This window comes from Erpetoichthys calabaricus, chromosome 6 (genome assembly GCF_900747795.2).
Source record: "Erpetoichthys calabaricus chromosome 6, fErpCal1.3, whole genome shotgun sequence".
Lineage (NCBI taxonomy): Eukaryota > Metazoa > Chordata > Cladistia > Polypteriformes > Polypteridae > Erpetoichthys > Erpetoichthys calabaricus.
In genome coordinates this window covers 79,094,833-80,248,265 of record NC_041399.2, presented here as the reverse complement: position 1 = coordinate 80,248,265, position 1,153,433 = coordinate 79,094,833, and the positions used below count along the sequence as shown (strand labels likewise).

The 1,153,433-nt window shown below is 38.0% G+C and overlaps 4 protein-coding genes across 8 annotated transcripts; 2 read left to right on the top strand and 2 right to left on the bottom strand.

Annotated features, from left to right (window-relative positions):
• Nucleotides 1–34,620: 34,620 nt before the first annotated feature.
• On the bottom strand, nucleotides 34,621–181,919 carry myom1b (myomesin 1b). Of its 4 annotated transcripts, XM_051928730.1 has the most exons (40): nucleotides 181,752–181,919; nucleotides 181,348–181,537; nucleotides 167,495–167,638; nucleotides 161,889–162,102; nucleotides 152,217–152,374; nucleotides 150,060–150,152; nucleotides 142,786–142,874; nucleotides 141,459–141,515; nucleotides 139,029–139,190; nucleotides 129,888–130,049; nucleotides 127,716–127,857; nucleotides 122,472–122,671; nucleotides 121,275–121,331; nucleotides 117,967–118,091; nucleotides 116,569–116,752; nucleotides 108,218–108,392; nucleotides 99,672–99,793; nucleotides 96,105–96,122; nucleotides 87,986–88,182; nucleotides 86,003–86,129; nucleotides 84,700–84,884; nucleotides 84,444–84,558; nucleotides 83,353–83,509; nucleotides 80,835–80,941; nucleotides 79,304–79,348; nucleotides 78,311–78,447; nucleotides 76,958–77,102; nucleotides 74,634–74,693; nucleotides 73,649–73,716; nucleotides 71,679–71,792; nucleotides 70,797–70,884; nucleotides 69,288–69,326; nucleotides 69,070–69,175; nucleotides 68,151–68,314; nucleotides 67,958–67,994; nucleotides 64,012–64,034; nucleotides 63,804–63,859; nucleotides 61,344–61,559; nucleotides 39,651–39,795; nucleotides 34,621–35,073 (listed from the first exon to the last, which is right to left on the bottom strand). In XM_051928730.1, exons 2-40 carry the CDS (start codon nucleotides 181,470–181,472, stop codon nucleotides 34,871–34,873), a joined length of 4,761 nt encoding a protein of 1,586 aa, XP_051784690.1. In that variant the 5' UTR covers nucleotides 181,473–181,537; nucleotides 181,752–181,919; the 3' UTR covers nucleotides 34,621–34,870. The 4 variants fall into 4 exon arrangements, with proteins under 4 accessions (XP_051784690.1, XP_051784691.1, XP_051784692.1 ...); XM_051928731.1 differs by lacking the exon at nucleotides 96,105–96,122; XM_051928732.1 differs by lacking the exons at nucleotides 34,621–35,073; nucleotides 39,651–39,795 and having other exon boundaries at nucleotides 60,242–61,559.
• Nucleotides 181,920–236,651: 54,732 nt separating this feature from the next.
• On the top strand, nucleotides 236,652–261,845 carry myl12.1 (myosin, light chain 12, genome duplicate 1). Its single transcript, XM_028803756.2, has 4 exons — nucleotides 236,652–236,815; nucleotides 252,581–252,784; nucleotides 257,603–257,764; nucleotides 261,290–261,845. Exons 2-4 carry the CDS (start codon nucleotides 252,601–252,603, stop codon nucleotides 261,460–261,462), a joined length of 519 nt encoding a protein of 172 aa, XP_028659589.1. The 5' UTR covers nucleotides 236,652–236,815; nucleotides 252,581–252,600; the 3' UTR covers nucleotides 261,463–261,845.
• A 39,147-nt stretch (nucleotides 261,846–300,992) lies between these two features.
• On the top strand, nucleotides 300,993–311,729 carry tgif1 (TGFB-induced factor homeobox 1). Its single transcript, XM_028803755.2, has 3 exons — nucleotides 300,993–301,412; nucleotides 305,366–305,589; nucleotides 310,099–311,729. The coding sequence occupies exons 1-3, from the start codon at nucleotides 301,397–301,399 to the stop codon at nucleotides 310,660–310,662; spliced, it is 804 nt and encodes a 267-aa protein (XP_028659588.1). The 5' UTR covers nucleotides 300,993–301,396; the 3' UTR covers nucleotides 310,663–311,729.
• Nucleotides 311,730–343,559: 31,830 nt separating this feature from the next.
• LOC114653422 (disks large-associated protein 1-like) lies at nucleotides 343,560–862,496 on the bottom strand. Of its 2 annotated transcripts, XM_051929152.1 has the most exons (12): nucleotides 862,417–862,496; nucleotides 694,349–695,376; nucleotides 590,653–590,867; nucleotides 554,601–554,778; nucleotides 545,581–545,821; nucleotides 418,088–418,183; nucleotides 415,989–416,374; nucleotides 403,138–403,229; nucleotides 372,711–373,132; nucleotides 357,574–357,665; nucleotides 356,661–356,813; nucleotides 343,560–343,830 (listed from the first exon to the last, which is right to left on the bottom strand). In XM_051929152.1, the coding sequence occupies exons 2-12, from the start codon at nucleotides 695,303–695,305 to the stop codon at nucleotides 343,615–343,617; spliced, it is 3,048 nt and encodes a 1,015-aa protein (XP_051785112.1). In that variant the 5' UTR covers nucleotides 695,306–695,376; nucleotides 862,417–862,496; the 3' UTR covers nucleotides 343,560–343,614. The 2 variants fall into 2 exon arrangements, with proteins under 2 accessions (XP_051785112.1, XP_028659585.1); XM_028803752.2 differs by lacking the exon at nucleotides 418,088–418,183.
• Nucleotides 862,497–1,153,433: the final 290,937 nt, after the last annotated feature.

Below are 1,153,433 nucleotides of genomic sequence, written 5' to 3'. Positions count from 1 at the left end.
AGAGTGCATCCCATAACTGAGCCTGCCCTTTTAATTAGCTTGTTGCATTTGGTGGACCTCTCTTGAAATGATGTTACCACCTCAGCACACTACAGCACTGAAAATCCCAGTGGTCTTCAAAAAGGTATAGAATATGCATATATACTGCGGTGGGCTGGCACCCTGCCTGGGGTTTGTTTCCTGCTTTGCGCCCTGTGTTGGCTGGGATTGGCTCCAGCAGACCCCCGTGACCCTGTAGTTAGGATATAGCGGGTTGGGTAATGGATGGATGGATATGCATAGATAGATGACACTTTATTTGTCCCCAAGGAATTTGGCTGTTGAACCAAAGCTCAATAAATAAATGATCAAATATTATTATATTATGGCAAACAACAACAACCATAAATTAAACAACAGCCTCCTCTTAAATACGCACTATAATAATTAAAAAAAGAAAAACTTCTGAATTTTCTGAAGATAAAAAGACCAGTCACAGTGAGGCATTATAAAGTTGTAGTACTGTTGAATTAAAGGACCCCCAGTATTATTTTTTTACATTCTTCTGATGAATAATTTGTTGGCTGAAAGTACTGCGTTAGTGTGTCAGAGAGAGGATGGGCAGCATTTTTTATAATGACACTCTATTTTGTCTTCATTAGGAATAGAGAGATGTACAGTATGGAGGTTAAGCAGCTCCAAGATACTGTACATGTTGAAAACATGGTTATTCTACAGATACCCAGACAGTTCAGATGGTCATGGAAATCTTGTCCAACAGTCTGAGAGTAAGCACTTAGAGACCACATACATTTTACTATGAGAAGGAAAGGGGCATTTACTAGGCAGACTGAAGGCAGACAAAGACACTTGAAAGGGTAAGTGTAGAGACCACATCTCTGAGATTGTAAGGATTGTGCCACATTTTTCATTTCAGCAGACTCTGTTTATCTAGAATTTCAGCATGAGTAGAACAAATGCTTTGGAAAACTATTCATCATCCAGTATGATATTTTAAAAATTTGGTAACAAAGACAGAGTGATAAGCAGTGCTATATCTCCATGTGGCAATTAGGCTCAATTTAAAATTTATGGACAAGGAGGTTCCAACTCAACATGCAACAGATTAGTCTTCTTATCCTAAACCATTATATATCCTTTTTTGTGTTTTGAGTCTTCTATACTTGTTTGCCTTTTGTAGGGGCATAGCTTTAGTTTTAACATTTTAACACAGAGATGTCAACATTTCCATTATAACAATTGTTTTTTTTTTCCAGAATCATTGTCCAAATGACCAAACCATGTCACAGTGCTATACAGAGTTAGTTTATGTTGTCTTATTTGTGGAATAATGTACATTTGGATACTTCTGCTGAAACTACAGTATATTTCTTTCTTTCTTAAGAGTCTACCTAAGCTAACTTAAAGTTAGCAAGAGCAAGCAAAGGCAGAAATGAAATTGCTAAATAATCATCTAACATGCTCCATTTGATTTGGAATTTCTTCTTTTTACATATAAGCACACTTTACATGTAAACTGTCTCTGAAAGCTAAACACTCAAAAGTTCAATGTAAAGCCATGTTTATCAGGCGTGGCTTCTGGCTCTTGATTGTCTGGCTACTGTTTGTCAGGCTAGGGCATGAAATCAGCAATGATGAAAGGATAGATGCTGGGTGATCAGATATGGAACCCCATTCCTTGAGCCTAGAAGGATCTTGCTTGCCAGATGCAACAGTCTGTCCCGGAATATCATAGCATGGAGGAACACATCGTGATCCTTGGGAGAAAGTTGCACATCAATAAGCACATTCGAAGAAGGTGAGCTTTAGATTACAAAGAGTTGTTTTCTGATGCATTCATTACAGACGGTATGCATCCTTTTGTTTTTGAAAGTCACACGTTGGTCAGTTGTGGTAGAAATGGTTGGTTGCCTTTGGTTCCTTGTGTTACCGAGAGTTGAGTGTTTAACGCAAGTTGTCCAGTTTAAAGTCTTTTGCTTTGTTTGATTTTTTTATGACACACTTGAACAAGTTAATTTTCAATTCAGAGAAAATGAAGTTTATCATTTGTCCAAATTTGTGTGCCATCATTAATGCCATGTTGTTATTTTATACTTTATGTTATGTGTATTGCAAATTTGTGCTGCACGTTTCACTTGTTAATAAAAATAAGAGATCAAGGAAGATTTGAATTCTGAAATACATCATACAAACAGAACAGAAAATCAATGAATAATGCTTGAAAATGGGAAGTGTCAGCAGCTAGGGAAGCTGGAAGCTGAGTTGTAATCCCAAAGTAGGGAAAGAAAGATGAGAGGAATTTTCACCCTGCCATATAGACAGTAAATAGCAAAAACATAAAAAGGAAATGAGTCTTTCTGGTGACTGGTCTTACCAGTTTAGAACAGTGGCATTAGGCTTCCTCATTCTTGCCTGCTGTGACCAAATGACAACAACACTCAGAAAGTCGTATTAAGACCTAAGACAGATTTTCACTGGAAGGCATAGTTTATGTGTCGCTAAATTACATTTTTCCCTATGGTAGTGGCTTTCTTTTTTGGAAAGAATGTATTGAAGATTGGTTGGAGTTTAAAATCCCCACCCTACCACCAAACTATCTGTATGTAAGAGGAACCCAAGACTGAATCTGACTTTAAACATTTTAAAGAAATAGCACTTTCTCCCCATCAGATCAGTTGCAAAATTTATCATAATGTACTAGAAACTCTGAAGCATACCTCTTTGGTATTATCATTTAAAATGAGAGTTAAATCCCATTATCTTAGCTTGCCTGCTCCAGGTAGAGGCATAGCTGATGTTGCATATTGACTGTCTTTTTTAAGCTAAAATCTTCATTTCTGCCTGCATTTCTGAAACGAGAAATGCACTATAATAATAGATGGGTAGATCATCACCGTGGTTCTCATATAGTATCTAAAAGACCATTGGCTACCAGATGTTTATTTTTGTCAAAATAAATTTCATTTTATACTGGAGTATTAATTTTGAAGCCTAATTTTTCATAAACAGGGTATGTGGCTATATTTAATTGTTTTATTATCTGTTTTTGTTTTTGATTTTTTTTGTGTGTTTTTTTGGGCAGCATGATGGTGCAGGTTAGTTCTGTTAACTCTTTGATATAGGGTATAGATACCATATTCTATAGAGTCAATGACTGCAAGGCATTTTTAATTATTTCTTTGTGAAGAAGTGGTGTTTATGGGTATCAGTTGCTGGTGCAATTTACAGACTAGGGTGATTGGCTGTTTTAATTTGACAAATTATGACTGAACGTCCTTCTGTGTGTGTGTGTGTTTGAGTTTGTGCAACAGAAGACTAGTGTCCAATCTGTGGTTTGGTCTTGCCTTGAACTCCATTTGATCTAGGACAATTCTGTCTTCCACAAATATATAATCATAATCATAAAATGGTGGATAGATATTCTTAATAATTTGAATGTTGGATCCATTTGACAAGTGGCCTTAAGTGTCTCTTAAAAGTTGTTTATTAAATACACATGAAAGAGAAATAATCAAAGAGAGAACTTGCAATAGCAAAATAAATGGAAAAAAGCAAACCTGCTGGCATCTTTGGTTGCTGCTAACCACTATGGTTCTTTCTTTTTAATGAGGTGCCAAAAGCACTTACTCACAATAAGCTAACACAATATAATTCTTTCTTACCTCCAACAAATTCTTCCCACTTTAATTGGCTTCTATTCCTTTCATCTGTTGAACACTTATCCAACTTCAAGCTCACTGGAATGGTAACCAGAGGACGGTTGAGGTCTTTCTTTAACACAGATCCCATTAGCAGCCAAAAGTGTCATTGTAATTCACAAACCTGAGCCTTTATTTCTGCCTGTTGTCACGTCTTGAGAGGACTCGGATATTCTGTATAATATTGTGTCTCCCTGTTGCCCACTGGCATACTGTGGAACATTTAATATAATAATCGTGGACTCCTGTCACCTTTTCATTACACCACTTCCTTCCTGCACCCTCCTGATTTCCCAGATGTAACCAGGTCTACTTCTGCATATCAATACCCTGTTCTCTTGTAATCAGTGTTATTTGTGACAAATGGTTAGATTCCTTGTGGGTAACCATAAAAAACAATAAGGAATTTCAAGTCTTTGCAGGGATATGAGTTAAAATATAACAGGTAAAGTAGTTAGAGATCCCTTTGTGCTAAAAATCATCTCTACATATTAGCATTTTTATAATTGTTAAGAAACTGTTAAATCATATTAATATTCATTTTTAAAACAGCTGCCAGAGAGTATGAGTGAACTGTGTGGTTCAATGTAGTATTGAATTAATCAGTCAAGGCACTATCAGATTCTACTTGTGGGACATATTTTATTACAGTCTCAACATCATTATGATATTTAGTATTTAATAGTGTCTTACACATGAATTCAAGGCACACTATATAAGAATAAAAAACTGAGGCAGAACTATTAATGCGGGAGATCGCATTTTTACGAGGCAATGACTACCATAAGATTTCCAGCCGAAAAAAATCATCTGTAAAAAATTATATGTGGTCTTCATTTGACATTCTTCCTTCAGGTCAGGATTGTGAATGGGAAATAGGCTTATGCCTGTATAAGTGTATAAGCAAGTCACTGGATAAAAAGTTCAAAGCAGTGTGTTTAAAAATATTTGATGACACAAAGGCAATATTATAAATACAGTCTCACCTGCATATTCAAATAATGAATTGAAAGGTGAAGTCAAAAGAGAAGACATAAACAGAACCCTGTTAGTATCCACTAAAACTGTTAGACTGGTTTCCAGCCTCGTTTTTGTGTTTTGTCATTTGTTTTCTCTTTTGAGGTATGTGTTTGTGGCCTGAGAGTTTGTCACAAAAAGGAAACAGTTATTAAAGGGAAAGTATTTCTAAAATAATAAACAATGATGATCCAAATTAATTATACATACTTAATTCTTACTTATGTTGTTAGGTGAATTTATGTTGTAAGCAGTATGCATTTAAATAAACAACTATTAAACAAGCATAGGCACAGGCATAGATAAATGTGTTTAGGTGTTATTTAAGAGGGTGAGCTTTATGTTCCAAAGAATTAAAATCTAATGCCTTTAATGATTTTAATATGGCAATTTATGTAAGTGGTAAGGGTTTCCTTGTACCCATCACCTTGCAAAAGCTGGTGGTGAGTGTGTTTGATTTTCTTTTTGAAAAGAAGTAGCATCTTGTCTATATCCATCTGTGGAAGCATGCTACCTAAGAATGTGCTCTTTAGATGTTATAGCCATACTGAAATTGAAAAAAATCTTATCCGACTGTGCACAGGTGGGATAGTAAAACAAGGAAATTAGCACTAAATAAATTATATGTTTAGGTTAACTTTTAATGTTGGTTAAAACACTTTTTAATACAGCAGGAGGAAGCCAATGGAACAGAGCAGTTTTGTAGTGTGGTATCAGACAATCATTTCTATTGTGGAGACATAGCTTAATGAATCATCTCCCAAATCTGCATTAGAACTGCCAGAGATTCTGCTTTACAGAGCAGATAGAGTTGCTGTTCATTGCAACTAGTCAAAAGATGGTGGAGTCTGCTTCTACATTAATAACAATTGGTGTACTGACATTTCCTTTTTATCAAAGCATTGCTCCAGCAATCTAGAGCTATTTGCTATTAACTGTAAATTGTTCTATTTACAGCAAACGATTTTTTTCAATAATTCTCGTTGGAGTTTATATCCCACATGACACGAACATGAATGAAGTGCAGCAGCAAGTTGGCAGGTTACATCACTAGTTTGGAGAACAGTCATGCAAACTCCCCAGTTATAGTGATGGGTGACTTTAATAATGCAAACCTAACCATCAAGCTTCCTAGGTACAAACAGCTTGTTAAATACCCCACTAGGGATGGGAAGACTTTGAATCACTGCTACTGTGCTATAAAGGGTGCATACCAGGCTTTACCTCGTGCGCCACTGGGTAATTCTGACCACGTTATGCTACATTTACTACCCACTAATAAACAAAGGCTAACATTAGCTAAACCAGTAAAGAAATCTATTCATTTATGGAACAATGAGTCAGTTGAAGCATTACAAGATTGTCCGGACTGTACAGATTAGGACATTTTTAAAAATGTTTGTGAAAACATTTATTAGCTGACTGACACTGTTATATCGTATATCAGCTTTCGTGAAGAGATTTGCATTCACTGCAAATCTATTGTGATTTATAACAATGGAAAGCTGTGGTTCAACAAAGATCTAAAGAATTTCCTGTCAGGTGGAAGAAAGAGCCCATAAACCTGGTGTTAAGGACTCTTACAGACTGGCCAGGAATAGGATAAACACTGCAATCAGATATGCTAAATAAAAACACAAACATAAACTGGAGCTTCAGTTTTCTGCAAACAATTGCTCCTTTGTATGGAGGAGCCTTCAGCGTGTTACTAATTACAAAAAGATATCTCCAAATGCTCACCCATATTCATTCCTCACAGACAAACATAACAAGTTTTATGGCAGATTTGAACAACAAGGTGCTGAGTACAGTGATCCCTCGCTATATCGCGCTTTGCCTTTCGCGGCTTCACTCTATCGCGGATTTTATATGTAAGCATATTTAAATATACAGTATATCGCGGATTTTTTGCTGGTTCGCGGATTTCTGAGGACAATGGGTCTTTTAATTTCTGGTACATGCTTCCTCAGTTGTTTTGCCCAGTTGATTTCATACAAGGGACGCTATTGGCAGATGGCTGAGAAGCTACCCAACTTACTTTCTCTCTCTCTCTCTTGCGCTGACTTTCTGTGATCCTGACGTAGGGGGTGTGAGCAGGGGGGCTGTTCGCACACCTAGACGATACGGACGCTCATCTAAAAATGCTGAAAGATTATCTTCACGTTGCTACCTTCTGTGTGCAGCTGCTTAGTGAAGCGACATGCTGCAAGGTGCTTCGCATACTTAAAAGCTCAAAGGGCACGTATTGATTTTTGACTTTGTTTTTCTCTCTCTCTCTCTCTCTCTCTCTCTCTCTCCCTGCTCCTGACGGAGGGGGTGTGAGCTGCCGCCTTCAACAGCTTTGTACCGGCGGTGCTTCGCATACTTAAAAGCCAAACAGCCCTATTTGTTTGCTTTCCTCTCCGTTTCCTTTGAAGAGGAAGATATGTTTGCATTCTTTTAACTGTGAGACAGAACTGTCATCTCTGTCTTGTCATGGAGCACAGTTTAAACTTTTGAAAAAGAGACAAATGTTTGTTTGCAGTGTTTGAATAACGTTCCTGTCTCTCTACAACCTCCTGTGTTTCTGCGCAAATCTGTGACCCAAGCATGACAATATAAAAATAACCATATAAACATATGGCTTCTACTTCGCGGATTTTCTTATTTCGCGGGTGGCTCTGGAACGCAACCCCCGCGATGGAGGAGGGATTACTATACTTGCATCCTCTCTGCTCCTTCAGCTCTGAAGTGGCATAGCCACTTCTTCACAAAAGCCTCTCCCCTCTTCCTCCTTTTCCATCAAGGAATATGACGTATGGAATCTGTTTGCAGCACAGAACTGCAATAAGTCAGCCTGTCCTGACTCTGTCTCACCTGCAACAATCAAACACCGTGCCAGGCAGCTTGCTCCTCTCTTCATAGACATCTTTAATCAGTGTCTTGCACTGTACCACATTGCTTTAAATTTTCTGTTATTGTTCCTGTTCCCAAAAGTGATAAAATAAGCTGCCTCAATGATTACAGGCCTATCGCTCTTACATCAGGTTTAGTGAAAATATTTGAATGGTTTGTTGTAACCCATCTGAAGTCTGTTATTGCTGCTGATCTTGACCTTCTTCAGTTTGCATATCGAGCAAATAGATCTGTGGATACTTGAACTTCTCCACTGTGGAGGAGTTCAAGTATCTCGGGGTCATTCACGAGTGAGGGAAGAATGGAGCGGGAGATCGACAGGCGGATTGGTGTGGCATCCGTAGTGATGCAGGATCTGCATCGATCTGTCGTGGTGAAAAAGGAGCTGAACCGAAAGGCAAAAATCTCAATTTACCAGTCGATCTACGTTCCTATCCTCACCTATGTGTCATGAGCTGTGGGTAGTGCCCGAAAGAACGAGAACGCGAATGTAAGCGGCTGAAATGAGTTTCCTCCGTAGGGTGTCTGGGCTTTCCCTTAAAGATAGGGTGAGAAACTTGGTCATCCGGGAGGAGCTCAGAGTAGAGCCACTGCTCCTCTGCATCGAGAGAAGTCAGATGAGGTGGCTCGGGCATCTGATCAGGATGCCTCATGGACGCCTCCCTAGTGAGGTGTTCCAGGCAGGAGGACACAGGGAAGACCCAGGACATGCTGGAGGGACTATGTCTCTCGGCTGGCCTGGGAACACCTCTGGATTCCTCAGGAAGAGCTAGTAGAAGTGGCCATGGAGAAGGGAAGTCTGGGCATCTCTGCTCAAGCTGCTGCCTCCGCAACCCGATCTCTGATAAGTGGAAGAAGTTGGATGGATGAATGGATGGATGGATGGATGGATGGATGGATGGATGGATGGATGGATGGATGGATGGATGGATGGATGGATGGATCTGTGGATGATGCCATCAATATAAGCCTTCACTTTGTGCTGGAGCATCTGGACTGTAAAGGAACTTATGACAGAATAATGTTTGTTGACTTCAGTTCTGCTTTTAATGCCATTGTCCCTGAACTGTTGTTAACTAAACTTCTACAGACTAATCTGAATCCTTCTATCTGTAAATGGATTTACAGTTTTCTGATAAACCAGAAGCAATATGTTTGTGTGGGCTCCCACTTCTCAGACTGTCTCTATATTAGTACAAGTGCTCCTCAAGGCTGTGTACTTTCCCCCCTGCTTTATTGCTTGTACACTGATGACTTCAGGTCCACTGATCCTTCAGTTAAAATCATTAAATTCTCTGGTGACACCACCATTATTGGTCTAATTACTAATGGCAGCGAAACATCTCATAGAAAAGAGGTGTCTCATCTTGTGTCTTGGTGTGCTTCCAACAACCTAGTGCTCAATACCACCAAGAGAGTGGAAATGGTCATTTACTTTCGCAAACACTAGTTTAAACCTCTCCCACTAGAAATTAATGATTCTGTAGTCAATATGGTGGAATCATTCAAATTTTTGGGAACAATTATCACAAACAGTCTCAGCTGGGACATTAACACCACTTACATCACTAAAAAGGTACAGGAGTGATTGTACTTCTTACACTAACTAAATAAATTAAATATTTCACAGCCAATCTAAGTTCAATTTTACAAAGCCATAATTGAAAGTGTAATCACATTCTCCATTGTTGTCTGGTTTGGTTCAGAAACAGCACACTCCAAATCTAAATTACAGTGTGTTGTCTGGTCTTCTGAGAAAATAATTGGCTGTGCTCTTCCATCTGTGGCAGAACTGTATATATCTCATGTCACTAACCATGTCAAAAAGATCACCATGGACTCATCTCACCCAGCTGTTCACTTATTCCAAAAACTCCCCTCTGGTAAACGCTTCAGGTCAATTAAAGTTTAAACTAACAGACACCTTAATAGTTTCTTTCCCAGAGCCATTCCCCTCTCAGACCAGTAATTTAGCCTGTCTTCTTTGTATATTCAGGCGTACTTTCATATACCTATGAAGGTGTGTGTGTTTACAGTGTATGTACATGTATGTTTATACATGTACATACACACTATACACTCATACTTTAACTTGCACGTCATCATTTCCACATCTCCTTTATAATTGTAATATTCTGAAACTTTGTTTTGAAGTTTTTCTTTTTAACTTATACTATTTATGTTATTTGTATGTGATGTTGCATTCTGTTATAAGCAGCTCCAAATCTGCTAAGTCAAATTCCTGTACATTGAGTAATGGTGAATAAAAGTAATTATGATTCTGATTCTATTTTTTTAGGGATGCAATAAGCAATGTCATTGCCTTAATGGTCTACAAGCAATATTTCATTGTTTTTATATTCTGAGGATGGCCATTTGTTTCTAAATTTTAAAAGTTAAATATAACACATCTTTGTTTACTAGCTCTCTGTTGGTTATGTACATTCAGATATCTTTTCATCTCTAGGAAGAATTTAATTTGCTATCAAATTTAATATTTTTTTTCTTTTAGATACTGCCTCCAAAGTTTCACCTTTGTTTGCTTTCAAATAATTTTGGAGGTAGGTTCTTTGTTTTTAGCTTCAGTTATCATTCTTTTAGTTCTATAGTAGAAAAGGGCTGGGAAAATATATCTTTATTCATGCCTTTACTTTTGAAGTTAATTACTGTATATACAGTATGTGTGTGTTTGTGTATATATTTAAGCTGAGAATTTAAGTATATAAAGCTACTGGGCTTACAGATCACAGAGACATATTGATTAATAATTAACATAAGATTTCACTTTTAATTATAAGTTCCATTTTATGAACTTGAAAATGATCTTTCTTTAAAACTTAATTCCTGAGGATTTTTTTAGTCCTTATAAACACACATACTGCATCAGTATTAACCTGTAAGAATGCCTAGTCTAGCTATTGGTATATTTCAAATGTCCATAAAAACATGTTTTATTACCATAGTTGTTATTTCAGTTCATATACAAAGTACTCTTGTTTGCAATGATTAGGTTGTGTGGGGAAGTGAACTTGCTAGCTTTTGTGTATGAGCCTCCAGTGTCAGCTTCCTGTTTGAGGTATTCATTTTACAGTGCCATTTCACTTTCCTTTCCCTTGTACCATACAGTTTACAGCAGGTTAAGAAGCTAGAATTTTAGGCACAAGTGTAATGTGCATCATATAAAAAGTTGCATTACGACCAAGGATGCAGTATTTTATGAGTCTTTGTCATGGTTTTTCCAGGCCTCTGACCCTGGTCTCAGGTTCCTTAATTTTTGTTTGTTTATTTTCATATTTTTGTTGATTATGTTGTGATATTTATCAATGTAAATTTATTTTAGCTTTTGAATTATATTAAAATTCATGTTTTTTGTAAATAATAGTAATTTAGTTTGCCTTTTTATTAGAGATGCTGATTAATCACTGTTAATGTTTGCAATTAAAACATTAAGAATTGCTGCAATTAATTTTTTTTTTAATTTTTAGAGTTTTTTTAACACAAACCCTAAATTAATTAAACAGCGTCAAATGAATCCAAGTCTGTTATAGCACTTGATTATTTCCTGTCTTTCTTGATAATGGACTTCATTCACACACACCAGCGGATTCGCCATTCTTCTCTTGTAATGTAGGATCATCCTGTATTGGAACATAAAATATAGCATACTGTATTGAAGAAGTAAGGGACACAATTTGACCCATATTTTCATACACATCATTTTATATAGAAACTAGTTGTGCAAAGTGCAAAGAATAACATGAGAACAATTAAAATCAAACCAGTTTACAAGCAGAGTGAATAACCTTCATTTTTGTGTCACACTAATGGACAAGCACTGAGCACTGTGTGAGATTGTGCGTCAGTGTCATTCTTGTCCTTATGTGGTGACTGACGATTAAAAAAAAAAACACATGCACAGTATACAGGAAGACCCAGAACAACACGCAGTGATATTTGCTAATGCAAGTTCACCTCTGAAACGTAGAAGGCTGTCGAGGTATATGTTCTAGTGTGAGACAGAATGTCAGCAGGTCAGCATTGTCCGACAACACAACAATACATTTGCTGTGGAGCTTTTTCGCTCACCCATGAACCTATATCTGACTTGAAACAGCCCAGTGAAGGTGCTGCCCATATCTGAGCAGCTAAAAAGTAGATGACACAGAGTAGAATCACTCGAGTCCTTATGCCTCAGTCACACTTCCCCCAATGTGGTCATGGTATGTTGTTGTTGTTTAATTAATTGTATGTTACATACTATAGACCACATTATGACCTGCATTAGCCTTTATTATACTTTAACCAATAAAGCTAGGCAATAATCAGAGTAAATTGATCATGCCAATTCCATCCATCTGGGATGAAGGTTAAGATAGTTAACACTTATTTTAATTTAATTCATTTATTCATAAATGATACATTATATGACAACTTGCAATTTAAATAATTTAAATTAAAAAAAACTATCAGATTCATAACTGAGAAGTTTTTTCAGTCTGTTCTTTGCTATTTAAAAACCAAATCTGTACAAATTTTCAATCTAATTAATGACTCTTCCTGTCCAGGTAACAGCTGCAGGTTGACTCAGGTGTGAATCATACAGTTGAGCACAACCTGAACTATAACATTGCTGATTGTGAACAAAAGCTGAACCAGGATTTGATATTTCTGTCTTTTAGTATTAATTTTTTAATTGTTACTTCTTTTGTTATGTTGTCTTGCAATATAGCAGTCCAAACCATAAGTATTGGTTTTCCCAAATATTATAGCAACCCTCTGTTGTGTTCAATGTTTGTTGGGCATTGTTTCTGTTACATGAACAGTTCTATAAACTAACTGAAATAATTTAATATAAAACAATTGTTAAAATTGTTTTTTTATTATAAATTAGTCACTGAGTTATTTGTTTTTTGTAGAAAAAATATGAATATGCTAAATTCTTAAATTTTTAAGCAGTGAATTTCTATTAAAAATTTTAAGCATTTGATTAATTGTGATTACATTTTTTTACTCAAACATCTGCCCTATCTTTATTAATCTGTATGTTGTGGCAAAGGGGAGACTCATGGTGCAGAACCTGTGCAGTTTATAAGCTAATCACCTATGGCCTATTTAAAGGTCTAGCATGCTTCTGGCAAATGGCTGAGGCGCATAACTTACTCCTGTATCTTATGTTGTTTGGCTCCCTTGGTGATCTCCCTCTTTTTTTTGCATATATATATATATATATATATATATATATATATATATATATATATATATATATATATATATATATATATATATATATATATATATATATATATATTATGGTGGATTGCTGGCTTATTTCTCCAGCCCTCACCCCCAGGCCGCTAGGTGGAGCTCTCCCAGCTGCATGGACATGCCCCGAGTTCCAGCTGGGCCTCATGGACTATGTAGTTTTTATACACAGCCCTGCTGGATACCTTGGGGGCCACCAGGCGTCGCTGTAAGGGGGCTTGTAGGCTCGCATGTGCCCTATAACCCGGGAGTACGTCATGGTCACGTGACAGGAAGAAATGACGTGCTCCCGGGTTGAAGAAAAGGACTGTTTACCCTGACCCGGAAGGGAAAAGGAACTGTGGACTGTTGAACGGGAACACCTCCGGGTCAGGGTGTATAAAAGGACTCTGGGAAGCCCAATACACTGAGCTGAGCTGGGAGGAAGGGTGGCAAAGTGTCTGGGAGTGTGGAGGATTGATTATTGTTTATTGATTATTGTTTGTTATTGAGTATTGTGGAGAGGAGGGTGCTTTGTGCACTGTATTGTCCAAATAAATATAATTATTGGACTTTTACCTGGTGTCTGGAGTCGAGTCTGAGGGTTCAAGGGGTCAGGGAGACCTCAATCTGTCACAATATATATATATATATATATATATATATATATATATATATATGTATATATATACTGTATATTGTCACACACATGTGCATGGGAGGCAGCTAAAGGGCTTGAGTAAGGACAATTACAAATCAGACCGGGATGTGGCAGAGTGCACTAATTCTTTTTCTCGCTTTCCTGCAGATCATCCACGGGAGATTCCACTTGGCCCTGTTGACATCACTTCCGGGTCCGAGCCTATGGAGGCTCCGGCCCCTGTGATGTCACGTCCGGGCTCGAGCCTATGGCTGTAGACCCTTATGAGCCCGACCCCTCTGACTTAACTTCCTGTCTTCCCCTTTAAAAGCCTCCACCTTTTCCTTATTCCCTCAGTTCTGTTTTGGACTCTGATTTGTGCAATTTTGCAGCCAGGAAACCAATTATACAGGTGGCTGCCCCAAACCTTGCTATGACTGTGCAAATAACAAGACTTTATTTTTCTCTTCAGCCTTGGGCCACGTCTTCTCCGTGTCCCACAGGCCCAACACAGTCCCAAAGCACCTCAATACCAACACAGCAATCCTTCCACTGGCACCACCACTCCTCTCAGGCAACCTCGTCCTCTTCCTCCCAATTCTGGCCCCTGAGTGGTGAATGCTGGCCCTTTTTACAACCCACCCAGAAGTGCTCCACGTGCTTAATCACCTGTTGCTAATTGCACCTCCGGGCAGGACTGTAGAGGTGTCCAGGTGGGCTCTGGGATCCATGCAGCACCCCCTGGTGGCCATCCCAGATCCCCACAGGGTTGTGGAGAATTCCATCTCCCATGAAACCCTGCGGGAAACTGAGGCACCATCGTCAGCCAGGGAGGCTCCCACCAAGCATCCCAGGGGAGGTAGTGAGACGCCCGTGGTTGCTCCCCTGGAACATATGTGAAAGAGGCGTCCAGGCTGCCTGCCACAATATATATATATATATATATATATATATATAATGGCATCTTTTGAAATAATTTGGATATTTTTTAATTTGGAGACCTTTTTGATTTAATTTAATAAATTAAAATATATCATTCAAGGCTGTTATTTTGAGCCAGGGGGTTGATAGTTCCTTCTCATTTCTCTCTATATGATCTATAGGCCTCAGGCCTTTCTTGAAGCATTTAGGTAATTTGAGTCAAAGCACATTAGTCCAGATGACTTAAATGAGATTAGATTTTTGCCAAAAATACCTCAGATTTTTCTCAAAAGTTCCAATTTTCCACAGGCTCTTTTCCAACCCTTCTCCTGGAGATGAGATGCACCAGTCTTTGTGGAGTCTTCAACTGACAGTAGAGCATACTGTATAAAATTTATTTTGTATAATTTGTTACACTGTTTCACTTTATTGTGGTACAGCTAATGTATCACAAAAATAAAAGAAAATTAACAAGTGAAGAAAAACCTACCAGGCAGCTAACATATTACATTTTAATTAAATTAAATATTTAATTAAATTATCAGTTTGTGCTTATGACTTTTATTTAAAATTAAATAGTGTATGGAACAATATGACTCAAGGGTGTCACAGTGGTACAGTCATTAGCTCGGATGCCTCACAGGATGAGGGGCCTGAGTTTGATTTCCACCCAAGGTATTGTCTATCTGGAATTTGAATGTTCTTGCTGTATACTGAGTGGTTATCCTCTGGGTACTCCCAGTTTCTCCCACAATCTAAAGGAATACATATTAAAATAACTGGTGCGTTAATTACCTTGATTTTTGTGCCTGAGTGTGCCTTGATGTTTAATTAAGTTTTGGTTCCTGTATTCTTCCTGATGTTATAGGGATGGTCCTGCAAACTACTCATGGATTAAAAGGGTTCAGAAAATGGTTGAATATTAATTAATATATCAGCAGGATTTCTGAACCTACTTTTTCTAATGCATGACCAGAGGCTTTTAGAGCCCATTATGGCAGCAGTGAGCAGGATGTAGGAACCACCTCTGGACAATATGTAAGCTTATTACAAGGCACAACACAGTGCTAACAAATACTGGGATAATTTAAACTTCCCAATCAATTTGACATACATTACTTTCCAATGAGGGAGGGAACTGGGGTTGTTAGAAAAAAATCTGCTGATGTAGTTGGGAAACCTTACAGTGTATACACAACCATTGTTTTTTATAAAACCTTCTGTGAAGATGTTTGCTTTCCCAGCACAACTATTGTAATTTACAGCAATGGAAAGCCATGGTTCACCAAAGAACTAAGGGTTCTTCATCAGGCAAAAGAAACTGCCCATAAAACTGGTGATAAAGGATGCCTACAGACAGGTCAGGAATTGGCTAAACAATATAATTAGATATGCTAAATGGAAACCCAAAAGTAAACTGTAAGTTTTCAGCAAATAATAGCTCCTTTGTATATTGAAGCCTTCAGTCTGTTACTACTTCCTTTTCTATCAATAAATGAGATGTCTGAAAGCTGCAGACAGAACTGCAAATATTCTGCCACTCCTGACTTTTTTTTTTGGATTTTATTGATTTTATAACAAATAACATTCCATACAAATAAGTCAAGTTTTACAAGACTTGGTTCAAAACAAATCAACCTCCACCAAGTCCTGACTTAGTTGTACCTGCAACAGTCAAACACAGTGCAAGCCAGCTCAGTCCTCTCTTCACTACCATCTTTAACCAGTTAACTGCACACTGTATTATTCCAGATGGCTTTAAATCTTCTGTTATTTTTCCAGTTTCCAAAAATAATAAAATAAGCTGCCTCAGTGGTTACAGGCCGATCGCACTTACATCAGTTCTAATGAAAATATTCAAATGGTTTGTTCTAAAATATCTTAAGTATGCTGCTCATCTTGATCCTCTTCAGTTTGCCTATAACACAAATAGATACAGTATGTGTATAGTGCCATTAACATGTGCCTTCACTTTGTGCTAGAGAAACTAGACAGTAAAGAAATTTATATCAGAATACTGTTTGTAGACTTAAGTTCAGCATTTAAAGCCATTGTCCCTGAACTGTTGTTAACTAAACTTCTGCAAACTGAACTGAATGCCTACAACTGTAAATGGATTTAAAGTTTTCTGACAAACCAGAAACAGTTGTTCAGAGGGGCACCCACCTCTCAGACTGCCTCTGTATTCGCACAGGTGCCCCTCAAGGCTGTGTACTTTCCCCTGCTCTATTCCCTGTGCACCAATGACTGTAGGGCCTCTGACCCTTCAGTAAAAATCATTAAGTTTGCTGCTGGCACCATCATTATTGGACTTATGGTAATGAAACAGCTTACATTTCCCATTGGGATTAATAAAGTATCTATCTATCTATCTATCTATCTATCTATCTATCTATCTATCTATCTATCTATCTATCTATCTATCTATCTATCTATCTATCTATCTATCTATCTATCTATCTATCTATCTACAGAGAGGATGTGACTTGTCTTATGTCTTGGTATGCTTCCAGTAACCTGGTGCTCAGTACCACCAATTGACTTTCACAAACAGTAGTTATGACCTCTCCCACTAGAAATTAATGACTCTGCAGTCAATAAGGTGGAATCCTTCAATTATTTGGAAACAGCTATCACAAACACTCTCAGCTGCGACATTAACACATCTTCTGTAACTAGGAAGGCTCAGCAGTGGTTGAACGTTTTTGCCAAATAATGAAATTAAATATTTCCCTGCCAATATTAGTGCAATTTTCCAAAGCTATCATTGAAAGTGTTATCACATTCTCCATTGTTGTCTTGTTTGCTTCAACAACAGTTGACTCCAGACATAAATTACAGCATGTTATGTAGTCTGCTGAGAAAAAAAAAATGGCTGTGTTCTGCCTTCTTTTGCAGACCTGTATGCATCTAGTGTCACTAACCATGTCAAAAGGACCACCATAAGCTCATCTAATCCAAGTCATCACTTGCTCCAAAAACTCCCCTCTGGTAACTGCTTTAAGTCACTTAAAACTAAAACTAATAGACACATAAGCAATCTCTTTCCCAGAGCCATAGCCCTTGCAAACCAGTAATTTAACCTATCTTCCTTGGTTACTAATGTGTTCTCTCATGCACTGTATGAAGGTTTGTGCATGTGTAGTATTATACATGTACAGTATGTGTATGCATGTGCATACACACTATATACTCACATATTCACTTGCACATTATCATTTGCATATCTCCTTTATAACTGTATTATTCTACAACTGTTTATAGTGTATGCTATTTATGTTATTTCTATGTGATGTTATAAGCAACTCCAAAGGAGTAGTAAGGCAAAAGTACAAACTACTATGCCACTTTGTCTCCTTGTATTAGTATACAACAACAAAAACATTTGTTTATATATATAGCACATTTTGATACAAACAATGTAGCTGAAAGTGTTTTATAAAGTGAAATAACACAAAGTTAATATACTGTGAAACATAAACAAACAAGATTAGGCAAAAATAATATTATACAGTATGTAACAAAGAAGAAGGTAAGGTCGAATGGCCAGGAGGACTGAAAAAGCAAAAAAAAAAAAAACAAACTCCAGTTAGGCTGGTGAAAAAAACAAAATCTGCTGGGATTCCAGGACCAAAAGACTTCCCAGCCCCCTACTAGACATTCTACCTATCATAGATGCAGATGTTCTAAATCAGGCTTCACATGGAAGAAATTGATAATGATGGAGGTAAACAGACATCTGGGACACCCGCCATTCAATCCATAAACAAAGGAATCAGCATGGTACCTTGATCAGGTGGTGGTGGAGCAGTTTGCCACCACAGAAGAACCAGAAAAGACAGCAGAGAATAGTATAGATTAATAGGGAATTTCAGAACTCAGAGGAAAATGATAATTCAATGCCCATAAAGACTAACAGGGATACAACTAAAATGTAGGTACAAAAAAGCCATTTTAAAATAATGGGTTTTTAGCATTTTTTAAAATTGTTCTACAGTATTAAGTAGCACAATTAATTAGCCTGTTCATTGGTAAAGTATTCCAAATTTTAGGTACTTAACAGCCAAAAGCTGCCTCACCACTTCTTTTTAGACCTTCACTTGAAGATCCGAGATTACAACTTCCTAATACAGTACATAGCTGTTTTTAACTTATCTTTGCTGCTAGTGGTTAAAATTCACTCATGTAGCTGAACTCCTCCTGTAATTTTAATGGTTTAACAGAAGTGTATCTAGGACACTATTTGCAACACAGAAATATCTTATTTCTAACTGCTTCCTGAATGTATCATACTTTGGTGGGTTCTTAGTAATAGATTTTTGGAGCTCTCTAGTGTTTTACTTATTGTGGATCATTTCACTCTTGTGTTTTCAATATAAGATATTTTGAATAAAAGATATATACTGTATATAGTTGAGAGAATGATATGAGTTCAAGCAGGGCCTTGTGTTGTCAGCTGTCAAACTTAGTTTAAATAAAGATGAAATTAGTCAAAAGAAAGTACAGGCACTTAATGAAGAAAAAGTCAGAATAATGGTGGAATTTCCACAAAATAGCAAAGGTAAGAATGTCTAGTGCTCAGACTGGATTTGTGGTTAAAATGAAAGCCTTTTTCTGATTGATGCATCCTTTATATGTGGTGGTGTCTGGAGAAGATGGAGTTTCAGAGCGTGAAGTGGACTGATCCTCTGGCTGCTAAGATTCTGGACTGGGAACAGAGAAGAAGACCGAGTTAATGATGGTGCCCTCTCCTAGCTGCTTACCTTCTCATAACCCTGAAGGTGACCCCTAAGTGCTTGTACTTGACAATATATACAGGGTATATGCTTTCAGGGAAACATCTTATTTATCCATCTATTCTTAAATGTGCTTAGTCAAGTTAAGGGTTGCAAGGGCTGGAGCCTATTTCACCTGTATCATGTGCAAGGCAGTAACCCACCTTGAACCGATCCACATTAACTTACAGTATATAGTTAATTTTACAATTGTTTCTAAATGATGTAGCATTGTAATAGTTGAATATTGCTTAAAACAAAGGCTTAGCACTTTAAACAAGTGCCAGTATGCCTTACCATCTAAACTATTGTGTGTTGAGCGTAACCCACAGTAACAAACAAAAATATCTTTCCTCAGGAATTTAACAGTTGCTTAGCTATTCTTATATTCATAGGCAGGTTCAAGAACATTACTACTAATTTAAAATAACTAAAAGGTGTTCTTTAAAAAAATAAAATGCATTTCCCACTAGTTTGTATAGGGTATTAAGTGTAATTATTCAGTCTTAAAATCTGCCATGTAATGTGCACTTAGTATACATTAAAATACAACTTCTTGGACACATGACAGAGACATTTTTTCAAGCATTGGCCACATATTTTCCTCTTATCTGACCTTTCTTTAATCTGGCTTGCCTTGCAGTGAAGAATTTGATTGTGCTGCCGAAGCCTTTTGTATTCAGATTCTATACACAATAGAGCCATGATGACTCATTGTTGTTAATTATATACTGTTTATGACGAAAGAGTGTTTTGTTGAAGTGGTAATCCAACACTTTCCTCTAAATCACATTTACTGAAGCACTGAACAGCAAAAAATATACTGAAATTGTTCTTATAAATAAGATATCTCTAAAATGTTTTTAACTAATAAATACAGCTAATATCCCAGAAAATTGTTTAAACAAATTAATCAGTATTAAGCAAACTATAGCTAGTCATGTTTTTGGTCTTTTTTTTGCTACGCTCATTAAACAGGAAGGAGTAACAGTGGGAAAAAACAATTTATTTCCTAAAAAATATCAGGAATTGAAATGAAGTTATGATAACTAATAGTTAATAATAACTTCTAAAATTGCAGTTCTGCTTAAATACCAACCAGCTCATTTGTTTATCAGGTCATTGAATTGATCTTAGGAAGTTCTTTATCAGTGATTTAATGAATGATGACAATATTTGTGCATGAAGAGTAATTTAGAAAATATTAAAGGCACTGTTGTAACTTTTGATTCTTTCTTGTAGAGTGAGATACAATCTAAAATGTACCATATTCAAAAAATCATGTTTTTATGAAACCTGAGATAGATGGATGGGTGGATGTTTTTGGGAAAACATGAAATTTGTGAATTATGCTTGTCTGGTAATGTATTTAGGGTTGGAGACTTTAAACAAGAATGTCACGTATTTCTTACCCACATCTGAGAAAGGAATCTTGGTCTAATACTGGATGTTAAAATGAGCTGTATAAGATCAGAAGTGTGCAATACAGCAATCGAAACTGTGGGTGCTGTAAAAGAGAACGGAAAAGGGATGTGTAAAGAGTTTGGGACTCGGCCAAATATCCTTTTTTAATTTGATCAAGTTGCTTTTTTATATGTAAGCATTTTCTTTCAGTTAAATACAACCATAAGAGGTAGCACTGATGTGAATTCTGATGGGTCTTCTTTTATGTTCTACTGACCAGATATGGAGACATGGCCAGATCAGACATAAAGCAATTGGCTGTTGAATGGAGTCTCTTTGAGCCTAGGAATGGAAATGGAAACTGCATTAAAGACAGTGCACCTCTTTCTTGTTTCTTCCTTGCTTTCTTAAATCAGTCCCTGTAAGTCTTTCTCATGCTTTAATGTCTGTCAGTACTAATGCACATGAAAATCTCTTTTATTTAAACATAGGACAGATCTGAGAAAATCAGGCCCTTTATCCCCGTGTTGCTTTTTTTTTTCACCTAACACTTAACTGATAAAACAGTTCCTGATCTTTTAGTAGTAAACTCAAAGCAACTGAAGAATTATATCATAGATAAGGTGCATTGACTGAGTTATTGCTTGATACTTAGTGATGGAAACCCATATTGACTGTGGTATGTCTCCTAATTGTTGTTCTTCCAGTTCTTCCTCATCATATACATGCACAATTAGACTGAGATCTTGTGACTAATGAGGCACTTTTGCATTAGGCTGAATTTAATGTCATATGTCTGGAACAATTCCAGAACCTTACTAGGTTTGTGGTATTATAGTGGTAAAAAGTCTATTTGTTGGTAGGCACATTGCTGCTGTGAAAGAATGAATGTGATAGGCAACAATGTTCAGATATTCTGTGACATTCAAAGGTTAGTCCACTTATATCCAAAAATCCAATGTGTCCTATCAAAATACTGTATACTCCAGATTACTAAAACACTTTCTCCATATTCTTAATACTCAGCAAAATAGATCTAGGGACTCTATGGTTTGCATAATATTCTGGCTGTGGTCCTCAACAGCTAAAATCAGCCCATTCAGCCTTAATTTATTTAATTTGAACTGAAATATGAACTGAAGTGTCTTCCTTCTACATTAAGACTTTGCAAGTGTAAACCTTTCTTTACTCATTTTTGTACTATCATAAAGAATTTTGACATGTGAACAGACCTAGTCAAAGAAAACACTGTGTGCCTACCTTAATGGATAACTGGAGAGAAACACACACATAGGTAGTGAAATACTGTATGTTAACTTAAAATATACCATCAAAAATATCAAAATATACACTTGCTTAGAAGTAAAACTCCAACCTAAAAGAACAATATGTTATAGCTAGACCTCTACTGTAATAATAATAATAATAATTCATTACATTTATATAGCGCTTTTCTCAGTACTCAAAGCGTAGATCCTTAAAACATTAATATGCTAAAGCCAAGGCTAGAGCACCAAATGAGAATGCTTCAATAAATACACACTGGTCATAGATGAATAGGCCAATACAAAAATATCAGAACCAAACCTCAACAGTTATGATAGAGTATTTTGGTTTACTTTCCTTATATATTTTAATTTGACTTAGGGGCAAATTTGACTACTTAGCAAATACATTCATGTTTTGATTATCTGGGAACTGGGAGTATTAGATGTATTTGTGGGAGAGATGGAGGGTATGATTTGTTGCATGACAATGTTTGTTTGATTTATGATGTAAAGATAGATGAATTTAGCAGCCTAGTTTTTAATTTGCTGAAGTATGATTCTGACATGTTTTCATTGGTCTATTTATTTATGACAGTGTGTATTTCATGATTCTGTCTTATTTTGTGCAGTATCCTTTAACATATTAATGTTGTAGGAATATACAATAGAGACAACAATGATAGACAACAGCCTGTTTGTAGACCTCAGTGCCATGACCTCAAATTAAGACAGCATAACAAACAGTTCTAATTATTCAATCTAGAATGTCTTGTTACAAGTAAGTGCATGTGAATATTTTGTCAATTCCAGCTTTTTTTATAGGTATTCAATTTGCACTTATTTCTAAATTGAAAAGTAAAATTATATATTTTTGCAAAAATCAGTGTTTTGGTGAATTTACTAATATACTGAGGCCTGTCCTGACATCATGCAGGAACCAGTCCTAGATTGTCCATTACAGAGCTACCACATGCATGCATATTCGTACAGCTTAAGGTCATCAGTTAAACTAACATGCATAACCTTAGTTTGTAATTGCACTAAAAAGGTTTCAGAATGGATGGCTGGATGGATTCATTCATGGATAAATGCTTTAGTCCATTGTTTTTTTCTTTCATTGCATGATATGTGCTCAGAGTTCATACACTGCCTATGACCTGACAATATGTGAATGCTAGTAATTTGTAAACAATTTAAGAATGTGCACATTCAGCAAAATTGTTCAACTTCTTCAGAGTCACCCATGTCAGTATAGAAACTGCAGATGTTTGTGTGTGTGTATTTTGTCCTCCCCTTCTACACTTGCTGGCCCAAATTCATTACCATCTTATAGTACACATTTCCAGCACAATGTCAAACATCTAGTTTACTGTAACAGTTACCTGAGACCCATTTTTCCTTAATGGTGCCTATTGTGTTAGAATTTTTGAATGCTCCTTAAAAATCAGGCGGGGCTTGGACAATTGATCCCTTTGTGTTATAAAATGTTTCTCTCATTTCTAATTTTTGTTTCTGATCCTGTTTCATTTTTTGATTATGTCATTTGACATTGTTTTTGATTTCTTGTTGCTTGACTCTTTTCCTGTTTTTCAATAACATCTTGCTTGCTCTTTTATTTCCTGTTCCCTGTCTGATTGAATACTGACCTTGGCCGGCTTGAGAATATTATGTCTCCTTGCCTGCTGGCTGTCATAAATACACCAGCAAAACCTCACTTAATAATGATTTAAGCTGTTTTTATATCATGCTGAAATATAAAGTTCTCTTTCTATATTTACCCTACCCCCAAAGCTTCAATGTGGGTGTTGTGTTGTCCACTTGCTCACACTTCTTTTTCTATATTTTATTGCACACTCCACTTACAGTCTTTCTTTGTACCTGCCTGTAATTTTCAGTTGCCTGACAGAACTGATTATGGAGGGGTCCAGTAGTGCTTGGGAATATACTTACCTAAAAAAAAAATTAATTTTGTTTGCTGTTTTTATTTCAGACCCTTGGCTTTTGTAAGATCCATTTTTTATCTTAACCTTGTTTTACTGTCTGTTTTTATAATTTTCTGTTTGCACTTTTTCTGTTTGGTGTTGGCACTGTTAATTTCTGTTGATTTTAATGGCTGGTTTTTAATGACAATTTTCTTGCTGTTCTCAGTATTTTTACTACTTTCAGTTTCTGCCTATTAAACATGTTTCTGTTGAAATCACCCAAAATTCCAAGAATGAAAGAACAAGAAATGGAAAACCAGCCTTACACTGTCTATGTCTGTCAGCCCTTCCGGTTTTGTGGTAACCTCCTCTTTCTGAGAAATTTTCCCTTCTTAGTTGGAACAGATGTTTTTGTTGAACTGAATGAAGAATGTTACTGGTGTTAAATGAGCAGTAGTCTGACATGGAAATGAAATGAGCTCATAGGTTGATTATCTCAATTTGTCTTTGTTTGACTAGGCATTTTTGTAATATACCATTGCTTTCCAAAAGCTGTTGTCACACACGTGTGAGTATAGGGCATTCTCAGGACAGGGGTGCTGTCATTCACATCTTCTCTTCTTTTATCTGCTGGATCTCAGAAAATACTTCAATTTCCGCCTGTTCAGAAGTGGAACCCACATAAAGGCCCTGGCTAACTTTACTCAGTAGTCTGATAAATGGACTCATGTCTGCACAGACATCTCACAAAGCTCTTGCTTTTGTTGCAAAAATTATGTATTTTGTTTTCTTTTAAGTTATATGGTAATCACCAACTAGTGCCTCAAATCTTTATCCATGTTATGCCTTCTCTTTTACACTGTCCAACAACTCTTAAGATAAGCAAATAGGACTTTGGCTGAAAATTGCTCTCCTCTCCCTTAATAAGTAATGTAATGTAATTGTTTTATAGCACTGGAAAATATAAATATGGAAGTCATATTAGACACTTGTTTCAAATAGAGACATTTAGGCTTATTAAGGATGTCTTTTTTCTTTTTGCACTATAGATTTTTTACCATTCCTTATACTGTGTGAGCTATAGGATAATTCTATGCATCAATCTGTTATATGAATCTGCTTTTTCCATTGTTGTCAAAAGCCAAACTCTATCTCTTCTGCACCAGGCAGAAACCAATATTTGGTTGTGTGTCTGCCAACTGCAGATCATCTTTGTACCCATACATAATTTATTGCTTACTGAATTACTCACACTTGGTTAAATTACGGTCAGCAAATACAATTATATGCTTGTCTTTGTAATGTTATAGAAAACTCACAAAAACTCAGGAAGAACATAAAAATAATTCAGTATTCAAGCCAGCAATCAAGGTGTTTACACCTTTTTAAAGCAGCAGTGCTAAACACTGCACCCTCTTGTTACTTGTAGACTATTTGTGTTATATTACATACTCTACTGAGGTTCAGAAAGATAACGTTTAGGTCTTTTGGAGACTCTAAATTGACAAGTGTGAGTGAACGTGTAGTTGTGCTTGCTTAAGTGTCCTGCAGCTTAATACAATGATTTTGTGCTAATTTATCAGTTAGACTATTGCTTCCAGCTCATGCTCTTCCATCCTGCAATGCAAAATTGAATAACTGGTTAGAATATTGCAAGAAAGATAGAAATTTTATATAGGTAAAACTGCTGATATTCAGTAAGATGATTTACGAGTTTAGGGCTTGTAATTTTATATCTTCAGTAGGTAAAAACATAACAGGTATAAATCACTGCATATCTTTCAGGACTGTGATGGTGGTGATGCATAAAATATTCAGTACTAATAGAAGAGGTGATGATAAAGTTAGGAGGCTGACCTATAAAATAAAACAAGCATTATCTTACAAAGTTTTTCTATTCCATTCAAATTAAATGTTTTGTGTTGCTCATGCTACCATACTTCCATAACTGGTTATACGTTTCAATTATTGACACTTATTGTCCCACAGAGGTAGCCCTTCAGATTGGATGACTAGTAATTGTCACACAATCACAGATGTATAGAACAGGATGGAAGTGACATCTCTTGTCAAATTCGGGTTCATAGGGTATGCCTTTTCAACCCATACATTATAAGCTGTGGTACTGTCTTGGAGCAGAAGTAGGGTGGTCAACAGGTTTCCTTTCCCCTGTTTCCATTTGAATACTACAAACATCAAAGCAATCATTACAGTATTGCCCAAGTATATGGGCCTTCTGTAGCAAGTAATCATTGATGGACAATGGATAATGCCTTCAAGGTAATTACGGTAAATTGTATACATGATCTTGCTGATACTGGATTGTGTTTTGAAGTTCTTTGTTGTTGGAGAACCACCATTCTGCCGTCATTTCTGTTGTTGTTTTAATATTGGATCCTAGTGGAGTCAAGTTTCATCCCCACTTCTTTAATTCTTCTAAATTTTCTCCCAGTCCAATTTCAGTAGTATTTTAGTAATTTTAGTACTGCTTTATTTCAGAAGTAAATATTCTGTACAGCCAATGTGCACTAACATTTTTTGAGTTTAATTGTTCAAGAATGATGTACCGGTATTTTAATAATCCGTAAGTAATCCTTATAATGTCTAACATCTCATATACTGTCACAAAACAATTCTACATTTTAATTTGCTGAAAGGTGACCAGTCAAACCGTGGGTCATCTTTGAAAGATGTCCTTCCAAGGCAGAATTCTGCAGCCCATATCCTGACTGTGAGATTGAACAGGATTGGCCCTGGTATACATTGACTAGGTCAGAATGGTTCTTGAAGTGCAGATTGTTCTCTAGCTTTAAAGCACAATGAGACCATGATTATATTTTGGCATCCATGTTAAAGTTAGGGCTGTCAAATTAAACAAAAGTTAGTGTTTGAATATTAAAAATAAGTATATTAGAAAATATTTAGGGGTGGCATGGTGGCGCAGTGGTAGCGCTGCTGCCTCGCAGTAAGGAGACCCAGGTTCGCTTCCCGGGTCCTCCCTGCGTGGAGTTTGCATGTTTTCTCCGTGTCTGCGTGGGTTTCCTCTGGGTGCTGTGGTTTCCTCCCACAGTCCAAAGACATGCAGGTTAGGTGGACTGGCGATTCTAAATTGGCCCTAGTGTGTGCTTGATGTGTGGGTGTGTGTGTGTCCTACGGTGGGTTGGTACCCTGCCCGGGATTGGTTCCTGCCTTGTGCCCTGTGTTGACTGGGATTGGCTCCAGCAGACCCCTGTGACCCTGTGTTCAGATTCAGTGGGTTGGAAAATGGGTGGATGGTTGGAAAATATTTGAATACTGTATAGGTTATAAATTCAAGGTTCTACTTGTGCATCTGTTTGTTGCATTTTTACATTTTTTGTTCTATTATTATTGTTGTTTTTTCCCTGTTGTGTGTTTGTGAAGCACAAAGTGTGTACGACGTTTACACTGTTGCCTAAACGATGCACATGAAAACTCAAACGTATGATATAGGGATGCACCAAATATTTGGTCACTGAAAGCATTTGACTGAAAAAAGCAAAAAAAGGCGCTTTTGGTATTTGGCCAAATGAGTAAAATGATAAATACTTTTTTTCCATTACATTCCTGCACTAGTTACGGGTGATCATTTGAAACAACCCCTCCTGCTCTATAGGGAGCGAGTGTACATCACGCCACATTGCATTAATAGGAATGCACCCCATCTTTAGAGGATTGAACTACCTGTAGTTTGTTTACAACAATGTATGCCAGTTGTAGCGACCTATTGCAAAGATGTTCAACACTTTCATGAAGTGAAAGCATATGGGTTTGTATTGAATCTGGACATGTACAGTAGCTACACTGTTTAAACAAATAGAGCTTAATAGACTATCCAAGGAATGGATAAATCAACCCTAGCAGCTAGCTTGGCTTACATACATTGTCAAGATTCACCTAATTTTTGGACTCAGTGCATGCATTATACTTAAGTTTAACACTTATATTTCATGATTATTAATGGCTGGATACACAATATTCAAATTTACAAGCCATCAGACTTTGAGAGACCAGTAAATTTAGCCAAGGTTAGTAGAACAAGCTGTTGGTACTTCTTCATCCACTATCTTGCACTGGTTTAAGCTGTTTTTTTGTTTGTAAACATGAAGTGTAACTTAGATAATGGACCTGCATACTGTTAAGTCATCATTTATTATTTAGAAAACTGTTTTGCATCAGTATTTTGCTACTGCATTTATTTATTTGTTATGAATTTTGAGTTAAGTTTTTTTGGACCCACTGCAGTTTTCCCATTGGACAAAGACTGGGGTGGAGGATACAACTGTCTTTCTGATCCACAAGCCTTATTCTCACCTGGACAAAGCTGGCAGCACTATGAGGATTATGTCTTTTGATTTTTCCAGTGCCTTCAGTACTGTCCATCCCCTCAGCGATATGCAAGTTAATGAGCCTGTGGTGTCCTGGATAATGGACTATCTGTCATTCAGACAGCAGTTTGTGAGACTCAAGGACTATGTCTCTAATATGGATGTAAGCAACACTGGAGAACCAAAAGGTACAACCCTGTCTCCTTTTCTTTGTACATCTCCAACTATAAATATAACACCAGGTCATGTCACTTGCAGAAATTCTCAGATGATTCTGCACTTATAGTATATTGATAAGATGGATGAGACAGAGTATAGGAGTCAAGTGGAGAACTTTGTTTCTTGGTGCAAAGAGAATTGCTTCACTGTGACTTTGATTGCCAAATCAGCAGTTTTCTTTCTTTTTATATTTGCTTCCTTTTCAGTTATTCTGGTGTGTGTTCAGACCATAGTGTATGTGTATATATATATATATATATATATATATATATATATATATATATATATATATATATATATATATACAGTATATTTATCCCAGCCAATACCCCCAGGCCACCAGGTGGAGCTCTCCTTGCAGTATGGAGGTACCCAGAATGCCAGCAGGGAATTATGGACATTGGAGTTTTCCTTTCAGTGGCGGACCGTCAGGGCCTACAAGGCCTTCTCTGCTGGCCTAAAAAAATATCTGAATCACAAGCTGATGTTAATTATATTTTGTCCATGAATACTTATTAAATAATTCCAAATAGTCTGTCCGCTTCCTTTCATAGCTTTTCCGATGGTTGTGCTGCTTCCAGACATGTATTTTCGTATTAAAGCATTTAACCAATCACATTTCAGCCATCATTTGTTGCCAGGCAGGGTCAAAGTCAAAGAAGTCTGCCCGGGAGGTCTTCACAATCCGTTCTGCAGGCCCTCTAACACAAAATAAATGTCAATTAAACTGTTGCTTCAACCAATCAGATTATTGAGTTTTGAGCTTCTAGCAGGCGTACGCCAACGTCACCGTATTCAGACCCATTGATTGGTGTGGAGGATTGCCGGCTTTCCAGTCCGGCCCTCACCCCCAGGCCGCTAGGAGGAGCCCTCCGGACAGCATATTGGTGCCCCGAGTTCCAGCAGGGCCTCATGGACTTTGTAGTTTTTATACACAGCCCTGCTGGATACCTTGGGGGCCGCCAGGAGTCGCTGCGAAGGGCCTCATGGACTCTTTTCTGCCCTATAACCCGGGAGTGCATCCCAGTCACGTGACTGGAAGAAGCGATGTGCTCCCGGGATGAAGAAAAGGACTTTGCCCTGACCCGGAAGGAAAATGGACTTGTGGGTTTGGCTTAGAGCCACTTCCGGGTCAGGGGCTTTAAAAGGACTCTGGGTGAGCCCAGACATTTGAGCTGAGCTGGGAGGTAGGGTGGCGACGTGTCTGGGCGAGGAGGAGAGTTAGAGAAAGAAGAGTTTATTGTGTTTATGAGTGTGGGGAGGAGAGTGCTTTGTGCACTGTATAATTATAAAATAAATATAATTTATACATTCACCTGGTCATCAGAGTGGTACCTGAGGGTTCGAGAGGTGGACAACACGCTTAACTGCTACACTGGATAGGATGGTGTGATAGCTATTTTGTCACCCCATGGCTGAAGGAAGAGAAGAAATAGATTCGGTGGCAGATTTACTTTCAAGACCATTTTCAAGACGGACTTTTTGAGAAAAGCTGGACATTGTTAAGAAAGGTCGGACAACTCCGAAGCTAGCTAACCTGTCACAACCAGGAGGAGGATTTGTCTGCCACTTTCAGGTTACCAACTACGAACGGTAGCCCTGGCTCACAGGGTCCGAGGAACGCTGCAAATTGTAGTGCTGGGAGTGCTTGTTATTTGCCACTGGTCGACATGGTGTTTGGAGCCACACTGGGTTTGTAAATTTGACTTGCCTAACCAAGGCAGCAACGAGACATCAAAGCACTGCTGGACACTTACAAGCAACAGTGCTTTCCAAAACTTTTGGGGAAACCAGAGTGGATCTACAGCTGAACGAGCAAGTGCGCAGGGAAACGGAGCTCCACAACGAAAAGGTGAAGAAAAACAGAGAAATCTTAAAAAGACTGATAGACCGTGTCATTTTTTTGGGCAAACAGGAACTTTCATTTCGGGGACACGATGAAAGCGCGGGATCCAATAACAGAGGAAACTATGTGGAGCTTCTTTCTCTCATTGCTGAGAGCAACACGGATTTACATTACCACCTGTCCACCAATAAAGTGTTTAGTGGGATGTCGGGTAAAATACAAAATGACCTGATCACTGCTATTGCTGAAGTGATGGGAGAAGAGATAAAAAGTGATGTTAAAAAAGCACCGTTCATCTCTATTATGGTGGATGAGACGACAGACGCGAGTAACGCAGCGCAGCTAGCACTGGTCCTGCGTTACGTAATGGGCACAGGTGTCAAGGAGCGATTTGTCAGATTTGAAGATGTTACCAGTGGGAAGCAAGCCGATGACATTGCAGGTCTTATCATCAGATTTTTGTTGGAAAATGAATGTCTGGGTAAAGTTGTGGCACAGTGTTTTGACGGCGCAGCGGTCATGTCTTCTGGATTAAATGGGGTGCAGGCTAAAGTTAAAGAGAGAGCACCTTTGGCTTTATTCATACACTGCTATGCACATTGGCTCAATTTAGTACTGACTCAAGGGGCCTCAAAGCTTAAAGAATGCAAGATCTTTTTCGGCCACCTCAGTGGCCTTGCTGCATTTTTTTCTAGATCGCCTCGGTGCACGCAACTACTGGACGAAATCTGCCAGCGGCGTCTCCCTCGTGTGGCACCAACACGGTGGCAGTACACATCCAGAGTGGTCAATATGGTCTTTGAGAAGAGAGATGCTCTAAAGTAACTGTTTCATCACATTCTGGAGCATCATGACGAGTATGATGAGGACACAGTGCGCTGTGCTGATGGATTTAAAGCACGTCTGGATGATTTTGAGTTTTGTTTTTTGCTTCACACATTCAATGGCATTTTTGAGTATTCAGATGTGCTCCTTTCAATACTACAGGACAAAAAACTGGATGTGCAGTTTTGTCTGGCTAGGGTAAAGGAGTTCTGTGACACCGTTGAGCGAGATAGAAGCCGATATGAGGAACTGTACGAGGCCACTGAACGCACAACAGGCGCTCCGAGTGCACGAAGAGGTCAAGCACAAGATCCTCGCGCGCACTACCGCGAACTCCATGGCAGGATTCTGGACAATATTATTTGCCAGACACAGACCAGATTTCAAGACCACGAAAAACTGATGTTTGTCACGCTCCTTGACCCCCAGAAGTTTCGAGAATACAAGAAAAATTTCCCGCATGCAGCTTTCTCCAGTTTAACACAGAGCCATGGAGCACTTTTTGATCTGTCTCGGCTAAAAACAGAACTGACTGTAATGTATGCCATGGATGCCTTTGCAGGAAAATCTCCCACTGATCTCCTTGACTTCCTTCATCAGAAAAATCTGAATGAGAGCATGGGGCAGCTGTACACATTGGTATGTTTGGCGGTGACCATTCCCATGTCCACTGCTTCTGTCGAGCGGACATTTTCAGCCCTAAAGCGAATTAAAACTAATGCCAGAAATACGACAGGGCAGGTTCGACTGTCAGCATTAGCTTCAATGGTGATAGAAAGGGACTTCGTGATGGAACTGAAGCGCATGGATAATCTGTACGACAGAGTAATTGAACTGTTTTTGAGGAAAGTAAGTGGTGAGTAAAATGTTGCAATTTTCCTAAATAATATTGCAAGTTTATGAGTTATTATTGATGTTTTGTGTCGCAGCTGTAGCTGCAGTAGAAAGGAACTTTGTCACCCCTGGTTTGTCTATTCAATAAAGGCATTTATTGTGGCTACAGGAGTTATCTATCTGCGATGCAATGGCTCTTTATACTGTATTTCTGTATATTAAGATGGTTTTTATGACTATAAATTAGTTTTTGAGGGGTGGGTTGATTCAGATGGAGCACTACTGAAGGCCTAGGTGTGAAATGCACGGTCCGCCACTGTTTCCTTTACAACCCTGCTGGATACCACGGGGGCCGCTAGAAGGCGCTGCAGGGAGGAGCAATAATTATTTTCCCTACGCCCCGGAAGTATGTCAGAGTCACATGAACAAGAGGAATGACGTGCTTCCGGGGTGAAGAAAAGGATTTTTTTTCTGACCCGGAAGTGTTCCCAGTCACGTGGACAGAGAGGGCGAAACACTTCCGGGTCAAGGACTATAAAAGGATTGTGGGAAATCCCAGACATTGAGCTGAGCTGGGTGGAAGGGTGGCAACGCGTCTGGGAGTAAGAGGATTTTGATTATAGTGTTATTGATTTATGAGTATAGTGGAGTGGAGTGGTGCACATAATTATTATAAAATAAAGTCATATTGGACTTTTATCTGGTGTCTGACGTCTGATCTGAGGGTTCAAGGGGTCGACAGTGTCTCTATCTTTCACTATATATATATATATATATATATATATATATATATATATATATATATATATATATATATATATATATATACATACATATATATATATATATATATATATATATATATATATATACTGTATATATCTGTCTGTCTGTCTGTCTGTCTGTCTAGACCACTATTAATTGGTAATACAGCTCACCTGCCAATAGGATTTAGAGCTTGTCTGCACCATTGCCACACTGAAGCTTGAACTGGAAGGATAACTGATTAATTTTGTACTGTTAAGGGTTAAGTAACATTAACCTAAAGGAGGGTAGGAAGATGATAATATTAAGAATGGATTTTTATATCTTTGAGGCAAGTAAAATGTCAGTTGGACAGATGGGATTTATATTTTGCTGTGTGTATTTATTTATTTTCCCAACTTTCTTTTTTTAAGATCTCCACATTATAATCCTATTATTCCATGAAATTCATCAGTGCTCAGGAAAAAGTAAAATTTAACAGTAATCTTTATTTTAAAATGAAATAATATTTTTGATGATCAATATGATGTCAGAAAATATTTAAACTAGCTTATCAGCATAGTCAGGTGTCCAAGTTTGGAAAGAGAGTTAGCAAATCAATTACTGTGCATTATTACATTACATTAGAACTCTGAATAGCTTGTAAACAGCCAGCCAAAAACCTTTTCATGAATAACAGTACTAGGAATACATTTTAGATTTTTCAAGCTTTTTGACTAATTTGGAAAAAAGAACTTTGATACATAGCCTAATAGTTTAGCCCTCTAATACCCATGGTTGTACATTACAGAAAGGGTGAGCTGACTGTGATTTTACACTAGAAAGGAATAAACTACAGAACTATGTATGTCAAATGGAAGCTTTGACATCATTTAAATGTATGTGGATATAATAATCTAGTATCTAAGTAAACAAGCCTGATGGTACCCTCTCATCTTTATATGTTGTTACACTCATACGTATATGGAGTCATTCTATAAAATGTTTTTAGACAGTAGTGAAAATGAAAGATGGCAGAAATGCTTTACTTAATTTTAAGCAAATGCACTTTTTCTTCTTTTAGACACAGTCAAGGTCTTAAACATAAACATTGATATATATTTTTATGAAGGTACATACTGTATAGTTAGTGTATCTTCCTCAACTTTGAATAGTTTTAAGTAAACTTTGTGGTGCATTCCATCATCCAAGATTTCCACCATTTGAATGTACATTATAGATATCAAAGATATACTATGTATCTTACGTTTTGTTTTAAAAAATAAAGTGACAATCTGTTTTCACACTACATTACCCACAAGTATACCTTTTCTGGTTCACTCAGTGTAATGTTCTGTATGCCTTTTTGTGTTCCTTTTGATGTATTTTAATGTGTTAGTAAACATAATTAACTGTTTGAAATGCTACATAGTGGTGCAGAGATTAGCATCGCTTCCTCCTAGTGCAGGCACAGATTATATTGATTTTGTGTCTGGCTGTTTTTTTTCCCCTAGGTACTCAGTGTCATCCCATGCCTCAAAGATGTGCTGAGAAGAGCAACTAAGGGAATCCTTGGTTAAAGGTCATGTCCTTGTGACTCTAAACTGTCCCTTTGTGAGTGAGCCTGCATGCGAGTGACAGATTGTGCCGTGTAATTGATAGGTGCCTCTTTCAGAAGTGAGTTTTTGCCTTCCATGTGATCCTGCCAGGATAGACTGCCCACGACCTAGAGAAATAAGCAGGTACACAAAATAAATCAGTGATAAATTTATTGAATGACTGACAGACAGAAAGAGAGTTTAAGCATGTTTAAACAAAAATGTGAATTAAAAATGAAAAGTTTTACAAGTATATTAAGGTGTTATTGAGAAAATCCATACTCTGAATGGTTTAGTAAAATTTAAATTTGTGAAATATATACAGTAGCTATCATCATTTGTGAGATCACGTGTTGCCTTAGTAACTGTAAGGTTCATTAGCCTTCCAAATACCCATTCTTGGTTTTCCTTGTGTCTGTGTTTCTTGTTATTTTCTAGGCTATTGAAGGCAAAATACCAAACAAATTGAGTATTTTATTAAAACATTACACGCATGATAATTAAAGCTAGATGGAGGAGAGGGTTAAATGTTATTGTGGTCTTTGGAAGACTGTATTTAAGTTAATGAATCATATATAATGATTTTAAATTGTAACATAATAGTGTTATTGTTACATTTTCCATAAAACTAGAAGAAAACCAAAATCTGGAAAGAAAAAAAACATTTTCTGTCTTTTTTATATCAGGGTCTCAGATGATGGGTCTGTTGTTAGGATCTCTTCATTTGGCTTCTCCTCATCTGTTGGGAGTGATGATCTTCTCTCATCTGGAACATCTGTAGGAATTGTCTTTTTCTCCTGTATGTAAGTATGTTCTTTTTCATTTGGAGTCTCTTCTGTTGTCTCAATTTCTTCAATCTTCGGCTTTGCAAGCTCCATCACTGAAAGAAATCAAGAAGCTTATATGAAAAATTGAAGATGTGTGTTCCAAAATCTGCTAATTACAACTTTTGGTAAAATTTAGTGAACACATGATTGTGACTTTTCATGCAGATGGTCATGCGCCGAAAATATGTTTGAACTTCAAAACCTGCTAATTGCAACAGTGTAGCGCTATAGTTTTAGGGATTTAGTTTCAAAATCTGCTTACGGACCCAGATTTTCCTATTTATCTCCAAAATGTATCTTTTGTACTTAGCTGATTTTGGAACTGAGCTCTTCAATTGCTATGAATTAGGAAGGATCTGTTATGGCTCAATACCTCTCCAAAATAAATTGTTAATTATATAGTATGTCAAAATACTTTTTGATATCAGTTGGGTTTTAAGTACCATAATTTTGCCAAAATCATTACCATCAGCAAGGTCAACTAAACCTGGAGATGAGGGCTCAAGACAAACAAGAAAATTCCATAAAAAGAGATTCTTGATATACGTGAGAATAGGACCTTAAAATTGGAACATAACTGTGCTGTTTGATACAAAATCTCTTCTTAGAAGATGTGTTTTCATAAAGGTAATAAATTGTGTATACTGTATTTCATTTTGTGGCCAAAGCAAGCCTGGAACAAATACTTTTGATTTTAATAAATTCAGTCATGATATTTTAAGGTGTTTAATATCACATAATAACTTATGACTGGCATGGAAGTTAGAATTTCACTGTATACTGTACATGTGACAATACAACTACTACCACATTGTGCACCTGATGTTTAATAAACCATATATAGTGCCTAAATATGCAAGGTCGCCTCATTTGAATTTGTTTCCAGTTTTCTGATTTTTTTTTTCTAATGAAAATTCTAGCAAAACTATAACTGAAGTCTGATCTTAATTTTTTTCTCTGTGAAACTGACCAGATTTGGTAAGTGCCCTAGGTGGTTTGTCATGTGGTGGGATATGCGGATGATGCTGATAGGATTTCCCAGATCATTGCACACACTAGCAGCTATTTAAAAGGTATGTTGTTTCAGGTAAATTTTTGGCGGATGGTACATTTTCACAGTTCTTAATTCTGAATGCTGCTTCCTCACTGCTGTGAAAAATTAACTGCGATCATGAAATCTGCCTCTTCTTTTTGTATTATCAGGTCTAAATCAGTCTGTCATGAGAAAGTGTGTGTGTGTGTGTGTGTGTGCGTGTGTGTGTGCGTGTGTGTGTGCGTGTGTGTGTGTGTGTGTGTGTGTGTGTGCATGTGCGTGTGCGTGTGTGTGTGTGTGTGTGCGTGCGTGTGTGTGTGCGTGTGTGTGTGTGTGTGTGTGTGCGTGTGCGTGTGTGTGTGTGTGTGTGTGTGTGCATGTGTGTGTGTGTGTGTGTGTGTGTGTGTTTGTGCAAGTGTATTCCATAAGACACTTCCTACAGAACCAGTGGCCAGCACATGATATTGTTGCCATGGGCTTTGACTCCTAAGTGACTTGGTGGAAAAGAAGAATGGGTTCATAAATGGATTACTGCTTAATGTCTTAATAGAAATGATTGCAAATTTTACAAAGCAGAAGTAAATTCTTTCTTTTTTGCAAATGCCGCTCTAAAATATTTCAGAGAGGCGATTACAAGCAGATGAAGGTCTGTTAAAGCCAAGGTTTGCTTTTGTAGCCTGTTAAGAATCTGCTGATCAATGAGAGTTTCAGGTCATTTAATGTCACAAGACAAACTGTCAACAAACAATTCCCAGATTCTAGAAACACTTTGTACTTTGGGAGCAGATAAAATGTATTTGCACCCAGTATCATAAAGGAAACGGTTGCTTTATTTATTATTTATTTGTCAGTTACCTGTCCACATCATGTTTCAGCTTGGAATACAACTGGAAGGAAATGCAGTAGGCATGATTAGAAAAAGCAGATAACTAATATACTTTATAAGCATTATTTTAATATTTTCACTTTGTGGCATGTAAGATTTTTATGTTGATAATTAAATGTACTGCGGTGGGTTGGCACCCTGCCTGGGATTGGTCCCTGCCTTGTGCCCTGTGTTGGCTGGGATTGGCTCCAGCAGACCCCCGTGACCCTGTGTTCGGATTCAGCGGGTTGGAAAATGGATGGATGGATGGATAATTAAATTTAAAAATGTCTGGAATGGAACTCTTACTTAAACTTGATCCATTGTGGCAGAAAAATTTCCCAACAGTGAACATTTTACTCAGAGTTGATGTCAAATTTCAGTACTGAGAAAAGCGCTATATAAAAGTAATGAATTATAATAATAATAATTATTATTATTATTAAATTGTTGAAGAGAGATTTACAAGAGCACAGGAGCTGAAATGGCTTTTTTTTAAGTGCCTGGGCACAGTCTATGTGGAGTTTGCATGTTGTGATATATTGGTTTTTTTTTAAATCTCAAAAATGTGTGTGTTTGCTACATTATTGGCAACCCAAATTATGCCCTATGTGTTGGAGTGTGTGCATGACTGTTCTTTATGATGGATTTGTACCTCAGAGTAGCAGGTCACAAAAAGCTAACTAACTGTAAAGTGTTTGAAAGTATTCTTATGGACAAAAGTTACACAAAATCCTTACAGTACTACAGGGAACTAGGGACTGAAGCAGCATCATACACCTTCACATTCATTTAGATTTATATCACAGTTCCTTGTCAGTATACATCCTGAGCAAGTCACATAGATGTGTTCCCAGATATAAATTGTAGCTATTAAATACACCTACTGGTGTTACTTGGAAACAGCTTTTGTGTTTTGGGTCTTTATTCATTTAACACCTTTGCCCAGGCAACTCAGCTGCAGGTGATCAGCCCTGAACTTGTGCCTAAGTTGCGCTCTACTCTGCGGGTACCCCCTCTAGATCCACAGCCACTATAAGGTCTTTTCTGCAGCCTCAATTATGTTCTTGGTGGATCTTTTGCATTGCTGTCCTTAAACTCCAATTAGTTGGAGAGTTTGAGTTTGCTGCAACAAATGGCTCACAAAATCATGGCACCCAACTTTGACAGCCTCACAGCGGACTCTCCAGCCATTGCTCTTGCACTTACTGTAAAAAGTGCTGCATATTTCTCAATTTGATCTTCCAAGAGGACAGTAAGTTTCAACAGGGCCACCTGCTTTGTGGATGCCAGTATTAACACGTGTCTGGGTGGAGCAAAGAGGTTGTGATATTTTCTGGGCATTTAAGCTGCTTTCTTAGGTCTGTCTACTTGGAGCTGACAGTCTTATGTGGTAGCAAAGAACTCCCCTGTGGAACCAGGCTGATATTTTGCCTTCTTTCCAGCTTTGATGAAGGCGATGGACTGCTTGGGGTTCAAACTAATTCTTAATATCCTGAATGACAGTCCTGATTGTATCATCTAAAGTCCTTTGGGCAGCAGCTAAGAATGTTCTCCAAAGTGCCCCTCTTCTTGCACAGTTCTCATGCGGGAGTGTCTGCCATACCCCAGCTATGCAGGTTGACTGGACTTTGGAGAACATCATAGGCTGATTTGGTGAGAAACTGAGGTTTAGCTGACTGCTGCCACAGCCGTTCATGATGCTTTTTGTCTTTTCTGCTGACATGATTGGTGTAAGTGGAGAAAAAACACATTTGAATTTGAATTTCCACTCAAGTATAAAGTGGTTATTGCTGATGGAAATGCTCTAGTGCTTAATCCAGAGTATATTGAAGTGACTTCTGTAATTAAGTTACGAATAAAAGTCTGCAGCAACTAATTCTGCATTTTAAAAATTACTATTGATTTATTTTTTTCAGAATAACTTCCATCATTTTATTTGTGTTAATTTGAATAGAAATTCATAAGCTGAGCGAGCAGTGAACAGCCTTTATTGTTATCAAAAATATCTTTAGTGACAAAATCTGTAGTTTGGTAAATACTCTTACTATTATTTCACTAAAAATGCCTTATGTTATGAATAAGAAATGCAGGCAGCTGTAAAAATGTATTTTATTTAATTAAAATATAAAGGCTATTTCTGAAATGGCTTATAAATTTTGTATTATGCTATAAAAAATACAGGCAGTGTAATAGCACTTGCAGTAAATATTCAATTATTTTTGTTAATAAATGTAATTTAAAAAAAACCCAGCTTTGCCAAGATTGTAGCAAAAGTGCCAGAGGATTATACATCATGGCCTGTTTAGGGGTCCCTCACATATTGTCATGGTTTGCTGGGGGACCTTGGAGTACTAAAGGTTTGAGAACCACTGACATATATAAATAATAAAGCAATAATGTTCCAATTTTGCTTCATCTAATTCAGAATTGTGGGATCTGCAGCCTATCCTGGAAGCAATGGGTACAAGGGCAGGAAACAGCCGTGGATAGAGAGCCAATCCATTTTATGGGCCCCTCACACATACACTCGCATTCTGACCAATTTGGAATCAAATCATTCAATGTAACCTTCATGTCTTGGGTGATGTGAGAGGCAACATGGGAAGAATGTGCAAAAATGACCAAGTGCAGGATTTAACCCAAGAGCATAGGATCTATAAGGTGGCAGAACTACAATCACATCCTATATATATTTATGAGAAACATAAAAATAAACAGCAAAGTTGTACCTTTTCTTTCACTCTTCTTTGTTGTGTTTGCTAACGATGTAGACTTCTTTTTACTGTCAGGAATAACTGCTTCCATAACGTTTCCAGTTCCATCTGTCACGTACATTGCCATGCACAGGTCCCCAATGGCTTGCGTTACAATTACCTAGAAAAGCACAGAGCCAAATTCAAGGATCATGATACAGTATGCAAGACTTCAGCTTACAGATGATCACCCTGCAACTTAAATGTATGAATCAATTTTTTGTTAAATTTTAGTAAAAGTTTTAATGTTTGAGCAATGTTGAGTGTGGAATTGATCACTTTTGGTAGTCTGTAACAGTTTTTATTATTTTTACCCATGAATGTCATCTATGTTTGGAAGAAACAGTTACATAGCAGAATCCTTTCTGATTTATCAGCTTTGTTTTACGTTTTCTCCATTGATATGTACAGTAACTCTTGATTTTTCATGTTACAAATTAAGTAATTAAACTTTGGAACATCCATCCATCCATTATCCAACCCGCTATATCCTAACACAGGGTCACGGGGGTCTGCTGGAGCCAATCCCAGCCCACCGCAGGGCACACGCACACACACACACACACCAGGGATATTTTAGGATCGGCAATGCACCTAACCTTCATATTTTTGGAAACTGGAGCACCCAGAGGAAACCCACGCAAACACAGGGAGAACATGCAAACTCCATGCAGGAAGGACCTGGGAAGCGAACCCAGGTCTCCTTACTGCAAGGCAGCAGCGCTACCACTGTGCCACTGTGCTGCCCCACTTTGGAACATGCTCCCACTTAATAGACAATTTTAATTTGTTCAAAGTAAAACTTAAAAACTTTTTGTGTCCATCTTTATCTATATATTTTTGAAGACAAATTAGTTTCAGGAATGTGTATGCCTGGGCCTGGTATGACAGCAGCCACTCCAGCTCCTGAGAGCGATGTGTGATTTGCGTTAAATGTACTGTCTACTTCTATGCAGATAAATACAAGGTTGGTCTACAAACAGTGTACTTTGCTCAGACATTGTGCATCAGTTATCAAACAACTTAACTAGTGGTTTACTAGCCTTAGAACTCAAAACACAAAAAATGGTAATTTTATACCAGCAAGATCTTCTACCATCACTGACTGCAGCAGTAAGTGACACAAACGGTGTGAGAGACCATGCAAACACAGCAATAAAGTGGGTATTGGCGTTAGACTAAAGGCCAACCCCTATAAATTTGTGCTTCCATCTATTCTGTTGTTGCTAGAAAATGAAATTGGCAATTTGAGACTAGATTTAACTACCCAAGGCAAGGTAGAAAGCTGTTGTGCCCTTATCTTCACCAAGGCATGGCTAAATTTCACTGTTCCCGATAGCACCATTCATGTGGATCAGCTAACAATATTGCCTGCGGACAGGAGCCATGCTCTCAGCAGTAAGTCTCTGGGAGGTGTATGTACATTAACAACAATCAGTGCACCAACATTAAAATTGTCACAAGCCACTGTTCAGTAGATATAGAGTTCCTCACATTAAAATGCCGACCATTTTACTTGCCAAGGGAATTTACAGCTGTTAGCATCACAGCTGTATACATTCCCCCCAGTGCGAACACAAAATTTTTTTTTTTCTCTGAATTCACTGTCGTAATCTTCTTTATTTATTTATCTGGTTTGTACAATGCTATATACTGTATTCCCTGCCGTTCTTTCTTATATTCTGTAAGTGCCTTGAGCATGGGAAAGGCACTATATAAATAAAATGTATTATTATTTATTATTATTACTATCCATACTGTATCATTCAGTCAGCGTGATGCAAAATACTGATCTGAACTGTGCTCAAATTACAGCTGGAGACTTTAACCAAGCCAACTTGAGAACAGTTTTACCATATTATTACCAACATGTGGACTTTGTAACCAGATGAGAAAACACATTAGACCAAGTTTACACAAACATCAAACAGACATTTAGGGCAGCCCCCATTCCCCGTCTTGGAAATTCAGATCATGTCTTTGTTATCCTTATTCCAGCATACAGGCCACTGCTAAATAGAAGAAATCCATCTGTGCAGCAGATAAGGATTTGGCTAGAGGTTGCAGTTTCAGCGCTCCAAGACTGTTTTGAATGCATAGACTGGAAAGAGTTCAGAGTGCTGCCACTGTCAACCAACACATCAATCTGGGGGAGTATGCCAAATCTATGATGGGATTCATATCCAAGTGTGTGGAAGACGTCACTGGCAGCAAGAATATCACCACAAATGCCTGCATGAAACCCTAGCTCAGAGAGCTGCATGAGCTTTTGAGAGCAGGAAATGCTGCCTTCAAGTGTAGGGGCAAAAATGCTCTTAGATCTACACAAGCCACTGGAAAGCTGTGTGAGAGCAGAAGAGCGTGCTTATGGACAGAATTCCAGGACCACCTCACTGATTCAAAAGACCCCAGGTACGTGTGGCAAGGCATACAGTCGATCACAGAGTACAGGTCTCCTCCTATGCTCAGTAATAACAATATTGATTTCCTCAGTACACTTAACTCTTACTTCAGCCAGTTTGAAGAATAGAATAACACAACAACAATGAATGCCCCTCTCAGCCTGGATGATGAAGCACTCTGTTTTGACCCAGCTGTTGTTTGGTCAATCCATGGAAAGCTATAGGTCCTAACAACATACCAGGGTGTGTACTCAGGGAATGTGCTGATCAACTGATGCACATTCTTACAGACATCTATAATGTTTCCCTGAGGCAAACCATCGAACCTCCATACTTCAAGGCCACTACTATCATACCACTACCAAAGAAGTTACTAGCATCAATGCTCAGTGGCAATTGTCCTAGATCACTCACTTCCATTGTGATTTGTGCTTTGAATGTCTAGTAAAGGACCACATAGCATCCAAACTCCCTGCAACATCCGAGCCACTTTAGTTTGCATACCTCCCTTACTGCTCCATCGATGATGCCATATCAATAACATTCCATCTGACCATGGCCCATCTGGAGAATAAGAACAGTTATGTGTGGCGACTCTTTATTGAATGTAGCTCCACTTTTATTATAGTTAACCCCCAGTCAAGAAAACTTGACCCACTAGGCATCAACACCCTATTATGCAATCGGATACTGGACTTCCTCACAGACAAATCCCAGACAGTATGTGTTGGAAACAACATCTCTGAGACCATCACCATGAACATTGGGGTCCCCTAGGGCTGTGCTCTGAGCCATATATTGTTCACTTTGATGAGTTATGACTGTTGTGCCAGGCATAACTTGAATCATATCATCAAATTAAAGATGGCACAATGGTGGTGAGCCTAATCAGCAATGATGATGAATCAGCCTACAGAGAGAAAGGAAACCAACTCGTTGTCTGGTGTGACAACAACAGCCTATCTCTGAATGTCAACAACACAAAGGAGATTATTTTTGTATTATTATTATTGTTGTTGACTTAAGGAGGAAACATATGTCACATGCTCCACTTATAATCCATGGCAATGCTGTGTAGTCAGAAAGAAGTACCAAGTTCCTGGGGGTGCACATCATGGATGACATGACATGGACTACAAACACCTCCTCCCTTGTCAGGAAGGCACAGAAGCACCTTCACTTTCTGCGACGGATGAGGAGAGTAAACCACCTCTCCTGTCCTCACAACATTCTACAGAGGTGCTACAGCTAACACCTTGACCAGCAGCCTCACAGTCTGGTATGGCAGCTGTACTGTTTTGGATCAGAAGTCCCTTCAGAGAGTGGAGAGGATGGCCGAGTTAATCATGAAATTATTGAAACCACGCCCCCCCCCCCCCCACCATCTATACACTATCTGTGCTTGCCACTCTTCTTTAGGAGAACCCATGGACTCTTCAAACTTTTGCCCTCTGGCAAATGTTACTGCAGTATGCGGTGCAAGACTTTCAGGCTCAGTAGGAGTTTCTTCCCACAGGCAATCAAACTACTTAACTCCCTGTAACAACAAACAACATGCTGACCTACTGCAACTGTTAAATTCCAGAACATGTATAAAGGTCTTTGAAATCTCATATCTCCCAGAATGCTGTTATGTCTGTGCATTATGTTAATGATTTTCATCACTTGAACATTTTACAACCATTCACCAATGTGTCTATTGGATTATACATATATTTTGTCTGTTTATGCTGTCTGTTATGCCTATCTGTTGTTGTATAACATGCACTTGTCTTTATGTTTGTGTTCGTATATTGAGCCTGGAGAAACACAATTTTGTTCAGCAGTACACTCCTTATTGTATGGTTTCAATTACAATAAAGCAAATCCAGTCCAACTAGGGGCAAGGCAGGGTCTAACTATGGGTTTAGGGAATGGCATGACCATCTCACAAACACACACACACACACTAGCATATATGGCATAATAGATGTGGATCCACTTAATCCAATTCAGGGGTACAAGAGCCTATCCCAGCAACATTGGACACAAGGCAGGTACTGGGCCTGGGCAGGTAGCCAGTCCATTACACACTCCTGCACACACCCATACTCACATTAACACATCACTAAATAACCTTCATGTCTTTTGGGGATGTGAAAAAAAACATGCAGATATAGGAAGAAGTTACCAACTCAACACAAATTTGTTCTGATGCTGATGACTGTGTCATCCTTCTGTTTTAGTGCTCACTAATGGATGTGTGCCTAACTGCACACATGCAATTCAACTTTCTGAACCCAAATCTAGCTGCTGATGTGCTGTGCATTTAATAGGTGATTCTATCCATTTCACACTAGGGATTTTGTGCCTACCTTAGCTATTTAGTTTATGAGTGATGTTATTTGACTCTGCAGTCTTAGAAGTGTTTTTAAATTCTCCTTTTCAAATTCCCATAACTGAACAAAATGCTTTTATTAAAACCCAGCTGTCTACCAAGGAAAAACAACTGCTAAATGAAGGGCCTCCTCAGGAGTCAGAGAAAAACTGCTGCTTGAATGTCAATAATCTCAAAGTAAATCTGCGTTAATATAATACATCAATGTGGAATTTCAGATGATTAACTTTCAGTTTTGAGATTGGTTTTGGAAAGAAGGCGTGAAGGCAACAACAAACCCTAACAATACTGTGTTTGTGCCTCAAGTCTCTAAATTTCAAAATCTAGAAAAGAGAAGGTTAGAGTCAACAAAATTAGGAAGCAAACCAATAATAAAATTAAAAGCACTCTTGATGAAGTGGACACCATCTAAAATAATAATGAATCGCATAACAGAAATGGTATTCTTGTGTTCTGTTCAAACCTAGGTTATTAAAAAGTGTAGCTTCTCACAAAAGGAAAAGGTAAACACAGGGAAAATGAAAAGACACAAGGAAAAAAAATGCTAACCTACTGCATCTACCTACAGTATATAGGCTTCTCACTTTCCCATGGTTACATGACAGCAAAACATTCTCTGCACCAGTCTCACCAAGCTCTCCTAATCCTTGCAACACCCCAACCAGCAAACACTCCCCAGAGCTATTGTGTCTTAGCCCCAAACCTCATTTCTGGTGGTGGGTAGATTTTAAGGCCAATTATTAGATCACTTATAAGGTTGTGAATCTCATACACAGTTGCCTATTTCCTTAAAGGACACAGACCCATTCAGAACCCACAGAGAATGTACAGCTCTATGTAATGGTCTTTGGTGTTTAGCCTTATGGGGCAAAATATCACAGCTTTCTCAGACACAGACAGTGCTGAGCCACCAATTGGCCTGAAGGTCCTGTGGTCTTTTGCTCACTCTTCTTGGCCAAACATAGGAATGGGAGGTTCAGACACCGTTAATATAGACTCATTTGTTGCCCTTTTTCTCTTTCTCTCTCAATATGTTTTTATGTTTCCTTAGCAGCAACTAAAATAAATTGCTTATTGTAGTTTTTATATTCAGACTGGCTTTTTTCTGTCTGAGTCATAGGAACCGACCAGTAACGGACACGGTATGGGAACTAACTCAAGATAGTATGTAAGTCTGTTAAGGAGAAGAGTCATGCACAGGTACGTGATGAGCCAACATAAAAGCATGTGTTTGAAAATTAGAGTGTGTGTAATTATCCTACACAAGCACTAGGGGAAAAAGTATAACACATAAAGGTATTAAGTTGAGGTTAAATAGTGCCTTAGTTAGTATTATGTAGTAGATTACAGCTGACACAAGAACTAAGTGATCTACCTCCAAGATATATTAGAATAAATTGAGATTCCTCTGACCATTTTACATGAGGGTTTTCCTCTGTTGAACATTTGATGACAAGATCATTATGGTTTTGAGTAGTAATATCTTCATTTCTACAGTTAGGGGTTGCCATTTAATAATTTTCTGGTTCATTTTGTGAAAAGACTATCCAGTTTAATATTAACAAATTCCTTTTCATTTTTGCTACCTTTGCTTTATTTAAGTAGAGCAAATTCTTTTTTTTTTATTGTTATTGAACTGCTGTTGTGGCTGTTTATGGGCAAAATGGCAGTGTTTTGATTTATAAGATAACACTTACTGACTTGTTATTGGGCCTTCTTTTTTGTCTGGGATGCAATTGCACCCACTACTGTGCTTGTCTTACCAGAAGTATGATATTACTTGGGATGTTACTAGAAATAAGATTAACACGCATGCTTAGATATGGCACACAAGGTGTAGTTGTTAGTACTTAGGGATTTAATAAAGTAATAAGAAGTTTGTGTCAGGTTTAACAAATGACAAAAGAATGCAAACACCACTTACACGAAGAAGCTGAACCAATTTAATCAACAAGCCTTAAGGTTAAAAATATTTGGCTTAAGGCATCTTCTCTGAATTAATTGGAGTTCATGTAAATTACTTATTTACCCATAGCAGGACTTTTTGAACTGGTAAGGCATGCGAAACAAAGCATTTTCAAGTTAAATATTATTTTAAAGTAATTTCTAAAACTGTGTCAATAAGGTAAAGTCAGGAGGGCTGAACAGACACAATTTTAATTCAGTGTCATCATGTACAGCAATGCTTCTCTCACAGCTGTTGTCATGATGCATGTGCAAATATTGTTTTATTTGTGTTTTATAATTTATTGAGTAGTACTAGGGTGTTGTACCGTGTTAGCCATTATGAATGTAGAGAAAAGCCAAGCAAAATGACACCTTTTATTGGCTAACTAGAAAGATTACAATATGCAAGCTTTCGAGGCAACTCAGGCCCCTTCTTCAGGCAAGATGTAATCAATAATAAATAAATCAATAATTTATTGAGAAAAGCCAAGCAAAAAAATATGCATCTTGCCTGAAGAAGGGGCCTGAGTTGCCTCGAAAGCTTGCATATTGTAATCTTTTTAGTTAGCCAATAAAAGGTGTCATTTTGCTTGGCTTTTCTCTACATTCATAACGGCTAACACGGTACAACACCCTAGTACTATAATTTACTGATTATTTTTACCATTATTTTGGTTATTTTAGTTTGTCACCCTTTTATACATTTTTTTCACAGTTAGCATGATTTTGCATTTCGTTTTCATAGATGCTGCAGTTACATGTGTTTGATCACTGGGATGGTGTGTTGGTTGCTTAGCACATGTTGCATATTTAACTGATCCATGCTATTACGGTGGCAAGCCTGGCTCTGAGGTTTATTTAGCCAGGCTAAGCCCCATAAATATTATGTTGAGCAACCGTAATGCTACAGAGTATATTGTTAGCTGTTAGATGTTTTGGGACTTTATCACACCATGCTCAAACAACCACATAGTATTTCAGTGTCCTCCCTTACCTTCTTGGTCTGAAGCGGGGGGGCTGCATGGCGGTAATGTTATAAAAGATACTAAAATCACTGAAGCTTGATTAAAGTGGTCCAACAAGATGTATATGGAAAATCCTACTGGTCGCAATAAAAGGACAGTGTTCCAGATGGTAATATATCAAACATGAGGGCTTTATTGAAGTAAAGAGAGACATACTTGACAGCATCACAACTGTCTATCTGCCCTACTAAGGCTTTGCTAAACAGAAATAAAGACAGAGTGGCTCATCGACCTGACCATTTAACCTCACAAACTCTCTTGCTTTCTTTGACCTTACCCACTAGTCTGCTCCTCTTTATCCCATCTGGCAAGTATAACGCTGCATTCATTGGATAATTTCCAATTTGGAAATTTCTTTTGAGTGCACTTTAAATTGGTAGTTCTCATTACGACAGTCCAGAGAAACTAATGCTGTCCAAATTTGTCAAGTTATGATGTACAGTAACACAGATTTCTCTCTTCCAATGAAGAGTAGAAATCTATTTTTAAATTCAGAGGTGGTGATATTGCTTGACAAATGACTAACGCTATTGATCTATTAAATTAAACATTTAAACAAATCTTTAAATAGTTGAAAGACAAACTGTTCAGTAGACTGGTGATAAATTAGGCTGGTGTGATTGAACCTAAGAATGAATTGACATCTCATATAGCATGCTGCTTAGGATTTACTATTGCTAGGATAGCTTAATTTCTCTTTTGTCTATTGTCGATCTTACATTCCAGCTGGATATTTGCCAACAACAGACAGAAATTACATTTGAACACCACAAGAATGATCCACACAGGTTCCACCTGCAATACAGTTCCCAGAAAGTCTACTTTTGCCTCCAACAAACTGAAGACCAATGGGTCATAGCTGTGAAGAGCAGAGTTTACTAAACAGTATACAGATTTTAGCCTTTATGCTTTTGATACACTGGAGGTCAGCACCCACTCCAATACCATGCCCAGGACTGGCATGTTAAATAATGCCAAGTCATATTTTTAACTATGCTATGGAATATTATTTTCAGATAAAAGTGTGAAAAAATATTGAAATGGTTAGCTTAAAATCAATAAAAGAAACAAAATAGGCATTAAAAACAATACAAATGTATTCATTCTTCACAGCTTCAGTTTAACCCAAATATATATTTTTATTGAGTTTTGAGATTGCAGAATTGAATGTGAAATTAAACTTTGATGTTTACTTTATCCCACATGCTTCTGTAAATACCTGTTAGTTTCAAAATTCTGTCCTGCAAGCTGAAAGGTGTCTGCCATTTTTAACTAAAGGCATACATTGTAAACTAATAAGATGTTTAAAAGACATGGTACTTGTGACTGACTCTATAATAACATTCCTGAATATTGATAACATGTCAATATCAGGTACTGATATCCATCCATCCTTCCATTATCCAACCCGCTATATCCTAACTACAGGGTCACAGGGGTCTGCTGGAGCCAGTCCCAGCCAACACAGGGCGCAAAGCAGGAAACAAACCCTAGGCAGGGCGCCAGCCAACCGCAGGGCGCGCACACACACACATCAAGCACACACTAGGGACAATTTAGAATCACCAATGCACCTAACCGGCATGTCTTTGGACTGTGGGAGGAAATCGGAATACCAGGAGGAAACCCACGCAGACATGGGGAGAACATGCAAACTCCACGCAGGGAGGACATGGGAAGCAAACCCGGGTCTCCTAACTGCGAGGCAAGTACTGATATGTAGCTTCAAAATGTGCATGTGCTGTTTTGATGCTGGAAAATCACAATGCAGCAAAGTAGTGCGATTTTCAGTTCTGAGATATTTGGAAATTTTAAAATGAAAATATTTTTTACAGTTTTTAAAGGCAGTAAAATTAGGTACATGAAACGTACATAACTTTTATGGTTCATGCTTATCTCTCATTTTGTGTATTATTATTTCATCATGTAAAAAATAAATACACCTGCAGGAAATTGCTACCCTGACCAAAGTACTGCCTTGAGGCCTCATCAACTCAATGCACACACCAGCTCTGACAATGTCATCCTTTCATAATAACTAAAACTCCCCCTTCTGAGATCAGTGAGGTTCACATAAGTGTATCTTGAACTAGCTGCCATGGAGTCACCACAGTTACAATGTCATTATTTATGAATCCTTTTTAAATTGCTTAGTGATAGTTGTCACTAAAATCAGGGCTTCACATAACATCTAGAAAGTGACAATCTTTTCGCTCATGTGATTCTGAAGCAATTATGTTGTGCCTTATTTTAATTATGACTTTGTTCACGTAAGATTTTTACATTTACAGTTTACATTTTCCAATTGCCTCAGTCAAAAAAAGCCATAAAGGAGCCAACAGTTTAAAACTCGTTGCTGGGGTGGCCTCTTGAAATGTGCATTCATGAGAAAAGGTGGAGGAGGAGGAGGGTAAAGGATATGCTCAAATAGGGTTTCAAATCAAGAGCCATTTACCAAAAATCTCCCTTACTCAGCTGGCAGCACCCACCCCCACCCAATTTCAGCTTAAAGCTGCATGTTAACATAAGCTTTGTTCACTGGTCTGTCATGGCCTTTGTAAGAAACACTAGCCTCACACACTGACCTGTATTTATAGTGGACAGAACCTGCTTGAGTTTCGAAAGCAATTCTCCTGGAGGTGATGAATGTGATAAGAAAGACTGAGAAAATTACAGACTGCAGGAAAAGAATTACTGGGTGTGTTCCCAGCAGCTTCTTTTTACCACATAGTTATCTAATTCATCTATTGCAGTGAAATAGAAATGAGAGAAGAGCTGTGAATGACACTGAAGAAAAAAAAGGTAGATGCCCCATACCTATAGTAAAAAAATAAACTAATAGTCCTGGAAAGGCCTTTACAGATAATAAAATCTTTAACCAGGAACTTAGTCAGAACTACTTTTCACTGTTACAGGATAACTTTAAGTGAAGGTTTCTGTCAAAAATAATATATTTTGATTCTGCTTTTTGAAATTCCATAAACTAGGCTCTCTTCTGTACGTTAATATAAAATATAAAAATAAATCTTAAATACAACAATGAGACTGTCTTTGCTAACATAAAGGGTGTTCTGGGGGACCTCCTGTATTGCTAGCTGACCTGAAATAAAAATGGGTACAGGAACAGCAGATGCTGTATATCAAAATAATAATGTGATAACAATAAGTCAAGAGTGAACACAGTACCAAAGAGAAGTGTACTAGAAGGCCTATCTCTGATTTCACCATCAGTACCACAGTGGAGTAAGCTGCTGCCCAAAACACATCCAGTTCTTTTTTGTACTATTTCTATGCAAGTGCAGCATTACTGCACTCACCTCCATACTCCATGCCCTCCTCTAACAAGGAAAGTGCTGCTACTTGTAATTACTTAGATGCTTACCTTCAGGATACCCACAGCTTGAGCTCCCTATAAAGGTACAACTGAGATTCTTTGGTTATATCTGCTGTCTAAGGGGACTAGAGAGGTTACCGTTTTAATTTGCTTTATGTGCTGTGATTAAAGGATTCATCTCACATGTTGATGGTCAATCATTGGCCTTCCTCAAATGCCTATAGGTATGAAAAAGATTTATTTTGCAATGGTGAGCAAGGAAATAGAGGAAAACATGAAGCACTATGTTTGCCTATATCTAGCCAGGATGCCATATCAAGAGACTCTCGGCAGGGTAGGTATTATAAAGAAGTAGTAAAACCCCAGGCCACTAATGGGCAGCAATAATATCCTGCTATAGTGATTGAAGTGCCTGCAGGTGTTCCTGGGAGTTGAACTGTTTGCAAGAATATGATCTACCATAAATGGCAAAACGCAGTGGGATAATAATTCTTTATGGAATTGGAAGTGGAAGAAGTTACGTTGAAGTCAGAGCCATAAAAGTAAGGTCAAAACAAAATGAAACAAAAGTAAATTTGCCCAAAACATTAACTATAATTTGAAGTCAGAAAAATATACCAAAAAGCTTTTGCCCTGAAAAAAATGTGAAACTCTTATTCCTAACACACCAAATTTTTGTACACCAGGATGACTGCATGACTGTCTTTTATACTTCCTGGTTGTGACATTACAATGCATAATTTCTTGGCTTGTCATAACAATGGTACACTTTGTTATCAGCAAAATGCTTAACAATTTGCTAAAGCCAAAGTGGTGCCCAAATCCAATAAAAAACAAACACATTCAGAACAATCAAAATAATATTCATTCTTGTTTTGCCATCAAAACAACAAATAAATCATACAGTCTTGCACAATCATAATATAGTCTCCTTGTGAATCAATACAACCAGAAAGTGGTTCTCAGTACGCTGGACTGGCACCAAAAGTACTCCTGAGACAAGCCTTGTTAGGGCCTTCACCACTCCTGCCTTGTCTTTGTAGGGAGACCAAGTATGAGTGACCCCTACTTTTGCAGGCACCTGATACTCTTCTTTATAAGAAAATTTTGGACCCATTCTCCACTTTTCCTACTTCATGTATTTAGGTCTGGAAATTGCTAAGTTTATTTGGTATTCTTTGAACTTCACCTTTTGTATTGCTTGGCCTTTATGTCTTTTATTGTATTTGTTTGTTTCTTGTAGAGAAAAGCCAAGCAAAATGACACCTTTTATTGGCTAACTCAGGCCCCTTCTTCAGGCGAGATGTATTTGAATTTTTGTTCTTTATTTTTGCCGTATTTTTCAGGATTTTGTATTCTGACCTATACTCTTTGTTGGCCTTATTTTGCTTAACTGTTTGAAATTGGAAGTAAAGAACTTACTTAGCTTTATGTGTTTTGTTTATACATCTATTTAAACTAAATCTAGTCTTGTCATGGTCAAAGTCTTCAGCTCTTTAACCTAAATGATAACAGTGCATGTGCATGGTGTGTTTTTACAGGTGATAGCTTATGCTGAGTAGGTATTCACATGTAACTTTTATAGCTTTGGGTGAACAAAGCAAGCTCTGCAATAAATCTATTGAGTTTTCATCTTTTCCAGATTGAGGTCGGTAACCTCAAGCTGACTTCCTACTACATACCTACCCTGTCAGTTTTTTTTTAAAAGTCTCACCCCCATGTCATATGAGTTTAGAAAGCCATATCAAAATTATTTTTCTGTGCTAGTGGAGTCCTCACACCATTAATATGGTCATAGGAACTCCACATAATTTAAAAATGTGAAAGCTGTGTTACACATTTCATAGTGTGCTTAATTAACTTTTGGTAGTGGCAACATAGTGATGCCACTTGGAAGATTTGTGTCCTTGTACTTGTTATATATTCATTTGCTGTTATTGACAATTTAATAAACAGTGACATTCATTTGAATATGTACTTAAAATATTATTGTATTTTTGTCAATACCAGCACATAGCCCAGTTGATTTCTGTTAGCTATCTATTATGATTATTAGACATTTAATATTGTACAATTTTAATGCAAAAAACTGAATTATCAGTAGAATGTAGGACAGAGGAATAAGAATTTACATGTTAAAAACAAATGTAATTTTTAGAAATGTCAGTTTTAGCAATTGTAGAGTTTGCATGTATCTGTGTTGTTTTTTTATCTTTCCCTAACAAGTCATAAGAGTTAGGTTAATTGGTGACTCTAAAGTGACCCAATATGAGTGAGTGTGCATGTGTCTACATAAGTGTGCTTTGTGCATAAAAGCTACTCCATGGATGAGGAAAATGGGAGGATTAATTATTTTTACACCTCCCATTTATTTACTGTATATTTTAAGGTATGCGTGGATGATGATCAAAGTTGCTTACAACTTTCTAGTCTATAATATGTTTTTTTCCTACTGGAAACATTTTGAGATAATGCTCACAGTATATGTTAGTGGTTCTGTTTCTACAGTATTAAACAAAACTGATGTCACATTATGAGACTCCTGGTTGTTGGGTAAGTCAGTTTCTGGTCTCTTTGTCACTGAATTAAATGCATTGGACTTCCAAATGAGCATTCATTGACTGTCAACACTCAAGCACACAAATTCTGCCCCAGTGACTAAAGACAAAATGAAAATCGGTTTGATTTTGTTGGAACTAGTCCTGGATTAGCTGGAGTGAGTAGCTGGGTATGTAAGACAACGCGACTAACCTTAACGGAACTGTGCCACTGACTGCTTCCAACTCACTAAGATTGTCTAAATTAAGACTACAGTATGAATGAAAATCGCTGGAAAAGTTGTGTAATGTGACAGGGCCTTTAGTGGTGTATGCAGAATTTTCTAGCTTTCTCTTTGATTTGTATTTTGTTGAGCAGGTCCATACTTGTTCCCTAACTTCCAGAATTACTTTTTGTCAGGTTTGAAATAAAAAAGTCCAAATGAAATGATTCATTAGGAGAGAAGATTATGCTTCAAAACATTTTGGGGACTTTAATTTTTCTATGTGTAAAGGGTCCCAATGCAGATGACTTTGTAAAGGAATATTGACTTGCTTTACTGTAGGTACACCTAGATTAAAAATTGGTATGAAAGGTAATTATAGGATGGGGGGGGGGGGGGGGGGGGGCAGTATTAGGATTATTTTTTTACTTTTTGCTGTTTAATTTGTTTTGGTTTATTTGTTTTAATTTAATGAAGCTGTTTGTGTAGCCTGCACTTATTTTAATAAGTCAGTTCCCTGCCTGTTTAATTTGGGGTATTTTGCAAAGCAAGTCATCAGACCCTATACATATAGTGTATGTAAAATATTTTATTTTTCAAGTGAACATCTTTTCAATTTCTTTATGTTCACCTCAGAAAAAATTGTTTGCTCCTAAACCTATTGTTACGTCAGCAATTCTGGCTGCATACAAACTGTATCATATATGTACATGTAAAATGAAAGCATGATGATTCAGGGGTTAACATTGATAACTTACACAGCTTGGACATTGGTTCACTTTTGGCTGGGGTGCCCTGTGTTTATATTTTGTTCTCCTCATATTCATCTGGATTTCCTGTCAAGTTAGGCAGTAACTATAAACTGGCATGGTATCCTGTAAATGGAAGTATGATTGTGTAAAACAGACTGTGCTTCTTATGACACAGACTAAAAACTTGTTTAGACAATGGATATACTATACAAATTGAATAAATGTATGCATTGCCTGTCTTCATTAGACACATTTTTGGGTTGTAAAGCACATGGTATTTTTGTGTTAGCCTTTAAAAGAACCCACCGAAAACCTCTAAAAGTACACATACCTTTTGTAGCCATACAGTTGTGATGTTTTTTGTGTATAGCAATGGGAAAGGTGAAGCAAAAGTAATTTGAATGTATTTAAGTATAAAACATGGTTCAAGTATCTCATCTGTCCTAGGTAAAATTATTCACGTACAGTACGTATAGTGTGGAATTAGAGGTGAAAGTGATAGCTGGAACTGGAAGCTGCATAGATTTAGAGAGCAGGGATAAAATCAAATTATTTAAAGTACCCGAGGAGAGTAGAGAAGAATAGCCATTCAGTGAGATAACTGAACTGTGAATGAGGTTACTCAATTAAAGTGAGCAGTCTTGTAAGTATATCATCTAGGAGATGTGTAGTGGAGTCCTAATTTAATTCTTTTAAGTACCGTACTTTGTCTATAAAAAGTATGTACTTAATAAGCAATCCTGCTTCATTTGGCTTCTGCTTTAAGATCCTCTTATTAGCTATCAATAAAAGACAGTGAGCAGAAGAGTAACATTTTTAGCATGAACTCTTAATCTTGAAAAATTTTAAAGAAACAGTTAAAATAAACAAAAAATAAGAGGTTAATAAGATTTCAGAACATGATTTTTGGGAAACATGTAATCAATATCTTATCAGCTGCATTAGTGCTGACTGCATGATTTAAATTAAATCTTCAGCTACTTTGTTGTAAATTATGACACTTCATATCTTTTACATAAAGTGCAAACTCTTTCTAATATCTCCTACTTTTATTTGGTTAATTGAACAAGGAAATTTATATACTGTATAGGAAAAAAATTAGATTAGCATTTGTAAAAGTTATCCCCTCAATATCAGCTTCTGAGGAAGACATTAAATCCTATTTGCACAGAAGTGTAATGTTAGTAAGGCCCTTGAGAGACCTGCCTCATTATTCAGTCGCTCAGACAAAGCGTTTCTGTCATTTCCCATCTTTTCCTTGAAACTGTATAAAAGCTGGCATTCTTTAAAGTCATCATCATTTGCTCCTTGTGTACTGTATATAGACTATTAGGGTAAATTGAAAAAATCTCTTTATTTCATTGCTGTCTATAACAAAACAAAAATGTAACAGTCTTTTCATAGTTCATCACTGTAAACTTTTTTTTTCCTCTGTGCACCCCTTTTAAAAATTGAAAATGAAAATTGATTAACCATTGACATGCACTTTTGTTGTAGTGTTTGTTCATTTTGAAAGGTGTTTTAATGTATGTGATCCTTGTAAGGGTTTGTACTTTACTCTGTGTAAAAGAGTAAAGAGTGCTAAAAAAGAATAACTTCAAGTGAATTCAAAAAGTGTTTACTGGTGTTGGGTTAATTTTTCTAATTTATTACATTCTGACAAGAGGCATGGAGAATTTATTGATTACAAAGCAGCACCTCTCTGTATTTGGCTGCAGTCATCATTTCCTCAATGCTGAGCAGTTTCCCTGTCCCTGCCACAGATAAGCTCCCCCACAGCATGATGTTGCCACCACCCTGCTTCATTCTAGGGATGGTGTTAGGCAGGTGATGAGCAGTGCCTGGTCTTTATCAGACTGAGTGCTTGAAGTTCTTATCAAACTAGAGAATCATTTTCCTCATACTCTCAGAGTCCTTTAAACTGTCATATGTCTTTTACTCAAGAGTGACTTTAGTTTAGCCACTCCACCATAAATGCCTGATTGATTGTGTTTCTGAGATGGTCATCCATCAAATGGGTTCTTCCATCTCAGCAGAGGACTTCTGAAGCTCTGTTAGAGTGACCATTTGGGTATTGGTCACCTATCTGACCAAAGCCCTTCTTGCCCAGTTAGTAACTTTGGCCGGACGGCCAACTCATGGAAGATTCCAAATTCTTCCAAACCTCTTCCACTTCTCAGTTATTAAAATGACTGGGCTCCTGGGAACTTTCAGAGAGGAAGAGTGAGGTTGGGAGCATGCACTGCCATAGCACGTTGTCACGCACACCCCATGACGAAACAGCTAAGGATCCCTTTTGGCAACCCCTAAGGCAGACACACGGTCCAGTCCCACCCTCCAGAAATGACCCATCTATCTTCTGCCCCTTGGCCTGGTCCAGTCGTTTGAGTCCTCACCAATGAGAATCTGGGGAATCACATCACATGGTCATAGTATGGTAACTGACACTCACTCACAATGCAGGTAATGTGCCTCATTCAGGATTCCATGAGAAACTGCTCGTTTGACACTTAGTCAAACCAGCGGTACCCAAGGACTCCCCGAAGAGACACAGTACTGAAGGAGTCCAGTCTTCGTTTCAGGTCACTGGATAGCATTCATGTCTCATAACCATATAGTAAAACAGGAAGCATCAGGAAAATAAAGTCTTGTACCTTTGACTTTTTGCAAAGATATTGGGAGTGCCATATACCCTCTCCAGCAACCTCATGACCCCCACATGCTCTCCAAATCCGTCTACTGACTTCATAGGAAGAGTCACCAGAGACATGAATGTCACTACTGAGGTAAGTAAACCTTTCGATGAGGTTGATACTCTCTCTACAAGCAGACACACTGCTGATGGCTGAGCCCAAGAGGTCAATAAAGGCCTGCTTCTTGTTTTTTATCCAGGACACTCGCAAGCCCAGACATTCGGACTCCTCACTCAGTCTCTTGAGAGCTATGATCAGAGCCTCCATTGACTCAGTGAAGATCACAGCATCGTCGGCAAAGTCAAGATCAATGAGTCTGTCTTCACCAATGGGTGCCCCACAGCTGCTGGACCCAATGACCTTGCCCAATACCCAGTCCACGCAAGCATTGAACAGGGTAGGAAGAACAAGAGCACACCCCTGACGAACCCCAGAATCAACTGGGAAAAACACAGAGATTCTGCCACCACTCTGCACAGCACTCACAGAACCAGTGTACAGGCCAGCAATGACATCTAACAACTTTGGGGGAATCCCACAAAGTCTTAGGATGTCCCACAGGGCAGCTTGATCAACTGAGTTGAATGCTTTTAGACACATCCGAAGGACCATTAAAGCAAACAGGGTGCACCTGAACATAATGTGGACTGCAACAGGAAAGGGTCTAAATAAATTTATGAATGAGAAATTTCAGTTTTTTTTATTTTTAATCAATTTTAAAACCTTTCTGAAAGCATATTTTTAGTTTGTCGTTATGAGTTGTTCAGTCAATAGTGTAGGCTCTAATGATGTCCTTTATTATAAATACATGTATTTCTACCAGTGTATTCACTTATTTTCACCTTTTTAGTTTTTTTGTACAGTAGTTAAGGTAATGGCTTATAAACTTTGTTTTTTACATTTTTTCATGTCTCTTTCTTCCAACATAACACTTTAAACAATACTGCCAGGATCTATTGGTTGCAGTAGCCTGACAAAACCAGAGTGTGGAAATGCAGTATGGTATTTAAGCCTGATTAGGAGCATTATTTTAAGCCCATGTGGCAGAAGGAGCATTTTTACAAGACCCTAAGTTGGATTTTTTTTCTCTATTTGGTTATGTAGTTAGAGATTTTAAATTTCTCATTTTATGATGCCTAACTTATCTTATTCCAGAACTACGATTTGGCTTTATCTAAAGTTAAATTGGTCTTTTCCAATTCTCAAGAAATACATACAGATAATTTGTATTGTTTACACTTTTAAAGAAGTATCAGGTTCTTGTTAAAGAATGTGTATTGTTAATGCACATTTTCATGTGACATTTCAAGTTCAAGCTCACATATTTTGTTCATCACTTGTCCATATTTTTAGTGGATTAATTAAGAACTGTCAATTGTAAGTATCATGTCACTAGAAAGCCTGTTAATAGGTAATAGAGTATGAATACCTGATGCACAAACTAATTGTTTTTCCAAAATTAAAGACAACACCAGGAATGTCTCTGCACAGCAAGTAATGATACTGTCCTGCTGTCCATACTGCATGAAAAATTGAGCAACAATAATAAAATGTTTTTTTCTGATTCAGCTGCTAAAGAAAGACTGAACCCCATTTCTTCTAAACACTCTCGTAGCAGTATGCTATATAATATGCAGTTTTGCTGCCTTCTTTATCCTTATTCCTTGAACAACTGTTGCGTGACAACCATTACTCAGTTGCACTGATGTCTTACGGTCATGAATGAGAAACTCCATCCATCCATCCATTATCCAACCCGCTATATCCTAACTACAGGGTCACGGGGGTCTGCTGGAGCCAATCCCAGCCAACACAGGGCGCAAGGTAGGAAACAAACCTCGGGCAGGGCGCCAACCCAGCGCAGTGAATGAGAAACTTAGCAGTGGAATACTGAAAATCAAACCAATTGCTTGAAAATAAGATATTGAAATATGATCTTCAGCCTCAAATTAGAAGCAAAAGGACACAATAGTGTTCTGGAAAATGGTGATGATATTTCAGGTGTATAAATATACAGTATATTCAGCCAGCTTTCCTTTTTTCATACTGTTTACAAGACAAATATAGTAAAATAACATCACTGGTATTAGAAGAAAATCTGTTGTTGAGGGGGTGGCCGGTATGCGCACAGTTATGCTGATCTGTTATTAATGTAAACAAATTACAGAGGAATTACTTGAGAAAAAAACTAACTGCTTGATTTACTGTAGAAAAACACAATGAGGGAGGCATGGTGGTGCAGTGGTAGTGCTACTGTTCTGCAACACAAAGACTGGGTTTTGTGTCCTGCCTTCTTCCTGTGTGGAGTTTGCATGTTCTCTCCATGTGAATGTGGTGCTCCAGTTTCCTCCCACAGTCCAAAGACATGCAGGCTAGGTGAATTTGCATTGCCAAACTGGACCTAATGGTGTGTGTTTGTGTGTGTTCACCCTGTGTTGGACTGTCAGTCTGTCCAGAGATTGTTGCTGCCTTGCAGCTGATGCCTTCTGGGATAGCTTGCTTGTAACCCTGCTCAGAATAAGCTGGTTTAGAAGAAGGATGGATGAAAAAACAAAAACAAAATGGTAACACATGGATAATTCAGGGTTGGCTTCTCTCTGCAAACAATATGATAGAGATGTTTCCTGTCTTTGTTGTATTTCATTTCCGGTGTTTTATTTAGCTCGATGGAGGAAAATGTAAGTGTTCAGTGAAGATTTGCTATTTTCAGATATAAGATCATCCCCCTCCCTTCTTCAGCCCACAGGATACTGCAGAAGCAGATAATATACAGCATTAACTGTTTTTATATTTCTTTAAATAAACAGCATTAACAATTATTTTCATTTTTTTGTTCTCTTAGAGCTCCCAGCCTTACACAACTGACCACCTTACATACCTACCTCTTCACTGTAGATGAAAAATCAAAATGAATAAGATATATTGCATACATTTCCCCCATACATTGTGTCTTTGGTTAAATGTTACGTACACATACAAATTAAAAGATAAGCAAGGGTAATTTTTCAACTCATTAATCCCCAAAGACTTATAGACAGGTGGTGGTTACAGAGTGTGCTCAGACACAACATAAAAGTGGTCCATTAGAACAGAAAGGCATAAGAAAGTTTGTGAGAGGTGTGAAAAGTGACATGCTTATTTTATTGGCTTGTCAGTTATACTTTGGTTCCATTCAGGTGAAAGGGTGATGCGGAAGTTTTTCATAATCTGTGCAATGAATTTAAAAGCTAAAAACAGAAAACAGTGAAAGAAAGACACAGTGAAACAAAGTGAAAATAGAGGTAAAAGATATGTGCACCTTTTATTAGTTAAATTTAAACGTGGCTCCAGATACAGTAGCAATGTTACTTTTTCTTAGTCAAGATGGTTAAGAAAGCCCAATAACATATACAGCATAAAGACTGATTCACATCCATTATACAAAGATTCATTGAATGCCTTCTTCTAACTCACTCAGAAAATACTAAAACAGAATTCAAAAACTAGTCTACTCTTCCGTTCACTCTCTGTTCAGACATTTCTTTGCCTTCAAGTATCAACATGATCAACAGATTGCATTTATCACAAAAAAAACATGGATGAAAACTGGGTAGTGAAACAGTGATACAGTGTGTGTGTGGGTGTGTGTGTGTGTGTATATATATATACCTGAAGCTTCTTAAACCCTAGTAGTACTAAAAGAGAACATTATTTTGGGTGCATTTTGGATTCATGATTCGTTTTTTTGAACATGTTTGCAAGATAAAAAATGTGAATTAAAAAAAGAAGAATCAAATAGATAGACCAGGCTTCCATAATCCTAGGGAAACAGAGTCATCTGGTGTTTATCTGTGCGTAATTTAGATATTCTCAGAAAAATTGAAAACTGTTGAATTAAGTACTTGCCCAATGACCAGCGGTCATTTAACCACCATTTCACTAGAGTTTAATGAATAACCTGTATGTGTTTTAACTTTTTCCAAACCTGCGACTGGCTACATGGAGGATGCTTTGCAGCCCTACGAAAGGGGAAGTTTGGCCTAAATCTTTAGATAAAATTTAAGGAACATGTTTTCGTTCAGATGGCCATGTGAGAAGAAGCTCAACCTTAATAGTTTAATATAGAGTGCTGAGTTGCACTAATACAATACATAATCCACCCATTGCTAAAATAGTAGTATTATGAACATGGCTCCTAAGGAATGAAAACATGAGATTCTTATCATGCAGAGGCAAACATGTCAATAAAACAAAGGTACACACAATCATGGTCTGAATATTCCTTAGCCATTTGCTAAAACTACTGTTTCACTATACATTTTGTTTATTTTTTCTTCTCTGTTTTCTTAGCCTCAAAAATTGCTCTTTCCTCCTCACTTTCTGGTATGAATACACTTACAGTGAAGTCACCACTTTCCGTGCCATACTTGTTTTTCACCACAATGCTGTACTTCCCAGAGTCTTGAGTTGTGACTGACGTGATAGTGAAGCTGGCAAACTTTCCTGAATCAAATTTTAGGATGTAATGGTTGTCGGACACCATCTGACGCTCATTCCTTAGCCATGTAACCTCGGGAACTGGGTCACCCCAAATATTGCAGGTCAGGTTAAGAGACTTTGAAAAAAGAAAGGACATATGGAGTATTAATCAATCAATTAACAGCAGATAGGTTTTTTGGATGAAGCAACATTTCACCTAGCTTTACAAACAGAACATACTTATAGTAAAATTTTCAAGAGTGTCCTTCTGTCTTAAATGTGCTTTTTTATTTTAAAAGATCACTGTTCAGATGAATACTATTTTGTAAACCATTTTGATTCTGCTTTAATAATTGTACAAATTATCTCACCTTTTTTTTTTTTTTTTTTTTGAGAATACTATACTGTGAAAATTTCAGTATGGTTAATGTTACCTAAACAGCCAGAACCTGAAGCAATACAACAAATCTAATCCATCACCTACCCTTTGTCATATTGGAGGGCTAGTGTAAGGGTCTGCTGACCTATTCAACAGACATGACACTCTGAATATTTGTCAGAGAACACCACATTTCACTCAGTATGATCTGTCAATATGAATGCATATTACTACAATAATCTTTTTTTTAATTTATGCTGTGTTTTGCAAACCAAAGCAGGGCAGCAGCGTTTTTCTTGGAGACTACGGTTTTCAATGCAAGATTTGTTTGGCCACAGTGAATAAAACCTGCTGAAATTCACTTAAGTATGTTGGCTTGTGCAGATCAGTAAGCTTTTTGGGTACCTATCATGCACAAAGTTTACGGTACCCCAAGTCATCATGGACTATGGCATGTGCAGATCCATAGGTGATATTCAAATATGCAGCAGAAGCAGACAGAGTAATCTGTTCGTCTTCCCTGATGAAGGCGTTTACCATGTCAATATGGGCTTGTGTGTGCAATATTGATGGTCAACAAGGTCAACCTCTGTCGGTTACACATGTCTTCCTGCTTTAAACCTTTCTACCCATTCATATACTTTACTTTTAGTCATGTTGTTTTCACTTCTGTATGGAACCAACATCCTTCTGTGAATTTCAGCAGGTTTTAATTTTTCTGCCCAAAGCAATCTCACTATGGCACATTGTTCAACAATGGAACCATCCTGCATGTTCCTTTGACACTGGCTTCAACTAAACCAATGGCAGAGTTTTGAGCTGTGCATATTCAAACTACCCATAAGCCATCATGAACATGTTGCATTGCATCAGATTGTATCCTTTGTGGGTACCACGTAATTTTCAAATTGCCTTTATGGTTTGATTTACCCTCGTACTTGAAATGTCTAAGAGCTTCATATGGTCAGATCTTACAAATAATGTAGTAGGGGGATGAACTGACATTATATTGCATCTATTTTTATATTATCTTACTTAAATGTGGAATGTTTGATGTCTTCATATTTTTTGCAAATGGCTTTATAACCTTTTTCAGACTGATACACAGCAATATAAAACAGATTTCTATTGATTTGGGCATAATGTATTCCTTTCCAAAATAAGAATGTAGAATGGGTTAAAATACATCTCTTTTAATTATACTTTATTTTTTTAACATAAAAACACTGATGCATGGGATTTGGGGAAAGGTAAGTTATGATGACTTCCCATATTGTATATACAGTGATTTACTTCTAATGAGAATTCCTTCCCCAAACAGTTATAAGTGCACCTTACCAAAGCCAGTAACAGATGAAAAGTGCAAGTCATAAATGGACAAAACTACATTTAATGTTGCTGCTTGTAGCAGATGTTGGCTCTACATTAATAATGTCAGTAAAACAATGGTGAGAATTAGTCAGAATCAAACTTTTTTGGGAATAGACAAGCTTATGGCTCCTTGCAGATCAAGTATTCATTATACTTCAGAGCTTTTCATCACCTCCCAACATTTCATGCAAAAGTTGTTTTTTGTCCCATTTTTCTAAATTTAGATTATCACCTTAAATAGATATAAACAATTGTGTGAACCCACTCCTGAATACCTGGCGCAGATCTCTTTATACTTTTTGTATGTATTTACTTGTCTTGCTTCCAGTTTCATTTTCAATGTTATTTTACAGAAGCACATTGATAGCATGACTAGGCACCTAGGAGCAGAGTGGTAGCTTTTTTATCTATTCAGTACACTTGCTTCAGTGACGTAAAGTTTAAATAGAACAGCAACAACATATCAAACCTCATATGCTCCTGTAACCTTGGTAATGCTATGTAAGAAAAGGTTGCTCAAACTAGCCTGTGATTCCTGCTACAGAAATGTAGCATATGCCTAAAGCAGACTGCAGAAATAAACAATATCTAAAAAGAAAGCATCCTGTATATTTGTGAATGACAGATTACCTTGCCCTCCTGGATGGTGACCACATCAGGAAGACCACCAATCACTCGTGCACGGTCTAAAAAACAAAAACAACGCACAGATATTAAAATTTTTGGCTTTATCACCTGCAAGAGTGCATCTCTTCAAGTTAATGTATGCATAACTATTTTTAAAAATAAAAAATTGAAAACATTTTCAGTGTGAAAGTCCTGAAAATGTCATACTTACTTCTCTCAGCTATTGCAGCTTGCCTGTAGGGAGAAGATGGCACACATCAGAGATGTCATACTGAACATTATTACAGAAAAACAATAAATCTGTAACTTCAGCTAATGCTAACTTGACAGAGTTTTTGTTACAGATGTACAGGAATATTTATATTTGACTTTGGACTTTACATTTTAAATATGTTAATCTGCTTATTTAGTATTCCTCTCATGATTTATCATTGAGCTTTTTTTCGATGAATATACTGTAGAAAATATGTCACTCAAGAACCGATCTGTCACTGTTAAGAAATCGTTCAGGGACAAACCCATCTCCATTTCACATCCTCGTACAGAGAAATTGATCATAAATTTGATGCCTATGATTCAAAAAGCACCAGATGATCCAGTTGAGCTAAAGACCAGTTTACTTTTGTCGACTGTCTTTTTCTCCTTATGTAAAGTCCTTGGCTGAAATCCTAATACAAGTGACACATAAAAAATTAAATTTGAAATCATGTTAAAATAATATATGTTGAATGCTGGTTGCACCACTTGAACAATCAATCAGTGTCACAATAATAAGATGTTAAAATATAAAGCTAAGCTAATTATGGGTGTTCATGTACTAATCCTGAACAGAATAAAATCTACAAATAACAATATGGTAATGCTTATATATAGTTAAACCTGAGAATTTGAAAATGATAACTTAGGACCTGGTCATTTAAATAATTGTTAACTACTGCAAAAATTTTCAATGTGAAAATGCTGAAAATGTCATATTTACTTCTCTCTTCTCTATCCTAACACAGATTCATGGGGGTCTGCTGGAGCCAATCCCAGCCAACAGGCAGGAACAAATCCTTGGCAGGGCAACACACACACACACACCAAGCACACACTAGGGACAATTTAGGATTGCCAATTCACCTAACCTGCATGTCTTTGGACTGTGGGAGGAAACCCACGCAGACACGGGGAGAACATGCAAACTCCACACAGGGAGGACCCGGGAAGCAAACCCGGGTCTCCTTACAGCGAGGCAACAGCGCTACCACTGCGCCACCATGCTGCCCTGCACTTTATCAATTATGTTTAAATTAACTTTAAAGTATTAGAATGTTAATCGAATTTTAACAAATTATAATGTCCTTAATATGAACCAGATATAATAAATAATGTAAAGTAAATGTTTAAAATCATACATTAGGTTATAGAAGACAGGGGGTGTGGAATGAGAGAATGCCATTACAAATGTATGTGAAGCAATTATAATTATTATGATATTTGTTTTCTTGACTACTGAAAATCCCAGGTTATTTGGCTACTTTGGTAAAAAAAAAATCAAGAAATTGGAAAAATTATCTCCAAAATCTGTTGCATATTTACACAGCAAAGTAATACTTGTTACTGTATTTTTATTAAATATTCAAGAATGTACTAATTGTGACTGCAAAGTGTTTTCCTGCCTGAAATTAAAAGTGGACCCTAAAAATAAAATAAGAAAGGCAAAAAAACAGGGCTAGGACAATTTAATTTTTTTATAGACATGATCACATTTGGTGTCAAGTTCTACAGTTGGTTGAATATACAGTATTTTTGCCATGGTTTTTATGTATTTACTAGTCATTTAGCCCATTACAATAACGGGCACTAGAACAGTAGTGCATAAACATTAGTAGGAACAGTCTATATTAAATGGCAAGGGACTTTGATCTCATTCTTTTTGTTGGTTGTATTTTTCTTTCTTTCAGCCTTTCTTTTGTTGATGTTTACTTGCTGAGCTGACCGTTCTTCGTGGGCTGCCGCCATGTATTGTGTGTCTTTAATTTTCTGTGACAGTAATACTGTCTTGTACGGCTCTATTCAATAAGGGCACGCACAAAAAGGCGAGCTTCAAAAGGGCGACCACAATTGAGCGCGGCGAATAAAGGCGTTCGTAGATAATTTAGTTCAAATGGCTCTGGAATATGTGAAGAGCAACAAAGGTGCAGATCTTTATTTACGCACGCCTTTATTCGCTGCGCCCAATTGAGGTCGCCCTTTTGAGGCTCGCCTTTTTGAGCGCGCCCTTATTGAAGGATACCGTCTTGTACGTCCGCTGGCTTGTACATCCGTAATATACCTTTAATTTTCTCTGCCGGTAATACAGGCGTGCGCGTCGGTAATATGCCTTTAATCTCCTCTGACAGTAATACTGGCGTGTATGTGGCTGTAATATGAGTCACTGTATTGTGTACCTTTAATTTCCTCTCGCAGTAATACTGGTTTGTATTTCCGTAAAACGCCTCTAACTTTCTCTGATAGTAATATCGCGCATCACACCGTGCCCCGCGCATGCGCACTTCATCAGAAGACACCCACACACGGACACCTGGACGCACATAGGGATTTTATATATATAGATTAATTTATGTTGTTTTATGTTTATGTTGTTATTTTGTTAAGCACTCTTTAGAGATTTAGAATACAATATTATAAATAAGATTCTACTTCTCTACTAATTATATATCTATGTTATGTAAACTTATATTGATATTTTTTTATTACTTATTCATTGATTTTTACCTAATTTAACTTGTTTTTCTTTTCTTGTAACTATTTCTTGTGTATCTAGTATCTTGTAAAGCACTTTGAGCTACATTTGTATGAAAATGTGCTATAAAAATAAATGTTGTTGTTTGGCTGTTGATCAATCGATCGCCACAGTATTGTAAAGTAGCACAGGAGTGGTCATAGGTGTCACCATGTGATATCATTACAGCCATTTTCCCTAAAAAGGAGACATGAGGACATGGTTCACTCTTAAAGCTGTTCTAATATTTTGCAAAAGTTATACTCTGTCATTTTGATGTTCCTTTTCTTTTTATTCCTTGTTTGTTAATGCCTTTGCACATTGTTTTTGACTAGTTAGTCTAATATGTATTTGTGCTTTATAAAGTTCCCTTTTCCCACATTGTGCTGTTCATTTTTGTGCTCCCTAATATCTATGTGGTCAGGCATCACTTACATATAGGAACATAGGATCTTGAAATCAAATCAAGCACTTGTAGGCTCAGGTAAAATTCCTATGCTTTTAGGTCTGCATGTCAAGCATGTGTTAGGGCCTGTTTAGGTCTTTTAACACCACATGCTGCTTCCTTTGTTTGTTCAAATGCCTCTGTTAAAATCCAGTTGACTCAGAGGCGTTTTGTCTCACACACAAATATTTTTTGGGGTCTAGTGAATCATGTCTATTGGCAGGTCCGAGTACATCCAAAGACCCTGAAAGAATGGAGAAAATTCTGAATTTGCTCAAATGCAAGTGCCCACTGTACAAATGTTGTTGATCACTTAAAATGAGCAATCATTGATAAAAGTATGTCCAGTAACTAAAGCTGACTCAGATGTGAAATCCTGACCAGATTCAGAAGGAGGTCAGCCTTTATTGCCTAAAAAGTCACCACTTAGTGTCCACACACAGGGCAAAAAAGTTGGAGTGGATTCTAGAAATATTTCATTTCAGTTCAGTTTGTGCTGTCTCTTGTCATATTTCTGTGCAGGTTGCCCGCTTGGTATCTATGCATAACAATATTTAAGTTCATTGAGTACCACTGTATTATTTCTGAAGTCACTGAAATTTATTCTTTTTTACCCAGAAAGGCTTCATGAAGAAAGATCTTTCAAACTGGTTAAGTCCACATGAGTGATGGAATGGAAAGACAGAAATTACATTGTTGTCATTATCATACCTTTCATCTAAATGAGCTCTCTGAATAATTTGCACTTAGCACTTTTGCACCACCAAAGATTACATTTCAGTGTCAAAATGTGAACTGATTTTTACTTTAGACATCTAATGTACTACATGGATTTGTTTACAAATATACACATTAATTACTGTAAAACATAACTTGACATTAATGATTTCTAAAATATTCCAATTTAATAAACCTTTACAGATTGCATATTAATAACTAACTTACTTCAGCCTCTGGAATTCTGCATAGGCTTCATCATATGCTGCAGAAACAGACACTTTTGTTAGTTTGGAGTACTTAAATACATGTGTAAAAAAGTACAGATAAAACTATGATGACTTGGGTATAAAATCAGAAATTATAAATAAGAATTTTTCCCTACTTATATAATACAATTTTTGTACATAGTGTCATTTACCTTGTCCAGATAAGTCTACTGATTTCTGGAGTCCATCTTTACCATCAAATATAGTGATTGTATATTTGCCCTTATCTTTATCAGTTGGTTCATTGATTTGTAGCCACAACTGTTCTCCAGTGACACCACTCTTTACTCTGTCTGTGTAGGAAATCTTTGAATCCCTATAGAAATAAAAAATATAAAACAAAACAAAATATTAAAATTTAAATATCACACTATTACATTTTACCATATGTATTAAAATTGACCCATATTTTGATTCAGTTTAGTCAATCCTGCTTGGTTAGATTTTACACTGAATGCTTAGTATTTTTTATTTAAAGGAAAAAATTAATGCTCAAAAGATTAAAGGAGAAAACTATATTGTAATATATTTTTACTACTGATTTTGTTAACAGTAGTAGTTTCATTATTATTGAAATAATGAAAAAGCAAATTTTAGCAAAAACATGGTTGAAAATGAAATGATGCTTTACTTGAAAATATAGTTTTCATTATTTAATAATGCTGTTTATTCTTTTATGTTAGTTTTGGCTTAGAATTTTGAGCAAAGCAATTGAAAGTCAAAAGATTCCTTGTTCAAATCATTTCTGTTTTTGAGGCTTTGGGAAGCTGAGCAAAGCCGACATGTTCCAGAAAATTTCACACCTTTCATAATACCAGTTTGTGTAAAGCTTCTTGTTAGGGAGACAAATATGTGTGTCAGTGAGTTTACATGTGTTTGGAAATTCTCGAAATATTACCAAAAAAGTTTGACAGTGTTGAAAAATGTATCTCATTCTGAATGTAGAACAGGGGCACATGCTGTCACATTATGTACTTCCCATTATTACAAATGTTTGATATTATCAACTTAGAATTATTTTAATGTCAACAATGCTTTTTCTAATGTAATGACAGAAGGCTGGTTTCTTACTTATGTTGCCAGGCAACTTTGAGTTCTTCTGTGTAATAGTTGACAAATGAATACAGTCTTATTCCATGTTCTGTACTCTGAATTTTTAATTCTGTGGCAGACTGAGCTGTAGGAAAGGGTAAAAAGGGGTTAAAAGTAAAAGTTATGAATTGAAAATTATTTAATATCCATATTGAAACAGTTCCCTGTTAATTTTTAATAATATATGACATACTTACCAATAACTCTGCAGACATCATTCATTAATTCAGTGAAACCTGAAATCATTAAAATATAAAATATTATGTTATAGCCAATGCATTAAATTAATTAGAATGTAGTATATATACTATATATAAAACTCTACTTCCTTTTGGCTCTAACTGGATTAAGCAGGAAAATAAAAACACTTGGCTAGAAATTGTAAAGAATAGGGGTTTAGGGGTTTCCAAAGAAACAATTTTTGTATATCTTTCTGTGCAAAAATACTTTCTTACTTCTGCACACCAGTGCCAAGGTGCTCAACTAATATGACCTAAGCTACAGTATATTTAACACATGTATGAGCCCCTACTAAAAAGAAGTGCTATAGGCAGTCATATAAAAGTCTGTCTGCCATGAAACTGAAGGCCCATTCTATGCAACTGACCAATTATGACAAGCTTCCTCAGCATTTCCTCCCCAACTATGCTTGCCTGGCCATCCAAAATATAAAACTGGAAATGTGAAACAGCAAACTCATATCAGGCCTTCTATATTATCTTCTATACATTTTACTGCAATAACTCAGGTTTACTAAGGGCAGCCTTTGGGATATAGTGGAGTCATACAACTGGTCTGCTTATAGGCAACAGTGCAGGACATTTAACCTTACATTTGTCTGAGTATGGATCTTTCATATTTATTCCTTTCAAAGTTCTCTTAGAATAAGTGAATAAATAGTTTGGAATTTTCTCACATGTAACACAAGCACACAGGACAAAAATGCTATTTATAAAATTTTACTTATCATAAACTGAAGAGAGCTACACTAGACACTTTCGTAACAAAGTTTAGACCATAAGATACTGTAAGATTCCAATAAAGCATGGATTTTTAATGTAACATTATTTATGGTCTTATCTCACTATTAGGGATTGCAGTTAAGAAATGAACTTTTGGAATTGGGGCCCCATCCTGTGAAACTATCATTATGCTGTTCTTTAATTTTCTGTATTAAATGTTCCACATTTATACATCAGTCCATTATCTAATCCTTCAGTATTGGGTTATAAAGCGCTATTGGATATCCTAACAGCACAGGGCACAAGGTGGAAAATAATCGTGGATGTTGTTATAGTTCCACACTTACCTAAGCAAATTGTTTTGTTAAACTAGTTTCACAATGCTATTATTAGCTATGACAAATCTGAAACTCTGAGATTCATCCATCCAGTTTTCTAACCTGTTTCTTTAATAACAGGACTGTAGAAGGTCAGATGCTATCACAGAACCACTGAATGCAACAGACAGAATGGTCCACCATCCTGTTTTCGAGCACACTCATCATACTAACATACACATAGTTTATATTCACTTACACTCATAGGATTTATCTTCCACAACTAACCCAACTCACACAGCTTTAAGATGTTGGAGGAAACACACACTGACACAAGGAGAACATTGAAATTCCCAAATTCCAGTTCATACTTCAGAAACAGTTTAAAAAGACAGTAAAGGCAATAAATCTTTTTTTAGGAAATTACCTTTATCAGTCAATTTTAATAAACTTTTGTCTTTTCCTCTGTCATCTCTCAGTATAACTTCATAAATACCAGCATCCTTCTTTGTAATCTACAGCAAAATATAATGAAAAAATTTACAGGAATGCACAATCTTAATAACATTCAAAAAATATTGCTGAGTTTCGAAGCCATACATCAATGAGCAACAAATAACATAACTGGAAAGGCCAGGAAGATCTTCCAGCAGGGGAGCAGAGCAGTTCTTTATATCGTGTCATTTTAAAATTTGACACTGACCTATCATCCTCAAAATTTATGACTGGTGTACAGTATAAAATAAAGTGTCAGGAGGTATCATTACATGCTAGTAAAAAGGAAATTTGAGGCCTTAATTGTTAAAATGATGTAAAAATGACTAAAAACACATACAAAAAATGATACTCTGCTACATTCTGAATACTCATTCTAATATATATGCATATACATATATATGTATATGTGTGTATATATACTGTACATACAGACACAAACATATTCTCTCTCCCTACTTCAAACTCTTTACATCTTGTTCCTTAATTACTTTGTAAGTACATTCTCTAGGCAATGGTGGTTATATTTAAAGTTTTATTGGAAGGCAGTGCTCCATTATTCCTTTCCCATCATTCCATGCTGCCAACTCACTAATTCAGGTTATATACTGTAGATCTTTAGACAGTGAACAGCAACATGTATCCTAATGAGTCACACATTATGGGTGAGATGATACTTATACAGTAGGTTATCTGGTTGTCCTATTTTTCTAAGCTTAAAATAAAATCTGTATAGAAATGTTGTGTATAAACCAAAACACCTGCAATGGATTTACATAACCCTTTATATTAAAAAAAATATTTGGAGAAGTACCTGCGAAATCAGAAGAGTGCACACTCCCTCCTTGAAGTCATGCTTTTCATCAACCATGATCTCTCTTTCATCTTTGTACCAGATAATGCTAGTGTCCTTAAGGATATTAGCAACCTACAAATAAGAGACAGGTATTTATTCAGCTCAGCCCAGATCAAATCAGGTTTTACTGTGTACAGTGCATAACAGATCATTCCAAAACACGTCATATAAACTATTCAGTATTATATACAGTATGTGCAATGTTAGTGCATAGAATGAAATGACTTGTAGAGGTTCTTACTAAAAAGCAGAATATGCACTGCAGTCTACGGATAGATGTTTTTTAAAATCAATTAGCATTTTAGTAATATTATTCAATGTTGTTTAACTTTACTATATTTTAAAATAAACAACCTATTTTAAATTGGAGGTAGTGCAGCAGAGGATAAAGTTGAAATTTTCCCTTTTATCTTCATTTCGACACATTAGGCCTCTCCAACACTGTGACTACAAAATATTAACTTGCATGTTTTTTGCAAACAATTGCTTATTAAATATTTTCAGACATAGTAAATTAAACAGGATTATACAGAACATATGTAACAGAAACAATGCTCCTACAGTGCCCCCTCCAACCCTTCCTGAGGTTTGGACTGAAACAAATACTGTAAGATCTACTTAGAGAAAGGGAGCAGTGACCTACCAGAGTCATAGCTCTCAGAAAAAGTAAAGATAAAGTAAGGGACACCAAAATGGGCATTGTTAATAAGCAACATACATTTAGGAATTAAGTTGCATTTTGCATTTCATGCCTAACCCCTATTATCTCCCCTGTACACACCAGGTGACAGGTGAATTTCTGATGTGCTGAAAGCATAAGAGCTTCTTTGTGGAGGAGATCTGCCGTGGGCCCCTTGGTATGTACAAATTCTAAAGAGCTGGCAACTAAGGTAGTCTCTCCATGAGTTACACCTGTTAAAGCTTTAAGGTAAAGTTACAAGATTCATGGGTTTTTGATGAAGGCGTGTAAACTGATAACAACAGAGTGAAAGAGGAAATTTTTTTAAAGTCATGTTGGACAATATACCTAAGTGGGCAGACCACCTATGGCTAAAGGTAGTAGACACTCATCCAAAAGATAACATACATTTATAACGTAGAAATGTATTATGTTTATAATATTTGTAAAAAATGTATTACTATGTAATGTGTTTACTTCTTGAAATGTATTTAAGTTACTTTAAATGTTCCAGGGCCTGAGGTCTGACCTTTCATAGTTCGTAAAAAATATAGAAATATAATGTAGTTTTTGTACTCTAAATCAAACACTACAAAATCCTCCTGAAAACCTTAAGATATAATAAAATGCAAACTATAAAGTTTGAAAATATAAATATTCATCCCACCATCCTTTTCTTCAAGTCATCCCCATTAGCATTCATTTAAAACGAATAAAAAGTTATGGATGGGATGCCAAACAATTGTAGAGTAAGCTCTTACTCTCTCCCACACATGCACACCCTCGCCCACAATTACTTATACTAGGCAGATTTATATCCCCCAATAAACCTCACGTACATCATTTGAAAGTGAGAGAAACTGTGGACCACCCTGGGAATCTCATTAAAACATAAGGAGGGTGTGCAAACTACACACACACTGCACCACTGTTGCTGGCCTTAATGTAAAAATCTTTCTAACAAATCTAAATAAGTGAACGATTCCAAGTAAAGTATTTATTGAATTTTTAATTTGTTAATAATTTGTATTTATTACTGCAGTGCTGATTGTCAGCATATGAATGAACATATCATTTAATTTCATGCATATAAATTGACAGGGTTGTTTACTGTATTTTTAAAGAAAGTATGCATCAAACAAAAAAACTCTATTTTTTAAATATTTGGTTAATGTTAGGTAGCATTAACCCTCTCTCCCTGGCCGCTGTCTTCCTCTTCTTTTTTATTAGAAATTTATTTTATTCTTGCCTTGCATTTCAGCAGCACGTTGCATTCTGGTGTAACTTCCCATCCAAGATATTCCACAAAGTGAGGCCCTGCATTCATTAAAAAATAAATACAATTAATACAATAATATCATGCCATTCTGTCAATCTACTAAATTGTGGGTCTTCATGAAATTTTTAAATGTATGAAAAGGACAATTTCATTTTGATAAATGTGTGATTCTTCATTTCTTTTTCTTCCTTTATGTCACATTTTAAAAAAAATATGCAAATGTTAGTTTATATTCTGTAAAATGAATTAGAATACTTTTTATGTATTGTTGTGTTGTCAACTCTAACTCTGGTTATCGTGGCTAGTATATACACTTACTGACCAAATGTACAAATAAATACACATACATGTAAATATTTAGAATTTGCAGTAAATATAACAAAATTGTCCTGTTCTCTTAAACTAATTATATATGGCTGCTGTAAGAATTGATGCAAAGTCTAGTCATCATGTCTAACCATAAAAAACACTTTTTCCTCTCTCTGTCTTTACCACTTTTCAAACACCACAATATAATCCACCCAAGACGTTGCCTCTCTCCACAAACCTTAAATCTCACCTGAACTTTTCTTGTTATAGAATAACTTCATAGCTCTTTTGGAAGGCAGTATGACCAGCACTATGGTTCAACTAAATTTTCAGTGCTGGTAGACATCTTCATTGATACTATACACGGCTATTGTGTTTTATTACCAACCAGAGTCCTGTATTTGCAGATTAAGGTGGATTTCTGAGTTGTTGTCAATAAGAGTTTTCAGCCTGTATATACAGTACTGCACTTATGTTTGTTTCATATCTTGTAAAGGAATGGCCTTGGCCATACAAAACCTTTGCTAACAACTACACAGGTTATTGCCACTGGGTGGCCTGAGCCAGGGTCCAAGCTGATGGATGCATGATCATGTAAGCAATTTGATAATGGAGATATTTTAATTTATTATAGAACTAAAGTTACCTTGTTTTCTGAACCATTCTTGCCTCTGGAATTCTGATTCCTTCTGTAGTTTTTTGAAGACTGTAAAAAATATATTAAAATATTTGAGATAGGAAGCAAGCATGCATTAAACAAATAACAACTTATTTTATTCTACAGGGTTACTTTTCTTTTTATTGTACAGGGTTAATAAAGCAATTATACATTGGACTTAAACCATTCAATAAATCAATTAATCCATTCAATCAATAGACCAAATTAGCAATAAAATAACCCAAAAAACATTTTTTTAAAGGGGAACTATCTAATCCTGCATTTTAATGAGTGCAGAAGCTAATGTATATTAGAATCGTTTTATTTGTCACTGTCTCCATAAATCATATATATTCTGGATTCAAAATAGTTACACCTTAGCAACTTGTTTCATGCTCATTGCATTATAAGCATGCCTGTTTATTTTTTATTATTATTTTATTTATAACACATTTTGGATAGTTCTAAAACTAACTAGATCATTTCTCCTGGTTCTGTTTTATTGAAACTAATATTTCACCTTACATTGGGTGTCGCTTCATGTAGTATTGTGTGTAAGATTATATAAATTGTAAATACAGCATTTTTCATTGATCATGTTGCTGTTCTTTTGCTTACATTTAGACGTTCACAAGTTTATTTAAGTACTCTTATTTTAGTTATTAAAAATATGGCATTAGTGTATTAGTTTTGTGTTTTGTCTGTGTCAATGAATTAAACAAACTATTTCAGGCACACACACTTTGTTAGGCATAATACAAAAAACTGATAATTTTCTTAAATGTGAAAGTCTAATATGGTATATTTATAGTATTACAACAGATTTGTCAACTAACACCTTTGAATGTCAGAGTTCAAATCTGCATTCATTCTGTATTAATTTCTTTTTAAAAATAAAAATTCCTTTGATTTTTTTGTGCTGCATTTTCTATTTCAATGGTCACTTACCTTGCTCTCTCTCTGAGTTAAAAAGAAAATGGAACAATTAATCCAGTATCATCAGTATTTTCCTTAATACTTAGTGTTATACTGTATAATCAGTATCAAGTAAAGATTCATGGTGTCCACATTATTGGATTTAATTGCATTGCTAAATAACTGATTCCATGTATCTACAATTTTATTTTTTGTTATTCAAAATTAAACTAAAAGAACTGAAGTCTTTCAGTCTTTGTATATAACTAATATCCTAAGCTTTTTGTTACAGTGTAGCAGTATTTATTTCTTCTTTGCAGTATTTAAAATACTTCTCAACATTTGTACTCCACATACTAAAGTAAACTGTATAATCCAACATCCTATTTACTGCTTCAATTACTTGAGTTCTATTTGATTTTTGAAGACCTATATGTCCAATGTCATAAAGCATATATTATACAGTACAGTAGCTTTAATTTAAGCAACCATTGTGTAATTAAATGTTATATTGTTCTTCCTATACATTTGGCTTTTAATTTTTTTTGTTAAAGTCTAATTGCTAAATAAATGGACATTTAAGAATTCTGTCTTTAGCAATCTGTACTAATTTAACTTATCCACCTAATTTAGTGTCATCAGGAAAATTGTTTTGCTGGGTATTTATAGTGTTATTAGTACATTTCATAACACATTGATTCCACTGTGAGAGTGCTCGACATGTGATTTTGTATTACCTACTTAAAATGCAAACCACCAAGGAGAAATCATAGTCGGGGAATCCAGCTCATTTGAAGAGTTTTGTTGTAAGTGAGAATTTTAAAAAATTAAATAGTGTTTGACAATGAATTCCAATCATTTTATCTACCTGCTGTTGTAATGTATTAGGTAGTCAGACCTTAGTCTAGTAGCAGTACACGTCATATGAAAAGGCAGCTTGTCAGAATATGTATAAAAACTCACACATTTTATACATTTAGGTTTTACACATTTAGCTGACAGCATATCTTTAAGATAAATGAGAAAATCTGAAACCAAATACCAAGCTCTTGCACCTTGGAATATTACTGGTGCACAGCTTCCTGCTGTTCAGGCTAATCTCTTCATAACGCACTCTGCCTTAGAAATGTACACCTTATTATAAAAGACCTCAGCCATCCTAAACTGATACTCTTCTCCTACCACTGTTCTGGCAAATTGTACAAAACTTTTATTATTTATACCATGTGAAGGATTTTTATCCTCAGGTCGTTAGGCTGTCCAATAGCTATGATATTTTTAACTGAGTGGACTTGATATTTGTTTGCTATACTGTATCAGTAATCTAAAGTTGCATTTATTTTACATTTCAGGTTTCCTTAATATACTGACTTGCATTTTAGCATATTATAGCTCACCATCTCCAATGAGAACCAAGCTGGATTGGTTTGTTGCTTTTCCATCTTGAAGTTGAAAGGTGTATGTGCCTTCATCTTCATCCTCCAGTTTCTCCATAAACATTTCAATAATGCCAGTGTTCTTGTCAAGCTTCATGTTGTATTTCTTTAAAAAAGCAGTTACAACTTCTTGCATTGACTTGATTTACATTTTAATAATCAAAAAGCAGTTTGTGTATTATTATCAATATGAATGGAAACAAGGTAAAGATTAAAGAATGTCTCTTTACTTGAAGCATACTTTTTATTCTGAACTTTTTTGAATAAAAGTGATTTTGAGAGGATTGAATAATTTGAAATATTTTGAAAATAAAACAAAATGCACATTAATGAGCACATATGTGAATTCTTAGACATTGACTTCAGATTAATTTCTTATAGCATCTAAAAGTATTTAAATAGCTAAAAGGTAATGTGAGCCGTCAACAAAGAAGAAAAAAAATCACCAGTTTGCACTGGTCCAACTAGCAACTTGTCAGAAATATTATTATTATAACTTATTTGGCTGACACCTTTATCCAAGGCAGCTTACAACATTTGAAATCAATGTAACAGTGTAGGAGCATATTTTGATTTGTTATAAGTGGGTTAGCCATGCCTCTCTCTAATTAGAATAGTAACCCTTATGGTGGGCAGAAATAATAATAATAATAATAATTCATTACATTTATATAGCACTTTTCTCAGTACTCAAAGCGCTATCCATATAAATATCATTCATGTATCCATCCATTTTTAAGTAATTTCAAGATTGTGAGGAGCAAGAACTTATCCTTGTAGCAGTGGGCAAAAGGCTGGAATAAAAGCTGGACTGGAAACATTAAGGCTTTCTTTGAACAAGTGCTACCATTTAGCTTTCTGTAAGTTTAATGAAAAAAAGCTACATTTTACACTCTACAATGGACATGTATCAAGTGCAATGTGAAGGATTTGGTTAATGAAACAGCCATTTGGTTTAGAAAAGGGTAATAGGGAGCACTATTTACACAAATGATATATTGACATACAATACATACTGTATTTATTTTCATCTTTAAACTTTTCTAAGTGTACAATTATACATCTTGATGTCTGTATAATGAAAAAGTCCAAAAGAACAGAAGTGGGGTTTCAACAATTCTACAGGTGTAGAGATTACTTTATTATCATGGTAAAGTTTTCAGAATTAATATTAAAAATATAGTCTACTCGATACAAAATCCACCCTAAATTACGGTATTCTATATCAACTGTGCAAAAATATGCACATGAATTAGAAACCTTGTTTACTTAAATAAAAAACTGTCATTACTAATTCATATCAGGATTTCTTACCTCCCCATGTACAATTGCAGTGTCGTTAAATACGTAATTGACTTTAGTATTTGGAGAAAGTTTTTCTGCTTGCATCCAAAATCTAACACGTCCCTTCTCCAGAAGTTCAACAGCCAACTCCGACTTGAGAGGTATTGCTGTTAAGAATTAAGATTTTGTATAAAAGAAATTGCAAGGGTAGACAGTGGCATGAACATTTTGTTACAAAAGGTTTTCTTATGTTTGATAATGTTAACCATGCTGCCTCATGTACTAGAAGAGTTTCACTTTGTGATATGTTGATTTGTCATGCTCCCCCTGGCTGTCCAACAGAAAGGCTGGGTGCTAAGCTTTATACTACTGATTTAGTAAGACTACAGACCTTGGCTGCTTTGATAGCCTGCCAGAATGCCCTGGCATTTTGACAGCAAAAGAAATTACACCATTAAAGCAGCTGATCGCTCAAGCATTTTCCTTATTTACACCTGCATCTTTGGCTATAATATCCATTTGCAGCCATAAGTGCAAAGGAACAAGGACTGGTATGTAACTGTAGGGGAGTGGGAGGTGACTTGTAAGGCCTAGGAAGGAAAGCTTGTCTCCATCTGCAGTGAATTTACATAACAAGTCCACAGATGGCCACTACTCCGTTGACACCCTGCTGCTGGCATTAAAGCAGCTGGCTTAAAATGTCAATCATGACCGGTCTATGGAAACAGTACAAGTGGCTGCAGAGAAAACGTGAGGTTTTTTCTGTGTTGTATAAAGAGCACCTATATAAAATGAAGACTTTTAAAACAGAAAATATCTTCCTCAATGTATTTTGAAACAGTACTAAATCTTCTCTTACAGCTGGAAGTACTTCAAATTTACTTTTTCATTATGTCCAGCAAATGAATAACTTGAGATTTTTCACACAGCCTGTGCAGTTGTCTCCAAAATAAATAATTTTACTTTGAGTATTCAAAGCCATAAAGGCTTATTATCAATACAGCATACAAAGTTTTTACTTACTGGGAAATTTATGGTCATGGCTGACCTGTAGCAAACGCTTCAGCTCTGCAAAGAGATGCAATAAAGGTTATGAATATCAACCTGTGGCTGTAAAATGAAAGATAAAATCAGAATTTTTGAACATTTTAAAAAATCATGTTAGATTCATGGAAGTTTTTACATTTCAATAAACAAGAAACTCTTGTTTATTATTATTTTCACAAAAGTGAAAAAGCATAAGGCATTTAATGAAAAAATTCACTTTAAGGCAGAAAGCTTAAGGAAAATGTAACATAAAAACTCAGACATGGTGACTTGGCAGGCTTCTGCTTGGTGAAGCATTGTTTCTGTCTTTGGATTCAGGACTTGGAATATAACAGTATCCTCTGGTTTATTGTTCTTGGCACACCACACTTGCTAGGAGAACTCCTTTCTTGGCACTGAATGCCTATGGTGTCCAGCCAGCTGCCTCTATCTTTGTTGTCTTTTTTTAACCTAAGGCATCTCTCTAAGCTGCTGTCTCCTCAGTCTTCTTCTAGACCCCCTTTTAAAATGACAGTTTTCTCAATTGAATCACTCATATCTAGATGAGTAACTTGACAATAGCTCCCAATAGATTCAAAGCGAGTTGACAGGGTTGTAAGGATTCCCATAGGAGCCTTATCAGGACATGCTGGAGGGATAATATCTTTCAGCTAGTGACAGAACATGTGGGAGTTTGATGTCTAGGCTTCAGAAGGGTGGTGGGGGTTGGGCTATATGTCTTGTTCCAAAAAAGGCATCAAAAACGTTCATCTTCAATAGACAACCTGTGGTTTCTAAAATGCAAAATGTTGCATTATTTTTGATTCCAAACATGCTATTTCAGTGTCCATTCTGAAATTAAGACCCAGAAGAGTCTTAGATAGATGTCTTGCTGTTGCCTCACATTAAAGGTTTTTGTTAGTTCTTTCAGACTAATGGCACTCATTCACTAACTCAGATTACACTTTCATTTATCAGCTGAATACACTACCATTCATAGGCACTGGACAATGAATGTTAAAAATTCTTTCTTTGTGAAAAAATGTTTATAATAAAGTGTATTTAAAATCTGGTGTGAAAACTGAAATGATTGATATGTCAATACAGTAATTCGCATTGTGCCTCCTATTCCTAATATTTAAATACTTTCTAGTTACCTTGGCAGCTGCAGTGTACCTGAGCATTGCTACCATGTAGCTGCTGTGTAATTTCATGGGTAAGTGCACATTTTTCATTGGTAGTTCTCACCAAATGATGTGCACTTACTTGTGCCATTAATATAATTACATAGTAATCATGTCCTGTTACAGTATAGGTGTGAGGGACATGATGCAGAGCATTGCCAGTAATGCCTTCATTATCCTGAATCTTGGCAACAGTCACAGATTTATTCTACCCATCATATCATACATATTTGTGATATTTACAGTGCAGTTAATAGTACTTTTTAATAGTGAAAACTAAATGAACAAATCTTAAAAGTATTTACAGGTTTTACAGAGCTAGGAGCAGTACAGTTATGACATACCATTTTCATCTAAAGTATAGCTGGAAGAAATGCCATCTGTTTCTGTGACAATGCATGAGTAAATGCCCACATCTTCAACTGATGGGTCTTTAAAGATAACTCTTGTTCTATATGAACAAAAATAACAAAATTGAATCTTACACTAGTAACAATAAAATTACAATATAAAACATGCAATAAAGTATTTATCACTGATATTAAAACATAAATTAACAACCTTCATCTCTCTCTATATTATATATAAAATCCAACGTCTGTCTGTATGTTTTTCACGAGAGAACTACTTAACGGATTTAGATCAGGTTTTTATCTATAATTTGCTTGAACATTCTGGTTGATTTTCCGACTCCTCTCATCATCCTAAGTATCGTAGTTCACTTGCAGGAGCGATATATTCGCGCTAATCCGAGACAGAGGCTGCAGGCCGAGGGGAGGGGGAAGCGTGACGTCAGGAATGAGGAGCCGGGCAGGGCCCTCCTCACTGTCCTTTTTCACTAATAAGCGGGGGACGGCTAGTTGGATATAAATGAGAATTGTAAATCTTGCTTACAAAGTTTAAGTACATGTGAGTAAATGTTGTGCCATGACCTGAAGCCACTCTTTTGGTAAAGTTTATCACAATGTCTTCTAAATTATGCTTGTACTCATTCATTAATTTTCTGAAACTTCTTGTTTCAGCACACTAACATAGGGTGCTGGTGTCTGTCCTGAAAACATCAGATTGTAAGCCGGAACCAGCTAGACATCCTAGACAGGATTCCAGTCTATTGAAAGGTCATGCACACGTGATACTTACTAATATGGGACCAGTTTAGAACTGCTAATTGACCTAAGACACACATCTTTGGGGTGTCGGAAGAAATGGGTGTGCCTGAAAAAATCCATATAAACACAAGAAGAACGTTCAAACACCACACAAACAGTGGTCAGTCTGGGAATTTAACCAAACATTAACCACTGCCTAAATTACTACCTTGCCTAAATTACTTATGGAATAAAAATTTGCAGCTAAAAGATTTTCTTGAATTCTATTCTTTCCCTAAACTTTTTAAAACAGTGAAGTTTCATATCAGTTTTATCATCTGAGGTTATTTTTACCTACTTTTAGAACTAGGTGAGTGTCACTTATTCTAATATTTACAACTATAGAAATGAACAGATGTTCTTTCTTTTTCACATGATGGTATACATTGATTGTGCATCAGGTGTTTACAGTGATATAAGATGGAATGAGCTCAACATGAGGAAATCTTACTGTGGTGAATGGATAACATCCCGGTATAGCAGTGTGAGTAAACAGGAGCCATCAGGAAGAGATTTATTCTCTAAATAAAAAAATATTCCCAAGAAGGAAGGAGGAATGTTATCATTGTGTTCTTGTGACATGTTATGACTGTGTTCTGTTTTTAATCTTTCATGTGTTTTTGCTTGCATGTCCTTATGTTTTATTCTATTTAGTTTTAATTTTTTTGTTATAGAGAATATAATTATATAATTATTTTACTCTTGTGGGTTTGTTTTGAATAAAGTGATTTTTTATGTTATCCCTGCGACTCCATTTTTTTTTCTTGGGCACCAGCAATTTAGGGAATTATTGTCATTATGTTGCTATGCTTAGATGACTAGAAGTGTGTGACACATGACATTATTGTTGCGATGGTATAAAGGTCAGTGCTGTGTAGTTCCAGGTTGTCCAAGATCAAGGATAAACTAACAGTTATCTACGTGTTCAATTCTCTGGTTACTGTAATTCTTATACTACTTAATTTTGACTGCAAATTTTGTCTGGCACTTTGGTTCTGGTCTCCTGCATTTTTCTTGATCTTCTAGTTATGACCTTATTGTCTTTTCAATATGACCTAAGAAGTCAACCTCATTGGTTGGTTGTAATGGTTGCTTGCAGCCCGCCTATGCCCCACTGAAGTCTCTAGTTAGGAGATGAGCAGGAATAAAGGCCAACTTGGCAGAACTTGTCATTTACAGAGTAAGGGAGGTAGAAGTTGTTAGATGTAGGTAAGTGATGAAGCCATCTAGCCTGTATATCCATGCCCAGTGGAGTCTAAATGCTTTCTTTTTTTGCTTTGTTTATTTTATACTTAGAGGTTCACTGTTTATTTCTTAGTTAATAAACTATTGCTTTTTGCACATTTGTAGGCATCCTTGTCAGGCCTTCCATAGAAATTGCAAACTTTCATGATTGTGTCTTGGGGCAATGCTTATAAAGCCTGAAGCTGACAACCCTTAAGGCAATTAATCATCCACACTAGCTTCTGGATGGGTCTTTCCATAACCTGTATATAATTTCTTTAACTATAGCCTGTTGGGGCTTTCCTTTTGCATGTGTTCTCTTGATGCCCTGTTTACCATCTATTGTTCCATTTCATCACTAGCATAATCAGGATCAGGGTTATATCTGGAAAAAAAAAACTTGGCAGCAATGTGATCAAGTCCGGATGGGAAAGGAATCAACCTACACATACATTGGATATGTCAGAAAACCATCTTTCATTTACTTTACCTGCCACCTTTGGTCTCCATTGAAAGCCTAGAAGAATCAGAGATTTCTTCATAATTCTTGGACCAGACAAATTTAGAATCTGCAGCCATCTCTGAACACTCATAAACCAGTGAGATTACACCATTATCATCGACATCCACCATCACTTCCTTGGTGCCTAAAGACAGTAGCAAGTTGTTTAAAAGCAACACTGCAGTTTGGAAAAAGCACTCTTTTTTGTTTTATGGACTTTGTAGTTTTTAAATCTGGTAAGGTTGCTATGTTCTTCAGAAGACTGAAATTGACAATTTAATTTTTTATCTTATAGCCTCATAACACATGACCAGTGTAATCCTTCTAACCTGCTTTATGTTACAAAATAATCACCCATTCATTACTGAAGCCAGGGAGTTCTGCTGGTGCAGGCCACCAGACACTGGGCAAGAACAAATGGGAAAACTGTCCATCATACATAACCATGTGGTGTCACGCAGGGCCACTGTAGAGTTGCCAGTTAACTGGGAACACAAATCTTTGACATGAGGGCATTTAATACACACATTTGTAGAATTTGGAGGAACAGAAACTGCCAGAAGACAAACTCACTGGAAGACTGGAAGAATGAGCTCCATCCAGAATTCAAACCCAGGATTCTGGAGCAATAAAGACAGCAGGGCTAACCACAACACCACTGTGCTTCTCACTTCAGCATTTCACACTTTAAAAGAAGTGCATTGTTTTGTTCTTCATACTATTTCTTTACTTAAGAAAATACTACAGTGTCAAGGTACATACTCTTTGGTATGCTGTGACAAATGCTGAAAGCATTAAAGCACAAAATTGTAGAATCCTAACTTATACACCATTTATTAATAAAATATATGAGGGAATTATACTCGTATTTTCTGAACATTTGAAAAAATATTTTCTGTCAGACATGACTATGAGTGATTAGGCAATTTATTCAATTATTTCTGTCCATCTTCAGGTTTTATGATGAAGTAAATTATTGACATTGAAAGTTGTTGTAAACTGTTATAAGTCCATTTGTACCTCCATAGCCATTCAAAGTTCAATGTAATTATCTCTACATCAAAGAGCTAGTAACTCACCTGGGCGGGTCTCCGCAACAACAGGTTCTGTCACATCTGATGGTTTGCTAACGCCTGCCCTGTTTTGTGCCCGTACACGGAATACATAGACATGTCCCTCTTTTAGGTCTTTTATCTGTTTAGTAAAAAAAACAGACAGAATTCACATTAATCTTTCATTCAACATGCAATACGCCGATGCCTTCTAAATGAAACTCTGGTATTAAGTGTGTGATATAATTGTAGCAAGCTTCACTCCCTCAAAAACTGAACTCACCTTCATGTATTTTTTATCTATTGCAATCTCATTCACAGCCTTCCACTGCTCCTCATCTGCATCAGCTTCTTTAATATCCACATAGTAACCACTGACCTCGCTGCGGCCAATGTACACAGGTGGATTCCAAAGTAGCACCAAGGAGTGCTTCCTCACTTCAGAGCACCTGAGGTCATAGGGAGGACCTGCAACATAATTCATAGATAGCATACTAAATAAATTTAGACTCATTTAATCCATAGAACCTACCATGATAGAATTGAACCCAGGATTCTCATCTGTGAGGCAGTAGTACTAATCAGTGTGCCACTCTTAAACACATAATAGACAATGTTATTTATATTTATATGGCACTCTTCTAAAAACTGGGGCTGGATCAGACTGAAATATTTAAGGTGTAAATGTGCTGTTAATAAATTATTTTTTTATTAAAATACCTTATGTGAAAGCATGGCTCTCCATGAAACCTGCATACAAATTTCTAATTTATCAGTTTGATGGCTAAGATATTTCTGAATAATTATTAAATGTATGTATATGGAAGAAATACCTAAAGTATGTATGCATGGCCAGAAGTGCTTGGCTATGGTTTATTTTTTTATTATTTATTTTGCTAAAAGTACATAATACAATCAAGTGCTGACTTTGGGATGACTCATTTAGCTGTACGTTAAATTGGTTGTATGTCGCTGACAAAGTTTACAGGTCATTGCAACTAAGGCTCTCTGTGTCTGGTGTGGGTCACTGGTACACATACTTTAACTGCCAGTACAGAGTAGCGCACCGGGTGGAGTAGCACTAGTCAAAACAAATGTTAAAGGGCCCTTTAAGAGTCAGAAAACAAAGGAGAACCCATGAAATAAAAATAATAATAAAAAGTAAAGATTTATTACTACTGTATTTACAAGGCATTTCTATCTTCTTGATGATAGAAAAAAGTGCAAACCATCTGCACGGATCAGAAACAAAAAAAGTTGTGTGAAGCGCAACCTCAAAAAAAATGCTGTGTGGTTATTGTCAATCAGTGCCCCAAAGACTGGAACACCGTGATCTTAGTGATATATTATTTTTTAATGTGTTGCTAGTTTGTGGCCATTTGTTAGTTGCAGCATCAGTACAGGAAGGAATCCAAATGAGAGACTGTTACCTCTGCAGCAGAGTGCTGCCACAAGTACATGACAAACAAAAGGCAAATATTGGTAATTTGTAGAATATTATTACCCTGTTCTTTTCCTGCGGCCCTTGGCTGTAAGTGCGAATGACTGTATTATGTCCTGTACCAATAAGTATGTGTCTTTCTTACCTGGCACAGCAATGGTCCATTCCTCACACTTGAAGGGTTGACTAGGAAGTGATGGCACTCCAACACCAGCCACGTTAATAGCACGCACTTGAAACTGGTATATCTTATTTTCTTTTAAGTCATTCACCTGTATAAAAATACAACAACTTCTGTATTTTATATACTTTATTTTAGGTCTCTGTATTTAGTATTGCTCTGTAGCTTAGGTTTTTTTACCTGCCTAATTATTGATTGTTAAGACTAAATCCAGGTTTATGATACAGGTTACTGTACCTACTGTACAGAGCTGAAAGACTATGTGTGTGCAGGACTGAGTATGGCGATGGCCTTTTGCCAGACTTTTCCATGATAATCCCTGGCACTTCATAGCCCTGAACCCTATTAAGAGGGTATGAGAATGTTATTTTGTTACATTGCCTTGCAATACCTTTCAGACCTGCAACCAATTCTCAGACTTAACTGAATAACAAAACACATTAAAATGTGTACTGAAACTTCAAAAATATATATATTTAATAGGATATTGTTTTATGAAAAAAATGTAATGAGGAAAAAGAATTGTATAAGTATTCTATCCCCGCACATTAATATTCTGTTGGGCAGTAACACCTTTAAGTCTTTTGGGATGAGTACATACGACATTTTTTCAGATTTGCACACTTTTCTGGTCTATTTTTCCAGTTAGGTTTGCTCCAGATTGTTCAGGTTAGCCGCATGGCACTTGGGCACCACATTCTTCTAATAGTGTTGCAAATTCTCAATCGGATTGAGATCAGGCCTTTGACTAAGCCATTGATGGACATTAATCTTTTTGTTCTTAAGCCACCTCACAGTTATTGCGCCCTTGTGCTTAGGATCATTGCATTGCTGAAAAAGTATTTTTTTGGCAGACTAAAACAGGCTCTCTTGCATTCTTTGTTGCATTTTAATGTCTGATCCTTGCTGATAAAATGCATCACTGCACTACCACCCTACCTAACTTTAGCTATGGCTAGTTACATTTGTGCCACACATATCTTCTTTAACTTTGGCAAAAGACTATTTTGACACCATCTGACAAAAAATGTTTCCTCGCATTGTTACTGGGTCACTCACATGCTTTCAGGCAAACTCCAGATGTGCTTTTAAATGGTTCTTTATGAATAATACCTTTTATTGTGGCTCACTCCCATTCAGACCAGTGTTACACAGTGCTCTTTATAGGCTTGATTGATGCACTTTTACACTTGTTGCAGCTATTGAACTCCGTTGATATTTTAAAGTGATTCTTGGCTTCTGTGTGCCTTGTTTCTGTTTGCTTAACTTACATGTAGCTTCCACAACTTAATTTAACCATCAGTGCCCCTCGGACACCCAATGTCTGGACATTTGCATCCTTTTCCTAATTTGTACAATTGGACTTATGTTGAATATTCATTATTTTTCATCTTCACAGCTGTACTTCAGATTCATAGTGATCCTTTAACTCTGGGTTTTTATCCAGACAGTGTGACAATTAATTTATGGTTTCACTGGTGGAGGCCAACTGGGGGTCAACTCTGTCCTTGTTGGGCATTTGTTTTTCATCTGTGTAAACTTAGAGCTTCCACAACACTGGGAACTGAATACATATGCATACAGCATATTTCCTTTTTTATTCTTTACAATTTCTTCTAGCATTAAGCAATGTCACATTAAAAAAGTTAATTAATTGCTTTGAAATAGAAATGTCACAGAGAACAAAACTTTGGTAATAGGTGTAGATTTTGTTATTTAGTAAATTTTTGAGAATTGGTCAAGGGCCTGGATGGTTTTGCTGGTCATTGTATATATCTTCATAAATGAATGTGTAATTAAAATATAAAATAAATAGCACAAGTGCTTCTGTAATTGCATATGCCCTACAAGAAGCTGGAATAAAAATGTTCTATATTCAGATTCCACAATAATATCAACTGTTTGAGATTTGATTTTAGTTTTAGAAAAACAGATTAATAAACATACCCTGTAGGCCCTGTCACTGATAGCCTTGATGTTTCCTTCCTTCCACTTTCCTGGAACACCATCAACCAATTCCCGATAGTCCACGAAATAACCAGTAATTTCAGATCCCCCATGAAATTTGGGCTGTTTCCATCCAAGAACCATTGAATCCCGAACACTTTCTAACACTGTGATTCCATAAGGTGGAGCAGGAGAAGCTGTTTCAGTGAACAAATAAAGTTAATAAAGAAAACCTCTGCAGTGTTTTGAAGCCATGTATTGTACACTGTTCACATTAGCAATATTTATTTGAAAAGCTGGGAACGTGTCACCATTTATGTGATGCATTTGGAGCAAAAGCTGTGCATCTATAGTGTGACATCAGTGCGTTAATCACTGCCATTTCAAAGAACTGTGCTTTGTGTAGAGGCACCATAAATTCATACAGCTACATGTACATTTTTAGATTGCTGATTCATAGACCATGTTTGTTTTTAGTCATGTAGATGTAGCTCTACTTACTGTATTTTAATATTTACACACCTATATGATGCAGCCAGTATTTTTTCAAGTAATTTTTTCCGCGAATGTATTATGTAAGTCACACAAAGCCTTTAAATTGAGAAAGGAGAAACGAATAGGGTTATGTAAACAAAATCTACAAGTGAAACCTTAAACCCCAAAATAATGGAAGTTTAAATATTTAAAAAAGGATGTTTTGCTATTCTTGAGACATTCAATAACTAAGTCTGATGTAAAGCTAAGAAGCAAAAGTCACCTACTGTAAGTGTCTGCTGCATGACTAACCTCCTCATTCTAAGTGTTGCTATCTTCATCTATAATATTCTGAGAGTCACCACGGGTGCACAAGTAAAACATGTGAACTGGCACTGGCCATCCCTACTGGAGTCCAGTTCCTTATGAGTAAATGCCACCAAGCAGGGCAGAGAGTCAAAACAAGGCTGACCTCTTTTGCAGGTCTTTAACGTCCAGAAGGTGATGCCGGTTTTGCAACATTTCAGATGCAGATCAGAGCTTGTTACCCATGTGTCACCTTATCAAGAGCATGGGGTGTTTATACAAAAATGTATGTATTAAAAAGAAACAACCCAAAAGAGCAAAATTATTTCAAGTTATGAAAGATTTCATGAAGCAGGCATTTTCCCAAAATATGCAGTGACTGACCTTTATATTAAATTCTGGATGCATTTTACACGGTGCACCTGGTGAGGATTCTTTGTATTTGAGCTTTCTCTTCCAGAAATCTTCAGCTAATCTTGACTGTCCTTCCTATATTCTGAACTGAATTTATACTGTACTGTGCACCAGTTGTGTAGAATTCATTAAAGTTACCTCATACAAGGCTTTAGCGTTTCTTTTAAATATTATAGTGTGGAATTAGGAGTTTCTTTGTTTAAATTTGGACCTTTAATTCTTTGGGTTTTGTTGTAATCTGTTTTTCAGTGTTTTACTGTTGTTTCCTACTACTTGTATTTTTTTCATTTATACTTTTGTTCTTTTATTTTGTTTTTTCACATATAGATGTCTATGTAAATATTCCCTGCTCTGGTTCTTTTCCTTTTTGGGGTACCGAGTTGTTGATCTGTTGATTTGATAATTGATTTGTCTTTCACTTTAGAGTTTTATCCCTACATTATGGCTGAGCTGTCTGCAAATATAGACCTGATGACAATATAAATGATCTATCTTGTAGTTTTTCTTAGGTCAGTGTATATACAGTATGTGGACCTCTAATCATAAAGAGCAATATGAAGGAGCCCCATACATTTATTCTCTGTGCCTATTTAGTCCAGCTAAGAATATGGGGATCAGGAGCCTTTATGAAGAAATTAGTCTTTTGCAGCTGTTTTGGTTCACCAGGTTGGATTATTTGGTTCGGTGCATTTCTCCCAATGTTTAAAGCTTTGCTTTTCAGCTATCTTGGGGTCCAATAATAAAAACAAGGGCCCTACAAGTGGTTGCAACAAGATAAAGAGTGTGAGATAACTGGTAAAAATAAACTGATTTAAAAAAATGAATATATTTGACTATAAAGTAACATGGTGCATTGCAGAATGTACAAAGGCCAACAGAGGAGTACTACAGGCTAATACTTCATTACAGCCTCACAGTGTGTACTTGCTGGTAACGGGCAATTACCAATAGATACACAATCTTTGTTTATGTAGTAATGCAGTGCAAATTAAATAAATAAAAAAAATATGAAAAATAGATGTTCTGCATGTAGGGCACCCCTGGCTGTTTGAGGGGGTATGTAAGATTTTTTATTTTGCCCCCATTCTGCATGCCTTTTATACAGCAAAATATTCAAAGGAGTCAAAAACTAACCGACTGACTTGGGCATCATCATAAGTATGTATAGGCTACAACATCCAAAAGGCAGACATTTTTCAATAAAAACAACAATAATTATTATTATCAAACTGATGTAGCATAGGAGAAACAAACAAGGCAAAATAAACTGGCAGAATCAATATGTCAATGAGACTGCAGCCGTAGGTTTTGTCTGCATTACTAAAGCTTTATTTAATTCAAAGTATGAGGATCTCTCAAACTGCCTTAAATTAAAACGTGTGTGAAAACACCACAACATGTCATTCACTGTTTTTCATCACCCTCTGTGATTTGATAAGTTTCATTCACTCCTGGCATGCTAGAAAAGCTCTCCATTCTGAACCTCTCGCTGGAAAAATCTCTGATGTCATGCACTGACTGGATGGTGATATTGCATTATTTGCGCACTATTAAGAGGAAACAGTAAACAGGAATCATAAATAAATGTTTAAAGATATTTTTTTTAATCTGACCATATCATCAGACTTATCTTTAGAGACTTTAAAAATGAATCTATATATAAGGACTCCACCTTTTCTATTACCTGTATATCTATGTTATGTGTGTACTGGTGTATTCTTATCTGATATTTTGGTGTGTCATTTATTAATTCTTATTTTTATCTATTTATAATTTGTTTTTCTTTTCATGTTATTTTTTTCTTTGTCATATTTTAAATCACTTTTGGCTACACCCTATGAAAATGTGCTATTGAAATAATTGTTGTTGTTTGCTTCATTGAATTTCGAGATTATATTAGGATGGTCAGATTATTTCAGAGACCCTAATCTAGTTTATATTGTTATGATTTATGGGGTTGCATGCGTAAATTATGGTTATTCTGTCATCATTGCTATAGGTTACCTTTTATCCTCATGAGTTAAATTCAAAACTACCCACACCCAGTTCTGTTCATTAAAGGTAATTTTTCCTTTCACTTACATAACACAGATTTGATGTTATAGTGAAATGGATATTGCAAAAAATAAAGAAAGCCTACCAAAGTATTCCAATTGCTACATGCTTTTTGAAATGTTACACTTCAAATGTGTATTCTTCTGAGTCTTGCAGTCAGATGTTACTGTGATTAAACGGCACCCTCAAGAGTCTAATTGTGTCAAACAGCTATTTCACTTTAAACCTCTCCAAATCTTGTTCCCAACAGAAATGGCTCCCCTCTTGTGTCTTCAGATTTCTATGTACTTACAAGATTGCAAGTTAACAAATGTCTGATACTGTAAACGATTTGTAGTCAGCATGTCAGAATGAATTAATTTATATTCATCTTGCAGATTCAGGATATATATCGATACAAAGTCAAATTGAATTGAACTTGCAAAATTAATTTGTACCATTAAAAAACAAAAATCATATATTGGCCAAAAATCAGAATTCAGTAACTTTTAACTGTGGTCTAAATGTACCCTTAGTAGCCTGTAGCAACACATTATCTCAAATGCAGCCAATATGGACTTTCAATTAATTTTTACCATTGCACCTTTTTTCCAACATTGCTCCATGATTGGGGGGGGGGGCGGCTATGAAATTCATACTCTGAATACACTCTATTTGTTCCCCCATCTGAATGGTAAATTCCAAATGTACCATCTGAGGCAAAGTGCTTAATGCCTGCTTTATACTTAAGGTTTGCAACAGTGAGTGGTAATATGAACAGATACCTGTTGTAAGTATTGGAAAATGTAGGAGACATCTAAAGAGGCAGCTTCTGGCCCTTGATGTTATACCGTAAATGTTAATCAAGAATAATAAGAAGTCAGTACTACATAAATCATGGGGACATTGTGATTTTATGAACGAAATCTCACATCATGTCTGTGTTGATTTTTTGTTGAATATAATGACATTGTCAAAAAAGCACCCAAAAGTGGGGTAAAGCTGGCATCCCACCAGTGCATTTGTTCCTTTCCTAGTAATTACATTTTTTCCTTGTATGTACCATGGGTATAATGCTTCCTTATTAAGAATGCAGTAAGAGGATGGAGAAATCATCATCCTTCACAGCTATTGCTGGCCAGTGTAAACAGTTTGTAAACAGTTCTGTATGTGTAAAGTATATCTGGATGGTGTTTATTATAAATGGTCCCTAAATAAAGTAAAAGTAGTTTAACTTAAAAAGTTCCCAGATTGTAAACTGTTGAATAAACAGTGGAAAACAAATTTTTATAAAAGCAGGCAGTGTACTGGACTGGTTTTATAGTGTAAAGAGGATATGTCAACTAAGCCAGCATTGTAAGGTATGATAAGCTGGACTGTTACTGTCCATACTTACTTTATTACCTGCTGCCACAGAAGAACTAATTTTAGCAGCATGCATTTATTCACCATTCATCAGATATATACATTTAATGGTTTCTTCCACTTAACCTTAGTGTATATTAATTTGGAATCTATTTTCTTGATGGACAGTGGAGGCTCTGAGGCTAGTGAGCTGCGCAATCAATTAGAAGGTTGCCAGTTTGAATCCCATAAACACTAGAAATGATTCTACTCCGTTGGGCCCTTGAGCAAGGCCCTCAGCCTGCAATTGTTTTGTCCTGTGTATGACGTTAATCTGCATCCAACCCTGCAATCAGGTCCTCCAACTTACATGGAAAACTTGGGGGTTGGTAGAAGGATTGGCACTCCATGCACTGTAAAAAAACTCACACTGTTCCAATGTGGTGCTGAGGTGTCACCCACTGCACTCGGGTCTCAATCCTGGTGGTTCGTTGTGTGGTGGGTATGGTAATGTGCTATTACTGAATGCTCCCAACCTCTACAGTATATCTTTAATGGCACTAATCAAGTCCACGTTTTTGGTGTATGTCTTTGGAAATATTGGACTTAACTACAGAAGCAGCTTAGATATGTTAACTCTATGATTTAGCCTAAAGAAATTCCTTTTAGTTATGTGAGATTGGGTTAATTAGTTTACACTAGGAATGGCAGATTATCTGTCCTTAGCATTTGCAATTGAAATCCAAATGTTCCACATTAAAAAATAAAGTGCATTGTGTAAAGTGAGTCTCATGCATTACTTTTGGATTTAATAATGATTTGTTTCCTCTACTCAATGCACAGTTTTCTTCACCAGTACTTACCTCAAAGTACAGTTCACAACATTTCCGTCAGTCTCATTTACACGATGCTTCTTACACCCAGTCTATATTGCCTAGAAGCAAGAGCCTTAAAGACTAAATTTCTCAATAAAATACATTTAAAATGTCTACTTCTTTCCCACCTGGAACGCCAGTACTTTATTATTGAAATATCACATGCAAAAAAGACATTTGACAGTCACAAACTTAGTACCTGCAAGACAAAAAACTTGATCATGCATAGTACATAAAAGGTGTCTTTACATTTTGGACAGATTCAATTAAAGATCCAGTACAGAATGGATCTTTAATCGCCTATTGTTAACACACCTAAGTTGGCAGACAAAACCATTAAGACACGTTAATAACAAGACTTCAAATGAGAATCATCCTTTTAGAAGAAGTAAAAGTACTTGTTTAGTTCAGTTCTGATGGACAGCACTGCACCAAAATCCAGATGCTGAAGATCTGCTTCAGGCCAAGAATTTCATACTTCTGGCAAGGAGAAGACCTCGATGTCTTTAAGCATAATACTTTTTCCTGTGCTTTCCATTATGCCATAATCTATCTGGGGTCCTAGCAAGTGAAACTAATTTCATTATCTATAACATCTGAATAGATAGGAACACATGTGATTCAGGGCAGCATGGTGGTGCTGTGGGCAGTGCTGCTGTTTCACAGACCCACATTTCTAAGTTAGAATCCCACACCCAGTCATGGAGTTTCTTAAAGGTGTGTAGGTTAGATTAACTAGCTATCGTAAATTGTCCCTGTGGTCCTATATTTGTATTTTGTTTAGTTTTTGAATTTTTAATTTGGTTTTGCTTTGTGGCACGCGGCTGGGGGTGGTACCCAGACGGGACCCCCAGGAGGACCGGAGGAGGGCTTGCGCCTCCTCCAGACCATGAGGGGGCGACCGCCCTGGTTGCTTTGGGGGCCACGGGTGCAGAATTTTGGGGCTCAACCCTGTAGGGGCCCGTGGTCACCACCAGGGGGCGCCCGGATGCCTTGTCAGCCCTGGACCTCAGCACTTCCGCCACACCCGTAAGTGCTGGAGGGGAAGAGGAGCAGGGACACCTGGAGTGCTTCCGGGTACGCCGCCGGCACTTCCGCCACACGGGGGAGTGCCGGTGGAAGATTGCCAGGAAGCACCTGGCGCACATCCGGGTGGCTATAAAAGGGTCCGCCTCCCTTCATTCAGGGCTGGAGTCGGGTGGAAGAGGACGAGGTCTGGGAGAGGAAAGGCATTGTGGAAGGGCCTGGACTTGTGGGGTGATTGGTGCTGCGGCACTGGGTTTGCGTGTTCACCTTTGTATAGAAGTGTCAAATAAACGTGTGTTGGGTGACAAAACGATGTCTGTCTGTCTGTCTGTGTCCGGGCTGCTTCCCACAGCTTTTTGGGGGTTTTTTTGGGTTCTTCAGTTCTTTTGTGTCTTTTTGATTTAATTACATTTTACATTTTGTTTTTGAATGTTTCAGTTGTTTTTATTGATATCTTTTTTCATATGTTGTTGCATCTTTCAATTTGCTTTTTCATATATTTCATTATGTTTTTGTGCTTTTCCGTGTGCTTAATATGTGGATTTTGATTTATTTTTGCATTTTCTGATATGTCAGCGTGTTTTTCAAAATATTACTGAGGACCACTCTATGTAATATATCTGTTTGTGGCTCAAGAGTCACTTTTAAAATGGTGATTGATATTTAATTTAGTTTTCTTTACAGTAGATTTCTAGCCAGTAAAGAGTAATTTGCAATGTCTGTTATATTCAGTAGTCATGACCCTGACATTTTAGAAAAATAAAAAACCTATAGAAGTGACATAACAGTTTAACTCAAAATGAAAAGTATATCTTAGACCTGGCAATAATTAAATATCTAAATTTAAACCACAACTCTGCCTATTTGATGTACTTTTTCATTAACTTTAAGTGCTGTGTCACTCTACTTATATAATGTTCAGTAGTGTTTAATGCAGTATTTCATTTATTCTTCATTGCAACTTTTTAATTACTTTACAAAATGCTTTGTGACTATACCCATCATTAAAGTCGATATACAAAATGATTTACTGACTGACATAGAGGGTCATTTGTGAGGATTACCTTTAAATAATCTATTTTTGAAATAAGACTACATTTAAATTACTAAAATGCACAAATGGGGTCTTCTATTACGTGCATTTAAAAAACTTTTACAGTAGAACTAGTGAGAAACAGAACTTTATTTTGGAAACTTACAGTCTCACAAACGCAGTAAGAAAACTGACAATATTTCTTCCAGCAACAATTGTTTTCAAAGTGAAATGAAGACACCATTATAAGTAACCCATGCTCAGCAGATGGTTTTACCAAATAGTTTATAAATCTCACCTGAATCTCTCCGTTGCTGTGATTTTTCCTGCACATTGTCACGTTCTAGCTGGAACTTACATGGCTGCCCAACATCATCATTTTGAGCAGGAACAGAGGCCACTGAGGGGCTTTTGTTTGTTCCCTCTTGGCCCTTATAAGTGTTAGGCCTTGTGGCTAAAGATTCAGAGCTACTGGAAGGTGCGTGCCTGTTAACCTGATCATCGCGCTCTAGCAAAGTGGAGGGAGCAGACTGAGAGGCCTCATGCTTGCCTGCCCAGTGTGGCATGTGCATTGTTAGTCCACCAGTTTTACCACTTGTTTCAGGACACACACCATGAGGAATGCCTCCCCCTAGAGTTAGCAGAGAACAGGAGAGCATTTGAATCAGGTAGGCATCTGATAAGAAATAACAGTAACAACAACAGCAAAACAGGAACAAAAACAAGATAATAACATTAAAACAGTTTTAAATACTACATTTAATTCTTCATATTTTTCGAAAGAGAAAAAATGAAGAGAAGATTGTAAGTTTAAGACGCCACAGCATTACAGTTGTGATAAACTTTTTTGGGCAGACTTATGTAGCCTTTGTTAATTTTAAGATTTTTAATTTGCAAGGGTTGTGTCATTCTAAAAACAGGATGTGCGGATGTAGTCTGTCATTTTAATATCCTTTTAAAGTTTCACATCACTTGGTCACAAAAACAAGCGGTCAAATTTAGCTGTAAAAGTAAATGCTGATTATTCTCCGTGAAGTTTGCCAAACAATATGTAAAGTGGTTCTCCCTTTGAAAACATGTCACAGTACTGAGGAAAGACCATTTACTTTTAAGAGTAAGGATAGCATTCATGTGAAGTTTACATATAGAAGCAGTAGCTGATACAAAGGCTCCTATTGCTACCTCAATAGACATACGTATTAATTGTGTCAAGCACTTACTAATCTCTGTAACCCCATCTATCAGACTCATGCAGGTGAAAGAAACACAACAGTGTTGTACTGAGCTGTGGAAAACCTCACCTTTCTCTTAGCAAGTACACACATAATGAATGGCACACATCAAAATAAGTATACTCACCTGAATATTTAATCATTTATAGTGTGGATGCACCATGGCATTCTATAGGTCAGTTGATTTACTTGGAGGATCTAAGTACATGAATGTAAAAAGCTGTCTGAGTGAGAAGGTTCATCCTGTTGTGGAGGTTTTCTATCCCGAGCGTAGAGCAATCTTCCAGGAAGACAAAATTCCTTTTAGAGAACTAGCTTTCAACAAGTGACTTGACAAGGATCAAAATCTACACCGTGGTCATACTTGTCATCTGTTCATTACCTAACTTAGCAATCATGAGAGATATTGGAGTGGATGTGTGTTTCCACAGCATTGATCAAAACATAAAATTGTGGTGTGTCTCATAGTGGGACAGCAACACATCCCACCAATGCTGTTGTAGACAATTACAGAGTCTATGCAAATATTTACTGAAGCCTTTTCCTGATATTTTATACTGTACTTGTTTTTAAAGCAATATACATGCATGTTACCTTTATTTTTACAGTTAAATGTAACTAACAATAAATAGGAAATATGTATAAAGTATCTCACAACAGAAAGAAAGTTATTGAGATAGCTGAAATGGATGGAAAGTCAAGATATCTGAGTGGCAGATACAATGTTAATTGTTGAAAAAATGTGTCCAAGGGATTATCACTTGAAATTCTACAGTATTGAATGCTTTTACTACTACTGTCTACAAATCTCAGTCCAAAGTCTAATCAAACTCATCTCTAAACTTACAAAAATTTTTTTTTTTTTTTCTTTTAGATGCTACAGTGCTGAACTATCGTGGGTTTTGGCTTCGTTGAAATGTGAGTCAAAGAATGCCTCAAATTATTATATCAGCAGGGCACTTATGTGTTGTGCTGCCACCCGCCCTCATACGGTACCTAGCCATGGTGTCATTGCCGTCAACATTAAGGTGGTACCCATGAAAATAACCATAAAAATGACTAGCCAATCTCTAACAAGTTCTGAACAAAAATTATGCTGAGATTTTTCCTAAAAGCAGTAAACATATCTTACAATGCATTTAAGATCTTTTCAAAGTGTCTCACTTTTGAGATGTCTGAAATTAAGTTTATTTGAGATGTCTTGAAATTAGTTACTTTTTTGAGACATCTTAAAATGTACTTCAAGATATTTCACAACATATATGAAACATTTAAAAACAATCTTAACAGTAAGACAGGAAACACTGCTGAAAGGATTAAGCAAAGTGATATTGGTTTGTCTAACTAGAAACGTATTTCAACATTCACAATACATAATAAACAGGAAATTTACACAAGCCAACTGGGTGGAGTCTGTATTAAATAATATTTCCTAATTTCCTTGAAATATGACAAATATTTAGCTGCTCATAGTATGTGTAAACACAATAATTAATTTGTTATTATACTAGTTTAATGGATTTACCAAAAAATAGGAAAAAATCAAATTTGCACTTAGAGGATCTGTGCAGAACTTTTTCAAAACCTGGCAGGATCTAATCAATAACATTTTAGAATAAACTTTTAAAGTACTGAGGAAGCAGATTCTCACCCTTTTTTTCATTTATCTTTATTCACTTATTAATTAATCTACTTACCATTTATCTATTAATATCTATGAGCTAAATATTAATTATTATCTATTAATATTATTATTACTTATCTATTTACTGTTTATCTATTTTCTAGCTTTAAGTTTTACTCTGCAGGCCATGCTCTGTTTCTCAGGGGTGGGGGTTGATTTGTTTTCGATCCTATTTTTGTAAAAATTGATTTATTTGTATGGAATGTTGTGTGATTTTAATAAAAATAAATTGTTTAAATTATTTAATTAAAAAATAAAGTTACTTTCTCCCTCTCTCACTCTCTCTCTCTCTCTCTCTCTATATATATATATATATATATATTTATATATACTGTATATATAGGAAAAACTTTAATGTATGTATATATAAGTTTTTACAGAGTGATCAGTTGTCGTAGTGCAGAATCACATGTGATAGAACTGAAAAACACGTGTAAAGTAATTCAGTGCTGTACAGATGAAGAGATATCACCACTTCTGTAGTTAAAGGTCTCGTGGACCTGAGCCATCCCTTTCCTTTGTGACATGCCTGTTAACTGATTGGTGGGATATGTCCAATGTTATACTTCTGCCAAATCCATTATGCAAAAATAGGTGGGTTGATTTCTTTAAGCCAGAAAAGAAAAAAAAAAGCGTCAGTCCCTTGTTATGTCTAAAGCATATGATCACACACCTCTTGCTGTATATCACAACTGTACTGCATTTCAGTATTAAAAAGTGATAGACATGCTGCATTTCCACAAAAAAGAATGTTGTTTACAAAATGAGTGTGGCACATGCCTAATACAAAAGACAAATGGCTACAAACATGTGTTAGTAATTCCAGGCATGGAAAGAAGTTACATGAGAACAATGGGAACAGAAAGATTCATGGCAGGGTTGCTGGGGGATACCTTACTTAGATTAGGAAGGGTATGTGGGTGCATCATTGCCCAAGGGTACAGGGACAGAGAGGTTGTCAGACTTGCAGAAAATCTCCTCTGCTGGGGAAGAGTGGGCCAAACCAAGAAAAGGCTACTATTGATCTATCATTGTGGAGAGAGTGAAGAGACTTGACTCTGTTACTGCAGTGAAGTACAATGTGAACAGTTATAGCATGACCCATGAGAGATTGTTGGTGGAAAGAAAAACATTGATGGGACAGAGAAATGCAAACATCTTGGTTATAATAAATGGTTTAATTTACACACACATTTTATTAATCTACAATGTGATACTTATTGTAAGATAATTCAGAAAAGATGCAGAAGATGTGTGAGCTTACCAAGAGCTGCCTTGACTTCAATAGCCTCTGATTCTTGAGAGAAACCACTGAGCCCTGCTGCGTTAACAGCCCGCACCCGAAACACATACGTCTGTCCAGTTAAAAGCCCGTGGCAAATAAATCTGTTTACAGAGAGGTATCTGATTTAGTACTTCCTTTTTCCATTGTAAATTCCATTTGATAATATACCATTCTCCAAAACTATTAGCATGACACTGTATGTTTGTGTGATCAATTAAAATAATATTAGACAACACATTTTTTGCTTGAAATAAAGAACACATTTCGTTAGAATATAGCAGATTTGTCAAGTAAATAAATAATTATGTGCAGTATAAGAGAAAAAGCAACAACACAATTTCAATTATAATACAAGTGTCAAAAAAAATCCAGTTACAACATGGAGCTGATCAACCTGAGGCAAATGTAAAGAATATGAAGACTAAAATGCTATTTGTATAGCCCAGTGACAGAATTGTACAGAGAGAGGTGAAATATGTTTAAGAGTGTTGAGAATTTTCAGTAGTACTGTACAGTGAAGTCCTTCATTAGGAAATGAAAGCCGCCCAGATTCTTTTAAAAGCAAGCTGTTAGCTTAATCTATTCAAGCAGTTACAGATTTCCATGATAACAGAATTGACCACGGAATATAATGAACAACTGAGTGAAATACAATTCTAGAGAGAACCTGTCCAGAGCAAAATAATTTCTACACTGCTTAATATACTGAGAGTAGCTTTTATTGAAGTATGGCTAGACAGAATACCATATAACAGTATGTCTACCATTTGTAAAAAGCAGTGGGAAAGAATGCATGCCAGCTTGGCACCTTTGATGAACTGAAAAGTTTGGGAGATTTTGAAGTTTGAAATAGTGAATTCCATGGAAGAGGAATATAGCAGTTTAATCATTTTGACAAATCTCTCTTCAAATCCCAAGTCTTAGCTTTTTACTTTTTTTAAATGAAAAAACCTCAGTTTTAACAATTTTCAGTATAGGCATTGAACCTGACAAAAATGAAGGAAATAAAAACAATTGGGTTAAACAAGTAAAGTAGATGTGTGCTGTTGTGGACGGCCGGGGCCCATGCCCGGCCAGGACACCCTTTCTGTATATGTTCCAGGGGAGCAGGCATGGACTGCAAAGTGGTTCCCCTAGACCACTTGGTGGCAGCTCCCCTGGGTGACTGTGGTGCCTCAGATACCCGCAGGGCTCCATGGGAGATGGAGTTCTCCACAGTCCTGTTGGGATCCGGGGTGGCCACCAGGGGGAGCTGCAAGGGTTCCTGGGCCTGTCTGGGCCGTAGTTCAGCCACACCCAGAGGTGCAATCGGAGGCAGGTCATCAGATTTCCTATCCATATTACTAACCGAGAATGGTAAACCAGATGGCATGGACGCAGGGACACGGCGATGGGACCATGAGACGTACTGCGCAGGCGCGTACAGCGCGCGTCTCATAAACCGCACGCGAAGTCTTATCCACCGTGCATGAAGGAGTCACGGCCTAAAAACGAAAGAGCTCAACTGACGTGAATGAGTAATGAACCAACAACGCGCCCATGGCTAACGACTACCAACACAGCCACACAAATAAGAGGACTCTGCGCTGCAGCCCAGATTCAAACGGAAGAGGCTACGGAGGCCCCACGGGTCCATAAAGTACGGAAGGCGCAGGCTTCACCGCCATATTGTGAGTGGCACTACTGCGGAGTGAAGGCACAGGCGTCACCGCCATATTGTGAGTGGCACCACTGCGGAGTGAAGTAAACGCGCGTCTGAAACTGCGGAAACAAAGCAGGCAGGAGCCCCCTTGTCCTATAATATTCCAGAGGTCAGACATCAGAGTCTGATGCCTTTAATACGCCTCATGTATGACATACTCCACATTTTGCCCACTGTAAAGGTATTTTCAGAGTAGATAGCCTAGGCTGAGTGAGTTTTAAAGACTGGAATTATTATTATTATTATTGAAATTATTATTAACACACATACTGCCATTTCTGGCTAAAATTCTGGAAAGAATTATTTATAATCAATTGGTCGATCACCTTAACTCCAATAATTTATTTGAGATCTACCAATCTGGCTTTAGGAGTTTTCAAGGTGTTGAAACGGCCCTCCTGAAAGTATTCAACGACATCTCTCTTATTACTGACTCAGGTGACGCGGCAGTCCTTCTCCTCCTTGACCTGTCCGCTGCCTTTGACACTATTGACCATGAGATATTGCTGATGCAGCTTGAACATCTTGTGGGGCTTAAAGGGGCTGCTCTTAACTGGTTCAGGTCATATTTAACTGGTTGACACTTTTCAGTGACTTTAAATTCCTCTTTTTCAGCTACTGCTCCTTTTAAATATGGTGTTCCTCAGGGATCCATTTTGGGTCCTATTTTATTCTCTATATACCTTCATCCCATTGGAGCTATTTTTAAGAAATTTAACATTTCTTTTCACTGCTATGCTGATGACACACAAGTTTATATTCCTGTCTGCAACTCTGCAATGAATCAACTACACAACTGTCTTTCTGAACTAAGATCCTGGATGGCTAATAATTTTCTTGATCTGAATCAAAATAAAATGGAGGTGCTTATAGTGGGTCCATCAGCTAAAGCCCAAATTGGTCTTGGACTTCTCTGCTCTTTCTCTGTCTTTTGCAAACCTCAACTCCACAATCTTGGTGTAATCTTTGACAGTAACCTCTCTTTTGAGAAACAAGTAAATTCTGTAGTCAAGAGTTGCTTTTTCCAGCTTCGTCTATTAGGTAAGATAAAGCCTTTTTTTATCTTTTAGGAATCTTGAGAAAGCCACTCATGCTTTTATCTTTTCTTGCCTTGATTGCTGCAACTCTCTGTATTCTGGGATTAGCAAATCCCTGATACACAGGTTACAGTTGGTCCAGAATGCTGCTGCTCACTTTCTGGTTGGGGCAAGAAAGTATGACTCTGTTTCTCCAATATTAGCTTCTTTACACTGGCTGCCTGTCAGTTTTTGAATTGATTTTAAAATCTTGCTGCTAGTTTTTAAATCTTTACATGGGCTTGCTCCTGCCTATTTATCCAAATTGTGTGTTTTACACCAGTCATCCAGAGTGCTTTGATCTTCTGGTCAGTTGTCTGTTCTTGTCCCTCATACCAAGGGTAAAACTAAGAGGGACAGGGTTTTTGCAGCTGCTGCTCCTCGCCTGTGAAACTCTTTACCTCATCACATAAAGGAGTCGTCTACAATTCAACTGTTCAAAACAAGATTAAAAACTCATTTCTATTCACTTGCATTCCGTGACCTTCAGTAAATACTGATGGTTTCCTCATTGTGATTATATAACATCACTTCTATTTATTATTTATTTTATTTTTATTTATGTTCATATCTTTTTATTTCTATTTATGCTATTTGTGTTATTTGTTTTTTTCTTTTATTCTATTTATTGTAAAGCACTTTGGCCACAGCATTCCTATGTTGTTTTAAATGTGCTATATAAATAAATTGACATTGACATTGACATGCTGTATATCTAGCTTTACACAAGCTATTAATTCAGAAATGGGTTTTGAACGAGTTTATCCATCCATCCATCCATTTTCCAACCCGCTGAATCCGAACACAGGGTCACGGGGGTCTGCTGGAGCCAATCCCAGCCAACACAGGGCACAAGGCAGGAACAAATCCCGGGCAGGGTGCCAACCCACCGCAGGACACACACAAACACATCCACACACCAAGCACACACTAGGGCCAATTTAGAATCGCCAATCCACCTAACCAGCATGTCTTTGGACTGTGGGAGGAAACCGGAGCGCCCGGAGGAAACCCACGCAGACACGGGGAGAACATGCAAACTCCACGCAGGGAGGACCCGGGAAGCGAACCCGGGTCCCCAGGTCTTCCAACTGCGAGGCAGCAGTGCTACCCACTGTGCCACCGTGCCGCCCTTGAACGAGTTTAGGTTGACTAAAGTCAATGTAATTATATAGTTGCATCTAACAGAACTAAAACAGAGACATTCGTAGTGTTAAATTCTCTAATCATTAATTAATCATCTTTATTTTGACCTATGGGCAGCACATTATGGAAGTTGCACATTTTCTTCCTGTCTGCATTCTTTTTTCCCCACGTACTTTGCTCTTGTTTTTCTCCCAGATCTCAAAGACATGCAGCACAGGATAATTGACAATATTAAATTAGCCTGGAACAAGTGGGCTTAGTGTATCTGTGTGAGTGTGTCATTTGATGGAATGTTCACTCTTTAGGGTTGCTTCTTGTCTTGTGACTAAAAGATAAACTTTGTAATTTTAAACTTTTTTAATATTGAATTAAGGCAATATATACATGTAATGGTTTGAGACTAGCAAAACAATACTTATGTACAAAACCATAATGTTTGTTACATATACAATTTTATTTATTATATTTATTTTTTCTTTGGATCCACTTAAGTGAATTAGTTCATTAAACGTTTTCAATACAGCTGATTTGAATACCCAAAATCTCACATTTTATAATTGAAAACATAATAAAATCATATAACTTGTAAAAATTTAATAAATGCTGCCTCCAAATGGTAACTGAAATCATGGATTCCTGTTTTTTCAGATTTGTGCTTCAGTATAAGCTGCTGGTGCTCACTGTGAAAAAGTCCTTGCCAAAATGAAGGCCAACTGATAAAATAAATAATTAGTTTCATGATTGTTTTATGTTTTTATGATACTTCATTGTAATAAAAACATATCTTTCATTTCCTGGCAGATTATACAATGACACTTTGAGAATAAGGCAGCATGATACAGTAGTTGTTAGTGCTGCATCCTGGGCAAGAAATTGAAGTCAATGCCATTGGAAGTTTGAGTCAGCAAATCAATACATTTTGCTAGTGACCAGTTTGCTAAATTAACTTACATTAAAATCTGTCTTTAGGATGTTGGTGGGAAACTGATATATCCAAAGTAAAGTCCTAACAACAAATACTTTAAACACAGCATCTGAGCCAGGATTTAAATCTCAGACTCTGACAATGTGAGACAGTAGCACTGACACTGTACAACATCATATTAACATTAACCTTATGTGTTTTTTATATGCAAATCAATCTTTTTATTTCTTTGTAACTCTTTTAAATTATTTGCTGATCAGCCAATACTGTTGTATTTAAGTCACCTTTGCTACAATTTTTTGATTGGTCTGTTTTGTGTATTTGATGTTTTCAGACAATCGATGCTGCTCATTAAATAATGTTTCTCAACAAATTATAGAAATTTTTAAACACTTCAGGAAATTAAACTGAACAATAGACTGTTGTATGATAAATTAAAGTTCTAGTAAATCAATTAGTTTAAGTCATTAACAGCATTTGTTCAAGAAGAGCAGAGCTGAGGTGTCACTGAGCAATTTTAAAATCCTATGCATACTAGTGAAGGTATTCAAATAAACCTGGAGCCCGGATTGTTGTACTTTAAAGCACCATTTCACAGAAAATAACCTTGAAGCATGAATCTTTCACCTATGGAAATAGTTTGCACATAAATTAAGCAATGAAGGCAAGGCTTTGACATACAAAGCCATAAATTATTTTTAGGCATCAATAATAAGCTGGAGGAGCAAAGTTCAAAGAGTTACGGTATCATTAGAGGACATTCCCAATAGTTATTGCTATTGTTGTTTTGGTTGTTATCCTTGAAAATCTTATTTATGAATGTTGTAATTTGTTTTATTTTAAAATTATTACTTTTTTGTTGTAGTTTTAAATGTTTGCACAGGTGGTGAACCAGCTGAGGGGTAGGGAAGGCTGCAGGGATTTGAGGTATCTGGGGTAAACTCTAGGTAGGTGGTAAGGCTGTCCTTCTTGCGTTGTAAGCAATCTTTAGGTATCATCCCAACTGACTGGAAAGCAGGACTTGTTGTCCCTGTTTGGAAAAGGAAGGGTGGTCACCTGGATTGCAGCAACTACACGGGGATGACAGTGGTCTCTGTGTCGAGTAAGGTCCTTGCTAGGGTCATCCTCAATAGGATCTGTGATCATTTGCTCACCTACCAGTGACTGGAGCAGTCTGGTTTAACACCTAAGAAGACTACCATTGACTGCATCCTGGTGCTGAGCATTCTCATGGTGCGCAAATGAAAATATTGGCAGAGTTTCTTTGCAGTCTTTGTAGATTTTCATAAAGCATTCGACTCAGTTGACCAAGCTGCCCTGTGGGACATCCTGAGACTTTGCAGGATCCCCCCAAGGTTGTTGGATATCATGGTCAGCCTGTACACTGATACTGTAGTGCTGTGCACAGTGGAGGTAGAACTCTGATCCTGGAGTTCGTCAGGGGTATGTTCTTGCTTCTCCTCTGTTGAATGCATGCATGGACAGGGTGTTGGGCAGGATTATGGGGTCCAGCAGCTGTGGGGCTTCTGTTGGTGTTCTGATCTTGACTTTGCCGTGCTGTGATCTTTGCAACATCAATGGAGGCTATGATCAGAACTCTCAAGAGACTGAGCAAGGAGTCTGAGTGTCTGGGCTTGTAAGTGTCCTGGATAAAAACCAAGATCCAGCCCTTTAATGACCTCTTGGGCACACCCATCAGCAGTGTGTCTGTTTACGGAGAGTGTCGACCCTCTTGAGAGGATTACGTACCTCGGCAGTGACATTCATGTCTCTGGTGGCTCTTCCTATGAAGTCAGTAGATGGATTGGAAGACCATGGGGGATGATGAGGTCCCTGGGCAGAGGTGTGTGGTGCTCCTCATATCTCTGAAAAAGGATGAAGATCCAAGTCTTTAGAGTCCTCGTGCTTCCTGTTTTGATATATGTTTGCGAGACGTGAACATTTTCTAGTGGCCTGAGATGACGACTGAACTCCTTCGGTACTGCCTTTTATTCGGGGAATCCCTGAATACTACTGGTTTGACTTTATGTTGAACGAGCGGTTACTCACATAGTCCTGAATGAGGCACATTACCTGCATTGTGAGGGAGTATTAGTTACAGCACTAAAGCCATGTGTTGCGATTCCCCAAAGGTAATCTGGCTCACATGATCTTCATTGATGTGGACCTGAGTGGCTGGACCAGGCCAAGGGGAAGCCCATGTAACACCTTGCTGAAGCAGATAGATGGTTATCTCCGAAGGGGGGACTGGACTGTGTGTCTGCCTTGTGGGTTGCCAACCAGGATCCCAAACAGTTTCGTCATGTGGGGAGTGCTGCAATGTGCTGTACCAGTTTGTGCTCCCTAACCTGACCTGACCTGACCTTTTAAATGTATTAATAATTTCCATGGTATCATGAAGACACTATCTTGTTTAGGGTTTTTCTCGATAGATGCCAGCATTTTCAGAGTTACTTTTGCTTGTAGGATCATGTTGCTAGTCTTTATGAGCCAATGGGTACATGATTTGTGGCATCATTGCACCACTGCTACAAATCATAGTTGTGCACACAGACATGTGACCACATTTTGGATCCTCTAAAACAAAGACTTTTGATAACCTAATGCTAAAGAAATTTGAAAGAAAAAAATAAGGAAAACAAAAGGTGGCTTAGATATAGATTTTTAAAGACATAATTTTGATTTCAATTCATTTTGGTGAAAAAAATTGTGGACTATCATGTTTCACACTGCGGTGGGCTGGCGCCCTGCCCGGGGTTTGTTTCCTGCCTTGCACCCTGTGTTGGCTGGGATTGGCTCCAGCAGACCCCAATGACCCTGTAGTTAGGATATAGCGGGTTGGATAATGGATGGATGGATGGATGTTTCACACTATTCTATTCTATATTTCTGAGTATTCTTTGATCGGCCCAAAATGAGAATATGTAAATCTCCATTGATCAAGCTTGTTTTTAAGGTTGTCTGGACCTGCCATTTCCATACATGCACTACACAAATTCAAAGTAATGACTACTGCCAATGTGCAGCTATTTAAAGTAAAATGTATCCAAATGTAAAAGCCATGTGGTGGCCAATAATTTCCAAACAACAGGTATGCCATACATAGTGATCCTGAATTTGTTTTGTGCATTCAACATATTTCTCTGTGCTGCTGAATTCTAAATCTTGTATATACAGCAATGTGTTCACACATTATATCTTCAGCAAACAGAAGTAAGATCAGTAGTACGAAAAGCAACCCACACTTCCCACTGCACCTCACCCTATTGAATGTTTGAATGCACATGTGTAACATTTATGCAGGACCTGCACAGAGATTAAGCGGTTTAACAAACAATTTTGTATTTATGTCTGTGATGCATGGCAGAATTATACATAATGAGAAGGATTATTGATTGATTTCCCTTTCCTAAAAACACCTGTCATAACATGAGGACTGAAGTTTCATCGACAAACAGCCAGTTCTGCATGTACTTTAACAAGTGACTTGTTTCTGACCTTTTTAGATAAAATATAATTTGATATTTGGGGAGTCAAAAATTGCAAATTTTGACATTGTTTCCAGGCCTTTTAGGTAAAATATAAGAGTTTTTAGTGAGATATAAATAGCACATATTGACTTTATATCTTTTGTTGTAGACAAAACGCAATTCATTAGTTCTCAGTTTTACTCTACCTCTTGCCTTTAACTGGCTTGTTGTTGCAGGGCGCCCAGACTCCTGAACCAGAAACTGAGGCTTCAATGTAATACCCAACCAGCTCCTTCGCATTCTTAGATTCCTCCCAGGAAACAACCACAGATGTGTCTGTATTGCGTGTTGGTATAACAGCTCCCGGAGATTTGGGGATATCTACAAAACATTATGATGAAATTTTAGTACTGGGTAAAATTAAAATGTAATAAAAAACACAACATGTTTGCTATTCTTGAGTTGAATGTTTTTGTAACGTGATATATATTGAACTGTTCACCTCAAAAAGCTTCATTTTTTGACATTAGTATCAGTTTAAGGATCTTTCTAAATCACATCTACTATTTGTAGCAACATCTGTTAAGTACAAGATGAATCTTACGTTTGGTATCATCTAATGGACGTGTCAGGTCTTCTCAGGGGTGACTTGAGGATTTCTTACATTAGTCAAAAAAACGTTTCACACAAATAATGTAGGTGTTTTAATCATATTCAATTTCATTTGACAAGTTTTTTTTGAAAAAATCAAAATCACATTGCCATAGACATCAAAATCTGGAAAATTCAAAATCTTTTAATTTTTAGAAAAAAAATGGAAATCTTATTCGGTTAAATGGAAGCTTCTAAAAAGCATCAGAATCAGACTTTCGATTCTATTACAATTCTTTCTCCTTTCCTACTTAAAAAAGTTTGTTTAGAAAAAAAGTAATATTCATTTAAATCACCAGAGGGCAGTATTGTAAAGACTACAATGCATGAAAAAGTAATACTAATTACAGTATTTCTGGATTAAATAGGTTTCTATTGCCATGCTAAGCTCTAAAATTTAAAAAACATATAGTTATCAATGAAAAGAAGAACATATTTACTGTATATATAGCAGAGAATAACAACAACATCAAAGTCAATATTAATGGACTGCTGTATTGGATGATGGATGGATGGATGTATTACTGTATGTAGACTTTACTAATTACTGTGCTGAATCATTTATACGAAATGTATAAATTTGTATATGTTTGTAGCAAAATGTATGTTGTGGATAGAATTATAAGTTGTTATATGAATTATATTTATGCATGAATATATATATATATGTATATAATATACAGGATATGTTTTTTGTTTGCCTTAATCAGCAATTGTAAACAAATAATTATGTTGTCTTTTTGACATATGGAAAAAAATCATAGTTATTATATAATTAATATTGGGCGGCACGGTGGCGCAGTGGTAGCGTTGCTGCCTCGCAGTTAGGAGACCCGGGTTCACTTCCCGGGTCCTCCCTGCGTGGAGTTTGCATGTTCTCCCCGTGTCTGCGTGGGTTTCCTCCCACAGTCCAAAGACATGCAGGTTAGGTGGATTGGCGATTCTAAGTTGGCCCTAGTGTGTGCTTGGTGTGTGGGTGTGTTTGTGTGTGTCCTGCGGTGGGTTGGCACCCTGCCCGGGATTGGTTCCTGCCTTGTGCCCTGTGTTGGCTGGGATTGGCTCCAGCAGACACCCGTGACCCTGTGTTCGGATTCAGCGGGTTGGGAAATGGATGGATGGATATAATTAATATTTCATAGTAAGTTAAGTTTTAACCTAGGTCTCAGATTCGGGTTCTAAACAAACCTCTTCTATATCCCATTCTAAAACTGACATTCATTATGTTAGAAAGGCTGTTTTCTTTCCTGACAGTGTTTTTCAATCATTGTTGATTTTAATATAATGAATATACAGTGCATCCGGAAAGTATTCACAGTGCATCACTTTTTCCACATTTTGTTAAGTTACAGCCTTATTCCAAAATGAATTAAATTCATTTTTCTCCTCAGAATTCTACACACAACACCCCATAATGACAACGTGAAAAAAGTTTACTTGAGATTTTTGCAAATTTATTAAAAATAAAAAAATTGAGAAAGCACATGTACATAAGTATTCACAGCCTTTGCCATGAAGCTCAAAATTGAGCTCAGGTGCATGCTGTTTCCCCTGATCATCCTTGAGATGTTTCTGCAGCTTAATTGGAGTCCACCTGTGGTAAATTCAGTTGATTGGACATGATTTGGAAAGGCACACACCTGTCTATATAAGGTCCCAGAGTTGACAGTTCATGTCAGAGCACAAACCAAGCATGAAGTCAAAGGAATTGTCTGTAGACCTCCGAGACAGGATTGTCTCGAGGCACAAATCTGGGGAAGGTTACAGAAAAATTTCTGCTGCTTTGAAGGTCCCAATGAGCACAGTGGCCTCCATCATCCGTAAGTGGAAGAAGTTTGAAACCACCAGGGCTCTTCCTAGAGCTGGCCGGCCATCTAAACTGATCGATCGGGGGAAAAGGGCCTTAGTCAGGGAGGTGACCAAGAACCAGATGGTCACTCTTTCAGAGCTCCAGAGGTCCTCTGTGGAGAGAGGAGAACCTTCCAGAAGGACAACCATCTCTGCAGCAATCCACCAATCAGGCCTGTATGGTAGAGTGGCCAGACGGAAGCCACTCCTTAGTAAAAGGCACATGGCTGCCCGCCTGGAGTTTGCCAAAAGGCACCTGAAGGACTCTCAGACCATGAGAAAGAAAATTCTCTGGTCTGATGAGACAAAGATTGAATTCTTTGGTGTGAATGCCAGGCGTCACGTTTGGAGGAAACAATGGCACCATCCCTACAGTGAAGCATGGTGGTGGCAGCATCATGCTGTTGGGATGTTTTTCAGCGGCAGGGACTGGGAGACTAGTCAGGATAAAGGGAAATATGACTGCAGCAATGTACAGAGACATCCTGGATGAAAACCTGCTCCAGACCGCTCTTGACCTCAGACTGGGGCGACGGTTCATCTTTCAGCAGGACAACGACCCTAAGCACACAGCCAAGATATCAAAGGAGTGGCTTCAGGACAACTCTGTGAATGTCCTTGAGTGGCCCAGCCAGAGCCCAGACTTGAATCCGATTGAACATCTCTGGAGAGATCTTAAAATGGCTGTGCACCGACGCTTCCCATCCAACCTGATGGAGCTTGAGAGGTGCTGCAAAGAGGAACTGGCAAAACTGGCCAAGGATAGGTGTGTCAAGCTTCCATCCATCCATCCATCCATCCTCTTCCGCTTATCCGAGGTTGGGTCGCAGGGGCAGCAGCTTGAGCAGAGATGCCCAGACTTCCCTCTCCCCAGCCACTTCTTCTAGCTCTTCCGGGAGAATCCCAAGGCGTTCCCAGGCCAGCCGGGAGACATAGTCCCTCCAGCGTGTCCTGGGTCTTCCCCGGGGCCTCCTCCCAGTTGGACGTGCCCGGAACACCTCACCAGGGAGGCGTCCAGGTGGCATCCTGATCAGATGCCCGAGCCACCTCATCTGACTCCTCTCGATGCGGAGGAGCAGCGGCTCTACTCTGAGCCCCTCCCGGATGACTGAGCTTCTCACTCTATCTTTAAGGGAGAGCCCAGACACCCTGTGGAGAAAACTCATTTCAGCTGCTTGTATTCGCGATCTCATTCTTTCGGTCACTACCCATAATTCATGACCATAGGTGAGGGTAGGAACATAGATCTTACTTACTTATCTTACAACTTACTATTTTCTTCTAGCAGGGTTTTGTATACAACTTGGTCAGCGGTAACTTGTTTAATGACAGTAGATTTAATCCTAGCCTTAAAGACTGAAGAACAGTCGTAGACTACTAAGCACTGTTGTAAGTCGCTCTGGATAAGAGCGTCTGCTAAATGATGTAAATGTAAATGTAAATGTAGATCGACTGGTAAATTGAGAACTTTGCCTTATGGCTCAGCTCCTTTTTCACCACAACAGACCGATGCAGAGCCCGCATCACTGCGGACGCCACACCGATCCGCCTGTCGATCTCACGCTCCATTCTTCCCTCACTTGTGAACAAGACCCCGAGATACTTGAACTCCTCCACTTGGGGCAGGATCTCACTCCCAACCCTGAGAGGGTACTCCACCCTTTTTCGACTGAGGACCATGGTCTCGGGTTTGGAGGTGCTGATTCCCATCCCAGCCGCTTCACACTCAGCTGCGAACCGATCCAGAGAGAGCTGAAGATCACGGCCTGATGAAGCAAACAGGACAACATCATCTGCAAAAAGCAGTGACCCAATCCTGAGTCCACCAAGCCGGACCCCCTCAACACCCTGGCTGTGCCTAGAAATTCTGTCCATAAAAGTTATGAACAGAATCGGTGACAAAGGGCAGCCCTGGCGGAGTCCAACTCTCACTGGAAACGGGTTCGACTTACTGCCGGCAATGCGGACCAAGCTCTGACACCGATCGTACAGGGACCGAACAGCTCTTATCAGGGGGTCCGGTACCCCATACTCTCGGAGCACCCCCCACAGGATTCCCCGTGGGACACGGTCGAACGCCTTTTCCAAGTCCACAAAACACATGTAGACTGGTTGGGCGAACTCCCATGCACCCTCCAGGACCCTGCTAAGGGTGTAGAGCTGGTCCACTGTTCCACAACCAGGACGAAAACCACACTGTTCCTCCTGAATCCGAGGTTCGACTATCCAATGGACCCTCCTCTCCAGAACCCCCGAATAGACTTTTCCAGGGAGGCTGAGGAGTGTGATCCCTCTGTAGTTGGAACACACCCTCCGGTCCCCCTTCTTAAAGAGGGGGACCACCACCCCAGTCTGCCAATCCAGAGGCACTGTCCCTGATGTCCATGCGATGTTGCAGAGACGTGTCAACCAAGACAACCCTACAACATCCAGAGCCTTGAGGAACTCCGGGCGTATCTCATCCACCCCCGGGGCCTTGCCACCAAGGAGTTTTTTGACCACCTTGGTGACCTCAGTCCCAGAGATGGGGGAGCCAACCTCCGAGTCGCCAGGCTCTGCTTCCTCATTGGAAGGCATGTTAATGGGATTGAGGAGGTCTTCGAAGTACTCCCCCCCACCGACCCACAACGTCCCGAGTCGAGGTCAGCAGCGCAACATCCCCACCATATACAGTGTTGACACTGCACTGCTTCCCCCTCCTGAGACGCCAGACGGTGGACCAGAATCTCCTCGAAGCCGTCCGAAAGTTGTTCTCAATGGCCTCCCCAAACTCCTCCCATGCCCGAGTTTTTGCCTCAGCAACCACCGAAGCCGCATTCCGCTTGGCCTGCCGGTACCTATCAGCTGCCTCCAGAGTCCCACAGGACAAAAGGGACCATTAGGACTTCTTCTTCAGCTTGACAGCATCCCTGACCGCCGGTGTCCACCAACGGGTTCGGGGATTGCCGCCACGACAGGCACCGACCACCTTACGGCCACAGCTCCGGTCAGCTGCCTCAACAATAGAGGCACGGAACATGGCCCATTCGGACTCAATGTCCCCCACCTCCCTCGGGACATGGTCGAAGTTCTGCCGGAGGTGGGAGTTGAAGCTACTTCTGACAGGGGGCTCTGCCAGACATTCCCAGCAGACCCTCACAACATGTTTGGGCCTACCAGGCCTGACCGGCATCCTCCCCCACCATCGAAGCCTACTCACCACCAGGTGGTGATCAGTTGACAGCTCCGCCCCTCTCTTCACCCGAGTGTCCAAGACATGTGGCTGCAAGTCCGACAACACGACCACAAAGTCGATCATCGAACTGAGGCCTAGGGTGTCCTGGTGCCAAGCGCACATATGAACACCCCTATGCTTGAACATGGTGTTCGTTATGGACAATCCGTGACGAGCACAGAAGTCCAATAACAAAACACCACTCGGGTTCAGATCGGGGGGGCCATTCCTCCCAATCACGCCCTTCCAGGTCTCACTGTCATTGCCCACGTGAGCATTGAAGTCTCCCAGCAGTACGAGGGAATCCCCAGAAGGTGTGCCCTCCAGCACCCCCTCCAGGGACTCCAAAAAGGGTGGGTACTCTGAACTGCTGTTCGGTGCATACGCACAAACAACAGTTAGGACCCGTCCCCCCACCTGAAGGCGGAGGGAGGCTACCCTCTCGTCCACCGGGGTAAACCCCAATGTACAGGCTCCAAGTCGGGGGGCAATAAGTATGTCCACACCCGCTCAGCGCCTCTCACCGGGGGCAACTCCAGAGTGGTAGAGAGTCCAGCCCCTCTCAAGGAAATTGGTTCCAGAGTCCAAGCTGTGCGTCGAGGTGAGCCCAACTCTATATAGCCTAGAACCTCTCAACCTCACGCACAAGCTCAGGCTCCTTCCCCTTCAGAGAGGTGACATTCCACGTCCCAAGAGCCAGCTTCTGTAGCTGAGGATCGGACCGCCAAGGTCCCCGACTTCGGCCACCACCCAACTCACACTGCACCCGACCTCCTTGGCCCCTCCCATAGGTGGTGAGCCCATGGGAAGGGGGACCCACGTTGCCTCTTCGGGCTGTGCCCAGCCGAACCCCATGGGTGCAAGCCCGGCCACCAGGCGCTCGCCATCGAGCCCCACCTCCAGGCCTGGCTCCAGAGGGGGGCCCCGGTGACCTGCGTCCGGGCAAGGGAAAACGCTGTCCAAATTTTGTATTCATCATGGAGGTTTTGTTGAACCGCACTTTGTCTCATCCCTCACCTAGGACCAGTTTGCCTTGGGTGGCCCTACCAGGGGCATAAAGCCCCAGACAACAGAGCTCCTAGGATCACTGGGACACGCAAACCCCTCCACCACTTTTGTGACATCATATTCAAAAAGACTTGAGGCTGTAATTGCTGCCAAAGGTGCATCGACAAAGTATTGAGCAAAGGCTGTGAATACTTATGTACATGTGATTTCTCAGTTTTTTTATTTTTAATAAATTTGCAAAAACCTCAAGTAAACTTTTTTCACATTGTGATTATGCGGTGTTGTGTGTAGAATTCTGAGGAAAAAAATTAATTTAATCCATTTTGGAATAAGGCTGTAACTTAACAAAATGTGGAAAAAGTGATGCGCTGTGAATACTTTCCGGATGCACTGTATATAAATAAAAAATATTTTTATTTGGTAATGTGAATTGCTTTGTCAAGCATCTTGTAACAGTGTGTGCTGAGAAACTTAAATTAAAATCTTCACCCACATAATATAATATAATATAATATAATATAATATAATATAATATAATATAATATAATATAACTAGTCATTTAGCCCATTACAATAACGGGCGCTAGAACAGTAGTGCATAAACATTAGTAGGAACAGTCTATATTAAATGGCAAGGGACTTTGACCTCATTCTTTTTGTTGGTCGTATTTTTCTTTCTTTCAGCCTTTCTTTTGTTGATGTTTACTTGCTGAGCTGACCGTTCTTCGTGGGCTGCCGCCGTGTATTGTGTGTCTTTAATTTTCTGTGACAGTAATACTGTCTTGTACAGCTCTATTCAATAAGGGCGCGCACAAAAAGGCGAGCCTCAAAAGGGCGACCTCAATTGAGCGCGGCGAATAAAGGCGTTCGTAGATAATTTATTTCAAATGGCTCTGGAATATGTGAAGAGCAACAAAAGTGCAGATATTTATTTACGTGCGCCTTTATTTGCTGTGCCCAATTGAGGTCGCCTTTTTGAAGCTCACCTTTTTGTGCGCGCCCTTATTGAAGGATACCGTCTTGTACGTCCGCTGGCTTGTACGTCCGTAATATACCTTTAATTTTCTCTGGCGGTAATACAGGCGTGCGCATCGGTAATATGCCTTTAATCTCCTCTGACAGTAATACTGGCTTGTATGTGGCTGTAATATGCGTCACTGTATTGTGTACCTTTAATTTCCTCTGGCAGTAATACTGGTTTGTATTTCCGTAAAACGCCTCTAACTTTCTCTGACAGTAATATCGCACATCGCACCGTGCCCCGCGCATGCGCACTTCATCAGAAGACACCCACACACGGACACCTGGACGCACATAGGGATTTTATATATATAGATATAGATTGCATGGTGGCACATTACGGCTGGTGTCTCACAGTTCTAGTGTCTTTGGTTCAAAACCAGTGCCTGGTTGTTGTCTGAATGGAGTTTGCATGTTTTCCCCATGTTGATGTGTATCTTCCTCTAGGTACTATTGCTTTATTCCTGTATCCCCAAAGGTGTTTTTGCTAGGTTAATTGGCATCTCTAAATGAGTTCTAATGTGAGTGAGAAAGTGAGATCAGTGCCTAATTTGCAAAGGAAATAATATCTAATATTCATATAAACTTTAAAGGAAGACTTGATACATTTATAATCAATACAAGTACTACTGTCAATAATCCTAGTTATCTGTATAGTGCATAGTGACACAATGAGAATTGATATGAAATACAAACTTTACATGATTTCAAAGCAGTGTTCTTTTGAGACTCAACATAGAAATACTTCCAAGATGCTTATTGAACGATTTACTAAAATACTTGATAGCATGTTTTTCTTCCTCCTCCACATGTCCTTACCCAGCATATCTCCCACCACAATAGACTGAGTTGCTTCAGAAGGCTCTCCCACTCCAGCAGAGTTGCAGCACCGGACACGGAAGCAGTAGGACTTCCCTTCCGCCAAGTCAAAAAGTGCAAAACGGGGTGACTTCACAGGGATTTCTGTGTTCACCCTCTGCCAGTTATCTGTGCCTGAAACACACTACAGAGGAAGTGGTGAGGGTCAGAAGGCAGAGGTAAAAAATAATCATTTTATTTGTATTGCTATTAATGATTGTAATCATACTATTGATCATATGGTTGTTGGAATTTTTTAATTATTACAAAACATACATGTGTATCTTGTCAGCTTTTATCAGTTTTGCAGTAACTCATAATTTATAACATCTTACAAATCAAAAACAATATGAAGCTATGCCATTGGTTATTCTGACAAGAATAGGCTAACTCTGGAGTTTTTCCAGAGACAGAAGCACAAATGTGGCAAAAAGGTTCAATAGTACTAGTACTAGTAGTAATAGTATTGCAAGGTGTACAGAGTACATTGAAATTCTTACTTGCATAGACATCCCAAATTTAGAGAGTATTCAGCCACATGACAAGTTCTTTTATTTCTTTCTCTTTATCTTGTAAAGGCTGATTCACAAACGTTTGGATAAAATTCAAACAATGCAATCTTAATGGGCCAAATGTTCTTCCTTTAACAGCACTAAAGCATCCAACAGCAGTTGTAAGGAAAAGAATGCATTAAAGCATTCAGATTAATTTTCAGATTAATATATCTGAAATCCATCCATCCATCCATTTTCTAACCCGCTGAATCCGAACACAGGGTCAGGGGGTCTGCTGGAACCAATCCCAGCCAACACAGGGCACAAGGCAGGAACCAATCCTGGGCAGGGTGCCAACCCACCGCAGGACACACACAAACACACCCACACACCAAGGCCAATTTAGAATCGCCAATCCACCTAACCTGCATGTCTTTGGACTGTGGGAGGAAACCGGAGCGCCCGGAGGAAACCCACACAGACACGGGGAGAACATGCAAACTCCACGCAGGGAGGACCCGGGAAGTGAACCCAGGTCCCCAGGTCTCCCAACTGCGAGGCAGCAGCGCTACCCACTGCGCCACCGTGCCGCCCATATCTGAAATTGTAAGGCAAATGTAGTTTTTCAATGTTTTTAAAAAATGAAACTTTTGATATTATATATTGCATTTTTACTTTACACAAAGCTAATCTGTTAAGCAGTTATTGTCAACAAAGTAAAAAAAATAACAAAAATGAAAACAGCAGCAGTGTAAGTAGTTGAATGTAAAGATTTTGAGTACAACATCATACTTGACTTTTATATTACAAAGGGAACATGATTTGCTTTCTTTAGGAATTTCCACTGGAATATTAGAAGCATTACCTTTTCCACGTAGTACATGATGCCTTCATGGCCCCTCTGACCTGGAGGCTTCCAGCTAAGGACAACATAGTTTTTAGTGGCTTCAATAATACTCAGTTCACAAGGCTTGCCGGGCACTACTCCCTCTGTTTAGAAAGAAGTGGTAACAAGTTGGCGGTATTCAGTAATGTGAACAGTTTAAAAATAATTGCTTAAACATATTGTATATTTATCAAATCATCCTCAGATTTTTTTCTGTTTTTTCCAGCCAATATCTGATACACAATGTATCAAAGTCACTTTTTATAATTTATTGTGCTACTGCATTAAAGCCAGTAGTGTACCCAAATTTCTTCTTTTTGGCTGCACACTAAATTTGTCATGAAACATACAGTGTACCTTACAACAAAGATTTCATTGAGTAAAATTACAATTTTATATATAACAGACATATAATTCAAAACTACAGGAATGTTAAAAAGGTCACTATGATTTCAAACTTTCTGTAAGTCTTTGAATGGGTACCACAGTGTTTTTGTTTTTCTCAAAATGTGTAAAAAAAACTCGAACTTTATATATCTTTATATATCTAGAAATATTGGAATGTAGGAGTACAATTAGAAGGAAAGGGTTGAGGAGGTTATGCCTGGAAAGAGGTACCCCTGAAGAAAGTGCCCATAGCTGCTTTTCCAAGGAAAGTTAGCCATTTTTCAATGAAATTGACTTTAAATTATTTATATGCAACTTTTCCTGCAAAAACAATGAAGTGGGACTTAGATCCTGAAAGTGTGGTGAACTGTGGCTTCTCAATAGTGGGCTGTGAAGAGAAAGTGTGAGGAAAAGGATCGAAAAGCAAACCATGCAGTGGGTTGAAGATGAATATGTTATTAGATATTTTACATGTGAATTGTGATACTTAATTGACACCTGCTTCCTTTCTTTTTCTTCCTGATATTCTAATGCATTGCTCCAAAAAAGACAGAAGTGTTTCCAGAGATGAATATCTGGTAATACTTATAAAGCTATAAATGTGCTCAAGTTTGGACCTGGTATGACATTAAATGATAAGGTCTGCAGATTTTTAAATTACACCTTAGTTCTGTTCTTAATTTAAAAAGAAATAACATTTTCAAATTCAGGTGACTTAGTTCAAAGACAGTGAATTTTGCTCACTTCAGACCCACACTTCTAACTTCAATTAATGTATTAGATATCAAGGAGGAAGTTAAAAACAGCAAAATAAACAAACTGGGTATCTGTTAACCTGTTTGAAATTTAAATATCTATGAAGGACTACTTCATATTGCATGCATTAATAACATAGCTCTCTTAGTTGCGTTGGTAATGGATAATGAGATTGATATGAAATGCAAATCAGTGGTGTGTTGTACTGATTGTATCCAAGAATGATTTGTGTCTTACTTCTTGCAATGTAATAATAATAATATAAAATCACATAATTAAAACAACACAATAAACAAAAAAAGACTACCTCTATACTTTTCCTACACCTACTGCATCCCATCCTGTATGATCTACCCAAACATATGTAGAGGTGAGTCTCTCCATCCCACAATCCATAGTTCTCTTCAGCTCTGGACACCTCGCCTCCCTCAAGTAAGATGACTTACATTTCTTTCCTAGTTGCTCAGTTCTAGCACAGGGAATCTATTTACAAGACTGGGAGTAAAGTTTAAGGCTACGATATGCCACTGCATTCTAAATGTTCTAACCCATCGTTTTCTCATTATTAGATTACAAAATTCAAAGATTTCTGCAGATGAGATTGTTGCTTATCTTGCCTGTCTTATAATTTGACAGTAATGTTGCTCCCTACCAACAGGGTGATACTGTATTTCCAAGGCAGCAATAAGTTCTATCTCAATGCCAGTTATTAGGGATTTCTTCTTTATCACTTACATTTCACCCTCATTTGGGTTTCTGGTTACTTTACCAGTTCAAAGACTTGCAACTGGACACTAAGCATAGCAAAAGATAATAATAATTATATAAAGAGGATCAGAAATCAGATACAGTCTGTAAGAGGTGGAGTCACTGTCACACAGGAGGAGATTGGTAATCAAATAAGAGTGTACCTGTATATTATTAAAAATATAGACAAAACTATAGTTCAAAAGAGGTGGGGAGTCAAAACCAGCACACGTAAACATCTACAGAATTAAAGAGCAAGGACAAAGCCTAGATGAGTAAATAAATAAAAGACTCAATTTGAAAGAAAAGCACAGACAACCATACATGTAGATATGCTTGAAACATGAGAACGTGAAAGGAAACTCTGTCATTGTCAGCTTTAAATATCCGGCCTAATGACAGATGAGCCTCAGGTGTACATACTATGTATTCTGTGTGCCGCCACTGAAAACAGACAATGCCAAAGGCTTAAAATGGTGCATTGCAATGCATGACATTGAAGACACAACTGTCACCCTTGATGACCCTTACAATATGTTGCTTGTGGACCCTAGGAGTTAAAGGGGTCTTTATCTGAGTGGGTGTTCCCTCTTAACTTGTGCCAAACCATTGTATATAATTGTGTTTGAAATGGGTATAGTGCAGCACTCTTTTATATTTTGTGGCAGTTATTTTTCCTGCACATAAAACTACTGTATATATCGATGCCACTTCATGAACCTAAAACTGATGAACTAATCTAGATATATTATTAGAATTTATTATTATGTTGGCGGCATTGTGGCACAGTGGTAGAGCTGCAGCTTTGCAGTAAGGAGAACAGGGTTAGCTTTCTGCGTCATCCCTGCGTGGAGTTTACATGTTCTCCTCATGTCTGCATGGGTTTCATCAGAGTGCTCCAGTTTCCTTCAACTGTCCAAAGACATGCATGTTAGGCAGATTGGCAATGCTCAATTGGCCCTAGTTTGTGGTTGGTTTGTGTGTATGTGTGTGTGTGTGTGTGTGTGTGTGCGTATATGTGTTCACCCTGCAATGGACTGGAGTCCTGTACAGGGTTTGTTCCTGCCTTGCACCCTATGCTAGCTGGGATAGGCTCCAGCACTTGCTGCAACCCTGGTTTAGATTAAGTGGGTTAGAAATTGATATTATTTTGTTGTAATTTTAGATATGTCATCTATATATATTCATAGCATCATTCATAGTTAAACATCTTTCCAGACCCCCTCAGATGTTTTGTCCTGATACATACAATTAAGCATTAATTCATTTTTTTAGTGTAATGCAGTGTGCCCGTGATGGAGAATGATCCTTAGAGTGTGCTGTAAGTGACTGTAAGCAAACATATTCTTTACATTAAAGTAAATCTATACAACAAAAATTATTTTTATAAAACAAACCTGTCGGCTCCTCCTCAGTTACAATAATTTGTCCAGTCCAGGGAGCTGATGCATAACCTAATCATACAAAAAAAGAAATTAAAATCAGCCCTTCTGATATAAATTGTGAAAAAAGAACACATTGACCATTTATTGATCGAACAGTGTTAGTTTTTCTGTTTCAGTGTAATTTAATGGTAAACTTTAACAGGCCTATAACAATTATTTGATTTCATTTTAAAGACAATTAATTCCAGTCCTATATCATATTAAGAAGAAGTTTATAATGAGTCCACAAAACATCTACTCTAAAAATACCACTGAAAATTGTTACCAGAAAAAAATAGTTACGTGAGTAAATTTGAGTAAAAGACTGATAGTGGAAAGCAATCAATATCCAACCTAGGTGCAGAGTTATTACATTTGAGGAAAAATGCTTATTTACGTACTGTATATACAGGCAATAGCACAATAAGATGATGATGTATATATAAAAATAACAGTACTGTACATGTGAGTAGGAGAAGAATGGCCTAATGTACATAGTGTAAAACAGAACTGTACAGACATATAGATTATATTAAATAGTAGAAAAGAATGCAGATGGCAGTACCCATGTAACCTACAGCTTAATTACACCTAAACTAGCAGGTGGATGCAGTGCAAGGCATGTTAGAGCAATCTTATATCTTGTCAGTATCTCACATTACATGTACCTCATAATCCACATATCAAGTCATCCAATCTTATGTTGACAATGTGCAAAATAATTGCATTTTTTGCTAAACTATTGTTAAATTAAAGTTGTTCACACAGAATTGCACTTTTAAATTAAAGATAGGATTTTTGACCAGTGAGTGGGGGGAGATGCGGGTTGTTATCTCCGTTCTTCATGAAAACATATTACATTTTTTTCTCTACCATCACTACAAATCACATAGGGTAAGTAGCATTATTTTAGGGTGTAGTATTCCTTTAAGTATTTGTCTGATTATCTTTTCAATATACTTGGATGATTAATTCAAAGAACAACCTGTGCCCTACTACATATTGGACTTTGTAGAAACAATGTTAATATTTCCCTAATGGTTCACCTGAAAAGGTTTCTGCATTTTCCTTGAAAACTACATCTATAGTATGTGCCACTTAGAATTCCTGCATTTTGTATTTTGTCAAATAATGAGTACCATCAGCAGATGGGAAAATAACTGTGTCCACCTTTCATTCTTGCTCTGTCAGCAGGATCCAATGCAGCAATGGGACTGGATACTCTTGATGGTCTGCTCATGCCAACTTTATTTACAGCTCGGACTCGGAAAACATAAGAGCGTCCTTCAATCAGACCAGTGACAGGGAAGCGAGCAAACTTAACAGGTGTGTCATTGCATTGGCTCCAGTGTGTAGTGCCCACCTCACACCTACAAAAACATGCAGAGATTATTTTACAAACATTGTTAAGAATGCAAGTGGCAATTAATCATAACAGCACAGAGAAGAAATGATGATCACTGTACAGGCCAGGATTACTTGAGAGAAGCCAGATAGACAGTGTCATGAGGAATGTCTGGTCTTTTCCCCTGTTGTCGGAATAAACTCTTACTTGGACCAGTATCACCGACAATGGTGGACATACCTGTATTTGTTGAAATGGACTGTTACCTTTTCTAAAGGAGGGAGGTAGTGAAATGAACACAAGATGCTACGTATTTTACAAGTGTTTTCCAACTCATACCCATTGACTGCAGCCGGAGTACAGAAACAATAATGTCACAATTTTGCAGTAACTTTATTAACAGAAACTAAACAATTAGATGTTGTTCCGTGATATGAGATCAAATCTGCATGTAACTTTTATTCAGATTAGAGCAATGTGTTGCAGATAAATCATGTTTGCATTCATGTGGGATTATCCTATGGCTTGGTAAATGTATATCCTTAGCTTCAGGAAAATGGACAGTGAAACAAGCTTGACAAATTGGGTTGTTTTTATCTTACAACAATTATTAGGGCTGCTATACATTTACAGGAGCTGATTTCATTACCTATCACTTTAACAAAGTTTTGGCTTAATTAATTTAAAAGGTGCCTATTAAAAAACTGGCTGGCTTAAGATATAGAATCACTGTAGAACATACTTTAAGGCAGCGAGGCTCTTACTCAGTGAACTCATATGTAATAACCACATATTCCAGCCTTCTTTAGCCTGTTTACTCATAAGCTTATGAAGGTCAGTACAAACATTGGCTGCCCAGACCTGAAAGAAAGAGAGAAAGATAGAGATAGACAGACAGACACTGTGCAGCCTGCTCTTGCACAGAAATCCATCATTCTTGGTGTGGATTGTGGAACACAGTCTGTTCCAACTCTGCTTTAAGACACTAGAAGGTTTTTTAGTAATCAACAGAAGTCGTGACACCTGTGCAAATTGTTTGCTTCAACTTGCAAGGCTTAATTTACTTTAATTGCTGCAGAACATCTGTAGGTTGTAACCTATTAATTGTTCCCTGAAGAAGGCCCATTTGTAATATTCTGAAGTTTCCTTTTTTTCAGTTTTTGCTAACCTAAACTTTAAATTTAAACCTCTGGCAGTTTACTGCTTACCTTTTCACCATTTTAGATCATTTGTTGCATTTCATTTGATTAAATTTGAAGAAGTACTGGGAAAACATTTGACCGGTAGTGTACATGCTACACAAGTGTCCCAGCTTATGACTTTGAAAATCTGCTTGCCCTGTAATTTACAATCAGAGTGCCATATTCACCTAATGCAAATAATGGTCACTGCAATAAAGTGTGCTTTTCACTTCTGTTATTCCTTAACATTTGGCATTACTGAATAGGTTTGCAAGTCCTATTTCTGGAAAATTACTACAGCCAGACATGCTCAAGCACAGAATTTTGTTTATTTATTTAGGTTATGTTTATAGGCTCTTGCAAATTGTCACTGTATATGAATATGGGTGAGTGTGTGTATGTGTGTTAGTTTATTTGCACGTGAGTGGTCCCTGTGATAGATTAGAGTTCTTTTCAGGCCTGTTTTCAGCCTTTTGCTCAGTCCTGGTGGGATAGTCTCTGGCTCCCACAACCCTGAAACTGACTGAGAAGGTTCTAGAACCTACCTACTGAACTCAGTCCACTGAGAGCTATAATCCCTGCACAGCTCTTAAATGCACTTGAATGTTATACCATGTGTGCTTTGTGTAATTTGTTTTCTCTGTTCCCTCGCATACCACTTGACAGCTGTTTGTGTACTATGCTGCTCTCGTATATAGCTATATTGAAATACTTAAGAACAGAAAAACATTTTTAGTTACCTATATGTTTATTTAAAAACTAGGCAATTTAAAGGAAATCTTTAAAATTGAATTTGATATTTTTAATAATGTCAACCTTGCCAAGGTCCCAGCAGCAGCCCTCAGCATGAAAATAATTGGCTTATATAGCAAGAGGTGTTGATTAGCACAATCAAGGAAAAATAGTGAGTTATACCTTTGAAAATTAATCAATTGTGTTAAAATGCTAACTTTTGATGGCCTGAATATGTATATTTAAACCAATGTAAACATTTTTGAAGTATTTGCTAACTGTTTCAGTAACTAGGGAGAAATCTAGCCTTGGATTATTTTTGTTCCTTATCTAGTTAAACGATCCTTCTAAAGCTGTTTATAATAAAATTATATATTATATATTATAAAATAAATAAAGCATGTGATGAAGACCATGGAGCGGCTGCTGCTTCACCACCTGAGGCCACAGGTACGCCACGCCCTCGACCCTCTGCAGTTCGCATACCAGTAGAAGGTGGGAGCGGAGGATGCCATCATCTATATGCTACATCGATCCCTCTCCCACTTGGACAGAGGCAGTGGTGCTATAAGAATTATGTTTCTGGACTTCTCTAGCGCCTTCAACACCATCCAACCTCTGCTCCTTAGGGACAAGCTGACAGAGATGGGAGTAGATTCATACCTAGTGGCATGGATCGTGGACTATCTTACAAACAGACCTCAGTATGTGCGTCTTGGGAACTGCACATCTGACATTGTGGTCAGCAACACAGGAGCGCTGCAGGGGACTGTACTTTCTCCGGTCCTGTTCAGCCTATATACATCGGACTTCCACTACAACTCGGAGTCCTGCCACGTGCAAACGTTCGCTGACGACACTGCTATCGTGGGCTGCAGGAGTGGGCAGGAGGAGGAGTATAGGAACCTAATCAAGGACTTTGTTAAATGGTGCGACTTAAACCACCTACAACTGAACACCAGCAAAACCAAGGAGCTGGTGGTGGATTTTAGGAGGCCCAGGCCCCTCATGGACCCCGTGATTATCGGAGGTGACTTTGTGCAGAGGGTACAGACCTATAAATACCTGGGAGTGCAGCTGGATGATAAATTGGACTGGACTGCCAATACTGATTCTCTGTGCAAGACAGGACAGAGCCGACTATACTTTTTAGAAGACTGGCGTCCTTCAACATCTGCAATAAGATGCTGCAGATGTTCTGTCAGATGGTTGTGGTGAATGCCCTCTTCTACACAGTAGTGTGCTGGGGAGGCAGCATAAAGAAGAAGGACGCCTCACGCCTGGATAAACTGGTGAGGAAGGCAGGCTCTGTTGTAGGCATGGAGCTGGACAGTTTGACATCTGTGGCAGAGCGACGGGCACTGAGCAGGCTCCTGTCAATCATGGAGAATCCACTGCATCCACTAAACAGTATCATCTCCAGACAGAAGAGCAGCTTCAGCAACAGACTGCTGTCACTGTCCTGCTCCACTGACAGACTGAGAAGATCGTTCCTCCCCCAATCTATGCGACTCTTCAGTTCCACCCGGGGGGGTAAACGTTAACAAATAATATGACTGGAAATGCAAATGTGTTTTCTATCCACATACAGCAATCAAGACAGCAGAAAAGTGACATGTAATCCATCTAAATTTTATATGGATACAATCTATATATCAAACACATGTTAAAGTGGGTTTTTGTGAAAACTGAGGATCATCATGGGCTCCCTGTAATATGTGTAGAATATTGATGTAGCGGGCTGAATTAAAAAGGTCCAAGTGCCAGATTAGTCCCGTGGGCCTTTAGTTTGACAAATCTGCTGTGTGCCCTTCAGAGCCTCCTTATTACTTGATCTGAAAGCACTCTTCTTATCATTCAACAGAGTTTTTATCTCCTTAGTAATCAGGGGCTTGTTGTTTGGAAAGCTATGTACTGTTTTTGATGATACAATAGTGTCCACTCAGAAGTTAATGGTATGTGATGCAGTGACTGAGTCCCTTGGTTAATGCTTACAGTATATGTTACTTGTACATCATTTTCCTGTCTGTCCTTTAGAAACACTAATTCAGTCATTTAAGCCAGCAGGCTCTCTTTCCTCACCATCCTGATGATAACAGGTTGCCCTCTTTTTAAACAGGCTTGCAGCTGCGAGGAAAATGGAAGAGAGTGTAGTCAGATCTGCCCAATGGTGGCACAGTTTTACATATATAGAAATTCTTATTTGAATAAAGCAAGTCCAGTGTTTAATGTCTATGAGAGAAGCATGATGCATACTGATAGTTGTTAGTCATTGTTCCTTCTAATGCCATATAGTTGAAATCGCCACATGTTATAAATACAGGGTTAAAATTGTTCCTCATTAGAGTGTTTGTAACAGAGTGAATCATGTCTGTTGCTCACTCCCCATTTCAAGAAGAACAAGTATAAAAATTAATTAGGACAATGTAACTTTTTTCCCTAGGAAGGTAATGTGGACAGATTCCTACAGCAGTATTTTAAAATCTGGATTTTAGTTTTAATTGTAATATGCTAGCTGCAGGACAGCTGATTAGGTAGATAGACATATGACTGCTGATATGATCAATAACTTTTTTTAGTAATTATCTCCAGGCAAATAATGATTCCTGGTCTTCTACAGTTAAATATTCACAACCCTGCCATTATGTAGAATAAGAGTGATATCTCAATTTTATTTTGTGCCTATAAAAAAATTCCCTGCTTGCTATTCTAATGTCAGAGATGTGTTTAATCTTCAGGAGCCACTTTGAAACACTTACTTTGACATAATAATAATATTTACCCTGGCAGGTGCTGGCCCAATATAGTTTTGTTCATTTCAGTGCAGTTTGAGGTAGTACACTATACTTAGAAGGAGCTCTCTCTTTTCCCACACTAGAATGGAGATTGTGTAACTGTAGCAGTTTCGACCTTTTCATAGGCTTCCCTGTGTCTGCTGCTGAAGCTGCTCATTTAAATAATGAAATACCAGCTTATACTGCTGATGACACAATGCAGATATCAACCCTGGTTGATGCAAGAGTCAGGACTGTTACAGTACTATGAACAGTAAAATATTAGGAGACAAGCTTTAGAGGCAATATAAATAAAACATGTTTATCAGCATGATCAGAATGAGAATGATGGTGAAAATGATAGCAAATAAAAATGTATAACCTGTCAATAAAGTAACCTAGGATGGGGCTTCCACCATCTACAGCAGGTTGTTTCCAAGTGACAATAACATAATCTTTGTTGGCATCTAAACAGCTAACATCTAATGGAGCACCTGGAGCACCAGCAATTTCTGCATCAGCATCTGAAAAAAATGACAACATATTAGATACTGACAAGGATAAATTATGCTGCAAATGTACATTACATAAGGCCAAATCTTTCACATGTCTTTTATGAGATCAGTTTCATCTGTGAAACTGAGACACAATATAGGAATAAACAAAATGAAAGAGAAAGATATGCTCAGCTAAAGAAGCATTCTGCCGTTTCCAATATTAAACTTTTTCTTTTTTACTATTAATTTACTATATACTGTACTATTGATTTACTATTAAAATCTCTTCCTTGTACAAAAGTCAATGATTCTTTTAGCTGTGTAGCAAAGATAAGTTCTGCTGACTAGACTCTGAGTGTGCTTGCCCAGCCAAGAATCTTAAGGTTAATGTTACACACTTAAATTGCCTTTGGCTGCATGGACGGAATTAGCATCATGTCATATCTAAATGGAACTCGATAGCAAAAGTGCCTCTTAAAGAAATACACCTTGTAAAAAGTGTGTGAAATACATGGCTCTCTTAATGGCCTCACAGATTCTCATCTCTACTTCCGAAAAATGTTATTACAGTGTCTTGGTAGCTTTACCAAATTATTAGGATGAATATTAGTGTAGTTAAAGATCACTTGCACACAGAGACTAGTGATTTCAAAAGAATAAGTAAAGAGACATAGTTTCATCTCACAAATCATTCAAATACTCATTTAACCTGAATTTTCATTGCTTATTATGCTTTATTATTATTTGGCAATGTTCAGCTACTTCTACTTTTGGAAAGCTAAAGGTCTAATAGTTAAAGACACTTCCCTGATGATTTCCTAAAACACTCGTACGATATGTTATGTGCTATGACCATCTCTCCTTTACTTGAAGTGATGCACATTGGCATTCAGAGGCTACCAGGCTATTAATTAATAAAGAATGATTTCCATGACTTCTTATATGTATAATAAAAAAGTAAAAGATCATTAAATATATAAAAGTATTATTAAAATTGAATTAAAAAAGAGTGTAATAATAAAATATCTCCAACATAGCGAAAATTATTGTGTCATAGTTTGCTATGAACCCTCTAGCAGAAAAATTAAGTATTTTTATTGTACATCTTTCCATCTATTTTATGCTATTTATCAAATGAGGGTCGGTACAAATTGAACAGTGCCGTACAGAATTCCTTTTTACCTGCAAAATAATGCTTCCAGAAATGTTACAGGCTGTCTTTTTCTACCAGCATGCCCTGTGTGTGCACCAGGGCTTTCTCATAGTGGTTTGGGCAGTTCTACTTTGAAAGGCTGGCTCTTTGCACTGTCGTGAACAGTAAGTGTAGCTCTACAGGCAACCTGTTTTTCGTATGTCACGTACTGATTGTATATTTTTGGTAAATGCCCATAATTTATGACTATAGGTGAGGTAAACCCCAGGGTTTGGTCAAAAACTCAGCTTCTGCTTCACCACATTGGATAAGTAAAAATAACCACAGAACTGTAGGTCTGATTCAAAAGGAGATAAGTCGCCTAATCCTTCCTGGTGAATTATTTCATATTTAGCTGAATTAATGATAGGGTCAAATGCCTATGTCTGCTTTGGTTTTTCTCTACACATGCCCAAAAAAATGAGTGTCGATTAACTAGTGACACTAAGTTGGTTTCATGTGGCTGCGTGCAATAATGGGCCTTGCAGTCATGTACTGGTATCGTCCTCCTTTGCATCTAATGCTGCCAGGGCAAGCTTGGGTCTACTTTGATCCTGATTTGTTTTAAGTTGGTTTAAAAAAGTGATGTGTGATAAATACCATTTTGTTTGTGTGGTGAACAAAAACTTTTTTGTTTTTTTCTTGACAATGGAGCTCAGGAAAATAAGTACATTACCTCATTTTTTAAAATGGGGTTCACTGCTGTAAAGGATGAAACATTTTAAAGCCTAGTCAGATTTTGGAACTTGTGTTTGTTATTGGAATTTCATCATTGTCCTTAAATAATAACATGTTCATGTTAAATATAAAACATTGAAAAAAATCACATAAATTATTAAAACACATAGAAAGCTCTTTGCCTTACCTCGGACAAACACATAAGCACTATAGGTGTCATATCCCGATTTGGTCACCACACGCATAGTGTATAGGCCCTCGTCTTCCTTGTTCAAGTGAGTGAGGGTCAATGTAGCACGTTCACCACTCCAGTGCATCTGTACCCATTTTGATGGTTCAAGAAGAACATCTGGAATGAAAGTTGCATACAGTAAATACATAATATATAGCTTTGAGAAAAAACTATTAATTTCCACCAGCCTTGTTTTATGACAGATTTTGTAGTACATCACTTACTACAACAATCTTGTTATGACTATTAGCTTATGTAGGAGGTTTTGCTTGTCAGTGACAGTATCAAAGATATCTGCTGAGCTTTACATCACAGAAATGGATAGCCTTTCAAGTTTATCATGACATTGAAATTCTGGTCCATACTGTTGTCCTTTATCCAAGTGAAGTCTGGTATCCAATCAATCAGCATAGTGACACCCAGAGTTGGCCTTGTGTACAGTCTTCTTTTACACCATCGTAAGTGTAGGTTTTCTCATTTGATTGCACTCTAACCTTTCTTTTCTCCCCATGTTCCTTCTGTTATTTGAAATGCTACATACTCTTAGATCCAGCTTTGAAAACAGTTTACAAAATAGCTTTGATTATCAGACAGTCTTATGATTGAGGAGCTATATACTTAAGCAGGGCAAATCCCCCAAAAAATGTTTAACTGTTCTTTATTCTGGCCTTAAAGTGTACATTTATGTTTCGTGCTTTGGATCTTTCATATATTTGTCTGCCCTTTTTAAAATTTGTTTCTGTTTTAGTGCTTCAAATAGTTCTTGCCGTGTAAGAGAATTTCTACTTGTTTTAATGGTTCCTCTGTCTTTGTAGAATGGGCTTGCTAGCATTTTTTAACTAATTTACTGGCTCCTGACCCTGCATCCTCAAGCTGTGTCTGCCCATAATTATTCTTGCTGTAACCACTCATTTGATTCCATCTTTGAGATGTTTGGTGCAAGGTATTTTGTGTCTACATCATTATATAGCTGTTCACGGTTCTTGTTGTATGCGGACTCATGGTTATTGGATGACCAGGCCTTGACAGGATGCCTGCTGCTCCATCCCATTCAAATTCAGCAGCAGAAATTCTTCACACACCAACACCAAAGCTGTCCAGTCTTGTACTTATTTATTGAATTTTTCAGGTAATCCCATTGTACTCAACGTTGGTGCTGTACCCTGAACTCTGCTTCACTTGCACGACTTTGTGTTGCCTAAAATGTTACTGTATTACATTTTTAAATGTTTCTAGGCCCCAACCTTAGTCACTTCATTTGAAATGCAGTTGAACTTTCTTTTACTTTCCCTGTCTTTGAATTGAATTACTGCCATCATTTCTCCAAAGGTATTTCTGGACAACGTATTAACAGCTTACAACAGGTTCTTTCACTAATATCAAACTTATCCAACATTTTACTTTTCTAATTCTGCCTCTGACTTTCAAAGTTATATGCCATTCACAAGTATGAGGCCATCACCATCTTGCTGTATCACTACCTTGGTTTATCTGAGTTGAGAAACTTTCTGTTCTAGTCTTTAAATACAGCCAGAAGATCTTATGTGCCACTTGCATTGCTGAACAAATATTTTTGCAACAAATGCTTTTGAAACCGGTTTTACATTATTGTGGAAAACTATACTCTATTCTTCATCATCTCCTTGAGTAAACTGCCTCATATAGTTAATTTTTATCATTATATGTTTTGTTTTTTTGGTGCCAGTCAGTGGCAGCAACAAAATAAGTTTTGGTATTATACCAGAAACAGAGCAACACACTATCTTTTCTCCTAAACATCAACTCAGAGGGGCTCTAAGATAATCATAAAGGCACTTAGTACACTTTCAAATAATAGATATTCTATTAAATGAATAGCTATGGATATGAGATAGCCATATGAAACGTTTATTATAGGCACCATTGCATATTAATTGTGGAATATGCCATGGGATACTTGGACTCTATTTATTCTCTTGCAAAGTGCTTTTGGTAAAGTTATCACTAAAGGGACTTCAGATTATCCATCCATCCATTTTCCAACCCGCTGAATCCGAATACAGGGTCACGGGGGTCTGCTGGAGCCAATCCCAGCCAACACAGGGCACAAGGCAGGAACCAATCCCGGGCAGGGTGCCAACCCACCGCAGGACACACACAAACACACCCACACACCAAGCACACACACTAGGGCCAATTTAGAATCACCAATCCACCTAACCTGCATGTCTTTGGACTGTGGGAGGAAACTGGAGCGCCCGGAGGAAACCCACGCAGACACGGGGAGAACATGCAAACTCCACGCAGGGAGGACCCGGGAAGTGAACCCAGGTCCCCAGGTCTCCCAACTGCGAGGCAGCAGTGCTACCCACTCCGCCACCGTGCCGCCCGACTTCAGATTATCTATTTACTTATTTTGGTATTCCTAAGGTGTACTATTTTTAACCTCAACAGCAGCCATACTACATTGCAGCACTACATGGTACTCTCCAGTGCAGATCCATTGGATTTTTGCTCTTTTCAGTTCTTTAGCTGCAGTAGTTGGAGATCACATATGCTGTCCTGCGTCTGGCACTGAAGTTGCTGACTTGATTGACAGAATTTCAGCTTGTACTGCTGCTGACTCAGTGATGAAGAAATCCCAAGTCTGATGCAGCTCATCAGTGACATTACAATTTTCTCAAAAGTTCACTGAATCAGGAAATTGTGCTAAGCTCCAGCTTAACTTTGCTCTGAATTTGTGAATTCAGAATGAAAGAGCTTTCTTTCAAACAGGTAACAAAGAATGGTGAGTAATTACCATAACATTCACTTAAATTTGTTGTCTGTCCAATATTTTCTCTTCCTTCCAACTATTTACATTATTAATCATAAGGCAAGTGCTATCATCTATCTAACTATCAAACACAGAACTATTTTATGAATCATAAAACAAGGAACACAAGGCCGACCATTACACCACATTTGTTTTACATTTGTTTAAAGACATTAGATAGAGATAGATAGATAGATAGATTAAGAGACTATTAAAAATAAAACATCCAATGGCTGATAATATTTTGAGTGCATCAATAAAATAGTAAAACTGATATTTACAAAGGCAATGCATACTGATCAGAAAGACTCCACGCACCCCCTTTTTTGTTTAGCATGCCACATGTTTTTTTTCCATTTGAGTTGCTGAGTTTCTGGGTATTTCAAGAGAGATTTAAGAAGTTTATTTTCTGAAGTATCATTCACATGCTCAAAAAAATCTGCTTTGTTAAAAAAAAAATGGAACAATTCAAAAGCTCCTGTTTCAGAATGCTGCTGTTAAAATTACAATGCCATATGCTATAAATTTCAGCCAGGGGACAGAGACATGCTACGTATTCCCAGTTTCTGACCTTAGTGCCAAGGGTGGCCTTATGCACTTAAAGAGGACTGGAGATGTAAATAACATTATGGCGTAACATGATAAGCTGTAAAAATAACAGTTACATCATGTCAACCTGTTATACCCCAGGGCTTACAGAGAACCCAAAACAGGAGTATTAACTGAGTTAAAAGAAGAAGAAAATGTATTCTTCATAGAAGTTACTCATTTCTGAGATATTTGTAAATACTCTGAAAGACAGACTTGGTTAAATCTATTTTCCACTGTATCTGCACAGCCTCCTGTGTGGTGGTAGAAGAGCTCTTGCATATACATTAGAATTCCAAAGCTAAAAAGGTAGAAATGTCCAAAATGTTGAGAGGATACCCCATGGTGTTATCCTGGTGAGAGCATCTGAGATTCCTTAGCTGTTCCGTAGTAATTTCCAGAAAATCACCGCTATCTCTCAATGTGGTGCCTGTTGCTTAACCAGTCTAGAGGAACTCATTATGAACTTGAGTAATGCTAGATATACTACAACTGTGACCAAGGCAAAGAGGTATTGTAAGGTTACTCTTGAAAATGAAATCAAAAAGAAAACCAGTTTAGCACTATAATTCGACATTGTCAGTTGTCATTGTCATTGTCCCTCCCTTTTGGACTGCATGGAGTACCACCAGTTTTTCTGTGTCTAATGTTAAGTATCGCTAACCTGTTTAATCCAGTTAAGGGTTATGGGAAAATGGAGCCTCTTAGCACAAAATCATCTCTGATGCCTTATAATATTTATGTTGATTCATTTTAATCTATAATTCTGTACTTCAGTAACTATAATGTGTGAAGTTTTTATTTAACTAAATATACAGTAGTTTAATGTTCATTATTTTTAAAAGTTTGGTTTGTCTATAGTTTAGTGAAATATTCACTTTTTAAAATAAAAGAGAACGAGTAATTTTGTGCAACATTAAAAAACTCAAAAACATGCTTCAGAAGCAAAAATGTTTAATATGTGCTCATAAAGATACATGTTCATATATATACGGTATATTACATACATTATACTATATATTATGTGTGCCACAGGAGATGGATGGGTGTCCTAGAGGGTGATTCCTGACAGAACACCACCATAAAAGAAACTGGAAGGACAAACTCTCTGACTAGATGGGAGCAAGAATCCTTACCCAGCAGGGAGGCCAATATGTTGGAAGGACTGGGGGAGACAGCAGCATATGGGTATTGTGTCCCCCAATAAGCTAGGAGACAGTGTCCCTGAGAATCGGGAAATGGAGTCCTGGAGTGCAGTCCTGTTGGGTTCCATGGGTGCCACCAGGGTGTGCTGCCGGGCAGTATTGCCCCTACTTTGTGGGACTGCAGTCTGACCTGGAAGTGCTTCTGACAGACAATGACCTAGCCCTGGATGTACTCCCGGGTCGAAGATAAACGTTGCCACATCACCTTGACTGGACAGTCACAGTCGGAAGGCGATGGACGAGGCTTTTCAGGAGGAGAGTGGAGGAAGAGGATTGTATTGCTGCAGTGATTATACTTTGATCATACTTACCTGCTTGTTAAGTTAACATTATTAATAAAAAGGAAAATATTTGAACCCATGACTGTTTTGAGTGCAGCTGTGTGTGCTAGCCCCTAGTTTCATTCAATGTCTGATGCCTTGCTTATTGTTTTTTTTTAGTTTGTTTAGTTGTTGTTGTTTTAGTTGTTTATATTGTATTGCTGTTACTAATCCAAGGGAGACATGAAAGTAAAAATGTCATTGTACTCTATAAACATGTAATGAACTTAATTGTTGTATTTCTGTACTCTCCAGTAAAAGTAAGGTAGAATTTGCTTCTTGAAGGGTTGATAGTTGTATTTGTTGCTGCTTGATTTTAGTTGTGTCAGTTTTGTAATTTCTGCATTGCACCAGGCATTGTCAATTAACCTTGTAGTCAAACAGATTATAAGCAGTCCTGTTGTAAACTAGCCAAAGTACCTGTCGTTACCTGAGTATATTTATAAAATAAGTTTAGGTAAGAAAGAACATATTTGCATGCATTTTAAAATTTAGACCATTGATGGCTGCAATGGTAGTTTTCTATCCATCATCTACACTACCTCTCTGATAACTACAAATTTCTTTGCTCTCATTAATTGAGTATTTGTTCCTTTTGTGTATGATTGAATTCCATTTTTGCCGTAATTTCTTGCTACTTCTTAGCATTTTCTTGTTTAGTGTGATTTCATGAATGTATGTTTAATTCCACATTAATAAATTGGATGGCTTATTGAATAATTGAATCAATGGACAATGGAAAGCATCTACAGTAAGGGGGCTGGAGGGGTGATTGGAGTTTACAGACATTGCTCAGGTCAATGTATTATTCCAGGAGAGAGCAGCAGTGGTGGTATTCCATAATGTTATAAAGAAGATTCAAAGCTGATTTAGTCAACGTTGATTTAAAAATGCTACAAATCACAATGTTGTAGTGGTATAAAAGCCTAAACATACAGTATACCTGCCAAATCATAAAATAGACTTGAATAAATGTCTGTCCATGCATTTTCTAAACCTGTTTGTAATGTACCATCTCAAAATAATAGGTAGTAGTGAGTAAAACCGATGAGCTTCCTTTCACATACAGTTCCACAAAATTGATAATAAGCTTCATTTGGCATGCAATTCTCACTAACTCACTAAAAAGAATGTTTTGGAGTTTTTAAAGTTTTTGGAGAATTGAAACAAAAAGGAACATCATTATTCCTTAAGGATTACCTAACATCATACAACCCAGTATATTTCTCAGAAAAGGGTCTAAAAGAAAATAAATGGGCAAAAACTATCTTTTGGAAATTCAACATGGCTAAATACAATCCACAGTTAGACAAGACAAATAACATACTCTTAAACAAAAGCTATATTTCCAGCAAAAATATAAAATTGTTATCAAAATTAATCAAGAAGAAAAAGTTGAACCTGTGGTTTTGTGCTGTTAACAGTGTTCTCCCATCAGCCCCAGTGCACTCCTGCTGGCTGACTGGAATTGTAGTTCCCACATCGGCACTGGTTTTTGAGTTGCCCCTTTCATTACAACCCCTCTACCCCACACGCCATATAGCCTATACAGGTGCTGGTCATAAAATTAGAATATCATGACAAAGTTGATTTATTTCAGTAATTCCATTCAAAAAGTGAAACTTGTATATTAGATTCATTCATTACACACAGACTGATGTATTTCAAATGTTTATTTCTTTTAATGTTGATGATTATAACTGACAACTAATGAAAGTCCCAAATTCAGTATCTCGGAAAATTAGAATATCAATTAAGACCAATGCAAAAAAAGGATTTTTAGAAATGTTGGCCAACTGAAAGGTATGAACATGAAAAGTATGAGCATGTACAGCACTCAATATTTAGTTGGGGCTCCTTTGGCCTGGATTACTGCAGCAATGCGGCTGGCATGGAGTCGATCAGTCTGTGGCACTGCACAGGTGTTATGAGAGCCCATGTTGCTCTGATAGTGGCCTTCAGCTCTTCTGAATTGTTGGGTCTGGCGTATTGCATCTTCCTCTTCACAATACCCCATAGATTTTCTATGGGGTTAAGGTCAGGCGAGTTTGCTGGCCAATCAAGAACAGGGATACCATGGTCCTTAAACCAGGTACTGGTAGCTTTGGCACTGTGTGCAGGTGCCAGGTCCTGTTGGAAAATGAAATCTGCATCTCCATAAAGTTTGTCAGCAGCAAGAAGCATGAAGTGCTCTAAAACTTCCTGGTAGATGGCTACGTTGACCTTGGACCTCAGAAAACACAATGGCTCAACACCAACAGATGACATGGCACCCCAAACCATCACTGACTGTGGAAACTTTACACTGGACCTCACGCAGCGTGGATTCTGTGCCTGTCCTGTCTTCCTCCAGACTCTGGGACCTTGATTTCCAAAGGAAATGCAAAATTTACTTTCATCAGAGAACATAACTTTGGACCACTCAGCAGCAGTCCAAAGGCGAGACGCTTCTGACGCTGTCTCTTGTTCAAGAGTGGCTTGACACAAGGAATGCGACAGCTGAAACCCATGTCTTGCATACGTCTGTGTGTGGTGGTTCTTGAAGCACTGACTCCAGCTGCAGTCCACTCTTTGTGAATCTCCCCCACATTTTTGAATGGCTTTTGTTTCACAATCCTCTCCAGGGTGCGGTTATCCCTATTGCTTGTACACTTTTTTCTACCACATCTTGTCCTTCCCTTCGCCTCTCTATTAATGTGCTTGGACATAGAGCTGCGTGAACAGCCAGCCTCTTTAGCAATGACCTTTTGTGTCTTGCCCTCCTTGTGCAAGGTGTCAATGGTCGTCTTTTGGACAACTGTCAAGTCAGCAGTCTTCCCCGTGATTGTGTAGCCTACAGAACTAGACTGAGAGACCATTTAAAGGCTTTTGCAGGTGTTTTGAGTTAATTAGCTGATTAGAGTGTGGCACCAGGTGTCTTCAATATTGAACCATTTCACAATATTCTAATTTTCCGAGATACTGAATTTGGGACTTTCATTAGTTATCAGTTATAATCATCAAAATGAAAAGAAATAAACATTTGAAATACATCAGTCTGTGTGTAATGAATGAATCTAATATACAAGTTTCACTTTTTGAATGGAATTACTGAAATAAATCAACTTTGTCATGATATTCTAATGTTATGACCAGCACTTGTATATTAAGTTGGACAAAGGGCAACAAATATGCAAAAGTTCATTACAATTTTTGTGTTAAAAGCTACTAGACAAACAAACAGCTTAGAATTTTATGTATATACATTTTTATCATATGCTTTCTATCAGCTGTTTTGTGTGTGTTCATGTCGGTTAGCAATTCATGAATTAGCTACCATGTGTTTCCTGTTTCCTCCTTTAGTAACTTAATAGAACTGCCTGCTACTTACACAATGGTGTGTGCTAGAGAGTCTATATGGACTGAGTGGCTTCTTTTTCCCATGCATTTCTTAATATACCACTCAAGGGGGTTATTTTTGTCCTTAGTTTAGACCCAAGTGTCATATAGTTTAAACAACTGAACCAAGGCATTCTAGAGTGGAGTAGATTCACCCATCATTTATTGAGAGGGATTAAGCCAAAGTTTCAGAGCCGTATGGAGCCAGCTGCAGGGCAGGAAACCAATGACAGATGAGGTGCCAATCCATCACAAAGCTTACTTACTTATACACCTATTTTTAATTAACAACTCCTCAAAACTATGACGTGTTAAATAAGGACACTTTGTGTCTAAAGTACTTTATTTATTTTTCTTTTTTTCTTTTTCTGTATTAAAATTTAACTCTAAATATAACAAAACATATAACAACCCTTTTGCATGTTCTTCATGTTTTCCTTTTGTTTCAGACTACATTTACCATTTTAGAATATAAAGTAAACCTTACCTTTTGTATACTTTGTTTAGCTGATTAGATTTGGTGAAGGTCATGCATGTAAAGCATCAATACAATCATGCAAAATAAGGACAACAGTATTCATCATTCTCTAACAGCCCACAAACGTATCAGTTTAACAAAAACACAGACATATTCAACAAATTAGTGTAAAAGACTCATCATTGATCTGTTATTATATAAAGGCAAGATTAATGCCATGAGATGTAGTCACTGATACGCATATTACTTATTTCAAATTGGAGTGTTTTACTAGATATCAGTTGTTTTTTGTCCATATTCAAAAGCATCATGCCCTTTACAGTTCTCACTTACCATCTCTGTACCACTGAATTTCTGGCTGTATATTCCTAACTGGGGGGTAAACAATGACTGTACATCCTAAACTCATTGTCTCCCCCTCTCGTCCAAAGGACACTCCAAACTTATCAACAATATTGACTTCAAATGTCTTCCCATATGAAGATGGAAATCCCCCTGGATAAACAAAAACATAAAAGGTTTGCATCCACAAGTAACACATAGAAACTTGCAGTAAATCAGCTTAGTTAAAAAAGAAACAAGAGTGTGATAGGAGTAATGTTGGAATATTATGTTTAGGGCATCCTATTGGATACATTTTGTTTAGACAGTAGCAGGTCTTTTTTTAGGAGTAAAACAAAAGGACCACCTGAAGTCCAAAAGCCATTGTCTTTGATTAAATCATTCATTTCTCAAAGTCTTTAAGGAGAAAGCCAAAGTCATGGTTGAAACAAAACAAAAGTCAAAACCAGAGTTTTTTCTTAAATATTACATGTTAAAGTTTGAGTGCTACTTACTGCAAGTGGTCATCTTATTTTATCATGGCATATACATTAAGTACCTAACAAACATTAAAGATTATAACAGCCAGACAACAAAAACTGCAGTGTCCATGAAATCTATCCATCCATCCATTATCCAACCCGCTATATCCTAACTACAGGGTCACAGGGGTCTGCTGGAGCCAATCCCAGCCAACACAGGGCACAAGGCAGGAAACAAACCCCAGGCAGGGCACCAGTCCACCACAGGGCACACACACACACACACACTAGGGACAATTTAGAATCGCAAATGCACCCAACCTGCATGTCTTTGGACTAAGGGAGGAAACCCACGCAGACACGGGGAGAACATGCAAACTCCATGCAGGGAGGACCCGGGAAGCGAACCTGGGTCTCCTAACTGTGAGGAAGCAGTGCTACCCACTGCGCCGCCATGCCGTCCCCCATGAAATCTAGAAAGCATATAATAGATGTGTTCAGGCAAACCAACCCAAACAATGAAACAATTCAATTGTGTTGATTTTTGCTTTCACGTCAATAACATGTCACTTTCCCACTAACACTAGAAGCTTTGACTTGGCTAATGGCCTGGATCAATATGGTTTTTCATTACAAGCCAAAGTAATTAATAATGGCACTATTACTTGCATGCTTATTAATTTAAATGTAATCAAGACATATTTGAATACTTACCAATATGAAAGGAATATTTGTTTCTTATATAGTCTTATTTTAGTTTTAATTTTTTTCTCTTCACTATTTTGCATTGAATGCAATATTCGTTTGTTTCTTCCATTTTTATGATTGAGTTTAATTTTATTAATCTCATTGACCAGTGTCATCAGCGCCAACTGTCTGTCTAGTATGTGGTCCAGTGCATGCTTGACTCTGTTTTGCCCAAATAAAAATGAGCATTGCACAAATCACAATTGATCTGAACAACTAAAGCAAGTGTTTAAAAATGGGGTACAGACCAGCGCAGATTTGACTCAGGTCTTAACTGTCTGTTTGATGAAACAGGCTGAAAGCAGTCAGTGACCATAATGTCACCACTCTCTCAGTGAAGTGTGTTAGTTCCCATTGACATGTTTTCTGCATCAGTTGCAGAAGTCAAATTAGCAATAAAATTTCTTAGCTAGTGTCAGAAACCTTTATACTATAGATAGTAGAAATACAACACAAATTACCGGTAGGTTTCACTAGGTTCCTGATCTACTGAAAAAATGACATTTTAGAGGGACACAAGTACAGAAGATTTTTGAAACACAAACCCAAACAGAAGTAACTCAGTTTGCTAAGTTAAAATCATAATGAGCCAGAGAAAGGAATGAACATCTTAATATAATATGACATAACATCACATGCAATAACCTGCTTTCTCCATTTTAGGATCATGGGTGATGAAGATTATTCCAGTAACACTGGAAATGATGCTGAAATCAGCACTGGATAGTGTGCCATTGTATCACAGAGCCCACTTGTGCTTACATTCACATTCACATGGGGTCAGTTTATAATTACCAATCAACCTGACATGCACATGCACAGATGTGGGAGGAAAACACAAGAACCTAAAGGAAAATCAGCAGGAGAAGGGATACAGGGATTGGAACAATGTTGTTTGGCTAATGAGGCAGAAGTGCTAACTTCTGTGCCTGTTGTTCACTTTATTATATTTAATTCATTATTGATGTCAGAAGTTAATTTTGAACAACACTTTATTTGGGATAGTTTACACTAAAAAGTGTACTTCTTAAAAATGGAGCTATTAAAAATCTGGACACATTCTATACTATTATACTTTTTCTGTAAAAAGTATATTATGATGTCATGTTATATTACTTGATTTGTTTTGCATATGAAACATGACCATTTCTGCATTTTAGATGTTTATTCAGTATTACAAGTTATTGTAATATGTATTATAAGTTATACTTACACGAAGAAGGCTTTGAAATATGGGTGAAATCAAAATCCTCAATTTCTCCTTTATATCCTGCAAAATAAAGTAGAAAAAATGTTTTATCAGGCAAAAACAAACAGGGTTCTGAATGTAGATTTAAACCAGTAAAGACTGTTCAGAGGTTATGCTGTATGCACTGTTCTAAATACAACTAATATTTTAATAATATTAATACCTTATAACAGTCCCATATACTAATAGGTTGGATTGTCAGCAAAACAAAATGGCAATGAATTTATTGTAATAATATCAATATCCATCCATACAATTTCTAACCAGTTTAATCGATTGCGAGAGCTGGAGCACTGGGCATTAGGAGGAAGTCTACCCTGGACAGTCCAGTTCAGGACTTAACTCAATCACTTACACTGAGCCAGTCTAGAGTCCCCAATTAACCACAGCACAAGTTCCCAGTTAGCATATGGTTAGGATGTGGGGGAAAAATTGTAGTAGTCAGAAAAAGAAATCCATGCAGACATGATAAGAATTTGAATGCTGTGAACACGCAGTGCCCGGGCCAGAGATTCAGAATTACAGGATGTATAAGACTACAACGCTGACTGACACTGTGCTTTACCCACAAAATAAATGAATTTCTTAAAATATGCACTTCATTAATTTTTCAACTGTAATTTTGAAAACGAAAATATTCTGCTAAAAAACACACGCCATCTGTCTACACCAACAAAATTTTATAATTTTGTTTCCAAGGCTTTGTTTAACCATTGTTCTGGGTGATTATTAAATAATCTAAAATTACCACTTCCGATCAAAATGGGATTGCTTAGTGCTATATTTATGCTTATGCTTGCAAAAACCCAGGTGGTAATTTTATTGTCAACAAAGAGACAAAGTAATTCAATGGTATATCAGGAAACAAGTCCCTTCTTTTACTCTGTAGAGCTGAATCTTTCTATTAGCATGATAAGAGACAATTGAATAAACTGAGTAAATAAATATTGTAAGCCAATTTATCCATCCAATAAGTTCCAGATTCTGCTTTTTCATTGTGGTGGAAAACTATTATAAGTTAAAAAAGTAAAACTGCCAGAATACTTTGAATACAGTGCAGATTATGACAGCTCAAAGAAACTATTAATAGATACTGTACAGTATAAACATACAGTGCATATAGTTAATTGTAGGCCATTAAACAGATAAACCTGCCAAGTCGCAAGCATAAAGAGAATATTGTTTATATGAATGCCAGGCAAGACGATTATTGATTTAGACAAGGCCACTGAGACCAAGGAGTTGAAAGATATATCTGATGAAAATAAATGGGAGAGAAGTTAAAACTCACTCTTCACCACAACTGATGCGAAGGCTGAGAGCTCTCCTTTGACATTCATTGCAGAAACACGATACTGTGCAGTGTCATCAAAGTCACATCTGGAAGAAGTAAAATAAGAAAGTTTAAAGGAATCCTTCTCACTGCCCAGTTCTACATGACTTGTTGTAAAAGAGGAAATGTTACTTTTGATTAACAGATACTGCTGTTATATCCATCAAGAGCATACTGTTGAAGTTAGTTATTTTAATTATAACCGATTATTTTTCATTCACAATTTGCCTTTCATAATTACTGCCATTGCTATTTTATATAATCAAATAAGATTAAATAATTATAGCACTACTGAAAACTATCTTTATGTTACAATTACAAATAATATCTATACATTCCTTTGAAAAATTAATCACCAGAATATCTTAAACATAGTACTAAGCTGGAATTACAGACTAGCCCTACGTGACACTTTAATAGCCTGTGTATGAAGGCCACAAAACCCAGTGTTATAGCGGTCTAATTTTAGTCAGAAAGGCAGCTGGTCGTGTACATCTACTGTATTTTCCACTTGTAAATAACATTTTCTGGGTACACTTCAAGAACTATCTGGAATATCTGAAGAAGACCAATATAAAAAAAAATAAGGTAAAACCTTGTAAGAAATTATGTCAGTAGTAATATGTTATTTCTATAATACACCCAGAATTTTCTGGACATGTATGGTCCAGCATAGGTATTGCAAAATAGACCATAAAGGCTGCTGCTGGTATGTGTCCTCAGTGATTACTATTTCAAAATCATTCCAATTAGATAAATGACATGCTGCATCATACCCAAATGAATACTGTATATATTTTTGTATATTTAGTTAAGTATGTAAGAGTAATGAAAACTTACTAAATGCATATCATTTTTATTCTAACATAATGAAAACAGTAGGGATCAGTATATTTCTAAACAAAATAATTTCACTTTATTAAGGACATCACAAAATACTAGAGCACATTATACAGAAGCATCTGGCCTTTATCTTAAGAGAATTCCAGATGCATAGCTCTGTGGTATATTTAGATGACCTCTCTTTTATCACAAAGAAAGAGGAGAAAGAACTCAGATCACATAACACTCTCAGTAAGTGAAAAATCAGAGACAACTGTCTTGTATACCTGCACAATGTCATCATGGCAGCAAATAGACTTCTGTGTCCAAGAATTTCTCACAGTTCCATATTTAGAACTCTTACAAAGGACTTGCTGGGTCTGCTTTGTCAAGACTGAACACAAGCAGCAAACTGTATGTCATTATGTTATCAAACTATGGGGCAGGAAGGGGTGACTACAAACCTTCTGTATTTTCTATGTGTAGCCTGCAAACTAAATTGTTCTAATAAACATTGTTTACATGATTTGTTGGCCTTATCCCTAGTCAGGTGGATTTCTGTTTTCAGCCAGATAGTGTCAGAATAGGCTTTGGTTCCTCATGACCATGTAATGGAAAAAAGATCTAGAAAAACAAATGGAAGGATGGGTGGAATTTTGACCTGATTTTGGTTTCCTGTGCAATATGACACTACTACTACTACATCCCAGTTAAATTCTAACATAATACAACATAATATTGTTAGGCCAGAGCCTGTCTTGACAGTGCAAGGCAAAAACAGTCTCACAGGATCCATCACAGGGCTAAATCAACCAAACACCCAGAATTACATAGCTAATTTCTGCTGCTGAGGATATTATTTGTAAAATGCATTGTAACAGGATTGGGTTGTGTCCACTACAGGTGTGTTTGCTTCTAGTTTTATAGTCTCAATTTGATCAAATAATTCTAAACACCCACTCATTCATTGCCTGAGCCACATAAACCAATTTAGTTTTGTTTCAGGCTACAACCAACTTTTGCAGTATTGAGGACCCATATCAAGATGGGGTGCCAGTCTGTTCCTGGCACATTAACTCACAGTACCTGGAAAAAAAAAATCTATGCAGACATATGAGCAATGCCAGATTCCACACAGACAGTGATTTGAACCCTGTCTCCTGAACCTGTCAGGGAGCAGCTCTTAGCACTGCCCTTAAATGCTAGCTGTCTGCCAAGCTGTGTAATGGAAATAAGAGCAATTAAACCTGCTGAGCTAAAGGAACTTTCCCCCAGCTTGAGAAGGTAATTAACTAATAAGCTAATTATTAAGCTAATAAACAACTTGATGTACTCTCTTTGATTATTTTTGTTTAGTAGCACAGGAAGTTAAGATTTATTTTTATGGAAAGAGTTTCTTATATGGTGGCGCAGTGGGTAGTGCTGCTGCCTCGCAGTTGGGAGATCTGGGGACCTTGGTTCGCTTCCCGGGTCCTCCCTGCGTGGAGTTTGCATGTTCTCCCCGTGTCTGCGTGGGTTTCCTCCCACAGTCCAAAGACATGCAGGTTAGGTGGATTGGCGATTCTAAATTGGCCCTAGTGTGTGTTTGTGTGTGTCCTGCGGTGCCCTGTGTTGGCTGGGATTGGCTCCTGCAGACCCCCGTGACCCTGTGTTCGGATTCAGCAGGTTGGAAAATGGATGGATGGATGGATGGATGGAGTTTCTTATACAAATGCTTGACGACAACCACTAACTTTATCCATAAATAAAACTTTAGGAAATTTCTTGGTTAAATGTCCCAGAATTTCAAAAGGATTTACTTGTTTACTGAAGCAAAGACAACCTTCTCATTCCCAGCAGGCACAGGCATTTCAAAACCAAGATGCTGTATTTGTGAGGTAGCAGCACCAACCGTTCCACTGCATCACTGTGCTGCTCCAAACTACAGTATATTAAAGTACACAATATTTAATTTTACTACTTAAAGAAAGCATTTGACATCGATTGAAGTAATGCTGTATTAACATGCATTGAGAACTTCTAGAATAGCCATTTATAATAACATACCCTCTCATCTGTCTGTTCACATGCATCTCTAGTTTAAGTTTTGGGTGAAGTGCAAGATCACAGTTGATTTTTTTCTTGATCCATAAAAGAATCAGTTCTACATTAGTTGTAGTTTAATTTGTGAAAATAATAAGTAAAGGAAATATGTGAAACTGATATTGCATTGTTCCATATAGAACACCACCATTAAATGTTATTTATGATTGAGTCCATTGCTATTTTTATTTCATATAATAAAATAAGATTAAAAGGGTCAGCATTCCATCACAGTTCAGCAACTTAATTTAATAAAGCTGTCATTAAATCACCCACTTGGAACTACCACTTTGAAAGGGTGTTTATGTGAAATTTCCCAAAATAAATCCTGTGTAATGCTCTCAGGAGGACTTTACAGTACATGAAAATGGATTGAGACGTTTTCCTTTTTATAAGTCACACACACACCAAGCACAAATTAGGATCACCAATGCACCTAACCTGCATGTCTTAGGACTGTGGGAGGAAACCGGAGTATCCGGAGGAAACCCACGCAGACAGAGAGAACATGCAAACTCCACGCAGGGAGGACCTGGGAAGCAAACCCAGGTCTCCTAACTGTGAGGCAGCAGCGCTACCACTGCGCCACCATGCTGCCCCGACATAACATTAGTTATTGTAAATTAAAATGGTGAAATTAAAGGTAAACCTAAAAATTTGAATAAATCAGTTACACAAATAACTCAATAAAAATGCACAATCTGTTTCTTGATTCTCAATTCAAACCTGACAGCAAGGGTCAGGAAATATTTATATAGGACTGGGACAGAGTTATATCTGCCTATAAACGCCTGATCAAAATATAAATGTGAATGGGAATATCCCCAGAGTTAAAATCCAAACACTTCTGCATTTCTGTTTAACATTTTCTCTGTTTCTCCCTGCCTAACCGATATGGTAAGCTGCAGGTAAAGTACGCTATATTTGGTCAATGCCATGTACATGCCAGTACACATAAAGCAAAAATTACATCCTCTTAACCTTGATATCCTTAATTTGTAGATACTTTCATATCTCAGCTGTGTTTCTCCCTACTCAGTGTCACGTTCTGAAGTACATTCAGAGGAATGTTCAGAGTCAGTATAATGAAAATGAATCATAAATTATCCACAGTCGACTCAGACTGTCACAGAAAATCCAGCTTATGCCAAATGTGAGAAATTATTTTTGTAATCAAAGAAAGTGCCAATTCAGATTTTTCTGCAGCTAATTTCTCTGAACTAATAAAGGATCGTGTAGCTTACAGAGGGATATGTGAGGCATCATATGAGATGCTTTATATGTCCAGCTACATTAGAATTAAATTAGTGTTAGAGTATACCCTTTACAAATTTCAGTAAGGTAAGGTTTTAAGACTGTACAAGATAACAATCTTGCTGTAAAATATTTTGATATCATATTAATCCAAATATATCAATCCACCTTTTTCTGAACAGTGTGGAGCTAATTGACTATCTCATTGAGCATGAAGAAGGAACCAACTCAGAATGAGGTCACAGTTCTGGGCAGGACTGCAACATTCACACACTCATGCTCATCTTCTCCAGTCTACTTTACATACTCATGTTTGAGATGAAGGAAGAAGACATTAGAAAGTGGGCTCAAAAGGTTCTAATATACATCAATAAATCATTTTTTAAGCAATTAGATTCAACCATAACCTAATTTATTTGGAATTTAAAATATCCACGTATCCAAAAGGTGACCCTACAAAGACCTAAGGCAGAAGGTGGCATGGCTCTACCTAATTTTTAGTTTTACTACTGGGCATCAAACATACAAGCTATAAAAACTGGGACATGGACACAAACAGATGAACATACACAGGCTTGGTCCGCAATAGAAATAAAAATCCTGCAGTACTTCTTTATATTCCCCACTATGTGCCCCAATAAATGCAAGTTATCACCAGTATACTAACAGCCCAATTGTGCTTCACGCACTCAGAATATGCAACCAATGTAGGAAGCATTTTAAGATGGAGAATCTTTTATCTGTGGCACCTCTGCATGAGAATCACCTTTTTTAACCCTCGCAAACATATGCAGTTTTTAATGTTTGGAAAACATTTGGGATTAAATCACTTAGAGATCTGTACATAAACAACATCTTTGCATCCTACGAACAATTACATTCCAAATTTAACTTTCCAGCAACGCATTTCTTTCACTATCTTCAAATTAGAAACTTTGTTAAACAGAACCTGCCCTGTTTCTCTCATCTCGCACCTCCCTCTATGCTGGAAAAATATAGCTAAGTTTTGAGGACTCAGACAGCATTTTTGTAATATATAAAACCATGTTACAGTCCCTCCCTTTCAAAGATCCAAGGGGACAATGGGAAAAGGATCTCTCACTCAACATCTTAGAAAAGGAGTGGAAGGCAGCAATGCAAAGCATATAATTATTCAACTCAAAATTATATATCGAGCACATCTGTCTCGTTTTAAAATTGTCCAAAATGTTTCCAGGACAAGATCCAACCTGTGAACACTGCAATCAAGTTCCAGCCTCACTGAGTCACATGTTCTGGGTCTACACCAAATTAACATCTGCCTTTCAGACAGCCTTGGTGTCATAATCCCTCCTAACCCACTAACAGCTGTGTTTGGTGTTCTTCCAGATGGGCTTAAAGTGGAGAAGGACAAACAAACTGTGATTACCTTCTCTACACTATTGGCACGTTGATTTATCTTGCTCAACTGGAAGAATCCTAACTCTCCTATTCTAAGTCAGTGGGTAACTGATGTTTTATATTATTTGAAATTGGAAAAAATCAAATTCACGTAGAGGATCTGTGCAGAACTTTTTCAAAACCTGGCAGGAATCCTCTTTAATAAAATCCCTGTGTGCGTCCATGTGTCCGTGTGTGTGTGTCTTCTGGTGAAGTGCGCATGCACGGGGCACAGTGCGATGCTTCAAAGGCTGCCTGACGCATCACACAAGACAGAGAGGGCGGGACCTATAAAAAAATTGCGCGGCTGATCCAATCGGATTTCGGTAAATGAGGTAAGACCTAAAACATAAAGCACGAAAAATCCAATCTGCTACTGAGACGCGGAGACCAGCTTCCCCAAAGAGGTGGGATTAGTGTTTGTTGTTGTGCAAGTGTTCACTCTGAGGATGTCAGATTTGCGATTAACAAACTTGGCCCGGTAAAGTGTAAAGTGTTTTCCTAAATATACGAATTTTCATGATATTACAATAGGATGACTTTTAAAAGTAGATTTATTTTTGCGCACATAAAATCCGTTGCTGGGGAGATGCCATACATACAATAATTAGCTGCACGTCAGCACAGATTAAAATACTTGCTGGAGAGACGTATTACTGTGAGAGAAAATTAAAGGCACACAATACAGTGACGCATATTACAGCCACATACAAGCTAGTATTACTGTAACAGAAAATAGACGGTCCTTTGCCATTTAATATAGACTGTTCCTACTAATGTTTATGCACTACTATTCTAGCACCAGTTATTGTAACGGGCTTAATGTCTAGTTAATCAATAACATTTTAGAATAAGCTCTTAATGCACTGAGGAAGCAGATTCTCTCCCCATTTCTTTTTCTTCTCCATTTATCCTTATCCACTTATTAAACTCATCGATTTACTTATTTTTACTAACTTTAAGATTTACTCTGTTTGCCATGCTCTCTTTCTCAGGGGTGGGGGTTGATTAGTTTTCAATCCTATTTTTGTAAAAATTAATGTATATGTATGCAATGATTACAATAAAATCAATAAAATTAAAAAAAATAATGAAAGTGGTCTCAGTAACAGAGAGATCTCCACAAAAAGATTGACTAGGTCAAGATTTTTAAGTCATTTTCCTGAGATACCCACCATGTCATCAATTATGATTGTATTAATATTGTAGAATTATTTTGAAATAGGTGAAAACAGTGCAAAATAAAGCAAGAATATAGTAATGCAAACCATTATGATTATTGATAAACGTCACACACACCAACACCTGGACAAACTAGTGTGCCCAGTTAACTCAACCCCTACATCTGAATACCTGTGAAGAACCCATGGTGGACACAGGTCAGTACATGAACGTAGTGTCATAGACCTGTGAGCACTAACCAGCAAGCCACTATCAAAGTACTGCCCCTCTTCTTTGAAGTATATTTACTTCAGATAGCATAACATTCTCAAAACCTGCTTATTCCATTTCAAATTCCTTGGGAGCCCAGAGATTATTCAATAAGAAATAAATAAAATAGCCAGGATTTTGACACGTAGCGTCCAAAATGCAGCAACAACAAACCCCACCTAAAAATCCACTTATATAAAGGCAAACGGAAGACGTTTTTTTACCTGTTGATTTCCAGTGAGTGCACGCTGTATCTACTTTCAATTTTGTACTTGCCAGGATGAACATGGGTATCAATGGGAACGTTGTTTTTGTACCTAAGAAATTGAACAAAAAGATGAAAAGAAATTGTGGATTGCGATGGTATCACATATACTGTATTGTCCACTGCAGCTGATAATTCTATATTTCCATGAGAAATTGAGTATGATGTGCAGATCCAGAAAATATGGCTGTTTGTAATCCATAATATGTCAAAGAAACAATTACAAGAAGGGGTGATTGGAGCGCGTCCTCATGGCAGTCCTATCCAGAATAATAAAAGGAGGCAAAAAAAAGCGTAGTCTTTATACATAATAATTCCCAGAAAATGATGACTCCAACTGAAATGTTTGTTTGGAGTAAAGACTGGTAAAATAGACTTGTTTTAGATATCTGTAATTAAGAAATGATGGTATTTGAAATAAATGACATATGCAGTAACAGTAGTCAAAAGTCAGGCAAAGTGTTGAGAGATGGAGTTCAAGAATAACTAGTAACCAAAACCAAGAAGTTGACCAAAATTTAAAAACAGAATTCAAAGTGAAATTGGAATCAAACTAAGCCCTAAATATTATTTTTCTTTAAAAGTACTTAGTGCATGGCTACAACAAGGCCATCTCCTTATTTTTAAAATATCTGCTCTGTTGTCAGTTCCATTCAGGTTCTGGAATCACTTACACTGTTGTGGGCTGCACTACTTTTGCACCAATCTAGAACTCCACAAAGTAGTCTTGGTGTTCCCATGTTCCTGTAGCCTTAAGCTGCCCCTGAAAAGCTGCCTGTTCCAGGTTACACCAATGCTACCTCTTCCTATAAAATGTCAGCATGTCCCTGTTACATCCTACATAAATTCTTCATTATAGCATCCTGGTGGAACAGAGCACTCTTCTCTCTAAGCCACAACTATCTTTCACTTCTGCAAGTGCATCTGCCTATTTCAGGACATCCAACATATACAGTACATAATGTGCTGCCCAGAGATAATAATAATAATAATAATAATTCATTACATTTATATAGCGCTTTTCTCACTAGCAAATGCAGGACTCTAGACAGCTGTTGCTGGACTTTAGCCTTTCCTATACCAATCTGACCATGTCCTTCTGCAGGGTGAACCTCTTGTCAGATATGAAACCCTTCTCAAAGCTTAGAAACACAATGTTTCAGCTGTTAGGCACCTGAAACCAGATGTGCACCTGAAATCTAATAAGCTCAGTGAGGAAGGTGAGAAATACAGTATATAATGTAAAAACCAGCAAAAAATAATCACAGTTGTGAGTAAAAAATAGTAAATGTATTCATAAAACAGCCGAAAATCATACAAAAATAACCATAATAATGTTTCAAAATGCCAAAAAGTCACATAATTTTAAAATTATAACCATAGTAAAACAGAAACTTATCCAGAAAGTGAGAGACAAAAGACAGATTTGCAGAAAAGGTTGACATGACTGATGTGCATACCCATTGTATTTGATTAAAATTATTAATTAGTTATTTATGTCACACTGTGTATATGTTTCTTTCATTTTTGTTTGAGGTAAACAAGAAAAGCTATTGTTATTATGGCACATGTAGCTCATGTAAAATGTATCTGATGTAATTTTCCAAGATTACACTGCAAAAGGAAATATATTATATCATACATTACTGATGACATCAAATATCTAACAGCTTATTCATGTGGAGGCCCCATATTTTATTCTATTCAATTAATCCAGTTTAGGGTTTTACAGGGGTTAATCCTATCATGACAACAATAAGGACAAGGCAGAAACCATGACCACCAGGATGAGATACCTCTCACAACTTGTCGTTTCAGTTTAGAGCTTTCCTTTAACACAATGGTTTGTGTTTTCACTGTAAGAAAAAAACAGTCTTACACTGAAATCCAAACAATTGCCTACATAGAATTAAATCACTGGTCTATGAGCTTTTAGGAGAACATGCATTTTGTCTGCGATGCCACATATCATTTGATGACTGAGCTATTCTACAGATGAATATAGGCTCTTCCTTTATAAAATAAAAAAGAAGGTGACTCCTTATTTAACCAAATGCTTATTTTTGCATCACACAGGAATACTTTATGAATGAAATCTTGTCATTGTCAAACATACCAGGTTACACGGGGTTCAGGCCATCCAGACACAGTGCAATGTAGCTTGACACTCTGTTTTTCCCAAATTGTATGAGATCGAGGCTTAATGACAAACTCAGGGGCATGCAGTAGACTGTCTTCATTAAGCTTCTTGTGAAGTTCTTCGGTCTCGTGAATCTGCAAAGTGTGCAAATTATATTCAAAATTGATCACTTTTGTCAATAAATAAATTAGACATTATCATTATGATAATATTTCCAGGCATTTACATCACTATTCATAGTAACAGTTATTGAACTTTTTTTTTAAATGAGTCATGCTACATTGTTATGTTGTCTGTTACAATATGTTGTGTCTAACTATATATAATACAAGAAGCATAAAATATACAGTGTACTTACCAGTAACATTTATAATACAAATAAAATTATTTCCTCAAATATGAATAACTTTTCTTGTGAAAAATGTTTTTATGAAATCTGTGTACTTTTTCGTATCAATTTAAAAATATATATTTTTAATTCTTTGAATGAAAGTTATGGATACTTTGTCTTTAAACTTACACTAGAATAAAGAATGATGGTATTATTATCACAAACTGTCTAATGAAATTAGGAAAATGACATATCTTAACAGTAACAAAAAAAAATTACATAGTACAGTATGTGGGTTTTGTTGGGTAATAGAAGGGACGGTTTATAATAATACAGTAATCTCCCGCTTTATCGCAGTTCAGCTATCGTACCCCAGCTATATTGCAGAAAAATTCAATAAGTACATCCTATCTGTAGTGTACTTTGCAGCCAATTCATAACAAAGCATATGGTTTTCAGCAGACAAAGAGTTTTGCGTTACAGCACCCAGATGATTTCTTGCAAAGCCCATTATTGGCTGAAAGAGGAGACTCAATCAATCAGAGTGGATTTTATTCTCTTGGGCTCTGATTAGCTGCTGCTAACGTGGTGTAATCTCACAAGAACAGCGAGCGTGGGTCCCCAATGAATAGCGTATCGTGTACTTTGCTTGTGGTCCGATTTTTCTGAGCAAACTTTTGTGAACTTTTCATTTTGTTTTAAGCCCTACAATGGCTCCCAAGCATCCTGCATCTTGTAAGCCTTCTGGTAGCAGTGAGCCTAAGTGCCAGAGGAAGACCTTGACCACACAGGAGAAGGTAAAACTGATGATGATTATTATTATGTTACTCATACCTTTAGTCCGACATCCGTGTATCATATGTTTATCTGAAGTATGTTTTAATAAGTTTACATGTGTTTAAAGTGTGTGGGAGGGGTATTTTAAGTGCTTAAACTATAAAAAAAAATGTGGTCTTTCTATATCGCGAATTTTCACCTATCGCGGGTGGGTCTGGAACGTAACTTCCGCGATAGGCGGGGGATCACTGTAAATGTCAAATCCAAAGAATTACAGGGGGTATGTGAAGCTTTAGCCATATTTCAATTGACTATGCTGAATTATTTTTTGTCCATTCATTTTCAAAAACCACTTTTCTATTACAGGGACTCCAATGAGTCTATCCTGGCTACAACTCTATATGGAATGATGACCAGATGCAGGGCATATTCTCACCTATACCAGGTAAATTCTGATTCATTAATCAACTAAACAAACACATCTTTGAAATTTAGGAGGAAATCAGATTACCCAGAATTAATCCACATAACATGAATAGAATATACCAATGCCACATTGATGGTAACAAACTCAGGATTTGAGCCCATGTTTGTGAAGGTAAAAGTGGTAGAAGTTAACAGTATTTCACCACTCTACTGTCTACAAACCTAATTTTACTTAAATGTAACAACAAAAATATATTCTTATATACATGTTGTTAGGACTTTATACACTGTATATATGAGCGGATAATACAGTTAAAGAACACTCACCAAGCTAACCATCTATTTCAGTATTACCTTTAGGAAAATCTTTCAGGCCGTTTAAAGCAGAGAGCACTCAACAGACTCTTTCCTAATGCAGTTACTCTGAACAGTGTTAATAGTGTCATATAAGAGGTTGTAATACACTGCACAACAATTTTTTGAAAAGTCTTGCTTCCTGAAAAGTTTTTGCTGATTGTGACAGGTACCTACTGAGTATGCACAAATATAGTTTTGGTTTTACTGCATCACGTAGAAATAAGACATTTATATGTTTACTGACAATAACGTATTTAGTCACATTTATTTTTTGCATACGCCATTAAATTCAACAGAATTAAATGTGTTTTGCTCCTGATTTTCTTTTGTATTTGATGTCTGGTGCATCACGTTGCAGTGTCCAACAGTAGTCAGCAAGCATTGATGGATTCCAGTTACCCTGGTATCGTTTCTCCATTGTAGCAATGTCCTGGTGAAACCTTTCACCGTGTTTGTCACTGACAGCACCGAGATTTGCGGGGAAGAAGTCCAAGTGTGAATGGAGGAAATGAATCTTGAGTGACATGTTGCACTTCATTGTCTTGTATGCTTTGAGAAGTTTGTCTACCAGCTGAATGTAGTTTGGGGCTCTGTAATCGCCCAGAAAATTGTCAACAATGTCTTTAATGGCTTTCCAGGCAATTTTTTTCGGCCCAACTAACAGATCTTCAGACCGCTTGTCACTCATAACATGTCTGATCTGGGGGCCAACAAAATTGCCTTCTTTGATTTTGGCATCAGTTATTCTTGGGAACATTTGTCTTAAATAATGAAAACCTTCGACTTACTTGTTCAGTGCTTTCACAAAATTCTTCATGAGTCTCAGTTTTATGTGAAGAGGAGGCAAAAATATCATTGCCGGGTCGACAAGTGATTAATGTGCCACATTTTTCTGTCCTGGAACTAACTTTTTACGGAGTGGCCAGTTCTGTCGAGAATACTGTGACTCTTTGGCACGGCTCTCCCATTCACAGATGAAACAACAGTACTTTGTATAGCCAAGCTGCAGTCCTAGTAACAGAGCAACGACTTTAAGATCTCCACTGATATTCCAGTTGTACCTGCTATACTGGACGTGCTTCAGCAACAGTTCCATATTCTCATACGTTTCTTTCATGTATGCTGCATAGCCAACAGGTACTGAAGGATAAATGTTTCCATTGTGTAGCAGAACAGCTTTCAGGCTTAACATTGATGAATCAATGAAGAAACGCCACTCTTCCGGGTTGTGATCACAACACAAGGCCAAGAACAATCCTTCAGTGTCACAACAGAAACAGAGACTGTCGACTTGTGCAAAAAATTTGGTTATATCATGATGTCAGCCTAGAAACACAGAAATTTCCGTACCTGGTGACAGCAAACACCATTCCTTCAGTCTCAAACCCAGCAGCTCGGCTTTTGCTTTTGACAGACCCAAATCTCTGACCAAATCATTCAATTCGGACTGTGTTATCAGATGAGGATCACCTGATGAACACGGTTCAAAATCCAGGTCAATGTCACTGTCAGTACCCTGCATTGCAGTCACTTCATCTGGTTTGTCTAAGGTCCAATCATCTGGTGGCTTCGGAATTGGAAGACTGTTGTCATGTGGCACGGGTCTCATTGCTGAAGGCAGATTAGGATATTCAATTGACTTCTTGTTTTTGGTAGAAAAACCAGACACATTAGTCAAACAGAAGTAACAGTCCGTCACATGGTCTTTCTGTTCTCACCATATCATTGGAACAGCAAACGACATCGTCTTTCGAGTGCCTCTGAGCCAGGCTCTCAGACTGACAGCACATGTTGCACAGCAAATGTGATTTGCCCATTCCTTGTCTTGATCACCAATTTTGTAGCCTAAATACAGATGATAAGCTTTCTTCACAAGAGCAGTCATCCAATGTCTCTGAGGGGCAAGTGTATATTCGCCACAGATATAGCAGAATGTATTGCGGCTGTTACGTCATTGATGACATCAAAACGTCTATAGCATCAAGCTTGCCTACTGTTATATTGCTACAGATACTATACTTTACTATACTGATACTATACATACACACTGTCTATATTAACCAAATGAGCACGTTTTATAGCATGCTGAGACAGCGTCAAGCTTGTTCAGACCTGCCCAGGATGTCAACTTCCACAGAACAGCTTCCAACCTGGCCTGAATCCATGCCTGGATGTGCCCAGACTGCACAAACTGTTGTTGATCAGTCATTTATGAGAGCGAAAATGTTTGGATACAAATAAAAGAAAAAATCATGACAAAACTGAAATGGTACGTGATGGGTAAATTTTGATATGATATTCGTGATCAGCACCCAAAAATCTATAAGAAAAACCTAACAGTGTTCAAGAAGCAAAAACTTTGTTGTGCAGTGATATCAGAACAAATTCTAAGCAACTGTGTTGATTAGCAGTAACAATAAAGGTCATTCAATCATTCAGTTAGATATGAAAATATCTCTCTATCTCTCTATTTATTATAAAAGAAAATCTTGAGACAAGACTTTTGCCAAGAGATTTTTTCAAGTCCTGCCCTCCTCTCAACCATTTTCAACCACGCACACGGTCCTCTCACCTCTCATTTGTGTGAATGCTTTTGTCAGACACAGTTCCTGCGCTCTCAGCTCTTATAAATTTTTACATTTTCCTCACTTTAAGTTCCTAATAGAAGAAGACTTATTATGTCCAAATCTTATTGAAGTTTTTCATCCCAAAGGGTTATCAACAGAAGAAGTGAGTACATGGGCAATCCTAGCACCGAGAAACAATGAAGTCAAACAAATTAACGTGAAAATTGTTGATCAGTTACACAGCAAATTGGTAAAATGCATATCAATAGACTATGCTGTCGAACTATTTTGACATGTAAAATTTTAACAGGTGACAAGAAAGGTAATGTAGTACATCTTCTGTGGATAACATTAGACACCAAAGGAGATCTTGATATGTCATTTGTATTAAAATGTTTACAGTTTCCCGTTAGAATAGCTTTTGCTATGACAATTAAGAAATCACAGTGACAAACATTCGAAAAAATTGGATTATTTATTAGAGAGAAAGAAGCGATATTCACTCACGGTTAGTCATATGTTGTGTTGTCACGATGTAAGTCCAACCACAGAATCAAAATACAATGCAATATTGATGAAAAGTTAATAAAAAATTTTTTAATGAAGTTTTACAGGAAAAGTGTAAGTTTAAAAAGTATTTACGTGTTAATTTCAAAGCCACACACAAGGAAAACGTATAACGCAACAAATACCTCTAACACAATATGAAACATAATTTTTTTTTTATTTATTACATTTTACTATTACTCGCTGTAATGTAAAATAGTTAGTTCTATTATGCATATATAACAATTCCCATGAAAATAACAATCTGTTTAAATTGTACATCCACTTCCCCATACACTAGTGGCAGATCGGCGAAGTGGCTAGCGCATAATGCCTGCCCGGCAGTTGGTGACCAAAGCGAGCAGGGGGCAGAACCTCCTAGTAATTTAAAAAATCAGAAATCCTCAGAAAACTTCTAAATTTACTGACCTCTTTGAGCAGGGTGAAATTGTAGCCAAATATGTGAATTTTTACTCTTTGCTATTCAAAACAGTAGCTTCTGGTTCAAAATTCTACTTTATTGCCATGTGTACGTAATACAAAGAAATTCTTACTTGCATGTCTCCTATATACTAGTGACAGTAGTTCAATACCAATAAAAGAAAAATAGGACAATGAAAACAACATCATACTTTCACTGCAAAATATATGCAACAAGCACACAAGAACATGTTCTTGTCACCATGATTGGCTGTCGTGTAACCTTATGACCTGTGATTTAAAAGTGTCCCAGTATCTCCTGGTGTGAGTGCTAATGGCCTGGCACTGTTTGCCAGAACAGACAAGGGAGAAGAGTGGCTGAGGTCTTTAATAATCCTGTTCCACTTTCTAAGACAGTAAGTGACACATATGCCCTAATCAGAAGGTAGCTACTTTCCAGTTGCATTGTGTGTCAATCTCTGCAGTGTTTTATGGTCATGATCTGATTAGGTTCTGGTGGCCAGTGACTGTGAACTCTACTGTGCACCTCTAGAGGTCTATGAGCATAGATGGAGACATTTAAGGAAGTAAAGGAATAAGTGATTTTTCTTAAGAATAACTAAGACCTGTTATGCCCATTTCAGGTCATTAATATTGAAATTTCAGATACAAAGAAATCCTTACATATTTTAACACCCAGTTTTTGATAATATTCATCCCATTCAACAAAAAACTTCTATCTTAACTTAGGCACTTGTCTCCATTGTTTTCAACCATCTTAACTAATATTTTAGCCATACCATTACGGATTGACTTTTTTATTAGTTAGAGGTAGTAATCGCTTTGTAACATTTCCATTATATAGTAAATATTCATAAATTTAAAAAAACAGTTATTAGTACTGAATTATTTTAATTATATCAACAACATTTCATGTTTGCTTGTGTAAACGGGCATGGTCCATGAAATTAATAAAAACACAATTCAAAAAATGAGGTTCATCACTGAGTATGGTCTGGTGTCAGTTCTCTGAGACTATCCCTATTAATCTTGGATTGCTTCATCATTTCCTTAAAAAGCCATATTTTAGTTTAAATACTTCAACAAACTCTTTCTCTGACTCTCTGTTTTAACACTTGCCATTTATTTTGATTCATGTCTTAACCAGACTCTGTACTTTCAACTTTTTAAACTGGTGCAGTCTTTTTAATTTAGATTTGAATCAGTATTGGATCCTCAAAGAACTTCTCAAAAGTGCATGCTAAACTTTTTATTAAACATGTTTTCAGCTAAACTCTGTATCAACTATATCAACTGCAGCTCCATAGATAAGAGACCTATGGCCAAGTGGTTAATATCTAAATTCAGTAATATTACCTTTATCTTATGTTTTCAGTCATTCCTAATTAATGCAAATACCTTTCACCATCTACAGTTAGGTTAATTACATCCACGTCTCTCGGGCTGTGCCATTCAAACTTTCCATTATGTTCTGGCATGCGAATGCTTTGTGTCATCGTAGTAACATAGTGTATGTGTGACCGTGCCAACATCTATCTGCTATTGTCACAATATCTTTCCTTAATTGATGACTGGGGCATGTCAGAGTGTTGCTGAAAGAAAGTTTCAGAGCCAGATACCATGATTATTAAAAGCATTACATACAAGAGAACAGGTCAGTCTGGCACAAGAAAAAGCAGGCCAGCCAGTCCAATGCATTATTTATAACTGACTCTTAATAGACTTTTTCTTTTATCTTTCTGTTAGGTTTCAAGTTGATGTGTGAATTGTACCTCAACGATGACTGTTGTGGATGGACTTTATAATAGTGTGCTGTTGGTCACTTTCTGTATTTGTTTTGAACAACTGAATATTACATTCTTTGCAGTTTGTTTCAGCAGACAAGTACAATGAGTTGCATGTTAAGAATTACTTGTCAACACTCTTTCATCTGCTTGCTTAGTGTCCTGCATCAGCTTTTCTTGGGAAAAAAGCGGTTATTTATTATGATCTCTGAAACTGATCAAGTATAGTATGCCTATAACTAATATGTATTCATTTTTTACTGAATATATGTAGGAATTTATAAATATGTAAAGTGAATATTCTTATCAGACCAGTATCATTTTAAAAATAAAATATGCTCAATAGGTCTGTACACCTAGCATGGAAATGCACATACAGTAATAATAACGTCAATGTTTAGGTAAACAGTAATAATAACTTCAATGTTTAGGTAATAGTGAAACAAAACTGAGATGATAAGCGGCTGATACCTACTGTATAAAACTGATTTTTCCAAAACAATTCATTAATCTCAAAGCATATAACTAAACTGACACACACATATATATATATATATACTTAAACATAAGAACTTAGTGAGTGTAACGAGTGAGTGAGACTTCACTTCTGCCCTCATGAAACTCCACCTCTTCCTTTGCATGCCACATAAAAGATGCCTCCACCAGAACAACACCATCAATCTGACTAGCACACACATTCAGGACACAGCTCTAAAACAACCAAACTATTTTACCTTCCAGCCTAAAAGAAAAATGACTTCTTTTAAATGTGCTTTTCCCACCTGGGACCCCAGCTCTTCATACTTTGTTTTCTTATTATAATACAGTGTATATTGTAGCACACGTATGCCTTAGGGACAGCTTAAAGGCTCTGGTGCTAATTCAACTCCAATGCACAAGGTGGTGGTGTAAACTAATGCCTCTTCATTTCCTCCCTCTACAGACCAGATGGTTGATTGACTAGCGAGAAACCAGAGGATGTGGAGAAAACTCATATGGACATAGGGTCAGTGTGCAAACGCTAACCTTAACCAAGTTTGTAATTCCACTCAGGGTCCTGCATTTGTACCTCAGCAGTACTCAACACACCATGTTGCCCTAGTCTGAGCGTAGTCATTGTCTTTCAAAAGGGTACTAAAATGGAATAAAGTCATATAGCATTTAATTTGCAGCAAATTTATTTGCTATTTTACTTTCTGCCTTATTTTTGCTAGACAAGAAGTCAATTAAATTACACCACTATATTTAGCATAAAAGAAAAGTCTTCATGCATATGCTTATTGCCACATTACTTTGGCAGTCTGCTTCATTATACCTGATATAATAACTGAAAAATGTTGGAGAGACTCCTAAACTGTCAGTGTTTTTAATTCTCGATATTTAATTTGTCCTAGTCCTGTTTAGCTTAGAGCAGGCATGGGGAAATCAGTCTCCTCTGTAGCTCATTCTGCATTAAACAATGTAATGCTACATAGTTGAGGAAATGTTATGTTATGTTACGTAATTCAATTACAATGAAACATCTGAATTAATTACATAGGTATATCAAAAAGAAGTTTGTGTAATATTCAGGCATGCTAAACAAAAGCCATTCTTTAATGTCTTCCAAAAGTAGTAACTTACTAAAATAATGTGCTAGATATATTTTTTGTACTATTTGAGAGTCTGACAGTAAAATAATTTGCAAATGGCTTTACCCAAACTATGTTACTACTGCCGCATATATTATGAGGAATTAATAGGAGCTTTAAAATGCAGATGCTGAATTGATTCTGAGTGAAGACTTTTAAAAAATTCCTTAACCATAACAGTACTATTGGACCCAAACTTGTTTTAATATCAGTAAGGTAAGAGCGCTGTTGGGAAAACAGTCTTAATTAAGAAATATTGTGCATTACAGAAGCTTTCATTGTGAGCAGTGTGATTATAAGCTGTAAGGGAAGCCAACATTGTTACTTGTCTGTCATCATTTCTTTTGCACTAAACCCCATCAAGACTGATCATTTTATCGGCATCATTCAAGCTCTTCTCATGTATTTTATTTTCATATTTGCAACCTGGTCCTATTTAATAGGAAAGTAGTTAAAGCAGCCCTACACTGTTGACCGTTAATAAAAATAAATAGATATACATGACAAAAGACACACAACTATTTGTTATTTAGTTTCTTGATATATTGGTAAAGGATTTGTATTTTTTAAATCTGTGGAGGCCCATTAGTGAATTTTCCAATTTAGAATCGCACTAAAGAACCACCATTCAATGAGCAGGTGCAATATTGTATGCTTAGGATGGAATTTACTACAGTCTATCATGAATTGGGATAAAAACAAAACAAAAACAATATCCAAAAAGCTCAACTGAAAAATAAAACTTACAGGTTGAGAAACAATTGGTATCTAGTGTCAATCACACTCACCCTCTTCCTTAAGCTGATCCGTTCAGCTGATTCTCTGACAGAGACTTTCCTGCTCTTCTTTTCAAATCTCTCCTCAGCTAATGAATCTTCTGCAGTGTTAGCAACAATCGTCACACCTTCACCAGTAGATAAAAGGTTTCTTCTTGCAACATATCCAGCTGTCTCTTTAATCCTCTCTTCTTCAGTGTCAGTTATTCCACTGATGTGTTCTCGGCTGAGGAGAAAAATGTAAAATGATTTAACATAATATAAAGCTTTTCTCCTTCAATGGCAGACTATATGTAAAGTTAAAACCAGAATCAGATCTGTTTTTGGAACACAAACTGTTAATTTGTACTCTAAAGATTCATAATCATAATCTTTCAAATATGTTACTAAGTAGCATGTTACATTTTTTTGCAGTTCTTTTTTTTCCTTTCTGCCTTACTTTGCCCTTGATGAAGAATGTCATTTACATTAATTGTTGCATCATTCTTACTTATCCCCTTAATATTTTTAAATACTTAATTATTCATCCATATATTTTATGACTCATTTATTCTGGAGAGCAGAGAGACATTATAAAGGCTGGGTGCAAGATACAAAACAATGCCGAGTGGATCCCGGAGCATTTCAGGCCACACTCACTTATACATCTCATTTAGAGTTTTCAGTTATTGTAATCTGCTTATCTTTGGGAAGTAGGAGGTAAGTCTTTATGTCTCCTTTTAAATCTTTGTTTTCAATTTCAATTATTATTCAACTTATTGTCATAATTTTTCACAGTTCAATAAAATGCATTTGTAGCTGGTACCACTGGTAATGCATACTCCTTTAGTCTTTCTAGAAAGGTCTATTGTCCTGGAATTAGTCTCGTAACTCTTTTCTGAAATTTTACGAAATGCCATTATTTCATTTTTGCAGTATGGTAACTGAAAATTTCCCCAGCATTCCAAACATGGTGTCACAAGTACATTGTATAGCTTACTTAGCATAATGTCTTTTGGTTGTACCCAATGAGTCCAGTGTCTTAGTTGCAGTATTAATCATTTTTGTGTGGTATCTGGTATTTGCCAGTGGTAAGTCCACTATGACAAAATCATTTTAAAACATTATTAATTTTAGTTGCTGGACCTCACATTGTGGATTTGTATATATTTACTTTACTCCCCGTGAGGAAAACATTGTATTTATTTACATTAAACTTCGTTTTTCTCTTGTCCTACAAAATGTAATATTTTATAGTCTAGGTGAGGGGATTTTACTGAGTCCACAATTTCTGATAATCCAGTTAATGCAGTGTTAAGATAAGGCTCCTTGTTAATTACATTTATCTGTAAATCATTCACATAATTTAAAAAGGCCAGTGACCACAGTATAATTCCTACAGCACTCAACTTTTAAAATCAACTCAGAAAGAGGCACTTGCACAATTATGTGTTGCTTTCTGCACTTATGACCAGGTTCTCATCCATCTACATGAGATACATTGAATGCTTACGACTTGCCCTTTAATGTCTGGCCTCTCATCAAGTACCTTACAAAAAGCATAAATTGAATAATACACTCCCAGCATATAAGCAAAACAGACCCGTCCTTGACTAAACTTGTATTCCAATCACTTCTAGGATGGTTGTGATACAAGTTAAGGTAACTGGCCTAATATCCTTTTTTATATAACAGGGAAGTATTAGTTACATTTGCTTTTTGTCCTTTAGATTTTCCCCAATTTGTCATTAATTTTTTAGTCTTTCTTGCATGTTGTTTTCTATTATATAAATTCTGTAAAATCTTTAAGATGAATTTTCCCAATACTGTAGTTATGACCAGGTTACCAACCCTGTCAGTAGTGAAAACATCAGAAAAAAAGCAACCTTTGGCATTGCTGCTTTTCATACGTTTCACCTCCTCCTTAAATGTTCTCTTACTGCCAAACATTTTAGGTTTGACTTTTGAATAATTGTCAGCTGAATATTGGCAATTCTGATTGTCCTTTTAAATATTTGCTGTCCTGCGTCCATATGATTAATTATGTTATTTTTTGCAATGATGTTGTAATGCTGCCTGTTTATTTGATTTCCTTAGTTATCCTCTTTGGATTAATATTTATTTTCATATTGATTGTATTTTTGTGTATTACATTATCAGCACTGCAGGAAATATTTTTACTGCTTTTTTACTGTCCCAGTTTGCAAAGACTTGACTTATTGAAAATGTGTTTTTTGGAAATTAAAATGAATCATGTTTTGCATATTCACAATGTCAAAACACTATAGCATAAAATTATATCATAATATTATGCATATACTATAATGTAATAGTGTATATCCATCCATCCATTATCCAACCCGCTATATCCTAACTACAGGCTCACGGGGGTCTGCTGGAGCCAATCGCAGCCAACACAGGGCGCAAGGCAGGAAACAAACCCCGGGCAGGATGCCAGCCCACCGCAGAATGTAATATATATTTTAATATTATAATTATTGGTTCCTAAAGTTTTAGTAACTTCAATATTGTGAATTCTATGAGAATCATATCGGTGGTTAATTCATTCTTCAATAATTTTTCCAAATTGTACTTTGGTAATAAAGTAATCATTTACTCTGCTACTCCCTTCTAAACAGTTTTGCCATGTCATTTTAAACTCGTTTACTGCCATTGTATATGTTCATAGCAAACCTTGGTTTATTCTTACATTGTGTGTGCATGCAAAACAGTAACAGGAAAACCATTTTTTCATTTGTTGTTTATGACTAGACAAATGCTTTTGAAGATTCTCCTGTCCAGAAAGGTAAACTGAGCTTCTTTTCAAATCTGTGTTAATGTTGCTTAAGATGACAGATTTAAACAAAGTCTTTTCCCACAGGAGTTCAGGGAATGGAAGAATAGATACAAGAGTAAGGAATACCTGAGGTAAGCTTATATGTGTTTTCTATTAAATATAAAATGAATGTTATGTATTACTTTGCATTAGTTACTTGCAACAAAGAATTTTACTGTATACATGTGGCAGTATTAATACTACTATTACTATTTCTGTTTTAGATGTCAATAATGCACCCTCTGTGTTGTACCTTTGTTTTAGTAACTGTATTTTGTAATCTAAATATCTTCATTAAAAACGCTCATAAATTCCTATATGAATTAGGCTCTTCTTAAAATTGTCTCTTATGTTTATATTCATGTCTTCATTCTTTTATTCTCTCCTATCTTTTCAGATGTTGTTTATCACTTCTGTTATATTTATCCTCATCTTCAGGATTCAACAAAGTTTATTATATTGCTATAATGCCATACGTTGTACTTACTGTATGGGTTTCTACATACACAACTTCACCTGTTTTATTTCACTACTTGTAAAAACAAGATTAATTTATGTTAATGCTATCTCCGTGCTTACTTTTCCCCTTTTAGCTAGCATAGGTAACAGTGTACAGTATATGTACTGCATACAGTATATGTAGATAAATAATACTTGCAAATTTATATTGGTTATATTGTATATAATTCTATCTATCTATCTATCTATCTATCTATCTATCTATCTATCTATCTATCTATCTATCTATAGATATACATTTACAATACACAGTATACAGTATGTGTATGTGTAATACTTGCAAATGCATTTTGTTTAATTGTATAAAAATCTATCTATCTATCTATCTATCTATCTATCTATCTATCTATCTATCTATCTATCTATCTATCTATCTATCTATCTATCTATCTATCTATCTAATAATAATAATAATTATAACATTAATTCTTTGCATTACTCAGAGTGCTTTATATACTGAGTGGAGAGCCTCTTAAACCACCACTAATGTGCAGCATCTACCTGGATGATGAAATGGTAGCCATTTTGCGCCAGTACGCTCACCACACATCAGCTGGTGAAGGGCAGAGTGAAGGTTAGTCAATTATAGACAGAGGATGATTAGGGGGCTAGAATAAGAAGGCCGTGGTGGCCAATGTAGTCAGGGCATTGGAATATGCCCTACTTTTTATGAAGGAGGCCCAGAGATCTTTTATGACCACAGAGAGTCTCTTCCAGCAGCAACCCAATCTTTTCCTGGTTTGTCTCCCATCCAGGTACCAGCCAAGCCCGAGCTTGCTTAGTTTTAAGTAGATTACCTGTTCTGAAATGCATGAGGTATGTTCTTTCTTTCTTTCTTTTATATTGTGTTTTTATTAATTGCTCTGAGGAGACATGCAGTTGTGAATTTAATTGTCCTATGTGCGCATGAACATAAACTTGACTTGACATTGTGATAAAGTACCAGTTGACAGGAGCATGCCAAGGTGGAAAGATTTTACAGGACTGAATGCTAAAAGAAAGGGCAAAGTGTAGATAACAACTGGGTTGTTGGAAGATTGTCAAAAAAGACAATGGTAGTGTGGAATATTTAGAAGTACAATCCACAGGAGAGAGAAAAAGTTATAAGAGGGGAAGAAACATTTTCCCCTTGAATGCTAAAGGGAGGGCAAACCCAAATACACAATAGTGATGCCTGATCTTCTGACAAAAGAGGGAATCAAAGGAGTACTGGTAAGGCAGCAGAATATCTCCTGTCCAATAGGAGGCAGCACATAGTCACAGATTGGTAGAACTGGGATTATGTTGTCCTTTTAAAGGTGAGGACTAACAGAAAGCCAGTCATAAACTTTCAGTCTGTTAAGTGGCAACACATGATCCCTAACTAAGTGCAAGTGCATTTTGTTGTTCACTTAAGGCATAGCATAGGGCACTAGAGGTCTGCTAAAAGGATTTCTAGCTTGGTGTCGCCATAGCCGAAAAAAGACCACTGTGACCCTGAAGATAATTCCGTAGCTTAGCAGAAAATGACCCCCAAGAAAAGATTAAAGCCATCTTGTGCCAGAGTACAGGAAGTATATATTGAAAGGCAGTTAGTTGAGAACACTTTTGTCACAATTGAATTTATGTTTTATTAAGTACATATAAATTGCAGAACTTACTGTGTTTCACATAATGCCTGTATGCATCACAGGTCAGGAAACGAGCTGCAAATATAAGCAAAGACTACACTCACCCCGGTAACCATCAATTTCACTTATTACCATCGAGAAAACATTACCGGTCACTAAAAGCAAGAACTGCTAGACATAGAAACAATTTCTTTCCTACTGCAGTGACTATGTTTAAACACAGTCTCTTCCTGATTTCTGTTCCCCTCCTTTTAATAAAAATTATATTTATTTTTATAGGACTTACTTAATATATTACTGGGCAGGAATGCTATTCTACTTTACTATTTTTGTGTTTACTGTATTATATAATGGTTTAATGATATCATGTATTGTATACTGTGTTGTTTCTATGTACCTTGTTATGTGTATGGATGTAAGACCAAGAGAAATTCTTAGCAACCATGTTGCCTGGCAGTAAAGTTCAAAGTCCAGTTTGGTTCAGGTCAGTTCAGATTTCATTGGTTCCATTTTGATTATTACCCCAAATATAGTTACATTTGAAATGAAATTGAAAAGCTGTCTACTCAGAAACTAATACAGGCAACAAGTAGATAGACTGGTCTTAGTAAATCAGTACATGAAAATTCAGTAACCTTAATTATTGTGAAAGTATGAAACATATCTGAACATACCGGCCCCTAAATACTGGAACAACATAGCCAATTATGTCACTCTCATCATAAGCAATGTAGGAGGGTTTTACTCTCTTAGGTAGTGGACTCAACTTCACAGATGTCATTTCCATTTTCTCACCAGATGAATGGGCGACCTTCAATCTGCAGGAAAAAAAGCACAATTAAAGAAATCAGGTGATTTATCATTGAATTCCTTAACAGTAGGCAAATGCCTTCTCAGTAAGCAGTGGTTGCATGCACTGTAGATATGGTATAACACCTCTAACGATGCTTTGAAATGTCATTATTTTTAACTTGAAACATAGAAAATATTTATTTAAATAATTGAATTAGTTATAATAGCACTTTTACTAAAATTTTAACATAACATACTCATACTCATTTAATCCAGTTTAGCAAGGGGTAAAAGCCATGGTGGCACTAGATGCAAGGTAGAAAACAGCCCTGAATACGATACCCCTCCAGAGTAGGACATATTTACACACACACCCATGCAGGGCCATTTTAGCATACCCAAACCTACACATCTTTTAGGGTGTTAGTGGAAAGCCAAAGTACCCAATTAGAAGACATATATATATATATACAGTATATATATACATCCATCCATTATCCAACCCTCTATATCCTAACTACAGGGTCACGGGGGTCTGCAAGGCAGAAAACAAACCCCGGGCAGGGTGCCAGCCCACCGCGGGGCACACACACCCGCACACCAAGCACACACTAGGGATCTCCAATACACCTAACCTGCTACCACTGCACCACCGTGCCGCCCTATATATACAATATACATATATATATATATATACACAGTATATAATGTGAATTTCCCATTGGGATTAATAAAGTATCTATCTATCTATCTATCTATCTATCTATCTATCTATCTATCTATCTATCTATCTATCTATCTATCTATATATATATGTATATATATATATATATATATATATATATATATATATATATATATATATATATATATATATATATATTGTAAGAATGCTAGGGGTCGCTGTTGCCCGTTAAACCCAACAGACAGACGCAGACACAGGTTAAAAGCACTCAGAAGTATTTCTAATTCTTCTTCTTTTTAAGCAGTGCCTCCAAAGCACCCCAGCCACAGTAAACAGGCAATACAATATAATAAGTAAACACAATAATTCTCTCCTCCACCTCCCAGCAAGCTCTATCACACTCCTCTCGACGCTGGGTTCCCAACAGTCCTTTATATAGTCCTTGACTCAGAAGTGCTTCTGTCCTTCTGCCCACGTGACTTGCTAGCACTTCTGGGTCAGATGGAGAATTGGCTTTTTCTTCAGCCCAGAAGTATTTCAGGGCTCTCATCCTCGTGACTTAGGAGTACTTCTGGGCTATGGATGAGGCATGTCTCCTCTGGTCCTCTCACAGCTCCTCCTGGCTGCACCCACGGTACCCAACAGGGCTGAGAAACTGCACTCCAAGTCCCAGGATGCCCTGCTGGAATCCAGGGCCCCATTACTCTCCAGGGGAGCTGCCATCTAGGGGGAGGAAATGTCCTGGAAAAGCTGCCTTCCCCCATCCTTCCATCTCAGGGGCGTCCAGGCTGGGATTAGCTGCCGGCCATCCGCCACAATATATATATACTGTATATATACAGGATGAGTCAAAATTTGTTAACATTTGAATGGCGAAACAATTTATTCACAAAATATACTTCATATATGCAAGATGATTTACAGGAATGTCTCAACCTGTTCGTCATCATGTTCAACACTCAAAAACCAATGAGCCACAGTACCATTTAAAGCCCTGATGCACATTTTGCGGGGAATAGATAATACCACAGTCCATATTCTGTCCTTCAGGTCATTGATATCACAAAGTTTCCTGCTATACTTGCTCCTTGACCATACCCCATTACCAGAAATCACCATTGGGTGCATTGAGGTTTTTAGACACTCTTGGTATGCTCAAAGAAGAAGCGGGACTTTTGTTTCTGTTCAAATTATTTGTACTTTGTACTTTGCCTTTTGTGTATGCCTCCCTGTAATCTTTTTGTTTAAAAAGGAGCCATTTTTTGTAGCTTTCTCCTCTTGTGTAGTATTCTGGGTGCAGAAGGCTGCAGTAGGTTTACATTGTAGAATAGTACTTTATGTTGTTATAAAAGAAATATGTTGTGCTAACTAGTCTCAGTGTCCTTCTCCCAGTATCAAGGTAGACACCTCAAAAGGTAAGCTCCCTAAGCTGTGAATCTTGAAAGGAATGATGTGAGTGGTAAAAATTAAAAAGTGCTGTACTGGCCAGACTTTTGTACACTATCATGCTTTTATTTCTACAATTTTTTTCTTTGAGTAGCAAACATGCAACAACATGCACTCTAGTCCTACTGTAGGGACCAAAAACAAGCAACCAATCTGCTGAGCTAAAGTGGATTCTGTCACTATTATTATTGATACCATTAAACTGCAGGAAAGAGATTCAGCTTTTGTTCTGGATGCTGCTGTCCCTGTAACCCTATATTGGACTTAGTAGATTCAGAAGCTAAATGAATGAAAGAAGAAATAAATAAATAGTGCCAAAAAATAATATAATAATAATAATAAAATATATAATAATATTCTAGTGCCAAAAATAAGCACATGTGTAAAGCACAATAAAAACTCCATTTCTCCATCCATTTAAAAGACGTTGTTTAAAACACTTTCTGCATTAGAGAAAGTTGGGTTCTGTGTTGGTAACATCATGTACAAGGCAGCAACAAATCCGGGGAAACATGAAAATGAAAAATGTACCTTACTTATAAGGTAAGATAAGTACATTTTAATTACTGTATTAACATTTTTATCAGTTGCTAATAATAAATAATCAAATATTTTCCCCTCAAAGAAATGGAAAGCATAAGAAAACAAAAACTCTTTCAGACAATCTAATAGGAGTAATTCAATACAGCCTGGTTTTCTTCCATGACAGATTTGCTGGCCTGTTTTTCACTGATTTGAGTTGGGAGCAGACCAATATAATGGTATTATTTTAGTATTTTATGGATTAAGAAAAAGTTTCCTGCCTGGGCTTGAAAATTTTTCACTACAAAAAGTTTGGGGGTATGGAGATATCTACTACATATTCTGCTGGATTCAGAAAACAGTAGTGTTTCTATTTAGTACAGGCAATGACCAGCAGGGAAATTTTACTTGATCATTTAATATTCAAGAACAGTATTACATATCTAAATGCACACTGTTCCCTAAATGTTTAGCATATTGAAACTATTGTGAACAATTGACACGTGTATAGCTAGATTGAGAAGACTGACTTGTTAGTTGCTCATATGGCATTTGCTTGCTACTGTGGTCTGCCAAACAGGCCACCCAGTGTATCTTTCAAGAGCCGATAAGCAGCCTAACTGCTGTCTGTTTCACATACGTGGTGGGCAAGTATCTCACAAAACTTTATTAGTGCACAAATGAGCATATGATTGGAAACTCTCAGTGATTTTTATGGTTATAAATGCAAAATAAATTAGAAACCTGATAGCCATTTTGAATGGGGTTATGCAGTTTAAGATAACATCTATTGTAAAACAAACTACAGGTAAAAGAAGTAAAACTAATATTACACCTAAATATTATTTTGAATAGTGCATTTACATTACACATTGTGCTATGAAGAATGGTTACAAAAAATATTACAAGCAAGGCATATGCAATGATTTTCATAGGCAAAGAAATAAAGGTGAATGTTACTTTTTACTATAAAGCATTTCATAATGAATTCCTATCAAAAACACATTGTAATGAGTGAAAAGCAGTATTAAACGATCTTAAGCCCACTTCATCCAATTCAGGATTATGGGGGCAAGTAGGAGGAGGATTAGGAGGAGTAGTCCTCAACAAGGTCAAATTATAGCAAATTATTATTTTATTTGGAATCTTTCGTAATAATCATTATCACATAATTATGCACATGCAATCAATAGAATTATTACAATGAAACTATATATGGTACATTTTAGAAGTTGTGAGGGATGGCCGGCCAAATATTCCGGTCCATACCTCCAGGCTGCCAGATGGAGCCCTCCCAGCAGCATGGAAGGTCCCCAAATTCCAGCAGGGCATTATGGACATTGTAGTTTTTATAAACAACCCTGCTGGATACCGTGGGGACCACCAGGAGCTGTTGTAGGGAGGCTCACAGAGTGCTACGTGCCCTATAACCCGGAAGTGCGTCATGATCACATGACTGGAAGGAATGACGTGCTTCCGGGTTGAAGAAAAGGACTTTTAATCTGACCCGGAAGTGATGAGGACTTATGGATTGTTGGACTGGAACCACTTCCGGGTCAGGGGATATAAAAGGACTGTGGGAAAGCCCAGACACTGAGCTGAGCTGGGAGGAAGGGTGGCTAAATGTCTGGGAGAGGAGGATAGAGAGTATTGTTTAGAGAGAGAATTGGTATTTGTATGAGTAGTGTGGAGTGGAGGGTGCTTAGTGCACATATTTATAATAAAAAGAATAGTACTTGTACTTTCACCTGGTGTCTGGCGTGGTACCTGAGGGTTCAAGAGGTCGATAACAACCTCTACTGCTACAAAGTATAATCAAATATTAAAGATCAGTAGTAAGATTAAATTAAATATTTTTTTTATGATGCCTTTATAAATGAGCACTATTGCAAACTACTTTATGAATCATGCAATGTAATATAATGATTAAAATAAATGAATAAGCTTTAAACTTTAAAATAATCAGGACATGAAAGACTATTAGGTAGCAGACAAAAAAACCATAGTCAAAAGACAGGTCAAGTTAAAAGTACCCATAAAGAGGAGGACAAGGGCCACGTATAAGAACCAAAATACAGTACAGTAATCGAAAATTTTGGTTAAAAAATACAAAAGAACATTAAGAATCCTAACAAAACTGCAAAACATAAGATTTGGATTTATTTGGAATTTTATCTCTGAACTATAATAACTAGAGTGCCATGCTGGCATCTTTAAATGCTTGTGGTGCTGATATCATGTGTCATGAGGATGGGGTACCATGACCAAAAATGACAGATCAAGCCACAAACTTTCATTATTTTAGCCAGGGTCTTTATTCCAGGTTAAATGTAGTTTAATTCATTTTGTTGCAATTTAAATTAACTCATTCTGTATGCTATGTTTTCTATTCTTTTTTGAGCATTGTTTTGATTATGATATATGTGTTTTCAGTTCTATGTTGAATTATTTAGCAATGTGCCTTGTCTCCTTAAGGGAATACTACACCCAAAAACGATATTTTTTATATGTTACTTACCCTGATGTGGTTTGTAGTGGCATCCGAGAAAAAAAATTAATGATATGTTTTCATGGAGAATAGAGATGACAAACTTTCTGATAGAATAGATGTCTGTGGATACCTATGCTGGACCACAGTAAACAATATTATTTAATGAGTGGAAAAAATTTCACATTACTCATGGCGCATAATCCACATGTGAAGTATTCCAGTTGTAGGCTTACAATGGTCAAAATGTATTAATTTTTTGCTGAAATTTTGTTAAATAAATACTCCCAGAAAATCAGAGCAGTGCAAGCAGAGGAAACATATTCACATGGGATCAAGGATTTGAATTGAAGACCAGCCTCTCCCCCTCATTTATTCGTCAAGAGTTCTGTCTATGTCCATGCTCTCAGCACAGACATATGATACTAAATATTCTTTTTTTTTTTTTTTTTTTTTAATATTTTTATTTTATTAATTTTCATTGTAATCATTCCATACAAACAGATCCATTTATAACCCAACAAATTTGAAAACAAATCAAACCCCATCCCTGAGAAGGAGAGCTTAGCTAAAGGAAAATTTCTTTAAGCTTTTTAATAAGGCAACATTAGACAAAAGAAGGGGAGAAGTAAATATCTATATAAATAAGAGATGGAGAAGGGAGTTAAATACAATAATAGTTAATTCTCTTATTCTAAATATTCTAAATATTCAAAAATATAATTTCAAAGTAAGACTTATGGTCAACTAAGTAAATTGGTTTCATTGACAACCCACTGAGGTGTTCATTTGCTGGTAGCCTTTTAAAAACTGTTTCAAGTTGTTGTGATCAGACAGTTGATTTTTGCTCATTTGATACTTTGATAATAGAAAACAACGGGGGCTTGATCGGGTTCTTGGTTCTGAATTTTTATAAATTCTCTCTGACGTCTAAAAATTCCTTAGACTTCATTGTTGGAGTTTCAGAGGTCAATCAGTCTCGTGGTCACATCTGCTTTTGTACTTGATATGCTTTTAATGATATTGAAAATAATGGTATAATGTTGTTTTTCCTTTGGGCACCACCAATTAGAGGAATATTTGTGTACTGTTGCTATTCTATTGTTAGGCAAGGTCAACTGGAAGTGTATGGCTTGTAACATATCTGTGTTAAGTGTATAAAGGCCATGTTGTGCACTTCCTGGTTGTCCTTGGTTTGACTCAAACCAAATCTTAAATTTAAATTCTCTTGCTATCTTGAAACATTTCTGGTTAACAAATTCCAACTGTGCTTTTTGAGTATGAGTTAAGATTAATGTTTTGACTCTGGTGATGTGTGTATTTATTGGTTTTAGATGTCCTGTCCTCTCTATCTTTGTGATTTGCTTATTGACATCCAGGTTATGACCTACCACTTTCTGCTTTTGTTTTGATTCATCTCCCAATTCGTTTTCTAACTAAATTCTGCTGCTTTCCCTTGCAGTCAGCATAAAAGGCAAGTGAAAGCTACAACAAAAAGTTTCTCGAACCTCTTTGGTTCTGTATTTCATATTACAGACTATTTATAGTTCTTATGGAGGCAGTCTTAAAAATAAGAAAATTATCTTCAGTTATGACAAACTCTTGTTTGTAATATAGTACACAGTGAAAGACATTGGCGGATTCTGCTGCTTCTATAATTTTTTTTTTTTAATAATTTTTTTTTTTTTTTGCATTTATATAGCGCTTTTCTCACTACTCAAAGCGCGTAGCAATTGCAGGTTAAGGGCCTTGCTTAAGGGCCCAACAGAGCAGAGTCCCTTTTGGCATTTACGGGATTCGAACCGGCAACCTTCCGATTGCCAGTGCAGATCCCTAGCCTCAGAGCCACCACTATGAAACTAACATTATATATAGTAGGTATTTTCAGATTCCATAGTAGATGGAAGAAGTGAAACTGGGAATTCATAAAACTCTGAACCATAGTAAATAAACTCTAATTCATATCCTTCACAATGTTCATTACTATACGGTATGCTTAAATAAACATTTCTGGGAAAATATTATCAGATGTTTGAATATAAAAACTGTATTTAGTGGTATAGCAGTTAGTGTTACTGTTTTTTTGTTATTGTTTTAGGTGTATTTATTTACTACTGTATATATAGGTATTGGTGTATTTACAGAGCTGTACAGGACTTTGGTCAACTTCTGTTGTTTTTAAATGAGCTCTATAAATAAAATTGACTTGACTTCACTTGACTTGGCTGCCTCACAGATTCAACATCCTGTGATCAAATCCTGTGCCAGGAATTGTCTGTGTAGAATTTGCACATTCTCAAGGTATCAAGGTGGATTTTCTCCCACATCCACAAGGACAAGCTGTTTAGATTGACTGGTGATTCCAAATTGGCTCCATTTGGGTATGAGTGTGTGTGTGTTTTACTAGGTCCTGCAATTAACTGGTGCTTTGTTCATGGTGGTTTTCTGCCATTATCTCACGATTGTTTGGATAGGATCTGGCAACCTGTGGCTCTAAATTGGATTAAGTGGATTTGAGATATGTTATGTAAAAACTGAATTTCTGAGGCAGACCTCACTATGCCTTTTTGTGGCATCTCTAAAAACTAACGAGCTATTCACTGCTTTAATCTTTGGTGACATGTTCACAGTGCAGAATTTATATATATTTACAGACCGAAAACAGTAATGGAAATACAGTAACGTGTATCATTTGCATATACACACACATACTATATTTATGGAAGCAAACTGTAATATATTAAACACGTAAGTTTTGCAATACATGTCTTGATTTTTGTGTTTACTTAATTTTTCAAATGTGACAATTAGGGAAACACAAATTACGCTAATAACTGTAAGAAACATTGGCCAGTTAGCACTTGAGAAGATGAAAAAAAAATTACATTTTCTAATAGTGAAGATAAACTTTAGGAGCCTAAGACAGTGAATCATATTCCAGCAGGACCTTCACATAGAAATCAAAAGCCCAAACAGAAAACTTCATGTGCAAACTATGTGAAAGTCGCAGACTTGGATTCATGTAATTAAGGGAAAATTGCATTGTGTGTATGTGTAGACAGGTACTGCTGAAGCAGTGGTGTAGCTAGCTTGCTGAAGGCCCCTGTGCAGCACCCTGAGGTCGACCCCTCCTTTCTAGAATAACTGTTAGCAATTTATTTGGAACTAGATCTTAGGGGCCGGCTGGGCAGTGGTGTCTACGACCGCAATACTATCAGATCATACACTGGTGACAAACAAACTGTCTCTCTAAATGGAATTTGTAATAACCTTTTTAATCGCTTTATTAGGGCAGCTGTAAGTTAGCAAAAATAAAATAAATTGTGGGAATTGAATGCTAGTAGTACATAAATATATGTAAGAGACCACTTGCTTTTCCAAGATAGCTTTGTGAAGGAAGAAGATTAAAATGTAACGTAAGCTAGAAAGTAGAAACTGTTCTGTGCTATAAAATGAAGCAATTTCAATTTGTGACAAATTAAAACGACAACACCGGCTTACAGGATACTGCTACACAGTGGACCTGTTTTACCCAAGTTCTGAGAAAATGGACATCATAAAGTGAGGTGTCAATGGTTCCAAGAAATTTGCCTTGTTGGTAGGAAATTGCTTGGTCATATATATTGCTTGTTTTTTTTTTAGTAATTTCTCCATTTTTATCGGTTTTAGCAGATAGCACCTGATCTGAAGCAGTTGTATTGCTACTTCCAGACTCATTAATTGCAACCATTTTACTCACTGCACTGTCTGCATAACCTGTTTGCGATTGTTGCGATGATTCACCAGCATCTGCATGCTCAGTTACCACCGCTGGCTCTTGCTCAGTTTTGTGAAGTGTAGAAATCTTGGTAACCTTAGCACTTTTCAAATCCTGTTGCAGGCGTGCCTTACGTTTAACAGCACCAAACTTATAATGTTTGCCGAATCCTCTGCTACTGGCCGACATGGTGTCATTTGGCAAGAGCATAAAAAGCATCAAATTGTTCTAACGATTATTTACAATAATAATGTATTTTTACATTATTCATGTTACATCCTTCAAAACTTCTTCCATTACATCCACTATGGCATGTCAAAGGGAACACGAATCCAAATCTGGGAATGTGCACTTCTCTATAAGGCATACTAGGACGTGTTGTGCCTCCGATTAGGCTCCGAGCCTCCGAACTCGCAAAGTCTAAATTCATGTAAACTGTAGGCCTGTTAAATACGTAATATCATCATGAATTGGACTGGACTAGCCTGGCAATGGTGCAAGCATGTCACTGAAACTGTGAATTATTAACACAATGAACTGTGCAAGTGATTTAAAATTCAATTTTTTTAAATCTATATGGCCCTGAGTGGGCCCCCCAAGCTTGTAGGCCCTTGTGCTTTGCACAATCAGCACAATCCAATGCTATGCCACAGGTCTGAAGTATGTGGGACCCCCTTATGCATCAGTTATGTGATTATACATAAAGGAGAAATTATACTATTACTCACGACATACACAAAAATGACAAGTGATCTAGAAATCAAACAAACTAAAATGTGTGCATTTTATTAGACAGGGTATTTGAAATGCATCACTCTGTCTCTGACAAAGTTTGTTCTAATTTAAAACTGCACTTGTTTAACGTTAAAAATCAAATATTTAGACTGGTGTTCCATGAGCCTTGAAGGACATGATTTAATGCTGCGTGCTGTGAGACATAAAGAGTGATGCATGAGGGACCAGGAGGGACGAAACATGGTTCGGTGTGGAAGTAGGTGAGAACAAAGTGAAATCGTTTGAAAGTGGAATGTGGGTTCAGTTGCTGATTTGGTTACTACCTGCATAAAGTCTGCATGTTATCCCCATGTTGGCAAGAACTTTTCCTGTGTGTCTCAGAATTGTCTATCAGCCCAAGCACATGCGGGTTAGGTTAATTGTTGTCTCTAAAGTGGCTTATTATTAATGAGTGTGAGTAAATGCCTAAATATGTCCTATGATGGACTGATATCCTGTCTAGGGCTGGTTCCCAACTATCCATCCATCCATCCATTTTCCAACCCGCTGAATCCGAACACAGGGTCACGGGGGTCTGCTGGAGCCAATCCCAGCCAACACAGGGCAGGAACCAATCCCGGGCAGGGTGCCAACCCACCGCAGGACACACACAAACACCAAGCACACACTAGGGCCAATTTAGAATCGCCAATCCACCTAACCTGCATGTCTTTGGACTGTGGGAGGAAACTGGAGCGCCCGGAGGAAACCCACGCAGACACGGGGAGAACATGCAAACTCCACGCAGGGAGGACCCGGGAAGCGAACCCAGGTCCCCAGATCTCCCAACTGCGAGGCAGCAGCGCTACCCACTGCGCCACCGTGCCGCCGGTTCCCAACTAATGCTTCAAAAATAAGTGCTGACTATTCATAAGTCTGTAATGAAAAAATGGTTTCAGAAAAAATAATGCAAGAATTTTTTTATTTGTTGTACAGTTTCTGTGTGTTCTACAGAATAAGTCAATTGTATGCTGAAATCAATCAAGTAATACTTATGATCATGGTTTTTCATCCATCCATGCATTTTCTGAAATTGCTTATCAATTACAAATGAGCAAAAAGCTGCAGCATTTTCATTTCAAATGTTTTCTGTACATTTTAGATCACTGTCTAGAAGTGTACCAAATGCCAAAATGTGTACATATTTCCTATTTTACGTGAATAGTTTGTCAGTCAGGAGAGAAGTATCTTTGTTTATAGAGTAAATGCAAAACAAATTGAGGAAAATAAACAGTATCTGAAGAAAACACCAAACCAGACTATTTTATTAAGGACAACTGTTTTAAAAGGTGTCAAACAAATATAATGTAGCCAAAGCCACGAAAAGTATAGACTGGGAGTTGAGCCAAAATAAATACAGCTAAATAATTAAGTGTTACAAGGCACAGTATCTATCAGCTAATGCAGAGAATTTAGGAATGGATTATCCCCACAGCAAAGATAAGATCACAATGGGAATTATCCTGACAAAACAGAACTCAGTGTCTGATCACATGCCAATCTTGCGTCAGTGTTTTCGAAAAGCTGTTTTCCCCATCCACAATGCTATGGGAGACCCAACATTTTCAAAGGTATACCCTTTGGAGAGTGTTTTCAAAAATGTTAGTTCACTCTGGATGTTTAGAATTAAAAAAATGAAGAAAATTAATTAAAAATTGTGTGTTTTCAAATTTACCTGTGTTAATGTGGACTAGGCCTCAGTTTCTGCAGAAACACTCAGACAGACAGGAGGATGCTACATATTGACTTCCATTACAGAAGTAAGTTTCTGGTAGTGCTTTTCACTCACAGCTCCCAGTAACCTGGTTTAAATTCCTGGTATTCTTTGTGTTGAACTTGAATCTTCTCTCCTTTTTTCCTCTGAATACTAATGCTTTACCACCAAATAACAAACATGTGCTTGTTAGATTAATTGGCAGCCCTGAAGTGAACTTCTGTTTTTTAAGTGTCACATCTATGAGAGTGTGCTATGAGATTCAGTTGCACAGTTTTCAGACCAGCTTCCTTGCTTCTTGTCTGGTGCTGTCAGAATAGACCCCAGTCCTAAAAACCCAAAATCTGATTAAAGTTCAGACACTGGATGGATGGAATGTTTGAGAAAAAATTGCCATGGTTCATTAAAACCTCTCTGAATTTTTCCAGAACTCATTCTCCAAGGTCTCACCCAACTCCACCTATACACAAGCCTTTGCTTTGGTCATTGCCATGATTGTCAATTTTTTGTGTCTTTCTGTCAAATCTGCAGTGATACTATGAGTGGCATCTTTCATTCTGATGATTTCAATTATTGCTGGACTTTAGCAGCATGGCCTATAGTTGTCACCATGGTAGACATCAACAATCTTTTAGGCACAGCTTCTCCTGAGGTCTTGAACAGATTCTGTTATGACTCTACATTCCATACTTCTCCTGATATGCAGCTGACGCTCTTGCAGAGAAGAAAGTTGAACTCATTTTAAATGGAGGCATCCACTAGTTATTCCCAACATTCCTTCAGTAACCAGCAGTCAACTCATCTTTCTGAGCCAGTTCACCATGGAATGGTGCTCAGCTGACAAAAAACATAGTGCTCCACATTCTAAAATCCAGTTTTTGTTGCCAAGGTCTAGTACATCTATCTATGTCCGTCTTTTGCCTGTCACCAGAATGTTATTACATTTAACCCTCACCCTATGTCTTATGGGTTGTGAACCCACATAACAGTTCCATGCAGCTTTTCAGGCTGAGCATTATTGGACTATATGGATCTCCCACTCACCAGATGCTCATTGGAGAACACCACTCTCAAGCCTATCTCCAAGAATGGGATCTGGTGCCCCAGCTCTGGAAGAGCTTCTTTTTGGTTTAATTGGGACATCTGTGAGGGTCAAATTATGATCATTCTTTGTCTGGCCTCTCTTCTTTGATCAATTTGTCAAGAGTATCTCTATCAGAACTACATATCTCAAGACAACTTAGTCAGAGGAATTAATGAGCAACATATATTTCCCCACTATGACAAGTTTTCCAACAACAGGTAACTTAACCTCAACATTATTGGAATGTGGCAGGAATACCAGAGTAATTATAAAGACACAAGGAGACTATGCCATCTCCACACAGACAGTAGCTGGACAGAGATCTCAACTGTAAGGTAGCTGTGCTAATAACTATTCAACCATAACATGCCCAATGTTTCTGCTAATTTTAAAAATCTATGTATTATCTAAAAATATTTTAATTATATAATACACTCACAATCCAAACATGTCTCAGCTTTTCCTCTCTTTCTCAATATGAATTACCAAAAAAATGTAGGACTCCTAATGACCATGTTTCACTTTGCCATTGCCATTTGAAGCTGATAATTTTAAATCCCATTAACTTGTTTCGTTTGCAATAATGCAGTCTAATGCCAGATCCATATAAAAAGTAGCCCTGTCTCTTTTCTGTGATTCACATAAATAATACTGAAAATAATTAAAATAAAAAAAACAGTTTTTATTCTACAAATATGTTTAAGTGGATTTAGCTACTGTTAGAACTCAGCTCTATGATTCATATTCTACATTGTGAGACAAGTTGTACTGTACAGGTATTGCAAATGAGCTTTTCATTTGGAAATGTTACTGTCACCAACTGTTATCTTCTCACAACATGCTGAAAGTCTGGATTCGAATTCTGCCCATATTTAAATTAGAATACTGTAGGACTTCACATAATTTGATATCTGAAGTAGTTTACTTTTTTGCTTGCTTATTGTCCGTACATTTGCTGCTTTGACTGGTATTCTCTGAGGTATTCCTAGCTTGTGTTTTATATTGCGAATTGCACAAAATGAGCTTTAGGCATCACTTCCAACTGTATTACTCAGTTTCATACATACTACAAACTGGAATAAAGCATAGGAATTACAGTATGTAACACACACTATGACTATTATGGAACATACATTGATGAGTAAAACATTATTTCAGCTGTTAGGACAATTAAGTGCATACATTGAGCATGTTATGAAATACTATACTTTTATAATTTCCTACTGAATATATTTAAGGTGACACAAAAGCCATGCAATACATACCCTTTGCTGCTGGAGGAAGCCTCCATGTGGTAGTGACTGAGGGACGACTTCACCTCTTTGTTGCGGTAGGAACGATCATAATGCCGGTGGTCTTTTTGATAGAAAGGTAAGGATACAGAGGACATCCTGAGAGGCTCTAGGTGGCAATTCTTATCCAAATCCTTTAGGTCAGCTAGTCCAATGCAAAGCACTATTCAAATAACAGCAGAATAGTAAGTGGCAAGTTCACAAAAACTGCTTGAAAAAATCCTCTGTTTTTAACATCCCTAAAATGTACAAATAGATTCTCTTAAAATGAATAAAAGTGTAATAAAGTACTTGTCATTATGTCTAAGTACATGTAAAACACTATTACTGAAATTCTAAGTTAATATTTACCACAAGAAAACAGAAATTTAACTTACCAAACTAAAGTATGAAACAATACAAGTGGAAAAATAAATAAATAAATAAAATAAACGCCCTTTCACGTTACTAAAGTTGAATCCAAGCAAAGCAGCACATAGGAAGAGGGCTGTGGACTGGACTTGAGGGTCCAGCACAAAAATAATTCTGTCAGTCAGTGGAATGTGAGAGACCCACTCCCGACCTTTTATGGACAGGAAGGTTGATAAATATAGCCGCCTGCCTCCACTCCCTCACTTTACAAGCAGAGCAGCCACAAGCAGCCCACCCAACTTTACCAGCACGTCCAGGCTAATCAGATTTGTAAGTAGGCCAAGCTATTCACATAGACACTACACAGTCTTAGAGTGCTGATTGTCAATAGCTGAAATGCGTTTCATTTCTTAGAACAGAGAGTGTGAATGATATGCAGTAGATCCACATTTGATAAATACTAATTGCATTATTTTTGCACAGAAAATTAACACCAGAAATCTCAGAAATCAGAATAGTTTTCCATAATCTTTATTTTTGTGGCTTTCAATTTAGTGCATAACAATAAAAGATGTTCTTGTATGCGGAGTCACTTTGTATATTTTGTGTGTATTGTATGTATTGGCCCTGGCCTCCTGCTAACCTTTAGTTAGGGATAAATATAAAGCACCCAGTATAAATACTGTATATACAGTATAATATTCTCAAATACACTTAAAACTTATTCAGAGTTGTGGGAGCCTGAAGCCTATCCCGGCAGCATTGCATGCAAAGCAAAAACAATTTTGAACAGGATGCCAGTCCATCACTATTCTTACTTACATAGGGCCAATTTAGCACAGACAGTTAACCTAACTGGCATGTCATTAGGGATGTGGGAGAGAAAAGCCACACACATACACACACGGGAAGAACATGCAGACTCCAGATGGACAAACTCCAAACACTGGATATCAAGTCAGGATGCTTTGTTTTCAGGACACCTTATGTTGTGCTTTGGTATTGAATCCTGGGCCCTTGTGTTTGTTTGGGTTCAGTTTTCGTGTTCTCCTTGCATTTTTGTGGGTAAAATGTTTGGTTTGGCCTCATCCTGGATTGTTTCTTGCCTTGTACTCAGTGCTGCTGGGATAGACTCAGGTTTCCCATGTGCCTAACATTGGGTCAAGCAGATTAATTAAATGGATGAACAGATACACGCACATATATATAAACAACTTTATTAAAAGGCTATGTACCATTTGTTTTTCCTCATGTTTATTTATGAAACTTCTCATAAGCTTAAACAAAATTATTAAAAAATATCATGAGCAAAAAAAGTAAACTTTTGACAATTTAGTAGTATCCTAAAAAAATCAAGGTTTACATTTAAAATATTGTTAACTTCTGCTGGGAATGCCATTGTTTTGGAAACATTAAACTCTAAAGATGTACTTCAGGTATTTGCATTTGATACATAATATTCATTCCATCCATTGTTGGCTACTTTTATCTTTATTTAGATCATAGGCAAGTTAGAGATTAGCCAATGGGCAAACTGTCAAGAACTAGTCTAGAATGGATTACCAGTCCACTGAGGGCAAATATACAAATGTGACCACCCTTGTACTCATAGCTTTCCCTCAGTCATCCTGAAAGTCCATTGTCTGAACACGGCATCTAGTGAATTAGTAAAAAAAAAATGTCTGGAGCAGAAAGTTAACAAAGTGACACTGCTCAAAGAAAGGGTATACAGGAGGTTGTGTAAAAGACCTGATCACACTGGCAGAGCTCCTTTATAGTCACATTTTGGTAAACAGGAGCTGCCAGGGATAAGTAAGAAACTCCTTTTGTAGAAGGCACTGTAAAAGGAGACATTAGGAAAGATGTCATGGGAGTGTTCCTGCAGAACATTTAATTTTCCACTAAGCCAATACATAAAAGAAAATCAACCCACTAAAAGAATGTTGGAGTCCTAAAACCTATAATACATGAGAAATTATTAACTTGTCTTTTATGTATCAATATCATCCATCCATTTTTTGACCTGCATATTTATGTCAGGGTCAAAGGAACTGGAGCCTCATCTAGCAGCTTTAGGTGCAAAACTGGAATCATATGGTGGGTTCACCAATTTTATCAGAGCTTGTTTCTTTAAATGAAACAAAAGGCTCACAATTGTAGGGGACCCTGAGTCGACCAGAGCCACAATGTCCTGGTGTTCCCAAGACTTTAATGTATGTGACCATCCAAGAACCCCAAAATGAATCCAGTAATGATCTCCAGGTAACCTTTAGAAGGGTGTAAATGTCTGTATAAGGTGTCATGATAGTGCTAACTACTGCACTACCATGACACCACATTGATTGTCTTGGGTTTGAATTTTGGTCAAGATCTTTTTCTGTGTCATTTTAAGGCTTATGGAGTCAGGAGATGGAGGATTTCAGCCAGAGATGAGTTGGTGTATTGATTTATTTTACCTAGTATGGTAGCCACATTTTTGTACATTTCAAATCTGAATCATGTGCCTAGTGCCTTGTGGTGAATAAACCATAATTTTGTTTTTCCTATGGTCACTATGAGTTTGGAACACTCTTTTCAGCATTCTCTCCTTTGAAACAGACAGGTTGATAGACATTCATGCATATAACTAATGTATATTAACATTTACCATTTTATTTTATTACAAAATATATACTTTTATATAATTCAATAAAAAGATAATCAAAAATGTGTATAATTGGAAACTAATAACAGCAAATAACAGTCAGTCAGTCGGTCATTGTCTAACCCGCTATATCCTAACACAGGGGTCTGCTGGAGCCAATCCCAGCCAGCACAGGGCACAAGGCAGGAACAAATCCGGGGCAGGGCGTCAGCCCACCGCAGGGCACACACACACACACACACACACACACATCAAGCACACACTAGGGACAATTTAGAATCGCCAATGCACCTAACCAGCATGTCTTTGGACTGTGGGAGGAAACCGGAGTACCCAGAGGAAACCCACGCAGACACGGGGAGAACATGCAAACTCCATGCAGGGTGGACCCGGGAAGCAAACCCGGGTCTCATAACTGCGAGGCAGCAGCGCTACCACTGTGCCACCGAGCTGCCCAGCAAATAACATAATAGTTAAATATCATATTTTTAATTCAAAACAAAATAGCATACCCCTCACTAAAAGGCATACTGTTACATTTTCCTTGGCAAATAGTTTATTGCAAGCAACCTGTTTAGCTCTGTTTTGTCTTCAAATAGCAAACGATACATACAGGGCTAAATGCTAATCTGAAATTTAGAGGCAGACAACTACAGCAGTATTTTGAGTAGGCTGTGTTTCTTTCACCTTCAAACCACTACTGTAACTCGCACCTCACTGACAAACAGAATGCTGTGCAGTCTAATGTTTTACCTTTGACATCTCTGGTTTGTTGGGGTGGATGACATTTAAAACAAATGTCATCTTCCAAGGTGGAAACAGTTTGTATTGTTGCAATGTTAAATGGCTGCCTAACAGCTGTGCGCCAGGCTGTCTAATCTTAGTAGAAAGCAATATTTCTTTTATACCAAAAAGAAGTTAACATGCTGGCAGAGCTCTAGTGACAGCTGCATAACATGATTACAAGGCAAGTATTGTGAATGGAAAATCTATAATTAAACTACCCCAAATGAAGAAAAGCTGTGCAATTCTTTAGACACAATTGCCCAGTAGTAGAGTAAATGTCCACTCATTTGTGTAATCAATCTGTTTTGCAAGTCATGTCCATACAGTAATTCTTGTTTACCATAAATTGTATCCTCTGTAGATTCATTATCTTATAGCTGGAAGCCTGCATAGTTGCACACTTTTAGAAAATTGGAATACTGTACACTTTGAATTGAGCTTGTCAGGCTGGGATTGCTCCCTTGACTTGCTTTATCATGCCATTTATGTTATTGGCAGTTTGTAGCACTAAGGTGACTGGGTAGTTACTTTAAGATACATCATAGGATGTGCGGGGACATATCATCAGTGATACCTCCTGAGGTCATCAGGTGTTTCGGGTCTTGCAACATCAGACATCCTCTCTCTGGTGAACCATCCAGGGCTGATCAGGCCCTAGCTTGTGCCACAGCAGCAATAGCCCACAAATCAAACCTCTTGATCCAAAGCCACCTGGAGGCCCTCTCTGCAGCATCTATGGTGGACTTTATGGCTATCCTTTTGTAGCTCCTATGATGCCAAGCAGGGTATGGACCTTGCATAAAGAGCAGCCAGCAAAGCCTAGACCCTGCCTCAATGGGGTCACAAGAAGCATTCAAGCCACCCCTCTGGCACTGCTGCACCAGCTCATGGTACTTGGACATGGTACTTTTGTTCAAAAACCTCTTCAAAGTGTTCCTCCCAGGGGACTGTCAACTCCACTATGAACACTTGCTTTAAAGAGGCAGATGTTAACACTATGTCTGGCCTCAAAGAACTTGATGTAATGTGGTCTGGGAGTTTGAGCTGCCTGAAAAAGTCTATTCACAGCTCTCAGTCCAAAACCTGAGGTGAGCAGGCCAGCTGCAACTGTAGGCTGTGACTGAGGCTGCTGTCTTGCCCAGACATAGGTTATGTCCCTCTGGCTGCAGATGACCCTGTTTTTAGCCATGGCTTAAGAGATGGGTTCTGCCACTGACTTGAGCATCTGATCTTGTCACCAACAGTAGTGGCTCACACTGACAGCTATTGTGCAGCTACTGAGGATGTGCTCTGGTGAGCCTTTTCTGGTGCAGAGAGGACATATTGGAGACTCACTTTCCCCCAGGTATGTAGATTTGCTGGGCTGTGTAGGATGTCATACACGGCTTGAACCATGAACTTAATACTCTGTTGTTCACCCTACTAGATGTCACCACAAGATAATTTCCTCCACCATCCTGCTGATTCGCTTCTCCTGCACACCTGTCCACATCTCCTCCAGGTCTAGATGGTGTCTATCCTTGCTATGGGCCTTGTTGTAACAAGGTTGTGGGATTGCTCCCAAACCTGCCCGTCCTGTTGCCAAAACACCCACTACAGCCTTGTGTTTCAGATGAGACTCTGCTAACTCCAGACCTTCCTAGGCTCTCCACTTCCTACCTGTACTGCTGATATCACTCTAGTGTCCCTGGTGTCATGATAGAGCAGTGCCTCTCTTGTAAACTTCTCTTCAAGGCTGCTTATGGGGAGCTCGATCTTACTATTCCTCCCATACAGTGCTGAACTGCTTAAAATGTGTGGCAGACCCAGCCACCTGCAGGGATAACAACTGATCTTTCTTTTAAGGGTTTCCACAGTTGACATAGTCACCTGGTAGACCAGCAAAGGCCAGAGGACATGGGGCAACCTGCTGTGTTGGTATAACCAAGCCTTGAACATACCAGGTAAGCCAGGTTTATCTACTGTGGTGAGCCTAGTCTGATGCTTCTTGATCGTTGCTTGGATGGCCACTGCATACTTAAGGTTTCAGTCAAATCCCTTGCCTAGGCTTGTGAGTGGTTTTTCTTTGATGGATGGTTTTTCAATGCCATCCACAAAAAATCAAAATTTGTCCAACTTCTTTTCCTTCTTCAGTGCTGTGGCCCTGGATTTTGCTGGTTTAAATGTCATTCTTGCCCAGGAGATGAGCTTCTCCAGGCCCTGGAGGAACCACATGCCAACAGGCAATGATGTAGTGGCAGTCAGGTCATCCATAAACGTTCTGATGGGGGGCTGCCGAGTGCCAGACTTGGACAGTTGGCCTCTGCACTCAGGCTCAGTTGCCTTGACCGCAATGTTCATGGCAAGTGTGAAAAGAGTAACTGAGATAATACACCCAGTTATCAGTTATGATCCATTTTTCAAGGTGGTGCCAATCAGATGTTAAGTTCCTGTAGTAGTTCAGGATGAGGTCCTTGATCTTGCTGGGCACATGGATCGATCTATTGTAGTTTCAGCCAGCTTGTGGGGTATTGAGCTGTATGCATAGGCAAGATCAAGCCATGGCACAACCAGGTCTCCCTTACCTTTGTGTGCCTCCCTGGTCATCTGTATCACAATTCCTGTATGTTCTAAGCACCCTGAAACTTCAGGAATTCCACCCTTTCTGTACCGATGTGTCAATGTACTGATTGTTTAGGAGGAAATCTGTCATCCTTCTAGTTAGGACGCTGAAGAAAATATTCCCCTCTACACTAAGAAGCGAGATTGTTCTGAACTGATCCGGCTTAGTTGAATTCTCTTCCTTGGGTATCCAGACTCCCTCCACCTGCCTCCACTGTTCTGCTAATGTCCCCCTTTGATAAATCACTTACAGCATCTTCATGAGGATTTTGAAGAACTCTGGGCAGCACTTGTACACCTTATAGGGTACTTCACTGGGTCCTTCACTGGCTGCTGTAACCACCTCTTGGACATCATTCCAGGTGAGTTCTGTAGTGTTGAACTCCACAACTGGGGGCATCATTGGGTCTGGTGTGTCTGGAATGTCCAAAAGGGCTCAGTCGCTCAGAGTGTTGTGAAGAAAATGATCTACCTCTTCCTTGAAGCAATCAAGATGAATGCTGATCTTCTGTGCCCTACGATGCATCATGTTGCTAGATCTAGTCATCTTGTGCTCCTCAGCACCAAACCTCTCTGCCGCAAAGCTGACAATGATTGTGCTCAAAGTCTGGAGTCATTTATCCATATCTCCCTTTCCTGTTGAGCTGATTATAGTGGCTACATCCTTGTCAAATTGGTGCCACAGGCTGTGCTGATTAGCTGGAGGTCATCTAACCTCCTTAGCGTTAATGCAGTACTTATTCTACAACGTATTTAATCCAGTGATGCTGAACAGCTCTCCTAGGAGCAGGAGAGCTAAGTACTTGGAGGTTCTGGGCACTGTGGTATGTCACCCAACCGGGCCCATCCCGTGTCTCACCAGGAATAGACCTTGTGCACTGCGCTACACTTCCCTGTGCCAACTATTTCATTCAGAACTGATGGATTTTCAGACCTTGCTTGTTCTTGCAGACAGTGCCACAGATGCATGTACTCATTGTTGTTGATAATCTGTTTGCCAAGGTCATCATCGTTAGATGATGAGTACCCCATCAGGACGGACCTCTCTCCCCCCACTCGGACACACCTTGGGGGTATGTCTCTGAGAGTTGATCTGTAGCTTTGTTGAGTTCATCCTCACAGAAGATACAGGTCTGGCTGCTTACCCCTTCTTGCCTCTGTTGCCATCTTTCTGTGCTGTCAACTGTCTCTCCATTGTCACCAATCTTTTCTTGTTGGTCATCCAGTGTGTTCCTGGGTGTCACTGGCAAAGCTAATTTTCATGGTTTAAGATGCAATGATGCTTCACAGGATAAGCATAAATACATTGTCTGTAATCAAGGCTAATAATGAAAGGATTTTCTTAAATTAAAAATGAGTAAAACAAAGCAAGGATCTGATTTTCTAACCAAGCTCTTAATGCTTGGATTGCTCTCTGGACTTGATTTATCATGAAGTTTATGTTACTGGCACTTATATCACATGCACATACATCCCAGAATAAGGAAAATACAGACTCATTTCTCCAAGACTGATGATTAAATGATTTTCCAAGATTAAGAATGTATAATTTACATTTGTAGTAAAATTAGTAAAAATTAGTCGCACAAAGCAATATCTGATGATCATTGTGGTCATGGTCAAATCACAACAATAAAGTAGCGGTAGAAGAATGCGTTCATTTTGTGTTTTGGGGAAATATGATGTCAGCTTTCAAAAATATACATGCTTGCACCTTTCAAATAACAGAGAATAAATTCTTATACTCAGAAAGATTAACTTACAGTATTATTGAAAGCTTAAAGATTTACAAGCAGTCAGGAGAGAGTAAAAAAATGAACAGGTGTTTGTGTGTTCTTCCAAGAACAAGATGAATATGTGTCATAGTAAATGGCAATATGTACTGCATACAGTAAAAACATTTAAAAAAGAACCTGTTAATTAAAGTGAGAAGGGTGAAATAGTATATTACTGCAGAATTACCTATCACTTTACTAATCATTATAGAATGGAAATGTAACTGGTACTCCATATTGTTTAGACTCACCAGCTCAATTTGATTCATCTGTCTGCAATGAGACACAATGGCTAAAGGGCAGGGCTGTAAAGTACAAGGTTGATAGTTCAGTTCCCACAACTGATTCCCTGGATTACTATGAGTGAGTTGCTTTTTTCAAAGAAAACAGAATTTCAAATTAACCTAGTATTCTCAAATCCACTTAACCTAATTCAGAGTAGTGGAAGTCAGCATACAGTATATCCCAACAATAGTGGGGACACAGCCATGAATGAGGTACCAGACCATCGTAGGGCCATTCACATTCATATACTCACATACTGCCAAATTTCAATTACCAATTAACTTAACCTGCACATCACTGGAGAACTTGCAAAAAAACCCACACACAGAGGGGGATGAACATGCAGACTCCAGAAAGGAGTCTGAACCGAGTTTGAACCCAAGATGCTGCATCCGTGAACCACTGTACTACTGTGCCATCCTGATTTCAAAGTAGCAAGATAAAGTATAAGATCTGTTAATGCATAGTAAAATAAAGTAAGTTAAAGAGGAACTAATGTGTACGTGCATGTACAGTACAAGACATTCAGTGCAGTTATTCCAGAACATTTGGAGTAGTATTTTCAGTTCAAAGCACACTCGGTTAAAATGCAAGGTCTGAAGTGAAATACAACACCTGTAAAGCGCCTAGAAATTGTGCTTGGTATTGAAAGGTACTATATAAGATGAAAATTGTTTGCTTGAGCTAAACATGATCTCATCTCACATGGCAAAACCAACATAAAATATCTTTAAGATAACCACAAAGAGATAGATACCTTTATTTATTTGTGGAACTGCTCAATTTAGCTCACTGAGAGGAAAGTAACAAGGCAGACTTTGCACAGAGTATCTCTCCTTATCTTACAGGAAGTGTACCTGTCCAACAGCTGTTAGGCTCGCTAGGTGAAGAGTTCAACAGATTAGGAAATGCGTAAGATATATTTTAAGGCTCATACAGTAGTGCACAATAAAAGAAGGACAGTGTAATTCCCTGCACAAAATATTGCTGTGTACTCCATAGTCCTCCATGGAATACAGAGTCGATTGCCTTCTTAAAGTCGGTGAGACAGTGACAGGAATTTCTTGATTTGATTTGCATTTCTTCAGAAATTAATATAACTATAAGAATTTGTTGGATGGAACTTCTGTCTTTTCTGAAGCCATCTTGTTCTTCACTCAGGTTTTCTTCCATGGCCCCCCTCAGTCTCTTATCCAAAATGTTTGTTATTTTGCACAGATGTCAAATTAGCACTATTGTTCCGTAATTTGTGCTGGTCATCTAGAGGGACACAATAGTGTAAAACCCTAAAAAGATTGATGTCTTGCATAACTAGACAAACTAGATAAACAGTATATAAAATGTGGGGTTTTCCACATGCTGGTGAGTGAAAAGCTGTCGGGCAAAAAAACTAGTGATTTTAAAGTGCCCGTAAGTAATTCTTGTGAACACAAAAATAAACAAACACTGAATTCTGTTTTCCTCACAGACTAAAAGAAACCATTGGTCTTTAAGTTTTTTTTTCATCCAAATATTAGGTATATTATAATTACTTTCCAATCACATTCATTTATTTATTGAAAACATTTTTCGATAAGTATTGTACCCAGGGATAAGCTATGGCTCCCTGTAGTGTGGATTTCTTTTTTTTTTTTCACTCAAGTGGTATGGTAAATAGATGGACTAATGGTATTGTAGCCAAAAAGAATAATGTATTGTGCAGTGAGAGAGCTTTAGAAATGAGTTTAATCTATTAGACACTAATTATGTAAGAGCCTGTCATTTGTTTCTTATCTGTATTTTAATTTCCTAGAAAAACAGTGGCCTGCAGTTTGTTACAGAACATCTTATCAGGTGGAGAGAGTAACAACATAGAGAGGTGATGACTTCACCCCACTACATTCTACACTGAACTGAAAATAAAGTCAAATGTCAATGAAGTTGGTCTCAATCAAAAACAGTTGCTGAACTCTTTAATTTGTGAATAATTAATTAATAATTAATTATTTGATTGATTTGACCATAAATATAATTTGTGAATTTCCCCTTGGGATTAATAAAGTATCTATCTATCTATCTATCTATCTATCTATCTATCTATCTATCTATCTATCTATCTATCTATCTATCTATCTATCTATCTATCTATCTATCTATCTATCTATCTATCTATCTAACTGTTAAGGTCAGCCTTTTTGGTTATCATTTCAAAGGTTTCCTGTTACAAAAGTAGTTACAAAAACTACAAATGAATGTTCCCCCAAACGATTTTACAGTTGTATTACATTTGTATATATGGTCAATTGGTAATGGCAGGTTGTACATTCTTTCTTTCCCCCTCTCAGAGAGCTGCTTTTGCAACCAGACATCTCGAATTAAGAACGATCTCATTCCTACCCTGAGGTGTTCCCTCATGATACAACTGCAAGGTGCTGAAGAAACACCTTAGTGTTTCATGTGCCAATGTGTGTAACACTTTTTCAGCACATTTTGCTTTCTTTAAATCTCTGGTTGCTGTGCTCAATAGCATACACACTTCTGTAGGCCCAACTTCTGACTGGGAGATTTCAGTGCTCACACGAGAAACTATTTTCACTGCTTGATTGTAGGTCTACAGATTTGGATGTGAGGTAGTGGCAGTCATTGCGGGAACAACAAGATTGCAAGTCTTCATAACAGATGTGAAGCTCAATTATTTGGTAGGACTTCGAAGTATAGCTACTGCATCTACAGTATGCAGTAAACAGAGGGCATGTGATCAGTTCATGAAGATGACTACAGGAGGTTCCAGGACATATCCAGGATGCACTAGTGTGGTTATATCTTACTACTGATCTATCAGTACTGCAGAAAGAGCTACATTATGTATCTGAGATAAGGGAAATCTGGTCAACTCTGTTTGTATACTGCAATGTATAGATAAATTATCATGTGTGGTAAATAAAATGGCATGCCCATCTGTCATATAAGGTTATGATGTCAACTGTAAAAAGTAAAAAAAGTAAAAGTTACATGCAAGAGTAGGCTGGAAGTAATGTGTGGTATCTAGAAAAGTTTTCAGAATAATGTACAGTTTATAAGAACTGGTATTTAACGAGCACTTTATAAACAGTTATATCATTTTGAGGCACTTTAGTTTTTAAAAAATTGCACCACAAGAGATTCCTGTATTAATGTGCAGGTAGGTTTGGCTTGGGCCAACTCAGGTTAACTAGCCAAATTTCATTGGCACACCTTTCACACTTGTATATCTACAGTGCAGAGTGAACATAAATGTTTAACAGGTACTCTGTTAATCTGGCTCTATTTTTATTTTAAGTGTTTTGTTACATATGTGATAGTTATTTTATACTATGCTGGGGTTTTTCCCACATGGTTTTAGTCACTGGGAGCTTAACTGAACAGTTATGCTGATTTGTGTTTTCTGTTAAACAAAATGGAGATATGTACAGTGTTTGAATACATTCCTGTTTATCATGGTGACAGAGTGCTGACATGTTGGTTGGATGTATAAGCAAGAATTTCACTGTATTCTGTTCTTCTAACAATTGTAAGAAAGAGAACGGACAAGTAAAAAGGGTTGGGCAAGCCATGCTCGTATATTGTTGAAAACAACAGGAAAAAACAGACTATCAATGAATTAGCAACAAAATAATGTCCTTCCAGATGTAGGTTTAATGCTGAACTGCCTAAGATGGCCAAACTTTCGGTCTTATATGCTTTTAGCAGGAAGGGCCAAGTCCAGGAGGCCGAACACCAAAAGTGACATCAGAGATAGTAGGGTCACCAATCTTCTAGTCTGTAGAGGGAGAAAAAGAGAAGGCACCAGTACACAGTGCCAACCCCTGGTTCAGCAGGAAATTACCAACAACTGAGCCCTTAAGCTGTCTCCCAAAAGCAGATGCATGACACATTATAACTACTACTACTACTGCTGCATGTAATAGAGTGACACCTACTGACAACTCCAACCTGGAGTATAAAGTAGACAAATAAAGTGCAAATATCAGAATGTTTCTATTAACCCATACACCAGGACAATTAATAAGAAAAAGCATTCTGTCTGGTGAGGAAGTTCACTTACTGTACTACATTATCACAGTTCCACACACCACAAACATTTTTTCTCCTTTTCACTCACACTGCATTCCTCGATTGCCTACTTCAGTGGTTCTCAAACTGTGGGGCGGGCCCCCCTAAGGGGGTGTGAAGATGTGAAAAAAAGAAAATAAGAATTAAAAATATGAAAAATACATCTATTGAAACCAAAACAAATTAACTTAAACTACATTTTGATACTAGAAAAATAAATATAGAGTTAGATAAATGTCGATAAAAGTTAAGTAGGTATAATAAAATATGCATCTATGATATATCATTAATTAAAAAAGAACAAATTGGTATTATTGGGCTCCTTTTAAAAAAATGTTAGGGGGGCGCAATTAAAACTGTTATGAAAACTCGGTTTGCAAATACTTAAAGGTTGAGAAACGCTGGCCTACTTCAAGGCTCCTGTTTTAACTAAAATGACCAGAATCTACAATACACATAACAGATGTGGACAAACAGTTAACCAAGACGTTACTTAATCTGGGAACTACTGTGACTGTTTAGATTTCAGTATTTCATGAGTTGTAATACGGGCAATATAGCATCACAATAGTGGTGGGTTGAATCCAGAGTCTGATCATTGTCTGTGAGGTACTTTTATGTTTCCCTGTGTCAATGTGTGCTTTTCTACTACATCCTCAAAGACACTCATAATAGGTTAACTGGAGATTGCAGATTGAGCCTTTGTGAATCTAAGTAGAATATGTACAAAATTGCTTTTAAGTGATGGCTTGTCTAGGCTGCTTAATGCCTTGCCTTCGGTTTTGCCAAGATAAGGTTCAGCCCCTGTAATTGTAAATTTAATGAAATATATCTATATATATAAAATCCCTGTGTGCGTCCAGGTGTCCGTGTGTGGGTGTCTTCTGGTGAAGTGCGCATGCGCGGGGCACGGTGCGACGCGCGATATTACTGTCAGAGAAAGTTAGAGGCGTTTTACGGAAATACAAACCAGTATTACTGCGAGAGGAAATTAAAGGTACACAATACAGTGACGCATATTACAGCCACATACAAGCCAGTATTACTGTCAGAGGAGATTAAAGGCATATTACCGACGTGCATGCCTGTATTACCGCCAGAGAAAATTAAAGGTATATTACGGACGTACAAGCCAGCGGACGTATAAGACGGTATCCTTCAATAAGGGCGCGCACAAAAAGGCGAGCCTCCAAAGGGCGACCTCAATTGGGTGCAGCGAATAAAGGCGCGCATAAATAAAGATCTGCACCTGTTGCTCTTCACATATTCGAAAGCCATTTGAACTAAATTATCTACGCGCCCTTATTGAATAGAGCCGTACAAGACAGTATTACTGTCACAGAAAATTAAAGACACACAATACATAGCGGCAGCCCACGAAGAACAGTCAGCTCAGCAAGTAAACATCAACAAAAGAAAGGCTGAAAGAAAGAAAAATACGACCAACAAAAAGAATGAGGTCAAAGTCCCTTGCCATTTAATATAGACTGTTCCTACTAATGTTTATGCACTACTGTTCTAGCGCCCGTTATTGTAACGGGCTAAATAACTAGTTTGAAAATATTATGTTATGTTACTGTGAACAAATATTCTCACAAAAAACAGGCAACTGTAATATCACACCAATACACTGTATCACCTCTTAAAATTATTTCCCAGCTCAATTAATATAAGGTGCATGGCTGAACAAAATAGACTGATATCTGCTAACTTTCTACAGCCTGCACACATGGAAAATAATTAGTCTAATAGTCTACTTTTAAAATGTTAGAGGAAGGCCTGAAAGAAGAACATAACATAGTAAAACAGTAAAAAAACAGTAAAATCAGGATACAACAGCTGTCTGCCAACAACCACATCATCCTACCTTTCAGTTAGCACTTGGACCTAGGCAGACGTTTTTTATTCCAATTACCTTCTTTCTGAAGGTTTCTGGAACAGCCCATGAAATTTTACAGCTTGTTTAGGTCCCACTACACATAGGGATCTTGTGAAAATGGAAGCCCCTTCTCTAACAGGTAATTGTGATTTGTGTGTTTGCCACTAAATAAAATGAAATTATGAATTTTAATGCATTCTTGTATTTCATGGCGCCACAAAGTGGAAACATGTTGCACAATTCACTGTAAATGACAATACTACTACCACGAGTAATATGGTCACAATGTTGTGTTCGCTGATCAGTTTCAGTCTGTGCCATCATTCAGATAACAAGGCAAGTCAAAGTACTGCTGAACTGAGGGACATTTTTAAACATTCATATTAATTATGTGTGTCAGTTTTGTTTTGTGCAACATCAACTCACCTGTGCACTACATTGCACAACTAGTGTAAGTTGTTTGGGCTAATAACAGTGTTAATCTTCACTTTCAGACTTTGATAAAATGATACATAGGTTAATAGCAATGCAATTGCAAAAATGGCTATTCTGTGCAGCTTAAAACAGTGCAGAGAAATTGCATAAACAGCATAAAATATGGATAATTACTGTATCATTAGTCTCCTGTATATGTTTGGATGAACATCTAGTGCAAATTTTGCCAGATCAGTTACTGTCTTCAGAAAAGAATTAAATTATAATTAGTTTAGTTAGCATAATTAGTTAACTTATTGAGTTTATTTTATCATTGCCTATTGACAGGAAGAGGGTCTTTCAAAATACAAAATTAAAAAATGTATTTAATGCCACTTGCATACAAATTGGATAGTTTATGTATTTCCGAGTACTCATAGACTTCTCTTTTCATTTAAATATAGACATAATTTGAAAAGAGCTGAAGTTGAGATTTACAGTGGTAGACATTTGGAACATCCAGTCAGCATGTAAGAAAAAAGCCAGTTAGTGTTTGAATATTCTGGAAAAAACATGGACATCCCACTAATAATAGAACAGTAAATCTGTGGGTGTCATTGGTCTGGAATCAGTGGTGTGGAGTCTAGAAATCAAATTGCAAAACCACCCATCCATTATCCAACCAGATCGATATCCTAACTACAGGGTTATGGGGGTCTGCTGGAGCACAACACAGGGCAGGAACAAACCCCGGGCAGGGTGCCAGACCACCGCAGGGCACACACCAAGCACAATGTAGCATCGCCAATGCGCCTAACCTGCATGTCTTTGGACTGTGGGAGGAAACCAGAGCACCCGGAGGAAACCCATGCAGACACGGGGACAACATGCAAACTTCACACAGGGAGGACCTGGGAAGTGAACCCAGGTCTCCTTACTGCAAGGCAGCAGCGCTTACCACTGTGCCACCGTGCCGCCTCAAGTCAATATTTTCAAACAAGATATAAATAATCAGAATAGCAATCTCATTGGTTTCAAGCAGTAATTTCCATCATTGTTATTTATGGGTTTGTATTTTTAGTGCATTTTATGATTTATTTATGTCTTTGTTTTTCATATTTGTATGTTATTTCAGTTAGTGTTGTTTATAATTTGATAATTATGTCTTTTAACTTTAAATGTACCTCTATTCCTTGTACTGTGTGAGAGGAGCTCCAGGAGGCAGGGCCACCCTGACATCACCACTCTCAAGCGCCCCTCTGACGATTTAGGTCAGTGTAAAGAAGGCTCAGATCAGGGGGTCATTGCAATTGTTTGGAGTCCTTTATGTTTTATAGAGTATTGCTGTTTTTCATGTTGGATCCAATGGCTTTTTCATCTTTACCTGTTTCTGATTGGGGTTTCTGTTACTGGATTGCTTATTAATAATAATAATAATAATTCATTACATTTATATAGCGCTTTTCTCAGTACTCAAAGCGCTATCCACACAGGGAGGAACTGGGAAGCGAACCCACAATCTTCCACAGTCTCCTTTCTGCAAAGCAGCAGCACTACCACTGTGCCACCTGTGAGTTGAGATTTGTTTTCTGTGAATAGCCTTTAGAGACATGTTTTTGACTTTTTTGCTCTTTTGAGCATTTTTGCTTTATTTTCTATTTTTTTTCTATTTATTTATAAAGATTCTTTGTTTAGCCTTTTGTCTACAAGCCGGTGGGTTACAGTTTATTCCTACTCTTGCCAGGATTTCTTGATATTTTGAAACATTTTTTGTGATTTTGCTCACTCCCCATGTTTGGAGTCTGAAGCCGGCAGGTAGTAGTTCTGAGTGAGATGGGCTGAGTGAGCCTCTTCTGGGCTGGCCAGTGAGGTTCCTGGCCTGCTTTATGGCCAACTTTGCCATGAGTGGACTCATACTTTCCCACCCTTGAATGAGATTTAAAAACAAACCAACATATATTTATTTATATACATGCATTACAATTCATAAACAATGATAAGGCTGCTATGTTATTTAAATTGTTATGCGAAAGTTGTTGGCAACACTCATCTCAGCCTATTACACTCATAGTGCACATTACTGAGGATTCCTGCATATTTCAAATACAGAAACACGCAAAAAATTGCATCATGACAACGAATGCATGGTTACAATTTTAGACAGCAAATAATTCATTGTGGAGAAAAGAAAAAGTGTGCAGTTTTGCAAGTAAAATGCAGTAGCAGATATACAAGTTGGCCCATATCTATATATATGACTGAAACGGTGTTATTGTCAGGAAACTACCAATGTTATTATCAAGCAACATAATGGAACATGAGCCTTAAGAACCTCAAATGTTTTTTCATCTCCTGTTCTCCATGGCGTGGCCCACCAATGTGCCATCCAGATCAATAAACGCCTGAAGACAAAGAGCAATGTTGTCACTGCCGGCTTGGCACATCTGTACTGGTATCCTCTGAAATTCTTTTGTCAAATCGGGAGACTGAGCTGGCCATTCCACAGGCCCACGTTGACCGATCCAACGTTGCAAGATTGCTTTGTTCAACCACTGTCGCACTGGTATGGTGTGGAGTGGCGGTGCCCCATCTTGCTGCCACTACAGATCATCAATGTCCAGTCATGCAGATAATAAAGGATGCACAGTACCTGTAAGCAACTGCAGGTAATTTTCTCCAGTAATGGTGTCATTGAAAAAGAATGGGCTGATCAAACCATCATAACAGATGCCACCCCATACCATGACACCAGGACTTTTGTCATCAATATCGATGGATTTTCCTGCAGCATTCCCAGCCACTCGTTTGCGAACTGCATGCACCTATCTGGATCAACCTCATTGAGAGCATTAACCAAACGAGGATGATACGTCTTTAAGGTCAGGTCCTTCATTATTCTCTGCAGTGTTGTGCAAGAAATGTTCAGCTCTTTGGACACATGGCACTGTGATTTCGGCTTCTCAGGGGAACTTTTAAAGGCAATTGCCACAGGAGTTGTGTTGGCATCGGTACGCACACTCCTGGGCCTACCTGCTCCCTTCACTTGTATTTATTCTTGTGATGATTAGCACACTAGGGCCACTTTCTTCAAACTCAACTGCCATAGTTGTTTGTTGCGGAGTATAAACACACACACCATATGCACTGCTCTATCGACAATCAATTTGCAGCCATTCTGTATTCAAACACCCGGTCCAGCACATTGTTACTCCCATTCTCAGGCTACACAGTGATGCCATTTTCAATACTTTTCGCGTAGTATTTTAAATTCCACAGCCTGTGAAACGTCAAATATATAAATATGGGCCACCCTGTAAATGAAAACATCTACAGACCTCCACATGACCAAGGAGTGTAACATTTGGCAAGTACATTCTGCATAGCAGCAACATATATGGAAGAAATGAAGTTTGAAAATCTCAAAGCACAGTTAATCTGTTATCTCTAAATAGTAAAAGTAGAACACAGTAAAATTCTCGTAATTATATACAGTAACACTCCTTTAAATGCAAGAGTGTTGAAAAGGGAAAAAATATCATGTTGGCAGCTGATGCAGAGGTTATCAGGAGATAACTGGAAGTACTTTTATTTTGTCAATTATTACTTATTTAAATTTTTTAGATGAATACAGCACAGTGTAATCTGTTGGAAATGCATCTCATCAATATATTGTTGCAGGAGTTTTTGGATTTTATTACTAGGAGGATACAGCTGTCACGGCAGCCCTTTGCAAGAACAATTCTTAGGATTTGTGCAACTGCTAAAGACAGATGCAATGCATTTTGCTTCAGCCTTGATCAAATTGTGAAGTCAAAAACTTTGTAAGTGCCCATATTCTTATACAGAAAATGAGTACTAAAAATAGTATTACAGGCTCACCAATGTACAATATGCACGTTAAGGAACTGATGGATTTTCCCACATACGTATTATGCACTGAAGAGGAACATCTTTTAAAAATGATTCCACCTGGACAGCTAGGCTTTGTCTCTGTCACAGCATTAAGTTGTTATCAGAATGTTAATGTAGTACTTTTCAATATCATCAACTATGACTTTTATCATTTATGCTGCATTATTTTAAAACTCCCCTAGTATAAAAATGGACTTACTTCCATGGATGTTTTGTAAATTTGAAGAAGGGTTCCTGCATTCAGGTAACTTCACCGTTACCAGGCACCATGTAATGAAGCTGTTTTGTCTTATGTCCTTCAGACTGAGCAGCTCTTCTAAATGTGACCAGGAATGTACAGTACTGTCTATGTTTTATCAAAACTGTGGACTTCTGTTACCATTACACCAGGAACTTTACGCTGTGTCTTCTGTTGTACAGGTATCTCCATGTTCAGCAGACACAAAATTTCAATACAGACAAGATTGAACATGGGTATATCCACAGCACACACTGACCTCTTGGCAAATGCACTGGACCATTACACTGCAATATACAGCGATACAGTCACATACTGACCCTGCACAGACTTTGTGACCTATGACCCACAAAATTTTTGCATGCTGTTTTAGCTTAAATGGCCACTGTGAACTGTGGATTTCAAACACAGTCAATGGCCACTGTGAACTGTGGATTTATACACAGTCAATCATTTGACCTGCCTTGAAAATGTAAATAACTTTAATCATTACTAAATAATATACTTTTTCAACAGGAAAAGTACAGTATTTCCATTTAAAATACAGTATTTTTAAATGTAAAATCTCCTACATAATCTACTCAAATACAGTAACAATATGAAATATAATCTGCTACTTTCCACTGCTGTCCACAGCACAATATACATAGCACACAGACATACATGTGATTTGAGCAACATTGATCATGGTAGTGGTTATGGCATTTTCATACATTATAGACTCTGCATTTCTAGAGAATGTTATGGTCTAAAAGCAGAAAAAGAAACCATCAAGTGAGTGGAAGTTGTGTGGTCGAAAAGAGCTCTGGATTGAGAGAGGTCAGAGGAGAATAACACCTCTTTACAACACTGGTGTGCAGAAGCAGTGATAGGCTACAGCAGCAGAAAACCACACTGGACTCCAGTCCTGTCAGCTAAGAATAGGAAGATGAGGCTAGAGTGGGCATGTGATCACCAAAAATGGACTGCATTTTGGAAAAATGTCACCTGGTTGAATTCTTTTGCCACATGTTGATGGCAGAGTCAGAATTTGGTATGAGTCCATGAATCCAGCCTGTTTTGTCTTAAGGGTTCAGGCTAGTGAAGGTAGTGCAATTGTAATAATTCTGGGTTTTTATGTTTTTCATTCTTGTATGAAATTTTTTACACTAATTTACAATAATAATAAACTAAGCCTATTTTTAGTTGTTTTTTTGTGTGATTAGAGGCCCCTAAACTGTCTGATTGTCATTATGTGATGAGCAATGATTAGGTATGTGACATCACTGGGGTTCCACCATAAAATGGTGGCAATCCAGCTTCTTCAGTATCTGTTGGTGGATCAAAGACATGTCCAAAAAGCCTTTTTAATATATGACAATAGACTTTTTCCTTTGCTTTTGTTTTTATGTTGTTTTTTGCCACTGACTAAGAGTTTACCTAGCTCTTTAACTATATCTTCATTTCTTTTTCTCTCACAACTGTTAAGGATTTTTCCAACCTGCCATTAACAGCAACGGTGTGACAAATGTTTTCTTGTCACATATTAAATATTAATCAAGCATCCTTTGAATGACAGGGCCTGCTTAAGCATTGTTGCTGAGCATGTGCCTCCTTTCTGTATGCAAACTACCACTTTTCAAGTTGATATTAACAGCAGTGAATTCTTTATGTCACAAAGCACACATAATCTCATTCTGGTTCCATCAACATGATAGTGACTTCAGTTTACTCCAATGGCCTGAACAGCACCCAGGTCTCAATCCAAAAGAGCACCTTTGAGATGAAATGGAATGGGAGTTTGCCAACATGATGTGTAGCTGAAATATCTGCAGATTCTTTTTGATTTTATCAGTTAACATACACCACACCTCAAAGAATTCAGATTGGTGTACCTAATCAGGTGTTCAGTAATTATATATATTTAATGTATATATATTTAATACATTTTTTGAAATCAGTGTACATAAAACTCATTTAGTGTTTCTGCCTGTAATGGAAAAGCAACTAGAAACGGTTCGCCAGCCTGTTTCTAGTTTCTAATGTCCGTGTAAAAGCGACAACAGACTCTAATTTTTGATGAAAGAAAAAAATTTTGTGCTTTTTTTCTAAAAGATAATCATGTCTCTTAATTTTCTTATTGTGCCTATGGAAATTAAATCAAGTAATTCATTTAAATGGATAAAATCCACATTATTGTGTACACGTATAAAATTTTGAAACCTCATTTTCAAGTTCAAATGTGTTATGTACAGTATATGTTTCAGAATTTAATTTTCCATCCATCCATTTTCCAACCCGCTGAATCCGAACACAGGGTCACGGGGGTCTGCTGGAGCCAATCCCAGCCAACACAGGGCACAAGGCAGGAACCAATCCTGGGCAGGGTGCCAACCCAGCGCAGGACACACACAAACACACCCACACACCAAGCACACACTAGTTTTTATTTATTACTAGGGCTTCTGCCATAGTTTTCATAGTTCCGTGAGCTCTAACATGTACCTGTCACTTCTTGTAACATGCTTGACAAGAAACATTATGCAAAGAAGGTTAAACCTACATCTAAAATGATGAATGCATATTACTCATAATAGATTGTTGCATTCTTGAATATTTCATTTAAAGTTTATACAAATGTGGATAATCTATTATTAATACAGGCATAATAGACAGCACCGCAGCAAAGGAGATTGAAGACATAACTTGTACCATGTCAGTATAAAACTTCTTTCCAAAGTATGTCACCATAATTTGCAAAGCTAGGAGTTGCATGATTTAAATTTAAAACACTTAGGTAGGTTCACAAAATAAATGAATGATTATAAGCGATAAGAAATTCAGCAGTACAATCCATGCCTGCTGTTAATACATTAACTGTATGTGAGGTTTGTCCCCCACCTACTGGTCATACTGAGGATATGCTTTAACATATTTCCAAGATACCTTGTTCTTGTTGATCATTTCACCTAGCTAAATACCTTTCTAATAATTTATTACATACAGTATTTGCTTTTTATCTTATAATAAATTAAAAATGTTAACATTTGATAAAATACAGTATAAATTCCTTTCTTTGATTATTCAGTTTCTAGATATTGGTATTTTGTTAATTATAGTTTGCAAGAATGACTATATATTTGTATATAGTGCATTTTTAATGCTGTACACAGATTACAGTTCATTTGCGCACACTACTTCAGTCTTACTTTGCATCAGTCACAAAATGTATGTTGATTGCCATATATTTCCTCTAAATATCCCCAAAAAGGTTTTCCACTTGGATTTTTGTTCATTTTCTGTATTAAATGTAGTATCAATTTAACCAGATAAGGCATGGATTTAACGGTCATATGTGTAGTGTTGGAACCACTGATGTGCAAATGCTAGGTATATAAACAATCTTGAAAAGAGTTTGATCAAAAAATATTTTAGGCACACTTCAGTTAGTCAAAAATTATTTAGATTCAGTCTACCTCTATGAACCTAATGTAGCAGAAGTTGACCTTTCTTAGTCACTTTGTTTAAAAAACATACTAGCATGTATTTTACTGAATATTAGCTGCAACATTGATTATTTCCTATCACAACAGAAGGATAAAGAGTACAATATTTTCTACCTGTGTAGAAAAGCATAAAAAAATATGGAGTGTTTTACTTTTGTATTTTACATGGCTGCTCACCTGGCTTCATTCAGCAAAATTGTGACTTTGTCCATTACAAAAAAGTGTGTTGAATTAACAACAAAGCATAATGAATTATCTGTCCTTGTGGAATCAGACTTATCTAATTTCAGAACTTGGTTAAAACTGTAACATTTATTTACTTTTTCACATTACTATATGCAGGTCTCAGAGTTCACTTCATTTTCTCATGTTAGGTATGCTGGAAGGAGAGGGGAACATTCTGAAAAAGCTATTAAGAATTTCACATGTCTCAGAGCCTGTACTTGACTCTGTTTTCAGACAGTGGCCAGAGTCTGGAGATGCCAGGTGTAGAAGATAAAAAGTAAAAAAAATGTACAGAAAGGGTTGGCGCCCCCAGTGGTGAAGAACTCCCATCAACTTGCCAAAAAAAGTGGCAAAAAGTAGAAAACAATGCTATGTTACATAGCAACAACAACAACATTTATTTATATAGCACATTTTCATACAAAAAGTAGCTCAAAGTGCTTTACATAATGAAGAAAAGAAAAATAAAAGACAAAATAAGAAATTAAAATAAGACAACATTAGTTACATAATAAACATAACAAATAAACATAACAAGTTGGGTTAAAACAGCTGTCACACACGTGCGAGTTGGAGGCAGTCAAAGAGCCTAAAGGTGAGTGAATTATCGCGAGACAGAGGGTCATCACGTGGTACTTACCTGAATCTCTTTTCATCAACAGAAAATCAGAAGAAAAATAAGGACCTCCATTTCCGGGCTCAGAATGGCCGCAATGACATCACTTCCGGTCCCACAATTCTTCAATTTCCATCGACTTATGATGACGTTGGTTCTGCTTCCTGTCTCCAACGTCACATCCGGCCAACCATTTCCTGTCCCATCATCCATTTTGTTATATAAACGCCATTTTGTCTACAGTAAAACGTTCTCTGTACTTAAATGTCTTTGAATCAGTTTCTTTATTTATTGTCTGGACGACAATATATGGGGACGGTCCCCAAATCTTCATCTGTTTTTTTGGAATTATTTTCTTCAAGACTCATTCTTTTACACAGCCTTATGGGTTTTTTTCCAGATTAAAGGAATTGTCAACCCAAAAATTATATTTTTTATGTTACTTACCCCATTTAGATTGTAGTGATGATCAAGAAAAAATTCTAATCTCACTTTTTTATGCAGAATGGATAGAAAGATGTTAATGACATAATATTTATTGGTCAACAGTCCTGTCTTCATTTCAAAAAGTCAGTCCTATGAGTCTTTAGTGTTGTGTTTATGATGTGCGCTGATCATTCTTGAAGTAACACATTTTGAGCAAACAATTGGATAACTGACATGGGGATTACGTGACACAAGTACAATGTAAATGTTTTATTTCCTTTTTTCCACGGATGTTTTTCACCATGTTTTTCTGTTGTACAGCATTGGTCACTACTGGTTTTTATTATGTCATAAACTTTTTTCTCTCCATTCTGCATGAAAGCATGAGATTAAACATTTTTCTTACACATCACAAAAAACTACATGGGGTAACTAATATAAAAATATAGGTTTTGGGTGGAGTATTTCTTTAATTTTAAATCCAGTGATCTTGCAAAATTAATTTGTTTATTAAGATCTACAATGATACATTTGGGCCAGTGAGGAGCTGAATCATATCATCCTCATTGATAGAGATTTTTTGTACCGTTACTCTCCTTAGGGAGCCAGTGGCTCAATAGTGATTGCAAATAGTATTAAAGATAGTGGCAGCCTTGTTGGGTTCCATATTCTTTTCTGTAAATATTCTGAGTTTCTATTATTTACCTGAACAAAAGCTTTGGTGATGGAGTTAAGTAACCTGATCCAGATGAAAATATCTGGGCCAAACCCAAATTTGCACAAGAATTTGGCAAAAGATTGTTGCCAATAATAAAGAAGTCAGTTTGCGAATAATTATGATGTACTGTGAAAAAGAAGGAATATTTTCTCATTTAAGGGCAGAGATACTGTATTTCCATGTTTTAGATAGGTTATGATCCCTCATTAGTGTAAGATTGTTGCAGCAGTTTTAGATAATGTGGTGGCAAATTCTGCTGACCGATCTAAAACAGGTCTAATATGCCATTAAACTCCCTGCCATGATGTGCTTATGCAAACTCTTATTATGAAATGCAACTATACTTTCATAATAAATTCTTTATCATCTGAGTTTAGTTTATATATGATGACCAAACCTGTTTTAGTTTTATTTAATTTTCCCATCACCATAATATAGCACCTGGGAGGCACGGTGGCGCAGTGGTAGCACTGCTGCCTCACAGTTAGGAGACCCGGGTTCGCTTCCCGGGTCTTCCCTGCATGGAATTTGCATGTTCTCCCCGTGTCTGCGTGGGTTTCCTCCGGGCGCTCCGGTTTCCTCCCACAGTCCAAAGACATGCAGGTTAGGTGAATTGGCGATTCTAAATTGTGTTTGTGTGTGTCCTGCGGTGGGTTGGCACCCTGCCCGGGATTGGTTCCTGCCCTGGGATTGGCTCCAGCAGACCCCCGTGACCCTGTGTTCGGATTCAGTGGGTTGAAAAATGGATGGATAATATAGCACCCTTTAGGATTTACTATTATCTCTTGTTAAAGTTGGAATAAAATGCTGTATTTGATTAACCCATTCTCTTTAACAAAAACTGACCTTTGGTAGTGTAATAACTCTTGAAGAAATACTATACTATATCTGATCACATTGAAATGAGATGTGTGACCACTTTTTTCTTTTAAGCTCATGATTGAGACCTTTAGGATAGTGAGATTTTTTTTGTAATGTTCTGCTAACTGCACTATGACACTTGCAGTAAGGGCATAGAGGGTAATGTATAAAGCTTGCTGTCTCTCCCTCTGTGATGGTGTCGATCGACTCCATCCTCCCTGTTGCATTTTAGGAGACTCTTGATAGTCATTACCAGGATGAGCTTGGCAGATGTGGACAAACACACACAAAGCAAAGAGAAGGTGAAACAGTGACATAGTGCTTTTATTAAAAACAATTCAGTTCAAAACACTGTCCAAAGTGCAACACTCTAAAAATTCAATAAATAATCCAAAAATAAAAGGTGCTGGTGGAAGTTAAAAACTGCTTAATAAATAGTCTATTAAAAACGAGGAGGTTAAAACCAGAGACAATCCATAAAAACAGTGAGCTTCAATACTTCCCTTTAAACCTGGTGTCTCTTCTCCTTATCCTGTCCGGACCTTGCAGAAGGAGGAGACACCGACTGGTGTAGTCATCCTTCATATTGGGGCTCCGTTCCCTGCCACCCCTCCTTCAACATATGTAGGGCAACTCGTCAAGCCGCACATGCTTCTCCCACTGCTCACTTTCGGCCCTTGCAGGGAGATGCTGTCAATCAAGCTGCTCCTACTCCCAAAAAAACACTCAGTAGGAGTGCTTCTTTCACTGCCTCCAGCTCCCATGGCCCTGAGGCACACTCCTGACCACCTGCCTCACTCTGTTCCGCTTTGGTGCTCTTGCTCTCCATCTCTATCTCTCTGTCTTCCTTTTCACCTCCTTTGTGTCTCGAGTCTACTTCTCTCTCAGTCACTGGCCAGTCTGTTTTCCTCTCAATCCTCCAATCTGCCTTTTACTTCCTGCTAACACTCGCACTTTCCTTTTAAAATGGGGGTTGTGGCACAGCTGCGGCAATCAGCACCTCCTGGTGCCAATTTGGGTCATGGGCAATCCTGCACCTATGCACTAAGTACAGGGCCGTCTGCTCCCGCATCACACAAACGGGAACAGCACTTGCCATGCTACCACACCCTCTCCCAAAGACACGAGTGAAGCAGTTAGTTATTTTTTTATTAAAATGGCCACCTTTCTTAGCTGTCGACCCCACTTTACTACACTCTCCTTCTCTTCCATGCACCACCCACAACAATCTTGTTTCCCCAAACGAGGTTAAGATCCCTTCATAACTGTACAAATTGGACACAAAAACATTGGATGTATGTGACAGATGCATACATAACTCAAACAATAAATACATAATAAAAAATAAGTCACCTGTTCTTGCTTGTACTGTGATATTATCCAATGTTAACTTCTGTTTCAAAAAATTTACAGACTGATGAACCATGATAAAATCTAGAAGACAGGCAAGAATTAAAAAATAATGAAAGTGGTCTCCCCTAGACTTTCTCATATAATCAGATATGGGGATGGATATTTGAGGAGTAAACTGCAAGACAATGATTATATTTTTATATTATGTACATTAGCGGCACGGTGGCACAGTGGGTAGTGCTGCTGCCTCGCAGTTGGCAGATCTGGGGACCTGGGTTCAATTCCCGGGTCCTCCCTGCGTGGAGTTTGCATGTTCTCCCCGTGTCTGCGTGGGTTTCCTCCGGGGGCTCCGGTTTTCTCCCACAGTCCAAAGACATGCAGGTTAGGTGGATTGGCGATTCTAAATTGGCCCTAGTGTGTGCTTGGTGTGTGGGTATGTGTGTGTGTGTGTCCTGCGGTGGGTTGGCACCCTGCCCAGGATTGTTTCCTGCCTTGTGCCCTGTGTTGGCTGGGATTGGCTCCAGCAGACCCCCGTGACCCTGTGTTCGGATTCAGCGGGTTGGAAAATGGATGGATGGATTATGTACATTAAAGAACCATCAACAACAAATCAAATCAAATTAGTAATATATTGAACAATTATTAAAAGTAAAGTAGAATAAATTGGATTCTGCAGCTGCATGAATAAAAGACAATGTACCACTTATAGCTGACAGAAATAGCCCAAACATTGATAGAAATCTACATTTTGTACTTAATACTTGTATGCAAACATTGGTTGACCTAAGTGAAATCGTACTCAAGTTATCGTGTTTACATACACAGATACACACACACGCGCAGACATAATTTCAAGGTCTAAAACGTTGAAATTCATTAAAATCTCAAAATGGAATTTTTGGAGGATTCCAATACTTTCCCTGTACTTTGTATACGAGAAAGTAAAAAATACTAAAGACTAAACACAACAGAATACATTACAAGGCTAGCTGGACTAGAGGTTTGACAAAAGTTGATGCCAAAGGAACAATGCATATGCATGGACCTAAGACAGTGTCCTCGTTTTATTTCTTCTGTCTCTCACATCAAGTGAATGCTGCAAAATGAATGTTATCAAATATCAGAGACAGAAGGATAGGGCAAACGGCACATGAAAGAAGGACTCAGAAGGGTTGTCCACCTGCTACCTGAAAATTTCAATTTATTTTGACTACCTCACAAGGACTGTTTTTAAGCTGAGAAGAAGCACTATGCTAGAGCAAAATGGGGAAAGAACCAGACAAGTAAATAGCACCAGTGCATGTCAGTATGAATAAAAGGGAACAACAGTGAGACATTGAGCTTTGAGATTGTACATAGCATCTTGAAGGAGAATGGGAAGTCTGAATTGAAAGAGTGAAAGAAAACCTGTATCGTTCTCTCCTTATGCTAAGACAAAGCAAGGAACAGGTAGGATTTTTATGATTAAAAACAGGGCATAGAGCCCTGAAGTAATCAACAGTGCCTAACTCAGGGTGAAGTAGTATCAGGGTCAACAAGTGAATATTATTGTGCAAGAAAGGACAGAGCCGACTATACTTCTTTAGAAGGCTGGCGTCCTTCAACATCTGCAATAAGATGCTGCAGATGTTCTATCAGACAGTTGTGGCGAGCACCCTCTTCTATGCGGTGGTGTGCTGGGGAGGCAGCATTAAGAGGAAAGACGCCTCACGCCTGGACAAACTGGTGAGGAAGGCAGGCTCTATTGTTGGCATGGAGCTGGACAGTTTAACATCTGTGGCAGAGCGAAGGGCGCTCAGCAGGCTCCTATCAATTATGGAGAATCCACTGCATCCACTAAATAGCATCATCTCCAGACAGAAGAGCAGCTTCAGCGACAGACTGCTGTCACTGTCCTGCTCCACTGACAGATTGAGGAGATCGTTCCTCCCCCACACTATGCGACTCTTCAATTCCACCCGGGGGTGTAAACGTTAACATTTAACATTATACAAAGTTATTGTCTGTTTTTCACCTGCATTATTATCATTCTTTAATTTAATATTATTTATTGTATCATTATGCTGCTGCTGGAGAATGTGAATTTCCCATTGGGATTAATAAAGTATCTATCTATCTATCTATTACTCTGATGCCTCTAGGACTGTGTCGACTCCTTCATAGCTCAACAAGTGAGCAGCCTTTAAAGCCAAACATTCATGGCATTCATGTAACAGACCAGAAAGCTGTGAAAGAAATATCTTTTGGTGTACCTTTGAGTAAGGACAATAGGTAAGATGGTCTATTAGTCAGTTGTGGAAAAAATATGGCAGACAGTTTTTATTACTTCCTTGATATAAGTCATTTGCTTCATATTTGATTACACTGAGGCACCTCATTGATGACTACAAATTTGAATATGAGAGTTAAAAAAACAGCAATTTTGACTTCAGTATCTAAATACTTATAAAAGACACTATATATAAAGCTTAATCTGTCATGAAGACAGAAGAGTCATAAGGACCGCCTACAGCATATACACAGGGAATTGTTGGGTTGTTTGTTTCTCTTTTGCATGTTCCTTATGAAGTCCCAATTTGCAGAGCCTTGCTTTGTAAGCCAGATCAGACTATACTACTCTTTCCTGAAGAAGGGGCCTGAGTTGCCTTGAAAACTTGCATATTGTAATCTTTTTAGTTAGCCAATAAAAGGTGTCATTTTGCTTGGCTTTTCTCTACATTCATAATGGCTAACACGGTACAATGCCCTAGTACTACTCTTTCAGTAATATTTTACATAGTGACACTGAAAAGTCTTTTCTTGTAAATAATCCATTTAAATAATTCAAAGTTAGGTTCATGTACAGATGTTTTCATTAGAATGAAAATTTGCAAGACTGGTTTTAGGAGGTGCAAGTGACTGTGGTGGGAAAAAATGTGCAACTGCCTAAAAATGAATAAAAAGACAAAACAATATTGCTATTATAAAGTAATTACATTACATGGATCTGGGGTTGGCATAGAAGGTGGTAATTATAGCAAACCTGTGTTTTATGACAAGTAGATGCTGTACAAAATAGATGAAACTGTGAATCCTAAATTTTCCATTTACTCCAAATAAGGATAGTGATAATAACACTCTCTTAACTACAGTAGATTAGACCTGGATTGGGTTTATCTAATGCACAATGTTATATCAACATTATGTCACATTCTATATCAATTATGAAACTAAAACAAATGTAAACAAATCCCACAATCTGCTCCTCAGAAGTAAAAAAAAAAAAAAAACTGATAGTAAAAGGGGTATACCCATAGTCTCCATTCTAAATCTGGTGCTCACTAAAAATTAAATAAATCTACACATAAGAATTGTATAAATTTACAACATGTAGCTACTAGTCTAAGTGCTTGCAAGGACAGCTGGAAATCATCACATGGTATTTTGTAAGCAGTGCTTACAACAAAATATTCTTCTCCTTCTTTCAGCTGCTCCCATTTAGGGATTGCCACAGCAGATCATCTGTCTCCATCTATCCCTGTCTTTTACATCATTTTCTGCCGCACTGACTGTCTTTATGTCCTCCTTCACCACATCCATAAACTTCTTTGGCTTCCTCTTTTCCTCTTGCCTGGCAGTTCCATCCTTAACTTTGTTTTCCCAATGCACCCTTCATTCCTCCTCTGCACATGGCCAAACCATCTCAATCTAGCCTCTCTCATGTTGTCACCAAACAGTTATACCTGTGTTGTCCCTCTAATATACTCATTCCTCATCCTGTCAGCCCTTGTTACTCTGAGCAAAAAGTGTAGAATCTTCAACTCCGCCACTTCTGTGTTTCAGCTCTGCCTTCTGTGTTTTTATCAGTGCCACCATCTCTAAACCATACAACATAGCTGGTCTGACTGTTTTATAGACACTCTTGCAGTTACTCTTCTATCACAAATCACTCCTGTCACTCTTCTCTACCCAGTCCACCCTCTTCTTCACCTCTTTGCCACACTCTACACTGCTTTGGACTGTTGAACCCAAATATTAAAATTTGTCCACCTTCACCACCTCTTCTCCTTGCAGTCGCACACTTTCACCACCTTCCCTCTCATTTACGCATATATACTCCATCTTACTCCTACTGACTTTCATTCCCCTTCTCTCCAGTGCATACCTCCACCTAACCAGGTTTGCCTCAACCTGTTGTCGGCTTTCACTACAGATCACAATGTCATCCATGGACTTCATAGTCCACTGAGACTCCTGTCTGACCTCATCTGTCAACCTGTCCATCACTGTTATAAAAAGGAAAGGGCTTAGAGACGATCCTTGATGTAATTCCACTCTCACCTTAAACCAGGCTGTCATTCCATGCATTACAAAAAAAATCATCAAACATGAAATATATCAAACACCACCAACACCTGAAGCAGTATATGCAATGTACAACAAAACACTTGAAATGCAAGTTTTCTAAAGTTAAAAGTACCTTTCATTTTTGAAAGCTGAATAGTAACAGTATGGAGGAGCTGCAAGGAGCATATTCCATGGTAAATGACCCCCTCAGTACATGCCATAATTTATTTAACTGTATTTTTATGTCATTTTAATATTTTAATCGTTTAAAAGAATATATCATCTAAATGTACATTTTGTTGTTTAAGTTTTATGTTAACATTTAGAAAGCCTCACAAAAGGCACAATGAAGTGCATTCAAGCATTATCAATGTCATCACATTATTTGGTGACCCCCACTTTCATAAGATTGTGACCCCCATCGGGGTTGCATCCATAACTTTAAGAACTACTAAGATACTATACTATGTTTTATAACGTTTTAAATAAATTCTGTTTTGAGCAAGTAAATATTAAGTAATGGCACTATAATATTACCCTTATCTTGATTGTTTTGGGAAAACAAAACTGTAGATAGAAATTATACTAGGTATATAAAATTGTTTCCTTTTTAAACATTCATCTTTGGTATGCATCCTCTTCAAAGCATCCCCACCCCTATTGTCCCCCTTCCTTAAAGATAAACAGATATGTCAATAAATATGAAGGTCCTACTTCTCCCTAGAAGCTGAAAATAAAGCACTGCATCCAAAAAAAGGCTGTACCATTTCATTCCCATTTTGTAAATGTTATTTTTCCAGATTTCATGTAGCAAAGTTTGCTGTGTATTCTTCCAGCTGAGCAAAGTTAAGATGGATGTGGTATGTATGTATTCCATGTGAATGTATGGTTCCAAGAAGACCCAGAAGCAGCCAGATAATAATTAAAATGGCACCATGTTACAGTTACTGGCAAGGACCACATTAAGGTAACTGGACAAAAAACTAAAGATCGACCCAATTCTTGCAAATTATTCAGGTGTAATTATGAGAGTTATTGATATACAAGGGGTGATCACAAATTTGTGATCCTGATCAATTTAAAAAACAGTAAAACCAACTAATTTTTATTTTTCAAGATAACCTACATGAACACTAGTTTTCCCACTATAACATACCTGACCAAATGCTCTTCTCTATTAGTATAGCACATCCCACAGAGGTAGCCCTTTAGAGTGGGGATTGTCTGATAGTCACAAAGAGTTAGGAGTGGAGAACAGAGTGGGTTTGCCATCGTTTTGATTGAACGGTCTCAAATAATGACCTTTGCAACCCATGCAGTGTGATTGTTGTTGAGAAGAAGAAGTGGGACAGTCAACAACTTTTCCCGCTGCTTTTTCCAGATCGACTGCTACAAACTGCAAAGCAAATTAAAGTAATGTCTACTTGTTAATGAAGGGTGGCCTAAGATCAAAACAGTGCATGTATATATACTGTAACATTCCCTTTTGATGTGTAAGCAAATTAGTACACTGATGGACATAAAAACAAAAACTGTGCAGATGCTGCACTGCTCCCTGACTGTCTCTTTCAGCTGCTTTGTTCTCTTGCCTCTCACCAACTGTGCTCTGCTGCTCTACAGATGCAACACTAGGCAGAACCTTGACAAAAATTTCAAATGGGTGAGAGTCTAACACATGTAGAAAGTTAGATGTTAGTTCTAACTAAACTTCTCTTCATTGTTTGCTATCTAATATTAACTTGGCTGAACATAATAATAATAATTCATTACATTTATATAGTGCTTTTCTCAGTACTCAAAGCGCTATCCACACAGGGAGGAACCGGGAAGCAAAACCACGATCTTCCACAGTCTTCTTACTGCAAAGTAGCAGCACTACCACTGCGCCACCTGTGAGGATGGAGAAGAACATGTGTTTGAAAGCTGTCATCCTTATAATGTAAATCATGAAACAGTGTAAAACATTGTTTACATAAAATAAATTAAAAGTGAAGTCCTTTAACTATGACTTTGCCTTGTTTAACAATCAGAGTTAACATCATGTTTCTTAACTTTCAACTTACCCTTCACTTAGGTGTTTGCTAATAAATCATTTATAACGTTTATTAATTAAAGTGTCCTGCTTTGGTTTGTGTCATAATATTCAGGCTGCTGAGCTATCCATTTTACACTCTGATACTACTGAAGTCCTTTGTTTTGACGAACTCTAAATAAATGATTAATTTTCCGACATGTTGCAACACCTTGTTGTAGATATTTTTTTCCCCTTAGTGTGTCCCCCCTTGCCCTTTCCATTGTTTTTTCAAATACATTTTCTCCATCTCTCCTCTCATCTGTGTTTTTCACTTCCCACGTATTTGCCTTGGTTAGGTTAGGGCTGTTTGGGACAGCCCGAGAATTAATGGAATCATGTGGTTGCAATGAGGATACAGTGTGTGCCTCTCACATCATGTCTCTCTCTCGGTTGCTCAGTTGCTCTCTGTGGCTGGACATTATGGCCCACAGACAGAGCTGCAGTGCTGGCATAAAGGCATAAAGACACAGAGAGAAAAAGAGACAGAGAGAGAAGAGGAAGGAGGAAAGTATGGTTCCAGGACTAGGAGATGAGCTAAAGTTTGTAGTCAAAAATACTTAGCAAAAGGTCAAACTAGGAAGTGAAAAATATCTGCAAAAAGTCATAAACACCTGAAAGATGTCTGCCTTCTGATGCACCATTATATTTTGATTCTCCATTACTATTTGTTCCATAATGGCAAAGTTTTTTGAATTCCAGCCATTTCTTGGGACATCTTGGAAAGATGTCCTGCCATGATAGGAGTGCTTTAGTTCCATTCATGAAAGTGGTGTATAAAGAGGACTGATTCTGATACATGTTGACTAAGTGAGATTAAACTGCAAAAAGGTGAGTTGTTCTGTGGTTTCAGAAACCAACTGATAGCTCAATACTTGATTCTGGTATTTTCATTACACCCTTCCTTGTATTTCTTATTTTTTCTCCCAATAAAGTTTTTTTTCCTTTTTTTATGGAAGGTTTTGATTTGTTTACTTACCCATTTTGGGTTTGAGCTGCATACTGAGTACCCCCAGGAGGTTTACACTGGGAAAAATAGGCTTATTAATTACAAATATATTCATTCTTCCCCCTTGAAACAGTTGTATATTGGATTAATAACACTAACTTAATGAAGAACTTAGCTTAGAGAAGGAAACAATTATAGTTGTGTGAATGAATTCCTTGAATACAGCTCACATTGCCAAATGTTAATAAAAGGAAAGCCCACAATGATTGGTATTGTTATATCATAGCTGGCTGGGGCTCAAATTACTGTTTGTATTGTATTTGTATTGTTTTGTATTTTCACACATGCATGCATGGGAGGCAGTCTAAGGGCTTAACTGAGGGTAAGATGCAGAATCAGGAGCTGATGAACGGCACTAATGCCTTTTCTCCCTCTTCCACGGACCATCAGAAGGGAAGCCCAACAAGAACTCCACTCACTTCCATTGCCAAACCACACCCTCCTACAGATCTCACTTCTGCCTGAGAACCCACCTCTTCTTGTCCTGTACCTATAAGACCCAAGCACTCCATTCTTCAAACCAGTTTGGCTCAGTCTGTTGTGATTACTCACTATTGCTTGAATTGTGCTGCTTTACTTTATCCATCCATCCATCCATTTTCCAACCCGCTGAATCCGAACACAGGGTCACGGGGGTCTGCTGGAGCCAATCCCAGCCAACACAGGGCACAAGGCAGGAATCAATCCCGGGCAGGGTGCCAACCCACCGCAGGACACACACAAACACACCCACACACCAAGCACACACTAGGACCAATTTAGAATCGCCAATCCACCTAACCTGCATGTCTTTGGACTGTGGGAGGAGACCGGAGCGCCCGGAGGAAACCCACGCAGACACGGGGAGAACATGCAAACTCCACGCAGGGAGGACCTGGGAAGCGAACCCAGGTCCCCAGATCTTCCAACTGCGAGGCAGCAGCGCTACCCACTGTGCCACCGTGCCGCCCCTGCTTTACTTTATTTATGTTTATTTGCTATTGATTGTGTTGATGTTTCAGAGCCTCAGTGATGTTCCATGTATGTTGTGGGTGCTCCCCCAAGAGGCAGGGCCACCTCCCAATTACCTGCAGGAACCGTCCTTCACCTGTAAATCTGGCAGGTCTTCCACAGCTCATGGTGGTTCATTGTGAATGCACTCTTTGAGTTGGTGAGTTCTTGTGTTTTTTCTGTGCCTTTTGCTTTCATGATTTACTGAATATTTTGACTTCATGTTCTATTTTTGACTTTCTATCTGGATTCAGTACTGGGACTGTGTTTGCCTTGGTTCATATTATTGTTTCAGCCAACTAGTTTTTGCCTTTAGTGCTCCTTGGAGCTTCACAGTAATACAGAGCATTTTTGTGAAAAATTTTCAGAAGTGCCTTTGGGGTTTATGTGTTATGGGACTCCTAGTTCATAACAAGTAAACTTAAACTTACTTGGGTAATTAGAATTTCAGCAGTTCAAAAGTGAGGTATATGGGTGGATGGATGAGCAGCACCTACAAATAAGCATTTCAACTCAAAGCTGCTTGTAATGTAGAAATGCAGACACTGTGCCTTTGATTTACAACATAGTTCAGAAAAAAATGTTAAACTAAAGCTGATATAGAGCAAAAGTAAAATGCTAGCTCTTATTGGAATGAATAAATTACATTTTCTCAATGATATCTAGGCTAGTAAGTTTTATTGGCTAACCTTGAATTTTTTAGTGATATCAGCCACAATATAACAGACAGAAATGAGTGAGCATACCATAGAGACAAGTTCAAAATTCACCCCAACATTTTAGTCCTTTCTAGATTCTTTTCAGCATGCAAGCTCAGAATTTGTCAGCATGTATATTCTAGTAACATTACAATAAAGCTAACCGGTAAGAAAATGGATTAATTTACAGTGAACTCTATATTGGAAAAGGGGGCTTAAAACAAGAACAAATTAATCATAACATGTAAAAATTCTGGAAGCTTAAGATGCCACATGCACAAATGATACCATCCTGTGGTAAGCATGCACAAAAACAATTTCATGTTTAGGCACGTGGTTAAAAAGGCTTTGATTTAACAGCATCTAGTCATTGAGTACATCAAGCAGTGGGTAGTGAGCTAATAGGAGATGCACTCAATTCAAGCACCACTGCCTCCAGATGAAGTGCTATTTAAGCTTAATGTGTGCAAATGAGATTTGCCCCACAACAGAATTAATAGATCACTGCATGAAAGTATTGCGCAGATTGTAACTGTGACTGTGCTAATGTAGTGGAGAAACTGGCACACACATACTCTGATTACCACCAGATATTTGTTTATTTTGAGTACATTCTGTGGCAATAAATATTATTATAAATATTATATATTAGTATATTATAAAAAAACAAGCCTTATGCTAATTGGTACTAACACAGATCTGAAGAAAATAAATTTCTGCTCATTCTCTCCAGGCAATATTATTGTTCCCTCATCTTTTGCACAGAATCTTGGTATCATTTTTGATCCCTGCCTTTCTACAGTCATATTAAAGAAACTTCCTTATTTTCATCTCCACATCATACCCATTTTTAATTTATTCCTGTGCTTTTCTGATATTGTGAAGCCCATACGTCCTAGTCACTCCGCACTGACGTCTGTAGCTCTCTTTTGGCAGGTGCCTTTTTTTCTAATTTAGTACCTTAGCTTGCATCTTTTTCCAACCTCTTCTCTATGAGCAGCAGTCAGCACATAACAGCTGTTCTGTTCAGTCTTCACTGGCTCCCTGCACCTTACAGAACCAAACACAAAATCCAGTCGCTAATGTTCAAATAGCCCTGCATGAAACTTACATCAGTAAACTCCTGCAGCACGGCAGTCGGCAGTCTTGTTTACCACTCTGGTCCATCGATTCCAGCAATCTTTTCATGCCCCAAACTACCTGTGCTCTGTTGATGATCGGTAACATTGTACCAGACTATAGAATGGCCTCCCTACGGTAATTCGATCGGCTGACTTAATTAATAAGAAAAGCATTTAACTTATATTGACATTCTTACCCTCTCTGTCCAGGTTCTTATGACATTATTGTGTATGTTACTTGTTTTTTTTCTAGTATTTTGTATATAACTCCTCTTTAGTGTTTTTATTGTAACTCTAAACTCTATGTTTTGTGCATTTATTTTTATGTGGTACTTAATGCTTTGATAATAGTTTCTATGAAGTGTTATTTAACATGCTTTTTTCTGGGATTCTGTTCCTATTCTGTTTTTGTGAAACACTTTCAGGATGGTAAAAACACCATATTAATAAAATGTATTATTATTAGTGGTAGTATTAGTGGGGCAGGGAGTAACATTTATCTTCCAGGCAGATGTGCTGGCGTTGCAACTTGAAACGCAATTAACATGTGAACAGCAAATTAAACTACAGAAAATTAAAATGCATAATATGAATATCCACAGATTAATTGATTCAGTCATGTTATTTTTATATTACAGCATCTAAATTAGGTGGCCAGAATTTGTCTGTGAACTTTGTTTTGGACTACACATTACAGCTGGACTTTGTGAGCATACACAATGTGATCTGCGACAAACACACACCCTTAAAATAAGGCTGCCACCAAGAAACAGCAAAGTAAAGATGTACTGTACTCAGGAGAACTGATGAGATTACTGAGATATTTCATATGAAAATGCTCAGATAATCAATAAGCAACATCATTTTGGTATTCACAGTTATGGTTGTCTGATAAAAAACACTTTCTCTGTGTTTGAGAACTTAGCACATAACACTGGATGTAATTGCTACTGGACAGAAGTGTCTAGCAGGACCTCTGGCCCCAGCATTGGTCTTGTACGAAGGTATGTGTTGCATCACTGCAGGCTAATTTCACATCATTCCAGGCCTTCATTTCTTATTCATCCAGTCTGGTTTGCAATCAAGTTTAAGTGAGCATGAGTATGTCCATCACTCATTGTTTAAGGTGGACAGCTAAAATATGTGGATGCATGGTCAATATATAAATGTAAAACTACTGAACAAACAAAGCAGGAGCCAAAAGGATCGTCAAAAATATCAGAGGTAGAAGCTGTCAATAGCATGGATTAAGGCAAAAATGTAAATAAAGGACAAGGAAAATGTCATGATGTTTAAAAAGGTAAAAAAATAGCAAACATAAAAATAAAAAAAGTAAGTGGCACATCTGGCAAGTAAACTGCATCAGTTATCTAGCTCTGAGTAGAAATGAGTCTGTGTAAGTATTCACACTAACAAAACTTTGATCTTTCAGGTGTTTGTCCATTTTTTAACCGATTTTAATCCAGTTCAGGGTCAGGGATCACAACTTACATTGTACAGCAACATCAGTAGTGAGTGTTAATAATAAAACAATAGGGTCTGAACCAAAGCAATTGATTCTTTTATAACTACATCTTATAATAATTACAGCACAATGAGAAAAACTAAACTTGCATGTTACTTTGTAAATTTGATCAATATATGGTAAATAATGACATCTTACTTATGACAGAGCCCACAGTCTGAGATTAGAAGCTTATTTTTTTGCATTAATATTTGCATTTGCACTGACTCTTTATTAAGTACTGTAGCTTTGTGCCAATTTAAGAATACATACTTTGAAAGCTTTGTAAAGCATGAATGTTTTATCATACTTAATAATTGTAGTCTTAGATCAATGAACAGGTTTTCTTCAAAATAATGTTGTGATAGTCTGGAGTAGTACATTAAATTACATTTGGGATTTTGTACAGGGCGGCACGGTGGCGCAGTGGGTAGCGCTGCTGCCTTGCAGTAAGGAGACCTGGGGTTCGCTTCCCTGCATGGAGTTTGCATGTTCTCCCCGTGTCTGTGTGGGTTTCCTCCGGGTGCTCCGGTTTCCTCCCACAGTCCAAAGACATGCAGGTTAGGTGAATTGGCGATCCTACATTGTCCCTAGTGTGTGCTTGGTGTGTGGGTGTGTGTTGTGTGTGCCCTGCGGTGGGCTGGCGCCCTGCCTGGGGTTTGTTTCCTGCCTTGCGCCCTGTGTTGGCTGGGATTGGCTCCAGCAGACTCCCGTGACCCTGTAGTTGGGATACAGCGGGTTGGATAATGGATGGATGGATTTTGTACACACATAAAAAAACAATATAAGCTTGTCTTGCCTTAGGGGAAAAAAGAGTCTGTAGCTGATGATCTCATTCTTATCTTGACTCCCTTGGTCATTCTGTGCCATTTTACCTAATCTCTTCATGAAATGGCAAAACCCCTTGTAGCAGATGATAAAGGAGTGTTATCAAACATTTGTCTAAGTGCAGAATCCAGAACTTGACCCCATCAAAGTCAGTGCTCCATCACTTCTAACTGTATACTAGTTGAGTATCCAGAGAAGGTTATCTTGAAGCAAAGGTTTATTTTGTCCAGGAAGTGTGAAACACTTAGCAGACACTGAATAGGAAACCAGTCTATTTTGCAAATACCTAACATTCATACTAATGCCAACTAAATGAAGCTAAAATGTGTGTCTTTGGGACATGGGAGAACCTGCAGTACCCATATACTGTACAACTAAAGAGAGCACAAGGAGCACCTGCAACATCTACACACAGAGACCCCAAGCCAGAAACTGAATCTAGATGTCTGGTGGTGCGAGGCAACATCACTAACCACTGTGTCACGCTCCCTCAAGTGATACTCAAAATCAGGAAATACCTGTCTGGTTTCCACAGATAAACTAACAATATGATGGCTGCAGTTTAAAATAGAATTCACTGCTTTGCTACAAAACTTTCAGTAAACCTTCACTTTTCTCATTGAAGTTGGTTCTCTGGAATTTTTCCACTTAATCTGTGGAAACTGACATTGATTAAGATGTCACACTTTGTTTTCTGTATATTATTTCATTTGGTAAGTCTTCTGTCTTTTTGATTTTACCACGTCTGCTGTTCATAAAATTCACTGGTGTCCACTGTGCTGTAATGTTAATAGCTACACATAGGAGAGAAAAGTGTGGAAGGCACAATTTAAATGTCTACTAACATATTTTGTCATGTGCAAACAATTTGCACACTGTAAGGATGCAAATATTTCTGGTTATCAGAACAAAGCTACTGCCTAAGTTGTAGCAGTCAAGTGAACTTCATTTATTTTCGTAATCTGCACAATTCAAGAAAAGGTCACAAGAAGCCAGCAATACTGGGCACAAAGCAAGGACCAGCTGTTGATGGCACACTGGTGCATCACATGGCACACTCATACAGGATCAATTCAGTGTTAACCTAGAGCTAAAGTAAACCTAACCTACATGTCTTCAGAAATTAGCAGGAAAATCAGAGTACTCTAAGAAAAGTGTCACAGGCACAAGTACACAAACACAGTCAGGGGTAGAAATGAGGTGTATTTTATCTCACTAAATGCCTTTCACAGGTTCTTATTCCAACAACAGTAATCACAAGCACAATCCAATACAGTGTTTCCTCCACTTTCCTCCAGGCAAGCCTTGTCCTCTGCCTCCTGATTCCAACTCCCGGAGCCACAGCACTGCCCGAGGGAAGTACTTCTGGGTCACATGGATGCTGCCCATAGCAGAAAGGTTTTCTCCCGACCGTGCCCCCTGGTGGCACCCAGGGACCATCACTTCTGTACTGCAACTCCCAGGCAACCCTGCAGGCATCCAAACTGGGACCTGGTCAGTGGAGCACTTCCACCTCTCATTCTGGGACACAAATTGTCCATTCATTAACTGTTCCTCCCAAATGGGATAAAAACAGGATCTTTCCAAACAGGCTGTGTCTCCATTCTTGCACTCTTTCCATTATGGCCTCTCAGCCAGGTAGGGAGTTTTCTAAAAATCCAGTTAGAATGCCTGTCCACCCACTCCTGCACTTAATAGATACTATACATTGTACAATATCGATATTTCTGCAAAGGACTTTATTCAAGCTAAGACTTATTATTATTACCTTTCTGTATAGTCTCTCATGAAAAGCCTTTGTCCTTGTTCAACAGTTACTATTGAGGGGTCAGAGTCTTTGTTATGATCAAAGCTGCCAACATTCCCTATTGAGATTTAGGAAAAAAAATAAGCATATGACTTTTAATTTCAACATCTGAAATAGTACATTGACATACTAGGTTGTGTTATTTTAAGAATGGCCAAGATGAATGTTACTAAAGTGCACGTAAAATGTTTTGATCTTCAGCACCATTGCCACATTCAGGTATTACCATCAATCCCTTTAGCTGAATGAGTCATATCTTCCACTGCAGTCCTTCCATCTAATAATTCCCCAGAGATCCCAACTGTGAATTCAGTAATTATTTATTGAACTGACCAAATGCGCTGTCACCAACTGTATTTAGAAATGAGCTTATAATCAGCCTAGCAATCTTGTAATACCCAGGAAAATATTTAGTATTAACTGACTCATGCAAGATTAATTTCATAGCAGGAGAAAACATGTATATCTAAATTTAGGTAACCTATAACATATGAATTTATAATTGATGTGCTTATTTGTATGCTCAGCAGAACCATTCTAAATCAATTGATACAGATTAATCTAAACTGTCACTGGGGAAAATTGAGCAATCAACTTAAAAGGAGGTCAGCTCTTGGTGTTTTGTTAATGCTACCATGTTTTCATATTTTTAAAGAGAGCAGTTTGTTATTGTCAGATATGTACTCAGATTTATGAAAGGTAATCGGGGGGCATAGATTGGTTAAGTTGCATACTTGGCTTCATTTGCTCCACTTACTCAAAAACATCTAAAAATAAATGGCATGTGAAGGTGGATTTAAGATTGGACCTCACAATGGAAATGTTTCTTGAAAGTAATGTTGCCAGATTTATATTTAGGTGTTTGCTTCAATAAATTATACAACAATACTGTTGAAAGGATGCAAAGATGAAGCAGAGTGTCTTGTGTTCATTTTATCACGATACAAAGTTTTCTTTGATATATCAGGTTTCTTGCAGTTCTCATAAATGCTATTCAAAAAATCTTATCAAATGAGTTTTGATGCTTTTTTGTTTATGTAAATTTCAGCCTGCCAAGTAAGCCCCTACATATTCTTAAACCAAGAGGGTGAAGGTTTAACCTGCTATAACACAAGCAGTGACCCAGACAGCATCTTTTTAAGCATTAGCTGTAAACAGGATGAATCCCTGATGCATCCTCTGATGTTTGAATTTATCTCAGTACATTGTTCAGAAGAGATAAGCATACAGAGAAAACTATTTTCCATCTTGAATTGTGACATACTGTAGGTGTTTCTCTTTTTCCTCAGTGTCTCTTCCTCACCTTTCTCCTTTCAATCTACTCAGACCGTTTACATAACCCTCAGGTGTAGGTCCTGCTCTCACTGACCATCAGAAATGTTAATGAGGGATGGCTGTACAAATTACTCACCTGTATGTGCATAAAGTATTAGTCCATACCCACTTTAGCACTCTGTGGCCACATGCCTTTCCTGCATTCACCTACAATCACATGTCTGAGCTGCACTATTTAAAACAAAGCACTGCACCTTTGCTGATATATACCATAGAACCTTGACATGCTGTATCACAGTATCATGATTTAATAGATTATTTTTGCATATTTATTCCTGGTTATATTGTTTATTTTAATTTTATGTCTCTATCCTAGTATTTACTTTAACTTTGGATTAACGTTTTTTATTTTTTCCTTGCTTTGTTCCTGTTCGACTAAGATTTTTGGTTTCTGTTTTAGTTTTGGTGCCTGATTCTGTTATGATTTGAAGCGTCAAACATGATGAGGATTGGTGTGAGGCTTCCTTAAAGCTCTACAAGTCAAGTCAAGCCTTCCCAGTCTTCCTAGAATAGACCTCACCCGAGTCAGCCTGTTGTTGCAACTCCACTGGGAGGCTTTAGCCTATTCAGGCCCAAAATGAGGAACTGCCATTTAAAGTTCAACAATAACTTCAATATCCCCCAAATCCATAAAAATATCAAAAATGCCTGTCAAGAGACAGAGTAAACCATGAACCCTAAGGACAAGACAAGTGCGGAATCTTTATAAATAAAGATATTTATTTGAAAATCAATAAGATGCACAAAAATATGAAAAGCTCAAAAATAAGATTAAAGGATTTGCCTAAAAGTGCGATCCAGAGCAAACAAGTGTCAATAGGTAATCTGACACTCAAACTTCACAAAATCAGAAACAAAATTAAGAAATCAGAAAATCAATAGTCATTATAAATGCACTCTAAGAACTTCAGTGAACCACCAAAGAGTCCATTGAAAGACTACCAGCAGAGATATCAGTGTGGCCCTGCCTCTTGGGGTTCTACCCACAAAATACAAGGAAATTAACAGAACCAGACCAAATACATAGAAACACAACAATTAGAAATTAAATAAAACATAATCAAAGAAAAACACGATCTTACATAAAGGAAATCAAACAAGAGAAATAATGAAAGATGCAAACTTAATAAACAACAACAAAAATATTAAATATACAAGAAGAAGCCAGGGCAATAACCTTGTCTAAATCTTAACAGGTTGTTTTTGTTTCTCTGGTTGATGATTCTATTCCTGCTTTCCCTCTTTTCATCTCCTTGTCCATTTTTATTGTCAGCTACTACATGTTTTCAAATAGGGCCATGCAGCTTTTCCTACATTTTTATCTGGCTGTTTCTCACACTTCCTGTTTATTTCAAAACAGTTCAAACCAGAGACCTGAATCACAATTCATATGCCAATGTTGCCAGAAAGTCTTCACAAAACCTTCTTTTAAATTCTGCTGACTCTATCAGAACCAATTATTTTTAATGTCATGTGACAGGCAATTTAAAACCCTAAATTCACTCAGGGTGAGTGAGTGTACCCTGTTATGGCCTGACTTTGCCACAACTCATCTTCTAAGTATAATTTTAGTTACTGGTAAGCATTTAAACCCAGCCTGTAGTTCACTTCTAGGTAATTTCCAGAATCCCTTCTGGGGTTAAACATGAGCCTTTAAAGTTCCCTGGGCCACCGTTAAACAGTGCCATCAGAGCATGACAACTGCAATTTTGACCTCCCCTTAAATGGCTCAACACTCACAGCTACCTGACTGATTGCCTGATTTCTGTATTTTACCGCAGGGTACCTCTGCAGTTCTCTAAAGGAACTTTGTCGCTGAAGATATCTCACTCATTCAGGTGCCAATAGAGCGCCCAGAGAATGGGCAACATTTATAACTGCAAGGTTACTGCTCTATACATATCCAGATGAAATATATGGAGTCAATCTTAAGTTGCTAGTGTTGTTTCTCTTTAATATAGATAGGCCCCATTTGTCCCTTTCTTGGTTATTTGCCCCTTGCTGTATTCATCCTAACTCTGGTGCCCCCCTTGTCAGTTGTACATGCTGTTATAGACATTGTCACAGCATTAATTTTGAATAGTTTCATTTGCAATGAGTTAGTTCAGCAGGTACCAAATGTCACAATATCTAAAGTTCCATAAGTACAGAAATCTCATAATTAACAATTTGGTTTCTTGTTTCAGTCAATCAACAGTAATACCAGCAAGCGTTTTCAGTTGAATGTAGCATAAACATGGTAGTGAGCCAGTGGTACGGAGCCAAGAAAACACATGTGCCACAAAAACTGAATGATCAGCAAGAAGAAGACTCATGAGGGAGGCTGCTAAGAAACATGCAATAACTCTGAAGGAGTTATAAACTGCATAACAGTTTGCGTAGAGTTTATCAAAAGACACATCTTACGTCAGCTGGGAAACTGAGTTATTCGGCCATAAGGCTAAACATCATGTTTGGCATAAGCTAAACAGTATGCATTATCAAAAACACATTGTGCCTACTGGGAAGCATGGTGGTAGCAGCATCATTCTTTGGGGATGCTTCTCTGCTGGAGATCCTGGAAGGTTTGTGAGGGTAGAGGGTAAAATGAATGCAGAAAAATACAGAAAAATCCTAGAGGAAAATCTGATGGAGTCCAAAAGAAACCTGCACCTTGGGAGCAGACTTGTTTTCCAGCAAGGCAACAATCCCACGAATAAAACCAAAGCTACCCAGGAATGGCTTAAAAACAATGTTAATGTTTTAGTGTGGCCAAGTCAGAGTCCAGATCTCCATCCAATTGAGAAAGTGTGGCTAAATTTAAAAAAGCTTGTTCATTCACAATCCCTAATCCAACCTGACAGACCTTGAGCAGTTTCACAAAGAAGAATGAGAAAAGAGACAGTGTCCAGATGTGCAAAGCTGACAGAGACCTGTTGTTTTGTGTTGGACTTTCCCCTTTTGCATTATTAATTTGTAGCCTTTGTCAGAATGCCTCAAATCTCACAGACTTACCACTGTTTATAAGGTATTATAGTATATAACTTCTCCCCGCCTTCACTTCTAGATCTATAACCTCAGGCAATTAGGTGTAGTAAAAGACAAGCAGGAGTTAAGTTACAATTTAAACAATGTGTTATTGATAATATTCAAAATTATAATATATTCATTATTAATATATTAATATTATAAATAAATAAATAAATAAAGCAGCAGGTCCAGATGGAGTATCGCCACGACTGCTGAAGTTCTGTGCGCTGGAGCTGGGGAGTCCTCTACAGCGCATCTTCAACCTGAGCCTGGAACAGGGGAGAGTCCCGAGGCTTTGGAAAACATCTTGTATCACCCCAGTCCCAAAGGTATCACGTCCTAGTGAGCTGAACGACTTCCGGCCTGTCGCTCTGACGTCACATGTGATGAAGACCATGGAGCGGCTGCTGCTTCACCACCTGAGGCCACAGGTATGCCACGCCCTCGACCCTCTGCAGTTCGCATACCATGAGAAGGTGGGAGCGGAGGATGCCATCATCTATATGCTACACTGATCCCTCTCCCACTTGGATAGAGGCAGTGGTGTTGTAAGAATTATGTTTCTAGACTTCTCTAGCGCCTTCAGCACCATCCAACCTCTGCTCCTTAGGGACAAGCTGACAGAGATGGGAGTAGATTCATACCTAGTGGCATGGATCGTGGACTATCTTACAAACAGACCTCAGTATGTACGTCTTAGGAACTGCAGGTCTGACATTGTGGTCAGCAACACAGGAGCGCCGCAGGGGACTGTACTTTCTCCGCTTCTGTTCAGCCTATATACATCGGACTTCCAATACTACTCGGAGTCCTGCCATGTGCAAAAGTTCGCTGACGACACTGCTATCGTGGGCTGCATCAGGAGTGGGCAGGAGGAGGAGTATAGGAACCTCATCAAGGACTTTGTTAAATGGTGCGACTCAAACCACCTACACCTGAACACCAGCAAAACCAAGGAGCTGGTGGTGGATTTTAGGAGGCTCAGGCCCCTCCTGGACCCCATGATCATCAGAGGTGACTGTGTGCAGATGGTACAGACCTATAAATACCTGGGAGTGCAGATGGATGATAAATTGGACTGCACTGCCAATACTGATGCTCTGTGTAAGAGGTGACAGAACCGGCTATACTTCCTTAGAAGACTGGCATCCTTCAACATCTGCAATAAGATGCTGCAGATGTTCAACCAGACGGTTGTGGCAAGTGCCCTCTTCTATGCAGTGGTGTGCTGGGGAGGCAGCATAAAGAAGAAGGACGCCTCACACCTGGACAAACTGGTGAGGAAGGTAGACTCTATTGTAGGCATGGAGCAGGACAGTTTGACATCTGTAGCAGAGCGATGGGCGCTCAGCAGGCTCCTATCAATTATGGAGAATCCACTGCATCCACTAAACAGTGTCATCTCCAGACAGAGGAGCAGCTTCAGCGACAGACTGCTGTCACTGTCCTGCTCCACTGACAGACTGAGGAGATTGTTCCTCCCCGAAACTATGCGACTCTTCAGTTCCACCCAGGGAGGTAAACATTAACATTATTCAAAGTTATTGTCTGTTTTTACCTACATTTTTAATACTCTTTAATTTAATATTGTTTTTTTGTATCAGTATGCTGCTGCTGGAGTATGTGAATTTCCCCTTGGGATTAATAAAGTATCTATCTATCTATCTATCTATCTATCTATCTATCTATCTATCTATCTATCTATCTATCTATCTATCTATCTATCTATCTATAGGTTCATCATACAATATATATTTCAATAAAATATTTAAAAATAAAAATATGACAGTCTGAAAAATATACTGACCTGCTCTCGGTCATATAACATGCTGATGGTGCACTTAACGAAAGAATTTTAACAGTTTTGGCAATGTCTGGAATGGAAAAATGAGAGCACTAACAAACCTTAAAATTAAATAATGAGTTTCATTAAGAGCAAGCAAGGAATTACTTCAAATTAGGACATTGGTTGGAATAAAAACAGTGAAAATACAGGAATTTAGCTAACTGGTTATCTGTTTATTTTGAAGTTCAGTATGTGAATTTCCCCTTGGGATTAATAAAGTATCTATCTATCTATCTATCTATCTATCTATCTATCTATCTATCTATCTATCTATCTATCTATCTATCTATCTATCTATCTATCTATCTATCTATCTATCTATCTATCTATCTATCTATTCATAAATAATAACAATATGCAAAGTACATTTGAATATTGGCAACCATACAACCTGATAAATGGTGATGTGTAGTTTTAGGCGACATGCAGACTTGTTAGTTACTTAAAATGTCTCTAGTTAAGTCCTCATTTGTGGTCAGCTTTCTTCAGAACAGGCCGCATGCCTCTCTCAATATGGCTGCCGAGCTGTGCTCTTCATTGTGTTGTCCTTTTCAGTTCATGGTGTGAGATGGCCTTTCATCAGTTTGGTAAGAGAGAGAGCTGGGTAAAGCAAGCAAATGTATAGGTTTTCTGTCCAAACCCTACAGCCAATAGGGCGTCATAGTACTTCAAAGCTTTTGATACAAGCCAATTCCAAACAGCCATACTTCAGACCAATGGGGGAATAGAACACCTTCACACCTGCCCTCCAAACCATATGTTAAGGTAAAGCTTGGCAGTTAGGCAGCCTGACTTTCCTATGAGGGTTGAGAGACTTCAGAGAAACATTTATGAAACTTGTTTGAGGCACTTCCCCCAACGCTTGTCGTAAAATTCACTTTCCTGACTTAGTCCTTGGGGGGAGGGGACATGAATGCTTCTCACTAATTTAACACTAATATTACATTGCTTTGCCTAAGTTACAAATAAAGACATACAAAATATTTATCAACTTGTATGCAGAATTTCACATCACAACACCTGTGCACAGAGACCCAAATCTGTAATGGCTGCAAAAGATTCAGCCACTAAATAGGTGGAGGCCAATAGGGGAGGCAGCTTGATGGCCAAGGTCTCCACGTCTCTGAACAAATCCAAATCGTATTATGTGATATCATCTACTGTTGAATTCTGCACTGTACTTATATATTTCTATTGCACTATTACAGTGCATTGAGGATTACTTGTGTTCTGTTCTGTGTATTGTATTGACCCCCTTTTTTTAACACCCACTGCACGCCCAACCTACCTTGAACTGCCTTTCCCAAGGTTTCTTCCATTTGTTTCCCTACAAGGGTTCTTCTTGGGGAGTTTCTTCTTGCCTTCTTAGAGAGTCAAGGCTGGGGGGCTGTCAAAAGGCAGGGCCTGCTAAAGCCCATTGCGGCACTCCTTGTGTGATTTTGGGCTATATAAATATAAATTGTATTGTATCATATTGAAAATACTGACTTGATGGGGTTGAATATTAATGACAGCAATTATTTTCTGTTTTATATTTGTTAATAATTTAGATCACATTGCATAGATCTGACATTAAAGAGTATTTTTTGTGGGTCAGTATCAAAAAAGCCCAATAAATGAAATTCAGTGAGATTCAGTGTTGTCCGACAATAAAATATGGAAATGTTCAATGTGGTAAATGCTTTTTATAGGCATTGTATATAGTAATAAACCACAAGAAGTCATTATTTAGGTTAGATGTCTCTACTCTGGCACATTCTGTGAGCTTTCTCTTCACCTAACAAGCATTGTTCTAAATTGGCTATATTTAACTTTAGATGTTTTCAAATGTATAAACATACATACATACAGGACCAAGAAATAAAAATGAGAAACATGTATGAACGGATGCACATATAAAAAATACTGTATTTTTTTCGTCTGCAAAAAATTCAATTAACAATCAATTTGAACACAATTCACATAATTATTACCAGTCTTGGCCAGGGTCACTCAGCTCTCGGGTAGTTTTGAATAATTTATAAATAATTTGATGTATATTTCTAGAATGTAGATTTGATGACAGTGAACCCACCCGGTATGGCATATTTTAGAATGCATTTTTCAATCTTGGAAAAGTCAGTTTCTTGCTAGGGCTGATGTAGAGCATGGTGCATTGTAAAAAGAAAATCTTGTCCCTTTTAAGAAACAAGTAAATTGACCACACCTTCACATTATTTAACAAAACATTGTATAATTTTCAAAAAAACAGTAACCAAGCATATAACTTCTGCAGAAAGTTACTACATCCAATAATAACATTCCCAGGCAAGTATTAAAAATATCCCTAGTCTCATGACTTTATTAATGTAGGCCACACAGTATAAAGTACATTAAGTAGTGAGCTGCTGTATGCAGAATATGAAAAAGTAACAAGGGGTGTGAGAACTTTCTCTTCCATCAACTACCCTGCGTTTTTGCTACTCAATTAACTTGAAACATTAAAATCATACAAGAAATTTGAAGGATGTTGGTGAAATATAGCCAGCATAGCAAACTCCTTACTTTTACATTCAAATAATATGAGACCAGTGGCAAATGGGTCAGTGTTAATTCAGCATGGGTAGTTTTGATGCATGCCCTTGCTATAAAATAGAACGGAGGGCATATTTCAAACAATAAATTTTCATCTGAAATAGCCAAGTATCACTGAAATAGTATTTGTCATATTTATTTACAGTTTAAAATTTGGTTAAAAATTATAAATTGTAAAAAATGGAAAAGGCTTGTGAATTTTTTCCTAGAACCATATTTCTATTTCTGACTGAACAGACAGTGTTTCAGATTTATTTATTAGACTATGATAGGGCTGCCCACTTGTCGAAACTCTACTCCTCCCAGGTGAACTGAAGAGACTTACTCTGTTTATGGAAGGATGAGAGGTGAAACAGCAATCTGCAGCAAAATTGTACCATCCTAATATCTTTTTAAGAGCTAATGGTTCTATGCTTAGAAAATGTACCCATGGTGTCACACACACACAAACAAAAAATGAGCTCAGTGTCTCACTTGTGGTGCCTGCCAAGATTTTATTTTTGGTATACACTCTACAAATGATAGCCAGAAAAACAAAGCTGCATCTCCCCAGATCACCTGCACAATTTAAGGAGGCTGACTATTTTGTCATTAATCTTTCTAACAGTATATTCAGTGTTATACAGTCATTTTTTAATGTGTATTGTGAGCTTTAAATTGCCTTCTGTTTGAGTCTTATTTACATGTTTTGTTATTTATTTCACCTCAACAGGCTATCCTTAATGTACTTTCATAAACCTGGAAGAACCTGGGTCTTATCTCTGGGGTGGAATACTGCAACTTATTACTGAAAGTCATTCTACAATAATTATTAAGAGACTATGCCAGGCATAGTACAAGATCTGAGGTTAACCAACCTATTTGGACTACAATGATTCCTTTCCAGTTTCAGAGTCATCTTTCAGACTCTTGTGATGTGTGGGTCACAGACTTGCACAAGAGAGAATAAGGTGAGTCCAGGTTTCAGAAAAATTCAGCTTTATGGTTATGAAGGCAGGAACACTCTCAACGCATTTATTCAAACAGGAACTGTCACTTAAACACACACAGCATGCATGCTGTGATGATGATGTTATCCTGCATTTGCTCCCTTCACAGATCAAAAGAACGGATAGCCTTCCTGCACAAGAGAGGAGACAGAAAAGAGAGCACAAGACCAAGGGTCTCATGTATAAACAGCACGTATGCACAAAAATGTTGTGTACACCCAGTTCCACGCTCACTTCGAGATGTATAAAAACTAAACTTTGCGTAAAGCCAAGCACATTTTCATGGCAGCCTCAAACCTTGCATATGCAAATTTCTGCTTGGTTTTGCAAATGGGTGGCAGCCAGCATCAGAGCAGTGCTACTGTTTCTGTGTGGTGTCCCCTTTCTTTCTTAGATTTGCATCAATAACTCTGAATTGATCAAATACACCAAACATAATTGCATATCATTTGCAAATTTAATGCACTTGATTGTAATGATTTTGTAACAATATAATGGTGCACAGAATGGCCAAACTTTTCTGACTACCATAGCTTCTTTTGCATTGTTAGCAAACATTTCAAATGGGAGAATTAGAAGAGAGTGCATTTTGCTAGATGATGATGACTGGCTTCTAAGTCAATTTCGATTTCCAAAAGCTATTGTCTTGGAGCTGTGTCCTGATCTGGCGCTGGCTTTACAAAGGGAGACTTTGAGGAATTGTGCTCTACCTACTCCTTTGCAAGTTTTGTTTACTCTCAGGTTTTTAGCCACAGGAGATTTTCAATGTGAACTTGCTGACCAATCGGGTATTTCACAACCATCACCAGCTGCATAGGATGGTATTATCTGCTTGTCATCCTGATACTGTATATAAGAGTTCCTCACACTGTGTTTGAACATCAAAGTGCATTTTGCAGCACCGTCCTGTTTTCCAGATGTAATTGGAGTGGTCAACTGCATGCACATTGCTATTGCAATGGCACTGGACAAGTTACATCACCAAAATAATGAGCTGGCATTACATCATCTATGGCAGGAGAGCCTACAAAAACAGCAACTCTACACAGTTGCCGATGCTTTTCCCAACTAGTGCGACAAAAGGCAAGCAGTACTTTTAAGGATAGCAAGTCACGTCAAACAGCCATGTAAAGAGCAGAGACTCTATCTGTTGTGACGCTTGGTGCTGACGCTACACTGTAAAGGCGCCTTCAGAGAATGAATTTGCTGATGTAAATAGAACGCACTTTCACTCTATTAATGTGCTGCTCTATACTCCACAGAAAGTGTGTCACATTGTGCAAGTATGTAGCGTGCTGCATAATGTGGCACACAATCGTGGCTTGCCCATACCTGAAGAGATGTGGTGTGGTGTACCTGACCCTGACCCACCAAATGATCAACCAAATCGGACAGCGTTACAACTTTGTTTGAACGTAATTAGCAGAATGTAAAAACAGGTAATCAAATTCATTTAATTTGTAAACAATATCACACAGTACAGCCCTTATATTCTTTAGTTCATTGGCCACATCTCTTACAGCATCCACTGTTGCATTTTGTGACTCCAGAACAGCATATGTCAGCTCACAGCCAGATGTTCACTCAGCGGTTTCTAAGGCAGAAGTGTGTGCGCAGCCAGCGCCCTAAGATGTGCTCAGCACAGCAGCATCATCACTGCCTGGAGTCACTTCTTCTGCATGGAGGTCAACTTTTGTAATATTGTCTGAAACAGAATAAACAGATGGTGGACTGTGTCTCCACTTTTCTCTTCAACATTGATATCTGACCACTTCTTTTTTATTTTGGGCACTGTGTGAACTTGAACTTTCGAGTGTCTCCACCACACTGTATCACTACATCAATTTCCTTTTTTTGCTTATACCATTGCTTAATGCAACAAACAGTACGGTTTTCCTTGCCTCAACTTAGAATCACTGAAATTCTTCTTTTCTCCATGGGCTTTTGCCATTATTTTTTAACAAAACACAAAAAGGAAAGGGCTATTTATACTGATTTGCATGTTCATATGGGCGGAATAATGGGAGGAGTCGGGTGGGGCTGTAGGCATGTGCAGGTGCATTAAATTTCACGTTCACTGGGATTTATAAAGGAGAAGTGTGTGAAACTTTACGTACACACAGTTTTATGCATCTGGATTTTTTTGTGCGTACACACATTTAGTTTTGTCCGTATGCCATGTTTTAGAGTGAATTCTACGCGTGGCGTTATACATGAGGTCCCAGGTCTCGGGCCAGTTTTAATTGTTCCCCATATCAACAGACAAACATAGTACAGTCGCATTACGTGGTGGACCGATGAACTTGCAGTTGCACTGGTGGCGGACAACCAATCCCTGCTTACATTAACAGAGTTTTGGTGTCAGCACAGTTGAGGGGTTATCAGGGTCTCAAAAATCTCACACTGTGCTATTTGTATCCAGAAAGGAGACCACGACCATTCCAAAAGAGCACTATTGGTTTTCATTCTGTATAGTAACTCATGATGGCCAAGGTCAAATAACATTGGCCTCATAGTTTTTCCCTACACTCAGTGTATGCAATTTTGTCACTTGTTCTTTCTTTTTTGCAAGGTTCATTAGGACACCTCATTCCACCTTGGTATATAAAACACAGTTGGTTTCCTTTTTCTTTTCTGTTTCAAAGTCCTTCATTAATTGCTTATATTTTTCATTCTGTATTTGGTTCACTAATATGCTACCTTATAGTTGCACACACAATGACTACCATAGTTTTATACAAATGAACAAAGTGTAATTGGGTGCCCTTCATTTATAACCCCACAAAAACGACTGCCTCAATGCAACTTCAATCTACAGAAAGGAAAGCTTTGACTGTTGTTTGTGCGAATGATATAAAATGTGCAGAATATATGGCTTTTTTATTGACAGTTTGGTGCCCAGGAAGGTACTGCTTGCTGACTATGTAGTCATACTTGGAAATGTCAACACTCATGTACAATTAATAAGCATACCTGGAAGAGCTTCATTTGGAGGAATGATTTGATCTTAATTTATTATTGGATTTCTGCACTAGTTTTGGATTACCCACAACAAACATCAAGTCTGAAAAAGGTTGTTAATAAATCTACCTGCTACCAGAATACATTTGGAAAAAGATAATTGACTTTTCAGTTGTATCGTCTGCATTGGACACTGTAGCATTATGGGAGGAGTTTAAGGATTGGGGGGTGGGGCTGGCTCCCCCAGCAGATACATGTTATTAAAACAGATCTCAGATAAAGTATCATGTTACTAATTTTTTAAGGTCACAATTAATGTAAATATGTTAACAATCAGTGTGATGGACTGATAAAAAATAGAGTAAATCATCCTGCACAGAGCAACTCTGTCATACATGTCACCTATACTTAAATCAGATTGAAGTTTACGCAACATTTCTCTATCACAGATTAGTTCACTGTTTCAGGTTTAGCTTCACAGAGGTTACTTCTGTTTTTAAATGTAGCATATTAAATGTAGTGTGCCTGTGGCTGGCGCTTATGCCTTTGGGCAGCGTGTGGTAGTCTAAGCAATTCCCCAGCACACACCACACTCACCACAGTGAGAAAATATTTATAAAACAACAAAAACGTGATACAGTATCTGTCTCTCTGATTGATTAAATAAATAACAGAAAACACTCTAACTTTTAGATCAGCTAACAAAGTCGCTCCTGAATGTTACATTTTGCATACATTTTCTAACTTGTTAAATAACAAAGTGGTTATTTGAACTGAATTACAGTACTTAAAAAAAACTTAAGAAATGTTAACGCTGTGTGTATACGTTTTTGGAATTTTGAAGTTTTAAATGTGTTAATGAAAGTGAGACCTACTTAAATTGACACTCGATGGCCAAGGCGTTGACCAGACAGACGCAAGAGGAAATAAGAAATGTGTGGAATTTTCTAGCAAATGCCACTGTTCTGTGTGGCTTCAAGTATAACATCTGGCAAAAGCATCTAACCATATCTCAGTAAAGGCCGTTATCTGAGTGGATTTGGTTCAAGCAAGTTATTTATTTTGGAAGCCTGTCATTTCAATAAGGTGGTATCTTCAAAGAAAAGGCCTAGGCATTAGCACCAATTATTCATCTATTTTTTAATTATTTTCGTTGTACTTGCAATTAATTTTAGCTGTAAAGGTATTCCTAGTGAAATTTTTAAATAAAACAAATTGCTATTGTTCGAGATAAACCGCCGTTGACTTTTCTTTCTCCTTCCGTCACATACTGTTTATATCGACGTAACGACGTTGGCCTTAAAAAGGGGCGTTGCATTATGCTAATTTAGTGTGCGTTGTTGTCCCCCCCCCCCCCCCCCCCAAAAGCCCGAGTGTTTCCTTACATGGCCATGGTCGTCGGCGTGCGGGCGTCGGCGAGTAGGAATGTGCGGGGATGTACCACAAATGTGCGGTGGGGGAATCATACTCTGAGCGCTAGTGCTCTCTAAATATCATAGTTTTATTTTATGATAAAGCGCGTGCATTTACATTTTCCTAATTATATTATGCATTCAATATATTTAGATGGGTTGAAATTTTAAGTTTATACCTCTTAAACAGTACACCCCCACTATATTTGTGTTGGTACGTGCTGCAGTTCCTGCCTTGAGCAGTGATAATTATCAGGAAGTTTCGGGTGGTGCTACATCATAGCTCGCTGTAGTCGCGGCCTTCACTGAAGTGTCCTGTCTGTGAGTATGTTTTAAAGCTGTTCTGTATATTATAATATTTTTTAATTGTATCTTTAGTTTGTACTGAACAAATTGTTTTTTAGAAAGAAGACATTAGCAATACGGCGCAGGTTGTTGAAAAAGGTCTGTTTTGTATTAAGGTCGCCATTAAACCTGTCTTTGTATGTTTGGCTTGAAGGGTTTTATTCCTCGAGTGCCCTTTCAGTGACTGTCCAGGATTTGTCGTAATTGCTAAAATCCGGTAAATTTCTCGCAATATGGGGCTTTGTGTGGGGTAGCTGCTTACGTTTTTCACTTCGGCGGCAATTTGGGCGTGGTGACTGTGCAGTTGCGATCGGACAGGTGAGGGGCATTGACAGCGACGAAGGTGACGGTGATCCGCGCGGTTGATTTTTCAGCAGAATTTCCCTCCATAATCAACCGTTCAGTTGTCCGTTTACTTAACCTTTTTAGTTGCGTATTTATAGTCGCAGGAGGCCGTTGCTCGTTCCTCAGGCCGTGAACGAATCCTGGAGGAAATGCTATTTCATCCAAGCTGTGGCATTATGTCCACGCTGCTGCTAATGAAGGTTTGTATTCTAATGAACGCTTAAGCCGTATTGCCCCACCTTGTGTCCTTCCTAGCTGTCTCACCATTTCGAAATTATCTTGAGTTTGGCTACTGTTACGTGACCTCTGGTGCTTGCCTCCTGAATTTTAGGCTGCACTACCTTCTGTTCCCCGCTGTGCAATTTACGAAGAATTTACTGGAGCACACTTTGCTGTTACAGGAAATGAAAGGGGGGCAGGACTGAACCGACACACAGTCTTCGAAGGGCACTATTGGTGAACAAACAGCAGCAGAAATCAAAAGACCAGCAAATGCATTGGAAATGGTATAAAGCAGAAGAAAAATGATTAGGTGATGGCCAGATCAAGAATGTCAGTTTTGCAATGAAGAAAAAATCATAATGGCAACAAATTACTAATTACTCTCAGTACTGAAACGATTATCGGATCAGAGATTGTAATATGAAATGAGAGCTGATGTATTATGGTGTTGATACCAAAGTCAAGATTGTGTGAGACTATGGGATTGTTTGGAAACTTTACTGTTGGCCTTTTGTTTTCCCCAGGATTCGTTCTCATAATTACCGAAACGTGTCTTTTGAAGTGATGTAGTGTGTTATGTTCTGTGATCAACTGTAACTCCATCAACTATTAAATCTTGTCTTGTTCACGATGTGGCAGGAATGATCCCTGCCTCGATGCCACCCACAAATGGCAAAAATAGGTAGATATGCTTCTTTTACTTTGTGGTAGGATAGACATTTTCATTTTGCACTGAAAATTTAAACTGGATTTTCTAGATCTCAATATATTGGACACTTGATGTGGCTTGTTCAGATGCTGTACAAGCAAAAATACCTTTAACTACTCTGACCTATTTTAAATACTTGGAGTTTTAGATTTTACTGATTGAATTTAACCTTTTTCTTGTATGTCAAACTTTTTATTCCGAAGAGGTGGTAATTGATTCAACATTGAGATGTTATGAATTCATTTTTTTTAATACATTTTATGCACGTTTAACGAGTAGAGAGTACCTATTTTTAAGGTAAGAAGCACACTTGATGAATAAAATGCGTACAACACTTAACAAGGAACTTAACATTTCCTCATTAGAATTCAGTGTTTTGCATTGGAAGCAAAGTAAAAGAGAGGTGTTGAATATAGTAGTGCTGGGCTGTATGACCACAATTCTGTATCACGGTATTTTTCAAAATTATACTGGTTTCACGGTATTCAATGGTATTTTTTTTCCAATGCATGAGTGGATATTAACCACATTTTCCACTGCAATTACTGCAGTAGACTGGCTAAAAATAACCTATTCCACTGTCATGACATTGTACAAAAAAACATTTTAATGTGCAGACAAGTATTAATACAGGTTTGCATGGCCCAATAAAGTGATAGTTTTCAAGGGGTTGGCACTAATGAAGAGAAGGAATCACATTGCATGACAGTTGCAGTCAAAATATAGAACCTTTTTATTGAACAAATTTTGTAAATAACTTAAACTGAAATTTTGATAACATATTTTCCATCCATCCAAAGAGGCATTTAGACTTAGTAAAATGTCAAGAGGTGCATGTCAAAAGTTGTATTGCACTGAACATGTCTTAGAAAAGGAATAAATAGTAAATATTTTTTGTAAACCAACTACACTATTCTGTTAATGTTAACAATCTCTGTCCGCTGACACATTAAAGTGATCTTTTTAAACAACTTTACCATCGTTAAACTGCATAATATTTAAACTAATAAATAATAACAATAAAATAAATAATAGTGCAACTTCCAGTAATAATACTATTACTTCAAGCCCTGGTGCATTACACAGTATTAACCAAATAAAAATAAAACAAGTGCAACTTGGTGATGACATCTTTACCAACTGAACCATCGTTTAGGCAAATTGCATTAATATGGACCTTGCTTCAAGCTAAGCTATATACATAAATAATAAAACTGCAACTTGCATTTATAATGCTATTTGTAGTATAGCCCTCATCCATCCATCCATCCATCCATTGTCTTCCGCTTATCCAAGGTCGGGTCGCGGGGGCAGCAGCTTGAGCAGAGATGCCCAGACTTCCCTCTCCCCGGCCACTTCTTCTAGCTCTTCCGGGAGAATCCCAAGGCGTTCCCAGGCCAGTCGAGAGACATAGTCCCTCCAACGTGTCCTGGGTCTTCCCCGGGGCCTCCTCCCGGTTAGACGTGCCCGGAACACCTCACCAGGGAGGCATCCAGGAGTCATCCTGATCAGATGCCCGAGCCACCTCATCTGACTCCTCTCGATGCGGAGGAGCAGCGGCTCTACTCTGAGCCCCTCCCGGATGACTGAGCTTCTCACCCTATCTTTAAGGGAAAGCCCAGACACCATGCGGAGGAAACTCATTTCAGCCGCTTGTATTCGCGATCTCGTTCTTTCGGTCACTACCCATAGCTCATGACCATAGGTGAGGGTAGGAACATAGATGGACTGGTGAATTGAGAGCTTCGCCTTGCGGCTCAGCTCCTTTTTCACCACGACAGACCGATGCAATGCCCGCATTACTGTGGATGCCGCACCGATCCGCCTGTCGATCTCACGCTCCATTCTTCCCTCACTCGTGAACAAGACCCCGAGATACTTGAACTCCTCCACTTGGGGCAGGATCTCGCTACCAACCCTGAGAGGGCACTCCACCCTTTTCCGGCTGAGGACCATGGTCTCGGATTTGGAGATGCTGATTTTCATCCCAGCCGCTTCACACTCAGCTGCGAACCGATCCAGAGAGAGCTGAAGATCACGGCCTGATGAAGCAAACAGGACAACATCATCTGCAAAAAGCAGTGACCCAATCCTGAGCCCACCAAACCGGACCCCCTCAACGCCCTGGCTGCGCCTAGAAATTCTGTCCATAAAAGTTATGAACAGAATCGGTGACAAAGGGCAGCCCTGGCGGAGTCGAACTCTCACTGGAAACGGGTTCGACTTACTGCCGGCAATGCGGACCAGGCTCTGGCACCGATCGTACAGGGAACGAACAGCCCTTATCAGGGGGGTCGGTACCCCATACTCTTGGAGTACCCCGCACAGGATTCCCCGAGGGACACGGTCGAATGCCTTTTCCAAGTCCACAAAACACATGTAGACTGGTTGGGCAAACTCCCATGCACCCTCCAGGACCCTGCCAAGGGTATAGAGCTGGTCCACTGTTCCGCGACCAGGACGAAAACCACACTGTTCCTCCTGAATCTGAGGCTCGACTATCCGACGGACCCTCCTCTCCAGGACCCCTGAATAGACTTTTCCAGGGAGGCTGAGGAGTGTGATCCCTCTGTAGTTGGAACACACCCTCCGGTCCCCCTTCTTAAAGAGGGGGACTACCACCCCGGTCTGCCAATCCAGAGGCACTGTCCCTGATGTCCATGCAATGTTGCAGAGGCGTGTCAACCAAGACAGTCCTACAACATCCAGAACCTTGAGGAACTCCGGGCGTATCTCATCCACCCCCGGGGCCCTGCCACCAAGGAGTTTTTTGACCACCTCGGTGACCTCAGTCCCAGAGATGGGGGAGCCCACCTCTGAGTCCCCAGGCTCTGCTTCCTCATTGGAAGGCATGTTAATGGGATTGAGGAGGTCTTCGAAGTACTCCCCCCACCGACCCACAACGTCTCGAGTCGAGGTCAGCAGCGCACCATCCCCACCATATACAGTGTTGATTGACACTGCACTGCTTCCCCTTCCTGAGACGCCGGATGGTGGACCAGAATCTCCTCGAAGCCGTCCGAAAGTCGTTCTCCATGGCCTCCCCAAACTCCTCCCACGCCCGAGTTTTTGCCCCAGCAACCACCAAAGCCGCATTCCGCTTGGCCTGCCGGTACCTATCAGCTGCCTCCAGGGTCCCACAGGACAAAAGGGTCCTGTAGGACTCCTTCTTCAGCTTGATGGCATCCTTCACCGCCGGTGTCCACCAACGGGTTCGGGGATTGCCGCCACGACAGGCACCGACCACCTTACGGCCACAGCTCCGGTCAGCTGCCTCAACAATAGAGGCACGGAACATGGCCCATTCGGACTCAATGTCCCCCACCTCCCTCGGGATGTGGTCGAAGTTCTGCCGGAGGTGGGAGTTGAAGCTACTTCTGACAGGGGGCTCTGCCAGACGTTCCCAGCAGACCCTCACAACACGTTTGGGCCTACCAGGCCTGACCGGCATCCTCCCCCACCATCGAAGCCAACTCACCACCAGGTGGTGATCAGTTGACAGCTCCGCCCCTCTCTTCACCCGAGTGTCCAAGACATGTGGCCGCAGCCACAACATTGTCACAAGAAGGTGTATGACTGTGTAATGATGTGTAATAGTTGGGTTGAAAAAATATGTATTGGTTTTTCAGCAAGTTAGTTAGCAAAATAAGTAGTTTTAATGTAAGTAGTTGAGCCATTGAGCTTGCCAGTTCTAATTAGCCTTAGGTAATGGTATCTGCCAAATATTGCCAGTGATTGGAGAGTAGAAATGTGCTTTATAGAAGAGGACTTTACGCATTACTCAGTTTCAAGGGTGGCATGGCATTTATATGCAAAGGGTTTTTTTTTTTTTTAAACTATATTTTGCTCATGTAAGCAGAAAATATTTAAATACAACTTTTAATGTTTGCTGTTTTGCTTAGTGTGGTCTTTCTCTCACATTCAAGTGTGTATCGGATGGCTGGTAATTTTGGTTTATCATTTAGGTCTCTGTTCAAAACAAGTCCCTCTTCGCAAACTAGCAACACTTTGCATCCAAGAGTCATTTACATGTTTGTAGTGAAAACTTCGGCGTTTTTATAACCAACAACAACTGGTTGCCCAATTCACCTTAAATGGACAAGAAAAATGAACTTGGCATAGTGATCATAAGTGCACTGTTAATATGGAAAGTTTTTGTCATAAGTAACCTACTCATTGTTTGACTGCTTGAGATATTGAGGCATTTAACTCTTTTAGGGCTAATTTTTTTTTTGTTTTCTCCCAGGGCTGAATATTTTTCCAAAAACTAACATTTTTTAAAAAAGAACACAAAGCAATTGTTTAACATATCAAATCAACAAAAAATATTTACTTTTGACAAATGTTACTGTCTTGCATGTTATGTGAGCCTGCATACTCTATGATTTCACATACATATCACATACATTTTACACAGCAAAGTCTGATCTCGCTCAAAGCAGCCAATTTCAGTCATTGCCACATTGCACTCCTTACAATTTGTGTTGCTTTGGTGCCTATTTTTCAATTGTCTGTTGCTGCACTTTCTCACATATATTGTTAGTGTGTACTGTAGAGAGACAAGTCACCCATTTGCCATCATGCCATGCCACTGCCACCAAGTTTTCTGCCTGCATGAAAACCTTATTGTCACCTCTTTTCATCTTCTGAAACTTTATGAACTTTATGTATGGCATTATAGCCTGGCTCACCCCATGGGATTTGCTTCTGTTTATTACAGAAGTGAATAAAACTTTGCAGCAGCACGTACCTAAGCCACCAGGGGACAAAACACGTTTGGACCAATGCTCCCTGAAGTTATATCACCAATTCTGTCTCATCTCTATTTGTAATGCCACAGCGCGCTTCATCTCGTCTTTCGTTGTGGGTTTCCACTTTGAAAAACGAGAATGCGATGCAAACGCAGCCCGCGATTCAAAAAAAATCTCTGCCTACCTGTTTGTCTCGTCTGACAGTAGCTGAAGAGCAGCATCAGGAGAGAGCAGCCTGAAGTACAGCAGCTGGTGATCTGTCGTGTCCAACAGCAAGCCATGCCGTCTTGTAAACTCCAGTAGCCAGATCGGCTCTCAACGGATCAATGTCTGTGTATTTATCCCATGCGAACCTTGCCGTAGATGCCTCGGCTGCGCGAAGGCACGCAACTGGCAGCAGATCCGCTGGCGCGGCATCGGCTGGTGTCTGATCAGCTGATGCCTGCTTCTAACTCTCTTGCTCGATCTCCTGATCACTGCCAATAAAGTCCGATTCTGAAAAATCAAGAGTCCGACTCCGCGATAATGCGCATAATGCGAGTGTTTTCTTTTCTGCACTTGCTTCGCTGCCTTTTCACATGTCGGTGCCATCTTGCCTGTTTACATTTCGCAACTCACGCACACGCAATGTTTATTTGCTGAGTCAACGAGTCTAGCATTCCTCCAAGCACAGAGGGAATGCCTGTGATGTGACAGTGAGATTTGTCGCCATTAACAGTTGATTGTTGCCCTCTATCCCTGGATGTCGACTTTTGTCGACATCCGCCTTCAACCCCTCCTGTCGACAAAAGTCGACATCCGCCCTAAAAGAGTTAAATAAGTTTATGAACTAAAGAGAGTATATTTGACAAATTCTTGATTTGAGTGGATAGGTATAGTACAAATGTCTTGGAACAGGTTCTGGCTTGGTCACTTTGTGTGGGGAGTTCTTCTATACTTTATGTCAGCATAGATTTGTGTAAAATGTTTACATTTTTGATTAGAAACTCTAGACATGGTGTATGCTTAGGTGCCTCCTGCTTTGCATCTGGTGTTGCAGTGATGGGCTCTGTGATGCAGTATTGGATTAAGCAGTTAATTGAAAAATTTAACCAGCTAATTGAAAAATAAATTCCTACAACATACCAAAAAAATATATGGAAGCAAATTAGGGCCATGGATTTCTTATGGACACTGAAGAAAAAAAAAAAATTGACATTTCCACTTCAATCTCGACATAAGAGTAGAGATTTAAGTTGACATCGACTTTATTTTCGTAATTTTATCATTAAAGTAGAACGTTGTGAACTTCATTTTACTTACTGCAAGGGAGCAGCATTACCGCCACGCTACCGTGCATGTTTAATACCTGCTTTAATGTATTTCATCATGAAAATGATATCAGGTATTTATCTTAGCATTCTAAATGTTCAGAGAGCAGGAATATCATGAAGTGAATGTATTCTGTGTGGCGATAGTTGCCTGCGCCTCCTCTTGGTGCAGAGGAAGTCAACTGGGTCGCGGAACAATTAACACAAAGCATTTAATGTGCTACATTAACTTATGACTGGGTTTGAGAAAATTTAGTAAATTAAACATTGATTTTAGGATTACGTTTAGTTTGACATTTTACTTTACTGGCAAAATAAACTATGAGAAAAAAGTGGAAATGTCGAGATTAAAGTCCACATGTCCACTTTATTCTTGACAGTTTTATTTTTTTGTTCCCCCACACCATACCCCACTGTGGCCTTAATACACTTCTGTAAAAAAGAGACCCTATTAATGGTGGTAACTAATCTTTCATTTTAAATATGTATATAAAAGCAATTTACTACATTTGGAAAATATTTTCCCAAATCTGATCATAGTTTGTCATGGGGCCATATCATTAGAGTACCCTGAGATTTACTTTGAATATCATGTCTTGTAAAGTAGATAGAACCTTTTTTTGTACCCAGGGGATAGATATATATTAATTACACGTGCCAGAATTACCAAAAGAAGAAAATTCTAAAAAGAAGAGAGAACTTCTGACTTGGCATTTAGTGAGGTGTCATACTGGCGTGTTGGTATAAAGCAGCCCCAGTAGCATTTCTTGGCAAGACTTTTTTGCTGAAAGTTCTCAGTGTTGGTGTGTTAGAGGGAGGATGTGCAGCATTTTTCATAATGGCACTCAATTTTGTTTTAATCCTTTGTTACCACTTCCAGGGGTTCCAACTGTGTGTCCCATAACTAAGCCTGTCGTTTTAATTAGCTTGTTAATTCAGTGGACCTCTCTTGATGAAAATTGCATTGGCCTTCACAGGGTTGTAGAAGATATGAAGGATGTCACTACTCGCATTAAAGGAAGAGCCTGCTCTGCCCTTTCTTGTATAGTTCCTCAGTGTTCAGAGACCAGTCCAATCTGTTACTGATGTGGACCTCTAAGTTCCTGTAGGATTGTGCCACCTTTAACAACCACTTCCTGAATAGAGACTGGACATAGAGACTATTTGGTGCAGGAAAAGTCTATAACCAGTTCCTGGGTTTTGCTGATATTTATGTTTTAACAATAGAGTAATGGATAATACACAATGTCAAGACAAGTGAAATGCCGGTGATCCTCAGAAAAATGTTTTCTCATATCTTATGTTTCAGAGGAATTAAAATGAGTAGGAAAATAATATTTTGTGCCATGAACTTAGGCAAGTCAAAAAATACAACAATGTGCATCGTAGGTATATAGCTGTTCATAACAATGACGTGGAATCTGTTTCTCCAAGTGTGTGTTTTTTTTTTTTTTAAATGAGGGGTGCAGTCGGCGTCATACATGCATTAATGTGCTGTCTGGCAGTATTTTGGTTATACTGTTTTAAAAGAGAAAACGGGAAGAAAATAGTTGATGAGACGAATGCCATTTGCTAGCACTGCAAGAAAGTTTCGACATGCGTTTAAAGCAAACACTGCAAACATGATGAACTACAATGGGGCAAAAAAGTATTTAGTCAGCCACGAATTGTGCAAGTTCTCCCACTTAAAAAGATGAGAGGCCTGTAATTTTCATCATAGGTATACCTCAACTATGAGAGTCAAAATGAGGAAAAAAACCCCAGAAAATCACATTGTCTGATTTTTGAAGAATTTATTTGCAAATTATGGTGGGGGAAAAAAGTATTTGGTCAATAACAAAAGTTCATCTCAATACTTTGTTATATACCCTTTGTTGGCAATGACAGAGGTCAAATGTTTTCTGTAAGTCTTCACCAGGTTTTCGCACACTGTTGCTGGTATTTTGGCCGATTCCTCCATGCAGATCTCCTCTAGAGCAGTGATGTTTTGGGGCTGTCACTGGGCAACACGGACTTTCAACTCCCTCCAAAGATTTTCTATGGGGTTGAGATCTGGAGACTGGCTAGGCCACTCCAGGACCTTGAAATGCTTCTTACGAAGCCACTCCTTCGTTACCCGGGCGGTGTGTTTGGGATCATTGTCATGCTGAAAGACCCAGCCACGTTTCATCTTCATTGCCCTTGCTGATGGAAGGAGATTTTCACTCAAAATCTGACGATACATGGCCCCATACATTCTTTCCTTTACACGGATCAGTCGTCCTGGTCCCTTTGCTGAAAAACAGCCCCAAAGCACGATGTTTCCACCCACATTCTTTACAGTAGGTATGGTGTTCTTTGGATGCAACTCAGCATTCTTTCTCCTCCAAACACGACGAGTAGAGGTTTTTCATCTGACCATATGACATTCTCCCAATCCTCTTCTGGATCATCCAAATGCCCTCTAGCAAACTTCAGACGGGCCTGCACATGTACTGGCTTAAGCAGAGGGACACGTCTGGCACTGCAGGATTTGAGTCCCTGGCGGCGTAGTGTGTTACTAATGGTAGCCTTTGTTACTTTGGTCCCAGCTCTCTGCAGGTCATTCACTAGGTCCCCCCGTGTGGTTCTGGGATTTTTGCTCACCGTTCTTGTGATCATTTTGACCCCACGGGGTGAGATCTTGCGTGGAGCCCCAGATCGAGGGAGATTATCAGTGGTCCTGTATGTCTTCCATTTTCTAATAATTTCTCCCACAGTTGATTTCTTCACACCAAGCTGCTTACCTATTGCAGATTCCATCTTCCCAGCCTGGTGCAGGTCTACAATTTTGTTTCTGGTGTCCTTTGACAGCTCTTTGGTCTTGGCCATAGTGGAGTTTGGAGTGTGACTGTTTGAGGTTGTGGACAGGTGTCTTTTATATTGATAACGAGTTCAAACAGGTGCCATTAATGCAGGTAACAAGTGGAGGACAGAGGAGCCTCTTACAGAAGAAGTTACAGGTCTGTGAGAGCCAGAAATCGTGCTTGTTTGTAGGTGACCAAATACTTATTTTCCACCATAATTTGCAAATAAATTCTTTAAAAATCGGACAATGTGATTTTTCTGGATTTTTTTTCTTTCTCATTTTGTCTCTCATAGTTGAGGTATACCTATAATGAAAATTACAGGCGCCTCTCATCTTTTTAAGTGGGAGAACTTGCACAATTCGTGGCTGACTAAATACTTTTTTGCCCCACTGTATGTACAATGCCATTACAGATACAAATACAAATCGCCATCTGTAAAGAAGCAGTTGCCTAAAGGCCAGGCATCTCTGGCAGATTTATTAGTACCATTTCTAGTCTAGTGCAAGGGCCAAAGAAATAACGGAGTATTGGTGTTTTTATTGCGTAGGACATGAGACTGTTTTCAGTCATTGAAATGATGGGTTTTGGCTGCTTGTGATCACACTAGAGCCGCAGTACTACATTCCCTCATGCCTACACTTTAGAGGCACTGTATTGCTGGCCCCGTACAATGAGGCTAGGATGAGTGTGAAGGAATCCCTTAAAGATGCAGAGAGCATCACAATAACTACAGACTGCTGGACTTCTAAGGCAAATCAAAGTTATCACGATCACAGCCCATTCTGTCACCAGCAACTGAGGAATGGTGAGCTTTGTGCTTCAACTTGACCTCTTTTTGAAGCCAAATCTGGATGCAACAGTGCTTAGGTGGTGAAATTGGCTGTTTTGGAGTGAGAGCTTGAAAGGGCCAATCACAACATCACTGTTGTTAATGATACTGCATGTAACATGGATGTAGCAGTCATGAGGGCAAAGCTCAGCCACTCTATCAGGTACTTTGCACATATTGAGGCTGGCTACCCAGGCAGGCTTGGGCATACCACATTTTAGTCATCTACTTGATCAAGTGAGAAGGTCTTTTACTTTTTTTTTTTTTTTTTTTCCTTCCCCCACTGGAGCTCCACAGCTACAGCTTTATGCACTGCCAAATAGAAATTACTTAGAACGTGATAGAATAGTGCACTGGAAATGCTCGATCATTATCTTGAGCAGCAGGCAGAGACAGTAGTAGCCCTGCTATGGGTGTAGATTTCTGCTGGAGCCTATCCAAGCTAGCATAGGGCGCACGGCAGGAACAAACCTTGGACAGAGCACCAGTCCATCACAGGGTGAACAGACACACACCCCTCAACCACACACTAGGGCCAGTTTAGGATTGCCAATTTACTAACCTGCATGTCTTTGGACAGTGGGAGTGTGTTATGTGTGTTTATATATGATGATGATGTACAGTGCATCTGGAAAGTATTCACAGCGCATCACTTTTTCCACATTTTGTTGTGTTACAGGCTTATTCCAAAATGGATTAAATTAATCTTTTTCCTCAGAATTCTACACACAACACCCCATAATGACAATGTGAAAAAAGTTTACTTGAGGTTTTTGGGAAATTTTATTAAAAATAAAAAAACTGAGAAATCACATGTACATAAGTATTCACAGCCTTTGCTCAATACTTTGTCGATGCACCTTTGGCAGCAATTACAGCCTCAAGTCTTTTTGAATATGATGCCACAAGCTTGGCACACCTATCCTTGGCCAGTTTCGCCCATTCCTCTTTGCAGCACCTCTCAAGCTCCATCAGGTTGGATAGGTAGCGTCGGTACACAGCCATTTTAAGATCTCTCCAGAGATGTTCAATCGGATTCAAGTCTGGGATCTGGCTGGGCCACTCAAGGACATTTACAGAGTTGTCTTGAAGCCACTCCCTTGATATCTTGGCTGTGTGCTTAGGGTCGTTGTCCTGCTGAAAGATGAACTTTTGCCCCAGTCTGAGGTCAAGAGCGCTCTGGAGCAGGTTTACATCCAGGATATGTCTGTACATTGCTGCAGTCGTCTTTCCCTTTATCCTGACTAGTCTCCCAGTTCCTGCCGCTGAAAAACATCCCCACAGCATGAGCTGCCACCACCATGCTTCACTGTAGGGATGGTATTGGCCTGGTGATGAGCGGTGTCTGGTTTCCTCCAAACGTGATGCCTGGCATTCACACCAAAGAGTTCAATCTTTGTCTCATCAGACCAGAGAATTTTCTTTCTCACGGTCAGAGAGTCCTTCAGGTGCCTTTTGGCAAACTCCAGGCGGGCTGCCATGTGCCTCTTACTAAGGAGTGGCTTCCGTCTGGCCACTCTACCATACAGGCCTGATTGGTGGATTGCTGCAGAGATGGTTTTCCTTCGGGAAGATTCTCCTCTCTTCACAGAGGACCTCTGGAACTCTGACAGAGTGACCATCGGGTTCTTGGTCAACTCCTTGACTAAGGCCTTTCTCCCCCGATTGCTCAGTTTAGATGGCTGGCCAGCTCTAGGAAGAGTCCTGGTGGTTTCGAACTTCTTCCACTTAAGGATGATGGAGGCCACTGTGCTCATTGGGACCTTCAAAGCAGCAGAAATTTCTGTAACCTTCCTCAGATTTGTGCCTCGAGACAATCCTGTCTCGGAGGTCTACAGACAATTCCTTTGACTTCATGCTTGGTTTGTGCTGTGACATGAACTGTCAACTGTGGGACCTTATATAGACAGGTGTGTGCCTTTCCAAATCATGTCCAATCAACTGAATTTACCACAGGTGGACTCCAATTAAGCTGCAGAAACATCTCGAGGATGATCAGGGGAAACAGGATGCACCTGAGCTCAATTCTGAGCTTCATGGCCAAGGCTGTGAATACTTATGTACATGTGCTGTCTCAATTTTTTTATTTTTAATAAATTTGCAAAAACCTCAAGTAAACTTTTTTCACATTGTCATTATGGGGTGTTGTGTGTAGAATTCTGAGGAAAAAAATGAATTTAATCCATTTTGGAATAAGGCTGTAACATAACAAAATATGGAAAAAGTGATGCGCTGTGAATACTTTCTGGATGCACTGTAGATATAGTGCAGAAGACTTTCAGGAAAATGCATTTTTGATTCTGAAATGTATGGAAGAGGATTTGTCTCAGAAATAACATTTCAGTTCTAGATTTTCTTCATTAACATTGTTTAAAAATCATGGTGTTGAATCGAGAGTCGAATCAAATAGTGAACAGAGTGCATCATTACATCCCTCAAAATTAGAGTACCTTCAGATGAGATGCCCTTGTAAGTTTTGTAGTAATCCAAAAAGCTAGTTTTCCTCAAATTTAGCCAATTTACTGACTTTTAAGAGCATTACAGACTATCTAGCAATCCAGGTTAATGCAGAGCTTAAATTTTATTAAATGTAATCTGTATATAGTGAAAGACTTCTGGATTAAATATAGGGATGCTCCGATCAGGATGTAGTACTGATTTCATATTACTTGATTGGCCGATTCAGTTTTTTTTTTTTTTAAATTGTCCTGCGCAGTTTCTAAAGTAATGGAGGCTTTCAGTTCCTTCTGTGATTGAGTCGAGCATGTCTACAGATACATAGTCCAAGCATCTACACATTTTCTAACCGGTTTATACAGTTCACCGTTGCTGGGGACACCATGCGTTTACCCATAAAACTATGCAATGCATATAGGACTGCAAGGAAGCTGCACACTGATGGTAGTAACAGTTGTAGTGGAAAAAAATGGGCAAGATTCAAGCAAAGTGTCCATTTGGCTCATCAGTTTATTGATGAAACAAGATACTGTTAATGCCAAAATAAAATTTTAATTTAGGACTTCAAAGCACTGCAATTGTGACAAATGTGCATACTTCATCACTAAATATGAATATGCAAAAGCTAAATTTGTATCATTTGGTTTCTTTGAAGGCAAAGCAATATTCATTAGTAAAACTCCAATATATAATGGAATCCTATATTTCATTGTCATTGTGAAGGTCCAGACTGGCTGCAGCTGCTTTATCTGTCTTGACCCCGGAATTCTTGATTGTCATGTACCAAGATTAACTAGGACAATTTGGGCACAAACAGGCAAACGTACAGTGCAAAAGGTGCATAGCACTTTTATTGTTCCAGTGTTACAAAAATAAAGTCCTTATCCATAAGTTGTCATGTTGAAGGTTAAAAACCAATAAATACTCTACACGTTGAAAATTGGAGGTTAAAGTCACAGTCAGGATCCATTCGTTAAATCCGCAAGACTTGGTGCATCCTTTTTGATCCATATTCACATCTCGGCTGCTCACCCTCGTGATCAGCTATGCAGCAGCAGATGTTCTCCAGCCTGCCACAGTCCTGCCTCTCGATTTTACCTCCATCCCTTCTTTTATACAACTGCCCAGCACGTCTCCTCTAGAATGCTGTGGGTGCAAGTGCCTTGACTATGCTTGGAGTGCCACTGAGGGGGTGAAAAAAGGCCTTACTTGGTCTGCATGTGTGTGCTTAAATAGGCAAGTTCATAATTACACACTCCAAGGACATCCGGCTACGCTGCCATGTGCACCCAAACCCCTCAAAACTAAGGACACTTTTTTTTTATTTTAAAAACGCATTCTCCCGTGGACTCCTATGTTCTTAATCACAGTCATATATTTGTAAGGTATATTGGTGAATGTTGCACGGTCCTGTTAATATTCTAATTCCATATTTGTACACCGGCTAAGCAACAACAAAGTCTTGTGTGTCATATAAGATACTTTGAAAGCAGCAGAACAAAGGGTGTTACAATGCAAAACAAAGCTTGATTTTATGTAGAAAATGACTTTGGACAAATATAAAAATTTTATGAGCTTTGATTTTGTGACATTTGAAGATTGAATCAATTTGAGTCCTTCATTAAATATTACTCTTCAGTATGTTTTATTAACCAGCTAATGAGCAAATTTGTATCTTACAGTAGCAAATGTTAGCAATCTAAGAGGAGATTTTTTTTAAAAGCCTGTTACAAAAATGGCTTTAGTTTGTTTAAATGAAAATATCCTGTATTATCTTGAAATTCATTAACAGTACAGAGTGCCATGCATTGATTGTGTACCTATTATTGTGAAATTTTGCTGATATTAGTATTGAATACTGAAACTATGGTGTTTACATTGGATCATCTCTGACTAGTATCGAAATACTAGTATTTAAAGACAAAGTGTTGACATGAGTTAGTTCAAAGTTGGATAGCTCAGTTCGCAAAGCACAGTAATTGTCTTATTGATATAAACAGAATTATCATTCTAAACATTTGCATAAGTATATATTCAGTCAGTTAAAAAAAAAAAAAAAATTAAAGTATTGCCCAGTATTTGACGTCTATTCCAGGTTATAACAGTGTTCCTCCTCAGGTAGATCTAAAATATTAAAAATTAAAATTGTAAGAAATCACTGTACAGAAAAAAAACCATGTGAACAATGAAGTTAATGATGATAAAGCTTCAAATTCCTGTTTTAAATAAATGCTGCATCAATTTTTTCTTTTTATTTTAAAGTGGCCTCTTTAACTTTTCCTTCAAACAGGTCCATTAAAGAAAGCCAAGATGTCGAGCAAAAGAGCCAAGGGAAAGACCACCAAGAAGCGCCCTCAAAGGGCAACTTCAAATGTTTTTGCTATGTTTGACCAGTCTCAGATTCAGGAGTTTAAGGAGGCTTTTAATATGATTGATCAAAATCGGGATGGCTTTATTGACAAGGAGGATTTGCATGACATGCTTGCATCACTTGGTAAGTGCATTTCATTTGAAAATATTAATAACGTTGGGTTTGAAATTGAAAATGTCTGATGGAAGTGTCATTTACATCATTAACCACTTAGGTGTGTCTGTACATCAGTTGATTATTTTTTTGCTAGGTCAGTTTCATACAGCTTAAAACTTCCATTCTCTTTTTAAACTATGAGGTATCTTAGAAAATGGTGTGTTTTAATGTTCTTTTGGGTTTATAAAGTATAGATTATTGTGAGTAGTAGCATTCCATTTTATCATTGTGATGTTTAGTGTAAACAAATTAGAATTAACCTAAGATAATGTTTAACAATGTATATTCTAAGTGCTTCTTCAATTGTAAACAAAGCTAACATTTATTCCTGCTTCTGAAATGTACAACATTTGAAAACCAGGCTTATTTTTCATGAAGTCAAATGAGCAATTTTATTTTTCTAGGTAGGTCCAAATACAGTGATATTTGTAATGAAATTAAGTTACTTCTTGACAAAAGGAATTGTAACTGTAACAAGAGTGCCAACCCAAGGAATACACACCAGATTTTGACTACGGCTCATTTACCAGAACAGTGTCAGAAATGAGCAACAAATTTAATCAAAGCTGCCCTTTTTTACTTCTCTAGCAAGTGCTCTTCTCTTTAGTGATTTGAGGATTACAAATAGTACCACCTCCTCCAACCCCTGTTTGTACAACAAGAATACCTCAGGCATAACTAACTTTGTAGTTTAAAAGCAGGATGTAATTCTGATATGTTTTTCTAGTTTTATGCTGTTGCAGTACTGTAACAGTTATGATGTAGAATAGATGCCTTGCCTGTAGGAGGGTTGATATTTGTGGTTTCACATACTAGCTGTTATGTGTGTGACATAACAATGGAAGAAATATTAAAAAGTGGAATACCAAAAATTGGTCTGTATTTATACAGGGTAAGCTACCATCAGAATGCTAATCTGATTGAATCCCTTGCACAGGTTGTGCTTATTGAGTAGAGTTAGTTGTTACTTATATAATTGGCCTGCATTTAAGACTGTTACAAAATGAGGGGTTTCTTTTCATTTTAATATGTTTTAGTGATTTTAGTTTGTCAATCAGATCTAAAACGGTGACAAATCATTTTGTTAACTGCCATTTTCGAATTCTGAACGTTCAAATTCCGATCGACTCAATAAACTAAAAAACATGTATACTATGGTCCATATTTGGTTATAGTTTGTGCAGTTCTTTTCAAAGTACATTTTAGCTGAGAAAGTAATGTGCCAGTAGTAGGGTGATCCCATATGTATAAAAACCGTAACTATGGGGGGTGTGGAGGTTTTTTGGTAAATCTAGTATACTGTAAACAGTAATACAAGTAGAGTGTGAAAATACTATTATTAAATACTGTTAATACTATTGATGCTTTGATCAGGGAGGTTTGCCAATACTGCGCCTTGATTTCATGTTTATCATGTTACTGTATTGGCCACACTAAATCCCCCATTTTACATTAACCTCCCACATGACCAGATGCATAGTATATACAATAAAGGGTTAACTTGGGTATTTCTACAGTTGGGTCAATAAATATTTGGACAGAGAACTTTTTTCTAATTTTGGTTCTGTACATTACCACAGTGAATTTTAAATGAAACCACTCAGGTGCAGTTGATGTGCAGACTTTCAGCTTTAGTTCAGTGGGGTGAACAAAACGATTGCATAAAAATGTGAGGCAACTAAAGCATTTTTTAACACAATCCCTTCATTTCAGGGGCTCAAAAGTAATTGGACAAAGTAAATAACTGGAAAATAAAATGTTCATTTCTAATACTTGGTTGAAAACCCTTTGCTGGCAATGACAGCCTGAACTCATGGACATCACCAGATGCTGGGTTTCCTCCTTTTTAATGCTCTGCCAGGCCTTTAAACTACAGCGGTTTTCAGTTGCTGCTTGTTTGTGGGCCTTTCTGTCTGAAGTTTAGTCTTCAACAAGTGAAATGCATGCTCAATTGGGTTAAGATCAGGTGACTGACTTGGCCATTCAAGAATTTTCCACTTCTTTGCTTTAATAAACTCCTGGGTTGCTTTGGCTGTATGTTTTGGGTCATTGGGCGGCATTCCATGATACAGATGGACCATCAATTTGACTGCATTTAGCTGGATTTGAGCAAACAGTATGTCTCTGAACACCTCAGAATTCATTCGGCTGCTTCTGTCCTGTGTCACATCATCAATAAACACTAGTGTCCCAGTGCCACTGGCAGCCATGCACGCCCAAGCCATCACACTGCCTCCACCGTGTTTTACAGATGATGTGGTATGCTTTGGATAATGAGCTGTTCCACGCCTTCTCCATACTTTTTTCTTGCCATCATTCTGGTAGAGGTTGATCTTGGTTTCATCTGTCCAAAGAATGTTTTTCCAGAACTGTGCTGGCTTTTTTAGATGTTCTTTAGCAAAGTCCAATCTAGCCTTTCTATTCTTGAGGCTTATGAGTGGCTTGCACCTTGCAGTGCACCCTCTGTATTTACTTTCATGCAGTCTTCTCTTTATGGTAGACTTGGATATCAATACGCCTACCTCCTGGAGAGTGTTGTTCACTTGGTTGGCTGTTGTGAAGGGGTTTCTCTTCACCATGGAAATGATTCTGCAATCATCCAACACTGTTTTCCGTGGACGTCCAGGTCTTTTTGTGTTGCTGAGATCACCAGTGCTTGCTTTCTTTCTCAGGATGTACCAAACTGTAGATTTTGCCACTCGTAATATTGTAGCAATTTCTCGGATGGGTTTTTTCTGTTTTCGCAGCTTAACGATGGCTGCTTTCACCTGCATTGAGAGCTCCTTTGACCGCATGTTGTCTGTTCACAGCAAAATCTTCCACATGCAAGCACCACACCTCAAATCAACTCCAGGCCTTTTATCTGCCCAATTGATAATGACATAATGACGAACTTGCCCACACCTGCCCATGAAATAGCCTTTGAGTCAATTGTCCAATTACTTTTGAGCCCCTGAAATGAAGGGATTGTGTTAAAAAATGCTTTAGTTGCCTCACATTTTTATGCAATCGTTTTGTTCACCCCACTGAATTAAAGCTGAAAGTCTGCACTTCAACTGCATCTGAGTTGTTTCATTTAAAATTCATTGTTGTAATGTACAGAACCAAAATTAGAAAAATTCTGTCCAAATATGTATGGACCTAACTATATAATTAAACTATAGACCACAGGTGTTACTTGTGATGTTTTTTTTAAATTAACAAGATGAAATTCTGTAGGCGTATTGTTCAGTGACCATAAAAATACTAAAATACAATTTCCTTAAAATACATGCATCTAATAATGTACAGAAAATATTCATCCATATTATTTGACATAAAATAAAAATGCTTCTCATAGCTACAAGCTGTCATATTTAATTTCTTCTGTAATGTATTTATCTGACTGCGGTGGGTTGGCACCCTGCCCGGGATTGGTCCCTGCCTTGTGCCCTGTGTTAGCTGGGATTGGCTCCAGCAGACCCCCGTGACCCTGTGTTCGGATTCAGCGGGTTGGAAAATGGATGGATGGATGGATGGATGTATTTATCTGAAACAACACTTGACGAAAGTTTCCACCATTTGTCTAACATTCTCTCACAATTAATTGATAATTGGTAGTTAAACTCTGCTTAAATGTAAATAAGATGTGAAATGGACATCCCCTCCCCACCTCTGTAAACACTATATGTGGTGCATGAGTAGCTCTGCTAACTATTTGTAATCCACAGGCATCTCTCCACCTTCCAACAAACAAAAATAGACAAATTTAGTTAAGTGAACAAGCCTATTGTTTACTAAGCAGCAATTTTCAAATTTTTTTTTTTGTCTAGTTGAAAATATGAGCTGCTGTACTTAACACACGCTACCTTACTGTACAGATAAGACATGCATTTTTCATTTTAAAGGACAAAAAGGTCTTGTAGTTGTTCTTGTTGTTTATCTAACTGCATAGGAAGGCGACTCCTGATTTCTTTTTCTGTTTATTACTGCAGTTAATAATTAACTCAGTCTAATATTCCAGTCTTCTCTCTTTCTGGTTAAGTCTGTCTTGCTGCTCTTTGCTTACAGCAAGTTCACAGCAATAAAAAGACGTGTGCTAGCTCAACTACCATAATACCTTGCGTAAAGAAGTAATAACAACTAAATAGCCGTTCAGCCCAGATACGCTGGGGGGGGAGGGACGTTTTTGTCATTAGCCAATGTACCAATTTGCCAGTTTAAATCGGCAGACAGAGCATCACTAGGTAGTAGTATTGTTTTAAACTTTGAAACTGTAATAATTTTGAGTGATTTGTGTAAATCGAGGTATTGTTTGAATATAATTTTGTGCAGCACATACAGTGGTTTTGTTTTACCTCTGTTATGTAGTGGAACAATGCACTTTACCAATGTACGTTGCTCCATTTACCCCCACACCTTGGGTGCCTGGACTGAAAAAGAGGCAAGTTAAAAATCTGGTGATAACAATCATGTTGACTTTGTGATGGGATTAAAAGTAAATGTTTTATGGTATTGGCTATATCCGTAGATTGACACAAGTGTCCATGATCTACTACCATTGTTCAGATACACCACTTTTTATTTTATATATAATATATATATAATATACACATTACTTATTCTACTTAAGGAAGTTATACATTGGTGTTAAGTTTCCATTAAGAACCATTTAATGTATATACCATAATACGTAGTATAATCAAGTTGAAACTGACTCCTCTCTTCTAATAAACATTAAAATACTGAGCCGTGAAAGCCATCTATCCAGTGTTCTAAAAATAATTTATTTTGTAATACCTACAGGAAAAAATCCAAATGATGATTACTTGGAAGCAATGATGAACGAGGCCCCTGGTCCTATCAACTTTACTATGTTTCTTACAATGTTTGGTGAAAAGCTAAATGGCACTGATCCAGAAGATGTTATTAGAAATGCATTTGCTTGCTTTGATGAGGAGGGGTCAGGTAAGAAACAAGTAGCATTTGTTTTTTCTCCTTTAATGAGAACAGTCTATTTCGTCTTTTTGCAGCTGTTCAAAAATATTGGTCTTGTTTTATTTGCAAAGGGGATTATGTGAGGTAACCTTTGTTTACAAATTAAGACTTAAAATTCTTTAGGCTAAATTTGCCCTAGATTCTGCTTGTTAAATTAAAACAATACATTTTTATTTTTGATAATTTTATATTGAAGAAAGCAAATTTGTTGCAAGTTACAATAAGTGTCTTTAGTATGAAATACAGTCAATCTTCAACACTCTCACTTGAGGGTTTAATTTCCATAACTTCTAAATATTCATTTGATTTTACTTTTGTGTTGGCAACCATGCACATTTCATTGGCTTCACGGTTTTATATATGCAGTAGAGAAAAAATGAGATGTGCCAGTTTGGGGAGGGTTTTGTTTTAAGAAATTAATTTTGACCTTGCATTGATTCTTTGGTCTAGTATATATTTCTGTATGTCTTGATTGTGAAATGTCACAGATTTTGAGGTTTGACATTTTGGGCTTTGAGGACTGCATTGGTTACAATGTCTTCCTCACCCTACTGTTGTAGAGTAAGGAGCTCCCCATTTATTACATGTTTACATTTTTTTTATTAAAAAAATGCAACCCCCTCCCAAAAAATGTGCAAGTTTTCTGGGCATTAAGTCAGTAATGCAGCTCAGTGGGAAAATAAAGGTTTTAATGAATCGACCAGCAGGCTAGAGATATTGATGCTGCTGATCTTATCAGTTGTAGCCTCAAATTTAAACATCCACTCCTCTCTGCTGTGCTCCAGTATGTCGAGACCCTTGAGTGTCTGAAGCTGCACAGTGTGTAGACAACATTGACATATTATTTCAGTTAGGTGTGTCCTTCATGGGCTCCAAACTCCATCTACCAGCCGTGAAGGGCACAGTGTCGGGGGGTGATGTTGAGACCTTGCCAGGGCCTGCGTCTTTGTGACTAAAGTTTTTATCTTATTGAAATGTTTGCACGAAAGGTCACAGATATCTAGGGGAAAAACTAGTGAGAAATGTTTTGCATGTGTGTTATGAAAAGCTCATATTATCAAAAATTAGTGTTGTAAAGAATTCCATGAAGAAAAGTGTATCTGAAGCAATCTCTAGCTGTACATTAAAATCCTAATGAATTGATTTGAAATAGTTTTCACAAGTTATGTATAGTGTCTATGGTTGCAAACAATAGTACTTAATCTGTATTTATAGTGGCTTACTGTTTTCTTGTGTTTTTAAAGTTTGATTTTACAGTTGTATATATCCTGATGAAGTACATTAAACCAGTGAAATAAAATAGCTGTTTTGGATATCTATTAACTGTGCCCCACCAAAAAAACCTATCCCTTAAAATCTTTTTAAATACTGGGGGGGGTCTGCTTGTTTTTGGGTCTTGCTTTAGACAGTTAAAATGGTGATTGGCAGAGGACACTGAACATAAAAATATTACTGTACATTTCCAAGTTTTAAGTTTACCAAGATTTAAATTTAAGAAAAGCAGTATGTCGCTGTATAAATAAATCAATGAATTTGGGAGGGTTTGGCTGTAAGCTTTAGGTATCTGTTTATTGAACACTTAATATGATCTGGTTTGCAGTTAAATGGTTAGTAGATAGCATATGAAATTGGAATTAACACAAATTGCGTTTTTTTTTTTTTTTTTTTTGTATCCTTTTGTATCACTGACTATCAAAACTGACATCTAAATATTACAGTAATAGTATTTTGGGGCTGCAAAGTTGGCTAATCAGTGGTGATGAGATGGCTAGTGTAAGCCTATGCAAAATCTAGTTTCCTCTGATAGATTGACAAGTGGCAAAATGTTACAAATTTTAATGTCTGACAACAGCCTTTTAAGAGCGGAAAATAACTTGCCATATAGAATAAGTATTTTTAAAGTAGTCATTTGTGATATGCATGTCTTTCACCAAATTAGGTTAACCTCAATTAGAGAAGTCAATAAAACGAATTGAGCATTTCTGTATTGTTAAAAGATTGCAAAACTAAGAGCTCATTTTGCTTCACTGCACATGCACCATGTTGGCAATGCTCCAAAGTAATTTTTTGTATTTTTTTTTTTTGTGTTTTCTTTCAAATTGGTAATTTTAATGTTACCAATCTTTTTATGCATTTCCTTACTTTTACATTTATTTTGGTATGTTCAGAATAAATTCCATTGCTGAAACTTTGTTACTTGTACTCAGGAAACCATGTTACGACCAAAACATAGAGGTAAACCAAGAAAGCCTCCTAGTATTTTCTGTGACTTCCAGTAATGCTACTATGTCTTTAAAAATAAAAGCAAGAGGACAATTACATGATAAAAAGATGCAGAGTGATGGAAACATAAAACTGCCGTCTGTTAATTTTTTATACGTTTAATTTTATTTGGATTGCTGCTTAGAATTTTCTGCCACATGCTAATTAATAAACCCACCCATGATCTTTTGGCAAGTGTGCTCTGGACCTGTATGAGGAGTATGGGTGCATGTTACTATGGAAGTTTGATGAACTGATGCTACGTCCAATGTTGGTTCCTGTGTTGTGGTCTGTATTGCTAAGTAAGCAAGGTTCTGTACCTGTGTTTTTGAAACTTAATAAAAAATACTTTCCATAAAGGAAAGATGGAGTTCAGTTGGATTATGGAAGAAGATATAACATGCTGCCATGCCTGTTATCACTCTTCAAAGTTGTCTGCCTGTATCCATCAGTCGGTGATGTCCATTGAAAAGTGTGTGTTTTTTTTATTTTTATTTTTTTATTTTTTTTATAAATAAATCTTAATTTGCTACACTTTGAAGAAAATTCTTGTAGCTTTCCTCCCATAAAACTCTGGAAGATTGAAATCCCCTAATGGTGCCAATATTAGTTGGAAGAACATAAATGGGAGTGATTTCCCCCAACCTCCCTAAATATTTGCTTGATACATGTGTAAATAAACATCGCTGGCTAGATGTGCACATTACAGCTTATATTGTGTTGATGTACCATAGAAAGCAATTTGGAGTACTCATTTCAACATTTCACTTTTCCATTTGTTTTCTTGCAAAAACAGTTTTTTTCCTCCAAAACAACAACTTGAAATGCAGGGTTTCATTATTAGGTGGTTGATCTGTACAGAAAACCAAAGTTTCAACTTTTTGTGAAAATAAATACTGCTAACCACAGAAATGTAATTTCTGGCTGATTTGGTTTTTGTTTTTAACTAAATAAATGAGGCAAGAGCCCAGCAGTGCATTACAACTTGACTGATTTGGTTGACAAAGTTAAGACTGTTCAAGTGAAATTTCCCACTGGTGATTTGTACGTTTATCTGTCCCATAGCTCATAAACCAAGCACTTTTACCATATGGGAAAGGTAAGATATTAGTAACGCGGTATCATTCTTTGTACCGATTGCTTATGACTATGTAGAAGTGGAGTGTGACACTGTTTAGATCACAGGCTAACCTATAGTTATGATAATCTCCTTTTTTCTTTTTATTATTTTAGGGTTTATCCAGGAGGACTACTTAAGAGAACTGCTGACTACGATGGGAGACAGGTTTACAGATGAAGAGGTTGATGAGCTTTTCAGGGAGGCTCCAATTGACAAAAAAAACAACTTCAACTATGTTGAATTTACACGCATCCTTAAACACGGAGCAAAGGACAAAGATGATTAAACATTAATGCTTATAAATATGAAAATAGCAGGCTGTTCATAATACTGTCTTATTTGCTAGAACATCATGGTGCATGACTTGTCTTTCAGACAGCAAATAAAGGAACCTGCTCTACTGCACCTTTTCTAAATGTTTCCCTAATACACACTGTACATCTAAGCTGAAAGGCATTACCTAAATGAGTATTTTGGTAAAGCAGATGTAAAATTGCGATGTAAATGTTACAGTAGGTCTGAAACATTTGTCAACCTATTACCTGGTTTAGCTGGATTTTTACATTTTGTAATAAATGAAAAATTTTGAAATTAAGATGCATCATGGCACATGGTTTATCTTTATTTAACAGGAAAACTATTGTGCAAAACAAACATTTCCAAAACATGTATTCTGTTTTAATATATTTTTAAACTACCCATGTGGTGTTAATACAAAGTGAGGCCTATCAGAATGAACACCCTGTCCTAGAGTGCTGTTCATAAAGGTGATTTTTCAAAAGCTTTTTTTTTTTTTTTTTCTTTGGACTGTAGCAGTAATACCCGTTCTAACCTGTATATTTTCCTCAGTTTCATTTCATTCAGTTTTCAAAATTGCAAACTGGATTTACTTGATTACCTTCCTCATCAAATTTGTGTTTTCTTTATGTAGCACTAGTAAAATTAACCTTGTTCATACTATTGCTTGAGGTCTGTGTGTTATGGTGTAGTGTGTAACTGAAGTTAGGCCATCTCCCCAAAGTGTTTGCTTCCTTTGTGTTAAGTGGACTTGTATCTTTATGCAAAGTGAGAAAAGTTCAAAAGGGAAGTCAGTCACTTGATGTCTTAATTTGACTGTAGTAAAAAATATATATGCATATAGTAATGTAGGTGTTTATTTACACATTTGTGATAAAATCCTGTTTTTGTGTGTGTGTACGCACACCTAGGTACGGCAGATACTTCAGTAAATGGAAGGTGGCAGACAAAGATGCACTTTTGCTTTTTGACAAGAAATATGAGAATACACAGCACCCCTGGGAGAGCGGTGTAAAAGGGGTAATAAAAATCCCCTTTAGTGAATTACCTAAAATCTCGCACTGAGGGGAAAGAAGAAAGAAATCAAACATTTTAACTGAAGTAAATTCATTCTGAGGAAGTAAAATAATACCTTGTCAAATATTTTAAAACCGCATGTGCATCAATTATTACTTGTCTGAAAAAAAATGTCCATATCTGCAGTTAGGGCAGTAATATTAAAGTTCAAAATTACAGGAACTGTTACCAGCTTGCCTGGGAGGAGATCCAACTATGTTTTGCCCCCATGTGCAGTGAGGAGAAAAACAATTTCCAAGCCTCAAATTACCATCAGATGCCACCTCAATGCTAAAAGAATATTTGGAAGGCATGCCAGAAAAAAACCTTTCCTGTCACTTAATTTTTTGGGGGGCGGGGCAGGAAGCACCGAGCACCTGGGGCGTATTTTTTGTACGTGGATTACTCGTTTAACCGGATGTAATAGTTGATGATTTGGCCTGATCCTGGATCTGTCGGTTTTTCGAAACTCTTGCTGGATGTGCTATCATAGCAACACATTCGATGTAAACACGGATTAGTTCACACACTTAATCAGTGTCCATGCGTGGAATTCATTCAGTCATGACTTCACCGTTCATGAATGAGCGACCAATTGATATCGGTATGCAAATTAGAAGAAGAGAATTTCATATAGAGAGGGTTTTGCGTGATCGGCAAGATCCTTTATTGCGCCTGGAGGAAATTCTTTTCGAAAGATACCACTTTAGCCAAGAGGGAATATTGTATCTCAAAAATTTATTAGCACCTTATATTCGAAGTCAAACTCGGCGAAGTCGGGCTCTCACAACCACACAGACAGTATGCATTGCTTTGAGGTTTTTTGCAAGCGGCACTTTTTTTATATACTGTTGGCGATGCGGAAAATCTATCTAAAAGTGCAGTTTGCCAGGCAATTCGTAAAGTCTGTTTGGGTCTGAAATATTTCCTTCGGGTTTTCATAGTGTTTCCTGGACACCTGTGTGTGAAGACAATAAAAGAGGCATTTCATGCCATTGCAGGTAGGTAATACACGGGCAAAAACACCCACAGTTCCATGAAGAATCTCACAATCAGCCTAACATTCTCATTGCCCAGGATTTCCAAATGTGATGGGGCACATGGGACTGATCACAGTGGAGTTTGATCAAACATTATTTGGAAAATGTAACCCCGATGAATAATCGGACACAGTGTCATCAAATATTTGACCTTCGTCAATATCTCGTTGGTCAGACACCGGTTCTAGGGATATGACATTCCCTGCAACTCACCCCCCAAAAAAAAGAGGGCTATATGAAACATACCTATGGCACACATGGAGGACAAATATATGCAATGACCATCCTTTACCTGAAATGAAGTGACCACTGCATCCTGCCACTGGTTCTGAGGAGGAGCTTCCCCCTGGAATGCCCTCAGAAACCGGGCGATGGGCATTTTGCTGGAGAGCCAAATCTTCTGCAGGGGTTAGGTGTGGACCTCCAGATGTTTTTTGCTTGTCTGCCTTCTTATTAGCTTTAAAATTAATGTTCTTTACATTATATGATTCTTTATGTCAACAATTCTTTAGTTATATACCAATATTTACCAGTTTGAAGTATATTCTTGTACTTCACTTTAACCTGTTCCCATGTTCTCCTTGTGCTCACGTTTGATCTGGAATTATGACATATTAAATAATCTGACACACAGGAAATGAAACGCTGCATTCAGTAAGTACAATGCACACCACTTAGCATTTAATTCGTCAGCCACTTTTTTCTGGAACCAAAACCAGACGTTTTTTCTGGTTTGGGCTGCTTTTATAGTGTTACCCCTTGTGCATATTAAATCTTGAAGTTCTTCATGTCCTTCGAATAAAATGTTCTGCTCCGCTTGTGTGAAAAAAAAAATGTGCCTGTTCTGTCATTTTGTTACAGCCTATCAAAGACTTGCTGATCATGTTTTCTAGACTCAATATATATGGGCTTTTCAGTCAGCGTGGGCGCGCACATTCATCTCGGATGATTAGATCCAGCTCGACTAATCTACTACACGCCAGCGTTTGAAAAAACGACTTATCCCAGATGAGTTTCACCGGCATTAACTCATCCAAGATGAGGCATCTGATCTCGGATGATTTAAGCGACGTACGGAAAATACCCCCCTGGAGTTTGCTAAACACCACTGAAACAACACTGATTGGAAACTGTCTGAGAAAACAAAAATTGGGCATTTTGGCAACAATCGGTCATTGTGGGTTTGGCGTAAAAAAGATGGCTCTACTGAGAGTAACCTGAACCCCACTGTCAACTATGGTGGAGGTTCTGTGATGGTGTGGGTGGTTTTTCCTCCAGCACAGGAGAAATTTAACTCATATAAAGATTGCGCAAAGTGCATTAGTTTTCTTTTGCTGTTGTGTATATGTAATATGTAGCATTTTTATAATTGTATGTTACAGTGTCTGAAGTTTAAGTTTGTATTAGAAAGGTTTTGTAACAAGAATATATTCTGTGGTGCGAGAGGTATTGCTTCAGGAGGCCTGTTTTTCTTTACTAATAAGAACCGAGTTTTGCCACAAATGCATTTTGTAAAATTTTAAGGTCGAGTGCTAATAAAGCTGCTGCTTCTGTCATAATTTTGAAGCGAAAGGGTCTCTGAGCACACATTTTGCTTGTGATGTGGTTTTAAAGCACCAGTCTTGAACATTCTATCTGTAATGTCAGAGGCTCAGATTTAGTATTATGAGCTCTGAATAGTTGGGACGGGAAAACCTAAAGTTTGCAGGAACACAAAGAGGACAGCTTCCCCTTCAAGGAAGAAAGCTTGAGAGGATGAAAGGCAGGATTTGAGCCTCACTGATAAAGAGCCAATGAGTGGCTGGTGAGCTAAGTCCCAAAGTGATTCAAATACATAGTAATGTCGCCTCGCTTCTAGTCTGCTTTCTGATTAGAGACTTTCTAGAACCACTAAGATTATGGGCTGTCTGGAATCAACTTGATCTTTGTCCTCTGCCAGACTTGCACAAAGTTCCAGGTTATATGTTATTAAAAGCCCCATCTATACTATTTTTACTTTTTGTAATTAATAAGTGTTAATCTAGAAGTATTAAATCTGCTTTCTTGCTTGTCCATTTTGTTGTATATGTAATACTGACAGCAAGGTCAATCAGAGGTGCACTACAGTGACAAGCTGAAGTCTGTAGCTAGTAGCCGATAAGTGTCTGGTGCAAGTGTTTAACTGTGGACTCTAAAGGTTAGTAAGCTTATGAATAGACAAATGGGAGTTGTTACTGAGGTGCAACATTACTGTAGTGTACAGAAAAAAAAGTGATAAAAGGGAATTTAATGTTTTCAGGAAAAGTGTCTCCAAACATCCACTGTAATATAGGAAAGATGGCATCATGCACTCCTGAAATAGCAGGAGATTTAAATTAAAACCTGGCTGCCTCTGCCAAGACACTTAAACTGGGTCATTTCCAGCAGGTCCTTGATCCAAAACATGTCCAAATCATTGTAAAAATTGTTAGAAACGAAAAATCAAAGTCATACCTAAACTCCATTGAAAACCTGTGGATTGAGCTGAAGAAGAGTGCACAAGAGAAGACCCTGGATGACTGGGAAAGATTCTGTTTAGACAAACGGTCTCCGCTTGCCTACTCTGATTTTCAAAAGTTGCAAGATGTTCTAGGAGATGACTTGGTGCTGTTTTATGGACAAAGGGAGGTTGTATAAGGTATTAAATGCAGGGGTGTCAATAATGGTGGCAGGTGTAGTTTTGTCTAAAATATTTCTTAAAGAGGAATTATTTTTTTCTCAGAATAAATTTACTTCGGTTAAGTGTTGGGGTCCTCTGTTTTTTCAGTGGGAGATAAGGTAATTTTTCCAAAGAGTGATGTTTTAAAACTCTTTTTACTTATCTTCCCAGGGGTGCAAATAATTGTGGTGGGGACTGTAATACATTGGAGCTGTGAAATGAACAGAAACTGTAAGTCACTTAACAAAGTGTACAGACAAGCAGAACGAACTTGAAGAATGGTAAGATGGTACCATACCCATATTCCAAACTTCTTCACTAATAACAGTGGGTTCAAGTAAGGATCGGTGCCTTACTACAATTTCATTAAACGGGGGGCTGTTCAAGCACAAGAATGCATGATTGTTTACACATCAGTAGTTGATGAAGAATCTTTATTGTCGACTCGATTTTAAGAAAAAGGCTTCAGCTTCAACACAGCAAGTACCTGTAGGCTGGTGTTTACTGACACAAGTCATCAACCAGGTAATTGACGTATTTTACTTTTATTCAGTGTTAACTGACTTTATTTAGTATTGGTTGCAAACAAACCTATGATGTCTACATTCATGTGTAACAGGCTAGAGGATTCAAATGAGGTTGGACTTGTAGAATTGAGCTTCCTTCCTGAATGGTTATCTGATACAGTAATACAAGCAGCACACTGAAAAGATTAATATTGTTTACTAGCTCATTTTAATAGACAAAGCTGTTTGTCAAAATGAGCAGTAATGCATTTTTGGGAAAACTTAACAGAACAATTGCATTATACCTGATAAAATATTTAAGAAAATGAAAAGTAGACAAACCAATCTTTGCATAAAGGTCACTTAATTTTTGAAGAAATATGGAAGTGGCATGTGAAAGTACATATGTACTCCTTTCTACAGTTTGTGGCAGTGTATGTGGGCTATATTTTTGCCAGTTTCATTATTTGTTGGGATGAGTTGTGTAATAATACATCTTTCCTAATTAGTCACTGGAATGAACAGAATAAATGAGAGCCTTGGTGGAAGTGTTGTTTTTTTTTTTTGGGGGGGGGGGGGGGGGGGGGGTCGTATTCTATGCCTGAGAGTTATGTTTTCATTGGTAGTGCTGCCACCATGGTAAGATGCCATAGTCCAACCTTGCAAGTGTCATGCTTGACTTACATGTGGTAATAATACATTGTTGATGTGGTTTTCCACTAAATGATCTGCAACTGTACTTATTAATCATAATGTGTTTAGTTGTGACACTTCATTAGGAAGCCTAAGAAAGGAAAAGCAGGGGTTTGTTTTACTTTTGTCTATCACTTCAGATAATAAAAAGACTCGTTCTTTTGGTATAATAGCAGTAGTCAATAACAGGAAGCAAAAAAGAAACATTTTCAAAAATACTCAGCTTAAACCAAATAGCAACTTTCACAGGAATTAAACTGTTTTAGATGAGAAGTAACCGATTTATATTTCCCTATCTATATAATGCAAAGTTGAATAACTGACTCACTGATCAACAAAAACACTATCTACCATTCAGTTAGAAAGTCCAACTTTGGGAGGATGGTCGATAAAGGGCAGTTATGTATCTGCTAAGAAAGGACATTTTGATGTATTACTATTTAGGCATGAAACCCCCTACAACAGAAAAACTAAATATCCCAAAATCTGAAAAACACTTTGATGGACTTTATGGAAATTTGGTTATGTTCTTGATAAAAAAAAATGATATCTGACCCAGAAATGACTAACAGGCCATGCAAATAGCACCACTCACCAAATGGGTGGACAGATGACTGAAGACAGGATGGTGTCCTGAACAGGAAAAAACAGATGCGATTATGTTTGGTGTCAACTGTCACAAATGAAATGGAAGTTCAATGAAGACACAAATGTCATTGCCTGCTAAACCTTCAGTGCTAGTGCATGATGCTAATCAATGTTATACCATTATATGAATGTATGTAAAAGCCCAAACAGACCCCCCTCCATTATTAGATTTTATATGTGTGTACCACTGAAAGTGTCAGTTTAACCTTAATGGGTCCAACACGGATTACTGCACTGTAATAAACATTTGCATCTGGAGACTCTGAAAGAGGAATCTCAGAGCATTTACATTTGCACAAGTGTTTGCTTGTCCCACCCCAAACCCACTCTGCAAAACTCTTTGTATCTGTGCTTGAAGTGGGCTGGTGGTTCTCAGTTTTTTACTTTATATTACAAGCACTCTTGGATGCATACAGGAAGTTTTCTAGCATATCGGCTCTCGTGGTTATCCATTCCACTCCGTCTACCTCCCACCTCTATATATGGTGCTGGTAATTCCAAAACGAACTCCCCGATCCCCCTCGTTTTCAATTGGGCCACTTAAACTGTGCAATAACCCAGCAATGTTGTTAGATGGTGGTGCTTGAATTTCTACATGGGGAAGCCACAGAAATTGAGCTGCGATGCTCAAAGCTACTGCTCTGCATTCCTCGCTCTTCACATTAATAAAATATCAGTGTAACACATTGGGTACCAACACTTACGGTTATCAACTACAAGCACTGCTTTGCATATACATTATGTCTGCAAACTTTAGAAGAGGACTATATACATCTGACAAAAAATACAAAACAATACTGAACTTAAGTGAACGGTGTAAACAAATGGAAGTGATAAACATCTAATAATGATACAAATACAGTATGTACTTAAATGTCATGCTGTTCCTACTGACTAACCATTTCAATTCAAAAGAGTGCACTTTTTTGTAAATTATATTTTGCAATGACCATCAACAACAGCCAAGTCTCTAGGAAAAGCAGGAATGGATCTAATGCAGGAATGTCTTACTCATGCAATTGTATGTAACATGTCCACGAGTAAAGAGCTCCAGTGAACTACAAGTACTGCATGCAGAAAAGCACTTAGTGAGCTACACAGTACTTCTGATACATCTGATTATTTAATGGCACTGTAACTGAGGCCCACTGTCTTGGGTAATTTCCCAGGAGAAGCATAAAAAGGGCCATAATTTTTACAAAACATTTATGGGAAAATGTCCTCTACATAGATGCAGTAGTGTTGGTGCCATTTCAAAATACAACCCAGGTGTTTTGTGATCTTTCAGAAAGAAGGTATTCAAAAGAAAAAACATTCATGCTAAGATGAAACACTGAAAGTTTCATAACAGGCTTTACCACATCTGGCACAGAGTAAATAGGGGCCCTAAATGTGTGTGTGGCCTCATGAAATCGGATGACCATCAAGACATTTTGCAGGTTGATGTGAAAATCAGTGTTTTGAAACTAGGCCTCCACTAAGGACGCTGACGCCCCTGTGGGAGGATGAAGGTATTAAACAAATTCAACAGCACATTGGAAAGACTTGGTGACTGATGTGGATCATATTGAAAACCAGCAGTGATACCTGCAATGGCAGTGGGATGAAGACACTTGAGATAAAGTGAACAGCAGGAAAGAGGGACAGAGCTGAGTTGTGTATCACAAGTTCAGGTTTGTTGGTTGCAAATTTTATCCAAAAGTTTGTTTTTTTTCTCTCTTCTACACAAAATGCATATTCAAATATTTACTTACATTTGTATGCTGTACGTGAAACTAATGAAAGGCCACTTTTTGTTTCATTGTTTTGTGATTAAATTGGTAATTTTGACTAAGAACAAAGCATTTGTTGCAAGTTTCAGAGTCATAAAATGTAAACACTTTTATAAACGACACTTGGCTATAATTATGTTATACATTCTGATATCTCTGTATATGTTTCTTAGGGAACATGCTATATAAACACACATAAGATCATATGCATACTGAAAATAATGTTACATAATTACATTTATTCTACACTATGAAGTGTTTTCATGGCCAAAGAACTTGCATGATATATATTCAAATAAAATGATCCTGATTCCACTTATCAAATGAAAAGCATTTTAGTAATCTATGACTTTATTACACCATAATTAATGTGAATGGGTGTGCAATAAAACGGTGATTCACCACTCATTTCCTTTGAAAAATGTATGCAGCTGAATGAAAAAAATATGAACGCTGCAATGTTTTTAATCCTCAATGTTGCTGCTTTCAAACACTGCTCTTCTTTTTCCAGTTTAAGTTTACAGCAAGCAAAACACTACCTGTCCTATACTTTAGTAAAGAACAGTCACGTTTATAAAATTTTCATTTTTAATACCCCAAGAAATGTATTTAAATACAAAACCTTATTTAATGTTCATCACTGGATCTTGAGCTCAGTTTTTAGAGAACTCTGCTGTAGCTGGTGGATTTCAGTGCCACCCATATACAAACACATTTCTGCCTTTTTAGGAGGACACTCATTTCCTCTTTTAACAAATCCAGTCAAAACTGTTTAGCTTGCATACCTTTAAGTTAATGAGTTCAAGGTCTTCTTTTTCTTGCATGGCCTATTTCTGCCGTTCAGTGTTCAGTAAGCAGATGCAAGTTGAAACTAGGAATGTTCAATCAAGTCAATCCAAAGGCCTTTCAGTTTAAACTTACACTAACAACCCCTGTTTGTTAAGACGTGTATTATAGAAAATGTTTTTAAACAAGAAAATTATACACAATGACAACATTTTGTCTATTGTTACATTTAGTAAAAGGCAGATGTAACTATTAAATGTCCATTAATTCAGGGATGTTAACTGCCTTACACTCAGTGTCGTAGAGAAAGGTAGCTGCCGCCTTTCATCTGAACTGCATAAAGCAGGCTTGAGTATAATTGGATCTGTCCATCCATCCACATTGTAACTCACTTAATGAAATGCTAGACCTGGATGTGGCCCGGCAATTGACTAATGGAGACCCGCAGCTGACTAAAAAGAGTTTAGAACCAGCAGTTAACCTGAGATGGTCATCATTGAGCTTGAGTAGTAACCAGAAAACACACACAGACAGAGAAGAGCTTGTTGATTCCATGGAGACTGTAACCTGGCCAAGGCTATGATGGGCCTCACTAACCACTTCCTAGCTGTGTAACATTAAAAACAAGTTGCTTTTGTCACTATAATGAAAAATAAAGAATAGATGCTAAGGAGGAGATTTAGGAAAATCTTAAAAATCTCGCCTTCACAGTAAACAGCTTTCAGTATCACAGCAACACACAAAGGACACTAGATGGCGCTTAAAGCCTTATGTTAAATGCACTTTAGAAGTCTCCATACTTCCTAGTAAAATGACAGCACTGGACTTTAAATGAAATTGACAGGTTTCTAGCTTAACTCTTTTTCTCCTTAACACTGCAAACGCTGCGCTCTGACCCCAAGGGGTATGCGAAAAGTAACAAATTCCTAATACAAGAAATTGTATAATGCGAAATAAAGAACAAAATTATATATATATATAAATATTCAGTGGAAGAATATTTAAATTCAGTTTACAGTTTTTTAAATTCATCAAGATAGTAAGATAGTAATGTTAATGAGCAGTCGCCACATGTCAGTGACTATCAGATGGAACACAGAGGATCCCTGTCTTTTTTTACACCCACAATAATGCAGATTATCTTTCCAAAATATATCAAAATGGTGTGTCTATTCATTAACACACACAAGGAAAGTGTAACCCAGAAGATAAAACAAAGTATTAGAAAAAAAGACAACGTAAAACTTTGCCACCCGCTTGGCCCAAATGCACAGGATGTTGTCTTTTCTTTCTGGTGGTGTGGCTTAACCACTTGTCGATAGTACAAACCAGAAATCCTTCCTGCCAACTCTTCAGAAGCATTGTCCTCTACTGGAGCCCCAATCAGTATGACTTTGGGGGCACTGAAAACACCCACTGTATGTACTGCCATCTGTACAGTGGGAATAAAGGGAAACAGAGACCAGGGGTACTAATGTCACTGACTTCTTTTACTTTAATTTTAACTGACTTCTTTTTAAAGATTCATAACACCTAATTATTTCTTTTTTAATTTCCATCAGCCAAAATGCAAAAGAGCGCCAAATGATAACCACCTAAATTTTATCCAATTTAAACCTATGTTATCTATATCCCTCTCTCACTTGGACAGAGGCAGTGGTGCAGTAAGAATTATGTTTCTAGACTTCTCTAGCGCCTTCAACACAATCCAACCTCTGCTCCTTAGGGACAAGCTGACAGTGATGGGAGTAGATTCATACCTGGTGGCATGGATCATGGACTATCTTAAAGACAGACCTCAGTATGTGCGTCTTGGGAACTGCATGTCTGACATTGTAGTCAGAAACACAGGAGCGCCACAAGGGACTGTACTTTCTCCGATCCTGTTCAGCCTATATACATTGGACTTCCAACACAACTCGGAGTCCTGCCACATGCAAAAGTTCGCTGATGACACTACTATCGTGGGCTGCATCAGGAGTGGGCAGGAGGAGGAGTATAGGGACCTAATCAAGGACTTTATTAAATGGTGCGACTCAAACCACCTACACCTGAACACCAGCAAAACCAAGGAGCTGGTGGTGGATTTTAAGAGGCCCAGACCCCTCATGGACCCCGTGATCATCAAAGGTGACTGTGTGCAGATGGTGCAGACCTATAAATACCTGGGAGTACAGCTGGATGATAAATTAGACTGGACTGCCAATACTGACGCTCTGTGTAAGAAAGGACAGAGCCGGTTATACTTCCTTAGAAGGCTGGCGTCCTTCAACATCTGCAATAAGATGCTGCAGATGTTCTATCAGACGGTTGTGGCGAGCGCCCTCTTCTACGCGGTGGTGTGCTGGGGAGGCTGCATTAAGAAGAAAGACGCCTCACGCCAGGACAAACTGGTGAGGAAGGCAGGCTCTATTGTTGGCATGGAGCTAGACAGTTTGACATCTGTGGCAGAGCGATGGGCGCTCAGCAGGCTCCTATCAATTATTGAAAATCCACTGCATCCACTAAACAGTGTCATCTCTAGACAGAGGAGCAGCTTCAGCGACAGACTACTGTCACTGTCCTGCTCCACTGACAGACTGAGGAGATCGTTCCTCCCCCAATCTATGCGACTTTTCAGTTCCACCCGGGGGGGTAAACGTTAACATTATATAAAGTTATTGTCTGTTTTTACCTGCATTATTATCAATCTTTAATTTAATATTGTTTTTTTGTATCAGTAAGGTGCTGCTGGAGTATGTGAATTTCCCCTTGGAATTAATAAATTATCTATCTATCTATCTATCTATCTATCTATCTATCTATCTATCTATCTATCTATCTATCTATCTATCTATCTATCTATCTATCTCTAGGTCCATCATACAATATATATTTCAATAAAATATTTAAAAATAAAAATATGACAGTCTGAAAAATATACTGACCTGCTCTCGGTCATATAACATGCTGATGGTGCACTTAACAAAAGAATTTTAACAGTTTTGGCAATGTCTGGAATGGAAAAATGAGAGCACTAACAAACCTTAAAATTAAATAATGAGTTTCATTAAGAGCAAGCAAGGAATTACTTCAAATTAGGACATTGGTTGGAATAAAAACAGTGAAAATACAGGAATTTAGCTAACTGGTTATCTGTTTATTTTGAAGTTCAGTATTCTTTCTCTACTGGTTAAGAGAAAATAAAACTCTTAAAAAGCAAATCAATTAAAATGACAGGAGAACAAGATTGTTTCAGCAATTGCAGCAGTTGGTGATTAAATAAGAAAAGTGGCTGAAATGAAAACCTGTAGCCACTGAGTTTGACATGCCTTACTTAGATGACTGTATCTCCTGTACGGTTTGTCTGATGCATTTATCCTTGGTGACATATAGCTTGTGACTACACTGTAACTGTTTACATGCATTTCATATATCTGAACCACAGATTTGGGTGAGTTAAATAAGGTTTATATGATTCACTCAGGGTAAAAAAGTGTGTCAGAATTGGCAAAAATAAAGCCGCAGTCTTGTGGCTTGAATATGATATCCTTACCACTATTTAATACGTCCTACCGACTGTGCCACACTATTTGAAATTAAAGAGATTAAATGAAGTTAAAGATGTTTATAAGAGATAAGGTATTAAACCAAACATTGGCAGAGAACACAACACACACACACACAAAATGTATATGATAATATTTATTTGCATTTCAGACAGCGTGTCCCACAAGATATTCAAAAATAAGCTAGAAAAACTGTACATTGAGGGTAATATTGAAAAATGTCTCCAAATGTTTAATTACTAATATGTTTGATCTAATGTTTAACCAGAAATAGTATGCTTACTGCTTCATGTTATTTATACTAAGTTTATATTTGATGACTGTGTTCTTTGTTATGTATTTTTAATGTTATGTTATGGTCTCTCTGTAAAATCTGCTGACAAACCAAATTTCTCTCTTAAGACAATACATTTTAATTGAAAACTGTCAGAAATCATATGGTCATTTGCAGATGGGGTGCTGTCATTCTACAAATATGTTTAAAATTAACTCCTATTGTAATTCTGTGGCGGTAGGGCTACTGTCTTTGTATCATTTTCTGGTCTTGGAACACTAAGGACATAAGACTGGCCAAGCAGCAATGGGTATGAGATAAGATCCAACCCCGGACAGAGAACATCATCATTGCAGGGCTATCATTCAGACATCCACAATAACTCGCACCTCTCAGGTTAGATGATTAAATTAACCTGATCTTAATGTTTTTGTATGTAGAAAGACAGGACCAGAGAAAAGCTCACATCTAAACAGGGAAATTGCAAACTACATAAAAACAGTGATTGTGCAGAGAACTGAACCCAATACTTCAAACTTCAGGACCCCATAACCACCCAAACCTGATCATGCTCATTTTGTCAGTTTAACAATGAAGTATTAAAATCCCCACCAGTCCTAAATTACAAGAGGTATTTGGACGCCTATGAGCTCCTTCTTGTTCTGGGTCCCTATTACAGGTCTAAATCAATAATGAGAGTCCTAGGTAGAAAATAAGAGTAAAACATCAAAACATTCCAGATTCTATACCATCATTGTCCATATGAAGCCTGCACACTCTCCCCGTGTCCTTATCAGTTTCTCTTCCACTAACCAAAAGATGTGCCTGTAAGGTGGGTAAGAGGGACTAGCAACTGGTTGTTTCCTGACTTGTACCCAATTCAACAGGCAATGTCTCTCACTCCCCATGATATGATTTGAACTGAGTGGGTTTGAGAATGTTACATACCACCTCAGTGACGATGTTGTAAAGCTTCAGGAAAGTACAGTATGAGCGTCAAGGCTGAAGGGTTCCCTGCCACCACAAGTTTCTCTTTCTTTCTGTGGCGCCTTACCCAACACTATCTTTGCCCTGGGCCATGTTCTGTATGTATATGCTTTATTATACTTTATGCATTTTTCATATCAGTATTTATATGCTTTATGGACATTTCAATAGTAATATATTGGAGAATACAATGCTCTGTTTAATGGACTACATAAGCAAAATTCCAGTTGAACTGAGTTGAAAATAAGATGCCAAACCTTTTTGAGAGCAGTTACAGAGCTGCTCCTGCTATTCTATCGGTCTTGGACATGGGACAGCCATGGTATGGATGAGGTCTCATGGTAGTTAATTTTAAGCAATTACGACTAAATATTATAGTGAGTTTTTAATCACAAAAAGCAAACAGATCACTTATGGGTGCAATATAAGCTGCATCTAGGCATTAGCGAAGGCTAATAAAATCCTAAGATTCTGGAAACTCACTTGCTACACTGAATTCTCACAACACTAAAACAAAAACAGTGAATTTTATTAAAGACTTTACAGTATTTAATAATAAGTCATGACACTTCTATCTCGTTAAAAACCATATACGTTTCAATTGTTTAAAACATTAGAAAATGACAATTTTGATGAGAAGTCATTCAGCCCAGCATAGTTCGCCATTCCTCTATGTATACCTAATTTCTCCAAAATTACATCAAGTCAAGTTCTGAAAGTCCCTAGATTCCTTTTGCCTAGCACTATCACTACTTGGTAACATGTAACGTATGTGTCTGTAGTTCTCTATGTGAACTTTGTAATGTCTGTGCGAAATTTACTCCTAACAGGTTTCCATCTATGTCCTCAAGTTATCGGTGAAAAACTAATTTTAAAGTAACAGCCTACCGTAAATACACTATACAAATTCCACTCTTGTTTTGAAATAGTTCTACTCTGTCTCAGTTTAATCTCTTTTTACTTTAAAGGGTAAAAAGGCTCAGTTCCTTCAATATTTATTTATAACTCATACAAAGAATCAGTCCAGTGACTCTTGTCCAATGCAATTTCTTTTTGTAGCTCGCCAAACAAAACTGCACACAGTATGCCACTTTTCACCTCGAGAGAAGCTAAACTTTTGCTTGGAATTCCTAAAAACTAATACAAAAATAAACAGCCAAAGTTTTCTTTCAGGATGGAGGGAGCTACACAGGAGTATTGGAACACTGCTGTGGAAGAGGAAATTCAAAATGAAAAAAGGCTGGTGTTTTTTTTTAATCACAAAGGATAGCTGGGTATAGAATTAGCTACTAAAGCATGCTGAGATTTCTAGTATATTTTCAGCAATGTGAACTCTTAGCCTTGGATTCCTGTAACATACAGTATGTGGTGGTTGACGTTTTTTTGCCATTCTACCCTTTCCATTTTTGGTACTTTAACTAAAGAGACAACACAGAGTTTAGACATACCAGTATTAAGAAAGCGTACTCTTTCTCAGTTACTAAAAAGTATTATAATTTTAAGACTAACTGCTTTTTCCTGGTATCATGCAATTATTTTTAAATCTTGAACACAAATTCTTATAGTGAATATTTTTGTGGCTTAGGTCAAATATCAGATTTCAAATTTCATAGAAATATAACGAAGTACAGTAAATGAAACACTATCAAATTTGCCAGAAAGCTGTACGGACACCAGTACACTACAGTACACACAAATTTCAGTCCATGTTGTTTAAAATTAGCTGGTGACAAAATAAAAAATCACAAATACATGAAAGATAAACTATCTGATTTTTAACAAATTACCTTGTGACTCAGAGAAACAAGGCGATTTGAAAAGGCCATGTCTCAGGTATATTGCATAATTTTGCATTTTAAAGATAAAACTAACAAGCCCATGATCCACTGGACCACTAAACCCAATTTCTCACATATTCTCTCAGCCTGGCTTCCTTATCTTGCATACAGCTGTTGTGCTGAATGGCATGTTTCCTTTACATTAGGTGATCTGCAGTGTGTCAGTGCTGTAAAGTATGTGAAAACACAGAGTGATCGTGCATGATAAGCTCTGTTTACATTTTGGAGGTTTTTAACGTAAATTAATAAAACAGCTTATCACAACTGTTTATAAATACAAAATGTAGCTTAGTGGCAAGCACTGCAGCCTCACAGTTCAGGTGTACTGCCTTTAAAATCCCAACTCTGTCACTGTATCTATGAAGTAGTCACAGGTCTTTCTAGGGTACTCCTGCCTCCTGAAGTTGTGCAGTTTAAGTTAACTGTCAAATAGGGCTGAGCGATATGGGCAAAAAATGAAGTCTTGATTTTTTCAGTGTTATGGACGATTTTCAATCTTAAATCGATTTTTTTTACATTAACTCAACACAAAACAGAACTCAAAAACAGTTTCCTTTATTTTGAAACTATATGGAAACAACAATAAGAAAAAAGCTACACTTCAGGGGTGTTATAAAAATTAAATATAAATATTAAATATAAAATAAAACAAAATGCAGAAAAATAATTTAACAAATAAACTGAAATACATTTATATAAAATAAAGCACCATGGGCAGGCAATAACAACATAAATTATAAATAACAAATAAGAAAGGTCTTTAGTGTGCTTTTTGCCCCAACATGCAGCCTTTTTGTTTACACTAATGTGCAGTCAGTGTTAATTAATAACAGCAGCGAATCTAACACCCTCAAAAAAAAGCCGTAATGTTCCTAACACAGTGGCTGCACTGTCATGAAATCGTAAAGCTGAAAAGTCTTCAAAAGCAGTATGTATTTTATAAAATGTTGCATAAATGGACATAGTTTATTGGTGATTTCATATTTGTCAAAGTTTACGCTTTTTAACAACTGTACAAAGTAATATTTTTTATACAAATCAACTCAAGTGAAACAAAAAACATACGTTTTCAGGGTTGCCAGCTCTCACGCATCTGGCGTAACACGCTCATGCAAGAAATCTTACGGCAAATCTATATTATTCCATTATACGCCTAATATTGGCTACATCAAAAGCATTGGGTTATTTTGCAAACCCTACAGACTATTTACAAGGTAATAAAACTGTTACATTCATTCTCACTCCAGACAGCTGACCAAAGTTGGCAACTCTGCGTTTTATTTGAAATTAACTGTAAAATGCACTGTTTTTGACTGAAGCAGCTTGTCATTCCATTTGTGTTGTTACTCCGAGAAATATAAAATGAACACAAAAAAAACATTACATGATACGTTTTATATTTTTTTGAAATAAGACCACCCATACCCAACTGTAATAGCGATTAAAGTGATCAGTCCTTTTGGTATTTATGTTAAAGAGAGGATTTATTTTATTACCGGTGTGGGATTATCGAAACCAATACTTAAATAAATAACCACTAAAATATGTGACAAACACGACTGTATTATGTGTTTTTTGCCGTTTTTGGGATGACAGCAACTCTGCTGCTGTAAGGATTACTAATTGTTTTCTTGATGGGTGAGTGAGCGGTATGCTAATGCGTTGACCCATTAACAAAAACGAAAAGGTGTGATATGTACTGTTAGTGGTTAAAGGGGTTCCCAGTGTTCTGAACACTGGTGGTTCTAGTGTTAATTGAGATTGGCAATAGATCCAGTAGGCTATACAACCCACTTACCTATGGCGTTGTGCAGCCTGTGTCAAAAGCACTGAAGGTGAGTCCACTGATTTGACTTTCAAGGCCTTGATCATATTTGTCCCAGCATCGGTGGTCATGCAAACCATTTGGTCTTCTGTGAGCTTCCAGGATGCCAGGGATTCTTTCAGCCCTTGAGCTATTATTTCCCACGTATTGTCATCAGGGAAGTAGGACGTCTGGAGGCAGATGCTTTTCAGTGCCCTGTCCTCATTGATAAAATGAACTGTCAGGCTCATGTAAGGCTGCATGGTTCTGTTCGTCCAGAGATCTGTTGTTGCAGAATAAAACAATGCTTTTTTCAACAGCACAGTAATTTCCCACCGTGTTTCATTGTACAAATGGGGCAATGCCACCTCCACAAAATATTTTGCGGCTCGGTATTCTATACTTGGGGTCTATTACTTTTAGCATTCTACCAAACCCAGGCTTTTCTACTGCATAAACGGGCACCATGTCTTTACCAGTATAAAATGTCACCGCATCTGTACTGTCTTTCCACCTCTGCCCTGCCTTGTCATATGGTGTGACACTGGAAAATGAGGCAGCTAAAGTTGGCTGTGTTCTAACATTAGTTCTTGGAATGCGATTACAGCTAGCATCAGAATTTCATTGGGAAGCACATTGCTGCCATTCCATTGGATGCCTTTGTTTCAGGTTTGGAACAGGTTTGCAGTACTGCTACTTTTTGTTTGAACATCTTTTTTGACAAAGCATATGTCCATATGACTGAAGTAACATGCCTTGTTTTGGTATTATTGCGTCTTCTTCAACTGTATATGTGCACTCAGTAGCAGCCATTTCTCTTCAACAGTGTCTGTCTGACATGTAGGTCTCTGAACATGTGCAGACTCAGAGGCCTCTGCGAAACAATGGCAATACCCAGTTGTGGTAACTAAAAGAATTACAGGTGCAGACTTGTGTAGAAGGACTTGTGACAGAGGAAGCATTAGATTAGACCCAATTTTTCAAATTGTTTTAAAACAAAAACTTGAATTAATCAGATTAACTTGATTTACCGCCCAGCCCTACTGTCAAATCTAAATCTATCCAGCATCCGAAAGTGTCCAAGTGTGAGAGTGCCTAAGCATGCCTTGCTGTGGATAAGAACTCACGAAGATTCGTTCCTATTTTAGACGCTTTTACCATAAACTCTGGATAGATTAATGGATTAAACCCCAAAAGCAACTAATACACAGACAGTCATGGGTTCAAAAAACAGGGGCATTTATTCTAAAATACCTCACAACAGGTTTCTTCTTGGTCACACAAGCACAAATACACAATAGTCTTCTTCTTTTTCCTTCCATCTCCTCTATGTCTGTCCACCTCCCTCCAGTAAGTGTTGCCTTCCTTTCTCCCAGCTCTGAGTCACCAGAGAATGCTGGACAGCTTCCTTTTATGTTGGACCCGAGAGTACTTCCAGTGCCAGGGCGTAGCCTGAAGGAAGCACTTCCAGGTCTATCCTGAAAATTAGGAACTGCAAATCCCTGCAGCACACCCTAGTGACTTGCATGAGACCCAGCAGGGTTGATTCTCGGCACTACAATTCCCATCATGCCCCTCTGGGTTCCACATGGCTACCGTGGTCCTGAGATGGTGCCATCTACAAAATGGAGGATGAAAATATCTGATTTTAACAGCTTTACCCCACTGTTCCAATATCTTGTCCTCCCATGCAGGTAAGGGTCTCATACTCATCCCAGCCGAGATGCCAGCTAATCCGGCTTGGCACTTACAATATAAATTGCTTGATTTAGCCTTAACTTAGGTTAATCTAATTTTAGGACTTGGTGAGGGCCAGAAAGATTGTGAGTTATGATCTGATAAGTAAAACCATTGACTGCTTCCATCTACTTGGTCTTTTGTCTCTAACTCTCTTACCAAGAATCTGTCTCTCGAATATTCCTCTGTTACCTCAAATTTGGAATTATCTGCCTTATCTCTTCTAATTGCCCACAATAGCAGCAAAATTACCCCTAACCTCTAGACGAGAGTCGCCGTATTCTCCTCTTCCTACACTCTGGAAATCCTCTTTTTAAAATGTAGTTCTTTTGGAACTCTCAAATTTCTGGATCAACAAGTCATCTAGTGCTAACATCTTGGATGGCAATAAACCAGTTATGCTTTATTTTCTCTTATTTATAGGGATGTGTGGCAAAAGGCTCTTTTTATGATTTCTGATTTGTGCTTCATTAAATGTGTTTGTTATCAATTGTATCCTACTCTAAAGTCACAGTTTTGCTCTGATGGCAATGTATTTGTTAGACAAAGCGGTTTTTGCTTGACTTCACAGTAAAAGCTATGGAAAAGAAAGACTGAAGAGAACAGAGGCAAATAAAATAGAAATAACAAATTATGCTGTTACACTTGTTTTGTATCTAGCATTAAAATAGTCTCCTTTTTTAGATTTCTTCATATATTTTGTTATATTAAAATGGATCCTTTGCTTCCTTTTTCTGTTACTTTATTTTCAATTTACTGATGCATAGCATAATGTGTTGTAATAATATTTCATAACTAGACAGACATGGACAAAGAGAGCAGGAGCCACCCTTTCAAAACATGGGCATGAGAATTATAGAGCATCATGCAGAAGGTAACCATTCAGTACAGACAATAGTAAAAAAAATTCACGTTATGTGCTGAATAATCGTAATCCTCAGTGCTTTTTTTTAGGTTGGGTTTTATGTGGGTGAATGCATTTTTTTAGTTTATTGATTTCTTGTTTACTGTTTTTGTTCTTAGGAATTATCAAAATGAATGAAAGTGACTATGTAAATGTACGAGGATTGACTCATATATAGATTAATATTCGATTTTATCATTTTTAATTCATATGAGTATAATTGTTAAGCAGCTGGTACTGTAAATTTGAGGGGAAATTACTAAATCAATAAAAATACACTTAGTAAATTATTCATTTATTGTACATTCACTAGCCACTTTATTAGGTACAAATCTTTAGTACTGGATGTTATCTCGGGCATGGGCACAACAAAGTGATGAAAAGATTCCTCAAGGCCACATACAGTATGATTTCTTAAGGTACTACAGTTTATTTACTTTACTTATTCAAGACTACTAAATCAAAATTGGCTGGAGTTATTGAGTTTAACCTGCTATAGAATATTGGTTTCTGCTTTGCACCCAGTACAGCCCAAACAAGTAAGCAAGAAATAAACAACTTAAAGTAATGTGTAGATCAGTATATGAGTTTTGACATCTAATTTAAAAGTGAATTAAAATGTATGTGGGTTAGACCCAATAACGCATAGAGATGAATACAACAGCAAAATAATAACTATATTCTCAACCCCATTTAGTACAATTCAGTGTTGTGAAGGGCTGAATCCTATCTCAGCAGCACTGGGAGAAGGCAGGAAATATTCATGGATAGGGCAGAGTCTATTGCAGGTCGTTAGAATGCAAAAGATAAATGAACCTTTAACAAAAGCGTAAAGTATTAATGCTTGTACTATATTTTACAAACTGAAATGTCTAAAAACACATTACTGAAAAATTTCTAAGAAAACATTACTGAAAAAAACACTATTTTATACCAAATTCCAAAACATACAAAAAAGCTCCTTGTACTATAGCCATACAATACAGTAACAATCAGTCCCACTTATAATTTGTTTACAAATATACCCAAAAAGAGATAACTGCCTGTCTTCAGATGCTGAAAAGAGGACATTGTGTGTCTCTGAAAGTGACAGTTTTGGTAACTTGTTTAACCACATTTGCAAAGGCTCACTTTAAGTAAGAACCTTCCTACACCATCTATGCTAATGCATTTCTTCACTTAGTCATTTGGAAACTGCACCCTAAACCTTCATATCCTGGAAACATTTTCTAATCTTGAGTTGAGGTTTGACTAATTATAATTTGATCCCTAATCACAAGCATAGATTTATTTTACACTGCAACATCAGCTGAGTTGCAAACTAATTTTTTGATAGACTATTAAAAAACATTGATTTATAAACCCCAAAAACGGAGTAGTACATCTTTCACAAAAGTGGTAATGATTGTCAAGTAAACTAATATTCTCAGATGAACCTACTTTACTAAATTATGGAGCAGACAATGTCCACCACCCATACATTTTAAAACAAGGTTTCCTTCACACCAATAAAGTGAAAACACCATTTAACACAATTTCAGTATAGTTAAGTTAAAAAAGTTAGAGAAAAATATTAATATTCATTGTATGTTAAACTGAAAAGGGACAAGTACTCAATTAAAGCCAACATGAGTTGTCAATTGGATAATGGTATAGTTGTATGGGGCAGTGGTTAGTCTTTTAATTTTTTATTGAAGTCATTTACAAACTATAATGTTGCTAGGATTGGGTTGAAGTTTGAATATAGACAATATTAAGGCTTCTTTTACCGATTTCAGCTTTGGCCCACCAAACCCAAGAGACACCATTAGTGATACCAGCTAGCCAACTGATCTTATTGGACAGCTTTCTTTGTCTGGAAATGCCTTCTCAAGCCTCATCCTATAGCTACCCTTTACATTTCCCATACTGGACAAAATCAACACTAAAAAGAAAAGGCCTATTTTAGCCCAATTAGGGCTCTTCTAAAAAAGAATGAATTAATGAATTAGTCAAGCTGAGGGACCTAAGCCTTAGTGGAAAGAGTATTACATTTTAAACCACAAGGTTTCTGATTCAATCCTCCTCTATAACTCATTGATCAAATGACCTCTGCTTTTTAATCACTGCCTGTGTAAGGTTTTCATTTTCTCCCAGCATTTACATTGATTTGTCTCACAATAATCCATATTGTTTCCCACATTCCATGTGTGATAGGTTAAATCGTGACTCTACAATTACCTTCATTTTTATTACTGGTCATGGATTGGTGCCCCATCTTTAGGTGGTTCCTGGTTTGTGCCTGGTGCTGCTGAGATAGTACATGGGAGGGTGTGGGGTGTGGAGCCTATCTGGGGGTAGGCCTTGATGGCCACAGTTGAATCAGTGTGGAGCTCCCAAGAAGCTCCTGTGTCTCTTTACTGATAAGCTTCACTCTGCTATTAAATATGTAGTTAGTGCATAGCAAGTGGTGCTGCCTCACAGATTTAGTATCCTTGAAACTTACAACCAGTCATTATCTGAAAGGAGTCAGCACATTCTCCTTGTCTCTGAACGGAACTTTCTCTGGAGACTACAGTCGTCCTCCTATATCCTCAAAGATGTGCAGGTTACGCTATTGTGCGATTTCAATTTGACCCGATTTGAGAATGCACATAAGTGTATGTGTAGAATTGGGGCGTGCCATAGACAGGCTCTTCATTGAGAGCTTGCTCCTGCCTTTTGCCCTGGGCTGCCTGGATTAGATTAAGAAGGTCTGAGAATATTCTTATGCTATTGATCCTTTTTAATTCTGAGGAAGAACAAATTTGCAAGCTCTAAAGAGATTTTATCTGATTATACAATTAATTTTATTTTCTTTTAAACACTGTGATATATTCCTTATCCTGCCATGTGAGAACACTGGGGTAATTATATTATAAATTGACTTTGTGACTACACAGTTTACATTACAGGTTTGTGAAGTCCTTTCCAAACACATGAGGGTATGAATAATCAAAGGTCTAACAGAGAAACTACAGAGACTGAGCTTCAGTTCTTTAACGTGACAAGTTTGTAAACAGTGGTAAATGCAGGATGCAGTTAGAGGTAATCTGAGTTCAATACGGGAAATCTACTGAAAAACTAGAAAATGCATACATTTGTTTAAAGTTTTCTTAAAATGCAAACAAAAAAAGTACAGATCACTCTTGTGATCACCATACCATAGCTTTTTCTCAAAAATCTCAATAGTGGGGAAATAAATGGAATGACTGAAACAATAGAATGGCTCCCCTCCTTGGAGTTCAGAACTTTAATCCTACAAGCTTCCTGAAACCGAGCAACAGAGAAGAGCTCTGGAATGTGTTGCAGTAATTGTGTAATGCCCTGGGTGGTTAAGTCCTAAAGCAGCATTAAAAGGCATGCATTAGTGTTCAAGAAATAAAAACAGACAGACTAGCCATGTCAAAGAATAGTTTAACTACTGTTGAGTTCAAATACCTTACACAATTTTGACTACTTAGCTAAAATATGACACTGAAATTAAGTAGATATGGTAAGAGTAGTTTTCAGAATTTTTTGGTGGTAAATCGGTGATTTAGTGTGGCTTCCTTCCTGTTCAAAGGATCCAAGTTCAATTGCTTATGTGGAATTTACACACTCTCAATATCTCTGTGTGATTTTTTCCCTGGTACTCTCAATTACCTCATCACCCAACAGATGTTTATTAATTTAAATGAAGTTTTGAAAAAGGCCAAATTAAAGATTGTTTGTTTTGTGAAGGAACGGTTTGTACTCCAGGTTTATTTCTAGTCTTGCACTTTGCTGCAACAAGCCCTAGCTACATACTCTCCTGCATAAAACATGGAAACATCAACATAAACCCAATACCAAGCCTATCATAATTGTCAAAACCCATAATGACATATTTTATGATATACAGTAAACATATTTCAGCACTATGAATAATGATAAATTATCTTGGATTTTAAATAAATTACAAACAATTGCAGCAGAAGCTAAGTTCCTTCCAAAAAATAAGGAGGCTTAAGAAAGAGAGAATATTTTATGCACCTTTCCCAAGAGGTAGATTTTCATAGGAGCAGTAACTGAGATGTGGGGAACCCTGCGTTTCCTCTCAGGTACTGTTGTTTTGAATACTGCTTCAATGATGTATTTTATGTCAACAGTGATTTACACCACCCTGCTTCTTCCCTACTCAACTAACACAGTATCCCCAAAAACAGAAAAACTTCTGACCTGACTTTGCCTACTGTTGCAAAAGACAATCATCAGCACCAAATCTATGCTGCTAGAGCTAAAACACATTTTAAAAATAACAATAAAATGCTAGCTTTATTTAATATAGCTCAAGTACAGCTGACCTGGCACTGGTAATTTTGCTGGTCACTGCTATTTTTTTTTTAATCTGCCCGCCAGACCTTGGCACAGTGGCATATCACATGCCTCTTGTCTCTGCACTACTTACAGCATTAGTTCCAGTTGGTTTCATTATTTTTCTTTTGATTCTAGCATAACAGTTAAAGACTTTCATGGTGATCTGTTAAGCCTCTGAAAGGTATGTAGTTTTTTTCTGCAAACAACAGAAGATTATGTATATATACAGTATATATATATATATATATAGTATTTGTCTATTTTAATTATTGCAGGTTGGCACTTTGGTGCAGCGGTTAGTACTGTTTTCTCACAACTTACATAAATTGTCACATAAATAAAGGTAGAGTGAGAGAAAAGCTAATCACTGTGCCACCATGAATCATTACTGTTCAATTGTACGTTATATATATATAACATAAACTAAACAATATTACTGACTAAACACAAATAACACATTGTAAAAAAATATTTTGACTATGGACCAAATTCTAAATTACATAAACACTGCACAGAAAAGAGAGAGGTGCTGATCACGAGTACATCATTCCAAACTTTAAACAAGCGCCGTCTGAAGTCATCAGGACGCCTGGTCTAGAATTTTAAATTACCAATGTCTTGCTAGGCACTTGTCTTTTTTATCTCCTGACATCTGGCATCAATCGACGGATGCCACTTAATGAGCAAATTAGACTACAATGATAGAAGAGTGTGAAGGCCCTCGACTCAGCAGAGTTGTTTGAAGTGGCCTTGACAGCCCTCTCAGTAAGACCGTCTCAACTCTGAGTCGTATCAATGGGCAGAATTGTCACCTGACTGTGGTCGTTGTATAATAAATTCAGTAGGAAACTTCACAGGTTCACACAACCAGTCACAAACTGGTCTCTCAACATCCTGCCAAGAAATGTAAGGCAACAAAACGTGTTTGCACAAGAACTTCTCAAAGCAATAATAAAAGATAAAGAGTAAATGTGGTGTGGCGTTTTCTATGAGATGAGGTCACAAACGCAACGCCGAGTATCCCCAAAACATTAAAGCAGTACAGAAGCGGCGTTTCGTAGAGAAAAAGTAGTTGCCCTAATTTTAAGGATTGGCCAGTTTTAACGCATGAAATCACCTGAAAGATGAAAAGTCCACCGCACAGAACACGAAGGCTGTGTATCCAATGACACGCCCCTTTTCGATGGCGGGATCACTAAAACAGGCGTCCGCTGCCACGTGACAAATAAAAATGGCTTCGGCGTAAGAATGCGCCTACGCGTGGCTGAGTAGAAAAAAAAACTGTAAGATGAAAAAAATAAGGTTAGAAATAATTGGAGCAATCTCTTTAAAATGAAAAAGCAGCACTGACGTTAATGGAACCGCTTTACACTTAAATTAGACGAGTGTGCTGGTGACTCCACTGTAAACAAGATTGTTAAACCTAACTGAAAAGTAATATATGTGTATTATGAGAAACATAGATGGGAGGCAAGCGCCGTTTTTTTTCTTTCTGAATGCTTTTCTTTCTAATGTTAAATCCACCACTTAAAGCACATCCAGCAGCGACTCATTCCTGAGGTGCAACTGACCATGAAGAGTTGATGCACGTCAAGCAGCAGCTCCTTTGAGTCAAAGCTACCGGGCTGGATCCACATACGGTTACTTGGTGGATTTGTTAAATTTGAGGGGCGATTAAAGCTGAGAAGTAAAAACGTTTATGAGTCTTGGTGGACTGAACGCTGTCTATATTCAAAGAGCATCATTTTAAATAAGATACATCCACATTCAGACACGTCTACAAAAAGAGCCAAAAGACTTATGCCAGGGCAGCAAGTGTGTGAGCAATGCGGAATCATATAAAAAACAAAATAACAGCAAAAAAAAATCCTAGCAAAAATATACGATAGAATTGTCTTAACATAGTAAAGGTGAACTAGTATAGATGGGTGTTGACTCTTAGCATTTTTGCTACCTTGGGTGAAGTTGTAAATGCACGCTCCCCACCACCCTCATTGCTGTGAGTGGAATCATCACTGCCAGATATGTAACCTGGAGATGATAGAACTAGGGATGGCAAAGTATGGAGGTTTTGGGTTCAAAACTGTAAATTTACAATTTAAGAATCTCGAGGGGTGCGGTTGATTATTTATAGCAACGTCCGTTTACAAGACTTACTCAAAAAATATGTTCTTAAAGGGTGCCATTTGAGAAAACAAGTAGGAATAGGGCTGTATTAGCAGGATTTATGTATTTATATATTGCTTTAAACATTTTTCTAAGTGAATCTCTTTTTGGCGGCACGGTGGCGCAGTGGGTAGCGCTGCTGCCTCGCAGTTGGGAGATCTGGGGACCCGGGTTCACTTCCCGGGTCCTCCCTGCGTGGAGTTTGCATGTTCTCCCCGTGTCTGCGTGGGTTTCCTCCGGGCGCTCCGGTTTCCTCCCACAGGCCAAAGACATGCAGGTCAGGTGGATTGGCGATTCTCAATTGGCCCTAGTGTGTGCTTGGTGTGTGGGTGTGTTTGTGTGTGTCCTGCGGTGGGTTGGCACCCTGCCCGGGATTGGTTCCCTGCCTTGTGCCCTGTGTTGGCTGGGATTGGCTCCAGCAGACCCCCGTGACCCTGTGTTCGGATTCAGCGGGTTGGAAAATGGATGGATGGATGGATGGAATCTCTTTTTTTATAATCATAACTTAAAATACAAATTAAGAATCCTATGGCTCTGTATTTTATTGCCCAGCAAAACGTGCCTAATGATGATGGTGGCAATCTAGTTGTTATAATCTTACCAAGGCAGGTCCATAACTAATGTGGATTATTTTCATTAATAAAATAAATTGACTTAATATAATCACAAAATTAATTGAAATTGACATATAATGATTCTTTAAATAGGAATATTTACCTACGATTCCTATTTACTGTATCCTCATGTATGCAAATGCAATATAATTATGTAGTCAATGCACAACCTCGGAGAGTTATTTTCCAGCAAGAGATAGACCAGGGGTTCTCAAAGTCGGTCCTTGGGGCCCACGGTGGCTTCAGGTTTTTGTTCCAACCAGATTCATAATCAGTGACAATAACTGATAACGCTGATCCCATTTAATTAGTTGGTATTTTGTTTTCTCTTCTCTCATTCTACATTCAGAAAAGCACAGCAGCATGATTTTTACATTAAGATATTTAGAAATATTTCTATTTTTGCTATAGATTTAATAGATTTAATTTCATTATATTTTGCCATTCCTCTGTGCAGTTTGCCCCCTTCATTGTACCTTAATAATGACAAAGTGAGCAGAGCAGGCACCCAGGCAAACAACACTGAAAGGTTGCAACTACTTTAGTGTCAGACCCACTAATTAGTAAATAATAGTTTAATTAAACAATTAGAATGCCTGGAAAAGTAGAATGAAAATCAAGATGAAAATATTGTTAAAATATAACTGCTTAGTACATTTAAATTTTTTTTTTTTCACTAAACTTAGTTTTCTAATTTCTATATTGTTCTCAAAACACAGAATCACAGATATAACAAATCACTTAATTAGCCCAGGAGTCCAATTAAAAACAACTGGTTTAGCATGCCACTAGTGAATCTCAAAGATGGTTCTGAACAACAGAGAACAATATTTGCCAAGTTTTAACAAAAGTCTATAGTCTGGCATTTAGCAATAGGAAATGTCAACATAGTCATCTTTCTTTGTACCCCCTTATATATCTTTTACCAATGCATTCAAGAGCTGCAGTCTTGTTGCAATCTTAATTGTTTAATTTTATTTTGTCATGTTTATATCTCTATGCTATAATTTGAACATTATTATTACCATTATTGTTGTTGTTCTTGTTATTGTTGGATTGTTTAGGCTGTCAGAAGATAAGTCCAAATATCAGTAGTGTGTGAAAATAATATTAAACAATATAATCGGATAGTTGTATTAAGTCTGAGTGTTTGTAGGTCTGTATTACATAAAGGATGCCACTCCCCCCTAGTTTTGACACCCTAGGAGACTGCCTAGTTTGCCTAAATGGTAGGTGCCGCAGTAGATACCATTATTGGATCAATGAATTGTTCCCAGTGTGCCCTCGGTGTGGAGTTTGCTTGTTGTTATCCTTGTGTTTATTCGGATTTCATTTGAGGATTCGTTTTTTTTTTGTAGAATTTAAAAAGGATATTCACTCCAAATTAGCCTACTTTGGATGAGAGTTTGCCAAGTGTTCTGTGCAGTAGTGATTCCTACTTTGCGTCCATTTCCACCGGGGACTCAGTAATGGAATAAGCACATTCAGATCATGAATGGACGGAAGTGTCAATACAGTCATTCTAAGAATAGAAGCTAACTCAAAAAACAAAACCAACAAAATTTTGCATTTCTAAGATCCTTTGCCCTCAATAAGTCAAAGTATCAAAACCTCAGTACTCCAAACATATAGTACAAATAGCTTCATAGGTTATGTCTCTTAAGATATAAGGGGGTACAAAGAAAGATGACTGTCTTGAAGATTTCTATTACCGTACTAAATGTCAGCCGTGCCAAATCTTTGCCTTCAATGGGAAAAAAAGTTTATGAATACATGTAATTGTAAAATAGGGTGGTGATAGACCCTTTAACCGTGTATCATCTTTAGATAGTAGGAAAGTAGAAAGGGAAAAAAACATGAACCCCCCCCCCCCCCCCCCCACACCCAGACACCTTTTGGCTGGGTTTTATCTCTGGACAACTCCAGAAAAGGTTCTTGATTTCAGCGGTTAGTTTTAATAGGATTTTCATTTTTTTAGTCTTACATTTATGAGCCATTTTATTTATTTACTTATTATTTTTTTTAATTTCAACATTTTGGCGTTATGTCTCATTTTTATAGTTATTTGATTTTTTTTTCATTAGGTTTTAATCCCTGTCTGGTCACTACTGTGGAGTCTGAATGCTCTTGACTTTACCATGTTTCTTTCCTGTAGCTACTATGGTTTCCTTTCACAATTTAAAATCAAGTAAATTAGGATAATAGATTACTTTAAATTACCCGGTGTGAGTAAATGTACAAACTGATGTCCTATCGAGGTTTAGTTTCTTCCAGGATAAACATGAACTCCACTTACCTCCATGACCCTATATTGCAGAAGGTTGTTGGGAAAATTAATAAATTTAGTTAATATTACTGTCAGAATGAAGAAACACAAAATGTGCACATTCTGAAATATAATGAAATGACAAAACAAGTTTATATTATTAATAAACTGATTGACCTGTTTTGGAAGTGTACCTCATTTCTAAGGAGCTGGAATTTAAGGATGACAGTTCAAATCCACACAATTTCCTCAATGCATGACCCTTAATGAGTCATTTAATAATCCTGTACTTACATTGTAGGTGCACAGATTACTTCTTCCATGTCAGGGGCCTCAGAATCAGTTCCTGTAGGGCTGCATTGACAGTAAGCTTTTGGTTCAACTAGGTCTTTAGTTAAAACCCAGTAGCATTTGTTAACAGAGTGTGCCTTTTTAATTAGGTGGCATATTCCATCTGTCTGTGTGTTTTACTTATTTTAATGCAATAGAGTTGATTGTTGGCACCACGGCTGAGAAGATTAAGCTTCAACAACTTTTTGTCAAAATTCTTAATTCTTACTTGCTCTCTTTATTCTTAACCAAATGATAATTAATAATGAAAAACAAATAACAATGTTAGCCATGGGTAAAGCAACTAATATAATGCAATTTGCCTCTGTGTGTGTGTCCATCAAAGAGTAACCATTTGAATAAAGTATGTAAAAAATGAGATTTTAAAAGTGAAGGCATTAATGAGGAGTAGTGGTATCCCATCCAGGTCCAATAAACATTTTGAAGAAATTCTGAAGAAAAGAAAATATTCCATGGTAAATATGCAAACAGAAATAAGCCTTCACATTAAATGCCAAGCTGCATTATCAGCAAAAATGGGTCATATTTAAAACCATCTTAAAATAGAATGTGCACTCAAAATGTCCAACAGGAGATGAACTTGTTGTGCATGTTCGATTGTGCTTAATACTCTATGGTGCTTTAGAAAAATGAATTTGCAGTACATGTGAGATGGTGAATAATACATGATGGTGTTATAAAAATCATTTACAGTATGTCCAATGTTAGTGTCACAGAGGGCCACATACTACCAGACTCCCAAGGCAAAGACCAACTTTGGACATTGTTCTAGTTCACTATGGAGCACACTCATATTCATTCATACTGGGCCTATTTAGAGTCTCCAACAAACATTTCCGGTGCATCTTTGGGTTGTAGGTGACCGTAAGTCTCTGTTTAGGTCTGTGACTCTCAGGCCTTATCAATTGTAGCATTCATCACCCACCATTTTCATTTTCTTTTCTTTTCAGTTTACATCTCCTATGTCTGCGTTTACTCCTTGTTACAGCTTGTACCCATTGTGCTGATGTGACTCTGCAGTGCTTTATATGAAATTGTATTTTAGTTGACTATTTTATATTCTAGCTTGATTCTAGTACATTTGCAGATTTCTCTCAGGTATTTCCCTTTCTGAATGTCCTTGTATTGTACCACTGGCTTCTGCCAGATGTTGGAGAGTTAGACTCCCGTTCTCAAGACCCTAAACTGGATTTAGCAGGTATGATGTTATATTAGTGGATTATATCTTTTTAGTCTCTTATTTTTGCTTTGTATTATATTCAGGAGAGCAGTATAAAGCTAATGTCTGTAAAAGGTGTTATATTAAAAATATTTACAATAGAGTGTAGTTTTCTCATGTACTGTAGTTTTCCTTATTTGTCTGTATTTAGGAAGAACCAGATTTTATTTTATGTAGTGCCATTCTGTGGAAAATATAATCTCAAGGAAATTTACAAGTGCAGAGTGTTTGCACTTTATTTGCTTGTATGGTTTATAGTTGGAGCCTAGACATGTCAAGTGACTTGCTCAGTGTTACTCACTAAGTTGGAAGTGGGTAGTGAACCAGCAACCTTGTGTTGAAAAGTTTAGTTTTCTTATTTCCTGTGTCACACTAATGACCAGTTGCTGTTTTAACTGAGACAAATTATGCCCTGGATTCAGCATCCTTGTGGCAGACTGTGTTGAGTTGGCACATTATGTCCATACTCGTTCCTCTGGGTATTCTGGTTTACTCCCGCATAGCAAATACATTCATATTAGGTTAAATGCTGTTTCCAAGTTGTCCCTCAGTGAGGGATCCTGTGATGGACTGGTGACCCATTCAAGGTTAGTTTCTACTTGTACCCAGTGTTGCCAGGAAAAATCCTAGCCCACCAAGACCCTGAATTGGATTAGGCAGGCAGAAGAATGTTATGTTTTATAGTGCATTACAGAATTCTTGACTCAGTGTTGAGTCAGTGTCATTTTCCCTACTCTTTCCTATGACTTTACTACCTACTTGAGGTGTCAAAAGTAAGAAGCAAAAGAGAAAAAGGTATAGGATAGTAAAAAATTATAATACTTTTAAACACATAACACCATACAGAATACAGATCACTCAATAAAGTTCCTGTAAAACTGTAAGACTGGGGAGAATAGTTTGCTGTTTTGTTGTAATGGTACTAAAGCAGCAAGTGTACAAGTGCAGCATGATAAGACTTCAAACCTGAATTTGTGCCGACAGTAACAAGTGAGTGAAGAAAATGATTGTCAGTGTATGTAAATACCTTTGGGGCATCGGAAGCTTTATCTGGCATGTTGTGATGTCTCAGTAGCCTTTTCAAATGGAGGGCTGCTTTTTGTTTGCAAACCCCAAATAAAGCCTTTAACTGCTGAACTCCTGCTGTTCTTGACTAGAGTGATTCATTAAATGAGCAGACCACAAATCTTATCATGTGAAAACAGAGAAGGTGGTCATCTTGGACATGGTAGCCAGAATACTTAAATGGAGATTGATTTGCACAATTCTTATGCAGTGACAAGGCTTGAGGATATTTGCCATACAATGGAATGTAACAAGCATAGAATGATTCAACAATTGCTTATACCAGTATTACTATACTGTAGCACCCTTTCCTACAAAAGCAAAGTGAAATCCAGGCCTTTAAATGATTAAAGAGGTGACTAAAGAATACATGTGAAGGATAATATTTTTATTGTGTTTTACTAGAAAGGAGGATATTATTATTATTTGGTGGTGGTGGGTTTGAAAACAAGATTATAAATTATTAATATAAAAACTTGCTTTTAGATAAAACATTAATTAACTTGCTCACTCAGGATTACACAGTGAACCAGTTTAGAAACAGCTATAGAAGAATGTACTCCTAGATATGGTATCATGCAAAGTAAAAGAAAAATACATACTTCCTTCAACATAAAGCAGTTAAACAGGGATGCCAGATTAAATTAATACATAAATAAATTAATAAAATCTGCTTCTTAACTTTAGGAAAGACTGGGAGTTAGGCTGTTATTAGTTCATATCATTATCAAAGAAAGCAAACCAAGCAATAATCAGTGCCTTTGCCTAATGATAGATAGATAGATAGATAGATAGATAGATAGATAGATAGATAGATAGATAGATAGATAGATAGATAGATAGATAGATAGATAGATAGATAGATAGATAGATAGAAATCCATTAACCAGCCTTGCATGACAGAGAGAAGTGAAAGATTGCAGGTCCTTTGTTTTTAACAGTGTCACACCAACTTCATTGTCCCTTGTGAAAGAGCAATCTCCTGTAACAGTTTAGAAGAAAACATTTAACTGTTGGGAACATTTGTTATTCAATAGGTGTGGGTTAAACAATTTGCCTGATAGCTGATCTGAGCAAGTGTTTTCCTAACAAAAGAATTAAAGGGTGTGGTACTCAAAAGCATTTACATACAGTACTTATGGAAAGCAGACTATTTTTGATGACATTACCCATAAGCTTTCACTAACAGCATACTACAACTTGTTCAAACTGTTCATGGTATGTATTTTGCTAAACAAGTTATAATATGCAATTACTTACAGAATGATGTCCTTATGCAATTATGTCCTTATGATATGCATGTACTGTATGTAAGACAGATATGAGAGAAGCAATTAGATAAATAAATTTGTTACTCCCATGGACATTTTCAGTGAACGGGCAGAGTGTTTAAGCCTCTTGAACCACAAAAACTGTGTCCTAGGTGATGACACTGTTGTGACAAGCATACATGTTTCAACAGCGTGTTATTCTGGAATTAAGCTTGCCATTAATGACAAAGATTCTTAAGATTTCGGATAGATTGTAGGGAGAAATGAAGGCACAAGATCCATTAACATCAAGTGAGTGTACATCCTCTAGCTAATGTAAAACCTAATTTGGTATCTCACAAAGTAAGTGTTTTTACTGAGATTTTCAGTTTGTGTCCAAATCAGCAATTCTTTTTTAAACACTTTATCCTACAAGTATTGTATTAATTCAACCATTTTGTTATGAATTTTAAAGTTGTAAAGATAAACCTGATATGATTTTACAGTATATATGTGGTGGTGCATTGAAAAGTAGCCTTTACCCGAACTTGTATTGTCAAGCCGTGATCCTTGTATTGTGAGCAAATACCTTGCAATTGAAAAAAGTGAAAACATAAAACATTTGTGTTAATAAATTGAAAATTACACTGTTTTAATATGACTATTTTCTACTGTATATTACTGATTGTTTTGCAATGACAGATAGTATGTGGAGAATGGTCTTTTTCTCTGAGATGTCTACACATAAATTACCCTTTGCCATGCATGTGCATTTGCCAAACTCTATTAAGAGGTGATGAAGCCATTAAAGCTATACAGCTTGTTGTTGTATTCAAGAAACTATAATTAACAGAGATGATTTAAGGGAATCTTTTCAATAATTAATGTACAATTTGTGCTTGCTACATCCTGGGACTTTCAGGATTGCTGGTATGTAACTGACGGGGACCACTTTGAAGGTCAAGAAACAACTCTTTTTTCAGGAACCTTTTTGTCTGTATTGACATTGCTTCTAATGCACTTCAGTGCATGAATGTGCCCATGATGAACTGGTGTCCAATCGATGGTTGTTCCTGCACCCCTGCAATAGAACTGAATAAAGTAGATTCAGTGAAAGGGTTAAAGTATGGGTTGATGTTTGAAACTCCCTACTCAAATAGCTGATCACAATCTGCACAGATTCATCAGGCTTTAAACAAGCCATACTGTATAAATGAACACATTCATGATTTACAAATGATGGAACAAGTTGTACTTGCAAATAAAAATAACCACCTGCTGTTCATCCAAGAATCCTCTGTTCAGCTTTGGCCTGTCAACTAGCTGTATCTCCTCTAACTGGATGTATTAAAAGTATATTATATTTCTCATTTCTGGCTCCCACACTGCTCTCAATTTATAGAATACACACAACTTCACAAAACATTATGGGACTGTTTAGACATTTTACCCTTCTGGTCTCTTTCTGTGCAAGTTCAATCAACTTTCCACCATCTGTGGTTTTGTTAGCCAACTAGTTTTTAACTAGTCTTGGATCTATTTGTAATACTAAATTTCATGTTTGCTAGTTTAAATTTTACTCTTTGCTGCTTGTTGAATTGGAACTTTTCAGTTGCCCGTCTCGTAACCTACTGAGTGCATGGCAGGAATCCACACTGGATGGGCTGCCAGCCCATGGTATGACAGACTCACATGCTCTACTCACTGCACCACCACTGCCACCCAAAATTCTACTTTTCAGAGTAGTATAGAAACAAAGTAGTATATGGTATATGTGAGTGTGTATGTGTGTGCACATACTGTATGTTTTTATAAATATTGATTTTTGTAGATCACCTTGGATAAAAACTTCAGTCAAATAAAGCATGGAAATAATAATCAGATAGGACTTTTGTGTTACTGATTTTTCATTCAAACTAAATGATGATCATTCAGATTACTGTTATTAATTAATGCATTTATTGAGTAATGCAAAGTTATACTACCTGAAAACTTTGCCAAGGCTTCCTTCCTCCATTTACTTTATAAAGTGAAAAATTAATTATGGCATCAAGAGTCTGTATATACACTGTGGATACAGTTTATATCTGATAAGTACAGACATGATCTGCATTAACTCTAAAAATACAGTCAGCCCCCTGTATCTGTGGGATCAACAAACCACAAATTGAAGATATTCGGGCGAAAAAAATACAGAAAGTTCCAAAATTAAAACCTGAATTTGCCATGCATGAAGTGATGTGAAAGCATACCCTGCTGTGCCCCCCCCCCCCATTTCACAGATCCTCAGTCTCTCTCTCTAGTACTTGTTTTTTTTAGCATTGTTCACCTTGCCCCTCTTTCGTTTGCTACTTGTGCTGTGTGCATCCTTTGTTTCTGTAAAAAAAAAAAATGGCTCCTAAAAAGCAAGTAAGTAATCACAACAATTAGGGGTAAGAGGTAGCATAAAGTGTGATCTCCATCCATCCATCCATTTTCCAACCCGCTGAATATGAACACAGGGTCACGGGGGTCTGCTGGAGCCAATCCCAGCCAACACAGGGCACAAGGCAGGAAACAATCCTGGGCAGGGTGCCAACCCACCGCAGAAGTGTGATCTCTCAATGAGAAAATAAAAAACATAGATCTTTTGAAAAGTGGCATGTCACTTGCCGAAGTGAGCAATAAGAATGAATCAAATGTTCACATGATAAAGCAGAGAGAAGCTGGAAATTGTGAAAGTGTTTGTGCCCCCTGCAGGGGCAAAAATGGTGTCTCTGGTTTTATATGAGGGACTTGAATATCCAAGGATTTTGGTATCCATGGTGGATTGGTTCCAGAACTGAGGGACAACTGAATTTATTTCAAAATCTATCTGCCTCTTTTCGGCAATATCATTGTTTTAACACTTTTATATATTGTGATGCGAAGATAAAACCAACTTTGTCATGAAACCAAGTTTATACTGCTGCTTTTCCTTCATCATTACCCTAGGAATTTCTTCCTCAGTTATGTGTGAATCTTATATACACTAATATTGTGCTAAATGTGAAATATGTGGGCCATTTAGGAGATTCTTCCATCTTAATTTTGTATTGGTCACTAATGAAGGAGAATCAACAATAACCATGAGAATTTCTCACAGTTCTTGAGTAAAACTGACTTTTGTTTAATTTTTTTTACCGTAGGACAGTAGGAATCACTTGTCATTTCCTTATCTGGTGAAAATGGAATACTTTTTGTCCCAAAGCAAGGTTAGGCATAATTTTATACCTGCCACTCGTGTCATAAATATTACCATTATTTTTAAACTTGAATGTCTCTATTCTGAGACTCAACGTTTAGTTGTTATTTATTTTTAAATCATTATGCTCATAAATTATTTTCTTTCATTTTCATAACAGTTGGTTAACATCCTTCAAGTCTTTTTATTCTTTATTCCTCTGAACTTACTGAAAACACATTTTTCAAAAAGTTAACCTTCATGGATGTCAGAATGCACTTTATCCTCCTAATGTTTTAATTATATTTTACTGTAAGTACTGTGACTTGTCTTCCTTAGATAACTCAGTCTCCTGTCAAAAGCTGAACTATGTAATGTAGCACATAGATTGGTCATTTCACATGATGAACATCCACAAACACATTTCTGTCTTCCCTAAAGTAATAAACTTATAGATGCTACTTACATTTATACAGCTTCCCTATATGAAATATCCATTTACTGTAAATTTGTATGCCACTGTAAGGCTTGGTGCCCAAAATCTGACAACAGAATCATAGTTTTGAAAGGTTAATTTTTTTCATTAGGGCAGCAAATATGTAAAATTAAATGTCCTCATTATGCCATAATTGACCTTTGCATGTAGTGTATTATTATGTTTACATAAAGAATGACCTAGCACTTGTATACTTTAGTGAATGTTGTTTTATATTTCATTTTTATTTTTCCAAATGTGTGGACTGTGCTGAGGTCGTCAATATTAAATATGATACATAAAAAAGAATTGGACTGGACTGAAATTTCATATCTCCAAGAACAGCAGATTAATGCAATTGCCATGTATAAATGAGCCTGTATGAATGAGCGTGGATGTCTGTGATTGCAGCCAATGATGGACTGATGCCCACTTGCAGTTGGTTTCTAAGTCATGCCTGAAACTCCAGGCATGGGCTGTGGTTCCTTGTAACCTTCAACAGCATATGTGGGTTCAGAAAATGAATGGATAGATCAATGTATGGACTTGCATCTCAAGGAAATTTAGTTTGAGATAATTGACATCTCTAAATTTAGTATGAGGAAAATGAATTTTTTTTTCTTTGTTAATTAATGTGGAAAAGCTAGAAAAACTGCTTTCATTAGAATAATTAAATGTTAACTGCTTACATGGTCACTAGTGTGTAAGGCATTGCTGTCGAACTAAGGCGTTCAGCATGTTCCAAAAAAGCTTCATGTTCATGACATGAGTTACTTCGCCAGAATTTTCTTGTGGTATAATTTACATATAAAAATAATTTGGATTAGTGTCTATTTTAAAAGTTTTTATATAAAATTTCTGACTGATCAATTGATTGATTAACTGGTACTTAAATAATGTATATACTACATGTGAATGTGGGAGAAGGTAGCCTAACACAAGCTGATGCTCTTCTCAAAGTTGGTTTTTAAGTTGCATCTGACGCTATTGGGCTATGCGTTCGCACCCTGGAAACAAAAATGCCAGGATCAATCTAACCAAAAGCTTTAACACTGGAACTTTATAATGAAACTACCTTTTAACTAAGGAATCTCTGTACTTGAACACTGCCTGTAGTTCATCTTCACACTATCTTTAAATACACGCGATTACTGTTTGCTTTTTAATGCATCTTTTCCTAGAATAGCTCAGAAAGACACTAAGAAAAATAATAAATAAAATGATTCTGACTGAAGGAGTTTCAGTAATTGCCCTAACCATAAACTTTTGCATCTTTCTGTTTGCTATTAGTCACTGTTCAATCATTCGGCATCTTTTCGTTGTAATCAGGAAATGCTTTATCAGAGGTAGTGACGACAGTGAGTTAGCTCTGGGAATAAACACAGTTTTAAAATGACTACCGCAAGGAGTTTAATCAACAGCTACTAAATATTCTGTCAAATAAATACTAATACCACTTACTAAAGTGAAAAAATTGCATTATTTGTGACTGGACAGGAAAAAAAATTGAAAAGAATGTGTTTGTTTCAAGTGCTCGCTTTTTGATACAGAGAACCCATGCCGTCTACTACGTTTTGTACAAGTTTCCAGGATGACGCGGCGCGTCTGTCTGTCAGCTGTTGGCGGGGGCGGTGCTACAGACCAAGCACGCGGTGCAGTGTTTGTTTTAGGTCAGTGCGCGCGCCTGCTAGTAAAAGAAGCTGAGAGAAAAATGAAAGATTCCCCTGAAACGGGCGCCAAGCGCGTGACCGTAGGTGCCGCTGTACGCGCTTTTTGGAAAAGGGACGAGACTATCTTGCTCGGCCATGATTGTTATAGGCGTCACGGCTGGGTGTCGTGGCCAACTTCCGTTCAATCACAGCATCTTGGAGTGGCGGTGCAACCGAAAAGCAGGAATGGTACCACTAATAAATATGTGTTAGAATACGAATACATTTTTTCATTTCGATTATGTGTAATTAACTGAAATACGTCACAAATAACTTTCAGCGAGACTGATGTACTAACCTGTAGTATCCCACTTTAAGGACGACATTTAGAGCAATATTGACAAGAGTAATAGTGAGCTTCGTTTTAAAATTAATCACACATACTTCAGTATGCTTTGAAAGAAAAAAAACAACGGCCAACGTGAGCAAAAATAATATTCCGAAAGCGTGTTAACGGCTCACACTCACGCTTTGCTACAGTCAGGAAGAAAAAGTTTTCCTTTCAGCGACTTTCTGTGTGCTGATGTCAGAGTGTTCTCTCTTTTTTTACCCCCTCCCATTCCCTTTCTTCTTTCTTTTCTTCGGTGGGTGGCGCCTAAGGGGTTGAGTCACGCAGCTGTCAAAGATAGCTGTCACCCAGTTTAATGATCAAACGCACATTGAGCAAGGAGCCGACAGGGGAGACTTGAGCACATCTCAGGTACAGGGGGACGATGCAGCTTGGTGCGAGGGCGCCGCCGGAAAGCTTGCTTGGGCAGCAGTGATACGAAGAACAAGGACCTCGTTTCTTTTCTTTTTTTTTTTTTGTTTTCCGTATGCGTTTCTCTCTCAGTTCGGTCTGAACTCATTCTCAATATCCATCCAACTGTGGCGGAGCTGCCTTTGCTTCTGTTAACGATCGCCCCCTCGCTACTTCCTCAAGTTTGGAATATACAATAGAGGCGCACGTTTTTGTGGTTTTGTCTAAAACTCCGTCTGAGATGAAGGCGAAAAAAGGTAAGCAGAGATTGTGCGCGCATGGAGAGTTAATGAAGGTGTGCTTGTTGTGTTGTATGACTAGCCTTGTTGCGCTACCAGACAAAACATTTTATGTGACCCACACTTACGCTGGCGCGCTGTCAAAACTCTTTCAGCTTTCCATCGCTGGTACTATTTTCACCTTCCGTGAACTACTTTTTGTTAGGTTTACAACTTGAGAGTACGCATGACGTCTATTAAGTTTTGTCTTAATTGTGTGGATAGCGCCTTTAAAACTTAATATTGCGACCCCCCCCCCCCCTTCTCCCCCCAAAATGTGAGCCGATGGGGAGAAAATCGGTTGAGACGTTGATAAGTTTATGTGCCTCGTTTCTTTGATTTGAAACTCGGGCACATGGAGCCGTTCCCTTGTTTCAAGTTATTTTTTGTTCTTAAGAGTTTGCACAGGTGGACCTTCTCGACCTGTCCGTATTAGGTCCAATGGTGAAAAGGGCTGAGGTCCTTTGTGAAGTGACTCCAGCCTCGGGCGTCGCTTTAAGTTCTCAGACCGCGTGCTGCGGCGCAAACAAAGAAGCGTCGCGTACACGCGCTCACGTCGCGTTTTTTAAGTTACCACTAAAATTAGCGTAAAGCAAGTTCGTTTTATTTCGGAGTCATCCAAAAGATAGAACACGAAAGTTTGTGGTTAAAATAATGTGAAGTGACACAGATTTGTTTTATGAACACGGGGGGATGGGCCTCTCCTTTGTTATGTCTGGAGTTCCCCGTCTTCAACAGGTCCGGGGGGGGGGGGGGGGGGGGTTGCGCGCAAGTATATCCCATCGCAAACTAAAAACTCGAAACTTTAACTTAAAAGAAGAAGTCTCGGTTCCATTTAAATTTCGTTTCACCTATGTGGAGGCGTTCTATTTTGCTTTTAAAAAATGGGACCCTGCATGGTAACCGGGAAAAGAACGGGGCAAGAGGTATGTCAGGAACCCGAATATTCAAATACCAAAGAAAGGCATTTTTAATCGAGTTGAGTGATCATTCAGTCTTAAACTTCTCTTTCCGACCATAAAGACGGGAAATAGGAGGGCAAGATGGATTTAGAAGTACACATAAAATGAGAGTTCACCTCAATGTGAGGTACAAAATGTTAAGTCAGTGTTGGCATGAACGAAGGCGAAGAACGTCAGTCAGAAACATCGGTAGACTTAAATTCGGTCATTCGGCGTGATGCATATTCTGGTTATTTTGCCTTGTCGACACGTGACACTTCAAAGTTGCAAAAACTTCAAGACACGAGGCGACGTGAGTATCTTGGGAGACAAAATTTTACCTGGTCTATTTCTAACTGTTAGGCAAGTGAGATACGACCAAAGTCACTATTAAATATTGCATCCAACGTGCCCTTTAATAATTTGATTCTTGTGAAATCGTAATACAAACCAAAATATGCATTAGTATGCTTCGTCTAACGGCATGGTCTCTAGGGTGATTGATATTCTTTGAATCGTGATATTTCTCAGAGATAAAGTCCTTCGTCACTGGTGTATTTAAATAGGTGGATGAATTAATATGATCGGGTGACTCATATCGATTCTGATATTTCTACGGGAAATTTGACCAATATATTGGTCACCGAGGACTAAATTGGGAAAATTCTTGCGGAAATGTCAGTTTGACGGCTCAATCCATAAGTGGACATTGTTTGTCAACGCTGCACCAACCCGTATTTTTTAAGAAGAAAAGTGGTTTGCTTCATACCGTTACTCGTAATTAAAGATAAACGTTACATTAACCCGCACCTTTACAACACTATTGTTGTTAGGTCGTTCAGGTGACGGTGACTGAAAGCGGGAACATTCAATCAGCTGGGGGTGGGTTGTTTTTTGTTTTCTTCCAGTGCACGATAATCCTGTACTGAGAATCTCAGCAGAGTAAAGTTTTCCTTGCGATGATGGTATAGGTGCTCCTCCGCAACTTCAGGTTGTAAAGTTTAACCTTGGGTTTACGTTATTTTCGGATTAAGCTTTTTCCCTGATAGCGAGCATACGTTTGAAACTCGAACTTTTAATATGAAAACTCACGAACACAAAACCACATGTTACCTAAGATGGGGGATGGGCATGTTGTGTGCACGGCTCTTTGTGTGAATGCCATTTCTGTTATTTATCTAAAGGGTGCAGTCATGTGTTGACGACCCCACCATGAAAAGCACAAAAGCACGTGCATTGTTAGGATCAGAAATGGATCCTTACATTTTCCTGTTTTCCCAGTACGCTGTAAGATTGTGCGCACGATAGTGACATTTTTGTTTGATTTAAAACTTGCAGAGACCTGTTGCTAAGGAGGAGAAAGTTGAAAGCATTGTTCATAACTTAATTGTAATAAAAGATTATGTCTTGTAATTTTGTTAGGCATAATATTGGAATGTTAGCGCAGAACTTGCTCTTTCATAAACGTTTTGTCCCCTTTGACAAATTTCCATGTCAGAAGGTGTTAGGTTAGCACAGTGGTTAACCCATCTTATTCTGAGATCCCATGTCCTGGACTCCGACCCCACACCCTGTCAGTCTCCATGTGGAATCTGGACATTCTCCCTGTCCTGGTGTGGGTTTTCCTTCCAGATCAGTAAAAAACATTTGGCTTGGATTACTTTGTAATTCTAAAATGGCCCATTTTGAGTATGGGTGTGTTCTTCACAGAGCCCCATAATGAATTGGTGCCATTTCGAGAATTGTTTCCTAAGTTGCACCCAGTGCTGGGGCATTGCTTCTCACAGCCCTAACCTGGATTTGGGTGAGTTTCAGAATGTTACATTGATGCTCCCTAATTGGTAGCAATTCTTACAGAAAACAAAAACATATAATCTTGCAGTAATCTACCATAGTTATTGAAGCCTACAACAACTGATTTTGACTTTTGACCTTTATCTGATTTTCTGCTTTCTTTATCCAGTTAGCAATCTTTATAACTTTAGGTTAGTGTGGTGGCTCCAATTGCTAAATTGTTGCTTATATCCATTGCAGTGCATCTCGGTTAGGGTCTGCTAGTAAACTGCTCTAATTCCATGTGTAGTTGGACTGCTCAATAACATATTTTTCCTTTTAAAAATGCTGCATTAGTGTCCAGTCCAGTTAGGAATCTACCACATTCTGGTTTTTCAGATTGTAGGAAGTACAGGTAGTACACCATAGACTGAGATTTTTTTTTTTTAAATCTAAACCACGCACAACAGGTAAACAAAAAGCCAATGAAGACAATGCTTTCACCCAAATTAGTTAGATTTGTACTGTATTTGCACTGTTATTAAAAATTACAATATTGTGCATATCAGTTTGGGGCTCTTTTTCAAGAACCTGTTTCTTCCAGCCCTTGGTTGTAATAATGTCTTGGCAGCAAACCCTGAAAAGGGTGCATGTCCATTGAAGGCACACACCCAGCCTCAAGCATGCTAAGCCAGTTTAGATTTACCTATTAATTTCAAGTACTTCTCTATGGGATATGGGATAAAATGTTAAAGCCTGGGGAAAACGAAACATGAAGCAATGAAAGAACTTCTGCTATTAATGATTGGGCCTCAGATCAATCCCAGGTTCCCTGGAGCCAAGTGGAGCATTGCCAAATACTATAGAACTGTACTCTCCATATACATCTCATTTTAAATAAAAATTGTGACTTTCAGAATCTAAAATGTTTTTGAGATGAAACACCGGCAGTTTAAGTGATTTGCTCTGAGTTGTGCTTCATTAAGAACCTGTGCCTGCCTTTCTTCAAATATGTGTTGATAGAATTCAATCACAATTTGTAACACTAGGCAGACAGCCTGAGAAATTGTGTTGAACAAATGAAGTATTATTGTGTATAGCAAGTTTGAATGGTAAATTGAATATGCTGAATCAGAGCCATGGAACAATTTCAAATGATGCAAGGATCACTTTTTTTTGTGCTTTCTAAAAGTAATAATTCCTCCACTTTCTTCTTAGGTGTGTTACTATTGTCTGGTAGTGAGACAGATGATGATGACAGTATGGATGTTCCACTTGACCTGTCATCTACAGGCAGTGGGAAGAGGAAGAGGCGGGGAAATTTACCAAAAGAATCTGTCCAGATTCTCAGAGACTGGCTATATGAGCACCGTTATAATGCCTATCCATCTGAACAGGAGAAGGTACTTCTGTCCAGACAGACAAATTTGTCAACATTGCAGGTGAGATATCAGAAGGTTTTGGGCACTATCACGAGGATGGGGGCACCATTCATTGTTCATGCCACTGGAGGCAGCAGTTATTTATGAGTCCTGCTACAAGCTAAAGATAAATGATTGTGTGTATGTTACAATTAAAGTTTCACAAAATAATTTTATTTTTTTTTATGTTTTAAAGTGACGTTTGTGCAAAGAACATGTAATACTGTACCAGTTAGTTATTCCATAGTCTTCTATTATGAATCACATTTATCATTTTATAAATAATTGGTTATCTCATGAAGTTTTATCTATTGTCACTAAAAGTCCTCACTGACTTATATGAATGCAAATGGAGAAGATACTAATTAACTGTATTACAGCTAATCAGTGTGCTGTGATAGACTGAAAACTTTTTAGCAAAGATCAAATGGCCATATTCATCATTGAAACCTATCTTACTTTCATAAAAGACCATTATGACAAGAGATGCTTGAAGAAAACTATTTTGTCTCAGATCCAACACCCCAACAAAACATCTCTGCCATCTGGCAAGCTGTTTTGGAGCATTAGATGCTAATCTGCAAATAATTTAGGTCTAAAAACTTAAGTCATAAAATGCCATCTGCTTAACCTGTAGCCAAATTTCCAGTATTTAAGAATATGCATGACCAATTTGTTTCAATGATTCAGTTACTTAGTTACTGACGGTTCTGGAGTTTAGTTACTTTTGTTACCCGGTTTTTAACTTGTTATGCCTGTTGTATGCTACATATTTTATTTTTAAATTAGTACTGTAGTATATTTTTGTTGTTTTTTTTTTATTTATTTTTAAGTAACTTGTCTGATTTGTGGTTGCTCAATGAACAGTAGTTTTGTTGCATTTACTTTCTTTTAATTTCTGCACCAGTGGATTTAACAAATTATACATTTTCTTTGTGCCATGAGGTATAATGTCAGTGAAGTGAGTTGAAACTCTTATTGCACAGAATAACAAACTGACCAAAAATAAGTGCTAAGAGGAATCAAGTTGTTCCTCATTACAAAAGCTTTGGGACATTTTACAGATTTTTTTTTTTTTTTTAATTTAAAAACTGCTGCCAAATAAAATAATTATTTACATGCTGTACTGATGACACATTCATACTCCTTTTAAACCTTCAATCACTTTAGAAGAGGTGTTTTGTAAAACTGTGTTGTTTTTGTTGTTCAAAACAAAAAAAAAAACAAATTGCAAATTGGCTCCTTTTTCTAAAACTAGTAATACTACTTTATATGCTCTGCTGAAGTTGTGCTAGTAACTTTTTTATTCGGTTAAAAAATTAAACCATGCAAAGGCTGCTTATGTTACCTGCAGATGAGTTGATTAGTGTTCTAGACAAGGAAGGAACTTAAAATCAAAGTGATAAAAGTCAGCCTTGGATGAGGTAATTCCTGAAAGTGAATATTACACACTCAGTCGAGCAAATAAAATTACTCCCTTTCTGTAGGAGGTGCTTGGGTATCCACACAGGAATTTCAGTTCTGTTGTTCATTACCCTGCTGCCTGGGAGCACAAGCCTGACAGTGATGCATTTGCATTTTAGGTTCTCTCTTCCTTTGAAATTATCTAGCCTGAAGCTAGAAAACTTACCAGACCATTTTTTTCTGGGCAAGTTTTGTCAGGGACTGTCGAAGAGCTTCTGTAATTATTATTTTTTTTCCTTCACAGCTTTACAAACGTCTCTAACTCTGTCTGCTTGAGAGTGTATTTAATCGCAGTGTGCCAGTACTCCTGTGATTTACTGTAAACAGAATTTGGACTCCAGATTATACTACATTAGTAGAGTTTACCCGGATGCCTTGTTTTATCTTTTCAGTCAGGAGAGGGTTGCTGTTTCTTTAAGGACTGGGGCCAGTCTGCAACGGCCCACATAACCCAGATGTCGGCAGCTATCAGCTTACTTTAAGCAGTTAAGATTCTTTTGTTCAGGGAAGACGTTTCTTACCAGCACACAATTTATTGTAAAGTTTACCTTGCATGAATACTTTTCATCACATTTTCTTGAAATCAGTTTTGCATTATTTATGTACTTACTTGCAACTGATAATGTTTTTGGTTATTGGATGTTGTACCAAAAAAAATATTTTTTGTGTTTTTACTTTTTTATAGTACATGTATCAAAATGAGTTCTTAAGTAGATTCTAATATGTGATTTGTTGAGGTGGTCTATCGGATTTTCTTTCTGCAGAACTTTGTATGGCGTACTTGAGTTTGATAGCTGGGTGTGAACTATTTTAACCTGTTTCGGTTAAATGAATAATACATCACATTTTTATGTGATAATATACAATAAAATACTATGAAAGGCAGTAGCAGTGATTTGATGACTAGAAGGAGCCTAAACTCGTATAACTCGAGTGCAAAGCTCTTGCAGTTATCATATTTATTAATTTTAGAAACATGCATTGTCCGGCAAATCAGTATCACATCTGAATGCTGAGACCACAAATCTTGAGAGAATTTTGATAAATAAAAACAGATCATTATTATATTTTTGTAGTTAAGTAGTCTGTATTTTCAAAGGTTTCTTTTTATTGCCTTTTTTTTGGTAGAAATCAGTGATTGAAACGTGTGGGGCTATGGAGAATACGGAATTGTCCTGCACTTCTTGGCAAATTTTAGACTGGCTTACACAAATCTTTTCTGTGTTACGTTGGTAATGGCAGTTCTAATGCTGCAGTACATTGCAAATGTAGTCATTGTATGTACTTGTCAGCAACTTCTGGCTTTGAAAATGCATTTGATATTAAGTTTAAGATCATAATATTAACAAAATCATTGTGCAACTTAGTTAAGTTTACAAACACTGCATGATTTAAGCAGCAGTGTTTTAGTAGACAAATAATCTGATATTTGTATTTTGAGAATATAAGTGTTCATTTTGTTCTTGGCTGCCATTGCAGTGTATTACTTAACACCAGTGCATCACAGAGTCAGCATCCTGGATTATAATTTTTTGACCAGACATTATCTATATGGAGTTTTCACATTCTCACTGTGTTGTGCATGGGCTTTCCTTTGATATTCCAATGATGGGCAGTGAGTTTAATTTGTGTGTGTGTGTGTATGCGGGTTCAGCAGTGGACCAGTGCTCTGTTCATAGCTGTTTTGTTTGCCTTCTACTCAGTTCTTGGATAGCCTCTAGTCCACTGTGACCCTGAATTGGATTAAGCACACTTTAGAATTGTATACTTTTGTTTTTTGAATATACTGTATGTTGGTTTTAACTGTATTTCAGTGAAGGAATATGGTAGTACCTTTTTAAAGCAACCCTTTTTTGTATAGAAGTAAATAATGTTTAATTAAAAAAATCTTCAGTTGAGAACTTGCCTTACTGTTAAATAATGTTATATAAAAAGTGAAGCAACATCTCCAAATAGCTTACAATTGTTTGGATTTGTTCATTTCATTTTGTGCATATTTTATTTCTTTTGAATATTATTTCACATCTAAGGTTTGTTGTGGGATTACTGTAAAGTGAGTGTCTTATTCTTAGTATCTTTTTCGGAGAGTTTCTTTGTAGAATGTATTACGGTGGAATGTCGTATTGCTCCTCTTTCCAACGAGGCTGTAAATGAGACAGCTGATTTTTTAGTATGAAAACTGGTAGACAACGTTTATGATGAACATACTTTGTCAACACTAAAATTCTATTTTGGTAAAAATTGCACTTTACTGGCATATGAACATTTAGTTAACAGAATAATACAGCAATAATAAACAAAATTTCAGTAATTACTAAAAATAAAGGTAGTACAGTGGTAAGGGTTTCAGGGAATGGGTTCCCTTTCTGGTCACAGTCTGTGTTGATGTGTTCTCTATATGCACATGTGGATTTAAAAAGATATTCCTGACTCCTAGTTCATTTCAGACTTGCGTATGTTACTTTAATTGATGCCTTCAAATGTGGCTCAGTGTGTTTGTGTGCATACCATTGTCTAGAATGGCATTAAGTCGAGGACATCAGTTAAAAAATGAAAACCGGTTTCAATTTACAAACCCTCCTTATTTCATATAAACCTCTTAATCTCCTAAAGAAATATGTTACAAACAGATAAGAGATACATTTTTACCGTTATTAGTCAAAATTTTCTATCTGGGACTTTAACCCAACACATTTGCTAAATACCAGTCGGAGCACTAAAGGAATAAGTAACATACCATGAGTTGGTGATGAGACTGCACTAGCAAATAAATGGATTACTTTTGATCAACTTAAGTGTTATCTGGATATTGATGTGTTTGCTAAACTAATCCAAACTCTCTTTTTTTAGCATGTTGATTCAGGTATTCGGGCAATTTGGTGTTTTCTGTCTAAGTGTTTTTAGGATTTGTTAATGTACATTTCTGGTTTAAAAATTGGCTTGGTTTGTTGGGGCAGGGCACATCTATATTTTAGTTATGTATAGTTTTAATGTGTTCATTATGAAAAATGCATGCCAGCCATATCAATTAAATCTTAATTTATATAATGTGCTTTTAATATTTAGGTCTGTAACTGGTTCATCAATGCTCGTCGGAGACTTCTGCCAGATATGTTGCGAAAAGATGGCAAAGACCCTAACCAGTTCACCATCTCAAGAAGAGGAAGTAAAATTTCAGAGACTAGTCCACTGGATGGTTCCACAGTTTCTAAACCATTCCTTTCAGAGAGTGTGGATGAAGGGACATTCCATCCCTGTAACTTTGGACCAGATTATGCCAAGAAGCCCCTTTCACCAAAAACTCCCTCTCCAGGCCCTGTTCTTCCTAGACCTTCTGTAATTTGCCACACTACAATTACTGCACTGCAGGACAGCCCTCTGCATTACTGCCGTTCCAACAGCATGGATGAAACAACAGATCTAAATTGCACAACCGCTCCTGACCTTTTTAAATGCCACAGGCAAGCAGATTCAGAAGGTACTCCAAGCCCTCAAAGTGGGCTTTTCAACACTCCTCCCCCAACTCCACCAGACCTCACGCAGGACTTTAGTGGATTTCAGCTTTTGGTGGATGTTGCACTGAAACGCGCTGCAGAGATGGAAATGCAGGCAAAACAACTAGTGTCTTAAAAATACTGGAATTTCAAAAGAGACTGTGGAAGAAAAGAAAAACAAACTGTTGTATACAAAATTTATTTTTTGGTTGGTGTCATGGATGATGTATACATTTCATGGATTACAGCGCCTTGTTTATTTTTGCACATGGGACCAAGAACAAGGCCACTTATAAAGTTTGTCTGGATAGACTTTCTTTTTTTTATACAAATAAGGGATGTTATGGCTACTGTAGATTAAAAAAAAAAAAAAAAAAAAAAACTTCTTTATGTTTCTTACTAAATAGAGTATAAATGGGGGCTCCTAATTTACAGTTTTTTGGCTATGTATATGTATATAAATATTTATATACATATATTTTGGTACTGATCTGCATTTACTTTAAATAGTCTGTTTGCACAAAAGAGGACCACAGTAAGGATACCTACATGTCTTAGTTTTTATTTTATTTTTTTCCTCTCGGTTAAAGACAACTTTAATCACTACTGTAGTTTACTGTTAGAATAAGTTTTGTTTAATTTTCACTTTCTTAATGTGAAAAGTTTTTTTACACACCTATTTATTGCTTTTTTCCAAAAAATCACTTTAGCCATGCATGTAGCAATTTCTATACCTGTTTATTTACTGAAGCTCTGTACAGCTTGCAAGTGGAATTGTCTGTGCTAGCGGTAAAATATTACCTGGTAGGTGCCTTGCTCATTGAGCTTTCGGGCTGTACTCTGTGCTGCTAACCATACGCTGTGAAGATAACACTACAGAATGATGGCGTGCACTAGAGCTGGAAGTGTTTGTAGCCCATTTCATTTTTTTTTTCTTTCATGTCCTCAATGGGGGGAAAAATACCAGCAAATACTTAACATTAGGACCTAAAATAGATCCCTATATATGTTTATATGCTGTAATACATACATATAAAAGTACATATATGCACTGTATGCGTGTATGTATGTAAATTTATATATAAAAAGTAAATGTGAGAAGATACCTGATGATGTGAGTTCTTACTCTCCTGCTGTGCAATTGGAGTGGCAAACAATGAAAACATGTTGTTTGTTTAAATAAAGTTTCATTTTGTACAAATATTTTTTGTCATGATGTAATGCATATGATGCTGATAAATCTTTTTTCTGGACAAAGTGGTTGTTTCTTAGTTCATATCTTCAGTGTATGTTTGAAAAGCATAGGGTATATGACAAATGACTACTTTTAACAAGACATTTCAGATTATACAGCTAAAATGGTAAATGTTCGAGGCATGTCTGGCATATTAAAAATAAGGCGAAAAAGCAGATTCAGTTTTACTTGAATTACAACTGAACATTTTAAAGGGATATTTTCATCTCCTAATTTAATTGATTTGTAAGGTGCTGAATCTGACACAGTTCTAATCCAGAAGTGTTTTTTTCCCCTAACTTTAATATTAAAATTCAGTAGAAAAAAATCCTTTTATTGGCTAACTAGAAAGATTACAATATGCAAGCTTTCGAGGCAACTCAGGCCCCTTCTTCAGGCAAGATGTAATTACATCTTGCCTGAAGAAGGGGCCTGAGTTGCCTCGAAAGCTTGCATATTGTAATCTTTCTAGTTAGCCAATAAAAGGTGTCATTTTGCTTGGCTTTTCTCTACATTCATAATGGCTAACACGGTACAGCACCCTAGTACTGTAGAAAAAAATATAACTTAATTTAAAACACAAAGGTATCAGTTGTAAATAGGAAGGGAATTATTTAAATTATTCTTTTAAACCCTTTGATTTCAGTATTATGCAATCAATCCCACCTAAAAAGGGATGAGCCTCTCTTGCATTAATGAAGTGTGTCATTTGGCCATTGTTAGTGTAAGGATGCCAGACATGCTAGGAAAAACAACTGTGAACGACTGTCACAAATTCTTCAGCAAAATAAATTATTTAATTGGGAGAATTCTTTGAATGGGCACCATATGGTACGTTGATCAGTTATTACAAATCAACAGTGGTAATGCTACCATTCATATGCACATTGAACTGAAGTGATAGTCTGAGGATACTTGCATTCTCTACAGAAAAGTCCCTTTCAAAATGGAGAAAAATAAGTGATCCAAGGTACATGAAGTTGTGACATGGAGCAAAAATATACTTCTCTGATATTCCCAGTCCCTTCTTCCTTCTCTCTTTCTTTCTCACGTTATGTTTTGAAGTAGCTTGCTCCATTCTGTTCAATATTTAGTACACATACTTCCCATTGCTTTGGTCTACACTCAGACCTGTTTTTATTGGTGACCCTTTAGCTTTGCTGAATTGTAGCTTCGAAGCTCTGTTTTTTGCCAGTTGTCTTTGCAGATGAAGACTCCAACATGTGTACTTGTTTGTTTAATCAATTAATTAATCACTATACCTAGGCGGCACGGTGGCGCAGTGGTAGCGCTGCTGCCTCGCAGTTAGGAGACCCGGGTTCGCTTCCCGGGTCCTCCCTGCATGGAGTTTGCATGTTCTCCCCGTGTCTGCGTGGGTTTCCTCCGGGCGCTCCGGTTTCCTCCCACAGTCCAAAGACATGCAGGTTAGGTGGATTGGCGATTCTAAGTTGGCCCTAGTGTGTGCTTGGTGTGTGGGTGTGTGTGTGTGTGTCCTGCGGTGGGTTGGCACCCTGCCCGGAATTGGTTCCTGCCTTGTGCCCTGTGTTGGCTGGGATTGGCTCCAGCAGACCCCCCGTGACCCTGTGTTCGGATTCAGCGGGTTGGAAAATGGATGGATGGATATACTTGAGGCTCACTTGAATTTGGAATTAAGTCTAAACACTTTGTAAATTTTCATGTTCCTCACTGATCAAATAGAAGTTTACCTTTATTTTTAATTTACAGTACAGTCAACCTCTAACCAAGTTATGCAAGTTAATAGAAAGAGAGCTAGATATAATTAAATTGAGCTTATATGCATTTTCAGAAGGGTCAAGGTGAAACAAACAGAATGCAACAACAATTATTTTAAAGCAGAAGTCCGTACTCAAACTTAGTCTCCTGGCATCCCCTAGTAGGATTGTTTTTGTGTAACGTAAGCAAATACAACAAAAAATAAATATCATTACATGTGAAGACTCTCAGAATGAATTGATGGTATCAGAGATGTGCAGCATAATACTGAAAAAGCAATACTAGTAGTACAAAGTCCAATGTAACAACATCCAAATGTAGCATTGATAATAGATAATGTTTTAATAATTAAACTATCTTTTATTACTAAACTGCCACCTTAAATTTGATACTGTCCAGTTTACAGTTGAAAGAGAAGTCATTTTAGGTGATGAAAATGGCTAAAATATGTATTCAATTTAGTTATTAGTCCTTTTGTATTTATTGTGACAGTTGTTTTGTGTTTTTTTTTTTTTTTTTTTGTTCTTGTCTCTTTAAAAAGGAATGTATCTAATTTATGATTACGGTTGTGAGTTTAAAACGACTACTTTTTAGTTTTTCACTGAGATTTGGACCACAGTGCTATATTCAAGATGTTATGTGCTTTTGGTTTGACAGCAAAGCTGCTGCTGTTGTTGTTTTTTTTTTGTGTGCTCTCAGGCTGTGTTTAGATAAAGCTTATTTATCTTCTACATGGTGAACACAACAAAGGAAGTGTCCTTGCAAAGAAAATAGTATCTGATATAAATGCCTTAATGGAAGAAAAGTGTCAGACTATTGTACACAAGAAGAGCTCAGTGTTTAGAATGTCCTTGAAGGGGATGCTGTTCCTGATGTCGGCCCAGTGCTTATGTAACACAGTGTGCGAGAAAGTACTTTATTGCTGTTGAGTAAATTAACTATAATGGTGAAGCACAGTGAGACATTAGCTAAGTTTTTATTTTATTTTCTGAAAGTCAGTTTTTTGTAATATCAATAAAGTAATCGCTTTCATGTATTATTTTGCATTTTAGGGTCTTTAAAGCCAAGTGTATTTGTCACATATTAAAGCTATAAAATATTTACAGTTCTATGACTTTAAACCTTAATATTCAAATAAGAGATTTTGATGAGGGCAATGAAAACACAGAGGGAAGAAACACATTTTAAAAGTACAATATGAGCTGCTTACTTTAATGGTTACCCCTTTCCATTCTACTAAAAAATTAAGTTGGGTGTTGTTTTGATAGTACTTAAAAACTGTTCATTTATATGAGTAGATACTATTTAACAAGGTAGATGTTATTTGGCAACTTTGCCGGCCCACTGTATATGGGGTTGGTGTGTGGATGTGCTCTGCTATGGACTGGTGCCCCAAGCTGCCAGGGTAGGCATCTGCTTCTTGGGGTGGCTTGATGATGTTCAGATTTTCCAGTATTACATAAGGAAACATTTTTGGAGGGGAATTAGCATCCAAGCTTGTCTAAATTTTTATAATTGTATTGCTTCATTATGTTTGAAGTACATTTTTGGTCTTACACTGTGTATCCATCCATCCATTATCCAACCCACTATATCCTAACTACAGGGTAACGGGGGGTCTGCTGGAGCCAATCCCAGCCAACACAAGGCGTAAGGCAGGAAACAAACCCCGGGCAGGGCACCAGTCCACCACAGGGCACACACACCCACACACCAAGCACACACTAGGGACAATTTAGGATCACCAATGCACCTAGCCTGCATGTCTTTGGACTGTGGGAGGAAACCAGAGCACCCGGAGGAAACCCATGCAGACACGGGGAGAACATCCAATATACTGTATGTATGAATATTAAATGTAATGGGTAGGTTGATATCAATTTTAACTTAAAAAAAAAAAAAAATCAAATATAAGTGACATGCACTTTTAAGCAAATACCTCTCTCTATTTTCTGTTGGAACATATGGTTCATAAATAATTTACTGTGTATGTTACATTCCAAGATCATTTTATTTGCTGCAATTGTTACAGTTGGGCAGCATGGTGGCACAGTGGTAGCACTGCTGCCTCGCAGTTAGGAGACCTGGGTTCACTTCCCGGGTCCTCCCTGCGTGGAGTTTGCATGTTTTCCCCGTGTCTGCGTGGGTTTCCTCCGGGTGCTCCGGTTTCCTCCCACAGTCCAAAGACATGAAGGTTAGGTGGATTGGCGATCCTAAATTGTCCCTAATGTGTACTTGGGGTGTGTGTGTGTGTGTGTGTGCGCGTGCCCTGTGGTAGGCTGGCGCCCTGCCCAGGGTTTGTTTCCTGCCTTGTGTCCTGTGTTGGCTGGGATTGGCTCCAGCAGACCCCCCGTGACCCTGTGTTAGGATATAGTGGGTTGGATAATGGATGGATGGATACTTGTTACAGTTCATTTAACTGAAGTGGAGGTTATTGAGCCAACATTACCACCTAAACTCTTGCTAGAATTTGCCTCTTGTACTATTCCTCTAAATTGCCAAACTTGTATTGTAAATTCATATTCCTGCTTGCCTAAGTGTTACAAGTGAGCAAGTTTGATCCAGCATTTTTTAATTACTTATGCCACTGTCTTAATATTTTCTGTTCCTTATTTTGTTGTGTTCTGGTTCAATTTATTTTAATGTAAATTGGAAAGATTAATGGCAATAACAATGAAATCTTGGAGAGCTTTTCTATTGAGTTCATCTTAGGTTAAATATTCACTTCAGGTGTGCTTCCAGATTGCGTTTGCCACATTTTAGGGATTAATCTTGAAAGTCTAAGTAAATAATGTATGTGTTGCTGTTATACACAAACCTGATACCAGTTTAAAAAGTAACTCAGCTGTTTGAATGAATCCATTCCTAATGAAATGCATGGCTGTCAGCAATTTAAAATACTTTTTAACTAAAGTTGAATACATCAGTAGTAGTAGTAGTAGTTATATATAACATACAGTATATACACACACACACACACACATATATATATACACACATGTATGTATGTATGTATGTGTACGTATATATAAATGTATGTGTATGTATGTATATACTGTATATAGAGAGTCAAGGCTGGGGGGCTGTCAAGAGGCAGGGCCTGTTAAAGCCCATTGCGGCACTTCCTGTGTGATTTTGGGCTGCTGTATACAAAAATAAACTGTATTGTGTATATATATATATATATATATATATATATATATATGTGTGTGTGTGTGTGTGTGTGTATATATATATAATATATATATATCACAGTATATGTGTATATATACATTATTATACAGTATATATATGTATACACACAAATGCACTGTAAATAATATGCAACTCCTGATGATGGCTTATACAGCCAAATTATTGTGTCTTTAACTTTCTCTTCTTTTTAGCATGGAAATAACTATATATATATATGTGTGTGTGTGTGTGTCCCAGGTGTTTTTATGTTCTTTGCTCTTTTAGATAGCAAGAATAAGAGGGTCTTTCCATTTAGAAGAAAAGCTCTGTGTTAATTGCAGAAAAGAAAACGTCGTAAGAAAACTTAAATACAAAAATAACAACAGGAGTTGATTCCAGGTGTAAATGTCACATCCTGCTTCATGGAGTTAAGAACAATGTCCTTACTTTCTTTTTGTGCCAAACCCGTGTCTTATATTTTATCAACAAAAACATTAATATCCAAAAGAGGAAGTGCCCCATGTGTTTTTTAAAATTCTAAACTGTCTTTAAATATTCTGTTGTATTTACTTATTGCAGGGGCTCCATTGCTTGTGTGTCCTGGTGGGTTTTTGTCTATAGTGAAGTGTATTCTGAGGTAGTTTTGTAATTTTAATGGTCCAGGGTTACAGCAATACTACATGTTGACAACATGTGCTGTGTGTTCCAGTAGTCATCTGAAGCACAAAACTGCTCAGGGTGCGTGGAACATTTTTTAGTTATGAGACTGGAACACATAATATAGATCTGAGTGTATTGTATAGGTGGTTTTGATTTTCTCATTGTCACCATTTGTGACTAATGTTTAGTATATTATAATGTACTGTGTGATTTTTCTACACTAAATTACTGTTCAGTTTACTAACTTAGTCATAATTCATATTCAGCTGGACCTTTATATGTAATTGAACTATAACTTATTACTTATTAGAACTATTTATGTAATTGGATTTTTTGGTTGCTGCATGTTACTTTGATATGTCTAATCCTTCCTCTTCCTTTTTGTCAGTAAATCAAATATTAAAAATCAGTCAAACTAGGAAGAAAAAAAAAAAAACATTTACAGTAAGACTGTTCCTAGAGTTTATACAGACAAGGTTTGTTATGTAGAAGAGACATTCATTTGTCAGTTAAAGTTGCATTTTAATAATAATAATAATTCATTACATTTATATAGCGCTTTTCTCAGTACTCAAAGCGCTATTTTTCCACCATCAGATTCTATGGCTTGTCATTTACCATTACAAGGTGGAAAATTACATGCTAGTGATGTGGAATATTCTGAAAAATGATTTTAATAAACTAGGTATTCAATTGGAGATTAAAGGGTCAGTTAGTTTGACACCATTATACAGTATTGGAAATTCAAGAGACCTTCAGCAACACAGTCTGGATCAAGGGCAAAGCTAAATTTGTGATGAAGTGTGGCTGCATCCTGGTTGCAAATGACCTTTGGTAGATTTTAGAAATTGCAAGCTTGAAGAAGTGTGTATGGTGTACAAATGTAAGATTTGTGATTCCAGGTCTATTCCAAATGCTCAGTCCTGTTATTGGTTTTGGCTTCCTGTGATCCTGAATCGGAATGGTTAGTCCAACTTCCTCAAGTTATTCTCCTTCCTAGAACCACATCAAAACTGTAATTCTGTAACAGTCATGCGCTTTCACCTAATCAGCTATAAAACTGGCCTTTGCCATCATGAGCTGGGATTGTTTGCACAAAGTCACACCATTTGGCATCCTATAATAACAATCAAAAAATCTGTTTATCTTGAAATTTATGTCATTTATTTTGTGTCCAAGGGAAAATTATACATGCATTTTCTTGTAGGCCATGCTTATATTAGAGACTAACTTTAAATCTGAAGTTGAGTGTAAATGACTGTTTTGGAATAGTAACTTTGATGTAGCTCTGGTAACGACATAAACCTGAGTAAATCAGTTCTGCTAAATTGAATAGTAGATGAATGTATTCTTTGACAAGTGACTATCCTCTAATTGTCACTGACTGCAAAACTAACTTCCCATTGCTGTTAATTATTTCTTTATTTGTAGGTTTACGTACGTAGAATAACTAACTGTAATAGTTGAAGAGCATCATTTGAGAATTGAGAAATAAGTCTGGTGGTGTTTGTATTTGTTTGACTTGTTTACGTGCAAATCTCCAGCATGTCAAATGCCTTTTAAACATGGGAGATCACGTGATTTCCTAATGAAAGTGCAGTTGATTACGGTGATATGGAATCAAAATACTGCCAGTATTGGTGCCACATTATGAGTGAATTTTGAATCATAGGTTTTTTTACTATAAAGATAGAAAAAAAAAGAGAACATTTTACAAACCAGAGGAGGCAGTTTAATTCAACAGGCTTATTTGGTTAGCTAGTAGCTACCTTTCCCCAATATCTCATCCAGATGTGTTTTAAAAAGTGTCACAATCTCCACTACAGGTGTACAACTTGGTTGCTTCTCCTAAATTTCCAAAATTCCTTATGCAAAGTACTTCATGAATACAGTCTTAAATGGTAAATGTATTTTACAAGACAAAATGATCTGCTCACTATCATGGTATGTATCAATTTCCTACACTTACCCTGCCCCAAGACTTCCATTTGAAAATACAAGAACAGGCTCTGTATTTTTTTAATTTATAAAAATAAGTTCACATTAGAACACAATTTCATGAGACAAATTAACGCTGCATATACCACAAAGATGAAAAAAGGCACATTAAAAACTATGAGCTGTCAACACCTGAAAACTCACCTGGGGCCTCATGTATAAAAGCGTATGCACAAAAATGTTGCGTACGCCTGTTTCCACTCGCACATTGTGATGTGTAAAAACTAACCTTGTTGTAAAGCCATGCACATTTTAATCGCAGCCTCAGACCATGTGTACGCACATTCCTGCTTGGTTTTGGAAATGTGCAGCACAGAGCGTCAAAGCAGTATTACTGTTTCTGTGTGGTTTTCCTTTCTTTGTTAGGTTTTATATCCAAATTCACCGAAATTAATTGCATGTTGCTTACAAATTTAAGGCACTTGATTGTAATCTGTCTGTAACAAAGAATGGTGCACAGAATAGCCAAACTATCCCAACTACCATGGCTGCTGTTAGAAGACATCACAAATGGAAGAATTAGAAGAGAGTGCATATTTAAAGATTATTTAAAGACTTCTTGCCCCACAATGATGACTGGTTTCTAAGTCGATTTGGATTTCTAAGAGCTATCCTCTTGGAGTTGTGTGCTGAACTGGTGCTGGCTTTACAAAGGCAGACTTTGAGCAATGGTCTACCTGTTCCTTTGCAAGTTCTGCCCACCCTTGGGTTTTTAGCCACAGGAGCTTTTCAATGTGAACTGAGTCATGATTAAGTCGTGTCATGCTAGCTTTATGGGATGATATTATCTGCTTGTCATCCATGATATATAAGATTTCCGTACACTGTGGTTGAACAGGCAAACATCAAAGAGCGATTTGCAGCAGCGCTCAGTTTTCCAAATGTAAGTGGAATGGTCGACTGCACGCACGTTGCTATAAAGGCACCTTCAGAGGATGAATTTGCTTATATAACTAGAAAGCATTCCCACTTTATTAATATGCAAATTATCTGTGATGTGAAATTGAGTCTCATTAAGGTTGTGGCGAGATGGCCTGGCTCAACTCATTCTGAGAAATAGAAGAGTTGGGAACAAACTGGAAAATGGTGTTGTGTGTGATGGCTGGATTTCTAGTAAGATAACACATTCAACATTACCCCTTTGGTCAAAATTGTCAGTTATCTGTATGATGTAACCATATAACACGATTACTTAGGTGACAGTGGGTACTCGTTGAAGATGTGGCTTCTCACCCTGCTCGACAACCTACTTACTGAACAAGAGCGACATTAGTAGATCTCCCCTCTCAGGCTCGGGCGGTGGTAAAATGCAGGTTATAACTGCTATGCCAATAATTACAGCAGGCCTGCGACTCACCCTATCACATCGACTTTGATATCTGACCACACTTTTTTATTTCAGGCACTCTGCGACTTTCTGAATTTAAACTTTTGAGTGCCTTTTGTTGCTTATTCCACTGCTTAAGCTACCAAATAGTATGCTTTTCCTTGCCTCCACTTCACTGAGAAGGATCTCCATTTTGCATTCACTACAATTCTTCTTTTTTTACACGTTTTTGCCAATGCATTTAAACCAAACAGTAAAAGGAAGGGGGTATTTATATTGATTTGCATATGCAAATAGTGTAATTCTGGGAGGAGTCAGGGTGAGACTGTAGGCATGTACATGTGCATTAAAATTCACGTTGATTGGGATTTATAAAGGGAAAATGTAGAACTTTGCGTATGTAGTTTTATGCTTCTGAATTTTTTTTGTGCACAGTCACATTTCTAGTTTTGTCTGAACGTGTTATATGTGAGGCCCCAGGTTTCCATTTGTATATTTACAGTCAACAACAGTAGAAGAACTTTATGGGATTTCTTCTATTGGTGGATTATTTCACAAAATAGATGATTATTGCTTGCCTTGGCAAATGCAAAGATGAAATCTTTAGTCATTGGAGGAGAGCTGTGAATGTTAAGTTTCATTACTTCCATCTGGGGTCAGATTAGGAAAAGTTCTTTGTGAGTCTGAAATTCCTGATTACAGACTTCCTCAGCAAAAAAGAAAGAAAACCAAAAAGAGTAAAATAAAATATATACAGGGTGAGTCAAAATTATGTTAACATTTGAAATGCGGAAACAATTTATTCACAAAGCATACTGCATATGTGCAAGATGATTTATATGAATGTCTCAACCTGTTCGCCATCATGTTCAACACAAAAAAAAAAGAGCAACAGTACCATTTAAAGCTCGGACACACATTTCGCGTGGAATAGATGATACCACAGTCTGTATTCTGTCCTTCAGATCATTGGTATCACAAACTTTCTTGCTATACCCGCACTCCTTCACCATACCCCATAAAAGAAATCACAGGGTGTTAAATCAGAGGAGTGTGGAGGCCATGGCAGTGGTCCACCATGACCTATCCATTGACCTGGAAAGGTGTGGTTGAGATAAAAATAATCCATTACTGTATGCAATAGGTTGACGCTGTGTACTAACGCTTCTTCTCCTTCCTCTACAGATTACCGGAAGGGAAGACAAGCTAAGCCATAACCAACTTCCTCATTCCTCTCCAGGCCACGCTGTCCTATTGACTTCACTTCGCTGCTACTACTTTTTGGATCCGCCTCTTCCTGTCCTCTAACTATAAAAGACAATCTCTACCCATTTCTTTTCAGTCCTGTTTTGGATACAGTCTCTTGTGACTACTCTGTATTCCGCAATATAGTGGGTAGATCCTCAAAACTTTTTCGTTTGTCTGCTTGTATTTACAATATATATATATATATATATATATATATATATATATATATATATATATATATATATATATATATACACTAGGGGGCTTCGCCCCCTGCTCGCTTCGCTCGCCAACCCCCGTGTTTTCCAGATACACACTTTTAAGATTTTTTTTTCTTTGAATTGTTGCTATTTCATTAGTTTCACTTTTATTTCAGAACTTCTGTAAAAACAATATTTGTAATCTTGCGAGTCCCAATATGCTGAATGTTTTTAATGAGGTCAGGATAGGTTTCTCTGTTTGGAATTTCAGCATAGACAAAACGATCTACATCATCAGCAGTTAATCATTTTTTTTTACAAAGTAACAAAGTAAGTAGAGTTCTGCATTGGACTCCTGTCTGTAAAGATGTGTTATTTTCCTCTCACAGTTCCAAAAGTACATCGGGTTACCAAGGTGATACCCCAGCTTTTGTCTAGGTTTTTGTACAAGGGCTAGACAGAACGTTTTTGACTCCTGGGGTAAATATAGCTTTTTAAATAAGCAGACAGATAAATATATATACATGAACAAAGTAACCAATAAATGCATGTGCGGTAAACTCCGTTTTTGAAATTCTTAAGATTCTTTATTTGTCACATGCATAGTTATACAGGACAACACGCAGTGAAATGCATCCTGATCTGCTTATCAAAAACTGCCAAGTTAGAAGAATATCAGTTAGATTAACAAAAAGTCATAGATTGAAAGATAACAGTATAGTAGAACATAATAAATAAGTAAAATTATGTGAATAAAGTAGAATTAAGTGTTAAGGTGCAATAGTGTAGTAATTATTGTGCAAAACCAAAGTTAGACTGGTGCATAGTTAAATGACGCAGTTTGTTTGTTTGCGCTACTGCGATCTTTACTTTTTTTATATTTTCTAATTTTCCCACTTTCATATCCTTTAACTTTCTCCACATGTGTATAGCGCCGTTTTTTTTTTTGTGAGCCTTTCTAATTTCACTGGTTTCATAGTCTCTAACCTGCTCTGCATGTGTTTAGCGCCAACGTTTGTAAACGTCTTTATGAAGTTCTTTGTCATTTTACTCATTGTCTTTTAATTCTGAGCCATACAGTATAATACATAGAACAGAATAAATTCTCAATACAGTATAAAAATAAAAATTCTTGAAGTACGGAGTAGAATTTCACATTAGATGATATCACATTGGGCGGCACGGTGGCGCAGTGGGTAGCGCTGCTGCCTCGCAGTTGGGAGATCTGGGGACCTGGGTTCGCTTCCTGGGTCCTCCCTGCGTGGAGTTTGCATGTTCTCCCCGTGTCTGCGTGGGTTTCCTCCCACAGTCCAAAGACATGCAGGTTAGGTGGATTGGCAATTTCTTCCCAGACGTATAATCCTGCTCGTGTTGTGAAGGGTGTCGCGGCTGAATGTACGCTAAGGATATGCCTTTGGATCATTTGCTGTCTTTTTGCTGCTTGCTAGCTGCTTCTTCTGCCTGTCGCATGTCGTTGTTTTAAGAGCTCGGAGCACATGATGCTTGCCTGCCAAAAGCAATCCAACAACTGCTAGCTTAGAGGTCTGTTGACTTGTTTTAAATGATGGCTCACTGCCTGGTCTCACATGACATTGTTAAAGCAATACCTGTCTTTTATTACTGGCCCCGAGCGTGTTTTAATTCTTTCTTGTAGGATGTATAACGCTGCTCGCGTTCGGTTGGGGTAGCTGCTGTCACGCTGCCCTTCGATCTTTTTAAAGCCTGTACAGCCGCTGTCCTTTTTGCTACGGCCCTGTGACAATCTCTTGGCACCAAGTCTCATGCTTACGGTCCCCGCGAGACGCACCGTGGCAAGTCTCCTTGGTCTCGCGGGTCTTTTAAATGTCTTTCAAGATTATCACGTATCGTAGCCTTGCATTTGCTTTCCACTCCAGGATTTTCTTTTATATATGTATATATATATATATATATATATATATATACAGTGGAACCTCGGTTTGCGAGTAACTTGGTTTACGAGTGTTTTGCAAGACGAGCTAAAATTTTTAATAAATTTTAACTTGATAAACAAGTGAGGTCTTACAATACAAGTACAGTAGTATGTATACGCTTTGTCTGCTGAGTGTCATGTGATCACAACTGAGCTGATGGTTCTCTCTCTCTTGCTGCGGGATTGTGGGCAATTACACCTGAGTCGGCGTGCCTCACTCATATAGTCAACATCCGTACGCGCGTATACTGTTTACTACAGCATTGTGACTGTGTGTGTGTGTGCTGTGACGTGCTAGTCCCTGTCTTGTACCCCAAAACACGAAGCTGAGTCTCAGTGCTTTAGCAACACCAGCTTTATTAAGCATGAAACAGCAACAGCGAGGTTATTTATTGTAGCGGGATTTGCCGCTCTCCTATACACAGACACAGCAGTCAGGCAGGGCCCTGCACATTTATAATGTTCCTTGTTCCTTGTATCACCCATCGACGGCAGGCGCTTATAGCATGTCCGCAATCTTTTCGGATTCGCTTTTACGGTGAACTGCTACAGCGCTGGGAGACTGTGATTGCTTTGGGACGCTCTTCCGCGTGTCGTCCCGTTGGATGGAATCCCACAAGAGTTTAGAAACTCACTCACACCCGCCATGATTCTTTTTAAAGGTGAAGTGCAGGTTAATTTATTTCATTTACTTTAGATTTTGTATTAATCATTTTTATATGAATAGTTTTGGGTTGTGGAACAAATCATCTGAGTTTCCATTATTTCTTATGGGGAAATTTGCTTTGATATACGAGTGCTTTGCACAGCGAGCATGTTTCCGGAACGAATTATGCTCGCAAACCGAGGTTCCACTGTATATATATATATATATATATATATATATATATATATATATATATATATATATATATATATATATATATACATTTACTGTGTAAACCTGAAATGTTTCATTTTATTTTAAATGCTCTTCTTTCTCGTCCATACTTTGATAATCTGCTTCTGACATCTTTAGCAGTAAGTGATGTTTCTGGGTACGAGTTAATTTGGCACATTATGATTTGGCAGGTTTTGTTTATTAAATTGCTCAGGCTGTGACAAGTATGTTGAGAATTGGTAATGTCTTGCAAGTTCAAGGTCTTGCCTTAGAGTTCTCAGTAAGGTCAGGACTCTGACTAAGATATTTATTAATTTTACTCATTGTTTATTTTAAGACACTTCATTCATTGTTGCTTTGGTAGCATCCTCTGGATTGTTATCCTTCGAGAGCAGACTGGAATAAGGACTTTGACTTTAATCCAGTGTTGTGCTCAAGTCATGTTTCCATTAATCCTGACAAGGTTACTAGTCTGTATTACTAAACACATCCTTCATAATACAACACTGTTACCTCCATACTTAACAGCGGGATGGTGTGTGCGAGATGACGTATTATTTGAAGTGTATCCCACATAACACTTTGCACTTAGAGCAAGAATTTTCATGTTAGTTTTCATCAGACCACAAGACTTCACACTACATGTGCAATGACAATTTATTGGCAAAGATGTTTTTTTTTCTTTCAAAACATGAATTTATCATGGACTGCCTTGAAGATTTTTAACCCATAAACAACGTGTTTACTTTGTGTAACTTTTTCTGGGTCTTGCAGTAGCTTCCAAAACAAACAAGTGTCTTGTTTTTCACGATGGTAGCTGCAGTTTGGTATCGTTGACTGCAGTGAGATCCAAGGGATTTTCAGTTGCATTGATGTAGTTTGGTAGTCTTCCTCAAACCTTCTTAATAATCACATATCCATCTTGTTTGGAATACTTTGTTTTGAAATAATGTACTGTACTGTAATGGGGAAGGAGAAGGAGACGTTTATTCATATCTGGAAGGTCCATGTAAAGAGTAGATTGGACTGCATCACGGCATTAGAAATGGATGTATGATAAGCAATAACATGGAATTAAGTATGTTTATAGATTCCTGTTATTAACGGTGCTGGAGGGTGGTGACGTGTTCCACGTTGGTCAGACGTGCAGGTAAGAATGTCGTTGTGCTCTCCACGGGTCACAGGAGTAGGACTACTGCAGTGCTATGTGGCAGTGGTGGCCGGCACCAAGTCTTTGGGTCCTCTTAGGGTATTCTGGTTTTCCTCCCGTGTCCCCATAAGGCTGGTTATTTGTGTGTGTGTGTGTGGGAGATGCATGACTGGGCCCTGCATTATACTGGTAACCTAACCAGGACTAGCTCCTGATTTTCTGGATTTGCTGAGATAGGGTTTAGAGATTTGTAACCTTGAATTAGATTAAGAGAGGCGGAAAATGTCATCTTACTATATTGGGGAGCCTTGAAACAAGAGAGTGACAGAGAAAGATGGCGGATGCTCTCCTGTTAGTTTAAACTGAAATTTGAGAATAAAATCAGCAAATTGCGCAATGGAATAAGAACTGCTGTAGCTGAGCAACTGGTGAGCTACAAACAGCGGAAATACTTTTTTAATCTAATGAGTTCTGCTTTTCATGTTATGAAAATCAGGTTGAACATTTTTAACATTTTCTGTTTGATCTGCTTGGTAATTCAGCTTATTTCAAACTCAGAATGTAATACAAAAAGTGAAAAAGAGTTGGGGGCTGAACGGGCTTTCAGGACCCTGTATAGACGCAGTGTTTTTATATAACAAAGTCTTCCCATTATGCAGGTAACAGTGAAAGGGATACCAGACCAATAAAGATAATTCAGACAAATACTCACACTGACAAATACTCACACTGACAAATACTCCCACTCCACTTGTCCATTGTGTCCTCACACCCCATAAGTCAACTAGAAAACCTGTGTGCTCCACAGAAGAATGAATGGACAATTGAACCCCAAGCCAGTTTATCCAGTGGTAGTGCTGCTGCTTGCAGTAAGGAGATTGTGGGTTCGCTTCTCGGGTCCTCCCTGAGAAAAGCGCTATATAAATGTAAAGAATTATTATTATTAGATGATGTAGTGCAAGTGTAGCAGCATCTTTTTATACTGAGCGTACACACACACACACACACCTCATCTCATCTTCAGACTGTCCAATTCCACTTCAGAGTCATGAAGGGCCAAAGCTTATCCCTGCCACACTAGGCACAAGTTAGGAAAGAGCCCTCCATCAGAGGAGCAGAGCCGCTGGCATGAGGTGGCCGTACAAGCCAATGGACCCTCATGCCAACACACACACACATATGCAATATTAGGTTGTAATGATACACAAATCTCAGAATACACGTTGTGGCACACGGCTGGGGTTCATGCCCGGCTGGGATGCCCAGGAGGACCAGAGGAGGGCTTGTGCCTCCTCCAGAACATGAGGGGGCGACCTCCCTGGTTGCTTTGGGGGCCACGGGTACAGAGCTGTAGGGGCCCGTGGCCACCGCCAGGGGGCACCCCACTGCCTTGGGAGCCCTGGACCTCAGCACTTCCGTCACACCCAGAAGTGCTGGGGGGAAGAGGAGCAGGGACACCTGGAGTCCTTCCGGTCGCGCAGCTGGCACTTCCGCCACACAGGAGAGTGTCGGGAAGCACCTGGGGCCCAGCCTAGGGGGTGTGTGTATAAAAGGGACCGCCTCCCTAGAGTCGGGTGGAAGAGGACGAAGCTCGGTGGAGAGGAGTGGAGGCGGACCAGAGACTGAGAAGGCATTGTGTTGTGTGGCCAGGACTGAAGGGGTGATTGGTGCTGTGGCACTGGGTATTGTGCACTTTAATTACTCTAAATATTGTAAATAAACGTGTGTGTGGTGAAACCATCATGTCTACCTGTCTGTGTCCGGGCTGTTCCCCACAACGTCCTCATTTTGGGTTGATGAGAGAAGACATAATTAAAGAACCCCCAGTGTTCGATGCTTTACGTGTACAAACTTGGCTTCACGTTTCTGTTACTATTTTGCCTGCCAGTGTAGTTCTGTGTTTTGCAATTAAAAAAAAAAAAGAGGCAGATGTGAAATTTCCAGGTGTGTTAAAGTTGCCCTAAAATACAAGCAGCAGAAAATTAAAAAAAGGTGGAATGTATCAAATATGAAAGATGTCAGAAAATCAGTGTGTGCAAGAAAAGGTACTGTAGGAGTAAACACACAAATCTTACTGGTGGAATATAAACGGTCAGTCACCCCTGAGCGGACATTTGGTAATAGCAATGGCATGCAGTGCTTAGAAAAGTTCATTTAGCTCTGTTATTATTTTAAACTAGACAAAGAGCCCGTTTCGACAACGTAAGATAAAACGGGCACGAGTGGAATAGTAATAAGTATAAGCACCACAAACCTGATATCGGTGTACTGAATGAATACGTAATTAGGCCTCACGCTGTAGTCGAAATCGCCTTTCAGGCCTCTAGAGCTTTAATCAAAATCGCCTTTCTCTTTGAATTTTTGCGGCCGTAAATCCTCCAGCTGCCTCGATGTCGGTCTCGTAAGGTTTTTCGGGCAGCTGCGCATTCGGCTACGGACAGACGTGAGTGAGGAGGCTGACGAATTATGTATTAAGATGTATGGTTATGCAATTCATGGTGGTTTTATATACATAATGTTTTCCTGAAATAATGAATGTGAATAATGTGAACACGCTCTATGTAGCTTTTCGGGGAAATGACTTTGATTTTTTTCACAGGATGCTCTTTAGTACAAGAGTGTTACTTCATGATGGGGTTTCTGCCCCAGTGTTTCTGTAGTAAACTAAAAACAAAAAAGGAAAGCAAAAGAGGTCCTTAAAAAAGCAGAATTCTTATTTACTGGCCTTACAAGTCACTGGGAAAGCTGGCATTCTTTGTGTTGCCTCTCCTTCTTCTTTCTCTTTGTCACTCACAACTGAGATTTCTACAGTGAACTACAGTAATGCTACAAATAATGTGAGTACCACTGAAGTAAATAAATATTTGCTTGAATATTCCTTCAGTTTTTTTTAAGCAAAACTAAACAGCATTATGCACATGGATGAACAACTTGGGTGATGCGTTTAATGGCTAGGGGTCAGAGTCCAGTTTGGCCCACATCAGGGGTGTTGAACTCCAGGCCTGGAGGGACGCAGTGGCTACAGGTTTTCATTCTAATCCTTTTCCTAATCAGTGAGTGGTTTTCACTGCTAATTAACTCCTTTTCCCTTCATTTCAATAGCCCTGTTTTTAAAGATTCAGTCCTCTGAATTGATTTGTTTCTTCATTAAATGGCAGCCAAACAGAAATGAGACGTGAAATGAGCCAACAGATGACCAGCTAAACTGGGATTTCAAACTTCAACCAATTTCACTCCAGTCTCTTAATGAGAAGCTGATTGTTACTGTTAATTAAGCCTGTTATTTAATTCAATGGCTTGTTGCTGCTCTTATTCTGCCACAGCAGACATTTCCAAATCTGCTGATTTTTCTGTTTTTTCTGTCAAATGGTGGCTTGTTTGATGTCTCATTATTGTTTGGCTACTAATTAAGGAAAAAGAAAATTAAGGGGCCTGAGTCAAGTTAATTAAAACCTGAAGCAAAAGAAGTTAATTAGCAGTAAAAACGGCTCACTAATGAAGAAGATGGTTGGAATGAAAACCTGCAGCCACTGCGGCCCTCGAGGACCGGAGTTCGACACCTGTGGCCTACATAAATGTGTTGTTACGTAAGAGTTTTTGGGACATACTTTAAGGTGTGTCTGCAGGCATGACTGTCCTGTACACGTACAGTATATTGTGTACGTGAAAATGTACAGAGATATCGATTCTCATAGAGCCCCTAGAAGAAGCATTCACCCCTTGGAAATCTTCACATTTTATGGTTCTTCAACACTGAATCACAGTGAATTTATTTTGACACATATCATCAGTAAAAGACTCTTTAATATGAAAGTGAAAACTGATCTCTGCACAGTGATCTAAATTGATTACAAATTAAAAAACATAAAATAATTGATTGTGTAAGTATTCAAGTCAGTATTTAGAAGACGCACCTTTAGCACTGCATTATTTACTTTTCTCTTTTCCAATTCTTCTTTTTAAAACTGCTCAAACTCTGGCAGGCTCCATATTGATCACGGGTGATCAGCCTTTGTCAAGTCCAGCCACACATTCTCACATTCACACATCCAGCGTTATCAGGACATTCACACGGTTGTTTAAAGCCATTTCTATGTTGCTGTATTTTGCTCCATTCATTTGCCCTCACATCCCTTGCAGGGCCTGCTGCAGAGACGCTTCCATCATCAGGCTTCACTGTGGGGTTTGTGTGTTTTGATAAATGTGCAGTGCTTGACCTGTGCCAAACGTGGCATTTACTCTGATGACAAAAAAGTTACATTTTAGTCTCATGAGACCTTTGCATTTTCTTCTGGCAGTGGCATTCTCTTTGACAATCTCCATAAAACAGCAAATGGTAAAGCGCCCGGGTAACAGCTGCTGCCTGCACAGTCACCCCAATCTGAGTGACTGTGACTTGAGTCGCTCCTTCAGCATTCTTACAGGTCTCTTGGTGGTCTCCCTCACTGGATGGCCTGCTCTAAGCAGATTTACAGTTTCTTTTTCTTACTGGTTGATGTAACTGGACTCAAAAGGATTCTGTAATGGCCAGCATTGTCAGTCCAGCGATGGGCGAGTTCTGGACAAGGTGATTGACAGCAAGGTGTTCTAAGAAACCCTGGAACTTTCTTGTTATATTTCTGAAGTCCGAGAATCCCTTGGCATTATAAATACAGACTTGCAGATGATAACGGGGTAACTGCAGAAAAAGGCACACGACAGGAGATGCTGCATGATGATCAGGGACACTGCAAGAGTGGAATAACCTGCCCAGCAAGGCGACTGTTATTTCTACATGGCGTTTGTGAGTTTGATTCTGCTAGAAGGCTGCTGTAAATGAATTGTTGTGGAATAAATGCGCCTGTTATTGGGCTTCACTTTTGTGTGGTGTGTTTCTCGGTCTTTCCATCGCGGTGTTTGGACGTTTTCTTGTCTCCATCCCCTGACTTGTGCTTTTCAGTCCCCTTGTCGTGGAGTGACACACCACCAATATGGCCGTCTAGATGAGCTGCATTTAGAGCACAATCAGCTGAAAGCGCTTGACGACAGAGGGGTGATCGCCACTGAACTGATGTGACGTGTAGTGAGAAGTCAAGCACAACGATGACTCCTTTTATTGGCCAACTAAAACGATTACAATATGCAAGCTGTCGAGGGAACTCGGGCGCCTTCTTCAGGCAAAATGTGATACAGAAACTGGAGTGTCTCCACCGGTGAGGCCTGAGGTGTGTCACACTGAGGCAAACGGGTATTTGGTATTTTCTATTTCTAATTCATTTAAGATCACTTTTGCAAAGATCTGACATTAAAGAGTGTGGTTTGTTGCTGAATGTCAAAAAAGACAAATTAAATCTGCGGTGATTCAAAGTTGTAGAAACTTCCAAGAGGAAAATATACAGAGAGGGGTGGAAGTTATTTTACCCAGAAATAAAACTCCTTTACAGCAAATTGCATTAAAGAATGTCTTTAATGCTATACAATTTTCATACACATGCAATAACAATAATAATAATACAAAATGTATAATTGTTAGTTTTTTATTTTTTACACTGGGAAACATTTATTTATTTACAAATATTCCTTTTTGTAATCTGCCCATACACAAGCCGCACCTGATTGCTTTGAAAATCCATTTAAACAAAATCTTCATTTTGGCAACACTCTTCAAATCTGTCACACCTTACAAACCAGACCAAAAAAAGAAATAATAATAATAATCTGGGCATACTGATATGTTAACACATTACATTCAAACAGTATATTTAAATGAAGTTTTAAAAAAGTGCATATAAATTAAAATGCATTTTAAAAATCTTTAAATTAAAACTTTTTCACAAACTGTGCTGAGGAGTAATGAGCAATAAACTATTGCAACCCTCGAATATTTTTTAAACAGTTTCTTTACAAAAGATTTATAGCTGAATATTTTTTACCCTTGCTCTATACAGAGAAAACTGAAGTAAGTACCGTCTGACAGTGCTGTTGTTCGCGCGTGTTCACTGAATCCAGTCCATTGTGGGAAACAAAATGCAATTTTCAGAGTAACTTTCTACAGAAAACAAGAGCTCGGTAACATTGGATGTGGTAGGTTGGCAAGCACAGTAGTGTCTGTTAATAAGGTCACATTAAACCTCGATTACAAAAGTACAAATTTAGTCGAGCACATCCAGCACGTAAGACAGAGCAGCTGACACCTCAAATACTGCAGTGGAGTGAGTCCATTTGTCAAAAGGATGCCGACTAGGCCTTCGCACGCCATGTCCTTAGGCTGGAGGGATAATGCACTTCACGATTACCTCTTTAACGGCTTCTCAGTGACTTCAGTCACAACATCGTAAATATTGCTTAATGCAGATATACATTTGTTCACGCTTTAAAAATTTGCAAACGTATTCACTTTGTGTGTCCGTCTGTCTGTAACGAAGCTATCTTGCGAATGGAACAAACTACCACAACCAAATAAAGTGTCTTCAGTTCGGCATTCAGAAACCTTGAAATTCTGGTTTGCTCAAAGGACAAGCTGGCAGGCTGAAAAAACCAAAATACAGCAAAGGAGACGAATGCAGAACTGAAGGACAGGGAGCAACACAAACAACGCATTAGGAGTGTCTTTATAATGTCTACAAGCCACCACTCGACACTAAAAGCTTCAACATGGACCAGGTGTCGGTTAAGAATGAATATACTTCAATAATTTGAACCAGTATTGCACAATATTAACTAACGTTTGCTAAAAAAAATGTGTAATATATTTGAATTAAAAAAATGATCTAACATGAATTGCCCAGCAATTCTTTCCTCACTTGCTTTGTTTTTCAAGTGACTATGTGTAGGAGAGCCGGGTTTGTTTGTTTGTTGCCATTAATATATGACAGTACATCACAGGCCCCGTCACTACGGAGTGTTAGCGCCTTCCTTAGTAAGTACAGCATTCGAGATAAAAGAAAAGAATAACAAAAACAAACAAAGAAGCTCCGAGCGAACCCTGTCAGTACATCCCAGTAGACCTCCCTGTGGAATGTGCGTGCCGAGTGCAACGTCAGCGTCATACAGATAAAGTGTGTCCTGAAAACCGATGGATAATGATGTTGTCCGTGACCCTCTGAAGTGGGCTTTAAAAAGTCACAGAGGAGTAAACTTAACTGCGTTCACTTTCAAGCTGTGGTGACTCTCAATTATGAAATGAACAATACAAAACCTGGTGGCGACATGATGGTGGGTATCACTGCATGTGCCTTCTCTCCGTATGCTTGTGTCACTTGTGTATGCTGGTGGGCAACTCTAAGCCGGGAGGAGATTTGCAAAAAGACAGGAGCACATCTGGCTACTGTTGGCCTGGGCAGACACCACGCACCCAGCCTTCAACAGCCAGAGCAGGTCTGAAATAAGGAAACTGTTCGCAGTCGGGCTAACTTACTGCACCACTTTCTGTGCACATCTAGAATACAAACTAGCGGCATACTACCCACAATCCTGTGCACCAAAAGTCAGTACTGCACTGGCTCAGCGTGAGATTTTAAAAGCCATAGCACTGTGCATCTTGAAGAGTCCCTTTGGAATCTTTCATTTTATATTTCTAAATAACATTAGAATTGAACTGCATGATTGAGTGCACTTACTTAACCATCTTAGACATACATGACAAGCTGGAAGTAAACATCTCTGACCGCCATAAACAAACACCTTAGCAAATACGCAATGGACGCCTTACTCTGAACTGACATCTGTCATTCTTTTCCACAGACCACACTTTTAGGCACAAAGTACTATAGAGGGTTTGGAGAAGGGGTTAAGGGTGGAGTGAAAAATCATTTTAAAATAGTCGGTAAACCTTTAAAGTATCGCTTTATTACATTATTTGCTTAGCTCTTTTTGTCCACATTCCAAAGACATTCATTTCAGCTCAGTGTTTCTTTGTATTCTAGATGCTGGCATATGTGGCGAAAGGTCTCAACTCGGGATGTTGTCTGCCATTGAAGGTCTGCATACTTCAGTGCACTGCTACATAACGGTCGCTTTACACATTTGCTCAATGACCTGGTATCGTGGTTAATGTTTGCAAGTAAAGCAACAACACAGAAACGATCAAATACGTCTTCATTCCTTGGTTGAGGGTCTTAAAAAATATATTGAACGTGCACGTAATAATGTACAGCACTGTGCAAAAGTTTTAGGCAGGTGTGAAAAAATGCTGTAAACAAAGAATGCTTACAAAAATTGAAGTGTTAATCATTTATTTTCATCAATCAACAAAATGCAGTGAATGAACAAGAGAGAAATCTAAATCAAATCAATATTTGGTGTGACCACCCTTTGCCTTCAAAACAGCATCAATTCTTCTAGGTACACTTACACATATTTTTGAAGGAACTCGGCTGGTAGGTTGTTCCAAACATCTTGGAGAACTAACCACAGATCTTCTGTGGATGTAGGCTTCCTCACATCCTTCTGTCTCTTCATGTAATCCCAGACACACTCGATGATGTTGAGATCAGGGCTCTGTGGGGGCCATACCATCACTTCCAGGACTTCTTGTTCTTCTTTATGCTGAAGATAGTTCTTAATGACTTTGGCTGTATGTTTGGGGTTGTTGTCCTGCTGTAGAATAAATTTGGGGCCAATCATACGCCTCCCTGATGGTATTGCATGATGGATAAGTATCTGCCTGTATTTCTCAGCATTGAGAACACCATTAATCCTGACCAAATCTCCAATTTGCAGAAATGCAGCCCCAAACATTCAAGGAACCTCCACCACGCTTCACTGTTGCCTGCAGACACTCATTATTGTACCGCTCTCCAGCCCCTCGACGAACAAACTGCCTTCTACTACAGCCAAAAATTTCAAATTTTGACTCATAAGTCCAGAGCACCTGCTGCCATTTTTCTGCACCCCAGTTCCTATGTTTTCGTGCATACTTGAGTCACTTGGCCTTGTTTCCACGTCGGAGGTATGGCTTTTTGGCTGCACCTCTTCCATGAAGACCACTTCTGGCCAGACTTCTCCGGACAGTAGATGGGTGTACCTGGGTCCCACTGGTTTCTGCCAGTTCTGAGCTGCTGGCACTGCTGAACATCTTTCGATTTCAAAGAGTAATAAGCTTGATGTGTCTTTCATCTGCTGCACTAAGTTTCCTTGGCCGACCACTGCATCTACGATCCTCAACGTTGCCCATTTCTTTGTGCTTCTTCAAAAGATCTTGAAACCCCAGTCTGCTTTGAAATCTTTGTCTGGGGGAGACCTTGCTGATGCAGTATAACTACCCTGTGTCTTGTTGCTGTGCTCAATCTTGCCATGACATGAACCTGTCTTCCACAACCTCACCTTGGTAGCAGAGTTTGGCTGTTCCTCACCCAGTTTTAAGCCTCCTACACAGCTGTTTCTGTTTCAGTTAATGACTGTGTGTCAACCTACGAGTGACATTGATGATCATTAGCACCTGTTTGGTATAATTGGTTATCATACACCTGACTAATCCTACAAAATCCCTGACTTTGTGCAAGTGTACCTATAAGAATTGATGCTGGTTTGAAGGCAAAAGGTAGTAACACCAAATATTGATTTGAGTTAGATTTTTCTTTTGTTCGCTCACTTTGCATTTTGTAAATTGATAACAATAAACAATCATTATTTATATTTCTGAAAGCATTCTTTGTTTACAGCATTTTTTCATACCTGCCTAAAACTTTTGCACACTACTGTGTATTTTAGTATTATTTAGCAGTAGAAAATAACTACAACATTGACACAGACAGAAACAGGCAATGGATATCAGTGTTCCATATTTGGGATGGAAGGGAAGCCAGCGGCAGCACTCACAAACACGTCCAATGCTGCTGTCCCACAGAACAGTTGCACATTTTCTCAGGCCAGCGAATGACTTGAGTCTTGTCAAGCATCTTTCACGTATGGCCGCATCACTTCCTACAGTCACTCTACACTTATTAAGGACATCATTTCCATTTTTCTAATCTGTTGTTCTTAATGCTGTGACGAGTTCAGATACTTTTTATCATCATCCAAAGTGCTATAAGAGAAACAGTCAACTCGAAGCAATGACACAATGGAAGAAACCCCTTTTTAAACTCACAGTTCACGCATTACTATATTAGCCGGTATCCGGATTTTTATGTGTTCCTCTAATTGATTTTTTGACTATAAAGGAAGTGTTTATTTTATATTACTGCGATGACAAGAAATATGGTGAAAATGCTGTCTTCCTTTTGGTTTGTGCATTCACTAGATTCAGTGATAAAAAGTGAGACGCACACTTACAAAACAGTCCAAGTAAGGTCACCTCAAAGTGTAAAACTATGGTGTACACACACTGAGCCACTGCTTTTTTGGTCACCTCTAATTGAGTACATATTTTGTTAATATTGTCACATAGGACTGCTTGGACATGTTAGCTACACCTGTCCTCCCCATGCACCTATCTTCTCAAACAGAGGCAGCATCATGTGTGCAGGTAAATCCATTTACAGAAGGTAGACAGGTATCAACCAATTGTGGTTAGGATTCAGAAGAAGAACTGGAAAGACTAAAATGGCTTTGAACATACAGTAGACTATAATAAGAACTGAACCCCAGCTCTCGTTTCACACACTCCAGTATAGTTGGTGTAGGTGAACATGAGCCATCACCCACAAAAACATCTAGGCAAGAGATAAACCATTCACAAAACATGCTAAAGAAGACTGACCCAACTTGATTAACTGGAGTTTGTCTGCACAGTTTACCAAGGACCACTCAACCAAGGCCTGTCAGTGAAAATGATAAGTGAACTAAAGAACACTAACACTGGAGGACTGGAACTACGTTGCCATATTAGATAAATCCTATGCTCTACCAATTAGTAGAAGAATATGACAAAAAGCCAATAAATGTAAGGACCCATCCTACCTGTTTTCAAAAATCTAAGTGAAGTGTCCACCCCACTTAAGCCAATAAGATTCTGTGGGATGAGCGATTAAGTGTAAAGAACCAAAACTAGCTAATTTATAACAATTATGATTGACCATTGATCATTGGAGTTGATTGAATGCAACAAAATCTATATTCAATACTTTTGAAACGTTGTTACCTCCATGTCCTGAAAACTAACGCTCTTCTGAAAGCAAATGGGACACCAGCTTCCATTTAGATTAATACTTCTAATAAAATGTCCTCTTAGTGAATAACTGTTTGTTTTAAAATATGTTTATGCACCGGTCACTCTCAGTGTGTGATCTCGCTCATAGCCCGGTCTTTCACTTGCCAGTGGCATTTACTCACTGATCAGCTGAGGAAATTCAGTCCTTATGTTGACTTGACTGGCCTTTAATGGATCCTTTAGTGAATTTCAGTTTTTATCTTGCTCATTTGCTTATATTTATGTGTGCTACGATGTTTTACTGACTCATCACTATGACTTCACCTTTTCCTTTGGTTCTTGTTTTTGCTCATTTAGTATATGACTTCACCTTATCTGATTGTGTTGAGGAATCCCACCAGTCTCTTTTAAATACACCCCTTGTAACTTTCATATCCCAATATGTGGTAGTGAACATCCACTCTCAAGTGGGCTAATGTTGCATGGCTGGAAAAGTGTCAACATCATTCAAGTGGCGTGAAAAGCATGCCCTTGGATGGTGTTAGCTTGCAGCAATGAATAAGCCACAAAATGTGTTTTAATATATACAGTGGATTCACCTTGTTCACATTTTGCTATGTTGCAGCCTTGCGCTAAAAAAATGAAGGTTAGCAAATTTTAGAATATAACAAATGGGCTTTCTTCAGGGAACAACTAATAGCTTACAGCCTACAGATGTGCAGCAATGAAAGCAAAGTGCAAGTTGAAGCAAACAATTTGCACAGGTGTCCCAACTTCTGTTGATTACTTAAAAACCTTCTGTTTTTAAGCAGTGTTGGGACAGACTGTGTCACTACACCCTCTGAAGTACTACTTGGACAATATTCCAGTGAAAAGGGCAAGAAAATGGCAATTAACAAATGAAATGAGACAGACCATTATTACCCTAAGAAGTGTAGGAGTTTCATTTAGAGAAACTGCAAAAAAATCAAAATGTCAGTGGGTACAGTGGTGCCCTACACAACCCAAAGGCAATTGGAAACTGGCAGAAATTCTGATAGGAAGAGATCTGGCAGACCCAAAGTCACAACCCAATCACAAGACAAGTTTCTGAGGGTCACCAGCTTGCATGAGGGGCTCCTCACAGCACAACAGCTTAATGGTGGTTGAAAAAAGCAAGTCTCAGTTTCTGCTGTGAAGAGGAGACTTTGTGCTGCAGGATTGACAGGGTGAGTGGCCGTAAGAAAGACATTTCTTAAAGGACAAAATGGCGTCTTGAAATACCAGCTGTGGACTACTGCAGTCTCAGGGTGTTTGTATGCCGTCGAGTTGGTTGAAGGACGGGTCCTCAGTGCGTGACACCAGCTGTCAAACATGGAGGAGGAAGTATGATGGTCACAGAGTGACTGGCATTCTGAATCATGTTATGTCAGCAAAAGGTGGCTACTCTGATGAATCAAAAATCTACTGTACACTTAATGATTCATTGACTTATTTCTTTTTTATTTGCCAATGTTTATTTGTTCTATGCCTTGATTTCATGAAACATTGCGACATTAAACTGTGTGCATTTCCATAAAAACTGAAAAAACTGAGGTGTTCTAAAACTTTTGACCGGTAGTGTAGATACTGTATAGAGTATATACTGTAGTGAGTTAGTGAAGGGCTGTGTCAGCACACATCAGGAAAACTAAAGGTTACTCCCACATTACAAAAAAGAAAAGAAGGTCATAGACACATTTTGGCTATGCAGCCATCGTTAGGTATGTTTTATCTGATGAAATGCTGTGTCTTTAACCTATATACAGTATATATACTCTCTCTATATATATATAAAGGAAGTATTTTAAAAGTATATTTCATATTGTTGATCTGATAACTTTCAGTTAGCATTAAGTTAGATGTTTTTACCAAAAATCTCTTACAAATTGTGAAGAGTAAAGCATTTGAAGTCTTTCACAGGTACTGAAATTATTAACCCACTTGAAGCAGAGTCTATATAACTAACTTGTACAGTGTAACTAACAGAAAGCATTTCTATTTAGGAGGACAAGTTCGTTTTTGTTAAGTATGCAACTGTCAAACCAAAGAAAAAAAATGATCCAAACAAAGCTTCTGCATGGAACTTGGTCTTCTCAGATTTGTCACGACAGAGGAATGCACGAAAGAATGAGCAGCCTTATGGCCCAATCTACTAGTAGGGCTTTTTTGAACTTCGAATTGTTTTAACTTTGTGAGGTTTTGCCACATGAAATAAATAGTCTGACCATAGCAGGTCATCTTAGATTGGCTCACATATCAATGGAATATTAGTTAAAATAATATGGATGTCTTTGGAATGTGGAAGGAAGTCCATAAACACATGAGGAGAATACGCAGGCAGCATGTAGTGGCTGGGCTGAGAATCAAACCAAGTTTCCTGGAGATTACCCACCATGTGACTATGCTGCATCATCACTTATTTATAAATATGTTAAAAGAATAAACTCTGATTAATGTTTATGGCCTAATTCAAAGTATTTTAATAACTAATACTACTTTAACTCAAGTTATTTAAATGGTTATCTAGTGAATAACCAACAAATGTATGTAATCTGGACAAATTATTCAAAATCTTAAAAAATTGGATCAAGCCTGATTATACATTTTCACTACCACCCTTTAACATTTTTGTATTTGCCAAATTTTTTCATAATCTCAATGTTTTTAGTCTGCGAACTTCAAGCGAATCCAGAGTGATATTTTGCGTGTCACTGCTGTGGCTTTTTTCCAAAGTAGTGTATTCATCCTGTAATTTACTATTATTAAGATATTTCTCAAGGTGTGCATTTTAAAACTGGTAGTTTGCAAAATCAGGCACTGGCGTGAATGACTTTGAATAAATCGGCCCTTGGCCAGGCACATGCTTAGTTGCACTGATGCCAGAACATTAAAATTTTCTACTTTTAAAAGAATTAACGTGAGACAGCTTTTAGCAAGTGGGTCTAAGAGGCAAAATTCAGTCTGGAAACAATTCTCTAATACGCTTAACTTTTTTAGGTTTCTTAAGACCACAAATGATAAAACAGAGCTATTCTAATTTAAAATAAAACGAGCAAAAGACATCAAAAACAAGTAAAATCGACGAGTTACAACGAAAATCTTTAGAAAGAATAGGTTGTTGTGTAATTCAACATGTTTCTCAAGACTGGTACTTCTAATCTACTTTGCCTGTCTTTTCTCACTGAAACTGAGCTTTCACTCACCATATCATTTTGCTGTTAAAAGGAGAAATATTTGTAAGGAGGACTTTGTTAAAATATCTTTGATGTTGCTTTCGCAAAGAAATAGGCAAGACCTTTGAGAACGAAACACAGAGTGACGTCAGTCTGCATAGCATGGCACTGACTACTACACTTACATGACTTTGTCACAGTATCGACTATATTACCAGCCTACTACTTATAGTTGCCTGTCAACTGCAATTACTTGTAGCCATCAAAGAACATTTTGCCCTAACAAATCAGCTCTTTACATTCACTCTTTGCTCAGATACTGAGCAATATCTTCTAAATTTGGTTTACTGTATTTTTTCCTACCTTTGCTCTTTTTTTTTTTGCATCTTTCATCACTAAGAATATTGACAAAGTTTGTTTGCGTACCAGTTTATTCCCTGGTTGATCTTGTTCTTTGACTTTGTCTTCACTTTCTCCTTTCTTCATTGATTTACTGACTTATTAAACTTTCAACTCTAGGTGTTAATATTACTGTCAGCTTGGCTGAGACCTACCTACTTCTTGACAGTTCCCTGTTAATCAGGGGTTATCCACAAGGGAATAAAATATATTAGGGGCTAGGCTGACACAGTGCTGAACATAAGTCATTTGTCCAGTTGATGAACAGAAGTCAGCCCTGCTAGGAAACTGCTGATCTTGTTTGCTAACTTGTGTTGTGTCCAGTACTGTATCCCATTCTTCTTTTCCATATTTATGTGATTGGACTTGGTCTGAATTAGGGTTAGGGCATCAACATTACAAGCAGCACCATCTGCACCAATCATTAATTACTGTTTTAATTTACTTAACTTACTCAGCGATTACAAACTCTGTTATAACATAAGAAAGCAGAAAGGGTGGATTAAGAGTGAGAGACTTGAATGAGCTGAACGCTGGGGATTTTTGTTTGTAAAAGTGAGGTTAGAAGGAGCTGATTAAATATTGTGTGGAAAAGTGGCATGCTATGACAGTATTTACCAGCAATCCATAGTACAACTGCTACTCTTGTAGAAGTGTGGAGAGTGGTAGAAACCTGAGTTTTGAAAAAATAAAAAATGTTTTGTGGTTTTAAGATGTCAGAATATTTCAGGTTTTTACCTGTCCTGGCATCATATCACTTATAAACACTGCCTTTTCTGCACCTTGCATTTGTTTACAAAATCAGATCCACTGATTTTACAATAAAACATAGCATAGATGGAATCATAACACTTACAAGAAAATGACTCTTTTCTTTCTTTTTGGCAAAGAAGTGACAGTAAAAGAAATGTAATCTTAATGTTGACATCACACCAAAGCATAATGAGAAGTGCAGACCATAACCAGGAAGCACCTCTTTATACAAAAAGTAACGGAAGTCCAGAATAAACTTTCCAGTCATGGTGTTGAAACGGATACCCTGCCGTCATAAATGAAGACATCCTGGGACAGCACAGCCGCTAGCAAAGCAAACAGGCCGGACGGACTGAATGGTCTCCTCTCATGTGTACACTTTCTTTTGGTTTTATAGTACTGAAGAAAAAAAAACTGAGTATAGGATGACAACAGAAAATGAATCTAAACGCCATAACTGACAGAATGGTGTAAAATGGAATGGCAGAAATATGGTACATTTTACTAAGATAAATCGGTACAAAAAATTCAAAAATATATCTCTAGGTCTAATTCCTTGGGGTGTCAGCATGCCCACCATTTCTTTTTAAGGATCACAAATACATAAAATATAATATTAAAAAATAAATAAACTTGGGACCTCTATCTCTTTTAACACAGTATGTCCGTGTGGCTACTTAATTACATACAAAACAAAGTCAGTAACAATGCAAAAAATCAGGAAGCACTTGAAAGACCTATCCTTACGCTCACACACACTCAAATGCACACTTCAACACACACCAACACGCACACACACACACATAGGCATATACTTTCACTTCTTTTAGGAGGGATACCATGACTTTGCTGGATTTGGCCCAGATCACCCTCTTTAACAGGACATTGCCTACCAGCAGCCATTGAAAGAAGCAAGTCATTTAACAAATCCACCTGATTACCTGCCCAAGCTACTCGAAAGGCCTTTTTTTACATTGAATTTTTGGCAACTTTTAGGGAATTCCGTACAGACGAGCAGTAAATTACACACATTTCACTAATCCTGGCTAACTTAGAAATAGGGTAGTTTCCATATACTGTATGCACTTTGTATTGTTCATTTTCTACATGTTTCGCAAAAGACAAGCTGGAAACTACTCTTCTGTTTAACTGAAAGTGATCAGCATTTAGAAGAACGCACGCACCTATTGACAAGTTATCCTATTGTTGAATTTATAGGGAGCTTTTCAATTACACTCGTAATCTCTGACTTTTACTATGTAGTGGTGTTTCAAACAACAAAACAAAATCATGCAAATTAAGTGAAAGCGATTAACTAAAACATCATGAATTGCATATGATGCATTATTATGAGACAACATGTGCACCTTTGTCGAGTGGAGTGCTCCGGCTTCTACCCTGCCCTGTAAGGGAATGTCGGACCCCTTCACAGGTAACACCGATACTGTGTGTGTGTGTGTGTGTGTGTGAGACTTTCACTTGCTACTAATTCAGGAGGCTCGGTGTGACCACAATTCAGAAGAATGTGTGCCTGAGAGTTTATCCGCTAAAAGTTCTCCCTGCTCCTGCTGCTGTACACTAAGCAACAATCTGACTTTACAACTGTTATTACGAGTGTGAAAGATTAAACCGTTTCAGAACAAGTAAATGGTGCACCTACTGTACAAAGAGTGTTTTTTTTTTCAGGGTATATGGAGATTTTTTACAGAATAAGCAAAAATGCTTTACAGTATACATGGCAGCGGTGATGCGTTATTTATGTGGCAAAGCTACGATGGCTAAATGAGTAAATTTAGGAAACAGGATCACAAGACACATTTCTGGATGGAGGTAGGGCGGTCAACAGCTACATCACATTGTGGAAGTTAACCTAATTGTACTAATGACCAGAGAAAGAGTGGGAAATAAAAATTTCAAAGGAATACCAATATTATTTTGTTGTGTTATCTTTATCAGTATTCTTTTTGTTGTCTTTATTTTTAGCATGAGGACCTAGAGGAGTGATTATATTACAAAGCACCCTATCTCATCCTTGTACGCGTGTTGGTGTCTGCATGTATGTGCATGTGAGAAAGGGACGGTGTGCATGTTAACTGACGTACTGCTCTGGGTGGCTCAGAGTCTGGTCTGCGCCTCTGGGATGTAAATCTCAATGCTGTCTGCACTTTCTGTAGCTGAGTTCTGCCGCACTGAGGCAGCCCTCTTGGCTGCCATCAGCCTTTTCCGTGCCTCTTGCCGCTGCTTTTCGGTGCTTTCCAGAGACCGGTCCCTCACCAGGGGTGGGTAACCTTTTGGTGGCTTCTTTGGCACTGGTGGAGGCATTCTTCTCTCCTGAAGGGAGACAAAAAGTAGTAATGCTTATTGTAAAACTGTTACTAATAAAAACAACAAAGAAACATCTGCAGTAAATTCACATTAATGGACTAGAAATAAACAACATAAGACATACTGAGCAGTCAGAGCACAAACTGATTAAAGAGGAAGTGGACCTTTTTTTACATGTGCACTCATTATACAACTAGCCATGTGTTCACACTTCAAACCTGTTTGGTGGCTTTTTGATCTTTGTCATTTTCTTCCATGAAACTGACTTTCAAAGTGACTTAAAATGCTCTGAAAAATCTCATCGATTTACAGTGCTATTAACAATGCACTGCGGTGGGTTGGCACCCTGCCCGGGATTGGTTCCTGCCTTGTGCCCTGTGTTGGCTGGGATTGGCTCCAGCAGACCCCCGTGACCCTGTGTTCGGATTCAGCGGGTTGGAAAATGGATGGATGGATGGATTAACAATGCACCTTTGTTGCATTACCAAAAATATTTTTTAATGCCCGTACTTTAGAAATGCCCCATGGTGATGGAGTGTTTGGCACCTCTGCTTTACATTCCCAAAGTCCAGGATTCCATTCCCAGCACAGCCACTTGTCCCCTTGGCCTTTGTCTTACGGTGTTTGAATTTTCCTCCTTAATCTTAAAGACGTGTATTATGTTAACTGATTGTGTGCCCTGTGATGGACTGGAGTCCCATTTAGGTGGTCTCCCTGCCTCGTGCTCACTGTCGACGGGATCAGATCAGTCAGGTCAGATAGTGAATTGATAGGTGTAACACTAAAAGAGACCTAAAATTATGGAAAGATGTAACTGTAACTATTAAGCATTTCATTTCTACTGTTTTACACATTAGGGAATTACCAATAATTTTCTAGTCTTCATGAAGACCTAAACAGATCAATCTGATCTTTGTCAAGCATGCACACCTGGGGACCACCTTTCAAGCTCAGACAAGGTAAGCATTACCACCCCAGGAAAAGAGGGGGCATGTCGTTAACAATGTCTTGTTTTTAGATCCGAAGCCCGATGGGCTCCCTACACTCCTCCTAGTCACAAGCCCGTTTCAGCAGTGGCGCCATAAAAACGGACACAACCCAAAGAATGACGTTAAAATTCGCTCAAGCATCGGCGAGGACAGAGCTCCCGAGAATGCCTTATTCTCTGACTGCAAGAATCATTAGGCAAAGAGCATTTTCTGTTACGCCCATGGCACTATTTTGATTTGGATTATGAAATTATTAAAAAGGGTGACCTGGTCGGTGCCTCAACGTTGCTTTTTTGTTGCTGTGCGTCTCTTGTGTCAGTCACACCCCAAACATCAACTCATTTTTGTTGAATAAACAGCAGTAGACTAACATCTGCTTTATGCTGTTTGTCACCTGAAGACTTGGTGAGGACTAGAAGATTTTTAGTTATGTCCTGAGTTGAAAAACCATTGAAATAAGAAGCACGTGTTTTTACTTTTTCACATTACTGTACATCCTTCTCACCTCATCATTAGGTGTAGAGATGAATATCCACTTTACTGATGTTTCATAAGCACAATTAACACCAAAAGACTGCGGTAGGCTGGCACCCTGCCCGGGGTTTGTTTCCTGCCTTGCGCCCTGTGTTGGCTGGGATTGGCTCCAGCAGACCCCCATGACTCGGTAGTTAGGATATAGCGGGTTGGATAATGGATGGATGGATTAACACCAAAAGAAGAGTAATGAAGTAATAGTTGCCATTTTGGAGCACCTAAACTAAAGTGTTACAGCTCCTTTTATAGGAAGTATCTTAGGGTGGTATGTACTAAATAAAGGCAGAAGAACAACAGCTTCCCACTGAATTCTCAGTCCTCTGTCCAAATTCTTCATTCTGCAGCCAGACACCTTCAGACATGTTTCACTCTCCATTGACTCTCAAGCATAAAGAGTAAAAACTCCTGAAGCTCACTTGGAGAGGATGTTTGCAATTGAAGAATACATATAAAATTGAACACTGCAGTACTTCAGTAATTTTAATTTACCGAGGATTCGGTATTCCCACCAGCTGGCTGCTTGTGGTCACAAGTTGAATTAAACATGGATGCTTTTAGACTAGGACTCACACCAGGTTGCTAACTCGCCTTTTCCACCACAGATAATAATAATGCTGGGAAGTGTTACACATTGACATTACATTTTTGGAACGTCAGGTTTTATTTTCAAAAGTTTGATTGTCAGGATAGAATTTAATGAAATGGGTGTACTGTTGTTGTTGTTAAATGGTCCGACTCAAACCACCTACACCTGAACACCAGCAAAACCAAGGAGCTGGTGGTGGATTTTAGGAGGCCCAGACCCCTCATAGACCCAGTGATCATCAAAGGTGACTGTGTGCAGATGGTGCAGACCTATAAATATCTGGGAGTGCAGCTGGATGATAAATTAGACTGGACTGCCAATACTGATGCTCTGTGCAAGAAAGGACAAAGCCGGTTATACTTCCTTAGAAGGCTGGCTTCCTTCAACATCTGCAATAAGATGCTGCAGATGTTCTATCAAACAGTTGTGGCGAGCGCCCTCTTCTACGCAGTGGTGTGCTGGGGAGGCAGCATTAAGAGGAAAGACGCCTCACGCCTGGACAAACTGGTGAGGAAGGCAGGCTCTATTGTTGGCATGGAGCTGGACAGTTTAACATCTGTGGCAGAGCGAAGGGCGCTCAGCAGGCTCCTATCAATTATGGAGAATCCACTGCATCCATTAAATAATGTCATCTCCAGACAGAAGAGCAGCTTCAGCGACAGACTGCTGTCACTGTCCTGCTCCACAGACAGATTGAGGAGATCGTTCCTCCCCCAAACTATGCGACTCTTTAATTCCACCCTGGGGGGTAAACGTTAATATTTAACATTATACATAGTTATTGTCTGTTTTTTTCACCTGTATTATTATCATTCTTTAATTTAATATTATTTATTGTATCAGTATGCTGCTGCTGAAGAATGTGAATTTCCCATTGGGATTAATAAAGTATCTATCTATCTATCTATCTATCTACTGATGAAAACTTGTATCAACCCGCTTAAACCAATTCTTAGCCATGCATGGCCACAGCAACATCAGACACAAGGCAGAAGCCAAGTCTGGACAGAGAGAGGTCCGTCACTGCGCCTGCTTACACACAAGCATGCCGACGCATGGGGTCACTTAAACTAACTCGATCATCTTTGGGTTTTTACAGTGCGGAGAAAGAATGGCGAACCTGAGGAAAAAATCCACATGGACACGATAGCATGTGCACCCTCTAGAAAGATAAAAACTAGGAGGTGTCTATTATATGAATTAACTATACCCATTGAGAATATAATAACAGGCATAGAAAAACACAAAACGTACAAAACAATTTAAGATGAACAAACTTAAGTTACAAGCTCATCTGGAATACTAGTGTAACACAGATACTGTATAAGGCCACTTCACCGTGTAAACATGAAGTTACACACACTGGAGGACCAACACAAATTACTTTTAAGGCTGAAAATAAGAACCACTTCATTAGGCAGAAGGGGTATAGCCTGGTGTCAGATAGCCAGACAGGTGAGTGGAGCAGATGCCAGCCACAATTTAAGAAGCAACTCAATGAGGCACTTATTAAACAAGCTGCATGGGCACAATGGCATTTTCTCTTCTGTGAAGGCTACCAGAAGCCTGAATCCGAGCTTGACCACAGAGGGATATTTCTGCTGAAAAATTGCTCTCATATTTTATTTTTATTTTTTTTAACAGAAAAGTCACAAAACAGTTTGATTACTCCTCAGATTGTGTGTCGATAGTGTACTCTATACTTGACAATAATGACCCCTATAAAGCAATTCAGTATGAATACAAAATAAAAGATGGAACACTGCTGTAGCAAGTTGCCACAGACTACCATAGACTGGTAGACAGTCATGACCTTGTCGTATGCTTTATCTGGAAAGTTTCACGATTGGGTTTGCATGCAAGGTCTGCAGCTGGAAAACATCTGGATCAGGTTGCCCAGGATTCTAAACCCAAGTTTTTTTTTGTTTTTTTTTTACAAATACAATTAACCTGGAATTTATAAGTAGTGAGAAAATGTAAAAGGGGCTTCTGCATGACCACATATTAGAGTCAAGAGATGGAGATCAATGGACAAACCTTTGCACCACAACTCTGATGTCGGACTTTCTATGTCATCAACAGAAAGTTGCTTATAATGTGAATCTGCACACTGGACATTCATCCTGTATAAGTTTCCTATACTGAGTCTTACGTTTACATGGATGCTAATTTTATAAACCTGCAGGGCCCGCCATTCTCTTGCAGAGTACACATACACATATTTAGTATAGCATGTGTTTGGACTGGGGCACCAAGGTGGCGCAGTAAGGAGACCTTGGTTCACTTCCCAGGTCCTCCCTGCGTGGAGTTTGCATGTTCTCCTTTGTCTGTGTGGGTTTGCTCCCACAGTCCAAAGACATGCAGGTTAGATGCATTGGCGATCCTAAATTGTCCCTAGTGTGTGTGTGTGCCCTGCAGTGGGCTGGTGCCCTGCCTGAGGATTTGTTCCTGCCTTGCACCCTGTGTTGGCTGGGATTGGGTCCAGCAGACCCCCGTGACCCTTTGTTAGGATACAGCGGGTTGGATAATGACTGACTGTCTGTGTTTGGACTGTTAAAAGAAGCTCCCAAAAGGACATGCAAACCCCACCTCAATGACACTGCAGTCTAGAACAGTGTTATCCAACCTCGGTCCTGGGGACCCCCTGTGGCTGCAGGTTTTTGTTCCAACCAGCTTTTGTTTTTAATTGGACTCCTGGGCTAATGAAGTGATGTGTTATTTCCCAAGTTCTGTGTTTTGGGAACAATATAGAAATTAGAAAACTAAGTTTGGTAAAAAATATATATATATTATGTGGGAATATCCATCCATCCATTTTCCAACCCGCTGAATCCGAACACAGGGTCACGGGGGTCTGCTGGAGCCAATCCCAGCCAACACAGGGCACAAGGTAGGAACCAATCCCAGGCAGGGTGCCAACCTACCACAGGACACACACAAACACACCAAGCACACACTAGGGCCAATTTAGAAACTCCAATCCACCTAACCTGCATGTCTTTGGACTGTGGGAGGAAACCGGAGCGCCCGGAGGAAACCCAGACAGACACGGGGAGAACATGCAAACTCCACGCAGGGAGGACCCGGGAAGCGAACCCGGGTCTCCTAACTGCGAGGCAGCAGCGCTACCACTGCGCCACCGTGCCGCCCTATGTGGGAATAATGTTTTTTTTTTCTTTTTAACAATATTTTCATTTTGATTTTCATTCTACTTTTCCAGATGTTCTGATTGTTTAATTAATCCACTATTTACTAATTAGTGGGTCTGACTCTAAAGTACTTGCAGCCTTTGATTATTCAGTGTTGTTTGCCAGCGTGTCTGCTCTGCTCATTTTTAATTGTCATCAATAAGATACAACAAAGGGGAAAAACTGCACAGAGAAAAAGGGCAAAATATAATGAAATCAACAAAAGAGAATTAAGCATTTAAATATATAGCAAAAGCGGACATATTTCTAAATGTCTTATAAATGTAAAAATCATGCTGCTGTGCTTTTCTGAATGTCGAATAAAAGAAAAATAGTACCAGCTAATTAAATGAGATCAGCGTTATCAGATTGTTGTCACTGATTAGGAATCAGGTTGGAACAAAAACCCGCAGCCACCGTGGGCCCCCAGGACCGAGGTTGGGAAACACTGGTCTAGAATACACTGCTTCTCTGGCACAAATAAAGCTGCACCCTCTAATATAAGGAAAGCCAGTATTAGGGATCGCCCTGCAGACGACCATTAATCAGGCAGTCTATCACACATTGCAACATCCGGCGTTTGAATCCTGCACCTGGCCGTTGTCTGTGCGGAGTTTGCACATTCCCAAAGGTGTTCAGGTTGGCTGATTAACAACTCGACAGTAAACTGGTAAGACTGTGAATGAGAGCAGGCATTCATGTGCTCAGTTATGGACCAGCACCCTGTCCAGGCCGTTTCCTGTGTTATGTCCTATAGCCCTTAATTAGAATAATTGAGTTTCCCAATGTTAAGTTACATTATATTTACCCTCTATTGAAATAAACAGTCAGTAAACACAAAGGTATGAATACAATACACAATATGGGTAAATGGATGGCTATATGTTTGTCCAATAAGCAAATCCACACTATTAAACCTATCTCTGCCAAATTTTGCACGAGTTACCCACTTGTACAGGGAATGATCATTGGCCATTTTTCATTCTTAAATTTGACTGCATTTTCACTTTTTTTAGGGAACTGCCCCTAGGATGGATTTTTGGGACTTACCACTGGTATGCAAAGTTGTTCAGTACAGTGGATTTCATTGGTGAAATTTTAGTTTAAGGCCAACAATTTTACCCCTGGGGAGTTTATTTAGTTTACAATACATTGTCAAGACAAATAACCTAATGTTTACAATTTGTGATTATTGTCTTAACCCCTTATTTTTAATGCCCTTTTCAAAACCGAGTTCACCTAGTGTATTACATTTTGTTGTCTCTGTTCAAGACTTGGCTGTTCTGTAAGCCTCATTGGAGAACTAAATCCCAAAAAAATGGATGAAGGCATCTCTCAGATGTACCTTCTGCACTAGTGAGGCCAGCAACAAATACTTTTTGTCATTGTACTGTAAAGTATAATGCCAATCAATTGAAATGAACTAAATTAAACTTCATGGCTTAGTTGATAATCATTAGCAAAAGCAGCTATATTGACATCAAAATATTTCCCTGTCTGACTTCCTGCATGATTTCATTTTATTAATTAAAGACGTTATAATTTAAAAAAGGACCCTGAGTGAATAAACAACACTTGACTTTGGCACATATTTCATTATTTATTAAAGAATGTTATGCATTAACCAATACCCTGTATGCAAAGGTATTTGGACTCAATAGGTAGTTACACCACGTTCAGCAGCAATAAATGCAACCAGACATTTGGCATAGGGAGACACTGGCAGGGCGGCCACTCCTGGGTAACAACTGTCCCAAACTGTCTAGAGCACGGGTGTCGAACTCCAGGCCTGGTGGGCCGCAGTGGCTGCAGGTTTTCATTCTAACAGTTGACCAGTTTTCACTGCTAATTAACTCCTTTTCCCTTCATGTTACTAGCCCTATTTTTAAGGATTCAGTCCTCTCAATTGATTCTTTTCTACATTAAATGACAGGCAAACAGAAATAAGACATGAAACGAGCCAACAGATGACCAGCTAAATTGGGGCTTCAAACATCAACCAATTTCACTCCAACCAGTTGCTTAATGAGAAGCCAATTCTGGCTGTTAATTAAACCTGTTGTTTAATTCCATGGCTTGCTGCTGCTCTCAGTAGACATTTCCCAAACTGCTGATTTTCTGTTTCTGATTACTGACCTGAGAGAGCAACCTTACCAAGACCATCACCTTTCTTTATGTTCAGATAATGTGCTTAGCTTGTCCCCTGTTTGTTCATTTTGTGTCAAATTATTGTTTGGCTGCTAATTAAGGAAAAAGAAAGAATTAAAGGGTCTTAGCTGAGTTACTTAAAACTAAGGCAAAAGTTAATTAGCAGCAAAACCGGTCACTATTTAAGAAGGCGGTTAGGATGAAAACTTGCAGCCACTGCGGCCCTCCAAGCCCGGAGTTCGACACCCCTGGTCTAGAGCTTTGACTCTTCAGTGGAGATTGAGAGCCTGGCTCGGTAAATCTTTCTACACTTATAGACAAAATTGTTTTCTGGTGGTTTTCAAACACTTTAGGAGAACATACCACTAGAGCTTGTGTGTCGGATGCCAAGAGCCAAACTTAGTTTGGCCTAAATCAAAGTGTTCAAACAGCTACCCCTTATTATCCATTTGAATTGTTACAAAGGCAGTAAGTTGTTCATGTCATGAAATTTACCCCGAAAGCCAAACTAATAAAAAAAGCCCAAAGTTTGGTGTCTTCTTTTTACAGAGTCTCTCCTTTTGATTCTGCTACAGCCCATGAAAAGATCTGACTGAAGTAACTATGCAGTAATAGGGAAAATTGGACTGGGGGCAAATATTTTATCACTTCATTTCTAAAATGTTCCTTTTCCTTTCATTTAATGGCTGCGCTCAATTAAGGATTTTTTTTTTCATCATTGAGGCATGCGCTTCTATTTATTACTAGTGTGTGCATTGTAAAGCAACCACTAACAGTGCAAATTGCACATGCCCTAGCAGAACGTGAACTTGCTTTTCATTCTGTGGTCGCTCAATTGTGGTAGGCCTTGGTACTCTGGAGCACTCTGGAGTAAATTGTGGGGCCTATTTTTAGTGGAACACAATCATTTCCCTGGGTTGTGGCACAATATTTATTATCATGAAAATGTTTCCAGACAGCAAAACAGGGCAGTATTTGTATGACTAAAACTTCATGTTAAAGATAACAGTGTAGCCAATAGCAAAGAAGGCTATTTGGACACCTTGTAATCAGAAGAAGCATAAAAAAGAGCAATACTCCACCTACAGTATTATACAGTTTTTCACTTTATGCAATATTGTATTATTTAACCATCTCTCAGTTATCCATCCATCCATTATCCAACCTGCTATATCCTAACTACAGGGTCACGGGGGTCTGCTGGAGCCAATCCCAGCCAACACAGGGCACAAGGCAGGAAACAAACCCCGGGCAGGGCACCAGCCCACCATAGTCTCTCAGTTATTTTAAAACGTTTTTCCTGTATAGAGATGCAGGGAACTATGCTAGTGGCATAAAGAGAAAAGTAAAAGACAGCCATGGTTGGGGTCGTGATTCTCACACTGCACACCAAACCAGTTTGCGGATGGAGCTTAAATGAATTTTAGGATTTTGGAGTAACCCTAGAGAAAAAAGCATTCAGACACAGGGGGAATGTTAACATTTCATACAGAAAGTGACCAAACCAGGTAGCAAACATGGCTCTCAGTGTTATAATCAAGGAATCTCATATTAGGTTGAAAGTTGGAAATGAAATCTCAAACTTCTGATTCTGACTACAGTTTTTCTACCAGGGGTCGCCAACTCTGGTCCTGGCTGCAGCTTTCATTCTAACCCTTTTCTTAATGAGTGACGTGTTTTTGCTGCTAATTATTTAATTGACCTGCTCTTGAAGACTCAGACCCCTTAATTCAGGGGTCCTCAGTCACGGTCCTGGAGGGCCACAGTGCCTGCAGGTTTCTGCTCCAACCCAATTGCTTAATAAGAAGCACTTAATGCTCAAGTAACACTTCTGCTTCACTTTAGTTGTCTCAATCGTTAAGATTTTGAACCCTTATTGCTTATTTTAGTCTTAAACAGCTGTAGTCTTAGTTTTTAATTGCAATAACATGCAAATGACAAAAGAGATCAGCATTTCTTCATTTATCTTGTGACCATTTATACCTGTGTGTATTTATCATGCACTATAGGGTTTAATTAAATAGGAAAGTGAAGAAAAAAAGTGAATGACTGAGAACTACTCATCCATTTTAGCCTTCAAATCATTTGGATGATATCCTTAGAAAGGGGAAGAAAATCTAGGATATGAGAATGACCTGACATGACAGAGTTAAAGCACTAGGAAGCCATGAAATTAAATTACTGGCAATAATTGCTTTCTAATTAAGCAACTGGGTAAGAACAAAAACCTGCAGCCACTGCGGCCCTCCAGGACTGTGACTGAGGACCCCTGCCTTAATTGTTTCTTTTTCCTTAATTAGCAGCCAAACAATAATGAGATACAAAATGAGCCAAAACAACTGGTGTCCATCATATGATATCTGAAAATAAAGAAAGGTGAAGGTCTCAGGAATGCTGACCTGCTCAGGTCCACAAAACATTTTAACAGTGCTCTTAGAAAAGAGAAAGTCAAGAATTTCGGAAATGTCTGTTATTGTACAATGAGAGCAGCAACAAGCCACTGAATTAAAGAACTTGTTTAATTAACGACAGGCATCAACACCTCATTAAGCAACTGGTTGGAGTTTGAGGCCCTGACTTAGTTGGACTTCTGTTGGCTCCCTCACTTCTCATTTCATTTCTGTTTGGGTGCCATTTAAGGAAAGAAATGAAGCAATTCAGAGGAACAAATCTTAAAAAAACAAGTCAATTAAAATGAATTCACAAGAAGTTGATTAGCAGCACAAGCAGGGCACTCATTAAAAAAAAAGGGTTAGAATGAAAACCTGCAGCCATGGTGGCAACCCCTGCACTATACCACACTGCCTATTCAGCATGGCTGATATGAACTGAGTTTTTGTGACACCAGCCATTTCCTGCAATCCACCATTCGTCTGTGACACTGGAATTCTTTAAACAGTGACTGAATTACAAAGTTGCCTTAAAAAAAAACAAAAAAATGAAGACAGTCCCTGGGCTGGATAACAAATGTTCCACTCTACTCATGATGCTTAAATATTTAACGCAACAGGAATGCTTTTGCACTTTGACAACTAAAAGTAGCAAAGAACAGAAGACCTCTTTAATTAGCCAATGTGAAGACACAATAATGCTACTGATGCATGTCAATGTTCTTTCTCTCATGGTGAGTGGACCTGTAAGGTGTTCCCTACTGGCCTTTGAGCAACAGTGCGCCATAGCTTGTCAATAAATGAAGAAGTCACAAAAAAGGAAAGGCAAATTGAATGAATGGATGACATGTGACTTCCTAGGAAAGCTGTGCAGTTAACTAATAAGACGGAGCGAACAAGCGACATATGTGGGTTTGCTGAGTCATTCGGTCCACCTGAGGTTGTTCACTCAAGTTTTCAGTTTGTCAATGTTACATTTTTGTAAATGAGGTTGTCCTTTTGGACACTGACAGTTGAAAAAACAAACATCAGAACCAAAACATGAAAACAAGAGCAGGTTTCAACCATATTGGTATTCAAAGTGAGAGATCCCTGTAGACATCAAGACCTTTTAGAAAAATTCATCTGACAGAAGGAGCTCTTTCCAGTTTTATTGGCTATTGTTACTTGCACATCTTCAGTAGGTGGAGAATGAAGAGTCAAAACGTTATGTGACTTATGTGTCATGTGACCAGCAACAGGCATAAACAACATGGCCATGAGCTGTGCAGTCGACACCATAATATGGCACTGATCGCAGTAAAAAAAAATTCAAAATGTTGCCATCATCAATAAAATAATACCAATCAAACATTAATAAGCAATATGAATACTTTTATACATGAAACAGATAAATTCCTTGTGTGCTGAATGAAAATTCATAACATATAAGACCTGTCACTTTATACTTTACCATTGTAACTTATAGAATTTCCACGTAGAAGTTCCAAATACTTGCAGAGGTATTGGACGAAGCACAGCAAACATGCTCTTATCAGGGCAGACATTAGTTTAACCCTAAACCTCATGTTTACTTACCGTTTGAAATCATTACAGTATGTTGGGAATAAAATCACACAAGTGGGCTTTGTAGATGCCCATCACTTACTTAAACATTCTTCATTTCGACACCAAGCCTAATTTTAACTCACACTTTCGACATTAAGAGAAACAGCAATTTCCAAAAATTGTAATTTTTCAATACATTTGCTTAAAAGTTATAATAATTTCTAATAAGCGAAGACAAAAAAAAAATATTGTGGTCATCAAGAAAATGATGTGTGGCTTGTTAGTACAGTGGTAAGCACTGCTGCCTAACCGCTCCATAGTGCTTGGTTTAGACCAGTGGTCCTCAATCACGGTCCTGGAGGGCCGCAGTGGCTGCAGGTTTTCATTCCAGCCAGTGTCCTAATTAGAACTCAGTCCTTGCTGATAATGATAGCTGGCGTTTAACTCTATGCCTAGTTAGCGCTTTCATTCATCAAATACAAATTTGACTTACTTTGTAGATCAGAGGTCCTCAAGTGCAGTTCTGGAGGTCCGCAGTGGCTGCAGGTTTTCACTTTAACCAATTTCTTAATTAGAACCCGTTTATTTACTACTAAAGCAATATGTTTTTTGGGCTTAATTTTAGTCCTCTGGCCTGTTACCATTCAGAACCCTTAATTGCCTATTTTAGATTTTAGTAGCTGAATTTAAGTTTTAATTGTGGCCTGTTTTCTTAATCAGACATGAGTTAATAATGAGATACAGATAACCAATAAACCAGCAGTTCTCCAGCTCACGTGCTTACCATGAAGTATCTGTGATAAAAATATTTAGAAAAGAATGAGAGGGGAATTGGAAGGACCATTACGTTTAAATCTGTTCTGGTCCACAAAACACATGGATAATGTTCTCACAGAAGGAAACTCTACAGTGCAATTCAAATTACTCTTGGAAGAATGCAAGCATTAACAAGCCCAAAAGTTCAATACCAAGTTTCATTATCAGCATGGACTGCTTTCTAATTAGGAAACTAGTTGGAATAAAAAGCTGCAGCCCTCCAGGACAGTGTTTGAGGACCCCTGGTGTAGACCTTGGCTTGGTCACAGTCTGTTTTTCTGTTAATAATCACCTCATTTAATATGTTTTGATGGGTGCAGTGTTTTTCACATTTTTTCCTGTGTCTGTGTGGGTTTTTCTTCATGTACTCCATTTTTCCCCTTTACATCCCAAAGACGTTCATGTGAAGTTAACTGGTGTCTGTAAACTGGCAACACAATCAGTGGTGTGTGCAAGACTGTGCCTTGTGATTAACTAGCGTCTGCCTTGCAACTGAAGCTGCAGCTCCCCATGACATCACAAAACTTGATTAAAGGAGTTCAGGAAATAGAGGGATGGTATATAAGGAAGTCATAAGGAGTGACCAAGATGGCAGCTTTTGGTAGAAAGTTGTCAGAGGAGTCTACCTGTCCTTTACCTTCTTTTCAGGAAGAGCCAAGTGCTTCCAGTTGTTGGCTCTCAGCTGATGCAGTTCGTCAAACTTCATGCTGATATTCTCAATGGACAACTGCAGCATGTCCCAGAATCCCGCTAAATCCTGAGAAGTCGGCCGAGGGTGAGAAATGGGGTTCTGTTCAAAGAAAACAAGGTTTGTGCATGGTTATTTTTTTATATTAAACGTGTTAGACTGGTGTCAGCAGTGCAATGTCACTTGCTGCTAACTGTAAGCAAGGTATTTAAACAAAGTTTTCAGAGTTAAAGAGCAGCACTGACAGTTATAGTAATTTAGCACCAAAACAGAGCAACTCTAACTTTTGAGGTTTCAGGATTTCTAAGTCATCTCTTTTTAAAGTACACCCAGGATTGATCAAAGCATTGTCACCGATTTAACTCCAGGACACTAACCTGTTGGGGACATGATATGAGCCTCCATTTCCTTTCTGACAGTTCATAATATAATTATTCACCCTGCAGTTTTTGATCATCATTGCTTCACTATAGACCCTAAAAGCTTCTCTTTTAGCAAGATGGTGCAATGAAACAGTCTGCTTTGTATTATAAATTCTAAAAGCAACACTTGATGTCTATCCAGACCTAACAACATGAAATCATTTCTAAACAGGTAAAAAGCTGCCTCTGCCTGAAATCCTGTGCACAACTCTAAGCTTTGGCAGGTCACCAGTCTGCTCTCCATTGTGTCTGCGGGCTTTGGCGTCAGGCATAAACTCCCAACACACTCAGAATGAGACAGCTGCAGAGACAAGCCTTGCATGCTTGCTAATCTGAGCTCACCTCCCCTCTGCCTGAGACGATCTCCATTTCAAAAGGAGGCACAGTTGCTAATCTGCCCAGATAGCGTACGTAATCATGGTAACGGCAGGTCAACATACCAAGTTTTCTTCACACAGCTCCCGGAACTGCTGGAATTTCTGAGACATCAGCAGCTGGGCGCTGCCCACTGCACTTCGGATCTTCCCTAAAACTAAGCCAGGAGACAAAGACTTAGTTATTTTGGTAAAGATATTGGGTAAAAACAGAGAAAACAGTAAGGCAGAATTGTAGGATGAACAAATGTTAAGTCAAGAAAAGATCCAGGCAGTCACTGAGAAAAATGACAAAGTTAGGGTTTTGAACACGTTTAGTTGATTGGTTTGGTCCAATCTGTACAGTTTTGAATGCTAGATTTTATGTATGTATGTAGGTAGGTAGGTAGGTAGGCATGAATTTATTTTTCTCTATGCATTTCAATGCTCAATATTTTTGATTTTTAGCTTAAAAATGTGTAACTTTAGAATAGGACATACAACATATACAAAGTAAAGTCAAGTACATTATTGATAGAAATACTAAACTTTGCAATGCCAAAGATACATATAAACTGTACATTTTTGGCACCTGCAACAAAGAGAAAGTATGTGGAAATGTTCTATACTTTCAGTGTCAAATACTATAGCATGCCACTATTAGACCTGCATATTCCAGTCAGGCACCAAGGGAAGAGACCAGCCATAGATGTGGGCAGCAGTCTGTCACATGACTCATACACACACACACCAATGGGGGGGGCTAGTTCACAGTCATCAATTAACACTTGGACATAACCATCTGGTAGGCAGCAGCATTTGCCACTAAGCTGCCCACACCTTAGATGTTATCTTAGTCAATTATTATTAAAAAAACGATGGCTAGTCTAACTTACATTTCAGATCACATGCAAATATAAACAACAAAAAATGTGTGTGGCATTGAAAAAATCACTATTCACATAAAAAAAGAACTTTTGGATTTTTCGTTATATCTTATTCTACAATTGTGGCTCCCAAATATTCTCTAACTTATTTTATCCAGCAGTTATTTAAAATTCATCTGACAAAAAAATATCATCATTGTGTCATTCATCACACAAAAAAATATTTTAAAATTCTATTAATTCAAAGGTAGATTTCATAAACATCATTTTGCCTTTTTGGGACTCCAGTAGTATTTTCTTTTTGAAAAACAAGTGTATATTTGTATAAGTCCACGACAGAATAAAAAAAAAATAAAAAACTTACACTAAAAGCTTCTTGTTACGTTCACAGTTGGGAAACATCTGACTGGAAAACAACAAGAAGTGGAGCCTCCAGCCAAAACCAAATGCTGTGTTCAGGTGCTTTTGAAGTTACCATTTGTGACCACACGCCTTCTCACTTCATTTTGTTTATGTGCATCACTGGTTAGTGTTTTGGAAGAAAAGTGACATTGCTGTTTATTTTCTGCTACATCATGTGAAAGGCAATTAAAGATTAGCTATCATTTTTTTTCTTGAACATAAAAAATAAAGGAATTGCATTAAGGGAGTATTACATTGCTCCAAATTCAATATGGCCTTGAAATGAAACGATTCTGTTGGGATGATTATTATTACTAAAAATGTTATATAATAAAATGAGGTGAGAGGTCAGCATTACATCACAACATGGCCGAATTGGGCAACAAAGTCCAAATTCTTCCACCGGATAACTAATATGAGGAAAGGCTTTCATGAAGAATTTTCCACTAGATAGCTTTTATTTATAACATTTTCCACAGAATCTAAAAACACCAGTACTGCTGCAACCTCAAGAGAACTAGCCTCACCCAAAGTGCACCTCATGAAAGGGACCTCTAAACAGGTCATTTCAAATGAATGAAATATAAGGTGACCAGAAGCCCTGAACTAACAGAGAGAAACAGTATGAGAGGGAGAATGACGAGGACTTCCAGGACCACCTTGATTCACAGGTTCTATGATCTTTCAAAGGGAGCTGCTGTGTGGGTATTACACTTACCAGTGTGTTAGGGCCATCTCACATTAACTCCAGTGATCTCCCATCATGTAGTCTTACAAATCTGCAACTCATTCCAACAGAATCAAACACGCTTGATTATGTCTTAAGTTGTAGGGCTGGGTGTATGCAATATTCGAGAACCAATAAGTGTTCATTCAGACGTACAGTGCACATAATGAAATTATATGGAATAAGGAATATGGTTGTTTGGACCTCACAGACTGAAGAGAGTCTTTACATACTACAACATAATTGATACAATTTAAAAAAGGGATGAAAGTACAGCTGACCTGCACCTGGAAAGCATTTATACAGCACTGCTCCATCACGTTAATAGCAAGCTCACAATATTTAAAAAAAGCTAAACAGTACTGGAAAACCGTCATGGAGTTGTGTAATTGGCTGTTGTAATCCCCTGCACTTTCTGGTCCTGTAATCTGACATCCACAGGTCACAAGATCAGTAAATTCAGTCATCATCTTTGACATCCCCTCCAATTAGAAGTCATATAACGTGACACCAGCTGTACTCGTTGTTCCTGCATTTGAGGAATAAACCTGGAGGTCCCTGTCTCTTCAAACCTTTGTTTGCATCTAAGAGCTTCACTATAGCATTACTTTCAAAATGATCTTACTGGACAAGAATAATAATAATAATAATAATAATAATAATAATAATAATACATGCTAGCTAGAATTATTACTGCGCTTTGAACACCCAATCAGTTTGTTATTTTTTTGGTCATTATTGATTCTACAGGAATGGCATAGAAGATATCTGCTGAGACAAAAATGAGTCGTAGAAATGCTCAGGCACCTCAGGCTGAATGTCATAATCTGTATACAATGACATGGTTTTCGTTGAATACTTAGGCACGAATTGAAGTAATTTAGATTTTCAAAAGAAATTCAATATAAAGTTAAAGGGTGCCAGAGTGAGATATCAGCTCTTTTTCAAGTATATGCATGTGCACTTTCATGCATCCTAATACTGAGTCATGTTAATCTGCATGTATTTGGGATTGGGGAGGAAAAGTGGAGCACCCCGACAAAGCCAACTTATACATTAGGAGAATATGCATACCTCATACCTCAAACTGATAGTGAATCCGCTGAAGGTCCAAGACACTGAGAGGAACCATAGCACCACAGTGCTGCTTTCCAAGAGACATTTGGCTTTAAATGGGCCATAATTGTCCAAAGTTATTGAGTGCAAGGCTGATTTAATGTCAGCCCAAAAAAATAATATTTCTTCAGGTATTGTACTCTAAGAGAAATAATGGCACAGTCTGCACAATTCTATGAAATCAGACATATGAAGTATACATTTTGTTTTTTCAGGTACATCCATTTGTCGATCCAGCCATCCATCCATTTCTCCTGCAATATCTATCTATCTATCTATCTATCTATCTATCTATCTATCTATCTATCTATCTATCTATCTATCTATCTATCTATCTATCTATCTATCTATCTATCTATCTATCTATCTATCTATCTATCTATCTATCTATCTATCTATCTATCTATCTATCTATCTATCACCTGAACCTGATCTTTTCTTTATAGGCTGGTGTCAGTTCCACGAGCATAGCATGTAAGGAAGAGCCTAGCGTTTGATTAGATGTTAATCTACTGTCTGTGACACACAAGGACACACTCACACCACATCTTCTAGGAACATAAAATTCTTAAATATATACATTTATGAAACTGATTGAAGTTAAAGGTTTCATAGCTATGTATGTTCTAAAGCCAATTTCACAAACAGAGTCAATGAGAGATCATGTTGAGAAAATAACAGAATATTGCCATAACTTGTTATACTCAAAATTCATTTTTTAAATTGATTCAGCAATTGAATTTTGTGGCCAGTTTGTGTGTGTTTTATATTGGAGGTAACAGGTAGAACCCTAGGCCTCTGGCAGGCTATATTAAACTGGATTGCAAAGATGTTTGACAGCACTAATCTATATATATAAAATTCTTTTTTGCGTTTGAAACGGAAATGACGTATGACCATGCGATATGGAAATTACGTAAAAGTGGTAAACACAAACACGCCGATCTATCCCATACAAGTGCGCCCCGCGTTGCCCTCTCCCAGCCCTCCTCTCTGGACTCCAGCGCTGACCTGTTCTTCACCGACGCCAGGCGCGGTCTCACAGAGAAAACTGCCACATTATAACTTTTTTTAAATTCGCAGTACTTGGTAGTAGAAGAGATAAACAAAACAGCTTTGCATCTTTCTACTTTTTAACTGTGCCAAGCTGTAAACAATGTGAAGAAGAGATCACCTTCAGTGGCGAGGGGTCGTAAGAACAAAGTGGATGCTGGGAGGCGCGGAATGGCGGGCTTTTCTTCTGGGTCAACAGCTTTGCAGTTTCAGGCAGCATCCTCTCTTCTCGCACTGTTTGTCACACTTTAAGTGCCCCGTCGGCTCCTGGGATAGTGGAAATCTTTGCGAATAAGTGTAATTGGCGCCATTGAAGCGGGACTCTCTTGGTAAATTGCGGTGCACGGCTACTTACTGTCCCTTAAGATGAATTCGGGTCACTAAAACCCCGCAACATTCAAGGTTGCTTTTGTGATGAATTCTTTTAAAAAGATGGAGGGTTTACATCTCTTCATGTGAAGTATTAGACTTGGGAATTGTTTGGACATTCTGCCCATTAAGCACGTAAAGGCAGCGTCCACATTTCTCAGAATAATTTTTCTCTTAAATTACAGGCACATAGTGCAAGGTTGTCAAGCAGGTAGTTTGCCCGAAACCACTCCAGTAGTACTCAATGTATCTTTACTTCTTAAATGTTAATGTTTGACTGTTTAATAATTTATACGCTTCTTACTGTAGATCTTCTTCAAATTCTTTTATCAAACTGTTTTAGTACTTAATAATTAATATTTATATAATTTCTATGTTATTGTGAATGCTCTTTATTTGTTCAAAAATAACATTGGTAATTAACAAACTTATTTTATAAATACTACATTTTCGTTTTTTTCCCTTACACTCAGTGAGCGAAGTCACTTGGTAATCAGCTAGTATATAACTATTTTTTTATATATTAAAAGTGGCTAGACTGCCAGCTGGTGGCCTCCTCCACAGCCTTTGTCAACTAACATACATAACATTCTTCGAGATCAATATATTTTAATATAACAAATAAATTAAAATCAGGATAAAATTGTTTTGAAGCCCCACTATTTATGTGAATTTCCCCTTGGGATTAATAAAGTATCTATCTATCTATCTATCTATCTATCTATCTATCTATCTATCTATCTATCTATCTATCTATCTATCTATCTATCTATCTATCTATCTATCTATCTATCTATCTATCTATCTATCTATCTATTTTATATTTGTGAAAGCCTTCTTTGTTTTTGACATTTAAACTGCTGACTGTCGAAAAGAAGCAAATCAGTCAGCACCAGACCACTTCAGAAAAAAGCAACAAGACATCTGACACCTGAGAGACATAAGCACAGTTTCTGCTCCCAAGTACACTTGTAAAGCAATGAGAAACTAGACAAGCTTGTTGTGGCAGGTGGCTCACAAAGCCGTCACGCTTGAAGCTGCACTTTACAGCAAGCAGGTCTGTAATATTTAATGACTGAAAATCCAAGTTGATTCTTAAAACAGCTATAGCTGTGTCCAGATTGCGAAAATGGCATAATGCTACGAAGCAGCACTTTATTCACCTCTTCTGAACCAAAGCCTCTACTCAAGGCTGCTTTATCGATGAGGCCTCACGCATAAAGCACATCAGGGCCTATCTCAGAGGAAGAGTGCAAAATGGAAAGCGCAGCACAAATCGTTCATTCTTCTTTTTTCGAGGGATCTTACAAGTGCAGGTGCTAAGTTGATAAGCTCATTAAGTGCTTTATGGTAAAGAAGAGCAGCCTCTCTACCACAGAGACTATTACATATCATGAAGACAGATGTTCAGCTCATTTAGACCTTTCCCTATTGATAGTGCCCACTGATATGCCTGGGGAAATAAAGACAGGGAGGAATATGAGAGAAAGGAATGAGTGCATTTCATTTATTACAACGGGGCTGCAGTGCTTCTCGCAGACCTCTGGATTTGTGTAATATTTTTTTTACTGCAGATTTGAATAAATATAACCTATTATGTTTGCTGCATGTACACTGAAAAAACACTGCATTCTATAAGCCCACCCATTTATCTTCCACATAATCTGCTCTTCTTTTGAAACGCCATTATTATTAAACTATTAAGATTTTTCTGTCTTCACAGAATTACCTCAGCTAAAGTTAATAATTAAAGAAAAAAGGGCTTTCAAGCGTGTCTGTCACCAACTTCTGACACCCTTTTACTAAGCTGGGAGCTGTGCGCTGCAGAGCAGGTTTGGACCAAATGCCGAAAAGTACTCCATCAATGGCCTAAAATGACTTTGCATAAGGACTGTGGACTCCCTGAGGGTTATTTTTTTTCAGGAATTGTCATCACAATGAAGTTTTGTTTTCCTATTCTAGGCTGACACAAGCCATCAAGCACTTGTTGTTATGGAGCACTTCATTTATTATTTCTATTCATATTTACCATTCTTACAATACAAATATATAAACTTGGTTGTTTTCCTAGGGCTTAATTCTCACCAAATCTATTAAATCGTATTCTTTCAACACAATGGTTTGAAAGGAAGACTTATGTAATATTTTAGAAGTTGTTTGTGTTTCATGGCCCTCTCTTCCAGCTATCATTTCCTGATTATATTGTAATATGGCCATTAAGTCTGTCCATAATACTTACTTTTATAAACAGGCTGTAATTATGGCCAAGACAAAAACAAAACAAAATCTACAGAGTTATCTCCTTTGTGTGAATTGTCATCTAGCTGAAAGGGGTTCACATGAGCCCCTGAACTACAGTGCACAATTTCTTCAGGCATCCTGTTTTGTACTCGTGGATCGGCATATATTTTGCATTTAGCACAAAGGAGGCCACAGGTCCGTCACGCCCTCGACCCTCTGCAGTTTACATACCAGTAGAAGGTGGGAGCGGAGGATGCCATCATCTATATGCTACACCGATCCCACTCCCACTTGGACAGAGGCAGTGGTGCTGTAAGAATTATGTTTCTGGACTTCTCTAGCGCCTTCAACACCATCCAACCTCTGCTCCTTAGGGACAAGCTGACAGAGATGGGAGTAAATTCATACCTGGTAGCATGGATCGTGGACTATCTTAAAGACAGACCTCAGTATGTGCGTCTCGGGAACTGCAGGTCTGACATTGTGGTCAGCAACACAGGAGCACCGCACGGGACTGTACTTTTTCCGGTCCTGTTCAGCCTATATACATTGGACTTCCAATACAACTCGGAGTCCTGCCATGTGCAAAAGTTCACTGACAACACTGCTATCGTGGGCTGCATCAGGAGTGGGCAGGAGGAGGAGTATAGGAACCTAATCAAGGACTTTGTTAAATGGTGCGACTCAAATCACCTACACCTGAACACCAGCAAAACCAAGGAGCTGGTGGTGGATTTTAGGAGGCCCAGGCCCCTCATGGACCTCGCGATCATCAGAGGTGACTGTGTGCAGAGGGTGCAGACCTATAAATACCTGGGAGTGCAGATGGATGATAAATTGGACTGGACTGCCAATACTGATGCTCTGTGCAAGAGAGGACAGAGCCGACTATACTTCCTTAGAAGGCTGGCGTCCTTCAACATCTGCAATAAGATGCTGCAGATGTTCTATCAGACGGTTCTGGCGAGCACCCTCTTCTATGCGGTGGTGTGCTGGGGAGGCAGCATAAAGAAGAAGGACGCCTCACGCCTGGACACACTGGTGAGGAAGGCAGGCTCTATTGTAGGCATGGAGCTGGACAGTTTGACATCTGTGGCAGAGCGACGGGCGCTGAGCAGGCTCCTGTCAATCATGGAGAATCCACTGCATCCACTAAACAGTGTCATCTCCAGACAGAGGAGCAGCTTCAGCGACAGACTGCTGTCACTTTCCTGCTCCACTGACAGACTGAGGAGACTGTTCCTCCCCCACACTATGCGACTCTTCAATTCCACCCGGGGGGGTAAATGTTAATATTATTCAAAGTTATTGTCTGTCTGTATACCTGCATTGTTATCACTCTTTAATTTAATATTTTCTTTATCAGTATGCTGCTGCTGGAGTATGTGAATTTCCCTTTGGGATTAATAAAGTATCTATCTATCTATCTATCTATCTATCTATCTATCTATCTATCTATCTATCTATCTATCTATCTATCTATCTATCTATCTATCTATCTATCTATCTATCTATCTATCTATCTATCTATCTATCTATCTATCTATCTATCTATCTATCTATCTATCTATCTATCAAAGTTCACATTTTTCAAATGTAAATGAGACCCAATTTTAGTGAGGACATTGTCAACAGAACAGAAAGCATCAAGAACAGTGGTATGACACTATGAGTATGTTATGTACTACCCTCGTCTGGAGATTAGTAACGGTTGTCTGAAATATGTTTGTGTGTCACTATGAGTTTACACCTTTCCCCATTCCTGATAATGGTGCAATGTCTTAATTTGTAAGGCCGGCCAGTGGTAGGAGGGGAGCACCTGGTTTGCACAGACTGTGCAGGGAGGAGCCAACAGTATGTAAATGGATGGTGGGAAAAAGGTGAGAAGAAGCTGAAAGCCAAGAGAGAAGCCGATGCCACAAAAGGAAAAGACAAGAGGGAAAGAGATTGACACTGCATGGAAAATGTCAGGTGAACCCAGGTTCGTTTCAGGACAAATTATTTTCCCTTTCTGGTGAAGGTATTTGGGAGAGGACCTGACCGGCCAGCACAAGGGACTGTTGATCTGCATGAGGTGTGATCAAAAAGTACGGTGAATGTTGATGCAGAGCACCATCCAAGAGCAACGCAAAACAATTCAATGCAGGTTCTGTCATGTCCATCCTAGAGCCTAGTTTGTGACAAACTTCAACTTGTTTGATACTGTCAGTCGTTTGTGAGCCACTGTTGAGTTGAAGTGTGTTTTTCAAGTTTGTCGTTAATAATGGATATCGATCAACGCATTAACATGAAATTTTGTTTCAAATTGCAAAAAGCTCAGGAAACCCATCAGATGTTAAAATCAGTTTATGGTGACACTACACAGACAATTAAGACTGTTTACAATTGGTTTGATCGATTTCGTAATGGATCTGACTCGGCTGAATACGAGTAAAGATCAGGACATCCTTCAATGTTGAAATGGTTTCATTCTTCATCATGACAACACTCCTTGTCACACATCCCTTCTAGTACGATAATTTCTGTCGAATAAAAACATTATGCTGTGTCCACATCCACCTTATTTGCCAGATCTGGCACCGTGTGACTTCTGGCTGTTCCCTAAATTGAAAATGACCAAGAAAGACAAACGATTTCAATCCATTGAGGACATCCAGACAGCCACCACAGCCCAACTAAAGACACTCTCGAAAGAAAACTTGCAGAACTGCTCACAAAGTGGCAGGAGCGTTGGGATAAGTGCATTCGAAGTGGAGGAGAGTATTTTGAGGGTCACTAGTACTTGTAAAAATTTTACTGCAATAAACGTTTCTTTTTTAAAACATTCACCATATTTTTTGATCACATCTTGTACCCGGAACAGAAGGTATGGTTCGGCGCATCATTCCCCACCACAGACTGAAACAGTCATCCCTTACAGAGAATATTTAAAGGACTACGAATACATCATTTTTTTCTTTTTCTCTTTCTCAAATTTATGTATTAGTGGCATATGTGGTTAAGTGTTTTGTGCTGTGATTTGTATGGGATGGGAAATGCTGCAGAGCGATAATATGTATATATGGGTTTTTGTTACAGTAAGTGTGTGTAATTTCTTCCAATAATCATTTTTAACTTAACTCTGCATTCACTGGTGTGTTTCTGTACTTGGGGTGGTATAGTTGGAAAGTTTCTTTCTTTGCTGCCGCTCTAGGTGGGCAGCGCATATTATAATCGTGCCGGCTCTAGTAGCGGTACAGTATTAACTGACTTTATGAGAATATCAAAAGCAAGTGTAGAGTTGATGTCATCTTAATGGGCTTCTTTAGTTACCCATCCACAAACTGAAAAAGACTGACAAATGGCTGAGGGTTGTAAAGGGTATTCACTGATGGAATCCATGATTGTTTTTTAAAATCAATCATTCATTCAAAACTCCAATGAGACAGGATGCCTGCCAGTATTTTTTGGTAAGGAAGAACATAGAAATTATTGAACTGCTAGAATCAGGTGATAATAATATAGGATTCACAGCAAACTGGATCAGTGAATCAACAAAGAATAAACCTTTTTAATTTCTTGTGAAATGTGAATTTCAAGGAGGTACATTTTAAATGATATTTGACTCAATGCAACACAACAAAAAGCAATTAGGGAACCTAAAAGATCTCAGTGGACGAATTTAGATATAAGTAAGAAAGTGAAAAAGAATACTTGTACACAGTACTTCATTTGTAAATGCTGAGGTGCTGCCTAAGAAAGACATCAATTGGCTGCAATTGGTGCAGAATGCAGCAACAAGAATCTTAACTAGAAAAAGAAAATCTGTGAACATCTCACCAGTTTTAGGGTTATTACATTGGTTACCTGTGTCGTTCAGAATTGTCTTTAAAATACTACTAATGGTTTATAAAGCCTTAAATACAGTAGTCTGTCCCCCTAAACTCCACAAGGACACCTTAGATCTTCAAATGAAGGTCTCCTTATAATGCAGGCTTAAAAGAAGTGGTGAGGCTGCCTTTTGCTCTTATGCACCTAAACTCTGGAATACTTTACCAATAGAAATTCAGCAGGCTAATACTGTGTGTCTTTTTAAAAAGTGCTAAAAACCCATTATTTTAATTTGGCTTTTTTGTAGCTACATTTCAGTTGTATTCCTTATAGACTATATGAGCATAGCATTATCATATTCTTCAAGAATCCGCATCTGTATTAATATTTGCTATTCTCTGCTGTCTTTTCTAGTTCTTCTGTGGCCGTGATGTGCGCCACCACCACCTGATCAAGGCACTATGAAGCCCTCTGAAATGATGGAATGAAAGCGGGTGTCTCAGATGTCTATAAGACCGACTTCATCAAATACTATCGTTAGAAGCACAAAAACAAAGAGGACTGATTTACAAACGTTTATGTTAGGTAGAATGCCCAGTGGGGGCTGGGTGGTCTTTTGGCCTTGGATCCCCTGCAGATTTTGTTTTTTTCTCCAGCCCAATTGGAGTTTTTTTTCTGTCCTCCCAGCTATCTGACCATACCTTATTTTGTTGTTACTTATTCTTAAATATTATTGCCTGAACTTAATTGTTTTTCTTTTCTTGCAGCTTTTTCTTTATTATCTTGTAAAGCACTTTGACTTACATTGCTATATAAACAAATGTTGTTGTAGTTGTTGCCCAGTGGCAGAATAGGAGTGCACCAACAATGTTAACTTGTACAGCATTGTTCATGTTGAATTACTGCAAGAGTTAACACGTTTTACAGATATTTATTGGTGTTTTACTGTTATACAGATTATGCTTTTAGGATTTATTAACAATTTTCAATTATTTTAACGAAGTTTAATGTAATTATCATCTGTTTCTTTTGTTTACGTGACAGAGTAGGATGTGTCACATGACTACAAATTGTCACATCTATGACAGTGAAAATACATTTTTATCCTTTGGTGGATTCATATTGTCACATGTGTGTATGGGAAACAACACCAGGGCTTATCGACTGGTAATTTTGCCGCTGTCTTGTAATGTTTTTTCTCTCCTTCCCTCTGCAGATCCAGAAACCAACATCTCACAGCACATGACATCACTTCCAGTTTCGGGACTCCTGAACCCACTTCTTCTGCCTCAATGTCTTCATAACCAGTATTGCTGCCAGTTTTCTCCAGTCTGATTGGAGACTCGAATCTGTAAAGATGTTTCACGTCTGACATGTTAATTCATGTTTATTGTTTTGCCTTACATGATACAGGCTTTGTCCGGGGGTGCCCCAAACACTTTATCTGTGTCTATGGGCTTTATTTACAACATCTTGAAATCAAACTCTTTATTAGTGATAGTTAGGTTCTATATCAAGTAGTCCCTAGTGTCAGGTTTTGTTTCTGGTCATTTTTGAACTCCTTTTCGTTTACGACTTTGATTCTGTGTTTTGTTTGCCTTTTCTTTTGGTGCTCTTGGCTTTGACCTTCCCTTCCCAGACTATGATTTTTGGCTCACATTATCATCTCCTGGTTATTTCCTTTTTGTCTTTCATTGCTCCTCATATACCTTTGTGTATTATAGCAATTATGTTATCAGCCCAAACAATGCATGAAACCAGTAATGTATACAGTTGTACTTGTGTGCATAAATGATCTTTTCACTTGGATATCTTGCAAGCGTTATGAAGCGTTTTCATTCCCATTCCTTTTATCACTTAAATTCCATGACTGCACCAGAACCAGCTTTTTTTTAACTACACAGAAATGATGATTTTTTCCAATTTCTGCACCTTCCAGTGTTTCTGACAGAATTTTTTCTTTTTCATATCAGCCAGTCAATAAATAGATTGATGTAACGTTAACTAATCTACCTTTATAACGTTTATATAAAGTCTGTATAATAAACTTTGTTTATTTAAACATTATGAAAATTTAAAAACAAATATTTTATGCAGATTTAGGAGTTCTGGAGAATATTTGAAGGTCCCGAGCATAAAATCAGAAGTACAAGAGATATAGTCTGCTCCTGCATAAATGAAGTGATAGTTGCACAATGGCTCAAAAGAAATAGCTCAATGACAATCATAAAGCTCATGAGTGCGCAACAGGTACAGCTAAGTCATCATCATTACTGGTTTAACTATCATTTTCTGGGTTTATGCAGGTTAGTTGATGCCCCCCTGTTTTTTTTCCTTTCTCTGCTCTCTCCTTTGGGATGATACCTATTCTTTTCATGTCACCCAAAAACCATCTCCAAACATGTCTTCCTCAGCTTCATCCCCTCTTTACCCAACCATCCTCTGCCTTTTGCTCCACATGTTCAAACCACCTTAATCCATTTCTTCTCAGCACAACACCCATTGTCCCCACACCAAGTCTTTCTCTTAATTCAGCATGCATTTTCCTCTTAGTCTGTGGCACTCCACAGATCCACCTGATCATTCTTAATGTAGTTCTTTCCAGCTTTGCTTCATATTCTGCCATCACCAGCCATATCTTATTTCCCTAGAGCACACCTTACACAGCTTTCATGAAATTTTCTCATCAGTGCCAGAGATGCTCCAATAGAAGCCAGAATGCATGACAGCTCCTGGAATTTCTTCCATGCACTTCTCACTCTGTGCCTGCACCTGCATTCATACTCAACAGGTAACCTAAGTATTAGAACTTTTGCTTTCCTCAAAACAATTTTATTGCTGATATCTACGTTTACACTTTTTGCATCAGCATTCTGCTCTTTTCTCCCACACTTTCCATAAAGTTTGCACTTGTCAACTTTGGACTCAACTTCACACCATTGCATCTTTGCATCAACTTACATACTCCTATCTTTTTAAAGTGAGGCTTTGTATCATTTTCACATTTCTGCTGTTATCACACAATGTAGTAATGTGCCATTATGGGTTAACTTTGCTTACATTTGGTCAGAAACATTAAATTAAAATTCTTCCTTATTAATTGGTGATATGAGAGGAATTCCTTATCAGAACATGAACAGAGTATTTTTTACTATCAGTGATGACTGCTCTCCACTTGTAAAATCTTTCTATTCATTGTACAAATATTAATAACATTTACGCAACAGTAGAGGTCCAATGTAATGGTTGCTTTACACTATAAGGAGTCATTAAGCATAAAGCACAGGATCAAATACACAAACAATTTAAAAAAAATAAAGTACTTGAATCATATCTAATTTGGACACGTTAGGAGCTATGCTGCATTAGTTTAAGCACGGCCTAGGTTTCTCTCTCTCATGTTTCTTCTTCGCATTGCAATTTGCTTCACATTTCTTCTGCTTTTTTTTTTTAAGTTATAGAATTTACAAATGGATCCCAAAGGTAACTCTGACTGCCTCGATTACCTGATTTGTTAAACATTTTTGATCAGTCTGTGAGGTGCTAGGCAGATTATCAATATAGTCATTTTTACTGACTGTCATCATTACACCTACCTCACTCGAATTTCAAATCTGATAAAGTATTTGCTATTTCTAATGGTCTAATTCATATGTTTCTTCAGACTTTGTTTAGTTATTCTACGAAGCCCTGTAGGTGTCAAGCACAAAAAAAAAATCTGTTTGAATGAATTATTAACTCATTCGAATAGATTTTAATTTTTTTCCCTGACTCTTAGTTCAGTAGTATGGAGCCCCATTCCGTATGAATTCATTCAAACAGATTATTATTATTTTTACCCCTTGCAGTCCAGTTCTTATTACAGAGCCCCATAAGGTTTTCCTGGCATAAAGTTTAGTGAACTTTAAGGTGTGTGTTAAAATCAGTGAACTGGAAGAGGAACGAGTTTGAAGAACACTGTGGTTGAAACGTTTTTTTGAGGAGTCCAGAAAAGAGTTTCAAACGCAGGTGAAGTTACAAGAATGGATTTATGGAATTTCCTCTGAGAACGTGATATTTCAGAGTCAGTGGTGTAAATGTTAATAGAAGAAAAGATAAATTTAAAATCTAGTTGAAAATAACACTGAACAGTGCAGAATAGACTGAAATTATTGGCTGGCTATAACCTTCTTGTTCTGGTTCACTAAACACATACCAGGAAAAACTACGGCTACTGAAATCAGAAGAAAAAATCAGTTTGAAAGAATTATTAATCTTTTCGAACAAATTAGTAACTCGCTTGAACAGATTAATAATTCGTTCAGATTTTTTTTTTTTGTGTGTGACATGGGGCTCCGTATAATTCAAACCCATTCCCTAAAATTGGAAAACAGTTATATTGAACTGATATTTTATTTGAGGACAATGGAACAATGTTGCCCACCTTCAAATGACACCTTCACGAGCAGAAGCTTCCTTCACTGTACTTTGTAATTGTCCACACTAAACAGAGGTTCTCATTGTTAGTCAAACAGTATTCCCCATGAAACAAAATAAAACAATCACCTGCCACAATTCTCTTAACTTTGTCAACTATCTCTCGCCGCCCAAACCCCATTTTCAAGGACCCACTATCTTACTTTCATCAGGCAAGTCATTCTCTCGTTCCTCCCTCTCCATCTGCTGGCACCAGCCTTCCATCCGATCAGTCTCTGCTTGGAGAAGCTTTAGAAACCAGCGTCCATCTCTATGGCACACGGACCTCTGAACTACCTCCATATGGTCATCGGTAACACTGTCAATCCATGGGTCTGGTGGTGGTAAGATAGAAGGGTCAAAGCCAGCAAAGTCATCATCTACAGCGCAGACATGGTAATGGTTCCCTGAGCCCTGAATGCTGACAGTAGAAGTGCTGGCATCCCGGGAATATTGTCTAGATATGGAGCTGGAGGTGGGATGGTCTATTTCTGGAGAATTTAATGGTCCATCTAAGATCTCATGGGTGTCCAGGTCAGCTTGGACTGCCGTCGTAACACTGTTGGATCGGGTGAATCTTCGATAACTGAAAAAATAAGGAAAAGAGAAAAATGTCAGCTTTGCTGGCAACAGTTTCTACAATCAAAAGACTTACTGCTTGATAAAGCTTAGACAAATATTTATTACTGGCTTCCTCAGTTCAGGTCTGGCAGCTTGTAAGGTATTTGGTTAAACCATACTATGAAACTATCTGTAGAATTCTTAAAACCTTTTCAGCTAAAAAATCAAAATAGCCACATTCTAATCCATGTTTAATCTCCTCAGGTATTTTACACAGGCTATCTGACACTAACTGGTGCAAAAGAAGAGGCAGGCCTTAAACACATAAACAAACTGTCATACAGTAGAAAATGGTTTTAATTTGGCTGGAAATGTCACAGGCTACTATGGCAAGCAAGAAAAACAATGGGGGACTGCAAAGAGACACGAATGAATACTGAGGGAATGTTTTTGTATAGTCTTCAGTCAACCAAATGGTACAGATTTAAACAGTAAGAAGAAACAGATGTATTTATAAAAAAGTCAGACAACAATGCTCATTTGTTACATGGTGGACCAAAGATAAGATCTGAACCCAAAGCAATTTGACTGTAGTCCAGAACTCCTTACTTAATGGCACACAGAACCTATAAGGATGAGGTAAACATTTTTCCCACAGGCACTGAGTCTTCATACAGTACATTAATATAGAGTTGACGAGAAAGGTCTGCTTCCATGTACATCCGTCCATCAATTCAGTATCAGATCTGCCTAATCCAGTTAGGGTTGTGAAAAGATGGTGCCTGTTAGGACCTTAATAGGTTCAAGGCATGAACCAACCCTGGATGAGACACCAGCCTTTTGCAGTATGCACATTCATAATCATGCACACAGATTTAATTTTCAATCAGCAATTATTCTAAAGATATGGAAGAAAACAAAAAAATGGAGAAAAAATACAGCCTGACATGGGGAGAAGGAGCGAAAGTTAAACAGACAGTACCCCCACAGTAAGGCACTATGAAGCAACAGTGGTAACCACTGGGCCACCATACCACCCCACTTTCATTTACCATGGTTAATTCAGACAATTTTATTTTCTATTAATAAATACAAGTTAGAAAATGTATGTATGGCATAATATTTCAAATGTGTTCTGAGACTTAGTAAACTGATTTGAAAGTTAGAGCATTTTCAATACTTTTAGTTACTTTATCAAAGAGTCAGTTATGTTTATTAAATATATTTGTAACTATTATATACAAAAATAACATCAATATTAGAATGCAATTAAATGTTTTACTAGATTACATTAAATACATGCTTTTTAACAACACTTGTAGTTGAAAACGCATCCCAAATAAGCTTGGAGTAGCTCGATAGCTACCATAGACAGCAGACTCCAGTTCAGATTCTAAAATTGTACTGATTGATGTCCAGTTGTTAGTTGCTGGGTTTGACATGTCTGACTAATTGCAGTCCAAATTTTTTCAACATAACATTACAGATGTACCCAAAGATGATTTAAAATCTGTTGGAAGTCTCAAAGTAACCAAGCTAAAGAGCACCTCAGGAACTTTGCCGATAAATTACAATGCCAGAGAAATATTAAATCATTATAATGTGCAGATAATGTAGCCGTGAAGTTGTTTTTTGTGTCATGTAAATACTATGTACATATTTGTTCACTCTGTACTTACAGAGCTTTTAAATTAATTTGTAGATAAGCAGCTTGAGAAGTAAAGCAGTGTAGCTTAGGCTCTCATATACCATTTGGCTAACTTGTACTGGGGATCTGTTTTGCTGTCAGAGTTGTAAAAGAAGAAAATATATACAGTAAGCAGAGATGTACTCTCTCAAGGTAAATATGAAAAGGTAAGCTAATTGGTAATTGAAATGTTTCTCAGTTTTAATACAGACAAGCTTCACTAATCCTTTTTAGTACATGATTTCTGAATTTTGAAAACTTTACAGTGCATTCTATTTGAGGTATTTCAATAAAAATTTCCTTGAAGAATAACCCCTTTGCATCAGGCTTCACTGTAGCCGGTCATACAATGAAGCAGTCCACTTTATGAATATGAGTGTTTAAACGGTCAGGTGGGGTGAGGCGTAGTTCAGTAGTTACAGCTGTCACATATATGAAATGATTATTAATACCATCTGTGATTTGCAGAGCATTTTCAGGGACAAAATTGTTAAACTTGGGGTCATTTCTGACCTTTGCTCCCAATTATTTCTGACACTGGCTGAATGGACTATGTGACCCCAGTTCCTCTAGGAGAAATAAATAAATATGCAATAAATCAGTCAGTCAGTCAGTTTCCAACCCGTTATATCCTAACACAGGGTCACGGGGGTCTGCTGGAGCCAATCCCAGCCAACACAGGATCAAACCCTGGGCAGGGCGCCAGCCCACCGCAGGGCACACACACCCACACCAAGGACAATTTTAGGATCGCTAATCCACCTCACCTGCATGTCTTTGGACTGTGGGAGGAAACCGGAGCACCTGGAGGAAACCCACGGAGAGAACATGCAAACTTCACACAGGGAGGACCCGGGAAGCGAAACCAGGTCTCCTTACTGCGAGGCAGCAGTGCTACCACTGCACCACCATGCCGCCCATTGCAATAAATCACTTTCTTTAATTTTTTGTATTTGAAGATGCCACAAACAACATGAAAAAGCAGCACAGATCATATTCCAAATTACTTTATGTGTTAATGTATTAAAATTTTGACAACTGGACAATCATAGGTCAGTATTAAAAACAAATTTAATTTAATTTTAAAAATGACACTGTGCCACTATCTCTTTTTGGTTTCAGAAACAAACAAAATTTAATGTAACTCATCAATTGTCAGTGAATATATACTAAAAGCATTCTGTATGTGAATCTCATCCATAAAGGAATAAAGGAAATTCACAAATCAGCACATCACATCTGTAATTTACGCCTCCACACTGCAGATACTAACAGCTTGCAAAATGACAAACTGGGTGCAGATTCTCTGTGCTAATTCGCTGGCTAATTGAGTCTCACTGCATGTAAAACATACATTTTGTACTTGGAGGTGCTATGAACATGGTGTTCTTCCTAAAGAACATGTTTGTGAGCAAAGGATCTGGAAATGAAGACCAGAATCAAACAGCTAAATAAAACACTTGTGGTTGGGAAAAAAAAAACTTATCAACTAAGTTAAAGATGCTAGACAAAATGTGTGATTAAAATTGAGAAGAAAACTTCCTGGCTACATAATACCCTTTCCATAAATAGGTAAAAGAGCAAAAGATTCTGTTTTTGAAAGTGTATTATCTAAAGTTTGGAAGCTTGTTTTATTGTATCCCCATCTTTATAAAGCTCGAGTAATGACATCACACATAGTGGTGCTGACAAAATATGACCAGCGATGAACATTATTGTCGCAAAGCACAAGGCTGCTGCCATACAACAAAGACCAAAGTGACACTGAGAATATACCACACAAAACAAAACTAAAAATGAATAAAAAAATACAAAATTAGGAAAAATTATTCCCAGTAATCAAATGCTAAGATTCACAACAGAAGGACAATGGTGCTGCTCATAAAAGCTACAATATATTCTTTTAAGGACTCACTGAAGCCTTGTCTCCGGTTCCACCGTTTCACATTTTCTGTTACTTCCCTGTTTTTTTGGTCCTCTTTTGTTAATTATTTTTATTTAGATTGGAGCCAAATACGGTGAAGCCTTCCTTTGGTCTATGAAATGAAAAGACCTGTGTGTGGCTCAGCTCTTTGTTCTATAATTGCCGTTAGCCATTTTTCGATTGATCCCTAGGCATTTGCCTTTGTATTGTTGTAGGGTCTTCAGGTTTTGGGCTTTATGGTTTTGTGATTCTTCTTTGGTGAGGGTCAATGTTTATTGAAATATTAAGTACTGGATAAGAAATGTCTAGCTTTGACTGTTTAAAGGATTTTTGCTTTTGGATTCTGATTTTGGCTTTTCCAGCTGTTAGTTCTGTTTAGTTTAATTAGTTCTCCTTATTAGTTCACGTCTTTTATGTTTTTAGTGTGGTTTTTTTGGATAATTGTTTTCCTTGTATTTTTCTTCAGTCGTTTGTTTAATCCTTAATAGTTGTAGTGTATTCAATTATTGTTTAATAAACACATAAGTGGTTTGATGTTTGGGGAGGATTTTCATGGTTTTGACCTTCCCCTCTAAACTAAATCCAGAGCTGCAGCCTGAATCGCAGAAATTGATTGATGGGCACAATGAAATAAAAAAACAGACTGCCCACTTCAGACTATTCCAAAAAATGTGCGGCATTTGAAATAACCAGAAGTGTGTATCAAAATTGAAATGCCAGAATGTAAAACAAGTAAGATTACTATTTCATTAGATCAAGAAGTTGCTAAGTCAATATGCCAAATGATGAAGTACATTTTGGGCTTTTAGAAAGGGTTGATAATTAAAATTAGGCAATTCTGGATTTGTATGAAGAAACCCAGCTTATAAAACATTAGTGTAGTTTATACAAATGAAAAGAAATGGTGAAAATACAAAATGTTATGTTACTTCAGTGTGACATGGTGCCACACTGGTTGGCACAGGCGTCTCATTGGTCCAATGAACTGGCTTAAAAGCCTCTCTGTATGGAGTCTATAGGTCCCTTCTGTGTCTACATGCGTTTTCTCTGTGTACTCTGAGGTGGTGTCTATAAATTGGGCCAGGGTGAGGAAATGTTAGTGTGTGCTGTGGCAGGAGGCTGGGGGTCAGACCTAGCCGGGATGCCTGAAAGGACCGGGAACAGATTATATGTTCCCCGGGCCATGAGGGGGCAACCTCCCTGGTTAGTTTGGGGACCATGGAAACGGAGCATAGAGGCTCAACCCCACTGGGGCCCATGGCCACCGCCACGGGGCGCCCCAAGCTTTATAGAGCACGGGATGTCTGCACTTCCGCCACACCTGGGATTGCGGGTGGAGGACCTTCCAGGGACGCCCGGAGTGCTTCCGGGTGCTCATGTGGCACTTCCACCACACCAGGAAGGATGTCAGCGAGCACCTGGAGCACATCCGGGTGATTATAAAGGGGCCACCTTCCTACAGTTGGGGAGCCAGAGTCGGGTGCAGGAGGAGGATGAAGCTCCAGAGAGAGGAAGAAAGGCGGCCCATGGACGTTTAAAGGCCTGTGTAAGGGTGATTGGTGTGGGGGCACTGTGTGTGTGCGGGATTGAACTCTAAATAAACGTGTGCTTTATAGAACTGTCGCTGTCTGTCTGATGGTGTTCAAGCTAGTGCCTTGTAACAGGCTGGCTCTCTATCCAGGGTTGATTTATGCCTTTCTATGAAAGGCTGTGACACCACACCACCCAACAATTAAATTAAGTGGGTTCAGTAAATCTGTGGACAGACATTTCATTTAAAAAGATGTACAATTACCCCTAATCCTTAACCTGCTCTCTTTATGGTGACACGTGATGGGTCATTACTGCTTAATGAACAATCTGCTGTGGTATCGTACACTACACTACAGATGAAAAGAGAATGTACTACAAACTTCTCTAGAATTTGGCAGACACGTATTAATGCTGTCCTTACTTAATTGAGCATGCTGAACCTTTGCAAACTTTAGGTTGCCCCTGTATCTTTGAGTGATCATTTCATATTAAATCTTCTGATTTCTTTCTTTCTACATGTGAAGTCATGTGAAAAAGTAAGCACACCCAATGATCCGAGAACATAACAAGGTTTTATTTTCATTTAAACAAATCCATACATATACAGTGGTGTGAAAAACTATTTGCCCCCTTCCTGATTTCTTATTCTTTTGCATGTTTGTCACACAAAATGTTTCTGATCATCAAACACATTTAACCATTAGTCAAATATAACACAAGTAAACACAAAATGCAGTTTGTAAATGGTGGTTTTTATTATTTAGGGAGAAAATAGCCTTAAATATCCTGCTCTGTGTAGGCTGGATGTGGCCAGGTGACCTCCTCAAGCCTGCTTTGCTTTGCCAGCACCCTGTATTGTTACACAGACAAGAAAGAATGGCACCTTAAAGTAGATACACAGCAATAATGATGAATATTTAAAAATTCTTCAGTGCCATTATTTATTCCTTCATTTCCTAAACCCAACTGCTGGGGTGAGCACCAGTACAAACTCAAGACATCAAGGCACATTCTTATCTGGCAATGCCCCTAAAACACAAGAAACAGCAGACCTATGCACTTGCATATCTGTTGGTCTCGGCTCCAAGAATTTTTTTTAATAAAGTAAAAAGAATTTAAATTAAATAAACATCAGGGGTGGTGAAACACTAATCAGTTAAGGATTGAAGAGATGGTTCATAACAAGAGGTCAGTGCCACTATGATGAACTAACATGAACTAACATCAACAGAGGAAATGTCTTTCACAGAAGCCAAACTACAATTAACAAATGGGCAGCATTATACTGAGGCCACTAAAACAAAAATGCAAGCAGCTGAAAATGCATTCATTCATCACCATGGCAGGTATTGCTAGCATCACACTAGTCCAGTTTCAACAAATATTATAAGTATTAGTCAAACAGGGCAGACTATATTAACCACACACTTAACATGATTATTGATAAGTGTCTGATGTACAGTACGTGCATGTACTCTAAGCAATATAAATATTGTGGCGATTGCTGGGCAAACACAAATGCAGCTAAAACTAGAAAGAGATGAAAATACAGTAGTAACTCACCCTGCATGAAGCTGAATAAGAATCATATATTTTGGGTTGAAAATTCTCATTACAATGTCTTTTTAACTACATTCTGCCTCCAGTGTGTCACCAATAACTAAAGCAGTGGAGATCTGATCTTAGACACTTTATAATATCTATATTGTCATTTTTTGAAAATGATATAGGTTGCTTTTTAATTATCCACAACCAACGTTAACGACTTTGGGTGCACACACAAGCTCCTGCCTAAGGTAACATTAAGTTGCCATCAGTGCCAGCTAACCCATTTAGTGCTTGCTAGAAGGGTGATTGTCAATCATATTGCCGATTTAATTCTTTGTGAATTAAAACAAGTCTATCATTTGTTTATTAAAACAGTATTTGTTACCATTAAAAATCATTACTGGATGAACCTTAGCAGCATGACTAGGCGAGCATGGCTACCTGAGGTCCACCCAAAATGACAGATCTGGGAAACAGTGCCAGTCCATTGCAGTGCTCAGTCACACACACTAACACGTGGCCAGTTTGAATCACTAATTATTCTAATCTGCATGTCTTAGGGGATGTCAGAGAAAAACCAAGGTGCATGCAGGAAGAGCCACTCAGACACAGGGACAATATGTAACCTTCACACTAACAAATAACCAAGCATATAATTTGAACCCAGGAGGCTGAATCAGTGAGGCTACTGGGCCAATATGCCACTCCAAATTAACATGTTATCACACATTGATTTATCAGGCAGTTGGGCTGCATTACTAAATGAATTCTGGGGACCTGATCTCCAACTGACCATGAGTTGACTTAACAAATGGCATTCAAAGTGTGAGGTGCCTAAGAGATACAGTAATGTGAACGGGTGGTTCTGGTGAACTAACTAAAAAATCAATTCAATGGGCCACACATTATTGCCTAATATAGAGTTCCAAAACTAGAGTTCTGTCTCTTCATCTCAATTTAGTCAAGTCAGGTCACATCAGGTTGGGGAGCATGCACTGGTACAGCACGTTGCCGCACCCACCACACGACGAAACAGCTCCTGGATCCTGGCTGGCAACCCCCCAGGTAGACACGCAGTCCAGTCCCACCATCCGGAAATGACCCTCTATCTGCCACAGCCAGGTGTTACATGGGCGTCCCCTTGGCCTGGTTCAGCTACTCTGACCCTCAACAATGAGGATCCTGCGAGCTGGATCACCCTCAGGGAATCAGGCCACATGGCCATAGGGCCATAACTGACGCTTCCTCACAATTCAGGTAATGTGCTTCCCTCATTCGGGATTCCACGAGCAACCGCTCATTAGACACAAAGTCAAACCAGCAGTACCCAAGTGTTCTCCAAAGAGACACAGTACCAAAGGAGTCCAGTCTTTATCTTAGGTCACTGGATAGCATCCATGTCTCGCAACCATGTAACAAGACAGGAAGCACCAGGACTCTGAAGACTTGGACCTTCGTCCATTTGCATAGATATCGGGAGCGCCACACACTCCTTTCCAGCAACCTCATGTTCTCCAAATCCGTCTACTGACTTCCTAGGAAGAGTCACCAGAGACATGAATGTCATTGCCGAGGTAAGTAAACCTCTTGACGAGGTTGACACTCTCTCCGCAGACAGACACACTGCTGATGGCTGTGCCCAAGAGGTCATTAAAAGCCTTTTTTTCATTTAGTCAGCAGCACAAAAAATGGTTATTCTTCCTTAGAAAGCATGCACACAGATCCAGCACAGTCCTCACAATTAATATTATACCCATCAAACCATTTTTTGATCTCCACCTCAGGGTCATGGGAAATCAGAACCTAAGCCAGAAGGAAGCAACACCATTACAGGCCACCAGTTCATCACAAGAAAATATGAAGTAAAATTCTTTTAAATAGCAACCATGCTCGTCTATATGTTATTACAGCACAATCATTTGCACTTTAACTCAAAAGAACCAGACATCACTTGATTTAACATACTGCTCAAAAGCATACCTGATTCTACGCACTTTCTATTTGTGAATTTTGTTATATTTAACATATGTAACAGCAGCAAATATATATATTTTTTTCATTTAAGCTTTAACTGTGTCAAATAGTAACATACTCTGTCTAGTGGTCACGCCTAAGCTACTGGCTTACACGCCTCTTGCCCCTCATTTTTGAGCCAGTTCACTGCCCACACACAATAGAGCTAAATGAAAGTATTTCTTCACTTCATTCCCCTTGGACTTTCTCTGCAAAACAGGTGTTCAGCAAAACACGACGTCAGTGTTGCTTTTCAATGTTAGCTCTCTTTAATTCAATGTAAAAAAATGTACAAGCATCATAATAAACAGAGAAGCATACATCCCTCACCCCACAGCTATCTAACCATTAATCCATTTTTAACCTGCTTATTCCAATGCAGGACTTGAGGGGCCAACGACAGGAGCAAAGCAGGAAATAGGCCTGGATGGGAAGTCAGTCCATTACAGGACACACACAAAATAATGACACATTCTCAGTCTCCACACACTTCATAAATTGCATTGTACTGATGAAGACTGCAATATTTAAAATAAATTTAGATGAATTATAAGAACTTAAAGTTTAGGTAATGATCTGGAAAATAACTCCTACTCCTTTTTCCATTATTTGAATGGAGCCTGTCATAAAGTTAATTTCTCTATGCTTATGTACTATCTACAAAACATAAAGCTTTTAGCAGGATTTATAAAATTCTTTCATCAATCCATTTTATATATAACAACAACAACAACAACATTTACTTATATAGCACATTTTCATACAAAAAGTAGCTCAAAGTGCTTTACATAATGAAGAAAAGAAAAATAAAAGACAAAATACAAAATTAAAATAAGACAACATTAGTTAACATAGAAAGGAGTAAGGTCCGATGGCGAGGGTGGACAGAAAAAACAAAAAAAAACTCCAGACGGCTGGAGAAAAAAATAAAATCTGCAGGGGTTCCAGGCCACGAGACCGCCCAGTCCCCTCTGGGCATTCTACCTAACATAAATGAAATAGTCCTCTTTGTAGTTAGGGTTCTCACGGAGTCACTTGATGGTGATGGTCATACAGACTTCTGGCTTTTAATCCATCCATCATTGTTGGAACATCATGGTGCTTTGGGTAGACGGTGGTGGCACAATATATATATATGTGTATTAATTACACATATATATATTAATTACATTTTTAGTTCTGGATCACAATCTGATTATTTAGGTGGTCACCTACCAGGTAAGGCTTGTGGTCATTCCCCATAAGGGGATTCAAAAGTGCATACACTTGACTAGCACCAATTAAGGCAAAACACGTGTCGTGTACTCTTTGTATTATTTGGCAGATACTGTATCACATATCTATGAGCTGCTTCTCGCAACTGAGAAGACGTGGCGGATGTTTGCCAACCACAAGTATTACCTGGTAGGTAACCACCTAAATAATTAGATTGCAATTCAGAACTAAGAATGTAATACTGTACTCTGATCTTCACCCTGTCAAGCAAGCAAACCAGCCACCATGACCCAATGTCAGAGGCTTTGCCTCGGGTGCTGACGTCCAAGAAATCAAAGTCAAGAAATAGTCGTAAGTTTGTAGCCAATTAATCAGAAGCCTTTAACAGTTAAGAAAACACAAGAAGTAGTCAAATTCAGATAGTGAATGTACTGAGAAGCCTTTCAATGGTGTCACTCAACGCCATCCCTTGTTCCTGTTACCCAGCAACCTGCAGTTGCATCTTTGTACAAAATAAGGCCACCCATAACAAAGACAAGATGGCATCATGGTACCATAAAAAAATAGTAATTTATATCATGTCATAATTCAAATCCATAACAAAAATAACTGAATAACTGAAATCTTTATTTGTAGAAATACAGAAAAAGTTTAAAGAAATGAACAGGAGACAGGAAAATTATATGCTAGCACGAATTCACTTCGACTTTTCTAATTGTTTCTAATAGCTAATTTTAGAGACACCATATGAATAGGATGAATAAGCTATGTTATTTTGAATGACCTGTTTTCATCAAAATTGTTCTAATGTCCTAATTTGCTTGTGGCACATTAAATGGATTATGCATGTCTTTATACTTGTTCTGTCAGCACACTGATAGATAAGCTTTAGAGCCCGTCTGGAAGATGCCCTTAAGGAAACAAAACAAATAAATAAAAACGGTAGATAACAAAATGAAACCAAAGCCCAAAAGAAGAACCATGAACCAAAGTTAAAAGAATAAAAATGATCATAAGGGAAAGTAAAATGTGAGATGAGAGTTAGCAAAGTAGATTATTTTTTTTCTTAAAGGATTTTAGGAATCAGTAGATCAGGGTAGGAAATGAGTGCAAAACTGTCCTTTTAACCTGTCACATCGATAATTGGGGTCACGACCTAAGAGGCCACGCCCTAAGAGACATGGGAAGTGGACCTAACAACGGGACACAAAATGGCACCATTTTAGGACCCAAAATTACAAGATGTTGCAAAACAAAACAAGAACATTCCAAATAAGCAACACAGAATCAAATCATGACAGTACCAGTGGAGAAAGGAGGGTATCACTAGGACTAGTATGCACACAAATCCCAAAAAGGGATAGAGATGGGGCACTGAGGAAAAAAAAGAAAAGGACAATATGTGATGAAACTGGCAAAGCTTCTACTAGATCAGACATGACAGAAAACTCAGCAGATTCCAAATTGTGTCCCATCTAGGATTTGTGCTACTTGTGATTGGCTGTGATCCCTTGTGACACTGTGTGGAAATAAGTAGATTTTGAAAATGAACAAATGAGGGTGTTGGGACTGTTGTATCATCCAGAATTGGTTTCTCCCTACAAGCCTGTAAGAAAAAATTTGATTCAGTAAAGAATTAAATGAATGACTGATAAGAGAAGCAATATGTTTGGGGCGGGCTGGGGAATCCTATGACATCCCAAAACTTTGCAAGTTAAGTTACGTGGCAGCCCTAAACTGACCAGCATGAGTGAGTGGGTGTGTGAAAGTGCAGCCGTGTTTTCTGCCCCAGTTCCCTGTGAACATGACATGGAAAAAGCAGGTTTAAAAATGGATAGGTGAAATTTCTACTGTAATTCTATGCTAACAACAGTCAAAAAAAATTGTATTTTTGATAAGATGTCACAGCCTAGTGACTATTCTAAAAGTCACACTTCCAATGAGGTCCAGATGTAACAGTCCTGGTTAAAGCTGATATTAAGTATTATAGCCCAAACAGCAAACTCTCATTTACAACATTTATTTTTGTATCCGAAATGAAGTTGTTACTTTAGTAACTCAAGAAGCTGAATAAATTTCAACAACGGTCCATGTGATCATTCAACTTGAAACTTCAAAGAGGAATGTGAAAACTGAAGGAGTAAGTACTGGGTGTTTTATTTTACTCATTAAACATAGAGAAGTAATTTAAGGTTCTTTCGAATCTATTAATTTCTACACCACAGGATCTTGGATCTTTAAATATTCAAAAAAAAAAAGTGAAATAACTTCTAATGAGACTTCTTGTCAAAGAATACATTTCGTAAAGACAGTATATATATACAGTGGTGTGAAAAACTATTTGCCCCCTTCCTGATTTCTTATTCTTTTGCATGTTTGTCACACAAAATGCTTCTGATCATCAAACACATTTAACCATTAGTCAAATATAACACAAGTAAACACAAAATGCAGTTTGTAAATGGTGGTTTTTATTATTTAGGGAGAAAAAAAAATCCAAACCTACATGGCCCTGTGTGAAAAAGTAATTGCCCCCTGAACCTAATAACTGGTTGGCCCACCCTTAGCAGCAATAACTGCAAACAAGCGTCTGCGATAACTTGCAATGAGTCTTTTACAGCGCTCTGGAGGAATTTTGGCCCACTCATCTTTGCAAAATTGTTGTAATTCAGCTTTATTTGAGGGTTTTCTAGCATGAACCGCCTTTTTAAGGTCATGCCATAGCATCTCAATTGGATTCAGGTCAGGACTTTGACTAGGCCACTCCAAAGTCTTCATTTTGTTTTTCTTCAGCCATTCAGAGGTGGATTTGCTGGTGTGTTTTGGGTCATTGTCCTGTTGCAGCACCCAAGATCGCTTCAGCTTGAGTTGACGAACAGATGGCCGGACATTCTCCTTCAGGATTTTTTGGTAGACAGTAGAATTCATAGTTCCATCTATCACAGCAAGCCTTCCAGGTCCTGAAGCAGCAAAACAACCCCAGACCATCACACTACCACCACCATATTTTACTGTTGGTATGATGTTCTTTTTCTGAAATGCTGTGTTCCTTTTACGCCAGATGTAACGGGACATTTGCCTTCCAAAAAGTTCAACTTTTGACTCATCAGTCCACAAGGTATTTTCCCAAAAGTCTTGGCAATCATTGAGATGTTTCTTAGCAAAATTGAGACGAGCCCTAATGTTCTTTTTGCTTAACAGTGGTTTGCGTCTTGGACATCTGCCATGCAGGCCGTTTTTGCCCAGTCTCTTTCTTATGGTGGAGTCGTGAACACTGACCTTAATTGAGGCAAGTGAGGCCTGCAGTTCTTTAGACGTTGTCCTGGGGTCTTTTGTGACCTCTCGGATGAGTCGTCTCTGCGCTCTTGGGGTAATTTTGGTCGGCCGGCCACTCCTGGGAAGGTTCACCACTGTTCCATGTTTTTGCCATTTGTGGATAATGGCTCTCACTGTGGTTCGCTGGAGTCCCAAAGCTTTAGAAATGGCTTTATAACCTTTACCAGACTGATAGATCTCAATTACTTCTGTTCTCATTTGTTCCTGAATTTCTTTGGATCTTGGCATGATGTCTAGCTTTTGAGGTGCTTTTGGTCTACTTCTCTGTGTCAGGCAGCTCCTATTTAAGTGATTTCTTGATTGAAACAGGTATGGCAGTAATCAGGCCTGGGGGTGGCTACGGAAATTGAACTCAGGTGTGATACACCACAGTTAGGTTATTTTTTAACAAGGGGGCAATTACTTTTTCACACAGGGCCATGTAGGTTTGGATTTTTTTTCTCCCTAAATAATAAACACCATCATTTAAAAACTGCATTTTGTGTTTACTTGTGTTATATTTGACTAATGGTTAAATGTGTTTGATGATCAGAAACATTTTGTGTGACAAACATGCAAAAGAATAAGAAATCAGGAAGGGGGCAAATAGTTTTTCACACCACTGTATACATATATATATATATAATAAATTCGCCAAAAATATAGAAGTCTATGTCAAAAGAATAGGCTTTCAGGTAGGATTTCAAAGTGACCAAAGTTGGTGCTGACTTATACATATAAAAAGGCAGACTATTCCAAGGCTTGGGGGCAGCTGCTGCAAAAGCACAGTCCCCTCTAAGCTTAAGTCTAGAATTTGGCACAACCACATAACTTCTCGTCAGAGGACCTCTGCGATCGTGAAGGAGGTAAGGTTGTAGCAGGTCAGTAAGATAAAAGGGGGCTAAACCAATTAGGGACTTAAAAATAAACAGTAAAATTTTAAACTCAATCTTGTAGCCAACAGGAAGCCAATGAAGAGAAGCTAAGACTAGTGTGATGTGATTTTCTTTTCTTATGCCTATTTGAAGCCTGGCAGCAGCATTTTGAATGAGCTGAAAACGAGTAAGGGATGACTGATTAACTCCAATGTATAATGAATTGCAATAGTCAAGTTGAGAAGAGACAAACGTATGAATCAGTGTTTCAGAATCATGCACAGAAAGAAAGGGCTTGACTTTAGCCAATACCCTGAAGTGACAGAAACAGGCTTTAACAATGGAGTTAATTTGTTTATCAAATCTGACAGCATTATCACAAATCACATCAAGATACATCTGTTTGGGAGAAGAGCTGGTTATGAGTTAAAATAAAGGAGAAGTCATGTACTGAGAACCACAGGAGGCTCTCTGTTAACTGCTGAATCCTCAGCTTTAATAGTGATGTCCATACTAGAATATTCTGTTTTTTGTCCATGTTGAGTCTGCACATGCTCTCTGTATCTACTGCATTCACTTTTTCACATCCCCAGAGATGTAGATGTTGGGTTAACTTGTGACCCTAGACTGGTCAAGTGGGTGTAAATGTGAGTGGGACAGAGTAAGGATTATCCAGAGCTGTTTTATACCTTGCATCAAGTTGTACTACTATAGGCTCTGGCCTCCATGACCTTGTTAGGTTTAAATTAGTGTGTTAGATTAATGAGTGATTCGAAATTGACACCTTTATCCTTGGTTACTACCTTGTGTGGGATGTTATCAGGATAGGTTCTGGACCCCCTAGACCAGTGGTTCCCAACCTTTTTTTGGCCATGCCCCACCTAGGCCTCTCTAAAATCATGATATCCCCCCACTGTAACAAAAACCTTATTCTTATTATTACCTATTCAAAAAGTGAACTCTCATGGAGGAAGCCCATAATGTCATTAATTTGGTCTAAACAAACTTCCAAAGAACATGGAAACAAAACAGGGAAAGGATAGTTGAAGTACTGACAAAGAAATTACTAAGAAATTGTTGAAAAAGTATATAATATGAAGTAATATGTAAATAGAGCAAATACAGTTTTGAAAACATATAATAAGAGACGTGATATTCATAAATATAAAATAATTTTAATGACAGCTTTTTCTGTAATATTTTGATCATTTTATATTTTTGTTATATTGCAAAATTTTATAATCATTGTTACAATTCATATTATTTTCATGGTAAAAAAGATTTCTAAGTAGAAAAACCCAAGCCAGTTGTAAAATCATAAATTAAAGGGTTCTTCACCATCCCTTCTATGTTTATATAAATATATAAATGTCTCTGTAAAAAATAAAAATAAAAATTATTTGTTTATTTTTTTCAATCATTTTTAACAGTGAATTTCTGTTTTTTCATTTTATAAATTATTTAACGTACCTAAATTCTTGAATTGACCTCCCTAAAAAATCAAATTGTCCCCCACGTTGGGAATCATTGCCCTAGACCCTATAATGGAATAAAAGGGTTTAAGAATGTAGGGTAAATTATGGTGCTCATCCATGTTCATGAAGGCCACGGATAAGAAACTTTACAAACAACAGAAGGCCATGCAGTGCAGCTTGCATGTTTGTTGAGGAATCAGCTGTATTTTTCTATTCAGCACCTTATGAACAGCTGTTTGGACCTACAAAGAATGGCTCACTCACTTTCCTCACCACAGATTCGTCACAAAGCTAATTTTTTTTTTTTTTTACAAATCTCTGGACTCTCGCTAGCAACATAAAGACTAACACTAGAGCACTCCGGAGGTCTGGGTAGTGTGACGTCTTAATACTCCCTGGAGGAACGCTTGTGACTGGGGATCACAGATGAGCCTAAAGTGTCTAACGCCACTCTTTCATGGGGCTTTGATGAGACTGCAGCCTTTGTTATGTCAGACTGCATCTAAAAGTAGTCCAAAAGTATGGAATATGTGATTAGTTCATAAGACGTGTCTTGTGAACACATTAACATTCATACTGTATTAATACATAAAGGCAACTAAAAACATTTTTTTTAATTTTGACTTCGACTTATATTTTAGAACAGCATTTGTTTTTATATTCATTAGGAAGCAAAGCATGAAACTCTCTCTGCTATGTGAATGTTCTTCCTAAACCTAAAGGAGGAGGTGGAATAAATGGGCTCTCTTGTGAAGGAATGACTCCATAGTTCATTGCTAGAATACAACAAAGCACACAAAACAGTTTCAGGAAATCTGTGAGACATTTTGTGCTTCATTTAGGTGCTTCAAGGAGGTTATACCAGCCAGATACTGTATGCAGTCATTGTTTACTACTCCTCTTGCCGATGGAGCCAGGAGCACAGAGAAAAGGCTGAGAAAGGGATGATGAACTCAAGGCATGTTAATCTTTTTTCCAAAAGAAATATCTACTGGATGGTGGTTGAAGCTCAAATACTGATATCCTTAGTGGCTACTTCCAAGGCACAGTGCACTCTTAAAGGAATGACTGCTCCTAAAACCTCATTTTTAACTATTCAAGTTTTAACCTAAACGTCTTGTTCTTCTTCTTTTGGCTGCTCCCGTTAGGGGTTGCCACAGTGGATCATATTTTTCCATAAGTTTTAACCTAGAACATCTTTCTAAATTATATATATGGGACAGAATCCACATCAAATAATGAATGTCATCTCCTTTCCTGCAGTTTTTCCTGGGGGAGATGATTTTAACTGTAAACCACAACTTTGCCAGTTCAAAGTTCACAATTGTTCATTGCATAACCTGGTGTACGCCACTTAGCCTACTGCAACTAAAGAATCAATTGTACTGTTTGTCTTTATTATTTGGAAGTGTTTTGCATAAAGGCATCATTTAACAATCATTTAATTTTCAAACGTTTTAAATTCAATAAATAGATAGCCAGTCTATGGCAGGGAATAAATACTCATGCTGTGTTTATTTATTTGTTTGTTTAATTACATTTACCTGGATATAGTGCTTTAGGCAGAGGGGAACCACTTCAACCACCACTAATGTGTAGCACCCACCTGGATGATGCTGCGGCAGCCATTATTGCACCAATATGCTCACCACAATTTAGCTATTAGGTGGTGATGGGGTGAGAGAGACAGATAGCCAGTAAGGAACAGGGAATGACTAGGGGGCCAGAATGGATGAGGCAGTGATGGGCAATTTAGCCATTACACCAGGAAAACCCTACTCTTTTCAAAAGATGCCCAGGGATCTTCCATGGCCACAGTGAGTCAGGACCTCCATTTACATCTTATCTGAAAGACGGCGCCATATATGCAGCACTGTGTTCCCATCACTGCAATGGGGCATTGGGATCCACAAACAGACTACAGGGTAAGTGCTGATCTCACCAACACCTCTTTCAGAAACAACCATAGCTTTTACTAGATGGTGTCCCATCCAAGTACTGGCCAGGTCTGAACATGCTTAGCTTTAGGTGGATGTCCAGTTCTGAAGCACAGGTGGTATGGCTGTAATCAGACCTAACCTGCATGTGTTTCAGATGTGGGAGGAATACTGGAGAAACAAGAAAAAACACCCATGCAAACTTCATAAAGCCATATATTCCTCTGGTTAGGTAAAAAACACACTCCCCTGGAGCTATTTGACATCAACACTAACCAAGCCACCAAAAGCAATAATTTATATAAATATAGCTAATTATTGAAGGTGTGAAATGCGTGTTAATAGAGTACCATTTTTACACCTATATGTAGTAAGGAATTCCATATGGAAATTTCACAAAACCACTATCAGCATTTAATTTAGTTAATGGTGAGTACTCTTCTTCAACTGTTTCACAAGTCCTCTCATTTCCACAAATGTTGCATTTATCAGTACCACGTTTTTCATTCACAACAGCTTTTTCACTTAATTACCTTACCCACTGCCAGCCACTGAGAGGCCATAAACTCTTATGTGGAGGAGCATCTCAGTTAACACATTTTCAAATTAAAGATGAGAATTTCTACAACTAACTAGGGCAGGCCCAGTCCACTCTAGGCTGTTATAATTACTGTATATTATATATTTCTGTTTCTTAAGATACTGAAAGGCACATTAACCTCAGATGCTACTTGGGCTAGATGAAGGAGCAAAAGTGACAATGATTAATTTGTTCTTAAAAAGATCGTTTGCCACTACTTATTTTCCCCTTTTCATTAAAAAAGGGCAAGTTCTGTTGCTTCACAATCAAACAATACTGATGACTGTAGTTAAAAAATAACTTAAGCAAGCAGGTGGCAAATGAAGGACTGCTGCTATATTAATTTCAGCCTCCACTGTTTACAGCTTCCTGCATGGGCGACCAGTGCCAAGGTCACTGTGCTAACTGAACAAAACAGGTTTGGGAGCAACTTAGCATAATCGCTGATCGCTTCAATAGATCTCAAATTACAGGTTCATCTAAGCCAATCAAAACTGAGCCTTTTTTCATCAGCTGGCTGAATAATGCAGTTACGGGATGGCGGCAAACACCTGCTTCCACAACAGGAGCCCACAGGTTTCAAAAATACTGGCCATCCTCCCAAGAGGCAAGCAGAAGCTGAACGGATTTTCTAAAGACTTTCCTTGAACATGAGAAGGAAATGTAAAGGCTTCTGTGCATGTTCATTAATAGGTTATGATAGTCTAGCAAAGTGATTCGCTCGCTTTTTTTCACCAGTAAAAATGAATTTCAACATCTATATGTAAACCACTGTCTTCCCTAATTCTCTACGCATTTTACTTTATCAAAGAATGGCCCACTGTAGAGGTGGGAATCCCTGTGTGCTCTGTCCGCTGTTGTTTCTGTGAGTTTTCAAGCCACTATTCAGTTCTAGTGGTAAATGCCTTACTTCTATAAGCATTCACTGTTGCGCTAAAGTTCCTGAATAAAACCCATAATCTGCAAAGCATTTCCCCTGCAAGTATCCCACTGCTCTCATACACTGCAGTTAAATTTCAATTAAAAAAAGAAGAAAAGCTGTCTAAGGCCCTCTAAAAACCTTGAAACGCAGCCAGTCACATAAAAGCATCAAACTTCAGATTAAACAGCTGGCTAGCTAGCTACAACCATGTAAACATACAGTATAGTTAGGCGAACAGCTGCAGAATACACTGGGGCATCCAAGGTGTAGGAGTTTAACTTGGTGGTACACTGCGGAATAAAGAATTCACTGAGAGGCTAATTGAAGAAATAGCATTCTATCCAGCATGTTACCCGGGTCAAGCCACCATTTGTCAAAATGATAATAGTGCTACACTTGTTTATTGAAATAACTTTCTCTATGATGATCTAACATCCAGTTTCTGGGATTACCCAGGTTGGCTGGCAGGCCCTCCAATTATGGGGATACTGGAGAAGATTTTATGGCTGGATGTCCTTCCTTTATTTGCTTTTCATGACAACCAATGGAGACAGGAACTTTATTCTAACTCAAGGTCATAGGGGTGTGCTTATTGCAATAATGTAATATTAAATTAAAAAGACTGGTAAGTAAGTATACAAACACCTAAAAAGGAAACATTATGTTTACAAAGGACTATTTTTAGTTTAGACAATTAACTACATTGCTCTGATCTTTGATCTGTTTTGAAGTGAATGCATGCGCATCGCAAGATCAACAAACTGTGCTGTATGTTAAATTTTGTACATACATTTCCATTATGACCAATGTCTAAAATACAGTTTATGCTGATTAACAAAAACTTCTTTTCTTACATTTTGGGAACTTAGTTTTTCATTAATGGGCTGTTGGGAGTTGACACCACAAGTGTAGGGCATTTGTAGAGCACCAAAAACAATATATTACCACAAGAATCATCATCATCACCAGTTTAAAATCCATTTTCTGGGTTAAGTTTTAGAGCAAAAGAAATATTGATTTAGAACAACTGCCACATTTCCTCAGGATTGATTTTTGGTTAGCTTGGCAGTTTGACTATTCTTTTGACTTACTGGATGTTACTGCCTTTGCAAAAATGATAATAGTTATGAGGTAAATGTCTTATTATTGATATAGACATTTTTGAAAAACAGCATACAGTTATATATTGAAAAACTATTTTATGCCCAAGAAAGGTAGTTCCTTTGTAGAATAAATGTTTTGCAATACTCTACACGCTTTGCACTTCTAATTATGCAAACTGCTGGACTGTCACAAATAATACATTTGTTAAAGGTGTCCACGAATACCCTTATATTCTCAAAGACCTCGAACTTAAGTGATACTGTTTTCTTCATGGGCAGTGCAACTTTCACATCTCTGCTCCAAACTCAGAAAATAATGGAAATCAGGTAGTTATTAATGAATTTGTATGCATATCTACATTTTGACCACATATTGAAATTTTAATATTGTTACTTATACTTACCAATCCACTGCAGCATGCCTCAACCACCAAGGACTGCAAAGTATTCACAGTCATTTAGAAGGGAGATGTCCGCTAGCCTATGATTTAGAATGTTTCTTGTACATACAGCTGCCGCCACGCACCTCTCTACACAAGGAGGCGTAAATTCAGTTTTCACTTTATTGCTTATAGCAGTCTGCATATACAAGACACTGACCATTTAAGTTGCTTTGCTGAGTGATATAACAGACCCAATGCTTAGTACATCTGGTTTAAAGTAAAAATGAAGAACATTAATTAATCTAATACATTTAATTAATGTTTATATAGTGTTCTTCGTAACAGGCTCAGTCTTTATTTTTTATATTTTGAAAAAATATAAATGATTAATTATTAAGTAGAAATGCCTAATTCAGGGGTACAGAGAGCTAGAGATTGTATTAATCACAAACATGTGGAATGTACAGCTTGTTCTCCTAATATTACTCAAATGTGCACACTGCTTGAGCTCCAGACTTGATGGATTAGCACTTGATAACAGAAAGGGTCTTGCCATCTACACCAATTTATTTTGCAGTTTAAACCTTTGAAGGATCTCACCCCTGGAGATAGATGGCTCCTTTCCCGCATTTGCAAGCATGCCATATCTGCATTTGATACCTCATTGTCAAAGATAAGATCCAGACGGGCTAATGACTTAAGAAAACTATTTATAGACATTAGCTTGGTGAACTCTTGTGTCTTCCCACTGTGCTCAGATGTCCATGACAGGGGAATGGAAAGGAGATGTGCTAAATGTGCTTGCATGTGTTTTTGTTAAACTAAATCAAATCACTTAACTATTTTTTCAGTTTAATCTAAAGATTTCATTCTTTCTATTGAGCTGTGGAATGTTGCTCGCTTAAGTTTTCTTTTTATCCAGTTTAAGGACGACCAGCATTCTGAAATCAATGTGGTGATTAGCAAAGCTCTAACAGATAGCTGACCAAAGGAAGCTGTTTTCAGCATTATATTTAATAAATAACCATAAAATGGAATTCTATCTTCCAATTCATTTAAATTATGTTCTTATCCAAAATTGATGAAGATATCATGTTTGCTGACTGAACATAGCTTTTAATGCCAGACATACTACAACAAAGAGAATTTTATTAGTGATTGTGACATGGAGTCACATGTAAAATAAAATTTGTTTTAATATCAGCAAACAACAATCGAGTGTGCCTACTGGTAGATGGTCCATCTGGAATTTTTCACATTAATACTTTCAAAAACCTATTCATCCATTTTCAAACCCACTTGATCTATTTACAGAATCAAGAGACTCTATAGTCTACCTCTGTGGCACAGGGTACAAAGTAGTAACCAAGCTGGACAAGGTGGCAGTACATAGCAAACACAGAAAACACAGTCAAACAAAGTTTGTAATAACATGCAAATACAGGCAAAACTGTCCACACCAACTCCTTTAGGCTTACAGAAAGAAAAAAGAAAAGAAATGTGTCCTCAATCATTCCACTGAAAAAAGCCCCACATTACTTTAGCGTGTAACCATGCAGAACAATGGTGAGACCTGGCATGGCAACAAACCCCCATGGCGTATGAAATAAAACTCAAGTACGAAAATATTAGCAGTGAAGGCTTGAAAAAGGAGTTTCTGCATGAACAATCCACAAGAGAGGAGAGTGTGAAGCGGTGCTGAAACAGTTTGGGCTCATCAGCATATGGAGTGATAATTAGGTCTCAGACATTTGAAATGAAGACCTGCATAACAAATATGTTTTGGAGAAGGCTTTGGAGGAGCTGGTAAATTTTACCAAATGGCAGTACCTTACTGACTTATTAGCTTAAACACACTGCACTCTGACCTTGTATGTAGAAGAAAATGTATATTTCAAAAACATTGTGAAAGGCCAGGACTGGATGAATCAGGGCATGCAAATGAAGCTTTTAAAGAAGTATAAATGAATCTAAATAAAATATTACTGAAAACACCCAGTAAAAAACAAAGAAATACACTAAATGTAATTATAAAGATATCAAATATAACACCATGTTCTGTCTTTCCTGGGTGCTTTTAACGGTGAACATCATTGCCTAGAAGTTTGCATATACAGATCAATAATGAGGATGATGGCATGTGTATATAGTGAGCCAGTGGTGCCAGACGTCTAACTGACTGAATATGTCTTCTTTATGCCATTCTTTATCATTAACAGAAGCTCAGTTCACATCGTTTGACAATTAATTAGTTCATGGCTTATTGGGATGAGACTAAAACTCGTGGTCCAATCATGAGCAGACAACACTTGATTACATAATAAAATAGCATTTAATGCCCTTGTAATCAGATTGTGACCAGATTATTGGCCTCTTTACATCTGACATAATTTTGTGTTATATACAGTATCTAGATGTTTCCAGATGTTCATTAGTTTTATTACATTTATACCTGGAACTAAAAGGAGTCTCCAGTGTCCACATTATGTCTGGAGAGAAATTCAATATAACCTTCCCCTTACCTGGTTGCTGTATGCAGATAAAAAATGCTTTTGCATTTACATTTGTGTTAAATGTGGTCACTACCTGTTTCTGACCACATCCAAATGTGGTTTGAGTGATCTGATCACAGGTCCATTTAGTGTCAGTGCTATCCAACTATAATCAGATCACCTCAAACACATGACTAGAAGCAGAATACATTACAACATACATTACGTTTGCACATAAGAATATCATTCATTCATTAATTCATTCAATTTATTTTTCTTTAGCACTTTTCTCAATATCAAGAAATGACTGTGCACATGTGATGCACAAGATAAACACATGCAGATATATATTTACTGTTTGTTGTCTTTTCTTAAGGACCCATGTCTAGTAGTCAAATCAAGTTGTGAGAGCAAAATGTGGGTACTGTAAGTGTGCACTCTAATGGACTAGCATCTAATTCAACAACTTCCACTACCATTTATTCCCAGGATATGATCTATTTCTGCATAACTTTGAAGAGGAGGATATATGGTTGAGATGGAGACTAAGTATGTATTGGTAGTTAATATTGTACAAAGGACTTTAATGTTTTATAGATTTTGTAAAAAAATGGTTTCTGTCCTAACAGTTGCTGCTCTTGCCATAGGTTTCAACAGTAAGATCTCCTAGTGTTAGTGTATACAGGTTGTGGTATACACTATGAGAACAAGTCCAAGGAAGCTAAACCTTGCAAAAAAAGTGCCTTCCTTCACAAAATAAAAACAGAGATATTGACAAGAAACAATAAATATGCTGCCCCTATGGCTTGAATGTATAAGTCATGAACTCTGTCTGCCATAGCCTTAACACACAGCAAGTGCTGTATACTGCTATTTCACTGTCCCTAACTTGTAAGGTTTATAAATGACCACATTTCTGACTTTGTACCCAGCAAATTGCCAGGTGTTCATTGACCACCCTTATTTCTCTACCCTATAATTAATGCAGCAACATTATCAGCTAATATATCAAAAATAATGCTAACAATGCAACTGATACTTATTATTGGCCAACACTGGTACGATGTCAGATTTATTGCAGATTCCTACTATTAAGTAACACAATTCAATGTTTTGTGCAAATCTATTGATTCCGGAGGATGGGATGTCTACGGTGGTGAAAGCATCCTTCTCTACATTTTTTCATGAATTTGAGTAAGTAAAATTAAAAATGTGGCCTAGACACGAGGGGTCTATGAGACTGGAGATATACTCTTTAATGCCCCGGGCATACATTTTTAACTTATTGCCTTTATTGACAACAATGTTGCTCCATTCACTTCATCCATTTGCTTAAGTTAAACAAGCAATGAAAATGATCACAACTTTCAAGGTATTTGATTACACACTTGGGCAACTGCATGAATACCAACGAGGGATTCTGCATAAGGAACAGATATGTAGTTGTTTCAGAAGGCTGCTAAACCATGACACTGTCTTCTTTGAATAGATGATTACCAATGTTTCTCCTCTCTCATACTAAACATTTGCCAGTTAAGATAAGGTTCAGATTTAAATTGGCACTGTATAAGTGACTGTTGGAGTGCATGAGATGGAGTGGCACATTATCTGGAGATGGTTTTTATGATACAGCTGATGCTACCACAACACATTCCAATTTTCATGACCCTAAACCGAATTAAATGGATTTGATCATGAATCTTTGGATGGATGGATGGATGGATGGATGGATGGATGGATGATTATTAATATATTTCCATGCATGCCACATCCCTTCTACCCACAGCATCACTGTAGTATCTCAATGTTCAAGACTGTGGTTAATAATATTGTCCTGACAAAGCACCCTAGGAACTGTGAATTTACTATCCTTCAGCTGTGCATTAGATACACTTGGCATTGTTGATGGCTAACTGCAATTTACTAAAAACAAAAGCAACTGGAAATGTACAGTCACTTTTAAAATGGGAAGCCATGCAGTTTCAGATCAATATGAATTATTAAGGGGTATAGTATGTTAACAAATTCAGAGGTCACATTACATTTGCCAACATAAACCAAATAAACATTAATTTATTTTTTGTCATAAATATAGTCAGATTCTTTATCTTAAACTGATTAAGTGTCTTAATCATCACAATTAAGCTTAAGAGTATTTCATAATCAGTAGTGCTAAAAACTATGCCACAGAACTAACCTTGTGTATTCATTTACTACCATTAAAAATTATCTGAAGATGCATTACATGCAAAGGCTTCTGCACAATATTCAAGGTGGACATAGTATCAACTGTGTGTATTCTGATGGGTGCACCTCCTAAAGAGTGTAAGTGTGTTCCAAAAGGTATGTTGAGAAAGGTCCAAAAACTAAGCAAGGACTGAGAGCAGAGAAAGATGAAATCTTGCAGTATGTGTCTTGAAAGGAGTTGTAGTATCACTAAGTACAGCAGGGAACTGGAATGTGACAGCACAGTGGGCCCTAGCCCTTTAAAATAATGGACATTATTCAAAAGAAATGTTATTATGTTACTAAGGTATAGTTTATCTACAACATAAAAATGGGATTAAGGGAGAGCAGGCCTCAAAGTAAACAAAATCAAGATCAGGGCTTCACTACACTTCAGAAGCAGGCCTCACCATAGGCAGCCTACGACCCAAACTCTGATTTGCACAGGCCCAAAATATTGCTCAGACTTTCAAAACACCCAAAAATTACCTTCAGGTAGAGGATGATGTTAACCTGTGGCCTTTTAGACAAGAAAAATAAAAAAACATATTCTTTAATGTTTCAGTAATTAATTAAATAAATAAAAGAAAGAATGAACAGGTAAGGTAAGGAGAAGGAACATACAAAAATAATCATAATAGGTTAATAGGTTTGCCAAAATGGCAACCAAAGCAAACAAATCCAGTCTGTGATCCAATAGAAAAAGATAGAAACAGTGAAAAAAATAACCAGAAAACAGAAATCCAGACAATTCTTACACTGTTCAATCTTTATGTTACAACACTTAATGACTCTCTACAGAATCATAGCCCTCAGCCACAATATAGGCTGAAGATGGTCCTTCAACAATGGTGCTGTGGTAGACCTGCCTCTTGGGGTTCCATCCACAGAGATATAACCAGGGGCTATACTGTATGTACAGAATACATCAATACTAAATAATATTTAAACAAATAATTTAAAATACAAAATAATACATGTAAATTTCAGATCAGATTCTAACACACGTTCAGAGTTGTCTCATGGCTACTGCAGTTTTTAATTTACCTTTTGATCTGTAAAATGACTTGAGAACACTATAAAGACTTATTTGCAATGAAAAACAGAAAATATAGATGACAGGAATTTACAACTCAGATGAGGGAATGCAGGGTAGCCACACTTGTTAGGATGAAATTTTGTACAGTAAAATAATGAAAAAAAAATTCCTCTACTGTGAAGTTTCATTTGAACAAATTTTATTTATTTTGCTTAGTTTTGCTCTTCTTTTATGTGTTTGACCTGGTAGTACAGGGAAAATCCTGCAGAAACAGATGAGGGATTTGAGATATCATTGTATGTTCTCCATTCAGAGAAATACCATAAGTGATCAAAAATGGACACGCTCAGTGAGCCAAAGTACTTGGAAACAGAGACCAAGCCATAAGGTCAAAACTAAATGGCATAGCCCTGTCTCTTCCTGTTACATGTCACCAGGACTCATTATGAAAGGAGCATCTGGCCAGAGACAGCTCAGTTCGCTTTTGGACAAGAACTGTTTGTTAGGCATGCTTATCTTAACAGGTTCACCAACCCTCATAACTGGAGAAGCCTCCAACATTAAAAGGGGAAAGAAGAACCGAAATGGAGATGCTCTGTATGGTGGTCAGGTTCAAAAGCGTTAAAACAACTAAACTGGAGTTTAAAGAGATTGAGCTTTGAATGGTGACTGTTCTTACTGGGAATTTAATAAAAGTCACCTGCAATGGAGGATGAGGAACTAGAGTACACTGTTTCTGTGCTAATTGTCTGATTCCCCCCCACCCCCACTGGTCACACTGAAATTTAGGCTAAATATTTTATTATTATATTAAGATTTTGGATGTTGCATGTAGGATGTGTAATGGTATTATAAGAAGTGAAACATTTTTGTTAACAGTTTAGACTGCACTTTTAAGTTTTTTTTAAAGGAATCATTTGGGCAGACTAAATGCTCTTATCTAGGACTAAGGAAAACCAACATGATGTCTTTCTCATTTTTTTTACATGACTCTTTTTTCGCAGCATACATCTTTTCAGAAACACTCACTGCGATCAAAGAGTAGGATATTTTTCCAGGGATCTTTGTGATGGATGTTAGCTCTCAGAAAGTCTCTAGTAGAAGGTTACCAACATTACATAAATTAAAAGCAGTTGAGCTATACAATACTTCAGTGAAAAATCTGTGTAGATTTATGCTTGATTCAAAAGCATTTTATTCATTAAAGTACAAAGAACAGGCTGTACTATTTATTTACCATGGCTGTTTCATCCAGTAAGTTCAATGAGGAATGCGCTTCATGGTGTCCTTACCTGTATCACATTGACATGTCCAATTGGTATAACTATAGAACCCAGACAACAATCCAAAAATGTTCAGCAATGATTAAAAGGTTTACACAAAGTGGGTAATGTATTGTTTTCTTGTTGAATCGGTTCCATTGAAGCACTAGAACAAAATGGCGCCATGGTTTTGGTTTCTTTTATTTTTGTTTTAATTTTTTTTTGTCATTTTTTTTTAATAAAAATGTTTTTGTTAACTATGGAGTGGACCCAATGTGAACACCCACAGGGATCCATAGGATTCAAAGTCCTGAGGGACAACCCTGTCGGTGTCGTTGGGTGCTGTCAGAGGGCGCTGCAGGGAGGACATTAGAACTGGATTCTTTTTGTTTATGCTCATCAGCTCATTTAACTCTTTGAGGGCTGAATATTTTTTATAAAAAGCTTGGTTTTCTGAAAAGCGCACAATGCACTGGTTTCACACATAAATCAACATAAAACGTCTGTTGCTACGTGCTGTGGCTGCTGTTGGCACCTGTTCGACATCTCTGGCAGCAGTGGCTGCACAGCGGCAGCTCGATGGCCAGCAGGAATGCACGGCCGTGTGGCTACCTCTCTGTCTTCACACAGCAGGTGGGCGACAGTGGCAGTGTGACGCAATATGGTTTGTACTTCTTGTCATCATAAGTGGTGGTCCTCTCAGGCGAATGCTGCTGTAGGCATATCCGCTACACGAATATGTTCAGCACCACCATCAGCTGGGGACCGATAGGCTGATGCTGGTACCTCACTTTCATTTTCCATCTTCAGAGCACTTGCATCAAACTCAGAGTCAGAGTCCGATTCAGCAATAATACGTAAAATGTCCATGGAGTATTTTGCTATGCACATTTGCTTTAGTCTCGCCAGATGTCGCTGCCATTTTAGAGGCTGTTTGCTCTTCACTACTCATGAATGTGCAGGGAATTGAGGTCAAATCAACAAAACTACGCAACTTTCCTTCAAGCAAAGAGAGTTTTCTCGCAGTTTACAGCCGATCACCATCCTCTACCCCTGAATTTCGACAAAAGTCTACATCAGCCCTAAAAGAGTTAATACTAGAACTCCAACCTGAGCTGTAACTGACCATTTTCAGCTGTAAGTCTGTTGTCACCCCAGTGACCTGGGGTTAGAACAAGGTTGACTAAAAGAGATCGGCATCAAGAAGGTCATCTGGCTGTAAAAATATTTGCTCCAAATTTCTCCTTTAAGAGGGACAATCAGCCAATCCAGGTAAACCCGAAGAATGGCAGAGAGAGAAGAAGTCTCTTCACTAACCATTGTTAGTGTAGTGTGACAGCGACCAGACAGGTTGAAGAAGGCCTAACTCAAAGTAGATTAAGCTGACTTTCTAATGTGAATTAAGCTGAGTTAAAGGCACAAAAAGAAGTGTTGGGTGTATATGGAGAAATTATACAAAATCTACAAAGTAACACCTGTTCTATATTCATTATCATAATATATAAGTGGATTTCTACATTCTTTGAAAAGGAAACAAACACTCTTTTATGCAAGATCACGTTTTTTTCCCCTATATTTGAGTTTTTCATAAATATGTAATTTTGTTGTAAATGTTGTAATTTGATGACAAAGGGGATCAAGTGGTAGGCAGAGTCTCAAAATACCAATGATTCACATCCATATTTACCAGACTCGCATTTTAACTCTTCTGTTTAAGTTTCATTTTCAATAAATCAGGTAAGAATTACTAGTGCATATACCGACAATAATGAAAGGATGTTAATTTTAAACAATGATATTCCTGCAACTACAAATCATGTCATGCACACTTTTTCATGGGCCTGCATTCTGTGTGGTGCAATCTCATCCCGATATAAACAGTGTCAACCTTCCCTTTCTGTTACAGAAATTTGAGAAACACGTCTAAGTCTTTTTTTGTCATATTGATTTTTGTGGACAGTTGGGAAATGATGGTTATTGTTTCCTAATGGTTTATGTTAGCATTCATGTTTTATTTGTATGAGAATCCCTTAATCAAATTCCTTGCACTTGACATTTTCACAACAATAAAGTATAGGAAAAAAATAAAATGTAGCACGACATGGAACGCTTTCCTCAGCAAATCCACGGAAGTTACAACATGTCTTGATGTGTTGATGCCATAGAGCAATCAGTTACACTAAATTTACTAATTTTTTTAAAAACATTTGCTTTTTATGGTTCTGTGCTGTTCCATTTATATACATTTTCAGTCTATTGCTAAATAATAATTCAAATGTAAATTAAAAATACTTATCCAATGAAAATATAGTACAATTACTTGGCTCCAATTCTGAGTCAAGCAATTGTCTGGCAGAAAAGATAATTCTCCCTGACAATGAACAAGCAAAATTTTAACAGAAGGCTATCTAACCAAACAGAGAGTAGGGGGGGAAGCTCTGAGAAATGGAGAAGAAATGTCAGTCGACAGCTGTAAATACCATCGAGGGCTTCTCACTCACCACCTCTCTTCCTCCACTTGGACTCCCACCGACTGGAACTTGTTTGAGAATGAATTGTTCTCAAAATCAGCTGAATCTTCAGGTCCGTCCACCTGAAATAACACATAAAGTTGCATCAAAAACAGAATGACTTTAAAGCATAAATGAGAAGTTCTTAACTTGTTCCATTATCAGTCATTTCACTTCAGTTACAATGGTGGCTGAAAGCACTACGTTCATAGCTTTTAATCTCCACTAGATGCTGTCATTATTAATTAAGGTGACTCGGCTGTAATGCTGATAACAGCCTGGTCACTGCAGACAAGTTCTTTCGAATATATCCGAATATGGTTTCAGTAGGCATACACAGTGGATAGATAGATGATTTTGCTTTCAGAAGAGATATTGATATTTTGGCCTATACAGGAAAATGTGACTTTTAACTCCTTCAAAGAACATTTGAATCTGCTTTTGTCTAAAATGTGGCATGCTGGGCTGTATATCAGGTTAAATACTGTCGCTCAGTAGGGCAACCATCACTGCAGTTGTAATATCCATCTTTTGCAGCAGCTGTAGGTCATAGCTTTTATGTCATTTAAAGGTTAAATAAATATAATTTCAAGTTCTATTTCAAAATTATCCATTTTGAAGACTTCAATCACAAATAAGAAGAGGAAAGAACACAAGTAACTAGGACAGGCTTTGACAACAAAAGAATGAATGACTCAGCTTTGGTCTTTGCCAGTTCGATGGTGAAAATTAAACCATCAAGAGAGCAGAGTAAAAGAAAACAGGCGCTTTTAAAATTTACAATGCATGCAGTGGATTCAGTCGATCTTGATTCCACATTTGTTGTTAAGCTGAAGATGATCTCAATTAAATCATAAAGAGCAGGACTGGCAGAACAGCCACTGGCTTAGACAAAGTTGAAAGAATACATAATACAACATTCAACGAGTATGAGTGTATATGTGTGTGTGTGTGTGTTTAGCTGTGATGGATTGGCACTCTGTCCAGAGGTGGATACTGCCAGTGTATAAAATGCCCTGTGGTAATCAGGAGGTCCCTTTAGTGCGCCAGTGTTGGCTGAACACTCACTGAAAAAGAGTTTTCCACGGCTGCATTTGTGGGCAAAAGTATTGTCTTACACCCATGGTTGTAACGGATTTGAGAAAATATAATTGCAGGTGCCCCTTGGATGCAGGTTGAAGAATTGCCTTATGCCTGAAGTAATAAAATTGCAATAATTAACAAACCATTGAGGTATAAATTGTAATCTTTATATATTTTAAATGAAAATGTACTGTACAGTACTTTAGCTATCTGATGTGATTAAAATGTATGCAATTAAACTCTGACGAGACTGTGAGAGGCACACTTTGCAGGGGTGCATGACTCCGGCTTAGCTCTGCTTTACAATAAAAGATTGAAAATTTGAGTGTCATATAGCAGGAAAAATCAAATTGCATCTCCCTGTCATATGAAAGAAAACAGAGCAAAGGGACTACTGAACTATGGCACAGTACTGGACAAGGCTTTAAAAGGCTTTTTGGAGTTGTTCATTGTTCAATGTTTTAAAGTGGAAATCACTAGGAAGTAGGCACAGTCTAGGGGCAAATCCTGATAGCTGTGTGGCATCATTTGCAAAACGCTGGTCAACATGAAGTTCTTTATCAAATGATGGAAACTAACCATTTGACTTTCGATAAAATAAGACCTACAAAATGCTGTGCCAAAGACATAACCCAAAGTGTTATGTTTTTTAAATAAAGAGTAGTTAAATACAGAGTTGTAGATTACAAGTGAGAGTTTGTTATGTTACTATTTGCTTTCCATTATTTATTTTAATTGTTATACAGCAGTTGCAGGCACACACTTCTAACAGAAAAAGGCACTAAAAGTTACTCTGTCCTCCTAGTTGCAGTAAAGAAAAATATCCTATTTGCAGAGCTAATAAGTGCCAATTGATGATGACATATGCATATTGCAATAATAACTTTAATTTATTTTTGTCTTTGGCTTCTTCAACTTCATCGTCACTGGCAAATAGCTCCATAGGGACAAGTCAGCATCGATCTGTTAAATCCACGCCACCAGTGACAGAGAATTTGTGATGATAGCGATGGCTGTGGCCCCCATGTGGAGTTGCAAAAATCAAGACTTCAAAGTAAACTGGCTTTTAATGTTAATATCAAACAACCACATCACTCGTGTACTTGGACTCTTTAGAACAATTTTTTTTAGACGTGAAAGCTGTTATCAAATATGAACTAACATCCAGAAACCGGATCCTTTCCTTGCCACTGTCCATCCCGCAACTACAGACTCAGAGACTCATTGGCTCCATGTGCCAGAAGTCTCAAGCAGTAGTGGCTGCCCACAGAATATTGAGGGACTGTAAAATGTATGTATATATTGTAATAAACTGTGTATTTATGTCTATAAATTAGGAAGGTATGAAAAAACACAAATTCAAGTTCTCCACAGGACTAGTTTTATTCTTTAGCACATTAAAACAAACACACAAAATTTTAATGACGGTAATAAACATTTAGAGTTCACTCCGTTGGGCAGTTTTCTTGTCATCTGACCTGAACAGCGGACAACTGTTCTACACTTGTAGGTCATCAATATTAGCACTGTCTTTGATGCAGTAAGAAAATTCTGGATTGCAACCAGTTAAAAATGAGCAATTCCTGCTTCTTGTCCTTTGTCAGTATTTCATTATTCTTTACGATTCCTCTTTCAGCTGTGTCATTCACAAACTGGCCTGTGTGTGGACTGTTCACAAAATTCATTGAAGATTGGATCACATGTCCAATGTTCTGCTGGTTTCTTGAGAAATGACTGAGACCTTTCTTTGCCTTTCTCCATAAGGACATAGTGAGAAGTCAAGCAAAATGACATCTTTTATTGGCTAACTGAAAAGATTACAATATGCAAGCTTCTGAGGCAACTTAGACTCCTTCTTCAGGAAATTACATGCCTCGAAAGCTTGCATATTGTAATCTTTTCAGTTAGCCAATAAAAGATGTCATTTTGCTTGACTTCTCACTACATTAATAATGGCTAACATGGTACAACACCCTAGTACTCCATAAGGACATCAAAGAAGGATGTTGTTCATTCTGCCACAGGATCTTCCAACCTCATCTGTTCAGATTCATTTATCAATTTAAGACATTGAGACATGGCTGGTAATGGTGGCCACTGTAGGCTTTACACTATCTTTTCCTTTGTTTCTGCTGAGACTCTGTCATCAGGAACGCTTACTTAATATAAGAATGTTCTCAGAATTCCACCTTAGTACTAGAATGTTCTCTGTTTCATTTTGTATATAGTTTACTAATCACATGTAGTAACAATACAATAAAATATGTAGAATGGAGTGACTTCTAAAATTTTCACAATCAGGTCAAAATTTCACAGGGAAAGCAAACTTTCCATAATGGACAAAAATAAGCCTTGTGGAGAAATGATTTGACAAACATCAACTCCTTGTATTGGTTTGTGGACCACCCTAATCTATATATTTTACAACTGAAACACTGCCTGGTTAAATGACTTGCTAAGGATTAAACAGTAAACCTGGAATTGCACTAATGGTTTAAAATGTGTTAGCAGGCCTTACCAGGTTGCAGTTCCTGTTAAATGAAAGTTTAACAATTAGATGGTCAGTAGCTTTCAGATCATATCTGGTACTTGATAAAGCTTACACACCCTCTAAGAGATTTACAAAATGGGGTAGAGGGTAAGAATGACATCTTGTTTTTTTTTTGCCACTGTAAATGAAGATCTGGTTTAAATATACGCTATTTCCCTGTGTGGCATCATGTTTCTGGTATTTCCTTTAGTTTCCACATCTAGATACAGTACATTTTATTGAGCTGCATCATGTTGAGTAAGTTGAGATGGAAGAGCAATTTAAAAAGTTACAGCATTAAATCTCAAGGACAAGTAAAAAAACTGATGACGAATATGAAGTAAATTTGCACTTTTGACCTGTCAGAACTAAGAAGAGGAGGTATCATTCACTGTTGTAATATTTTACATCATTCCAATTTTTAAGCTATTATTACTGTCACTGTAGTAGCTAAAATAAAAAAAGTCAAACTGCTTCTGCCATACTGAGGTTTAGCTTGTTGACAGATCAAATTAGCCGTCTTCTACTCGGAGATAAAACCAATCCTTATCCTAAACCAGGAAACTGCTGTTTATATCTTGATAATACAGGAACACATTATTCTACTTATTTAGGCTATAGACCCAGATGTTATGTGGCACAGTAGTAAATCCTGCTGTATCATAGCTCCAGACTCCTGGTTTTAAACCCCAGCCTGTGTGAAGAGCAATCTGTGTCCATATGTTTGTTTTTTCCTTCCACATCCCAAACACATGCAGGTCATGCTGATTTGCAGGTCTAAATTAATCTGATTTAAGTGGGAATGTGCTGAATTTGCATCCCATTCTTGGCTGTTTCCAGCTTTGTGTCTAAAGATGTTGTGATCAACTTTTATTTGATTAAATGAGTTCATGAGTTAGAAAGCTAACAAAATCAAATCAGCAAGTGTTAAATATCTAGAAGAGGGTCAGTGCGTCCATCATGAAAAAATGGGTGAAATTTACTTGCACAAAAAGTTTAGAGACGCAAAATTTCAGGAGTTGAGCCTTCCTTGTGTGTCACTTGATGAGGCTTTAATGAGAAAGATGTAGTATAATCAGACATTTAATACTATATTCTGCTTTTCAATCATCCCGCGTATCAAATTCATAAAGTAAGCTTAATACTTTTCCCAAAGATAAAACAGTCTACTGAACACTGGTCAGAAATACCAACTGTTAAGGATGTCAGCAAGAGTGGTGAGTTCTCTTTCTGTACGTGTTTGTATACTTCAGGCACAGTCAAGAGGAGCCCTGAGGAGATCATTTGAAAGTTTGAGCAGGCCAGGATTCAGAATTTGAACTGTGGGTAGCACAAGACATTTGCTTAAGAGATATTCATTTGAATATAAAATAAATCTCTATCTATCTATCTATCTATCTATCTATCTATCTATCTATCTATCTATCTATCTATCTATCTATCTATCTATCTATCTATCTATCTATCTATCTATCTATCTATCTATCTATCTATCTATCTATCTATCTATCTATCTATCTATCTATCCCATACCTGCTTTAATTCAATTTGCAGGGATATTCTGAGCCACCACTTATACTGGAAGCATTTGGCACAAAGCTGCAATGTGTCTGGTTTAACTCAGGTTTAAGGAATTTTTGTTGTTTTTGTATCAGTATCCATTTGACTTTAATATATTCTTGAGGCCTTAGAACCCTGAATTGAAATTTAAGAATGTTACGTTGATTTTGTTTCTGTTTTTCCCTTCTTACTGCTGCATGGTTTTTTTGTCATGCAACCTTCCATACTTATCATTGCTTAGTGAATTCTACACTCATATCGGGTGATTATGTAGCTTATGAGACCTTAAATAGCAATAAAAGAAAGACCCACACTTGCAAAAGAATGAAAAGTAATTGTTTAGAAATGTCAGGTTTGTAACTGTTGCTCTCATTAATGCATTTCTGGTATTCCCCTAAACAAAGTTTATTTGATTGATCACCCCTGCTTGTCCTTTTGGTTTAGGTTTCTGGATTAGCAATTACAATCTCTGTCACTTGGAAAACAAAGACAATGATGCGTATTCTAATGGAAAGACATTCTCATTTGTCACAGAGCCAACCCTGTTAGCGGTGTCAGTCCATTTAAAGCATGAACTCAGGCACACACCTACGCTCATACTGGACCAGTTTAGAGTCCCCAGAAAACCCCCAGAAAATTATTATGGAATGGAATTCTTTTTCTTGCAATTGGGGAAATGTGGCAGTGTTGTTTTCTTATTGTGTTTCTGCATTGTAAGTGTGTTTTTTAACTTAATATTTATTAATATTGAAATTAAAGCTAAACATTACAGTATATAGGAGTACTGAAATATGTGGGCATGTGTCAGCCTGCTTTTGTAACTGTCTTATAGTATATACGCAAAAGGAATGTATAATGACCTGTGATAGATTCTCTTTCATCAACCTAACTTGAATTTTTCCATATGCTTCATTGTTCAACACAGAAACTATGATTTTTTTTCATTACAGAAACATTCTTATTCCAATGCAAAGTCACAGGAAGCCAAAACATCTCCTCTCAGTGTCGGGAGAACACCAAATAAACAACCCTGGATAGGACTTCAGTCCATCCCAGGGCATTTTCTCATACACATATTAAAGTAATTTAGCCAAACATGCATATCTTATGGAAAACCAAACTAAGTGGAGAAACCTCATGTGAACACAAGAGGCAATGTTCATCCAAATGCAAAAAATAACAGCCAAAATCAAAACACTGAAGAAAAGACATCAGCAAAAATGAACCCCCGTCTTATTTAAAACTGGTCCTTAGGGTGTTATTAATGGGCGAAAGTACTAACACATTTCGTCAGTAGGAAAGGTTGCATTGTTTTAAACCCTTTATGACAGGATGATGATGGCACCTCTGCAGCATTCCAGAGGATCCTCCTCTCCTTCTATTACTGCCTTTTAGCATAGCAGTGTTCATTAATGATTATCCAAGCCATCAATATATGTAAAACTTTCCATCCATTCATTCACCAGCCCCTTCCACACATCTGTGATTATAGGATGGCTGAACCCATCTAGCAGCATCAGGCATAAATGCTGCTTTACTTCATAGCAGGGCATGTTCACTCAAACTGCCACTGCAGAGTCAATGATTAACCTAAAATGCATGATGAAACTAAAGTATCAATAGGAAACCCATGGAGACACAGAGAGAATGCAAAATCCACACAAACATTGACTAGGGAACGCTTTACACTTCGGAGGCATGGCACAGGATTTCTAACCTCACTTAAGCTTTCTTTTTCACTAAACACTGCTCAAACATGCGCTTTTAAAGATTACAAACACTGAGTATGGAGCATCAGGCTAACTTTACAATATTAATTAAAGTCCAACGATTAAGTAAAAACTGAGGCGGGTGTATGTTTATGTCATCAGAGACGTTTTCCCATTTACAGTATTTGGATAATACTTTGCACATTTTTGCTTGAGAGACAGTAAATTGATCCTCCCTTCTTCAGGCACTTCATGCTTACTTTTTACTGACTCTCTTTTGCATTTTTTGTTGCCTTATATATCTTTTCACTAGTTAGTACCGAGTAATTTGCCCTTCATATTGTAAATCAAATGCAAAGCCTGTAGATGTTTCACTGCCTGTGGCCTGGCATAGAAGGATGAGACTCACAAATATGAATGGCAAAACAGGTCAGAGAAGGGTTGGCATTAAGGAAGGCATACCAGGGCCAGTTGGAACTTGAAACGATGGGCTGATGATGACAGCTAGTCAGTGGGACATTGTGAACTGAAGGAATTCCTTTGGCTGCAATCAAGTTGTGATTGTGAAAGCAACTGTGCAGGAAGTTGACACAGCCATCGTTGTTCAGAGACAAGTTATTCTGAGAACATCTTTACAACAGCCAAGGAGCTGGCAGTGGAAAGGGAGCTATCAACCCTTATGACGTTTCAATGGCGCGTAACTCCTCTCACCCTTTGAAGCAGGTAAGAGCCCTGTATAATATGAGGGAGGCAGATGCAAAGGTGTGAACCGAGTTAAACTACCTTGTGAGCAGGTTTATTAGACTTTGTACAGTAGGTTATATTACAAAATAAATTCTGCATGCATTCAGACAGAATATTATGGACATGAAAAAGTACAGATATGCTATTAAAAATATCAAAAACATATTTTATATTTATTTTTGTACTGCAATATAACATGATACTGAATCAAATATATTTAACTCAGTGCCACAGAAAAATACAAGCGTTGCATGGAAATACTTATATTGCATAATATAAGAAATAGAAAAATTTACGAATCAAAATAATTTTAACCATTATTAATTTTCAGTAAAAAGAGGCAGAGTCGGTGTCTCTACTTAAGAAACTGCTCGCCACTAGTTCGGACAGTGTGCATTAAAAATTCTATTAGTTTCCTCCATACTGTACTCCGGCAGAGAGTCATCTTTAAGAGTTCTGATATGAGATCGCTCATGCTATGTATTATATAGCTCCTTTGCTCTACTGTGAAGTTTGCTCTTCAATAGGGCATTATCTCTGGGAGCAGAGTTTTAAGGCATGCACCATACAATGCTGAAAGTACCATGTATGTGTATTGCATGGAAGAGCGTGAAGGACCACTGAAAAAGAAAAATGCTGGTGCTATTGAGAATAGGGTGAAATGTTAAATATTTTGACGACTGTAGCTGCAACGCAACTACATTTGGGGAGAAGTGAAATTTCTTGGGCATAATCTTCAGGTTAGTTGGTGACAGCAGATGAAATCTGAAGTGATTCTCACTTTCCACCTTAGATATTATTCAGCAGAGGTGGTATCAACATCCTAAAATCCTGTTGAAGCTACAGTTGAATAATACTGCTTAATGCAAAATGCAGTAACACACAAAATACAAAATAAATGTGATATTACAATCACTACAGGTTTTCCTAATAGTATTCTAGAACAAATCAATAGCAGTTACATATTAATCTCAAGAAAGATGAAATAATATCTATTGGCTTGGGTGATGTGCATGCACACCAAGGTGGGGTGATGATGTGATATAGTTAATTCGGTACAACACCTGCATTACTTTTATCTCGCATGTGCCAGGGCGTGCACCCAGGTCATCCTGATAGTAGATCATCATTCACTCATGAGTTGTAGAGAGACAATTATACTTCACATTTGATTTTACTAACATTCATTTTGCTGTTGTTACTTTCTCTATAGTTTCCATATATTTCATGCACTTCTGAGACGTTCGATATGAATAACATTTACTATAACAACAGTGACACTCAATTTGATTTAATGTAGTTTAGCCAATGCAGTTATTTTTATTAAGTTTACATGAGGCTGGACTTTTTCTTTGCGCTCCGTCCCTTTAAATCGTGAGGAATGTGCAGCTGCAAGTCATTAATTGAGAGAGGGTGAGATGTTAATTGTTGTTGCACCTCCATTAATGGGTAATCAAACGGCCAGCTGAGCAAACAGAGGAGAAACATGAAACAACAACGAGACAATCTGCATATCAGCTAAACTTGGTATTGATCTTGTTCCACTGTTCACTGCAACAGCATTTAGACCTGAACATCATTTCCTCTTATTTCCGTACTACATAGTCTACTCTTGATCCACAGCTGGTACGGTGCTATCTCAGGTACATTGCAACTGTCCCGTAGTGCTGCAGGTTTTTGTTACAACCAACTTTTGTTTTTATTGGACGCCTAGTCTGATTAAGTCAGCTGTTATTTCACAGTTTCTGTGTTTTGGCATCAATGTAGACATTACAGAACCAAGTTGGTAACTTTCCGTTAAAATGTAATAAGCAGTTATATGGGATAATGTAGGCATTTTTTTACTTCTTAACCAATATTTTCATTCTAGTTTTCCAGGTACTCTAATTATTTAATCCAGTTATTTACTAATTAGTGAGTCTGACATTGAAGTAGTTGCATCCTTTCATCATTCAGTGTTGTTTGCCAGGGAGTCTGCTCTGCTTGTGGTTGATTGTCATCATTAGGATACAATGAAGGGAGAAAACAACACAGAAAACAAAACAGCAGGAAAACAACAAACAAGAGTTAAGCATTCAAAGCTATAGAAAAACAGAAATATTTTTAAACATCTTATACATTGAAAAATCATACTGCTGCGCTTTTCTGAATGCACAATAAAAGAAGAGGAAAAAAAGACCAGCTAATTAACTGAGTTCAACTATTATTAGTGATTGTGAGTCTGCTTGGAACAAAAACTTGCAGCCACCGTGGGTCCCCAGGACCGAGTTTGTGAACCACTGGTCTAGAGGCTTTACAGGTGAACATCTGTGAACCAATATGTGATTTCAGATATGCTAATACAGTCAGACATCCTTAATAATCGGAGCATTATCAGCCCTCCTTATCCCATATCTGCATACTACATGTATAAAAAGCTACACATCCCTGACTCACTCCCTGACTAACAAGAGATTCTTTCCTAGTTGCAGAAAAATATTTTGGTAATAGCTTAGAAACATCCAAACTTCTTAAAAGATAAATTTAATGGTGAGAAACTGGAGAAAACTGGGATGAAGTTTTGCATTCAACAGTCCGAAAGCTCTGACTTTGTGCTGTTCTACTGTACATTGATTGCAAAATAGCAGAGATGAGAGCATGTCTGACTGCAAGTTAGTGGCACTGTGTTTCGAATTCCACCTGAATTCTTTTTTTTTGTCTTGATCTTATTTACGTTTTAAATACAAAAATATATGTATAAGTGCAAAGCTGCAGGTCCGTGTCCGTGAGTAACTGACAAGAAATTATTGGGCATTTACAGCTAATTTAAGGAAAATACAGTTTTCACTAATGGATTAATCTCATGGTACTGAAGCCCACAAAAATCCAGCTTCAGCAAAAAATTCATTTAATCGTTAAAAAATCAGAAAAAATGTGATGCTGTTTCACATTTAATAGCCGGTAAAGGGCAATGTAAGTGCCAATCTACAATGGCTGCAGGCAGACTAGCGCAGATTGTACTACGTCCAATTGCAAGTTAGTAGCAACGAGGATCCACATGTAGTCTTCTTTGTAATCTACTACCTTGCGTGATATGTCTGAGTTGCTCATGAATCATTCATTAGCTGAAAAATTAAAGGGATCACTCAATTTCAAAAAGTATGTCATTAGTATTATATAAATTTCTCTGGTCCTATGTGAACTATCAAGATAAAAGTTCTATCCATTCAATGAGGAAAATTAAATGGCAAGCAGAATGCTGCCTCTATAATCTGAAAAAGTGGCAGCATGGTAGCACAGAAGCTAGAATTGCAACTTCACTGATCCAGCGTCATGGTTGAAATCCTGGAACCAATAGTTATGGTTTTTCCTCCCATATTCCCTAAGATAATAATACATTTTATTTATATAGTGCCTTTCCCATGCTCAAGGCACTTACAGAATATAATAAAGAACGGCAGTGTATACAGTATATAGCATTGTACAAACCAGATAAATAAATAAAGAAGATTAAGACAGTGAATTCTGGAAAAAAAAACAGACAACATAATTGATGGTCTAGCACACACACATACAGGTTACATGAGCAACTTGACAGAGAGGTAAACTGAGAGAAGGGTAATAAAGTCAAGTAGAGCTAAAAGCCCTCCTGAACAGATGAGTTTTGAGTTGTTTTTTAAAAGAATTCGTGGAGTCAGCTGACCTGATTAATTTCGGTAGGTCATTCCAGAGTCTGGGCGCTATACAGCTGAAGGCCCTGTCACCCATGGAGTGTAGATTAGTGAGGGGCACAACAAGATTGCCAGAATCAGAGAAACTTAGTGGGCGTGCAGGCACATAGTGATGGAGAAGGCCACTGATGTAGTTTGGCACGAGGTTATTTAAGGCTTTGTAGGTTATTAGTAGGATTTTATATTTGATTCTGTAAGACACAGGGAGCCAGTGAAGATGGAGCAGGATGGGTGTTATGTGCTCGCTGCTGCTGGTTCAAGTAAGGACTCTTGCAGCTGAGTTTTGAATAAGCTGGAGCTGTGATATAAGATTAGAAGGGGCACCTGCCATTAGGGAATTACAATAATCGATGCAGGATGTGATAAAAGCATGGACAAGTTTCTCAGCATTAGAGAAGGAGAGGAAGGAGCGAACACGGGATATGTTATGGAGATGAAAGTAAGAAAGTTTCTTAATGTGATTTATGTGGGCAGAATAAGAGAGGGAGGAATCAAAAATGATACCAAGATTTTTTACAGTAGAGGCAGGTCTGATGAGATCACTGCCAAGATGGACTGGGAAGGAGCTCATTTTATTAAGTTGCATTTTAGTGCCAATTTGCAGGAGTTCAGTTTTATTGCAATTTAATTTTAAAGAGTTCTGCTCCATCCAGGTTTTAATTTCACTAAGGCAGGTTGTGAGCTGAGAAAGCTCTGATGAAGTTCCACTTTTAACATTGAAGTACAGTTGAGTATCATCTGCATAAAAATGATAACCCAGTCCATAGCTACGGATAATATGGCCAAGGGGAAGCATGTAAATACAGAAAAGCAGAGGACCGATGTGTCAGTTATTTCATTAGTCAGCTCTGCAGCAGTGTGGGCATGTGTGTGAGTGGGACAGGCTTGCTCCCTGCCTTGCACCAAGTGCTGCTGGGATAAGCTCTGACCTCCCATGGCTCTCAGTTACACAGGTTTGAGAATATTATGGAAGTAAGTTTCTTTTGTGATACTTTCTGTACCATACCACACAACCACCTTTTAGGCTCTAATGAAAATTAGACCATTAATGAAAAGTGACCATCCTTGTTAAATAAACAAAGAACTTCAGAAAAATACCAACATTATGTCTCACATATAAATTTTTTTGATAAAATGAAAACATTTAATAACTTCAGGAAAAACACATTTGTATTCTCCATCTAACTTCATTTGAAAAGGATGCCATTATATTGTACTGTTTGTAGATACCTTGATGCCTGTCTCAAGGTAATTCAACATTTGGGGCATCCTTGCAGAAATAAGTGGTTCTAAGTAAGTATTACAAACACAATTTGCTCTCTTCAGTTATCAAAACATGTTTTTGATGAGCAACGGCAAGGTAACATTTCAAACTATGTTTTTAAAAGTAGTATCAGTTAATAAATAAACCTACAACCAGTTAGAAATATGCAGATCAGACAGCGCATATTGTGCCAGTCCTCAGCTATCAGGACAAAGTATGAAAAGTGCAGCTTTGCCATGTACCTGTATTCCAATGGACAAGCACTTGCTCTTGCGAAGTACATCTCTCTTGGAGTCCTCAGAGGTATGTCCACCTTTGTCACTCATCATAGCGGATGTAGAGGTAATGGTGATTGTGCTGTTGCTCACATGCTGACTGGCTGGGCCATGAACCTGTGCATTTGCTGCCTCGATAGCAGCTGTTAAGGCTTTCATACTGTCTATACTCTCTGTCGAGTTACTCAGGGCAGACTGGCTGTTGATGTCTCCTCTTTGTCCTTGGCCATCCATATAGGCATCCTGAGCAGATTCTGTGCTGCTCTGAGCTGTAATGGAGATGAAGGGCTTTGTTGCTGTTCTTGGGGGAACTGGAGGAGGCGTCTTCTTGTATGTGGTTATGCATGATGACACTGGGAAAACAAAAACATTTAGGCAAGAGATTTAGGACTAACATTTGAGTTATGTTATAAAGCAAGTGCATTCATTCATTTACTCTAAGCCAAACATAACAGCAACACAGCTTTCAATTGATATAGATGCCATTCAATAGCAAACACTATCCCAAAGCATTTTTAGAAGTACAGATATGTGGTACAACTGTTTACATATATTTTGTGAAGCTGGAGCACAAGCAGATTTAAGTGATTTTAATCCTGAGTTCAAATCTCAGTTCAGGTCACTGCCTGTGTGGTTTACATGTTCTCTCTGTGACTGCAGAGGACTTTCTCACATAGCCGTAGATGTGTGTGCATGTGGGGTTAATGGTCTACTCTGAACCTATGTGAGTGAGTACAGTCTTTTATTTTGTCAGGTTGTTAAAGCCAAGTGGAAGCCTATTAAAATGTTAAAAAATAATACTGTCAGTTTTTCAGTTTTAACCAGTGAAAGGTTTTATTTTTATCATATGAAAGATGCACCTCTGACTGCCAAACAGTCTAAATTTCCATGGCGCATCCTATGATAGTGCTGTGCAGATGCTCACATTAATGTACACATGTATACACATGTTGATTCCCTTCCTCTGATGTTCAAATGGTGCTCAAGAATTTAGTCTGACATGTCATTTTTGTGAATGACAAAGTATACATAAAAATAGAAAAACTCAAGATGCCTACAGTAATACAGTATAAGCAACCCACAGTATAATGGAGTGGAAATTTAAATATGGCAACATCATTTTATAAGGAACACATTCTTATCAATGGATGAGAGGCCTTTTAAGTAAAAAGAGGGGGAATAAAGTTAAAAAAAAAATAGATGACAGCACACTCTCTGTCACTACCTGCTCATTGGGCATGGTGAAGAAATCAAAACCAAGCCGGTGCTCTTCAAAAGGCAGCTCTTAAGAGATGAGGCCACTCTTAGCTGGACAGTGTATATTGAAAAGCACCACTCAAGACTGACAGCGCATAGCATAAGTATTTTATATAGGGGCACTGAAACAATGATACTATTTTGGCTCAGTACCTCTTAGCATGGATTTGGTCTAATAGACTAAAATGATTAAAAATGAAAGTGTATTGGATAATGATAGGTAATTAGAGACCACCGCTTTAAGGGAAGGGGCAGTCAACAAAAACGTTAATAAAATATCTGTGAGGAATTCTGAATACTGTATGTCACCAATCTGTTTTAAATATACACTATATTTCTCTTTACAAATAGCAATGAAGTTGTTTATTAATTTATTAATTTGAATGGGCAAAGGTAGGTTTACAGTTGTGAGTACATGAAACACAGACTTTATTCTTGTATTATTATTTATTTTTTCAAGATTGGATTATTTATTTGTATTATGCGTCTTCCTCTTCTTGTTAAAGCTATTGAGTTAATAAAGCTATTGTAATAATCATAACCTACATGTCTTTTTCCATACAAACAACTGTAAACCTGCTTTTGCCCACCCTTGTATATAAAAGCACTTTAATGCAGAAAGTGTGTCAGGTCAGGGTGCAAAGGCGAGTGATTCTACCTCATAGCTCCACAGACCAGAGTTCATCCCTTAGCCAGCCCCCTGTTTCAGTGTACTTTGAATGTTTAAGTGAGTCTTTGCGCATTTTCTTCAAATACTCAGGTTGCCTTTCAAATCACAGGTTAGGTTGAATGGTGATGCCAAATTGTACCTGTGCGTGTGTGTGCCCTGTGGTGGATTGATGTCCCATTCAGTGTTGGTTCCTGCCTTGTAGCTGCTGCTGCTGCCAGGATAGGTGGTCGAAAACCTGTAATGGAGGAAGTGGGTTCATAAGATTGGATGGACGATTATAAACTTCTTGTTTTTAACATTTTTAGTGCATACATGCAATCTCTGTGTTTTACATATATAACAACTACATGGTACCCAGCCACATTTCCATGTAAGCTCTTACTTCTTACATATTACGTTTTGAAGTCAAGGGTGATATTTAAAATCAGACTTTATTTTGCTAATTTTTTAAAATTAATTAATACAAATATAAAACAATATACCCACTCATCTATCCATTTTCTAAATCTACTTCTCCAGTTCAGGGTCACGAGCCAAACCCATCCTGGAAGTATATTATAACGCAATTTTCTCAGACTCATTTAATCCAATTCAGAGTCTTACAGGGGGAGCACTGGGCACAGAATAAGAACTATTCTTTGACAGGGCACTAATCCATCACTGGACACACACACAAACAAAAAAAGGGATGGATAGATGGTGCTGATGGCAGTCGAACCATATTAAGTAAACTAATGTATGGAGCTGTTATGGGCACCACATGGACAAAATGATCATAGAAAATATGCAATTAGAATTCACTGTATTGCCATTTTACGCATATAATTTTATTTGTTATTGCAAAGCACTCTTCACGAGTACAGATTCAGAACAGTTCACAGCTAATAATGACATACATCATTTACATACATGAACATACAAATTAGGTGGAACACACAATAAAGCAGAGCAAATTTTCAATATCAATAACAGAAAGTTAGGACAATGTAACTTTAAATGTGTTCATGATGTACAGTATATTTATTCTCTCTGAGATCCACAAAATCTAAATTATTTGACATGCTTCTAACCAAAATACAGGAGCAAATTTCTACACTTATATCCTAGACTGTAAATGGAAAGCTTCACCACACAATAAATGGAATTAATAATCCCCTCATGCAGTTAGTGACATTCAGTCAGAAGAGACCACACAAAAAGATTTATCTGGCCTCTTGACGCCCCAAGGGGTTGAGGCGATTCTGACAGCCTGACTAGTGTTACACAATGTTGAGAAAGCCGCGGCACAAACGTTGTAGGCAGCACAACGGACCATCTGTCGCTTTAACATCAGGGGCAGAATGCCTTCAAACATGTCTTCACCTTAAGAAAAAAGGCAATCAAAGAACCTTCAACACCCATATATAAATTTCAAGTCATATACTGTACGTGTATTTATTTTTTAATTAAAAGCAAGAAGGTAAGCTGTTACATAGTAATGATTTATTTTTTGTGAAAGCCAATAGAATGTATAAGTGATTGGAAAAGACTCAGTTGCCGCAGGCAATGATGGAAAAGACATGCTTTCAGAATTTCAGCTCCCAAGCTGTCACCTCCTAGCCTTAGCACTACAGGGTCCCTTTAAAGTGTTTGGATGTGGGAGGTCAGATGGGCAGAGATGGGGAGAATAGGACAGCCGCCGACTTGGGGACTGGTAAAACTCTTAATGCCTCTGCATTCAGTGCTTGAAAAATGGTGACATTTCGTTGAGGTATGTGCATGTCTGTGTTCTCCTTTATTTTTCAATGATAAGGGTCAAAGGTCTGAGATGTGGATCACACAAAGCTGCCTTCTAAGGAAAAACACTGATCTGAAATAGTTGTGACAAAGATTCGGGTGTGAATCTATCTATCACAAATTAGCTCCGCTTTAATCTTGAGTGGAGGTTTTGTGTATTGCTGGTATAATATTACAGTTTTTCCTTGGGCATAATAAACTATATGTTAATTACTCCTCCACATCCATCTAATATTGTGCTTTTCCTGCCTAACCACCTATTCTTTAGTGACTATCTATCTATCTATCTATCTATCTATCTATCTATCTATCTATCTATCTATCTATCTATCTATCTATCTATCTATCTATCTATCTATCTATCTATCTATCAAACAGTTTGTTTCTAATGTGTCTATCTATCAGTGATTCCCGCATATCTACAATATCGATGAGTAACACCTCCACAGCGATCTAACTTAGTGCCTGTCCATCTATCTCTCTGTTTATCTACTTTTTAGTGACTCTACCATATCTATCTAATAAAGTGCCTTTCACTCTATATGTCCATCAGTGACTCCTCTATAGTTAATACATTTCCTTTCCAGCCTATCTATCAATGACTCTTCCACTACCATCTAATATAGTGCCTTTCCAGTCTATCTATCAATCTATCTATTGTTCCTAACATATTGCTCAGAACTGATGAGATGGGCAGACTCTCTGACCAGCAACACACTTAATACTCAAAAATGTGGTGGAGGATATGAATTTAACCATTTTCTCAGAAAGGCATTTATTCCATTATTGATAATTTTGCTTAACAACAAACAAAGAAGCACAGCTTCTAATAACATAACTAAAGGTAAAGGCCAGAGTGGCATGGATGCACTGCACTGATCTGTCTGCCAGTCTGAAAAGAATCCATTTAATAAGCATCCAGCTGCCACATGCAGACACAACAAAGGGCGACGCTAGTCAGGCTGCATTCATTTCGCTCCACTTTCCTGGTGCCAGTGTACAGACTGACACTCCTGCAGGTTATCACAGGTCTTCGACACTTTGGGGAGCCTATTTGTTCTCCCTTCTAATTGTAATACTGGAAATGGCACAGTTCTGCTTTAGATTACAATGGCACAACAGCGAAATGGCAATGGCGGGCTTGTGCAAGAGTGGGGTGTAGAAACACTGCTGAACTAGTATTAGGGCTTTAGAGATCACTCCTTGAGTCCACAAGTGAGGCAGACCTAACAATTTAGGTGCCATATGCTCTAGGCATTAGTTGCAATTTTGCAGCTAAGCAGTTGAACCCAACTTCCCATAAAAAAAAGTTACTCCTTTATCATTACATTAATTTTAAAGCCCTCTGTCTCTTTTATACATATTCCAGTCTGTCTGCATTTTTGTCTAAAACCATGACATTGAAGCTTGTAGCTTCTTGTCAGTGGAAACTAACAAGAAATGTCTGGCTTGGGTTATAAATAAAGAATTCTGTGACACCATGCCTGCCAGCCTTTGATCTCCTGGCTAATGTTCCTCCTTTTTCTTTGCTCTTTCTTTTTTTTGTAGCCTTGCCATACAGTAGCTAACAGCAAATGAAGGCAGTGCTCAGAATTTTTAAGGCATTCCAGCTTACGCACCATTGAAAAGCAGCAGCATTCAGCGTTTCAGACATGGGACTTTGTTATGCTCAGCTCCGGTAACATCGTTGGTACAATTGTGTCTTTAATTCCACAGTCTCAAATTAAAGCCTTTTTGTGACAGCCTACACAAGATTGCCGTCAGAATCTTTTATTTTGATCTGCTTTGGAAACATTTATTTCTGGCAGAATGACATTATGGCACTGAGAAAAGAAAAGACACCCCACAGAGTTGGTGACTGTGACGGAAGAAGCACTTGGAGATCAAGACTAACGTGTCCTTTACTCAGTGGAGCTTTTTAAAGCACATCCATCCACACATTATTTGTATATAACTGCCCGTCATTCATCTTGGTGACAGGAGTGTCAGCATCTAGTGCAAGAGAGAACCCACTCTGGATGGTATTGCCATCTCATTGTCATTAACATGCAAACCTGTCACAGTGTCACTCATGATGGAGTAGTGCTGAAACACCAGCTGACCTGAAAGCCCACCCTGGCTCAGTGTGAACCACTCCAGAAGACTTAAAGTGGACGTTCATTCTAGAGTTTTCTGGTTCTTCTTCTGTTCAAATTTCAATCTGTTGTCTACAAACATCCCGAGTCTAATGCTGCCCACTGTGACTACATAGCAACATGAGAGAATACTTGGAATGATTGCCACCCTATTCTGGGTGACATCCTTATTACCATCTATTGAAAAGCAAGTTAGCAAATGGAGGGACACTTTTGTCTTTCTTCTCTGCCCACCACATTCAGTGTCCATCATTAATGAGTGCTCAAGCCATTGTATTTAATCAAGTATTCACAGAGTTCTCAGTCTTATTTAAAATCTTCCTGGGGCGGTCAGGCTGCTATGCCAGTGGGGTTGTTCAGTCCTTTGGAAAGTAGTGGCAGAAAAGAGGATGACTGCAAAATTACACACCATTATGACTAATGTTGTTGGATTTTATTGTCATGACATCCATACACAAGTACATAATGTCGCAAAATAGCTTCCCCTCAGAAATATGGTGCAACAAATAAATAAGAGGTAAGAGGTTATATACATATATAATAAACAAAACGCAGAGGGGTTAAACATAGTGAAAAGCAATATAATCCTTAATTAGGATTAAATACAAACTCCACAAATGAAACTAGGCATGCCAATATACTGACACATATTGATACAAAGACACACAACAGTGCAAATTAAATATTTTGGTGTTAAGAAGCCTAGCCTAAAACTAGATTGAATACTCCGGCACCTTCTGCCAGGTAGCAGGCGGGCACAGAGTCCATGAGAGGGATGAGAGAGGTCCTTCACAATGTTGAAAGCCCTGCAGATGTTGCAATGTAATGCCATCTATCTGTTTCATGGTGCATAGGTCTAGAACAGTTTCAGCTGCTGAGCAATTCCATTATAGTGTGTCAAGAGGTGCCAGTCGGGCTCTTTTCTGCAAACAGACATCAGCATACCTCATTCTAGCCATCTATAACGTTGGTGTACGGAGAACAGTTGTTTCTTTTATTGCATTGAGTATAAAGTTCCGTGTCTTTCAATTTCATTTTTACTGTTTCATTTATGTTGTACTTTTCCTCTCTCTCTCTCTCCCTGCCTCTCTTATACCCTGTACTGCCTTTAAAATCTATCTATCTATCCATCCATCTATCCATCTATCTCCTTTGGTCCTATGGCTCCTTGCACGATGGCCAGCTCATAATGTCTATAAGATGTAAATGCCACATGGCCTAGATAGGCATCCCGACCAGAAAAGAGAATGGTTCTTTACTTGCATGGAAGGCTCCAATCTGGCAGATAGGCATCCCAGCCAGGAGAGAGAAAGGATTCAATCCCAGAAGAGTGGGGCAGAAGGGATGGACAGGCTGCCCATGCTGTAGGGAATATGTTATTCCCCTAGGACACAAGATGGCAGCAGCCCTCCATATCAGCACCCGTTTAGGAACCAGCAGGGAATGCTGGGAGATTTAGTCTGGCAACACAACCCTGCTGGGGACCATGGGTGCCGCAAGGGGGCGCAGTAGGGAGATGCTCTGTCCGATTTATGAAACATCTGTATGACCCGGAAGTGCTGAAGTGAAGTACTCCCAGGTCCTTAATAAAAGGGACCTCACTCCCTTATCCTGGCGAGCTGGAGTTGGGAGGACGTACAGCAACACTGGATGAGAGGAGGGCAGTGCGGTGGTGCGAAAAGAGGAGAGATATTGTAGAGAGAAAGATTACTTGTGCTTTGTGCTTGCAACTTTGTGGAGGTAGTGTGTTGAATAAACACATCTTTATTTGAACCCGGGACTCTTTGTGTGATCGTGTTTGGGGCTCACTGACACCCTGATTCCCTCCCAAAGGGTACTGAATGCCTCATATGGGTCTTCATCAGGTGACTTTACCCTAAACGGTTACTTGGCTCTCTACTAAGTACAACGTGAAATACGTCCATGCAGCTACTTGGGACCTGCTCTGCACCACATGATCATGTCTATAATGTCCCATTCTCTACCATCCATCTATAAACCCACAGTCTGGTAACTCTAAAGGTCTTTGGTACACTTTGTGCGGACAGCCTTCATGTTAATGTTTGCCTCCTAAGCATAATAAAAGAAATAAAGTAATAATACAGCACAATAAATATAATGGAACATAAATTCATAGGAATCCTAGAACATAAATTTACTGAGAACAGACCGCACAGCCACTAGAGGCTTAAAAGACTGAATTTAGTTTAAACTTTATTTTCCCTGATAGAGAAATGAATCATGAAAGAAATGTTTTATGTCAAGGTTAAAGAGCCATATTCAAGAGTCTAAAAAAATGGTTGGAAAACATGTACTACATAACACAAATTATTCTAATCTTTAGCAGATCAAAAAGGCTTGAAAAGTAAAAAAAAAAAACCACTTTCATAAAGTAAGCTTACTTCAGCTCATTAAAGCCACTGATAGGGTCATTCTAAGTACACTTCCTGGGCTTTGACAGGGCCTTTTGACGCTCTCGCTCCACTGCGACCAATATATCAGTTCTGCCGAAGGAGTACTGGCAAGTTTCACATTGCAGGGTCAGATTTTTCTCCCGAGTTTGACAGCACACATCTGAAGCACAGAAGTTTCGGTTGAACAGCATTGGATTCCAAACTTTCTAGCTCATAAGCTCTCTTCACCATCCCCCACCAAGTGTGATAGGCATGGATGGAGTGGGTGGAGGTTTCATCTGTTTTGACTGGCACGTCGGTGTGAGACAAAAAAGGAGGAAATTGTGAAATTTAAAAAGCTAGATAAAGTGATTCTGTCACATCAGCTGTAAGCTGAGTTGGGCCTTTCACAATCATCTGGGTGTGGCTGACATTCAGGCCCTGGCTTTAAAGGTTTTGTACCAACAATTGGAATCATTTCGTGTAAAAATAAGGACAATGATTTTGTTCAGCACCAGAACATGCAGCTGAAAAGTGGGATGTCAACTCACCCTAAAGGAAGGCCCTCTCTTTACTTGGAATCACTGGGTATTTTGTTATGCATTACAGCATTCCAACTGGAAATTCAACCCTTGTCTGACTGAAATCCAGGCTACCATACTGATGCTGACTATTTTAGCAAATACAGGACCCAGACTTTCCTCTAAAATGACGTGGGTAACAATTGGCCCATCTCCAAACCATCTCAGTCCAGGTCAGGGTCATTGGGAGTACAGCCTATCCCGTCAGGATAGAGTGCAAGGTAGAGACAAGCGCTGGATGGGGCAAACTCACGCTCACTTATAAAAGTGCAGTCTAAAGTCAACACATTGAGATGAGCCAGCGATTCACATGAAATTGAATTTACTGCTAAACTAAAAGCTTCACTTTGCAAAAACGTTTGCTAAACCAGTACACTAGCAAAACTCACGCTATTGACACAGAAAAAAGGCATTCAGTTTTATGTTTTCATCTAATTTGCCACCTTTTTCTCCACATCAAAAAGCATGGGATTTTTTTTACCAGATTAGACTAACAAAGTCACATTGGCAAAGCTCCATTTTGCCCCCTTTATTTTTATCTTATCTGTAATCAACCATCTGTGGGGGCATAGAAACATCATATGCTATCTTTCTCCCCCTCACCTCCATGCATGCCTGACTCTCTCATCAACACTCCACCGGAACATGAAACTGGCTAACAGAAATATCACAACATTTTTATTATCCATATGCATTTACAAAATACATTATTATCTTTATATTTCAATGAATGCTTTTTTGAAGAAATTTGCAAGATCTTGCCAAACCCATATGGAACAATATTCCTTGATTTCCACAGCGTGTCAATTTTGTGAAACTGTAGGCGAAAGTCTACACCTTTATTGACATTTGCTTTTGAACATGCTGGAAGAGCTCAAAATTCCAGCCATGCAGAGCAATTACTGAGGCGGATACAGGGCACCCTGTATTGCTTTCGACTTGAGCATTGGCATCACTTATTGGGAATCAATCCTTCTGATGACTAAGAGAAGCAAGAAATGAAAATACAGAGAAAAAGAGATGAAAATATATCCTATAATAAGAAGAGCTCTACTGGGAGAACTGCAAACTATATGTAATTTCTTGGATGCTCTCCCCATATTCTCATGGGGGCTTTTCTCAATAACTGGCATACTTGTCATATTCTAAAGAAGTGCATGTTAGGTTAACTGTCGAGTCTAAATATGGGCCTGTATGATTTAGTGTGCCCTCTGAAGAACTGGTATATTGTTCAAAGTTGTTTATTGATTCAGTAAGGATATATTTTTGGTCACTGTGATCCTGAATAAGCATGTTTGAAAGTGGATGGGTTAGTGTTAGATCACTATTTAAATTTCGACTTTTGTATTGATACCAACTTTTGGGCCCCTGTATAGTATGAAGCAACTAATGGGCAACTCCCCAATGTCCTCACCTCAGTGCAGCTTCCCTTCACCACACAATCACATGCCTCCTTCTCTTGCTGCACTCTGAAAATCAATACCAGGAATACTGAAATTAAGGACGTATGAATGGACGGAGTGACAGAAATTAAGGAAATGCTAGTACCGTTCCGTTTTAAAAATGGAGGTGTTCTTAACTTTTTCAGTACCAATACACAGAGCAGCCCTATGATGGATGCATGAATGGATGGATTGCCAGAACAGTCCTTTTCACTTTCATTTGGCTTGTTATTGCTTGGTCCTTTTTTATATTTTCTCATTGTTACTTTTAAAGTTTCAATCAATTACTGTCAAGCATTTATTTAAAACACAAGTACATTTTCAGAACTGTGTTGAGAGGTTACATTCCCAACATGCAATTTAGGCTCAGTCCTTCAATTGCAAGTGTGAATGTGCTAAATTATGTTAATACTCAAGTGTGAATGGGGAGAGACAAAAAAAAAAGAAAAGAAAATGTAAATCTGGAGCAGACAGCCACCATCACTACCTCAGCTTATTAAGTCTGAAAACAGACTGTGAGATCTATAATACATGGACTGGCATCCCAACTGGGATGGAGAGTTGTCCATTACACAGCCAGAAGGCCATTATGGAAGGACAGTAGTGTAGATAGATGTGCAACTCGGCCATGATAGGTCCTGCTCCTTTTGCCAGTTGAGGAGAAAAATTGAGGGAAGCTACATACCAGGAACAGTTCATCCTCCAGTATGACATGTGGCAGTGCTCCTCTGGCATGGTCCCAGTTTGGACACACACAGGCTTACATGGGACTCATAATTAGGGAGGGCAACCATCCTTAAGTGCCACCAAAGGCTGCAGCTGGGAGAAGATCTCCATGTTCTGTGGAGCTTCCATACAGCTCGGAAGTACTTCCACCATGCAATGCTATGGCCCTGAAAGTAAATCTGGGTCCAGCATCAAAGAAGCCACATCACCTCAAACTGGGAGTCAGGAGGAAGAGGAGAAAACTCACCTGGAAGAGTGAGGGAAGGTGTGAAGGAAACAAAACAAAATGAAAGGAAAAGAGCATTGTGTTTCAACTATGGAAAGAAGGAACTTACGTAATGCATTTTGTTTAATAAAAATGTCATTTTGAACGCAAGACTGTTGGTGGGCAATTGTGCCTAAGGTTTGGAAGGATCTGTAATGCCTCCTAGTGGCCATAGGAACTATTCTGCTTATAGTCCACTGCTCAATTTTAAGTTCACATACTAATTGTATAGTAACATCTGAAGCTATGCATCTTACTATACATTAAATTAATATAACCAATTTTAACAACAGCTATTTTAGAGTAGATTTCACTCAGAGTGAATCCCAGTGAAAATAATGTATCTAGCCATTACTGAACCAGATCATTTCAGTTGAAGGTCAAGGTGGCCAGGGCCTATCCTAACAGCATTGGGCATAGGACATAAATCATTCCTGAACAAGGTCCATAAAAATAATCCACTAGTAAGCTCCTTTGGATTTAATAGGGGTTTATTGGTAGTGGGGCTGACTTTCCCTTTTATCTTCACTTTCAGTATTCTCATAGTGAACCACAAATAATGTACTAATGTCAAGAAACAAAGACATTGGAAAACAGTTCCTTCTGATCTATTAATCTCATGCTTCTCCTGATTTACAAAAGTTATTGTGACTGGATGTTCTGCCACAGAAGAAAAATGTCAGACACAAAAATTTCTTTTTGCACAAGCAGCAAGAGAAAAAAAGAGAATTACTGATTGAAACAAGCAAGGTCAAAAGTGAAGGAAATCATTAAAGCAAAATATGAAAGCCCAGAATGCAAATGAAAAATCTGAATCATGAAACACGTGCTAAGTCTTAACTCCCTTAATTGTTTTTGATTAGCTAAATGCACCACAAACATTGGTCACAATTTGAGACTAAGCTATAGCGCTTCACCATCTTTAATAGGTACAGAGTGATGACATAATATGTCACGTGACTCCGGCTTCCTGTGACTGGCACCGGACACAGTGATGGCCAATAATATGGGCATGGCCATTCAAAAATGCACAAAATGGTGACACCTGCGATTAACAACAATCCAAGATGCTGACAAAAAAATTTAATAAACAAATAATAAAAATATTCATGAGGTGAAAATGAACAAAACAAGAAACCTGAGAAAAGACTCAAAGAGAAGAAAGGAAAATGTTTCATTTTAATAAACAACATAATTCACAAGCAAAGACTGTCAAGTAATAGCAACATAGAACCTTTCAAAAATCCCCAGATGAGAGGCAAATCAGTTCACCGATGCTCACCTATGAGCAGTTAAGAAGTGTCCTACAACCCGGCCTTTCAGACGTCACAGGTGCCCTAACATTTCCAAACGTTTGACATTTTTTGCACAATATTTTGTAGTGTGAGTAGTCATATGACAACTAGTGAGTTGGGCCATGAGCAACAGCCAGTGACCTTCTGAGAGGAAACCAAGGGTTGAGGTGGGAACATCTACAAAATGACTTCAAACATTGCTTCTCTCTATGGCCTCTGGGACTCAAGATATTAAGAAGTAGCTACTAGAACTCAAGTATGCGAATGAATGCCCTTTCTATGTCATATCCAAAAATGATCTCATCCACTGCTTCAGGCTCCAGTTTGACAAAGTCAGGAAAACTCCAGTTTGACAAAGTTAGGAAAACAAACGATGACTTCTTATAAGTGTTTTAGTGATCATACTCTTTTTGTAGGGCATCTCTACGAGGAAAAAGATCTTGTAATTTGTGAATCTCATCTGTGCTTGACTGTGTAAGCGTGCATACCACTCCATCAACATGACAACTGATTACAAGAAAGAATGTTGTGTAATGTGAGCAGTACAGCAGTTCGAGGAGTTTGACAGTCCTGTAGTGTGAACTTGCCATACCTTGTCTACATACTTGCAGAAGGCCTGTGTTCTCATTGGCACAAGAATGCAGGGCAAATGTCATTATAACACATAAACTGGCCAGACTGAAATTCAATATATGCCACCGAAAACGTACTTTGGGATTGGACACATAGCTGTAGGATGAATTGTGAGGAAAGGGACAAAGTGCTCCCTCTAGGGATCTACTGCCTAATGAAATAGCCATGTGGTTTCTTGTTTGTCTCTACTACAGAGCATTGATATCATGAATGAACTGTGAAAATCTGCAAGGTATCATTGTGTTGAAGGAGACAAATGTTTTGTATTATTTAAGTTATCTTTCTGCAGCTATACAACTACATCAAAACAGTTTATCATTTCCTTAAAATGTTTATTATTAAGATTTCTATCTCTGTCATTCTTATTGCTGCTCAGATTTTCTGGCCCCCCATACTTCAATACAGGATTGTGGAGGGGCAAAGCCTATTCTAGCTTGGTACAAATCCATTCCAAGACAAATTCACTCACAAGAAGGGTAAGTCTGCGCTAGCTGTCCACTTATCCTGCACAGTTTTGGGTTGTGAAAGTATAATGGCACGAGTAACGGGTCAGACACAGAAGGAGCTAGAATCCTGAAGAAATTAGGCCAATTAAGAAGAACTGGAGCCGTGAATAAAGCACATAAACTGTGGTGTGGTCACACTTCTTGAAATAGGTGAGATCTGTCAACAAGGTGTCAAGGAAGCTCTGATAACCAAGGCTTTGGATAATTAGAAAAATCTTTTGAAATGGATCACTAAAAGAAAGTCTTTTTTAATTAGATGAATTACTTAATTTATTATTATTTTTTTAAACTAATTTGAATACTCTGGATTTTGTAGGCAAACCCAAAGGCACTTTTATTTTCTTCCTGCTTTTGCTGCTAGGCCACAGAAGACACTACCAAAACAAGTCTGCTGGGGTCCCTGTGATTTGTTCTTTAGCTAATTTTACTTTCTGCTCCTGTGCCCTCCTTTCACTATTTTGCCCCTGTTTGTCTCTGGGTCTTTAAATATCCTTAAGACCATCCCCTGTGCATCCAGCTGCCTATACTACTCTGCTACTTACATTAGGGATGAAAGTGCTGCTGTAGCTCCTCTTGCATGTTACAATGAAATATTCAAGTTCTTGGTTTGGACGTCTGCCCTACATACAACGTTTCTGTTCACTGGTCTACCATTTTCACTGTTACAATTATATTTTGCTCCCAATTTTGCACCACCCAGGCTGCCATCCAAGAATTCCAGCCCACCAGCTCTATGTGCCGTAGTTCTCAGGACTCCTGCAACCTTCTGGCCAGCATTGAAGTTCTTTTTCTTTTAAGCAGCTCCGAAATTATCTTGTGGGAATTTAACACAGAAAATCCATTCCTTGATCATGGTACCACTAGAATGCTTGTGCCTGACTTAGTTAAACATTTACATTATCAAAGAGAAGATCTCTCAATGTGGTGCTCTGTTTTCTTGCTTTCGCACTTGGCTTTTTGTATGTGGTTTACTGTATAGCAGGGGTGTCAAACGTACGGCCCGCGGGCCAAAACCGGCCCACTAGGGGGTTCAATCCGGCCCACTGGATGAATTTTGAAAGTAAAAAAATTAATAAAAGACACGAACTCGAAATTCGTAATAAAATGCAATTCCTAAATCATCCGCTAGGGTGTTAGTCAGATGAGAGGGGCGCACTGTGTTAGTCAAAGGGGAGGGGTGCACTGTTTTAATTAGAGTAAAAGAAGCAACAACTCTGCCACTCTGTAGGCTACCTTATTTTCTACTCACCTTGACACCCTCATTAGCCAAAATGTCTTTGTCAAAAAGGAGAAAAGTGGATACCGAGTGTAGGGTTTTCCAAGAGAAATGGACCACTTCCTATTTATTCACAGAGATAAATGGGAAACCTGTGTGCTTGGTGTGTAATCAACAAGTGTCGGTGCTCAAGGAATATAATATTCGGCGCCACTATGAGACTCATCATGGTGGAAAATACGACATCTTGCAAGGACGACTGAGGAGAGAGAAGATAAATGAATTGCTGGTGGGTCTGAGAAAACAGCAGTCAATTTTCACTCGGAGCCGAGAGGTCAGTGAAGCAGCAGTAAAAGCCACCTACGTAATTGCTAACGAAATAGCATTAGCATCAAAGCCGTATTCCGACGGTGAGTTCGTTAAAAGATGCATGATGAAGGCTGCAGAACTCGTGTGTCCTGAGAAGCGACAAGCATTTGCCAACATTAGTCTGACGAGAAACACTATGGCAGAGAAGATATCGGAACTATCGGCTGATTTAGACAGGCAGTTGAAACACAAGGTCAAGTCATTTCTTGCATTTTCTGTTGCAATTGATGAGAGCACTGACATTATAGACGTTGCTCAACTGGCCATATTTATTCATGGAGTTGATGACACATTGACCGTCACTGAGGAGTTCCTTGAGTTGGTGCCTATGAGTGACACCACAACAGCTGAGGACATTTTCGGCTCTGTGGTTGGCGTGCTGGACAGAGTCGGGGTGGACTGGTCCCGCGCCGTCAGCCTGGCTACAGATGGCGCGCCATCAATGATCGGAAGAAAAGCAGGTGTTGTGACAAAATTCAGAGAGAAAGTACAAGCCGCTAATGGAGGAGATGGTTTCTGGACATCTCACTGTATTTTGCACCAGGAGGCATTGTGTTGCAAGTCGTTAAAAATGGATCACGTCATGGAGGTGGTTGTCCGAACTGTTAATTTCATCCGAGCCAGAGGCCTGAATCATCGTCAGTTTGACTGCCTTCTCAGTGACAATCACGTTACTAATACCCTGCCATACTACACTGAAGTAAGGTGGTTAAGCAGAGGCGCTGTGCTGAGGCGTTTCTTTGATCTACGCGAGGAAATCGGACAATTCATGGAGAAAAAAGGAAATCCAGTGATGGAATTACAATGTCAGGAATGGCTGCAGGACCTTGCATTTCTGGTGGATATTACAGAGCACTTGAAAATTCTGAACAAAATGTTGCAAGGCCGCAAAAAAGTTGTCACACAGTTTTATGACAGCATATGTGCATTCAAGTTGAAGCTGACTTTGTGGGAGACACAGCTGTCAAGTGGTGACCCTGCACATTTCCCTTGCCTAAGAGAGGTATGTGCAGCAGGCATTAATGCTGACATGAAACGGTATAAAGACAAGATTGCAGGATTGCTGTGTGAGTTTGAGAAACGGTTTCAGATCTTTGGTGAACTCAAGAAAGAATTTGCAGTTTTTCGCTCACCCTTCACAGTCAAAGCTTCTGATGTCCCTGTCGACATCCAACTAGAGATAATTGATTTGCAATGTGATGCAGATTTGAAGGACAAGTTTGCCTCAGTGGGCTTGGACACATTTTATCAATATCTCTTGCCAGGGTACCCCAAATTAACAGCCCTGGCTGCAAAAATTTTGTGCATTTTTGGGACAACCTACCTTTGTGAACAAGTTTTCTCAGTAATGAACATCAATAAAACAAAATTGCGCTCAAGGCTCACAAACAAGCACTTAGATGACATTCTGAGATTGGCTACTAGTCAGGACATGACACCTGATATTGATGCACTTGTGCAGACCAAAAGATGCCAAGTTTCAGGAGCAAAAACAAAGTAGTCTAGATGTGACTAACTCCTTTAAAATATTGCTTCAGACACCGATTGCACTTAAAGAATTCAGTTCTGTGAAAATGAATTCTTGCTGTAGAAATAGTTAAAAAATGTTACATTTAATGTAAGTTAACAGCTTCACTATAAAAGAGTTTGGTTTGGTGGAATCCTATTGTTCATGTAATGCCATAAATTTTAAGGTGCAGTACTATATTTTTCAGTTACAAATACCTCTGACTTAAAGTTTTGTTTGTATTTGTGCAAACACTTGTTTTAAGAAATCTGAGGTTGTTTATATGTTTTGATATGTTGATATGTTTTGTAAAACATTTCATTAAATATGAAGATTTTCTAATGTACTTGTACTTCTTTGCACGAAAACAAAGGGAAAAAACATGGACTTACTATTATTTATAGGTAATTATGTTATAAATACTGCTCCGGCCCACTTGACATCTAATTAGGCTGTATGTGGCCCCTGAACCAAAATGAGTTTGACACCCCTGCTGTATAGAATTCTCCCCACGCACTGTATCCTATGTGAAGGATGTAAAACTATTAGAAGTCTATTTTAAAAAAAGACCACAAATGAATACACAGTGGACAAATGCTGTGCTTTGGATAACTCTTGACTATTTTAGTAAACCTATAACAGTAAGTACTGTTAATGTCCTATGGTGATACGTCAAAAAAAGCAAACAAAAAAAAAAGCAAATGTAGATCTCCTGGCCTGCTGTTGCTTTTTCACTGTATGCTTCACAATTTTGTAATCTCTTCATATAAGAGTTGAACTTAGCATTTCTTCTGCCTGTTACTGCTCTTGTACAGTATCTCCTATTTTCAGATGTCACTACTAATATACATGCTAACAACTCCTACTATAATGTAATGAGTAGCAGTTGTACTGAAGATGATAAAACAGCCAGCATATTATAATTTGGACAGTAGGAAGGGGGGCCATCTGGGCCCAGATATTCTGTGTTGTTATATTTTACACAACCTTTAGAGTGAGATTCACACCGCTGGAGAATGGCAGTGTGTTACATTTTGGTCAAGCATGCAAATAAGATTCTCATTATTCTCTACTCATTGCAATAAATCTGACTACAATACATTACATTTTTTTGTCAAATCAAACCATTAGATTTCTGAATTGACCACTTGCTTGTTACAATGTTCACAATACCAAACAACCCTCAGAGTTATGCACTTTCTGTGGCATGGTGTGAGTATGCATAATAAGTAAAATACAGAAATACTTCTCTTCAACATTTGTGGAGAAGTCATGTTTACTTTCATTTTCTAAATACTGTATATACTGTTACTCAGATTTGTCCAAAAATTTTTCTAAGTGAATGGGGCTCAGTTATAGTGCCATTAGTTAATTGGATGTATCAGAAGTACTATGTAACTGAATACTTTTCTGTATACATTTTTTATATTTTTTTTTACCAGGGCTAATTTTATTAGTTGACCAGAGCTGTTTACTATTATACAGTTCTTGGTGGTGTTGGTGGGAAAGAGATTGCAGCAGAACTCCATTTTAAAGTCATGTTCAGTAATGTTACAAAAGTGATTTAAAGTTGAGTCCCTCAAACGTACAAAGGGCTAAAAATCTTGACTCTCCATTAGTATCAAACCCTAAAATTAGTATAAATAGAACAAAAGTTACTAATTACTTTTACTTACTCAAAAGCAACATCCTGTTCTTTTCTTATCGCATTTTGAAAAGCAGAATCTCCATCAGCTACAGAAAAAAAATTGAGCTTCATTCTGTTCAGTTGTGGCTTAGCACCATCGGTTAATTTGTGTTGTGTTTATTTTTTCCTTTATGTTTTTTTTTTACTTCAAAAAGCACTTAAAGCTTATCCTTGATTGGTATTGTGAACTTAATGATGATACGCCAAAGCAATCAACAACGCTGCATGATATTTTTCCCCATTTCTAACTGTGCTCATTTGACCAAGGGGACCTCTTCCCCCTGCTCTTATAATTGTGCTCGATTTAAGAATCCTCAACAGTCCTTAAGGAACTTAAAAAGTAAAAATTTGCCAGGCTAATACAGTGGAACATTTTAAAAAACTGCTAAAAACCCATTATTTTAACATGGCTTTCTCATAGCTTTATTTTAGTGTAACCCTGATATTCTGTATATGCATTTAATTATTATTATTTTTCATGGTGTCAAAATCCATACTAACCCCTACTTTCTCTGCTGCACTTTTTCCGTTTTTCTGTGGTGGTGATCTGCACCACCACCACTTCATCAAGGCACCATGCAGTCTCCACATGGTTGGATTGAAGGCCAGAGGTCCACATGACCATCATCGTCTAATTCTTCTTCATGAAGCTTGAAAACCATGAGGACTGATTGAGATCATTGATGTTAGGTGGAATGCCTAGTGGTGGCTTGGCGGTCTCGTGGCCTCTGAACCCCTGCAGATTTTATTCTTTTCTCCAGCCCTCTAGAGTGTTTTTTTGTTTTTTCTGTCCTTCCTGGCCATCACACCTTACTTTTATTCTATGTTAATTAGTGTTCTCGTATTTTAATTCTTATTTTGCCTTTTTTTTTCTTTCTTCATCTTGTAAAGTAGTTTGAGCTACATTATTTGTATAAAAACGTTCTATATAAATAAATGTTGTTGTTAAAACTGAGTCCCAGGGAAACCAAAGTTGACAAGCACTGTTCTAAAAGAACTGTTTATGACATGTCATATCTGTTGATGCTCTTGTTTAAACTTTATGAAATCGTCTGGAATGGCACACTGGCTCATGGGAATTGTAGTCCCCACTTCGACATTTGCACAAGGTTGCAGATAAGATGGGGCGTGTGGGGTGGGGGGGAGGAGGATAATATATATTACATACCTTTCTTACTGGATCTGGTGAGTGATATTGACTATACTCACAGATGCACCGACTGGCAAGCACTTGCTAAACGTGTCTTCTTTGGGCTTCACCAAACTTTACTCCTTTCACTTTCAATCTACAGATAGCCATCATTCGTATTAAACAGTGCACCCAATTTCTCCAAGACATTTCTGTCCACAGTGTGGCAAAATGGGGGAGGTGGCGCCTTAGAATGTCTAACTTGCTAGAGCGTAATCAACAGGAAAATATAAGTAAATAAAAAAATTTACATGTTGTCTAATTTTCATTTTTCTATAATGTCACCAAATGTCAATTAAATCTGTCAAGGCATTTTTAAAATTTTGAGGTATTTAGGTTGTCTATTGTGGGTGTTTTTACCCTTAAATATTGATATATCAAAATGTCCTTTCTTAGTGGATACCTATTGTTTTAGGTGTAACATTCTGCTAAATTTCAGCTTTTTAATTAAACAAGATATAGTGTTTTGGTTGATGAGTGAGTGAGTGAATAAGTGAGTCGGTACACTTTGCATTATATATATACTGATATATCTGTTTTTAAGGTTTATTATTTTTGTTTTCCACCATGTTTTGAAAATCCACTATGCCATGTGGATTTTTAATGGGTTCTACCATGATTATTATGGAGAATGCATACCATCATCATTGTGAAAATATATAAATCAGTACTGCACATCGTTTATGTCCAGGTTTATGGATAATCTAAAAAAACCCTTTCACTAGTGCTTTTGTTTGATTCCCAGTCACAAACTCTTACTCCTGAATTTTTGAATTTCACTTGTTAATCTCAGTTTAACTTACTATCAAGCTTCGCTTTGCTTAATGATTACATTTCATCCTCTGCTCCACTCTGCTCTTTTCAACTTTTGATTCTCACCCTATGGCAAGATAACGGCATGTTTGAGTGAATAATTAGTAACCTTTACTGTTTCTTTTTGGTAGATGTTTATTCAGGTCCATAATATGATGAGGCAATTCTGCTGCTCTAGTTGAATGAAAACAGCAGGGAAAAACAAAAATTAAAAGGCAAAGGTCAGGAGATGCTGGGTAACTCATGACCAAAGGTACAGAAAAAAGATCAGTGAGAAAAAGTAACAAAGAAACGAGAAACCAAAACAAAAATGCAAATTAAACTTGTAGTTTAAAAAATCACGCAGGGTCCTGATTCACAAGAATTTTTTTGAATATTTAAAACACACAAAGATCTTTTAGCATTGAATCTAAAATCTTGCACAAAGAGAGTAGTGTGCTGCCATCATAAACAGAAAATGACAGTAAAAGAGTAAAAGCTTGAGGTCACCTGATCAAGCTTTATCCAAGATGACCACAGAGAAGAAAATGATCTATGAAACTACATAGAAATAACAATAACATTTTGTGATACCTTGAAAGAAAAAAAAATGATTGTACCACAAATACAAAATGAAATCTGCCCAACACTAAAACCTCAGAACACCTTCTTTTCATAGCTGATGCCAATACAGAGTTGTGACTCATTGAAATTTTGAATCAACTTTGAATAATATGTAATAATCTGTATAACATTATAGATAGATAGATAGATAGATAGATAGATAGATAGATAGATAGATAGATAGATAGATAGATAGATAGATAGATAGATAGATACTTTATTAATCCCAAAGGGAAATTCATACCAATCACAGGCTTCTCATACTGTTATTGTCACCCCCAACTGCCACTGTGTGCCCCCACAACAAGCTCCCACACTACAGACGTTTTAATTGTGTACCCTTATATCCTCAAACTCTCCTAATCCAAGTCAGGGACATGGCAGCCACAGCCTATCCCAACCTTCAATGGGGCTCCTGTCCATTTCAGAGCCTGCTCATGCACACACCCCCACTCCAGTGGGGTCTATCTGCTGTCACCAATCACATCAATGGAGGAAGAGACTTATTAAACTATCACCACTGTGACAGCTAACTGTTTCTGTATGTAACAATATGCAGTCTCTGGAGAACACTGAGAGCACTGGAGAGTGCTTCTAAAGGCTCATTGTATGCAGTAGTCTGACCTTTTATTTCTGTTCAAAATAGCAAAGCTCCTAGATTCCTATTCAATAACCTTTTTCTTGAGTTTGATGTTTCCTTGCATGACACTTACCAGAGCGAGTGTAAACTTCATCCTGGAGATTGAATGTTGAAATAAAAAAATGCTTCAGCATTAGAAAAATGGATCCTGAATATGACGGATATAAAACCCTGAGTAACATTCCATCCATCCATCTATCCATCATTAAATCCACTAAGTCCAATTCATTATATTCCATACTAGATTGGCACCTTTTGCCTCGGGGGCAGCGACCACCATGGTGGTTCCAACATAGAGTTTCTGTGCTGAGTCAGAGTGGGTAACAGGTACTCACTGGCGAACACCACTTCCAGGCCTGGTTCAGTACCGTGTTCTGGTAGTCCACTTCTGAGTAAGGTACACTAAAATATATTAATTTTACAATACTATGATGCTTTTAGCTAGGTATGTAGAAGATCTCCAAATCACAGTGATTGTTAAGATGCTCTTTAGTTACTTGATGGTAAGCTCAGTTAGAAGAATAAAATGTTTTGGAAAATCAGTAAATACACATCCAAAAATACATTGGATCAGACTTCGTGCATATGGATCTGTAAAGAACATGGTACACCTATGAACTTCATTCACAATAAGAAAGCCAAAACTTTCATCTGTTCAATTTCAACTTGATGTACATGAATGGATTCATAACAATACAGAATTATATACTTGCAGGAGCTCTGAAAAGTTAAAGAAGGTGATTATGCAGGAATGGTATGGTGGCTTGAGTTGCTGTTTCAAAGCTCCAGACTCCTATGTTCAAGTCCCAGCCTGTGTGCAGTTTACACATCCTTCCTGTGTCTGTATGAGTTTTATTCCAGGTACTCTGGTTCTTTCCCACACGCCAAAGACATGAATGTAATATCTGAACATTGGACCAGCTAGCCTGATGATGGATTGGCACCTCATTCAGGGTAGGTTCCTCTTTTGCAGCAGATGCTACTGTGCTTATGGCTCAGTTGTTGTCCTGTATTAGAAGGAGTGAGTTCAGAACATGGATTTTTATAAAGTGGCATGGTGGTTTGATATGTAGTTTGTGTGGAGTTTACACATTATTGTTGTGCTAAAGATGTATGCATTAGGTCAAATTGTGTCTATGAACTGGCCCAGTATATGTACAGTAAGTGGGCCTTGGGGTGGACTGGTACTTATTTAGTGCTGAATCCAACTTTGTGCTCCAGTTCTCCTGTGACATTTTCATGGGGAAAGGTTCTTTCATAAAATAGTGAGATAAAGCATACACAATACGTCTTGGAGAGTTTGTTTACTTTGCTACACCTATTAAAAACTATGACATGTAGCCAACTCTTTGATGGGGCTCTTTATCTCCAAATGGAGCCTACAGTCATCTCGAAGCACCACACTCTGCTGGCAGTTTGACATGATTTTACTTCTATATGGCAGAGATGTAGGTGGGTCCTTCTCCTCTCACTCCTAACTTACAGGGTCACTGGCTGCTCTGCTGTACCCCCAAACCCGGCTTTATAGAATATCAATCTTCCCAGAATTCTGTCCTGTTGCCTAATGTAAAAAGAAGATGAGTCTTTAAAAGTGTGGGCTTACCACCTGGAAACTTCATGTGCTATACTGGACCAAATAATATTTGTTAATTTTAATAAGGAGGACTGAATACAAAAACTAAAATCTGCTTTTCAAATAATATAAAATATCCAGAAAAAGCAGAAAATTTGAAATTGAATGTGCTGATGAAAAATCAGAGTCAGGGGGAAAGGTGGAGTGGAGGTCACCTGTACTGCCCAGTAATTTCTATTCTGAGGCTTTGCAGTCATCATGAAGAATTCAAGACTTAAAAGTATTGCTTCCTATTGGGAATAAAAAAATCTATGACTAAGATTCATTAAAAACATTTCTATGACTCATCATAATCTCTGTCCATGCCTCCATCTTTAAAAGCCTACTTTTCCATTCCAAAGTCTTTCGGTGCAAAATCTTCTATGGCCAAAAAATCAGGTGTAAGGCAGGCAGGCAGGCGGCAAACCTGGAGGGGAGGCTCATTTGTATCTAAAGACAGTCCCACACTCACTTATTCTGAGGCAGTTTAAATTTACTCATTAACCTAAATACAAATAGGAATTATATTTAAACACTTTAAAGAATTTTCTTTTGCAGCAGAAGAGCTGAGCGGCTTTGTCTAGCAAGCCTCCGCTTTCCTTCAGACCTCATCTTGAGTGAGAGCAGCAGCGGCACAGTCTTGCAGCACAGAGCTCTATTGAGCTGCTTGGCTCCAGTCATCTTTAAACTCTTCTATTCAGCAAGTCTATGCCACCCATTATCTGCTCAGCTGAAAACGAGTATGAAATAAAAGGCCTCCCACCATGAATACAGGGGACGCCATATGGGAAACCCACCCAGCCAGTTTGGCGAGTTTAGGAGGTAGACGATTAAAATGGAAATCTTTTTTTTATTATTATTAGTACCCACAAGCTTTCCTAAACTAGACGACGTGTTTATGCTGACACAGGGTGAAGAGTTTTCTCCTGAAGATAATTATGCGATTACAACAAATGTCTGGGAATTGATTTCACTGACTACGGTTACTGCCACAGAGGCCCAGAGGATCAAGATGCCAAGCAGTCTAAACATGGGAGCAAAGAGGATTTTACAAAGACAGTACCACAACATAAAATGCTCAGATCCTCCTATAAAACTTTTTGTTGCTGACATATTAATAGACTGGATAAGCTATATAATGGACAGGGTAAATCAAAATATTGTGACAACCTCAACCTTTTCATTACAAATTAACAACAAATACAGTAAGTTCATCTAACAATAAAAATATCCACTTAAACTGTTCATCTAATTTATTACTACTTTGTCATAGTAACAATTGTAGTTAATTCGTAATAACAATTGCTCACGATTTGACCTTGTATAATATTGGCTGTTACACCTAAATAGTCAGGAAAAACAGAGTGCAGTGTAAGGCAAAATTAGAGTGAAATATATCAAGATAATGAAAATCACCCAAACAATTTCAAAGAACAACTGTGAAGAGTGTTAGCACTGTTTTTCAAGGTTGTCTTCAGTAGAAGGATTAACAGAGCAATGAAGTTTTAACTATATCTGGGTAATTCTGGGTTAATTTGGTCAACTATAATTAATAATAAAAAAGAATGAAAATATAAAACCTGAATACAGTTTGCAAAGAACCATGTTAGTTTAATTTGACAAATTAGCATGTTCTTAATTGCATAATTTGCTATATCGTTCTTTTTGAAGAGTAATTAAGGCACAGCACAAAAAAGTAACTTGGATCTAATATGATAGGCCCAAATGTGACTGATGTGACAAAGATGTACTACACATTTCAAATGACAGAAGGTCAGTAATAAGTACAGTAGTTTCAGGTTGTCTTATTGTTAGTAACCCTGCATGTATATGTTACACATTGAATATACAGCTTAATAATTTCTAACCAGTATACCTGCTTGAAAGTCTGTCTAATGCAACAGCCTATCTATGGGTGGAGTGGTGGCTCTGAGGCTAAGGATCTGTGCTGGTATCCCGAAGGTTGCCGGTTCAAATCCCCGTCAGTGCCAAAAGAGATCCTACTCTGCTGGGCCCTTGAGCAAGGCCCTTAACCTGTAATTGCTCCAGGGGGCGCTGTACAATGGCTGACCCTGCGCTCTGACCCCAAGGGGTATGCGAAAAAAACTAACAAACACTGTTGTAAGTCGCTCTGGATAAGAGCGTCTGCTAAATGATGTAAATGTAAATCTATCTATCTATCTATCTATCTATCTATCTATCTATCTATCTATCTATAGCCTTTCACATATCTGTCTATCCAGAGCTTAACACTGTGAATTTTGTTCACCATTAAACACAGAGATGGCTCTTCCCTCTGTGATTTACTTACAATGACGAAAGCAGAGATTCAGCAACGGGCTAGAGGGACAAGTGAGCTGCAGGCTGCTCCCTGCTCATTAATGGACTATCAGGTCTCACTAAAGGCAACTCAGACTTGCAGCTGCTTTCCACTGACAACAGACATCTCAGAGCAACAAGAATTCAATTAAAGCCTACATGTCAGTATTGCTTCAGTAATTCTTCACCCTGACTCTTAATTTAAGTATTTAAATAAGGCAAAGTGTAGGCCACCCCTGCAGGACGACAGTTCCATTTGCATTTCGGCTGTCAAGGCTGTAACAGGCAAAAGTGCACAGCTTGACAGTGGACTTCTTGCAATCCCCCCCCAACCCCCCCAAAAAAAAACCATGACGGCTGACTCATATATTATAGTTAAGGCTGATAATGAGGTGGAGGAGGCAGAGTCACTGAAGCAACAGTTGAGCAAAAAGGAATCCTCGAATGTCAAATATTTTATTATATCAGAAAAACAGATTGCACCCTGGCTGGCTAGCTTTCTGCCACCACTGTATGCAACACACGAATATCAACTGCATGTTAGAGAAAGAAAAGAACAACAAGGTTTCCTGGTCTTCTTTTTCTTTGCAAGACACTTTTCTGAGATGCCAGCTGGAAAGGCACTATACATATATACAAAAGGGTGATTTTTTCAGTTGTGACTATAGTCTTCTTTGTGGAACTGGCAGTCTTCCTAGATCTCTAGCAGCAGAGACACATAAAGTCGCACTTTTAACATTTGTGAATAAATGATTTTGGGAAGTAAGAACATTTCCTCACAGGTGGCGCAGTGGTAGTGCTGCTGCTTTGCAGTAAGGAGACTGTGGAAGATTGTGGGTTCGCTTCCCGGTTCCTCCCTGTGTGGATAGCGCTTTGAGTACTGAGAAAAGCGCTATATAAATGTAATGAATTATTATTACTGTATTATTATTTCAGCAACTTAATGGGGTCAGATGTAATGTAGTTGTTCATTATAAAGTAGTCCATAGACATATTGATAAAACACCTTCTAATTATGTTTTGTAACATAAAAACTGTTAATAACTGCTTATAAAGGATACCTAAACTAAATTGTTATCCACTTCACCGGGACTTTGATGATGAAATGTAAAAGGGGGGTGGTAGCCTCAGGCATGTAAGCTACAACAGCAGCACAAATTGCACCCAGTTGTCATAAAATACACCAGAAGGATCAATCTGCCTGTATCTTCATATACTAAGCAGGAAAGGATCAAAACTTTTAACGAAAGGAACTATACTGATGCCACAACCAAGGGCTATCAAATTACTTCAACTTGTAGTGTTGGGATCTTTCTTTCTTTCTTTCTTTCTTTCTTTCTTTCTTTCTTTCTTTCTTTCTTTCTTTCTTTCTTTCTTTCTTTCTTTCTTTCAAACAAGTAAGGCTTCAGCCAGCAGCAGGAACAGAGCCGACTTGTTTGAGCTTTTGACTGATCCCTAGTGGCTGCTCTAGGTGGGCAGGTCTTCAAAGAAGACTTCCACAACTGGCCAAGAGTTGCTTACATAGCCGTTCTTGTGCTTTCATCTGGATTTGAGGGGACTGGCTGAAAAACAGACGTTCCTCAAGGGAGTTCTACTCACATAACAGCAAGGGTTTCAGTTGTGCTTTGTGTTTGGGGTTGTGGGTGGCTGTGGAAGGCATTTTGCCCTATGAATGTGTAGACAACATTTGTGAAATAGACAGTATGTGAAGGAGTGTGGAAAGTGAGTTTTGGGAAATAAAATAAGTAGTAAATAATTATAATATATGGTATAAAAATTCAGTGTGGCAAAGTGGTACATGCTTTGGACTTTAAACCCTGAGGCTGTGGGTTTAAATCCTGCTACTGACACTGTGTGACCATGAGCAAGTCACTTCACCTGCCACTGATCCAGCTGGAAAAACAAAAGAAATGTAACCCATTGTTTCTTAAATTTTATATGTTGCTTTGGAGATATATATATATAAATATTATAAGGGGGATCACTTGGATGAAAAGTAATTCAAAGCTGTATATGTCCTAGGCAGGATACCCAGCCAGGACATCATATTAAAAGATTCTTAATGGAGGTTCAGTTTGACTGCAGAAATAGCCTGCTAGTGGGAAGTAGCATGACAATGGGAGTATAGAAGCATGAGTATAGAGTAGATAAGATAAGCTAATTGGTATTTTGTACTAAATAAAACAGAATTATGTATTGTCATATGTTCTTATTTATCATGGCACAAGAGAGTGGCAATGAAAATACTGCATGTTGGTTGGACAGCCAAGTAAGAAGTCCACTGTACTCTGTACATATGAGAATGCTGCTGCTACTACTATTACTATATATAGAGTATTTTAAACTTTACTACATGTCCATGACAGGGGATTTTAGAGGAAGACATGTCTATTTTTCATGGTGCAAGATTCTTTCTGAAGACCTCAAAATGCGCCCAAAACACTGCACTAGTACTTGCTTGTTGGCAGAAAGCAGCTGCAGTAAGTTATAGTATCTGAATAAGATGTTGTATCCTGCAGTTGTGACTTACACAATGGTTTACTGAACATAAATCTACGCCTGATGAAAAAGTCTACTCTCACTTCCGAAGAACAAAATCTGCAGGTTGCACTTCAGTATGGTGCCTCATCAGGTTTATTGGACTAATTACTGTTCAGAATCACTCAGGTCAATTCCCAGGCCTCAGGCAAACTCTCTTCTACAAGGAGAGAGAAACTGAAGATGACTCTGGCATCTGCTCAGATGCGGCCTGAAGCCGAGATGTCAGCAGTTGGGATACTCCCTGTGATTTACAGACAGCCAGAAAATATTCTGCATACAGCATGTGGAGACTCTTTGTAAGCTCTGACCGCCTTATTGGACCAACATAAAACAACTCTGCCTTCTTTTTTTCAGGCTTGCTCTTTAATTTCCCTCAGTAAACCAAGCATTCTCATATTTCCCTGGTACTGTTTTTTTACTTGTTATTTAAACTTTCACAGGATTTTCTTGCTTCTTTTTTATTCCTGAAAATATTCCCTGTTTCTCCAGTTATCGATGAAACAGTAGCCTTTGATTCATCATTGTCTTCATTAAGGGACACTGTAACTTTCTGAAGATGATAGGCCTCAGTTACAAATTTACTAACATTATCTATGTGACTGTGCTGTAGAGCACAATCCAACTTCAGGACTCGGATTTGTGTATGGACATTTCAGCAACTGCAGTGGGTTGGCACCCTGCCCGGATTGGTTCCTGCCTTGTGCCCTGTGTTGGCTGGGATTGGCTCCAGCAGACCCCCGTGACCCTGTGTTCGGATTCAGCGGGTTGGAAAATGGATGGATGGACATTTCAGCAAATGGAAATGCTGGATTATACTGCAGTTCAAAGGTGACTGTCTCGGAGTAGACACCAGCAGCACCAGCTTCTAATAGTCAATGTAGCCCCATAAGTGAATTTAACATTTCCTAAACCAGCTAATTTCACTACAGAATTATGTTACTTATTTCTTTTGCAATGTTCCCTCTGATATTTCTCATTCTTCCATCACATTTAAAACTTAACTCTGCTAAAATTAATTGCTGATTACTTGCAGCCTGCTACCATTAATGAACTGTATTGTATTTGTTGCAGCTACATGTGATTCATAATTTGGCAGGTTGGAATTCCACTTCTTGTTGGTACTTGCCACTGTATTTATTTCATCATTTTACTACAACGTAATTTCCTTAGTAGTCACTAAATGTAACATAACATTGCATAACATTATAAAACACATTTAATACAATTCAGGGTCATGGCGGTCTGAGCCTACTCTGGCAGCTTTGGCTGTAAGTCAGGAAACAGCTCTGGATAAGGTGCCAGTCTATCGGAAGGCTCACTTACACACATGCACACTCTCAAATTCATATTTAGAAATAACAGTTAACTTAATGTCCATGTCTTTGGTAATATGGAAGAAAACCTCCAGAGGAAAATTCACACAGATGCAGAGAGATAGAATAAATTCTGCACAGACAAATGACCAAGCATGGGATTTCAACCCAGGACGCTGGATCCAAAAGACAGCAATGTTAACATTTAAATGTGCATGAAAAGAAATGTGTTTCGTAAGTAAAGAAGGAGTTGGCCAAGAGTGTATGTGGAAGCTGCAGATTTCTCGGACTTCATCTCAAAACTTGAACATGAAAACTTGGAATGAACTCCACACATCATTCATCTGTCCCACTTAATACTATCAACATGCACTAGTCCTCAGCTTGTTGCCTGCCGTGTCTTTTTTCTGTCATTCCTTTTGCAATTTGTTTTGTAACGCTGTAACCTGCAATCGAGGATAGCCATGAGTTAAGCATGTGCAAAGGCTGTCACTCTCTGTCAAAGGGTTTGAGAGATTAGGTTTGTTTTGATAGAAAATATAAAATTAATCAATATCTTTCTGGACAGTTTTTTTTTTAACATACAAAAACTAATTCTAGACATTCTAATTCTAATTCTGGACAACATTTTGCGGATACAGAAGAAATTGGAGAAAAAAATCCCCAGCAACATGGGAGAGCTTAGAAAACTCCACTCGTGTGTTACAAGGGTGGGATTTTGACCCAGTTTCCTTACGATGTAAGACAGCAGGTCTAACCACTGCAGAAGTACGTTACTATGCATGCCACATGTTCAATAATTTTTCTGCATGACTATCTTGTCAAAACTTCATTTTCAACTAAAATGCAGAAGCAATAGCGTGGCGGTTAACTTCAACTATGATTTGTTCCATTCTGCTGTCCATTTTTAGCATCTGCTCAGGATCCCCAGGAACTTTACCTTATCCTGGCAGAATTATCTGAAGGGCTTTCACATGATTGAATGCTTGTTCAATGAAGGGTACACATTATTGTAGCAATAAAAAGTGGCCCAGGTTTATGGCCTGTCTGTGGAAGAAAACACTAGAAAACAAAGCAATGTGCTATATCGGCCTGTAACCCTTGGCCTGATCTTCCCCAAACATGCAGGACATAGACAAGTAACAAGCCATCAATCCTGTATGTCAGGGATTGAGAGAGGGCTCTAAGGAGAGATCTGCCTTGTACGTTAAAATTAACTGAGGAACTCCAGAGTGTGTGATACCATTGTGTACCAACAAAGGACTGGTTCTCCCATTATAAGTAGGTGGTTTCTGAAAACCATGTGACTGAGTTCCTACAATATTACAAGAGCCAGATTGATGGTCACCTTGGGCATGCAAAAACAATGTTTCACATCCAGGAACTGGAATGGGTGACTGACGGTTTAGAAGAACATCTCAACACATGTTGAACCTTATACTTCTAGCAGCAGCACAAAACCCCTCTTGGACTTCCCACAAGTTGGGTTCAACCAGTCACAATTACATCTTCTGAGGAATGTCAAGTCATGGACCTAATGGGACCACTCCCTGCCTGATGGTAGTTGTAGACTATCTTAACAGGTGGCTGAAGCTATTTCGGTTGGATAATGCGACCGCCAAGATGATATTTTCCACCCTTAAGGATGAAATATTCATGCAATCACAGGTGCTGAAGAACATAATTACTGATAGTTGCCTGAAGCTTACTTCCTAAGTTGGTGAAGACTTTTGAAGGAAATGGGGGATGAGGCTTACCAGAAGACCACAGAGTACCACCTCTAATCTAGTTGCAATGATTTGGTGAACTGGACCCTGAAGACAATGATTGCATCCGTTGTTGGGGACCACCAGCAGCAGTGAACAAAATGGCTGCCTGAACTCAGGTTTGTATTGAATGTGGTAGAGTGAAAGCTTACAGGCGAGCCCCCTGCAATGATGACTCTAAGCACACATAAAACAGGTCCATTAGAACACATTGCTGGCCCATAACAGACACTGACTAAAGTAAACTATACAATCTGTAATTCAAAGAGTTACAGATTGCAGCCCAGTGCAAACAACTGGAGACTAAAGTTGGTGAAAAGTCTAGATAAATATGCATCATGTCTCCAAAGCAACTACTGAGAGAAAATGCAAGCTCCACAAAGAATGCACCACAGAAAAAACTCAAGCTGTTTCCAGAGTTTACGCGATATGTATACTACACATGCTTCCTCACAATGTAGAACTGCCATTCACACTAAAAGCCTGTTTTTTGACAGAGGGAATAAACCCATACAGACATGAGAGGAACAAGCATTAAACATGCCATACAAACAAAGTGGCAGATCAAATCCTTCTAACTCAGGAATCACAATATGTCCCTACAATTATATATTAATCTTGTGACCTACTTCTTCTTATGTGTTTTAGTTTGAAAATGTGCCATTCACATTTGTGGTTATGAATTCTGCTCCAATAATAAGTATCAACAGCTTGAAATATAACAAAAAGTCTCAGGAACCATGAAATCTGCTGAGCAATGTCACACTTGAACATCTGCTAGTTTGTTTTCGGACTTCTGGACTTTCATTATCATCTTCTGTCACCTCAAACAGTCACCTGTCTAGGAGTGGAAAGCAAAGAAAATCTCAGAGTCACAACTTCATGCCTTGTGTCCAGACTAGAAACAAGAAAAGAATGGCAGAACAGTAGCTTTTAAAAGCGATACCTGGATTGGCTCTGAGCTGCAAATTGCATACAATCGTGGAGCCCCTCCCAGCCTCCTGAGCTGTCAACTCACTTTCTCCTGGGCTACGTTCTTATCAAAACACACAGCTTCTGGAAAAGGGGTCATTCATGTTTGGCTCGGCTCCCAAACTGTGAGCCTTAATCTAACCGACCCATTTAATGAGTGACTGCACTGACTTCAGGGCTCTGTCATCTGTTTTTGTGTCCAGGCAAACATGTGAACTGAGTCATAAAATATCAGCGGACTAAAGTCTGGCTCTTCCTTGTTACTGAGGCAGGGAGGAAAGGGGGAAGGTAGGTGTTAATCGTTTGAAATAGGAGCAAAGCAGTGTGAAGAGCACTGAGAAAGAAATCAACAGTTGGGGACATCAAACATGAAAGGCTTTGAAGCTCAGCAAGTTACTCCAAAGCCTCTACAGTTTTGATGACTGCTTTACATAAATAAATGATTGTGTTTTATGGCTTGGGTGTGACACGGGGGTGCGGTAATTAGTGCTGCTCCCTCATAGTTCAAGGGAATTGGATTGAAATCCTTGTGCTGGCCACTGTGTGCTTTATACACATTGCTCCTCTGTTTATTTTGACTTTTTCTCTGAGTGTGCTTTTTACTTCCTCATTCCTACATATTATATATGTAAATGTTTGGTTCATTAGTATGTTAAACTTGTTCCAATATCAGTTATTGTGGGTGCATGAGTGAATATGCCCTTCAGTTGATTGGAACCCCATTCAGAATCTTTATAATGCAATTGTCTGTGAATGAAGCCAAAAGTCAGAAATAGACAGTGTGTCCTGATGGCTAAGCAGCTGGGCTTGAAGTCATACAGCTGCAGGTCTCAGTGACCAGTTGAGTTAGCCATTTAACTTGCTTGTGCTCTACAGTATTCTTAATATATTCAAATGGTGGGTAGTGCCACTGACTCTAAATTCCAGGTAGCTGGGGTTCGAATCCCAGCTTAGTCACTGCCTGCATGGCGTTCGCACATTGTTCTTTTGAACCCCTGGGTGTTTCTCAGGTTATTCTGTTTTCTTTCCACCATGTCTTCCCTCTCCAACCAGCTCCTTCATCAGTGTCATCTACATACATTTATTAATGACTTTGTCTTTAAGATGAGGCCTGCTATGTGTTTACTGGACCCCATCCCTACCACATTTCTCAAATCCTGCCTTCATGCCATAATCCTGACTGTTATGACAATAGTAAATACACCCCTTCACACTGGCTCTGTGCCAGTTGCTTTCAAAGTCTCTTCTGTAACCTCAACATTAAAAAAATCTGGTCTTGATGCTGACAATCATAAAAGATTTTGGCTCATCTCTCATTTACCTTTTCTGTCTAAAGTTCTTGAGTTACTTAACTTGTAATATGCTGATGGAACCCTTTCAGTCTGTGAAACTGCTCTGCTTGGATAAGTAATGATTTGCTTATGGCAGCAAACTCTGGGCAAACCAGCATATTAATTCTGTTAGACCTCAGTGCAGCATTCAATACTGTCAAGTATGACACTCTCCTGGCCAGAATGGAGAACTTTCTGGATATCTCTGGTGCTGTTCTTCAGTAGTTTAAGTCCTATCTGACTGATAGGTAAGAGTCTGTTAGTCTTGGAAACAGCTGATCCACATCAGTGCCAGTCACACAAGGAGCTCCTCGGGGCTCTGTTCTCAGCCTTCTACTCTTTTGTATCTATAAGCTTCCCCTTGGCCATATTATTTGTAGCTTTAGAATTGGTTATCATTTATATGTGAATGATACTCAGATCTATTGCAGTGTTAAAAGTGACAGTTCATCGGGGCTTTCTCAGCTCACAACTTGCCTCAGAGAAATTAAAACCTGGATGGAATATAACTTTTTAAAATTAAATTGTAACAAAACAAAGCCACGGTAATTGGCACTAAAGCTCATCTTAAGAACACAAGCTTCTTCTCAGTCACCCTTGGTGATGATATCTTCAGACTGTCTTCTTCTACTTGGAATCTTGGTGTCATTTTTAAGTCCTCCTTTTCTAATTCAACCCACATTCAACACATTAAAAACTTTCTTACTTCAACACATTAAAAACTTTCTTACTTCTACACATTAAAAACGTTCTTAATTTCTCTACCACCATAACATATCCCATGTTTGCTCATTCCACTTTCTTTTCCAATGCTGAGAGACTTCTCCTTGCTTTTATCACATCCCGTATCGACTACTGAAACTCCCTAATGGCAGGTCCCCCCTCTAATCTGTTATCACATTTCCAGTTGGTTCAGAACTCTGATGCAGGAGTCATTACACAGACCCACAGCAGCGAGCACATCACACTCATCCTGCTGCACCTTCACTGGCTCCCTGTGTCTACAGGATAGAGGATAAAATTCTGTTACTAACCTATAAAGCTTGACATGGTCTTGTACCAAACTACCTCAGTGACCTTCTACATCACTACGTTCCTGCCTGCCTACTAAGTTGCAATAATTCTGGAAATCTCGTTGCGCCCCAAACTAACCTGCACATTCTGTTGTTGACAGGGCCTTCAGCTGTATAGTGCCCACACTTTGGAATGACTTCCTGAAATTAATGAGATCTTTCAAAAAACAACTTAGGGCTTGTTTATACTTCACGCTCAGAACACGTACGTGCCCGCATCATGGCTGCCACGCGTTCTCAGCGTTCACTTGATGTGTCCTCTGAGCAGGTCCTCAGAAATTAACGCGATGCGTGTGCGAGTTGCAGTACCAACAAAAAGTCGGGGGGCGCAGTGTGCTAAAAGTTGGAATGTGACGTCAGAGTCTCTGTTTAATATCTACATGTGACAGAGAGCCGCTTTGTGGATCCTACGAGATCGATGTGCGCGCTTTGATATTTGATAAATGGTTCGATGTGGTGAAGCAAAATGCCGACATAGAGATGCACTCGTGGTGCTTTTATATTCAAGCGTCACATATTCCCGATTGTAATGACACGATACTGTCTTCTGTGCCGTCTTTTTTTCTACGGCTTCCATCCGGTCCTGACAGCAGCGGATCACCAGCTATAAATCGCCACATCGAGCACATTAAATGTATGATATTCCAACTCTCTGCACATTTAGAATCCTTAGATTTATACTTGATATCACTCTCATGATGAAATGCATTAAAGTAAGCATGTTACATGTTACAGATAAATCAGTAATTTCGTTTAAATAATGAATACTGTTTATAATTACACACATGGGGGTGACCCGGTGGCAGAGCGTTAGCGCTACTGTCTTGCAGGGAGTCACGTCGCTGGTATTCCCTGCCTGGAGTTTGCATGTTTTCCTGCTGAGTTTCCTCAGTGTGCTCCGGTTTCCTACCAAAGATATGCAGATTTGGTGACACTAAAATGATGCTAGTGTATGTGAATGCTTGTATTCACCTTGCGATGAGTGGAGGCCCCATCCAGGGATTGTTTCTGCCTCGTGCCCAATGCTAACTGGAATGGACACATCCCTGGATTGATGGATTTAATCATTAAACATCCTTTTCTGAGATATTGCGGTAAGGTGTCATCGGAATTTAATTGGTGTTCCAAGCAATTCACACCACAGCGAAGCCGAACATGTTCTCACTGTGATAATATCTCGCACTGCCACCTGGTGGATTCCTCCAGATTTATGTAAAGTACGCGCGCAAGTATAAACAGTACAACGCTTGCGTAGCAGGAGCGTATGCTGCAGCATGCATCGCATCACGTGAAGTATAAACCCGGCCAAAGAACTTATTTATTCAGGAAGACTTTTAACTAACCCTGACTTTCTGACCCTTCTTTCAGCTTAACATCTCTGTCTAGTTGCCAATGAATATTTGTATTTTTGCCACAAATTGTATTACTTGTTCCGGGTTTCTTGTATCTTTTTTTCTACTTTATTGTTGCTTATTCTATTTCCATGCTTTGTATATCCTGTAGTTATCTTTATTTAATATTTTATGCAGATATTATTTGTATCCCCATGTTGCATATGTTGTGTTCCTCTTTCTGAATTTCTGTAAAGCACTTTGAGAAGGGGAAAGGCGCTATATAAATAAAAAGTATTATTATCGTTTTTATTATCCCCTTCAGTTACATTAATGAGTGACAATAAAATGGCCTGAGTGGATCTGGGTGAGGGTGCTCTGTAGTGGACAGGCATCCCATCCAGAGTTGATTTCTACTCTAATAAAATGGATGCACAGATGGATAAACATAAAAGTTAATCTTTTCTGCATTGGTAGTGATTTGGAATGGTTGTAGTGGAACTTTGCTATATAACATTATGACTGATTTGTGAAGTAAAGTACAATTTTTCAAAGTAGCCTGACATCTCCAAATAATGTAACCCTAAATCTATCAGTTGCTACGGCCTTATATCTCCAGGAGACTGGGTTCTAATCCCAGCCTGATCATTGTCTGTGCATGTTCTTGCAGTGACTGTGTGGGTTTTTGTACAAGTACTCCTGCCTTATACTAAAGAAGTGCTTGTTAGGTTAGCCAGTAACTCTAAAATGGTCCACTGTGAGTGAGCAAAACCCATTATGAACTGGCACCTTGCCCAGTTAGTTCCTGTCTTGTACCCAGTGAGGCTAGGATAGACTGAACAGGATTAAGTTTCACAATCAATGGTTAAATCTGTCAGAAAACGGCTAACCATCACATTCTGATACCCTGCTTTGCCCTCACGAGTGCAACAATTTGACTCACAATAGACTGGCACAAAATCCATATGAACACTGCATTAAAAATATCCCACCTATAATTTCAGGGTCCAAGTGCTATGTGGTAGCCTGTGCCCAGTGCTACTAGGAAGGCTCTGGCTCCCCACAACCCAAAAAAAGAATATGTGGGGACAGGTGGATGAACTTTATCCATCTTCAGACTTACTAGCCAATGTTAAAAACAATGTGTACATATTAGTAAGTTAGTACTTGATAATCATGTAACCAGAGAGTGGCAACATTTTGATTAGCACATTCCAATGTACTCTTTGCACGTGGCAATACTGAATTGATAATCCTTTAACATTACACAGCTACAAGTCAAACACTCATTGTAGGAAACATCACAAAGCAGTTCAGCATCTCTGATCAAATTATGAGAAACTGAGTCATGGTGGCACAGCAGTTACCTTGCAGCTTCATGGACCTGCTTTCAACTCTTAGCACTTCTCTGGTCATAAATACAAAGTTTGACTGATGACTCTAAACTGACCCTTTGTAAATGAATGTGGTTGCATTCATCAATGTGGTCTGTGATGCACTGGCATCCAATCCACGGTTGGTTCTTGCCTTACTCGTGACGCTTTATCCATTGCAGCACCCTATAATAGACAAAACAAGTTCAGATAATGGATGGATAGGTGAGACAAGAGCTCTGAATGGAAACCAACAGAGACACAGACAGCATTACCAGTAATTGGATTTGGAATACCAGGGCATTGAGAAAGTAACTCTTACCCAAGTAATAATCCACCCATTTCTCAACTAGCTTCCCCTAACTCAGAATTACCGGGGGCAGCACCAATCAACCCTAGATAAGATGCCAGTCCACTGCAGGGCAAGGTAAAATAACTTAAAAACAAACACAGTTACAGCTTTGCAGGTTTCAGTATGCTCTGGAAACTTAACTAAGTTGTTGCATTTTTCTGTACGCTCCAATTGTACCTCCAAACATCTGACAAGATCAGTTTCTGAAAACCGACCTCCTGGTATGAGCTCACTCTCATGAGAACCTGAAATTTGACCATTTCTTGTCAGTCTGCTCAGTCAGCCAGCCTCGGAAATACGAAACAAGAGGAGATGGCTTTGATATGAGTTCAGCACAAAGCAGGGCCTGAGGGCGCCCAGGATTGGAAGGCTCAAAGATTTCTTTTTGTCTGAATCACATCTAATGAGCCTGCCTGGTAGCCAGTGGTTATCAGGCACTGCATGTCAATGACAGCCACCTAGCTGTCAGGAAAAGAAAAAAAGAAAAAAAACAGGGTGGGGGTGGGAATCGGCTGGCTGTCAGCAGGTAAAGCAAACAAATGTCACAGAGACGCACACGTTCGGATTTATAGCAGGAAATGGGTGCTTACACAACAGCAGCCATGTGTGTTAGTCCTGCTCTACATATCTAGCACCTCCAGACATTTTCCGCTCACAAGGCAAGTCAGCAATGGAGTTTGGAAGTGAATAAAATTGAAGCTTAGGCCAGTCAGTCAAAAACTTAAACTTGGCGAAAAAGCAGAGGTAGCACCAAAACAATTGTGCTTCAAGTGCCAAACATCTGACGTGGTGCTTGCCCACACAAAAATACTGTAATTATGGCACATGAAACTGTTCTCTGGGATATTTATGTCGGTGTGCTCTAGACCGAGACACTTTTCTGTAATCATCTGTTTTTTATGAGTTCCAATTGTTTCTAAAAGTAAAAATAAAGGATTTTTTTTCCTTCTTTCACTAATTACCAATTCATTTTGTTTATTATAATCATAGGTCAACACGACCTGGTGGCACAGTGTTTAGCACTGCTGCTTTATGCATCCTGAGTCCTGAGTTTAAATCTCATATTGGGTAACTGTCTCTGTGGAATTTGTGTGATCTTCCCTTGCCTACAAGGACTTTTTTTTCCCAAATCTGAAGTTTTCCTTCCACATCCTAAAGATAATTCTGTTAGGTTAATAGTCAATTTTAAATTCGCCCAATTTAGGTATGTGAGTGAGTGCATCCTGTCACAGACTGACGCCCCATGCAGGATTGATTAGGTCTAAAGTCGATCACAATACGTGACTTCTAGTTTTGGGGTATGTCAGATTTGCTGACTACAGTGGTGATCTGAAAATCGTTGCATATGCCGGATTTAGCAACAGAACGTGACACTGTGACAGAATGGTTAAGTTTGCCTTTTTTCTGACACTCAATAACTGCTGCCTGGCAGGGACTATGCACACTTGTCAAACGAACTAGACTTTGCATGGTTACTTATGGACAAACGTGCATGGGCATGGAATGAATTGCCAGTGTTTGTACACTCTCAGAGAGCCCCGCGACATCCCTTTGGTCATCCACATTATGGCATGCCAAGGATGGAAATGTCTGGAAAGTTGAATACAGTTAACTTTTGTTTTCTGTTTGTTCTTCAGTGGTCCATTGCACATTAAGTTCTCGTACTTAAATGTCTTCTGGTGGGGAGCTTTCTTTACTGTTACTTTGTGTCAAGCCATTTATGCGCAGTCACACAGCTCTCACTGGCTATACATGGGGGTGCGGAACAGAGTGGCAGAATCTTGGGTTCAAATTTTGGTCCAGTGTTACTTGGACTTTTCTCTGGGTATACTGGTTTCCTTGTACATCCCAAACACCGTAAACTGACTTGTTTTACTGAGTGCAGGGTTTTTGTGTAAACAGGTCGTACAGCGGACTGATATCCCTTGATGAATAGGTACCTGCCTTGTGTACAGTGATTCCAGGATACTCTCTGCTCCCCCAGGACACTGTACTGGAATAACCAGGTTTAGAAAATGAATGAATGAGCAGAAGTTGTTTGTTCACAGAGTGAATATAATTTTCAAATATCGATTTCCAGATCTTGCGTTTGGCTATTACTTACTCTCATACCCACCCACGTTGCATTTGGTGGGTGTAATCACATTTGTCCCTCGGGTTTCACTGAAGAAAAATGAGCCCTGTCTGAACCCAGATTAGCAGTTCTGTTGTAGTAGTAGTATTATCCCATGTACAGAGAATCCCTTGATGAAATAATAGCAAAACAGAGTCAAGAGAAATACTGGAGAGACCAATCTTAATGCATTGTAATTGGGACAAAAAAGTATTCCTGCACTATCTATCTATCTATCTATCTATCTATCTATCTATCTATCTATCTATCTATCTGTCTGTCTGTCTGTCTGTCTGTCTGTCTGTCTGTCTGTCTGTCTGTCTGTCTGTCTGTCTGTCTGTCTGTCTGTCTGTCTGTCTGTCTGTCTATCTATCTATCTATAAAAATGCTGAACCAACCAGTGTCACTCTCAAAATGATTCCACTGTTTGTATTTTTATTAGCATAGGAAAATCATTCCATGTTATATTCTGAGAACAGAGACTTAGCGTGACTTGTTTAGCACATAAAATGTACTGTTATTAGTATTATTATTATCTCACCTTATATATGAACATGAATAGTAATTTGCAAGAAAAGCTGCAAATTCCTCCCCTAGCATCATTTGTCTCCATAAATATCTCCTCGTATGTGCAGCACAATTAACAGCAAAATGCTGCACTGCACACTCAATAAATCTGTAAGAGGGTAGAGTGTTAACCTTCCCTACACGACTCCAAAATAACCACAAAATAAGTAAAATCATTTTAATATGCAAGCTGTCACTCTGTGTTCGGATCTTGTTTTGGCTTTACACGAAATTGCATGGTGATGACGAAAGCGTGCCCTAGCCCAGAACGTTAAGTGTAGTGTGAGTGCAGGCTAGTGGGGGACAATCGTGCTTGGGCACGGTACGGAAAAAACGTGCCTAGTGTAAATACGCACTGATACACACTTTAGGTCAAAGGAGACCTTGGTGATTGCAAGTGTACTTATGTCTTCATCCAGCACGATAACAGAGGAAGACAGCAGCTCTTCTGGGATAGACCCAAACATCATTTTCTGCTTCTTATGTGGGTGCAAGTCGCAGGGGAAACATGCTGAGCAAAGATGCCTAGATGTCCCCTTTCCCCACCACCTCCTTCAACTCCTCCGGGGGATACCAAGGTTTCTCAGGCCAGCCAAGAGATATAATCTCTCCAGCGTGTCCTGGTCTGCCTCGTGGCCAGTCTATCACAGGCCACATTCACTCACACAGGGACAACTTACTGTCAATAATCAACCTAACAAGCACTCACACACAGGGAAAACACGCAAATGACACAGTAGCAGTGACCGGGCTCAGATTTGAACCCAATCCAATTAAAAACAACAGCACAACCCAACCACTAAAATGAATTTAAATTGAACTGAAATCCATAGGGAAAGATAAACACATATGACAAAAAGATGACCCGAAAGAATGAGCATTGCAACAAACTTGCAAGTTTTCAGAAGATGGCTCTGACATGGGCGGCACGGTTGCGTAGTGGGTAGCACTGCTGCCTCACAGTTAGGAGACTCAGGTTCGCTTCCTGGGTCCTCCCTGCGTGGACTTTGCATGTTCTCCCCGTGTCTGCGTGGGTTTCCTCCAGGTGCTCCGGTTTCCTCCCACAGTCCAAAGACATGCAGGTTAGGTGCACTGGCGATTCTAAATTGTCCCTAGTGCGTGCTTGGTGTGTGGTTGTGTGTGTGTGTGTGTGTGTGTGCGCCCTGCAGTGGGCTGGCGCCCTGCCTGGGGTTTGTTTCCTGCCTTGCGCCCTGTGTTGGCTGGGATTGGCTCCAGCAGACCCCTGTGACCCTGTTGTTAGGATATAGCGGGTTGGATAATGGATGGATGGATAGCTCTGACATTCAGGGTTCTATTATCTATAAAAGCAAGACTGTTGAATTAGCTAAATAATTCTAACAATCCTTGAGTCTCATTGCCCCACTCGTGCTTGTTTCTGAAGCTCTGCAAGTGTTTCTTGTGTGACAGTGCTCATCGGGTCTGTATCCTGACACCAAATTCTCGGCCCCCGTTTGGCACTGTCTGTCGACACAGAAGCCCCATAATTGAAAACATTCAGAGGAGCGCCCTTGTGCGGTGCATCTGGAATGTCTGAAGAGGGATGCTATGGAATGAAAGCTGACTGTTTCGAGCTTTAAAGACTTTCTAATGACAGCTCATTAACAGTTCCTTGGGGGGCTGAAAGCGGCGGGGGATGAGCGGAGCTGGGCTCTGAACTATTCCTTTGTCAAGTTTGGCCTGTCAATATTTAACTAGCTGCCTAAATCTATCGCAGCATTGTTTCACCAGGAACCAATACAATTAGCGGCCCCGAGGATACAAGACAGGAGGAGGAGAAGCTTTGGGGTGAACAAACAGTAAAGTTTGGGCCTTACGGGCGATAGGATTAGGAGGCATTCATTTTCTCCCTTTACTCTCCTGTTCGCACACATGCAACCCGCCCCCATGCTTTAATCTTCCCTCGCTAATTCATGACTTATGCTGAGGCTGCTTTCCAAGGAGAACAGCAGGGGAGCAAGGAAGGGTGATGACTCAGCGGATGAGTGCATCACACCAGTGTAGAGCAGGATGATACCCAACAGGTAGCAAGGCCGCCATGTACTATGTGAAATAACATGAAGTTAATGTAGTTTCATAGATTCTTGTTAATAATGGTGGTGGAGTGTGGTGACATGTTACATGACGGACAGACATGAAAGAAAGAATTTCACTGATCTCTGTTCATAAGAAAACACTGCTACTATTACATGGCACTAAAGGCAAGCTCTGACACTCCAGTCCTGGGTGTATAGGGAAAGGTTGCTCACATCCACCTTTAAATACTTAACATGACGACAGGACTCCTCACATGGGTTGTTGTGTAGAATTTGTCTTCCTCCCATACATGCGTGTAGTAAACCCATGAGGGTAGGGAGCATGCAGTTTCCTTAGCACTACTAACTGTGCACCCCAAAATCAGAATTTCAAACTTTCTAAGATTGACAGGCATAGATGGAAGAAAGACTTGTAAAAGTGATGAAATATCCAGCCAGTCAGTGAGCTTTTCAATGTCTTCGTCCATCCAGCCATCTATATTTGAACCTGCCTAATTCTGTTAAATCTCACTGTGGCAAGCTGTGACAATTAATTTCTTTCTTACATAGTGGGTGCCCCGGATTATTTAAGTTAGAGACAATGAATCATATTCAATAATACCTGATAACAGAATTACAGAATTATTTTTAACAGCATTTTACAAGAGCATATAACCCATACAAGCTTGTAGTTGCTCAATAGCTTTCCTAGACACCAGACTCCAACTCACTGATTGTATTTTTTGGGACTATTGTTAGTCATTGTATGCGCAGGGTCATTGGCTAATTGTAGTTCATATTTAAAAAAAAAACTTTTTAAATTAGTACTCGACAAAGAGTCAAAATCTATGTTGAAGCCTCAAGCTAAAACCCCTGCATGACATTACCAATATTTCAACCACTTGTTATTGGGCTTTGTTTTGCTGTTAAGAACAGTGATTTGCTGAGTAAAAGTGGAAAATGTACAAAATGTACAAGTTGAGATAAACTCTTCCAAGGTAAATTTGAAAGAATAAACTAAAGAGTAATTGAGGTCACACAGTATGTTCCTTTGTTTTAAGATAGACAATTTTGAAAAATCATCAATGCTTTTAAACAAGAGCATTTCACATTTCAAAAATGGGAGATATCTAAATGAACGTGAAACTTGCCTGTTTTAAACCACATCTACAACCCTACATTTCTTTACTATCGCAATTTTCACTCTTGAGGCATACAGGAGACCACTAAAAAGAGGACTTCTGGGACATCTGGTTGCATTAAGTCACTGAACTACCGAAAATCAAGACATACCTACAGTAGGAAAGGAAACCGGAAATGTGTTCTGCATGGGATGGTAAAGAAAGATATTATAGTCTAGGGTAAAGCAAAATTCCACAAATGAATTTTTCACCAAAATCCAAGACATTTACCAATTCTCAATATCAGAAAAATACCCACAGGTCCTTTTCTTAGTATTAAAAGCAAAACCACATACTAACATCAATTTTTTTGTATCCAACATATCCGACAATCGATAAGTGCACAACGCTGAGCTTTATACCACTGCAATGGTGACATCACAAGATAGCAATGGATACAAAACTACTTCAGAAGGTTGGAACCATGAGAAGACAAGGTGACAGCATGAATTCATTTTAGAACCTTTAAAATGAACTCAAATCAACCAAATAAAGAAAAAATTAATTCCAAAATGCTCAAAGCATAAAACTAAACCAGGGACACATTTAAAAACTCTTCTAAAGGTATAACAAAAATACACATTTATACAGTAACAAAACACAGATCAAGGTGGACTGGTAAGACAGCAACACTGCCTGACTGGCTGCTCCAGCCATTCCAGGGAAACAAAGAAGTAGAGCAGTTGAAGCCCCTGGTTTTTAGTTAATAAATACATGAGCCAGCGCTCAAAGGAATCCTTAAGAGCTGTGTCTGAAAGTTTATCGAGTGTCCTCTAGTGGTCACAAACAGGCAGAGATGAAGCAGAGAAGCTCTCAGCTTTACACTCATGAGTTATGTGTCTCTCAGACTTTTTGGCCGGTGAGGACTGAATTCCAAAGCAGGCCATTACTACCCACTAAAACACACAAAAGAAGGAATCCTGTAGTTGTGATAACAAAGCATGGATGAAACAGCTGGCTTTATACCATAACAATAAAACATAGGCAAGCCAAAAAATCCAATGCGGTTTACTGAACACCTTCCTGTGGGCCTTACTTGTTGGCTACTGGGGAGGGCTCCTTCCTAACAGAAGTCCTAACTGTTCCTCATAAGCCTGTGAATAGGTAAAGCTGGCCTGTCCTTACTAAACACACTCGATACACAGCTCCTCAGCAAATGAAATCAGTTTGAAATGCACCGGCCCCAACTCCTGGCCCCTCTGCCAAGCTGTCAGCTGGAGTGAACTCTAGAAAGCTAATATGATGACATGAGGCCAGGCAAGGGAGCCACACACAAAGGCAAATCAGTTTCCGGACATAGCACAATACAAGTAGGTCAGCCTGAATGAAGGAGTCTGACAAGTTTTTTTTTTCAGAGATAATCATACATTAGTGGGTTTTTTTTTCATATTTTGCAGGCTGGCCTTGCTAATGGTTACTGTTTTGGGCCGTCTGAGAATTGTGTGCCTGGCGCTGACTGCCTTTTTTTTTTCAGAAAGTCTGGCAGTCATAACATTCCTGTTTACTCTCAGTGTGACACAACTGTTACCCTGTAGTGCAAATGATGGTCCGTGAGACCGTGTAAGACGTCATGATATGCAGTGACTTTCACACTGGATGATTTTTCTTGCCTTGTTGACTTGTGGCCTAATCCCTGTATCTTGTGTGTCTTTATTCCTTGTAACGTGGTGCTGACACTGAAAAATACATAGTGAGAGATCTCATAATCCATTCTAAAACCTCCATAATTCAATGTTGGGTTCAGGAGGGCAAGAAGCAGCTTGGGATAGGGTGCCAGTATATTGCAGGGCCCACTCACACTCATAGCCTCAGCCACAGCCAGAATCACACTGGAGCCAACTGGCAATTAACATAACCTGCACATTTTTGGAGACTTGAGACAAAAGTCAGGGTATCCAGATACACAGGGAGAATGTGCAAATACCACATAGGTTTCAAAACTAGGATCTGTGAGGTAGCAGGGCTAAACACTGTCGCAGTGCCATGTTTATAGCAACCCTCTGCCCAAAATGACACCAAAGGTAGCTAAAAATATACAAAAATTGCTTAGTAAGAGAGGAGAGGGATGAACAAAAAGAATACATATGAAATAAATAAATGAGGGAGAAGACAATAAACTTCAGTCTTTCTGAACCTACATCAACAGGTGTTGGTTCCTGCACACCAGGCAGGGTGGATGATCCACTTACTTACTTCAAAGTATCACAAAACACCACCTTTTTCCCTTCTCTTTCTTCTTTCATTCTGAAAATGTATATTCTGGTCTCTCTTTCTCTCACCACTTGAGCCCTTATCCAAACACATTTACTGACTTCATAATCAATCAATTACCATGAGATGTACTTAAACCCAGTCCTGAAATCACACAGGGTCAGGACTGCTGTACTTTGCTCTGGGGACACCATGTCACACCTCCTTCTAGAAGCTCTTTAAGTTCATGCCATTCCCTAATAGTTTAGTTGCCTTAAAAATGCCTTTTTTCTAAATTAGCGTAACCTCTTTAATTGGCAAATTGGATCCTTCTCTCTTAGCCTGGAGCTGTGTTGTCTCAGAGGTTTCTCTTCCTCTTTCCTGCCATCCAGGACCTCATCCTTCCTCTATATAAGGAGGGCCAGGGTGCCCTAACATCTGTTGAATCCTCTGTCCTATAGTGTCCTGGGCCAACATGGCTAACTTCCTTTCAGATGGCACTCTTTCTTTCCCAGCTTATAGACTGTATGGGGTATTGACTTATTGGGGCGGAGTGGTGGCTCTGAGGCTAAGGATCTGCGCTGGTATCCCGAAGGTTGCCGGTTCGAATCCCCGTCAGTGCCAAAAGAGATCCTACTCTGCTGGGCCCTTGAGCAAGGCCCTTAACCTGTAATTGCTCCAGGGGGTGCTGTACAATGGCTGACCCTGCGCTCTGACCCCAAGGGGTATGCGAAAAAAAACTAACAAACACTGTTGTAAGTTGCTCTGGATAAGAGCGTCTGCTAAATGATGTAAATGTAAATGTAAATGTATGAACATGTCTGTATCATCACTGCCAGTGCATATCTAGACAGTGCATATCTAGACATGAACTAGCACACTACATACTAATAGTACCTAGGTCAGGACGTGAACCAGATTTCCTGTGGTTGCAAGGCACAGAAGGGACATAAAGCAATTACATGGCAGACGGTGGGCCCAGCAGGGTGCATACATCAAAAGAAGATCCCATATTGGTACCTGGAAAAGTCCTTAACATGGCAATTTAGATAATTGGCTTCCAGAAGGTGGTATGCCATATTTCATTAAATGATGCTATGGAAGCAGTTACTATGTGGGTAGTAAACTATGGAAAGACAATGGGAGACTGCCACAAGGCCAGAAGAATCTACCTATACGGACAGGTTTCAGCCATGGGTTCCCGCTTGGCCCACATGATCTCTGTTACATGATATGGAAGGTAGACAACAAGGGTCCATTTTAATTTTTTAATAACTCTCTAGGATGAACAGGTACCTGTAGCCACCAAAGGGTGCACATTTGGGCTGGCACTTGGACTTGCAGAGTGGATAGCTGTCCCAGAAAGTGGGAGATTTACAGATCACTCCCTCAGACATTTTAGGCAAACCAGGCAACAACTCATTGTGCATGGATGTAGTGTCATCAGAGTGTAGAGAGAATTCTGGGTGATCAGAAGACAAAGTGAGGAAGCCACTCCAATCTGACAGTATGTGACCAGAAAATGTAGTCTGGCCCAGCAGGACAGCTATGGTTGGGTTTCAATGTATCTGGTTTGACATCCTGTGTTCTCCCTTTGATCACCTCTCCATCGAGTGTTTTCTTTAATAACTGACTATGAAAAAAAGATTTAGATTGAGAAAATCCTTAGAGGTGTTCAAACTGGTGACACCTGGATTTCTGCTGAAGTTTATCAGAGGACTGTATGCAGTGTAGTACACGTGTACACTTGCTTGCTTACTCTCTGCCATCTTGAATAAAGCATTTGCTCTCATATATTTTGTTCACTCAGGATGACGTGACTTTGAGGAATGGCTGGAGAGGCGTTAACCTGTCTAGAAATATTTCCCATCCTGTTACAGAAACTGGTACATTTCCTTTACTGTGTCAGATTTATACATCCTCTGCCCAACTTTGTTAGTTAAATTGTTATTTATGGCCTGACACATTGTATAAGAAATCTGCCTTTGCACATGTGACAAATTTTCCTAAAGTGTCAAGGGTAATTTTTAATGTACATTTTTTGAAATACATTTATGTTACTCACATCTAACAGCAAACAGTTAATCATTTTAAGACCCCCAAGGAATACGTCTGGCAGGCCAAATGTTAAAAAAAACACATTTGTAACAGGCTACTATAAAAACTAAGGCTACAGTATTAATTTATAGTTAATGGCTGCTGGACGTTATATAGGTGCCCAAAAGGATCCTGAGCTACACAACTTTATGCATGTGGGAGCCAACAGGGAGCTTGAGCACTGCTCACAGCTCTGGTCACCATAATACAAGGAAACAGGTAATGAATCAAAATGAAGTAGGCACCTTTCTTAAAAGGGCTAAATTAAAAAAACAATGGCCAGAGAAAGTCCAAATAAATTTACATTGCATGAAGAAGTATTGAAGAGGTAGATGTGTTCAGGTAATGGAAAATTTTTTTTTAAAAAAAGCTGGAATTTACATCTAAGGTTTGTCTGGAAGGTAGATATGTTTCACCTTTTCCAGAACAGTAACTATCTTAATGGTATTCTTCTTCTTCTTTCGGCTGCTCCCACTTAGGGGTCACCACAATGGATCATCAGTCTCTGTCTATCCCTGTGCTTTAAATCATTTTCTGCCACACTGACTGTCACCATGTCCTCTCTCACCACCCCTTCTTCCTTGCAGTCGCACCCTTTCAGTATCTTCCCTCTCATTTACACACATGTACTCTGTCTTACTCCTATTGACTTTCATTATCCTTCTCTCTAGTGTGTACCTCTGCCTCTCCAGGTTCATCTCAACCTGCTGTCTACTTTTATTACAGATGACAATGTCATCTATAAACATCATAGGCCATGGAATCTCCTGTCTGACCTCATCTGTCAACATGTCCATTACCACTGTGAACACAAAAGGGCTCAAAACCGATCCTTGATGTAATGACATTCTCACCTAGAACCAGGCTGTCATTCCTTCTGCACACCTTGCCACAGTCGCATTGTCCTTATTCATGTTCTTCTCCACCCTCACATACTTTTCTGCTACTCTCGACTTCCTCATACAGTACCATACTGTAACTCCTCTCTTGGCAGCCTGTCATTGTCATCTTTTTTCTTACCTAATTGGGGAGCATGTAGAGGGATACCTTTTTTGGTAAATTCACAGGGAGGCTATGACCTGATCTGGAGGCCCACTTTCAGGGTGTATTCATGGCCTAGTGTTGTTGGAAGTATCAGTTCGCACTATACTATACTGTATGTGCATTAAAATTCATAATAAAGATGGAATTTCAGTTCCTCATTCTGTCAGCAGCCAAACCACATGCATTTTAGAACAGGATAACTCACCTGAAGCTAAGAATGTTTGGATATGGATGGGAGACCATATAGGAAGTCAGCAAGGGGTGCTTATGCTGTGGTCTGTGCGTGGATCCCAAAGCCCCAGTGCCGTGACGGGGACATTGTAAATTAAAATTACTGCCTTCGAAAGAGATGAAAACCGAGGTTCTGATTCTCTGTGGTCATAAAAGATTCCTGGATATAAAGGGTAGTTTTTTTTTTCTCAATATCCTGGCTAAATTGCCCACCATAGCCTGGGCATTGTGGCCTCCTAATCATCCCCATCGCTTATTGGCTAACCAACTGTCTCACTCCTTCATTACCTTATAACTAATGTGTGGAGAGTGTACTGGTGCAAAATGGCTGTCATCACATCACACAGGTGGATGCTGAACATTGGTGGTGGTTGAAGTGGCTCTCCCTTCTCTGTGAGAGGGCTTTGAGTGACTTGAAAAGTGCTCTATAAATGCAATGTCTTCTTCTACTACATGGGTTCAGCTCCAATATTTGTACTCTGCAAGTCACAGTAAGGATCATCTATTTGTGAAGAAAGGGGATTGCCAGAAAACGATACACTAGAGTGGATTTTGACCATTTATTATGGGAACACTGCTCCCCAACATGCCGCAATTTGTGAAACACAACATAATGACTGTCATCCAGAAAGAAGAAAACAAAAGGTAGCAGTAGCTCTCCGTACTGAGCTATCTGCAGTTCAATGGCTCCTCCTAGTTACTACCTCCCCCCTCTGCTAGCACTGAACTCTTAGGTATGTCATTTGCTGTCTATGCAAAGCAGATGATGGCACTCCTAAAAAGGCTGGCATTGCAGTACTGGTAAATGAATAAAGGAGAGGTTGTGAAATGAAATGATTCAAGTGAACTAAAGAGGGACAAAAGGATGGACACCAAGAGGAACAAAATTTATCAACCGGAAAGATTTCCGATCAAGGTTGTCTGCCATAAGAGAACGCCAAAGGTTCCAGCACAACCCCCAGCCAACCCTCCAGCCCTCTCTGGCCTCTGTTTACATCCCCACAGAATTCTGACACAAGACTCTTCAGGCATTTCTTCTCTCCTGCCGGGAACTTCATTTGTTTCCCACATTCTTTCGCCATTCAGCTCATTCACTCTCATTTTTTTCACCTTTTGACTACAATAAATTGCCAGACCATTTAACGACGAGGCTTTAAAAATAAATAGTAATCAGTCTCTCAAGCAGAGAAGCATACCAAACCCAACAACAAAATGATTTTGGGTGGAACTCTTTTTGAAGCAAATGTGATATTGCTTTGTACACAATAATTATCACATTCTTTTCTTTGGAAGTTTCCTCTTCCAGAGAAAGAAAGAAAGAAAGAAAGAAAGAAAGAAAGAAAGAAAGAAAGAAAGAAAGAAAGAAAGAAAGAAAGAAAGCTACTGGCCAATGCTCATATAGAAAAGCTTCCACTTGGACAAATAACCAACCAAGACTGGGTCATGCTGCAGAACTGCTGATTTTTTCAGAAGAAAAGAGTGACAATAAAAGAGTTGGCTGAATGGATATGATCACGAAGAGCATGAAAGCAACTGCTACCAGCATGTCTGCACTGCACATTGTGTGTGGGGGAGGGAGGGGGCCTTGAACGCCACATTTAACCGTGTTTTCATTTCACAGCTTCTTGACTGAGGTTACCAGCATGCTGTGGCAAAGAGACAGAAGCAGGCACATTCCAGTTCTTCACAGGGCTTTGTCAGGATTAAATGTATTATTTGCGCTGGATCCTTTTACTACGGGTTTTGCAATTAGCGGTACAGGAACAATCCCTCTGCTTATCCTGTGGACAAAATAAACGAGTGTATTATTCTAAATAGAAGAAAAAAAAATTCTGTATCCTTAACCATAACAATCAGATGTGTCTGGGATATGACTTACCCTACATCTAGCTTCGATCCTACCAGTGAAATACTGCATGCCTTTATGTGTTCCAAAACACAGAATCATTATTTCTGTACAGCAAAATCTCCTGGAGCAATTCTGCTTGCAATCAATAGGCTTCATGCATTACAATGGTAGACACTGCAGTGTCACTGCTCCAGGGACCTGGACTGAATTCCCAGGCTGATCAATGCATTTGCGGCATTTGCACATTCTTCCTGTGTCTGTGTTTGATTTCCTTCAGGTATTCTGCCCTTTTCCACACTCTCGATAACTTTAAATTGAACGAGGATGTGAAAGAGATTGTACCTTGTAACGGATTGTCATCCTGTTTAGTGTTGTGTTCTGCTTTGCACCTAATCTTTACAGGACAGGTGTTGCCTACTGTGAATTAGATTAAAACATTTTGTTGACATAAAGCTTTTCATTCATTTTTATTACCCACAGAGTTTCACCTGACAATAGGCAGCCACAAGACCATAGGGAGAACATCCAAGCTCCACACAGACAGCATCCCACTTGAAATTCCAGAGTCTATGAGACAGCCCGCACCCACTGCTGCTAGGACAGGCTGTGGCTTCCTGAACTGGATTACACATTTGACCAGTAGGTTGGATTGGGTGGACAACATCACAGAGTTTAAATATCTCTATAATAACATAGTTTCTCAGGGTTTTAGGTAACGGAGTAAAAAAAAAGAAGCAAGGGGTACATCAGATAAACTGATTTGTGCTTTCTGTTAAATAAAATGGAGTTAAGTATTTTAATACTTTGAAGTTTATCATGCTGTACAAATGACAATACTATTACTTCTACTACTATTATTGCCTTTGTACTGCAAACACAGTCTCCGACAACTCTGTGTTGATTGGTCCATTTGCAAAATGGACAAATGAGCAACCTATACTGCTAAGATAAAGGATCAGTCTGGTAGTCTGCAATTCTGTAATCACTAATTAAATTTATATGCTGTTTTTACTTTGGGGCATGGTGGGTAGCGCTGCTGCCTCGCAGTTAGGAGACCTGGGCTTCCCAGGTCCACCCTGCGTGGAGTTTGCATGTTCTCCCTGTGTCTGCGTGGGTTTCCTCTGGGTACTCTGGTTTCCTCCCACAGTCCAAAGACATGCACGTTTGTTGCATTGGCGATTCTAAATTGGCCCTAGTGTGTGCTTGGTGTGTGGGTGTGTGCGCGCCCTGCGGTGGGCTGGCACCCTGCCCGGGGTTTGTTTCCTGCCTTGTGCCCTGTGTTGGCTGGGATTGGCTCCAGCAGACCCCTGTGACCCTGTAGTTAGGATATAGCGGGCTGGATAATGAATGGATGGATACTGTTTTTCTAACTGCTTAAAGCACTTTACACAGACAATGGGGAGCCACTTCTACCACCAGCAATATGCAACATCCACTTGGATGATGCAACGTCTCCACACATTAGCTATTAGGTAGTGATGAGGCGAGGAGTTGACTAGTGGCCAGAATGGGCAAATTAGCCGGGACATTGGGAAACATCCTACCGAAAACACTCTTTCCTAAAGATACCAAGGAATCTTTTAAGTCCATGGATAGTTGGGATCTCAGTTTTAGGGATCTCAGATACCCCCTGAAGGCCTCACCAACACTTCTTGCAGCAGGAAACCAAGCTTTTCTTAGATGGTCTCCCTTCCAAAAACTGGAATAGTCCAAACATGTTTAGCTTCAGGTGGATTACCTGCTCTGAAGCGCAGATGGTATAGCTGCTCTTCTGAATGATAGTAAGACTACTGTGAGGGGTGCCATCACTGTGTCATGCAAAGCAACAATTTCACTCCTTACAGCAGGAAAGTAAAACATATGATGTTATCTCCAATAATAATAATAAACTACTTATTGTCAACAACTTTTTGTGTAGAACCAATAAATAACAAAATCCAAAAGAAAAATAAATTACAGTTAGCCTTATGTAAAAAAAATGTAAACAAAGATAAGCTTCGAGTCTTGAGCGGGCCCGTGGACAGGGGAAAGGAAAACATTGATGTGGAAATGGAGGGCTAGGAATGAGACAGTAAAGACAACTTACGGAGCACACATACACACACACACACACACACACACACACCGAAAGACCTGGACTGAAACTTTTCCTTCTGGTTTTCATACTTTCTGCGATAATATTCCAGTAGGTGTCTGTTTCATCAAAGTAAGAAGCACCTCTAAGGCAGCAGTGGGAATAAAATAACAACCTACTATCCAACAGCAATGTCTGTGTAGTATTATTAACTTTGTTTCTATAGCCAGAAGATACACTCTCACCATGTTTTTTGCTGACAAGAAACGCTTTACCAATAACCTAATAGGCCCTTTTTCTTTTTTATCTTCTCCCATTGGCTGTTGTGTGCCTTGCACATCCTGGCCATTCAATGTGAGAAGGCCATTTTCAGCTGCCCTGGAGTTCCTGCCGATTTCCTTCCCCCACACCACAATCAAAGCATTCCACCAGAAACAAAGGGAGCAATTAAGTTGTAAGGAATGTAAAAAGCACACTTTTCTTGCCGCTGCCCCATACCGACAGCATAATGTGAAGAGGGGCGTCACGGGCAATATGCATGGGATTCAAATGGCCCCACAGGCATGTTTTAACTACCCACTTTCAGATTAAAAATATATATCTCCCAGCTGTTAAGCAGGAAAGGAAGTATCATCCAACAAGCAAAGAATGAGAGAAAATGGGGAAGGCTATGTTGGAAAGTGGATTAGGCTTACATAACACAGCTGCTAGCCTCTCCAACTATAAACTTGAAGACAACAAACAGTCACTGACTGAACTTGTGTATGAAGACATGCCTCCTCAGGTCAAGACTTCTTTTATCTTATTTCTCTTTGGTCATAACATTAATAACTTAGAACTAGAAAGTGGATGCAATGAGCTTCACAGCTTCTTAGAATTAGAAAGTGGATGCAATGAGCTTCACAGCTTCATTGGACTGTGTCTGAAACTCAGCTTTGTTGCTGCTTTGTAGGAGTCTGCAGGTTCTCTCCATGTCACACACACACATACAGTATGTCTGTTAGGTTTTAAGTGGTGATTCTAAACTGGTGAGCCTGCCCTGCAATGGACTGGTGCACTGCCAGGTTTGATCCCTGCCTTGCACCCAGTGCTGCTGAATCAGGCACTATTTTTCTGTGAGACTGACTTAAAAAAAGGAGAATGAGAAAATGGATGGAATGAAACTGAGTAACAGTCAAATAAAGATATACATAAACAAGTGTAAAAAAATAATTCTGGTCTATTTTTGAATGCTAAACTACCTTAGCTGGTTTCATTTAATCCACAGTAGCAGTAAATCAACTCTGAGGTCACCCTGAAATATCCTGTCAAGAATGGTGAGTCCCACCACTCAAAGGGCCTCATTTTGGCCATTCGCATCTATAATCTCATTCTTTAAGTCAGTGCCTACAGCTTAAGACCACAGTGGAGAATGGGGATGTAAACTACTTGTTACATTAAGAATTTTGTCTGCAGATTTAGGTCCCAATTCATTACCACTTCTGCTACCCCTTTACCCTCACCTTGAACAAGATCCTGAGTTGCTTACTGTATGCTGTGCTTAGTAAAGAAATCTGATTCAGTGTCTGTGTTGTTTACATTTAACAGTTGAAATGTGATATGAGCAGTTACCTACATATTCTGCTTATGCAAAATGTTTGCCCTGTACATAAATTGGAACATATTGGCATGGAAAACACATAAATACGGATTCCTGCATGTTGTTTTTCTACCAATGCTCTTCCGTTCTCTACATTTTAAAAGCAGAGATTTTTTTCTAAACATGGTGAACCATGGCAGAAGGTCTATGGCATAATGTACCTTAACATTTTCTGCTGTGACTTCCTCTACCTCTGCTCAAAAGGATTTGGATACACAAGTGGAGTCAAGATTGGTGGAACTGTATTATTAACTGCTTTGATGAATCCCAATGGTTGGAGAGCTTGCAAATGAAACAAATGACATTTTAATATCTATGCAATCATCCTTGCCCACACACCTTCATTCCTGTTACCATGTTGCATGTTGCACAAATCAATTCACATCTTTCAGCGAAAATACAATATGAGTGTTTAAACTCTGATCAGATATTGATGATTGGAATTGAAATGGCATTTAGTATCACATAAAAACAGGACCAGTATCTGATCTCAGAAAATGGATACCATGTAGTTTTTGGGTATTTACACCAAAATCTGGTCTGTGACAGATATGTGGAAAAGTTTAAATCAGGCCAGATTGTAGTTGTGGTGTAAATGTGGTTTTAAACTAGTTGAAGACAACAGGCTGCTCTTTTCTGGGACACAATAAGGACTGCAGTTTTGGCATTACATATTCACACCCCAAAAAGGGGACACTCATTTGTTAATGGCTCCAATGCTCATCGGAACACATGATTAAAAACCCACCAAATCTTTGCTGTACCAATACATCCTTTAGGAGAGGAGGCATGACCCACTATTGGGAGTCATCTACCCAAATGAAATGGATTTAACTAAATGGCAAGCATATGTACAAAGCCCCTTGCTCCACAAGCATTCAGGAAGAGTGGCCACGGACTATTGGCAGTACTCTAAAGCAGTGATTCCCAACCACTGTGCCGCGGCACATTAATGTGTCGTGACAGATCATCAAGTGTACCATGGAAAATTATCCAATTTCACTTAATTGGTCTGAAAATTATTATTTATTTACTGCAAATAATTTGTCTTTGTTCGTCTATGCGGCAGGGACAGGCAGAACAATTAAACAATCTTCCACTAGGTGGCAGCAGATGGCTAATTAATCTGTGTATCTACCTGTTGCCCTTCAAACAGTAGAATTAGTGATGCTTCGGCTGTGACAGCAGTGATAGCGATGGATAAATATCTGAAAAGAACAAGTACACAATCCGAACTGGATCCTGGAGAAAATCGTGATCCACATGAAGGCCCTAGTATGAGTAGTGGTCAGAAGAAAGCAAAAAAGGTGAGCTCAAGACAATACAATGAAAGTTATCTTTCCTTTGGATTTACTTTTACCGGGGAACCAACCAAGCCGATTCCGTTATGCTTGGTATGTGTGGAAAAGCTGTCCAACAGTGTCATGCTTCCTAACAAACTTAAACGCCATCGCCAAACAAAACACCCGTCACTTCAAAACAAGAACACAGACTATTTTATTCAACTTCGTGAACAGACTAAGAAACAGGCAGCTTTAGTGAGGAAAACCACAAAGATGAAGCTAACTAGCTAGCTACCAAGTTGCTGAACTCATCGCCAAATCAAAACAGGCACACACGGTGGCAGAGACATTAATACTACCTGCCTGCGAAATCATTGTAAATGAGATGCTCTGAAAGAAATAGCCCAAGACCCTCTCTCAAATAATACAATTGCCAGATGTATTGATGACATGTCTGCAGACATTGAAAGGATTGTTTTGGAAAAGTTGCATGCCAGTGGAAAATTTGCATTGCAACTCGATCTCAAATCTACGGCTATCATTGGACATGCACAACTTTTGGCAAATGTGCACTTTGTAGACGGAGACACCATCAGAGAAAACGTTCTGTTTTGCAAGGCATTGCCAGAAAGAACAACAAGAGAGGAAATTTTTCAAGTTGTATCAAAGTACCTTAAACAAGGAGGACTTAAGTGGCAAAACTGCATAAGTGTTTGCACTGATGGAGCAGCCGCCATGTTCGGGGGCACCAAAGGATTTGTAAGCAGAGTGAAAGAGCAACATCCAGATATTATCGCAACGCATTGTTTTCTGTACCATGAGGCACTCGTTGCCAAGACATTACCAGCAGACCTAGCTCCTGTATTGGACGATGTTGTGCACATGATAAACTTTGCGAAGACAAGACCTGTAAAAAGTCGCATGTTTGCATCATTGTGTGAGGAAATGGGAGCGGAGCATAAAGTGCTATTGCTGCATACGGAGGTCCGGTGGTTGTCCCGTGACAAAGTTTTAGCCCATGTGTATGAGCTGCGGGAGGAACTAAAAGTGTTTTTGACAAATGAGAGGTGTGATGAAGCTAAGTTGCTTTCAAGTGATGAGTAGTGTGCAAGACTAGCATGTCTGGAGGATATATTTCAACATTTCAATGACCTGAACACACGGATGCAAGGCCAAAATGAAAACCTGCTCACAAGAGCAGATAAAATAAATGGATTTCCTTCAAAGATGCAGATCTGGCAACAACATGTGGAAAGTGCCAACCTTGACATGTTCCCACACACCCAGAAATGCCAAGGTATCAACATTGCTGCACTGTGTGAGACAATAGGCAAGCATCTAAAAACTCTTGAACAGAAGTTGTCATTTTATTTCCCTTCAGTTTCCACTGATTACCTTGACTGGGTGAGGAACCCATATACTGTAGCTGAATCGCAGGTGGAAAGGACATGACTTTGCAGGAGCAGGAGGAAATAACCGTACTGAGAGAAAATCGTGGTTTAAAGCTGAGCTTTGCTGATCTACCTTTGGACAGCTTTTTTTGCTGACTGCTGCCAAGGAGTTCCCCATTCTGGCAAGCAGAGCTATTTCAGCCCTGCTCCCATTTTCTACAACCCACCTTTGGCTTTTCAAGCATGACAGCTATAACAACTAAAAAAAAAGAGAGACTCCGAGCTGTTGAAGAAGATCTTCGTGTGTGTCTTTCTTCAATTCCTGCGTGTACAGTATATCAGCGTCATGTGCAACTAAACAGACCCAGGTTTCACACTGAGTAAGTAAATTGTGAGTAAACTGAAACTAGAAGATCATTATATTTCATTACATATACTTTTTTGTGACAGTTTTGTTTGGTGGTGCGCGATGAGATTTTTCTAATGTAAAAGATGTGCTGTGGCTCAAAAAAGGTTGGGAAACACTGCTCTAAAGTATGACATTTTAGGCCTCCCAAGGTTAAAATCCAAATATTTGTGAAAGGACGCAACATTGTGGCACAGTTACACAGCAAAGCATTGCTCTTGCTGAATCCAAGGAGATGAATTACTGGCCAAAGCCTCCTTTTCACCATCCTGACAAAGCTTTCCAATGAAAGATAAGGAATTGATCTCATGGTAACTTAAACAAGGTCACTAGCCCCCAAGATAGCCAATATTCAGTACTATTGAAAATTATAGTCTAGACCTCATCCACACTTCCAACCTTGCCAAGTCAGAACGTATCAGCCACTGAAGTGACTGTAAACAAAATAGTCACGGTTGTTCAGGGTTAGTCACAAAATGGTGGCCATTATCCATAAAACAAGAACACAAAATGGAACTGGAGTGGTGGCACCATAACAGCTATAAAATGCTAAAAGTCCAAAATGGAAATAAATTGTTTCTAGCATTCACCTTCCTCCTCATGTGATTTAAATTTTCCACATCCTGGTGGAAAGCAGCCTTGACAACATTTTGCCTACACTACCTTAGTTGCTGAATGGCTTGTCAGAGCATCTTTGAGGCCACCCAAAAGTTGTTGTTCATAGTATCATCAAATAGCTCCATTGTCTGGGCCTTTGCATCAGCTTTCACCACTGGCTGCTTTCCAAGTTTATCCTATACATGGCACCCTCACTATTAATACATGAAGACATTTCTTTAATTTAACTGTTTCCATTACTGTTGATGTCCACTAAGAACTCCTAGAATGTTGACATTTCAAGTACCAATCACTTTTCAGCAACACCTTCTTGCAGACACCATTTGGAAAATATGCCTCTGAACCCTCTCAAGATGCTGGAGAAGCTTTTCTGAAGATGAGAGATAAATAAAGCTGCAAAACAGGTTTACCCATTTGGGTGTATCAGATCTGTCATGCTGAATCCTGGTGGTGCCATCTCCCACTGATAACCAATTTAGAGCTCATTATCCTTTTTTTCACAAGCATTCAGAACATACAGTGTAACTTCAGATGATCCAACTACAAAATTTATCATTATCCTGTGGCTGCAAGGCACACTTTTTTGAATATGGTGTTGGTCATGGGCACTGTATGACTAGAACAGAAATCTTGAGCAGATTCACCACTTAGATTCAGAGCAGATGGACTGGTGCTCTCAGTCATGCCCATCGAGGTGCCTCTGCAGTTGTCAATGGGCATCTGACCAGGACAAGTCAGTAGGAAGTACCTCTTAGACCACCTCACTTACTATTGGTGTTCTGTCCCAGCAGCCTGGAAAGATTTTTTTGTTATAAAGGACTAGAGGTAATACATACACCAGAGCCTGTGCTAGGCTCGTTAATCAGGAATCTTTTGACAGACCAAGGGGCTAAATAAGAATCAAAGTCAAGAAATCAGAAAATAAATGTTTTAACAAGAAATGCTCCAAAGAAATAATCATTAGAAATAACACAGTTTTTATCCAATCTCAGGTACAACATAACTTGAGCACCAACCTTTATATATGGGCTATTCAATTAGAAATTCAGTTGGGCTAAATTTTCAAACCAAGAAATTTAATTGAGCCAGACATTTTCAGTGGTCGGTAAGCAACAGGTAATGACACATTTTAAACCAACACAAATGAATATATTGAAAAACAAGTAATGCTTTTTAATGGTTCTCTTTTAAAATTGGTCACATCTAACACCGGCACATCAAAAAGTGCAGAAAAAAATAAAAAAGCTATAATGAACAGATTCTGTAGTAGGTAGGTAGTAGTAATACTTTTTTTCACTTTTGAAATACAAAAGTAAACATTTTTGTCATATCTGACCTAGGCACATCTCAAAGTGCATAATGCTAAAAAAATAAACCTACTCAGGATACAGTGCATCCGGAAAATATTTACAGCACATCACTTTTTCCACATTTTGTTATGTTACAAGCTTATTCCAAAATGGATTAAATTCATTTTTTTCCTCAGAATTCTACACACAACACCCCATAATGACAACACGAAAAATGTTTACTTGAGGTTTTTGCAAATTTATTAAAAATAAAAAATTTGAGAAAGCACATGTACATAAGTATTCACAGCCTTTGCCGTGAAGCTCGAAATTGAGCTCAGGTGTATCCTGTTTCCCCTGATCATCCTTGAGATGTTTCTGCAGCTTAATTGGAGTCCACCTGTGGTAAATTCAGTTGATTGGACATGATTTGGAAAGGCACACACCTGTCTATATAAGATCCCACAGTTGACAGTTCATGTCAGAGCACAAACCAAGCATGAAGTCAAAGGAATTGTCTGTAGACCTAAGAGACAGGATTGTCTCGAGGCACATATCTGGGGAAGGTTACAGAAAAATTTCTGCTTCTTTGAAGGTCCCAATGAGCACAGTGGCCTCCATCATCCGTAAGTGGAAGAAGTTCGAAATCAGCAGGACTCTTCCTAGAGCTGGCCGGCCATCTAAACTGAGCGATCGGGGGAGAAGGGCCTTAGTCAGGGAGGTGACCAAGAACCTGATGGTCACTCTGTCAGAGCTCCAGAGGTCCTCTGTGGAGAGAGGAGAACCTTCCAGAAAGACAACCATCTCTGCAGCAATCCACCAATCAGGCCTGTATGGTAGAATGGCCAGACGGAAGCCAATCCTTAGTAAAAGGCACATGGCAGCCCGCCTGGAGTTTGCCAAAAGGCACCTGAAGGACTCTCAGACCATGAGAAAGAAAATTCTCTGGTCTGATGAGACAAAGATTGAACTCTTTGGTGGGAATGGCAGGCGTCACGTTTGGAGGAAACCTGGCACCATCCCTACAGTGAAGCATGGTGGTGGCAGCATCATGCTGTCGGGATGTTTTTCAGCGGCAGGAACTGAGAGACTAGTCAGGATAAAGGGAAAGATGACTGCAGCAATGTACAGAGACATCCAGGATGAAAACCTGCTCCAGAGCGCTCTTGACCTCAGACTGGGGCGACGGTTCATCTTTCAGCAGGACAACGACCATAAGCACACAGCCAAGATATCAAAGGAGTGGCTTCAGGACAACTCTGTGAATGTCCTTGAGTGGCCCAGCCAGAGCCCTGACTTGAATCCGATTGAACATCTCTGGAGAGATCTTAAAATGGCTGTGCACCGACGCTTCCCATCCAACCTGATGGAGCTTGAGAGGTGCTGCAAAGAGGAATGGGCGAAACTGGCCAAGGATAGGTGTGCCAAGATTGTGGCATCATATTCAAACAGACTTGAGGCTGTAATTGCTGACAAAGGTGCATCGACAAAGTATTGAGCAAAGGCTGTGAATACTTACAGTGGTGTGAAAAACTATTTGCCCCCTTCCTGATTTCTTATTCTTTTGTATGTTTGTCACACAAAATGTTTCTGATCATCAAACACATTTAACCATTAGTCAAATATAACACAAGTAAACACAAAATGCAGTTTGTAAATGGTGGTTTTTATTATTTAGGGAGAAAAAAAATCCAAACCTACATGGCCCTGTGTGAAAAAGTAATTGCCCCCTGAACCTAATAACTGGTTGGGCCACCCTTAGCAGCAATAACTGCAATCAAGCGTTTGCGATGACTTGCAATGAGTCTTTTACAGCGCTCTGGAGGAATTTTGGCCCACTCATCTTTGCAAAATTGTTGTAATTCAGCTTTATTCGAGGGTTTTCTAGCATGAACCGCCTTTTTAAGGTCATGCCATAGCATCTCAATTGGATTCAGGTCAGGACTTTGACTAGGCCACTCCAAAGTCTTCATTTTGTTTTTCTTCAGCCATTCAGAGGTGGATTTGCTGGTGTGTTTTGGGTCATTGTCCTGTTGCAGCACCCAAGATCGCTTCAGCTTGAGTTGACGAACAGATGGCCGGACATTCTCCTTCAGGATTTTTTGGTAGACAGTAGAATTCATGGTTCCATCTATCACAGCAAGCCTTCCAGGTCCTGAAGCAGCAAAACAACTCCAGACCATCACACTACCACCACCATATTTTACTGTTGGTATGATGTTCTTTTTCTGAAATGCTGTGTTCCTTTTACGCCAGATGTAACGGGACATTTGCCTTCCAAAAAGTTCAACTTTTGTCTCATCAGTCCACAAGGTATTTTCCCAAAAGTCTTGGCAATCATTGAGATGTTTCTTAGCAAAATTGAGACGAGTCCTAATGTTCTTTTTGCTTAACAGTGGTTTGCGTCTTGGAAATCTGCCATGCAGGCCGTTTTTGCCCAGTCTCTTTCTTATGGTGGAGTCGTGAACACTGACCTTAATTGAGGCAAGTGAGGCCTGCAGTTCTTTAGACGTTGTCCTGGGGTCTTTTGTGACCTCTCGGATGAGTCGTCTCTGCGCTCTTGGGGTAATTTTGGTCGGCCGGCCACTCCTGGGAAGGTTCACCACTGTTCCATGTTTTTGCCATTTGTGGATAATGGCTCTCACTGTGGTTCGCTGGAGTCCCAAAGCTTTAGAAATGGCTTTATAACCTTTACCAGACTGATAGATCTCAATTACTTCTGTTCTCATTTGTTCCTGAATTTCTTTGGATCTTGGCATGATGTCTAGCTTTTGAGGTGCTTTTGGTCTACTTCTCTGTGTCAGGCAGCTCCTATTTAAGTGATTTCTTGATTGAAACAGGTGTGGCAGTAATCATGCCTGGGGGTGGCTACGGAAATTGAACTCAGGTGTGATACACCACAGTTAGGTTATTTTTTAACAAGGGGGCAATTACTTTTTCACACAGGGCCATGTAGGTTTGGATTTTTTTTCTCCCTAAATAATAAAAACCATCAGTTAAAAACTGCATTTTGTGTTTACTTGTGTTATATTTGACTAATGGTTAAATGTGTTTGATGATCAGAAACATTTTGTGTGACAAACATGCAAAAGAATAAGAAATCAGGAAGGGGGCAAATAGTTTTTCACACCACTGTATGTATATATGATTTCTCAGTTTTTTTATTTTTAATAAATTTGCAAAAACCTCAAGTAAACTTTTTTCACGTTGTCATTATGGGGTGTTGTGTGCAGAATTCTGAGGAAAAAAATGAATTTAATCCATTTTGGAATAAGGCTGTAACATAACAAAATGTGGAAAAAGTGATGTGCTGTGAATACTTTCTGGATGCACTGTATCTTGAATCTCAAAATAAACATCACAATCAAATTTGTTGGGTGTCAAGACTTCACAAAATAGTATTAGTAATTTGTCCCAATCACTTCAGGGAGGTGTGAGAGAAATTGACAAATGAAATCAATAATGACAATAGGAAAGCCGTTTACAGTCAGTGTATTATTTACAAAAATTTGAAGTTGCACTAATGTGACCCTTCCAGTGGTCCAGCCTCAGAATAAGCAGCACCAAAGACTGAGTCTCTCAACAACCAGCTGGGGCCAACAGCAACCCAGTAAATGACAACAGCGATCAAGATGTCTACTTCTAGAGACACATTTCAAGATACTGCATGACCTTGGCTTAAACAATCCAGACAGCAAGTGTCCAATGGCAAGGCCAAGTTCCATATTCTTCCTGCATGCACTTGGAGTGTGGAGAGTCCATGAAATGACTGAAAGCTTCAGATGTAAAACTGTGGTCCCAAAGATTTGTCTTGGTGAGCAAGTGTTCCCCATGTTGCAAAATAGTGGTAGTGGTGGGGTATTTTACACGGTTCATATAGTTTTATGTCAGAAGCACCTGGGGACGGAGTTCATAATAGAAACATGCTATTTAAGCATGCTGAACAAATAATGGTAGATAGTGTTGCAAATGGTGTTCTTTGTTTTTGCAGCTAAAGGTAATGTCACATTATGTGACTTCTAGTCATTAGGGATGTCAGACTGCAGCTACTGACCTTATCACCGAACCATGTCAGTTTAAACAACTAAAAAACACTGCTCTTGTCACAATTACCGACTGAGTGCTGATCTATCAGAACAGTTTTGCTTGCTGTTTCTTATGTCAGCCAATAGCATTCTGCGTCATGGAGAACATGCTATACAAAAGGTTAACAGCTATGACGAGTTCAGCCACAATCTTTACCTTTTTTATTTCTCTTTTCAATTCTGTGGTGGTTCGCAAAACACAAGCTGTCCAAAACACCTGCGATTCCTTATTCATGCATTCTATGCATTGTACCTCATTGTTGGTTGTCAGCTCTCATTCACATGCAGCTCACCCCTACAACTAAAGACAAACCTGTCAGATTTTGTCGAAGCGAGACATAGACTAATTGGAGTGAGTCACTGGGTATGTCACATTAGGCGATCAGCTTCACGGGAGCACAATAAGATTATGTAAATGAAGGCTATGACTGAAAATTGCTACAAACTTCCTGTAATGTCACACAACCTAAAGAAAGACAGGGCTTTCAAGGCATTGTTATTTTACTTACTAAACATGCGTCAGCCATGCAGGTAAGATTTTTACAGTACTCTGTATACATTTCAGCAATGACCCTTGTCACACACATGTGCATTTAGGGCAGCTTAAAGGCTCAATTAACAGTAATTTCCCACCAGAACAACAGAGGGGGCTGTTAACTCATGCCTTTTCTCTTATTCTCTCTGCAGCCTTTTAGACTGACAACCTTAACACCTCTGATGTCACTGTCCACCTGCTCAAACCCGCCTTTTCCTCTCAGGACTCAAGTCTTTAATTCCGGAGCCTCCACCATTTTTAAAGTCTATTCCAGAGACTTGCATCTGCATGATTTTTTTATTTGTGTTTTAATGTTTTGATAAGCCCGTTTTGTTGATATTATACAGGGTTTGCCTTTGGGAGCCCCAGCTCTTCATATTTGTCCAAGCCTCGTTTCACATCCTATACACCAATAAATTAGCCCAAAATGATAGAGCATGGGTTTGTGTGAATGTGCCAAGTGACATAATATTCAGCTACCAGGATAGGCTAAATTGCAGAAAGACTGAACTTAGATTAAGTAGGCAGAAATGTTTTACTGAATTTCTAAAAAAAACACGAGAAAATGTATAATTGCTTCTCTAACAAATAATACGTAAGGTAGAGCTATGATAGCCTTGTGACACATTCTGGGTCTACTCCTGCAGCTAGACTAAGCTTCTGGGTTTTCCACAAGTAGAAAAAAACAATCAGAAAACGGATGGATAAATATATTTACTAAGACCATGTATGCTTTTCTATAAGCAAAAATGTAATTTGTTGGCTAATTGCCCAGGTTCAAAACTCACTTTTGTTAACCAAGGACTGTGATAAGACGTGTAGGCCCTGGAAAACTTGTCAGCCTTCAAATCAGGAAAACTAATCAAACCCTTGCAACTGCATTTTGTGTTGGTGTCACACAATGTAATAACAAAAGGTGCTTTTACTAAAGGTGCCAAGGTATTTGAAAAAAAAGAAAGAAAGAAAGGTGGCAGCACTGAACAATTTGCAAAACTATGCCTAACTAGTCAAAACACTAGACATTTTACATCACAGCTCTTGTTATTAGGTTGTTTCTAAAGTTGACATGAGCAAAAAAAAAAAAATCACAAACTTCATGCCAGCAATTTTTTTCTTCTACATATCAGCTGTTTAAAACACCAGCTTCAGACAGCCTGTTGAGGCTCAATGCATTGCCGCCAGGGCTCTTACCTCTCCAGCAAAAGAGATGAATCGCTTGACACGACTTGAGCTATTTAGGATTGCCAGGATGTTTGCAGAGCGCTTCGAGGCAAATCACATCAGGAGGAGTTCCGCATTCAAAGCGTGCACCTCTGCCAGCAGCAGTGTGTTACAACAAGCTTGTCTTGCTGTTCAGATTACCAGAAAGGTACACAAGTAGAATTCTGAGTTCCTAAAGCAGTACCCAACACACACACACACACACACACACACACACACTTTGCCTCCTTCCCATCTCCACCAGCCCAGGTTTCTGTGGTGTTAGCTCGCCTTTGGTATGCACACATTCTTTCTGTTTCTGCATAAGCCCCCAGCCTAGTGTGATAACAATGGATTTCCATGCTGCAAGCAAGGCTGTAATTACTTCTTAATTTCCGCCTCGTGATTTTAAAGGAAAAAAAAACACTTTGAAGTTTTTTAATTCTCCTTTGGGATGTAGGCCCTATCCAGAATATTATATATATATATATATATATATATATATATATATATACATATATATATATATATATATATATATATATATATATATATATATATATATATCACGGCATTCGTAGTCTGTGTCACAATCTGATTGTATGGGTGGTTACCTACCAGGTAACGCTTGTGGTTGGCCAGCAAGTCTGCTAACATCCGCCATGGTGCCCTCAGTTGTGAGAAGCAGATCATAGAATGGTTGAAATAGTTTACTGTCAAATAATGCAAAGAGTACGCGACACATGTTTCGCCCTAATTCTGGGCTCATCAGGCGTACACACTCTACTGCACTCCCTCTCGGGAATCGAACCTCGGACATCAGCGCCAGAGGCGATGCCCCTAATGTTGCGCCACGGCGTGTGGTTCGTTTATTTGACAGCATGTAGATCGGGGTAATTACATTCACGGCATTCGTAGTCTGTGTCACAATCTGATTGTATGGGTGGTTACCTACCAGGTAATGCTTGTGGTTGGCCAGCAAGTCAAACCACACGCCGTGGCGCAACGTTAGGGGCATCGCCTCTGGCGCTGACGTCCGAGGTTCGATTCCCGAGAGGGAGTGCAGTAGAGTGTTTACGCCTGATGAGCCCAGAATTAGGGCGAAACACGCGTCGCGTACTCTTTGCATTATTTGACAGTAAACTATTTCAACCATATATATATATATATATATATATATATATATATATATATATACACAGACACACAGCTATAATAACAATGATCTTCACATTATTAACAGTCCTGGGCATATTTTTTACCATCTTGTGGACACCTGAAAGGGCTCTCAAAAAGTAATATTATTGCATCTTTTTCTTTAACTAACTATGAATTGATCTAATAATTCCTGACACATTATAATAACAGTTTGTTTAGTCTTGTGGTTGCATGATGGCACACTGGTTAACACTGCTGTCTCATTACTTCACAGAGCCAGGTTCAAATTTCCATCTGGGTCACTATCTGTGCCATGTGGAGCTGTACATGAGTAGATTTCCTCTAGGTCACATTATTATATTCTCATTAGTTACCAGAAACATGCAGACCTCCGGTCCTGCCAAGATCAAGCTTCCCATCTCCAGTAGTTCGTGACTAGCAGCAGATTGCTGCATGTACTTAACGCTTATCAAATGTCATAGCTGTCATTTTTCTTCTTCTTATCACTTAATCTGTTTCTGCAGTTGGCCTCACGCTCAGCAGATGTCACTGGTTGCCTTTCTCTTTCTGCCATGTGACCTCAATTGGTTTCCCTATATGGTTTGTCGTAGAAAAGGCACAGACCCTGATAACTTAGCATGAGGGTGCCACTAATCACATTTTTTGCTTCACCAGCGCATATCACGTCATAAGCTTTTGATTAAGACCAAGATCAAGGTTCTAGACACAATGATTCACAATTAAACAAGTGACAGACACATACAACATTTAGCATTTTTTATGTATGGACTAGCTATGCTACCTGTCTGACAGGTTGAAATCTAAGTAATCAACGTAAACCTCAGTGTTAATGTTTGCAGTGCGCCATGCAATACATATGTCTTTGTTATACAGGTGTATCTCAATAAATTAGAATATCATCGAAAAGTTAATTTATTTCAGTAATTCAATTCAAAAGTGAAACTCATATAATATTGTTTAGTGGCTAGAGAGTTGGAACTCAAACAGCAGGTCATAGCATCAGACTCTATGCTGACATTTATGAATACGTTATAAAATACTTTGAAAAGGGGCTTGTGGTGAAAGGTGGTATATAAAAGCAAGACACTATTATTTGTGCGCATAGCTTACTGCAGCCCAACCCACAAGAAAGCAGGAGCACTTTATGACTGGAGGGAAGACTGTAATAGCCATGCCTTACAAACCTCTATGTTGCTATACACAATATGTTTGAAAAGGAAATATGTAAAAAAAAAGATGACAAAGTGGGAACAAAAGAACTGCTCATAAAGCTTTAAAAGTCTGAAAAGCACTCAGTGAAAAGCAGGCTGAAATGAGTAGGCCATAAAGAGCTGGTGGGAGATTAGAGGCCCAATAGAATGGACAGGCCATTGGAAAATTTAAAATGCACCAGCATATTATGAATTAAGTAATGAATAGTAGTGTGCATATTAGAGATCAGGTGAAGAGAAGTCTAATAACAAGCTGACATTATTCACAGACAGTAAAATGATAAATCGAATGTCAGTTCTTTGTGTAAAATTGGTCTATAGCTGATACAGGAGTTTGAGGAGTTAATCTGTTGCCTTAGTCTTTACCAGACTGCAAGTTCATAACCCACTACTTTCAAAAAACTCCTACTGCCTGGTGGTGATGGGAAGCCACACCGTTTCAAAAACTTATCATGCTGCACATTCTAAGATTTAATATTAAATTTGAAGAGGTTAACTTTGACCAGTTTATCAATAATTAACAATCTTTGAGGCTATATATATATATATATATATATATATATATATATATATATATATATATATATATATATATTTATAAACAAAAATAATTTATGGCTAGGATGCAACCGAGAGTTTGGAAATCATCTTAATTGAAGTTGCCCTCTTAACAAAATCAGTTTTGGGTTTTGTGGCTAGTGGCCAGCTGCCTGCAGCTCTCTTTCCAAGCACCCACACACAGTATGTTTTCATTTGCACAACAATCATTCATAAAAGTACTGGATGATTATGTGTTGCCTGATAGAGTACTGCTGTAAATGTGACAGTGACGCAGAACATTGCATACTATTGGCTACGTATTCTTTGTTGCACAATTGTCTTGTAAGTCCTACGGTAAATTTGTTGAGCTATGGCACCTGCAGTGATGTAACGAGGGAAATGAATATATTATACATATATTATTAATATATATATATATACAGAGGAAATTACTGACGACCAGTCAATGATTATTTAGCCTCCCAACACCCAGAAATGGATATACTGTATTAGTATGGGTGTATTTGTGATTGTATTCTGTAATCAAATGACCTATTATTCAGGGTTGGCTCCTACCTGATGATGCTGCTAGAATTGGCTTTGGTGGCCTGTATGAATTACATACAGTATATTTATGTATACAATTTAAAAATATATATATTTACACAATGGGACGCACAGTGGCACAGTGGAGGCACTGCTTCCTCACACTAAGGAGACAAGGGTTTGAATCCTGTGTAGGTGTTTGTGCTCTACGATGGACTGGTGCCCTGTCTTGGGCTTGTTCCTGCCTTGGGACCTATGCTAACTATGCTAGCCCCGTGACCCTGTTCTGGTATAAGTGGGTTAGAAAATTACATGACATTATATTTATATAATAGATATCATCATCATCATCAGTTTAACAATCATTTTTTGGATTTACCTAGGTTAGCTAGCTGTCCCCTAAATCTTCCCCCACTCTCTGTGCTGCTGGAGTTGATGTTAATACTCATTCTTTTTATGTCTTCTGACACCACCAACCATGTTTTTTTTGACCTCCCACTTGGTCTCATCCCCTGCACCTCCACACTGGTGCACCTCTTCACCAATATTACTTTGCCTTTCATTCTACATGTAAAAATATATACATGTATTCAGCATACATACTCATTCTGTATATACATAATGCAAACATAATTTTATAATGACATGATATGCATTACGTCCAAGGTTGGTTCCTCTATTATATACAGATTATTACATGTAGATGTTATTTTGTTCATCATTATTCATCATTCTCATTATCTCAAATCATCATGTGTTGGTGAAAAACATAAAAAAACATAAAGCATACTGGGTACAAGTGCAATATAAATAAAATTTATTATTATTATTATTATTATTAGATGGACCCACCACTACATACAGCATTGGCTCTGCAGCGAGAATTCACATTTTAAATTTTGACCATCGAAATGGCCTTTACCATTTTTTTTTGTTCCTGTAAACACATAGTGACACGGCTCCCCACCGTCCCCTGATCAGCTCCTGAGTATATTAGGTATATATTTAATGATACAGATTGAGTGGCGTGGTGACACAATGGTTAATGCTGCTATATCACGTCTCAGTCAGAACAAGTTCAATTCTGGTTTGCACTTATCCCCTGACTTTACAGACATTTTTTAAAGTAGTTTAATTAGTAGTTCTGTTTTGGCCCCATATAATTTGTGTGTATGTGTGTATCTCGTGATGAAATGACATAACACCCACGACTGGGTTATGTTATGTATGATGCTGTTAAACACTGTAACCCTAAATCAGACAAAAGTAGATACTGATAAGGAATTACATGTACATTTATATATACAGTAAGTATATATGACTAACTATATATACTGTATATATGCATTTTGAGCCATTGGGCTGTACTTTCACTTTTTAGAGCTGATTCAATTACAGACTAAACACTCTTTCAGACAGCTAGCAGTTCACCTTATGCAGGCTCTCCTGCAGTTTTGCACAAGTCTCATATCTTACGGTAACAAAAACCTTTATAGGTGCCTAACTGCCAATACAAATTGTTCAATACCCAGCTGAATCTTATGTCTGGCATGATTGTATACGGAGCTCAATAACGCTGATGGAGACACTTTTGAATTTGTTTAATCCCAGTAGGATACAAATAGAGTTAATCGAGTTAAGTTTATCATGTTTACTGTGTGCTTTTAAAGACTCCAATACTGTTTGTTCCTTCAAGTTCAAGAATAAAATGTGTTTAAAATGACTTTCACAGTGTTATTTGTGCAATTCTAGACCTGATACATGACAAGCGATACCAGAAACAATGGCTGGACCAATATGGATCAATACCCGTGGCAATACTATGCCCTGCATGTCCCTTCTCACCCTGATCTGGAGGAGAGAATCTTGTTTTGTGCAAGAGAAAAGCGGCAAAAAATGACTGCTACTGGCTCCCCCGAGTGCTTTCTTATTACCTTTGAGTGCACCACCAGGATGATGTGCTGGGACAAAGGAAATTGGGTCACCATTCTTGCCTCATTGTTAACGAACGATGCTCAGCAGGCTATATAGAATATTCCACTCCAGGAATTTCCAGGAAGAGATAACTGGAGTCAAATGAGAGAAAAAGTTTATCACTTTTTCTGTTTACCCCTACAAGACTCCAGTATTGCTTCTTCAACTTCAAGAATAAAGTGTGTTTAAAAAGATTTTCTGGAGAGTTAATTGTGCAACTCTGGATTGAATATGGGGCAAGATACAGTGTATAAAGGAAAAATTATAAAGGGTTATTAAGGAAAGAAGGTAAAAGATGTTTTGGCTGATAAGTCTTCATAAGGTGTGTACTTGTCAAAAAATACTGTGCATATACTATATATATATACACACACACATATATGCAGTCTACACATATATATAATTGTTATAGAATATAGAACTGTAAATATTACAAAAAAAGATAAACAAGTTTACACTCCTTGAAATACGAAGACCAATAAAACTGCTAAACACAAACAAGACAGAATTTGTTCTTCTATCTCAGTTTTACTTCTGTTTTGTGCTGCTTTATTTCATGGGATTATGTGAAACTGATGAGTTTCATCAAAGCTGCGATGGAAATATGAAAGATTAGCCTGTTGCTTCAATGTGTGGTGCATCTGGGGGCTGGAGAAGTGATACTAAATGTCCATCTCTGAGCGCCAATCTCATGTCCTGCATTGCCCTCCTGTGTTTACCGTCTGGTAGTGCAGCTGCTGTGAGCCTGCCAAGGCCTGCAAGCAACTAAAATCATTAACGGAGCTTTGTGGCCAGCACCACCTGCATGCTGCTTCCTTTCAAAGGACATGAGTCACAAGACAGTATTTATGCTCTGAATAAATAATTCACAAAGGCTGCTGAAGGGCAAGAAAAAAAAAAAGAACAATATAACATAAAAAAGGGGCAGCCAGGTGCAGACGCGACTGCTGAATGAGAATGTTTTAGTCTGAAATTCCAGGCCAGATGAAGCAGATACTGTAAATCCTAGGAAGGTACTCTGAAAACAGATAAAAAGCAAACCACTTAATGCTTGACAGGTTCTAATGGAGGAGTTTTAAAGTAGGCCACACCCTCCCTTTAGGGTGGTAAAGAGAGAGTCAGCAGTGAGCTCTGGATTTGCAACGGCACTGCCGGTTTACACAGAGCAGACATCAATCATGACTAGGCCAGATTCAAAGTTTCAACAACCCGGGCACAGTAACTACAACAGACTTAACCATCTCAACATTCATTTCACTTGTGGCCTCTTATGTAATTTCAGCTTCCAACTAGATTGTTAATTGTTCTATAATATGATTAAGGAAGGAAAGGCACTATGTGCAGTTCAGATTGACTAACTCACTAATTAAAAGAGTCACTAAATTATTCATTCATTGATATTCCGAGACATGATTACAGTTTGCAGTGGATCAACAGCCCACTTTGTACCAATAACTCCCAGAATACCCCCCAAAGTCTAAAACAGTGGTCTCAATGTAGGGCCGCAATGGCTGCAGGTTTTCATTCTAACCCTTTTCTTAATTAGTGAGTTGTTTTTGTTTTTCTTTTGAATTAAATTTAATTGACTTGCTCTTGAAGACTCAGAACCCTCAATTGTTTCTTATTCCTTAATTAGCAGTCAAACAATAATGAGATACAAAATGAGCCAAAACAACTGGTGTCCATTATACAATATCTGAAAATAAAGAAAGATGGCGGTCTCAGGAATGCTGTTCTGCTCAGGTCCACAAAACATTTTAACAGTGCTCTTAGAAAAGAGAAAATCGACAATTTCGGAAATGTATGCCTCTGCACAATGAGAGCAGCAACAAGCCACTGAATTAAAGAAATGGTTTAATTAACAACAATTAATTAAGAAACTGGTTGGAGTGAAATTGCTTGGAGTTTTGAGACGCTGACTTAGTTGGTCTTCCATTGGTCACTCACTTTACGTTTCATTTCTGTTTGGGTGCCATTTAGGGAAGAAATGACGCAATTCAGAGGAACGATGAAGAAATTCAGGGAAACAAATTTTAAAAAACAAGTCAATTAAAATGAAAGGAAAAGGAATTAATTAACAGCAAAAACTGGCCACCAATTAAGAAAAGGGTTAGAATGAAAACCTGCAGCCACTGCGGCCCTCCAGGACTGGAGTTGAGACCACAGGTCTAAAACATATTTTGTAGAAAACAGATAGATGGCTGAATTATGGGACAAATACAACACTGGTCTTTAATGTGTTGTACCTGTTACATATGGCATAGTAAAGGTTTTATTTAAATATTAATTTTGGTAAAATATAAGAATATATAATGATATATGGGTTTGCGCCCCAGACTCTCAGTTTAGGTGGAGTGGTGGCTCTGAGGCTAAGGATCTGTGCTGGTATGTGGAAGGCTGCCAGTCCAAATCCTGTTACTGATAGAAGGGGTCCTACTTCATTGGGCCTTTGAGCGAGGCCCTTAACCACTGTATAATGGCTGACCCTGTCCTCTGATCTCCACAGGTTATGCAAAATTTCTCTTCAAGGATTAATACAGTGTTCCTAATATTGGCACTTTTGGTTTACAAGCTACTAGCAGCATTATGAAGCTTTTCTCTCTTCTGCTGTGAGATAAAAACAACATTTCATCAAATCCAATACCTTCCTTCACTTTTACTACTCAGCCTCTGATGAAAGTGCAAAGCAAGATATTGTTTACTTCTTCATGAAATTTAATACTAAATACTTTAATACTAACATTCTGATTAATTGTGTCATGCCTTCCTTTCCGGTTACAGCAGACACTCATTTCCTTTGGTTGTCTCCATACAAAGTTAAGTGCTGCACATGCTGGTGCTCCACTGAAGAAGTACCTGAAGAGGGCCCTACTCAGCCATTTTTCTCACTTGCTTAGCATTTCAGTGCATGTGCTCATCTAATTAGAAAGGAAAAAAAATCAGAAGTAGCCCCTCACAAATGCTGGGTGACTAAGGCGGCCTGACCGTACACGGTGTACTCTGCTGAGTCATCAGCAGTACAAGGTTATTCTGATCCTCTGAAATGATGAGCACAATCAGCGTAAATTCCTCTTTTTTTTAAGCTGTAGTCATCATGCTGTTTTTAGTCTGAACCATTAATGACAGTAGAAGACCTGTGAATGAATCAGCCCAACTATCAATTATTCACCAATCCATTCTCTAACCCATTTTAGGGGCTGGTGCATACTCCAGCAACCATGTCCCAACTTTGAATAGGGTACTAGTCCATCAAAGGGTACATTCATGCATATCACTCATAAATTAAGCTTTGGAATGTGGGAGGCAAAGTGGAGTGTCCAGACAAAAACTTGCACAAACATCAGGAGAACATGCAAACTCCACACAGGCAGAAAAATCAACTGTGATTCTAACCCAGGTCTCTGGAGCTATCAGCCATCAAATAATTAATCAATCATTATTTTATAGCAACTTTCATAACAATTCATAATTTTTTTAAGAACCATGTAAGGCAATACAAATCAACTGAAGGTAGCAACACAAATAACAAGATAATTCATAAAACAAGCTAAACCTCAGGAGAGGAGAAGAGGAGAGAGAGAGTCCACAACATTTAGTAGCATTAAAAGCTACCAAATAAACAACTGACTGATACATTCATCCATTCATCCATCCATTATCCAGGGACATGAGGGTCTGCTGGAGCCAATCCCAGCCAACACAGGGTGCAAGGCAGGAAACAAACCCCAGGCAGGGCGCCAGCCCACCGCAGGGTACGCACACACACGGGACAATTTATGACCACCAATGCACCTAACCTGCATGTCTTTGGACTGTGGGAGGAAACCGGAGCACCCGGAGAAAACCCATTCAGACACGGGGAGAACATGCAAACTTTACACAGGGAGAACCCGGGAAGCGAACCCAGGTCTCCTAACTGCGAGGCAGCAGCGCTACCCACTGTGCAACCCCTGATACATTCATACAGTCATAATTGTTAGGATTAGTGGAGGCTGAACAGGGACACTGAACTAAAGAAGGTCTGACCTCAGAAAGGATCAAAGGCAGAGAAGCAGTTAGTTCCGATTGATGGAGTGAGTGAGTGAGTGAGTCAAACCTAAATCTTTGAACTTCAGCTCCAACTAATGAGCTTGTCTGTCCAAAGAAACAGTTCCTGCATTTCAGACCTGCAGCTGGTCAAGGAGATTCTTTAAGAATTAAGCTTTACAGGGTTAAGAAATAAAATATTTTTAGCATGCTTAAAACTTATTATACAAGATTCTCTGCTCAATTCTGACACGGTCTTATTCATGAATTAAAAATGCGAGGCAACTTATTTTTTATTTTTTTTGTCTTTGTTTTCCCAATCGACAGATCACTTTTGACCTTGAATCAGACAAGAAGCAAGCGGGATAATGAATAGATGGATTTAGCTGATACTTTTATTTATGACAAATTGCAACATCAGGACACATTGTCGCTTGAGGTCAAGCTATGACTCACTCATAGTCATTGGGGAAGATGATCTCGCAGTCTGGAGTTTTGAAGATCAATGTCCCAACCACTAAGCCAAACTCCTTCATGAGAAGCCAAAGTTTTATGTTAACTCTGAAATTTTCTTGTGAAGATCACAACATGTGAATGAAAGAATAACTTGAATTGTAAACGCATCCAGCCTTGAGCGTTTCCTATTTAGTGAGCCCAGAACTGTGCATTCCACACTGTACAGTATACTGTGTGTTTTTTACGTTGCCTTAGGCAATTGTGCCTGCTTAAGAAAGCACAATAAAAATACAAATAAAGCAACATGACCCAGTGACTAAGTTAATGGACACCAACCACATGGCTGTCAGTTCAGTTCACAGCTCTATGTGACCCTGAGCAAGTCACTCAACTTTAAAAAAATATGGTGGTGGAATTATGTGACTGTACTTGTATAGCGCCTTGTCGTGGTGTTCACCGTAGAAAGGTGGTATAAAAAAACAAAGGATGTGTGGCAAGATGGGACAGTGGCAACAGTACTGGAATCAATTAACTACCTAGCCACTGTCTGTATGGTGTCTGCATATCCTTTCTGCATCTGTGTAGATACAAATGGGATTTTGTTTTGCTATTTGTACATATTTTACACCTTGATATTCATTGCCTTCAGCCTCACATAACGTAACATAATCTCAAACCCAATTAACTTGATTAACAGTTGTGGTAAGTTGCAGCCTATAAACATTGTACTGGGAATAGTAGACATTATGTGAGCTGTGTGGACAGGGCTCGTTTCAAGTGCAAACATACAGAAACAAACTATAAAATAGGTCAAGCTCTAAATCTATTATAATGCAAAGAACTTGACAGAAATTCAGAATACAGAGAGAAGAAAGAGGATGAAGATGATGTAATAACGTGGAACTATATATGTTAACAAATTCATTTTAGTAAATATTTCAATAAAACAATAAAAAGGCCATCATGCTGTTTGCTGTTATAATCAGATTTCGGTATCCTTGTTTTCCCATTGTTGTAGTTTCATTAGATTTATAGATTGTCTGTGCACCCCCAATATATTTTATTATTATGACATTGACATCACTACCGCATCATCCTGCTATTTGTTTTTTTTTGTGGTAGCCACTAATGTGCAATTCTTTAGCATTGTCATGTTGTTTATGCAGATGATGTCTGTTGCTAATCACACGATTGAACGTGTGTCTTCATCACACATGCCCTATTAAAGATGGGGCATGACAAGAACTTTATCTATGTATTTGTTTCTCTCAGAAAAAAAATCCTTTTGTAGTTTAGTTTGTAAAAAAAATAAAGTTAGTGAAAATATCTTTTTGCTAACTATCTTCTGACTTTAAATTTAATTAAAAAATCCTTTTGTAGTTTAGTTTGTAAAAAAATAAAGTTAGATAGTGAAAATATCTTTTTGCTAACTATCTTCTGACTTGCGTGTTGAGTTTCGGATTATCAGTATTGTTGAATTTCTGGCATGTTTTTGCCTATCCCTGACCTTTTCACAGCACTATTCTACCGTTTGGTACCTCTCTTAGTGTTACAAGAGGCCAAAAGGTGTTTCCAAGAAGACTTTAGTGCTAGAACCCTTACATGTTTCATTCACTACAACTTTGTTTTGAGTTTCTTGAAAATTAGGTCATATTCTCCTGCCTCTAGCATAAAACTTGAGATCATGACACTTGCTTACTCATTCACTCACTCACTCACTCACAGCCTGTCTGTCTATGACAACTGACTCACAACTGAATGGCCTTTTCTGGAAATTCATTGAGCCATCCAGCTAGGACTGCGTGGTACGGCCAATTATCCACTATATATAATAGTCTAGTCTAACGACAGAACTACTTAATGGATTTAGATCATTCTGATTAGAACATTCTGGTTGATTTTGCGGCTTCTCTCATTGCACTAAGAATCATAGTTTGCTTGCAGAAGCGATATATTCGCACTAATCTGAGACGTCAGGAGTAGACAGCTGTACGGGGCCCTCCTCACTGTCCTGTTTCACTAATACGCGGGCGAAGCAGTGGGGGATGGCTAGAATAATTATATACACTTTTCAGAATGAAACATATTTTGTACCAAATAAAAAACAAAATAATGAATAATTGTGCAGACAGGAGTGGCTCTTGTCCATAAAAACACTTGTTAGCTCATTACAACTTAAATGGATTCAAAAGCTGGTATTCACCTCTCTTGAACCCATAAAGTACAACTTCTCACTCTCTCACTCCAACCAAACACAGCACAAGACGCAGCCTTTTTTCCATCCATGCTTCTTGTTGAAGCTCACCTATCAGGTTAAACCATGCATCAATCTGAATAATTTTCTTAAAGGTTAAGGGTCCTTATTACACACAGTTCACATATAAGACATTACTTTAAGACACTAATAAACAACATAAAAATGCATTTCCTGTTTTCTTTTGCCTGCACTAATCTGAATATTTTCTGATTGAACATCTTTTATGTTTTAATGTGTTTGCAAGTTTTCTGCTAATTTTAAGCATACCATTAACACTTTTTTTTAATCCTATATACTGGATCATCCAGTTTATCACACACTCCTACACCAAGCCTTTGGACTTTTTATCCAAACCAAGGTTATTGAAAAACAAAGACCTCAGGCAAAAATAAGAAACTGACCCATGTTCCTGATGTACCAGAGACGCTTGTTCTGATGATGTGCTGTGTCCCTTGGAACCCTCAGGGGTTTTTTTCTGAGTTAAACCAGCATCAATTTCTGTTTCACTCTAGTCGATGAGTGCTTTATACTTATCACCTGTTTGAAGATACAGTATGTGTGTGTGCTTTTGTACTAGCAATAGGCTGTGAGACAAGAGAATAAGTATGTGCTCCCTGCAAAATATATCCTCCCACAATGGTCAACAGCTGTGTTCTACAGTAACTGCTCACAAATGTTCTGCTCTCTTTTGATATATTAAGTGCAGTGCTGCATACTTTTAATGTGTTGTTTAATTTACCCTTCGATATTTTTACTGGTCTTGGTTATAAGATACAGTAATATTTTACCTAGTTGAGCAAATGGGAATCATGAAAACCCAAACTGCTTTTCAGTTAAGTCAATGGGCTATAATAATTCTTTCTATTAATGGCTAAAACTAAACCAGCTTATAGCAATTCACAGATTTGCATTAATGACCAAACTAAGTGCTAAATGTAGCTTTAAATTGTCAGATTCAAAAACAGGTTAAAATGTACTATTGGCCATCTGGCAGAGCTCGTTTAAGTAGAGCTTTTTGCAATCAAGTCAGTTGACTTGGTTCATCGAAGTGAGCCATTCTGCACACGCACTGCAGGTCCCAGGTCCACAAACACAAACAGTCAGCTGATGAGTGGTGGTGGAATTCAAAACAGTCAAGGGAGAGGGTAAAAACCTGCATTTTTCAACATTTCCGTTAATTTAAAGGTCAAGGCAGGACAATTACTTCTGATCACATGGCTTGGTAGGAGACACCCACTGTTCAAATTACTAGCGCTCATTTGCACATATATTTATTTGTTTTCTTGAAATGAGAATGGATATCACCTAGACACACACTATCAAACAAATAAACAAGTCTGACACATTAGAGGTTGAAGGTGCATTCTGCTTTACATTTTTACACTTAATTACAAAAACTCTCACACGTACCTACACTTGTACTCACATGAGCTGCTAACTAAAGCACAAGTTCGGGGCTTTTCATGTCAAAATTTTCTTTTCACCAGGCATACTTTAATTTGTGTTCTTAAGAGAGGCATTTTTTAATTACACAAAAAAACTGTGTGATTTAAAATGGGCTATCAGTGTAAATGTGAACACAAAAATCTTAAAACTTATCCAATGTATCAATTTTCAAACCAAAACATTCTTGAGTATTGGTCTTTGTTCTTAAGATTGCAAATAGATTCTAAAACAGCATAACCATGTTGATTTTGTGAAAAAAAGCCTACCATTTCAAAAAGAAGTCCAGCGGTGCTTCTCACCTCATTGCTTGACTCCCTCGGTGGTTTCTTGTGGCTTGTTTTGTGAATGGTGTAGTTGCTGTTGTTAGGTGGGATTGATCTGAGTACTTCTGGTTAGGATTTATTTCAGGATCAGACTTGGAAGCTAACACTCTATTACCCACTCAAACACATGTCCATTGACACTAAATTGGAACCATCAATTTCTCTAACTTGTGTGTCTTTGGGGATGTGGGAGGAAATCCCTCACTGACTTGAGGAGCACATGTGGATGATGACTGGACATGACAGTCAAGCTCACTATGATCCATGAAGCAGCAGCACTAACCATTGTGCTACACTTCAATGCACTCTTCAGTTTACTAGTGAATGACATTAATATGTTTAATATTATATGGCTTTATTTTTCACCCCACATCACTGTTAGATGCAGCGCAAAGACTCACATGGAAAATGTTTACAACTGCAGTAGGTTTCAGAAACAGGAGATCAGGAACATGTTTTGCTTTCCTTTTAGACTACAAGCAGTTGAACTTTATGTTGGTCTTCAATGGTTACCCATATTAAGGCGAGGCACTACAAGCCATAAGTTCAAGGCACTTTGAATACTGTAAGGTTGTCATCAGAAACTGTAAATACTTAATATTTTCATTTTATTTTCACATTCCATATAGCATCACCTTTAACTAATTTTAACAGAAAGGCAATGTCCCACTAACCACTCATTTACAACTAAAATATCATAGGTTTGTGCTATTTTAACGGCTTAATTACATGAAAATGGTTGCTGTGAACAGATATATGAGGGAGAATACATCTTTATCTCTGATTTATTTTTGCTAAAATTAACATACCTCAGAAACACGGAAGACATGTTTTTGTTATAGAATCCTTTGTTTCTTCAAAGTTTTTTTCACATGCTATATGCTTTAGAGCGGAGAGGAATGAAGGTCAGTAGAAACATGACAGAATAAATGGCTATGAATGAGAGGGAGGTCAGTGGAATGATGAAGTTGCAGGGAGTAGAATTGGCGAAGGTGGATGAGTTTAAATACTTGGGATCAACAGGACGGAGTAACGGGGATTGTGGGAGAGAGGTGAAAAAGAGAGTGCGGGCAGGATGGAATGGGTGGAGAAGAGTGTCAGGAGTGATTTGTGACAGACGGGTATCAGCAAGAATGAAAGGGAAGGTCTACAGGACGGTAGTGAGACCAGCTATGTTATATGAGTTGGAGATGGTGGCACTGACCAGAAAGCAGGAGACAGAGCTGGAGGAGGCAGAATTAAAGATGTTAAGATTTGCATTGGGTGTGACAAGGATGGATAGGATTAGAAACGGGTACATTAGAAGGGCACCTCAAGTTGGACGGTTGGGAGACAAAGTCAGAGAGGCGAGATTGCATTGGTTTGGACATGTGCAGAGGAGAGATGCTGAGTATATTGGGATAAGGATGCTAAGGATAGAGCTGCCAGGCAAGAGAAAAAGAGGAAAGCTTAAGGGGAGGTTTATGGATGTGGTGAGAGAGGACATTCAGGAGATGGGTGTAACAGAACAAGATGCAGAGGACAGAAAGATATGGAAGAAGATGATCCGCTGTGGCAAACCCGTAACGGGAGCAGCCGAAAGAAGAAGAAGAGTGCTTTGTAGGTCCTATTTTATACTGCAAAAATAGGAAGAGTAGTTTTAAAAATTTTCCCATTGCAAATTACTTCATACCGTGATTGTGAGAAAATAGCTTTGACTCGAAAAATTAAAGCTTATTCTGTCACAATATGAACAGTGTTTGGAAATTGTGTTTGGAAATTATAGTCTTCTGGATTTTTAGTCTAAGACAATAGATCATGATAACAACAGTACTTTAAATTGAACAAATCTATAATATGATATGAGGTCGACTACTCTACTCACTCTATTAAATGAAATTCACTTAAATAATAAAATGTATGAATCCTACAAACAGAGACCCATTAAAGATACACATAAACTCACATGCTTGAAATGCAAATTTAGAGTCTCATATCCAGCTCACTCACAGTCAAACACAGGAAGAAATTCTGATTGTCTTCACTTCCATGATTAAGCCCTTCACATATTAAAAAACACAGTGGAACAACGCCACAGACACTTAGCGTTGTATTTTTAAACATTTACCTCCTTAGTAAACAATTACACTGGCACTCCATGTAGGGTTCCAGCCTTGTGCCTGATGCTGCCAAGATAGGCTTTTGCTTCCTGTTAGGTGGGACAGAAAATGGTGGGAGGGATGGGTAAAAATAACTGGATATTTTCTTCTTAAATTCTGACATTGCAGACTTAAATCTACAAACTCCACATTTCTATTTTGTGTGCCCACTTTGTTAAGGCATGACTGGATGAGGGTAGGGAAGGTATAGAAGGAACAAAGCTGGATACCATTTTTTTCCAATGTAATGTAATACAAAATCTCAGATAATAAAATCAAGCAGGCATAAATTATAAAATTCCCATTTATCTAATATTTCCATTTCTCCATTATGGTGTGTAGGGAGCAATACTGACACATTACATGATACTGAAAACTCATCTTATTTTTTTAACATCTTCTTTAAAACTTGCTTGACAATCATATATTTTGCACATGAACACTGATGTCATTCTGCGCTTAACAAGTTTACGAAAGGGGGAAGGCAAATACGCTGATATTGTAACCATCAACACTATAATATAAAATTAAACTTCAAAGCTCAGGACTGTCCAGATTGAGAATAAAAGAGAAGAAATACAGTGAACTGCACAAGTTATCCAGGCTAAAAAAAATATCGAAACACCTGCTCAACATTTCATGCCTGTTATGTGCCACATTTACATTTCAAGTTCAGCTTTGTTCTCTTGAGAGAGGTCCTGCAAGTGCAAAGCCACAGTACCAAGTGCCAATTTTTCATCATTTTTCTACAAGCCATCTGATAATTTGAATATTACTTAAAAATAAGGAGGCCACGAAGGAATGAAGGAATCCCACACACACTGCATGAATCACAATAAACGAGATTAATATGCTGTCTTCCAGGCATATCCACATGTTTTATTCAGTATCTTCGCAGCTGTCAAAATCCTTCACGGCATATAAGCATTGGCACTTTTTGTTTGGAGGCCCTCACTTGCTGTCTGTTCTTTTTCTTTTGTCCGTACATGACGCGTGTCAAAAGATCTGCTTGTAAAAAATACATCAAAGCAAACAAATCAAGACGTTGAACTGAAACAAGCGTTAAGGCAAATCTTTTACCTTGTGCATGGATACTCACATCACTGAATTTACAAGGCTATATAAAGAAAAAAAATACATATATACTGTAGTTATGAAAAGAAAACACTGTTAAAAGTATGATTTCATTTAAAAGATTTCTTCAGTTTCACAGACGAAGGACAGACTCGCAAAGCGTTGGTCAGGCGTTATCCACTTCTTGTAACTTCTAAGCACCGTTGTCGTAAGAGTGAAACAATCTGGAGACATGTCTTCTGAAATTTGCTTTGGGCTGTGTGAGTTGTTTTTGGGTGCACAGATCTTTCTTCTCACATGCCAAAGATGCGCAGGTTAGACTGATTAGTGAGCCTGGAGTGAGCATGTGTGCCTGTGTGTGTGTGCATGTGTGTGCTTTTCCTGAAAGACTGCTGCTCTCTACCTCCCCAAACACGGCTGATTCCCATTTGGCACCAAAAGCTTGCACTCACAGATGAATGAATGTAAACATGACTATACTGAACTGCCAACACAGTGTTACATTTATTTTGGATGATAAATTAAAAAAAACTGAACATTTCCTTCAGCTATAAGTGAAGTCCAGTGCCCTTTCACCTTGTGGTTTGCCACTCTCACCCCAAAGATGCTCACATTAAGTGAATCGCTGATTCTTCATTGTCCCTGTGTGAGTTGGAGTGTGTGTGTGAATGGGGTCCTGTGATGGACTGGCAACCTGTCCAGGGTTTGTTTCTTCCATTTGTACAATCCTGACAGGATAGGCATCAGCTCTTCTACACCATGAACAGGGTGAACAGGATGCAAAATAGAAGAACTGACAGGTTTTTAGTTTCATTTAAATTTTAAGATTAGTTTGCTGATTACGGGGCAGAAATAAATTTGCAATTCTAATTTGGACATTCTAACAATATCAGATAGCCAATGTTACCTAAAGGCAGAACTTGGCCTGTTCATTCTTATGGCCAATTACCACCAACTCTTATCTTCTTATCTCATCATTAAGGGGGTATTGGAGGAGAAGCCTTTAAGGCCAGAAGCCCTTCTTGACACCATCCTCCTTTAGTTTTTCATTTTATGACACACTAAAGTGATGGTAATCTTATTCAGACCTCAAATCACAGGGGTAAAGAAGCAAAACTGGAAAGAACAGAGATGAGATGATTAAGTGTATGTGCGTAGGGTCAAAAAAGTGAGAGGAAGATAATATTCTGAGGTAAGGGAAAGACTTGGTGTGGAGATGATATGTGTTGTAGCTTGGGCATGTGAAGTGAAAAGCAAAGGATGACTGGGTGAAGGGGATCACCAAGATGAATGTTCTGGGGGAAGAGGTCTACTGTAGAAGGAAGACGAAGAATACATTGTTGGAGGTGGAGTACAATAGTATGAAAAGCATAGGTCTCATCCCAAAGAATGCCTTGGACTGCATATAGTGAAGGTAAAAATGTGGGGGGAAATGGACGTTAAACTGGTGATGATGACCAATGTCCACCAAAGATGTGCCCAGGAGTGTGTTTTAAGTAACCATAGCTGGGATGAGTTTTGGATACACCATACATCTCTATGAATGAATCATAACTAGGTCCAAAAGATCCTTAGCATTCAAAGTCCATCTCTCCAATCCACTTCTATTTTAGAACTCACTTCAATTCAGTTCAGATGTACTAGATTTTTACAGATTGTATTGCAAACCACTGTTTATTTTTGTTGAACTGCAGCACACGTTTTGTCTTTTTGCAAAACATTCAATTGTTAAAACTTGGAGCTTTTTCATTATGAGAAGCATTATGGGCCCGTCAGTTAAAGAAATAAAACACATGAAAAAGGATAAAAAAAATCTAAAATGATAGAAATTGAATCTGTTCTTATTGAACTGCCTTTTGAGGATGGATGCTATGGGCAATGCATACATTTGTAAATATGACACAGCAACAGTTAAGTACATCATGTAATTAATTCACACAAACTGGCAGAGGTTGGCGCTTTTTGGTCTTTCAAGTTTATTTACCCTGAGGGTTGTTTCCCAGATGGCATGCTTTTCCTGTGTGGTTTACAAGCTCTCCACATACTTGTCAGGGACTGTGGATGTCTACAATGAATTGGCCCGGTACCTCTGAATGGGCTTCATACTCAAGGTTCAAGGCCCTGCCTTAATTTTTCAAAGTATCTTAATCACGTCACTAACTGACAGCAGGAGAAACAGCATGCTTAACATATTAAAATAAAACTTAAACAACTACCTGAAAACACAGTCAGCATATCTGCATTGGTAACTCATTACAAAAGCTATTAACTTAAGCCGTGATCTTGTCTGAATGACTTGAACCAAGCATTAAAACATTCAAATTTGTTTTGAAATGACTCCTCCACACCACCCTCAGTCAATTACATCCCTTTTGATACAATAAATATGTTTTTAACGTTTCCTGCATGACTCAGACAAAGTCACTTAACTCATATCGCCTCATACTGAGTAAAGAATTGCACTCTATGTGTGAAGCCCTTTGAGCTGGAATTCATTTGAAAAGAACCTAGATAAAGAGAAAATTGTTTTGTATCTCTTGAAAGGCTTCATGAGTCATACAATGCTATTTAATAACAATAACAATAATAATAATAATAATAATAAAATTATTAAGCCTTGGGGCAGAAGATGAGATGAGTATTCCCATTTTCATTCCAACTGAGTAGTTTATAACATATAGCCAAAATAATTTTGTGTTATATATGGTTGCATAGGCAAAACAATGCAATGCAAAGAAATATTTAATTTTGTTAGTCAAAATCACAAAGCTGTGATACGACATCCGAATAAGATCACAGCTGTGATGTAAACCAGAGCCATATGCTTATTGTTTTTTTTGAAGGCTATCATGAGGTATTTTGATAACTTGCACAACTTCGAAGCTCCTGCATTGTCTAAATAGCAGAGGCAAACTGGAGTGGATCAGAATCCTGAGCTCGCATTTCAGTTAGTCTGTGTGGAGTTTGTAGATATGCCCAGTTTCTGCATGGGTTTTTCTTTGGATATTCTTGTTTTCTCCTTACATCCTAAACCGATGCAAGCTGGGTGAGCTGGATGAGTGAGTAAAGGGGTGGCAAAGTGGGACAGTTGTTAGTGTTCCTGTTACACTCATTCATTGAAATTTAAATTTATTCTCTTAGCAGATGTTTTTATCCACAATTGAGTAAACATCAGTCTGGGGGACTGGATTTGGAACAGGACAAGTTTAAAAAAATAAATCAGCAGAAGTCTAGAACTCAAAACAAAATGTAGGCTACTTACACTTCCTTAGTTAAAAGAACTTATCAAACTGGCACCTTTAAGTTGGCCCCAACATGAAGGAGTAAGAGGGTCCTGTGATAACTAGTACGGTCAGCAAAGACTCTGGTCCCCCTATGACCGTGAATTGGAATTAAGTGGGCTTGAGAATGTGTGCATACATGAGTGAGTGGCGCTGTGTACACAAGACTGCCCTGTAATGCACTGGCACTCTGTCCAGAGTTCATTTCTGTCTTGCCTTCAGTTATGATGGGAATGGCACAGAAACTTGATAAATATGTTATAGAATAAATGGTATATATGTAAATAAATGATTACATCTTGCCTGAAGAAAGGGCCTGAGTTGCCTTGAAAGCTTGCATATTGTAATCTTTTTAGTTAGCCAATAAAAGGTGTCATTTTGCTTGGCTTTTCTCTACATTCATAATGGCTAACACGGTACAACACCCTAGTCCTTCTATTTGATAATTAGCCATACTGTACTAAATGGATGGACAGATATTCATAAGGTTAGCAACAAAAGCCTCTTAATTATAACAATCTACTTTTTTCTAAAGCACCTTTCAATAGTCAACACCATGCTGAAGTGCTTCGATGGTACAATACAGAGTAATTCTTTAGACATTTCTATTAGATAAGTTAATTCTTATTATTCAGTTATTAGATCAGTTATTTCTCTTAGATAAGATATTATAAGTAGAGCAGAATGAATTAGTGGATTTGGGTCACACAATAGCACGGACTGAATTATAGCACAATAAACGGTGTACTCCTAGGTGACCACCGTGTATTCTGAATACTGGGCAGTGGTGTTCTGGATAAAAGGGAATGGAGTTATTAAACACAAATGGCTAGTAGACAGTTCAGACACCTTAGAGGTAACCACTAAAATATACAGGAAAAACATACATACACATTGTATATTATATGCACTACATACTGTATATGCAAATCTCAATTACAAAAAAGTTAGAAAGGTATTTAAAATGGAAATAAAAGTGATTTTTAAACTCTCTTTGACTTGTGTTAAATTGAAAACAGTAACAATATCAGACCTTTTATGTTTTGCCACGTCAAATGTATTGTTCTTTTATACTGCATATACTCACTTCAAATTTGATGGCTGCAATACTTTTCAAATATGTAGGGACAGGGGTATTTAATCATTTTTCCTTTTAACAACACTTTTAGCAATCACTTTTGAACTGAGTACACCAATTTCTCCAGTTTTGCAAGTGGACTATTCCCTTGATGTAAGTTTTCAGTTGCCATCATAATTTGCCAGTGGATAATACACCACACATTTCAATGGCAGACAGGTTTGGAATGCAGGCACCTGTACTCTAAGATTACAAAGCCATGTTCTTGTTATACATGCTGAAATTGGCCTGGTGTTTTTTTTTTTGTGAAATAAGCAGGGACGTCTCTGAAAAGATATTGCCTAGAAGGCAGCATATGTTGCTCCATAATGAGTATACGTTATATTCCTTAGCAGTAATGGTGACTTCATAGATGTGCTAGTTACCCGTGCCATGGGCACTAACACTCCCCCCTGACAGATGCTGGTTTTTGAACTGTAAGTTGGTAGCAATCAGCGTATTTCTTTTCTCCGTTGACCCGGAGACCACGATGTCCATTATTAAACAATTTGACAAGTTGATTTGCTAAACCTCTGCACATGTTTCTGCTATGCTTCAGTCCATTTCAGATGAGCTAAAGCCCAGGGAAATCAGCAGCATTTCTGGATGCAGTTGATATATGGCTTCCACTGTGCATAGTATAGACATAACTTTTTTGGATGCCATGACGAAAGGTATTTATTTACAAAGGTTTTCCAAAGTATTCTTATGCCCATGTCATTATATTTATCAAAGAAGAATTTGTGTTTTAATGGAGTGCCGTCTGAAGAATCAAAACTCTTGGGCATTCAGTATCTGATTTCAAACTTGTTCTTTATGAACGGAGATTTCTCTGGATTCCCATAATCTTTTTTTATAATATTAGGCACTGTAGAGTGTAAATTCCAGGCAATTGCACATTGAGAAATGCTATTTTTGAACTGCTAGTTTATTTCGTCACTCAGTTTTCTGCAAAATGGTGAAACTCAACCTATCTTGTATCATAGATGACTGAGCCTTTCATGAGTGCACTTTTTATACAAATCCATGATAGTGTCACCTGTTTGGGACATTTTGTGACCCTTCTATGATGTTTCTACTCTTATATTGCCCCATTCTAAATTTTTTGTAATGTGTTGCAAGCACAATATTCAGAACAAAAGTGCAATAAAAAAAACAATAAAGCTGCTCACAGGAAAATATTTAAAGCTAGTTTACTGTTTTTAAATTGTCATGGATCAAAGAAAGTTTACTGTCACAACTTTTTTGGAACTGAGGTTTCTATCTATTGTGGAAGATCAACCCGACTACAGACAGACACAGGCCACCCAATGTCCAAAAGCACACACAATTCATTTTCAGTTCTTTATTTACACAGTCCTTTGCACAGCATTCATAGTACACAACCCACCGGCACTACTCAGTCCTTCTCTTCTCCTTTCTATCTTTCTCTTCTTTGCCATATAGAAAAATTAAGATAAATTTTGCATAGATTTATTCATATATAGAGAAACAGCAATCATTTTTCACATATAATTATTTATAAGCATCAACTAGACAAGAATATAATATAGACACACTGATAAGGCGTGTTCTAATATTAATTTAATGTAATTACACTGCGAAAACCAGAATCAGTGTTGTGTACAAGTGATAGGTGGGGATGTTTTCTGCGCAGTGCAAGAACGCATTCGGATTGATAACGAAACAAAATTATAAATTGTAAATTAGTTGTTTATCTTCCTAGAAATTATTATCGGTGTAATGTTTGTTTATTTTTGCTATTGCCTCATAAATTTCAACTGCTGTGTCTGATGCCGTCACAGAAGGACAGTCTGAAAATTATTTTTGAAGCATTTGTGGATAAAAATCTGAGAATTTGACTTTTTTCATTCATGAGTGATATTTTTTCCGAACCCTGCTGCTTACACACAAATTGTACTGAGCCTTTTGGCCAATGATGCCACCCCCAAAAATGTGCCGCCTGGGGCGGACCACACCCTCCACCTGTCTCTAGCTACGCCACTGTGTAGAGTCATGTAGTATGACTAAATTTCTCCAAAATAACATCAAATCAGGTCTTAAAGGTTCTCAAAGTACTATACTGCTTGATAATTTACTCTAAATATCTGTGATTTTTATGTGAAGAACTTTTAACATATATGTGACATCTACTCTACCATGTTTCATTTGTGCTCCAGCATTTTTGTTGAAGAACTCATTTTAAGGCAACAGCTGGGATCCACCATAGAAATTCCTTTATACTTCTAAAGACTTCAATCATATCACTTCTGAATGCCTATTTCCTTAAACTGAAAATGTTTAACTCCTTCAATCTTCCAATCTTTTGAGTGTTCACTTCCATGAAATGAATAAGATTAATATTAAAGAGAATTTTAATGCAAAAATCATTGCATTTTTTTACACATTGGTCCTTTCACCCCAAGAACCATTCTTAGAAATCGCTTTCTGCTGTTGGGAGTTTTTTCAATCAGTCTCATAAATTTCATGGTAGATTTTGTATGTTTAAATCTGTCATAAAGAAGCACAAATAGACCCAAACAAAGACTTTAAGGAAAATATTACTTTTTATATTTGAACCAAATAGTATCACTAGATATTTACCAAGAATTGTGGCTTTTACAATAAATTCCATCAAAGTGTTTAGAATTGAGGCATAGTGTTAGTCAAAGAGATCAAGAGCGGGAAAACGAGTCTAAGTTACAAGGCCACCAAATCCCATAAAGCACTAAAGCTGGGCAATCCTTTTAGCTGTTTTTAACAGTTTGTTATTCTTACTTCTGTTCTGATTTCAGGAGATTGTCCTCATGTTACATTTCAATTCATCCAGATAGGTTTAAGGCAATGCAGAGCCAGTCAGATCGTTAAAGAATGATGGCTACTAGAGTAAGTTTCACCCTTGAGCTACAAGAGCATAGCACAATAGCCCCGAAGGAACACTGATGGACACTAATGGCTCATTCTTGTTCCAGATATGTCTCCACTTTGCAGATTTCAGGGGTGTGACCCTTTCTGATGCTGCCTGGCAGTTCACAAGCTGCAACTGTTCCTTTTTATACACAATGCTATTAAGTAAGTAACATAAAGACTGTGCATGTTTGATTAACTGACAACTCTAAATTGGTCCTGTGTGAGTGATGGGGGGATGTGTGCATGAGTATGACCTGTGATGAACTGGCACCCACTACAGAGCTGGTTTAGATAAGGTATCCAGTCCTACTGGGATAGCCTCAGGCTGTGGTCAGTGCCAAACTTTAATAACTACAAAGAGTGCATTAATTTATTCTTAACATGCTGAATCCTGCTCAACATTTATAGAGTCTCGTGGGGCCTAATGTTATTCTGTGAGAGTACACGTCTGGGGACAAGTAGCTAAAAACTCTGTAGTGAAGAGAGGAGAAAAAAGCTATATAGGGTTTCTTCCAAAATACCTTACCCCAATTTCCTCCAGTCCACACACTTTAAATGTTTAGGGTGGCAGTGTTCAGTTTCTCCTCATGTAATAAACAAATACGTAAAATAACTATGGAAAGACAAGGAGGGAGAAAAAGAAATGGGACACGAAAACTTGACAATGAGAGAAAATAGAAAGCTAAAATTGTAATTATCAAGAGATCAGAAACACAATTTAACCGAAGTTTAATGATTAATTTATATTTTGTAGAGAGCAATATGTGTTAAAACTCTGTGGGTATATTCCAGTATGACATGGGAATTTCTAGTTAGACAGTAATATTAACTTCCTTCAGTTATTGACCAAGGCCAGGTTTATACTTCACACGACGTGACGCATGCTCCAGCGGACGCTGCTACTACGCAAGCGTTGTACTGTTTGTACTTGCGCACGTACTTTATGTAAATCTAGAAGTTTTCCACCAGGTGGCAGTGCGAGATATCATCACAGTGAGAACAGCTTCGGCTTCTCTGTGTTGTGAATTGCATGAAACATCCATTAAATTCTGAGGGCACCTTGCCACAATATCTCTGAAAAGGAAGTTTAATGATTAAATCCATCAATCCAGGGATGTGCCCATTCCTGAAAGGATTGGGCGTGAGAAAGAAACAATCCTTGGACAGGGCATCAGCTCATCGCAAGGTGAATTCAAGCACACGCATACATATACACACACACACAGGCGTCATTTTAGTGTCACCAGATCCCCAAACCTTCATGTCTTTGGAAGGAAACCGGAGCATACGGTGGAAACCCACCAGGAAAGCAAGCAAACTCCAGGCAGGGAACACAAGGGACGTTATGGGGCAACATGTGTAATTATTATCAGTATTCTTTATTTAAATGAAGTTAACGACTTATCTATAAAATATAACATACATACTTTAATGCATTTCATCATGAAAGTGATATCAAGAATAAATCTAAAGATTTTAAATGTGCAGGGAGCTGGAATATCATACATTTAATGTGTTCTGTGTGGTGATTGCTGCTGTCAGGTCAGGAGGAAGCCCCAGATAAAAAGACGGCACAAAAGATGGTATGTGAGACTTTTAAAATGTATTGTGTCATTACGATCGGGAATATGCGATGCTTGACTATAAAAGCACCAGGAATGCATTTGTATGTCGGCATTTTGCTTCACCACATCGAACCATTCATCAAACATTGAAGCACGCACATCAATCCTGTAGGATCTGCATAGAGGCTTTCTGTCACATGTAGATAGTAAACAGAGACTCTGACGTCACATTCCAACTTTTATCACACTGCTCCCCCCCGACTTTTTGCTGGTACTGCAACATGCGCACGCGTCACATTTATTTCTGAGGACCTGCTCAGAGGATGCGTCACATGAACGCTGGGAACGCGTGGCAGCCATGAAGCATTCGCATACGCGTTCTGAGAGTGAAGTATAAATGAGCCCTAAGATGTGCTGTCAGAAGGCAGAAGTTGTACAGCCTCTTCCATGGTTCTGCTTGAGTGGTGTTAAATTTGACAAGCATATTTACTATTTCTGGAGCATTGACTCCCAAAATCTGCATCTCTTGTGGCTCTTTGTTATCCACTCTCTTTAACGGCAGTTCTTCTTACTTCCTTTTGACAGGGAGTGACATGCTGTTTAGCTCAAGTGAATTTTTTACAGTTCATCCTTCTACTACTATAGCTGACAAATCTTTCAACCCCAAATCAATTCCAAGTCTGGCACAACTGTGGACAACAGGCACCACACACAGCACTGGCAGCAACTCATTCACTTTTACCACTGGTCCAGTGATGTCTTCAAAAGCCAAAGTAAAGTCTTATTTTATCCTTTGCAACACCTTCAATGTGTTCTCCGCACCCATGACACACACCTTTATGCTTAACAGTGGTCTTTTTAGGAGACTTTTCAGCCATACATGGTTTATCTGTCTTGCTGTCAGTCTGATCATGCACTTGGTTCCTAATTTGGGATCCTGAGGTGGTTTGTCGTGTGGTGGATGCGGCAATGCGCTATATCAGTGCATGCTCCTAACCTACCTACTTACCTACCTACCTACGACCTACCATTGATCTTTGCTGTTTAAAATCACCGCCTCTACTTTGAGCTCCACCTTCATGTGGTGTTGGATTGTTTTAGAAATGGTACACTCAGTGAACTGTCTATTTCCACCCACATTTAAACCAAATTCACTGATAATTGTCTCCAGACATATGAATTATATGTATGGCTCTGTGAGACTAGGGTTAACAGGGTGGGATACACAAAGCAGCTAAAAATGCACATTTTTTTATTCAATCAACTCGATTTTGAGAGCCCCCTTTATTCTGCACAAGTACACCCCACTATAAGGGTGTACAGAGGTTGCTATAATATTTCATGACTGTTTTACATGTAATGAAGGTTTTATATTCTATTATGGAACAGCGTAGTGTCAATCTTTTGCTTTTAATCCACACAAAGAACACTCTAAATAAACTATGAAAAAAACTTGAAAATAACTGATTAGAACATGTTCATCAAAAAACAATTCTGTGTCTAATAAACCAAAGTAAATGATGATGATATTTAAGGGAGTAAAAATAAAATTCAACAGTCATATTTACAATCATGTCATCTGTTTATAGATACATCTCCAAAATGATTGTTGTATGAGTGAAACAAGAGCTGATCTAGCCCAGGGTTACCTGATGTCCTCTATTTTCCAGGGCAGTTACAAATTTTTGCTCAATTTTGGTGCCCCGATTCATTTTTAAAAATCCTCATTTGTCCTATATTTTATACATGACTCATTTCTCTTTTGCAGTTTGGAGAGGACATCCTCAATACATTAAAAATCACCAATCATATTAATTCCATTCAAAGCAGGCAATATCAGACCATTCAGATATTCTGTGTTCATGATGAGAAGCTTATGAGCTGGAAACTGTGCTCGAGCCATATCAAGGCACTTAAGAGTTGAGATGCCTTGCTTTAATCACATGCTTAGCTCATCAAAACAACTACGTGGTTGTGCTTGTTTAACAGAGAACTTCAGAGACAATTTAAATTTCTGAAAAAAGATGTATTTGGTTCCAAGAACAACAAACTGATATGCCAAACAGGTGGAGGTAGATGTTTTATTTCCCATGGAGGACGCAGAGTAATTACTTAGCATATCAATATCAATAAAAACATAAAAGATGCCAAGAACAGTAAGTGTGCCAGGTAGGCCAGGATTTAAAGCAAACACAAGCGTAGGGTTGTTTGCATATCACTCAGCAGCATAAATAAAATATGATATGAGTGCCTACTGTATATAGTGCTTTCTAATTCAACTGAGTTACCATATGTGTGAGCAACCAAGTGCATAAGGTGTTTAAGCTGCTCAAGTAATATAGTACCTTATTATATGAGTGGCTTTGAAGACTGTATTTATTTGGTTTTATTTTTTAGAGTGATCGTGTATATCAGCAGTGTAAACATGTTTGTACACAGGTTTGTAAAACCACAACACCCCCAATACCTGCTCCCAAGTAACCCTCCCACTTTCTTAGTGGGACCATTCTGCATTCTTAAAAGGTTACCCTAATCTAGCCTGGTCTGGTTAAAGGGTGGCTGTCACAACGTCACAGAAGAAGGTTCACAAAGATAAAGACAAAATTATGAAGTTAGCAAGACCAGAACAATGATTAATTAGGCCTCTAATCTGAATACCACATACATTTTAATCAGGTATTTAAAATAAGCTGAGGGCACTTTATGAATTTAATCATTGCAAACAGTTCTCACATGCAATGGAAAAACCTAGTAACTGCCTTTTTTTCAAAATTTTTTGTTCATTTTTTGTAGTTACTAGGTCTTTTCTGATGTTATAAGGTAGTGGTGATAGCCAAATATGTCTTCATTCCAGTCTTAGCATAATTCAAGAAGCTAATATGTACACAGTATTTTACATACTGCAAGACAACTCCACTGACCAATGAGGAAAGACTGCCTACCAATGAAAACGTCGGATTACGATCACGTTATTTAAATGGTGTGACTGTGTGATTTAAATGGCAGGTGTTGTTGATTTCTGAAAAAAACAATATTGTGTACGTGAAGCTCAGGAAAAATTTAATTTAGAGATTGTTGATTACAGGGGCAACATCATTTTCTTAATTTGCCAAAAAAGGATTTCCCATACTAGCTTTTTCCATAGTTGGTGAGAGTTGTATGGGGCATTCCTAGAAACGATGAAGGTCACTGAAACCCTGAGAGGAAAATTGGACAAATAAAACAGCAAATGTGGATGTTAGACTCCACTAAGGGAAAATCTTATCCCTCTTCCTGTTTTGTGAATTGCATGACTCTGAATACTGGGTTTAAATTCTGGCTAGCTCATTGTTTGTGTGGAGTTTGGATGTTCTCCCTGTGTGCTTTTCTCTGGGTGTTCCAGTTTTCCATTCTACATCTCAAAGGGTTAACTGATGCATTTAAGTTAATCCAGTGTGCCCTGCAATGGACAGGCACATCCAATCCAGTTTGTTTCTTGCCTTGCAACCAGATAAAACAAAAATTCCAAATCCTGAGAGCTTAGACCTAGGTTAATGGGTTCAGTGAATTGATGGATGGACACAGGAAGACTGGAATACCTTCTTATCCATTATGTATGATCAGCAAGAGTGAAAGGGAAGGTTTACAGGACGGTAGTGAGACCAGCTATGTTATACGGGTTGGAGACGGTGGCACTGACCAGAAAGCAGGAGACAGAGCTGGAGATGGCAGAGTTAAAGATGCTAAGATTTGCACTGGGTGTGACGAGGATGGACAGGATTAGAAATGAGTACATTAGAGGGTCAGCTCAAGTTGGACGGTTGGGAGACAAAGTCAGAGAGGCGAGATTGCGTTGGTTTGGACATGTGCAGAGGAGAGGTAGGAGAGATATATTGGGAGAAGGATGTTAAGGATGGAGCTGCCAAGAAAAAGGAAAAGAGGAAGGCCTTAAAGAAGGTTTATGGATGTGGTGAGAGAGGACATGCAGGTGATGGGTGTAACAGAACAAGATGCAGAGGACAGAAAGATATGGAAGAAGATGATCCGCTGTGGCAACCCTTAATGGGAGCAGCCGAAAGAAGAAGAAGAAGAAGACTATTTCCTGCAGAGAGCAGTTACCTAAAATTTAGTTTCATGATTCAGGAAATTTATATTTTAATTAATACAGATATATTTATATGGTTAATAAAGAGGATAATGATCCCACCTCATAATCTATGGACCCCAGTTCACTTTCTGACAGGGTTGTACTGAGTCAGAGTATGCATGCCTCCAGGAATGTTGTGGTCTTACAGTTTGTAGATGTGAATTATTTTGGTAGGTGACTCTAAATGGAGTGAGCGTGGGATATGTGAGTTGGCTGTACAGTGGATTAGCACCCCATACAGAGAATGTGCTAGCTGAACTCTGGTTCTCCAACTTTATAATGGAAAAATGAGAACTCAGAAAGGAATGAATGAAATGAATGGAATGAAAAAATGAAATAATAATAGTAGCAGTAATGCTAATAATAATTGTACTAATAAGTACTCCACTGCAGATCATCATCATCATCATCATCATAAAAATAATACTTAAGGTAATGACGTAGATGGTTACAGAACTTTAGTTCATTACAAGAATTGTAAAATGTACAAGAAGATGAATACAGACATTACGCATATGTACAGCAACGATCAAGCAGTAAAATGGTACGGTGGATGGGGGCTCCTGATCTTCTCCGATTCCGTCTTTGTTCTGCCTTATCCAGTGTGTGCACCTCACTTGGGATCAGGGGCAACACTATCTGCACTCACTCTCCCCAGGTCAATGAGCCGATTAAAGCTGGGATCCTTAAGGAGATGTGCAGAAGATTTGGTAATGGAGATATTACAGTAATAGTAGTAATAATTATCATCATCATCATAATCATTTTCATCATCATTATTATTATTATCACTGTTATAATGTGCAGTGGAGTTCCACCAAGTCCAGGACTGGTTCCTGCTTTCCTCCCATTGCTGCTGAAATTGGCTTTAGCCTCCATGACCCTGAACTGCTTAAGTAAGTTGCAAAATGGATAAATATTTAACATTGTTAAAATTGTTTAAAATAAACCGGGACTAGGAGGGGCTAGAGCCTGTCCTGACAGCACTGGGTGAAAAGCAGGAATCCATCCTGGATTAGATACCACTCCAAGATAAAGATAATAATAACAAACAACATAAAAGTAATAATGTTATTCTTTTTTAGAGGAACTAAAATAAACATGACATGTTGAAGAAGCACAGCACTCTCATGGCCACACATCTGTTTGAATCCATCAAAACTTGGCTGATTAAAATAGGCAGCGATGGGGGTCTGACACTTTGATACGGCGTCCTTTCCAGGGTTTATGCACAGAGCAAGCCGCCAAGTGACAGCTGTTGCCAGTTTGCTGTGCAAAGGTCAGCCAGAGCTCTAGACGCTTGCAGAGAGAATTCAAGTTTCTGGTCAGCTCAAGATGTGGCAGAAAAAACTTGAAGGCCTCCAAATTATATCCATGGCTACTCAATAAAAATGAAACAAGACGCGTTAGATGTTAGAACCTAACTGTTTGGTAAACATCAGGGAAAAGGAGACAGACCACCACAGAGAGTGTTAACTGTGCATATTTTACAGGGAAGCACTCGGAAAACAATCTGCTGAAAAATTCAAATGAAAAATCAAATGTGCACCAATCAATAGCTATAGTAATTATGCTAGGTATGACAAAGCAGAATGGAGCAGAGATCCAAAATGTCTCATCATCCAGAAACACCCGTACAAAGCGAGAGCAAGAGAGAGAAAGAGAAAGAGATAAAATGGAGGAAGTCTTACTTACACAACTGCATCCAGCGGACACACATACCCAACAAATTTGTTCTGTAATAACAAACAGACTACTTTTTGGACTCCTTTTCTGCTCTCAGTTTAATTTACGACTGTGCCATTTGAGGCCTGCAGGCACATAAAAAGAAAATACAGAGAAGCACGCTGCCTTCTGATTCACTTGTTCTTCTTTACTCAGTTCCTTGTCTTTAGTCTTATTATGGGATTTTAAAAGGACGCTGGCTGTGGCTCTCTAATCCATCTCCATTCTCCCGATCAGCAGCTCTGAGTTGTGGTTTTTGACTGCTATTACTGCCACGGCTGCTGAGCAATAGAGCTACTCTCAAAAAATCCCCCTCTGCCTTCCAAGACTGATATGCAGCAGCAACCCGTGACCCACCGAGAGCATTTGCCTCCGGGATATTAAAACTCCCCTCCCATTCGTAAATGACAGCAGTGCAGGATGTCGGGACTTTTTTTTAAATATAGCACTCTTAGTTCAATGTATTAAGATCTCAAGGTTTCCTCTAACAGTACAGACATGGGGTTAGGTAGATTGGTGATGCTAAGTTGGCCCAAGTGTGTGTGTGTCTGTGTGTTCACTCTATGATCGATTTGTACCGTGCCCAGGGATTATTCATGCCTTGTGCCCTATGCTTGCTGGGATAGGTTCCAGCTTCCCTGTGATCCTGCCCAGGATGAAGATGAATAGAGGGATGAATGCATAGACTGTAAGCTGCTAAAGCAGGACACACATGAAAAAGTGGGGATATCTGGGCTCACCTCCACTCCTTATGTCTGCTTTTGTCATACTTTATTTTATGGGGTTTGACGGTAGGTGTCTAGATATAAAAGGTCATCAGAGAAGCAGAGTGAGTCGTCATTAGTAGTCACATATACAGAAGAATGAATAGTGGGTTAAAGGATAGTCCAAGAACAGAGCTCTGGGGCAAACCATGTTCTTTCTGAATTCATCAGCAGGTGTCAGGGTGCAAAAAGGACCTCTACTGGGCAGAATTTAACCTACTGGCTCATGGTGAACCCAAGAATTAACAAAGTTTGGAGGACCATGTTTAATTTGAAAAGCCACTAAGGAAGACTACATGTGCACCTTCCAGTTCATGGAGAAGAAGCCAACCATATGATGCTCCTTCTTCAAATAAGCACAAAGTCCTGGTGCCAAAATTAGAGGTACTGAATGTATAAAGTCATTCTCCTCAGTTGTTTGTTGGCATTGTGCTGACGTCAACACTGGACGCCACAGTTGTTAGTGCTGCTACTGAACATGCTGTGTGACCCTCAAGTTATGGCTATTGTGACTTGTTCTTTTTCACCTCAGTGCCATTCAGTTCTTAACTTGAAATGTGGTAACTTGTTGTAAAGTGTAGGCTGATCATTAAAGTAGGCACTATATGACATTTAGAACAACTGACTGATAATGCCATTGTAGGGAAGGATATGTTTTTGTTTCTACAAGGCTAAACATAAGTTCCTATTAAATATTAATACATAAAAATGCATCACCATAAATCTATGTGGACAATTTTATGTGCTGTTAGTCTGCAAATGCATTAAACATGCCCGTTCCACTAAAGGCCTTTGGGGAGCTAAAATGTATCTCAAAGCAGTCACCCACCCTGGATGGGAAGTCAGTTCAATGCACGGCACATTCAATTAAAGAACAATTTACAGTCTCCTATTAAACAAACACACAACATTTTTGAGATGTTGAACAAAAACAGTAGCACAGATCAAAGTCATCTAGACACAGGCAGAACATGTACATTCCACATAGACACGTCCCTGCTGTTGTGAGGAGGTAATACTAATTGCTGTGCCACCTACAGATTACCTTGGGGAACTGTAAATAATAAATCCTTTTCTATGCATCTGTTCAATCATTTTCATATTCTGTGCTATATGTGTGTGTGGGGAATGTTACTCTGGCCTGGAAGCACAGAGAACACTCTTACACTCAACCATACTCCCTAAACCACACCAAGCAAGTTTAGAGACGCAAATAAAACTAGACTGTCAGTCTTTGGGACATCAGAATACAAAAGACCCAACCAGAGCCTGCAGGTTCCATAAAGTGATCTCCACATAAAACTAAAATATTTTCATTATAACAAATATAAGCATTTTGTGAAGTGGAAGTGGTAATTAAATGCTGTGGGATTGAAACAAACATGAAGCTGCCAGGACATAAACCAAGCATTCCGGATAAAACTGAGGTCACCCTGGTGATTGTACAGAGGGTGACACACTAACACAAATCTAAGGGCCTGTGTGACAGTGACTTTGATTTACTGCCATCCAGTCTACATGCGACTCTTGGACTCCTCATGACCATGGACAGAATTGAGAGAGTTCGGCAATGTTATATTATGCTATAATGTAATCAAGTTTTTCTTTTTTGTTTCTTTAGACTTTTTTCATTATCCATCAATCTTTAATAAAAGAGTGATCTCACCACAAATCAATACAAGAAAAACCAAGAATCCACAGTCCACTTTTTTACTCATAATTTGAAACACTCTATTATTAAATTAACCAATTTCTTCACAAAAAACTACATAAATAATAAAAACAAATTTGGTGTAATAATTTGTGTAACACCATACATAGCATGACTGGCTGCTACCACTGACTTGGAATTTGTGTCCTACTGCCCTCTGGTGGCCAAAGAGAAAATTGCTTGAAAAAAAACAAATCCTAATGTATTCTAAATACATTGCAGTAAACCTTTTCCCTTCCCTGCCATTATAGAAAAAAAAATGCGTTTAAGTGTCAGAAGGAATATTTGCTTGTCAATTTTCAGTATTTCCATGTCTATGGGATTCTTTCACATTTTAGGCAAGGTTACTAGCCAGAAAGACATTCACAATTTGACACTAGAATTGTGCTGTTTCAGCAACAGAAAATTAAAGTAAAAGTCGTCAGTAGGTGAGAGTTAAAGGAATAAAGTGTCTGTCCCATCAATCCACCCATTTTCAGGCCTACTTTAAAGCTGTGAAAGTTGCAAAAACACAATTGGGGTCATGTACTGTATATTGTATGTCCTCATTAATTATCCTTGGTCCACTGGGGTGCTACAATGTAAAAAACTGGAAAGACATCACACTGAGTGCCTCACACAGCACTGCTGATGCGCATTGTGTACTCATTAATGTTTACCTCATCTTTGCAACTCAAAAAAGAGCAGGCCTGCACCAACCCATTGGTAAGGAGGAGTGCCCACACATCTTTAGCTTGTCCAACTCTGTAAAATCTTGTTCATCCAAGTGTCAAATCATTTTTGTTTTCCTCCTCTTCCATTTAGTAACATGGAACACCAGTAAGACAAAGGCCAAAAAGATGAATTAAATAAAAAAACAATTTTTGAAACTTACCCAAGTATAACACCTTGTATGTACTCTTTATTTATAACGATCTAGACATACACAGTTGATCATTTGTTAAAGTGGGCAGCAAGAATGCTGTCTGACAAACGTGGCACTTTATGGGTATTGGAAGACACAGAAGTGTAGGTGCACCAGGAACTCCAGGATTAAAAGCAGGGCCATGTCTGACTCTATTCCCATGGCTGCTTTACAGCTACCATTAAAGCCATAGTGGCTTTAGGGTTAGAATTTGGAGGGTATATTACACATACTGCCTTAGAAAATCAAACAGTATTAGTAAAGACCTTAGCCTTCCTGAATTGTAACTTTTCTCACTCCTTCCATATGGAAAATGGTACAGGACCATTGGCACTTGCAACAGTAGATTCAGGGCCAGTTTCTATGTAAAAGTAATCAGTTACTGAACAGCAAACCAAAATAACAAAACTTTATATGTTCTTGTATATATGTACATACAGTATACTCACTGAACAAATTATTAGGAATGCCTGCACGCCTGCATATCCAAGCAGTTATCTAATCAGCCAAACATGTGGCAGTAGTTCAATACATAAAATCATGAAGATACAGGTCAGGAGATTCAGTTAACAGAATGGAGGAAAAATGTGATATCGACCATGATGTGATAATTGGTGCCAGACAGGCTGATTTGAGTAGTTTTGTAACTGATGATATCCTGGGATTTACACACTCAACACTCTCTTCAGTTTGCTCAGAGTTGTGCGCAAAACAAAAAACATCCAGTGAGTAGAATTTCTGCAAATAGAAATGTGTTATTGATGAGAAAGATCAGAGGAGGAAGGCCAGATTGGTTGGAGCTGAGAGAAAGGCTATAGTAACTCAGTTAACCACTCTGTACATCTGGGGCGAGCAGAAAAGCATCTCAGAATTCACAACATGTTGAATGAACCTTGAGGAAGATGGGCTACAGCAAGAGAAGGCTCCACTCCTGTCAGCCAAGAACAGAAAGTTGAAGCTGCAGTGGGCACAGACTCACCAAAACTAGTTGAATGCTGGAAAAAAATAGCCTTATCTGATAATTCTCAATTTCTGCAAAGGCACACGGATGGTAGGGTCAGAACTTGGCACTAACAGCATCAATCCATGCACCTAACCTGCCTCTTGTGAACAGCCCAGGATGGTGGTGGTGGTGTAGTACTTTGGGAATGGTTTCTTGACACACTTTCAGCCTGATAATATCAAGTAACCATCATCTGAATATCATGGCCCATCTGAGCATTGTTGCTGACCTTGTGCATCAGGTGGTTCGTCGTGTGGTGGGCACAGCAACGTGCTATCAGCACATGCTCCCAACCTCTTCCTCCTCCTTCTTGTGCATCCCCTCATGACCACACTTAAGCCATCCTGTTATGTCTACTTCCAACATGATAATGCATCCATGTCTCAAAGAAAATGTAATCTGAAACTGGTTTCATGAACATGACAATGAGCTCAATTGTTCTTCAGTGGCCTACCCAGTCACAAGATCTTAATCCATTAAACCACCAGTAGGATGTGGTAGATTGGGAGATTTGCAGCATGAATCTGAAACTGACAAATCTGCAGAAATTGTGTGATGCAATTATGTCAACATGGAATCTCAATGGAATATCTTGTGGAATCCATGCCATAAGAACTGAGGCATGTGAGCAAAAGGAGGCCCTACATAGTATTAGTGTAGTGTTCCTAATAATTTGCTAATATATATTGTGGTGCCCGGATGGGGCTGGTACCCAGCCAGGACGTCCAGGAGGACCGGAGGAGGGCTTGTGCCTCTTCCAGACCACAAGGGGGCGACCGCCCTGGTTGCTTTGGGGGCCACGGGTACAGAGCTTGGAAGCTCTACCCTGTAGGGGCCCGTGGTCACCGCCAGGGAGCGCCCCAATGCCTTGGGGACCCTGGACCTCAGTGCTTCCACCACACCCTGAAGTGCTGGGGGGATGAAAAGAGGGGACACCCGGAGTGCTTCCGGGGTGCGCAGCCGGCACTTCCGCCACACTGGGGAGTGCCGGTGGAAGATTGCCGGGGAGCACCTGGAGCACATCCGGGTGCGTATAAAAGGGGCCGCCTCCCTTCAGACAGAGATAAGAGTCGGGTGGACGTAGGATGACGTCGGAGGAGGACAAGGAGGCGGCCTGAAGAGAAAGGCATTGTGTTGTGTGGCCAGGACTTTGGGGACTGTGGGGTTTGTGAGCACTGTACATAATGGAAAATAAACATGTGTTGGGTGACGTGAACATGTTTGCCTGTCTGTGTCCGGGCCAACCTCCACATATAAACATATAATGTGCTATTATATAAATGTGTTGCATTTTACATATGCGTTTTATGCGTGTTTGTTGGTATAGTATCACTGCTACTATTCGGAGGGCTCATGAATTGTACTTTGTACGCACTTGAACTTATACACATATTTAAGAATTCAGTTAAAACATCAGATTATGGTTGGAAAAATGCAGGACAGAAAAACAGTGAGAGGTAGGAGGTGAGAAAGGGAGTGCTGGGTGGTATTTATGAATTAAGGAAATTGATATTTTGTTTTTGGCATTCCTTCCTTGTGTGCCTAGTATAACATTGTTTTTGAATACTAAAACATGCTTTAGAATATTTATTAAAAGAAACACTATTTCTGAATATTTCTGCCTTCTTGGTCTTATTTTGAGTATATATGGTCACTATAAATGTCCCCCGCTTGTTACTAAATAAATATAAACACATTATGATGATACAATGATGCGATGTGAGTCTGAATGCTTTAAATGAGCATCCCTTCAGTGTTCTTCCACATTCCCAGTACATAAAGGTTAGGTTGTCTGTTTGCTATAAACTAAACCAATATTGGGGTGTGTGAATAGGTCTGCATGTGTTTCTAGTCCAACATGTGATGAACTGCCATGTCATTCACATTTTGGTGCTTGCTTTGTGCCTAAAACTGCTGGGACAGGCACAAGCCCAGCATACATTAATTATATTAGCATATTTTGCCAAGAGTGTGATTACTCGGATGTGTTTGCTGGGATAAAAGCAAAGGGAACACAGGAAGAGGTTACGTTGGGGCCAGAGATATGACATGTCTATCTGTTTCCTTCACAGTTTGCAAGTCATTGACCCGATAGAAGACCTGCATCCCGAACTCGACAGTGCCACTGGCACACCCTTTAAACAGGATCCATGTTCCATCACTTCTTTGTCTTACAAACATTAAAATTGAACTGTTTCTTTCTTTAAAATGATCTCTTATCATAGAAAAAACATTATTCCACATTGTTCTAAACTTTTAAGAAATTCACAACATTAAGCTTTTTACTTCTGCCCATTTCTTGTATATTTATAGGTTTGAGATGAGGTTCATAAAATATTAACATAATTTGTATGATGAGATCAGGGCTTTTTTTTACAAGTTTATTTGATAAATTTACTCATTTTTGTTGTTAGACCTGTGCAGACTTAAAAGTCTGTGGTGTACACCTCGGAAAAGCGTAAGTCTAAAATTTGAAAGCATGCCTCATTCTTGAGCTTTGTGGAGCCCAGCAGTTTGTAACACTACCAACAATATGGTGGTACCTGAAACAAAACAAAAATCCAAAATAGCACGGGCAGTGTCACCATAATAACAATAAAAACATTGACAACAGGTAAAGCAAGTCCCAAACACTAAAACCACATAAAAAGGACATACTATTAGGAGAAATAGTGCTAAAGGAAGCAACACAACATTTTCATCATCTAAGCAATTAAAAAGACAAAAATACTTTAGGTTATATTGGAAAAACTGTTGAATATAAAACAAGGAACATTATACATAGACTATTTAATGCAGTAGTGAGACTGCTTCTGGAGTATTATGTGCAGTTCTGATCTCCATGCAACAAAAAAGATATAGCAGCACTTGAAGCTGTCCAAAGGAGTGCAACCAGGTGCATCCCAGGACTTAAGGACAGGTTCTGTTCTGACAGACTCAGAGAATTAAACTTGTTTAGTCTCGTGCCGAGGAGACTGAATGGGGACCTAATCCAGGTCTTCAAAATTCTGCAAGGCAAGGCATTGATAAAATAGATCCAGAAGAATTACATTCTTGAATATACCAGCAAAAACTAAGAAGAACTTCATTTAGGACAGAAGCCAGGAAGCACTTCTTTACTCAAACAGTTGTGGGGGTCTGGAATAAACTACAGAGTCATGTAGTTGAAGCAGAAACACTGACAATCTTTAAGACGTATCTGGACGAAATATTGGGACAGCTTAACTATTAGCTAAACAAATAAGCCTGATGGACTGAAAGTTCTTCTCTCGTTTGTCAAATTTCTTATGTTCTTATTAATAATCAAAAACTAAAAATAACCAACTAAACAGATGCAAGCCTAGATGTGATTATAGCTAAGTGGAACTTTTTAATTAGCTACTATATATTAAAAAATAAGGATAGAAGCCAAAAAGCTGATACTTTTTTGCTCTGTCACAACACAAACACAATGAGAAGTGACTGAAATCATCCACAGAATACACACCTTCCCCAGTGGTCTTGGAGAAACACTCTGCCTGCTAATTTGCTGTCAATGAATTAGGTGCCTGCACAGTTAACATTGGGTATGTTTCTTTGTATGACAAAGCTTTGGAAATCTCAATATTTTTCTGTCATGTGGTATAAAAGCATGTTATATTCTTAGAATACAGTATATCAGAAGATGCCGTGTCTTGCGATATGTGTTGTCAGAGGGCTACAGAGATATGATGTGCTTGAGGCAGGCCTATATGAAACAAGGTTATAAGCAACACCTGATTGCTCCTGATAAATATGAGGGCTATCGTGCCTTTCAAAGCAATGGCCATGGAACAGTTTTTAAGCATATATGTCCCGATGCCAAAATATGCTTATCATTTATTCAGTGAAAAATGGCAACACCTAAAGGTAGTTCTGGGCATTGTGTTGTTTTGTGCCAAACAGGACATAAATTCTTGTGGTGATGATGCTTGGAACAAGAGACTGTATGCTAAGTATGATCTCTAAATAGGAATTTTGATGTGAAGAAAGATTTCCTGGAATTGACTACAACATTAATATTACAGAAAGTGATAGTAAATGAAATTGCTGGCACCCATTTTGCGCTAAAAGCTGATAAGTCCAAGGACAAATTACAAAACAGGAATTAACGGTTGCATGCGTCAGGTATGTTCATTGGGGTACAGTAAAGGAAAAGGAAGTTGGATTTTTGCCTACCGATGATACAAGTGCATGCGGCATATCAAAGAAGATACTAGAAGGGATCATGCCACTGCAGCTAGACTTTTCATTCTACATCAGCGTCACTTCTCCAAATATTACTTATGCTGAAATTTGAGAACAGGTCTAGAATAGTGCATTCATTACCTGATTTGGTAAAAGTCTACCATTTTTCAGATTTAAAGACTTGCTACTGTCATTCACTACACATGTAGCATTGCGAAATTGTGCACTAACATCTGCCACCTATTAAAAATAAAAAATGCAGCCTTTGAGATGAGCAATTTATCATAATTATATAACAGTTGGAATGTAGCCTACACAGTTTAGTCCTATATACAGTATAAGACTTTGGGGTCTTGCTCCTTTGTTACAATGCAAGGTATTATTTGCTTACTCTTGCACAGTAATTTTAACTGCTTTGTAAAGCCCTTTGCGTCAGCTCTTGAAAAGAAAAACTCTTTAAAAAAAAAAAAAAAAAGGACTGAATGATTAGTCTGGACCTCTGACTCCATCCTGCAGCGTTATGTGAACACATTGTGCTTCCTGGTAGCCACTAGTGGTCCTGATTTGGGAAATAAAATGGCATTATACCGCAGGCACATGTTTATCTGCATTCAAAGGGCTTCTCTCAGTGAGTGTAGGGGGCGTTCACTTCCCAGAAAAAAAGTCTAGATATTCAGCTCTCTGAGTCATTTTCTTATTTCCTACTCTCCAAGAGATCATCTCTAGACAATAGCGACAAAGAATATTTTACAGACCACTGATAATCCTCTTTCATCAGCAACCCTTTCAAACACTGGTCTTCAGCTCTTGCCTTCTCTCCACTGATTACTGACATACTGAAACCTCCACTGAGATTTTGAAAACCAGCTCGATGCTACTGCGACTGGTTGTCACTTCTCTTAAGTGCTCAATAATTTTTTTTTTTATTCTCTTTAAAGAGGTGTAAGGTGGCCTCAACTTCCCAAACAAACACTCTTGGTCTTGACTTCTTTCAAAGAAATATTTGGCTTTGGCTTTTACACAGGAAATTAAATTTTGCATCGACTGAGCATTTCTTAAAATGTCAATAATATGTGCCCTGCAGCTGCTTCCTTATCTGCCAACAACAGAAACTGCTGGACACTGAGAGTGGTCAGGTGGAGATTGACAGATTTACCATAGACCTACAGAAGGGGGTGTAAATGTATTCATCTTATGAATAATTTCCTTTTCTCTGTCCCCTATTTTTATCCATCATTTTATATTGCTTTTTTTCTAAAAATATTTTTTTCTCCTTTTACTTGATTATAGCCTATGGCTTTTTCAGGTACCAAGCTTATTTCTAACTGGTGAACCAACAAAACTGAGCTCATGGCTGGCAGGCTGAGAATTTGAATTTATTTCAGCAAAATAAATTGCATTTCCAGTTCTGTGAGTGTCACTGTGGCAACATTGTTGAGATGTACAGCATGGATTAGCACTGCTGCCTCACAGCACCAAAGCCCTGGGTCCAAGGCCCAGTCCAGCCACTGCCTGTATTTCTCAGCTTTGTATGTTCTCCCCAAGTCTGTATCAGTTTTTATCCTAATTCCCAAAGGCACGCTTATTGCATTAATTGGAGATTCTGGATTGCCATTTCCGTATCCATGCTGGTCTTCCCCAATTGGTAATTGGTGGGGATCCTGTTAGTGTTCCATTGATGTCTGAGCCCTGAAATAATACTGTAGTACTGTGAAATATTCAGTTAGCTATATACTATAGAATGCTTTCACTTAGGATATGAATATCTTAAATAGACTGATCATGTCATACAAGGATACTCAACCTGCAAACAAAAACTACACTACCATGTACTTCTAACCAGCTCAACCCAGAATAGCCACTTTTTATGACACATACGCACTTCTGTTTAGTGGATGCAGTGGATTCTCCATGATTGACAGGAGCCTGCTCAGTGCCTGTCACTCCGCCACAGATGCTCCATGCCTATAATACAGCCTACCTTCCTCACCAGTTTGTCCAGGCGTGAGGCGTCCCTCTTCTTTATGCTGCCTCCCCAGCACACCACTGCATAGAAGAGGGCACTCGCCACAACCGTCTGATAGAACATCTGTAGTATTTTATTGCAGATGTTGAAGGACGCCAGCCTTCTAAGGAAGTATAACCGGCTCTGTCCTCTCTTGCACAGAGCATCAGTATTGGCAGTCCAGTCCAATTTATCATCCAGCTGCACTCCCAGGTATTTATAGGTTTACACCCTCTGCACACAGTCACCTCTGATGATCACGGGGTCCAGGAGGGGCCTGGGTGTCCTAAAATCCACCACCAGCTCCTTGGTCTTGCTGGTGTTCAGGTGTAAGTGGTTTGAGTCGCACCATTTAACAAAGTCCTTGATTAGGTCCCTATACTCCTCCTCCTGCCCACTCCTGATGCAGCCCATTATAGCAGTGTCGTCAGCAAACTTTTGCACGTGGCAGGACTCCAAGTTGTATTGGAAGTCCGATGTATATAAGCTGAACAGGACCGGAGAAAGTACAGTCCCCTGCGGCGCTCCTGTGTTGCTGACCACAATGTCAGACCTGCAGTTCCCGAGACGCAGATACTGAGGTCTGTCTGTAAGACAGTCCACGATCCATGCCACCAGGTATGAATCTACTCCCATCTGTGTCAGCTTGTCCCTAAGGAGCAGAGGTTGGATGGCGTTGAAGGTGCTAGGGAAGTCCAGAAACATAATTCTTACTGCACCACTGCCTCTGTCCAAGTGGGAGAGGGATCGGTATAACATATAGATGATGGCATCCTCTGCTCCCACCTTCTCCTGGTATGTGAACTGCAGAGGGTTGAGGGCGTGGCGGACCTGTGGCCTTAGGTGGTGAAGCAGCAGTCGCTCCATGGTCTTCATCACATGTGTGTCAGAGCAACAGGCCAGAAGTCATTCAGCTCACTAGGACGTGATACATTTGGGACTGGGGTGATGCAAGATGTTTTCCAAAGGCTCGGGACTCTCCCCTGTTCCAGGCTCAGGTTGAAGATGCGCTGTAGAGGACTCCCCAGCTCCAGCGCACAGGCCTTCAGCAGTTGTGGTGATACTCCATCTGGACCCACTGCTTTGCTGGCACAAAGTCTCCTCAGCTCTCTGCTTACCTGGGCTGCTGTAATTATGGGTGGGGGGAAACTCTCTTCTATGATGGCATCAACAGAAGGATGGGTGGAGGGTGCAGTACTTCGAGGTGACAGTGGGTTAGGGTGGTCAAACCTGTTAAAGAAGTTGTTCATCTGGTTTGCTCTCTCCACGTCTCTCTCGATGGTGGCACCCGCTTCGAGCTGCAGCCAGTGATGATCTTCATCCCATCCCACACTTCCTTCATGCTGTTATTCTGCAACTTCTGCTCCAGCTTTCTCCTGTACTGCTCCTTCGCCGCCCTGAGCTGGACTTGGAGTTCCTTCTGCACATGCTTGAGCTCATGCTGATCACCGCCTTCAAACGCCCTTTTCTTCTGGTTCAAAAGGCCCTTGATGTCACTTGTAATCCATGGCTTGCTGTTAGCATATCAGCGTACTGTTCTTACTGGAACTACAATGTCCATACAGAAGTTGATGTAGTCAGTAGTGCAGTCAACAACCTCCTCAATGTTCTCACTATATGACCCCTGCAGGATATCCCAGTCTGTAGTTCCAAAGCAGTCTCTCAGAGCCTGCTCTGCCTCAGGGGACCACTTCCTGGATGAGCGTGTGGTTGTAGGTAGCTCCCTCACTTTTGGTTTGTAGTGAGGCTGAAGCAGAACCAGGTTATGATCTGCTTTCCCAAGCGCAGGCAGTGGGGTGGCGCTGTATGCGTCTTTAATGTTTGCATACAGTAGGTCAATAGTCCTATTTCCCCAGGTGTTACAATCCATGATACACTAATGCAGGTAACAATTCTCAAGTGGTACGCAGGTACGTCTTACCAGCATCACAGGAATTTGCTGGGGCTTCTGTTTTGATAGCAAAACAGAAACATACATAGGCATTAGAAGCATCATGGGTCCCTATGCTCCTGAGGCCCTTGGCCAGTGCCCATTGCTCCCCTATGTTAAGAAGGCCCTGAGTGGTAGTGTAGGTTGAAGGATTTTTCATATCATTCATATATATTACAACATCATCTTGATTGTCGCCATTTGTGTTATATGAGAAAACTTTGTATGTCATCCATTGTCTCACTACAAATTGGAAAATTTCATGCTGAATTTCCAAATCTAACACAACTGTACTGTATTCACACAATGATAGAGAGTAAAACAAACAATTTCCATCCGCTTTTACAGGTATTGGAATTGGTACATTTTCAATCAAAAGGGATTTAATTTTAATTGATCTAAACCACTGTAAAACTCGAAGCTGCAGTTGTGTATGGAAGTAGCAGCTTTTTAGCACAACTTTCCTCCTTCCTTCCACTTTATAGCACCATCTGCACTGAACATGTCACTTTCCTGTCTAAGACACTTCCCCTTCTTCTCTTGTCAGCCCACCCTATTGCTCCGTGGAGCCATTCATCTGCACCGCTCCTCTATTGGAGACCTTCATTTTGCATACACTGGCACACCACAAACAGGCTTCCAGGCAGCTGCTACTCTTTCTTTTTGGGCTTCTGTCAGCGATGCCCGGCATGTTAACATAGTGTACTTGGTAAAGCATTAGTATGGACAAATAATAAAACACGGGTCTGCTAATTTTCTTTTTTTATAACTCCACCAAATTTCATTTAAATCTATCAAAGCATTTTTGATATTTTTGAGGTATTTACTTTTTTCCTATTGTTATTTTCCTATTTTTACCACTCAATATTGATATATTGAAATGTCCTTTCTTAGTGGATACCATCCTGCCACATTTCAGCTTTTTAATTAAGCAGAAAATAGCGATTTTGTTAATGAGTGAGGGAGTGATACCTATTTATTTATTGATTTTTCTAAGGTTTGCTCTTACCTTTTGCCTGATGCTGTTAGGATCAACTCCAGTTCCAGCTACACTAAACTGGAGTAAGTGGGTCCAATAATGGAAGGATGGTTAATGACTAATCATCTATACTTTATTCTCTAATTATTGAAGAGAGAAATTATTAAAAAAGGAACCAAGTGACTACAAGAGATTCAGCAGTTAGGGACTCAATGTCATTTTTATGTGAATGTATTTATTAATTACAATGTAGCTGGTACCAGAATTTTTTTAACCTCCCATGCTGGCTAAATGACTACAGAGTCCATACAAAAAAACAGACTGAAACATCAAAAACAAAATTAAAAGTTAAACAAATAAAAACACACCCTCATTGTGGGTATTACATGCATAAGTCCACCCATCCATTTTCTCAGCAAATTAATCAGGTCAGAAAAGAGAGTTCATAGCAGTCAAATTTGAATCAAGGCAATACTCATTATGGGCCAGGTACCAGTCCATCAACTGTAACATCCAAGGAAAAATATCCAGAAACAGGGAGAACATACAAACTCCACACAACTACTGGAAAGGCAAGAATTTGAACTGGGCACTCTGTAGCTGTGAAGCAGCCAATAAGGCACTGTTGAGGAAAACTGTTGCATTTTAAGAAATTAAAGACAAAATCTGCACCCTGTAACTTTAATCTTCATATTAAAATTATTTCAGTTTATTGAATTTATTCTCCTGGCATGCTCTCCACATAAATCCTACACTGCACAAAGTTATTTCTGAGCTCACGTTTGTAGCACAGGCAAAGAGTTGCAAATATTTAACACCACAATAAAACAGACCAGAATATGCTAAATTTTACTTTAATGCTTAGATTCGACAATGAAGTCCTTGGTTATGAATTTACAATACAGAAATCATTCAGCCATACATTTATTTTCCTGTACAACCCCTGTAGGTTCAGACACAAAGAAGAAATTCATGGGACTCGCCAGTCTGTCACATAGAACACTCGCTCATAACCTTCTGAACCCTGCTTAATCAAGCTGCGGGGGACAGAACCTATCCTGGCATCACTGGGTACAAGGCAGGAAATGGCAGTTGACAGGCTGCCAGCCAATCGCAGGTCTCATTCAAACAGACATCCACACGGCCCAGTTTGGAATTGCCAATTAACCAAACACACATGCAAGTGCGAGGTAAACCAGAGTACCCAGAAGAAAACCCACATACACACAGGGGAGAAACATGCAAACATCACTTGAACCACAAATGGGTGCCGAATTCCAAGACTGACTCTTTCATCTTCGAGACTCCACTTTGCTGCCCTCTCTCACTCATATGAGGCCAACTGAGATCCACCAGTTAACTTCATTTATATGTTCTTTGATGTGGGAGGAAAACTGGAGTATCCGGAGGAAATTCATGCAGCCTCGTGCTCAGGGGTGCAGTCAGAAGTTAATTTCAGAAGGGAATGAGAAAGTACATGAATCTTTATTCGATCTATCGATCATTAGGAACTGTCACAAAATATACCTAATGGGAGGTTAAAAAACAAAATCCCCCTCCTTAGCTATGCCTATGACTATGTTGCCTAAAAGTGCAATCATCAAATCAAAAATGAGGGGACGTTAAGATGTTTTATTTCTTTCCTTCACAACATATTTTTTTTTTTTGTTTTAACCTGATAATATATATCTTTCTTCATTAGCTGCAGGCAGGTAATGTGACAGGAATGAGATAAAAGCAGATCTGCCACCAAGGGCACAGAAATGAATCAAACATGCAGACAAGATGTGCTCTGATGACAGGATCTTCAAAGATACCAGATACCATTGCTTGCAACAAGGATGAAATCTGATTTCTAGACTATCAAAGAGTGCCTGCTTAAAGACTTTCCGTTTGGCATTTTACTTTGTTAAAATGAAAAGTAAACAACTTTACCAGCCTTACTAAAAGATGAACTGAGCACAGTCTAATGCATTCTTATCCATCCTTCCATTTCCTAACCTACTTATCCAGGTCAGGGTTATCTTGTATTAAAAAATATTTTCAGAATTCAGTAATTTACTTTTTGCCAATATTTATGCATTCATGAAAATTCTTTGTAACAAGCCACACTTCTGCCTCAGGGTGAATGTTGGTTAATTTACAGTTTAATTAAGCAATTAGACCACCCCAAGCTCTGAACTATAAAGAAACAGTAACATTTTTAAATCTCAGGTTATTCTTGCATTTAGTGTTAAGTGACTAGCATGCACAAGTTCACTTTTGATTGGGCTGCTATTAGATAGCTAGGCCCTCTTCTTACTGGAGGTAAATAATTTTAAGCATATGGGATCAGTTCTTGATTAGCACTGCAACAATCCAGAGTCCTGGGTTTGAATCCCAGACTAGCCATGGTCAGCGGTCTTTGCACATGCTCTCTGAGTTTATGAAATGCAGGGAGACTGGCAACTCCAAACTGGTCCCATTACACTGAGTGTGTGTGGTGATGGTATGGCACCCTGTCAAGGGCTGGATCCTATCTTACATTTGATATTTAAGAAATGCAAACTCCATACAGTATATTGTGGAGGAGGCTTCTTTTGGGGCTGTACAGGAAACAAGTTGAAAGTGCTGTGGCACTGGCTACTAGTGAACCTGGGTCACTGCCAGTAGGAAACACTGTGACTTTAATTTTGTAGGGAACCTTGGAAATAGGCACACAAAAGTGCAGGGCCATTTTAACGTATGGGCACAATTGGCACTGGCTGGGGGTCCCAGGAACATAGTGGCCCATGATGTTTCTGATGCCTATGTATGTTTCCTGTTTTGATATCAAAACAGGGGCCCCAGCGTACTACTTTGCCCAGGTGCCTATGATGCTGGTAAGACGACCCTGTTTGAAGTCTGTATGGCTAAATTTACAGAGGTAGAATCAGAAGACATCTGCATTATGTAATCTTTCTTTTCTAAGCTTCATCAAATATAAAAATGAAGTATAGCAGTGTGCCCAAGGTCTTTTTAGGCTTTACTAAATAGAAGTCTAACATAAAAACCTGTCCTCTTTTGTCAGAGTATTTAAATCCTTGATTAATTTCTTTGAAAATGCACATTAACAATGTCAGAAATGGTTAATTTGTTGATGGTATCTTTTTTCTTAAAGACTAACATACCAAATGCACTTAAATGAACACACTAATTGATCTTTAATCACAGTGTACACTAAGCCAGTTGATGGTTATTACTTTTACAAAGGTATTGAATGCATAAGTGCATAAGTGGTAGCTTCATTGAAATAATAATAATTCTTCTTTCTTTGCATTTATATAGTGCTTTTCTCACTACTCAAAGCGCTCAGCAATTGCAGGTTAAGAGCTTTGCTTAAGGGCCCAACAGAGCAGAGTCCCTATTTTCATTTACGGGATTCGAACCGGCAACCTTCATATTGCCAGTGCAGATCCCCAGCATCAGAGCTACCACTCCGCAAAAAAGTTAGGGGAGAATGGTTACGTGAGCAGGAATTCCCCAGTGTATTGAGTCTCACAAATTCCTATACCTTACAAATGGATCCTTATAACATGCTATGTTGCACCCTTTAAAAAACAGCTTGTGTCCAGGATTACACAGACACCAAGGGTTATTAATAAGAGTTCTAGAAGGATAGCTGAGTAGTTTCCAAGGATGCTCCTGATACCAGAAGTTATCTCCAGAAGTTCTGAGAAGTGGTTCGTTCCTAGTGGGCCAAGAAAGCCCCTTGCAGACAGTCTCCAACTGAGTGAAGAACGTAAAGAGAGTTAAAAATGAGTTGTTGAGTGGCAGGACAAAGGGAATAGAAAAAAATGTGGATTGTAAGAGAAGAACGAGAAGCACCCCCGCTCACCATTCACTTCCATTTTAAAGCATAAGAACAGGTTAGGCCTTTCTTACAACTTATAAAAAATGCTTCAATTTAGAACACAGGTTTATATAGTAAATTAATATATACCATGATTGTGAAGAAATAACATCAACATGAAAAATATTGAACTTATCTTTTAAGATACTGTTTAGGAGGCAAGTGGTCCAGCCAATTTACCTGATAGAACCTAGTAATGGAGTGCTCAGAGTGACTATTGAGTTCTCCGTTTGATTGTTTTACTATATGTTGTACCACTTGTCTTCCATATCCTATTTAATTTTCTTATATTTACTTTTTTGTTAAAATAAACTGCGTCTTTTTACTTATTCTGGTCTGTTTGGCATAATTTGGGTTCAGCAATAGCTCCAAAGTGCTCTCTAGAGATCACAATAGGCAATAATGAGGCCAGGATCCAAGCTCTGTGAGGCAGAAGAGCGAGCTCTGAACTGGTTTAATATGAGTAAGTGTGGGTGTGAACACCTAGTGACAGACTGATCACCCGTTATGTTCTTGCACGGCCTTCCAACAGCTATCATCTGGAATAGATGGATGGATGGGTGGGTATTTTAAAGGACAAAAAAGTTAGTTTTTAACACAACATAAAATCTTTTATCAAAGAATGGCTTCATTCACTATTTCATTCTGCTGTTACAAGGCACACACAGATGACACAGAGTCAATTGCCATGGTTACACTTTAGCATTTGAAAAAGATAAAAGCATCTCTCTTAGTAGTGTGCTAAAAAAGGATGAGCCAGAGCTAAAAGTAGGCATCAAATGCAGTGCTCATCAGTCTGTGTTAAATCATGGAGGCATCATGTATGACAATCACACCAATGACGTCAAACCTTCTCAGATGTAATATTTTCTACTGTGGGATTCTTTGTGACTACCACTAGGTGCCTTTGATTATAAATGATATGGTCAGATGGGCCAGGCTTTACTCATATGCTCGGGTGCTGTGTAATTCACATCTGGTCATAGATATGGTACAGCAACAATATATGAATCAGTAAATGTAAAAATATTAATTGTATGAAGTAGTACAGAAGAAGTGGTATGTCAGATCAACTGCCTTCAGTTCTCATGTCAACATTCTACCAACTGTGCATGAAACAGTTTAACTGTTGCTTGTTAAGTTATTTGAACCAGAGGTTTAATGAGCTTTCTAGGGGAGGCTATTAATCGTTTTCTTTAATTTCATTCCACTTATAATATGGATCTCCCTGTGCTATATATGGATTTTTGCTGAGTGCCAGTGCTGGTTAGAGATGCTTAGTTACTTCTGCTTGAATATGCTTTAGTGGAGTGAGCATGTGAATTCATAAGGGTCTTGCATCCTGTCTCAGTTCAATCCTTAAACAAGTGAATGGACGCAAAAGAGTTTCTATTGGCTATTTGGAGTCACTTTTTCAACTAATTTCCAGCACTCTTGCATGCTATTAAGAAGTAAATAAGCTGTATTTCCCTATTATATTGACTGGAAAGAAGATGAAAATAAGCATCAATGGTTGTATAGGATGGTACAAAAAGCAGAGGCAGAACTGGGTTTTAACTTTGGCGAGGTGAAAAGATGATTTCTGTAGTGTGTGTGCATTAGGCCTCCACAAAATGCAACACACATCAAAATAAAAAGTGTGCATCTACTAATAACGTTATAAAGGCATAAGTATTATAATTTGGTGACTATTGTTGTGGGTTTTATGGTGGCACAGTGGTGGCAGCTCTGCCTTGCAACAAGGAGACTTGGGTTGAAATTCTGTGTGCTCCCTGTGTGGAGTCTGCATGTTCTCCCCATGACCATATGGATTTCCTTCCACAGTCCAAAGAACCCTTTAGTATTGGTGTGCTACATTTGTCTGAATTTAGGATGTCTCCTGGGGGCTTCATAGGTGGTGTTTAATGAGCATGGCTTATTGAGTGCGACTCAAGGGGGGTGACCAATGACATCTCTTGACAGAGAAATTAGAAAACTGCTGTTGGGTATAGGGATGTCTGCTATGGCCTGCAGACCACATTACCACTTTGACCCTATCTAGGGTAAATGAGAAAAAAACAAGAATATCAAAGTTCTTCCCTATATTAGGCATGAGTGCATATTTGTTCTCATAATGATCTAGCTACAAAATTAAGAATATGAATTTGAAAAGTAACAAAATTAAAATTCCCAGCTCTGAAGTATGTACATTGCACTTTGTTGCCCACCCAGAGCCAAAGCTTGGCAAATACACAGGGTGAATAATACTGAAAGGAACCTTTCACATGGCATTTCTTATTTTGTCTAAAAGCACAAAAATTAAAATGCCAAGGTGGCAGATCATCCAATTTCTTCCATTATTATACATCATTGGGTGTAAGTGGTCTTTATTGAGGAACACCAGCACAGTGATAAGCCTTTGACAGTATTTTAACACTTCCTTGGACATGAGTGAACTTTCTTCCCACATTGTTAGGGTTTCAAATGAAAAATACCTTAGATATTTTCAGTAAATTAATTATATCGTAGCTCATTAAACTCAGGAGAGTAATGTGTTTACTGTCAATACAGATCGCTTCACAGATTTTAAGTTACAAGGCGAGCAGCCTCAGCCGTTCTTAAAATCTTTACTTACCAATTAACCTACAGTGATTTTTACATAATGGCAACAAAAGATACAATGCGGGACTACTTCATGAAGAAGAAATCAGTCTATCTCTGAACATACAACTCCTTTCTTATACTACTGTATAAGATCAATCTGTATGATTTCATACTTAACACCAATAACATAATCGATAGTGGCATTGTTATTGATCATAAAGTTAAGGCCATTTTTGCCTATTTTGTAAAATCAACCAAAAAAAATGCTTGGTAGTTGATGGTAGAAGAGAAGTGCAACTTTAGTCGAGTTTACATGCTACATCTGTTGTTTGTTCTGTCAGTCCTCCCACATTCCATAGACCTACTTGTATATGCATAACTGTGGATGCATGTGAGTCGCACCCCAGGTCAATCCTGAACTGTATACACTGGTTAAAAAATGGACAGATGCTTGAACTGATGGACATCTGTAGAAGTGCTTATTACAATCAAAGAATGAATACGAAGCCTGCGTTCATTTATCAGGGCAGTGTAGGACACTATTTAAAAGCGATTCATCTTGTTACCTTTTCATCTTCTTTTACAAATGCATGACAATACAAGTTAAACGATCACACCTCATTCAATCAGTAACATTATTTTGCTTTTACAGCATGCTCAAATCTGTTTCTGAATTAATTCCATAATGGGATAAAAGTGGCAATAATGTGAGGCTGCGTGTGTGTTTTGCTTTTTATTTTTAAACTAGACATTAAGCCCGTTACAATAACGGGCACTAGAATAGTAGTGCATAAACATTAGTAGGAACAGTCTATATTAAATGGCAAAGGACCATCTATTTTCTGTTACAGTAATACTGGCTTGTATGTGGCTGTAATATGCGTCACTGTATTGTGTGCCTTTAATTTTCTCTCACAGTAATACGTCTCTCCAGCAAGTATTTTAATCTGTGCTGGCGTGCAGCTGATTATTGTATGTATGGCATCTCCCCAGCAACGGATTTTATGTGCGCGAAAATAAATGTACTTTTAAAAGTCATCCTATTGTATTATCATGAAAATTTGTATATTTAGGAAAACACTTTACCGGGCCAAGTTTGTTAATCGCAAATCTGACATCCTCAGAGTGAACACTTGCACAAGAAGAAACACTAATCCCACCTCTTTGGGGAAGCTGGTCTCCGTGTCTCAGTACCCGATTGGATTTTTCGTGCGTTATGTTTTAGGTCTTACCTCATTTACTGAAATCCGATTGGATCGGCTGCACGATATTTTATAAGTCCCACCCTCTCTGTCTTGTGTGACGCGTCAGGCGGCCTTTGAAGCATCGCACCGTGCCCCACGCATGCGCACTTCACCAGAAGACACACACACACGGACACATGGACGCACACAGGGATTTTATTAAAGAGGATAACAAATGCTTATCTGCTGAAATTCACAAAGAAATTCCAGAGATGACTGCTGCTGTTTTTTTGGCAGTGTTGATGTGCTGCTATATGGATTATTGAGTTGGGCTATCACGTGTTATTGTACCTTCCGCAGTAATTTGTGCACCTGTAGTCATGCCTAACTGCAGTACCAATTTTCCCTGTACTACCAATACTAAACAAGCCAGTACTGTTACGTTTTCATAGGTTTGGTACCCAATTAGTAACAACATACCGTTTTTTTTCCCATCCCTACTAAAATGTGTTAGATTTCTCCAGTTCATCCCTGTTTTCCTTAATTACTGTACTGTGTGGCAGATGGCCGGGACCCGGTCGGAACGTCCCTTTGACTCTGGATCTGGGGGAGCAGTCATGGGATGCACACTACGTCCCCCGGAACACTTGCTGGCAGCACCCCTGGGTTGCATCGGGGCCAATATTTTGGAACACTGGAGCTCATTCTTGTTGGGCTCCATGGCCACCACCAGGGGTAGCTGCATGGCCTAATGAGTCCGTTAGGGCGGGAACGCAGACACACTGGGAGGTGCAGCCGGAAGTAGGTCAACGAGCACCTGCAGCACTTCCGGGTGGGTTATAAAAGGAGCCGACAGTCACCACTCCCAGGCGCCAGAGTCGGGAGGAGGAGGACGAGGACAATGACAATGACGACAAAGCTGCCTGGGAGGAGTGGAGGAAGAGGAAGGATTAGGAAGAGGAAGAAGAAGAAGAGTGTGTTTTTGGGTGTTTTTCTTTTGTTGTGGCTTTGGGACTGTGTTAGGGCTGAGGGACATGGGGAAGACATGGCCCCCAGCTGAAGAAAAATAAATCTTTTCATTTGTTTATACCTGTGCCTCAGTTGTCAGTCTGTGTCGGGTCGACACCTATATAGTGCCTTTGCCACAACTGTATATATTTTGACTTCTTCTTTAATCCATTAAAATCTGTAATGCTTATAACCAACTTCTAATTGAGCTTTGCTCTTCTTTGACACAAAATCTTCTTAAGAGCTTTCTCTTTCTACATTTTTTCCCAAATTCACATGGTGCTTTAGCTAACAATTTGTTGGCCTTCCACTTTATACTCTCAAGAAGGATATTCAGAATTGCCTTTGATACTATCAAGCACATTTCACTCTGTGTTTCACACACTGCCTCTAATTTGCCTTTCTTTCAATTAAATACAAATAATAAATAATAATTCTGGCTTTCTAAGGAACACATGCATTTGACTTTTATAAAAGAATGAAGTTTCAATTTTATAACAGCACTTAACATTAAAATTTAGCTTTCTCATAAAGAAGTTCAAAAGTGACGACTTAATGATGAGACAAATATGAAATTAAGTGGATTGTGTTTTGATGAATACACCTATATTTGCTGCTAAATTTGCTGTTTTTACATTAACATTATTAAGTTAACCAATGGTGAGAAATTACAATTAATAAAAAATGACAATGAACTGACCAAACTGGTTCTAGTCCTGTAAATGTATGGCAAGAACACAATTCTTTGTGTGTTCTATACAAAAGTAGCTAATGTGAATTTCCCATTGGGATTAATAAAGTATCTATCTATCTATCTATCTATCTATCTATCTATCTATCTATCTATCTATCTATCTATCTATCTATCTATCTATCTATCTATCTATCTATCTATCTATCTATCTATCTATCTATCTAATGTTTGTCATGGGCAAATTTTTACAAGAACAGGAAATTTAGCCTAACTATGCCTGACCATTCTTTTCACCTAATTTCTCTGAAATGAATCAATACAAAAAATTAGAAAAGACAGGACAGGGAAACAGACATTTAGTGCAGATGTGACAGTCGACAGATAACATGTTGTAATGGGTGACCCAGTACACTAGGGAACTGCAGACAGCAAAGGTCAGTACAGGGCAGGGGCACGGTATTACAAGTCCCCAAGAAAAGTGACAGACGCATGCACTAGCAGGAACAACAAGGACAATGCCTGCTAGTGCAGAGTGAGGGGTACCACAGGGGTTGGGGTCGTGGTAGAATACCTTATATATACACCCATGGAATAATGGAAGATGCTATCTGAGTACCAATTGTTACATGACTCAAATACTGTGAGAGCTGGACCCTCCTTGCGTAGTATGTTTGGAAGACTGAAAAACTTATGGCATACTATTACAGGCTGGAAAGGCAGAGACCATGTTTCTATTTTAAGAGACCACAGAGAAAGTGGGCTGCCCTGGAGATGCAACAGTTCTAAATCTGATGACTTCTCCAGTCCTCTTTAGTGGACGGTCATTTCATTCAGGGTAAGTGGAACAGTAAATATCTGGATGGTGGATCCGCTGGTAAGGGTCTGTATTGTCAGCACAATACGGGCACATTCTGATCAGGCTACACAGCAGCCAAAATAAAAATCAGAAAAAAAACATTGACAAACCCTTTTTTATGCTTCTGATGTTATTAAACAATATCCATTCAAAATACATTTCTTTAATGTTTTTGTGCTGGTATGTAATGGTTACTACAACATTGTGAAATCTGGATTTTTAAATAAGATACCCTTATACCATCCTCAAATTTCCTTCTTGAGTGTTAAGATTTTATTCTTATTACTATTGCGCCAATTCTATTTATTCTCTCATCAACATCGCTTGATCAAACAAGCTTACCTTGTCCTGCTGTCACGTAAGAAAGGAAGAAACACTAACAGAATTTTCACAAGTGGCAAAGTTAACAAGAATTCCAAGTTTCCCAAAATATAACAAAAGTCTGGCTAGTACTAGATAGTGTGCTGCAGTGACTAAGCCACTGGAGATATTAAACCATGACAGTGCTTGTCAAGTTAGCATTATTGACCTTTAGCAAGTCATTTAATCTACCTGTAAGTAAACAATGACAAATTGTGTATTCTTATTTTTATATTGCAGCTGGGTAAAGGTGTCTAGAAAATATACAATGCATCAACTGACTAATGAGCCATAGCATCTAAAGTATTATTATGGTAAGGACAGTAAATGAATTCATTCAGGAGTATGATAATTAGACTAGAGTATATTATTGTACATAAATATTTTATGTATCACATACTGCATATAACAAAACAAAAACTCAATTGGTTTGCCACCTCTCATTTTTTGACAGTTGGATTTTGGGACACCTAGATGGCTTCCTACTGCTGCCATCCTTTTTCATGTTCACTCATGATTTTTCCAATGGTGCTCTTTTTATTTTGTCTTTCTAAATAACTATTCGACAGTGCACTTCCTCCCACTTGAGACCAGTCTTCTTTTTATTACCCACAAATTAAACCTTCCTCCGGTGACAACACCATTATTTTACAGGTACAGAGAGCAACAGAGTTCCTTTAGCTAAGCAGGCTAAGTTGTTCATAATTCTACTCTAAGGCTCAGACAACCATTGCAAGGTGGAAGTTTGAAGTGTGTTTTGGTGGAGATGGGTGGGGGCCGGGGAGTTTGGGTCAACTTACCACAAGATTTCACCACCTGAAAAGATCAACAACAGGCCAGTAGTAATCCTACTAAAGTGTTTTCTAAAATAACCTTATTTCCCTGTAGATTTGCAAGTACTTCAGACATAATGGAGGTGTATCTCTTTCCACTAACTTCAATTTCCATCCATCTCCTTATTAAACCCAGTCTTCTTCATTAGCACATTCTTCCATCTAGTTTTTAGTCTTCCTCCCTTTCTTTCTCCTGGGAATTCCATCTCTAATATTCTCCATAGCACAATCTTTTCCTCATGTACCCATATGTGTCCATCTCACATGAGACTTCTCTCCTGCACCATAGCCCTTTCAACATTAAGCATCCCATAATATATCCATTTTCTACTTTTCATCTACAATGGTATTTTCATTTTTTGAAATTACATTCCTTCAGTTGTTCCCAAAGTTTCTGCACTATACAATATTGCTGGTCTCCCTACTGTCTTGACTATTTTCCTTTTATCTTGACAGCTATTCTTTTGTCACAGAGTATTCGTTACACTTTCTGCAATTTTTATATCCCATTCTCATTCTCTGCCTAATTTCTGCCACCAATCTCTGTCCCTTTGAATCTTCTTCCCTGACTCACGTTATGAAGACTCATTACTGAATACTGTGTAGTGAAGGAATACAGATTTTGACATTGAACTATGGTTAGGCAATCTTGGTTTTGATACTCAACCAGGAATGGAATTGAGGCTGGTGCCCAAGATGAAAAGGAAATGAACATACCCTGTCAAGGACTGTTAAACTGATGTTTGCAGAAGCATGCTGTGTCCTCTGATTTTCCATTCTTGCAGAAGGCCATTCTCACTTTATATCCATAGAGGGGCCATACCTTATCTCTATCATTCCATCTAAAGGCCATGATGGATCACGTCAGAAAAGAGGCCAATCAACATACTAAGACAAAGAGACACCTGGTAAGCTAAGCAACACAAACCGCTTATTAATCAGGTTGTATTATTTTGCTAACACTTATTTTTACTCTGCTTATATTTGAGCATAACTGGAAATGTTAAATTAATGTATGAATGAATAAGTATATCTTTCTCTCTTGTCTGTTTTGGTACTCTGTCTAATTGCCTGGGGGAAGTATTGAACTACAATAATCATCAACCTCGACAGTGCCCAGGCTGGTACGAGTAAACATACAAGAGCTATAAATAGGATTTTAGACATTCTGTTGATTTATATGTAGTAAAAAGTCTAAATGGGGAAAACAGGGCGACCTTAGATTCCTATCACGACAAAACACCGGCTATGTTCACAATTAAATTCTCTGGCTTGAAAGTAACTCACAAGCCTTACAAAAGGCTTCCTTAGGTTTTCGATTCTATTTTCAGTCTTTAGGAAAGACTTCTTGTTATTTTTGATCTTATCCCTTAATTCACATCTTCAGGTCTGCTGATTTAAATATTCTGGTTGCTCTTAAATACTCATTGCCAGAAGATTACAAGGGGTGGTCAGTTTGGGGAAGGACATGAGGTGAGCATCTGTGCTGCAGAGCTGTCAATTTTCCTTGTGGTCTTGCAACTGGCATAACATTTTCTAGCTCATCTGCTCCCAGCTTAACTTTTCCATTCTTAGCCTCTCCGCTATAGTTGCAAGACATATATTGAGTTTTTGATGTATTTATCTTCATCCTATTACTGTCTAGACCATCTCTCCACATCTCAAAATCCACTTCCAGTACCTCTTCTTGTAGCTTCACCCAATTCAAGATCATCTGCAAATAGCACTGACTGCAGTGACTTCTTCTTTACCGACTTATTCATCTCAACTAATATTCACATAAACAATATTGGGCTCAAAGCCAAACCTTGATGTAATCCCATACTGTCTTTGATCTATTATCCTATTCCTGCTTCATATACGACTGCCATCCTTGCTTTATCTTAATATTGTTACAAGCCATTGTAAAATTTCAAATCAGCTCCTGCTCTTCTATGTGGGACTCATGCCAACAAGGAAATAATACAAAGAGGCAGTGGTTACGCAGCATTAAATGACAGGTTTCAACATGTTTCATCACACATATGACAAGACTGCAGTCAAAGCACTGTGCACCATATACAGTTTACTGATTTGTTTGTTTGGATTTCTTTTGTTTTTGCTTTCTATGTACAATAGTGTCACAAATATGGCAGAAGAACAGCCAACACAGCATTTCAGAAAATTTTTAAACCCCTTGTTAATTATTTCTCATTTTGCTGTAATGGAAAGTCAAACTATTGTATATTTATACTACATTATTTTCTACTACTGCAGAAACAATTCTCTGTAATGTTAAAATTGGAATAAAATATTAAAAATTATATAAAAATTAATTAATGATATTAATTAAAATTTTTAAATTTACTTAATTAATATGTATTCATCCCCTTTGATTTAATAGCCTAAACTTCAATTTTCTTGCAAGATCACACTAAGTACATTAATAGGCTACACCTGTGTTAATATCAAAGCTGTCTGTGTTCAGTTATATGGTTGAACAATAAATATCACTGGCTTTGTAGGTGCTCACAACTAAAATAGCAGATCAGACCAGTCCTGTTCTCATGAAGACCAAAGAACTGCCCATGGAACTTTGACATTAAGCTGTTAAGGTGGCACAACCCAAACATGGGAAAAACTGTGCAGACATTGACAATTTCTTCAGCATTTTATAGATTTAGCCTCATTGAGAAAATGGCTAGAAGGAAGCCACTTGTGCTTTGATATGTGGAAATGTAAACATTTGTTTCTCATTAGATACATTTTTCTCACAGACTTATGATTCTAACACATGTTATTGATTTTTATCTTTGGAAAGATTTATATGTTAGTATGGTATTAGGAACTGCTGAACTCATTTCTGGCTAAAGTTTTTTGTTTAAGTTTTGTTTTCTTATAGTTACAAGTATTTTCGTGTGTTTTCTGATGTAATTATGTTAATTATGGACACTGCTCTTTGGTGGAGTGGTTGCCTCTGTATTGCTATAGAACTTGGGCTGGGAGGATGCATGATGTCACCTTCCCAACGGTTTAAAGGGTCAACTGGTCTTCTGAAATTTAATTATCATTGTGAGATTTAACAAGAACATTTGGTTTACTACATTTTGGTTAGCAAGTTATTGACAAGGAAATGTCAACTATGGTTGAGTTTGTGATTAGACTAAATATCTTTTCTGACTTTTTCGTAAAGAACCAGGGGCCTCATGTATAACGCTGTGCGTAGAACTCACACTATAACATGGCGTAAGCACAAAAGCGGGAATGTGCGTACGCACAGAAAAATCCAGATGCAGGAATCTGTATGTACGCAAACTTCCACGTTCTTCCGCTACATAAATCCCGATCAGCGTGAAAAGTAACGCACATGCACGCGCCTTCCGTCCCGCCCCAACTCCTCCCAGAATTACGCCTCTTTGAATAGCAAATCAATATAAATAGCCTTCTGTGAAAAGACAATGGGAAAAGCACGGGGGAAAATATAAGAATTTCAGCGAATACCAAGCGGAGGCAAAGGAAAAACATACTATTTGTTGGTTTAAACAGTGGTATTATCAACAAAAGGAAGCTGATCGAGTGACAGAGTGTCGGAGAAACTCGAAAGCTCAAGTTCACAAAGTCGCAGAGTGCCCGAAATAAAAAAGAAATCACATATCAAAGTCGCCATGAAAAGGCGAGTCGTAGCCCACCATCTGAGTGTCATATGATAGCTTATTAGGGTACAGACAAAAAAAAAGACACACAGTGGGGAAAAAAGCACGAAATGTCAACTTTAATCTCGAAATTTCCACTTTAATCATGTAGTTTATTTTGCCATTAACGTAGAACACCATAAACTTCATCTTAAAATCGTTTAATTTACTAGTTTCTCAAATCCCATTGTAACTAAAGTAGCACTTTAAATGCTTTGTTCTGTGTTTGATCTTCTATGTGCTCTATGTGTGTGAATCACTACCTGCTTCTTAAACGGGCTTTCTCTTTCTCCGACAGGACACATAATCCATTACATTTGTGATATTACAGCTCTCTGAATAATTAAAATACTGAGATGTATATGTGATATCTTTTTCATGATGATAGGAATGAAAGCATGTTATTAAACATGGGAACACGGTGGCACAGTGCTTGTTCATGTCTCACGCAAGAGGCTTTCTGCGCCATGCGCGACCTTCGATGAAATAATTTATTACAGAAGTACTGTCTCTTTCAAACGTACTAACCTCCAATTCCTGTCCTTACTTTTCTTTCTCCAAATACCCAATCGCCACACAATCAGCTCTGTAATAGACGTGAAGCCATTTGTAAGCTTAGAACGCTGATTCTTCAAAACTTTTAAGGAACATTGAAATATCTTCATAGTACATGTTTAATTATTCTATCCGTTTATCCTTCCAGTGTCGCGTCAGCACCAGCAAGAATACAACGCAATGCAGGAGCAATCCCTGAACTAGCTAGCGCTGTGGCGTCGTGTCCTCACATGTTTAATTATTAACAATGCAAATTATTTAAATGAAGTTAAAATTTTATCTGTATAATATAATCAACATATTTTGCTGCATTTCATCTTAAAAATGATATCGTCATCATATGTAAATACGCGCTTTATAAAGTGGCGCAGATTGCGCAATATTATAACTGTAGTGCAAGTTTACAGTGAGGTAATTGTACTTATATGTACAAACAGTTCTACAAGGAGCACTTGATGGACTGATTGAGTGCGTTTATAGTTCTTGGGATGAAACTTTTTCTAAACCGCGAAGTCCGTACAGGAAAGTCTCTGAAGCGTTTTGCCGTGGCTGAGGCAGCGTCTGCTTCATGCTGTATACCGATAATTCTCTTTCCAATCAGCTGCTGCTGTGATTCCCCACTCAGATACAGTGATATAAATACTCCGAGTGGTGCAGTGAGAGTAATATGGAAAAAGATGACCTGCTGTGGCAACCAACGGGAGCAGCTGAAAGAAGAAGAAGATGCATTGAGAGTAACAATGCTAAAGCAGTTATGGTATTTGGAATACTATGGCTATTCCCTGGACCATTATATTGCTGCAGGTTAATTACAATCAGATGCATTACACTAATAATATGCAGTTAGTTTCAGTGTATTTATAAAGCCGCGTCAGGAATGTGGATCTAAGAAAGAAAGGGTGACCACACAGGAACAGTAGCACTGCTTTGACGCTGGGTGCCGCCAGTCTGCAAAACTGAGCGGAGAAATTGCGTACGCCAGGGTATGAGGTACCGTGGAAATGTGCATGGCTTTACACCAAGTTTAGGTTTTATACATGCGATTTGAGCGTGGAAACGTTCATACGCAACATTTCTGTGCGTACGCACCGTTTATACATGAGGCCCCAGGTATTTAGACAAAAGTTTTATCTTCTGGTCCTCAGTAAATCATCCCCTGCTTTGTTCAAGCAGAACCAAGACTCTAAACAGAGATTTGGAAAGTTTTGAACATTCAGAATTTACAAATATTTCCTTTCTAGAATGTGTTTTTAAATAAGTCATATTTGTAATCATTAGGGTTTGGTGAATGCCATAATGTCATTTCGGTTTTTCCTTGGGTGCTGCCAATTTGTGGTACTCTTGTGATGACTTGACAATCAGTTGCTAGGGATGTGGCTTTGGAAGTTGTGTGATGATTTATCATACATGTAATGGTTCAAAAGCTGGCACTGCATACTGTACTTCATTTGAGATTTTAGCTATTGCAAACTATTGCAAAAACTCTTCTTTATTAATTTATTTTTTTAACTTTTACTTAGATGTTGATCTTGTCTCCAGATTAGTAATTTAGTTTTGTTGTTAGATCATTTGTCTTTCTGATTTTAGCTCCTGCACTCTTTTTTCTTTTGACCATGTTTTTCTTCTGGTCCTCACCTTCTCTGTTCCTGTGGGGCATGTCTTATTTTCCAACCACATCAGAAGAACCTCTGAGAAAGGCCAAATTTCAGTCACTCCTGGAGTTACCTAGAAGCCCTATGATAAAATCTAAAAACCTCTGGAAGCAATGTTTGTGGTCTGATGAGACTAATGTTGAACTCTTTGTCTGAAAGCAAAATAAAATCTTTGGCCCAATACCATACCTATTGTCAAGTACAGTGGTGGTGGCAACACCTGGGGTTGCTTTTCAGAAGGAGGTGATCTGGAAAGCTTGTTGCCATCAAGGGCAAGATGGACTGTCCAAATACAGGTACATCTTTGAGAAGTACCGGTTTCAGTCAGGCAGAGAGCTGTATTTAGCGTAAATATGTTTTCTCCAGCAGGAAATTGACCTACAACACACATGTGTATTGTCAGGGTGCCCATCTTGTATAAGACCCCGTGGTGAATTCATTCTTTCACTGTTCGAACTCTCCCATGAAATTAAGTTATTTTTCTTTAGCAAATTAATCTGTTGATATTTATAGTTCCTGAGCTCTCCCCCTATAAAACACCTCCAGTCCTTTTGTTTTGATTGCAGATCTTCCTCTATTTGTGTGGCCTCAAATGTCGAAGTTGTTTGTTAGTTATTATGTTCAATTCTCATAACTCTAAAAACTTCTGCTCCAATCAAAGTAGGTAAATTCTGTATGTACACTGCATCCGTACATTACTTAAAAGATCAATCATCCAAGACTGCACTAGCATAACTTGTCTTACTGTCAGCAGGAGAACAGGCAATGACTGGAAAAAATGACTCAGTGGATGAGATTCTATTTAAGAACAATTATATAAAAAAAAAAACTATTACATGAACAGAAATTATCTGAAAAGGATGTCAATTTGGAATGCAGGCTAACTCAAGTTAGAAATGAAGCATTTTTTTCTTTGAAGATACAGTAACTCCATGGAGAGATACTTTATTTGCTAAAGCACTTCACAGATCAATTAAAGTAAATGATGCTCAATGAACAAATAAATAAATAATTTTCTAACAGTTAAAAATATAGATGTAAAACTGTACTGCACGTTCAGAAAAGGAAAAGAAATACAAGTGAACCTAAGTTTGTCAGATATGAGCAGAAACTCTTGCTGCTAAGTGAGTCAGTAGCTAGTTTAAACAACCTCCCACACATGAATGACAAATGAAGGCAGTATGATTTCACTGATCTTGAGTTTAAGATTATAGGGGCACAAGCAGCAAGCTAGAACACCATGATGTAGACTAAAGCATGCAACACACTTACAGCATATACAGGAAGCTGATACACATGTATGTAAAATAAAAATAATGATATTACTTAATAGAACTGGTCAATGCCAGTCATTACATTGGAAATCTGGGCTTCTGTTGACTCACCAGTGCTGCTCTGAATTGTCCTCACAGTTGTAGTTGTGCGAGGTGGGGAAGATGAGCGTAGCGACACACAGTCATCATCCTGCGAACAGCCCTTCTCAATGGCTCTCACGTAACTGTGACTTCTCATGCGGAAGCAGCCTGGCATTGGCAAGTCCAGGGCATCCACCGCTTGGGACTCCAGCTCACTGAACACTGATTCGCAGACAGATTCAAATTGGCCATTGACTTCCACTTCACTCACCTAAGTGTCAAGTGAGAAAAAAATGAACTAAGTGATTTATGAAATTAAATGGTTTCCCACTTCTGAACCACCTTCCCCCCTTATATTCCACATTTCAACATATTCTGCACAGCTTTTCTTGTCTACATGAGCAGTTTTTCAGGTCATAGAATCTGTTAGGAAAAGCAACTGGTGACTATAAAACAGGCCACAATTTTAAATAAAATTAAACTTTAGCAGTTCATACAAACCTGCAGAGTACTGGTGATACATAAATTCTTTTTTAATTCATGTATATTAAAAGGATTTAGTTGCTGCTTAGATGGATTTAAGTGTTGCCTGAACTAAATGGAATCACCATGTTAAATTAAAAGTGATATATTTCAATTAGGCCAAGGCATCCTAATTCAGAACATACTGTAGGTCCATGTCATATTTCTTCTACAAGGCACCCATGGACCCCAAGAGGGCTACCCCACTAGACTACAGTTCCCAGCATTCCCTGCGGGTATCCAAAAGGGTACTGAAGTCCAGGGATGCTGGCATCTAGTGGGGCAGAGAAGCATATAGCCTTGGTACGGGGCATCTTCCAATCTCTCCATTGTATTAAACTCCCAACCTGTTAATGGGATGAGGCCAACCCTGGCAGGGACGCCAGCCAATGCATGCTGTTATTTACATTATATACTGTTTAGATGTACAGTATGTACAGTACACACTGCATAATACACACACAGCGTATAAACAGCTACAAAGGCATGGATTAAGAGACTTGTTCAGAGATACACAATGGATTGAAAGGTGAACTGAATGGATAACCAATGATAAAATAAATCCTCTTTGCAGATACCCCTGTTGTTTCTTCTAGTGTAACCCATTTACCTGTAGTTGTTGCACTGCACATAGTCACTAACGAAAAGACAGGCAACAGAGCTGGAGATGGCAGAGTTAAAGATGTTAAGATTTGCATTGGGTGTGACGAGGATGGACAGGATTAGGAACGAGTATGTTAGAAGTTCAGACAAAGCCAGAGAGGCGAGAGTGCATTAGTTTGTACATTTTCAGAGGAGAGATGCTGGGTATATTGGGAGAAGCATGCTTAGGACAGAGCTGCCAGACAAGAGGAAAAGAGACAGGCCCAAGAGGAGGTTTATGGATGCGGTGAGAGACAACATGCAGGTGATGGGTGTGACAGAGCACAATGCAAAGGACAGGAAAATATGGAAACAGATAATCTGCTATGGCAACCCCAAATGGGGACAGCCAGATGAAGAAGAAGAAGAAGAAGACTGCCCAAAGTCTGCTCAGCATTTAACTTACAGAATTGCTGTCAAGTCTTAAGTTCCACTGCTAACGAATTTACAATTTTTCAGTAGCCATCTGAAATCCCACTTATGTAAATATAACATTTCAACAATATCTCTTGATCTCCTTTTTACTACACTTACTTTGTCCTTAGCATGAAATGACAGAAAAGTTTCTCTTGCTTCAATAAAACACTAATATAAAAATGCAATCACAAGTAGCCTATTTTTATGAAAAATACACTTTGAAACTGGAGGAATTTCTGCACTTTACAATACATCTGATCATAATTCCCTAGTAATAACGAAACCGAAAAATGTCTTTATCAGAAATAACATGATTGCCCTCATTCTCCATGTCTCCAGGAATAAATATAAAACAACAACTAATGCAGAAGCAAAACTTGCCAGTTTAGAGTAATCCTGATCTTGTATATGCTGCCCAAGTGTAGAAACACAAATTTACTCTGTAAGAAAGTGGCATAGAATTCTTTTATATCAGTGTGCAGAATATCAAATAGGTGGCATTTGGGATTGTATCAATAGTTTTTTATACTTAAAATAAAGAAACGTGACTTGTGAGACTAAGAAAACAGCTTAGGACACAATATGTTTTCTGTAATTCCATTTTATTCTCTATGGAAGAGAAATATTAATTTGGAAAAAATCTACAATGTCCATTTGAATATGACCATGGCAGGTGCACACTGTAGTCTGCTCTGACTAACTTAATGTTATCCCAGGGTGGCACCTGCTCAGCTAAGGACCACAAAACACTACAGAGTGTAGTGACGTTTGTCCAGAATATTACTGGTACACAGCTCCCTTCTGTTTAGGACAAATATAACAAATTTACTTAGAAAGGCAAGCAAGATTATCGAGGACCTCAACTTTCCTGCACTGAAACTTTTCTCCCTATTTCGTTCTGTTAGACTATTCAGGCTAATCAGTACATGTGTCACTAGATTTAGTCATAAGGCTACCAAACAGCTGCTCAAACTAACTACTGCATGAGTATACTAAATATGAGTTTGCCCACAGTATATTGATCTATGATTGTATTTATTGTCTGATGTTTGTATTATTTTACTCTCACTAATTATAAGGGAAACATGCAAGTAACAAATTCATTGTACTATACACAAATGACAATAAACTTAAGCTTCAACATCACTCTGCTTGCAGGGGCCAATCATCACTTTAAATTGCATGAATAAAAGGAAGTCTCCAGGTTTGGATAGAGTTACTACTGAATGTCTACTAGCCATTCAAGGTCAATTTTTTGAAAATATTTCATATATATGAAGATGCCAATTTTTCGGATCACCTATTCACCAATTGCCCTGGTTTAAGGATTTCTCTCCCTCAAGCACCCAGCAGAGGCACCCTTAACTTCATTCAGGTTCCAAATCTCACCTGCTTTCCTTGAAATGGGACTCTGAAGTGTAAAGTCCTAAAATAATTGCAAATACCCGCAACAGAGAAAGAGTTGCCTAAAACCTTTGTCTGTATAGGAAAGGCAGACAAATATTCTTTATATATATATATATATATATATATATATATATATATATATATATTCACGGCATTCGTAGTCTGAATCACAATCTGATTGTATGGGTGGTTACCTATGAGGTAACCACCCATACAATCAGATTGTGATTCAGACTACGAATGCCGTGAATGTAATTACCCCGATCTACATGCTGTCAAATGAACGAACCACACGCCGTGGCACAACGTTAGGGGCTTTGCCTCTAGCGCTGACGTCCGAGGTTCGATTCCCGAGAGGGAGTGCAGTGAGTGTGTACGCCTGATGAGCCCAGAATTAGGGCGAAACACGTGTCGAACACTCTTTGCATTATTTGACAGTAAACTATTTCAACCATATATATATATATATATATATATATATATATATATATATATATATATATGTATTATTTTTCAAGAAAATGCTCTGTAACCAGTAACAAAATACATTTTTGGAGCCCTAAAGCTGGAACTGGCTGTCCTTTGCAACCAAGAACGAGGTCTGTTACCTTTTTCAAAGAGGGTGTTCCATGACAGATCACTATTTTTAAAAATGTAATCAGTTCACCTCAGATTTTGATTAAAATTGCTGAACTGGATTATGTCACATGTCAAAGTCACAGGTGTGAAAAACAAAATTCCTATGCCTTATAGTTTTCGAGTTATAGGAAGATGAAAATTATAGTTGCTTCTGGGTCCTCCCTGGGATTAGGGGCTCTGAAGCATGAGCTTCATTAGTGTCATAGTAGATCTGCCCTATCTGTAACACATGAGTGCAAAAAAGAGTGCAAAAAGGTGATGTGGATATGAGCAAAGGCAATCCGATATCAATAAAAGTTCTAATACAATATCTGGTAAGATTGGTTAGAAACAGAGTAGAGGTCAGAAAATCCAATACACATGATAAACATATGAAACATACTTTAAATTACACAAAGAAGACATGAAAAAAGATCTTAAACAGAGAACAAGGGTACAATCAGACAAAACTATGACACCATTATTAACACATCTTTAATGAGAGTTGTTTCAGTACAATGTAAAGACTCTATGCTTTGCTATAATTAAAGACCCATTTCACTTACCACCACAGATTTGAAGCCTTGCCTGTGGGAAAACAGCTTCTAAAAAATCTTTTATCAATAAGTATAATTTTGGCCAGTTTGGTGCCAGGCATGGCAGGCTGATTCGAATTTTTGATGCGGTGTCAAGAGTGTCTCTCCAGCTGGGAACCGCGGCTGTGTGCTTCCCAATTACAGGGATAGTAAACAAGGCTATCCAATTTCTCTATTGCTGTTTGCTTTTTCACTTAAGCCCTTAAGGACTACTATGTGTAAATCTGAACATATTACTGTTATATGCTGTAGCTGCATAATATCCCCTATGTTATTTCCATTTATATTGGTGACATCCTATTTTAAGGAAATGCTGAAGTTGACATTCCCCTATGTCCTAGGCTTATTTAGAGCCTGTGAAATATCAACATTATTTCTCCTCAATTCTGAGTCTCAAGTTTCCCTTTTAACGTTCCAATTACCTCGCACTGAGACATTTCTTTTCTGACATATTTGTTCCCCTCACTGCAATTTCAGTCTCCATCCATTGTCATTTAGTTTGAGCAACCTTGGCTATCATGAATTCTCTAATAGCCCATATAACAGCTACAAAAATAAACGTGTTTGTCTATTTTAATTTTATTAACACAATGCTTTTCTGTCCTCACCTTAGCTTGTACTGGGCTGATGCAAATTCAGTGATATCTAAATTGCTCTGGAACTGTACGAAACTCCAATTAAAACTTAATTATCCCCTTAGTCTTAGAGACAAGACAGGTTTACTTCTCCTTGCTCATGAATCTTATAACTGGGATTTTATCCTTTGCTCCATTTAATCGTCATTTTGCTTGTCAACACACTGTTTTCTATTGCCTCATATAATTTCTGTGGTGTCATTTTATTTTTAAATAAAACATTTTGATATAGCAGGTACATCCGTGAGTTAGGGAGAATTTTACCTGGTGCCTCTCTCTTGTTTACAGAACTATACTCCCTCTACTACTGTACAGTATATGTCACCCCTTTCTTTTTTCTCACATTTGCTTCCAACACTAAAATTTATGATGCCTCTCTCAAATTGAATATGCCTCCCCAGCTCTTATACCTGTCTCATCCTCTAAAGGTCTATTTTCCACTCTTTAAATGCTACTGCACAGACTTTGCAGATAACTGATCTAAATGTTCAACACCAGTGTCAGCCCAAGACCCACTTTGGAGACTCAGTGATTGAAAAACACTTATTTATCTGGATTAGCTGGTTTCCCTACTCGATCAAATGTGTCCCCAAGATATCTCATTATGTCATGAGCGGACTGAGTCTCAAAACCGGGCCAGGCATCCTTCAATGAGTCCATTATTCATTGTAATTTTCTTAAAATTAGTGATGAGTATGCGGCTTGCTATTTGCTATGAGCCTATGATATGAACTCTATCTAAACTGTTGCCAAACTTAATCTGTACACTGTTGTTTAGACACAACATAAAATTTGATGACATGCTTAGAAACAAAATTTAATGAAAAATAAAAATTTAGTAACACAGCTTACACATTATTAGAGTACATGTCAAATGTCAATTTTATGTCCAGGTGCCAGTACCCTAGTAGGCTAGTAGCTTACACAGTTCGCTGCTTTTAGCAGCCACATCATCAACAATACTGTTAGTGTTAAGTTTGGCTAGGATATTTTTCTCCACTGACATCAACATGGACGCCTCAAGATGTTCTTGCGTCATTGTGCTTCTCACGCGGCTTTTGATTCTCTTCAACGCTGGGAATGATCTTTCACACTGCACTTGCGACATAGGCAGTGTTAGCAGTAGCTTGTAGGCAAGCCCAATGCTCTTGTAAACATCAGTTAAGAAGTTCAACTGGAGTAGCACCTTGTAGCAGCAGAGAACAATAAAATGCATAATACATATCCTAAACTAATTATTAGTACTGAAGAATTTAAATACTAGATATGAGATAAAATAAATTGCAATAATGTATATGCTAACCAAAATGTAGTGGTATCGAAACAGAAATCGGCAAAAGGCAGTTTTGACCAAATTTTTCGGTGCAACGTTGTGTACTGACAACTAAAACAACTTGATGACATAATACGGTATATTATATAGGACTATATAAATCGCAGTACCAGACAGATCATGTTTAGTAGTTTAGAAAATTAATTTTAATGTCAAACAGTAACTAGTACTTAAAATTTATTTCATGAAACGGCCAGCCCATGACCAGACCAGAGTCCGTGGCCCCGGCATTATGCATATGCAAATGTTCTATAATCCAAAAATATCTGAAATCCAAAATACATCTGGTCCCAGACATTTTGGATTAGGAGTACTCGACCTGTATTTATATGCCTGTGTGTGTACAGTATATGTGGGTGCAAACAATGGCTAAGTGGTTTTGTTGTTTACTGATCAAAGTTAGAGTAAGTAAGATGTATGATCTGAGGATTTTTGTCAATATTATGATTGTTGCTCCCATACATGGTAATTCTATCAGCTCAGAAATAGTCACTCTCCTGGGAATTTCATGCACTGATATGCTTGGAATTGCTAGAGAATTGTGAACACCCAATAAGCAAAGACAGCTTGCTAAGGAGAGAGGTTAGAGAAAAATGGCTAAAGTCCTTCAAACTAAAACAATGATTTCCAAATTTCTATCTACAAAACTCTTCTTCTGTCTTCTTCCAATCTCTATTTGCATCTCCATGTTTTTATGTGCATTACCACTCTTGAGTAACTTTTCTCCAGCTTACCTGACATACTAACAACTGTATTTGCAGCCTCTATAAATAGATGCCTTATCAGAAAATAAATAAATCCCATAACTGAAGAAGGTCAAGGTTTGCCAGGAGTTTGAATCTCTCTGAAAGGCTGCCATCCACCAGTCCAGGTGCAATAACAAAATAGTAAAAATCTTCTATTTAAAGGAACATGCTCTCAGTAAGCATATGAATGGGATGATAATTCCCATAAGCTTCAGGACTTTGGTAAATATTACAGCAAAATAATTTCTCAGTGTCCACTATAGTTTTGATTCAACAAACTATTGGCCCTTTGAGGAATATGTCACCAATCCAGGAGTATGCAGGTTTGAAGGCAGAAACATTTGAATTTGGCACCATTTGTGCGGTAAAGTGTTGCCAACAAAAAAAAAAAGACAGCGTGACAGCTCACAGTTCAGAGTTATTAAAAATGGAGCGCTACACAAAAGAACAACGCGTTTTCATTGTTAAGCAATGTTTTAAAAATAATGAAGGTTTGGCAGCTACAGTTTGCAATTTTCGTACAAAATATGGTTGGAATAGTTATTTAACTTCAGATTAATTAAAAAATTCAGGGAGACTGGATAAATTAATGATCTTAGACACTCTGGCTGTCCTTCAACAAGTCGTTCAACACAAAACATTGAAGCAGTTCATGAGAGTGTTGCTGAGAGTCCAGGAACATCAATTCGGCACCGTAGTCAAGAATTGAACATTTCCAGAAGCTCTCTACAGCGTATTCTCATGAAAGATTTGCATCTTCATGCTTACAAAGTTCAATTGAGTCAAGAACTGAAGCCTACTGACCACGTACAGCGAAGAGAGTTCGTTGAATGGATTTTGGAACAACAACAAGTGAATGCCGATTTTTCGAACAAAATCATCTTCAGTGATGAGGCTCATTTTCATCTTGATGGATTCGTTAATTGTAAAAATGGTTACATTTGGGGTTCAGAAAATCCACAAGTGATTGTTGAGACTTTTTTCTTTGGGGTTTTTTGAAGTCTAAGGTTTATGCCATCAAGCCCACGACCACCCACGCCTTGAAGGAGGAAATTGAGCGCTGTAACAACGAAATTCAGCCACATTTATGCAAAACGGTCATGGAAAATTTCGACGAAAGAGTGCGTATGTGCCAGCAAAGCCATGGAGGCCATTTACCCGATATGCTATTCCATACATAACCCTATACTGTATACTTTATGAATCAATGAAAAATGTACAATTTTTAATTAAAAACCTGTGTTCTGTATCAAAATTACTTCTTGCGTGAATTTTGGAACACCCTCCACTTATTAGAGTGTAGTGATGACGACTTTCTTTGAAGCACTCTTTGCAAAATCAAGGAACATTCCGCTTGGTTTATCATATAGATATTTTGTGAAACAGGTTCAGACATCCATGACCATACAATTAACTTACATGATAGGGAACGCTACCAGACTGCTGTGTGTAATGACATATTTTCATACAATACTGTTCATCACGTTTTCTTCTTCCTTTACATTCAGTGGTGCTGCGATAATCACAGGCTCCCTGAGACCCTAAACTGGGCCAATTAAATGTACCCCTCAGCACATGCAGGATTAATGTATACATATCACGTTTGTTCAGTTTTCACTTGAGTTCATGCTTCACACATTTAACCTCTTCCTCCTTAGCTGTTACATCAAAGATGTAGCATGTGCAATGTTACACCAACATCAGCAGGCAACGTGTTTGCAAAAAAAAGGAAATACTTCTATGAAATAACACAGTAATTTTTTTTGGAGTGATGGGAATAAGCTTCTGTAATAATGCAGTAATTCATATCTGCTTTTTATCAAAGGTTTTACTTCAATAAAATAAGCATTACATTACGTCCATTGTTACATTAAAAAGTAATCTGAATTTGTAAAGCACATTACTTTTAAAGCATTACCCCTAACACTGCCAAGGAGATACTTCATTATTTGCTTTAACACATATGATCATTTCTTAATAATGAAAGTCTAAAAGATGTTTAAAAAATATATATGCATGTAATATTGATAATTCTGAATGATCATCTAGTGACTGCTAGAACAGATGAGTTTTATACCATTAATAAAGACAAGGCTTTTCATTTGCTGTAATTGTCATCTACAGTTCACCATACCTGGCTAATAGTGCTCATAGCTCTCATGTAACTCTCATTTCGCGATCTGAACTTTGGCGAAGTGAGCAGTGTTGCTGGGTCCAAGCTGTCGAGGCTTCTATTGATAGAAACTTCACTTACTGCCCGAAGGTAACTGTGACTTCGGATCTGTAGTTTTGGAGAGTGCTCTGTTGATATCCTGATAAGAAAGCAGATAGAGACAATAAAGAAAATGTTATCCACTACTGAATTCAATACCTGTTTAAAAGTAATAACCATTCACTGGCTTAATGGACATTGTGATTAAAGATCAATTAGTGTGTTCATTTAAGTGCATTTGGTATGTTAGTCTTTAAGGAAAAAGATACCATCAACAAAGTAACTCTACATTAAAATTCTGATGTTGTTAAAGTGCATTTTCAAAGAAATTAGTCAAGGATTTGGATACACTGGTAAAAGCAGACAGCTTTTTATATTACACTTCTATTTAGTAAAGCCTAAAAAGACCTAGGTAACACTGCTATACTTCATTTTTATATTTGATGAAGCTTAGAAAAGAAAGACTACATAATTCAGATGTCTTCTGAATCTTCCTCTGTAAACTCAACCGTACAGGCAGACTTCAAACAAGGCCATCTTAACAGCATCATAGGCCACAAGACAAAGTAGTGCGCTGGGGCCTCTGGCTAGTGCAAGCACTGGAACTGCATGTTGCTGCACCCACCACACGACGAAAACAGCTTAGGATCCCAGTCAGCAACTCCCCAGGCAGACAGTCCAGCCCCACCTCCTAGAAATGACCATCTATTGGCTGCAGCCAGGTTAAGTGGGTGTCCCCTTGAACTAGTCCAGCCACTCAGGTCCTCAACATTGAGGATTCTGCGAGGCAGATCACCCTCAGGGAATCACGCCATATGGCTGTAACGCTGTAACTGACGTTCCCTCAAAATGCATGTAATGTGCCTCATTTGGGACTCTGTGAGCAACTGCTCGTTTGACACAAAGTCAATTTGAGTCCAGTTTACATCTCAGGTCACTGGATAGCGTCTATGTCTCACAACCATATAACAAAACAGGAAGTGCCAGGGCTCTAAAGATTTGGACCTTTATTCTTTGGCAGAGATATCCAGCGACCTCATTTCCCCACATGCTCTTCCAATCCATCTACTGACTTTATAGGAAGAGTCACCAGAGACATGAATGTCCCTGCCAAGATAAGTAAACCTCTCAACAATGTTGACATTCCCTCTGCAGACAGACACACTGCGGATGGCTGTGCCAAAGAGGTCATTAAAGGCCTGGATCTTGGTTTTTATCTAGAACACTTGCAAGCCCAGACAGCCAGGCTTCCTGCTCAGTCTCTTGAGAGCCCTGATCAGAGCCTCCATTGACTCTACGAACATCACATCATCGTCAGAAAAGTCAAGATTAGTGAATCTCTCCTCAGCAACTGATGCCCCACAGCTGCTGGACCCCATGACCCTACTCAACACCTAGTCCTTGCAAACACTAAACAGAGTAGAAGCAAGAACACAGCCCTGACGAACTCTAGAATCAACTGGGAAAAACGCAGAGGTTCTGCCTCTATACATTTTGTGATGTTTACAATTGTGTTAAACAGTAACATGCTGATATAAGTCAAGTCAGGAAGCATGCACTGGTACAGTGCGTTGCCACACCCACTATACAACGAAACAACTCGGGATCCCGGTTGGCAACCCCCCAGGCAGACACGTGGTCCAGTCCCACCCTCTGGAAATGACCCTCTATCTGCCGCAGCCAGGTGTTACGTGGGCGACCCCTTGGCCTGGTCCAGCCACTCGGGTTCCCAACAATGAGGATCTTACGAGTGGGGAAACGTGCCACATGGCCGTAATGCCGTAACTGACGCTTCCTCACAAAGCACGTAATGTGCCTCATTTGGGACTTCATGAGCAACCACTCAATTGACACAAAGTCAAAGCAACGGTACCCAAGGATTTCTTGGAGAGACACAGTACCAAAGGAGTCCAGTCTTCATCTCAAGTAACTGGATAGCGTCCATGTCTCGCAACCATATAGCAAGGCAATATGCTGATATAAGTGATATAAGATATTAGAAAATGGCACTCAGTCTGTTTTGAACACAAACTGAGCACTCACCATGAAATATTATCTAAAAGCTTTACACCAAAGGCTGCTCTTTAAATAATTAATTCTCGAGTTCCTGAAAACTTCTGTTCTTTTGTTATCCTTTTGGAAGAAGATAAACAACTTTCATGGGTGTTGAAATACTTTTGTGTACTTGTTAACCAAACTCTTTTACTGCATGTATGTTTTTGGAGCATGATCACAATGAAAAAAGGAACAGGATTATACAGTCATATGAAAAAGTTTGGGAACCCCTCTTAATTCTTTGGATTTTTGTTTATCATTGACTGAGCTTTCAAAGTAGCAACTTCCTTTTAATATATGACATGCCTTATGGAAACAGAAGTATTTCAGCAGTGACATTAAGTTTATTGGATTAACACAAAATATGCATAACAAAATTAGACTGGTGCATAAATTTGGGCACCCCAACAGAGATATTACATCAATACTTAGCTAAGCCTCCTTTTGCAAATATAATAGCCTCTAGATGCCTCCTATAGCCTTTGATGAGTGTCTGGATTCTGGAAGGAGGTATTTTTGACCATTCTTCCATACAAAATCTCTCCAGTTCAGTTAAATTTGATGGCTGCCAAGCATGGACAGCCTGCTTCAAATCATCCCATAGATTTTAGATGATATTCAAGTCAGGGAACTGTGATGGCCATTCCAGAACATTGTACTTCTCCCTCTGCATGAATGCCTTTGTAGATCTTGAACTGTGTTTTGGGTCATTGTCATTGAATATCCAACCCCTGCGTAACTTCAACTTTGTGACCGATGCTTGAACATTATCCTGAAGAATTTGTTGATATTGGGTTGAATTCATCTGACCCTCGACTTTAACAAGGGCCCCAGTCCCTGAACTAGCCACACAGCATGATGGAACCTCCACCAAATTTGACAGTAGGTCGCAGGTGTTTTTCTTAGAATGTGGTGTTCTTCTTCCGCCATGCAAAGCACTTTTTGTTATGACCAAATAACTCAATTTTAGTCTCATCAGTCCAAAGCACTTTGTTCCAAAATTAATCTGGCTTGTCTAAATGAACATTTGCATACAACAAGCGAATCTGTTTGTGGCGTAAGTGCAGAAAGGGCTTCTTTCTCATCACCCTGCCATACAGATGTTCTTTGTGCAAATTGCGCAGAATTGTAGAACAATGTACAGATACACCATCTGCCACAAGATGTTCTTGCAGGTCTATGGAGGTGATCTGTGGGTTGTCTGTAACCATTCTCACAATTCTGCGTATATGCCGCTCCTGTATTTTTCTTGGCCTGCCAGGCCTGGGTTTAACAGCAACTGTGCCTGTGGCCTTCTATTTCCTGATTACATTCCTTACAGTTGAAACTGACAGTTTAAACCTCTGAGATAGCTTTTTGTAGCCTTCCCCTAAACCATGAGACTGAACAATCTTTGTTTTCAGATCTTTTGAGAGTTGCTTAGAGGATCCCATGCTGTCACTCTTTAGAGGAGAGTCAAAGGGAAGCACAACTTGCAATTGACCACCTTAAATACCTTTTCTCATGATTGGACACACCTGTCTATGAAGTTCAAGGCTTAACGAGCTAATCCAACCAATTTGGTGTTGCAAGTAATCAGTATTGAGCAGTTACATGCATTCAAATCAGCAAAATTACAAGGGGACCCAAATTTTGGCACAGCCAGTTTTTCACATTTGATTTAATTTCATACAACTAAATACTGCTTCACTAAAAATCTTTGTTCGGAAAACACCCCAGTACTCAGATGTTCCTAGAAATGAAAGACATACCACTGTTATCTTTTTTGTTGAAAGTAGAATAAATGATTATGCAGGCTGAGAGGGGTTCCCAAACTTTTTCATATGACTGTATGTAGGTGGAAAAGGATAAGAATTATAACACATCCTGCAGTTGCTAATCCGGAAAATCCAATGTAGAATGATCACTCATACTTGCCAGGAAAACAATTTTTTTGCAGTTGCTCTGTTGTGGATTAAGAACTCATTTAATTAAACTGCTTACATTGATTATGAAGCAGAAGATTGTATTCAATTTATACTGTCCTATATGAAATGAGGCAGAAAATAAATGCAAAGTGACTTGAAGATAAGTCATAGTTGTTATACCAGCCAATAGTCTTAACTTAAAATCAGTCCTAATCTGCACATTAAATCAACAGGAATCAAAATCCCTTAAATCACTAAACAGAATATCAGAAATTGAGAAAGAACATGCCATATGTAGAGTTTTATCCACAAACTTGGTTGATCTAGAAATGACAGGAATGACCTTTATGCTGAGGGATAGATGATAGCATGCATCATGTATTTCTGTTCAAGCGAGTTTTGGCAATGCTATAGCAACTCCGTTAAAATAGCAGTGACCAATATAAGCAAAGATGGCATCACAAAAAGAACTGAAATAATCCATCCATCCATTTTCCAACCCGCTGAATCTAGCCAATCCCAGCCAACACAGGGCAGGAACCAATCCCGGGCAGGGTGCCAACCCACCGCAGGACACACACCCACACACCAAGCACACACTAGGGCCAATTTAGAATCGCCAATCCACCTAACCAGCATGTCTTTGGACTGTGGGAGGAAACTGGAGCGCCTGGAGGAAACCCACGCAGACATGGGGAGAACATGCAAACTCCACACAGAGAGGACCCGGGAAGCAAACCCGGGTCCCCAGGTCTCCCAACTGCGAGGCAGCAGCGCTACCCACTGCGCCACCGTGCCGCCCGAACTGAAATAATAATATCTTTAAATCTTTTCAAAATAAATTTTTGAATAACAAACATCAACTATACAGTCCATACTGTATTTTAAAAGAACTAATTACGTGAGAAAAAGATTAAGAAAAGATGCAAAATAAGGTCATAAAAAATTAAAAACAGATCCAGCTCATGACAAAATTAAATTTAGCAAAGAATGTTGAATGGAGGGTGGTGCAGTGGTAGCACTGCTGCCTCGCAGTTAGGAGACCTGGGTTCACTTCCCAGGTCCTCCCTGCGTGGAGTTTGCATGTTCTCCCCGTGTCTGCGTGGGTTTCCTCCGGGTGCTCCGGTTTCCTCCCACAGTCCAAAGACATGCAGGTGAGGTGGATTGGCGATCCTAAATTGTCCCTAGTGTGTGGTTGGTGTGTGGGTGTGTGTGTGTGCCCTGCGGTGGGCTGGCACCCTGCCCGGGATTTGTTTCCTGCCTTGCTCCCTGTGTTGGCTGGGATTGGCTCCAGCAGACCCCCGTGACCCTGTAGTTAGGATATAGAAGGTTGGATAATGGATGGATGTTGAATGGAATTAAAGCAATGCAATAATCTAATAATAATTAAGAAAATTTATGAGAAGCCAAATGAATATTCTTTTCTTTTTAATTAATGACAACATTAATAAAAATTCTTGATTGAGTCCTACAAGCACTGTGTTCAATAATTTCCTTGGTCAAAAGCTTACAACTATAACCTATATAAATAGTTTACTTCTCTGGCACTGCACTTCTACCACTCTATTACTCGTTGCTTGGCATTTTGATTTTGGAGATGCTCTTAGTAACTACAAATTAAGAAGTCTTCCTCACACTGTGATTACGACTGCCTAATAAATTTGCTGCTAGGAAGCTACATGCAAGAAGAGCTATTATATGCTAGTTCAGGTCCATAAATGAAGGCAATGGGAGAATATTTTCAAGAAAATTAAAAAAAGCACAGCTTTTTGCCATAGGGAAAAAAACACAAAAAAAGATTTTTATCGTATTGTATTTGCCCTATGTGTTTTGTGGAAGTATATTATAGATTTTTATAGACTGTTTTTTGTTCTGAACTGGTTTCAGCTTGTCTGTCTGTGCCTCATTGTTTTAGCCTGAAACTTGATAAACATAAGCGAAAATAGAATTAGAAATAAGGAATTATTAATTATGCAAAGAAATGTATAAACATAATTATTTGTATTTTGGGTAATTAAACTTGAGAAAATGAGAAGTATTAAACCATAACAAAGTGGAGTGTTCTTTCTAGGAAAAAGGATAGATAGATAGATAGATAGATAGATAGATAGATAGATAGATAGATAGATAGATAGATAGATAGATAGATAGATAGATAGATAGATAGATAGATAGAAACTTTATTAATTCAGAAGAAAATAGTAGGGTTACAGCAGCAGACAAAAAAGACAAATATAAATAATGTATAACAAGAATTATAATAATCTTAACTATGCTAACCATATAGATATACTGTACACATATAACAAGAATGAAAGGAAGTAAATTAACAAATTGTAGGTACTGACTAAGTGCAAAGTGATTAGAATTGCACATACTTCTAAGTTACAATTAAACGGTACAGGATGTAAGTCATCAGCACAGTATATTGCACTTAGCATAATTTTTCTGTCAAGATGTCCGCTAGATCAGCTCAGCTCCATTCAGCAAATAGGAGACAATTCCTCCTTGACTAAGGGATGACTCATTATAGAGCCTAATGGCTGTATGCCATTGAAGCAATGCAGTTGTCTTACTCTATTACTAAATGTGCTCCTTTTTTAGCCAAAACCCCATAAAGGGGGTGAAAGTCAGGATAGTAAGCAGCTTCCTGAGTGATCTCTGTTCTACCAGTTCTTCCATTGAGCCCAGCCTGATGCACCTAACTTTGGTGTAGAAAAAAGTGTTGAGTAAAACAACAAATGAACACAAGTAGGAGGTTCTAACACTGATACCAAAGTGGACGGTCCCAAATAGTTTTTTTAGAATCTTCTAAATATAAGCCCAGCAAGTTTTGATTTAATAATTCACCCTGAAGCTCTGAATCTGTGTCATCACTACTGATTTTTGTAAGACTATTATTTACTTTGCTACTCATAATAACTGCTTCATAACAGGTAATACACTTCACCATTATATTAAATATAATTAACCATTTATCTTTGTATTTTGTTTTGTTCTTTAATAATTAACATAAAATCATATAATATAAATATAGGTTAAATTATCCTGGTCTCAGAGGTTAACGTGGGGTTTCATTAAAGGGCTAAGAAGGTTTAGGGTTGTGAAATGCAGGACTCTGGGGGCTAATGGCGTATGACATGTAAAACCAAACCTGTCAAAGCCCCATCAACATGTACTAGGACCAGAGGTCTCGGACTGTGGGCTGAGCCTTAAGAGCCTAAAGGTCACCATTGCCTACACATCTCTCACCCCTTAGCATGGGAAAGAGAGAGACAGTTAACCTGGATGTCTTTCCAGGTCTGGCTCGAGACAATCTTTGTCCTAATATCATGATGAATCACCAGAAAATGTCTAGTTATTCTGATCTTCAGTATAAAAATACCCCAATTGGCAGTCACACCCAGCTGCCAGCAGTATTAACTGGTTAGGATATGTGCTGTGGACCGCATAAACATTTTGCAATTTGTATTCATACAGTATGAAAACTCTGAAAAACTTGTGAATAAGAAAGTATCTAAATTGATCTTTATTTTTAAAGTGGGCATGAAGAGCTGGTTACCATTTGCTTTAAAAGCGCTCTTTATTTTTACTTGCTTTTCTTCAATTTTCTTTTGCTGCCTTTAAAACATAAGTGGATAAAATAGCCCACATTTATCTTTGAAAGTTTATAGGAAAATCAAACCTCCAGTTGCCTTTGAGACTTCTTTTTTTAACTTATGCCTTTTACCCTCTGCAGTCCCAATTTGTTGTGGTTTTGGTTCTTGTTTTGTTATCACAATGAAGTCACCGTGGTGCATTTCTGAATGGATTTCTTCTGCAGTTGTTGCAGTTTTGTGAAGTTCAAACATTGCTGTAACATTTGACATCATCATATTATCCTTGCTTAAGATGGTAGTACAGCATGCATGCTTCTACAAACTGGATCAACAAACTTTAGCTTCTAGTGTTAGAGGAAACCTAAGGAAGCAGGGGTCCTCAGTCATGGTCCTGGAGGGCCGGAGTTCCTGCAAGTTTTCCTTCCAACTAGTTTCCTAATTAGAAGACAGTCCTTGCTGATTATGAAACTTGGTATTTAACTGTTTGGCTTGTTACTGTTTTCACTCATCCAAGAGAAATTTTAATTGCACTGTAGTGCTTCTTTCTCTGAGAATATTATCCATGTGTTTTGTGGACCAGAACATATTTAAACTTAACGGTCCTTCCAATTCCCCTCTCATTTATTTCTAAATATTTTTTAACACAGACACTTCATGGTGCATGTGCACGGGTTTAAAAGTAAGCACGTAAGCTGGAGAGCTGCTCATTTATTAGTTATCTATATTTCATCAGTAACTAATGTCTGTGCAACTACTAAAAACTAAAATAGGCAATTAAGGGTTCTGAATTTTAACAAGCAAGATAACTTAAATTAAGCTCAGAAAATGTGTTGCTTTAGTAGTAAATAAATGGGTTCTAATTAAGAAAATGGTTGAAGTGAAAACCTGCAGCCACTGCAGACCTTCAGGACTATAACTGAGGACTTCTGATCAACAGTGTAACTAAAGTTTGTATTTGATGAATGAAAGCGCTAACAAGGCATATTGTTAAATACCAAGTTTCATTACCAGCAAGGACTGAGTTCTAATTAGGAAACTGGGTGGAATGAAAACCTGTAGTCACTGTGGCCCTCCAGGACCGTGATTGAGGACCACTGTAAGGAAGCTTCCAAGAAGTTAAATGTTAGAACCCTTGCTTTCCCTCTTCAACTCTGACTCTTGGCTCAAGTTCCAGTTTCAAACTTCTTGCTAATCAACCACAGCCTGTTTTCATACCTCCTGTCTATTCTCTTAAAGAAAAATCCACTTCTTGGTTCTTGTTTCATAGTCCTTGAAGTGTCTAATCACAACACATTGAACTTTTAATAGATGTAGCTACAAAAATCCTTAAATGACCAAATTTATCCAGACAGGGAGAAATGATTGGAAGTTTTTACTTCATGGAAGAAGAGCTGCCCAAAGTCTTACGCCCAGGCCAGCATTACTGCCCTGCTTGTAACTTTAAAATTATGACATGATTCATTTTACATTGTGATGGAAAGTTCCAGCATGCTTCCTCTCCGTCTAGTTTGTGTCCAATGTGTGCATTGACCAAGCTAAAGATGCAGTGTGGTGTGGCATTTGTGGTAACTGGACTGCAAACCACATGACTGCAAGCTCAATTCTTGCCTCTACCTCACTTTGTGACTGTTAGCACGTCATTTAACATGTCTTCTTCAACTGGAAAAAACACATAAGAAATAGCAGTGTATGCTGATCTTGTAAGTGGTCTTGGATAAACGCTTCAGCTGAATTTACAATACTGCGGTGGGTTGGCACCCTGCCCAGGATTGGTTCCTGCCTTGTGCCCTGTGTTGGCTGGGATTGGCTCCAGCAGACCCCCGTGACCCTGTGTTCGGATTCAGCGGGTTGGAAAATGGATGGATGGAGGAATTTACAATAATAATGATAAAGACTGCTAACTGCTTTAAAAGCTGTTAAGCATAAAGTGCTCTGTACTTTATGAAAAAGGTAATACAATAAATTAGGTACTATATTCTGTTACAGAGAAACACAGAGATATCTCCTTTCAGACCCTGATATTAACTGACCACTGTTACCTGCCTGTTTATTTAATGTCTAGCCTTTTTTCTCTGGCAGAGCAGTCTTAAACATGTGAACTCCTAACAATCTTTATAAAACATGAATTATAATAAAGGAATGCATGCATCTGCAGCAGAATACCTATGGTTTAAATGGAAAATTGTAACAGAGGTTCCAGATTTTCTTTTGTAATTGTGTATTTCTGTTTGGGCAGCACATTGGCGCTGTAGTTAGTGCTGCTATCTCAAAGCTCCCAATTCCTGAGATGCAATCCCACCCCTGTGTGGAGTTTACATGTTCTTCAAGTATCCCCATAGGTTTTTGTCTAAGTACTCTGGTTTTATTCCCAAATATATACATGTTAGTTTAATTGTAGCCTTTATACTTGCTGAGTGTCAGTGAGTATAGATATATGTATGAGTTTGCTCTGTGGTTGACTGCCATTAGAACAATATAGATGGGAACAGGCCATTCAGCTCAACAAAGCTCGCCTGTCCTATCCACTTAAGTCTTCCAAAATGACATCAAGTCAAGTTTCGAAATTCCCTAAAGTCCTACTGTCTACCGCACTACTTGGCAACTTATTCCATGTGTCTATGGTTTTCTTTGTGAAGAACAACTTCCTAAATGTTTGTGCAAAATTCACCCTTAACAAGTTTCCAACTATGTGCTTGAGTTCTTGCTGGACTCATTTTAACATAACAACCTTGATTCAATGCACTAATTCATCCATCCATCCATTATCCAACCCACTATATCCTAACTACAGGGTCATGGGGGTCTGCTGGAGCCAATCCCAGCCAACACAGGGCGCAAGGCAGAAAACGAACCCCAGGCAGGGCGCCAGCCCACTGCAGGGCACACACACACACCCACACACCAAGCACACACTAGGGACAATTTAGGGTCGCAAATACACCTAACCTGCATGTCTTTGGACTGTGGGAGGAAAACGGAGTACCTGGAGGAAACCCACGCAGACACGGGGAGAACATGCAAACTGTACTAAGGGAGGACCCGGGAAGCGAACCCGGTTCTCCTAACTGCAAGGCATCCACCGTGCCGCCCCATCAATGCACTCATTTCCTTCAAAATTTTAAACACTTTAATCATGTCTCCTCTTAATCTCGAATCTCTTAAAGTTGGTTCTAGCCTACCAGAATAGACACTGTCTAAACAAACAGATTGAATGTACTAGAGCAGCAGTCTCAAACTCCAGTTCTGGAGGGCCATAGTCGCAGTAGATTTTCATTCTAACCCTTTTCTTAATTGTTGATCAGTTTTTGCTGCTAATTAACTCCTTTTCCTTTCATTTTAATGGACTTTTTTAAAGATTTGTTCCCCTGAATTTCTTTCCTTAAATGGCACCCAAACAGAAATGAAATTTGAAGTGAGTGAGCCAACAGACAACCAACTAAGTCAGGGCCTCAAACTCCAACTGGTTGCTTAATTAGGTGCCGTTTCTCATCATTATTGAAACCTGTTCTTTAATTCCATGGCTTGTTGCTGCTCTCGTTGTGCAATACCATACATTTCCAAAAGGGTTGATTTTCTCTTTTCTAAGAGCACTGCTAAAATGTTTTGGGGACCTGAGCAGATCAACATTACTGAGACCTTCATCTTTCTTTATTTTCAGATATTGTATGATGGACACACTTTGCTGGTCATATTTTGGCTTGTTTTGTATCTCAATACCGGCTAATAATTAAGGAAAAAGGAACAATTAAGGGGTCTGAGGCTTCAAGAGCAAGTCAAATAAAATGAATTCAAAAGAAGTTAATTAGCAACAAAAACAGGTCACTAATTAAGAAAAGGGTTAGAATGAAAACCTGCAGCCACTGCAGCCCTCCAGGACTGGAGTTTGAGACCCCTGTACTAGAGCATAGATGAATAGACATTTCTCTCTTCATTAAGTACTTGAGAAGAGGCAGAAGTGAATTGCACACCTAATAATGATGGTTTAGGATGTGAAGAAAACAACTTAAAAAGTTTAGCCCAAATTCTGGGATTACTGAGTCAACATATTTTCAGGGATTTATGTAACTGATAAGGAGAGTCACTCACCTTGCAGGGATATTTTATAAATATCTGTCTTCACAGGCTGCTACTGATGCAGCATTCTTACTCAGCATACATGTTTGTGGAAGAGCACATTAGCTGGCCATTAGACTGCTCAACTAATCTCTTTTTGGCACATGTGATTATTGCAAACTGTACAGATGTGATCTAGTTTAGTGTCTTTTATTAATTTTGCTATGCTCCCTCAAGATGCTTTTTGTCACACATTTCTATAAATTATATTCTGCCCTTTCACGATTTCGGTTGAGCTTCTGAGAACAACAGACAGGAATAATTTTTCATTTCAACAACAAAACAGTTATAATCAGTCAAGTGGAAAAAATTCTAGCCGGCAATCTGACACAGCATTTTGGTCTAAGAAAGTAGTTTAAAAAGAAAAAAAAATAGAAGAAGAAAATGAAACATTATTTTTAATAGCTTCAGATTTAACACTACATGTGCAAAATTGTTACATTGTGTTATTTTATTTCCAAATATGAATTTTGGTGGCTTTGTTGAGATTATTTCAATAAGGCATAATATGCAAGGCAATATAGAAAAAGCACATGCTAAGAATGCTGAAGATCATGCAAACAATGAGCACAGTGTTATTTTTATATTAAGAAATGAAATCAAATTCAACAAAGTCTGCTTTACTTTTTACCCAATTTGTGAACTGTTTTTATCTTTGTAAATACAGAATAGTCACATACATGTGTGGTAATGCACTCCTTTTTAAACATTTAATTTTGAGTGTCATATTTCTTATTGATATATAATTAATAATTCTGTTTATTCAAGAGTTTAATTTGTTTTTATGTTTTGTTTTTATTTTCAGAATTAAAGTATTCATTTTTTTTCTCCTATAATTTTGGATTTTTAGATTTCCCAGCAATTATTCATTTTGAGTGTTTATCTCGTTTGGTTTTATATATAGATTATGCTTACAGTTGTGAGTACGCAAAACACAGAGTTAATTCCTGTATTACTATTTATTTATTAATTATTGCATTATGAACAACTGTAAGCCAACTTTTGCCCACCCCTCGCTGTATATATATATATATATATATAAGTGTGCTTGGTCATCTCTAGGCCTTGAATTGCCACAAAGAACCTTAGTCACTATGATTGTACTCATATCAAAATGGATAGATTTCACTTATTTTTATTATGATTGTTGGCAATGGAACTAGATGCCAAGGGCACTAGTCACACTAATCTGTAATGCAACAGGAAATGGGCCAAAAAAATGGAAGAGTGTTACCAATCCATGGAACGGACAGATAGAGATCACCAGAGAGTAAACGCTCTTGTTATTGCAGAGCATGAACAGAACCATATGGGACTACATCTGGGTGAATAATAATAACCAAAAGAGAAAGGTCAAGGAGGCAAAGAACAATGGCCCTTAATGGTGTGGTATAGTGGGTCCGCAGCTCAAAAATAAGTGGCTATTTTAATAAGATAATCTATTGGGTGGCTCTTTCTCCGAGGGTGCACTCATACAGCTGCAGGGAGTTGGTGAAGTCATTGTGGCGAGATGCACCTGCACGTGAAGATGCGATCTTTCTCAATTGCTTCATCGGCTTCGTGCTGAATGTGATTTAGACTTTGCGTCCATAGAACCTTAAGAACAACCCAGCACAAGAGAAGAGAAAGACGAGAGGGAGAGAGAGAGAGAGAGAGAGAGAATGAGACAGGAGGATTGAAATGAAATGAAATGAAATGAAAGAGGATCAGAGGTTAAATGACATTGAGTAAGGCAGGAGATAAAGTGAGCCAGTGCTTAGAGAGAAGCAGGCAGACGGGAATGGTGCCCCAGGAGGTAGCGTGTGGCCAGCGCTCTGGGAGCCAGATGGAGCCAGTGATTGGTAGCGGTGGGAGGATTGCCTGCTTTCGCCAGGTGGAGCCTGGAAAGGCAGCGGTGGCTGCAGGAGCAGGGTCCGGTATCTCCCCGTGGAACGCCGTGGATCAGGAGGTGGGGACACGGGCCAGAGTTGAAGGATGTTAGCGCCTGTTGGTGGACGTCTGTCTGTGCTGCGAGGTCCGAGTAGAATAAGCAGGAAAGGTGTCGGTTTTTAAAGGGAAGCACAGGGGATTAAGAATTTTAAAGAAGACTTCTACCTGAATTTTAGCCTTGTTTTAATGGATTTATTTATTTGCATTTTTAACCTGCACTAACACATGGACGTTTTTATGGATTACACAGGCCAACAAAATTTTTTTTTTTTCAGGTGCCAAGGTTTTTTGAATGGATTTAGGGTATTTTGCGGGTGCTGAATTCAAAAATCCCATTACTTTTGCTGAATTGGTTCTAGTTTTTGAGATAATGGACATCCATGAAAATAATGCATTCCCCCAATGCAACTTGTGTGTGATAACAAATGCAATAGCTTTTGGTCTGTCTTTTGACTCTTTAACAGTGTCTTAGGTAATGAAATATCCCATATAATTATTTTGTACTTCAATTTGAAGGCCTACAATGCTATAAAAGCGACATTTTGAAGCCAGAATTCAACTGTGAATTTGCAGAGGAAAGAAGTTGGCTACAGTATAAGTTTGTCAACCCAGTCTTGGTTTATACCAAAAAAGGTTCTGTCTTAATAAGTACAAAAATACATGTAAAAATTATGACATCATCAAGAAGAGCCTGAATCAGCAATCCTGATGTATTCTGCTACATCTGTGGAGAGTACATCGTTGAAAAACAAAGAAGAATTATCACAGACTTTGTGCATCGAGTATACCTAGCTTATTTTGGAGTACAGCCTGGAGTCCAGGATAAGTCTTGGGCTCCACATATGGTTTGAAAAACATTTGTGGAGCACCTACGACAGTGGACAAAAGGTGAAAGAAAAAGTATAAACTTTGGTGTGCCAATGGTATGGAGAGAACCGAAAAACCACCATGACGATTGTTATTTTTGTGTTGTAAAGATTAAAGGCTTTAATCGTTGCAAGAAAGCTTGGTGGGATTATCCTGATTTGGAATCAGCAAGACAACCTATTCCACATGGCAATGACGTTCCCATACCAGCGTTTACCAGACTACCAAACCAGCCACTGTCAAGACTCTGAAGAGAGGCAGGGATTGGAGTGTATGGCAGGTAGTAGCAGTGGAAGTGAATATGAGGGAAGCTCTTCGATGCCTCAACCATTAAGCCAAAAAGAACTCAATGACCTGATTCGAGACTTACATCTGTCCAAGCAGGCATCTGAACTTTTTTATCGTCCAGACTTAATGAATGAAATCTTATAAAGGCGGAAGTTAAAATTACAGCCTATCAGACAAGAGAAGAGAGGCTTCAACCAAGAGGAAGAACTTGTATACTGCAATGATATCCCAGGAATTGTACTTCAAATGGGACTAACAGAATATCGACCAGAAGACTGGTGGCTTTTTATAGACAGCTCCATTAGAAGCTTGAAATGTGTTCTCTTGCACAATGGTAACCATTATGCGTCTCTTCCCATTGCTCACTCAACAAAACTTAAAGAAGAATATGAGAATGTAAAAATCGTATTACAGAAAATCCGTTATCATGAACATCAGTGGTCGATTTGTGTTAATCTGAAGATGGTGAACTTCTTGCTTGGACAGCAATCTGGATACACAAAAAACCCATGCTTCATGTGCCTCTGGGATAGCAGGGCAAAGCAAGATCATTGGACAAAAGTGTCATGGCCTACAAGGGAAGAAATGATTGATGGCGCTGCAAATATCATCAACAAGCCGCTGATGGACAAGAACAAAATCATTCTCCCGCTGCTTCATATATAAGCTAGGATTGGTGAAGCAATTTGTTAGGGCTTTGGACAAAACGGGTAATTGCTTCAAGTACATTTGTACATCATTCCCTGGACTGAGCATGGAAAAACTAAAAGCTAGAATCTTTGATGGTCCTCAGATTCGTAAACTCATGAACAATTCCAATTTTACCAAATGCATGAATGACACTGAGACTTCGGCCTGGAAGAGTTTTGTCTACTTGGGTAATCACAGAGCAGACAATTATGAAGAACTGGTGCAAGATATGCTTGCTAACTTCAGAAATTTGGGAGTTAATATGAGCATAAAGATGCACTATCTCCATAGCCATTTAAACAGATTTCCAGATAACCTTGGAGACTTCAGCGAGGAACATGGCGAGAGGTTCCACCAGGATATAAAGGTGATGGAGGAGAGATATTAAGGCAGATGGGACATACACATGATGGCAGACTACTGTTGGAGTCTCCAACGTGATTGTCCTGATGACACACATAAAAGGAAATCGCATAAACAGCGTTTTTTGAAGCATTGACATTAATAACTAATCAGTATTGTATAAATCAAATCATACATAACTTTTTTCTTGTCACTGTTAGATATTTTTAATTTCTTTTTTGTATGATGTTAGACTGTTTACTTACTAGTTGCAACTAAAATAAAAATATTCTTGCAATTCTGAATGCTTTTCAAACATGTTGCGTTAATTAATTAATTAACTATTAAATATATCAGAAACTAGAGCCAATCTGGCAAAACCAAAGTCATATTCTTAATCAGCACCATAAACTTAATATAAAACCATTCAGTCATCGTTGGCACCAAAATCACTGTATACCAGTGTTATTTATTTCTTGACAGTTTTGAACACTGCACTTTTTGAACCCTTGTTTTGTTGAGTTTTTAATGAAAGTACCTGCACTTTCCCCATCCCTTTGCTTCAGGTGTGTTTTGTCCTCTGCCATGCTCATCGGTTATGGTACTGATGGTTCAAGAGGCTCCCATTATAGAAGAGGGAGCAAGGAGCCAATCCACACTATCACACATGGCCAAAAAGAGACAGCTGAAAGAGACCACCTGGATAAAAGTATGACCCTGTTGCTTGAAGTAATATGTAATCAGCATTGAAACAAGCCCAGCCCTTTTAAAGGATGCTTCTTATGGCTCAGAGGTATAGTCCCGCAACATGCTACTAGAAGCCACTTTGAGTTTATGTCCTTTGAATTAGGTAAAGCCCTGGTTTTGGAACTGATTTCACAGCTTGATCCACAAATGACCCATGGATGGGGTTAAAAGACTGTCAGTACAACAATAAGTTAAGAAGTTCATAGAGAGAAGGTTGAAAAACAGGGCAAGGTGAGAACAAGGAATCAGAGACAGAAGATGAAAGGAGGAGAAAACAAGACTTCCTGTTAGTTTTTTTTGGAAGTGTGGTTTTCTCCACCAGAAACAATCAGGGTAATAACCCATATAGGAAGGCATGATGCAGAAGCGAGATTTGCTTTGTTTTTTTTTTTTTTTTTTTTTTTTTTTTTATCTGTTTGTGCAATAATTTTGTGTTTCTCTCTAATAACCCCCTCTCATATGTTTATGCCAAATAAATAACTATATATTTGACAATAGCTTTAGATTAGTCAGACACCTAAAGGGCAAATTTCTAAATAAATAATATCATTAACAATTAAACAAAGAAGAAATTCCAAGATCTCACGGCTCTGGGTGTTTAGTGCTTTCTAAATAAATACATGCATGCATACATGCATTCTCAAACCTATATACTCCAGTTCAGGGTTGTAGGAACTGTAGCCTATCTCAACAGCACAGGATAGAAAGGCAATTAGCATCCGGGACAGGGCATTGGTTTTTGCACAATAATAAAAAAAAGCTTCAGTTTCAAAAAGCAGGCTTGAACATCTTGGTAGACTTCAAAACATGAAGTAGGCCTGGCCAGTAACTTCAGCTGGTTTGGACCTGCAACCTTAAAAAAGTCAGGACTATAGTTTTCAAAAAAGGGAGAGGGGAACCAAGGTAACCACAGCCCAAAAATGAAAACATGCTTTCTTAATAATGAATAGTGAATGTTTAAACAGTAATGGATACAGTATTCCAAAACAAAAAAAAAATCAAACACCAACCAAAACTACATTTGAAATTCAAAAATGAAAACCAAATAACAAGTGCAGTGATGCCTCATCACAGACGTGGAGCAAACAGGAGGACTATACAGTGTTCTTTAGATGTTATTGTTCACCAAATACTCCTGCTGGTTAGATCAACTGCTATATGGCATGTACCTTTTTTCTTTCATTCTGGTGCTTGCTACAATACGAATGAATGCAATATATACAGTACATATGCACATTCACCCCTACCCTTAACTGCATATCCTGTACATAAACATTTACTTTGTGCCATGCCGATACTCTAATTTGGAGCCTATGGTGCAGAGTTATAACAACCTGGGAGACAATCTGAACTGTAGGATTGATTGTATGGACAACATTATAGTCAAAATAATAATTTCTATGATATACATAACTATACCAATGTTTTTTCTTTGGATTTTTTTCCACAAAGATTAAGGTCAACAATTAAGCTATAGGTCACAACCTAAACTGGGTCACGGACATGTGTATAAATGTTCCTAAATAATTGTGCATTAAAACTAGCTGAGTTTATCCAAGTGTGAATTTTGTGTAGAGCGATATGCCACTATTTATCATACTGTTTATTGAGGGAGTATGTGAAACAACATGTCCTCACACTCCACCTCAAGAATTTCTTTCTCTTAGCTTTACTAAATCTTACACTAAGCATTTCCACTGGCCATGATGTGCCTTATAAATCTGATCCAGTTTGGAATGATATAATAGCTTTAAGTTCAAGCCCCGGGTGCTCCCTGTAAAGAGTTTACATGTTCTCCCTGTGTTGGACTGGTTTTTCTCCAGGACTCCAGTTTCCTCTCACTACCTAAAGACATGCTGGTTAGATGGACTGGCAATGCTACATTGGGCCAGGTGTATGTTTATGTGTGTCTGTGTGTTTAGTCTGTTTATGTGATGGGCTGACATCCTACAGTATTCAGGGCTTTTTTTCTGCATTGTGCGTTTTGCTTGCTCTAGCTGCCCCATGACCATGCTCTGAAAAAACTGATTTGGAAAATGGATAAATAAAGTGTCGTTTTAACAATATGTTTGTTTACAAATTTTCTCTTTTAGTAATATTGATGTGAGAAATACAGTATGCTTAAAAGTAAACAAAAACATTCACTTTTTTATATGGCCATTGTTAGTTGTCTCTTTATGACTCCACTATCATCATGAAAATAACCCCCTTCTCAGGTCCCAGTATGCTACTGATTTTCTAATTTGTGTCCTCAGATTAAAAAGCTTAAGATCCCTTGGTTTAGGTAGTGGAAGCAAAGAAACACAGAACTAGGTCACGTGTTGCATGCTGGTGAAGCATACAGTCAAGAATTTCACTGAACTCTGTACACATAGATAATACTGCTACTACAAATTAGGTTCATCCAAGATGGACATATAGATGACAAATACACCGCACAGAAAATTCAGTCAACAAAAGCCTTTGACTCTCGCTCACAAACTCTTGCATATGGTTAGTCAAAGGGCTCAGGGTCCTGTACTGTTCCAATAAACTCAAGGCAGTGCTATGTTTCTCAAAATGACTTAAAACAAACATTGAGTCATTCTTTCAAATGTGAATTGCGATGTTGAACAAGTATTCCTACTATTTGAGGTAGACCTGTTTACAGTGTTTGAAAAATCCAACTTCATGTCATCATGTATATCTGATAGCCTGGCCATGTGAAAATCTTGGCTCACAGTAGACTGATTTTGTTGAATTTATTCTTCAATGAAATTTATTGGAAAGTTAAATTTTCTCTGAGATATCATAAATAAAGAGCCTGGCATATTTTGTTTCAAATCTGAAACAACTTTCATTTAAAAGTAGTGGCAACTTTTAGAAATTTTCTGTATTATAGTGGGGTACAGTAAGTGTGGCATTTTACTATTAATTAATTTACCGTTTCAAACTTACCTTAAGAGATTACTTTGTTATTTCAAGTTGTTTTATTTTGGGAATAGCAAAAGTATCCAGACTAAATTTTTCTTCTTTGCACATACACAGGTTGATTTACTAGGGACAGTAAGGAAAGATATTGAAGTTTCGGCACATTGTACCAGATGGGAAGACTTTGTCCTGGAAGAGTTCCTCTGGATATGCCAACAACCTCTTGGCAATTGCTGGTCTCCAAGGTACTTAACCCTGAAGAAAATAACCGATAACTGAAATAACTGTAACTGATGTACAACCGCTCATTTATTTGAGAACCATCCCTCATGACTTTTTATGTTCTTTCTGCAAACTGTAATAATATATGACTACCCAGTCAGTTAGGCTCATTGTCCCAATACCATTTCCAGACATTAAAAAAAAATTTTTACTCAATAACGCATATTGTGTTTACTCTGTTAATCATGTGATTCAAGTAATGAGTTGTTTACTTTACTGCTTTATATTTCCTATGCTTTTTCTTATTGAACTTGTGTCATGCAAATTGAGAAATATTGCTTCTAAGAAACTTTGAAGAAGGAAAGAATCAGTAAATTATTCAGGTATACACTGCTTATTTGCACTAGGAAGGAAAAGGTCATTGTAGCCATGGCTGAAATCATGTTATAAGCAAAATGTCTGCAGGCTATACAAGCACCCTGGACAGAACTTTTGAACTGCGGGAAAGAAATATGTAGTTTACTGGCCATGTATAAAAATGTCTTTTCTAAACAGCTCATACAATATTTTTGTTAAACCCTTTGAATTAAAGCTTAAGGTCTACACTTCAATCACATCTTGATTGCTTTGTTTCAAATCCATTGTGGTTGTGTACAGATGGTGTGTGTGATGGTATGGTGGTATACAAAATTATGAAAATTGTGTCAGTTCCAAATACCTATGGACCTGACTGTATATGTTACATCATACTGTATATACAGTATTTGTTTGCTGTGCTTTTGCAACAAGAAGTATTTTCCACACATGATTATTAGATAGGCTGTGAGAAAAAATATGTCAAACAAAAATATCACACAATGTATTGATGGCTGAAGTAAGCTACGTGATTACTGAAAACTGAATTTTCTGAAGGTCCCCCTGAGTCTAAATCAAATTGTATAATTGTCTCTCAAAAAGTGTTTTGTAGAATAATTATTTTCCCTAAAATCCAATATAAATTTCTGATCTCCTGCATATAATGCTATCACACATAATTAAAATGAGCAGTGATAGCAAAACCATATAAATGCAGTATTACTAGGGGTAATTTATGTACAACACCTTGCAAACATACCCACAATCTTTTTCACAGTTCTCAAAGTTTCCACTTATCACATGCTTAATTAAGATACAATATTTCTCAAAAATGCAACCTGATCCATGTATCTGTGGTGTGAAATAATTGCCATAGAGTGCTAAACTAACTGACATAAAGGGCCATTTACTGAGCAGTATGGCTTCTGGTTAGAGAAGTGGCTTTCATAATAATTACATTAAATGTTGACCAGTGAATCTGAAGGAAGACATAAACACAAGATCGAGCAGATTCTCATGAATATATGAATGAAGTTATCAAAAAACACAAATTAGGAGAACATTACAAAAAGATTGTGTGAAGATTACAAAAATGTCAGAAGTTTTGACTAAGTAATCATTTTAGATGTACTTATTAAAAAATCTTCTGATGCCACCAGGATGTACCCCGGCTATCCGTGACCCAGTAATATATATGGGGGTGGTGGCCAGAAAATGCATGGGCAGATTATTAATATTTTAGAATTCTACATCAATGTAAGAGTAACAATTTTTTGCTTCAGAATTGTCAGTATTTAATGGCAGATTGTTGAAAAATATTACACGCATGTGACATAAATTTATTTTTTCACAGCGACCATTTGGCTTTTAAAAAGAAATTACTTTTTATATGGGATCTACCAAGCAGAAATAAGTACGGCAAACATTAATCAAAATGCTTAAGTAAGATGAATTCCTTAAAAGAACCTCAATACGCCCAGGCAATCTGTTTTACATGAACCATAAAGACATTCCCTCTGTGGCTCAAGTCTGCTGAGACCAGCTTTGCTGAACTCCCCTTAATCAAACCTCAGTGGCATCCAAGCCCAATTGCTCATAGTTAACCTGCTACAGCCATATTCATCATGTGTTTTTGTCAGTAGAAAGCAGAAAAACCTACACTCTGTAATGTCAGCCTAGTTCTGCTGTGCCATATGTACACAAGAATACAAATTTAATGGGTAGTGAAATGATCTAACCATTCTGTATGAATGAGAAAAAACAAAAAAAAAATCTAATTCACAGAAATCAAATTAACATAATTTTTTTCTTCATTGTTTCCAAGTGTCTGTTTGTTAAAAAAAATATATTTCTGGTCAAAGCGATTTGTCAGACCGATAGTATAAGATATGAAAATAAACTACGGGACATTCTGTTGTTAGTTTTGTAACGGCACATTAACAGTAGGATCAAGGGCCAGAAAACTCTTAATAAATAATCATACACAGTAAAATTAATCTCAGCATTAGAGATCTGCAAAACTGATTAATCGAATGGTTGCAAATGATCAAATATGACTTATGCAGTATGGGTCAATTTATCACACTTTATCCAAGTTCTAGGCTGTGTGAGCAGTCAACATTACACTAGGAACTGAACATACCATCTATGTTTCAAATATTCCTTTAAATGGCCTCTGTTGGGGTTTATGGTCCACCACATATAACAGAGATCAAAAACAAGAAAACCAGAGAAAATTTTACTATTTTTGAAAAGATATTCCATTGAACAAGGTACGGTTTAAAAAAAAACATGTATTATTTGAGCCATACAAGGTTAAACATAATTAAAACCACAGGAAATTACTGCGATATTGGTTTAAATTTTACAGTGCCTATTAAAAGTATTCAGTCCTTGGAGGTTTTCACAGTTTCTTATTATATAACATTATTGTGTATTACTGTGAAAGCAGAATGCATCATTTTGGTTTATGAAGTAGTACCAGGTCATATGGGACCTACAAAGGCATAAGCTATTTTTGCTAACTTGTGTATTATTATTTAGATGGAATTTAAATTAGATGAGCAATTACCTGCAGTATTCTTTCTCTGTCTCTGCTTTAAGCGAATAGAGGTAAAAAAAGAATGTACTGCAATAATAAACTCTTAGTAAATAATATAGTAAATAAATAATATCCTGATACAGCCTACAGCTACTAGCAGTAGGTGAATGTGGGTGGCAATGTTTACAAGAATCAGGTCTAAGTTACTTAGGAGCATTTAGAAGAACATTTTTCCACTCTGCATAACTAGAGGTGAGGATCAAATGAAAGTGGACCTCATAACCATCTGTTTATAGTTTTGTTAACAGGAGTAAGATTATTATCCTGGCTTGTCATAGCTTTTATATTTTGTCTTTCTTTGAAAACTGAAAGCACGGACATCAAATGTGGAAGAAAGTCTCTTATAGGTTCCCACATCTTTCAGAAGTATACAGAGGAATCTTAGGTAATGACCCTAAAGGCACAATCTCACTTACATATTTTACAATTTGGTGCCAACCTTATCTCTTTCCCCCCTTAATTCAGCTGAGGAATTGCAATACTCATAGATATTTCCAGGAACATTAGGTTTGGAGCTTGCTAGCTTATGGGGTCTAATTGAAATATTCCTTCCTTCTCCTTCTTTTCTATCTCCAGCTAAGATCTGGTCTCAAGGATAGTAGGGTTTCCCTCTCCTGATTTATGCCCTCACATTGTCTACTTAGATTTTCACATTCAGTCTCTGTCACCCTGCAGCCTGTGGCAACACTATATCCTAACACAGGGTCACGGAGGTCTGCTGGAGCCAATCCCAGCCAACACAGGGCGCAAGGCAGGAACAAACCCTGGGCAGGGTGCCAGCCCACCGCAGGACACACACACACACACACCAAGCACACACTAGGGACAATTTAGGATCACAGGATTCTCCATTAAGTAGCTTACAAGCCCTTACCAATAACCTCAGTTTGTCAGCGTGACTTACATTTAATACCATCCTTATCATGAAATTCTATTTTTAAAAATATCCCTCTGTCTTCTAACAACTTTAATTTAAATATGCCCACTGCTTACAGTAGGTCTTACTTCATGTAAATGTCTTGCTATGAGACAAACTGAGACACTTACTGTCATTTCTGCAAACTTAAGGGCCTTGGGAATTTTTTACATAAGTGTTTACACATTTTGCCTTCTCATCTGAAGTTTTGTGTTTTCTATCTTCTATTTTACCAATTAACTTTTCCTCTTGACACCAATTTTCCTTTTCTTAGACTTAGGTTCTCTTTTCCTGAGTTATTTCCAGGCGCTTTTATTTTTAGTGAACAATAGTGGCAAACACTAGGGTGCAAGTGTTGTTCGCAGCGAATATGCCATTTTTGCTGGTGACTTTGTTTGCTGAATATTTTCCTGGAAATTCACAGTAAGGCTAGCTTAGGCAAACATTTTTTCCAAGGGGCCCATGATGTCTTACAAGGCCAGCATGACTCAAATAGCTGTATCAGCCATGCACAGAACTTTCACGCATGCACTGTATAAAATTGTTACTGACGTGGCCATTAATGGGTTACAAGCACACTAAGAAGAAAAAGGTTGGTTCGGCTACTGAGATATGCTGAAACCAAACCCTCTACCCAATCCCATCCACCACTGCTCTTCACAGTCATATTCAATATTTTTCCATCTATAACTGCAGTCGTTTCATCCACTCTTGGTTGTATTAAACCCCAGGGTTTTTCATTTTCTTTATTTGGGTCGTTAGTAAAGTTAAAAAGATAAATGGGTCCTGGAGCTAAATAGTTTGAGAAACACTGTCAAATTTCCATTCATGCATTTAAAATGAAAACAAAACAAAAAATTGCAGTATTATAAGTACTGCTACCAGATTTATGACGCTGATCACTATGTGACAGTAACTTAGCACTGCATGGCTAATTATGCATGCAAATTTGCCATGTTCCCAGCAGTCATGAGTCAGTCCCATGATGCTTCATTGCATGGACAATATGTGCCCCAAGATCTGATCTCTGTGAGCACAATGATCTATATTTTATTTAAACATTGCTAGTTTGTGGCCATTTGTTGTATTTTGTTTGTGGTTTGGTGGCGCAGTGACTTGGACTGTTGCCTCACAGATTTGACCACAATGATCCATCCAGCATAGTTGGCAGATTTTTCCCAAGCCCTCAGGGACAACTGAAAGACCATTACACTATTATTAATCCACTCAAGACTAATTCAGTTCCTCCTTGACTTGCATTCACGAAGTTCGCAGAACATTTCCATGATTTTGCCGCACTCAAGGGAAAGAGAATTCAGTGGGGTTCGCTCATCACTAGCAAACACTTTGATAGCCTCATGTTGAAAGTCTCCAGAAAGTTTTTCTATATTAATCCTGTATCCAATATTTTAACCTTTTTCAAGTTCTCTGTGGCTCACATTGACAGGCCATCAACGTTCAGTACTGCAAAAAAATGTACATATCTCTACAGTGCAATTAGTGAAGGCTCAGGAGTTCAGTGATCAGCTTTCTTACTATTTAACTTCAATTATTTTCTTTTTTTATCTTCAGTGTACATTCAGGCCTCCTCTTCCATTTCACTTCGCCATCCCTTCACTCTAATCCTTGAATTTCCCATAACACAGGGTTCAGCTGGGTCTTGGGGGTGTTATGGGGAATGGGGTCTTTGACCCATTTACTATTCTTAATATTTTAATCTTATTATTTTCTTGTTCCTTTTCATCTCCAGCATTTATTTTAATAAAAATCTGACCACAAAAATGAACAACTACTACTATGTGTTAAATTGATTATTTAATATATATACCAGTGAAGGAGAAGATATACAGGAACACTGACCATTCGCCAAGCAAGAGGGCCAGAAAGTACATTTTAAGGTGACTCATGACTTAATGCCCATAATACACATTGCTGCAATGGTCTGCCTGATATGTGTAGCAGGCATGGCATGACTTTACACACAGCTAAGTACATATTGATTACAGCTTTAAATTGTATGTACTGCTTTTTTCCCCTTGTTAGATGCTGGCACTGGGAATTACTAGCTATCATGCTCAATATCAATCTGGGAGCTGCAGTTTCATTTGAGCCTTCCCAAAATAGAGCACAGCTTTGAAGCTAGTTAGACAGGACATTGGCCCCTAAAACAGAAGACCTAAAAGCACACTTTACCTATTATGAGTCCCACAGGAAATTATCTTAAGGGCATAAAAGGGCATTTAAATTTGTTGCTATCGAAAGGAGCAAAATAGCTAAAGCAAGGCCAATTACTAAACACACCTAACATTTTAAAAAAAGATACAATCATTTCTCTTAGTACAGCTACAATATACTGCTGTTCAAACAGTTCTAAAGTCTCAAAAGTCTACCCATCTGCTACACATGTATATAAACTGTCTGTCTGTCTGTCTGTCTATATAAACTATCTTAATAAAAGATTAGACACCAAAACCAGCTTATCATCACCCTATACCACAAAGTGATGCTCAACTGACAATTGCGTTTCATCAATATTTACATTTATTCAGTGTGAGATTAACCATGCAACTGATGCAATGTGCAGCATAGTCATAAATTCAAATGTATGCAGTATTGAAATTATAGCACTGGAATACGCAGAATAATAAAATTTAACAGCTGTTAATGGAGAGGCACAGTTGTTCATGCTACTGCTTCAAAACTCTCAGGAACTGGTTTAAGTCCCTAGTCTGGCCATTAATTGAACCACATAACTTGAAGTTTTTGCAAGAGCAAGGTTTCACAATGTTACAACAACGGCTTTTGTTGGACTCCCTCTTTTCATTTATGGTGACGATTATGTGACTAAAGCTCTATTAATGTCACATAGCAACAGATGCTGACAGGAGTGGACACTTGTAAAATGCAGGAAAAAGGAGGGACCTAAGATCATTCATAACAAGGAGAACAGAAGAAAAGAGGTTTTGCGGTAGTTGGTTAAAGTCACTAGGCAATAACAAACCATTATATTTGCACTCTGAGTTAATATACTTATAAAAAGACAAAAGCAATTCTGGATCAAATGACAACAAATGTTATGTGGGAGCAAGTACAGTATTTTTTACCTAACACAGTGTGTTTCGAACTTTACAGAAAAGGGACTGATGTCTGGGCTATGATGCAAAAAACTTATTAAGCACAAAAATGCACTTTTTTTTTTGTGGCGAGAGTAATGCAAAGAAGAGTCAAGGCGGTCTACTGAGCTGCAAAAAAGTCAACTTGCCAGATCAGTCAGCTCTCACAATGTTTTCAAAAGGAGAATGCATACATGTGCAAAAGACTACAAGGCTTGTTCTCAAAGTACAGAGTTCTGGTGATTCTTTAATAACATATTTTTCTGGCATCAAGAAATACCAATAAATACAATGCAATTCTGAATGCTGATGTTCATCCTAAGGCAGTGGAATTGACCCCTTCACCCTACAGGTCTTGAGACTGGTTTGTAGTACATGAGAATGATGTAATCCATCAGGGGTGGGGGCTGATTTGTTTCAAACCTAGTTTTGTAAAACTTGACTTGCCTTTCAATAAAATGTAAAAAAAAAAAAAGAATGATGTAATGCATATACAGTACTGTATCATGGCTGTCCTAGTCAACTCAACTGACTACTAATGAGAGATTTCTGAGCAAGCTACATCAAACACAAAATGAGGGAATGTCGTATGGAAGAATAGTTTATCATTCCCACAGTATAGTTTGAGGGACACTTGGAGAATATGCGGCAAGGTACACTGAAGCTGTTTTCGCTGCTTATTGACCAGTGTTTTATTAAAATGATTTATGTACTTTAGGTGTTTCCTTTGTTTTATAGTTTACTCCTTTAAATAGGACTTTGTTGAAACGTCTATAATATTTACTGGTGTCTCTTATCATTTCATTCCCTTCTCTATGTTTTTCACAACTGAGTAATGGAGGAAATTAATGGATGGGCATGCTGCAAATTGTAAAGAGACTAAAACTTAAAAAGACATGCTTATATCATTGTCAGAGTAACGTTTGGGACTAAAGCTGTTAGCATGTTTACAGTCCGAGTAATCCTCAGGTCTACCGCTTATGCGAGATGTGTCTATACAGTTGCCCGAGTGACACTCTGGACTAACGCTTTTAGCACTATTTTCACAGCCAAAGTGATGCTCAGGTCTATTGCTAAGTAGGTTAAAAGGAGACCAGCCATGCACTTTACTTTGTTGCTTATCTTCCTCCAGAGCAAAGCTTTAAATCCAGGGGCATGGATTTACATTGGAAAGTCATCGCCAAGCATAATTATTATCATTATTGAATGTTGAAGGTCAGATGTATATTTCTGCCTCTGTTTTGCTGACTACTAGACAATAATAGCTGAAAATGTCACACTTATGATCTCTCACTCAGTATATGGAAGCTTATTTTGTTGTTTCACAAAGATATTGCCTGCTGCCACTATTATCATAATGCATGCATATACTTCAGGAAGACTGAGCACGTAGGTAGAATGCAATCAAGTGACAAGAACTGAACAGACATTATCGGCATACAGTTAGTTTTAATCATATCCAGGTTTAGTTCAGATGTTCTGATAGGCCAAGTGGTAGTGCAGAGCTGTCATTCCTGACTCACAGTGCCAGGCTCTCTTCATGTATTTACAAATTGATTGATGTCAATGATTGTCAGGGGGTTTCCTCCATCATAAAATTGTCCACAGCAAGAGCGACTCATTATGCATTAAGAAATGTCATAATTGGTTTTTGGCACTTCAGTCTCTTCCACTGTGGTTGGGATCAGTCCCACTTTTTTTTTTTTTTTACGGTGCATGCACATGCTACTGAAAGTTTGATGTTCAGGTGGCTTGGCTCTTTCAAAAATGTATGATTTTTATTAAAAATATAATGCAATGTAATCAGTTCGATTCAGATTTATTGCTTTAAAAAACTTAGCGTGTATCTCGCTCCATAGGCAACGTAAAATAACACAGAATGTAACAGTATGATTTGAGCGAAAATATGACTGTTTCAAGTCATGGCAGAACATAACTGCTGAAGTACAGTAACAGAATTACACAAGCAGAAGATGGTTAATGAGCAGAATACAGCTTGGTGAAGGGAGAGGAAGGTTTTTACAATAACTTTTCCTATGATACCAGAGAATATAGTATTAAGAATCAGTGATAAAATTGATTTTCAGTTTACTGATGTTGTCACAAGAATTCCACAGGAAAGTGGAAGCCATGTTTACTTAATTTGAAACATTTAGTACTTGAAAGTGGACGTATTTGGTAAGTTCTGAAGGTTTTTTTTCCATACTGGGACCTCAGTACCCAGTAGCATCATTATAATATGCAAGAGCAGGCTAGTTATTTTTTAAAATTTATTAAATATGCTTCACTGTGAAATGTAATTTCACGTGGCAAATTAATATAATTGTGAAAAAATATCTCTGACTTAAAAAAATACAGAACTTATCCATTAAGGTTTACATTAATGTTCCATCTAGACAGTGTCACAGTAGGTGTGGAGTTAGGAAATAAGCAGATGGCAAGCATTCAATTGCTGGGAGAAAGACAGGCTAGAGGTTCAAGGAAATGCACAGAAGGTGAAGAGGTTATGTACATTATGTGGACAGTGGAGTGGGCAAGTGTGTCAGGTACCCCACTTATGTATCATTCTGGGGTTTAATATTCTGTGTGATTCCTTTTTGTTTATTACTTTGAGTTCTCCCCAAGTTTATCTATCTCTCCTTTGTTTTATTATTTGGTTAATAAAATATCCTTTTTTTATCACTTGACCATCATTTTTGTTTCAGGGTCAACTTCAGAGAACACCCAAATCTCCACAATTAAGAAAGGCTATCGAGCTTCAGTTTGCTGCTCAAGGACATTTCAGATGTTGCAGCCTCATTATTTATGGATCTTGGATCGGAAATTAAGAAAGCAGCTCTTGTGTAGTAACCTCAAGTGAAAGTCATTCAGAGATCAAGATTGGAGATGTCTTTGCAGAGAAGACAAGCATACATAAATAGCAACGGGGGGATAAAAATAAGGCTGGCTGTAGCTTAGTAGAAAACAAGAAACAAACATTTAAAAATGAAACGGCCACATCTAGAGGCAAAGTTAAAAGGAAAGCCAGCCTGCAACACACCAAGTGAAAAGTGAGGAATTCAACTACAAAATGCAAGAAAACAGTAAAAAACTCAATATTATTTAATTATTAATCTGCAAATCAAATCAGTTATTACAAAGATATCTATAACTTAGGCAAAGGAAAACATAAGAATAAATGAAACTATAAAAATGTTAAATTATACTGAAATAATCCAGAAAATGTGCGCATATGTACTGTTAGAATAGCTGTAAATAAGCATGATGGCCACAAGACAGCTTTAGAAAACCCCAGTTCATTAGCTGTACAAAGATCATTGATAAATGAGTAGGGTCACAGCAGCTTTATACATCAATAAATGGAAAAAAGATAACATTTAGTAGTGCGTTGGAAATCATTTCAATTTAAATTGCTTTACCCATGTGTGACTGTTTGACAGTAACACCTTGGGTACAATTGCACAAATAATGCAATAACAACATTCTCCAACCTTCCAAACTCAACGTAGGGTCAGAAAGAGCAAGAACCTTTCCTGACAGCACTGTGCACAAGGCAGGAAAAAACCCTGGAAAAGGCACCAGTCCATCACTGGAAAAAAGTAATGACATGCAATCCCAACATTTTCTTAGGAGTAAAGTGCATGTCATAAAAGACTAGAAACAAGTTTGATTTGAGTACATAAAAACTTGTAGTCTCTCTGTGGCTTCTCCTGTTTCTAGATGACAGCTGCAATGGCAAAAAAGCTAACCCTTCTTGCTGTAATTTAATAAAAATGTATTGGCATCTTTAAGCCATTTATGCAGATTTTCTGTCAACCACTCATTCATATACAGTAGTACACTGTTGTGCATAAACTGGACACTTACTGTTGCTTTGTGTACTAGAATTTACTTTTTTATTTCCTTTTTGAGTCATTTCCATTGTGACTGTACAGTATGTGCTACAGTACTTTACATAATTCAAAATACTGTCAGGCTTTTAAAATCTTTGCTTATAATTCAATACATTTCAGATTTTGTGGGAAAATATTTGTGCACTTGATGATATCTGATTTCAGCCTCACCAGAAGATTAGAAATTTCAAATATTAAACAAAAATAACAAAAAAAACAGGCAATAGTAATTTATACAAGACTCCTTCAAACTATTAAGGCTTTTGAGGTATTAAACAGAGTATTGGTGGTGCAATGGTTAAGGCTGTTGCCTGATCATTCTGTTCTTTGTATACTTCTTATGTTGCATGTGCTGTTTTGTATGTCTGTAAGAAGCTGATACTGTATATCTGATTATCAGAAGACATTTTACCAATATATAATGAAAATATAGCTTCATGATGATTGGCACTTGTTTTATGTTTTATGCCTTAGGCCTAACTATGCCTGGTTAAGTGCTAGCTCTTCTTAACCATACTATGCATGTTTATAAAATGGATAAATGGATAATCCATATCAGCAACAAAATATTATATTCTTTGTATACAGAGATGCATTTAAATGTTTTATTTGGTGCACCTGACACAAATATGTCAAGGACAAAGAATAAAGATTGAGAGTGTCACTGCAAACAAGCTAAGTAAGAAATCTTCTGTATATAGCATGTATTTACATGCAGTACTGCTTTTAGTCAAGTCTAAAATCACTTTGCCAAGTATTGCAATTAATCCTTCCCTAAGATGCCACTACCTGAAGAAATGAAAAATATTTTAAAATTGAAGTAAGGTTTTAAAATTGCACCAAATCTTGTTCTATATTTAAAGAGACATTATATTTTTAAGGGGTGATGTATAGTGTGCAGGATGTAATAGTCAGTGTTGCTGTCATACAGATGAAGACTCTTGGGTTCAAATCCTGGAGCTTGCACATTCTCTCCATGTCTGTATGGATTTTTCTTCGGGTATTTCAGTTTTCTTATCATATTCTATGTGCTAGGCTTATTAGAGACTTACGTGAGTGTACCCTGTCATAGATACTGGTAGGTGGTCTGTCTAAGAGTGATTCCTGTCTGGCACTTGTTTCTGCAAAATTGAGTAGGACCTCCACAACTTTTTTTGACAAAGCTAGTAAACAAAAAAATGAATGAATGAAAATGAACAGATATTTTTCTTTTAGAAATAAGCCATGAATCTCTCTTCAGCCACCTTATTAAATCTAGTTATTTTTTTAAACTGTCAAGTGTACATGAACATTGCTTGTCTAGGTGATAAAATAAACCTACTTGGTGCATGTGGGTGTCTGATGAATCTGTTACAGTGGGGAGGGAAAGGCTGTTACACAATTACTATTCTGTTTTCCATTTCTGACCTTAGTCTGTAAGGGAACACTTTCTAAGAAGAACATGACATCACTTCTTCACTCCCTACCAATCCTCTTCGACTGGCACAATATCAAGAAACCCTGAACAGGAGGTTTGCATCTCTTATTCAAGCACCATCTTGAAGGACTAATCATTGCATCAGTCTTCTCCATGCACTGTTTTAAAACTTATTTTTATTTAACATTATTTTCAACAGCAATTACATGGAGTGGTCCACATCTAGAACAATAACAATTTGACTCATTCTGTCTCTTGCATTCTTCTTCTTTCGGCTGCTTTTGTTAGGGGTTGCTACAGCTGATCATCTTTTTCTATATCCTTCTGTCCTCTGTATCTTGCTCTATTACACCCATCACCTGCATGTCCTCACTCTCCACATCCATAAACCTTCTCTTAAGCCTTCCTCTTTTCGTCTTGCCTGGCAGCTCTATCCTTAACATCCTTCTCCCAATATACTCAGCATTTCTCCTCTGCACATGTCCAAACCAATGCAATCTCGCATCTGACTTTTTCTCCCAACCATCCATCCTGAGCTGACTCTCTAATGTACTAATCCTGTCCATCCTTGTCATATCAAATGCAAATTTTAGCAGCTATATCTCCTGGTTTTTGGTCAGTGCCACCGTCTCCAACCCATATAACATAGCTGCTCTCACTACCATCCTGTAGACATTCCCTTTCACTCTTGCTGATATCTGTCTGTCACAAATTACTTCTCCACCCATTCCACCCTGCCTGCATTCTCTTTTTCAGTTCTCTTCCACAATCCCCATTACTCTGTACTGTTGATCCAAGTATTTAAACTCATCCACATTCGCCAACTCTACCCCCTCATCCTCACCATTCCACTGACCTCCCTCTCATTTACACAGATGTATTCTGTCTTGTTCCTACTGACCTTCATTCTTCTCCTCTCTAGAGCATATCTTCACCTCTCCAGGGTCTCTTCAACCTGCTCCCTACTATCGCTACAGATCACAATGTCATCAGCAAACATCATAGTCCACAGGGACTCCTGTCTAATCTCGTCTGTCAACCTGTCAATCACCATTGCAAATAAGAAAGGGCTCAGAGCCGATCCCTGATGTAATCCCACCTCCATGTTAAATGCATCTGTCACTCCTACCACAGACATATCCTGTACAGCTCTTACGTACTTCTCTGCCACTCCCAACTTCCTCATACAATACCACAACTCCTCTTGAGGCACGCTGTCATATGCTTTTACCAGGTCCACAAAGACGCAATGCAACTCCTTCAGGCCTTCTCTATACTTCTCCATCAACACCCTCAGAGCAAACATCACATTTGTGGTGCTCTTTCTTGGCATAAGACCATACTGCTGCTCACTAATCATCACCTCCCTTCTTAACTGAGCTTCCACTACTCTTTCCCATAACTTCATGCTGTGGCTCATCAATTTTATCCCCCCGTAGTTACTACAGCTCTGCATATCCCCCCTATTCTTTAAAATTGGTACCAGTACACTACTTCTCCACTCCTCAGGCATCCTCTCACTTTCCAAGATTCCTTTAAACACTCTGATTAAAAAATTCCACTGCCATCTCTTCTAAACACCTTCATGCTCCCAGAGGTATGTCATCTGGACCAACACCCTTTCCATTTTTCATCCTCTTCATAGCTGTCCTTACTTCCTCCTTACTAATCTGTTGCACTTCCTGATTCACTATCTCCACATCATCCAACCTTCTCTCTCTCTCATTGTTTTCATTCATCAGCCTCTCAAAGTACTCTTTCCATCTGCTCCACACACTCTCCTCGCTTGTGAGTACATTTCCATCTTTATCCTTTATCACCCTAACCTGCTGCACATCTTTCCCAGCTCGCTCCCTCTGTCTAGCCAATCGGTACAGGTCCTTTTCTCCCTCCTTAGTGTCCAACCTCTCATACAATTTATCATACGCCTTTTCTTTATTATACCTTATAAAATTAAAATTAGAGCTCTCACTACTTTCTTACAACTTGAATGAACTATTAAACATACAACACATTTTCAGAGATGTAATTTTTGTCACTTACATAAAAAGGTGGAATGGTGATATAGTGGTTAACGTTCTGCCTCGTACTATCAATTTCTAGCCTGGTCACAGTCTGCATGGACTGTGCACATTCTCCCATGATGTTCACGTGTGCTTTTCCCAGGTGCTCCAGTTTGATCCCAAATCCCAAAGATATTCAAGGTAGTTTGAGTGAGTGTGTCCTGTGATATACTGGGGAGGTTGCTACCTTTTGGGACAGGCCCTAGTAAATCTGTGACTCTTTTAGGGATTTTGGTTACACAGTGTGATAGAATAAAGACAACAATCAAAAGGCAATACAGTTATTTAAGGGTAACATAGTTTTTGGTATGCAGTCTACATTAAAAGAAACACATAGCATTTGTTTTCAAAAAGAATGAAGAGACTAATGCAAAGGTTGGGTAAACAAGTTAAAATGCTATAGGAGGTTTAAGAAATGACTAAGTGTCATGTGCACAGTAAGACTTGTCAGTTGTGATGTATACAGAAAACTTCATAAAAGAAGGGTAAGGGCTGAACTTAAGAAATGTTTGAGATGAATGAGAATATAGTAAAATGATACTTTTATTTGGGAATGTAAGCTGGCTATGCTCTCTGCTGAAAAACATTTCATGTCTTTTCACCAATCGGAGTAAATATCCAGATAGTATAAGCCAAATAACCAATCAGAATAAATGTCAGGGTTAATTCAGCACAATTATGTAAATTAAGTAATCAATAACTATCAACATCTATCTTTGCACTATGACCATTTGCTGACAACCTCTGCTCAGGACAATGTTCCTTAGCAGACTGCTGTAATAGGATGCTCCTTCTGAAGAAAAATTAAAGATGCATTGAACAAATTTCATTCTGCCTGCTTCCTGACTCAAAGAGGTCCTAGATGAGGACAAGATTACTTTCCTTAATATACAGTATTTCCAATTTATTTCTTCCACAAAATGCTTGAGTGAATGCATATATAAGGAGAATGATTATTAAAAATTTTCAAACAACGTTTTAACTACATTATTAAGTATTATTTTTGCATATTAATTAATTTGTAATATGAATAATATTTAATTGAAAGATAATCAACCAGAAGAACTTTGAGAGAGAAATAAACTAAATATTAGTACTTAATTACTATTATTATTAATTATTATTGGAAGTATTGGTAGTAGTACTTACTATTCATCATTCAAGCATTCAGTGGCTCTTGTCCACTTGATTACAATTTTTATTCAGTGAGGCTTCTGCACTTACCATTCAGACAAATAAATGAATGAAATGGGAAAAATATCTTGAATTAATTTAGGAAAAAGAAATGAATCAAAAGCCCTAAACTGACAAACAGTAGCTCCATAAAGTACAAATATTATAGGTGGAAATGTTGTGTCTCCTTCAAATGTCAGTTGAATGAATTGGCTTTCAAGGCCCAAAGACACAAAATGCAGTTCTGTTTTCTGTTTCTTTTTGCTTTTTACTCTTTTAGGACAAATATGTTACAGACATGAGGAGAGACCATTCAGTTCAATTCATTAGTTTCATTAAATAATAGTGAAAAGAGTCCAGAAATCTAGTACATTTCTTAGAAGATGTTAAGGATTTTGTTTTAACAAAATGAATGTGCACTCCCAGAATCCTGTTTTAAATGTTAAAGATACTGTATGTCTCTTTAGTGACTGCTCTAGATATATTTTACTCACCAATTTATATCACTTTGTCTAACCTGCTAACTCCAATAATTTTCTTTTTGCCCCTATGACAGTCACATTACATAGTCTCTGTAGCCAATTACTCCTGCAAATTAAAGATTTTTGCATGAAGTCAGTTTGTTGTGCATTTGGTAGTAACACTCCTTTTCCACAATTCTGAGAATGATAATTAAATCACAGAAACTTAAACCTTTTGTTGAAGTAAATATTATTCCACATTTAGCATTTTAAATATTTGTTTTTATTTAATATACCAATGATGTCAACTTACTTGAGAGTTGTCAGTTCAGTCAGTGAAGGCTGGGTGGCTTTCAGGTAGCTTTCTCTTCGTGCTGCAATCTTTGGAGAGGGTTTAGGACTGGTGTCAGAGTCCCCACTATCGTCATCCCCCATTGCCTTGATGTAACTTCCACTACGCATCCTGCGGCATGGGATTTCATCGTCTTTTCCAAGAGGTGAGAAGCCACTCCATTCATCCTGAGGGACCTGATATGAAGAGGAGAATATACTCCATTTAAAACATGAAAATGTGTGCCTCTCTTTAGGAATAAATTCTGCAACCCTCAGTCTTTCTTTACTACTTCTTTCTCTTTTGTGAGCAAGGCAATTAAAATTTCTGTATCTTTTGCCTCATTGCACAAAAATTCTCCCATTGAAACCTGGGCATCTGGTTAAAAGCTTCCTGAAGGCATGGCCTTATGCTTGTAAATTAGGTCTCCTTGGATAATACAAAAAATAATTAAAATAATATATATGCAAACTCAAACATATATATTGTATGTCTATAAATATATATACAGTATTTACATGTTTATTATATATATATATACACATACCTCCATCTATCCATTATCCAACCTGCTATAACTGAACTACAGGGTCACAGGGGTCTGCTGGAGCCAATCCCAGCCAACACAGGGTGCAAGGCAGGAAACAAACCCGGGGCAGGGCACCAGCCTGCCGCAGTATATACATACAGAGAGATATATGTTTAGTGTCAGTATATACATATATATATATATAGAGAGAGAGAGGGACAGAGAATGACGCCCAAAAGCATTTTCTACTCTTTTCAGAAAGGGTCTATGTCTCAGATGGAAGACCATTGGGGTTTGCACTGCCTAATAAGGGAGAGAGAACTGTCCTTTCTGCTCACATGACCCAGGGCTAGTTTAAGCAATTAAGTACTCAAGGGGAAATATGGCTGTTCAACTCTCAAACTCGCAGAGAAAGAAACTCTGCCAATGATGGGTCCAAGGCATCCTGGATAGAATCTTTACTCTGTTAGCTAGGGCACAAAGCTGCTTGGACACCTGCATGAATCTTTTGATTGAGCCCTTCACAGACAAACTTTGTTAACCATCAGAGACCAAGGAATTCAACAAAAGACTACTCTTTCTTTTACAATTTGTTTTAAAACAAGTACTAATAAAAATCTTAAACAAGGAAGACAGAAAAACAGTCTAAAACCAGTGTCAGTCAATTTATAAGGAGACACAGGCAACCATATATGAAGCACCATTTAGGAAAGTTAAAGGATGTGCACTGAGCTAGGCTGTCGAAGTCTAATAATACCAATTACCTACTATGGACAACAAGGGGCAACATTTGTCATTTCCGCCTACAGCTCCAAATGGTCTTCAACCAGCACTGTCTAAAACCCTTGTATTGTAGTTGATTGGGCACTCCTACTGGTCACTATATTTACAGTGCCTACAAAAAGTATTTACTCCCTTGGAAGTTTTCACATTGTATTGTTAAACAGCACTGAATCACTCTTGAGTTACACTAATCAACAGAAAAACACTCTTTCATTTTAAAATGAAAACAGATGTCAGCAAAGTAGATTAAATGAATTACAAATACTGTATAAAACACAAAATAATTGATTACATAAATCTCCATCCCCCTTAATATGACACAACTAAATCATTACATGGAGATAACCTATCTGTATTTAAGGAGTTTCAATAGATTGTGGTATAAATACACCACTACTTGGAAGGTCCAGCTTGTGGGCAGTCAGTATCACTGCCTAACCTATACAATGAAGACAAAAGGAAGACAAAAGGAAACTCCAAGCAATTCCATGAAAAGGTTGAAAAGCAAGTCTGGAGATGGATACAAATATCCAAGTCACTGAATATTCCTTGTAGTCCAGTTCAATCAATCATTAAGAAATTAAAAAGGCCAAACAATTTTAGTGATCACGCAGAAGAAGACTAGTGAGGGATGCAACAAAGATGCCAATGATAATTCTGAACGTTTTACAAACTACAGTGGCTGACTATTGCCAGGGTGCTTTACCAATCTCAACTTTAAGGGACAGTGGCAAAGAGTAAGTCACTGTTAAATACACACACATGACATCTTGGCAGAAAGAATATTAGACACACTAAAGGCAGCTGGAAGAAGGTCATGTGCTCTGATAAGACCAAAATTAAGCTTCTTAGACATCAGACTAAACAATTACCCAATCACTGCACCCTACCAACAACACACCATTCTCACCCAGGGTGGATTCAGTGAGGGAGATTCTGAGCTTTAACTGTTGTTTATGCCCACCTGCATTTTCTGAACAAACAACAGTACAACTATTATGTAATGTCAAAGCTTAAGAATTGCATAAACTTGAATAGGCACTAAACAATAACAGCAAGTACCGTATATACCCATGTTTAAGTTTTCCCGCGGATAAGTCGGGCTTGATTTTACCATATAATTTCTGGTATTTTATAATGTTGGTCATATAAGTTGAAAGCGGAAAACTCACGTTATTGGTCCAAGAGATTATGATATGCTAATGTCCACCTGAGAGAGTAACCACAGAGCACACTGCCTTTTTTTTCTATGTATTGTGCCTACGTGACCATACGGTAATACCCGAAGTGATGTTTGCAGTTTTATGTTTTTTGTATCTCACACTCTAATACATCTTTATCGTAAGAGCATCCCTTTTCTACTATGGAGAGTTCGATCAGAAGAAAATATGAAGCTGGTTTTAAATTAAAAGTTGTTGAAGTGGCGAAAGAAATTGATAACTGTGCTGCTGCAATAAAATTCTATGTGTCTGAGAAACTGGTGCGAGATTGGAGGAAGCAAGAAGATGTAAACAAAAAAAATTAAGTGTCGCATTTTTGAATGGGCGTATAAGTCGGGGGTCTGATTTTATGATCAGTATTTCGGGTTTCAATACCTGACTTATATCTGAATACAGTATATACGGTAGTATGAGTTTATTCAATTGGTATATGAATAACAGCAAAAACCACAGAAACAGCATCTGTGATTATGAGCAATATATACAGTATATATGAATATAGAAAGAGCAAAGAGTATGCAATGGCAAAGCAAAAAAAAATATTTCAAGGTCACCACAGTGAAGTAAGCCAAATATTATAAACAAAGAGAGTCTGACTCATTTCAGCTGTCTATTTTGGTCATTGTCTTTATGTTAAGAGCGTCATGTGCAATTCTAAAGTGGTAAGTGTTTTCTAGCAAGACTAAAGCTACACAGGAATGGCTTAAAAAACACAATATTAATGTCATGGAGTGACCAAGTCAGTGTCCAGATTTCAATCCAACTGAGAATTGAAAAAGGCTGCTCACTCAGGATCTCCATGGAACCTGACAGAGCTTGAGCAGTTTTTCAAAGAGGTACAGGATAAAATTGCACCGTCCAGATGCACGTTTCATAGAGTCATGTACTAAATACTGATTGGAAGGGGGTGCATACTGTGTAATTGATTATTTTGTGTTTTATATTTGAAATTAATATAGATAACATTGCAGGGATCTGTTTTCACTTTGACAATAAAGAGTCTTTTTCTTTTGATTATTGTTAAAATAGCCAAATTAACTTCACTGTGATTCAAAGTTGTATAACAATAAAATGGGACAACCTCCAAATAGGTGAATACCTTCTGTAGGCAATATGCTTACAAAAGACATTATAGTGTTTCCCTAACAGAGAATTCTAGACAGAAAAGAAGCAAATAAGATTTCCTAAAAAAACAAATATTTTGCTAACTTGCGGTGTTCAAGAAAATGTCCCCGTTCGTTCACTAGAGGATTTTCTGAAAGTGGTTTATCTAACAATATTTTAGCAAAAAAAGTGTTTCGGATGTTGTGAGCATATGACTGGATATTAAACATGTAGATTATGTGACACGAGTAATTTGACAATTTTTTTCAATGGATATTTCAATATTGTTTGTTATTGTTCACCACTGGCCTCCATTGAATTCCAGTAAATCAGTAAATGAATTCTTTCTGTTCTCTGTGAAAATATGAGAATAAAACATTTTCTTGGCCATCACCACAAATAGCACAGGGTTGTTTAACAAAAAAATATTTTTGCTTGGAGTATGTTTTTAAGAAAAACATGATTGCTTTAAGCATTTCAATGTGAGCATATAATGCATTGTTCTACTCTAAGTGTAATGTTGGAGAAGTTGGAGTTCTGCAGATTGAAAAGGGTCCTGTAGTCAATGGAAGGAGTTTGGTGACTTGCTCTGCAAATGGAAATGTAGGGAATTCTGATGCAAAAAAAAAAAAGCAAGACAACTACGCACAGAAAGAAAAACCCCCATCAGATGAAGAAGCAGGCAAGCATATACACAGTGGGTGACTGCTGTTTGTCTAGAACTTTAAACACACACTTTTTGTCTTATTGCATCCAGGGCTTCTCAATGTAGGCCAGGGTAGGGCTAGCAGCTGTTTGATAGAATTAGGTTTTGTCTTACTTCTGTTTCATCCTTCACAGTGTATGTGCGTAGGTGGGTGCACAGCAGTTGCCTACACACTGAAAATAAATAAAACTCATTATAAAATTTGAAAGTTTACCTTTAGTGTCATGCCAGTCTGTTGGTGCCAGCTGGCATGGACTACTCTCTGCTAAAAAAAAATACCATAATGATATTTATGGTGAAGGTTTAAAATGTTTTATTTAAGGGAGGATTAATATATTTCCGAAGACATATTTTCACCCAGTTCAATATGCTGTAGGTGTCAGTTTCAATTTCTTCATAAACAGTATAAAATATATATATATATGCCCACTTTTTAAACCTGTTTTTATTTATTTATGTTTGACAAAAGCCTGGAGAGTAACAGTATATCCGGACACTAATAAATGTCTAGAAAAACCTACAAAATGGCTTCATCCTGCTGTTGTGACCACAGTTGATGCTAGCTAACAAATGTAGGCAACAGGGAGTGATGCAATGAAGGGACAAGCAAAATTCATTGTCCCTAAGCAGATCGAGGTCTAAACAAATAAATAATACATGCAACATCAATTGTCAAATACTGAAACACTGATCAAAAATCAAGATTAAAAAAAACACACAACCAAATCTCTGGCTTATTCCCTTTTCTAGTCTAACATCCCAAAGTTTTATGTGAGAATCAAGAGTTTCAATCTACAGCTTGGAGACAGGGGAGCAGGTACTGGCATATTTTAAAGCAACCGTGGCATGACATCATACATCATCGTGTAGAATACACATGACTAAAGGAATAATTGAAATTGGGGCGATGACACTAAACATAAGCAGAAAATGGTAATGAGAAGTCACTATGACAATAAAAATATTCAATAACTGTCAAAAAAAATTAAAAAAAAATGCAAAACCTGAACTGAATGAATTACTTTCTTGGACACCAAAGCTCAGATTCATGATACCCTGCAGTCCGACACGCCTTCCTGAATTTTAATTCCATTCTCCTTGAGTCCCGCATGGTGTTGAATCTACTTCTACCAGAAATCACTTAATAGAATAATTTTTAATTTAAAAAGTATTATTACTATATAAAGACAACTCTTCATGTTGTTTATGTCTTATTTGTTACAATTTACACAAACGGCCATGGTTTTACTGCTTACTTCACGCAATGCACACCCTAAAGCTGGATGTTATACAGTATAAAGGTTTAAACTGCAGACGGAGAAGTTCAAGGCACCATTTCACTTTTTCTTATGCCTAACAGTTGTGAATTTCCCCTTGGGATTAATAAAGTATCTATCTATCTATCTATCTATCTATCTATCTATCTATCTATCTATCTATCTATCTATCTATCTATCTATCTATCTATCTATCTATCTATCTATCTATCTATCTATCTATCTATCTATCTATCTATCTATCTATCTAACAGGGTAGAGATAACATAATTGGGCTTTTCAGATGTTAGTGGGATGCATTTTTAACATTAAAGCTGCATCTGTGAAAAAAAAGTTATGATTTTAATGTTCATGAAAGGAAAAGAACTCTGAGCCCCTTAAATTATACAGACAAAATATGCATCCTTTAAGAAAACACTACTTTCAAACTAGAAACTTTGCTAAACTGAACCAGCCCAATTTTCCTCACCTTCTTTCTATTTCTATTCCAGAGGAAATATCGATTAATCTTGAAGACTCAGATAGCATCTTCACAATTTATAAAAACATTCCTTTCCAAGTTCCCAGGACATAATGGGGAAATGATCTTTCAGTTAACATTTCAGAAAAGGAGTGGAAGGCAGCCATGCATAGAATACACTCTAGCTTCATATAATAATAATAATAATAATAATTCTTTACATTTATATAGCGCTTTTCTCACTACTCAAAGCACTCTCCACACAGGGAGGACCCGGGAAGCGAACCCACAATCTCCTTACTGCAAAGCAGCAGCACTACCACTGCGCAAAGCACTCAATTATTACAACTTAAAATCTTCTATTGAGTGCATTTATCTCAATTAAAATTGTCCAAAATGTTTCCAGGGCAAGATTCAACCTGTGAACATTGCAATCTAGCTCCAGCATCACCAGGCCACATGTTTTGATCGTGTACCAAATTGGTATCCTTCTAGACAAAAATATTTGAATGCCTTTCAGACAGCCTTGGTGTCATAATCCCTCCTCACTCACTAACAGCTGTGTTTGGTTTACAAACAAACAAACTGTAATTGCCTTTACTTCACTATTTTCATGCAGAGTTATCTTGCTCAACTGGAAGAACCCCAACCCACTTCTTTAAAGTCAGTGGGTAACTGATGTCCTATACTATCTGACATGGGAAAAAAAATTCTTACTCAGAGGATCTGTTCAAAACTTTTTTAAAAAATATGGCAGGATCTAGTTTACAACATTTTAGAATAAGCTTCTGTATCAGGGAAAAGGATATTTTCCCTTCATTGCTGCTTCAAAGATTTACTTTGTTGGCTGGCTCTCCTCTCTTTCTTCCTTTTGGGTGACTGTTGAATTTTGGTTTTGTTAAGTTTGATTTGATTGTACGGATTATTATTTGCTTTTCATTAAAATTACTAAAATGAAAAATAATAAAAAAAGAAAACATTTATTAATTCAATCATTAATTAAAAGTGCAAACAGATTTCACAACTCTTCTTCAAAACTCTAAAATCCAATCCCTGGATAGTTAATAATAACTTACACCAAAAATGGGAGAAAGAAACCACCAAAACCATGATCTGTTACTTAAACCACAATTTTCAACAAAAAAGAAACTTTTTGCTAAACAAGAAGACTTTGCACAGACTTAGAATAAATCCAACTAAGAGACAGGAAACAAAAGAAAAATCAAATAACAAAACAATTAACAAAAGGCAAGACAACTAATGAGCAACTATTTAATTTTAAAAGGCTGAAAATAACATTAGGTATGAATACAAAATTTAGTGTTAACAACTAAGAAAGAAAAAGAAAATAACTGAATAAAACAGAACAAAAGCAAAAGCCAGTATCCCAGTGAGATCCAAACAGCAAGTGGGCATGGATTAAACTTGTCATGTGTGGTGTTCTCTCTCTGATGTTGAAGTGTTGCACATATTTAAATAATATATATTTTACAATTACATATTTAATTACTGGTACCTTTAGGAAATATATTATGTAGTATATATATTATATATATATATATATAAAACATAACACTTTCAAACCTGACATTCAATTAAGGATGGAACTTATACTGACAGTATAGCCACAACTTGGTATTTTCAGAAAAAATAACATTTATGAACTGTTTGAGTAGCAAAGGCTATGCCCACACTACTATGTTTTCCTTTAAAAACTGACTTTTTAAAAGAAAACGATCTCCATCCATACAAGCATTTTCACATCATTAAGTATCGGGGCCCACACTAAAATGACCAAAAATGCATATGATGTAGACGTTTGCCTACACTGGGCATGCACACATTGGAGGAGGAATCAATGAAGGGAAGATAAATTATTTGCCTTTTGTGCGTTTATGTAGGATTCTAACTGTACAAAATGCAGTTTAGGTGCATACAGTTAAGCAACAAAACAAGCACCATGGTAAGCAACTGCTCTATGACCATTATGCTGGAATATGTTTTTTTTTTTTCATGAAGGGCTTTGAATCAGGAAATGAGAGGTAATGAGCAGGATTTACTCAGGCAAGGGCTATGTAATAAGCACAAATAAATCAACGCACACTTAAGACTCTGTGATTTCAAAACTCTGTATTTTTACTCATCCACGCTGCAATACCAAGCCTGTGTTTTCATTAGTATATGGCTTTGGAGAGCATTTTCAAAATTCTCAGTTTTTGGGGGTAAAAACATTGGGGGTAGTGTGGATGAATGGTGAAACAGGAGACTTATGTCTGCACTTTTAAATGAAAACATAATACTGTGGAAAGAGCTAAAGAGACAATTGAATTGCTGTCTCCGGAAAGCATGCTATAAGTAAAGAGACGATGCATTCTGCTCAGTATCAGAAAATTGTTAAGTAATGCTTCATGATCACAGTGAGATAGAGGTGAGACACCATTCACTGTATCCCAGAATACTAGTCTACACTGACTGAACATGAATTGTGTATTGGCTCGAGCACCCTGGTCTGCCATGACTTACCTTCATGTATGTAATCTTTGTCAATGACTACCATATTTTCCTTCAGAGTTTATGACTACTAGATTTGCATTTGAAATCAATTGATACAACAGGTGTGACTGTGTGTAGCATCATTACCTGTAATAACAAGACCCAAGTGCTACTTTAAGTGCCACTGGATGATACGACAATGAGATCCTATCACTCTTCCTGCCAGGTTTGTTGGTATTTTTCAAAAGAAATGCCCAACTACATACAGCTGCCATCTTATAAGAATAAACACCTTTTGCCATCTGTGTAGGACTTCATACTGTAATACATACATAGGTATAATTTATAAATATATACTATTTAATAAAAAACATACGTGGAAAGGTACGCAAAGTGCTGCTTACTGACTTTAATATTTTAGTTTGTTTAAAGACCTGAGAACATTCAGTGTCAAAAATTCACAATGATGGAAATCAGGAAGAGAAGAAATACATTAAACAGCATTCTGTGTAATGTCAACCTGTTGCACAATCTGTCAGTCCTCTTTCCTGTTGGGTTTACGAGTGTTCCTCTTACCCTCAAAGCCAAAATCATTCCACAGTCACATCTGAACAGTCAACATATGCCGCCACAGTTCAAGATAGCCATTTAGTTTCAAAACATTTACATTTACATCATTTAGCAGACGCTCTTATCCAGAGCGACTTACAGTGTTTGTTAGTTTTTTTCGCATACCCCTTGGGGTCAGAGCGCAGGGTCAGCCATTGTACAGCGCCCCCTGGAGCAATTACAGGTTAAGGGCCTTGCTCAAGGGCCCTGCAGAGTAGGATCTCTTTTGGCACTGACGGGGATTCGAACCGGCAACCTTCGGGATACCAGCGCAGATCCTTAGCCTCAGAGCCACCACTCCGCCCCAAACATCTCATGATTTGGCCACAACATCCAATGATTGTGGCAGGAGGGCAATAAACGTGGAATGTTCACATCACCACAAGGGTCCACTAGGTTGCATGTGATGTAAATTTCATCAACAGTCATTGATTATGAACCATTGAGTTAGTAACCATGTGCCTCCAGACTTTTGTGACCGTGTGGTCCAGTGTGCGCCTGTCTGCACTGACTGCGCAAGGGCTCATTCAAAGAATAGTTTTGTCAAGTGATTGATCACTATCCACACCTATACAATCCAACATTAGACACACACACACACATAGATAGCCACAAATGCACAAATTCATGGTGAGAATTCACTCAGATCTTGGGCAAAGGTGAGTGTTAGTGCAGGCACAAATGTAAATATCAGCAAGGTTTATATGTAAAGGCAAAGAAAAAAACATTGGAGGATTCTGCAGCCCCGCAGTGTCACACACTGAATACTTACAGTATAATCAGTCCAGGGTGTGCAAACTGTGTTTTCGGCCACATCTTCAGCTGTCTGTGCCCGAATATAAATATGCCTTAATTCTATGCTGTCTGGTTATTATTTTTCTTATTCCTAGTTTCATGTGCATTTCTATAGTGGTACTTGTCAGCATAATACTCATACAGTACAAGCCTAATAATTTTCATCCTTGGCCATTCTGACCACTTGTGCTGATTTTAAGGCAAATGCTTTAATGTCACATTATTATTAATCACAGTATACACACAAAAAAATAAAACACAAGTACAAACACATGCAGGCATTAGTGTTTTACTGCAAACAAGCAATACACATAGCTCAAAGGTCAGTTAAAAATAAGTAAATGGGTGCTATTACATAAACATACTGTAATAAGAAAGACATGTACAGCCCACAGTGAGAACAGCTGAGAAAGCCTCAGCTCCTCTTCCTCTTACTATCACAAGAAAGGTCTCATTATCTTTAGCAGTTTTAGAACATATGTGATAAACTTAATATTCAAATGGGGTATCCTTAGACTTAATTCTTTTGTAATGACATTTATTCTAAAGACCGCTGAGTAGAATAATTAGCAGATGGTTACAATCATTAATTAGGGGTCAAGTATATCCTATAATGAATAAAGACTTCAGAATCAGCAGATAGGGCTTTTTAAAACGCTGATTTCTCAAACATCAGGCTAATTGCTGTACTCATTCTCACGTCACTGTTACCATAGGGATTCTGCCCATACTGTCTGAGTGATAAGATTCGGACAGCTTCTCTGGAGCACTGTGCACAACAAAAAATCGTTTCTATTTATTCTGAAATTGTATTTGATATGGCTATATCTAGACAGCTCTGAAATTCTGACTGTATCATAAATGGCACAGAATAGTGCACTGTTCACAAGAACATCCACTAATATATACATTATCAGGTGTGCTATAGGGATCAGAGCAACTCAGGGTAGTTTTATATGAGAAAAGACCCTCTGACTCTTCGGGCAGAGGTCTGTACATTTAAACTTGTTCACAGTCCCCATCTGCTTCCTATATGGAACCAGCTTCAGTTCTTGCCCCAACAATACCCATGTATTGCTGAGAACCTAATGAATGTATGCTTTGACTGGCTTAATATTTTAACTGGGATTCATGATTCAATATATAGTGAGGGCTGCAAAGATGCTTGTCTTTATCATCATGATTTGTGGTGCAAGTCACATATCTTTCTTGCAGCTTTTATTAGAATTATAAATTGCAAATAGTTACACAGTTACACTAATTTCAAAGCACGCATCACTCATGCAGACTTTTATAAGGATAAATAATACAAAACAACCAAACTACTACCTCCTCCTTTTGGCATCTTCTCCCATATCCCTCAGGAGAGATGGCTCACATATCTCACCTTCCAGGATCACCCAACCACTATATCCTATTATCTCTCTATATATAAAAGGAAATCCTGGAATGGAGAGCAAATGCAAGGCTACGATACGTGATAATCTTGAAAGACATTTAAAAGACCTGCGAGACCAAGGAGACTTGCCACGGTGCGTCTCGCGGGGACCGTAAGCATGAGACTTGGTGCCAAGAGATTGTCCCAGGGCCGAAGCAAAAAGGACAGCGGCTGTACAGGCTTTAAAAAGATCGAAGGGCAGCGCGACACCAGCTTTAACCCCCCCCCCCACCGCTTCCGAACGTGAGCAGCGTTATACATCCTGCAAGAAAGAATTAAAACACGCCTGGGGCTAGTAATAAAAGACAGGTATTGCTTTAACAATGTCATGCGAGACCAGGCAGTGAGCCATCATTTAAAACAAGTCAACAGACCTCTAAGCTAGCAGTTGTTGGATTGCTTTTGGCAGGCAAGCATCATGTGCTCCGAGCTCTTAAAACAACGACATTCGACAGGCAGAAGAGGCAGCTAGCAAGCAGCAAAAAGACAGCAAATGATCCAAAGGCATATCCTTAGTGTACGTTCAGCCGCAACACCCTTCACAACACGAGCAGGATTATACGTCTGGGAAGAAAGAGATGTAACCAGGCACATGGCCGAAAATAAAGGACAAGTATTGTTTTTTAAAGTAAAAGTGAAAATAATGCATATGTAACAATTCACAAGAAAATAACAATCTCTTTAATTTGTAGATTGCCTGCCTAAGGTAAAGTCATCCCTGATGAATGGGGAAGTGGGAATGAGGGGTCCTTTCATCGGATTAGCGCTATTTCAGATGTGGAATGGCAAAATGGGGGAGGCAGCTTGATGAATTAGGTCTCCAAATCCAAATCATATTATGTGATATCATCTAATGTGAAATTCTACTCCCTACTTCTAGAATTTTTATTTTTATATTGTATTGAGGATTTATTCTGTTCTATGTATTGTACTGTACGGCTCAGAATTAAAAGACAATGAGTAAAATGACAAAGAACTTCATAAAGACGTTTACAAACGTTGACACTAAACACATGCAGAGCAGGTTAGAGACTATGAAACCAGTGAAATTAGAAAGGCTCAAAAAAAAAAAAAAATGGCGCTATACACATGTGGAGAAAGTTGAAGGATATGAAAGTCGGAAAATTAGAAAATATAAAAAAAGAAAGTAAAGATCGCAGTAGCGCAAACAAACAAACTGCCTCATTTAACTATGCACCTGTCTAACTTTGCACAATAATTACTACACTATTGCACCTTAACACTTAATTCTACTTTATTCACATAATTATACTTATTTATTATGTTCTACTATACTGTTATCTTTCAATCTATGACTTTTTGTTAATCTAACTGATATTCTTCTAACTTTGCACAGTTTTTGATAAGCGGTTCAGGATGCATTTCACTGCGTGTTGTCCTGTATAACTCTGCATGTGACAAATAAAGAATCTTGAGAATTTCAAAAACGGAGTTTACCGCACATGCATTTATTGGTTACTTTGTTAGTGTATATATATATATATCTGTCTGCTTATTTAAAAAGCTACATTTATCCCAGGAGTCAAAAACGTTCTGTCTAGCCCTTGTACAAAAACCTAGACAAAAGCTGGGGTATCACCTTGGTAACCCCATGCACTTTTGGAACTGTGAGAGGAAAATAGCGCGACTTTACAGACAGGAGTCCAATGCAGAACTCTACTTACTTTTTTACTTTGTAAAAAAAAATGATTAACTGCTGATGATGTAGATCGTTTTGTCTGTGCTGAAATTCCAAACAGAGAAACCTATCCTGACCTCATTAAAAACATTCAGCATATTGGGACTGGCAAGATTACAAATATTATTTTTACAGAAGTTCTGAAATAAAAGTGAAACTAATGAAATAGCAACAATTCAAAGAAAAAAAATCTTAAAAGTGTGTATCCGGAAAACCAAACACGGGGGTTGGCGAGCGAAGCGAGCAGGGGGCGAAGCCCCCTAGTCTTCTATACATTTCTCTGTCTCACACTCACACAACACTGACTTTTCTTCCTTATAACCATGAGTCTTCATCTCAGTCTGTCTGCCGAATCTAGATTTAACATGTCTAGATTCAATGTGCCCCTGGAGTACATATCGTGCTATTTTTCTGTAATTCACTTCCTTTATATTTATTGTTGTATTGTTTTTCTGCCAATCCTACTGTACATTTCAAGGATTCAAAATGGCCACCACCACCACATGTTATCTGAGTGTGTTGTCATGGGGTGTGGTTGAAGTTACATGGTCTGAGCAGCCATTTTTCACCCTTCATATAAACCAAACATGGAACACTGGAACACTGTAAGAGTGCCAATTCTGATCTTTTGTCAGGGTCTTAATAGTTGTAATGGATTTCTGGCAATTCCAAGGGACTTTTTGCATTTGGGCCCATGCATTTAACAAGTTATTTTTAAGTGTTTTTTGAACATTTGTTTTGTGTGTGGCTTTTTTATTTTTCATCTTTGTAGTATTCATTTCTGTTAGTGGACATTTAAAAAAGATGAGTCTAGGGATGAAGTAAGTATACAGTTAAGGATGAAATTACTAGCTCCCCAAGAGAAATGGAACAAAACTGTTAGCTTTACCAAGGAAGTGACCAGTACCAAATGTATCTACAAGAGACATACTTCCAAAAGAATAAAGACAAATCTCCCAAGACATTATGATAGGATTGAGATCTGGGTTTTGGGAAGGACATACCAAGACCTTGATTTTGTTGTCTTTAAAAAAGTTTGATGAGTGCTTTGGGTCATTATCTTTCTGGAAGACCCAACAGCCACCTAAAGCCAGACTGGTAGAAGACGTCTTCACATTGTCCTTCAAAATGTCAACATAATATTCCTTCTTCATGATCCAATGTTCTTGAACAAGGTTCCCTGCGAATGAAACAGCAAAATAAACCGGCAGCATTATGTTCCCACCCCCATGTTTAACTGTGGGAACTATGTTTCTATGGTTGAAGGTCCCTCTCACCCTTTGCCAAATGAGAGCAACATCCATACTCCCGAACAGCTCCAGTTTTGTCTTATTAGACTAAGGGCAGACATCAAAAGCTCATCCTCATGTTTCAGATTGTCTCAGGCAAACTTCAGTCTGGCTCTGAGGTGCCACTGTGTGAGCAATGGAGCTTTCCTTGGGCGATGATCTTGAAGCCCCACCACAATGAAATGCTCTTACAATAGCCATTTTGGAGACTTCAAGTCCAGAATAGGCCAGTTCAGTGACAATTATCTTCACAGAGACAAGGCCGGTCTTGTTGACATCTCTGATGATTTTCCTTTCTAAAAGTTGTTGATATCTTGTACTTGTGACCGCACCCAGGTTTGTTTCAATGATGTCAAATACAGCCGTTCTAGAAACTGTGAAATGCTTCCCCCTTAAGATGGGCATTCACAATCTTCTTTCTGAAGTCCGGACTTATTTCTTGGGTTTTTGGCATGATGAAATTCCATGCTACAAAAAATATAAGAGTGGTATCTCTCAATCTAGTCTTCAAGTGCCACTAATCCTACTCATTTGTGTTCATTTAATTGAATCAAGGCTGATCATTTGGGACAATCAAATTAGGTGTGGTTTGAAACTTGAAAACTTCAACTTGCTACCTTTTTTCCTGAGTAATTAGTAATAGGGGCTAATAATTTTGACTGCTCCAATTTTCAATAAATGTATTATATAGCAATCTAGGAGATTTTTACAAAGTCCAAAATGTTCCAAGTAGGGATCTTTACAATAATGAATGCAATTCTTCATGAATGTTGTACATTAGACACGATTTCCATTTCCATTTATATTGGGAATCTAATAATTTCATCTTTAACTAAAAATAGCCCCACCTAGGGTCATTTTTCGATAAATTCTTTTCAGGATAGAAATTAAGCATTAAAGAAGTTTACTTATATGATGGCAAAAAAAAAAGAACTTTATTTTAATGTAGCAAAAATAATAAGGAAAGGATGGTAGAAAACAAAAATTGATGCCATAATACAAACCAGGGTCAGGGAAACCAGAAAGGACAAAAAAAAAAACCCAATTTGGTTATTATGGTTGGATTCTTCTTTTTTGGATTTTTTTAAGCAATTTCCTAAACTTTTCTGGGGTTTTCAGACCTATGAAATCCATTTGTGCAATTGATGTTTATTAAAAAGTTAATAATTTTTTATATTGTCTTTTGACACCATTTTGTTTGAACAATGGGCACCCTTTTCAGTTCTAACTTATCCAACACTGGATAAAAACCTGTAAATGTCTTGTCAAATCATTTCTTTGAATTTCCTGGATTTAAAAGACCTCTTTCTTTGTAACCTTTGACTGTGATTTCTATTTTACTCTTTTTGTTTTGATGAAAGATAGGATGGCCTTCTGGTTAACAAACTTTGTGCATCTCTGACTATGTCTGTTCTGGTCCTTTTCGAAAATGTTTCTGTCTAGCTTAGAGAAAACAGTACTGAAAAGGTAAGCAAGAAAAATATTTTAAATTTTCCATGTTTTTCTTACCCCTAACTAACACTAGCAAACATTATTTATTTTAAAAAAGAATCAATTTCTCGAAAGCCAGTTATAACTTGCAACAACCTTATGTAGGACCATCCAAGCTGACTTTTAGTGACATCAATGTTAAAATAATAAAAATAATAAACCATGCTAAAAAATGTTTAGAAAAACTCCAAGAATAACAACGACAGAATCCAGAGATGCTAAAACATTCATTCATCACATTTTACACTCCACAGGCTCCTAAGATATAAGGATAGCAGCCTAAAACTGCTACTAGCAGGCCCTGATGTCTCTGTGCCACTTGAGTAATGTTTAGATTTGAATTGTGGTTCTTTTGTCTCCAGTGGCTTTGTGGTATGCTACCACTTTGAGTCCCCAACTGGTCCTTCACCATCATGTTGGTAGCTTAATACTTGACAGGCACTTGCCAAATGGATAACTGTTCACTCTATTCATATACAATACAGATCTGGCATTTTTATAAAATACAAAAAATGATTAAAGTCATTTAATTAATAACTAATATGTTATTCTGGGTATATCATACTGTATTAATGTTATACATAGTATAATAGCTGACAAGCAAATATGGTGCAATTTTTTGCAATGTTAAATAAATCATTCATGTCCATGTCTTAGGCAGTTCCTGGTGGTGATTGGCAGGTAGCCCTGCCTCATGGGGGTGAACCACACACAAAACATCCATCCATCCATCCATTATCCAACCTACTATATCCTGACTACAGGGTCACGGGGGTCTGCTGGAGCCAATCCCAGCCAAAACAGGGTGCAAGGCAGGAAACAAACCCGAGGCAGGGCGCCAGCCCACCACAGGGCACGCACACACACACACACCAAGCACACACTAGGACAATTTAGAATTGCCAATGTACCTGACCTGCATGTCTTTGGACTGTGGGAAGAAACCAGAGTATCCAGAGGAAACCCACACAGACACGGGGAGAACATGCAAACTCCATGCAGGGAGGACCCAGGAAGCAAACCCGGGTCACCTAACTGCGAGGCAGCAGCACTACCCACCGTGCCATCGTGCCACCCTCATGTTTAAATTCAGTATGAAAAAAGGTAACACTGATAATGAAAAATACTTCCCTTACTTATAAAATTTCACATCCAACCACCATATACATTGCACAATCTGACCAAAGGTTTTATATTTTAGACATATGGCTGAAGCCTGGCTTAGAACTAAGATACCATCACAACTTCTTATTTTGTTATATCTAGTGAAGGGGTTGTGAGCAAAGCAAATGCAGTTAGTCCAAATGTGCATAAATGGTATAGAGTGCTAAAAACACCTAGTGAAGGCAAATAATACAGCTGCAACTTCTGAAAAAAAAAAAAAACTTAAATCCAGAAGGAATCTTGTTCAAAACCTCACTCATTGATACAGTTGTGGCCTGACTTTAGATGCCTCTGTGATGGGAATAGCAACAAGTCTGGCTAAAGAGCAGCTGTGGCAAAGGAATTAAAGTCAGATAAGAAGACCACCTAAATACAGCTGACTGGCTGACTACCAGCTGGTGGAGGAAGCAATTTGAGGAAAGTCTAAAAACTTCGGGAACACACCCTCTCTCATACAAGCAATTCTGGATTCCTATGACGGAAAAAAAACGTATGGGTTGGTAATGCTGCAAGCTGTACATGAGCAAGGCAGAAACCAGCCTCGGTCAAGACGCCAGTCCATCACTGGCTACACATGGATGTATAAATCCAAATTCTCTCCTAATGGGCCAGATTGCTAAGATGTCTCAGGAAACTGGAATACTTGAAGAAAAAACAAATATTTTGGGAACATGAAACTCAAGACCACAGAATGGGTTCCTGCTTTTGGGGAATTACACTACTCAGTCTAGTCTCGGTCATTAAAGTGTCTGCTATGAAACTGAAGATTTGACTTGGTCCAGGCTCAGATCCAGACCCTTTCCTTTGTGATCTGGATCTATATATTTGCTGTTTTCAAGCATATACTTGCTGTTTTTTGCTCATTTACTCTTCTGCGTAGTGACCTACTTGCAATCACAGTAGCTTAAATGCAATTAAAATGTTCTTCACAACATGTTTAATAGCACAGATGGGATCTAGTTTGCTCTACAAAATCAAAGAGTAAGGGGGCTTAAAAAGACAGATAGATTTGTGTTTCAGCTGCTACTAAGGGTAACAAGAGTGAATGTCAGACACATACTGTCATTGTACATGGAACACAGCTAGACCTTGCTGGACATACTTTTAGAGAAGTCAAAAGGGATCAGAAACATTAACATATTACAGCAGACTGAGTCTTCTCCCCTGGTAAATACTATTACTGGTAAAGATGACCACCAAACAGACCGTATGATGTCAAAGGCTCTTTGCTCTAACTATTTAATGATTGGAAAAACATGTTTATCAACATTGTAAAAAGAAGAGATGTTTCATAAAACTAACAAAGACGTTATTCTTGGTACCTAAATATAGTAGGAAATGATTTTAGCTATAATATACTTAATGAAATCATATTATATTAACTTTTGGGATCTTGTCCAGGAATGCGTCTATCAAAGATCAGTGTTATTGAATGTTGCTTATAGAAGTAACTTAGTTACAGGGGATGATCAAAAAGTTTTCGCACTTTCGCGATGCAATTTTCCCAGCGTTGTACCAATTTATTAATGCCCAATTACTACTCCACCTGCCTTCACGGTTTCCAACAAAAATATAAAAGTGCGGAAACTTTTTGAACGTCCCTTGTATATTACTCACTAACTAATTATTAAAAATATTTTCTTATTATAAAGTGCTACAAACAATTCACAACTTTTGCGTTACTTTTTCTTATTTTTCCCATTATGAAAAACTTCACATTTCACTGTGCAGCATGTTATTAAATCTGGAACAAATGAACTGTCATAAAAGTGACTAGAAACACACCCAAATTTGAAATATAAAAAGCCGCTATAAAAAACAGCCCCCTGAGCACTGCAGGGGGTGTGCAGATGCCATACACCCAGTGCTGCTGCAGTAATCACTGGCTCCCTGTGACCCTAAAGCCTTGGTTATATACACTTCTGTTAGCGACTGAAACACATTTATACTTGTGGCTGCCCATTTGATCTGCATGTTGATATTCTCCTAGTTAGCAGATGACAGAGCTTTTGTTCAGTGTTGCTTACCTAACAATTTCATAGCAGAGAAAGGAAGACTCTGTTGAAGGTAAAAAAAAAAAATTGTGCCTGTTATTACTGGCTTTAACAGAAAAAAAAAAAACGGAAAAGGTGGAGTGTTACACCCATTCATCAGAAGTGGTGAAGGAAGGGGTGTATAATATTCTCTTTTCATTTCAGATATTTTGGCTTGTCTTCCTTGCATTTTGATGACCTGTTGCATAACAGTGATCCCCAGGTTTATCATTTAGGCACCCATGTAACCAGTCTCTCCTCTAAATTCATCATTTAGGAGACAAGTCGCCACTTCCATGTGCAGCACTCAAAAAAAGGCCATGTATCTGTTTCAGAACTTATTTGCCAAAAAAGTCAATACTTTACCAAAAAAAACATAGTAATTTTTTTTTTGGAGTGGTGGGAATAATCTTCCTTAGTAACCCCATAATGCTTGTTTATTTTTAAAGTAACACAGGTATATTTACTTCAAAAAAATAAGCACTGTTTTACATCACTCATTACTTTAAAAAGCAATCTGACATGTAACAAATGATACTTTTAATAAATCACACCCAAAACTGGCACTGAGGCAATTGCTTTTAATACAGATTGAAGCTCCTGATACTAAAACAGTAGGCACAGGAAATGGATGGACTAGTCCTTATATTATTAGGTCAAAGCAGGTGGGTGACATTAATAAGTTGTTCATTCTATTACATATACTGTAAGTGGCCAATATTCCATATATTACTTCTTTATGATCCACTTACTACGCATATCATGTCATATATTGGGTTCTGGGTTGCACAAATGACACTCCTTTTAGACACTTTATTCCTGAACTCGAGTGAACAATATTGGAGTCTTTTAAAGGCACACAGCAAAACATGATAAACTTCTTCATTCATTTCACTCCAGAAATGAGTTCTCAGAAATTAAAAGAATTCAAAGGCATCTTCTTCAGCGCTATGGAGCTGGAGAGGCGCACAGCTTCCATGTGTAGTCTGCAGGACAAAACATCCTGTGGGGGGATGAACTGCTTGTATGAGACAATCACTTAGTTATAAATATTTTTATCACTGTGAGACATAATGGGATTCTACATTTATTAAACCACTATCTGTCTAAAAGTGCGTTTTCTCTCTAATTAAAGTGGCTCTAAAAAGTGAGAGGGCAGCCCAAAACATGACACCCTCCCCCTCAGCTGTATTGTCTTGGAAGAAACAGAGACAGTTTTAGGCAGAGAAACAGAAAATAAGATATAGTCAAAATACACTCTAGGATCGCAACCAGGAAATTATGTAGTACGTTCAGAGAAACCAAAAATCACTAAGCAAAAATCAAAGTCAAAATGGTACTAGCAAAAGTTGTTAACAAAAAAGGAGATCAAAAGTTAAGGAAATGCTAAATAGTCTTAGGCGTTATAGCCGCACACTCGGATAGAAAATGGCCAAAAAAACGACCCTTTCAAACCCTCTTTGTAATCAGAATCAAGGTCCTGACTCATGTGACTATGTCCATAACAATGACCTAGCGTTATATGGACGAAGCCACAAGAAAGTGTGATAACAAATGGTAAATATGTACTTTATAAACTAAATTTCAAAACTTTAAACAGAAGCCCAAAAAAACTACTGAAAATACTTCTGCAAGTCTAAAAAAAACAAGAGAACGAAACCATCTCACAATACAGTATAAGCTTAGTTCACTTGTTTTACAAAGCGACTCTCCAACAGTGGCTTAGCGATTCAAGAAAAATCTGTGTGGTGGTTAAATTGTGGTATGGTGACGGTTTTGCCTGTGTGTATGAAGTGTGGGTATGTAACTATAGATTTTAGTTTTAGTTTGAATAGTTACATGAGGACGCTTACCTTGCGTCTGGTAAGGTGGTGCCAACAAATGAACTGTAGTAGTGAGAGGGAAATGTTGATGCAGCTGTGTGGATGCGCACGATGCTAGCCGAGTAGCAAGGGCATTATGGTGCACAACACAAGTTCAGCCAGTAGGGACACGAGGAGGCATCCACGTGCAAGGTAACAAGCTGCGTGGGAAAGGATTAAATTAGCAAAGCCGTTTTGGAGAGAGAAAAAGGGCACAAGAGAGACTGAAAGTGATTACTTGCTTGAGGGTAATCAGAGGTTGGATTGTATATGATGATTCAAGTATGTGGGAGCGTGGCTCATGGATTTCTAGGCTTTCTGGTTGGACTCCAAAGGTCCTTAGTGGTCCCTTCTAACAGCCTGGACAAGAGAGGAGGAAATGGGATTAGTGTCATGGAGCTGTTGTCTTTTTTCATTTTATTTTATCATAATTATATGCATACATAAACTGTACTTTTAGATGGACTTACCAGTGCGATTTTTCACTTAACCTCAGCTTTTTAAAAGAAATGATATCACCTTGTTTTAAATAGAGAGCTGTTTTTTGTTTTGTGCGTCTCTCTCGTTCGTCCTGGTTTATCCTTGGTATGACAATTAGATGCCCAAAGGCTGAATCATTATAAAGCATGTAGTGGGTACAGAGCATCACAGTTGTGCACCAGAAAAATGTCACACAGAAAATTGAAATGGCTGTAATTGAATAAATCACCTAATGAGTCTAGAATTTGTCTTTTTTACTTACAAAGCCAATGCAGTAGTGCATGATTTGATAGCAAAGAAAATTTGCAACCCCATAGGTATTAACGAAGTGCTTCAGCTGCCCATTTTATGGCCAGACATTCTTTCTCAATTGTGGAAAGATTACATTCTCTGGGCGACAATTTACCACTTAGATACATAATGGGTGCTCCTAGAGAAGGAGTTTTTTTAACTGGTAATAGCTTGTTCATCAGACAATCCTGCAATGCGGCCTTTTGTTAAATCTGTTATAGAAGCAAACCAATTGGCAAAACTAGGTAACAACTGTCTATAATAATCAACAAATCTTAAGAAAGCAGGTACCTGCTTTTGTGTTTCTAGCCAAGGATGTGCAAGTACCTCACTAATCTTTGTCATTTGAGGCATGATTAGCCTTTTATCAATGGAGTAACTAAGTTGGAGAGTTTCTGACATGCCCAAATTTACATTTTCTTTGGTTTAGCAAGCCCTGGATTAATAAGGAGCTAAAAAAATCTTTTCAATTACAAAATGGGAGCATTCAAATCTGATGACAAAACAAGCTCTGAATGATGCCCAGAGAGTGATGAACAAAATGCTGAGTGAAGGAAAGGAAGTTTACAAAGCTAATATAGAAAATAAACTAAATCAGAATAACATGAAAATAGTCTGGAATGCTTGATTAAAGGACTCAAGCAATCCAGGCTAAGGTGCTAGAAGGGAATGTGGACAAAGATAACACTCCAAACCAATTTTATAATGGATTTTCCCTCCCACTGACACCTTTTTTCAATAACCAATTCCCCCACACCATCCCTGCTACATGAACAACTCTTACCACTTCAACTAGAATGGCCAGTGATGACTCCACCTCTGACCATTAGTATCTAATGTCGTATTACATCTCATATTATGAAGACTGGTCCTGGACTATATGTGTCCTCCTGTGGTAAACCACCTGGAGCAACTATAGTTTGTCTCTTGGCCAAAGATTGGTGCAGAGGGTACAATTATCTTTCTGTTCCACAAGACATTTTCTCAGCTGGACAAAGCTGGAACCATTGTGAGTATTACATTTCTTGATTTCTCCAGTGGCTTAAATACCATCCAGACATTTCTGTTAAGGGGTAAGCTCAGACAAATGCAGGTGGATGAGCCTATGGTGCCATGGATAATGGATTATCTGTTTGTGAGACTCAAGGACTGCATTTCTAATATGACTGTAAGCAACACTGCAGCACCACAAGGAACAGTTTTGTCTCCTTTTCCATTCCCTCTGTACATATTAGACTATATATTTACTAGGGAGCTCTGCCCCCTGCTCGCTTCGCTCGCCAACCCCTGGTGTTGGGGCATGACAAAGAGTGAGATGTATGAATTAGATATAGAATAGTGTGCAGGTTTGGATGATGCGTATAGAAATAAAAAATAGAGTGTTTGGCATAGAGTAATGTTTTATTGGAATATTTCTTTGTATACAACATTAGCAGTAAAGATGGTGTCTTGTCCTTGAATGAGTCTTCCTTGGCATGGATCATTTCTAATTTTAACTTTAACGTCAGATGAACGTCGAACACGTGAGAAGGCAACATAAAGTTGTCCATGTCCAAAAACGGGTTCAGAGAGGTAGATGCCAACCTTGTCCATGGTTTGTCCTTGTGATTTGTTGATGGTCATGGCAAATGCAGGTTTAATGGGGAACTGTCGGCGTTTCAATGTAAAAGGTAATTCTAGGTCAGAACTCGTAAGGTCAATTCTAGGAATGAGAACAGTATTGTTAGCATGTGATCCTGTAAGAACTGTTGCTTGAATAACATTGTGTGTCATGGTGTTGACGACTAACCTTGTGCCATTGCATAAACCCTGTTTAGTGTTAAGGTTTCTTAATAGCATGATTATTGTTCCGTTTTTAAGGGTAAGGTTGTGTTGTGGTAATCCGGCCGGGTTAGTCTTGGATCTTGTTCTTTGTCCTTTATCAAGACCAAAGCAATTGTAGTTGCCGCTATAACTTCTGCATTTGCTTTTGTATTGGCCTCCTTTTCAACTTCATGTAGCATTTTTATAGACTTAGCTAATGGGTGATTGTTTATGACATGAGTGACGTTTCTCATTATAAGCTCTGTGCATTGTTTGTTTTCAGGAAGGTTCATTTGTTGATAAATTGCCTTATCTGGATCTAGGATGTAGATTTGTGCATATTTGTGTTGTTGATTTGTTTCAGGGTGCACTGTTCCAATGCGATGCAATATTTGTCCACATATGCGAAAGCAGTATGGGCCATAGCCTTTTGGTGGCCTGATATGTACTCCGGTAGATGCAAAAGCAAATGAACTATTGTAGGATCTAATGCAGTTCATAAAGTTTTTACTTTCAGGCACATCGTTAGTTAGAAGCTTCTGTAGATATTCAGGATATGAATGTAAAGGAGTCAGTCTAATCTGCCCCTTTTGACGACAACGTGTAAATTCATTATTTGTATTGCCAGTTGTTTCTTCTGGGAAGTTAAGTGAATGACAATGATTGCAAATGACAGCTTTTGGAGTCTTGCTTTCTTTTTTTCTGGCAGTTCATTTGCGCGTTGTAGACGTCTGCGTTCATTTTTTTTTTCTCTTCGCTCCCTTTTTTGTATGTCTGAGACGCGAGCTCTTTCGTTTTGAAATCGTGCTTGTTTCGATGCAGCACTTTGAGACGCGCGCTGTATGCGTCTAAGTTCATTGTGTCTGTCCATTTGGGCACGTCTCTGTAACAGTGTTACTTGTGCTTTGCATTTTTTGATCCGAGACATTTTTTCTCCCGGAGTTTCAGAAGCGCGTTTTATGCTCCGCCGTCTATTTTGTTGTTTCTTTCGTGTTCGTGTGTTTGTTCCTGTTATCCTTTCCGAATCGTTTTGTACCCGTGACCGTGTATTCATGACTTGTTTCTTTCTCAGCATGCGAAATATGGATAAGTAATAAGGAGGATCGCACCCACTGTTAATATGTTTCCTTTTCTGCAGTTGAACGGTTAATAGTGCTTTATTGTAAGGAGATCCACCTATGCTGACACCTATGCTGCCTAGTGTGAAGGTGTTGACGTTCACTTTAGAATATGTGGCTTTGGGTGTCACTTCTTATGGATGTGTGTGTGTGTGTGGGGGGGGGGGGGTGAGGATTGTTGTTGCGCGGGCGTCTTCTTTCTTTTTGTGTTCCTGTGTCTTGTTGAATCCCCCTCTTTGTGTGTGTCCCGTCCCTTGCTTGTAGGGTCTGTGGGGTGGTTTTGTGTTCTTTTTTTTGTGTTCCATGGGCTTGTTGAATCCCCCTCTTGGTGTGTGTCCCATCCGGTGCCTGTGGGGGGGGGGGGGGTGCCTTGCTGTTGTGCGCGAGCCTCTTTTTTTTTTTTTTTTGGGTCTAGTTTCGTGTGCAATGTGTTTCGTGCTTTACCTGCGTTTGACTACTTTTTTATGTGCCTTTTCCTTTTTTCGGTGCTCGTTGCGCCTCATTTCTTTGACTCCTTTTTTCTGTGCTCACTCCTTTTTTCTGTGGTCTTGTCCGCCTCTCACGGCCTCTTTTGTCCCCCTCTCGCGGCTCCTCATCCGCCTCTCGCGGACTCTTTTTGCGCCTGCGCAGTATGTCTTTTTGCGGCTACGGCCCATGGCCGGATGTCCCTGCGTCCATCCGGTTTAGCATTCTCGGTTAGTAATATGGATACCAAGTCCTGTCACCTGAAAAAAATCTCTGATGATTCTGCATTTATAGGGTGTGTCATGTCTCAGGCTTGGTTTTTCCCATTGTTGGGGCTCAAATTCATGTTTTTTGTCTCCTTTGCTCTTTTTGATTACTTTATTTATGTACACAAGTATTTATTTTTGGTTTTGTCTATGTATATCAATTTCCTTTGAAATGTTCTGCATGTTTTGTGTGTGGGGGTGGCACGGTGGCTCTGCGGTAGCGCAGCGGAAGCGCTGCTGCCTTGCAGTTAGGAGACCCGGGTTTGCTTCCCAGGTCCTCCCTGCGTGGAGTTCTCCCCATGTCTGCGTGGGTTTCCTCCAGGTGCTCCGGTTTCCTCCCACAGTTCAAAGACATGCAGGTTAGGTGCATTGGCGATCCTAAATTGTCCCTAGTGTGTGCTTGGTGTGTGGGTGTGTGCGCTGCGGTGGGCTGGCACCCTGCCTTGCACCCTGTGTTGGCTGGGATTGGCTCCAGCAGACCCCCGTGACCCTTAGTTAGGATATAGCGGGTTGGATAATGGATGGATGGATGTTTTGTGTGTGGTTCCCCCCACCCCCATGAGGCAGGGCTACCTGCCAATCACCATCAGGAACTGCCTAAGATGACATGGTATATTGATAAGTGGGATAAGCCCTTTGTCACCAATTCTGTTCATAACTTTTATGGACAGAATTTCTAGGCGCAGCCACGGCATTGAGGGGGTCCGGTTTGGTGGGCTCAGGATTGGGTCACTGCTTTTTGCAGATGATGTTGTCCTGTTTGCTTCATCAGGTCGTGATCTTCAGCTCTCTCTGGATTGGTTCACAGCTGAGTGTGAAGTGGCTGGGACGGAAATCAGCACCTCCAAATCCAAGACCATGTTCTCAGCCGGAAAAGGCTGGAGTGCCCTCTCAGGGTTGGGAGTGAGATCCTGCCCCAAGTGGAGGAGTTCAAGTATCTCGGGGTCTTGTTCACGAATGAGGGGAGAATGGAGCGGGAGATTGACAGGCAGATCGGTGCGGCTCTGCATCGGTCTGTCGTGGTGAAAAAGGAGCTGAGCCATAAGGCAAAGCTCTCAATTTATCAGTCGATCTATGTTCCTACTCTCACCAGTGGTCATGAGCTGTGGGCAGTGACTGAAAGAGCAAGATCGCAAATACAAGAGGCTGAAATGAGTTTCCTCTGCAGGGTGTCTTGTCTTTCCCTTAAAGATAGGGTGAGAAGCTCAGTCATCCGGGAGGAGCTCAGAGTAGAGCCACTGCTCCTCCGCATCGAGAGGAGTCAGATGAGGTGGCTCAGGCATCTGATCAGGAAGCCTCATGGACACCTTGCTGGTGAGGTGTTCCGGGCACGTCTAACTGGGAGGAGGCCCCAGGGAAGACCCAGGACACACTGGAGGGACTATATCTCTCGACTGGCCTGGGAACACCTCGAGATTCCCCCGGAAGAGCTAGTAGAAGTGGCTGGGGAGAGGGAAGTATGGGCATCTCTGCTCAAGCTGCTGCCCCTGCGACTCGATCTCGGATAAGTGGAAGAGGATGGATGGATGGGATAAGACAGAGTATAAGAAAGAAAGAATTGTCTGCAACATAACATCAGCAAAACCAATTAACAGATTATTGACTTTCACTGCACCAAACAGCCTCTACGCCTAGTAACTGTTCTGGGAGTGGATTTGGAGGTGGTACACTGCTACAAGTATTTGAAGATCCACATCAATTAGAGGCTGGACTGGTCTCATAACACAGAGTTACTATATAAGAAAGGACAGACCAGGCACTTTTATCTTAGGAAAATGCATTATTTTAATGTGGGTAATAACATTGTTCACATATTCTGTTACGCTGTGTTAGCCAGTGTGATTTTCTACAGTAAAACAAAATTGAGAGCCATTATGAACAATGCTGGTCATCTTTTCTCTGACACACTAACACTAAGTATGCTACTGGGGCTCCTTTATACCAACAAAAACAGGCTTACATAATGAATATCTTTCATTGTGACACTGAGACTGACTGCCAAATCAGAAGTTTTCTTTTTTTAGTCATTCTGGTGTATTTATTTATTTATTTATTTATTTATGTGCTTCTGTAAAACACTATCTATCTGTCTGTCTGTCTGTCCCAGCATCTTTCATTCCCAGTCATTGCTGAAAATTACTATATCATACAGGTATGTGCCTGAATACACAGAATGAATGCATAATTTTTAATCCATCATATGCTGAGATGTCAGGTGGGCCACATGAAGCATAAAAGAGGAGCCTTATTAATTCAAATGGAATGCAATTTTCTCACAACTAGATTCCTCAGTTCCTTAAATCTATACAACACTCTATGGTTCTATTTGGCTTTGGTACTAATACACTTGGACAGCATTTACTCTTGCTTTCCCAAATTACATCTAACTCAAGGGTTAATAACCTGGTCTATTACTTTAAACGTGAGAACATTTGTGTGACTGTCCAGATTGTCTTCTTGTAATATATCTAGATGTCAAGAATCAATTCAAATGGATTTAAAGTCTTAGATGTCTATGACAATTCCTTCACAGCAGACATTAGAAAACGCAACAAAGTGTCCCAGGACGTCGATTCATCATGAGCAACACACCTAATAATTTGTTTCAATATTTAATTAAATCTTTCAGTTAAACCAGTCTTTTTCAACCAGTGTGCCGTGGCAAAGTAGTATGCTACAAGAGCTTCAGAGTCTTAACTTGAGAGGGACAAGCTCCTCATGTGGTTCAGTCCTGTCAAAGAAGGGTAGAAAAAGCTGACATAAAAGCAACACCATAATTGTTATGTTACAGACACTGTACTTGGAACATTTCAGATGTCTCCTGGCTGCTAGAGTCCATCTGGCTGGGTGTGCGGTTGCCAGCAAGTCTCACATGTCCGGTGGACAGTGGCCATACAAGTTGCCTCTGAGGCAGAGAGAGAAAGGCAAAGGGATAAAGAAGCTGGGGATGTGCCCAAAGTGCTCACTAAGCCCAGTGTCTGCAAACGCTGATCTCGGAGCTTTTTTTACCGGACAGTTGAGGACATGTAAGAGATACATTGTTTTTGTGGTTAGTAGAATAGTGGTGTGCCTTGGGATGTTTTTGGTCACAAGAAGTGTGCCATTTCAAAAAAAAAGCTGGGAGACACAGCGTTAAAGGATAAAATCAGTATAGTTTAAGTCAAAGTTATTTCTTCACAATTACGATATACTGTATATTAATTTGCCACATAAAATTACATTCTAAAAATACCTTGTCTGTTCTTGCAGCTTACAATGGGGCTAGAGAGTACACATGCCCAAATATAGCAAAAACCTTAAAAATTAACGAATATAACTATTTTCAAGACCAAAATGTTACTGAGTATTGACCAGTATCTTGAGATTACATAGATATTGCAAAACATTGTTGTGGTATTCAGTCATTTCAAAAGGATTCTGGCTGTACATGTTACTTGCTTTACTTTGTCCTTTTTAACGGTGACCTTTCAGTCTGAAGATCATGGATTCACCTCAAAAAGTAATTATCATGCACTTTTATTGACACTGAATGTTGGTGTCCAGACATGAATTGCAGCTTCTGTTCTGTACTCAACTAGACAATAATAAGTTAAAAAATCATAAGTTACCATTGTTTGTACTCTTTCACTATACAGAAGCTTACTTCATAATTTCACAAATATATGCTTCTGCTGGATTGATAACGGATGCGTGTGTTTCAGTGAGAGAGAATATTACACAGGCCTATAGCATGTAATACAGTAAGTACTGGACCAACGTAGTGCTGGGCGGTATACCGTTTCATACCGAAAAGCGTTTTCATGCAACAGAGTACATGCAGTAGTGGAGGTATTGCGCGGTCAAAATGGACAGAGAACATTCCGAAACTGAAGCTGTAGCAGACGATAAAGTTGAACATGATGACACAGAAGAACTTTTGCTGGTAAAAGAAGCCATGTCCGTTGTCTGGAGATACTTTGGATTTAAAAGGTTGGATGTGGACCATTATGTTCAAATGTGTGAATACTGTTTCTATACTACTGGATAATACTGCATGCCAAGTTGTACTTGTTTTATTTTTTTCAATACTGTGAAATGTACCTGGGTACTGTATAATAGTGTGACGACATGTTGACTTTATTCTCGACATATCTACTTTATTCTCGCTGTTTGTCGAGATTAAAGTTGACACGTTGACTTTATTCTCGTAATTTGTTATTAAAGTAGAACATCATAAATTAACTTCATCTTAAAATGAATATTTAATTTACTAGATTTTCCCAAACCCCGTCATAAGTTATGTAGCACATTAAATGCTTTGTGTTAAGTGTTCCCGGGGCCATGTTAATCACTGCTGCTTCTTAAACTGACTTCCCCTTGCTCTAAAAGGAGGCGCTGGCAGAACACAGAATACATTAATTTCATGATATCCCTGCTCTCTGAACATTTAGAATGCTAAAATAAATACTTGATATACTGTAATTTTCATGATGAAATGCATTAAAGCATGTATTAATCATGTGGGGGCACAGTGGCATGGAGTTTGCACTGCTGCCTCGCAGCAATGGGGTCCGAGGTGTTCCTTGCTTTGAATTTGCATGTTTTTCTGGTGGGTTTACTCGGTGTGCTTCAGTTTTCTTTCAAAGTCATGTAGGATGTGGGATTTTGTTATGCTGTATTGACCCTACTAGTGTATGTATTGCTCGTATTCATCCTGTGATGTGCTGGCTCCCCATTCAGGATTTGCTCCTGCCTCACACACGATGCTTGCTGGTATGGGTGCAACCCTGAATGGACGGCATAATTAAACATGTATAACGAAGATTTTTTTTTTAAGTTCTGAACACTCCGTGGTCTAAGTTTATAACTAGTTTTAATTTCACAAAGACTTTATCGTGTGGTGATTGGTTATGTGCAGAAAGAAAAAGGAAGGATAGGAACTGGGGGTTTGGTACCTCAGAAAGAGACAGCACGCATGCAACAAAGAAAGCCCGCTCAGAAGAACATCCATTGAATCCTGTGTTTGTTTCTCCGACCACCAGATCACAAACCCGACATTTACACAATATTTCAGTTAAACCTGTGCGATACCCATTCATACTTCCAGTTTTTTGGAGCCTTGTCACACCTGCCATAAAGTTCTCTACACTGAACATACACCTGGGGACCCCTTACTGCGAGGGAGCAGCATTACCGCCACACTACCGTGCATGTTTAATACCTGCATTAATGCATTTCATCATGAAAATGATATCAAGCACTTATCTTAGCATTCTAAATGTTCAGAGAGCAGGAATATCATGAAGTGAATGGATTCTGTGCGGTAATCACTGCTTGCGCCTCCTCTTAGTGCAGAGGAAGTCAGTTTAAGAAGCGTAGTGATTAACAACTGGGTTGGGGAACAATTAATTCAACGCATTTAATGTGCTAAATTAACTTATGACGGGGTTTGAGAAAATCTAGTAAATTAAACATTGATTTTAAAATGAAGTTTAGTTTACAGTGATCCCTCGCTATATCGCGCTTCGCCTTTCGCGGCTTCACTCTATCGCGGATTTTATATGTAAGCATATTTAAATATATAGCGCGGATTTTTTGCTGGTTCGCGGATTTCTGAGGACAATGGGTCTTTTAATTTCTGGTACATGCTTCCTCAGTTGGTTTGCCCAGTTGATTTCATACAAGGGACGCTATTGGCAGATGGCTGAGAAGCTACCCAACTTACTTTTCTCTCTCTCTCTTGCGCTGACTTTCTCTGATCCTGACGTAGGGGGTGTGAGCAGGGGGGCTGTTCGCACACCTAGACAATACGGACGCTCGTCTAAAAATGCTGAAAGATTATCTTCACGTTGCTACCTTCTGTGTGCAGCTGCTTCGTGAAGCGACATGCTGCAAGGTGCTTCGCATACTTAAAAGCTCAAAGGGCACGTATTGATTTTTGACTGTTTGTTTTTCTCTGTCTCTCTCTCTCTCTCTCCCTGCTCCTGACGGAGGGGGTGTGAGCTGCCGCCTTCAACAGCTTTGTACCGGCGGTGCTTCGCATACTTAAAAGCCAAACAGCCCTATTGATTTGTTTGCTTTCCTCTCTGTTTCTGACAGTCTGTGCTCCTGACGCGCACTCCTTTGAAGAGGAAGATATGTTTGCATTCTTTTAATTGTGAGACAGAACTGTCATCTCTGTCTTGTCATGGAGCACAGTTTAAACTTTTGAAAAAGAGACAAATGTTTGTTTGCAGTGTTTGAATAAAGTTCCTGTCTCTCTACAACCTCCTGTGTTTCTGCGCAAATCTGTGACCCAAGCATGACAATATAAAAATAACCATATAAACATATGGTTTCTACTTCGTGGATTTTCTTATTTCGCGGGTGGCTCTGGAATGCAACCCCCGCGATGGAGGAGGGATTACTGTACAACATTCTACTTTAATTATGACAATAAAGTGGAAATGTCGAGAATAAAGTCAACATGTCGACTTTTTTCTCGATATATAGTTTTTTTTTCTTCCCTGTGTCCGTATTTTTTTTTTCTTCACCGTGGCCTTAATACGATTCTGTAGGGCTATACCACAAATAGCATTATAAATGCAAGTTGCAGTTTTATTATTTATGTATATAGCTTAGCGTGAAGCATGGTCCATATTAATGCAGTTTGCCTAAATGATGGTTCACTTGGTAAAGATGTCATCACCAAGTTGCACTTGTTTTATTTTATTTTATTTTTATTTGGTGAATACTGCACTGTGTAATGCACCTGGGCTTGAAGTAATAGTATTATTACTGGAAGTTGCACCATTATTTATTATATTGTTATTATTTATTAGTTTAAATATTATGCAGTTTAATGATGGTAAAGTTGTTTAAAAAGTCACTTTAACGTGTCAGTGGACAGAGATTTCTTAACATTAACAGAAAGTGTAGTTGGTTTACAAAAAATATTTACTATTAATTCCTTTTCTAAGACATGTTCAGTGCAATACAACTTTTGACAAGCACCTCTGGATATTTTACTAAGTCTAAATGCCTCTTTAGATGGTTGAAAATATGTTGTCAAAATTTTAGTTTAAGTTGTTTGCAAAATTTGTTCAATAAAATGTTCTATATTTTGACTGCAACTATCATGCAATGTGATTCCTTCTCTTCATTAGTACCACCCCCTTGAAAACTATCACTTTATGGGGCCATACAAGCCTGTATTAATACTTGTGTGCACATTAAAATATTTTTTTGTACAATGTACAATTCTCATGACAGTGGAATAGGTTATTCTTAGCCAGTAATTACAGTGGAAAATGTGGTTAACATCCACTCATGCATGGGAAAAAAATACCATCCAATACCGTGATCCAATACCTGGTATAATTTTGAAAAATACCGTGATATAGAATTTTGGTCATACCACCCAGCACTAGACCAACGTTATAGGCAGTGCTTGAAGTGAAACCAAATTATTGAAGGTACTCTCTGCCATTAGAGTCTTGTTCATCATCACAAGTACTAATTTTACATGATGTTTAATCTCCCCTCTAGGAAATTGGAGCATCAGAATACAGTATGACATCTAAGAGTGGTTCCCTCTTCCACCTTGGAGATTGGAGTGTGTTTGCACACACCAATAAACCGACTTTAAGCCTAGGCATACTGTACATTCATCCATGAGGGCAGGATCACAAAGTACAAGATAGGAGCGATTCCTGGAAAGAAAATCAGTCCACCACAGAGTGAATATACACACACACACATGGTCTAGGGTCAACTTAGCAACACAAATTCACCTATCTTTTGTCAGGTTGGTATTTAGTAAGTTCAGTACTGATGTTTTAATGTAGGCACAGTGATAGCACAGAGCTGTCATTCCTGCCTTACAGTGCCAGAATCTGCATTGGTTTTGCATGTCTTCTTGTGTATTTATAGATGATAGGTATGACTGAATGTCAGTAAATTTACACATTTAAACATGTTGTCTTCAATTTTTTTTATTACCATATCCACAGCAAGAGCGATTCATCTTGCATTGAAAAATGGTGATAGTTGGTTTGTGTCAATCTGCTCTGTTGTGTACTCTGCCTTTTTCAGAGAAGGGTTGGCTTGGCTCTGTCAAGAATATAAGGGTTTAATTAAAATTATAATGCAGTGTAATCACTTCAGTTCAGATTTATTATGTGTACAAAGTACAATGAAACTCATATGTGCTCTTTCATTATAATATCTCTTTGCCTGATTCAAGCTCTGTAGTTTATTATCAACAAAGAATGTAATGGGTGAAAAGTCAGTGAAAACAGTGCGCTGTTTTAGGAAACAAAAATCATATGCTTGAAGCACACATTTGCCTGTTGTTACTTACAAGCCATGACAAAATGTATCTCCTACACATAAACAATAAGCTTCCCCCTTGGAGTTTTGGGAATAGCGGCTGCATGGCACTTACAAAGCAGGAGGGGCAATGCCTGACTTTTCAAAAGTGCTGAGTGGCACCTGGGAACAAGATGTGCAGGCCATGCACCCGCACAGCCTACAGGGAACATAGGTTGTCATAACTCCAGTCATTGCATGGCTGTGAGCAGTTGAGCAATTAGGCAAACAATTCTTACCTCAAGAAAAATGGGACCAAGTATCTGTAATAAAATAATTATTTCTAGTTTCCTGTTGTTATCACAAGGATGCCTCATAAACACATAAGGCATGTTTTCTTTTCTTTGTTGTTTCAAAATTAAAGTATTTGGTACATTTTAAGTCTTTGTCATTCACCTATGGACTTGTGTACCCTCCTGCCCAATTGTAAGCTGCAAAAACAGACATGTTAAAAAAAATACCTCCCTTTAGGACACAATTTTATGTGGCAAATTAATATATACCAATATTGTGAAAAACTCATCCTTTAAGCCACTTTCAGTAGATGGTAAATAGTTATGCTTATCAAGTCTTTCCCTTTCCTTTCCTTTTCTTCCTCTCTTCTCATTTCTGTCTTTACTGGCAAAGGGGCCCCTGATGGCCTGAGTCCCCAGTTTCTATGTGAAGCTTCAGTTGAGAAACAAGCTCTCTGTTAGCTGCTTTTGAGCGCAGATTGCCAGAGGGGAGTGTTTTTCATTATTATTGTTTCCGTTTATTATATTGTTATATTCTATTGTTTTCTTTCTTGGCCATATGCTTTATGTACATTTGAATGTAAATGACATTACCTTGTCCTATCTTGGCCAACAGAAAAAACAGTTGCACTTTTAATTTATTTATAGCAAGACACTTACATAATTCTTTCATGGATCTAGAAATAAAAGGTGCACCCTGGTCTGCCAAATCTCATGAGGTATTCCTATGCAAGTAAAAACAATCAGCGTTTTTGCTACACTGGACAAATCCGTCTTCCGTAAAGCTACCAGTTTTGGATATCTGCTAACAAAATCCACTAACACAAGTACTGTGTATACTGGTGGACCTTTTTACTTTTGGGCAATGGCCCAACAATATCCACCCTGACTCTTTTAAAGGGGACTTCAAAATCTACCATTGGAATGAGGGGAGTGGGAAGAGCTTGATGTGCTGAAACGATTTGACAGTCAGGACTTTTGTTCAATTTTTTTCTTCATCTTTAGTCAAGTTCATCCAACAAAAATGTTTTAAACTACGTTCTCTCAATTTTTCAGGGACGAGATTGTCACCCAACACACGTGAGTGTGCAAAGCGTAAGATAATCTCCCTGTAGGACTGTGCAATAACTAACTGCTCTCTATAAAATCAGAAGTGATGTCAGATATCACACTGCATAAGAAACCCTTATTTTATTTTCAAAATGTGGAGTTTTTAAATTCTGGCCATGCCATTCTTTATAATATTCATGATCTACCAGATGTAACTGTTTGAGTGGAAATTCTAAACTTTATGTCTTCCTTTTGTAACCAAACATACTCAGGCTCTGTAACATTTTGCATGCAATGAACTGACAATCTCTCTTTACTGACAGATGACACTGAAAGTGTCTGAGAGATCTCAAAATTGTTTCTCTAAATACCCAGTAGGAGTCTCTTCTTCATTTTCACTAATTAAATCTAGTTCAATTTTTAAATTAACTTTCAAAACAACTTCAACAGTAACAAGACTCTCTCACTGTTCAACATTTTAATCTCTAGAAGAGTAGGAGAAAAGCACCCATGGCAAATATTAGGTGTCTGAGGGAAAATACTGTTTCATTTCCTTATTAGTGTTGGCCAGAGACAAGTGTCCAACATTGCCATCTAAACTCTCTATGCTTTCCCCCTATATTTTACAGGAAGTAGTACAGCCTCATATTTTCTAATGTCAACATGGACACAGTTAATGGCTACATGTTATAACATTTCATTCAGAAATCACTGCCAGAGTTCAGTAAAGCAAGTATTTATTTCCTTGCTAATCTCACAGAAACACAAAAATTATCATTTTTTTCTATCTTGAACGGAACAATGGAACAACACACCTCTGCCATGCTGATCTCCATAATTTGTGGTGGGGAAAGATGACATTCTTGACCAATGTGACCTGGTTGACCACAGCGGAAACAAGTGCATTCATTCCAAGATGAAGTGTTACTATGGTGACGTCTTCTATTCGGATTTGCCTTTCTCGTTCCTTTAGCAACCAGCGGAGCAACAGTACGTTGGTTGCCTTGAGTAGAACTCCGAGGGCGAGGTTCTAGTATAACCAGTCGACGAGTATAGCTTTGGGTGGTTTGAGCAGAACTTTGTGGGCGAGGCTCTGGTGTAAACTCACGTCGAGCATAATGAGGAGCTGAACGAGGGCGAGGTGGCAGTTCGGGACCAGGTGTCAGTCTAGGATAGCCTTTCTCCATCCAAGTTGCCTGTGCACTCTCCAGTCTTTTTACTAAATCCATCAGAGATTGCACATCGCTTCTAAGCAACTCTTCTCGGAGCTCGTCGCTTATTCCATTCAGTATCCCATTTATAGCAAGTTTCTCTATATTACGTTCCACGGGATCATTCCAGAACCAACTCTGAATTAGATTCACAAAGTCCTGAGCCTGAGCTCTAATTGAACGATGAGGATCAATTTGCCAAACTCGACATTTACGTCCCTTGGCTAGTGAATTCACAGAGGATTGTAGAAGAATTTGCTGCTTCATAAAATCATAATCACCCATCCTGTTGAGGGGAATATTTTGTACAGCCTGCTGAGCATCTCCAGTTAATGAAGTGGCAAGGATGGCGGCCCAATTTCCTCTATCCCAACGCATCATCCTAGCAGTATGCTCAAAGGTAAATAAAAAACTCTCTGGATCATCGGTAGAGGTCATTTTTTGAAGCATTTCACTTGAATGTATAGGAATCATCTGTTGGGGTTCAAGAGGAAGAGGGACATGTTGAGCATAATATTGCTGCTGTTGTTGATCCATTTGTGCAACCCTCGTTTCTGGTATCGCCTGTCACGTATTGGGTTCAGAGTTGCACTAAAAATACTCAGAAAAGTCCCTTTAAACACACTTTATTCTTGAAGTTGATGGAACAATACTGGAGTCTTTTAAAGGCACTCAGCAAACATAATAAAGTTCTTCACTTGTTTGACTCCAGATGTGAATTCCTGGAAATTAAAAGAATTCAAAGGCGTCTTCTTCAGGGCTATCGAGCTGCAGAGGGACGGGGCCCCAAGCTCCATGAGCGGTCTGCAAGACAGAAAACCCAGCCAGGGAGTGAACTGCTTGTATTAGACAATCAATCAGTTATAAAGGTATTTTATTACCGTGAGATATGAGACTTGAGCAAAATTGCAGGGCATCCTGCATTTATTAAATTACTATCTAAGTGTGTTTTCTCTGTAATTGAAGTGGCTCTAAAAAGTGAGAGTCCAGCCCAAAATGCGACAATATAACTATTCACCCTCTTTGTACTTTTTCTAGCAGTATATTACAACTCTAATGCTTTAAAGAGGATTTTTTTTTTTGTTAGCGATAAAAAAAATAAAAACTATATATTCTATGTAGTGGATATAAATTTTATATGTGTGAAGGATCTATATACTGTAAATCTTATTAAAACATATATATAAATTTAGATAAGATGTACAAATAAAAACATTACCCTATAAATATTCATCCATGCTCCATCTTAAACTGGTAATTATAATTAGAAATTACATAAAATAAGTTCAGTGTCACAGCTCCAGAGTCCTAGGTTTGAATCATGTGCCTGGTCACGGTGTGTGAAGTTTGCACGTTCTGCCCATATCTGAGTATTATAGTTTCCTTTCCACATCCCAAAGACATGCAAGTTAGTGATGGTGGTGTGTGCATAAAAGTGGCATGTAATGGGCCAGTAGCCCATCCAGACCTGGTTCCAAATAAGCAATGGCTGTCTGAAATCCTAAACTGGAATAGCAGGTTTGCAAATGGATGAATGGAAAGGTGACAGATTATTAAGTGAATTAAAAACACTCTTCTGCATATTTTTTCAGAGTAAATGCGGCCGGCTCTGTTGATTCTCACATTTGTTTAGTGTAAGATAAAATGAAAACTACAATATGATGACAAAAGGAAATTTACACAAATTCACTTAAAGGTGAATGAGCACTGACAAACATAACATTTAGGAATTATTGGTGTAGGCTCTTCTACTTATACCAATAATCTGCACATTCATTTGGGTCTAAAATGCTAAGATTAAGCTTTTAACTGCATTTGGCAGAGAACTGAAAGTGGAGTTGAAGAAGTCTTTGCAGATGAAAGTGCGGGTAGAATAGACAGAGCCGGTACAGTAATGGCTAAATATCTTGTGAAACAAAGTTCATTATATGACAAACATAACCAAACTTTTGATTATGAAGCATTAAAACCAGGAATATCGCAAATAAAATTTAAAGTAGCATTAACAATGAAACATAGTTTATTTTCTTAACTGGGTGTAAAATAAACAATGACATTATATTAACCAAAATAAATACATAATCAAATAAGGTTTATTTAACCATTAATTTTTCCACAGTCTCAATGATTCTTGTCTAATGACAAAACTTAAACAGGGGTTAGGCACTTAATTCTAATTTTAATTTATAAGCTAAGCTCGTATCAATTAGCCCTTGCGTCAATCGAGTCTTGATTCTTGAACAATTGATCAGCTAATTAAAATTAATAATCTGGAACCTACAGATGTTTTCTATTACGTAGAGGCAATCCTTAACCATTTGTTATACTTTCTTCTCAAGTATATAATGAGCTTAGTCTTTTCTTTGTTGCAGAAAAATATATAAAATGTGAAAGTCAAATTCCTTATTTTTCTCCAAGGTATTTCTGGAAAAAAACAGTTACCTGATATAAATATATGTGCCTTTCTCAACAGAATACCCCAATGTGACCAATCAGGACTAGCTTTGTTATATTCTACCAAAACAGTTTAACCTTGAAGCTTGAGCTGTTACCTCAACCTGTTATGTAACTGACTAGATAATTCAGTTATAATATGTTCATAATTCCCAAAGTCCTGACAAGTGAATTTGCTTCGGAAAGCTGCCATCAAGGCTTTGACTGCCCCCACACACCACTTACTGTCAGTTGCTAAAGTTTGGAAAAAATTGGTTTTTGAAGAAACTCGTCTGAAAAAGGTTGCTGCTTTCCTCTGTGGTGTTTTAAATAAAGCCTAAAAAGCCTTTAAAATCTTAAGAATGTCATTGACAGCGCAGATTACTGTTATACCACATGGTTGCTGACAAATCTGAAGGGTGGCCTGACAATACAGAAATAAGTCTTTCAGGCAGAAAAGGTGAAGGTTATAATTCAAAAACAACAGAACACTGCAAGAGATTCAGTTAGTTCACTTAAACGACTTTCCTCCTAACCTAACAATCTCAGAACTCAGTCGAGCATTCTTGATGGCATCCATTTTCTTTGTTATAGATTTATGTCAGAGATATGGAACTATCTGAAACTTTGTGTTTTTTCTTTACCAAAAAGAACACATTTGTGGTATCAGATTGATCCACATTATGTTGCCCCCTGGACATACCAAAGATGTCTTAAAATGAGTGAGTACCTTCTTTCCAATGGAAGGATGGAAATGACAGTGGCACAGTGAAGCCCCAAACTAAATTAAAACTAAAAGCATAATCCAAAAGTAAAAACAGGCAAAAAATGGTCCACACCCAAACAACAAATACCGCAGAATAGCTAAGTGCAAGTTTCTGTGTGACATCTTGACCAAACTTGAATAAATTAGATCTGAGAATGAGATAATGATGGTACTAAGCAGCGTGTCCTTTGTCGTCAGAAGTATTGGAGCTGCAATAAGGCAAATTCAAAAGCATCCAAAATATGAGTGAAAAAAATAAGACAACAAAAAAGCACAACAAATGATCAGAGGCATGGCAAAAGGAAAGCCTTTGATGAAGAAAAGCTCACATCAAATCTCAGCCAATTTGCCACAAGAAGTTGTAATATTCTATGATATGATGTGACAAAATCCTTTCTGGCCACACACAAAACACCATCATTGTCATGTAGCAGCACTACGACTTGGGAATGTGCCTCAGCCATGTCATGGTTTTACTGTAAGCTTGACTCCTAGATAACATTCGGCTGCTATGTATACTGTATTTCAGTTTGTAATAACCATTTGTATAAAGGGAAGTGACACCTGTTCTTGGTTTTTTATAAAATCTGTGACATTTTCATATTCACACTCTTGCCTGTTTTTTGGTAGTGTTAGTCAAACTATTTGTTAATACTCTAGTGAACCTGCTTTAATGTTGCTGATTAATACATTCTTTTAATTTGGTTTAAGTGCTACAGAGGCGAGAAGAAGTAGTCTAACTAACTGCATGCACACACAAAAAGTGAGTAACCCAGTTAAGGCAGAAACCTGGCTTATTAAATACCTCTGTTTACATGTGTAAGTACACTTCTGGGGTTCTGCTCTGACAAAAAAAAGAGATTATTATTATTATCAGTAGATCAGTAAATGCAAAAAAGAGTTAAACATCATCACCATTGACCACCGGGAATCCAAAAACAAGCATGAAGCCTGTGAAAGTTTTGTTTTGTTTTATAAATATGTGTAGTCCTTCATGTGCCATGAAGTATATAACATTCATCCCCTTTTTACATCCTCGACCTAAGCCACTGATGATTTGCGGTATGAATGTTAGCAGCTACATCACATTGCTTTCACATATCTATTACAAATAGCTGGATTAAAACTAAACTGACATTTTATTTATAATTTTCAGTGACTGGACTGCATACAGCACGCTCATTTCTGCTTGGCTGAGTAACTGAGCCCTGCAAAGGACCGGCATGCTGGTACGTGTGCTTCTTGCATTACACTAAGAGTTGCTGGGATAAAAATAATGCAGATACATTTACTTCAATAAAATAAGTATTTTGTTAGGTTACTCATTACTTTAAAAAGTGATCAGAGTACATAACACACGTTACTTTTAAAACGTTACCAAAGAACTGCTTTTGAGATTGTGCTGCTGAGCTCAGCACTGTACATTCAGCTCATCAACATACATTTTAGCGATTTCTGAGATATTGAGGCAGATTATTTTAACCAGGAGAAGAAAAAATGCGATTGCTCAAGCATTTGCCTTATGGAAGTTTATGTTGTGGATGCTTTTACCTGTGCCTGCTGAATGTGTGTGTGAAGCTAACATATAAACAAAGTACAACAGACATGCACAGATAATAAAATCCTTCACTGTAACCCAGCTAAGAGTTTTCATGGCCAAATAACTGGGTTAGTCACAAAACTCTGCATGTGTTAACCTGGTTTCTCAGAGATCAATAACTCGGTTTCTCTAACCAAGGTAAGTGTATCTATGGCATTTTAGAAACCAGGTTTCTGTGAATATCTGGATTTTTAGGGGTGTTGAAGTATGTTACAAATGTAAGTTAATGATTAAGGACTGGTTGGAAGATGAATGTTTAAGCAGCTTGGTCATTGCATAGAGTGCTTGTCTAATTTCTCCAAAAGCACAGATACAGAATTTGATTACAGCTACAAAGCAACTAACTGCCTGTGATTTAAGTGCATCAGGAACTGATGACCAGCGTGTTAGTCAACAGCTAGACAGTTTTGTGGTGACGCCAGAAGCCGCTGCAGGAATTTAAATGTCTCCTACTAAAAGGTCTGAATCCAATTCTAGAGCTGGAATACATTAATTAACTCAGTGCTCAAATATTCTTAATTATAACCTTCCTCATACCCCTGTGAAAGAGTAATGATTCATATTTGCTTTTTGATGGACAAAATGAAATCTGCAATCAAAAATAATGTAGCAAAAGTAAACAATGTTAATGTCCGTTTGCTCTACCCTCTATAACATTGAATTATTTTGAGCTTGACTGCATTAAAAGATCCCGTGCCAGAGGTAAACCCTTTTAAATTTAAACTGTTATATATCAGCGACCAGTGGGTGTCGTGGAAACCCGTGTAGCCAATAAATTAACATCTTTAACATCCAGTGACAATTAGAAAACTAGTAAGGATTTGGTTTACAGGTATCTGCATTATATTCAGTTCTGTTAGGACTAATCTGTTGGTGAAGGTGTTACTAGAGCTTGAGGTGAATTAAAAACCTCAAGCTAGTTTTCTATTAAATAATAATAATAATGATAATTCTTTACATTTATATAGTGCTATTCTCACTACACACAGTATTTTGCATAGTGAATGGAGAGCCACTTCAACCACCCATAATGTGTAGCATCCACCTGGATGATGCGACGGCAGCCATTTTTGTGCCAGTATGGTCACCACACATTAGCTATTTGGTGGTGAAGTGTTGAGAGAGATAATCAATTAGAGACAGTGGATGATTAGGCAGGCAGAATGACTTGGTTGAGGTGGGCAAGGATGCCCAGAAATGTTTTATGACCACAGTGAGTCAGGACCTCGATTTTATGTCTCATCCAAAGGATGGCACCATTTTTACAGCACAGTGTCATCATGATTGCACTGGGGCATTGGGATCCACATTCAGACCACAGGGTAAGTGACACCTGCTGGCCTCACCGACATCTCTCCAGCAGTAACCCAAGCCTTTCTTAGATGGTCTCCCATTCAGGTACTGGCTGGGCCCGAACATGCTTAGCTTCAGGTGAATACCCTGTTCCGATGTGCATGTGGTTTGGCTGCTGGTTGCATGTAAAAATTAACTCCATTCATCTCTGAGGACAACAAACATAAACACTCTTTTAATAAACAGTGCAATATGTGTGCAGATGAAGGCTTCACATACTGTTTAAACATTTTTCATCGTTATGATGAAACTGTCCTGATTTTTTTATTGAAACTTTCAGTCACAGGCATCTTCTAAATTTCAGTGACTTAAAAATTATTATCTGACATATATTGTAAGGTAAACATAAATAAAATAAAGATTTACAAACCTCAGAAGGAAAAGTTCCAGCTACTCAAATAAGCAATGGAATGGCTCACTAAGAAATGTTTGGTGAATTCACACTGATGATTAACTACAATTTTTTCTGATTAAGCCTTTAATACAATTAACACTTTTCAACTGCTTCTGTTTTTCTTAAGTCCACTACATGACATTCCCTGGCTGGTATTTATTATATACATTTTCTTTGTGTTCATTTGTCCTTGGTTATGTCCTTGTGTTTTGTGGGTGGCTCCCCAAGGGGTGGGGCCACCAGCCAATCACCACCAGGAATGGCATTCCATCTTATTTAATGGAGGGCCTCCCATGGTTCCTGGTGGTTCATTGAATGCGCTTAGAGTGGAGTGTTTCTTGTGTTACTGTGCCTTTTGCCTTGCCTTTTGATTTTGTGGATTTTCGACTACGTCTTTGATTTTTGTATTGGGACTGTGTTTATTGTTATTTTGAACCTCTGCTCTGACCACAACTGTTTAGAATCTGTTTTGGGATTTTGCTGTGTCTTCCTTGCCTCTTCAAGCACCTCCTTGTGCTCTTTGTGGCTTGCACAGCCTTTTGTCAAAATAAACCTTTTATTTTTATCAAGATTCATCTCTGCCCTTTTTTTTCTAGTCGAGATATTTTGATGGTGTTTCCCCCCTGTAGTGGGCAACCTTGGAATTGTTTTTGGAACCTGTGCTTTCAGGACTCTCAGATCATGACAACATCAGTCTGACTGAGTATATTTTAAAAATGTTTTATACATTCACTCCTATGGTCTGATGTGTGTTTTTGGAAACAAGGCTGCTGTCATAATTATTTGTAATCCTTGTAGAATCTTTATCATGTTTTGTAAGTGACAATGTTATTCTTACATTGATTATTAGTTTTGAAACACCATTTTGGAATTGTGTTGTTCCTGTGGGTGACACCATGTTCTTTACAGTTGTTATGCTCAGGTGCCAATAATGTAACTGAGATTATGTGGCATCTGATACATCCATCCATCCATTTTCCAACCCGCTGAATCCGAACACAGGGTCATGGGGGTCTGCTGGAGCCAATCCCAGCCAACACAGGGCACAAGGCAGGAACCAATCCCAGGCAGGGTGCCAACCCACCGCAGCATCTGATACATGTCAGTATAAAATATCAAGAAATAAACAAGTTAATGTTTGGGTTAGCATTTCAGTTTAAAGTATTTTGACTTTGTTTTGTCTCATGTTTTTGTTTATTAGATTAGCATAATGATCCAGGTTATTGAATCCTCATTACTATTACTGACTTCTCCTTTTGTCTCAGTCCAATTTTATAGATAGATAGATAGATAGATAGATAGATAGACAGATAGATAGATAGATAGATAGATAGATAGATAGATAGATAGATAGATAGATAGATAGATAGATAGATAGATAGATAGATAGATAGATAATAAAGTATCTATCTATCTATTTAAACTCTCCAACTCTGTGTCCATTTACATACATACAATGTAAGACAACTAGTGATGAATTTAGGATACTCATCTGCTGTGCTGCTCCTCTTTTGGATGATATGCCGATAATCTTAATGCACTGCCACCAGCCCGACTTGTTCTGCTAGCCTGAAGGTTGTTACACTCTGATTCATAGAATTGTAATCAGTGGTTGATCGGCTGTTTAATGCTCAACTCCACGAAATTTAGTCGTAAATGCACGGTAATCCAGATTAACCTATCAGGGAACTTGTGAACTGACTGAATCCAAGCTTTTTGGCACTGGCTAATCCGCTGGTGTGAAATCCTGCTATAGCAAACTGGAATTCGTTCTGAGATTATCTAATCTCTGTTTCAGGAGCAGACCACAAGTCAGATGAATATAAATACAAATAACCAAGATAAAAATAAACATGAATTTGTAGACTTCTCTGCAACACTGTCAGAGTCCAAGATAACCCTGGCAAAAGATTAGGATAGGACAGACATCATTTACGTGAAAGCAAAGCTTAACAAAGTTTAACAAAACATGAAGTGTGACAATCCTGCTGCCAGTTGCTATGAGTTCAGTTGCTGAAGATAAAGTTAAAATGGAATTCATAATTAAAGCAGCAGATCTGATCAAACATCTGGGCAACAGCTATACCCAGAGAAACAAATAAACCTCAAATACTTTTAATAATCCTACTCATTTTCTCCAGGATACATTTAGTTTGAATTTTGTTTGTTAAATTTAGCATAACTTTACTTTGGTAATTGATAATGTCATGAACTTCAGAATAAAACAATGTGACATAAAAGATTTCTTGTACCACCAGTAGACTGGCTGCTTAACTGTAAAAATCTGCTCGGACAAGATCTGCAACAGTTTAACTAAATCAAAATATATTTGATATAAGTGAGGTGCTATTTAGCGATGTATTTGTTTATTTTCTCTTTATTATTCTCTGATATTTTTATTATTTTATTGACAGATCCCACTTTTGCACACAAACCCACACTCACAAATGGCTAATTCAGAATTTCCAATTAACCCAGCAAGTACATCTTACTGATGTAGGAGGAAAACTGGAATGCCTGCAGAATAAAATCCACGTGGGCAAGGGGACAACGTGAATATTACACACAGAAAATGACCAGTCACAGTACTCCAAGATGCCAGATCCATGGGGCAGTATTGCTAACCACTGTCCCATCTAAATAATGTTTAAAAGTATTCCACTTAATGATTTGACACAATAGAATGTTGCTAGAGATGCCTGATAAAGCTTTTCTTTCTTGAATTCCTTTTTGGTTTCATTTGGTTAATACTTCATAAGACATTTAACTTGGCATCACAGAAAATTTACATGCTATGAGAAAAATGCAACATTCTTGCATCAGTAAACAAAATATCTCTTGATGCTGCTTTGTACTCTCCTTTTTTGAAACACTCAAAGGCCCAGGGGCATTATTCACTTACTTTGAAAGTGATAAAATAATCAAGTAGCTACTTAGAATCATTACTGCAATAAAGCTACATTTGATCTGAATCAGTCTTCCCAATCAGCGCTGCTGGTGGTTGATTACAAAGGAAAAATAGAGAAAGAACTTTCAAATGTTTTTCTGTAAGAATATTTGATTACAGGGAAACTATTATGAATATTGTGCAATTCTGTTTATTTACATAATAATGCGTATGCTTGGCAATGTGTAGCACTACAGTTCTGTTGACATCCCAGGCCACTCTATCCATTCCTGAATTGTTTTTACTCATGCTAATCTAAGTCTCCTTTCAAGTCCTAAGGACACATAAGTGAGGTTAACTGGACACTCTACAACGTAAATTGGCTCTATACAAGTGAGAGCAGGTGAGTGTGTGTGTGTGTGCCCAGACTGCAGTCCCATCCAGTATTGTTTCTTCCCTTGTACCATAATGCTGCTGGGACAGACTCTGCTCCTCTGGGAACTGCATTAGGCAGGCTTGATTGTGGATGAATGAAAATTGTTATGCATTGAGAAATTTAAGAGCAACACCATGTTTTATATTGTACTCTTCAAATTATTAAATGGCTAAAAGGGCTGAATAAAACAGCAAACTCAAAACTGTTAGATTACAACATTAAAAGGTTACGGTTTCAATCTAAATAACACATGAAAGGTTTGGAGGTATTGGTGAAGTCGATTTTCATGTAAATAGCATAGTAAAGTTAGAAAATTATGGCATGATAAAGAATGAACTTTCCCCATTCTAAAGACATAAACATAAACAACAGGTATTAATTATGAAGAGTTTGCAATGGTGGACTTTTTTGTATTTTATAGTTTCTAGTTGTATTTTTATGAAACTGTATGACAGGTTGTGTCACAGTGTCATTAGATGTCAGCATAGTTTGTGTAGTTTTAACTATTTATAGAAGAAGGGTAATGTGTAAATAGTTAAGAGTACGAGCACTTATCTGGAGTGAGAGGATGTGCACGGTGTACTGAGTTTACACTTTCGGATGCTGGTGATTCTCAGAAGAGAGGTGGAATTGAGTTGATAGCCAGCAGACAGAGTGAAAGTGGTCCAGAGTAAGGTGATCCACTAGAGTGGTGATACACATGCGTGCACGGGAGAGACAGTGATACTGAGTAGTATTGTGTACTGATGGGAAGCATGCGGTACTGCTAGCATACTGGTGTGGGGTAATTGGAGAAGACAAGCTATAATGGTTGGGAATGATTTTGCTTTCTCTGGAGACTGTGAACAGTCTGCTTTGTTCTTGTTCCTTGCAGACTGTTATCAGACCTGCTGAACACACTGGAGAAAGGGCAAGGAGGAAAATGGATAGTGCTCGGTGATTGGGCCACTGGAAGTACTGAGGGAATGGAGGTTTGTGACAGTGCAGGTCGGCTCCATGCTACCAGTTGCATCCTGGGAGCCTCTTGAACCTGCTGCCACTAATAACGTACCCGAGGGATGAGCAAGCAAAACCAAACCAAGGGATGGGTCCAGAAGCGAACATAGTGCTTTTATTAAAACCAGCAAAAAACAGTGTCCAAAAAGTACAATACTCTCTTCAATAAATAAATAATCCTTAAAAAACAAGTGACAATCCATGAGATTAAAAATCAGTGTTAAAAACGAGAGTAAACCAACAGTCATCGGGTCCATCATGCTCCGTCAGACAAGCCCAGCACAATAGCCTCTTCATCTCCCCAGCTCACCTGTTGCTTGCTCAGGTGGCAGAGACACTAGTAGCCGTGGTCCTCACCTTCCAAACCCCATCTTAGCTGTCTCATATGACGTTGGCCAGACCACTCTGGGTTGGTTGCCCTCCCTTCTTCATTCTCACTCCCCTGGTGAACCTCAGATCCCTGGGGTAGGACTCCCTCTTGATTGCACCTACTCCTCACCAGTATTCAAGGATGAAGTGCTGAGTTATGGAGGATTTTGTGGTTGGGCTTCAGAAAGTACAGAGGGAATGGAGGTGTGCAACTAATCACAAGTGAAGTGTTGAGTTATATTTTGACCTTTGAATCATTAGCTCAAGTTGAAGTGGTGAGAAGATTATTTTTGGTTTCCTTTAAACTCAGAGAAGATATCTACCGGGACTTAAAATAAATTTGTATCTTCTCCTTTTTCTCCTAAATTTCATGATGAATTTGCCCTGCATTTTACAAAAAACATTTTAAACCTGATACTGCTGCTCTTTAACCGATACCCTACTTATCCATTTAATTCTTTACTAGGACTAATATTTAACCAGGTGCAACAAAGTTAAACTTTCAGTGTGCATAATTTGAAACATACTGTATATTATGATCACTAGATCCTAATTGTTCAATCATATCTACCTTCTGAATTCTATCTTGGGTATTACAAAATATTAAAAATATATTAAAGATAGGAGTATAAAAGAGGGTACATATAATAATGAGCTAAAAGCAATTTTATTCAAAAGTCAGTGCATGAGGGAAATCTTAGGCACTCAGATCTATACCCATTAAACCTGAAGCAAATAACCATCACTAATGTTCCATTGATTCTGAACGGGGCTAAACTCATTTGTGAGGAACACAGTAAGCTTCCTCATCTTGTAATGTAACTCTCTTCTGAGGTCCACAATATATTCCTCCATCAGGGTAACTGCTGTAAATGACCAAAATTTAGAGCTACTGTACCAAATTGCTGCGGTGGGCTAGCGCCCTGTCTGGGGTTTGTTTCCTGCCTTGTGCCCTGTGTTGGCTGGGATTGGCTCCAGCAGACCCCCGTGACCCTGTAGTTAGGATATAGCGGGTTGGATAATGGATGGATGGATGGATGTACCAAATTGGATGAACAAGCAGCATCCTCTCCTTTTATCTTTGTAGACTTCACACTGCTGCTAGAAACTGGCAGTGTCACTAAAAGCACAATGATATACCACTTTAATTACACTGGTCTTTGTTAAAATATGATAGCATATAACTAACATTCCAAATTCAATCACTTTATGAATTTCAATATATTTGCAGAGGTTTTACACAGTAGATTTTTTATAAACAAGGAAAAAAAACAAAACAGGCAAATATAAAGTATTTTTAACAACAAGGAACTAGCTCAGTAATTAATCTGAAATACTGAATGAACATGTCTTAAATAATGAAGCCAAAACTCTTCTGTTTTTCATAATCTTGTTAGAATAAACCCATATGTTTACTTGCCCAGCACCAATGGGTAACTGCGCCAAGCATACAAACAGACAGAAGGGAAACTACAAAAACAAGGAGAAAATAAAATTTCTTAATGAGGGACATTCAAGAGCTGTGGAGAAGAGAGCCTTTATTCATCACGTTTATGGCATTGCAACTTGAAAATTTTGTTAAACAAAGGGTCTAGTGAGAAAAAAATGACAATGCTGTCTGAGTAAACTCATGAAATTAGCTCATATATTTATTTGATCTTAAAAGCAGATTGTTTCTATTCAGTAAAGAGTTAACTCTTTTATTTTTTTGTTTCATGTATTTATATCAATCATTCCTTATATTACAGTGCATTCTGTACCAGGGTTCCCTATTGATTGCCTTTTTATAGACATGTTTTCACAATCCAAGTGAACATGGTACCCACAGGCTATTTACTTGGGGTCACGCACTGAATTTGTTGGCACATAGCACTTTTGTGGTTTTTTGCCTTTTTTAATGCTGTTTTTAAATTGTAACTCTGTCCAAATGAAATTTATCAGAAAAATAAAATATGCTTTAGGAAGCCATGTTACGGCCTTCACCAAATATTTCTCACCACAAGTCACATGCAAATTCACCATAGGCTGTTTGCAGTTTTGTTGCTGTATTTATTTCATAGGTTTTACTAATAAATATTGTGTATCTTTGTTGCCATGCTTACTTGTACTAAAAAGTAGTATGCCAACATACCACAGATATATAGCCTTTGGTGCTGTGAAGATGTGTTTTTCTTTCTTGCTGCAATCAGTGGTCTGCAGTAAATGTCCAGCACAACATGTATGAACCAAATGCCCATTTGTGAATTCAGAAAAGATAAACTACTTCATATAGGAATGGTGGCAATGCATCAGGCTGGGTGGCATGATGGATGTAATTTCTATTCTGGTAATGTGAAATGAAAAAATGTAAGATGTAATTGACTCTTAGATTCCCCCATATTATGTGTACTGCCAAGGAAAGATTTTGTCTTAACAAAGGTGAAACAAATTGCAACAAATGAGCCAGGTGGGATGCAAACAGTTCTGTGCACCACAAACCAGGTACAGTACCGAGCTGTAAGATGACCTAGTAGGGTGTTCCCTGGTGATGAAAAGAAGACATGTGAGATCTCATAATTATGCAAGGCGTCTAGGAAATATAGGAAAATAAATTCTATGTTCTCCAGGAAGGTAAACGGTTGTCAACCAAGTGCTTCACAGAGCTAAGTAAGAAGATACTGTCAGAATCTGCATTTAGATACTTTCAGGGCTTTCAGATGGAAGAAAGACAAAGGGAAACCAAAGAGTTGGTGCAAAAAATCATCTGGTCTAATAGGTTGCAAAAGAGAAACTATTTGTATTAAACTGACCTTACTGCTAACCATTATAGGAAACAGTTGACCTGTGGTTGAGTGGCCCACAAGCTGAGAGTTGGAGCCCAAGATTGCAAAGACACCCAAGCATGTTAGGAGAAGAACTAACATGATGGCCCCAGATATTCCAAAGGCAGTTCCTAACTTCAAACGTTTTTTTTTCAGGATGTGCTCTGGAAACAGTTCGTAGCTAGGGATTAAAAGCCCTTCAGGCCTAGAGATGAGCACTAAACATACTAGAAGAGTTGCAAGGAAAGGGAAAGGAAAAGGAGTATGGGAGTATAAGGAGACCTTTGACAAGGTACCAATGAGAAGAGATGTGGAATGACCACCTTACACAATGGATAGAAAATGAACCAACCATAGAAATGTATATAGCTGTCAGGTTTTGTTTGCTTCTTATATTACATTTTGTACCAGTTGTCTCTCATAATCCATATTCTTCTTATCATTTTTGTTAAATAAAATTCTTCATTTTACTTACTTTGACTTTCTTGCCATTATTTGGGTTCAAGGATCATACATGAGTGTCCCCTAGAGTTCAAACACATACGCAACAAGCAATATACACAGAGTATCCTACAATGCCTCTGGTAACTTCTAGTTCATTCTTTGTTGTCCTTGAAGCCTTCCTCCTCCTGTCAATGTCACAGTGCTCATTAGCTCAAACACAACCCTATCAACTCAAATATATCTTTAACAGAGCTCTTTGAGCAAGAAGAATGTCATTTTTCAGAACAATTTGCAACTTTAGCCTGCATCAGTCCTACTGAAGCCTTTTGGACTGTCCCTTATAACCAAGACAATGTTAGAAACCTGAACTATTAAATATCCATATGATTATTAATATGTTCCCAAGTTTCCTCAGACTTTCAGACAACCAGCATTATATCCCTTCAAGCTGTTATTTCTCAATCTCTCAAAAAGTTAGGAAGAGTTTCCGCTGCCACTGCATTTACAGGCTTTCTCAGCTCTCTGACCCATATTAGTCATTTTCCGCTCAGCAGTTGTTAACTGTGAGTCATAAATTGGTGATTTTTCTGTACATTTACATTGTCATGAAATAATCATGAACCTTTGTTTAAAGGCGGAAAGCAGCCGATGAATTGTCTTCTCAGGAAGCATTCCTACTATAAACATATCTGATCTGAAAGACTGGTTGTTAGTGATTAGATCAGCTAATTTTATTGATTAAACTTCCATTAGGATATCTCTAATACACACACACATATTTTTTATTTCCCAAAGAGACTAGAAAAGGAAAATGTAACCTGAAATACAGACTCCTACCTGTGAGTCACTTTGATTATATGGGTCTGTTGCATAAGGATATAATAAGAACAGAAGCTGCTCAAAATTCCTTGCATTTGCCAGTGAAAGAAAAATATCAAGTACACATGTATGGACCTTTATATTCATACTTAACAGTTAAATGGTTTGATATATTATATAAAGTAAAATAAGCTAGCATGCTGAGAAATCCATGGTTTAAAGTTCCTGTTCTGTCAGTCAAACTAAACAGACATTTTTCAATCCATTTATCCACCTGCCCATTTGCTGAATCTTCTTAGTCAATTACAGTACCACACACAGCTTATTCCAGTGGCATCAAGCACAAGGCAGGAGCCGAAACTGTATGAGATACCAGTTAATCACATGCCATACTTTTACAAACCAGGCAAGTTTATAATAAAATGGCTGTAGTGTGTCAGGGTGGCACAGTGTTTACTGCTGTTTTCTCACAGAATCCAACCCTCTCTATGGAATTTTCATATTCTCTCTGTATCTGGTGTTTTTCTTTTCCAAATACTCAAGGTTTTTTGCCTCATTTCCAAAGGTGTGTGAATTAGATTAATAGGAAATTCTAAACTTTCCTCCATTGAGAGTGGATTTGTGCATGAATGAGCCCTACAATACACTGTGACCCATGCTGGGATCTTGCCCCACCTTGACCCTGAACTTGAAGTTGTATTAGGTTATGTTATAACAACACTCAGCACTGTTTGAATGTGTTTGAATTTATAACAAAACTAAGCATATTATGCTATCGAACAAACTGTATTTTACCCAATTCGACACTGTAATATCACTAAAGTTTTAGGCGGTAGCTCTTATATAGTGGACTGGAGTCCTATTGACACAGTATTTTAATTCAGTTTTATGACTTATATTGACTGACCAACACAACTCTAATACACCAAGGAAAAAATCATAAATGATAGACAAACACAAAAAATCCATGTATTAATTAAAAAAGATGTTCCACATATTACAAATAAAATTACACACACAAAAAAAAAAACTGATAACAGGAGATGCAGTATTACGGGGTGATTCCCATCATGGGCCTTCAAATTTATAAACTTATAAAATATGGCTAAACTGAAACTGATTAGTTATGCTGGCAAGAAAGGACTGGTTTGATGAATCTCCATCCACCAGCACTTCATTTACAAACCTATCTAAATTACTATAGGGTCACAGGGCTTGGAATGTTTCCCAGCAGCATGAAGTATAAACCAGACATGGTGAGCCATTAACAAATACTATCTGTAAATCCAATTCTTCACTTTCCAAAAACATTTAAAAAATGGAAATGCAACTTATTTCATTTTACTTTTTATTATTTTCTGTACTGTTTATCGAGCATCTAGCATAGTTAAGCCATAATTCATACATATTTGTTTGAAATAGAATGTTAATGGCCATGCAGCAGGCTGGCATTCTGGTAGTTCATGCTTCATGACTTGTGTTTGATGCTGCTTGAATAGGTCACCGGTGCTCCCTTTCTCAAGCATTTTCCCATAAAGTCTGCTTTTCAGACTCTGCCTTTATTTTCTTTTATTTTCAAGACTCTTTCCTTGCAACTGCTGTCTGGTTTTAAACATTCTGTCTTTGAAGGTGACTCTCTCAGGGAGCCTGTTATTCCTTTACTAATGTGTCTTTACCAGTGCACCTTCTTTCACGCATGTTCCCATAAATCCTGCTTTTTAGATTAAGTTGGAGATTTAATACTTTCAGTCTTTGAAGGCAACTCTCTAAGCATGCCTCCAATGCCTTTCCTCCTCCTTGTGTGTCTCACAATCAAGCTTTCTCTTTTTTCATGTCACAAAAGCCAAACTGACCAATCAGATTTCTCAGAGGAACTGGACACATAGACCTTTGTGTTTTATTACATAGTAGACTATTGGTCTATAAAATAAAGTTTTAGTTTGTATATGGTATATGGAGCATTGATTTGTGTACACAGTTTAACAAGTTAATGTATACACATTACTCATGAATACAGTGTTGGTTCATGGATGAATTATGATTTGTATACAGCGTGCACATGCATAATATTGATTCTTGGATGAATTACATTGGTTTACCTGTGGATAGTGTTGACTTTGCTTTTGTGAACTAAGTTGATCTGCATGTCTGTGTTACTGGTGTATTTGTGAACTGTTGTGGTATTAAATTTTGCATACAAGTTGATAAATATTTTGTATGTCTTTATTTGTAACTTAGGCAAAGCAATGTAATATTAGTGTTACATTAGTGAGAAACATTCATGTTTACCCCCTAGGACTAAGTCAGGATAATGAATTTTACAACAAGGTTGGGGAAAGTGCCTGAAACAAGTTTGGCAAGTAATTCTCTGCTGGACTCTCTCTTATCCTCCACAGGAAAGCCAGACTGCCTAGCAGGCCAGCTTCACCTTAACAAATGGTTTGGGGGGCAGGTGTGAAGGTGTTCTTTGCCCCACTGGTCTGAAGTATGGCTGTTTGGAATTGGCTTGTATCAAAAGCCTTTAAGTATCATGAAGCCCTATTGGATGTGGGGGTTGGACAGAAAATCTATAAATTTGCTTGCTTTACACCTCCCTCTCTCTCTTACCAAATGATGAAGGAGCATCTCACACACCATGAACTGAAAAGGACAACACAATGAAGAGCAGAGCTCAGCAGCCATATTGAGACAGGCATGCGGCCTGTACTGAAGAAAGCTCACCAAAAATGAGAACTTAACAAGACATTTTAAGTAACTAACACGTCTGTGTGCCGCCTGAAACTACACATCACCATTTATCAGGTTGTATGGTTTCCAATATTCAAATGTACTTTGCATATTGTTATTATTTATGAACAGTAATAATAATACATTATTTAAAGTGTAACTTAGCTCCTGCTTGTCTTTTACTATACATAACTGCCAGAGATTATAGATGTAGAAGGGAAGGTGGGGAGAAGTTATATGGTACAATACTTTATGAACAGTGGTAAGTCTGTGAGATCTGAGGCATTCCGACAAAGGCTACATATTAATAATACAAAAGGGGAAAGTAGAGAAATATATTACTATACCAAGACAAAACATGAACTATGCTGCTTGCATTTTCAGGACAAGTTCTAACTTTGCATGTCCATTCAGAAAATGAATGGATAGATGCACTATGATGAGTACATTGCCATTTATATGTACGAACTGTGATGGTTGTGTGAGCAGGAGGCAGCTAAAGGGCTTAGAGAATGATACTGAATCACCGGACCAGGGGGGTGGCGGGGTGCACTGATTTTCTTTCTAAGTTCCCTGCAGACCTTTCCCGGGAAATCCCGCCAGGTTCTGGTGCCTTGACTCTGAAGACATCACTTCCTGTCCCGGCCCTGAGGATGATGTCACTTCCTGTCCCGGCCCCAAGGACGTCATCACTTCCTGTCCTGGCCCCGAGGATGACATCACTTCCCCAAGACTCCCTATAAAACCTCACTCCCTTCCTCTGGATTTCAGTTCTGTTTTGGATCTGTATCTTGTCAACTACTCTTGCTATACAATTCCTTATTTTTGCAGCCAGGAACATATTATACGGGTGGCTGCCCCAAACCTTTACCATGTCTGAAGTCTCCTACTTTCACAATATATATACCTCCCTGGTTTATGTACATATTATATTGGTGTGCATTGTATGTTTATACTCTTGTTATTTGCATGAGCTATAATTGTTGTGGTGTGTGAACTATATTCATTAATATATTGCTTGATAGTGAAAATGTACTGTGAGGATAGAGGAACTACTGATAAAGGAACTTACAACTTAACATGCTTCGGAGAATGCTGTACTTTTTTTTAGGAGGAGTTCGGAAGCGTGCCACCAGGGATAGGAGGAACAATTCTGACGGGTTGCAAGGCTCCAAGACAACATAAAATACATCTGAACGAGAGGGAAAAAAGTTCAGCTACTACAAAACAGACAGAGCTCTGTCTGAGAGTCTTCTCCAGGCACCAAATGATGACAATAAACCTGTTTACAGGTAATTGCTTGACAGAGAGAAGCCCCACTCTAATATTTGGTGATTGAAAACTAACATTTCTGGGTTTAAAACACTTGTTCTTGAATATTGGTATTCCTTAACATTTTAGACTTTATATATGCTAGTGGTTTTCAGAAGAATCAAGAACTATGCAAATCATTTCATAAAACTAAACTAAAAATATTATCAATTAGTTCAAAAGGATGTCTAGCCTATTTACTTTCATATACCAAATACCCCATCTATAATCTCTTATGAATTTGGTGTGTGATTAACTCCGGCTACAAGAAGTCAATGAATAACTCTTTTAGTCTGCCTATTATAAGACCAATAAAAAAGGGACCAGATATGATATGACAGGCAGCCTGAATGTGCATGAAAACCAGAACTTGACGTATACACAAAGATTTCACACATGTTATTCTCCAAGATGCAGTAGAGAAAAGGGAAAGTCATGGAGCAATGGATGCAAATAAACTGAAAATAAAATTTCCCACTTCAATCACTTTTCCCCTTAATAGCAAATGGAAGCACATTCTCCAAAGTAGAAGCAGTATGTCTAGACACATTAGCTTAGACACAGAAGTATTATAATGCAGGTGAACACATTTTCATTTACTATACAGGAGTGTGCATGATCAAGAAAATTATTTGAAGAGAAAATTTCCTTTTCTTTTTTTGCAAAATCGGCAAGGACCATCACAAAGTTCCCTGCTTGATTTTTGATTTTCTTTGTTAAAAATCAAGCTTTGAAAAGGTGACAGAAATGCATTAGCACAAGATCTTCCTCTCATAGTAGCACTTACCTCACAGCTGCTATTGTGAAAAAATACATGCAAGTTAATTTGACACAATGCTCTGAGGCTCTTTTTTATATGCCTGTTACTAGAGTTGGGTTATATAAGGATGTTCAAGGGTCTTCAGAAATATTTGAAATAAATCTTGTCCATTAAAACCTAATATGTGAGTCATTGAGTTAACGTGCCCTGAAACTGACTGGTATTGCAGTCATGGTTGATTTCTGCCTTCCATCAGTCTTGCAGAAATGCGTATGGGGTCTCTACAATTTTGTATTGAACTAAGGAGCTTTGTAAAATTAATGAATAAATTAAAAATCCACCTTTCAAACAAAACATCTACTGTAACACATGTCAATAGCAAGGTAGCAGGAGTCAGAACTGTCTACTGTACATTTTTCAGCCCAATGAAAATCCTGATTCTCCTTCCCCATGCTCTCATGAAATTATCACCTTTCTGAAACAAACCAAAAACCAAAAAAAATAAATATTGTTGCCGATCATGCCACTGAAGCTGTACTGTTAATAAGACATGCATATAAGAATTACACTGTACTCTGTATATGTGACGATAAAAAATGAATTTCAAACTCAATGCTTCATGTGACACTATATTAAGAAATAAAAGATAAATCTAAATTGTGTTCTGATTTAGTAAATTTCATAAAATTAATTAATTTATTAGGCTGAGAAGGCTTAGACAGTTTTCCACTTTGCGTATGACCTTAGCAACATGTCAGAAAAAAGTGTGCATATTTTAAATTCTCTTGTCTTTGTTATTGTGGCAGACAAGTGTGTGAGGGTTGGAGTGATTAGACCAACATAATTGAAGCAATTGATTTTGAGAGATCACATGTAAATGAAAATAACTCACTTGAGTTTTTATATCCAGGTAAGTAGCCATTGGCAACATGAAGTTCAGCGCAGGGAAACACATACCACCACAAAAGGAAATCCCTGCAGTGACAATACTAAAATAATATTAGTTTTGTATTCAATTGCTGTAGTATGCTGGTGTTCTGTGGCTTCTGCAGTTTGCTATATTAGTGGTCAGGCTATCAATTTAACAACCCATAGTTATCCCCCTCTCCTGCCATGACCCACTCTTACCATTAAACCTATGCAACAGCAGAACAGACACAGTGAAATATTTGCAGAGTGGTTTCTAATTTGAATTCAGATAGACACGTATTGTATTATTTTTCATCTAAAGCAAAATTAATTTTATGGTGGGTTACAGATGTGTAGAAAATTATTTCTATTTTTTACATACACTTCTCAAAAAATGAACACTTAAATTACACATTGGATCTCAATGAATGAAATATTCAAGTGGAAAATATTTACTGAGTAATACTGTGTAATTTATTGAGAACAAAATGTTGCAACCAAAATCACCAACCCACTGAGGTCTAGATTCAACATTGCACCGAAAATCAGGGTCAAAAACTGAAATCATAGGCTGATCCAACTTGCGTGAATTTCATCATGGCAACTCATAATTTGACTCAGCAGTGTGTACGGCCTCCACGTGCCTGTGTGCATATGCTCCTGATGAGATGGTGGATGGTGTCCTGGTGGATCTCCTCCCAGACTTGGATCACAGCATCTGTGAGCTCCTGGACAGTCTGTGGCTCTACTTGGCGGAGTTGGATGCACCAAAACATAACGTCCTAAAGGCTCTCAATTGGGTTCAGGTCTGGGGAACATGCAGGCCAGTCAATGGCATAAGTGCCTTTGTCATCCAGGAACTGCCTACACACTCTGGCCACATGAGCCTGGGCATTGTTCTGCACTAGGAGGACACCAGTGCCCACTGCACCAACATAAGATCTGACAATGGCTCTGAGGATTTCATCCCGGTACCTAACAGCAGTCAGGGTACCATTGCCTAGCACATGGAGGTCTATGCAACACGCCATTGCCTCCTAAACCACCACTTACTCACTGACAAACAGGTCGTATTGAATGATGTTGCATGCTGCATAATATTTACAATGATGTTTCTAGACGCTTTCACATTTGTCACATGTGCTCAGTGCGAACCTGCTCTCTGTGAATAGAATGAGGCACCAGTGGCGGAGATGCCGATTGTGGTATTCTTTGGCAAATGCCAATTGAGTTGCATGGTGATTGGCTGTGAGCACAGGTCCCACTAGAGGACATCAGGCCCTCATGCCACCTTCATGGAGTTTGTTTCTGACATTTTGGTCAGAAACATGGCCACCAGTAGCCGGCTGGAGGTCATTTTGTAGGGCTCTGGCAGTGCTCCTCCAGTTTCTCCACACACAAAGTAGCATCCTAGAGGAGCTGGACTACATGTGCAACCTGAATCGGCTGCTACCAGTAGTGACAAGGACCCTAATAAAATGCAAAATTAGAGATGAATCAGTCAGGAAGGATCAGGAGAGAGCAACTGCCTGTCACCACCAACTGCAAAACCATTCCCTTTTTGGGGGTTGTCTTGCTGTTGCCTCTCCAGTATACCTGTCGTCACTTTGTGAAGTTTGTGAAGTCGATTCACAGTTGCTTATGCTTCATAACTGAACAGATTGGTATTTCTGAAGCTTAATTGACTTGGTGTGTTAGACTGTGATGATTATGTGCTCCTTTAATTTGTGTGAGCAGTGTATTTAGACTTGCTGTTGGTGAGACTGATCAACTAATAATTCAGACTTGCAAACTAACAAGACAGTAAATACAAATAATTGACAATATTTATAGCGAATCAGCCTTATACATGCAGAAAACACTATAAAGTGTATATACAAATCACAAAATAGGCACATATGCCAATAGTATAATCACATGCTCAAGCCATGCTCAATTATAGGAATCAACAATATATTTTAGGCATTTAGTTTGCAAGCACTGCAATACAGTCCAAATGCAAACCAAAAATACAAACCGATACAATTCAGACACACATCAAACCAGCAGTATGAGTTCAACTGACCAATCTGACAATGCAAGTAGGCAAACAACCTAATTACACTCAAGTGCAAACCAAGAGCATACAGTACATACACAATCCAATGGTAAATGCATGCAAACACATATATTTCATGCATAGAGTACCTGCATTCCCAAACTAACTGATATGCTTTTTATGCATGAAATCACTAACTGACATATACTAACCAGTACTAAATATTCATAAACAACTAATAAAACAATATATTAAAACCTGACCTTCAGAAATGTTAATAGTCTACTTCTTATAAACCATAATGTTCATCTATCCCTCCATCAATCCATTCCCACACTTGCCTAATCCACCTTATGATCATAGGTGGCTAAAATCTAACCTGGAAGTAGGAACCTAGCCTTGGACAAAATACTAATCCACTGAATAGAAATACTCAAACACACATAGATATTCACTCATACTGGGACAATCTGTGGTTGTCAGTTAATCTTACAAAAAATCCCTTTAGGAAAAAACAGATTACATGAAGGAAAGCGGACAGAGACATAAAAAGCAAACTCCATGTAGATAGTTAAGCTGCTAATAAGTGTCCATCTCCTGTAATCTCCTAAACGTGGAGCTGTGGGTAACAAAGATATTAATAATGCATCTACTGTTGTTGTCTGATGTGTCTGGCTGTCAGCATGAGACAACTACGCACCCAGTGGACAAAATTTGCTGAAATTTACCACACGTATTCTTCAAGGAAACTTGTTGGGAAAGTTAAATTTTCGCTGAGATATTTCAAATACAATGCACTCTAGAAATCTATTGAAATTTCAAAACCTCCCACTGAAAAACATTGGAGAATTTTCAATATCGAGTATCTTATAACTGAACAACACTCTTTGCAACTTCAATTCTGGATTAATTTACTGTTTCAAATTTACATTGAGAGAGGATACTTCAGCTTGTATATTTTGTATATTTTCTATTTTAACTTGTCAGACAGTGGCTTGTGTAAAACTTTGTCACACGAGCTCACTTTTCTTGCTTTTTGTAATTGTTAAGCGACATGATATTTGCGAAAATAAAAGTTAAACTTGCAAGCAACCTAACTTTTTTGGAAATGAATGGAACAGGAAATGGTTGGATGACACGTTATATATTTAGTGATTAACACACACAGCCTTTATATTACACTATTAACAACCTGATTGCTGCATTATCTGTACATCTTAATCATTCAGTATTTTTGTGACACTATTATTTTACCAACAAAGAGCCACAATGACCTGCTATCTATTGTGCGCTAATGCAATGGACAGTTTTAGCTTGAGACTTACATTATGCCTTTCCTTTAAGTACTTCTTTCAAAAATGTTGTTTAAGAAATGTGAATTACAATTAGCTGTAGACCTTCTTCAGTCAACAGCCAAAACAGCACATCAATTGATGCAATTTTTACACCATTTAAGTTTGAATCTTTCAGAATCTACTGTCTTTGAAAGTTATTTTAGCCACCACAAACCTATTTGGGCTCTGTTTTTAACTACATGATATTGTAAAATTCTATTTTATGTACTCTACTAACATATGTAATTATATTCTATTATCACTTATTTTTAGATATGACTCATTGTTCCAAAAATATTTAATAAACAAAAATGTGATAATTGATTCTTAACTAAGCTAACTATGTTCCAGAAAGCACATTAATGTTAAGCCATGTGTACATTTTCTTCGTGTTACATTTGTGCACATTTGATAAAGAAGAGAAGAACCACCCACATAAATTCAAATTCTGTCTACATGAATTTAGCACAAGAATTTAAAAAGAGCATCAAGAAATCTGAAAAAGTAACTTGAACACTTAATCTTTTTATACATTCATCCCTACATGTACTGAGCTGACAGTACAGAGGATGCACTAGGAATAACTATGTGGGGGCTTATCAACCTGCCTAATATTACCCAGTATGTCTTTGAACAGCCAGTGAAAGCCAATGCAAATTTGGTGATGTTGTAGTTGCCTTCATCTCAGAATTTACCCCAATAAAATAAAATGCTCACATACATAGCACCTTAATAAATGTGCACTCTGAATAAAGAATGGGCAACTAAAAAATGTAAATATTTTTTAAAAGAAACTTACTTAACTGGCACAGATACAGCAAGCTAAGCATCTTTTATATTCAGTAAATGTAGACCGGCAACCATGCCACCTTACAAAGATTCCAATTCATGAAACAAGCAAAGTGTTATGCAAGCAAGCATGACGATGACCTAATTTCCGTCTGGAAGTAAATAACTGCAAACAACTTTCACCCCTAATGTGCAAGGCAATCACTAACATTTGTTCTCTTAACTTTTCCAGACTTTTGTTCTGCTTAACATGCTTTACAATAACTTGTCAGCATGGGGCTGGATGTGAAGCTCCAATTATAACGTCTATCTATCCATCCATCCATTTTCTAACCTTCTTATCCAGTTCAAGGCTTTGAAGAGCCAGTGCCAATCATGATAGCATGGACAACAATGTGGGAGCCAACTTGGATGGTGTGGCAGTTTCATCAAAGCATTTTAAAAACACCTGTAAACAAATTTCTCTTATTTATATTATGTGTGTTAATTTTTTATATAAAACACTAAAACAGTTACTAGTAAGATATACTTTGTATTGTGCAGTTATTGAACAGACTGCTATGAAATTAAATAACAAAAGAGTCTCAAATAGTCAGTCACTACCTGCAGTTTCCAGTTGGTGAGGTGCTACCAGTGGTTATTCCATTATTGGGGGTTTTCGGGTTTGGCAAAGGAACACGTCTTTATAGATGAAAATGGCATACATACATACTGTACAAGTACACTGGGGTAATACAGGTAACTGTATTTAAGCTCCATTCTAAACTTGTCTTGGTATGAAAACCTGATCACAAACCTTACTTGAGAAAAAGTGACAAACTCCACATAGATGCCACCTTGACAATACACAAGTGCTAAAAAGTCTCTTTGTTCAGCATACTATTATTATCTTTCTTCCTGCACATTATAAAGTTTTTACTGTAAAATGCTTTTAAAATAATGCTAAAGTTTATGTGCCAATCTAAATGCAATCTTCTCATTACACACATATGAAAAAATGTGCCCTACTTACATTTGCAGCTTCTCGTGATATTTACCATACTGCACAAAACTGTCATAGGCAAGTCAGAAGGAATCTACAGGTTTTTAAAGTAAATTCTTGTCACCAAGCACACGAATTCAATCAGACTAAATGCCTGCTGCGCACTCAGTTCCCAAGTGATACGGGAACATGTGACTGATAGAAATAACTTTTTAATCTATGCAGATCGATCGTTATTGGCTGGATGCATATTCTTATGAACAGTTACGTTCATCCTTATTATTTGCGGAAGTAGATCAAGATAGACTAAGCATAATTTTCTGTAAATCAGTCAGTCTATAAAAACTGTGAGTATACTAACTTACCCACCAAGTCATAAGAAGTCATTAAAGCAAATGGCAGTATGAAATGGAACTTCCGGCACTCCACAGGAGAGAAGGCATGAAACAATATGGAAAAAAAAGCAGTCTGGAAAAAAAAACAAGCTCTTCCAGTATCCAATTGATGGGATGTATGGACTAGAAGGAGATTCAGCATTCAAATGTGCAAATGACAAGGCACACGTTGCAGAGAAAATCTGAACAATGGTATGAATGAGGCAAAAGCCTTGGTTACCTAGGAAACAAATGAGAGCCAACGTCAGAACAGAAATCACCAGAAGATTTAATATAAAGCTGCCGACAATGGCAGTTAGCATAAGCAACAGGGCCCACACAGTGCTTTCCAGTGCGTCGGCTGGCAGCAGTACAAACAGCAGGTCTCCGTCATTTCAATGGTAAAATGAATTTTGAAGTTGAAAATAATATATGCTACAGCAGCCGCTCTGAAGCTAGAAGACATTTGGAAATACTAGCAACCGGTACCAGGCAAATGAAAACTCGATGCTGGGAAGCCTTTTAAAATGAACTTTGAGAGCGAAAGAAAGAAAGTTACGTGAAATTTACTATATTTTATATCTGGAATGGAACTGATCTGAAGGTATAAAAACATGATTTACATTTTTGGTTAATTTCTAACTGTTTAAAATATAATAGACTGAAGTGTATCACTCTTCTCTTTGCGAAGTGATCTTTGCAGTTTCCAAAAACATAGATCAATATGTATGTGTTCCTAGCAACACACAGATTGAATAATTCAACTTATTGACTTCTATAAAAAAAGAAATTATGTACCATTTTAAAAAGGCACTTTGCCACTACATAAAACAAAGCAACGTGAAAAGAAAACTATACATATTCTATGGACGCTTTCTTGGTACATACACAGCTTTAGGGGGGCATGCACCCTTGCTGCTTTTACGTCTGTTTTTCTTGTGGCAACTAACTACATTATATACATTCAGGTTGTCTGACTGCAACAATAAATTTGTGCTGTATGGTCTCTTTAAAAACGTTGAGTCAATAAAATGTTGTCCTGTTTGTTCACACCATATGTGCTGCCACAATGAGGTTGATGTTAAGTGAGTGCAAGATGTCAGGATCTAAGGGATTTTCGAAAAGAATACTCAAAAATGAAAGTAAAGTTCAGTACAAGAGAAGTGATTGTCTAAGTACAAAGGCCTAGGCAAAAGTCAAAATCAAAAGCCTTCCTAAATTGTTGATATATTCCAAGATAAGTATTTAAGGTGAGGACACAACTTTATGTACAGTACGTCTGTCTTTAGTAATGAAACTGTGACTACATCAAAATCCACTGCTGCATACTCATCACTTGTACAGCAATGTAAAAATTCCTTAACATTTAAGTGGAAGTGCTATTGAAAAATTACAAAAATTACAAAAACAAAAACAGTAAGAAATATAAATACTACGTGAATACTGCACAAAAAATAAAAGGTCAATAACATTGGAAAATTAGAGTGTTTCTGACAGAAGCATCTATTCTCTGCTAGAATAAGCATCACACCTATCGAAACAGAATTCATTTGAATCATAGACCAGGGAAAAAATATCAATAGTAGTTTCAGTGTTTCTTTAAAAATATCATACCAGACCCAAGTCACACTTATAGATGGAGGACTTCTTTTTATCTGCTGTTGACACTTTCTCACATTGTTACAGTTCTTCATATTTAAAGGAGTTAATGTACTCTCCAGCCAACAACTCAGCTGTTCATAGCCTGAGTCAGGGACAAGCTAGTGAAGTGTGCTTGTAAAATTAAGTTCAGCAACCTTTTTAGAATTAAAGGTTGTATCCCATAATCCACAATCTTTAATAGTGGATCAAAAAAAAAAAACTAAATAAGAAAGCCTCTGAAAGTTAAAATATTTATTCCATCATTTTCAAAGCTTGTTCACCTTGAAAAAGTACTGTAACACGGTTGGTTTAACTGTTTAACTTAAAACACTGCTTTCTTACTGTAAATCACTATAATCTCAGCTCATTTTCAACATAATTTATCAGAATATTTATTCTGTAATACCTAGGGTATAGCTGGTAACTTGACTTTGACACAATCCATTGGACATCTATTCTACTTTTATATTCCAATCTGGAAAAAAAATATCTGCATGCTTAAAATACTGTACATATTCATCTGCAAAGTTCATCCATCCTTCTTTGGAACTAATCCAATTCAAGGTTCTAGACTAAAGGTTTGGTTTAGTTTTTTTTTTGTGTTTTATGTTCTTGAAGTTTGATACAGTTTTCAGGCTTTCACACTTATGATTAAAATGTTACGGTTAAGGTTTGGGGTCTGCAATGGTACGTTTAAGGTCCACTAAAGCACATCTACCAGTTTACTTTTTGAAGGTTAAGCCATGGTGTCTGACTGGCAGTACTGTAATGTACACATACCAAAGCCAGATTTTTCTTTCTTTCTTTCTTTCTAAAATCTCCACAAAACAAGAATTGAAAGCTGCTACTTTTGAGTTACCTTCTACAGCAACACTTCATAAAGTTTTCTCTTTCAGCTTCAATTACTGTCTTTATGAATGAAAGACAAATTATTTACAAACTAATCGGAATGCAAATTTTACTAAGATTTGTTAGAAATGTTTGTGTGCTTAATGAATATTTCTTCAAAAGCTTTCATAACCTTCCATAAAACCTGGGCTGTTAAATGAATTCATAATTGAACAGAACAGTAGAACACAAATGTGTCACAAGTTTGAAATATGCATACAAACATATTTATTCAGCATCATTCTTTATTCTGAAATAATAATAATAATAATAATAAATTATTCATATTTTCTCAAGCTGCTTCATCCCGATTTTAGCTTTCTAGTGCTCTTTAGTGTGATGATCATGATGATGTGCTATATATTATAAAATAAAGTTTAGTAAAAATTCTTCGATAATGCTAAAGATAATATTAGAAAACAGTTTTTACTTTGATCTGGTTTTTGATTTATTTTCAAAGTACTTAATACTTAGTATTTATGAACTTTGTAAATTCGTTCATTCATTTATTTTCTGATCTTGTTAATTTAATCTCTGCAGCATGAGCATATGAACATACTGAAAAATGCTACATTTAAAAAAAAAACTTGTTCTTTACATGCTGCTGTATACCAATAGTGCTGTTATTTGCAAAACTCTACTATTATTAGCTCAAAGTTCAACTACCTGGCTTTGGACACATCACCTTGTGTGAGTAACTTGCAGTTTCTTCATTTATCACTAATTTAAAGCAGTCTGAACTACTGTAACATAAAGATCACATCATAATTTACTCCAGTGCAAAACAGCAAAGTATAGGTTGATATGGTCTTTGTTGTCAGAAGTACAGAGTACAGCAAAATTCTTACTAGCATATGCTAATCAACATGCAACACTTTGCTACTGTCTGGAGCCATAACTAGTCGAGTAGAATTACCTTGCTTTATAACTTCTGTCTTCCTTAGCTAAAAATCTTGTAACATATTTATCATAACTTCAGCCCAACAAATGATATACCAAAAGCAGTTTCAATAGCTTGTTTGAGATTCCAACTGACACCTTGAATCTAAATAAGTTAAAAGCTATTTTCCAGATACTTATTTTATTTATTTCAGTAAACCATATAAAGGTTACTCCCTCCCCTTCCCCCCAAGACTTTAAAATCTGTTTGGACAATTAATAACATTGTTACTGAATTCTGGAAGTAATTAATTTATTCAACCCTAATGTTAAAATTTGTGTTTGTACAGCTAAATCTCAAAAGCTGTGCATATTCAACAACTTGAATTATTGTTATTTATTTAACATTATTTTTATTGCCATAATGAAACCACTTATTTGGAATTTGATTTAATAAAGCTCATAAAAGTAACAATACACAAACACTATTAAAAGAAATTAATAGAAGTCATGAAAGTGAAAACATTTTTGAGATGTTTTCAGTTGTGTTACCTAATGATGTTTGGCGTCAAAATCACGCTGCTTTTGCAATTCTCCCCAGTACTGAGGTAAAGACTGCAATATTTTACTGTGATCCACAAAACTATAAAAACAAAAACAAGGAAAATAGTCAAATCCTTCCAGTTTTTCAAACACAAATATGTATTGGATCTTAAGGAAAAAGCAGAACCATTACATTTACATTTTTTCTTATTCAATACAGATCTTATTAGTCAAGACTGAAATATCACTAATGTTCTATGCTTCTATCCTATAATTATAACATGCATTCCTTTATATTTAAAAACTTTTCAAACTATTCTCTCTCCATAGTTCCTATAATTTCACTCACTGTGCTACAGTAACATTTGCTGTTTTTATTAGATGTCCAGAACAGTAAGTCAGTGCTCGATACTGTTGCGTCAAGGCCCAGACAATGTCTCAGTGTAGTTTTCATGTTATACCCATATTCCTTTCAGTTTTCTCCACATCCTAATGGTATAGTTAGAGTAACTGCTTAAATGTTACTCTACAATGTTCCTCCAGGGTAAGTTCTTCACTTACATGTGATTTACCAGGATAAGCTCTGATTCCTGGTGTCTCTCTGTAATGATCAAAGCATGTTCAGAAAATGGATGGATGAGTGAGAAATCTGTGTTTCAGGAGAATGCTTGCTGTAAGCAGTGTTTCCAGCTGTCTCCAGGAATTTTGAGGTGACCTTCTAACAGGTAGAAAGCTGAAGGATATATACACTTCCCTCCAGTGGAACCGTTGGAAATATTGTGGTCGGAAGATATGTTTTAAGTGACCTCTTCTAGTCTTTGTATATTTCGGGGGGTAGTGTTTTAATCAACTTAGATGCTCTATGTTAAAAAATAATCGTAATAAAAAAGAGTATATCTGTTAAAATAAAAATAAAAAAATTAAAAGATAAAGTATGCACAGCTCCAAGTGCCAGGTTTTCAATCTGTATCTGCTCTCTATGTTTATGGAGTTTGCACATTGCCTCCAAGTCTGTGTGGGTTTACCCGGGTTCTCCAGTTGCATCCTGAATATTTGGTTTATTAAGGACAGTTTTAAGTATGAGGATTTGTCTGTGTGTGTTCTCTGGTGGATCATCATCCTATCCAAGATTGATTACTGCTAAACAGAGCAGGCTCCATGCATCCTGAAAATCTGTACTAGAATAAGCTTGTTTGGAAAACGAATGAATGAATGACTTTACATTGTAAGAAGGGAACTCAGGTTGCTGCTAGAATTCCAAGAAATGGAATGTTTACTGTAAATGTAATGATTAAAACATTCTGGGAGAACTAACTTTTCCTGTTACTTTTACTAGCAAGTTTTCAAGGTTTATCTTAGCTTAAATGGATATTTACTAACTATAAATTGGCCCAATATGAGTGACTCTGGATTAGATATGTTTGATGTTTAATCACTGGAAGGATATTCTAATCTGGAAAGGATTCCTAATGGGTTCCTAATCTCTTTGGGCTACTGGTATGACCCAATAAGAAGGTCCCAACACACGTTGGATTGATTGTATCCTTGTGATGGGCTGTAAATTCCTGGAGCTATAGACTGTGGCTGACAACAGGAAGGTCTAGCCTGTTCTGCTCAGCTTTTACCAAGCCCACGCTTACCAGAGCAAGCAGTATAGAAAATAAGACAGGTGAGAGACAAAAATATAAAATGTAGAAAGTATTCAATGTAAGAAGCAAATTCAGCTCTGCATCCATTGCGTGATTTTTGTTTCTTAGGGGATATTTCCCAACACTATTCAGTTTATTTTAAAAGTAGGTGCAGGAGGCTGGATATAACTAAAGCATACAAGGATAAAAAAGCACATGAAAATAGCTGTTATAAGGTGTTTTATAATTATAATACTTTATTGATCTATAATATATCCATTTGAAGGATATTTTGAAGGCAATATATTGCAAAAAATCTTAAGCAGACTGTCTATCTTTTAAATAATGAGAAAGTTTAATAAATGTTTTTGTACTATCAGAAAGGTCAGCACAAATTAGCTATCTTTACTACAGGAGGCAGCATGTCATCATTTGAGTTAACAAATTATCACCTTTTCAATCCAAAACATAAAATGACTCGAGTTATCGAATCCCTGCATTTTTTGCGCGCTCGTCGTCTCTTTCACAGTTCTTAGAAAAAGCTAACAAACATGTTCGTGGGAGAAGAATAGGAAAGCTCACACTGTTCTTTTGTGTACTTCACACTTAGATCACAAGCATAAACTTGAGCAATAAGACATATAAGAAATGGTTCAAATTGCAATGCAGCAAACAGCACAATAGGCTAAGACAGCATTTGAAAATATGCCTGTGCTAAAAAAATAGCAAGAAAAAGAAATCAAATGGCTTTCACAATGCTGTGTGCCTTAAACAAGATTACAGCTTAACAGGCTGTTAAATAAAGCGGAGAGAAGCTATCTAGTGAAACAAACACAGTAGCATACATTCCAGTTTCAGAGATGATGATAATAAAGATGACTCACCATTATTGTGGAGAACCTGTGAACAGGTGGGATGATATATCCAGAATAGCCAGTGTAAAATTCAATCAACGGCTGCAAAGGATACAGAGAAATCCCCGTCTCTCTCTGCATTCTCTCCATTTTAAGAAAAAAAATCTTATTTGTATTTAATCACTTATCCAAGGCAACTTACAAGAGTACAATTATATAAGCAAGAAACACGCTGGAGGAAGTAGGCTGTGCTGAAAGAACCATTCACTTGTAAGCAAAGCACAAAGCTGAAGCGAAAGACTCCATAGCCTCTGAAAGAACAGAGGTCTCAGTCTAAATTGCGAGCTTCAGTATGTTACAGCATTACAAAAATGGGCTATAGCTTTCAGTTACATGTAATACATTCACCTAAGCAATCCAAGTTATGTATTCCTTTTTGTTTCAAGCACGCAGCCCTTCTGTTGAAAACTGTGTCAGGCAGGTAATGCTGTAAGGGGGCTGTTACCGCCAGCCTTCCTTCGCTTTTCTGAAAAGAACTTGGAGGCAGTGAGTCAGGCTGTCAGTGGACATACAGTACAAGACTGTGCAGGCTTAGAGTCAGCAGGGCAGCATATCTGTGACTTTAGGATTCGGTCAAAGCAGGGGGGTCACTAGAAGGCAGCAGTAGATTGAGCTCATTTAAGGTGCATTAAAAAGAATTAAGGTTGCGTCCTATCAATAGTCTTTTGAGCTTGGAGTTGGACCAAAGAAAGCAAGAGTTCATTGATAAAAAGAAAATGTGTCCAGTGGTTTGGAAATAAAGGCATAATTTACTTTTGACATGTTAGCAAATGGGAAGGAAGCCAAATGCAGTGCTGAAGGCATCGATGGTACAGTGTGGTTTGGGCAGGAAGTGACTGCTAAATGTTTCTTTGTTTTCTACTGTATATTTGTCTGCAATGTCAGCTATTAGCTGCTTTTTGTTTGAGGATTCGTCTTCTTTTGTTCCATTTTTTGAACTCGCTAAATGGAGCTCCGGATCAGCACCACATGCAAAGCAGGAAACAAACCAGGACAGAATGCCAGTCTATTGTTGCGTGGATTTATGTGCACACCCACACTCACTTGTATGGTGCCAATTGAGAAACATCAATTAACCTAATCTGCACGTCTTTAGGATTGTGGAAGAAAAAGAAAGAGTCTCAAGAAATACCCTACACCATGAAGAATAAATTTGCCAGAGCAGGTTCTTCAGAGCGATGCCATAAGGGAATCATTTTTGGTTCCCAAAAGATCCCTTTAATGAAAGGTTCCTCAAAGAACACTTTACCTGTTTAGATCCATAGTTGGCGCCAAAAAATATCCAAGGATAGATAGTAACAGGTTTTCTTAATCTGCTAGGTATCCTGCTAGGTAGTATACCATAAACTAAAGATTTCCATTTTTCCCCCTACATAATAGAAAGCACAAAGAACTGACTTCATATGTAAAGAACTCTTCCCAAAACGAAATGGTGCTTTGTCAAGTATTAGTTCTACAAGGAACCACACAATCCAGTAAAGAAGCATAAAATGCCATTAAAGAATCATTATATTTAAAAGTGTATGCACATACTCCATATAGATATCAACCAGGCATGGGATTTAAACCCAGGACTCCACAGCTTTTAGATAACTTCTCCAGGCAACAGCCAAATGATTTGGAATTGAGCAATCACATGCAACTCATATTAAGCCTGGCTGGAAAGCCTGTTGGTGTGAATGGCCAGTTCTCATCACAACCATTCTAATGAAATAAAAAAAAAGAAAATGTTGTCTCTTAGGGAATACTCCCTGGCATAAAAACTGTCTCCATATTTGGCTTCTTATTATCCCTCCTTTCTTTTTACTACTCTTTTTGACCCTTTATTTATGAGGCTGAATTTAAGACTACTCAAATATTGCAAACCTACAAAAATGAATTACTGTATGTATCATTATAGGGCACAGCAATATAAAGGACACCATTGATGACTCATAATTGCAAAGTTTTGAGTTCAGATCCTGGCCTGGGCATTACCAGTGTCAGCATGGATTTGTGTTAAGTAACCCAATCTTTTCCTACATTCCAAAGACATGAGAGCAAGTGATTATTAATTGGCTCCATGTGGCTGTGAGTTTGCCTTCAGCAGAATGATACCCTGACTGGGCTGATAAACTCGTTATATTCCATCCATTCATTCTCTTACCTGCAGTAAGAGGCAAACAGGATGGACGAGCACCCCGGCCAGGAGTCCAGAAGATCCTGGACTGGAGGCCTTGAGGGAACATAAAGACATCCCGGCCAAGAAAAGGAAAGGGGTCACACCTGGACTAGGCAGCCCTAATAGTTAGACGGACATCCTGCCCAGAATGAATGGTTCCTTACCTGGACTGGAAGCTCCAAATAAATGGACCACAACAGAAGAAGAGGACAGGGAAGGTCTGTCTCTGGGGGGTGTTTATTCCCCCAGGTGTTAAATGGCAGCATCCCCCCATATCAGTGCCAATTTGGGAATAGGCAGGGAATGCCAGGAGTTTTAGTCCAGCAATACAGCCTTGCTGGGGTCCGCGGGTACCGCAAGGGGCGCTGTGGGGAGATGCACTCCCCAGAATGTGGGACTTTCATATGACCCGGAAGTACTTCCACGGGCAGTGGCCCTGGCACCAGAAGTACTCTCGGGTCTTCAATAAAAGGGGCCACACTCCATTATCCGGGTGAGTTGGGGATGGGAGGATGTGGAGCAACACTTGACTGAAAGAGGCGGAGGAGGAGGGCAGTGCGGTGGTGAGAAGAGAGAAGAGATATTGTGAAGAGGGAGAGAGATATTACTTGTGAAAAATGTCTTTGCAACATTTTGGAGGTATTGTGCAATAAACCACCCATTATTTGAACCAGGGACTCTGCGTGTTCGTGTTGAGGTTTGGGGCTCTGTTTCCATCACAATGCTTAAACAATTCAAGGACATGGAGAGCCTGTCTCAGCAGTATCATATGCAATGTGGGATCAAACCTGTGACAGGGTGCCAGCCTATCACAGGGCACATACATGGACCGGCCTGTGAAATTTATTTTAGTTGAAACATTTAAAAGGATGGTAGGTGGCATGCTTTACAGGGCATTATGTTAAAAAAATTACTCTCAGTATATTCATGTTGTATAACTAGGATCAGACACTCAGTTTGGCATTGTTTGACAGTTTAACATTCATCTATATCTATACTTTTCCGATCAATTGATGAAAAACATCAAGGCAATGACATGATCAAAATGACTCACAAGACATTTCTCATCAGTCACAGGAGTAGTTCTTAGCATCACAGTTACAAAGCTCCAGGCCTTTCAAACGAATTAGATCTTTTCCACATAAGACCATTTAGGATACTAAACCCCCTACACCCCACCTTTCCACTATGACTCAACTTGATTAAAGTGTTCCAGATACTGAGTGACAGAATTGATGCAGAGAAAACTTTAGAAACAGTGTTCTGCTCAAAAACATGTTTAAAAGATTTAAGATGCAAACTGATTAAGCTGGAGTGGATAGGCCTGGCTAAGGTCTTTAGTGGTTGTTCTGTTTGTATGGTGTTGCACACTTTGCTATGCTGAACATTTACTTACTAACTACAGATGGAGTATTTATAAGACAACCCTATTTCTTCCATCCAGCCATTCATCTACCTATTTTCTATCTCTAAATTTCCTCCAGTTCAGCACCTACCAGGAACCAACATTGGACATAACCAGGGTGGGTGCCACCATTAAGGTGAATTAGGCATTCGCCTAGGGCACAGATCATAAGCGGGGGAAAAAACCCAGCCGCACGGGTTAGCTACCAAACAGTCGGTTGGCGCACTAATAAGCTTGGCCTAGGGCGAAAAATAACATAGCACCGTCACTGAACATGGTACCATTCCATCACAAGGGATTCTAACACATGCATCCACACTCACACTTACTGAGCCAATCACATTAACTTGCATATCTATGGCATGTGTGAGGAAACCAGAATAACTAGAGGAAAACCTCATGCAGGTGTCACACAGCCTGTGATCTGTATTCGAGTTAGAACTCAAGACAACAGGCAATTAAAAAATTAGCATCTCTAAAGCTGCAGAACTAATAAACCTGCTTTTCTAAGATATGGTCACAGGGTGCAGGAACCTATCCATGAATTATGTATATCAAGGATGCAACCAAGATTGAATGAGATAGCAAATTATACCTTCCAGGATGGAGTGTCTACTCACTGTGCCTTACTCAGTGTGAATGAGTGTATAAGCATATGCTCAGATAATATACATTTTACCTTTATTTATATCCATCTATTATTCACTTCTAACCCACTTATCCAGTACAAGCTTCTGGGGACCAAAGCCATTCTAGCCATATCAAGTTGAAGACAGGAACAAGCACTGGACTGGGTGTCAGCCAATCACTGGGTCTGCCTAAAGGCACCGATTAACCTAATGCTTAATTTAGAAATGTGGGGGAAAATCCCACAAACGGGGAGAAATTTTCATATCCGACTATACTTCCTTAGAAGGCAGGTGTCTTTCAACATCTGCAATAAGATGCTGCAGATGTTCTATCAGACGGTTGTGGTGAGCACCCTCTTCTACACGGTGGCGTGCTGGGGAGGCAGCATAAAGAAGAGGGGTGCCTCACGCCTGGACAAACTGGTGAGGAAGGCAGGCTCTATTGTAGGCACGGAGCTGGACAGTTTGACATCTGTGGCGGAGCGACGGGCACTGAGCAGGCTCCTGTCAATCATGGAGAATCCACTGCATCCACTGAACAGTATCATCTCCAGGCAGAGGAGCAGCTTTAGCGACAGACTACTGTCACTGTCCTGCTCCACTGACAGACTGAGGAGATCGTTCCTCCCTCACACTCTTCAATTCCACCCGGGGGGGGAGGTAAATGTTAACATTATACAAAGTTATTGTCTGTTATACCTGCATTTTTACCACTCTTTAATTTAATATTGTTTTTTATCAGTATGCTGCTGCTGCTGGAGTATGTGAATTTCCCCTTGGGATTAATAAAGTATCTATCTATCTATCTATCTATCTATCTATCTATCTATCTATCTATCTATCTATCTATCTATCTATCTATCTATCTATCTATCTATCTATCTATCTATCTATCCCACAAAGAGAGTTCTCACGATGTGTTATATAGTAGCAACTATCACACTATACTGCCACTTTTCCCATTTATATTATTATGTAATGTGTAGTCAACTTGTTATCTCTCAAATTCCCTGTTAATTGCTGAAAAACTCAGTCTACATTCCAGAAAATACATTTCTTGTAATTGATTTTAGAACTGAGTAAGCCTCATATTATTAACTGATGTAGCATGCTGCTGATTTATGCGCTCCACATTGAGAGTTTAACATTGAAACAACATATGACTTTTGATTAGTAAACATAAACACATTTATCACTGTGTTTTTATTCCTCTCACTGGTGTGTAATTGGTGTTCGTCAGGGTGTTTTCATTTCGCGCCTCACGTATATCATTTTGGAGCACTGTTTCGTTTTACGGGAAGATAACAACATTTGCCATTTACAAAGGGAAGTTTTAAAGTATATGAGTTTTTGCTTATATTGTTAACAAAAAAAGATTCAGGAAACTTGACCAAAATGTCAGGGTAAAACTGAAGTATCAAAGAACCATCTGCTACCTTACCTGACACTTCTGCTTCATTTAATTCAGTTTTTGAATCTTTTAATTACTTCTGGATTGCCATCTGAATTGTAAATTAACTAAGTTCAGGCACAGGTGCAAATAATAATCATTTTTACAACAGAGAAGTTAATTCATTGTTAATGGCCATGGTGTGCAGGCTTATAATCAAGTAATTATTACATTAAGAAAGCAACTAGAGAGCAAAATCTCCACAGTCAGGTTCAAAAGAGTGAATTCACTCATTAGTAGTAAATACACATCTTTAATAAATTTCTTAAAAGTGAAACACACACTGTTGGGCATTTCTAAGCTTGAACACTAATGGCTCTCATTATACAGTGCAATTTGTAATTATATAAAGACAGCAGCTGGCCTCTGAGTAAGAAGTACAGCCAGATGTTGTGCTGCTCCTCAATATCCAGGACTGGGAAGCAACAGGCTAAACATATCTTCTCGTACTCCAAAGGGATCCTCGTTAATCCATTAGTCCATTTTCTGAATCTGCTTCATTTACTACAAGGATGGAAAGAGGAGTCTATCCTTGGAAAATCTGCCGCAAGTCAGGATCCATCCCTGGACAAGATGGTACACGATTACAGAGCCCAGTCATGTACAGAGGTACATTCTCTCATACTAAGCCATAGCAGCCCAGATGTAAACACATAGAAAATGGCATTGTCCATGAAATTCATAATAAGGTTGAAGGAGGACATAACAATAATACAAAACCATTTTAATGGCCAAATGAATAAAAATAAATGACAAAAAATGATTCAGCAACCTTGAAAATGGTAAGAAAAAAAAAAGAAGTGCATAAACAAATCAACCATCATGTCAGTTACAGCCTGCAGCACACCATGACGTTGGACATTTGAGGCAGGGCTGGATGTTGCTGATGTGCTATGGTTCAGTCAAATTGTTACATATCTCTTTGCTTTATATTAACTCTTTCAGGGCTGATGTCGACTTTTGTCAAATGGAGGAGTTGACGATGGTAATCGACTGTAAACTATGACAAAACCAACCTTTATGTTTTAGTTGGACTCTCGTTGCTAGAAGGAAAGTTAGATTCATTGGTTTGACTGAGATTTCCTGCACTCGTATGAGTAGCAAGGCGCAAACAACGGCAAAAATGGCACTGATATCTGGAAAGTGATCAAAGCAAATGCGTAAAGCAAAACACTCCATGGACAACGTTTTGCCTATTATCTCTGAACTGGACTATGACTTGTCGGACTCAGATTTTGATACAAGTGATCGAAAACGAATGCAAGGTTCCAGCTTCAGCTGATTGGTCCCCAGCTAATCATTGTACTGACAATGTTCACCAGGGAGGACTGCCACTTAACAATGATAAGAGGTAGAAACCAGATTATCATGCACTGTGACTTTGTCCCAGCCACGCAAAGACAGCCTGGCAGCAAGCCTGCTGCATATTCTTGGAAAACTGGCAGCCACAGCATGCAGCACCAGACGTTTTATGTTGATTTCTGTGTAAAACCATTGCTTTTCAGAAACTATGTTTTTTGGAAAAAATATTCAGGCCTCAAAGAGTTAAGCATGCTGGCTGCTAAAAATATGGTGACATAGACGGAAAAGCAAAATAAATATTGAAAAGTTATTCCTTTACATTTGAAACTGAAAGTCAGAAACTATAGCTAAACATCATTATTAAACTGCATTTATTTAATGAAGGGAAAATGCCTTACTAAGGTTTGTTCTGATGACTAATGTCATTATTGAACTGTGTCCATTTTCATGTTTTTTGGTGTCATTTGAGCAAAAATAAGGATTACTTTTTGGTGCCAGGAAATGCTTAAAACTTTTTTTCCATTTAAATAATGGTAATTGTGTGTTTGTATTATAAAAAATAACCTTAAAAAGGGGTTTTCAGAATCGTATCATATAGGCAAGGTGGGGAAAACCTGTATACTTCAGGTATTGGGTAAATGAAGGCGTTTCATAGGATTCAGCTAGAAAAAATGATGCTTTATCTAATGATTTCTTCTCTGATATTCAAACCAATGAATCAGATGCGTGCACTGTCTTTTGAAATACTGTACTTTTTCTTTGTGCACATTTGGAAACAACCACATTTATGTATAAACTTGTCTCAAAAATATGGTCTGATCTTCATGTAAGTTACAACAATGAATAAACACAATCTGTTTAACTAATAACACACACATTTTCTACATATTGAATACATTACTCAGTCATTCACACTATGTCAACCCTTAGTCTGCTGGCTTCAACAAAACCTAATTGTCAGTAGTCAGGTGTCAGAAAACCTGGAGTCCAGTCAATGAAATGAGACTGGAGGAGTGGTGTAGACTTACTTTAACCTATAAGAAAGACTCAAACATTATTGAGTTTGCTATTCAAAAGAAGCATCTGCTGATGTGAAGCATGTCTCACCAAAAATACATCTCAGAATATCTAAGATCAAGAATTGTGGATTTGCACAAAGCTGGGAAAGGGGACAAAGTCAATTCAGAATTTAGATATTCATCAGTTAGATAAAATGTGGATAATTGGAGATGACTTAGTACTATGACTATTCTCCCTAAAAGTGGGCATTTAGCCAAGATGACTCAAAAGACACAATTCAGAATTCTCAATGAGGTAAACAAAGAACCCCAGAGTAACAGCTAAAGGCTTGAAGGGATCATTTTTAACAGGCTAACATCTCTGTTCATGAATCCACTGTACATAAAACATTGACTAGGCAGGATACCAAGGTATAAATCTACTGATCTCCAAAAAAACTATTGCTGCATGCCTAAGCCCTGGGTTGACTGGGTTCAGTCCTTGGGCCATTACTTTTTCTATTTTATATCCTTCCTTTGGGTCAGATTATTCAAAGACATGGCCTTAACTTCCACTGTTATGCAGACAGGTATGTACAATTATATCTTAGTACAGACTCCTCTACGGATTCATCTCCCAGCAAACTCACCGACTGCATCACTGATCTTAAGCTATGGATGGAAAATAACTTTCTCAAACTTAATGGCAATAAAACTGAAGTGTTACTGGTAGGCCCAAACGCCCAGCTTTCTAAGGCATCTAGCTTCTCTGTTTCTGTTGATGGTACATTTGTCAAACCTGCTCCTGTTTTCAGAAATCTTGGTGTTTTGTTTGATTCATCACTTAACTTTAAGTTATACATCAGGTCTCTTTCCAAAATTTCATTCTATCATCTCTGTAACATTGCCCACCTCTGTCCATTTCTGTCCTTTAATAATGCTAAAACTTTTTTTTTCATAATGTCTCGTATTGATTACTGTAATAACCTCTTCATCGGCCTCCCTGCAAAATCTATACAGAAGCTACAGTACATTAAGACCTCCGCAGCCAGAGTCCTTACCTACACAAAGCATTTTGCTCATATCTCTCCCGTTCTCTCCCAGCTTCACTGGTTACCGGTTCCATCAAGGATTAAATTCAAGATTCTGCTTCTCACCTTCAAAGCCCTACATAACCTTGCCCACTTCTACCTCATTCAACTCCTTACACGCCTTGCAGCTCTCTCAGGTCCTCGAGCAGTAATCTCCTTAGTGTCCCACACACCAGACTCTCCACCCTGGGAGGCAGGTCCTTCAGTGCTATAGCCCCTCAACTCTGGAACTCTCTTCCTCAGTCTCTCCAAGATTGCTCCTCTTTTTCCACCTTTAAATCTCAACTGAAAACTTTCCTCATCTATGAACTTTTGTCTTCCGTGTAATTATTTTTTTAATTCTGTATGTAAAGCGACTTCAGGTTTGTGAAAGGCGCTCTATAAATGCAGCTTATTATTATTATTATTATTATTATTATTATTAAGGTATCCCTAATGCTATTGGGAAAATGTTTAATGAATGGATGACAGTAAGGTTGAATTATCTGGGAAGAATATGCAGAAGCATATATGCTAAAAAAGGGTACCATGAAAACATCTTCCCAACAGGAATTAAAGTGGAGAAAGCATCATGATTTGGGGCTGCTTTGATGTCTCGGGGTCTTGACAGCTTCCCATCATTGAGGGGAGTTTATCATGGTGTCCTACAGGATAATGTCAGGAGTCGCTGTCTGCCAGCAGAAATGTAACACAATCAATTATATAATTTAAAAATTAAAGCATTAAACTCATTCAAAATAGTGACCTTCCTTTGAATAACCAGGCATATATTTTTCCTGAATTTGATTGACGCTAGAAGTTAAAGATATAACTTGAGAAACTTCAAGACGTTTAATCTGAGAAATCTTCAAATCTTAAAAATAATTTGCAATGTAAGCATTCATGTCTGATGTAAGATTTAAGGATGACCTAACCGTATCAAGGCTGCACAAGATTTTTGTGTGAAAATTGAGAATATTATACACAACTGATAAATCTGTGTACATTCCAAAAACATATGCTTAAAAATACTGTAATTTAATGAACTGACCGTATGTAGTTTATCCATCCATCCATCCATTTTCCAACCTGCTGAATCCGAACACAGGGTCACGGGGGTCTGCTGGAGCCAATCCCAGCCAACACAGGGCACAAGGCAGGAAGCAATCCCGGGCAGAGTGCCAACCCACCCTAGTCTTATGTAGTTTATTACTGCACAATTTTACTTTTTGCACGTTTGCACCTTAGTGTTAATGTACACCAGATGTAACCACTGGACCACCCCTATTGGGTAGAATTGAATAATTCCCCTGGAAGGTGAAGACTCTCTTATAGCAAATGTAAATTGGCTGTCTGATCCTCTGAAGTAAAACAAATGTAGTGTAAAGAAGGAAGATAAGAACAAGACTGGCCTCAGAGGCAAAAGAAGGTGGGGAATATATAGGGAAAGAAACACTGACAGACATGCTGTGTCTTTTTATAATACATTTTTGTTTTCAAAAGCTTTTAATAAAATGGATCCCAAGGCCTTCTTACTTATTCTACTGCATCCTTCCACATAGCCTAAATCTACCTAGTCAAACAGAGCAGTGTTTGGGTCGGGACCCAAATTGGGTCGCAGACGTGTTTGTGATGGGTAGCCACATGATTGTGTTGTAATATTAGCCTAGTTAATATAAGCCAGAATTCTGTGGAGAGTGATGCAACACCTTCTAGTTACCAGATTATCTATTGTAAAGTTTGTTAAATAATGCCACTGATGCATCATAGGGAGCTTTCAACATTATGGCATGAGTATTCCCCTTGACACCACCTACCCTCTCACAACTAGTGAAACAATCAAACTGTGATGACTGACAAGCAAATCGTGTATAAGAAAGGGTGGGAGAGGAGGGAGAAACAGACACGCTTGTAAAGTGAAGGGACTGCAGCACTAGTTTGAAATGTACAAACTTAATGAACAGGTGCTGAACAATTTTCTGAATGTTATGACGGCTGAGTGAAAAGAGTTGTGGAATATACGTTGTATACTAAAAGCAGTTTCAGTGTCCATGAACAACAGGTCAGAGCCTCATTGAGTGTTCGTTGTTACACCATATATGGAATCTAAATCTGTAACTGAGGTGCAAAGGAGATTTTGCATGAAGTTTAACATGACTCCTTGAGGAAGAATTCCTTCTCATAACCCTGTTTTATAGTGGTTCGATAAATTTCAGTCTACTGTTAGTGTGAAGGACAGGAACATTGAAAACTGTAAGAACATCAGAAAATATCTACAGTAGACATTCAGCATAATGTCATTCAGTAAAATGAAAATTTTCAAACTGGATGGTTCACCAATTTATTCATCAAGATTTATCCTGTCACTGTATAAAATACAAACAGTACAAACATATTTAGGAACACCTGAGCTACATTATTACTCAATTTTTTGAAAAGTTAAAGAAAACTGGGGTGTGTTGAACTATTTGAAGTATTGTTAATGGTGGAGCTCATTTGAAAAGAAATTATTTAAAAATATTACTTAACACAAAGTAAATAAACTGCATAGAATTATTGTTTTTTGACTACTTTATTCCTTATTTGGTGCCAAGAATGAAGTCAGTTAAATGATCATCTCATATGCTATCTTTTCAAAAATCATCATATCCTTGCATCGCACCACAAAAATAGATTTCTCTCAGCTTTACTACAGCTTACACCAAGTATTCACATATGCTTCAAAGGAAAAAAAAACATTTGCCAGTTTTTACTATATGGTCATTGTTAGTAGTTTATATCATTATGATAATGATCCTCCTCTTGGGTCTCAGAATTGTATCAATTTTCGTATTTGGGTCCTCAGATTAAAAAGGTGAAGAACCCTTGATATAGGGTTATTGGGCTGAAAGAAAATTATACTTGGCTACCTCATACAAACCTGAAAATACAGAAAAAATGACCAGCTGATTTATTATCACATTTATTACTGTGGTAAAGAAAAATATTTACACTTTATTTTCAATCATCATTCTGCTTCCTTTACTTAACAGTACAACATCTGGAACTAGGTAATAGTAAAGCTAAATTCCATGCTTCTTAATATTTATAGTAATATACATTAATTATTCATTTTGCTAAAGTATAGCAGATTTAAAAACCTACAATAGGAGGAACATTTAACTTTTTACTTATTAGTACATTTATTTATTTGGCTGATGCCTTTATCCAAGCCGACTTACATCATTTATGATACAATTGGTTACATTTCTTTTGGTTTTCCAATTGGGGTACATGCAGGTTGCGTGACTTGTTCATGGTCACACAGTGTCAGCAGTGGGACTTAAACCCACAAACTACAAAGCTTTAACCACCACAGCACATTCCCTGCCAGTGCTATGCTGCTGTTCAAGGTGATTAGACCCAAGTTTTGTAAATGTTTTTTGCCATACGACACATTTGAAGTTTAATTTTAAAGAGCATCATCAAAGAAATGTAGGTAACTGTGTACCAGAATACTGATGGCTGACAATCATCCGAAAAGTCTAATCTCAAACAAAAAAAAATGATTGCAGTAGGAACAGGAAATGTCATGTGTCACAGTTACTGTGACAGGCTGTGCTTCTTACATTGTGCACATTCTGCAAATATCAAAGCCGTGACATTTTGAACAAAACATGTAATTAAGTCTTTTGGGGACAAAACATTCATGGCAACAGGGCATTCATGCTGTACATCACATTTGTCCAAACAAAGTAGTCATCTCAACTTTGATAAACTATAAACTTACAGAGTACAGGGAAGAGATGCAGACTCCATTTCCAGCAATCCATCAATTTACATCACACTCTGAGAATCTGCAGAATGGTCAACCCAGGGAGAAACCAGACGTTTGCAGTGTCCAAAGCTACTGCACTGCTGTTTCACCCAGTTGCCCAAGCCTAGGATATCCAAGGAAATATGATGTGTGTTTTATATGCTTCTGAGTCCCCAGTAGCCTTGTAGGTGCTGCTTTTACCTGTCCATTTACCTGGGACTCATATCACATTTTGACGACGCTTTATGGCATCTAACAAATAATATTAAGGAAAGACATTTAAGCCAATTAACTAATCCACTTTGATCTCTCTGTTGATAAACTATAAATTGGTGAATCCATTTTCCTTGTTATACCAATTGCTGACTTTTCATAGTCCTAAAATATTATTCTACATCTTAAATTATTGAGAAAGAAAAGTCAAATATTATGAATACCAGCAAATATACCATTGCCAAAATAGTCACGGTTTTGTGCAAACCAGTTTTTTGGTGCAAAAAGTACAGCAATTAGAACCTATATCTATTATCTACATTCTTAATCCAAAATTAGGAACATAGGGGGACAGGAGCCTATTCTAAAAGCAGTGAGCTTAAAACAGTAAACAACACTGGATGGTATGCAATCCTTTATATGACATCATATATCGATTTATATGACACTGGCATACTCTCGCAATCGCTCAATTTACAGTCACCACACCAATGTACCAAGCTGTACATCTTTGGGCTGCGGGCATGAAAGCAATGGAATTGGAACATCCAAAGAAAATCCCACAAAGGCACAAGAGAACACAGCATAGACACATGCACAGACCAGAATTCTGGAGCTATAAGGAAGCAGTGCTTACCACAATGCAGCCATGCCACTAGACATCAAAGCATTACATCTAAAATATAACTTGACCTGTTGATACAGTATAAATCTGTTTCTTTCAAAAGCATAATTGTCCTTAAATACAGCACAATTAAGATTTACTTGTCATGATAACTTACCAAAGGTCTTTTAAATAATTTGAGACAGCTTTTATTGCTCACAGACTTCAGCTGCTAAGTCTTGATGTGTCAGTAGGCACTGTGTGACAGTACAACCAGAATATTACAAACTGTTCCATAATCAGAAAACAATGAGAATAGATTCATCAAAAAGTGTGAGCAATGACACTAAGAATCAGTTTTTGCATTTAATAGCAGTGATCTAGTATTTTGCAGTAGATAAACCCAATTAAACATGTCACGAATATAAACGAACTGCTTGCATTCCTGAGGTACTAGTGTTTTCAGGCATAAAGAAAATTAGACATTTAAAAACACATTGAATTTCTTGTGACACTGTATTGGCAGTGTTCTGTAACCTTACAACCTGACACACCTCCTGTAATCTTGTAACATTATGCAACATTTGATAACTATTTCAACAATTCATATTTTACGATGGATGCAATGTGTCGTGGTTTTCCTAGATGGAGTTAAAAACGTGTCCCAATCAGTATATAAAAGTTATCTACAGAAACAGAAGCAAAGACGTCCAGAGTAGCCAGTGTGTTGCTCTATGCTGCAGTCTCCTGGGGAAGCAACTTGAGCTCAGAGGAAGAAGCACAATGCCTGAACAAATTTGTCAGGAAAGCCTGATCCATCACAGGGCAAACCCTGGACACAATAGAAGCTGTTGTAGAAAAGAGGATGGCGACAAAATTGAATGCCATCATGAAAAACCCCTTCCATCCACTCAGGTAGGCAACATCTTGGAGCACTTTTAGCCACAGGCTCATTCTACCAATGTGTGCTAAGAAGCGCCTCTAGGGGTCTTTTCTGTTTACTGCTATCAGGCAATTCAATGCTTCCTCCCAATGTATTTGTATTAATTGATTGACTGATTGACTGTAAGTTTATATAATTGTTTTTTATGTTTCTGCTGCTGTATGTATCAGAATTTCCCCTTGAGATTAATAAAGTGTATCTAATTTAATTTTATCTAATCTAGTCTAATCTAATCTAATCTAATCTAATCTAGCTGTATGGTGCTGACAACTGGAAGTTTAAGATGCAGGATTTCTATTGTTTTTATCTATTGTTGAGGTGCAGGATTTCTATTGTTTTTTTTTTATCTACTGTTGTTTCCATCTTAACTGCTATTTCTGACAAGGTGGTTGGGGCTATATCCTTTACACTCTCCACCAAGCAGGAAACATTAAGGAAAATATTCATAAAGTTCCAATTAACTTTCCCATTTTAGTCTATGTATTTCTTTTGGACCTACTGTATGTAATTATCCAGTGTGTAGTCCTTGTAGTTTTGGTTACAGGGTATGTATCTGCTGGGAAATTAACTTCTTAAAGCTTCAGGGGCCCTTTATGGAACACTGCCTGAAGAAAAATCACCGCACAAACAGACAAGTGCGAAAACATAAGCTCTGTGTACCAGTTGTCAATAAAGTTAATGCAGTTTGTATACAACCTCTGCTGTTCCTGCTCAATGCCACACTGCAACAGCTGAGATCTGAGTAAGAGCCGGTGAAAAACATGTTACGATCCCCAGGATTACAGTATGTTTCATTCAGTCGGTATGGTAAAAAACACTATGGCTTCTGTGCTTCAAATGTTCTGCAAGGGAACTGTCAGTTTTATGGCTGCTTCATTGAGTGCTCTGTATTGTGGACTAATGTGAAGACTATTGTTAAAATGTCTCAGTAGATGCCTATTTCAGAGATCTTTCTCACTAAACTGTATGTCTGTTAATGCTTGTGTGTTCTATAAAGGTTTACAGGTTACTTAAAAAAATAAAAAAGCAGAAAGTTATTTTGAGCCAGTGTTACATATAAATTCTACTCTACAAAGAACTGAAGTCATTAAAAATTTTAAATACAGGCGTGCTTTCACATGTGTTCATAACATAACATTCTCAAATCCACTTAATGTAATTTAGAGCTTCTTATGAATGCTTTTTTTGAAACATGATCATTTATATAATATGATTCAGAAATTAGGAATGTATTTCTTATGTTCTGTAAGTTTGTCTCTGGTGACTCTTCCTATGAAGTCAGTAGACGGATTTGGAGAGCATGGGGTTTCATGAGGTCACTGGAAAGGGGTGTGTGGCACTCCCAGTATTTCTGCAAAAGGACAAAGGTCCAGGTCTTTAGAGTCCTGGTGCTTCCAGTCTTGCTATATGGTTGTGAGACACTATCCAATGATGTGAAATGAAGACTGGACTCCTTCGGTACTGTGTCTCTTCCTGAGAATCCTTGGTTATAGCACGTTTGACTTTGTGTCGAATGAGCGGTTGCTCATGGAGTCCCGAATGAGGCACAAATTACCTACATTGTGAATGAGCATCAGTTCATTCATTGTGAATGAGCATCATGGCACTACGGCCATGTGGCGCGATTCCCTGAGGGTGATCCGGCTTATTGTTGAGGACCCGAGTGCCTGGATCAGGCCAAGGGGATGTCCGCATAATACCTGGCTGTGGCAGATAGATGGTCATTTCCGGAGGGTGGGTCTGGACCGCTGATCTCATGGGGTGTTGCCAGCCAGGATCCCGAGCTGTTTTGTCATGTGGTGGGTGCAGCAACATGCTGTACCAATGCATGCTCCCCAACCAGACCTGACCTGACCTGTTAGCTTGTAACCTCACACAGTACAATTTGACCTATGACAGCATTTAAGTAACAAATTAACTAGTTTATATTTGTATAAATGATCAAAGAATGTTCTCTAGCACCCTCTTCAACAGAACATTTCAAATCATATTTAAAATGTGTCCATGGTAATTAATAACAAACCATCCTGTATAAATGCTTTCTGATCTCAAGAATGTAAAGTGTACTTCTATGCATTACCTTTTTTACACAAGCATCAAATAAAAACACTCATGTTACCTTCCTCTTATAATTCCTTGCCACATTACATCCTTACTCTGTTGGCTAAAAGAATTTGCACCTAATTCCAGAGGACTCAAACACAATAATTAATCATTGCCACTAAAGCCCCTCATCTTCCAGCTGGTGCTCAAAGACCGTCACCAGAATGAATGCTTTGTACTCTGCAGTTAAAAAAACAGCACACAGGCTGTGTACGACCTCTGTTATACACACAACAAAAATCAATATCACAGTTGTTCATTCTTAGTTAGCATTTTGGTCCACTTCTGAAAATAGTGAAATGTCTGACTTGCTATTACATTTAATTCTCTTTCCAAGGGAGTATGAAATCACTTCCAGTATTATGAGCTCACTTAGTATGGCTGGTCTTGTTGTTCCGTCCTGCAGCCACGGTAAATGACATGTCTATACTTTATGTGACTGATTTTACATTTTCTTTTATTGCAAGGTGTTTTACTTAAATATGGTACAACTTATTTTCTGTATAGTGCTCTTCACTGAGTGCAGGCACAGAGTGTTGTGAACAATTCTCAGTTAAAATACAAGTATAGATTATACAAATTAATAAATACGTAACTGATATACATATAAATACAGATTTGTTAAAACACAAAGCACACCAGGCATAAATTGATTAAACAGGAATGGAAATCAACAATAGCTGTACTGTAAATGTCACAAGGGTTGGACGGGCATCCCGACTAGAGGAGGGGATGGGTCCTTACCCAGACGGGAGGCTCAAAACAGACAGATGGACCTCCCAACCAGGAGAAAGGAAGGAGCCAGACTAGGAAGTGATGGCTGCAGAAGATGGACAGACAGCCCACCCAAAGAAGACATCATTGGGGAATCTTTATTCTCTCAGGATGCTGGATGGCAGTTACCCTGGATATCAGTGCTCAGTTTGGAACCAGTAGGGCATGCTGGGAAGTGTAGTCTGGCAATAGAGCCCTGCTGGGGTCACTGGATGCCGCAAGGGGGTGCTGCAGAGCGCTCCCTACAATGGGGCTTCCGTTTTACCCGGAAGTACTTCCATTGGGCAGTCGCCTTGGCACCGGAATTACTCCCGGGTCCTCAATAAAAGGGACCGCACTCCTTTGTCCAGGCGAGTCAGAGCTGGGAGGAAGGAAGGCAACACTCAACTGGAGGAGGGCAGTGTAGTGGTAAGAGTATTGTGGAGGGAGGATTGTAGAGACAGAGAGATTACTTGTGCTACTTTGAGGTATTGTGAGAAGGAATTTGGGTGAATAAACCGTCCTTTATTTGAACCCGGGACTTTGTGTGTGTTCGTGTTGGGGATTTGGGGCCGCTGGTTTCCATCATAGTACATTAATTAATTGATGAACTATGGCCAGTTGACAACAGATGACATTAAAACTGTAAAAGAGAAAAGAGAAATGATTGCAGGTTAGGTCTCACTCTCTTTTCTATTTAAGAAACACTGAGAAAATAATACTACCAGTCACAAGTAATCTCTGTAATGTTCTTTGGAAATAATGTTTTCCTATCTATATAAAAAAATAATGTAGTGGAACACACATAGAATCAATTGGTGATCAGCATGATCATTAAGCAGATATTACTGTGGAGCTCAAAAACACACCCAGAAAAACCGGTGAGATAAAACAATAAAACGTGTTCATCCATCCATCCATTATCCAACCATATATCCACTTTTCTTACATTACAGGAGTGTGAGGAGCCACAGTCTATTCCAGCTAGCACTGCATGCAGAACAGGAATAAAGACTAGATGGGACACTAGTCCATGAAAGGGCGTGCCAATAAAAACACTCATATTGGGTCAATGGTCCTCTGGGATTTGTGTTAGGCCCATTATTCTGTAGAAGATGTATTAAAGATTAAAGACATGCAAAATTAGCTACCTACTTGGAAAATGTAATTTGGTGCAGACGAGTGCACATTTTAGTAAAGGAACATTGACAGTTATATTAAGGTGAGCCATTTTGACCAAAAACAAGAAAATTCAGAAAAGGACTGATACCTTTATGTTAACCTCTTTGGCGATCACCCTGAGCATCCCTCAGGCTTTGGAATTCTATGTAAAACGGTTATTTCAGAGTGTCTTTTGGATTAAACTATCATGATCTGATGTACAGTATAATGGTCTATATGCTTGCGGCAGAAATCTGCTGACATCTAGTGTATAAAATAACATCATACAGATGAAAAATCATGAATATTTCTATGCATTTTGACACTCGATGGTAACTCATCAATGATCATGTTTGAGGCAAAGCCTTCAACGAAATCACGCAGCAGTTATGTACATGAAAAGATGTAAAGCCAGTTTTAGAACTAACTGAAACTGAAGCATTAGTTGAATCAAGTGATTGTGATAACAATGTGAAGTGGTCATCAAATATCTGAACAGCCATGATATGCCTCATGAATTCAATCATGTGAAGCTTCAACATGTCAAAAAGTTAAATGACTGTGATGAAGTGGAAGGACAAGGAAGATGTTAGCCTCCTAAGCACTGTTCACAATGACAGCAGCTGTCGATGTTTGTGTCAGGGGAAATGTGGAAGTCACTAAGCTTTCCGTTGCGGTCTACACTAAACCAATGGAGAGTGTCAATCGCGTGGATCAGGTACTGACATTCTACCCTCTCATGTCCAAGCCACAGTAAAAATATTATAAGGAAAGTGTGAAATATAAACATGCTTCTACTGTCCGATTGCAACATTGGGCTGAGTGTTGGCAAGTGTTTCAAAACATATCCCAGACAGAATGTGGACTAAATCTGCATCAGTACTGCAGTAGACACTAGGCATACCTTTCCAATTGTATTTTTGTTGATGATTTGGTGTTAACATGTTTCTGTTACATATAATAACATTTTTTCTTGTTGTAAAAAACTCAACAATTTTGGCATGTTTTTCTGGGTGTAATGCTAAAGAGGTTAATTATTAATCATTATTAATTATTAATTATTAATCACCCTTCAAGCAATTTGCAGAAACTATTAATAAACGGGGGAATAAATTGTTCCCCATTGGTCTACCCCAGAAACAAATTAAAATCTGTTCTGAATAGTGTTGTTCTGCGAAAAGTGTATATATGCTGTGTTTGCCAGTGACCTTGTTGGCTGAATATTTTCCTGGAAGTTTACCGTCGCTAAAATAATAAGAAACAGGTTTCTAGGGCTCAAGCCCAGTAGTCTGAGATTTTCTACTTTTATGACTGACAATCTTTTCAAAGATCTGGATTGTGGATATAGGAGTTAAGGGCTACACTGGGTTTCTGAAGAAAAAAAAAACTCCTTTTAAAAAAATCTAGTGTGTTGCTCTAAATGATATAAAACAATGACTAGGAGGAAGATTTTACCAATTACATTGTTCACTTTAAGGTGTTGTCAAGAGTGTGGGCACACCATTGGCCTTATGGGGCCAATTTAGCAAAGACACTGAGGAAGGAAATCGAGATAACATGAGAAACTAACCATTTATTTTCTTCCTCTACGGCCTGCACAATCTTAAAATGGACAAAAACATCTAATCTAACCATTACTAATCAATATCTAATCTAGCTATTATCAATCGAATAACCCTGCCTTTCCCAGAGATATCTCTTAGGACCTGCAAGTGACGCAAGGCACACTGGTGTGGAAGACACAACAGTGACCTTCAGAAAGAATACAGTATTTCTTTTCTCTGTTATATTTATTTCTTTTTTCTAAATGGCGTTAAACAGGGATTCCCAATTTGAGAACCCCAACCCTTTCCATGAGTTTACTTTCACAGTGTATGTAAAAAGGGAAAAATCATAACTGCATGGGAGTTGCTTCAAGTAATTAATGAAAGAAAACTTTTATCAGTATCATCTAATAAGTTTTATACTTAGCAACTAGAGCCTCTTGAGAGTGGTCATTCACTTAATTATAACCATATGCAGTTAGCAAAGGCACAAGACAGACGTGTGTCACTTTTATACTAGCCACAATTTCTTCTAATTCAAGAAGTAGCTATGCTCAGCTATGGGACAATGTAGATTTACAGTATGTCTACTTTACACAAGCACCAGCTAATACTCAATTATCATTTGCTCTCATTACACTATTTCAAAATATTCCTGTAACCAAACATAAAATGTAATGGCTCAGCTGGTTCCTGTACTGCATAGGGAACTTATGCTGACCTGGGATCCCCATAGCAGCTTCCCTATTACTAATTAGTTTGACTGTGTCTTCATGAAAATAATAAGCCTATAATGAAAAAGCAGCATGCCATTTCAAAACACATACTTTATTTGTTTATATTTGTTTTGTTTTGTATAATAATCTCATTTGGAACAAAATGCAGTCAAGCATTTTTTGAAAGTGTGTAATGTGACATGAAAACTTTGATCTGTATTGAAGTACACAGCAGATATGCAAATATCAAAGAACGTGGAAGATAGAGGCTTCATGTGCTGCAAAGAACAGTGTGGGGAAAATGAAGAAAATTATTAAATAATTATGTTCATATCTACTGTGTGGGTTGGTATGCAAATATGTTTCACTTAAATTAGATTTAATTAAGGTAAAAATAATGCTACTCTGAAGTTCTTGCTTCTCTCTAATGGATGACTAGGACTGGTTCTTCTGTTTGCCTGAATGATGACATGCAGTTCAATAGGTCTATTTAGTTTAATTATTTAATCTTATGTACCATGTACTACTGAACTTGAAGAAGAACTGTCAAGTGGGCCAATAACAACAATGTTAACAAATTAGCTGTATTTCATTCTTGCTTATGTGTTATGAGACTTTATATTTTGGCAATAAAATGTTGAAATTGAAATTTAATGATGGGACAGGTATGTGCTGGTGTGTTTAGTTGTTGGGTATGAAGCACAATAAAAAATTTAGGGATCCTACCAAAATCTTTACTAGTTATACGATCCTTTTATTGAGGCCCCATAGCAACTATAATAATATAATTAATAATATATTATTAATCAACAATATAATGTTACTACCCACCAACTGTAATTTGCAAATGACTTACTGAAAGCATGTCTTCACGTTGATGCTTGCTAAAAATGGACCCAACATTTATAAGGACTTCATGGTGCAGGGCAGTGGGAAATTTTGTTGAACTTACTGCGTACTTAACATAAATTTGCTTACTTAAAATGACAGCACCCCTAGGTTTTTGCTGCATTCACAATACTGCCAAATACACGAGTGAAGAATAATAAGAGGAGACAAAATAGAAGAAGAAAAAAGAAAGCAAAGTAAAATCTTTAGCTTTTCTAGGTCTTCGTCTTCTCTCTCGTCATGACTCTTTTAGAATCCAAAAGGTAGACTGTCAAGCAATACAAAAATACACACTGCTGAGTTGCTGGTATTATTTCTGTCATAACAATACATTCCAGAAACAGAATGTGGTGCAAAGTCCTACCAGACCCTAGCCTTAAACTGAAAAGACAAACTACAGTGAAAGCCTTCAAGTGAAGATCAAGATACTGAAGGGATTACTTCACTATCGTGAGGTTATACAGTCAAGTGAGAACCTGCCTCATTAAAAATAGCTCCTAATGTACACAAAACGTATATAATAAAGCTGAAAAAACAAACATGGAATAAGCATAACATCCAATGCTTGAAATTTCACAAAATAATGAACAAAACCCATATGCAAAGTAAAACATTTCCTAATAAATAATAAAAGGCAAAAAGTTAAGTTGAAGGTGACTGTAAATGGATAAGATCAGCTAATAATTTTCACTCTACCAAGTCCCTTTTACAGGAAAGGGTTGTGATACCACCTGCATTAATTGTATTGTGGCCCTTGCTCCACATACTGTATGCATGAGAATGGTGAATACTGTGATGACAACTGCAGAGTCTCTGAAGGCAGAGGGCTGCAGGCCAAGAAAAATAGGAAAAAAAAGCAAACACAAACTCCATGAAAATGCATTGAATTTGCTAGTGGACCTGACAATTGCTTGCCCCTGACTAACTGGTGGCTTGACTTCACCAATTTTCCACTTCCTATATAACCATAATACAGTAATCCCTCCTCGATCACAGGGGTTGCGTTCCAGAACCCCCCGCGAAAGGTGAAAATCCGCGAAGTAGAAACCATATGTTTATATGGTTATTTTTATATTGTCATGCTTGGGTCACAGATTTGCACAGAAACACAGGAGGTTGTAGAGAGACAGGAACGTTATTCAAACACTGCAAACAAACATTTGTCTCTTTTTCAAAAGTTTAAACTGTGCTCCATGACAAGACAGAGATGACAGTTCTGTCTCACAATTAAAAGAATGCAAACAATCAAAAATCAATAGGGCTGTTTGGCTTTTAAGTATGCGAAGCACCGCCGTATAAAGCAGCTGCAAGGAAGAGAGCAATGTGAAAGTAGTCTTTCAGCATTTTTTAGAGGAGCGTCCATATCCTCTAGGCCAGTGTGCGAACAGCTCCCCTGCTCACACCCCCTCCATCAGGAGCAGAGAATGTCAGAGAGAGTGAGAGAGACAGAGAAAAACAAACAATCAAAAATCAATATGTGCCGTTCAAGCTTTGAAGTATGCGAAGCACCGTGCGGGAAGCATGTCGCTTGACAAAGCCGGAAGGGAGCAATGTGAAGATAATCTTTCAGCATTTTTAGACAAGCGTCCGTATCGTCTAGGGGTGCGAACAGCCCCCCTGCTCACACCCCCTCCATCAGGAGCAGAGAATGTCAGAGCAAGAGAGAGAGAAAAGTAAACAATCAAAAATCAATACATGCTGTTTGATCTTTTAAGTATGCGAAGCACCATGCAGGAAGCATATCGCTTGATAAAGCAGCCATATGTAAGCCCAGCAAGGATGGCAGCAATGTGAAGGTAATCTTTCAGCATTTTTTGAGGAGCAGACGTATCCTCTAGGGGTGCGAACAGCCCCTGTGCTCACAATATACTGTATTTGAGGAGTTTTATTTAATACATAATACGCGCTCTAGTTGGGTAGCTTCTCAGCCATCTGCCAATAGCGTCCCTTGTATGAAATCAACAGGGCAAACCAACTGAGGAAGCATGTACCAGAAATTAAAAGACCCATTGTCCGCAGAAATCCGCGAACCAGCAAAAAATCCGCGATATATATTTAAATATGCTTACATATAAAATTCGCGATAGAGTGAAGCCGCGAAAGTCAAAGCACGATATAGCGAGGGATTACTGTAAAGTATTATTTGTCTCACCTACTGTCTCCTTCATGACTATCCTGTTGATGATATAGTACACAATTGATCTGCTCACTCTAGATTCCTTGGTAAAGGCCAGTTTTTATACAAAGTCCTGGGGCTACTTCTTGTTTATGTCCTGAAAGAATTTCTGGAGTCACTATAGGCCAGGGGTCAACAACTCTACTCCCGGAGAGCTACTGTGGCTGCAGGTTTTCATTCTAACCCTTTTCTTAATTAGTGACCACATTTTGCTGCTAATTAACTCTTTGCCTTCATTTCAATTGATACATAACTTAAGACTCAGACCCCTTATTTCCATCCATCCATTTTCCAACCCGCTGAATCCAAACACAGGGTCACGGGGGTCTGCTGGAGCGAATCCCAGCCAACACAGGGCACAAGGCAGGGAACCAATCCTGTGCAGGGTGCCAACCCACCACAGGACACACACAAACACACCCACACACCAAGCACACACTAGGGCCAATTTAGAATCACCAATCCACCTAACCTGCATGTCTTTGGACTGTGGGAGGAAACCGGAGTGCCCGGAGGAAACCCACGCAGACACGGGGAGAACATGCAAACTCCACGCAGGGAGGTGTCACCCGCTGTACTCAGGTCCCAATCCAAATGGGTCACCGTGCGGTGGATGCAGCAACGCACTATCAGCTCTTGCTTTCAACCTCTCTCTCTTTACATTTTCTCTGTTTGCTTTTCCAAAACAGCACTAACCAAAGGATATACCACTGAGGCACACACTTATCAACCCAAGATGACACACTCCTTCTTTCCACATTAGGCTGAAGAGGATTTCTCCATCTGTTATTGTGTATCAAGTTTCTTATTTGGTTGCAAGCAACTGTTCTTCTGCAACTACATTTCCTGAAGGCACATCCTCCTAGAAGTAAAAGTAACCAATAAATAAATGTGTCTCAAAGCCTTCTGAGTCATTTAGATTCCAATGGCAAATGTTGTTGGTATGTTGCATTATGTACATTTCTGAATGAAATGCTTTCATTGGCAATTTCAAAAACTCCAAGTGACTCATCTTAAGTACAACTTTACACTGCTGAATCAGACAACATTTCTGGGGCAATTTTAACAAAATGTAAAAAGCACTGATCAAAGGAATGAATGAATATATGATGTTGCTTCATTGGGATATGTCTAAATAACCTCTAGGGTTTGAAAGAACCTACATTATAGGGCTACCAAAGAGGTGAAGGGAAATGCAAGTGGATGAAAAAGGGTTCACCATGCTATGGCTGTTAAAAATAAACCTCACTGGGTCACATGTTTTGGGCCTGCACCAAATTAATATCATTCTGGACAAAAACTTTTAAATGCCTGTCAGACAGCCTTGGTGTCACAATCCTTCCTAACCCATTAACAGCTGTGTTTGGTGTTCTTCCAGATGGGCTTAAAGTGGAGAAGGACAAACAAACTGTGATTGCCTTAACTACACTATTGGCACGCAGACTTATCTTGCTAAACTGGAAGAATCCTAACTCTCCTCTTTTAAGTCAGTGGGTAACTGATGTTTTATATTATTAGAAACTGGAAAAAATCAAATTCTCCCTTAGAGGATCTGTGCAGAAGTTTTTCAAAACCTGGCAGGATCTAATCAATAACATTTTAGATTAAGCTCTTAAAGCAATGAGGAAGCAGATTCTCTTCCCATTTCTTTTTCTTCTCCATTTATCTTTATCCACTTATTAAACTCATCAATTTATGTATATTTACTAGCTTTAAGTTTTATTCCATTGGCCATGCATCTCTTTCTCAGGGATGGGGGTTGATTTGTTTTCAATCCTATTTTTTGTAAAAATTGATCTATTTGTATGGAATGATTACAATAAGATCAATAAAATTTTAAAAAATAAAATAAGTTTAAAAAATCTTTCTTATTAGAAGGGCATTTTCAGCCATCTGCTGTGGGTTGGCACCCTGCCTGGGATTGGTTCCTGCCCTGTGTTGGCTGGGATTGGCTCCAGCAGACCCCCATGACCCTGTGTTCGGATTCAGCGGGTTGGAAAATGGATGGATGGATGGATTTTCAGCCATTATACTTCTTTTGCTCCAGTGACATAAAAAAATCTCATTATTTATTTTTTTTTATTTAAATTTTTTACAATGCTGAACACCACAAAACATTTATGTAGTCAACAAAGTTAGAGTTTGCAAAAAAGGCACCATCATAACCTGAACTAAATTATATGTAAATTATTTTCAGAGAAAACATAGAGGGAAGGAGACACCATATTTGATTGTAATAAAATGCGTTGTTACAAGGGATTATTAATCTAAATATGGTCACTACTAGCCTGAGGAATCGGCTTGCGGATTTCCTCATTGTCACATCACTGTTTTCTTTTTCTCTTCCTGTCACACGGAGCTCCCACTCACGTCTGAAAGGATCTCACAGTCAACTGTAAGCTTAAAAATGGAGAAAAATTACCTCTCCCACGCAAGCACACATAGAAGACTGCTGTGCTGTACAATGTTTTTTTTTCTCACTGCCAGATGGCCTTTGCATTATTTTTTGTGTTTTTCAATACTTTCTTCCTCAGAGTTTCTTAAAGAGCCATTTGTTTTTCCATTTTAAGAGGACTTTTCTTTACATTTTTCCAACTACATGTTCTTTTTTATTTGCAACACACTATTTATTAATACAAATGAAAAACACCACAGTATTTGAGTGTGACCTCTGGCAGTACCCCTTGTCTCAGACCCATTGCTTGAAAATAATTTACTCTCTCATGACTTTTCCTATACTGTATTCGGATCTCTGGATCCATTGGCTGTTTTCCAGTAGTTCATATTTATTTTATCCATCCATTTACTAAACCTTCTTTATTCAAATTTTATTTCAAATTTTTTTAGGGTAAGTGGAAAGGTAGAGTAAATTTTGTCAGCACTGGATAAAATACCATCACCAATGATGAATAGGGTGCCAGTCCTAATTAGGGACCCTTCATGCACACATTCATACTGTGGTTAAAGTCACCACTTAACCTACCATGTGTACTGTCACAAAATAAGTGACCACAAGACGAAATGTAGTCAATAAATGAGCTGAAGTCAAAACCAAGAAACTAATAATAATATGTCTTAAAGCCAAAAACTATTGGTGCAACAATTCAATAGCCAGAAAACTAATAAAAACAACACACACTACAGTTTGATTATTATCCACAATCCTGGATGCTTTTCTCTTTTAAAACACCAGCTTAAATAGCACTGGCCATTTAATTTAAGCATGGTGTGATTTTTAGGGATTGCAACCTAACAATGTGGCATCATATCCTAGCAATCTGTCCTCAAAATAGACAGTGTTCACCCTGGCACTGGTATCATTTTAAGACTCGACAATAAAGTAAATAAAATTTTAGAAAAACAAAGTAGAATAAAGAAATTGTATGTAATAAAACCAATCTCTCCAGCCTTCTATGTTAAAAAAAAAAACTAAAGTCGAGGAAAATGTCTGTTCGGAAAAAAAATATTAAAAAGCAAGGCCAAATGGTCAACTTTGTAGCTCCATCCATATATACCTGGGGGTATACTGAATAATTTAAACAGGGAGAACATACAAACTCTACTGTGTTGGATTTGAGCTAAGAATGCTGGACCCTGGAGGCACAAGTGTTAACCACCGTACCACCTGTGTGGTAAACAGTAGAACCTAATAATTAATTGACATGGATTTATTGATTTATTTCAGCCTGGCCTCCTTTTGTACCATATGTGTATTGCATCAGTGAATATGGAATTGCCATCCAGTTTTAAAAATTAAGCCGATTCTAAAAATTTTCATTGTTACAGTCATTAATAATTTTTAAAAGCTGTTTACAATGAAACACCAACCAAAGAACTTTTACGGTTTCAAAGAGAGTCCAATCATTTATATGCATTTTGTACAACTGGACCAAAGATACGTAAACAAGTTGTTCAGGATCATACAGTAATCAGAGGTGAAATGGCAAATTTAGGGTTTAGAGTTCAGTGCTTTAAACACTGGAGCACTATTGGACTGTTGAGACATAAGATCTGGATTAGCTTGACATGGTGGGACTCGATTTGAGCAAGATGAAAATGTAAACACCTACTACATCACTCCCCAGTATGCCCAACCAACTCTAAACGCAAAAAACAATGCCTACTACCACAACCAAAAGTCTTAACTTGTTGCTTTTTTCTATGAAGCCCTTGGGCTTGAAATTAGGTACATGTTTGCAGGTATCCTGCACAAATTTAGTGATTCATGCAAATTTCTTGCACATATATATTTGGTGGGCATTTCTCTTGTGTGTTTTTTTTAATTATTAGTGTGCCTAATTTGTTCATTAATTTTTTCATTATCTATGTGTTGTTCAGATCATGCCACTACCTTGTTGCAGGTAGTTTTAACAGAAAAATGCAAGAGTGGAATTCATCAACTGGCTGTTCAAAGACATAGGTAGCATATGATGACCTGTGTTTAAACTGAGCTTTAGTAGAAGCTCAACTAAACTTTGTTAAATTGAAGGATAAAACAGGCTCAAGTACATTCTTGCGTTCAAGTCAGGAAATCGACTTGGATTGCTTTGTGAATTTGTATTCAGTTTGGCTCCTTTTCAGCTGACAAACTGACCACTGCCCATTCGTGGCTTTGTTGTGACACTTAAAAATACTCGTAATTGTTATTTCTTTCAAAATATTTGTGGTGTTCTGACTGCCTTTAAAACTGAATCTGAAGAGTAAATCGATGATAGAAAAAAAAGATAAACAGTACTCAAGGATAACGTTCTAGATACTTGGCTAAGTCTGCCACCTTTCTAACTCTGAAAAGAAGGACATTTCAGGAGACAAATAAGGACTTTGTTGGACACATTTCCCTAAAAAAATCACCTTTACATTCTCTTATGTCTTTTAAGAAAGTAAATGTATTCACTGGCAAACTAATAAAGTCACAGTCATTCCCAAACCTGCTTACCCCAATTCAGAGGACTAGGGAGCTGGCAGTATTGGACACAATGCTGGATAAGGGGCTGGACAGGATACTAGGCCATCACTGGGTCCACTCATGAACACACTTATACTTGAACCGGGACCACTGAACCCAACCTATAAGGCTTTAAGAAGCCGGGAGAGAAAATGGTGCTCTCAGAAGAAAAGCAAGGGCACACAGTGAGAGCATGCAAACTCAAAGCAGAAAATCAGGAGCTGCCTTTGAACCAAATACACTGGGATCTGTAAAGTGGCAGTGATGATCAGTGGGTGCAACTGTGCCAACTCAGATAAGAATATTTTAATTATATTTTAACTAAACACCTCAAATTTTATAAACTCACACCATTCACACGTACAGCCTTATGTTGATTGCTCAACTCTCTTAAAATTGCAGGAAATTATACTCTGACAGGAATAGAGTAGTACATAAAAAAATGTATATTCCTCAGCATGTTTTATTTTACATTCTCCAGAATTTATTACTCTACTAATGCAATTTTTTCTTGGCAAGTCAGGCCTTTTGACTAAATATGAGCGGAAATCTCTACATGCAAAATTAAAGAATTCAGAATTAAAGAGGTTGGAATAGCAGAAATAGAAAATTATATGAAAGACTGCTATAAACATCAAAAAGAATTTGTGACATTAAAAATGTCTGAAACATTAATATCAAAGTGTTTTTGAAAATGTGAATTTTTGACCTCCCAACATACAGTACAGCATAGAGTCCAAAGTCCCCCTTCATGTGTTAAATTTAAAGGGGGGATCGCCACCAAATATTTCAAAAATACATTTCACGCCCTGAGCATGTTCCAGTGAAGTAACAAATGTGACTACCAGAAGTAAATCCCATAAGTGAAAAGAAAAACCCTGGACTTTGTCTGATGTTCTGAGGTGGTCAGCAGTGTCTATATGCAGTTACGAGAGCCATTTCCGATCAGGTAAGAAGTTAACAATACATTTATTATTTAGAAAAATTTAGTACATTTGATCTTCATCCAACTAGAGGGTTTACAGTCCCAAATATTTAGTGGCATTCTGTCTTTCAGTTGATACTGGCAAAATGTAACTGCATAATTTAATAAAAGGGACACATTGGATGATCACTGACCTTAAATTTAAATTATACACTGTAACACTAGATTACCTCTTCTTCTTTTACCAACACAAGAATAATTTAGCAGTTACCATTTTTTACTGTTAAAATAAGCAATGAATCTGAAAATCCTCCAAGCACATTAAGGTTTTAATACATATAGTGATATATTCTGAAATAAAAGATTTGAAACTGAACAGTTTACTGCATCAGACATTCACTTTTTCTATGCTGCTGCTGCTGCTGCTGCTGCAGAATACCACTACAGTTTTATTTATAAATACAGTACCATGGTGACCAGACATTTGTCAAGCATTCTTCTAAGTTCAATAAAGTCATTCAATTTTAGAATATGAAGCAATAATATCAGGCAAGCTGAAAAAAACCTGTTAAAAGTACTACGCCACTTTTAATAATAAGTGCAGAATTCCATAGGACAGAAGAGAGGGAAAAGTGTTTCTGGGTCCCTCAGAGATATAAAGATGTCATTTTAAAATCTCTGTCTTTAATATTCAAGACATTATTGCATATATACAGGAAGGAAACATGAATACAGAGAAAGACTCTTTATGTTATCTGATATGTACAAGTGAAAAAAGAGAGAAAACTAATAATACAAACAACTGCATGCCCATAACCGTGCCATATAACTTCCGTAGGGCAGTCACTGAATACTGCACTGTATGCACGAACATGAAATTGATTCTGTGTTCACTTTAACTGAAAGAATTTCACTTTCAAACACTTTGAAAGCATTTAACATTTGTGTCAAATCTGGGCGGTACAGAGTGGCAAGAAGTGAATTCTAGAAATAATTTAAGGATTTAGGTTGTCTTAATGTCCTCATCCTTCAGGCAGAATGAAAAGGATAACAGCACATTAGGCTTAAGGAATATGAATCAAGAGATGTTATTCTTAAATTCAACAGAGCATCAATAAGACTGGATTTGGAATACACCAAGCAGGTTAAGTTACCACACTATAGAAAATACATGTCATTCCCAAACTTGAGGACGGACAGGGAAGAGTAGCACTTGATGTAAAGACATGTTGTCCTCTGAAAGGCAAATTCATCATTGAGCAGGGAAGATTTCAAGGTCACCTAATTCAGGCTTTCTATTTCCTTGAAGGGTTAAACAAAATCAATAAATTGCACTCGAAGAACCATGAGTGAAACTCTCATCAAGGGAGAAGGGAAACAGCAGAAAGTACATTCGCAACAGAGGTTGTTAAACACATTTCCATAGGATATGGGAGTATGAAGCAAATAGCCTAAGAATGATCCTTATAGCCTTTTAAGGAGACAACTAATCTATACGCTTGACAAATGAACAGAACAGACCGAAGAGTTTCGTGGAAAGGAGGAACAGTCTATAGCAATCCACTCAGGTCACATTTCTATCACCTGTCAATAGTCATTTCATGTGGATGAACTTTTGTTCTGTAGATGCTACTAGAAGCATGCATGAGATACATTCAAGAGGAAACACAAAGAACCCACATGAACAAAGGTTTAGTGAGCAGTAGAGATATAATTGGAAAAAGAGCCATTGGCAGCATAATTACACAGAAAAATCATCCTTAGTCTTTAAAAGCATTAAGGGTCACTGCTAAACGCCATCTTCAAGCACAACAGCAGTATGTATTACATTGCCTAGCAATGAGGCCACAAAATGACAGCACATTTTTTTCCATGGACAATGCTGACACTTACAGAAAAATCAAGATACAAAATACTGTCCCATCAATTTCAGTTGGACAATAGTGAAACAATAAAAAAGAAGAAAAAGAAATGAATAGCTTGTCAAAACAAGCCAAAAACTACTTATAAGTGCGTTCCTGTCGTCATTAATTCCAACAAGCTGTGACAGGTAAGATATTTCTAGCAACATCTGGGAAATTCTAACAGGATGGAGAAGTTTTTTGAGTTATATGAGAAGAGAAAGTGACCATTATAAATAGGTACAAATGTAACTGTAAAACATAATTGGTTAACAGTGAGACAAACAAAAAAAACTATAAAACTAAGAGTACATTTTGAGAAAACTGGGAAGCTTGCCAACAGATGAAGAATAAAGATAGCTAATACTTACCAAAAATATCATGTCATGTCAGTTACTAACCTGATTAACCCAGACCAGGGTCACCGTTGGAATGGCACATATCCCAGCTAGCACTGGGCGCAAGGCAGGAACAAACTCCGGACAGGGCGCCAGTCTATCTCAGGATGAGCACACGCTCACACACCACTAGGGCTAATTAAGCGTCGCCAATTCACCTAACCTGCATGCCTATGGACAGTGGGTAGGAAATTGGAGCACATGAGACTCCACTGAGGTAGGAAGCAAACTCCGGTCTCCTTACTGTGAGGCAGCAGCGCTACCATTGCCATTCACAAAAAATATTTATATATATATATTCTACTCCTTGCCTACTGTCCTAGTTGTCTGAAATGCATCTATTGATTTTCTCTGATCGCCATGGTCTTCTTTGCTAGACCTTATTTACCATCAACTTTACAAGACAGCTTAACTGTGTGAGCACAATAAACACTAACAAGCATCTTTTTAAAAGGGAAAAGGCTGAGAAATATCATTTATTAGGCAGTGGTCAGAAATACTAAGGCCCGAACGTTCTTCTTCTAGAACCAAAACCAAAACCAGAGCTCAAGGGCAGAAAACAAAAACAAAATCAAAACCAGAGAGTCACTCTTGTTATTTTTGTTGCAACATCAGACAAGTCTTAGTGATGCTTTGCTGTTTAGTAACCCACTTTTAAAGTACAATCATGCTTCCTTCGGCTACTGTGCCCACTAAAAAGCAGAGAGAAATGATACATAAATAAATAAAAAGAATAATCATCTGAAACTTGACAAAATGATCTCCAAGAATGTCAAATGAATTCTTAGCAAAACCAAACTAAGCGCACAATTTCATAGTGTTTTACTTTTCTTCATCCACTCCTGAGGCTGGTAATTTTGACTACTAATGCAAAGAACTGCTATACACACATTCTTAAAATCTTTTTCAAGTTCTTGCATTCTTCATCATTTACATCATTTTTCTGTTTAGTACTTCAGAATTTTTTGTGTCATTTTCTGTTTCTTTTCACAATAAAGATAGATAAACTGATGCCAAAACATTATACTGTATTCACATCTCTTCTCTTTACAATTTAAATTGGCTGCAAATGCATTTATTCAGCACAATTTGTAAAATTCTGCCACTAATCTCACTTTCCGTACTTGAAATTACATTCCAGCTAAAAACCTCTCTGCTCTTGCTATTTCAAATCTTTGTTTTCTTAAGCTTATAACTTTACTATATATGGCAAAATAACAGTCCATCTATAACATTTTTTACAATTTCCTATCCATCCATCCATCCATCCATTTTCCAACCCGCTGAATCCGAACACAGGGTCACGGGGGTCTGCTGGAGCCAATCCCAGCCAACACAGGGCACAAGGCAGGAAACAATCCTGGGCAGGGTGCCAACCCACTGCAGAATTTCCTATTGTATTGAAACATATACACACTGCACATCATCTTAAATATCAATGCATATACTATGCAACATGTTTAACATGAATAAGAACTTTTTCATAGGCTGACACACGTCTGTTTTTCTTAATAAAGCACTAATCTTGTGCATATTATTGATTAGATCACATTATATTAAGTGTGTATTTGCATATTTTAAACATCTGCCTCTGCCTTTATTACACTGTAACCATAATGTTATATGGAAACAACCACTTTATTCTTTCTAATTCTCTCTCACTTGGAAGAAATCAAATGGTCTATGTAGACATCACTGCCTCTTGGACTGGCTAATAAAGCAATAATTTTCCTCAAACAAATATCAGGAAAAGCCAGAGTTTTAATCTCAGACACCAATCACTAAACTGTGTACCAATTATGGACTCATCAACATCTCTTATGTTGCAAGTTTCAGCAGGACTATATCAACATGCATCGGCAAATCGATAGAAGACATGGAAAATAAATGTAAACTGAAAATTTACAATAAAGCCAGAAACATAATATTTCAGCCATTCATCTGGTGTGACATATATACAATTCACATGATTCAAGATAAAATATCGAAACTGTGTCTGTAATTTTGCTTTGTTTTTCAGAATGTAGTTATATTTTTATCTTTCAATCTCTAGAAACACACTCTATGTTGCCCGCCAAAAAAACCAACAACAATACAAACTCCATCTAGATCAACAAAAGGAAGATAAACAAGAAGAAACAGAAGAGAAACAAAGAAATAAATAAGCAAAGTACAAGTTGAAAGATCCATCTAAAATCTTCAACAAGATCATATAAAATGAAAATGATTAGCTTCAAAAACAAAGCAACCAAAATGTTCAGCAATCCCATGCTGAGTGATCATTTCTTGTTAACAACACAGAACATGACAGTCATCAAAAATTCAGAATTTTGCTTCAATCGATGTTAAAATGAAAGAGGACTGTAAAACAATTCTTAAGCGTACCTGTAAATATTGGCATGATCGCTCCTGTTGACAAGCCTCAGACTTCATTAGCGCTTTATCCATATTTACAGAGGCCTTCTGGTAGACTTCACGTGCTCTGCTCACGGTAAGAGTTGAGGACCATGCGCTTTTCTTCATAAGTTGTGCATCCAGGTTAATGGGTATATTTGCACAGGTAGTACATTTTACATCATTATTGCTCCTTGATGTTTTTAGGGTGTGTTCACTAATAGTATTGTAGGCTTCCATAAAATACTGGGAGGCAGATCGATCTGGACATCTACCCATTGTCATGACAGCAGAAGGCCCATGATAAAGGCAGACATCACTGTCCAAGTTGTCATCAGAACTCCACCAGCCTGAGATGTTTGTCCGAGGTTTAGCCTCTGGCTTACCCCTGTCCTTGCTCTTACTGCGCTTGCCATGTTTAAGACCATGAAGTTCATCAGAGCTTGCCTTGTTACCATTTATGCTCCCTTTAGAAGGACCCTCAAGGGAGTGAGACTTTGTAAAGAGCTTTTGCACAGAATGTACTAAATGTCGTATCCTCCCAGGACTGTCACTACGGTGCTCCAATGCAGTCCTTTTATATTGGAGGGTATGGTAACCATCACGGCTTACTGGGATCTGGTGTTCAAAATGGTCTAAAAGGTTTGTTGGAACACGGTTTACCTTGTTTGGCACCACATGTGGCACCACAGCACATTCTTCCTTAAGTTCATGATGGGAATTGTAATGTCTCCTGGGGAATGTACTGCTTGCAAGTTGTTCATTATAGGGTATCATGCATTCTGTCTGAAAAGAGTTCCTTTGGGCATAGTAAGGATGATCAGCAGGATGAGTATCCACTGGATTTAATAAATATGGCTTTCGGTCTGAATGATGTGCAAGAGATTCATAAGATGGGTCACATGCGACCGCATGATGATGACTTCGACTACTTGATAATCCCTTCATTGTTGACACTGATGATGAGCCAAAGTCATTTAAATCATTAAAAGGATGGCTTCATAGACCTTAGGTAAAATCTGCAAGAAAAGCACAGGAATAAATTTAGACATATGTATTAAAAAGTAATTTTACTTGAAATTAATAATTTATCAATTCTAATGGATACTTTGAAGAAAAAACTATTCCTTTATTTGCTGTTTTGTTTTTTTTCAGCTGAGTGTAATAAAGTAATGTTAATATAAATGTATAAGAAAAGGATCATCATTCATTTCAAACATTCTCTGATAATTAATATTTTAATATACAGTACATCCAGGACTGGTAAAATAGGGGGTGTAATGGTGCAACTTAAGTTAACTTAACCTTCACTTAAGAAATATAGCAAAAGTTAGACCTCTTATAACATTACAAGATGCTGAGAAATTAGTTGACACTTTGTTTTCAGTCGGCTAGATTACTGTAATGCACCCCTCTAAAGACTACCTAAAAAAGACATCAATCGATTGCAACTAGTGCAGAATGCAACTGCTAGAATCTTAACTAGGAAAAGAAAATCTGAGCAAATCTCTCCAGTTTTGATGTCACTACATTGGTTACCCGTGTCATTTAGAATTGACTTTAAAATACTGCTTATAGTTTACAAAGCCTTAAATAATCTCGCTCCATCCCATATTTCAGAATGTCTTTCACCTTACATTCCAAATCGTAACCTTAGATCTTCAAATGAGTGTCTGCTTATAATTCCGAGAGCTAAACTTAAAAGAAGTGGTGAGGCGGCCTTCTGCTGTTATGCACCTAAAATCTGGAATAGCTTGCCAACAGGAATTTGCCAGGCAAATACAGTGGAGCACTTTAAAACACTGCTAAAAACTCATTATTTCAATATGGCCTTCTCATAGCTTCATTTTAGTTTAATCCTGATACTCCGTATATGCATTTAATTATCAATATCATTCCTGGTGGCTCCGTAATCCGTACTAACCCCTACTTTCTCTTCTGTTCTTTTTCCAGTTTTCTGTGGTGGTGATCTGCGCCACCACCACCTACTCAAAGCACTGTGATGTCCCTACATTGATGGATTAAAGGCCAGAAGTCCCCATGACGGTCATCATCAAGTTCTCCCATGTGAACCCTGAATACCATGAGGACTGATTGTGAGGTCATTTATGTTAAGTAGAATGCCTAGAGGCAGCTGGGTGGTCTCATGGCTTGGAACCCCTACAGATTTTTTTTTTTTTTTCTCCAGCCGTCGGGAGTTTTTTTTATTTTTTCTGTCTTCCCTGGCCATCGGACCTTACTTTTTAATTAGTGTTCCCTAATTCTGTTTTCTTATTTATTTTGTCTTTTTTGTCTTTCTTCATTATGTAAAGCACATTGAGCTACATCATTTATATGAAAATGTGCTATATAAATAAATGTTGTTGTTGTTGTTGCTGTAACTGCCTCTGGTCCCTGACCTAAGAAATCCCACAAGCAGCTATTATTTTTTTTTTTTTTAAGAGTAAGGAAGCAAAATATAGAGAGGGGACTGTTATCTGTGAAATAAATACATTTATTTTTAAATTAGTAATTTAAGACATGTTCCATGCAAACTACTATTGGTTAGTTCATTATCTCATGAACTGTGGCATTGTAAGACTGAATAACAGAATATTTATCATATGCTAGTTAGCGTGCTGCAGATGGTGAAGGTGTAAGTAGTGTATGTGTGGTAGTGAGAACCGCAAAAAAACCCAGAAAAGTCAATTAGGAAGCATAAAAAAGGAGCCTGAAAATGCCAGAAGAGTATATGGTTCTTGGCTCAAGGCTCCCCTTTCTAGCACTAGCACATACCATCGAGAGCCAAAATCAGTCAGCAGAAGATGATTCCCAAGGTAGCACCCATCTAGTATGCACATCCATCAAACTGACTCAATACGGCGATTTACGGAAACAGTGAGGAGGCAACTAAGGCTAAAGTTGTGAAAGCTGACTATTCAGTGCAAGGAAGTAGGAATAATAATAATAATAATTCTTTGAATTTATATAGCACTTTTCTCACTACTCAAAGCACTCAGCAATTGCAGGTTAAGGGCTTGCTCAAGGGCCCAACAGAGCAGAGTCCCTATTGGCATTTACAGGATTCGAACTGGCAACCTTCCGATTGCCAGTGCAGATCCCTAGCCTCAGAGCCACCACTCCGTCAGAATAATTCAGATGTGAACTTTTTTTATCTCTACACTTTAGTCAGACTTAATAACTGAAATCATTAGAACAGGCACTATAAAAAGCAAACCTTTGCAAAATCAAAGATTTCACATTCCTGAAAACCGATAGACATTATTTCATACCAGCTAATTATTTTCACAAGGTTTGCTCTCATATGGTACCTAAACCATAATTTGTTTATTCAGGGTCTAAAGATGCAATTTTTTTGTTTTTGTTTCATGTTATTTGCAACTGAAAAGATGGACCATACTCAGAGTTTTTCTAAATGGATCAAAAAACTGAAATTAAATTAAATTTCAAAACTGCCCTTTTGACTGGCAGTTCCAGTGATCACCAAGTCCAGGCTGAACTGGAGAGTGACAGATAATGTTGTCATGCTGACCTTTCTACAATTTTTAATTGTTGATCAATAGTACAGAGAGAACAATTGCTGGAAAATATTGGCAAAATATAACAGAGATTTGGCTCATCATTTAAACTGTACAAGCCCACTCACTATGCCAGCAAAGTCAGAATGAGTTCATCAGACTCTTAACTGAAGCTGTCTCCAAGAAAATTAGACAGAAAATATGGACACTTTGATATTACAGTATAATGAGAGACTGTATGCCAGACTTTTCACATGATGATCTGGTGTCATGACATGTAGCAACTGATGAAAAAGTACAGTATACAACAGCTTTATGGAATTTGATGAACTGGAAGATACAACTGGTGAAGCACTAAATTGTTGATATGGAGAAACTTTGGCATATGCGGCAAGTTGTAGTATGTATAAGATGACAGAGTCACTGATGGAATTAAGCTCACTTTCATGGATTAAAGGCTAGTTTAGTTACAAATGATTCATGCATTACATTTTTAACCTTAGCAACACTCATTGTCAACTCTCAGTCTCTCTCATGTATTTGTCTCAAAGTTTTCTGAGTCTCGTCTGCCTTGTCAACAGATGCATTAGAACTGAAAACAGGGAACAATCCACTCCCAAGTTTTTAGTCTTGGTTATTAGAGATAATAAGGAACAAGTAAGATGACAACAACAGTGTTATTAATGCCTCTCATTGTAAACGTTTTCTCCTGCTTTACTTGACTCATTTAATTTTTACCAGAAAATTTTGAATATTGTCAAAAAATATAAATTTTCAGATAATTTCAGAATACATAGTATCATTAAAATTAGTGAACACAATGCGATTAAAATGGGCAAAAAATTGGATTAAGTGACTTCAGAAAGTGGGTCGACGGACAGAATAGTCTCATGGGCAGAGTGAAAGGAGATCAAAAGTATGAGGTTTTGCTCTAAATGGAAGGTCAAAACAATACAAGTTCCTCTATAACACACATACTTTAAATAAATATTGAAAAATGTACATTTATAAAGGAATAGTTAAATAAACACATATTAAGGTTGATTAGAATAAACAATTCTCAAGGATATGAAAGATTAATAACAAAAAAAGAAGAACAAAGTAAGAACAATTTCAATGAAAATGCTTAATTAGCAAAATCAAAATGATACTCCCACAGCAATTTCTCATCAATTTTGATTCGTTTAAAAAGTTTGGTATTAATGTATCCCAACCCAGGGCAGGAAAACTCATATTTTGACTATGTGTACCTTGCTTGCTTCAACAGTCAATAACAGTAAAAACAAAGAGCCCTGCTCATGTTTTATACTGTACTATAATACAAAATAAAACCATCATACATAATTTGGACACTATTCAAGATAACAACTGTATACTGTAAAAGCAGAATTACACATAGATTTCTAAATCACATATTAACAAAAACAGAAGCTGACTGATTATAATTTCAGTATTCCTTCTTCTTGGATATCAGCTGCACAGACAGATTCTAAAGCAATCTTTTGACTTCCATATTCACATGATTCTTTGAATGCACTCTGCCTGTGAAATTAAAGTAACTCATGGGGTCAAGTACACACATCTTAGAAACATGGAACAGCCGATTACCTCAACTTTAAACAAAAATGCATCAGAAAGACAAAGGAGTATTCAAATTAGAAAGAAAACTTTAAAGGACACATTATACACCCAGTAAGAGCCAATACCAGTAACCTTGGTTCAGTTAGTACGAATGAGTAAGGATAGCTTTATTAATGTTGTTGCTTTACCCTAAGCCTCTAGAATGCAGTATGTTCCAGCCTTGGAGGGTACTGGGTAGAATAGCCAGTCTGAAACAAGTGGAACAAATTAGGGGAGCACCACATAGACAGCATCAGGACTTTTGGGGTTATAGTTGCTAGCTATTAGACAAAGCTTCAGCTGGTAGCAGAAAGGAAAGCCAGTGGTGTCAGAGGAAGAAGAAGAAGAAGAGGAACAAGGAGGAGGAGAATGGAGTTGTAACCTGTGGTGGGTAAGTAGACCAGCCACTCTACAGGGTACTTAAGAACCTTATTTGTGTACAGCAGGGTGACCCGAAAGCACAGGATTTGTATTTTTACCATTTATGTGTATCACCCATTTAACATGCTGTATTTGTTCATTTTTGACAATAAATCCCCTTTTTGTTTGGTATCTTAGTCTTCTGTGCCCTTGAAAGTGTTGAAAGTCCACAAAAGCAAATCAAGGAAAAGCATATTAAAATGGACCTGGAAAAACTAGAAATATTCTAAGACAGTAAATATCTCCCAAAGCACAGTATGAATCCATTTTAAAGAATATGAAATAATGCAGTACAACTATAGATTTAAAGACATACAGTATATAGTATGTACTGTATATTAAGCTAAACCCTGTGAAGCACGGCTTTCCTATCTAGTATTCTCTAAACATGACTGTTTTTTTTTAATGTGCCATAATGTAAGGTTTTAACTGTTTGAAAGCTATCACAAAAGAATTACTGCTGACAAATGCAATTTATATTACTATGTGCATATTTATTTTAATTATTATTTTATTTCACACAGTATTTTTATGTGATCACTGCTTCCCTTTCTTTATATTTGACTGTATGTTTCATTTAAGGACTGCTTTCTAACTTATTTTAAATTTACTGTATTATCTATGTTATACTTTTTTTTAAACAGCACCTCATTTTTAGGAGCTGAGCAGTACATTTCATTGTATTGAGATATTTGCAATAATAAAAAGGATAACAAAGACTATAATAATAATAATAATAATGTCTGTGTATTCCTTGTTCTGTCTGGTACATCTTGTACTGTGTATATAAATACTATACAGTGTCTAATATTTATCCATATTACTAACCGAGAATGCTAAACCGGATGGACGCAGGGACATCCGGCCATGGGCCGTAGCCGCAAAAAGACGTACTGCGCAGGCGCAAAAAGAGTCCGCGAGAGGCGGACAAAAGAGGCCGTGAGAGGCGGATGAGGGGCCGCGAGACGCGGAGAAGACCACAGAAAAAAGGAGTGAGCACAGAAAAAGGAGAAAAAAGGAGTCAAAGAAACGCAAAAAGACGTACTGCGCAGGCGCGAAAAGAGTCCGCGAGAGGCGGATAAGGAACCGCGAGAGGGGGACAAAAGAGGCCGTGAGATGCGGATGAGGGGCCGAGAGAGGCGGACAAGACCACAGAAAAAAGGAGTGAGCACAGAAAAAAGGGAAAAAAGTAGTCAAAGAAATGAGGCGCAATGAGCACCGAAAAAAGGAAAAGGCACATAAAAAAGTAGTCAAACGCAGGCAAAGCACAAAACACATTGCACACGAAACTAGACCCCAAAAAAAAAAAAAAAAGAGGCTCGCGCACAACAGCAAGGCCCCCCCCCCCCCCCCCCCCTACTGGCACCGGACGGGACACACACCAAGAGGGGGATTCAACAAGCCCATGGAACACAAAAAAAAAGAACACAAAACCACCCCACAGACCCTACAAGCAAGGGACGGGACACACACAAAGAGGGGGATTCAACAAGACACAGGAACACAAAAAGAAAGAAGACGCTCGCGCGACAACAATCCTCACCCCCCCCCCCCCCCCCCCCCCCCCCCCCCCCCCCCACATCCATAAGAAGTGACACCCAAAGCCACATATTCTAAAGTGAACGTCAACACCTTCACACTAGGCAGCATAGGTGTCAGCATTGGTGGATCTCCTTACAATAAAGCACTATTAACCGTTCAACTGCAGAAAAGGAAACATATTAACAGTGAGTGCGATCCTCCTTATTACTTATCCATATTTCGCACGCTGAGAAAGAAACAAGTCATGAATACACGATCACGGGTACAAAACGATTCGGAAAGGATAACAGGAACAAACACACGAACACGAAAGAAACAACAAAATAGACGGCGGAGCATAAAACGCGCTTCTGAAACTCAGAGAGAAAAAATGTCGCGGATCAAAAAACGCAAAGCACAAGTAACACCGTTACAGAGACGTGCCCAAATGGACAGACACAATGAACGTAGGGGCAAACAGCGCGCGTCTCAAAGTGCTGCATCAAAACAAGCACGATTTCAAAACGAAAGAGCTCGTGTCTCAGACATACAAAAAAGGGAGCGAAGAGAAAAAATAAATGAACGCAGACGTGTACAAAGCGCAAATGAACTGCCAGAAAAAAAGAAAGCAAGACTCCAAAAGGAGAAAGCTCAAATGACCGACATAAAAAACGGACAAGGCTCGATACAAACAATGCAAGACGTAGACTGAAATGGACTTTGCGCAAAGCGGAGGCGAATAAATTAAAAGAAAAAAATAGCGTGTCCCAAATACTGGACATGCAACAACGCGGCACTCAAACGCCAAAAGCAAAACATGCACGTAGCGGACATCAACGCCAGACACATATTAAACGCTTCAGCCAAATGGCTGAAAACGCCTTCAATAATGAATCCACTATTGAGGAAAATTCATTGGATTAATGAATGTCATTTGCAATCATTGTCATTCACTTAACTTCCAGAAGAAACAACTGGCAATACAAATAATGAATTTACACGTTGTCCTGAAACAAATCAACAACGCAAATATGCACAAATCTACCATCCTAGATCCAGATGAGGCAATCTATCAACGAATGAACCTTCCTGAAAACAAACAATGCACAGAGCTTATAATGAGAAACGTCTCTCATGTCATAAACAATCACCCATTAGCTAAGTCTATAAAAATGCTACATGAAGTTGAAAAGGAGGCCAATACAAAAGCAAATGCAGAAGGTATAGCGGCAACTACAATTGCTTTGGTCTTGATAAAGGACAAAGAACAAGATCCAAGACTAACCCGGCCGGATTACCACAACACAACCTTACCCTTAAAAACGGAACAATAATCATGCTATTAAGAAACCTTAACACTAAACAGGGTTTATGCAATAGCACACGGTTAGTCGTCAACACCATGACACACAATGTTATTCAAGCAACAGTTCTTAGAGGATCACATGCTAACAATACTGTTCTCATTCCTAGAATTGACCTTGCGGGTTATGACCTAGAATTACCTTTTACATTGAAACGCCGACAGTTCCCCATTAAACCTGCATTTGCAATAACCATCAACAAATCACAAGGACAAACCATGGACAAGGATGGCATCTACCTCTCTGAACCCGTTTTTGGACATGGACAACTTTATGTTGCCTTCTCACGTGTTCGACGTTCATCTGACGTTAAAGTTAAAATTATAAATGATCCATGCCAAGGAAGACTCATTCAAGGACAAGACACCATCTTTACTACTAATGTTGTATACAAAGAAATATTCAAATAAAACATTACTCTATGCCAAACACTCTATTTTTTATTTCTATACACATCATCCAAACCTGCACACTGTACTATATCTAAATCATACATCTCACTCTTTGTCATGCCCCAACACCAGGGGTTGGCGAGCGAAGCGAGCAGGGGGCGAAGCCCCATAGTACATCTTAATTTAAAACTGTTATTTCAACTAATATCTCTTGTAATGTGATGCTACTGTTCAATTCTGTTACCATTTTCAGTAAGCTGTGTAGGCTGCACTGCATTGCTGTACTGTGTACTTTATTGTCTCTGTATTTGTACTATGACTCTAGGAATAAATATGTATTATATGTATTATTGAACTATAAGGTACTGTATAATAACAAAAAAAATTAAACGAAATGAATCTGAGTAGAAGAAATTTACATCTTGGTGAACATTTGTCCTTTTGACTTTCATTTCCATATAAAAGAAGAGTCACATCGCTCCAATCCATATATGAATGGACACACTCATCTTCCTCGTTCACTTAGGAACATTTTTGTATTGTTGATAATAATCTTGTTTACTTTGCTTAGCATAACTAACTAAAACCTAAACTTGGCGTAAAGCCACGCACATTTCCACGGTAACTCATACCTTGGCGTGCGCAATTTCTCCCGCTCGGTTTTGCAGACTGGCAGCACCCCAGCGTCAAAAGCAGTGCTACTGTTCCTGTGTGGTCACCCTTTCTTAGACCCACGTTTCTGACGCGGCTTTATAAATACACTGAAATTAACTGCATATTGTTTATTAGTGTAATGCATCTGATTGTAATTAACCTGTAGCAGTATAATGGTCCAGGGAATAGCCATAGTATTCCAAATACCATAACTGCTTTAGCATTGTTATGCTCACTGCATCTTCTTCTTCTTTCAGCTGCTCCCGTTAAGGGTTGCCACAGCGGATCATCTTTTTCCATATTACTCTCACTGCACCACTCGGAGTATTTATATCACTGTATCTGAGTGGGGAATCGCAGCAGCAATTGATCAGAAAGAGAATTATCGGTATACAGTTTCAAGTGCACACTACCTCAACCACGGCAAAAAGCATCAAAGCCTTTCCTGTACGGACCTCGCGTTTCAGAAACAGTTTCATCCCAAGAACTATAAACGCACTCAATCAGTACATCAAGTGCTCCTTGTAGAACTGTTTGTACTTATAAGTACAATTACCTCACTGTAAACTTACACTACAGTTATAATATTGCACAACCTGCGCCACTTTATAAAGCGCGTATGATGACAATATCATTTTTAAGATGAAATGCAGCAAAATATATTGCTTATAGTATACAGATAAAACTTTAACTTCATTTATATAATCTGTATTGTTAATAATTAAACATGTGAGGACACGGTGCCGCAGCGCTAGCTAGTTCACGGATAGCTCCTGCCTTGCGCTGTGTTATTGCTGGTGCTGACGCGACACTGGAAGGAGACGGATAGAATAATTAAACATGTACTACGAAGATATTTCAATGTTCCTTAAAAGTTTTGAAGAATCGGCATTCTAAGCTTACAGATGGCTTAATGTCTATTACAGAGCTGATTGTGTGGCGATTGGGTATTTGGAGAAAGAAAAGTAAGGACAGGAATTGGAGGTTAGTACGTTTGAAAGAGACAGTACTTCTGTAATAAATTATTTCATTGAAGGTCGCACATGGTGCAGCAAGCCTCTTGCGTGAGATATGAACAATCACTGCGCCACCGTGTTCCCATGTTTAATAACATGCTTTCATTCCTATCATCATGAAAATGATATCACGTATACATCTCAGTAATTTAATTATTCAGAGAGCTGTAATATCACGAATGTAATGGATTCTGTTTCCTGTTGGAGAAAGAGAAAGAACGGAAGCACGTAGTGATTCACACACACAGAGCACATAGATGATCAAACACAGAACAAAGCATTTAACGTACTACTTGAGAAACTAGTAAAATAAACGATTTTAAGATGAAGTTTATGATGTTCTACTTTAATGGCAAAATAAACTACGTGATTAAAGTGGAAATTTCGAGATTAAAGTTGACTTTTCGTGCTTTTTTCCCACTGTGTGCCTTTTTTTTTTGTCTGTACCCTAATAAGCTTTCATATGACACTCAGACGGTGGGCTACGACTTGCCTTTTCACGGCGACTTTGATATGTGATTTCTTTTTTATTTCGGGCACTGTGCGACTTTGTGAACTTGATCTTTCGAGTTTCTCCGACACTCTGTCACTCGATCAACTGTCTTTTGTTGATTATACCACTGTTTAAACCAACAAATAGTACGTTTTTCCTTTGCCTCCACTTGGTATTCGCTGAAATTCTTATATTTTCCCCTGTGCTTTTCCCATTGTCTTTTCACAGAAGGCTATTTATATTGATTTGCATATTCAAAGAGGCGTAATTCTAGGAGGAGTTGGGGCGGGACAGAAGGCGCATGCACGTGCGTTACTTTTCACGCTGATCTGGATTTATGTAGTGGAAGAACGTGAAAGTTTCCGTGCGTACAGATTCCAGCATCTGGATTTTTCTGTACGTACGCACATTCCCGCTTTTGTGCTTACGCCATGTTATAGTGTGAGTTCTACACACGGCGTTATACATGAGGCCCCTGGTCTTTTATTCTAAAATTGGTCTATAATTAAACACATTTTGATAATTTTATAGGCTGCTTTAAATTAAAAGTAACTAACTGAAAGATAATTACAAAATACTTCACATGTCTCATAGCTATCAAAAGTGTTCAAATGTATTACCAAGGTGAACTAAAGCAATTAAGAGACTGAATTGATAAGAAGTGTAGCGTATTGTAAAAACTTTTGTTCTGACCTGTCTTGTGGTAGAAGCAGGGCCCAACTCTGTGCAAGCAGAAACATTTAAAGCTACTCTATGATTAAACTACCACACAAGTCTTCAATTCATCCCTCATTCCATTTCTTTTGCAGTTCCAAAATAATATATTTACAACATTTGCCAACTACAAATTTAACCGAATTAAGTAAACAATTCATAATAACAGAATCAAACAAAAGCTGCAACTAAACATCAAGCCAATACAGTATTCAAATATCTCTAGATCTGGAGCTTACAGTATATTTTGTACTAATGAACAAAAGGTTTTTGAAAAACAATGACCTTAAATTTGACCACATAGTGACCAATACAATAGGTAGAAGGCATTGATTATATTTTTACAACTCTAAAGAAATTCTAATAGGGAATTACTGAGAGAGTTCCAATAAAGTTAGGAGAATAATTACAGTGATGTCTTAATCAGATACTTCAACTGAAATTGGGCTGAGAAAAAGTAAATGTTGAAGACCTTATTAAAATAAACTGGAGGGTACGGGGAAGTCCAAACATAACAGCAGCACTACATTTTGGTAGATGGTACCAAACCTTCAGTGACTCAAATTCAATAATAATAATTATTATTATTGATTGCATCTGTTTTCTGAAACTGCTTAGTCTTGTGGGGAGCTGGCAACTTGAAGTAATACTTAATAGGGCACCAATATATTTATCCATTACTTTTAAAACGTTTAAGTGCTTGTATTTTTTAGTTTTGAATATTTACCAGGTTAAACTCTTTTAAACCTGACCCTTTTATTAAGATACCAACAATTAAATACGGTTTTTTAAACTATTTTTTTGAGAAATTCATAAAATGATTATCTGCTGACATGTTTGAGATGTGACATTTTTCCAAGATGTGTTTCAATTGCTCTGCAGCTATTTGAGAACCAGCTTAAGGCACTTTAGTGACCTCTGCTGGCTAGTGGTGGTCAAATCTGCAAAAAAGAAACGGGCACTTGTTCTTTTCAGTCCTATATATACAACATATATGCACACATTTTAAATACTTGATATCTCAAACACACACACATAATATATTTATATATATTTCACATAAATATATATTGATCATTTGATTTATTTTTATATTTTACCCTACATTTTGTCCTTTTATAAGCACACTAAAAGTGTCTAACCAATCCAGTTCAAAGTATCAGGGGCTGAAGTCTATTCCAGTAGCACTGAGCACAAAGCAGGAAAGATCCTGGATGACATATTAGTCACACACCCATGTTTAGATTAGAGTTACCCTTCAATAAGAAACAAAAATAATTCATAGTCTATTTGTAAACTTCAAGTATAAGCTGCAAATCTATTTAGAAATGTTAAATGTTTTCTTAGATTGAACCACAAATGCTCAAGGACACCAGATTGAAGAAAGGGGATGCTGAGGTTATAATGCACCTCAAAACATGTTGTGAAATGAAAAAGTGAATGTCAAGGCACATACTGCTACAGGAAGAATATGTGTGTGTTTAGAGCACTACTAATACCACGATGTTGGTAGTGTTCAGAAGCATCAGGTATGTTCAAATACTGGAGCCATTTGGAGGACACACTATCCAATACCCCAGGCCACAGTGCTCGATGCCAATGTCATTGATGTTTACCAAGAACCAGTGATCTAAGGCAGAGGTGGTGGAGTTAAGTAAGCAGACACCTGACAGTAAGCTACTTTTACATGTAGAAACAAAACCCTATAAAGCAGTGAAGATGCAACAGTTAGTCTCCAATTAGGTCATGCAGGATCATCAGGTTAACCCTTAAATGACTTAGAATACTAATTCTACAAGGACTAACATCAAATTTTAGTCAAAGATATACTAGTTTACCCATCCAATTACAGTCACCTCCTCAAAGATTTGAGCCAAAGGATCATAGAGGGACCATGAAAATGGATGATAAAGGTTGACCGAGCTTTACAAAGGTTATTACGGGAGTCAAACTAGCTACAAGGCACTATTGCATTGCTGTACTGTGTATTTTAGTGTTTCCGTATTTTCAAAACATTTGTACTATGACTCTATGACAAGGTAGCATTTTGGTAACATACCTGGCAGGATGTTGTTAAGTATGTAGTGAATTACTTAACCACTACCAATTTCAATGACTATATCCTAACAAGGTACTGCCTTTTTCTGGTCTTATGTTATTGAAGCCATCCATAAGAACCATATGCATCTTTATTGTCAGATTTAACTTTATCAGGTGGACTGAGTGGTCACCTGCCTCAGAGGACATGGATGAAACCACAATAGTAATGAGAATGAGATAGCAGTTCATCAAGCGAGACTTCACTGAATGGATCAAAACACTACAAGAAGTACATAGCACAGAATAAGTCACACATGGCTAATAATAATAATAATAATAATAATAATAATAATAATAATACATTTTATTTATATAGTGCCTTTCCCATGCTCAAGGCACTTCACAGAGTTTAAGAGAGAACGGCAGGGTATACAGTATATAGTTTTGTACTAAACCAAATAAATAAATAAAGAAAAGTAAGATAGTAAATTCAGAGAAAAGCCTAACAGACAACATAATTGATGGTCTAGCACGCACACACAGGTTACATGAGCAACTTGACATAGAGGTAAACTGAAAGAAGGGTAGTAAAGTCAAGTAGAGCTAAAAGCCTTCCTGAACAGATGAGTTTTGAGTTGTTTTTTAAAAGAATTCATGGAGTCAGCTGATCTAATTAATTTCGGTAGGCTAAGAGTTTATCACCCAAAATGTGCAGAATCGGGGAAACAAAAGTATATTCCAAACAGTCATTAGACTCCATTGGAACTCTGACCAAAGACTAAGTTTTGGGAGGACCGTTGTCTACTTTGTCTGTGTGAAAATAATTCGAAACTCTTAACAGAAGGTGAATGGATAGTCAAGCAAGTTTATTTGATTTTCATAATCCTCACATAAATCAAAGAATTATGTTTTTACTGCATTAATAAACTGCAGTTCAGCAAACAAGTGTAGCTCATTTATGGTGCCATGATTAGGGTCTGACATCTTGAAATATGATCCACAGTAAAAGAAAATGAAAAAGTATAGCATCAGCTTTTCAAAACGTCTTACACATTATTGACTTTTCTTTAAAATGCCTTTAAACAATTCATCCTTGAGTCTATTTTAGGACTATAAATGCCCAGCTAAAGGCCAAACAATCATTTTTTTAATTAATTTTTATCTTTGCATATGCAGTAGCCTTGAGATGTACGACATTATAGGCTAGATAAAGCTGTAAACAGTAAAACTATATTGGCTAATACAGTAATCTTCTTCAAGCAAAAATGTATTGTCTGAACACCTTGAGTATAAAAGTTAGGGATACAGTATATATATAATATATATATATATATATATATATATATATATATAAATATATATATATATATAATATATATATATATATATATATATATATATATATATATATATATACACATACACACATACGCACACCTATTTATTTATTGTGGACCAATGAGGCGTATACAGCCACTCTAACCCGAGACACAGACGGGCAGAACACAAGTTTCTCCACACAGCACACCTTTATTTACAGGTGGGGAAGCCCTTTCTTTGCTCCCCAGAAGGGCACAATGTCCATAAGACCAAAGCACAGTTCTTTTCCTTTCTCCTCACCTCACCTCTCCTCTCCTGGCAAGCTTCGTCCACTTCTTCCCGACTCTGACTCCCTGAACAAAGTGAGGTGTGTCCTTTTATTCAGCTCCTGGGAGTGCTCCAGGTGGCTCATCAGCATTATCTGGAATCACTCCCAGGTGTGGTAGAAGTTCACTGTAGGGCTCTGCAGCTCCCCTTGGTGCCCCCCACAGAACCCAACAGAGCTGTACCAAACTCCAACTCCCAGCGTGCTTTGTGGTTATCCATGGTGCCACAGATGCCCAGGAGGGCTGCCCTCTAGCATCCTAGGGGAGGTACTGCCTCGCAGATGCTCTCTCCCCAGGTCCTTCCATCCAGCTGGTGTCCCAGCCAGATAATGACCGAGGCCGCCTGTCACAACATATACTGTATATACAGTGGAACCTCGGTTTGCGAGTAACTTGGTTTACGAGTGTTTTGCAAGACGAGCTAAAATGTTTTATAAATTTTGACTTGATAAACGAGCGAGGTCTTGCAGTACGAGTAGTATAAATAGATTTCCCTTTGGGATTAATAAAGTATCTATCTATCTATCTATCTATCTATCTATCTATCTATCTATCTATCTATCTATCTATCTATCTATCTATCTATCTATCTATCATGTATACACTTTGTCTGCTGAGCGTCATGTGATCACAACTGAGCTGATGGTTCTTCTCTCTCTCTCTCGCTGCGGGATTGTGGGCAATCGTCTCCTATTCTCCGTCTGAGTCGGTGTGCCTCACTCATATAGTCAACATCCGTACGAGCGTATACTGTTTACTACAGCATTGTGACTGTGTGTGTGTGTGTGTGTGTGTGTGGGTGTGTGTGCGTGTGTACTGTGACGTGCGAGTCTTGCATCCCAAAACACGAAGCTGAGTCTCAGTACTTTAGCAACACCAGCTTTATTCAGCTTGAAACAACAGCAGCGCGGTTATTTATTGTAGCAGGATCTGCCACTCTCCTATACACGGACACAGCAGTCAGGCAGGGTCGTGGCCAAGTAGTACTGTGCCCTGCGCATTTATAATGTTCCTTGTTCCTTGTATCACATATTGACGGCAGGCGCTTATAGCATGTTCGCGATCTTTTCGGATTCGCTTTTTTGGCGAACTGCTACAGCGCTGGGAGACTGCGATTCCTTTGGGACGCCCTTCCGCGTGTCGCCCCGTTGGGTGGAATCCCACAAGAGTTTAGAAACTCACTCACACCAGCCATGATTCTTTTCAAAGGTAAAGTGCAGGTTAATTTGTTTTATGTATTTTTACTTTATATTTTGTATTAATCATTTTAATATGAATAGTTTTGGGTTGTGGAATGAATCATCTGAGTTTCTATTATTTCTTATGGGGAAATTCACTTTGATATACGAGTGCTTTGGACTGCGAGCATGTTTCCGGAACGAATTATGCTCGCAAACCGAGGTTCCACTGTATATATATATATATATGTGTGTGTGTGTGTGTGTGTGTGTATTTGTTTTTTTTATTTATTTGTTCATTATATTTAGGTCATTACCAACAGATCATGAATTATATCTTTGTCTCAGCCTTACCAAAAACAATACATACATGTTTAGTAAGTTTTTTCTAGTTCAGATTTTAGGAAATGTAAAATTCCCACAAAATATTCTGACCTTATAACAAAATAACTTATAACTAACACCATATAACTACTTTAATGAAGTGAAAATGTAAATTGTACAAGAATAAAAAAGTGATAGGAAAAGAACTGCTAGGAATAGATTTCACTTTAAGCAGAATGTCGGAGTTCCTTTTGGCCTTAAGTAAATGGCACATATTCCGCCTGTTTGCTTTTTCAAAATAACAGACACCATCTTTGGAAAGGTCTCAGCTAAAGTTCATCTGAAACAAACATCATAAGGCACTGAGTTTTTTTGTAATTAATAAAACATATACCCATCAACAATTTCTATGCAACAGCAGGGATCAAATTGATATATTTTTAAAACTCTGCAGTAACTCGTATAAGAGCATTATTGATTTTCTGCTTGTTGGCTCCAAAAGATGCAAACCTGTTTAGGAAATTAAGCTGAGAAGTCCTTATCTTTCATTTGTTTGTCATAGTCCATTACTGAACCACTGTTACCTATCAAATTAACTGGCCTTCTATAGTCTTGGCCCTTTCTAGTTGTGTCAGTCACTGAATTTTATTATCCATCTCATTGGTATAACAGCAAAGAATAAATTATTCAAAAACTATAATATTATCAGCACATTTTATTTATCAAACTATTACATTAATTTCTTATCAAGCTCACTTTTACATATAATCCCTGCATGCTATTCACTATCTGTTAATACAGTTTAGTTAATATAACACAAAATGACCTATATAAAACATGACATAATGTTGAAACTACCAAGGAACAAGAATATACTGTACATACTCTATATAACAGTACATATATGCATATACTAATACATAACCAAACTAACTTTGATTATTTGTATACTTATAATAACCTAATGGGAGTTTTTTACTATGGATTTTAATGGCTATTAAAAAAAAGACTAAAGTGCAAAATTAAAATTTCAGCAAAGTGAACTTCACTGTCCATTGACGTCAATTTTTCCATCCTGTCACGGACACATATGAATCACTTATTTGCAAGTGACACGTACTGTTGACTCTAGTGTTGTCTCTGTCTCACTCTGCACAGACCTTTGGGTCTTCAGCATGTAAAGTGTACACAGATGCACATTAGGCCAGGGTGCTGCATTAAAGGGCACATTGACATCTTTTCGTTCACCCGCAAAGGAACAGAAACAGTTATTGACATGACGTCTGCACATCTGCCAGTTATGAGGAAAGGAGACTGAGAGATAAATGAGTGTTTGGAAAACAGCTCTGTGCATACAATAAATGTGCATTTTGATTGCTCATTTTCAAAAATGTCACCAGAAATGGCAAAGGATGTTGAGGAGAAATAAATATTTCAAAGGCAAAGAATGCCCACAATTAAAAAATACTCTACATGTATGATTTCATAATCTAGTTGATGTTTGTTGATATCTGCTATGCCACTATACTGTCTTTATTCTCAAAAAATTTAAAATAAAATACTCGGCACTGGACTGTCAGCCCAGACAGGATTGTTTCTTGTCTTATAAGCAGTGCTGCCATGATAGTAACCCTATAGCTCCATTGTATATTTGTGTGGACTCAAAAAGAGACAAAAAAATGGATAGATGAACAAAATGCCAGGCTGTAGCATCTTGACACAGAGGGCGACAAAAGCCATCATATTTAGTTCATAATTGGAAAAAAAATCAAAACCTCTCCTTCTATTGGTTGCAAAGCTACACCTTGACAATTGTTCATGTAGCATCTGTGATTCATTGGATACAACAAAAGAATTAAAATAATAAAATATCAATATTTTGTGAGAGTTAAACTCCAATTCAAATTTTAGCTCTTTAACTGTTCCTTGTAATTTGAAGTATATGCTCAGTTGCTCAGTTGTAAGTTATTTAAACATTTCGTAGCTCCTCTACTGCATTTTAAGCATGCCACAGCAATGCATATGATTTAAACTCCATAATGTAATTTATTACCAGATCAATGCTACTCTTATGTCAAGAACAACAGCTCTCTATATATTATATTTATTAGAACTAATGCATCCATTGCCCTCAAGTCTCATGTCAATAAAGTGTCATGTCAATAAAGAGGTAACCTGTTGAGGCCAGCGATAGATTACCCCTGCTGCCACACACCGCTAACGTATTACAGCAGGTTGATCAAGTTGACCTTTAGATCACTTCTGATCATAATCAGTATTCCGTGGTATAGTCTTCCATCATCTCACTACAGTTTTCATCTACCTGCAGCCAGTTTATAAATTGAAACCTATTTATTATTCAAATAATGAAAATAATTTGTAATTATATCACCAAATTTCTATGAATTAATTAATTAGCATCTTGTCAATATTTTAGCTAGAATCTGCACGCAGTAAATTTATATACATTTGAAACTGTAAAATTTAAAAAGCAAATCACTGGAATTATTTTTTACACAAATTAAAAAGCAAAGTATATTCTATTGATGGACCACTTTATGTAACTTAGTTTCAAATATAGCTACGGTCAAATATGGTACGTCAAGAGATTGCTTGTCATGTTAATTTAAAATGTAGAAGGAAAACTAGAATCATAACCAGAATTTTTGTAACCAAAGCAGTGCGCAAAACATTTTACAAAGTTTTCTCTGTATTTCTACAAAGTTCAGACACTGTTAGGAAATACAGGGTGAGTGAAAATTATGTTAACATTTGAATGGTGGAAATAATTTATTCACAAATCATACTTACATATGTGCAAGATGATTTACAGGAATGTCTCAACTTCTTCGCCATCATGTTCAGCAAATGTACTATATGTGGCACATAAATTGTCCACAAAAATTGTACGTAAGTATATACATAAAAGTACCATTAGTGTTAACATAATTTTCACTCACTCTGTATGTCATAACATATAAGCATAGCCTAGGAAAACTCAAAGCACAAAGTAGTGGCACCCATACAACAAAATACTCAAAACTAAGCGTTCCTCTTGTAAAAATAATACATACATAATGGTAAGAGTAAATAAATAGGAAAAAAACATTTTGCATTACTTGGACGATCCTTACACGTACAAAAAGGAAATATTGTTCTTGTTTTTGTGTGTTCTGTACAAAAAAAATCAGGTATTTATTGTCCACTGGTGTTTTGCGGATGTGAAAAAAAGGCAGGCGGTGTGGTGTAGTGGTTAGGACTCTGGATTTCAAACCCTGACACTGTGCCACTTGACCTGCCTGTGCTTCAGTTGGAAAACCAAAAGAAATGTAGCTAATTGTATCATAAATCATAAAGGCGTCAGTCAAATAAGTACATGTAATGTAAAAAAATCCAATGTCTGTGTATCCTTTGGTATCTTTTGGAAGATGTCACAAGAATATATGGTTCTGAGGACACTGCTAAATACTATTTGGTCATTGCATTTGTGCAGCAAGATTTGGGTCTGAGTAATTGTCAAAAAATCAGTAAGGCAGTTGGACGGTGAGCCTCATCTTGAGGTTTGGAGAGTATCCAAGGAATCTAAGGTTGGCAAATTTGCTATATGGAATTGATGGTGTCCTCTTGTCATGTCAGTCACATTGGAACATTTAAAAGCTGGGATAAGAATTAGCACATCTGAATATGTGCTCATAGTACACTTCTGGAAAAGAATAGGAGGATTAAGGGATGATTAAGCTTCTTGGGGTCATCGTCACTGATGAGAGTAGAAGTGATGAAGACATTATTAACTAATTGAAGCACTGGAAGCAGTTTTACAGAAGTGGTACTAGACTATGGTGGTGAAGCCAGAGTTAAGTCTTTGGGCAAAGGTTTCATTTTTCACATCAGTGTACATCCTGATTGTCACCTCTAGTCACAAGTGGTAATGACTGAATCAGTGATGATCTGAATCTAAGCAGAAGAAATTCATTTCCTTGTCAGGGTTGTTGGTCATAACAGAGTGAAGAGCTTGGTAATATGGCAAGACCTCAAAGTAGAAATGCTGCTTCTCCATATTAGAAAGAGCCAGTTCCAATGTTTTGGTCATGTATTTAGAATGGCCCTGGACATCTCCTATAAGGGGATACCAGGTACAGTAAAATGGAAAAAGATGTGAGTCTTGACACAGAACACACTGGTTAAGGATCTCTTGACTGTCACTGATGAATTAAATTCAACAAATTGTTATAAAATGCACTTCAATGCGTATATTAGTTTAGTATAAAACTAGGGGGCTCCGCCCCCTGCTCGCTTCGCTCGCCAACCCCTGGTGTTGGGAATGACAAAGAGCGTGATGTATGAATGAGATATAGAATAGTGTGACGGTGTAGATGATGCAAATAGAAAGCAAACAATAAAGTGTGTGGCACAGTGTAAAGGTTTATTTGAAAATGTCTTTGTACACGCCGTTTAAGTGTAAAAGGTAATTCCAGCTCAGAACTTGTAAGGTCATTTAAGATGGTTATTGTTGTGATTAGAGTCAAGTTTGTCAGAGCTTAGAAAGAGTTGTGTCTCTCCAGGAAGTAATGGAATGACTTGGGTATTTATGTTTTCCACATTAATATTTTTTGGACATAATATAGTGCGTTGTGTTAAAAGGGGCATTTGGTCTAATGAGATTGCTGTTCCAAATCTCTCTGTAACCAAGTCGTCGCAGATAAAGGCTTGAGGAATTGTAATAATATGTGGCTGAAGTCCATCTGTATTGGTGAGTGTACCATCTCTCAGTTGTAATAAGTAATTGTTATGATCTGGTTCTGGACATCGTATCTTTTTTACTAACTGTATCTTTTGAAAGCAATGCCAATTGTCTGCGTATTTTAAGGTGCACTGAACAATAGCTGAGTGCATGGCATCTGGAAGAATAGCTAATCACTGTCTAAAATCTCCTCCTCATAAAAGTACCTTTCATCCAAATCGAATATTTTTATTCATAAACGTTTGTAGAAGTTTATGAATGGTGTTGAGTAAGTGACTTCATGCCATTGAACATTCATCAATAAACAACATTTTTTCAAGACGGATGTCACGTGCAGTGCCACCGTTAATGTTCATAGTGGATACCGATTTGTAGGATCTAATGTAGTTGATAAAGATTTCACTTTCAGGTACATCATCAGTTATAAGCTTCTGTAGATATTCAGTATATGAATGTAAAGAAGGCAGTCTAATTTGACCCTTTTGACAACAACGTGTAAATGTATTACTTGTATTGCCAGTTGTTTCTTCAGGGAAGTGAACTGAATGACAATGATTGCAAATGACATTCATTAATCCGAATGAATTTTCCTGGTGTATGTTTTGCTTGTGCCGTTTGAGAGGCGCGTTGTTGCATGTGTAGTATTTGGGACGTGTTGTTTTGGAGCTGTAATCGATTTGCCTGTGCTGTGTGAGAAGCCTGTTGTAGCCTTCGCTGCCATTAACGTATGTCTGAGACGGGAGGTGTTTCGTTTTGAATCCGTGCCTGTTGCGATGCAGCACTTTGATTGATAGATTGCGTCATGTGGATCTAGGATGTAGATTTGTGTATATTTGCGTTGTTGATTTGTTTTAGGGTGCACTGTTCCAATGCGATGCAGTATTTGTGCACATATGCGAAAGCAGTATGGGCCATTGCCTTTTGGTGGCCTGATATTTACTCCGGTAGATTACAAAAGCAAATGAACTATTGTAGGATCTAATGCAGTTCATAAAGTTTTTACTTTTAGGTACATCGTTAGTTAGAAGCTTTAGTCGAGCTTTGCGTTTTTGGAGTCGACACATTTTTTCTTTTAGAAATATGGATAAGTAATAAGGAGTATTGCACTCAGTGTTAATATGAAGCCTTTTCTGCGGTTGAACGGTTAATAGTGCCTTATTGTAATGAGATCCACCTATGCTGCATAGCCGTCTATTTTGTTGTTTCTTTCGTGTTCGTGTGTTTGTTCCTGTTATCCTTTCCTTTTCGTTTTGTACCCGTGACCGTGTATTCATGACTTGTTTCTTTCTCAGCATGCGAAATATGGATAAGTAATAAGGAGGATCGCAGTCACTGTTAATATGTTTCCTTTTCTGCAGTTGAACGGTTAATAGTGCTTTATTGTAAGGAGATCCACCAATGCTGACACCTATGCTGTCTAGTGTGAAGGTGTTGATGTTCACTTTAGAATATGTGGCTTTGGGTGTCACTTCTTATGGATGTGTGTGTGTGTGTGTGTGTGGGGGGGGGGGGTTGAGGATTGTTGTCACGCGAGCGTCTTCTTTCTTTTTGTGTTCCTGTGTCTTGTTGAATCCCCCTCTTTGTGTGTGTCCCGTCCCTTGCTTGTAGGGTCTGTGGGGTGGTTTTGTGTTCTTTTTTTTGTGTTCCATGGGTTTGTTGAATCCCCCTCTTGGTGTGTGTCCCGTCCGGTGCCTGTGGGGGGGGAGGGGGCGGGGGGGGGTGCCTTGCTGTTGTGCGCGAGCCTCTTTTTTTTTTTTTTGGGTCTATTTTCGTGTGCAATGTGTTTCGTGCTTTGCCTGCGTTTGACTACTTTTTTATGTGCCTTTTCCTTTTTTCGGTGCTCGTTGCGCCTCATTTCTCCATTTTTCCTGTGCTCACTCCTTTTTTCTGTGGTCTTGTCCGCCTCTCGCGGCCCCTCATCCGCCTCTCTCGTCCTCTTTTGTCCGCCTTTCTTGGCTCCTCAGCCGACTCTCGCGGACTCATTTTGCGCCTGCGCAGTACGTCTTTTTGCAGCAACGGCCCTTTGCCGGATGTGCCTGCGTCCATCATCCGGTTTAGCATTCTCGGTTAGTAATATGGATGTTGAACACTCTAAGATAAATCAAGTGTGTATGCTACCACTAAATTTTTCAGATTTATAAAGTGATAACTACTGTGGCTTCATCCCATCTGCACAATATTTGGTCATCAATTTAACTGCTAAATACCAACTGAGTCACAGAGCCAGTAGCAAGCACAAGAGTGCCATAGGGCAGATAATGTGCCTCAACTGTCTGTGGAGAGTAGGCAGTCATCAAGATGTTTTGAGTACATGGATCTTTAAGTAAAGACCAGGTCTCAGAATGACCAGAGGACAATCCATTGTGATGTCCCAGGAATTTTTGTTTGTCATCAGTGGGACATTACTTTCCCTAGAGATGATTGTGGAATTATATCTAAAACGAGTATAAACTGAAGCCTTCTGGCCAAAGTTATGGAATTGTGATATTAGGGTTGAGTTTATTTAAAGGCTCGGTGACAGTCTTGGTAATCCAGTTAGATAATGAAATAAGGAAACATGCCTTCCAACAATATTCAAATGTATAATGTGCATTTTGTGTTTGTTTTGATGTACTTTAATTATTTGTTATAATACCCTGTCCCTTTATTCTATGTCAACGTGACACTCACAGATGCATTCCCTTAAACATATTTTCTAAATATCTTTATTGATATATTCAATATGCTTGCTTTTCTTTAATAGAATATCCAGTGTTGCAAAAAAGAAATATATTTTATTGAAGTACAGATTTCTTGTTAGTTGTCACTCCAAAAACTGGTGAAATGTTGGGTTACTAAATTTGAACACAATTAATATTTGACACATTTCTTAACCGTTCAGCAAAAGGACTCCTCTATGAAAGGGTTATTAATATGGCTAATGGTCCAATTAGGCCTACAGTTCTGCGTGCCAGTCAATTTTCCAATCAAATATTCAACTCAACTGTCATTTAATCCACATGTTCCTTTCAGCTTTTCTGGATGAAAAGAATCACAATGTAAAAAGCAACTTTTTCCCTTTTTCCTACTCTTTCAATTGCAGCTTCATTCTTGTTTTTTCAAAGCAGGAAATACACAGTCATTATTTCCAAAATGAGGTTGTAATTTATAGACCTACATTGAACAGCTCATAATAAAGCACTCCATTCTTAATTAATGTGACTTCTGGTGACATTAGAGACAACAGCGTAAACAAAACAGTCATCTTAATAACAGTTCTTTTTGTTTCCACTGTATTGTTTTTCATTTCCTATTTTCATCAATTCGTGTTGTATAGCCATAAAATAAAAGATATGCTCAACGAGTGCTTCTTATTATTATAAATTATATCAACAAGCAAACAATTTATAGAAACATGAAAAATGAATCTGGTTATTTTTCATTTAGGTTCTATTGGAGAGGCAGTGATAGAGAGAGTATGGAACAAGGAAAAGCCACTTACAACTGAAAAGGTAGGTAACCTGTTTAAAACAGAAAAAACAAATATGAAAATCCCCAAATATTGTGTCACAAACTCAGAAATCTAATTTTCTATATAGCAGCCCTTCCCATGACTCATACCAGGGCTGTTTGCAGGCAAAAGCAATCTAAGATGCTGCTTGGGGTCCCAACCCATATAAACAGGGCCATGCATTACCATTTTTAGTCTCATGATATGAATACCCAATTAGGCTCCAAATAAGTTACAAATGACCTTGTATCAAAGCATCTAGATTTTAAAACTCAAAAATACACAACATGAAGAAATAACGTCTAAAAATTGCTCATATGTACAAATGACAGACAAGATGTAAGGCATAGGAAAAAAAAACAAACATGTAATACAAAATCTAGTGTTCTTTGTCAACTGCCTTGTACACAGTGCTGCTGGGATAGGCATCAGCTCCTTGAAAATCCAAACTGGATTAGTGGTTTAGAAAATGGGTGGAAAGATTTAATAACCTTCAATGTCTAGCAGCTATGAATAGCAATCCATAGTGAAAATTATGAAAAAATACTAAACCTTGCAGAAAGTCTTAATAATAATCATACATAGCATAAAAGTTTCAAGCTCACTAATTCATTGTAGGGTCACAGGGGGCTGCAGCAGCATCAAGTGCAAGGTAGGAAGAAACCCACCCTGCACAGGGTGCCAGTCAACCCATAGACAGGATCACTCGGACACTGAGCCAATTTACTATCACTGATCAGGCTATCCATCCATCCATTGTCCAACCCGCTGAATCCAAACACAGGGTCACGGGGGTCTGCTGGAGCCAATCCCAGCCCTGATCAGGCTAGTATTCACATATTTGGGTTATCCAAAAAACAAACAAAACAAACAAAACAAAACAAAACATCTAGACACTGGAAAAACAACAAGCACCAGATACAGTAAACAAGGACCAGGCATGATATTTGATGTTCTTAATTTGAATATATAAAAACAAATTTCATTAAGAAATTTAAAATGATCAGTGTTTGAAATATAAAATAACCACATTCAAGCATAAGTACATTTTGTTACTGCAACTAAAGAATCACATTAGAAAGTAACAGAAACCAAATTGAAAATTTCAGCTCCAGCAAAAGGCTCGCTTTAATGAATGCATAATTTATTACTATCATAATGCTTTTTGGTAAACTATATTGATAGACAGTTTGTGATGGCATGCCACATGCAAATAAATGCATAAAATCTGAATCTACATACAGTATTTTACCATTTATTGTTTTAGATACAGAAAGTAGCCTTTAGGTGGTAAGCCTATGATATCACTATGATTTAAATAACTAAAACTCATCATTTGTTTTTTTACCTACACATATCGGATAAACATAAATATGAACATTATGCCAATTTTAGGTTATTATTATACTTGAATTTAAAGAGTTTTTGCCAAGGTGACTTACAATCCACAATTACAAACCTACAATTTATTATGATTAAAATATTTTCATCAAGTACCATTTGTTTCAATTATACATATGGATTAAACACACATATGATTATTACCCAACGTTTAAGCTATTACTGTCCACTAATTACAATATTTTTTGTCAAGATGGCATACAATCCACAGTTATAAGCTTACAGTTCATTAGGGTGGTGCAGTGGTAGCACTACTGCCTAGCACTGAGGTGACCAGGGTTCGTGTCCTGCGTACTCTCTGTGTGGAGTTTGCATATATGCGTGGGTTTGCTCCCACTGTCCAAAGTATTTCAGCTTAGGTAGACTGTAGATCTTAAATTGTCCCTCGTATGTTTTTTCTCCCTGTCTGGTACCATGTCCAGGGTTTGTTTCTGTCTAGCACCCTATGGTAACTGGAATAGGCTCCAGCACCCCCCGCGACTTTGTTCAAGACTAAGCAAATTAGAAAATGAGTGAATGACAATTCATAATGGTTAAAAAACTATATCAAGTAATATTCACCATTTATTTCAATTATACCTATCTGTTAATCAAAAAATATGACAGATACAAAAACGTTTAAACTATTATCAGCCACTTATTAAAAGTACTCTGTCAAGGTAACTTAAAATCTGCATTTGTAAAACTGTACATATGCAGCTGTTTTAGAGAGTGAGGACTATCAGTTTAAACTCGGAGTCACATACAAAGTCAGCGGTGGGGGGACTGAAGTGTGATTTACAAATCATCACCGTATCCACCTAACCACTGTCTCCCCATGTGACATTATTTATATATATAGAATATTACTATTCATATTTACTGTACAAACAGAAAGGCATTCAGTAGGTTTGACAAAAAGAATGGAAGGATGAAATATGAAGAAAAAAAATCCTTCTATTGCTTACAAATTAAATGAAACTGCTGGATATAATTTAACATTTTTTGTTTTTTTCTTTTTTCTGTAATAAAAGAAGAATAAAATTGTCTTGCAGTTTAGAGCTATTTATTTTCATGCCTACATTATATCTACTTCCAGTCTAAGTAGTTTTTTTTGTACATCAAACATAATACTAATATCCCATTCAGAGTTGATTCCCAACTTGTTTTTGATGCTGTCATAACTCTTAAATGGATACCAAGGAAACATTTTGAAAATTGTATCGTTTGTTACAGTTTTGCTGCATATGCAACAGGTACTGTACACTTTTGTATTGGATGTGCCAAACAAAAACATGTCACCCAAGAAAGCTCTTAATAATTGACTAGCTGCCATTTCAAATTATTCATATTCAACTTTCAAATAAAGGAGTCATCTTCTGTTTCACAGACAAGAGACTGACCTAATTTTAAACTTCCACTGCAAATCACTTATGACTTACATGTCTAACGTGGAACTGAATGGCATAATCGTGCTACTGTCAGACTGTGTTTTTATCATACTCTAAGGCTAAATATATTCTATGGTATTGTTCAAAGAATTATCCCTCTTAACTGTGCTTATCCAAATACATTACAATAATGACAGCTTCAGCAGAGAGGTTTATTAATTTGAGTAACAATCAAGTAAACGTTTTAGCAATATTTTCCATTAACACTGAATGACCATTATAACATTTTTTATCTTGAGCAATATATTTAATTTTTTGCAAATTATTCACACATTAAATAACTAACTATTACATGTAAAGCTAATCCATTTGAGCAATATTGAATTACTGTGTTTATTTTATAGTAGTGTGCAATATACAGCAGAGCTCTCATCTATCTTAGGGTGTTGTTAATCTGCTTCTCCTTGAATTCCTACTTTATGATGTTACTCAGTACAATTACAGTACATATGAACAACATAATACAGAAGCTAACACAAATACTAAATCATACATTTATAAATACAGTATATACAACATGTATATAGTGCATATTTCAAGCCTGCTTATTAAAGCTGCATCGGACCCCTAGATGGGCTGCCAGACTGCACTCTCAATGAATTATAGTACAAAAACTACTCAAAACCCGCTGCACTTTCATTCGATAAAAGGCAGCAAATGTTTAGAAGGACATTTAGTCACGACAGGTGACGGTGGCACTGGCCTCAGGGACATTTATTCTGTGATACTTATAATGAATATAACTGACAAAAAAAATTATGTGTAGTAGGTGGTTAAGTCACCACCAAAAAAGACAACCCAGTTTTATTGCACTGCCATTGTACCCATTGAGCTTAACTATGGTACCTAATTTAACACGGACTACAAAGAAAATAACATCTTAATAAGCAGTACAAGGAAAATATACATGAAATATGGCTTAAAAGGACACACTATGAGGTTTGCTGTATCTCATATTATAACAAGATGTTCTATTTTGTAAGAGACAAAGGATGAGTATTCTATTAGAAACAGACATGGTCAAAAATCCATGCCAATGTTGCATCTGTCATCTACCCCTAAAACTATCCAAAAATCAAAGTCTAGAAGCAAAATAATCAGAAAAGCACCATAATGTAATTAATGGTAAACACAGTTCTTTTAATCCAGTCTTGGTTTAAGTACCATTACATAATCTAAACAAGTCATGTACTCCCAGAGTATCATGGGACCACTGTCATAGCAACGAAGCATGTCAAAGCTCAAGAAAGGCGACGCTCACAAATAAACAAAGATACAATCACATAACAGGAAACATGATTAAATTTTAAATGGTAAGATATGAAAATAACATGACATCAAAAATTAATTTTCCATTGTAGAAAATACCTGAGTGGATATAAACATCACCCAAAAAGATTACAGAAAACAAATAAAAAAATAACAAAAACAACCTACGACTTTAGGTAATTATCAAACTTTTACTTTTTCTCGAATCCTCAGTTGGTAATTCTGAGTATAACGCAATCAAATTTGAAACAACACTGAGATTCCAACCAGGGAGACTGAAGTTAAGTGACCTTACCACCATGGGGCCCCTACCTTACCTTGTCTCTAAATACTTTCACTGTATTTATTCAATAATTCCCAACCTAGCTACAATGTAATGAGGCATTACTATTATGCACTTCTGTGTAACTTAAGTGAGAGCACAACTATGTTGTTATTTCTTATTTGTATTTTATGGATATTTTTGCAAACAAATTATTCAATTACATAGTGGATATACAGTAAAAAAAATCATTTATGTAGTAATGAGGCTGGCAATCACAGTGTAGGAGACACCCCATGTTAAGTGCTTCCACAAGGGTATGTGCCTGTTCCACTAAATAAATACTCTAGCAACAATGACTGGTGGCTAATCTTCCATGGGTAGACAAGGCACAAATCATTTCACATGTATTGACACCCATGATGCTTTGCCACTTAACTAAACAACTTCTTCAGAAAGAGCAGGTGTTTTAGTCTAGAAAATATTGACCTTAATAAGCTGAACATATGTTAATATGCTAGATCTCAACATGCATATCTTAAAGAAAAGGAAATGTTTCATGACATAAGACAAAAGGTTCACCTCAAGAACAGTTGCTCACCCCGAATGTTTCTATTTATCCACCTGCAGCAGCTGGCCTGCTTTTATTTAGTAGTCAAGATGCAAGTTGCAGCAGGTTGTGTCACTGCTTCAGAGTATATGAACCTAGGTTGCATTATGGGTTAGCGTGCCTTCTGTGTGGGGTTTCCATGTTTAGAAAGGTTCACTCTAAAGTTGGCAAAATGTAAATGAGTGTTGAATTGTGCATGGGCATTTGTTGTAACACAATGGCATCTAGTTCAGGCTTAGTTGCAGCCTTAAACATGTTCCTGCAGATTAGGAAATAAGCAAGGGCAGAAAAAAGACGGATGCCTGTTATAAGGGTGTAGACCTGCTTCCTACTCAAATTTGAAGTAAGAAAGTTTAGCAACAATTTAGTTTAAGTATCCATTATGAAAGGCTACTAATAATCTGCGTGTGTTCAGACATATTATAATCATTTTTAATATGAAATATAATAGTGAACAATGACAGAAACATTTCAAGAGTTTTATTTTTTTACAACAGCGTGTTATTGTTAAAAACTTTGATGAAACATTTATAGACTCATGACAGCTGGATTATAATGGATATCCAAACTAAAGTTTAACTGAAAGATTAACAGGCTAAAACAGTATGATTGTCTAATACTGTACATCATCTTGCTCCACTGTACATTGACATCATACTGATGTTGGATTGTACTGATAATAAACATCAACCAATTCAAATTTTCCGCTGATGTCTCAAATGATTTATATCCATATGACTTTTCAAAAATATTATATATTACAAAATTTATTTCAATTTTGGATAGAAGATTTATTTATATGTTGGATAGAAATGAAAGCAGCTACAAAAATCATCCATGGAGCTGCCCTACTAATAAACAAGCAGCTTTTATTTTATATAGTGCCACTATATAATGAACACCTTCCCCTGGTTATTAATATACTGTAAATGGCAGGTTGTGCATTTATTTAATAATATTTTAAAGTGACCCCAGTTGGTCAGGATCACACAGTGAGTAGGTAGTATGAAACTGAAGTCCAAATCTGTAGCCACAAAGTGACACTGAACAACCAGAGAGCAAAATAGTACACAAAACACATATGCTTTAAACAAGTTAGATCGGTATTATCTTTGGTCTGCCTTAAACGTTTTTACAAACCAGTTTTCGAGTTCATGCTTACCAAGTAAAATGTTACCAATGTTAAAAATAAAATTTGGAATAAATGAATGCACAACTTCTTTTCAGCTATAGCACAATGTCAGTGCAAATTCCTATACCATTCTTCAATTTAATAAAAGACTTTCCACTGTAGAATTTATTGCTTAAATGTAGATTTTCTGTTGACCCCTTTCAATGATTGACATCCATTCTGAATAGGAAAAAACGGAATCCATCCATGCATATCTTCTAACGTGTTTATCCAGTTCGCCATGGTGGGGAGCCAGAGAATATCCCAGCAACACAGAGGACAAGGCTGGAACCAATCACTTGTGCACATTCCTACAGTCACTCATTCAGGGCCAATTTACAGCTTTCAATTGAAATAAACGGCATGCCATTTCTAAACTACTTTACTCTAATTTAGGGTCGCCGGAATGGTGCCTATCTATTAAAAAATCTTACCTTGAAATTCTCACTTTCTTCTCTAACCGTTGTACTTCCAACTCCAAGTCTATGTACAGCTGGGAATCAGGAAAACATTTATATTTCATTACAGATGTCATTTTTGAGTTACTATCTTTCAAGACTGATTCTATAACCCAATTACTCAGCCCTTAAAAAATCTGTGTACAACCCTACAGCACTGCCCTCTAGTGATCCCTGAGCACATCACGCCTCTTACTTACATCTTTAGTATGCCAAGTACCTACACCAACTTCCTTGATACCTACACCCAAAATGATTTCCTCACAAAGTTCTGGGGTTCAACTGTACACAAGCCACTTGTCACAACAGGTAACAGGAAAGATGCACACCCTTGGCAGCACCCCCATGAGTCAGAACACTTACTGTGGACTTCCATTTTTTCATGTCCGGAATTAAAAAAAAATTACATTCATCAAGGGACTTTCTGAAAATTGTTGTCTTGATCCCTCTCCATCTACATTCTAGCACTGCCTTTTGAAGTCACGTAAGTCATTCACAAGGAAGGGTAAAATTCCGAGGGCAAATGACAAGCTCCATACTGTGCATGTATATATATGTGTGTGTGTATATATATATATATATATATATATATATATATATATATATATATATATATATATATATATATATATGTGTGTGTATATTATATATATATATATATATATATATATATATATATATATATATATATATATATATATATATATATATATGTGTGTGTATATTATATATATATATATATATATATATATATATATATATATATATATGGTGGTGTAACTGTGGCAGCGCAAATATTGCTACCACCTTACTGCACCCTGAGCAACAGTTATGCTGACCATCTGTTTGGGGGTTAATACATTGACTAGGTTTGCACATAGATTGTTTGTATTATTGTTTTTTATTTCTCCGTTAGCTAAGTTAAAAACTCAGTGATAGTCTAGATCCTGCATCAAGTATTATTCATAAAAATTAAAAAATGTATATATTTTTTCAGTTAACAGAAAACTGAGTTTTAATAGGTGATAGTTCTCTGAAACATCTGCTTTTTTGATATTGTTTTCCATTTTTATTTCCCCTATCAAAGTCTCATGACTCCTTATGTAACACACCCAGCAAGCCATTGCTGATGCATAGTAATAATCAGTGGATTCCTCTAGACCGGATGTGAATACTAACACAGCAGGTGGCCTTTCATTTCCTTCATTGACGTTCAATTCACTCCTCCCATCTGGCACCCGAAAAAAAATGCTTTTGCACCAGAAACACATTCCCCGCTGAAGATGCTGCAAGGCCCACAGCCATCTGGCAATGTGAACATGTTGATTCAAGATGTTATAGTATATTTATGATGTAGGTCACTCTTCTATTTCTGATTCTTTTTGTTTTGTCCAGTTTTGGTTATAATGATAGACTTATTAAATAAATATTAGAAGATCTCCCCAATAACTGAAATATTAAGACTTACAAGAGGAAAAAAGAAGCTTTGCACCAATTGTTAAAGTATACTGAGGCAACGCCATTTAAGCTTTATTGCCCAAAAGTGGGATTCATTATGGTTTATGACAGGAAGTGTATAAAACAGTTGCCATTCGACTGTGTAATTTAAATTTTGTGAGAAGTAGAGCTGCTGGATTTTTGGGGACAGCGTGGGCTGTGTCAGGAAAAGTTGAAACTCCATAAATTAATGGAGAGAAGTAAATAGAAAAATGTACAAATCAGAAGCATTCATCTGCTTTACTTAACAACAATTTACTTTTTAATACACATATTCTAAACTTATTTTTGCAGTCTGGCTTGATGTTGTGCTTTCTGATGGGGGTGGTACAGGACAAGTAAGGAAGCAGCAGGCAGAACATACGTTTCACAGAAGTAATTATTTTAGAGACAACAGAAATAAAGAATGAGGGGTTGCTGCAGGGTTCTGCTATACAGTACAAATGGGTCCCTTTTATGTACGTTGAAAGACAGGCTAGTGATTTTCTTGGTTCCTTATATCTTCACAGAAGCCACAACAGCAAGCATTTGGTTTGACAATGGCAGCTGAATTTCCTTTGAGCAAAACAGAAAACAAACGGCTAAAAAGAAACGGAACAGGTTCAAAAATTATTTTGCCTAATGGATCAAACAAGACTTGCTGTAGTTAATTAAGTAGAAATTCTCAAGATAAATTCATTTATATGTTCATGGTCTCTACTAAATGAAAGGTAGCACTATCTATAATGTTTTCAATGTACAAAGCTGTTATTCGCCCATATTTTAAAATTAAGCCAAGAATTAGAGCAGGGAAAAGTTCCCACTTACAAATACAGGCATTTTTACTGTAATAATTCTTAAAGCATCTTGCATATCTATATTGTAGACATGAGTTGTAAAATAGCATTATGTTTTTCCAGAATGTTCCTACAACCAACAACAACATTTTGATTTGGAAGCTCCTTGCATATGACACTCGGTTTCGGCCAAAGTTTGCCACTGTGCCATGCTTCATTTTAGCATAACAATGCTTGTAAATTGCATATTTCACATTAAGTTCTTTTTTTGCTGTAACATTATAAAAATGGAACACTGGTAAAGTCAAATGCTTTCTAAGATTTTTCTGGTTAAGATCCTGTAACATTAAATGACTTTTCCAGCGATTTGTAGACCCAGACTTCATGTACATTGCCTTAGCAAGTTGGAGGCAGTTTGTGGCACACTCCAATGACCACCAGTTGTATAGTCTGACATCCCGACTGACTCAGTACAACCAGTCTGCCTCAACAAAATCAAACACATGTGAATTTGTCTGAAGTTGTATCAATGGGACCTTTGTATGAGAGATGTGATAACCAAAAAGCACTCACCCGAACGTACAATGCATGTAATGCAGCTACGAGGAATAAGGAATGTGGAAAATAACAAAAAGCTCATCTATCTGATGTCTCATATTTTATGTATCAAGCAAAAAAAGCAGAGATTGTGGCTGAACCTGCAGCAACTGTGAAAGCATTTGTACAGCATCTGCTCTGTTAGGCAGCACATTATTGGCTATAGGATAAAGAGGGTGATGGTGATCACATCACATGCCTGGCACAAGAATAGAATGGAGGTGAAAGAATGTGGTGTGCACGCAGGGTTGCTGACAGAAACCACGACAAACTCTGTGAAGCATCGCAAACCAGCACTCACAGAATGCGGGCGCAACAAACACAGCTTCCTGTGCAAACCTACCCTTCGATCACAAAACGAAGTCATACACACCAACTGATGACAAACGAAGAGATGGCAGGACATTGCTGTACATACCAAAACAACAGATGAGCCTAAACTTCTCAGGAAGTACAACAATAAATGATTTAGCAACATACAGTAAACAGTATTAACAGCTCTGTATATTTTCTATCCATGGGAGCTTCTATTGAAAATCCTCCAGGACATGGTGCAAAAGTGATCACATGGGTTGAGGACGAAAAATAAAATAAACATCCCATACAGATGCCTGTCAGGTACCTGTTCTGATGAAGCACATAAACAAATGCTTTCATGGCAAGGAAATACATGCAGTACATCTATCCTTATTTACTTGGAAAAGTACAGAATTTCATTAATGGAAACAACCCTTATGTCCAAGTTGAACAACAAGAAAAATTATGAGCACAGACAGTCAACAGACAGGTTCAAGAAGTGAAAAAGTTCTTTCCTCACCATTGTTGCACAACACCAATGCTGTGATGATGCACAGTACTTTGCACATTTGATGAGCACTACTTAACTACTAAAATGCATGATAACTTTCACAAAAAGTGCAAGACAATACTATTTACAACACGTACGCAATATCAACAGCTACTTATCTTTTCCATTCATGAGACCCTCTATTGATAATCCCCTGGGACATGGTGCCTACATGTTCAGAATTCATAATCATATTTATCATGGAGAGCTGACAAGTTTAAGAGGCAAAAATATACTATTAAACCGATATTACCCAAGACCCAACATCAAACACTATTGCTGCTGTGTTCACTGCAAATGATGGGTTCGCACCACCACAAAGAGATTCACATATTACTTCGAGAAGACTACCCTCAAGCCTATGTATTTTAAGCTTTCTTACAGATCTGATTGCTTTCCAGTCCCTTTTATTTGATGTACGCATGTTCCATTAGTTTATAATAAAGGCACAACTATGCATGTTTTTTTGGCTTATGTGGTGTCATTCTGAGTTTGAGGATGAATCGTTCTCATTCACCCAGTAATTACTCAAAGATCACATTTTCACAGTGTAGAGGGGTAACCAGATTAGCTAGAGGAAGACTGTGTACTGTAGCTATCCAAGCCAGCTCTGAAAAAATGTAGTATACCTATTTCTAATTAAACTTTAAGTCAAAATTTATTGAGTACAATTAATTCAACAACTAAATAATGACAATCAATCTGCTTTTCTTGTCATCCTCAACTTCATGCCTGGTACTGATGCCCTCATGAAGAGCTACAATAAATATGAAAAGATCCAAACACTCCATGACGAGTTGACCTTGGGCGCATTTAGTAACCACTTCACAGTAAGACTTTACACTGTTTGCCTTTCTTTTTATGTTATATGGTGCTTCTGTAGCAACTGAATTTTCTTTTGGGGATCAATCCATTACTGTTTATCTTCCCATCTGTGTAACTATCTATATATCTATCAGATTTTTTACACAGTCCTGTGTCTATCCATGGATGAGTATGACGAGTGATGGGCTGTCCAGGGCTGATCCTTGACTTATGCAAGAGGCTACCACAGTATGCTCTGCTCCCTGTGACCATTCCACCAATGATCATCTATAATCTAAACAGAGACTTGAACCACATTTACCCATACCAATATTACTTCTAACTATTGTTTACAGTATACATGTTACATGTTACCATTAAATTAACTGATTCTGAACAACAGTAACACAGTAATCCCTTGAAAATCCACAAATAATTTTTGGGCTGGCAATTACTGTATATTCTAAGAATATTGCACTAAACAAGATGCAAAAAGTTGTGAGAAATGTGAGATAGAATGATCATTGTGCAAGCAAATCGTGTGTGTGAGGCTGGCTGCCTGACAAAGATACCTGGCGTCCAGTAGGACAAAGTGCATAGTTCAGCAGTTCTTTAGTGAGCTGTAATTTTTAAAAAAATTAAACATATTATAACAAATTTGTGTTTGTACAGCTTTTGTCATAGTAAACAACAAAAATGTTTAACACTACAAATGCAAATAAAATCCAACAAATAATTAAGCACAAAAATGATAAACACTCGGATCTATGGATATCTATATTATATCTATGGATTTTTTACATACTCCGCTGGAAACAGTTTCAGTTTCACAGATGCAGATGATAGTTGTGTAGTTATGAAATGAAATTAAGTTTTGTCCTACCGTGATTCCGATGTATGGGAAGATTTGTAGAAGTTGGGAGTGCTCCCATTTTTCAACCCAGACAAAATCACGCAAACAACCGGGAACAGAACAAGAACATAAATCCAGAGAAAACTGTAATCTGATGGGTATAACTGTATTTCAGTTGTGCAGTGAAGTATTGAAACAAAAAGACACTACTGACTGCAATCCTGTCGGTTTGTTATGGCTCACTTTTAAAACTAGCACCCTCATCTTTCATCCAGCAGCCCTCACAGTAACCACCAAAGCAAAGGTTGCAAAACTCACAAAATAGTTTCCATTTAATTATTGATGACCAACCCATGCATAGGCAGATCTGCAAATCACAAATCCACAAATTGCAGGGGCCAACCTTTATTTTCAATATTCACTGGCTTTGTTGTAGATATTCATATATACAGTACTAGACTGTTCTGTTGTTTTTTGGTGTAATTCTACTTCTTCAGGGTGGGTTTTGGCAATTTTATGATTAAACTGACACATAAAATGTGATGTGACAGGAGTCTACATATATTTGTCCATTTTAAGCCAATAGTATAACTCATGCATTCTTTGTTTACTACAAACTCTTTGCTGATGATGTTTATACCCTGGATTCAGGTTTAGTGGGCAGGGAAAAGAGTACTACAAAACTGTGGTCAATCCACATGATAAGGTACTCGCACATGGCTAATATCCACTCGTGTATCTATTTTCTACCATATTTAATATAATTGTAGGGATGTGAGAAACTAGAACCTATTCTAGCACAATGGATCATCCCTAGAATAAGAAACGTACAATTGCAGGCCATACACACAAATACAATCTCACACTAGGACGACTCTGTTCAGGGCTATGTGGGTTAGAAAATGACTGAGTGACAATTAACATCACACACATGTCCTTAAATGAGGAAGGAAAACCAGGGCACTTGGGGGAAAGGCAAAGCCAGAAAAAGAAAAACATGAATTCTCCACTCACAGCAATGAACCCTGTCTCCATAACCTATGTCATTGCAATGTTAACCTATGTGCCAACAAAGATAATTTCAAATACAGAAAATAGCTTTGTTGTGTTATAAATGAAATCATGTCTTTTGTGTTTAATGACATGGGTAGTACACTCCACAGGGAGGAGCTGCCCTGTGGGACATCCTGAGGATTCGCGGGATCCCCTCGAGGTTGCTGGATATCATGGCCGGCCTGTACACTGGTACTGTGAGTGCTGTGCAGAGTGGAGGCAGGACCTCTGCGTTTTTCCCAGTTGATTCTGGGGTTCGTCAGGGGTGTGTTCTTGCTCCTACTCTGTTCAATGCTTGTATGAACTGGATGTTGGGAAAGGTCGTCGGGTCCAGCGGCTGTGGGGCATCTGTTGGTGAAGAAAGGTTCACGGATCTTGACTTTGCTGATGATGCTGAGATCTTCGCGGAGTCAATGGAGGCTCTGATCAGGGCGCTCGAGAGACTGAGCGAGGAGTCTGAGTATCTGGGCTTACGAGTGTCCTGGATAAAAACCAAGATCCAGGCCTTTAATGACCTCTTGGGCACAGCCATCAGCAGTGTGTCTGTTTCTGGAGAGAGTGTTGACCTTGTTGAGAGGTTTACTTACCTTGGCAGTGACATTCATGTCTCTGGTGACTCTTCCTATGAAGTCAGTAAACGGATTGGGAGAGCATGGGGGGGTCATGAGGTTGCTGGAAAGGGGTGTGTGGCGCTCCCGATATCTCTGTAAAAGGACAAAGGTCCAAGTCTTTAGAGTCCTGGTGCTTCCTGTCTTGTTATATGGTTGCGAGACATGGACACTATCAAGTGACCTGAGACAAAAACTGGACTCCTTTGGTACTGTGTCTCTCTGGAAAATCCTTGGGTACCATTGGTTTGACTTTGTGTCGAATGAGCGGTTGCTCATGGAGTCCCGAATGAGGCACATTACCTGCATTGTGAGGGAGCGTCAGTTACAGCACTACGGTCGTGTGGTGCATTTCCCCGAGGATGATCCAGCTCGTAAGATCCTCATGGTTGGGGACCCAAGTGGCTGGACCAGACCAAGGGGTCACCCACATAACACCTGGCTGCAGCAGATAGAGGGTGGGACTGGACCGCGTGTCTGCCTGGGGGGTTGCAAACCAGGATCCTGAGTTGTTTCGTTGTGTAGTGGGTGCGGCAACGCACCGTACCAGTGCATGCTCCCCAACTTGACTTGACTTGTAGTACACTGTATATAATCGCTAAAAGTTCACTTCATGTTGTCAAATGAATAAAAGTTGAGCATCAACAAAAGAGAAAAAAATAAGAAAAGTTGAAGTATTACATTTCTAGATATAAAAAAAAATCATCAGTAGCAAATCACATTAACAATTTGAAAACAGTAATTAGTAATCTGCAAAATAAACCGGTATACTAAAGCTCTGCAGCATATCATGCATCCCTGATTATGCTTAAAATTTACACAAGGAAGATATTATTTTGGGATTCTCTGTAAATGCAACTATTATTTTAAAATGTTTAATTCATATGATGTACTTTGTTCTGTAAGACTGCTGTATAATGAAAAGGAGCTTAGGATGAATGTGATTATCACTTTCTAGCATAGCAGGCTCCTGTTAAGTAAATTTTAGAGATAAAATGTTTTTCTAAAAAAGTGACAGAATTATTGTATATACTTCATTGCTTTATAAACTGTAAAAAAACTCTTCTTTTTTCTATCCTTCAGCCATTTGGCTCCAATGACATCCTTAACAAAAATTTACTTGGTTAGGATAATCTGAAAGTTAGCAATGTAATACCAGGTTTATCAACAGAAGGCATGGCATTTGCTAGCATCCCTTATTTTTCAAGAGTATATTTGGTCCAGAACCAAATGAATAGCTTATTTCCAAAAATTAAAAATAAGAATAAAAACAATGGACAATAGACATTTGCACGTGTTTCTTTATTTTCATACCTCAAAGAGAAGATCTGTCCCTACATTCTGTTTTACATAAATATAATGCACCCTCTAGTGGCTTCATCATTCATTATTTTTTTAACAGACCTCTCTCTAACTCTGCTAATTCAATTCTGGGTCTTAGAATGTTAAGTATTTTATTACAATGTACTATATCAAGAATTTTCTCATTCATTCATTTTCAAGGCTAGTTAACTTGCAGTGCTGCACAGAACTGCAGTGTACAAGAAAAAAAGACACCAGTCCTACATAACATTTCAGTAGCAGTAGTCTTGCCATGTGACCACTCCCTATATATATAACAACATAATTTGTGAGATAGATAGATAGATAGATAGATAGATAGATAGATAGATAGATAGATAGATAGATAGATAGATAGATAGATAGATAGATAGATAGATAGATAGATAGATAGATAGATAGATAGATAGATAGATAGATAGATGCACATTTTTAGAATGTCAGGGGAAAATTAGATAAACCGAGAAAGCCCACAATGACACTGAGAGAATGTGCTAGCAGCATTATTAAGTATAGCACTACAGTAAGTAATAAATTATTTCATTGTAGCATATTGTATCCTATCCTCACCCTGTCAAGACTGTAGTCATATCTTTTAGTCATATATAAATACCATAATTGCTAAAAAAAAAATCATTATATATTTTTAAAATACAACACGGTGATCAAACCTCTATCCTTATGGAATTTGGCACAAGGCTGGAATCAGTCCTTGATGGCAGGCAAGTTAATGCATATCGTATAGGCGTATCGATATCCAAGTCTACCATAAAGAGACGACTGCATGAAAGTAAATACAGAGGGTGCACTGCAAGGTGCAAGCCACTCATAAGCCTCAAGAATAGAAAGGCCAGATTGTACTTTGCTAAAGAACATCTAAAAAAGCCAGCACAGTTCTGGAAAAACATTCTTTGGACAGATGAAACCAAGATCAACCTCTACTAGAATGATGGCAAGAAAAAAGTATGGAGAAGGCATGGAACAGCTCATTATCCAAAGCATACCACATCATCTGTAAAACACGGTGGAGGCAGTGTGATGGCTTGGGCGTGCATGGCTGCCAGTGGCACTGGAACACTAGTGTTTATTGATGATGTGACATAGGACACAAGCAGCCGAATTAATTCTGAGGTGTTCAGAGACATACTGTCTGCTCAAATCCAGCTAAATGCAGTCAAACTGATTGGGCGGCATTTCATGATACAGCTGGACAATGACCCAAAACATACAGCCAAAGCAACCCAGGAGTTTATTAAAGCAAAGAAGTGGAAAATTCTTGAATGGCCAAGTTAGTCACCTGGGGCCTCATGCATAACGCTGTGCGTAGAATTCACACTATAACATGACGTAAGCACAAAAGAGGAAATGTGCTTAAGCACAAAAAAATCCAGATGCATAAATCTATTCGAACGCCAACTTCCACGTTCTTCCGCTCCATAAATCCCGGTCAGCATGAAAAGTAATGCACGTGCACACGCCTGCTCTCCCACCCCAACTCCTCCCAGAATTATGCCTCTTTGAATATGCAAATCAATATAAATAGCCCTTAAGCTCAGCCTTCTGTGAAAAGACAATGGCAAAAGCAAGAGGGAAAATAGAAGAATTTCAGCGAATACCAAGTAGAGGCAAGGAAAAACATACTATTGTTGGTTTAAACAGTGGTATAAACAACAAAAGGAAGTTGATCGAGTGACATAGCATGTTGCAGAAACTCGAAAGCTCAAGTTCACAAAGTCGCACAGTGCCCGAACAAAAAAGAAGTTGTCACATATCAAAGTCGCCGTGAAAAGGCGAGTCGTAGCCCACCATCTGAGTGTCACATGAAAGCTTATTAGGGTACAGAGAAAAAAAAAAGACACACAGTGGGAAAGAAGCATGAAATGTCTACTTTAATCTCTACATTTCCACTTTAATCATGCAGTTTATTTTGTCATTAAAGTAGAACATCATAAACTTCATCCTAAATCGTTTAATTTACTAGTTTCTCAATCCCATCGTAACTAAAGTAGCACGTTAAATGCTTTGTTTTGTATTTGATCTTCTATGTGCTCTATGTGTGTGAATCACTACGTGCTTCCGGGCTTTCTCTTCCTCCGACAGGAAACAGAATCTATTACATTCGTGATATTACAGCTCTCTGAATAATTAAAATACTGAAATGCATACGTGATATAATTTTCATGATGATAGTAGTTAAAGCCTGTTATTAAACATGGGAACACGGTGGCGCAGTGATTTGTTCATGTCTCACACAAGATGCTTGCTGTGCCATGCGCGACCTTTAATGAAATACTTTATTGTAGCAGTACTGTCTCTTTCAAACGTACTAACCTCCAATTCCTGTCCTTACTTTTCTTTCTCCAAATACCCAATCGCCACACAATCAGCTCTGTAATAGACGTTAAGCCATCTGTAAGCTTAGAATGCTGATTCTTCAAAACTTTTAAGGAACATTGAAATATCTTCGTAGTACGTGTTTAATTATTCTATCCATCTATCCTTCCAGTGTTGCGTCAGCACCAGCAAGAATATAGCGCGAGGCAGGAACAATCCATGAATGGAGCGCCAGCGGCTCACTAGCGCTGCGGAACCATGTAGTTAAAGTTAAAGTTTTATCTGTATAATGTAATAAACATATTTTGCTGCATTTCATCTTAAAAATGATATCGTCATCATATGTAAATACGCACTTTATAAAGTGGCTCAGGTTGTGCAATATTACACTGTAACTGTATCGCAAGTTTACAATGAGTTAATTGTACTTATAAGTACAAACAGTTCTACAAGGAGCACTTGATGGACTGATTGAGTGTGTTTAGAGTTCTTGGGATGAAACTGTTTCTGAATCGTGAGGTCCATACAGGAAAGGCTCTGAATCGTTTGTCATATGAGAGCAGTTCAATAGACAGCATGGCTGAGGCAGCGTGTGCTTGATGCTGTATACCGTCAATTATCTTTGCTGTACAGCTGTGATTCACAGTCAGATACAGTAATATAAATACTCCGAGTGGTGCAGTAAGAGTAATATTGAAAATCATGATCTGATGTGGCAACACCTAACGGGAGCAGATGAAAGAAGAAGCAGAAGGTGCAGTGAGAGTAACAACGCTAAAGCAGTTATGGTATTTGGAATAGTTTGACCATTCTGTGGACCACTATATTGTTACAGGTTAATTACAATCAGATGCATTAAACTAATAAACAATATGCAGTTAATTTCAGTGTATTTATAAAGCAGCATCAGGGAAGTGGATCTAAAAAAGAAAGGATAACCACACAGCAACCACTGCTTTGACGCTGGGTGCCGCCAGTCTGCAAAACCGAGCAGAGAACTTGTGTACGCCAGGATATGAGCTACCGTGGAAATGTGCGTGGCTTAACGGCAAATTTAGGCTTTACACATCGCGATTTGAATGTGGAAACATTCTTACGCAACATTTTTGTGTGTACGCACCGTTTATACCTGAGGCCCCTGATCTTAACCCAATTGAGCATGCATTTCATTTGTTGAAGACTAAACTTCGGACAGAAAGGCCCACAAACAAACAGCAACTGAAAGCCGCTGCAGTAAAGGCCTGGCAGAGCATTAAAAAGGAGCAAACCCAGCATCTGGGGCCTCATGTATAAACGGTGCGTACGCACAGAAATCTTGTGTACGAACGTTTCCACGCTCAAATCGCGGTTTTGCAGACTGGCAGCACCCAGCGTCAAAGCAGTGCTACTGTTCCTGTGCAGTTACCCTTTCTTTCTTAGACCCACATTCCTGACGCAGCTTTATAAATACACTGAAGTTAACTGCATATTGTTTATTAGTGTAATGCATCTGATTGTAATTAACCTGTAGCAATATAATGGTCCAGGGAATAGCCATAGTATTCCAAATACCATAACTGCTTTAGCGTTGTTACTCTCACTGCATCTTCTTCTTCTTTCAGCTGCTCCCGTTAAGGGTTGCCACAGCGGATCATCTTTTCCATATTACTCTCACTGCACCACTCAGAGTATTTATATCACTGTATCTGAGTGGGGAATCAAAGCAGCAGCTGATCGGAAAGAGAATTATCGGTATACAGTATCAAGCACGCTGCCTCAGCCACGGCAAAACGGTTCAAAGCCTTTCCTGTAGAGAACTCGCGGTTCAGAAACAGTTTCATTCCAAGAACTATAAACGCACTAAATCAGTCCAGCAAGTGCTCCTTGTAGAACTGTTTGTACTTATAAGTACAATTATCCCACTGTAAACTTGCACTACAGTTATAAAATTGCACAACCTGCGCCACTTTATAAAGTGCGCATGATGATGATATCATTTTAAAGATGAAATGCAGCAAAATATGTTGATTATAGTATACAGATAAAACTTTAACTTCATTTAAATAATCTGTATCGTTAATAATTAAACGTGAGGACACGGTGCCGCAGCACAAGCTAGTTCACTGATTGCTCCTGCCTTGCGCTGTATTCTTACTGGTGCTGACGCGACACTGGAAGGATAGACGGATAGAAATAATTAAACATGTACTACAAAGATATTTCAATGTTCCTTAAATGTTTTGAAGAATTGGCGTTCTAAGCTTACAGATGGCTTAACGTCTATTACAGAGCTGATTGTGTGGCGATTGGGTATTTGGAGAAAGAAAAGTAAGGACAGGAATTGGAGGTTAGTACGTTTGAAAGAGACAGTACTTCTGTAATAAATTATTTCATCGAAGGTCGCGCATGGCGCAGCAAGCTATGAGCCCCTCATAGCAAGCCTCTTGCGTGAGATATGAACAATCACTGCGCCACCGTGTTCCCATGTTTAATAACATGCTTTCATTCCTTTCATCATGAAAAAGATATCACGTATACATCTCAGTATTTTAATTATTCAGAGAGCTGTAATATCACGAATGTAATGGATTCTGTGTCCTGTCGGAGAAAGAGAAAGAACGGAAGCACGTAGTGATTCACACACATAGAGCACATAGAAGATCAAACACAGAACAAAGCATTTAACGTGCTACTTTAGTTACGATGGGATTTGAGAAACTAGTAAAATAAACTATTTTAAGATGAAGTTTATGATGTTCTACTTTAATGACAAAACAAACTATGTGATTAAAGTGGAAATTTCCAGATTAAAGTTGACATTTCGTGCTTTTTTCCCACTGTGTGCCTATTTTTTTTCTCTGTATCTTAATAAGCTTTCATATGACACTCAGACGGTGGGCTACGAGTCACCTTTTCACGCCGACTTTGATATGTGACAACTTTTTTATTTCGGGCACTGTGCGACTTTGTAAACTTGAGCTTTCAAGTTTCTCCGACACTATGTCACTCGATCAACTTCCTTTTGCTGATAATACCACTGTTTAAACCAACAAATAGTATGTTTTTCCTTGCCTCCACTTGGTATTCGCTGAAATTCTTATATTTTCCCCAGTGCTTTTCCCATTGTCTTTTCACAGAAGGCTGAGCTTAAGGGCTATTTATATTGATTTGCATATTCAAAGAGGCGTAATTCTGGGAGGAGTTGGGGCGGGACAGAAGGCGCGTGCACGTGCGTTACTTTTCACGCTGATCGGGATTTATGTAGCGGAAGAACGTGGAAGTTTGTGTACGCACAGATTCCTGCATCTGGATTTTTCTGTGCGTATGCACATTCCCGCTTTTGTGCATACGCCATGTTATAGTGTGAGTTCTACACACGGCGTTATACATGAGGCCCCTGGTGAAGTCCATGAGTTCAAGACTTCAGGCTGTCATTGCCAGCAAAGCGTTTTCAACCAAGTATTAGAAATGAACATTTTATTTCCAGTTATTTAATTTGTCCAATTACTTTTGAGCCCCTTAAATGAAGGGATTGTGTTAAAAAAATGCTTTAGTTGCCTCACATTTTTATGCAATCGTTTTGTTCACCCCACTAAATTAAAGCTGAAAGTCTGCACTTCAACTGCATCTGAGTTGTTTCATTTAAAATTCATTGTGGTAATGTACAGAACCAAAATTAAAAAAAAGTTGTCTCTGTCCAAATATTTATGGACCTAACTGAAAATGGGAATGATGACACTGTTCCTCCACACCTCTGGTATTCCCTCCTGCTCATAGACCTTCCACATTAGATCCCATAACACATCGACTCTCTCTTCATCTAATCTATTCTATACATCCATGGGTATTTCATTCGGCCCTGATGCCTTTGAATTTTTGCAATGCCTCCTTTACTTCCTTCGTCCTTATTCTTGACATTAGCCCTTCATTTGAGACTCCATCCCCAAATACTATCCTTGGATTTTCTTCATTTAACAGCTTTTCAATGTATCCCTTCTATCTATCCTTGATCCTATCATTTTCACTCAAGACCACACCTTACTCATCTTTCATGTAGTTTTTCTGACTAAAATCCTTTCCAGGCTTTTTCGAGCCTTCACTATTGAAAAAACATTCTCCCTCCCTCTTTTGTCTTCAATGTTTCATACACTGTCTTAGCTCTTGCCACAGCCCTCTTTGCCTCCTTATTTGTCTTCCTATACATTTCTTTATTCCTCCTTTCCTGACTGGTAGCATGTCTTATTTGCCTCCTTTGTAGTCTTTATTGCATTCTTCCCTCTCTGGTCCATCTCCACATCTCTTTGTCCCCAGGTGGTCTCCATCCTGTTGTCCCACCTAACACCTCCTTACTTACTCTCAATACAACTTTGTTATTCTTATCCCACCATTCCAGGACAAACTCAAATGATCCACCACTTTATCCTTAGTGCTGCTTTCTTTTCTTTTATTATTTTCCTGACTCTGATCTCCCAGTCCATCACCACCACTTTATGTTGTGCTGTCACGCTTTTCCCATGCATGACATTGCAATTCTTTATTGTTTTCAGATGAGATCTTCTTCATTTAAAAAGTCTATTTTGCTTTAACTTCCTCCACTAGCATAAGCCACAAGCTGATTTACTTTTTTATAAAAGAAAAATGACAAAATCTGTTATCTTCTATCTACTACCCTTCTTTTATAGCCTCCTCCTAATTCTGTTTCCTTACTTCTTTTCCATCGCATTTTCTGCACACACAATAATGCCACTTAATTACTCTCAATCAAATCTGCTAACTCTCTTCCTTTCCTAGTCATTGTTGCAGCTCTCAGTGTCCCTTCTCTTACCTTCAACTTATCATTTTCTTTCCCCTTCCCAGTGCTCTTCTTTTGCTTCTTCTTGACCAGCTTCTTTAGCCATGCCCTTTCCTCTCTCAGTAGCTCTTGCTCACGAGGCCCATATGGGTCGTCTACGGGGTACACCCAAACATTTTCTGAAGCTGATTGAATTGATTCTATCATTAAAGTTTTGCACAAAGTTTTGCAGCCAGATGTCCTTCCTAACACTAACCCTCTGTATTTATCCTGCTTGATTTGCCCCATTGGTGGCCAGAAGGCAGAATGGCTTCAATAATTCCAGGAATCACCTGAAATTACCAAGGGTTATGGAACAGCTTCCATGATGTTAAAATAAATTCTAGGCCTGGCTCAGGGCTTCACCAGGGTGAAGTTTAAATGGCTGACCCCCAGTCAGTTGGTCTTAAGTTAGGAGTTGGACAATGTGTTGGTGAAAAAGGCTCAACTGACAGAGAGTAAGTCTAGCCATAAGTCTGTGAAAAGTAGTACTGGGGTTGAGGGGTACTGTGCCTCTTAGCCAGGGTGTAAACTCAAAATTTCAGTTAAAACCTATGGGAAGATTCTATTTAATTAACTTAACAACTTCTGTTTCTTACTTCTCCCTTCTGGTGTGTTGGAATAAAAATAATTATTTCTGATATCCTGAGTTTTTGTTGACAGCATGATTCTAATACTGTATATGTGGATCACATTACTACCCATCGTTGTCATGCATAAACAGTAAATATATGTAAAGTAATTATAAGTAAATTAAGTAAATGAATAGAAGCATTACTCAGTTGACTACAGTCATTGTCTGAATAATGAAATAATACACCAAAACTGTTTTATGTCTCCCTCTAATTGTACGCTGATCAGCCACAATATTAAAACCACCTGCCTAATACTGTGTAAGTCCCCCACATGCTGCCAAAACAGTTCTGACCTGTGAAGGCATGGACTCCACAAAACCTCTGATGGTGTCCTATGGTATCTAGCACCAAAGACATTAGCAGAAGATCCTTTAAGTCCTGTCAGTTGCAAGGTGGGGCCTACGTGAATCAGACTTGTTTTTCCAGCACATCCCACAGATGCTCGATTGGATTGAGGTCTGTGTAATTTGGAGGCCAAGACAACTTCTTTAATCCTTTGTCATGAGTCTGAAACCATTCCTGAACAATTTTTGCAGTGTATTATCCTGCTGAAAGAGGACGTTGCCATCAGGGGATACCGTTGCCATGAAGAGGTGTACATAGTATGCAACAAACTTTAGGTAAGTGGTATGTGTCAAATTCACTTCCACATGAATACTAGGATCCAAGGTTTTCCAGCAGAACATTGCCCAAAGTGTCACACTGCCTCATTTCCATAGTGCATTCTTCGGTTGTCTCTTCCCCAGATAAATGATGCAATACTTCACCCCTCTTATACCCCTATTAACATGATCTAAAAGAAAATGTGATTCATCAGACAGGGTGTTGGATGGGGTCAGCATTGACACTCTGACTGGTTGGTGGCTATGCAACCCCATATGCAGCATGCTATGATGCACTGTGTGTTCTGACACCTTTCTCTCATGGCCAGCACTAAATTTATCAGCAATATGTACTACAGTAGCTCTTCTGGGGGACTGGACCAGAAAGACAAGCCTTTGCTCTCCACATGCATCAATGAGCTTTGGGTCCCAATGACCCTGTTGCCAGTTCACTAGTAATCCTTCCTTTGGCCCATTATTGGTAGGTACTAACCACTGAATACCGAGAACACCCCACATAACCTGTTGTTTTGGAGTTGCTCTGGCCCAGTCATCTAGCCATTACAATTTGGCTCTTGGCAATGTGCTTCAGACCCTTACGCTTGCCAATTTTCTCTGTTTCTAAAACATCTTCAGGAACCTACTGTTTACTTCATGCCTGATATATCCCACCCCTTGACAGGTACCTTTGTAATGAGATAATCAATGTTATTTACTTCTCTTGTCAGTGGTTTTAATGTTGTGGCTGATCAGTGAAAAAGAAAAGTACTAACAAACAAAATTTGAAAAGACTTTGTAAAACATTAATTATGCATTAATGTCTGGTTAAAACAAAAATGGGTGATTTTGCTCTAAATGGGTTTAATTGTAAACTACTTCTCTTTATGTCTCTGATTTAGTACACGAACACACAAAGATTTTGCTACTTTTCTATTTTATTCAATCTTAAACTTATAAGAGAGGGATTATGAGTTAAACTTTCCCTTCTTGAACATGAATCATCAATGAAGCAGAAATAGTTCTGCTTTGACATAGCACTTGGAAAGCACATTGTAGAATGCAGTTACATAATTGACCTTTGAAAGGATGCAACTTCTACTAGTACATTTGTGTCGCAAAATGATGCTCTTCTGCCATACTGTCTGAGAACAAATTCATGCCTGTGCACAGCAAAAACAGCTATATCAGTACCAACAGCAATCCCTACCACACACCCCCAACAAAGTGCTGTCTTGAAAGAAATGCTTCCTAACATAATGTCACTCTGGGTGCTGCAAGCAAAGACACTGGTTCACTCAGAGCGATTACACTGAAATTGTAAATACTGTGCTTGTACATGGTGTAATTCATTTGCATTACTTTTCAGCACACAATTTTATCATTGGCCAAATGGAATGCTGGTGCTTTTTAATTGCTATGTAGAAACAAAAGGGATTGATTTTGTTCTTTCTTGTATTCACAGTCAAGTTACTGTAAATACTTTTTGGTATTTAATTTAGCTACAACTTTTATAATGCCTCTCAATTCCACAATTTAAAAAAAGTTGTACAATGCTATCAATACTAAAATAGAAAAGAATAAAAAATAAAAATGTTGGAAAACTGCTGTATAACAACAAGGAAGCAGCATGCAGAAGACAGAATAAGATGACAGTAGTTAAGGTAAGATAAATATATGTTATATACACTACTAGTCAAACATTTTAGAACACCCTGATTTGTCAAGGTTTTATTGTCATATAAACAGTTCAAGTCCAGTGACCTGAAATGGCACAAAGGTATCGATTAACAACATAAAGGATGAGAATACAAAGGAGAAAATCCTCATTTACTGTACATAATTTTGAGGTCTGTACATTCTGGGGCTCTGAAATTCCTGTAGATTTGCAGCTAGGGTTTTTCGTAATTTGCACACAAAGCACAGCTTTCTCACAGCTGCCTTCCAGGCAAATTACCCATTTCAATAATTTGATAATTATCTTATTTACTAAATCAACAGGGGCGCTACATGCAGTACTGTTTCAATGGGGAGCACTGCCACGTCACACAGTACGCTCTCCTTTTTCTCAAATCAATGTCTACTTCAGGTTTTTTTTTTTTCATATTTCTTCCACAGTCAACTTTCTGTCATGGTATCCATGAACAAGAAGATCTGCTATCTGTCTACTTTCTATGGCAATGGAAGTAAAAGGACAACTGCAAATATCCCTATCACTTTTAGTTGTAAAATGCAAGTAGGGCCAATGTCATTCCTTTAAGCCGACTATAAAATCTAAGAGGAACTACTACCTCTTCCTTAATTTCAATTATATTTGACATTATACTCTTTTCCAACAGGCCACCTTTATCAGCCACATCTTTTTTAGTTGTAAAAATACTGATTGAAGAAGACAAAGTTTACCAAAAATACTCTTCTAAATCATTACTGCACTGTCCTTTAAGCATACAATCATGTACCAGCTGACCACTGAAGGAAACACCATCAGGCCCTTCTTTTATTTTTATTCTGACAACACGGCTCCTATTTGCTATTCATTTAAGAAGTCAAAAAAATTCTCATGTTTCGATTATTAAAGAAAAAAGACATGCCTCTTCTAACAGTAACATGCTTAATGATGACACTCAAATATACCCTAACACTCACACTCCACTTCAGTGTTCCTTGATTTCAGTATTCCTTAAGGAGACAGCAATACCTCATTTGTTTATGGGAAACAAAATAGTTTTTATCATCTGTATTCTGTCGTTCTTTCTCTTTTGACTATATGGAACTGAAGAGAACGTTCCTGTCTCATTAACCATATGGTCAGTCCTGAGCATGTAGAGGTGTCAATTCTGTGTGATTCTGGATTTCTGGTTAAGATAAAAATGGTCCTAGCTACACTGGCATTTATAAACTGCATGTTTTGTAAATGTGTGAACATGTATATTGAGTCATACATCCATTCTTTCAAGGTAAGAATCTGACCTGTCTGAAACTTTACATCAATTGTTCTAGCAAGAAATTGAAAAAATGGATAGTTGCAGTGAACCCTTCATTGCTTTGTAAATTATATTTATGTCATACTAAAGAGTGGTACATGTTTAGTGTAACATTTTTAAATGTGTATGGACAGACAGTTTATAACATTATGCAGTGAGGCAGTGCCTGAAGGTTTCAAGTCTAGCTCCTCTGACTTTAGACCACAGTAGCTTAATGTTTTAAACTGCATAATGCTGCTGAGAATGTAAGTAATAAGTCATTCCTAATAGTGGATATGCAAATGATTAACATCTAATGAATGCACTGCATATCTTGGAGAAACAGAATATTAAAAGAAAACAGTGTGAGTAAAGTCACACTCAACTGTACATGATCAGAATAAACAAGGTTCTTTTTTCTTGCATAAAACAAACACTACATGAATCATTGTGCACCCAAGGTGTAATATGGAAGTGCTAAAGAAAAAGGTGTTTTAACTTCAGTGCATTGTACCACTTGTGAGTTTATTTTATTTATTTTTGTTTCATTTTACATATGCTTCAAATTTTTTGAATTGCAGCTGACTGTGCAGACTGTAATTAAAGAGACTAAGGTACTTAATTTTAAGCCTATGTGGTCCTGTGATAAAAGGGTTTAAAACCAAGAGGCTTCTGTTCAAATCCCAGCTCAACCTCGGAGTTGCTGTATAGCCTTGAGCAAATCAATTAGCTTCCTTGTGCTCCGCTCCAGCAAGAAGGAAAATCAAGGTTCTCTTGTAAGTGACTTTACTGTTGTACTTAAAGCTCAGCTCACCTACTTAAGAAACATGTGAGGACAGAATTGCCAGGATAATTTAAATGAGATGTTTTTTTAAATGTAATGAGTTTATTCATTTTTTTATATAAAATAATATGGTACAATATCAGTTAAGGTAATTAATACATAAATTCTTAATCCTATGTCTGGTCCTTGATAAATTTTATTCTTACAAATGGTGACTTTTGGTCTTATCCAACTTAGGGTTTGCTCTCACACTTCCTTAAATCTAAACAACTTCCCAATAAGCTGAGAGAGCAACCAATATTGTTTAATAGAATAGAGAATACCTACACAGCATAGTCAAGCATAATTATACCTCTTCATGGGCTTACCTCACCCCTATACACCTATTCCCATTCTCCTTCAACTTTTACAGTTATCCTTTGGTTTCTTATACTTCCTTCTGCTTCTTGCTCTCTACTTCCACCCATCTCTTAATTTTCTGAATGAGGGTTCGAATTTCTTCTTAACACTAGAATTACCAGAGTCTACGAAAAAACTCGTCGATCCGGCCCACCTTAAAACCATTCGTACCTCTCCGCCAGCATCCTTTGTCCTCTAAATGTGCCGATAAAAACAAGCTGCAAGCAGCCGGCTATTCCATCCCCCCACCGACTTAGAATGTGCACAAGCATCTCCCAGCTCATGCCTTGATTGAATATCTGGGAGTGGAGTTTTAGAGTGGAAATAATAGATTGTTATTTGGAATACACACATTTCGTGTGTGTTCCGTTTCTACAGTAATCTGTGTAAACACATTGTTAAAATAGAACCTTTTTCATATTTTAGCAATAAATGTTATAAAATGTAAAATTTTGTCATTTACTACTAAAATATGAAAAACGTTTCTGTTTTAAAAATGTGTTTACACAGATTACTATAGAAACGGAACACACATGAAACGAATGTTCCAAATAGCGATTTATTATTTCCACTCTAAAAATCCAGCAGTTCAGTCACTCCCAGATAATCAAACAAGGCATGAGCTGGGAAAACTTAGTGAACGTTCTGCGACGGTGGGGGATGGAATAGCCGGTTGCTTGCTGCTCGTCTTAATCAGCACATTTAGAAGACAAAAGTCGCTGGCGGAGAGGTGAGAACGGTTTTAAGGTGGGTCAGATCTACGAGTTTTTTCGTAGACTCTGGTAATTCTAGCGTTAAGGCCTGACCCAGGAGTACTTCCAGTATCCCTAGTGCATAATCAGGGGTCACTCATAGTCCTGAAGCAAGTGGATCAAGTGTCTGGGTCTACCTCTATTGGCCCAAGGTATTAATCAGTGGATGGTATTCCAAGGGTACTATAATTCCCTTAACTCCTTAAAGAAGACCAGGGCTGCAGAGTTGGCGTCAGAGTCATGGAGTTGGAGTCAGATCTGGAACATCAGTATTGGATTACTGGAGTCAGGGCTGATAAAAATGTACCAACTCTGGCTCTGACTAAATGTAATCTGCAATAAAATTGTTAACATTTCCAATTTCACATATACTGATTCAGTTAAACTATTTTTCTTTTAGACTTTTAATAAAATATACAGTAGCTTCTTTTTTTAATTGTGTAAGTTTTGTCTTTATGTTTAACGTTACTCAGTGTTTGTAAGCCCCAACAACATTGCTACGGCCTTTAAACCCAAACTTTAACAGATTAGAGTGCTAAAAAGTAGCCTTATGATCCACACCGGCAGTGATGAAATGCCTTGTATCTTGTATGTAGTGTGTTTTCACTCAACATAATAAATATATTAGTCTAATTACAGGTAGAGAAGTCAGGGTCTGTGGTACTATAAATTGTGCAGTCTTGTGTGAGAGTTGTAGTTGAAGGTTTTGTGTACAGACTCCACAGCCCTGCAGGCTCCACAGTTCCTACAGGACTGACCTCTAACTGCCTCCAGCAGCTGCCATAATCTGTCATCCCATTATCATTCCTCTGGTATTATTTTACTGCATTGTCCTCCTATCCAGGGAGTGTTCCCAACATCCACCTACTCAGGTTTTCAACATCCCATCCAAGTACGGTAGTGTTCTCGATAACCCCCTCCAATAGTACACCAAACCATTTGTAGTTTGTTCAAATCCCTAGTTGTCTCTTCCTGTTTCTAAAAATTGAGTCATATTTGTAAACTTAATGACAATGTTACTGCAGTGCAGAGATTTGTGCATTAGATTTCGACACAAGCAACCAAAGAATCAAGCTGTAAACCAGCATTAAAAGGTACAGTATCTGAATGGCTAAAACAGTACTTCTTTTGAAGTGTGTGGTCACAGAGAACTCAAATCAGATGAATACATTTCTGTCTTCCAGCAAAAGCAGAGGAGTTTAAAAAGAAAAAAAGCATAATCGCACCTTTTATCATCTGAACGGGTGTCAGAAGAAGTGACGTGGACATATGTGGGTTACACATAATATTAGGCATCTGCGTACTGGAGAGCTTTTCTCAGAGGAATGGATGCCAAGCCTGTGCCTCCTGCAAACATAACAAATGCTGGAACCCTTCACTAGATTCCTATGAAATTGTTTTTTTGTTTTATGGATGTATCTGATTAGCCACTGAAGACACAATTACTTAAAATCCTTCAAATTTTTTGGGGGGGGGGGGGTGTTGTGCTACTCTGTTCATTTTTTAAGATTTACAGTATTTTTCAACACCAGTTAGTGCATAATCAAATAATGGTCAACCAAAACTTAATGATTTTGTATTAATGAATGAAAAAGCTTTCCTGGAACTGAATGCCGCACCTCACTCCTTTCAAATTGGCAAACATATATTAAAGAGTTAAAAAAGACATGATATACCTAGAAGCTTTTGGGAATTTAAATGGAATTGATCTTACAAATGATAATGAAGTTCTATGAAGCTTCAAGATGCAATTTCACACAGTGAAGAAAGAATACTGTCTAGGGAGAGAATAATAAAAATAAGAAAGTAATGTAGCTGGTTTCTCTTATTTCATTGGTAAAATGCATTTTTATACACTAGTATGGAAAGAAAACTATATATTTCACTGTTACAATTCCTGAAGCTTGCTCGTAATAAACTATCATATAGTCCAACTGTGCTTAGCATATTAGTGAGTGCCAAGAACCTGCAAATTACTACTGAAAACCCACTACATGGATGACTGCCAGTGTTTAGTAAGATGACTCAGCACAGGGAATTGGCTCTCGCTTGTCTGCCTTCACACACCATCTGAGGTCATTCTGTTGAGTGCAATATCATGTGCTCCTAGTGCAGGACCCTACAAAGGCTGAATGGACAAAACCTGGACAAAAGACTACCTTTGTAAGTGAAGACATGACTAAATTCTTGATAACAGGGAAACTATTTTTCATATATAGTAAATGGAAGTTTTTAATTCCCTTTTTATTGTTTTGAAAATGGTTTAATCTTTATGAAACATCCCCTTTTTATTCAAATAGCATTCAGGCAATGTAAAGGCTTTTGGGATAAAAAAAAAAATCAAACTTTTACTGTAAGTTATATCATATGAGAATGACATTTCATGAAGGCACAATGACTTCACAGCTCTAAGGACCTGAGCTCCATTCACTTTATGATTAATGCCTGCATGGAGTTTTCATGTTCTCTGAATTTCCTTCTGTCTATATGACAATCGCTTGAAAGTTAAATTGGTGTCCTATCCGGGAATAGTTTATGTCCTTTACCTCATACTAATTGGATAGGCTCTGGCTTCTGGTGACCATGTACTAACAATGAACGCATGAATATTGCCCATCCCATGATGATATGATGGATAAAGTGTAGTATCTTTTTTGTACAGCATTCTGCATCCTGCAACTAAAACTCTCATCAATGAGGTATCTAAACCATGGAATATAAGAAAGGTATCGCAACAAAAATGGAGGACTCGATATACTTTTAAATACATTCCACCTATACTTGTAGCTGTGCAAACTAGTCGATATGAAATCAATTATTAGAGCAACAATTTAAAGTAATGCTGGAAATTACATTTGCTTTGTTTTTAAAGTATATATTGAATTGTGATATTATATCAGTTTATTAAACTATTTCCTCCACTGCAGTGTGTTAGGAAATCAGATTTTATCCTGGCAGCCCTGGGCAAAAGTCAGGAGAACCCACCTCTGAATGGGACACCAATCCATCTACGGGAACTCTCTCTAATAAAATCAGGCTTGCAGGCCTGTGAAATGTGGGAAAAAACAGAGGATATACAGTATATAAATGCCATGCTGATAAGTGAATGGAACAGGGACTGAAACATGAGCCTACGAGCTATGAGGCAGCAGAGTAACATTGTGTTACATTTTAACCTAAAAATATAATTTTAATGTGATGTGTAATATGAAAACCATGAATCACATACTTGCAGTTCATACTTCCATCCCACACAGAATGTATGCATTTACCTAAAGAAAGTTGAGAACAGGAAACCCCTTGACAGTTTGGTCAACCTGAACTCTTACACAAAGAGGATTGAGATAAAGCTGCAAAAACTATGTGTGCCAAGTTGGCAGAGATTTATCTAAACAGGTTGTTGCTGTTATCAAGGCAAAACAGCCTTCAAAAATATTAGTTAAAATATGGGATTTCTTTTCCAAAATATGCTCATTTATTTTTCACTTAAAAATTATTGGACACAATATCATATTAAAATGATAAAGCTCTGACTAAGATTCCTCTTGATTTTAGACATTATGTTTTCAAATTCTAAAATTTCAATAAGAATATGTGGATTTGAGATGCAGGCTGTAAACTGTTAGTCAGTTTGAGCGGAGTCTGGTAGCCAGAGTATCAGTAGGTCAACAGACAGGAAGATGGCTGAAGAGGATTATCAGTATGGGATCCCTGCTTTTTGGATGTGATTACAAAATACATTTATTTATTACTTCAGTGTATGATTTAGTCCAAAGTGGGTTACAATTACAAATGTAAAAACACATTATGTGTTCATTCTAGGGGAATCTAAAAAAAATCTTATATGGTATGGGAGTATTGCACTTGTTAACAGCCAGAGCAAATGGTATGTTCTAGAGGCACAGCAAAGGACAACAACAGTTATTGTATTCTGTAGTTCAGGGGCTGGAAGGTACAAGATTAGCATGAGCCCTGGTGGTACGCAGAAGGAGAATAATAAATTTGTGTCTAGTTATGTAGCAGTAATTAAGGACTTTTGGGAAAGATGACCAAATATTGTAGGGTGTTTCTTAATGTGCCATTAGAAGGGATGATACATCACATTGTGACACAACTTAAATTACCTGCTCCTTTCAAAAACAGCTCTGCCTGCTACTACGATGGCTAAGATTGGCAATCACCACTTAAATGGACATATGGGCGGGGAGTTGACTAATGGCTTCAGCAATCAGGGGCAAGACAAAATTGTATCTTTAATCTTTTGAGCAAGTGTTCAACATGCACTTCACTTAGCACATGTACTTTATGAAATACTACAAAATGTTGTACAGAGTCCTAAATTGGACCCAAATTTCTCCATGTACGGTAAATCCCTCCCGCAAGATTTATTTTTCTACTACAAGCATCCCAGAGCTTCATAGTTTATAATGTGCTAAACGTGTCCTTTCTATGTTGGAGATCCAGAATTATGACAAAATGAAACAAGACTTCTGCTGAAAGCAGGTTCAATCAAACAATCTTGCTTTTTACAGGACAAACCATTATAAGACACTTACAAAGTAAACTTAAGTTTGCTTTACTGTTAAAAAAAAAGCACTCAGAGAAAATGAGCACCTCCTGGAGTCACTTTTAAAAGTTATCATCAGGAAACTCTGGGTAAAATCTAGTTCAGCTTTATACAGTCCAGTTGCTAGTACTTTCTCCTGACGTATGTGTTCATTATGCCCCTTTAGTCAAATGTAATATAAGGAATCTCCTCTATTGCACTGTGAGCTTAACATTCATGTAATGGATCTGTGACACTTCTGTTCTTTGCACTTACTGATCCTGGTCCTGGTAATGTCAATAATTTGTATTAAGTGTTTTAAATGTTGTGTTCTCTTTACTGCAATATATTGCTTGCTTTGTAAAGCAAAGCACTTTATGATATTAAACGATGCAGCATAAAATAAAAGCTGAGTGGTTGGGACGGAAGGAACTCTGGGATGACTTCCAAGAAAGTAAAGGAAAATAAAAAAGCGAAACAGTTCATGAAGTTAAGAATTCACCACAGAATAGAAAACTGATGAATGACTACAACTGAGTGAATTTAAATCCCCAAACACAGGTGTTTCTGCTACTAGGTCTGTACTGAAAATGTGTTTTCTGAAAGAAAACGGAGTCATTTCAAATTATTTTATTACTCCATTATAAGTATTACTAGAAAAAATGTACTCTGTTGATTGTTTTGGCTTCACACTCTAACAACATTAAACGAAAAAGGGAAAACTAAGATTTATGTCTGTCAATGCAATATGCTGAATTAATTGAAAGCAAACACATCAATGGGAATTTCAATCTTTATTAATTCATGAAAACAATGTTGTGAAGTAATTCACTAAGAAAAAATCATTTTGGGTTGTAACAGACGTTTACAAAATAATGGAACAATAATGGAACAAATTAGACAACAGACTGTAATACAGCACCTCTCCTAGGATGGTGGCAAAGAGTGTAGTGCTTCATATTGCTGTCTCATGAATTCAGCATTGTGAGTTCCAAATGCTGAACCCAGATATTGTCTGTGAGGAGTTTAAAACTTCTCCCCGTGTCTGCATTGCTTTTCTTCAGTGAGGAACAAGCTAGTTTAATTGGTCACATGTGAGGGTCTGGGAGTACGTGAGCCCAAGTTTGGTTCCTGTCTTGTGCCCAATACTGCCAGGGTCAGCTCTGACTCTGTGTGAAACTGAGAGTGGATTAAGCAATGTTAGGTTAACCTCTATTTTGAATAACATTGCATGGCACTTTGTGCACCATATATGAATGAAAAAAACAGAAACATGAAGAAGGGGGACAGTCCATCAATGCACACTTATGTACAAGTTCACACTTCATTCTTATTTATTATTCATTTTATGCATTATTTTTGTGGAATAGGTATACGCTGCCTGTGATCTTCAATTGGGATAAACAGCTTTAGAATGTCAGTCAGTCATTGTCCAACCCGCTATACCCTAACACAGGGTCACGGAGGTCTGCTGGAGCCAATACCAGCCAGCACAAGGCGCAAGGCAGGAACAAATCCCAGGGCAGGGTGCCAGCCCACTGCAGGGCGCATGCACACACACACACACACACACACACACACCAAACACACACTAGGGACAATTTAGGATTGCCAATGCACATAACCTGCAAGTCTTTGGACTGTGGGAGGAAACCAGAGCACCCAGAGGAAACCCACGCAGACACAGGGAGAACATGCAAACTCCATGCAGGGAGGACCCAGGAAGTGAACCAAGGTCTCCTTACTGTGAGCCAACAGCACTACCACTGCGCCACCATGCTGCTCGCTTTAGAATGTAAATTAATAAAATGAAAGTATTTAAGAGAAAATATGAGGGACAATCTGCTAAGTTCATATGAGTGTAATGGGCTAGAAATTGGTGTTTTTAAAGAAAATGACATTTCTGTGTGTTGCTTTTAGAAAAAAAAACACAATAATAAATGGAAAAGTCAATAGATGAAGGAACAATATGTACCTATTTTTGTTTGAGATTAGGATAAACAAAAAGACAAATTTCCTAATTTCCTGAGTAATCCTGTTACAGGTTATTTTGGTAGCTATCTACAGGACATAGATATTTACCTCTCTCACAAAAGACTCACCTGCTTTGAAAAATCGGACGGCTTTGATTGGTATCTCATCATCATACTGTACCGGATTGTGATAACAGAACTGCCTGCTTCCTTAGAAAATATTTATAATTATTTTCTTTAAAAATTAACAAGTTGTGTGGATATTGGTTCCTAATCTGCATATAGTGGTCTATGTACATCTTGATAGTTAGCAACAATACCCTTGTTTAGCAAGAGGAAATTGGTATGTACCATTGTTTTAACTGATCATCATGTTGACACTGAAGCAGTTATATACCTATGGGAAAACAAGAATAAAAAAAGTAAGTATGGTCAGATATTCCAGACTAATGCTTGCTTCTTTTATACTTTTGGCACCATATCGCTCTGGCTACACCCTGTAGCAACAGTGTCTTGAACCTGGCCCAAGTTCCCCTAGGCCAGATGTCGGTAGCATGAGAAGCGTGTAAACATACAGTATGTGCACTTTTTAATCAAAACTCAAATGTGAATTGTTTAACTAGGAATTACAACTCCTATGGAATCTGCACACACATAAAGCAGGCAGCACTGTTTTAATGTCCTCTAGAAGCACTATCTCCCTGCAAGACACATTAAAGAATGAAGGCTGACAGTAAATGTAAGGATGGAAGAACTGCTTTGCAAAACATAGCTCACTCCAGGAAGACGGCAGAATCCTGTTCATTATTTATAGCACAAAAATGCTGTTTTCCTGTTGAATACTTAATATTTAATAAAGAAAACAAATGACAATGCAGGACTGGTTACTGGCATTCAATAAACCTAAAGGATTGCACAAACAGCAAAGTTTTTTTAGACAATGTTGCAAAATGGAGTCCTTATATATGGGAAGAAAATACAAAATATCAAATGCAAAGAGCATGCTGGAATTATGAAAAAGTGACTGACAATATTGAAATGGAACTCGCATCCATCTCATATCTCACAGTTAAATGAAAAATGACATTACCTACCTCAATCATGTGTTCATAGTTGAGTGAGGAAAAATGGCTGACAAGGACATGACATTTCAACACACAGTGGCTGAATTTGTAGAAATGTATTGTGCATGTTGAGACAACTGTGTGGACGTAGCAGATCAGATAATGGCTAAAACACTATAAAAACTGGCACATGCACACTATGGATCACCTCTCTAGCGGTTTAAATTTGAACTGCGTCCATCAAGAGCAACACAGAGAGAATCAACTCGTGAGAATATGAGAAATGGTAGTGAAGACTAAAATGAGGCAACATGTGGTCAAAAGAAAATTCAGTCACCACGCGTTGTTAAAATGACACATTCTTATTGTTCATTTTCTTGCATACGACTATGAAAGTTGTAGCAGGTGGCCGGGTGTGGTCCGCAGCCACCTGCCTATTTAAGGAGCCGCCTCCCTGCAATCAAGGCCGGAGTCGGGTGAGGAGGTGGACGAGGTCAGAGAGGAGGAGGAGGCGGCGAGGAGAGGCCCCGAGTGTTGTGTTTGGAAGAGAGAAGAGATGGCTAGTGAGAGCCAGGACTTTGGGAGACGGTGGGGGTTGTTGGTGGTGCACTGAGTGACTTTGTAAATAGTGTGTACTTTTGTGAATAAACGTGGGGTGAAGGCAAGTAATGTGTCTGCCTGTCTGTGTCCGGGAGCACCCTTTCACAAAGTGTAACTTAGTCAGTTTTTCATTCCTTGCTTGTATTATGTGATGTAGCATTGGTTGTGTTTACAAAGTGTCGTTTTTGCTTTTTGTACCCATAATTTCGTTGTATTTATTTTACAATGACAATATAGGCTTTTAATTTTAAATTCAATAACATTGTATTATAGATTGTTGCATATTTTAATATTGCTAGATATTTCTTAGTAATTCCAAAATTCTTACTACTCAGATTTATGGAACATCTATATTTTTTGGTATCAACATATAAATTAAAATTCATTTGTTTGGCTGGTCCTAAGATTGCCTTTTTTTCTCCTTAGTTAATATTACAAGGAACTGGTTTATAGCACGGTGGCGCAGTGGGTAGCGCTGCTGCCTCGCAGTTGGGAGACCTGGGGACCTGGGTTCGCTTCCCGGGTCCTCCCTGCGTGGAGTTTGCATGTTCTCCCCGTGTCTGCGTGGGTTTCCTCCGGGCGCTCCGGTTTCCTCCCACAGTCCAAAGACATGCAGGTTAGGTGGATTGGCGATTCTAAATTGGCCTTGGTGTGTGGGTGTGTTTGTGTGTGTCCTGCGGTGGGTTGGCATCCTGCCCAGGATTGTTTCCTGCCTTGTGCCCTGTGTTGGCTGGGATTGGCTCCAGCAGACCCCCGTGACCCTGTGTTCAGATTCAGCGGGTTGGAAAATGGATGGATGGATGGATGGTTTATAGCAGCAGATTTTGGGGGTCACAGCGGTAGAACTTTGAGGTAAAAACAGGAACTTTCAGACTGTTATCTTCCTTTACAGAAAGGATGAACTCAACCCCAGGGCGGACCTACTATGAAACTAATAAAGCTTAAGCTTCAAGACCCCTAAACCCAGACAGTCCCCAGAACTGACTTTAATCCACATTGCTTAAAAGTATTTTGGGTGCCTACTGAGAAGAATTTTAAAAAAATAAGAATATTAATAATAGTGTAATTCAATACAAAGTAAAAATTAAAAAATGATTAAAGATCGTGTCACGTGCGCTAGCTGTAAACGAAAAAATGTTCAAATTAAGGGACAGGCAATTTTGATTCATACCTGTGACTTTGACATGCGACATAATCCAGTACATCAATTTTAATCAAAACCTTAGATGTACAGGTTATGTTTTTAAAAAAATTGTGGTCATCTGTCATGGAACAACCCCATTCAAGAAGATAACAGAACTTACCCAGACCTTGTTGCTGGTTATGAAGGGGCCCCCAGAACAGATCAAGTTTCAGGGCCCCAAAAATGTAGGTCTGCAACTGCCTCAATATGGAAGACTTCCTACAAGCCCACCTCTGATCTGTCAGTGACATCATTCCTTTTGGTTTTCAGGACTTCAATGTCAGGAGACACAGAAAATTGTCATTTGGTTCACCCAACGAGAGATGAAGGGATGTTAAGGTGTCTAACTCATGAGCATTCCCGCTTTGTTCTTATACAGCCTAACAAGATCAACGCCATTAAACGGGGATGTCCGCTGTTGACCCCAGCTCTTTTTGATGTTTGTGGTGATTTTTGTTTTATGCTATTTCATGTACAGTAAAAAATGGAGTAGCTTTATCAGGTCATGTCTTTATAACAAACGTTTTTATAATTTATTGGATCAATGTTTTTGGGCATTTGGTAAAAACGTAAAGGAAAACTTTACCCAAAAATGACATTTTTCTTTTCATGTTACTTGCCCATGTACTTTGCAGTGGTGGGGGAAAAAAATTAATCTCATGTTTTCAAGCAGATTGGAGAGAAAAATGTTTATGTCATAACGGAACTCAATGGTGGCTAGTGTCGTACAATGACAAACAATGTGAAAATTGTCCATGTCAAAAAGAAAAATATGTGGATTGTGTCACATAACCCACATGTTCATTATCCATCCATCCATCCATCCATCCATTATCCAACCCGCTATATCCCAACTACAGGGTCATGGGGGTCTGCTGGAGCCAATCCCAGCCAACACAGGGCACAAGGCAGGAAACAAACCCCGGGCAGGGCGCCAGCCCACCGCAGTGTTCATTATCCAGTGCTTGCTTAAAATTTGAAAATCAAATGCTTTTTGTGCTAAAATATTGCTAAATAGTTTGTTCTGAAATTATCAGGAGGTACATAAAACACACACACCCACTCACACACACATACAGACCCACTATGAGGACAATTTAGTGTCACCAGGTAATACATTTTGCATGTTTTAAGAATGTGGGAGGTAAACCCCAACATACAAGAAGAACATACAAACTACACACAATCACAACTGGGTGTGAGATTTGAACCCAGAATGAAGGATGCGTAAAGCAACAGTGCTAACAGCTGTGCTACTGTGGCACCAAGGACAGAAATGGAATTTTATATCACAATCAAAAAATAATGATAAATGAACTACTCATTAAAGATCTACAAACAGACAGTTTGTCAGGAGGTCCACATTGGTATATGTCACTGGAAGTTTTGAATAAACTTTGTCCTGCACAGTTTTAGTAAGCAGTTTCTAATCTTTTTCCCTATATACTTTTTATAGCTAAAGTACACATGGTGTGTAAATGAATGTAAACGACTTTGGTCATCATAAACAAGCGTTAAAGGAGTGTCCCAACTCCAACACAGAAATCAGGAGAGAAATAATGGGAAGGTAAACACAACAGACATATTTAAGATCAGACCAAAACTCTTGTCATGCTGAAAAGTACTTTCTACTGGTCCAAGAACTGTTAGATAGAATAAAATGATTTAAACTTACAGGAGTTCACGTTACAAAATGTAGCAAAATTATTTATGCAATCAACAACAACAAACAGCTTTTAACCTTACATTTTAGAGGATAAATGTCCTCCATCCATGAATTATCTGAAACTGTTTTTTCCATTACATGAAGGAGGCTCTACCAAAAGCATCTGCCCAAGTCAGGATGGGGCACCAGTCCTTATTCACATACATACACACATTCACTGATTCTAGGCCCAATTCTCAGTCACTTGTTGACCTGGCCTGCTCATCTTTGAGATGTGGGAGGAAGCATCCCACAAACTGACAAATCTTATTTCACAATGTTTTGAAGTCTGGTTACTTAAAGCACCTTTAAATAAAGTTCAAGTGAAATACGTCTCTTACACCTTCAAGATGTGTCTATGCAGTGACTCTTTTGCAGAGCTATTATCAAAGGGCACCACCACTTTATATCTTTTATGGTGAATGGAGGACCAGGAGGTTAAGTGACTTGCTTGCATGTCACAGTGTGAGACATTGAATCAGGCAGCTTTTCAGTGGGAAAATGATTGAAAGAAACTTTGATTAACCTTTCACAGAAATAATGAGAAAAGCACAGGCTGTTCAATATATATTTTGTTTAATTATTAAAATATTTTACACATTCACAGTCAACCAATAAACATAATTAAGTACACACACAAAGCTTGTGTTTCAGCATCCGTACAAAAGGGTTATAGGACAGTGACATTTTCCTAACTGCTTATAAAAGCATGAAAAACCCACAAACACCTACACAGCATGGGAAGCTGAACCCAGCGACTCAACTGCAATTAACCTGACACTGACATGCTGTGGACTGGGACCTCGAGTCGAGCTGATGTTGGCAAGGTAATGCGCTTTACCTCGTGTGTATATAAAGCATCAGTTAATTGAAGTCATATTGCTAACCTTTCATATAATAGAAGCTGTCGTGTTTTCTCTTCATTGCTTTCATTATACACGGGTGTTGCTCTTAAATGTAACAGCAATTTCTTGCCTAGACTATTCATATACACTTAAAAAAATTGGAAATACATGTATTAGCTGATGTAGAAAAATCTAAATTAAGATGTGCAATATCAATTTCAACAATGAATCAATATACAGTACACTTTATACTTTAATACCGCCCACATCACCGAATAGCAGAAAAATAACACAAAAAAATCACATTCTCTTTGATTTCTCAGACAAAATCCTTACTGAGTTTTACAGTTAGATGAACAGATTTTTAAGACACCGAGCCAGAATATATTACAGCCAGCATGGAGGCTGGGTAATGAAATGACGCAGTTATGATGTCTTTGGATTAGTGTGGTCATTTGCCAAGATGTTGTGTGTCTCAGCCATAATCTGTATAGGAACTTTCAGTCCAAAAAGTGTCATTAAGTATAAATTACACTGTATTACCTGTAGGTCTGATTCAAACAATGTGTATGCCACTGGCAGCTGGCCATTTTTTGACAATCCACATCTCAATCTACTGTGAGATTTTAAATGAACATTTCAGCTGATTCACCTTCTAGATCAGGCTACAGGCAACATTTTAAGAATCTAAATAACAATCACTGCCATCTTGTTTGTTTTTTTCTTTTTTGTTTCACTTTTCCTTGTGATGGCCATGATAGCAACACATTCATCTTGTCTGAACAGGCCACCCTATTTCCAGCAACCTCCTATAATCTTTCTTGCAGAAAATGAAGATAAACCCATACATGGGGCTGTTTTCTGGATTGCACTTCCGCCTGCTCCTTCAGATACTCTAACTTTTTCCACACATTCCCAAAGTTGGAAGAAGTTATATGTTGGATACATTAAATCTTCCATATTTTGCAGCATTGTCAACAAAATATTAATCAAGCAGCACATACACTTTTCCTCATACAAAATCATAGGGATCAATGTCTTCACCTACACATTTTCCTATTTTTTCTTGCTTAATGTTAATAAGGAGAACATCTTGCTTCTCTCTAAGACACAATTTGGTTTTGCCAAGAAACAAAATGTTGGAGCAATCCAAAAAGCCTACTCAAACCTGCCTTAAATAAAATGGTCACCATGACATCAAATTCCATGCCATATGTGACCCCTGTGCACAACAGTATGCATTATCATATGGAACATCTTACAAAAATGCAGAGAGGTTACAAATTATTTACTCAAAACTGAAAAATAAAAAAAGACTGAAATAAAATGAACTCAAAACACTATAGTTTCTTCTGGAATTTTAACACATTGGAGAGCCAGAGCTCATTCTAGGAGCAGTGGCTGCAATACAGAACCCAGCTCTGGACAGAATGCCAGTCCACAGCAGGGCATACTTTCACACATACATACTAGATCAAAATGGATTCAACAAATAACAAAGGGTGCATGTATTTAGGGACGTGAAAGGAAAACTGGAATACAAGGAGAAAAAAAAAATGTGTAATATGATTCAACATCCAAAGACTATTGTGTGAAGGGAAAATAACCTGGAGATGAATGAGCTTAGAAGCGTGTCAAGACAGCAACCAAGTCAGCACCAGAAGAGGCAAAATGATCAAGCAAACTAAACATGAGGGCTAAATGAGAAACAAAGTCAAAGGCAGAAAAGAGTTCAATAAACTGAAATGAAATGTCCTACTAGGGCGCACTTGTTTGAAAACTAAAAAACGGTAGAATTGTATTATTGAATTGTATCCAACTGAGGGATGAGACATGTTGAAACAGCCGCCATACTTCTATCATTACATTCTGTGACGTAACTGATGTGATGATCATAGTCGCATAAAGACTTCTATCTCACTGCATAAAGAAAGAACGAGACTGGAAAGCTTTCTCAAAATAAGTTGAAATTAAAATAAAAACTTCAAAACAGAACTTCCACAATGCAAATGCATAAAATACCTTAAAATAAACATATATACTGTATTTATTATTATACCATGTGTCCTGGAGAGACAAACATCAATATTTTACTTGTAAACCACTGACGATCTTTGGCGAAATGTAATCAGAAGCTGAAAACTCAGTCTATGCAAATGTCAGATGAGAATATACATTCCAAGGGAACTGGATACCATACAGATAAACTCTTGACAAGATAAATTGTTTTGCACATACTTTTATGATCAAAGCTTCTGGGACAGGCTGTCTATCATCAGAGTAGTTAGCCAATTATCTGTATGTAACATCACAAGATCCGGAACCCCACAGGGTGTTTTTGGCATAAAGAATAAACCATGCAAGCATGACAGAGACTTCATTTTGTCCGACAAACTTCACTCGGTTAGAGAAACTCCATCTAGTGGGATGCGTCAGACACCATCCGTGCATCAGCCTGATTTCTGAGTCAAGATAAACTGTTTGAGAGACAAGCCCCCTTCTCTCTATGTCTCTCTCTTCTCACTGTTTCCTTTGGTGCTATTCTTCAAATTCCATGTTCTTACAGAAATGATTGTTTAAGATTTTACATTTTGGGACAAGGGTGTAATAAGAGCTTTGCAACAAGACTTTAATATTATTTGTTTATATTTTTGTTGGTATTATGTATTTTTACTGCTATTATTCTATTTTAATAAATATTGCTTTGCTTTAAATTTCTATACTCTGTTTGCACATATTGGGTGATTAAGGTAAATGCAAAGCACCTGGTGTGGGTAGATTGTCACTTCTTTCTTACAGGGTTAATGGCTGATGGGGGATGCCTCCAGTAGTGAGCTGCATAGGCAGAAGTAATGTGCCATTGTTCAGTGACAATGAAAGGTGCACACTAGCTTCCAGCGTCTATGGAAAAAACCTGTCTGCTCTGCTCAAACCAAAGCTAGTGAGTCCTGATGTAGACTACTGAAGAGTGATGGGCCGTGGAGGCATCACACAAGTAGATCTTGTGGGTGTGTTATACTTAGGGTGTGCAAGAGTAGGCCAATCCATTACAAATTTAGTGAGTCCTATTCACCCTACAATCGTACACCATCTATACACAGTGCAACCTCCATATAAACAGTGATCAAGAAGTGTGTGGTTTAAACCCAAGATGCCAGATTCACTGTACCACTCAAGCTATTGCTAGCTTTTCCAGATAATTAATTACTATAAATGTAAGTACCGCTGGGTGATTAGTCATTCAGGCAGTGTATCTAAAGTATGCTTTGCTTTTTTTAAAAGTCAATTTATTTTTGTGCGGCACTTTTCACTGACTACAGGCTCAGAGTGCTTGCACAAATTTACAACTATAATCCAAAAACTGCAAATTGACAAACATTATAACAATAAGGCTTACATACTAGAATAACAGTATGTTGTAATGGATATTGTAGGTTTACAAATCTCCATTACTGAAGATGTCAGCCAATCTGTAAAGATTTGGAGGATGCAGGGTGTAAACTGTCCCTGCCAACTAATTCCTGCAGGATTTTTAAAGCTGAAGTTCACATGATACTCACTAAGTCAAACCACAAGTCTGCCTTGTCTGCTCTGACTCTCAATGGAAGGCTCTGATTTTTAATCTTTAAAAGTGTTGTAAAATGTATTCAGCTCATTTGGAAGGGAGGTGTAAACACTGATGATTTCACTGGCAATCACTTTATAATTAGTGATGGCCTGCAGAAAGAGCCACATGTGCTGTGAAAATGGTGGCCTTAAAGTGTGTTTTCAGTGTGTCCTTGTATTGCCTATTTGCCCATGTGAAAGCCTTCTTTGATTTGTGATCACTTCCCTATCACCAACATGATGTACAATAGGATTCTAAAATTGGAATCAATGTTACTTTTTGTCCAGTGTTTTGATTTGGATATAATATGTAATTGCATGTAACTGGCTCCACAGTCACGAAAAGCAGATGTTTATTTGCATTGTTTTTTGTGATGTACAATGAGATCAGTTGCCAAAGAGCAGTAAGCCCCTTTAATCGTTCTGAGAAAAGAAACACACTGCAAATGTTTTGCTAACACTTCTATAAATTGCAATTACAATACCTAAAGCCTCCCACCACTCAATCCATAACTGAGCACCTATTTTAAAGTGTGGTGATGACACTGCAAAAACCGCTGAGAACAGCTTCAGTATTATCTTGCAATTGAATGTACATAGCTATTATAATAAAAGAGGAAAATTTTCTCCCAGGTAGAAAGGGTGAAATTTACCAATGAGATATGTCAGGTTAGTTGAGTACAATTTAGAAAGGGTGGCTACATTTCTGCACCAGATCATAAAGTACACACTTCCTCTATTATGTTTGCCGGATGAATTAGTGCGATAATTTGTAAATCCAGTGACATGAACTGTTAACTTATAAATACTTCATTTTAACTAAGCTGCTGTGAAATGGAGTACTCACCTGTTTTACATGCCCCACTGACAGTTTAACTAGGACTGTACTTTGTCATACTATTTTGTGATAGCAAATTCATTAATTTCTGTGTACCCTCATGAGTAGACGGTCACTCCTCCCCATCCTCCTGGGGTGCCTGCAACCATCATTCATGCTTCATAGATATATAAACTCTTATGAGTTCTTCTGTAAGTAAATCTAACATTGCTCATTTCAAATCTAATAGTGGGTGGTGATCTTATGTGATACAGTCCAAACCCAATTTTTAGACAAACTAGTTTAGACTAGGCCAAACCAGTGGATAAAATTAACCTAATCCGAACCTGAGTATTCTGGAATTAATGTATAACTCCCAGGACAAACTGATTTATCCTAGTCTAAACAGTCTGGCCTGCAATTGCACTTTCCTGGGCTAAACTGATTCATCTTATCGCGCTTTGGACAAACTGTCTTGGCTTAGTCTAAATTAGTTTCTCCTAAAATTGGGTTTGGCCTGTAACAAATGTTACATATACCTGTGGTATAGCGAGTCCACAGCTCCCATCAAAGGCCCGTTTTAAAATAAATAATCACTGTGCTCGCGGCTTGGTGAGGGGGCGTGGTGGTTGTGTGGCTGAAGCGGTTCTCAGGGCGATTTGCGATGTGGACGTTTCTCACCTAAGTGCACAGGTGAGAGACCGCCCGCATCCGTGATTGTTCCTGGGGCTGCTAATTTGCCAGAGCTGCCATGCCCTCTTGATAAATAGAAGCACGAGTCGGCTAAGGGAAAGAAAGGAAAGACTGAACGAAACGGAGGTTGCAGGAGAATTCAGGAAGGAGGAGGAGAAAGTCAGTGTGGGAGAGCGAGCAAGTGCAGGCTCGCGTGCAGCTGTAAAGGTAGCTTGGGTGTTAGGCCAACACCCGAGGAGTAGCAGTAGTGGTTGCTCCTGCAGAGTTGATTCTGAAGGGTGGGAGTGACCGGAAGGCAGATGACTCTCCGTGTAAGGCCGCGGAGGGCAGCGGGAGTCGGGACTTGGGGTGTGTATTCCCCAGTGTGGGCGCCCTGGTCGCTATGGAACCCAATTCGCTGTATGGAGGAGCCTACCAGAGCCAGGGGTCGGTAAGGCAATCCAAACAGTAGGACATTGCAGAGAAGGTCAGCTGCATGTAGAGCACCTCCCCTGTTGAGAAGCCCAGATTGGAGAAGCAGTGGGGCCACCAGTAATAGAAGCAGGATGCACCAGATTTTTAAAAGGACAGCTTCCAGCATGGTTTAACCTCGTTGTTTTAAAGATTTTTCAAATGGATTTTAACCTCCAATCTTCACGTTTGTTTTATGGATTATTTATTTTATGAAGACTTTGATAAGCACTGCACTTTATTTAATTTGAACACTGTTTTGTTCTGTTGTTTTAATAAAAGCAATTGGCACTTTTATACACCATCCAATTGCTCCATTGTTGTTGCCTCACTGCCTAGCTCATCGGTAGCATTACCGATGGTGTTGGGTTTAAGGGCTCCCAGACAGCAGAAGGGAGCATGCAGCAAACCCACATCGTCACAATACCTTCTGAAAAACATGAAAAAAACAATATACTTTAACTGAAACAGTTGAAAGTGAGTGACTAAATTGGGCTGGTACCACTGTCCAATAATCACTGGATAGGCATAGAAAGGTTCACTGTTAGATGTATATCATTGCCAGTGGTGTCTTTTATTTCAGGGCAGGTGGGGAACTGCCCTCCTTACTCAGCAGAGGGTACTGTTGTGTAAAAAAATCAAATAAAGTAGGCAACTTGCCATAGCCTCCTTAGCATTATGAGTCAATTATGAGTCAAAAACATTGAACAAGAAAAAAATGTTATTACTTGTAACAGACATCAACACATCAACATAAATACAGTGTCAACAGCTGTACTCATGCAGATTTAGTAAATGTCTTTCGTGTGGCATATTTTGAAACAGTCGCAAACGCATAGCCGACGTCGCAATCGGGAAAGAAGAAGTGTGTTTCTTTGTAGATTTTTCTTAAAACATTTTTTCTGTTGTTTGAGCATGAGAGGGCAGAATGTCAGTACGTAATCGGAATGATCAGTGTGCTCCATGTGTTAGTATAGGCTACCACAGCCCAAGGCTTATTGACTTTCACATTACCCATTTCAACAGTTTTCTTACATTTTTCACTTGGCATCAGAGGGAATACAACATGCGCTCACCGTCTCCAACTCTAAACCAGCATCCCTTCCAAGTCTTGCTACTGGCTGTGTAACCAGGCCAATGTCAAGCAGTACACTGGTGAATACAATAGTTCCATGATACCACATTTCTAAAATGATGCTACACCAGTATTTTGCAGAAAGCATTTATATTATTAAATGAAAATGTGTATGAAATTACTTTAAGTTGTATTTACTGAAAATTAAGACTTTAAGCACTATACCTTTAAAAATGGCACAGAGTAGACATGCTGCTTCTCTCCATGCTATGCTGCATCTGTGTAACTAGCAGAAAACAAAGTCACGCTAGCTTGAAATTTGTTACACGCTCTTCAAATCAATTTGCAAAAGGAGGGATGGAAACTGTTGATAACATGATAGAAAAAAGATGCAAAAGATAGAAGAAAATAGTTATGGCAAATGATATGTACAGTAAAAGCAGGAAAGGTTTAGATTAAAATGTATTTCGATGGTTTAAGCAGTGAAGCATTTTCACACAGAGCAAATCCTCAAAGACTTATTTCCTGAGGAAAATGACAATAATAAGGAAGAGTGGTGGCTCTAAGGTTAAGGATCCACGCTGGTATCTGGAAGGTTGATGATTCAAATCCCATTACTTCCAGAAGATAATCTTACTGTATTTGGCCCTTAAGCAAGGCTCTTAACCTGGGGTGCTGTACAATGGCTGACCATGTGCTAGAAAGGTCACGCAAAAAGACAATTTCCCCTTGGAGATTAATACAATGTACCAAATACTAAAAAAAACGAACAGATGGCATGCAGAGGAGAAGTTGTCTCATAACTGCTATTCTTTAAGTGTCTCTCTCGCACACACACACACACACACACACACAGACTCTCTTGTAACTGGTACTCTTTCAGTGTTTTCTCTCTCTCTCTCACAAACACACACTTAAACCATTTGTACAGGGTGGCTTTGCCAAGTCTGAAGGCATCTCTCTCCCAGGTCCATGTGGCCCCACTAGAATTTTTAGTTCAGAAATGTTGCTGACCTTTGCATAATCTGTAAAGTTTAGAGAATTTACAGAAGTTATTTACTGCACATTCAGACTAAGCCATGTAGTCTTAAAGGAATACTCAACTCAAAAATGACATTTTTTAGTATGTTACTTACCCCATGTGTTTTTTAGCGATGATTGAGAAAAGTTTTAATTTTATTTTCATGGGGAATGGAGATAAAGACGTTTATGACATTATACAAGCTCATGGTGACCAATGCTGTGTATAACAGCAAATGATCTGAAAACATCCATGGAAAACAAAAATCTCATGTTGTTAGTGTCACATAATCAACATGTCACTTATAAAATCAGTTTCGTAACATTTCAAAGCACATGCATTTTTTGCTTGATTTTTTTCCCATGATTTCATCATCAAAGCAAATTGATTCCTTCAGTTCTTACCTCCTTTCAACAATTTAACTTACATTATGAATCAAATTAAACAATATTGTTCTGGCCTGTTACTTATAATAACAAAGTCCAAAAATGTGCTTCAACTCAAAATTTGAGTGCATTTTTTGAGGACATGCATTTTGTGAATGTGAATTTAAAATGTTTATGTTTGCATTTGTTATTCAGATTAAAAATTGGTATGTATCCTTTCTTTTGTTGTAAAATTATATTATTTTACATTATATATTGTATGTTATATGATGCTATACTATATGTTTTATTATTTATCATTATTATTTATCACTGTTATTAACTCTTTGAGGGCTGAATATTTTTTCCAAAAAACTCCATTTTATGAAAAGCACACATAGCAATAGTTTCACACAGAGATCAACATAAAACATCAGTTGCTGCATGCCGTGACTGCTGTCGGTGCCTGTCTCTGGTGGCATTGGCTGCACATGGAGGTGGGGTTGTTGCTGTTGGTGCTCAACGGCCAGCAGGAACGCATGGTGGGCTGGCTGCCTGGCTGTCTTTGTGCGACGGTGGCAATTACAGTATGGTGCAATCTGATATGTATTTCTTGTCATCATACGTGGCTGTCCTTCCAGGCAAATGTTGCCATAGGTGCATCAGCTACACATATGTGTTGAGCATCACAAATCCCTGATGCTGGTACCTCACTTTCGTTTTCGATCTCCATCCCCAGGTCACTTGAATCAAAGTTGGAGTCCATCAAACAGAGTTTGATTCAGCGATAACACACTAAAAATCATCCACGGAGTACTTTCCTTTGCACATTCACTCTGGTCTCTCGCCAGAAGTTGATGCCATTTTTGAGGTTGTTTGCTCTTTGCTATTCACGTACACACAGGGAATCAAAGTCAAATCAATGAAGCAAACTTTCCTGCTAGCAAAGATAGTTGAACTAAAACATAACGGCAAACTTTGTCAGTTTACAGGGATTACCATCCTCTACCCCTGAATTTCGGCAAAAGTCGACATCCGCCCTGAAAGAGTTAATACTATTACACTTCTCTAAGAGGGAATCCCAATGTCAGCAACCAATTCCATCCCCCAATAAAAACACAATGTGATGTGTTCAAATGAATAGTATTTGCATGCAACATATTGATATTTTCCTCTTATTTAATTTTTCAATATTTTTTAGGATTGTACTTTCACTCTGGACTACTTTAGTTTAAATACATGAAGAAAATTTGCTTTAGGTGTTTGCCAAAAGCAGAGTATTAAGATTTTTTTTTCAGTTCAGGTGTTCATATCTTAATTTTTCTTCGTCCTATTATTTATCCTGCGTCAGTGCAGAGTCCGCTATGTTCATATCTTAATTATAATCTATATAACACCTCCAAACCTACTTTATTTCAAGGAACTTAAACTGTGGTTTATGGCTGCTGACAAATTACTCTGTTCTATACCTTTATGGTGACCTTTTAGAAGCAATCTTTTTTATTCATGAATAACAGTAAAGAAAAGGGTACCACACAGAATGAAAACAAAGCAATCCATTCCATACAATTTAGGTCTTGCACCATTACCACAATGTGCATTGTTATGACAGAAAGTATAATGAGATTAAAGCAAAAAAATGAAAAATAATTAAACAAACAAGATCTTCTCTGCAGAATGTTCAAATGTACAGAGAAATGTAAGGATCATTAACCTGCAGTGTAACAGCAAAGTGAAAAAATAATAATAAGGCTTCATGACCCTCGCCGGGACAAAGTGGTACAAGTAGATGAGACAAGATGATAAGGTTTTTGATCATTATATTGCAAAGCTCATTCTGCTTTCACAACTGAATCTAATAATGCAATAAATAAGGATGAGCCATAGCCCAGTTACACTTGAAATCACTTTAATTTAGTGCATTCAAAGGTTCTGCATTATTTAATTTTGGAGTGCTAACCTTTAAAGTAATTTCAGAATATTATTTTGGATTGGTCTCTTCTTCCAATTGTTTCATAAAATACCATGCTGAGCAGTTCATGCAAATCTCAAGTTAATACATGATGATTACTTAACTGCATAATAGAAGACATGGCAGCAAATATTCCCTTAATTTCTGCTTTACAGTGATCCCTCGCTATATCGCGCTTCGCCTTTCGCGGCTTCACTCTATCGCGGATTTTATATGTAAGCATATTTAAATATATATCGCAGATTTTTTGCTGGTTCGCGGATTTCTGAGGACAATGGGTCTTTTAATTTCTGGTACATGCTTCCTCAGTTGGTTTGCCCAGTTGATTTCATACAAGGGACGCTATTGGCAGATGGCTGAGAAGCTACCCAACTTAATTTCTCTCTCTCTCTCTTGCGCTGACTTTCTCTGATCCTGACGTAGGGGGTGTGAGCAGGGGGGCTGTTCGCACACCTAGACGATACGGACGCTCGTCTAAAAATGCTGAAAGATTATCTTCACGTTGCTACCTTCTGTGTGCAGCTGCTTCGTGAAGCGACATGCTGCACGGTGCTTCGCATACTTAAAAGCTCAAAGGGCACATATTGATTTTTAACTTTCTCTCTCTCTCTCTCTCTCTCTCTCTCTCTCCCTCCCTGCTCCTGACGGAGGAGGTGTGAGCTGCCGCCTTCAACAGCTTTGTACCGGCGTTGCTTCGCATACTTAAAAGTCAAACAGCCCTATTGATTTGTTTGCTTTCCTCTCTGTTTCCTTTGAAGAGGAAGATATGTTTGCATTCTTTTAATTGTGAGACAGAACTGTCATCTCTGTCTTGTCATGGAGCACAGTTTAAACTTTTGAAAAAGAGACAAATGTTTGTTTGCAGTGTTTGAATAACGTTCCTGTCTCTCTACAACCTCCTTTGTTTCTGCGCAAATCTGTGACCCAAGCATGACAATATAAAAATAACCATATAAACATATGGTTTCTACTTCGCGGATTTTCTTATTTCGCGGGTGGCTCTGGAACGCAACCCCCGTGATGGAGGAGGGATTACTGTACTTTCCATTTTCAGAACTGTATAATACAATTCATTGTACATTATTCCATTATTAGTCATACAATAGGATACTTTCCACCAATGGAGAAAAAAGTGGTTCAATAATAGTGTCATGTGCAGCACATTAGCTTTAGCATTGTGAGCCTTTGTGAATATGAAACATACAAGACTCTTAATTAGAAATTTCAAGGTAACAGTCTCCCAAGTGGTAGCTACCAGTTGAAAGATTCAGATATAACTTTGTTACCTAAATGTGCTGGCATAGCAACTGTTTTTTGGCACAAAATATAAAAATAATAATTACCTTATGAAGCAATGCCATTTATGGTCATGTTTTATTTGGAATGATGTGATGATGTTATTTTCACCAAAAAATTTTGCAGCAAATCAACAATGACTTCATCCTTTTCTCAAGGATATAAATGGGAACTTTAACTACTTCCGTAACAAGTGGAGGCTTTAAAAGACTAAATGCTTTTAAAACATCTATTGAATTGTACACTTCACAAATACATGTTGTGAGATCCTGGCACCCCTAATGGTCACTCAACAACCCTCTAACTGCACTGCGAGCTTAAACTCTGTTAAAACTGGCAGGGGTGGTTGTCCGCTGCCGGTTCAACTGCAAGTTCGCAGGCTCAATGCGTAACGTGTCTGTCGCCCAATGGTTGATGCAGGGAACATTTAAAACCAGCCACTGACCTAGCCTTGCTATCTAACTGTCTTCTTTCTCTCTTGTACAGGAAGGCTATGTGGTTGTTTAATTGGAGAAGGGAGCTAATGCAGGATGACTTTCAGTGTTACTGCTTTTGTGCTGTGTGTGCTTAAGTGACAGCTCCTGTTTGAATAAATGCTTTGACAATATTCCTGTCTTCACAATAATACATCTTGATTTTCTTGGAAAACTAGACTCACCTCCTGCTCTGTTGTAGAAGTCTGTGATCCACACATCACAAGGTTAAAACTGCAATATTAGGACATGTTTATGCTCCATTAATATGAATACATGTGCACATTTATACATACATATCTTTTCAAAACTAAGGGAGCCACAGCCATCTAAGCAGAAGCCAATGCAAGGCAGGTAACAACCCTGTACAGAGTGGTGGTCCATCTAAGATCTCATTAATAGAATTAATAGGACATGCATTGGGTTGAAAAGGCAAGTCAAGTCAAGTTGGGAAGCATGCACTGTTACAGCGCGTTGCCGCACCCACCACACAGCAAAACAGCTCAGGATCCCAGTTGGCAATGCCCCAGGCAGACACGCGGTCCAGTCCCACCCTCCGGAAATGACCCTCTATCTGCCGGAGCCAGGTGTTACGTGGGCGACCGCTTGGCCTGGTCCAGCCACTCAGGTCCCCAACAATGAGGATCCTAAGGCCGGAGTTATACTTCACGCGACGCATGCTGCAGCGGACGCTCCTGCTACACAAGCATTGAAGTGTTTATACTTGTGCACGTACTTTACGTAAATCTGGAGGAATCCGCCAGGTGGCAGTGCGAGATATTATCACGGTGAGAACATGTTTGGCTTCTCTGTGTTGTGAATTGCCTAGAACACCCATTAAATTCCGATGACACCTTACCACAATATCTCTGAAAAGGATGTTTATTGATTAAATCCAGGGATGTGTCCATTCTAGCAAGCATTGGGCACGAGTGAGAAACAATCCCTGGATGATGCCTTGGCTCATCGCAAGGTGAATACAAGCACACACATACACTAGTGTCATTTTAGAGGCACCAAATCCCCAAATCTGCATATCTTTGGAAGGAAACTGGAGCACACTGAGGAACCCCAGCAGGAAAATGTGTAAACTCCAGGCAGGGAATATCAGCAACGTGACTCCCTGCAAGACAGCAGCGCTAACGCTCCGCCACTGTGTCACCCCATGTGTGTAATTATTAACAGTATTCATTATTTAAATTAAATTACCGATTTATCTGTAAAATGTAATATACATACTTTAATGCTTTTCATCATGAAAGTGATATCAAGTATAAAACTAAGGATTCTAAATGTGCAGAGAGTTGGAATATCATACATTTAATGTGCTCAGTGTGGCGATCTATTGCTGGCGATTCTCTGCTGTCAGGAGCAGAGGAAGCCCTAGAAAAAAAGATAGCACAGAAGACGGTATGTGAGAATTTTAAAACGTATCGTGTCATTACAATCGGGAATATGCGACACTTGAATATAAAAGCACCATGAATACATCTGTATGTCGGCATTTTGCTTCATCACATCGAACCATTTATCAAATATCAAAGCGCGCACACCGATCTCGTAGGATCTGCAAAGCGGCTTTCTGTCACATGTAGATAGTAAACAGAGACTCTGACGTCACATTCCAACTTTTAGCACACTGCGCCCCCCAACTTTTTGCTGGTACTGCAACTCATGCACGCGTCACGTTAATTCCTGTGGACCTGCTCAGAGGACGCATCAAATGAATGCTCAGAACACGTGGCGGCCATGATGCGGGCGCGTACGCGTTCTGAGGGTGAAGTATAAATGAGCCCTAAGAGCTGGATCACCCTCGGGGAATCGCGCCACATGGCCATAGTGCTGTAACTGACGCTCCCTCACAATGCAGGTAATGTGCCTCAAAGTCAAACCAATGTACCCAAGGATTTTCCAGAAAGACACAGTACCAAAGGAGTCTAGTCGTCGTCTCAGGTCACTGGATAGCATCCATATCTCGCAACTAGTGCTGGGCGGTACACCGGTTCATACCGAAAACCGTTTTTTATTTTTTTTATGATATGGATTTTTCTTATACCGCAACACCGGTTTAAATTGCCTAAATGACGTTCAGAACGTGGCGCAGTGGGAAACTGTTCAAGTGGGGACCTTTTTCACTGCTAAACCGCTAAACACAGATTTGTTGCACTAGGGTTCTTTTTCACTGCTACACCACCAAATAGGTAGCGGTAGCATAGGTATCGCGCGGTGAAAATGGACAGAGAACATTCCGAAACTGAAGCCGACAATAAAGTTGAACATGATGAACAGAAGAACTTTTGCCGAAAAAAAGGAGTCACGTCCGTCGCCTGGAGATACTTTAGCTTTAAAAGGTCAGATGTGTAAATACTGTTTCTATATTACTGGATAATACTGCAAGCCAAGTTGTACTTCTTTTATTTGCTTTCAATACAGTGTAATGTAACTGGGTACTGTGTAATAGTGTGACGACATGTTGACTTTATTCTCAACATTTCCACTTTAATCTTGACGCTTTATTCTCGCCATTTATGTCAAGATTAAAGTCGACATATTGACTTTATTCTCGTAATTTGTCATTAAAGTAGAACATCGTAAAAAAAACTTCATCATAAAATGAATATTTAATTTACTAGATTTTCTCAAACCCCATCATAAGTTATATAGCACATTAAATGCTTTGTGTTAAGTGATTCTTAAACTGACTTCCTGCACTAAGAGGATGTGCTGGCAGCGATCACCTCATAGAATACATTCATTTCATGATCTTCCTGCTCTCTGAACATTTAGAATGCTAAGATAAATACTTAATATAATTTTCATGGTGAAATGCATTAAAGCATGCATTAATCATATGGGGGCAAGGCGGCGTGCCTGCCTTGCATTTGCATGTTTTTCTGGTGGGTTTACTCGGCGTGCTTCAGTTTCCTTTCAAAGTCATGTAGGATGTGGGGTTTTGTTGTGCAATATTGACCCTGCTAGTGTATGTTTTGCTTGTTTTCATCCTGCGATGTGCTGGCGACTTGTTCAGAGTTGGGCGCAACTCTGAATGGGTGGCATAATTAAACATGTATAACGAAGATATTTTTAAAGTTCTGAACACTCCGTGGGCTAAGTTTATAACTAGTTTTAATTTCACAAAGATGTTCATCGTGTGGTGATTGGTTATGTGGTGAAAGAAAAAGGAAGGATAGGAACTGGGGTTTTGGTATGCAATAAAGATAGCCCGCTCAGAAGAACATCCATTGAATTCTGTGTTCGTGTCTCCGACCAGCAGATCACAAACCCAACACTTACACAATATTTAAGTTAAACCTGTGCGATAGCTATTCATACATCCAGTTTTTTGGAGCCTCGTCACACCTGCCATAAAGTTCTCTACACTGAACATACACCTGGGGATCCCTTACTGCGAGGGAGCAGCACTACTGCCTCACTACCATACATGTGTAATACCTGCTTTAATGCATTTCATCATGAAAATGATATCAAGTATTTATTTTAGCATTCTAAATTTTCAGAAAGCAGGAATATCATGAAGTGAATGGATTCTGTATGGTGATCGCTGTCTTCTCTTAGTGCGGAGGAAGTCAGTTTAAGAAACGTAGTGATTAACCACTGGGTCGGGGAACGTAACACAAAGCATTTAATGTGCTGCATTAATTTATGACAGGGTAAATTAGTAATTGATTAAACATTGATTTTAGGAAGAAGTTTAGTTTACGACATTCTACTTTAATTATGAAGTAAACTATGAGAATAAAGTGGAAATGTCGACTTTAATCTCAACATAAATGGCGAGAATAAAGTGGAAATGTCGACTTTAATCTCGACATAAACGGCGAGAATGAAGTGGAAATGTTGACTTTGTTTTCGACATATAGTTTGTTTTTTTCTTCCCAGTATAGCTTAGCTTGAAGCAAGGTCCATATTAATGCAGTTTGCCTAAATGATGGTTCAGTTGGTAAAGATGTCATCACCAAGTTGCACTTGTTTTATTTTATTTTAATTTGGTGAATACCTGGAGTAATAGTGCAACTATCAGTAATAATACTATTATTTATTTTATTGTTATTATTTATTAGGGGCGGTGCGGTGGTGCAGTGGGTAGCGCTGCTGCCTCGCAGTTGGGTGATCTGGGGACCTGGGTTCGCTTCCCGGGTCCTCCCTGCGTGGAGTTTGCATGTTCTCCCCGTGTCTGCGTGGGTTTCCTCCGGGCGCTCCGGTTTCCTCCCACAGTCCAAAGACATGCAGGTTAGGTGGATTGGCGATTCTAAATTGGCCCTAGTGTGTGCTTGTTGTGTTTGTGTGTGTCCTGCGGTGGGTTGGCACCCTGCCCAGGATTGTTTCCTGCCTTGTGCCCTGTGTTGGCTGGGATTGGCTCCAGCAGACCCCCGTGACCCTGTGTTCGGATTCAGCGGGTTGGACAATGGATGGATGGATTATTTATTAGTTTAAATATTATGCAGTTTAATGATGATAAAGTTGTTTAAAAAGTCACACTTTAACGTGTCAGTGGACAGAGATTGTTAACATTAACAGAAAGTGTAGTTGGTTTACAAAAAAATTTACTATTTATTCCTTTTCTAAGACATATTCGGTGCAATACAATTTTTGACAAGCACTTCTGGATATTTTACTAAGTCTAAATGCCTCTTTGTATGGTTGATAATATGTTGTCAAAATTATAGTTTGTTTTTGCAACATTTGTTCAATAAAAAGGTTCTATATTTTGACTGCATCTGTCATGCAATGTGATACCTTCTCCATTAGTGCCACCCCCTTGAAAACTATCACTTTATGGGGCAATGCAAAACTGTATTAATACTTGTGTGCACATTAAAATGTTTTTTTGTACAATGTACAATACTCTTGACAGTGGAATAGGTTATTCTTAGCCAGTAATTGCAGTGGAAAATGTGGTTAACATCCACTCATGCATGGGGAAAAAAATACCGTCGAATACCGTGAAACCGGGATAATTTAGAAAAATACTGTCATATAGAATTTTGGTCATACCGCCCACCCCTACTTGCAACTATATTGCAAGACAGGAAGCACCAGGACTCTAAAGACTTGGACCTTCGTCCTTTTGCATAGATATCGGGAGCGCCACACACCCCTTTCCATCGACCTCATGACCCCCCATGCTCTCCAAATCCGTCTACTGACTTCATAGGATGAGTCACTAAAGACATGAAGGTAAGTAAACCTCTCAACAAGGTCGACACTCTCTCCACAAACAGACACACTGCTGACGGCTGTGTTCAAGATGTTATTAAAGGCCTGGATCTTGGTTTTTATCCAGGACACTCGCAAGCCCAAACACTCAGACTCCTCGCTCAGTCTCTCGAGAGCCCCAATCAGAGCCTCCATTGACTTTGCGAAGATCACAGCATCGTCAGCAAAGTCAAGACCCGTGAATCTTTCTTCACCAACAGGTACCCCATAACCGCTAGACCCCATGACCTTGCCCAACACCCAGTCCATACAAGCATTGAACAGAGTAGGAGCAAGAACACACCCCTAATAAACCCCAGAACCAACTGGGAAAAACACAGAGGTTCTGCCTCCACTCTGCACAGCACTCACAGTACCAGTGTACAGGCCGCTCATGATACCCAGCAGCCTCGAGGGGATCCCGCGAACCCTCAGGATGTCACACAGGGCAGCTTGATCAACTGAGTCGAACGCTTTACAAAAATCGACAAAGGCTGCAAAGAAACTCTGCTGATATTCGCGTTTGCACTCCATGAGAACCCTCAGTGCCAGGATGTGGTCGATGGTAGACTTCTTAGGCGTAAAACCAGACTGTTCCGGTCACTGGTAGGTGAGCAAGTGATCACGGATCCTATTGAGGACGACCCTAGCAAGGACCTTACCTGGCACCGAGGGAAGTGTTATCCCCCTGTAGTTGCCGCAATCCAGGTGATCACCCTTCCCTTTCCAGATAGGGATGACAAGTCCCATTTTCCAGTCAGTTAGGATGATGACAGTCTCCCAAATGGAAGCAAAAATTGCTTGCAATGCCAGGAGCACAGCCTTCCCACCAGCCCGGAGAAGTTCTCCCCGGATACTGCAGCATTTCCTCCCCTCAGCTGGTTCACCATCTGTGCAATCTCAGTGAGATTGAGTGGTTCACAGCTAATCGGACGAAAAGGAAAAGGCCGGCAGTGTCTAAATCTTGATGGGACTGAAATATTGAAGACGGTATTTTCCAAACAGGAAATGGACACAGAAAGCATTTGACATCAGTGCGGTCAAGCTATGGTGAAACCTGAGAGACAAAGGAACCAAGTAAACAAAACTGGACAAAAATCCAGCATCACAGTCATGGGCACTGGAAGTTCTTTAATAGAAGTGCTTCCTAACTTCTACTTACCTTAACAAAGAAGGCAGAAAGTTGTTTTCAGAAACAGACATCTAAAACACAGACATCACCACCACCATCTTATACAGGTGGGGCATGATGAGCTACCAAGTGACCTCCATGTTACATGAACAGCAACAGGCATAGCCATTGTAAAAAATGTGCCCATGGACAATGCAGAAATAGCTACAAAAAGGAGAAAACCATCGAACAAACAAAAAAATAATAATTATGATAAAATAGTGTAAGTAGTAAAACTAAGTGAAAATGTACAAAGAGCACAAAATTGAGAACATGAGGTTCCAACACCCAATGGAACACCCAATTTATACAATTCTAATGACTAATAATTTGTTTTGTTTCTTTTGGATTCTGCATGCAGTTATTCTCACAGCCTACAGAAGTATAAATTTTAGCATAGCTTCATATGACACTATATAGGTTTATAGGGTCAGAGTACAGTGAATTAAATATGTTGCCACTCTCTTGTGCCATGATTGGTGAGGTAATGGACTTCAGTGTCAAAAACTCTAACTTCTAATGTTAACATTTATTTACTCATTGGGTTTTAAACAAGTTCAACTTTATTGTCATGTGTACATATTAATTAAATAATTAATTATATTTATATAGTGCTTCTCTAACCTACTGAGTTCATAGAGTACATACAGCAGTACAATGAAATTCAAACTTGCAAGTTTCCTCAGAATAGTGGTATTTGTCTTTGGAATTGCTGTATAATTTACCTAACCTCTTCTGCAAGCATGTCTTGTAATTTTCAATATTGCATTTGTAAAACAGACTCAGCTATACTATGACTGCAGTTTTATTGACTACATAAGTATTCCTTTCATTCCTAGAATAATGCAAAATGTTATACCTGTAGAACTGGAAGCTTTGATTACACTGATACTGCTGCTTAGCCAGGAGCTTACCTATTAAAATTGATGTACCAATAATCCCTTATAAATAACTTTCTACAAAGTTCTCCACAACAGACACCACCTCAAAAACAAATTGATATTCAGTTTTCAGCTGTGACACCCCAATAGGCCAGCAGAGGGTGAAGTCACCATCTTTTGACAGAAAGCGGCAGAAGAGAATGAATTCTTACAAAGATAAAATATACAGTGCCTGAACACACAAAACTGTGTGCTTGATATATTAACATATATTATCAAATCATTTCAATCCAGTTTAGAATTATTAAGGAGATGTTGTCTGTAGCCTCTGTGCTATTGAAGAAGGCTCTTTTCCTTCATTCCTCCCTGATGCCAAGTACAGAGTATACCTGTAAAGAGAAGTGCCCTGAAAAGCCTTTGCACCCTAACTTTACAGCTGTGATTTTTCAGCCAGGGTTTTTTTTTTTTTTAAATGAAGTGTTGCTTGCACAAGAGGAAGGGACCGTCAAAATTCATCTTGTTGAACTCAGGGAAAATATGCCACAGAATATTTATAAATATAAGATTTATTAATAAAAAATACTCTTTAACAATGCAAATCGAAAGAGAACACAAGGCACAACAGTAGATGCCTTAAATAGGCAATCAAGTGGCAAAGTCCCAATAACACAAATAAAAAAAAATGCTCAAAAACAGAGCATAAAGGTTAAAATCCACAAAATTCACAAAGCATAACAGTCCCTTAGTGGTGATAAACTGGTGGACCTGACACCCACAAAACACACAGAATATTATAAAAGACATAGACAAATAGAAACTTAATTTTCAAAAATACTGGTGAAGAATACTTAATTACATAAATACCAAACATGAACAACAATATTAACATAAACAAAAGAATCGAAACTGAACAAAAAAGATATAAAAGGAATTTGAACCCCATCCAGGGAAGGAACCCTGGCTGAAACATAACAATAGGTATGCACCTCACTTCCAGTTTTATCTGCACCATTCACTGATTAGGCCTTCATACTTGCTCCTCTTCCACTCAGAGGCCTCCTCCAAGCACTCCCCCCATGGAACAGTAAGCTACAGCATGTCAACACTATTGGTTTCACCTGTGTAACACATGCACATCTGTGGCTCCTCTAAGGGATGTGATTCCACCCTGGGTCGAGAGGGGATGCTGTTGCTAATCATGTCCTCTCCTATTCCTTCTACAGCAGTGAGAAGACACACAGTGAGGGCACCTGACATCACCCCTTCCAGTTTCCTGCTTATAAGTCACAGAGTCGATGGAATGAAGACTCTTTGAACAGAGCATGACAAGGGATGGAGCTTCTGTACAATTGACCTAAAAGAAAAGTGAATGACAAAGACACTATGGCTACTTTGTTTCTCATTTATCTAACTGCCTCTGTGCCATAGGGTGCTTGTATTTTCATTATTTGTTAAGAAGTAAACAGGGATGACTGGGTTGGTGCCCCTCCATTTCTTTGTTTTGGACTTGTGATTCCTCACTCAACCACACCTGACACAAAAGCTATTTTCTGTTTGAGTGTTATTTGGGTGACGTACTGTGTAAACTTAAGTTGCCTGCTTAATTCTACCATCATTTGCCAGTCCAGTTCTGTGCTGAACAGTCCCAATGGTGTTTTTCCTCCTGGCTTCTCTCTAGGTCTGATGAAGTAGATGAATAGCCTTGATTGTATGGATTAATGGCATGAGGTGATGGCACTACTGATGGGCTCCATGATGGTCTTATCCACCTAGGCATGTCATTTGCAATATTGGGCCACCCTGAAAACCTTTGGACAGCAGCTCAAAATGTGCTTTAAAGTACCCTTTCCATGGCAAAGAGGGCAATCTGGTTTCTCCATCATGTCACAGCAGTGTAGGAATGGAGGGACTTGGGAGAACACTATGAACTGCTTGGACCAAGAACATTATGTGGTGTGGTTCTGCCCATCACAGTTCACACCACGTGATGTTTCTCTGCACAACTTGTTCCCAACTAGTAAAGTCACCTTGTTATCTTATTCCTACTGCTCTGCTAGATTGCTCTTCCTCAGCAACTGCTCTCATCTCCTACTGGACCACTTTCTGCTGCTGTAAAGGTTCCTAGTCCCGCTCTTTCTCTGTCACTGTTTCAACTAGGTCCCTATGCTGCAGTCACGGATCTGCCTGCGCCATTACTGTCTCCATTCTCTACATCCTGATGGTTTTAACTACTACCTTTCCCCTGAGACTTTATGGTCAGTTGACTCCTGATACTGCAGCACCTCCCTAGAACCTAATTACTGATAACATGCACAGTACTAACGCCACATCTGCCCAATCCCAGAGTATGTCAGTTATCTAACCGCCACTCCACTATGGCCAGGGTACCAGTAATGATATTAATCCTTTTATATGACCTTTCATCTAAGTGTCACTATTTACATAGTTTATCTTTTACATATTAAATAAACACTAGTGGGACGGCAACTGTGACTTAGCAATATCTATATTCCATTAGGGCTGAAGAACAAAAATCTACTTTTTTCTGAAAAGAAATACTCTTTAATTCCAAAAGTTAATCACAGATCTTTTTGGGGAAAAAAATCACTAAAAACATTAAGGGAATATTACTGCAATTATCATTGAAGAAAAGCATCTAATTTATGAGCCCTCTTCGAACTATCAGATTTAGTTAAACTGAGAGCTAAGAGTTCAGAGAGAATATTTATGATTGAAAAACACTTTCAAAATTGGACACTTTTATGAAAGGAAAAAAATTGTTTCCTTAATCATTCAGCATCTGCTTTTCGTTAGCTAAGCATGTGAGCACTAGAAGACTTCTTGAAGGGTGCTTGCCCTGCAGAGCACATAATGTAGGCTGATTACAGCTGTTTAATTGCTCCAAAACCAATTACTGGAAAAATCCTGGGCAGAAAGGAGGCACATGTTTTCTCATTTCTCTTCTGTTGAAGAGTTATGGCATTCTAGTTGAAACACTAAAGGATACATGCAGGTGCACACAACTCCTTCCTGTTCATCCCATTCATTTTAGCACCTCACTTAAGGCAATGTAGGACAGAAGCATTAATGTCCTTGCTGCTCAAGGTATGGCATTTTATTTTAATTTGACTGGATAAAGAAAAACAATAAAGGTGGAGAAACATATTCCATTCTTTAGTGCAATACTTATAGACAGAATTAGAAACCGGTGGTTATGTATGTGTAAGGTTTCTGATCATCCAGAAGCTGTGGATGCAATTGATAACAAAGTTTTAAATGAAGCCATCTTTGGTGCTAAAGAATACTTATATAACAGTCATACAAGAAAGAGTATACCATATTCAAAGACAACAAAAGGGTGAAGGGGTCAGACCCAAAGAATGTTAATTGCATTAACTTTGGTGTGTACAGAGTCTTTACATTGGCTTCTAGTTAGGCTTAGGGATGATTTTAGCATGTTCCTTCTTACATATTGTCACACATGTTTGTCAGAGGATCACCTTCTGGGCTCATCTGATGTACGCAATAGCTAGAGAATAGGGGGCGCTGGACTTCACAGTGCTGAGAATACACCCAATGAGGGCAGCTGAGACAGTGAAGCTGCTCTGGGCCAGAGAGTATAAAAGCAGATGTCCTCAACACATAACATCACTTTTTGGACCAAGGCCTCGACCTGTATGGAGCTCCTTCAAAGCCTGAACAAACCTTTAAAGAACTGTTTCCAGGCTATTTCCAAGGAGAGTGCCTATATTTCTGGCCATGAGTGCCTGTTTCTTTTGTTCTAAAAACTATTTTTGTGTTGTGCATTAACTGGAGCATCCCAGCTGGTGACTCAATCAAATCTGTCGCTAGCCCACAATATAAAGCCTTAAATGGCCAAGGCACTGCTTATATATCTAAAACTTATCATTACTTACAAAACAGAAAGCACATTAAGATCTCAAGATGCTGGCTTACTAAAAAATCAAAGCATTAATAAAATAACAGTGAGAAGTTGAGTTTTAAGTTAAAGGCTGTCAAAGCTATAGAAAGCTTGCCTGCTTACAAGGGGTGTCTGATGGGAAGTACGCCTACCTGAGAAGAAAGTGGCACAGCATAATGCTGCTTTAGGATTTTTCAGTGTAGTCTCGCAACAGTGCTCCAACTTCCAAGTGCCCTTGGAAAAAAATTAAACTTCTTGTGAGTCACACCACTGCGCCACCTCATCAATGACAGCATCATCTGTGTCACAATGGTGATTACGCAAGTGTTTCTTCATCTCAGGAAAGAGAAAGAAGTCAGAAGTCACCAAATCTGGAAGATGAGGACGATGGGGCAACAGTTTGATGTTGCATTCTTGCAGTGTTTCCACTTCATGTGCTCTCTGTGTGGTGGAACATTGTTATAATAAAAGAGGACTCTGAGAGACAACTTTTCAGGATGTTTATCAACAATGAAGAAACAGTTGCTGGGTTGAAAGTTGGCAGAAATTACTAATTACAGCACAAATTTTGTGTACCTGACATTACTCCTTGGTAGGTAGGCTCACTTTCCATCAGACACCCCTTGTATATAAGAGATACCCCTTTGGTCTCAAATTTTAAACGCAGGCTGAAGACTCACTACTTTAGCATACACTGATTAGAGCTGTCGATTAGCTGTTCATATTGCTTGTTTGATAGTTATCTATACAAAATATAAGCAATACAATAATTATAAACTGTTACTAACCCTTCTCAATTCTGTTTCTCTTCTCAGTATCCTTCTATTACACTTCCAAGCTGTATTCCTGCCCATGAAAAGACATCTGAGATGCTGGGAGCCTTGGATTCAAGAGATGGAATGATTCTGTCATCTTATTATACAATCAAGCACACTCTCTACTGTAGAATACCCTCTGGGGTGGGCGGCCAGTTGATCCAGGTGGCTAGGACTATGACTATGTCCGATTCTGTCTTTAAATTTGTCATTTATAATTGACCGTGGGCTCCCCAGACATTTATTTTCTTACGGGATGCTGCTTACTGGAGTTTTTGCTCTGCTCTCCTCCATTGCAATTAATTAATGAACAGATATTGCACTCAATTGGACTCAGTTTTTGTTAATCATTTTTGAACCAGATTGTTTCTTTATGCATATTTATTATGTAATAACTAATCTGTAAAATTTGTATTTATATCTACCTGTGAACTTGTCACAGAACTCTGACTTGCACTCAGTTAAGAGTGCTATACTGTACAAAAATACACTGAATGAAATTGAAACAAGGACACAATATGTAATTGTGGGATGGAACATTCAAGACTGTTCACCAATTCCGTGGCATTTTCACTATGATAGATTTGCACATACATTATGCACAAATACATAGGTTAAGCAAGAGTATGCACATATTCCAAATTGTTATTGGTTAAAAATGCTGTGCAAAGAACTGGGGAAGTATAAGTCACTACCTGCTCTGGGAAGGATGTGATTTGGGACAGTTAATCCAATAAGTTCAGAGAATAAGTACGAGAGAGACAAGAAAAGAGGAGAGAAGAAAAAAGGTTGCACTGGACATCAGCTGAAATTCTTTAGAAAAGCAAAGCAGGCACCATACACCTTACACCACATTAGAAGACAGATGATCTCTTCTATGGATTAATGGTTTACTCTAATTAAATCTAAATGGGCACAAGCAAGTCCAAGAGCACTCATAAATGAAGAAACACTAAAAATGAGCTATTAACTCAGAATAAACTCCAGGTAACCAAAGGCATAGGTGAATACATCAAAATAATGCTTAGAAAAATCACAAATCACGTTGGTAAATGATTCATAATCATGATGACATCAGCTTGATGCATCATTTTCTGAAGCCATCACTGAAACTTTCTTAAAGTTCAAAATCTATAATTTCAAATAGCAAAAAAACTCCCTGTTTCCTTTTTCCTTGACCATCAAATAAACTGACTCCCATTTTAGGTTCAATAAGAAGACGCAACATGAACACTTCAGCAGAAGTGCAAGTTCCAGAGGCACATCTTCCAAAGGTTAGATTTGCCATAAAAACACTATAGATCAAAACTCTTACAAGCTTTTCTTCATCCTTTGGCGTTAAAGGACTGGTGCATCAGTCATTAATTGTTTAATTTCAACTTTACAGTAATTATGCATTCTGACTGAAATTACAGCTTATGTTGATAAAAAAATATTTTTTTCATTCACTTTTTAACATGACCCTATTTTGTCTGCTATTGCTGAGCCTTTTCTAATTTGAATGGTCAAAGAATGGTGAAAAACTCACATGTGGATGATACTGCCACAAATGCAGCCACTTTATACGCAAGGTTGAATTCAGTAATTGCAGTCCTTCTCTCAGGTCACTCTGAGGAATGTGAAAGCGTGTGCAAATTCCAAGCAGGAATGCATTTTTTTTTAAATTTAGTGGCTGTTTTTTTAAAACAAAGGGTGAATATTCCATTGGACACAGTGTGCCAGCAGATACTGGTGAAATGAGCAGTATTTAGGGACATTTTTCCACTTCTTTATTTGAATGAAGCAGTACTGTTCTCTAAAAAGTCCCCTAAAAAAACTGTTTTTGCCCCAAGTCAGCAGCAAAAAATATATTACTTCCAGTTTGCCTACGTGTAGAATTGAGGGTAAAGGCTTCTAGTGGTGTCCTCCACCTCCACCTAACATCACACACCCTTCGCTGTCATCACAATGAATGAATTATGACATCAAAGGCTAGTGAAGATCAGTTCCTGTCTCTTTTTCTATACTGACTGTGGTAACAGGCACAGGTACTAAGATATGCACAAAAGAGACTGAAGGCAACTAGATTGCTCAGAAAAGTGATTATGCTGCCCCAGTCACAGTTAAAAGATACTGAACTCCAGCTGAGGACATTAAAGCAGTCTTCACTGGAGCCTACCCTGGCTGACAATTTTCAAGGTTCTGCTAGGCCTGTCCACCTCTTGTAATGTCCTAGGTGACATTTTAGCATGTACACTTTTTTACCCCCAATGGCTCAGCCCCATTAAAAAGTCCACTACTCATCAAAGTGAGGTCTGGGTCAGACACTGGATGTAGTTGGGACAGCTTAATATACTCTAATATAATATAAATGTATAATTATTGTGAAAATAATGAGATGTGAATCACCTTAAAATCATGTCGTTTGGAAGTAAAGGGAGTAACTAAAGGAAAATCACATGAACCTTGGGAAAGCTAGCAAGTTTTTATTTGCAAAGCAATGCTGGTCACCCTGCTACATGTGATCCACAGGCTCCTTCTGTTTATCTTTTGAGAGTAGGAGTAGGAGGTAGAGATCTTGGTGTTAAAGATAACTTCAGCATAGACTTGAGCAAGAATGGTGTCTATAATAAACAGCTCTTAATGATCAAATAGTTGACAGAATGTTAAAAAAGATAACGTGGGTAACGTGTTGCCCGTAATTTCCTGGGTTCATCAGACGCATGGCTTATTTTTGGATATTTTGGTTTCTTTCACATGCCTATTAGGTTAATGGGCATCTCTTATTTGACCTGATATGAGTGAGTGTAGATGCATTTACAAGAGTGCTGTGTGATGAACTAATGTTCCATTCAGGGACTTTATATTTCCTTGACTGGCTTCTTAAACAACAAAGAATAAAATATTGATGGATGTAATAAAGATAAATCCTGAAGGTCATATGACAAATTTTTACAAAGTAGTTTTGGCAGAAATATGTGTTATTAAATATATTTGCCTCTTTGAAAATTTCTTTCATTATTGTAGCCCAGAACTAAAATAGAAACGAGAAAGAACTGGATGTGGGACTGTATTATATTTTAAACTTGATAACAAAAAGGATGGCTGAGAATCTGAAAGTAATTCCACCCGAATATAGTTTTCGCTTTCATTTGACTAAATGGTGCCATTGAACCCTTTAGTTTATCAGTCAGTCTAATGTGCAGACTATCCCCAGGTGCTATCAGTTCAAGTAACAGAAAAACACATCTGCATCTGCTGGATTGGCAGCTTTTATTTCACTTGCTGTGAAGTAAATGGCAGGAGCAAGGCTATATTTGGACTATTTAGAAACAGGACCATTTATGTCATGTCAAAGCCTTACAAAGGGCTTTTATCAGTGCGTTCTCTAAAGAGTAGACAGAAAAAGAAGAAAAGAGCACTTTCCAGATCTAAAATGCAGTAATGAAGAAAGAATCAAATCATTACCAAAATTGACACTGATGGTATTTACAGGAAGAGGTTAATAATTGAACATTCTTTAGGAAAATGTCTTAAATGTATACCAATGATTTTTTGAAAGAAATCATAAAATATAACTTTCTCAAGACTGTTTGATCCATTTCAAAGGAGGGCCATAGCCTACCCCAGAAGCACTGGGTCTGAGGCAAGAAACAGCCCTGGATGGGATGCAAGAACAACGCAGAACCTCCTCACACATATCGATACTTACACTTGGCCGATTTTAAAACTCCAATCAACTTAACCAGCACGACTTTGGGGATATGGGAGGAAACCACAGTACCTGTTTGATTTACTTCACCAAAGACAGGGTTATCACAGTTTTGTTCAGCTATTCAGATACTTAAAAATAACAGTAATAAGAGAATGTAAGTAGTATATGTATTAGTAGTACACATTAAATGAATTTAATAGACTTTCAGTATGTGATACAGTTAAAAACTAATCCTAAACAAGTTGTGGAGACTGAAATAGCTTTCATAGACTGTAGCTTCCAACTAAAGTAATGAAAAAATTGCATCATTGGATGTATTATTGTTAGCTGGTACTTGTGAAGAGTCAATGGCTAATTGGAATTCATATTTCTAAAACATAATAAATTTTGAAACAAGTTCCTGGTAGACTTAAAAAAATGTTGAAGTCTCATCCAGCACTGGTGACTCAGCTGCCATTTTATTATCTTGAACAGTATATGGGATTTGTTTTGGTGTCAGGAGTGGCTATCATAAATGTGAAAGAGGAAAATATACAACTGCTCTCCAGGTAAATAGAACAATTAATTGATTAGTAATTGAGATCACATAGAATGGTTTTCTGTTTTAATCAAGATATTGAAAATTCATCAGTGCTTTTTATGTAGAAATTTTTTAAATTTTCAAAAAAAATATCTCAATGAAAATTGAATTTTCTACATAAATTTAATATAAAAATAAGTTTACAAAATTTCAAGTAAGTTCGTTCACTTGGAGCTAAGTTGTTTCATACAGGCAGACAGAAGGACAAGATAGACAGACACAACAATACCACTCTCTCACATTTAAGGTGTTGTCTTGTCACTCATGTGTGCCTGGGTGTCAACTTTGGGGCCTGTTGGCTTGCAATTTCGCCTTGACTCAGACATTGCCACTGTTCCTAACACCTCTCCTATACTTCCCTCTGCAGATCTGGAGAATCATGGTCCAATCTCTGGTCAAACCAGACCAGAGCAGACATTTGATGAATTTAAAAAGTGATGAGCACTGGAAATAACATCACAATGAATACCACAGTATGACAGGCTGCACTGGACACAGAATATGCAAGTTTGTTGCTCTGAGATTAAGGATCTGTGCTGGTATCTGAATGGCTGCAGGTTCGAGTCCTGTTATTGGCAGAAATTATCATACTCCATTGGGCCTTAACCTAAAAATTTCTCCAGGAGCACTGTATAATGGATGACCCTGTACTCTGACCCCCAAAGGTCATGTGAAAAGACAATTATCCCTCTGGGATTAATATAGTATATCAAAAAAAAAACATATTTTAGCATCATCATCCAATTCACTAACATGTAGGCAAGAAAATCAAAATTATTATTATTATTATTATTATTATTATTACCATACCATATGGCACCTTTATCCTAGGCAGCTTACAAAGCAAGTTGAAATACATAGTAGAATTTATAAAAGTTGCAAGCATCAAAAGCAACCGAGACCAAGATAAAAAAACGAGCAAGAGGGAGTAGTACTACTATATATATATATATATATATATATATATATATATATATATATATATATAAATATATATATATATAAATATATATACACCTGCAGCTAGAATAAGACATAAATCAGCATCTTAAACTCATTGTCACTACAACAGTAGATATCCTGCAGAAATTAAAGTAAGCCATTCCAAAATATTTAATGAAAAGTTGAAAAATTGTTTCTTCTTATCCTAGTATATCTGTAATTTCACAATAAACCACAAATACTAAAACTAATAATACAGAAGCAATGGTGTCAATGTAAATGAACAAAGATGTTTTCAGATTTAAAAACAAAAGTGATGCCAAAGCATAACAACTGAGTAATGTGTTTGGACAGAAATGTAAGTCAAAGAGATTATTACTTTAACATAAAGTAATGTAGTTCATGGCAGACAAAATAAAATGAGTGGTCATTATATTAAAAGAATCCTCAACACTCTCACTTTAATAGATTGAACACCCAGTAAAGGGATTTCGTTGATTGTTTTACTTCTATTTGCTTGCTTTTAATATTTTAAATTAATGTGACCACTTTCTTGAACTGGGGCTGAGTAATAGAAGAATACTGCCTAGGCAGAAAAGACAATCGGGCCCATTAATGCAGTGGAATTATCATACTTCATAGAGTGACTCCATGTAATTCTCTCTCCCATTTCCGTTCTTGAATTAAATGCTTCAGAGTATACCATGCACACAGTATACCGAAATACTGTAAACTCCTAATGTCAAACTTGATGCTGTTCATAACTATGAAGAAATACGTTAACATCCCTGCAATGGTGTACATAGTATATGATAGCCAGACAGACTTCCTGACGTTGAATGCAACAAGTTTCAGTATATTAAACTGAAACTATTGTCTAAAGCAAAGAATATTTTAAAACATTCATGGATAAATAAAAAGAGCTTCTGTTTAGAGGATAATAGAGATGGTTCCTTTTTGACTCTAGGCCGAGTGATGTAGCAGCTGTGTACTACATGCAAGAGAAACTGCCATCCTGGGCCAAAACTGGTTTATGTGTAATATATGTCCATAGTGTATGTAAGGATGAACATTATGACATTGCAAATTTATTATCACATTTCTAATTTCTGTGCCCTTGTATTATTGGTCTGCTCTTTAAAGTAACTGCCTTTGCCTTTATGCTTAAGAGAAAGTAGGCTTTAAAACTAGTGACTTACATTCTGACCAATCAACCAATCACCAGGATCTATTATAATGAAACTATGCTATCGGGTTTCCAGAATGTTAATATTAAGAAGGAAGCCAAGCTAATGGCCTATAAGGCAGTTTTCTTCCACACAGTTCTAAATGGTGTTGAGACCCAGGCTTCCTATATTATCAACTCTTAGTAACTCCTGAAAACCCCTGGAAGGACTGCTGCAGCAATTCCAGAGTCCTCACCAAGGATAAGGGTAAGCATAGAGGTCATTGTTATGGATTAATGTGTGTTCATATGTTTTACTGTTACAATAATATTGTTTCATATTTTCAAGTATTTGTTGTGATGTGTATAATTACGTTCTGTTCCTTTAAATGTGCTTATGTTTCATGTTCTTTGAATGTAGAGCCCTTGGATGTGGGGCCACCCTGATGTCACAACTCTTCAGGCCTCTGGCTACAGAAAGTCTCCTAGGAAGACTCAGGGCCTGGAGATCGTTTGCTTTTGCAGGAGTTTTGTGAGTATTACTGATTTTGCTGGATTTACAGGTGTCTGTTATCTTCTTGCTGTTTTAAGGATTCTGATTTTCTGTACTGTGTATTTGGGACTTCTTTGCAGTGCATTGCCTTTTATAGGCAAATCTTTTTGCCTTTTGTGCTCTGTTTAGAATGTTGACCTTATTTGCTGTTAACACAGTACATCTTTAATTTGTAAATATCCTTTGTTTGCCCTTTTTATACAAGCTGAAGATTTACGGTCATCTGTTCCATCGTGAGGCCTTTTGGCATATTTACACTTACTTTTGAGTCTTGAGGCTTGGTCCCCTTTTTGGACCTGCAAAGCAAGAGGTGGGCTAGTGGAGCTGGGATTAAGCCCATTGGGGTGACGCCTTTTCTAGGCAGGCAAAGAAGGCCTTTTGCCATGTAGAAGACTCCACTTCATAATCATGATCCTGCAAAACCAACTCCACCTGGATGACTCAATTGCATCAGAATCTCTGCAGGCAAGTCTGAAACTCCTGGCTGAATTCCTTTGCTTCAATTGAGGATTGCAAAGATTAGTCATTTTTTTTTTACATAAAGCACTCAGTACTGTAGTGGGTGATTTATAGTAAGACTCTTAAGCTAACAATGCTTATGAAGTGGTATTCTATTTAACATTAATTTCAGTTAAGTATTTTTTAACCAACAACAATCTGTAACACACTGAAGTGGTCAGGAGAACCCTGTTGTTATTAATACCGCTTCAAATAATTTTAATATTTACTGAGAGACATAAGAACATGAGTCATTTAAAATGTTCAAATTATGGAACTCATTTGGCTGGCTAAGTTGTACCAATATTTGAATAGGTTGGGATTTAAAAGCCAATACAGTACTGTATCTGCTTTAGATGCAGTACATGACTATGTAGTTTATAGCAGATTAAATGGAACATTTTAAATAATAAAAATGGCAAGTGATCTCCTTAGGCGGGGTTGCACTGGATGTAAAAATAAAGATAACAGGAACAACATTTTTTAGTATATTGTTGAGTTACCCAAGGAACAAGGAGCTGACAAGAGTGTCAAGATGGCAGGGCTTCACAAGACCTTTAGAAGAAGCGAAAGAGTGAGCACCAGAGAGCACCAGTGAAAATGCAAGTCATTGCGCCAGTGAGGAAAAAAGTGCAGTGACTACAGTGTTGCATGGTATTAGATTAAAAAAAAAGTGAGACCGAGGATACAACATGCAATGTTTCCATAGCATGCTAGAGGGTAGGCAACCCTGCAGGTGAAAAAATACCATAGTGTCCTTCAAAAAAGAGGTTACAATGACAAATGATATGCTGAGAGAGAATAGAACATGGTGCCAGCTCAGGAGCCCTTTAACGTGAAGGAGTCTGGGATTAAGAGATGGAAGCCACTTGGTAATACACAGTTCCAGTAATGAAAAGGAAGAAACTATGTGGCCATAGACATGAAATCCCTGAGCTGCCTGGCCATATAAGGTCTGAGAAGATTAGGTGTGCCACAGTCGCAGAGGCCATGGAAACCAAAAAACCCATGAAGTCCATGGATCAACTGGTCCTAAAAGAGCTGGCTGCTAATGGCAAGCGTAATTGTATGGAATATGATTTCATGTACACTTTATGGTCCTTCATATGAATAGCTCAAAATGTAAATACCAAAGGATATTGGAATATTGATGTCAGTTTGAGGCATCTCTTCATGCCAGCATCACACTCTTTGAGGAATAGGTTTTTACAGAAGGCTAAAGTACCCTGTATTAAAATTAGGAAAGTGCTAAAATGTTTCCAGCAATCTGAAAGTTAAACAACATAAATTACCAGCACCTGAAATCAGCAAATCTCAATCCAGATGAGCATCTCTGGGAGCAGACAGATCAAACCGTTTGAAGTTCCCAGCAGCTACACAGCAACATTGACAGTTCTATATTTTCTACTAGAAAGCACATACATTCGAACATTTATATACTTTTAAAAGCTAATTTAGCAACCCATTTGCACACTCTGAATTGATGATTTAACACAAAGGACTTTTTAGACAACAGTAATAAGACACTTAGCACAAATGTGAAGCACTTTTGAAACATTTCAATGCCTTGACAATCTTGGAGCTTTTTTTAAGCTAAACAAGCCAAAGAAAAACATGGGATTAGGTAGAAATACTTAATAAAATATCTTCTTAGTCTACATCTACTAATGAAATCAAATAATTGCACCCAGTGTTGAAACTCTGCATGACAGATTAAAAAAAGTTAAGTAAGCTGATATGTGTCCTCTATGTAAAGAAAACATATTTGGAGTTTTCTACTTTTTACAGTACAGTTCAATGAAATATACATCATTAATACTGTGACATGTTCTTTTTCACTTCAAACATTGAGCCATCCTTTCAAACATTTACTTTGATACAAAAAGAAACCTTATTATAGCAATTTATTTGCTTTCCCATTGCTTTTTCTGATGTACTCCCACTCTCTGGCTTAACATAGTTCTAACAAACCTTTTTTGATTTAACTGTTTTTTTTTTACTGCAAATGAAATCATTCTCAAAAATAATATAAAAAAGGTTTGGGGTGTAATATTGCTGCCTTAAAGTAAGGACACCAGGGTTCACATCCTGTGTGATCCCTGTATGGAGTCTGCATGTTCTCTCTGAGTTCATGTGTATTTCCTTCACATGATCCAGGTTCCTCTCACAGTCCAAAGACATGCTAGGAGAATTGGCATTGCTAAACTGGAAACTGATGTTTGATTGTGTGTGTTCAAGTGATGGACTGGTGTCCTTTGATTGCAGGGATAGGCTCTAACTGTCCTGAGACCCTGTCATGGATAAGTGAGTTAGGAAGATGGATGAATGGAAATAATGGTGTATACCCACGGTCGTTATGAGATTCCTGTAACCTGTACGGTTCTGAACTGAATGATAGCTGTTTGATGGAAGCTGCCTGCAACAATGTTATGTTTGAAAAAACATATATAGTACATACACAGTATATACAATATATAAAGACACAAGTTTTGAGGTAAGGTATTTCTAATTACTAATCACGGTGCAAAAGACTGGTGATGAGTTGGATTTTGATTAGCACATGACCGAATCTCACTTTATTCTGTACAAGTGACATGGATGACCCTATAAACCTATAAAAAGTAAAACAGATGAAAGCTTCATTTTCTCATGTTCACCTTCCAAACAGCTAGCATCTTCTTCTTCAGCTTTATTAACTCATATGACAATCTTCTTTCTCTTATTTACTTAGCTAGACGTAATGTGCTTTTAATGGTCATCAAGAACAAACATACTAAAGCAAATGGACATCATTACCAGACTATTTTCTCTTCCTCTGCAGTCTCAATCACTTCAATTCCGCCAAAAAATCTCTGTGCTTTATAGTTTTTGTTGTCGGCTTTTACAGCCCCAGGTTTTTGACTTTCATTTTCACACCTACATGTACGACTACTCATACTGATTGTTCAAGTGCTTTTTTCCAATGTTCCCCTTGGAACTATCGCCAGTCCTGAGTGTAAAAAGTATTCCAGATAAATTGCTTAATAATGCTAAACAAATGTCCTTTTTTCACACTAATAATATCTGTGTTCACTTATGCTCTGCACTTTATGTACATCTCTATGAACTGATCATTTTCTTTTTCTTGCAGCTCTCTTTTCATTTGTTTTTTCCCTAATCATCCTGACTTTGGAATCTCAATACAAATGAATTGTTATAGACATGTTTAATTTTCTCTAGAAACAAGAATGTGTTATTTAGAGACCCCAGGAGGGGCCGGGAAATGTCCTGACTTTAGGCATATTTTCCTCATTTTTCCCTTGGCATATACTCTCTCTCACTTCCTCCCTTTCCCAGCTAACACTTTTTCTGGTTGTTTTCACTCCATTTCCAGTTATGCTTTAATAATTGTGTTGGATTAACCTACAGTATCACATTTTAAAATAAGTTTGAGCACTGGACAGAGTTTCTGCCTCCCAATGTATTAACACTACTTTCAATTCTTGCATGTTGTTTCTGTCCTCCATTTTGTAATTCTACTTTTTTATGGAGTATGGGTTACAGGGAGTTGAAGCTAAGTCTGACAGTTTTGAGCTAAGGACAGGAACCAGCTCTGGATAGCAAGCAGGACACAGCCAGGCATTCACTATTACTGAACTAGATTTAGTTGAGTTTAAATTACCATTCATTCTAACCACTTGAGAAATTAAGCTTTTTACTAGCTATGTAGAAAGATTACAATATGCAAGATTTTGAGGGAACTTATGCCTGAAGAAGGGGCCTGAGTTGCCTCGAAAGCTTGCATTAAAGGTGTTAGTTTGCTTAACTTCTTACTTCATCCATAATGGCTGACACAGTACAACACCCTAGTACTATAAAAATTAAACAGTAATTCCCATCAGAAATATGATAATAGACAATAAGGATGACTCGTAAATTATACACTACGTACTGTCATGCATGTGCATCAGAGGATCACCTTATAGACTCATCTAAGGTACCTGACACCCCACCAGGACAAGAGAGGGCGCTGTCACTAATGTTCTTGTCTCCTTTTGTTTCCCTCACAGTGCCTAGTGAGGGCAATTAAGACAGAGGAGCCCTGCCCCTTCTTGCCTGAACAGTATAAAAGCAGACGTCCCTGAAAGATGGCATCACTTTTAGGACCAGAGCAATGACCAGTGCAGAGCTCCACAAAACCTGATCTTACCTTTAAAAAGAGCCATTTCCAGTGTTTTCGAGATGATTGTCTGCATTTCAGCTGTTGTGTTGCTGAGCTCTGGTTTCTTTTATTTAAATTTTTTTTTGTTTAATATTAACTGAAGCAGCCTGGTTTGTGAACTGACTTTTCTTCGGGACTGTTGTCAACTTCACCTCAGATTCGACAGCATTTAATCATGATCTGGACATTATGAGGTAGCAACACAACCCACTACTTTATCATACAACTCTCTGACCTAATTGACCTAATATATGCAAAGTACACTATTAGAAAGCAAAAGCTGTTCTTGAAAAGATGAAGTTAACTGATAATTAAAAATAAGAAAGGGGAATTTCCTTTCCAACTGAGAAATACAAAAATTACTAGAAAACCAACCTTAAAGAACAAGGATACAGTTCAAATTAAATATTCAATACAAAAAAAGAAATTGCTAGGTATAGACTTCATAACATAATTAGTGAAAATAATGCAAATATTTCTTATAAAAATGATGCAACACTTCAGATAAGGTACTACCCATAATTCATTTTTAGTCACATACTGCTTTATGACAAGACTTCTTTTGGTCTTAATGATACTTAAAAAGCAATAGTGCAGTGGCTATTCATCTCTGTGCAGTGTGACATATTAAGAGCTTTTGACATGCTGCTAAAATTACCGGTAATGGTGAATATGACAGCTTCATTCGGTCTTATTAAAAATTAATTAAGGATTCACAAACTTTATAATGAACTATGCAATAATGAGAGACATGTCCCATTATAGTCACCTCAGAATATTCCAAAGTGAACTGACTTCACATTTATTGCACAGAGATAAATAACAATTGTATTGATTCTTTGTGTTATTAAGACCAAAAGAAGCCTTTGTTATGATTGTGTAAGAGTAATAGATGCATTATAGGCTCACAGATCCTAATGTTAAGTTTCACCAAAATTCTGGATCAAAGAGGCAGCAGCTCTAACTATTGCTGTCACCCTGTTGTCCATTCTGAATTTTTAATCAGAAACCTTTTATATTTTTTATTGACCTGACAGTATCAGAACTGATAATCTAACCAGTTGTGATTTTAACACTGTGCCCTCTTGATTTACCTTATTAATTACCATGGTTTGTCTAGCTAAAGACAATAAAATACCTGAATGAACTAATTTTTCTTTTATGTATTTTCAAATACTGTATAATGCATTTACAGGGGCTCTCTTTCTATTTCTATTTTTTTTTTAACTTTTGTAAAATTTTACTTTGGGAACAAATAAAGTATAATCTATCTATCTATCTATCTATCTATCTATCTATCTATCTATCTATCTATCTATCTATCTATCTATCTATCTATCTATCTATCTATCTATCTATCATGACAGGCAGCCACAGCCATTACCAGCTGAATGGAAGGACTGGGGGAGAGAGCAAAAGCAGGGCACTACCTCCCCTGGGGCGCTAGAGGGCTGCCTTCCTGGGTGGCTGTGGCACCATGGATTCCAGAAGGGCACACTGGGAGTTGGAGTGTGGCACAGCTCCGTTGGATTCCATTGGGACCGCCAGGGAGAGTGGCAGAGCCCTATTTGGGTCTTTCAGCACACCTGGGAATGATTCCAGGTCGATTAATGAGCCACTTGGAACACTCCCAGAGTCTGCTTAAAAGGAGTCGCCTCACTCCATACAGAGAGCCAGAGTCGGGAGGAAGAGGGACAATGCTTGCCAGGAGGTGGAGTGTAGGTGGACAACAAGGAGACAAAGAAGGGACTGTGAACAGTATGTTTTGGTGCTCTGCCTATTTGAACTGTGCTGCTATGGAGAGTAAGGGAAAAGCGCTTCCCCACCAAAATAAACGTGTGTTGTGTGGCAAACTTGTGTCTCTGCCTATCTGTGTCGGGGTAGGGCACCTGTACATGCCCCTGGTTTCCACACTATCTGTCTACATGAAGATGGGTAGTTTCCAGAAACCTGTTGATCCAAATAGTCTGAGAATGAAATACAAGCTTGGGGTTCAAACTGCTTTGATAATTACTGCAATCTTATTGCATTTAAATGCAAATATTTATTATGTATCATTTACAGTGTAATGGCTCTTATCCAATAGTTACAATTGAAAAAAATAATATTTGAAGTATTTAACATTAGGTAATGACTAACTACGACATATTTTGCTTTCTACATACAAATCATGAACATACTATGTTAGATATTAAATAAAGTGGCTTGTGATTCCACTTTAAAGTAGTATATATTCAGACTTAAAATTATATATATATTTTCTGCTTTCACTGAGTTTATCTCCTATCTGACAGCACACAGCTGGGCCGTCTTAACGTATGGGCACAAATGGCACTGGCCAGGGGCCCCAGGAGCACAGTGGGCCATGATGTTTGTGATGCCTATGTATGTTTCTGTTTTGCTGTCAAACCACTTTGCTGTTAAGACGTCCCTGACTTTGTGGTGTGTTTTTGGATTCAGATTAGTTATACTTACCTAACATTACATATAAAGAAATAAAAGACTGTTTACTTTAAACCATAATGACTCGGAGGTGTGTGCCGAGTTCAACAGGTCCATTACTTATATATAGTCTGCAGGCTTTGAATATATGAAAACAGAAAACCAAGTACCTAGCCATCTTCCTCTAATGGTCAACTCCAGATCCACTTTTGGAAGATACCGATACCTTAGGCACACCAAATTTGCCTGAATGCTGCTTTCAGATATCCTGGACATGGTTAGATAGTAGTTGAGTGTAAAACCTAACATTTTAATGTACAATTTACAGAGAAGGTTTCTCTGCTTTAAAGTTAGCAATGTGCACAAACTCTTGTTGCCAACGTCAGCCTACAATTAAGCATTTTGGGTTCTTTTGCATCCTGAATATAACTATTACAACATATTTCACAGCTGGTACTAAGGGAACACATAACAAGAGAAGTACCAGACAAAATAGATAAAAACCAGCTGTTGTACTGAGGTTGTAAATCTACTTGTCAGAGCAAGAATATGGGTGTTCAGGAAATGCTTCTTCTAAGAGCACAGCAAAGGCAAAGAGGACATACTGGTTAAGGATGTTATGGGGCAGGCTTTTGCTTAAAGGGAAAGTGACCCACTGATCACAAGAGAGTGATGGAGGGAGGGAGGCATAGAAAACTTCCAAAAGGTCAGAATACATTCTAACCAGCAAGTGGGCAGTATCTAGCAACAAAGTAGAAAAACTGGGAAATTGGGACCATGCTGCCCTCTTAACGGTAAGCACCAAGAGGACTGCTAGATGGCTAGTCATAACAATGCCATTTATGAGATGACAGGACACAGTTCTAAAACTGATTGAAAAGCCTGTTCCTTTATTGACAGCATGCTAAATTAAGTGATCCTGGAAATTTAAGATGTAAGGACAGAGGAATCATTACCGTAGGTACTCATGTATTAGTCAATCTCGCAGATAAGTCGAGTGTATTGTTTAAGCCAAAAATTACGAAATTTGTTATGACCCGCGTATAAGTCGAGGGTAAAACTTGACAATTGGTTCCAGCAGACCCCCGTGACCCTGTGTTCGGATTCAGCGGGTTGAAAAATGGATGGATGGATGGATTTTATTGACAGTGATCAGGAATCGAGCAAGAGAGTGAAAAGCTGGCATCAGCTGATCGGACACCAGCCGATACCGTGCCAGCTGATCGGCTGCTAGCTGAACGCATTCGCGCAGCCGATGCAGCTACGGCAAGGTTCGCGTGGGAGGAATACCCAGACATTGATCTGTGGGAGCCGAACTGGCTACCGGACTTCACAAGACAGCATGGCTTGCTGTTGGACACGACAGATAACCCGCTGCTGGACTACTTCAGGCTGCTCTCTCCTGATGCTGCTTTTCAGCTACTGTCAGACGAGACAAACAGGTAGGCAGAGAAATTTTTTGAATCGCGGGCTGCGCTTGCATCGCATTGATAGCGTGCGTTGCCTTGGTTCTTTTGATTCCAAATCTGGTTGCACGTGGCAGCTAATGGTATGTTTGTTATCCAAAACCTGCAAAAGCTAATGCTCAAATTCAAGTATTTCACAGTTTAAAGAATTATTTAATGAAATTAGAAAAAAACTAGCTAATTAGCAATAGTATTGCTGGCTTATAATTATTTCAAAGACCATGGGAAACGGCAGATGCCGTGAAGCGTTGAGTGTACAATGTCATTACCCTAATTCTATGGACAATTGTGTTGACCCGCGGATAAGTCGATTCTGTTTTTTTGAATGAATTTTAAGGCATAAATTTTTCGACTTATACACGAGTATCTACGGTAAGTCTGCAGTCAGGAAGGCAGTTTGAGAAAAAAACCTTAATGGTGGTAGGAAGAAGCCATTGTTTTAAAAGAGCAAGAACAAGAAAGTGTGAGACACAAGTTAAGAATGTGAGTGCTTACACAGTACTGCATATGTCAGTACGTGAGCTAGCCATAATCCTGCCATAATCCATACTACCTGGGAGACAGGCTTTCAAACAACTGTGAAGACTGGTTCAGAGGGACATGAGAGTTTGAATTACCTCATTATTTTTGCACTTTATATTTTACTCAGTTTTTACTTATCTTGCGGACATTACTACTTAAAATTATAAAGTTATATTTATACTTTAAAGGATGGCACCGTGATGCCTCACAGATCCAGTGTCCTAAGGTTTGAAACTAGTGCCTGGACATTGCATGTGTCGAGTTTGCACGTTCTCATAGTGTTTGCATGGCTTTGTTTTTTAGGTTATTTGGTTTTCTTCACTCATCCTAAAAACACCTCTTTGAAGATAACTGGAGATTGTGAGCTGGCCTAGTTACAGTATGGCTATGTATTTGACAGGGCTCAAAGGGAAAGATCATCTGCTGTAGATGACTGATTTTAAACATCAACTTCTGCTACATCTTTTGTCAGTGTCAGAAGTTATCTGGAACACCCATCTGTAGAGCACCTGTTTTTGTACAGTAAGTTCACAACACAACTGTGGTGTTGTGGGTCCACAGCTCTCCCAGCAAAGGCCAGTTGTTTTAAATTAATCACTGCGCTCACGGTGTTGCAAGGGGGCATGGTAGTGTGGCTGAAGTGGTTTCTGGGTGGATTTGTGCTGCAGGCGTTTCTCACCTAAGTGCACAGGTGAGGGACGGTCCGCAGCGTAATTGTACCCGGGAACTGTTGACTGCCACAGCTGCCACGTCCATTATATAGAGAAGCCCGAGACGGTTAAGGAGGATCGAAAAAAGGACGAAAGACGGAGGTTGCTGGAGTGCACGGGGCAGGAGAAAGCCAGTGAGAGAGCAAGAGCGAGAGAGAGAGAGCGCGAGAGCATGAAGGTGAACGAACACGGGCAGGCTTGATTGCAGCTGGACTGTGGGCCCTAGTGAGGTGTGTAGTTAACACCTAGGGCAGTTGATGGTAGTTGCTCCCGCTGCGCATTTGGAGATGAGCGGGAGCGACTAGTGAGGAAGAGGACTCACCGTGGAAGACAGCGGGAGTCGAGTGACTTAGTTTTTATAATCTCCAGCGTGGGAGTCCTGGCCGTTGGGAGAGAAGCTAAGTCCTGGTTAGGGATGAGAGCGAGACCGAAGCTAGGATCGGGAAGCCTCCAGACCGGAGTGAGTGAGAGAGGTCAGCTGCAAAGAGAGCATCTTGCCTGCTGCAGGGCCCTAACAGGAGAATCAGGTCAGACGCAAATGTAAGAGAAGCACAGGGCTTGTCATTGGTTTTTAAGACTGCTTCCTGCACAACGTTTTAACCTCGGGTTTTAAAGGATTGTTTTTTCTAACATTTTGATGGATTATTTATTTATTGAACTTTGAATGCACTGCACTCTTTATTTTGAACACCTTTGTTTTGTTGTTGGATTTTAAATAAAAGCACTTTGCACATTTGCACCAACCTCTAGCTCTAATGTTATTGCCTCACTGTCTAGCTCATCTCGGTTATATCTATCGACGGTGTTGGGTCCAAGGGCTCCCGAACAGAAGATGGGAGCATGGAGCAGAACCCGCATTGTCACAGCAACATTGTGATTGCGACAATCACTGAAGTGATGGCAAGCAAATATAGGAGGCCGTGGGTAAGCACCAGCAAAGAACATTATATGCATTCTTTTAAACTCATCTCTCTATTATAAAAAAAAATCTTGGAAGGAGATGAGAAGTGATTGTCTCAGAGACATTTTCATTCCCCGCGAGACAAGTCTTCGTGCCAAGCGATGTAACCACACCCGCGAGACAAGAACTTATGCAAAGAGATTTGGAAAAGTCCTGTATGGTTATGGCAGACACATTTCTTGTATAGAGATTAAGAAACAATATTCACTTACGGGCAGTTATATGTTGTATTGTCACAATGTAATTCCAAACACGGAATCAAAATTCAATGCGATATTGATGAAAAGGTAAAAGCGAAAAGTGATCGAATATATGGACATAGGTGATATGACAGAAGTGTGTCGCACGAAATGCAGATCACGCAGCACGGCAGCAGCAGCAAGCCAGCAGCTGAACAAGCAAAGAGGAGGTAAAAAAAACTGTATGTGTTTCCCATTGTATCACTGTTTAAGAGGGGGTGTCAGAGGAGCGATTGCATCTCCTTGGGGTGTGTTTAGTCCCCCTCTTCACAACGCGAGCTGCAGAGACACGAAGTGGTTGGCACGTAGCGCAAGCAGGGGGGGAGGTGGGCGAGCGAAGTGAGCAGGGGGCAAAGCCCCCTAGTATCTATCTATCTATCTATCTATTTGTATATTATCTAAGAATGATATAAACCTGTAGTGAGTTTTCTCTGGAGAGGCTTTCTAACTAAGGTATGAGCAGCCTGGACAGATAATGAGGTTCACCTAAAAACTACTGTGGCCGTTGTACTGTGTACTTTATAGAGTGCCTCTGCCTATGCTTCTGTTTTAAGATATTAGATGTTTGGTTTTCATTGAGTAGAATAACTATTTGCATGCACTGCTAATTTGCCTATGGCACCAGGGGAATACATTACTTGATTCCATGTCAACAGAGGTGAGATGGGACACCCTCAATAGAAAGTCCATGAATAGTGTAGTCTTGGATGAAACAGCAGTATGGGTAAAAGTGTGCCTTAGTGGCTGAAACTCTAACTGCCTAGTGGGTAAGCTATGGCTGACAATTCCTGGATCTATTAAGAAGAAACATGAAAAAAACAGGTTCAGTTGATATTCTGTGCATAGTGTAAAACAGCACTATACTATAGTTAAGGGTACACCTTAGTTGTTGAATCTTCAGCTGCCTAGTGGCTATGGTTGATGATCCTCAGCTCTACTAAGAGAAAACACAAACCAATGCTGGTCGAAGCACATTTGGTCCCCTAGGTGCCATATTGGGGCCCCACTCAATGTCTGGAGCATGCACATTTTTATTTTAGAATATTAGAACAATCTAGACGAGCACAGGCCATTCAGTCAACAAAGCTTGCCAGTCCTATCCACTTAATTCTTCTAAAAAACATCAAGACTAGTTCTTACTGTATACTTTCATAAATGGCATCCAGCAGGTAATGGCTTCAATACATTATCATCACAGCCTAATCATTATCATCATAGTCTAATGATGACATTTCCTCTCGGTGTCCAGAGTACACACCCTTTAACTTTAATAAATGGTGCGGCAAAGATGAAGGTGCCTTAGGTGGCTGACTATGTTGCCAGATGGATTCCCCGGCTCTGCCAGAAATACACAGGTAAAGGCACTATATAATACTATAGATTGGAGTATATACCCCAAATATCAAAGAACTTAATGTTTAGGGTCTGTGTGAAAAGCAAAGCATTTCCCACAATGTTACAATACAAAAACCAATAAAATTTAATAAAGCATCCAGCTAATGTAACAAAATATGAACTCTCCCAACTAGGACACCCACAACACTTACATTGTACTTGAAATTTGTTGAAGCTAAGTCCACTTTTCAGTCAGCTGATTGGCTGACAAAGCCTTGAAAGGACACAAATGTTCGAAGAAATATCAAAAATCACCCTTTATGAATATCAACCAAACTGCAGTCAAAGGTGGAAGACTTTTTTTATTTCCTCTTTATACCAAGAGGGACACTCTCATATAAAACCTGATAGCTACATAATGTTAGGATAAACTTTACAATCATAATTCCTTTTACAGTTTGTGGTGCATGAAGCCTAAGGAATTAAACAGACCATTCTGACAATTAAATTATAGTACTTATTCACTTTTAGTAACATGTAATATGAGTCATTTTAAAGTTGACTAAGGCAAAAAACCTGTTGATTGCTTTAAAAAATTAATTTAGTATGTGGAATCCAATAATAACCAAAAAAAAGCGGTGTACAATTTAAAATGTTTTTTATTTGGGTAAGACCTGCAAACATTTGCAAATTTGTGATTTCTCAGTTTGAAAACTCACTGTTCTAGATTTAAATAATTTCTTTGAGCTCCCACTGAGCAAAAAAAAAAAAAAAGTTCCTATTAAGTAAATCATAATGGCCATAAATGCAAACCTATTTCTAAGAATGGAAATACAGTACAAGCAACATTCAACTGTTCCTACACCACATTTTAACACAGATACTGTATCACAGAAAACACCACGCAACCTCCTCTTGAAAGCTTTTTATAAGCCATTAGGGATTCAAAGCTGTAATAAAATCATTACATGCAAGAACAAAAAAGACAACATAGAATAAAAATGGTACAAACAGTACAGTGCAGGATCACAGCAGGACTATTAACATTTCCCAATCTTTTCATGGCACAGTGATTGTCAGACATAGTTCGGCCCTTTTTTGTGGCAGCATGGCTTACATTCCAACTAAACTCTTATTCATTCAGTGATAACCCTGAACTAATTTTGATCTTGGCTCTATTGACATGAGGGTCATGCCACTGTCTGCACTTGTCAAATTATTCTGCTGTTACATGGAAAACAAGCATTGAGATTTTATTTCAGATGAATATCTAAGTATGACCTACATAGAACAGCATGCAGGGGAAAAAAACATTAAAATGTACCAGTTTTGATGAATACTTCATAATACTGTAAATGTAGTTCTGTACAAATGTTTTACACCCATCAAAGCTTCGGACTTTTTACATTATTTTCTTCATTAAATTTTCCCTTCACAAAAACTCCAAAAAGGGACAGGGGAATTATAAAACTCCATGTCCCACAAAAGCAAAGGAATAATTTTTATAACAAAGTTTATTGAACAAATATTTTAAAATATTCCAATTTAATAAAGACAAAAATTAAAATCCAATAGCAAGTACAAGTTTTCAAAGTCCAAGAGAACAAAAAGAAAATGTCAAAAGATCAACAGGGACTTACTAGAAGAATCAAGAAGGACAGCCAAGCAACACAAGCAGTAGAAAATGCCTCAGCTCTGGCTTAAGGCACCTCTAGCCTTTAAATAGGACTGCAGTATCTTTGGCTCAACATACTGTAGAATGAACAAGGGAGGTCACAAACAGAATTACTATACCATACAATAACATCATAATTTGTAAAAAAAAACACTGAAAGTAGCAAATAATAGGAATTAACAAAAACATTAACTTCAAAAATCAACCAAAAAAATAACAACTAAAGAAAAAAGGGACCAAGAAGGGAGCTGTGATGAAACCATAACACTCATACACCTACAGAAGGGAAATTTAGAGTTGCCAATTAGTCTAACATTCATTTTTTTAGAGTGCGAGAAACACACAGATACTATGCGGATATGTAAATCCACACAGAGAGTTGGGCTTGAGCCAGTTCATTGAGATGGGTGAATTAGAAGCCAAATTGTCTTATGAACAAACAACTACTTTGTCCAGAATCTTTATGTCTTCTTAAGGCTGTCTTCTGTATGTCTGGCTGGAAGGCTATTTTCTGAGCACAAGATGCCTTCTCCATGACAATAAGAATTTTACTGTACACATGGTGATAATGACACTATAACCCCTTAATAAATATCTTACCATTATCTGACTTTCACTTATTGTACATTTCTCTTTCTAGCCAGGAACAACACACCCCTACAAAATGATTTCCATTTGGTGTTAACTGACCTGCATAACTTGTGACAAAGGCACCCTTGGAACACTTGGATTGGGAGGTTACTGAAACTCCAATTCTGGTCTGAGCTTTTATTTTAAAAAGACTGCCAGAGTTAAGGGGAACACAGGAAGGGCTTCTATGTTGATAGAAAGTGCAACAGGAAGATCATCATCCCTCCTGAGGAAGGACAAAAAAAAGGGGAAAGCAGAGATCCTCCATTTTGAGGGGGGGGAAAAACAGGCCTGAAGTGTAGACTATGAGTAGTAGTGTTGAGGATTACAAAAGGACTACAAATTATGACAAAGTGGTTGTGGAGGTCTAGATGGGATGGAGAAGCCTCCAGATAACTAAAATAACGGATGGTACTTACTGGATGTTCCCTGAAGCTAGACAAAAGGAAAAAAAAAACAACCAGCATTGGATGGAGTTAAGAAGGTCCACAAGGGATGGGTGAGAGCAGTCGTATTTTGTAATGGAAACAAAGACTATTCCCGGGGTTTATTAGGAATTTCAAAGACTCATTTTTCTTGATATTATGTAAGCTTGGTACCACGGTATTCATAGATATGTATATTCCAGTAGTTGTAGCTATTGATGAATGCATTTTAGAATTCTGAATATATTTTGGTTGTTTTGTTCTATACCATAAATTAAAGAGTTATAGTTGTTTTTTGAACGGTCTAGAAGTCAACCTTGGTGTGTTAATAATTCAACTTGGGGATAGTTGATTGTTACAAACTGGCTGTTCTCTAACAGAATGAATGCAATGTATGTATGATCTCTTTAAGCTGTTGTCCAGTGTTTGAAACTGTGCTTTGGCTGTTCTGTGAGACATGGAAAAATGTACAGCTTTGTTTAACACTGGCTCAGAAAATATACTGATGATCAATTCACTCTTCATTATCAGAGAACATAAGAAAAATTTTGACATGAACACGCTATTTATCACAACAAAGCTTGCCAATCATATTTGCCTAATGTTTTTCAAAATAACATTGAGAGGAGATTTTAAAATCCCAAAAGTACCTCTTTCTATAACACTACTTCGTAATGTATTCCATGTGTTGATGGTTCTCTGTGTGAAGAAAAAAAATTGTAATGTTTGTGTGAAATCTACCCTTAAGAAGTTTTCATTAGTGTCTCCTGTTGAATTCTACAGGTTTTCAGTACCTTTTCCTCCTTGTTCCCTTTTGACCATGTATGGCAAGTGTTTCTTCTTTATCTACAGATGGTAACTACATTTCTTAGCTAAGACTTTACTTAAAGCAAATGACAAAAAATAATTCTGCATGTTGTTTGAATTTTTGCCATGCTTCTGGTAGGTTACTTGTACTCCAGTCTATCTAGTGTGTAAGGATGCTGACTGAATCTATCCAGGTTTTTTAACTCACACTGTTTCCCGTACTTTTGTAGTTCTTTTACACTCTGACACTAAAACACCAAGTCTTGATTGCACAGATTGTGCAAATGATGACAGGATATCAATGTCACAGAAGCAGACACTAATTATTCCACCTACAACAAATCTATAAAGGGCATACAGCTCATGCAAATGGTTAATTATATAATAACAAAATGTCTGTTTATAAGATTTATCGTACCCACTTTATTTTGTTGGCACAGAACGTTTGTACACTATAAGCAGTGCACTTTGATAGTACATTTACCACAAGAGATGTTATGCACAATGATGAGGATAATTTGTGTGGGTGTTACATCACAAATTATGTTACTTGTTCAGGCTTTTCCTCTTGTATTGAATTTAGTATTTTACACTACTTTATTCTATTTAATGGTTTGTATATCCTGTATTTTTCTGTTTTAGTGTTCTATGCAGAAAATAATTGTATCCAATGTTACATATACCCTGCTGTTCTTTCTACAACTCTGTGAAGCACCTTGAGCTTTGGAAAGGCACTATATACTGTAAATAAAATGTATTATCATTAGCTAAATCTGTCCATGTTTAAATCTGCTTCATACATATACTACCTTGGCAGCAACCAATGGAAATCAAGAATTACACAGGGTGCCAATGGGTCTTACTTAAAGACCACACCCAATCTTACAGTCTTACTTAAACACAACTGCACTCACTACGTTTACAGCAGTGGTTCTCAACCTTTTTTTTATGGTGTGACCCCATTTCCAAGAAGAAAAATGGCAACTCCAACATTTTCACAAAAATGTGAACAATCACTTGATTTTACATTAGCTGTTCTTTATCAAACTCCCAGACGGTGGCGCTATAAACTACAAGACGTTGCTTACTTAGTGAGAAGGTGTACATGAATGGGACAGGCCAAACAAGTGGTGCAGTATTTGATACCACTAAGGTACAGACAGAGATCATTTTCAATGTGCAACCTGTACCTATTCTTGTGTTTAATTAACATTAAGGCAGAAAATCCACACTCGCATACCTGAGCAAATGCAAATGGCTCTAGTATCTTCAATGCAATTCTTGACTATTCAGGGTTGTCATGATGCATGAATATTCAAAACCTTGCAAGAGATTAAGATCCAAAGGAGACTTGTGTTTCTTCACATGTCAAATCACATGCTTCATCACAGGTAAAATGTAGGTATGGACTGTATATATTTATTATATATATTTTCACATGCAGTCTAAGGGCTTAACTGAGAGTAAGACGTAAAGTCAGGGGTTGATGAACTGCACTAATGCCTTTTCTTCTTTTTCCACAGCCCTCCAGAAGGGAAGCCCAACTACAGCTCCACCCACTTCAGTTGCCAGACCAAGCCCATCCAACAGAGGTCACTTCCAACTAGAATCCGCCTGTTCCTGCCCATCCTGCACCTATAAGACCCGACCACTCCACTCTTCAACTTAGCGGCTGTTTTACTCAGTCTTTCACTCAGTCTTTTATGATTTCTTAGTTTTCAGTCTGCAAATTTTCTGCATTGTTACAATATATGAGGTGGATCCTCCAAATCTTTCTTTTTGTTTTTTGTCTCCTTTACAATATATTCATTAGATCTGGTTGATCTATTGTCAACCTTAATGTATAAATATTTTAATTAGAAAATAATTTTCCAATATGAGTGAAGGTTTGTTTTGCACTTTAATGATTCAATTTTGCATTCAGTATGCTTACATTTATTAGAAATTATCATAGTATGTAATGATAATAATCCAAGTAAATGTGGTATATCTTTGTTTTTAATTAATAAATAAAATTATTGTTATTATGTCAGGTCAGTGAGCGCTTTCCACTGAGAAGATGTCAAGCTCTGAGTGGATTTCAGATCCATTCATTTTTCACTTTTTCACGCATGTAAAAGTACTGCATTTTTGTTTTTGTAGTTCAGTAAGATTTCTTCAAAAATAATCCAGTGATTTTGATTACAAAATCAAATCTTTAGTCTGCAAAAGATGCTGAAGTTTGGATGGCATCAGCTTTTCATTAACAACACTTCTCCGCATATGATACCATATGGATTTGGATAACTCTCTTACCCTGTACAGGTAAATCTGAATTTTAAAAAATTAGGGTCATAACATCTAACACTGTTTTTGTGGCTACCTTGGTTCTGTCATTCTCTGTACATGTTGTTCAGAGCTGTTTTGAAAACTATCTTTAGATTGAAGTAACTGGACATTTATTGTAAGAAGTTTGTTTGCCAAGGGAAGAGGTGCATACATCTAACAGCCAATCAGAATACAGAACTATTTAAAATGTGCAATTAAAATGGTGGCAGAGGTTTTCAGTGATATTTTGTAGCTACCAATATTGTTTAAAATGGCAAAGCCATTTTAGTCAAGTAATATTTAAATTTATTTTAAAGCATCTTGTAACCTCACTCTGACATACCACTGATTTAGAGTATAACAAGTACTTTTTGCATTGGTGAATTTCATTAATAAGTGACTATACATACATACATTATCATCTGCAAGATGAATAATGCTCTAATTATTAACTGCATGTACATTTTGAAAGGTTGGTTCACATGTAGGCTGTTTGAACTGACAACATTAACTTTCCATAAAACGAAAAAAGAACAAGTCGTCTCTGACGAAAAACTGTAACCTTAGCTAGGACTACAGAATGTGTCCATATGTACTGAATGTATTTATGTGTGTAATTTGTTCAAAGAATGAAAAATAATGATGCTGAATTGCTAAACAGATGCCAAGAAAGACTAGTCCCAGAGGCTTCTCTTTTTATGGATACACTGAATATGCCACAATTAACGCTGTTACAAGAGAAGCTGTATGTGTCACTGCCCACATATGTGTATGATTCAGCATTGCCTGCAAAGTGCGTGGGCTCTAAGTACTGTTTTTACTTCCTTATTTTGGAGGAAGTGTTATTTAAAGACATGTAAAGATATATTCTGACTAAATCAGTTCAAAACTAATGTTTTGTATCTAGCCTTAAAAATGTTACATATTCATTAAAGCTGAAGGTAGACAAATGTAGTCTTTCACAAAAAAAATATTGGATTTCAGAAAACCTGTTTTGTGAATGATAATATTGAAATAAAGAAATAATAAAATATTAATAAAAAGAACACTTCAAATGTGAGATCAAATAACCTAGTTGTGTGTTCTCAGGTAAGAAGGCTGAAATAATGAGAGTTGGCATGATGAAAAATGCAAAGATAAGATCGAAATAACATCCCAAAAATGATGAATCATGTTAGGAGTATGAAATATTTCCTTTTGCAAAAAATAATTTAATCTCATTCTTTGCAAAGTGTATTTCACCTTTTCAAAAGGATATACTTATTCCATCACTTAAGGTGACTTTGAGGTCAAGGGATTTTTAGAGGAAAATGTTTTATTTATAAGGAAATGGTGATCCACCAATAGCTTATTCAACTGAAGAAACAAAAATTTATATTTATATTTGATTTTGGCTCTGTGTCACCAAGACACTACTGAGAAATAAACAGCAGACAGTGGAGGCATGTAACATGGTGGGTCTTTCAGTTGACCCTTTTTTTTTTGTCTTTTACATGCTTTCTCCCTTCAAAGTACACTTATGAGAAACAACTATCAAGTGCAGGGATGCCCAGTATAAAATGACTGTCATTTACTAACAGCAAGAAGTGCTTCAAGTAGAAGAGCCGCTGTATCTTGACCTCTCTCTTCACATTATTTTAGTAAGTACAGGTTGTTAATTTTATTTCTCTCAATGGCAAAGGTTTCATAAAAGGATAGTACTTTACTTTTAGTAATCTGGAGAAAATGGGAAAGATCCTTCAAAAGGACTACAGCCTACTGACAAAATACAGGAAACACTTGAGCAATATGAATCACACTGAAAGCAATAGCTTCCACACAAGTGTGGTCATTTAAATAATGAAGCAGTTAGCAGGCCATCATGCTTAAGGTCGTGCATAAAAATGTTTTGCTGATTATGATGGCTGGCATAGTTTAAAGAAATGATCTAAGGGACTTTAAAAGATAGCCAATATGTATGGAAAGTTTGATATGAACCTGAGTGGCGAAGGCTGATTAACGTTTCAGTGGAAGGGTGACCAAAGTGATGGTGGAATGAAAGTTCTATGGAAAGACTGACGCTACTGGCAAAATTTTACAGCAGGCATATTCTCCCAAAAAATGGTTACTTTAATCTTGCAGTCTCCACTATTTGCCCAGTTATTTCACAGAATTCAACCGCCCAGATATATGACACAATGACTAAAAGCTTGAAAGGTAAATTAAAATAGCACTTGCTTTGACCATTAATAGTGGGTCAACCCTTTAAACAAATGGCTGTCCAAGCACAGAACTGCAGCACGTCAACAGAACAAGTATTTCTTGTAGAACAGTAACATGGACGAACTTATTGCCTAGTGCTGAGTTCTTGACTCTTCAAATGTGCCCAAGTGACTTATTTTGAAGAATAATTACAAAGGCTGAATAGCTCAATGAATTCTAAGAAGACAGTGCTTAGATAAATAGATAGCACCGTAGATGTTAACCATTGTGACAGGCAGACAGGCAGGGTGTAGAGGGGTTTGTTAGCTTCTCTTTTTATCATTTTATTCAAACATCATTTGCAAACAGGATAAAACAAGTTAAACTTTTGAGGCTGTAATTTTGGACTGGGGGTTGTTAACTTTGGATCACTACAAAGGAAACAATAACCAAAATGAGAATGCATGTACGCAAATTTATTATGTTACGTAAATAGTGTTATGAGCAAGTGTTCCACACATCCAATGAGCATATTTCAAGTGCTTGCTGTGCCAAATGAATATTTAACTGGCACAATAGCTAAATGAACAGGAAAACTGCAACATTTCCACCCATCCACCTTCATAATATGATTATCCAGGGCACAGTGAGCCTATCCCAGAGAGTGAACACACACACACACACACAAAGACAGACACACATTAAGGCTAATTTAGCAAGCCAGTTCACCTAACATGATTGCCTTTGGAGCTGTGGGAGGAAATCAAAACACCCGGAAGAAACCTACGCAGACACAGATTATTTACTGCAAAGCAGCCGAGCAAGCACTACCCCATCGTGTCATGAGCACCATTTTCATGCTGAATAATTCTTTAAATGAAAAGCAAGTTTAAAGCTCTTCCTTTTTTCTTCATCGCTATTAAAATAAACAAATGAAAGTATGCAACATACCTGAAGACCAGCAATATAGATTGCTGAAAGATCGAGATATATCAAATAAAGTAATTATAATAACTGAAAAATAAAGTAACATTTATCCCCTCCAAAAAGTGAAGTACACAGTCTGTTATTTCCTCATTCTTTTTAGATCATAATATTCTGTAGTTGATCTATGTCACTCTTTCTCAAGGTATTGCCTCTTTTCTGAGTAGATAATAACATTGATACTGCCATTTCCAAGAGAAAAAGCATCCTTGGTGTTCTGACAGTTTTTTTATCTCACACAAGTCAATGAGTGCCTAGGTTGTTTGAAATAACTGGGGCATAGCCAGTGGGGTTTTGGTGTATTGTTCGAAACCCCCACCCAACACCCCCAAACTGCCAGCAGTCCGAAAAATAAAACAATTCGTGTGTAAGATTTTATGGAAAGGGCGGCATGGTGGCGCAGTGGTAGCGCTGCTGCCTCGCAGTTAGGAGACCCGGGTTCGCTTCCTGGGTCCACCCTGCGTGGAGTTTGCATGTTCTCCCCGTGTCTGCGTGGGTTTCCTGCGGGCGCTCCGGTTTCCTCCCACAGTCCAAAGACATGCAGGTTAGGTGGATTGGTGATTCTAAATTGCCCGTTGTGTGTGTTTGGTGTGTGGGTGTGTTTGTGTGTGTCCTGCGGTGGGTTGGCACCCTGCCCAGGATTGGTTCCCTGCCTTGTGCCCTGTGTTGGCTGGGATTGGCTCCAGCAGACCCCTGTGACCCTATGTTCGGATTCAGTGGGTTGGAAAATGGATGGATGGATGGATGGATTTTATGGAAAACACTAAAAAATACACAAATATGTAAATTAAAACTGCTACTCAAACCGGAATACTGATGCAGTTGGTTTACCCGACGGTACCTTTATAATAACTGGTACTTTTTCAAGATGGGGTGAAATGAGTAAGGAAAAAGGAACGTAAACGGTCAGCTGGATGGTCCCAGAAAATTTGAAAATCTAGAAGATAAGATGTAGGACTTTCAACTAGGCCTGCAGTGTTAGCAAAATTGTCATCTAATTAGCCAGCACCTTGCAGTCAAGGAAGCCATTATCTTCCACCTGGTAATATTTTGCTTTACTATGATTTTGTCACCACTAAAATTTGGCAGTGTGTTCCTTGAGATTCAAAACAGAACACTAATATTTGGGTCAGGTGCACTAAATTAGAACAGTAATCGAGATTGGCAGGGACGAATGGAAATTGTGCCACAATGAAACAAAAAACAGGCAACTATGAAATAAATAACCATGAAAAAGTGTCACGATTTAAATAAAAAAGTCATTGAATTCTGAAAAACTGCAATGACGTATATAAAAAATAAGACAACAAAATTCATCACAAAAATAGAAATAAATTGTACTGGCATTAAAAAAGCTATTCTGAAATGTGTCACCTGGAAAGTCAGAATATGAAATACTAACAGCCTTTAAAAATAGGGCCATTTTGAAATAAAACCTGCAAAATTGAAATCAAAAGTAAGTACTTTTGTGAAACTGAAAAAATGCTAATGTATCTTTCCATGATCCCTAGATAACTTTTTCCATTGCATTTTTTCACACTTTAAAAAATCTTTTATATAAAATGTTGCACTTTTTCAAAAGTTAATTATTCATTTATATATATGTATATCACTACAGTTTTGCATGAGTATTTATTTTATAATTGCTTTTTTCTTTTCACATTTTGACACAAATGGAGTGTCATCGGAGCAGGGTTGGGCAGCTGTGCTGTTGGCAACTCACCTGAATTGCAAGGCAATGCTTGTGACAGAGAAAGTTGAATAATCAAGTAAATATAAATTAGAAGTTATTATTTCAGCTAATAGTTTTACTGTAACAATGTTGGAACATTTGTATTTGTAAATATTAAATAAACAAGAATATCACAGGATTGTGATTAAGATAGATAGATAGATAGATAGATAGATAGATAGATAGATAGATAGATAGATAGATAGATAGATAGATAGATAGATAGATAGATAGAACATTATTTGTCCCCAGGGGAAAATGGATTATTTTTACAGAAGCACTTTAAATAAATAAAGACACACACATACAGTATATACAGTGGTGTGAAAAACTATTTGCCCCCTTCCTGATTTCTTATTCTTTTGCATGTTTGTCACACAAAATGTTTCTGATCATCAAACACATTTAACCATTAGTCAAATATAACACAAGTAAACACAAAATGCAGTTTGTAAATGGTGGTTTTTATTATTTAGGGAGAAAAAAAATCCAAACCTACATGGCCCTGTGTGAAAAAGTAATTGCCCCCTGAACCTAATAACTGGTTGGGCCACCCTTAGCAGCAATAACTGCAATCAAGCGTTTGCGATAACTTGCAATGAGTCTGTTACAGCGCTCTGGAGGAATTTTGGCCCACTCATCTTTGCAAAATTGTTGTAATTCAGCTTTATTTGACGGTTTTCTAGCATGAACCGCCTTTTTAAGGTCATGCCATAGCATCTCAATTGGATTCAGGTCAGGACTTTGACTAGGCCACTCCAAAGTCTTCATTTTGTTTTTCTTCAGCCATTCAGAGGTGGATTTGCTGGTGTGTTTTGGGTCATTGTCCTGTTGCAGCACCCAAGATCGCTTCAGCTTGAGTTGACGAACAGATGGCCGGACATTCTCCTTCAGGATTTTTTGGTAGACAGTAGAATTCATGGTTCCATCTATCACAGCAAGCCTTCCAGGTCCTGAAGCAGCAAAACAACCCCAGACCATCACACTACCACCACCATATTTTACTGTTGGTATGATGTTCTTTTTCTGAAATGCTGTGTTCCTTTTACGCCAGATGTAACGGGACATTTGCCTTCCAAAAAGTTCAACTTTTGTCTCATCAGTCCACAAGGTATTTTCCCAAAAGTCTTGGCAATCATTGAGATGTTTCTTAGCAAAATTGAGACGAGCCCTAATGTTCTTTTTGCTTAACAGTGGTTTGCGTCTTGGAAATCTGCCATGCACACCGTTTTTGCCCAGTCTCTTTCTTATGGTGGAGTCGTGAACACTGACCTTAATTGAGGCAAGTGAGGCCTGCAGTTCTTTAGACGTTGTCCTGGGGTCTTTTGTGACCTCTCGGATGAGTCGTCTCTGCGCTCTTGGGGTAATTTTGGTCGGCCGACCACTCCTGGGAAGGTTCACCACTGTTCCATGTTTTTGCCATTTGTGGATAATGGCTCTCACTGTGGTTCGCTGGAGTCCCAAAGCTTTAGAAATGGCTTTATAACCTTTACCAGACTGATAGATCTCAATTACTTCTGTTCTCATTTGTTCCTGAATTTCTTTGGATCTTGGCATGATGTCTAGCTTTTGAGGTGCTTTTGGTCTACTTCTCTGTGTCAGGCAGCTCCTATTTAAGTGATTTCTTGATTGAAACAGGTGTGGCAGTAATCAGGCCTGGGGGTGGCTACGGAAATTGAACTCAGGTGTGATACACCACAGTTAGGTTATTTTTTAACAAGGGGGCAATTACTTTTTCACACAGGGCCATGTAGGTTTGGATTTTTTTTCTCCCTAAATAATAAAAACCATCATTTAAAAACTGCATTTTGTGTTTACTTGTGTTATATTTGACTAATGGTTAAATGTGTTTGATGATCAGAAACATTTTGTGTGACAAGCATGCAAAAGAATAAGAAATCAGGAAGGGGGCAAATAGTTTTTCACACCACTGTATATATATATATATATATATACTGTATATATATATGAATGGAAGAGAAGGTCTGTGATACGGTTTGCATATTTGCAGCTGGAGATCCACAAAGGGAGAAAAAATTAATCACGTATCATAAAGTAGTTTTTATTCCTGAGCTTTAAGGCCAGTACTAAAAGTGCCAGAGAGTTGGCCGAGTCTTGGCTATCAAATGAAAACGCCATCAACAGACACTTGGACATAAATCCAGCATATGCTAACTTAAGAAGAACATGTACATAATAAATAAACTATACAAACCCGCCCCCCCCCCCCACCAATCATACTGACTTAGTCACCTCCTCCACCCCACCCCCCCACTTAATGTGTTGCTATATATTGCCTTTGATTCTTGTAAGTCTAAACATTATCCTCTGATGAAGACCCCTGGTAGGGGTTGAAAGCTCAGGAATAAAAACTACTTTATGATACGTGATTCATTTTTTTCTCCCTTTGTGGATCTCCAGCTGCAAATATATATATATATATATATATATATATATATATATATATATATATATATATATATATATATATATATATACATATACAGTATACACACACACACACACACACATACACACTATGGTCTGAACACACATCAGAATGACTTAATAGAATTTGTACTATGAGTACCTTCAACAAGCAATATTAATCAGTATATCACAACACAATTATGCACTCAATTTCAACTTCAACAGATAGGGATCATTTTCATCAAGATGCTTATTAACACAAATTGAACAGAAGCATTGATTAAGTGTTGGGATTTAAACCACAACTTTGTGGTTTGAAACCCATCTCCTTAGCCACTAGGGCACACTGCCTGTGAAAAGAGGGAATGGCACTGAAATAAGCATATGGCAGCATAAATGAGACATATGTGATCATAAAGGACATTGAACCATTGCCATTATCATTCGGCAGCCAGCAGCTAGAAGAGGGAGCTTTGGCAGGTATTTATGGCATTTACACAAAAACAGAAATTAAATCATTTCCAATAGTTTGTCACTGTTATTGCCCGCTTTTTGTACCATTATCTTTCTATGTTATTTTGTTTTTAAATATGTGCAGAAAATTACAAATACCTTTGATTTAATAGACTATTAGAAAAGTCAGGAAATAGAGAGTTACAGCAAAGCACAAGCATAAGAAATCCAGAAAGGAGTAATTAATTGTTCATTTATAAAGGATGAATTTTGAAATGGCTACCATGCATTTTGAAGTCAAAGGGAACTAAAAAGTTCAAAAACAAAGTTTACAATGGCAGTCACAATCATTTGATTACAATGCATTAGTTCAACATGAGCTTTACTGTGTTCCAATTTTAATTAATTTTATTTATGACCACAAGACAATGTGCTTCCAAATAAACCATATACTGTATATATATTTTTTTTAAATTAAACTCCATTTATCCATTTATATATATTATATATATACCCACGCCCACACCCACATAATTCTACTACTAATATAATAATGTACTATAATTTGTTATGCAATTCAATACAGGCAAATAGGCTGTGACAAAACAATATCAGCATAAATGAAACAGTCCTAGTTTTGGGCTCAAGGTCTTAATTTCCCACTGACACGTAACAAAATGTCCGATTATCCTAGTTTTTGCTACCAAAAATTTCAAGACTCCATCACATTGAATAATTCACTTTATAATGTAATTAACAAAATGCTATGCCTCAACCAAATCAATGTACTTTAAACTATTTTATTAAATTACATATTTTTTGTGAATTGATTTACTTAAAGAAACTCACATGGTAACATACTTTAAAAACTAAACATGTTTGCTCACAGATTTTGTTATGTTACAGATAAGGTTTGTTCCCTGACTTATGTTTGTTTTTTTCTTGTGCCTTAAATTATTATTTTTTCATGTTTATTGTTATGATGTATTTTTTGTTACTATAGTTCTATTTATTTATTATTTCATTATGTATGTATTGTGTTATGTTCTTTTGTCTTACTTGTGTTTTCTTGGTGGAACCCCAAGGGACACGCACACCCTGATGTCACCACTGAAGAATGGTCCTCAGTTTTTATCTTCAGAAGCTGAGAGCAGGTTCTTCAGTGGTTCATTGTCATTTGGAGTATACTTCATTTACTGTGAGTATTGATTTTTCTATATATAAATAAATACATATTATATTTATATATAAATAAATCCTCTTTTTTTGAAAAATTCTTTGTTGACTTGATTCTCTTGTTGTTCCCTTGAGAAACATTTGATACATTTTGGGTCATTTAAAGTTATCTGAAATGTAAATGTGTGTTCCCCATTTTGGGAGGCTACCTTTAGTGAAGTTTTTTTTCTGGGCAGGTCTCCATTTTGTGTACTACTCCAATATTACAGATTTGTGAAGTGAATTGATTGGTGTAAAAGAAGATCTACAGCTATACTCAAGAGTCTAGTGTGCACTGCAAACACACATCACATATATACAAAGCACCTAAATGTTCTATCAGATGATTACTAAGCAGACTGGATAATTTACATGAAACAGAAGTTGAATCATAAGTCTTAAGGAAAATGCTGAACTCTCTAGGACCAAAAATATGATTAATAAATACAGCAACACTCTAGAAAATCTTATTGTTAAATGAAGACTTTTAAACAATCGAGTTTGTGATGCAAACAGTAAATACTTAACAAAGCCACACCCCTAGCAACTGACAGACATACAGTAGGTGTAATGAAATGAAAATAAAAATCAACATTGATAAATAAACCTCCAGAAACAAAGATAGCAAAGAGATTTACTGCATCATCAATATCCCCAAACCAGTCATAAGATGGTAGAAAATTAATCTACATAGAAATAATTTTTAAATTTCAGAAATAATAACACTTGGTAAAGAAGTTTCTTGTGTTGTTGGTCTTTGATTACTATCTAGTAGAGCAAAATATCTAAGCTGTAATAGTAATATAAACACATAGGAGAAATTTATAAGATGAAGAAATCAAACTATGAATAACTACACATAGGTCTCACTAATTATATTTTGGATGCATCATCAAGCTGCATTCCCCTTTATCTTTTCAAGCTGACAAACAAACACAAAATCCTAACAACTTTACTTACCACAAGAGATTCAAAGTATCACAGAAAGGAAAGACTGGACTATTAAATTGGTGGGAACGAGAATGAAGTAAGAATGACATAAAAAACAGGAGTTGGTAACAAGGTTATTATAGTTAACGAAAACTAAAATCAAAACTGAAACTATTATTAAAAAAACATTTTCGTAAACTGAAATAAAATAACAAAACTGAATTGAAAAACTAAAACTAAAAGAAACTATTAAAGTAGCTGGAAAGACTAACTGAAATAAAATAATAATATACTAAACATAATTTTAGTTTTTGTTTTTGAATTAATTTCTTGCTGTTTGTTTTTAACCCTTATAACTTTTAACTCTAAAACTGAAAGCCATCCACCATGAGCCACCCGCACGTATTCATCCAGTGACGTAGGCTGGTGATAGAGGCCGGGTGTTCACACAGCATTTGCAGTGACAGAGCGAGCTGAATACGCGTGTAAAGCGTGTGGAATAGAAAGCAATTTACGTGTCGCCTTTCTTTGCATTTGTTGTATATCAAGATGTAATTCAAATGCTTGAAATTGGAATGTGCTGCTTAACAAAAACTTTACCGTATGGACAGAAAAATCAGTTTGTTTCTCGGGTGCCTGCTTTTTGTTGACCGTAATTCACCTGCCACTTCGCACTCAAAGTATACAAAGTATAGAGAAAGTATACTAATCATGAAAAAAATTCAACCTTGATATTTTGATGAATCTTGATGTTTTAGAACTACCCCAGTCCGAAAATACCGTTTTTTTGGAATTATGTCTGCGTGTGTGCGTGGGTGTGTGTGTATAAACACGAGATCTCAAAAACGCAACTAGATAGATGGATGAAATTTGCCATGTGGTTGTTACACCAGAATTGTAGATCTGTATTAACTTTCGGCCAAATCCATTAACCGGAAGTGATACTTTACCTAAACAAATATTAAATTTTTTTATTCATGCAGCGGCAGAGTCCGATTTATTCAACTTTACTTTTATAATAATTGTTCAATATATTATTAATTTGATTTGTTGTTGGTGGTTCTTTATTGTACATAATATAATCATTGTCTTGCGGTTTACTCCTCAAATATCCATCCCCATATCTGAGTACACGAGAAAGTCTAGGGGAGACCACTCCCAATTTTTGAAAATAAAACGGCACTGATCGAGAGACTGACAATGTCATCGTACTAGATCAGCATATTGTTGCTGACCAATCACTTTTACTTTAAAAACATTGCTTAACAATGAAGCAATGCAAACCTTGTAAAATCCCTGAGTTGGCAATGTCTCTGCTGAACTACAGATAGGTGGGGGAAGCGAGTCTGCCAAGTGGTGAAAAGCTAAACATACTAATTTGTTTTTGTATTTATTCTGTATTTATTAATTTATCTTTTTTAGTTCATATTCACAGCTCAAAATACCTAATATTGTGACAATAATCCAGTAGCAGAATTATGCTTTAAAATATCTGTTTTTTCAATGTTTCTCTCTCTCTCTCTTTCAAAACAGATAGTTGAAATATCATATTCTTTTTGTTCTTAACATCAGCCATATCATACATATTGCATACCAGGAAGTTTTCCTGCCTTGCATCCAAGCCTGCTGGGTTAGGCCCCAGGTTCCTGTGATCCTGCTCTGGATAAACAGGTTTAGATAATGTATATATTGTTCTTAATCTCAGGTGCTGTCTCTGTCATTTTGTGCCTGCCCATACACCTATTACCTGCTCTTGCTCTGCTCATTATGGGTTTACTGTTCTTATGGTGGGCTTTTCAAGTCTCACTGCCCCTAATCTTTACACTACATGCTTGTTTTTCTTTGTTTCTCTCAATACAGCTAGGTGGGGTCTGCACGCTCATTCAAGCCTAAGAGTCCTGTTCTTCCTTAACCCCTGTGATTTTCATGGTCACACCTGTCTGAACACAGTAGAAACTCTTTTGTTATTTTCTTATGTCTTTCCAGGCCTGCAGGTTCAAAATTCTGTCTATAAATTGTTTGTGCCTGAGATGGAATCATAGATCAATATGGCTGATAGAAAATATCAAACCCCAGTGTTTGAGATTTTTGAATATAATGAATGCCTTTAATATTTCAAACACATTGTCGTTGGAGCAGGATATGTTGTGTGCTGTAGACATTTAAGAGTAAAAAACTCTCAAACCTTAAAATTCACCTAAAGTTCATTACAAGTTGGCCCATTCTGGGCAATTAAAGGAAAAGAAAAAAGTGTCAACAGTCGGCTCTGATTTGTTCAGCACAAATGACATACAAATATTTAAAAAATTATAAAATTGTGTAAAATTGTTCATATTCAGTACCTGGTTTTGATTATGCTTGTTTTTATAAAAGAAAAAATGTTATATCCAAACCCGTTAAGTGTACAGTTCTGTCTCACTGTGATACAAAAACTAAATTTCATAGTAGCTCTTTAACCGTACTATAATTACTAAAACTAAAACTGAAACTAATATATATGAAAATAAAATAGAAATGTCTTTGTAAAATAAAAACTAAACTAAAACTAAACTGAATTTCCAAGTAAGGTCAGAAAAAATATAGAAATAAAAACTAATATAAAAAGGCAAAACTATAATAACCTTGGTTGGTAATATAAACTAGTCAAGGACATAACTGGGTGATAGAAAATCAAAGAAACAAGCTCATAATAGTAAACCAAAATCGTGTTCAGGGGACACAATTCCATCCATCCATCCATTTTCCAACCCGCAGAATCCGAACACAGGGTCACGGGGGTCTGCTGGAGCCAATCCCAGCCAACACAGGGCACAAGGCAGGAACCAATCCTGGGCAGGGTGCCAACCCACCGCAGGGGACACAATTCGAAAACAGCAAAGTACAGAATCGAAAACGAGTAACGTACACCATGAACCGAGTCAAGATGTAAGCCAAAGGAAATGTCAGAACACAAACTTTGCAATCAAAAATCAGTATAAAAATTCAAAGTAAATCAAGTGAGGGTTTTAATATATACCCAGAAATTTGGACAGCCAGGAACTGCATAACACTGACCTTTATGCCTTTAATCTGGTGATATCACAAGCTGTACAATTCCAGTTGAAGTTACCTAGCAATTCCATAGCAATCATCATTAGAAAGGTCTCAAAATGACAGTGCCCATAACAAATAATAAAAAAAGAAGATGGCATTGCAGCTATTTCCTTTTTAACTGCCTGAAGAAGGTGCCTGAGTTGCCTTGAACACTTGTATGTTGTAATCTGTTCAGTTAGCAAATAAAAGGTGTCATTTTATTTGACTTCGCATTGACTTGAGTCAGAAAACCCTCCCCCAATCCTAATGTTAACCATAGTGTAACCAGGTGATATCATTGACGTATAATATAAAGTGGAAACCTCCTCAATGGAGTGTACTTCTGGAGGTCCACAGCTACAGTCTGTTGGTTATCTAGGACACCCTGACATTTGTCCCAGTACATTTAAATGAGAAAATTAGATCATATATAATATTTAACTTTATATTTTGTTCTTTGAAATCAGTTTACATATTAGAAATCTTACTTCTTTTAACCAGGTATCACCATGATTCTTAATGATTAACTATTCTGGCACTTTACATAATACCTAATAGCAGAGGTATTTTTGAAATGCTTCATAGTCCTTATATCTAAATTAAGCTAACTGATTAAAGGAAGCTTTCTGTGAGATTTCTTCTGTCTGCCATGCTGCATTAACAACAGCCTGTGGGACTCCACCAGTAAGTGTAAATAAAGGATGTCTATGTTTGGTGTTCATATATAAAACCATGCCTCAAGACTCTTCTTTATTTACCACAACATGGACATACACAACATCAATGCTTATGAGGATGAGAAGGTGGAATGGACAGTGTCATTTTATAAAGGAGGTTGCTGTCCTTCTTCTGATATTAGGGTTCATAACTGTACTATTCAGCATTTGAGTGGCATATTGAGGTTTTTAAATGCAAGTCCTAGACACACATGGTGACTGGTTAGTTTGTATGGAGGCAAGGTTGAAGAAAACCCCTAAATACAAGTATTGGGACTGTGGATGAAGATGGGTTGTCCCCTTAGGCAGCAGCAGAGAATAAGCATGTTCATAGTTTCAGAACAAACATTAGCACAAAGTGCTTCAAGTTGCATTTTACAATACTGAAGTAAAAAGTACAAACTAGTGCTGAGTCAGATGATCGCCTTTTTGAAAAAGTGGGCACAGACACCTCTTGCTTTTCCTGGGACTCTGCCCTTTGTCCTTATACCTGCATATAGCACCTGACCCCTCTTATTAGTGTGTGTTGCTGTACAATACTTAATGGGTAACAGTTGCAAAATGGTGGGACAGGTGACTTAAACTGGTGGAGCTGATATAGTACTTTGCTCAGGCATTGAGTTTTGTATCATTTCAAAAGCCCACTCTTGGTGATTTGTGTCTTCTTTTTTAAGCCTAGTGATTTTCAACCTTTTGCTTCATTTTTGTATATTCATGTAGGGCTAGTTTTTTTGTTCTTCTTTTAAATGTTACTTCTAACCAACTTTCAGTTTATTTACTTCCTCTTTTTACATGTCCTCTTCGTCATATTTGACCACATACATCATCTGCTATTCTGTGGATAACCATCTGCGTGGTTTCTTTTGGATTATGCACTTTGGCTTACAGACTTGTGTACTCAAATGTTCACAATTTACTATCATGTCTGCTCTGATCTGTATTATTATAATGCATTTAGTCAATTGGGCTTGTCTGCTGGAGTGCCAGTCAAGAAAGGCCATGCTGTGTGTGCTCCCTTCCGGCATTACTAGCACAATGTAGCCATGGAAGAATATACGATAACAACAATGTTCAAATAATCTGATCTATTCATCTCAAGAAACTCAATGTTTGCTTCCAAAATACATTGCACACCATTATACCCCCCCACCCACACCAATCTAAAATGGTGATACCTAACACTATGAATCAATGGACTCACCTAGTTTTTGCTATATCTTATCTTCCTATCAAACAAAGTCAGCAGAAAGCCTGTATTCGTCAAGCCAGCTCCCTGCAATGGGTTCCTTTAGGTTCTTCCTTAGAACTAGTACTTTCACTGAGTTCTGTAGCATGATACAATACAAGATGTGTTCAATTATGATACTCCTCTTTGGGAACCACTACTGAATTCAGATTTTAGTTCATCACCTCTTGTCATTAACAGTCTAATTCTGACAACAGGATCACCTTTGACAGAAGGTGTTTCTGTTGGTGGCACCTTTTTGATATTATCATACATGAAAACTCCAAAAGTCTTGAGGCCCTTGACACATTCATGTTAATACAGTATGTATTATGCCCACTGCCAGTTTGTGTTCAATGTCTCCTAAACCTTGATCTTTGTACGACCCGCATACCTGATCTGTTAACATCCATCTAACTGTATATAATATAATATTCTCTTCAAATATGATGCAGTCAAATATACCCTTTATATGGGAAGTAAAATGCTCCCAACAAAGTGCCTATTCAACATATGTTTCCAGAGCCCAGAATTTTTTTAGAAAAATATGTTGTTACTCATTTGTCAATTTTATAGTAAATGCATTAATATAATATCAAAATAAAATGATGCAGTAAGGCAGCCAAAAGAGCAGATGATGAAAATTGTTCTGTTTCTCCAGTGGATTGTTTTAAGAATCCACGAATTTGGTCAATAATAATGAAAAAAAAGTCTGGAGGCAAAAATCACAGGCACCTTGAGACTGCAGCCATTTGATATTTGTTCAATGTTCTGCAGAAATTACTGAAGCATATCAATGACAAAAATGTGCCTGAAGGGTGCGTCTGAGTAGTGAGTTAATTCAAGAGGTATACAGTAGAATTATACTTGCTTTCTCCATATAAAAAATAGCAAGGAAAATAATGATGGCAGCTTTAGGCTTCAGATGCAGCTGGATTTTAAGATTTATTGTGTGTTAAACACAGAGCAGCTATCTCCTGAAGCATTGAAATGACTAGGAATTACAATATAACAAAGCATTTTGTTAACTGATTTTGATACCATTATTAAAGGTCTTTTTCTTTTATATGCAGACAAGGATTAGAGTGGAGATACAGTAATCATCTGTATATCCTTCAAATATGGTGATAGTTGTCTGATACAAGCAATCTGAAAGCACTGAATCAGGGTCTGTTTGGCAGCCAAACTAGATTTTTAAGGCTTTGGAGCACTGATAACAGTTTTAAGAAAACAGAAATTGCACGGTCAGCCAGGTTGACATGTACTTAACTCCACTGTCTCCAAACTCAGCAGATAGGAATAGTACAATAACATTTGAACCTATGCCGTTCAGAGCTCAAGGAAGTGGGAGTCAGAGACACAGTTGAGAGGACAGCCAACCATGCTAAGCAAGAGTTAAGAAATGTATTTTTTCTGCCTATATACCAACTGTACCCAACAGTCATATATTTTGATTTTATTTTTCAATCTTTTCCTGGAAGGAAATTTCTTTTGTGAGCTGAGTAGCTCCAAGTTGCAGGGATATTCTATTTTTATCTTGCTCCCAATAACTCTTGAATAAAAAAATTCTCATTGCAGTCTCTAAGCATTGGGGATGAGGACCTTTAATTTAATCTACTGATTAACCAAAAGCTAAATGCTGTCATTCTTTGGACATATAATGTAGTGAAATTCACTGTTTTAAAGAATTTAGCTGGGTTTTTCCAATTTTTAGGACGTGTGCCAAGAAATGGACTAGCATCCTGTCTATGTTTGGTTCTTGCTTTACAACCAATGCTGCCCCAATAAAAAATAAAAAAAAGACAAAAGTAAATTTTAAGGTGAGAATTAACTAATTTGGAACTTGATGAGGACTAGATGCCCCAACATGTAAACCGTTGAATTGAATTTGGGTGTACTTAGATTATCACATGATTATAAAATGGATATTTTTTGCTACATCACCTGTGCACTGAATGTCCATGTTATCTGTGCCTTTCTTGGGTACTATAGGATTTTTAGTTATTATATAATAATCCTTTACAATTTATTACAAGTACATATATATGAAGCTATAACAGAAAGAATTATTAAACATAGGATTGAATGTAATTCAAGAGTTAAACTAAATGTAAATTAAAGCTGAAAGCACAAGAGGTCTTTGCCTTGTCTCTGAGAAGCTACCATTGTCATTTTCCAAGCTTAGAATGAAGTAAATGAGTAGTGAACACCCCTCCAGAAAGTGAGGACAAACTGATGGGAAAGCCCATTCACCCCTCCTATGAAGCAGTGCTAAGATCAATAAGACAATCCGCAAAACAACCCGTTTAACGAATTGGTGTTCAGAACAATAGGAGAGTCAACAGGAGTTGGAAGTTGTTGGAGGCTTTAGTTGATTGGAGGAGGTGTATAAGTTCTGCATGTTAACAGTCAGATGACTGCATGTTAACAGTCAGATGACACGATGTATTAGACAAGCTGAAAGCATAGAAGCAGGTGAATTGTTTAATTGACTGCTCCTTCCACGGACTGAGACATTTGTGCTTAACTCTGTGCAAATAAAGAAATGTTCTGCATTCTCATCTGGGCACTGTGACTGCCTTCTTTGAAGATAGAAGAAACTTTTTTTCCCACAATGGTACCTATAAGGTATAACTGGTTGACTTCCTTTGTTTGCCAGTCATCACTGCTGCTTTAAGTGTGTTTGTTTAAAGTTTATAGGTTTACAAGAAGAAGAGTAAAGGAGCAGATTTATGCTGACCCAGGTATGGATTGTTTACAATACAGTATATACAGTATTGTGTGACAAACACTATTGTCAAAATCTTGTACTTTTCTGGGAGCTGAGTCTGCCTCATTGCCTTTTGTAAACCATCAGCACACGGTAGGCTTTGAAGTAACTCTAGATCACATCAGTTTAAAGATGAGTGACAATATTCACAATTATGTTATCTGAGACAGTTTATATACAGTAAGCAAATGGCTACTAAAGGATTTTCTTGTTTGGTTCTAGCATTGTTAGTTATACTTTGTTTAAATTGTATTTATAGTAAATATACTAAGCTTGATTAAGTTTTGTCATTTGTTTCCCCTTGCCTCTTGGTACTTCTACCCCATTTCTAAATTCTGTGTATGAATTTCTTTGGTTTATTAAAAAATGGAACTTACAGAATCTTATTTGAAAGACTTTTGTTCTCAACCATGTTTCCTTCTATTCATCCATCAAACAACTCATTGAATGAACCTGCATTTTCTATAACAGTATTGAAAGGAACTGAAGAATATTCCAGGAGCCTTGTGTGAGAGAGACACTGGGACACTGACATTAAAAAAGGGACCATGTACCAGGGCCATAGAATTAAGAGGCAGACTAAAGAAATCCATCCATCCATCCCGCCATATCCTAACTACAGGGTCACGGGGGTCTGCTGGAGCCAATTCCAGCCAACACAGGGCGCAAGGCAGGAAACAAACCCCAGGCAGGGCGCCAGCCCACCGCAGGGCACGCACACACACACAGCAAGCACTAAGGACAATTTAGAATCGCCAATGCACCTAACCTGCACATCTTTGGACTGTGGGAGGAAACTGGAGCACCCAGAGGAAACCCACGCAGACACTGGGAGAACATGCAAACTCCACGCAGGGAGGACCCGGGAAGTGAACCCGGGTCTCCTAACTGTGAGGCTGCAGCGCTACTCACTGTGCCACTGTGCCGCGACTAAAGAAATACAAGTTCAAAATATGAACTACTGTATATTAGCAATGACTAAAACAGTCTAGATACATTAATTTCAAAACGTGATCAATAATAGTGAGAAAATAGTGTTCTTTAAAATCTCAATAAATATAAAAGGGAAAAAAATCACATTAAAATCTTCCTCTTTTCATCTCAAACAGGCTTAAGACAAAAATAAGCAGCCCCAGGTATCCAAACAGCAAAATTCTGTCTCTTCTTTCAAATTTTAGAGTGAGTTTAGCTGCTACTAACCCCATCCAGCAACCATCCCTCCTTGATGAAGTAGTGCAAAACTACTATTCAAAAAAGAAAAAAAAAAAAAAAAACTGGGACTAGTGCTGGTGGAATATACAGTATAGTCCACTTGAGGAACCACCTGATGGTGCATTGTGCTTCACACTCCACCATCAGATGCACACCCATACAGGCATGCCAGTTTGCATCACAGAGTTATTCTGGATAACTTTGTTTGCTCCCTACAAATCAACCACCAACCTCACTGCCTTGCTGAACATCTGACCCACTGTGGCGCACTTGTACATCACCCAGATCACTGCCACTTAAATACACGTATACAGGAGAACAGACACAAGCACTTCCGCGCTCTCCACCAACACACATCACATCTGCCACGGAGTCCCACAAAATAGTCCAGTAATCATTTTAAAACACTGTCTCTTTGAAACATTATAATATCCTGTTAGGGAAAAGGTATAATAAATAAAACTGTGAAGTACTTCTTCACAGGCATTAACCAGTCCTAGAAAGAATGCCAGATGGTCACAAGGAACTGTTGCATGCCTAACCACGCTCACTCCTAACAGGCCAGTTTAGCCTGTGGCTGGAGCACTCAAAGATTACTTGCATATAAACAGAGAATGCCTGAACCCAGTATCCTGGAACTGTCCTCCTATTGAGATGTGGCTTTATAATGTACATCCAGATCTGTAATAGAATGCATCAGTTATTAAACAAAGATCTACTGTTATTACCGTATTTCCTTCTTTTCCACAAGTAGTACACAATGCAAACCTGCAGACCTTTTGTTTTTTATATTTCATGCTAAGGGACTGAAAGTGTTAAGAGAAATTTCTAATATCAGAATGGTTGGTTCTACACTAGATGTTTCATGCAGAGGCTATCAATAAATCATTCTTTGGTTACAAGAAAAGCAATACTCACTCAAGCATTACACTTTCAGTTTTCATTATAGTTCTGATCTAGCACTCAGTTCTTACAGATGGTTTGCATTCCTAAGGTTGATGGGCTTTAAATAATTTATGTCAACACTGAACTAATTTTCATTTCTGATGTTCCTATGGATTTCACAGAACCTTAATTTTCCCAGTTCTTGTTAAATTCACAAAACTCATGATTCATTTGTGTGAGGTGAAGACATGAATGTGTAACACTTAATTGCTTGCACATTGATAAAGAATTCATTTATGGATTGAGTTAAAATTTAATAGTTTCCCTTTTATCAAGAAATGATTGAGGTTTCTTTTTGTTAAAAATATACTCCCTTAAAGAACTTTCAGTAATTATTTTTACTTTATGAATAATCTGTACTACCCTCCTTTGATCATCATCCTTTAGAGATACAGAATGTAACTTTTTTTTACAATTTGCTATGATGCATGGGGATTAAAATCCCTTTGATGTGTATTCTGGTCTCCTCTTAAGATTCAATTTGTCCAAGAACTGACCATAATTGCTCCAACGTCCCTTTCTTGCTGGCTCAACAGATTTATTTTAACTAAATCTTTGCTGTGTTTGTTACTGTGTAACTCCACTTTTATTAGTTTCAGAATCATTAGTTTCTTTTTTTACTACAATGTCTTAAATGCATGTCCTAGAATTTTTTGATTAGTAGCCTCCCCGAAAAATGAATCAAAAGCAATACATTTTTTTCAACAACAAAAATGTTATTACAGTATGTGTAACAGAATCACGTAAATACCAAAACATCAACATAATCACAGCCGAAAAGGAATGTCTAGTGTTTAATGCTGTTCTGATGCAGATTCAGTATTCGTGCTCCATTCATCACTAACACACATAGGCACTGTCTGAGCAGATGTTGAAATAAATTTTTTTTGTTATTTTTTTTTCTTGCTTAAGCATGAAAGGGTATTTTCTTTGTTGCCTGACCCATGTGATTGTATTAACTGTACTTGCCATCCCACTTTGTCGTTTTACTGGTGTAAAGTATCGAATTCAAAATGTACTCATATCTTGCTTCACAGAACATGCACAACTTCATACCAAAAAATGCCTGTTTGGATGGAATGTACTGTATCCATGACAGCCTTCCCTTGTAACCAATGAGACTACCACTTATTTTTAGGACTCACTCGAGAACATACAACTTCTGCATATTTTTGGTCATCAACTGATACACATCCCACAGTGTGTACAGTTTTGGTGCTTGGCTTCATCATTATTAGGGAAATGTGGTTATTTCATAATGAATGAAAAATAACATTCACTCATAACTTTGCTGAAAATGAGTGTGTGCAAGAACGGTTTATGGACCAGTACCAACTCTTGACTGATTTATCTACTATGCCCTACAGTATAGGGAGACTGAAAAATACCCACATGTAGTCTGCAGAGACAGGCTGTCAGAAACATCAATCAGACAATGGTTTACTGTGAGTTTTCAGAGGCTGCTCAGCATAGTAGTTCATTTCAACAACTATTAGACTATCATCAACAAATCGTAAATGGTCTGGTTATCATGATCAACACACATATTTAGACCAGGGTTACCCACAACAATGAGGTGCACGACTGTCGGCAGCATTATGAACATGTCAGGATGGAATCTACTGAACAAATATCAGTTTCACTGTCCATGTCAACGTCTGATGACCAATTCACATCATTATCACTATCAATCTATTTTAGCATATTTTTCAGTTTCAGTTTGTTCTAAAACTGGGCTTACGGATTTTAGTTTTGCATTGTGTTTTTGGTTGAAGGCTCCAACCCACTCATTAATATTGATGAGTTAATAAAGAATTACCATTAAGCAGAAGAATGCATAGAAATATTCATGATTTTTTTTGCAGCATGACGTTATTTTATCCACTGGATAGTAGCAGGCCTAACACTGTAAAGCAGATCATTACACGTCACCCCGAGTCTGACACAGGCTTAACTGTATTAATAAAGAATTCCAAGGTTGACAGCAAGGAGGTTAATTATTTCTTTAAGAATGTTTTGAAATATTATTGCTTTGAATTTATTTGATCACTTTTCATTGTTTAGGTATGAGCGCTATTACATTGTTTATAGTGATGATGCCTATTACTGGTCACGTGGATAAGGTGTGTGAGGTTGCGCTGGTGGAATCTATGGCTAGGTCTTTTGCTTTCTTAGTTTTTTAACTTTAACTTTTGTTTTGTAGCTTGAAGGCTTAGATGTTTGGTATAGTTTGTTTTGTAGTGATAATCTGGCCTTTCATCTGCCTCTTACCACATCTCTGCATTTTTTCTTCTGTTTATCTCATCTCCTTATCTTTTATTTGCATGTTGCACCCATATTTGGTGCCTAATCTTAAGCACTGTTTAAAAGTCTAATAGTTTTATAGCCCTGCTTCTGTGACATAGGGTACTTTGAGCACTGTCCATCTAGTTGGAATAACCAAGCATTCACAGTCTAAATGCTGCAGTCAGCAATGAAATGATTTTCCTGTCCCTGGTACACAACAATTTGAGACTTTCTTGCTTACTATAATATGACCTGAAGATAGGTATAGCACAGGAGTTTAAAATAATTCAGAGAGGTTGATTTCCATTTTTCATCACCATGAGGAGCCAGTAGGCTTTAAAAACCTGAGTCTAAAGTTCTATAAAATTTGGAAATAATTTTGAAGTTCAAGGAACCAAAATACATTGCATGTTATTAGTACCTTCTGTCACCCCATAAATCCTAGCATTATCCCTCCTTCCTCAGTCCTGCTGTTTGACCAGCTTGTTTCGAAGATCTTAAACGTCAGCATGTGACCATTTGATCTCTGTGTCATGTCTTTACTCTTCACCAAGTACTAAAGTGAAATTACTAATATCCACCCTCTTTTAAAAGTGGAGTTCAGGATTATGTGCAGAGCATCAATCTCCTTTTTGACAAAATATTTCAGCTCTTCAAATAGAAGAAACTGTAGAGTGAGCACTACTGGCCTTGCTGCTTGAACATGAGGATTTCATTCTCCCTGATTGATTCATGGAGACCAAAATATGTAGGAGAATCAAATTTTCAGCAAACAATGAGGGATGTACAGTATATGAAAAATTTAAGGAATCACAGAGATCGTTGTGGAGAGCACACTAAAATGTAGCAATTCACCTCTGGGCATCAGGTGGTCCCAATGTCTTCAAAATATTATAAACAAACCACAAAATGTATATAATAATGACACTTTTATTATGTATTTTACATGTGATTACAGTGCACTATCAAATCCACACAAAAATAATATCATGTTTCTCCCTTTAAATACAGTTTTTCAAACTGTTTCACATATACTCATATACTTGGATCAAGCAGTTTCGACTTTTGCAGAATGTAACCACAATATGTAAGTTTAGTTTGCTATAACCGTGGAGAATTTCCTTACAACAAAAGCCATTAAAACCCGGCTGTATTCAACAGCAATACAGTGCATGCTGAAGTCCACACACAAAATCAACAAATTTGGATACAGTACAGCCATGTGTTAGGCTCTTATAAGGGGGATCAATACCACAATGTCTGCAGGATTTGTCTACTGTTACCAAATAGTTGGTTATTGTCAACAGAGCAACCTTTTGGAATTTTTAAGAGTAATGAACTTAAAAATGCAAATAAAAGATTTGCCAGGATACAAGAGTTATAGTACTACAAATTGACATTGCAGATCCACACTGTTAGATTTGAATTAATTTTAATCCATGAAATCTAACTATCTTAGTTTTTATCCTATCTTGAAGTTACTGTTTTGTTAATGTTACTGCACCAGTCATATCTATGTATGCAGTTTACTGTTTATTTCTCCTAATGAATTAGTTTGCAAAGTGCAACACAAAAGAATAACTGGTTCATTTAACTACAATCTAATAGCATTCAACTACAGTCTATGTTATTGTGAGCCTGTTTTTCTCACCATTCAAATTTAAATTAAAATTCCCACTTAACTGGGCAAGCCTAATTTTCCAGCTGTAATTTATCATTGCCAGGAGCTATCTTTGACTTTACTAATGTGCAGAAATTTGATGATTGTTATACATTTACAAGTTCAATGTCATATTCATGCATTGTCTGAATTTTAATGTTAAGATTTGCTATGTAAATATGAAGATAAACATTAATACAATATATTGTTTTAAATTATTTCCTTTTTAACATATGTTAATAGAGTGATGCAAATATTAGTATCTTGTTTAATAATCTGTTACAACATTCAATGTTTTTAGTACTCTGCTACCATAGATAAATTATCTAATTACCTTCTTACATTTCAGACATTAAACATTGATTAATACACCTCATTGACCAATAACATGATCAAGTGTATGTTAAAAGATGTCCTTTGTAGTGTTTGACACTATGCCTACAATATACGAACCTCTTTAATATTTCATAAAGTAGACAATGGATGTCCCATGCAGGTTTGCTGCATGTCTTTTGTCTTGAGGATATGTTCTGGTTATCTGCAACTCTTTAGAAAGCATGCTTTGAAATTGGTGAATGACGGAATTGAAAATGTCTACAGTGTATCTTCAGAACATTGTTTAAACTGAAAAGAACATATTAATGTGATGACATACAGTTAGTGTAATGGCATTGAGTCAGTAATGAGACTGAAATGCACAGACTGTCAGAAAGAACCGAAAAATGAATGAAATCAAAGGGGACTTTAATGCTAAAGACTTCTTGTAAACACCATTCAGCTTCCTTAACATTACTCAACATAGGGAAGATTGAGAAAAGATGTGGACAGCAACAGGGAAGTGCTAGAAAGTCCAAAGAGAGCCAGGAAAATGTTCAACAGAATCCAAAGTGCTCATAACAAAAAGAAAACTCAACAAAACCAACCAGAAGTCTTAAAACAAGCACTGGATTTCATGTAACTACTCTAAAAGTTAGATTAACTTGATCAATTGAAACCAAAACTTAGGCCAGGTTTAAACTTCACGTGACACGACGTATGCTCCAGTGGACACTACTGCTATGCAAGCGTTGTACTGTTTATACTTGCGCACGTACTTTACGTAAATCTGGAAGAATCCACCAGGTGGCAGTGCGAGATATCATCACGGAGAGAACAGGTTTGGCTTAGCTGTGTTGTGAATTGCCTGAAACATCCATTAAATTCCTATGACACCTTACCGCAATATCTCTGAAAAGGATGTTTGATGATTAAATCCATCAATCCAGGGATGTGCCCATTCCAGCTAGCATTGAGCATGAGGCAGAAACAATCCCTAGACGGGGCATCAGCTCAGTGCAAGGTGAATACAAGCACTCACATACACGCTGGCATCATTTTAGTGTCACCAAATCTGCATATCTTTGGAAGGAAACCGGAGCACATTGTGAAAACCCAGCAGGAAAACATGTGAACTCCAGGCAGGGAATACCAGCGACGTGACTCCCTGCAAGATAGCAGCCCTACTGCTCCGCCATCGTGTCACCCCATGTGTGTAATTATTAACAGTATTCATTATTTAAACAAAATTAACGATTTATCTGTAAAATGTAACATACATACGTTAATGCATTTCATCATGAAAGTGAGCCCTAAGGGCTTTATACTTCACACTCAGAACGCACACGCATCATGGCTGCCGCACATTCCCAGCATTCATTTGACACATCCTCTGAGCACATCCTCAGAAATTAACGCAATGCGTGCATGAGTTGTAATACCAGCAAAAAGTCTGGGGGTGCAGTGTGATAAAAGTTGGAATGTGACGTCAGAGTCTCTGTTTACTGTCTACATGTGACAGAAAGCCACTTTGAGGATCCTAGCAATCAATGTGCCTGCTTCGATGTTTGATGAATGGTTCAATGTGGTGAAGCAAAATGCTGACATATAAATACATTTGTGGTGCTTTTATATTCAAGCGTTGCATATTCCCCATCGTAATGAAATGGTACATTTTAAAAGTCTCACACACCATCTTCTGTGCCGTCTTTTTTTTTTTTTTTTTTTTTGCACCTGCTCAACAGCAACAGAATGTACAGCGTTGTATTTGAGCCACAGAGAAAAAAATTAAGGACATGGTAAAAAGGTGTATTTTGTGATTAAAATGGAAGTTTTGGCTTTAATCTCAAAATGTCGTCTTTAATCCCGTAGTTTACCTTATCATTAAAGCAGACCGTCGTAAATGTCATCTTAAAACCAACCCAGTTGTTAATCACTACAGGCTTCTGGGGCTTCCTTTTGACCTGACAGCAGCAGCAAGCAGCAATAGATCACCACACAGAACACATTAAATCAATGTATTATATTACAACTATCTGCACATTTAGAATCCTTAGATTTATACTTGATATCACTTTCATGATGAAATGCATTAAAGTATGTATGTTACATTTTACAGATAAATTGTTAATTTCGTTTAAATAATGAATACTGTTAATAATTACACACATGGAGGTGACAAGGTGGCAGAGCGAAAGCGCTGCTGTCTCACAGGGAGTCATGTCACTGGTGATCCCTGCCCGGAGTTTACATGTTTTCCTGCTGGGTTTCCACAGTGTGCTCCGGTTTCCTTCCAAAGGTATGCAGATTTGGGGATTTGGTGACACTAAAATGATGCTTGCGTAGGTGTATGCTTGTGTTCAGCTTGCGAAGAGCAGATGCCCAGTCCAGGGATTGCTTCTGCCTCGTGCCCAAAGCTAGCTCGAATAGGCACATCCCTGGATTGATAGATTTAATCAATAAATATCCTTTTCAGAGATATTGTGGTAAGGTGTCTTCGGAATTTAATGGATGTTTCAGGCAATTCACAACACAGCAAAGTTGAACCTGTTCTCACCATGATGATATCTCGCACTGCCATTTGGTGGAATCTTCCAGATTTATGTAAAGTATGTGTGCAAGTATAAAAAGTACAATGCTTGGGTAGCAGTAGCGTCTGCTAGAGCATGCGTCATATCGTATAAACCTGGCCTTAGACTGCAGGACAAGTACTCTGCCTTATTGAATCTACAAAGTGATATGATTGCAGGCACAAATGTACACAATCACGTGACCTACAACCATGCTTAACAATGATAAACAGCATGCCCATGTGTTTCCTGAAGAGAGGTATTGGCTCTCTGGAAATGTGTTCTTTTATATTGCGGCATTTTAATTAACCTGAATTATAAATTAAAATATTAAATTAAATTATTACCCTCCCCCATCATGCAATGGCGGTTACAAGCTTACACGACAAGTTAGGATAATTCTAGCTCTTTATTGATGGTTTTACGCGGCATTACAAACGGAAAGCTTATGACAGACATATCAAGCATGTGGGAGGCTCGACCTACGCAGTCTGCCATCTTTCGTTGCCACGCTGAAAGGATTTTAGCCGGACAGCAGAAATAATCTTCTGCCCGGCCTCAGACGGAAGACATACTCTTCCGCCCGGACACTTCAAAGTGTTGGCCGTAGATGTCCATTCTTATATACTCGTTGCTCCTTGTGCAGGCTCTTGGCTCCGATCCAAACAAGGACAGGAAGGATTCCAGCCCCACCTTCAAAAAATACAGGAATAGCACAATGCCTATATACAGTTCTCATTCTCAGAAGACAGAAATATACTAGTCTGTCTTTAGGCTGACTATTCAATTCTCCATTTGTCTGTGGCTCTCTAGTCCTGTGCTTGGCTCGGCAATTCTAAATAATGAAGCTGTGCCCCTCTGTACCATATTTGGTCTGCCTGTATGAATGAGTCTAGAACAGTGGGCACAGAGAACAGTGACATTAAAATTAATAAAAACATAGTATAACACCATGCCCATAAAACAACTTTAAAATTCAATAAACAATGTCACAAATATAACAAAATACTTCCAAATATGAGAAATGTCAATGGATTTTTCTCATGGAAGAGTTGGTAAATCAAACGACATCACAAGAAAGAAAGCAACTTTGAGTGTACCAAGGCCTGTGCCGGTAAATAGTTAACTGGCTCACTATGGTGGCAAGCCCCTTATTCATATTAAATTTCACTAAAATATTTTTTTTGTTGTTGTTGGATGGTAAAATTTGAACAATAAATTAGAGCCACCCTGCATTGCTTAAACTTAAACAAGCAGTAGGAATTAAAAGGGCAATTTTAGAAACTAGCAATATAAAAAGTAATGAACATTAAAGCATTAAACCCTGACATATCCTGGATAGAATGACAACAAAGTTAGGCCTGCACTTGAAAATTTTCCAAAGCTCCAAACATTAATTTAATTTGATAATGTTTCTCTGGGTAGTTTCTGTCCTTAGTTAAAGTTACAGATTTTTTGGCACAGATGCAGTCACATTAGTTACTTTAGGTAAAAATAATAAAAAGAAGTGACATTGAAGATGCATATTATTTTGAAGGCAAAAGTAGCTTCTTAACATAGAATTCAATTCAGTTTCAAACCAAACTACAAAAGAGAGCCAGAAGACTTAAAAGTAGTGATTAGCTAGCATCGCTTCAAAACAGTAATCATTAAATTGTCAAATACGAAGAATTTGCAGACACACAAAACATAATCACTCTGGTGCTTTTCTCAATTAAAGCCCTTGGGTTGTGACTAATTTTTATAAGCTATTACAACTTGTAGCCTTTGTTGTTATTTATAGTTGAAATATTTGTTTAAATATAAATGTGCACTTTTTTAAGTCTAAAAATTGCACTGCTCTTAAATAAAACCTATTTAAGCTGTTTGTTTAGATTGAAAAATAATTGACTTCAGAAGAACCTGATCTGACACTACCCCCTGACAACACCAGTATAAGGGATATTTTGGACAAAATTAAATAACTAAACATGCCAATGAATAAAAGTACTATGAAATGTAATAATAAATAAATAATAACAACATGAAATGTGAGTATAAATAAATGTTATGAAATATATTTCTGTAGCTTATTTAATTTTTTTCCTCATTTATTTTTCGGCGACACTGAACACAAAATGAAATAAGTCATGAAATGACACTCTCACTTTCACTTGTCAAAGCTAAGAGGGTGGGCTCTAGCATGTACTGTTTTTTGACTGTTGAATCATCCACAGAGTGGACGTATCGACTTTAATATATTTGTGAATCCTATGGCTTATGTACATTCTCACAGTTGTGCCTGCATGTGTTGGATAGCAGTGCAAGAAAAAAATTGTCCAGAATGTGAAGAATCTGCTTTAATACAAGAAACTATAAATTAGGTGTTTGCATCTGAAGTGTCTGCTGCAAATGTGGCACCTGATGGTTGAAGGTTTATGTCCACGCTACTGCTAAGTGTACCAAATGTACATAATGGCACAAATGTAGTCTGAAGGCATGCAAAAGAAACTTTTAGGAGGCACACCAAATACATACTGTGCCATGGAGTAGTTTGAACTATTGCACTGACAAGAACATTTCCCAAAAATAACACAAGGTGTAGATCCTATCATTAACTTAGAACAGAAGCTAAAACTGAGGCTCTATTGTGAAGCCCACAATGGTTTTCTTTGCTCTCCTGGCTGAATGTAGACAGAATTGACAGGTTCAGTAATCTATCTCCCTTTGAGCAAAAAATATACTATGCTGAAAAGGAAAAAGGAAGAAAGGAAAAACTACAACATAAAAAAAACCAAAGGAAACAAAAAACAGTAACAAAATACTTAAAAAAGCGGCACAAAAGGTCAACAATAACTGTAGATTGACAGAGTTGGCATCACAAAGTCAAATGAATATTTGCTGTAAATGATGTAGCAAGAATTTATATGTTTATTTTTAACATCTTACCTGAATACTGTTTCAGGCCTTTCAACACTTCTCTACATTACAGTGTACTTTATTTGATTACTTCTTTTAAAAAAAAAAAAAAAAAATCTAAAAAAATAATCACAGAAAAGTGGCTTACTGCTATTGTGTATTCTATATACTGAGAACTGCTTTTCTGCACTAGCATACATTTACTGGCAGCTATAAGATTAAATCAGGCCTCACAGTTGCATTGCTAGGCTTTATCCTGCATAGCATTACCATGATGATTGACCTTCTTTCAAAACTGTGAGAGGTTTTCTGTGCATTGATTACCATCTCCCGCTAGTCTCTTTTGTATTTCCAATTTGTCCCCTAATGTACTTTGTGAGGACATTGCTGATGCCACAGCCTGCATGTTAAACACAGACCCCGGTGTCTGCAGTAGTCATGTCAATAAAGATTACTTGATCGTTTCTAATCCATTTTTTCTTTTGTTTCACTTGTTACATCTTAAACAGCCTGATCTGATTATACAACTCTGGTGCATTAGTCTTACAGTTTAACCCACTGTTTGCTTATGCTATTCTTGGTGATCCACCATGTCTCCTAGCTCTTTTGCAGCTAAACTGTTCTCTAAATAAAAACACCTATTGGCTTAGTAAAAATTGGCTTTCATTAGGCACTAATTAACTTGCGTACAATCCTCTTATTTTACTTAATTTATCATTCAGTTTATTTTTCAGTATTTTCCTTGAGGACTTCTTATTCCTTAGTTGTTTTCCGCAAAGTGAAACAGGTTTATCAATCATGTCAGAAGGATGACCAGTTTTTAGAACTACGAACAATAACACATTGAATCTCTATAAGATTTTGCTATGACATTACTTCTATAGTCTACACATCTGCTGTGCCTCAATTACCAAACTAGTCTGTTTTTCATTATACGGTTGTCCAGTCTTTCTGGATACTAGTTAAGATTAAGTAGGGCATACAGAATACACATGAACATACCATATTTGAACTAACAGCATCTGGCATGTTTGAGATATGCACTGTATTCAGTCCTTGGATCTTATTTACAAAACCTTGCGTGGATCTGAATATGAAAAAATGTATATGCCAAAAAACAGGAAAATGCGTATGGGAAAATAAAATAATAAAAATCAGATATATAAAATGCACATTTGAATGAAATGTATCTTTTTAAATGACAATAATTTTGTAAATGACCATACATGAATGTGTCTCAAACTTTCCCCGGTTGGCATCCTGAAACAACCATACTTGGACTATGCTAATCCACCTCATACATATGCAATCAGGGTGCTGCTAGAACTTCAATGGTTGGTAGAGCAGCATCCAGTCTGACGCACTGAGACATTGCCACCTGCATCTTGCCCGCATTTGAGGAGTCCATGGTGTGCTCCGCATGGTATTGAAGTGTAAGGGTCCTGGAAAGGCATAAAGTGTCAGAGTCTGAGCGGGTAGCTACTATTACCTGGCACATGTAATGACATGATTGCTATTAGAATGAATAGTATTGGCCACATAATAAACTGCAAGTTCAGCCAGTTACCTTCACCAACAAGTCAGCCATCAAGTACGACAGCACCGTGAGCAAATCATCGGCCAGCACTACTTTGCCTCAAAATAAATTAATCATTGGATGACCCAGGACACTGAGCCACATTTGTCAGTTTGATCTTGGCATCACAGATGACATGTGACTTAATGGAATGTCATTGGTCATGGTTAGCCCCAATTGCCTTGATTATGTTAGAAAAACCGAATGGCTCTTGGGAGACGAAATTGGTTGATAAGCCAGTAATTATCATGGGGAAAAAAAATTCTGCCTTTCCCTAAAAGCTCATTCCTTTCATAAATGACCACTTGCATATGTTTCAAGAGGGCCAAGTAAGCCATGTTGATTCAAACCATTAGGCTTTAAATGTGCTTTAGAGCATGATGGTTAATAGCTTCCTATACACAGCAAGTGAATTACACCTGCGTTTTTACTGCGCTTTGGTTTCTACTCCTGAGAATTGACAACAGGTAGCTTAAACTGATGAAAAAACAAAACAGTTCTTTAATGCAAATACACAGCCATTGGCTCTACATAGAGTCAATTAAAATATAGTCTATATGCCATATTCATCACTTTGGAAGTTTAGTAAGTTTTTCATGTCAGTGCACAATACAATAACAGCTTGGTGAGATGAATTATTATACACGGGAGTCATCATTTACCTGGTTTGGCTGCATTTCCTTACTTGATCAAGGCTGTCAGCATTTCCTACTTTCTCCAAAATGCTGCGCCCTGATAGGTCTGAGTTGCCATAAATCCCTGGTCAGAAATAACATAGTGTTTATAAAAGGTACAGGAGAGATACTCGGAAGAGAAAGGACTGAGATCTAAATGTGATAATAGACTGAATGTCTTGAGACAGAAGATGAGATGCCAAAATAAAAATTCAAAAAAGGCCAGCATTCCTGTCCAATCCTGTTGTCATTTATATCAATTGTCCCACCACTTCTTTATAGATAGTGGTGCAGTGGTAGGTGTAGCTACATTGTAGTAAAGAGCTCATGGGTTCGCATCCCGGGTCCTCCCTGTCTGGTAGCTCTTTGAGTAGTGAGAAAAGCACAATATAAATGTAATTAAATATTATTAAGAGTGAATTTAGACATCACTTGAGCTTAATTATGTCCATTCCAATCACTTTTCTGTACTCAATGTGAATTTAAAATTTAATATGGTCTTTTGTTACTTTGTGTGTTGTATTTTTCAAATTTTTCCTAAACTGTGACATATCTTGCTACTCACCTTCTAGATGTCACACTTTTTATCTCTGCTGTTCTTTTGGCAACATCTCTGCTTGAATTTTTTGATCACTAATGACCCTGTGGTTTCTTGTTATCCATTTCACATAAATGAATTTTCCTGTAAGCAATGCTTCAGTAACGTTTGTGTTACTCTTCCAGTTATAGTTAATGCCAAAGGCTACAAAGGGGTAAAGTATACAGATATTTTGCCAGTCTGCTATGTTCTGGTCACACCCTTATTTTTTTTTTCTGCTGAAATTGTTGCCTGGTGGGCAAATGGTCACAGGGTAAAAGAGTGTGGGAAGCCCAGAGCAATAGAAAGCATACATACTGGCAGTGGTGACATATGCCATCATTCGACTGAAGGAAGACAGACATTGCCTGGTGCTGAATACCCTAAATGTGTACTGGAAGCAACAGAAGGTCAACAGGCAGGCAATTCAGTACAGGCGAGAGAAGAAGTGAGACAGGGATGCAATTCTAGGGGAATATGGTACCATTTGCTCATGACACGTGAGGATAGGCAACCCAGCAGGTGTCAGGGTTGTAGACCTTGAAGGGTTGACAACAAACCTCTCTTAGCCAATAGATTAAGACAATCGAGACCATATTGTCTCTGTACAAGAGAAAACTAGCTGAATGAGTCAAAGTCAAGTGGTCCTAGAACTGAAAGGTGAATTGTGATAAAGTTCCACCTGCTGAGAGGAACACACACCAGGAGAGAGAGAGAGAGAGAGTGTGTGTGACAGGCAAATGGGCAGTAAAGGAAATGTTTTGTGGTACTTTGAGGTAGACAGGTGGGCAGATAGGGGGCTCAAATTGTGCATGGTTATCTCAAGAGTGCCTGCAAGCTTTTCATTTTGCTTCCATTTACTTCTATACTTTTTAGCTCTCCACTGTTTGTTTTCAATAAATGCAACACAATTGTAGGATTTTGGCCTCCTGGTAAGAGGGTCAGAATAAGACTGCCCTCTTCTTAAACTGTGCTTTCTAATTTGAAAAATTGATCTATTTATTTTAAAGATGACCTATTAAAATTAGCACAGCCATAACAAAAGCCTCAGTATTACAGTGCCTCTTCAATAAACCTTTACTGGACATTTTATATTAACAGCATAAATGGTTTAAAAGAAACATCAATCCTAGTGGATGATGGGGTTTACATATAAATACTATAATGATGACAACAATTTTCTTTCTCTGTTTAGCAGTTAGACCCTTAATTTAATAAGCTCTGGCTTCCTTTGGTGATTCTTCTTCTTAATAGTACAGCTGAGATGTTTAAATTGCTTCTGTTTCCTCTTAGTTAGGATAATTATAACGTTTGTGGATGTAACATTGTAGTCTGTTTCAAAAAAAAAAAAAGCATAAGAAAAAACAAAAAGTTTTTAAGGGTCCTGCATTCTTTTAGCTTAAATCCTGTTTGTCTAACATGACACATGGAATGTATATTAAAATGGTTAGAATAGATTGGGGGGGGGGGGGGGGGGGGGGTTATCCTAAAATACTTGAATTATAGATACCTATGGTGAGTCTCTTTTAAATATTTAACCATATAATTAAAGGTTTCATTTGTTTTAAATATGACAAAGATTACTTTTTAATTTGCCAATACATGACACAATGTTATTTTCAAATGGTTAAATAGATATAATCAAATGTATTTGGATGTATATTTAATAATTGTCACATTAGAAAAGTAACACAGTGATTAATCTAACCAATAATTTCCCCGATATTTCTTTGGCATGCTTCATAAAATATTTTTAAAGTACACCATAAAAAATACATAATATATAATTTATAATATTTACTTACATAATCTGCCATATAGCTGATAATTATGCATATCATTTTGAGGTAGTCTGATTCAATCATTGATATAACCCTTGTTCTCTATTTGTATAACATAATTAGAAATAAAATAATAAATTTCCGCAAGTTGTATATGATGGTGTTCTATCCATATTGCATGCTGTACTTAAGAAATAATGAAGAACAGCATTTGATTTCCAGGGTTCAATGCATATTGACCAGTATATTTGCTGTGATTAATATGTGTCATTCTCAAGCTTTCCTTAAACCCAAATGATACCAAAGAGGCCAAAGTACTCAAAAAGAAAACATTTATTTTACAAAAATAATAACAGCAGACAAGTACAGTAAAATGTTAAAATATTAACAGAATTAATAAAACTGCATAATCACTACAGGCCTTATTTATACCCAAGTTTCCCATAATCTGGTAGAGTGGCTGGTCCATTGGCTTACTTATAGTAAATTTACATTTTCTCCTAATGTCAGTCTCAGTCTTCTGTTCCTCTCCACAGCCTCATGGGCCAACCACAATAAGCTTTGCATCCTCTGCAAGAAATCTCCTCTGGCAACTGCCTGGTAATAACACCCAGGGTCAAGAATAACCTTCTTTGTAATCAGTGGCTCCAGGTGTTGTTGCAATTCTGAACCCAATGAAAGTGTTAGATAATGCCAGGGTCACCCACCCACTATTATGGAAACATATATAACATAAACAGTCTCTTTCTTGCACCTTAAACCAATGTCACTGTGTATTTTCATTCAGTCTTCATTTGCATAATCTTAGTGAGTCATGGACAGTCACTTCACACATCCATTACCTTCAGTCATGTAGTGTAATCAGTAATCAGTAAATCTAGGACATGTAGAGAAAATGTTTTCTGTGTGCTAGAGCTGACAACTAATGAGCACTCAGCCAGGAGCACAAGGCATGCTATGCGGCCACAGGGAAAGAAGAAATGTAGGTGTTTTAAACCTCATTTTGCAACACCTTACCAGAAAGGAAAAAGGAGAAACCTGATCTAAGATTCACCATATCTGGAAAATATCTGTGCAGGCACTGATACTGATGGTCAGCATAATAATTTGCTGTCAAAACGCAGGGAGCTTGCAAATATCCAGCTATACTGAAAAGCTGTGAAGGAGATCTGCAATCCATAGTAGCCTCTAATTCCTATTTATGCAGTCTAAAATCCTCAAGGCACCAAGATCCAGCACCTGCAGTCATTTAATGTGACATGCACTCTGATTCCAAGTCCTTTAGTGTGATTCTGGCTTTACCAAATTTAGGCATTCATGCTACTAACTGTAACTAACTAATAACTGTCACCACTCCATTGCCATTCTATAGTATGCCATCAGCTCCATGTACCGCCTGGTGGTTCACTCTTACTTGATAGATAATTACACGTTGTGTTGACTGCCCACTAGTGGCCCAGGGGAATCTGATTATTTTTTATTCAGGATGCACTTATTCCCTGTTCTTACAGCTACCCCAATTCCAAAGTTTTCATTTACATTTATTTATTTAGCTGACACTTTTATCCAAAGCAACTTACAACGTTTGAGATACAATTGGCTAAATTTCTTTTGTTTTTCCAATTGGAGCACAGGTGGGTGAAGTGACTTGCTCAGGGTCACACAGTGTCAGTGGTGGGATCTGAACCCATAACCGCATGGTTTGAAGTCCAAAGCTTTAACCACTGCGCTATACTATTCAGAGTATCCATAATAATTATGGGGCATAACTCATCTGTTTGATGGTAAAGACGAACATCCCCTACTCTAGTCACAACAGTTGCCATTGCTGGAGAACACTAAAACAGGGTACTTTACTATGCAACCTTTGATTTTTACAATACTTTTAAATGTACTTATTTGGCTTACACCTTTAACCAAGATGACTTACAACATTTGAAATACAATCGGTTAAATTTGTTTTCTTTTTCCATTTAGAGCACAGACAGATGAAGTGCCTTGCTCACGTAGCATAAGCAGCAGGATCTGAAAGCATTAACAACTATACCACTCTGCCTTCTATACATAACTGCCTGCAGACTTGGTCCCATATGCATCTACTTACTTTCACACTGCTAATGATAAAAAGTCACTTTTCACTTCTATTTAGCAACATGAGTCAATCTCTTTATTCCTTAATAAAACCCCTTTCTCCTAAAATTAATAAATCAGCATGACTAAAGTCATTATAATTAATGTTGTTCTTAAAAGGAATACTTTATAGGATTTTTTTGATAAAGTAATTTTGTTTTTATGAGTATCATTGGCTTTTAACAAGAAATAGTGCTTCATGTACACAGAATCATTGTAACATTCATATCTGGAATTAATTGATGTTAGTCAACTATGATACTTCAGTTCCACTCCAAGCTGAATAAATACTTTTCAATCAACCATTTATTTAATCTTGCTCTCTTCAAAGTACTTGCATTACAAATTTTACTATAGAGCCAAATGGAGTTCTTTTATCTTTCTCTGTGATTCATTCTGGATTACATTTCTCATCTGTGGGTCATAAGTTAACTGTGAAACCATGTGTTCTCACAAAGAAAGCACACAATATGAAAGCATTTTATTTCAAAATCATATGCATAAGTATGGTATATGGCTTGTACTCCTAATTACCACAAGGTAAAACTTAAGAACAAAATACAAAAACAGCAGATTTTCCATAGTACTGTAAATCAAAGTTTAATACTGCAGTTCTTCATTAGAGATAATATATGAGAATGTTATATTTACAATGAAGCTTGACGTTATCCATCAATCTATTACTCAATTAACTCAAGATGTTCAATGCTAATTTAGGGTCATCTAAGCATTAAATGAACCCTCTTTTTATATTAAAGGGTTGCAGACAGTCAGAGCCAACCAGCCACACAATTCTCTTACAACATCACTGTTTATTAATAAGAAACATAAAATGTATACCCAAAAATGATCACCAAATGATCTGTTATTCACCTCATATCGTTTGAAGAGATAGCAGGAAAGCTTTTAAATTCTACAATTTCATGAAGAATGGAGCTAACAAAATTCCTAATACAATGGGCTACAATAGAGACCCAAATTAAATAAAAAGAAATAATTTCAAATTGTCTATGAAAATAACGTCAGATTACTTATTTAGCATTATCCAACTGTGAAATATTCACTCATTTGCTTACAATGTTCAAAAAGCATGCACTTTGCTAAAATATTGTTACATAAACCATTTCTGGAAAATACCTTTAGTGCTATTATTATAGATCAAAAACAAAATTCATTTCAGAAATTCTATGACGTAATCCTATATTTTATGCCTCAATAGGAAGAAAACTTTCAACAAATATAATGCACAGTATACATGTTTTCCTTATGCACTTATAATTAACTTGTACATATATTCTGACATGTTATTATCTCATAGATTAGCATCATTGATATTCTAATGGTCACTAAAAATGACCTAGACTTAAAATCACAACTGGAAATGCTTTGAAGGTTTTCCGTTACTAAGTGGCATTTCTGTTACTGTTATACAAGATACAGCTTTGAAGGAATCAGCAAAAGGTATATAAAATGTAACACAAGCACTACTAACTCAGACTGTAATGAATAGAGAAAAGCAGCTAAAAACACCATTGTAATAACAATCAAAACAAAAGTATATTGCTTTTCAAGGCTGAAACCAAATACGTGGCATCCTATGTCTCATGAGCTAGAGACCTGCATTTTTGTGGTAATCCTGATATACTTTGCAGGTTGTGGGCAGGTAGAAGATTGCTGAGGAATAAAATTTAGAGCTAAAATAATTGGAGTTTTTAAATACATTTCAGGTTTTTCATTTGCTCCTTAAATCTGAATCTTTGTTACGCTCCACCTCACTGCTTTAAGTGGTGTGTAACAACACAGCATCCAATGAGGATCATTGCGTGAAGTGGAAGCAAGTACGAGCTGGTATTCTGTTTTTGTCTTTGTCCTCATCCTGATTTTAACCAATGTCTTAATTTAACTGTCACCGTTGTAGCTTCAAGCACAATCATAATCAAAAATAAGAATGGAAAGTGGATGTTTTAGTTCCCCTTAGATAGTCATACATTAGATCAGAAAGTGAGGGTGAAGGTCAAACCAGCACCATTTACTGCCAGTGAAAAATGGAAAATGGAACTTCAAGCCTTGATGAGAACACAGACAGAAATACAGACAACGATTCATCTTCCAGTCCTATCTCTTGTTTACTGTCTGCCCTTTTTCTGTGTGTAACTGTGTGTTGATGGAGTTGGCAAAAAACAGCCCTGCTCATCTTGAAAAGGGCACTTTAAAGCCCATTAACAAATACATATGGCAGTTACTTCCCATGGTCATTTGATGAGAAAGGAAATGCTATGCTGCCATATGCTATCTATGATGGACATTTAAAAATTTGTGCACAATACAGCCTTAAGTTATTTCATGTGTGAGTTGTCATTCAAACAAAACTGCTAATGGACCAACTAAACAACATGTCTTTTTGTTTCTCAGGATATAGACCCGTAAGATATAGTCTCTGTCAAACACTGCCCTCACCCACCTGGAAAGAGGAAATACATATGTAAGAATGCTGTTCATAGATTACAGCTCGGCATTCAACACCATCATCCCCTCAAAACTTGTCTTGAAGCTTGACGACCTTGGGTTGGGGACGACCATCTGCAGATGGATTTTCTCTTTCCTGACAAACAGATCCTAGGTGGTGAGAGTCGGCAAACACACATCCTCATCACTCATTTTAAACACAGGAGCGCCGCAGGGCTGTGTGCTTAGCCCCCTCTTGTATTCCTTGTTCACCCACGACTGTGTTGCAAAACACTGCACAAACACCATCATCAAGTTTGCAGATGACACAGCCATCATAGGCCTTATCACTGACAACGATGAGACGACCTACAGAGAGGAGGTGCTGGCATTGAGTAATTGGTGCCTGGATAACAACTTGTCTCTTAACGTCAGCAAAACCAAGGAGATGATCGTGGACTATCGGAAACAACAAGACAGAGAACACCAGGCCATCTACATAAACGGCGTAGAAGTTGAAAGGGTTAACAGCTTCAAGTTCCTCGGAGTAAACATCACCGAGGATCTCTCGTGGACCCTTCACATAGACACTGTGGTTAAGAAAGCTCGCCAGCGGCTCTACTTCCTGAGGAGGCTGAGGTAGTTTGGCATGAATGCCAACATCACCTCAAATTTTTACAGGAGTGTGGTCGAGAGTCTGCTGACGGGCTGCATTACCGTCTGGTATGGGAGCTGCTCTGCCAGCAGCCGGAAATCACTACAGAGAGTGGTGAAGGCAGCAGAGCACATCACGGGCAACAGTCTTCCTGCCATTGAAGACATTTACCTCCATCGGTGCCTGCGTAAGACAAGCAGCATCATAAAGGACCACAGCCATCCAGCACGCCAGCTGTTCTCCTTGTTACCATCTGGCAGACGATACAGGAGTCTGGCTGCTCGGACTACAAGACTTAAGAACAGTTTTTACCACCAGGCCATTCGACTCCTCAACAGCAACACCTGAACACTTACATACACTTACATTACATCTACATTTCACTACTCACACACAAACTGTACCTGCACACACTCTGAATACTGACTGGAACATGCATCTGCACTTTATGGAATATGCATCTGTACTTATAAAACATTATCTGTGCAATAACTGTCATTTGTACTTGCTGCTCATCCAACTCATATTGCTCTATAACTTCTTTTATACGTACACATTTTACTTTATATGGCTTGTTTATTTTTAACTTGTAAATTTTGTTTTTTTTTTTTTTTTTAATTATTTTTTTTTTTAGTTTTATTGGATCTAGGCTGAGTGACTTGTTTTTCTCATCATACACGTTTCATTGTATGTTAACCCTGTGTTAACCTATATATGACAAATAAACCTAAACCTAAACATAACCTAACTTAATTGACAGTTAGAGCCATGCATTTTTCAGGACATGACCTAATGCTGTATAGCATGGGACTTAATTTTTAGTGATAAAGTGCAAGACCATCCATCCATCCATTATCCAACCCGCTATATCCTAACTACAGGGTCATGGGAGTCTGCTGGAGCCAATCCCAGTCAACACAGGGCGCAAGGCAGGAAACAAACCCCAGGCAGGGCGCCAACCCACCACAGAAGTGCAAGAGCAGTTGCGAGTGAAATCTCTTCTATGCAGTTGCAGATGAGAGAAAAATGAAATATTCAGAATGCAAAGTAGTAGATAAACAAAAAAAAAATTCCCACACAGCCTTTTATAACTGGACTATTAATAAAGTCATCCTAAATCCCAAAATATTTTACAGCAATTGTTTTTGCCTTTGTTTCCCACATTGGTATAAGTTGCATGTAAAGGTGATTTCATACCAGAACTGTTGCTGTGACAAACTGAATTGAAATAACTTTTGTTGTACCTAGAGTCTGTTGTCATCACAAATATTGCTGGCTGAACCACACTGTAGCACTTTAATTCTTGCACTGTTAATTTTTTCTGTGGAACAACCCCTCTTTTCCTTTGTTTCTAAAAAACTAACCTAGCAAACAAGACATTCTATACCAGCTCCTGGGATGTGTATATTCTGCCAATATTCCAGTAAAACATCTCCATGGACTTCCCATAACAATCCAAAAGCATGCACTCAGATAGACTTGGGAATATAATCATACAGTACTGTATCATACTGTATCAAGAGGAATCTGCCTACTGTTGTCCAGGAGAAGCATCCCTGACAAATCATCATGAATCTGATGGTATTGCCTGTGAAAATAGAACGCTAATCATCAGAATAAGTAATTAATCATTTGAAGCCCATTCGTCACTTGCATGTTAAACTCCTGTCATTATGGATTAGCTTCATGTGATCCTTCATTTATCTGCTTTTCATACTTTTCTAACTTTTAGACCAAACTGCTTTCAACATTAATACACTCACGCGTTTGCATTCAGTATGCTAAAAAACAGTATTAGGGTTTCTCATCCTTTCCACAAAGACAGGATGCCCTGTGGTGTGAGGCATGCATTTCAGAATTCTTTTGCTCTTCTCATTAGAAAACATAATCATTTCTCTTTTTTTGAATTTGCATCCTTTAAATGTGTCTTGATCACCAGAATTCTTCCAGGATTGTTCATTACATGTATACAACTGTGCCTTTGCAAATTTAGACTCCATATGTTCAGAAATCTGCATACTGACAAGAATGGTGTTAATTGCTCAAGTGGGAATCCTTCTGCATTTTCCTGAACAAAATCTGAGCCACTTTATTCTGAATTGTAGGAACAGCTGGTGAATTCAGTTTGCACAGTCACAGACTTGACAATCAATAACGAATCGGGCTATAAAACTGCAGATAAAGCTGAAGGAAGGTGGTGAATAACATTCATCCAATGCAAGAATCAGTGGAGAGTGAGTTTTACAGAACCATTTCTGAATTCTGGACTAACTACAGAAAGTTAAGGGCTATAAGAAACAACAAAAACCATTTAACAGTATATATGCAGCATGTGCTGAACTCCAAGTGGAATTCCAGAGTCTGCTACTTCAGCTTCTCAAGCAGGAGTCTGCAAGTAGCAAATTCACATAAAGCACTTGTAGTATATAGCACCACTATTTTAGGTACACGCTATTTTAGAGTATATAAATATAGACAATGGATTGAAATATTATATGAAATATATGAATTGAAATATTCATATGGATTGAAAAATTATATGAAATACGAAATGTTTATAAAAGTTGATCTGATGACTGCAAAAGCATAATACGTATCTTGTTGCTAATCTCTGAAAGCAGCTTTCTAATCCTATCAGTACATTAAACTTCGCACTGTAAGCAACTGCAAAACGTTTCTATTATCCTTAGCAATTTGCTACCGTCTTTGAATTTCTTATCCCTCGCTGTCTGTGGCCTACCTGCTAAAAGGGCGCAATCATCTCTTCATTTCTTCACAGCGTTTCCTCTTAAAGGAGCAGTAGAGTAGAAAGGGAAGAAGCCCGTCATTTCATTAAATCATCAAATGCTTATTGGTGGCTTTATATCAGTTCAGTGTTAAGCAAATTATGAAATCTTATTCATCAGACAATCAACAAACTATCTCAGCCATCTGTCACTGAGCTGCCCTATAAAAAGAAAAAAATCCTGAAGTATTGGATGAAACATGCCAGTATTCACAACATTTTTATGTGCAACTGGGATGTCATCAGCAAAAACTGTATGCCATATGTCCTTTTAGCTGAAGCACAAACATTTGTGTTTCCTTTGTGCAATGCATGTTACACTTTGTGATTTCTAATTTCTTATTCAATATGAGAACCACAGATATTTAAGTACTTTAATATTTTATTGTATTTCAAGCAGAGTTCATTTTTATAGCAGCACTAACAGCACTAAACATTCCTTGTTTAAAACGGCTACATTTTTTAACAGAACCCTTCATGATGAGCTCCATCCCAAAGCTTTTTACACTGTAGACAAATACAAAATACACAAGGTCATCTCTAAGACAGTGCTTTGAATTGGAAACTGTTGCCTTATTATTTTAAATCCCAGCCTTTCAGACAGTTAGCTACAATGCCTCCATACCCACAGACAAGCATTGTGGAATTGCCTGCAGGGTGCTTGAGGGCCATAAAGAGTGCAGGCTCCATTAGGCTGAAGGTGTGAGTTTCCAAGAGAATAACAAAAAATACTTGAGAGACAAACACACTACAGCAACAGATGTCAGCCTAGGTAATGGAAGACCATACTCCATGAAATGTCTTAATAAAAGACCAATTCCTATCTTTTCTGCAACTCATTATTTAGCCAGTTTGCTAACATCAGCCCATACAGCACATTGTGTCCTGAAGAAATTGAGGTGCATGCCATTTTGTGACATCTTTCCACAATCGTCAGTATGTTCTCTTGAATCATTTTTTCAGTTTTCTTCTGCACTTCATTGGCTGTTTAAATGTTGCTTCCTTCGATAGACAGATAAATAAAAAGATAATACTGCTAACTATAATCAGCTGTGCAGTTCACTCTTTCCTTATAATATTCCCAGATGTTTATTTGAACAAAGCAACCCAACATCCTTTAGAAGTATTGGAAAAAGCAAACTCTGCTTTTTTGTTGAGCTTCAAAAAATTAATTTTGTGGGACAAATGTCACTTTGAAACAAGAGGGGAGATGACAATGTGTGACGTGCTCAGCTTTACAAATGCATCTTTTCAGCAAACTGGTCCATGCAGCAGTTCAAATTGTGTAGGCGTACAATGTTCATGTCTGACAGTGAAGTACAAGATCGCACACTTCCCCCGACGCAGCAATTTAACCTTCCAAGGCTAATACTGTAAACACAAATAAAGCAGATTCTCTATCCCTGTAAATCATGTTTGAAATAAGTTAATTATGGATTGATGCTATATTAAATAAAGCTTTCCATATAGAGAAGATGGGACTCTTGACCAAAGAATAAGAGGAAAGGCAGATCTTCAATTCAAAAGCACAGCATTATGGGAATGTACTTCCTGATTATGATGTAACAATTAATAATATCAACAAAAAAATACATGCGTTTTGCACATTTTTAACATACGACTGGATAACAGACATGTTGAATATAAAATATGATTAGACTGAATTTTTTTTTCTTTTTTCTATGCTGGTTTTTCACATTGTTTACTGTTGTACAGGATTGGTCACTATTAGTCTCTATTATATCAAAAACTTTTTCCTCTCCTTTCTGCATGAAAACTTTAGGATAAAAAATATTTTGGCCGCCACTACAAATTTCATGGAGAATAGAACATATTAAAAAATTTTGGGTGGAGTATTACTTTAACTTCTATGCATTAAAAATAAGTAAACTATTCATTGAGCTAATGGCATTAGGATAGGACCTAATCCTGGAAATGGGCCTGAAGCTAGTGCATCCAGTGTGCAGCTGGCACTTTGCAAGCACTGTGACAGAAAAAATGTTAGAAAGCTTGAGTTAGGATTCCAATTCCCCAACAAACCTTCTGACTGCATATGCATCCTATCTTTTGGTGATGAACTTCAAATTTTACCAAAAGTATCTGATGAAAGGCACAGATGGTGAAAACAAGATTCCTTTGGAGCTTTGCAAGGTTGATGTTTCATGACAGAGTGAAGATCTAAGCAATAAGGGAGGATATCAAAGTAGAATACTGGAGCAAGAGTTAAAAGAAGATAGTGAAAAACAAGTCAGCCTCAAGCTTTTAAGTGTCTTCCACTTACATGTAGTGCTTGTTTTTGGATCTTCCCATCTGAACTTGTTATGCTTTAAAAAAGCAAATTTGAACAACTAAGGGTAACTTCCACTGTTCTGTGAGGATGACAATTGAGCAGATTTTGAAAGGCAATTAGGAGATGAAATGTATTTGTTAAAAGACAAAAAATGTGATACCAAAAGAACACATCAATCAAACATCTACACCAAAATACAGGTCAAAATATGAAGACAGGAAACGATAACAAGTATTTAATGTGCAAAACAAAAATATTTAAATATAATACTACGGGTTACTATTTGTATCCATAATCTAGAACAATCAGTAAGTATCAGGCTCTGCCCTTCATTTCTTCACATATATGACATCATGTTCTGCTAACTTCTGGTCATCCATTCATACTAACTTCATAGCAGAAGAACACAAATGTTGACATCAAATTAATTCTATAAACTCAGAAAAAAGTGGAACAAAGTGGAACAAAAAAAATCCAAATCCAAATCCATCTTGTGTCTCCTTGAGGTTATAGTTCAAGGTTAAATGACATTTTTCTACAGGTTTGATACCCAATAAATTAAAATATAACATGTTTATTGAGTTAGTTTCAAAGTTTTAAAATTATTTTTTTCCAATGTGATTCTTCTTTTCCATGGGAGCCACCATTGTGTGGCTTTGTTGCCATAATACAGTCACTTGGAGGTCATGACCTGTGACTTACTAATGGGACAGCATAAAGATCATTGTAATGTACTTCATAGCCATCTGAGATTACATACTTTATAAAACCTGAGAGTGATCAAGTACAATTCTTAGCTTAACGTTTAGTGTACTAATTTTGGGTTTTCACTGTTGACAATGGAGTTTTATTTTTGGCTTAGTTTATTGACTACATATTATCTTCAGTAATATTCCCCTCTCTCTTGTTTCTTTCTAGTCTGGACAATAACATGGACTATTTTGGGATGTGAAGATTTTTCCCAAATTTGGCACTGCAATGCTCAGAGTCCTTCTGAATATAGTCACACACTTTTAAATAATTAGCGTTTGTAGTTATTGAGTTACTGCTACCACAGGCACGCACACACACACACATACACACGCACACACACACTGTTAGAGATTTTGGGTTATTTACCATTTTTCTAGGGATGTATTGAAGTCAACAGGACACTCATCTTTTACATCTCAGTGTTTCTGTTTCTGCTCTAATCTAGATAAAGACACAGCATACTGTTGTTGTAGGTTCTTTGGTGACACTAGCTTTTGCAATGTGCCCTGTCAGTTCTTAAATTTAATACAATAAATTCATGGGCCAAATGTTGCCAAAACAGACACTGTGCCAAGGAGCTCTAACTGGGGAAAAGTGTGAAATAAAATTTACAAATGTTTAATTCTCCAGACTTTTGAATTGTCTTATTATCAGCTTTACTTTATTTATATACTCTTCAGTATACAGTGCATCCGGAAAGTATTCAGAGCGCATCACTTTTTCTACATTTTGTTATGTTACAGCCTTATTCCAAAATGGATTAAATTAATTTTTTTCCTCAGAATTCTACACACAACACCCCCATAATGACAACGTGAAAAAAGTTTACTTGAGGTTTTTTGCAAATTTACTAAAAATAAAAAAACTGAGAAATCACATGTACATAAGTATTCACAGCCTTTGCTCAATACTTTGTTGATGCACCTTTGGCAGCAATTACAGCCTCAAGTCTTTTTGAATATGATGACACAAGCTTGGCACACCTATCCTTGGCCAGTTTCGCCCATTCCTCTTTGCAGCACCTCTCAAGCTCCATCAGGTTGGATGGGAAGCGTCGGTACACAGCCATTTTAAGATCTCTCCAGAGATGTTCAATCAGATTCAAGTCTGAGCTTTGGCTGGGCCACTCAAGGACATTCACAGAGTTGTCCAGAAGCCACTCCTTTGATATCTTGGCTCTGTGCTTAGGGTTGTTGTCCTGCTGAAAGATGAACCGTCACCCCAGTCTGAGGTCAAGAGCGCTCTGGAGGGATGGTATTGGCATGGTGATGAGTGGTGCTTGGTTTCCTCCAAACGTGACGCCTGGCATTCACACCAAAGAGTTCAATCTTTGTCTCATCAGACCAGAGAATTTTCTTTCTCATGGTCTGAGAGTCCTTCAGGTGCCTTTTGGCAAACTCCAGGCGGGCTGCCATGCGCCTTTTACTAAGGAGTGGCTTCCGTCTGGCCACTCTACCATACAGGCCTGATTGGTGGATTGCTGCAAAGATGGTTGTCCTTCTGGAAGGTTCTCCTCTCTCCACAGAGGACCTCTGGAGCTCTGACAGAGTGACCATCGGGTTCTTGGTCACCTCCCTGACTAAGACCCTTCTCCCCTGATAGCTCAGTTTAGATGGCCGGCCAGCTCTAGGAAGAGTCCTGGTGGTTTCAAACTTCTTCCACTTACGGATGATGAATGCCACTGTGCTCATTGGGACCTTCAAAGCAGCAGGCATTTTTCTGTAACCTTCCCCAGATTTGTGCCTCGAGACAATCCTGTCTCGGAGGTCTACAGACAATTCCTTTGACTTCATGCTTGGTTTGTGCTCTGACATGAACTGTCAACTGTGGGACCTTATATAGACAGGTGTGTGCCTTTCCAAATCATGTCCAATCAACTGAATTTACCACAGGTGGACTTCAATTAAGCTGCAGAAACATCTCAAGGATGATCAGGTGAAACAGGATGCACCTGAGCTCAATTTTGAGCTTCATGGCAAAGGCTGTGAATACTTATGTACATGTGCTTTCTCAATTTTTTTATTTTTAATAAATTTGCAAAAATGTCAAGTAAACTTTTTTCATATTGTCATTATGGGGTGTTGTGTGTAGAATTCTGAGGAAAAAAATGAATTTAATCCATTTTGGAATAAGGCTGTAACATAACAAAATGTGGAAAAAGTGATGCGCTGTGAATACTTTCCGGATGCACTGTATTTAAGGCAGACTGCAATCACATAAAAGATTACTCTTTATTATTGGATGAAATGTTTTTAAATTATTTTGCTGGAATGAGAAACTTTTGCCAGTTATTATGAAAGGCATTATCTTGATGGAGTGTTTTAAAGCTTATTACAAGTATGATTGCTTCATCAGTTAAAAGTTATTTGGTTAACAAAATAAGAAATGAATGGTATTCTAATTGATGACTTATGAGGGCTCTTCACAAGCTACGAAGCATTTAGTGTTATTAAAGGGATGGATTGTTTTCTTTGAAGCTCTCACACTTCTATTAGGTTATTAATAAAGTGAGAATGGCTCCACAGATAACACAGCTGCCTGTACAGTAGCTGAGCTTTTCATTACATCCAGAAGAAATCCAGGCCATCAACTCATAGTCTTTTAAACAGCATCACAATAGCTTTGCTTAGGTATTCCTACAACATTCCTACAACTGTTTGCTTAGCTAGGTTTTAATATATGGTTGGCAATACAGATATTTCTGTTTCTATGTCCTCAATTAACTTGTAAGATCAATATACAGTATGTATGCACTGCCATAAGAACATAACAAGTCTGAAAAACAACAAGAAACCCATAAACCACATTTGGTTAGCTAATACTAAATTGCTCTAATAAGTCATCTGGATACTTTTTTAATGTATAATTGAAATGTATAAGTTTTGCTGAAACATAAAGTATTACTTTCCTGTGATGGTTGTACTGTATGAGAAAATAATATATTGTCACACACATGTGCATGGGTGGCAGCTAAAGGGCCTGAATGCAGGGCCGGATTTTCCTATAGGCTAACTAGGCTTCAGCCTAGGGCCTCAAGATCAAGAGGGGCCTACATTCAAATTGTTAGCAAAATTTTATAATCTCTCATGTAATTTACAAACTTAATAATGGAAGGTGAAAGGGCCTCATATGTGGAATAGCCTAGGGCCTCTTTTCATATAAATCCGGCCCTGCCTGAATGAAATTAATTCTATGCCAGACCAAGGAGATGGTGGTGTGTGCTCTTTCTCTCACGTCTGTGCAGACCAGTGTAGAAGAAGAATGTTCTCCTCCGCACCATGTATCTTGTGTGTTTAGTAAATTAGAATTTTATAACAACCATTTTGTAACTTGCCAGTGAGAGAAGCTTGGCTTATGAACTAACAAAAATATGTTATTTCAGGGTTCAGGAGAAATAGTGTCCACATGAATACAATCTAAGCTGTTTCTTGTTTTTTCCTTTGTCAAAGTGAATGTCTCAGGGACAAGGTCACAAGGCTGCAGGGAGTACATGTAGTTCGTGCAAGGCGTCTCTCCTGTGCTCAGTTTTGAGAACACAGATAATGCTTAGCTCAACAGACATATTGTTTAACTCTACTTAGATGATAAGGATGTTTTTCTGTCTTATTAATCACGAGATGCTGAATTATAAAAAAAACCCTCCTAACTTTTAATCAGGGTTCAAAATGAGCTTTGCGGCAATAAGTTATGCTCTTTGAATCTCTACTTACTGTGACTCCAAGTGAATAATAAAGAGAACTAAAGAAATATTATCTGCCTGCTGTCAGTGTGCCTTTTTCGTCCACACCAGTTACGGGAAATTTCGCCTGGCACTGATCATGTCACTTCCAGACCCGGGCCCAATGACACCACTTCCAGTTTCCAGCCCTACTGGTGACATCACTTGTGGTCCTGGGCCCAATTACACCTCTTCTGATTCCGGCCCCATTATTGATGTCACTTCCTCTGGTGTCCCTTACAGCCGCCATCTTTGTGCCAGCAAATCAGTTCAGTTGTGGACTCCAATCAGTATGAATCAGTGCATTTATTATCCATTTACAGCCAGGAATAATATATGGGTGGCTGCCCCAAACTTTTTTTTTATGTGCTTTTTTGTCGTGATTCTGACAATATATATACAGTATATATATAGTCTTACAGACTGATATTCTAATTCCTATCTGAATCTTCATGCCAAAATGCAACTGATCATGATTATGACATACAGCAGATAAAGGCTTCTTTTTTTTAATTTGTCCTGTATTGGTTTCATAGTTTTAACACTTGATAAACCATTGGATTGCTGGGAAAATGGTGGTAGTAAGTGTTGACTGGGGCACAGAATAAAACATACACAGAAGGTTTTGTGCAAGATTTTTTTTCCACGACTTATCAAGAAGGTTTGATGTGTATATATGACTTATATAAAGCTTGGAGGAGTGGTGGGGGAAGAGAAAGGAGAAGAAAGTGTGTGGTGTGTTTGGTGGTGCTTATACACTTGGGACTGTGTTGTGCCTGTGGGGATTACAGGGAAGACGTGCCCCACAGGTGAAGAAAAATAAAAGTTTATTTATTTTATACGTGCCTCCAGTGTGAATCTGTGTCAGATCAGGTGCCTATATAGCACCTTTTGTTACTATATATATATATATATATATATATATATATATATATATATATATATATATATGCACATACAGTATACATATATAAATAAAAGGATGCTCTGGGAAAGATATAGTATTAAGCATTGGAAACATATTCATTTTGACTATATTCATTCTCCCGGCTTTTAGTTTTGATAACAATTACAAAGTTATTCTTTATGCATTGTGACCTGGAAAGGGCATTGTGTGATGATCTAAGTAAATCTTCACTTGGTTTTGTATTTAAAGTGTCAGGCTGTCAAAAAATGGCCCTAACCTCCACTACTCTTAGCATGAACTCCATCTTAGCTGCCACTGGTTGGCCATGCACGTTGTTAAGTGTAGGATAAATTATTACATTTACAGGGAAGGTGCAATTACTGTCTTTGTAGTTTTCATTTGCTGTAAATTGTTCCAAACAAGCTAATTGATCACTGCACTGTTAACTCTCTAGAGTAATTCATTCTCATAACAACAATACTCAATGTCAGGTTGCATGGCCAGTAAATATACACACATATAACTTGACAAATACCCTAGAAAGAAGTTGAAGTACATCTGTCAGTAGTCAATTAAAAGTTTAACACAAGTTAAGGCTTCTATGGAAATTAGGCAAATGTACTGAAATAATCTTATGGCGATGCTTGCTGTCATTCAATGTACTGTTCTCAGCATACAACTGGACCACTACATTTGTTAAAGGTGCTGAATGTAATTTGTGAATTCTTCAAAGCATTTGTCATTGTGTACTAGACTATACAACTGCTATATTTCTTAAGGTCAGAATATCTAGTGTATCATTTACAGGATTATTACTGCTTTTGTTTTTAAAATCTGCATTATTTCTGCTTTCCTTGACAAGAGTATTTAGTAGAGCATTGTTTACTTTCTATTTTAAAAATGACATATCATTCATTGATGAATTTCCTGAATACATTTATTGGAACAGTGGGTCACAGAGACCAGAGTCTAAACCAGAAGTATCAGATGGTGTATAGGAACAAATCTTGGACCTGGCATTGCTTACTAATATGTGAGGCCTTTCAGAAATGCCATCAACCTAATTTACTTTGTGCATATGCGAGGAATTCAGAGTAACATGAGAAAAAAATACGACATGGAGAACAAAAAGTTAAGTACAGACAATAACTGTACAGGGATTGATCCCAAGGGTTTGAACCTATGAAGCAACAGCATCACCCAATGTTCCATCAAGAAAGGTAATACTTTACTATAATGCAATAGTCAGTAATATGTAAGAAAACAAGTGTAAAAAAGTACAAAATATTTAAATACTTCCAGTATCGTGTCACATAACAAAACATTCTCAAATGCATTTTATCCATTTTAGGGTCACATAGGTCAGAGACTACACTAGTGACATTAGGAATAACACACATGGGGCCAATTTAGAATCACCAATTAACTTAATGTGCACAGCTTTTGAATGTACATCCTACCCAGAGGAAGAATCACTCAAGCTCAACTGCTGTGCCCCTTTTATCTAATAATGAGTGGGAGAGAGTTAACTGTATAGATAATCAAGAGTGGACTGGGAAGTGTGCTGTTCTGTAACTGTAAATATTTAAAACACTAGATATGATTTATTTATATGTAAGCAAACAATATATGAAAATCAAACTAGTTTAATCATATATTTTAGCAGACATCAGCAACAGCATAATAATGTAATTTGTCAAAGACACTACCAATTGGTTCCTGTAGGGTGATGCATTCCTTTCATTAAGCAGACTAATGTAGTATAAAAGCCATAAGCTGTTTGGAACCTTATATGCTGGCCATAGCTTAACTGGTAGCCCTGAGGTAAGAATGATAAAAGCCTTATCTCTCTGGTTATGCAGTAGTATTCAATTGTTATACTCTGGAAACACTTACAGGAAAATGGAAAATACATGGTGACTTATTTCCATATCAGTCTGCTTTAACTACACCAAATGTAATCATGCCATTTTATTGAAAAAACAAATAAAACATCAGTATAGATATAAAGTATGAAGGCAGTACTAATCACCATTCCTCAATAGCTCAAAAGCAATCAAGTTAACAGAAATACTTAGATATACTTGAAAATAGCATTGAAGATACTAGCAAAATAAGTAAATGCATCTTAGAGTTTTTATGAAACTGGTTAGGTTTTGTCTTGACAGGCTCGCACCATTTATCAGACTGAAGAAGTGCAAACAGTGGATGGGCAAGGTATGATGGGTCATATAATGACTTAATATTTCAGTCTGGAAAAGTAGAGTGAATCTACACTGGGGAGATGGAATCCTATGATTTTTTAGGAGTGCATAGTTTTCATGTCTGGGATAATATTATTGCTCTCAAATGTTGAAAAAAGTTGTAATAGGACCTTATATATTTTCTAAACGTTCCTACTATCAATTTATAAAACATTGGTATGCTCTGTATATAAATCACAAATCAACTAAAAATTGTACTCATATAAACAAACATATCATGTCCACCCAGAAAACACTGTCAAGTAACCTTATATGGTAGGATATACTACTATTTACTGTAAATGACAAGACATCATCCATGATTACTTCAATAAAAATGCCAAAATAAACACCAAGTTTGGTGGAAAAATAAACATTTCTCAGCAAATTAAATGTAGGATCTGATGAAAGAGATCACAACAAAAATGTTATTTGGTGCGTTGAGGATTGGGGTTATTGGAAAATCAAAATTTATTGCTTGTCAGGCACTGACAATGGCAGCCAATAGACTAGGTAACCAAATCAGGGAAAAGAAGAAGGAGACTAGGCTGAAATACCTCCAATCTGCTAGCAAGTTGTCTATGACACATCCCTGTTGCAAGGAACTCCAGTACAGAGAGAACTGAAAAAGCGTCTTTATAATGCAGCCTGTTACTGAAAGAGGTCCATCAGGATGGCTCTTGGTAACCGTTGACCCACTCATAATCATGAATGCAATGATCTAACCAACAACCTAACCAATCTAACCTCCAAAATGTGCTCTTAATTTTATTCGCCTTTGACGAAATCCACTAGTATAACAAGTGTAGCCATGGTTCCTTTCTTTCCACATCCTGCAGAGTGTGAAGACATTGCCCTGATTGATGAATAATGATGATGGACCTCTAAGGTAAAGGGTGTCACGAATGAAGAATCAAAAAAAACATTAGGGATCAGCAGTCTACTGGTGTATGTGCACAAATAACAATTCTTATACATATTTATCAGTGTACATAAAATTTCAGTTTCAACTTTTTATTTAACCCCGCCTATATAACAATTATTGCATAACATCTCTCCACAGAATTTAAGATGAAATCTATTTGTACAATCTTTCTTAAACAAGGCCACAGAAAAAATAAGTATCAATACAATCTGCGACAGTCCAAACTTCTTTAACCACCTTACACAGAAAAGTTTCTAGTTCGCTTTCTTTACTTTAATGAAGGTCTTGACATCCCATATTAAAAGTTTACAACTGCAGTCAGAAACTCGAACTTCTCCACTCCTTCTTTAATCTTGCTATTGATGAGTAACACTGATGGTGTTCTTTGTCTTTCTTTAAATCCACCATCCGTTCTTTTTTTACTGACATTTATTCATGTCATCATGCTACTTATTTAAATGGTTATGTAAAGACACTTTATTAGCCCTTCATAGATTTTTAGGGGACTAAAGCTAAAATGTATCATGCAAATTCAGTGGTCTGCAACTACAGAAAAATATCACCTAGTGTGGGCTGTAGAACATGAGATGTGAACCAACAGTTACAACAGAACTTTTGATTTTAAGAAATGTTATTTTTGCCTGCCACATAACTAGAGCTAATGTTTAATCATTTTACATTCGTCTCTTTCTTCAAAATTTATTGGAATATAAATTAAATGTTTAATGTTTATAAACATATCTGTTCTTTAAATTTGTAGTGAGTTACATTTTTACTTACTCCTTCAGTCTTCTCTCACAGACATTGTGATTCTGAGCAGTATGAGCCTTCTGTTGTTACCACATTCAAGATGGTATTCTAAAAAAAGACAAAAATAAAGTACAAATTTTTTGATTATGATCTCAACAAATCAGAAGCTTGTATTTTCTAATATAATTTAAGGAATATTTAAACTCATTGCTTAGTAGTGAGTCTTCAGTGTACTGAATTAAAGTAGAATTCTCATGTTCCCCAAATGTGTGCAGGGATTTTCTCTGAATACTCTTGTTTGAGTCCAAGTCATACAGAGGTGCACTTTAATTCAATTGGTGGCACTAAATTTGCCAATTGTTGGGCTGCATATGAGTGTACATCGTGATGATCTGCTGCTTTCAGGCTAGACTCAAGCTCCCTACAATGCTTTAATTGGATAAATGATTTATGAAAATGAATGAATTGAAATCAATTGGGAACGTCTTCAAGGCCAACTTGAAGATAGTTTGCATCCATCTCACCAAACTACACCCACACTTGGGCCTTCACTTCAGCCAACTGCAGAAAGACCACCTTTTTGGTCAGTTGGTAAATCAGTTATGGATCCTCCCATTAATGTTGCATGACTTTGATATTAGGAGGTACATTGTCCAGGCTGTTCTCAGGCAGAGTAGGGAAATGATGACTTCAAATGGGGAAAATGGAAATAGTACTTTGATGAACACCTATACCTATGTGGATATGCCTTCTTCAGTGAAAGTACTAGATATTATAGGGGTGTTTAAGCGAATGTGCTTCCTCCATGTTGTGTGGAAGATGGGGATCGTGCCTTGAGACACTTCGTCCTCACTACACTTGAGTGTCATGGGATTTTCCAATTCTGTCTATATATAACCTTTGCATACTCAAGAAAAGCTGGCCACCTAATACCCTGTTGAAGGTGCTATAAGAACATAGGGTTCAGGGGCTGTGTCCCTGTATTCCAGAATGAGAGTTTGTGTTTGCATTGGCGCAGGACTCCACCAAGGGTTTGTCTTGTCTCCTGTCCTGTTCATGATAATTATGGGCAATTTTAAATGATTAGTTGAAGCTCTGAATGATTTGAAGGTTCCTTCATTTATATACCAAGGTACCAAGGGAGCCCAGCACAGTTACACAGTCTCATGTTTCCTGTTTCCAGAACATGTTGTTCTCTTGATCCCATCAGATTGTGATGTCCAGGGCACACTAGTTTACAGTTGAGTGAGATTCGTCTGGGAAGAATTAGCATCTACAAATCTGAGGTCACAGTTTTTCTCCCAGAAAAAATGACTTATCCTCTGCATGTAAGGAATGACCAGCTACCCCAACTGGAGGAGTTCAAGTACCTTAGACAATTACTGTTGAGAGAGGGTGAAGGTGATTGTGAGACTGATCAGCAAATTGGTACAGTGGCAGAAATTTTGTGAATGCTATACCAAACCATGGTGGTGAATCGGGAACTAAGTCTGTGAATGAAGCTCTCCAGTTGTTGGTTAGTCTACATCCCCATTCTCACCTATGGTAATGAGTTTAGGGTTTTGAGTGAAAGAACTAGACTGTAAGTACAAGTGGCTGAAATTAGGCTCTTGTAAATGAGTGTTGGACTCTTCTCTCTGGGACAAAGTGAAGAACTTGGCAATACCGGAAGACTTTGTAGTAGAAACACTGCGGAACATATTAGATGTTTCAGTATAATCCCTGCACACCTCAGGAGGTGCATAAACCATTTGGAGAAACATTGGGTTTAAGTCAAGAACCACTCCTGGAGGTAGCTTCAGTCAATTGCGGGGCTCATTCCAACACATATATTTATAAAGTTAAGAGATACCAGTTAACCTAAGACACACATCTCAGGAATGTGGGAGAAAACTCAGGGTACCCAGTGAAAAAAATCACAACAAACCAGATCCCTATTTATTGTTTACTTATGTATGAGGTCTAAGTATAGGATTTTGACAAAGCATGACATTTTTTAGTTATGTAAACCATGGAAAAATCTATTTATGCATGTTTCATGAACCTCTTCTCCTTGTCCTTTCTTTGATACTGTAGCAGCAGCAGCCTCTTGAACGGTAGGGGGTGAGGATAGAACATAGACTATCCCTTCAGTTACAATAGGCTAGGTAACAACGTTCAAGCAACACTTAATATCCAATGCCACTTTAGCCAATTGCAGGGTACAAAAATATTACAACAGATCCACCAAGTAAGTACTATTACCAAAATGAAGCTTCAGACGTCTCAGCAAATTGTAGATCATACTTAAATTCCAACATTAACTTCACTTTCCTTTATAAGTATTTTTTCAGTAGTCTTTTGGGGGATCTGAGAGTTAGATTTCTTATCTCTCTGTAATGCCACAAGGGCACTGTAACAAATGTCTACCTGTGATTGGAAAGAAATAACCAAAAAGACTCTCACTGCTGTAGGGTAAAAAATTTTAATTTCACACTTGGCTGGAATGTATTAATGTTAAACACCAGAATGACTTCACAAGCTAAGCTGCAATACAAAAAGAGGTGTACAACAAAATGTGCTTAATTAATGAAAACTGATCACATAATGTGCTCACTTAAGACTTTTAATTTAAGGGCTGTAGTTCCATAACAACATTTACTGTTTATATATAGGTGTACCATTATTAAAGATGCTATAAAAAGTAAAATGTGTGAATTTTTATATAGGCAAAGCTGACAAATTGAACCAGGATGACTGAAATCATGAAACATATTGCCCAAAGCGTGTACATTAACTACAGTTATGTTCAAAGAACAGCTACCAACACGCACATGAAATTCTGTGACTAATATAGCTTCAGACTACTTGTTTTCTCTTTCTAACACAGTTACTAATGAGTTCCCAATGCTCAGTGGTAATAATAACTCATAATTAAAAAACAGATTATTGACAGTATGACTAAAGTTATTAAAAGCCAGAATGTATGTTAATATTCTTGAATGCTTGCATAAATGTTACATGTGGATGAAAGTGAACAACAACCAAGCAATCATCTGTTGTAGTGTATGGTTGCATGCTGGTTGTTTTTGAAGCAAAAAAAGGCAGGCTAGTGTTGTCATCATAGTAGATGACGATATCTTTCTTCTTAACACACTTTGGTGACCATTCTGCAGATTCACTCGATTTTCCCCTCATATACTGTAACTTGTAAGTATTTAAAAATCTGAAGACCTGTTGGAAGGGTCACACATTTTGCCAACATTTATGAATGTGTTACAGCCACATATTCACAGTAGTCAAAAACTACTTACGGACAATGGCACTGATTTGTTACAACCATGTTGGTGGGGTTGTGGTGTGGGGCAAAATATATAGGTTGCAGTACATATAATAATCCAACTATAAAAACAACAGTAATATTAATGGTGTAGCATAGGATACGCAGCCAAATAGACCTAAACAATCAATACCTGAACTGCACTGCAGCTCTCCTTGACTGCATTGCTGAAGGCTGATCTAATTCAAAGTATAAGCATCTCTCAAATGGGCTTAAGGTAAAACTTGCATTAAATCTCCACAAAATATAATGCTCTGTTGTTCATCACATATGATTTAACTGATTACTTTGCTCCATAAAAAAGCTATCCATAAGCAGTCTCTTGTTGAAAAAAATATTATTTCTCTGACATGATGCACTGACTGGATGGTGATATCGTGTTATTTGCATATGCTGACTAGGATTAGTAAATATGAGTCATGTGTAAATCTTTAAAGATAATCATTATACTTTTTGATTATATTAGGATAGTCAGTTTATTTCAGAGGCCTTAATCTAGTTTATATTTTGATCATATAAGAAGTTGTATAATGGATTATGAGGTCTCCATCACTGTAAACTACCAGTGAAGCCGGTGGATTTCAAACAGCAACCCTTGCAGATCTCAGAGTAAACATAGTCAAAGGGTCATTCTTTTTGGAGAAGTGTGGATTTAAAAAAAAAAGAAAAAAATTCACCTGGTAATATAATTTAATTGCTACATACTTATAAAATTTTGCATCTCAAGCGTTTATTTTTCCAGGCAAGCCTTCCCATTAGATGTTGCCATAATCAAATGTCCCCCCCTCAACATTTTGAAATTCTCAAACCAGTTTTGGCTCATCTTTTGTGTCCTCTCATGTTTCCCATTAAATAAATACAATGACAATCTTACTCAATGCATCTTTAAGCTACTGTATCACAGGTTGACACATTTGCAGATGTCCAGCAATAATGTCAACAGTTAATATATAGCTCATATTCTTTGTCTACTGTGCCACTTCTACCTGACAAATTGATTTTTATTGATTTTGCAGATTCAAGATAAATATCAGTACACAGTCATATCAGATCTGAATGACTTGAAAAATTAATATGAACAGTCAAACAAAACACCTTGATATGACCCAAAAATCCGAATTTTATCTGCAGTTTGAATGTAGGCTCTGTAGGTTGTAGAAAAACATACAGTAGACTCGAACATAGCCAGAATGGACTTTTCTCTAGTATTGCTCCAATGTTGAGCAGATGCCCCTTTGATCCTTCAACATGCACACTGTATACACCATGTTAGTGGTCCCTGATCACAGTGACAAATAAAGTGTCCTTAGACATACAGCATGAAATAATACAAATGGCACAATCAACATGAAAATGAAGAATTTAAAAACATTAAGCAAATATACTCTAAAAATGCTGTCTAAAAGTATTTTTAAAAACTTTTAAAATGAGTCTAAAAATGAGCAGAAATTATCACAACATTTGGTACGTCACTCGCAGTACCGCAAGTGTTGTATTGGAGAAGGGAAGAGAACTGGAAGAACGAAGTGCTTATACTATTAGACTTGCCATTCGTGCTTATAATTGTGAATTTCAGATACTGAGAGAAAGAATGACACCAAGCATACAGTCATCTAAGTTGAGGGGCTTCCTCTGCAATGAAAGATTAACTCTTCATCTGTGAAGATCTTAGAAAAGAGCTGCTACAGCTGCTGCTGCATATTAAGAAAAACAATATAAGATTGTTCAGAACTGGCCAGATTTGTTGCAGATGGAATTTAATGTCAGTAAATGTAAAGTATTGCATATATGAAGTAAAAATGTTAGGTTTGAATACACAATGGGAAGTCTGAAAATTGAGAGTACACCTTATGAGAAGGATTTAGGAGTCATAGTGGACTCTAACCTATCAACGGTGTTCAGAAGCCATTAAGAAGGAAAACAGAATGTTAGGTTATATAGCATGATGTATGGAGTACAAGTCCAAGGAGGTTATGCTCAAGCTTTATAATGCACTGATGAGGCCTTATCTGGAGTACTGTGTGCAGTTTTGGTATCCAGGCTACAAAAAAGACATAGCAGCACTAGAAAAGGTCCAGAGAAGAGCAGCTAGTTTGATTCCAGGGCTACAAGGGATGAATTATGATGGCAGAATAAAAGAGCTGAGCATTTTCATTTTAAGTAAAAGAAGATTAAGAGGTGACATGATTGAAGTGTTTAAAATTATGAAGGGAATTAGTACAGTGGATCGAGACAGTTATTTTAAAATGAATTCATCAAGAACACAGGACATAGTTTGTAAACTTAAGGGTAAATTTTGCACAAACATTAGGAAGTTTTTCTTTAAACAAAGAACAATGTGAATTTCCCATTGGGATTAATAAAGTATCTATCTATCTATCTATCTATCTATCTATCTATCTATCTATCTATCTATCTATCTATCTATCTATCTATCTATCTATCTATCTATCTATCTATCTATCTATCTATCTATCTATCTATCTATCTATCTATCTATCTATCTATCTATCTATCAATAGACACTTGGAATAAGCTACCAAGTAGTGTGGTAAGACTTTAGGGACTTTCAAAACTCGACTTGAAGCTATTTAAGAATTAAGTGGATAGGACTGGCGAGCTTTGTTTTGCTGAATGGCCTGTTCTCGTCTAGATTGTTCTAATGTTCTAAATGTTCTAAACTCACACTCAGAATAAAGCAAGAGTGGCTGAAAAAATGTACTGTAAAGTAAACTTTGCTGTTATTTTTAAAATTAATTATTTCTTTCTAATGCATAATGGTGGTAATTATCAGTAACACTAGGATCATTCTAGTAGGGACATAAGCCACAGACAAGGTCACTGTCCGAATCAATGATATCAGAGTGAAATTTTGTTCATTTCTAAAAATGAAAATTATAAAATCAAGGTACATCAGGTAGGATCTCCAGGTCAACACATTTCTTTTGATTCTCAGATTCTGCAAAATTACCCCCTATCCATAGAACTTGACACATCTCTGAGGTCTGAATGTCAGATTTCATCTTTCTTCTCTCATCTACAAAATGTTACCAGGCTTTAACTGATGAAAGAATTTTCTGTCATGCCTTCATTACCTCTTGTTTGGATTACTGTACTTCTCTTTTAATTGTCTTGCAGTACAAACTGGTTATATAACAAAACAAAATTATATTGACAGTAGATCTGCTCAGGGAACACATAATTAATATGTCATTGCTAGACACGTTCAACTCCACTGATGTCCTTTTTGATACAGAATTATTTTCACATTCCAACACTACACTTTATTCTTCCATATAAATCTACCAGAGACTTGAGAGCTTCTAGTTCCACCTCTCATTATCTTGAAACAGTATAATTTAACTTTCATTGAACATTCCTTTAACTTTGTGACTTGTCTTCCCTCTTCCTAGGTGTGTCTGTGAGGCTCAAGAATGTCTAAAATGGATTGCTGACAGGGTGACTGACAGAAATCTTATTATTGCTTCTACTGTTCATTGCAATACATTATAATTAATAATGCAAGTTTTTAAATTTAGCAGCCTTGCAAAATGTGCAGAATGTGGAACAAAGAAAAATGACAAAATGCAACACATTTGTGTTTTCATTACATAATTTGTGAAGTCCCAAAAATTTTTTCAACCAGATTTTATGTAGTGTGTGGTCTGTTGGTGAAAAAACAGTCTGCTCTTTTAGCATTTTGTCATCACATTTTTTAGGAAATGCATTTTGTTATTTATAACAAGCAGAACCCCAAAAGCAATGTATAACCACCTGAAACATTCACTAAGTATAAATGGTAACAATTTTTCCCTGGTTGTATGATTTGGCCAGAGTCTGCAAAATGCACAGTAGAGCGTAGTAGCTGATTAATTACAATAATCATGAAACATCTAACACGCAGTCTCTACCACGTGATATCATTACCAAGTGCAATGTTGAATGAAGAAATCAAAGAGCAATTGACTTGAGTTACGCTGCCTGATACCTGGCAAGACACCAGCAACCAGTGTTCTGCAAAAGTTGATGAATGCTGCACAAAATAATTAGTAACCAAGAGGATTTAAGCAACTGGAAATGTATGTTACACACGACTGATTTGTAATGACAAGGAAAAAAAATCACAACCAGAATTTCTAACACAATTCATATAATGTATTGGACATTTCTTTAACAGAATGTTAATAAAAGAAGATTTAAACAATTCTGCATCAACTTTTCAGAATATACGCTGAACACACGTTTCAGGAAATAAAATTCTTCATACCTCAGGAAAGATTTATATTGGGTGTGTAGTGAAATAATGGTTGGTGGCACATTGTGAACTAGTGTAAATGCTCTAAATCTTAACTAAGATATTAAATAATAATTGCTATAAGTTAACCAGGAATTATCAGTATTGCAATGTTTTCAACAAAACAACAATAGGCCAATCCAACTTCACACATGCAGCGTGTTTCACAGTGGATTTTTTAAACAAAATTTCAATTCAGAGAGGTCACAATGTATGAGATTATAATTAGTAAGAACATTAGAAATAATATGCTTATCGATGTATATGCTTGAGAATTCTGTGCTTGTCAGGAATGTAATTCTTCTGCTGAGTTTATGGGTATCAATTTAAACCTGGACACAGAAAGAGGTTGTGGCTAGATAGTGGCTAAATAGTGATATGCCTGTCTTATTACTGTACAATCAAGAAGTCACTGACTCACAAGAAGCTGACTCTGTCCACTGATGTACCCTTTACAAAGGATGATCAGGCAGGTGTACTGCCAGTGAAGGAAAAATGTCAGCATTTCAGAAATGGATCTGGAGCTGTTTAAGGGAGAAGTTTAAGTAAAAAAATCAGGGATCAGAGCCAGGAAGTCAAATATTAATTACAGTATATCAAGTTTAAAACGTAACCAAAATTTATAGTCAACAAAACTAACAAAAATCTATAGCTGTTACAGCACTTTATCCAGAATGATTCTTAGAAGGGGAGTGCTCCCTTAAAGTTTGCTTTGAGTGCTGCAGCGCAGTGTAACTACAGTAATTATGTATGCATTCAGTCTGTGCCAGCTTCCATTTGATGGATCCAACACGAGCTTGGAGATCAGTTTGCTCTACTGTGCTCTGTACCACCACGTCTCTATTTGAGAAAAATCTGTAATGCAAGGGGTCAGCGTTATATACTCGGTGGCTACCCCTGTCAGTACCTGATCTGCACTACTAGCTAGCAGCATAACATGCTTAATCCAACAGTAAAGACATGAAACACATTGAATCTATTCAGAATACCAAAGTATTTTCATAATATTCTCATTACGGTCAGCTAATGTACCCCTTAAAAAATGCTGCAAGTTTTTTTTAAATGAATGCAAATTGCAAATCCAGTAGGAGTACAGAGAGGGAAGTGATATAACACAGGTGCGAAGCAGAGTATGCTTACAGCATGCATGCATGAAAATTGTGTTGTAACATCCCCATCTAACATGACTGCTATAAGTATGTAATGTCATGCTGGCCTTACAAAGCATCATAGGACACTGACAAAAAACGTTTTTCTAAGCCAACTACATGGCGAATTTCTAGGAAAATATTTGGTAAATCCCGTCACAGGTGAACACAGTATATTCGCAGTGAAAAACACTTCACTGAATTTTGCCGATCAACTCTAGTGAAGTGCATGCCCAAACAATTCATCCATCCATTAACCAACCTGCTATATCCTAACACAGGGTCACGGGGGTCTGCTGGAGCCAATCCCAGCCAACACAGGGCACAAAGCAGGAACAAATCCCTGGGCAGGGCGCCAGCCCACCGCAGGGCACACACACGCACACACCAAGCACACACTAGGGACAATTTAGGATTGCCAATGCACCTGACCTGCACGTCTTTGGACTGTGGGAGGAAACAGGAGCACCCAGAGGAAACCCACACAGACACGGAGAGAACATGCAAACTCCACGCAGGGAGAACCCGTAAAGCAAACCCAGGTCTCCTTACTGCTAGGCAGCAGCGCTACCACTGCACCACTGTGCCACTCCCAAACAATCCACAAAACGATAAAAGTAATACCTGGAAAAACAAAATAAATGCACAAAAAATGTTAAAATATGTTCAGAAGTGCAAAAAAATCAGTAATCATAACAGAGGAGAACTAAGTTTTATCAAGGCCTTAATGGAAACAAGTTACTGTACCTTCAATTCTTGCAACTTGAATACTGCTGCTGCTGCTGCCAGTGTGCTCATCAATGTATCATATATTTTACCTTATTGCTTCTCAATTCTTTTCAAGTCTCTTGTCACTTTTGTGTACATTTTAATAAAACTTATTTTGTGCATGAAAACTTACACTTAGTGTTTTGAAGTTTGCTGTTGTGTGTTACTACAAAGGCTGTTAGATAATGCAAACAGGAATGGAAGGTGAGCATAAGCATTTACATGTCTTAAATAAGATTACTACTATCAGTCTTGCCCGCCAGATGCATGGTACTACTTAGTGACATGTATCACACATTTCTGTACTCCAGAATAATCTGTTAAAGCTGATGTCACTAGGCAATAGTTTTATCTTTGATAAACATAGTTCAAAATATTCAAAGAAGACTATTCATACCCACAAAGTTTACCTCTAACTCAATCACCTCCCAATGTACCAAAACATTCTTAATAATTCATAAACTAAATCATAAAGTAGCTGATCTGTCTTGGAATTTTCAGACAATTTTGTATTTTTTTATTTTTATTGTTAGCAGTAAAATGGAGAAAGGCAACCAAGGTGCTCCACTTTTTTATTTGCAGCATTAACACTTGTGAATCCCTAGTGCATTTTTTGGCACCTTTACCTAACAGGTCATTTCAATGGGAAACAAGTGAGAGTTGCAGTCTTTCTGAAACATACCCTTGTGGTGAGCGGCTGGGGGCTGTGCCCAGCTGGGATGCCTGGAAGGACCGGGAGAGGGACTATGCCTCCCCCGAACCACAAGAGGGCAGCCACCCTGGTTTGTATGGGGGCCACGGGAACTTAGCATGGAAGCTCAACCCTACAGGGGCCCGTGGCCACCACCAGGGGGCACCCGGAGTGCTTCCGGATGCTCATGCAGCACTTCCGCCACACCAGGAAGTGCCGCAGGAAGATCGTCAGAGGGCACATCCAGGTAGATACAAAAGAGGCCGCCTTCCTCCAGTCAGAAGCCAGGGTCAGGAGGAGGAAGACTTAGGAGGAAAGGTGGCAGAAATATGGAGTTGGAAGGAAAGAAGGGACTAAGTGTGGGCTGAGTACAGCATTGTGTTGGGGGTTAAAAGACTTCCTGTGAATAAATGTGTGTGTTTCAGGACATTTGGAGTCTGTCTGTCTGCCTGGGGGCTGTCTTTCCACACCCTCAAAGAAAGAGCACTGAAATGGAACAGTGATGTAAACCAATAAACTTTAATTTTCAAAGATGAAAGATGCCTGGACCTCTGCGTTAACTGTGCTCTGCCATTTATGTTCTGATTTACAGTTTATTTTTCATATTATGTAAAATGGAACAGTTCAAAATGAACACAGACCAAAAAAAAACAGCAGAAAAAATGTAATCTAAACATTGCTACTGTTTACAAAAGCTATTTTCCTTGACTTTTTCATGGCAAATATTGACACAGCATAATTTCAATATACCAATATTTTGAGGAGAACCAACTGCTTGTGGCAGGACAGCATATTTCATTCAGAGGTTGGATAATCCATGTATGCCAGTCGATTTAATGAAGTAATATCTATATATATAATTCACTAAGCCGCCGACAAGTAGCCACCCATAGAAAGCATGCTGGAAGGGGCGTGGATTCACTAAACCGCCGACAAGTAAGACGCCAATGGCGCACGCAGGAAGGAGCCACGCCCACCAACTCTTAGACCATTGGATACGACGAAAACTTGTAGAGCCACGCCCACCAACTTGGACGCGACGCCTCGGAAAACATGCCGTCATTTCTATTTGTCTGTGCCACAGTCCACTTGCAGCTCTGAGCCACGTTGACTTTCATTAGTCAACCTCAGTGGAACCTTGGTTCACACAGAGGCAGCGCCAGAGAGAGACAGAGGCACACACACAGGCAGCGCGAGAGGGAGAGCTGCGCACACACACAGGCAACGCCAGAGAGAGACAGAGGCACACACACAGGCAGCGCGAGAGAGAGAGCCGTGCACACACACAGGCAGCACCAGAGAGAGACAGAGGCATACACACAGGCAGCGTGAGAGAGAGAGCCGCGCACACACACAGGCAGCGCCAGAAAGAGACAGAGGTACACACAGAGGCAGCGCGAGAGAGAGAGCCGCGCAATCCTTTAAAACTGAGGTTAAACACAATGAAGGAAGCAGTCTTTAAAAACCAATAAACCCTGTGCCTCTTTTTCATTAGCGTCTCACCTGCTTCACCGATGCAGGCCCTGCAACAGTCGAGACGCTCTCTCACCAGCTGACCTTCTCTGTGCCTGACTCCACTACTGTCAGTCGCCTGATTAAAAATGGCCTTTTGAAGGGGAGCTATGGACCCGCTATACCACAGGAACACATTACCTTCGAGCCTGCTCTCACTCACTCTAACATACCGGCTTTCTCTCTCTCCTCACTCGCTCGCACACTGCACAGGGGATAAATGCCCGCAGCACGACTCCACCCGGAAACTGTTTCAGCCACACTTCCATGCCCCTCGCTATGCTGTGAGTGCGATGATTATTTATTTAAAAATGGCCTTTTGAAGGGGAGCTGTGGACCCGCTATACCACAGGATCACCTGTGACATTGCCTTCACATTGTTTTCCTTTTATTTATGATCCCGTCAAGCAGATCAGACACCCAGGCAAACAACACTGAATAATCAATAGCTGCAACCACTTTGCCCGCCCCAACTCCTCACCTGAGTCGGTTTTGTCTGTGTTCAGCAGTGTTTCCCAAACTCGGTCCTGGTGAACCCCTGTGGATGCAGGGTTTTGTTCCAACCACATTCCTAATCATTAATGCCGGTGAAACTCATCTGGGATAAGTCGGTTTTTCAAATGCAGCCGTGTAGCAGATTAGTCTAGCTGACTAGCTGGATGTAATAATCCGATTTGAATGCGCGCCCTCATGCTGAGTGAAAAGCCAACGTATATTGAGTCTAAAAAACATGATCAGCAAGTCTTTGATAGGCTGCAACAAAATGATGAAAGAACGGGCGCATTTTTTTCACACAAGCTGGGTGGGTGGGTGTTAGTTAGTTAATTAGTTACTCGAAGCATTTCAAGATTTAATATGCACAAGCGATAACACTGTAAAAGCAGCCCAAACCAGAAAAGACGGCTGGCAAAAAGTGGCCAACAAATTAAACGCGTGTGCAATAAAGAAATATCTATCTATCTATTGTACTTACTGAAAGCAGCGTTACGGATTTTGCAAATGTTCATTTTTTTCCCTCTGCTTAAAAAACATTAAAAAAGCGCCGTGATTATGCAGCATATACTACGCTGCGGGTTGGTATGCAGCGTGTAAAACAGTTTGTTTGTTGTGGACAATTTGCCTTTGACTTTAACACGAAGACAATTTCCTGTTAGATTTGCCTTTGCGATGACAATTAATAAGGCACAGGGCAAACTTTCAAAAACATGGCTAGTGATGTACACTCACACTGATTACGTCCCTGCCCTTTGTACACACCCCCCCCCCCCCCCCCCCCCCACCAACCCCACGGTACTACTATGGTCGGGTGACTTGGTGGATTATATATAGAAAAGCAGCCAAAACCGCAAACAACAATGAAAAGTCTACGTGACTCACACGTGCATGTGGACTGTGCAAAGAGGAAAACGACTCAGGTGACGAGTTGGGGGTGGGCACAGGAAATGTTACTTTTCTTGGTGATTTATTACATTACCGATTTTTCAAATGTTAATTTTCTCCCTGTGCTTAAAAATCATTAAAAAAGCGGCCTGATTATGCGGCGTATGGTACGCCGCGGGTTGGCTAGTATAAAGATAAATAACAAAAACCCACAAACATTACAAAACTACAAATGCTATCTAAAAGGTAAGGGAAGTTTCAACAGAATTGTAAATTTATAAAGACCTTTGGTGTGTTTTTCTTTTTTACTTCGATATGCAAAATAAACAATTAAAAAAATCCAATCTGAAAATAGAAATGGGGGTTATATTCACATTGCTGTGTTGTATTTACTGCACAATTTCTCGTGTCTTGATAAAAGCTCAATAAATAACTGGCCATTAAAAAGCAGATGCTTTTCTAACTATTCAGCATTGGAGTGTAGGCAACAGCAATAGCATTTAACATAAACGGAAATACAAATGTGTTTTCTCTGCATATATAATAATCAAGCCAGCAGAAAAGACAAAAGTATTGTATAGGGCAGTGGCAGCAGTCAGGTAAGCTACAAAAGGGTAGCCACACCTGGCATCTGTGCAACTTTAAAAAGTAAGCAGTGTGGCGGCAATTGCATATATAAAGTCAACCTACCACTTCCTTCATGACGCTGTCAGATCTTTTCCATCATGCTAAAACACTACGGTTCTTTATGGCAGTGTGGCATACCACACACTTTTTACATGACAATAATTCATATCATATGTCACTGTTCTTTTTGAAAGCACAAAGCTTGACAACATAATTAATATATGACAAAGCATGACAACTATTAAAATAAGACAATATTAATTAAAACAATAACATATACGCCTCATTCTTGGGTAATGATTCAGTTTGAACTTTAAAGAATCAGTGAATGAAACATGCTGGGTCAATGAGCAGTAAATGAGTTAAAAAATTAAAATGATATTTTTTTAAGTTTAATGTTATATGACTAATTTGTTTAATGTATAAAAGTATTGGTTTAATATTATGCTTATATATTCTCTTTAAAACAAGCCCAACAACAAATTGTAAAAAACTAACAATTAATACATTCTATTATAAATGAGTTATTACTGTGTTGGACTTGCATGACTAACGATAGAATCATCAGTGACAGAGTTGTCATTCGCCAGTAATGATTCAGCTCAAAAGAAAAGTGAATAAGAATCAGGAATGACACAGGTAAGGTATTTGCACATGTGCTTTAAACATCTACCTGCCTAAGCAAACAATGCTGATAACATCACACATATGCTACAACACTCCGTTATGCTCCACTAAATTGATTTGTTTGTGCTCATGAATCGGTTTGCAAATTGCCCATTACTATATCAAACAAGTTCTCATAATATCTATCCTCATTTTTCAATATCAAGCCAAATCAAGTGGCTTTATTGTCGTACATGATATTGTATCATACACTGGCATGAAATAAGATTCACCAGGACTACACTACTATATACATAAACACAGGTCAAGTGCAAAGCATGTAAAGAACTATACTGTACTGTAAATGGGTACATAATTAATAGGTTAGATAGAAATTATTTGGAATAGATTTTATCCAGGACACTCGCAAGCCCAGGCACTCAGACTCCTCACTCAGTCTCTCGAGAGCCCCAATCAGAGCCATCAATGACTCAGCGAAGATCACAGCATCTTTAGTTAAATCAAGATCAATGTATCTTCTTTCACCAACAGATGCCCCACAGCTGCTGGGCCCCTGGACCTTGCCCAATACCCAGTCCATGAAAGCACTGAACAGAGTAGGAGCAAGAACACACACCTGACGATCCCAGAATGTAGTACTGTAGTACTATACGGCATCAAGTCCCTCCCTAGTTGTTATTACAAAATAAGTTCTTCAACAAAATCGTAACATTTGAATGTGATGCCCCATGCACTGGTACTTCTGCACACGTTCAAACTCTGGGTGTCTGTAATGTAATCAGATGGATCAGTGGTGTAAAACAGAGACACAGAACCAAAGAAAATATTAAAAAGTAAACACATCTTTATTAATGTGCCAGGAAGACAAAAAAATTCTAATGTAATGCACTTCAAATTAAATGTAGACCTCTGCAATGACAGAGAAGTATTACATATTGTGCGGATGGGCGGGAAGGACCATGGAAGGACCGGGGAGAGAGTATTTTATCCCCCAGGCCATCAGAGGACAGGCCCCCTGGCTTCCAGCAGGGCTGTGGGTTAAAAGTATGGAAGCTCAACCCTGTGGGGGCCTGTAGCCCCCGCCAGGGGGTGCCTGGATAAATGCAGGGCCCTATTTGGAAGTACTTCCACCACACCTGGAAGTACTGCTGGAAGAAGCTCGTTGGGTACCTGGACTCCTTCTGGGTACCCTATAAAAGGAGCCAGTCACCACCACTCAATGGGCAGAGTAGTGAGGAAGAGGACAAAGCCTGTAGGGAGGACTGGAGGTGACGGCGAAAAGATTGTGCTTGCCTTGTGTGCTGTGGAGGGCAGCTGTGTAAATGAATCGTGTGCTGTGTGGAATAGAATTAGTGTCCTTCCTGTCTGTGTTGGGGTTTGGGTGGCTGCAAGTGCCCAGAATTCACAATATACAATAATAAACAAAAATAATCAATGGTGTATATGTACAGTATTTACAATAGCTCAAAATAAAGGCGATGAAAAAAATAAAACAGACAACTCTTCTTCTTACTCCTTCTCAAAGGACAAAATTCAAGAAGACAGAGAAAACTGATATCAAAATCAAAAGTAAAGAAAACAAAACAAGCACAAAAATAAAAAAAAAATAGTGAAAAAAAAAAACTACATACAAGAATGCTTAATAAAGATTGCTATGCAATTTGTTCACCTACCTTTTCTCTCCATGCCAAATGGTCAAAAGAAGACCCCTGTTAGGAGTTCCTCAGTTTTAAAAGCCAGGTTGATCTAAGTGGCCAATCATTAACGCCAGCCCGACATAATCCAGTCAGGGATGCTTCTTCTGAATTTCCATCCCCTCAGCTTCAATCTGAGCAGAAGCCTTTCTATTTATCAGGCATCTTGTTCGTGTGAATGCCTCTAACTTCAGGCAGTTTCCTGAAGTTGCTTTCACTTTTACTCTTTTTTTGCAACTTCTTATCACATGGCTCCTCTGCTTATATGCCTCTATCATGAGTCAATTATTCTGCCATGACTTACATGGCCAAATGGACGTCCTCTACTTGTATGGCCTGAAGTAATGCTGGAATGTTGATGTGCCAGCGTTTCAGAATTAAAATGGAAGAAAGGCCTTCTCACTTGCGTTAAACCACCAGCAATGGTAGGAAATGCAGCAGCTACTGGGAAGTTTCAATAATCAAAATAAATACCAATAAAATTACCGTACATTAATTGAGGCATCAGTAGGTTAAATGTTTTTGAGTATTTATTTCAAAGAAAAACAGTAAACTAGCTCTGTAAGTGGAGAAGACGGTCAACAAAAACAATATGGTATCTCTCTCGCTCCGCTCTCTCTCTCGTGCACACGTGTGTGTGTGTGTGTGTGTGTGTGTCTCTCTCTCTCGCGGTTGTGTGTGTGTCTCTCTCTCTCACGCGCTCTCTCTCGCTCGCTGCACAGGGAATGCACAGGGAGAGACTGAACACGTGCGGAAATCATTGGCGTGCACAAACCGAAAGGGAAATTGGCTTGTTCGTATACCAGGGGTGCAGCAGGACCTGACTCGAATATAAGCCGAGAGTGACGTTTTTCAGCACATTTTGGGTGCTGAAAAACTCGGCTTATATTCGAGTATATATGGTATAAAGAAGCCCAGAAGGAGTTGCACTGTATCTTTATGGACCTGAAGAAAGCATATGACAGGGTGCCTCAAAAGGAGCTGTGGTATTGTATGAGGAAATTGGGAGTGGCAGAGAAGTATGTAAGAGCTGTACAGGATATGTACGAGGGAATTGTGACAGTGGTGAGGTAGGAGTCTGCGGTAGGAGTGAGCAAGTCTTTCTGGCCTGATTAACGCTTATAATCCTGCATTGAACTAAAATTGAATTTTCTGTAGGCTGAGATTTACCAGGTTACACTCTGAAGTTTAATTGAAAATATTCTGTCTGATGAGCTTGCAATTTTTTAAATGTAAGCTCCCTTTAGTAAGCACACAACTACAGAATATTCCAGGACTAAATCTGTCACCTTGTAGAAATCTCAGTTGTGAGCAAATTACACTTATTATACTGTATATTGGGTATGCACAGACATATACTGTACATTTAAAGGAAAAAATTGATATTACTGCCCATTTCCCAAGTCAGGTTGGTTGGTGGTTATCCTGGCAGCAACAGGTGCAAGGTAGGAAGCAACCCTGATTAGTAAACCATTTATTTTAACATGTTTAAAATATACATGGCTTGTGTTAGTTTGATTGACAAGGATATGTACAAGGGAAGTGTGACAGTGGTGAGGTCTGTGGTAGGAGTGACGCATGCATTTAACACAGAGGTGGGATTACATCATGGATTGGCTCTGAGCCCTTTCTTATTTGCATTCGTGTTGGGACAGGTTGACAGATGTTTGCTGATGATATTGTGATCTGTAGTGAGAGGAGGGAGTAGGTTGAGGAGACCCTGGAGAGGTGGAGATATGCTCTAGAGAGGAGAGGAATGAAAGTCAGTAGGAACAAGACAGAATACATGTGTGTGAATGAGAGGGAGGTCAGTGGAATGTTGAGGATGTAGGGAGTAGAGTTGGCGAAGGTGGATGAGTTTAAATACTTGGGATCAACAGTACAGAATAATGGGGATTGTGGAAGAGAGGTGAAAAAGAGAGTGTGGGCAGGGTGGAATGGGTGGAGAAGAGTGTCAGGAGTAATTTGTGACAGATGGGTATCAGCAAGAGTGAAAGGGAAGGTCTACAGGATGGTAGTGAGACCAGCTTTGTTATAAGGGTTGGAGATGGTGGCACTGACCAGAAAGCAGGAAACAGAGAGGGAGGTGGCAGGGTTAAAGATGCTAAGATTTGTATTGGGTGTGACGAGGATGGACAGGATTAGAAAAGAGTACCTTAGAGGGTCAGCTCAGGTTGGACTGTTGGGAAACAAAGTCAGAGAGGCGAGATTGCTTTGGTTTGGACATGTGTAGAGGAGAGATGCTGAGAATATTGGGAGAAGGATGCTAAGGATAGAGGCGCCAGGCAAGAAAAAAAGAGGAAGGCCTAAGAAAAGGTTTATGGATGTAGTGAGAGAGGACATGCGGGTGATGGGTGTGTTAGAGCAAGATGTAAAGGACAGAAAGATATCGAACAAGATGATCCACTGTGGCAACCCCTAATGGGAACAGCCGAAAGAAGAAGTTTGAATTGAGTGGCCTGTTGTCTTCAAAATATTTTCTTATATAAAAAAGGTTGACAACAGATGACATAAAATGCACCTTACTGTATGGACCTTTGAGCATGTGATTAAATACACAAAATTTGCCCTCTTCTTTTTCGCACAAAAGAAGTTCTGCAAACATGTCATTTTATTTGATGCACAAAAAACTACACAACTTTTAATGTACTTAATACTAGTTTAGAAATTAAGTGCAGTGATGGCATTTGCTACTGTGTCACAGGTTAACTCCTTTATGGAAGGGCTTAAAAGCAGTTGCCTAGAATTATCCAGGCCAGTTTAGATCAAACCTCAACCTCATGCACTATTTTCTAATAAGCTTTACACTAAATTGAGGTAAAACATTCAGTTAAAAGATATACACTTTTTTGTCATTTTGTCTGCCAAACTGTGAGCCATCATTTCATGTGTTGTTACTGTCTTGACGTTCACTTGTGCCCCAACATCTAATGTCTCTCCCTTGGGTAGTGGATGTTAATTAAAATAGACATAAATATTACATGCAGTTAATATTATTTTTGGTTAATGCTCTGACAAGTGAAAGCTAATTAACACTACTGCACACTGTTTTGTGCATTATTGATGAATATGGTTATAAACAAAAAGAAAAAATGAAGTGAGATTATGCATAAATGAACTTCATATCTATGAAGTAATTTTCATCCTACCTTAACAAACTATGCCAGGCCCCATTGTATTCACTGTACCAAATTAGTCTTGTGAATATGAAAAACAATAAATGAACAAAAGTGGCAAAATAAACAATGGTGCTTATCATATAGCATATTCATGAGACTGAAAGACTACTGGAGGACAGGCTAAACAAACAGAACAGGATGTAGTCAATAGCCACAGGAGAAGATAAATGGGAATTATTTTAGGCAGAAGCAGCAGACATTTGTGCTGATGCAAGCTAGTTCAAATCTGTATTAGATAATGGGGTTGGGATGCTTTCTCTCTTTACCCTTGATTAAATAATGTATGACAATGGCTCAGTGTATGAAATGACATTAATTACTCTTTTATTAAAATGTTATTCTAATTTCTTTGATGTATCTTTGTTCTCCATAAAGATGATAATAAAATCATAACTCTTTGTCGGTCTTGGTATCAGTTTCTGACAGTGGCAGATGTGCCTTGCAGTATCAATTGTACTCCTAGGAAAACTATAAATGAGAAAATTAGAACCATGTTTGTCTGAATTAAATCAACCTTCAGTACATGTTACATGTATTATGGCCACTTCCACCTCCTTAAGTCATAGATAATTCCCTTATATATTTTTCATCAGAGCCCAATTTATTTTTACTATTGCTGTAACTTTCATGAGACTCATATTATTCTAACAATCTTTGAAATTGCATCTTTGCATCTTGCATACCTCTGCGTCTTGCACAAAAATGACATAATCAAACCACCTCCTTGAGCAAAATCTGATCTTAGATCAGACATGGATGATCAGAATTGAAATGGAATTCAACACCACATACAAAAACAGCTCACATCTGATCTCAATCCAATATCTTATGATTTTTGGGAGAACATCAAATTTGTTCTATATGAAATACAGTACGTGAAAAAAACAGAAGGTCACATCAGAGTCGTTGAGTAAATTCATCCTAAGTGGGACTTACATAATCTACAATGGCTGTCTATTCCCCTGATGGCATGTCCTACGACATCTGAGAAAAACCTGAAGAACCTGAAGAAAATCCAGACATGGAGGGGTGAAATATAACCCAAAAGACATATAAGATATACCTGGCAGGGATCAAGCTGAGACTCTGGCACTATGAAGTGGTGCCAGCATGCTGCCCAAGTAATGCAAATATAGTCTTGGCAAAACAAAGCACGAGTGCTAAGAACTCCTTTATTGTAGAAAAGAATCAATGTATAACATACAGTATAGTCATTCATCAAAGGTGTTAAAACAAGACATTTACGTCCACAAAAAATAAAAAAAATCAATCAGTCAATCAATTGAGAAAACACAATCAATCTATACTATACAGATTCTAACAATATTCAATGAGAATAAAAACAAACAAAAAGTGTGCCTTTTCAGAATTAAAGAAAAGGTAAGAAAAAAAGAGTTTTAAGCAGGTTTAGTCACTGCCCAAATCTAAATGTGTAAGTACAGTACACTTAACAAACAAAAGCATAAACAGCCTCTTAATTAAAAAAAACACAGAGAAGGATATCCAAAAAGCAAAAAGTTGTATTTTAACTTGCTTATTTATGTCTTGACATCAATAAAGTAAAAAAGGATCACTCAAAATGTAACAACACTCAAAACAAAAACAAAACCAAAATTGTGAGTTGCATCTTCTGATAGATGTTTAACATATCATGCAAGCAGACATAATAAACCAGTTATAGTCTAAAAACAACCCTGACTATACCCTCTCAGACTAAACTCCTGCTCCTGGGGTGAACAGGTTCAAGATAATATTGAGTGGACTCCAGTCAGTTTTATCTCACCATGCCTGGAACTCAGATCCTTGAATGGAAGCCTGTGGACTTCCCATAACCACCAAACACCCAGAATGAAGTGGCCTGTTGAAAAAGTTCAACCATACTTTGACTCAGTTTAGCAAATGTTGGGCTGCAATGGATCAAGGAGGTTTCATACAACTATAAAATGTTGTGAAATGAAACTACTTGATAGCTTAAGATCTCAGGAGGAAGTCAGTGGTTAGCTAAAAACACACTAATATTCATACAAAGTTCACCATTATTTCCATTCAATGATACATTTTCTGAACCTTTACCTTTCAACACATGGAGAAGTGAGAATTTATATTCTATCTTGGCCGTATGAGGTGCATGGCAAGAGCTAATTAGATCTGAACAACAGTTAATTGCAGAGAACCTCTGACACACACATACACTTGTCTTTCTCTAACAGGGCTAAATTAGAGAAGCCAATTTCTATAACTTATCCTGTACTTATTTTGGATATGGGAGGAAATGTATGTGAACATTAGGACACTGTGTAAATCCCACAAAGATCAACAACATCATGTTTGTTCCTTATTTTCTGGAAAGTGTTGCACGAGCAATAATGTTAAACAGGACCAACTAGGCGTCCCTACCCACAGCAACATTCTACAGCACTTCTTAAGGAATATGCAAGTATTCTCCAGAGAGTTGATATAATTTGTCCAGTGTGTCCTGGGTCTGCCCCTCCATTTGTTTTCAGGGGGCCTTGTGCACTCTTGGAGGGAGACACACAAGACTATCCCAAACACACTTCCAAGATAATTCACCGTGTTCTTTTTAATCTGTTCAAGCAGTGGTTCTGTTCCAAGGTTCTCTTGTATTGCCGATATCCCCATGGAGAGAATGGTCAGCAATATTGCACAGATACCTTATTCTTTCATTCATTAACAATAACTCATAACCACAGGTGAGGATGGGACGGTAACTTGATTAGTAAATTGACAGTTTTGTCCACAGAATTACCACCCACTTCTCCAACAAAGTCTGGTATAATACCCATAACACTACAGCTGATATACCCATTTATTGAACTGTCTCAAAGTCACTTCTCTACCCTCACTTGTGAAAAAGACCCTGAGGTACATGAAACCTTTCAGCTTGAGGCAGGTGCTCTCCGCTTAGTGGAGTCCAATTCCACAATGAACATGTTAATACCAAGTGTATAAACACTACTCTTAAATACAAGGACTGAATGGCACACAGCAGTGACTCTGGAAGCCCATACTCTTGTAGTACCTTCCACAGGATACAATGGGGTACAAAGACATACGTTTTTTCCAAGTACACAAAGCACATGCAGAAAAGACTGTCACATTCTTATGACCCTTAAACTACCTGTGCAAATATAAAGGGATGGTCTACTGTTCAAAGTCAAGTACATAATTATCAACGGAATAACACCCAGGCTGTGGTGGGCTGGCGACCTACCCAGAATTTGTTCCTGCCTTGCGCCCTGTGTTGGCTGGGATTGGCTCCAGCAGACCCCCGTGACCCTGTGTTAGGATATAGTGGGTTGGATAATGGATGGATGGATGGATAACACCCTGGTCTGCCTGTCCCAAGGCATTGTCCCTGTCTTCTGTGCAGAACTGAAGAAACTAATTCACTAAAACACCCGCACAATATCCAATATTTTCAGCATTTCCAGTTCAACCTCATTTACCCATATGTCCTTGCCACTACAGAGCTTTTTATTACTACATACTGTGGCCACGGAGATGGACCTAATGTAAAACAATTCTTCTGGCACTGGCTCCAGTGAGTAGAAATTTAAGAGTTCCTCAAAGTGCTTTTTCACCTCTCAATAATATCCTCAATTGAACACATTTTCCCAACTCCAGCTGAATACTGCCTGAACAATGTCCCACATGCCATTGCTGAATCGTCAAATGGTTAAATGTCACCAATGTCATGGCTCTTTGCTTCAGCCACTGCTACAGCTTCCAGCTTTTTTATCCTGCTGTAACCTCTCAGTCACCTTTCTTCAGTCTGACAGCTTCCCATCTACTAGTGTTCCCTAAAGGCCCCTTTGGTCGCCACCATTACAGGCATCAACAACCTCACCTTCGTATAGGTTGCCTAAACTACTAAGGTCTTGAACCTGGTCTATTCAGACTATCATGTCGTCGGCTTTTCCCAAGATAAGAAGAAGCTACCCCCAAGGTTCATGTGGTGGTACTGCCTTGCCATTTCCTAACTGTTCCCAGTACACTATCATTTCTAGATCTGTAAATTGTGTGATAACACATCTTAGCCAACTCACCACCAAGTGGTGATCAATTGACAAACCATCATGTCTCTTTACTTGAGTATTTAGAACATTTGGTCTACAATGACAATGACTATAAAGCTGATTGTTAACCATTGGCCCAATGTGCTCTGGTACCAGGTACACTTATAAGCAACCCTGAGTTCAAATATAGTACTCATTATAGAAGTTACAAGACAAGCACAGAAATTCAGTAACAATTCACCACTCGTATAATCTGTTCCTCCCAGTCTTGTCTCTATAGGTATCTACAGAGTCAGTAAATTATACTCTTTTGAGCACTGAATCAAATACTCTGAATAGTTGTTTGATAAATACACACAAATAACCACAATTGTGTCCCATGTTACAACTCAATTTCATGTTGAGGTGACCCTTTCTTTTACCAAAGGAAGCAGAGGGCTTGCGTATATCCTCACATCCTTCCGGGGCCTCTTTTGTTGGTAGCTGCTGAGTAGGAGAGAGATCACACTTGGATAAAGGAGACTGGTTCAAGAGGCAACATTGTATAATGAGGTAAGTCCAGATACAGTACACTTTCAGTAGCCTCTATTTTTCTTCCTTTCAAGTTCTAGCTCCTATTCTGTCAGAAAAGTTTCATTCCATATCCCAAGACCCAACTTCCATTGCCTGGATCCATGCTACCTTACCTGTCACCCCATTGGCACTTCTCCTGACCCTCACCCTTCACCCTGTGGGTGGTGAACTAATGTGGTGGGTCCACACAGATTTTTCAGACTGCTACATGAATTACCTGTCCATCAGGTACTCAACAGCAAACACCACCCACACCCAGACATTGCTCCAGAAGTGAGTGCTGGTATCCCTGTTCCAGACTAGTATCTCATTGATCCAATTAGCAATTTCATGATGGTCAGTTATGTGTTGTTTTTATGTCTGGCCCCATCTCCTTAGATCAATTGTCCATAGGTAAACCTAAAACAAGCACATATCTCCCAATAACATAGATCAAGGAGGCACATAAACTCTGTCCCACCATGCCAAGGTCAGAGGTAGACAGATAGACTCTTAAGGAAAATCTCCAGCAGCACATGCCCAGAGCAGGTGTATTGGCAAATAGTCAACATGAGTTTAAACAGGGAAGGTCACGGCCTCACTAATATGCTGGAACTCTATGAGGAAGCAGCAAATGCATATGATAAAAGAGGTGCAAACAATATTCCTAGAAATTTGATTCTGTTCATCTGGACAAAGTTTTTTAAGTGGGAGAAATATTTCGAGACTTATCCAAGTCTCTTCCTCAGTCTCAGTTGACTGCAGGTTTCCCCCAACCTTATAAACAGTACCTTTGCTTAATCACAGAGACTAGCACCATTGACAAAGGGCCAGTTGATCAGTGATATGCAAATTGTCCACTGATTAGTAGACGTGTGAACCATTCATAGAGGGTTGAGGAATGGCTGCAATCACAGCATTGTAAGATGACGACAGATGTACCCTTAGGCCTCCTCCTCTGTTTAGAGATGGTTGTTCCTTTTTCACGTAAATGGCTTCCTTGATTCCTCTCTCAAACCAGCGCTCCTCCCTGTCTAGGATGTGCAACTCTTCATCTTTAAAGGAGTGACCACTATCCTGTAGATGTAAATAGACTGCGGAGTCCTGGCCTGACGAGGAAGCTCTTCTGTGTTGTGACATGCACTTAGCCAGTGGCTGCTTGGTTTCCCCGATGTACAATTCACGGCAAACCTCCTGGCAAACTATGTTACTCTGTTTGTGCCGTGGGACCCGATCCTTGGGATGGACCAATCTTTGGCGTAGATGTTTTGGGGTTTGAAAGCCACTGAGACCCGGTGTTTTGAGAAAATGCGCCTCAGCTGTTCCGATACTCCTGACACATACGGGATCACTAAGGGTTTTTGCTTAGGCAGTGGATGTCCTTCCTCTCTCATGAATCGCTTGGAGCGTTCTTTAGGTGTCCTCCCTGCTTTGACAAAGGACCAGCTGGGATATCCACATTTACTCAGGGCCTTTTTAACGTGGTGTCCTTCTGCTTCCCTGGCCTCTGAGTCTGTGGGAATGGTGTTAGCTCTGTGTTGTAGAGTCCTAATGACACCTAGTTTGTGCTCTAGTGGATGGTGAGAGTCAAACCTTAGATACTGGTCCGTATGTGTGGGTTTACGGTACACATCCACTTTCAAATGTCCCCCGTTGACGATGGAAATTTCACAGTCTAAGAAGGCTAGCTTGTTATTTTCCATTTCCTCTCTGGTGAACTTGATGTGTTTGTCCACCCCGTTGATGTGGTCTGTGAACTGTGGTACCTCCTGAGATCTGATTTTCACCCAGGTGTCATCCACATATCTGAACCAATGGCTCGGTGGTGTTCCAGGATAGGATGATAGAGCCCTCTTTTCCACTTCTTCCATATATAGATTGGCTACTATAGGTGAAACAGGGGAACCCATGGCACACCCGTGCTTCTGCCTGTAGTACTGGCTTTTGTATATGAAATATATTGATTGAAGACACAGTTCCAAAAGCAGGCACACTTGGTCTGCGTTGAGAGAGGTTCTTTTACTGAGAGTGGGGTCATTCTGTAATCTCTTACGTACTACCTCCACTGCTTCAGTCACTGGGACACAAGTGAATAGAGATGTAACATCAAATGAGACCAAGGTTTCTTCTGCCTCCATAATGACCTCTCTCACTTTCTCCACGAAATCCAATGTGTTCTGAATGTGGTGTTTTGAGCTGCCTACCACCGGGTTAAGAACAGCGGCCAGGAACTTGGAGATGTTATACGTGACTGAATTGATCATGCAGACAATGGGTCTTAAAGGAGCACCCTGTTTGTGTATTTTTGGTAAACCATACAGACTTGGTGTAGATTCCCCTGGGTATAATCTGTGGTATGTGGTCCAGTCAATAGCATTGTCCTGAACTAACTGCTTAAGACAATCTATCACCTTTTTCTTGTAACCACTACCTGGATCTCGCTTTAAGGGCTCATAAGTATTTTTGTCACTGAGCAGAGACAAAATTTTCTCATGGTAGTCTGTCTGGTTTAGCACAACTGTGCATCTCCCCTTGTCCGCTGGAAGGATGATGATGTTGTTGTCCTTGCTGAGTGCCGTGAGGGCCTTCCTCTCCTCAATGCTGATATTGGATGCAGGAGGTTTTGCATTGCTGAGACATGCCGAAACTTTTATCCGCAGTTGTTCTGCTTCCAAATCAGCAATTGAGACTGAGGAAGAGACTTGGATAAGTCTCGAAATATTTCTCCCACTTAAAAAACTTTGTCCAGATGAACAGAATCAAATTTCTAGGATTTCCTTACCTGGATTATTGAGCATGCATCGAGACATGCAAACAATATTATTTATCTTGATTTTCAGAAAACTTTAGATAAGATACCACATGGAAGGCCAGTGATAAAAATAAAAAGGGGAATTCATGGGGTGGTCTGTAAGTGGGTACAAAAATTGGCTCAAACACAAGAAGGAAAGGGTTATGGTAAAATAAATTCTGCCAAATGAGCACAGGAATATGGCTGGAAATGTTTTAAGGGCAGATTTCACATGTTAGAAATGACTTCATGCAAAGAATCATAGACAAATGGAACAAATGATCAAGTAGTGTGGTGGAAGGTAGAACTTCAGGGATCTTCAGATCTTGATTTGATGTTATTTTGGACTATATAGGTGAATGGAATGGACAAGTTTCTTGGTCTGAATGGCCTGTTCTAATCATCCATCCATCCATTAACCAACCTGCTATATCCTAACTACAGGGTCACAGGGGCCACCGTGAGGTGTTCTAATCATCATTTTCCTAATTTTCTAATATTCTAGATCAGGGTTGTCCAACTCCAAACTTGGAGTGGCACAGTGGCTACAGGTTTTCATTCTAACCATTTTCTTAATTAGTTGTTGCTACTAATTAACTTCATTTAGTTTATTTGCAATTTAAGACTCAGGCCTTTAAGTCAGGGCTGAGCAACGCTGGTCCTGGAGGGCCATGGCAGCTTCAGGTTTTTGTACCAACCCAATTGCTTCATGAGAAATCATTCACTGCTGATGAAGCACTTATTGCTCAAATGACATTTTTCTGCTTCATTTCATTTGCTCATTTGTTAATATTTTGAACCCTTAATTGCTTATTTTAGTCTTAAACAGCTGTATTCACTGTTTCAACTGCTCTTTATTAGCAATAAGATGCAACCAGCAGTTGTACATCTAGCTTGTCTTAATTTCCATCCGTGTGTATTCATTATTCACTATTTGGTTAAATTAAGCAGTCAGAAGGAAACTGAAGAGACAGTGAAGAACTGAAAATTACTCATCCATTTTAGATTTCAAATCACTTGGATGATAGATGTATCATTAGAAAGGAAATTTAAGAATGACCTGACATGGTAGAGTTAAAACACTAATAAGTCATGAAATTAAATAAAAATCTGTTATTGGTGCAGATTGGCTTCTAATTAAGCAACTGGGCTGGAACAAAAACCTGCAGTTGGCTTTCCAGGATCGCAGTTGGCCACCCCTGTTCTAGATGTTACTTACTGCTCATGTGCTGAAATCTACTGCACATAGGCCTAAAAATGTATTTTAAGGCAACAACAACATTTATTTATATAGCACATTTTCATAGAAATGATGTAGCTCAAAGTGCTTTACAAGGTGAAGAAAGAAAAGTTTATAAAAAATAAAAATATAAAAATAAGATTAGGCAATACTAAATAACAAAGAATAAAGTAAGGTCCAATGGCCAGGAGGACAGAAAACCCAAACAAAAAAATAAATCTTCAGAGGGCTGGAGAAAAAAAAATCAAACAAAATCTGCAGGGGTTCTGAGACCACAAGACCATCCAGCCCTCACTGGGCATTCTACCTAACGTAAATGATCTAAATCAGGCAACAGTTGTCGTAATATCAAATGCAGACATTGATCACTAATGCAACTAACATTCAAAATCACCATATAAGAAATATATCTGACAATGATCTAATATTTAATAGACCCGTGACCCTGTGTTCGGATTCAGAGGGTTAGAAAATGGATGGATGGATGTTCTGTTTTTTTTGCTTCTTACTCTGTACAGTATTTGATTCCAACTGTTAAATTTGTCTCTCATTCCTTTCAGGGAGGCAGAGGTCATAGTATAGCCTGGAATTATCCTGTGCCATACAGAAACTAACCACGCACAGGGGGCCAGTCCCTTGCACAGTACACTGACATTCACTGATTTGGAGTTAACTTGTTGGCACCAATTAACCTAAGTAGAAAGTCTTTAGCATATATAATTGCTAATTGCATTTCTTTTTAAATTGCTATTTCAGTTTTTTTTTTTTTTTAACTAGGGTCATTTTTTTTCTGTTTTTGTTGCATCAGTGAATCTTCACTTAATGGAATGCTTTACATGGCAGATACACTGACAGCATTTACAGTAAGTGCAATATAGCTTATAAGTTCTTACATGCAGATCACAGACAGATTAAATGACAGGCTTTTGGTCCTTCAGTGAATCAGGAGTGAGATTTGTGTCTAAAACCTAACTGTCTGAAGCAAAGCCCTTAAGCCAGTAGCTCAGATGATTATATTTTATACTTTATTGCATCTAAATACAACCTCTTCTGCCCAGGACAACTAATTAGGTCATGTTTATTTTGTGAGTGATACAGAATAAAATGTAACATACTCAAAGTCCTTAGGATTTTAAGATTGCCATCAATTTACCGTGTTACTAATCAAATTAAACAGACTTTATTTATTAAATTAATGTTCAGGAAGACATGTCCATCATATTGCAAAACTTGAAAGATTTGGGCAGCACGGTGCCGCAGTGGTAGCGCTGCTGCCTCGCAGTAAGGAGACCTGGGTTCGCTTCCCGGGTCCTCCCTGCATGGAGTTTGCATGTTCTCCCCATGTCTGCGTGGGCTTCTTCCCACAGTCCAAAGACATGCAGGTTATGTGCATTGGCGATTCTAAATTGTCCCTAGTGTGTGCTTGGTGTGTGGGTGTGTGTGTGTGTGTGCCCTGCCCGGGGTTTGTTTCCTGCCTTGCACCATGTGTTGGCTGGGATTGGCTCCAGCAGACCCTTGTGACCCTTTGTTAGGATATAGCGGGTTGGATAATGGGTGGATGGAATATATCCATTCAAACTCACAGCAGTTTTGGCAACAGCCATGAATGTGCCTATGCGTAAAATAGAATACAAATAAAAGCAGACACTTTTGCTCTTTCAGCAGTAAAGCACATACAGTATTTGGGCATCTCAACTCTGATTCATAACTTATACAGAGACTTACATAAATCTATGACAGCAGATCCCTGCTTTTGAATGTTGCAGATATTAAGCAGTACAAACTGTATTTTTTTATTTTTTTTTTACTGTTTTGTTCGTCTGTTATTTAGTTTTTTTAATAGCACAATCACCTTTATGATTGGACTTAGTTTCAAGGACATTACGAAAACTACTGATTAGAGTGTCACAAATGTTTTATTATTTCTTGTTAATGTTTTAAATCAACAGTGGCAAAAGCTGAAATGACAGCTAATTTTCCATACCTTGTAATGTTTAACTGTATACCAAACAGCACAGCAAACACTACAAGTACAGCACTGACAAATAGCAGAGGCTGCTGTTGGCAGTTTTAACCACAACTACAACTCAAAAAATTACATTTATTTTAATTGGTCTGGCACTGACAATATTACCATTGATTGCACAGTACATCTCACCTGTGCCCGCCATTATGTGGATCATCTTGTGTACACTTTCTCTAACATACACAATGGTGCTGCTGGTTAGGGATGCAAACCATTCTTTAATTTATCATGTTTTCATGTTGAGACATTTATTTTCATTTCTACATTTCTTTTTTATATCAGTGTCAAATGTTACTGTAGTACACTCTCTTGGGTGTGTCTGATTGGGAAATAATGGTGTCATTTTAACTTATCTATGGACAACTTGAGGTAAACTACTGTCAGGAATGGGCTTGGGATGTGTCTCGTTTCATCCTTTGCAGTATGTCTGGAATTAGAGGCAGCTTTGTCCTCAGCCCTTTTCTCATTTGCCCTTGCAACATGTATTATGCAGCATTCACATGTTGGAGGGACAGGGGATCTAAAATAGGGGAGCTTGGACATGGTTTCACCTCAACATCATGCTTCAAACCTTAGCTTGCAAGTATGTTGTTTATTCAATGGGGGTTTCATGCTCCAGAATTTTGTATTTATTAATCTTTCACTTTTCCTTTTGCACTTTTTGCAAATTGTTTGGTGATATTGGCTCATTTTTGGGTTTTTTCTTTTGTGAACTTCCTCTTGTTCTTTTAGACACCATTAAAGTATTTGCTTTAATTGGATTGAGCTAAAAATTATTTTGTTATTTTTTGACCTTCTTCCTGCCTTTCCTTCAATTGGATTATTAACTTATTAAAAGCCAACTATTCTTTATTGAGATTAACATGGCTATTTCATTGTTAGCTCACATCAATCTGCTGTACGACATTGGGCGTAGTTAGCTGCACTATACAGAGTGGCATGTCTCCCACTTTTGGGGAGTTGGCCCCATGGAGGCAGTGAGGGCTGCTATGTGCGCTCTTGCTTCTGTGAATGCAGTGATCCAGTGAACACCTGACGCTGTTGATGAGATGGTCCATTAAGTACGCCAGCCTCTCTGATCACATGATTGATGAAAAAACAAAACTGATCATCTTGGCTTTTCACCATTCTTATTTTATTTTTTAAGCTGCACATTAAGACAATGGGTGGTCTTGCCTCTCATATACTCAAAGGTGGTTTAATTCCTTGCTGTAGTGACAAAGTCATGCAGTCAGAAAAATATTAAATCCCAGCCTCTCCTAGTTTGGTTGTGTACATGAAATGTTCACAGGAATCGACTGGTATTCCATTAAGAGCCCACTGCTACTGAGATGATCTCCAGCTCCCTTGAGTGTGTACTGGAAAAATAGGACTAACAAAATTAATGAATCGTTGCTTCTTCCTCAGCAAAGAAAATAAAAAAATGTGAACGATCTGAATTATATATGTGAGAACTTCACCATCTGCAACATTTTTTAAATAGAAATGAGCCCTACTTTGCGATAAGCTATGTTGTATGCAATACTAACTTATTTTTTCTTAATTACACTTTCCATATTTAAATTTTAAAAAATCAGTCAAAAAAGTCAGTTTTGATTTCCCTTAGTCAAAGTCTGAGGTCTGAAGTGCACGATTTTGCTATAAAAAGCTGTAAGTTGTAGACATTTAATTTTTTTTTATTGCCACATGACACGGAAAACCAGCAGGCTGCACAATTAAATTGCGTTTACTATTGCAAATGATATTCTAAAAACATCAATGAGTTTTATAGTTCAATGAATTTCAAGTGGAAGAAGAGGAGATTGTATTCTAAACTGATGACAGAAATAAATTGAACAACCGGTTAATCATTACCCTCTGGCAACAAATGCAATAAGTAAAAATCAAAAAGGACTAAACAAGCAGGTAAGAAAAAAGGTCTTCTGTTGGCAACCGTGGTGTTATTTTAAAGCTGCACTTTACAACAAAGAGACAACATTAACACACAGACAATATATGGAGAACTAATGCTAATAACACATTGAAAGGACATTCTTCCAAGTAAGAAAAACATTTTTTTTTTTGCTAGTACTGGGAGGAAATTTATCGACTGTCCATTGGTCCCTTTCACCATTATATGAAGATACCATTAGTAGCATTACTGAGTAACTTTTAGTGCATAATTTTATTAGTTTTATTATTGTTAAAATAGTTTTTTATTTTGTTGATAAAAACTTCTGCACAGCTATTTTGTTTTTTGTTTTGTGTTTTGGTCAATGTCATTTCTGTTATTTCAGGCAAGCATTTTGTTTTTAGCGACCATGAACCGTTTTCTGATGAGTTATATCAAAGTCAAGAGGTTATTTAAGATGACTGATACTTATCAGTTATGTCTAAGTTTCTGGTTTAAAAAAATATTTCTGGAGAGGAAAAAAGTTACCATTTAAAAGACTTGGTTTTACAACAGTTTTTAATTACCATTTCTTATTTTGGCTTTTTTATTAATTGTTTTTACTTTATGTTTAAGTCTTGAGCTTCCTCTCTAGTCCTGAAATTTTTCTCAAGGTAGTACACAATGCAATTCATTGTCATGCTTCACCTAGATGCCAGTGTCTAACCACATCAAAATAGTATTGTAGGAACATTTATATCCATGAATTTTCCAATTCTTTCTAAGTTTCAAATGAGCTTTTTCCAATTCAGAGTCCCAGGGAGACAGAAACCAGCCAATAACAATAGTGTACAAAGATCTAATTAAGTTTAAAGAAGCCAGTTAGCCTTCGGGTGGGATGCATATTTATAAAAGCCCACAGTCATTCTAGCACAATTCAATAGCTGTCATTGTTCCATTCAGAGTTTAATAAGTAACACCCTACTCTATATAATCCTCAAGAGCAATTTTAAAACAAAATTAATCAAAGCAGAGCTATATCATAACTACATTTCAATCATCTCTTCAATTATGACACATAATTTCAAAGCTAATACTAAAAGAAAGTTTTACTGGTAAAAGTCAGCTCTCTCCTAATCGTTGGCTTTTACTTTACAAATGGTACATACAAGGTAGATGCCAGATTTATATAAAGAAATGCTTAGTTGTGTCCTCCTGTATGATGCAAAAACGAGGTAGTACAATGCTGTTGCACAAAGTATCCACTAGAGGACACCATATGCTAATACTCTCTCTAAGTGGGCATACAGAAAGGGTGCAAAGCAGCAAAAGAACACAGGAAACTAAAGGGAAAGGACCTGTTTGCATAGTTTCAGAAGCTTAACATTAGGCAGTAATACTACTGTACATTTCAAGATATTCACAAAATGGAAAACATTATTTTTTTAACTGGTCTCTGGAAAAAAATAAGTTTTACTGGTGTTACTGGTGACCTAGTCCACAAAACAAGAAAATGATCAAAACAAAAAGATCCAATTTAAGGACTAAATATAACCCTAATAAATCCCCCAAAAAAAGCCTAAGGTAACAACACACAACGCTTGAGCAAAGCTCCTGACCTCTGCCAATTTATATTCCCTGCCCCTTCATTTTGTGACTGCTGTATAATCAACACTACATAGTAACTGACAACTGTAAGAGGTGCCAGGAGCAAATGAAACACAAATGGAAAAGCCACCATGTGCCTGACACATTGCAAAATGGAAAGGACACAAGGGATTACACAAAAACAGCTTTCAGATGACAAAGGAAAAAACTCAAAAGTTGAAAACTAAGGCTTCTGTTTTTAAGCAATACCTCAAAAGCTAGGAAACGGGGCTTGCGCAAGGGCACCAGGATACAGTATAAATGGCATGCTAAGTGGTGGGTTGAGACAAAGGTTCAAGGAATCCTTAAAGCTGTGGTGTTTTCTCAAAAAAGCATGTAAATGAATAGCCTCACCAGGTAATAAATAAAAAAGTTAGACAAAATCAGCTAGGCTGCAGCACGTGGCTTTAGCATCTTTTAATTTGTCAGCATTTACTTTCTTTTTATATGTCCCCTTTTGTCTTTAAACAAAACCAATATGTCTTTATATAGCCGAAATTTATTCATCTTTGCAGATAAAAAAAGACTTATTCTCCAAGGTCACATCACATTGATGATTGTTCTAAGCCAGTGAAAGCAGTTATGTAGACTGCCCTTTCTCACACTTCAGATCTATCTGTAATTAGATAAACCCACCAAAGTATCACTGGGTTGAATACAACTGAATGAGAATCAATGTCCCCAGAGTGTAAAGTTGCATGTATGTAAGTTGTATCTGACCAGTTGATAGCAGTATTAAACTTGAAACACAATAAGACACATTCATATTCATGTATTTGAAATTGATGCTAGTTTGTCTGGTAAAAAGAAAGCAGGCCTTCAAGAAATGGATGTGCTCTTAGAGACTTGGAGTCAGTCTTGATCTGATCTATGTATCAGGTGTCTTCTCTCTAATGCAACATGTTATGAAAAAGCAGGCCATTACAGAATGGACATTGTACATAGAAAGCCACCTGTCCAATGCAGTAAAGAGTTAAGGAGATATACAGGCTGGTGCAAAGACAGCAAGCAAAAAGATGACAAAAATGATAAATGTTCTGCCTCTTTTGCTATATCCAAAATACCCAAGTAAAGAGCTCTTGCCTAACTTTCCACATTTTCCTTCATCAATATATTGGTCTCTTCCTCCTCATGTTCTGTTTTGCTAGGCTAGCTCTTGCTTCTGATCCTCTCCTAACTTCAAGCTCTTCTGATTGAAGAAATAGAGGTCCTTATAACAACGGTCCATGAAGAACTTCAGATGCAGTCTCAGCCTATCAAATATTGCCACTAGTGGCCTAAGGGATTCTTGCTTCTGTAGTTAATTTCCAGCCAAGGACCTTTTGGTGTGGCACCTTGGCTAGGTAAAGGTATCCTGTCTGAGATATTTACTGCTCTGCAGTTCCCAATGCCTTTCAGCTCTCTGGTATATTGTATGATAAGTGCCGTAAATATTACTTGACATGTACAGGCTTCTCTCATTGTTCCTACAGTGGTGACATTACTAGCTTTTAATAGTATTTACATCAGTAAATTACGACTAGGTTTGCCTTAACGACTTAATGCAATATAAAGATTTTATTATTATTATTTTGCTGATACAAGGAGACTTAGAACATTTGAGATACAACTGATTACATTTCTTCATGTTTATTTCCTGACAAGTGGTCACACAGTGTCACTAGTAGGATTTGAACCCACAACCTTAGATCAACACCTTAACCACATTCCCTGCTTGATTTTACGGACCAAAACAGATACTAATAACTAAATCCAGTCTGTGCAAAAATATGCATTAATGCATCAAACAAATGAAGTAAAAACTGAATACAGTGATCCCTCGCTATATCGCGCTTCGCCTTTCGCGGCTTCACTCCATCGCGGATTTTATATGTAAGCATATTTAAATATATATCGCAGATTTTTTGCTGGTTCGTGGATTTCTGCGGACAATGGGTCTTTTAATTTCTGGTACATGCTTCCTCAGTTGGTTTGCCCAGTTGATTTCATACAAGGGACGCTATTGGCAGATGGCTGAGAAGCTAGATTGCTTACTTTTCTCTTTCTCTTGCGCTGACTTTCTCTGATCCTGACGTATGGGGATTGAGCAGGGGGGCTGTTCGCACACCTAGACGATACGGACGCTCGTCTAAAAATGCTGCAAGATTATCTTCACGTTGCTATCTTTTGTGCAGCTGCTTCCTGAAACGACATGCTGCACAAAAGCTCGAAGGGCACGTATTGATTTTTGACTGAAAAACACTCTGTCTCTCTCTATCTCTCTCTCTCTCTCTCTCTCCCCCTGCTCCTGACGGAGGGGGTGTGAGCTGCCGCCTTCAACAGCTTTGTGCCGCGGTGCTTCGCATACTTAAGCCAAACAGCCCTATTGATTTGTTTGCTAGAGATTGTTTTCTCTATCTATGTGACATTCTGTGCTCCTGACACGCAGTCCTTTGAAGAGGAAGATATGTTTGCATTCTTTTAATTGTGAGACAGAACTGTCATCTCTGTCTTGTCATGGAGCACAGTTTAAACTTTTGAAAAAGAGACAAATGTTTGTTTGCAGTGTTTGAATAACATTCCTGTCTCTCTACAACCTCCTGTGTTTCTGCTCAAATCTGTGACCCAAGCATGACAATATAAAAATAACCATATAAACATATGGTTTCTACTTCGCGGATTTTCTTATTCGCGGGTGGCTCTGGAACGCAACCCCCGCGATGGAGGAGGGATTACTGTAAACTCAAACTCGTCATTTATCCCATCTTGCATTATTTGGGGTCACAAAAACCCAGAACAGATTCTGGCAGTGTTGGTAATCTAGAATGCTCTCATTCAAAGTTATCTGAAATATGGCAGCATTCATTGAGAATGTGTCAATGACGATCATTATGGCATGAGGTTTAGCAAATGGGGCCAAAGCGAGCTCCTGAAGGATTTCCACACAAAAACAGGAACCAGCACTCTTACAGAGCATGCATAAAAATTCCTTCAAAGGCTCTAGATTCTTTCCACACTCTACTCTTGCTAATTACTGAGGCATTTATCTCAATATAACTTATTCTTTAATTGTAAAAGCAAATATAAGCATATAGCATTTCTGCGTAAAAGCCAGATGATACTGACTTCACACTGCCACGGTGTTCTCACTGTTTTCTGTGCTCTACTACCATTATAACATAAACTAGGTCAAGAGGCAAGAGGCTTATAAATGAAATGGAAAAGGATGAAGTACATTTTGTAAAAAAAAAATGATGACATCTGTTTCAATATCCTTTCCTTCCATTAAGATAATCCATTTGATACTTCTAGAGTAAAATATGATATCATAATGTAGAGATTATTCATATTATTGGCTTTAAACTTCCTCCCAATTCGATAAGTGTTCTGTTAATCACATTTACGGCACTCACAAACACATTACAGCAGCAAGCCCATTTCCATTTCTATTGTACTTATGATGAAAAATGCAAGAGATCACCAAGGGTGAAAAGGTTATGTTTCACTCTCGGCTCACTTTCTCCCTCTTTTATTCTTAAAAACTAATAAAAGTTGGGTACCAACCTTAAATCAGCTGGAAAGAACTTCTTATCCAGGAAATGCATTTACTCTAAAGTACTCTTCTTGCCCATTTCACTTGGCTTTTAGTGGCACACATGGCCTGTTAAAACAGCAGATTTAACAAGGATGCAGAAAGCCAGCTGCATCCCCTCCTGCGTGAACGGAAAAGTGAATGACTGAACTGCTGCTCTACCTAAAGGTTGGTCAGCTCTGTACTTCATCTGATAACTAAGATGTAAATTAGAGCTGAGCTGATACCACTGCAGACTCCTTCAAATGAAAATGTGCCCAAAAGGACATACATTTTAGGCTTGTAACTACAAACTGGATTTGTGAATGGAAGGGACCTTCACTCAACCACCAGAGACTAAATCTTCCTTCAAAGTTAGCTGTATTCATTTCTTCTGTCTCTTTAGGAACTGAAACCTGATAATTCTCTCTGTTTGGATCGGGAAGCCACCAACTCTACGAAGAGCAAAAAGGTCACAAACTTTGTGTGACCTGGAAGCTACCATCCATACAGCTTTGGAGCTGGACATCCTGAATTTGACCTAAGATTCACTATTCCAAGCCAAGCTCTGTGCCAGTGACTGAGTCCAGTCTGAGGAGACTGAAAGGCAGCATTACTGCAAGAAGGGAACTTTAGCTCCTAATCTTGCCCCAAAACAGCAATGCTTTTCCCTATGAAATTGTAGAGGACACAGTAAAGAGCCAAACAGTAAGCTGAAGAAGGCACCATCACACCACACAATGGACAAAGGACCTTGTAGCAAAAAAAAAATCAAGAACACACTCCAATGCAAGAAGAGTCCTCTCCACTTGAACCTAGATCAATAACGCGCAACTCCAAACAACACTGGACTTCATCCTTAAAGATCATAACACTATTCATATTCAAAGATAAATTAGACCTCTGAATAGCCAGTAAACATAAAGACCTCCTTTATCATATTTGTTTCTGTATAACAAGCTCATGACTATATCAGGTAAATGACTAGGTTTTATAAGCTTTTAACTACTTTGGAGAAAGGGCCTGCTGACTGTGAAGTCACACTAAAGATGCAAAAGGGACATGGTAAACTGAAAAGCTTATAAAATCAAGAACATCTAGAAAATAAACTGTAAACAAGCTAACTTCTCCTGTGTTTATGTTTAACTGTTGTGATGGATGGCCGGCTAAATATTCCTGCCCACACCTCCAGGCCGCCAGGTGGAGCCCTCCCAACAGCATGGAGGTTCCCCGAATTCCAGCAGGGCCTTATGGACCTTGTAGTTTGTATACACAGCCCTGCTGGATACCATGGGTACCACCGGGAGCCGCTGTAGGGAGGCTTTCAGACTGCTACATGCCCTATAACCTGGAAGTGCATTGTGATCACATGACCAGAAGGAACGATGTGCTTCCAGGTTGAAGAAAAGGACTTTTACTCTGACCCGGAAGTAATGAGGACTTGTGGATTGTTGGACAGGAACCACTTCTGGGTCAGAGGGTATAAAAGGACTGTGGGAAAGCCCAGACACTGAGCTGAGCTGGGAGAGAAGGAGAGTGTATTATTGTTGTGTAGTAGGAGAATTGGTATTTATATGAGTAGTGTGGCGTGGAGGGTGCTTAGTGCACGTACTAATAATAAAAAGAATAATAATTATACATCTACTTGGTGTTTGGCGTGGTACCTGAGGGATCAAGGGAGCTCTAGCGCCCCCTACTGTTACACTGTGTTGTCTTCTGTGTGTCCTGTCTTCTATGTCAACATCATATCAGTTATCATATTTCTATAATCTTTTTATAATGGCATCAGTTTGCTTTTTAAAACAAGTGTGCTTTAGCTAACTTAATATGACTAGATAGACTAACAATAATAATATTACTAATATGACTAATATAGACCCCCTCCTACAGAGAAAGGTAAGGAAAAAAAAATGGGAGCCTAGCCAAATTATCTAATTAATTATTGGCATTGCAGTTATTGGTACTGTAAATGCAGAAACTGGCTGGGATGAAAATCTGTAGCTACAGAGGTTTGTCTAGGACTGAACATCTCTAACCTATACTTTTTACCATTTGAATTTCCTTTAACTTTTCCTTTCAATGAAATTGATTTTCTACACTATCACATTCTAATACTGTGTTGGCGACTGTATAATATAATAAACAATGCTTACACTTATATTGTAAACTTATATTGATGCCAAATTTTAGTATCATTTTAAATACAAAAATGTCTTAAGAAGAAAAAAATCTTAAATGAAAACTAATGTATATTTAAATTAGGTTAATGTCTACACATCTGTTGGCATTTGTGTAGCATGATTTCAGTGGCGGTGATAATAGGATTTATTCGCTGACGTAAAACTATGGGCCCGTGAGAAATATACAGGGCTTTTAAAAGCCCTTTAGTGATGCACAGAGTCGTATCTTGAAAATACCCCAGTGTGTTTTATCTGAGACCATGAAAAGCCACTCTCTTGACATTGTCTCATAAAGCCTGCCATGTGAGAGTACTAATTCTGCAGCACCACCATTTCTCTCTTTCTCAGTATTTTCTTTGTACTTGTGTTCTCTCAGCAGTGTAAAAGCTCGCTCAGAGTTAATCAAACAGTTATTTAAAGGGATTACTTAAGCATGCAAATGCTTCTACTGTGTCATTTGTTTGATTCTTTTAATCTTTTTAAAGCCAACTAGAAATAAAAAACTATCCTGGCTTTTTCACTTCCTTACATTATATTTGAGTGTCTTCATAATGGTATTGGATCCATTCATCCTTCTTTGGCCTCACCTTTATTTTTCTCCTTTAATGTCAGTGTCACCTCATGCAAGCTGTGAACAGGAAATGCATAGCTTTGAAAGGTACAAAATAAATTACCTAGAACAGGGGTAGGCAACGTCGGTCCTGGAGTGCCACAGTATGTGCAGGTTTTTGTTCCAACCCAGTTCCTTAACGAGAACTCAATTATTGCTGATGAAGCACATATTGCTTAAGTGACATTTTAATGCTTCATTTTAGTGGTCTCGCTTGTTAAGGTTCTCCAACCTTAATTGCTTATTTCAATCTTAAACATTCAGTGTTTTAATTGCTCCTTATTAGCAATAAGATGTAAAAGACAAAGCAGCCAGCAGTTCTCCAGCTAGCTTTTTTCCAATTACATCTGTGTGTGTTCATCATGCACGGTTTGATTTAATAAAACACTTAATAGAAAAATATGACAGACTGAAAATGATCTGTTTTAGGCTTCAAATCATTTGGATGATATCCTTGGAAAGGAAAAAAAATCTACGTATAAGAGCCTTACATTGCACAGACTAACAAGCCATAAAATTAAATAAGGTCTGAGATTGTCAATGATTGGTTTTTAATTAAGCAGTTGGGTTGAATGAAAACCTGTAGCCACTGCGGCTCACCAGGACCGACATTGCCTACCCCTGTTTTACATCTTATTGCTAATAAGGAGCAATTAAAACACTGAATGCAGCAGTTTAAGATTGAAATAAGCAATTAAGGTTGGAGAACCTTAACAAGCGAGACCACTAAAATGAAGCATTAAAATGTCACTTAAGCAATATGTGCTTCATCAGCAATAATTGAGTTCTCGTTAAGGAACTGGGTTGGAACAAAAACCTGCACATACTGTGGCACTCCAGGACCGACGTTGCCTACCCCTGACCTAGAAGATGAATACTTAACTAAGGGTAAAGCTAAAATGTAGTCAAGGACAGCCAGGACTTTAGAGCACATTTAGTCTAACAAAATACCAATTGTCCAAGCTAAATATGTAAAAAACAGCTATCAAAAGAGCAAAACAATAGCTGAAAATCTTACAGCCCTATAAGTTGACCTGAAAAAGATTTTAGGGTCAAAGTTATATTGTTTTATACTGTAGAGAAGCCAAAATCGATCACATGACTAGCACCAATGCCCAGCAACACTCGTGAAAACAACAGAAGCTCATAATGAGATCACGATCATAACAAAAAGAACATTCAATAATCTGAAATACAAAACTGGCATGTAAAAAAATCATTAAAGGATAAGTTCAGTATTATTCAAGCCAAAGTTATTTTTTCACAGTAATGATATATATTAATTTGCCAATATAAATTGTGTTCTAAAGTGAAGCATTTTTATTAACCTTAAAAATATTTTGTTTGTTCTTGCAGCTTACAGTATGTGTTTACCACATAGCCTATATTCACTTTGAAGAAGCAAATGTTTTGATTTAAGAAAACATGCCTTCCATGTTTATGAAGCATTCTTATGATAACAAAAGGCAACTAGAAATAATTATTTTATCACAGATTCTTGGAACTACTTTCTTGAGGTAAGAATATATTTTCTGTTTGCTTATCTGCTCCCACCTGCCGTTGTGATTGGAGTTTAGATGTAAATAAGGAAGGTGATCACAAAATTTGAATCATGTATCAGGTCAGTGTAAATAATAATCTCCATATGGTCACTCTATCTCATTCTCCTGCATCAACACTAAGTAAATATTTAACAAACAAAAAATAAGAACACTTACTCCCATGAAAGCTGCCCATTTGTTTCTTCAGGTTATGATAGTTTCTTTCAGTTTAATTTTGGAAAGTAGAAAAATGTAGCCAGAAGTACGTGATTAATAATAGCTGAAAATTCGACTTCATCAGTAGCACATACTGCAGTCTTGTGTAACAAAGCAGGCTCATTCCAGCAGTGGAAGCAGCACGTTCCATTCGGTATAGTAGAGGTACTCTTCCCCAGTGGCCATTACTTCACGTTTTCCGCATAGGCACCAAAAATTGCCCCTTGTTCACTGCATCCCCGTAGCTTCCAGTTGCAAATTGTGCTCTTTTTGTCTCTGCAATTCTGCTCTCTTCTCTATTCTTTCCTCTTTTATCTGTTGGAGCTCCTCATCAAATATTCTGGCTTGTGTGGTGATTATGCTAAATGTATCCTCGACTACACAGTGGGACATATTTTAGGTTAAAATGATATCTTATTTGTCTAAATCCTGGAAGAAAACTTATCATTAAGGAATCAAAATGAAAATGGCATGTGTGGCATTCACAAAACGGGCAGGAGGAAACCACACCCTTGGAGGGGTGAAACAATTGGTGAGATGAGGTGAAGGTATGCTTTTCTTCTAAAATGGCTGAATCTCAGTTTGTTTAATTTTTTTTTTGTGAAGTTACATGGATACACTGTTTTACAACACTATATAATAAGACACAGATTAATATCCAATAACATATTTGCTTTAAAAAATGTACATATTTTGTAAGTTTAAGCCTTTTTTTCTTGTTTACATCCATGCCCCATTGGACTCCAATGTAAACTGCAAGAACAGAAAATGCTTCACTTTATAACACATTATGTGCCAGATTATTATATGCCATAATTGTGAAGAAATAACTGTGAGTTCAAAAATACTGAACGTATCCCTTAAAGAGATGCTTGATCAGGAAAACAAGGAATTGTGACACAGGCCTTCTTCAAGGTTCACTGCTTAGTCTTCATCTTTATCAATATCCACATTCTTCCCCTGCACTCCTTGATTCAACATCATCACTTCACATCTTATTCTTATGTGGACAATACCCGGTTCTATGTGAAGATCTCTCTGGGCTACAGAACAGACTTTGATTAATTTACTGCCTAACTAGATGGCAGAGATACATAGATCCACAAAAGCAACCACCAATAAAGCTAAAACCTGCTTAAAATGAAATATACAATATAAAAAGGAATCAATATCAAAAACAATAATCCATCAAAATAAACTAAAGTATCAAGTGAACAAAAACAAAATAAGTCAATACATATAAATAAAGAGAAAAAAGTACATTACAATAATGAGAAAAACAGAGTCTGTATATGTGTATGAACAAAAATAAGAGTGGCATCACATATACAGGATAAGCCACTGGAAAAATAGTGAATATGTAGTAAGTAGCCTTTTTTTAGATCCTAAACACTAAATAAAAGTAATTAATTATGCAGGTCAAACAAATCAAAAAGGACAAATAACAACAGCTCAGATGGAATGTCTATGTTCACCTGTCCGTGAATTTTCTAAACTAAAATTTCAAATGAGCATTTTCCACTTTAGAGTCATACTGACACAGAAACCAGACAATCACAGAGTACAGTACAAAAATTTAATCCAGTTTAAGTAACCAGTTAGCCTTTGGGCAGGATGCACGTTTATAAAAGGCCTTCCCAATCTAACTATAACATCTTACTTAACATACTCCTTAAGGGCACTTTTAAAACAAAGACAACCAAGGTAAAGATAGCTCTTAGGCTGTTCATGTACTCCACAGTATTATGCTGTTATGAGATCAATTTGGATCCTTCTGCTCCATGCTGTGCCACTCGTATCCTGGACAGAGTCCGCTTTACTCCGCCTCCTGCTCCAGACAATTATGACGGAATCTGGAAACTTCGACAACACATGCAGAGGCCCAAGCCCAGGGCACCTCCGCTTTCTCAAGTAGGCATCACCACTCACAATCACTTCACCTCACTCTGCTCAACTGCCATGTCTGCAGACAGTGGTGATATGGTTGTTATGGAAAGCTCAATCGTGTGCCACTTTTGGTTACCTACTGTAAAACATTTGTGCCTTGTTTTCCTACAGCATGAGTTAAAGATGGGGAAAGAAGAGCCCCATAAGTCCTTGAGAAGCACAAAGGCAGACTACTACTCGAACAAAAGTAATCCAAGCTGGTTTCAACGACATTCGACATCGAAGTCCGAACTCCTGAAGATGGACTTCACATCCCTCATTTAGGCCACAAGGGAGAGGTCCCAAGCAGCAATAATCATTGTGTCAGATCCACTTCCTATGCTGCATAGATCAGATAAAACTTATATTTGACTCCTGGTTCTAAACACCAGGATGAAAGCCTTCTGCATGAGGCAACAGACATGATGGCCTGCATCTGAATTCTGTACGACAATATCTCAAAGGAAATTTGTCTTTCTCAACTACGTAGCATTAGTCCTAATGTTATTTTTAAATATGTGTTAGGATGTGATAATTCTGTAGTGGGCTTATTTATAGATGTGCACAGTATGAACACTATAATAATGGACTATAACTTAAAAGTACCAACAAAGTGGTATAAACGCAATTAATTTAATTACCTTTTCAGGTTGTCCTAATGCTCTGATGCAGCTGTTCTCTTCCAAGAATTTAAATGTGGATTTACTAAATATTAGAGCATTAACCAGCAAAACTTATCTTATCAGTGATTGGAAAATACTTTCTTAAACTGTGTGAAACATGGGTCAGCAGTGACAGCGCAGAGGTGATATTTTAAGCAACACCTCAGAATTACAATTTTGTTCATTTGGTTTGCCAAGGTAAAAAATGTAGGGGTTTAGTGAGTATTTTCCTGAACTGTTTAAACTATAAAGATGCCATTTTTGGTACTTTCAAATCTTTCAAGTACCTTGTCATAGTTTTTCAAGGAGTGTTACAGTGTCTCGTACTGACAGCTTATAGACTTTCAAAATATAATTTCTTTTATCAAGAAATTCTAAGACTTAGTATCTATAATAGTACCTAACAATAACAGCTTCCTATTCATAGGCAATTTAAATTTTCATATGGATAACCAGTATGATCCTAGGCCAGCCTACACAAAAGTGATGACACACTCTGGTTTAGTCATTTCAAATGGTCTAAGAGTAGAAATGAGGCAGGTATTTCTGCAATTTATTTGATGTTGAAATACTGGTGATTATAATTAAAGGATATTCTAATATTCTAAATAATCTCTCTGAATGCACTGTTTGCTCTAATGCAGCCATCAATGTAACCAGTAAGTTGGAAAATTTGAATGGTAATGTAAGGGCTGGAGCTGAATAATTGTTAAGAAATCTTCCAGTACTAAAACAACCTGGAAGACTCAAGAGTGTCACAAATAAAGAAAAAATGCCAGAGACCTGAGCATAAATGGAGGAAAACTAAACAAGTGGTAAATAATAAACTACTGAAGGCACATATAAATTGAGTCTTCAGAGGCAGTCCTGTTCTCTAAAATTATAAATGTAATGCTAGAAATCTAAGAGCTTTAAATTCAACTATTGATCCGTCTTTTAAACCCTGCTCATTCAATGGAATGCCTCCTAAAAACTTCTAGTGAAACCTGTGAGGCTTTTGCAGCATTTTAAAAGACAAAATAAACAATATAAGATAGAATATAACAAACCCCTGCAGTTGTTAAACCCCTTTTCAAGAAAAATAATCTTGACTTCTCTAACTTTGACAACTTTGGACCAATTTCCAACCTTCATTTCTTATGTAAAATTCTACAAAATGTACTTTTTCAGCAGTTAAATGACAACTTGAATAAACATTCTAGTCTTGATAAATTTCAGTCAGGTTTTAGAGTAAATAGTACAGAAGCTGCACTGGTTAAAGTAGTAAATGACTTGTGGGTTAATGAGGACAGATGACACATATCTGTTCTTGGTTTTTATCATTAGTGACTGCATTTGACACCATAGACCACAGTATCCTTTGTGGACTATGGCCGGCAGCTTATCCCGGCCAATACCCCCAAGCCGCCAGGTGGAGCCCTTCCTGCAGCGTATAGATGCCCCGAATTCCAGCAGGGCATCATGGAACTTGAAGTTTTCCTTCACAGCCCTGCTGGATACCATGGGGGCCACCAGAGGACTCAGCAGGCAGGCTCAAGGATGTATATTATTCGATTAGCCCGGAAGTACTTCCCTGTCACGAGGACGGAAGAAATAAAGTACTTCCGGGCTGAAGAAAAATGAGGAGTTTTTACCTGACTTGGAAGTGCTGGATAATAACATGGACTGAGGGCTCAGAAGCACTTCCGGGTCATGGACTATAAAGGACCTCTGGGAAATCCCAGACGGACGAGCTGAGTTGGGAGGAAGGGTGACAACGCGTCTGGGAGAGGAGGATTGTTTATTGATTATTGTTATTGTGTATATCTATGAGTATAATGGAGTGGAGGGTGCTTTGTGCACTTTATTATTGGAATAAAGTCAATTATTGGACCTTTATCTGGTGTCTGGCATCTGGTCCGAGGGTTCAAGGGAGCGATAGCGCCCCCTATCTGTCACACCTTATAAACCATCTTGGACAATGGGTGGGCCTCTCTGGAAGTGTCTTGAACTGGTTTCAGTCTTATTTAACAGGCCAAAAAGTCTTTGTTAATTGCAGTGATTATATTTCAGAGGTTCATGCTATTGTATATGGTGTATCCACAACAATCTATTCTGGGCCTGCTTCTTTTCTCAATCAACCAGATTAGGCCAGATTATAATGAAGCACAAGGTGAGCTTTATCTATAGCATCTGATGAACCTAACACTTTGGAGGTAAACAAGTTAGGTGTACAGTAATCCCTCGCTACTTCGCGGTTCACTTTTCGCGGATTCACGACTTCGCGGATTTTTAAATACAAGTGATTGCCCGCCTATCGCGGAAGTTATGTTCCAGACCCATCAGCAACAGGAGAAAAATCCGTGATATAGAAAGACCATATAAATAAACATTTTTTTAGTTTAAGCCTTAAAATACCCATCCCACATGCTTTAAACACATGTAAACTTATAAAACACACTTTGTTAACACATATGATATGTGGATGTCGGGCTAAGGATATGAGTAACATCTCACTATTATAAAACATTTTAACTTCACGCAAGACAAGACAGTGAGACAGGAAAATTGGTGATGTACACCTAAAAGCCTGATTGTACAGGCTTTTAAATTATTGACACGCAGAGCGACAAGCAGCACAAACCCAGCACAAAGTCCACTTCTCCTTAGCGTTCATTCAGCTCCCCACCCCCTTGACAATGCGAACTGCGCTTCCGGGGAGGGGGGTTTGAGCGAAGGTGCGTTCAGCTCTCACACACCCACACACACACACACACACTCCTCGAGCAGAGCGACAAGCAGGCATTTTGGCAGAAGCAGCACAAAGTCCATTTCTGCTCAGCGTGAGTTCAGCTGCCCCCCTTCACAAAGCGAGTGCAGACACATTGACGTCTGATCGCTGCGTGCAGGCAGTGTGCAGTGTTGGTCTGAGGTGTTTAAGAATGTAGAAAGTGTTTAAGAGTATAGGAAGTGTTTATAAGAGTGTGGGAAGGGTTTATAAAGCCTTAAAATATGTATAAATAATAAAATAAATATAGGTCGCTACTTCGCGGATTTCACCTATCGCGGGGGGGGCTCTGGAACGTAACCCCCGCGATAGGTGAGGGATTACTGTAGTCATAAAATCTGACCCAAACTTTAAATCACACATTAACCACATTTTTTTGATTGGATTTTTCCATTTAAGGAACATTGCAAAAAATTTGACCACTTATAACAATGGAAAATGATGAGGAATTAATTCACTCCTTTGTTTTTAGTTGACTAGGTTATTGTAATGCACTCCTAACTAGTCTACCTAAGAAAGACATCAATCGATTACAGTTAGAAATCAGCAGCAAGAATCTTAACTGGAAAAAGAAAATCTCATCTCACCAGTTTTAGCACCATTATACTGGCTACCCATGTCCTTTAGGACTGATTTTTAAAATACTACTAATGGTAAATTGCTCCTTCCTATACTTTAGAATGCATGTTCTCCTGCATTGCAAGTCGTAACCTTAGATCTTTCTAATAGTGGTCTGCTTGTTATTACAAAAGCTAAGAAAAATAAAGAGAGATAGCCTTTTGCTGTGATGCACCAAAAATCTGGAATACTTTACTGATAGGAAGGCATTAGGCTAGCACCATGGATCATTTAAAAAACTCCTAAAAAAACAACTTTTTCAATTTCATTTTTCACAGCTACGTTTTAGTTGTGCTCCTAACAGACTATGCATGCATAGAACTATCACATGCTTCAGTCATTTGCAATCTTCACTAATCTCTACTTTTCTTTGTTGTCCTTTCCAATTTCCCCATGAAAATGTCTTGTACCACTACGACCACCTGATCAAGGCACTGTGATTCTTGAATGAAGACAGGAGCTCCAGCTGTCCATGAAACTTATGGGGTAAATGCCTGGAAACAATAAGAAACGACTTAGGCACATTGATGTTTGGTAGAATGCCCAGTGAAGGCTGGGTGGTATCTTGGTCTTGGAACCCCTGCAGTTTTGTTTTTTTTCTCCGGCTTACTTGGAGTTTTCTGTCCTTCCGGCTATGGACCTTACCATCACACCTATCAGACTTAAAATATGATATCATATATAAGGATTCTACTTGCCTACTAATTATACATCTGTTTTATGTAAGCTCATATTAATATATATTTTTACTACTTATTCATAATTATTCTTACCTAATTTAATTTGTTTTTCTTTTCCTGTAACTTATTCTTTGACATCTAGTAAAGCACTTTGAGCTACATCTGGTGTATATAGAAATAAATGTTGTTGGTGACATGGGGGCACTGCCCATCTGGGCTATGGTGGTGGAATCCCTTTCTTGGATCTCTCATGCACATACCCGCACAGCAACTTTAGAATTGTAGCCCTGTTGGGTAGTCCAGGGTGCCAGAGGCACCACCAAAAGAAGCTGTTGAGTGCAGGCATCCCTGCATTAAGGAGCTTCTGCCTGACCTGGACATGCTTCCTTCACATGGCACCAGAAGAACTCTTCCACATAAAGGGAGCCGCATCACCTCACCTCGGGGAGAGTCTGAGTCAGGAGGAGTGGGGCAAAGCTAAGAGAAGTAAAGGAAGGAAAAGAATTTTGAAGAACAAGCCTATAAAAAGGTCTTTATGTTAAATAAAAAATATTATTTGAACCTGGGAACTGTGAGGATGAAGCTGTGTCTGGGGTTTATCCCCCTATAGGTCACAACACTTTAGCCCAATAATTATAACATGCATTTAATTGCTACATGTAAACTGAAATGCATCCTCATATTTTAAATAAAATGCCTTGTGATGTATGTATTTTATTAATAGCACTATATAAAGCTATGAGTTGTTGACTGATTTATTCTTTTCTTGTGATAATGAAAACAGTTCTAGTTTATGTTTAACAATAAGGTATTTTCTTACAGTGGCTATTCAGTTTTGATCTAGATTTAAAACTTGCCATTAACTTCATTATCCTTAGTACACTACAGGCAGAAATCTATAAAATACAGCTGCCTGTCCATGCACACCATGGCTTTTTCCATATATATGTAACTACAATCTCTATCTGTATAGATTTTTGGTCACACAAAGATAAAAGCTTTGCTATTTTTTGCTTCAGAAAAAGTTAGTAAAATCAATTCATCAATACATTTAATAAAACCACTTATGCTATTACACCACAGTCAGTCATTCATACTGGGATGATTTACCAATTAACCGCTCATATATTTGCTTTTGTGATGTGCGAGGCAAACACAACTACATAGACAAAAAAACTAGCTATGAGAGAGGAATATGCATTATTGTGCCAAAATGCCAAATACAACTGGAAAGTATTGTAAACACCATACAATATTCCTAATTTGAGCAATAAAATAGGTAGGATTTAATGGGTAAAGGGCATTTACTATATGCCATTACTTAGTTTTGCACTTAATAAATTCTACAATTCATTAAAAGTGTACATTTAAGGAGCAACTAAGGTTTCAGCAACTATTTCCTTAATTTCTAATCATACTGGAGTGTGTGGCATTCAGAACAAGCTACCCAGCACAAAATGTTCCATTGCATTCTCTTAACAATTCACCTCAATACTCCATTAATTGAGCACTGCAGGCCTCTTAACACCATGCCTTGTGTGATGCCCAGACCATTTTGTATTAGGTATTATTTGACTCAGCCAAAAGTACTTTAAAACAAAAAAAGAAAATATTAATGCCAACAAGCTCATTTTGTGTAGTACTCAAGTTCATATTTGAGTTTATTGTCACTTGAACAGTAAAAATGTTAATTCGTCATAACAGCACTGTCAAAAAGAAGACTGCAAAGTGCTTTACCATCATTTCCTTTTGTTTTATAATTGTATTTTATTTTTAGGAAGTACTTAGAGATGACTTAGTTATTAAAGTGGGCTATAATGTACAAATACAATTTATTATTATTTTTATGATTGTTATTAAGTAGCAATAGTATATAATTAACTACAAGTATTTTAGAATAAACACACTGACTAAATATGCTCCTATCAATAATTAAAGTAAAGCTAGAGACTTAATCTCATAAGAAGGAATTCCTATTAAATTTTAATTAACAGAAGTTAGCCATATATTGAGAGGAAAGAATTCATATTAGATGTCTGCTTAAAATTAGCTAATTTCTTTTAGCTATGCCTTGCTAGTTACAGTATATGTCCTTTAAGTGAAATTCTTAAAAAATTCAAAACTTTCAATATTATATTGTCAATCTTAGTAGTGACAGAAAAAGTAAAAAATGAGAGGATGATGACACGATCATTACTGACAGGCGAATCAGGGTTTATGAAGTAAAGGAAACATAGGCTGTGGGCCACTCACTGATGCTATTCACCAGCATTTCACTAGTGTTAATGTCCCAGTGTACAGTACTTATCCATAAGTAATCGCAGGAAAGACACGAGGACAAAAAATATGTCAGACTGAGGAGTCAGTGGGGAAAAGAAGGAGGCGAACAACAGAGGTGTACTTGTGCAAAAAAAAAAATTATAGTGCAAAATACATTAATAATAAATAATGAAAACATCTAAGTGCACTTTAAATAGATACAGAATTAAGAGCAAAACAAAATAAATAAATAACGCCACACTGAGAAAAAAAGTTATTCACAAAAATGCACAATAAATATACAAGTTCATAAAATGGATATATACTCCTCAAAAAAATAAAGGGAACAATTAATCATCACTGGTCAAACACCAAGTCAATTAAGCTACAAGGATACCAATCTGTCCAGTTAGGAAGCATAAGCAACTGTGAATCAACATCACCTGCTTTGGTGCAAATAAAAGTGATAATAGAGGCAACAATAAGACAATCCCAAAAAGGGAATGGTTTTGCAGGGGGTGCCCACAGCAATTGCTCTCTGCTTATTCATCCTGACTGATTCTTCTCTTGGAGGGTCACAGAGAGCTCCACATGCTAGGCAACGATTTCCTAACTGCTTAGTATCAGGATAAAATTCCCAGACCTATTGTCAGACCGTACGCTGGTGCAGTGGGCCCTGGGTTCCTCCTGGTGCAGGACAATGCCCGCCCTCATGTGGCCAGAGTATGTAGGCATTTCCTGGATGATGAAGACATTGATGCCACTTACTGGGCCACACATTCCCCAGACCTGAATCCAACTGAGCACCCCTGGGACATTATGCATCGGTGCATCCGACACCACCAAGTAGTGACACAAACTGTCCAGCAGCTCATTGATGTCCTGATCCAGGTCTGGGAGGAGATCCCCCAGGACACCATCCACCGTGTCATTAGGAGCATGTCCAGACGTTGTTGGGGGGTACATACAGGCACATGGTGGCCATGCATACTACACTACTACCGTCTTTTTCCGAAAATAAGACACTGTCTTACTTTCTTTTTTGGTCCAAAATACGCACTAGGGCTTATTTTCGGGGGAGGACAAAAATAAAAGTATATTTATATATTTTTATTTAATATTTATTTATTTTACACAGAATACAGAAATTAAAATTGATTCAATTACAGTCATGTCATCTTCTTCTGGAACATCGTCATAAATCAAGATTTACACCCCTGGAGTCTTCCACAATTCCCTTTTTGTACTCGACGGAATAGCTCTTTCGTTTTGTACTCATTTTAACTGCGGTTAAAAATTATTCACTTTATAAAAAATAAAATTACGTATGAGGAAATAATCAGACTTACAAGACTGAAATGAACAAACACTGTATCTGCACTGTCGCTCAATGTAGACTGCTGCCTTAACGAACAATTATTTATAGTGTGCGCCAACGACGCGTTCCGTCGCATTCCGCATATGCATGCCCCCCTCCACCCCGTCCCCACCTCATTCGACCATACTCTGCGATACGCGCGACGCAGTACAACACAGCAGAGCAGAGCGGACACAATATTTATGTATTCATGCTGCCTTATGTTGTATTTTTAAGATAAATTCCAAGAATTAATTTGAAACGAACTGTAGAGGTAAACAATGAATTTCTCGGAATATTTTATTTCAAACATTTCTCTGAAATACGAGTATTAGGGAAGCTAAACATACTTAATAAATCAACAGCATTTTTTAACGAATTCTTTTTTTCACATTATTTTAACTAGGGCTTATTTTCGGGGGAGGGCTTATATTACAAAAAGTTCCGAAAATCTCGATAGGGCTTATTTTCGGGGGATGTCTTAATTTCGGAAAAAGACGGTAAGTCACATTATGAGTTGCCCTGATGAAATTTATGCAAGTTGGATCAGACTGTGATTTCAATTTTTAACTTTGATTTTTGGTATGATGTTGTAAGTGGGGGCGGCACAGTGGCACAGTGGTAGCGCTGCTGCCTCGCAGTTAGGAGACCCGGGTTCGCCTCCCGGGTCCTCTCTGCGTGGAGTTTGCATATTCTCCCTGTGTCTGCGTGGGTTTCCTCCCACACTCCAAAGACATACAGGTTAGGTGCCTAGTGTGTGCTTGGTGTGTGGGTGTGTATGTGTGCCCTGCGGTAGGCTGGCGCCCTGCCCGGGGTTTGTTTCCTGCCTTGCACCCTGTGTTGGCTGGGATTGGCTCCAGCAGACCCCCGTGACCCTGTAGCTAGGATATAGCGGGTTGGATAATGGATGGATAGATGTTGTAAGTGGGTTGAGGGTTTTGGTTTCCATTGACCGTTTTGTTTTCAAAGAATTACATGGTATTACTCAGTAAAGATTTTCCACTTGAATATTTCATTCACTGAGATCTGATGTGTGATTTACAGTAAGTGTTCCCTTAATTTTTCAGGGCAGTACATATAAAATTTACTTTAAAATGTACTAAAACGTTAAAACCAATCAGTGGAGTTTCTCTCAAAGCATAAAACGAACCCCCTTTTGTGCAACAACTTCAGCTTTTATACTTTTCCAGTCTCTCAGCTAGCACTGGCTGAAGCATACTTGTGCCCTACTCACATGAATGCGTGGTCTCTAAATAGCAGTGTTTTCTCGTGTGCATGCATACGTTACCATGACAGTCTCCACCACGCGCATCCATGTACTTTAGAGACGCATTCCCTTGGAGAAACGAAGGGTGAGAATTCTGGCCCACATGGGCAAATGCATACTCACGGCTAGAACATCTCCTGCAATCAGCATCAGAAATGATCGAAATTGTATAAATGGCTGATAGACCTCCCAGGCCGAATGCCTGCTTGATTGCCAATTCACCTCACAATTGACACCTACCACATTACCAGTGGACAGACTGTGCCACAAGCCATAGTAAGTATACACCCACTTGTCCTGAATTCTTCCTGCACTTAAAGCTTACTTGATGCAATATGCACTCTGTCACACTTTTCAGTTGTAAGTGTACACATAAACATTTTATTTTGCTCATTCTAAGTGTTCCCAATCCTGGTCTCATTTAAGTGGAGCTTGCTATCCACTTAGCTGCTTGACACTTTCTAAGGAGCTCAGTCTCCGACATGAAACCTTTCTTTTTTACTTTTTGATTGAGGATGTACTAAGGATCTGGGCAATCTAGGAACTGTAATCTAGGATTGCATGAAAACTGCACAAACTCAGCCAGGTTGTATAATTCTTTTTATTGATTACAATGTTTATTATGTAAACAGATATGATTTTTAGTAAAATCTTAAAGTCAGTCTCTCTGTCTGATTGTTGGTGATCCCTTAAGAGCACAAAGGACCCTTTGTGGAATCCTCTATTGGTGGTAAACTCAGTTGAAATAAAGGAGTAAAAATAAAATACAGTCCCAGTCAGTGAGCAACCTGCTGACAGATGTCCCTAGGGTTAAATAAACATTGTATAATATGAACAATGAGACATGTAAGAGGTTACAGATAACAATTACATACCTGGTCTGGGCATTTTTTCCTATGGCCCATTACGAAAAGAACCTAAGAGGTTAGCTTAGAACCTTTTTGAGTATCTGATAACAAGATAAAATAATACCTTAGGACACAATTCTGAAATCCTGGCTGTGCATTCAAAACCAACGGCAGGAAACAGTACTTCACATAAAGGGTTGTGAGAATCTGAAGGAAACTGTCGAGATATTCAGATTAAACAGTAAGCTTGACAACTTTTAAAAACTACCTCGGCAGTGTATTGGGATAAGCTAGCTTTTAATGAAACTAAACTAAACAAGCTTAATAGACTGAGTGGTTTCATCTGGTTTGTCAACATGTTAAAATGTTCAGTACAAAAATTAACAACAAATGGTTTCAGTAATAAAGTGACTTTATTATGGCTTTGGAAATGTTTTACTGATAGCGAAATGTAAAGTGAACTTGAATTAGGAGATACCGAAATAGAAATCTGACATGGAGAATTGAGGTTAAAGATAATATGGGAAAGGCAGGACAAAAAAATTACACACATGGTCACTACTCTCTTTTGAGAATTTGCTGTTAATACAACAGATTATTGTGTAAGAAGAATTCTACAATGAGAGAGAAAAGTCTATGTCTGTTAAAACTATGCCTGATGCCACCACTGAAGGATGGTCCTCAGCCTTCATCTGCCAAGGCTAAGAACAGATCTTTAAGTGGTCCGTTGACTTTCTTTTGTGTTCATTGGTTTTTCTGATTTAATGGGATTTTTGCTTCTGTTCTTGATTTTTGGCATTTGGATTGTGTACTGGGACTTATTCACCTAGGAAATCCTTTTACGCAACTCCTTTTTGCCTTTTTTGCCATTTTCACTCTTTCTGAATAAATATTCTCATTTTTAGAGATTCTGGAACTTGTCCTTTCTAGTCAAAGGATTTACAGTTCCTTTCCCTAGAAGGGCATTTTTTGTGTATTTTAAATATTTTTGAACATTATACAAGTTTGTTTGAAACTTTGGAAGTCAGTCCCTCATTTTGGACCTAGAGGGCCAAATTTAATCTGTGGAGTTAGGAGGTTAGATTGCTTGGGGTGAAGCCATTTCTAGACAGGCTGGAATGGCCTGACACGGTTTGTAGTACCTTCAATCAAAACAATTTCCAAGCATAGAAGAATAATGTTTATGCAAACTGCGTGAGAGGATGTATATAACATCATGACTGGATAACTGACACTTGACTACATTAAAACCACACTTGTGAGTGGATTGTGATTAGATCATTAAAACCACATTCAAAGATGATGGTGAGCACATTTAACAAAAAGTTCTGTCCGCATATAATAAACACATAAGCAGAAGCTGATTTGAATTTTGCACAGGGAAGTTGACATGAGAATTCTATCTAGTCACAGGAGACATATTTCAATGAAAGCTGAAAATATAATCCTGCTTGATACAAAACCTGTATTAATGAAATATGAAAAGCAGAGGCCTAAGTGCCATCAACTGAGATTTGTGACCAACTGAGATACAGGTTTGGTGTGTGGAAATAAGAAACATAGTTAGTTTTAGCATTTGACAGAAATTAAAAGAAAGACTAGATGAAAAGTAATTGGAGATGAAACCAAATGGTCCAAAAAAGTGAGAGACAGTGTGATAAGAATAAGTCTTATGCAAAAGAATGTGAAAAGTGCATAAGTTTAAGGGACAATCTGACTGACCTGACTATAGTTAGTAAATGGACATTTAACCATTTCTGCTGTTGTATTTTCTAAACGATTTAGAATCAAAGTAACAATAAAACTGTGTGCATGATAAGAAGACAGAGGTTAAACTTTAAGTACAGACGCTGAACTTGCCTATTGAAACTAATTTACAATACTGTTCTGATTCTCATAAAAAATGTGACTGTGCCAATAAATTGTAGTATGCATGTAGCATACCTTTTATGCAAATTCTGATTAAGCTTCAAAGACTGCACAGCTTGTTCTCTTTATTATTATCATTATTATTCACTCATCCCTCTCTGCTTCTTGTACGGAGAAAGTTCTACTAAAAAAGAAAAAAAATCAAATTTCCCACATGAACAGACAGTAAAAGTATGTGGATCTTGTGATTTGACAAGACATATATTATGCTAACTTATAAGTTCGCTTAGAAAAATACAGCTACATTTCATCTTACAACTAACTTTTACTATGTGCAGGTGTGCAAGTAAACCAATAAACAAAGTTCCATGATATGTGCAGAGTCACAGACAAGTATTACCCATTTAATCTTGATTGCTGACCTAGAAGCCACAATCTCCCTACATCTCTACTTTGGATCTCTGCACTCTAAAGACTCCGTAAATATTACAGCTCTGTTTCTTTTATTGACTAACTAAAAAGATTACAATATGCAAACTTTCAAGGCAACTCAGGCTCCTTCTTCAGGCAAGATGAAGAAGGGCCCTGAGTTGACTCAAAGGCTTGCATATTGTAATCATTTTAGTAAGCCAATAAAAGGTGTCATTTTGCTTGATTTCTCATTTCATCCATAATGGCTAACACAGTACAACACTCTACTACTATAGCTCTATATCAAAAAGTAATTTTGTAATTGTATAGGCATACAATTGTAACTCTTTAAGGGTGTAAAGCCATAAAATATAAAATAAATAAAACTCATAAACATCATCACTTCATAGCTACAGAAGAACCCGGCACAGAAGGACACAGAGGCACGTATAAAACACAGACTTTTTATTTTTCTTCTTCACCTGTGGGCACACGTCTTCCCCGTGACCCACAGGCAATACACAGTCCCAAAAGCACTCTTTTCCACACAACAACAACAGCACTCTTTTCTCCTCTCCCACCACTCCTCCGCAAGCGTAGTCCTCCTCCTCCTCCTCCCGACCCTGGCTCTCTGAGTGGTGGTGGCTGGCCCTTTTTATACCCCACCCGGAAGCGTTCCAGGTGCTTGATCACCTAGTCCTAATTGCATTTCCGGGTGGGGCTGAAGATTCGACCAGCCGGGCTGCAGACTCCATGCAGCTCCCCCTAGTGGCCATCCGAGCCTCCAACCAGGCTGTGGAGGACTCCATCTCCCATGGAGCCATGCGCCAGGTTGGGGAATCATCGTCCGCCAGGGAGGCTGCCACCAAGCGTCCCGGGGGAGGTACTGAAGTGTCCATGGCTGCTCCCCCGGAACAGATGCAGCACAGGCGTCCCTGCTGGGCATGGGACCCAGCTGTCCTTCACAACTTACAGCACATATTTAGATGAAAATATCTATCAGACAATATACCCACATTTCATTACAGGGCATGAAGAGATGGAGCAATGAGGGTGCAAGGGAAGATGAATACTAGATAGTCTGTCAGTCAAGTAAAACACACATTGACCTTTACTCTGTCGCTCCAGGCCAGTTTAGAAATGGCAATAAGCATGATGCACACACACACTTCAATGTCATGATTTAGGTGAAATATTGATGTATTGTAAGTTTTTTTCTTTAAGAGAAGCCATATTGTATACCGTTGCCAGGGTCACGACCTGTGTTTCTAGGGGTGTGGTTTCTGGGACTGTGACCCTGACTCAATCAGCAACCGGCATAAAAACTCAGCCTTTGCTATGGGCCTTATCCGATCTGTGGATAAACTTCTTACTTTCATTTTGACTATTTGTGTGTTTGCTCTTCTCATATTGCCTGTTTTTTGACCTTGATTTTTGCCTTTCGTTTAGGAGCCTTTTGCCCTCTTCTCCTAGTTTACTCACAAAATTAAATATCTGTTTTCCTGCTGAGTCAGGATACTCAATGGGAAGGGGGTATACCATTGGTTTGGGTAGGAACAGACCTCTGGTCCATGGAGTTATAAGAGGGCAGTAACAACCACTGCACCATCATGCTGCTCACGATTTCCTCCCTTTTAAGTCTAGTAAAGAAGTTAGGACATGCTTGCAATAATCTACAATATGGCTGAATACACAAAGACTCAAAAAGGTCATCTTCCTCTGCTGTACTAATATTTTTCCAGGATTAAATAAACATTTACTGCAAGACATGTAACATAAAGTTACCAGTATATCATCAAAAAATATCAAAATGTCATACTGCTTTTCCTATGGGTAGCCTTCTACAAAACATTCAATGCCACCAGACATATCACAGAAAGATCTAGATAGTGCAAAACAAGCCTTTAGCAGAAAAGAAGACAAAAATGTAAATCAGACATTGATAAAAAAAAACTGTAAAGTTTTCACATTCTTGTGGAGACAGGCCTTGCTTAACAGAACTCAACATCATCAGACTATGTAAATCTAGCCATTCAATCTTTGGACAGGCTGACACTGATTCTGTCTGCAAAACCCCAGTTATTAAAATATTAAAACCTAGCCTGGAGGCTTCATACGATATGCTTTTGTTAAAAGAATATCCTGTACTTTATCTCATCTTGAATTCTAACTTAATACCTTTGTTTTACTGTATTTGTGTATGTTTCGTAAGGTGCCTAATGCTCATGCCACTTGATTTAATTATGATTGAGATTCACCCATTCAATTTTTGTATCGACTCAAACTAACTGTTTTTCATAGGGAACTGGTGCTTTTCCAAGGCAAGACAGGAAGTGGAAGGGGCATAAGACCATCAAAGGGAACATTTACAAATAGTACCTGTTTAGTGTCAGCAATCAACCTGAGAAGTATGTTTTTAGGATGTGAGTGGAAAACCTAAGCACCAAGCAAAAATATCCACAGACCAGGCCCGGTAACAGTTTTGGGCCTGGGTGGGCCTATGCCCACCTACTTTTTTATTGGCCCACCCTGTGTTTTAGCTTTGATTTTCACTTTTTTTTTCTAAGAAGTCAATTAGCCTGTTCTGTATACACACTTTTTAATACACATCTCCTTTGATTAAAATATCAGTTGATTATAAACATAAACAGCAAAATTACTAGTGTTTATTTTATCACTAGAAAAGTTAACCCTTTAAATATATTTGGAAAGCACATATATGTATAGTGATTATGCAGCAAACATCTGAGTAACATAACAAGTTTTACAAAATAAGATTTACTTTAAATGTTACCAATCACAGGCACTGAAAACTTACTGACATTAACAGAAGAATATACTGAAGTTACTTGTTGGGATGGGTGTTGTTGGAGGGAAACATGAACGTTGACTAGACAAGCAACTCTTTCAGGTTTTATTAGTGAAAGTAAACAAGCAGAACTACAAAACATAACACAGTCTGATGTCAGCACTGAATTTCGGTTAAGCACCAATAGCAAGTGAAGACTCCACCACTAGCTTTGTTCATTTTAGTGGTAGGTTACTCCTGCATGTGCTGGAAAATCTACAACCACCCCACCAAGAGATCAGTGAAGTCACAGATATTTTTCATATTCGCGAGCCACAAACTTAATCAGTATTAAAGTTTCCAATATTTGTTACAGCAAATAAGGTGTGCAGTTTAGTGACTCTTTATTGCAGCAGGCAACAGCAATATGGCTGGAAAACAGAATATCAAAAGATGTAATGTTGAAATTTTTGTAATAATATAATTGAGGGTCGATTTACTTGTGTATTCAGAGCCTGGAAAAACACACACCAGGCATGCATGCACAAATTCAAAGGGATGGCAAAACAGGAATCCAACTCTTTGCTGTTATATAACCTTACTGGTCAGTGGTCAAAATTATCCATCCATCTATCCATTATCCAACCCGCTGAATCCGAACACAGGGTCACGGGGGTCTGCTGGAGCCAATCCCAGCCAACACAGGGCACGAGGCAGGAACCAATCCCGGGCAGGGTGCCAACCCACACATACACACCCACACACCAAGCACACACTAGGGACAATTCAGAATCGCCAATCCACCTAACCTGCATGTCTTTGGACTGTGGGAGGAAACCAGAGCGCCTGGAGGAAACCCACGCAGACACGGGGAGAACATGCAAACTCCACGCATGGAGGACCCAGGAAGCGAACCCAGGTCCCCAGGTCTCCCAACTGCAAGGCAGCAGCGCTACCCACTGTGCCACCGTGCCGCCCGGTCAAAATTATACTGGATATTTTTAATTGTGTATGCCGTGCGATGGGCTGGTAAATCTTACGTATTGTCAAAAGGTCACTCAGTTTACCTTCACAATTTTTAAGTAAATTTAAATTAATTTTAACAAAAATCATTCAGTCTAGATATGCATAAAAAAGGTGATACATTTCAGGTTGATACATGAAGTACCCTCACCACCATGATTTGGATTTGGAGAGTTTGAGAATGATATACTATGTTCTGCAAGGTTAGGTGCAGAGTTAAAAATCTTTGTTTCTGTCTATAAAGGGTGCAGTGGCTGTAACCTGTGTATATTTATTTACCTCATTCACTGCACAATTTGCTTATTGCATGAACAATAGATGAATTTATATTTATTGTCTGCAAAAAAAAATAAGACAAAAAAAATTCTGCAGCTATTTCTATTCTGCCATGGTACAATATCTTATAACAAGCTTAACACAAACCCCAATTTCCTTATGTTTAGCATTCTTTTACACTGCACATAATTTCATCTACAAAAATAACAGAGCCAATCCTCAGCACATTCACAATGAAACAGATGGCAAATGTCTTTGGCATAACTGACACAAAAGTTAGTATTAAACATTTCTTTGTTTGCAAGAAATAAATCTGGAAAACAAGTTTAAATGGTATGCTGCCAGGAAAAAATGTAAATGAAGAGACAGTCCTCAGTAAAAGAGACACACATACAGTATTTAACTAATTAGATACATGGCAACTGCTATACCGTTTAGTAGTCTTTGAGAAATAGCAGTGTAACAGACTCAGTGAAAATAAAGGCAGAGGACACTAAATACTGTTCAGTGTATTAAAGGAATTTAATATTGCACTTTAATGTTTATGGAGTCCACCTAAAATAAAGCAAACTTTATCTAGAGAGCAGAAAAACAGTTACAGCTACGTTGTCAGAAATTTATAGCAGTCACGAGATGGACAATATCATTTCAAATATTACAATCAACGAGCAATGGGCATTGGGCAAGCATTATTAGATTCAATGTGATTATGGAATCCTGCACATTGCAAGCATCAGAAAAACAGGATGTTTTGTATTAAAATGCATAGCATCTTCATCTTCAAGCTCATAATGTATGTAGGAAATAAGCTAAGAAATATAAAAAGTGAGAAGAGAGTATTCAGTCCATCAAGCTTTTTTGAAAAGCTAATATTTAATTGTTTACAATATTTCAACCAGACAGTTTTCAAAATTGCCAGGGTCTTCACAGAAATCATAAGATTCTGTCTTCTGTTTCAGATTCTCATGACATTTTATGTGAAATACATCTTCTTGGATTATACTTACGGTAATTACCACAATTGTCTGTAAAAAGGTGATTCCCTATTTAATTTTAGGAAAAGGGTATTGTTGACATTAGACAAAATATCATGTTATGCATTTCCACCTTGAACTACGCCAACTAGGACTCAGACCTTTCAATGTAAATCATGCTATGCAACTCTGTGTCTGCCATGGAATCACCTATAATAATCTTGTAAAAACACTTCTTTGTTCTATTGTGCTGCATCTTCACTCAAGCAAAATTCAGCCTTATTGCTTGCTTATTTTAAACCTTACAATATTTTCAGAAGCTTACTCAATTCTGGTCTTTTTCAACCTTATTCAGAGAACCCCTTTTAAGTGTTCTGGAAGTCAGATTATTTCACTGTATTAATGTGTACTACTTATTATCCTAAAGTTTAGAACAGATGACATTTAAAATGTTTATATAATGTTGTAAACGAACAAAGTACCCTAAATAGGATGTAAAATATACTACAGTACACGGTGGGTCAAAATTGACCTGAAGGACATAGCAGTGTGCAAAATGTGTAGAATCTGTAAAAAATGTTACATTTCAAAGCTTGTTTGCTTTTTGTAAAGTTAAGGCACTAAATAATTATATCAGATTAAATAAATATAAATATATAACCTACATTATCTAACAAAGAGTGTAAGGAAAAGAGATGTTGAATTAGATGAGTTGTACAATGGTCAGTAAACCACTAAGGTGAAGTGACAGTTTCTGAAGTATTAGTGAGATCAAAAATTTTTATGTGAATCTGCTGAGATTTTTCGGTAAGGAAGACATAAGTTTCAAAGTGAGACAGTTATTTATAGTTAATAATCATGCAGCCAGGGAGTGGCAGCAAGTTGCATGTTGAATTTCATTGTACTCTGTAAATGTGCCAATAATGTCCCCTTAGAATCCAGGCAGCAGGGATACCTAAAAAGCAACTGTGAATCAGGCCTTCATAGCAGAACTGCTGCAAAGAAACCACTATAAAGATGATAAATAATAATAAGAGACTAAATGAACCAAGAAACACAGACAGTAGAAGTGCAGATAGTAGAAGTCTGTGTTTTGGTCAGAGACTTTTGATTTCAACCGCCAAGTCTTTTTGAAATGAAGAGAAGGCAAATGGGTGATACCTGCATGGTATGGTTCTCACTATGAAGCTTTGCTTGTAAGACTGTCTGTGATATATTTACAATTAATAAAACACTTAGCCAGTATGGCCAAAGCTGCATTGTGCAGCAACATGCCACATCATTTTATTTGTCCTTAGCTGGGTTGTCATTTTTGTCTTCAGTGGGAAAATAATCCAAAACCTAGCTGCAGACAATGTAAGAGTTATTTGACAAGGAGAGTGATGGAGTGCTCCAGCAGGTGACCTGGCCTTCACGGTCACTTTACCTAAACCCAAAAGTGATGTTTTGGGATCACATGATCTGGAGTGTGAAAGAATAGCAGCCAATAAACACTCCCAGGTAGCTACCTCATGAAGCTAGCTGAGAGAATGCCAAATGTGTGCAAAGCTGTCATCAAGGCAAAAAGTACTTTGAAGAATCTAACATATTGTCACTGCATAATTCCATATTAATTTTAAGAATTTTATTACATTAACTACTATTCTATAATGAGTAAGTGTCTAAACATTTGACTGGTACCAAATTATATATATATATATATATATATATATATATATATATATATATATATATATATATATATATATATATATATATATATAAATATATATATATTGTAAATGAGTGCACCCTTGGTGGCACTGTTGCTCACGTTTTTCTCAACAGACAAACACACACAAGTAATTTCATTTCTTTTTCTTTCTCTGTGTTGTGCCCCAAAGCACCTCACCAGCATCAACAGCAATAAATACATCCACTAAGTTAATAAATTCTCCTCCACACCTCCCAGCAAGCTCTGTCACACTCCCTTCCAACTCCGGCTCGCCAGCTGTGTTTCCATCAGCCCTTTAAATAGTCTTTGACCCGGAAGTGTTTCTGTCCTTCTGACCATGTGACTGGCTGGCACTTCCAGGTCTAATAAAGAACAGGGATTTTCTTCAGCCCGGAAGTACTTCAGGGCTTCCGTCCTCGTGACTACACAACGAAAGTATATGTCGCCAGGTCCTTTGACAGTTCCTCCTAGCGGCACCCAGCAGGGCTATGTGTTCGAACTTCTTGTCCCATAGTGCCCTGCGGGAATCAGGGGTACCACTGCACTCCAGGGAACCTGCCATCTAATGTTTTGGGGGAAGCAGTGTTGGCAAGTAGCTGCCTTCCCCCATCATTCTATTCCGGGGCGTCCCGGTCGTCCATCACAATATATATATATATATATGGCTTTGATCATTTACCTAAGATAATTAGGATATCAGGGCAGGATTTTAATCTCAGAACGGGATTCCAATGAGACCAATACTCATTATCAAAAACAGATAATGATCAACTGATGGCCAACTGTTTTGTAGAAGGAATGCCAAAGTCTTGTTTAAGAACTGATATAATATTAAGAAACCCAGCATTACTTATCCTTAAAAAAAATTAAAGAGCCTATTTAGAAAAAGTAACTAAATGCTCAGGAAGAAATTCAGGACCCAGTAAAATTATTCAATTCCAAAAATAAAAAGGAATGCTTATTTTATTTTATATTTTTTTTCTTGGGAGACAAAAATTAAATTCTATCCTGCACAAAGAGAAAAAACTGTGATTTTAATATGCTGCTCTCTCTTATCTTGAGTGTTCTATAGGCCCTCAGGGGGAAGCAAATCCAAAGAAGTGAAAACCAAAAGCTGGCACCGTCGGCCATGACTGCTGCGTAAACTCACAGCTGTGACAGCTTCTTCACCCCCTGCAGGTGCTCTGCATTGCAGCAGTAGTATTCAAAATGCCTTTGAGGGAACAAAAAATTTCAAACAGCATACCAAGATGAAAAGCTTGTAGTGCAAGATCTTGACCACATTGCTCTACTTTGCAAAATGGCTCAATTTGCATTTTTGTCTTTTTTATACAGAAGGCACTGCAGGTTTTCCAAAACACTTGAAGCTCAAACCCAGCTTGTCAATTGGAATGACATCACTGTGTGGCAAACTTGCAAAAAAATGCAGTAAAATCAGGCTATGCATTGCTATTTAGTAAAAATAAAATTTATATGATTGTGCTGCCACAAATGATTTTCACTTCTGGTGGAACTTAGACAAGATTTCATTGGACAAGGATATACTCCCAAAACAACAGACAAATAAATGGGGCTACTGCCATATCTAGAGACAACTTCCTGGAATATTAAAAACTAAGACAACAAGAACCCTTGTTGTCACCTTTAATCCACATCTTGAAGCATTTCAAAAAATTTCAAAAGAACTTCAACCAATACTAAATAATGATGACACGCTGAGAGATGTATTCCCAGAGCATCCCCTCCTGGCATACAGACAGCCACCAAACCTTAGCAATTAATTACCCGAAGCTCCCTGCTTGAACCAGCAGATAATGGTACATCTCCCTGCCCACAGAAAAGATGTAAAACATTTGCTCATATTTATAATACAGATTGTGCACTTATACCACACTGCCAATAAGAACATTGCATAAAGGGATCATTTTCCAGCAGCTCATCTAATGTGTTCTACCTAATTCTGTGTATGAAATGTCCCAACACTGCACTCTATGTAGGAGAAACTGGGCTAGCACCTAGCCAAAGAATGAATTTACACAGGTTCCACATTAAGCATGGCAACAGGGATGTTCCTGTAGCTGCTCACTTCAGCAGCCATGAACACTGTGAGAAGAACTTTAAAGTCACAGGTACTTTGGGCAACTTCAAGACACAGCAAGACAGAAATGAATGGGAAGTTAAACTGCTGCTAAAATTTAACACTTTACAACATGATTTAAATAGACACAAGAGTTTTATGAACAGATATGAGGATTATTTACATCTGTCTGACTGATTCACATTGAATGGAAAACTCATCAAAAACTTCAAAAGACACTGCTGGACAGTTATCTTATCAAAGGTTCTTAACTATACTTGTAAATTGTTCTCCTTTCCTGATAAATTGATCTTAGGTTGGAGAGGTCTGTTCATTTTTGACACTGGAGATGACCCACTTAAAGGTTTTCCAATGTTGTCTACGGGATCTCTGTCCTAGTGTCTAAATAAACACAGGGAATTCCAGTTTCTATATTACATATTGCCTGAAGAAGGGGCCTTAGCTGCCTCGAAAGCTTGCATATTGTAATCTAATTAATTAATTAATGTAATTAGCCAATAAAAACTGACATTTTGCTTGACTTCCCATTGCACTTCTGGTGGAAAAGAAATTCCAAACATTTCACTTATTCTCTTTGGTATGTCAGCATTTCAGTCTCGAAAAGGGGTACTCAGCTCCCATTCTGGAGATCCACAGAGGGTGCAGGTTTTCATTACAGCTAGTTTTGGAAATAGAAGCCAGGCCTAGCAAATAACGAAACTTGGTATTTAATTATATGTTTTCATTCTTCTAAGACAAATCTGTATCATATTATATGATATTGACTGGTTCCACTTAAGGAAATAACAAACTGAACCTGCTCTATTCAAATGTTAAAAAAGCCTTTAAGTGTAATTTACTTGCTCTTTTAGGCAAATCTGACCACAACCTGATTCATCTTATTCCCAGTGTGGAAGCCGGCCAGGACAGAGACAGGCGAACACATTCAAGTCACCCAACAAACGTTTATTAGCCGTACTACTATTTACAGTGCACCACAACCCCCAAAAGTCCCCAAAGTCCAGGCCAACTCAAATGCCTCACTCTGTTCAGGCCGCCTCCTTGCCTCTCTTCCCAGACCTTGTCCTTCTTCCACCCAACTCAAGTCGCTGAATGGAGGGAGGTGGCCCCTTTTATCCACACCTGGATGTGCTCTAGGTGTCCTCCGATGAGCTTCTGCCGGCACTCCCCAGTGTGGCGGAAGTACCAGCTCTGCACCCAGAAGCACTCCAGATGACCTTGATCCTCTTCCCCCTAGCACTTCTGGGTGTGGCGGAAGTGCTGAGGTCCAGGGCTCCCAAGGCATTGGGGCGCCCCCTGGCGGTGACCACGGGCCCCTACAGGGTTGAGCTTCCAAGCTCTGTATCCGTGGTCCCCATAGCCACCAGGGCGGTCACCCCCTCGTGGTCTGAGGGAGGCGTAAGCCCTTCTCCGGTCCACCGGGGCGTCCCGGCCAGGTCGCCCCCCCCAGCCACCTGTGTCACCAGCTATAAGCCTGTTATTAGATGGCAACCTGTTACCGCCAGGATAGTGAGAATGTGAAGCATAGATGCTGATATGGCTTTGAATGACCACTTCCAAAAGACAGTCTGGGAAATGATGTGTGAGTCAAATGGGGACAATTTTATGGTACTCTGTCGCTGCATCATAGACTATTATTAACTTATGTGTCAAGACAGTGGTACCCACAAAGACAGTGTGTAGCTTTGCAAACAACAAACCCTAGATGACTAAGAAGCTAAAAGGTCTCCTGAATGAGAAAAACACAGCATTCCAATCTGGTGACAAAGACGCTCTGAATGCCATATAGCATGTGCTAAAGAATAAAATGAGTGAAGGAAAGGAAGCTTAAAAAGCTAAAACAGAAAACAAAACCACTCTTGAAGGGGACATGGACAAAGCTAACACTCTGAACCAATTTTTGTTAGTATATTTTCCATCCCACTACCACTTTCTTCCAATGATCAGTCTCACCACACCATTTCTACTACATCAACAACTCCTATCACATCAAGTGGAATGGCCAGTGACAAGTCCACCTCTGATCATCAGTGTGAGCTGTCAATACCTGAAGACCAAGGAAGGAGACAACTGAGGAAGTGACACACAGGAAAACCTGCAGGACCAGATGGAGTCAGTCCTCGAGTTCTTAAGGCCTGTGCTCACCAGCTTTGTGGTGTCCTCTGTCACATGTTAAGTCTGTCAGGTTGGACTGGTCTTGGAACACAGAGGAACTATATAAGAAAGTGCAGAGCAAGCTCTTTTTCTTTAAGAGGCTGTGTTCCTTTAATACGGGAGTGATATCTTTCACATCTTCTATAACTCTGTGATGACCAGTGAGATTTTTCACACTGTGGTGTGGTGGGCTGGTAACATCACTTCATGAGTGGCCCACCAAATCAACAAGCTAATTTAAAGGGCAAGCTCAGTCATAGAGTAGGAGGGAACTTAAAATAAACTGAATGCCATTATGAACAATGCTGCACATCCTCTCCATAACACACTGAGTACTTTCCACCAATGAATTATTCAGCAGAAGTGTGTCAACAAACTCTATTGGGGTTCCTTTATATTAACAGCAGTAAGCTTGAATGATGTTTCACTGTGACTGTGACAGCCAAGTCAGAACTTTTTTTTCCTTTGAATTTTCTTGCTTTATATTCATTCCAATGTGTGTGTATATTTATTTATTTACTTAGTTATGTATCTGTTTGTGTATTTATGTATTTACGTATGTTCTGTATAAAGCCATATTTTGCAATGGGGACAAATACAGTTCTATCTATCTATATTGTAGATTTTTCATTTTCTGAGAACCATCCATCCATCCATCCTCTTCCGCTTATCCGAGGTCGGGTCGCGGGGGCAGCAGCTCGAGCAGAGATGCCCAGACTTCCCTCTCCTTGGCCACTTCTTCTAGCTCTTCCGGGGGCATCCACGAGGCATCCTGAACTGATGCCCGAGCCATCTCATCTGACTCCTCTCGATGCGGAGGAGCAGCAGCTCTGCTCTGAGCCCCTCCCGGATGACTGAGCTTCTCACCCTATCTTTAAGGGAAAGTCCAGACACCCTGTGGAGGAAACTCATTTCAGCCGCTTGTATTCGCGATCTCGTCCTTTCGGTCACTACCCATAGCTCATGACTATAGGTGAGGGTAGGAACATAGATCGACTGGTAAATTGAGAGCTTCGCCTTGCGGCTCAGCTCCTTTTCACCAAGACATACCGATGCAGAGCCCGCATTACTGTGGATGCCGCACCGATCCGCCTGTCGATCTCACACTCCATTCTTCCCTCACTCGTGAACAAGATCCCGAGATACTTGAACTCCTCCACTTGGGGCAGGATCTTGCAACCAACCCTGAGAAGGCACTCCACCCTTTTCCAGCTGAGGACCATAGTCTCAGATTTGGAGGTGCTGATTCCCATCCCAGCCGCTTCACACTCGGCTGCGAACCGATCCAGAGAGAGCTGAAGATCACGGCCTGATGAAGCAAACAGGACAACATCATCTGCAAAAAGCAGTGACCCAATCCTGAGTCCACCAAACCGGACCCCCTCAACACCCTGGCTGCGCCTAGAAATTCTGTCCATAAAAGTTATGAACAGAATTGGTGACAAAGGACAGCCTTGATGGAGTCAAACTCTCACTGGAAACGGATTCGAATTACTGCCGGCAATGCAGATCAAGCTCTGGCACCGATCGTACAGGGACCAAACAGTCCTTATCAGGGGGTCCGGTACCCCATACTCTCGGAGTACCCCCCACAGGATTCCCCAAGGGACATGGTCGAATGCCTTTTCCAAGTCCACAAAACACATGTAGACTGGTTGGGCAAACTCCCATGCACCCTCCAGGACCCTGCTAAGGGTGTAGAGCTGGTCCACTGAATCCGAGGTTCGACTATCCGACGGACCCTCCTCTCCAGGACCCCCGAATAGACTTTTCCAGAGAGGCTGATGAGTGTGATCCCTCTGTAGTTGGAACACACCCTCCGGTCCCCTTTCTTAAACAGGGGGACCACCACCCCGGTCTGCCAATCCAGAGGCACCGTCCTTGATGTCCATGCGATGTTGCAGAGGCGTGTCAACCAAGACAGTCCTACAACATCCAGAGCCTTGAGGAACTCCGGGCGTATCTCATCCACCCCCGGGGCCCTGCCACCAAGGAGTTTTTTGACCACCTTGTGACCTCAGTCCCAGAGATAGGGGAGCCCACCTCTGAGTCCCCAGGCTCTGCTTCCTCATTGGAAGGCATGTTAGTGGGATTGAGGAGGTCTTCGAAGTACTCCCCCCCACCGACCCACAACGTCCCGAGTCAAGGTCAGCAGCGCACCATCCCCACCATATACAGTGTTGACACTGCACTGCTTCCCCTTCTTGAGACGCCGGATGGTGGACCAGAATCTCCTCGAAGCTGTCCGAAAGTCGTTCTCCATGGCCTCCCCAAACTCTTCCCACACCCGAGTTTTTGCCTCAGCAACCACCAAAGCCGTATTCCGCTTGGCCTGCCGGTACCTATCAGCTGCCTCCAGAGTCCCACAGGACAAAAGGGTCCTGTAGGACTCCTTCTTCACCTTGACGGCATCCCTCACCGCCAGTGTCCACCAACGGGTTCAGGGATTGCCGCCACGACAGGCACCGACCACCTTACGGCCACAGCTCTGGTCAGCTGCCTCAACAATAGAGGCATGGAACATGGCCCATTCAGACTCAATGTCCCCCACCTCCCTTGGGATGTGGTCGAAGTTCTGCCAGAGGTGGGAGTTGAAGCTGCTTCTGACAGGGGGCTCTGCCAGATGTTCCCAGCAGACCCTCACAATAGGAACCATATGTTTTGCAGTCCGAAAAAGCTTTGCACCTCTTGGTCCTTTCCTTGTCTCTCATTTATTTCAACAATTTGTACTGACACAGATATTTCATGATGCATATACAGTACATAGGTTTAAATGGAAAAACATTAGCTGGAGAGCTGTTTAATCCTTTTTAATTTGTACCTCATTATTAACTGATGGCTGATTGAGAAAGCAGGTAGCAATTAAAATCTAAATGCAACAGTTTAAAGCTAAAATAGACAATTAAGGCATAACAAATAGGCATAACAATAAAACCCAAAAAAACCTATTGAATTAGTAGTAAATAAATGGGTTCTAATTAAAAGTTTGGTTAAAGCAAAAACCTGCAGCCCCAATAAAATAAACAGATTTCTTTCTTTTAAAATTCTAAATTTTAAATTTGTTTTACTTATTGGACTCTTTCAGAGCTTGTATGATTAAAACAAATATTGCACTACATTCTTTATTTTAGAAGTGAGAAAGTAGCAAAAATACTTTTTAAAATTTGGGATTGTTATTGGTATGGCCAGGAATTAGCATTCATCACTCACATGGTTCACGATCATCAGCTTGGGGTGCTAATAGACCTCAGCTTCATCTGCTTTTGACTTTAAATCAAAATGGTGTCAACCCTATGTATTCTACATGAACACTTGCTTAGGATGGAAGCTTACTATTGTTAAGACACTTCACATTGGTAGGACAATATTAGGCTCTTATTGATTTTGGGAGAGAAATTTTAACAGGGATCCTGTACAAAATGTCTGAGCAAAGGTGAATCAAATAAGAAAAAGTAATGATGGAATAAAAGTCAGCTACATTATTTAGTTGTTTCACATCATTGTTTCAAAAGGGGGAGCATTTTTGTTTATTCACTTCAAAGAGACAGATACAGGCAGCCCTTAAGTTATGAAGAAGCAATGTTCCTGGTGACTTCTGTAACCAAATTTTTTATATAAGTTGGAAATTTTACTAAATATTATCTGCTAATGGATATATTTGCAAAAATATATTACATATTTACAGTAAAATGTTTCACACTTATTAATAAAATAGCAGTGAAGCCATATTATTGTACTTTAAAAATCACAAAACACAAATAATTTAAACTAAAATGAACTACAGTGGGGCAAAAAAGTGTTTAGTCAGCCACCAATTGTGCAAGTTCTCCCACTTAAAAAGATGAGAGAGGCCTGTAATTTTCATCATAGGTATACCTCAACTATGAGAGACAAAATGAGAAAACAAAAATCCAGAAAATCACATTGTCTGATTTTTGAAGAATTTATTTGCAAATTATGGTGGAAAAAAAGTATTTGGTCAATAACAAAAGTTCATCTCAATACTTTGTTATATACCCTTTGTTGGCAATGACAGAGGTCAAACGTTTTCTGTAAGTCTTCACAAGGTTTTCACACATTGTTGCTGGTATTTTGGCCCATTCCTCCATGCAGATCTCCTCTAGAGCAGTGATGTTTTGGGGCTGTCACTGGGCAACACAGACTTTCAACTCCCTCCAAAGATTTTCTATGGGGTTGAGATCTGGAGACTGGCTAGGCCACTCCAGGACCTTGAAATGCTTCTTACGAAGCCACTCCTTCGTTACCCGGGCAGTGTGTTTGGGATCATTGTCATGCTGAAAGACCAAGCCACGTTTCATCTTCAATGCCCTTGCTGATGGAAGGAGGTTTTCACTCAAAATCTGACCATATATGGCCCCATTCATTCTTTCCTTTACACGGATCAGTCGTCCTGGTCCCTTTGCAGAAAAATAGCCCCAAAGCATGATGTTTCCACCCCCAAGCTTTACAGTAGGTATGGTGTTCTTTGGATGCAACTCAGCATTCTTTCTCCTCCAAACACGACGAGTAGAGGTTTTTCATCTGACCATATGACATTCTCCCAATCCTCTTCTGGATCATCCAAATGCTCTCTAGCAAACTTCAGACGGGCCTGCACATGTACTGGCTTAAGCAGGGGGACACGTCTGGCACTGCAGGATTTGAGTCCCTGGCGGCGTAGTGTGTTACTGATGGTAGCCTTTGTTACTTTGGTCCCAGCTCTCTGTAGGTCATTCACTAGGTCCCCCCGTGTGGTTCTGGGATTTTTGCTCACCGTTCTTGTGATCATTTTGACCCCACGGGGTGAGATCTTGCGTGGAGCCCCAGATCGAGGGATATTATCAGTGGTCTTGTATGTCTTCCATTTTCTAATAATTGCTCCCACAGTTGATTTCTTCACACCAAGCTGCTTACCTATTGCAGATTCAGTCTTCCCAGCCTGGTGCAGGTCTACAATTTTGTTTCTGGTGTCCTTTGACAGCTCTTTGGTCTTGGCCATAGTGGAGTTTGGAGTGTGACTGTTTGAGGTTGTGGACAGGTGTCTTTTATATTGATAACGAGTTCAAACAGGTGCCATTAATACAGGTAACTAGTGAAGGACAGTGGAGCCTCTTACAGAAGAAGTTACAGGTCTGTGAGAGCCAGAAATCTTGCTTGTTTGTAGGTGACCAAATACTTATTTTCCACCATAATTTGCAAATAAATTCTTTAAAATCAGACAGTGTGATTTTCTGGATTTTTTTTCTCATTTTGTCTCTCATAGTTGAGGTATACCTATGATGAAAATTACAGGCCTCTCTCATCTTTTTAAGTGGGAGAACTTGCACAATTGGTGGCTGACTAAATACTTTTTTGCCCCACTGTATAAGTATGTACAGCAAATCAACCTTACGCTTAAACATCCTACAGTTTTTGGCAATGGTACACTAACTCATAGACCTAAAAAAAGGAATGATAAAAGTATACAAAGCTATAACTACCTGACGATTGATCCCTCAGCAGAGATGCTAAGAGTGTCTTCTCCCAACAACTATACTACCTGAGACGGCACGGCTGCAATGTGTGTTTATAACTCTGGGAATAATGTCTGGCTGTCGGCCAAGTTGCTTAACTATAACTGAGCTTATTGCACATGCTGCTGGCTACATTTGGCAACAGATGCACAGGAAAGTACAAATTGATTGAAAATGCTGATGGACTGCCAATAATGGTGCTCTGTGCAAGAGAGGACAGAGCCAACTATACTTCCTTAGAAGGCTGGCATCTTTCAACATCTGCAATAAGATGCTGCAGATTTTCTATCAGATGGTTGTGGCGAGCGCCCTCTTCTATGCGGTGGTGTGCTGGGGAGGCAGCATAAAGAAGAGGGACGCCTCACGCCTGGACAAACTGGTGAGGAAGGCAGGCTCTATTGTAGGCACGGAGCTGGACAGTTTGACATCTGCGGCAGAGCGACGGGCGCTGAGCAGGCTCCTGTCAATCACGGAGAATCCACTGCATCCACTGAACAGTATCATCTCCAGACAGAGGAGCAGCTTCAGCAATAGACTGCTGTCACTGTCCTGCTCCACTGAAAGACTGAGGAGATTGTTCCTCCCCCACATTGTGCGACTTTTCAATTCCACTCGGGGAGGTAAACGTTAACATTATACAAAGTTATTGTCTGTTATACCTGCATTTTTATCACTCTTTAATTTAATATTGTTTTTTTATCAATATGCTGCTGCTGGAGTATGTGAATTTCCCCTTGGGATTAATAAAGTATCAATCTATCTATCTATATATCTATCTATCTATCTATCTACAGTGCATCCGGAAAGTATTCACAGTGCAACACTTTTTCCACATTTTGTTATGTTACAGCCTTATTCCAAAATGGATTAAATTCATTTTTTTCCTCAGAATTCCACACACAACACCCCATAATGACAACGTGAAAAAAGTTTACTTGAGGTTTTTGCAAATTTATTAAAAATAAAAAAAACTGAGAAATCACATGTACATAAGTATTCACAGCCTTTGCTCTATACTTTGTCGATGCACCTTTGGCAGCAGTTACAGCCTCAAGTCTTTTTGAATATGATGCCACAAGCTTGGCACACTTATATTTGGCCAGTTTCGCCCATTCCTCTTTGCAGCACCTCTCAAGCTCCATCAGGTTGGATGGGAAGTGTCGGTGCACAGCCATTTTAAGATCTCTCCAGAGATGTTCAATCGGATTCAAGTATGGGCTCTGGCTGGGCCACTCAAGGACACTCACAGAGTTGTCCTGAAGCCACTCCTTTGATATCTTGGCTGTGTGCTTAGGGTCGTTGTCCTGCTGAAAGATGAACCGTCGCCCCAGTCTGAGGTCAAGAGCGCTCTGGAGCAGGTTTTCATCCAGGATGTCTCTGTACATTGCTGCAGTCATCTTTCCCTTTATCCTGACTAGTCTCTCAGTTCCTGCCGCTGAAAAACATCCCCACAGCATGATGCTGCCACTACCATGCTTCACTGTAGGGATGGTATTGGCCTGGTGATGAGCGGTGCCTGGTTTCCTCCAAATGTGATGCCTGGCATTCACACCAAAGAGTTCAATCTTTGTCTCATCAGGCCAGAGAATTTTCTTTCTCATGGTCTGAGAGTCCTTCAGGTGCCTTTTGGCAAACTCCAGATGAGCTGCCATGTGCCTTTTACTAAGGAATGGCTTCCGTCTGGCCACTCTACCATACAGGCCTGATTGGTGGATTGCTGCAGAGATGGTTGTCCTTCTGGAAGGTTCTCCTCTCTCCACAGAGCACCTCTGGAGCTTTGACAGAGTGACCATCGGGTTCTTGGTCACCTACCTGACTAAGGCCCTTCTCCCCCGATCGCTCAGTGTAGATGGCCGGCCAGCTCTAGGAAGAGTCCTGGTGGTTTCGAAATTCTTCCACTTACGGATGATGGAGGCCACTGTGCTCATTGGGACCTTCAAAGCAGCAGAAATTTTTCTGTAATCTTCCCAGATTTATGCCTCGAGACAATCCTTTCTCGGAGGTCTACAGACAATTCCTTTGACTTCATGCTTGGTTTGTGCTCTGACATGAACTGTCAACTGTAGGACCTTATATAGACAGGTGTGTGCCTTTCCAAATTATGTCCGATCAACTGAATTTACCACAGGCGGACTCCAATTAAGCTGCAGAAACATCTCAAGGATGATCAGGGGAAACAGGATGCACCTGAGCTCAATTTTGAGCTTAATGGCAAAGGCTGTGAATACTTATGTACATGTGCTTTCTCAATTTTTTTATTTTTAATAAACTTGCAAAAATCTCAAGTAAACTTTTTTCACATTGTCATTATGGGGGGTTGTGTGTAGAATTCTGAGGAATAATGAATTTAATCCATTTTGGAATAAGGCTGTAACATAACAAAATATGGAAAAAGTGATGTGCTGTGAATACTTTCCGGATGCACTCTATCTATCTATCTATCTATCTATCTATCTATCTATCTATCTATCTATCTATCTATCTATCTATCTATCTATCTATCTATCTATCTATCTATCTATCTATCTTTAGTGACAGATGCTACATGTCAATCCGCGTCATAGCTAGTAAAAATAGAACTCTTTAGGTAAACATTTATTGAAAGTTTGTTAAAAAGAAAAATGTGGAGTTTTTATATTCTCGTCCATATCTATGGAATTGCCTAATCCCGAAACTGAGGTAACCTGAGGGCCATTTATATTACATTGTTGTTCAAAACGTACATTTTTTTATAATGAATCCTATAAAAAAATAAATGATAATCAAATTAAGTTAAATGTATTAATCAAGTACATGAAATAATTGCATTGTAATAGCATTCTAAAATAAAATGTAGTTAAAAGGGAATCCAAAATAGACTTGTGGTGGATGAAATTGACATCAGATTCCAAATAAATTAATGCAAAAATTGCATTGATTGGTGTCCTGTTCCTCTTGGTTGTGGAGGGTTTTTGCATAACTGTAGTTTATATTTCTAACATTTTTGTAAGAAGCACATGAGGACTCAGGATGGAATTATTGGTTTCAACAGACCATGATAGTCATGTGGCAATGAATAGTCTTGGAGACATGTTGATTCATTATAATCTACAGCCATAAAGTTATTTTTGGCATAAATGGCAGGGTAGATACTAACTAAATGATTATTCACTGCATGCATAATAGGTTACTGAGCTTTGGAAGCTCCTTTACTCTTCAATTCTTTTGTAGATAAGTTAAATTACTTTTTGCATTATTTGCTTGTTTTTTTTACTTTTATAATCATGAAGATCATTTAGCTTACTTGGTAAAAACAGTAAAACAAGTGAGTTGATATGACAAAGGTTTACACAAGCAGCTGATAATACCATTGAGTTTTTACCCTCACACATTTCTGTTGGCATTCAGTAATTTGCACTGAGGGTCTGTGAAATGACTCTTGGGTGTAAAGGAGGAAATTAAACAAAATATACAAGCTGAAACAACCTCCCTCATGTTAAATATGAAACAGTAGTTCTCTGTTTTAACCTAAACAACCTAAAAAAATCACAATTGCTTGTGATTTAACACATTTCAACAAACTTTTTCTTCTTACTTTATTTCTGATAATTAAATGCTTAAATGCTTAATTTTCTTGACACATTTCCTTGCAGCATAAGAATAACACATTTTTAAAAAATCAGTACTTTGGGAGCCTAGTTGTTTCATGTGGAAAGACAATCATGAGGATGACAAAAAACCTTTTGTATTTTATACAAAAGCTTCTAAAAACACAAAAGGTGACATGCAATTTGATAATTAGAACAATACACAGATGCCAATCTCATGATAATAATGAGAGTCAGGTAAATTGTACTGCACAAGAATTCTTCCTGTAGGACAAGAAAGCTTTCATCCAACCATCCATTCATGGATTTAAGTTTTTTTTTTTAAATGAAGCTTAATTTATCTTTTAAGAAAACAGATTTTACAGATTCTGATTATAGCATTAAATAATTTGTTGTATTAGATATAACCAGTCAGGTTGACTTATGTACTTAAAGTCATAAAGTCTTGAGGTTTTTTACTTTAAACTCTATTTCTAGGTTTAGAAATTTGCAAAGAACTTTCTGTTTGCCTGCATGATTACTGAGAGCAATCAAGATTAAATTACTGTATATTTTCATTAAATAAGCTGCGTTCTGAGAAAGCTGTGGGTAAAGTGTCTGATTTAGATGTTTCAGTGATGATTCACTGTTTTGCATGGTTAATGAAAGTAAATGCTAGATTTCGCCCAGGATTCATATTTTACTAAAGCATTCACTTGTTCCTTCCATCCATCCATCCATTATCCAACCTGCTATATCCTAACTACAGGGTCACGGAGGTCTGCTGGAGACAATCCCAGCCAACACAGGGCGCAAGGTAGGAAACAAACCCCGGGCAGAGCGCCAGCCCACCACAGGGCGTGCCGACAAACACACACACACACACACACACACACGCCCACCCACAAAGCACACACTAGGGCCAATTTAGAATAGCCAATGCACCTAACCTGCCTGTTTTTGGACTGTGCAAGGAAACTGGAGTACCCTGAGGAAACCCACGCAGACACGGGGAGAGCATGCAAACTCCACACAGGGACGACCCGGGAAGCAAACCCGGGTCTCCTAACTGCGAGGCAGCAGCGCTACATTAACTATATTTTAAAAAATTTACATGTTAAAGACTATTGATTTTTTTTTTTAAAAAACGGCTCATGAAGTGAATACATGAACCTGCCTCTGATAGTCACCTCCTATATTTCGATCACCATGTAGGAAAACACCCTCCTTGATGATGGGGCTCTCTGAGTTGATTTAGAGAATGACAGGTTTATATTTAAAGTTAATTACATTTGAACAGAGCAGGTCCAACTTGCAGTGTCCAGCTGATGGACACTTGTTTCTTGAAGTTACCAACATTCAGAATGATTCATTATTAAGATATTGGTAGAGAATGAATCAATTCTGTTGCTGAGTCAGTCAGGATGATGTAACTTATTTCCCTGGTAGTAACGTGGACAAATTCGGTGCACATTTCAATGTCTGGATCATACATTTAGTTAGTATTGTAATGTGCTCCCTTTTTCACGATGTTCTCATTCATACAAATCTTTCTGAAAAGAGAGGCTTAAGTAAGTTTTACGCATTACCTAAAATGTCACAGTACCTGAATGTACAGTATCTCACCAGTACCTCACCAAGATGTAACAGTTCATACAGTTTATATAAAGCTAATCACACATTTCTCATTATATTGAGTCATGGGGAGGTCTGAATCATTTCCACTTTATTTTTATTCATGCATGAGTCTGCCCTGTGATGTATCAGTGCTACGTCAAGCGCTTGTGTCTGTGTTGTGCCAAGTATTTCCAGGTCATGTTCAAACCTCTAACCTGGATGAAGTGGATTTACTAATGGATGGATAACTAATTAACAGTTTTATATCTTTATTAGTACACAATTAACCTGTTTTACCACCCTCATTCAATTAACATTTTCAAAAATGATCCTCTACTGCTCAACTCTACCGTTTGATTTCTTCACATTAGCTTGCATATTGCTCTCATTATCAGAGCTTTGGACTTGTGACATGGTAGGCCAGGACATACATTTGCACGCATTCTGATTAAACCATTCCTCAAGTACAGTAAAATATTGTCCTAATGTCAGCATTGTCACAATCTTCATATACATCTTTTCAGTTTCACCATTCAACAACATTTTTTGTCTGAAATTAGAATATCCATGACACATAAATGCAAAATATTGTTATTGATAGTATTATACTCTGCATAAGCTTAACCTATCTTCTCCACTTAACTAGAAGAAACATGGTTAGGAAACGGATGGAATGAACAACAATTTTAAAAAATATTAGTGTTGAGTTGGTACAAAATTCAGTGTATAGCAATAATGCGCCCAGCACAAAAAGGTAGAGGCCAGTCCTATAGAAACAAAATGACAGTAAATAAACCCTGCATAACTTACAGCATTCACTAGGCAGCTTGGCGCTGTGAGGCATAATGAGATATCTGCCTCTCTTTTCTCCCATTTGCTAAATCTCAACCCCTTGAGGCAAACTTCAGAGTCCTGCTGTTGTTTTACTGCTCCTGGTAGAACAAACAAAGGCCTTGATGGTGCTGCATAATTTAAAAATATGGATTTTTCATCATACAGGAATGAAGTCATCTGATGTTGCCTTAAAATAATTGTATAAATTACTTCCATCTCTTGCACAGTAAAGTTAGTCAATATTATTAATATTTACTAAATCTTCAATGTGCAATATTACAAATATGGAAACATCTACAATGTTCAAGATATAATTACATTATAGATGTATAATGGATCTGGATGGATGGACTTCACTATGTGCCTAAAGGAAATGATGTACTATAGGAACTTCCTCCTCAAATTCCTGAACTAGATAAGTAGGGTAGAAAATGAATGAATAGATGGATTTAGAATCAGAACCCTTATTTAACCTGAGACTGGGAAGGAATGAAAAAAAAAGATTTTTGGGTGCTAATCACGAATATCACATCAAAATTTACCCATCATGTACCGTTTCAGAGAAATCTTCAGTTTTGTCATAATTTTTTCTCACATTTGTATCCAAACATTTTCGCTCCCGTAAGTGACTTATCAACAACAGTTTGTGCAGCCTGGGCATGTCCAGGCATGGAATCAGGCCGGGTTGGAAGCTGTTCTGTGGAAGTTGACATCCTGAGCAGGTCTGAACGAGCTTGATGCTGTCTCAGCATGCTATAAAGGTGGCTTGCATACACCGATCCTGCTAATTTGGTTAATATAGATAGTCAGTGTGTATGTATAGTATCAGTACAGTAAAGTATAGTATCTGTATCAATATAACAGTAAGTAAGCTTGATGCTATAGACGTTTTGGAGTTGGGCGATATGTCTCGTCAATGTCGTAACAGCTGCGAAACATTCTGCTATATCTGTGGTGAATATATACTTGCGCCTCAGAGACGTTGGATGACTGCTCTTGTGAAGAAAGCTTATCATCTGTATTTCGGCTGTAAAATTGGTGATCAAGACAAGGAATGGGTGCCTCACATTTACTGTGCGACATGTGCTGTCAGTCTGAGAGCCTGAATCAGAGGCAGTCGAAAGACGATGCTGTTTGCTGTTCCGATGATATGGTCTTGTCCGTTACAGGAGATGGACGTCTGAAGCGGAGCTAAGTTGCAGCGGCTTTATTTTTTCTCTTATTTCTTATTATCCTGAGGTATCCAGTATTTACCTAACCAAAAGAGTCTCTACTACAGTATATAAACATGAGTAACAAGAAAGGGGTCAGAAAAAAACAGAAAAGAAATCTAAAACTACACCCATGCCAAGACAGGCTGTAGGCCCAAGTGCAAGTGCAAGTACAAGGTACGGCCTTTCAGAGACTGACCTGGAACAGGCAGGCGAAAGTGCTAAGGTGCAAGTGATGCAGGTCACGATAGCTCGCCAATTCCAGAAGATCACTTGAAATTAGAGATGGCCTTGCAATCCGTGCATTCATCTAGTCCTTGCGAGCTGGAAGCATCGGCTGTAACGGGGGTTGCCACTTCACCCGCAGAGCACGAAAGCCAAAACGATTTGTCCAAACTGAAGGAAATGATCTCAAAACATAAGCGACCTCAAGAAAGACATTCAGAAAAATATGAAGAAAGAAATAAATGGCTTGCTCAAGAAAAACGAGAAGACAACTCAAGACTTGCTCAAGACAAATGAGAAGCTGCTGCTGGAGCTGCAAGAGATGCGGCAGGAATATAAAGACTTGGAAAAACATATATATAATCGTTTTGATGCAGTCTTTAAAGATATGCTGAAAAAAATTGAGGAACACATTCAGGAAAATGCATCTAAACTGAGAGAACTTGCCAATCAGCTGGAAGACATTAAGCAGACATTCACGGCTCGAATTGAAACTGCGGAACAATTGGCATCTAACGCCGATGGAAAAGCTACAGCTGCGAATTCCGAATGCAAAAAACTCGGAGACAGACTTGCAGTTCTGGAAGATGGATGCAGAAGGAATAATATTAGAATCGAAAGTCTACCTGAGAATTGTGAAAGTCCAAACCAGTGAAATTCGTAGCTGAACTATTCTCAAAAATAATTGGAGAGGACTTTAAATCAGATACCGAGATAGCAGCAGCTAGTCGCATACGTGGATTAAATACCTCTAAACCTAGGACTTTAATTGTCCGCTTCAAGATATTACAATTTAAGCTTAATGTAATGGCATTTCTCAGACACAAACAAGAGATTATATTTGAAAATAACCACATTCGTATTTTCCCCGATTTCTCACCCTCAACAGCTGCTAAACGTGCAGCTTTTTACAACATTAAACAACGGTTATGGAAAGCTGATATCAGATACAGCCTCTTATATCCTGCCAAACTGAAAGTGGATATTCAAGACAAATATCACATCTTTTCCTCCAAGGAGGAAGCAGAAAAGGAGTTAAGAAAGCTGATCCTGACGCTTTTTTGAAATGCGAAAGTAAGTTGCATCCTGTCATGGTATGGCAAGAACATATTACCTACTGGCTGATCTGCTTGCAATGATATGGGCACCATAATTATACATCCTTTTTTCATCTCAGCCACTTTTTATGTTTTAATTACAATTACACGCGTATGTGTGGAAGAAATTAAAGTACAGTAATCCCTCGCTATATCGCGCTTCGCCTTTCGCGGCTTCACTCCATCGCGGATTTTATATGTAAGCATATTTAAATATATATCGCGGATTTTTCGCTGCTTCGCGGGTTTCTGAGGACAATAGGTCTTTTAATTTCTGGTACATGCTTCCTCAGTTGGTTTGCCCAGTTGATTTCATACAAGGGACGCTATTGGCAGATGGCTGAGAAGCTACCCAACTTATTTTTCTTTCTCTCTCTCTTGCGCTATCTGTGATCCTGACGTAGGGGGTGTGAGCAGGGGGGCTGTTCGCACACCTAGACGATACGGACGCTCGTCTGAAAATGCTGAAAGATTATCTTCACGTTGCTACCTTCTGTGTGCAGCTTTTAACTATGCTGCACGGTGCTTCGCATACTTAAAAGCTCAAAGGGCACGTATTGATTTTTTTATCTGTCTCTCTCTCTCACTCTCACTCTGCTCCTGACGGAGGGGGTGTGAGCTGCCGCCTTCAACAGCTTTGTGCCGCGGTGCTTCGCATACTTACAAGCCAAACAGCCCTATTGATTTTTTTGCTCCTTTGAAGAGGAAGATATGTTTGCATTCTTTTAATTGTGAGACTGAACTGTCATCTCTGTCTTGTCATTGAGCACAGTTTAAACTTTTGAAAAAGAGACAAATGTTTGTTTGCAGTGTTTGAATAACGTTCCTGTCTCTCTACAACCTCATGTGTTTCTGCGCAAATCTGTGACCTAAGCATGACAATATAAAAATAACCATATAAACATATGGTTTCTACTTCGCGGATTTTCTTATTTCGCGGGTGGCTCTGGAACGCAACCCCCGCGATGGAGGAGGGATTACTGTAATTCTTTTTTTTTTTTTTAACTATTCTAAAGGAGATTGTTTAACATCATACCCTTGGTTTATTGTTATTGTTATTATTGCATTAGGGTTTACTATGCTTATCCAGGGCCACTTTGTAACACCATTCCCTGGGTTTACTGTTTTAATATTTCAAGACTGTTAATTATATTTTATGCTTATAGTATTTAGACTTTATTGGCGATAGATATTTTTAGTTTTTAATCCTCAAATGCCACTGCTGGTGGGCTTGTTTTGTTTTTGACGAGCTCTGTCTCTAGGTATGTCAGAGGACTGGGACTTTGTGAAGTGGGGTCCAGCCTCAGATGGGAAAGCAAAATGGGGGGGTGGGGGGATAAGGGGGGAGAGAAAGGGAATAAGCTATATTTAATCTATCCTTTTAATCCTTACAATTATAATTTCCAACGTAACAATAGGCTGCATGGCAATAACTTGTGGGAAAATTTGAAATTAAGGTTAAAGCTGTCTCACTTCCAGTTAAGACTACAAAATGACATCAAAAATTCAGAATCAATGTCTCCACGATGGGACAGTTAACTTTGTGGACTGGAATGTTAAAGGCCTGAATCACGAATTAAAGAGAAAGAAAGTATTCTCTCACCTAACAGGTCTAAACGCAAAAATAGTATTTTTACAGGAGACTCAAGAACATATTCCTTCTACTCATTAGTGGATCATTGCTACTCAAGAATTGATTATTTCTTTATAGATAATAATTTCTTGCCTGCGATTAAATCTTGCAAGTATGATGCTATTGTTATTTCTGATCATGCCCCACTGATCTTGGAGCTGAAATCATTATGCCCCACATACTCATCTCGCAGATGGCATCTTAACCCACTTCTATTAGCAGATGAGAACTGCACAGAATTTACATATTTTAGAGACAAATATATCCTCAGAGATCCATGCAGGAATACTCTGGGAAACTCTAAAGGCCTTCTTAAGAGGACAGATCATTTCATATCTTTCCCACAGAAATAAATTAGAAACCAAGAAGGTATCAGAGCTAACCAGCAAAATTACTAGAATAGATCAGGAACATGCCAGGTGTCCAAGTGAGGCTCTTCATAGGAAAGGCAGGCTCTGCATTCAGAGTTCAACCTCTTAACAACCATAGAAACTGAAAAACTCATTTTTAAATCAAGATATCATTACTATGAACATGGAGAGAAAGCTAATAAGCTCTTAGCTCAACAAATCCACAAGCAAGAAGTTCACAATACAATCCCAGCAATCACCAACATGAATGGAGATAAAATCATTGACCATAAAAATATAATGCACACATTTAGAGACTACTATAAATCCTTATATTCTACTGAGTTCAAAGAAGACAACACACAATCTAATGCATTTCTGAATACATTGCAGATACCACGAATAGATACTTTTATTACAGAGGAATTGGATAAACCTCTGGTGCTATCAGAATTATCCATCCATCCATCCATTTTCCAACCCGCTGAATCCAAACAAAGGGTCACAGGGGTCTGCTGGAGCCAATCCCAGCCAACACAGGGCACAAGGCAGGAACCAATCCCGGGCAGGGTGCCAACCCACCGCAGGATACACACAAACACACCCACACACCAAGTACACACTAGGGACAATTTAGAATCACCAATCCACCTAACCTGCATGTCTTTGGACTGTGGGAGGAAACCGGAGTGCCCGGAGGAAACCCACCCAGACACGGGGAGAACATGCAAACTCCACACAGGGAGGACCCGGGAAGCGAACGGGTCTCCTAACTGTGAGGCAGCAGCGCTACCAATGCGCCACTGTGCCACCCTATGCTATCAGAATTACTAGATGCTATAAAGTCACTTCAGAGCGGGAAAGCAGCAGGCTCTGATGGCTACCCTGTCGAATTTTATAAGAAATTCTCCACTCAGCTAGCTCCCTTCTTATTAGCAACATTTACAGACGCTAGAGACAATCAAATTCTACCCCAAACTGTTCGCCAGGCATTAATCACCGTCTTTCCAGACCAATTTCACTTCTGAATAATGATGTTAAGATACTCTCCAAAGTCATAGCTACAAGGATGGAGAAAGTGCTGCATTCGGTAATATCACAAGATCAATCTGGATTTATTAAAGGCGGACACTTAGCTTCCAATCTCCAACGCCTGTTCAATGTAATATATTGACCTGCAAAGACAAACACCCCAGAGATATTATTATTGTTGGATGCAAAAAAAGTATTTGATATGATTGAATGGAACTACCTTTTTACTACATTAGAGATATTTGGGATTGGCCTGAATATTTGTGCATGGATCAAACTACTGTATACCAATTCAGAACCTTCAGTTTGTATTAACAACGTCTGCTTTAAACTAGAACGTGGTACCAGACAAGGATGCCCCTTGTCACCACTGCTATTTGCAATCGCCATTAAACCACTGGCAGTTCACTGTCAAAATGCTTATCAGATAAAGGGGATTATCAGAGAAGGACTGGAACAGAAAATTTCTCTATACACAGATGATACGGTTGATATATCATGATATATCAGACCCACAAAATACTGTGCCTGCAGTCTTAACAGCACTTATAGAATTTCAAAAGATCTCTGGTCTCAGAATTAATTTGAATAAAAGTGTGCTCTTTCCAGTGAATTCTCAAGCATACAATATTAGATTGGACACCTTACCTTTTATTATTGCAGATCAGTTTAAATACCTAGGGGTAAATATCACAAGTAAACAGAAATCTCTTAATCAACAAAATTTCACCATCTGTATGGAAAAAATTAAGCAAGACTTGCATAGATGGTCAACCCTCCACCTCACTTTAGCTGGAAGAATTAACGTTGTTAAGATGAATATCCTTCCTAAGCTTCTCTATTTATTTATTTACATAATCACAATGAGGAAACCATCAGTAGTACTGAAGGTTACGGAAAGCAAGTGAATAGAAATGAGTCTTTAATCTTAATAATAATAATAATAATAATAATACATTTTATTTATTTGTAGGCACCTTTCTAAACACTCAAGGACACCTAACAATAGACAAAATGCAGATTATAAACAATAAGTAAAATACAAAAGTTAAAATCAGACATAGCAATTGTAATCAAGGAGAAAAAGCAGTCTTAAACAAATGAGTTTTAAGTTTAGATTTGAAAAGTGAAAATAATTCAATATTTCTAAGCTCAGATAGTAGTGAGTTCCAAAGCTGGGGAGCAGAGCAACTGAATTTCAAAAGATCTCTGGTCTCAGAATTAATTTGAATAAAAGTGTGCTCTTTCCAGTGAATTCTCAAGCATACAATATTAGATTGGACACCTTACCTTTTATTATTGCAGATCAGTTTAAATACCTAGGGGTAAATATCACAAGTAAACAGAAATCTCTTAATCAACAAAATTTCACCATCTGTATGGAAAAAATTAAGCAAGACTTGCATAGATGGTCAACCCTCCACCTCACTTTAGCTGGAAGAATTAACGTTGTTAAGATGAATATCCTTCCTAAGCTTCTCTTTTTATTTGAAAACATTCCAATATACATCAATAAATCATTTTTTAAGCAATTAGATTCAACCATAACCTCATTTATTTGGAACCTAAAACATCCACGTATCCAAAGAGCGACCCTACAAAGACCTAAGACAGAAGGTGGCATGGCTCTGCCTAACTTTCAGTTTTACTACTGGACAGCAAACATACAAGCTATAAAAACCTAGACACAAATAGGTGAACATACACAGGCTTGGTCAGCAATGCAAATAAAATCCTGCAGTACTTCTCTTTATTCCCTGCTTTGTGCCCCAATAAATGCAAGTTATCGCCAATATACTAATAACCCAATTGTGCTTCACTTACTCAGTATATGGAACCAATGTAGAAAGCATTTTAAGATGGAGAATCTTTTATCTGTAGCACCTCTGCATGAGAACCACCTTTTTCAACCCTCGCAAACATATGCAGTTTTTAATATCTGGAAAACATTTTTGATTAAATTGCTTAGAGATCTTTATATAGACAACATCTTTGCATCCTATGAACAATTACATTCCAAATTTAATTTTCCAGCAACACATTTCTTTCACTATCTTCAAATTAGAAACTTTGTCAAACAGAACCTGCCCAATTTTCCCCATCTCCCACCTTCCTTTATGCTGGAAAAAATATTGCTCAGTCTCGAGGACTCTGCCAGCATTTCTGCAATATATAAAAATATTTTACAGTCCCTCCCTTTCAATGATCCAAGAGGACAATGGGAAAAGTATCTGTCACTCAACATATCAGAAAAGAAGTGGAAGGTAGCAATGCAGAGAATTCATTCAAGCTCCATATGTGCAAAGCATACAATTATTCAGCTCAAGATTATATATCGAGAACATCTGTCTCACTTGAAATTGTCCAAAATGTTTCCAGGGCAAGATCCAACCTGTGAACACTGCAATCAAGTTCTAGCCTCACTGGGTCACATGCTCTGGGCCTGCACCAAATTAATATCATTCTGGACAAAAATTTATAAGTGCCTTTCAGACAGCCTTGGTGTCCCAATCCCTCCTATTCCACTAACAGCTGTGTTTGGTGTCCTTCCAGATGGGCTTAAAGTGGAGAAGGACAAACAAACTGTGATTGCCTTCACTACATTATTGGCACGCAGACTTGTTTTGTTAAACTGGAAGAATCCTAACTGTCCTCTTTTTAGTCAGTGGGTAACTGATGTTTTATATTATTTGAAATTGGAAAAAATCAAATTCTCACTTAGAGGATCTGTGCAGAATTTTCTTCAAAACCTGGCAGGATCTAATTAATAATGTTTTAGAATAAGCTCTTAAAGCACTGAGGAAGTAGATTCTCTTCCTATTTCTTTTTCTTCTCCATTTACAGTGGAACCTCGGTTCACGACCATAATTCGTTCCAAAACTCTCGTCGTAAACCGATTTGGTCGTGAACCGAAGCAATTTCCTCCATAGGATTGTATGGTAAATACAATTAATCCGTTCCAGACCATACAAACTGTATGTAAATATATATTTTTTTTAAGTTTTTAAGCACAAATATAGTTAATTAAACCATAGAATGCACAGTATAATAGTAAACTAAATGTAAAAACATTGAATAACACTGAGAAAACCTTGAACAACAGAGAAAACTAACACTGCAATAGTTCGCGCTATAGCGCTACCAACCTCTGGCTAAAAACACTTTTTTTTTTTAATAAGTTTTAAGCACAGGGAAAAAAAATGAACATTTGAAAAAATCCGCAATTTAATAAACCACCAAGAAAAGTAACATTGCAACAATGCACGCTACGAACTGATCGCTGTAAACAGAATCAAGCCCAGTGCATTCTTTAACTGCCTTCCTACCTAATGCGTCCAGCCCCCTCTCTCTCGCGCTGCCTGTGTGTGTGCGCATCTCTCTCTCTCGCGCTGCCTGTGTGTGTGCGCATCTGTCTCTCTCTCGTACTGCCTGTGTGTGTGTGTGTGTGTGTGTGTGTGTTGCGCTCTCCCTCTCTTGCTCGCTGCACAGGAAATGCACAGGGAGAGACTGAACATGTACAAACCGAAAGGGAAACTGGCTTGTTTGTATACCGACTGTGTGGTCGTGAACCGAGGCAAAAGTTTGGCGAACTTTTTGGTCATAAACCGATTTGTATGTGTACCGAGACGTTCATGAACCGAGGTTCCACTGTATCTGTATTCGCCTATTAAACTCTTCAATTTATTTATTTTTACTATTTTTAAGTTTTAGTCCATTGGCCATGCTCTTTTTCTCAGGGGTGGGGGTGGATTTGTTTCCTATTTTTTTTTGTAAAAAGTGATCTATTTGTATGGAATGATTACAATAAAATCAATAAAATTAAAAAAAAACACACAAAGACTATAAGGAGCTGTATTAGCGTAGTATTTCCCTCTACTTACCCTTTATCTGTTTTCTCAAAGGTAAATGTTCTCGTCAGGTTCGTTATCGGGTTGGCCTACTGTTGCACTTAAAAATGAACACACACACACACACACAGACCCTAACCACAACAGTGCCCCATGAATGACACATACACGCTGATTAACCCTTAGCACTTTAAACAACACATCAGCTTGTCACTCAGCACTTCAAGAGACTTACTTATTATCGGCACGAACAACATACAATGTTTTAGTGATATCTCAGACAGAAATATTACTTTTGGTCTACAAGAATACATTTAAACATACAAAGACTCAGCACTCTTGACTATAGGCCATTTATATTTTCAAATAAGCACCAGTCTGCTAATGAGAGGACTCTATGGAAAAACAAAATATTCAGTAAATGCGGCTAGCAAATACTGATTACTCAAATCAGGACTAAATGATTATTTAAAAAGACTTTAGCAACAGTGGAGATGTTTGGAAAAAAGTATGATCATGAAGCATTTACAGAAAGACTGCAGAACAAAATAACTACAGTAACTGCTCTATTACAAAATGTAATTGTTGGGAATCATAAATCTGCAAGTAATTGATCAGTATTAAGTTTAAATGGAAATTATTTTAGAAAATAGTAGTAGTTGTTAAAATGAAGGCTAGAAGGCTTTTTTTCTCTAGGGGTCACCTTTTTGTGTAACAGCAGCCTTTTTATGTGTGATACCAGTGAAAAAGGGAACAAAATTCATTTGTATTCATTGACATGCCAAGCAGTATAATTTATATTTTATAAATAAATTCTTGAGTGAGCACGTTTGAAATCTAAAAATAAGAATAAAATGTTTGCATAATCAATCATCAGGCAGACAATTTGACACTCTTTTCTAACATAGTGGATCCCATTTTAGAAACACACTGAACTGTTAAACTTTTAGTGCTTATCCAGGAGCTGTTGCAGAGTCTTTTTTTAAATGCAACATACATATACAAGTATAAATTGATTCGCTTTGAAAATTCAAATGGCAGAAACAAACCTGAACAAAATGACAATCCTGCTTGTGTATATGGGATGTCAATGTCAATGTCAATTTATTTATATAGCATATTTAAAACAACATAGGAATGATGTGGCCAAAGTGCTTTACAATAAAAGAAGAAAAAACATACAATTGACATAAATAACATAAATAGAAATAAAATAAATGAACATAAAATAAATAATAAATAGAAGGAAGATTACATAATCACAATGAGGAAACCATCAGTATTACTGAAGGTTACGGAAAGCAAGTGAATAGAAATGAGTCTTTAATCTTAATAATAATAATAATAATAATACATTTTATTTATTTGTAGGCACCTTTCTAAACACTCAAGGACACCTAACAATAGACAAAATGCAGATTATAAACAATAAGTAAAATACAAAAGTTAAAATCAGACATAGCAATTGTAATCAAGGAGAAAAAGCAGTCTTAAACAAATGAGTTTTAAGTTTAGATTTGAAAAGTGAAAATAATTCAATATTTCTAAGCTCAGATAGTAGTGAGTTCCAAAGCTGGGGAGCAGAGCAACTGAATGCTCTGGTCCCCATAGTGGTAAGATGGACAAAGGGGACAGTCAAATGGATGGAGGAAGAGGATCCAAGGGTACGGGAGGGAATTGCAACATGGAGGAGGTCAGACAGATATGGTGGAGCAAGGTTGTGGATAGCCTTAAAAGTTAGTAGGAGAATTTTGAATTGAATTTGGAACTGAACTGGAAGCCAGTGAAGCTGCTGCAAAACGGGAGTGATATGGTGAATAGAGGGGGTTCTAGTAATGATGTGGGCAGCTAAATTCTGGACCAGCTGAAGCTTACAGAGATTTGCGAGAAAGACCAAAGAAAAGGGAATTGCAATAATCCAGACGAGAAGTGACAAGGCTATGAACAAGGATAGCAGTGGTGTGGGGAGTGAGGGAGGGGCGAATACGATTAATGTTACGCAAGTGGAAATATGCAGACCGGGAGATGTTATTAATGTGGGACTGAAAGGATAAAGTACTGTCAAGGATGACACCCAGACTCTTAACTTGTGGGGAAGGGGAGACAGATGAATTATCAATAACAAATGAAAAACGATTAGTTTTAGATATTGTTGATTTTGTACCAATGAGGAGAACCTCAGTTTTGTCACTATTTTATTTAATTTTTATATAAAAAATTTTAAGAAAACCAGGATTTGACTTCTGCTATGTAATCAGTAAGTGAGGAGGGTGGAAAGGAAGCAGTAGGTTTGCTAGTGAGATAGAGCTGGGTGTCATCAGCTTAACAGTGGAAGCTAATGTTGTATTTACGAAAGATATTGCCAAGGGGAAGGAGGTAAATAATGAAAAGGAGGGGCCCCAGAACATAGCCCTGGAGCACACCTGAAGTAACAGCGGTGGGTTGGGATGTGAAAGTTTTAAGCTGAACAAACTGAGTGTGGCCTGAGATATAGTGGAGTGTGGGTAATGCCAATCGAAGATAATCTATTGAGAAGAGTAGTGTGACAAGTAGTGTCAAAGGCTGCATTTAGATCAAGGAGGATGAGAATAGTAATTAAACCAGAATCCGCTGCCATAAGGAGGTTTTTAGTAATTTTTATAAGTGCCATTTCTGTACTGTGGAGGGGACGAAAACCAGACTGGAACTGTTCATATACAGTAATCCCTCCTCCATCGCGGGGTTGCGTTCCAGAGCCACCCGCAAAATAAGAAAATCCGCGAAGTAGAAACCATATGTTTATGTGGTTATTTTTATATTGTCATGCTTGAGTCACAGATTTGCACAGAAACACAGGAGGTTGTAGAGAGACAGGAACGTTATTCAAACACTGCAAACAAACATTTGTCTCTTTTTCAAAAGTTTAAACTGTGCTCCATGACAAGACAGAGATGACAGTTCTGTCTCACAATTAAAAGAATGCAAACATATCTTCCTCTTCAAAGGAGTGCGTGTCAGGAGCACTGAATGTCAGAAAGTGAGAGAAAACCAAACAAATCAATAGGCCTGTTTGGCTTTTAAGTATGCGAAGCACCGCCAGTACAAAGCTGTTGAAGGCGGCAGCTCACACCCCCTCCATCAGGAGCAGGAAGAGAGAGAGAGAGACAAAGGAAAACAAACAGTGAAAAATCAATACGTGCCCTTTGAGCTTTTAAGTATGTGAAGCACCGTGCAGCATGTCACTTCAGGAAGCAGCTGCACACAGAAGGTAGCAACGTGAAGATAATCTTTCAGCATTTTTAGACGAGCGTCCGTAGCGTCTAGGTGTGCGAACAGACCCCTGCTCACACCCCCTACATCAGGATCAGAGAAAGTCAGTGAGAGAGAGAGAGAGAGAGAGAAACAAAAGTAAGTTGGGTAGCTTCTCAGCCATCTGCCAATAGCGTCCCTTGTATGAAATCAACTGGGCAAACCAACTGAGGAAGCATGTACCAGAAATTAAAAGACCCAATGTCCTCAGAAATCCGCGAACCAGCAAAAAATCCGCGATATATATTTAAATATGCTTACATATAAAATCCGCGATAGAGTGAAGCCGCAAAAGGCGAAGCGCGATATAGCGAGGGATCACTGTATATTATTTTGGGATAAATGAGAATGAAGTTGAAGAGCCACTATTTTTTCAAGAATTTTGGAAATGAAGGGTAGATTAGAAATAGGATGAAAACTACTGAAATTAGTCGGATCTGCACCAGGTTTTTTCAGTATTGGGGTTATTGCAGCAGTTTTAAAAGATGAAGGAACAGTACCAGTAGTGAGAGAAGAGTGGATTAGAGCAGAGATAAGGGGGGCCAGAGAGGGGAGGCAGGCTTTGACTAGAACTGTAGGGAGGGGGTCCAGTTGACAGGTGGATGACTTAGACTTACAGACAAGATTTGAGATTTCTGAGAAAGTAGGAAGCTGAAAAGAGGAAAATGAGTGAGTTGGTGGGTGAAATTCAAATGAAGTACTGGAGGAATCCATACAGAGAGACTGATGAATCTTCTGGATTTTTTCATTAAAAAAAGGACATAAGGGAATTGCAAAATTCAGTTGAGTAAAGGTGAGAAGGTAAAGAATCCGGGAGTTGTGTGATATTGTTAAGTAGTGAAAACAATGACTTGGTGTTTCCTTCATTGGAGGAAATAATAAGAGTATAATAGTTAGATTTAGTTTGGGCAATACAGACCTTGTAATAAAGTATATGGTTTTTGTACATCTCGTTGTGAATGAAGAATCCAGTTTTTTTATACAACCATTCAAGTTGCCGGCCTTTGGCTTTCAAAAGCCAAAGATCAGTCGTGAACCAGGGAGCAGAAAAGGAGAAAGAAACAGATCTAGTTTTTAATGGAGCGACAAAGTTAAGAATACCATTAAGTCCAGTGTTATAGTGTGAGACCAGTTCTTCAGGAGTGGATAAATTATGAATGTACATAAGGGAATCAATACTAGAGGAAAGAGAGTCTAAGATAATATTCTTAATATTACGGAAAGACATGAGACGGGAAAGCTTAGTGTTGGAAAGTGCAAGTTTAACATTGAATGAAATAAGAAAGTGATCAGTTATGGGAAGTTCATCTGCAGTACAATCAAGCGGGGTAACTCCAGAACAGCAAATCAAGTTTGAACAGTTCAGTTGTAGACAACTCCTTTATGTAATGAGGTAAAGAGTTCCACAGGCGAGGAGCAGCAGCTGCAAAATCCCTGCCCCCCTTAGTTTTACACTTGGTACGAGGGACAACAAGAGACAACTGACCAGAAGGTCTAAGCACTCTAGGTGGCTGATGTAAAGCACACAATTCAGATACACAGGCAGGAGCAAGCCCATGTAAAGATTTAAAAACTAGCAACAAGATTTTAAAGTCAACTCAAAAACTGACAGACAGCCAGTGTAAAGAAGCTAATATTGGAGAAACAGAATCAGACTTTCTTTTCCCAACCAGAAAGTGAGCGGCAGCATTCTGGACCAACTGTAACCTGTGTATCAGGGATTTGCTAATCCCAGAATACAGTAAATTGCAGCATTCAAGGCGAGAAAAGATAAAAGCATGAGTAGCTTTCTCAAGATCCCTAGAAGATAAAAAAGGCTTGATCTTACCTAAAAGACAAAACTGGAAAAAGCAACTCTTGACTACAGAATTAATCTGTTTCTCAAAAGAGAGGTTACTATCAAAAATAACACCAAGATTGCGGACTTGAGCTTTGCAAAAGTCAGAAAAAGAGCCAAGAAGTTCAAGACTAATTTGGGCTTTAGCTGATGGACCCACTATAAGCACCTCCTTTTTATTTTGATTCAGATCAAGAAAATTATTAGCCATCCAGGATCTTAGTTCAAAAAGACAGTTGTGCAGTTGATTCATTGCAGAGTTGCAGACGGGAATATAAACCTGTGTTTCATCAGCATAGCAGTGAAAAGAAATGTTACATTTTCTAAAAATAGCTCCAATAGGGTGAAGGTATATAGAGAATAAAATAGGACCCAAAATGTATCCCTGGGGAATACCACATTTAAGAGGAGCAGTAGACGAAAAAGAGGAATTTAAAGTCACTGAAAAGTGTCTACCAATTAGATATGACCTGAACCAGTTAAGAGCAGCCCCTTTAACACTAGAATTACCAAAGCCTACGAAAAAACTCATAGATCCATCCCACCTTAAATCGCTTCGCACCTCTCCATCAGCATCTTTTGTCCTGTAAATGTGTCGATAAGCAGCAAGTAGCCTACTATCACATCCCCCCACTGCCACACAGTTTTCTCAGCTCAAGTCTGTTTACCTGCGTGTCAGTTGCTTAGAGTTGTATAGAGTGAGAAGTCAAGCAAAATGACACCTTTTATATATACTATATGGTTATTAGGAACACATGCATTTCATGTGTGTTTCGTGTCTACAACAATCTATATAAAAACATCATTAAAACAGAAACGTTTTTCATGTTTTAGTAATAATTGACAAGATGTAGACATGACGTGTTTAATGTGTGAAGTCTTAAGTCCAAATATCAAATAAACACTTTTCACAAAAAGTACAAATATAGCAGAACAAGTGCGCTTCTATTCAGGAATATAACTGCAGAAAAAGAACCCACGTTAGGGTGCAACATTCACACCCCTTTGATACGAATGCTTCGGTGGCACAAGGGTAACAACTGTTGATTGGTAATCCAAACTGCATGGGTTCGACCCCGGATGACTACGTTTTGAGAAGAGAGATGCTCTTATTCTTACTATCTTAGAATAAAAACATACATTTGATTTGAGTCTGTAACAGCCTGTGTAAATTTATGATACTTGTAAAGGTTAGCTTTGGATTTTTTTTTTATTCAGTTTTATTCTTTCAGTCGCGTTCACGATAATCTGACACTGCTGTTTTCACATAAAGACGCGCTATATCAGAGGTGAACTCAGATGATGACAATGGTTCTACATCAGAGAAAGAATGCACGTTGCACTTTTGCCGTCGCTGTACTTTGTGTATGTACATGGGAAGCTCTGCACTCTACTTGTGACTTTACGCTGTAGTAAAATAAGTAAATAAATCATGATAAATAGGTAAATAACATTCGATCTGGATCTTATATACAAAGTAAAGCGACAGCAGCTTCCACCTTCAGCTATAGACTCTTCAGTGCACGAGCGACTTTCCATGCTAGTGTTTAGATCTGGACGGTGCGGCATTGGGGGGATGTGATAGTAGGCTGCTTGCTGCTTATCGACATATTTACAGGACAAAAGACGCTGATGGAGAGGTGCGAAGCGATTTAAGGTGGGACGGATCTATGAGTTTTTTTGTAGGCTCTGGTAATTCTAGTGTTAAGCCCAACAAGATGTTCAAGCCGCAACAGCAATATCAGTAATAGAGTCAGTAATAATAGATATGTCATTGAATACTTTCAGGAGGGCCGTCTCAACACCATGATAATGCCTAAAGGAAGATTGGTAGATCTCAAATAAATTATTGGAGTTAAGGAGATCAACCAATTGATTATAAATAATTATTTCTAATATTTTAGCCAGAAATGGCAATTGGGAAATCAGGCGAAAATTGGCTAAAACTCCAGGATCTAAATTCTGCCTTTTATAGACAGGGACGCACTGCAGCATGTTTAAAATATGAGGGCACAACCCCCGCACTAATAGAACCATTGATAATGGCTAGTAAAAATGGACCCAAAACATCAAAGGCTTCCACTAAGAGGCATGGTGGTACAATATCAAGAGTACCGAGAGTAGGTTTAAGGGTGTCAATAGTACTTTTTAACTGTGAAAATGAGACAAGATCAAAAGATTCCAAGACAATGCCATGATTAACAGTAGGACGTTCATAGCCAGATGGAACTATACCACAGCGGATTGTATCAATTTTACTGACCAAGAATAAAAGAAACTACTCACAAGAAAGAACAGTACTATTTAATCCCGTCACAAAATGAGGGTGAATGGCTGCATTAATTGAATTAAATAAGACCCTAGAATACTTAGAATGACGGGATACTAAATCAGCGAAGAAATCATGTTTAGCTTTCTTAACTGCAACCTGGAAGTTGAATAGAGAAGTCCTAAAAATCTGCAGAAACAATCAGCCCATTTTTGTTTTCAGCGTGGTTCCGCAGTTCGACAGGCACGATGTAGCGGTCACGTAGTTTCATTTAGCCAGGGAGCAGGTCTTCCCTTATAACAACGTATCTTGAGCGGAGCAATTGAGTCTAAAACCATTTTACAAGAAGAATTAAATTCTAAAACAGAATCATCAATACCATCATATTGGACATGCACATCAAGACTAGAGAATATGGTTTTAAAATCGGATATAATAGAAGAATTTAAAAAGCGAGAACAGCGTGTAGAACAACTAGTAGTAGGAACATCAACAGTAATATTCAAATCCATCATTATAGAAAAGTGATCAGTAAAAGAAACATCACATAAATCAATATTATTAACTGAAATATCACATGTAAGAACGAGATCAAGAGTGTGACAGAGAGAGTGAGTTGGCGTATTAATATGCTGGATAAAATCAAATGAGTCCAATAGTGATAAAAAGTCATTAACCAAAGGTTTCGATTGACAACAAACGTGTATGTTAAAATCACCAACAATTAATACTTTGTCATGGGAGAGGGTAATATCAGCCAGGAGATCTGCTTTCTGCGTGCTGGGGCGTTTTTCTTTTTTTTTTTTTCTTAAGTAAATCATTAAGGTTAAAATGTCGATCGTGGTTATTTCTGTTGATTAATTCATGCTTTCATTCATTATAGCTAATACTGTTATCAAGTGGTCGCTATTTTTGCCTGTTGTATACAATCGGTCTAGCGTCTTTATCTCCACTCTCACTGCCCGCTTGCCTGCGTGCAGCATGTGTCAATTGATATATGATTTAATGTATTTCTTTTTGACAATTCTCCCCGAGTTGTAAAATACATATATATTACATACAGTATAAAACGAAACTACTATATAGCTAATACTGTTATGTATCTGTCTAGCACATTCTCTGTCTACCTATTATATAAGTGTCTTCCCTATCTATTCATTTATCTAGTGGCTTTCACATGTGAATGTACTCTCACTGCCTGCTTGCCTTTCTGCAGCACCTGTCATATAGTGCCTTTCACATCTATCTATCTATCTATCTATCTATCTATCTATCTATCTATCTATCTATCTATCTATCTATCTATCTATCTATCTATCTATCTATCTATCTATCTATCTGTCTATCAACTTCTGTCTGTGCATTATTCAGTGATCTGTCTGACAGTGTGTGTCTTACAGAACTTAAAAATAAGAGCAGTTATAAAGACACTTGTTCATGTTAATTGCAGTCTCAAATTGTTAAAAAATATTTTAAAATGAGCATCCCACATGAAAATATAACGATCTCATTAACTGACAGTACATACCAATTTATAAATTTTATGTCCGTTTGAGGTTAAAAAGAAAAAAAAACAACACTTTCTCCCCAGCGGGGAATCGAACTCAGGTCTCTGAGGCACGGCACACCTGCTGCGCTCTGAGACAGCAAATCTTAGAAATATGCCACAGAAGCTGTTGGATTGTTTTTGAACCTGTTGTGAAAGTGTTTATTTGATCTTTGGAAATCAGGCTTCACACGTTCTATAGTTTATGTAACATTTATTACTAAAATATGAAAAAGTTTCTGTTTCAACAATGTGTTTACACAGATTACTGTAGAAACGGAACACACATGAAATGCATGTGTTCCAAATAACGACCTATTATTTCAACTCTAAAACTCCAGCAGTTCAGTCACTCCCAGATAATCAAACAAGGCATGAGCTGGGAGAAATTAGTGAACGTTCTGCGACGGTGGGGGATGGAATAGCCGGCTGCTTGCTGCTCGTCTTAATCGTCACATTTAGAAGACAAAAGACGCTGGTGGAGAGGTGGCTCTGAGGCTAGGGATATGCACTGGCAATCGGAAGGTTGCTGATTCGAATCCCGTAAATGCCAAAAGGGACTCTGCTCTGTTGGGCACTTCAGCAAGGCCCTTAACCTGCAATTGCTGAGCGCTTTGAGTAGTGAGAAAAGCGCTATATAAATGCAAAGAATTATTATTATTATTATTAATTAAGGTGGGCCGGATCTACAAGTTTTTTCGTAGACTCTGGTAATTCTAGTGTTAAAGTCTCTATATATGCAATGGAGTGAAAACATTTATTGCGTGTTAAAAATACATACCTGCAAATATCTCCCAGAAAAAGAATCTCAATGCATGATTAAGGGATGTATGGTAAAAATCAACTGCCTCTTCCCTGTCAGTCAACCTGTCATAGTATTAAAGCTGTGTATTGGCTGTTTCATTCACATATCTTAAGCACATTTCATAATTTCTTTTTAGATATTTGTCTTTTGTGATATGTATTAGAAATAATCATAAAATATTATGATTACAAACAAAAAACTGGATAAGCAATGTGAAATCATGGAACAACACAGATGATTACATGACAGATTCACAAAATGAATGTCTAGAATTACAGTATATTCACTGAAACATAATTAAAAGTTTATAGTTTTCTACTTGTTCAGCTTTTTATGCAAACAATCCCTCACCTATATCCTTTAGTTTACATTAGATTCCCCTGCCATTCATTTGTAAATTCCTAGGTATGCAATTAAACACCTGTCCCTCCTGCAATAATGCTAAGTTTTGATGACGATGATAATTATGTAAAATATGCACCTGTAAAACAAGAGTGATCAAAAGAGCCAAAAGAAATATATTCTTTTTCAGTATGGAATAAACTGTACTAAGTAATGTTAGGATGGGGAAGCTTCTCATGGTATTCATGGCAGTTTAAATCATACTGCTAAGCACAGCGAAATGTTGGTTTCTATTTCAATTTTATAAAAATAATTGTAATGATCAATTATATTCATACACTGCTGATATAAATAGATATGAATATTTTTGTTCTGAAAACAGCTTCCACTTTTCATGGCATGGATTATATAAGATATTGGAAACATTGTTTAGAATGATTGCATTACGCTATTTCTACAGATTTGGCAGCTGCATATTCATACTTCAAATCTCCTGTTCTACCACATTCCAAATGTTTTCTGTTGGATTCAGGTCCATTGACTGGGATGGCCACAGAAGAACACAACTCATTATCTTGTTTATGAAACCAGTTTAGACACTTTATTATGCTGTAAATAGAAGATGGGTAATTGAGGCCATGAAGGGATGCACAATACTCAAATAGACTGTGGTATTCAAGGGATGATTGATTGATATTAACAGGCCCAAAGAGTGCCAAAAAACATTCTCCACACCATTATGTTATGTGTCAATTATGGTTCAAATGTTATTTTTTTGTCTGTTTTGTTCATTTTTGATTTCTTTATTTTCATTTGTTGGTCATTTACAGTAGTTTCTATGTATCTGTGTATTTTATCTTTTGTACCATGTGTTTTGTGAGTGATTCTCCAAGAGGTGAGAACCCATTAACATCAAGGGACTGTCCTCAGCTCTATAAAGGTGGGACAAACCAACAGTGCCTTGCGGTTTATTGAATGCAATTTGGAGATGGTGAGTTTTGTTGATTACTGTGTTTTTTACAATTTACTATTTACTGTTTTTGACTTCGCCTTGAATTTTGTGTTGGGATTTGATTTGCCTTGGATTGCCTTTATTTTTTCAAGCAACACCTTTTGCCTTTTTGTGCTCCACAGAGCTTATTTTTGTTCAAGAGCTTTTTTGTCAAAATAAAAAAAGAATATTTATAAATGAAATATTTAACATTTTATTGAATTTAATAAAAACAAGTAACATGTCATACAAGCAAGTCAAACTTGACAGAACTAAGTTCAAATCAATCCCCACCCATGAGAAAGAGAGCTAGGCCAACAGCCAGAGTAAAACTTTAAGATTAGGAAAAAAAAGGGGGGGGGGGGGAATCCTTCCCCGAATTTAAATGCTTATTTTAAAATGTTATTGATTAGATCCTGACTGTTTTTTAAAAAGTTTTGAACAGATTCTCTAAGTGAGAATTTAATTTTTTCCAATTTCAAATAGTATATAACATCAGTTACCCACTGACTTAAAAGAGGTGGGTTAGGATTCTTCCAGTCTACATGCTAATAGTGAACTAAAGGCAATTACAGTTTGTCCTTCTCCACTGTAAGCCCATCTGGGGGTACACCAAACACAGCTGTTAATGGATTAGGAGAGACTGTGAGACCAAGGGTATCTGAAAGAAATTTAAAGAGTTTGGTCCAGAATGATGTTAATTTTGGTGCATGCAAAAAACATATGGCCCAATGAGACTACAGCTCGATTGCAACGATCTTGCCCTGGAAACATTTTGGAAAATTTTAAATGAGACAGATGTGCTCGATAAAAGGTTTTAAGTTGAATAATTGTTTACTTTGTGCATATGGAGCTAGAGTGAATTCTGTGCATGGCTGCCTTCTACTGTTTTTCTGATATGTTGAGTAAGAGATCCTTTTCCCACTGTACTCTGGGATCTTTGAAAGGAAGGGACTTTAAAATGTTTTATATACCATATTATAGAAATGCTGTCTTAGTCCTCAAGACTGATCAATATTTCTTCAAGAATAGAAGTAGGTGAGAGGTGAAGAAAACTGGGCAGATTTTGTTTAGGAAAGTTTCTAATTTGGAGGTAGTGAAAAAAATTGAGTTGATGGAAAGATATATTTGGAGTGTAATTATTCGCAGGATGCAAAGACATTATCTATGTACAAATCTCTAAGTGATTTAATCCGTATGTTTTCCAAACATAAAAACTGTGTAAGTTTGAGAGAGTGGAAAAAGGTAGTTATTGTGCAGAGGTGCCCCAGATAAAAGCTTCTCTTTATCTTGAAGTACTTCCTACTTCATATTCTTTACTTTTATTAGAACATTTCATGTTCCATATTCTCAGTGAATGAAGCACAATTGGGTTGTTAGTATATTGGTGATAACTCATATTTACTAGGGTACAAAGCAAAGAATATAAAGAAGTACTGCAGGATTTTATTTCTATTTCGGAACAAGTCTGTATGTGTTCATCTATTTGTGTCAATGTCCAGGTGTTTATAGCTTGTATATTTGCCGCCCAGTAATAAAACTGACAGTTAGGTAGAGCCATGCCACCTTCTGCCTTAGGTTTTTGTAGGGTCACCCTTTGGATGTGTGGATGTTTTGAATTCCAAATAAAGGAAGGTTATGATTAAATCTAACTTATTAAAAAATGATTTGTTAATGTATATTTGAATGCTCTGAAATAGAAAAGGAAACTCTATTTCTTTTGTTGTCAAGAGGTTATGTTCTGAAAGCAAAGCCTGTCTTTTCTTATAAAGTGCCTCATTTGGACAACTGGCATGTTCTTGATCTATTTTGGTAATTTCACTGATTAACTGTGATGCCTCCTTGGTTTCTGATTTATTTTTGAGGGAGAGATATGAAATAATCTGTCCCCTTAAGAAAGCCTTCAGAGTTTCTGACAGTATTCCTGTGGAGACCTCTGAGAATGTATTTGTCTCTAAAAAAATCAATTTGCTTGGATATAAACTTTGTACAGTTCTTGTCTGCTAATAAAAGTGGGTTCAGATGCCAGCTGTGAGATGAGTATGTGGATCATAATGATTTGAACTCCATGATCAAAGGGGTGTGGTCGGAGATAACAACAGCGACATGCTTACAAGATTTAATCGTGAGCAAGAAATTGTTATCTATAAAGAAATAATCAGTTCTTCAGTAACAGTTATGTACTGGTGAGAAAAAGAAATATGCTGTTGAGTTTGGGTTTAGAACTCTCCAGGGGTCTGATAAATTCCGATCGATTACAAACTGTGTAATTGTTTTTGCAGTGTTAGATGCCATTGTCCTTGTGGCAGGAGACATATCCAGGTCTGTATTTAAAACACAATTAAAGTGTTCTCATTAGGAATGGATGCAAATACGTTCTCGATGAAGTTCCTATCATTCACATTGGGTGTGTAGATATTTATCAAAATCACTTTACAGTTAAATAAATTAACCATGACGATCACATATCACCCTTCAGAATCAGATACTACATCTGATATTACAAATGAAATTGTTCTATGTATAAAAATTTCTACACCTCTAGTTTTCTTTGTATAGCTGGAGTGGAATATTTGGCCAGTCCAATCTCTGTGCAACCGAAACTGATCCTTGCTTAATAAGTGGGTCTCCTGTAAAAATACTATTTTAGCGTTTAGACCTGATAGGTGAGAGAATACTTTCTTTCTCTTTAATTCTTGATTGAGACCTTTAACATTCTAGCGCTCAAAGTTAACTGTTTGGTCATGGAGACATTGCTTCTGAGCTTTTGTTGACATTTTGTAGTTTTAAATTAAGATAGCACATTATTCCATAAGATTGCTTTGACCTTAATTTCCAATTTTTCCAGGAGTTATACATATACACATCCACATATATATATAAATATATATATATATATATACACACGTATCAACATATATATATACATACATATACACACATACATACACACACATACACATATATACATATACACATACATACATAGTGCATTGTAACACGGGCTGTGATTGTTACATGGGAGGGAGACGACAAATCACAGCTTCCCGCTTTCTAATCGGGCCTGTGATTGGTGCTTTGACGGATGCCCAGATCCCACAGTATCTCCCCTTAGGAGAGGCGTTAGGCAAGTGTAATTGAATAGCGGTGGTGCAAGTTTAGCTTTACACCTGTTTTTAAGGCTTATTGACTGAAACGGGCTTTCACGAAAAAACTTAGGGCTTTGCTACAGGATACACCCTCCACAAGTTAAGGAAGTAAAAATAAAGGTATATATTTCTGTTTTATTTAAACCTTTTAAGTTTGTATGCGGGTGGTATGGTGGTGCAGTGAAAGGTGCCAGTTAGGAGACCCGGGTTCGCTTCCCTGCGTGGAGTTTGAATGTTCTCCCCGTGTCTGTCTGGGTTTCCTCCGGGTACTCCGGTTTCCTCCCACAGTCCAAAGACATGCAGGTTAGGTGCATTGGCGATTCTAAATTGTCCGTGGTGTGTGGGTGTGTGTGGGTGTGTGCGCCCTGCGGTGGGCTGGCACCTTGCCCGGGGTTTGTTTCCTGCCTTGTGCCCTGTGTTGGCAGGGATTGGCTCCTGTATTTAGGATATAGCGGGTTGGATAATGGATGGATGGACATTTGTATGCATAGCCCTATTTGCCCGTTTTCATTTTTTTTCTTTCTTCAGTAATATTTCAGCAAACCCGGAGCTTGTCAGTTCAAATCCTGGTACAGACACCACTGTGTGACCCTGAGAAAGTCACGTCACCTGCCTGTGCTGCAAAAAACAAAAGTAATGTAACAAATTGTACCTCAGATGTTGCAAGTTGCTGGAATAAAGGCATAAGTCAAATAGATAAATATGTATTATACACATAGGAACTATTCATTTATTTTCAGTTAAGTCATCTGCAGCAAACCTTTATAAATGAGGGTTTCTCCTTTTTAGATAGTGCAAATTTTTTCTTATTCATTGAGGTTTTCTCTTGGAGAGCTTTTTTCATTTCATTGAAAATTAAAGCAGCAGCTGCCAAAATATGTAGCTTTCTTATTAATTTTTCAACATTGTGTAAAATAACTTTATAAAGTAACATAAAAGGTTTAAATACTGGTTATCCTTTTACACTAAAATATTACTAAAGAGATACAAAAAAAGTAAAATGCATATGTTGTTTTTCTTTAAGGAGATTAAATATTACTGAAGAAAGAAAAAAAAAAACTAAAACAGCCAAATGGGGCTATGCATACGAACTTAAAAGGTTTAAATAAAACAGAAATATATACCTTTATTTTTACTTCCTTAACTTGTGGAGGGTGTATCCTGTAGCAAAACCCTAAGTTTTTTCGTGAAAGGCCGTTTCAGTCAATAAGTCTTAAAAACAGGTGTAAAGATATTGACAATAAGCTATGCAAACCCACCAAGACATGGAATCGTTTAAATTAAAGAGTCGAAAAACACCATCCCATACTATTAGTTAACGATTAACACATTTCTATATGTATTGTAAGCATACAATACAACTGATAATATGTTGCGCTTATTTATCTGGTGTACCGACATTTTTGCGCGTTTAACGGCTGAAATCCAACGTGGTTTGTGCCCTTCAGAATGAAAACAGTTTGCATTTACCTTTTTAATAAAAGGCGAGCTTTTAAGCCTGAGAAATCACCCCGTAAATGCACACGTTTAATTGCATATGTGTTAATATGTATGCTTACACAGTATTAAAAGACACTTAACAATTAACATCACTTACCTTCGTTCCCGCATTTGATAAAAGGCGAGCTTTTAAGCCTGAGAAGTCACCCCGTAAATGCACACGTTTAATTGCACATGTGTTAATATGTATGCTTACACAGTATTAAAAGACACTCAACAATTAACGACATTTACCTTCGTTCCCGCGTTTGAGTCGTGCTGTAAATCTCTTCCTTGTTTTCAGTTCACGTGATTACGTAGGAGGCGTGATGACGCGATACACGACTCCGCCTCCTCCATTACAGTATATGGACAAAAAAGAGGTTCCAGTTATGACCATTACGCATAGAATTTCGAAATGAAACCTGCCTAACTTTTGTAAGTAAGCTGTAAGGAATGAGCCTGCCAAATTTCAGCCTTCCACCTACACGGGAAGTTGGACAATTACTGATGAGTGAGTGAGTGAGTGAGTCAGTCAGTCAGTCAGTGAGTGAGTCAGTGAGGGCTTTGCCTTTTATTAGTATACAGTGATCCCTCGCTATATCGCGCTTCGCCTTTCGCGGCTTCACTCCATCGCGGATTTTATATGTAAGCATATTTAAATATATATCGCGGATTTTTCGCTGCTTCGCGGGTTTCTGCGGACAATGGGTCTTTTAATTTCTGGTACATGCTTTCCTCAGTTGGTTTGCCCAGTTGATTTCATACAAGGGACGCTATTGGCAGATGGCTGAGAAGCTACCCAGCTTACTTTTCTCTCTCTCTCTCTCTCGCGCTGACTTTTTCTGATCCTGACGTAGGGGGATAATAATAATAATTCATTACATTTATATAGTGCTTTTCTCAGTACTCAAAGCGCTATCCACACAGGGAGGAACCGGGAAGCGAACCCACAATCTTCCACAGTCTCCTTACTGCAAAGCAGCAGCACTACCACTGCGCCACTGCTCGCACACTTAGACGATACGGACGCTCGTCTAAAAATGCTGAAAGATTATCTTCACATTGGCTACCTTCTGTGCAGCTGCTTCGTGAAGCGACATGCTGCCCGGTGCTTCGCATACTTAAAAGCACGAAGGGCACGTATTGATTTTTTTATCTGTCTCTCTCTCTCTCTCTGTCTGCTCCTGACGGAGGGGGTGTGAGCTGCCACCTTCAACAGCTTTGTGCCGCGGTGCTTCGCATACTTAAAAAGCCAAACAGCCCTATTGATTTGTTTGCTCCTTTGAAGAGGAAGATATGTTTGCATTCTTTTAATTGTGAGACAGAACTGTCATCTCTGTCTTGTCATGGAGCACAGTTTAAACTTTTGAAAAAGAGACAAATGTTTGTTTGCAGTGTTTGAATAACGTTCCTGTCTCTCTACAACCTTCTGTGTTTCTGCGCAAATCTGTGACCCAAGCATGACAATATAAAAATAACCATATAAACATATGGTTTCTACTTCGCGGATTTTCTTATTTCGCGGGTGGCTCTGGAACGCAACCCCCGCGATGGAGGAGGGATTACTGTATATATATATATATATATATATATATATATATATATATATATATATATATATAAGTGGTAGATGGCCCGGACACAGACAGGTAGACATTATTGCAAAGCACCACACACGTTTATTTACAACTACAATAAAGTGAAGCACACAACCAAATACTCCCCCAAAGTCCAGGCCTCACACGGTGCCTCTCTCTCTCTGTCCACCTCCACTCCTCTCTCTCTCTCTCTCTGTCCTTCTACTCTCCCGACTCCAGCCCTCGAATGGAGGGAGGCAGCCCCTTTTATCTTCACTTGGACGTGCTCCAGGTGTCTCCCAATAATCTTCTGCCGGCACTCCCTGGTGTGGTGGAAGTGCTGGCCGTGCACCCGGAAGCACTCTGGGTGTCCCTGGTCTTTGTCCCCCCAGCACTTCCGGGTGTGGCGGAAGTGCCTGAGGACCAGGGCTCTACTGGCATCTGGGCGTCCCCTGGCGGTGACCACGGGCCCCTATAGGGTTGAGCTTCTAAGCTCATGCATATAATTGTAATTAAAATGTAAAAAAAATGGCTGAAAAGGAAGTAGGATGTGTAATTACGGCACAAGTCTCATTGCGAGTGCATCAAACAGCAGGTAATATCTTCTTTGTCTTGCCAGGACACGATGCAACTCAGGATCGTATTTCAAAAAGTGTCGGGATCAGTTTTCTTAGTTCTTTTTCTGCTTCCTCCGGAGAAGTAAAAATGTAGAACTTGTCTTGAATGTCCACTTTCAATTTAGCAGGATAAAAGAGACTGTATCTGAACTAGGCTTTCCGTAAGCGCTGTTTAACGCTGTAAAATGTGGCATGTTACTGAGAAGTAACATTATATTTAATTTAGTTTGTAATTTGTCAGAACGCACAATGAGGCTTCTAGGTTTTGAGGCATTTTGATCCACGTATGCGGTAAGCTGCTGATATCTCTGTGTCTGATTTGAAGTCCTCTCCAATTACTTTAGAGAATACCAGCTATGAATTTCATTGGGTTTGGACTTTCACGTTTTTTTGGGTGACCTTCAATTCTGATATTATTCCTTCTGTATCCATCTTCCAGTGCAGCTAGTCTGTCTCTGAGCACTTTGCATTCGGAATTTGTAGTCATTGCTTTTCTGTCAGCGGTAGATGCCAGGGGCCTCATGTATAAACGATGCGTACGCACAGAAATGTTGCGTACAAACGTTTCCACGCTCAAATCGCGATGTATAAAACCTAAACTTGGTGTAAAGCCACGCACATTTCCACGGTACCTCATACCCTGGCGTACGCAATTTCTCCGCTCGGTTTTGCAGACTGGTGGCACCCAGCGTCAAAGCAGTGCTACTGTTCCTGTGTAGTCACCCTTTCTTTCTTAGACCCACATTCCTGACGTGGCTTTATAAATACACTGAAATTAACTGCATATTGTTTATTAGTGTAATGCATCTGATTGTAATTAACCTGTAGCAATATAATGGTCCAGGAAATAGCCATAGTATTCCAAATACCATAACTGCTTTAGCATTGTTACGCTCACTGCACTCACTTCTTTCAGCTGCTCCAGTTAAGGGTTGCCACAGCGGATCATCTTTTTCCATATTACTCTCATTGCACCACTCAGAGTATTTATATCACTGTATCTGAGTGGGGAATCACAGCAGCAGCTGATCGGAAAGAGAATTATCAGTATACAGTTTCAAGCACACACTACCTCAGCCACAACGCGTCAAAGCCTTTCCTGTACGGACCTCGCGTTTCAGAAACAGTTTCATCCCAAGAACTATAAACGCACTCAATCAGTCCATCAAGTGCTCCTTGTAGAACTGTTGGTACTTATAAGTACAATTACCCCACTGTAAACTTGCACTACAGTTATAATATTGCACAACCTGCGCCACTTTATAAAGCGCGTATGATGACGATATCATTTTTAAGATGAAATGCAGCAAAATATGTTGCTTATAGTATACAGATAAAACTTTAACTTCATTTAAATAATCTGTATTGTTAATAATTAAACATGTGAGGACACGGTGCCACAGCGCTAGCTAGTTCACGGATAGCTCCTGCCTTGCGCTGTATTATTGCTGGTGCTAACGCAACACTGGAAGGATAGACGGATAGAATAATTAAACATGTACTACGAAGATATTTCAATGTTCCTTAAAAGTTTTGAAGAATCAGCGTTCTAAGCTTACAGATGGCTTAACGTCTATTACAGAGCTGATTGTGTGGCGATTGGGTATTTGGAGAAAGAAAAGTAAGGACAGGAATTGGAGGTTAGTACGTTTGAAAGAGACAGTACTTCTGTAATAAATTATTTCATCGAAGGTCACACATGGCGCAGCAAACCTCTTGCGTGAGATATGAACAATCACTGCGCCACCGTGTTCCCATGTTTAATAACATGCTTTAACTCCTATCATCATGAAAAAGATATCACGTATACATCTCAGTATTTTAATTATTCAGAGAGCTGTAATATCACGAATGTAATGGATTCTGTGTCCTGTCGGAGAAAGAGAAAGAACAGAAGCACGTAGTGATTCACACACATAGAGCACATAGAAGATCAAACACAGAACAAAGCATTTAACGTGCTACTTGAGAAACTAGTAAAATAAACGATTTTAAGATGAAGTTTATGATGTTCTACTTTAATGACAAAATAAACTACATGATTAAAGTGGAAATTTCGAGATTAAAGTTGACATTTCGTGCTTTTTTCCTACTGTGTGCCTATTTTTTTTCTCTGTACCCTAATAAGCTTTCATATGACACTCAAACGGTCCGCTGCGAGTCGCCTTTTCATGCCGACTTTGGTATGTGACAACTTTCTTTTGTTGATTATACCACTGTTTAAACCAACAAACAGTATGTTTTTCCTTTGCCTCCACTTGGTATTCGCTGAAATTCTTATATTTTCCCCCGTGCTTTTCCCATTGTCTTTTCACAGAAGGCTATTTATATCGATTTGTTTATTCAAAGAGGCATAATTCTGGGAGGAGTTGGGGCGGGACAGAAGGCGCGTGCACGTGCGTTACTTTTCACGCTGATCTGAATTTATGTAGTGAAAGAACGTGAAAGTTTGCGTATGCACAGATTCCTGCATCTGGATTTTTCTGTGCGTACGCACATTCCCGCTTTTGTGCTTACGCCATGTTATAGTGTGAGTTCTACACACTGCGTTATACATGAGGCCCCAGGTGTTCAACTATTTCAATAGGAGTCATGAATGTTTGCTTAACATCTTCAAACTGAGCACCAAGTGCTCTACATTTATTCTCAAAGTTAAGACGCATTTTCCTCAGTTTTTTACTAGCACACCCTTAAAGGTTGCCTCAAAGTAATTACTTAAATGTTTCTCCTGATCTTTAATATCCTGAAGCAGCTTCTCGTTTGTCTTGTGTATGTCCTTTATATCTTTCCTTATATCATTTCAATCATTTGTAACCTTCTTTATATTATTCTTTAGCTCCTTTATGTCCCCCCGCAGAGAGTGGTGATCATTGTGGTGATCGTTACCTTCAGCTCAGACTGTTTGTTTTGGTCTTCCCTGTGCTCTGCGGGTAGAGTAATAAACCCAGTTGGAATTGGTGTTGCTGGCTCGCAGCAAGTAGTTGATAGTGTTGAAGTTAAGGCCATTTTCAGTTTCAATTAACCTTTTGGAATCGGTGAGACTTCTGGCCCGACAAACTTGCACATTCACTCCAACTTTCGCTCTTGACTAGAGACAATGCAGCAGTGTCAGGTCCCGGGTGATCTGTGCTTTCGCCCATCTGTTCCAGGTTAGTCTCTGGTAGACCATACCTGGAGCTTGAACTTGAGGCCTGTTTAGGCTTGGATGAAGTCTTTTCCGTTTCTTTCTGAGCCTTTTCTCTGCCACTCATGCTTATATATTCTTGCATATACTGTAATTGAAGCCCCTCGGGTTGAGTAAGTACAGGATACCTCAAGATGATAAAAAAAAGGAAAATAACACTGCTGCTAACGGAGTTCCGTCTCAGACATCCATCTCCAGAACAGACAAGACCAAATATTTATAAAGATTCTTTTGTTTCCCTTTTTGTTTCTAGCTGGGGTGTAACTGTAATTTCCCCAAGTGAGTATTTTTGAATCGTTGACTGGGACGCTCAGAACACATTACACCATCTCCATGAGCCTATTGACACAAGGGAGGTTGGGTATATAGATTCACGATTTGGTGCCAAATTCTCACCCTACCATCTGTATACCTGAACAGAAATCAAGATTCATCAGACCAGACTACATTTGTCCAGTCTTTAACTGCTCAGTTTTGGAGAGCCTGTGCTGACTGCAGCCTCAGCTTTCTGTTCTTGGTTGACAGGAGTGAAATCTGAAGTGGTCTTCTGCTGTTGTAGCCCATTCAGCACCAAGGTTCGATGTGTTATATATTCTGAGAAGTTTTCTGCTTATCAAAATTGGACACAGTGGTAATCATTTCTGTCATCTCAAACCTGTCTGGCCATTTCCATCTCTCATCAACAGAATTGTCGCTCACTTGATGTTTTTTGTTTTTCATACAATTCTGAGTAAATTCTATAGAGACTTTTGTAATGAAAATCTCAGGTAATCAGCAGTTACAGAAATTCTCAGAACAGTCTGTCTGTCACCAATAATCATGTCATGGTTGAAATCATTGAGATCACATTTTTTCCCATTCTTTTGTTTGAAGTGAACATTAACTGACCTGTACCTGCATGATTTTATGCACTGCACTGCTGCCACATGATAGACTGATTGGATAATTGCATGGATAAACAAGTATGCAATTGGCTCCAGCAGACCCCCGTAACCCTGTGTTCGGATTCAGCAGGTTGGAAAATGGATGGATGGATGGATGGAAGAAGTGTGCAGTTACAGTATATGTGTAAATGTGTGTGTATTGTCACACATGTGCTCATGGGAGATAGTTTAAGGGCTCAAATAATTGTGTTTCTCCATCAGACCAGGGGTTGGCGCCCTACTCTAATTCTTTCTCCTTTTGGTCCTCTGCAGACTAACAGAAGTTCCTGCCACTTAGATACATCACTTCCGCTTACAGTCCTATCAATCTGCTTCCTAAGGATGTCACTTCTGCTTCTTGTCCTTCTGAACCCTAACCCTTCTTGTCACCCAACTATATAACTTCCATCTTTCCATTTTGTACCTCAGTTCTGTTTTAAACTCATATCTGCAAACACCTGTCACATTAATTTAAACTGATTGCCAAGTATACAGGGTGGCTACTCCAAACCATTTTGTTGTGTTTATGCTTCTTATTTTACAGTATGTCCTATTTACAGCAATAGGTGATTCTTATTCAGAGGATGTTGAGCTTCATATGACAAATACAAGGTGTCAGAAACACACAATAACACAGATATTATTGTTGCAGAAAAAAAATTAGTGCTGTGATGGACCAAACAGGATTAGAAAATGCCAAAGTTGGAAATAGGGACATTTATATATATAACAAATAAAGGCAAACAAATTGCTTCAAGAAAACATCCCAATGAAAATCAATCCAAAAAAAAACAAAACAAGTTAGTCTTTCTTTATACTTGTAACAACGGACCAGCCATATGCTAATTTAAACATGCAATAAATAATAGTCTGTACTCTCCTGAGTTAACCTACCTTGAGATGTGCCTCCTTAATTATGTCCCGCTCTTGCACTCTCTATAGGAAACTTTCTGGCAAATCAGCATTAGTGAGCTGAAATATGAACACTTCAGCTATTTGATATTTATAGTACAATGCTGTGTATCACCATATTGCAAAGGTTTTAAGTATTCAAGGAGCAACCCCTTTCTTTAGTTACTCATATTTTAAAATGTATTATTTATAAAAATCACTCAAAGATTGCCCGGCTCCGTAATCCAATTATAATGAAGCAGGAATCAGAGTTGCAGTAACCAGGCCTTACTCGTACAGGTAAGCTTAAAGTTGGCAGTTAATCTAACACAGATTTTATGGAGACATGGCAGGCAAACTGTAGCAACTCCCTAACCCAAAAAACCCACACAGGAGAAGAAGCAAACTGAACACAAGGAGTAAACAAGATTACAGTTTAAAATCAGTAACCTGGAGCTGTAAGACTGCATTGCTGTTTGATGCACCATACCACTCTAAAGAGAAATGTTTAGTATTAATAATATAGTCAGACTAGAAAATGATTGTTTTTAATTTATCAACCCTACTTAAAAAGGCTTAACTTACAGATGAAGTACTGTTACTTACTGTTTGCAGTAAGTTATGCTTTTTGTTATGTTAACAATATTTTACTTTAAGTACACAAATCACAACAATTAAGTAATATGGTTTGTGTATTCTGCACAAGTTTATATTTAAGGTAATTGGAAACTTTAATGTCTTAGGTTTCTTTTGACAAGAACAGTCTTTGTGATTACTGTCATCATAAGTTTCCAAGCTGTGCAGTAGATTAAGGAATGCTACAGTTCATTCCTTCATTTATTTTTTATCCTCGTCTTCCAGTTCAGAGTTACAGGGAGCCTGAAGCAAAGGTCTAAAGGCAAGTGCTACTGTATGTCTGAAATGGAATCCAGTCCATGACAAGATACACAAAAACAAACAAATTCTGTAAAAACTTGCCAATCAGCCTAGCAAGTTATGTGTGGATAGCGGCAGAAAACCGAAGTCCTTAGAGGAAATTCATGCCAGCTTCACATACAAGGCACTCCAGCTTGAAACTTCAAGCAGGGCCCAGAGGTAGCATCTCTTCCTGCTCCACCATCATACTGCTCAAGGCTAACCATTACTATTAATATGTATGGAATATTATTGCAAACTAAAACAGGTGTTCAAAGATATGAAACACAAATGAACATTGGTAGGGTATCGCATTTTTTTCTGCTTGAATTTGGCTAGAATGGTAAAACGTTCAGTTTTTAAATTTTTAAAGCAGTATGGAGAGACTTGTCAAAATGAACTGTGAAATTTGCCCAAGGTAAACAACAAGAATGATTTAATTCCTACAATCATTTATTTTTAAAACTGTGTTTTCACATTTATTAATTTATTGAAAACAGTGTCAAAGACATTATCTTAACAGCCCAAGGCAGGACACACACACAGAGTCATACAGGGCCAGCTAACAATTAACCAAATCTGCATGACCTTAGGATGTAGGTAGGAGACCAAAGTACCCAAAAATAAAATAAAAAGACATGCAAACTTCACAGAGAATGCTGTTGACTATGATTTGAGCCCAGGGCATAAGAGCTTTGTAACAGAAATAAAAGTAAAATTTTCATGAGTGTGTAAACAACTTTTGTGTTGCAGAATTGGCATTTCAGCATGTCTGGATCACCAGATTTTCCTCACTGTTAACAGTTAGTAAAGTAGCACAAGAAAAGCAGAACTGCCCAGAGATAAGTTAGCCAAGTTTGTTAATTGAAATATTTTTTACTTTACATAATGTAGGGGACGACTGGCAGCCCAACCTGGCGTGGATGCCCAAAAGATGGAAGGATGGGGGAAGGTGGCTGCTTTAGGGCACTGCCTCCCCCAAAACACTAGATGGCAGCATCCTTGGTTTACAGTGGCGCCCCATATTTCCACAGGTCTTCATGGGACTTGGGGTTCGATATTTCAGCCCTGTTGGGTACCAAAAGAAAAACGCTTCCCCACCTGAATAAAACTTGTGCTGTATTGATGTGGTGTCTCAGCCTGTCTATGTCGGGGTTTGGGGAGTGGTACGCCCCCTGGTGGCCCACAATAACATTTAACAAAACATGCACCATCACAAAGTGATTAAGTAAGCACACAAGAACAAAACATCAAGTATAATACATCAGAATGTGCATACTTAATATGTCATAGGAGATTTAATAAAACCTTAAAGAAGAGACTTCAAATGTTCAAATGTACAGAAAAGAAATGAGCTAGAGGCACAAAGAAGTACAATGACAATAAGAGCTGATTGTGTAGTAAGTAAGCATTAATATGCTAATACTGGGGCAGCATGGTGGCGCAGTGGGTAGCGCTGCTGCCTCGCAGTTGGGAGACCTGGGGACCTGGGTTTGCTTCCTGGGTCCTCCCTGCGTAGAGTTTGCATGTTCTCCCCGTGTCTGCGTGGGTTTCCTCCCTCAGTCCAAAGACATGCAGGTTAGGTGGATTGGTGATTATAAATTGGCCCTAGTGTGTGCTTGGTGTATGGGTGTGTTTGTGTGTGTCCTCGGTGGGTTGGCACCATGTCCGGGATTGGTTCATGCCTTGTGCCCTGTGTTGGCTGGGATTGGCTCCAGCAGACCCCCGTGACCCTGTGTTCAGATTCAGCGGGTTGGAAAATGGATGGATGGATGCTAATACTGTTTTTTTATAGGAACAATAGAAAAATAAATATAGATAAATAGATAGCACTTGTTACAGAAGTTCTTTAAATAAATCAATACATAAATAGATAGATAAATGAGTAAATAAATATACAACCACACTTTGGTCTGAGCAAAGAAGAAAATTAAAAACTAAGAAAAGTTCTGATTTGCCTGTCACAGTCATAGTGAGGCATTATGCAGGTGTACTGCTGTTGGTATGAAAGGCTCCGTGTAGTGTTTCTTGACAAACATCTGCAGAATGATGCGTTAGCTGAAAGTACTCAGTATTAGTGTGTTAGACAAAGGATCTGCAGCATAACGTAATTCAGCTTTGTTTTAATTCTCTCCTTCTCTTCGACCTCCAAGGGGTCCAGAGTGCATTCTATAACTAAACTTGCTCTTTTATTTAGCTTGATGATTCAGTGGGCCTCTCCTGAAGTGATGTTACCATCCCAGAACACCACAGCTTTGACAACTGCATTGGCCATCACAGAGTTACAGAAGATGTGAAGGATGTCACTTCCCAAATTAAAGGAAAGCAGTCTCCTAAGAAAAAAGAGCCTGCTCTGCTCTTTCTTATATAGTTCCTCTATGTTTTGAGACAAGTCCTACCTGTTATTAACGTTTAATGTAAAATAGTATTGTAGGAGTGAACAACCTCTGCATTCACTCCCTGAATAATGACCGGATATAGAAGCTCTTTGGTGCAGTGAAAGTCAATAACCAGTTTCTTGGTGTTGTTGATATTAAGATGCAGATAATTCTCTTTGCACCATGAAACAAAGTTCTCTAACTGACTCCTATACTCTGTCTCATCCCCTTTATCAATATATCACATATGTGCAGAATCATCTGAGAATTTCGGCAAGTGACATGACCTGGTGGTGTATTTATAGTCAGAGGTGTACAGAGTGAAGAGAAAAGGAAAAATGGTGCTCCAGTGTTGCTCATATCCATATCAGAAACACAGTTCTTGAGCCTCACAAACTGCGGTCTGCCCGACATATAGTCCGTTATCCAAGACACTATAGGCTGATCTACCTACACCCCTAAACCTATTTGGTTTTTGTCATAAAAGTATTTGGTCAAAATACAAACTGCCTATACTGTACTTTATGATACAGTGCTATGTAGGAAGTGTGCACTCAACCACTAATGACCAATCGAACTAACCAGATGTCCTTGACCCATGAGAGAAAACACAGAAGGAATCCACAAGAACATGCAGAGAATGTGCAAAATGAACAAAAGAGGCAGGCTAGCCCTAAAGAGCTGCAGCTTGGCAATACTGCCTGCCACAGATTTGGGCCGAATCTTACCAACAATATCGACACTGAGTGATATATTTTTTCTAAGTACTGAAAATAAACATTTTAAAAAGTTTTAAGTTTTTTTACTTATTTTTCATTCATCAAATAAATAATGGGATTAACAAATATTTTGGTGTCAGCAACTGGTATTTTCATCTCTTAATACAATTTTGAAGAATTTTATTGAAGATGATTAAAAAATATATAATGAAAACATTAAAAAAAAGCATTTCCTTGAACATTTACACAATATAATAATGTGAAAGGCATCCCTCCTGAAAATGCCCAACAACAAGGTTAGAATTGCCAGTTAACCTAATATGTACATTAGAGTTCCCCATTTAATCGTATATTAATCATGATTACAATTACGGCTGCCACAATATACTAATCGCAAAAAGTGGCACTAACTGCATTCCATTCAGTTATCCTGCTCTGTTACAGATTCAGCTTTCCGTGTTACAGTTTGCTTGAAACCAGCAAATAAAACTTGTAGCTTATCACAGACACCCTCATTAACAGCAAGGGTACTGGCAAATCTAAAGCGCTCGCATCATAAAGGCAGCCATGTTCAATGCATTTTTAGAAATATGATCCTTAAAAACATCTTATAAAAAGCATGAATTTCCCTTTTTTTGCTTTCTAGTTTTCAACAGCCTCCAGAAAAACTGAAATGTGAAAGTAATGTTGAATCTAGACCACCTAACACTATTTTAGATGAATCATCTATACTAAGGGATTATTTTGCTTCAGTAGTGATGATGTTGAACAAACAAGCAAACTGTTTGAGCACTGCATTGCAAATTTAAACAACCATTTAAAATTCAATGACACAGTCCAGAAGAATGTATGAAGGTTAAGCAAGCAGTACCACGTCTCAGTAACTACAGGTCCACTAGACAGATAACCATTAATTGCTTGTTTATACTAATGCACTTTCGAATTAAACAGGCTATTAAGAGGAAATTCAGATAACCAAAAACCATTGTGCTTTAAGGCTTGAATTAATTCTGTGCACAAAGGTTTTCAAAAATGAACAACACTCGTGGTAGAAAATATGTCATCCCCTCCTGCAATTATTTTCCTGAAGTTGTGTTGCCTTTACTTTATTCCAAATAACAGACTATTATGCAACTGCAACTGGTTTGTGTTTGAGAAGTCTTATGGAACTTATGGACTTATGCCCGAGCATAATGGTTAATTATATTGTTTAAGGATTTACAACTTTTTTTAAGATTTTTTTTTTTTAAGGTTCGGACCTTACTTTTATTCTATGTTAATTAGTGTTCCCTAATTTTAATTATTTATTTTGTCTTTTTTCTCTTTCTTCATCATGTAAAGCACTTTGAGCAACATTGTTTGTATGAAAATGTGCTATAGAAATAAATGTTGTTGTTGTTGTTGTTACACTGAAAAGGGAATGCTTATAAACAGCATAGTTTCCTCAGGAATGGGGATGTAACTGCTCAAAGAGTGAGAATCACAGTTGATGCCTGGAGCTTGAAAGAGAAGCAGCAAATCTGCATTCATTATAAATAATAGGGTGAGCATAATGAATGCCAATGCTATCAATGACTGGGCTGGTCTCCAAGCTTTGGTCATAGGATAATCAGCCAGTCTCTTAAGTGCAGCCTATGACATTTATGCCAGACCTAAACACCATGCCTAGCGTGGTGCCAATGGTACAATATTACTATATCTTATATAGGTAACAGATCATCCATCGATCCATCCACCCATCCATCGATTTTCCAAACCTGCTTATCCTGAGCAGGTTTCCAGAGCAGCTGGAGTCTATCTTACTAAGCAGGAACAGTCCCTGAAAAGATTTCCAGTCCATCCAGTCCACTGTGTGACGGGCAGCTGGGACACCACTGCTGCATATGTTCCGGGGGAGCAACCTTGGACAGCTCAATACCTCCCCCAAGACGCTTGGTGGAAGCCTCCCTGGCCAGCGGTGATTCCCCAACCTCCCACAGGGCTCCATGGGATGATGGAGTCCTCCACAGCCTGGCTGGGATGGCCGCTAGGGGGTTCTGCCTGGATTCCACAGCTCAGCTGGACAAATCTTCAGCCACACCCGGAAGTGCAATTGGGACCAGGTGGTCAAGCACCTGGAACACTTCCGGTGGGCTATAAAAGGGGCCAGCCACCACCACTCAGTGGCCAGAATCGGGAGGAAGAGGACGAGGTTGCCAAGGAGGAGTGGTGGTGCAAAACGGGAGTGTTGTGGTGCTTTGAAAGTGGCTTGTTGGGACTATGTATTGCCTGTGGGGTTCACGGGGAAGACGTGCCCCACAGGTAAAGAAAATAAAAGTCTCTTGTGTTTTTTACATGTGCCTCTGTGTCAGTCTGTGCTGGGTCGGGCGCTATATAGCTTCTAATTCACAACTGATAATGTGTAAATACTTTTTAAGGTATGATTAATGAAAACTATTGACAATAATGTTGTATTTGATGGTGCTGTATGTGTATTCTAGCACCTTATGTAAGTGGCACAATGTTTGTGATGTTTGTGTTAAAAGTCAATAATTAAGATAATTTACTATATTACAAAAAACAGTGAGACAAATACTTTTAAAAAGTATCCTGTACCTTTATTTTAAGTAATAAATTAAAAAAAAATATTAAAACACTACATTTGTCATTTTTTTACACAACTTGAGTGTATTTGTCTGCATTGTACATTTACTGTAAGATGGTACCTCACTGTCCTGTGATGGAAAAAATGGGTTTAGAAAATTAATTTATTAATAGATATAATTCAGTTTATAAGAATGCAAGAATGATCTAAAGTTGTTGGAATTCTTGCAGAGAGGTGTTTTGATACTCATTTACCTCGTACTCCAATGAGACTTACAGGGCTGAATACAAAGCAAATGCAAAATAATTGTAACTCTGAAAAAAATAAATAAGGGCAAAGTCTACTACCTTTAAAAAAAAAAATAAAACGGATGTTAAAATGCAGAGCTAGGAAGTGTAAACTATATATATTACATTTCCAAAGAACTGTGAATACATTGTGAAAGGCAAACAGTCTTGTAGTGGGGTGCAAAGTAGCACCATGGAGACAGTTCAAACATGTCTCAGATAAATATGACCTTAGAAGCGGTGTGTAAGTGGAAAGTGACAAGCTATCAAGGAGGATATGTTCACATTTCTTAGATTTCTTAGACGGGATATCTCATGAACTGTTGGGCCACATGCAGTGAGCTAGAATAGCCAAGATCAATATTAATGTTAAACTTCTAAAATTTTACCAAAACAGAGAAATGCATCTTTCTATTACAGAGGAGTCAGGCAAACTGCATTATGATTATTTAACACAGAAAACATATTAACATTTTGTGAGCCACTGTGCAATGCTTGCTGCTTCCTTTTATACTTTCCAGCACAGTATGCTTCAATAAACTAATGCATGCTGCTCTGTGGAGGTAGACTGTCTGTTGTTCAGTGCTTTAAATTACAAGGAACCTTTAGGAGAAGACTGATGTTCTGATTTTTATTTTGCAGTTGTGCTGTGCACAATTAGCTACCATATTTGTAAAAAAAAAGATATATTTATATATTCACAACCACCATACTCATTCTGAACCTAATTTAGTGAATGTATCACTGAAAAGACTTATATTTTAAAAGTAGCTTACACTAAGGGTAGTTGTAAAGTAGGGGTCCTTCTGAATACAAAAAATAATTAAAATCATTATAACTGATTGACAACTTTGGTGGAAGGCTAGGCTACATTTGTTGAATAAAAAGCAAAAACCAGATATGAGTGAAATTATTTTGGTGAATCAAAAGATATACTGCACATACACATTATAATATATAAGGTCTGCAATCAACAGGAACATGTGCAAAAATATTTATTTTTTTATTTAACTTTTATTCAAGTAAATTAAATATTGGTATACTATTTAACATACTTAAAAGAAACAACTCTAAACTTGGTGACAACTAATTCCGTCTCTAAGAAAATCAATGCTCATACTAAGTACAACACAGTCCATTGGTGTTCCACAAAAGAGGCCCATAGAAATGTCCCACCTGCCTGCGGCAACTCAAGTCCTCATTAGTGTATCTTGCCTAGTGTTGTCAAAAATATTGGTTTGGAAATAGTACAAAGATTTGTTTTCTGTAGTATCGATTCTATCCATATACTTTCCTGCTCTCTCTGTTTTTTGATAGTGAGTTCAGTTCTACAGACTAGCATATACAAATACACACTATTTCTTACAGAGAATAGTAGCCCTGCAACCTCCCATTTATTGTGCTGCTCTTTAAAATTATCTTTACAATTTCAATACAGAACAAACAAAATCTGCAGTAGGGCTGCCATGTTAGCTAAAAATTAGAATTCATATGCTCACAATGAAAATAACAATATAGTCAAACACAGCTTAAATAATCTGAGTGCTACCTATGTTTAGTATATTGTATGTCTTTAAAGAATGAAGTGATTACGACTGGATAAGAGGTGCTTAAAAGAGCAGGTAAACTACAGCCTTTAAACAAATTTGGCCCTTGAAAACAGAGCCATTTTTTATGAAAACAGTATTTTTGGCACATAACCTAAAATAAAACGACAAAGAGTGGTGGTATGAGGATCCCGTCTAATTCCCGTCTGAATTAGAGTGTACAAGTAAAGGTGTAATTGTTTGTTTCTCCTTTGGATTTAATGTATGTTCTGTGTCAAATACCATCATGCTCGTCAGTAATGTGCACATTCAACCACTTTAAGCATGGAATTAATATTATGTAAATAAAATATGCTATTATTTCTTACTCTGCTTTTTACTCCTAGAGTCTGCATTCTTAGTTTACATGTGTATTACATGTTATTTTTGTTTTAGTTGAGTGCACTTCTTTAGAGGCTGACAGTAAATTCTGTTAAAGAGGTTTAAGATTATTTCAGAAAGTTTTCAGTTATATCTTCAACTAGTGTGGTGCTCATACTGTGTTTGATTAGCAATAAAGTAATAACTCTAACAAGATCTTATCAGAAAATAAAAATGTAACATATCCAACTGTAGGAAAATAGCAACAATATTAATAATATAGTAATAATTTGTTTCTTAACATTCATGAATTATGTTCAAATTCATTTAAAAACAAACTATTAAAAAAGTAGTTGCTACTTTCTATACATGAAGCCTTGTTTGTAGAAATGCACTCAGGTACTTTCCCAACCTATTATTTTGGGGCATTGATGAGAATTCTGAAAGTCCCTGCTGGTGGGTTGCCATTGAAAAGGTTTGCAATGCAATAATGTTTACAGGAGATTGCACTTTACTTGCACAACTTACATTTTAGTGACTTGTGAATGTGTGATAAACTCAGAAGCTTTTGAACAAGTGCACTACATTAAGAACAATATTGTTTTTGTTAATGCAAAATGTTTATACTATTGTCAATGTTCATAGAAGACTGCACTACACACTATTTATTTTGAATGTGTGAAAATTGTAGAAACTTTTAAACAAGTGCACTCCCTCAAGAGGAATTTAGTTGTCCTTATAATAAAGGAAAGATCTTGAATTTTGAACGCATCCTCCTCCCCACATATGGTACTGAAAACAGTGTCAAATATCAATACTTTCAAAGCAGTGCATTAACAGCACTAATCTTGCCTCACTGTCTCATGGTACGCTCTGTCTTATTTTTTAAATGTGCCTTTCACTATTATAAATTCATTATAGTAAATTTTGCCTGATCAATTGCACAAAATTGTTATTTTTTTATTAGAAATATTTTATTAATTTTCTGGAGATGTCATCACTGTGCCATTTTGTTTCTCTTTATCCACTTTGGTTTACATGACTGCTACCATACTGTTTGTAGCAACAACTCAAGACTGTTAGTCACATGGTTCGTAACTCATATCATTGCACTGCTATTTTAAAGAAATGGCATTGCATTACTTAGCATTGAAACATTAAAATAATTAAAGTGTCCAAGTGAGGCACTTCATAGGAAAAGGCAGGCTCTGCATTTAGAACTCAACCTCTTGACAACTAAAGAAACAAAACAACTCATTTTTAAATCAAGACATCATTACTATGAACATGGAGAGAAACCTAATAAGATCTTACTTCAAGAAATTCACAAGCAAGAAGTTCACAATGCAATCCCAGCAATCACCAACACAAACAGAAACAAAATCATTAACCATAAAAATATAATGTACACATTTTGAGACTACTATAAATCCTTATATAGATATTCAACAGTATTTTTTATCCAAGCATAAGTGGATGTTAACCACATTTTCCACTGCAATTACTGCAGTAGACTGGCTAAGAATAGCCTATTCCACTGTCATGAGAATTATACATTGTACAAAAAAATATTTGAATGTGCACACAAGTATTACTACAGGCTTGTACGGCCCCATAAAGTAATAGTTTTCAACGGGGTGGTACTAATGAAGTGAAGGAATCACATTAATTGATAATTGAAGTCAAAATATTGAACCTTTTTTATTGAACAAATTTTGCAAACTTAAACTAAAATTTTGACAACATATTTTCAACCATCCAAAGAGGCATTTAGACTTAGTAAAATATCCAGAGATGCTTGTCAAAAGTTGTATTGTACTGAACATGTCTTAGAAAAGGAATAAATAGTAAATATTTTCTGTAAACCAACTACACTTTCTGTTAATGTTAACAATCTCTGTCCACTGACACATTTTAAAGTGACTTTTTAAACAACTTTACCATCATTACATTGCATAATATTTAAACTAATAAATAATAACAATAAAATAAATAATAGTGCAACTTCCAGTAATAATACTATTACTTCAAGCCTAGGTGCATTACACAGTATTCACCAAATAAAAATAAAATAAAACAAGTGCAACTTGGTGATGACATTTTTAACAACTGAACCATCATTAAGGCAAATTGCATTAATATGGACCTTGCTTCAAGCGAAGCTATATACATAAATAATAAAACTGCAACTTGCATTTATAATGCTATTTGTGGTATAGCCCTACGGAAGCGTATTAGGTCCACGGTGAGGAAAAAAAAATACGGACACAGTGAAGAAGAAGAAAAAACTATATGTCGAGAATAAAGTCGACATGTTGACTTCGCTACACGCTTCTTAAACTGACTTCCTCTGCACTAAGAGGAGGCGCAGTCAGCTATCACTGCATAGAATACATTCACTTTATGATATTCCTGCTCTCTGAACATTTAGAATGCTAAGATAAATACTTGATATCATTTTCATGATGAAATGCATTAAAGCAGGTATTAAACATGCACGGTAGCCCTTCTCCCTTGCAGTAAGGGGTCCCCAGATGTACGTTCAGTGTAGAGAAGTTTATGGCAGGTGTGACAAGGCTCTAAAAAAAACTGGATGTATGAATGGGTATTGCACAGGTTTAACTTAAATATTGTGTAAATGTTGGGTTTGTGATCTGGTGGTCGGTGACACGAACACAGAATTCAATGGATGTTCTTCTGAGCGGACTTTCTTTATTGTATGCGTGCTGTCTCTGTCTGACGTACCAAACCCCCAGTTCCTAACCTTCCTTTTTCTTTCTCCATATAGCTAATCACCACACGATAAACGTCTTTGTGAAATTAAAACTAGTTATAAACTTAGACCACGGAGTGTTCAGAACTTTAAAAAAATCTTCGTTATACATGTTTAATTATGCCAACCATTCAGGGTTGCGCTCATCCCACCAAGCATTGTATGCGAGGCAGGAGCAAATCCTGAATGTGGCGCCAGCACATTGCAAGGTGAATACAAGCAATACATACACTAGTAGGGTCAATATAACATAACAAAACCTCACATCCTACATGACTTTGAAAGGAAATTGAAGCACGCCGAGTAAACCCACCAGAACAATATGCAAATTCAAGGCAGGGATCACCCGGGACCCCCTTGCTGCGAGGCAGCAGTGCAACCTCCATGCCACCGTGCCCCCACGTGATTAATACATGCTTTAATGCATTTCATCATGAAAATGATATCAAGTATTTATCTTAGCATTCTAAATGTTCAGAGAGCAGGAATATCATGAAATTAATGTACAGTATTCTGTGTGCTGATCGCTGCCTGCGCCTCCTCTTAGAGCAAGAGGAAGTCAGTTTAAGAAGCACGTAACATGACTCCGGGAACACTTAACACAAAGCATTTAATGTGCTACATAAGTTATGACGGGGTTTGAGACAATCTAGTAAATTAAATATTCATTTTAAGATGAAATTTAGTTTACGATGTTCTACTTTAATGACAAATTACGAGAATAAAGTCAACATGCCGACTTTATTCTCGTCATAAGCGTCGAGATTAAAGTGGAAATGTCGAGAATAAAGTCAACATGTTGTCACACTATTACACAGTACCCAGGTACATTACACAGTATTGAAAAAAAAAATAAAACAAGTACAACTTGGTTTGCAGTATTATCCAGTAGTATAGAAACAGTGTTCACACATTTGAACATAATGGTCCACATCTGACCTTTTAAAACCAAAGTATCTCCAGACAACAGACACGGCTCCTTTTTTCGGCAAAAGTGCTTCTGTGTCATCATGTTCAACTTTATTGTCTGCTACAGCTTCAGTTTTGGAAATGTTCTCTGTCCATTTTCACAGTTCAATACCTCCACTAATGCATGTACTCCATTGTATGCGTGTTTAGCGGTGCAGCAGTAAAAAAGGTCCCTCCTTAAACAGTTTCCCACTGCGTCACGTTCCCAAACATTGTTTAGGCTATTTAAACCGGTGTTGCGGTATAAGAAAAATCCATATCATAACAAAAATAAAAAAATGTTTTTTGGTATGAACCGGCATACCGCCCAGCACTAATTTAAAGAAGACAAGACACAAAATAATTAAAGAAAAGATTTAAACTGGGTACAAGATCTGTTCAGAAAATGTTAATCAGAATTTTGATTATGATTTTTTTGTTGACTTTTGACTTTTAATTTCAGTTTTACTGTAAATGTTTTAGTTGAAATATTTTCTGGTTCTAACTCTAACTTTCATTAAATCTTCTCCTGTCCTGCCATTTGACTTGTTTTACATATCTCTGGTGGGCGCTGCTAGATAAAAACTAACCACAATATTTGTAGTTCCAAAAACAGTTACCAGATGAAACCTAGTACAAACAACTTGCAATTGCTTACTGTTAGGAATTTGTTCTTTGTTCTTTTAAACTGCTTGATTTTTACCACTAAATTATGTAAGGTTATTCTTGCTACTTTAAATGTTTTTATTATTTATGCAATACAGTGGAACCTCGGTTTGCGAGCATAATTCATTCTGGAAACGTGCTCGTAGTCCAAAGCACTCGTATATCAAAGTGAATTTCCCCATAAGAAATAATGGAAACTCAGATGATTTGTTCCACAACCCAAAACTATTCATATAAAAATGATTAATACAAAATATAAAGTAAAAATACATAAAACAAATTAACTTGCACTTTACCTTTGAAAAGAATCATGGCTGGTGTGAGTGAGTTTCTAAACTCTTGTGGGATTGCAACCAATGGGACGACACGCGGAAGAGCGTCCCAAAGCAATCGAAGTCTCCCAGCACTGTAGCAGCTCTCCGTAAAAGCGAATCCGAAAAGATCGCGGACATGCTATAAGCACTTGCCGTCAATGGGTGATACAAGGAACAAGGAACATTATAAATGTGCGGGGCCCTGTCTGACTGCTGTGTCTGTGTATAAATAGCCGCGTTGTTGCTGTTTCAAGCTGAATAAAGCTTGTGTTGCTAAAGTACTGAGACTCAGGTTCATGTTTTAGGGTGCAAGATGGGGACTCGCAGTTCACAGCACACGCACGCGCGTGAGCACACACACACACAAACAAACACACACACACACACGAGTGCGCGCACGCACACAGTCACAATGCTAATGCTGTAGTAAACACTATACACTCGTACGGATGTTGACTATATGAGTGAGGCACGCCGACTCAGATGGAGAATAGGAGACGATTGCCCACAATCCCGCAGTGAGAGAGAGAAGAACCTTCAGCTCAGTTGTGATCACATGACGCTCAGCAGATAAAGCGTATACAGTACATACTACTCGTACTGCAAGACCTCGCTCGTTTATCAAGTGAAAATTTATTAAAAATTTTTGCTCGTCTTGCAAAACACTCGTAAACCAAGTTACTCGCAAACCAAGGTCCCACTGTATATGTTTGGGTTATTACACAAATGTATTGCATTAATTCACAGTTTTATTACTTCCTTGCAACTACTACTACTACTCATTTATTCTTATATAAGAACACCTAGCAAAGGCTTCTTTTGGTCTTAATTATGCTTATAAAGTATCAGTAAATTATTTTTCTCTATGGAGCAATGCATATTATATGCTGGTAAACTTATTGGTCTTATACTAAAACATGCAAAATCAAGAGAAATATATGTCACTTAGGCCACCTCTGACCATTGTAAAGTAAAGATATTTCAGTAGACCATATTGCGAAGATAATTAACCACTTTACTGCTGCTGTGTTATTTGCAACAGAAGAAGCCTTATTTAATTTCTTGTTACATACTGTAAGAGTAAATGAGTAATGGATGTATTTTTGCAGTACCTAAACTAAATTGTTACCATTTTCTTTTATAGATACTGTACCTTTTGACACAGTGTCAGATTTAACTTCTATCTTGGTCAAAGTGTTTTTGCCAATGTGTGTCGATTTCTATAAGTGGTTGAGAGTGTGAAACTTACAACTCTCACAATGTCCAACCTATCCTCAGGTACATGAAACTCTTAATTTGCATTAAAAACCAATGTGACAACACTAACCAGAAAGCAACCAATGAAAACTTACTAAAATTCTTTCCAAAAAAATTTGGAGTCTGTTTTTAAAATCAATAACAACACTAATGTTTAATAATATGGCAACAATATTAGTTACAATTCATCATTGTTTTAGCACAGATTATCTTTTTCTATACCTATTTTTTTCTGAATAACCTGGGTCTGACATGAATGCATTTATTTTTAATGGAAAATGGAAATCACTCACATAAACACCAATCTCTAGTCTGTCTGTCCTTCCATTTGTAAGGCACTGCAACTCTGTTACTAACAATCGGCATGTAACTATTGTGGCCTGAAGAGAGCGCACCAGCTCCCCAAACCTGACACAGACAGATGCAGACACAAGTTCTTTCAAACACACAGCTTTTATTTTTCTGTGAGAAACTCTTCCCTTTCGTTTCCCACTAAGCAGCACAGTACAAAGCACCAATAATAACGCCCACAACACTTGTTCTTTTCTCTCTTCTCTCTGTCTCTCTGCTTCCGCCTCCACTCTTCCTCCAGCAAGCTTCATCTTTTCCCTCTCAACTCTGGCTTCTAGAGCAGTGGCAGTGCGCTTCTTTTACCCTGTTCCTAGGAGTACTGCTCTTTCCCTTGGTCTTTGCACTATGAAAGTGTCCCAGCTAGGAAAAAACTCTGGCCGTCCACCAACATTGTTCATTCATGTTCAATGGTTATGAGGAATCTAGGACCTTAAGACTGCCTCCACAAAAAAAGCCTGAAAATGTGGCCACCATTTATTATGACTATGCCTAAAAAAATTTTTGCAAGCAATATATATTATTATATGTATAAAATGAGGTATAGTTATGAAAAATTATTAGGCACAGAGATGCTGGCAATACATTTATACAGTAATTATGTTCATAATTGGACAGCAGCAGATGTCCATTGATTTTTTGCACTGGTTATCGATGCATTTAATGACTGAACATATGAACTCTAAAGGGGTATAAAAAAGATGACATAATGTCTATTCAGCAAAGCAGAAAACTGATTTGGGAGAATGATTACTAGTTGAGAGTTTGAACTGAAGAAAATTAAATGTACATGGCAAATGAGAGATAGGAGATGACGTTTAATTTCAAATGTGTTTCAAACTAGTGATTATTTTCCACTGTATTTATATGTTGTTATATACTTATTTTATTTTTTTTACTTTTTTGCCAATTTTATGGTTTTCAAAATTCTAAATTCATGGCAGGGGTTAGATCTTTGAACTCTATCAAGAGGCTAATTCACAAGCAATCCCCGGAATTGATGTGAATAGATCTGCACCAAAAATATGTGCAGTTTAATTTAAAATATATAAGGACACAAAAAATATAGAAGGACACAAAAAATAAGGAAGGACACATAAAATATAGAAGGACACAAAAATAGGAATAGATTCCATTTATTTGTGTGAGCCCCTGTCATTATCAAGCTACTTGTATTTAATCTAATAAACATTAACACTTATGTCATAACTGTGAGATGGGAGATGTGTAAACTTTACTAAAAGGGCATGTGTCTTCAAATGAAAAATGAACTTCCCACCATGAGTCAGGAACAGGATTTGTACCTGTGTTAGTAAAGCTACTATATCATGGGTTGTACTCTCAGCCTGCCAGAGAAGGAGAGACACATTAAGTTCATTTAAAAGTCTAAGTGTGCTGTGTTTGCAAACTACATTATAGGTAATCGTTTTTTTCCATTAGACTGATTTTGCTGGCCTGATAGTGAACACTTATTACCACAGAAGCACACCACCACATTTCTTTCACTTGAATTTGACCAAAGGTTCATTCCTCCAGGCATTATGTGGTTCAATTAGTTTTCATACAATTTTGTTGCCTCATTCACTTATGGAGAGGTGTGGTACAATATTATGAATTCTCAGAAAAAGAGATGATGTAGAAATGGACTGCTCTTGGTCAAAATCTGTTGATGCAACTTTGATTTTATGCAAATCTCACAGATAGTAGAAAAAATTGAGCTGAATACTGGTAATGATCCTCCTCTATGTTTAACTGTAGCTGTTATATACTGAGTGTTGCTGCCGTATAGTCTACATTTGAACAAATTTTTAGTAACATAGTATCCTGATGAAAACTCTTTAGTTAAGAGCCACTTATTCCAGGTGTTGCTCTACCTTTGTCATATTTCAGTTTGTTATTGAGAAATCTGATTCCCTCATAATCTGGTTGCACTGAAGTGTTTCTTGAAATTCTTGCCAAAATTCCTCACCAGTAAGGTTATCCAACACAAGCTGCCTATTACACACTTTTTCAATGAGATGGTCATATACAGTATATGTTAATCAAACACTGTAGTTGTTTTAAATTACAAATGCCTTTTTCGAGAAACATTAATGGTTGCTAGAAAATTTAGTCTTTCAATACAGAGGCATATTAAATTCAGCAATCACTCATTCTGTTTTGTACCTTTTTATTCAAATGCAGGGTCCTAAGAGAACAGAGCCTAAGCCTGCATCAAGCACACCTAGACAAGTTCATTACATACTGGGTCTGCTTCGAATCCCCTGTCAATCTGTATCCTCTTCTGCATGTATTTGGAATGTCAGAGCCTGGAGATAGCCAACCCCGACACAGGTAGAATAGTAAAACGCCATAGAAATAGTGTCAGGGCTTCCTATTTGAATGTGTGACTATAGTGCCAGGTATTAACCATCAGGCCAACCCTTCATTATATGGCATTTTTACACTTAATACATGTCACTGTAGCTTCAAAGGTGTACTGTTACAATTCAGACATTGTTCCACAATCCAAGTGAAAACTCAATCCTATATCATAGTGAAATGGAACATGTAGTTAGGAATTACACACAAAACAATAAAAAAGCAAAAAAACAAAAACAGAAAAAACACCCACATGAAATGTGGTCCTGGAACTTTTCCTGAACTAAGAAGAAAATGTGCAAGGTTTAGCTAGAATGTCACTGCATTTGTCAATAAATGAAATAATGAAAGGGCTTACAAGATTTATTTGAACATTAATGTTTTCTACTCATTCGTTTTCTAATTTGTTTATCCAGTTTAGGGTTACAGTGTGCTGATGCCTATCCCTCAAAAATGTTTTGACTGATTTGATTGAAATTTGGTTATAGATGAAAGAAAATCTTCTGACACATGACAAATAAAAACCAATGCATTTTTATTTGTTAATATTATGTAAATTTATATGATTGCAGGGGGCTTCATGCAAAGGAAGGATACAGCAGAAGGAATTGACAGCAGCACTAACCAATAGGGTGGATGGACAACTGAAGAAGCAGTGGTTTTCTGGATCCTGATGTAATCACATTTGCCAGGTACTGTGAGGTGTGAAATAGATAAGAGAAAGTTTGACAAAACTCAAGGAAAATGTCAATCTTGATGTTTTACCAATGATAAAGCTCAAGTGCTGGGCTAGACACTGTGGCTGTAAGCGCTGGTGTTGTTTCACTAGCAGTAAAAAGACAAGAAGGGAGAAAAGTTGAGTGGCTTCTTCGGATCCAAGCCAAGGGGGCTGATGATGTAAGTTTAAACTTAACAGGTTCCCCATTGTAATATACATTTACATCTGTCAACTCTGAATGGGGACCTGTAATAAGTGTATAAGTTTAATATGTCACTGTGCTCTGTGCAAATATATTTTATAAATCTGTCTTTTCTACTCACATGCACAGTTGACACAGAGCCAGATTTAGAACAGGGGTTCACCATACAAGAACTGCTAGGCAAGCATTATAAGACAAGACAGTTAGGGACAACTGCGAAATAGGCAGTCAGACTGATGGCCATTGTACACTATTTTTGTGTGTCAAAGTCAGCATGAAACTGTATCCTCTTTTGCCATGTTTGGAATGGCATGATTCACCTAAGTGGGGGCCTGCACATGAAGAACGAGTATAAAGCCTTGGAACATTATCCAGCACACCTTTGAAGCCAACAGATGGATGGAAGATAACATTATCCAATCCTGAAAATCCTTCCACTGCATGGCGAAAATGGCAGACTCTACACATCGGGCTCCCACTCCCAAACTGGATTCTTGCCATTGGCTCCCTTCGTCTGTTATGCAGTGTAAGCCGTCATTAAAGAAAGCTAAGTTATTTCTCCTATGTTATTTCTTACCGCCGTATCATTAAGGTAGGGGTTATCGCCTTTTTATATTATATCTATATAGATTTGGATTATGTAACACGCTGCAATTATAAAAGAACTCATTCCCAGGAAGCGAACGCTCTTTGCAGGATACAGGATCCCAATACTGCCCTCAAAAATCATTTATATTTGTATGCTCAGCTTCTTACTTTAAAAGGGGATACTCCACCTCACCTCTGCTCTCAACTGCTCTCCAAAACTTTATACATATACCTTCACCTCTGCAGTCTTGGAACAGGTATACCCCACCCCTCCCCCCATCATCTAAGAAGCATCCAAAAACAGCAGTTATTTTCTTCCACTTCTAGCATTACCACAACCTCAGTAAAAATATTATGGACAATTGTATATAGCTTTTTCAAAAGTAAGCAGCTCCAGTGACCTAATAATATTATTATTACTTACTAGCCAACCCGCGGCGTAGCATACGCCGCATAATTATGTATTGATGGGTGAACACTTCCTGAAAGACACAGTTGTCCAAATGGGGTGGGTTTGAGGTTACGACTGTAATTGAATGAAAAGATGGAACTCTGGAGAGAGCAACATACAATTGTCCGTGACTGAAAACTGGGTTTGGCAGATACAGGCATATCGTTTTGAAAGTTTGTCCCTGCGCCTTATTAATTGTCATTGTAAAGGCCAATCTAACAGGAAATTGTCTGCGTGTAAACGTAAAAGGCAAATTTGAATCTGATGGGGTCAGTGATTCTCTCTCTCTCTCTCGCGCCTGTGTGTGTGTCTCTCGCGCGTGCGTGTGTGTGTGTCTCTCGCATGTGTGTGTGTGTCTCTGTTGCGCGCCTGTGTATGTGTGTGTGTGTCTCGCGTGTGTGTGTGTGTGTCTCGCGTGTGTGTGTGTGTCTCTGTTGCGCGCCTGTGTGTGTGTGTGTGTGTCTCTCTCTCGCGCGCCTGTGTGCTGTAAGTGAATGAAAAGATGGAACTCTGGAGAGAGCAACATACAATTGTCCGTGACTGAAAACTGGGTTTGGCAGATACAGGCATATCTTTTTGAAAGTTTGTCCCTGCGCCTTATTAATTGTCATTGCAAAGGCCAATCTAACAGGAAACTGTCTGCGTGTAAAAGTAAAAGGCAAATTTGAATCTGATGGGGTCACGGAAATCTGGGGAATAAGGACAGTTTGTGAGGTAGGAGCTGCAATTGTTTTACACTCCAGTACATTGCGGTGAATGCTGGTAACAGTCAGTCTAGTGCCTTTATAGAGACTTCTTGCTGGCATGAGGTTTCTGAGAAGCATGACGACTGAACCAATTTTAAGTCTGACTTTATGCGGAGGCATGCCCAGTGGGAGTAATGGCTGCCCGGCGGGTCATGGGAAATAACGCCGCCGGATCGCCAGTCGGCATCGTTTATGGTCGGAACTATGACGGTATGTGATCTACTTCAACCTCCGACTTTTGTTCTTGATTAATGAAAACATTCTTGGCAAATGCTTTCGCTCTCGCGCGAATTGTTGGATCTGTAGTGCTTGTGCCATGGTCGGCTGCTTAGTGAATTGTTGGTGGGTGGGGCTCGGTCTTGTGTGCATCTTGCTTGCCATGGACTTAGTGAATTATATATATAGATTACCTGATTGACACCCTTATCCTAGTTGACTTTTACAACATTTGAGATACAATTGGTTTCATTTCTTTCGTTTTTTCCAATTGGAGCACAGGCAGGTGAAATGAGTTGCTCCTGGTCACACACTGTCAGTAGCAAGATTTGAACCCACAACCTCAGACTTTTAAAGTCCTTTGTGCAAAACCTTAACCAGTACACCACACTGCCTCCCAATAATATTGGGCTTAGAGAAAAACCCTGCACAGTACTTCTAATATACTGTATATGATTAATTGACAACAGTATAACTGAGGTCCATTGTCTTATGAAATGAACACAACTAGTTTTGGTATAATATTAATAATAATAATATTTACTAAATGGATATATTTTTAATCCATCCATGATATTCTACTTTTCTATTACTTTGTCACTTGACTTCTCTTTAAACACAGGAAAAATGTTGGCTTTTGGTAGAATAACCTTCACATTTTCTTTCCTAATACTGCTGTGAGCATTACTTACAAAATCACTTTGGTAGAAATTGTAAATGATAAATAAGCTCAATCAGAGTTACTGGCAATGTTTGCTGCTTACTTACTACAATGTTTGCTGCTCTCTTATTTTACTAACACTGCCTTAAAAATGATACTTGCACATGCCCTGTTTTATTCAGCTTCTAAACCTATATTTCCATTGTACGGTCATGGAAGGACACATGGTGTTTTATTCAGATTGTGGTCAGCCTTGGACAAGACAACAGGAGACAACAGCTCAGGAGACCACTGCCTCAGACTGAACCAATATTAAATTATTCACTAAGTCCAACACAGGCAGCAAGAGATGTGAACAGAGAGGTTTTTTGATAGACTGGGAACATTATATTAATTCAAATCTTAAAATACTCATTTTAATTTTTGTTTGCTTAACAATTTAGAAAAAATAAAATCCATCAGCAAGTAAATAAGAAACCAGCCTAACTGTGACTGCTTTTCCTATTAATTTTTGTATCAGCACTTGAATGCAAAGTCATTTAAGCAGTACCTGTATTATGAGGATTTTTCTGCAATTATCACTATAAAGAATGAAAGTAAGACGTTCTGCTTTACTAATTTTTTGTAGATTTTTTATTTTTTTTTTTTTACAGGATTTTTTTTTTTGCTTGTAACACCAACCCCTTTATATAGCATCTTCCCCAGCCATGGTATCAAGAACTCAATACCAGTTTGACAGCAATTTTTATTTAGGCTAGCGGGTCTCACTAACCAGTCACATGTGAAAAGGGCATTGCATCAGGGTAAAAAAAAAATTAAGAATGGCTGATCTCATCTTATTACTGACCTAATACATCCATCCATCCATTTTCCAACCCGCTGAATCTGAACACAGGGTCATGGGGGTCTGCTGGAGCCAATCCCAGCCAACACAGGGCGCAAGGCAGGGAACCAATCCCGGGCGGGGCACCAACCCACAGGAGGACAAACACACACACCCACCCACCAAGCACACACTAGGGCCAATTACGAATCGCCAATCGACCTAACCTGCATGTCTTTGGACTGTGGGAGGAAACCGGAGCACCTGGAGGAAACCCACGCAGACACAGGGAGAACATGCAAACTCCACACAGGGAAGACCTGGGAAGCGAACCCAGGTCTCCTTACTGCGAGGCAGCAGTGCTATCACTGTGCCACCATGCCGCCCAACCTAATACATGCTCCAATTTAAATTTAAAGTGTTTACTAATGTAGGCAGGGTTCTCATCAGACTGTTAATAATCAGGAAAGGCTTAGTCTTTGTAACCTGTCACAAAAAACCTTGCGATGAGAGAGAAAACCACCATTTGCAGCATAAATCTATACGGACATATAGTATGCAAACTCCAAACCAGGCTGGGAGATCAAGCCAAAGGTTCTGCCGCTAAGAAGAGAGCATTAAAAGCTGCACTATTGTGCCATTCATGTTGTAAAATACCTTACCAAGATTTCTGTGGTTGTTCCCAAGCTTTCTTTCTACTATTGTAAGACCAGAATGGAATTTTAAGTGTTTTTTGTATTTAAAATTGTACTTTTTTTAAGCACAAAAGCTAATTAGGCTAGTTTAGCCAAGTGGGATCTGTTTTAGACAAAGATATTGAAGAGTGGTAAATTCAGTTCTTTCTATTATCCATCATTTTTTTTCCTATGGTATATTAAACTGTCTTGCCTGGTAAAAAAAACTCTTTGTTAATATTGTACAATTCTAGTTATTTTGCATTTGTGATTGCATATAGTTGTAGACAGGACTGTAGGTACAACTACTGTATTGTACTACTTTCCATTTAGTTATTTACTGAACCCACTTAACACGGTTTTAGAACGGCAGGAAGTTGAAGACCATCCCAGCAATGTCTGGGGCAAGGCAGGTATCAGGCACAGATAGGGCATGGAGGAGTTTTTGAAGCTTTGTGACATTTTAGAAATATACAACTTGAACACTGAAACTTGAAAAGAGTAACTTCAAAGCCTACAATTAGATAGTTGAGTAAAATAAAATGGCTTCAGGGTTATGTCCTCTGTGGAGGCAAGTAAACTCTTTGATGTGCAAACACAAACAAGGGAATGGTCTGCTGCAAATGTCCATACTTAACAACCTGTTTATTTTCTAAAAGAGTGTCTCCTTGTGTTATAAATTCTCTCTTTTAGGTATGTTTGCTTTTAATTTTAATTTTTTTGTTGTTTGTCATATACTATTCTTCATGTTATGTTAATTCTGTTTGTGGATTGGCTTTGGATTATTGGGAATTATGTACGTCTATGATTTCTGTGAAGACTGAGTTTAATTTTTTCAGTTTAATTGTGCTGAATACTTAAGTTTCTTTAACTCCCCTTTGTTCTATGGGTGTAACCCCAAGAGTGGGTCCACCTTGACAACATCACTAAAAGACTTTCCTTGGCTTTTATATTCAAGGTGATGGCTAAGGCGGAACAGACAGTTATTGATTGTTGTGGAGTTAAGATGATTACAGTAAATATCATTTGGATTTTCTGGTCACTGTGGATTTTTTGGTTCAGTCTTAGTGGACTCAGATTCTGGACTTAAGGCTGGCTGTGGTTGATTTGAGTTGTCTTTTGGGCAAATTCATTTTGCTATACCTTTTTGCCCTTTTACCCACTTAATTTGCAATGTTGTGATTCTTTCTGATTATTAAACACATTCTTTAAAATAAAACAAATATAACTGCTTCCATTTATTTCTGTGAAAAACAGAGGTGTGCAGTTATCCTCTGCTTTGAATGGTGTTTCTGATTAGGTCGAGATTATTGAAACTTAAATGCCTGAACCACATTTTGGGACTGCAAGCCAGAAAGCCTACCAGTTGAGTTCGGTGTCAGGCTGCCTGGGGGGTATTTTCATACGTCGCTTAAATCATCCGAGATAAGTTAATGACGGTGACACTCATCCGGGATAGGTCGGTTTTTCAAACACAGCCGCGTAGTAGATTAGTCGAGCTGGATCTAATCATACGAGATGAATGTGCGCACCCGCGCTGAGTGAAAAGCCCATATATATTGAGTCTAGAAAATATGATCAGCAAGTCTTTGATAGGCTGTAACAAAATGACGAAAGAACGGGCGCATTTTTTTTTCACACATGCGGCGCAAGACCTTTTATTCGAAGGACATGAAGAATTTCAAGATTTAATATGCACAAGGGGTAACACTGCAAAAGCAGCCCAGACCAGAAAAGACGGCTGGCAAAAAGTGGCCGACAAATTAAACGCTAAGTAGTGTACATTGTACTTACTGAAAGCAGCGTTTCATTTCCTATGTGTCAGATTAATTATTATTTAATATGTCATAATTCCAGATCAAACGTGAGCACAAGGAGAACACGGGAACAGGTTAAAGTGAAGTACAAGAATATACTTCAAACAGGTAAATATTGGTATATAACTATTTAAAGAATTGTTCACATAAATAATCATATATAATATAAAAAACATTAACTTTAAAGTTAATAAGAAGGCAGACAAGCAAAAAACAGGTGGAGGTCCACACGGTCCACACCTAACCCCTGCAGAAGAGTTGGCTCTCCAGCAAAATGCCCATCGCCCTGTTTCTGAGGGCATTCCAGGGGGAGGCTCCTCCTCAGAACCAGTGGCAGGATGCAGTGGTCACTTCATTTCAGGTAAAGGATGGTCATTGCATATATTTGTCCTCAATGTGTACCATAGGTATGTTCCATATAGCCCTCTTTTTTGTTGGGTCAGTTGCAGGGAATATCATATCCCTTGAACCTGTGTCTGACCAACGAGATATTGACGAAGGTCAAATATTTGATGCAGACACTATGTCTGATTATTCATCAGGAGGAGAGGTACATTTTCCAAATAATGTTTGATCAAACTCCACTCTGATCAGTCCCATGTGCCCCAATCACATTTGGAAATCCTGGTAATGAGAATGTTAGACTGATTGTCAGATTCTTTATGGAACTGTGGGTGTTTTTGCCTGTGTATTACCTACCTGCAATGGCATGAAACGCCTCTTTTATTGTCTGCACACACAGGTGTCCAGGAAACACAATGAAAACCTGAAGGAAATATTTCAGAGCCAAACAGACTTTACGAATTGCCTGGCAAACTGCACTTTTAGTAAGATTTTCCGCATTGCCTACAGTATATAAAAAAGTGCCGCATGTAAAAAAACCTCAAAGCAATGCATACTGTCTGTGTGGTTGTGAGAGCCCAACTTGCCTAGTTTTACTTTGAATATAAGGTGCTAATAAATCTTTGAGATACAATATTCCCCCTCGGCTAAAGCGGTATCTTTCAAAAAGAATTTCCTCCGGGAGCAATAAAGTATCTTGCCGATCACGCAAAACCCTCTCTATATGAAATTCTCTTTGTATAATTTGCGCACCAATATCAATTGGTCGCTCATTCATGAACGGCGAAGCCATGACTGGATGACTTCCACGCACCGTCACCTATTACGTGTGTAAACTAATCCTTGTTTACGTAGAACAAACCTGCTCCGAGCAGGTTTGAGGATTAGGATGAGTTGCTATGACAACACTTCCAGCAAGCGTTTCGAAAAACCAACAGATCCAGGATCAGGCCAAATCGTCAACAATTACATCTGGCTAAATGAGTAATCCACGTACGAAAAATACCCCTGAGGTGGAGCCTATTTCTGAGGCCCACATTTTTTGTCAGTTTCGTGGTGTTGCAGAATCAGAACGTTTCTGAAATGTTTAACAGTTCAACAAAAAAAAAAAACAGTCAAGAACACTACATACATGGTTATTGACTTTTATTGAAATATTGACTCAGGCATTATTACATGCATGCCAGCATTAAGTAGGTTGACTAAACGTTTCTGATAGCCAAACCAGGCAGAAAACAATTACATACTCTACTGTTCACTTTATGATCAAGTATCTAATTAGAGCATAGTATTCTTTGAACATTTTAAAATGTGCACTTAAATGACAAATATTATTTCAGGAATTCATATTTATTTAAATATGGCTGTAACTCACATCAACGGTTCCTTGAACAGGACTACTCATTGTGAGGAGAGCCTATGGTTCACTGCATCAATAAAATGATGATGTAGATCCAGTAAATGGATGGAGAAATGTGGGTCACATTGTTGAAATATTCATTTAAATCACTCCAAACAGATTGTATTTTTCTCCACTATTTTACTTAATATTTAATACACATGCTCACATTTACCATGTATTTAATTTGGGCAATAGTAATATAGGGTAAAACATGTAAATTCAGTAACATATCAGAACTGACCTGAACATATGGATGTAAGGTTATCTAATGGCTAAGGCAGTGTCTTTATTTAATATAATGTCACTGGTTCCTTTCCCACTACCAAGTCACCATATCTCTTTCAGTAAGTCACTTAACTTGTTTGTGTTTCAAATCTCTCTCTCTCTCTCTCTCTATATATATATATATATATTAATTTGGCGGGATTGTATTTGCCAAGAAAAGACAACTTAATATATCAATATTTAGGGGTAAAAAGGAAACCTACAATAGAAAAACTAAATACCCCCAAATCCCCCCAAAATGCTTTGACTGATATGATTGAAACTTGTTAAAATTACAGAAAAAAGAACATTATTTGTTGATCATTTATTTGTTAATATATATTAATAGTATGTACATTTGCATCTGTCAGAAGCCAACAGATTGGACAGGCGATTAAAGAAGAGACAGTGTCCTGGACAGGAAAAACAAGACTTAATTGCATTTGCCATGTACAGTGAGGTGTGAAATGCCAATGCCAGACACTGTAGCTGTGAGCATTGGTGTTGCATCAAGAGAAGTAAAAAAAAAAAAAACGGGAGAGAGTAGCAGAAGTGGAAGTGGCATCCTCAGATCCAAGACAAGGGAGACAGATGGCGTAAGTTTTAACTTGCGCCCTGTGTTGGTTGGGATTGGCTCCAGCAGACCCCTGCTGACCCTGTGTTCGGATTCAGCAGGTTGGTAAATGGATGGATGGATGAGTCCCCCACAAGCTACTCCATTGTAATATACATTTGCATTTATCAGCTTTGAAAGTGGAGTACACCTTGCCCTCCAAAATCATTTACATGCACATCTGCTTACATCCACTGCTGTCCAAAACTCTTTACATATACAGTTGCATCTACAGACTTTAAACTGGGAAGCCTCATAAACATTGTATCAGAAGTTATTTTCTTCCACTTCAAGTACTACAGAAAACAACACCAAAAGCAAAAACATTCAATTTATTAAATGAGCCACCTAAATATGTAGCCTGTAAATGTCACTGCTGTTTGAAATAAGTTAAACACAATATATATATATACAGTAATCCCTCGCTATATCGTGCTTCGCCTTTCGCGGCTTCACTCCATCGCGGATTTTATATGTAAGCATATTTAAATATATATCGCGGATTTTTCGCTGCTTCGCGGGTTTCTGCGGACAATGGGTCTTTTAATTTCTGGTACATGCTTCCTCAGTTGGTTTGCCCAGTTGATTTCATACAAGGGACGCTATTGGCAGATGGCTGAGAAGCTACCCAGCATACTTTTCTCTTTCTCTTGCGCTGACTTTCTGTGATCCTGACGTAGGGGGATTGAGCAGGGGGGCTGTTCGCACACCTAGACGATACGGACGCTCGTCTAAAAATGCTGAAAGATTATCTTCACGTTGCTATCTTTTGTGCAGCTGCACGATGCTTCGCATACTTAAAAGCTCGAAGGGCACGTCTTGATTTTTTCTTGAAAAACAAACTCTGTCTCTCTCTATCTCTCTCTCTCTGTCTGCTCCTGACGGAGGGGGTGTGAGCTGCCGCCTTCAACAGCTTTGTGCCGCGGTGCTTCGCATACTTAAGCCAAACAGCCCTATTGATTTGTTTGCCAGAGATTGTTTTCTCTATCTATGTGACATTCTGTGCTCCTGACACGCACTCCTTTGAAAAGGAAGATATGTTTGCATTCTTTTAATTGTGAGATGGAACTGTCATCTCTGTCTTGTCATGGAGCACAGTTTAAACTTTTGAAAAAGAGACAAATGTTTGTTTGCAGTGTTTGAATAACATTCCTGTCTCTCTACAACCTCCTGTGTTTCTGCGCAAATCTGTGACCCAAGCATGACAATATAAAAATAACCATATAAACATATGGTTTCTACTTCGCGGATTTTCTTATTTCGCGGGTGGCTCTGGAACGCAACCCCCGCGATGGAGGAGGGATTACTGTATACATATAATGCTATGCGTTAGTACTTTATTATATGCCAGATTATCCATTTCAATACAAAAGAATACACTTTGCTGTAAAATTGTGTTTTGCAATAACCATAAATGAAAGTCAAGTCACTAGGAAAAGCAGGAATTGAATGTAATACTTGTGATTCATTTGATTAAACAATGGCAGTACAACTAAAAACAGCATCAGATCAGGGGTGGGGTGGGGCAGGTTGTGGGAGCGTAAATGTAACTGAGAGAATAAAACTGAAAAAAAAAACACTAACATTTACAAGTACTATAACTTTACACCGGCTGTTACAGACGCAAACCAAATGTATGTTTTTATTGTATAATATTAACAATAAGAGCAGCTCACTACTCAAAACAGTAAATTTGGGAGGCAGCTGGTATCAAACAGGTGACCTGTTGATTAGGAGTTAGCAGCTCTTACCATTGTACCAAGCAAGCTGCCGTATCAATAGCCTACCCTAACCCGCTTTCTTTTTCTTCAGTTATATTCTTGAATAAAAGCGCACTTGTTTTATTATACTTTTACCTTTTGTGAAAGTGTTTATTTGATATTTGGACTTCAGGCTTCACATATTATAGCACTTGTCTACATTTTGTCAAATATTACTAAAACATGAAAAACGTTTCTGTGTTTACATAGATTGTTGTACTGTAGATTGTTGTAGACACGGAACACACATGAAATATATGTATTCCAAATGACGATGAACTTTCAGCGGATCTCCATGGCTAGGCAATTCCCCCCACCACCTCCAAATCATTTTCAGGGACCTCCAGAGCTGATGAAGTAGCTTCAAGCAGTTCTTGTAGACTCATGAGGCCATACCACTTGGGCCAGGTGCTGAGCTAGATCTCACCCTTCCAACCACTCCCTCCACTTTGTTCAGACATGGCTTCTTCAGATTGAATTCTGATATTGGCTCTGGTGGAATTATCAGTGCTCTACTCATGCTCAATAATTCGTCCTTCCTGTTGTTGCTATAGTTGTGCTTAAGGTACTTGAGAATCACACCTCTCAAGCGGATCAATCTACCTGAATTCTTCTGCCCGAGGACCTGCTTGGTCATCTTAAAAGGGTTGACAAGGAATGTCGCTCTCCTCCTTGCTCACTATTTAAGCCTCCTTCTGTGGCTCTCTGCAGGGTCAAAGGTTCCTTCCTAATGATTACTCAAAGCTCTGCTAAAACGGGCCTCTACATCTCCTGCCACCTTGTGATCCTATCTGCTTGGTGATTCAGAAAATAGGTTGTTGGTGCCAGTTTGGTGGGCTCTGTGCCAAATCTCTCCATTGTGATGCTTACTCTGATGATGGAAATAGTCTTCAGTTGGTGGTCTATGTCCCCCTTAGTGGTCCCTTCTGGGATCCGGCCTATGTCCTCATTGAATTGCCTCCATACAATTTTTTTGGAGGATAGGAGTCATTTAATCCTAGGCTTAGTTAGCAGGGCTCTGGCATCTGGAGTGGGCTTGGCTGGTAGAACACAATCGTCTGGTGTGGATAGCACTTGGTGGCTTTGTGCATTGCCAATGGTTGATGGCTCTGTGCACAAGTGCGGATGGAATTGCCAGTAACGTGCTGGTAATAGGTTTAGGGTGACACAAGAAGGCTTCAGGCACTATGGTTTGTCTCCAGGCCTGACTCCTCCTGCGTCTCACCAGAAATGACTTCTGTGCATTGTGTCACCACTTCTCCTAAAGGGCATCGCATCCTGGCCTTGTGTATCCTGAATCCACTATTGATTTTACAGGTCTTGCCGCATATCCACTGCATACTTACTGTCTTTCCATTGTCCTTTATTGATACAATTTATTATAAGCATAAGATCATTTGTGCAAGCACTATAGAACAACAATGAAAGGATCAATGTTTTGATTGAGAAATTTGTCCACTTTGTTCACTGCAAAAGCCACTGCAGTAAAATACCCTCTATAACAATACATTATTGAGAATTTTTTAAAATGAGGACTTCTAAATAAGACCTCGAAGTACAAGTGAAAAAGATTATTTTTTGCTAATGAGCATTCTTGATAAGGAATCTGAACACAAAGCAATGAGAGAAGAAGGAACAAAAGACCGTATTTTGTTTGGTGCCAATTATGCTCATCATTTACACTGCTCACTTTGAACACTATAAAAATATCTTCCAAAAATGCAATGGGAAAGCAATTAATCAATCTTGTTTCCTTTCATCAGGAAGATAAAGACAGTCTATGTTTAGTGTGCTCGAAACAGAGCTTGAAACATACTATTAAACACAAAAGGGGAAAATAGGAAATTAAGCAAACTTATGTTTATTGTTTTTGTTCTGGCAGTTAGTAGGCGGTCAGGCTCGGAGTTACCCCTAAATCATTTTTAGACACTCAGATGTATATGGCTGTATAACATATAGAAATGGTGAGCATAAATTTAGAAAGGCTGCTACAAAATGGAAATACCATCTAGAGAATGTGTACAAATTGTATTTTGCTCATTAAATACTAGAGACTAGCTTGAATGGTTCTAGTGCCCTAAGGGGCCCCCTTTTTTAAAAAAAGCGCACAACAGAACAATGCATTTGCTATTTCAATAACAAGGATAAAGGCATGTTAGCTTTCTGCATCTCTAATACTATCCAGGATACTGTGGACACAGGTGGCATGGTGCCTCAGTATCTAACACTGCTGCTTCACTGCTACAGAGAGCGCTGGGTTTGATTTCTGGCTCAGTCACTGTTTGAAAGTTGAGTGCCGAAGACAATCATGGTTTCTAATAATGCAGGGAAATGTTCCAGCTCCTTGTGAACCTATGATGAACTGCAGATTTTAAAAAGCTGAACAAAAGTGAGTTTTGGCAAGGAAAGCATAATCTTCCTAACTAGGGGGCTCCGCCCCCTGCTCGCTTCGCTCGCCAACCCCTGGCGTTGTGGCATGATAAAGAGTGAGATGTATGAATTAGATATAGAATAGTGTGCAGGTTTGGATGATGCCTATATAAATACAAAGTAGAGTGTTTGGCATAGAGTAATGTTTTATTGGAATATTTCTCTGTATACAACATTAGTAGTAAAGATGGTGTCTTGTCTTTGAATGAGTCTTCCTTGGCATGGATCATTTTTAATTTTAACTTTAATGTGAGATGAACGTCGAACACATGAGAAGGCAAAATAAAGTTGTGCATGTCCAAAAACGGGTTCAGAGAGGTAGATGCCAACCTTGTCCATGGTTTGTCCTTGTGATTTGTTGCTGGTCATGGCAAATGCAGGTTTAATGGGGAACTGTCGGTGTTTCAATGTAAAAGGTAATTCTAGGTCAGAACTCGTAAGGTCAATTCCAAGAATGAGAACAGTATTGTTAGCATGTGAATCTGAAAGAACTGTTGCTTGAATAACATCGTGTGTTATGGTGTTGACGACTAACCGTGTGCCATTGTATAAACCCTGTTTAGTGTTAAGGTTTCTTAATAGCATGATTATTGTTCCGTTTTTAAGGGTAAGGTTGTGTTGTGGTCATTCGTCCGGGTTAATAGTGTTCAAATATTCTAATGGGAAATTCAGATGTTCATTGTCGTCATCAGAGTCAACTTTGTCAGAGCTTAGAAAGAGCCGTGTCTCTCCAGGAAGTAATGAAATGACCTGGTTAATAATGTGATTAACATTAATATTTTTTGGACATAGTGTTTGAGTGCCGCGTTGTTGCATGTCCATTATTTGTGACGCGCTATTTTTGAGTTTTAATTGATCTGCCTCCGCTTTGCGCAAAGTCCGTTTCACTCTACGTCGTGCATTGTTTGTATCGTGCCTTGTCCGTTTTTGTATGTCGGTCAGTTGAGCTTTCTGCTTTTTGAGTCCTGCTTGCTTGTTTTCTGGCCGGTCATATGCGCGTTGCTTTGCTCCCTTTTTTGTATGTCTGAGACGCAAGCTCTTTCTTTTGAAATCGTGCTTGTTTTGATGCAGCACTTTGAGACGCGCGCTGTATGCATCTACGTTCAATGTGTCTGTTCATTTGGGCACGTCTCTGTAACGGGGTTACTTGAGCTTTGCGTTTTTTGATCCGAGACATTTTTTCTCACGTATTTTCCGAAGCGCATTGTATGCGCCGCCGTGTATTCTTTTTGTTTCATTCGTGTTCGTGTGTTTGGTTCCGTTATCCGATCCGAATAGTTTTGTACCCGTGACCGTGTATGCATGACTTGTTTGTTCCTCAGCGTGCGAAATATGGATAAGTATTAAGGAGGATAGCACTCACTGTTAATATGGAGCCTTTTCTCCAGTTGAACGGTTAATAGTGCTTTATTTTAATGAGATCCACCTATGCTGCCTAGTGTGAAGGTTTTGAGATGACGTATGTTTAATATGGACGTTTCCTTTAGATATGTGGCTTTGGGTGTCACTTCTTATTGATTGGGGGGGGGGGTGTGTGGGTGAGGATTGTTGTTGAGCGAGCGTCTTCTTTCGTTTTGTGTTCCAGGGGCTTGTTGAATCCCCCTCTTTGTGTGTGTCCCGTCCGTTGCTTGTAGGGTGTGTGGGGTGGTTTTGTGTTCTTTTTTTTTGTGTTCCAGGGGTTTGTTAAATCCCCCTCTTGGTGTGTATCCCGTCCGCCCTTTCTTGCGCCTGCGCAGTACGTCTTTTTGCAGCTACGGCCCATGGCCGGATGTGCCTGCGTCCATCATCCGGTTTAGCATTCTCGGTTAGTAATATGGATATTTAATTCTGAAAAAATATTCAAATTATAGTTATTTTACTGGTAACCTTATACTGTCACCTGCTGGTCTGGAAGAAAGTCAGCCGGCTTCATACATAGTCTCCTGTTTATTCTGGTGTCCCCACAATATTTATTTCAGGGACAACATCTGTGTCTCAAGTGGCTACACCCATCTACACACACCAACACACTTCCAGTCCCCACTGTGAGGTTTGCTTTCTAAATATAATCTAAATCCATGTGTTCTATTACCTGCACTACACCACTTTAGTGTTATTTATGTTTTTGTAATTCTTTGGTAATAAGATGACTTTGAAAATGTTGATTGGTTGCTTGAAAAACTGAATTAAGTTATCTGTATTAACATAAATCACAAACAGTTTAGAAAGTTAAAGAGTACAGGAAAATAAAGAACAACCCCTTAAATATTATTGTCTCCTAGATTTAATCAATGGCACCACTATGAGGTCACTATACTGGGTTGTCCACTGGTAGGCTGAACAGTGAAACTGAATTTATCAATGTGTGGAATTTTGCAGCATGAATGTTACCACTATTGTTCCATGGTAAATTCAATTAACATACTCCTTGTTGATATATTATACCCATCCTGGGTATGACATTAATCTGCATCCATCCCTGCATGTAGGCCCTCCAACCTGCAGGGAAAAACCTAGGGGTTGGTGGCAGAATTGGCACTCCAGCCACCATAAAAAACCTCACACTGTCCCACGCCATCTGAACTAGTGTGGTGCTGAGGTGTCACCCGTTGCATGGCTGCACTCTGGTCCTAATCTGGATCCTGAGTTGGTTTGTCATGCGGTGGCTGCAATTGTGCAGAATGGCTGATGTTTTTAGTAATCCTGTTTGCCTTCCTGAGGCAGTGGCTGATACGGATGTCTTGAACATACGGGCTCTTGCTGCTGCTAATGATACAGTATGTGCTGGATATGATCTTCTGTGCACTCCTAAAATTTAGTGAGAACACACTGGAGAAATCTGAACTCCATTACATGTTTGAGGAAGTAAAGGTGCTTTTGAGCTATCTTAACAATAGTTATGAGATGTTATGCTGTCATTTTATACCAATGATATGTACAATCAGGAAGATGAAGATACCTTTAGACTCCAAGCTGAAACATTTTGTTCTAAACTGAGTTTTACTATTTTTTCACTTTTTGTAGTTGCATTAAATGATTAAGCACCGTTCAACACATTACATTTTTGTGACAGTATCCTGGTAGGATAAAATTGTCATTTTGGAGCTGTAGACACTATATTAAAAACAATAAGCAGGAATCTGCTAACATTATAAGTTTTTAATTTTGTTCATACAAAGCGCAATGAAGTATAACAAAAAAGTCTTTGGAACTCCTGAATGCAATTTATCTAACTATTTTTGTGCATCCTTTCTTTCTTGTTATCTATGTGCTAAGTCTTAGTTTAGGATGACCAGAAATTTATGACATAACTACATCTGTAAATCCTTTCTTTCTCATTATCTATGGCTATACTCTAGGTTTAAAATGGCCAGTAATTTATGACATTGTTAACTTGAGAAAATGCTGAGATGCAAGAAATAAAGAATGTAGTTCTGGCCTGAGGGATTAAGTTATGGATAAACAGAATTAGTCACTGAATCAGGTGTTAGATTTCTCTCTCTATCTCATTCCATATTTCAGTGTCCACACCAAAGATGCCTGACTGCTAAATTTAAGCAAGCCATCCAGGACAAAATCAATATATATGGGCAACAATTAAAAATTTTAATCACGATTAATTGAAGACAATCACAACAATTGCATTGTTATGTGCAAAATTCAATAATGAACTCAAAAGTAGTGTATTGTGTGTATTTTGGTTTGCAAACACTTTAAACAAATAACGTGTTTTTTAACAGCAGTATTCCCTTTACATAGTAGCAGTTAAAATATTTCTTGTAAATCTCAACTTAAACATTAATGTAATCAAATCAAATATAAAACCAAAGCTATTCACCTCTGCCAGGGCATTAACGTTTTATCTAGTTTATTATAGAAAAACAAGTTACCCTTAGAGTCCAGAGCTACAATCATAACATTATAATAGGCACCTTCCGAACAACAGCAAGTTAACATTTCTAAATCTGTTTTCTTTTTTATCTGAACCCATACCAGCAAAAACATTTTCTTTTATCAGGGAGCAGCATAAACAGTCTATGTTCAGTAGCAACTCTTTGAGGGCTAATATTTTTTCCAAAAAACTCAGTTTACTGAAAAGTGCACAAAGCAATGGTTTCACACATAAATCAACATAAAACATCTGTTGCTGCCTGTTTCAGCGATAATACGAAAAAAAGTCATCCACAGATTATTTTGCTTTGGGCATTCAGTTTGGTATTTCTCCACATGCCATTTTAGAAGCTGTTTGCTCTTCACTACTCAGGCACCTACAGGGTATCAAGGTCAAATCAACAAAGCTAATTTTCCTTCGAGCAAAAGCGTATCGAAAAGCAATGTAACAATAAGATCACTGATCTCTATCGATCACTAGCGAGACTGAGGCTTTCAAAATTATAATAATAACAAAAACTGCATTAAAGCACAATAAAATAATTGTCAGTGTTAATTAATTAATGTGTTAACGCAATAATAACATGTTAACTTGCCCAGCCCTGATGCACTCCAGTGCACTCCAAAACATGGCGACAGGTAGACCGACTCGAACAGAGTGAGCTCATGAGTGAGGAAGGCCCTGCCTGGCTCCCTATTCCTGACGTCACACTTCCCCCTCCTCTCGGTCAGCAGCCTCTGTCTCAGATTAGCATGAATATATCACTCCTGCAAGCAAACTATGATTCTTAGTGCGATGAGAGAAGTCACAAAATCAACCAGAATGTTCAAGCAAATTATAGAAAAAAACCTGATTTAAATCCACTAAGTAGTTGTCTCATTCGCTAGCTAAGCGGATGTAAGATACGCCCCAAGGCTAAAGTGTGAGTGAGGGCCCCACCCACTGCCCCCCTCGGTCCGCTGCATTACTCTTGAATGCGTGCAAATTAATCGGTACCACAAATGAACTATGATTTTTAGTGCGGTGACAGAAGTTACAAAATCAACAGGAATGTTCAAGCAAATTATAGAAAACAACCCAATCAGGATTTTTTATATTATATATATACAGTGATCCCTCGCTATATCGCGCTTCGCCTTTCGCAGCTTCACTCTATCGCGGATTTTATATGTAAGCATATTTAAATATATATCGCGGATTTTTTGCTGGTTCGCGGATTTCTGAGGACAATGGGTCTTTTAATTTCTGGTACATGCTTCCTCAGTTGGTTTGCCCAGTTGATTTCATACAAGGGACGCTATTGGCAGATGGCTGAGAAGCTACCCAACTTACTTTTCTTTCTCTCTCTCTTGCGCTGACTATCTGTGATCCTGACGTAGGGGGTGTGAGCAGGGGGGCTGTTCGCACACCTAGACGATACGGACACTCGTCTAAAAATGCTACCTTCTGTGTGCAGCTTTTAAGTATGCTGCACGGTGCTTTGCATACTTAAAAGCTCAAAGGGCACGTATTGATTTTTGACTTTGTTACTTTGTTTGTCTCTCTCTCTCTCCTCCTGACGGAGGGGGTGTGAGCTGCCGCCTTCAATAGCTTTGTACCAGCGGTGCTTCGCATACTTAAAAGCCAAAAAGCCTTATTGATTTGTTTGCTTTACTCTCTGTTTCCTTTGAAGAGGAAGATATGTTTGCATTCTTTTAATTGTGAGACAGAACTGTCATCTCTGTCTTGTCATGGAGCACAGTTTAAACTTTTGAAAAAGAGACAAATGTTTGTTTGCAGTGTTTGAATAACGTTCCTGTCTCTCTACAACCTCCTGTGTTTCTGCGCAAATCTGTGACCCAAGCATGACAATATAAAAATAACCATATAAACATATGGTTTCTACTTCGCAGATTTTCTTATTTCGCGGGTGGCTCTGGAACGCAACCCCCGCGATGGAGGAGGGATTACTGTGTATATGTATATATATATATATATATATACACACATACACGTATACCAGAGCATGCAAAACAGAGAGCTTATTCTTGTATTGTTAGTTATTTATTTATTATTGTATTATTTATTTGTACTGTTTGTCTTCTTCTTATTATTATTATTAAAGTGTGCTTGAGTGTAGCAATCATGACCTGCATGTTTTTTTCCATACAAACAACTGTAAACTTACTTTTATCCCATATATATGTACACAGTCATGATGGCTGTGTGTGAAAATGTCTGTATGTCAGTCACAAAGTGTACAGGTCATTGCACTACTTGTTTAGTGTGGGTCACCAATACGCATACTTTACCTGCCAGTGCAGAGTAACACAAACCAATATTCAAGTCATAGCAGCCTCCCTCCTCGACTGTGTAAGGGAATATAATGTGAGCTAAATGCAAAAGAATTAGCCATGTAGAGCAGTGCTGATGAAAATAAACCTTAAATGATCCTCCAAGAGTCAGAAAAAGTATGAGATCCTGTGAAATATTAATAATAATGAAAGATTTTTACTATTTACAAGGCATTTCTAGCTTCTTGATGGAAGGAAAATGTACAAACCACCTCCACAGATTAGAAACAAAAATGATGTGCCAGCTATGTGAAGCATGACTTAAAAAAATGCTGCCCCAAAGACTGGAACACTGTAGGCACAATGATATATTTTTTTTTACTTTTTGCTAGTTTGTGGCCAGCACTGTCACAAGTATGTGATAAACAAAAGGTGTACGGCCTTTGTGGCATCTACTGGTTGGTTTTTGGCTATTTTTTTTAAGAACAACTCATTCTCAAGAAAGACTTATTATTTGGCTATAATCTCCATTGAAAAATAACTAACAGAAAGCTTAGATTATGAGAGTTAAACAGGAGCAGTCAGTTCAGGAAGTGTTAGAAAAATTAACTTTTTGAAATTAATTTGATTTGATGTTATTATATTTCGTATAAACAATTCTGAAACTGTAATGCTGATAGCATCTCATCATTTTATGAACTTCTTTAAAAAAGTTGTTTTTCTAACTAAATAATTCATAATAGACTAGAGATGCCCCAGTCCCCACATCCTGCTCTAGAACTACCATGTTAGCATTTGTATTGTTAAAGATAAAAATGAATGTAAACTGCATCTGAAACATTCTGAATTCTGAAAACAGAAAGAATAATCTGCAGTTGCTGACATAAAACAGAAACACAGTGGAAGGAGGAACAGAATGAAGAAAATATTAAAAATCTCAGACCCTGTAAAAAAAAAATTACTGGACTGTTCACTAGGAAAATTAAAATGTTCATTAGGACCTAATTAGTGCTCTGAGATTGCATTTTTTTGTTTGCTTTTAAGCTAATATATGTTTTCATCTGAGAATATATAGTAATTGAACACTCACTTGCACACCATCTGTGTCTCTCAAGAAACAAAATGAGTTTTAAGCTGCAATTCCCAAAATACATATTTTATAAATTGCTTTTAGAACAGAAAAAGAGGGTATCCTCGTAAGGAAAAGACTCCAACAATTTTCTGCTGCGTGCCAAAACCCACGTATTTTTAACTTTGTAAATAGAAAATAAAGTACTTGATGCTGTCAAAATTAATAAATAAAAAAGTGCACAAATTGCTTTTTTTTTTACATTTTTTGCAGTATCTCCCCCCAGGGCCTTTTGGTTTTATTCATGTGCATTCACTATAAATGACTTTCTTAGGGAAAAAAAATATTTAAACAATCTTTTGGCTCTGCCAGCTGCTTCTTGTTAGAACAACAAAATAAACTGTCTTAAGATAAGTGTAAATATTCAATAAGTATATATGCAAGCAGATACTGGGTGGCTGTAACTTTATCATTTTAGACAAATACACTTGTAGTAGCAATATTAAAAGTACTGTTACATATCCGGATGTGTTTTTAGTATTTGTCTCACAATTTACAAATATCAATAGACTAAATAAAACAGCCATCCCTCTCTTTCTCTAGCTTTGTCTACTTATACAATAGATCTTTCAAGCCAGTTTTCTGCTGAATCACTACTACCATTCAATCAGTCTGAGTCTCCTTCTGGACAATTGACTAAACACTAATGACATTTTGACGTATTCTCTGGCACTGTGACTCCCCATACTGTCAATACTCAGAAAACAAGTAATTACATTTTTTGAAATTCAATCATACCACGAAGATGTTTATCATAAAGAATAGTAATAGCATGATGGATGGTAGAGTTTATCAGGGCTCGCCAATTGACCCTAATATTTGAAATAAACTGTGCAGCCCGTGAACAGACATGTTGGCTATAACTAGTATTTCTGTTTGTGCAAAGATCAAGAAATAACTCAAGAAATTACTGGAAATGTAGCAGGCCACTTTTATCAGGGTCAGTGCAGCTTTTGTAATAATGAACAGTTCAGTCCATCTCATGACATATTAAGATTACAAGATACTGAATAGAAAATAACAATGCTAAATAATTTGTTGAATGTAGAACAGTATGACTTTACTTTTATATAGATAAGTTTTATTGGTTATATATTTTTTACAGCTATGTTCATGGATTTTGAATAATGACTGCCACTTCCATCTTATTTTGTAAGAATTGTGTTTTTAATCTAGTGCAGTGAGACCAGCTAAGTTATTGGAACAGTGACACTGACCAAAACACAGGAGACAGAGCTGGAGGTGGCAGAGTTAAACATTTGCATTGGGTTTGACGAGGATGGACAGGATTAGAAATGAGTACATTAGAGGGTCAGCTCAGGTTGTATGCTTTGGAGACAAAGTCAGAGAGGCGAGATTGCGTTGGTTTGGACATATGCAGAGGAGAGATGCTGGACATATTGGGAAAAGGATGCCAAGGAAAGAGCTGCCGGATAAAAGTAAAAGAGGAAGGCCTAAGAGAAGGTTTATGGATGTAGTGACAGAGGACATGCAGGTGGTGGATATAATGGAGCAAGCTGCAGAGGGCAGGAAGTTATGGAAAAAGATGATCCGCTGTAGCAACCCCTAACAGGAGCAGCAGAAAGAAGAAACAAATGTTTCTAATACACATCATAGAGTGGTGTCTAGGATTTTCAATAAATCGATCCATCCATTATATCAACAGGCTTATCCAATTTAAATTCACTAAGAGCTGGATGCTAATATCATGAAAAGCAAGTACACTGCCGGCCACACTCCCAAACACTAATTCATAAAATTACAATTTTAAGTCGTAGATCTGTTTGACGCGTACAGAATTGAGAAAATAAAAATCACCACTATTACATTAACTCTAGTAGTGTTAAACATTACTTTTGAAAATTATGTGTACCTGGTGAAACCCGCAAGGAACATGTAAACTCTACTTAGTGATCAATCAAGGATTTAAACTCACTTCTCTCAACTAGAAATACAGCAGCACTAAGCACTGCACCACCATCCTGTCTTCTTTTAAGTAAATTGTAAATTGTATTAATTACTTTCAGTGATCCCAATATGATATTTAACTTGCCCAGTGATTTTGTAATTTAAAGAAAGCCCCCAACTTACGAACACAAATGACATGTACATTAAGACTAAAAATATTATAAACTGTTAACATTTAACTGGCAAAATATATAAACAGTCAAAATTAATTTCACAAAAGTATAAATTAACGAAGGATGTAGTTACCAAACAGTTCTGGTAGAATAGTTAATAAAAAAATATATTACAAAACCAAATTAACCAAAGTTAATTCTATATACTGCCATTTCAGAGGATGGATGAGATAAACATATTACTGAAAACAAGTTACATAAACATGTGTTATAAGATCAAGGCCAAGAATGGGATAATTGTATTTTAATTCTTACCTGCAAGGCATGTTAAATAAGATAAATGAATTTCGGACACATGATTGGCTGATTCCACAACATTTAAGAAACTTGTTTTTTCACCTGTAAAAAAAATTGTAAAAGAAAGTTAGCCTGCAGCATTAGTCCCACTCTTGAATAGTTCAAGATCTATCATCCTTTCACTAAAACAGGAGGAATCAAGGAAAAAAAATTGGAACTGAACATTTTGCCTTTGCTTTTTTCTTGCACAGAAAGGTTAATATCTTGTTCCCAGAACTTATTTTAAAAACACAGTTCATGACAGAAGCTGCTCTGGTGTTGTCCACAAACCATAAAATGCTTAGGAGAATCAAAGTAAGTGAAAGAAGGAAGTTTATTATTGCAGATCGTGAGTGGTCACACTACATATTCGTTCTCTTAGAATGGTTGTAGTACAGAGAAAACAGACTTTCCGATAGCTGGCAAATATACAAAAAATATCCTTTCAGGTGGCTAAGAACTATAGGCAGCTAAAGCAGCCAGACGTAAACTCATCTCACGGTGTTAGGAAATTTTAAAGTCAGGTTACTTATACAGTAATTTGGATGACTGCCTGGCTAAGTTTTCTATCATGTAGACTGTTCACAGAGCTTGATAGCACTGATGGAGATACCTGTGTATCTGTTTAATTTTTTAGGAAAAGCAGACTAAAGGAAAACATGCGAAGTTTATTGTGTCTACAATTTGTCATTAAAAGACAGTGATATTACTCTTTCAAGTTCAGGAATAAAGTCTGTTTTCAAGCACCACCCTGGCTGTCTTTTTGTGCAACTCATTAGCACAAAGGCAACAATAAACAATGGGGTACAAGGTCTTAGATATTTGTCCCATGTATACCTTTCCAGCAAAAGTCTCATAACACGTATACAGAAACATCACAATACCATCATAAGGAAAGTCCCACGGTCTCCGATTACCACACATACAAGTTCCAAAGGACACACATTTCATTGGGACACTGTGAAAGTAAAATTCAGGGCCAATACTAAGAGTGCCAGAGAGCTGGCTGAATCGTGGCCCTCTAGTGAAAACACCATTAACAGACACTTGGACTTGAACCCAGCGTATGCAGGCTTAAAAAGAAGAACATCTAAATGATAAAAAAAACTTCATTACCAACACCTTCCGAATCTCACCTTACTAATCCACCTCCCCTGCCCCTTACAAACGCCCTCCATGCTCACCCTTCCCCAGCTATATATTGCCTTTGATTCTCGTATGTCTAATCATTTTCCACTGATGATGACAACTGTCAGGTTGTTGAAAGCTTAGGAATAAAAAACTATTTTAAGATTTGTGATTCATTTTCTCCCTTTGTGGATCTCTAGCTGCAAGTATAAAACATAATTATATTTTTACTTAAGAGTTTTTGAGAGAATAATGTAATATCATTTAGCAATTTATTTGCATTAACATGAGGACCTCTTCATCCATTATCAAATCTGCCTAATCCATTTTAGTTTGTATGTTCTCCTTATATCCATATGGGTGGTCTCTGGCTTCTTGCAACATCTCTAAATGTGGTGAAGGTTAAGCAATATTAAAGTATGCCCAGTATGAGTTAGTGTGGGTTTGAGTCATTGACCTCTTCTTCTTCTTCTTCTTTCGGCTGCTTCCAATAGGGGTTGCCACAGCGGATCATCTTTTTCCATATCTTCCTGTCCTCTACATCTTGCTCTGTCACACCCATCCATAAACCTTCTCTTAGGTCTTCCTCTTTCCGTCTTGCCTGGCAGCTCTATCCTTAACATCTTTCTCCCAATATACCCAGCATCTCTCCTCTGCACATATCCAACCCAACGCAATCTCGCCTCTCTGACTTTGTCTTCAAACCGTCCAACCTGAGTTGACTCTCTAATGTACTCATTTCTCATCCTCATCCAATGCAAATCTTAGCATCTTTAACTCTGCTACCTCCAGCTCTGTCGCCTGTCTTTTTGTTAGTGTCACCATCTCCAGCCCATATAACATAGCTGGTTTCACTACCATCCTGAAGACCTTCCCTTTCACTCTTGCTGATACCTTCCTGTCACGAATTACTCATGACAGTCTTCTCCACCCATTCCACCCTGCCTGCACTCTCTTTTTCACTTCTGTTCCACAATCCCCATTACAGTACTCTGTACTGTTGATCCCAAGTATTTAAACTCATCCACCTTCGCAAACTCTACTACCTGCATCCTCACCATTCCACTGACCTCCCTCTCATTTACACACATGTATTCTGTCTTGTTCCTACTGACCTTCATTCCTCTCCTCTCTAGAGCATATCTCCACCTCTCCAGGGTCTCCTCAACCTGCTCCCTACTATCGCTACAGATCACAATGTCATCATCAAACATCATAGTCCACAGGGACTCCTATCTAATCTCGTCTGTCAACCTGTCCATCACCATTGCAAATAAGAAAGGGCACAGAGCTGATCCCTGATGTAATCCTACCTCCACCACACTCCTACCGCAGACCTTACCACTGTCACACTTCCTTTATACATATTCTATACAATCAAACTAACACAAGCCATGTATATTTAAAACATGTTAACATAAATGGCTTACTAACCAGGGTTGCTTCCTACCTTGCACCTGTTGCTGCCAGGATAGCCACCAACCAACCAAACTTGGGAAATGGGCAGTAATATCATTTTTTTCCTTTAAAATGTACAGTATACGTCTGTGCATACCCAATATTTAATAAGTGTAAATTGCTTATAACTGAGATTTCTACAAGGTGACAGATTTAGTCCTGGAATATTCTGTAGGTGTGTGCTTACTAAAGGGAGCTTACATTTAAAAAATAGCAAGCTCATCAGACAGAACACTCCAAAATATTTTCAATTAAACTTCAGAATGTAACCTGGTAAATCTCAGCCTACAGAAAATTCAATTTCAGCTCAATGCAGGATTATAAACGCTAATCAGGCCAGAAAGACTTGTTAAGCTGAAGGACTCATTCTCCTCAAATATTTTCCCATCTTCTTTGAATCTTTAATATGCTGCTCAGAATCTAGCCTTTAAGCTACAAACACTTCTGCTTCTACTACATCCCGAGGAGGCGGCATTTACTCATTTTGGCTTGCTTATTCTCATCACTGCTGTGACGGCTTCCGCTTCGTTTTCATTTTGTCATGTGTTAACAAGAAATTATTCCTTAAGATTGTCAACAATCTGCCACATTTAAGAGCTTATTTTGGTATGAGTTTGGGTTAAGATGAGAAGAAAACCTCAGCTGTATTTCAGTTGTGTTTAGTCAGGAATGATGCCGTGCAAATGTGCTACCTTGAAACAAAAATAGACGGGGAACTTTTAAAGTCAATTTTTTATTTTATCAAAGTCAATAGATACAACCTTTATGTTTCAGAGACAAAAATGTGCAGAAATAGTATAGTAGGGACAAAAAGAAAATCAGAAAACTGTTTGACACTTTAGTAAATTGTTAGTATTTTTTTGACTTCCCAAAGCCTGAATTTCAAAATCCTCTGTATTTTCAGACTGCAGGAAATACACTATACATTAGCAGTTCACCTAGCTTTTAATCCATAATATTCCAAACTGTGTGTAACAACAGCTTGATGTGTCCCAGCATGGCTTAAGGGATATTGTGACTGTAATGCTCTCATTTTTTTTAATTTTCAATTTAGTTTTTGGCTTTCAGTATAGTACAGGAAAAAAAAAACTGCAACTGACTTGTCAAATTAGCAAAAATATTAAGATTTAAAACTTATATCAAATGCAAGCCTATATTGGAAATATTCTGGGTGCTGCATATATGTTTGTAGCGTATGTGCTTTTTTATATTTTATGCTAGCCAAAGTACCTGACGTTGCCCTGGTGTATCTATGGAATGGGTTAAGGAAAGAATGCAAAGGTTTATGTGTTTTTTAAATGGAGACCCTGCTGTTATTGTTAGCTATCCCATCCATCATCCATACTGCCTATTTGTCTGCTCTAGTGAGTTGAGACTATGTTCTTTTTGGGTCAGACTGAACACCAGAATTCTGATAACATCTTGCTAGGCTGTAACCACGAACACTATCATGTCTGACTTGTTCTCTTAGTTCAAAGTGGACTAAAGTAATGTGCTTAAATTATGTAGAAATGCAGACAAAGTAGGAATTAATCAACAACCTTTTGATTTTCCTTTGTGTTTTGCTGCACTTCCACTTCTGATCAAGCCTCACCCAATACTCCCCTGTAAAAGCATAAGATACTTCTTTTTATATTAAAGTAAATGAAGCAGCAAGCTACATTTGGAGAATTTGTTGTTTTCTGGTTGGATTGGATTCCAGTATTGTGGTAACTCTTTCCTGAGCTGTAACCATGAACACATGTCTGACTTGTCCTCTTAGTTTAAGGTAAACAATTCGTAATGCTTAAATTATGCAGAAAATATACCCAAGCAGGAGTTGAACAGCAACCCTTTGATTATCCTTTTTGTTGCACTGCACTTTCATTCTCGGTCAAGCCTCATCCAATATCCCCCTGCAAAACAGCAGGATACTCCTGCATTACATGTTGTTTACAAATTTAATTCACTTGATTGTAATCATTCTGTAACAATAAAATGGTGCACAAAATGGCTAAACTACCATAGCTGCTTTAGCATTGTTAGAATGCATCACAAATGGAAGAATTAGAAGAGAGCGCATATAGATGATGATGACAGGCTTCTAAGTCAATTTTTATTTCCTCAGGTTTTTAGCTACAGGAGCTTTTCAACGTGCACTTGCTGACAATTGGGTATTTCACAAACATCACTGAGTCGTGCCATGCTAGCTCTATAGGATGGTATTATCTGCTTGTCATCCAAATATATAAGATTTTCTTACACTGTGGTTGAAATGGGAAACATCAAAACACAATTGGGAGCAATGTCCGGCTTTTCAGATGTAATCGGAGTGGTCAACTGCACGCACATTGCTATTTCAACGGTGCTGAAGAAGTTACAATCAGCCAAGGATGAACCACCAAAAGAATGAGCTAGCCTTACATCTTCTATAGCAGAAGAGCCTATAAAAACGGCAGCTCCACACAATCTCTGGTGCTTTTTCCAACTAGGACACAAAAGGCAAGCAGTCCTTTTAAGGATAGCAAGTACCTCAAAGAGCTATGTAATGAGCAGAGAATCTATACAGTGTGGCACTCAGTGTTGACGCTATAAAGGCGCCTTCAGAGAATAAATTTGCTTATGTAAATAAAGCATTTCCACTTTATTAATGTGCTGTTTTAAAGTCCACCGAAAGTGTGTTGCATTGTTCAAGCACATACCATGCTGGATAATGTGGCACACAATCGTGGCTTGCCCATACCTGAAGAGATGCATTATGATGAACCTGACCCTGATTCATCAAATGATCAGGCAAATTGGACAACATTACAACTTAGTTTGAATGTAATTAGCAGAAAGCAAAAACAGGTACTCAGATGCAGCATTTATTTTTTAACCAATTCATTTAATTTGAATTAATTAACCACATCTCTTACAGCACCCACTATTGCATTTTGTGACTCCAGAACAGTGTCTGTCAGCACATGGCAAGATGGTCACCCAGTGGTTTCCGAAGAAGAAGTATGTGAGCCTGAAGATGTGCTCGGCACAGCAGTATCATCACTGCCTGAAGACACGTCCTCCACACGGGGTTCAGCTTTTATAATGTTGTCTTAAACAGAATAAACAGATGGTAGGTTGTGACTGGCTTTTTCATGTCGACTTTGATATCTAACCACTTCTTTTTTATTTCAGGCACAGTGTCTCCACCATGCTGTATTACTCTATTAATTTCCTTTTGTTGCTTACACCACTGCTTATTCCAACACACAATACATTTTCCCTTGCCTACACTTTGCATTCGCTGAAATACTCATTTTTTCCTCATGCTTTTGCCATAGTGTTTTAAAAAACCACTAAACGGAAGGGGCTATTTATATTGATTTGCATATTCACATATGCAAAATTATGGGAGGAGTCAGGGTGGGGATGTAAGCACGTGCACATGGATTAAATTTCACGATCATTGGTATTTATAAAGGAGAAGTGTGTGGAACTTGAATGCACAGTTTTATACATCTGGATTTTTTTGTGAGTACACACATTTCCAGCTTTGTCCATGCACCATGGTTTAGTGTGAATTCTACGCACGGCATTATTCACGAGGCCCCAGGACAGCTAGCCAATCACATGTATGTAATATCACATGCCCCAGAGCTTCATGTGGGATTTCATCATAAATATTGGCTCTTCTGAAGGACCAATGAAGAGAATCAACATAGGAAAAGACGTCAGATACCAAGTCACACTAGAAAGAAAGAGAGACTGACCATTTTGATTGTTCATTGGAGAATGCAAACTTATGCATCATTGCTAAATTAAATAGCCTCCCAGGACAAGATCCACCCTTGGACTTGTTGACATTCAGTAAGCTTTTCCTAAAACTATGTCTAGACTTTGCTATCTATTTTATTTTCTATAATACTTTCTTCCATTTGTATTATTTTACTTTAATAAATACTAAGTTGCTTTTACATTTCTATACTTTTGTCTTTATATCTTGAGTGACTGAATAAGAAAATAATATTGACAACACCTGGTGCAAGGGAGGTTGCCATTTGCTTATCCTGCAGTGTTTATCAAGTGTGGTAAAGGTAAGACCCTGTTGGCTGGTAAGTGGCATATAACCAAATGGTATTGAGCCTTTGAGTGTCTCAAGGACACCCATACATTTGTAAGTGCTGGTGATATGTAAGTCCCTATGTGGACTACTACAGATTGACCAACCTAAAAACAAACATGGTAAGTCTGACAAATCCGTCAATAATTCTGCTTATCATTTATTTTTCATTATACCTTTGTTTTAGGTGGTAGCCCCATAAGATGCATGTTAGACCCATTAACGTCATATTAACTGAGGTAGTTAAATAAATGTTGCTGACAATGAAGTGGAATAACAAAAGGAAAATTGGAAAAAATGGTACTGAATAAAAATATTAAAATGCAGAAATGCTTAATAAAGAAATGTGAGTTAACCTGTCTAACATTTGATCTAAAATCAAAGTTGAGTCACCAAATGTATATACAATAACAATAACTGCTAGGTAGCTGACAATTGGTGAACCTTTTCATATTTAACACCGTGGAGTCATATTCAATGTAAAAAGTATAATCAAATATTTAGGGAGGTGACTGAATGTTGAAAATGCAGCTTTGTAGCCAAGTAAAATTTGTTGCAGGATGTTCACTGACTGGTAAGCCATAAATCAGTAGTTCATCTACAGCTGCTTTGAATTAGCAACACTTTAAAAAAGGTGTTGTCATATACGTGCAATTGGGAGGCAGCTAAAGGGTCTGAGTAATAGTGCCACGCCAGACCAGAGGGTGGCGAGCTGCACTGACTTTCTCTCTTAATCCTCTGCAGACCATCCATGGGAAATCTCACTAGGTCCCAGTGCCACTGATGACATCACTTTCCGGTACTGGCGCCATTGATGATGGCACTTCCGGTACTAGTGCTACTGATCACATCTCTTCTGTTCCCCTGTTCCCCACATAAACCAACCACATTCCCCCCAGAAGACATTGTCTCCAGGGCTATTGATGATATCACTTCCAGTCCCGATGACATCACTTCCGGTTCCAGTCCAGATGACGTCACTTCTTGTCCCGGCCTTTAAAGCCACCATATTCTCACACTCAAAATTACCCATTTGAAGCGAGGGCACAATATATGGTTGGCTGCCCCAAACCTTTTTCAATGTCTTTTGGACTTTTCATTTTATTTGGGCCAGGTAATGCTCTTAAAGTGGCTGCCATCAGACTGCCAGTAGTTTTACGTATCATTCATGCATGATTGTGTAATGCCAACCGAATAAAAAACAAACAGTCAACAGCAAATTAAGAATTAAAAGATGGAAATGCATTTTACTGAATCCATCTACATTATATCAGGTTTGAAAGCATATGAAGAATAAAAATTGTGTACTTTTATTTCAGTCTTACTAATGAGTCAATATCCAAAATCTATAAAATAAACTTTAAAATTTAATCTTTAATACTTTTGGAAAGTTTAACATTAAACAAAATTTACTTTTGAAAACTTAGAAACTTTTGAAAAATAGAAAATTGTGTGTTTTATTAGTATTGTTTTCTTTTTAAATGTTTACTGTATATACTATCCAGAATTTACCAACAGTTTTTCTGTCATCTTGACAACCGTGAACATCAACCCCTTTTCATCAGCACCTAAATGTGTGTTGTCAATTCCCAAAACTACTTCAACTTTTGCACTAGTTGAATTGTACATGATTGGGTTCTGGAAGTAAAAAATAATGTTAACAAACACACTTGATACCTCCAATAAAGAATGTCATTAAACCAATTACAAAGAAGAAAGAGCCAAAGGTAAAGCACCACTGTAATATGTTAACTGTTAGGCTTAGCAGTCAAAAGGGAAATTTGAAATAGCAAAAGCAAATAGAAGAGTATTTGCAATGATGCAAAAGTGTACCCATAAGGAATTCTTTCAATATGAAGGTAGAAAGAGAAAAATCCAGGAGAAGCTGAAATGTACTGAGACCGCTGACAGTGAAACAAAATATGGAAAAGAAAATAAAAGGTGCGTACATGTTTCTTGTAAGGTAGTAACATGCCAGCAGCTACACAGAACTAGAAAGGCTAAAGGCAAACAAGTCCCATAAATCAAACAAAATTGTGTTTTTAAAAAACAACAAGGGAAATGATTTAAGACAGTAAGCTGGTAAATACCTTATAATATATAAAAGTGATTGGCACAATCCTAGAAACTATAGACCAATTACTTTTAATAGCATCAAAGGCAAACAGATGGAAGCAATTATAAAAGACGAGAAAATCAGCATAGGTTTGCTAGCAGACAGTCAGCATGGGTGCAGACTGAAAAGACTGTATATAATTTAATATTCTGGAGTTTTATTTTATTATAGTGAAGCATACAGTATTATATACTAAAAATATTTTAGTAATGGACCGCAGGAGAATTTAGTCACCTAATTATGAGACCTAGTGGTTCAGGATACCATGTGTTGATGAGAAAGGAGGTTTTAAGCACAGACAACAATACTCTGTGGAAGAAGAACATATCAAAATGAGTTAAGTTGACACACTGGGGTTCATTAGTCTCAGTTACAGGGCTGTTGATTTTTTTCTAGTTTTCCTTTTTAATATGTACTGAAAAATTTCAAATAAAAAATGTTACATTTGCAAATCCATAGAAAAGGATTTGTAAAAAGATTACAAAATGGGCAGATATGAGGCAAATAATGTTTACTGTAAATAAAAGTCTTATACAGTAATTACACAATAGCAGAAATGTAGTTTATTACTTGAAAGTAAGGTGTTTAAGTCAAACTTGGATGTCCTAACAGACTCATCACATACCTCTGCCAGAATGTACATGACATATAAAAATTTCTGGCTATGCTCTTAAGTTATATGGTTAACAATATGGAGTGCAAGTCACGGGAAGGTTTTTTTAAATTGTGTATGGCCTCTGAAAAACTTGTATTTTTGGACTTTGGCAGGATATAGCAGCACTTAAAAATTCAGCAAAAACATATTTGACCGATTCTAGTATTGTGGGGTATGAGCTTTGAGGAAACACTAAAGGACTTCAAAATCAATACAGAGAAAACAAAGAAGAATAGAAATATAAAGGAAAATAAGACTTAACCCCCACCGAAAAGAAAGAAAAGGGATACACAAGTAATTGAAAAAAAAAGTATGAATTTGTGCCTTTTTTAAAAAAAATGTTTTAGAAATATCCTCTAAAAGAAACTGTGACTTCTTCTAATTTCAGATAATATACTGTAAAACGTTGCTTACCAATTGAGTTGTAGAAGTTGGATTGGGATGCTTCCAGTTGAACAAGATGAGTCTGTGTGATGGTAGTGCAGTACAGGTGATTATAACTGATTTCCCCCTATGTACTTTCATGCCAAATATCACCATTAACAGATAGTAGTGATTGTAACACTGAAGTTGTCTGAGAAACATGCATTTTTCTCCAAAATTATGTGAATTTAGTGCATTCCCAAAACATATAGCCAAGTGATGGTGAAGCCAGATGACAAAACTCGAACTCGACTTGAATCTTGCCCTGGATACATTTTAGATAATTTTACATTAGATAAATATTATAGATGAAAGAGCTGGAGTTGAAATCCGGAATGCTTGGGTCATACAAAGCTAGAGTGTATCCTATGTAAGGCTGAGTCCCACTTCTTTACTGAGATGCCAATTAAAAGGTCTCGGTACCACCTAGGATCATTGAAAGACTCTTTGAACTATTTTTATCAACTGTTGAAATGCTGTCTTCATCAAGACTAAGAATTTTAGCTTCTGGGTTAGATATAGATGTGAGATGTGGAAAGTTGGGTAGGCTTCTTTTCAAATAATTTCTAACTTGAATACAGTAAAAAAAAGTGTGTAGCTGCAAGGTTAATTTGGAGCATAATTGTTCATAAGATGTAAATAATTTGTCCATAAAACGATCTATAAGTGTCTAAATTCGAAACGTTTTCCATAGGTAAAATATTGAGAAGACCAGAGGACGTGGAAAAAGGTGGTTATCACGTATAGTACACCAGAATTTCATTGTTTTGGTTCATTTTTTATGATGCAAAGTATGCATGAACCTGCACGTCGTGCTAGTCATTAGAAAAATTGGGACAGATATTATTAGTTAGGTAATTTAACATTAACATTAGAGACACTTGTACAGATAAAGTAAAATTGTAGTAGAGCCTCATAAGAATTTTGATGTCAAAAATGTCAACAGTTTTTTACATCCTATACAAAATTCTGGGAAATCCTATCCTATGCAAAAGTCTGGGCACTCTTGCTTAAAATGTCCGTTACTGTGAATAGATAAGTGAGCAGAGGAAGAACTGGTCAGCAAAAGGCATAATGTTAAAGATGATACATTTCTTTTCAGCTTTTTATACAAGATTAGTGCATTATTTCTGTTTGATTTAACTGTACAGTGAAAAAATGAAAGGAGCACAATGTAAAAGTTTTGGTACCCTAAGATATCTGAAGTCTCAGATAACTTTTACCAAAGTCACAGACCTTAATTAGCTCATTAGGGCTATGGCTTGTTCACAATCATTGTTAGGAAACTCCAGGAGGTACAAATTTCAAAGCTATCTGAATTCTTTGACTCCTAAAACCTTGTCCCAACAATCAACAGCCATAGACTCCTCTAAGCAGCTGCCTAGCACTCTGAGAAATAAAATAATTGATGCTCACAATGCAGGAGAAGGCTACAAGAAGATAGCAAAGCATTTTCAGGTAGCTATTTCCTCAGATCATAATGGCCAGCATGTACAAAGGTATGTTTGGAGATAAAAAGGGGTTGAATTCCAGGAAAAGCAAGGTGGGTGGATCACTCATGCTTTGGGCTTCTGCTGCAGCCAGTGGCACAGGGAACATGTCATTGGTAGAGGGAAGAATGGATTCAAATAAATATCAGCAACTTCTGCAAGCAAACATCACACCATGAGTAAAGAAATTGAAGTTAAAAAGAGGATGTTCCTACAACAAGGTAATGATCAGAAACAAACCTCAAAATCTACAATGGAATACCTCAAGATGGACAAGTTGATGGTTTTGCTATGGCCCTGATATAGCCCTTACAATCCCCTGATCTAAACATGATTGAAAATATGTAGATAGATCTTAAAAGAGAAGTGCATACAAGATGGACCAAGAATCTTAAAGAATTAGAAGTCTTTTGCAAGGACAAATGGGCAAAAATACCCCATGTAAGAATTCAAAGAGTCATAGCTGGCTACAAAAAGCATTCACAAGCAGTAATACTTGTCAAAGGGAGTGCTACTAAGTACTGACCATGTCAGGTGTCCAAACTTTTTGCTTCAAGCCCTCTTCATTTTTTTGGTATTTTGTACCTGTGAAAGGTGGAAATAAAAATGCAATCTTGCTTAAAATATTAAAGAAATTTATCATCTTTAACATTATGATTTTTGGTGATCAGTTCATCTTCTGCTCACTTGACTATTCACAGTAACAGACATTTTAAGCAAGGGGGCCCAAACATTTGCATACCACTGTATAAATGGTAAGACTGTTCCAATTATAGAACCCCAAGGCAGTACAGTAATCTGCATGTACTGTGAAATTCTAAAGATATTTTGAATTTCACTAAAATTAAGTACAATCAATAACAGGGTTCTAACCCCAGCTTGAGAACTTATGTATGTAATTGTGACTGCGTACATTTTTTTTTCTGAGCACTCAAGTTTTGGCCCAAAGGAGAACCTCTACCTGGAAACTCTAAAATGGTCTTTATATGACTGTGTGTAATAATGCATTTTATGATGGACTGGTGTTGCCTTGCATCTAGTACTGATGGGATTGGCTTTGGCTTCCATTTCTCTGAACTGGATTACTAAAGATAATGTATCGATGAATGAAAACTTTACTGTACTTTTCTATGGAAAGAATCTGAAACACATTTGAAAAGTTGAACGAGGACTTTGCTGATTAATGTGCTGGCAATAAACAATGAAATGCAGCTGCTTCCACTAATGTAAAGAGCAGTATGCAAATGTGCTTTCAATGTGCCAATTACATTTGGAAATAACATAATATACAAAATTATTTCTATATGATCATGTGCTTCTTGCAGCTGACTCAAATTGGTTATCTATATCCCTCCTGTAATGCAAAAAAAAAAAAGAAAAAGAATCACAGCCATATATTTTTGTGCAAATTTAAAAAAAGGTAACAGTATTCTTTCATTTGGAAGTATTCAAATGTAAATCTACACATCTAGGTTTGAAACTGAGAGGCATGTCAGTAGTAATTCTGAACTGGGAATATGCAAACTGTTTTGGCATAGTGGGCTAAAAAGTATTCCACAAGGGAACTGAGGACCAAACAAGGGGGAAGTAGTGGGGGTGCTGCCTACTATAAAGGATCTACCTGACTGGGTATTCATGTCTTGTAAATCACATCAACCATTAACTTAAAAAAGTATCATAAAATACCGAGAGCTCTTGCCGCCAGTCTCCAATTCACAGTGTTCTACATTTGCTGCTCTGTTACATCCTGTGATGTATCTTTAATGTTCAGTTATATTACACTTTTCATGATCATTACTGGTGTGTCGTAGCACTTTCTTGTATCTTCAAACCTTTGATTAAGTGTTTTGTTGTGGAGACCTGCGTCACTGTGTTAGACTCATGGGAAAAAGCTTTGTGGCACTGGGTGTTATTTTAGTGCTATAGCTGGGCCTTAAAGACACTATACTGTATGCATAAATAGGACAGGGAAGGAAAGAAAAAAAAATAGGCTTATTTAGAGTGGCCCTCTAATTTTTTGGTTTTATAGCTTATTTTCTAGTTAGTGTGGTGAGATTTACCAGGTTTTGGTCATATGTGAAATAAATTTTGCTCCATTTTCTGAATTTATCATGTGTTTCAGGAAAAGAGATTTAGGGGTACTCATTAAAGATGATCATAAATACTGCCCCTAATGAACTTTAAGATTATGGCAGAGAATATTACATTCATAGCATTAAAATGAAAGTGCCATTTTTATATAATGCCTTCTTGCTTTTAAATGTTTCCACACAACAAAAATTTGTATTAACACTTTGCCTAATTTGAATAAAGTCATCCTTAAAGATTCATCAATGATGCATCATCTGTGCTTTGCCAAGAGTTTATTCTGCTCATTTATCATTTCAAATGTCAATACAGAAACACAGACAAAGTTTCCCCATAGGTTTGGGTTTCAGTAGTGAAGTTTGAAGTGGATACATGAGCAGAAACAGCATTAGAGTTCAACAGTGAGGAGGCCATTAAAATGTTTCCATTTATACCCTGTACATACTGCTGTGAGACAAGGCTCACCATAATAAAAGGCAACAATAACTGAAAAATCATTCTTTTATATTATTGTTTATTCATTCATTCCACTTCCCAAAGTTGTTCGCTTCATTATTGGGTGGTGGAGATCTGGAGCCTAGATTGACAGCACTGGAGCAAGGCAGGGATCAGCCAAAATGGAATGCCAATCCCATTTGATCATAAAGGTTCAAAAGTCAAAACCTGAGCTATCCAAACATTTCCTAGTCCTTTTATGCTTCAGAATAAATAATCCTTCATGAATTTTAACATTTAACTACAAATTATAATTATAGATGTAAACAATATTAGATAACATGCCACATGTTGAAAAAATCCTTATTATAGCTGTCTGTGCATACAGACTGCATTCAGAAAGTATTCAGATCCCTACAGTTTTTTCAAACTTTTGATGTGTTGCAGGCTTATGCTGAAATTGTATACAGTAATCCCTCGCTACTTCGCGGTTCACTTTTCGCGAATTCACAACTTCGCGGGTTTTTAAATACAAGTGATTGCCCGCCTATCGCGGAAGTTATGTTCCAGACCCATCAGCAACAGGAGAAAATCCGCGATATAGAAAGACCATATAAATAAACATTTTTTATAGTTTAAGCCTTAAAATACCCATCCCACATGCTTTAAACACATGTAAACTTATAAAACATACTTTGTTAACACATATGATATGTGGATGTCGGGCTAAGGATATGAGTAACATCTCACTATTATAAAACATTTTAACTTCACGCAAGACAAGACAGTGAGACAGGAAAATACAAGGCTTTAAAATTATTGACACGCAGAGCGACAAGCAGCACAAAGCCAGCACAAAGTCCACTTCTCCTTAGCGTTCATTCAGCTCCCCAACCCCTTGACAATGCGAAGTAGCAGGAGCTTACTGCGCCTCCGGGGTGGGGGGGTTTGAGCGAACGTGCGTTCAGCCCTCACACCCCCACACACACACTCCTCCTCCTCCTTCTGAACGCGCAGAGCGACAAGCAGGCATTTTGGCAGAAGCAGCACAAAGTCCATTTCTGCTCAGCGTGAGTTCAGCTGCCCCCCTTCACAAAGCGAGTGCAGACACATTGACGTCTGATCACTGCGTGCAGTGTGCAGTGTTGGTCTGCGGTGTTTAAGAATGTAGAAAGTGTTTAAGAGCATAGGAAGTGTTTATAAGAGTGTGGGAAAGGTTAACAAGAGAGTGAGAAAGGTTTATAAGAGTGTGGGAAGGGTTTATAAAGCCTTAAAATATGTATAAATAATAAAATAAATATAGGTCGCTACTTCGCGGATTTTCACCTATCGCGGGGGGCTCTGGAACGTAACCCCTGCGATAGGTGAGGGATGACTGTAAATGAATTTGTTTACCCACATTAAGCAACACTCAATACCCTAGAATGACAATGCGAAAACAGGATTTTAGAATTTTTTCTAGTTTATTAAAAATGAAACTCTGAAATATCATGTTGAAGCAAATATTCAGACCCTTTACTCCATACTTAGCTTAAGCACTTTTGGCAGCAATAAGAGCCTGGTAACTTCTCGAGTATGACGCAACAAATTTGGGATTTTCTACCATTCTTCTATGCAGATTTGCTTGAACTCTGTCACGATGGATGGAGTCCATCGGTGGAGAGCTATATTCAGGTGTCTCCAGACAACGCTAGGCCACTCAAGAAAATTCACAGAGTTGTCTCAAAGCCACTCCTGTGTTGTCTTTGTTTTGTGCTTAGGGCCATTATTCTGTTGGAAATGTGGTCTTTGAGATCAGTCTGAGGTTCTGAGTTTTGTGGAGCAGGTTTATATTAAGGATATCTCTTTATTTAGCTCTTTTCAGCTTTGCCACAATACTAACTAGTCTCCCAGTCCCTGGCTTTGAAGAACAGCCCCACAGCATGATTTTGACACCACTTTTCTTAACCGCTGGAATGGTATTACACAGGTGATGAGTGGAATCAGGCTTCTTCCAGACATGACATATAAAACTGATGAAAAAAAGTTCAACCTTGGTCTCATCAGACCAGAGCATCTTTTTTTTTACAGTCTGAGTGCTCATTAGGTGCTTTTTTTGCATATTTTACAGAATAGATGTTTCTGTCCGGTCACTCTGCCATAAAGACCATATAGGTTGAGTGTTGCAGTAATGATTGTACTTCTGGATGTTTCTCACCCTCCACACTGGTTCTTGGGAACTGAGTGACCGCTGGGTTTTTGGCCGCCTCTTTTACTAAGACCCTTCTCCCACTATTGCTCAGTTTGGCTGAGCAACCAGCTCTACGAAGAGTCATGGTTGTTCCGAACGTATTCATTTTAAGAATCATGATGGCCACTTAGATCTTGGAAAACTTCAATGCTTCTGAATTTTTTAGCCTTCCTCAGATCTGTGTCTCTACACAGTCCTCTCTCTAAGCTCTAAAGGCAATTCCTTCAACATCCTGGCTTGCTTTTTGCTCTAAAACAAACCAGACTTCAAGTATTATAGCAAAGGGTCTGAACACTTGTGTCAATATGATATTTCAGTTTTAATTTTTATTAATTTGCAAAAGTTTCTAATATCCTGTTTTCATTTTGTCTTTCTGGGTTATTGAGTGTTTCTTGATAAGGGAAAAAATAATTTAATTGATTTTGCCATGTAGCTGCAACATGACAAAATGAGAAAAAAGTCAAGGGGGAGATCTGAATACTTTTCTGATTCCATAAATAATACATGCGTCCAAAAATTAAGCTTTACTAAAAAAAATATGGATTTCATTATTATTTTTAAATTATGAAGCTGTACCATCTTTGGGATTTCCCACAGTGAGTCATCAGTCTACAAAATGAAAAAAAACCACAAATCTACTATACTATTTAGGACTGTGCAAAAGTGAAATAAATTTCAAGTGGAAACAGTCATCCATTATTTCATGTGAAGATAAAGACCAGAAGTCCTTCAGATATTTTTTGTGTGTAAATCACCTATATATTTTCAGTAGCATCCAAGTTAAACGGTACATGCCATTTAAATGACTGCTACTGTTGTGGAATCCAGCAGAGTGGGGGGATAAGAGGAAATTGAAGCTTGCTTTGACCTTTAAGAAATGGATTAAATAAAAGGTCACAAATCCTTTGAGCACATGCTGAAATTATTCCCGGTGTAGTATCCAGTAATTCTGAACAGATGGCTACAGCCGATGTGCTTGGTACTTGAAGTCTCAATAAACTGCACAAGTGCTCCCTCCAACATAAGGAAAAGCATCTTCTAATATTATACTAGGTATATGGTAAGAAGGGAAGAAATATCAAAAGGCAAAAAAAAAACAAAGTACCCAGATACATTACTGTACATAAAAATAACACTTGGAAGAAAATTAGCTGCCCACAATAAATGTTACCAGAATTAGTTCTTTAAATTTAATTTTATTGATTTGTTAAGAATTTTCATTTTACTTAATTATCACTTTCATGACATATGTATGAAATAACCTGGTATCAAAACAATATGAATAAAATGCTCTTGATTATGCTCAGATGTTCCTGCAATCGATGTTTGATTAAATGATGGTTAGCAACAGATTCAGAAAGAGCCACATTCTCACACACAAGTTTATAAGGTCAATCTGGAAACAATGGACGATCTCAGCGTAATATAACATGAGAGTCTTTTAGCATTAGTCTATCTAAAAAAAGTTGAAAAATACTGTATTTGCAAAAGTATAAGAACTTATATATGTTTTAACCTTCTTTTAGAAATCAAAGGAAGTCATTCCCCAGTCCCTTCTTTAGACCTTGTATTATTGAAAAAAGAATTGCAATATTGTCTGAAATTCGACTCCAAATTGAAATATTGTGGGCATCCTGGAATATGATTTTATCACTTCCTGTGTCAGTTTGCTTGTCTGTCTTTCCATGTATGTGTTTGTGCATCTGTGTTGTAAATACGTTGTGACTAGAAAACTGCAATCAAATTCAATACCATTAATATAATTTTTCAGTTTCCTGAACAGGATTTCTGCTGTTTTACCAAAAATAAAACCCCACAGTAAAAAATGTTTCAGATGAAAGTTGTATAAAATAAAAAGGAGTATAAATATAGTTCTGAACATTGTTGCTCTTCTGAGGTCTATTGCTGTTTTATGTTTACTGTGGATAAAGTTGGGCAAACCTCAAAAAATGTTTTTTGAACTACTCAAAATCTTCTAGATAACAGAAAATACACTGAATCATGGAGATTATTTTGGCTTTATTATTTTCCTTTTCTAAACCTTTCACAGAAAAGTTTATATTTAATAGCATGTTATTTTTGCAATAACATGACACCATTTTGTTTGTATTATGATCAAAGCCATTTTGAGCATTCGTTGCATAGATACGACAATCATTTGGCAGGGGTGGCATGTCCTGTGCAGTTGCATATCATGCATGCAGTGCTTCTGTCATGATTACGTTTCGAATGAATTAATTTGATATTTCTAACATCTTGAATGATATTTTATGTCCTTTTATTAAGAGCAATTGTTGGCACCACATTCCACATTGGTAGGTTTTTAGCTTCTAGGGTCATGACTCCTGTGCAATCAGTGCAACTAGATAAAAATTCAGCTGGGTGTTCCTTTCGCGCTCTAATCCGTGGATATAAATCTTCTAATTAAAAAAATGCTTAAAAGAAATCTTTTGCTATGTTGCTTCTCCTGAGTTTCATTTGATTTGACCTCGTTGTCTGTTTTTTTCAACCTTATCCTTGTCTCTTATTAGGATTTGGTAGATAAGTTTATTCTTATTTGTTTTGGCTTCTTTTTATGGCTCTTCTCCTGGTTTAGTTCAGTAAATAAATCCTCTTTCCATTTCACGGCAGGACAGCTTTATAAACCGCCACCCTATTATCAAGACACCAAAGTATTTAAAAAAATTAAAAGATATTTGCTGTGTTTAAGTTAATATTTCTTGGGTTTTTGACTAATAGCTCTGGATTTTTAACATGATGTTTGTCTAACAATTTGGCTCATGTAAAATTGAATTCTCACTTCTTTGTTTTTGACTTTTTAATTTTGACTAATGTTTATCTGCAGATTATTACTTTTACCCGTGTGACTTCTCTCATTTTCACAATGGACAAAACAAGACTTGAGTTTTCCAAAAAAATGTTTCAAATGAAAGTGGTTGGGAATAAAAATATCTAAAGATATTTTGCTTGCAAGAACTGTTATAGGATATTTTCAACCCTTACTGAGTTATGAGAGAAAAACTGACATGTCCAATTGATGATACCCCATCCATGTTCATTCTCTTGTACTCAATGGATACGTTCACTTCTGACAATTGACAACTCAAGTTATTCCATGATGCACGCTTATGAAATTGAAACATTGTTCAATAATATCCATGTACGTAAAGTGTTCCTTTAAAACTGAAGATGGACCTATGTTATTCACTGTTTTGCAACCTCAAGAAAAAATTGCTGAGAGCACCAATCACAGTTCAAAATTCAGAGTGTAATATCGACAGATTGAGAAGCCATCACATTAAATGTGAAGTTGATGGGATGTATAGTGTAGTATGGAATAGCTTTAAAAAATTTGGATTTTTTTCTTGTTGTAAAATAGATGAACATATAACTGAGGCAGTGGTGGTCTTTCAGTTGCTGGACAAGAAATAGTACTTGATAGGTAATAACACAAAAAGTAATTTTGTGAACTATTAAGAAAGTGGGAGTGGCTATGTGGCAAATCTACAGCCATCGTCTGTATAAGGAATCTTTGAATGTCACTCCTGCTGATGAATTTTCCCTGATCAGAATGACTGATATATCGATACATATCAATGTCATTTAAAAGGACTTATCTGTGCACAGATGCTATAAAATTATTTACACTCTAAACAGTCAGTCTCTAATGAGCTTTGTGGTGCCATAATTCAAACAAGTGCAGTCTATTACATCTATGATATTTGGCAAGTCTAAAGAACATTATCTATCATCACTTTTAAAACTTTGGATCAATGTATTTGTGAACCTATAGTGAGCAAGAAATGCCAAGGGGTCTGTGCTGTCATTCAATGGTAACAAATGGTATAAATATTTAAATGTGATATATTATTAATTCCTGGCATTTTTCAATGGATATTATTGCTTTAATGTTTTACCAATTTGGAGCAAACATATTAGATTAACTTAAACAATAGTGTAACTAAGAATGCAACAACATCTGATATGCTAAAAAAATCTTTCATTGAGAAAAAACACAATGTTGAAGAATGGCATAATTTAAATGTTTTTTTATTATAAATTATAATGATTTTAATTATATTATTATTTTTTATTATTAATTTGTCATGTTTTTATTGGACAGTTTAATTTCAAAAATTATTTTATATAATTATATAATTGTTAGTTATATAAGATTAATTTAGATGATATCTTAACTAAGAATACAAAAACATTCGATATGGTTAAGAAATTACTGTAACCTTCTGTAACCTACTGTAACCACAATGCCACTTGGTGGACTGATTAACCAGACTGTAGGCATATAGTACATAGCAGCATAGACCGATTCTGGGAATTTTTAGGTCTGTTCTTATATAATCGGGAGACCTAAAATAAAGATACTGGAATGGATATGTGGTTAATGGTAACAAGTATAGAGGTGGTTTTGACATTTTTCTTCAATCTCCCATTAAGAAAAGAACCTAAAAGGTTAGTTGGTACCTCTTAGGTTATGTGCATTTCACTGGTGAACTGATAACACGATAAAACATCTGTGAAAACAAAAAGAATTGAAAACAGTTGACAGATGTGTTCAATGTCATGTGTTTGTTTGCATATTCTTTGTTGTCTATTAGTATTTAATTTCCCATTGGGATTAATAAAGTATCTATCTATCTATCTATCTATCTATCTATCTATCTATCTATCTATCTATCTATCTGTCTGTCTGTCTGTCTGTCTGTCTGTCTGTCTGTCTGTCTGTCTGTCTGTCTGTCTGTCTGTCTATCTATCTATCTATCTATCTATCTAATAGTTAAACCTGATAACAATTACAACCATTATATTCTATGCCCAACAAGGAAGTGATGATAGTCCAGAATGTTCTTCACAGTCTAAGTCGCTCAAAAGATTTTTATATTCAGTGTTCATGATATAATAACATATTTATCTTTGCTGCTGACCAGTTTGTTTGTCAGGCTTTTAACCACTCAGGGCTGATCACTTCAGAAATAACCCTTCCTGTACTGTGTGTAGATAACAGAGGTAATCAGTGGCCTTTTAAAATCATCCTTTCTACATCCTACTAATAAACTCTTTACATTTTTAATAAAACCCTCACACTGGCACTGTGACATACATATACGCAGGGCTACTAATTCTTCAATTTGTTGTGATTTTCTCCAGGAATTTCTTTACCTGTTCAGTTTACTTATTGAATAAACATGTAGTTCTAAAAATTAACTGTCTCTGAATTGGTATCAGGTTTAAGGCAATGATATGAAATGGTTATGAAGTGATAAAAATTTAAATTCGCCTCCTACCTTTACAGTTTATGTTAATTTCAATCTTCTTTTTTTTTATATTTTATTGATTTTATTGAGATCGCACAACATTCCATAAAAATAAATCAATTTTTACAAAAATAGGATCAAAAACAAATCAACCCCCACCCCTTGTTAATTTCAATCTGTTAGACACATTCAAAGTCTAATTAGTACTTACTGTATTTACAGGAAGATGAAGTCAGACATCAGCATCTTTCTGAACATTTGGACTGGTTACAAAATCAAGGGACAGTCAAACTGCACAGCCAGTAAACATAAGGCACTCTGTTCCACAGTGGAACAGCAGCTGCTCTAACCCGATTTTAGTAGAAATCTGAGTGGATCAAATCAGCATCCAAAGACATGTTTTCAAAAAATACACAAAGAAAATTTGTAAAATGTTTATGAAATATAATGCACAAACTCAGTCTTTGAATAGTTATTGTTAAAACAACTGCCAATTGATAAAATTGCCTTTGATTGCCTAAGAACTGATGTAAATTATAGCTTTCAGATATTAGCTGAATTTGCATGGCATTCAATGCACGAAAATCCCAGAAGACCTTTAAGCATTGTCCATTCCTTTTGTACTCCCTGAGGTAAATGGACAAAAAGCATTTCAAGTTAACCCTAATTGCTCATACACTATTTAACACTGAAAGTGTTTAGCCATGTTTTTCTTCATCCTAACATAAGAACATAAAAATTTCACAGGTAAAAGGATGCTATTCAGACTATCAATCACGTCTGGTCAGTTAATATCAAGGGTGCGAGTTAAACAGCCATGTAGTGACTTTGCCTGCTATAAAGGCCTGTTTTATTTCCCAGCAACACAATCCACTACTTTCAAACCAGAAACTGTGCTAAAAGAAGCCTACCCAATTTTTCACACCTCCCATCCAAACTGATTATAATTGCCTATACCACACTACTAGGTGCAGACTTATCTTGCTTAACTGAAAGAATCCCAACACACCTTTTATAAGTCAATGGGTAAATAATGTAGTATATTTTTGAAATAGGAAAAAAATCTAATTCTTACTTAAATCATCTGTTCATAACTTTGTTAGGTTTTGTCTCTTTTTGTTCCTGTTTTCTTATTTTTAGGTTCTGATGTTTTATTTTATTTTATTTTTTTTTCTAATTTGACTATGAAGTCTTTTGCTGTATACGTTCAACTTGACTGTATACAATGTTACTTTCTTCAGATAAAATAAAAAAATACTGTTTACTAAAAGGATGTCCCTGAAAATAAATTCTTTTGATTCTCTTCATTAGTATCCTTCAAAGATTTCATTTTAGGATTGAGCGCATTCAAAGATGTTAACCAGTTTGTTTGTCAGGCTTTTAAGCGCTCAGGACTGATCACTTCAGACTACACCATACCATATACCATACTAGTAGGTAAGGCTAAGTTTGAACATTGTGAACATCACTAATTCAGCACTTTTGGCAAAACAAGACAATGATTTTGGTTGATATGTGACATATAAGTAATATGCTTGTAAATACAAGTACAGGTATAGGAAATTGTGTGAAAAAGGTTTTATAAAAATGGGGCAAGGATTTTGAATGAGTCCTTTTCAAAACCAGAGTGCAACAAAATTACATTTTTAAATTTTATTGGCTAAAAACTATACCCCAGCCCTAACACTAAGGTAGGATATTTAACAAAAGCATCCTAATGGCTGCTGTCATTTTATTCTTCAAGCACTTTTGAATATTCTGGCATATATAATCCCCACATGCTTGAAGGCATCTATCCCCAAATCCACATCATGTGCTTGATGCTGGCCATAATAGGAGACCTGAGTGATGAATTGACTCCAGTAAGGTTGTACAGTTTATTTTTTTATTGTTTGGCTAATCATGAACTACAAATTATCAAGTGCATTACTTCTATGAAACCATGAAACTAAAGTACATAATCTTTGACCAGCATGACATTTACTAAAATCACCATGCTATTTCCAAACCAAGAGAATCTCTGTTACTATTTTCTAATGCTATACACGTCTTACTAATTTTTTTTTCCTTTTTTTAAATGCCCACCAGGTAATCTAAGCTTCGATTTATCTTTTACCACAACATCAAGAATTTAAATGTAGTTCACGTGTGACCAATCTGACTAATAGCTTCACAAAACACACAATCCCCGTTCTGTTGTTGCTAAACAGGGATCATTTTCTAGGACACAGAGAACGTCAGATTCAGCTGCATGAATCATTTAATTTGTTGCCACTCTCAACTGCTAATGTGTTGTCACTCTGAGTCATTTTTATTTATTTAATTATTTTAAAATAGCCTTCCCACCCTGATATTATAAAAGTGACTGTGCTCCTCAAAGGCACAACTGCATTTAACTTCACTTTCAAAGCTCCTGGTCTAATGACCTTCTGTGCGATATCATAAATTGTCTCTTGTGTGAAGGACATCATGCAATGTCAAATTTACAAATATACTGTACACAGTTCTGTAGTGTACAGTACTGTAATTGCAAAAGACATCAATCTTTACTTATACAGCCAGATGACAGTTTGCTATACAAACTTAATTTACATTACAATACAAAAAAGAAAAGGCATACAGAATGATGAAAAATAAATAAATGCAACCCCCTCTGCTGTTTTAGTTTCATTCATTTCACAGTAGTCCAATATTTTAAAAAGATAATGACAATATTTATTACTATAATGATGCACTTGGGAAACTCACTCACAGTTCAAGCAGGGCTGAAGGGTAGCAGGTTATTTTATGTATGCTCTGCGACATTGGACTGCTAGATGTGTTAATTTAACTCTGTCCCTACATCCTCATCCTTCTGATACCATGCATAATACTGCACAAGATTTATGGCTTCTTTGTACCAGAAACATCACTTTGTTTGCAGATACAATGCTCTTTCAGATTGTACTGTATTATTAATATCTTCTTAAATCTTCTTTTTATGAAAGGCATTATGTAATTAAACAAGCAGTATAACAGGTCAAAAGCTAGAACCCCAACTTGAAAGAAGCTGTGATGGTATGGAAAATGCAAACAAAACCAAAAAGTAGTGATTAGTAAATAATAGCAAATGATCCCTGACCTGAAAACAATACGACAGCTCATTATGTTACAATTGATTAATTTTATTGCTTTTTTGTTTCCAAAATAAATGCTTATTTTGATTTTGATACTTTCAATATATTCCAAAGAATATACCACTTTGTAATGTTGCCTTTCCTTTTCAAAACACTTGATAAACGTTTAGGTACTAATTTTGTGATTTTGTGTAATTTAGTCCCTTTTATCATGAAAAACAAGTCTTAAAGTGTGCAACAGTTTTGTTGTCACTTTTTGCATTTTAAAGAGTGACACACATTCTCAACTGAGGACTGCAGTCAGGCCAGTCAAGCAACCCCACCCTCTTCCAATGTAGAGTGGACTTTTTTATGCTAAAGAAAAAGTTTGGTATTTTTCAAGTCATTGAAAGTTATTTCTCCATAAACATAGTATATATGCATTTGCCACATGAAATTGTGTTCTAAAGTTAAGTGCTTTCTATAAAATAAAAAAAAAAATTGCACTCTCTGGCACTTTGCAAAAGAGAGTATGAGGCATGGAGGAAAAGCTTATAAACTTATGAAATATGTCCATTTTACACACCAAGACAGTCTGAGTATTGATCTGTGCCTTCCATGTTTCTGACACATGTAAATGACAGCAAAAGGAATCAGGAAATAATCATTTTATCATGATAAGGATGTTTTCTACTTGCCTTCACACGTAAATATGGAAGTAAATCAAACAAAACCTACCACAAAGCATGAAAAGTCTACTGTGATTTGGTCTGTGGGATGGAAACAACCTAAGGTTGTTGTGCATGAAGACTAAGTACTGAGCTATCACACACGGCTAGTTTTCTTTTAAAATGGCTGACTATATTAATACTGCTGATTTTTTGTTTAAAAATGACATTTATAGACTATTTTACAATGTGTTTGTAATCGCAAGACATGAGTCAGTACTCAACAAACTGTCTTGGCTAGAGAAATTTACATTTTTTGGCAAATTTTTTAACTTTTCCTCCGTGCCTCATAAACTGCAATGTAAAGTGTCAGTGCAAGCAAGATATTGTGTTTTAATTTCTTGAAAGCGATTTACTTTGGAACATAATTTTGTGTGGCAAATGCATATATAGCATATTTGTGAAGAAATAACTTTGACTTGAAAAATACTGAACTTATCCTTTAATGGTGCCTTCACAAAATTGCAAGTTACCCTTGCCTAGAGAACTGACACAACCCCATACCATCACAGACACTGGCTTCTAGATGTGTAGCTGGATGGTCTTTTTCTTCTTTGGTCCACAGGACACAACATGCACACCTTGCAAAAAAATATTAATATTTCTGACCACAACATATATTTTTACTGGTTGATGATCCATCCCAGGTAGTTATGAGCCCAGCAAAGTGAATGGCACTTCTGGACAATGTTAACTTACAGCTTCCTTTTTGCCCAGTAAAGTTATAACTAACATGTAACTACATAATTGTGTTACTTGATAATGGTTTGCCAAAGTAAGCCCATGTGGTTATATCACTTATCAATGAATGATGGTTCTTTATGCAGTGCTGTCTGAAGTGTCAGAGATCACTGTCAGTCAGTATACATGCCGTTTAGAGAACAAAACTTTTTGGATCTAAGTATATTATGCTCTTTTGAGGGTGAACTACCCCATCCTGTCTGATCTGTCTTTGATAAGCATTGTTTTTAAACTTTTGAATGATTTTCTCAACCATGTGTGGGAAAATTGGTGATCCTCGGCCCATCTTTGCTACTAAAGGACCAGGCCTTTCTTGGATGCAGCTTTCATACCAAGGGATGATCTCTTATCTTTATACTGTTCGCAACGGATTACAAGTCAAAGTGAATTATAGAATCACTGCCTTCTGTTTTAATTTGCCTTTTCCATACTATTCCTAGTTTTTTCGAGTTCGGTTTTTATCAATGAAAATGCTTCTTAAGTTTGAACACAGGCCTATTGGCAAAAGCATTGGATTTACATTACAAGGTTGTCAGTTCAGTCTCACCTCTTACTCATTTACATAAAGCCCCCTTGATGCTCCGCTCTAATTGTAAATAATATACAGTATTATATGTACAGAACTGGGAGAGGCATGGTGGTACAGTGGCTGGCTCACAGCCTTGTCAGTGTATGTGTGGACTACTTGTACGTAGTCCCCAGGTACTCCAATTTACAACCACATCCCAAAACTTTGCCTGTTTGGTTAACTGGCATTAACTTGCTACTAAAAAGCATTGGCGAGTGCATGGATATTCCCTGCAATAAACTGGCATCCTAGCCAAAGCTGGTTTCTGCTTTGTGCTCACTGTTGCTAAATAGGCTGTGCCCTCCTGTGACACTCGGGAGATCAGAAAATGGATAGCTCTATATCTATGAAATATTATAAAAGGAACTATTTCAAAAAGAGTTGTGTCTATGCGGTAAAACACCTCCTTTAATTTTTGTTAAAGAATTGATCATATCTCCAACATATATATTCTGGAAATGCTTTTTTGGAGAGAAAAGTTTCCAAAATGTATCAGATTTGTGTTAAACCCAATTGTTAACATTCACCTTATATGTTTTCCTAATGAACAGTGGACAGGAGGATGTGGTGGCAAAGTGGTTAATGCTAATCCCACATAGCTTAGAAAAGCTGGCACCAATTCCATGCCAGGTTGATGTTCTTGTGGAGTCTCTTTATGCACAATTGAGCTTTCTTTGGTTACTAAAAAAAACTACAAACAAATCTGTATGTTAGAATAATAGGTGACCCTAAATGTGTGTGTATTTGGGCATAAACCATACAGTAATGGTTTCTTTTGTGTAAAGGCTAAACCACCACATGACACTAGATGGATACAAACATAATGATGTAGGCAGGCATATGAAGCAATTTGCTCAGTTTTCAGGCAGTGCTGGGATTTTAACCTTGTAGTTTTAGGCAAATGTTCAAAGGACACCTATCTGAAGAATGAAAATTGTCACAGTTCCCACAAAGGGAAAAATACAATTCCAGCTACAGCAAACAAATAAAGAGAAAATCATAAAAAACAATAATTTGATTTTATTTACTGTTTATTTCTACTTTCTTTCTTTATGTTCTTGACAAAAACCTTATGCATAAGATATCTATTGCAGCCTTATTCATTTTATTGGTTTACACTTTCACGTGATGTAAAATATTTGATTTATCTTGTATTACACTTTGTTATTTTTATCAATGTCAAGTGTTCCTAAGGAAAAATCTCAAAATATTCCAAAATGGCCACTAGAGTTAGATACTACCATCAAACCCCAGGTAATCCAAGCAAACAAAGTCCCAATACAGAATCCGAAAAGAAAACTCAAAAATAGAGCATGAAGTAAAAAAAACACAATAAATCACAAAGCAAAGCAAAATCTCTAAGAAATACCTGTCAACCTGCATTTGAATGAACTGCAAAGGGCAGGTGGCCCCACATCTTGAGGAACCACCCACAAAACAGAAGGAATGTAAACAAGACATACATACATAGACAAAATCAAATGCAAAGAATAATGCAAAAAAAACAGAAATAAAATTAATACAAACAAAAGAATAAAACAAAGGAAGAGATAAAACAAAGATTTGAACCTGGCTGAAATATAACAGTTATATTATCATTTTGGATTACATTTTTTTATGCTTTGTAAAGTATCTTATTGATCTTGTACCCAGTCAAGAATTTCATATTGAACATAGATTTCATAATCCTGATTAGAGATAAGCAAACACCTTTCAGTTTGCTTTGCCTTGAGTTTACCAAAACCACTAAAATGTTTGTGAACTTCAGCGAGCCCAGCAAATACATTGAAGTCAATGTGGAAGAAAAAACTAATCTATATTTGAGTGCTGAACCAATTATTATGGCCAAAAATGTAACCTGAGCTGTGAGCCAGCAGTGATAACCATTGCTCTGCTGAGAATCTTAGAGATAAAATTAATAGAAATAATTATCAAAATAGTATTATTTCTTTCAGGGATTAGAAGACACAAAGCGTGAATTAAATAAGGCTTGCTCCCTACAGATTCAATAACAGATACTAATCATCTAATTACAGATTTTTTTTTATCTGATGCTTTTGCTCATTCACTGCTGCTGCCATCAAATGATACAAGACACATGTGTTTTCTTCACTCCTTCCTGTTTGCATCAACTACACTGAACTCTTGGTAATACTCTTGGTAATACTATTAAAGGGATAGGCTCGTTATTACATAAAAGTCACAAACAAATACATACTAAAAGACATTACCTTTAAGACACAGATATATTGACACATTTCCATTATATACTCAAAGTGGGGGTTGTGTCATTCAACAATGGCTGCCATGGCTTTGTGATGTCACATTGGCCTTTCAAAGTATTACGGGATAATGAGAAAAAAAAAAGGGTCTGTCTAATCTGGCTGCACAGAAAGGAAAATATTTGGTGAACATGGTCACCTGGTAAACACAGCATATTCACCGTGAAAACCTCCTTGGTGAATTTCATCGATCAACACCAATCCTGATTAAATATAGCTCAAGCAGTAGATAAGCTCCCAGTGTTACCGATTTAAAAAGTAGCATATTAATCACACATTAAAGGATTTAACATTTTGCAAAAACTTAAATCTTGATTGTATTCTAGCTCCAGCATCTTAGAATCCATTAAGTTTGTTGATAATGATTTTCATTGAGAAACAAAATAAAACACTTCTTTTAAACTGCTATTAAAAAAACAAAAAACAAAACACTGGATTCTGAGGGCTGGTCTCTTGGGAAACATGGACCATAATTAGAACTTGAAGCTTCTGCTGGCGGGTTTATTTTACTCTCAAGAGAAATCTTCCAAACACATACTGTTATACTCTCTGTGTCAAGCAACTTAAAATCTGTCATTTCAAAGATCACGATAGTCAGCATGACAATTCACACCTCTTTCCTCACCAATCCAAATCTGACAACATTTTTTCATGATATGAATTGAAATGACCTTCAGTTAAACAAGGAAAAGTCCAATCAATGGAATTCAAAGACCTCCCCTTTCCATTAAATGAGGCTGCACCATTTCTTCAATCCATGGTCCTGATTCATTTTTCCTTTTTCCATTCTTCTCATGAGTTCATAACTAGAGCAATGAAATGTTTGAATGAAAAATGATTTTGTCTTCATAAAAGTTAAATTGCATTATGTTAGGAGTAGCAATGGTAATGACATATGGAATTATTAGAGAAGTATAAGGGAAGTATAAAGAAACCATCAGATGTGTTAATTTAGAATAATAATAATAATTCATTACATTTATATAGCGCTTTTCTCAGTACTCAAAGCGCTATCCACACAGGGAGGAACCGGGAAGCAAACCCACAATCTTCCACAGTCTCCTTACTGCAAAGCAGCAGGACTACCACTGCACTACCTGCGAGGACAAGAAGGAACATATGTGTATGCCCATGAGCACGGTTTATAGACTCACTATCTACTGTTAGTTCCTGCATTGTGTCTAATGCTGCCATGATAGACTCTGCCTCCCCTGACCCTGAATTGAATTTTGGTTTGAGAATTGAAGGAGAAATGTTTTACATTAACAAAATTTTACTTTAAGTGTAGTCTCTTCAGTACAAATGTTATAGGACAATTTGTAGAAGTACTTGCCAAGAACAAACTGATATAACAAAAGATCAACAGTTACTGTATATACTGATTAACATGAGCATCATAGGATGTCTAAGAATTACAAATACTCTTGCATTTCAGTACTGTCTTAGTTCAGTCTGAAACCTGCTTAAGGTAGCTTCGTTTTTACCTTGATAAAAATAAAGGAACCTCTGAATCATCCAGTGCTTCAACTTATCATTTAATAAAGAGAAAATCCCTGACAGAATGCTTCAGTTTTCTTAAAATAATATAAAGCGAATGCTGCTATAGTTAAGAGAAGTCTTCATTGAGGAAACTGTGTTCCTTTGTCACTGACTTTATTCCTGATCACATTAGGTCATTCTTATAAATTGTCAGTCTACTCTTGCTCCTCTACAGACATGGGCCTACTTAACTGAGAGATAAGGCAGTACTGTACCATTAGCAAGTGCCAGCATCTGAGGCGTTTTCTTTCAGGTGTTAATTAACTGTAAGAAGAGGTTAACACCTACTTCAACAGGATAATGCAGTGCTTAGCTCTGCTACCTCACAGAACTTGGTATTGAAACCGCCTGTCCACTCACTGTCTATGAAAGGCTGATTAGAGGTTTTGCATCGTAGAATATGCTGCTCATATATTTGTGTATTGATTTTCAGCAGCATGTTGTCACAGTAGTTAGGACTGCTGCCTCATAGATCTGAAATGTTGCTCCAAAACTCCGGTCATTCACTGCACATTCACCCTGTGACCTTCTGGGTTTTCTCCTGGTAGTCTAGTTTCCTCCAATATCCAAAGTTTATTTATTTGGCAATCCAAAACTGGCTCAGTATGAGTGAGTATAGTTTGTGTTTCTTACAATACACTGGCCAGGCTTGTTCTTGCCTTACATATGATACTGCTGAGACTAGCTGAGATTGGCTTCATTTGATCCTGGATTCAAATAGGCAGAATCAGAAAATGGATGGGTGAATGTATACCTAAGGGAACATCTATTAAAGGCTCCTACTGCAAAGACATAATGAACCAAAACTGCAGGGACTGTGGCCTAATGGCTAAGGAATGGGACAATAAAACCCAGTACTGCCTGCTCGTTTTTCACGGTTTCAAATCAATAAACTTGCCTTCATTCCAGTTGCAAAAAATAGGAAATCAACTGCATTATTTACACATATTTTGAGATGGAACTCACTATGGTAAAATCATTGTTACATAAAGATTTTTTATATGTCACTACAGAAATATCATTACGAAGGAGGATTCTGATAAGAAAGCCCTTATGCTGCAGATTCAAAAGAACCTGAAATTATGGAATCATAAGAATGACCCCAGGGTGAAATTTAGGGTGAAATTTAAGGGATTCAGCTGCAAAATCCTTTATTGTGATGTGTTTAAGCTGTTTGCTGCCAATTCATTTATTACTCATTAACACAAAATTCAAAAGGGAATGATACAAAAAATGCTATGGAATGAAGCCTTGAAGGAGAAGATCGAATGGATGGGCTACTATTTATAATACAACTGATTCTGAGTAAAATACATTTGGTTTCATGACTCACTCCTCTAAATAGGGAACACTAACAAAGGTTTGGTTCTTATATCACCAGTTGGGTGTTCTTTCAATAGACCCCTCAACTATATATCTGAACCACTAGCCTTAGCCTGGTTTTATTGCACTTACTCAGCATACACTTGAGCCTAATTAATGTTCTACCTTAGCACTTGTATTTTTGGACTGAAATTTGATTTAATGAAATTCTGAGTTAGTTGGTTGCTTTGAATACAACTACCTAACATCCATCCATCCATTATCCAACCCGCTGAATCCGAATACAGGGTCACGGGGGTCTGCTGGAGCCAATCCCAGCCAACACAGGGTACAAGGCAGGGAACCAATCCCGGCAGGGTGCCAACCCACCGCAGGACACACACAAACACACCCACACACCAAGCACACACTAGGGCCAATTTAGAATCACCAATCCACCTAACCTGCATGTCTTTGGACTGTGGGAGGAAAACGGAGCGCCTGGAGGAAACCCACGCAGACAACATGCAAACTCCACGCAGGGAGGACCCAGGAAGCGAACCCGGGTCTCCTAACTGCAAGGCAGCAGCGCTACCACTGCACCACCGTGCCGCCCACTACCTAACATATAAATGTATTTTTCATTTTCCTAATGAATAATTGAAACATGAATATTTGCAGTGCTTCATCATCATAAAGAAAACTTTGAAACTAGCAACTGGCTCAAAGACATGTAACAGTTGTGCAATAAATTAATTTTACCTGAAAATAAATAGACACATATGACTAGTTATCACTGAATGAATTAAAATGCTGTGAAAAACAAAACAGAAGTCATAGAATAGAGTATATGACTAATCCATCACTGTCAAAAAATGCAATGACCACACCTCACAACAAAGAGGTCAGAAGACAGATAACAATACCAAAAATGTGGTTTATTGATAAATAATTTATACTTGCTGTCAAATTTACTGCAACACAAAATGACTATGAGTAACAGGCCAACCAGTATACAGTGGTCTAATGATCAAGACAGACATCAGGTCCACATCATCATCACCATCACCAGTTTAACGGACATTTTATGGGTTAACCCTGATTAGCAGACTGCAACTCAATTTTTTTCTTCAATTCTCTTTTTTTGGGTGAGACTCATTGTTTTCATATTATTTGATACCACCTCCAACCCTGTCTTCCTCAACCTTGCTCTGGACCTCACCCTTTCCACTTCCATCTTGGTGCACCTCTCCACCCAATCACCTTCTGCCTTTTACTGGATATGCCCAAAGCTCTTTAGTCTGTGCATAACTTAACATTCATTTATTTCTCTCACTGTGACACTCCTCACATCCACCTGATCATTCTTACCTCTGTTCTTTCCTTTGTGTCTTCCTTCATCAACCACATCTCACTTCTTTAAAACATGCTGCTCTTTATACAACTTTCACAAACTTTACCTTCAATAGCAGATAGGCTCCTTTAGATGTCAAAATAGGAGATAGCTCCCCAAATTACTTGCCCCTCTTACCCTTGCTAAGAGACTGCTGTGCATGCATCTCTGTCTGCACTTCACAAGGCCACTACTTTCTCCAAAACAAGTCCTTTTGCTGATATCTAAATTTACATTTACTACATCATTTACTCCCACATACTATCCAGAGGCATAGCCAGTCTCCCAGAAAGGGTAGGTCTTTTCTCCAAAAAACTGGAGTTGTTTTTTAAATTAGTCATACATTTTGTTCATTTTAAGTATATGTTATATATTAACCTGGTCTAAGAGTTTCTTGTGAAAACGTTAAAATAAACATACATACAGAATTAACCTTATTTTGAATTAGCAGCAGCACCTGGTGTTGACTGGTTAAGTAATTTTAAGACAGAACCATCAAACTTTAATAAATGGTGTTTCTTTAAGTGTACCCTCTCAGAGAAAAATTAAATTCATTCCATTTATTTCAGGGTTCAAAATCCAGGAAAAGGCACTGTTGCTAAAACTCACCAAACTAAAAAGGATGGTCAAAACTTTAGGTTCCCAAGTAGTCTACTGTTTTTTTCCAGACGAAGTGGGATATGTGTACTAAATCTGTTGAGAGTGGACTAATGATGTGAAATTGTAAAAAGAACACACACACACACACACACACGCACACACACACACACACACACACACACACACTGAGTTCTATACATAAGATTACTTTCAGTACATACGTAGCTTCGTCTCTTATTCTAATTCTTAAAACAGCATGAAACTAGTGTTTATTTCAAATGAAAGTTTCAGTCAATATTTTTGTTTATAACTGAACTAAATAACCCTTGTAAAATAACTAACACAAAACACAGTTTTTGTTAATACTAAAACATTATTGTCATAATTCTAAACATGTAAAGCAGCAGAAGCAACAAAAATAAACCTGAAAAGTATTATAAACAATTAACAAAAAGTGGCATTTTTCACCTTTGGTTTCTCCAGATGTTTCAAAATTTCATCATGGCTGACCAGTTATCTCATTTAACACAGAAAGTTCCCTGAGTTCACAGATTCACTGTTGCCTCTGCAACTTTCTATTTCCTTTGATGTTTGCTGTTCGTTTTCTGTCCAACATGACTGAGACCTGACTGTTAGGGTTTTCAATAGACTGGACTAAAAATATCAAGGTTTTTTTAAATGCAGTTTAATGACAAGCTTTGTGTTCATGCTCACCTATAACTTCAGACATTGTATGCTGCATAACTAATTAATATTCCCATGTGTATCCTGTCATGAATATATTATTAAAAGGCACTAGTGAGAGGACACCTTCAAGGCTTTGATAATGATAAGCAATGCCACTTTACACCATTTGGGGGCTGTGGGTGCTAATGCTTTCTCCTCTTTGCTCCACAGTACCAAAGATCCCTTGGAAACTGACTGAGCTCACTTAGTCCCAAAAGTTTTGCCTCTTTCAGGTTCTCCGCTATATAAACCCACCAACTGCCAGAAGAGGAAGTTCATTCTTGGACCTACACCAGAAAGGGAATGAGCTCCTGTTCTGAGCATACACTAGTGATAGACATTGTGTGATACAGAGCCAAGGCCTTACGGTTCTTTGAGTTTTATTCCTCCGGGGATACAAACCCAGAATTCCCATCAATTTATTTAAAAGCACCTTCATTATTCAAGTGAAAAATATTGTGCCTTTATTGTAATACAACATATCTATATATACACATTTTTTTTCACGTTTGAAACGGAAATGACGTATGAGCATTTGAAACGGAAATTACGTATGACCACAGAGGAACAGGAAGAACATTCTTAATAAACCTGATTCTTGCTGAGAGAGCGAATGGTGACATAGCTCTGGCTGTAGCGTCATGGGGAATCGCTTCTACATTATTAGATGGGTGCTGTACAGCACATTCGGCATTGCAATTACCATTAAACCTTGCTCACAATGAAAATCCAATTTGCAACATACGCAAGTGCTCTGGAAAGGCAAAAGTCTTGCAACATTCAAAGATAATAGTTTGGGATGAGTGCACCATGGCACATAAAAGAGCTTATGAAGCCTTGAACCGAACAATGCAAGATCTCAGAGATCCTACCAAAATAATGGGAGGTACTGTCGTTTTACTCGCAGGAGATTTTTGTCAAACATTACCAGTTATTCCACGAGGGACACCAGCAGATGAACTCAACGCGTGTTTAAAATCCATGCTTCTCCCACGGTCAGTTATATGTTGCGTGTTCTCGGGTAGGTACACCAAAAAATGTATACATTTATGCACGTAATGGGCAAACAAAAAATGTAGTATACCTGAAAGCACTGCAGTAGTACTCAATGTATCTTTACTTCTTAAATGTTAATGTTTTACTGTTTAATAATTTATACGCTTCTTATATGTTGTTCAAGTTCTTCTACCAAAATACCAGTAACAGCGCACTGCACAATAACGTGCAGTGAATACACTTGACTTGAGCATTCATAGTATTCATCCTCTTTCTCTGTACGTTTAGCATTCGTTTGCTCAGAGGTTGAAGTGCTTGCTGCTTCCTGAGCAGCTCTTCTTTATTCCACCCTAGCGGCCCGCTGCTTCCTTTCGTCGGCATCTTTTCGCGTTAAAATTGATTAAGTTAGATTTTGTGTTGCAATTACTTAGTACGTTTTCTTTAACCTTTCACTTAATCTGGCACTTAAGTCTTCAATCTGTCTCAAGAATGATTAGCGAAGATGGTAGGGAATGAGAACGGCACCTGCCGCGCGCTGCCGAGAGTTGATTCTACAGTGAAATAAAATAAAGATAAAAAGAGTAATAAAATCATCACCCCGAAAGCAGATAGTACACGTCACGTAGTATATGTGTACCAAATTTCAAGTCAATTGGTGAAACGGTTTGCGAGCTACAGGTATTTTAAATCCTGGACAGACAAACGAACAGCCATGGTAGTGTATTATAGAAGAAGATTTTACTGTTTAATAATTTATATTTATATGCAATGTGCTTCTTAAATATTACTTCATATTCTCATATGATAATGATGTTAATAATGTTGTTTATATTGATTTCTATGTTATTGTAAGTGCTCTTTATTTGTTGAAAAATAAAATTGGCAATTAGCAAACTTATTTTATAAATACATTTTATTTTTTTTCCCTTGCACTCAGTGAGTGAAGCCACTGGGTAATCAGCTAGTAATATATAAATACTAACAGTAAAAGCATCTTTAACATTGTGGTATATTCTTCAAGTAACTATCCTGCTATCATTTAAGTAAACTAGTACTGGCATTCATAAATACTAAAATAGCAAAATTGCACACTTAAATTTCTCAGCTTGCAACTCAAACCACTTCTAGAAGTGTCTGCTGCTGTTTTTCTTTTTGACATGTATTAACATGATGCTATAACATTAACACTGAGTGCTATTTTTGTATGTTGGTTTTACTCCCGCTTTTAATATGTACAGTATTCCTGTGTCTTTCAAAGTAATTTGTCTACTTGCAGTCAGTACCAGCTCTCACTTGGTACTACTGATACTGCAAAAAAGCCAGCACTATTACATTTTTGGAATTATGGTATCAACTTGGCACCAAAGTACCAGTTCTTCTGACATCTCTAGTCTCCTCTTTGTTTCACCATTCTCTTTTCAGTAAATAGGGTTGACTGTGAAGGTGCCGAAACTCTTCAATATATATATATATATAAATCAGAATAAGAGGGCAAATAGGGCAATATTTACTATCATTCGCTGAAGTAAATTGTTTACAAAAAACTTCAAATATCTAAAAAAGTATCTTAAAAAGTAAAGCACATTTATCAGCACATTTTAAACCAGCAACACATAATCCACCTTAGAATTGACTCCACAATAGTGTTGCAAAAAAATGAACTTAAAAACTTTTATGCATAATGTATATAAAGTAGATGGCTGACAAGACACTGTTTTTATGGATTACTTTTTTACAAAGTCTGTGCTTCTATGCTTTCATCAACATATAAATAAAGGGACAAACGTCAGTTTCAAAAAATATGTTAACAAACTGACACTTAAATAGAGTGCTGCTTTTTAAGTGTAAAAAATGCAATGTAGCCCATGGTAATAAAGAAGCACTCAAAATGTAATAGTGATAATTACTAGAGATAGTTTAGTGTGTTACTTGACGGTCTTGTGTGTGTCTTAAACATGTCCACACTTCTCATCAGACAGACACACACCAGGTCTTTTAAAAGCGACTATGCTCTAAATGAAGGACATACTTGTGAAAAGCTACTTTTATAATAATTAAATGTTATTTCTCTTTTCTGTGCAAAGGCTATACACTGCAGTATTTTATAAAAGAAAAAAAACTGCCATTGTAGACAAAGTAAACTTTTTAATTTTACATGATGTATAATTTATATACTGGCAGGGGTTGGGACACCAACTAAATTTTAGAAAGAAACACATCCTATAGTGTTCACCTACAGTATCCATCCATCCATCCATTATCCAACCCATTATATCCTAACTACAGGGTCACGGGGGTCTGCTGGAGCCAAACCCAGCTAACACAGGGCGCAAGGCAGGAACAAACCCTGGGCAGGGCGCCAGCCCACCGCAGTCACCTACAGTATACAAAATGGAAATCTGTGCCAAATCTGCTGGAGATAGGAACAATGGTGTGGATTTGCATGCTGGAAAAGCAGATGTTGGGTTACTGAGCACTACACACAGCAGGCACACACACACACACACTCACATTCAGCTTTATATATACACACTCAAAACATCTATAAGCAGGCCTCCATAAATGAGAAAATAAGATGCCTTAGCCTTTCCTGGAAACTGTAGAAGTAGGCTCTATCAGTGGCAGTAGAGTCATAAAATGAACTGGTGTCTTTAATTTTATGTAATGTGAACTCATTTATTAATTCTCACTGGGGCACATGATGACCTTTTCACCTGTCATCTGTTATAACTAGTTTACAAGACATTTTGGCTATAAAATCTTCCTAAAATGAATCTGTGAATAATAATGTGTAACATTTCAACAATCTTTGTCCAGAAACAATTCATCATTATTATTGCTGTCAAAAGACATCTCACAAATATTCTACAAGAATAACAGGAATATCTACATTGGTCTTGTCGAGATTCCGTATGATGCACTGGTTTCCCATCAAAGGCCAGATTCTTTATGCATTCTATGCTGTTAGGGTAGGATTTTTGCAACTCATTAATCGATGAAACAGTTCAGAAAATAGATGTATCAGTCAATTAATAAAAATAAATAATAAGCTAATGAAAATGTGGATTTTGTTACACTTTGCTAATGATGGGCAAAAAATAAATAGCTGGAAAACTGGATTAAATAGTTCACCACCAAGCAAACTACATAAATGAGCTACAGTTTATTTCTAGTTTGAAAGTGAAAACAATATTGGAAGAGTCACCATTATGTAGTAAAAAATAAGCAGATGCTATTTAGAATATTCTTATGATCCATTGTATCCAAAATACATAATTACCACTGCATGATATTAAATTATCATTGACTGCTAATGCTTGCATATGAAAGACAATAGCTGGAGCACAACATTAGTATGGCTTTGAGACTGTCAGTATAGATGAGGTGTGGATATCCCAGCTGTCACTCGATGATATCTTCAGTTACTACTACAGTGCGACTAATTACCCTGCGCAGGTTGCAATTCCTATGTTGACAAATGGTAAGTGATCTGTCTAAGAAAGCAGAAGATCATTACATTATAAATCCAATTTTGTAAAAGCATAAAAATCTTAATGCTTATATTCTGTCTGTTCAGTTTAATTAGTAGAATAAAACATGCCAGTATTTCCATCTAACATCTCTGTGGAACAGAGATACCTGATTACTGCTTGTTCTGATTTCAACCCGGTTGTTAATGAGAAGAAAATTCCTGATGTAAATGGTTATAACTGACTTTTCTACATAGATACAAGGTGCAACTACTTTTAAAAGTGTTGGCCATTAAGGATGTACACTGAAGTACCCAAAATACTAAGCCTCATGTGGGGATGCAAAATAAAATAGGATTAAAAATATCAGCTGTCAAAAAATAAAAGATAAAATAAGGCAGAAACATGCCACAGAAACATGAACAGATCAATGGAAATGGCCAGCCAGAGAAAACAATATGAAAACCAAGAAATAAATGAAAGAAAATCAATAGAAATAACACAAAAATATGCTCACCCAAGTGTAGAACCTTACATCAACAAATATCTACTAAATAAGATCAAGAGTTTGACTTTCAGTAAGGACGTCTCAGAATCAAGTTATGAAACATACATGAAATGGTCTGTGATTAAGATGCACCAAGTCCACACTGTAAAATGTTTTATTAATCAGTGGTTTGTTTTTAGGTTTATCATACTCAAGAATAAAACAATTCCCACATCCCCATCCGTCCATCACATTACTTTTTTTGTCATTTCACTAGTTTACTGTTCATGATCATTAGTAATAAATCTGCATGGGTGCTCAACACCATCTGCCGCCAGATGGCAACTTAAAATGGTTATTAAATATGGTGGAGGAGACTCACAGAAAAATGAAGGAACCAAAATCAAGATAGGGCTACAAATAGGGTGGAACTACCCTCAGTGAAACAGGCAGAATCCTGCACTGGCAGAGACATGGTGCATTATGTAAGTGTGGAAAGGAGAACACAACAAAATGAATGATAAAACATAACAAGCAACACATTGACAGGAGTTGCAGTGGTCAAAAAATGGTAGCAAGGAGATCTAGTAAAATGTATAAGGACGCCAACAACATATTAGGCCAAATTGGTCATCAGGGGCTTCTATTGAGTGTCTTGTGTTATAAATGAGAATTGATTCTTTGCCTGATACAATGTAGAATTGCTCTACTCTTCTTTAAAATGCTGCTTTCATTGTGTAGTGTTATTAGATCTTTAATATTATTGGCTATACTGATGCTTAACTGAAAGATGGTAGAGCACAGAATTCATTCAAAGTTGTTTTGTTTTTCTCGAAGACATAAAAGCATGATTATTTTTCTCATTAACTACTGTTTTTAAAGAAATATCAGGTGCTGTCAAATTTAATTGTTGTTTTTTGCCACTTGTCAAAATAATACCCAAAAAAAAGGTTTTTAATGAAAAATATAATATTGTATCATCTCACTTTCACTCCACTTATCCTGGTGAGTGTTGTGGTAGTGACATTTTGACCTTTTCTGACAAGGCCACTCTGTCCTTAGCAACTTCTTTTAAATCCTCCTGAGGAATTCCTAGATGCTTCCAGGCCAGCATCTGGGCATTCTGGCTTGTCCCTTTGGTCATTTCCCAGTTAACTTTGCCTTTGTATTTTTGTGGATGGAAGCACTGGGCAACCTAGCTTCATGCCTCGCTTCATTTAATTGGATTCTCTTGAACCAGAGAAGTAGTGGGTCTACTCTACTCTAAGAGCATGGAGACCAAAACCAGCAGCCCTATATAGGATCCTCATTTTCAATGTTCTTCTTGCAATCTTGTTTTTTTTGCTTACTATCCAAAGCTCTGATCATAGGTGAATTGGAGGTGTAAATTGACTAGTAAACTGAAAGCTTCATCTGTGAACTTAACCAATAGATCACCTCTACCTGTACTTGTGAATATGATCCCAAGGTGCCATGGGTAGCTATTCACCACTTACTTGAAGAGAATGAAACACATTTTTCCTGAAGAAAGCTGTGACCTCAAATCTGTAGGTACTAATTCTCACACCAAGCACATTACCCTCAGCTGCAAACGGTTCCAGTGTACACTATAGACACATTCAGATGTGACCAAAAGGACAGCATCACCTGCAAATAGTAGAAACCCTTAAGTTTCTAAAAACAGATCCTCATCAAACCACAGCTGGGTTTCATTTCCTATTCACAAAAATCATGACCTGGAGAGGAGCCATATTTCACTCTTAGCAAAGTCTAATTTCCACAATGAATAGACTAAACCTAATACCAAGTATGTGAACACTGGGTCCAACTAGCACAAAGCAAAGACCACAGGATCCCATATTGCTGAAGCACTTTTGACAAAGTACCACAGAGCACATGCACCATAGAAAGATATTTTTATTACAATGAAACTTTTTTTGCATATGTAAAATGAAGAGCCAAACAATGATACACGTGCCAACAACACTATGTCAGTAATTTCAGGATCTTGGTATCATTTATATTTTATTTTGGATTATAAACTTTAATTTGTGCTCCTCATGGAACAGTATTTACTCAAGTAAACAGTTTTATGGAACCCAGTCTAAGCCACAGTGAACAGAATGACATCAGGCAAGGCTGGAAGTGATTAATCTCCATAAATAGCTGGTATATTGTCATGAGATATAATCGGCTGTATAATAGCCACTAATCAATGGGTTTGATTTATATAAACCTATGTTTAAAAGAGTGGACACACAAAAACAGAAGAAACAATGGCCTTAAAATATTATTTGATGTTAGCAGAAGAAGTAATTATTTTGCTGACATTAATTTTAAGTGCATTTTGAACTTTTTTGGTGAAAGTGTGTCAAAGCAATGACTATCAAGTACATATTGGAAGACTGCCAAGGGATTCCATGAAATTCCTGCAAAATTACAACGAGGCTCTCTTTTAAATGGTTTCTTTCCCTTTGCTCCTGTGTCTCTGCTGTTACTGCTATTTTCCATTATGTATTTATCTCCTATAGTCCCAGTCTTCAATTTAGATGCATATTATTAAAATAACTTGTATTCAGAGCTGAATCAATACTTAATATGTTGGCTTGATTTAAGAGACTGCATGCTTTACATAGTAAATGCTCACTGTAATATATATATTTAAGAATAAAAGTAAGACATGAAATTTTAAAAGACTAACCTAACATAATGTAAAATTCTCAAAGCCATAGTTCGAATCAAGGTCACACGGGACCCAGCACCCCAGAACAGCTTTGGACAATGTCCTACTCTTGCAAACACACACACACAAAATCTCTACACAGATAAAATAAAGACTAGCTAGTTAACTTAACCAATACATCTCTGGAAATTTAGGAGGAAAACCAACATGCTTAAAGAAAAACCCAAACAAGGATGAAAAGAATGGGCAAACTGAACACAGACAATGACTGGGCATGGGATTCAAATCTATCAGGGACTACCACTTAGTAAAATCCAATGCTTTCAAAAGCAAAAACTACAGAACAAAGATATTTACATTCATAGCACTCCAACATACACTTACCTATCAAACAGTGCACTATTCTAAGCAGGCAGATGCATCCACGATTAAAACTCTATTATTTTATGCTAGATTTGACAAGCATATATCGATTGTTTTGTGTGTGAGAGATGACTGAACAACTAAATCCATCAAAGACGTAAGACTAGAGGGCATATTGCCGATATTGTAGTCTGCAGTCTCAATACAGTGTGTGTGCATTCATGCAAAGGCAAGGAGAATCCTAGAGGGAGATAGAATTTGTTACAACTCCTCTTAGGCTGGACTCTCAAAAACTATAAATTACCTTGGTGGAAGTAAGCATGGTTACTAGCAGTATATGTTGTGGCTTGTAGTCCAGGGCTGGTATCTGTCATACTTCAACTTCTTTTCACCCTCAGAAAACTATTGAATGGATAAACAAAGCTATGCCCAAGTTAAAGTAAATGTATCTTGCTTGCTCTGAGGTGGAACTGAAATCATAATAATATACATGATCACAGGTAGCCCAAGCCTGATCCAGTGTACTTGTATGTAATTTTGAAAGGGACTGTAGTTTTAACATTTTCATTTTTTAAGCTAGTATATCATCATCAGAGTTTAAATGACATTTGGTAGAGGTACTCTCCTTTGTTGACACTGCATTCATATTCTACATTTATCTGGCTCAAGAATTTCAGAGCACACTAACATATATACTGTATATAAAATAATTATTTAATATTTCTAAAGCAAGTTAGACTACTGTAGTCAAAATTCCATACAGGAGTGAGTAAAAATTCTTTCCAAAAACCAGCTTCATTCATTTTAAATGTATACCTCCAATACCTTTTGCATACACTCCACTTTAAAATGCCAACTCTCTTGATTTGTGTGTGGCTCCTCTTAATGCTATAACTCCTCTGATTTTTCATGTGCTATTTCTTAATACTGAGTCTCCTTGTATTTTCTCTGCTCCATTTCCTAATGGTGCCATTCCTCGTATTTTGTGTCCACCTTTTTCTGTTCTGTCGATAACACAGAAGTAGATAATAATGAGAGGCAAATAGATTAGGAAGTGAGCAAGAACAAGAATCAAAGTTAAAAATACAGGTGGAGGTCAAACCAGGAACACATATAATGAGCCCAAAACTTAAACACAAGAATTAAAATAATGTCAGAAGTTGTCCCCAGAAAAACAATACTCTAAAATTTTACACTGTGAAAGTCTTTTAGAATATCTGGAAACGCAGATGATACAGCCTTGTGTGACATTGGCCTTTATGCCATTGCCATTGTGGTATTATGTGTGTGTGTGCATGTGCGAGACACAGACCGATTCGATCTCATTCAAGTGGTTACTGGAATATAAAATAAACTCTTTTACATAGGTGCAACGAAATAAAACTGAATAACAAAAAATTCAAGTGACAACAAGATACCAGGAAGACAAGATTCACCAGCATTTGTATTTCTGCTTATACCCCTTCATCGATATCTTTTACAGGTAGCAAGACTTTACACCGGCTGTTACAAACTGAAATTAAAGGCTTCTTCTTTTTGGGTATATACACCGTCAGCATGGCACTGCCAGATCTAAACACTAGCATGGCGAATTGCTCGTGTACTAAAGTGACTTTAGCTGCAGGTGGAAATCCCATTTTACCTATGGTGCCAAGCAGAGTTGTCTTGCGGTGCAGCAGTCTATTAGCTAGCGAAAGGGCTATGAAGAAGCTGTCTACTGTTATGGTTCTGCCTTTGTCCAGAAACGGCACCATAAGCTTTATGACCACAGACTTGGAAAGTCTTTGCCTTGGGTTGCAACTCAAAACACAGTTCTCAATAAAAAGTTGCCAGATGTCCGAAACCACAGCAAATCTGTCGTTTTTCACACATAATGCAGTGTGTCTTTGTTGTCAAAGTGCAAATGCCGCATGGTAGTCTGATAGCGTTCACAGGACACTGTATCTTTGATTGCCAGTACAACAAATAGATATGAGTAGGCATCAATCACAGTACCAACTGTGGTCATTGCTGCTCTTGTGAAAAGAATGGAGATAAATGCCATCAACTCAGAGAGGGACAGTCAAGTTCGTTGTACCACGTAAATGTATTTGACAGAATAAAACTGAATTATAAAAAATAAGCGCTAACTTTTACAAGTAGCAAAAATTTACACCGGGTGTTACAGAGTTAAATCAAATGTATGTTTTTATTATATTATAATAATAATAATAACAGCGGCTCCATACTCAGAGCACTGAGACTCAGTAACTTTGGGTTATAAGGCAGCAGTTCTTACCTCGGCGCCATTCAAGAATACATATCAACTTCCTGTCAATTGACATTTGAGTGTGGGTTTTTAATTCATTGACAGCAACATGAAAATCTAATGTTTTTTTTCTTTCTTGAATAAAAGAGCACATGTTTATTTGATATTTGGACTAAAGTCTTCACACATTATACACTTCACGTCATTATTAGTAAAACATGGAAAATGTTTCTGCTTTAGGTGTGAGTTCAGCATTTCTTGCCTCACATTTCCTTTCATCCTACACTTAACCAGATCTTTGTAGACATGGAACACACATGAAATGCATGTATTCCAAATAATGATATACTGTATTATTTACCCTATACAACTCCAGCACAAGAAGCCTTGGCTTGAGCTGGGAGAACTTTTTGCCCGAGTTGAGCTCCATTGGGTAGAGGGTGGGTAATGGGATAGCAGGCTGATTGCTGCTTGTGCTGATCAACACATTTACAAAACAAAAGACAGTTCAGTTTGTATTAATAACATTTGTTCAGACTACTTTAAGCTAGAACGTGGTACTAGACAAGGATGTCCCTTGTCGCCACTGCTGTTTGCAATCGCCATTGAACCACTGGCAGTTCACTGTCAAAATTCTTATCAGATAAAGGGGATTATCAGAGAAGGACTGGAACAGAAAATTTCTCTATATACAGATGATATGGTTTTATATATATCAGACCCAGAAAACACTGTCCCTGCAGTTTTAACAGCACTAACAGAATTTCAAAAGAAATCTGGTCTTAGAATTAACTGAATAAAAGTATACTCTTTCCAGTGAATTCACAAGCATATAATATTAGATTGGACACCCTACCTTTTACCATAGCAGATCAGTTTAAATACCTAGGGGTAAATATCACAAGTAAACATAAAGTCCTTTATCAACAAAATTTTACCGTCTGTATGGAAAAAATTAAGCAAGACTTGCATAGATGGTCAACCCTTCATCTCACTCTAGCCGGAAGAATTAACGTTGTTAAGATGAATATCCTTCCTAAACTTCTTTTTTTATTTCAAAAAATTCCAATATATATCAATAAATCGTTTTTTAAAGTTAGATTCAACAATAACCTCATTCATTTGGAACTCAAAACACCCACGTATCCGAAGAGTGACCCTACAAAGACCTCAGGCAGAAGGTGGCATGGCTTTACCTAATTTTCAGTTTTATTACCGGGCAGCAAACATACAAGCCATAAAAACCTGGACACAAATATATGAACATACAGTACACATGCTTGGTCCGCAATAGAAGTAAAATCCTGTAGCACTTCTTTATACTCCCTGCTCTGCTCTCCAATAAATGCAAGTTATCGCAAATATACTAATAACCCAATTGTGCTTTACTCACTCAGAATATGGAACCAACTTAGAAAGCATTTTAAGATGGAAAATCTTTTATCTGTGGCACCTCTGCAAGAGAACCACCTCTTTCAACCCTCGCAAACATATCCAGTTTTTAATACCTGGAAAAGTTTTGGGATTAAAATGCTCAGAGATCTTTATATAGACAACATATTTGCATCTTTTGAACAATAACATTCAAAATTCAACCTCCCAGCTACACATTTCTTTCACTATCTTCAAATTAGAAATTTTGTTAAACAGAAACTGCCCGATTTTCCTCACCTCGTACCCTCCACAATGCTGGAAAAAATACTGCTCAATTTCAAGGAATTAAACACCATTTCCGCATTATATAAAATCCTATTAGAGTCCCTACCTTTCAAAGATCAAAGAGGACATTGGGAAGAAGATCTCTTAATCAATATATCAGAAAAGGAGTGGAAGGTAGCAAAGCAGAGAATTCAATCGAGCTCCATATGCGCAAAGCATAGAATTATTCAACTAAAAATTATATATCGAGCTCCTCTGTCTTGCTTAAAACTGTTTTCAAAATGTTTCCAGGGCAAGACCCAACCTGCGAACGCTGCAACCAAGCTCCTGCCTCACTGGGTCACATGTTCTGGGCCTGCACCAAACTAACATCATTTTGGACCAAAATTTTTAAGTGCCTCTCAGACAGCCTTGGTATCACAATTCCTCCTAACCCATTAACAGCTGTGTTCGGTGTTCTTCCAGACAGACTTGAAGTGGAGAAGGACAAGCAAACGGTGATTGCATTCACTACACTTTTGGCATGCAGACTTATTCTGTTAAATTGGAAGAATCCTAACTCTCCTCTTATAAGTCAGTGGGAAACTGATGTTTTATATTATTTGAAATTGGAAAAAATCAAATTCTCAGTTTGAGGATCTGTACAAAATTTTTTCAAAACCTGGCAGGATCTAATCAATATTATTTTAGAATAAGAGAAATAACTACTACCGCATTTAATTCCCTTCTCCATTTCTTATTTACCTATATATATTTCTCCCTTTCTTTTGTTTATTGTTGCCTTATTAAAAAGCCCTAAGCAATTCTCCCTTGGCTAAGCTCTCCTTCTCAGGGGTGGGATTTGATTTGTCTTCAATTTTGTTTTGTTATAAATTGATCTATTTGTATCAAATGATTACAATAAAAATTAATAAATTAAAAAAAAAAAAAAACAAAAGACACTGATGGAGAGGTGCAAAGGAATTTAAGGTGGGCTGAGATTACAAGTTTTTCATAGGCTTCAGGAATTCTAGTATTAAACAAAAGAGCACTTTTGGAGTCACACCGTAACCACAGCCTCTGAGACCCATGGGCTGTCTTCATAACTTACATTTCAAGTTCCAGCATCCACCAGGTATTATGAAGTTACTAATTATGTCCCACATCCATTCTGCTGATTCTAAGAACCAGGAGAAATGGATTCTGTGACATTGTCTACCACCCTCTGACAGTGCTTGTTTATTAACTGATTTTATCTTCACCTTGTCAGGGACTTGTAAGGTTCTTCTCCTGTCTTGCATCATTCCCTGTGTCCTGCAATCCATGTCCCATACTGTGTACTCAACAAAGCATATTCTCCACAGAAGTGTTTCTAAATCTTCTGGGGTTGGTAACTGTCATGTTAGTCAACTTTAAAAATGTGCTCCATTTTTTAATTAGACACCTTGTTTCTGCTCTTATTCTGAAAACTAAGACATACACCAGTTTCTTATGAAATACTGCAGAACATTTAGGAAAAACTCTTTTGTCTTTGTCATAGCTTTTAACACATTAGAAACTGCTAACATTTACTCATTTCCATTATGCCTTTATTTTAATTATTTTTCTATGAAGAATTTTCCCCTTAATTCTTTCACAGAACATTGCAACAGAGAGAAGAGAGTTGCAAATATAGATTTAGATAATGGTGGCTCATTTTATGTCTACTGCACCTCTCTTTCATTAGAAATAAAGCTGATTAAAAAAAGCAGAACAAGTCAACATTCTTTGATCAAGAAAGTTTAGTAGAGTTTATCCATTAATCGTTCAAAAATATATTTCTATATTTCTTTATAAAAGGAAAATAAATCTTATAATGGGTGTGATTGACTTGTCTAACAGGGAGCTGACAGAAACAAGCCATCTACTTAAATAACCTTAGATAAAAGCTTGAATATCCGTCTGACTAAAACATAACACAGTCACATACACTCAAAACTGCTGCTTTATACTCTCTTTGGATTCTACTTTTCAGTTGTAGTATATAATGCATTTGCTCAGCACATTTTGTCAATGTCAATAAGATTGATTTCATAAGTGATGCACATAAATGTTGAGCTAAGAAAACAAAGGTACATATGGGGTTTTCTGTTTCCTAACACATAACAAAATCGCCAGTGTCAAATCACTCTTTAAAAGTTTATATATGAAAAAAATGGTTTGGCTGTTAGTGAATACAATAAAAAAGGGCATGGTGTACAACCAGCAACATGTCTGTTCAGCTCCTCTACCTGAAAACTATCCCATTTACCTTTATCCTAGAACATGGTAAGTAGCACTGTCCTTATTATATGCCCACTTTTTAAAGATATCTACAGCAGTGGGTGACATGAAGTGTGGGTTGAAAGAAAGTGCTTACAAAAGCTGGAAACCTTCAAAGGTTTCTCTGGAGAAGCAACGCTTGCCCTGGATGTTGACAGAACTGTGCAAAAGCTGCACACAAAATACTAGCAAAACTGACTGCCTACAAGTAAAAAGCTGACGATAATTTGCTTATCTGTCTGACGGTATCACAAGCTCAACCCTATGTAAGGTACAGGAAGTAGTCTGCCACTTTTAAACATACCTGGGATCAAAGGTAACAACTCAGAGCTGAGATCCAGTAGGTGAGCAAGACAAAGGCTCTTTCACTAGCATGAAGGAAGTGTAGTTGGAAAGAATTAGAAAAAGGCCTGGCCCATTTGCAATCAGAACATTATCCAGCCAGAAATGTTGTTATAATTTGCTTATGGTCAACATCAATTATTTTCCATATCCTCTGGAAGGAGCAAAAAAGCACACTAGAATTCAAATAATAATTATTCAGAGTATCTACTGTGATTTGGAGTTAGAATGAGGTCAGTGTTCCTCTTGTGTGTCATAAAAGGTAATTAAATGAGGTTGGAATTAGGAAGGCCATCTGGTTGTAAACACTTCTGCCTCAATACCCGGAAAACTTGGAGAGTACCTGCCATCAAGTTTGAATCCAGAAAATGTTTGTTAAAACAGCAGAGAGATTAGGACTAACTACTGACATTGATGAAGAAATTTATAGACCTAGTAATAGTGTCTTTGAGCAAGCATTAAAGACTTAACATAGATAATGGCATTTTTTACCATTTTTAATCAATTACATATTAGCAGGGAGTAAGATCCTACCTGACCAGCATCAGGTGCATTAGGGTATTAGGTCATCTATTTTTGTTACATCCTGTTTATTTACTTAAAAACAAAGAGAAATAAATTACAACCATGGTTTCATATCATTTTACCCTGTTTTATAACTTAGTTTTTATATCCACGATGTATACGTTTATATGTTTGGTTTTATTTCTATTTAGCCTTCTGTTTGGTGATCGTTGTGAATGAAAATTGATTCTCAACTGAACTTGCTATTTACTTATATATATAATATTTTAAGTGAACTGAAAACCAGGCTCATTAAGTGCGTTACAAAGTCATCGTGTTTCCATGATGCATTACGGCCAGTGTAGTGTTCATTGTTATGTTCTGTTGTGGGAGGAACATCAGATCAGTGGACCAGCAAATGGACAAAACCAGGAAAGCTGGCTGTATTAAGGAACTGACATTGGACTCAATGCCAAAAAGGAAGATGATGGCAAAATTAGTGGCCATTATGACTAATGCTTCTCATTCTGTCTGTGATGTGTTGTCCCAGACCACCTTCAGCCATTGAATCATTCCATCACGGTGTGGCAAAAGCTGCTACTACAACTCTCTTTAGCCCTCAGCAATCTGACACCACAATCCCAAACCAGTTATAATAGATAAATGTCATATGAACAGTATTTATCTCTCTATTATATAAAAAAAAATCCTGGAAAGCAAAAGCAAGGCTATGATACGTGATGTTCTCGGAAGACATTTAAAAGGCCTGCGAGACAAAAGAGACTTGCCACGGTGCGTCTCGTGGGGATTGTAAACATCAGACTTGGTGCCAAGAGATTGTCCCAGGGCCATCTCGCGGGGAAGTGGAACATGAGATTCTTGCAAGACACGTCCTACTTACAAAAGATATTATACAAGAGCACACCCATCAAAAAAAATTCAATCGTGTAAAAGCACATAGTACACACAGATCATGTGCTCTCAGCACATATAAAGCGTATAAGGACAATACGGAGAATAGAGGCCCAAAGGTGTTGGAGAGAAAAAAAGGCAGATAAGAGATTATGAAAGCAGTGGAATTCAAAAGGCTCAAACAAACGATGGCGTGATACACATGCAGAGAAAGGTACAGAATATGAAAGCAGTAAAATTAGAAAGTATTGTAGCGTCCCAGCCAGACTGAGGGCTTTTTGGTTTTAAGTGACTGTTTGGTCTGATTGAGGGAGGGCGGAGTATAGCACGGAAGACTGATAACGGGGTATCGATTGATGCAGGAAGGGGGGGGGCATTGGAGAGGGTGCTAGAAAGTTGTGTTTGGGGTTAGCAAGTCGGCGACTGTTCAAGTAAAACTTTTGTGACACTTTATCATGTCAGTCGCTACAGTATCAAAGAAAAGATAGAAAAGATCGCATTACCGCAAACAAAAGGTGATTAATCATCAGAACCAGGTGTAATTGAAAAAATAGCAGGACAAATCAAGGTCAGAAAAAAGAGTAGACAACAAAGTCTTTTTGCATTCGCATCATTCAATGCACAAAACATGGATTTACACAATAATGGACCATACGCTATGAGAATCTGTGGTCCCGGAACAGTTTAAGCAACGACAAGTTTAATTTCAAAGAATTCACAATTCAGTCGGGTGTATATTGATGATCACGGAGAAGCGATGCAAATTTTAACAGGCAAAAAGAAAGGTAATGTATATATTCCATGAATAACATTACACACCAAAGGAGATCGTGATATGCCATTCGTATTAAAATGTTTACAGTTTACCGTGAAAATCAATAAATCACAGGGACAAACATTAGAAAAACTCAGATTATTTATTATAGAAACAGAAACAATATTCACTCACGGGCAGTTATACGTTGCGTTGTCACAATGTGTCTCCAAAAATATTGTTTTTAATGAAGCTTTAAAGTAAAAGTGCAAATAATGAAATTGAAACAATTCCAAAGAAAAAAAAAATTTTAAATTGTATATCCGATTAACCAAACACAGGGCTGGGCAAGCGAAGCAAGCAGGGGGTGAAGCCCCCTAGTTTCTATTAATATTACTGTGTACAGTTCTGGGTCCATTATGTCGTTTATAGTGTCTTGTCTATCTATCTATCTATCTATCTATCTATCTATCTATCTATCTATCTATCTATCTATCTATCTATCTATCTATCTATCTATCTATCTATCTATCTATCTATCTAAGGAGCCTGGGATGTCCACTAGACAGAGATTTGCCCTAAAGGTTTAATGGATGTAATTTTTGATAAACCTGCCTCTAGAAAAAATTCACCCAAGTGGGACATGGAGTGGGGGTTGTACTGGTTGACTGGAATTTAAAACAGTATAATCTGTTTTGTTTATATTAGATTAGATTGCTAAGTATAATGTTTGGAGCTGATTAAAATAAGATGGATGTCAATAAAATAAATCATTCAATATTTAAAAGCAAAAGAATGTGAAAAAGCTCAAGGGGGGAATACTATGTTAGCCATTGTACAGTAAAACAGCGGCATGACATATTTGACTTTAATGAACACAGTAAAGGACAGAGCAGAGGTTGGCTATTGACAACCTATACCCTTTAATTAAACCCCTTTCTGTTACTAATAATTAATGCAAATTGCCACATGCTACAGGCATGCTGGTAGTCTGTATTAATTACATCCCGAATGGGCTCAGGTGGGCAAACTTTCTTTATGGAAGATTGTCAAGGAAACTGCAAAAAGCAGAAGGCACTCTGGAGAAGAAACCTGGAAAAGGGCAGAAAACAGAAGGTGGTCATAGACAGCCTGCCATGATCCAGAGAGGGCAAGAACCTGTCAAACTGGGAGACGACAGAAAAAATGAGAAACATATGGTAGAAATGACAAGACATATACAATCAAAAACACATTGCAGGTTGATAGTATTGAATTGTTACATACTGCTTACTGCAGGTGACTGTGTTTATTCACAGCCTTCAAACATAAATGAGAATTATAGACTCAATACAATGACTCGACAATGTCCATGCCGCCAGTGTGACAGCTTCCTGTCACAATAAATATAAACACTATGCAATAATCATAAATAAATCAGTACACTGAAACATATTCTATGGCAGCTCATTCATGAATACCGCAACAGTCATTCTGTTACATTTGTACAAATTCATGGCTTCTTGCCCAGAATAATAAACAAAACTTTTCAGCTCTGAATGAAAGCCTACCATCAATTAAGAGTATTAGTACTTCTATTAGATGTTCACAGATCACCATGATTGCTGTTTTTGTGAATGGCAGAAAACTGAAAGGTTGGATTCCAGAGAATCTGACTCTTCAGTATAAGTATTATTCTAAAATAACATAATGACATCTAGCATTAGCCCTAAACTCGGGTATATGGCTAAAAATTTCTTTAAATATAGTTTGATGATGAAAAAGTAACTATTTGTACTACCTGCACTAAAAAACACAGCGGGATTATGTCATGGTTGGAGTAGTCTCCCAGAGCTAGTACTTTTAGAAAGTATTAAGACCATTTTACTGTTTACACATTTTGTTATTGCGGACTTATGCTAAAATCATTTAAATTCATTTTTTCCCCACATTAAGAAACACTCAATATCCCAGAATAACAAAGCGAAAACAGGATTTAAGGAATTTGTGCAAATTTATTGTACACACAAAACTGAAATATCACATTGACATAAGTGTTCAGAACCTTTGCTATGACACTTGAAATATGACTCAAGGGCATGCTACTGTACTGATCATCATTGAGACGTTACTAACCTTTGTTTGGTGTCCACCTGTGATTATTTCAATTGTGTGTACAGAATTAGGAAAGGCACATGCCTGTTCATATGAATTCCCACAGCTGACAATGTGCATCAAAGCAAAAACCAAGCTATGAGGTTATAGAAACTGACTGCAGAGCTTGGAGACAGGATTGTATCATGTCACAAATTTGGGAAGGCTACAAAAATTTCTACAACATCAAAAACTCCTAAGAATGCAGTGGCCACCAAAATTGCTCAATGGAATAAGTATGAAAAAAACATGACTATTCCTATAGCTGGCTGCCCAGCCAAACTGAACAACTGGGGGATGACAGCCTTGGTAAGAGAGTTGACCAACAACCAAATGGTCACTCTGGTTGAGCTCCAGAGAGCCTGTGTAGAGATGGGAGAAACTTCTAAAAGGACACCCACCATTTTACAATCCACTAACCTGGGCTTTATAGAAAAGTGGCTGGACAACACATGGAAGTCTACTTGGAATGTGTGAAAATGCACCTAAAGTAATCTCAGACTAAGAGAAACAAGATTCTCTAATCTGATGAAACTATGATTTAACTTTTTGACCTCAATTGTAACGTGTTATATCTGGAGAAACTAGGGCACTGCTCACCTGTGCAACACCATTCAAATGGTGAAACATGGTTGTGACAGCATCATGCTATGTGGTTGTTTTTCAGAGGCAGAGACTGGGATACTAGTCAGGGTTGAGGTAAAGATGAACAGTGCAAAGTACTGAGATATTTTCAGTATAGTGCTCAGGATCTCAGACTGGAGCAAAGGTTCACTTTACAACATGACAATGACCCTAAGCACAAAGTAAGTGAATACAGGAATGATTTAAGGTGAACCCTCTGAATGTCCTTGAGTGGCCCTGCCAGAGCCTAGATTTGAACTTGTTCAAACACCCCTGGAGTGTCCTGAAAACAGCTGTCCACTGATGGTCCCCATCTAACCTGACAGAGCTTGCGAGGGTCTGCAGAGAAGAATGGCAGAAAATCCCCAAATCCAGGTGTGTGAAGCTTGTCACATCATTCTAAGAAGACTCCTGGCTGGAAGTCCTACCAATGGTTTTTCAACAAAGTACTGAGTAAAGAGTTTTCCGTCAATTACATATTTCAATTTTTTAATATTAATACATTTGCAACAATTTCACGTTGTCATTCTGGGGTATTGAGTGTTGTTTGATGAGGAACAATATGAATTTAAATGATTTCAGCATAAAAAGTCAAATTTCCTAATGGGCTCGTTGGGACAAATAGAGTATCTATCTATCTATCTATCTATCTATCTATCTATCTATCTATCTATCTATCTATCTATCTATCTATCTATCTATCTATCTATCTATCTATCTATCTATCTATCTAAGGATGCATCACAGCAAAATGTGAAAAAAGTAAAAGTGTATGAATATTTTCTGAAGGTACTGTTCATGAAACAAAATGAAAACTGTCATTTTCCGCCATCAGAGTTGAGAGGACAGAGAAGATGCTTATAGTCACGTGCCTTTGAGCCACTAGAGACTTTTCTGTGTATATCCATGCATAAATATTAATAAACTAGTCATTTAGCCTGTTACAATAACGGGCGCTAGAACAGTAGTGCATAAACATTAGTAGGAACAGTCTATATTAAATGGCAAGGGACTTTGACCTCATTCTTTTTGTTGGTCGTATTTTTCTTTCTTTCAGCCTTTCTTTTGTTGATGTTTACTTGCTGAGCTGACCGTTCTTCGTGGGCTGCCGCCGTGTATTGTGTGTCTTTAATTTTCTGTGACAGTAATACTGTCTTGTACGGCTCTATTCAATAAGGGCACGCACAGGCATCCTTCAATAAGGGCGCGCACAAAAAGGCGAGCTTCAAAAGGGCGACCTCAATTGAGCGCGGCAAATAAAGGCGTTCGTAGATAATTTAGTTCAAATGGCTCTGAAATATGTGAAGAGCAACAAAGGTGCAGATCTTTATTTACGCGCACCTTTATTCGCTGCGCCCAATCGAGGTCGCCCTTTTGAGGCTCGCCTTTTGTGCGCGCCCTTATTGAAGGATACCGTCTTGTACGTCCGTAATATACCTTTAATTTTCTCTGCCGGTAATACAGGCTTGCGCGTCGGTAATATGCCTTTAATCTCCTCTGACAGTAATACTGGCTAGTATGTGGCTGTAATATGCGTCACTGTATTGTGTACCTTTAATTTCCTCTCGCAGTAATACTGGTTTGTATTTCTCTAAAACGCCTCTAACTTTCTCTTGTCGCGCATCGCACCGTGCCCCGCGCATGCGCACTTCACCAGAAGACACCCACACACGGACACCTGGACGCACACAGGGATTTTATTATAGAGGATATTTGCATATGTCTATGAGCCATAGGACTGAGTAGTTCTGACAGTTTGCATCTGTGGAACACATGAGTACAAGAAAAAGTTGACCAGAATTACTGCACGAAGCAGCTTCATCATACCCTCAGGAGTCTATAGTTTTCATTTCATTGCAAATTTTGTGTTGTGTGTGGTGTCACTGAAATAAATAAATTAAGAAATAATGAAATACATACGAAATAAATATAAAACATATTTCATGACACATTTAGTTATTTATGCTCACATATCAGTGTGCATGTTTATTTTTTTGTCAAATTTCACAATACATTTACTTATTTATTTATTTGTTTGTTCATTTAATTTTGTCTAAAATATTATCAAAAGCATTTATAAAGTTCATTCAAGAAAGCTGTTCCAGATAAAAAGTGACTCGTGAATGAATGGACACCAGGAGAAACTTTGGACAAGTTAATTTTAGACTACAGTCTGGAAGTACATTATCACACAAATGGTTGTGAGTATATGAAACAAACTGGCATGTAGTCGAAATGGAAATGTTGACAAATTAATTTTCTCCTTGTCTTTGTGAAACTTCTTACTCTTTTATGTACTTAGGTAAACAGATTACATGACTCTAAAAACCTGATACTGGCTCCAATCCAAATATGTGTTTGAAGGCATCACCCCAACCATCTTGACATAGAGAACATTTAAAGATAGTAAATGAAAAAAAAATGAAGCCTGCTATAAAACAATAGGGAACCCACATTTTGTGAATGGCCTCTAATTAAACCCTGTGCTTTGGGCCTTATTTCCACTGCTTCCACCATCTGCTCATACTAACTGATGCCCAGTATATCATTTGAACGCTTACAATTTTCTTGAGTTACTTTAAAGCAGACAGTGACAGTTCTCATGTAGTATGGTGGTTGCAAAACATATTTTGTTTGATGAACAAGAGTTTATTCCAAAAACCAATGTGTCCAGTGCTTCTGAGTCTTTACTGGTTGTTTGGGTCATGATTCATGGCTTATTTGTGTCAGCTCATTCAGCTGAGCATTTGAACTTGATGGTATTATATATATATATATATATAGTAATATACATACATGCACTACAATCACTTTTATCAAAAATATTGACATTAATGGGATTTTCTACCACTAGTATCCGCACTGTTTACCTTACTCTCATTGAATTTATTTTTAAACTATGTATTAAAAAAGGAGCATTGCAAATAATGATGTAAATTCACATAATGCAAACAGGGACTCAAAGCAAAGAAGTTGTTTACATTTTATTAATACTAAATCCAGAAAATAAATAGTTGCCATTTAGGTACTCCTGAGGGTGCTGGTCATTTTAAACTTTATTTTTCTCTTGCATAATTCACAATTAAGTTTAATACTAACTTGATATTGTTTGAAATATTGGGATCCTGAGGAGTTCCTGTTACCTATAACGTTCAAACTAAGCACACTATAATACTAAAATAGCAAGCTCTCAAAATTGGGACTTAACTAATCATACCAGTGAGACATATGGCATACTGTGCATATAAATTGACTTTTCTGTGTAGTATGTAAGTATTCACCGATCTTTTACTACATTATCCTCTTAAACCAATCTAGATTCTTTGCACTAGGCATTTTCTCCTCGTTAAACATCACAAAATGACAAAATTGTACCCCTTGCCTATTTGAAGAATATACTGTATAAATAGCAATGGAAGTCATATCCATTAAAAGCACTGTATGCACTACCTTTTCAACTCTTCTGTACCATTGAATTGTCAAGAGAATTGCATAATAAAAGGAGAAAACCATTAATTCCTATTTAACGGTTAAAAAGAGTCCTTGATGTCTTATTTAAATAATGGATTTCCCTTTCATCCCTCAAATATGTTTAATACTACGAACCTTTAGAGCAAGAGCCAAGGAAAATATAAAAAAAATGAATGCAGCAATCTGTACCAATTAAGAAAGAAGATTTCCAAAGAAAAAATAGCTATGTACTGTAATGTCAAACTACGTGCATGTCCAAGAATCTCATTGAGAAAATTACTAAGAACACCAGTTAAGTACATAACTGCTCCAACAAAGAAAATCTATTTGTCTATAAGATTAATAACACCTACAAGATTTGCCATTGCAATGAGTCATGCTTTACCGTTTGTGTCTAATATCACTGTGGATATATATTCAACACCCACTTTTTTTTTGTCTTAACTTAGCTATACAGTGCAAACTGTTGCATTTTCAAAACATTTATTTAAAAATTATTAAAAGATGATTTTGAATAAAGACAACATTGAATTTGCATAATGCTGTAAATAGGTTGAAATTCTTACTTTCCTAGAGGTACAGCTGGGCTCAAAGTTGTCTCCATTGGATCTCAAATTGTCCAAGAGCATGCTGTTGTAAAGGCTGCAATTTAATCATGTGAGTGACTGCAGAAGATGGAAACAGTCAGTGAACAGGGTTATGTTATATTTACACAGTTGTAGTCTTTCATTAATTTTGTTTACTTACTATTTTCTGTCTTTTTTGTTTTGAGTATTTACATTAATTTAAAATATATGTATTTAAGTATAGTATTTATGTAATTATACTATTAGATTTAAGTGCAGCCTTTTACAGAATTGAGCACTCAATTCTATTTCATAACCTTTAAAATTAAGTTGGGCTCTAACTTATCATCTTTGGATGGTTTAGTTCATGTTTATCAAATCAATTTCTATATGTAAAAAAATTGACAGGTACATTAAGTTATTATTACACAGGGTGCTCCATAGGTCTTAGATTCCAGACCTTAACTGTTCTAACTGTACATATTTCCACTGGGAGATATAATTAGAAAATTTTCAATTGTATTAGATCAATTTTTACTTGTATGCAGATGATATTCGGCTCTGAGTTTCTTTCAGACCAAATGAAGCTTCTCCTATACTGTCCTTAATTAATTATTATTATAAGATAATAAGTTAAAAGAGTTGGACAGATGATACCTACTTGTTTTTAATACAGAAACAAAATGCTATTAACTGAGGGAATGATGCAGTCTAAAATAATTGTTATATATTTTCTTTTTTATTTAATTTTATTTTTTTTTCATTTATATCATTATTTTAACATTTGGGTTACCACTGGGGTTGTTCAGGTGCTGAATTCAAATTGCAATTTCCATTTTTGGTATCAGTTTTGTTTTGAAGTTGTTAAAATATTACCATTTTCTGGATATTTTTTGTTAGCTGTTGTTTCCATATTGCCAGGGTAGGGCGATCAAAAGTGTGCATCTAAGGCTGCAGGTGTAACAGTAGAAAGTTCTGCATCGTGCACTTCTTGGTTGTTCAAGAATTCAGATAAATCCAAATCAAAGAGTGTGATTGTTATAGAGGTTGTTTCTATTAGGTTTACAGTTCTTGACTTTGAGATTTGATTTATATATTGGGTTTTGACAATAGTTCTTTTGCTTTTCTGGCAATGACTTTGTCCTGTTTTTTTCATAAATGGTTACCCCCTTGCCCCTTCTAAAATAGCCTTTCTGGTCTGACTATTTTCTGTCTGCTGGTAGATCATGATAGTAATGCTTTCTGACTTTTTAACTTAGTAGATTTAACCATCAGCATTAATTAAATGTTATCTTTGACAACATTCTGTCTTAAAACACTGAATCCAGCAGGTGACAACATCTCTCTGAGAATGTATTATTGTAAATAGGAACTCATGGAAATATGGTACAAATGAAAGGATATATTGAACTTAATTTTAGATGCAGGTATATAAACAGCTGAAGGATGCCTTTGGGGTGTCTCTTCTGCTACATATGAATTAAGCTTTCTTCTACCAATTTAGCACATTCGTTATACTCGCTGTATATATCTCTGAAATTACTAGACCTCTTCCACTTATTAACCTTTTTAAGAATCAGTCAGTCAGTCATCGTTCAACCCACTATATCCTAACACAGGGTCACAGGGGTCTGCTGGAGCCAATCACAGCCAGCAAAGGGCGCAAGGCAGGAACAAATCCCTGGCAGGGCGCCAGCCCACTGCAGGGCTCACACACACACACACACACACACACACACACACACACGCACACACACACACCAAGCACACACTAGGGACAATTTAGGATCGCCACCATGCCACCCCTTCTTAAGAATCTTTTTTTATTAATTATCAGTTAATTACAGCTGCCTGAGAATATTATTTTGCCTTAGTTATATTGTACATTGGGCTACAATATATTGCTAAAATGTAGAAGTGTAATTTAAGTGAATTTTAAGCAGGCAGGGTCACAGATCACAATGTCGTATTGATCCACTAGCTGTTTTTCATCTCTGACTAAAAGTACTCACACTGTCTAAAAACTGTTTTTTCCCAATTGAAAAATATTTGTGACACAGGTGGCTGAGTGTGGTCGGCATTCGGCTGCCTATAAAAGCGTCCGCCTCCCGACAATCAAGGCTGGAGTTGGGTGATGAGAGGCCTGAAGAGAGAAGCCTGGACTACTGAGAGATTGTGGGGGTGTTTGGTGGCGGTGCACATAGTGACTTGTAAATATTAGTAGTAGGAATAAACGTGTGGTGATGGCTAAAAACGTGTCCTCCTGTCTGTGTCTGGGCTGTACCCTTTCACAGTGGCGTAGTCGGCAGGATGCTGCACCTGGCTCAAGGTGCGGACCTGTATTGTGGAAAAAGTCTGTGGAAGGCCCAGCACAGCAGGGAAGCTCACCCACGTGCCGCAGGGGCGGCGTGCACCGAACCCCGCAGGGAAATGTAGAGTCGCGGACCATTAGCGGTCCGCCGTTGGACTTTATGTTTCAGGGGCGGCTCAAAGACATGGCGGCAGCAGGAGGAGCTGCCGAGAAGGAAGGGCTGCAGCTTCGACAGCCGCAGCAGCCGCGGAGCTGCCCAGAATCTCATCTCCCTGTGAGAGAGGAGGATGAGATGGCCGCCGACCAGAAGTCCCTCCTCGTGACAGGCACAGGATTGGACAGCGTGTCCTGTTTCCTCGACAATGATTGGTCGGAGGTGGCAGCAGGGAATGTCCGTCTCGTGCCTCGAAGAAATCCGAGTGGGCCGCAGGGAAGGGCCCATGGAGAGCAGTCGGCGAGTGCCACTGCTCGAAAGGTAAGCTCACCGCCGGCTGTTTCTCTCTCCTTGGCAGCGGTTTTGCAGGAGCTGCAAGAAGAGCTACAGCTTGTGCTATCGCTGCCGGCCGAGCGATGTGCCCTCCGGGCGGAGACGCAGGAGTCAGGAGGGATGGCAGTGGCGTGCGATCAGGAGCCGCAGGCGAAGGAGGATCGGCGCACTGCAGGAGCTTCTGACCGGAGAGGCACAGCGGGGAAGGTAAAAGAGACCGACCCCGTGAAGCTCCGGACGCCAGTGGGGCTGGGTCTGCCCTCTTGCAATAGGCAGATTCGAACCGTCACGGCGTCCCAAAATGAAAGGAGGAAGCGGCTTGAGAAAGCCAGTTCCTCCAATACGGGAGAACGTGCAGCTGGGTGCACGCGTCCCTCGAAGGGCCGTCCTCTGCGGAGGCAGAGGAATTACCCGTTGGCTGGGAGGAAACGAGCACGTGTGCTCCCGCTGGTGGTCCCGTGGCGAGGACCACAGACTTGTCGGGCTGGGAAGCCGAAAAAGGAAGCATCGGGGTGCCGATCGGGGCCGAGAGCGTTGGCCCAACAGAGGACGAGCCGAGGGGCTGTGTCAGGGCAACTCCTCCGCCCTTGTTTTTCTTTTGAGTTTACAGGATCGGGCCCTAGGCTACGGAGTGTCAGCTTGCCGCCGGGGAAGGCCAGTCCTCGCGGATCGGTCCGCTGGCCCATGGAGGTCTCAGCTAGCGGGGGAGTACTGTCACAGGTGGCTGGGTGTGGTCGGCATTCGGCTGCCTATAAAAGTGTCCGCCTCCCGACAATCAAGGCTGGAGTCGGGTGAGGAGAAGGACGAGGTCAGAGAGGAGGCGGCGAGGAGAGGCCTGAAGAGTGTGAGCAGGAAAGAGAGGTGGCTTAGAGAGAAGCCTGGACTATTGAGGGACTGTGGGGGTGTTTGGTGGCGGTGCACATAGTGACTTGTAAATATTAGTAGTAGGAATAAACGTGTGGTGATGGCTAAAAACGTGTCCTCCTGTCTGTGTCCGGGCTGTACCCTTTCACATTTGAAAGAAATTTATGTCTTTTAGAAGTGACTACTAAAATGTGTTACTCAAGCTGTTTAAAATGTTCTACATATGCAGCTGTCATTAATTCAAAATACTGTTGCCAGAATTATTACAAGAACTAAAAGGTAACTAAAAGGCACATAACTCCCGTCCTTACGTCTCTACACTAGCTTTCAGTTAAGTTTAGAGATGATTTCAAAGAAATCGTCTTGTTGTACATAAAGCTTTAAATGACCTAGACCCTTTAACCTACCTGAACTTGATATTACTCACAAACCAGAATGAGCACTATTAAGTGGAGATACCGGTCTACTAAAGATTTCAAGAACTAATACAACAGAGGGAGGTAACGTTTGAGTTACAAGGCTCCAAAACTATGCAACAATCTGTATGGTTGCATAAAAGATGCCTCTACAGTCTGAGCTTTTAAATCCAGGCAGAAGACTCACTACTTTAGACTACCGTACCCTGCTTTGAGCTGATGATTAGCTTTGCATTGTGCACATTTATTTGTTAGTTATTTGTACAAAAATATAAGTATGGCTATAACTATGGACTGTTACAGACTCTCTGTTCTTCCTCTATTCTTGGTATTATGTTGTGACTCTCAGGGCCACTGGTTTACGGCTAAGGCACCACAGATATTAGCAAGCTTGAAAAGTAAGAATAAATGATAAAATAAAAGGAGTACCTCTTCTTGTTAGACCTCAAAACTGTGACTTTGTCAATTATTTTGCATTATAACCGGCCCACCCAGAGGTGTGTTTTTTTTTTGTTACTGACTGAAGATTTTGTTGTTCTCTCTCTTCTGTTGTCAACTGGCTGTGTATGTGTGTACATTATGTAATTTGTAAAATGTATAATTTATATTATATGTGTTAAAGTACTCTGCACCCATACTTGGTGAAGAGCACCATACAAAATTATATTGAACTAAATGTGTGTTTTTGCAAAATGATTTTCGTAAACCAAAAAAGGCAATTAATTTCACTAACTCACTGTATTACTGTATTAACTTCATAAAGAGAAACATAGCAACAGAAAAAATTGTGCATTTTATTTTGGTATAAATAATCATTCCCTTTTCTTAAAGTTAAGTAAGACATATAAAGATTAAACTTTTAACCAATCAATCAGTTCTTATTTTATGTAGCACCTTTGGAAGGGAGTATTTTTACAAGATGTTGTAAAAAGCACATAAGAAAATAATACAATACAACTCAACAGCAGGCAGATTATTTGATAATTCAAATACAAGGTGAATTACAGGGGAGGTTGTAAGAAAGAATATTGATATACACCACAGTAATGTCAGGATTAGCACAGTATCAACACAACTCATAAAAAGTAAAATACAGGGAAAATAGTTTAATGCAGGACTTAATACTTTAAAGAAAAGCATCAATTAATTGATGTAAAAGTTTACAATTTTAACTGCAATGCTCTTAATTGCTCTTAAAGTTCTTTGTCATAAGAATTGTTATGTAAGGATTTACATAAAAGCAATTCAATACATTTATGTATAGCGCTCGTCAATGAGTACAAACTCTGAACGTTTGCTCCAATTTCCAGCTACAGTGTAGGGGCCTAAATAATTAAACAATATATAATTTATATACATGAAACAAACACAAAATAAAAAGAGTAATTTCAGTTTGATTTACTTAAACAAATCATGACAATATAAGTCTTTTAATATTATAAGGGAACTATGACAAGTTGAGAAACTTTAGCCAATTCCCAGATGTTTCCAGGACAATTGAGACATTTAATCCCTTTACAGTTTCTGATGCCTGCTCCTGGATCTTTTCCTTAACTATATGCCCAAACTACCCTACCTAATACTTGGAGAGGAAATCAACAAATTTTGACTTTGGCAAGCAATGGTACCTATAAACTACTAACTTGGCTCTGTTCACACGGACAACTAAGTGTTTGTTATTCTCCTCTACAGCTATAACATTACAGTAATTTATTACAAACATAGAAAATGCTACTTTCGGGTTTAGAGAACTAAAGAATTTGGACATGAGTGTCAGTAGTCTTTGTGCCTAGGAACCAAGTTACCCAAACTATTCTATAACATTTCAGTAATTATTTACCCCTCTGATGCTGATATTTCTGATCATAAAATAGGCCATTACAATAGCAATTAATTAGAAGAATTCATAATTAATTGTAGAATTATAGTATTTGAGGTTTCCTCTAGAGTGCCTCTTTCCCTTGCACGATTTGGCTCAAAAACTCATCAGCACATCGTCATCTCATAACAGGCTCAAGTTTCAAGTTTGGTATTTTTCCATCCAGCCATTTTAACTCTAGACTGTCCTCAAGAAACTGTGACACACGGACACACACATACACACACACACACAGACAGACAGACAGGCACCCATCACTGAGATACTGATGTTTCAAGTATCAGGGGACCGTAAAACGTCGAGATCCATCGAAAAACTAGAGACAGAAATTTTTGATGAATCTAAAGCTCTCCCATAGACAACATGTTATTGTGGGGAGGGCACAAAGTAAAAACTGAACTGTTAACAGGAAATTTAGTTACGTCTCAAAGTCTTTGCAGTAAAATATCTAAGAAAAAATCACCAAATATTAGCATTAGTGTTCTTGGACAGCTTCCTTATTCTCAAACATATTAGACGTGTTAACTGACCAAGACATGGACTTTAAATACTTTACTTGAGAATGAACAGTATACTTAATTCAAGCTAAGACATAAATTACTCTGTATTTATTTTTAGTCTCAATTGTTGTTACAAATAACCCATAATTAACACATCCTTCCTTCGACTAGGAAGGACCTCAGAAATCCTTTCTTGCTCATGAAAATCCCACATCCAATCAGGCTATACAGTATAACAGAGTGTATTAAGTATGATATACAAACCAGAATGCTGGTGGCAAAGCATACATTTAGTAATGAGCATATTCAATACTGTGCAACATTAAGGAAAATAGATATATCACAATAATATCTGCAACAGTCAGACCAATATAAAATGTTTTTTTTCTAAAAAAAAAAGTCATAATATGCATCCTGTGACAATAAAGTCACAATTGACTAGAGAACTCACTTTACTTGCCAACCTCCTTTTGTGATACTTATTCTGTGTTTGGCAGTAATTACTGTTTGTCTATATTGGATTTCATTCTATTCATAAGCCTCCTTAGTATTTTATCGAATCTTTACAGAACTGATTAGACTGTCAAAAAGTGCTGAAACAGTGAGTAAGCAATTAAAATGAATGTTGCAGGCAATTACACATAAGTTTTTTTTTCATTATCACATATATTATAAAAAGAAAATGTACACCACTGACTTAATTCTATAACTTTTTATTCATAAATTCAACCTGAAGTGTATCAAACAGGTTTGAGAATGTTCTATTATAACTAGAAATTCTGTTACACTTTAAAGAGTCATTTTATAATGAACCACACAGCTTGTGCTTACATGGTTTCTACTGTAGTAATGTCTTTTACATGGCAATGTGTAATCACTATTCACATTGTTGTATTGTTCTTTTACACAACAATGTGTAATAACTATTCATCTTCAGTCATCTCTTTTGTGTTTTTGCTGCCCACGCTTCTATGCCGCCTTTTAAGTTTTAATTAAACAAGTCACCAGGCCTGAGCTGTACCTAACTGTAGCTAGGGACAGAATTTGAGGACTTGTGGCTTAAAGACAGTCACAAATTCTACATCTTCAAAATGTGTTGCATAAGTGAAAATATTCACTGACAAAATTTCAACAAAGCATGGGTTATAATATGCTGTTGCAAAGGTCATACTTGGCAAGTTAGTGAAAAGCAAAAACATAGAAATGGATGAAAGAATTCAGTAAGATGTTCAAGATGTTCAAGAATCAAACTGCACATGAAAGCAATAGGTATCTAGCACCATTTGATGGTCTGCCATTTACTCTTTTCTAAGTATGAAACACAGCACCATTAAGGTGGTTTTGCACAATGCAGAATAGCCAATTCATGTTGCCACTGGGTTAGCTAGCTCACGGCACCAGAGTCCTGGTTTTCAATCCCACCTTAGACACTCTGGAGTTTTCTCCAGGTACTAGAGTTTCCTTCCACATCCTAAAGATGTGCAGGATAGGATGATTTATGACAGTAATTTGGCCTGACATGAGTGAGTGTTCATGTTATGGAGTGTAGTTTCTAGCCTTATGCCCAGTGCGGCTCTGTTCCACCTTTTCCATGAAATAAGCAGGGTTGTAAAATGAATGACTGCATTGAATAGATTTAACTCCTGCCAAATCTTCACCTTTGGGCAGTTCAAATCATTCTGCTTCAATTCTAAAGTTAATTCAAGGTACTAAAACATTCATCAGGAGTAGAACTAGAGAGAACAACCATATATATCAACTTTCTAAATCTCTACATTGGCCTTAAGTGAAAGCTACAGTGGATTTCAAAATCATCTTTTAAAGTCAAGAATGGTTTCAAATGTTTTTATCTAGCAGAACCCATTGAAATCTCAAAAACCTAAGCATTCACTGAAATCACAAGATTACTGCATAGGGTACGGTCCACAAACTATACAATGATCTAACCAGCTAATATTAGTGAAGTCTTTATCATCTCAGTTTAACGATCCATCAGTATAGGTTAGTTTAGACTTAAAAAGGGCTGTTAATGCAGGTATTTATATTGTATAAACCTTTTTTTAAACTTTTTTCATTTTTGCTGGATGTTAATAGTTATTTCCTATTTTATGTTTCTTCTCTGTCCTATTGGAGCATTTGCCACCAATGCTGCTTTGAGTGAAACTGGGCTACATTGAAACAGAATATCAAAATCGATGAAGAAAAAATAGAAGTATACATGAAAACCTCCAGCACAGGGTTATCATATACAGCCACAATCACAGAAAAACAAAGCATTGTGGTATACTAGGGGAAACCCCAGGCTTCACTGAATAGCCACAATGAGATGCTGTCTTCTCCCAGGAACTGATAATCCTGGGGGTTTATAGTGCCAAATGTATCAAAGTGCAGTTTGTCTTCTATTTTCTATTACTAGCAACCTGGCTTTACCATAGATTGCTTGCTTTACATTACTTAGTTTAAATCCAGTTCAGACAACATATAAAGAATGAATGAAAAACCTGAACTTTGCTAATATATAAAAAGAAACATGCAGAAATGTGAAAAACTCTATCCAACATGATCAAACTTATTTGATCTAGTATAGATTCACAGGGACCAGAGACCAGGCTGGCAACACTGGACACAAAGTTATAGCCAACCCCGAGAGACACCCTCAGCTTGGGTGTTATTAGTATTGTATATCTGACTGATAGCTTTATCCAAGGAAATAACAACTTGTAGGTTTTAACATTTCATAAGGTTATTTCTTACATTTTGATCACGGCAAATTCAATAACTTTCTCAGGGTCAAACAGAAGCACAAAGGTAAGAAATAAATTAAACTCCAGTGCATTAGCCACTACACCATACTGCTTCAGAAATGCAATCAACACATACAGACCTCAAACTCCACACAGGGTCCAGGAACTGGTATTGTAAGGTAGCTGCACTAACCAGTGTCCCACCCATATGTACAGTATGTGAAATAGGCAGGTACTCTGCGCTTAGTTTTATATTTTATTATTTTTGTTTAGCATCTGTAAATCTGTATCACTATGTGAGCCAGTCTGCTAATCTTCTTCTTCTTCCTCTTCTTCTTTCGGCTGCTCCCGTTAGGGGTTGCCACAGCGGATCATCTTCTTCCATATCTTTCTGTCCTCTGCATCTTGTTCTGTTACACCCATCACCTGCATGTCCTCTCTCACCACATCCATAAACCTTCGCTTAGGCCTTCCTCTTTTCCTCTTCCCTGGCAGCTCAATCCTAAGCATCCTTCTCACAATATACCCAGCATCTCTCCTCTGCACATGTCCAAACCAACGCAATCTCGCCTCTCTGACTTTGTCTCCCAACCGTCCAACTTGTGCTGACCCTCTAATGTATTAATTTCTAATCCTATCCATCCTCGTCACACCCAGTTCAAATCTTAGCATCTTTAACTCTGCTACCTCCAGCTCTGTCTCCTGCTTTCTGGTCTGCTAATAAGAGTAGTAAATAATTGTACCTGGACAAACAATGAAAGTGGTAACTTTTATAGTGTTAAACAGACTGGTGTCCTTATTTTTTTGTTAGGGCTACATCATAACCAAAATGTAAACAAGTCTGTATGAGACAATGACCTCACATGTTCTTGCTAGGCCACGGTGCTTGGTAATAAATGATTGAACTATATGTGTTAACTGAGCAGAGATTAATGGATCAAATTCAGATGAATACATAAACACTGATAGGTTGATCAGAGATTAGCCAAGCTTTGATTATTTTTACCTTACATTCAGACATAATGACACTTGATTAATTTAAAACAAGAAAACAAAAGATACCATACATTAGTTCAGGGAAATATGCCACATACATCTTCAGAATATCAGGAGCACTTATCAACAGCCGCCAAAATAAAAAAAATTGCTTTCTTCTTTGCTTAGTGGCAAAGCAAGGGGTTGGTACTCATGCAGGATATGTGGGTGAAAATATTTTCTTTTTAAAGAAAAGAATTTCTCCTGTACAGAGATATTATGCAAATGACTAAAGCTGAAATCGTCAAGAAGAATACAGGAACGCTCTCACCATTTTAATTTACTAAAGAACTTTTTACTCTCAAAAGCAGCTGCAAAATGAAAAGGGTTCAAACAAAGATCACATTGGCTTGAGTTTCAGTATATGAACATCTTAAAATGAATAAAAGTGAACACAATAATGTACAATAAATTATGTTAATAAATGATGATCATTTTTATGTTTTTATTAAACTATGTATTAATATTAGAATTAAAAACATTCACTAATTCATTCATATGAAGCCACTTTTTCCAATAGAGGATAGCAAAAACCTGATGCTTATCTTAGCAGCACTGGAGCAAGGATGAGACATTCTGCAAGTGAAAACTATTTGGTTATGGAAATATGAGGTTAATTGAAATATTTATGTTTATCCATTAATTTTCAGTTATTTGATCCAATGCAGGATTGTAGGAATCAAGAGCCTATACTAGTGGCAGTTAAAACTTAGAACCAATGAGTCCATCATTGGGTATCCTTAGTGCCACCAAACATACATTTTAGGAATATGGAAAGTAAAGTGATACAAAGAACTCATGAGAGGGACATGCAGCAAGCTGGGATTTGAAATCTGACTTCTTAAATCATGTCACAACAGCACTAAAAGCTATAGCACACTGTGTCACATAATTATATTTATAGGAATGAAGTGTTAAGGATCAAAATATTAGTCTTTATTTCAAACTTATATTACAACATCAAATGCAACATTAAACACTACTCCATAGGTCATATACTTGAGAAAATGTAAATAGATTTCTCTAATTATACTGTACATATGTATTGTCATTGTTGTTGCATCTGGGCAGGTGTCCTGGCAGGGATGGGGCAAGGTTCCTTACCTGGATGGGACACAAGGGCCACAAGAAGGAGGACAAGGATCATCCTGCCTCAGCCAGGAGACAGGCAGGGGATGTCAGTGCAGCAGCAGGTACACTGGCATCCCGGCAGGGTTGGCCCATGGAACAATACCAGGCCAGGAGGCTAGTGTGGTGGAAGGACAAGGGGAGACAATATGGCAGGGTTACAAGCTTCTCCGACATGGTAGGTGCCAGCCTTCCTGGATGGACACCCGCAAGGAATCCTGGGAAATGTAGTCCCATAAGGCAGTCTTGTTGGGTTCCATGGCTGCCACCAAGGGGTACTACAGGGATCCATCAACCCTAGTTTGTGGGACGTCCGCTCGACCTGGAAATACCTCCAGAGAAACGAAGCTGCCCAATCTCATCCAGGCAAGTTGGAGTCAAGTGGAAGAAGGACAAAGCTTGTCTGGAGGAGTTGAAGGAGAGAGAAAAGAGAAGTAATGCTTTTGTGACTTTCAAAGCCTTTTGCGAGGTATTTGTATAAATTAATCTTTTATTCTGAACCAAGGATTTGTGTTTTTGTGGTTGTGTGTGGGGGTTTGGGTGCTGCAACATCCTCTACTAGTCACAGTATGTACTCTAAATACATATTTTAATGTTTAACATGCATACATGTCTAAATTATGGTAAGACAGTATAATAGCCCTACCTAACCAATACACAAAAAACTAACTGCCCTTTCTAAAAAATTTAATTTTTACTTAGAAACAAAACACTATAACAAGGCCCAACTCAATCAAACAAGTGAAAATAACACATAAAGTACAACAGTATTTTTCATAAGCAATCAATGAAAATCAGCATTCATTTCACTGCTCTTAATTCATGAAGACCAGACACAACACAGTTTATTTTAACTTAATCAGTCAAATCTCACTCTAGAGATGACAGGAAAATCCCACTGCTCAGCCCTTGTTCATGTAATTTTGAAACTTCAAAATTTCAGTCCTACTTTTGAAATCTTTAATTTTATTTGCATGGAAATAATGTAAATGGTGAGCACATCACAATAAATGTATTAATAAAACACATTACTGTTTCAAGGATAAGTGTCATAATTCGAATTGTTACTATGTGTTCCTGTAATACTGTAATTCAAGGCATTTTTTTTAAGATTAATCTCATGAAAATTAAACATTGGCATTTTAAACATCAGATACCAAGATGGTGTACAATTGATCAATAAAATAAAGGCCTTGTTCGATGCTCATATCAATTGTGTAGGGCACAAAAAGTAAAGGAAGTTGCTTTAACTGAGCACCAGTATTACCTAATTTCTTCAATGCTTTATTTATTAAAATCACAAATATTTTATTTTGAAAAACTTTTTAATAGCTACACAATCAAATCATTTAGTTTATTGCGTGCATATGTTTATGGTGTTTGTTTGTATAATTATGTGTTGTGAACCAGCAGGGCGCGTACAGCTGACCTAACTGGACACAGGCAGACAGAGACACAAAGTTGCCACACAGCACATGTTTTATTCACATGACAAAGCACTCTTTCTGTGCTCCCCACAGCACAGTACATTAAGCACCCAATAGCACAGTCCGGCCCAATAGCCTTTTCTCTTTCTTCTTGTCCACATTCACTCCTCTCTTCTCCTCTCCTGGCAAGTTTTGTCCACCTCCTCTCGACCCTGGCTCCCTGAATGGAGTGAGGCAGCTCCTTTTAAGCACGCCCTGGGAGTGTTCCAGGTGGCTCATTAATCAGAATTGGAATCACTCCCAGTTGTGGTGAAAGCTCAAATTAGGGCTCTGCAGCTCCCCCTGGCTGACCCCACGGAACCCAACATGGCTGTGCCAAACTGCACCTCTCAGAGTGTCCTGCGGGACTCGATGGTGCCACGGCCGCCCGTCCCAAGGGAGGTAATGCCTTACAGAAGTTCTCCCCCTGGTCCTTCCATCCAGCTGGTATCTCAGCTGGGTAATGGCCGTGGCCGCCCCTGTCACAGTGTACATATCAATGTCTTGTTATGTCATTGGTTTCAGTCACATCAAAACAAGTCCTAAGGTTACATCTGTTGGATGTACAAGGGCAAGTTTTAATGACACAGTGTTACGTCAGAGGGTCACCCTCTGGATTCCTCCCAAGTATGTAGTTCTGCCCCAGGCCGAGAAGGGGTGCTGCTACTAACTGTCTTGTCCTCCTTTTCCTCCACAGTACTGAGAAAAGGCATTGAGGCCAACAAAAGCATGAACACCCATAATGAGACATCACTTAAGCATGGGAAAGACACTATATAAATAAAATGTATTATTATTATCATACTTCATGACCGAGAAACCTGAGAGAAGGTGCTCGTCTATAACCTAGAAGGAAAGTCCAGTATTAGTTAGCCCATGTTATTTGGTAGCTATTGTATTGACGCCATCAGGCGTTTGTTGGCACCTCAAAATTTATTTTTGTCAAGTCTGTCATTCCCCCACAACAGAATTTGATGACCACAACAGTCACATTCTTTTACCATTAATTCTATCATCTATGTAGTGTGAAGTAAGTATGAACAATAATTAGTATGTCACTGTAATTTGTTCTTTAATGGTTATGCAAAAATATGAAAGTATTTGCTATATTTGCATGTTTAGTGAATGGCTTTATTCTGACTAGGCCTCTGTTTAACATGTAAACAACAACAGAAATCTCCACCCCTAAACAACAATAAGTAAAATCAATGAATATGACATGGCTCAGATTTTTTTAAAAATAATAATACTATAAGACTATAATAATAAAAATACCCATTTTATAGTCTGTATGAAATAAAAAAACATTGTAACAAATATGTAAGTTCAGTAAATAAGTTCCCCTCTTTATTGTTCAAATTTGAAGCCTTGCCATTCTTCACATTGAAGTAAATAACCATAAAAAATGAATATCGATACTTTTAAGAAATAATAGTTTGTTTTGAGAATCAAATGAGTGAGTAAATGCAGCTGTGCCCTTGTGTAACAGCAAAAACAAAAGCCAAGGTCTTTCTCAGATCCCAGTATATGTGCAGGAACAGAATTTCACCTATGTGATTAACACATTGCTGCCATGGCCACTCTGCTCTGGTGAGTCACTGTGGGGCTACAATATCTACAATATGATTTCAGATTAGCCCATGTTTAGGTGCTACTATAAAGATTTTACACAATACATATATAAAGATTATTAAAATACTGACAAGTTCAATTAATCTATTTTCTTACTTGATCATCTATTTCTGAATTGTGTGCAGCTGCTGCTTATCCTAGTGACATTAGATGCAAGATGGGAACTAACCCCAAATGTGCTAATGCTGAACAATTAAGTACAAAAAATATTACAAGTCTATTTCTATTTCAAATTTTCAAGTAATTATCCTGATTATTATTTCTTCCATCCATCCATTTTCCAACCCGCTGAATCCGAACATAGGGTCACGGGGGTCTGCTGGAGCCAATCCCAGCCAACACAGGGCACAAGGCAGGGAACCAATCCCGGGCAGGGTGCCAACCCACCGCAGGACACACACAAACACACCCACACACCAAGCACACACTAGGGCCAATTTAGAATCACCAATCCACCTAACCAGCATGCTTTGGAATGTGGGAGGAAACCGGAGCGCCCGGAGGAAACCCACGCAGACACGGGGAGATTATTATTTCTTTTCACTGCTTTCTGTCAACTGGTATCAATAATAGGGAGTACTGTATATCTTGTTCCTGGCATTTAGAGAATTTTTATATTGATTTTCTATTAATGTGCTCTGTACCTTAAATCACTCACTGTTGTAGTTGTTGTATGGTGTCTTTATTTACATTGCCAGGAATGGATCAAAAATTTTCAAAAAAGATAAATGTAAATGGTTCTAGTTATAATTAGCACTACTTTAGTCTGAAATGCCAAATCCTTTGAGCTTCAATTTAAAGGTAATTATATTTAAGCAGTTTCCTGGCATTTTTGGCAGTGATTTCATATTCTAGTATTGCAATGTCTATTTTGTAACACAAATTTTCTTTTTGCCTTTTGCCACTATTTTATGCTTGTCTAAATGTGAATGCCATCTTATGTTAACATATGCTCAGTACTACTAGATTAATGTAAATAATATTTGTTGTTTGACTTTGGGGCGGCACAGTGACGCAGCGGTAGCTCTGCTGCCTCGCAGTAAGGAGACCTGGGTTCGCTTCCCAGGTCCTCCCTGTGTGGAGTTTGCATGTTCTCCCTGTGTCTGTGTGGGTTTCCTACGGGTACTCCGGTTTCCTCCCACAGTCCAAAGACATGCAGGTTAGGTGTATTGGTGATCCTAAATTGTCCCTAGTACATGCTTGGTGTATGTGTATGTGTGTGCCCTGCGGTGGGCTGGCACCCTGCCCAGGATTTATTCCTGCCTTGCGCCCTGTGTTGGCTGGAATTGGCTCCAGCAGACCCCCGTGACCCTGTGTTAGGATATAGCAGGTTGGATGATGACTGACTGATGACTGTTTGACTTTGATACAATGTCATTTACAGATATTCTGGTGCAATCATATTTGTTATGCTCTTCCATGTACCATCTTGTTGAAAGTACTGGGAAGCCAAATATCAAGTGTTGCAAATTATCTCATAATTATGCATTTGAACCTGTTACAACATAGAAAATCTTTGCCTTATCCTATGTAGTTGCTAGTCTTAGATTATAACAAAAAATGATGGTGATTATCATTTTTATTATATTTTTGGCAAATGGCCTCACCCAAGGCTACTTAAAATGATCAGCATACATAATTTTTTAAGGTCAGAGAAAAGTTAAAAGTTTAAAGATTATTGTCATGTGTGCATAGTACAATGCAATTTATACTTGTACAGTATAGTGTTTGCCTTAATAATTCAGCAAGTTATGCACAGCCATGGCCAAAAGTTTTGAGAATGACAGAAATATTAATTTTCACAAAGTTTGCTGCTTCAGTGTTTTTAGATCTTTTTGTCAGATGTTTCTGTGATATACTGAATTATAATTGCAAGCATTTCATAAGTTTCAAAGGCTTTTATTGACAATTATATTAAGTTTATGCAAAGAGTCAATATTTGCAGTGTTGGCACTTCTTTTTCAAGACCTCTGCAATTCACCCTGGTATGTTGTCAATCAACTTTTGGGCCAAACCCTGACTGATGGAAAACCATTCTTGCATAATCAATGCTTGGTACCAAAACTTCCTCCGAGAGCAACTTCTCTCAACCATCCAAGAACAGTTTGGTGACTAACAATGCCTTTTCCAGCATGATGGAGCACCATGCCATAAGGCAAAAGTGATATAACTAAGTGGCTCGGGGAACAAAACTTCCAAATTTTGGGACTATGTCCAGGAAACTCCCCAGACCTTAATCCCACTGAGAACCTGTGGTCAGTCTTCAACAGGCGGGTGAACAAACAAAAACCCAAAAATTTTGACAAACTCCAAGCAGTGAGTATTCTGCATTTTCTGTATTTCATTCTGTAATATCCATCCATCCATCCATTTTCCAACCCGCTGAATCCGAACACAGGGTCACGGGGGTCTGCTGGAGCCAATCCCAGCCAACACAGGGCACAAGGCAGGAAACAATCCTGGGCAGGGTGCCAACCCACTGCAGCATTCTGTAATATGATATTTTTTATTCACCAAGCCTAAAAATTCAAACTATAAATAACCCTCACATATGCACATGAACCCAGTTGTTATTCTGAAAAGAAACGTATTACTGCCTATTACTCTGGTGTTACCTGAATCTGGATCTAAAGGAATCCCATGAAGAGAAGCATACGTTTTAAATAGCATAGCATAACAAGACTTCCAGTTTTTATATTTATGTGAAAATTCTACTGGCCTTAACAATAGGAGTTTTTACAATACATTATTAATGTGAAAGTCTAAACAATGAACAGTGGATTCAGACAGTATTCAGAACCAACTTTTTTGCACACTTGATTGTGCTGTAAATTCAATTTTAAATGAATACATTTGTAATTTGTGACCCTCAATATACTGTACATTCAGTAACCCATAATGACAAATTGAGAAAATGATTTCAGAACGGTTTGCAAATTTATTAAAAATCAAAAACTGAAATCTTTTATTTATCTAAATATTCAGACCCTTAACTCAGTACTTTGTAGAACCCCCTTTAGCTGCACTTACAGCTTTGAGTCATTCTGTACAAGCTTTGTACACCCGGATTTGAGCAGTTTATCCCATTCTTCCTGGTAGAACCTCTCAAGCTCTGTTAGACTGAATGGGAACTGTCTATAAATTTCCAGCTTCAGGTCTTTCCAGAAATACCTTATGGGATTTAGGTCTGGGCTTGGATGAGCTACTCAGCGACACCCAGAGACATGTTCCAAAGTCACTCTAGCATTGTTCTGGCTATATGCTTTGGATCACTGTCATGCTGGTAGCGAACCATCATCCCAGTCTGAGTCTGTATTTGACTACATTTGTCCATCCCTGTATTCTCACCAATAATGATGTCACCACCATGCTTCACCATAAGGGTAGTATTAGGAAGGTAATGAGCAGAGCCTGGTCTTCGCCAGACATAGTGCTAGGAGTTTTGCCCAAACAGGATTTAGCCACTCTACCATAAACACTTCACTGATGGAGTGCTGCTGAGATGATGGTCCTTTTGACTGGTTCTGTCAGGGGAGTTCTAAAGCTCATTGGGTCTTGGACTGATTTGGTTGTAAACCATTGGGTTCTTGCTCACCTCTGTCCAAGGCCCTTCTTGCTTGGTTACTCAGTGATTTCATACCCTTGCCCTGATCTATGTCTCACGACAATTTGATTGCAGAGGTCTACAGAGAGTTCCTATCCTTGAATTTCATGTCTTAGTTTTTGTCCTGTCATGCAGTGTGAATTGTGAGACCTTATATGCATAAGTGTGTGTCTTTCTAAAATTTGTGCAATATGATATGCCAATTTGTGGACTCATGTCAGGTTCTAGGCACATTTCAGGAATAATTAAAGAAAACAGGATGCACCTCACCACAATCTGGCATGCAAAAGCAAAGGATCTGAATACTTATCTAAATAAGAGATTTCAAGATTTGTTTTTTTAATAGATTTGTAAACCTTACTGAAAAAATATTTTTGTTTTGTCATTATGGCTTATTGAACACAGACTGCTAGGCAAAAATTGCACATTTATCCATTTAAAATGCACATTTATCCATTTAAATATTAAGTCTACAACCTAATATAGTGTGTAGAAGTGTGAATTAAAAACATGCCGTGACTATAAAGATACCACAAACATAGTAACATGCTATACCATCCTGTTTCCCTCAAAACCAGTATTTTTTTTCAGCCAAAAAGCACGCAGAGATGGATCCAAATTAACTACTAAGCCTGTTGCTTCTCTGGGAAGATGAGCATTTCATCATGCAATTTGTTATCAGTAGAAAACAGTGGGGGAAAAAGACAAAATTAACATTTAGAAAGATCTCTTGTGAGCAGCGTATCTTGTCCCTAAGGTACCTGGGACAAGAGGCTAGCTGAAATACAAATGCAATATTTTTTCCCAGAATCTGAATTTTCCTCAGGGAGGTGTGACATTGATAAGTATGAAATGCACACATGCTGAGATAAAAGCTTATAAACCCTCACTTAATCTTCCTCATGATTCTGGTCACCAAAGGGAATGTTTATGTAGAGAGGAAACAGAATTTGGGATTTGATAGTTTTAAAATTTAAAGTATTTGGAGAATAAATGATCTCAACATAATTATTACCTTGGAATCTGTGCTGGACTTCATTCCATACGATTCTGACAGCAGATGCAGCCCCTAGAAAGAGAATCATACAGTTTGAATATGATGAGGGATTTTTCAGAATGTTTTTAGTCATTATCCTGCATTCTTTATTGCAGTCCAGATTTAGCCACTGCCACAGGCTTATTGAGACTGGTGGCAGAGGCTCAGTAAATGTCACTTGTGCCACCACTGCCTAGCTGTCTTCTGTAGAGTAAAAAAATTAAGTCTGGAAGGATTTTTATAGCCTTTTTAACAGCATTGTCTTTCTATCCATTTTACATCATGGTGTAGCAGCTTCTTACAAAATTACTTTTAGATTTGGCTATTCTAAAGAAAAAAAACTAAAGAGAGTAGGTAGCTTTTTTCAAAGAAAGTAAACAAACTGGGCTAAAAGTGTTATCACAAGTGATGGATCATCTACTAGACAACATGAGCACCCTTGTCCAGGAAACACAAAGGTATAGGGAGGAAACATTACTGGACTTAAGCTCATTCAGCACTAAGAAAAAGAACCAGATCCACTGCCCAAAGTGCTGCCCACTATGGGTTTCAAGTTGCAAAATAATAAGAACACGGATCATGCTGCTATATAACAAGCAGCACAAAATATCTATGCATGTTAACTTCGGCAAGGAACCACAACAGTGGCAGCAGAGCAAGGATTGTTGTCAGCTGGCAGCATTTGCCACAAGTACAAGCTAACAACAGCATTAAGAGTTGTCAGTTTCAGAGAAAAAACATGAGATAACACTGAACACAAGTAAGGAAAATACATATTTGTGTAATGGTATGCTGGAAAACTCCAAACCCACCCAATTGCAAAATGAAAATTCAAAGCCTATCTGCCTCCTCTGTCAAATATATGGATGGCTGTTTGTACTGCATTAATGGCTCCTCTTGACATAAAACATTACACATTTATTAACATTGAAATACAATACGCATTTATTGACATTCCTTCAAATGTGATTAGGAAGTAAATAATAAAGAAATTAACGCAAAAATATGTATAATAATTCTAATATACTGTAAGTAGATAAAAAAGAAAGACAAAGTTGGCCATTCAGCAGTCCCACACAAGTGTGAACCAACACACCCAACCTCAAAAGATCTGAGATGGCCTAGAAAATCAGACTAACTTTATACTGTCATGTTAGTCTGTGTATCCCTGTGCATATAATGAAACAGATGACGTATCTAAAATCAAAGAGCAGAGCCTCTTAATTTCTTCTAAATAAACCCACTATTAGCATTAATATAAAGTATATAGTATAAAGTATTTCCATATTAAAAGAAAATTTGTGCAAGCAAGTCAAGCACAAAAATGAATTTCTTAATTACAAAAAAACTCAGTATAGCAAATTGGGTCATGAACATGTTTGTGATGAGGTGTCACAGTGTTATTTTATTTTGTTAATTTAAGGTATAAAAATATGGCAAATTCAAAATATGTCCATGCTCAAAATGGAGACATATTCCACATTCACTATTATATGTATTGTCCAGGCTCACCTAAATTGTGTGGTACCACCCTGGGACAAGATGGGGCACTGTCGCTAAAAGTCTTGTCTCCATTTTCCTTCGCAGCTTCGAAAAACTGACCCTTGAGGGCATCAAACTCAAGGAAGCCCTGCCTTTTCCGATCTACTCACTATTAAAGGGATATGTTTCCTGAAGGTGGTGTCTCATTTGGACCTTACTGCTATAGAGAGGAAGAAAAAAAAAGCGAGTCCCATGAAAAAGCACTATCCTCATGTTTATATATATATATGTACACTCTCACCAGCCACTTTATTAGGTACACCTTGCTAGTACTGGGTTGGACCGCCTTATTGCCAAAATAGACCAATCCCAAAAGCACAGCACAACACTACTTTTCTTCTTTCTCTTTTTCCTCCTCAACTCCTCCAGGAAAGCTTTGTCTCCTTCCTCTAGACTCTGGCTCTCATAGTAGTGTCTGCTGGCTCCTTTTATAAGGCACTCGGAAGTGCTACAAGTGCTCGTTGATGCATTTCCGGCAGCACTGGCAGTTGTGGCAGAAGAGCTGCACTTCAAGGCTCAGCAGTAGCTGCAGAACCCCATGGAGCCCTGCGGGAGTCTGAGGCACCGCTGCAACCAACGGGGGCTGCCACCTTGCGCTCCAGGGAAGATTCTGCTCTGGGTATGCTCCCTCCCCAGGTCCTCCCTACGTAGAAAAGGGTTTTCTACACCCTTTTAGGTTGCAGTATTATCCTAAAATTGTTTAAAATACATTTTTCCCCTCATCAAAAGTACTCAATATCCCTTATAGAAAAAGCATAAACGGGATTTCAGGAATTCCTGCAATTTTATTTTAAATAAAAAAATGAAATGTCACATTGGCACAAGTATTCAGACCCTCTGCTTTGACAAGTGAAATTTGGCTCAGGTGCATCTCATTCTATTACTCTTTTTTTAATTACTGATCTGAGATGTTTCTACAACTTGCTTGGAGTCCAAATGTGGTCAATTCATAATGATTGTACATGATTAGGAAAGGCATGCACCTGTGTATATAAGGTCCTGCAGTTGACAGTATGTATCAGAGCAAAAACCAGGCCATGTGGTCAAAGTAATTTCCTGCAGAGCCTGTAGACAAGATTGTGTTGAGGCATATATCTGAGGAAGGCTAAAAAAGGTTCTTACACCATTGAACATTCCAAAGAGCAAAGTGGCCTCCATAATTCTTAAGTGGAAAAAGTTTGGAAAAACTATGACTCTTTCTAGAGTTGGCTGCCAGGCCATACTGAACAATTGGATGGGAAGAGCCACATTTTTACTTCATGGCTGAGATCCGGAGAACAAAGAAACTTCCAGAAGGACCATCACCACTGCAACACTCAACACACTAATACCAGAGTGGCCAGGTGACACATGAAGGCCCACTTGGAATTTGGAAAATAGCACATATAAGACTCTCAGACTATGAAAAATAAGACTCTCTGGTCTGATAAAACCTCGATTGAACTGTTTGGCCTTAATTTAAAGCATCACATCTCGAGTAAACTAGGCACCACTGCTCTGTGTGCTCTCTGTTGTTCAGTCAAAGTAAGCTTGAAAAAACTGGCTGCTATTCTTGTGAAAATATGAACTGCAAAATATGCATCTGAAGTAAATGGTGTGTCACAGCCCGTTAAAAGGACTGCTGTTAAGAGAGCTGATAACAAAGAGCACTAGGAGATGCAGATTTCAGTGCTCAAAACACCCAAATCAACAACTCTGCCTAACAACACCAGTAAAATCAAGGAGAAGGCTGCACAACATCCATCTTCTGACTGCACATCTAAACAAATAACTAAAGAAATTTAACATTACTATCTGATTGGAAAAGCAAACATGCCATTATAAAATAGCTGCAGGGTTTTAACACGTTGTACATCTGTAGACCACAATGCTTATCTAAACTTTTTTGCTGTTTTTATGTCATATAGTGATGCAATTGTTAAAAATGACAGAAAGATATCGTAGCAGACTAAGGCACTTCTCAAGCATGTGGAGCTCAGTAGCTGAGGTGCTGTATGTGTGTGTGTCCGTCTGTCTGTTTCCACTGTCACACTGGTAATTACAACAGGACTGTATATATACCACTGAACCACTATAACTCTGTAACCATGATGGATGTTTAAAAGTTACAGCATAAGAGAGAATTAACTTGAGCGAGGTTCAACATTCAAGACAGGATGGGGAGGAACAGATCAATACTTTTAGGTTGTGGGGTAGGAAAAATGTAGATCCTGGAAGAGAATAGTGGGATAGGAAAAATTTGTCCTAAAATGTTTTGAGAACAGTATTTTATCAAGAAGTAGAAGGCTCTTTTAATCATTAATGACAATACAGAAAACGACTGATCCTTGGAAATATGTGCAAAAAACTATGTCTGAAAAAATACAGGTCTGCAATAAAGCAACACAGAAATTATAAAAGCACTACTTTGGATTTATGGAAGATGTTTAATTATAAATTCAATCTTTACTACTGAAATTTGATCTGACAGCTGTATTGTCCATAGAAAGCACTTGATAGGCTGTATGACGGCACGATGGTTAGTACTGCTCCTTGTCAGCTCCAGAGATGAGATGTAGGTTCAAATTATGACCCAGCCTTTGTCTGTGTGGAGCCTGCATGAAATTCCTGTGTTCACTAAGCGTCCACTTAGTGCTTAGTTTCACTTGTACATTTAAAATATGTACATGTTAGTTTGATTGAAGACTTTAAATATATCCCATACTAGTGATGTATGAGTGTACACTGTGATGGACAGTAATTTTATCAAAGTCTGACTTTCCCAAAGCTTCCAGCTTCTGCCAGGATAGGTTCAAGCTCCTGATAACATTAAAAAAAAGGCTGCTTCAGATAATTGACAGATGAATATATTGACATTTCTAGTTGTTAGGCATTATTTTTACATACTGTATAGATTTTTTCATTTTAAAACCTCATTTCTGGCAAAGGTGCAACGATATTTATGAACACTATTTATTTTGTCATCAAACAGTTCCTCTTTCACACCATGCCATCAGTGGATATTGTGTTTCCCTCTAGCTGTCAAATGTGGCAATTCCCATGAGAAATGCAGGTGAAATTTAGTTTATCATTGCCCAGCATGTTTTTAGTTCAACTTGTAAAATGTCTTTATCAATTTTCTACCAGACAAAAAGAAGATGTTTCCTGAAAAGAAATCCTTTATCTATTATTACAGTCTTACATTGTTAAGACACCTCTTTAGAGATTTCACACGCACAAATCTAAAACTATAAGACTCATGTATCAGTGAACTTTAATTCATTCAGAAAATAATATTATTAATAGAGACAGAGGTGTCTTATAAAAAAAACAAAGCAATATCATCACAGTGATATTAGTAACGAGCTTTATAAAAAAGACATGTGTATCACAATTACATTTTTACTCAGTGTCAAACCTAAATCTGTATATTCATATTTGCTGGTATAAAATTTAAAATAATTTATGTGAAATTTAAAATACAGAAATGTTTTTTTCCCAGAAAAGATAAAAGTGGTACATGGAAAACAAATGTAACTACAGTGTTCAAGCAAACTGAGTGTGTGTTTATTCACAATTAAAATTTTACTTAGTGTCAAAATTATATCTACATATTCATATTTGTCATTAGAAAATTAAGTATAATTTACTGAAGTCTGAGATGTGAAATATATTTAAAATATTTTTTTCGGAAAGGATAACAGTTGTACTTGGAAAGCATGCATAAATGCAGTGCTCAAACAAGCTAAGTGTATGTTTATTCATATTATAACACAGACATTAATATAAATCACAAGAAAGTAAGATATGCTTAAATGTTGGCCTGAGCAGATAAAGAAAAGAGACAAATGAAAAATCTTATAACACATTAAATATTAGAACTGTGCTGTTCAGAAAAACTGTGGTTGGAGGTGCTATAAAAATGACACCATCTTTTGAATTCATCCCACATACTGTTCATGATGACTTTGGTAAAGATATCTTGGATTTTCAAATTCTGTCATCACTAGTCTGTTAAGCACATAAACGATGACTCATCACATGAAATCCTAGTCATTACATTGAGCATATTGTTATCACAATTAACTCCAACGCAAAAAAACTTTTTCTCTATATTTTTAAAAACTCACATACATGTCTTACTTAACTATTAATCAATTTTCTGATCCCACTTCCTCCATTAAAGGGTTGTGGCTTTCCACCCCCTATAACAGCAATAGTGGACAAGAGACAGGACCCTACCTAAAAACTCAGAGGACACACTCACATACACATCCAAACTCTGTCACACTAGGATAATTAAATATTATCAATCAGCTTAACATGTACATCTTGTAGATGTAGTAAAAATCAAAAGTTCCCATTCAAAACCAAAAACACGGAGAGAACATCCAAATTCTACACAGATACTGACTGGCAGAAGATTAATCACTAGTCTCTTTACCTGAAAGGGCATCATGCTAGTAACAATATCATTGAACAACCAGTGTACAGGCAGTAACAGTCACCAACTTAACCCAGCACATCATACCAATAAACCACCAACCACCAAAATCGTGTTGAGATAAATTAGATCATTTTATAATACATCTTGCTTTAAAGATACTATTTTCATAGTCCCACTAATCTCTGTTGCTTGATGTAGCCACAAAAATCTGAAAGCCGTAATCAACTGAGCAGTGGCCAAACCCGCATGTCAAACTGACCTACAAAGAATTAAATTCACATAAATATCACAGGTCAACAAGTATTTTGCTACTGGGATTCTTTCATCTGTACTTTACCAAATTTCACTTGCTGACTCCAAATCTGAAAACCGTTTTCGTCCAGCACGTCCCGTTTTTTAGTTATGATGTTCCAGATCTTGGACAACTAGGGTGACTGGAGAGTAAAGGCGATGCATTTCAGCTATTTAAGAAATAAGTTTGGTCTCAAGAAAAGTAAAGCCAAAATTAAGGAAGGTATTATTGCTGGCCCTGAAATCCGCGAACTGATGCTAACGAGGAGTTCAAAAAGAAACTGAAGCCAACTGAATTAGCACCCTCATTCGTGCAGGTTGTCCAGAATTTTTTCGACAAGCACAGAGCAGAGAATTATACTGAGCTTGTGGAGAATATGCTGAAAGTATATTAGCTTACGGGAGCCAGAATGTCACTGAAGACGCATTTTTTACATTCTCATCTCGACTTTTTTCCACCAAATCTAAGCGATGTCAGAGATGAGTACAGGGAAAGATTTCATCAAGATATAAAGGTGATGGAAAACTGATATCGGGGAAAATTTGCTCTGAGCATGATGGGTGACTACTGTTGGTTCTTGCAAAGAGAGACAGATGCGCAGTACAAGCACAAAAGTGAGTGCCTCCAACATTTTTGTGCACCCTGACCTCACTTTTATATTGAGGTAAATTGACATAAATATACTTTAACGTGTCTCTGGTATTGTCTTCTGGTTTGTTTTCAGAATAAACATATCAAAACAATTTTGGTGGGACAATAGTCCAAACTCCAGATATCGTGTTGATATATTATATTGATATTCAAAAGTGTCAAAACGTCAATGATGTGTATTTCAAAAACCTGACGTGCTTGCTTAATTCCAATTTCATATATGAAATCAGTGTAAAAAACTTAATAAAGAGCTGCTCTGAAGTGATTTTCTATCCAAAAGTTGTAAAATATAAACAGTACTAACATTAAGTTAAACAGCAATGTGTTAAGAATCACACACATTTTTTTTTAAAAATGAGTGTAACCCTGTCTCTGAGATGTCAATCAGCAACCTTTGGGTTACATGTTCACAAGCCTTCCTTTGACTAGGCAATAGGAGAACTGCCAGCCCCCTGAGTACAGTAAAGAAGAACGCTTCCATATTTATGGCATCAAGCTTAGGCTCTTACACAAGGCCACCGCTCCTATGCGCACTACCAGACAGTTACAATTTTCATAATATTTACTTAAAAACTGACAATCTAATGTCAAATAATCTAAGATTGCTAAAGTTCTTTCTGACTGGTAAAAGACAAGAAATAAAAACACACCTGTAGGAACATGGGGTAACCAATTGGATTGTACTTTTGCCAGGAGAGTCATACCACTGTACAAATCATTAGTAAATATAAAGTTTTATTGTGTGAAAAACAAGGTGTGTAGTTCTTTCTGTGATGTGTGTGCCATTTGAATTCTATATTTGTTAATGTAGTGAAACAGCTACTGCATAGCTCCACTATTCTTACAAAACCACGCAAAAATATTTTTTATCTGTAAGATAAGAAATTTCATCTGACGGACCCTCTTATTGTCAGATAGTTATACTTATGCTAGCAATATATTATTACTACTGTCAGACAAATGGGATTAGGGAGTGTTACACGGTTTTCAGTCCATCCAAAAGGGTTATGAAGAAGGATTTTGATGTGACACACCATGTAACGCACTTTTCGTTTGTCCTAGAAATGAGGACGTCACTCTAGAGGATGTCTGGCGTCACTTTCTGTTTCCCTTATTTTACATACCACTGAAACCAGAGGAATGTTGCCTTTTGTGAACCAGACAGCAACTGGAGCAGAGCTCTCTGAATAGGATGTCTTCACACCAGCCTGAACAGGCAATACACCACTAGTGATGGAATTTTTTCTAACTATTTTTTTTTTACTTTTCACCACTGAACATTAAACAGATATCTGTGGAAACCCAACGATACATCTAGGGTATTCACACTATGCAAATTTAAGATATTTTTCTAAATAAAGTTTAGAAATAACTTTTCCTATTGACTGTCTCATAATTCTTGGTTGTTAAGACAATCACTAGTTACCATTGTCTTCTAATGGCTGCAGATACATTAGAGGATAACATAGCTTACGGCATATTAAATAAGGATAGGGGTTAAATATACTACTCACATGACAATTTTGTCACTCATAGTTTAAGTTTCACTCCTATTACTGTTTAATGTCAAATTGATCCTGCCAGGTTTTTTGTTAATTTGGCTTTTGTTGTAGAAGCAAAAAGAGAAAAGAAGAATGTGAAACAGGCTTTCATTATTTCTTTTTTGTGTTTGATTCCTCTGTAAACCTACTTACTTGGTTTATATACTATATCATACTGTATATTGCAGTCTGACACAATTTTCTTCTATCTCCAGTTGAGCAAGAAAAATGGGACCTCTACCTATACTTAGACAATAGTGTTGTCACTGTGACTCTCACTTAGACAAGCAAATGAAAACTGAGGTTGACCACAGGACATTGAAAGTACGAAAAGTAAATCTGGGACCTACGGTAGAGAGGTCTCACATTGTCACTCAGTAGGTTTGATAACAGCCAAATGGATGACAATGTTTTAAGTAGGTCCGTGTTAAATTAGTGCTATTCATCAGGATACAGTGCAAGTTATTACATAACCAACTCTGACTTCGGACAAGACATTCAAAGCAGCCAGATGGATAGAAATAAATGTTTGAATCACATGGAGTGCAACTTCAACAAAACAAATTGTGACATAATTAATAACTGAGGTGAAGTGAAAAGCAGTCAAGACAATGCTTTGTCAAGACCCAGAATAGAATTGATGCTGTGAACTTAGTAGAACTGAATAAGTATGTGTAAAATATACTGTAACTACGATGACTTAAGTCCCTGAAGTAATGAACTTTAATACGACATTCAGTTTTATTACTGTCCATTACATCATATAACCAGAAAACAGTTTGTAAGCAGGCCCACACTGCAAGCCATTTGCAACCAATAAGATAAATTACACGTTTGCCAAGAACGACTAGTCAGCTGAAAACCCACAGCTTGACTTTCGGCCAAGACACAGTGATAGGCAGAAGCAGATGACCCCAAGATTTTTCATAAAGGCACCTTGTTAGATGTTTGCCGCTCTTTTGTGACAAACCCAGTCACACTAAAACCAGTTTCATCTTTTCAGTTCAGAATGATTTATGTGTTGGTATTTTTGAGAAGTAGAGAGGCACTGGAGAGTAAAATAATATGATGTTACATCCATTTATCTTTGCACATTCTGGCTTCAACAAAGCCAAAGCTGTACATTGCAAAATGTACTGCAGCAAGTCACACCCTGACAATCATAGCATACCAACACAAGCAGAAACAAAGTATAGATAAAAGACAAGGTCCTTTAGTATTGCATTATTACTTCTATAATGTTTTAGGTTTACTTTGCACATATAGAAACCTGTACTTACAGAAAAGCAACACACAAAGAAATATCTGGACTTCTACAGCCATACAGAAGAACTCCTTATATTCAGTGAGGCAGCAATGGCATATACAAACAGCATTTGAACCCCAATTCTCACAAGCTTTATTATTTTAAAATGTTGTGCCCCTGTCAGAATGACAGTAAAATGGATATCTAAGATACCTGATCTTCTCTGAATAAAACATGGCTTGAATGGAGAAGTACTTAGTTGTTCACAAGACATGGGAACAGAGGGTTTGATTCATTCCAGCCTGGAAAATGTCCATGTGAAGTTTTCATGTTACCTCTGTACTCATCCTTGTTTCCTTTAAGTACTTTGCTTTCCTGCCCAGACTTGAAGTACAGATTAATTGCCATCTCCCATCTCTAAATTGTATATACTCTGTGATGGACTAGCATTCTTTGTTGAATTATTTCCTGTGTTGTGACCAATGCTGCTGAACTGTGCACTAGCACACTGCAATCGCATAAGGGAAAATGCGTACTTGGAAAATGGATAGATGGAAGGAGGTAGGAAATAACCAAGTACACAAATCGAAGGGGCTGCACATGATTTGTCCTTCTTTTCTTAAAGGAAAAATATCAAGAGTCTTCAGATATTCAAAAAAGAAATAAGCAGCCAACTAGTCTAACACTCTCTGCTCATCTAAGATTGTGGCTTCCACACAAAAGTATTAAACAACCTGATTTAACATAAATTACAAAGATCTATTCCAAATGTTACGATAACAAAGTCTGCACCAGTTACATGAATTCAACCATTACGATATTAAAATCTGGGTCAAAAAATCTCATATGTATAATAAATAACTGTGCCATTTTTAATTACTGTATATTGTTATATTCTGCACTGTACTGTTTTTGTCTGTCCTCTTCTATAATAAAATGTAGAGGAATTATTTTACATAGTAACACAAATGGACCTTTTAAAGTTTATGATGCTCTGGCAGAGTCAGTCATTGGGTCTTATTTATCACTTATCACTTTGAAACCAGAAAAAGGCAGACTAGTCCTGTACCTGAGGCATTTTGAGCTGCCTTTGTACAAGCTGACACACAGACTATGGATTGCACACTAATAAAATAAAAACAAGATTAGAAATACATTGTTTTCACTGTTGAGAATCATCTGATTTGTCAATTCCCCCAAAGGGAAATTCTTGTAAGTAGGAAAGTTAAGGTGAGCCCTTTATTGGGTCATCATTCAGCAAACATGTCATCTTTCCAGACAGCAAAATCCATAGCTGCTTGCTTTTCAGTAACCATGATGAACTTTATTTTAAGAACTAGCAACACTCAGACTTCCGGTCCACAATGAAGCCTCACTTACGAAGCATAGGACCCTAAGTCATTCTGTGATGTCCTTCACTGCCAGCCAGTGTCACTGTGGCTTTTTTCCTGAAAGATACGTTGTGTGAGAAGAACCTGAAGCCCAATAACATGGCCGTCTTTGGTCATATATGACCTTCTGTTATGCTCAGGGTGAATGGCTTGTATATGTGATGTAAACGATCAGCCAGCTTGTGCAATGTGCTTCATTGTGACTAGAAGTCACAGTGGATCTTTTCCTGTTAGCAATTTTGCATAAGCAGAGCTTTTCTTTTCCTGTTAGCTGGGGCAATGTTGCTGTTTGTCATGAAAAGGACCCAAAGCCCAATTATGTGGGTAACATAGCCTGCACAGGAATTTGTGAGTTTATGCATGACAGACAGAAAACCCTTAGTATTTTTTATACATAGATATTCATCTATGGATTGTGCAGTGGTTATCACTACAGCATCGCATCATGGGTTTGATTCCCACACATGAAGGTTATTTCTGTTTATTGTGCATGATCTCCCTTTGGCTTCTCTACCTTTTACTTCAGTTTTTGCTCCACATCCCAAAAACATGTAATTTCATAATTAGTACTTGTTACTGGTATCGTTTTGCTTGCCTTGTGGATTTTATAGGTGTGCTTTTCATTTTCAACATCAGCTTCATGATTGGGTCAGTAATTTAAAGTTGATTATTATTACCATCATATGTAATTTATGCAACATTATTTTAAATTTGGTCATGTGATTATATCTGTGATACTTCTGACAAGATGTAAAGTGATAAATTGGCAATTATTCAAGTAGGTCTTATTGGAAGGACTGATATTTTGGTTACAACTTATTTCTGGCAATAATCACTCAGTTCTGATTGTGTTCCGTTTTGACCATTCACTACTTATTTTAACCATGTCTTTTGGTTTCCTTTCATCTCCTGGTCACCTTGCCCACAATAATCCTTAAGCACGATATATGTCCTATTACATGCACGTTAAGTTAACTGGAAATTAGAATCATTCTAGATAATGGGATGCTTGTAGTAGTCACCACAGAAGCAACTATGTGATATATTGCTAATGTAAAACCCAAACACTCAAATTTAAAAATAGAGAACTTCAAAGCATGCAATTAGATGGGTAGTTAACTACACAGTTCACAATCTGTTAGGATAAAAGTCTATTTATTTATTCAAAGAATGTCTTGTCTGTGTCATAAATACTTTCCTTTGAAAAAACAATTTTGAGTCTGGCTGAACATGGTACATGGTACTAGTACTAGTTTTCAGCTCCTGGAGTGTTTCATCACATAGAAGTTTGGTTCAGATGGTTTTACATAGTCTCTTCCTTTAAGGAATCAGGATCATCCCTAATTTATAAGGATTCTAAACTATATACAGTACAGTTAGGTCCATAAATATTTGGACAGAGATAACTTTTTTTCTAATTTTGGTTCTGTACATTACCACAATGAATTTTAAATGAAACAACTCAGATGCACTTGAAGTGCAGACTTTCAGCTTTAATTCAGTGAACAAAACGATTGCATAGAAATGTGAGGCAACTAAAGCATTTTTTTAACACAATCTCTTCATTTCAGGGGCTCAAAAGTAATTGGACAAATTAAATAACTGGAAATAAAATGTTCATTTCTAATACTTGGTTGAAAACCCTTTGCTGGCAATGACAGCCTGAAGCCTTGAACTCATGGACATCACCAGATGCAGGGTTTCCTCCTTTTTAATGCTCTGCCAGGCCTTTACTGCAGCGGCTTTCAGTTGCTGTTTGTTTATGTGCCTTTCTGTCCGAAAGTTTAGTCTTCAACAAGTGAAATGCATGCTCAGTTGGGTTAAGATCAGGGCCTCATGCATAACGCAGTGCGTATAATTCGCACTATAACATGACGTAAGCACAAAAGCCGAAATGTGCTTACGCACAGAAAAATCCAGATGCAGGAATCTGTGCGTACGCAAACTTCCACATTCTTCCGCTACATAAATCCCGTTCAGCGTGAAAAGTAACGCTCGTGCACACACCTGCTGTCCCGCCCCAACTCCTCCCAGAATTACACCTCTTTGAATATGCAAAGCAATATAAATAGCCCTTAAGCTCAGTGTTCTGTGAAAAGACAATGGGAAAAGCAAGAGGGAAAATTGAAGAATTTCAGCAAATACCAAGTGGAGGCAAGGAAAAACGTACTATTTGTTGGTTTAAACAGTGACATAAACAACAAAAGGAAACTAATCGACTGACAAAGCATGTCAGAGAAACTCAAAAGCTCAAGTTCACAAAGTCGCACAGTGCCCGAAATAAAAAAGAAGTTGTCAGATATCAAAGTCGCCGTGAAAAGGCGAGACATAGCCCACCATCTGAGTGTCATATGAAAGCTTATTAGGGTACAGAGAAAAAAAAGGCACACAGTGGGGAAAAAGCACGAAATGTCAACTTCAATCTCGAAATTTCCGCTTTAATTACGTAGTTTATTTTGTCATTAAAGTAGAACGTCATCAACTTCATCTTAAAATCATTTAATTAACCAGTTTCTCAAATCACATCATAATTAAAGTAGCACATTAAATGTTTTGTTTTGTATGTGTTTTTCTATGTGCTCTATGTGTGTGATACGTGCTTCTTAAACCGGCTTTCTCTTCCTCCAACAGGACACAGAATCCATTACATTCGTGATATTACAGCTCTCTGAATAACTAAAATACTGAGATGTATACTGTACGTGATATCATTTTCATGATATACAGTACGGCTTTGGCCTCCAGGATAAAAAGACATAGCAGCACTGGAAAAAGTCCAGAGACGTTCCTACAGGGCTACAGGGGATGAATTATGAAGAAAGATTAAAAGAGCTGAGCCTTTTCAGTTTAAGCAAAAGGAGATTAAGAGGAGATTAAAAGGAGACATGACTGATGTTTAAAATTCTGAAGAAAATTAGTGGAGTGGATTGAGACTATTACTTTAAAATGAGTTCATCATGAACATGGGGGCATAGTTAGAAACTTGTTAAGGGTAAATTTTGCACAAACATTAGGCAGAATTTCTTTACAAAGAGAACCATAGACACTTGGAATAAGCTACCAAGTAGTGTGGTAGACAGTAAGACTTTAGGGACTTTCAAAACTTGACTTGAGGTTATTTTAGAAGAATTAAGTGGATAGGACTAGTAAACTTTACTGGGCTGAATAGCCCTTTCTTTTCTAGATTGTTCTAATGTTCTAATTTATATGTATATATGTAAAAAACTTCGTCAGAGATGTTTTGTTTACATGTGTATAACAAAGATAAGGTATTGAGTATCATAATATTAAATTGTTATGAAGCACAAGAACAGATCTCTAAACTTCTACAAGGAAACACACTTTTAAACCTGAAAATGTTTAAATCATTAATATTTTATATTTAATTTTTAGGCTGATAATATTATCTTGATTATGGCCCCGTTTTAGCTTTTCTGCCACTTTATGGTGAGTGATGACAATGTGGCTCATTTCTGAATTTTTCTAGATTCTTGCTTTCCCAGGGAAGCACACATTAAACTACATTAAGCTTTTCTTCTGTATCAGATCCTAAAGGCAGGGCTGTCCACACATTACTCCTGTTCCTCTGATTCATTCATCACTTTTATGGTTGTGTAATACTGCACCATAGCACATAATTTCCAAATCAAAATCCCATCAAGTCTAAGAAAAGGCAGCAAAAAGCCCTGCAGACAAAATGAAGCACAGAAAACTCATCAAAACCTAGTCAGATTCTTGAAAAATCGTCACAAGCTTCTTGTAATGCATGCAGATGTCTGTTTTTTGTTTCATTCATCAGTTTAATGCCAAGCTGGTTATTCCCCTTGCTCTAATTTGTAGTAAAACTTACTTAACATTCACAAGAAGCAACAATGACTCTTTCAAGGTTAAAAAATGTTTCTGAAGAGGAGATACACTGAGAGCTTTTAGCACGCAGATGCAGAAACCCTCACAAAATTTCACTTTGGTTCAGCAGCTGACACAAAACAGCAAAGAATGGCAGCATTTTAAAGAGGCTGAACTTGCTAAATCTTAAAAAATTAAATTCATTAGTATAAACTTAAAGAGACTGTACAGTCCACATACATTTTATCAACCTTTATCATTCCTGTTAAAAACAGAGAAAACATTTTTAATGTATTTTTTTTAACAATATTTCCAACTTCTTTTAACCCTGAACTAAAAAATGTAGGTTACAAATGTAAGGAGAATAGGCTATTGCATTTACAAGTTCAAAAATGTATTTATAACTTGCCATGCAAAAAAGAAGAATGTGAAATACAGGTGTTTATGTCCTGATCCAGTTTGCTTATTTCTTTGTGTATTCATTTAATACCTAACCAAACAACATAATTTATTTGGTCTAAATTTGTTTAAAAATACAACACAAGCTCAAAAACTGAATGCAGCTCCCAGGATTGCCAAAACTCAGTCTGGAATGGCTGGTGCTTAATATTAGTGTATAACTGCCAAAAAAACATTATCAGCTAAGGTGAGGCCATATGCTGCTAGTGTTGGATTGATACTCAAATTTTGATTTCTGTACTGATATCACCTTTCCCACCTTCGTACCAAAATGATACTGAAGCAAACAACAGATAAGTTGAAGCCCAACCACCCGACTCCCAATTTCTATGTCTTCCTAGACCACACCTACCTATGCATCCCTGCTATGCCACACTTGCCATATCAAAACAAGAAGTTTAGTTAGGGGGATTGGGGCATCAGGGTTTCCTGTTTGAGTTTCCTGTGCGTTAATATAAAAATATTGCTTTACATAACGGTGTGGGAGGTCCCCCTTGATGTTCCCATCATGCTAATATACGACAAAGTGCAAGGTGCTTATATGCAATCATTTACTTCTATTACCAAAATCAGCCCAAAGCTGGTATAGTGCCACTTTAAAAATGAGGTATTTTAGTACTTTTTCTGTACCATTATACCGCACAATACTATATGCTACAAAGTACTGTATGAACATGGAAGTGGTATGGTGCAGATCTGTGGCACATGAAAAGTATTTCAACAGTACAAAGTAGTAAGTATTATGTGCTGACATTAAAAAATAAATGAACAGACTGCAATAGCAAAAGACAGTGGATATTTTATGCAAGATATGAGGTATTAAGTATCATAGAGTAGATACAATATTTTACATCTAAATATAAGCCAGAAGATCTATAAAGTCTATTAAGAAGATACAATTGAAAATTACAAACTGAAAATAACATTCATTTAATATTTATATGATGAAAAGGATAGAAGGCTGTGATGACCAGACTGTGCACAGCTAGTTACAGCAGAAGTTTAGTTTCTTTCAAAAGTGTTGATTAATGCTAATTGCCAAAAACTTTCTAATTATAGTTTTGGGTCCATATGAAGTCATGTTTAGAGTGATACTTGTCAATAAACAGAATGCTGAGACAAAAGAGGGGATATATAAACTTATAAAATATTACTTAGCCGTAAACAATATAAATGATCACAAGTATTCTTAAATTTTCTTTCTTTACTCTCAACAAGTAAAAATGCTTAAAATATCTATTGTTTAGTAAAACGAAAAGGTCAGACTAGCCCGACTAATAAGAAAAGAAAAATCTCAAATGGCTCCTAAACCTGGCAGTTTTAAGAAATGGATTTTGCTTTTAGCTGATATTTCCAAAACACTACAGGGTCATTTTCGGTTTACTCATTAGGAACAATTGCTGTTTTGTAGGCAAGGTTAGATATGCCGTTTCACAAAATCATGTTCTGCAGTAGAAGTAATTTAGACTAACTTTAGCCCATATTCACCTACCCCTGAAGAGCTTTGATTTTACACTGCATTTTCTCTCACAGAGATTTAAAGTCAATCTTGCATTAACAATCTTTTACAAAGATAAATATTAACACAAATCTTATTTATTTTTACTTATGCAAAAGACTGTCTCCTAAGATAAACACCTTGCAGAAGCAGCCCTGTATAGTTTGAGACTGCACATCATTTCCACTCAAGCTACATGTTCTTTAGAGTTTTGGGGTGAAACCATGTAAAGTATCCCTTTCTAATACAATATGTCTTATTAAGCCAGACACGATCAAAAGTATCCCGCAGAGCAACTTAATTAGGCCACTGGTTTATCAGAGTACAGGAGATATCCTAGAGGTTAATTTTATAAAAACTCAACTGCTCTTGGGTCATGGATTATATATGCAGTTTTCATGCTTTTCTGTTGCTGCACACTCCTGCAGAAGCATAGTTTCACAGGTTCCAATACTAGTCCGTATGTATTAAATTAAATCAAAAAATGAAAAGCTGTGTATATCATGTGAATCACTGCTTATTAACCAAAAGATACTGAAACAGCACAAGGCTCAAACCCCAAAAACCATCAAACAGTTTTCCAGGAAAAAATGCTACTCCTGCCAAACAATGTAAATGAAGCTAATTCTTATTATATAATAGTTACTTAATCTATCCCTTACTATTTCATTTGATTAAGATTTTTGATTGTGGTCCTACCTTTTTATAAGCTGTTCTTTGTCATGAACTGCAGAAGTAACAGCACATTAAGCTGTGACACCAAATTAAATTAACAGTTTTGTGAAGAAATATCATCATTCTAATTGCAATTGAAGGATCTTTCAGCAGTGAGGAGAGTGCCAAAATAAAATAAAATAGCTGTGGTTCACACATTGAGGAAACACTGCACTTAACTCACAATGTAGTTGAATATACACAGTTGACCACTAATTTTGATAACAATTACGGTACTTTCATTAATTTGTTTTATACAACTATAATAAATAAGGCTTTTAAAATAACCTCAGTCCTGGAGATCTCATAGGCTGATTTTTCCTCCAACTGGCTTCAGAGTCCAAATCTCAGTTTTGGATCAGTGTATCCAAGATGACTAGATAGAATTTATCCAGCAATGCAATTTTTAATCTTGGTGTTTCCAAGAAGACAGTTCATAGATTATTTGTATGACTTATGTAATGAGGTGTGATATTTTATTTCTTGAAGTGGTAAAGTTTACATACTCATATTCAATTTGACAGGAAACGTGATGCTGAGCATGTACAGTAGGTACACATAGCACTGACTTGACTGCTCTGCTTTGGTTTGCTTTTCACATTCAGATAATGTTTAGTATTTGTAAATCTCTTAAAAGAAACAATTTAGAAATAATTAGATTTGCCAGCTCTACAAAGGATTCCTAAAAGCAGAACGCATCTTTGTAAATTATATTACAAAAGTCATTTCACAGGCTACAGAACATGAGGAGAATCAAGCTGACTGATGAAAACAAACAGTATAATTAAAGGCGCATGCGGGTAAAGGCATAAGAAAATGTCTGGATTCAAATATAGCAAGAACACGGATACAACAACTAATGGTCATGATCCATTAGTGTTCAAACGATTCACTATTTTACGTTGCCCTGCAGAGAATGGCAATATTTATAAAGATCAAAAATAAAATAAAGTGTATCTTTATAAAGTCAATCATGTTTTGTAATGATTACTTATAGAATTAAAGGATGCTGGATGAGCAATTCAACAGACCTAGGTGTGTCTAAATTTTACTACTATATCTCTGGTAAAAAATCTGTTTTCTAAATTCCTTTTGTGCTCACCATAAAACATGCCGTCAGTTTAACAGGCTTTCAGTGTTTCAGGGTACCAATGACAAACTCAGTATTCATGGGTGTAAGACATAAGCCAGCACCACACTGTAATCCAGCTCACCAGAGATTATATTCATGCATAGCCACACACGTACACCTCATATACACCTTCTGTGTCTTCATGCTATGTAGGAAAGATACTATATAAAATAAACACCAGACTTCAGAACAGGTTACCCACCTTAAGCTAAGCATGTTTGGGCCCGGCCAGTACTTGGATGGGTGACCATCTAGGGAAAAGCTAGGGTTACTGTGGGAAGACGAGAGGCTATGAGAAAGTGGGGAACTGAGACACACTCTTCAGATCTGAGTATAAAGACTCTGAAAATAAAGAGAGGTCACCCTAGGACCCTGTCACAATAAAACAGTTGGCATATTGTTTATAGCAACAGCTCCCCTTACAAGACAAGTGGATCACAAACTGTGACATCATCATGTAACATAACATAGTATCTGAACATTTAAATACTGTATAAAAATGAAAGACTTTATCTAAAGCAATACATTTAGGTTTCGATTTTTACTCTGTTTAGATTTCTATCTTTTTTGTAGTTCTGGGTGTGCTTATTTGTGTACTACTCCAAGCACATTTGTCTCCTCTCACACACATATCTGCTCTCCTCGGCACAGTCACACATATATCAACATACACTCACAGTTTAAAGACACCAATTAACTCAATATATCTTTCAACTGTAGAATAACCAATGCAGACAGTTGTACATCAGGCAAAGTGCGCACAGTCAGTGACTGGGCCAAAATTTTCAATTAGGTAATAGTGCCAACCACTGTGCTGCATTAAACATACAATATAAAGTAGATTGTATATTCATATTTAATTCACTTTATTAATACACTTTTTATTATTTTCCAGGTCTTTAGAGTCCTTGTGCTTCCTGTTTTGCTATATGGTTGTGAGACATGAACACTATCCAGTGATCTGAGATGAAGACTAGACGCCTTCGGTACTGTGTCTCTTTGGAGAATCCTTGGGTACCGCTGGTTTGACTTTGTGTTAGGAGGCACATTTAGCACATTTCAAGGGAGCATCAGTTATGGCACTACAGCCATGTAGCGCGATTCCCTGAGGGTGATTCAGCTCACAGGATCCTCATTGTTGATTTGACCAGGCCAAGGAGATGCCCACATAATACCTGGCTGCAGCAAAAAGATGATTATTTCCCGGGGGTGGGACTGTACTGCATGTCTGCCTGGGGGGGTTGCCAACCAGGATCCCAAGCTGTTTCTTCGTTCACGCTCCCAAACAAAACTGACCTGACTTTATAAACCTTATAACCCATTCATGCACTTAGCTAATTCAGAACATTTCCTTATAAAATGGCAATTAACAAACAGTGGGCAATCCTGCAAATGGAAACATGTTCTAAACCAAAGCAGCTAATTCAGTACTCTTCACACTAATGTGGTCATCATTAAGTGGTTGCTTTAAAAGTACATTTTGTGAAATCTTAATACACAAATTCACAAAAATTACTCCCATGAACAAGACAAACAAAACTTTGCACAATTAAACAATTTCTGATTGCATGTTCCTTCACTGACGCACTGAACATAGAAACAATGAAAAGACATGTTAAATTAAGCAGAAAGCACAATCAAAAGCTGCAGCTGAGCTCTGATTAATAAATTAGACGGAATAAACACCAGCAGCTGTAGGGGGACACCAAGACAGAGTTTGGGAAAGCCCTTTGTACAAACCAGCTGGACGCTAATCTTCTCATTTCTACTGGAGGGCTTGACAGCATTAAGTGAAGGTTTTGCATTTCTGATGGGAATGACTCTGAAGACACTTAAAATACTGTAAGAGATATACATATGGTGAGATGGACAAGCAGTCTCTCTCCACAATGACAGAAGAACAGTTATCTATTTTTTTGGAAATACTTACTTTCTTTCTGAACTGACACTCCAGGTCGTTGCCATTCAGAGAAATATTGTACATACACTGTACATAGTAGGGATGGAAAATGCCCTTGATGCAATTTTATCCTGATACTTGATGTACAATATCATAATACTAACACATTTTATGGTTTGACAAATATTTATTTCTCTTTATTTATTTTCCTCTATACATTTTTTCAAGTTAAAGTTAAAAGCATTTGCATATATGCAGAAATATTAACCTGTTATACCAAATCAGAGAAACCCTTGATTCAGCCCCACCCACTTTTCTTTTCAACAGTGTAAATTTATTTGAAGTATCCCAGCATTGTCCACAGTAAGACAAAAATATTTAATCACAGTACACAACAAACACGTTAATAATAACCCATAATCTAATTATTATTAAGATATTGGGGTTATTTCCCCCAATATCTTATTACTACTATTATTAAGGTTATTATCTTCAAACTAACCGTTATAATCTGACCTTTTGTGCTAGATGAGTCCTTATGTTATGGGCCCTTATGTTTACAATACAACTGTCAAACAAAAATGTACATTGGAATACTTCATATTTCAAATCTAAATATACAGTATAAGATTGTTAGATCTATGTAAATGTACATTTCCATAAGATACAGGTAAAAAACAACCTATTATGCTTTTATCTGATTATTTTCTTTATCTTTCACAGAAATTTTTCTCTTTTTCTTAAAGAAAGTTTCCACTCAAAAATTATATTTTTTATATGTTATTTACCCCACGTAGTTTACAATAGTGGCTAAGAAACATTTTTAATAACATTTTTTATGTAGAACAAGAAAAAAAAAGTTTATGATATAATGGAACATAATTGCGACCAGTTCTGCCAAAAGAAAACAATGTGCCACCTCTCCCCCATTCATTGGTCAAGAGCGATTCTTCAAATCAAACACACGGTATTATGGGAAAAACATCTTTCCTGCTGATCTTCTACATTGAGTTTTTCAGAAGTAATTATTAAAAATATTTTAGTAAAAAAATGTGGATTATGTAACACGAGTTATGTGAGAATTTTTTTCTTTCTTTTGGACATTTTTCACACTATTTGTCATTGGACAGAACTGATCACCACTACCTTTCATTGCTTCATAAACTGTTACTCTCACATTCTACATGAAATTAAATTTTTTTCTTGGGCACCACTACAAAGTACATGGGGGTAAGTAGCATATATAGGTGGAGTGGTGGCTCTGAGGCTAGGTATCTGCACTGGCAATCGGAAGGTTGCCGGTTCTAATCCCGTAAATGCAATCGGGACTCTGCTCTGTTGGGTCCTTGAACAAGGCCCTTAACCTGCAATTGCTGAGCGCTTTGAGTAGTGAGAAAAGAGCTATATAAATGCAAAGAATTATTATTAAGAATTATTATATTAAAAAATATATTATTTTTGAGTGTAATATTCTTTTGAGCTTTATAGCAGCACTTGTCGAAATGAACTTTAGCCACCCATGACAAGAAAAAACAAAGCATCGACAGAAGTAGTGGTGTCTCCAAATAAAGGGGAAATTTGAGGCACCACCACACACATCTCCTAGCAGATGGCATTGTGTTAAGCAAAAAATTAAAAATTTAGCAAATTTGCCCCAGTAATTTAATATATTGTTAAAATGGTTATGGTAATCTCAATTTAGCCATCATATTCAATTTTTCCAATTTTCCATGATTTTCTTTTTAGGGTATATATATATATATTGTGAGAGGTTCAGCCCAGACACACAACCAAACGGACACATGTTCATAAAAACACACACTTTTATTATTTCAAGTGTCCCAAAACACCAGCTAGCACACTCACAGTGCTTCCCGCACCAAACACCCTTACTCGGGCCTTCAACTGTAAGTGGGCCGCCTTTCCTCTCCTCACAGGAGCTTCGTCCTGCTCCCGCTCCCGACTCTAGCTCCCCGACTGTAGGAAGGTGGCCCCTTTTATATTTATCCGGATGTGCTCCAGGTGCTTGCTGATGACCTTCCAGCGGCACTTCCTGGTGTGGTGGAAGTGCTGCACTAGCACCCTGAAGCACTCCGGGTATCCCTGGAAGGTTCTTCCTCCACCTGCCCAGGTGTGGCGGAAGTGCAGGTTTCCTAGGCTCCACGACGCTCAGGACGCCCCCTGACGGTGGCCACGGGCCCCTATAGGTTTGAGCCTCCTGGCTCAGTCCCCGTGGTCCCCTCCTTATCCAGGGCGGTTGCCCCCTCGTGGCCCGTGAAACGTATAAACTGCCACCCGGTCCTTCCAGGCATCCCGGCTGGGTCTGGCCCCCAGCCTCCTGCGACACTGCCCCATCGCCAGCAGAGACCCGTCGGGTGCAGCGGCCCGTCCCACGAGGGCAGGCTTCCCACGAAGTGGGTTCTATTCATGTACATCCAGGGTCTGGACCTGCAACACACAGAGCAGAAGGGGGCAGAGACGTTGCCCAGACGCCACTGCCTGGCGTTCTCCACTAAGCCAAAGGGCCAACGCTCCCCCCTTCGGCCAGTACCCTGGCAGCCGAAACCTTGGCACTCGCTCCGCAGCATCCGTGCTCTTTTCATTGGGTCATTCAGCGGGACTGCTCAAACTCCGGTCTTCCCCGCTGACCTCGGGGCTTCCCTGTGGCCCGTCTCCGTACGTGAGCGCATGGGCTCACGTCTCTCTCTGTGGGAAGATCCGGCTTTACACCTCCAGTTCCTCCCTTTCCACTGGGGCACCTTGACGATTTGAGTCTCCCTACGGGAAAGGAAGAGACCCCTGGCCATCTGCACCCCTGTGGAGGAAAGGTAAACTGACGCTGGCTTTAGGAGTAGGGCTTTAAGATCCACGGCACTCAGTAGCCGGCGTCTTGGTTCCACTCCCACCATTCGATCAGCCCTCCGCATTGCATCCACCGTCGGAGATGCGGCTACTCGGTCACCAGAACCACACGATACCGGGACGTATTCGCTTGCGTCTCCGTTTCTTTTTACGATACAGGCCTCACTTACCCGCACCGCCATGATCCTCCGGCTAGAGATTCCAGCGCTGCGCCGCTCTGTCCACTGTCGCAGTGTCTTCCGTGGCGCAATCGTCTTCCCCTCCAGTTCGACTATACACGCTTGGGGCACCCCCTGGTGGTGGCCACAGGCCCCTATAAGTTTGAGCTTCCTGGCTCGGTCCCCGTGGTACCCTCCTTATCCAGGGCGGTTGCCCCCTCATGGCCCGTGGTATGTATACACTGCCTCCCGGTCCTTCCAGGCATCCCGGCTGGATCTGGCCCCTTCCTCCGGCGACAATATAGATATATAATTTTTTTTCGAGTCTGAACATGCTTACCAGATTTTGGTTTGCTAGGGCCTTTCAACCCTGCAGTATTCAAGCATGCCTTTCAGCATGTGTGTGCATGTGTGCCCTTGCCTTTTAAGTTTTGCTTTGGGGACTGAAGCAACCCATTGATTGATTGTTTGTGACAGAATCTGAATGGTGTGTGAATTTGTTTTTTAGTACCTGTCATAATTATCATGAATCACAGCAATTACAATACAATCTACAATACAATTTATCGCTTTGCTAATTGAACAAAAATTGGAAGTTTAAGAATATTCATTTTGTGTTCCTGTTTTCAGTGTTGAGTATTTAAAGTTTTAATATAATGTAATATTTAATATTTTATGTTGAGGTAACTTTCAATACTGTCCTTTAATGGTTGGCAAAATGATGATAGGTCTTCATTTTGTGTGATTTTTTATGACATTATTGGGCTGACATTTTGTCATCACTGGTGATGGTAGCATAATACATTGTTAAAGGTAGTGTCACTCAATTACTCTGCTCTTCCACAGCTACTCTTTTTTTCTGTTTACAGCCAGGTCTCCTGCATGCACATTCACACTGACAACTCCATCTCATACTACTCACTTGTGGTCAGAGACAGTACTATCTCCACTTACTTTCCGCAACTCCAGAATCCTTCCCAAGATCGACAGCAGCCACATAATCAAGCCAATGGATTTAAGCACAGGAGCAGGTCCCTTAAGTTCTGCCCTTTAAGTGCTTGACAATCTTTCCCTCTCCCTTGCTCATTATTTCACATTAAGCACATACAAACACATGACCTCTGCACAGTTTCTTAGGATTGCTCTGCCCCTTCTGACACTTAGGCCAAAAAAAATATTAGACAGGAGCTTGGATATGACAAATGATTTCAGCTTGTTTCTTAACTTTCTCGTAGATAATTGTGAATTCTTGAATCAGTAGAAAACTGCCTTCAAAAACTACTTCCAGCAGGAGTTGAAGAGAAAGTGCTATTTTCTATTTTTCTGGAGTTAATGGATTTTCATAATGCAATGCTTGGAAATTGAATATATCATGCTAAGCTTTTTCTTTACTCTATCACTATTGTGGAAGCCAAAGTTAACCCAAATGCACAATGTAAAAATGGACAGTGCATTTGGTATAAGAACCTTTGCAGAACTGAGAATGTCTGTAGTACACTATGTATTCAAAGCCATTTAGGTATGAATGTACTAATAAAATGCACTGCAATAGATTGTATACTGCAAACATCAACACTGCAGCACAGATTGATAATATTGATGACATGTCACAAATAAAAATATTGCAATATTCAATCATGAAGTTTTCCTCAAACCTCCAAATTTCCACCCTGCATTCCCTTTCACTCCTGCGGAGGTTTTAGGCTAGACCTTTGCCTACCCTGCACCATTCAAGTGGTGTTAATGTTCCCAATAGGTTCCCGTTAGGATCCCCTACCAAGGCTAGATAGTTTTTGATTATTAGAATCAAGCATATTTACCAATCCTTGTTAATAAGTCTGTTTAAATATTGCCACTATATCAGGCAATATGCATTTTTAGTTCACCTGATCATATACTCAAGAGGAGACACTGCAGAGATCATATTTCACTTTAATTTCTATGCAAACAGTTATGTAGACATTTTTTTCAGGATTCTGCATTACAAAAGCCACTTCTTTGAATCCAGTCATCAAATATCAGTGTCTGTGTCAGTTAAAGGTTGCAAGACAAAAGCACATCCAAAAAAAGTCTGTTCAGGTGAACAGCAACGAAAGCAAGTATGACAGGGTTCAGTGTAAGGCTGTTATTAAGTGACAGTGATGTTGCAGTCGTAGAAGTCAAAAGCTCAGGCATAGTGGAAATCAACACAAACTTGCATCCCTAAAGTGGAGTGCCTCAAGACAGAATTTCAGTGTGGACACTGAATACATCACAGCATATCTGAAGTGTGGGAATCTGTCATGGGTGGAGCAGAAATAGGAAAAATGTATCAAAACTTATTTCAAGCTTTAACAGAAACTTCACAGCCATTGCATCAAGTTAAGCTAAAGAAATACTCCTTCAGCAGTGTCTCTGTGCAGTCTTTGATAAACAATTAGAATCTCTCACTCTGTTTTAATCCAGAGTAAACCCAGCTGGAAAACTGATGTTAAGCAGAAAGTCAATTTAAATGTGTGACGATCAATGTGTTTTTTTTGTTTAATTCTCATCAGAAAATGTATAACATTCCAATCAATATATATGACAAACTTAATAAAAGGAAATTAGGCCAAACCGGGAAAATTCCATTGTATGCTCACCGACCATTTTATTAGATACACCTGTTCAACTGCTTGTTAACGTAAATATCTTATCAGCCAGTCATATGGCAGCAACTCAAATACTCATTACAACTCAAATATGCAGGTGAGTATCTCTGAACGCACAACACGTCAAACCTTGAAAGAGATGGGCTACAGCAGCAGAAGACCACCCCAGTGCCACTCTTGTCAATTAAGAAGCAAAAATTCGCATGGGCTTAACCAAAATTGGAAAATAGAAGATTGGAGAAATGTTGCCGGGTCTGATGAGTCTTGATTTCTGTTGCAACATTCAGATGGTAGGGTCAGAATTTGGCGTCAATAACGTGAAAGCATGGATTTATCCTGCCTTGTATCAACGGTTCAGGCTGGTGGTGGTGGTGTAATGGTGTGGGGGATATTTCTTGGCACAGTTTGGGCTCCTTAGCATCAATTGAGCATCACTTAGCCGCCACAGCCTACCTGAGTATTGTTGTTGCTCATCTTCTGATGGCTGCTTCCAGGAGGATAACATACCATGTCACAAAGCTCAAATCATCTCAAACTGGTTTCTTGAACATGACAATGAGTTCACTGTACTCAAATGGCCTCCAAAGTCTCCAGATCAAAATCCAATAGAGCACATTTGGGATGTGGTGGAACTGGTGATTTGCATCATGGGTGTGCAGCCAACAAATATGCAGGATCTGAGTGAAGCTATCATCTCAATATGGACCAAAATCCCTGAGGAATGTTTCCAGCTCCTTGTTGAATCTATACCATGAATAATTACAGCAATTTTGAAGGCAAAAGGAGGCCCAACCTGATATTAGCAAGGTGTACCTAATAATACTCAGTTACACTGCCCTGACACTTTCCACATAATAAAAACTGGAGTAGCCACTGATTTTATTTTTATAAAATAAATAACATAAAACATCAAAACACAAGTTTCTATAGCACATGTATTGAATGTATTAGATATTTCAAGCAGGAATTGGTAAAAAAAAGTTCCTTCAGAATATAAATATTGAACTGATTTGCCAGTCAGATAGAGCAAAGTATGTCTCAAAAGGTCATTTCAAAATTAAGCTTGTACATCCTGCAGTTTCTTATAAAAAAAAAAAATTCAGAAAGCCTTCAGCACAAGTTATAGTACCACAAAAGAATCAGCACACCCCAAATTTGATTCATGGCGAGCTCAATGAGCTTTTGCATTGGATTGACTGATTGACATTATAAGACATTCTTACAGTGTAAAAATCAGTTTTTGAAAGAAACTACAGGTTTATTTATCTACAGATTATTTAATTCTGAGAAAATACATGCAACACAGGTGCAATGGTCATACTCAAAATTATGATTGTTTGTTAAGAATGACATGCATGATTATTCACCCTCAAAAACATAAACACTAAAATAGAATCTAACTTTTATACCTTTTATGAAATGGTCCAAAATTACATTTTGATGTTAAAATATGTTTATGCAGTATGCAACTGAAAATAATAAGAAGCTGCTATAAGTTTATGCAGTATGCAATTGAAAATAATAAGAAGCTACTATAAGAAGGAACCATTTTGAAATGGTTACCACCACTGAAGAAAACAACAGTAACTGATAAGCAGCTGTAATGCCTTGTAACATAATATTTGTTAAACTAAGGTACTGAAATTGAACCATTATAAAAAATAAAATATTCAAGTGATTTCATGGTTAAAAAAATGTGAACTGCCCCTAACAAAGGGAATGAGATTATATTTTCTTTTACATAATTTATTCAATGATTTGGGTCCATGACACTTTCTTAGGTTATTTATTTCAAATAGATTAAGACATTTATCCAAAATACTAATTTTCACCTCAAAGAAAACAGCAATGTTAAAAAAATCCTTAAAAACTAACACTGTGTGGATTAATCCACTTTTTTTTATTAATCTTAATTTTTTTTTGTGATTAAGTTTTTTTTTAGATAAACCAAAGCAGGAAAGGATGATCACAATAACTTTCAGAATTATGTAAGACAAAGAAACCTTCCATTCATTCACCTTTAATTTATTAAGGTAGGTGTCACAAAAATTCAAACCTGAAATACACAATGCAATGAAAACTGTCAGTTTCAATCATGAAAACTGAGAGGGTGGGATCTTTCATTTTGATTGGTTAATTGTCAATGAAGCACTAGGTCAAACGTGTGACTGTGCTAGTCTGTGACGGATGTACAGTAAGTGCAAGAAAAAAGGTGCCCAGAATTAAAAGAAACTTTGAATTCAACATCCTCTCAGTAGTTCACATCTAAAGTGTCTGTTGTAAATAAGGCCCACAATAGCAAATGATTTATGTTCACTCTACAAATGATTCACCAATGAAATCTGGTACCTGCTAATACCCCACCCCCCACCCATGGTGGAAATTGATGAACGAAAATGACAGGATTGTTTCCTGTCTTTTGTCTGGTATATATTTCTAGCATAGGCTCTGGCCCACTGCAACCTTAATTTTATTCTGTGTCATCAACTACTAGCTCAACAGGTTCTATGGACTACTGTTCAGACTAATTGGACTAAGAAGGATTGAAAATGTTATGTTTTGTTATACTATACTATGGATTCATTCATGTACTAGTGACTGTCAATGTGGTGACAGGACATTTTCAGCACTGGTTTTCTGCAGGTACTTAATTTTGCAATGCATCCCAGTGTAAACTGGAACAGCATACTTGAGTAGCTTGTGCTTTGTGATGGATGATGTTTTTGGGATGTAAATGCCTTGCACCTCAGATTGTTGGGAGTGTCTGCAGTTACCTAAGTTTAGGAAATAGACAGATGGAATACAACATCTATAATAGCTAGTAATAGTAGTACACTAAAAATCGCCAATGGTATTTAGAGACAGTAAATGATGTGACATTGTGTTGAGGAGGTCCTCTCACTTTCCAATGAATCTTTGTGGTGGACCTGCTGGGTGCAGTGTCAGTCATATTCTGTGAATGTCTATATGGTCATCAACTACTAGCCAACAAATTTTGTGAACCAGTGTTAATACTAACGGATAACATCTAGAAACATTTAACTCTTTGTCACTGTGTACTGCTATTTGTGTCATCATCCACTAATTGAGTATTTATACAATACATAGTTGTTGTCTTCACCATTGTTTAATTTGTGTGAAGATCACTAATTATGAAAATATATATGATAACTTAACCATACATACAACATATAGTCCCCTTTTATTCTTACTTTTTAGAATGCATGGATGGATGGATGGATGATCTTTGTACCTTTACATCTTTAACTAGTTTACGTAATTTACTTAGGTGTCCATCTTCAGAATATTATGATCAGATACATCATTTGTTATTTATTCCTTGAGTCCACTCAGAAGTGTAACCTACATGTACAGTGTGAGGATCTAAAATTCCAATGCAATATGAGCCAAGTCATAATATCTAATCTGTCTTACTCACAAAGGACATTTCCTTTAAACTTACCTTGGTTCCTTAGCTCTACCTCTCACATATAATACCTATATATGTCACTTGTCATAAACATGCCATAAGGCTCCAGGGCACCAGAAACCGCCTACAACTTTCCACTGAGCTCCTCGTTGCTTTGGCAACGAAAGAATAATTTCTTTCCAAACACTGTAATTTGTTACTTTGTGTTTCAAATAAAAAAATAAAAACACAACCAACACATTTCTTTCATACAGAGAATGTAAATGTCATCATAAAAAAAAATGACAACTATATTAATAGGCCTCTGCCCATACCTGATTAAAATTGAATACCGTATCTGAGATAAGTCCCATCAAGAGACTAAAATTAGTCTGGATGAAAATAAGTGAGAAAACGGGCATTAATAAGAAGCTAATCTAAGAAATGAGAAGAAAAAAAAAGACAAAATTGTAGCATTCTTGTTTTGTTTTTTAATTTGTAACATTTCTCTAATATCACAAAATGTGGCCTTTTTCCTAAACTATAGTATTGCTGCTGTTTAATGGAGAAAGTAATATTCTGGCGGCACGGTGGCGCAGTGGGTAGCGCTGGTGCCTCGCAGTTAGGAGACCCGGGTTCACTTCCCAGGTCCTCCCTGCGTGGAGTTTGCATGTTCTCCCCATGTTTGCATGGGTTTCCTCTGGGTGCTCCGGTTTCCTCCCACAGTCCAAAGACATGCAGGATAGGTTCATTGGCGATTCTAAATTGTCCCTAGTGTGTGCTTGGTGTGTGTGTGTGCCCTGTGGTGGGCTGGTACCCTGCCCAGGGTTTATTTCCTGCCTTGTGCCCTGTGTTGGCTGGGATTGGCTCCAGCAGACCCCCGTGACCCTGTAGTTAGGATATAGTGGGTTGGATAATGGATGGATGGAAGTAATATTCTTGCTATATTTTTAAGGCTGGTGCAAATAAAGTAGAATGGTGTCAGAGGGGGAGTAAATGGGGGACACAGAGAAGCAATACATATCATAATGACAATTTTTTTTTGTGACCAACTTTTTATTGAGCAAAAACAAATTTACAGGAATAAACCCAACCCACCCACTACTAACCCCCCGCCCAAATCCCCGACCCCCCCCCACCCCAGCCTGAGCCAAGGGATTATTAAAAAAGAAAAATCAATGAGTTGCAAGCTGAAATTTAAACAACTGAGCTACAGCAGACCAGGATTCAATTGCATTACTGGAAGCACCATTAATCTGTGCTGCAGACAACTCCAGTATTAAATTGTAGAAGGAGGACTACCAGTTGTCAACAATGACGTATTCAGGTGTCTTCCAGCAGGAGGCAATAATTAGTTTGGCGGCCAGTGTACTCAGACAGAATAACTTGCGTTCAGAAAATTTGAGTGGAAGCCTAGAAAGGTCTAAAAGAAGAAAGATTTTAGGTAACAGAGGAATACTGCAGGAAAGAAAGGAAGACAGTAGGTGACAGTGCCAGAACATGTGCAGAAACGTGCCAGGTAAACCAAGGGAACATACATGACAGAGGATCCGCAGTGAGGCCCATAGAAAGAGTGGGATAAAGTCTGTGTAGAATGTTGAACTTGTTGTGCTGGTAGTTTGGGTTTCTAGAACAAAGCTTTACATTGGAGAGAACCGTGTCCCATGAAAGGGATGAAGGGAGAGAAGAAAGGTCTCTGGACCAAAGAGATACTGTAATGACAAATATTACAAAAATGAGTACTATGATACTAAGATAGGGCTGAGTCCTACTTTTTGTATATTTGAGTACCTACAAAAATGAATTTACTTGTAAGATGTTAAGGAACAAATCCAAAAAAAGACTTTCCAAAGGCCAGACTTTTGTTTTTTACTCTTGTGAGCACTGCAGAAACATCCTAAAATGAAGCCCAGCAAGTATTTTTAACCAAAATGATGGTAGTAAAACAACATTTTTTGCACCTAACACTTGACCAAATAGTGTTCTTTTATTTCGCAAGATTTATTTCAGAAGTCACTCCTTTTCCTGTGACGATGACTTTGAGGGGTCCGTGGCAGTGTTCAGGTTTTTAAATAAAAGCAGTGCGTCTCAGACTCTCTGGATGTGTGTGGCTGCAGAGCTGTGTGATGAAAGGTTGCTCAGTGTGGAGCATGGAGGTAAAGCGGATTGCCTGACCAGTTCAGCTGATCCACATCAGGACTCCATAGGGTGCCACACCCAAAGGAGTACAAATAGGAGAAAAGGGACAAGAAACAAGAAAGAACAAGAAAGAAAAAAAGGACAAGATGTTAAACAGAAAGGGAAAGAAAATAAGAGGGCCAGGAACTTCATGGCAAAGCCGGTGCTATGGATAGAGGGCAAGCAGCCAGGAGTGTCAAGACAGAGCTCAAGGTGTAGTGTTGCTCCTGCTGAACGCCAAGGGAGCAGGACCAACCAACCACTCTGGGAAGTCCCACTGAACATAAATGGATGGCAGTGGGAGAACAGAGCAGGGTTCACAGGGTTGCCAAAGGATGGCAGCAGGGACACAAGCCGAATAAAGGGTTTACTGCATTTTCCAGAGGACATCTCCGCAAGCTGAGGAGACCGAAAGGGGCGAGTAAAGAAGATGTCATTTTGGAAGAAGGCACAGAGGCTTGCGAGTGGTTTTTAATGGACAGATACTGATTATGTGTTAACCTTGGGTTCTAACCTCTTATTACAGCATTTTTTGTTAGATTATTTATTAGGATTTTTAATCTTTTCTAAAGACACTCTTTTTATAATGGACTAGCCGACACCCGCTGTAGCATACGGCAGTGTAAGAATAGGAATGGAAAACGGTGAGAAAGGAATTCAGAAATCAAAAAGAAATAAATACTTCTTGAAAGACGCAGTGTGCATGTAGAATTTCCGACCAAGCAGGATTACATGTGAAAGCGATAAATAAATCAGGCTTTCCGAATTTACGTACTATGGCCATGGCATCCTGATATTTTTGTTGCATGTATCTTGGACTTCCTGGAAATGTAGACGGTAATATGATCATTTTGCCTACATGTAGATTGTTATTTTCAGCGTTCGCTTGCAGTGCGTTTAATAGTTCCACGCACAGACCTTGTTGACGTAATCTGAGATAGATGAGACACGCGCCCTCTGTTTTAACATACACATCTACGACGTACTGTTGGAATAGTTTGCCGCTGGAGTGCAAAATACTAAATTTATTCCTCATTGCTAATCTGTACATGTAAAATTGGTATTGAGTAAGCCTTATTCACTTGCCGGTTCTTTTATCGGGAACATGTTGTAAATCTTTTGCCAGCCAATGACTCCGTACGGGAATAAAAGTGGGTAAACCATAGGATCGCAATTCATATTGTGCGTGGAAATCTGTTTACAGGAGTTGCCTGTGGGATAGATGCAAATGTCCCTTTCGGCAGGCGTTTCGCCATCTTCTCCGACAAAAATTGCTGCAACATCGGTGTGACATGTCGGGGCATTGTATCGTCGCAAATCCTGTTTTTGTACAGATGCTGTTGGATTGGACTGAGCGATTTCATGTATGTGTTTGTATGATTTAGCGAAGCGGTTGATGGTTCTGAGCATGAACATTTTCGCTGCATGCAGAGTTTGCTTTATTTTGTAAGCATACTTCAGTAGCTTGTGCTGTGTCAAAAACATGCAACTGTCCATATCCTGGAGAGGTAGAAGTGTTAGCGTATAGTGGACAGATTTGGTGATAAATTTTCCCGTGTATTTTAAAATAGTATGGTCCGTGGCCAGGAGGTTGAGTTATCTGTGCACCCATGGAAGCAAACGCTAGACAAGAGTTGTATTCTCGAATGTGTTCAGATAATTTTTAGCTTCTGATGTTTGCTGTGTAAGAAGCTGTTGTAAAGACACAGGTGGCTCCCGCAAAGGTGGTAAAGCTACTTTACCGTTGTGGCAGCACCTCGAGTACTTGTTGGATGTATTCCGCTCAGCAGGCCAGTATAGTGCATGACATGGAAGAGGACGAATAGGAATCGAAAAATGCCGTGTCGGCTGCGTGTGGGCAGGACCGGTTTTGAAGTGGAAGCAGGATGAACCAGAAGAGAAATATATATAAGATATTATGTATTTATTAATTGCAACTGTGCTGCACTTTGTTTTGGAACATTATTTATTGAAATAAAAAGCACTTTGCACTGATTTGCACCACCTCTTGTTCTGTGTCTATGTTTGCCCTAGTCCATCTCAGCACATGACTATTAATGTCCAGGTGCAAGAGGATGTTATGCCAGCTGCGGACAGTCTGGGCATCACACAGCTGTATTTCATCTACTACATCAGTGCTGCCTAACTATTACCAGGTCAACACACTTTAAACACCAAGCTCTTTTCACATGGTTTTATATGTTACACTAGCTTCATCTAAGCCCAATTATCCTAAATGGATGTCTGACCTGTTTCTGATGGTAAAGCTCCCGGTGGATTTAATAACAGGCTGCATTTAACAACATGAGTATGCCTAAGGAAAACAGAGCTGTCAAAAAACACAGAGGGGTGTTTCTGCTAGATATAGAATGAGAGTTCCAGCAGAATGGAGAGAGGGTAACACGGCAGTGATGTGACTACTGTACTCCTCCCACATGGAGTGAATAAACTGCATAGTTCTTAATGAATGGTAAAATGCAACTGAATTTAATAGTAACAGCTGGGCACTTGGTTTTACACACTTGATTGAAAGCAATGCCATTATTAAAGAGATGGACTACCCAAACCACTATGTATAAAGTACAGAAATAATACAATCATTTTTTTTCTGCATCAGCATAAAAAACTTATGATAGTAAGATTTTGTAAATCTTACAGTTGTATATTAGGCATCTAAAAGTTTAAACCCTGCTTGTGATGCTATCAATGATTAATAACTCAGAAAAGTAAAATGCAGTGAGCCTTGCCTGCAGGCACATGCTTATGACAAAGTGGAATAAAAAAATGAATTACCACTCTAAACACTGAAACATCATGTGTGACAAACATAATAAAAAATGATTATTAATAATAGGAATGCTCAGGCAAAGCCTGAAGAAATTATTGTGACCTTTAACTGAGTTGGACAGCTCCAACAATAAATCTGCTGGACATGTGACTCTGTCATCTCATTCTGCCGGCGGGTACAATGAATCTGAATTAAAACACTACCACCCTCAAATGACAGCAGTGCAAATATATATTGTAATTGCTTACCGAAATAAAGACTACAAGCACAAGAATAATTTAAACTGATGATTATATTGTGTCGTTGTTTCAGTGAATTACATGAGTCATCTTTTTGGCTGTATACAGAGACTTTTTCATTTGTAACATTAGAACCTAATCTACTAAATTCAATTTGTTACACTAATATTATAATGTCTTAAGACTGTTAATACAAACTGAAATTCTTTTGTATTATATTACTATGAATTACATAAACCTATTCTTGTCTGATGGTCTAACATAACCTAAATAACTGGAAAGCAATGGTTGCCAGGCAGGAAACAACTCAAGATAGTGTGGCAGTAAATTGTAGGATCAACTCTTACATACATCCACAAGGGTAATTTGGAATCTTTACTTAGTTTAAAGCTTGTCTTTGGGGATGCAGGGAAAAACCTGGAGCTCTCAGAACAAACCCCACACAGACATGGATAAAATGTGCAAGCTAAATTCAGACAGTGACTAGGCACAGTATTTGAATCCAGGACCTCATTCATGAAGTGCCAGTCAGCTTATATGCAACCATAATGAATGGAGTAATGGAATAACTGAAGGCAGGTTGTCATATAATTGAAGAATAAGCTGCTATTAATAAACTATATAACAGAAGGAAGTGAGAAAAAAGGAAAGAGGCATCTAGCCATACTGAGATGTAAAGATGACACTTTTAAGATTGCTTGTGCTCAGAAAGTAAAACTGTGCTTTATGGCTTTTCCCTCTCTGACTGGATTAATATATGCTTCTTGGATATGAGCACAATCCTGTGCCACATTCCCAATGAAAGACTTCAAACACCAGGAGTAAAGATGTGGTGTGGTGTGATGTTCTTGATGCAGATTTCTCTATGGACTAGAACTTTTCCTTTTGTTATGAACTATGAATTCATTTTTCATGGCGACCCCTGTTTAAGCAGGCATAGTGGAGCAGACCAAACTTCTTTCACTGGTAACAAACTTCAACCTCTGGGAGTCCTTAATGTACTGGACACCTAGGAAAAGCAGGCATTTGATGTAATTTTCTTTTAACTTTAAAGGAAAAGGACTAGGAAATTGAGGCATCAAAGAACATAGGAAGAAAATAAGTTTCATAAACAGGCAGGGGTCTAAACTCTAAAAGGCAAACTAAACCAAATGTCAAAGACTCAAGGAAAGAAGCAACATTCTAATGCTGATTTGTTTTTCTTAACTCTATCTACAATTGTGTAGATATTAAAATGTGAAATTTATTGCAGGGTCAGGGGAGGTGCCTAAAACCAGTTTGGCAAGGGGGTTTCTGTGCAGGACATTCTATGAGACATCCCCCATATAAAACTACCTAGCTGGCAGGCTTCAGCTAAACAAAGGGTATCCATTACTTGAGGGAAGGTGTGAAAAGGCAGTGTGTGCACCCGTGGATCTGAAATATGGCTGTTTGGGACAAGTTTTGAATTAAAAGCCATTCTGTACCACGACACCCTGTTGGCCTAAGGATTTGGACTGTAATGTATTAAAGTCGGTCACTTTATCCCTCCCTCTCTCGCTCACACCATGGCCATGAAAAGAACACAAAGAGGAACACAACTTGGCAGTCATATTGAGAAGGCATGCGGCCTGATCTAAAGAAAGCTGACTAGAAATGATGACTTGACCAGAGACATTTGAGCAACTACAAATCTGTCTGCCACCTGAAACTACACATCTAGCATTTATCAGGTTGTATGGTTGCCAAAATTAACATGTGCTTTGGTACATTATTATAATTTTATGAATATTATCAATAATACATTATTAAAATGTGTAACTTAACTCCTGCTTGTCCCTTCACTGTATATAATTGGCTCAGGTTATAGATGTAGAAGGGAAAGTGGGGAGAAGTTATAAAGTACAATACCTTTTAAACAGTGGTACAGTAAGTCTAGGGGATTTGACTATTCTGATAAAGTCTACACAATAAAGAGTACATAAAGGGAAAGTAGAGTCAAGTAGGCCTCTACCAAGACAAAAGAGCAAAAATATGTATTTTTTCCCTTTTTGTAATTCTTTTTGCAAGGTTGATCTAATGCTTGGATAACAAGTAGCTATGTGCCACTATTTTGCATAGGTGGAGCGTGGAGCATGAGGACACTGCACAAAGTCAAGTCAAGTCAGGGGGCATGCACTAGTACAGTGCATTGCCGCACCTACTACACGACGAAACAACTCGGTATCCCGGTTGGCAACTCCCCAGGCAGACACGCGGTCCAGTCCCACCCTCCGGAAATTACCCTCTATCTGCCGCAGCCAGGTGTTACATGGGCAACCCCTTGGCATGGTATAGACACTCAGGTCCCCAACAATGAGGATCTTACGAGCTGGATGACCCTCAGGGAAGCACGCCACATGACTGTATTTCTGTAACTGACGCTCGCTCACAATGCAGGTAATGTGCCTCATTCAGAACTCCATGAGCAACTGCTCATTCGACACAAAGTTAAACCAACAGTACCCAAGGATTTTCCGAAGAGACACAGTACCAAAGGAGTCTAGTCTTCGTCTCAGGTCACTGGATAGCATCCATGTCTCGCAACCATATAGCAAGACAGGAAGCACCAGGACTCTAAAGACATGGACCTTCGTCCATTTGCACAGATATCGGGAGTGCTACACACCTGTTTCCAGCGACCTAATGACCCCCCATGCTCTCCCAATCCGTCTACTGACTTCATAGGAAGAGTCACAAGAGACATGAATGTCACTGCCGAGGTAAAGTAAACCTCTCGACAAGGTCAACACTCTCTCCGCAGACAGACACACTGCTGATGGCTGTGCCCAAGAGGTCATTACAGGCCTGGATCTTGGTTTTTATGCAGGACACTCGCAAGCCCAGACACTCAGACTCCTAGCTCAGTCTCTCGGTTGCCCCAATCAGAGCCTCCATTGACTCCGCGAAGATCACAGCATTGTCAGCAAAGTCAAGATTTGTGAATCTTTCTTCACTAACAGATGCCCCACAGACGCTGGACCCCACGACCTTGCCCAACACCAAGTCCATACAAGCACTGAACAGAGTAGGAGCAAGAACACATCCCTGACGAACCCCAGAATCAACTGGGAAAAACACAGAAGTTCACAAAGGTCATGCAAAAAAGACAATATTCCCTCAGGAATTAATAAAGTGTATCAAATTAAATCAAATTAAAAATAAAGTAACTGACAATGGGTTTGGCAACTATAAACATGGTTGCAGCCAGTCTTTCTTTCTTTATGAGCATAATACGTTCCTGAACAAAATTCTTGCAAGGTGAATTCTTGTAATTCAAAAATGTAATCACTCTTCATTCCAAAGAAAAAACAATTTTTGAGCTCTTAAATCCTAAAAGTGACACCCTTTTCCTTAAAATAACACCAAACTCTATTTAAATTAACACAATTACTTCAATAGTTAACAGTGGTTGTAAAAACACATTCTAAAGAGTTGTTTTCCCTTAAATAATAACTCAGTTTAATGACTCAAATATAGGTCTGTGTACCAGCTCTCATTGAGCACATTCACAGCTAATGTATTTCGCAGCATACAATCACATCTGAAAATGCTGCAAACGTGAAAGTCATTGTTTATGTGCACAGCTTTTGCCCTTTATTTAAAAAAGAAGAGCAATTACTGTATAACAAAGGCAAGAAAAAACTCCACACTGTAAACATGTCATTTGCCAAACAAATTGAGAATGATGAGATGAGGCTGGGATGGTGGCGGCAGCTACACCATTGCTGAGGACTAGTTGGTGATTGTGGCGGTGAGTTAGAGGGTGGTGGAGAAAAAAAACAAAGAGAAAAAAGAGGTGGCGAGTTCTCTAAACTCCATTACTGAATCATCCACATTTTCTGCCTCTTTATTATTGCAATGGGACAAACACAGAGAGGTCAGAAGTTGAAGAGAAGGGCCCAGATGCAGCAACGGCAGGAGCAGCAGCAGGTGGATTAGCTGCATGAAAGAACAACAAGATGTTGGTGTGCTTGGCTTCTCATGTCTTACAGCTGTCTATAGCGCTCGACAGAAACTGCTATATTGATTCTCGTAACTGCAAAGAAGATGCCTTATAACTCCAAAAATGGTATTAAATGAAATGCAAAAACCTCTTAACTCTCCCATCATATAAACTGTAATAATATCCACTTCAGGAACTTAACTTTTTATAGGCAACATTTAGTATACCTACCTATCCACTTGACTACCGCAGATAATGGAAATTATTTATTCACAATCAAGATATAAGTTGATTTCCCACATAAAAGTGTTCTGTAAAGTGATTTTTATAATACATTTTAAAAACACATTATGTGTTTCTACAGTTTAAAATGGTGTTCAAGGGGCACCAATCCAAACATGAAAGCAAAACCTTTAAAATATACTGAATATGTCCATTTTCAAGCAGCAAAGGTTTTGATTTAACAAGACATGCTCTCCACGTTTTTAGCGTGTGTTTGTTACAACACAAGTAAACTGTGCATAATATATTTTATCACAAACTCTTGATACTTTTTTATTTTTTAAGTAAGAGTGTGTTTTCTTTTCATTTATCTGCTCACAGCCACCATTGTATGTAGAGTACTAACATTTTCCACAGGTACATCATAAATCACCAATTTCAGTAGCCTTACCTTACTTACAGGCTGCATATTTTCAGCCTAAAGGTCAGCATCACTTTAATCCCTCCAGTTCTTTTTCATCAATGGTTATGTTCTGCCATTGCTTGTAAAAACTGATATGCTGTATAAAACCGTCCAAGTATCTGAGTATCCAAGTATCATATCGGCAAAGCTGTCATTATGCTATGATATCTTGAGTACACATCTGCTGTCAAACCATTTTGACTATATATGAATCAAAACATGCACCAGTGCTGGCAGAAAATATGTACTTACTTGTATGTTTTCCTATGCAATGTGTGCACAAATCATATTTTTTATATGTAATGCCAGCACATATACTGAATGATGTACAGACACAGTGGTTACACAGTACGTACATACTCAAATCATATTTTATTTGAAGACTGAATCTGGCATTTTTTTCAGTGATTATTGTCTCATTGTCTATAGAACAGGAACCATTCTGTGTGGATTGCACTCCTGATCAAGAAAAAAAAGATTTGGGAAGTGGATGAATGAATGAATGAATGAATGAATGAATGGTTACAGATAGAATGTAAAATCTGAATTTGAATTAAGCATTGTGCAAAAACAAACCAGAAACATACTGGCAGGATGAATAATAAATTAGCTGTGCATTAATCTTTGCAGCTACTGCTCTTAAAGAAATGGATCATCCCAAATTACATGTTTTACAAAAGGAACAATTCCAGCATCAAGATGTTTATAAAAAGAATAGTTATATTTTTATACAATTAAATCTGAGACAATGGCAAGGCTATTGTGATCACCATTAGCTTGATTTGACCTTGTATGAGTAAGCATGGCTTTTTTTATAACCGTGTCCAGTCATGGTACTAAAGCTCTGACTTCCTATTATCCCGCACTGGTAAAAAGACAGATTCAGAAATGGATGTTGCAAGAGGGAGAGGTAAATATATAAATATTATCTATTCCTCACCAAACCAGGTGAGCCATACTGCAGAGTTAAGTCAAAAACTAAATCTTTTAATTTTAATAAGACACATTTCTAACAGATGTGCCAAAATCTATAAAAAGATAAACCAGGACATGCTTTTGAATGTGGAGTTAATTTGGAATCAGTTTAAACGTGTTTTACATACAATGCAGAGCACACTCATCCTGAAATTTAGAAGCAGTAAGGGATCACAGAGAAAACCCCAGCAGATAAATAAAAAGACTGAAAAAAAAAGTCCAGTTCTATCCGTAGGGACTTAAGACAGCATGTGAACAATGGTTAAAAAGCAAAATTAGAAAGTTATAACTGTAGAAAAGGTGAAAGATTACCGTCCTAAAGAGACTCTTTCACTACTTTAATACTAAAAGAACTGTCAAGGAGGGAGTTAAGTTTATTAATAACATTATGGGAGAACTAAAATATGATGTATAAAATGCTCTAAATTTGCATTTTTCTGAAGATTAACAACTTAGTGATTTGAAAATTACAAAAGAAGAAAGGATGTTTAGATTAAAAATATTAAAATCAAACGAATTACTAAACCAGAAAACATTTATCCTATGTATTTAAACAGGTTAGTGAAAACAACATACATACAATACTAATATCTATTTTTCAAAAATCACTGCACATCAGGGAATTTGCTAAAGGCTGATAGTTAGTAAATGTTATACCATTATATAAAAAAGGTGAACTGGCTGATCCAAATAACCATATGTCAGTAAACTCAACACGCATCACAGGTGTTTTAGTAGAACCAATTCATAAAGAAAATACACGCAATATATATCTAGAATAGGAGTGTAGGCAAACAATCAGCATGATTTCAGATGGAAAACAATAAGGAAGCAACAAAAAAGCATACAATCAGTGAGGACAATTTTCAGAAATGGGTAACGTTAAAATGGGCGATCTTGAAAGGAATAAAAATAGAAAGCTGCTTAAGTTTGCAGATGTTACTCAAATAGGTGGAATACAAGAAAATGTAGAATCAGCCAAATCATTTCAGAGAAACCTAGTCAGAATACAGGCTTACGTAGATGTATGGCAGATAAAACTCAATGCAAAAAAATGTAAAATATTAATACGTAGAAAGATAAAAATATACAATTGTCTTAATTCTGAGTATCTTGTTTTGGTCCATTTATTAATGCTAGTGTATTATTGCTTACTTTAAATGATCATTTAACAATATTATTATATTTTATATGTTCTCCCCGTGTCTGCGTGGGTTTCCTTCGGGCACTCCGGTTTCCTCCCACAATCCAAAGACATGCTGGTTAGGTGGATTGGCGATTCTAAATTGGCCCTAGTGTATGCTTGGTGTGTGGGTGTGTTAGTGTATGCTTGGTGTGTGGGTGTGTTTGTTTGTGTCCTGCGGTGGGTTGGCACCCTGCCCAGGATTGGTTCCTGCCTTGTGCTCTGTGTTGGCTGGGATTGGCTCCAGCAGACCCCCGTGACCCTGTGTTCGGATTCAGCGGGTTGCAAAATGGATGGATGGATGATATTTTATTGCTCATCATGCCACCATTTTATTTCCTTTTTCCTCATGAAGCACCCATTGTTGTTGGTAACAGCTTCTGTTGGTAACAGTTCCGCCCTTCAAAATGATACATAAAGGGGTCTTCAATAATGGATATTATGCTTTTTTGAAAACTATAAACGTAGAGAAAATAATTGTTTTTTTGTACTGCTTCAAAACAGTAAAATTGACATATTACTTATAGATATTTCATTAAAAAAATTTCTTGATGTTCCTGACACATTCACTGACACTTTTAAAGTGTTTGGAAGCTTATTCTAACACCTATGGAAATAAAAATACTAAGAAAGTGCTTTTCTTTTTGTAAAAATGTTACTGAATTTTGCAATTTATTCTGCTGTAACATACTGTATGTTTACAACTTAACTAATTCTCCAAGTATAAAAATTCTAAAGAGAAATGTCATTATTTTGAGGGGTATAATATGAATATTAATTGAAGGATGACAAAGTTATAGCCAGTAAATTCAAAGCAGCAGAAAATGGTCACAAATGAGGCTATTTAAAGGGTTCATGTTAAAAGGTCAATGGAAGCATTTAACTCTTCAAATAACTGGTGGAGTTTAATTGGGGGGTGTCACAAAGTTTGCTACTGCATACCAAGTAAAAAAATCAGCCTTCTATTATGCAAGTAAACATGCTTTCTTAGCTGCAGAAATGACTTGCTGAATCACAAAAGCTGCAGCTCTTATGAATGAATTCTTCTGACAACCAATAAATAGGAATTAACTTGTAATGCCTACACAATGCAAACTGGAATAAAAGCATTTTTTCCTTCAGTACCATTTTATGGCTCTATAATAGTAACACGTTGTTATCTGCAAACGCACATCTCTTTCTCGTAGCACTTTGAAAGCCTTCATTTAAATTACAGTTAGTGAAACATCTTTCACCTCTTCAATGTAACTCATGTCAGCATTCTGAATGCAAAATGAATAGACCATTCACCCTGTAGATCAATAATGAGCTTAGGAATGCTGCAGATAAATTATAATAAATGTCAAACATAATAAAGAAAATGGTAAAATGACTTTGTGGAGCTCTTTGATCCCCCCACCCCCTTGTTGGTTCTATCCACTGTCACCGTCAAACATTTACAGCCAATTATACTCCTTCTGTACATTTCATTCTATTTAACCGTTTGTTTTTCTTTACACTCAAATTGAACTGCAGTCTATTATGGCAGAACTATTGTTGCCCAACTATTGTTTTCAGTAAAAATAAAATTATAAAAAATGTATTTATAGTACATGCCACATACTCTTCTCCTGTTGAGGGTCATGATGGGAGCAGACCAAGCACACCTTTCTAGACTTCCCTGTACCCAGCTACAGATTTCCAGTTCTTCCTGGGAAATTACCAAGCATTCCCAAGCCAGCCAAAAAACAGTATTTCTCAAGCGTGTCCTGGATCTGCCACAGGGTCTCCATCCAGTGGGACATGGCCAAGGCAGCTACAGTTGAACTCATCTGGGGGGGTCATCCTTGCAACATGCCCAACCACCTCAGGTGTCCCCTCTCGATCTGGAAGAGCAGTGACTCTACTCTGAAACTCTTCAAAATTTCGGAGTTCCTTACCCTATCACTGGCTGTCAGCCCAGTAGCCCTGGGAAGAAAACTCATATCTGTCTCTTGTATTTGCAATCTGATTCTTTCAGTCATTACCCACAGCTCTTTAACCATAGGTGAGCACACAGATGTAGATCAACTTGTAAACTGAGAGTATTGTCTTTAGAATCAGCTCTTGTTTCACCACTACAGACCAGTATTTCACATGCAGAACAGCTGTCACCACTACAATTCGCTTGTCAATCTCATGTGCCCTCTTTCTATCACATGTGCACAAGACACTTGAACTTCTCCACTATGGTCAGTTTTCTACCCTTTACTTGCAGACAGCAATGCATGCCACACACCATACATGTGTTTTATGAAGTAATAAAAACCAATATACAGTACATTTTCAAAGTCACTTGTGGGGAGCATGATGGTGAAATGGTTAGTGTAGCCCCTAGGGTTCATTTTCTTGACCAATCAACATCAGTATGGAATTTGCAGATTCCATATTCCATGGGTTGTTCCTGGTAATCTGGCCTCCTTCCACATCCCTAAGATGTGTGTGATAAGATGATATCACATTATATGACTTTTAGTTGGAGGGGATGTCAAACTTGACTAATACCGTTGCTGACCTTGTTACTTGTGTATGTCAGATTACACAACTATATATTCCAGGGTGTGTAAAATTAAACAATGTCATAATAGCTTTACAGCACAGTTTCATATTTTTGAAGTATCACAAGCTCTTCCCCTCTGTTGACAGCCAACAACATACAGTGGAACCTCGGTTCACGAACGTCTCGGAACACGTACAAATCAGTTTACGACCAAAAAGTTCGCCAAACTTTTGAATCTGTTCACGACCACACACTCGGTATACGGACAAGCCAGTTTCCCTTCCGGTTTGTACGTGTTCGGTCTCTCCCTGTGCATTTCCTGTGCAGCAAGCAAGAGAGAGAGAGCGAGACAGCGCGACACACACAAGAGAGAGAGAGAGACACACACACACAGGCGCGCGAGAGAGAGAGACACACACACAGGCACGTGAGAGACAGAGACACACACACACACAGGCATGCGAGAGAGAGACACACACACGCAGGCACGCGAGAGAGAGAGAGACACACACACAGGCGTGCAAGAGAGAGACACACACACACACAGGCGCACAAGAGAGAGACACACACACACACACACAGGCGCGCGAGAGAGACAGACACACACACAGGTATGCGAGAGAGAGAGAGGGCTGGACATAAGGTAGAGAAGTCATTTAAAGAATGCACTGGGCTTGTTTTTGTTTTCACCTCTGTGTACAGCGATTGGTTCATAGCGTGCATTGTTGCAATGTTACTTTTCTTGGTGGTTTATTAAATTATGGATTTTTTCAAATGTTCATTTTTTCCCTGTGCTTAAAACTCATTAAAAAAAGTGTTTTTAGCCTGCAGTTGGTAGCGCTATTGCGCGAACTATTGCAGTGTTAGTTTTCTCTGTTGTTCAAGGTTTTCTCAGTGTTATTCAATGTTTTTACATTTAGTTTACTATAACGCTGTGCATTCTATGGTTTACTTAACTATATTTGTGCTTAAAAACTTATATTTACATACAGTTTGTATGGTCTGGAACGGATTAATTGTATTTACATACAATCCTATGGGGGAAATTACTTCGGTTCACAACCAAATCGGGTTACGACCAGAGTTTTGGAACGAATTATGGTCGTGAACAAAGATTCCACTGTACTGGCTGAACGAGTGGATGCTCATGCAAAAGCTTTAGAGGTACAGCAAGTTTAGCTCCAATCTCTGACATTTTTTTTTTCTTTCTTACCATTCTGTTGTGGTACATAAAATATGCAATGTCAGACAGACAAGTCCCTCTTCCACTTATCAGGTCCAAAACACCTGTGTTCCTTATTCCTTGTAGCTGCATAATATACATTGTACTTCTGGATGGGTACTCACTGGTTGTCACCTCTTACACACACACAAGCCCACCCCTAAAATTTAGGACAAAATCAATGAAATCTGTGACTACAAATCACTGGAAAAGTGATGTAATGTGACATGGCAGACTGCTCATCCGGAGTTGGTTCCAGAATTTCCTGATACTTCCGGTATAGGTTATGCTCCATGGCCCAACCTGACAATATTCAAAATTAATACTAAAGAACTGCTAGATAAAGTACTGTATATACTTGCGTGTAAGTCGGGTCTTGAAACCCGAAAAATCATTCATAAAATCAGACCCGACTTATATGCCCGTTCAAAAACATGACACTTAATTTTTTATTTTTTTACATGTTCTTGCTTCCTCCAATCTCACACTAGTTTCACAGACACATCGAATTTTGTTGCAGCAGCACAGTTACCAATTTCTTTCACCACTTCAATGACTTTTAATTTAAGACCAGCTTCACATTTTCTTCTGATCGAACGCTTCATCGTAGATAAGGGATGCTCTTACGATAAAGGTGTGTGAGGGTGTGAGATACAAAAAACAAAACAGTGCAAACGTCGCTTTGGAATAGTTCGGGTATTACTGTGTGGTCACGTAGGCACAAAAAAAGGCAGTGTGCTCCATGGTTACTCTCTCAGCCAGGCGTTAGCAAATCATAATCTCTTGGATCAATAGCGTGAGTTTTCCGCATTCGACTTATACGACCAACATTATAAAACCCCGGAAATTATACGGTAAAATCAAGCCCCAACTTATCCGCAGGAGAACTTAAACGTGAGTATATATGGTATATGTTTAACTCAATTACAAATGTAAACACTACAAGACTAATGAAAAAGATAAGATATACAACTAAGATTTGTCAACAACTTGCAAAGCTATTGGTCCAGTTAAATCAACACTGAAGTTTCTACTTTCTACACTACTCCTGATTTTTGTGCATTTATGTGCTTCTTTTTATGTATAAAAACATATTCTTTATCACATGTTTAATTCTATAATTTCCTAAAACAGACAGTGAAATAAGAAGCATTTGATTCAAAGGCCAGTTTAAAGACAGTATGCCAAGTTAGCTTTTGCTGACTACCAGATAACTGAAGTTTCCATTTAACATTTACCTTGTCAGAGAAGTATCCAGAAACAATCTGCATTCAGGAGACATGACAATGTGCATCTCTGAGCAAATAATATGGCAGAATGAGACACTCATATAACGTGTCATACATGATTTTTTAGTCATAGACATAGCTAAGTTTCAAATATAGGGGTCTATATGAATATTTTTTTTTTTTGCTATGTAAATAGTTTACTGTTTAGCCTATCATTTCAAGTCAGAATTTTAAGGCCTGATAAGTTATACCCATGATTTTAATAAGGAATGCTTGTGAACGCTGTTTAGAAAGTACCAAATTTTTTGGGGAGTTTATAGTATCAATAAAAGTCTTTAGACTGGTAATGTAGTTCAGTAAGTGATAGACATATGACGGGACTCAGCTGGTTAATGTGAAAGGCCAACAAAGTCTGAGGAGAATAGTAAAAATAATGTGTGGCATGATATTGATATTTAGATAATATTAAAACACAAAACACCCTGTCCTAGATGGGTTGCAGCAAAAGATGACCTAAATCTGGAGATGCTACAGTATTTTGACAACAAAAGTCCATTAAGTTAAAGGAAAGGTCTTTACAACAGCAACATAACAGTTGCCAAATGTGGGTCATTAAAAAGAAGATTACTAGAGAAGATTACTGCACTTTACTGCAAGAAGAATCGATGACTTTCAACCTTCACACTAGATTTCTCTATATTTGGAAGAAAATAAAAATTTTTGAAGAAAGTATAAGGGAGCAGATAGGGTGGACCTACTTGGGAAAGTCAAAGGTAAGACATAAGAAATAACGAAAAGAAAGTTGAAAGACACCATCATGCTGAAATGTCCTTTTTATAACTGAGAGTCATAATAATTAGCAGAGAAAAAGACGATCAGCTATTGTCTAACGGGTAACAGAGGCAAACGTAATGGATTCAACCAAAGCATTCTGAGCAAATAAAAATGGCAAAAATAACCAGCATCAGCACTGGAGAAGGTAATTGCAGAAAAAGTGATGGTTTCAGCCTTGTATCTGCTGCTAACTGGAACACTTCTGGATGTCTACAGTCCTACAACTGGATTAAGTGGTTTAAGTGAATGATTAAAACACATTGATTTTTCTGACAAATCCTGATTTCAGTTGGTACAGACTGATACAGTATTTTGTGATGATCATTTCTGCACGATGCAATATGCTACATTTTCACTTGACAAGTCATGTTGTCTTTCAGCAGGACAATCTACCAGGAAGCAAGAACAATTCTCTAGGGTGACTTAAAAACATGAAGCTGAAAATATATTCTAAAAATTAAAATAAAATTCATTTTAGTCAATCAGTCAGTCATTGTCCAACCTGCTATATCCTAACACAGGGTCATGGGGGTCTGCTGGAGCCAATCACAGCCAACACAGGGCGCAAGGCAGGAACAAATCCCGGGGCAGGGCGCCAGTCCACCGCTGGGTGCGCACACACACACACACACTAGGGACAATTTAGGATCGCCAATGCACCTAACCTGTATGTCTTTGGACTATGGGAGGAAACCGGAGTACCCAGAGGAAACCCACACAGACACGGGGAGAACATGCAAACTCGACGCAGGGAGGATCCGGGAAGCGAACCCAGGTCTTCTAACTGCGAGACAGCAGTGCTACCCACTGCGCCACTGTGCCGCCCATTCATTTTAGTAATTAAAGAAAATTTCATTTTACTAACATCCTATAAACAATGTGTCAAAATTGGGAGCTCTAGACTGGACACAGTACCAAAAAAAAAAAGGTTTCAGAATGATTAAACAAAATGGTTTACTAAAAAAAAATAAGGCATGTAAGAGGGGATTAATTAATAAGAAGCAAATACAAACATTGACACTGGCTTCCATGGCACTAAAATAATCACTAAAATCCCTGGCACTAAACTCAGTTTAAAAGGGTAAAGTAAACAGAAGGATAAATGTTTAAATCATCATGTCTTTTCAATAATTTGTAGTTGTTGGACAAAGTGGGCATTGCCCATTTTGCTAGGCTTTAGTGGCACACCAGGCCTGCTAAGAAAGCACATTTAACAGGGATACAGGAATCCAGCTGTGCCTTTCCCCTCCTGCATTTTAAGCAAAGTGACTAAACTCCAACATGTACCAGGATCTGCCTAGCAAAATCTGTGATCTGTGGGGCAAAAATTATCACCTACCTACAACAGAGGACATACAGAGAATAGTGCATCTAGATGCTTCCCTAGGTGCAAAGGCATGTTCTATTTCAAAAGGAAAAGAGAACCGTCTGTTTAATCTTGAGCATAATAGCCTTTATTTGCACTAAAATAGGATTTCAAACACATACAGTATTGTCAAAAACTTATCAGATAGCTGATTGCCTCTCCATACTTTCCAGGTATTAAAAAAAACTAAAACTGAGATTAAAGCTATCCATCATAATGAATGGTAAGCTCTTCTTGCACAAAAGATGGTGAAAACCTACAGCAGAAGAACTTGCAAAGTCAGGTTGTTGAAGCAGGTACTCTGCTTCCTTTAAAGAACTGACTGGATTAAATACAAGTGTATCCATTAGTTAGCTAATTAGAGGAGGAAGTCATTTTTATGTTATGTTTTACATGCTCTCCAACAATAAGTTTCTATTGTAAGTTGTCATAACATATAACAACTTTAAGTTGATATTATTTAATAAATAAAAAGCATCTGGATAAGGTTGGAATGGAGCAAACATTAGTTCTTAACACCATTTCTCACGGCTTTCCAGTACATACATTGCAGTATATGGCAGTTAATGTAACGTAAGGCATTAAGGTTCAACTGTTATTGATGTGTGTAAAAATATATCATATCAAACAAAAAGATGGGGAATGCAAAACAACAGTAATTAGGATCTTTTTCTCTTGTTATGACAAAGATGTGTTTCTTAACCATGTTAAAATATGAAAGAGATGGATGCCTTCCTTAACACATTAAACTTAATAACTTACAAATATACATTTAGAATCCCCCATCTCTCACTTGGCAACTTAGTGTTTTTCTATTTTCATCTTTCCTAAATAAAGACTAGTGGAGTCCCAGAAAGTTCTGTTTTAAAGATGATGTCAGAGGGCAGCCATCAAAGGAAGAAAGGAGGTTCATTGAAGCAAAAGATAATTATCAGCTTGCTGAGCAGAAAGCATGCCAGCCCTTGTGGGTATTTATAGATAATAGGTTCTTGTTGACTTGCTTTCTTGGTAAGAACAACTCTGAGAGTGATGTACATCAATTATAAATTGTTTCATCAAGACAACCTATGGGTACTCTGACAATAAGTTGTGGGTCACTAAAACAAAAACGAAAAAGCTAAAGCAATTTTTAAATGAAAACATGAGCAGTTCACTGCTAGTGTAACATCTTATTAGTTTTACATTGTAAAATAAGGATAAGGATAATCATATTTTGAGCCGGGTGGTGCAGTGGTAGTGCTGCTGCCTTGCAGTAAGGAGACACAGGTTCGCTTCCTAGGTCCTCCCTGCGTGGAGTTTTGCATATTCTCCCCATGTCTGAGTGGGTTTCCTCCGGGTGCTCCGGTTTCCTCCCACAGTCCAAAGACATGCAGGTTAGGTGCACTGGCGATTCTAAATTGTCCCTAGTGTGTGCTTGGTGTGTGTGCCCTGCAGTGGGCTGGCGCCCTGCCCGGGGTTTATTTCCTGCCTTGCACCCTGTGTTGGCTGGGATTGGCTCCAGCAGACCCCCGTGACCCTGTAGTTAGGATATAGCGGGTTGGATAATGGATGGATGGATGTTATATGCGTGGGTGTATCATCAGCCTTATACGTATATTAATGGTTTGCATATGAACTATATTGATTTGCACTTGCATATCATTGGTTCCAGTGCATTTGTTATCGGTTTGTGAGTGAAGGGCATCAGTTCACACTCATATGGTATCAGTTTTCATATGAACTATATTGGCTTGAGTTCATATACTGCTAGTGTGCTGGTCTAGTAATGTTTTTTGTATGCACTATAAAAGTGCAAATCAATATAGTTCATTTGCAAACCAGTAGAAAACATTCAAACCAATATAGTTCATATACAAACCAATAATATATGGACACAAACCAATATAGTTCTTATGAATGAAACCAGTATTGTACGAACACAAACCAATGAAGTATGCATGCAAGTCAGTAGTAAATACTCATAAACCAATAGTGTTCACATGTAAACCAATAGATTACACACAAAAATATATGACTTATGACCTGTTTGGTCCATCATACATTTTGTTTAACAGCTTAACTAGATTATCAACATTAAAAAAGGAAATCTGCTGTGGACCTCAGTCCTTTTGGATGTCTGTGTTCTTTTACTCTACAGATGATAATACAGACAATGTCACACAGACTTAAACTTTAAAATAATATTTATGTCTTACACCACAAAAACAAGTTCTTAAGTCAGTGTAGAACTGTGAGAAGATGCTAAAAAAATACATCCAACTGTTTCCTAAATAATCTCCTTCCTCTCACCTATTGTTCCCCATGTCATCCTTTATTTCTGCCACTGAATTTACATTCAATTTACCTTATGACCCTAATCCTAATGACTCTTCTATCCTGGCTGAATGCACAATATTGATATTTTAGTCAAGCGTCATCTATATCTAATTGCTCTGGACTTGAGTAAAGGGGCACTAGTCAGGCACCCTGACATAAATTCTTTAATTCAGGGCTCATTTTGGAGTCTTTAGTAGCTTCATATTATTCCTATCTCCAAAGCTTTCTTTTCTTACTACTGACACTCCTTTTTTTTGCTAATTTCACACCTCTAAACTATAGCACCTCACCTAATGAAGATGTGATCTAACCTCCTTTATATACTGCATACAATATCAGCTTTTCTGCACCACTTATGAAATTTTGCTTGGTTGTATAAAATCACAACTTGTGAAAAAGAAAAATATGAAGAGATTTTAAAATGCAAGGCCATTGCCTTTCTAGGAATGTTTTTAATTACAGGAATAAAAGGCCAAATGTGATATAGTAGTCTTTGCGATTTGTTATACAGCAGTTTCTAAGCAATGATAATTTACTCCTTTTCTAAACAGACAAAATTAAAAAGCTACCTAAATATGACATTTTACAATAAACTTTGTAAACAAATATAAGTAAAAATAACATCTGTGTAGCTATTAACTATATGCTATTTTTTCTCCCCTTGAAGTTCGATTAAGGGTATCCCTCCTTCTAGAATGTTTTAGATTGCAAATGAAAACTAATGATAAGATACAACAATTACTATTGAAAACAGGAAAGGAGAAAGTCACTGAAACTCATTATATACAAGAATAAGATCTGAACATCAATCGTCCATTAGCAAAAAGGAAATAGATGACTTGCAAGTAATCTGTTTTCATTAATGTTCTCGTAAATTATGATGTTCCAATGATGCATGACTTAGTTAGAAACAAAAATGCAATATACATATTTTTATGTGCATTTTGATTTGCTTTTCCTCAGGAAATGTCATACTTTGTCTTTTAAATGAGAAGGTTGCCAAGAGACATATAAGCTTAGATACCACGTGCAAATGTTTATAATTTAACCACATAATCTACAATTATGTAAGGCAAAAGTGTTGGACAATTAACTGAGCCACTATCAGGAAGGCATTCTGTTTGAACTAGGGGGCTCCACCCCCTGCTCGCTTCGCTCGCCAACCCCTGGTGTTGGGAATGACAAAGAGCGTGATGTATGAATGAGATATAGAATAGTGTGACGGTGTAGATGATGCAAATAGAAAGCAAACAATAAAGTGTGTGGCTCAGTGTAAAGGTTTATTTGAAAATTTCTTTGTACACGCCGTTTAAGTGTAAAAGGTAATTCCAGCTCAGAACTTGTAAGGTCATTTAAGATGGTTATTGTTGTGATCAGAGTCAAGTTTGTCAGAGCTTAGAAAGAGTTGTGTCTCTCCAGGAAGTAATGGAATGACTTGGGTATTAATGTTTTCCACATTAATATTTTTTGGACATAATATAGTGCGTTGTGTTAAAAGGGGCATTTGGTCTAATGAGATTGCTGTTCGAAATGTCTCTGTAACTAAGTTGTCGCAGATAAAGGCTTGAGGAATTGTAATAATATGTGGCTGAAGTCCATCTGTATTGGTGAGTGTACCATCTCTCAGTTGTAATAAGCAATTGTTATGATCTGGTTCTGGACATCGTATCTTTTTTACTAACTGTATGTTTTGAAAGCAATGCCAATTGTCTGCGTATTTTAAGGTGCACTGAACAATAGCTGAGTGCATGGCATCTGGAAGAATAGCTAATCACTGTCTAAAATCTCCTCCTCATAAAAGTACCTTTCCTTCAAATTGAATATTATTATTCATAAACGTTTGTAGAAGTTTATGAATGGTGTTGAGTAAGTGACTTCATGCCATTGAACATTCATCAATAAACAACATTTTTTCAAGACGGATGTCACGTGCAGTGCCACCGTTAATGTTCATAGTGGATACCGATTTGTAGGATCTAATGTAGTTGATAAAGATTTAACTTTCAGGTACATCGTCAGTTATAAGCTTCTGTAGATATTCAGTATATGAATGTAAAGGAGGCAGTCTAATTTGACCCTTTTGACAACAACGTGTAAATGTATAACTTGTATTGCCAGTTGTTTCTTCAGGGAAGTGAACTGAATGACAATGATTGCAAATGACATTCATTAATCCGAATGAATTTTCCTGGTGTATGTTTTGCTTGTGCCGTTTGAGAGGCGCGTTGTTGCATGTGTAGTATTTGGGACGTGTTGTTTTGGAGCTGTAATCGATTTGCCTGTGCTGTGTGAGAAGCCCGTTGTAGCCTTCGCTGCCATTAACGTATGTCTGAGACGGGAGGTGTTTCGTTTTGAATCCGTGCCTGTTGCGATGCAGCACTTTGATTGATAGTTTGCGTCATGTGGATCTAGGATGTAGGTTTGTGCATATTTGCGTTGTTGATTTGTTTCAGGGTGCACTGTTCCAATGTGATGCAGTATTTGTGCACATATGCGAAAGCAGTATGGTCCATTGCCTTTTGGTGGCCTGATATTTAGTCCGGTATATGCAAAAGCAAATGAAGTATTGTAGGATCTAATGCATTTCATAAAGTTTTTACTTTTAGGTACATCGTTAGTTAGAAGCTTTAATTGAGCTTTGCGTTTTTGGAGTCGAGACATTTTTTCTTTTAGAAATATGGATAAGTAATAAGGAGAATTGCACTCACTGTTAATATGGAGCCTTTTCTGCGGTTAAACGGTTAATAGTGCCTTATTGTAATGAGATCCACCTATGCTGCATAGCCGTCTATTTTGTTGTTTCTTTCGTGTTCGTGTGTTTGTTCCTGTTATCCTTTCCTTTTCGTTTTGTACCCGTGACCGTGTATTCATGACTTGTTTCTTTCTCAGCATGCGAAATATGGATAAGTAATAAGAAGGATCGCAGTCACTGTTAATATGTTTCTTTTTCTGCAGTTGAACGGTTAATAGTGCTTTATTGTAAGGAGATCCACCAATGCTGACACCTATGCTGTCTAGTGTGAAGGTGTTGACGTTCACTTTAGAATATGTGGCTTTGGGTGTCACTTCTTATGGATGTGTGTGTGGGGGGGGGGGGGGTGAGGATTGTTGTTGCGCGAGCGTCTTCTTTCTTTTTGTGTTCCTGTGTCTTGTTGAATCCCCCTCTTTGTGTGTGTCCCGTCCCTTGCTTGTAGGGTCTGTGGGGTGGTTTTGTGTTCTTTTTTTTGTGTTCCATGGGCTTGTTGAATCCCCCTCTTGGTGTGTGTCCCGTCCGGTGCCTGTAGGGGGGGGTTGCCTTGCTGTTGTGCGCGAGCCTCTTTTTTTTTTTTTTTTTTTTGGGTCTAGTTTCGTGTGCAATGTGTTTCGTGCTTTGCTTGCGTTTGAATACTTTTTTATGTGCCGTTTCCTTTTTTCGGTGCTCTTTGCGCCTCATTTCTCAATTTTTCCTGTGCTCACTCCTTTTTTCTGTGGTCTTGTCCGCCTCTCGCGGCCCCTCATCCGCCTCTCTCGCCCTCTTCTATCCGCCTTTCTCGGCTCCTCAGCCGACCCTCGCGGACTCTTTTTGCGCCTGCGCAGTACGTCTTTTTGCAGCTACGGCCCATTGCCGGATGTGCCTGCGTCCATCATCCGGTTTAGCATTCTCGGTTAGTAATATGGATCATCAGCTTTCTCTGTATGTCTGTAGCAGACAGTTCATAAATAAACCTGTTATCTAAGGGCCTAAAGATTACTGTATGCCATAATAACCAATGTAGCACTCAGGATATGTTCCTAGAATTGTGAATGCTAACTAGAACAGTGCTGAATGGGATCAGTATGACACACAGTATCTCATTAGACAGGTAAAACACAAATACTGCAGAACAATAATCAACATTTATTCAGCCATAGATGAAAATGGAAATACCGTAGAACAATAATGGACATTTATTAAACTATTTTTTAATGAAAGTCACTCCCTGTAATTATATTTCAGATGAGTGACGGAGGTGTGGATACTTTTTAAACTTTGGCTTCTTGATGATTTACACCTGAAATGAAAAAGTGTTTCATACCTAAATTGAATACGTACAGAATTCAACTGAATTTTTTTTTCACCCAGCATTAAAATGCGTCTTCAGTGTCTGCATCATGTCCGAACAGAGATCAGATGGAGTGGATTCCCAAATACATACATCAATCTTTTTGTACAAGATTTGCTCACTTGCATTTATCAGCACAGCATACAGCAGAGCAGCTATCATCCTGTAGTTAGAATGCAAACTAGCTACCTGTTATGACCAAATAAAAAAAAGTGAAAAGAAGGTTTATGCTCCATACTGCCATAGAACACTTTAGATGTAGCATGTAGGATTTGAATAACAAATTTTTATTATGCCCGACCCAGGGACAGTCAATTTAAATGTAGGAATTGAGAGAATTTTAAGTTGGTTAATTAATAGTCTTGTCATCAGCAAAACTGGCCTTTAACTAAATACTTAGGCAAGGCTCCTACTTTATTTACCTCACCTTCCTGTGTTGTAGTAAGAAGTTTTCCAGCCTTGAGACTTATATTTACCAAGGTAACTGAAGCACACTCATTTAAAGAAAAGAATAAAACGATTTATTCATTAACATAAGGATTATAGAAGTATGATAAATGCATAAATATATTGACATGTAAGAGGGATGCAGGCATACTAGACAAACATACAGCACATAGGCTGGCTGTATACTGGTTATTTAGAGTTCTAATTTGTCTTGGCACAGAGGATTAGTTTTATGATACCAAGTCGTTACAGATGGTGTTTGATGTTGTGTGGGTTGTTGCTATGTTGTTGATCTGGGTTCAAGTGGAGGATTCTTTTTGCGTTGGTATACACTCTTTTGCATTGCTCCATGATCCTTTGTCTGTGGTGTGCAGTGCTTTACTCAGTTAGGCCCATTGCTATGTCATCTGCAATGTTACGATGAAAAGCATCAGTCTTTCTGGCACAAGACTTTAGATGCTGAAGTTAGCTTCTTGAAATAATGGCTGCTCCACAGTAGACAGGGCTCAATAATTAACTTGGCAGACTGGACCTCAGCACTCAGACTCATAAAGAGAAGAGTATTTTGGCTTCAGCTCTCCAAAGAAGAGTGGCTCATAGCTTTTAAGATCAAAGAGCAGCTTTCAGAGGTTTTCAGCCATTTTGGAGAGTTCCACGTCCCTGCAAGAATCTCATGGATGGTGCCTTGAGAGAATCTCCAAACTTCTTTTAACTTGACATTCTCTGCCAACTCTGTAGGGTACAACTGGTTTATAAAGAAAAGTTGAACCTTCTCCTGATTGGATTAAAGTCCATTTCATTTTTAAAATCAGTGTATTCTAATAGGTGATTTATTCTGTCCATCCTAGTTGTTATCTCTTGAAATTATAGGTCATTGTTCTTACTTGAGCCGTTTGGCTCAAGAGGTCTGCAGAGAAGCCCCTGGAGAGATGTTAGTACAGTTCTGATTTATACCTTTATTATCAGAAGTGGTTCAGGCAGATCTTGGTACAAGTTGGAGTTCAGTTACTTAGTTTGAAATGCAAGTAGGAGAAGGCACAGCTGGATGCCTGTATCCCTGTTAAATCTGCTTTCTTAACAGGCCTGGTGTGCCACTAAAGCCTCGCAGAATGGGCAATGCCCACTTTGCCCTATGCATGCTGAGATGTGATAGACTCATAAAAGAGAATCATAGCTTGACTTTACATATGCTGTAGCTGCTCTTGCACATGTGCGCTTCAATATAACAGTGTTGAGCAGTGTTACGGATGTATTACCATTTTCTACCAGTCATTGACTTCTAAGCACAAACAACAGCCTTCTAGAGTTCTGGCAGCAGCTTTATTTGCTAAAATCTATGAGATTTGTTATATTCTAGAAGAAACTTTTATGAGTCTCATCAGCAAGCTTTAAGGAGCTAAAATAAACAAATAACATTTTTTAATCAACTATTTAGAATGATTTAATTCCAGGCAGTCTTTATTTACATTACCACGTGGAAAGTAAATACTAGAGAAATATCTGAGACATTCTAAATGTTTGTAAATCAGATCATTACATTCAACATCAAAGACATCAGTGGTAGACTGCTGCACACTTTTTGCTGCCTAACACCATGTTTATATCCAGCTCTTTTTTCTCGAGAGCATTGATCCACGATATAACCAAAGCAAGACATGTATAGAAACAGGAAAAGAGTTCAGTACCTGGAATCTGTAATGGAGTACATGTTGCCATGTTCAGAATTAAAGCACAAGGTCAATTTCAAAGCTGGCAAATAGCACCAAAATCACAAGGCAGAGTGGATGTCATTATCAAGATAAAATGCTAAAGTCTCATCTCTGGATTAAATGTGTTTTCTTTTTATGTAATATTTTTTATTGTGTTTTAAATATCATTTTGGACATTGAGTTACTGATTATGCTCTTGTTTTCATTATTTGCACATTTTATCTAAAGAATATTGGTGTGTTTATTAATTATTTTACAGTTATATATTATATTATGAATGCATTTGTGTTTCATGTTTTATTTCATGTCCTCTTTATGTTGAACCTCAGGAGGACAGTGCCATATATTGCTGCAGCTGGAGCAGTATTTAAGAAGAAACAGCTTTTATTATTTGGCATCCTGCCTTGCAGTTTGTGTTTCTGTTCTATTACTGGACTCCCTGTCTCCCCTGTTCACTTATTCAAGTATTTTTCTGGTTTATTATTCACTTTTTTTCTTTCATTTTTTTCTCTTGCCTCTGTTTTATATGGAATATCTTTTTGAATTCTTACAATAAATACTGAAATAAACGCTTAAATAATAAAGGAACCTCTTTATGTTTTTTGGCCAGAGGTGTCTACATTTTGATCTTCTCATATTCTCACCTTTAAAGCCTTTAGTCCTCTTTTTGGGTCCAGGCATGCTAAAAGCTTGCCTCTTGAGTTTGAGTCTAGGCTCGCTGAAGTGGTGAGCCCTGCTCTATTGGTGCAAACATCTTGTGAGAGTGCAGGTATAACTTTTGCAATGTCTTTCACCTTTTTCAAGCTTTAAGAAAAGGTTTTCACGATCAAGTTTCATATTTCATTTTTTGTTATGTTTCTTTTTCAAATGTCTTTTTTCCCATTAGGGGTTTCAGCACCACAGAATTACTTTCTGCACTTGAATTAGAATGGAGATTAGAAATTAGAGATCTTTATTGTCACATACACCGAGAGCATAGTGAAATTCTTGTGCCACAGCTGTGGTGATGTATAAATACATTAAATTTATAAGAGTAGCAGATGATATATACAGTAAATAGGTGTCCTTGAGTGTTTAGAAAGGTGCCTACAAATTAATAAAATGCATTATTATTATTATTAAATAAATAATGAGCATAAATATAGTAAATACGAGTAAAAAAACAACATTCAGTACAATTACACATAAAACTGGTGCTGGGTACAATACATAATGCAGGGCAGATGGGATCAGCTTACTGGGAGTTTGATGACCTTATGGCTTGAGGGAAGAAGCTGTCCCTGAAGCAGGTGGAACAAGTGATGGGGCTCCAGTAGCACTTTGTAGAAGACAGAAGTGAAAACAGGGGATAATTTGGGTGGCTGTCATCAGAGATGATGGATTCAGCTCTCCTCAGACTCAGACATTTGGTTGAGTAGATGGTATGAAACTGTGAAGAGTCAGCTCCAATTATTTTAGAAGTTGTATGAACAGACCTTTGGAGGAGTTTGCAATCCTGGCAAGTGATGTTACCAAACCACACAGTCATGCATCCGGTCAGGAAACTTTCAGTAGTGTGGCAGTTAAAGATCATTAGTGATTTGGCTCCCATCCCAAAGCTCTTTAGCCTCTTCATGAAAAAGAGCCTTTGCTGAGCCTTTTTCAGTATGCAGGTGGTGTTGACAGACCACGAAAGGCAGTCGGTGATGTGGACATCCAGCAACCTGAAAGTGCAAACTCTCTGGACAGAGGAGCTGTCTTTCTGAAATCAACAATGACCTCCTTTGTTTTGTTGACGTTGTTGTTATGGCACAATACAGTCAGTTGTTTTACCTCCCTGTCACTAATGAGGTCAATCTCATTGGTTTTGTCCACAAATTTGATAATGCTGTTGCCCTCATGCTTTGCTACACAGTCTTAGGTGAGTGCTTATTTAATTATTTAATTTATTATGTTTCCATTTGACACAATTTCACTGAGGAGGAGATGCAAACCAGTCCTAGCAATCAAACAGGAAAGCAGCAAGATGTTGTCAGGATTGGTACAAAACAGAAACAATAAGTCAAAACAAAAACCAGAATCAAAAAGTCTTACATATACCTAATTTGATGTTCCTATAAAATCACTCCTTGAAAATTGCTTCCTTTATCAAAAGTCCTCCCTTTATTATTTTAAAGTTCAGGTGTGTGTATAGCCATTTTACATATCAAGGCTGCGATGATTTCAGTGACCAGACACACGAAATGGTGCACATGAAATACAGAAATACAAAATGATGAAACCTAAGAAAAACAAATAACACAAAATGGCAATGTAATTATGTTACCAAAATAACTTTAAAATTAAACAAACTCAAAAATAACAACTCTGCACAAAAAACATCCCAAAGAAATAAGCACGCTGCTAAGGGATTGCCAACCTAATTAATTTATAACACCTGCAATAAGATAATCATAAAAAGCTTAAGTGATGCAATTGTGGGCTGCATGGACCAGGGGAATATGTAGAAGAAATTGTACAAAAAAGTTGGCACAGTATGGAAAATGCTAATAAAGAGAAAGAGCAATGATCTGTAAATTCCTCACCCTGTACTATATTGAAAACATTACACCATATTATCCAATGTATTACCTTTCTAATTTTTAAAATATAAATTCATGTCAAATCTGATGACTTCAACATGCTAGTGTTGTCTTTCTTGAATATGCAAGGACGTCTGGATATCAGCATTTTCCTGCTCCAAAATTTATACATATCTTTCTGTATGCCCTCACAAATGTGCAAGTTACCCATGCTGTGGGCATTGACCCATTCCCATACCATGACAGATGATGGCTTCTGGACCTAACCCTGATTACAGCTTGGACTGTCATTTTTCATTTTGGCCAAAAAATATTTGAAATGTTGACCCGTTGGACCACAAAACACAATTCCACTCTGACACTGCCCATCTTAAATGAGACAGAGCCCAGAAAAGCCAGTGGCACTTCTGGACAATGCTAATGTATGCTTTCTGCTTTACATAATAAAACTTTAACTTGTATCTGTGAATGGAGCTGTTAATGATGTTGACTGACAAGAATTTATTGAAGTACTTCCATGTCAATGTCATGATATCCATTACAGAAACATGATGAATTATGTGCAATTTTAATCACCACACTGCAAAAAAGACATAACACCTACAGAAGCTGTGCAGAGTTGAGAAGCAAGTACATGCCTGGATTAAACGGCATGTCCTATTGTGACAGGCCAAGGCAATTACACTTTTTAAATTTTAAACAGAGAAGTCTATGTTAGCACCAAATCCCATTCTTCATATTCTCAAAGCCATTGATAAAGATCATCCAGCAGAAGTTATTCAACTGGGCAGTAAAGGGCACAGGTAAACATTTAGGAGAAATGCATTCAAAATTAATTCCAAGAATCAAGACTTCATGACAAAGGTCACTGGAATCTGGAACACACTATTGAGTCAAGTTGCTGAAATGAAAACTTTGAAAACATTAAATGACTATGTGGGTGCAGCATTAGAACAACACTGCTGAAGTAATAGCCTCACATAAAAAAGTTCTCCAAGAGATGCAGGGCTCACTATGAGTAAGCCAATGAACTTGGATTTATGACACTGTAGCAGTGATACTCAGTGCTGCCCAGGGTAGGGGTACAATTCGGTGGTGCCAGGGGTTGAATGGTATGCACTTGCATACCAGATATAGATGTTAGAAAGAAAGCTCATTGGAATGGAGGTAGTGCATCCAGTCAAAGTAGGAGGTTATCCGACAAGAGTTTGTATCTTTGTGCTTTTCAGAAGGGTAAGGGCCAGTTTATATTTCACACTCAGAAGGCATATGTGCATGCATCATGGTTGCCGTGTATTCCCAGTGTTCTTTTGACGTATCCTCTGAGCATGTATCAAAAATGAATGCAACACATGTGCCAGTTGCAGTACCAGCAAAAATATGGATGGTGTGTGTGTTAAAGTTTTGATACATGACATCAGCATCATTGTTTACTATCAACATGCGACGGCAAGCCGCAATGCAGCTCCAACAGGATAAATCTGTGTGCTTCGATGTTTGATGAATGGTTTGATGTGGTGAAGCAAAGGATCAAATTTAAATGCTAGCATACGAATGTCTTCATGGTGCTTTTTTTCCATCCATTTCTCGCATAGGCAATACACGCATTGCATATTCCCCATCGTAATGATGTAATACATTTAAAAGTCTCACATACCATCTTCTGTGCTGCTGTGGCCATCTTTTCTTTTTTGCACCTTCTTAACAGCTTTTAGAATGCAAAGAATTTTTATTTTTAACATCTTTCTTTTCACAGCTCACAACAAAGTGAAACCAGATGTTGTTTTCTCACCGTGATGATTTCTCACATTGCCACCTGGTGGAATCCTCCAGAGTTACATAAAAAATGAGCGGAATTATAGTCAGCACATGCTTGTCTAACAGCAGTGTTTTCAAGCTCATGTGTCGTGTAATGTTAAGTATACCCCACCAAAGTGAGGAAGCAACCCCCTCAGAGGAGACCTATGTAGTTAGCTATAATGTTTTTTTTAATTCATTGTTGCTTTGCATTTTTCTTTTTTTTTTAAAAAAGGGTTTGATTTATATTTTCTCACTCGGCACAATTTGACTCAGGATACAGGACACCAGTTTAGAGATGGCATATTTATTAAATATACAGTATTTTCATGTATGCAAAAACAGAACATAAAATGCTGTAATTCTCATTTTTAATTTTACATAGCTGTTAGGTTTTCACAGTAAAACATTTAGAAATGTAACAATTTAAAATACTGTATA

What these genes read in the sequence shown, in the direction of transcription:
- myom1b (XM_051928730.1), bottom strand. Translation starts at nt 181,472, where the DNA reads ATGTCCTCTGTATCCTTACCTTTCTATCAAAAAGACCACCGGCATTAT. An exon ending in AAAGTTGCCTGGCAACATAA is followed by an intron (nt 68,315 to 69,069) that starts GTAAGAAACCAG and finishes TTATTTCTATAG; the next exon opens with GGATTCAAAGATTTCCTACA. An exon ending in AAAGAAGAGTGAAAGAAAAG is followed by an intron (nt 35,074 to 39,650) that starts GTACAACTTTGC and finishes GATTTCTTTCAG; the next exon opens with TGATGGAGCTTGCAAAGCCG.
- myl12.1 (XM_028803756.2), top strand. Translation starts at nt 252,601, where the DNA reads ATGTCGAGCAAAAGAGCCAAGGGAAAGACCACCAAGAAGCGCCCTCAA. An exon ending in TGACATGCTTGCATCACTTG is followed by an intron (nt 252,785 to 257,602) that starts GTAAGTGCATTT and finishes TAATACCTACAG; the next exon opens with GAAAAAATCCAAATGATGAT. An exon ending in CTTTGATGAGGAGGGGTCAG is followed by an intron (nt 257,765 to 261,289) that starts GTAAGAAACAAG and finishes TTATTATTTTAG; the next exon opens with GGTTTATCCAGGAGGACTAC.
- tgif1 (XM_028803755.2), top strand. An exon ending in CAAATTTGTCAACATTGCAG is followed by an intron (nt 305,590 to 310,098) that starts GTGAGATATCAG and finishes TTTAATATTTAG; the next exon opens with GTCTGTAACTGGTTCATCAA.
- LOC114653422 (XM_051929152.1), bottom strand. Translation starts at nt 695,305, where the DNA reads ATGAAGGGATTATCAAGTAGTCGAAGTCATCATCATGCGGTCGCATGT. An exon ending in CAGGGCACACACACGCACAG is followed by an intron (nt 416,375 to 418,087) that starts GTACAATTTGGC and finishes TTGTTTTCCCAG; the next exon opens with TGTCATCATGCATAACCACA. An exon ending in TGGCTCTTCCTGAAAAGAAG is followed by an intron (nt 343,831 to 356,660) that starts GTAAAGGACAGG and finishes GTCTCCCTTCAG; the next exon opens with GAGAGAAGAATGCCTCCACC.